Source organism: Leopardus geoffroyi, chromosome A2 (assembly GCF_018350155.1).
Source record: "Leopardus geoffroyi isolate Oge1 chromosome A2, O.geoffroyi_Oge1_pat1.0, whole genome shotgun sequence".
Lineage (NCBI taxonomy): Eukaryota > Metazoa > Chordata > Mammalia > Carnivora > Felidae > Leopardus > Leopardus geoffroyi.
This window is the reverse complement of record NC_059331.1, coordinates 107309401-108411440: the sequence shown is the minus strand read 5'-3', so window position 1 is coordinate 108411440 and position 1102040 is coordinate 107309401. Positions and strand designations below refer to the sequence as shown.

Below are 1102040 nucleotides of genomic sequence, written 5' to 3'. Positions count from 1 at the left end.
CTCTTAGCTACCCTCACCATCATTATAAATGATTTTCTTTTTAGAAATGCAAATGTTTTCAAGCTACAAATTTTCCAGATAAGTAGTGTTTCCAGGGCCTGCGTGTGTTACCTGGGGCACTTTATTCTTCACCTTCAACCTTGCTAATTTTCCAGCCCAGTTTTCTCTTGCTGAGTACTAATACATGATGACAGATCATATAACTACTATAAGTGTTGTGAATTAATCTTGAGTGATGCCATGCAATTTATGCTTACTCTTGACTGGAAGCACTTTACCTCTCTCTCATTCTCTCAAGAGGAAAGGCACTAAAAATAGGACTCATCAATTACTTGCCACTTCCAATGGGGAGTTGTAAACCAACTTGGCAAATAATTATGAAGATTCTCAGATTTGCCAACCTACCATAATGAAGGATAGAGAGAGGGAAGCTACATCTGTTTGTTGAGTAGTACTCAGTTAGAACTATTTCATTTAGTCTCTAAAATCTTGGGACTTAAGCACTGTTAATACCATTTTACAGAAGAAAATTGTGAGGCTGACAGAGGTTTAAAAACTTGCTCTGGCCTGTGAAATATAATGGGTGCCCCTGCCAAATTTAAAAACTCTCAATTCTGACAGTGAAGTCCATGATGTTTCTCCTTTCCATGATGCCAGATATCCATGGCAAATCTTTAGAAGTATAGACTCAGGATTTTAAGTTCAGTGTAGCTCCTATTCAATTTGATGCTCCAAAGTACAAAAGTAAAGTTTGGAGGGTAAGAGGCTTAGTTATAGGATTGATTCAGTGACTAAGTGGATGACTGCAGAATTTCTAATCACTCTAAGAATGATAAGGCCATAGGTTTATTCATAGGATTGCCAAACGCCTAAAAGGAATCCATTCCTGTACTTGATTTTATTTGATGAAACTGCCCATTACTTTAGCTCTATTTTTTGTATTGTTTACTTCCCCTTCATCTTGTTCTTCCTAATTAGTTTTGCTAAATTTAATCTAATCCTCTCATGGCCATGATATTCAGCAATATATGGATTCGTAATTCTGTATCTGAAATTGAGTTAATCACCAAAGTATATGAACCCCTGCTATCTTTAACTTTAGCAGCTTGGATTATTGTTTCTTAGAGGTTCTTAAATTTTATTTTACTGGAACTATGCCTTTCAGTATGGAATTCTGTAAGATACGGTACACATTGTGGTGTAATGTCATTTAATAGAGAAAAGTGATTAGAAATGAGTTTCCTTTTTTATGACCCCCTCCTCTATTTTTTTTTCTTATTTGTAGCCCAGAATCTCAAGGAAAGATAGTAAACATAGAGGCTATTTTGGTTTTCAGAATCTTGAGATATTTTTGACGTCATGATGGTCAGCAACACCAACTGGCCCTATCTCAAGCCTACCTCAGTAGAAGGAAACTTAACAATGTTTTTTTTATTATTAGATTGGTTTTCCAAATCTCACCCCAGTCTGCCATCCTTTCTTCTCAACGGCATAATATATTAAACACCTTCTTCCCCAAAGATTCAATTAGGAAAAAAGTATTAGCAAATGAAGAAAATAAGCAAGCCTTGATGGCTTTCTCTCGTGAGCAGTCTTCTTTTGAAATTCCTCAACTCTAATTCCTCTGTGGTCAGACCTTCCAGTCATTCCAGTTGCCTCAGTGTCCATCAATCATAAGTTTGTTCCTAGAGTTTGTTCTCCCTTTGATTTAGCAGCAAAAAAATCCACAATTCGAACTTGCATAGATTTACATTACAGAAAACAAAAGGAAGTAAACTTTGTTTTTATGCATCAAGATTATCTGTGGATCTTTTTAAAAATGCAGATTCTTTGGGGCGCCTGGGTGGCTCAGTCGGTTAAGCGTCCGACTTCGGCTCAGGTCACGATCTCGCGGTTCGTGGGTTCGAGCCCCGCATCGGGCTCTGTGCTGACAGCTCAGAGCCTGGAGCCCGCTTCAGATTCTGTGTCTTCCTCTCTCTCTGCCCTACCCCAGTGACACTCTGTCTCTGTTTCTCTCTCTGTTTCTCTCTCTCTCTCTCTCTCAAAAATAAACCTTAAAAAAATTAAGGTACAGGGGCCATAACGAATCTAGAGTGAGGAAACATTTTCTAGACACTCCCCTTGAGTTTCAGAAATATACAGGACAGAGGCACTATGTCAGAGAATACTGTTCCTATAACAAAGCTTTTAATTTAAAGAAAGAGATACTGATTAAGTAAGCATGGATATTTAAATGTGTCAAATATCAGTTTAACATGAGATTATTTTTACATATATTTTTAAAAACCTGAAAGTTTAAAAACTTAGGTTAGCATCAGTGAGATTGAAAGTACAAGGAGGTCTAGCAGGCAAAGGAGATATACTCAAAAAATATAGTTGCCATAGGCCCTGTCTGTTTGCCTCTGATTTTTCATCTTCGTTTGAAAATTTTTGTCCAGTTTATTTTATTTGTTCTTTTTTATTATTGAGGTATAGTTGATGTACAATGTCATATTAATTTCAGGTGTACAACTTAATGATTCAAAAATTCTATACATTACTTAATATTCACCACAATAAGGGTAATTGCTGTCTGTCACATTATGATATTATTACAATATTTCTGACTACATTCCCTATGCTGTACTTTTCATCTCTGTGCCTTCTTTATTTTTTAATAGGAGGCTTGTGCCTCTTAATCCCCTTTACCTGTTTCACCCATCCTCCAACCCTCTATCCCCACCCTGGGCCAGCAACAACCAGTTTGTTCTCTGTATTTATGACTCTGTTTATTTGTTTGTTCATTCTGGTTTTTTTCTTTTTCTTTTTTTAGATTCCTCATATAACTAAAATGATACAGTATTTTTCTTTCTTTATCTGATTTATTTCACTCAACATAATACCCTCTGGGGCCATCCATGTTGTCACAATGGGCAAGACCTAATTTTTTTTATTTGGCTGAGTAATATTTTATTGTATGTAGATTCCACATCTTCTTTATCCTTTCGTCTATCAGCGGACCCTTAGATTGCTTTTATATTTAGGCTATCGTAAATAATGCTGCGGTAAACAGAGAGTACATATATTTTTTTGAATCAGTGTTTTGTTTTTTTTGGGTAAATACCCAGTTCTGCAGTTACTGGGTCATATCATATTTCTATTTTTAACTTTTTGAGAAACCTCCGTACAGTTTTCCACAATAATCACCAAATTAAATTCCCACTAACAGTGTACAAGTTTCCTTTTTCTCCACGTCCTTCCCAACACTTGTTATTTCCTGTTATGTCTTTTTGCTACTAGCCATTGTGACTGGTGTAATGTGATATCTCATGTGGTTCTGAATTGTATTTCCTTAATGATTAGTGATGTTGAGCATATTTTCATGTGTCTCTTGGCCAACTGTATGTCTGAAAAAAATGTCTACTCCTGTCCTCTGCCCATATTTAATCAGATTATTTGTTTTGATTTTTGGTTTTTCCTTTTTCCTATTTTTCTTTTTCTTTTCTTTTTCTTTTCTCTCTGTCTCTCTCTGTCTCTCTCTGTCTCTCTCTGTCTCTCTCTCTCTCTCTCTTTGGTGTTGAATTGTATAAGTTCTTTATATATTTTGGATATTAACCTGTTATTGGATATCTCATTTGCAAATATCTTCTCCCAGTCCATAGGTTGCCTGTTCATTTTGTTAATGGTTTCCTTTGCTGTGCAGAAGGTTTTTAGTTTGGTGTAGTCCCAATAGTTTATTTTTGATTTTGTTTCCCTTGCCTCAGGGGCAATAAATGGTGTAGGGAAAACTGGACAGCTACATAGCAAAGAATGAAACTGGACCATTATCTTGCACCATATATACAGAAATAAAGTCAAAATGAATTAAAGACCTAAATGTGAACCCTAAAAACATGCAACTATTAAAATAAAACATAGGCAGCAGTCTTTTAGACATTGTCCTTAGCAACATTTTTCTAGATGTGTCTTTTCCGCATTGTATATTTTAGCTTCTTCTGTCCTAGATTAATTGACCATATAAGCATGTGTTTATTTCTGGGTTCTGTATCTCTTGTTCCATTGATCTGTGTGCTGCCAGATAGCCAAACAATTTTATAAATATGTGAGTCTTTGAAGAACAGTTTTGTAAGCCAATCTGTGTCCTCCAATAGTATTGAAGTACTTGGTAGAGTTTGTTAAACTTGGTTGCTTTTTGTTCAAGACTAGTTAGAAATCCTTAGGCAAATATCAATGAGTAAAGTGACACAACTTCAGCGATTGCTGCTATTTGCAAATCTCATTTATTAAAAACAGAGCTTGCAAACAGGGAAACATTGACATTTATTCCTAGGAAAGTAGGGAAAACTGAAAAAATTAAGTTTTAAGAGTTCAAACCTCATATGACATTTAATTTTGAAATCCTATGATTAAGGTCAAGAATATCTTTGTTTGTAGGGATTTAGAAAAATTATTAATGAGCTCCTATTTTCTAATGGATAACTTTATATTATGTACCATAAAGGAGTAAAATAGAAAAAGCCTATAAGTTTATAGCATATAAACAATAAAAATGATGAAACAACAAAAATAAAAAAAAAGAAAGAAAAATTAGTGTGTTTAGTTTTGTAAAATACATTTCAAGCAGATCAGTTTGAATGAAAACAATAGTATAAAGTCTATCCTAATCATTCCACTTAAGTATTTGTTTTTCAGTAAGAAAAAATACAGCAAAAGATTCATTTGCCATATCATATTTTTTTGAGCTCACTAGATACCTAATAAAGAACATTTTCATCATTAAAAATTTTTTACAGACAAGAGTCAAGACAATACAAGTTCAAACTATTAAGACTGTATTGGGAAAAAAATCTTCAGAGAAATACCAGTGACATGCTTACATATGGAAACAGTTAAGAAACTAATTAGGGGTGCCTGGGTGGTTCAGTCGATTAAGCATCTGACTCTTGATTTTGGCTCAGGTCATGAATGATCTCACAGTTCGTGGGATCAAGCTCACGTCTGGCTCTGCACTGATTGCCCAGAGTCTGCTTGGGATTCTCTCTGTACCTCCCTGAGTCACAAGAGTGCGTGCACTGGCTCTCTCTCTCTCTCTCTCTCTCTCTCTCTCTCTCTGAAAATAAACATTAAAAAAAGAAACCGATTAAAGTATTTAATATGTATCAGGATAATTATTCTGTTTATGTTATTTTTAATATTCTAGAATCTATATAATCAGTATGGACAGTTTTTTGTTGTTAATTTGCTTTCTTCACATGGCTTTATTATTTTTAGTTTTGAAAAAAAAATATTATTTTTGGAAATAGTTTTGAAATACTATTACATCAGTCTCCCAATATAATAAGATTTTGGGTTGATACATAAGGGTGAGTATGTGAGTGTGTGTGTGTGTGTGTGTGTGTGTGTGTGTATGAGAAAGAGGGAGAAGGAAAAATCATTTCTATTTGGTCAGTAATTTAGACACTCTACCAATAAACACTACATAATCCATTATTAAGTGTCCTAAAGACAGGAAATTTTTTCACATTCTTTATACTAATGTGATCTATCCTTTATTGAAATACTGGAAGTGGAGCTAAGCACTTTTCATATTTTAAATGCTAAACATACTAATTTAGTAAATACAAGAACTAACATGTTAGTGCCTTAAAAGCCCTTACAAAGTGACAAAGATTTGATATGATGTATAAAGATCCTTGTGCTTTTGAACATTGATCACTTCAAGAGTCCATTCAGTGTGACTGAAGATTTATTTTGCAGCTCTTAGATCTAAGAGATTAGGTGTTCATGCATGAAAACGTATCTGACAAAAGCCTATATTGAGTGGCTTGATGGTAAATCTCATTTATGGTCTGACTAGGTTAGTATTTCTCAGTTTGTGGGCTGACATTTATCTGCATCACAACACCCTGCTATTTCCAGGGCACCACTTCAGATTTTAGGAATCTGGACCTCAGAAGATGGGTTCTGGCATCTGCATGAATAAATAGATCCCCAGTAGGATTATTTGCATTATAACATGTAAAACTCCCTGGTCTAAGGAAAGGAAGCTCGATATATTCTCTCCTATTTAGCAAGATGTCTTGTTCCCAGCAGTACTTCTGGCGACCAGAAGCTTCCTTTTAAGCTTGTGATCACTGGTCCTTGGCTGGTCTGAATTTTTTTTCCACTTTCTATAAATAAACAATTCTTTTTCTACTACTTTGAAATATGAATGTTTTGTAATATTTATAGGAGAATACCTGGGACCACATTTAAACTGTTAAAAATAACTTTTTTCACAAAAAAATTGCCTTGATTGTTATACATGGAGATAGAAAGTGGCTGAGGAGCCTTTAGAACAAACGCCTCCAAACCCAGTCTGGCCATCTAGTGTCTCAGGCTCTTCACCACAAAAATATGAGCACTGGACCAGATCATGTCTATGGTCTTTTGTAGTTCTGACCTTCCAGTGAGCAGTAAGTCCAAGTTACTTCTATATTTTAAAATAATAAAACTACATTTCTTTTGAAACTCTGATCGAATTTGAACTTTAATCAATAACAAATTAATGAGGTTTTATTTCGGAGTATGTTCATTAACATCAAGTCAATGGAGACAACCTCCGAATGGAGTTATAATACAAGAAGTAAAATGTCCTTCATCCATTTAAGAATCCTAGAACAATTTACAAACTCTAATTCTTATTTTTCAAACATGATTCCCTTTCTAATGCCTATTGTCTTTTCTTTGCTCTCTGTATTTTATTGTTCCTTCCGTTTCTTTTTCCTTCCTTATTTCTACTACAATTAAGTTAAAGCAATTGTGTATGAAGAGGCGTCTACCTTACCTTCTGTGTGCTTATTATGATCACCACATTTTGAATTATTACCTAATAAATTACTTCTTTGGCCTTCTTATCACTTTTTTTGGAGTGAAAAATCTCAGGGAGACCTTTAATAGGCATTTCGCCTAAAATTAAAAATATATAAACTACTGTTCGCTGTGTACATAGTACTTGTGAGCCTTTAGTATAGGGACTCACAGACAGCTCAGGAAATTCAGGTCATACATGTGAGGGTGGTCAGCCCAGTGGAGCAGCAGGGAAAGTCCCAGGACACAAAAAGAAATTGCTTAGTGTATCAGGAAAATATTTGGGTTTTAAATTTATTATTAAATGTGAATGGTAAACAACACGTACTATGAAACTCTTAAAGTTTTTTCAGAAATGTAACCTATCAGCTTAAAAAATGCAACAAGAAATAGCTTTTTCTGTCCTTGTATCTCTGTACTAGAACAAATATAGGATAGGCAAAGATAAAATATAAAAGTCAGCTTTATTTGGATTTATTGATAACTGGAATTCACTGCCACAACTGTCTCCTCATGAGACTCCAGAGTGGTATGGAAGGCAGGGAATTGAGAAAGATGCGGCCAGTAGAGAAGAGGTTGCCTGTTAACATTTTATTGGCTGACAAATTCAGCCAGCAGTGACGGCAGCACAAAGTTGGGTTCGCTTCCAGCTCTCTAATGGATTAGAGATTTGAAAATTTTATACAATGAGATCTTATTTCCATAGGTCTCTGAAAATTAAAAAAAAAAAAAAAAAAACAACAACAACAATCCTAAAGAAATGTCAGAATGAGTTGGCATCTTCTCTCATTTGTAAATCCGTTATGGGTCGATTTCCTCATGGCAGTTTTTACCACTCTATGGATCTCTCCCCTAACTCCTTGAAGACTTTTACTGGTGGCTCACTGTCATTTTCTCCAATGTCCTCTTGTAATTCCTGGCAATTCAATATCCACATAAATGATCTTCCTAGTATCCTGGCATCTCTATTCCTTTATCTCCTTGCCTGAATGACTCCATCAGTCATATTGTCATTACCAATAACTGTAAGTCTGTCATCGTTTCAACTTCAAACATGTCATTCTCTGATCACTGCATCCTCTCTTTCCAGCTCACTACCTTGGGTAGTGAGGAATCCCTACCGCCTACTCCACTGAGGCCTGAGGCCTTCCTAGTACATTTCCTTTGTCTCTCCTTTCTTCATGTATTTACTTACTTTGTTAGATGGTTGAATTTCATGATCAGTCATTATAATCACCATTCTGGTCTTATTAATCATAAAAGGATTAAATCCAACCATAGGTCTCCTCTCTATCTGCACTCTTGTCATTGAATATGAATAAAGAAAAGCACACAGCCGTGAAACTAGTCTCACCTATCATGATTACATACCTCAGGTAAGCTCTTAATTCTGACCAGCAATGATACTATACTTCCCCAGTACTATTCATTCTTCCATTTTCCAAGATGGCTATTTTATACTCTTCACACTTTCAGCATGTTCTCAGTATTGGTTGATGATGTTCTTCCTTAGTTCACTGAAAAAAAAAAAAAAAATAGAAGCTATCAAAGAGAGCTTCACTGACCTAGCACCACCTCCCAAATTTGTTCCCAATAATGAGCTGTTCATGTTCTTAAATAGTGCTAAACTCTGTGCTTGTATCTCAATTCCCATCTGCTTCAGTAATTCTCAGTTTTCCCCAGTCTACTGGATCATTCCTGTCAACATGCAAAAAAGCTGCTACTTTCCCCCCAACTTTAAAAGTTTTTATTTCACTCCTCCTTTGCTTCCAGCTGGCCCTATTCATCTCCATTTACTTTACCTCAAATTCCCTTCAGAGTTGTCTATGTTTTTCTAATTTTTCTCTTCCCCTTCTCTCTTGGACATACCCCAGCTGTGAGTTCCCCTTCCCCACTTCCCGCCTCCCCCCCCCCACGCCCTGCCACCTCTACTCCACTGGAATTGCTCTTACCAAAGTCAGCACAATGCCCATGTTGTTAAATCCAGTGACCAGTTCATGGCCCCTACTTTATTGACTGCTCAGCAGCGTATGACACCATCATCACACTGTTCCCCTTAAAATACTTCCCCCCTCTGTTTATAGAACACCTTGCTCACCTAGGTTTTCCCTGAAGTCATCATGGGCCCTTCTTGCTGGGGTTTTCTCATCTCCCCATTGTGCTCAGTGTTTCAGACTCAATCCTTGAATATTCTGTTTGCACTCACCCTTTAGGTACTCTTATCCAATCTCATAGTACTAACACCATCCTTAACACCATCTGTAGGCTTAACCCCCGACATGTGTATCTTTCTCTTGTAATTCTTCCCTTACTTACTTGTGTCTTATTGACTTTGCTTTTTCAATCATCACAATAGGAAAAAAAATTACACAGAGCTTACTGTGTTCCAGACACTCTTCTTAATATTTTATATGTATTAACTTATTCAATCCTTACAACACCCTTACGAGGTAGATGGTCTTATCCTCATTCTTCAGCCATGAAAACTGAAAGAGAGAGATTAACTGATTTATGCCAGGCCATACAAGCAGTAATGGTTCCAGAATCTATATTGTTATCCCCTATGACATGCTACACCTCCTCTTAAATTAGGCAGTTGAAAAGCATCCCTAAGATGGGGAGACATCATCCTTGTGAGGAATTTACCCAGGAGAGCCTAGCTGGTGGTTAGCCTTAAACACCACCAGTTGTGGGTTAAAATGTATGAAAGCTTTTTCCTGACTCTTTTCCTCCCCTCTGCTTCAATTATGACTACACTCTAGGCTTCAGGAGAGAGAGAAAATGTGACAAAATCAAGAAAAACTAAGACTAAACCCCCGGTGCCCCTTCCACACACACACACACACACACACAGTCACTATATACTTCCCACCTACAGCAAGCCAAATTGAGATGGAGAGGGTTGCTGGAGCAGGAGAAACCCCAATTTTAGTGAAGTTCAGAGCTATTTTCAAACATAGACATTGACATGTTAATTTTGACCTGAGAATATTTTTATGACTGAGATTACTAAAGGGGTTACCATTGCGAAGAGTACTCAAGTAAATTATGGATGCTTCACAAGATGTCAGTCAAAGACAAATGAAGAGTTGGTAGTACAGAGACAAGAGAAGGGGAGTGGGGAAAATGAAAGTGGTTCTTTTCTTTTGTTATCTATGAGCCCTGCTTTTTCAGCACATTGGTCCTATACTCTGCCATGCAAATAGGGAAGAGTATCTCTTTATGAAAATTATTTCAAATTTATGGGATACAATCTATAAACTGAATGCAGAATACACCAAAGATAACCTCATTTTCCAACTGTTCAGTATTTTACTCCCATTTTAAAGACTATACAACTGAAATAAAATTATACAAAGTTTTCTAATACAGAATAGCCATCCCAAGACTTATGAAAGATGGCATGATGTGATTATTTGTTTGTTTATTTGATTTTAAAAATTAAAAAATCACTTTATATACCACCTTCCATAGCTAGCAGTGTGGGAAAGGTGAATAGGTCTAAAGTTACTTTCTTGTCTGTTTCAGCACTTTTGAAAGGCACGAAAGGAAATAAGACCAATCCAGAAATTTATTATTTCTTTCCAATTTTTCCTTTTCCCATATGAGCATAGCCTGGAAGTGCACAGACGCATTAGGGAATGATTCCACTGTGTGGGAGAGACATCTGCAGACTACGCCATGGACCACCAGACTTGGAGTGAGAAAGCAGTATGTGGGGGCGGAGGCGGCAGACAATAAAAGAAAAACTGGGAGCTGGTTGGGCCCAAACATTCAACTGAATTGCCTAACCTTCAGGTTACCTTTTGTGTTATATAAGACGTCTAAGAGCAATAACATTCATAGAAGAAACTTTTTTTTGGGGGGTGGTGAAATAGAATTCATAGCTCACCCTTGAAAAAAAATTTTTTTCTGCAAGTATGGAAAATGTTAGCATTCTGCTTTAGGCATCACCCTCTGGAGAGCCTAAGCTGGGTGGTTTTCACGGGCTTCTCCCTCCTCATCCTTTGCAGCCATTTGTTAAGGTGGCTGTGCAAAAGCCCAGGAGCTACAGGCCTCTGCTGAAACCAGAGGGAAGCACAATGAAGACAGATGAATTCTGAGTAAGTTTGTTGTAAAACATCAGGCGCAAAAAGGGCTCTGGAAATGCAAATGATTATCATTAGAAAGTAATATGCGACTACTGAAGAAACATTTGAAAGAATAATGTGGTTTCGCAAAACAGTCCTGCAGTCTGCATTCAATCAAAACTGACCAAAAATGCTTGCAATGGTTCTTTGTACAGTCGGGAGCCAAGTGCTTTCTGGAACTCATGAAGCAAGTTTTACCAAGTGGCACATTACCAACAGAATATTAGTGAAACGATAACCAGCCTTAGAGTTGACTTTTCCAATAAAAGGGAGACTCTCCAACTGTAATGGCCAAGGTATTGAGAGTGACAAGAATATTGATATACCTGTAAATGCTCACAGATGAGTTTTATGCATTGGTTTGTTTTAGACCACAGCACTTGTGACTGGACATCTTGCCCACCAAATAGCTTACGCATGGGGAAAATTAAAATTCAGTATATAGAGTTTTGAAAATCATATGGGACAGGGCTATACTTAGAAGACTGGATTGGAAGTACACACACCACAAACTGTTGGAACCTGCTTAATTAATTTTGATTCTCAGCCAGTTTAATAAGTCTCTTAAGTGCAATGTTATTGAAATTCTATTAATCTTATTCTCATAGAAAACAAGACCATGTATTCTTTCTAGTGTGCGGTTTTCGCTATTCACCTTTGGTTCAGAGCCTAAGGAAGGGAGCAAGCCTTTTGGGCTCTAATCTTGAAAAAGCAATTTCTAGCCCTGGCTATGATTAAATCTCAGACAAATCACCTGCCTTCACCCCTCCAGGTCCACACCTGGCCTACATGAAAAGGGCAGCCTCCTTGGGATGCAGACTGGCAGTCATAAGGCAGAAGCCCTGCTGTCTTTCATGAAAGAAATGCTTATCCTGGGGCCATATATCATATATAGCCAAAGTGCATGGTTTAGGAGATGTCAAGCACACTCAGAAATCCTAGGCCTCATTCATTCACCTACCAGAAACAGACATATATTCACTGGTACTTTTTTTCCAACAAAATATCATCAAGTTACAACAGTTGAGACCCAGTGTGCCTACTGCCATAAACTCGACCAAAACACTGAAAGACCATAGATTTTCTAATTTAAATATATCATGCCTTTATTTATTTATTTTTGTATTTATTTTTGTATTTATTTTTCTAAGAGAGAGTCTGATAAAATTAGTTAAAATCAATACTCAACCAAAATGGTGCATTGAAGAATCATTGTAAATATGGTGATGAACTCTTTGAAGGTGTAAAACAGGTTGTATTACAATATGAATGTAAAAGACTTTCATGAATTTAATCTTACAGAAGGATTTTCTCTTCTATATTCCAGAGAAAGCTTAAAAGAATAGATTTTATTTTATTATATAATGCCAGTACTGCACGTATAAAATGCAGTCACACATGAAACAATTTATTTGTAGCTCTCATGATTCCCTTAATCTTTGCTTCCTCCCTTCATTCCTATCGTGCCTCCTCTTTTTTTCTTTCTTTCCTTTTTTTCTGAAGAAAGATGTAATAATTCAAATGAACATGTACTAAAACTAAATAAAGCAAATTGAAACAAAACCACTACCATCAAAAAACAGATATCCAAAAGCCAGATTAAGTATAAAATAATTGTCAAAATATTCAGATTGGTGGTTATGAGATTAAAGACTATTTCCCCAGCAAGTGTTATTTTTAACAGTGTTTTTAATTTATTAAAACATGGTTTATGCCTAATTAAAATGTGCTTTACAACAATAATCACATTATAGAAAACTACTTGCAAAGGGGACAGTTATCTAATTTTATCAGTTTAATAGACTAAAATTATTAAAATCTCAATGTTGTCTCCGTTGAACCCCTCATGCCATTAAAGAGAATTGGATTTATACAGTTCTTCATTTGAATACAATTACTTGAGGCTGAAAGGCTTAATTCACTCTAATGTGACCGCAATTTGGCCCCCAAATGTCTCATAGAGGCTACAGATTAGCAATTTCCTGGCTAGTGGATTAACTCATTGGATTTTCACATTGTTCGTAGTAACAGCTATTATCTCCTTTTTTTCAAATTGAGGAGAGTGAGTCTTCAAGAGCAAGCAACTTGCTAAAAGTAGTTAAACAGGAGAATCTGAAGGACAACTACGAGTGTTCAAATGTAAAATCTCATGTTTCTCATCTCTCACTGAACAAGGAGTAAGCCAGGAATAAAATCTAGACAAATAAATGTATTTAAGTCAGGATGGTGTTGATAAAGTAGCCAGCTTTTTCAAGAAAAGTGATTCATCTAAAGCGAGAAATTAACATTTTACATATTGGAAATTAAAACATCATAATTTCCTGACAGGTGATTAAAAAATATGAGCGCTTGCCAACTTCAAACACCTGGTCTGCTGTTCTCTTTCACCTGCAGAATAGACGGGCACTATGAAATGCATTCACTTGGATCTTGTTCCAACTCTGTGGGTTTTGGATATGAGAAATTTTATTTTCTCTGAAGTCAGGAAGGAACACAGGAAATATGTAAAGAGGAGAGAATACTCATCTAAAGGCAGGACCCTCCTCTACTGCTAATATATGCCATCGTGGAAAAAAAAATTAAAAATATATTTAAACTAAAGAAATACATTATCCAATATGTATTATCTTTATTCTGGTAAAACATACATAACATATATTGGCCATTTTAAGCATTTTAAGTGTGTCATTTAGTAGCATTACACTGTTGCTACATTCACACTGTTGTGTAACTATCACCACCATCCATCTCCAGAACTTTTCATCCAAAACCAAAACTATGTACTCGTTAAACACCAACTTTCCATTCCTCCCCTCCCTCCAGTCCTTGCAAATTTACCATTCTACTTTCTGTAGATTTCTGATTTTGAGTACCCTAGATATCTCATATAAGTGGAGTCATACCATATCACCATTTTGATGGGCTTATTACATTTAGCATGTTTTCAAAATTCATCCATGATGTAGCATTTTTTAAAATTTCATACTTTTAAAGCTGAATATTCCATTCTATATAAGTATCATATTTTGTTTATCCTCTCATCCACTGATGGACATTTGCTATGCTTCTACTTTTGGTCAGTATGAAAGTGCTACTGTGGATATGGGTGTACAATGGATGTTTCTATCTATAATTATAATTTTTTTCTTTTTTTTTAATATATGAAATGTATTGTCAAATTGGTTTCCATACAACACCCAGGGCTCATCCAAAAAGATGCCCTCTTTGATATCCATCACCTACCCTCCCCTCCCTCCCACATCCCATCAACCCTCAGTTTGTTATCAGTTTTTAACAGTCTCTTAACTTTGGCTCTCTCCCACTGTAACCTCTTTTTTTTTTTCCTTCCCCTCCCCCATGGGTTCCTGTTAAGTTTCTCAGGATCCACATAAGAGTGAAAGCATATGGTATCTGTCTTTCTCTGTATGGCTTATTTCACTTAGCATCACACTCTCCAGTTCCATCCACATTGCTACAAAGGGCCATATTTCATTCTTTCTCATTGCTACGTAGTATTCCATTGTGTATACAAACCACAATTTCTTTATCCATTCATCAGTTGATGGACATTTAGGCTCTTTCCACAATTTGGCTATTGTTGAGAGTGCTGCTATAAACATTGGGGTACAAGTGCCCCTATGCATCAGTACTCCTGTATCCCTTGGGTAAATTCCTAGCAGTGCTACTGCTGGGACATACGGTAGGTCTATTTTTAATTTTTTGAGGAACCTCCACACTGTTTTCCAGAGCGGCTGCACCAGTTTGCATTCCCACCAACAGTGCAAGAGGGTTCCCGTTTCTCCATATCCTCTCCAGCATCTGTACTCTCCTGATTTGTTCATTTTGGCCACTCTGACTGGCGTGAGATGATAACTGAGTGCGGTTTCGATTTGTATTTCCCTGATGAGGAGCGATGTTGAGCATTGTTTCATGTGCCTGTTGGCCATCTGGATGTCTTCTTTAGAGAAGTGTCTATTCATGTTTTCTGCCCATTTCTTCACTGGGTTATTTGTTTTTCGGGTGTGGAGTTTGGTGAGATCTTTATAGATTTTGGATACTAGCCCTTTGTCTGATATGTCATTTGCAAATATCTTTTCCCATTCCGTTGGTTGATGAATTCATGTATCAGTTCTAGCAGACTTTTGGTGGAGTCTATTGGATTTTCCATGTATAATATCATGTCATCTGCAAAAAGTGAAAGCTTGACTCATCTTTGCCAATTTTGATGCCTTTGATTTCCTTTTGTTGTCTGATTGCTGATGCTAGAACTTCCAACACTATGTTAAACAACAGTGGTGACAGTGGACATCCCTTTCATGGTCCTGATATCAGGGGGGAAAGCTCTCAGTTTTTTCCCATAGAGGACGATATTAGCTGTGGGCGTTTCATAAATGGCTTTTATGATGTTTAAGTATGTTCCTTCTATCCTGACTTTCTCAAGGGTTTTTATTTAGAAAGGATGCTGAATTTGTCAGATGCTTTTTCTGCCTCGATTGACAGGATCATATGGTTCTTATCTTTTCTTTTATTAGTGTGATGCATCACGTTGATTGATTTGCGAATGTTGAACCAGCCCTGTAGCCCAGGAATGAATCCCACTTGATCATGGTGAATAATTCTTTCTATATGCTGTTGAATTCAATTTGCTAGTATCTTATTGAGAATTTTTGCATCCATATTCATCAGGGATATTGGCCTGTAGTTCTCTTTTTTTACTGGGTCTCTGTCTGGCTTAGGAATCAATGTAATGCTGGCTTCATAGAATGAGTCTGGAAGTTTTCCTTCCCTTTCTATTTTTTGGAATAGTTTGAGAAGGATAGGTATTATCTCTGCTTTAAATGTCTGGTAGAATTCCCCAGGGAAGCCATCTGGTCCTGGACTCTTATTTGTTGGGAGACTTTTGATAACCAATTCAATTTCTTCACTGGTTATGGGTCTGTTCAAGCTTTCTATTTCCTCCTGTTTGAGTTTTGGATGTGTGAGGGTGTTTAGGAATTTGTCCATTACTTCCAGGTTGTCCAGTTTGTTGGCATATAATTTTTCATAGTATTCCCTGATAATTGCTTGTATCTCTGAGGGATTGGTTGTAATAATTCCATTTTCATTCATGATTTTATCTATTTGGGTCATCTCCCTTTTCTTTTTGAGAAGCCTGGCTAGAGGTTTATCAATTTTGTTTATTTTTTCAAAAAACCAACTCTTGGTTTCATTGATCTGCTCTACAGGTTTTTTTAGATTCTGATCTTTATTATTTCTCTTCTTCTGCTGGGTTTGGGGTGTCTTTGCTGCTCTGCTTCCAGTTCCTTTAGGTGTGCTGTTAGATTTTAGGTTTGGGATTTTTCTTGTTTCTTGAGATAGGCCTGGTTTGCAATGTATTTTCCTCTCAGGACTGCCTTTGCTGCATCCCAAAGCGTTTGGATTGTTGTATTTTCATTTTCGTTTGTTTCCATATATTTTTTAATTTCTTCTCTAATTGCCTGGTTGACCCATTCATTCTTTAGTAGGGTGTTCTTTAACCTCCATGCTTTTGGAGGTTTTCCAGACTTTTTCCTGTGGTGGATTTCAAGCTTCATAGCATTGTGGTCTGAAAGTACGCATGGTATGATCTCAATTCTTGTATACTTATGAAGGGCTGTTTTGTGGCCCAGTATGTGATCTATCTTGGAGAATGTTCCATGTGAACTCGAGAAGAAAGTATATTCTGTTGCTTTGGGATGCAGAGTTCTAAATATATCTGTCAAGTCCATCTGATCCAATGTTTCATTCAGGGCCCTTGTTTCTTTATTGGTCCTGTGTCTAGATGATCTATCCATTGTTGTAAGTGCAGTATTAAAGTCCCCTGCAATTACCACATTCTTATCAATAAGTTTGCTTATGTTTGTGAGTCATTGTTTTATATAATTGGGGGCTCCCGTATTCGGGGCATAGACATTTATATTTGTTAGTTCTTCTTGATGGATAGACCCTGTAATTATTATATAATGCCCTTCTTCATCTCTTGTTACAACCTTTAATTTAAAGTCTAGTTTGTCTGATATAAGTATGGCTACTCCAGCTTTCTTTTGACTTCCAGTGGCATGATAAATAGTTCTCCATCCCCTCATTTTCAATCTGAAAGTGTCTTCAGGTCTAAAATGAGTCTCTTGTAGACAGCAAATAGATGGGTCTTGTTTTTTTATCCATTCTGATACCCTATGTCTTTTGGTTGGCGCATTTAGTCCATTTACATTCAGTGTTATTATAGAAAGATATGGGTAGAGTCATTGTGATGTCTGTAGGTTTCATGCTTGTAGCGATGTCTCTGGTACTTTGTCTCACAGGATCCCCCTTAGGATCTCTTATAGGGCTGGTTTAGTGGTGATGAATTATTTCAGTTTTTGTTCATTTGGGAAGACCTTTATCTCTCCTTCTATTCTAAATGACAGACTTGCTGGATAGAGGATTCTCGGCTGCATATTTTTCTGTTCATCACATTGAAGATTTCCTGCCATTCCTTTCTGGCCTACCAAGTTTCAGTAGAGAGATCTGTCACTAGTCTTATCGGTCTCCCTTTATATGTTAGAGCACGGTTATCCCTAGATGCTTTCAGAATTTTCTCTTTATCCTTGTATTTTGCCAGTTTCACTATGATATGTCATGCTGAAGATCGATTGAAGATACGTCTAAAGGGAGTTCTCTGTGCCTCTTGGATTTCAATGCCTTTTTCCTTCCCCAGGTCAGGGAAGTTCTCAGCTATTATTTCTTCAGGTACACCTTCAGCACCTTTCCCTCTCTCTTCCTCCTCTGGAATACCAGTTATACGTAGATTATTTCTCTTTAGTGCATCACTTAGTTCTCTAATTTTCCCCTCATACTCCTGGATTTTTTTATCTCTCTTTTTCTCAGCTTCTTCTTTTTCCATAATTTTATCTTCTAGTTCACCTATTCTCTCCTCTGCCTCTTCAATCCGAGCTGTGGTCATCTTCATTTTATTTTGCAGCTCATTAATAGCATTTTTTAGCTCCTTCTGGCTGTTCCTTAGTCCCTTGATCTCTGTAGCAATAGATTCTCTGCTGTCCTTTATACTGTTTTCAAGCCCAGCGATTAATTTTATGACTATTATTCTAAATTCACTTTCTGTTATATTGTTTAAATCGTTTTTGAGCAGTTTGTTAGCTGTCGTTATTTCCTGCAGGTTTTTTTGAGGGGAATACTTCCATTTTGTCATTTTGGATAGTCCCTGGAGTGGTGTGGAACTGCAGGGCACTTCCCTGTGCTGTCTTGAATAACTTGTGTTGGTGGGTGGGGCTGCAGTCAGACCCGATGTCTGACCCCAGCCCACCACTGGGGCCACAGTCAAACTGGTGTGTGCCTTGTCTTCCCCTCTCCTAGGGGCAGGATTCACTGTGGGGTGGCGTGGCCCGTGTGGGCTACTTGCACACTGCCAGGCTTGTGGTGCTGGGGATCTGGTGTATTAGCTGGGGTGGATCGGCAAGGTACACAGGGGCGGGACTATAATAAGTTTTAACTACAACACCCTCAGGAGCTTTGGAAATCCCTGGGTTCTACATCATTCACTATTAACAAAGTTTTTTATTTACTTTCTTAGGAGCTACATGTACTTGAACTAAATAAAGTGAATCAGAACAAAACCATCAGAAAACAGATATGCAAATACCTGTAATTTCATTTTATAATGAGTATTAAAATAAAAGAAAAAATAAGGATTCTATTCCAATTTAACACAATATAATGAACCTACAGGTCTATCCCCGCCGCCACCAACCTAAAATTTATTGCATCAGAAGTAATGGAAAGGCACCTGGGTGGCTCAGTTGGTTAAATGTCCGACTTCAGCTCAGGTCATGATCTCATGGTTCTTGGGTTCAAGACCCGCATCAGACTCTGTACTGACAGCTCAGAGCCTGGAGCTTGCTTCAGATTCTGTGTCTTCCTCTTTCTCTACCCCACCCTTATCCACACCCTGTCTCTCTCTGTCTCCCAAAAATGAATAAAAATGTTAAAAAAAAAAAGAAGTAATGGAATACAGTATGTATCAATATAGAGAATGGGCTGGAGGGATTAGAAAGTTAGAAAGCCAATTCATGGATGAGTAATGACTGGTAAAATAGTACAACTTAGGGCCCAGTGAAGAATATGAGGAGAGGAAGATCTAGCTAAGGGAGAGGTGGGTTTGTCTCTGAAGAATTTCAAAAGATAGAAGTGGAAAGTAGGAATGAAATAAAGGAATTGACATAAGAATTCATTGAAATTTTATGTTGAAGACTTGTCTGCAGTTTGCATGAAATGCCAAGAGCCAGGTGATACCATTACTGAAAGGAAAAGATGAAAATTTTTCTCTAATAAACTTTGAATAATTCAGGAGTTGGTACCCAGGCCAAAACCTCTTTCCTTTTAGTATTTAATGGTTTCAAAATGTAATACAAGACTCCTTTCTTGTTCCCCTGAAAGCTAAGAATGAGAGTCAATAATTTCTACTTGTGTACAAAGTACATACAGTCATTTTTACTACAGCCTCTTTCTCACATGAGAAGAGGCACCAAGAAGCACCAGATGTTGGAGGAAAATCAGGAAATCAAAAAAGAAACAACTTGTAAAAACAGGAACAATAACAACAACAACAACAACAACAGCAACAGCAATAACAACAATAATCTGTAATCAAACACATCACTGTGAAATTACCAGGCGCTGAAGGATGAAGTGTTTTTAGAAAGACAGGTCATGTAGGAAAGGAGTTTCAGACTTTTTCATAGCAATACTCTGGTGGAAGGTGGGTCTCTCTTTATACCTTCAAAGGTCTGAATAAAAGCAAAGTTTAACCTAAAGTTTTAAATTGGCCAAACCATCACTGAAGTGAGCACACAGAATAAAGGCTTTTAAACCTCACAGTGACTCAGAAAAGCTTTGCTAGGAAAATTTCTCTCTTAGAGAGTTCTTTTTTTTGAGGAAGCACTCTGACAAAACAAGAAATAAACAAAGAAAGAAAATGGTGATCCAGGAAATAGTTTCAGCTCTTCCAAGAAGGTAGTGAGAGGATGTCCCACAATGAAGCTAACAGCCATGAGAAGATTGGAACAGGGAAGAGGTCTGCTGAGTAGGAAGTTGGGGGGAATGGAAGACATAAAGCTGATAATATGGTTAAGAACTGGAGAATAACTGAGAACTTCGGGGCATATAAAAATGAAAAATAATTTTAATTTGTGTCCCAAATATTTGCTATTCAGAGACATAGGAGTGGATACTGGACCCAAAACAGGAGGAAGTGTCATAATATAGTTAAAAAGCCTTTAGAGGCTGGGGGGTACCTGAGTGGCTCGGTTAAGTCTCTGACTCTTGATTTCAGCTCAGGTCATGATTTCACAGTCATGAGTTTGAGTCCCCTGCAGAGCCTGCTTAGGATTCTCTATCTCTGTCCCTCCCCGCACCCCACTCCACCCCTTGTGGTTGCTCTCTGTCTCTCAGAATAAATAAATAAGCATTAAAAATGTCTTTATGGGGTTTTACTTCTAAGAATGGTTCTTAGAAATAGTGGACAATATAACCATGGGTGTTGAATAAAATTTGTATGCCATCATCTTTAAATTATAGAACTAGTGGTTCAGAAGACATGTAGGGAGGTGGAAAGGGATAAAGAAAAGTGGAGAGATTGGTGAAAGCTCTAATATCTTGTGTTTTACAGAGAGGGGTCAAGAGATGCTGTTAATGGAAAATGTATAAAAAACAGAGATTTAAGAAAGTCCTCTTGGGGCACCTGGGTGGCTCAGTCGGTTGAGCTTCCGGCTTCAGCTCAGGTCATGATATCACAGTCCGTGAGTTCAAGCCCCGCGTCAGGCTCTGTGCTGACAGCTCAGAGCCTGGAGCCTGCTTTGGAATCTGTGTCTCCCTCTCTCTCTCTGCCCCTCCCCTGTTCATGCTCTGTCTCTCTCTGTCTCAAAAGTAGATAAAAACATTAAAAAAATGTTTTTTAAAAGAAAGTCCTCTGAAACAGGGGGAAAGAGATGTAGCAGGGGATAGATGTGAGCCAATTACTAGAAAGTAAGTGTCTATTGATCATAAGAAATCAGTAGACAATGTCTATGTTTTGTGAACCAATAAAGGGTTGTAAAAAAAACATTTACATGTCAAGGTAACCATCAGTGGAATCAAAAAGCAGAATACAGAAAGATTTGCTTCAGAAGGGATAGAGCTGTTGTTGGGTTGGTAGGGGACTGTTTGTTTTTTCATGATTTTGTATTTTGCTTTTGTTATTATATAATACTTCTTACATTCTTTCACTTTGTTTTTTGTTTTGTTTTCAGAGAGAGGGAGAGAGAGGGAGAGAGAAAGAGCTTGAGCAGGGAAGTGGCAGAGGGAAAGGGAGAGAGAGAATTGTAAGCAGGCTCCATGCCAAGTGCAGAGCCTGACTCGGGGCTCACCGAGGAGCTCGATCTCATGACTGTGAGATCGCGACCGGAGCCGAAATCAAGAGTCAGACACTTAACTGACTGAGCTACTCAGGCACCCTACTCTTTGACTTTGTTTAAAAAACAACGTGAATATTTTTTATTATATAGAAGTACCAGTGTAGTTATATATAAATACCAGTGTATGTAAAGGAAAATAAATACCAGTGTAAAGAGATTTGTGCAAACTACAAATAACATCTTTTTTTTCTATTAACTCAGATATTATTTTTTTTATTTATTTTTTGACATGTTTCACATTCATAGACCTCCCTCATTAAAAGCAATACCCTTATGCCCATTAGCCTCTAAGATTTTGGAGGGAGTTAATGGATTCCATAAGTGCAAAAGTAACCTAGAGTCAACAAAAAATGGTTTAAAATCATTGTTTTTTTTACCCATCACATCTGCATTATCTCTTAGTGTTTATGAAGCACTTTATCAATACCTTTACAATAAATCTAACTTGCTAGGCAAGTATGCGATGTCCAGTTGTGAAAGATTAAATGACATGTCTAAGTCATATCGTTAACAAGTGACAAGTAATAAGAGCCCATATCTCTTTGACTCAGGCAAAAAGACAAACAAAAGTGCCTCTACATTTGTGTATGAATGCATAGCAGCCTGTAGATTCTGTCAGAAACCTGTCATTTAATACAAAAACTGTTCTCCTATTGTGCATTCTCTTGTTGCAGGAGAATATGAATAGCAACGTGTGCTCTCTACACTCCTATATTGTGCAAAGTGTCATTTCTGATCATAAGCAAGAAATGGTCTCTCACATGTTCAGTTCTAAAGCTGAAAAATTCACACATTTATATGCTTACGAGCAAAACTGAATCTGGGGCAGATGAGAAACTTGCGCTTGGTTTGTCTCTTCACCCATCTGTGTTTCAGTCCTTGTCCTCATGCAGGACAGCAAAGCCTGAAGGAACAAGACGATGGACTTCTTTTTGATGCTTCAGCCACAGAAAAAGGAAATGTAAATAATAGAATGTATGAGATTCTTTTTCCATTTCTCTCTTGATCCCTAAAGTAGATATAAATAATGTAGTAGGCAATTAGACAAAGGTAAATTTAGGTGACTATAATTTGATGAAAGAAAATGGCAGGCATGTCATGAATTTTTTTAGCCTTTTCTCTTGGTGTCATTACATCAGTTAGGACCCCAGGCATACTGACAGTATAGGATTAAATATAAATTTCAGGGGGAATCCTTCCTGTTTTTAACAAAATTCCAAATTCCCAATTCTCCCCAGCCTTGAATTCTGCATATTGTTGGATGAATTAAATTGAAAACCATGTTAACCACTATTTCTTCTACATATGATGATTTGTTTAAAGTTCTACAATAGTGACAATGGAATGGATGATAAGGAGTACTCATGTTATTATTACTTTAAAAATATATTGTGAATTTCAAAGATCAAAATGCCATAGGAACATAACTAAAGTCTTTTTTTTTAACATAAAGTCATTTATGAACTAACACTGGGAAATGGAAACTCAAGATGGAGGTTAGATTTTATAGAGAGAAGAGAAGGAATAATAGAGCCACAAAGAAATAAAGAAACTAGGGACTGTTTTGAAATCAGTCAAATATTTCCTTATTATTCCCTTCTACTTCAAGCACCATAATCCCTACATATACTTGTCATTGAATTTACCCCACCCAAAAATATAACTATTCTGTATTTAAAAACTACGGTCCTTTGTTGCACTGCTTAGACTGGCTATAGCAATTCTAAGTACATGAAGCTGGGAAGAGGGGGTAAGAATATTCTCCTTTGTGCTGCAAGACAGAGTAAACAACTATCTCTTTTCTTTTTTGATACTGACATCTATTGGAAAACAGGAGAATATGTGTATGTTGTTTTCTGAAATCAAATAAAACCAATTGAATTTAAGGCCCCAACTTAAATTAAAAATTGATTGTAAAATAGATTAATCATCTTAATGATACCATTCTCTAACTTCCCCCAAACACAATTATATGTGTTTTCAATCGCACAAACCTCTTTTAAACCAGTAGTTGTTATTGAAAATATAATTACATATCCTTTAATACTCATGCACTCTGCGTAATGTGCTCATGACTCAAACTAGTAATTGAACATAAGCTAGTGAAGGAAAAGAGTAAAGTTTAAGTTCAAATGTTCTCTATCAGGCTCTCTGAAGATTTTTCTTTCTACCATTATGAATTGATAACGCATAAAGAAAAGACAGTTATCTGAAATACTTTAATTGATTTAGTTTGTGGGCATCCCATATCCTTGAGAAATGATTTACCTAAGTTTTTACAAATCTGTTCAGCACTTTGGCAAAAATATGTATGCCAAAAAAGCATGTATGCTCACTGTGTAACTAGTACCTAAATCTCTCTTCAAATTAGATTGATCTACTTACTAGACCTACATGGAATGTTTCATGTCTAAAGGAACTCTCATGTATCTCCATGGAGTTACAAAACACAAAACCTGTTGGCTAAAACAGGCTATAAAATATACATTTTCTCTACATTGAGTTGGGTTGCAGACTTTGCCAAATATCCCATTATTTTTCTTTGAGCTTGTACCAATATAAAAAAAAAATCAAGAATGTGATGGGGAAAAGTACTTTTCTTAAAATTTAACTTCCAAAATATAAATTTTTGTTTTATAAAAATCATGAAGTATATGATTGTTGTGCAAATGCAAATAGTATATAGAGTAAAAAGTGATGATTCCTCTTTGCCCTCGTGTACAACTCTGTCCTCCTCCTAGGTAACATCTGTTAACTTTAAAAACCTTAAAAGATTTAAAAAGGAAGCAACAGTCCCTTCACTGCTACTATCGAGGAACACTTGCCCTCAATATGAACATCATTTCAGACTTCTCACATTTATAAAGACAGATACAGATAAGAAAGATAAAATATGGTCATACTCTTCACATTATTTCAAAGTTTTAAATGTGTTAACATGAACATGAAATTTACAGAATTAAAATAAATTGAAATAAAGCCAAAAGAGTCATTGAACTTTAAATAAAGGTTTCTTTACAGTAAAAAAAAAAAATTAATTTGTAAAGATAGATCCCATTAACCATGCCAGGATAAATAAGAAGATAATATAATATAAATATAAATAAAAACGTAACTTTTCCTTAAACTACATTTTCAAGTTCATACAGTGTCTATTGACTCTTTGCTGTGCAAGATAAAGAATTTTGTAAACTTAAACTCCCAACTCCCTTTCCAACACTTATCCCATTTTTTTAGCCTTATTAGTTGTACATGACCATGTTTCTATAATTGTAAGTACTACAATTTAGCTGTTTTACATTTATCTATTTTGTATTTAATTTATATATTTTTATTATGTTATATTCATATTTCTTTGCCCATCACATTCATAATTTCCTTTTGAATCTCAGAGTGATGATCTATAGGCCAGATATATAGCGTAATTTCAACTTGTGTTACAGGGAAGAGATATTACTCATATTGATGTAAGAAATCAATATGACTTTTAAAAATTTTAGAGTTATTACTATAAAAGACGAAGAGATGGAACATTTATGCCATAAAAAGAGATGACACTTTTGGTCTTCCTATAAAATGAGATATGCCAAGGGCACCTGGGTGGCTCAATGGGTTAAGCGTCTGATTCCTGATTTCGGCTCAGGTCAAGACCCCAGGGTTGTGGGATTGAGCCCTACCTCAATCTCTGCACTGAGTGTGGAGCCTTCTTAAGATTCTCTCTCTCGCTCCCTCTTCCCCTCTACCCCACTCACACACACACTCTCTCTCTCTCTCTCTCTCTCTCTCAAAATAAAATAAAATAAAATAAAATAAAATAAAATAAGAAAATGATACATGCCATGATTTTTCTTTAAAAAAAATCTATACAGGGGTATCCTCTCAGTGAGCTCCTTTGCATGCACTTGGACTTTCTGGAGACATACAAAGAATTTTATTCAATAGAACTAAGCTGAAAAAAATCAAAGTCAGTAAAAAAATAAATAAATAGCCAAAGAGAAGCTATAAAGAAATATTTAACCTCTTAAGCTGATGCAATGGGACATAATTATTTCAGAAGTCCTTGTCTTTGTGATTTGCACTCATCTAAGTTATGCATGTCTATCAATTGTGATGGTAAGATGTTCCAGATCTAAAATCTTTGCAAGATAGTGTTTGTATCTGAATGCAAAGGAGAGGAAGGCAACAGAGCACCAACCCTCTTTCCCAGTATGTCACTAATCTGTTCCACTGCACCCATTCTGGATTCTGGATAAGTATCATTCTTCTCTCCGGTTTGTGTGGGCAGTGAGATGCTTAGCTGGCTGAGCCCTCAAAGTACGCTCCTACCATACTGGGACAAGGAATTGTGGAATTTTCCTGGATCTCTCACACTTTAAAATAAAATGTGTCTAACAACCAATGAGACTTTTAGGATTGCAGCCTGTTAACAAATGTTGCTCTTCACTCCAAGTCAAATGTATGGTTTTCTTTAGGTCTTGATATTTCAGTCAATGAAAGCACAATCAGTATATTTACCTTATTTTTTCCAAGACCTAAGAATGTCTATTGCAGTCTGACTTCTGGCACTCTCTGTAGGACTATAAGTAACCAAGTACAGTGTTCAACCTGACCCCGAAATACTTCTGGAAAAAACTTGAATTAGAATGGCTTAACCAACGCATCCCTACCCACTGATATTCACTTAGTGAGATTTGCTTGACGTTTGGCATATATCTACTGTGTACAGCTCTGTACCTCTGTCAGATGTTGACAATCCTGTGCTCAAAGGGTAGCCACAGACACCTCCTACCTCCTCATTTCTGAGACTTGAATATCCTCAGGGCTACAATGGAGATTATAGTTTAGTTTAGGATTTCATAGCTACAAACAATTAACTAACAAATTTAATCTGCAACATCTGTGTCTCCAAGTCTTAATGTGGTAAATAGAACTCTCTGGTATGTCTTTGTGTTGGAACCAAAAAGAAGAGCACTCTTTACTGCCTTGTGAGATGTGTTATAAATTTGAGATCACCAGGCTTTCAATACTTGTTCCATATGTGGCCTCTTGTGCTTGGCCATAGAGATGATTACTTAGATATCTGGGTGTACCCCCATTTCTGAGATAGTGAATCTCTTCACTATTTCTGACATTCTTTAAATCCAATTCACAAATGTGGCATGACACTTTCCATGAATTTCTCAAGTTTCTTAATATTTATTTCAGGGTTTATAACAGAAAGCTTAAAAATTGACAAATCCCCCATGCAGAAGAATGCCAAAAAATTTATAATAGATATTCTGCCCTCAAAGAGATGGAGCGTAGCTCCCCACAACATAAATATAGGATAGTGACTTCCTTCCAAAGAGGGAAGGGGAAAAGAACACAAACACTACTTCATCAAGTGAACAAGGTCAACATCAACAATGATAAGTCAAGTTAATAGTATATACCCTTGATATGCTGTGATGATGGCACTTTGCCTGTGTGATCTTCCTCCAAAATCCCCAGTCTAACCATGAGGAAAAAAAAAAAGTTAGCCAAACCATACAGTGACATTATACAAAATACCTGACCAGTACTCTGCAAGACCATCAAGATCTTCAAAAACAAGGAAAGTCTAAGAAATTGTCATAGCCAAGAGCACATGACAGCTGCAGAAAATGTGATATCCTGGATGGGATCCTGAAACAGAAAAGCGACATAAGCTGAAAACTAAACAAAATAGCATGCAGTTAAGGGCTTTAGTTAATAATGATATATCATGTCTGACACCCATTTTGAGTTAATTTTTGTGTGTGTTATAAGATAGTGGTCCAATGTCATTCTTTTGTATGTGGCTGTCCAGTTTTTCAACACCATTTATTGAAGAGACTGTCCTTTCTCCATTGTATATTCTTGGCTCTTTTGTGATAAATTAAATTAATTGACTGCATTTGTAGGGCTTTCTATTTTGTTCCATTTATGTATATATCACACTGGTTTCTTAATTGTGATAAATATACCATACTAATATCACAAACTGGATATGGGGGGGGTATATGGAAAGACTTTACTTTTATGTACAACTTTTCTGTAAATCTGTAACTATTTAAAATATTTCAAATGTTAAAAAATAAAAAGAAACATTGTGCTTGGTATGTCTTTGTTAATATAAAATATGTTTACACCTATTTGTGTATATACCTAGCAAGATGTGTGGAATGACATTATAATATGCTAACCTTGGTTGTTCCTTGAGGGTGGGCTTTCTTTTGGTTTATTTGTATTTTTCCTGTATTAGTAATTCATTGCTTGTACAGTAAAATGATAAATGTAAAATCAACCTTCTGTCCCCTTGTAAGTAGCTCATTTTAGCTGTAAGCTAGAGAAATCTTATACAATACAGTCCTGTATTTTCTTTAAAAAGGAGATCCAGGGGCGCCTGGGTGGCGCAGTCGGTTAAGCGTTCGACTTCAGCCGGGTCACGATCTCGCGGTCCGTGAGTTCGAGCCCCGCTTCAGGCTCTGGGGCTGATGGCTCAGAGCCTGGAGCCTGTTTCAGATTCTGTGTCTCCCTCTCTCTCTGCCCCTCCCCCGTTCATGCCCTGTCTCTCTCTGTCCCAAAAATAAATAAACGTTGAAAAAAAAAATTAAAAAAAAAAATAAATAAATAAATAAAAAATAAATAAATAAAATAAAAAGGAGATCCAGAGATAAATTGGGTTCTCCTTATATATGCAAGAGAATGCTGGAAGTATTGCACTCTTTTGGCTCTGTGTCCTCAGCATGCCAACGGTGTTCTCAGGCTTGCTTCCCTCATGGCCATAAGATAGATGCCAGCATTAACTACTTGACAATATGCTTTGTTGCTCATATGCAGTGGAAGAGAGAAAAAACATCTCCTCCAACCTCGGAAAAAGATTTGAATCAACTCAGGTCACTGTGCCCACCCCTAACTAGTAGCCTTTGCCACAACATATTACTAATGCTCACTGTTTTAACCCATATTCCCTGAACCAGTCAATGTGAGGGGAGTTGGGAATCATGGTTAGGTCAAATCATGATCCATTTGGAACTGTTGAGGGTATCACTGTCTCCTGGATGCGTGGTTGCCCGGAGAGGACAAAACAGTCTATTACAGACTTCCTGCAGGAAAGTTTAAGTTTGCAAATGAGATACATCTGCCCAGGTCATTGACTCCCACTGGCTAAGTAAAGTGGTAAGAACAGACACCAACTATTCACAATCTACCTGCAATTGGGATCTTCAATAGCTTAGTCCTATCTACCTGATGGTATGATCCACCAATCTGGTAAATCCATGTCCATGAAAAAAAAAAATATATAAGGGGTGGAGCCAGAGGTCAGAAGTGCAGTTCTGACAGATGTCACTCATCACAAAAGAAAACATCACAAGTGCGCAAAGGAAGCTCCCACCTTAACACACTAGGCTTACATTTTAACCAATACTGGGGTCAGCAATAGATGGTAGCCTATGGGCCATTCCAGCCTCTTGTAATGTTTTTGTACAGCCCAGGATATAAGAATGGGCTTCAGTGTTTTAAATTATAGAAAAAAAAATTTAAATGAATAATATTTTATAACACATGAAAAATAAATGGAATGCAAATTTCAGTGTCCATAAAGTTTCATTGGCCACAGCTACACTCATTTATTTACAGCTTGTGTATGGCTACTTTTACATTACATGTTAGAAGAGTTGGGCAATTGTGACAAAGACCATCTGGCCAGCAGAGCAGGAAGTATTTACTTTGTGGCTCTTCACAGGAAAAGAGCCTGCCTCTGACCTGTAGTCAATCAGGGACTTTGCTACCTTCTTTAGTGGAGGTGATCAACAGTCTCTCCAGCCAGGTCTGTGCCCTCCTCCATGAGGCTTCTCTCCCAGTATCAACCACTGCTCTTCTGGTTATCCTCCTATAATCACTGACAAGCAGATGGACTTTGACCCTAACACAACTCCCCCAGGGGGGGTTCTAAATTAGGTCAGAAGAGTATATGTGTTAATCCAACTCCAAGACCACTGAAAGTGGTCTTTTTTCCCGTTGTCTAGTCCAAATAGTTTTCAACTATGTTGTTGCTTACAGCCTATCAGAATTTCTGCAGAGAGTGGCATTAAAACATAAGCACCCTTGGGGTGCCTGGGTGGCTCAGTTGGTTAAGTGTCCAACTTCAGATCAGGTCATGATCTCATGGTTCACGAGTTTGAGCCTTATGTCAGGCTCTGTGCTGACAGCTGAGAGTCTGGATCCTGCTTCGGATTCTGTGTGTCCCTCTCTCTCTGCCCCTCCCCTACTCACACTCTCTTTCTCTCTCAAAAATAAATAAACATTAAAAAAAAAGATATAAGCATCCTCTTACAAGATTGGAAATTGGCTTGAAGATATTCTCAATCCCTGGGTTTATTTTAGGTGCTTTTCTTTCACATCCAACATATTTAAAGCATTTTAATCCTCCTGTTGCTTTCGAGTCATAGGTTTCGAACACCCCAAAACTGAATTGAGTGTGGGCTCCATCTAGTGACAGAGCATGCATAGTCTCCTATGAGTATTTTCAGTCCTGTGTCAGAGGAACTGTTTCCACTGCCTCTTGCTATGAAAACACTTAGGCCTAAAAATAGTCTGTCTCCTTGAAAAAGATAATTCGTTTTAGGAAATTAACCAGTGAAGAGCCAAATGAAGACTACAAGGTGGCGGTGATACTAATGCCTGAGGACAAGCCCTGGAATCCAATGTTAACCCTCCGCCATTCCCTTCTTGCCTTTGTATGCATATTAACATTTGGGCAATATATGCTGACGAATCAGGTGATGTCCTAATTGAATTGAAGCTTAAGGCGTCGATAATTGCATTGCAGTTTAAAAACAGGAAAAATTGATCTAACCATCAATGTATAAAAGGCCTAAGGAGGCCCCTTTTTTAATTTTTTCTTTGCTTCTCTTAAATCCTTACTTCTGTTGTGCATGCTGATTATGGCCCTTGAGACCTGCTAGCATATGCTGACCATCTCCTCCCCCTGCAGTAGATATGCTGGGCGGAGTTTAAAGGTAAAGGCAAACCGCGCATATGCACCCTGAGGTTGCCAAAGCTAGCCAATAGCCTGTACCCTTACTGACACCAGTGCAGCTGGCATTGCTTGCTAATCCCCATGCAATGAGATCTGCAGTGAACGTCTCTGTCTCACATATGTATGTTTGCTGAGATATGTTTGGTGCCCACACCATTATTCAGACCTGTTTTGATTCAGTATGCTCCCTACATTTCTATAGAGACAGCCAGCTGCCTGTGGACAAGATCATCTTATGCTGCAATGAATGATGATGTCTACCTCTAAAATTTATTAAGATTTAGAACTGTTCCCCCAGGACACAGCATTTAAACATCAGTTATACTTACATTTCTGGAACATCTTGAAAAACTATAGGATTTGGAATTTTGAATGCCTGTTATCCTGTGAAAAAGTACATCGGTTCATGGTGCCAAAACATTGATAATGCATGGTAGATTTAAATTTCCTGCTTCGGTTGGCCTTAGAGAAGCTTCCACGGTGGTTGAAAAGTTCTCACAAAGTGATCTTAGCTGAGTAACTTTAGATAGCCATGAACTTTGAGTTTTTAGTCTGTTCTGAGAACCCAGTGAATGGCTATCATAATTGCTTTTAAAAGCCCTGTGATTTCTTTCTTCCCTTCTAAGTATTTAAGGTTGTAAAGGCCTTGTAAATACACACACTTTAAAGCATGTGGTTTTTTTTTTTAATTGTACCCTTCAAGACTGGGCAGCTTATGTAAAAAAGTAATGTAGTTAGTTTCTTTTGTCGGAATTTTCTTTTTAGCTCCTGCAGAATGTCAGTTGCAATACACCTACTATCTTCCTTGATAAATCTTTTGAATAAAACAAATCTGAAGGAAAATTTTTACTCCTTAATTTTTAATAGACATTATATTTAATAACTGGCTTTATTAATAGAGTAATGTTTTAGGACAACGTCTTATATGAGTTGTTCACCTTCAACACTGAATGTAACCAAGACTTATCAATCACTATTTCTAAATGGTGTTTTCCAGCTCTCCTGAGAATATTCTTTCGTATATTTCAGTGAGGGTGAAATAACTCTTTTTTTTTTTTTTTAATTTTTTTTTTCAACGTTTATTTATTTTTGGGATAGAGAGAGACAGAGCATGAACGGGGGAGGGGCAGAGAGAGAGGGAGACACAGAATCGGAAACAGGCTCCAGGCTCTGAGCCATCAGCCCAGAGCCCGACGCGGGGCTCGAACTCACGGACCGCGAGATGGTGACCTGGCTGAAGTCGGACGCTTAACCGACTGCGCCACCCAGGCGCCCCAACTCTTTTTTTTTAATGTTTTTTTATTCATTTTGGAAAGAGAGAGAGAGTACAACCTCGAAAGGGGCAGAGGGAGAGGGAGTCACAGAATCCAAAGCAGTTCCAGGCTTCGAGCTGTCAGCACAGAGCCCGACGCGGGCTTGAATCCACAGACTGTGAGATCATGACCAGGGCTGAAGTCAGATGCTTAACCAACCGAGCCACTCAGGTGTCCCTCTTTTTATTTATTAAATTATATTAGACATACAATATCCTATTAGTTTCAGGTATATATTGTAGAGATTTAATATTTTTGTACATGGCAAAATGATCCCCACAGTAAGTATAGTTACATCTGTCACCCTTGTCAATGTAAATATCTCTAATAAAAGGGAAACTACTACTTAATTTCCAAAGTTTCCCCTATGCCTGCTGTTTCTCAAAAATAATCAGCTCAAGATATTCCTATGCCAAAGACACATTTTTGGGGTGGCAAATACTGCTCCCCTTCACAGGAAAATGTCATTCTTTTTCTAGGATGAGGCATAGAAGCTGAGGTAATCAGTGACTTACTATGTCTCTAGTCACATGGTGAGCCACAACAAGGACATAACTCATTCAAAATTAAGTCCTTAATCTTGGTTTGTGAAGTTAGAGTGTATTCCAATACATTTCAGGAAATTTCTGGTTATTTGTATCTTTCTGTAAGAAATAACTTCAATAAGAATTAGGAGTAAAACATTACATAAACCAGGAATCAGTTCAACATTAATTCACACCGTGACATCTGTATATATGTAACTCCTCTCATAAAGGTTTTGTTGGCTTAAAGGGCTATAGTCACTTTGTGAGTATGTGTCAGGGAATGGGTTAAGGAGAGAGGTGAATAAGAAGGAGAAAATGTGGATTTCATGACCCACTTGTGTTGACTCTTTCCATCATTGGAGGAAATGCAAACTCCTTTGCAAGGACAAAGTATAAAATTTACAGAGAATATATATTAAAATGATGGAGTTTGAGGCAGTTCACCTCAGAGTGTGCCATTTTTGCATGTGGATTATTGCGAGCTGAAGGCAATCAGGGCCCAAGGGACTCAGAAGGAACTCTTTGCCTCCCCTTTAACTGCCTAAAGGATTAAAAAAATTTTTTAATTAAATTTGTAATTAAGTTTATTTATTTTGAGAGGGGGGAGGGACAGAGAGAGAGGGAGACAGAGAATCCCAAGCAGGCTCCACACTATCAGTGCAGAGCCCAATGTGGGGCTGGAACCCATAATCTGTGAGATCATGACCTGAACCAAAATCAGGAGCGCAATGCTTAACCAAGTGAGCTACCCAGGTGCCTCTAATTGCCTAAAATCATTTAGGTAGAGAGTCTGATTCAGGAAGAGAGCCACACCAGAGAGAAATTTCTATATCAGGGAGACATGGCAAACATTGATTCTTTCCATCTTCCTGTGGATTGTCTTCTTCCCCTTTGAAGTTCTAGATACTTCCCCCTTCTCCTTAGCTCAGGATGGCATATAAACCTCAATTGTCTGATTTTCAGAGAGCCTCTCCTGTCTTTGTGGGGCTCTCATCCATACCTAATTAAATTTGTTTTTCTCATGTTAATCTATCTTATGTCAGTTTAATTATTAGGCCAGCCAAAGAACCTAGAAGAGAAGAAGGAGAAAGTTTCCCTCGCCCAAAAAAAACCAACATTAGCATAATCATGAATGAGGAATGAAAGAATACTTCTGTCCCACAGAATTAAAGATCTCTAGGGCAACTTATGGCACTGTATTTTTCTTCACTTCTCCATTTTGGGAGTATGATGCAGAGCTCAAAGGGCATGTTATTTCATTCCTTCATATGAATATGCCATCTCTGTACATGCTTCTAGTGATGCTCCCAGATTCCCATGAGTAATTTTTTCTTCTTAATCATGAATTATAGTCACCATTGCATGTATATGTCAGACAAAATAGCTATTTCCTACAACTCTTCAAATTTGTAGACTTTGGGAAAGGTGTTTTTCTTCTTTGTATTTTTTTCTTCCTAAAAATCAAGAAAATGTTGGTAAATATCTTTCTTTTGTTGAGGAACAGCCTATTGTATAGCTTAAACACTTGCCCAAGAGATTGTAGAAATCCTTGCCATTACTGAGTGATGCATGCTTGATCACTTTGAAGAAAACTTTAGTTAAGCCTCAGTGTTTCCTATATATGAATTTGACTTCATCTACTCATATTTTTGTTCTGAAAAGCAGTAAAACATAGGAAACATAAAAATACGTTCAATTATGACCTTATATTGGGATAAGAACTTTTCTGGCTACACTTGCCCTCAACCAGTGCTGCAGAAAACAACTTGGAAGGAGAAAAAGTACTAACAAGAATACAAAAAAAAAAGAGGAAAATAACTGACGTTAATTGTACTAGCCCTTGGCCCACTGATATCCTAGACAGTTCTTACACTTTTTGACTGGTCAGGATAGGGACCACGTTGCCATGTTAAAAGCATTCTCAACTTCTTAAATCCTGTGACTGCCTACCTCTCCCTGTGAAGCTGAAAGTGCCATATACATTATTTCCCAGCCTCCCTTGCATGTAGGGCACAGCTATAGGTGCTATGCTCTGCCAAATTATGATTTGGGTGCTAGTGATGCAAAGAAACAAGAGCTATAGAATTCTCTCTGAAAGAGTGGTGGGCCTGCTTCGGATTCTGTGTCTCCCTCTCTCTCTGCCCCTCCCCCACTCATGCTCTGTCTCTCTCTCTCTCTCTCTCTGTCAAAAATAAATAAACATTTAAAAAAATTAAAAAAAAAAAAGAGTGGTGGGTGCAGGGAAGCAGTTCCTGAGATAGAGTGCTGACTGTATTGACATGGTTGTATTGACAACCATAAAACATCTATGGCAGCCATTTTCAGCTGTGGGGGGTAAAGCTTGTCGTCCCTGTGGGGGCAGGCAGTGTCCTCACTAGATCAGTTCTCCAGCATAATTCTGAGCATTATTCATTGCTATCTTTCTGACCTTAGTTTTTCATCCCTTCTCATGATGCTTTGTATCACTCAATATTCTGTGATAAATTCATTTTCTGTTTAATTTGGCCAGAGCTGATTTCTGTTACTTACAACTAAAAATACTGACTGACACAACAAGCAATTACCCTGCCTTATATAAGGAGAAATAACTTTGAAAGTCCATTCAAACCCTTTGGAATTACTTCCAAGTCAGAATACTAGAAGGATGATTACATTATGATGTGATGCCTTCAGAAAATTAGATGAAACCATTTGTATATTTAAACTTATCCCCCTCTGAACATTTAAAAAAATTTACTGAATAGATCACCACTTTTCACATCTCAGAAATAATCTGTTATTGAAAATGCTGTGCTCTTTTTTTTATTTTTATCTTTTTGAGATATTTTTATCTTTTTTATTTTGAGAGAGAGGGAACACAAGCTGGAGAGGGGCAAAGAGAGAAGGAGACAGGGAATCTGAAGCAGACTCTGTGCTGTCAGTACAGAGCCTAATGCGGGGCTCGAATTCACGAACCATGAGATCATGACCTGAGCTAAAGTTGGATGCTTAACCGACTGAGTCACCCAGGCACCCCAATGATATGTTCTTTCATGAATTGCATTATTTTCTTTTTGTATACCCCACAGCACCAAGTCCAATATTAAAAAAAAAAAACATTTTGTACCAAATCAACTTTTCATTATTAATTTATTATTGGATTGTTTTGGAAATGTGAGCAGGCAGCATGATCAGAAAATCACCATCATACCTGTGAACATGTAGTCTGTTATTCACACTTGTAAATGCCTCTCAATTTGGTATATTGGAATCATTAAATAGAAATAAAATAGAACATTTGCTATAAAATGGGTATTAAAATGTTTAAGAAATTTAGGTAACTTCTTTGGGGGCAGCACTGGCAATTGATAATGATGGGATAATGTCTTAGAGATATTTTGGCTTTCTATTGTAGAAGATGCTTAGAACAAGCTTATGGAAAAAGTGAGAGATCTATTTTGAGGGTACAAAAGTATCTTATGAAAGCTAAGAATAAAAAAAATACACTGGAGGGGCGCCTGGGTGGCTTAATCAGTTAAGTGTCAGACTCTTGATTTCAGCTCAGGTCACGATCTCATGGTTTGTGGGCTGGAGCCCTGTGTCAGTTTCTGTGCTGATAGCATGGAGCCTGCTGCAGATCCTCTGTGCACCCTCACCCTCTCTCTCTTCCCCTCCTCCACTTGCACTCTCTCTTTCTCAAAAATAAATAAACATTGGGGCGCCTGGGTGGCGCAGTCGGTTAAGCGTCCGACTTCAGCCAGGTCACGATCTCGCGGTCCGTGAGTTCGAGCCCCGCGTCGGGCTCTGGGCTGATGGCTCAGAGCCTGGAGCCTGTTTCTGATTCTGTGTCTCCCTCTCTCTCTGCCCCTCCCCCGTTCATGCTCTGTCTCTCTCTGTCCCAAAAATAAATAAACATTGAAAAAAAATTTAAAAAAAAATAAATAAACATTAAAAAAAAAAAAAGGACACTGGAGATTTATAATGCAAGTGAGGGAACTAGAGAATCCTGGTCGTCATTCTTTTGTCTCTCTCTCTCTCTCTCTCTAGCTCTCGCTCTCGCTCTTACTCTCTTTTCCTTTGGGACAATAGATCTTATTACAGCTATTCCTTTACATTTGTTACAATGTTATATCTCTAGTTCAGCTTTCCTTGTGTCTCTATACACGAGCTCCCCAGCTATGGAACTCTTATCTCCTCAGTACCAACTACCTACAGACACCTGGTGCAAAATATCTGCTGATCTCACTTTCCATTTTACTGGAGGGAATTTGGTCAAAATTGAATCAAATGTCTATCATAAGCAACTGTGGCACAGAGAGTGCAGTCCCATGCATGAACAGATTCCATGGACCCTTCCTCATGAGATCGTTGTTTTGGGGAATGTAAATGTCAGGAGGACAGTCACTGTGAAGTTGGGGTCTACGTCAAAGATTGTCTTCTACAGGTAATAAAAGCTTTTTCTCTTTGAGAAAAGTAAAAGACATTCCATTTTGTTCTATCAGTTGGTATTTTAAAATTTAAAATTTTTGAAGGCAAAATTACTCTTGTAATTCACAACGCTTATGAAATAAACATAGAAATTGCATTTAACATACAACTGTCAACTTGTGCTACACTTTTTTACTTTACTGACTTCGTTTACACTTTAATCTTCCATTCAGGAACATCTTGGGAAGTAGTGGTGCAGAGGAAGTCAGGGATCAATGTTTGCTTCGTTCAAATATTAGAAAAGTTTTATTGTCATTTCCCCAGGAATCAGGAAAACATCCAACTGTCCTCTGTCTCTATCATTTCAGGTTTCTATGAAAAATGTTCTTGATTTAAACATGCTAGATCAATGGGAAGTATGTTGTGATGTTGAAAATAGTCAATAAGCATTTATTACTCTAAAAATCAAAGAAAATGGGTCGCCTAGGTAGCTTCCTCGGTTAAGCGTCCGACTTCAGCTCAGGTCATGATCTTGCGGTTTGTGTGTTCGATCCCTGCGTCAGGCTCTGTGTGGACAGCTTGGAGCCTGGAGGCTGCTTCAGATTCTGTGTCTCCCTGTCTCTCGGCCTCTCCCCTGCTCATGCTGTGTCTCTCTTTGTCTCTCAATAATAAATAAATGTTAAAAAAAAAACATTAAAAAAGTCAAAGAATGTGTCTTAAAGTACATAATACTATTTTCAATACTTTTACCACCCTTATGAGATGGTTACCACATTCTAGGAGGAAAGCTGGCCTCAAGAACCAATGCATTGGGGCTGTTTTTAATGGACATGCTCTAGCAAGCCATCAACAGCTAAGCTTCTTAGAGCTCCAAAGTTCTCTGCATCATCCCACCAGAATAACCAATTAAATGACACTTAGACACACAGTCTCCTTTCCTGTATTGCTTTATTTTTATGTATTCTGAAAATTCTATGCAGTAAATCTGATTTATAGTGTACTTTGCAGTTTTTTTTTTTTTTTTCTGAGAAGTCACAAACTAACAAAGTAATGTAACTGTACCATGAAAAACTTACAGTTGGGGTAACGGAAAAATCTCTAAAAGCACTGCCCTGCCCTGCCCCCTTGTGTAGCATGTCAATATTCTATACCTGTTAGGACAGATGGAAAGTGACAGCTCTCAGATTGGTGTCCGGGACCATTTTTATACGTATTGTGCTTACTCCTTTACAGCTCTTTTGCTTCCTGTCTGGTTCCTGTTTTCCCCAGGAAAAGCAGAGATGGGATTTTTTTTTTTTTTTTTTAACCTGCATTCTAGCTGCAGATGAGCATAGGGAGAATGCACTAAACCTCTCTTCTTTTCAAATACTGGAAACGTGCCCTGGGAGCGTGTAGTGAGAAGAAACAGAAGAAGTAGAATCTCCACAGAAGAATGGAAAACAAAGCAATCAATCTCAAATGTTGCTCCTAGTCCTTCTTTAGACCTTAAACATTTTTTTCCAGAGTTCAACCTTTAGATATTTTGAAAAGTTTATTTCAGCCAAAGTCTTCAAACTTTGATATCTTAGTTTATCCCATTTCCTAGCTCCCACAAAAAATAACCAGAAATATATTTTAAAAATCTATCTCAAGATTTTTATTATCTCATTAAGTACAAAAAGTTGTTTTTGAGAGATAACTACTTTCATAGAAATACACGGGTGCCATTGGGAATCAGACCAACAGAGAAAATATAGTCAAGAAACTGTCTAATAATAGAGATAAGACATGCACATAGAAGTTATTAAGAGAATATAGTTTCGACAAAAAAAAAAGCAACATGCAATTCTGAATATTTGCCTTTGCTCAGCATTTTGTATTTATTGTCAGGGCCAAAAAAAAAAAAAATGCCTATTTACTTATATTCTTGACTTTTATCTGTAGTGTTTCTTCAGAGTCCACATTGATTAGAGCACCATTCTAAATGCTGAGATATATTATGCAATTTATTTCCCTCCAGGAAGGAGATTAAAATTTAATTCAGACACAGGAAACAAATAAAAGCAAATCAATTTTATGCTAGAGCTTTATAAGCACAGCAGCCTGGGAAATTCTGCCTTATGAATGGACCTGGTTTGTCGTAACTTTCCTTTGCTTCTGGACCTTAATTCTCAGAGGGACTTGTAACAGAGATTCAGTGATTCATTGGGCTAGAACCATTTCCTACAGAAACAATGGTATTGTGATTCTACTGTAAGACCAATTCATGGAAATGTAACAAAACTTGAAAAATCGGATGGGTCATAAGCATAAGGCATAGGGTGAGAAATCTGTTGCTGTTTTGCAGGGCTAGGTTTTGTTGTTATTACACTTTTTAAAAAGTGTTTCCCCACAAATGTGTTCCCTTCCATCTGAAAGTTATTTTATGTTATTTACCCTTTAATGGTGTGATTACAGAGCTTCCTAGAAGTCCTGAAGTACGCATATTCTCCAGCAGTCCTTTTCGAACTTGCCTAATGACAAGAACCACCAACAGAGGTTCCTAAAATTCATATTCCTGTACCCTCTCCAAACCTAGTATCAGGGTTAGCTTTGACATTAGCCACAGTAGAAACAGTGCCTAGGGTCCGCATACTTTTAGGATCCAAGATAGTGTTTACCTTCCTTTAAAGTTAGAAAACAGATATAATTCAGCTTAGATTGTATTTGTCTTTATACCAACACAGTTGTAAAACATGTTTAATGATTTATATGGATAAAGGGGTACAATGAAGTCAAAAGTGCCTAGGTCAAATGGAAGTCAGAATCTGGCCTGCCTAGCAATCAGAATGTATATCTAAGATAGGATCCCAGAATCTGCATTTTTTTTTTTTTAATTTTTTTTTCAACGTTTATTTATTTTGGGGACAGAGAGAGACAGAGCATGAACGGGGGAGGGGCAGAGAGAGAGGGAGACACAGAATCGGAAACAGGCTCCAGGCTCTGAGCCATCAGCCCAGAGCCCGACGTGGGGCTCGAACTCACGGACCGCGAGATCGTGACCTGGCTGAAGTCGGACGCTTAACCGACTGCGCCACCCAGGCGCCCCCCAGAATCTGCATTTTAAGAAGCATGAACAGGGAATTTTTGAAACACTGCTCTTGTGCAGTATTTTTTTTTAAGTTTATTTATTTATTTTGAGGGCGTGGGGAGAGGCAAACAGATGGGGAGAGAGAATCGCAAAAAGGCTCTCTGTCATCAATGCAGAGTACCGCCCAGAAACGATGAGATCATGACCCCAGCGAAAACCAAGAGGGAGCTTAACCGGCCGAGCCACCCAGGTGCCCCCGCAGTATACTTTGTATCACCTCTGGGTTCAGTCAGGGTTCAGTTAAGGATATGGAATCACTGCAGGCATTATGGAGTTAGACCATACATAATTGTGGAAGAAATAAGGTCTGGAAAGAGGATTTGGAGGCCAGCTCCTCTGAGTTTGAGCGTAGATGGAAGGGTAGACACTGGCAAGGGAAGCCAGGAAGGTGGGATTGTCCAGCCGAGGGAATAGGACAAGGATGGTGAAAGGAGCGGAAAAAAAAAAAAAAAATCTCAGCTGGGCTGTTGCCTCTGCATTTGGCGCGATGGGGAGTTGAGGTGGGAGTTACTGTTTGCCACTAGTACGGGAGAGTGGGACATCTAGCAAAGGACGAGGCAAGCCCGAATGCACTGGCAGGCACCTCTGTGTCGTATTCCCACCACAGCTTATTGGATGACTTTCAGGGAGTAATGGCTTCTTCCTCACTCCCACCTGCCAAATCTCCAGCAAGTCTCTCCCTCTGCTGGCACTCTCCTGGGAAGCATGTGGGAGAGGGATTCTGGGAGATGTAGTTCCAGCTTAGCCCAGTGGGCTGCAAATCACGCAACTTCTACATTTGTAAATAAGTTTCACCTGAGCCAGGGTGGTGTTACTTCCGCTGACCCCAGGCTGTTCTCGCCTCCCCTCTCACTCCCGGCAGTGTGACCTGGCAGGGGTTGTCCGACTTCCCCAGTCTCATTCCAGTCTGGTTCCTCGCACAAAACAGAGATAGGAAGAGTACCTACCAGTGAAAGATAACTGAATGAGATAAGGTGAGTGTTTTATACCACAGTGTCAGGCACAAGGTAAGTGCTAAATGAATGCTAGTTACTGCTGGCGGACCTGGTTTTACTGTCCTTTGCTTTAGTGCACTTTGCAGGTATTGCGTGTTTTACAAATTCAAGGTTTGTGGCAGTCCGCCTCTAGCAGGTCTCTCTGAACCTTTTTTTTTTTTTTTTCAAAAGCATTTGTGTCGCCTTGTCACAATTTGTTAATTCTCACAATCTTTTAAACTTTTTTCATTTTCAGTATTTCTTTTTTTGAGTCATAATCCTATTGCATACTTAATGGACTACAGGATAGTATAAACACAACTTCTGTATGTACTGGGAAACTAAAAAAATTCATTTGACTCGTTTTGTTTAAAGTGATGGTCTGGAATTTGATTTGCAATATCTGGGAAGTATGCTTGTGTTATTATTAATTATACTATAAGTCAGTTCAAGTGAGTGTAATAGAACTAAAAATTATCTCAAATCTGCATCAAATAACAGTGTTATTTGCGGTATTAAGAATTTAAGGGGCGCCTGGGTGGCTCAGTCGGTTGAACGTCCGACTTCAGCTCAGGTCATGGTCTTGCAGTTCTTGAGTTCGAGCCCCCCGTCAGGCACTGTGCTAACAAACAGCTCAGAGCCTGGAGCCTGCTTCAGATTCTGTATGTCTCTCTCTCCCCCTCCCCTGCTCATGCTCTGCCTCTCTCTGTCTCTCAAAACAAATAAATGTTAAAAAAAATAAAATTTAAAAAAAGGAATTTAATAACCCAGGGAGAAAATTCATACTACCTAAAATGAATGATCATTAGATGGTTGATTTTGTAACAGCAGGTTTTTTTTTTACTTAAAAAAAAATTAAAAATTTGAGTATAGTTGACATACAATGTTCATTGGTTTCAGGTGTACAACATAGTGATTTGACATTTCTTTACATTATGCTATGCTCACAAGTATAGCTACCATCTGTCATCATGCAAGACTGTTACAACACCACTGACTATATTCCCTAGCTGTACCTTTTATTCTCATGATCTATGCATTCAATAACTGGAAGTCTGTCTCCCAATCCCCTTCACCCAATTTGTCCTTTCCCCTACCCCCTCCCCTCTGGCAATGGTCAGCTTGTTTCCTGTACTTGTTTGTAACAGCAACTTTGAAAGCCAATAGAAATTGAAGGAATAATATTTTTAAAATGTGCTGAGAGAAAATAACTGTTAACCTAGCACTGTGTATTCACAAAACTATCAAAAATAAAGGCAAGAAACATTTCACACATAAGAGGTCTTACCATGAAGAAATTATTTAGTGGAAATTCTGAAATATGTATTTTAAGTGGAAAGAAATACTTCTATAAAGAAGAATTGAAATATAAAAAGGAGCTGTAACCAAAGATGTAAAATGGATCTAAATCTAAATATTAACTCTGTTAAAATAATATTAAAACATACTTTTCATAACTGATTTCCTTCTCTTACACTTTCCCACTGAACAGGACTCAGAAGCGATTTTGTATTTGGTGTCTTTGCTGTAGCAAACAAAATTTACCTGCCTTATTTTAGTTGGTTCCTTCTTCTTACATTGGAAAATTTGGAAATTTAGAAATCTTAAATTTGGAAAAGTTTCCAAAATTAGCTCGTGAATTTGATGCTATGAGAAGCGTTCTATATTGAATAAAAGTCAAAATAATAATGCTCAATCTAGCACAAATAAAGTGTCTAAATTAAGAAAAGATTCTAAGTTTCAGTTTTTTTAACCATTAATTTTTTTCAAGGGGTAGACTTTTAGAATTTGTGGAAATATGACTATAGCAGAGGCTACTAGGTTTCTTCTAGTGTATATTCTTCCCTTCTTTGGTAGAGACAGTTCCTTATTTTTAATTGGTCCCATGGCCACTCAGAATAGAGACTACATTTTCTAGTCTCCCTGGTACCTAGCTCTAGCTCTGAGATTAAATTATGGCCAAGGAAATACATTACAAGGTAACGGGAGCAATTTCCAGGACGTACGGAAGGACCATGCCCTGGACTGCCTGCCGCACCCACTGTTTTAAGGCTAGGCTATGGATGTGGGGGTGAGTCATTTTGCACCTAGAAGAAGGAACCCCCCTCCCCCTGCCCTGCCTGGGGATGGCAGAGCAACAGAGGGAAAGAATCTCAGTGTCTGACACTGCAGAGCACCTTATCAGCCTGGACTTTTATACTTGTTTAAGCCACTGTCATTTTGTATCTCCTACTAAATTTTGCACACTGTAGATTTCTGTATACTGTATACGTTCCATACAAATGTATAGGTAATGTCAAGTAATGGCAAGAAGAATAGAGAATGGTCTTTTTTGGCTTTAATTTTAATGAAACTGTAATGGAGTCTCTGAACCAAGACAACTAACATATTAATAACTTTGTTTTAATGAAGAAAATTTTGTCACAGTAGCTGTTTCCTTTGTCTAGACAAAATTACTTTGTAGAATGTATAAAGTTAAGCTTCTCAAAATATTCGGAAACGATTTAGTTACATAGTATTTAAGCATAGCTTTCATGCAACTCTGAATAATTCTGTCACATCTTTCTTTAGTAATTGATTTGGGATTACAATATTTGAGCCACATATGCCGTTTCATGTTTCATATGTAAATTGTTGACATTTTTCTCTTAAAGAAAGTGGCGATTAAGATAGATTTATAATAAGAAAATACTGAACATTGAGATTTAAAGAATCAGTCACCAAAAGCCTGAAAACACCTATTTTTATTTGTTTAACTCAACAAGAAATGCTTATATTTTAAAAATTATATATCAGAATTAACAATGTGTTTGTATTAACTCTTTATATTACACTTTTGTTATGTTTTTTTCTTAAGTTTTTATTTCAGTTGAAGTGTAGTTAACATGCAGTGTTATATTAGTTTCACTTGTACAATGTAGGGATTCACCAATTCTGTACAACGCCCAGTGCTCATCAGAAATATACTCCTTAATCCCCTTAATCCCCATCACCTTTTTCACCCATCCTGCCATCCATCTCCCCTCTGGTAACCATCAATTTGTTTTCTATAGTTCAGAGTCTGTTTCTTGGTTTTTCTCTTCCCCCTCTCTTTTTCTTTTTCGCCTTTGCCCATTTGTTTTGTTTCTTAAAAACTACATATGAGTGAAATCATACGGTATTTGTCTTTCTCTGACTGACTTATTTCGCTTAGCATTATATTCTCTAGCATATTTATACATGCTTCTTCTTTATTCATTTTTTTGATAGATTCTTGGGCTGCTTCCATACTTTGGCTATTGTAAATAATGCTGCTATAAACATGGGTTGTATGTATCTCTTTGAATTAATGTTTTTATATATATATTTTTAGGTAAATACCCACTAATGCAATTACTGGATCATAGGGTAGTTCTCTATGTAATTTTTTGAGTAGCCTCCAAGCTGGCTGAACCAGTTTGCCTTCCCACCATCAGTGCAGGAGGGTTTCTTTTTCTCCACATCCTCACCAACAGTTGTTTCCTGTGTTTTTGATTTTAGGCATTCTGACAGGTGTGAGGTGATATGTCATTGTATTTTTGATTTGCATTTCCCTGATAATGAGTGATGTGGAGCATCTTTTCATGTGTCTGTTGGACATGTGTGTGTCTTCTTTGGAGAAATGTGTGTTCATGTCTTCTGCCCATTTTTTCATTGGGTTATTTGTTTTTACGGTGTTGAGTTGAATCAGTTCTTTATATATTTTGACTCTAACCTTTTACAGGATATGCCATTTGCAAATATCTTCTTCCATTCTGTTGAGTGCCTGTTAATTTTGTTGGTTGTTTCCTTTGCTGTGCAGAAGCTTTTTATTTTGATGTAGTCCCAATAGTTTACTTTGGTTTTGTTTCCCTTGCCTCAGGAGACTTACCTAGAACAATGTTGTTGCAACTGGTATCAGAGACATTATTGGCTGTGCTTTCTTCTAGGATTTTTATGTTTCAGGTCTTATGTTTAGGTCTTTAATACATTTTGAATTTATTTTGAGGTATGGTATAAGAGAGTGGTCCGGTTTCATGCTTTTGGATGTAGGTATCCAGTTTTCCCAATACTATTTATTGTGGAGATTGTCTTTTTCCAATTAGATATTCTTTCCTGCTTTGTTGAAGATTAACTGACCATGTAATTGTGGGTTTATTTTTGGGTTTTCTATTCTGTTCTATTGGTCTGTGTATACTTTTGTACCAGTAGCATACTGTTTTGATCACTACAGCTTTGTAATATAACTTGAATTCTGGAATTGTGATTCCAGGTTTGCTTTTGTTTTTTTCAAAATTGCTTTGGCTATTTGGGGTCTTTTGTGGTTCCATGAAAATTTTACAATTATTTGTTCTAGCACTGTGAAAAATGCTTGTAGTATTTTGATAGGGATTGCTTTAAATATAGAGATTACTTTGGATAATGTAGACATTTGAACAATATTCTTTCAATTCATGAGTCTTTCCATTTGTTTCTGTCATCTTCAATTTTTTTTCATCAGTGTTTTATAGTTTACAGAGTAAAAGTCTTTCACCTATTTGATTAAGTTTATTCCTAGGCATTTTATTATAATTGGTGCAATGTAATTAGGATTGTTTTCTTAATTTCTCTTTCTACTCCTTCATGATTAGTATATAGCAATGGAACAGATTTCTGTACATTGATTTTGTATCCTGAAACTTTACTGAATACTTTATCAATTATGGTAACTTTTTGGTGGAGTCTTTAGGGTTTTCTATATATATCATTATGTCATTTGCATATAGTGAACTTACTTCTTCCTTGCCAATTTGGATGCCCTTTATTTCTTTTTGTTGTCTGATTGCTGTGCCTAGGACTTTCAGTACTATGTCGAATAAAGATGGTGAGAGTAGACATACTTTTCTTGTTCTTGACCTTAGAGGAAAAATTCTCAGTTTTCCTCATTGAGTATGATATTCACTGTGGACTTTTCAAAAAGGCCTTTATTATGTTGAGGTATGTTGCCTCTAAACCTAGTTTGTTGAGCTTTTTTTATCATGAATTGATGTATACTTTGTCAAATGCTTTACCTGCATCTCTTGAATTGATCATACAGTTATTATCATTTCTCTTATTGATGTGATATAATTTGCATTTGATGTAATTTGCAAATATTGAACCACCCTTGCATCCTGTGGCTAAATCCCACTTGACGTAGAGAATGATTTTTATTTTTGTATATTGTTACTTTGGTGTGGTAGTATTTTGTTGAGAATTTTTGCATCTGTTTTGTTGAGGATTGTTGCAGCTAAGTTCATCAGAGATAATGGCCTGTAGTTCTCTTTTTGGTGGGGTCTTTATCTGGTTTTGTTACCAGGGTAGTGCTGTCCTCATAGAATGAATTGGGAAGCTTTCTTTCTTCTTCTATTTTTTTAGGAATAGTTTGAGAAGAATAGGTATTAATTCTACTTTATATGTTTGGTTGAATTCCCCTATGAAATCGTCTGGTTCTGGGCTTTTGTTTGTTGGAGGTTTTTTGATTAATGATTCAATTTCCATGCTAGTAATTAGTCTGTTCAAATTTTCTGTTTCTTCCTACTTCAGTTTTGATAGGTAATATATTTCTAGGAATTTATCTCTTTCTTCTAGGTTGTCCAATAGGTTGGCATATCATTTGTCATAATATTTTCTTATAAATGTTTGTACTTCTCTGGTGTTGGTTGGTTATTTCTCCTCTCTCATTTGTGATTTTGTTTATTTGAGTCCTTTCCCTTTTTTTGTTTGGTGACTCTAGGTAGAGGTTTATAATTTTGATAACATTTTCAGGATTATCTCCTGGTTTCTTTGATCTGTTCTCTTGGTTTTTTAGTTTCTATACCATTTGTTTCTGCTCTACTTTTTATTATTTCTTCCTTCTGCTGTGTTGAGTTTTGTTTGTTGTTCTTTTTTAGCTCCTTTATGTGTGAGGTTATGTTGTTTATTTGAGATTTGTCTTGCTTCTTGGGGTAGTTCTGTATTGATATAAATTTTCCTCTTAGAAATGCATCTCACAGATTTTGGATCATTGTGTTTCCATATTCAGTTTCCATGTAATTTTTTAATTTTTTCATTGATTTATTGGTTGACCCATTCATTTTTACTAGCATGTATTCAACATGGGTTTGTGATCTTTTCAGATTTTTTCTTTTGGTTGATTTCTAATTTTATAGCATTGTAGTCAGAAAAGATGCTTGCTATGTCTTTGAACTTTTTTAATTTGTTGAGGTTTGCCTTGTGGCCCAATATCTGATTATTCTAGGGAACATTACATGTACACTTGAAAAGAAAGTGTATTCTGCTGTTTTAGAATGAAATATTCTGAATATATCTGGTCCACTATGTTGTTCAAAGCCACTCTTTCTTTGTTGATTTTCTGTTTGGATGATCTGTCCATTGATGTCAGTGAGGTGTTAAAATCCCCTACCATTATGATATTACTATTGATTATTTCCTTTATGTTTATTTTTAACTGTTTTATGCATGTGGGTGCTTCCATACTGGGTGCATAACTATTTATGATTGTTATATCTTCTTGTTGGATTGCCCTCTTCATTTTTATATTGTATCCTTTTTTGTCTCTTGTTACAGTCTTTGTTTTAAAGTCTAGTCTGTCCAATAAATGTATTGGCACTCCAGCTTTCTTTTGGTACCCATTTACATGACAAGTGTTTCTCCATTCCCTCACTTTTAATCTCCTGGTGTCTTTAAGTCTGAAATGAGACTTTTATAGCAGTGTATAGATGAGTCTTGTTTTTTTATCCACTCTGTCACCCCATGTCTTTTGATTGGAGCAGTTAGTCCATTTACATTCAAAGTAACTAGGGGCGCCTGGGTGGCTCAGTCAGTTGAGCGTCCGACTTTGGCTCAGGTCATGATGTCACAGTTCATGAGTTCGAGCCCTGCGTCGAGCTCTGTGCTGACAGCTCAGAGTCTGGAGTCTGCTTCCAATTCTGTGTCTCCCTCTCTCTCTGCCCCTCCCCTGCTCATGTTATGTCTCTCTCTCTGTCTCAAAAATAAATAAAACATCAAAGTAACTATTGATAGGTATTTACTGCCATTTTATTACTTGTTTTGTGGTTGTTTCTATAGTTTTTCTCTGATCCTTTCTTCTCTCACTCTCTTTCATGGTTTCCTGGTTTTGTTTAGTGATATACTTGAATTCTTTTCTCTTTATTCTTAATATTACTGGCTTTGATTGATGGATACCATTTGGTTTGTACATAACATCTTCTGCATACAGAAGTCTCTATTAAGTTGATGGTTGCTTAAGTTTGAACTTATTCTTTACTTATCTCCCCCCCATACACATTTTGGGTATATGGTGTCATATTTTACATCCTTTTATTTTGTGAATTCCTTGACTGATTTTTACAGATGTAATTGTTTTTCATACTCTCATTATTGTCTTTCCTTTCCACTCAAAGAGTCCCCTTTAATATTTCTTAGAGGGCTTGTTTAATGGTCATGGACTCCTTTAGTTTTTGTCTGAGAAACTTGTTATCTCTCCTCTTCTGAATGATAGCCTTGCTGGATAGATTATTCTTGGCTGCAGATTTTTCTCCTTTAGCACTTCAAAGGTATCATACTACTCCCTTCTGGCCTGCAAAATTTCTGCTGAAAAATCCACTGATAGTCTTATGGGGTTTCCCTTCTGTCTAGCTATCTTCTTTCTTCTTGCTGTTTTTAAAGATTCTTTATCACTATTTTTTGCCATTTTAATACTATGTATATTGGTGTGGATCTCCTTGGGTTGAATTTTTTGGGGGATCTCTGTGCCTCCTGGATCTGGATATAAATTTCCTTCTCCAGATTAGGGAAGTTTTTAACTATTATTTCTTCAAATAACATTTCTGCTCCCTTTCTTATTCTTCATCTGGTGTCCCAATAATACAAATGTTATTATGCTTGATGGAATCACTGAGTTCGCTAAGACTATTTTCTTTCATTTGCCCAGCTTCGTCAGTTTCCATTACTCTGTCTTCCAGGTCATTAATTCATTCCTCTGCTCATCTAGCCTGCTTTTTAGCCTGGTTTCCATCGTGTGTATTCTTAATTTTATTTATTATGTTCTTCATCTCTGATTGGTTCTTTTTTTTTTAATCTTTTTATTAAGGATTTCACGGATACCTTTCACTCTCTTCTCAGTCCCAGTAATATCTTTATGATCATTACTCTAAATTTTCTATTAGGCATATTACTTATATCCCTTTTGCTTAGGTCCCTTGCTGTAGTTTGGTTTTGTTCTTTTCTTTGGGATATATATGTCTGTTTTCTCATTTTTTCTAACTCTCTCTGTCTACTTCTACATGTTAGAAAAGTTCGTTATGTCTCCTTCTATTAAAGGTAATGGCCTTATGAAGAAGAGATCCTGAAATTCCCTGCAGTGCAGTGTCCCTATTCCCCAGGACTTGGTGCTTCAGGGAGTATCTCCTATATGTGGCCTTGTGTTGTTGCCTGTTTTCCCTTCAGTTCAGTTGTCCACAGTGGCTCTCTTTGCCTGTTGTTGGAAGTGTTTGGTCCCCCACAGGTTTAGGGTGCATTTTAAGTAGGTACCCTCTGGTCTTCTTGTTAATTGTGAGCTGAAACTGCTGCTATCAGAACTGGCCAGCCTAAGCAGATATGCAAAGGGTGCTTCGATGGATCCTGTGTTTTTAACAAAGTACTTCTCAGGCTTTTGCAGAACTCACCATTGCTGTGGCAGCTGCCAAGACATAGGCCCTGTAAAGGCACTGGTTGGGAGATACAGTGGTGGTAAGGTTTGTGTTGGTCTGCGGGAGGGGCTCTGCAGCACTGGTACTCATGCAGTCATGACTGGGGAGGGTTGATCTGCTCAGATGGTGGAGGGGGGTGGTGGTGCAGACAAAGTAGGTAGTGAGCCTGGGTGCAATGCTGGTTCCCACAGGTGGTTCTGTGTTTATGTTGAGGGGCAGGGAAGGAAATGGTGCTGGCCAGTTCCTTTGTTCCTGGAGGTCTCTCCATGATCCTTGTGTGTACAAACCATGCTCTGTGATGAGTAAATTACTCTCTCTCCTGTCCCACCGGGTTTTTCAAACTGCTGATGTTATGAGGTTATCTCCTCAGGCTGCTTGTAGTGCTGCCTCCTTAAGGGCAGAGACTCAGCTTCCTAATGCCCTTAGGGCTCTCCCAGAGCCAAACACTCCCATTTTAAGAATTTCAGGCTTTAAGTCCTGCTGTTTATAGGAATTCCCGACATTCAACCCCTTCTGCTTTCAAAGCCAATGTTATGGGGGTTTGACTTTCCTATGTGGGGTCACCACTGTGACTGTCTATTTGTAGCCTTTCACTGCAGTCCTGGCTCCCTCCTACAATGGCTACAATCCCTTTATGTCTCAAATCACTACTCCATGTTTCTTAACTTAGTCAATGTGGTCTCTTCTCTGCTTTTGTTTGTGGAGTTCATTCTGCCAGTCTTTGGGTCTTTTTCTGAGATATTGAAGCTGATCCCAGTGTTATCTAGTTGTATCCATGGGAGGAGACCAGCTTAGAGACCTCCTTCTCCACCATCTTCCCAGTGGCCTATTTGTTAGTTATGTCCTGAGTGAAGGATTACATTTGTGCTTTATGTTAGTTTTCAGTATTTCATATATAATAAGTCAACTCTACATGAAAAATATAAAAATTCTAATATGTTGATTTTCATAAAAATGTGGGTGTACAGATATTTTAACAAAAATATGCTTCTTTTCTAACATAAATTTTCCTTTGAAATCATATAATGAGTAGTACTTTAGACCATATTGTGAGATGAAATATAAATTTTATAATTTGTTCTACTTTGGAAGAAAGTGGATATAAGCCATAGCATTTGCTATATAGTGTAATCATGAAATAATCATTAAATTTCTCTGTTACAGAACATCCTAAGCCAACAAAGGATAATAATCAAAGCATATTCTTTTGTGAGAATAATATCGTGAAGTACATGGAAAAACATGAACAGTAAGAATAGTTTAATCTGGGGGTGTCTGGGCGGCTCAGTCGGTTAAGGATCCGACTTTGGCTCAGGTCATAATCTCGCATTCTGTGAGTCTGAGCTGTCTCAGTGCTGACAGCTCGGAGCCTGGAGCCTATTTCAGATTCTGTGTCTCCCTCTCTCTGTGCCTCCCTAGCTTGCATGCATGCACACGCTCTCTCTCTCTCTCAAATATAAATAAACATTAAAAAAAGTATTTAAAAAAAGAATAGTTTAATCTAAAATATGGTAAAAATAACACGTAATGTAGTTTTCCTTTTAAACACCACAGTTTATTGGTTTAAGAATATGGAAAATACAAGAAAGGCAATTACTCAAAATATCACTATTTAGAGATACTATCACTAATATTTTGATATATTTCTATTCTCTTATTTATTCTGAACATATAAGCTTAGATATGTATAATATATCTACCATATAATTATAGTAGTAAACTTACATTGTATTCATACTTTGATAGACTGAGCACTTTCATATATTTTAAATAGAGTTTTTAATTTCATATATTTTATTTCATAGGATTTTTGCAAGCATTATTTTGGAGGCATTTAGGAAACAATTATATTTCAAATGGTATTAATATGAAGCAAATTGAAGATCTCAGTTAAAACAGTATTTATCTTGGGGCGCCTCGGTGGCGCAGTCGGTTAGGCGTCTGACTTCAGCCAGGTCACGATCTCGCGGTCCGTGAGTTCGAGCCCCGCGTCGGGCTCTGGGCTGATGGCTCAGAGCCTGGAGCCTGTTTCCGATTCTGTGTCTCCCTCTCTCTCTGCCCCTCCCCCGTTCATGCTCTGTCTCTCTCTGTCCCAAAAATAAATAAACGTTGAAAAAAAATTAAAAAAAAAAAACAAACAGTATTTATCTTACCTCATCTTTTTTCAAAAGTATACGGCAATAGTCATGTGATATTTTGACTCTGTTGATAAAAATAGTTATGCCATGTGTCGCATTCTCCTGAAAATAATATATAAAACTGACTCCAAACACCAGTGACTTTATACAGAACATCTTGGCACTTAAATTGTGATGATATCCAAAACTTTTTAGCCTGCTTTAAAGAAGCAGGTGCAGACAGGAATGTAAACATTCCGTTACAACTGAGGCATTGATGCTAGTGTAGGTAAGTACTTATTATTCCTTACTAAAAATATGCATTACCACTCCCCATGCACATATATACCAATTAGAACATTAGGGATTTGTAAGAATTAGGTACTTTTGTTTTTTGTTTTTTTGTTTGCATTTTCTTATGCTTTTGTGGGTAACAGGTAAATAATCTTTTAAGGTATTTAATTAATTTTCTATTAATTAAGTTTCTATTAATTAATTAAGTTTCTATTCTGTGAAATAGATTAGGAGGAAGATTGTACTCTAATGTCATTTAACTAATTAAAATATAATTGTTTTTTAAGGATTAGTGTAGACCACTGTTGAAAAAGTCAAATAGGGGCATTGGGTGGCTCAGTGCATTGAACGTCTGACTCTTGATTTTAGCTCAGGTCATGATCTCATAATCATGAGATCAAGCCCTGTGTCGGGCTCCATGCTAAGCGTGAAGCCTGCTTAGAATTCTCCCTTTACCCCTCTATTTCACTTGCACTTTTTCCCCCTCCCCTCAAAAAATGAAGTCACATAGATGCAAATCCCTTTGGATTATCTTACAAAATACTTGACTACATATTTGTGACATAGTCATCTACCTAATAACACCAATTTTAGCCCAAGTTTCCAGACTTTAAGAAAGCAGTATACATTTGCCTTTCTTCATCTGACAACAGTTTATGCATATGAAAGAGAATTATTCCTTTTAACTCCGATATTGATTTAACAATATTTTTTTATACAGGCCGAGCAATATAAACATGATTGTTCAATAGGTCAGTGATATAGCAAATACATATTTTATCATTATTTATACCATAAACTTTCCTATTGTAATATATAATTTATAGTGACACTACTTGTCAATTTTTTAAATATAGAATGTTCTTGCTTTTTAATTCCTACATAATCTACCCTATTTAAGCATTTGCAAAGTGAATAGTACTGGGATAGTGTTCTCCAGGATGATTAGACATTCTGAAAATCTTCTTATCGCTCCTTCCATTCTAAGAAACCATGAAATTTTAATGAGCAAGCTGTTCTATACCATCAGAAACTATCACTGTGTATGTTTTACACATTTTTAAGTAAAAAAAAAATTCATGCCAATTCCCTTTTTAAGCTTTGCTTCACTAAATAGAATTGTATTTTTAAGTTACTTTAATTATACATATGGCACCAAAGACCAAATACTTATATAGTATAAATATTTACTCATTGACCAAAATGATTTTTACTGTTAAAGTACCTCTCAGTCGATTATAGACTACACATTCAGTTAGTCATACCTTGACATCCAGTAGGTTGTGCTAGGTGTCTTGTAAGGGGGAGGAATGGGGAAGAGACAGGTACAGAACATAGCCATATTGATGGCACTCACAAACCCGACATGCTGCTGCCACAGGCTTCTACCTCAGCTTGTCACATGTGAGCGTAGGGCAATAGCAGCAAGTTGTTCCAGCAGTTTGCAGAACATGAGGTTAAGGTATTCTGGGGAATGGCTGTCTCTGATTAGGAGTTGGCCCTAGAGAAATCTGTCAACAAGAAGGTAGTGTGATTTCCATTCCTCAGTCTGAATGAAGTTCAATATTAGGAGGATTCCATATCCTTAGAGAAAACTGTCAGAAAAAAATATAGGCATCTAATACTAATTGGGATTCCTACATAGGTAATTTAGGTAATTTTACTAGAAGTGGATGTAGGAGCCTAATCAATGATCACAGGCAGTACAATTTACATTGGGAGCATTGAGGTTTAAATCCTGGCTCTTTAGTTTCAGATCACGGGCTGTGATTTAAACTCTTTCTAGCCTTTCATAAAATAAAATAATAGTAGCTATTTTGCAAAGTTGTTGTGAGAAATAAATGAGATAATTACTATAAAGTAAGTTTTTTAGTTTAGTATTGGGAATGTTCCCAGCATTCAAGAAAATATTAAATATTTGCACTAATTATCTTGGCAAGATAATCGCTTTTTTTCTTTTTTCTCTGTAATTCCCCTCTCCCTTTACTCCATCGAGGGAGCCAAGATCTTTATGATTTCACAGCCTCAGGGAAAGTTGCATTGCTGGGCCAAGAGTAAAAGCAGTTTGGAAGACACATTATTTCTTGCCATTTGATGTCCTAAAAGCCTTGGGATAGAGTAATTAGGAAAAATGCTGATGTGTATAAGTAGAGAAGAGAAGGAAAATTTGAAAGATCAAGAGGAAAGAGAGAGAGATTTCCTCTTACTTAGTAATAGGTGAGAAGGCACCAAAGGTAAAGGTTATAAGGAGAGACTAGGGATGCTAACCATCAGAATTCCTACTCTGAGGCAGCATTCTTACTCCAAGCAAGCCATGAAAACAGTTTCTAGATCTTAAAAACCTCTTTACACATATACAGTAAATTTTTGGCTGTGACTACTATGGCTCAAATGTTAGTGGGTCTGGCTTCCTTTTCCAGGCCATATTTCACTGAGAACTGGAAAGAGAATGGGGCCCTAGTTATGACTAAATGAGAATTTCCCACCAACCATGGGTGAAAGCTTAGAATCCATTTTCATTTATTTTTTTAAAAAAGATTAAAAACAGCTATTTCCTATATACTTGAGTTTGTGGATTGTGATTCACATGTTCTACGTTATAATTATTAGCGCCCCTGTGTGAGTAAGGACTCAGAGATTTGGAATATTATAAGGATTCTGAACCTTTATACTAAACTCCACTATCTAGAGCGGAGCTAAGTGAATCCTTCATGGGTCAGGTAATATCTGACCATGGGGATTAGTATAAGGCAAAGAACACAGGCAAAGACACCAACCAACCTTATGGGAAGAAGAGAAATGCTGCCTGATGTGATTTTTCTTAAGAGCTTTTAACATGTCCTTTAAGGAGCTCTGTTACTTTACAGAGTGAGAGTCCTTTCATAGTTCTAAGACTTTACAAAAACAAAAACAAAAACAAAATGTAAAAATTACTTGACGCCAATATCAGTTTAATTTTCAAGGATGATTTTGTACTGTAGTTATCAATATTGAAATTAACCCAAATAATGTAACTACCATTTTTACTTGGAAATACATATGAGATGTTCTAACCTCCATAAAAGTCACATTTTTTGAATTTTCATTACCATTAGAATGGCTTTGAATGGCATTTGGGAACATAAAACAAAACTAGATCTTGAATAACTCATAGTTTTATTACATTACTGGATTACTCAGAAGTTGGGGACATCTCCAAGGAGATAAACACAAAAAGACACAAAAAAGGAGATGGGAAGTAGAACTAGAGCCTGCCTTTAACACCCAAAGAGTGGGTTCCCCTAAGGTTAAATGCCATCAGTGTTGTAGTCCTGAGACTGGACCATGGGCTATTTGCAAGATTGAAATCCGTACGGCTCTATTTTTTTTTTATTTTTTTTAAATCGTTTATTTTTGAGAAATAGAGACAGAGCATGAGCTTCGGAGGGGCAGAGAGAAGGGGAGACACAGAATCTGAAGCAGGCTTCAGGCTCTAAGCTGTCAGCACAGAGCCCAATGTGGGGCTTGAGCCCACAAACTGCAAGATCATGACCCAAGCCAAAGTCGGACACCCAACTGACTGAGCCACCCAGGCACCCCAAAATCCTTAGGCTCTTTAATTAAGGCCAGGACTCTGGAAGGCAGATAAATTGGTGTCATTTGGTAGCTCCCCTGATTCCCAGGAGCAGGAAATACGCATCTACTCCAGAAGATCACTAATAACGTTCAACTAATTATAGGCCTATCATCAAAGAGCATCCAACACACAAGGACACCAATGACCATGAATGAGAGTTAGCAGGAAAAAAGGTATTAGTTTAGGAGCTCCAAGAACTTCAGCTACTAGAATTGTAGGAGAGGCAAAACTTAACCTTTTCCTTCTTGGGGTTTTCATCTCGGCCTGAGAATTTAGTTGACATAAGACAGATTAACGGAAAAGTATACAAATAAAAGTTTTACATAACATAAGGAAAGGAAGACCCAGAGGATTGACACAAAACCTAAAACCTTTTATAGTATAGACAGTCCTTGACATATGATAGTTTGGGCTATGATTCTTCAACTTTACAGTGGTGTGAAAGTGATAGGCATTCAGTACAAACTATATTTTGAATTTTGAATTTTGTTCTTTTCCCGGGCTAGCAATAAGCTGTATAGTACTCTCTTGTGATGCTGAGCAGTGGCAGCCACAGCCCCAGTCAACCTTGTGATCACAGGGGTAAACACCTGATGAACTTAGAACAATTTTGAGCCCATACATCCATTCTGCTTTTCACTTTCAGTGCAGTATTCAATAAACTATATCATATATTCAACATTTCATTGTAAAATAGCCCTGTGTTAGGTGATTTTGCCCAACTGTAGACTAATGTAAGTGTACTAAGCACGTTTAAGGTAGGCGAGGTTAAGCTGTGATGTTTGGTACATTAGGTGTATTAAATGCATTTGTGACTTAGCATATTTTCACCATGTGATAGCTTTATTAAGATATAACTCCACTGTAGGTAAAGGAAGATATGTAGCTTGAACAAAGAGAAGCAATTGTGGAAAAGTTACTAAAATATATGGAGAGGCTATGGAAGATAAGAATTATTTTAACAAGGTCTGATTATACAGAATTCTCTAGGCTTTGGACTTCCCATTTTTTCCCCTCATTGAAGGAGGCATTGTTCACATGAGAGTTTGATCTACTATTCTAAAAAGAAAAGGAGAGAATGTATTTCCCACATTTGCAGTTTTTTAGTACTTAAATTATTTTAGAGAGAGCACAAGCAGGGAAGAGGGGCAGAGGGAAAGAGAAAGAATCTTAAGCAGATTCCATGCTGAGTTTGGAGCCTCACATGGGTTTGATCCCACAATCCTGGGATCCTGGGATCATGACCTAAGCTAAAATCAAGAGTCACATGCTCAACCAACTGAGCCCACCCAGGCGCTGTTTTTTAAGTACTTTTAACTTGAAATAATCTTTACGCCAGGATAGCATGTCTTGGGGTGGCATATTCTGCCATTATTCAGAATCATCTTATATAAGATATAAAATAATCATACATGAATTGTTTGAATAAATTAATAAAATCATATAAAAGTAAAAATTAACAAGAAACTATTCAAAATGATCAGAAATTTCAAAGAACTAAAATAAGCTTTTAGAAACAAAAATATAATTATCAAAATATATTTTTAATCAATGTATAGGTTGAACTATTGATTAGACAACACTGAAGACAGGGATGCATGGGTCTGGGTGGCTCAATTTTTTATTTCAGCTGAGGTCATGATCTCCTGGTTCTTGAGCTCGAGCCCCACGTTGGGCTCTGCACTGACAGCACACAGCCTACTTAGGATTCTCTCTCTTCCTTTGCTCCTCTGCAGTTTGTGTGCTCTATCTCTCTCAAAATAATTAAATAATCATTAAAAAGACTGAAGAGAGACTGGTGAACTAAAAAATAGATCTGAAGAAATTACAGTATGGTACAGGGGAGCAAGAAAAGTGAAAAAATGAAAACAAGATCAAGCTATTTTGAGAATAGAAGGCCTGGCATACATCTAATTTGAACTCATAAGGAAAGAATAAATTAAATGAAAGAGAGGAAATATCTCAGGAAATGATGACTGAATAGTTTCTGTTATTGCTGAAAGATGAAATAAAAGGTAACTAATACTTCAAACTAGGGAAACACAAAATGAAAAAAAATTCAATAGTAGACACAAAAGACAAATATCTTCAAAACGATATGACTTCCACTGACAGTTGTTTTCCAACAGCAATAATGGTTGTGACTGCTAATAGAAAATATCTCAAAATGCTGTTAAAATACATATAAATCTAGGGTTTTTTTGTTAACCAAATCAATTTATTCATTATTACTTAATTCCTTCTACCTCAGTTTCAAGCACTGAGTGAATCACTTTTTGTTCATTTTTAGTTCTTTTTACTCTAAGTCCCTACTTTTCTTCTGTTCCCTATCATTCCCTGCCATATCCAGAGTCTAATGTAGTTAGTGAAATAATATTTAAGTGTATTTTGGTAAAATGTTAAATTAACCGATGGCAAGGATGTGAATCAAAGGCAACTCTTATACGTTGTTGGAATACACTTGAAATCATTTTATAATATAAAATATTCATATACCAAATGATTCAACAATTCTCTTTCTAATCGGCACCCATTCCCCACACCAAAAAGATTCCTGTACATGACCACCAGTAGACAAGAATACTCATAACAGCGCTAACAAACATTTTTAAAAGTTGGAAGCAATTAAAATGACCATTTTCAGGACAATGAATATTATAAGCAATGAAAATAAATGAACAAAGCTGTAGATACCAATTTGTATTAAATTTAGAAAAAGGTGTGAATGGAAATAGCAAGTCAAAGATACCAGCATACAGTATAATACCATTTTAGAAAACCAACCCACAAAATGAAAAGTACATGTTGCCTAGAGTTGCATGTTATATGTGTTAAACATAATAAAAAATATGGCAAGGAAATGATAAATATAAAATTCTAGATGGTGGCTCCTTGATTGATGGTATGCAGAGGAGCAGATAGCAAGACACAGATAGAAGCGTGGGGTGTTGGAAATGCTCTAGATCCGGTGGTGAGTTCAGGGAGAGATTTTATTTTTTTAGTAAACTTTATAATTTATATATGTGATATGTATGTAATATTTTCCTGTGTCAAATATTACCTAATAAAATTTTTAGGAATTTAATTAAAAAGTCATTTTATAATTTTTAAGATTTTATTTATAGAATAAGCCTTTGTACTAAATTCAATTTTTAAATTATGGCTTCACGGACATTTGGTATTTATTAAAAGTGGTTTCATCTTCTGTTGATGAACTTCATTAAAGTTAACTGGCCAATTGTTATTTTACCATCCCAGGCTGTATGCTGTTTGCGAAGTCAAGTACTGAAACATTGGTATTTGGGTCACAGCAGTCTTGTCCTCCTCTGCTTAACTCTCAGTCGTATGTGCTATAATGTATCACCCAGACAACCAAGTTGTTTTAAATGCTTTCAGATTAATTTGTATCTTTGCTTTTTTGCATACAATATATTTCTTACACAGGTAAATGAAATTTTATATTGTATGGCTAAGCTTAATGAATACTGATTCAACTGCTCATTGCCTCAGAATGTATAGAGTATTTAGGATGCCACGATTACAACTTATCTTGCCCGGTTGATGCAGTGGAATCAATTAAAACTTATCTTTCCCAGTTGATGCAGTGGAATCCAATGACACATTGTGTCTTTTACTCTTTGCATAAAGCATACATGAGTAAGTGAAGTCATCCTATATGCAACATATACCTTGCTATTACTGCTTAACTTGGATTTCACAAAGCACATGAGTGAATGAAACAGAGTGCCCTCTCTCCAGGACTGTCTAGGGGAAGAGGGTCAGAAATAAGTAAATTTATGTAAAATAAAGGTACCAGTAATATATACAAAAGAGACATACGATCAAAGGTTGTTGTAACGATCAAAGGTCATTGTAACTAGATTTGGGGGACTGGTGTGGTAGCAAATGGAGAATTTGAGAGTTCAGCTGGAGTAGAAGAGGGTGTAAAATAATACCTGGTGAATAAAGAGGACAAGAACCTTAGACAGCAGGCAAAAAGCAGGAGAATGTGGGGGACTCAGAAGTGATGAGAAGACTGTAGTTCTCAGAATCAAGCAAGAAAAGCACTTTTCTGAGTAAAGCCTTCTGTATTATTTCATTGCCTCTTACCTCATCTTTCTACTACCTCTTCTTCTCAAAATAGTCAGATTGGTCTTTTAAAAATACTTTCAATCATATCACTCACTCCCCAGTAAAAATATTCACTGACCTTGTCCCTCTTCATGGTAAAAGTATTTTCTGTTGTTTGAATTCAACGATCTGCTCAACATGACCATAATAGTTCTTTGAACCATTGTTCCTACTAATCTGCTATAAAACTGTTTCATCACATGTATCTGTCTACTATCTACAGTATTCTTTTATTTGCATGCTGGACTGCACTTGATTTTACATGTCTAGCACCAATACATTTCTACCCGTATGTGTCTATCTACTCCAGTACGTCACACCTCTTGCCACCTGTTTCAAGGTATATGGCAAGTCCTCCTCCCTCCAAAATATTCCCTAAATCCCTGAAGAATTATTTTCTACTCTAGTTTCCTTACAGTCCAAACCCTATAACACAAAGCTATTAATTTAAATGACAGAAAATGGAGAATATAAGAAGGGAAAAAAGTCACAAAAATAAAAGAGAAATCTTCAGGGCTGAGTATCATGTCAGATCAAAACAATGTACCACTTTCCAAGTAAAATGTATAAAAAAATAATTGGTCCAGTATACATAATTCTGAAATTTCTGCACAGCATGGACAAAAAGTATATTCTCAAATTTTCTAGAAATCTAAGTCACTTGACAAATGGGCAAAAGTGATAAAAAAAAAATGCTGCATACCTGCAGGCTGTGGAAGAAGGCCTCCAAGTTTTAAGAGAAAATAATGTTGAGCCTAGGATTCAAGACCTAGAAAGGTATCAACCATTTGAGGGATATGAATCATTGAATCATTCCCACTCATAATTTATTACAGCCTAACCTAATCCTGGAGCGAGGAAATGCCTACCATCGTGACCTGATAACCAATAAGTTGCCGGTCTCTGACTCTATTTTGCAAGTAATTAAACAAGTTTCTGCTCCCGAAAACATTGTTCTGTTGACCAGTGATAGAGACTGTTCCACAGATAAACAAGTCTCCATTTGTTGAGGGAACCACTGTTTAAGCTAAGACTCTTGGGAGGCTGTGGAAAGAAACTTCTCCTTCTGATACATCTTTCCAAAGTTGCCTCCTCTTTTACAAAAAAAAAAAATTCAAGCAAAAAGAATTGAAACAGAATGATATAACTAATGGCACTGAGAAGCTTAAGAGCTTTTGAAGCTTAATAAATGATTTTGATCTTTTAAAATTATTTCGCATGAACCGAGGTTCTGTGTTCAAGGAAGTTAAACATATTAAATAACACAATGGATGTGATACTCAGGAATGGAAAGCATTGCTCACTCCTGAGAAATAAATGTATGTATTTAAAACTCCTACACAAAAGCCGGAAGTCATATCATTGAAGTTAAAGGATGTCATCATTTAGACTCCATTTGTTTTCATTTCTCTATTCCTCCAAGCAATATTTAAAACAAACACAAAATTCCCTTCACCATAAAACCAATGACCAAGTGTACTAATTCTAATAATTATATTTATTATATAGCTGGAATATTAATATCATGATCTGTTCCTTTGCCTTCAAGTATTACTTTGCTTGTTCAAACCTTTTGCTATCATCTCCTGTATTACACTTAATAGCAATTAGATAATCTTTTTTTTTATATTAGAGCATTTTTTTTAAATTGCAGGCCTAATAATTTTCTTGAAAGATGAAGAAGAAATGGAGAAATGACATTGAAAATGTGGTACAATATTAATGAAAATGTTCCATTTTTCTAGAGTATTATTTTTAGTCATAGGAGAGAAAACAAACAATAACAACTATAACAAAAACAACAAAAAGATTTGACCATACACAGAAAAAAAATTACAGACCATTTGTGAGTATAAAAGCAATCTCAGTTTAAACATGAGAAAAGAAAAAGAAAATTAATATTAATTGAAGAATTTCTAAAGAATAGTTATGGTAATAAATTTGGGAATCATTACCCAAACAATCTCAAGTGCTCGTAGACCACATTAAATATTGTATATATGCTATTTAAAAATATATGTAGTTCTAGTTTAATTCATGCTCTAAATACAATAATATATTAAAATTGCAAAAGGGAGAGTAATTGTATGTACCATTTTATGATGTCCTGTTTCTAGAATGTTGTCCTAGACCCCCAACCTTTCTACAATTCAGATTTTCCAATTCTCTCATTAAATTAAACTTTTGGGGTTACTCAAGCATGACTGATACACGTGGATACTATCAGGCATTCAATACACACTATGTGCCTTTGATTTACCTGACAAGTGACAACAAGGCTGTATTGAGTTAAGCACAGACACTATCACTAAATGAATATTTGCAAGACCTGCCTGTGGTTATTGTCATACCAGAACAGAACTCTTGTTCAATATCCTGTCTAGGAAGCAACTCCTACCAGATGCTTCTAAAGAAGGGCAAACCACCCATAATGCAATTGGATGGATATGTAATTCTATACCCCTGAGGGAAAACACTTCATCTTGGTCCCAGGTGGTGAGCCTCTCCTACATACTCTGTTTGTATTCCTGTGAGGACTGGTCTTTTCAAATAATACACTTTTAAAGGACTTTTTTTTAGTAGTAAAGACTTTTACCTTTGAAACACTAATAATGCATTAGTGATTTTCAGTCACTGCTGTAGAAAATCTTAAGTTGGTCAAAATGGATTGCTTTTCCCCATTTTTCACAAATGTGATATGAAACATGTATCACCTTTCCCTATTTCATTTCTTTATATCGTATATAAAAACTATGGTAAACTATGTAGTAGAAATAAAATGAATCTATATGTAAATTGGGAGGCTGGATACAACTGAGCAATGAATGGACATTATAAAAAAACAAACAAACAAACAAACAAAAAAAACCCAACAGAACTCTAACTCACATCTCTGTGGTAACCAGCTTGGGAAGCCAAACAATAAACTCTGCAGCAACCAATCAAAGAAGTCAAACAACACCTATGTAGCAGTCATTGTAAAATGATGACTTAGCCAAAGAATGACAGCTTCGCTCTCCTTTCCCCTTCCCTTGCCTGCCTCCAAAGCAGAATCAGCCTGAGAAAGCCAAATATGCTCTCCATATTAACCGCATAACACGCCCCACTTCTAGTTATTCCACCTCCTGCTTTCCCATTCAAACAACCTTCCATTGGAGCATATTTCAACTCTTTCATTTTTCATTAGAAAGTTCTCCACTCCCTTGATTGCTTTTAAGTATCTGCCAAATGCAAGTGATAGTGACTGGCTCCCTAGCTAGAGCAAGTTTGAATAAACAACCACTGTTCTCATTTGGGTGGTGTCCATCTATTTCCATAACAAGTTAATGTTCTTAGAATGCGTACATGAATTTTTAAGATTTTAGGTTAATATTGGTTTTGAGATACACCTTAAACTGTTTTAAGTGGTTATGTCTGGGGAATAGATCAGATGTTATAGGTAAAAACTTCCATTTTTACTAAAAATATGCACACATATTTATATATTTTTATGTACTTGAGTAGAATTTCAAACTGATTACAAAATCATTTTAAATAGAATAAAACTTTTTTTTTTCATTAGAGAACTAGATTTTATTTCATTTAAAGAGCTAAGACAAATCACATGTTAAAAGGAATTATCAAGTTCCTAGTGGGTGTATGCATAAACAATAGTTTTACAGACATTATTAATTGACTACCAATAACAAAATAAAATTTGTAAAACAAATGAAGAAAAACAGAGTTTACCCAAGAATAGCCTCTACCAGCCTGGTGACTTTGATAATGGAATAGCTTCTTCAACTTCACTAAACTTATCCTTCCTTTTCTTTCTTTCCTTTTCCCTTAGGAATGCTCTCCCAACCCCCAGCTACATGGAGATACGGCCATATACGGCATCTCCTCTGTCTGCCCAGGGCACACCTATTATAACACATGCCATCAATCTTTAAGAAGGTTTGCCTGGGGAAAGAAGCAGTGTGAACCAGAGACAAATGACGGGGGGGGGGGGGGGGGTGGCAGTGTTGGGATTCGTAGTAGTACCGTAAAACACAGAGGAAAAATAAATAATCAGGAAATTCATTTTAAACTCTTGTGTCATGTCTAAACTACAAGCAGTGGTTTAGAACAGGGAAGGGTAGACAAGACTATGGTTGGTAGGAATTGAAGGCTGAAGACAGGAGTGTGTCTCCAAGGGAGAAAGGACTGAAGAGGGACGAAAACACTGTAAATTCTTGAAGATAAAACAGAAAGAAGAGAAATTACATGAATTATAATCAACCACTTTGACTACATTTCCGAGACTACAATTCCAGAAAATTAAGATCCTTAGTGGACAAATTTAAAACCACAGACTGTCAGATTTAAAAGATTCTGTAGGAAAAAAAATAAATGTGATTTCATTACAATATTGACTTTAAAGTAGAAATACTTAAATACAAATATCAAACCTCATTGTAATTTTGAAAGAAACTATCCTTTGGAATAGTTAAAAATTAAGCCTTCAGTTTTACTTTAGCAATTTTACTTTGGGGCGATTTTTATTTTTGCCTCTAGACCAGCGAAAGTGGATTCTTACCACTCAGTCTTTTAAAAGGAGATTGTTTCCAGTCACTAGTTTGTTTACAAGACAGTCCTGTCAGTATCTCCCAATAGAGATGATTTAATAAACTTTTTCTTAATGTGAAAATATCCCGAAGACCCTGTTACATATACTGGAGAATAGGTTTTTGGGGGGATTTATTTACATGTTCTACTCATAATAATTCCCAAGGTTGAGAAAATGCCATTTCAGCACAAAAGGCCACAACAGTGCCACAATGAAAAGAGTATTTTGGAAAAGAATGTGTCTTAGAATCATCTATTTGTGTGTTTCTATTTCATTTTTAGATTTGATCACTTCAATTTTGTTTTCATATGGTATTTAGCAGGAGTACACATTCATTTATTTACCGTGATTATAAGCAGCAGCAGGCCAAAATAAGAGGCTATTACAAGAATTTAATAGATTTTGTACATGTGATTAGCCAAGCATCATGCTCTGTGAATCATTTACATTTAGATATTGCATTTCTTATATCTTTGTTGCACTTCATAGCATACACTTTGTTTTATAAATATCATTTATAGGTATAGCGTTACTAAAGTTTATTACTATTGGTTTCATATCAGGAACACTTAAGCTCTAAGAGTTTAAGTATTTTTATGGAAACATATAGTTAGTAGATAAATAATGTTTAAATCAGAACTCATGGCTTCTAATTTCAAACTGGTTGTAATTTCCATTACACTATTTATGTCTCACTAGAAGGGGGGCTTACATGGGCCCAGTTCCCAGCTCTTTCTTATTATAGAATATAAAACTTCAGTGACTGCTTGAACCTTGTTACAGGCAATTGTAGCATTTGCAGAACATTCATTGCTACTTAATATATTATAGAATACCTATTAAATATCAGATACTGTATTTAGTGATTTGCAGATGTTCTCTTTCATGTTTCCAATATTTTATTTTTTAACGCTTATAATTTTAAAAAGTAGTTGATATTATCTCCATTTGTAGATAAGAAAATTGAGATTCAGAGAGATTAAATAACATATCTGAGGTCACCCAGTTGACAGAATTCACACCATGTCTATTTAATTTTATGCTTCTTCCAGGACTTCTTGCTCTCTTAGGAAGAAGACACGTCTTTATTTTTATGTCACTCTATTGTTTAGTCTTCTTACTTGGCTTCCCAAGGGCCTACCAGTTGGTTAATTTATATAGCCTGCCGATTTCTCTATATTATTTGTTATGTATATATTATATATATATGTATTATTTGCGCATTGTGTGGAAGAGAAACACATGGCACCTGGTAAACATAAACATTATTACAAGAATGTTTTAAAAAGGTAGCCTTGCCAAAAGAAGAGATTAATAATAGATACGTCATTCTAGAGTTGAGGCCTAGACAAAAGATAAAATATGGCTGGGAGAGATCTTCACCAGCCATATATTTAGGGTCCCTCTTCTGTGTATGGTTCTTTATATCAAAAGCATCACTTCTTAGTAATAAGTCCTAGGTCTCTTGACAGTCTGATAACAAACACTTACCTCTTGTTTCTGGCCCCAAACTGCAGAAACCACTCATTGCCACACTACTCACTTGTTATTCTGTGAATAGGGCACAGTAGGAGGCCCAGGAGGGCCAGGGGAGGAATAGGGCACAGTAGGAGGCCCAGGAGGCCCAGGAGTAGGAGGCACAGTGGAGGGAAGGCAATGTCTGGCCCCCAAGGGCTAGACCCAAGGCCCAACTTCCCAACCAGGGAAAAAGCTATTGAGTATGTTTTTAAAGATAAGCAAACTTCAGAGTTGTGTTTTTATAGATTGGAAAACAGATTTGAGCTTAGGCATGGAAATATCTTGGTCTTGGTGTAATGAAAATATTCCCAGTAGATGGTTCCCAGCTCATTTGTCAATTGTTTTCTGAAACCATCCTATTCAAAAAATAGTTCTCTTTCCATTTTTTAGATTTCTATAGTACTTCATAATTTTATCATAACATTTATCAAACCCTGTTTTCATGATTGATTTCTTTGCCCTTCTCTGTTCATCCATAGCCATTACATGATGTTCTCCCTGACAGCAACTCTACTATTGACTTTCATGACTTAAGTGCTGCCGTGACTTCAGGTTTTGTAAAAGACACTTCTCTTAGAACATTCACAGAATCTGAATCCAGTTACAAACAATTCTAGCATTTTCATAACATCTGCAGGAGGGGTTATTATTCAGAGCCTAATGTAAAATCTGATAAAGACTCTAATGTTAAAAAAATGTCTATAATTCGTTATATGTAAGAAATCCTATGATTTCTGAAGAGGTGGAGAGGAAGAGAATGCCATCTCTGGCTCCTTTTTAAATACCAGTGAATTGAACATTTTACAAGTGGGAAAATACTTTATCTGATTCCATTTAAGTGACTCTGGACTGAAAACTGTAAATTGCTCCTGTTTTTGACTACATCTTTCTACATCCTGGATCACATTAGGCCCAGAACAACACAGTGTAGACTGCTGGAAAATTCTGTTGTCACGATAATGGACAACCCAAACAAGCTATGGGAAAAGGTCTGAATTGTGTATATTGTATCAAACAGAAAGTGTTACCAAGGAAACACCATGGCTACCACAGAGATAAGTGGCTCATGTAAAAGACAGGGTAGGAGAAAAAGCTGGTCATTCACTAGTAGGCAAAGGACAGTACTGTTAGCTGGTTTGTTGGTTGGTTGGTTTGTTGATTGGTTGGTTTTGGTTTTCATTTTGTTCTGTCTGCCTATTATTGCCCGTAACTATGTGTGTGAAACAGTGGCTTTGCAATCATTGCCTTTTCATTAGTGATACCATATCTCTCAATATTCCAGAATATTTAACTTGTATGTAGTCAAAACCTGAACTAAATTCTTGTATCAAGCAGAATGAACAATAAATTCTAAGCAACTTGAAGATTATAGAATGATTGTTAATATATTTGCGATGTTTCCCTGATATATTTCCAGAACATAGTAACATTGGTAGAAAAGACTATATTTAAATTTATCTTGAATTTTATAGTTAGAGCTAAAACAACAAAAGTTAAAATGTTGTATTTCCCTTTAAGAGAATTGAATTACTAAGTTCATAATTTTAACATTTCCCTAATACAGCAAATTTTACAAGATCCAGTACTCTCCAAACCAATCACTATCTTTATACTTAAAAATAAACTACAGGGCACCTGGGTGGCTCAGTTGAGCATCTGACTCTTGATCAGGTCATGATCTCACAGTTCGTGGGATCGAGCCCCGTGACAGCACAGAGTCTGCTTGAGATTTTCCCTTTCTCTCTGCCCCTCTCCAGCTCCCACTCACTCTCTCAAATAAATAAACTTGAAAAAAATAAAGTAAAAAAAGAGGAATATAACAAACCTAAAAAAATGATAGAAAGCCTGCTCAGGACATTACAAATAGGACAAATAAATAGAAAAATAGGATATAAAGAAATTACATAATGAACACAAAAACACATGAAAAAAAGTATTAAACTAATTTAAAGAGGGGAATCTAATTAAAAGTGGACTTGAATTGTTTCACATTTATCACCATAGCAGTTTTCATGGGTATGAAACAGACTTCACTTCTGGCTTAAATAGAATATTCAAATATGTGGATGACTGTCACTATTTAACATAGCTTTGCAAACATTTGGTATTTTTGTTAATTTTATTTGCATTTCATTTGGTGAATGTGTTTGAATGTCAGTAAACATTTGAACATCATTCTTAGGCTTAAGGAGAGACTGTCTTTTACAGTGGCCTTATCAGGAAAGTTAATTGGTTAGATTTAGAGAATGTATCTCTAAGGAAATTTCTGAGATATCTGTAGAAATAAGTTGTTAAGCCAAATACAGGTCTAGATTATTAACCTTAAAAATAAAACTGCCAGAGTGCCTGGGTGGCTCCATAGGTTTAACTCTTGGTTTAGGCTCAGGTCACGATCTCACAGTCCTGAGATTGTGCCCTGTGTGGGGCATGGGGCCTGCTTGGGATTTTCTCTCTCCCTCTCTCTCTGCCCCTACCCCCACCCTCTCTATCTAAAAATAAATAAATAAACTTAAAAAAATTTAAAATAAAACTGCCAGCTATTTTACCAGCAAAAATGGGTTTATTCAGGAATAGCAAAGAATTGCAATCTGAGACAAGCAAAGTACAACAAAACCATAGTCAAGTCTGCAAAACAAAGAAGAGATACACTCTTTTATAGAAGAAAAGGGAGAATTTGGGAGAGTGAGGTCTAAGTATAGTGGCTAGCCATTGGCTGAGTTGTGACTATCTCTCATTGGCTAGACTGTGGAGGGGGTGGAGTGAGAAACATTCTTCCTCCTGGTGAGGTAATAGAGTAGTATGTACTTGCAAGGTTCCTCTTTTCCTACTGGATCTACTAGGCTTGAGAGCTCCCCATCCTGGCCTTCCAACACTTCTAAATGGGATTACCTTTTATTAATCTTCACAAAATCGAATTGTGAGGTGTGAGAAATGGCCTTAATTTGTCCTTGGCCCACCAGAATAATAATCCCTCAGTGGGCCAGAGGCCATGTGTTTACCAAACATAGCCTCACTCAAAGTTTACCCTGAGGAGAACTCTAAAACACGTTTGCTTCATGTGGAGAGAAAATCTTGTATAAAAATTGGCTAATAATATACACATGAACAAAAAAGTAACAGAACCCAGCATGACTTCACATTTCAGAGGATCTCCTATAAAATGCATTTTTTAAACATGACCTAAACCTTAAATAAGCAAAATGAAACATTCTTTATTACTGGGAATTGAAGAATTATCCGAGAGAATTGGGTAGTTCTGCTTGTTTAGATTTGTTTGTTTGTTTGTTTGTTTTAAGAGAGAGAGAGCACTTGTGCACTAGTAAGGCAAGGGCATAGGAAAAGGGAGAAGAGAATCTTAAGCAGGCTCCAAGTGCAGCTTGAAGTCCTACCTGGGGCTCTATCTCATGACCAGGAGATCATGACGTAAGTAAAATCAAGAGTTGTATACTTAACCTAACCGACTGAGCCACCTAGGCACCCCTAGTTTTTATTTTGGATTTTAGAAGATCTGCACCAATATCCCTGAAATTTTACCATACAAATAACGGGTTGTTCCACATATGGGTTTGACTGACTCGAGGAGTGGTCTCAAGTGTTCCCAGAAAATTTCCTAAAATTTCCAAAGGAAATAGACTTTAGGAAAGAACCATATAATAGAGTTCCTTTAGATAAAAAGTATAATAGAAGATACAGGGGAGGGAAATTTTTCCTCTTCAAAGATGCTTCTCGTTGGTCTAGGATTTGAATTGACACAAGACAGGAGAAAATAAAATTTAATTTTGTATACATATGGAAATGGCACACAAATGAGAGATTCAAAAGTAGAAAGGTAAAAATGAGGTGTATATGCCATCCTGAGCTAAGGAATGTGATAGCCCCAGGCCCTCAAAGGAGACGAGGTTGAGTCATAGTGCAATGAGAAAGAACTTTGGTTATTGGATGTTTGCCTGCCATACAGATGGGTCATTCAGATACAGTACATTTCTTTTAATAACTCCAATTCTGAGAAAGACTCCTAATTTAGATTCTTCTAGGTAGTTAAGGGAGGGGCAGTATTTTCTCTTGAGTCTACAGAGTCTCATTTGCCTTTGGCTTAAAGTAGTCCACATGCCAAAGAACCACTTCAAAGAGTATACCCTTTGGCTTGTGTCTCACTTCATGGTCTCAGCCATTTAATGACACAGCATTTAATATACGCCTGGCATATGGTATATAAATGCATGCTATCTATAGTGGATGTGGAAAACTCTATTTGAGGCACCTGGGTGGCTCAGTCATTTAAGCATCTAACTCTTGGTTTCAGCTCAGGTCATGATCTTGCGGTTTGTGAGTTTGAGCCCCACATTGGGCCCTGTGCTGTAGAGCCTGCTTGGGATTCTCTCTCTCTCTCTCTCTCTCTCTCTCTCTCTCTTTCTCTCTCTCTTTCTCTCTCTCTTTTCTCTGCCCTTCCCCCACTTGTGCTGTCTCTATCTAAAAATAAATAAACTTAAAAAATTGTATTTACCCCAAAGGAAAGATTAAAATGAATTTTCTTTAAAACATACCTATCACAGAAGTTAAGTTTGCAGGTATGGCCTCAAAGTGATCAAGTAACTTCATAATACTTTTTGGAAAGAAATAGTTATTTATAAAGAAAAACAGACTAATTATTTTTAGTAAGTTTACATCTGTGAAAATTAATTTTTTACACCTGGAGAATATTGATGCCCAGCCCTTGTTTTAAGATATAATTTTACTTTCTCAAAAAAAAAAAATTCTCAAATCACATTATTTAAAGTTATATCAGTATTCAAGGAATATATGACTTAAAAGAACAGAGGTGATTTTTTAAAACAAAAAGTATATTTGACAAGTATCAAAAGATTAGAAATACTAAATTGAGTGACATCACTAAGAAGTAGTATGATTTTCTTCTTGAAGGCCCAGTATGTTTGAATTGGTTCAAATAATGTATAAGACTTCTCTTTACAACATTCTGTATTCAATAAAGTTTTCATCTTGATGAGCCCATATTTACAAATGGTCTCAGGTTTTCTAACTCCCAATCCAGGAGCATTCATTCTAATATGCTGACAATGTATAATACTTTTGTTTTATATCGTAAATACATGACATCAAGTTAATTTCATTCCACTGAAGCATGAACCCTTGTCTTAGAGATCCATCAACTATTTTAATGTATACTTTTAAATAGAATCAATAATCTAGTTGCAAAGCAGATGTGAAGTTTAGTCACGATTTATGAGTAGTAAATGATACCTTGATTGCAAAATAATTTCATTCTGATACACTTGATGAAAAACTACCACTAACAACAGAAAAATAAGATTATCGCATTATTAGAAAAATATTAGAAAAATATTATCAAAATGCCAAGAGAAAAGGCAAGAAAACATTCTATCCTTCTGAGTACAACACTAATAATACCTGATGTATTTACATCAGCTTTGCAGTACTAAGCAAAGTTGCTTATCCTTTGTTTTCAATAAAATACATAATTAAAAACCATGCAGGGTTGAATTTGGTCTAAAGCACAATAACATTTTTGGCTTTTTTTTTAGGGAAGGCTACATTAAGTATGTAGCTCATTTAAGCTAAAAAGTTAATAAAAACATATAGGGTATATTCAGGATATATGAAAAACGGAAATCCTATGAGGATTCTAAAAAAAAAAGATACATTATGTAATTGTCATAGGAATAGAACAGTTGTCGTTGTTGCTGCTGTTGTTACCAGGTGGCATGTGAGTTTGAATTGTACATCCTATCAGTAATATTTTTACCAGTCAAGTATTGGGGATACGAGCATTGCAATCTGAAGAAACAGTTAATAATAACCCAGGTTTGTGAGAGAGACATGTTCAGAAAAGAGAGGAGGAAGGAGGTTTAGCTGGAAATATTGTGTATGGGTGGGCAATGGAAGTTCAAATATAGATGTATATTGAAGCAAATGTGAGGAAAGCAAGGGAAAAACACTGATGAGGTGATGAGTCTGAGTCTGATCTGAGAGTAAATGTGCTTCCCCCTCTCCCTTTGGAAGATCCAAGGTAATATGGAAGTGCACCAGATAAAGAAAAAATAGAGAATAAATAAATTGGAAGTTAATGGATATTAGTGAGTGGCAGGCAGTTGGAGGAATTGGGATTGGATGTATAAGTCACTGAGAAACTCTCTATAAGTTTTTTTAAACAATTTGATGGAGTGTGTTGGAGACAGTAAGATTAAGGACAATAAGAAGTCTTTATTTACAAAAGGAATGCTGAAAAAAAAAAAGGTAGCATTCATTTTCCATCCATTTATGGTTCAGCTATGTCTGAGGTACTTCAGGGACTGGAGATCCAGAGGTATGTATAATGTATAGTCTCCGCAGTTATGAAGTAAAGCGTCTTAGAGAGGTGCACACATAACTGCAAGACAGTGACGTGAGTGAGAGCAATATGAATGAGGTGCTTCGGAAGTACAGAAGCACACATCTAGACTAGGAGAATCAGAGTTTCCCAGGGGACAAGACAGCAGGCATTTTCCAGGTGAAGATGGGGTTGTGGTCAGATGGAATTTTGTGTTAAGCAATATTTAAACTTCTGAAACACCTGAAGTATAGTTTTCTTTCTTTCCTTCTCTTTCTTTTCTTTCTTTCTTTCTTTCTTTCTTTCTTTCTTTCTTTCTTTCTTTCTTTCTTTCTTTCTTTCTTAACATATATTCATTTTTGAGAGACAGAGCATGAGCAGGGGAGGGGTAGAGAGAGAGAGAGAGAGGGAGGCACAGAATTCATAGCAGGCTCCGGGCTCTGAGCTGTCACCACAGAGCCCATGCAGGGCTCAAACCCACAAATATGAGAACACGACTTGAGCCGAAGTCAGATACTTAATCGACTGAGCCACCCAGGCGCCCCTGGTAAATGGATTCTGTTTAATGAGTTAGGTGAGGCAAATGACCTAAAGTTATATATTTATATATTCAACTACAGAGATGTATTTTGCTGCAGATATATTTTAAGCAGGAGAGAAACATCATCAGTTTTTGTTTAAAAATAACTACTTTTCAAAGAGTGATAAGTTTGAAAACAGGAAGACCAGTTAGGGATGTATCATATCAGTGAAAGGTCATGAGCTGCGAATCTGATTAAGTCAGAGGAAGTGTGAATAAAGACGTAAGAATAGATTCAAAATGATGATTATGATAATGATGATGGTGCTGATGAGGTTGGTGATGCTGTTACTGATGATGATAATTACAGGTAACAGTTTTGAGCACTTACTATTTGACAAGTACAGTGGAAAGTCTATTACATAAATTATATTGCATAATCCTTATGATAGCTCTGTAAGTTTAGACCTATTTTTCTCTGCACTTGAAAAAAAGAGAAAATTAATCCTTTAACAGTTTGAGGAACTTGTTAAAGATTGTGGAGGTACTAAAAATTGGAGATAAATTTTTAACCAGGCAATCTAGAGCCCCTGTTTTAGGTCCACTTTATTATTTTGTGCCTCAGTGAATATTTAGGAGTTAAAATGGTCAGGTAGATTGTGGAGGATAAATTGAATTAGAAAAGAATTTAGAATTTCTCCTAACATGCTCATTTAGGTAAATAGGATAATGGTAGGCCCATTTATTAAGGCTAAGAAGTCTAGTAAAGAATTACCTAGAGCAGATTTTCTGGAACAGTATTAGTTTGGGGGCAAAGAATAATCTAGTGAGACCTAAGCTACAAACATATTTGGATATAGCTGCCTAGAGAGATAACCACACTACAAATTTTGTAAAGAGAGATTGTAAGATAAAGAAAAGTATTTTGCAAATATGCATAATAGGACCAGAAATAGACCATTATTACATTGAATACAACATGATATTCTTCTTATTCTCTTGGTGTATTTATTCTGTTTTTTATTTTTCTTAATATTTATTTTTGAGAGAGAGCCAGAGTGTGAGCGGGGGAGGGGCAGAGAGAGGGAGACACAGATTCCAAAGCAGGCTCCAGGCCTGTGCCGACAGCTCAGAGCCCTATGCGGGGCTCGAACTCACAAACTGTAAGATCATGACCTGAGCCTAAGTCGGCTGCTCAACCGGCTGAGCCACCCAGGTGCCCCTATTTGCGTATTTTTAAAATAATCTTAATTTAACTCAACATTGCTTTATGTGGAGCTGCAGAGTTAAGAACAAAATGTTATCTGAATCGCAGAAACAAATATGTCTTCAAAGAACACATATTCTGAAGAAAAATGTTGTCAGTATAACAACAATAATGTCTCTTCATTCCATAATTCCACTTGAAATAAAAGAACCCTGCCCCTTCTCATCTAATTTGGATGTTCATCCATACTCTTATACTGATGAAACGTAATCACTGTGCCATCTTTAACTTTCATGTGAGAGCATCTGGTCTGGTAATTACTACTCTATTTTGCTTCTTTGATGAGCACCACTTTTCATGTTTAAAAAACAAAAACAAAAACACTGAGAATATCCCTTGAAAATACCTGGAGTGCATACAATTTTCCCTGCAGCACAGTTGTAAATTATGATTTTTTTTATTGTTAAAACATGGTGATTATTTTATAAAAGAAACAGGGCTCTATCAGATAATGTTTACATTATGTTAAAAAAAATATCGGGAGACTGATATTTAATATTAAAAGTTTCCACGGGAAAACCCGTAACTCTGAAGTTTTACTTGAATGGTTTCTTGCATTTTCAGAAATTGTTCCTTTTTGGCAGTGTAGATAAAGAACTGTGCATCCCTGCAAATTTGATTATGACATTCTGTCACCAGAGAACATGCAGGTGAACCTCTCTGGTGGGGCGGGGAAGCTAAGAGAGTGTCTTACTCTAAATGGATAGCTAATGAGACACTTGAAAGCACATCCAGTTAAATGTATTACTGTAACAAGATCTATACACATTTGTTTGAGGCCTCCGTTTCATTGATTTGTTTTTGGAGGTGTCTTAGATTTGTAATAGCTTTCACTGCTGTTGTGATATATACAAATTGAAGACATATTGAACACATCTTATTTGGTGAAAGTTCCTAGGGGGAATATCAAGATTAGCAGCCTCCATCAATAATATTTGAGGGTCTCCCGCTTGATTTTTTTTTCAGGAGTAATTAATTTAATAGTAATTGCTTCTCTACTGTTGTTTACATTGCAGCCAATTCTGAATGTCAGTAATTTCCCCTGAAGAAACAAACACAAAACCCCATGTCCTTAATGTTACCATGACTGTCCATCTCATTTATACGTAATTTAGCTAGGTCTAGACACAGAAAGCAAATGAAGAATTAAGCAGTTAAGGAGGGAATTTATTTTCCACTAATCAGACTAAATCACAATACTTTTGTCAACTTTTCTCAATAATACCATTGATTCTTGGGTGCCTGGGTAGCTCATTGTGTTAAGCATCTGGCTTGGGCTCAGGTCATGATCTCACAGTTCATGAGTTTGAGCCCCACTTTGGGTTGAGCACTGCTTCTCTCTCTCTCTCTCTCTCTCTCTCTCTCTCCCTCCATCCCTTCCAGGACACACTCACTCTCTCTTTCTCTCTCTCTCTCTCTCTGCCCCTCACTCACTTGTGCCCTCTGTCTCTCTCTCAAAAAAAAAAAAAAAAAGGAAAAAGAAAAAAAATGTAATTATGGAGTGCCTGGGTGGCTCAGTTGGTTAAGCGTCTGACTTTGGCTCAGGTCATGATCTCGTCGTCTGTGAGTTCAAGCCCTGCGTCGGGCTCTGTGCTGACAGTTCAGAGCCTGGACCCTTCTTCAGATTCTGTGTCTCCCTCTCTCTCTGCCCCTCCTTTGCTCTCTCTCTCTCTCTCTCTCTCAAAAATCAACATGAAAAAATTAAAAAAAAAAATAATGTTGATTCTCCACTTCCATCTCCTATAAGTAGAAACACACGTTAAATCTGAAGCATGAATTTATATGATATGTAATATTGTGTTTGAGCAGAGAGCTAATCAAGGTTAGAGTAGGCAAATGAAAAAAACACTCCTAGTGTGGAATCAGTCGAGTTCAGCACACACGTGTCTTTTAAATGGGGGAACTGTCAGAAAAACTGAAGGGTGTAAATATGAGAGTCACACTCCCGGTCCTGGAGGAGTGTATTAGTAAGGAAAACTGACAATTAAGCATGTATCTTCAATATAATTTTTCACTAAGTGCTAGGAAGAAGACAAAAACATGCAAAAACACTCCAAAAAATTCAGTTAATTACAATGCCCCTAACGCCACTCTAAATTGAAAAGACAGAAAAATAGTAGGAAAACAATTACCTTTGCAAACCCATTTAAACACACTACATTGCTCCCTAACTAGTCAGCAAGAGAACATTTACTACATTTGCCACATCATATATATTCCACTGTAGTAGAAAATTATTAATGACAGAATAGATGAAAATTTCAGGGACTTCAAATTTTCTCCAACACATCACCATGTGATTTAACTATCATTGTGCTACCCCTTAGGTTAGGTGGCTAAAAATCTTAATGACTTGCAGTTTATAGCTGGGAGTTACAGATAAGAGTAACATTAAAAAATAGAGTTATTTACAGTGATATAATCTCTGCTGCAGATTATATTGATGGAGAAAACTGGGCTAAAGAATGACACTGTGCCCATGCCAATCATGCTATTCTCCCTTCACTCTCAGGGTCTTTGTGTTATCCTTATTATTGGATCAATTAAAGTATTTTAAAAAGAGAAATTAAAATATTTTATCCTTTATCTTAGCTATTTTCAACACAGGTATTGTGATGTCTGATTTTATGTCAATTTGACTGCACCCAAGGCTACCCAGATTAAACATTATTTCTGGGTGTGTCTGTGAGGGTGTTTCTGGAGGAGATTACCATCTGTTATTATCTGCTTTATTCTTTTTAGTTGTCTTAATTAGGGTTTTTTTTCCCCTTAGTATTTGGTATTAAGGTAGTTTGTTACTATATTGGTTACTGATGTGAAATATCTGAGGCTCGTCTCATTTTCTCATCCCCCTTCCTAATGTCTCTCCACTGTAGTTTTGTACATGGTACCCTGAAAAGTCATCTCAAAAATAAAGTATTTAACCAGGGTATGTCTTTTTTTTTTTTTTTTTTTTTTTTTTTTTTTTTTTTTTCAACCTTTATTTATTTTTGGGACAGAGAGAGACAGAGCATGAACGGGGGAGGGGCAGAGAGAGAGGGAGACACAGAATCGGAAACAGGCTCCAGGCTCTGAGCCATCAGCCCAGAGCCCGACGCGGGGCTCGAACTCACGGACCGCGAGATCGTGACCTGGCTGAAGTCGGACGCTTAACCGACTGCGCCACCCAGGCGCCCCAGGGTATGTCTTAATATGCATTTTTTCCCAAAATAATCCAATAAAGCTTTTAGTAATACAGTATGACTTTTTAATAAAGTAATTTAATTTTTCCTTCATTTTCTTCCATTATTGTCCTTTAATACTTTTTTTCTATTCCATGTGTTGAAATAGACACAAATTATACTGATGTTTGATCATCTTTATTTACCTTATCTGCTATGTTCTTTTTAGTTGTCTGAATCTTTTTCCTGTATTTGGTTTTCACAGTAATTTCTTTTCTTTAGGAGAGAGAGTACATGAGCAGGGTAGAGGGGAAGCGAGAAAGAGAGAATCTCAGCACCTCCTCCCCTCGTGCTGCCCCAATAAGGGGCTCAATCATACAACTATGATGTCATGACCTGAGCCAAAATCAAGATTGGGACACAGCCGACTGAGCTACCCAGGCATCCTTCACAGTAATTTCTTATGCCCTTTCTCTTTGCCATTGATTTATTTCACCCATATTTACTCTCTTCCTTGTTTCAAACTCACTGCTTTTGTAACACTGTTGCTTAATTCATGATTTTGTTCTTCTAAGTCTGTAGTCTTCCTATTCATGCAATTTTGTACTTTTGTCATTTCATATTTAATATTTGATTTCATTAAAAGTATGCTCTCTTTGGGGCACCTGGGTGGCTCAGTCAGTTAAGCAGTCTACTCTTGATTTTGGTTCAGGTCATGATCTCAGGGTTATGAGATTGAGCCCCATGTGGGCCTGTGAGCTGGGTGTGGAGCCAGCTTGAGGTTCTCTCTCTCCGCCTCTCCACCGCTCACTCACATGTGTGCATGCACTCTTTCTCTCCGAGAGGAGGATGGGAGGATGAAAGGAAGGAAGGAAAGAAGGAAGGAATGTAAAATAAAAGTATGCTCTCTTTGAATTCTTTGATGCAAACAACCAAATACTAGTGTAGTTATTTTTCTGTGTCTTGAGTTTTATTTAATCTTGGAATTGAAAATTTCATCATTTTATGATTTTTACATTTTTAGTTTACCTTCTTATAGTGTCATAGATATATGCCATTCTGACTTCATTCCATTTATTTCTGACTCAAACAATTCTAACTCAAAAAGTATGAACTATTTTGTTTTTCTGGGACAGTGTGGTTAATTTTTCTTAATTATTATTTTTTTTTTTAATTTTTTTTTCAACATTTATTCATTTTTGGGACAGAGAGAGACAGAGCATGAACGGGGGAGGGGCAGAGAGAGAGAGGGAGACACAGAATCGGAAACAGGCTCCAGGCTCTGAGCCATCAGCCCAGAGCCTGATGCAGGGCTCGAACTCACGGACCGCGAGATCGTGACCTGGCTGAAGTCGGACGCCTAACCAACTGCGCCACCCAGGCACCCCTTTCTTAATTATTTGACTACATTGTCTAAGACATGTTTGTCTCCACATCTAAGATTTTACTTAAGAAATATAAATTATATGTTCGTTTTGGTTTTCTAAGAGTCTGAGAAAGAGCTTGTATTTATATATGTTTGGGGGAAATCTGGGAGTGGGTTAGGATTAAAAGTGCTGTCAGAAATACATTCAGTTTGAAAACTGGCAATTTGTCAGTAGTTCTGTTACAGAGTCTACACTACCTGGTTGGAATTTTTGTTACCATTTTTTGAGATATTTTTGAGCTTTGAATTTTTCCATGGTACCTTTGGATCGGTTTGCTTCCAGAAGACACACAACCCTGATGCCTCAAATTTAATTTGTTAGTTTTTAAGAAAGGAAATGCCAAGGTCAACCATTCTTTATTCTGCCACGTCATTCACGATGTTAGAAGGTATTATAAACATTTTAGCATTGTCAGTTCTTGAAATGCTTCAACTCATTTGGGAAGGAAGTAACATATAAGTAATAAATGATAGAAATGCTAGCTCTCTATAGTGGATTCTCCCATATAAAATCTCCATCAATAGTTTGAGAATGTGGTTTCAGTTATGTCCAACAAAATATTTTGAATGAAATTTAAAGAAAACATATAAAACAGATTTCTAGTATATTTTTTTCTTTCATAAGCATTTTCACTGCCTGGCAAGGATATTAGCTGGCAAGGTAATTTGTAACTATTACTGAGAGTTGAAAATTGAGTCCAACAGCTTTGGGTTCAATCTTGGGTTTGTTACTTATTAATTATGTGAGTGACTTTGAGGTATCACTTTACCTCTCTGAGCTCTAAATTCCTCTTTTATTATCTCCATCTTTGGGTTGTCATGACGTCAACTGTATGTGGAGTGCCTGGTATAGTCTATCATAGAATATGCCCAATAGCTAGTAATTATTATTATGAATTAACATTTCAGTGCTTTACTCCATTTTAATTAAGGTATAAAGTGACAGTTATATTGTGGCTTTGCTATACACATAAAAATACATAGATTTATATAAATGTAGCTGCATCTTATACAGTTATGACATGAAAAATATTTTTTAAATTACAAATATTTGAAAACAAGTGCATGAATGTTTTTTAATGTTTTCTTTGTATAATACATCTGATAAGTTCAAGTAAATACCATTTTACATTAAAGGGTCAACAATTCTTTAATTTTCAGTTATTTTGAAGTTTATCTCCTAATGATGCTCATTTATTCTGTTTGGAGTAGTAATTTTGGAGTAGTAATTTTAATTAAAAATCTCATAACAAATTTATATGCATTTTAATTTAGAAAACCAAAACAGTTTGTCCTTTGGATACATATGCGTTCTAGTTTTTCTTCTTCCGTAATCAATTCTCTTACATCTTTTTTGGCGAGAGAAACCTCACATTGCATTTCAAAAAATGAGGAAGTAAAGTACATGAATTAATTCATGTAAATACATTAACTCAGTAAGCTCTTCAAAAGCCTTCAAGAAAATATTGAAAAGAAATATATTTTGACAGACCAGTGTTTGCCTAAACAAAAAAAGTGGTTTTAATGTCATTACATTTTTCCTTCTGTATTTGTTAGTTTCCTCTCAGGATAATCGGAAAAAAAACATTTTTATCAACTGACTATGGGTGGTTCACGTTTTCTTTCTCACATTGATTTATAACTTCTACATTTTAAAAAAATAAATAGAAAATATTTTTAAAACAAAAGCAAACTAATTTAAAGCTATTCCTACAGGAAAAGAATGCTTAAAAATTACAACATTTGATTTACAGACCTTGAGAAATTTCTATCCAAAACTTTGAGTCTTGGAAAAAATGTTCTATAAATAAACCCATTGATTATATTGTTCATCTAGTGTATTATGTCAATGTTCATAGGAATTATGTTTGCCCATTATTCATTTATTGCTACATTTTGAATTGTTACTCTTTTTTTTGGATCTTCTTTCCACTTGCATATGTCAACAAATCCATTTTATATTCTTAGGCTATCCACTCAGTGATCTGCTAAATCAAATTTGAAAGTAAAACTGCTATGAAATTTTGGTGGATTTTGTTGAACTCAAACTGCCTTTTTAAAATGGCTGTGGTCGGGGCGCCTGGGTGGCGCAGTCGGTTAAGCGTCCGACTTCAGCCAGGTCACGATCTCGCGGTCCGTGAGTTCGAGCCCCGCGTCAGGCTCTGGGCTGATGGCTCGGAGCCTGGAGCCTGTTTCCGACTCTGTGTCTCCCTCTCTCTCTGCCCCTCCCCCGTTCATGCTCTGTCTCTCTCTGTCCCAAAAATAAATAAACGTTGAAAAAAAAAAAAAATTAAAATGGCTGTGGGCCTGTGGCCTTCAGTTCATTGTGGAAACATAAATATCACTTTACATCTATGTTACACTTTTTCATAAATACTTTTCCTGGAAAATTAATTTATTTCTAATTAATTATGCAATCATATGGCTTTATTTGTTATAAAGTATGATTGTATTCCATCATTTTACTGAGGAACTTTTTCCCAGATTCTTTTTTTTTTTTTTTTTAATTTTTTTTTCAACGTTTATTTATTTTTGGGACAGAGAGAGACAGAGCATGAACGGGGGAGGGGCAGAGAGAGAGGGAGACACAGAATCGGAAACAGGCTCCAGGCTCTGAGCCATCAGCCCAGAGCCTGACGCGGGGCTCGAACTCACGGACCGCGAGATGGTGACCTGAGCTGAAGTCGGACGCTTAACCGACTGCGCCACCCAGGCGCCCCTCCCAGATTCTTATAAATGACTGTTTACATACAGAAAAGTTTTAATGGAAGTTCTTCCATAAGTGCAGATTTCACAAAGCAAGACATCCTGTCTTTGAGTCTCGGAGAAATGATTCCATGTGATAATATTCCACCAATGCGTATCACTTGTCTTCAAGCAATGAGTTTTATAAGGATGCTGTTATCTGTTGGCAAGTTTGTTATTCACGGGGCAGTTGCTTTTCAAAAATGCAACTATTATGTGTTAAGTGGTATAAACAAAAGGATAATGCATACCTACAGATCAAGAAGGTCTTCAGACTTTTTTCATTTCCTCTGACTTTGTCTCTTCCCTCAGTTTCCATAACTGTAACATGTTAAATGCTTTCTGTGGTGGAGCGATTATGAGCAGCGTTCTCAACCGTTGCTCTTGACTTTAGACTTTGACACTAAGGATGAAGCTTCATTCAGTTCTTGTGGACTAAATATGATCTTTCATATCATTTGTGTTCAGCTAAATAAACCCAAATGTATCATCAGAAAATTAATACTTGAGTAGTCCATTTTAATGCAAGAGCTGTTACCTTTTGAAGGATCAGCTAATAAGTACTTTCCTATTTCTCATCTTCCTCACGGGACAATTAAGATGTCACATGTGGAAAAACCAGACCCCTCTCTAAAATGGCATATGGCATTCAAAAATATAAATCTCTATTTTCAGGGCTTGCATGAGTCTGATGATTTTTTTTTTCTTTCAAGCAGAGACTTTAATGTCTTCCTGGTGTGTTTTGCAGAACACTGGATCAGCATCACACATGGAATATATTTGTAAAGAGACAGACAGAATTATGTCATACCCAGAGGGGATAATAATCAGGTAACAAGCCTGCATTTGCTGCATTAATCATATTTTTGTGACTAAGAGAATTAAGAATAGAGTTGGTTATTAGACTCATGATGACCTCGTTCTGAGTCTCCTGTTTTGGTGTGGCAAATCTGTTGACCTGTCTGCACATTGTGTCATTGGCAAAGTAAAGATAATAATGCATAATACGTCCTTATTGGCTCAGGGCTTTGGAAAGTGATTTCACATTTTGTTACTTGAAAATTTTTATATTATTCAGATGCTAATGGTTCTCGCTAGCAAAGAAAACTAAGGCATGCTCTTTTATGATGATTTGAAGAGGATTTTAAATGAATAACTATATTAATATTTTAAGTAGATTGCATATCACCTTTATATAATAGAATTTAGAGTTGTTAGCACGGGGTAAAAATTAAAATGTAGGTATTAAGAGTATATTAGGATTGGAGAAAAATGATAAGATGGAATTTTTAAGAGAAGACCTGTTTTCAAGTAAGATAATGTTACATTACACCTTGTAAAAGATAACTCATAGCTAATTTTGTATATAGTTTAGCATCTATTTGCAGATGATAGTGATAGGAAATGTCAAGGTTGAATATAGGCATTTGGATAAATTTAATGGGGTAAATGTATAAAACGAGATGTGCAGGGATACTCATTTTCAATACACTATCAGTTGAACTAGAGTTACAAGCACTGCCCTGATAAGATAGTAATTAATATTTGTTAATTAGATCATGTAACAGTGATGCTCATAACTGGTAAAACAACAAAGAGTTTGAAAAGCAATGGCTGAAGTCTTCCTATTAAGGAGAAGGTTAGTTTCCTAAATGATACCTTGTTGCAAAGCAGATGCATGTCTGTCAGTGCCAGCTTGCATAGAGAGAAGAGTACGCAACTGGATAGAACCTTGGATAGAACCTACGTTTCTTTTTAAGTTAAATAAGGTAGACCTGACAGCCATTTCTCATTTTTTGTTGTTGTTGTTGTTGAGAGAACCCCAGTTCTACTCATTTATTGGAAAGCCATATACTAAAGAGAAGGTCATATATTTTTAAAATGTACATACCAGTAGCTAATTTTGATCAGCTAAGCCAATGATTGTAATTCAGTTTTCATGCCATTGGCTTTTCAAACTTATACCAATGACTGGTGTAAGTATAAGCATGTGATTGTATTCTGGCTTTACAGACATGAAGGAAAAACTGCAAGGGGGATTCTGGAAAAGACTATTATTCTCACTAATAACAAGGAAAAGCAGAAACAAAATAACAGTCTTCCCTTCTGGATTCTTTCATGAGAGTTGAAAATTTGGCAGTCGTTTTGGGAACTTGAGTAGTGCCAGTGTACAAGAATTAGTAAAGATACGTGCAGGCAAAAAAAAAAAAAAAAAATAAGAAGAAGAAGAAACAAACCAAAACATAAAAAGAATAAGTCATTATGCCGTAATTTATCCACTCCGTTAACTAATCATTCTCTCTCTGAACTTCTTTTTACATGCACTATTGAATTTCTGTATTGCCAAGTTATTTTTATTTGGTTCTTCTCTTACCTGCATTATAGTTGATGCTTGAGTATTTCATACACTGAAGAACTTATTTGCATAAGACAATCTTTCTGAGTGTATTTGAAAGAATTGAGAGTCTCTATCAATGGTATAGGTATATAAGTTAGGATTTCATTTGTCTAAATTTGTCAGACTAGTTTTAGATAATACTACTAAAATTTAGAGCAGGAGAGGTCCTTAGGTAACTTTTCCACATTTTCTTTCTACCTCACCATTTTACAAAGAACACATTGAACTCCAGAAATGTTAATTGGGGGGGAAAAAAAAAGAAATGTTAATTGGCTTACCAAAGATAGGCTAGCTATCTATATTTTGAAGAGCTTTATTTAAAGCTATATGTAAAACACTTGATTTGATTCCTTGTGTATTTTCCTTTCCGTTATACTATGCTTTTCCTAGAAGAATTGAAACTAAATCAAATATCTAATTTTAATTATTGCTTCAGAGCCTTGTGTAGTTGACCCTTGTTTATAAAACTGGTGGTATTTATTAAATTTCCAGATTAACCAACAGATGGCATAACAATTGGTGTTGGTGAGTCACTGTCCATGGTGCTATAGCAGTAGAAAGAAGAAAAGACATTTCTAATTATTATTTGACTCTTACTTTTTGGTAGTAGACAGTTATATCACCATGGTGTAATTTAAATAAAGTTTATATAGTAATTGTTGCTCATTTTAAAAATAATATATTCATCATATTTGCCTTGAAGTTAAGATCCTATTTCCTTATTTTTATATTATTCTGGTAATTGTTTAGATGAAAATCTTTTAGACTCTATATGGTCTGTAGTAGAATAGTTTGAAAATATAACAGGATAATATAGTGATTATGTGATTGATCTTTATTAGAAGACCTCACACTGGTGTAGAATTTGTGATTTAATATATTTTGCTTAAATTTTTTCATATATATGTTGATATCTTATAGTGCCATCACTCACCACTATCCAGGTTAAGTCATAATGAAGAAAGATACTTTCCTCAAAGTAGAGCATTTTCCTTAATAAGTGATCTGGTGTTCCCTAACTCCTTTCATGTCCTGCTAATCTCCTCTTTTACTTGTTGTAGCAACAGTTACCTTCTTGCTGTTCCTGGAATAAATCCAGAATGCTCCAATTTGTAGTCTTAGCTCAAATTGTTTCTCCTCCCTAGTTAACTTTTCCCCCCCAGACATGTATGAACTCACTCACCTCCAGTATTGATTAAAATACCACTTTCTCTGACTGGCAAAACAACAACAACAAATAAAATTGGTAAAAAATGTTGACAACATTATAATAATTTATAGTTGTAATAAGTATAATAAGTTATAATAAGTATGTTAACAGATCCAATCAATCCTATTCATAAGCCTCCCATATTGTTTGTATATCATTGATAATACATGCACATAAGCTTTTTTGACCCGTTAGTGTAAAACAGCTCTTTGTGGTTGTTTATTTATCCTATGTACTGTGCTAAGAAATTTACATATAGTTTTCATTTGTACAACTTGATTTAAAGACTAATCTTTTCTCCACATTATAGATGAAGAAAATAACCAGATAACTTTCCAAACGTACCTGACTTATAAGTGATAGAACTGGAAGGATCCATAGTTTTAAATAACATATTTTTCAAGTCTTTAAAAATCACAATCTGCATATAAAATATTTATAAAAGTAATAATTTAATTTCCCTTATCTTCAACAACTTTATGGGGTTTTGGTTTTGTTTTCTAAGAGCTTTCTATAGCTATTTAAAGACAGGTTACATTATTTTGCCTCAAAATTTTTTTTCTGTAAGTTATTTTCAAGAATCTCTATCCAATTACATGAAACATTCAATAAATCATAACTTTCCCCAGAATGTAGACTTTTATATCATCCAGATCTATAAAAATCTCTAGAATTTAAGCCAGTATTCTTGAGTCCCATGAACATTACAGCTCTCACCCTGATCCTGGACTCTAACTCAGTTTCAGATATGGTTCTCTTTCTTATAAAAGATTTGAACAAGACAATTACTTAAAAGAGAGTAGGTTGCAAGAAATCCTAGTAATCCTGAAAGTGAAGTTAAGTAAAACATGAAGATCATGTATGGGTATGACCCCAATGGATTCAAGCAAAGATTCATAGCAACATGGGAACTTTTGAGTATTTCTCTATATCATGAGCAAAGTGATATCAGCCCAGCCAATTTAGAAACTTCCAGATGTATTGAATCAATAGACTTCTTTAAAATGGGAAAAGTTAATATGTGATAACTCAACTTTGCCATTTAAATGACTTACATTAGTCTATGAGTAGGTACTATGCCCACAAATACAGTTATTTTAAACATTGTTATTTACTAATCCTGAAATGAACATTTAAAAAAACCATAATTGAGAAAACTTAAGTGTTATTTTCCTAAATTCCATCATCATTTTCTCTGAGAGACAGTTAACAGTTTTTTACCTATCCAGCTACTTTAATATGTTGTCTATTGAATAAGCAATTATGTGCCAAATAAGTGGTTTTCTGACCATGAACCTGATGACTTGGGTATAATTGCCCTGCCACAATTTGTTTTTACACTTCATGCGACTCTTTCATTTTCCTGCTGATGCAGGAAACCTTCCTGATGCAGTTTGTGATAGTTGGTGTCTAAAATGTCTGGCCCTAAGGACACGATCCTGAAATGAAATAAAACAGTAGGAGAATGATGCCATCAGGTAAATCAGACTCTTAATATTTGAATTGCCTCAGTCTAAATGTAATGAAGGTAGCAGCTTGTCTTATTATTTTTTTATTTAAAAACCTGTATTAAACTGACACAAAAAAAGAAGAAAACAGCTTAAATATTCTGAGATACTGAAAGTTTGCACTAGGACATCATGATCTCTCTGTTTATTTGCATTGATGGCAAAATGACCTTCTCTTTGATGTAAGAGAGTTTTGTCACTATTTGATGTTTCAGTTATTTTTTTTACCTGCTAACACTGAGCAGTATTCCCAGAATCTCCCAGCAATACTGCAGTACTGTAGATGACCTTGGGATAGTTACTGAAAGACAACTGACATTTTAGTAAATTCTTTAATATTGTTCGGACTTGGTTAAAAAACAAATTTTTCTATTCTTCTCTTTTCCTTTTTTTTTTTAAATTTTACTTTGCCATGAGAAAAAGTTGAGATCACTTAAGCCCTTAAATACAAGAGCTTTCAGATAGCACTCTTGATAAAGTGGTATATACAAGTGAGTGGTATATTGGAAAGACTTGAAATAAAAAATTCAGGAAATCATATTTCAAGCATGGAGTTCAGAATTCCTATAGAAAAGTACATTCTAGCTAACTGTACTTGAATTCTCTACTCTTTGTAAAGCATGTTCTTTTCACTTGCATCATCTGTCTTCCCCTGCTGCCACATATATTCCCCACGAAATACTCCACTTCCTCCACACTCTTAGTTACTAGAATTAGAACTCTTGTGTTTTGTGGTAGTTCCAAAGGAAAAAAAGAAGGGCATGGCTAGCTCATTGAACTCACATTATATTGGCTTTTGCTGTGCAAGGAAAGAAAATGTAGAAGTAGGTTAGATTCCATTTTAACTTTTATTTAAAAAAAAAAAAAACTTTTGAGCAAATTTTCAAGATCTTATTCAGTCACACCATCATCTCTCCCCTGATTTCCATGACTATAGCTTGACACATTATATAGACACCTAGCATCTTTAAGTTGGAAGACAGATTAAGATTTATGATACTTGGGGCGCCTGGGTGGCGCAGTCGGTTAAGCGTCCGACTTCAGCCAGGTCACGATCTCGCGGTCCGTGAGTTCAAGCCCCACGTCGGGCTCTGGGCTGATGGCTCAGAGCCTGGAGCCTGTTTCCAATTCTGTGTCTCCCTCTCTCTCTGCCCCTCCCCCGTTCATGCTGTGTCTCTCTCTGTCCCAAAAATAAATAAACGTTGAAAAAAAAATTAAAAAAAAAAAAAAGATTTATGATACTTACCTGCAAGGTCTTTTTTTGTTTTTTCTTCGATATTGACTACACATTCCACTGTCTGCATTCATCCTGGATTTCTAGAATCTCACAACATTTAAAATCTCTACGTGACTGCCAACGAACCACTCAGTACCCGTTCTTCAACAACGCCACTTTACCTAGGCCAAGACATTAGATAATTGGTTGATATATTGGAGACAGGCACTTATCTATGGCAGGTTTTTTTATGTTCCATAGTGTTTCACCTTCTCCTCATCTCCTGTCATGTCTTCTATATTCTGTTTTCCAAAGTGGAGAAGTAATTACCACCTTCTTTTGGGTGTGGCTCCCATGAAGGTTAATGACTTTCCCTCATGATTGACATGATTGACCATTCCCTCTTTTTGCATCATTGACTTCTCTACGTTAAAGGACATCTTTTCTGATTTTCTTTTTCTTGTACTTTTCTCTTTTACTTCAGAGTTTGCTGGTTGCTATTCCTCATTTTACCTTCTAATCTAAATATGGAATGCATTTGGAATGCTTTGGATCTTTGTCTTTTCTATATACATAATAATGCATACATGACAGTATATTTTCTCTTTGCATATAATGTATTTATATATAATGCATCTCTACATACATATCTTCTTATATACATGATAATGTATCAGTCATTAAAATGCTCCTGATAAAAGGAATATATAATTATATCAAATGGATTAGTGACATGAGTTTTAAAAAATTAGAAAACGTTGTGATCAATTAGCATGTTGTAAAATAATGTGTTCTGTAATATTAAAATTGTTTACATTTGAGAGGTGGTGTTTTATGTATTTTACACTACATATGTATATAACATATAGTATTTATCATAATTTATATATATTTATAGACAGCAGAACAGCAAAATGTTATTCTTTTTAATATATTTTTTCTTTTCAAATTTTTATTTAAATTCTAGTTAGCTAACTTACAGTACAATATTGGTTTCAAGAGTAAAGTGATTCGTCACTTACAAACAACACCCAGTGGCAAAATGTTCTTCTTAAAAACATATCAAATCAATGAATAAGGTAATTTTTAAATTACATATAACTTAATCCATTAATATTTACTAATTTTTTAAAGTGATTTTATTAGAGTTGGGGATATAATTATGGCATTTATGAGGGAAACATAAGAGATTAAAATATTTACCATATATATCATGTACTTATCATATAGGGTAGTTCAAATGACCAAAATTGCTAACTTTAAAATATTATTTACCTCTCACTAAATAAGCTATTTCATCTATTCAACTATATTTTTCATAATTCTCTTACACTACTTTTGACTTTTCCAAAGAATTGTAATTGGAACTTTAATTGAAATCAAATCTAAATAATTTATTACTTAATATGGTGTATCAGCTCCTTTTTTTTTTTTTTTTTTTTTTTTTTTTTGCACTAATGCTACATAACAAAACTCCTGAGATGGGGGGAAAGAACTCCTGAAGATGTCATGGCTTAAAACAACAAGCATTTTTGGCTTATGAGGCTGCAGTTAAGTGACTCAAACAGGGCTTTGCTTGGGCAATTCTGCTCCTTTTGACTGAGCTTACTCTTCAGTCTTGGCATTGCCTAGCTGCAGGCTGATGTAGGCTGGCTATGGGAAAACTGAGACACTCCTCTTTGCTCCATGTATCTTTAATTGTCTAGAATGTGCATATTCTCATAGTGGTGGCAGAGATTCAAGGACACAGATGAAAGCTTGCAAGTACTTTTTAAGCCTGTGTTTATAAAATTCTTGCCAGTGTTTCATTGGCCAGAGCAAGTCACACGCCAAAATCCACACTAAGAGTGGGAGAGTACTATCTACCAAATCAGTATAACCACATTGAATGCTTCTCTAAGATGTCATAATCATCTATGGAGCATATTGTCCTTTCCATATAGAGCTTCTATCCCTTAAAAAAATCTTTTTCAAAGTATATATGTGTTCAAATCCATACAGATGATTGAAATGTATAACCTGATTAAGAATCACTAACCTAATGCAATTAATACCAAAAGATATGACATGGCAGTTTAAATTGTCCTGTGCAGAATATGCTTATATTTCAAAAATTGTCAAAAATGTTTACCAGGTTCAAGGCATCCGTAAAAATTTTGGGAGAGATGAGCCATGAATACAAGGGCAACTTTATTCCTTAGGTCCTGTAATTTATCTCCCTTGTACTTACTTTTCAGAATGTAAAAATTGTGAACATGAATTTATCTAGGGTGCCTGGGTGGCTTAGTCGGTTAAGCATCTGTCCCTTGATTTTGACTCAGGTCATGATTTTGCAGTTGATGAGATCAAGCCCCCATGTTGGCCTCTGCACTGAGAGCATGGAACCTATTTGGGTTTCTTTCTCTCACTCTTTCTCTGCCCCTCCCCTGTGTGCTCTCTCTTTCTCTCTCTCAAAATAAGTAAACATAAAAAATTAAAAAGAAAAGAACAGTAATATATCTAACTTCAATAAAATGCTCCTCTTAGATTCCCTGTTTCACATTTTTACTTGGTTTTACTACCTACTGCATTTTATAATACAGTTTTTCCCCTTTATCCAGATTTCACAAAGGATCTAACTTCATTCTGTGACTTGCCCTGACTCAGTGGATCATTCAAACAATAACTTAGTAATGAACACTGACTGAAGCATGTGTCACAAAATCATTTTTGTATTTAGTCTTTAAGTGTCATTCTAATTAATAATATGAGAGCATGATTTTCCAGTTTCATCATGGGATTTTATTATAGTATAAGTATCTTGGATTACTGCAAATCAGGTTAAAATACAGAAATAAGAGAAATGTATACGGGGCACCTGGATGGCTCAGTCGGTTAAACATCTGACTTTGGCTCAGGTCATGATATCACGGTTTGTGAGTTTGAGCCCCATGTCAGGCTTTGTGCTGACAGCTCAGAGCCTGGAGCCTGTTTTAGATTCTGTGTCGCCCTCTCTCTCTCTGCCTCTCCCACGTTCACACACTTTGTCTCTCTGTCTCCAAAAATAAACATTAAAAAAAGAAAAATATGTATGAAAATTGATTCATGGAAAGGCACAAATGCATACCAAGACTCTAAGTTTTAACACAGGCAGAAATCTGGCCTTATTCTTTTACTCCATTTTCATTGTGCTTTATTGACTGGCTTTAAAATAATTTCTCATCAAGAAACTTTAATTCTTATGAAAAAATAAGTTCATTTTTGGTGGTCAAGAATATTATTGGTGTCGTCCCATTTGTCTGTTTTTGCTTTTATTGCCTATGGTTTTAATGTTATATCTATGAAATCATTGCCAAGGATCGTGGCAGGAAGATTTCTTCCCTGAATTTTCATTTAGAAGATTTAAAGTTTCAGGAGTTAAGTTTAAGTCTGTAATCACTCTTGAGTTGATTGTTGTGTATGGTGTAAGATCAGGGTCCAATTTCATCTTTATGTCTGAAGATATCCATTTTTCCTATTGCCAGTTTTTGATGAGACCATTCTTCTCCCATTGTGTTCTTGTCATCCTTGTCAAAGATCAGATGACTGTATAATGTCTGAATTTATTTCTAGGTTCTCTGTATTCTGTTCTTTCAGTCTAAAAGTCTGTTTATGCCACTACCTTACTGTTTTATTGCTGTATCTGTAGTATATTTTGAAATCAGGAAATGCAATGCCTCTAGCTTTATCCTTCCTTTTCAAGTTTGAGAATCCTTTGTGATTTGAGATCCTTTGTTATTCCATATGAATTTTAGAATTATTTTTTCTACTTCTATAAAAAATGCCCTTAGAATTTTGTTAGGGATTGCATTCAATCTGTAGATTGCTTTGGGTAGTATAGACATTTTAACAATATTAAATTTTCCAATCAAATAAAAAAACTTCTCCACAGTAAAGGAAACAATCATTAAAGTGAAAAGGCAACACACAGAATAGAGGAAAATATTTGCAAACCATATATCTGATAAGAGATTACCTCCCAAAATATATAAGGACCTCTTATAACTCGATAGGAGCAAAAACTAACAAACCTATTTAAAAATGGGCTAAGGACTTGAATAGACCTTTCTTCAAAAGATATACAAGTAGCTGACAGGTTTATGAAAAGATGCTCAACATGACTAATCATCAGGAAGATGTAAATCAGAACTATAATGAGGTATCACCTAACATCTGTTAGGATGGGTATTATAAAAAAAATACTGTTGTCAAGAAATGGGAACCCTTGTACACTATTGGGAATGCAAAAATGGTGAAGCCTCTAAGAAAAACAGTATTGAGTTTCCTCAAAAAATTAAAAATAATTAATTTTTACTACCATGTGATCCAGTAATTATAATTCTAGATATTTATTTAAAATAACTGAAATTAAGAACTCAAAGTGAGATTAGCTGTCATGTTTATTGCAGCACTATTTGCAATAGCCAGATGTGGAAACAACCTAAATATCCATCAGTAGATGAATAGATTAGATGAAGGAGATGTGCGCGCGCGCACACACACACACACACACACACACACACACACACACTAGACTGTTTTTCAGCCTTAAAAAATAAGGAAATCCTATAATATGTGAAAACATAGATGAACTCTAAGTACATTATGTTAAATGAAATAACACACCCACAGAAAGACAAATACTGCCTGATTCCACTTATGTGAAGTATTTATTTATTTATTTTTTTTTTTAATTTTTTTTTTCCACGTTTTTATTTATTTTTGGGACAGAGAGAGACAGAGCATGAACAGGGGAGGGGCAGAGAGAGAGGGAGACACAGAATCGGAAACAGGCTCCAGGCTCTGAACCATCAGCCCAGAGCCCGACGCGGGGCTCGAACTCACGGACCGCGAGATCGTGACCTGGCTGAAGTCGGACGCTTAACCGACTGCGCCACCCAGGCGCCCCGATGTGAAGTATTTAAAATAGTCAAACTCCTAGAAGTAGAGAGCAGAAAGGTGGTTACCAGGGGCAGCAGGGAAGGGAAATGGGTAGCTGCTCACGAATGGGTATAAAGTTCCAGTAATGATGAGCTAAATTGGTGAAAAGGATTAAGAGGTACAAATTTTCAGTTATAAAATAGATAAATTATAGGGATGAAAAGTACAGCCTAAAGAATATAGTCAGTAATATTGTAATAATTTGTATGCTAACAGATGGTAAGTACAGTTGTGATAAGTCTATCATAAGTTTATAATGGTCAAATCACTATGTTGTACACCTAAAATTAATATAATATATGTCCACTATACTTCAATAAATAAGTAAAAATAGAAATAAAAGTTAAAAATGAAATTGTTTTAAAGTTCTAGTAATCCAAGATGAATGCTGTAGTATATACTTAAAAGCTAAGTGGGTAGTTCTCATGTTAAATGTTACCACAATAAAATAAAAATTGAAAAAGAATATTATTGAGTAAATTTGAATTAAGTGCTATGTTTGAGGGAGCTATTAAAATGCATGATCTGTCTATTGAAGAGTTCAGGCCTGGTTTCAGAAATTTGGGACAAAGAAACTCTGAAATGCTTGAGGCATGTTTCCTGGCACTGTGTTATATCACCTTTTCGGACTCTGAAGCCAAGACTCAGAGCTTAAAGAGTGGGATGTTGATTGTCAATGTGTTACTAATAAAAAGTTAAGCCCTCAGATTTCTAAACCAGACATATTTGCAAAAACCATTGCAATTCCTTATATTTCTTTCTGTATCGGTTATTCATCTCACACTCCTGAAAAGCAATGCATGACTTCATTCATTATGATCTATGCTTCAGTTTGAACGATTCAGGAATATTCGTCAAGATTTGCCATTAATCAGTTAAAGATGTTCATAAACAAAGCCAATGAATAATTCATATAAAATCGAGTACATGTGCTCTAATGATGAATAATCATGAACTGATCTGGAATTTGTTAATGACTTATGAATATTTATCTCTAGATGGAACTCCTGTGCAATTCATAATTCCATGAAAACTGTTTCCTTTTAGATTTCATCATGTACTTTTGCTGAAGATGCCTTTGGGACCATTAAGTATCTTTCCTAGAGGATTATGATACAATAAAAATTGTGAATGTAATGTCATCTGCAGACCTTACTAAACACACAAAAAATTTAATTTATTTCAACAGCCTGCATGTAGCAGATTTTTCTCAATAATATGGTCTTTCACCATATGATCTTCTTACATGTGACAGGAAGATTGCTGTGTGAAGCTCCTTTAATGAGTCAGATGTGAAAATGTGAAAAAGTAAACCAAACTGAAAACCAAATGCCGGAGGTAACGTTTTACTTAAGTAGTCCCTAATCTTATGCCAGGTGTGGAATGTGCTGCTCTTCTACAAATGTGTTCTCAGTGTGCCCTCCGGCCACTTGCACACTGGAAATTTCACAACAACTTTGGATTGAGTATTTATATGACATGGGACACTTAAGCCTAGAATTGTCATCAGCTGGCCTTTCTCAGGATGAGGAGAATTAGCAAGCAACATTTTTGGAACTCTTCAAGTGTTCTAGTGCTTGGCAGTCCTTTACCAGTTAATCCTCCTTTAAGGGAGGTCAGCCCTCTGCTTGAATTTTCACACGAAGTATTTCACACAGATGTGAAATCATCTCTAAAAGGCCATTGTGCAGCAGTTGGGTGGCAATGAAATAATCATCAGATACATACCTGGACAAAATTGAGGGGCAAGTAATCTATCTCTTTGGTTGCCCACCTGGATGCTCTTTCTTAGCGCTGCTTCTAAGAAAAGCATAACTGTTACTTGTTGAATCAGGAACTTTGCTAAACACATACTGGAGTGAATTTGTTTTTCACTAGAATTCTAAGAAATGGGGACTATCATTGTCTCTATTTTACAGATGATACAACTAAAGCATACAGTGGGTAAATTAATTGTTTAGTACATAGCTAGTAAATGACACAGCTTGGATTCAAATCCATCAGGGCTCCACACAGGACTTATAAGCACTCTGATACGATATGCTTCCTCTGTTTCCCTGGGATGCCTCTGCTGCTCCAGTTTTGCCCTACCAATTATCATCATCTCATCTAATTTGTCTACTGCCCACAATTACCTGTAATGTACATGTCTGCCAAGTGTCTCCAGCAAAACTTGTTTTATGTCCTGTTAGTCACCGTTTTCCCCCTCTACGGCAAGAAACTCCTAAATTATCCCTACATAATGTGTCTTCTTGATCACTGAAATATTTTGAAAGGGTAACTTTTGGAGATTAATTTAAAATACCTTGTAAGTAGATATATACTGTGTCCCTGTGTCCCTGCACAGGATCACCTGTGCATAAAAAATGGGGTGAATTTTTTTTATCACTGTTTTCTCCACAAGATTGTAAAATTTATCAGGCCCCTTAGAAAAGTGGGAAGCTTTTGCAGTTAAACTCTGGAGGAGTTTGCCGCTAACCTGTTTGTAGATAGTAATAATGAGGGCAAGGTTGAACTGCAAAGTAAATCTCATGCTCTTTTAGATGTTTTATTGTCTAGGCCAGGACATTTTCATATGTGCAAATGTTGTAGGGTTTTTGGAGAGGGCACAGCGCTAGTATTTGGGAAAATTACTTTGTGATTGTAAATTATATCTATGTCACTACACTGAGTGGTTAAATTCCTCAATTTATAAGGAAAGTTAATGGTTGCTATGAGGGTCAGTTTCTTTTTCTTTTTCTTTAATGTTTCTATGTTTATTATTTATTTATTTATTTATTTATTTATTTATTTATATTTATTTTTTAAAATATTAAATGTATTGTCGAATTGGTTTCCATACAACACCCAGTGATCATCCCAACAGGTGCCCTCTTCAATACCCATCACCCACCCTTCCCTCCCTCCCACCCCCCATCAACCCTTAGTTTGTTCTCAGTTTTTAAGAGTCTCTTATACTTTGGCTGTCTCCCTCTCTAACCTCTTTTTTTTTCTTCCCCTCCCCCATGGACTTCTGTTAAGTTTCTCAGGATCCACATAAGAGTGAAAACATATGGTATCTGTCTTTCTCTCTATGACTTATTTCACTTAGCATAACATTCTCCAGTTCCATCCACGTTGCTACAAAAGGCCATATTTCATTCTTTCTCATTGCTATGTAGTATTCCATTGTGTATATAAACCACAATTTCTTTATCCATTCGTCAGTTGATGGACATTTAGGCTCTTTCCATAATTTGGCTATTGTTGAAAGTGCTGCTCTAAACCTTGGGGTACAAGTGCCCCTATGCATCAGCACTCCTGTATCCCTTGGGTATATTACTAGCAGTGCCATTGCTGGGTCATAGGGTAGGTCTATTTTTAATTTTTTGAGGAACCTCCACACTGTTTTCCAGAGTGGGTGTACCAGTTTGCATTCCCATCAACAGTGCAAGAGGGTTCCCGTTTCTCCACATCCTCGCCAGCATCTATAGTCTCCTGATTTGTTCATTTTAGCCACTCTGACTGGCGTGAGGTGATATCTGAGTGTGGTTTCAATTTGTATTCCCCTGATGAGGAGTGATGTTGAGCATCGTTTCATGTGCCTGTTGGCCATCCGGATGTCTTCTTTAGAGAAGTGTCTATTCATGTTTTCTGCCCATTTCTTCACTGGATTATTTGTTTTTCGGGTGTGGAGTTGGGTGAACTCTTTATAGATTTTGGATACTAGCCCTTTGTCCAATATGTCATTTGCAAATATCTTTTCCCATTCCGTTGGTTGCCTTTTAGTTTTGTTGATTGTTTCCTTTGCAGTGCAGAAGCTTTGTATCTTCATGAGGTCCCAATAGTTCATTTTTGCTTTTATTCCCTTGCCTTTAGGGATGTGTCAAGTAAGAAATTGCTGCAACTGAAGTCAAAAATGTTTTTTTTTTCCTGCTTTCTCCTCTAGGGTTTTGATGGTTTCCTGTCTCACATTCAGGCCCTTTATCCATTTTGAGTTTGTTTTTGTGAATGGTGTAAGAAAGTGGTCTAGTTTAATTCTTCTGCATGTTGCTGTCCAGTTCTCCCAGCAACATTTGTTAAAGAGACTGTCTTTTTCCCATTGTATATTCTTTACTGATTTGTCAAAGATGAGTTGGCCATACTTTTGTGGGTCTAGTTCTGGGGTTTCTATTCTATTCCATCGGTCGATGTGTCTGTTTTTGTGCCAAACCATGCTGTCTTGATGATTACAGCTTTTTAGTAGAGGCTAAAGACTGGGATTGTGATGCCTCCTGCTTTGGTCTTCTTCAAAATTACTTTGGCTCTTCGGGGCCTTTTGTGGTTCCATACAAATTTTAGGATTGCTTGTTCTAGCTTCGAAAAGAATGCTGGTGCAATTTTTATTGGGATTGCATTGAATGTGTAGATTGCTTTGGGTAGTATTGACATTTAACAATATTTATTCTTCTAATCCATGAACACGGAATGTTTTTCCATTTCTTTATATCTTCTTCAATTTCCTTTATAAGCTTTCTATACTTTTCAGCCTACAGATCTTTTACATCTTTGGTTAGGTTTATTCCTAGGTATTTTATGATTCTTGGTGCAATTGTGAATGGGATCAGTTTCTTTATTTGTCTTTCTGTTGCTTCATTATTAGTGTATAAGAATGCAACTGATTTCTGGACATTGATTTTGTATCCTGCGACTTTGCTGAATTCATGTATCAGTTCTAGCAGACTTTTGGTGGAGTCTATCGGATTTTCCATGTATAATGTCATGTCATCTGCAAAAAGTGAAAGCTTGACTTCATCTTTGCCAATTTTTATGCCTTTGATTTCCTTTTGTTGTCTGATTGCTGACGCTAGAACTTCCAACACTATGTTAAACAACAGCAGTGAGAATGGACATCCCTGTCGTGGTCCTGATATCAGGGGGGAAAGCTCTCAGTTTTTTCCCATAGAGGATGATATTAGCTGTGGGCATTTCATAAATGGCTTTTATAATGTTTAAGTATGTTCCTTCTATCCTGACTTTCTCGAGGGTTTTTATTTAGAAAGGATGCTGAATTTTGTCAGATGCTTTTTCTGCATCGATTGACAGGATCATATGGTTCTTATCTTTTCTTTTATTAATGTGATGTATCACATTGATTGATTTGCGAATGTTGAACCAGCCCTGCATCCCAGGAATGAATCCCACTTGATCATGGTGAATAATTCTGTCTATATGCTGTTGAATTCGATTTGCTAGTATCTTATTGAGTATGTTTGCATCTATATTCATCAGGGATATGGCCTGTAGTTCTCTATTTTTACTGGGTCTCTGTCTGGTTTAGGAATCAAGGTAATGCTTGCTTCATAGAATGAGTCTGCAAGTTTTCCTTCCCTTTATATTTTTTGGAATAGCTTGAGAAGGATAGGTATTATCTCTGCTTTAAATGTCTGGTAGAATTCCCCTGGGAAGCCCATCTGGTCCTGGACTCTTATTTGTTGGAGATTTTTGATAACTGATTCAATTTTTTCGCTGGGTATGAGTCTGTTCAAGTTTTCTATTTCTTCCTGTTTGAGTTTTGGAAGTGTGTGGGTATTTAGGAATTTTTCCATTTCTTCCAGGTTGTCTGGTTTGTTGGCATATAATTTTTCATTGTATTGCCTGATAATTGCTTGTATTTCTGAGGGATTGGTTGTAATAATTCCATTTTCATTCATGATTTTATCTATTTGGGTCATCTCCCCCCCCTTTTTTTTTGAGAAGCCTGGCTACAGGTTTATCAACTTTGTTTATTTAAAAAAAAACAAAAAAAAAACAACTCTTGGTTTCATTGATCTGCTCTACAGTTTTTTTTAGATTCTATATTGTTTATTTCTGCTCTGATCTTTATTATTTCTCTTCTTCTGCTGGTTTGGGAGGTGTCTTTGCTGTTCTGCTTCTAGTTCTTTTAGGTGTGCTGTTAGATTTTGTATTTGGGATTTTTCTTGTTTCTTGAGATAGACCTGGATTGCAATGTATTTTCCTCTCAGGACTGCCTTTGCTGCGTCCCAAAGCGTTTGGATTGTTGTATTTTCATTTTCGTTTGTTTCCATATATTTTTTAATTTCTTCTCTAATTGCCTGGTTGACCCACTCATTCGTTAGTAGGGTGTTCTTTAACCTCCATGCTTTTGGAGGTTTTCCAGACTTTTCCTGTGGTTGATTTCAAGCTTCATAGCATTTGGTCTGAAAGTATGCATGGTATGTTCTCAATTCTTGTATATTTATGAAGGGCTGTTTTGTGACCCAGTATGTGATCTGTCTTTGAGAATGTTCCATGTGCACTGAAGAAGAAAGTATATTCTGTTGCTTTGGGATGCAGAGTTCTAAATATATCTGTCAAGTCCATCTGATCCAATTTTTCATTCAGGGCCCTTGTTTCTTTGTTGGTCCTGTGTCTAGATGATCTATCCATTGTTGTAAGTGGAGTATTAAAGTCCCCTGCAATTACCACATTCTTATCAATAAGTTTGCTTATGTTTGTGAGTCATTGTTTTATGTATTTGGGGGCTCCCATATTCAGCACATAGACATTTATAATTGTTAGCTCTTCCTGATGGATAGACCCTGTAATTATTATATAATGCCCTTCTTCATCTCTTGTTACAGCCTTTAACTTAAAGTCTAGTTTGTCTGATATAAGTATGGCTACTCCAGCTTTCTTTTGACTTCCAGTAACATGATAGATAGTTCTCTATCCCCTCACTTTCAGTCTGAAGGTGTCCTCAGGTCTAAAATGAGTCTCCTGTAGACAGCAAATAGATGGGTGTTGTTTTTTTATCCATTCTGATACCCTATGCCTTTTGGTTGGAGCATTTAGTCCATTTACATTCAGTGTTATTATAGAAAGATATGGGTTTAGAGTCATTGTGATGTCTGTAGGTTTCATGCTTGTAGCGATGTCTCTCGTACTTTGTCTCACAGGCTACCCCTTAAGATCTCTTGTAGGATTGGTTTAGTGGTGACGAATTCCTTCAGTTTTTGTTTGTTTGGGAAGACCTTATCTCTCCTTCTATTCTAAATGACAGACTTGCTGGATAGAGGATTCTCGGCTGCATATTTTTTCTCTTCATCACATTGAAGGTTTCCTGCCGTTCCTTTCTGGCCTGCCAAGTTTCAGGAGATAGATCCATCACTAGTCTTACCAGTCTCCCTTTATATGTTACAGCATGTTTATTCCTAGCTGCTTTCAGAATTTTCTCTTTATCCCTGTATTTTGCCAGTTGGACTATGATATGTCACGCAGAAGATCTATTCAAGTTACGTCTGAAGGGACATCTCTGTGCCTCTTGGATTTCAATGCCTTTTTCCTTCCCCAGATCAGGGAAGTTCTCAGCTATGATTTCTTCAAGTACACCTTCAGCACCTTTCTCTCTCTCTTCCTCCTCTGGAATCCCTATTATATGTATATTATTGTGTTTCATCGTATCACTTAGTTCTCTAATTCTCCCTTCATACTCCTCGATTTATCTTTTTCTCATATTCCTCTTCTTCCATAATTTTATCTTCTAGTTCACCTGTTCTCTCCTCTGCCTCTTCAATTCGAGCTGTGGTTGCCTCCATTTTATTTTGCAGCTCATATATAGCATTTTTTAGCTCCTCCTGACTGTTTCTTAGTCCCTTGATCTCTGTAGCAATAGATTCTCTGCTGTCCTCTGTATTTTTTTCGAGCCCAGCGATTAATTTTATAACTATTATTTTAAATTCATTTTCTCTTATATTGCTTAAATCATTTTTGATCAGTTCGTTAGCTGTTGCTACTTCCTGGAGTTTCTTTTGAGGAGAATTCTTCCATTTCATCATTTTGGATAGTCCCTGGAGTGGCGCGGAACTGCAGGGCTCTTCCCCTGTGCTGTCTGAAGTAACTTGTGTTGGTGGGCAGGGCTACAGTCAGACCTCCCCACTTGCATTCGGCACTCAGATTTTTGGAGAACCAGTCTCTTCTGAGCCGGCCGGTGTTAAATAAATCTCCAATCCACCAAGATCTCCGAGTGCTTCTTGGTTTTTCTGCCAGCGTTCCAGCCTGGTTCTCTAACAGTCTGGGACAGGGTGGAATTTCCTCTGAGGAAACCCCTTTCCTTTCTCAGTCCAGATGCTTGGATCTTTCAGGTTGAGCCATCTAGAGGCTGGGAAGCCCAAGGTGAAGGTGCCAACCAATTTGGTTCCGTGTGAGGCTTCTCTTCTTGGCTTGCAGATAGATGGCTGCCTTCACACTACATCCTCCAGAGAATATCCTGAAAATATTCATGTCTCAGCCCCTCTTCACTAACATCCTGGTTGAAGCCACAGCTCATGAACTCAGGTTTGACTGACTCCATCACCCAAGCAGAAACCCTGTGAGTCTGTGGAGGGCTCAGCTGTGGTTAGCCACCCCTCCTTGGAGCCCTGCAGCCTGGAGGAATCTTTAATGTTGTCATTTTTTGAGACAGGGTGAGAGAAAGAGAGCGCAAGTGGGGGAGGGGCAGAGAGAGAAGGGGCAGAGCATCTGAAGCAGGCTCTCTGGTGGCAGCAGCAAGCCTGATATGGGACTCGAACTCACAAACTACAAGATCATGACCTAAGTTGAAGTCAGACGCTTAACCGCCTGAGCCACCAAGGCACCCCGAGGTCAATTTATATTCATAAAACCATTCCATTTTGGAGAAGAAGGGAAGGTTTACAAACTATTTTGCTTTCCTTACAGTTCAGACTATTTCATACACATTTAAGTTTTTGTATCTGGACCAAGCTTGTAGGTGCATGTACATATTTTTAAAGCACTTCTCCATATACCCCTCCCCATTTCATCAAACGAATATTAAGGTTTGAAAAACCAATAATTGTTCATAAATATTAATGGCACAATGGGAATTATATCTCATAGCTGCAGATAGACAATGATATATATGATACAGCAATGAAAAAAATATGAAGTCTTTTTTTAAATTTTTTTTTTTCAACGTTTATTTATTTTTGGGACAGAGAGAGACACAGCATGAACGGGGGAGGGGCAGAGAGAGAGGGAGACACAGAATCGGAAACAGGCTCCAGGCTCTGAGCCATCAGCCCAGAGCCCGATGCGGGGCTCGAACTCCCGGACCGTGAGATCGTGACCTGGCTGAAGTCGGACGCTCAACCGACTGCGCCACCCAGGCGCCCCGAAAATATGAAGTCTTTTTAAAAGGCTGAATTAGAAAAAGTAGGTCCTTAGAAACATTGCTAAAATTACTCAAAATTCTGAAGTTGTCAACACCTCTTTCTTTTATACATGAGCCTAGCATTTTTGCCCTAAGAGAAAATATCTAAGAGCCAATGGTCTTCTGAAAGTCTATCAAATTTCGTGAAAATTACTTCAATCCTCTTCATAAATACCTTGTGTGAATTTATATCCAAATAAAATAGTCTTCTTCAACAACATGGAAAACATAATTTATATTATTAGAATAATAACAATTTTAAATGGACTGGTTTTATTTTCTGAATTTTTCAAATCAACTTGCTAACCCTTTGTGTATGTCTTGTACATTACAATACAGATTACTTCTTTGTAATGTTATTGTGAGGAGACACTTTTCTCATTTATATTTACTTTTAAAAATTGTAAACTTCCAACAACAAAGCAAAAAGGTAACCTACTAAATGGGAGAAGATATTTGCAAATGATATATATGATAAAGTGTTAATTTCCAAAATACATAAAGAAATTATATAACTCAATACTTGAAAAATCCAATTAAAAATGGGCAGAGGACCTGAATAGCCCCTTTTTCCCCCAAAGAAGACCTATAGATGGCCAATGGACACATGAAAAGATGCTCAAAAAAGTAAAGATACTCAACATCACTGATCATCAGGGAAATGCAAATCAAAACCACAACTGGATATGATCTCACACCATTCAGAATGACTAGTATCAAAAAGACAAGAAATAAATGTGGGCAAGGATATGGAAAAGAAGGAGCCCTTATACACTGTTGATGGGGATGTAAATTGGTAAAGCCAGTGTGGAAAGAAGTATGGAGATGCCTTAAAAAAAATCAAAACAAATATCATATGATGCAATAGTTCCTGTACTGGGTATTGGCAGAGGACCTGAACAGATAGGTTTTTCCATAGACATACAGATGGCCAGTGTACACTTGGAAAGATGCTCAGTGTCTCTGATCATCAGGGGAATGCAAATAAAAGCTACAATGAGATATTACCTCACATCCATCAGAATGACTAGTATCAAATAATAAGTGTTGATGAATATGTGGAGAAAAGGGAACCTTTGAGTACTGGTGGTGAGGTCAATTGGTGCAATCACTGTGGAAAACAGTATGGAGGTTTCTCAAAATTTAAAAACAGAAATACCATGTGATCCAATAGTTCCACTACTGGGTATTTACCCAAAGAAAATGAAAACCACCAATGCAAAAAGATGTATGCACTTCTATGTTTATTGCGGCATTGTTTATAATAGCAAAGCTACAGAAGCAACCCAATCTATCAGGAGATGAATGGATAAAGATGTGGTGTGTATGTGTATACACACACAAACACACACACACACACGATGGAATATTACTCAGCCATAAAAAAACAATGAGATCTTGCCATTTGTGACTATATAGATTGAACTAGAGGGTATTTTGGTAAGTGAAATAAGTCAGACTGATGAAGACAAATACCATATGATTGTATATGGAACTCAAGGAACAAAACAAATAGCAGCAGAGGGGAAAGAGAGGAAACCAAGAAACAGACTCAACTATAGAGAATAAACTGATGGTTACCAGAGAGGAAGTGGGGGGAATGGGTTTAATAGGCGATAAGGATTAAAGAGGGCACTTGTAATGAGTACCAGGTGTTGTATATAAATGATGAATCACAAAATTCTACACCTGAAACTAACATTACACTGTACATTAACTAACTGATATTTAAATAAAAACTTGGAAAGAAAAAAAATAGTAATAATAAAAATTAAAATAAAATTGAAAAAAAATGGTGGTTGCCAGAGGGGAGATGTATAGAAGATAGGTGAAATAGGTGAAGGAGATTAAGTAGTACAAACTTCAAGTTATAAAATAAATAAGTCACAGAGACAAAAAGCACAGCACATGGAATATATTTAATAATATTGTAAAAGAACGTATAGTTGCTATTTTATCAAAGTAATATATATAATTAAGTGCCTTACATCTATTCATTCGCCATCTTTCATGCATCTTTTATCAGCTCTTTATTTTTTAAAAATTTTTTAATGTTTTTATTTTTGAGAGGGAGAGAGCAGGGGAGGGGCAGAGAGAGGGAGACAGAGGATCCAAGGCAGGCTCTGTGCTGATAGCAGAGAGCCTGATGCGAGGCTTGAACTCAGGAACCATGAGATCATGAGCTGAGCTGAAGAGGGACGCTTAACCGGCTGAGCCACCTAGGCACCACTTTCATGCCTCTTTTAGATAGTTACCTCTATTATCTCTATTTTAAGAAGGAAAAAAAATTCAGACACATGGAAGTTTATTTAGTTACAGTTAGTAAATGGGTAAGTTCTGGTTATACATAGGCCTTTTAAATATAGAACCTGTGGCAGGTTCTCCTACACCAACCGCCTAAAAGCTGTGCTGGGATAAGTAGCAATCTCTCTTCTTCCTCTCTGCCATCTGCTTAATGGAGCAGCAGACGTAAAGCAACAACCATGTGTGAGTACATCTCCGACCACATTGGCCAGGCTGATGTACAGATTGGCAATGCCTGCTGGGAGCTTTATTGCCTGGAAAACAACTTATGTTAACCTGAATAGGCTGATAAGCCAAACAGTGTCCTCCATCACTGCTTCTCTCAGATCAGATTTGATGGGCTCTGAATGTTGATATAACAGAATTCTAAACTAATCTGGTGCCCTATCCCCATATCCACTTCTCTCTGGCCACATATGCCCCTGCCTTCTCTCCTGAGAAAGCCTACTGTGAACAGCTTTCTATAGCAAAGATCACTAGTGAGTGCTTTGGGCCAGCCAAGTAAATGGTGAAATATGAGGGGCGCCTGGGTGGCTCGGTCGGTTAAGCGTCCGACTTCGGCTCAGGTCGTGATCTCACGGTTGGTGAGTTTGAGCCCCGCGTCGGGCTCTGTGCTGACCGCTCAGAGCCTGGAGCCTGTTTCGGATTCTGTGTCTCCCTCTCTCTCTGCCCCTCCCCTGTTCATGCTCTGTCTCTCTCTGTCTCAAAAATAAATAAATGTTAAAAAAAAAAAAAAAAAAAACGGTGAAATATGACCCTTGCCACTGTAATTACATGGCTTGCTGCCTATTGTATCATGGCAACATGGTTCCCAAATATGTCGGTGCTGCCATGGCCATCATTAAGACCAAACATACCATCCAGTTTGTAGACTGGAGCTCCAGTGGCTTCAAAGTTGGTATTAATTACCACCCTTCCCCTATGGTACCTGGTAGAGACCTGGCCAAAGTACAGTGAGATTGTGGATGCTGAACATTCACAGTCATTGCAGAGGACTGGGTTCACCTGGACCACAAGTTTGACAAAATGTGTGCCTAGCATGCCTTTGTTCCCTGGTATGTAGGTGAGATCATGGAGGAAGGAAAGTTTTCTAAGACCCATGAGGGTGTAGCTGCCCTTAAGAAGGATATGAAGAGGCTAGTGTGGACTCTGTTGAAGGAGAGGATGAGGAAAACAGAGAGGAAAACTGAAGTTAAAAATGTCACAAAGGTACTGTTTTTACCTGGAAGCTTATTCTGTTTTAAACATTGAAAAGTTGTGATCTGATTATTTAATTTGTATGTAGCAGTGTATGGTCTCATATACAATTACTGACCTGTACTTTAAAATTTTTTTTTTCAACGTTTATTTATTTTTGGGACAGAGAGAGACAGAGCATGAACGGGGGAGGGGCAGAGAGAGAGGGAGACACAGAATCGGAAACAGGCTCCAGGCTCTGAGCCATCAGCCCAGAGCCCGACGCGGGGCTCGAACTCACGGACCGCGAGATCGTGACCTGGCTGAAGTCGGCCGCTTAACCGACTGCGCCACCCAGGTGCCCCCTGACCTGTACTTTAAAATACAACAGTTGTTACAGACCTAAGCTGTCTCCATTTCTCTGATGGGTTTGAATAAAGTATTCTCTGTCTTGAAAGAAAGGGAGAGAGAGAGAGAGAGAGAGATGAAAGGGAGGGAGGGAAGAAAGGAAGGAAAGAAGGAAGGAAGGAAGGAAGGAAGGAAGGAAGGAAGGAAGGAAGGAAGGAAGGAAGGAAGGAAGAAATTGCTTTGGTGTAATTGACCAATTCTTTCTTGTTTTTAAATATCCAGTGGTTCTATAAAGCTGATGATAAAAATGCCTTTTTTTGCCATCACTAGTTACTACTTTGCTTATACCTCCATCTTCCTCTTTCTTAAAAAGAAAACTATCTCTGCATCTGTAATATAACTTATAGAGCTATTTCTGGAGATTTCACTGTTAGGCATTACTTATTGACTCCTAGAAGAGGAGGATTTCACTCCCTTTGTGTGAAGTGAGGGAGGATTTCTTCCTCCCTTTGTGACTCCACATCTATAGCCATTCTTCTAAAATACTAATACCCAGTTTCCTGGTTAACTCAAACTTCATTGTTTACATTTTTATGGTTTTTCAGATATTGCTGTCAGTTGGGCCATTGTCAGAACTTTCACACTTCATTTCTGTACTAAACACACTAACACTTCATTGCTTGTATGAGTTTTTCTTTATCCTGGAGTTACCTCATTCTCTTCAATTGCTTTTTTCCCCCTATTATTTATCAGTAACTCAAGCACCCAAATGTCCTGACAGAACTGTACAATTATTTTCGATATGGCCAGATACTTCATATGCATCTATAAGTTTCATTATTTCTCCCTTGATATATCTGGCCTAGAGCTCTTTGTCCCCTGCTCCCATCTGGCCCATTTATTCACAAAGCCTACTGTACATACGGCTTTGGAAAATTACCATTTTTTTCACCATCCTGGGAATTATCTTCCCCTCTCTTCTCTGTCAGATCCACTTTATCTCATGTTTTCTCTTTTTAGTGTTTATTCTCTAATTTTGATGGAGTATATTCTCAAAGATCTCAGAAGTAAAAGATTTAAAGTCAAGCATGACTTGACTTTATACTGAATATATAGAGTGGAATTATTTTATCAGCTCTTTAGTTTCCTAAGTTGATCTTGAGGAATAAGATGCAAAATATTTTATGCATCCTTTTTTCTTCTTTGAAAGTTTCTAGGATCTGAATGTAGGTCTCAAGTGTTACTGTGATCATGTCTGGCCTGCTGTGATGGGTTTCTTCCCGTGTTATACAAAGTAATCAGTGAACCTGTGCAGTTTGGAAAACCATCTCCTTCAGGTCTGAGAAATTTTTTTCTCCCAGTATCTTTCTTTATTATCTCTTTCTGGAACTCTTAATTGCTGGCTAAAATATTTTTTATTATGAAATATTTATCTTTATCAAGGGTCAGTGCACATTTTCTGCAAAGGGCCAGATATTAAATATCTTAGGGTTTGGCAGACCATAGAGTACTTGACTCTACTCTACTCTACACAACTACTCATTTCTGTTCATAAAAGTTTTCATAGATTATGCCTAAATGAATGGGCGTGGTTGTGTTCCATTAAAACTTCACTTACAAAAATGATAGTGGATTGATTTGGTTAGCGGGTGGTAGTTTGCCAAACCTAATCATGATCCGCATCCACTTTACTGAAATCAGTCATTAATTTTTATTGTATTCCAAATCATTGGTTTGGATTTCTACACAGAATAACTCAGATACGTTATTTGCACCAACAAAAAAAAACCCAAAAATTTAGTTTCTACCTTCCCATTGGTAACACACAGTTTTTATTCATTTATTTATTTGCCAGATGTTTCAAATGACTAAATAATACTATTGGCTAAAACCTTCTGATTTTAATGTGAACAAATCTATTACCATATTAGCTCTTAGTTTAAGGGGATTTCTTTTTTTTTTTTTTATTATTTCTAAATAACTTAATTAGGGACAGTGTGATTGAATTCCCTAATGACAATATGATTGAAATTCCCAAATGGTAATTGTGAATAGTTTTTCCAGTTGCCTGGGACATAATGTAGTGATTTTTTGATAATAATTATTTAATTGACAGGTTAAATCTCGTTCTTCATGATGTTTGATTTAAGTTGCTTAGAATTTATTTACAATTTTATTTAGATTTAAGATTTATATTTATTACTATATAATCTTTTTATTTATAAACTTTGGTGTATATATATGTGTAATTTTTGAGATATGTAGGTATGTGCATATAAACTTATATTATTGATAGATTGAATATGTGCCCTGTGCATATGGAGCCTGTAGGAAAAAAAAATACTAGTTCTATTCAATCTCGGTGACCAATAATGGATATTGGCTTACCAAATTACTTTTTTTGTTTTGTCAGCTCTTCTCAAGAAGCATTTGAATTCAAAGTTTACAAAGAGAGTGAAATTCAGTAACACAAAAGTAGACTGAAAAAGCCATAAGTGGTTGGTATAAATAAGAGGTGCTAGATTAGGCAGCAGTCAATATCTGCCATGGATAGGTCAAGGTAAATGGACCAGTAGTGCTGAATTTTATGCTGATTACCAGTTCTTATTCTTTTGTGAGGTTTGATTGTTCAGCTCTTTCATTTTTTTAACTTCCTCATATATTCATATAATAACTTTCTATTATCTGAATTAGGTTTTAGATGTCCTGGCAACTCAAATGAACTTTATTATTTTTTTAATGTTTATTTATTTTTTAGAAAGGGAGAGAGAGAGACAGGGTGTGAGCAGGGAAGGGGAAGAGAGAGAGGGAGGCACAGAATCCAGAGCAGGTTCCAGGCTCTGAGCTGTCAGCACAGAGCCCGATGCGGGGCTTGAACCCAAGAACTGTGAGATCATGACCTGAGCCTAAACCAGATGTTTAACCAACTGAGACACCCAGGCACCCCATCAAAGGAACTTTAAAATGCATGCACAGATCAGAGGCATTTGAGTGGCTCAGTTGGTTAATTGTCTGACTTTAACTCAGGTCATGATCTCCCGTTGAAAGATATCACAATTAAGTTACTTTATCCTAGAGCTTTATTTGGACATAAGTTTTGAATTTTTCAGCATCTTTTATAGTTTTTGGTTTATTCATATTTTCTCTTTCTTAAATCAATTTTATATATATATATTTTTCAACGTTTATTTATTTTTGGGACAGAGAGAGACAGAGCATGAACGGGGGAGGGGCAGAGAGAGAGGGAGACACAGAATCTGAAACAGGCTCCAGGCTCTGAGCCATCAGCCCAGAGCCCGACGCGGGGCTCGAACTCACGGACTGCGAGATCGTGACCTGGCTGAAGTCGGACGCTTAACTGACTGCGCCACCCAGGCGCCCCTCAATTTTTTATTTTAAATGTTTAGAAAGATCATTAACCTATTACAATTTCAAATTCATTAGCCTGTATGTAGACATAGTATTTTGTTAAGATATTCTGAATCTCCTTTACATAATGTTGGAAATGTTCAACCATATACTCTTTTAAGTGTTGTAAGACTTGGAAATTGAGAATGACAGTGGTTTTTATTGTCCTGATAGTTAAAATATTCAGTCACCTGGAAACATTGGAAAACTCTTTTGAAGATTACCTGCTCCGATTACCTCAAACTTGAGGGTGGTTTCTCAATTGTTTCCTTGCAGATATAAATAGCACTTTGATACAAACCCAGACAGATATTATTTAATTGGCATAAGTACAAAGGCAACTATAGCATAAATTCACCTTGAAGACTCTTAGAGAATTCCGATGTTCCTCAACAATTTAGACATGTTTGGCAAAGTGAGCTAGGAGAGCCTTGATTTTGTTTTGTTTTGTTTTGTTTCCATGTATATTTCTGTTTCTGAATTTTCAGCACATATGGCCATAAGAATAAAGGAAACTGATTAAATAGAAACAATACGTTTCATTGCATTGTCATTCTCATACTCTTCCACATTTACAAATACATATGTAAACTACATTTTAGCATATTCCTTTTGAAAACCACTTTTGAGTATAATTAAAATTTACTTTTGCTTTATTGTATACTTGTATTAATTCCCCCTTTCTTTTCTTAAATGGTAATCAGTTGTTTGATTTAAATTGTGCGTAAGAGAAATAAGCCTCTGTAATGCTATTTCTATATTATACATAAATAATAACTGAATTTCAAAGGAGTAAAACGTTTCACGAAAAATTTTGGGACCTAGAAGATTATATGGCCTTTTTCCCCCCATGGGAGAATATTAATTATTAGATTCTCAAAGAAGAGTGACTCATGAAAAATTTTAGAATCACTGCATAACTTTGTGAGACTTTGGTAATGTCCATATTGCTTAAATATTTCAGCTTATTTTGCTGTCTAGTCAATATTAGCTAACACTTTTGAGTAAATGGAAGTACTGTTAGTAGTAATTATTGCATTATTTTTTAATTAATAGAAATGTCTCTGGCTTTCACTATTTAGCATAATTTTATCATGATTACAAATTATATTAAGTAACATTCTTGTATTATATTTACTAAGAGTTTTGTGTGTTTTGTAATCAGGAATAGATGGTGATTTCTATTATAAAAATTTGACAGTTCTCTAATTCATGATTTTTTTCCTCCTTTGAACTATGTAAAGACTGAATCATATTCATAGATTTCCCAATAAACATTCTTAAATTTCTAGGATAAAAAAATACAAAAGTCATCTTAAAGCAACCATAAAAAATGTTTTCATCAATGATATATAGCATCAGCAAAGGATTAGTTTTTATGCCTTTTTACATCACTCATAGTATAAAACAAACCAACCACCCACTGGCTAAATTGATCAAGAGAAAACAGAAGAGGTCATAAATATTCAAAATAAGAAATATAACAAGGAGGAATAACCATTGAAACATAAGAAATTTAAAGAGACTCCTTCAGAAATGTCTATGCAAACAGACTTGAAAACCTAGATGAAATGGACAATTTCCCAGAGAAGGGCAGATTGCTGAAATTAACCCCAATAGAGTTAGACAGCTTTATCCAATTTCCTAATAAGGAAAATTATGGAGGAACCTCCCTGGAAGCACCAGGGTCATATGACATCATAGAGGAATTCTACCAAACCTTCAATAAACAAATAGTCTCATTGTTCCATAAATCATTTTAAAGCAATGAAACTGAGGGGAAACTCAAATTCCTTTAAGAAAGGAAGTGTACACCAATACCATAGGATCTTCCTTCTGTCTTCCCACAGTTTTCCATCATTTGCCTTTGTTGCCGTAAACTTGTTGATGGGGTGGCAGTGACATGTTAGTGTGGAAGATCATATATTGCTAGTTGGTAGGTTATTTTTCTCTTTTACTCAAAGTTAAAGTCTCAGCATTCTCTGTGATCAAATTATAATGAGGGTGTAATTTGTGTAGAATGTAATTTTCCATTCTTACTGTATTGCTTGGTGATTTATTAGTAGATAGAGGTACATTGACTAGATTTGGGCTCATTTTCATTAGGTATATCATGTTATTGTTCCATTGTTGGCATGTGTTTTTAGTCCTTATGTCTTTTTAATACACATACGTGCTTACATATAATGAGACTTCTTTTCTCATTTACTCCTTTTCACTTTGCTACTTTGCTTCATATTTATCATTCATCATCTTTATTTTTCATGATTTTCTTATATAGCTTTTTCTCTCCTTTTATTTTTAGGCTTTCTAGATCAGCATACCTGTTTCATAAAGTTTGATGAGGATTAAATGATTATATCTATCTATATCTATATCTATATCTATATATATATATATCTATATCTATACCTATATCTATATCTGTAACTCACTTAAAATAGTAACTAACACAGGGGCACCTGAGTGGCTAAGTTGCTTAAGGATCTGCCTTTGGCTCAGGTCATGATCCCACGGTTTGTGAGTTCCAGCCCCACATCAGCCTCTCTGCTGTGGGCGCAGACCTGCTTCAGATCCTCTGTCGCCTTCTCTCTCTGCCCCTCCCCTGCTTGTTTGTGTGTGCTCTCTCCCTCAAAAAAAAAAAAAAAAAAGTAATTAACACATAATAAGTACTTGATGTTATTATTTTGCTTCCAGTAAACAAAAAACTAATTAGATTTTAAAAGCCCTGTGTGAGATTTTTGAATTTTGTTATGGACATATCTGGACATATCTCATGCATGATGGGTGCCAGAACCCACTTGACTCCTGGTCTTTTAGCTGCTTGCTCTGCTACTGCTACCATGGCAACTAACTCCATGGGATCATGTCGTTCTGCCTGAGGCTGACACCGAGAGGCTTATGATTCCCCCACCACTTCCAGATAAAATACCACACCACCTGGCAAGAAATGGACTTCCCCAATGGTTGTCAAAGGACCACATAATACAAGTTGAAAGTCAAGGATAGTAGCTTCCCATGTTGTGAAATTTGACTAGCAGGAGTTGGGGACAGAAATACAAAGAAGAAAATATACCTTTTCCATGCTTCCCAATGTAATTTTCTGAAAGACAGTGTTTGCAAAGCTTGCTTAGAACTTTACAGCTTGGCTGAGCTAATGGACATGTGCCTTTATGAAACAGTGGCTCTTCATGTAATTGTCTTATGCTTTTTGAACCTCCTTGCATCCTGTCCTAATTGTATGATTTATTTTGCATGATGAATTCTTGAAACACCCATGACTTAGTACCATAATGACATGCAACTCATAGATGGCAGTTTAGACTCATACTTACTCATTGCATGGTCAGATTATCTCCTTCTAGAAAAGGTCATGTACTGAGGGATGTTTTTTTCCAAGTCAAATCTTTTCTCTATAACAATGGGCATGTTTTTGTCCAGTGTGTGATTATCTGTAAACCATATGTGATGTTTTATGTCATATCAAGGAATATCAGTGTGTGGATATCTTATGACAGAAGAAAATTCACTTGAATTCTACATTGAAGCTTTACTGCTGGCCTTAATGTATAAAGGCAAACTGCTTTTGGCCTCCTCATCATATTTCTCAAAAAAATTTTTTTTGCCAACTCCATTTCTGTGTACTAATTGCTGGTGACTATGCTTATGTGAGTCATTCCATATCACGTATGGCATTTTCAAGTGACATTACCATTTTGATAAGATTACGGTAGATCTTCATTATCTACATGATTTATAAGGTATTATAAGGGGGGATGGAAGGGTAACTACCACTCTGAATTCTTCAATCGTTAAAAAAAAAAGTTTATTTATTTATTTTTGAGAGAGAGAAGAAGAGGGCAGAGAGAAAGGGAGACCGAAAATCCCAAGCAGGCACTGTCAGCACAGAGCCAGATGTGGGGCTCCAACTCATGAAGTGTGAGATCATAACCTGAGCCAAAATCAAGAGTTGGACACTTAACTGATTGAGCCACTCAGGTGCCCTTTCTTCAGTCTTTTTATGCAGGTGCACTACTAATTGATATGTTATATATTGATATATTTTATAAGTAAAACCAAATACAGGCACATCACAACTGATTTTTACTTTAATTGTGAATGATAGTTATTTGGAAAAAAATCATGTGACAAGTTTGTCATATAGTTATCTCTGAAATAGTAAGAGTTATAAACAAATTGTTTTATACATTAATTTTTTGTAAGTATAATTCTTTTCAAAACATTTCATGTTTATTCTCTTGAAAGTGTTCAGAAGATAAGCTTTCATTTTTTTTAAACCCTTGTTGAGTATAATATTCATCAGCAAATAACATATTCAAGTGTTGAACTTAGTATTCACAAAATTAAATACACACAATGATGTGATTGGCACCCAGGTCAAGAGATAGAGCATTACCAGAATACCAGAAATGTCCCTTAGCTACCTCAATACACTTAGTACTACCCCCATAAGGGTGATTGCTATCTGACTTCTAAGAGCTTAGATTAACTCTGCCTTCTTTTGTTATCAATATAAATAGAATCATACATTATATACACTTTTATATCTGCCTTTTTTGTCTCAGATTTTACTTCTTAAACTTATCAGTCTGTTGCATATAATTGCAGATCATTTGTTCATTTTATTTAGTATCCCATTGTAAGGATATTTCATTTCAGTCTTCTAGTGATTTATAAGCGAAAATAAGGAGTTGAATACCTTTTCAAATATTTATTGGCTTTTTTTTTTATTTTTTTTTCAACGTTTATTTATTTTTGGGACAGAGAGAGACAGAGCATGAACGGGGGAGGGGCAGAGAGAGAGGGAGACACAGAATCTGAAACAGGCTCCAGGCTCTGAGCCATCAGCCCAGAGCCTGACGTGGGGCTCGAACTCACGGACCGCGAGATCATGACCTGGATGAAGTCGGACGCTTAACCGACTGCGCCACCCAGGCGCCCCAATTTATTGGCTTTTTAAATAGCTGGCATCTTCTGTGAAATGTCTGTGCAAATTTTTTTGCATATTCTTCTCTTGGATTTTCTTTTATAATAATTTTATTTTGGATATCGTTTCTTTCTTGGATGTGTATACTGCCAATATTTACCCTATGGTTTGCTTTTGTCCTCTATTATTGGTGTATTTTGCCAAATATTAAGATGGTAATAAAAGTTTGATTAAGAGAGGAGCCCTAAAAATAATAATTACATGTACTCCCTCCTCCCCTATTTATTTTCTTAAAGTTTTGATTTCATTCCTTGATATGAACATATACTTCTTATCAATTAATTTTTTTAGGTTTATTTATTTACTTATTTATTTTGAGAGAGGCAGAGAGAAAGAGCACGTGAGCTTGGGAGGGGTAGAGAAAGGGAGAGAGAGAGAGAGAGAGAATCCCAAGCAGCCCCCTCACTGTCAGTGCACAGCCCCACCCGGGGGCTCAAACTCACAAACTGTGAGATCATGTCCCGAGCCAAAATCAAGAGTTGGATGCTTAATCAGCTGAGCCACAAGGGCACCTCTTTACCAATTTCTTTTAAAAAGTTTTTCCAGCACTAAGTTTCCATTATCTGAATTATCAGACCAGACTGCTATGCTCAAGGAAGACTTATTTTCTTTTTTCCCATTAGGAAAACCATTTGAATACTAAGTACTTTTTTTTACCAAATGGTTAAAAGTTCAAGTGTATCCATTTTTATTAAACTGGCATATTGTTGCTATTGTAATCACTAATGATACCAACTAATTTCTAAATGTGAACGCTTTTTGCATATTATTTCACATCTTAAATTTAGTCTTTCCAAAGGGTAATCAAATTATTTTAATTGTTTCTTCCCACTATTTTTAAATAGATGAGTTGTCAATTCTCTTTTTATTGGTAAATACATATACATATGTGTGTATCATGTAATAACACATATAACATACACATAATTTAAATAGTTACTTACTGAAAGAAAAGACACATGTTTCTGGCCTGAAGAATATTTAATTTCAGGGGTGAGTTTGACAGCATTTATTACTGTGATTTGTACAAGCATGTAGGAGTAACATATAAAGGATGTTAAATTTCCTCTAAGCAAAGGCATTGATTTTAACACTCTTACTTCTATGCATACACATATAACTACGTTCCCCTTGACAAAATAAGCCAGAAAATTGTGGGAAGGGCCAACTAGAGCTATTTGTTATTAAATAGTTTAAAGCACCAACTTTTTTAAAGTAGCCTTAAGAATAACCATTATTAAACGAAATCATTTACTCATAAGTAGGAGTGAGAATAAAACAGAATAAGGGAAATAGTAATACCTGTATTATGATTTTGCAACCTTAAAATTCCTACAGTATTTCAAAATAGCCTAAGATTTTCTGCTGATTGCTTTGAAGTAGTTCTCCTTTGACTTCTTTTTTTAATGACTAAGTGGTTTAAGAGTAAAAATAAGCATTTCTTTGAATTAATTTTCAGTTTCAATTCATTCCTTAGAAAACATCATTTTCTGAGACAGCATCCTTCTTTTTCTTCCTGTATTGTTTGAATTGGAAATTTTTAATTTAAAGCCAAATGTGTTCTCTAATGCATTAGTATCATATTTTCCCCCTATGTTTTTTGATTTTCTTAGATACAGATGATAAAGTCATTAAAGAATGGAGACATACTATATTTTTTTAGTATTGTCTAATGTTCAGCTACTTCTCTAAAATAAAGTAGTCCTTTCAATTAAAACTCTTATATAGCTGTAAGTAAATGGATTGCAGAAAATATACAACTTTTTATTGTCAAATTCATTCAAGTCAAATGGCCAAATGGAGCCAACAATCATCAAGAGAAAGGATTGGAAGTGAAGGGGGCAGAATTAGCTACAACTCATTATGCAACAAAGCAATGACAACAAATGGGAAATTCTGTTAGGGAGCTCCCTCTGGAGGTGAGTTAGGGGACTTACTATCCCTCTTTTTACAAGAGATTGCAACTGGGCTTCAGTCAGGTCATCGTGCTTTTGCAGGTGGGTGTTCCTTGATTTCCATGATATAGAAATGTCTGTAATAGTGTCCATCCAAGAACAGCAAAAGTTTAAATGTCTAAATGGTTATACCAATCTTGATATTTTTATACCTAAATATTTTTTGGACATTTCAATCTAGTTACAGGTGGCTTTATTCATTTGATAAATGGAACAGCATATTTAAATTAATCTTAGTTTAAAACCTTCTTTCTTGAAAGTTCCAAACAAGACTTTCTGCATCTAAAGGTGTATTTCGGAAACTGTATCCCTTTAGAGATAGACTAAGCTTCTTGGTGACACTGACATCTTTCAAATATCAGAATGTATTTATACTTCCAAAAACAACATCAGTGTATTACAATCTCATCATTCAACCCAGCCTACTTTTCTTTCCTAAGTCTATCCTTTGAAGATAGGATGCACAATCATTTTGTTTTTCTTCAAATTCTTAAGTGCTACATAAAGACCCTTCCATAAAAGCTTGCTGGGCCCAAAACTACATTTTTTTGTAAATCTTTAAAACTTCTCTAATATTTGATACAGTTTGTGCAAACTACAAATATCAGCAAGGAAAAAAAAGGAATCACTGGAAAGAATTATAAACTCCTCAAAAACACAAAGCAACCTGCAATACAGTGTCTTAGTCTAAAAATTGTATTCTCTTTATTTTAACTAACAAATAACTTTGTTTCCCCAGAAAATTGATATACAAAAAAGTTCTCTTCAGTCTTACACTCACATCCCCAACAGGAATGTGGCAAAGAATAAGGTTTCTTTTCCGTTTAGTAAATCCATTCCCTGAAATAAAATTTAGATAAATCTGGTTTTAGCCATAGTTTTACTTTCTTTTCTGTCTCACCCAAAATAACATCAAAATAAATGGCAAAATTTCTTTCTAGGCAAATTTGGATTGATTTTATGCAACCAGGTGTCCATGGTAATATTATGGTATTTTGTAGGACAAGGGCATGTGGTCCTTTCCTTTAAGAGAATTTTAGGGTATGGGTAGGAAAAGATGGGAAGAGTGGTGCTGAGTTTCTGTTTTTAGAAGTTAGACTGCCACTATCCGACAGAGCTGGTTCACATAACTTAGTAAGAGGGCATGGCCAACAGCATCAGGGAGGGTAAAAATACTTACAATTAATGAAAGAGTATAGTTGTGCCTCTGAGTACATACCTGAGATTGCTTCTGTCCGCTGTATCTTGGCTCTGTATCTTAAACTTTTCTGATATATTTTGGAAGGACTTGATGCTCAATACTAAATAGCTGTGGCTGTTTTTAGATCTAAAAGAACAAAAAAAGTGAATTTCCTTGCCTTAAAATGTTACAAGTGATAATTAAAGGTACCAATCTCAAATAGCTTTGCTGTATCAGGCACAAAAATAATCTGTTTCAATTCTTTGTAACGTTTTTCTGATAACAAAGTAATATCAATGTATACTTTTAAAAAAATACAGAAATTAGAATGTCAAATTCACCTTCTCAAAAAAGTTTCTTAAATATAAAAACTTGACACACACACACACACACACACACACACACACACACACATATATATATATATGGAATCAACATTTCAATGATTTCCTATTTCTTCAATGAAGGAATAAGTATCAGTGTTAAAGATGGTTGCCACTGCAACTAGGTGTTTTTAAGCATTTTTAAAAGCAAATGTTAGAATAAGAATTCCATTTTAGAGATAAAACTTGTTAATGTCTTATAGGACAATAAAATTAAATTGGGCTTATTTTCTCTCCTGGACAGAAGTCTACAAGTTACTATGCCACTTTATAGTTTTTTGACCTTTAGTCAAACAGCAAAAAGCAATGTCAAATAGAGGTATATTCTTCTAGAGAATTTAATAGCCCTTATCTGTGAAAACAGTGCTCCAATATCATATTGAAAGAACATCATGTACTTTTTGCCTCTTTTCCAGATTTTGAAATTTTTGTTAACAGTCCCCCCATTTTTATAAATAATCTCCAAAAAGCTTTCTTCATCACAAAGATTGAACACATTATGGTTGGATTGCTTGTTTGTATAGTTACAGGAAGAAGTATTGATTCACAGTCTGCACACAGTTTTGAACAACTACTGAGCATCTACCAACTAACCCTCACTAGAAATTTTCATACAGACACTCAGTTTTGGGTTTTTACAAGCTCATATTATTTGTTCTTTTATACTCAGTCCAGGAAACCAAGGCTGGGGAATTCTCTCCTATAAATTTGGGGAATTTCTACTGTATGAGGTATGTAATAACTGTTAAGGTCTCTGGTCTGTCAGGAAGGGCCTTCCTGAATGAAGAAGCTGTAAGTGTGTAACAAGTACATGGGACAGTTTACCTGAGAAGCCTCTGTTAGCATAGGCACCGTCTGGAAACTCGTTCCTTAAGAGTCCACTTGGCATACTCTGATCAAATTAATAGCATTCTCATTGCGACCCTTTAGGTATGCTCTTGGAATCACTGTTGATATCTCCAAATATATTTTAATAATAAAACATTTTTATTTAACCTCTGCAAATAACTATATTTTCATTAAAAGTGCAGAAACTCAGTAGAAGTATTTGTTTCTGAAGCATGAGGGGTAAAAGAGACTAGTAAATTGCCTTTTGACACAGATTAAGAGGAAGAGAATGAGTTTACTTATACCCATCAGAAAATAGAACAATGAGATTAAATCCATAGTATTGCAAATAAATAACCACAATTAAATTTCCTCATTAGTTCTGTCCAAGGGATTAATTCTTTTACTGAGTCTTAGGTCATTTGTCGGTTTTTACATAAAACTTTCTACGTCTGGATTAAAAAACAAAAACAGGGGCACCTGGGTGGCTCAGTCAGTTAAGGATCTGACTCCTGATTTCAGTTCAGGTTATCATCTCACAGTTCATGAATTAGAGCCCCACATGGGCTCTGCACTGGCAGTGGGGAGCCTGCTTGAGATTCTCTCTTTCCCCTCTCTGCCCCTCCTCTGCTCTCTCTCTCTCTCTCAAAATAAAATAAACTTTTTTAAAAATGTAAATAAATTAAAAAAGAAAGAAAACTGCCAGATCACCTGATTGAGTCTCCTGGTACGATCTGGCAGCTGTCTACATGATGTCAACTATAAGCTTCAAACTCTGTAACTGCAAGTCGACTTTTTGAAGTTATCAAGAGTTATCAGTAGTTAAAAGCACCTGATATATTGCCTTCCATAAGCCTACCTTTCTTTGTTGAACACAAAAATTTATTCTGTAGCCTATTAGACTTTAACAAGCATGAGAGAACAGCAAAAAACATCTGTTGATGATACTGAATGGCTGTGCTTAGTCTATCACAGAACCAATATCACTGTGGAGAGGAGTGAAGTTCTTTATTGGAGTACAGTGAATAACCCGTTCCTAAGAATTTTTTTCAGTGTTGTCTCTGAGAACATATTAAGGACAGCAAGGGCATTGACAAATCTTCAGGACCTTCAAATCCATTTTGCGTACCGTAGAGTCTCTGATATATTTATATTATTCACTGTCAGCTTGTATAAAATTATCCTTTAGTCTGAAATCTCTTCCCATGTATCTTTTATAACAGTGTTAAGTTAGATAAGAAATCTGAAGGATGTTAAATGAATCTATTATTTTCTCATATTTCTCTTTCGATAAGGTGAAAGAACAAGAGGATTTATGATTTCCAAAAACCCTGTGAAGAATTCTAATCTTTGAGTTTAGGTGTAAAAGCCATGCAATTTTTTCCCCCACTAAACTCAGAGCCTGATTTAGAGGAAGGCAAAATAAAAAAAAGATTAGTGAAGATTTGTTCACTTGATTAAAACCAAATCCTGGGTTCTTAAGAAAAAGTAATCAATGTGGCAATATAATATTTTAAATAATTCAAAGAGAAGAAACTTCAGCTCCTTTAGATACAGAAATAAATATCTTTTCATTGTTTAAAACTCAACCACATGATGAAGTCAAAACAAAGCACAGAAAATATGGAGTTCCTCTGACGAAGTATGAAACCTCAGCTGTTTGAGCATACACATTGTTTTAATACCTCTTGTTAACACATGACTAAATACTTGATTATTACCCTAATGAATAACAAATTCAGTTTTCCATTAACATATGGCACTAGAAAATTCATAAGCTTATTTTGAAATATATTATTAATCAGGTCCTCAATACTAAAATAATACCAAATTTTTAACATATTTATTTTCTTGTCTTTACATGAATTATTTGCAGGTAGATCATTTCCAAGTTAAATAAAGTTAACGTCTCTCAAGTCCTCTAAAACTTGCTAAATACACTCAAGCATTTCCCTTTATGTGACTTCTGTACACTCTGAAATGACCTGACACATTTATTTTAGGACAAAACTACTATCTTATTTTCTCTTAAAATCAGAAGCTTAATGTACAGACTTGTTTTTGCAGGCCATTAACATTCCTACTGTATGTGCAAACACCAATATTAAGTATGACTTTTTTAAAGTCATATTGATTTTGAGAGAGAGAGAGAGAGAGAGAGAGAAAGCATGAGCAGGAGAGGGGCAGAGGGAAAGAGAGAGACAGCTCTCTGCCTTTGCTGGCAGCACAGAGCCTGATACGGGGCTCCATCTCACAAACTGTGAGGTCATGACCTGAGGCAAAATCAAGTCAGATGCTCAACCAAAAGAGACACTAGGCTCCCCTTAATTACAACTTTTAATCATAAAAACTCTATTGCAAGGAGAAAGCTCAGATGTAGTGATTGGCAGCTGACTGCCAATGCCAATCAGTTGACAGACCACAAAGGCTCATGAGCAAAACAGTGACCACCTACTAATACCCACATTCTTTTTATTCCTTTCTGAAGTGACTAAATAGAGATGTTGATTAATTTGATGCAAAGTATGGCCACTCTGTAACATACTAAAGTAATAAGTAAAGGAATATATATATATATATGGTATATATCTATATATATATATAGATATGTATTTGATATTTATCTATATATATGTATATATGTATATGACGTATATCTATATAGATATATATACATAAATGTATATATAAATAGAAATGCATATATATGCATGTATATATACATGTATATATTAATTAAAGTTTAGTATTCACTGTTTCTTAATGTTTCACCAGGCGCCTAAATATTAGTTATCAATTACTTGGTTTAATATTAGTCTGTGTCTTTAAGTTAAGCAAAGATATTGGCAGTTTTTTAAGTTCTCATGCCCAAATGTCACAGAACACTTATGAATTCTTAATTAATAATTAATACATCTAAATTCATAATATACTAGCATATTTAAGGTTTCAGAAGTTTAGTTGTTTTGTTCTCCTAGGTTCCCTAATTGTTGGATTCCCTAATATATATATAACATAAATCCTAAAACAAAAATTACATAAATCCCTGATTTATGTTACCCTTGTCTCTATAGACTAATTGAACAAAGCTTATTCAGGTGAGAGATGTTATAATTCAATGTATTGATATACTACAAAGGAAAGATTTTGAACTCACAACAGTATAGGTGTTTCCCAATCAAAACCACACAAATGCATAGACAGCTAGCAGGTTTAGCTCTGGGGCACAGCTACAAATTTAAAATAAATACAGAAGGGGCACCTGGGTGGCTCAGTCAGTTAAGTGACCGAGTCTTGATTTGGCTTCAGGTCATGCTCTCATGGTCCGTGAGTTCGGGCCCTGCATCTGGCTCTGTGCTGATAGTGTCGAGCCTACTTGGGATTCTTTTTCTCCCTCTCTCTCTCTGCTCCTCCCCTGCACGTGTGCGCTCTCTCTCCCTCTCTCTCTCTCTCTCTCCCTCTCTCACTCAAAATCAATAAATAAACATTAAAAAAATACAGAACAGCAACAAAGAAATCAGTACTGTAGATCTTAAGGCATTGTTCCCTCCCCCCCCCCCCCCCAGTGGGCAAGAAATGTTTTCTTCACTGAGTTAAGCTCACAAATAGAAAAGGCACACAAAATAAAGAACTAAATAGCCAGATTTTGATCATCTCTTAGCTGACAAAAAAAAAATCTTCATTATCTCAATGGAGATTACCAAATGTTCAGGTCATGAAACCAGAATCCCAGTCATTACTGCCAGCCAGTCAGGAATGAGTTGTTGGCCATATACAAATCAGAACCAGAAACAAACTTCATAAAAAACCTGAAACAAAACCAAAACAGAACTGAGAGAGAAATAAACTAAACATTACTAAATATTTGATGAATATCAATATTCTCATTGATTTCAGAAGCAAAATAACTCAACAATTTATCATTGACAAATATAATAAAATGGATTTTTAAAATTTGAGCAATACAATTTATTTTTTTGAAAAATTTTAATTGAAGTATAATTAACATACAGTATTATATTAGTTTTAGGTCTACAATATAATGATTCAACACTTCTATATATTACTCAGTGCTCATCACGATCATGATCCCATTTGCATCGCAATACACCATTTATTTAAAACTGATAGACATGTTGAAGCTCACACCATCCTCATTCCAAACAATAAATGTCTTTTAATCCCCTTTATCTGACCCATTTTCCTATCCACCAGCCTCTGCTCTCTGTATTTAAGAGTGTTTTTTGTTTGTTTATCTCTATTTTTCTTTATGTGTTTTTTTTTCTTGAATTCCACATATGAATAAAATCATATGATATTTGTCTTTCTCTGTGTGACTTATTTCATGTAGTATTATACCCTCTAGGTCCATCCATGTTGTTGCAAATGGCAAGACCTCATTCTTTATGTGGCTGGGTAGTACACACACACACACACACACACACACACACACACACACACGTCACATCACATCACATCACATCGCATCACATTTTTACCCAATCATCTAGACACGGTTGCTTCCATATCTTGGCTATTACAAATAATGCTGCAATTAACATAGGAATATATATAAATTTTCAAATTAGTGTTTCCATTTTCTTTGGGTTAATACCCAGTAGTGAAATTACTGAATCGTGTGGTAATTCTGTTTTTAATTTTTGAGGTACCTCCGTATTGTTTTCCACAGTAGCTGCACAAATTTGCATTCTCACCAACAGTGCACAAGCGTTCCTTTTTTGCTATATCCTGACCAACGCTTGTTATTCCTTGTCTTACTTATTCTAGGCATTCTGACAGGAATAAGGTGATATCTCATTGTTAGGTTTGTAAAGTGATTTATTTCGGACCTAAACCAGCAAAACAAGTGCATATGAACCTGCTTCTGACTTTCAACTCCAAATTCAAGTCTTTTATCACAATAACTTTAGTTGCTTTTTTGGCACTATATTATTTATGCCGAAAATGAAACTGTTGACGTATGCCTGGACTCAGTTCTCTTCTTCACCATCACTGCCATCTTTGTTCCCAGTTGAGAAGACATTGACCTGCTTGAGGGGCTGTGTGTGGTATATACTATACAGACATATGGGAGTCCGAATTTCAGATTTGATTTTTTTCCACACTGATATTAAGAATTAGACAAGTGTCAATGTCTCTTGTCGCAATACTCTATAAAATGAAAAATTGTTCAACTACCTGTCTGTTCAGTTCCATGCCAGCTGGATTATTCTATTCTACAAATTATTTATTACTCTACTATAAAATTGAATTTGGCAGCAAATTGATGGATCTTACTTGTCAACAGGGAGATTCTTAGTCATGGTCCATTATGGCTAACTCTTTATTCCTGCACATTTTACTATGCAGATAAATGTCTAAGGTGTACTTAATAAAATGATAAATATTCAGCTTTGATGGGAGGTTTCAAAGGGGAAAATCTTTTATAAAATCATAGCAATTAAATATGTTGGAGAATACCCTGAAATGTGTGTAGTTAGCCTAAAAGTCGTTGTTGACCTTTTGTACAAATACTATCTCCAAAACAATAAGCAAGATAAATCATTTATTTGTAAACAGCTAATATGCCAAAATTACAGACTTTTATTATTTTTGTTACAAGTTTGAGATTAAAAATCCCTCAAATCTTCCAAAGTTTATATTTTTAAAGTCTTGAATTGCTTGTGTTTTGGATACAAGTATTTCTTTTCAAAAGACTCTCCTTGACATAGTGTTACATGACAAATCAAATAGAGTTAAAACATGCTTAGAAAGGTGCAGCATTTTAACTCTTCCAAAGCTTAGAAAAAAAAGTGTCTCTCATAAAAACATACATGTGCATATCTTAAATTTCCCCATCTGCGTTTTTTCACTAGACAGAAAAAAACCAATATGCCATAAATATATACACAAATCATATATAAATCGAGACATCATATTAACATTTTTTATCAGATTAAAAAAATCATCACTTACTGAGAAATTGTCCATACGATATATTTTTCATAGAAAATACAACATTTGGGTAAGGACCATTTGGGAAATTGAGTGTTTAGAAGAAAGCGTCATCAGCTGCATTCACAACATGTATATATTGTCAACAGGGATTAGTTTTCATTCCTGTTTGACAGCAAGTTAATTCTATGGCCTCCTCAGTGCAGAGCAGTTCCATATGAAGCCAACAAGGAAATGTATAAGCTTGCATTCACAAAAGATTTAGATATGATGACAATTTATTTGCCCATATTTCTAATTTATCTCACAAAGAAACTTCATTTTGAGTGAAGCCTGTATGTAGAACAGATTATATGCTCACTCTGTAATAATTCTTATTGTTTGAATATATATTTGTGATAGATTTGCTGTGACCAGATTTTAGATACCTAGAGACTCTTATCTATACTTAAGGACACAAGTTTGAAATTTGAGGACTGTTTCTAGAAATACAAAAAAGACAATATCTAAATACTTTTATAATCTTAAAGAATAAAACAATAAGTCTTTTTAAATGTAGTTTTTAAATTTTCAAAAGAGGAAGTAAAAAGGTTCTTCTCACTACTTAACTTGTTCCTCTATAAAACGTTAGCTCCCTATGTCCTATAGTCTTGGTAACTCTGATGTCTTCAAACATTTTTGAGCTTTTTCAGCTTTGTCAATTTTTCTTGACAGGTAAATTGGCTTGACATTAGCTTTTTTCCCATAAAGGGTACATATGTCTCTTTTTTCGAACTTTAAACATAAAACACTAATTTTAAGATGACTTGAAGATTTCAAATATGTCAATAAATGTGTACAATCAAGACTTTTGTAATAATAATAGGCAAAAATGAGTAATTTATTTTAAGTAGCTCAACTGTATTTCTAATGCACATATGGGAAAAAATATTTTTATTACTTAAAACCACACCGTGTTTTTCTGCTCAAGGCATCTATGGATCATAAGTGGAATACTTCATAATGATAAAATGGAATTCATAATATTTTGGGATGTATATGCACATAGAAAAGTAGCCTCAAGTACATAAATAATTTTCAAATGTTGAGTCAAATTTGAATACTTGGAATAAACCCTACTTGGTAGTGATGTAGAATTAGTTTTCAACATTGTTGGATTTCATTTGCTAATGTTTTCTTGAGGATTTTTGTATCCACGTTCATGAGAGATACTGGTCTGTAGTTTTCTTTCCTTGTAATGTCTTTGCCCAGTTTGGTTATTAGGGTAATTCTCAGCTCACAGAATAAGTTAGGAAATGGTCTCTCTACTTCTTTTTTTCTGGAATAGATGGAAAAGAATTAGTATAATATCTCCTTTAAAGAGTTGGTAGAATTTGCCAGTAAATCTATCTTGGCATGATACTTTATATTTTGGAGAGTTATTATTGATTTAATTTTTTTAATCTATATAGATCATGTTGAGATTATCTATTCTCCTGTGTGAGTTTTGGTTGAGCGTATCTTTCAAGAAATAGATCAATTTCCTTTAAGTTATCAAATTTGTATGTGTCTTAACTTTCTCTCTTTTTTTTAAGTTAGCCTCTCTAGTGTTTTATCAAGCATATTGATCTTTTAAAAGAACTAGCTTTTGGTTTATTGATTTTCTCTATCATATTCCTATTTTCTTTTTTTTTTTTTTTTAATTTTTTTTTTTCAACGTTTATTTATTTTTGGGACAGAGAGAGACAGAGCATGAACGGGGGAGGGGCAGAGAGAGAGGGAGACACAGAATCAGAAACAGGCTCCAGGCTCCGAGCCATCAGTCCAGAGCCTGACGCGGGGCTCGAACTCACGGACCGCGAGATCGTGACCTGGCTGAAGTCGGACGCTTAACCGACTGCGCCACCCAGGCGCCCCCATATTCCTATTTTCAACTTCATTGATTTATGATCTAATTTTTACATTTCCTTTCTTCTGCTTACTTTGGATTCAGTTTGCTTTTCTTTTTCTAGTTTCCAGGGATGGAACCTTACATTATTGATTTTTTATTTTTCTTTTCTAATACATGTAGTCAATACTATCAATTTCCATAATAGCATTGCTTTTGCTGTATGGTTCAAATTTTATAAAGTGTATTTCATTTAATTTGAAATAATTTTTAAAATACTCTTGAGAATTGTAAAGATTGGCATGCTCAAAATCCAGGAGGAGGTGATGTTTCAGTTTGAGTTGAAAGGCGAGAAAAAACTAATATTTCGGTACAAAGATAGTCAGGCAAAGAGGAATTCCCTTTTATATGGAGGAGGATCAGACTTTTTGTTTTATTCGGGCCTTCAAACGATTGGGTGAGGCCCACCCACATTAGGGAGGAAAATCTGCTTTATTCAGTCCAACTATTTAAATATTAAACTCATCCCAAAACACCTTCACAGAAACGCTCAGAATAATATTTGGCCCATTATCTGGCACCCCAGATAATCCCACTTAACATCATAATGTGTAAGTTACACTTTTTGTAATCCTCCCATAGGTCTTGGATATTCTATTCTTTTTCATTTTGTTTTTCTCTTTGTATTTCACTTTTGACAGTTTCCATTGACCTATATTGAAGCTTACTGAATCTTTCCTTACATGTGTCCAGTTTACTGATGAAGCCATCAAAGGCATTCTTCATTCATTTCTGTTACAGTATTTTTGATATCTAGCATTTGCCTTTACTTCTTTGAGTTTTCATATCTGCTTATGTTACCTATCTCTTCTTGTGCGTTGTCCATTTTTTTTCACTAGATACTTTAGTATATTAATCAGAGCTATCTTAAATTCCTAGTCTGATAATTCCAACATCTCTGCCATAACTAATCTGAATCTGATGCTCGTTCTATTTCTTCAGACTGTTTTCTCGCTGTTAGCATGTCTTGTAAAATTTTGGTCAAAGGCCACATGTGCTGTATCAGGTAAAAGGAACTGCAGTAGGTAGGTTGTTAGTGCGTGGCTTTATGTTTAGCAGGCTAGGAGTTAAGCTGTGTTTACTCTTTGCTTTGGCTTTGGTATCAGAGGCTAAAATGTCTTTTAATATCCTTGTTCTTATCTCCCTTAATGTCTTTGGGTGTCCCTAGAGAGTCAAATAGTAATGAAACTTGTAGGGGTTTTTTGTTATGTTGCAATCCCTTGTTATTATATGGGAGCCCAGTAGATGTGATGTTAAGGTGTGGGAGAGGGGCATGCATTCTATAATCCTCTGACTAGGTCTCAGTCTTTTAGTGAGACTGAGCTGGATATTTCTCTTTCTCCATGTCAAAGACGAGAGAAGACTAGGTTTGTGTATTTCCCTTCCTCAAGGTAAGTTGAGGCTTGGTAAAACCATAGTCAGTTAGGCTTCTGTAAAGTACATTCCCTTTAGGGAAGGTTTGTTAAGGAACACAGAGAGCCCTGGGTATATTTCAAAACTTACTTTTTCAGATTTTTTCAACTTTTTTTCAGGTGTAAGCATAGACATGACAACTTCCAATTCCTTACATGTCGGAATCACAGCCGGAAGTCTTTGCCCAGTTTGTAATATGATTTCTCTCTGACAGTGTGCTCAGATGATAACTTGTCACTTCATTTGCTGTGCCTGGTGCTTTAACTATCAAGCCACTTGTTATTTTGAAAACCAGTTTCATTTGTTTTTGTCTGACTTTACATGTATTATTTCCTTTACCTTGAAAACTCTATCCTCTGGTCACAGCGTTAGAATTAGCTCCTACTTTTCTTTCACAATTCACTTCATTGTAATTCTCCATGGTTCTGAGCTTTTGGTGCGCCTCCACTCCTCAACTTCTGTTCGTTGTGTATTTTCCCTAGGCACGCACTCCCTTTTCCAAAGCACTTTCACACTATGTGGCAGTTGTCTTTTAACTTGCTTGTCCCTGGCCAGACTGTTTCTGTGACGCTAGTACTTGTCGCATAGTTGTTTCATCACTGATTTTAAATAACTGGGTTAATAACACATGAGACAAAAATAGACATTTTACTATTGCATTAAAAAGACAAAAAGAATAATGATAAAGTTAGGGAACTTTTGAGCGTCATGGTCTGTGGATACTGTTTACCAATTCCTTTATTTTTACAGTTGAGGATGGGTGATCAGGCTGTCTACAGGAATATACACATATTTCTTACAGAACACTAAGCAATTTTGATTCAAAGTCTAATCCTGCACCTTAGTAGTAGTTGCAGTAGTGTCTTTGAACAAGCCATTTAACCTGCCTAAGCTTAAGCTCATCAATTAAAATACATTTAATAACTTGGTAGGATTTTTAACTTCATGGGATGGCCAACTTCATAGGTCAGTCAGGCTTACAGAAGACACTCCGTAGGTTGATGGTTCATGGTCTGCATTATTTTTATCATATTGTTTGTGATTTTTGAAGTCCTGGGTTATGAAGCTAATGAAATAAAAAAAAGACTGGAAGCTCATCTGAATCCACTTTTAGTCCTGTAGGTTTGGTTTTGGCATAGTTCTGTCTGGATCCCCATAGTTTCCTATGGGTCACAGCCTGTGGGCTGGTTGGTTTTCTCTGGCCGTAATCAAGTCTTTTCTTTTCCCCTGGCATATTACAAACAGTAACCCTTTCTACTTGTGCAATAGCCAGAGCAAAGTTAAAGAGTACCACTTTATAAACTTGCCTACCCTCCTCACCCCACACCCTCACTGATGTCCTTTCCTGGTAGTCAGAGATTTGTTTTGTTTTAACAGGGGAAAACTCAACAGGGTTCTAGGTGGGAAGCTGTGTCCCATAGGATGCTAGCCAGAGGCAGAGCTGCAGTGACCTCTTGAGGCACGGAGTCCCTCACCTACTAATGACCACAAAAATGTCTTTCCAGCTAATCCTGTGGCAGATGTGCAGGGCTCACATGGAGTTCTGAATTATAGACACCAGACTAAGATCTGCTTGATTTTTCCCTTGGAAATTTTGATATGTGGTATTTTGTTCATTTTTATTGTAAAAAGACAATACGCTTTAAAGGGAAAAGATCTAGCCACGAGACTTGCTGCCTAAACTGAAGAGTCATATAAGGTCAGTGTGAAGATTGGACTCATAATAGATGCCTTTGAAGCATTCCACTTAGCCACAGCAGAGGCCAGGCTTCTTAAGTTACAAACTCTGTGTCTGGCAGCACTTGGTAAAGACACAAACAGGTCCACTCTTTCAGTGGTGAACAGGGTAGACCTTCTCAACCAAAATCAGAAGAGTGAGTCCCCTAAACTTACATTTCATGATATGATGCTGGCAGGTCTTGAAAGACAAACATGGCCACTCAAAAGAGGCATCAAAATCCCTGTAGTCCCAAGTGACTGAGGCCTGAAAAATCTTAATTTCAGAAGAATATAGAGCAGAGTCAGAGGCAAACAGTTCATAGGTTTGATGAAAATGTTTAGTTTCAGAAAACCTTAAGGCTGCTTGCCCAAGAAGATGCTGAAAACAAAAGAGTACAAGAGTTGTAGGAACAGGAGAAAAAAAAACAAAGCATAGGATATATCAGCACACAAAGGAAATAGGAGGTCACTTACAGAGAACCAGTTACAATGTCTGACTGACTCTGTGTTGAAGATGATAAACTTCCCTGTTATCTTTAGAGATGATTACACAGATAGTGAAAAGCTGGCAACACACAAAAAGGATGTCAAAATATGGAAACCAAGAGTGTCAGAGATCAATTTGAAGAAGCTCATTGATGCCGTTAACTGAAATGTTTTCTTTAAAAAAAAAAAAAAACTCAAAAAAGAGAAGCAAAGAGAATTTTAAAAGTTCCCAAACAGAGCAGGCATCTTTCTATGCAGTGAGAAAACGCACAGTTTGGAAGCGAGATTCAAAAGCTTCCTCTGAATCTCCAGACTTCCTGAGCTAAAACAAGAACATGAAATGCGATTTTGCAGAAAATCATTGGGGGAGGGAATTTACTGCTTAGAAATGGAGGAGGCACTCCACAAAGTATATGAAAACTTTAGCCTTGTATATCAAAACCTTGACTTCTACAGAAAGATGGCCAAAATCCTGGAGAAACATTTGGATATTCCGTTTCCTTCAATCCAAGATGGATCAATTCCTATGAGAAGTTAGCTTCAGAAAATTTGCCAGTTGTGATTGCAATCAAGAGAAAGCTTGATGATCTAAAGAAAGAACATGGTCACAACAGGCAAAAACTGGCTGAATTAGAGTTTGAGTTGTAATTTTTTCCAAGTAGCCCCTTTCTGCCTCCTATTTCCAGTGTCTCAAGGCAGGGTCCTAGAGAGTCAGAGCATGCCTCTCTCATCAGATCCCCGGGGCATCCAGGGTGAGGTGGGAAGGTTTAAGGATCCTGGGTGATAGATACAAGTTTGATTGAGGTTTGCAGTAGCCAACTCCCAAATATCTACAACCTCAGCAGGATATCTGATTTGTCTTCTCTCCTTAAATTAATTCTGATGGATGCCTTTTGGCTTAACTTGTTACCCTAAGTGATGCAGTATTCACTCTTTGTAGTTTTATATAATTGTAAACTCCAAAATATTGTTTCCAGAATATATATTGTTTTACCATAACTTTTAAGAGTATATAATTTTATTTCATTGGAGCCTTCAGAATTAGGTAATATAATTATTATATTTTAATTTATTTAATTAGTGTACTATTACTTGAACTGTTACTGTAGTTGGACCTAACTAGTTGGACATTTGAAACGTTGAAAATCATTTCTACATGCTGTGAGGTGATGACAAATCTGTAAAAGTAATCTGATGTTTACGTTAATAAATGTTGATTGGTCTTAAAACACTGTAACAGAACAAAACAAATCAAACACAACCACATCCTCAGTTAAACTTAGTAGTATTTTTGTGTAGGCCTAATTCCATAGATTAATTTTGGGAAGTTACCATTTTGCAACCACTTGTTTCTTATTTTTTTTCTTTATAATATTTGATATATAAATTTGTATTTTGGATATTGTATCATTTACTGTTAAAACATTTCTAAATTTTATATAGTTAGAATAAAATTTGCTTCTATGGCTTCTGGGTTTCATTTTTGACTTGGAAACAGTTTCCTGAATGTAAATTTTCTCTTCCTCTCTCTGAATTTTATGGTTACAAGATTTTTACATTAAATGTTTGAACCTGCTCTGCTTTGAATAAGGAAAGATTAGAAATTTCACATCATTTTTCCCCCAAAATATCTATGCAGTTTTCCCATAGGACTCATGAGATTATCCAGGCTTTCTAACTATTTAAAATGTCACCTTTATCAAATAACAAATTCCCATATGTCTTTTAGGTCTACTAGCACTTTTTTTTTTTTTAATAGTGCTCATGACAAAATCAAGAGAAATAGCAGCACAGAAGATGGGCAGGGCCACTAGTATTGCCTGAACAACATGACTCTTGTAGGACAACCTAGTGCCATGCTTAATTCTCCCTGGGCTGGTCATCTTCTTCATTTGCACAAACTCCACAGTAAGCCATCCCCGGCCCATCTCCCCATGTCAGGGGTGCATGATGACAAAAACAGAAAGTCCTTATAGCTGCCCCAGGCTGACAGTAACAGTTAGTAGGTAGCTGCCGTGACCAGAGAGCTCCAGCCTGCTGGTTGGTAAGGAGGACTCAAGGACCAACAGGTTAAGGCACCATGTCTTCACTGCCTTTATGATGGGAACCTTGCAGATGACCTGCCAAACACAGCGTGGACCTGACAGCACGTCATGCTGGGGTGCAGTCAGTGAACAACAGTTCTTGTCTCAGAGATGAGAGTGTTTTAGGGTTAGAAGAGTAGGGCAACCCTTGAGACCAAGAGGAAAGTGTACACAGGCAAAAGTGCAAACCCTCCGACAGTGTCCCTGGTGGCTTGCACTCTATCCCAGAGCAGTCAGTGAGCCAGGAGCACTTACTGAAAGCTGACCAGGGCTCCTAGGATGTGGCTGAGCCATGCTATTTATTATGCCAGTTCTTTTTGTTTGCCTCACGTCCATCCCATTGGTGAGAAAGGGGTTCTACCTCAGGGTAAGGGGGGTGGCCAAATATATACCGCCTGACTCAGGACAGTTGGGATTTACAGAAGTTTATTTGGTCACATGTACTCATAGCCTGTGGGAGAACACTGCATGCCATGTGGGACCACACAGAGTTTTCAGTTGGGGATGGAGGGAACAAGTAGGGATTAGGAGAGGGGACCTTTGTAGTATCAAGAAGGTAGGATGACTCCTTGTTCCAAGGGATGATGTAATTGGCTCGTTTGAATAATTCCATGGCCAGAGAGGGAACTGAAACAAGCTATTCAAAGATAGGTAGGAACTGTGGCTGATACCCTATCCAAGGGACCTTCTACATGGGAACAGTTAGGAGGGGAACTTGTAGTTAGGCCTTTCAAAGCCCTTTTGAATTCACCACTTATCAAGGCAGCACATAATACTGGCATTTATTTTTAGGTATTACACCATGTATGTGTTCCGTTTTTGCTGAATGTATTTTGAAACTGTGTTATAAGGTATATTAGAATTTAGTTCTCTTGCCTCTTCTTAGTATGGATCCCATTATCATAATATGAGCAAATCATATATTTGATCGGGGACTTGTGTCCAGAATATATAAAAAACCCTTACAACTCAACCAGAAAGACACATAACCAAATTGAAAAAGGAACAAAGGAATTGAATAGACATTATTCCAAAAAGTGGCCAATAAAACATGAAAAGATGCTCACCACCATTACTCATTAGGGAATTGTAAATCAAAACCACAAATTCAGTATCACTTGACACTCTAAGATGACTGTAATCAAAACGACATATAATAACAAATGTTGTGGAGGATGTTGAGAAGTTGGAAGCCTCATGCACTGTTAGTGAGGATGTAAAATGGTGCAGCTGTTTTGGAAGACATTTTGGCAGTTACTTGAAAGGTTAAGCATAGAACCATCATATGACTCCACAAGTCCACTTGTAGGTAATAAACTCAAAAGAATTTGAAACATACGTCCAAACAAAAACTTGTATGATAATGTTAATAGCAACATTACTCATGTTAATAAAAAATCGGAGAAAACTCAAATATCTAACAATTGATGAATGATTAAATAAAATATGATATATCCATATAATAAACATTATCTGTCAATAAAGAGAAATGACGTACTGATGTGTGCTACATTCAAGAACATTACAAACATTACACTAAACATAAGCCAGTCATGGCGCCCCTGAATGGTTCAGTTGGTTAAGTGCCTCACTCTTGATTTCAGCTCAGGTCATGATCTCACAGTTGGTGAGTTTGACCCCACGTTGGGCTCTGTGCTTACAGTGTGGAGCCTCCTTGATATTCTCCCTCTGTCTCTGCCCCTTCCCTGCTTCCACTCTGTCTCTCTCAAAATAAATAAACCTAAAACAAAAGAAGCCAGTTATAAAAGATCATATATTTTATTATTTCATTTCTATGAAAAGTCTAGAATAGGATAATCTATATAGTTGGAAAGTAGATTAGTGGTTGTTTAGGTTTGGATGGTTGAGAATAAATGGGGAGTGACTGCTAATGGATATAGGGTTTCTGTTTATGGTGATAAATATGCTCTAAAATTGATTGAAGTGATGATTTTTCTGCTCTATGAATATACCAAACATGTTGAATTATACACTTTAAATGAGTGAATTTTGGTGTGTGAGTTTTGTTTCCATAAAGCTATTTTACTATTTTTTAAAGATACAATAGAAAAAGCAGTAGACTGAAAGACTTCATTGGTGAATTCAGGAAATGATTTCTATCAAATTGACACTAGATTAAAAAAAAAAAAGAGGTGTTTTTCCCAACTTATTTTATGTGGCCAGCATAATATTGATACCAAAACCTAACAAAGACTTTATAAGAAAGGAAATTTGTAAGCTAATATTTCTCCTGACCATAAATGCTAAAATCCTAATAAACAAATCGACCCAGCAATATATAAAAGGCATGAGACATCAAAACCAAGTTGGATTTATTTCGAGAATAAAGCCATGTGTAATAGTTGAAAATCAATTAAAGTACCTTACATTTTAGTAGCATAAAAAAGAGAAAATTTCCTATAGTTTTGTTAATAGAACAAGCACTTGATAAAATTCAACAGTGAAACATAATTAAAAAAATCCTCTTAACCAAGGAAAAAATAACTTAGTGTGATACAGCATACCCACAAATTTCTACAACCTGTGTGTGCATACTGGTGAAATTTTGAAAAATTTTCCCTTCATATCTAGAAGAGTACAAAAATGCTCTCTCTTAGGGTACCTAGTGGCTAAGTTGTTTAAGTTGACTCTTGGTTTTGGCTCAGGTCATGATCTCAGGGTCATGATCTCAGGGTCTTGAGATCAAGCCCTGCATCAGGCTCTGTACTGGGAGTGGAGTCTTCCTAAAATTCCCTCACCCTCTACCACTAATGCTCTCTCTCTAAAAAAAAAAAAGTCACTCAACTTTCTGTACATCCTAATGTACAGATCTAGAGATCCTAATTCATTCATTAATTCCATAAAATATGTACAAATAGTAAATAAAAAGAAAGAACTCTCATAATATGTGGAAAATGTGTATATATAAAAAATTCAAAACAATCTACAGGTTATATAATTAATGTGTTAATTTGCAATTGCTAGATAAACCAATATATACATTTCCAAATAATAGCAAGTAACAGAAAACATTTTTAAATAACAATATTTAAATTAATATCAAAAATAGCGAATATTTTGGAATAAATATGAAAAATATGTATAAGAACTCTACAGTGGAAGTCTACAAAATATTACAGAGATAAGTCAGAGAAAGCCTAAATAGGTGGCAGGACATATTATACTTCTGGTTAGAAAACTTTTACCAAAAAGGTGTAATTTCTCTCCTAATTTCTCTATATATTTATCCAATCCATATCCAAATCCTGGCAGGTTATTTTTGTGGAAATTAACCAAATATTTCTAAAATGGAAATATAAAATGAGACTGTTAGGACCAAGACCAGATGAATTTTCATTTTATAGTCTCTTCTCTTACTATGGGGTCTTTTTTCTTTATGGCAGTACCTCATTTCCATATCCCAGTACTTTTTTTTCTTTCTTTTTTTTTTTTTTTTTTTTTGGAGTTTCCCACGTCAGAACATTTACATTTTATTTGGAGAGCCATACTCCATTTCTGAAGCCATGGCAAACCTAGAGCCAGCAGCTCTTAGACAAAGAAACTAAGAATAGTTGTTTTGTCACTCTTGGGAGACACCTAAGTTAACCTTTCAAGCTAGTTGCTAGGTTTGAGTTTCTTAGAATTATGAGCTCCTCAATTACCTTAAGTTTCACGATTACAGTGGACCCATTTAGTTCATAGTCCATTTCATTCACTGACTCCTTAGTCTTCTTGTTTGCTAAGTGTCTGTAACCTTTTGAGGTAACTATCACAGGTGTTCTTAATTAGTACCGTGTTTATTTTTAGCATTTCAGTAGGTTTTTTTGAAAGGAGTAGAGAGAAAAACCTGAGTGTCCAATCACCCATTTTGCCATGGATGTTTCTTTACTATGTAGGTGTTTTCCACCAGTGCTTTAACTACTATTCAAAATAATTTTAGAATAATAAGCGGGGGGGTCTGGGTGACTGAGTCAGTTAAGCATCTGACTCTTGGTTTCTGCTCAGGTCATGATCTCATGATTCATGAGATCAAGTCCCATGTAGGGCTCCATGCTGCCAGGTCAGAGCCTGCTTGGGATTCTTTCTCTCCCCCTCTCTCTGCCCTTCCCATGCTTGCACACACTCTCTCTCGCTCTTTCTCCAAATAAATTAATTAATTAATTAATTTAAAAAAAAGAATCATAAGCAAATTCATGACACTCAACTCTTGACTAAAAGTCAACGGAGGGACAAAAGAAAGAACAAAACAGCCTCTGTCCTTCAAAAATCTTGCTGATGATTTGTGATTTTTGAGTTTGTATAAGCGTCACATTGAATTTTTTTTCATGTTTAATAGAATTAAATATCTCATACTTTTTGAAAAGATTGTATAAAAACAAGACCTTTGATAAAAATACCTCCAATGTGTGTATCTATAGATTTAATCTCTGGACTTTATTGTTAATACAGTCAAATGTAAGCGAGGCAATCCTGAACATTATGAAATGCATTTGTGAATTTTTATGAATTGGTTTATTTCTTAGCTGGTTGCAGAGCCTTCCACGAAATTGAGTGCCTAAAGGATTTTAATACCAAATCATTGGCTTTCCATTCATTTACTACTAATACTACTCATTTCTATTTTCTTGGTTCTAAATAATCATAACCATAGCAGCATATATTGTGTTGTTTTGACGTAAGTGGAAAATTGACATATTGTTTGCAGAAAGGGAGCATTAGACAGTTATAATAAAAATATCGTGCTGTTTTACTATACGTTAAATGTAAACTGTTGTATGTCCTAATTCAAACACTTTTAATATTTTAATGTTCTTAGTTCCTTGTCTCAACTGTCACCACCTTAGTTCAGCTCCAGTTCTCTCCTTGCTAGATTCTTGCAAAGCTTCCCATCTCTTCCACCTGTATCCACCTTGCTCTTGTCCAGTCATTTTCCATGTAGGAGCGGAGACATTCTAATAATGTGCAAAATAAATCGTGTCATTTTCCCGCTTAAAATTCTTCAATATCTGCTCATTTCTCTTAGCAAAAAGGACAAAATTCACTAACATAAAACACAACAAGCTGCAGAATCAAATCTCTTCCAAGCTTTCCACCCTCCTTGCTCTCCCTGTTCCACTCATTGTAGTTTTCTTTTAAATAGCTTCTTCATGCAGTTGAGATTCGGATGTATTCAGACTTTTTGTGTATGCTATGACCTCTTGCTTGGAAAATACTTGGTCTTTTGTTTTATAACAAGATTCATCTCATATTTACATTTTATTCTTCTATTCGTTCAAGAAATGTCTACCTACAGTGTACTGTGATAATATTGCAGATAAACTTGTGAGCAAAGTTAGACACAGTCTTTGGCCCCATGGGTATCAGACTCCAAGTAGGAAAATAAACATGGAGCAAATACTTCCACAAATAACCTGACAAGTAAGAAAGTACTTTGAAAGAAAAGCATGTGGCAGTAGAAAAGCGTATAATAAGAGTATACTAAGGAGATTTCACCTAATTATAGAGATCAGAAGGTTTTTAGGAATGATGATTAGCTGAGCTGTGAATGAGTAACAATTAACTGGGCAAAGTGGAGCAGCATAAAGGCACTAATGTGGGAGAGATCAAGCAAAAATAAAGAAGTGATTTTTACTCCCTGATTGCTATGTACTGACCTGTGCCCTCCCAAATGTATACAGTAAAACCTTGGTTTGTGGGCATAAATTGTCCTGGAAACTTGCTTGTAATCCAAAGCATTTGTATATCAAAGAGAATTTTAAGAACCATTGGCTCAGTTGTGATGATGTGACATTCAGCATCACATACCACACACATTGCAAGATGTCACTGGTTTATCAAGTTAAAATTTATTAGAAATGTTTGCTCGCCTTGTGAAACCCTCGCAGAAGAAGTTACTCACAATCCAAGGTATTACTGTATGTGGAAACCCTAATCCCCAGTGTGATTGTATCTGTACATGGGACTTTTAAAAGATAGCTAAACTTAAGTGAGGTCATGAGGCTCGGATAATAATCTGATAGGATTGGTGGTCATATAAGGAGAAGAGGAAAGAAGGAAGAACATGGGCAAGAAGCTGGTTGTTTGCAAGCCAGGAAGAGACATCTCATCAGAAATTGATTCTGCCAGCACCTTGATCTTGGGCTTCCCAGCTTCTGGGACTGTGAGAAACACATTTCTGTTGGTTAAGCTACTGGTCTGTGGTATTTTGTTGTGGCAGCCCAAACAGACTAATCAACTGATGAAAATCCTTTGTGACACAACAGATTACATGATTGTGCCCCTGTAAACTAGTTTCACTGCAGCCTGCCCTTCTCTTGATCTCCTCCTCTATTTTTCAGCTCAGTTTTCCTTATCGTGTTGCCTCCTTCCATGAACAATCTTCCACCTGTGGCTTGAGAAAAATGCTGTTCCGTATTTACTTTATGCAGGCTAACATCTAGAGCAGAAATTTCTTCCCCCTACACTCATTAAAATGCTCATAGGACACAGATTGGCCCTACTGGGTCACATGCCTGGGAATTACTGTGCAGTATGCTTGGGTGATGTGCTCACTCTGTTCCAGAGTTGGGGTCCATTGCCAGAAGGCATGTGGGAAAAACCATTTTGCAGAATTAGAAGCAATCACCATGACTGCCCAACACTATGTTTCCTCTACCACTTTTTTATTCTGTCTTTTACTCACTTCCTTGAGGGTGTTTTGCTTTGAAATGTGGCTCAGTCTTATTTAAATATTTAGAAAAACTTTGCACTTTAACAAAATTCTAAGAATACACTTACAATGTGAGTAGTGTAAACATTTTTAAACTTAATTTCAAGTATGTTACAATGAAATACCTGAAATTATATTGCATGTCAGAATTCAAAAGCATTTTCTATGTGCAAGAAAAACAGGAAATCAGAAGCCAGCCATTCCAGCTTTTATAAAAGCCAAACCTTTTTCTGGATTCACTAGTAAGATAAGAATTGATTGTATTAACTTTTCCATTTATACTGAAAATTATAATGTCATTTATGACATATCTCAATATCTGGCTAATTCCTCCCTTGAGAAAAGAGTATATCAAAATGAAAATATCATTCTCGACAAAATCTAAAATGGATTAAAATACAAATGAAGAAAATAAACAGTTTATAGTAAACTAGATAATTTTAGACAAGTCAGAATATTAACTGTGTTATTTTAAGAGCTGCCAATCTATGTTGCTTATAATAAATTCTAGAATCTAGAGAATGATGTTTTGCTTTATGCTTCAGGATCCCTATGAATCATTCAAGGGTACAAAGAATATAAATCCATAATCCCAAATTATCTGTAGCTATATGCTTGTCTAAAATTTAAATTACACATGGCAACATTTTCATTTGATGACGGTGAGTTTTTAACAACACATATTTATTGAGCACTTACTCCATGCTATGCATTGTTCTGTGGCACTTAAGATATATTGGTGAATGAAGCAAAGTTGCCTTCAGTCATTGAGTTTATGTTCTATGAGATTTTAGCAATCACTTATATTCATAGTTATGTAAAAACTTCGGATATCTCACAATGAATAAGGGAACTGGAATGATGTGCCCATCAGACGGGCCTCTACAGATTGTCCTTTATCTTGGAGAAATCAGCTCATTTTATAGGCTAGCCTTAACCACTCACTAAAGAAAACTGATGTTGAGTATATACCAAATAGTGCTGCATCTATCACAGGTAGAATTCAGTTAACTTCACAGACACCAGTGTCTATAACAAAAGCACTGATTTACTGACCTATATTAAAATCTACAAAACCAGCTATACAGGGACTAAGCTCCTGAATACATTCTTCCTCTGAGGACAAAATCCAGGAAAGCCCATCTATAATCAGAAGATTGCTTGCAGAGCATAAAATCACGACATGGGAGTTAAAAAGAGGTTTCAAATGTTTGCAATATCAAATTGAAAAAAAAATCTGTTAAGGTCAGTCTTCTATGAAGTGTCTAACTCCAAGTTTTTGTGCGAATTATTTTGCCTTCTCTGGTATCACTCTAAAGTATACATACAGATAAACAAAGAGAAACATGCTCATTTCTCCATGGCTGATTCTAAAACCAGCTCTTTGATTGTCTAATGAGGTACATTATACCTCAGTCTTCCCATTGTTGTTCCCTCAGATCTATCTACGTGGAAAAAGAAATGGAAAAGGATATAGAAAATGTGCTGGTCTCTACTCAGTTACATGATCTTCATTACTGTCTAGTGAACCTGCCTTAGCAAATATAAAATAGGATTTCAACCTGGGAACTCACTCTTGTTTCTCTAAATATCTAGTTCATATCCTGTAATATCTAATGGATGTTTTGGGTTTTTTTTTAATGATAAGCTCCCAATCTGTGATGCTCTGATTTCTGAGTTTACTCTCTGAGAGTGCATTTTGTGCAGTCTTAATAATAGTCCTCACTTTTTCTCCACCCACCACAAGTTTATTATTTCACAAAACACTCAACATCCCACTCACTGTCAACTCTACTTTAAAACTGCTGTTACATGTTCCCAGTACATTCCCTATAGAAGAGTTTATTATCTTCTCTACTGATTTCCTCATTTGCCTTGTCCTATGGCTCTTTGAAAAGTTGGAGTCTGGTTTATACACATAACACAATAAACGATTCCCATAAAAGGCAATGACATTTGTAAAAAGGTGGTGCTTTCAGTAAACTGCAATATTGGAAAAAGCATTTGTGATAGTGAACTATTTATGCATAATTCATATTCAACAAAATCAATGATGTATTTATCCTTAATGGATCCCTCTGAAAATGGTTTCTGATTCACAGGACAACCAAAGGTTCTTAAATTAACAGTAGGAGATGTGTTACTCATCCTTGTGCAAAGTTTTCATAGCATGGCCTCGAAGATATGCCTGAATTGACTTGTGATTATCAGTGTGTCGTGGATTTGACCAGGACATGCTGATTTACTAGTGGAATTATTATTGCTTCTAGAATATTTATTTATTTATTTATTTATTTATTTATTTATTTATTTTAAATTCATTTGTACGTTCAGTTAGTTGGTTATTTAGGTACTTAGGGGAGACATAGAAATGCACCACTAATATCTCCCTTCAAGCAAGGACTCTGCCTAACTGCAAGCTGTTGTAACAGTGGAGACAACAGAGAGGTTAAGTAATAAATGGATCCTGATCAAAATTGGGCATATGATGGGTCCACTGGATCCATAAACCCAATTATTGGCCATTTCCACAACTTTGGGATATGTAATAGCCATATATGTATGTGATATTTGGACTAACTACCACTATAATGGGTCTTTAGCCTGTGCAATGTCATAGTAGGGAAAGGCAAGGAGAAGTCTCTGAATTACCCCTACAGCCATTATTTCTCTAAGGATAATAGCAGAGATATAAGCTATGCAGCGGTGGTAGCCTCTATCACATCCCCATTATATTAGCAAGTATGGGTCCTTCACAAATTGGGTGGATCCTAAGTATGCATAGATGACCAAAGTTCCTCCAAGTAATAAAGTTTCATCTCTGTGCTCATGTGGTATCATTGCTAGAGGCCTCAGGTACATAGTATGTAGATTCTGATTTGGTGAATGACTTATGTCCTATCCCAATCAGGAAAGAAAATCAGTTTGTATTCACGTGGAATAATCAAAGTCAGCCACTGACAAGACTGTGTTACCAGTGGTTCAGAACTCTTTAGAAAGGGAGGTTTCTTCTACTTCCATATAAGTGACCCAGGCTAGGGACATGACAACTGAGAGTTAAAGGGGATTTAGATATGAAAGTGAAAAAAGAAGGAGCCATATACCAGTTTGGGTAAAACTATTAGAGTGAGTATTTTTAGTCTACATTACCATTATTCTTTTAAGTGTCCCCACACTAAGGCGGGCACACTCAAATTCTGGAGAAGGGATCCCCAAATGTGTATGGTCAAGTGGACTTACATGGTAAAAAGAATGGATGGTGACAGATATGGAGGGGTGCTGCTTGACTTTCTTCAAGAAAGGACTCACTGGCCAACTGCAAGGACTGTAGTTAGTTGACAGCCTCAGCTGCTAACTCCTTCAGGTCAACCTCCACTTTTGTACTAAGATCACACTCTTTCGGTGGCCCCAGTCACTGACTGAGAAGCACTGTGATGCCAAGGCCCAGTCATTTCCATACAAAGTACAACTCCTCTAACGGCTAATCCTTCCTCCACCTAGGAAGAATATGTAGGTTGGAATCTGCCAATTCGGTGTTATTATCTAAGGCTTCCCCTTTCCATTCCTGTTTCTACCTATTACCTTTCATTGGTATTACTTTCCAGTTAACTGTTGCACTCCTAGCTCTGTCTTGGGATGTACTTCACAGAGGACCCAATGCAAATAATTTTTTTTATAAAGTGCCCAAAATTGCTTAGAAGAAAAATCAAGATTTGGTGTTTTTCTGTGTTTTAGGTTGGTTTTACAGCTGGAACCTAAAATAAATAAATAAATAGATAGATAGATAGATAAATAAATAAATAAATAAATAAATAAATAAATAAACAAATAAATAAAAATATATATTCTACTTAAACATCAAAATTAATTATACTTGGAATTTCTACTTGAAACTTTTCAAACTTTATGTACTCAGAGGAATTTCTAATTCTGGCTATGATATAGTAACTAGTGTCAGACTCACCTTTCTGCACTGAACAATTAAAAATGTATTATAGGGGTGCCTGGTTGGCTTAGTCGATTAAGCCTCTGACTTCAGTTCAGGTCATGATCTCATGGTTCGTGAATGTGAGCCCCATGTCCAGCTGTGCGCTGACAGCTCTGAGCCTGGAGCCTGCTTCAGATCCTGTGTCTGCCCCCTCTCTCTGCCCTTCCCTTGCTCACACTCTCTCTCTGTCTCTCTCTCTCTCTCCAAAAATAAACAAATACTAAAAAATAAATTAAAAAAAATAAAAAATATATCAACCTTAAAATTTATATAGAATATATGCAAATGAAAAAATGAACTTTTAAATATTGGACAATAGACCAAGCTGGGATATTTCTTACAGAGGGGAAATAAATATAATATGCTCCATAACCACCATCCTGCCTGAAGGCACTTCTGGACCATGAAACATGGAAGGTATATTGGTTTGAATAGTGTCCTTCCAAAATCCATGTCATCTGGAACTTCACAATGTGACTGTGTTTGGAAATAGGTTCTTTGTAGATATAGTTGGTTAAGATGAGCCCATACTGAATAAGAATGAATATTAGATCCAATATATGCATATAGTATGATTCCATCTACATAAAATTTTGGAACTGAGAAAAGTGCAGTTGCCTTGGGACAATAGGGTTTTAGGGAATAGGGGGAGAATGAGTAGAGATGTCTGGGAAGAGAAATGAGGAATCTTTCTGGGTGATAAAATTTTTCTGTATCTTGAAAGGGGTATGGGCTAATCTAACACACTGGGTGTGTGCATTTATTAAACCTCACTTAACTCTATAATCCACTGTACTTTCCAGTGTATGTAAATTATATCTCATTTTCACAAGTTTATTTAAAAATTTATAATAGAGTTTGAAAACAGAAAGCCTAATTACTGGAAATCAGCTTTTCAGGAAAGTGGGGGTTTGCTTAAGTTCTAAAACATCGGTACACTTGATTTTATCTAGGCAAATCTATCTCTTAACAGACGGACATCATGACTAATTTTTGTGTCAGCATGCATGCCAAAAATAAGTAAATAAACACAGTCAACAGGGACTATTTACAATTTCTTCATAGCTAAAGAGTTTCTTTAAAATTTGTGACATTTTGGGGGAACTTTTAAAGCCTACACACATGCAGAGTTTTTTTTTCATGTACAGAGTTCTTATGTACAGCCAAAGAATGGTGTTTTGAGATTTGATGATTTGTAGATACTGTTTTTTTACAGTTACTCTTAGAGGTGTCTTTAAAACCTCTAGAATATTGGCTGGGAAAATAGTAATACATGTACAGTTTTTCCAAGAAGACATACTTTAAGAGAGAAGTTGTGGTAAAGTTATAATAACTCCAATCTCATCTTGGTAGATGATAGGTTTTACCATGCATTGAGGAGAAGGCACACACTAACTCCTTTGTTCTCTCTGACCCTTTCTCTACTCCCATCCTTCTTAAAATAGGATGAAGTTGCACTTTCTTCTACTACCTGCTTTGCTCTCTATTCCATCCAGTGACTTGTTCTTAACTTTTCAATCAATTTTAGATGACCCTAGTGCTCTATTTCTAAAATTGCTTTCATTAACACCAGAGAGTGAGTTCTATGTCTTCAATAATAGGCTAATGTAGTTTAAAAAAGAAAAAAAAATAAACTTCTAAATTAATTTTAAATTAATCATTGTTTTTTTTTTAAAATTCAGTCAGAATAATTTTACTCGATGGGCACCTGGATGACTCAGTCGGTTAAGACTCCGAATTTTGCTCAGGTCATGATCTCGTGAGTTTGAGCCTGGCATCAAGCTATGTGCTGACAGCTCGGAGCCTGGAGCCTGCTTTGGATTCTTTCTCTCTCTCTTTCTCTCTCTCTCTCTGCCCCTCCCCTGCTCACGCTCTGTCTCTCCCTCTCTCAAAAATAAATAAACATTAAAAATGTTTTAATAATTTAAAAAATTTAACAAAAGAATATTTTTACAGGGTTGCTAACTATAGATAGAATTGTGAATGAATTTTTCAAACCTTCTATTTTTAGACTGTTTTATAATGTACTTACATTTTTGCACTTTTTGTTGATTTTTCATAGCTTATTGAATTTTCCATAATGTGCTTTTATACAGTTTAGAATTTAATAGTTAAATTTTAAATTCAACCATACATAGAAAGAAAAAGGATCAAACAGCCTTTTGAATAGATAGAAGAAATGACAGTTTTATAATTTATTGGTTACACTGTTTTAAAGAAAGAGAAACCTCAGTGCTTTGGCTGTTACTCTCAGAAACTGATAAGCAAACTTAAGATATAGAAAACTTTGATATGCAGGTTGACAAGGGATGATATAAGGAAATGGAGAAGGTTAAAAAATTCACATTAATTTGGTCTTGATCCTTCTAAAGCAAAGTTGACATGGGAAAATGATGTCTTTTGTGTTTTCTGCATATATTTGTCTATCTATTGATTTTACCTACCAGTTCTAAACTACTCCGGTGTAATCTCATTGTATATCACCAAACTATCCTTGAATCATTGTATCAAACTCAATCTCCTTTTTAATTTTCTTTCCTTCTCTATCATTCCTAATATCCCTCTCACATTTTGTGTTTGGACCACGTATTTGACATTCTCATCTCATTTATTCTGATCAGTATAGATTTCCCTCTACAACTTAGTTTAGTTCCCTCAACACATGTGAGAAAATCTACAAAAATTAGCAGAAAATTACTGAAAATGTGGACATGTGAATCTTTTCTCTCAACTCTGGATATTCTATTTCTCTTTAGCATGTATTACTGAATACCACATAATAGTCCATAAGATTTTAATTATTTTGCATTATGCATTTTGTTTGCTATGTTTCCTTGGCCATGCCAGTCATAGGTGAAAATATTCAAGAGATAAAGTCCTTCCCTGTGATGTAGGAAATAACTTTCTAGTACTCACCACATATTTTTATGAGGATATTATTGTGGAAGGAATACACATATTATAACTTACGTCTCTCAATGGTACGTATATTCCAACACTATTTAGGAATGTGTAATCATTGAAATGAGAATGGATAGTAAACAGAACATTTCCAAACACACTGTGAATAATTTGTTTCAGAATTTCTTGCTGTGGGAATATGCCAAACAGTAAAAAGACTTGTGATAGAAGCTAAAAACAATAGAATGCATTTTTAAAAAAACAAGATTAGAGAGATCTTCGAAAATATGTTGAAATTTCATCCCTTTTTTCTTTGTTTTCTGAGAGCTATTTGGCAACGGGAGATTTAAGCTAGACTGCAAATGTAGACTTATCTAGTGATAAATACTGCTACGCCAGCAATCATATTAAAATATATAAATGTATCAAAGTAACATGCTGTACACCTTGAACTTACACAATGTTATATGTTACATGTATTCAATAAAATGTTTTTAAACTGTTTTAAAAATTCTGAAGCCATTTCTCATGAAAGAAATATAAAGGGAAAAATAATTACTTCCTAATGAGGATTGAAAATAAAAATGAGATATTTTGTAATTTAACAGCTAATCTTTCAAGAAATCGCAATTATTCAAATACCACTTATGATTACTTTCTTACTTTAGGTGGTTAGTTATATGGCAACTTAATTTAGAAGTTAAAAAAAAAGACTTGAGTTTAGTTGTCCCAAAGAGAATCGATTTCCTGAGCGCACAGTTTTTAGAATTGCTTTTTTACAAGCTTTTCTGTACTTTAATGCACAGAAAGAATACTGCCCAACTTAGTTATTACAGCATTATTCTGTTCTTCCAAATATGTTGGTACTAATAATAACGTTTTGAGCATGATATTTTTCTCTTTCATGTTTTTCTATTTTCTCTCACCCAGTCATCCACTTGTATTCCTAATTCCCACATTGTCTGTCTCCTCCATGTCCTTCCACCTGAGACTCTCTTCTCTTTCTTGCTTATTTATTACTATTTGTTCTGCACACACTCACAGCCTCTACTGACATTTAGACTCCCTGCTCATTTAAAAATGATCCAGGTTTTTAGATTGACAGTCATATTCTGCTGGTTAATATAATACAGTGCTATTTTTTTTTAAGGTCAAGTGTTCTATATCAGTGTAAGTTCTCCTGAAAGTTCAACACGAAATCTCAAGCACATTGAAGTTGGGATGAAGAAACAACACAACTCATGATCTTTGGTGTATAATAGCTCCGCATCAGGAATATCTCCCAGGGCCAGTTGTTAACTACTGCCATCACACCACAGAGTTGGTTAATGTTAACTTCCAGTTGTAGCTGAATATCTTCAAGATGATGACTCATGTGTGCCCTTTAGCCTTTGATCCATCAATGAGAACCTCACTAGCTATCTCATGAAGAAATAGTTCTATGAATTCCTGGTCTTCTTTCTTACAGAAGCAGAGTCTAAGAATTGTATACATCATCATCTCCATGTTCATCTACTCTTCCCACCCAACAACATGTACAAAGTTGGATAGTAGAGGAATAGAGAAGGTTTCTCCTCAATGCTAGCAGAAATTGAGCTACAGTTAAATTAGATATAGATTCAGTTTTTGTCTGTTTTCCACTGGACTTAAAACTCTTCTAGGAAAGCAAACTAGGTGGAGTGCTTGGGTGGCTCAGTCAGTTAAGCATCCAACTGAGGCTCAGGTCATGATCTTGCAGTTTATGTGTTCAAGCCCCACATTGGGCTCTGTGCTCAGAGCTCAGAACCTGGAGCCTGCTTTGGATTCTGTGTCTCCCTCTCTCTTTGCCCTCCCCACTCATGTTCTGTCTGTCTCTCTCACTCTCTCTCTCTCACACTCAAAACTAAATGAGCATTAAAAAAAGAAAGCAAACTAGGATGTGTGATGCTTCACAATGACCATCAGAGCTCTGTGCTCATGTTACCCTTTTAAAGTAATTTTTGATGTTGTTGACAAAAAAATTAACATATATACAGATGTCATTTGTACTTTGTACTTTGAATAAGTACAAAGATATCTTCTTTTATTTATTTATTTTTAATTTTTTAAATGTTTATTTATTTTTGAGAGAGAGCATGCGTGCATTAGTGGGGGAGGGGCAGAGAAAGAGGGAGACACAGAATCCAAAGCAGGCTCCAGGCTCCAAACTTGTCAGCACAGAGCCCAACACGGGGCTTGAACCCACAAACCGCGAGATCATGACCTGAGCTGAAGTTGGACACCTAACCAACTGAGCCACCCAGGCACCCCAAAGATATCTTCTTTTAAAAAATAAACCCAAGTTTTGCATCTGGAGATTAGATTTTTGTTCTTATGAACACTTTCAAAGAATAATTCAAAAACATATAGCTGATTTTCAAGAAATTCTTTCACTTGCATATAAGATATAATAATCAATAGATTGTTTTCCTCCAACAAAGGAAAAATGGCACGATTTATATAAAAGATGAGAAAGACAAGGAAAAATATATAGATGGTTTTGGTCCAAGTGATTTTTTTTTCTTTCACATGAGCTAGCAGCCAACAAAGAAGCCAGTCAGGGTGTTCTGCCGTTGGCAGCTCAGTGGGTCATCAAAGAAAACAATTTTAATTGTTTGTGGATTCTCAAGACAAACTTTGGCATAGACAGCATCTAACAGGCTCTCTCTGTATACTAGCTATCAAAGTCTTTTGTTAACACTTCTTTCCTAGATCTGAATGTGCTTCTTTTATCAGAATTCCCCAAACTAGAGCTGAGCATCTGATGACATAGCTATAATTCCTTAATGAAAAGCCATACCATGTTTATAAATAACATACCCTCTCATTTATTTATTCTTTGACTCTATTTTATAAAATCAAGATGACCTTTCCACTTCTATCAGTTTACAGATATGGTGCCACTATGAATTCTTAGATATTTCAAACTCATGATTGCAAAACCAAGTATCTGAATGAAATCACCACCACCAATAATAATCTGCTCCTCTCTCTGTCTTTTCCATGTACAGTCTTGTTGTTGTTATTGTTGTCTCTGAAAAGAAACTTCAAAAATGTTAAATCTTTGAACTAATGGGCATATTCACTCTACAGCAAGGAAGTCGGTGTACCTGAAGCTTATTTTAAATAGAAGAGCAGCAGACAAAACCCCTGCTTATGTAAGGTTTTTAGTTTTTAGGCCTTTTTTATTTTGTTTTTGTGGGGTTTTTTGTTTTGTTTTGCTTTTACTTTGGTTTTGCTTATGATAATGATTTTTGCTTTTACTTGGGTGGATTTGATGTGGTTTACATTTTCACAGGATCCTTTTGCAGGGTATTGAGAATAGAAAGCAAAGTAGAAGGGTGGAGGAAGTGGAATCTTGTAGTAGGATTTATAATAATCCAGGCAGGAGTTGATTATTGGATTAAGCACTGCTGTAGAGGTGGTGAAAAGAGGTTAAATACTACGTAAAGATCTACTGATAGAAAGGATGTAGAGTATGACAGAAAGATGGAAATCAAGATGGACTACCACCTTGTTATTTTGTGTGCTTTGAAGTTTCTCCTGAGCCACCTTTAATAGGATTGTGCGTCTGAACCTGTTGTGGAAATATCCTAAAGACTTAGATTGACTGCGCTCAGTCAGATTTATTTTGGCCATCTAGATGTGGGGTGAATAGTGTCCTAAAATAGTGACAGGATGCTCATTCTCATTTATGGTTAAATAAATGCAATTAAAGTAATATTTTTCTCTCATTGTTTTGGAAAAGCACAAAGTTTGATAGCACACAGTGGGAAGGGCATGGGAAAGCAGGAATTTTCGTATACACTATAAATGTGGAAAGTAATTTGGTAGGACCATGAAGGGTATGATATTGAAGTATCCATAAAAATTAGAAATTTGGGGTGCCTGGGTGGCTCAGTTGGTTAAAGTTCTGACTTCGGCTCAGGTCGTGATCTCACGCTCTGTGGGTTCGCGCCCTGCATCGGGCTCTGTGCTGACAGCTCAGAGCCTGGAGCCTGCTTTGGATTCTGTGTCTCCCTCTCTGACCCTCTCCCACTCATGCTCTGTCTCTCTTTCTCTCTCAAAAATAAATAAACATTAAAAAATTTTTTAATATGAAATGTATTGTCAAATTGGTTTCCATACAACACCCAGTGCTCATCCCAACAGGTGCCCTGTTCAATGCCCATCACCCACTTTCCCCTCCCTCTCACCCGCATCAACCCTCAGTTTATTCTCAGTTTTTAAGAGTCTCTTGTGGTTAGCCTCCTTCCCTCTCTGTAACTCTTTTTTTCCTCTTCTGCTCCCCCATGGTCTTCTGTCAAGTTTGTCAGGATCCAGATAAAAGTGAAAACATATGGTACCTGTCTTTGTATGACTTATTTCACTTAGCATAACACTCTCCAGTTCCATCTACGTTGCTACAAAAGGCCATATTTCATTCTTTCTCATTGCTATGTAGTATTCCATTGTATATATAAACCACAACTTCTTTATCCATTCATCCGTTGGTGGACATTTAGGCTCTTTCCATAATTTGGCTATTGTTGAAAGTGCTGCTATAAACTTTGGGGTACAAGTGCCCCTATGCATCAGCACTTCTGTATCTCTTGGGTAAATTCCTAGCAGTGATATTTCTGGGTCATAGGGTAGGTCTATTTTTAATTTTTTGAGGAACCTCCACACTGTTTTCCAGACTGGCTGCACGAATTTGCATTCCCACCCACAGTGCAAGAGGGTTCCTGTTTCTCCACATCCTCTCCAGCATCTATAGTCTTCTGATTTGTTCATTTTAGCCACTCTGACTGGCGTGAGGTGATATCTCAGTGTGTTTTTGATTTGTATTTCCCTGATGAGGAGGGACGTTGACCATCATTTCATGTGCCTGTTGGCCATCTAGATGTCTTCTTTAGAGAAGTTTCTATTCATATCTTCTGCCCATTTCTTCACTGGATTATTTGTTTTTCGGGTGTGTAGATTGGTGAGTTTTTATAGATTTTGGATACTAGCCCTTTGTCTGATATGTCATTTGCAAATATCTTTTCCCATTCCATTGGTTGCCTTTTAGTTTTGTTGATTGTTTCCTTTGCAGTGCAGAAGCTTTGTATCTTCATGAGGTCCCAATAGTTCATTTTTGCTTTTAATTCTCTTGCCTTTGGGGATGTGTCAAGTAAGAAATTGCTGCAGCTGAAGTCAGAAATGTTTTTTTCCTGCTTTCTCCTCTAGGGTTTTGATGGTTTCCTGTCTCACATGCAGGTCCTTCATCTATTTTGAGTTTATTTTTGTGAGTGGTGTAAGAAGGTGGTCTAGTTTAATTCTTCTGCATGTTGCTCACAGTTCTCCCACCACCATTTGTTAAAAAGACTGTCTTTTTCCCATTGGATATTCTTTCTGTTTTGTCAAAGATTAGTTGGCCATACTTTTGTGGGTCCAATTCTGGAGTCTCTATTCTATTCCATTGGTCTATGTGTCTGTTTTTGTGCCAATACCATGGTGTCTTGATAACAACTTTGTAGTAGAGCCTAAAGTCTGGGATTGTGATGCCTGCTGCTTTGGTCTTCTTCATCGAAATTACTTTGCGTATTCGGGGTCTTTTATGGTTCCATACAAACTTTAGGATTGCTTGTTCTAGCTACAAGAAGAATGCTGGTGCAATTTTGGGATTGCATTGACTGTGTAGATTGCTTTGGGTAGTATTGAGATTTTAACAATATTTATTCTTCCAATCCATAAGCATGGAATGTTTTTCCATTTCCTTACATCTTCTTCAATTTCCTTCATAAGCTTTCTATACTTTTCAGCCTACAGATCTTTTACATCTTTGGTTAGGTTTATTCCTAGGTATTTTATGATTCTTGGTGCAATTGTGAATGGGATCAGTTTCTTTATTTGTCTTTCTGTTGCTTCATTATTAGTGTATAAGAATGCAACTGATTTCTGGACATTGATTTTGTATCCTGCGACTTTGCTGAATTCATGTATCAGTTCTAGCAGACTTTTGGTGGAGTCTATCGGATTTTCCATGTATAATGTCATGTCATCTGCAAAAAGTGAAAGCTTGACTTCATCTTTGCCAATTTTTATGCCTTTGATTTCCTTTTGTTGTCTGATTGCTGACGCTAGAACTTCCAACACTATGTTAAACAACAGCAGTGAGAATGGACATCCCTGTCGTGTTCCTGATCTCAGGGGGAAAGCTGTCAGTTTTTACCCATTGAGGATGATATTAGCTGTGGGCTTTTCATAAATGGCTTTTATGATGTTTAAGTATGTTCCTTCTATCCCGACTTTCTCGAGGGTTTTTATTTAGAAAGGACGCTGAATTTTGTCAGATGCTTTTTCTGCATCGATTGACAGGCTCATATGGTTCTTATCTTTTCTTTTATTAATGTGATGTATCACATTGATTGATTTGTGAATGTTGAACCAGCCCTGCATCCCAGGAATGAATCCGACTTGATCATGGTGAATAATTCTTTTTATAAGCTGTTGAATTCGATTTGCTAGTATCTTATTGAGAATTTTTGCATCCATATTCATCAGAGATATTCCCCTGTAGTTCTCTTTTTTTGCTGGATCTCTGTCTGGTTTGGGAATCAAAGTAATACTGGCTTCATAGAATGAGTCTGGAAGTTTTCCTTCCCTTTCTATTTTTTGGAACAGCTTGAGAAGGATAGGTATTATCTCTGCTTCAAATGTCTGGTAGAATTCCCCAGGGAAGCCATCTGGTCCTGGACTTTATTTGTTGGGAGATTTTTGATAACTGATTCAATTTCTTCACTGGTTATGGGTCTGTTCAAATTTTCTATTTCTTCCTGTTCAAGTTTTGGAAGTGTGGGGGGTGCTTAGGAATTTGTCCATTTCTTCCATGTTGTCCAGTTTGTTGGCCTATAATTTTTCATTGTATTCCCTGATAATTGCTTTTATTTCTGAAGGATTGGTTGCAATGAATGCATTTTCATTCATGATTTTATCTATTTGGGTCCTTACCCTTTTCTTTTTGAGAAGCCTGGCTGGAGTTTTATCAACTTTGTTTATTTTTTTATAAAAAACAACTCTTGGTTTCATTGATCTGCTATACAGTTTTTTAGATTCTATATTGTTTATTTCTGCCTGATCTTTATTATTTCTCTTCTTCTGCTGGGTTTAGGCTGTCTTTGCTGTTCTGCTTCTAGTTCCTTTAGGTGTGCTGTTAGATTTTGTATTTGGGATTTTTCTTATTTCTTGAGATAGGCATGGACTGCAATGTATTTTCCTCTCAGGACTGCCTTCGCTGCATCCCAAAGCGTTTGGATTGTTGTATTTTCATTTTTATTTGTTTCCATATATTTTTAAAATTCTTCTCTAATTGCCTGGTTGACCCATTCATTCTTCAGTAGGGTGTTCCTTTACCTCCATGCTTTTGGAGGTTTTCCAGACTTTTTCCTGTGGTGGATTTCAAGTTTCATAGCATTCTGGTATGAAAGTGTGCATGGTATGATCTCAATTCTTGTATACTTATGAAGGGCTGTTTTGTGACCCAGTATGTGATCTATCTTTGAGAATGTTCCATGTGCACTGAAGAAGAAAGTATATTCTGTTGCTTTGGGATGCAGAGTTCTAAATATATCTGTCAAGTCCATCTGATCCAATGTTTCATTCAGGGCCCTTGTTTCTTTATTGATCCTGTGTCTAGATGATCTATCCATTGTTGTAAGTGGAGTATTAAAGTCCCCTGCAATTACCACATTCTTATCAATAAGGTTGCTTATGTTTGTGATTAATGTTTTATATATTTGGGGGCTTCTGTATTTGGTGCATAGACATTTATAATTGTTAGCTCTTCCTGATGGAAAACCCTGTAATTATTATATAATGCCTTTCCTCATGTCTTGTTACAGCCTTTAATTTAAAGTCTAGTTTGTCTGATGTAAATATGGCTACTCCAGCTTTCTTTTGACTTCTAAAATTGTTTAAAATTAGAAATTCATATCTAGCTTTTAAACAGAAATTACACTGCTCAACATTTAGAGACAATTTTAGATGTGTTTCACAGATGTATATTAGAATTTATTTTTCTTAATAACAAAACACTGAAAGCGACCTAATTGACCTTTGGTCATTGGTTGAATAAATTATTTATCTAGTCTATGTATATCTGGTTAGTATACTACTGTGCAGTAACTTTTTAAAAGTATATCTTTTATATTTAAGTTATATTCTTAAAAAGTGAAAGGTAGAAAAATATTTATAATTAATTCTTTTATTATAAAAATGATTACATATGTATCAATATATATCTATATATATATGGTTTTAGATGCATAGAAAGTTTGTTGAAGAGTATAAAAATGGCTAACAGACCCAGCCTTTGTGAGGAGAATTTCTACCTCAGGAGAGATCCTTATGTTTGACATCTTTTGCAGTGCTGGAAGTTTCTTGGTGCGCACATATTATGTATTTAATTAATTTAGCTAAAAATATAAAAGTTGACCATTTCAGAGAAGTGGTGTGATATATTATCGACCACATTAATCTATAAGTGTCCATCTGTTAAATTTTCAATTATTTTAATTCTGTTTTTTCCGAAATATCTGGTATCTAACATATGTGGTCAAAATTACCTCAGTAATTATTTTATTAAATATCTGTTTTATATTTTGTATTTTGTTCTATTTTGTATTCCCAATGAGCATTGGGTTCTTCTCACATGTTTATTAAGGACTGGAGTATTACAATTTCATTGACTTCCCAATTGCTAAACTTATTGTTTGCTTTCCAACTTTGCTCTGTTTGATCTTATTCAAGCATTGTGTTACATTGACTACCACCTACTGGTAGATACTGCATTCCTCCTTGACTTCACAATGACTGACTACACTCTCTCTTTAATTTTTTTTTCTCTCCTAACTCTTTTTTTCCCCCTATATTCTTTAGCTAGCAGCCTTTTGCCCTATGTGTCCCCCTTAATGATTAGTTCTCCCCAGGGTCCTGTCACTCCAAGTCAGGCAATCTTAACTTGAGATTCTCAGATTTCAAAGTTCATAGAATTCAGATTGAATCTATGAACTTGGATAAGAAAAAGAGTTATAATTACATTTTTATTTATCTTTAGCTTAAATTTTGAATGTAAGCTGCAAACCCAAAGTATTAACAATAGTACCTATATCTCTGTGACTAATGGAAATTGAGTATTTTATATCACATGACAGATATTACAGATACACAGCATATCATTTATACCCACCACTAGTTTGAAATTACAGTAGCTATTAGGTTTTCCACTAGAGCTTGTTATTGATTGTTGATTATTGTTGGTGAATAAGCAAATGTGTGATCATAACTCAAATATGCTTATATTTTGATAACTATTTTAATAAATGGGTCTTTTTTGTGACCCTATATATTTACTTCTGCACATTTACATGACTTATCCAAGGGGGTCCTCGGCTCAATTGATTGAGCGTCTGACTTCGTGTCAGGTTATGATCTATGGTCTGTGAGTTTGAGCCCCGCGTTGGGCTCTGTGCTGACAGCTCAGAGCCTGGAGCCTCCTTCAGATTCTGTTTCTCCTTCTCTCTCTACCCCCACCCACCCTCATGTTCTGTCTCTCTCTCTCTCTCTCTCTCAAAAATAAACAAACATTAAAAAAAATTAAATGACTTACCAAAAAATGCTTTCATAGACTTTACCAGTCTATCAAAAGGGAGAATAACACAGAAAAGGTGAAGAAAGTTGAGTCTTCCCTTGGATAACCACATCACTTCCAAGACTAAAGTAATCATCAAGATCAAATGATCCTCAAATCTCTATCTTCAAGAAAGCCTTCTCTCCTAACCTAGGTCATTAAGTTAGAGTCAATTCATTCTAATGAGAATTCACTCTTCCCCTTCCCTGTCTCTACCTTCATATCTGGGTGCCCCTGTATCCCCTGTATTTATTCATATTGCCCACATTTATGTAGTTTCACAAGCCAAATCATATAGTCATTCTTTATTCCTCTAGCTTAAATAAAGAAAAAAATCCATCTGCCAATTTTTGTGCCAAAAGCTATTTGGGATTTGCATCCCAATTTGATTTTCTCTTCACAGCAATCCTACACACACAAAAAAGTTACTGAGCCCTTGGTAGACTGGAAAACACTAGCATGGAGAAATTAAATATTATTAAATGATCAAATGAAAAGTCATGTCCAGTTTGTCTGATACAAAAGACCATACTCTCTATATCACATAAAGAGTCAGTAGAATCCTTTATTACTTTCCTCATCTTACTAAAAACTCAAGGAAGTGGGAGCCATGCTTCTTTCCTTCCTTCCTTCCTTTCTTCTTTCCTTCCTTCCTTCCTTCCTTCCTTCCTTCCTTCCTTCCTTCTCCAAACATTTACTGATTCCCTACCATACTTTAGAGGGTCTCAGTTCTGTATTAGGAAAAAAACATAAAGTTGAATGAGACGTGACACCTACTCTCAGTCACCTTACAAATGATTTTTTTTTTGCAATTTAAACATCTTCAGGCAGAGTGACTTGCAAAAATTGGACAAAAGTTCCTTTAAGAATTGGATAGTCTAGTGACTAATAATACTAACTATTGGTAATGCCAACTGAAATTGTTAAGTACAGCTCCAAACAGCAGTTACAGAATTTGTTCTACTATCTTGAGTTTGATATCCAAGTACGTTCTTTTTTGTGAATACATTTTATTCAGTTTCCAGCACTGTCAGTGATAATAAATTTACCTACAAATGTGTAGACAACCAATGACAGACACCATATTTTATCATCAGTGATAAAGTCCAATTTCCCACATTTTTCTCACTGTGACCAAAACAAACAAAACTACCACACATTAGTAGGTCTTGGGAATTTCTATTATAACTGTTAAATCTATATTGAAATATTTGAATAGTGTTTTCAAAATGAACTTATTATTTTCTAAAAAAACAATGAATGCTTATTATCTAAAAACATACATGAAATCCAAAAGAAAAAAAAAGTAAAAGACTACTTACTATCTTATATACAAGGTAATATTATTAGAAATCAGATTAACCCTGGTGCCTGTGTGGCTCAGTCGGTTGAGTGTCTGACTTTGGCTGAGGTCATGATCTCATGGTTCATGAGTTCGAGCCCCGCATAGGGCTCTGTGCTGACAGCTCGGAGACTGGAGCCTGCTTTGGATTCTGTGTGTGTGTGTCTCTCTCTCCTGTCCCCCCCCCACTCGTGCTCTCTCTGTCTTTCTCTCAAAAGTAAATAGACATTAAAAATAAATTTTAAAAAATCAGATTAACCCCACTCCAGGCATTACTATTGTATTTATTAATAGAGGCTATATGGATAGGTAACCAGATATGTATGAATGGAATTTTTAAATAAAAATTGGATTATACATGCCATTTTATTACAAAGTATAATTTTAAAATATGAAATGTATTTTTCCTCTCTTGATGAAGTTTAATTTCTTATCTTTTCAGACAAAAATGGAAAACCTTGTTCTGAGCCTAAAAATGCATTTAATTTCTCAGTTGAGTTAAGAAAATCTGTCATAATTATTTGACAGTATTCAACATTGTTTATGAGCCATCCAGTAACACCAATTAAAGAAGAAAACCTTAGAATCGAGTTGGCCCTCAGTAATTGGGAGGAAGGAAAATTTTGTCTTTAGAAACAACCATAAGAGCTCTTCCATTTCAGTAACCGCCTTCAGGCCCTTCCCAGAATCACTTTTGCTTTGAACCTGACCTTGTTAGAGGGTCTATCTCATTCTGTCTTTTACTGTGTTTACCTTTGACAATGAGGGCATGATTATCATTCCTCGATCTCTTTTCTCTTTGTGAAGACAGATGCTACCACTTGACAAGGGTCTGTCTTCTCCCTTAACTTCCTCCTCCCTTCACAGCCATGATAATTGCCTTTTGGTTAAGATATTTATCCAGAGGCTGAAAATTCACACGTGAAGAAATTAATGCATCTGTCTATCCATATACGTTATTTTCACAAACTGTATGTCCACCCTATACCAAAATGAGGCAGTTGTTGAACATAAGAAGTCCTATAAATTTTTAATGTGCTTTATGTGCTTTGTTTCATTGGAGTTTACTAGTCTCACAAAAATTTTCAGAAGGAGATAAAGTATATGGCTCCTTTTTAAAAGACAGATAAATGTAAAGGGTGGCAGTTTAATGATTTACCAGAAGTCATAGAATGGATTATAATATAAGTGAAACTAGGAACCAGGTATCCTGGTTTCTAAAGCAGGACTTTCTCCACTACATCAAAACATACACTTTAGTAACTACTACCAGAGAAGATGTATGTGGTGTGAAATTCATAGAAGAGTACAGGGAGAATACTGCTTGTTGCATTTTAGTATATATGAACTACTGATGCTATCACAAATTTATTTAAGCCCCAACAGATTATAGTTAATTTGATTTGGGAAAGACGTTTTACTCAATTTTTTTTCATTCATTGCAGTCATTTCCTTTGACAAAGCTCATTAACTGAACTAAATATAGAAGAATAAGTTGTTCCATGTCATTTAAATCATTTGTAACGAGGTGCAAATTTTTTTCCACAGTTGATTCTTAATGGAACCAAATATTATTATGCCTGCTTAAAAAGAACTTTGAGTAGACCAATTAAGTATCTTTTTAAACGTTTTTTTTAATGTTTATTTATTTTTGAGACAGAGAGGCACAGCATGTGTTGGGGAGGGACAGAGAGAGAGGGAGACAGAATCTGAAGCAGGCCCCAGACTCTGAGCTGTCAGCACAGAGCCCGATGCAGGGTTCGAACTGAGGAACCCCGAGTATATGACCTGAGCCAAAGTCGGACGCTTATCCAACTGAGCCACCCAGGCACCCCAGTTTAAGGTCTTTAATTTGATTGACTACATTTTTATTTAAAGTTGCATTTTTTCTTCCTGAGCTAAGACACTGATTTTAGAGACCTATAATTAAGTCAAAAGCTGAACAGTTTAAGTATCCATAACCTGGCAAATCATACATTCTTAGTCTGAACTGCCAATAATTAATGATTTGTCATTCCAGCATGTAAAAAATAGGTTTAGAAATATTGTTCATGTAGGGAAATTATTTTAGTGGAACTCCCATCCCCATTTCCTTGGTTATTTGCCTAGCTATTCTTATATGTGAGGACCTCTATGTCTGTGGTCTGGCTAACCTCCAAATTCCGTTAAGACCAAGTTATCATCCTCAAATGTGATGATGATTTATTTGAAAATCAGATCTATTGATTGACAGAATACATTTTCTTCTCCAGTTCTATTCATTGTGATTGCTGTGTTGAACCAATATATGAGCTAGAATAGTTCCTCATAGCTGCTTAACCTTTGGTACCTCCATACCTGGTTTGAAGCAGACTGTCAGATGAAATCTAGACTTAGGTTTCATGGCTTAATAAACTCAAAGGATTGTCTCTGCACCATGGTTTTGTTTCAGGTTTATAATCCTTACAAAACTATAGACCACTCACTATTGCAGCTGAGGGACGAATCACTGGGTTATATATAGTGAATCCAGAGGATTGGAATGTCAGTGTGTGGCCTTGGCAGCAACTGGTCTTTTAATAATGGGATGAAAATGCTTCAACAGCTCTAGCCTTAAATCTTTGGGGAAGTCATTTCACTGTAGGAATCTCACCATTGGAGTTTCTGATTTCACTGATCAAGGATGGGCCTCAGGAATTGGGAAAAGTTAAATGATCCTTAGGTGACTCTCATTTCCAGCCAAGATTAATTCCAGCCCAAACTGATATAGTCTCAGTAACGATAGATATACATCAGCTGGGTAGGAGACAGATGCCAAGTGATGCTCTAAGCTAGGACCAACTTGCTCTCTCCTTTGACAAGACCATAGCAAAGTGCACAGAGGATAAGGTAATCATATCTGCAAATGTTAGAAAAACAATTGGTGCTAGTTTTTTGACTTAGAATTATTTCTCTTGTGTTATGTTTAATTTCCCAATATAGTATGTATTCACTCCATTTACATAACCAGGATTTGGCTTGTTTTTCTGCAGATGAGGTTGGGTTTAGTGGCCATTGGTCTCAAGCACTCTTCTATACCAAAGACAGGAATAGGAATATAAATATAATAATATATAATATAATACAATATAATATAATAATAATATATAAATAAAATAATTTCTATTTTTTTCTGTCCTCATTTGTTTTAAGGATCAGACTACTACCAACTAATGTGAGCTTGGGCTATTTGGCTATAAGAAACTTAGTTTTGTTTATTTTACTTATATATATATATATATATATATATGTGTGTGTGTGTGTGTGTGTGCATGTAAATTTTTATATGTAATATATTTTAATAGTATATTTTAATATTTATTACAAATAATATATTAATGTGCATTTCTATTATATATTAATATATTACTAATTATATTATATATTATATATAATTGCTATAATACTAATTATATATGTGTGTGTGTGTGTGTATATATATATATATATATATATAATGTGCATGAGAACAAAGACATGCTTTCCACGAAGTATTTTTTTAAAGTCCCTTTTCTTATATTGGAGTTCTAGAGAATGAGATCATAAATTGAGGAAACAAATGGAAGTTTTCAGATTTAAAGAATATTAGAAACTGGAATAATGGAAAAGATACCAAAGGGAGATAGGAAAGCAGTGGGAAAGCCAAGATGTGGTAAAGTATCTCAGTTCTCATTCTGGCTGTGCATGTGTGTGGGTTGGAAAGAAGGAAGGGGTGAATAAAGAAAGCTTTTCCAGAGAAGGAAAATATTTTGTTAAAAAGGTAATATATTATTTTAAAGTATTGGGTGAAGTATAATAATTTTGAGGGCAGCATATGGGTTGTATTAGCCCGATGTAATACAGTGAGTTATAAAATATGTATTTTTGTTTAGTTAAACACAATGATCAAGTAACTGTAACTCATGTATCCTTAGAACAAAGCATTACACTCTTTTCAAATTGATATTATTGTTACTAATGTTAAATGTCTCCACCCTCCATCTCCTTTCCCTAATTGGATGATACTTCATGCTAAAGAGAGGTCAACTTTTCTCTTAGTATTCAAAAGGTATAATAGTTACTGCTTTCAGTCATGTAAAAATACCTTCAACAACAACTTGTGATGATTTGCAATACTGTCCCTTATTGAAATATAATTTTAGAGAATTTTGACTAGTAAGTATACAGTTTTTTCTGCATGAACTAAAAAGCTTCATATATATATATTATAATGTATATTATAAGTTTGTGTGTATATTTGTGCATGATTCTCTCTCGGTGCTCCCCCCACCTCTGTCTTCCCGCAAGGAGCGAGAGGAATTTCACTGATGATAGATACAACCTATATTATGATAGTGCCATTACCTGGCATCTGGGTAGAATGATGTGAAACTACAGGAGAACTCTAAAGTGGTTGCTGTTATTTAGTAGTAATAGTATCGGGCACATCATGACTATAGTAAATCCCAGCAGATGCCACTGATGAATATGTATTTGAGCATCTTTGGGTGAAGGGCCCAGTGTTTTGCCCTTGCCCATGTTAACTATTATTAGGCAACATTTTCAAGAAGTTTTAGAACAAGACTGAATACTATAGTTTAATAAACACACAATGAGAAAAAAGTACAATTTGTTCTTGAAAAACTTAACTGGATATAGATATACATGTGAATATATACATGTTCATAAATCTATTTACTTTTATTATACCTTAGGCATCATTGGTCCTAATTAGAAACATGACTTGGTTTAAATCATATTTGTTGTGCCACAAAATGTATTACTCCAAAGAAGAAATTGTCTTTGATTTGCCCTCTATTTATCATGGAAATAGATGCTAACTCAGGAGCTTCATGAATTAATCATATGGTTGTTCCTGAGAAATCCTTTCCCTACAATGTAAAATCAGATACTGTACCAAAGGGAAGAGTTATGATTAGCTGTTTTTCTCCTTGTGTGTACAGTTCCATAGTCTAATCAATGCTGAGAAGAGAAAATTATTTTTTTCTATTGGACAGCTGTGGATGAGCTCCTGGCTTAGAATCGGAAGACCAGGTGCTATTTCTGGTGCACTATGTGGTGTCTTGGTCCCATCATTTATCTTCTTGGACTCTCTAAACGCTGATTTATAAAATGAAGGTGACAATTTGCCTCATAGAGGTATTTTAAAGGTTAAATTTTTTAAAAATCCTTTGTAATTGTAATAGACTATGCAAATAACTGCTACAATTTTTACTACAATTTATAAAGGATGTACATGGTATAAAATATGTAGCACTTCCTATATCTTACTTTGTTTTCTTTCCAAACAACTCCATTGAATAGTGTTCATGTTATCAATGACTACAAAGCAAACCATCCCACGTGAGTAGCTGAAGTCTTTCCACACAATTTTGTGCATCAGGATTTTGAAAAGTCTGGGCTAGGAGGTGAGTCTCTGATCCACTGTGGTATCAGCTAGAACACCTAGGACCAGAGGATCCACTTCCAATATGGCTTCTTCACTCTCAGGTGTGTGTCTTGGTGCCCCTTAGCTTCTCTCTCTCTTTCCACCTTTAGGGCATATCCATGTGGCTTTGCCTTCTCACAGCCTGGTTATCTCAGAGTTGTCACTCTTCTGATATGGTGGCTGGCTTCCAAGAAAGAGGACCTATCAAGCCCAGTTAAGGGCTGTGCCCAGAAAGGCACAGCATCATCTCCACTGTATTCCACTGGTCAAAGCCATCAAAAGGACTGCATAAGTGCAAAGGGGAAGAAAAACAGACTCTATCTCTTCATAGGGTAATGGTCAGGTGAGCTGGGTTTTGAATCAGATCTGACTCATTGTCTCCTGTTTATGTTTTAAAATATGCATTTAATAAGTGAACACAGCTTCTTACATAACACACAAATACATACTCTACACACAAAACATTATATGCAAAGGCAGCTATTACCTTAACATCTAGAAATATCCATTCACTTGACATTTGCTCTTGTTTTTGTTACATTCACAACTGATAGTTGTATAATCACCCTCAGGTGTTGAAAGTATATAGAACTACAAGGTGGAATATTTATATTTTATTTTCACTAAGCTACTTTCAGTCTGAGGAATAATAGAAGTTTGATGTCGAAGGCAGGGGGTGATGAAAATATTTTAAGACATGGGTACTATGGAAGCAGCTACCTCCTCTGCATAAGACTAGTCATCTTTTTCATAAGTTTCAAAGTGTGGAAATACATTTGTGGTAATATGATATATCAATGTGGGAGATATGACCACTTTATTCCTTAGAATAAGTGTACCACAATCCTTCATTATGTCAAGACGGAGGGGATTTTTTTTTTTTCTAAAACTGTCGTGAGTTTTCCTATTAATGCTCACAGATGTAATAGCATGAGCTCCACAATGGGTTTAGTAACCATGACAAAATCTCACTGTGGCTGTCCTTCACTATTCTTAAATAGACATTGAGGCACCATTTGCTCTGTGTGTGTGTGTGTGTGTGTGTGTGTGTGTGTGTGTGTGTTACCTCATCATTTTCCATCCATTCTAGGGAAATTCCAGCATCAATTTTCCTTTGCTAACTATCCTTAGTTTTGCCTTCTTGATGTCCATATCTCTAGCTTTTTTTTTTTTCATCTTCTGTTGACTCCCTTCCTGATAAGATCTGACCTTTCAGTACAATAAAATACACTTGGGGAAGACTCACATCATATGAAATTATCAGGACCTTGAGCCCTGTTGTGGGGCCCCTTTTTGCTTCTATGTTCCCATTCTCTCCTATGCTGTGAATCTGATTTATATGAAGGGGATCACAACCTCAAATACCTGTAAGTAACTCATAGTAAATCTAGATGAGTAAGATGAATAATGCAGACTAGATACAAACACAACAGGGTCTTCGAGGTTATCTTTTATTCCCTTATATCTGGTTCAGACATGAGTAAATAGAAATATTTTCGACTCTAAGAAAAAGTTTCATCAGTAGCAACTGACACTCAGACTCACTCTGGAAGAGTGAGGGACAGGACGAGTAGGGAACAGTGGAGAATATGACAAATGGAAGGACAAAAGCTGTATAGAAGAGGTGCAGCCTTTACTCAGCTTCAGGTCCCTGGAGACACAAGAGAATACAGAGCTAGCATTACCATATCTCATTTTATGCAAATTCTCTTGAATTTTAAATGGTGGTGACTATTTAAAAACAAAATGAAGTTCTGTGTAAGTCAAGAAAATATTTCTGTGGGCCAGCTGTGGACCACTAGTTTATAGATCTATTCTTGGCTCTTGACTCTTTTCTTTCTTTTGGGCTCTAGATTCATACCCAGCTACTCCTATGAGATCTTTTATCAAATACCTAAATCTACATGCATTAACACATCCAAATCAGAGCTCTTACTATTTTTCCCTCAAATTTTCCTATCCTAGAAAAGCACCATCAGCTTAGCAATCTACCTTAATCATCTTATTTCTCTTCTTCCCCATAACTCAGCTTATCAACAAGTTAGGTCACTTCTGATCCCCAAAATATAGCTAGAACAACACATCTACCTCTCCCCATCTTCACTACCACTTTCTTAGTCTTTGCTCAATTTCACATTCCTGGACAACACAATAGCCTTTAGATTGGTCTCTCTGCTTCTCTTCTTCTCCCTTTTTAACCTATATTGTATCAGCACTGGAGAAATATCAAATGACAATAACAATAAAAGCATTATTCCTCCACTAGAATCTTTCAGTGACTTCCCATTGCAATTGGGGTAAAAGCCATGATCTTCTCCATGCCCTACCTCTTTATAACACGCCCACCTCATTCACTGTTCTTGGGCCATATTAATCTTCCCAATGCCATTGAAGGGGGCAAGATCTTATTCATCTCAGGATCAGAGTGTTTGATTTGCACCTGGTGCTTTGAATAGTTGGCTTCTTCTCAATTTCGTGTCTCAGCTCAAATATCTCCTCAGAGACATTTCCTGACCATCTTATCTACAGGAGCTCCCTCCACTCAGTATCTCTGTATCACATCACCTACTTTATTTTCTTCATTAGTACACTGCTGTTATTTTATAGCTTTATATATTTCTTGACTAGCTATAACCTCCCCACTGGAATGTAAACTCTATGAAGGCACAGATTTCATGTGTCTTGTTTGCTTTAGTAGTCACAGTATGTAGCCTGGCATTTTCCAAATAAATATTTGAGGGAGCAAATGGTTTGAACACCTAGAGGGACACATTTGGCATGAAGACATCACCATTATACAAAAAGCCTCAAGTTCTTAACATGTCCTGTGTTACCTGGGCCTACCTGTATTGATCACTACAGTTAGCACCAACTTGGCTAACTCTTTGTGAACCAGCCATGTAATTCCTCACTTAGTATTGTAATACATGCTGTTTCTTCTGCCCAGAGTGATCTTTCAACTCATATTGCTTTTAGCTATCTAGCTCTTATTTTGTTTGTCCTCACATTTCAACTGAATGTTGTTTCACAGTGAAGATTCCCCTGCCTGCCTCACATCCCACCTCCTGAGACCCCCACCTCAAATATGCTTTTCTGTACTTCTCATTTGTATCCCTTATTCTAATTGTAACCATCCCATTTTCTTATTACTTGTTTACCATCTGTAAGGACCGAGTCTGTCTCATTTACTGCAACATCAATAGCTTCGTACAAACTTCCCAGAGCAGAGTTGCTGCTAAATAAATATGCCTTGACAAACATTTGTCAATGAGCAGCAAATGAAAATACAGAACTCACTTTTCTGCCATCTGTGTTCCCTCAGAGTACAAATTAATTAACATTAACAGAAATTAATTAACTTATCACCCTAAATTACTAATATAGGGCCTTCATTCCCTAAAAAAAGTCCTCCTCCATTATTTTTAGGAAACCTTGAGGGATTTTCGTGTCTGCTCAAGAACTACTTGTGTGCGACCAGGAAGTCTGCTGTTTTCTCTCCTCCCTCCTGACCCACAGCTCTATTAATGTTTGCCATTAAAGGAGCTGTCTGAACGTAGTCTGACACTGTCCCCCAAGTTCTCAGCAAGGTAGACTTCCATTTGTTACCTTTTGGTACCACAGCTGATCTCTGCCACCCTATGTGCTACTGAGGCTCTAGAAATGTTGAGTGTTTAAAAACATTCTGTGTGGACCCACTCTGCTGAGTTACATCCAGAAAAGCGAAAAGGGTCCTCATTCTCTGTTGGATTACAATTCATAACAGTAATGACATCTTGTAGTCCAGTGCTCTTCAGATTTTTTGGAGAAGACTATGTTCGATTACTTATTTCCTTATGCTTTTTAAAGGATAGAGGTGGCCAACTCTCTTAGGGTTCAGGCACAAATCCCAATGAAGCCCTGATTCAGTGACTGTTCCATGACTTTCTCAGAGCCACTCTATCCTTCTGATAATTGAGGCTTCTGATGTGGCGCAGACACAACTTTTCACAAGAAGAGGGTCTTCTTATATCACTCACACACATAGATTCCTGGAGAACATGTCTCAGGCATTTTGCAGATTTGGAATACAGTGGAAGATCCTCAAAATCTGCTTCAAATTTTGTTTCAAGGAAGAAAACAAACAAACATAGAAGTCAGAATTTGGGATCTGTATTGAGGTCTAATGGAAAATGCTTTGCAATTCCAAGTGAGCAAAAATATTTTTTTTCTCCTACCTTTCTGGGTTCTTGACTGAGACCTCCTTGTAATAAAAGGCAGATTAACAGGAGAAAAATAAACAGAAGTGTAATAAGATGCATATCTCCTGTATACATGGGAGGTACCCAGAAAAACTGAGTAACTTCCAGAAATAGCCCAAGCTACCACCTTAACATCTCCAACTAAAGACAAAGATGTTGAGGGTTGGGATCAGGAAGGAGGCCAGTTATGGGATGTTACTAGGAAAAGCACAGTAAAAAAGGTAAGGTTTTTATGCAGATTTAAGTTCAAGCCTTCACCATTGATAGGAATTTCTAGGGATTTAGGGGCACCTGGGTGGCTCAATTGGTTACTTGTCTGACTTCAGCTCAGGTCACTATCTCAAGGTTCCTGTGGTGGAGCCCCACATCCGGGCTCTCTGCTGTCAGCCTGCTTCAGATCCTCTGTCCCCATCTCTCTGCACCTCCCTGGGTTATGTGTTCTCTCTCTCTCTCAAAAATAAATTAATTAATTAAAAAAAAGAATTTCTAGAGATTTAGAGTCAGCCTTGTCTTCCTGGTACAGGGATGCAGACACCCTTACAAATGGAGATTTTTTTTTCCCTCAAAAATGTAAATGTCTCTTACAAAAGGGTAACTTCTATTCAGTTTTCAGAGGTTTTCTAATTTCTGCTCTTTCTTAAAGATAATCCTTATACTAAAGGGGCATATTTTGAAGTCACAAATTCTCCCCTTTACAATTCTAGCATGATGAACCGCTCCATATCATGATGTATTGTGACACTTTACAAAGGCAAAATAATTAATATGGTTTCAGCATCACAGAGCCTGTAAAGGGCCTAGGTTTCAGATATATTTACAGCAAATCCATCATAATATTCAGGGATCCCAGCCAAAGCCTCTTTCCTTCTCCCTTTTTCCTTACCATCAGGTAAGATAGCAAGGAATGCCATATGCATATAAAAGGGGAAAATGCTGATGTAAGACTAAAGACAGGGAATGCTATGGAACCTGCTCTTAGGCAGGGAATGTTTTTTCTATGTGTAGTGACTAAACTTTTCTTTAGAAAAATTTCTCCATTCCGATAAATCTGCCATGCTTTATGACCGAAATGCAAAACAGGATGATAGACACTCAGCAGCCTAGAGACAGCCTGACCTGCCTTTTACTGCCTTCCAGGAGCCAATTTGAGCTCTGAGCAGTGAAATGTGTCAATGCTTGAGAAATACAGAAACATCAGGTGACAATTCAGAAGAGGTCTGCTGTGAACAAAATAGAAATTTTACTCTTAGAAAATTAGTAGAGACAGAACAACCTGGGAGTGCAAAGGTTCAAAGCAAAAGGAATAAAAATAATTAAGAGAAGCAAAGATAGACTGAAGGAAGACTTGGCCAGTTCTTAGGCCGTGCTTGTAAAGAGAGATCAATGCGAAAGTTGAATATGACTGGGAAAAAAAAGCATTACTCTATACAACTTACTCTAGCACAAATTTCATATATATTACATTTGAAATATTTATATTGTGTGATTTATGAATGTGTCCACATCACGACTGACACGATTGACACTATGCTTTGTATGTTTTTGTTGATTTTCACTCCATACATGAAGTGATGGAAGCTAATACTTCATGCCAATGATGAGGGGGTTGTAAGGAAGTACTATTTTACAGAAGATACCTATCTGTGTATTCAGATGTGCTTGTTCTGATTCTTGTAATTAAATCAAACTCCCACCAGGGGGAGTAAGGGAATAAATCTCAAAGCCCTAAAGCCAGGCACCTTTCCAACTGAAGGTACACTGGATTCCACAGGGAACTGCTCAGTATTTTTTTCTTTTTTTTTTCTTGGTGAATCATTTGCAGCCTGCGTTTCACTGTGGGAAGTTTCTTTCAGATTTATTTTCTTTGGTTTTTCAGCTGCTTTTTTTAGTTGTAAATCCGTGCTGTGGTTGAGCAGTAAAGCAATATTCCAGCAAACTCCAGCAGGAAAATATTTTCTTACAGGATTTCTAAAACCTTGCATAATCAGTTACAACAGAGCCTTCCCCAGTGCCTTGCCAAAGGTAGCACTCTGGTAACTAAGCCTGGGGACTGGAAGAGGGAATAAAATTAGATGGGTAGGGGACCTACTGCATAGAGAAGCTCTGGGAACAGCTTAATGACTCAGAATGATGAACTGGGGAAGCAGGCAGGTCAGCACAATAGATGCAATTAGCAAATGCGATTAGCATCAGCATATAAATCCCTCCCCCTTGACATTCTCTTTTGTATTGCCACGGCAACTCTGGCAGCCTCCTGCTTTCCCACCTCCTCCATTTCAGCAGCCCCAGTCTCCCTCCCCTTCTCACTAACTGCCTCTGACCTTGGAGTTGATGTTAAACACAGTGCACCTGGATTAACATGTGTCTGGGGGTGGAGAAACAGAAAAAAATGAAAAACAAAACAAAACAAAAAACCCAAAAAACAGGCGGGGAGAGTGAGGACTTAGGCTTTGCAGTTGAGCTTTTTTGTTGTTGGTTCACACTCTTTTCAGGATATAGCCTGTGTCATTTGGGGAATGTTTTATTCCCGTTTGTTTTTAAAACTATGGGCATCAGCTGGCATGAAACATACCTTTCTTTTCACCTCAACATGGGAGTTTGCAAACTGAGAGATGTGCATCCAAGCACTTCACTGTGTGCTCTCCGTATACCTTTTGCACATTTAAATCTTCTATGGAGCTAGTTTGTTGTAAGATAAGCAATGTTTCAAGTTAATTTCATTGGTTGCTCCCAGCCAGAAATTGTGAAAAGCAGCATAGCAATTCAGGAAAATAAATGGGAATGACTAAGTATAATATATGTGACTATATACTAGTAACATCTGAGAAGTGATATTAAAAGAAGACGGTGGGGCACTTTAATTTTCTGATTTAAACAGTTTTGGGGCACCTGGGTGGCTCAGTCAGTTGAGCATCTGACTCTTGATTTTGGCTCAGGTCATGATATCAGGGTCATGGGATCAAGCCCCTTGTTCCACTCCAGGCTCCATGCTAAGGGTGAAGCCTGTTTGGGATTCTCTCTCTCTCTCCCTTTGCCCCTCTCCCCCACTTGTGCACATTCTCTCTCTCTCTCAAAAAAAAAAAATAAAATAAACAGTTTTGCTTTTTATTACCTAATTAAGCAAATATATAATAGTTTTAAAAATATGAAACTAACCCTCCATTTTTTAAGTCATTTAAAGATAAAGACATTCTGATCAGTTGGGGAAAAATAAGACATAGAATTAAATGAGGCAAATATCTCCAATAATAGCAAAACCTTTACTGGCACTCTGCATGCCAGGCATATTCTAAGCACTCATGTGATTCTCACAACAACCCTAGGATGTAAGTATTTTTATCTCATATTTTTTTCAGATGAGGGAACTGAGGAATACAGACAATTTGGCCAACTTACTTCGCGCTGAAAACTACCATGCTATACTGCCTTTCATTTTCAGAATTCTCTGGCGGCACGATTTGTTTATGACAAAAGAGAGAGAGCAAAGGAAAGGTAGGCAGCTTGATAACACAAAACATATTAACCTTCATGTCAGCTTGACTTTGGTCTAGTAAAGAATCTTATAGATTTTGAAGTCAGCTAGAAATATGTGCACATTAAGACTTCACCATTCAGTATCTGGCAGGCCAGTGTCTCAGCCTCAGGATTGACATGTAAAATCGATCTCCTGAAAGCAACCTCTCTTCCAACCTACCCACTTTCCCTTAACTGTCATCCTACCCTCCTGTGTCCCCTGCTAGTCCTCCCCCCGCAGTTTTGGATATTCCCTTCCTTCCTGCCAGAGTAGAAAGGACTTGGTAAACTCCCTAAGATAGCAGCTTAGTTGCACAGTTCCTTTCCTTGCGGTATTGACCCTTTAAAAAAAGGACCCATGTAGAAATGCAAATGCTTTCATCAAAGACAGTTTCCTTATGAAATAGTGTGGGGATGGAATTTTTACTGCAATACACTGACTTGTACCCTGTCATTTGCATTTCCATCTAAGCCTCAAGTGTACTTTTCTCCACATAAGTCACAGATATAGCATATACAGATATATAGAAATGTGGAGAGACTTTGTAAAAATACTTTGCTTACCTGCAGTGCCTCCCCATAAATGAGCTAAGGCAATGGAGCCCTGATGTACGCCTCTCAAATTTTCATGTGGCTTTCCCTTCAAGGGCCTTTTAATCAGAAAAAATAAAAGACAACTACTCATTTAGCTTTTTGTTTTCAGTTTTATTGAACTATAATTGACATGGTAACACATGTACATTTAAGGTGTACGACGTGTCGATTTGATACACTGATAAACTATAAAATGATTACAACCATAGCATTAGATAACACCTCCATCACATCACCTAATTGCCATTTCTTTCGCATGGTGAGAACATTTAAGACTGCGTCTTTCCTACTTGCTTCAAAGTTCAAGTGTATAATGCAGTATTACTAACTGTAACCACTATATTGTACTCTAGATCCCCAGAACTTATTCATTTTATAACTAGAAGTTTATACTCTTTGACTAACATCCGCCCCATCCCCTCAACCCCCAGCCCCTGGTAATCACTGTTTACTATTTCTGTGAGTTCATGTTTCTTTAGCTTCTACTCATAAGTGATATCATACAGTGTTCGCCTTTTTCTGTCTGACTTATTTCACTTATCATGATTCCTTCAAGGACCAACCATGTTATCACAAATGACAGGATATCTCTCTTTCTCATAACTGCGTAATCTGCTATATCCATCCATCTGCTTTTCATTCATGTGCTGACAGGCACTCAGTTTGTTCCATGTCCTGGCTGTTGTGAATAATGCTGCCATGAACATGGGGGTTTATATATCTCTTGAAGATCCCGTTTTTTGTTTTTTGTTTTTGCTTTGTATATATACCCAGAAGTGAGATCACTGGATCACATGGTACTCCTATTTTTTTTAACTTTTTGAGGAACCTCTGTAGTGTTTTCCACAACAGCTGCCCTGATATACATTCCAACCCCAGTGCACGATGGTTCCTTTTTCCCTACATCTTCCCCAACACTTATTATTTCTAGTCTTTTTTAAAATTTTTATTTATTTAAGGAATCTTTACACCCCTCATGGGTCTCAAACTCATGACCCCAAGATTAAGAGTCACATGTTTTTCTGACTGATCCAGCCAGGAGCCCTTTATTTCTAGTCTTTTTGATGACAGTCATCCTAATAGGTGTGAGGTAATATCTCATTGTGGTTTTGATTTGCATTTTTCTGGTAACTAGTGATGTTGAGTACCTTTTCATGTACCTATAGGGTCTTTGTATATCTTTGGGGGAAAATGCCTCTTTGGTTCTTCTGCCTAGTTTTTAATCAAATTGCGTGTTTGTGTGTCTGTGTGTGAATGTGTGTTGCTATTGAGTTCTATGACTTCTTTATATATTTTGGGTATTAACCTCTTATAAGATGCTTGATTTGTAAATATTTTCTCCCATTTCATAGGCTGCCTCTTGGCCATTTAATTTTAGATAACATCCTTGAATGTGTTGTTTAAATGGTTCATCTCCCAGAAAAACTTGCTGCCCTTATTACAGACTCTGGGCTTGAGAGGCTGGCAACTATTATTTAAGACTAGACCCATACCTAGTTCATTGGCTAGAATGCTTGCTTTAAGCCCATGAGGATCTAAAACTTTCCTTGAGCTATATTCAGGCTGTAACTTGTTAAACACTAGAGAAAAAAAAGAAAAACAAAAAAACAACAGTGGTGCCTCTTGTTCAGAAAGTGAATTTGGTTATATGTCCCAGCTGCTCTGTTGAGGCCATACGGTTTGACAACTTCCTGAGAACAGATTTGGGGTAGTGGAAACTTTGAATTTAGAAGAAAATCTCTCTTCCAACACACACGCATGCACACACACTTGGGTCTCTATCTCTTTGGCTTGAATGTTCAGGGAATATAAACGTTCCTAAAGGAAAGATATCTCTGCTCTTAGGAAACATCAGCAAAATGGGAGAGGCATGGCTAGAGAACTTCTGGTCAATGAGAATGACTTTGGCTTCACCTAAAAGAAAACCCCAACTTAAAATAGCTCAAAAAATTAATGCTTTATTATTTTTCCTTTATGAGGAGCCTGGAGATGAGCCACTCCCAGGGTGGGTTGAATTAGAGGATCAACAGTGTAATCAAGGATAGTCTCTGTCATGGCCATCACTCCCTCCTGCCAGCCTCACAACTTTGGCTTACATACTTGGAACTTTGTCCTTTGGTGAATGCAGTATTATTCCATACTTCCAAGAGTAACACCTTCAAAGTACAACAACCAATGTCCCAAAGCCAGTAATGGTGTGTGGGGAAGAGCATGTAACCTCCCTGTATACCTTTTGAACCACCCAGTAATCTTCCCAGGGGATACCTCAACCCACTTACCTCCAGCCTTCCATCGAGTTTCATATTCTGGTTTCTGAATTTGTCACTAGCAAGAAGAATGCCAGTACCTTGATTGAAATAGATCCACCCCAGCTTAACCTGAGACCATTGACATCAGAGGGATTTCATTAGCAAAGAAGTAATAGGGGAATGGCAGCCAATGTCTAGGCAGGAGCCATTAGCCAATTCAAGAGACAACCTAGGAAGCCAGTTGTAAATCACCTTTTTTCCTCTATCTCCTGTCTGTTAACCCTTGGCCTTGAGTGATGTCCTGAGAACCTCATTTAATTTTGTTGTGGGCTTCATAGGCAAGGTGTGGCCAACCTGAGCCAGTGTAGTAAGTGGGAGAACATCATAACCTGGAGCCAGCAATGTTTTGGCAGCCACACTAGTAAGATCCACATGAGAAAGAAGAATCTGTGATCAGGAGTTGAGACTGTGCCATACATCTGCCCTTCCCCAAGTGTATATTTTCTGCTACGGTGTTCTCCCAGGAGGATTCATTTGTTCACTCAACGCATTTTAACGGAGCCTCTAGCAAGTAGTCAGTTATTTTTCTAGGTACTAAGGATACATCATTGAAAAAAACAGACAGTATTTAACATCCACAGAGCTTATATTTTAGTGGAGCTGGTGAAGAAAGAAACACTAAAGACCAAAATAAATAAGTAAATCATTTAGTACATAAAAGGTCAGAGCCCTGTGAAAAAATAAAGCAGTGAAGGAGTAGGGAGGGCCAGGAACTGCCTTCAACAGAGTAGTCAGAAGTAACCTCACTGAGGGGCCCCTGGGTGGCTCAGTCGGTTAAGTGTCTGACTTCAGCTCAGGTCATGATCTCATAGCTCATGAGTTCAAGCCCCACATCAGGTTCCATGCTAACAGCCCAGAGTCTGGAGCCTGCCTTGGATTCTGTGTCTTCCTCTCTGCCCTCCCTTGCTCGTGTTCTCTCTCTGACTCTCTCTCTGTCTCAAAAATATATAAAAATTTTTTAAAAATTAAAAAAAGAAGTAATCTCACTGAGAAATAACTTTTGAGAAAATACTTGAAAGAGGTCAGGTAGCCAATCATGAAAATATATTTGTGGGACAAGCTTTCCAGAGAAAAGGAACAAGTACATAGACCCTGTAGTGTGAAGAAGCTAGTATCCATGGAGGACGCCAGTGAAGCCAGAGTGGGGTGATTGAGGGTAAAAGACAAAGTCAGACAGGAAGCTGAGGAATGGGAACTCAGAGGTTGTAGTCAGGATTTGGGTTTAGATTCAGAGAAAGATGAGAAATTAGCAGAAGGTTGTCCCCATAGTAGAGACCTGTATTGATGTATCTTCTTTTGGAGAATGGATATAAGGAGGTAGGGTGAGAAGTACAGAGGCCAACTAGAATCAGGCTATGGCAATAAACAGATGAACAATGATCACAGTTGGGAGCAAGATGGTAGAAAAGAGGGATAACAAGGATGGTTTCTGCATAGACACACACACACACACACACACACACACACACACACACACGTAACCCCAAAAGAACTAGTTACAGGGTGAATGTGGCACTTGCAAAAAAGAGGAGCTGACTGCAGACTATATTCTTTTATTAAAGGGTTTTTTGCTTTCTTAATCATGATTAGTCAGCACTTAGCACAATGCTACATGTAAAGTGTTAAAATGGGTTAAATATAGAGAAAAACAAATCAAAGCACACCTGGTGGAGGGTCCAAACCATCACTATGAGTAGGGAAATAAAATAACCAAAGTCACAACAACAGAGAGGAAGTAACACTCTCCAAAAACACCTCTTGAAGGACCAGGCCCTGGACAGTGTATGACCCCTCTTTAATATAGCAGTGCTCACAGGTGTAGAGCACAAAACAAGCTTTTAAAACATATAAGAGACAGAAAACTAGCCAAAGTGATGAAACGGAAGAATTTGCCTCAAAAGAAATTCCAGGAAGAAGTGACAGCTAAAGAATTGATCAAAACAGGTATAAGCAATATAACTGAACAGGAATTTAGAGTAATAGTCATAAGATTAATCGCTGGGCTTGAAAAAAGCATAGAAAACAGAGAATCTATTGCCACAGAGATCAAGGAACTAGAAATAACAGTGATGAATTAAAAAATGCTATAAATGAGGTGCAAAATAAAATGGAGGCAGTCACAATATGGATTGAAGAGGAAGAGGGGAGAATAGGTGAATTAGAAGATAAAATTATGGAAAAAGAGGAAGCTGAGAAAAAGAGAGATGAAAAAATTCTGAATCACGAGGGGAGAGTTAGAGAACTAAGTAATTCAATGAAATGGAACAATATCCATATCATAGGAGTTCCAGAAGAAAAAGAGAGAGAGAAATGAGCCAAAGGTTTACTGGAACAAATCATAGCTGAGAACTTCCCCAATCTGGGGACAGAAACAGACATTGAAATCCAAGAGGCACAGAGAACTCCCTTCAGACGTAAATTGAATCGATCTTCTGCATGACATAGCATAGTGAAACTGGCAAAATACAAGGATAAAGAGAGAATTCTGAAGCCAGCTAGAGATAAACTGGCCTTAACATACAAAGGTAGACACATTGGGGTAGTAGCAGACTTATCTAGTGAAACTTGACAGGCCAGAAAAGAATGGCAGGAAATCTTCAATATGATGAACAGGAAAAATGTGCAGCCAAGAATCCTTTACCCAGCAAGCCTGAAAATGGATTCATTGCAACCAATTCCATAATTTTTTAAGGGACATGGTTAATAGTGATTGAGTTTTCTACTGCAAAATGGGATGGGGTTCCACATTCCAATCCCTGCTCTTTTGGCATCTAATTTTGTTAACCTTGGGCAAGTCACATCATCTTTCTAGATCTCATTCTGTTTCATGTGTAAAAGTAAAGTGGCTTTACCAAATCATCTGAGCTACATTTCGGATTCGTTATTTTGTAGTTCTTTGTGTGTGTTATCTGGTGAGGCAAACAGTTCGTTCTTCATATGCAATTGAGAATAATTATAAACATGTCACACAGAAGATTATCAAATGACTTTCTGTCAAAATGAGCTTGAGAACTATTTTATTTCAGAAACAAAAAACAGGATTATTTTAAAACATCACTAGTCTATAAATTGTAGACATTTCTAAAGGTCTGATTATTGAGCCATAGAAATAAGATAATATCAACATTTACAAATAAGATAGTATCAATAATGTGTTTTGTAAGTTTGAATAAATTGCAATTTTTGCTTCCCCCAAGGAAAGATATATCTGTTGGTCTCTTTTGACCTAATTGTAAACCATCAAGAAGAAATGTCAGGTAAAATCAAAGGCATTAGTTTTGTTTTGCTTTTTTTCTTTCAGTATGTCTGAGCAGGTTCCTATTTGTATCATCCATTAATTTAGTTCTATAATATTAATTTAAAAAAATTTTTTTTGAAAGACTTAAATTTTCTGAACACAGAGGATGTGTTCTGTGGTCAAAGTCAGCCCTCAATAAGTTATTTTTAAGTAGTAGTTTTTTATCCTCCTACTTATAGAATCTGGTTACATGTTTTCAAGAAACTATTTTTTTTATAAATTATTGTTATAGGTGAGCTATTTAAATGCTATTCATTATTTCATCCATTCACTATACATCTAATGGGCCTACTATGTGTCAGACGCTATTTTACCTGTTGAGGACAGAACTGCAAAGTCCCCAGAGCTATAGAACTTTGCTTATGGTCCCCTTCATAGTCACTTTCTACATGTCAAATGGACTAACTTAGAAGAAGCTAGGGTATAATCTTGCCTAAGCGTGTTTAGAAATGTAATTCTGGTGCTCCTGGGTGGCTTAGTCATTTAAGGAACCAACCCTTGATTTTGGCTCAGGTCATGATCTCATAGTCATGAAATTGAGCCCTGCATGGAGCTCTGTCTTGAGTAGAGAGTCTGCTTGGCATTCTCTTCTCTCTCTCTCTCTTTCCCTCTCTGCCCTTCCTCCACTTGCTCACATGCATGCATGCTCTCCCTCTCCCTCTCTCAAAATAAATTAATAGACTTAAAAAAAGAAAGAAATGTAATTCTTAAGCAAACATTGCCTCATATGTTTAAATCTAATTATTAAGTAATATTTGTCATTTGTCATTCTTTAACTGTTAGTAGCCTTGCCTAGCACTGCTAAGTAAACTGGCATCTTTAATTTTCCATAGGCAAATGATTTTTCAGCTAGACCAATGGACCTCATTTGTGCATTTCAATAAACAAAGCTACGGTGGTTTTGAATAAAGAAAATGGATTGGGAATCAAGGCTCCAGCTCCAGCCCTGACAAGTACTGTAGAAGCAAGCAAGTTGTGCAACTTGTCTGAGCTGAGGCCTCATATGTAAAATGGAGTCTATATCTATAAATGAGTGCCTCTTAAGGTTTTCTTGAGGCTCTAGTGAAATAGTATATCATATTATTCTAAACTATTCTAAACTCTAAACGAGTATACTATCATGCTGAAGTCTAAAATACTATTCTTAGTTTTAAAAAACAACAATCAAATTTGTTGTAGAACTATAACATAATACATCCACATTAAAGAGAGTAAAAAGATACATAGCTTCTAATTAACTTGAAAATTTTAATCCTCACATTATTTCATTCATTAAACATATCAAGTGAGAGAATTCCTGAAAATGGATCAGTTCATTTCTGTTTTCTTCAACTTGGTACTGGGAAATCAGAATAGCACACTTGAGACAGAGTGTGACAGAAAAGAAAATGTGTTTAGCTCTGTTTATCCAAAAGAGAATAAGCAAGGATAATTCATTTCAAAATGAGAGTTTATTGCATCCAAAACAACACAAATGACTTATGAGCATATTTTTTTCTTATCTCTAGGATTATAACACCCTTCAGAAATTTACTAAAGGTGACAAAGGTGTTCTGCAGGTACTATCGATTAACTGATCAATGAGATAATAAATAAGGTACCCACTGATTTTTAGAATCTTAATAGAGAATGGAAAATGAACAGCACTAACCAAAAGTCTATTCCTACAGATAAGTTAAAATGGTCTTTTAACCTCCCACAATCAATTTAAAGACTCCAGTGGACAGAATATAAATAATGGCTATGCCCAATGTAGAATGAAGCATAGGTTAACTACTAAGTGCATTATCACTCATCTCAAGCAGAACAAGCCATCATTTTTAACGGAATGTTAGCCTCATATTTTACTTTCTGTCTCTCTGATAACATCCTATTCTAGTGGCTTGCTAAGGAAGGTGTTTTCTTTTAAAATATAGACTTTAAATATTTACAGGGAAGCATTTTATCTTTACCTATGTAGCATTCCTCTAAATGGTTAAATACTTAATGATGATATCAGAGAAAGTAATGTCTGAAAGAAGAAAAAATATATAAATATGATGGAGTACATTATTAACTAGCATTTCTTCTTATTAAAGATCCTGGTGCCTAGTTATGTGATCCACATTAGAAAATAATTCACTAAATTCCCTTGTTTGCTTGATGAAGTACATAACCTTTATGGATCTGGGAATTGCAGCAAGAAATAGACTAACATATATCGACATTTAGGTGACATTCAAAAATTGAACAGAGGAAAAACAAACACCAGATACAAATATCATAAGTGGTTGACTTACATTATGTTATATCACCATTTAAATAAATTAATCACATAATAAGAGTCTTACATAGAAAACGAATGTATTTGGGGAAAGTTTCAGCTCATAAATTGGTATGTGATGTGTGTCTCACATAAACACCTCTAAAGCTGTTCCTTTCTTCCATACAATAGCATTTGAATATTTGATGGAAATTACTTAATAGCTGTGTTCCACTTGTCTCATGCAGCTTCCCACCAATTTTGAGTAAGGAAAAGAGTGAAATTAGAACTAAATTGTTATGCCATTAACAAAATAATAGGTAAGAACTCCCCCCAAATACAGTGAAATAATAAAGACCTGAGCAAATCTGTACTGAACACATTCATTTCCACCACACAATAACCTAGGTCAATATTTCAAAAAGTAAATACAAGAGAAGAGAGGTGAAAATAATTGTTAAAATGCACCACGATTCTCTACATGCACAAAGGTGGGAGGTGATCATTTTAAGTAAGTCTTAATATTGGATTTGATAATATAGATTCATTAGAATTTCTTTCATAAATAAATCTTAAGTTAATTTACTTTGAGTATTTTCTCAAAGGTCAAATAGAAGATAATCAGATAATATGTCCTAACAGAAGTAGATAAAATTAGAAATTCATGTAGTGGCTGCTGAGCTACACTAATCCAGGTGAGGACCAACATGCCAGTAGTTTTTCCAGTGCCTGGGAGTCTTCTCTGGCTCACAACTAAGACCCTTCCCAAGAACTGCTTTCTGCCAAAAGGAGCTATATCTCCACTGACTGGTCAAGGTGGGAGAGGGTGCAGAGGTGAATGCATTTGCCTCAGTATGGGAAATCTCTAAAAGGAGCACCAACTCCAGAGCTTCGAAAGGATCACCTAAGTCCTCTGTGTACACTCTATTGCATTTCACCTTCTCCTTCTGCTCAGTCACACCTGCTTCCTTAACTGCCAGATGTTGTTCTGGAGAGCTCCAAATAAACCATGTTCATGCAAATGTCAGTCTTAGAGTCTGCCTCCTAGGGAATCTAACCTTGGCATTGGCCTCCTCCCTAATTAATTATATTTTGAAACTGCATACACTATAACAGGAAATTGGAAATACTCTGCATTTTATTATTACTCTACTGTCATTTTATTAAAATGCTTTGCTTATTTGTCTCAAAAATTCTTATAATGCTCTCCTTTTTTCCCTCTCCTATATTCTTCATCAAATTCTGATCACATCAAGAATATAGGACATTGACTTTTTTCTTTTCTAGATGCATGGTTTAATAAGGACAAAAATTTTGAAAGGTCATTGAATCCAGTTTTAGTTATAGTTTCAAAAGCCAATAGACTATGAACATTCTATTCAGTCCTCCAAATTAGCATTAGTCATCTCTATTTGAGACATCCCTGTCTGACAGCTCATTCAGATTTATATTCCCAGACTTGGGCTACTCTAAAAATGAAGCTTAAAAGACATAAACCAAGAGTTATATCAGGAACGCTGCCAAATTTCTATTAGGTGCAATGCATATTTAAAAAAAAGACACTTTAAATATACTAAAAAAAATTACCCACTATTTAATGATGCTTAGTATCTGCTATATACTACATTAGGCACTTTTCATATATCGTCCCTAAACCACACAATATATTATAAGACAGGTATTATGACTATTACATAAGGAAAAAGAAATTAGTTGACATTCATGATTTTCAGGTTCATGAAGTTCATGATTATTAAATAACTAGGTCAAAACCGCATAGTTAATTAGTGGTAGTTTTGAAGCTCCTTGGTGAAAGGTAGCCAGGGATACACCTGCGATCATACAATGTCAAGCTTATTTAAGTTGGTGTAGTCAAGGAAAACACTCCCCAAGCAAGCCTTCAGAGTTTCTCAAACTGAGGAAGTTATGACAGGCTTTTATAGGGTATTAAGGCTTGTTATGAATGGTTTTAAGGTGCAAAAACAGAGTATCCGTTAAGATTGATAGAAGCAGAAGATATATGCTTATTGGTATGGGCTCTCCGTAGAAATATTTTAACCAAGGAGAAATGTTTTGTGTTGTTTTCTTTGGCCCACATGTCTATCCTTGTGATTTATGAATTAATACCTTTAAGGGGGCTCATCAAGCAGTTTCTCAAAGGACTTAAATTGCCATTATCTGAACACCTCCAAATATTTGGACCTGAGCCCATTTTACCTATTCAACCATATCATGCTACCTTTAACCAAGGCAAAAATTCTAGAACATAGATGGATTAGAATGTTATCTTTTACATTTGAAACTTCATTTACAGTAATATATGTCTGTCAGTATGATCCTCACCATCAGCTTTCTCTTTAACAGGGTAGGAATGTACATTTTTCCTCATTGTTTTTCCTTTTCAGGATTGGATATTGGCTACAGTTAGATCTGTAACCACCATTTTGAAGGAAAAATAAAAGAAGTAAGTTTGGGCATAGACAACAAAAAATGCTTTGATATTAATTTTATTTGTGCAATAGTTAAAGATGGTCCTAACATCTAGAATCTGAGTGAGCACTTAGCTCTTCCTTGAAGAGGAAAATCGAGTTGATCTGCTTTAGACCAACTGATTTTGAAGTGGGTATATACTGACAGATTTGCCCTTCTCAGTTTCTCCTAGACCTTGTGAAGCAGAACATGAATGATTTTGCTTGCTCATTATAACATTACATAGTTTTGATTTACTGTGTGAGATATTCATGTGCACAGTTCATCATTGTAGTCACTGCAGAATGATGGCAGAGGTGATATAAAGACACCCCATCCATTTTTAGAGTTGAATCTGTTGATGCGGCTTGACAAAGGAAATTTTCAAACATATAAAGTAACTGTGCTAAACTTTCTAGATGACTTATTTAGGAGTTGTTCTGGTTACCTTATTGCTGCCTAACACATTCCCCTAAAAGTTAGTGGCTTAAAATAACACCTACTTTAATATATCTTGTGATTTTAGGGTCATAAATTCAGGCAGTGCTCAGTTGAGCAGTCATTCTGCCCTACATGGAAATGATGAGGATCACTAGGTGGTATTCAGTTGGAGGCTAAGCTGAACTGGAAGGTTCGAGACTGCTTCACTCACATGTTTTGTGCCTTGCTGGAGGTTGCTGGAATATTGGGCTCATCTGGGTTTCTTTTCTTTTCTTTTTTCATATTCTCTCATGGCCTTAACCTATGATCTCAATAGCCAGGTAGTTGGACTACTTAGGTGGAGGCTCAGGGCTCCCAGTGACCAAAGTGGAAGCCACCCATGCTCTTAAAAGCTAAGCCCCAAACTCGAATATTTCACTGATTCCAAACCCTGTGGGTGGAAGTTGTCATAGGCCAGCCAAACTAAAATGGGCCAGGAGCACCCAACTCTTGATGGGAAGAATACCAAAGCATTTGTGGTCATTTAATTTGCTATAGGAGTGTGAGAAGTTAGGTGATGCCTCTGTCCACTGCTTATAACCTGACAGGCCCTCACCCTAAACAAGCAGAATCTGCTCACCCTCTTCTGAGTACATCAACCCTAAAGAAAGCAGTGATACTTAAAATGCTGTCATCACCCATCCTGATGCCCTCTCGTATTTTTTGTTAAAAAAATTTTTTTTTTACTTTATCGTGGGAAAATATATCTTGTAAACAGTTTGGAGGGCTCATACTCACCAATTCTCAAAATAACCAAGTTGAGTTATAATGTGTAGACTGTTGGAACTAGTAGAAATGTCTGAGATAGTGACAAACCTAAACTCTGCTTTTAATTTTTATAGATCAGGTAACCAATATATATTTTATGAAAACTGGATTTTATTTAGATAACTTATACCAACCTCAATTTTGAAAATAAATTAGATTCTTGAATAAGAATCTAAAAAAAGTAGTATTTTCCTGTTGAATATTGTTTACTTAAATGTATTTCCAAATCCAGAATCTCATTATTAACCAATGTGCACATATGAACAAAAAGGTGACTAATTTAACTGACAGGTAAATACCATATGTTCTTATTTTCAATCAACAGTTTATTAATAAGGACATTAGTTTAAATGACCAACTTCTTGAAAACCATAAATTAACTGTTGTTGGTTTATAAACATGTCACCAAGGTAAATTACCAATTATAACCTGTGTAATTGGAATTGAATTGCAGCTAGAATAAGTTGTATTTAAAGACTATAATTTCCTTTCATTTTTATAAACCTATATTTTAATGAATTATCTATATTGATTAGATGTAAAAATGCCAGTTTAAACTGTTCAACCTAACTAGAATTGAAACACTTTCTTATTTTCATAATTATGATAGGTCTACAAATATCTGAAATAATTTATGCTTCCTACCCTATGTATGGTAAAATTCTCTTTTGCGTACATTCTATAGATATTCAATTTTTAGAAAAAGATTTATTTTCAACAACTTTTTTCAAGTATAGAAAGTTATGTGTAAGAGGTTTTTAAAATAAGTTATGTATATAGATTATCTTCTCACATTTTATTTATGGATTTGAGTTTCTCTCAGTCATTTATTTTCTGTCATAAATGTTGTAAAAAAAAAGTATAAATTTCTGATAAGTAGTCACACCAATTCACCCCTGAGTTTTACTATAGTCTTTCAGTAGATGCTATGCATCCTCAAATATTTATTCATGTATCTTTTCCAGTTAGATATGAATCAACTGTATATCTACTACTGTGTCTTAAAGAAGTATATAGAATTTTAGTATTGGTATTTAATGAAATTTATGTAGCCCCTTCATTCATTGGTAAACATTAATTGAGCTCCTACTCTTGTCAGACTCTTCTAGGATGACAAACAAGGCCAGCTTAACCCTCGGTGTCTTGAGGTTTTCACTGTATTAGAGGAAATGGCAATATAATAGTAAATAAATAAATATAATATTAGGTAGTCATTAGTGCCATAAAAATTTAACTCAAGTAAAAAAGGTAGGGAATAATGGGAAAATGGGTAGGAGGACTCTTTTAGCTCATGAAATCAGCCAAATAATTTATATGGGAGTGACATTTTTTATGGGGGTGACATTTGACAGGTGCTACATAAAGGGAGAGTGGACCATGCATGATTCTGCCTGTGCACCCCATCATTCTACCTCTTCTTCCATAACTAAATTGTTTTATGGCACTAATTAATATTACATATATATTATATATATGATATGTAATTATTACATATAAATGAATATGTTTTTTATTTTTATATATATGTAAAATTATTTTATTACCTGCTCCCTTAAGGACTTAAGGATGCCAGAGGTTAGGTCACTTTTGCTCATCATTGTATCCCTAAAGGGAATATTATAAATATATTTAGCTTTATAGATGGGGCAGCAAAGGCCCTTCAGTGATCAGGTTTCTTAACCAAAATCATACAATCTAGTTAATAGGATGAGGAGGTAGGAAGAAGAAAATAAACATAAGTTGATGTTAATATGTGCCATGTATCATGTGTCATGATTGGTACTTTATATCTATTATCTAATTTAATTTTTTTTTGTTTTTAAATTTTTTTAAATTTTCTTTTTTTTTAATTTTCTTGTTTCTTTTTTTAAATTTACACCCAAATTAGTTAGCATATAGTGCAACAATGATTTCAGGAGTGGATTCCTTAGTGCCCCTTACCCATTTAGCCCATCCGCCCTCCCACAATCCCTCCAGCAACCCTCAGTTTGTTCTCCATATTTATGAGTTTCTTCTGTTTTGTCCCCCTCCCTCTTTTTATTTTTTTTTTGTTTCCCTTCCCTTATGTTCATCTGTTTTGCCTCTTAAGGTCCTCATATGAGTGAATTCATAGGATTTTTGCCTTTCTCTGACTAATTTCACTTAGCATAATACCCTCCAGTTCCATCCACGTAGTTGCAAATGGCAAGATTTCATTCTTTTTGATTGCCAAGTAATACTCCATCGTATATATATACATATATACCACATCTTCTTTACCCATTCATCCATCAGTGAATATTTGGGCTCCTTCCATACTTTGGCTATTGTTGATAGTGGTGCTATAAACACGGGGGTGCATGTATCCCTTCGGAACAGCACACTTGTATCCCTTGGATAAATGCCTAGTGGTAAAATTGCTGGGTTGTAAGGTAGTTCTATTTTTAGTTTTTTGAGGAACCTCCATACTGTTTTCCAGAGTGGCTGCACCAGCTTGCATTCCCATATCTAATTTAATTTTTAAAGCAACTGTTAATAGGCTGAATATTGGCCCCCACAATATCCACATCCTCCTCCTCAGAACTTGTAAATGATACCTGATAACAAAAAGAGACTTTGCAGATGTAATTTAGCCAAGGACTTTGAGATGAATTCAGGTGGGCCTGTGTAGTCAAAGGGGTTCTTATAAGAGGGAAATAGGAGATCAGAGAGAAAGCAGATATGAATTTGGAAACAAGAGGTAAAAGTGGTGTGAGGAAGAGGCGTGAGCCAATGAATGTAGGTGGCCTCTAGAAGTTTTTTGAAAAGCAAGGAAATGGATAATCCCTGAAAACCCCTAGAAGAAACCAGTCCTGTCAACGTCTTGACTTTAGCCCAATAAAACTGATTTGAGACTGATTTGGTCTCTAGAATTGAAGATAATACATTTGTGTTGTTTTAAGCCACCAAATTTGTGGTAATTTGTTACAGCACCTGTAGGAAATTCATACAGCAGCTCAGCTGGGGAACTCAGGTTAGGGTTAGGTAACTTGTTCAATAGCACAATACCTCTGTATTAGGAAGTTCAGTGTGGGGCACCGGGGTGGCTCAATTAAGAGTCCAGCTTCAGCTCAGGTCATGATCTCATAGTTCAGGAGTTCAAGCCCCACATCAGGCTCTGTGCTGACACCTCAGAGCCTGGAGCCTGTTACGGATTCTGTGTCTCCCTCTCTCTCTGCCCATCCCCCCACTTGTGTGCGCGCGCTCTCTCTCTCTCTCTCTTAAAAAATAAATAATCTTAAAAAAAAAGTTAAATGTTCTCTCCTATATTTGCAACCAGTATGCCAAAGCTTGTAATCAAGGCAGAAATTGCTCCCATGTTTTAAATAGAATGTCAAGTAGCTACAAGCGACTCTATTTATAGTTCTTAATAAAATATGGTAGGGCAAGTTTTTTGCTTTGTTCTATTTTGTTGTTGTATTTGTATGGTTTGGTTTTGAAGGGAAAATATTTATTCATTACAAGTTTTCACAAACGCAGCGTCAAATACAGTTCTATATCAGAAACCAACTGCCCCAGTGGTCCAGCAGCCCTTTATTAATAAGACTTCCAGTAGCGTTCTTATCCCAAATGCTGTGTTTCTCTCTCTGCCAGACAGACCTAACACTTCCTAATCCTGCAATGATTGTATAGCAGTCACAACACTTACTGGGGCACCAAACCATTGCAAAGCCTTGTGCTTTAGGCTTGGAATGACTGAGTATTGGTGACATAGCTGAAAATACTGTGACAATTTTTAAGGGGCAGCTTAGCTGTTGTCACAGTGAAGATGTCCCTTGTCACACAAGATGGCCCACCATGTCAGCCTCACAGGTCTTAGGTCATAAACTCACCTGCTTCAGAATTCCATGATTTGGCTTGATGGGAGGAACAGCAGAGCTGAGCTTAGCCAGGGAGCAAGAATCTTCCTGCCCAGAGCTGACTTGTGCTCCTCCTCTGTTTGCCATGGCCTAGTTCATCCTGCCATCCAAGTTTGTCATCTGTTTGAGAGACTGGTCTCCAAGATGAAAGACCTCCCCACTGTGAGGAGTCCATCAAGCAGACTTACAGCACCCAATCCACTTACATCTAGAGGTAAGTGAGGCCATGACCATAGGCCAGGGGTTTATATTTGTTGTGTCATCCTGAAATTGAACTCTTTGTCTAAGACGAACTAGCCTGTCCTGTGAATCTTCCTTGTTGCTGTTTTTGTTTGTTTGTTTGTTTTTGTTTGTTTTATCTGTTTTGTTTTGTTTTTTGGTGCTTAAATCCAGGATTGGTTGTTTTAATTAAATAGAAGAAGCCGTACCACATGGTTCTTCATATTTCATTTCACATGGGTCTTTTGTAAATCATGCCCACAGCCCATTCAGCCTGGGTAAGCTGTAGAAGACTTTATGAAAATAGGGAATTCATCTGGGTTGTTGAACTGTGAGCTCAAAAAGAAAGGACTAGGACATGTGGGCTCTTTCTCTTCCAAGGCAAGATAATCTAAGAAAAGCGTACAGAGATTGGCAGTATCTTTACAAGAAGTAGACTGCGCCTCATACCATGATTGAATGCTTATGAGCGATAGAACCTCACAGTCTCATCTTGTGGCTTCCCTTGGAGTAGAGCACAAGACGGTGCTTAAATGAGTCTCTTGCAGGATGGAGGCATTTATGTACCTAAAGGCTTAAGCCTGTTTATTGCCATCAGTTTTCTGTGGGTGGGAGTATGGCTAGAAAGGTCCACAACTGCAAAGAGACCTAAGGTGTTGAAGTGGCTTGCGTCCCGCCATTGGATATGCAAGGATTCACGGGGCTGATAGATGCAGAATACAGTAGCCCAGCTTAAGTCTTCCTTTATGTACCCCACAAAATAGGAAAGCCTGCCAAGAAGAGTCCCCACAGCTTAACACCCACATTACAGTACTATGCATTGTGGAGATCTTCACCAACCCACTGGAAAAATTCACTCATATGCCCTAGGAGAGTGAGTCATAGTGATTGAAAAGGAAATAGACGTGACTTAGAGTTTATGAGATTTGCATAATGCATCATCAGGGGGCAGGGAAGCTTGATCCAAAAGGAATGTTTAAGAGGAATAGCTGGTGTAAAAGAAAGGGGCTTCCAGAACATGCTTCTATCGAATTTAGTTCACTCAATACCCCAGTTATTGCACAAGTGTAGGATGGTGCAGCTAGAGCTTGGGACCAGACCTCCCCTATTGCTGTCAAGTTTTCTTCCTATGACAGTATATCAAGGTCTAATATCTATAGAAATCTAACATTAGAATTTAGTCTCCAGTGTCTTGTTTGCAGTGAATATGCCTTTATGATACATTATACAGTGCACTGATGTTATTGGTCATCTACCAGTTAGTGAATTGACAAATTCTCTACAAAATTTTCCTGCCTTAAAACATCAGATAAACTTTAGATTTCCTAGATGAGTGTTTTTCAATTTTTTCTCTTAATTTTTGGTTTGCCTAACTTGCCACATTTGTTCTTGCTTGGAAGTTTTTCCCTTTTTTCATGTAGCAGTCAAGTGGGAGAGAGACTTGAGAAGATAATACGTTAAAAGATACACTTCCAGGAGCAAATTTAGGGTATTTTTGATAACCTAGGAACTATATTTTTGTGGTCTTTAGGGTTTATGATTTCAATTAAAGGAAAAGAGGGGAAAAATGGAGAGCATTACTTTGTCTAAATGGTTTCTTGAAAAGTTCAGTCTCTTGAATGTCAACCAATAAAGATTGTGAATTTAAATAACTAAGTCCTTTGTAGGAAATAGATGAAGAATAATAATGGGAAAGGAAAGACCTACCTTCAGTCATTAAATGGCCTAAAGACATTTAGAAGATAATTCAATAAAAGCATCTCCTGAACTCAAGACAAATTGAAACACTCAGCAAAGATGTTACACAAAATTGTCTTTGAAGTGAGAAAGCTCTCTTTGTCCTGTACCACTTGGAAATTGCTAAGAACCAGCATTTCTCAATTTTTCATTTCATACTTTAGACTTTATTTAAAAATAATAATCCAAGGCATTTAAGATGAAATATGTCAGGTTTAATGCTGGATGTCTCTTTCTATTCTAATTAAATATCACACAAATATATATGTCCATCAAAAATGTTTTAAGTTTACAATAGATGTGTCTTAGAGGGCAGTAAAGGTATGTTCTTTGCACTGTTACAAAATAAAGAGTTCGGTAACAGAGTCACAGAGTTTCAGATCTGGTTGAGGTCTTAGGACTCATCTAGATGACTTCCCTCTTGGTTGGATTCAGTTTTCCAAGGTTTCTCATCTAATCAGGGACAGAGTTTGAATTAGTTGCCATTTCTTCTGTCTCCTGTCCAGTGCACCCATCTTCTCTGAATAGCATTTGTAATTTTTTTTCTTGGTTCCAGTTAACACACACATTCATCCCCTTCCCATCCTCAGCTTCCCCACCTCCCCACCCAATGATACAAGATGAACTTTGGGACAAATTTTATTTTTATATTTCTTATGTTCAAAATCCAAAATCATGTTGTTTGTGAAGTGCCTTTCCCCCTCCATTTTTGTCTACTTATTTTTTTCTATTCAAAGCTTTGATTCCTTAATTTTTCACGCATTTGAGCCTTTTTGAACAGAGTACTGTGGGTAGGAGTTAGGGGTCAGTTTCAGGAGAATTGGGACAATCTGTATGAAGACGGCAAACCAGAAATTTAGACAGTTTGACCCATTTTCTAATCACTCAACATGCTTACAGGATTTTGTTGTATTTTATGTCAAATTATGTACTCATACCAGTATGAAAACAAGATAATTCTGAACCAGTTTCCCTAATGTTTCTGCATGAGATAAAAGAGGCTACAGTGTATTAACAGTAGATTGAAAATGCAATGATGAAAAAAAAAAAGGCATTTGTTTCTTTCAACCAATAGTGTAAGATAGTACTTCTCAAAATAGGAGAACGGTTAGAAAAGAAGATTCTGGAACCTGACTCTAGATCTCCTGAAGCGGAAACTCTGGTACTGAGGACCAGCAATGCTTAAACAGATCCCTCATGTGTGTCTGGTGCTCACTACACTTTGAAGTCTATGGGGCAATTTCCCAACCCAGAGAGATGTAGGTGTGTGCTGGTAAGAAGGGGTACCTCTGCTCCACCTCGTCATGCAGAGACCCAAACTGACTGTATCTCTTCCATTCTCAACATACCCACATGAAAAGGGTGAGTGCACAGAGCAGTATATTGCGAAGTTCCATAGGACAGTTATTTTGCTTCTTACATAATTTTTGAGGGAATTTCAGCACATTGTCATAGGCAACTGCAAGGGAGGCTGAGAAGTGTAAAATAGCTGATATATAAGTGTAATGTAGCTCATAAATTCCCAGTTACTACAAGAGAGGGGCGAAAGGGGTTTTGGTAGACATCTGACAGTCTCTGAAACAATTACATAATTATATTTGGACAAACAGGTTTACTGATGATGTGTTTGGTCTCTCCTTTTCCTTACATTCCTATTGATTGTTGCCTTCAGTCGGACACTTTAATTCTAGCATTACACAAGAGGAGTGCATCTTGGAAGGTGAATAAGAGGGTAATTCAAGAGAGACAAAACAGTTTACAGTGTCACATGCTGCTGAGAAATCAATGAAATGAGCACTAAAAATGTCCCCTAGATTCGGCAAAGTGGAGGCCAATGATCACCTTAGGAAGGATTATTCCATAAAATAATGGTACGTAAGCTGTGTTGGCATAGAGTACATTAGTAAATGCATAGGAGGTGAGAAAATGAAGACTGCAAAATATAAATAACTATTTTAAGAAAGACTGACTATGGAGTGGTGGAGAGATAGGGCTGTAAGTAAAGCCTGATATAGGATGGAGTCCTAGGAATGATTACTTATTGGTAGAAAAGATCTAGTTGAGGAGGTGTGGTTGAATACTCGGGTAAGGGGAGTTGGATAACATGCCTGAGACAGTCTAATGGGGTCCAAAAGCACAGATAGATGGGAGGAGTGACCTTTTTTTAAAAAAAAAAAATAATGTTATTTTATTTTTGAGAGAGAGAGACAGAGTGTGAGCTGGGGAAGGGGCAGAGAGAGGGAGACACAGAATCCGAAGCAGGCTCCAGGCTCTGAGCTGTCAGCACAGAGCTCGACGCAGGGCTGAAACTCACAAGCCGCAAGATCACGACCTGAGCCTGAGCCAAAGTCGGATGCTTAACCAACTGAGCCACCCAGGAGCCCCAGGAGGCATGACCTTTGATAGAAAAAGAAAGAAAGAAAAAAGAAATCTACTTCTAACGTTACAAAAAAAGAAGGAGATGTATAGGGAAAGGGGGGAAAATTGAGGTAATCACTGGGGAGATTGAGAGAGAAGTTTCTAAAGGAACATAGATGGATTACTGAGCAGTATTAGAGACCTATTTGAAGTCACTTTGCACAAATGTACATAAAATCGTAATAACATGTTAATATTACATTGATTTGCTATATAATTTGAATTGTAACCAGCCCTAAAAATTACATTAATTAGTTTCTCTGTTATTTTTTTTTTCCTTTTTAAAAACTTTTAAAAACTGGCCAAGGGTAGAAAAACTATGATATTTTATTTCTGCCTAATCCTGTTTAACTAATCTGTATTGGGAATTCCCTAGTCAGTAGGTTTATTACAAATATAGCACTTTGTGAAATTCAGTAATTCTCTCAAGGCTTCACAATAAACACTTCCATAAGAGGTTTTTAAAAGTTGCCGTCATTTCTCTATATTTTATGGAAATTTTAGAAAATTCTGAACAGAAACTTACCAAATGAACCAGTGCAGTGCTTCTTGCTTATAAAAAATTAATTAAGAAAACTGAGTGCCTAGTTTCACATTCATTTCCTGTGTCCAGAAAGCGGGGGGAGGGGGGGGTGGGCATTTCTTAATCATTAAATATATTTTTACAGGAAGTCTCTAGGTGCCTGTAAGTTGAAGTGACCCGGGTGTGTATCCAATGTCATGCTCTCACCCTTGTGGTCTATTTTGAGGCATCTGAGTGTACTGTGAACATTACTAAAACCTACCACGTTGCTCTGAAAAGTTAACATCCTTTATTAGGATCTTACCCTCTGCGCTATTTTGAACCACCCTAATTGCTCCAAGTACCAAACAACGAGGGATAGCCCCTATGCTAATTATTCAAATTAGCCAATCCTCAGGGAGGCTGCAAAATCTAACTAACCCACCCTGATAGCCATAGCACCCCTACATAGCTGCCCCCTACAACTCTGGTTTGCTTTAATCTATCCCTGGGTGCTCTGGTGGGCCCCATCTGGCAGCTATCTTTACTTAGTAGATGTAACAACAACAACAATAACAACAACAACAACAACAACAACAACAACAACAACAATCAGCCTTGTATCTACAGGGGTGTCAGTGTCTTGTATCCTACCATTAAAAGAATTCTTCAAATCGTAACAAAACATTTGTTACTTTAGCAATAACCACTGACTTTTGTATAACTTCTTGGGAGACTGCTCTTGACTTACTAACTGGTTCCAGACCGCAGAGGAAGAGACATTTGGTGTGGAATTGAAGCTTGTGCTTTTTGTCTTGTGGCCTGCTGCTCTGTCTGCTGGTAGTTGCCAAGTCTCAGAATATTCAAAATGAGCCATGCTAATTGTCTCACCTCTGGGGGCTCACCTCTGTGGACACACCTTATACATAGAAGTGATAGGCCACGAGCTCTGCTTTCTTGGGTCTTTGTTCTAGTGTGCTTCCAGTCACCCTGTGTTTGGCAGAAGCCTATTCCAGGGGTCTGTCACTTCTTTGACATTGTTTTTTTTTTTTTTGTTATTATTCTTTGGGGCAGAACTCTCATTTGTCTATGTGTTTGATCAAATCCTGTGCAGAAGATGTTGGTTGGCTCCCCCACGGTAGAGAAACAGCACCTGGGTCTCCCATTGCTGTTGCTAAGGTGGGAGTAACAGCTAACTGTTTTCTTTGCTGCTGCATACCTTGTTGCTGTCACCAGGAAACTTTTTTTTTTTTTTTAATTTTTTTTTTCAACGTTTATTTATTTTTGGGACAGAGAGAGACAGAGCATGAACGGGGGAGGGGCAGAGAGAGAGGGAGACACAGAATCGGAAACAGGCTCCAGGCTCTGAGCCATCAGCCCAGAGCCCGACGCGGGGCTCGAACTCACGGACCGCGAGATCGTGACCTGGCTGAAGTCGGACGCTTAACCGACTGCGCCACCCAGGCGCCCCAGAAACTTTATACTTTCTAGATGTTCAGGGGCCTCGTAGGCTGCATCCTTGGAGACCAGCCACACAATGTATAATCCAAAGGAGGTCTCTCAGGCAAGGAAACTAATATCTCATCCCAACAACCGCCTTTGGAATACCTGCCAATTACCCTATTAAGTATTACAAGAACCCTAGCCAGTATGCCTGGACCTTTGTAAGTGCCCCAACATAACATACAAAGGCACTGGTACTTCTGAGTGTTGCTTACTGCCCTGTCCCAAGGAGAGGCTGCTCTAGCTCTCAAGTGCAAACTCCACTCCTTTGGAGGTGGCCTGGGAAGGCTGGTGCAAGAGCCACCTGCCTACGAGGCAGGCCACTGGTCCCTTTTCCCTTTTCCCCATAACCACCTAGAAGTTTCACACTGTGAGTTATCACACAGAGACTGAAACTAAAATAACAACATTAGGTGGCCAGAAGCCCCAAAACAGGTAGAAAATAATGGAATACAAGAGAAAGAAATAAATGCAGATATAAGAAAAAATAATGAAAGTAAACTATATGTATGTGTAACTAAATTCCAGCAAAGGTCCAGAATTTGACCCAATTGGAAATCCAAAATTTACTGAAACAATGTTTGTAGCAACAAGATTTAAAAGATGCCGATTGCCTTTTTTGCCTCAATAACAGTCTCTAAATTAACTTTGACAACTACTAAAATGTACCAATTGACAAAGCTTCAAGACTTAATCATAGTGGGTCTCAGATTTCAGTTTTACCAGAAATCCCATTAAATTTAAACATAGAACCCCCATAACCTTAGAAGAGTAACTAAATATAAAATAGAGGAAAAAATAGGTATTCCTCACTTGAGCTATAGCCTTGCCTAAATTTCCCATGGCCATAATATCCATTGTCCTAAAATATTCCATATTGGACATAAACACTAGGAAACCATGAGCAATTATTTGAAACTGAATAAAGACTTTGGTACTTACAAATTGGCTTGACAAAAATGAACCCCATTGACCTCCCAGTTAAAATAGTTAAGATGGCCCAACGTAAGTAAAACAGCACCTTTAAGAAGTCACTAATTATATAAGACATAATTAATAAAGGAGTGATTATGCTCATTCCTTCTCCATAAAAGTCAAATTTTGCCTGTTCTTAAATTTTCAAAAATTAAAGAAAGAAAAAAGAATAGCACCTCACAGTGGATTATTGCATCTTTAATGCTGTGGTTCAACCTGCTAAGGTCCCCATACCCAATATCCAATATTATTAAAATTGCTGACCTCACGCAATCACCAGCCAATAAATATTTTGATAGCAGAGATTTAGCTAATATGCTGTCTTTAGTGTCTATTTCAACAGTTTCTTAGTGGCAGTTTCCTTCACCTCTTTTTTTTTCCTTTTGGAGAAAGAGAGAGAAAGAGGGCGAAAATGAGCAAGGAAGAGAGAGAGAGAGAAGAAGCGGGCTCACCTACAGCGGTGCTCATGTTTTTACCTGAAGCAGGGCTTGTGCTCACCCAGTGAGGAGTTTGCCTTCACCTCTATGGGAAGCAAGACATCTTTTCCAGGCCACTCTCCAGAGTAACTCAACAGCTTTGCCATTGTATAAAATGTTTACAGACTATATCTTAACTGCATCCACTGTTCTCCATCAGCACGAGTATGACATTACAGTGATGATATCCTCCTCCAAGGAGTTTTATTTAACGCACTTATTTTTTTAAAGATACTTTTTTTAAAAGATTTTTTTCTAATTTTTAGGTAATTGCTACACCCGCATGGGGCTCAAACTTACAACTCTGAGATCAAGAGTAGTGTGTTCCACCAACTGAGCCAACCAGGCACCTCAACACCCTTATTAAGGACATAAAAGTCCAACGTGTTTTAGTTTAGTCCTTTTTTACATTCTGGAAGCAACGTATTCCTCATTTAGAGAATCTACTTAATCTTTCTGATGCTGCTACTTACAAAATAACCTACCTTAACTGGGATCCTCTCCAGCAAAAGGCTCTAAAATCTGCCCAAATTAAAATCAATAGGCCCCACAGGGGACAACTCCATAAAATGCAACTGGGTGACATACGGGGTTGAACCAGAATCGTTCACTCTGGAAGAAGCCGTTACTGCCTGCACCTGGTCACCTCAAGTGGCGACACACATGTTTGTTTTCCTGTCCCTGCATGGGGATACCCAGGCCACTGTCTCTGACGTGGTGCCCTGTTTGATTATCACAGATGCATTCAACTGCAAATGCCATTCACTGCGATAGGAAATAGCCCAACTCAGTCCTGTCACAGATACCTTCACCTCCCATGCCCCACTCCCCCAGGAGGCTTTTCTCACTTGACCAGACTGCAGAGCTGAATACAAGGCCTAAAAGCTAGATATGCACTTGTGCAAGGTCATAGACAAGTTCATTTGTGACAATGAAGAGTGGCCAAGCCTTCATCAGGGACTACCATCTTTGTTGCCTCATCCTGATCTACATGGGGAAAAGGTCATTTATTTTTGTATCTAGTGGCTGTGATTAAGATTTAACACAAAATCAATTTAACACAAAGAAACATTTTTAATGCAAACATGAAAATCAGCAAAACAATATGAATGCCACTTTGAAAAGAAGGCCTTTAACAAACATCAGCAGCTGAAAATCCATCCGTGATGATAGAAAAATGAATCTGATATAATAGAATTCAAGTGAAACCATGAAAGATGTATAAAGCACTCTGCTTCACCCAGTAGTCGAGAAGGACATGGGATGGTTCACAAGGGCTGCATGCATCAAAAGGGATGTTCCACTGTGGCAAAACATGTGAGACAAATCTACGAAAAAGGAACCAACATGGAAGTAATGTGGAATACATTCAAACCCAAGGATGAAGGTAAACAACATACAGAAATTCATGCCCCAGAAAGAGAAATGTGTCAACACCCAAGAAAAGACTGCGGTAGAAGTTGTGCTTAGTCTCCAGATCCATGCTTTCTTTTTTTGTGAGGAAAAACACCTGTTTAAGTGTGAATTTGATGGCTATTGCAAAAGATTCGCAATGAAACACTGTCTCATGAGGCATGCTGTTGTGTATGATCGTGACAAGAAGAAAATGAAGATCAAAATAAGAACATTTCATGAAGAATCCAGTGAATATATCCCTTCTGAAAGAAAACACCAACAAAGCTTATCTTAGCCTACAAAATGAAGACGCTGAATGGTATTGATCTCAATAGTTGCAATACTTACTCTCAGCTAAATATTAGATCATGTTGTTCAGAGAATGACAAACTGATGGAGCTCAGTTATTTTCTCTCAGAAGCCCATTTCTCTTCATTGAAATCCTGATTTAGAAAAATCAAAAAATTGCTGAGACTCTCCTTAGTGTCCCAAGACTCCTTCACTATAGAGGCTTATCAGCCTCTTCTCAGGCCTCCCTAGTATCAGAACATCTATGACAGCCATAGGTTGCTATTGGGCTTTAGATGGTAGCATCTAACCTTGGCTCTGTGCTCTACACCCTTAGAGCAAAAATTGCCATCCACTTACTGGCCCTTCCTAAAAATAATGGCTCTCACAGATCTCTGAACCTATGACTCTCTACACCTAGTTGCCCATTATCCCTGGGTCATAAATGCATCATCTCTCAAGCCACACCTTGATACAGAACAGAGCCAAACCTGGGCCTTATGGCACATTATACCTAGAGGAGCATGTGATCTCTCCTGTCCTCACTACCTTGTCAGATCTAGGATGCCGGATAAGATTATCGTTCTCCCAGACACCTTAACCACTTGGCATTCCCTTGGGATCAAATGAATGAATGACAGTGGGAGTTCATACACTATATGGATGGCATTGCTACTACCAAAGGGATGGAGCTCAGTTGTATGGTGTTGCTTTATATCCCCTAACTGGTGTGTCCCTGACAAAGTACCCTGCTCAAAAGTCTGCAAATTTGCCAAACTTCAGACAGTCATCTTGCCTCTAGATATCCTGGTCAGTAAAATACCTCTACTATACATTTTTTAAAGAAATTCTTGAGTCTTTGCCTAAGAGTTTTACCCTCTGTTCAGATTAAAGAACTCTGTGAGCCTGTAGTCTCACACATACCCAAAATATAAATCAAGGTCACATGTATTTCTACATATTCTGAAGCGAAATGCCTCGTCAAAACACTTCTTATCCCCTTTGGAGTTTCAGACACTTCTCAGAAAACAGTATAGGCCTACCTCTTTTTGTTGTGTTTTGCTTTATTGCACTTTGCATATATTGCATTTATTTGTTATTTGAAGATGCGTGGCAACCCTGTGTCAAGCAGGTCTATCAGCACTATTTTTCCAGCAGCATTTGCTTACTTCATATCTCTGTCATGTTTTGGTAATTCTCACAATATTTCAAACTTTTGCATTATTATTATTGTTATGGTGATCTTGATATTAGTGTTGAAATTGTTTGGGGGCACCACAACCCCCCTCCCCAGGTAAGGTGGCAAATTTAGTTACCAAATGTGTGTGTTCTGAATGTTTCACTGCCTTGCCATTCCCCCATCTCTCTCCCTCTGTGGCCTCCCATTCCTTGAGACACGATATTGAAGTTAGGCCAATTAATAACCCTATAATCACGTCTCAGTGTTGAAGTGAAAGGAAGAGTCAATCGATATGGCAAACTTAAATGTTGTCTTACTTTAAGAAATTGCCACAGCCATCCCAGCCTTTAGCAACCACCACCCTGATCAGTCAAAAGCCATCAATATCCAGTCAAGACCTTCCTCCACAAAGATTACAACTTGCTGAAAGTTCAGATGAGATTTATTCTCTTTTAGCAATTAAGTATTTTTTAAATTGAATTTTAGTTAACCTACAGTTCAATATTGGTTTCAGGAGTAGAATTGAGTGATTTATAATTTACACCTCCCTCCGTAAACCCTCAGTTTGTTTTCTATCATTAAGAGTCTCTTGTGGTTTGTTTCCCTCTCTTCTGTTTCTCCCCCTTTCCCATATATTCATCTGTTTTGTTTCTTAATCTCCACATATGAGTGAAATTTATGGTATTTGTCTTTCTCTGGTTGACCTGTTTCACTTAGCATAATACATTCTAGCTCTATCCATGCTGTTGCAAATGGCAAGATTTCATTCTTTTTGATGGCTGTGTAATATCCCACTGTCTATATCCCACATCTTTTTTATCCACTCATCAGTTGGTAGACATTTGGACTCTCTCCATAGTTTGGCTATTGTTGATAATGTTGCTTTAAATATTGTGGTGCATGTACCCCTTCAAATCTGTATCTTTTTTAATACTTTGTGTAAAAATCCAATAGTATAATTGCTGGATCATAGAGTAGTTCTGTTTTTAGTTTCTTGATGAACTTCCATACTGTTCTCCAGAGTGGCTGCACCACTTTGCATTCCTACCAGCAGTGCAAGAGGGTTCCCCTCTCTCCACATCCTCACGAACATCCATTGTTTCTTGTGTTGTTAATTTTAGCCATTCTGATTGGTGTGAGATGTTACTGCATTATGGTTTTGATTTGTATTTCTCTGACGATGCGTGATATTGAGCGTCTTTTCATGTCTGTTAGCCATCTGAATGTCTTCTTCAGAAAAATGTCTATTCATGTCTTCTGCCCATTTCTTAACTGGATTATTTGTGTTTTTTTGTTTGTTTGTTTTGAGTTTGATAAGTTCTTTATAGATTTTGAATATTAACCCTTTATCCGACATGTTGTTTGCAAATATTTTCTCCCATTTGGTAGGCTACCTTTTAGTTTTGTTGATTGTTTCCTTCGCTGTGCAGAGGTTTTTTATCTTGATGAAGTCCCAACAGTTCATGTTTCTTTTTCTCCTTGGCCTTTGGCAACATGTATCATAAGAAGTTGCTCTGGCTGAGGTCAAAGAGGTTGCTGCCTGTGTTCTCCTCTCAGCTTCTGATGGTTTCTTGTCTCACATTTAGGTCTTTCATCCATTTTTAAATTTATTTTTGTGTATGATGTAAGAAAGTGGTCCAGTTTCATTCTTCTGCATTTTGCTGTCTAGTTTTGCCAACACCATTTGTTGAAGACACCGTTCTTTTTTCCATTGGATATTCTTTCCTGCTTTGTCAAAGATTAGTTGACCATATATTTGTGGAAGCGATAAAATATTTTTTAATTAAAATATATTCAGTGTATTTACACATAATGCTATTGCGCACTTAACAGAATTTGGTAGAGTATAAACATAACTTTTATATGCACTAGGAAACAAGAAATTCATTTGACCTTGCTTTTATTGTGGTAATTTATTGCTGTGGTCTAGAACCAAACTTTCAGTATCTCCAAGGTATGACTATATTGGGTGCTTAAACCCATCTAATAAAACATTTCCCCAATAGATCCCAGAGGCCTAATGGGCTCCTCAAAAAACTCTCCTTTCAGTTACACAATAAGCTACTAAATGGTGTCTGTCTTACCCCAGGCGTTAGTCTGTCTCAACTCAAGGCCCTTTAACCAATTCATACTACACACCAATTAAAACAAAAATAAAAACAAAACAAACAAAAACAAACAAAACCTTCCTAAAGACTTTCCCGTATTTAAAGGGGGAATATTCCTGGCCTACATGTATATAAATACACCGTAATGGTGTCTTCTTCTATTATTTTTTATTCAGATTTTTAATTCTGCCGCCATCCCATATTGCTGGAGGCCAGATCTGGGGTACATGCTCTCCTGGAACCTGTTAACCATAGGCTGTCCCATGGGCCAGGATTCTGTCCATCTGATACAGGATTCATTTGAGCCTAAATTTCTACCACTTTAACAATCTATGTCAATATGCAGGTTATAAGGGGTGTATACTTAATTCCTACAATACTTCTTATTCCCTCCAGAAAATTAAAATTACTCTTTCAGAGCCTTTCCAACAGAGAGTGCACACTAACACAAAGGAGATAGAAAACTAGACTTCATAAATAAGATAAAAATAACACTCAGAGATAATAAAATCAACACCATATCCCATAATGATAAAACAATACCTCGTTGGTAATAATCAAGCCAGAGGAAAATCAACATCAGACAACAAAGGTCTGTCAAGTGCAGCTATACACCATTCTGTTGACTGTTGGTTTCATTGCTATCGGTCTGGAGCCTTTCATTGGTTTGCAATCCAAAAGCTCAAACCCTCCAAGTAAACCACTGTTTCCTGGCTTGTCCATCACCAATCAAACCAAAAACTGAGTGAAAGCATCCATAGCAATTGGCTGAATTGGGGACCTGCCTACAGGAATAATGCTGGAGCTCCAAACACAGCCACAGATATTTTAATTGACAAACATGACATCCTATTAACTCCATGTGCCCAAATCTGGTCATATGATTTAAAACCTATCTGCAGTAGAATCTCCCTCTAGACCATCTAGACCAAACCTTGAACACTTGGGAGCCTTTAGATTTGACCACCCTTAGAGATTTAATTGTGCCAGTCAGTTTCTGGTACATTAGTCCAGTCATGGCCATATCCTTGATACAGGCATCATCTTTGCTAGCTGTGTACCCACAAAGCCTTGACTTAAAAGATACTTATAATTCAAGCTTTCAAGCCCAGCATTGCCTTCATTTTCAGATTTTACAGAGACTTAGCCTTGCTATAATACCATAAATCCACACAAAAAAAAAAGCCCCCATCAACTCAAGTGCTCATCCACTTAAAAAGGATACTCCAGTACCATATCCAAACCATATTGCCCTAGCCAGAAACTTGCTCTTAGAGAAGACATCACTTCACCTAACTTTGCATGGGACAAAGACCTCACCATTGGAAATGACTTTGCATTCTGTGCCAGAGACAACTTCTCCCCAGACACTGAGACTACCATACCAGCAAAACCCATGGGTTGCCTCTGTTATCCCCTAAGATGATGATAAATTGAACATGGGACACTTATTACTTTTAAATTATTATTAGAAATTATATTATGTTTCCAGAGCTTGCTGTTTGTCCATGTTTATGTCCCTTGTGCTCTATCTATACTTTTACACCTGAAGGTAAATTTTATAGAGGTCCCTACTATCTGTGCCATTCTAAAGATTAATTCAGATTATTGATTCTCCCAGTAGGTAACTGCCTCACCCTTTGATTGGACCTCCTATTCCCCTCCAGAGCCTTCTCCTACTTCTCCCCTCCCTCCAGTCTGTTGCCACAACCTCCCACTCACCACAGCCACCCCTTTATCCTAGTTACAAACAAATACTATTAACCTTTACACATACTTTACTGAACTATCAGCTTATAACCTCCAACAACAAAACTGCTGTACCTACCATTTTGACTCAAGAAATACACCAAGATATTATTATTATAAAAATATATAATTCATACTTTAACAAACTTTACAATTCCACCATGATATTGTTAGAGACCCAAAAATTTCAGATCTAGGAAGATATATTATCTATTTTTTTTAACATGATGTGACTTATTTTTATTTGTTTTGGGGCAATTATAAGAAAACTATGTACAAGTAGTACCCCTTCATTATGCAGTTATGACAAACAACATTGTCTCCAGATATTGGCAAAATCTCCTAGCCTGCATTTGGGAAGCCCTGGTCTATCATAATTTCTCAATTGGGATTGCAAAGGGACTGATAATGACTAAACCTAAATGATGCAATGCAAAATGTACGTTTTATTGAACAGTATAAATATGGCCATATATACGTTTCTATAGATGTAAATATAACATATAAACATGCTACTGACTGTATTCATCCAATACTGCTTTTGGTCTCCAATCCCACACTTAATAAATTTGAGATGGTATGGCATAAAGTAAATATTCAGAACTTCAAATGTCAAGTCAGGGACTTGTGAAATTTTCCTAAATGGAAATAAAATCCTTTATTAACAATGAATCAAAATTAGCTCTATGAAAGCTATATTTGGGGAGGAAAAAATTCCCCTTCTACTTTGTAGGTTCTTTAGCTGGTCTAATAATCAAATTAACATAAAATAGGTTAGTATCAGAAAAACAAATTCTATTATGTACGTGCAGGTGCATCATAAGGATAGAAGACCCAAAGATGAGCTGAGCAATTGAGGATTATATGCCATCTTGAGCTAAAGGATGGGAAAGGGGCCTGAGGCTTCCGAGGGGAGGAGGGCAATTAGCGCACATGACAAAGCAGCAGTTTTGGGAGACTTATTCTCACTCTGTCTTAATTAATAGAGCCCTGAATAAGCACATAATTTTTAATCAACTGAAAGATAGTTCTTTCAATGCAGACAGATCATTACATTTGACCACATCTAAGTCACCATTTTTGTAGTAAAATTACAGGGTGACAAAGTAGCAATGCTACTTTTCAAAGTAACTAATGAGAATGATCACTGAAATAAATCTCTAACTGAAAAGTAATCCAGTTGTGATTTTCATAGTTTTTCTTCCACAAACAGGTAGATTTTACACAAATCAGGTGAGTTCTGCTTTGCCCAGAGAGGCTTTATTTTAATTAGAATTAATTACTTTTAGATAAGGAATTTATCACTGGTCAGATTCACACCTTCATAAAAGGCATTAAAGTCTTCTCAAAATGAGGTTGCTCAATCAGTTGCAGTGTCCTGGATTGGAGGAGGGAGTAATTTTCTTCAGCATGAGATCCCATACTTATCAACATCTATGGTTCATTATGAATTATTATTTTGAAAATCCTGTAATTTTGTATGAAAAACTCAATTATTGTATCAGAGTTTGGTGTTAAAATATACTTATTAAAAGAAAACATTTTATTTTTTTAAATGTTTATTTATTTTTGAGAGAGAGACAAAGTGTGAGCAGGGGAGAGGCAGAGATAGAGGGAGACCCAGAATCTGAAGCAGGCTCCAGGCTCTGAGCTGTCAGCACAGAGCCCGATGTGGGGCTCCAACCGATGAACACTGAGATCATAAACTGAGCCAAAGTCTGATGCTTAACCAACTGAGCCACCCAGGCCCCAGAAAACATTTTACATATACAAAAAGTAACCTTTTTTTGTGTATATATTTTTCATTCTTAATGGGCTAGTGACCTAAAAATAGGGGTTCTCTGTTCATCTCTAAGATGGTCTGACAGTGTTGTTCTCACTGCTTATTGTGAAGTCAGTCTACAAAGACATGGACGGAGAGATAATTGAACCACTAAATGTAACATCTGAAGTTTCAGTAACATCCCTTTGGCATGAAAGGTGATGCCTGAGAGTGTTTTGCCAAGACCGCGAGGGATTGAATCCAGAATTCAGGACTGTCCCCCCCCATATCACTCTGGGAGTCCAAAAAAAATTAAAAAGGATTTAACAAAATAATTAAACTGAGCTCATGACTTGAGGAGCTTTTGTATTTGGCAAAGGCACTTGGGAGCAGAATCTTCCTTAGCAACCGGTTAATCATGATCTCTTGGCTATGTTCACCATCATCCATTCACACACTTGTGTTTTTATCTACATTTCACAGATACATATATTCTTACGTTAGTCTATATTTTTGCATGCTTTATTTATGTAAAGCTCATTTACCTATAATATATTAAACAGTACATTTTACAGCATTTTGAAATGTAAAATGCACCAGGAATCAGCACTGATATTTTTCTCAGATAAATCGCTGCAGTGATTACCATGAAGTACATTGATGTCACTATCACTATGACAACATTATGACAAGAACTAGTCACTCTAAGCTACCTAGTAAAGGGAACTGTCATCTATATTTCTGAATAAAATATAATACATATTAGGACCTCTGCTTTCTTACATAAATTTGTACCTTAATGATTAGGGAGTGTTGAATTACAATTGGATGAAGAAACAATTCATGTTAATGTCTCTCGAAAGGTAAGATTTGAATATTTGAAGAATGTATACTTTAACTTTTCAGTCAGTTAGAAAGGAAGCAATTGTTTTATTATTATGGTATAAGCCTATTTGATGCAATAAATGACTTCTTTTTACCTGCTTTTTTATATTTTCACATTTAAAAAAACACAATGCAGTGATACCAACAAATATTCTAAATAGGTGAACTTTGGGATCTATTTGAAGGTTTTTACACAAAGCAATATTAGAATCTTTCAGGATACTGCATAGTTTTTAATTTTCAGCTTCTTATGAAAGAAGTGAGTCACCCTTTTGTACTGTTCCATTTTTAATTAAGCAAGGATTCAAACTCATTTCTCCTTTGTGAACTCTAAAAATCACTTGACTCTTATGTATTCTCTGTCTGCCTCCCCCTAGCCCCACCCAGGGTTGTCCTATAGAAAATAAATGAAGGCGGACTAGAACCTTAGGAAGAAAATATTAGTCGTCACAAACACCATTCATCTAGAAATGCACTGTTGCCAATATTTTTGGATCATTTATGCTCAATTTTGTACTTGTTTTAGTTTGTACAGTAGAGTGTCAGCATTCTGACATTTGCTGTTTAGAGAACTATATTACCACATGATATGACATGAAACAGTTGACAAATGGCAATTTTCCCAGTAATGTTTGCCTTTTTATTTGATCTGAGCCAAATCAGAAACTCTTTAGAGGAATTCCTTCCTTGTAAGATTTTATAGGTTTATAAAAAGAAAAAACAAAGGTATAATCTGTCTTGATTTTAAAAGCCTACTTTCCATTTGGGGCAATTAGGAAATATGTCTATATTGGACATAATATGTATATATGGGCTGTAATTTTAGCGATGGACACTGTGTTCTCTTATAACTTCTTAATTGCAAAATTCTTAATGAACATGATTGAGAGGCTACTTCATTTTTTGTAATGCATCATTTGGTGCCAGAGACACTGAAAGAAAAGCAGAAACATTCTTGGTGCAGGGTGTATTATTCCAAGTATATTATCTGATGCAAAACTCAATTATGTTTTTGGTGTTACTCAAGTACCTATTTAGAACAACTGAGGAAGACCAACAATTCTTTTAAAAATTGAAAATGGATAATATTCATTATAAGCAGCCTGAGGTTTCTCTGAGAAATGATATGATTAGCTTAATATGCAATTCGTATTTTGTTGTATGTCTTTGTATTAGAACTCAGTTGTACCTATTCTGATTATACTATTTTTAACTAAATGTTTCTTGTTTTTCAAATTATGCTGACTGTAGGTGTTATACACGATCTAAACTAAGAAAAAAAATTTCATTTCAATAGAAGACATTTTGAATATGCCTCAATAGCATTTTTGACCAAAAAATAAACATAAATAAACGTAAATATAAAGAGAAGGAATACAATAAAAATTCTATTGGTTATTTAGAAGCATCAAGCAGAGAGGATGTCAACTTGTATTTTAATGAAAAAAAAACTTTAAAATTGATTGCTTTAAGGGATTTGTTTTCATAAGGCATAATTTCCTTGCAATTTGTAGTTTCTATTTTAAAATAAGCCTTTAGCTGAGCATATTGCATATCACTAAAAAAAAATTTGCTCGACACCATCCATCTAACCTATTTTTATCATGTAATAAGACAAGCATTAGATTTCCTGTATCTTATATAAAGTTAACCTACTTTCTACAACCCCCCCAACCACCACATGTACACAAATGTACACTCACATGCTTTTGTGTTTATTTTTCTCTCTATTTCAAATTATATGTTTTACCATAATATCATTTTTTACATCTCTCCTTTAAAATTCTTGCAGAAGTAAACAAATTTAAAATTTGGTTCCCTAAGAACAACTCTTTATTTGAAGATTTAAGCAACAGATTTTTTTTTAAATCTTTCAGAGAACCAGGACATCAAAATCATATTCTTACAAAAGGAGTTCAAATATTAAGAAATAGTTTAGATCTAATAGAATATTAGTCAGATGTTAAATTAATCACTTTAATGTGATGATTATTCCCTCATCTAGTGTTTTAAATTTACTCGAGTTCAGTGATGTTATAGCAAGTCGGAAATAGAAGGCAAGAAGGTAATCTTTTTTCTTCTTTTGGATTAAAAAGAAATGTTTTAACATTTTGCTTTAAAAAGAAAATGTTTTTGTTAATCTGGAAATAAATCAAAATTGCTGCTTATAAACGTAGGACAAAAGGACAGCAATATCTCTTTGTCACATGGACTCTGAGTTACTCTGGTTTGTCAGTGTAATTTCAGGAGGCAGCTTTTAGAGTGCATAAGGAATCCTGACATTTCACAAGATACTTAATCTAAAATGGAAACCCTTTTTTAGTATGCTATTAAAGTAAGAGTATATATCAAACCTTAATTTATTTGCAGTTCACTGTAAAAATGACATTTGTGAATAGAATGGCAGGGACTCCAGCCACCGATTTCTATCATATCCAGATCCTAAGACAAGGTAGCTGTCATTATTTTACTAAAGCAATATCATCTTGATTTATCTTAAAATTACATTTAGTATTCTTTTATAAGCAAGTTTAGGCAAGGCTGTGACTTTAAAAAAAAATTGAAGGCTTTCATCAATCCAGGAATTTTTACACAGACAGTATTGTATTTGATAATGTTAATGAACTTATTTTTCCTTTCTTTTTCCTGAATAAACCTAATTTGTTTCCCAAATGTTTGTTTTAAATTTAGTTGATTCTGTGGTGCAGTTAAGATGTGGAAGATAAGCTAGATATTTTTATTCACCTACAAATCTTAACCCAAGTAATTGTTTAAAAAAGTACTATATTTAGTGTTCACAAAATATAGCTCGTGGCCAGAGTTTTTGGCCAAAAATATACCATAAACCTTTTGTTAGTATTTATGCCTAAGTGAGAAAGAAGGTAGGAAACTTTATTTTCTTCAATGTAAGTGAGGTTTTCCCCTCTCTATTATCTCAGAGTTCAGTACGCATAGGAGCCCCTTGGAATATATTTATTTATGATTACATTTTCCATGAGCCCAGTCATTCTCTAGCCTCTAAAATACACAGGCCTTATTTACTTATCTGTTAGGAAATATTTACTTATTCAGTATCTGTCTGGAAATATTTTGAGTTGAACAGAAGCAGCAAAAGAATAGCTCCACCTGCAGATGCTGTTCCACTGAGAAATTAATCCTAACAATTGAAATCATCACTGAGGGAGCCCAGGCTTATCTTTCTTCTCATTGTGATACGACAGTTTACCTTATTTGACTCCTTGGGATAAGGAAAGAAAAAGACTATTTTTCATTCAGATTTCCATTTAAAACTTCACTTTAGGGGTGTCTGGGTGGCTCAGTAGGTTGATTTTCCGAATCTTATTTTCAGCTCAGGTTACCCCAGGGTCATGGGATCGATCCCCATGTTAGCTTCTGTGCTGAGCATGTAGCCTGCTTAAGATTCTTTCTCTCTCTCCCTCTGCCCCCTCCCCCACTCCTACTCTCTCTATCTCTCTCTAAAATAAAAGGAATCTTTTTTTTTAATTTAAAACTTCACTTTAGGGCTTTACACAAAAATGGTTCAAGATTCCTCTACTCCCTGTCCTGTATTCTATTTCCATCCTAGTATATATGGTTGATCTGCACTCCAGACTGAGATCCATAAATGGTCTTCACGGCAGGGGGAGTTTAGGGCTACCTTTTGGAAGATAGACTCTAGGAATACTACACAGTATGTTATCAACAAGATTTGAACCCCCGTTAAAACAAGATCAAATAAAAATATAGCCTTTTAAGGGACAATTTATAAAAAAGACAATCATGCAATTTCGGGGAATGGGCTGGAAAATTCGAGGGACAATTTTGTCTGCTTTTGTGTGTGTGTGTGATTGAAGATGTGTACATTTTGAGGATGATCTCTATGTATTTGCCTTTTTCTCCTCCAAATAATTCATTCATTTCCTTTTTCGCTTGTTTCAATTATTTTTTTTTCTTTTATTCATTCAACTAACATTTAGTGAGCATTGTAGCATTGTGGGCCACTTTATTTTTTATTTTATTTGCCAAACTTTTTTCCCATCTCCAGACTTTACCTTTTCCTATTATCCTAGTTGATTTCTTCACAACATTTGTCACTGCTTGAAACCATCTTATTTGTTTTTTGTTTTGCTACATTGTCTGTTTCCTTCTACCAAATATAAGCTTCCTGAGAAAAATAAATTCTATGTGTTGTTCAATGCTGAATTTCTCAGATCTAGAGACTTGCCTGGCATCTAGTGTTGATAGTAAATACTAGCAATAATAATACCAACAGCAACAATCAATAGGAGCTAACTTTTGCTAGAATTTTAACATGTTTGTTTAATAAATGAAAAGAATGAAAGATTGAAGTCATACCATAGGATTTCTTGAGATGAGTGAGGCCCAAATTATGTTACTGGACTTAATGTTCGATTGACCCCCTAAATCTTCATTTTCAAAAAACCCGGTTTCCTAAAGTCAAAGGGTATCTGCAGTCACTCATCATTATTCCTGGGGCACGTTTGTGTTGGACAGGAATTAGAATGGCATTTTGGGGGGCACCTGGGTGGCTCAGTCGGTTGGGCATCCGACTTTTAGTCAGGTCATGATCTTGCAGTCTGTGACTTCAAGCCCCATGTCAGGCTCTGCGCGGACATATCAGAGCCTGGAGCCTGCTTCAGATTCTGTCTCTGTCTGTCTCTGTCTGTCTCTGCCTTTCCCCCTCTCTCACTGTCTCTCTCTCTCTCTCAAAAATAAAATAAAAACATAAAAAAATTTTAGAATGGCATTTTTTGTGATATCTTAATAAAGTAATAAATGGATATTCCCTTGAGGCCTGGGCCTCTAATTATTATTCTTACATTTGCTTATGATACAAGAATCCTTAAGGAGAACTGATAGTAACACCAACATTCTACCTTTGGTTTGTCTCTGCTTCTGGCTTTGTTGCTGGTATTGTTGTTTTTGTTAACTCTTTTACAAATGGTGTTAACACTGTACAGGATAGTGAAAAGATTAGGTGAGCAACAAATGATCAAATTAATTTTGACAGGTGGAAAACAAGTCAAAATAAAGAGCTAAATTTTAACAAATATTAATGGAAACTGTTGTATTTAGGTTTAAAAACTAGTTAATACGTAATAAGAAAATGCCCAGAGTAATGGTGTTAGTGTGAAAACAAAACACATCACCTTCTTCGAATGTTGGAAATGTAAGGCGAATATGGTAAGAATGTGAAATCTCATGTGCTTTGATAAATGCGTATTCTCAAATAAAGGATACCATGGTCTGCATTTTAAGATTGATACTAAAAATTTACTTCCATTTGAAGAGGGTCAAATTAATTTATTCCATGATTTTCCAGAGCAATAAGGCCTACATCTTGCCACAGGAAGTGTTTGGGTAAAGAATGAATAACTGGGTCTCATTCAGTTGTAGAGAGAGTCCATGCATGGTTGGTACAAAGGGGTGGATGATATGTTTCTTCCAGGTCTGAGTTTTTTTTTTTTTTTTTTTTGGAGTAAATTATTCAAGGCCAAAAAACAAACAAACAAAAACGGAAAAGTGAAAAGAAAAAGAGGATCTTTTATTTCCAGTCATCAAATGTAGAACATACTAATTTTTTTAAAGAGCTCTCTTGAGAACCTATTATTTTAATTTCACCTGCTCTGTTGAAAAGAGCTAAAAATGGGTAATTTATTATCACAGATTTTTTTTCACTGTAAAAACAGCAGTGCTACATTTAGCTTGATTCAATTAGCCACACACACAAACACAATAAATCAAAAATCTATCAAATAAAGTGTTCTAAAGCCTCAAGTTAAGAACTCTTTTGTAAATTGTTCATGCTCTAATTGAGAGCAAGCTTGTTATATTTAGTGTTTCTTGGCTAATATGACAGTAAAGTCAATGGAATGTTGTTTTTAATACCCTAATACTTTAGTGTTGAGTGGGGAAAAAAGAAGGGAGAAAAAAAGATCAAACTTGTCAAAGACAGAAAGATATAAGGAGCAGATTGTTTTTATTATCCTTAATACTTTAGTGGGTAAAAAAAAAAAGAGGGATAAAAAAAGATCAAACTTATTTTTTTTTTAATTTTTTTTTCAACGTTTATTTTATTTTTGGGACAGAGAGAGACAGAGCATGAACGGGGGAGGGGCAGAGAGAGAGGGAGACACAGAATCGGAAACAGGCTCCAGGCTCTGAGCCATCAGCCCAGAGCCTGACGCGGGGCTCGAACTCATGGACCTCGAGATCGTGACCTGGCTGAAGTCGGACGCTTAACCGACTGCGCCACCCAGGCGCCCCAAGATCAAACTTATTTAAGACAGAAAAATATAAGGAAGATAATGTAAATATTTATGACTTCTCTGCTACCAGAAACATTAACCAGAAAGTGGCCAAAGGGATTTCAGTTCTGAGTTTTTCTAATATACGGAAAGTGGCTGAGTGGGCTATCACACTCCTCTCCATGCCTTTGTCAGAAATAGGAATACTCACTGATCTCCAGAAATTATTAGAGTAGGTTATTTCTTTGGACTAAACTTCTCTCTTTCTCTGTCTCTGTCTCTGCATCTCTCTATTTCTCTGTCTCTTTTTCTCATTCTCTTCCTGTTTCTTTAATACCTTTTGCTCTAATAATTTTTCTGACTAAAATTCTCCAGTAGAATTCATTAGTCTTATATACTTTACTGATTTTTAAACAAGATTGTTCACTAGCAAGGATAATTCAAGTGTTTTAAGCCCTGCAATTACATTTATCTCCCAAATCAAGTCTGAAGTTATGCTGAAGATTTTTAAGTTTTGTTTTTAAGTATGAAAGGCATTCTCCTTAAAAGAGTCAACCATGTGCCTATAAAGTTAGCAAGCATTTGTTGCTTAGAGTGTTCTGTGGATGAAATGCAGTTTGTTTACATTATGTAGGAGTTTTAAAATACTCTTAGATTTTTCCCTGGCATATTTGGATTAATTTTGTCATCTAAAATTTTTTGTCTTTCATGTAAAAAAATCTGCAACTAAGCAGATGAAGTTGAAGTCTAAAACTAAACTTAATATTAATTCAGTAGTTTAACCAAACCGTACTTTTTATATATTATATTCTAACTTTTTTTTTTTTTTTTGGTAATCAAATGGAAGTATTCCCTTCTCTAATTCTCAGTTATTTGACTTTACAACATCTCTGCACTTAAGCTGACAGAAAAATAAAATTAACAATTCATTAGACTGCGTAAGGTTAATCATGGAATGGAACCAAGGAAAATCTCCAGGTAGATCTCTCACCTGCTCAGTTCTATTGTAATAGAAGCAGCGTAAGTTCAGGCAGTCAACAGTGAGGATTGAATAGCTCCTTTCAAAAGTCTACCATTCTTGGGCCCCTTTGATGGCTCAGTCTGTTGAGCATTCACCTTTGGCTCAGGTCATGACTTCACTGGTTCTCTGCATCGGGTTCTCTGCTATTAGTGCAGAGCCTGCTTCAGATCCTCTGTCCACTCAATCTCAGGAATCGTAAGCCTCAGTCATCAATCTTGGGCATCACTGATTTGGTTCAAGAAACTGTACTCTTGCCTCTTATCTATTTAATGGCCAACTGTCAATTCCTCATCAAACTTCTTTCCACACTGTTGCCAGCAAGATCTCTTTAAAATGAAAATTTGATCCAAGTGGCTGGGTGGCTCAGTTGGTTAAGCATCCGAATTTGGCTCAGGTCATGATCTCACAGCTTGTGAATTCAAGCCCCGCATGAGGCTCTGCCCTGACAGTGTGGATCCTGCTTCAGATCCTCTGTCTCCCTCTCTCTCTGCTTCTCCCTCATTCGCGCGTGCTCTCTCTCTCTCTCAAAATTAACCATTTCAAAAAAAGATGTGAAAATAAATAATTAATAAATAATAAAATAAAATAAAATAAAATAAAATAAAATAAAATAAAATAAAATAAAATAAAATAAAAGTTTGATCTTCTTACCACCCCCGGCGCGTGAAAATCCTGTTTAAAAATTTTGAATCATGTTAGAATAAATTCCAATATACTTTCATAATCTACAAGATCTTTCCCTTTTTGGCTTCAGCTATCCAACTCTTTGTATGTAAAGATTATCATACGCTTTACTCTATCTGGAATATTTACAGTTTTTCTAAGTACCATGTTATTCTATGAATCTCTGCCTTAACACTTCATATTCTTATTCGTAATTCAACTGTTAAACACATTAATTATTCCAAACATTTGTCAGGCATTACCTCCAGTGTCAAAATCTCTCTCTACCCCCGAATTTCCACCCCTTTCTGCAAAGGTCATCAATTTTTACTAATGAAAATTTTTTTATGTAAATTTATTATGGCAAATATCATATAAATATAATAATATCATAATATGGGCATATTTAAATAAATTTATTTTACTTTTACCTCTTTTGTTTTCCTTATTGAATTATGTGCTACTACAAAGTAAGGTCTGTCCTGGATTTATCCACCTGTCACTGTTGTTGAACATAGCGCCTGCAGCATGGTAAGCCCTTATTAATATTGGGTAACATAGAATATATTTCCCACCCACTGGAAATAAAACCAAAGAATATCTCAATAAATTTTAGTTGTAGAATGGGAATATAGGACATGTTAAAAACCAGGAGCTCTAGAACAAGCCCCTCTGGCAGCGAAGTTTTATTCCATCACTCCCTAGTAATTGAGTCTCAAAAGGCAGATATACCACTGCTGCTCCAATGCAAATGTGAATTCAGAAAACATGCAAGCAGGCCAAGGGTTGCAAACATAAGAGAATGAGAGAGAGGTCCAGTGGACTATAAGTTCTTGATTTTGATTTCCCTGGGAACTGTAGTTTAATTCATGTGCCAGTATATTCTTTATGGTCAACATCTTGCCCAGACTCATTTTATTTGTGTTCGTATCACTTGCAATCAATAGAATCCTAAATAATATAATAGCTTATATATTTGCAGCCACGAGGGTTTGTATGTTTGATGAAAATAATAAAATTGAAAATTAAAAATTAAATATCACTTGAAATAATTGTAGGAACATATATTAGTCTTGATGGTACTTTCTGGTTTTGCACATATGCACACACACACACACACACACACACACACACATACACACACACAAACATACTCCTATAGCTACTTATAAAGAATTTCATAAACATTAAGGTATTCTGAGGAAGCACAGGGAAGTGTTTCGTTATATATTGAAGGAGTGAAAAATAGACAAATTCTTGATTTACCAGGATCATGATAAAAGGTTTATGTTTTTTTCATGTAAACACATACTCTCTATCCCAGAATAAACCATTATATTGCAAAACATAAAATGATAATGTGATTATGATCTTTGAAAAAGGCATTGTTCTACTTTTGCTGGCATTGTTGCTCTTGTAGTTTTTAGATAAAAGTGTGATGTCCTTTAAAATTCTGCAACCAAAATAAAAACTGTCAATGAAGATAGCTATTCTGAAATTGGAAAGTGCCTTTTTTACTTCTTAAAATTGGAAATATAGGAGAACTTAGATGTATGGATGGATGTATAGTCTTTTTTCTCCAACTTAAGGGTCTGGAAGTGCCTCATAAAAATATGTGAACCATCACACACTCAGTAATTGATAAAATTGATGATCATTGAGGATTATAGGCTAGTGGCATATACTGTTCATACTGACAAATAATTTTTCATAGTTCTAGACAAATGGCTATATAGTTGGTAAAATCATAATTAGAAAGAACCCATAAGTATATCGTCCCGCATGATATCGAGGCTGAGAGGATAAGAGTTTTTTTTTTACTTAGTGGGTAGATATGATGATAAGTAATCAGCCTGCAGTAATTTTGTTTAGTGTATTATAATTTTTGTAATATATGAAATTTAGATCCTGTGAGAAGCAGATGGTGAGATTGAAGTTCAGAAGGGCTACCAAAGGTTATTGTGGAGTAAAACCTGTTTTAAAAAAAATAGAAGGGAGTGGGGTGGCAGGAAGGAAGAAACATGACTATGCAGCAAGAACTTTCAGACCATGTTTTGTATTTGATAAAATCTACCACCCCATCAGGGAGGCTTGGGAGAATGATTGCCTGTTAGAAGAGTCCTGCGTTAAGCAGAAATGGATCATTAAGTATCATAGTTTGATCAGTTGTCTGCTGTGTCCAAAGAGTGACCTTGGCTCAAAAGTTGTCATGAACTAGAAAGTGCTCTGAAGAGTGTGGTTGGGAATCAGGCTGCCGCTTCGTGTCCCATGTTCATGACGGCCACATTAAGAAAGACAAAGTTAATATCATGATGAGCTCTGAGTAATAGAATTGTTGAATCACTGTATTGTATACCTGAAACTAATATAACAGTCTATGTTCATTACACTGGGGTTAAAGTTGAAAAAAATACATAAAGCTAATTAAAAAGCGTGCTCTTTGATCAACTGAGGTAACATAATTCATTGAGAGTTAGGACCATTGTCTAGAATTCCAAATTGTGTGTTTTTAATTTGGAAAGCTTTTGCTTACTAAAGAGTCTTGGGGTGCATGGATAACTCAGTGGTTAAGCATCCAACTTCAGCCTAGGTCGTGATCTCACGGTTAAGCGTCCGACTTCAGCCAGGTCACGATCTCGCGGTCCGTGAGTTCGAGCCCCGCGTCGGGCTCTGGGCTGATGGCTCAGAGCCTGGAGCCTGTTTCCGATTCTGTGTCTCCTTCTCTCTCTGCCCCTCCCCTGTTCATGCTCTGTCTCTCTCTGTCCCAAAAATAAATATCAAGGGAAAAAAAAATTAAAAAAATTATGTGATTTGACACTGACAATGGCATCCCACTAGTCAGTAGCAAATGCAATTTGGGGGAAAATCACCATTGTCATTGTCATTTTCATTCCTTGACTGGATTTGCTGTGACTTTATTATATAAAACGGTATTTGGAGAATGCATTTTCTCAAATTATAATATAAAGCTTACCTTCTTTCTACTTTTGTTTACCTTTACCATAATATGTTTCTATTGATAATACTTTTAAAATATATTTTTACATAATTAAATAATTAAAATAATACAGTTTTTAAGTCAATCTTATAAAACAAAAGAAAAAAATGAAGTCCGGGGATTGCTTATAGTTTTACTATCTAAGTGTAAGTATTGCTAATATTTTTCTTTCATTTTAAAATATAAGACAAATATTCTTTCTATAATCAAGTAGTACATACAAATTTGGGTTTCTTTTTCCTTTTACTACATCATAATGTTTCAAACTGTTACATATTCTTTTTTAATTTTTTTTAATGTTTATTTATTTTTGAGAGACAGAGAGAGACAGAGTGTGAGCAGGGGAGGGGCAAAGAGAGAGAGAAAGACGCAGAATCTGAAGAGGCTCCAGGCTCTGAGCTGTCAGCACAGAGACCGACACGGGGCTGGAAATCACAAGCCATGAGATCATGACCTGAGCCGAAGTCAGACACTTAACCGACTGAGCCACCCAGGTGCCTCTGTTATACATTCTTTTAAGCACTATTTTGAATGGTAGCATAATATTTCATTAAGTGAACCAAATGCACTATCACATCTCAATAATTGAATCTTACTCTTCCACAAATTGACCTTTGGAGTCTGTAAGAGTCACAGATCAAAGAGGCTGATCTTAATTATTACATATTTGTAATTTAAAGATTTTTTAATGTTTATTTTTGAGAGAGAGAGAGAGATAGAGTATGAGCAGTGGAGGGGCAGAGAGAGAGAGGGAGACACAGAATGTGAAGCAGACTCCAGACTCTGAGCTGTCAGCACAGAACAGGATGCAGGACTTAAGAACTGTGAGATCATGGGGCTCCTGGGTGGCTCAGTCAATTAAGCATCCGACTTCAGCTCAGGTCATGATCTCACAATTCATGAGTTCGAGCCCCACATCAGGCTCTGTGCTGACAGCTCAGAGCCTGGAGCCTGCTTTGGATTCTGTGTTTCCCTCTCTATCTCTGCCCCTCCCCTGCTCATGCTCTGTCTCTCTCTCTCAAAAAAAAAAAAAAAAAAGTGTGAGATCATGAACTGAACCAAATTCAGATGCTTAACTGACTGAGTCACTCAGGGGCCCATCATATATTTGTAAGTTAGAAAGTAAATTAGTCTCCAAAAAACAGGCTGAGGTATATTTCGAACTTGTAACTCCTGTCTCTAGTCACAAAATGACTGATGATGGAGTTTGTCTTCACTTTAAAAATATGGGAAAACAGGACCCCTTGTTGAGAGGTCATGAGGAAAATGTTATGCTTTCACTCAGGGTTAAATACCAAATCATTTGCTTAAAGAAAGATATAGATATTTCTTAAGTATATGGTAAGTGTAATAGGTGGATAGATGGATAGATAGATAGATAGATCGACAGACACAGATATCCCTATATATACAGCTATTTTCATTGAAGTGAGATAAAATATTTTGGGTAAGTTGATTGAAAAAAGGAGAACTACTAGAAGAAACTACTGTGTTTTACTTTTTTGCTTTCAGTGATAAAATCTAATGTTATATGATAGAGCTTTACATTTTACCTCACAACAATGATTGTGTAGGAATTACATTCCCCTCTCCAGACCTAAATGTTTAAATTACTGAGATTTCCAGTGACCTCTTTCAGGTTGACACACTGGAGCAGTTACTTAATCAGCTAGCCTGGCAAACATGTAGTTTAGTGACAAAAATGGTTACTAGGTTACAAATGAGTTATTCTGTCTTTAGTGAACTGTAGAGCTTTGAATACACAAATTAGTTTCCTCTCCTCAAATTTAAAAATATTAAAGAAACTGGATCATGATGGCAGATCGAATGAATAGAGGCATATAACTCCTCATCCATTTAAAACACCCTAAAAGTATGAAAAATATGTTTAAAATTTTGTTTACTATACTGGCAAGTGAGACAGTCATAAACTGGTTATGAAATCAGTTTGTCAAAATCAATAGCTTTCATATAAAGCAGCTATATACAGCCAGTTAGAAAATGAAACTGAAAAATATCTATAAACACCTAGAAATAAACCTATCAACAAATGCACACTCATTCTGTGAAGAAGTTTACAATATTTTAAAAGATAAAAAAGAACTGAGCAAGTGGAGACATATTCAATATTTTTAAATGTGAAGACATATTTGTAAAGATTTCAGGTTTTATCTAACTCCGCATCCTACTGACCTATAGCTCAATGCAGTCCCAAATAAAATACCAAATTAACATCAGTGATTTTTCAACCAAATGATAGAGATAAATTCCAGAAACAGTATCCAGAATGAAGCTTAGGAATTATGCCGTTACATTCTTTTTTGGCTTCTGACGTAAGAATCTAGATTATTTATTCAGATATGAACTGCAACATTTCCTTATGCCTAGGCTTTCAACCAACCAAAAAGATCCTTCCCCAGAGAAGCTCCAGTGGAGGAGGGAGGGACCACAGTACAACATGTGGGCACAGCACCCAGCTGTGTGTCCACCAGGTGGCAGAAACCATCATGGAAGCTCTTCCTTGCTCTGTAGTTATCAACCTTCCTCACCTAAAGAATAGGCAGGAAAAAGTAGTGGGTTCACATTTGACCTTGACTAGTTTTTCTGTTGTTTTCTACATTTTCCAGCAGTGAAATCAAACTGGGTCTTCAGCTTTTTTTCCTGCTTCTTGCAGGGAAGACCGTTTTTACTATTAGGCACGTTTTGTTTTTTTTTTCTCATTGAGAATTTGAACCCTCTTTTGTGTTCTACAAAAATTTGGAAACATGTTTATTTTTACCTGCTTTTTATTTTTTAATTTACAGATAATATTTTTTATATTGCACTTGTGTGTCAAAATAACACCTCTCGGGGTGCCTGGGTGGCTCAGTCGGTTAAGCGTCCAACTTCGGCTCAGGTCATGATCTCACAGTCTGTGAGTTCGAGCCCCGCGTCGGGCTCTGTGCTGACGGCTCAGAGCCTGGAGCCTGTTTCAGATTCTGTGTCTCCCTCTCTCTCTGCCCCTCCCCTGTTCATGCTCTATCTCTCTCTGTCTCAAAAAATAAATAAGCGTTAAAAAAATTCAAAATAACACCTCTCACGTAAAAAATAAAAACAAAAATATGGCCAGGGATATGCATAGTACTCTTGTGAAGATATTATACAAAGAGACTGAAGTTAAAAACTTTGACATAATGAAATAAAGTTCACTTAAAAAAAAAAGGGGGAAATGACATTTTTGGGAGATTTGGTCAAAACAGAAAAAAATCAGATGTTTTGGACTTAAGATACTTAGCAAGTTTGTAAAGCTGATATATTTTTTTCTATCTTATTCACATCTAGAAGAGGTGTGTGTGTGTGTGTGTGTGTATGTGTGTGTGCGTGCGCACATGTTTAGAGGCATTGGTGGAGAGGGGTGGTAATGTAATTAAACAAGAAGGCCATTAGGTTGAGGTGGCTTTAATGCCTTGGTAGCCTACCTAAGCAAATGAAAACCTAAGCCAGAGTCAGTGCAAGTGTATCTGAGAAAATTAAACGTAACAACAACCAACCACAAACAGCCAACTAGGTTTCCCCAAATAAGACAATTACTTAAGCTATAGCCAATCACATATTTCCTTGTTTTGCTTCTATACCTTCTCTGTGAAAATTTTTTTCCCTAGCTCCTGTAGGCACAGCACTCCTAACCAGCTTTGGTTTGTCTCTGTGTGATTCAAATCAATGTATGCTCAAATAAACTCAAAAATTTTAATGTACCTAAATTTATCTTTTTTAAAAAAAGCTATTTTATTGAGTTAGGAATTGTTTGTTTTTGTTTTTGTTTTCAAGTAAGCTTTACACCCAACATGGGGCTTGAACTCACAACCCTGAGATCAAGAGTTCCATGCTCCACTGACTGAGCCTGCCAGGTACTTCTCAGTTGATCATTTAACGGAGGATACTTAACCGTTTAGGATACCACCTAATTCAGTTTTATGTGTTCACCATCTACCATCTACTGTCTTGTCTAAAACAAAACTACCATGTCACATGTACACTTGCCTCAACTGACCACAAGACCTCAGCCTCATAAGACCACAAGAATCCCCTGGAAGCTTTCTTAGTTACACCACAGAGAACTTTGCAGATGGAAGGGAAACTAACGCCTATCACCACATGTATGGATGCTGACATATACAGTCATATGAGTGCCATGGTTCACTGGATGTTGACTTAACTCTTGTGAACTGATATTGCCAAAATTGTTGGAAGACTAAAAGAACAACTTAGAATTTGTATAAGGGTTTCAAACTAATGCATTTAAATTACACATGTACAATATAACATATTCTACAGTGTAGCAAGTGCTGTAGAAGTGTTTATCAAATAATTATTTACTACCCAAGATATATTTCTGATACAAATATTTTAAAGCAATATTCAGTTTTTGATTTTACAGTGCCATGGATGTGAACAAAATTTTGAGATTTTGCTGTGTTAGTATTGATTTCTATCATTCATTTCTAATTCTATAAACAAGATTACTTCATTTATTGTTCAATTATATATTTCAGACATTTCATATATATTTGGAGTAGGTGTTAAAAATTTGTAATATATAGAAATAGACATGGTAATAAATTGTGACAGTCTTATGTAAAATACACACACATACACAATCAGATTTACAAGTATATATACGCCAGTGCTTAGTAAAAGGAGAGAGTTCCAACACCATTGCTAGATGGATAAAAGCTAGTCTCAGAAAATACATTCATAATTCCTCACCAACTTTTAGGCACTTTTCTGTAGAGTCTTTCTCAATCTTCCTTAGTTGGAATTAATCTATTTCTTTTTTCTTATGCTCTTTTGTTCTTCAATGATCATTTTCAACATATTCAACTTTGTGTTATAGTTGGTTGTGTAACAAACTGTCTCTAATACTAGACAACATTATTTTATCCCACCTCATGGTAGCACAGGAAAAAATAAATTTTTAAGTTGACCAAAGCAACATTCTAAACCTTACTGCTTAGAACATTTCTAAGCTGCAGAAATGGTATAGTAAGAAAAATAAAGGAGAATCAGGAATTTTCAAACTCTGTCTGAGGATTGATTTCTAGAGGCATTGAACCAAGCTAAGAATTTTGTTTTGTTTTTGTGTCCTCTTTGTTAAAAAAAAAAACATAAAGCCAAATACTTAATAAATAGTAAAATTAGAAACAGAAAATTTCAACTATGGAACTAAAAAACCAGAAAGCTTCACAAATTCAGATTTGGGCCTTTGATAGCCTCTGAAAAAGAGCAGCATCTGATTATAGGTTTCAGTTAGAGATTTCATGTCTTTGCAAATGAATAGTGAAGCTTGTTTTAGAGCAAGGAAACCAGGAGAACAGGAATGAAGGCTACAAGAATGTTTAACTTCATGTTAACTTCTCATTGGCCTTTTTTATACTGTTTTTTTTTTCTTTTCATGAAATGCCTTTTTCTCCCCACCCTCCACGTTTTTTGTTTTTGTTTTTTTTTTTTTTTTACCTAAGAGTAATGTCATTCTTCACACACAACCTAAAATCCTTAATGCTGATATTTTATGAGTTTCTACGTGTGTTTGCTGCACATATGGGTGTGCTTCTCTTTTTCTTCTCTAAGACCCTATATAATTTTATGTAACTGAATTGGTTTGTGACATTATGATAATATCTCTTGTATACACACTGGTATGTTGCTAGAAGCTAAGAAGCTTAAGCTATAGCCAATCACATATTTCCTTGTTTTGCTTCTATACTTCTCTGTGAAAATTTTTTTCTGTATTTCTGTATTACTACACTACAGCAGATTTTGAATTTTAACAAAGGCTTCCTAAAATCTTTATAAATTTTGGGGAAAATTGTATCTAAATCATTGCACATAGGTATGCTGGTAATGAACTTTACTGGGTACTCTTCCTCAGTCTCCCCACAAATATACTAAGTCCTTTACTATGTAGATGTCAGAGTTACTGTGGGGGACAAAACTCATTCTGGTTTGGGGAAAATGTTGCTAAGTCAAGAACTGTGTTTGAAATTCTTTGGAAGGTGTAAAGTATCCTACCCATGAATGGCAAAGCAGTTATTTTAGTTAATCTCTCAATCCCTATTCAGTTTTATACTTCTGTCAAAGGAGTCATCTTTCTTAGAGTTACCTTTAAGAAACTGGATACACGGTTCTTAGCATACTTTGTATTTTTCCCCATATTTTGGTACATCTTATTATCACTTAAGTTTTGCCGAACTTAGTTTTAAATTTCTCTTAGGACGATCATTTTGTCTCCATTATAGGTGTTCTACTTCTCCAGAATACACACATCTCATACTTGCCTCCTCAGTTTAACTTTCCATAGTTCTTTCTAAATAGTGGCCTAAAGGGGCGCCTGGGTGGCGCAGTCGGTTAAGCGTCCGACTTCAGCCAGGTCACGATCTCGCGGTCCGTGAGTTCGAGCCCCGCGTCAGGCTCTGGGCTGATGGCTCAGAGCCTGGAGCCTGTTTCCGATTCTGTGTCTCCCTCTCTCTCTGCCCCTCCCCCGTTCATGCTCTGTCTCTCTCTGTCCCAAAAATAAATAAACGTTGAAAAAAAAAATTTTTAAATAGTGGCCTAAAAACAAATTAGGATCTGCCCACCCTTCAGAGATTTGTTCTACTTGTATTCTTTGCAGCAACAAACACTGACATGGTGATCACCTATATATTTATGATCCTATTTATGATATATTATGTAAACTCTAAGGAGAGTAGGTAAATTTATCATCTTAGCATGGTTTCAGTCAAACATTTTGACTGGCTCTCTTTATCATTGCCCTCCTGTTCCCATTGCGCATTAAAATTTTTAAGCATTTTTTTCTTTTTAAAAAAATGTTTTAATGTTTATTTTTGGAGAACGAGAGAGAGAGAGAGAGAGAGAGAGAGAGAGAGGGAATGGGTAAGGGGCAGGGAGGGAGAGAGACACAGAATCCAAAGCAGGCTCTAGGCTCTGAGCTGCCAGCACAGAACCTGATACAGGGCTAGAATTCATGGATTAGGAAATCATGACCTGAGCCAAAGTCTGGCGTTTAATGGACTGAGCCACTCAGGTGCCCCTTAAGCATTTTTTTTCTGTTCCTTCAGCCCCTGCCTTGTTTCCTCCCAGCTGTCTCTTCTCAGACAAGCAGCTGTGGGGTTTATTGAAGCTGAATATTTACATGAATATCATTAATTATTTTCCTCTAATGTCCTACATTCTTATGAAATGTTGTGAAGATATTTTTGGACTCAGTCACTTGGGACTGGAGAGATTTTGATGCCTCTTTGAGTGACCTTGACTATCCTTTAAGATAAGCCATCATCACTCCACGAAATGAAATTTTATGGGATTGGTTTTTCTGTTCTTGGCTGAGAAGGTCAACTCTATCCCCCAGGAAAAAGGTGAACCCATTCACATCATTAAGTTCTGCCAAACACAGAGTTTGTGATACCAGAGGACTATCCCCCACTACAGGTGACTTCGGGGCTCCAAAGGCTTCCTTCATGAGTCTGTTCCTCTCACTAGCTTTATGATTCTCTTCCATTGAGGTAGCGGTTTTTTTGCTAGCTTATTTTCTCTCAAAGTGTGTCTTTTTACTGTACATACATCAAAGCTGTACACATACCAAAATTACCAAGGGAAACTGAAAAAGAATTGAGTCTCATATTCATAATGCAGACACCATCAGACTACCACACAACTGCCACAGGTTAGCTGGAAAGACATTTTTGTAGTCATCGGCAGGCCCTCATTGGCTCCCAAGGTCACTGCAGGTCTGTCTCTGGCCAGTTGCTTGTGGATTGCAGCTGCCTTCCTGCAAACTCTGTGAGTGTTCTGTATCAAAACCAAACAGTGCCTGGAAACCAAGACAGATAAGCTTAGAAAGGTTAAATGGCTCATTCAAGGACATGAACTATTAAATTGCAGTTAGATTTAGAATCAAAATCGTCTGTCTCTGTCTATAATTGTTTTTTTTCTTTTGTAAACCATTCTATATTGCTCAATAATTTCGCCTTGCTTTTAAAATGATGTTGTTATTAAACAATGTTTAATGTGCATGTATCTGTACAATTCTCTTTTCCCATCAGTATTCCTTTTGATTCTTAATGTGATAGAAAAGTGATAATTTTTTTTTGTCACGTTTGCTTTTAACCCATTTAATTAATAAGCATTAATGGAACTACTCCTATACAGCAAGTACTAGGATTCCAGAGATAAGGAACTCACATTCTAGTCAAGGGGACAGACAAGCTAACACACAATTATATCTTGCTAAAAGAAGCTATACAAGCTTAGGGAGGACACCTAACCTGCAGGGCTAGGCAAGGGGATACGGCCCCAAAAGTCAGTTAATATGAGGAATTATATTGCATTGGAGTTTTGAGAGTTCAGTAGGAGTTAGTTCATGATGGTGTGGCCAAAAGATGTTTTTAAGAAAAAAACTAACAATTCATATAAAAGCAGAGATAAATAACACTGTGTTTTGGAACACTGGGTGTTTTATGGTTTAAGAATTGGGCATGACAATGGAAATGACAGGATATCATCCAAACATTGTGAAGGGGCAGTGGTATTGGAAAAGTTGCACATTTGCCTATGAAATTGTGGATTTTCTCCTGGTTGCAGTGAGGAACCTTGAAGTGTTTCAAGAGAGGCAGTAAGATGATCAAATTTGATTCAATAAATGTATTTAATGCAAAGAATAAGAAAGCTCCATAATGCAAGGGTGAGAGCACTGGCCTTGTCATATGGAGAAGAGATTGTGAGGGGAAAAAGGCTGTGAGATTGGAAAAACAATTCAGGTAAGAAACTGCAATCATATGAATTGTACAAAACAGCCTTACATACTAATATAATACTTGGCAGAGTGGTGAGTTAGGCAAAAATCAACAGGGCATGTGCAGAATTGTATTTATCTATTGAGAAGAGTAGGAGGTCAAAGATAACTTAGATGTTTCTGACTTTAGCGACTTAGTTGATGTTCATGCCATTATGATACGAATATGCATGTGTGTTTGGGGTGAGATGAAGCTGAAGTATTTCAAAATACAATTCCATTTCCAGAATGGATTTAGATGAATATACGAAACCATCTCTGAAGACAAAGTTTTGTTTAAAGAAAAGGGTATAGTTTAGATAATTTGTTAAAAAAAAAAAAAAAGTGTGTAGAATGACAGCTACAAAGAGGAATTCCAGTGTTTGTGAATTTAAAAGAGAATGAGATGCTTACAAAAGAGATTAAGCTTCACTAATTTTTGACAAGAATGACTCACCCACATTTTCTCGACTTCTCTTAATCACTCTGCAACTGAAAAACATCTGGTTTCTCTCCTAAACTTTTCCACTGGACCCGCTCTCCCACATGATCTTTTGTTAAGTCAAATGTGCATTTCCAAGTCCTATTTTTATTTGACATCTCAGCAATTTTTTCAATGTTGGTCTCTCCTTATTTCAGAAACTTTCTTTTTTGGCTGTTCCCAACCCTACAGCCTTCTGGGAGTTCTCCCTAACTCTTTACCTACTTTAGTCTCCTTTGTTAGCCACTCTTCTACCAAGTCTCTTAATGTTTCTTCGGGCCTATTAGTAGACTATTTTATCTCTTTATATTCTTCCCACAGCTTTTCATGGATTTGGAAAATATCTACATACCAGTGACACTCAAATATGAACTTGAATCTCAACTTCTCTTCAGAGCTCCACACCTATATAGCCAAATATTTATTTGCTATCTCCACTTGACTAGTAGCCATCTATAATTTTATGATTTCATTATGCATATATCTGTTATTCATTTTTCCTTTTGGTTTTATCTCATATTCTATATAAAAATAATTTCCTGTTCTTCCTCCAGAATATATATCAAATATTTATCTTGCCACCATAACTGTAATCAAAAAAAAAAAAAAGCAAAAAAAAAACCACCACACCTATCTGGAGGATTCTAATAGCCTCCTCAAAATATTCTAACTTGTAGTATTGCTTTCCTTGCAGTTGATTCTCAATTCAGTGGCTGATCTGATTTTTTTTTTCCTTTGAGTGATTTTTTAAAAATGCGTATCTGATTACATCTCTACACTGCTTTAGTCATTGATGACTGCCTTTAACCAAGGATAAAATTCAAGAGCTTCATGTCCCTTACAAGGCTCTGCATGATTTTACTGCGTATATTTTAGCCTCATTTCATTACACTCTACCTGATGTTTAATATATTTCTCCACGGGGCGCCTGGGTGGCGCAGTCGGTTAAGCGTCCGACTTCAGCCAGGTCACGATCTCACGGTCCGTGAGTTCGAGCCCCGCGTCGGGCTCTGGGCTGATGGCTCAGAGCCTGGAGCCTGTTTCCGATTCTGTGTCTCCCTCTCTCTCTGCCCCTCCCCCGTTCATGCTCTGTCTCTCTCTGTCCCAAAAATAAAATAAACGTTGAAAAAAAATATATATATATTTCTCCAAACTCTTTCATCCGCAAAGCTTCCCCATCTGAAGTGCTCCCTACCCACTACTAATAGGCCGGTCTCATGGTCAGCACCATGGACATCAAATGCCAGCCTTTTAAAAATGCAGAATCTTAGCACATACTGCACAATTCACTTTGGTGGAGGAGTCAGAGATGACCCCCAGGTTTCTGACTTGAGCAAGTAGAGACTACATCTTCCTTCCTCTCCACATCTACTTAAATTTGAGATCTTAAAAGTAGATGAGAACTGCTGCAAAAAATCCTCCTCTGATCCTCTTAAATAGTGATTCTCAAATTAGAGAGCAACATCAAAGTCATCTGGCGAACTTAGTAGATCACAAATTGCTGGGCCCCACCACCGGAATTTCTTACTTAGTAGGACTGATGAGAAAGGGGTGAAATTCACCTGTCTAGTAAGTTCCCAGGTGATGCTAATGCTGCAGGCTTAGGCACCACTCTTTAGGAACCATGGCTCAGCCTTAGCTGCATAGTAGAATCACCTGGGTAGAGTTTTTACAATCCTGATGCTGTTCCACACCGTAAGCTAATTAAATCAAAATTTCTAGGACCTTTCTTAAGGCCCTTACATCGGTGTGGTGGGTTTAACTTCAGCCTCTTCAGTTTCTTGAAGGACCTATACTGATTCTGTTTACTGATGTCTTAAGGTAAAGTGTTTTATGTTTTATATTTTCCTTGTTTCCTTTCGCTGCTAAAATTTCAACTTCATATTTGTGTGGTTGTTTTACAATTTTCAATTTCCTTTAAATTCTATTGAATCTAGTAGTGCATTAAATTCCCTGTATGTTGTAGTTATTACAGAGGCTTAATAATTTCAGCAAGGGAAGGGGAGTCTGGAGAGTGGATCTGCCAAACCATACCATACTGCTAAGTTTGAAAGACAAATTTCAGTAGAAAGTTAAGGAGGAAAAGTTGTCAAGAATTTTCATAATAAATAAATTGAAAGTAAATTATTTTTTAGTCCATATTAGAAAAAGGGAATATTAAGACAGAAAGGGGCGGGATTAGAGTATTTGTAACCTCAATTTTGTTACCCTGATTCAGAAAATCTGATACATTCTTGTTCCTGAATCTCATTTTCTAGGCCCCATGGAAATTATCTTCCTTCTTGACAACTTTCTTTTCAGTTAAGGAAAATACAATAGTCAATATATTTTACTTAAGATTTGTGAGCTACCTATTTAAAGAGTATTGGGGTGCCTGGGTGGCTCAGTGGGTTGAGCATCTGACTTCAGCTCAGGTCATGATCTCATGGCTCTGGAGTTTGAGCCCCACGTAGGGCTCTGTGTTGACAGCTCAAAGCCTGGAACCTGTTTCCTATTCTGTGTCTCTGTATCTCTGCCCTGTTCGTACTTTATCTATCTCAAAAAATAAATAAACATTAAAAAATAATAATTAAAAAAAATAGAGTATTGCTTCAGGTGTGTTGGTTGAACAAATAACTTTATATCTTTGATTCTTTTGACCTGAGGTGTATGTGTGTGGATATTTTCTTTTTCCTTTCAATCCTCATAATATATTGGCTTTACATGGAAGCCAATAAATGGAAAAGAGTAAAATGAATATGAAAAGAAGGTGGACAAAGAAAGCAGTAGATTACTGATAAGTAGGATTACTGAGCCTATTGGAATGGAGAAAAAAATAGCAGATACTTGGATAAAAAAGATTCAAAGGAACTGAGTATATATGGCTGTGTCTAGTGTAATTCTTTACCATGTGATTTTCCCCAACTTTTCATTGAGCATACATGATAAAATATATATTCTATAAATTAAGATACATACACACATGTTTTTTAGGGTTGTTTTTACAGCTCTTCATATATATAAAAAACCTAAGAGTGTTTTTTTTTTCTTCTATGGATATTATACAGTACACACTGTTTGTTATATGATCCTATGATTACATTAATTTGATTCCATTGTGCTCAATATAACTCATTACTTTATCTTAAAAATTTTACTTAAATATATACATAATTTCTGTATATGTCCCAAAAAGTTAATGATGCAAGGATAAATCTTACTCAGTAAAAGTTAACATTTGAGCAATAATTCATCCAGAAACAAGTGGAATGCCAGAAACAGAACTGAAAAGATTCATTACAGAACAGTTTTGTTTTCCATTTCTATATAAAGGCGTTTGTTTTACAAGCAAAGTAACAAATGGCTTAAAACAATCTTCTTGTTGCTAGGCTCTTAGATACCTAAACAGACCTTATACTTTTTAGGTTTAAACATAACAAACTGTAGCATTATAAAGATGCTTAGTAAAATAAGAAGGTGACTCATTACAAAAATTGGAATTTCTGTTTCCAACTAGAAGTTCTTGACATTGTGTACAACAGATACTAACTTCTTTGTTAGGTTTTCTCCCTTTTTTTCCTTAAACCTTATCTTAACAACAACCTGGCTATGTGAATTAATATTTTTTTAAATAAAACTCTGTAAAATATTTTTAAATTAAAGTTTATTATTTCCTGGTTGTTATTTCCTGGCTGTTTTATTTTAAAACATTTTCAGTTATTGCAGTTATTGTTATCTGATAATAAATTTTTGTGAATATACAACAAATCAAGTATAATAAAAATAGATTAAGGAACTTGGTTCAAATGTTGGAAGAATCTTGCCAAGTAGTGTGGATACAATAATAAACAGTATTGAAAAGGGAGCTTGGAACTGGACTTTCAGAAGACTGAATGATATGCCTTTTGATGGCTTTATGGCTGTTTGATGGTAGGCAAGTCCTGTCTCCTTTTGAGACTCCTCATCTTTCCCCTTTATATAATGTCATAGACTCCTTTGGGAGCAAAAAATTGAGTAACTTGAGGGCACGATGTTGTGTGTGTATATGTGTGTAGTTTTGAAGACAGGGTGTGGATGTTGCTAATTAGCTACATCACATAAAAAGATAAAGTATTAAATACCAGCCTGTGAAATGTAGATTTAATTTTATATGCAGTATGTGTGTGCGTTGAAAGGAGAGGGAAATCAGTTTGAAGGAAAAATGATCAGTATCTGGATGGAGAGAAATAAATTAAGAAGCCAGTGTAAAAGCAAGTGGGAGTTTGGCCTAGATAAAGGTAGTAGTTAAGGAAATGGAAGGTTCTTTGATTTTTCTCTGCAATAACTGGTCCATTTTTTCTTTTTTCTTAAAACTATGTCAGTGTCAAACTTATATTCTCCTGGAGATGTTTAATAGATCATGAAAAACTAAAGACACAATGCTGTAGAACCTGTATGGAAGTAAACTACAAAACCAACTGGGTAACGATATGGAAAACTTAACAAGAAAATTATTGATACTGGAGAGTATATACATTCTCAAGAAATCAAAATTAGAAGAGTAAGAATACCTATGTATTAACACTTTGTTAGTGGCATAATCTTAGATGCTTAATACACCTTCACGCCGATACATTTGTTGGGAAAAAAATTAATTCTACAGTGCCACATTAATATCAATACCAAAATATTTTCTTCTTGAAATTCAAGATTTTTCTCTCAATTTTTTAAGTTTGTTTATTTTTAGAGGGAGGGAGGGAGGGAGGGAGAGAGAGAGAGAGAGAGAGAACACAAGTGGGGAAGAGGTAGAGAGAGAGAGAGAGAGAGAGAGAGAGAGAATGAATCCCATGCAGGCTCTACACTGTCAGCACAGAGTCCAAATGAGGCGCTCAAACTCATGTACCATAACATCATGACCTGAGCCAAAACCAAGAGTTGGATGCTTAACCAACTGAGCCACCCAGTTATGGATGTAGAAAACTGAAGGCAAAAGTTATAAATAGGTTACTGTAATTTGCTCACCTACCTGATACAGATGTATAACACATAGTATTGATAAATCATCAGAGACTATGACTTCATTAATTCTTAATAATCACCAAGGTACAGGGAACCTGGGTGGCTCAGTTGGTTAAGAGACTGACTTCAGCTCAGGTCATGATCTCATAGTTTGTGAGTTTGAGCCCAGTGATGGGCTCTGTGCTGACAGCTCAGAGCCTGGACCCTGCTTCAAATCGTGTGTCACCCTCTCTCTCTGCCGTTCCCCTGCTCACCCTCTGTCTCTCTGTCTGAAAAATAAACAAACATTAAAATAATAAGAATACCAAGGCATAAAAAATAAATATTATAACTGGTAATTGGAATATTGATTTTTTTAACACTACCTTGCTTTTTCATTTTTCTTCATCTATGTCTAAAATGGCTGGGTTTGTATCAATAGAATATTTGTATTGCCTGTTACTTGAATCTAGAGTAGTGGAATGTTTTCAGATTTAGTTCCTTTTAGGGTGTACATACTTCTGTTTGTGTGTGTGTTAGTGAGGTTATAAAGGAACAATCATTATAATTAATAATAATGGGTACATATAAAAGATCTGGTATGGTTATGCTTATTTGTAACCAGATTTGTTTTAGTTTTCTAAGTAATTGTTCAGTCGATAACATAACAAGAAGGGAAAATCTTAAGTGTGTAAATAAAAACCTTGTTGAAAATTGAACACACATATTACCAGAAAAAATTTGAAAGCCAGGATGTTAGCAATATTTCTAAAGTTCTTCATATGCTCTCCTTCAGTTATTACCCTCTCCAGGAATAAGCATACTCCTGACATCTAACATTGTAGATTAATTTTGCCTGTTTTTTAATTATACATAAATGAAATTATGTGATCTAGACATTATTTTATCTTTTTCAGTGTTAAGTTTGTGAGGATTTTCCCTGTTGTTTCATATAGTTATAGTTGACTATTTTTTGTGGCTGCATAGTATCCACTATGTGATAATACAGTTTATTTTTCCATTTTTCTATTCTGAACTGTTAAATTATTTCCACTTAGTGGTATTATGTATGAGCTATTATAATCATGTGTATACATATATTTTAGTAAACATATATAATCCATTTCTTCCATGTGTCTACCCCAAAAATTGTTAGGTTATTACTAGGTCTTTTCCCAGATGAGAGTGACAACGTTTGGAAAAAAAATAGATGATGCTCATACTTCCTGAAATTTATACTTCAAACTATATCTTCTGATAAAAGTTTTTGTTTTTACAAAGAAGCAGATTTAATTTAGGTTATTCAAATCTTAGCATTATTGCCATTTTTGAATGGTAAAGTCAGTTACTGTGGGGATCTTTCCTGTGTACTTGATGATATTTAAAGGTATCCTATACTTCCATTTAAATGCATCCCTGAAATGGTAGTAGTGGCCTCCACATTGTCAACACTAACAAATGTATTAGATAATACGATGAAATATAATTTAAATGCTATTGACAATGAGCTTGAATTCTTTATTAGCTCTCAGAAAAAAACCTTGTTGCAATATGGTAAGCTTTAATAGCAGAATGAAGGACAGCCTTGTAGGGTGATGGGTGAATAGCCAGCCATCCACTGCTGAACAGAAAGCAGATAATAATGTGAAAGAAAATAAAGGGTCATGGGGGCCAGGAAAGAGCAAATTTGACTTAATAATGTAGCAAATGTAGTAAATCAATTAAGAAGTGATGAATCTTGAGTATTTATTATCTTTATATTTAATGTAACTTATTTAATTTCAAGTTAATCTGATTTTAATAATAGCTGTGTTTAACAACTAAATCCTAAGATTCTTGAAAATTCAACAATTGGGTCCCCTGAGTTGGTACAAACTGCCTTCAACAAATCACTGATGAACACTGAAAATACATGGAAATACATGAGTAATACATACAAATTTGTTTAGTTATCTCAAAAGCAGGCATTACAAATCAAAGTTCTTTTCAACAAATGTTTGACCAAAAATATTTCTGTATTATCAAAATATCTATACACCCAGGATTAGGACTCAATTTCATCATCCCATAAAAATAATGTAGATAATTTCTTCTGGCTTGGGAGTTCAAGCATTCCTTGAATACAAAAAAATAGGTCTATGAAATAACCACCTAGGATGTTCATTGTTATGAATGGCAGGCTACATTTGACTTACTGTAAGTCTGATTTTGATTTTGGATTTTTCTTTATGCTGTATTTTGTATAGTGTTAGAATTCAGTAAAGAAACTAATTGGTGTACATGAACATATTTTTTCCAGTATTAAACTAGAACTATTCAACACACAAAAAAATCTGAGTAAAAAATGGGCAGAAGACCTAAATACACACTTTTCCAAATAAGACATATAAATGGTTATCAGATATATGAAAAGATGGTCAACATCACTATTCATGAGAGAAATGCAAATCAAAACCACAGTGAGATACCATCTTAAACCTGTCAGAATGGCTAATGTAAAAAACACAGGAAATAATGTTAGTGAGGATGTGAACAAAAGGGAAACCCTGTATACTGTTGGTTGGAATGTAAATCGGTACAGCCATTATGGAAAACAGTATGGTGGTTCTTCAAAAACTTAAAAATATAATTACTATATAATCCAGTAATTCTACTACCCAGAGAAAACAGAACACTAATTCAAAAAACATGTATGCATCCCTATGTTTATTGCAGCATTGTTAACATATTGCCAAGATATGGAAGCAATCATATCTATAGTCTATATATGTCTATAGATAGTGTCTATAGATAGTGTCTATAGATAGATGAATGGCTAAAGAAGAGGTGATGCATACATGCACACACACACACACGAAATAGAGTATTATGCAACCATAAAATGGATGAACTCTTGGTATTTGCAACAATATGGATGAACCTAGAAGGTATTAGGCCAAGAGAAATTACTCAGACTGAGAAAGACAAATGCCCTGTGATTTCACTTATATGTGAAATCTAAAGAAAAAAAATGAATAAGCAAAAACAGAATCAGACTTGTCAATACAGAAAACACATTGATGGTTGTCCAAGGGATGGTGGGTGGAGGATGCGTAAAATGGGTGAAGGGGAGTAGGAGATAGAGGCTTCCATTTATGGAATTAGTAAGTCATGAGAATAAAAGTCAAGTGACAAGTGGTATTTATACTTGTGGTGAGCATAGCATCAAATATAGAGTTGTGAAATCACTATGCTGTGCACCTGAAACTAATGCAACATTGTGTGTTAAATACACTGAAATTTAAAAAGTAAAAAAAATTAAATTAAAAACAAAATAAAAACCGAGACTTCATTAACTCTAATGATATCCACAGTTTTCTTCCATTTAAGAATATCTTATCTCAATTAAAGGAATGTGATCATGGTATTTTAAAAACACTTTTCTATATTAAATATAAAAATAAAGAAAATAAAGCCAGGGTGCCTAGGTGGCTCAGTTAGGTAAGCATCCAACTCTTGATCTTGGCTCAGATCTTGATCTCACGTTTGTGAGTTGAAGCTGTGTTGGGCTCCACAGTGGGAATAAAAACTGCCTATAAATAAATAAGCACACAAGCAAATAAATCCTACACATTTATCAGTATGCCAGCTGGTCATTTACTCAGTATTGAGTGATCAATTCCAATGGGATCCTTCAATTATTCTAGGTATGAGTGACTTCTGGAACCTGGTACCTAGGTACCAGAAGCCTGGAGTTAGGCAGCTGTCGCATGGTTTCAAAGGCTCATTTCAGAACAGCGCTAAATACCATGCAATTTTCCATTCTTTCTGATGGCCCAAGGATCACTTCTGCAGCAGTATATATAATGTCTTTGACCAGCCTAGAAAAGAAGTGGTTCTCAGTGCATGCCTCACTTCCTCATCTCTTTGTTTTTTGAATCAGGATAAAAGTATTCTATTCAAGTCCCAGTAGAAATTAGTCACTGGCAAAGAAGGACAGAATTACCCATTCTGGACATCGTTAATACAGGATCTGAGCTGGGGTAAAGCGCCCACCATACCTACACAAACAGCTCTGCCTAGTCTAAATTTTTTTAAAAATAAATCTGTGGTTTTCCTAATGAGGGAGTAGAGATTGAACAAAATTAATGATTGAGCAGGTGAACAATAATAACTGTTCACTTTATATTCCTCAATTTATTTGAACTGTTAAGTTTTTCACTCAATTGCAAAGGCAAATCTCTGAACTAAATTAGCATAAATGAGCACAGCTCCAAAGAAACTATTACTAATTGGATTCTAAAATTGACTTCTACTAAAGTTGAGTTTGAAATAATTTAATAAACTATCAAATTATGTCTTCTTATACTGATTCTAAGTATCCCTTTTCTTAAACTGTATCTTAACTATTTAGCATAATCTTTCAATATCTTTCCATTATACTGAAATCTGGAACCTATTGTAATTTTTAAATTTCTATGTTGTTTTTATTATAAGTGGTTAGTGATTGACACTTATTAGTCATGTACAGAGGGTTTTTCAGACTAAGTACCAAAAAAACCCCTAAGTTTGTATTTTATATTTTTCACCAGTATTTGAATCATTATTATTGTTTGAGGACCGCTTTAAGAAATTTTATGTAAACAACAAATCATCTTCATGGTAGTTGTGTATATTTACAAATTAGGCATAAAAATTCTAAAGTAAACACTCTCCATGGAATTGACTTAAGTAACCCATAAATCTGTGGACCATAGTTAAGATTTAAGTAAATATTTTTAAAAATCATCCATTTCTTAATTACTCCAGCTAATTTTAAGTAGCTATATCCCATTATGATATAGTTTTATCCAAAATCACTTGCTGAATTATATTATGGGTAAGGTAGTCTTTTCATAAAACATGCCACATACAGTCTCAGACTAAGACTCTTTTTCATTAGAAAGAGCACTTCTGTTTCAATAATTTATTATTTTTTGCAAGAGCTTGAAAAGATGTAATTTTTATGACAGTATTAGTTCCATTTGTAATATTTCCCACTGTCAGTGCCCTACTGAGGCTATTTGACCTTTGCTTTGAGCAAGAATAAATAATTCATCTCATAAATTTTCATTAAAAAATATATCTTCCTCACATCTAGTATTTAAATCATGGTCCCTACCATATCAAGAAATATGATCTGTATACTTTTGAGTATTCAATAATGCATTTATATTCTCACCCATCAAAGTCTTAATTCAGGCCTATGTTACTTTAAATTTTTTTTTTCCAACGTTTATTTATTTTTGGGATAGAGAGAGACAGAGCATGAACGGGGGAGGGGCAGAGAGAGAGGGAGACACAGAATCGGAAACAGGCTCCAGGCTCTGAGCCATCAGCCCAGAGCCTGATGCGGAGCTCGAACTCACGGACTGCGAGATCGTGACCTGGCTGAAGTCGGACGCTTAACCGACTGCGCCACCCAGGCGCCCCATGGCCTATGTTACTTTAAAAAAAATCCTAAGGGATTATTAAAAATCAATTAATATCAGGCTACCAGAAAACAGAATACCTGGAATGTCATCTTACTGTCCAAAGATATATACCTAAACTGAAATAGGAATTATTGATGTCCTTAGTCTTTATAGAAAAGTAACATAAGAAATGTTAGATTTTGAATAGCAATTTTGTGTGCATGGCAAAATGTGTTTCCAGAAAAATGTGTTTCCAGGAAAAATATTTGTGTAGTTCCAGAAAAATATTTATGTACTTGTTTATACATTTTATTTTACAACAGATTAAAACAATATGTTGAAAAGTTTACTTCTTTTTGTTATGTGAAAAACTCATTATGTGCTCACCTAATGTAATCAGTCCATCTCAAATGTCTAACAAATGTCTAGGGGTTTTTCTTAATTTCTTTAGATTCTATTTTAGCTCTTAAATACCATCTTTAAGTTGCATTTAGAAGCCCTTTTAAAACCTTTTGGAGCTGGGCAGCATGTGTATATTTTTTAAGCAGTTTGAAATTTTGTGTCTTCTGTGGAGTTCAAAATAACATGCAATATTTCCATAGTTTTCTAAGTAACTCTACATATGTGTGTGGGTGCAAACGTATGTGCTGTTTGAGTACTTGTGTGCTTGTATGTTCATGTTCATATACATGAAATCTGGGCAGAGAAAGGCCACAAAAACAATAGAGAAAAGGAAAGAAAAGGAATAAGGTCTTATGTATTGCTTAGTATGTGTCAGGTACTGTCCAAGCATTTTATATACATTATTTCATTCAGTCTTTGCAACAGTGTTAGGAAGCTGGTATTAATCAGCTTCCCATTTTACCAATGAGATAACAGATTATATATATATATATATATATATATATATATATATATATAATATAAATATAATATACATACATATAAACACACATATACAGTAATTTTCTAAAAGAAAAAGAGCAATATACTTGGAGTTCAAAATCTCCATCCATATGTACATATGACCATGGTTATCCAGTGGCTCGAGTTGATTTGTTTATATCATGCTAGGCATGTAATGTAGCTGGATTTTTGTAAAGACAGAGATGCATTATTGTCTCCTTCTTTTCAAAGGAGTATCTTTCCATTGCAGGTCTTCCCTCCATATGAACTTATATTCAATCAAGATTTGGATATACTTAAAAAATTAAGCTACGTGGGGGTGCCTGTGTGGCTCATTCAGTTGAGCATCTGACTCTTGATTTAGGCTCAGGTCATGATCCCAGGGTCGTGGGCTCAAGCCCCATATCACGCTCCTTGCTCATGCTTAAGATTCTCTCTCTTTCCATCTGCCCCTCTCCCCAACTTGTGTTCTCTCTCTCTCTCTCTCTCTCTCTAAAATAAAGTAAAAAAAAAAAATTTAAATTAAGCTACGTTTATAAGCACGTACAGGATTTTTTATTTCTTTTTATTTAAAGTTTATTAATTTTTTAAGGGAGAGATAGTGTGAGTGGGGGAGGGGGACAGAGAGAGAATCACAAGCAGGCTCTGTGCTGCCAGCACAGAGCCCGACATGAGGCCTGAACCCATGAGGCCTGAGATTTCGCCTAAGGCAAAACCAAGAGTCAGATGTTAACCAAATGAGCCACCCGAGTGCCCCTGGACTTTTATTCCTATTAGTAATACATCAACAGATTTTTTTTTCATTTCAGATATTTCAGTTTTATTTGGAAATGAAAAGCCTAAGAATGTTTTTAAAAACCTATCCATAGGGAATACTCTAACCATAGAATCAATTTGTGTGATTTGGCAGGACAAATCTCAAATGTGTACTTTCAATGTATGTGACATTTTTATAATTACTATTAAAAAAAGATAACGTTAGTTGAAGTTATGCGATATACTAAAGTTGTGTGAAAGGTCTGGATGGACATGTTATCTGGAATAATAACAATATGAAAAATGAGGAATAATTATAAACCTAATCCTAGAGATGTAATCAGGTTATTGCCATGACACTCAATAGTCTAAGGACAAAGTCAAGTAAAGCTGATTTGAGATGAAAATCAATGAATCATATCAAAAGCAGTTTTTATAACACTTAAGCAGAAAGTCTATATAAGGGGATATTTAACAGTCTCCAGGGTAAATTTACATGTAAGTGGGATTCTGTTTTGTCAAATAGTCTTCTAAAACTACCTGAAATACAAAGTTGAGTGTCAGGTCATGAATTTTTGCAAACTGACACCAGACACCCATCATTCTTGCTCGTGTTGCTCATTAATGAACATCATCCCTAATTTTAGAAAATAACTAAACCATGTACGTTACCTTTTTTTTTTAATCGCCCTATTACCAGCCAAAGATTTCTGAGCTATCAGGAATATTGATTGTGCTAAAATTTTCTTGAAAATTCTGAGTGTGTTAGCTTTGTCACTCTTTGAGGGGTCTCTGTTCCATTACCTTTATCCAGAATTTTTTTAATGTTTGTGTATTTTGAGAGAGACAGAGCATGAGTGGGGGAGGGATAAAGAGAGAAGGAGCGAGAACCTCAAGCAGGCTCCATGTAGGCGGTGCACAGAGCCTAATGCAGGACTCAAATTCAGAAAACTGAGAGATCAGGACCTGAGCCAAAATCAAGAGTAGGATGCTTAACCAACTGTGCACCGCAGGTGCCCTTGCCCCTTTTTCAGAATGTGAGCATTGCATGCAGAAGAATTTGAATAAAGGAAAAATTTCTTAATGCCAAAGTTCAAAATAAAATTTTTATTTTTGGATGGGATCTTTTAACATTTCAAAACCCATTAAATATATCTTACAAATAAGTGCAAGTAGTTTTGCTATGGAGATCAATTCCATACAACATAAAGAAAAACAAGTCTGATCTATTACTATCTCTGTCACACTTTGGAAGAATATATCTTTATTGAGCAACTATGTCGTGATTGGCACAGAATGAAATGCACAGGATGGAAATAAAGTTAAGATCTAGTCAAGTTTTGAAGAGCAAAAAATTGGGTGGGGAAGATGTACATATAAAACTAATTTAATGTGATTTAATGTACATACACACAATGCTAGAAGGACATTTAACTGTCGTTGGAGTCTTGAAATTACCTTTTTCAAAAGAATGAGTAAAGTACATTTCTCTATATTAAATGTGTCTCTTGGGACACCTGGGTGGCTCAGTCAGTTAAGCACCTGGCTCTTGATATTGGCTCAAGTCATGATCTTAAAATTTTGTGAGATCAAGCCTCCTGTCAGGCTCTGTGCTGGTAATGTGAAGCCTGCTCAGGATTTTCTTTCTCCCTCTCTCTCTCTCTCTGACCCTCCCCGACTCACATGTACATGTGCATACTCTCTCTCTCTCTCTCTCTCTCTCTCAAAAATAAATAAATAACTTAAAAATTAAAAAATAAATAAATTATAAGAGACTGCCAAAAAAGTCAGATTGTCACCTCCACTACTTAATACTGTTTTAGTAAAGGTCCTTTTGTTGTGTAAGCAATTTTGTCCCGCTTACTTTAGAAGAAAAGGAGGATGAAAAGTAGAAGAAGTAAATTAGAATCGAAATCAAAGTTAGGGTACCTTGGTGGCTCAATCTTTGGAGCATCTGACTCTTGATTTCAGCACAGGTCATGATCCAGGGTTGCGGGATCGAGCCCCACATCAGGCTCTGTGTTGAGCATGGAGCCTGCTTGAAATTTTCTCTCTCTATCCCTCTGTCCTTGTGCCCTGCTCAGATGCTCTCACTCTCTCTTAAAAACAAAAATTGAAGGTGAGCATTCACACATTGGAAAGAAGAAACCAAGAGCAGGGTGCTGGTGCCTCTAATTGTACCTTTGAGAAGCTTCCAGGGCCTGTCTTCATCCTCTTCCTCCTTTTCATTATTCTCCTGATATAAGGGTTCCTCTTCTTTCGAGTGCAATATTTCCACTTGTGATTTTGATCCAATTTAGGCTTTTTTTTTCACAAGGACTACTGCACATTGAAAGCTGTTATGCAATTTTCTTTATTCTTGTTTGTATAGTCTCTCCCTTTCCAGAGACCTCACTGGCCTCTAACAATACTCTGAAGCTTCTCAGTTGCAGAAAAAGCAGATCTTTTTTTCAACATTTTTATCCTCTCAGCCTCTTAATGCTTTTTATTTTAAAAATTAGGCTCTACAGACTATGTTATTTACTCTTCCTTATTTCTTATGTACACTGTGGCATCTGATCCTGAACCCTTTGCTACTTGCTTTTAAAAAGATTTTTCTTGGGGCACCTGGGTGGCTCAGTCATTTAAATGTCTGATTCTTGGTTGTGGCTCAGGTCATGATCTCTTGGTTCATGGGGTGGAGCCCCGCAACGGGCTCCATGCTGACAGTGCAGATCCTACTTGGGATTCTCTCTTTCCTTCTCTCTCTCTGCCCCTCCCCTGCATTCTCCTAGTCAAAATAAATAAATAAACTTTAAAAAAATACACAGATTTTTTTCTCTCCTTTTTTCAGCCACTTAATGTCTGGTTTTCTTTCTGATAGCTCCTTCTCTAACTCTTCTGTGACACATTTGTTTCATTACCCACCTCCCAAATACTTACGTTGTCTGAACTCTGTTCCTCAACCATTTCCATTTCATGCCACTGTTTAGACACTGACTACATTGATAGGTATCACTCTTACTTCTAACTATTGATTAGGTATTGTCACCTATTGTCATGCTGATGCCTCAATATGGAACTCATTTTCCAGGTCAAATCCACGAATAATACTGACACCTCAATTTCTGCTAATAATACTCTCTTTCTTGTCAACCGTTTTAAATACCTGCAGACATTCCTCATCCTTCAAACTCATGGCTCTGAAAAATCATTCATTCTTACAGTGAACATTCCCTGATCATATGAACATTATTTTTTGCATAGATTAGCATTTCTCAAAATGAGTTATTTATTTTTTTAATATATGAAATTTTTCGTAAAATTTGTTTCCATATAACACCCAGTGCTCATCCCAAAAGATTCCCTCTTCAATGCCCATCACCTACCCTCCCCTTCCTCCCACCCCCCATCAACCCTCAGTTTGTTCTCAGTTTTCAAGAGTCTCTTATGCTTTGGCTCTCTTCCACTCTAGCCTCTTTTTTTTTTTCCAAAATGAGTTATTGAGTCTTCCTACTGAAAGTGTGGTTGACAAACCAGCAATATAGACATCGCCAGGGAATGTTTTAGAAACGAAGACACCTCAGATCCTACTGAACCAGAATTTACATTTGAACATGATCCTTTGTTTTGAAGTGACTTGCTTTGAGAACATGAGTTCCATGAGATTTTTTTGGAGTGGGAGAAACAGAGATATGGACACACAGACAGAAATGGAGAAGGAGGGAGGGAGAGAGGAAGAAGAGAGGAGGAAAGGGTAGAGGAGGGCAAAGAGAATGTAGACATGTTTCTCCTCTTGGATTTTCACAGTGCACGTAGCCTATTTAATGCTTTATAGTGAAACAAAGAATCTTGTGCATGTAATATATATGAAAGTTCTTGTAAGGAGCATTATATATAGTACTTGTTCTATACTCACTGATTTCCTCATTTTTTAAATTTTTAAATGAAATTAGTCGTGTGACTTATAGATTACTATAATCTTGTCATAATCAAAAGATTGATTTGAATGCTTTTAGTCAAAATGCATATAATAGTTTCATTGTATTATTTTTATCTAAACTTTTTTTGGTTAGGAATTGTCTGGTGGGATGTTTTAAGAAAAATATCTTTAATAGACATTCTTATAATTGAAGTGTGTTACTGGGTCTTGGTGAGAATTTTGTATCCATTCAAAACCTATGGAGTTCATCCTGCTGTTGCCATAAGATAAATTTAACTTTGCTTCTTGATTAAAAAACAAAAACAAAAAGAAAAAACAAAAAGTCATTGTGACACCCCCAACCTTTCTGGCACATTTTCATAATATACACTGTCTTCCATTTGGAAATTCCCTATTAAAAAAACGGCAATTTCACAGATCTCTAAGGCTGCCAAAGCCTCTTTACATCAGGGTCTCATTTGCAGGCTCATTAAAGCCCACACAGAGACAGCTGCTGGTCATCACTGATGTGTTGGCTGATAGGCTCAGGAAAAAGCAGACACTTGAATGGTTTTTTGCCCAATAATACTCAAATTGGCTCTAAAGCTCGTCACAGCATTAATAACCTGCTTTTAGCACTGCAAGACTCCAAATTAGGCTGTAGGTAAAATTATGACTGCAAAGAAATTCGGTTATGTGGGATCACTTTTGTTTGCCTCAGCCACTGATAAAAATCATTGAATTAAAAAATTTGGGCAGATGTCAAGTACAGATCAATATTCCACATGGGGTTTTAAATCACATTAAAGGGATTGATTGAAGCAGGCATTCTGTCACCAAACACAAAGGATCCATTTCTTGGGGTGTGTCAGTCAATAGACCAGCCCAAGTCTTTTGTTTTGAGCAAAAAGTTTGTTTGTTTGTTTTATTACTGGCAACAGGTAAGTAGATAAAAAAAATAGTCGTCAAAGCCCTGTCTCCTTTTGGGTTTAGTGCAGGATGCTTTTATTCAGTGTGCTAGGGGGCAAAAGCAGGCAGCTTGATACACTGAGGAACACACATTTTGTAACTTAGGCTCTAGGTTAGCTGTGCAGGCCTAGCATGTAACATGCTAGTACATATATAGTATGTTCAAAAAATGGCAAAACAAAAAAAACAAAAAAACAAAAAAACAAAAAACACCCAGCGTACTAGGAGCTTTTAGGATTATAATGAGCTAAAGGTAATTTCAGGCCACTTCAGGGAGCTTTTGTGCAAGTCCTCATCTCTAGGCCCTTAGTTCCAGACTTGTTGAACTGGTTCCCGAGGGGATCTTGTGGAACACCTGGCTGTGCGTCTCCTCAGTGGGAGCTGTTGTTCTGTAAAAGAGACACTTTATTGGGGGGCCTGGGTGGCTCAGTAGGTAAACCTCTGACTCTTGGTTTTAGCTCAGGTCAAGGTTTTCTAGTTTTGTATGCATCGGTTTTGCAAGTTCCAATTGATGAACACTTAACATCTGGGAACTGCATATGTGAGTAAGAAATCATTTCTACACTGAAGGATCTGGTGAAGTGATACAGTGTTTACAACACTGTTTGGTTTTAAAAAGCTCTGAGGCACCTGGTGGGTCAGTTGACTGAACATCTGGCTCTTGATTTTGGCTCAGGTCATGATCTCACAGTTTGTGCGATTGAGCCTTGCATCTGGCTCTGTGCTGACAGTGTGGAGCCTGCTTGGGACTCTCTCTCTTCCCCCTCTCTTTCTGCCCTCTCCTGCTTGTATCCCCTCCATCTATCTGTCTGACTGTCCTCCCTCTCTCTCCCTTTCTCCCTCTCTCCCTCTCTCTCCCTCTGTCCCTCTGTCCCTCTGTCCCTCTCCTACCTCCCCCATTAAGTAAATAAATAAACTTAAAAAAACAACCAGACCTATTCTTTTCCTGCTTTTGTCCCTTCCCCTTCTTCTCTTCTGTTGATAGCTTTCAGCCTCTGATCTGAGTATTCCCTACTATATTGTAGCTCCTAATTCCTTATTTTAATTGTTTGGCTTTATCTGTTTTTCCTCTGCTAAATGAGCACTTATTTTGAAATATACCAAATTTGCATTATTTTTACATGACAAAATGTACTATATTAAGCATAATATATTTTGAGAGATATAAACAGTAAAAAAATTATGGTGGAATATATTTAAATAGGTTGACTCGATTATTTTTAAAATTAGCATTTAATGATTTTTGTTGCCTACCTCTTCCTTACTTTGGAGTCCTCAATCAGCACATTCAGAAAGCAATAGTTTGATCTCACAACAATCTCACAAAAGTTAATAAATGAAAATGAATTTTTACTTCAGTAAGAGCATAGATTGATGATTTATAGCATGCCAAGCACTCCTGTACTCAGAGGAGTGACAGTCCAGCAGATTCTTGGCTAATTGCTCTATTTTACACATAGAATAATGTTTATTCCTATTATACATGCTTATTTAGAATATTGGTATACAAATAAATAAGGTTTGTCACTGAAATTTTAAAAAGTGATTTTCCTCTCCTGTAAGCATTCTATTAAAATAGTAATTTTGAAGTTAGTGACGTCAAAAGAGAAAAGTAATATAAATTATTTTTCTGTTGATCAAATGGAAGTTGAAATTATTCTTGATGTTGAAGCATGCGCTGAAACCTTGTTTATCGAACACAGAACTAACAGGTTATTCAAACGCTTACTTTTGCCTGAGGACATTGTTCATCTGTGGATAGAAAACAGTGAAAGGGTATTCAGAAGGGTTATCATTTTTTTGCTACTGACAGTACATCCTTTTTCCACAGAGTCAAGTGGTGGATTCCAGAGTGGAATATAGTGAGATGTCGCATAGTTAGGTGGATACTCTTTCGCAGTTCTTGACTTAGGTGTCATAACTGATAAAGGAAAAAATAGCAAAGTAATGCCTTGTAATTTTCAAACATCAACCTAATAGAGAAACTTTTGGGTGTTGAAAACTAAGTACATTGTATCTCTTAAATATTAATCATAATTAAATCTTAGCAAAGCATAAAATAGTAAAACTAAAGAAGTTGTGTTCTGAAAAAGCTAAACTTTTTGCCCTCCTGAAATTAAAGTTCATATATTCATAAGGCCTTGAGTGCTTTTCTAGTTTTGTATGCATCAGTTTTGGAAATAGCATCAATTGATGAGCACTTAACATCTGGGAACTGCATGTGAGTAAGAAATCATTTCTACCCTGAAGGAACTTGTGAAATGATACAGTTTTTACAACACTATTTAGTTTTTAAAAGCTCTGGGGCGATTGGTGGGTCAGTTGATTGAGCATCTGGCTCTTGATTTTGGCTCAGGCCATGATCTCGCAGTTTGTGAGATGGATCCCTGCATCAGGCTCTGTGCTGACGGTGTGGAGTCTGCTTGGGACTCTCTCTCTCCCTCCCCCTCTCCCCCACCAAACTGTGTGCACGCTCTGTCGTCTCTCTCAAAAATAATAAACATTTAAAAAATAAAAAAATAACATAAAAGCTAGAGTATAGTCTTTGAGGGATATATAAATGTAGATGAGACCCATAAAAATATAGATGGAAAATGTACTTCATTCTCTAGACACACAAGTTCCCATAGAGTATGTGCCGGATAGTATGTGAAGAAAAATTTAAGTCTGGGGCTAAGGAATGAATATCTTTATAAGTAAACCAGATTTAAGAAGGGACTAAAAGATGGATAGATACAATTTCCAGTGATGGAGAAAGAAGAGGAAATGTATTCTAGGGATACAAAATTGTTAGGATGCAATGTACAGGGTATAATGGCCAGTTCAAGTGTGTTCAGCTGATAGAGTAATCTAATAAAGAATACGTATTGATACTTTAGTAGTAGATTAATATAGAAGCAGGGTTTATCGTAAGTGGAATAAACTGTTGTGGTTATTGTCTTTCAGTGCCAGGCAGCCAATTTTATAATGTGCTCTGTGATACTGGGGATGAGAGTCATTTCTATGTTTTCCTCACTGGCTGGGACGCAATGGTGTGTGACTAAAAGGTCAGAGAGGAGAAAGGACTCTGCCTCCAGCCTTCTGTCAGTCATTTCAGCATCAGCAGACAGCAGCAGCTCCACTGCCATTTGCTTGCACTTTCCCAGGTGGCCCGACAATTAACCATAAAGTTCCCACCATACTCCAACACCTCCTCTTTCTCCCCCCCCCCAGTCCCCAGCCATGTCCCAACATGTCATCTACAATCTGCCTTGGTAACCAACACAGTAGCTTTGCTGAACTCCTAGTGTCTGCTGACACTTCTGACTCTATATTTCTCAAGACTTAGTGGCCATAACTGATTCTTATGTATCCCATTTTTACTTGAGCCTTTTCATATCTGAGTAACCCATTATCTTTATTAAATGATCTGTCTGAAATGCCAAGCTTGTTTCCATTTCTTGAATATACCTTATTTAACTGATACAGAAAACATTGAAAGATTTTGCTCAGTGTATGTGGCATAAGCAGTCATGTGCTTTTAAAAAGTATAATTATAGTTTGCAGGATTGATAGGATGTGTGCTAACTGGCAGTATGGCAATCATTTGGGAAGACTGTTAGTAATTCAGGTAAAGGGAAAAGAACTGTTAAGAAAAGATTGAGTGACATATTAACTATAGAATAGAAATACCAATGTGTTGAGAACCTGAGGAAGTTAATCTAGCACATGTATATCACTATTAAAAAATATTTGGCCTTGAAAGAACACATAAATTCCATAACACCTGAAAAAATCTGTGCAGTCTCTAGATTTTTTTTATTCTGACAGAGAAAATTACATACTCATTTATTTATTATTTTGAAATGCCAATGGACAAAGTAAAAATCCGAGGAAATTTTGATACAGTTAGAGTATTGCTAGGAAAACTAAGTATTGATATGGTTAACATTTTTCATGAATTTGTGAATCTTCATTTTGCTATAATTGCTACCAAATAAATTTCTACAAACTCACCCACTAGGATGGATGCAGATTTCATGAGTTCAAGGCTGTATGTTCACTTTTGAATTACCAGTGCCTGGTAAATAATAGCTGCTCACTAAATATTTATTGAAAGAATTAATCTATATTTCAGTATATCTATTTTTATTTAACTTCTATACAAACCTAATTTAAAATAGTTTTTGTTCTAAAGTTCAAAGATCTTCTGCAAGAAAATTTTACCTATTTAATTTCTCAAATTCCTAGCCTACTCCATTAGTTACTCTTGTTTATTATCTAGACTCTAGTACTATGAGGGATGTATTTGTAGTAACAATCTTGCCTTTTTATAAACTGGCTCAAAATTCGCTGTGAATTGCCTTATAAACAAACTAGTAAACCATGTAATTTGTGTAAATTGAATCTGTACTGAGATCTTAAAATCAGGGATTTTAGAGTTTGATTTTGCAGATAAATATTTGGGAAAGAGGGAAATGCAAAATATAAACTGCTATTTAGAATTGGTAAAAATTGTTGGAAAATTTTTCTTTTTACTTTTTTTGGTTTTGTTATCTGTGCTCTGACTTTTCTCTGTGAACACAGGATATAGCTTAGGGAGAAAATGGGGGAAATTATTATTGAAAGTGATGTTGCTTTGCTTCATAGAAAGCAGGAAGCAATATACTTTTTCCAAGTAAATATAATCCTGTAGTTACATTAACCTTTATCTTAATATTTCTTAACCATGACTTCTGTGTATAATACTGCAGGAATTATGTAGAGGTTTGCCTGGAATTTTTTTATGCCTTTAAAAATTCTTATTTACAGAGGATAGAAAACAAAACAAAAAATCTAGCACGCATCCTCCTAGATTAGTATACATATTGTTTAAATTATAAGGATAGTGTATGGTGAAACAGATGTCATACTCATCTTCAGAAAACAAGAAAAAAAAGAATGTTTAAAAGTTTGTTTAAGGGTATCAATGAACTAAAAATAAAATAAACACTTAAGAGATTCAAACTGAGAGAAGGCAAGGACCAAATAGGTAAGCAGAACATTGACGAGAGCTTTCTCTGTCTTGACCACATTTAGCAAAACAGATGAACATGATTTTCAGTTTCACAGGAATACAGAAGAGAAAAGAAAAATGCCTAGGACCTGCTCATTGTAGAAGAGACCACTCAAATGGGAGAGGACTGTCCTCCCCACCCCTGCATAAAATTGGAATCCACAAAATTTAAATCATCAACACAGTGAAGTAGAAATGTTCGCCTCCCAATGACACTAGTAACAGGGAACTCTAAGAAAAAAATGCCTGTCCTGAAACTTTATGTTTGAAGTAGAGAGAACAAAGAATCACTCTTGTGTGTTTTAATGATAAACACACTCCTTAATGAGTCTATGGCCCAAATTTTTACTAAATAGAAAGTTCAAAACCCTAAGCTCACAATTTACATTCAAATGGTCCTAGGTTGGATCTCCAATACCCTTCCAAACATATGGAAGCAAGTGCAAATATTCTATAGAGAATCACATTCAGCAAGATATCAAAGAATTCCTGTGGTAAATTTTAAGGAAAATGAGCTGATTTCTAAAACTTAAAAAAACACCAACAGAAGCAGGCATTACTAGCTAGAATCAGAAGAAATAATAAATCTCACATTCAGATGCAGAGACACCAAATACTGGCTATATCAAACATTAAATGTAAAACACTTAGGATAAATATATTTAAAGTAATAAAATTAAGGATTAAAGATAAGAGAATGAAGTACAAAACATGAAAAGTGACCAATCAGATGTGTCAAAATGAAACAAAAACATAAAATAATGTAGAAATACGGGATTTTTTATTCCATAAAGATAGAGTAACCTTATTCTTCTCAAATCCTCCCACCTGCAACTAAAAAAAAATGCCTGAACATAATGCAACAAAAACAACAAAAAATAGAAAGATTCTGATAGGTGGAACAAAAGTCAGACTGTTTAGGAGCCATAGGACTTGAAAAATAAAACATTTAAACATACAATTGAAAATCATTCACACTAAGAACAAGGGAAACCACAAATTGAATGAGAAAAGAAAGTCAGCAGCTGCCATCAGCAAAATAAATCATATGGTGTAGTTATCTGACCAGAATTTTAAAGCAGCCATAGTAAAAATGAAATTCACAAAGCAATTATATATCCTCTTAAAACAACTGAAAAAAATAATTCCAGCAAAGAAATAGAAATTATACAAATAATTCAATGTTAATTATAGAATTGAAAACTAAAATAAAATCACTAAAAACAGAACACAACTTGGGATGGTTTTAGTAGTAGACCAGACATGACAGTGGATAGATGCTATGAACTGAATGACAGATCAATGGGATTTACCCAGTCTGAAAAGCAGAGAACATAATTTGAATAACAAAACAACAAAATTAGCATAGCCTCAGTAATCTGTAGGCCAATAACAAAAGAGCTATGTTTTGTATTCTTTCTAGAGATGGCCACTCAAGTGTGGCCACAAAAGGAGACACAAGAGAGGCACAGGGAAACAAAGTTAATTATACTTACAGATCTTAGAGAAACACTCACTGCATGCCCTGAGCAGTCCTTAGGGGAGTTAGCTCAACCAAACAGTTGCAAGCTGAAACAGAGGTGTAGGGTTTGTGGACAAGTGCCTTCATTGGGGATCAGGATGCAGTATACAAGCAAAAGGTGTGAGGGAAAGTCACTGATGCATTTGGATGTCACTGGGCCATAGTCAGGGGAGAGTAAGAATTTGACTCGTTGAAGCAGAGAAGAGAGAGCTGGGACTAGAAAACTATTCAAAGAAATAATGGCTGAAAACTTCCTAACTTGGTTAAATACATAAATCCTAACACTAAGGCAGGTGAATGAACTCTAAGAAGGAAAAATTCAAAGAAATCCAAATCCATACCAGGGCACATTATAATTGAACTTTTGAAAACTAAAGACAATAAAACAAACAAAAAACTCTCAAAAGTGGCCAGAGGAAAACAACCCATTGATTATAGAGGAACACCAATTTGAATTATGGCAGATTTCTTATGTGAAATTTATAGGGACCATAAGGAAGTGTATGATACTTTTCAAGTACTGGAACAAAAATGTAACCATAAAATGTTTATCCAGTGAAAATAAATATCATGGATGAAGGGGAAATAAACACATTCTCAGACAAAGGAAGACTAAGGAAATCTGTTGCCAGTAAACCCACACTTGAGGAAATTTCTCTTTATTCGTAGAGAAGGTAAAGCACTTTAAAGAGAAAATTTCTAAACTTCAGTTGATGCAGTAAAACATAAATATGCAGTAGACTGTGCTAAGTTAAATGTGTATATTGTAATACTTAGAGCAACCACTAAGAAACATACACCAAGCAGTATATTGGGGGGGGGGAAGCTAATTAAGTCAAGATGCAACCCTATCAAAAAAAATCAAGTCATTAACAGGAAAATAAGGAAAGAGAAAATGAGGAAACAAATTAAATACAGAAAGTTGTGATATTTAACAAATGAATACTGAAAAACATATAGTTAAAATATGCAATTAAAAGATGGAGGTTGGCAGAAAGGATTTAAAAAGGAAAAGCATAATCCTAAAATACATAGGAATAAACCTAACCAAAGAAGTGAAAGATTTGTACTGTGAAAACTATGAAACACTGATGAAAGAAATTGAAGATGACACAAAAATATGGAAAAACATTCATTGCTCATGGATTGGAAGAAAAATATTGTTAAAATATCTCTATTACCCAAAGAAATCTACACATCTAATGCAATCCCTATCAAAATACCCACAGTATTATTCACAGAGCTAGAACAATCAATCCTAAAATTTATATTGAACCACAAAAGACCCCAAATAGCCAAAGGAATTTTGAAAAAAGAAAAGCAAAGCTGGAGGCATCACAATTCTGGACTTAAGATGTATTACAAAGCTGTAGTAATCAAGACAGTGTTGTACTGGCACAAAACAGACACATAGATCAACGGAACAGAATAGAAAACCCAGGAATGACCCACAACTATATGGTCAATTAATCTTTGACAAAGCAGGAAAGAATATCCAATGGAAAAAGACAGCCTCTTCAACAGATGGTGTTGGGAGAACTGGACAGCCACATGCAAAAGAATGAAACTGGACCACTTTCTTACACCATGCACAAAAATAAATTCAAAATGGATTAAAGTCCTAAAAGTGAGATAGGAAACCATCAAAATTCTAGAGGAGAAAACAGGCAGTAACTGCTTTGATATCAGTCATAACAACTTCTTACTAGATATGTCTCTTGAGGCAAGGGACACAAAAGCAAAAATAAACTATTGGGACTTCATCAGAATAAAAAGCTTCTGCACAGCGAAGAAAACAACCAACAAAACTAAAAAGCAAGCTACAGAATGGGAGAAGATATTTGATAAAGGATTAGTATCCAAAGTCTATAAAGAACTTATCAAACTCAGCACCCTAAAGCACATAATCCAGTTAAACGTAGGCAGAAGACATGAATAGATATTTTTCCAAAGAAGACATAAGATAGATGGTCAATATACACATAAAAAGATGCTCAACATCACTCATCATTAGGGAAACACAGATCAAAACTGCAATGACATATCACCTCACACCAGTCAGAATGGCTAACATTAACAACACAGAAAACAACAGGTATTGGCGAAGATGTGAAGGAGGACCCCTCTTAGACTGCTGGTGGGAATAACAAGGGGGGCAACTACTCTGGAAAACAATGTGAAGGTTCCTTATTTTTATTTAACAAGTTAAAAACAGAACTACTGTATGATCCAGCATTAAAATATTTACCCAAATGATAAAGAAAATACTAACTCAAAGGAATACATGCACCCAATGTGTATAGTAGCATTATCAATAGTAGCCAAGTTATGGAAAGAGCCCAAATGTCCATTGGCTGATGAATGGATAAGGAAGACGGGATGAAATCTTGCCATTTGCAACAACATAGATGGAGCTAGAGAGTATTGTGGTAAGCGAAATAAGTCAGTCAGAGAAAGATATCTAGCATATCAAATCACTCAGTATGTGGAGTTTAAGAAACAAAACAAATGAATATAAGAGGGAAAAAAAAGAGAGGAAAACTTCAAACAGACTCGTAATTACAGAGAACAAAGTGATGGTTATTACAGTGGAAGTGGGCAGGAAAGGTGGGCAGGGGGATGCACTAAGTAGGTTATAGGTGTTAAGGAGGGCATTTGTTGTGATGAACAATGGGTGTTGTATATAAGTGTTTAATCACTAAATTTATATACCTGAAACTAATACTGCCCTGTATGTCAACTAATTGGAATTTAAGTAAAAACTTGCGAATAAAAGGAAAAGCAGAATCCAACAATATTCATCTACAAGAATTTTACTTCAAGGAATAGAGGGGAGCTTCCTCAACCTGATAAAGAACATAGACAAAAACCTACAGCTAACATCATTACTTGATGGTAAAAGACTGAATGTTGAGGAATAGTCAATAATGTCTGTTGTTTCCACTCTCATTCAACAAAATACCTGAATTTCTAGCCACTGTAATAAGAAAAAGAAATAGAAGAATATATATTGGAAAGGAATACTAAAATGATCCCTTTTTGCCCTTAGCAAGATTGTCTACATAGAAAATGCCAAACAATCTAAAAACTTTTTAATTAAAAATAATTAAGCAAATAATCTCCTAGAACAATAAGTGAGTTTTTTAATGTTGCAGGATACAAGATCAAAACACAAAATAAATTGCACTTTTATATATTAACAATGAACATATGGAGACTAAAATTTAAACACAATGCCATTGAAAATTTCTCCAAGGAAAAATGAAATAGTTAGGTACAAATCTAATAATGCATGCATAGGCTATGTATGCTGAAACATAAAAATGTTGAAATACAGGTGCCTGGGTGGCTCAGTCGATTAAGTGGCCAACTTGGTTCAGGTCATGATCTGGCAGTTCGTGAATTCAAGCCCTGAGTTTGGCTCTGTGCTGACAACTCAGAACCTGAACCCTGCTTCAGATTCTATCTCTCTCTGTCTCTGACCTTTCCCTGCTCATGTTCTTTATCTCTCTGTCTCTCAAAACATGAATAAATGTTAATTTATTTTAAAACATTGAAATAAATTTAAAAATACCTGAATAAATGCATACACATACCATGTTCATGTATTTGACAGTTCAGCATAGGAAACTTATAAATTCTCCACAAATTAATATATAAGTTTGATGATATTCCTACCAAAATCCAAACAAGGTCTTACATCTAGAATATATAAAGAACTCACAAAAGTAAACAATAAAAAATTAAAAACTGATTAGAAAAATATGCAAAAGACATGAAAGATATTTCATCAAAAAACAGGCACCAATGGCAATTACAGTATGACTCAGAAATTGTACTCTTCGGCAAAGAATGAAATGCATGTTCATACAAAAACTGACTCCTAAATGTCTATAGCTCCATTTAACTCTTACCACCCGTTACCTTTTGGTCCAGTGGCTTCTGCCACCATTAAGCTGGACTCAGCTGTGGTTCTCTGTGTTTGCTTATCCCTCCAGCCTTTAGGTGACAGTTGCCCAGTGACTTCAAATTTCTGATTAATCTGAAAAAAAGTTACTGATTATCAGTTTATTCAGCCATTTTTTAATGTGAGAATGACAGTGATGTCTTCTAATATCTTTATATGTCAGAGCTTAGAATATAAGGCAAGAAACTACCTGTTTTTCAACCAGCAAGTCATTCTTGAAAATTATCCTCAAATGTCAACTATTCCCTGAAAAACTTCCCTGTAATTTACTTCCCATTTTTTCATGACTTACATCAAACTCTTCTTTAGTATTTTAGCCCTACTTTTGTTAAGCTGTCACTTTTATCTGTAACCTTTAAATGGCTTTGTGGGATTTACCTATTTTAAAGTCCTTGATTTTGGAAAATAGATGTCTTTCATCTTTGTATTTACAGTGCCCAGCACCATATCCAGCACATAAAACATGATATAAAACATGATTTTCTTGTGTAAGGATAATGGATATTACGAAGACTATAATGGCTAACCTTAAGATGTCACATGTTTTAGTAGGAGTACCAGAAAAACTCATAGGAATTTTATATGCAATGTGCGAAGTACAATAATTGCCGAGTGCATGGGTGCTATGAGGATCAGCAAGGAAAGAAATTACATGTTTTTCAGAGGAAAGGAGACCTCTTGTAAAAGAAAGAGTTGTAGGGAGCCAAGCAAAGCAAGAGATGGTCATAGGTGAAGCAGATAGGGCATCTTGAGGAAGAGTGTGAAAGTGAGTGATAGCATGGGTTGGGTACAGATGTGCTGATCCATGTGCTGGCTGAAGCTGAGCAGAATTCTTGACATCATCACATTTCTTGAGGAAGTGGAGGACCACATCATTTGCTCTGAGTGAATAGGTTGAACAAAGTGGGAGAACCATGAAGTCTGAAGTATATTTAAAAAAAAAAAAAAGTAAGAATAAAACTTTTTTACACAGTGAAGGAAACCACCAACAAATAAAAAGGCAATCTACTGAATGGGACAAGATATTTGCAAATGATAGATCACCTAAGGGGTTAATATCCCAAATAAAGAATGTAACATAGCTCAATACCAAAAAAAAAAAAAAAAAAAAAAAAAAAAAAAAAAAAAATCTGATTTAAACATGGGAAGAGGACCTGAATAGACATTTTCCCAAAGAAGACATACAGATAGTTAACAGACACCTGAAAAAATGTTCAACACCACTAACCATCAGGGAAGTGCAAATCAGAACAACGAGATAATACCTTGCACCTGTCAGAATGGCTAGAATGAAAAAGGCAAGAAATAACAAGTATTTGTGAAGCTGCAGAGAAAAAGGATTGCTTGTGCACTGTTGATGGGAATGTAAACTGGTAAAGGCACTGTGGAAAATAGTATGGAAATGTCTCAAAAACTTAAAAAAATTACTAGGGGCACCTGGGTGGCTCAGTCGATTGAGCGTCCGACTTCGGCTCAGGTCATGATGTTGCAGTTCATGAGTTTGAGCCCCGCATCGGGCTCTGTGCTTACAACTCAGAGCCTGGAGCCTGCTTCAGATTCTGTGTCTCCCTCTCTCTCTGCCCCTCCCCCGCTCATGCTCTGTCTCTCTCTGTCTCAAAAATAAATAAAAACATTTAAAAAATGGCATTACTATATGATCTAGTAATTCCACTACTAGGCATCTATCTACCCAAAGAAAACAGAAATGCTAATTTGAAAAGATACATGCATCCCTATGTTTACTGCAACATTATTTACAATAGCTAGGATATGGAAGCAACCTAAGGATCCAGTGATAGATGAATGGATAAAGAAGAGGTGGTATAGATATACAATGGAATATTATGTGGCCATAAAACAGATATTACTAGCTTGCCATTTGTGACACCATGAATGGACCTAAAGGGTATTAAGCTAAGTGAAATAAGACTGTGAAAGACAAATACTGTATGATTTCACATATATGTGGAATCCAGAAAAACAAAACAAATAAATAAACAAACAAAAAGAAGAATAAGATCTATAAATGCAGAGAACAAACTGATGGCTGCCAGAGGCAAGGGAGTGGGGTGATTAGCAAAATGGGTGAAGGGATGTGGAGATGCAGGCTTCTAGTTATGGAATGAAGTAGTCACAGGAATAAAAGGTACAGCATATAGTCAGTGATATTGTAATAGTGTTGTGGCAGATGATAGCTATACTTGTGGTGAACATAGCATAATATATAGAGATGCTGAATCACTTGAAACTAATGCAATACTATGTGTCAATTCTCATTTTTTTCAACATTAGGATAATAAACTTTGACACAATAAGTAGGGGACAGTGGCTTAAAACAATGAGAGGCAACTTGAAAGGAACAGAGAAGAATTTCTTGCACAAGGCAACATGAGAGATGGTGTATAAGTAGGAAGATGTTGTATATATGTGGTGCAATTATATGTGTGGGACATACAGCACCCTACAGAAGAAACAGAGCCTTGAGTGGAATCATGATAAAGAGAATAGTGATGAAATAGACAACCTGACAGGTTTCCACTACAATATTTACTTTTGGCATTGGTGTTCACTTATCCTACTCAGTGGCAGCTAGGGTAAGAAACTGATGAATTTTGTGGCTGAATCTACTTAACACTAAATACTTTTCATGTTAACTCCATTGAAACAATTCTGGCTTCTTAAGTAATCTTTTCAACAGCCTCCTGTTGGATCCTCCTGGTGTTTTTCTCTTTTTATTCTGATACTTTCTAATCATGACCACCAGATGAATCACCCTAACCACTCCCTCGCAAAAATTCATTCCTCTGATGTAAACTCAGAATGTTTCAACATTGCTTGATCTAGCTGCTGATGTTCTTGTTGCAGACAAGTTGAACTGACTCAAGCTACTTGATGCAAGATAGTATCATTCAAAATATGTAAAGTGGTTCCTACACTAAAATAAAAGACAAAAAGACCAAGCTTAGAAAGGTTAGGAAATAAGTCAATTTTAATATCTATATAGAAACATATGAGGGTGTTTTTCTTGGAATTTTTCAAATCCATTAGCTTCACAGAGTTTGGGAATCTCAGCTTTCTAGGGAGAAAGTCTGGTTGGCTAAATTTAGATCCCCTTGGACTTGGGAACAAGGTGTTTTTATTTACATTGCAGCAAAACCGTATCCAAAGAAAAATCAGAATTTGTTACAAGAAGATGGGGAACTGGACACCGAATAGGAGTAAACAGAAGCTAAACAAGTCCAAAACAATAAAAAACTCAGATGTGCTTTGAACATAGCCCAAAAATTTTAGCCTAATAGGCAAATTCTTTGTTGTTTTTTTCTGGTTTCTGTATACTCTTTTGGTGTCCTAAAATGTTTCCAACATTTTGTATAAACAAGTCAGAAAATGTGTAAGAAAAAATGGTCCATTAATTTAATTAATCACTTTCCTTTTTTTTTAATTTTTACATCTTTGGTCTCCTATCTTGGGTAAAATGAAACATAGTGTTGCTGCAGTTTGACTTCCCTGGGTAATAGTATCCAGATGCTCTCTCTATAGCTTAAGGCTCTCATGAGAGCCTCAGGTGAACATGCACATCTTTCCCAGATGATTGAGACTTGGAAAAACCAACCTGGGTTTTGAAGGAAAACAAAGAAAAGAAAGAGGTTTGCCAACTCTTCCTGAATTTATTAATTTTATGTAGATGTGGATAATTGATCATTAAACTGGAGTGCCCATCTGCCAAGCTTCGGGCTAAGGGTTGGAGCTGTAGTGGCCAAACAAAAATTTCAGAATCCTGCCCCTCATAGAGCTTACAAGTTAGTAAGATTGAAAAAATACTAAGCAAATAAACAGCAAATATATTGTACACTTAATAATTACCCTAAACCATAGGAAAGCAAACCAAAAATACTCAACAGCAGACTATTAAGTTTACATAAGGTAATATCAACTGTTTAGAGTATTTTCAGCATTTGGACAGATCCCTATACAAACACATTTATTGATGTTGTGATAAATTTGGCAATGTTTCTTATTCCAAATATTTTTCAAAGAACTAAAGCTACAAAGGCAAATAGGATATAGTCCTTCCTTCATTGAGTTTATGGTGTAATGAGGGAGAGCCACAGAAAAATTAACCATAATAATATATCGTGTTTCACTATATATATATATACACACACACACATTGTATAGTTAACACAGTTATTAAAATGCATAAATTAATGCCTCTATTAATTATTCTTTACCTTGGCATGAAGTATATCTATTACAAACTATTAGTTGCAATAATTATGCAAATGCCAGAAATAGATTATATCATGAAACAATGGAAGGAATCTTGAATTTGTAGTTTAATGAGGATATTAAATTGTCAAGAATTCTACCGCTGTGTGATTTAAAGTTAATATAAATTATTGACATTTCAAGTGTTAGGTACATCAGTACTAATTAAACATAGATTAAGCAATTATCTGTCCTATTGCCATAGACATTCTAATTTCATGTCTTAAATGATACTTCTCTATTGAAAGTAGAGAGGCAGTATAGCAGAGCTGTTGAGAATATGAGGTCTGAAGTTAGCTTATGAAGATCCAATGCCTTTGCTATTCATCAGAGGTTTTGGTCCTTGAATAAATTAATTAACTTCTCTGTACTTCTGTTTCTTCATCTGAAGATTGGAAGTAACAACAGTATCTTCCTCATAAGATATTGTGACAAGTAAATAAGGTATCATTGTTTAGTTAGACGCTCTCAGATTAGTGGCTAACATAAAAATATTTGCTTTTCCTGAGAGTGAACATATTTTTGGTGGACAAAAAAAGGAAACAAAGTTATTCTGAAGGTGTATGTTCTTCCAAGCTTTGGTTGTTGTATTTTTGGAATAAATCTTTCCAAGAAAAAAAAAAGTATGCTGCAGGCTTTAGTTTTTCTTCATTTTAAAGAATATATATTTTGTTTGCCTAAATTTTCGTGATATCACAGATTCCCCAGATTATCACAATGGGTGGCAATTTTTGCCTAACAGTTTTGACGTCAGTTCCTATTGACGTAAAAGTGCTAATGTGCCAGGGTTTCATGGAGCTATTAAACCTCAGAGTCATTTTTAGATAAATCATCCAGGGCAAATATGGTCTCTGAATTCAGGTCATGCCAACTGAGAAAAAAAGTGACTGATTTTTGAAAATATATTTAGTCATTGTCTGTTTTAATTATACAACTTATTTTTAATTTGCAAGCTGACATGTAATGAAGTCCATTTGCAAAATAAAATTTTCATACTGTCTAAGAAAACTTAGTTTTAAACGTTGGGCTGGGTACAGTTGTAACTATTTAGAAAATCTCCAATGAAAATTATTTTTCTTTCTATTTCTACAAATTATTAAAGTTCCTCTGCATAATATTCTAAGAAGACCTACAAAGATGAATCTTAATAATGTAATACATACATGATATTTGTATAGATAAGAATGATGAGGGCACCTGGGTGGCTCAGTTGGTCGGACAGCTCAGGTCACGAACCCTCAGTTTGTGGGTTCAAGCCGCATGTTGGGCTCTGCGCTGACAGTGCGGAGCCTACATGGGATTCTGTCTCCTTCTCTCTCTGTGCCTCCCCAGCTTGCTCTCTGTGTCCTTCTCAAAACAATAATAATAATCAAAAAGAATCATGAGACTATGAAAACATATAAAAAGGTTTAGAAAAAGGCAACATTAAGCAAAACACATCCTCTTTCAGGAGACCTTCATTCTTAGTTCCTTGAGAATCTGACTTTGAAAATATGGTTACAATAAGAAGACAAGGAATTATTCACTGTAGAGTGAATGAACTGGTTTTAATAGACATACTTGTTTGGGGACGGTACAAAGTTACATGTAGGATCACACTTTTCCTCCTTCGTACTCTTCATGCTGGATGTAGGATAATCAGTAAGAAGCCACCACACACAAAAAATGTATGTGAGTTAAATTTTTAAGAAGTATTTACTGAGGCTTAGAAAAAGCTTCTCTACTTCGCAAACTCACTTTATTATTTTAATATTTATATTGATCTCTTAGCCCATACAGACGGAAAAGGTTAACTGAAGAAATGCATCGTCAGTTTTACAAACTAACTTTAAGGATTAGTTACCACACAGATTGCTGATTTCACAGCAGTGAATATAAAGATAATTAATCTTCCTATTAAATTTCCACAATCTTCTAGCACTTGCCTTTCCAATAAAATGGTTTGTTAAATCCACCCCAAACTAATCTCTGTGCATCTTTTAACGCATAGTGCAGGTAGCTATGATTCCTGTTACAAATTTTAATAAAGACTCTGTATTTCAGGGTACTTGCCATCCTAGAAGTTATACAAGTCTATGTTTCAGTTTAATAAAAATTTACTTTAATGTTAAATCACATAAGATGTACTAGAAAACCATTCAGCAACGCCCCCCCCCCCAAATAAAGAAAATCCCTACCCTTCATCTTAAGGTAGTCTTGTCTAATATGTAGACAAGATGAAGCTTATATAACCAGTTAAATAGCTTAAAGCAAAAATAACTATTTGCTTGAAATTTATAATCTGCTGTTCTAAATATTTAGCTATTAAGTGAAAATTAATTCTTCTCTTTTAAAAGACATTTAAAATTATTTTTGTTACAACTCCATATCAATGCAATCGAAAATCTTTGAATGCCTTCTCTTTGTGAAAAAAAAAAAAAGAAAGAAAAAAAGAAAACAAAATCTAAATTGACCTGTAAGTCCATTGAAGAGACAAACAAATGACCTCCAAAGTGTTAGGAAGAGTGATGGGATGTCATTCTAGGGTTAGAAGAATCTCAGAAGAAGAATTAATTAAATCTACTTATCTAGTTTCTTTGAAAAAAAATTAGAAAAGGTCACAACAGAATATATATGTTGTGTCTTAAAAAAAAACAAAAAAAACATTGGTCTAAATAGTAGCGAGGTCATACTATATAAATTATGGCCATTTTTAGGAATTTGTCCTGAAATTCACTATGTGGATGATCATTGCTAAATTAATTATGCTGTAATCCACATCCAACATGGAGACAGCAAATAAATGGCTGTGCTGTATCAGAGTCTGCTAATTTCCCACATAAAACTTCAACTTCAAAACTATAATTTCTCTGTCACAGACTCTGTATTTCGTGCCTTAAACCATGTTTTGCTGCATTTTCTGTAGTTCCTTAAGTAGGTATATAGCTGTGGACTTCACATGTTGTAGATTGAACAAATGTAATTCAATAATTCGTGTGATTAATCACTGTTCAGTCAGACCTCTTTACAACACAAGTTACCTTCTTTGAAGTAGAGGGAAAATACTTTGATTGTAAAAATTGTCTCTTACTGTCAGCAGTATGCTTGCTGCCCCTAAGGGAAATCATGCAGATTCTGCCATCATCATTCAGTTTAAAAAATTAAATAACTGGAAAGTCAAGTACTTAAACATTAACCCCAGAAAGTATCACAATAATGAAGGGAAGACGTAATCGTCCTTTTGTATGTATGTGTGCACATGTGTGTGCATGTGTGTATGGGAGCTTTGCCAGGCAGTGGGTTGTGTATTTTACATGTGCCAAATTCTTTGATTTTCTCAACTATTCGCTGGGGTGGATGCTATTATAGACATTTTGAGATATGGACAATTGCATTGTCTTCTTTCTCTGGCATGCTTTAAGGATAAAACCAGGTTGCCAACATTTCTCCAGAGGGAGCTTATGCACATGACTGGTGCCCCAGCTTTGATAGCTGCCGCCAAACAATGGGACACCAGATCACCTGGCTCTGATAGCCAACAGGGCAATAGTAAAGAAGTAGCTACATTTTCAAAAAATTGTATTAATTACAGCTTTATTGATGTATACTTCACATGTAAAATGTTGAGATATTTTAAGTATACGTTATGGTGATGGGACATATTGTACATTGTGAAAGGATGCCCCCCTCTAGTGAATTAACACATCCATCACCCCATTTATTTATTTCTTGAAAACATTTAAGCTCCACTCTCAGCAAATTTCAATGATAGAATATAATATTACCAACTGTAGTCATCATGTTTTACATACGATCTTCAGACCTTATTCATGTTATAGCTGGAAGTTTGTACTCTTTTATTTATTTATTTATTTATTTAAATTTTTTTTTTTTTTAACATTTATTTATTTTTGAGACAGAGAGAGACAGAGCATGAACGGGGGAGGGGCAGAGAGAGAGGGAGACACAGAATCGGAAGCAGGCTCCAGGCTCTGAGACATCAGCCCAGAGCCCGACGCGGGGCTCTAACTCACGGACCGCGAGATCGTGACCTGAGCCGAGGTCGGAAGCTCAACCGACTGAGCCACCCAGGCGCCCCAAGTTTGTACTCTTTTATGAACATTTATCAACATTTATCAACATTTCCCTATTTCCCCCACTTTGGCCCCTGTGATCACTTTTCTGCTCTTTTATGGGTTTTGTTTTTTGTTTTGTTTTGTGTTTTAGGTTTCACATATAAGTGATACTATGCAATAATTGGCTTTCTCTGGCGTGTTTCACTTAATATATGTTTATATCATATATTCTTTATCCATTCACCCATTGACAGACACTTAGATTGTTTCCCTTTCTTAGCTATTGGGAATGATGCTGCAAAGAACATGAGAACGCAGATATCTCTTCAAGATTCTTATTCCATTTCCTCTGGATGTATATGTAGAAGTGGGGCTATTGGACCATACAGTAGTTCTATTTTTAGTTTCTTGAGGAACCGCCATACTGTTTTCTATAGTGGCTGTACCAGTAGTATGTAAGGGTTCTCTTTTCGCCACATCCTCACCAACATTTATCTCTTCTATTTTTGATAATAAACACACTAACAAATGAAAGGTTACACACACCTACACACGCACACACATATATATATACTCATATATATAGTGGAATAATAGCCTTAAAAGAGAAGCAAATTCTACCATTTGCCATTTGCAACAATATGGATAAAACTGGACTACGTTATGCTAAATGAAATAAACCAGACAGAGAAAAAATACTGCATGGTTTCATTTACATGTAGAATAAAGAATTTTTGAACTTATACTAGTGGATCAGAATGGTTGTCGCCATGAGCTAGGGTGTGGGGAAATAGGAAGAGGTGGGTGAAATAATATGAACTTTGAGTTATAAGATGAATAGGGAAGATCTAGTGATTAACATAGTGAATATACTTGATAATACCATTTTCTATCATTGAAATTTACTGAGAGAGCAGAACTTAAGTGTTCTAGCAAAAAAAAAAATCAAATATGTGAAGTGATGGATATACATAAAATTAACTTTATATGGGAATCTTTGCACATAGTATGTGCTCATCAAATCATCGCATTGTACATTTTGATTATATTCTATTTTTAGTTGTCAATTATACCCTAATAACATTGAAAAAATTATCCTTATTTTATAAATGTGAAACTAAAGTCTGGAAAGAGTTTTCCCAAGATCATAGCTAGCTATTGACACACCAAATCATAGCTAGCTATTGACCTTTTTGTGTGGGCCAAAGCTTGCATATCTAACCCTGCTATTCCTAGTCAGATGGTCTAGTGGAGACTGGTAAATGACCTCAGCAATAAGCCATGGTGTTTTTGTCCATCCTATAAAATGTGAGAACTGGACTACATTAGGTCTAGCATCCTATTCAAACCCAATATTTTAAGATTTTTATTCATAATAAAATTTTTCATAAAATTTTTTTTCATAAAATTTCATATGAAAAATTTTTTTCATAATTTTTATTCATAAAAAATTTTTCTGGGCCTTTCACAATTTCTTAGCCTGCATCTACTTATTCATGGTTTGAAAGCCAGTGGAAAAGTTCCCATGTTACAATGTACTCAGTTTAAGAAGTAGCTGTGCTCTTATCATTTAAATCAAAGTTGGTGAAGATTTTAATCACATTTGATATAAATTAAGCTATTTAATTTTTCTGAAACATAACAGTTAAATAAAAAATGTTCAAATTATAAAGTAAGGATATGTTTTTTTTGTGGGACCATATGTCCTTTAGAAGCAGATGCTATGAGTGATAGACTATGTTTCTCTTTCCAATGCTTTGTATGTAATAAATGTTCAATAAGTATTTGTTGAATAAAGTATCATGAGAAGGTGTTTTTAAGCCCCAGTTCACATAAAAGGCTTGATAAGTATGGATTTATATTTACTTTAAGTAATCTATGCTACATCGCTAATTAAGTCCCATCTTTTATAAATTGGTTTTAAGAATTATGTTGCTAAAATTCATAAAAGGTCAGTAAAGGTTACCTTGCTTATAATCCTTATTACAGGACTAAAATTTTAAGAACACATATACATAGCTGTGTAACAACTTATTTTTTTTTCTTTCTCCTCTTCCTCCTCCTCCTTCCCTTCATCTTCTTTTGCATAAGCTTGTACTTCTTATAGATTTTTTTTTCTAAGTTTTTATTTAAATTCCAGTTAGTTAACATACAATGTAATATTAGTTTCAGGTGTAGAATTTACAGATTCAACACTTCCATGCCACACCTAATGCTCATCACAAAAAGTGCCCTCCTTAATTCCCATCACCTATTTAACCCATCTGCCCACCCACCTCTCCTTTGTTAACCATCAGTTTGTTCTCTATACTTTAGAGCCTGTTTCTTAGCTATCCTCTCTTCCCACCCCCTGCCCATGTTCATTTGTTTTGTTTCTTAAATTCCACATATGAGTGAAATCATATGGTATTTGTTTTTCTCTGACTTATTTCGCTTAGCATATATATATATATATATATATATATATATATATATATATTATTATGGTATTTTAGATAGATAGATAGATAGATAGATAGATAAATAGATCTGTAGTACATTATTGCTAAATGAAATAAGCCAGACAGAGAAAAACAAATACTGTAAAGCTTGGCTATTGTTGATAATGCTGCTATAATCATCAGGGTACATGTATCCCTTTGAATTAGTAGTTGTGTATCGTTTCCATAAATAGCTGTAGTGCAGTTGCTGGGTGATAGGATAGTCCTATTTTTAGCTTTTTAAGGAATTTCCCTACTGTTTTCCCGAGTGGCTGCCCCAGGTGCATTCCTACTACCAGTGTAAGAGGTTTCCAGTTTGTACACATCCTTGCCAATACCTATTGTTTCCTGTGAACAACCTATTTTCTCAAACATCTAGCCAAGTACCCACTAAACTAGCTACAGATTTGGAAGTAAAAGTGGGAGAAACCATGCATTTCTTAGGGATGAATACGTCTTGATGTTACTGGTTTGCAAAATTCTTAGAAAATGAGATTTTAGGGAATTAATGTTGATTGAATTCATATAGTAGAAAAACATTTTGGGAAAGTATTAGGGGCATTTATTATGAAGTTTTGTACAGTCTATGAGATACTTTTTAGCAGTAAAGACTGGAAGAATTTAAACATCCTTATTCCAAGTTCACCTATCTTCCCAATATCTTGCATCCAGAAATTAATTTATTTATTCATTCACTCATTTGTTAGAAAACTACTTACTATACACATAGTACATTCTAAGCACATTGCTTGATGCTAGAGGCATAGGCAGGAACCAAACAGCCACGGCTTCTGCCACTGCAAAGCTTGCCATCTTTGGACTTTTCTTTTTCTTTCTTTTTTTTTTTTTTTTTAATTTTTTTTTTCAACGTTTATTTATTTTTGGGACAGAGAGAGACAGAGCATGAACGGGGGAGGGGCAGAGAGAGAGGGAGACACAGAATCGGAAACAGGCTCCAGGCTCTGAGCCATCAGCCCAGAGCCCGACGCGGGGCTCAAACTCACGGACCGCGAGATCGTGACCTGGCTGAAGTCGGACGCTTAACCGACTGCGCCACCCAGGCGCCCCTCTTTGGGCTTTTCTATAGCAAACACATATTTAGTTTGGGAATTACAGAATCTAGTTTGGGAATGCATGTTGTTTTTTATTGTCTATTTATTTTTGAGAGACAGACACAGAGAGAGCTTGGGCACATGTGCACAAGTGGGGGAGGGGCAGAGAGAGAGGGAGACACAGAATTCAAAGTGGGCTCCAGGCTCTGAGCTACCAGTTCAGAGCCAGTCATGGGGCTAGAACCCCTGAACCATGAGATCATGACCTGAGCCTAAGTCAGACACTCAACTGAGACACCCAGGTGCACCAGGCATACATGTTTTGACAATAAAGAGGTTTAGTTGGCAATTAAGATATTATTTATTTCTATAAACCCATAAGTTGTTGGGTTTGTTGATTGATGGAAATTTATAGAACAAGTTTATTTCTCTGCCACTGTGTTTCTGAGATTCATTAATTACACAATGATTCTTATGAATTTCTAAAATCCACTGACGGATCTATGGATAAATTTGATCTTCTATATCAAATATATTTCTAAGTAGGGTGGACAACCTTTGCCTGCCTCCTTATATTACATTAAATATAGGTTTGAATGTGAAGCTACTCTGGATTATTTTTTAAGATTTTTTTTAATGTTTATTTTTGAGAGAGAGAGAGAGAGCAGGAGAGGGGCATAGAGAGAGGGAGACAGAAAATATGAAGTGGTATCCAGGCTCTCAGCTGTCAGCACAGAGCCCAAAGTCGGGCTTGAACCCACAAGCTGCGAGATCATGACCTGAGCCAAAGTCGGACGCTTAACCGACTGAGCCATCCAGGCGCCCCTGGATTTTTAGTAATGGTAACATATAAACAGAAATTGAAGAGGCAAAATTATGTGCCTATTTGACCTTAAGTTTTATTAGGATTTTGACATTTAAATAATTCTATATACTCTTTGAATTTAGTACATTGTATGACTTTTAAAACAAAATATTAATCTATGTATTTTCTATAATAATTGTCATAAGGTTGGTTTTGGTAAATTGATAATTATTGGACAATTGATAAATGCTTTGCACATGAACTGATCTTTGTTTCGCTGAAAGCAGTGATTTTCTAATATAAACAGATCAGGAAAAGATGTATTACTTAATCCTTTTGGGTTCTTTTCCTCCTTTTGGATCTTCTGTTGTATTTCTCTTATGCTTCCTTCTTTTTGTGTTAACATCCTCCAAATTAACCCTGATTACATAAGCCCTAGCAAGTGAGAAACTGTATGGCAAATATGAAAATTGCTCAGAGCAGAGCAGAAATAATTAATGGTGTGCATTACAAATAAAATTAAAAAGGAATTAAGTTTATTTTTAGCTTAGACAACTGAATGCTGAGAGTGGCTTAATACCACCACCAATTGGGGTGCCTGAGTGGCTCAATTAGTTAACTGTCCAACTCTCTTGATTTCAGCCCAGATGATGATCTCATGGTTCCTGAGATCAAGCCCTGCGTAGGGCTTTGTGCTGATAGCACAGAGCCTCCTTTGGATTCTGTGTCTGTCTGTCTCTCTGTCTCCCTCTCCCCCTCCCCTATTCATTCTCTCTCTCTCTCTCTCTCTCTCTCAAAATAAATAAATAAATAAATAAATAAATAAATAAATAAATAAAAAAAATACTATCAATTAAGTGGTGTGCGTGTGTGTGTGTGTGTGTGTGTGTGTGTATGCATGTGTGTCTATTTAGGAGGGGTTGTTCATTGTTACTCAGACTCTTACAGAGCAAGAACATGAAGACAAACTTGCTAGAGCAAATTAAGTTAGTTATTAAGAAGTATTCTTGTCTTTGGGGGTTTTGAGAACTTCCTTAACTTCTTAGTTCAGCTCAGCTTCACCTTATGTGAGAATAAGCTGGAGATAAATCAGGACAGAGAATGAGAAACCAATAAGGAGGGAAGGGGGAGTCCACAGACAGCAGTCACCGGTAGGTTTTCATCAGAATTTCTAGCTGACAGAAATAGTAATGCATTGAAATCACAGTGGATATTATGTACAGAAGACAGAGCCACCAAGGGATGTGTGTATATCAAGGTAGCCTGCACTTAAGCTTGTAAACACGCTCCTTAATTCATTTTGCCCACAATTTTTAAGAGAGATGATTTGTACACAGGCTTACATTTGTATTACTCCAACGCATTATTTTACACACATGACTCAAAATTATCCTTTTACCTGTGACCTGACCGATTACATACACAGTTTCCCTTCTAATATTCACCTGCTTTTCCCCTTGCCTTCCTAGTTTGTCGTCATCCATCCTCCAGTCACCTGCTCCCAGGCTGGAATGCAGAAATAGAGTGTGCAGCTGTTAGAATTGCTAGAAGTGGGTTAGCAAGTGGTTGATGAACAATGACCCATCAAGGACTGTAGTTAGCAGAAGGGTGATGGGGAGACAGGTATCAAGTTTCCTGTTGAAGGGGAAATGTATCCTGAATGGTAGTAATTGCGGTGAATCAAGCCTAATGTCTCAGCCGCAGCCCCTCATACCTGCACAGTCTCCACCCTCCTCTTATAACTGGTCCAGCAGTTAAATAGCTGTAAAGCACTGTCTCTTTCTGTCTCATTCTCCCTGAGCTCCAACAGCAATAGTAGCAACAGCAGCTGTGGAAGCGGCAGCTAGAGATAGGCAGGGCTGTTGCTCGCTGCCGCACAGATTGCCTCCTCCTTACCACACACGCGCGCGCACACACACACAGACACACACGCACTGCACGGATTCCCAACATCACCGCGTCTTGATAGAAATGAAGGACTCAGAGAGATGAAACAAGATCATGAGTCATGGACAACAGGTATTTCAAGCTCTGACAAATCCCGTTTCCCTCGCATGCCCCTTGGTATGGCTACCAAAATAACCGTTGGTGATGCCGGGCTTAACCGGGAGCCTGGAGGTGGCCGCGCATGGGAGGGGAAGCGGGAGTGCGAGGTGGGGAAGCGGGATGCCAAAGATGACTTTCAGGCTCCGGAAAGCCACATCGTTCAGCCTCCGCTGTTTGGGAGTTGCTAATTGTCAGGGACTGGTGGGCTGCAGGCCGCCTGTGTGTTGTGGACTGGAAGTCGATGTCCATCTCTCCGACACTAGTTAGAATGGGCCGCGCGTTGTGCAAGGGGGTGGAAGTGGAGGGGAGGAGAGGCTGCGAGCGGAGTTCTTGAAGCTCCACTCCTCTGGGGGAAGCCGAGCTGAGAGGCAGCCTTCTTCCCGAGCGGAGAGCGTGCGAGCTGGAAGCGATCCCGAGGGCTGGCCGGTCCAGGCGCAGGTCCTCTCCGGAAAAGCAGTTGCCCTCGCTTGGGAGATGCGCCCAGCCTTCGCCTGCATCACACTGCAGTAAGTTAAACTCGACACGGTTGGCAGTTTGAGTGGCTTCTGGGTTTGTGCTGCGGGGGGAAGGGAAGCTGAGAAGAAATGGCGAGGAAAGTTAGAAAAGCATAGCTCTGATTCTCCTTGAGATGTTAAATCCGTTGGTCTCTCCGACTCCCGTCCTAGTTACGCTATAGTTGGTGTACTTGCTCGGCTATTTGCTGAAGGCTGTGGCTTTTTGGCGAGGTATGCGTAAAGCGCTCAGTCCTTTGGGATTTTAGGCAACAAAACTGGTAAATGCGTCCTACATTTCGTTACCAGCGCGTGCTCCCGAAAGTTACCAATGGATGGCAGTTTGCCTTTGCAAAAGAAAATTCGTGAAGAGGCCAACTTGCACTTACAAATGCTCAGCTAATTGCTACAAATTTATTCCAAGCTCCTTCCTAATCTGCAAAATAAAGAAGCAATCCAGCAAACAAAATGAAGGGAAGGTCTTTGATTTACTTGGTTGAGTTAAAATGTGAAGTAGGGCTCTAGATAACTGCCAGGCAACAACAGCCTAGGCGAGTCTGATGATACGATAAACATGCAAATACTCTTTAGTGGATGGAAGTGCTGGATTCCCCCAGTTTCTTACTCCTGCAATCAGCACCTCCACTTGCTAAGCAGTCCCTTCCTTGTGATTTCAAAGTGGTGGTTTTTACACAGATGGCTTTATACTCAGAACCAAGCAGCATTGTGGTCCCTGGCAAAATAAAATGAAGGCGAAAAAACTTTCGCAAAAAGTACTTCAACTGGTTGCTCGAATTACAGATAACAAACTCTTAAAAGGAGGTAAAAACAGGTCAGTGACACAGCCAGCCCATTGTAAAGCAAATGACCAAATAAATGTGAATTCAGGCAGAATACTAAAGGTCTTTTTTAGAGAGAAGCCAGGAATAATTAATCTGGAAATGTTGGTGTATTTCTAACCAGTCCCTCTTTTACACTCACCAGAATTTTATAATGAAGAAAAAAAGAAGAAACACCATGTTTCACAAAAAACTATTAGACTTAGTTACAGAATCACTGGAAAAAAAATATTCTATTACTATAGTTTTCTCCAAGAAAGATTAATGAAAAAACAGAGGTTACCCAAAACGGAATCCAGGATTTTAAGCTGGATTGTCTCTTGTGCTGTCATAAATTCTTTAGGATAAAGAGGTGTCAAAACTTATGAAACAACTATTGTGAAATGCAAAATAATTCTAAAACTCTCCATCATTAGAAAGGAGAAACTAAGGATCACTCTTATCCAGTTATTTCAGTTTTTAATTGTGTTAAACTCCTCAAATCCACCTAATCTTCATTATCTTTTTAAGAAATAAAACATATCCTGAATGTAATTTGACTTACTTCACCTACTCATCCTAAGGATCTCCATATAATGTTCTTGTCATTATGGAAATACCCAGTTAGTTACAGGTAACCTGTTCCATATACACATATTTCTTGGTGCAAAACTCTACATATGACTTTGTAAATCACGGAGTAAAATATCATCCAGAGGACATATTGTGATAGTGCATGCATGAGGGTGGTTAAAAATTTTAGACAGCAACAAAAAGGAAAAGGAAGCATCTATACAAAGACTCAAAGAATATGGTTGGAGCCAGTTTGTAAGCAACTCTAGAATAGATCTTTACCTATATCTCAAGTATTGGCTAAAGACCAGAAAAATCAGGCTGAGAGCCTGAATGGAATCACTAGGAGTTGTAGTTGAATAGGGATTTGTGAGACTATCTTTAAAGATAGAAACATAGGTGGGTGGAGTTGAGTTTGGGGAATACATTTGCTTCATATTTTGGTTGTCCTCATGATAAACCTCAGGTTACACCTCAATGTATGTCCAAGGTGAAGATTTTCAAAACTGTTTTTGAAATCAATTATTTTAAGGTGTAAACCATTAGTAAGTTTTGCTGGGAAAAGCGTCTGAACTAAGCATGTACCCTATGACTCATGCTTTCCTTGAGCACTATTAGAAGAAGGAAGAGTTGTAGCCAGACAAGCCAAAGATAACTGCTGGTCCCTGCTAATAATGACTATGATGTTGATGTATAGGATTGAAATGACATTAAGAATATCCTTTCCTGGATGCTTCTCCTCCTGGCTGGCCTCAGGAACAGAACTTTACTTATGTATGCATCATACTGTTGTAATATTATCTTAAGGGTAATACTTCTAGCCTAGGAGCATCTGCCTGGAGGAAGATCTAGGCAAGAATTTAAAGAAGGCTCTTCCTGTTGCTCCTTTCCCATTCATGACATTTTCTCTCTCTTTTAAAAAGCCAACACAAAAATCAGACCTCAAGTAAGAATCTTATGGCTTTGTTCACCCTTAGGTATTGATTGTGAAGTAGATTCAAGCTCTTAATAGTTCTTTCATTTATGGGATAACAGCTACATTTTCTCCCATTTATCAGAAACTTAATCTCAGAGTAAATAAGCAAATTGCCTAAAGCAGTATATTCAGTAACTGGTGGGCTAGGATTAATCTCTTTGCCACTTTGTTTTTTTTTTTTTTTAATTTTTTTTTTCAACGTTTATTTATTTTTGGGACAGAGAGAGACAGAGCATGAACGGGGGAGGGGCAGAGAGAGAGGGAGACACAGAATCGGAAACAAGCTCCAGGCTCTAAGCCATCAGCCCAGAGCCTGACGCGGGGCTCGAACTCACGGACCGCGAGATCGTGACCTGGCTGAAGTCGGAAGCTTAACCGACTGCGCCACCCAGGCGCCCCGCCACTTTGTTTTATTTAAATGGTACTCTACCATATCCTAGTGGAATGAGCTTGTTGTTCTATCGTTGAAGAATGTTGAGAGTGCTGGAGAAATCATCAGGAGAGAACTCCCTCCTGTACCGATAACCAAGATTGGATCCACTCAATTTAGAATCTGAATTGACCCCAAATCCAAACTTAGCAGAATCAATGATTCCAAGTGAAGTGTCCTACTATGGTTTCATGAACCATGGGAATGAAGCTGGAAATATCTTTTCCAGGAAGGAAAATGATGGAGTTAATGTAGGAGGGAAAGAAGTTGGAAAGCCCCAAAACCAAGAGGGATAAAAGGAAACTAAGGGGAGATTGGCTTATCATGGTGGGAGACTGGTATGAGAACTTGTCCAGAGACTGTGTCCTGAGGGATGTTAAAAAACAAACTCTTTGGATGGTATGTGGGGTAGATAGATAAAGCACAGATTTAAAACAATTCTTTAAGTATTTATAAGGTCTGATTATAAAAATTAGATTAGGTTTGTCTTCAGATAATGTCCTTTACACATTTTTTAAAGAGTAAAAGTGATGATTCAAAGGAAAGTGGGGGAGAAAGGCCTGCTGATGACTGAAGAGGTAAAACAGTGGTGTGGAAATCTCACTGGTTTTTGCATAAGCACTTTCTGAAAATTTGCCAGGAAATGAAAGGCCATCTTTAACTGGTGAGGATAAAAAGAAAATGGTTCATTTAGGTAAAATCTGAAGTGTTAAGGAGAATAACGTGATTACTGTCGCTTGTCTTCTTAACACAGAAGACAAACACTAACAAGGAAAAAAATGAAAATGTTGTGGGCATAATGCCAAACAATATTTTAAGATTGGTCTTTCTCAGCATGCTAAATTTAAACAGCTGAAATTCTTTTTTAAGTATTATCTGAGTCAACAATTTGAAATGAAGGATTTGCCTTTTAACAGAGAATCTGTATTGCATTGGAAGTTTGAAACAGTGTCCTTGAGTCAGTTACTTCTAATTGGCAATTGGCCAATCACTACAGATCAAGGAGCACCAAAAATAATACCTTCAAAATGAGAGTAAAAATACATATGCTGCAAAAGGAAAGTTGATGAACTTTGATGGAGCTTTGCAAATACATTTACATTATTAGCCCTGATTCTTTGTTTTGTATCTTGTCACTTGTGACACTGCAAATCAAGGTTAGAAATAGAGTTCCTGTCAAGAGTTGATTTTTGGATGTGGTGCTTTGGCTCTTTTCCCCTGATGGTTTAAAAATAATGACAGGAACACTTACTGAGTGCTTACTACATACCATTTGCTTGTATGAACATCTTGCACATTTAATCTTGACAGTGTTACTCTTGTAGGATAATCCCATTATCATCTGCATTCCCATTTTATAAAAGAGCACAGTGAGGCACAATAGGGTTAAGTGACTTACCCACAGTTAGAAATTAATAGTTACAGAGCTGGTGTATGAACGGGGAGTCTTGTTCTACAGCCTTTGCCTTTAACCCAAAGGCTACAAGTCTACTCTTAACTCTTACTGGCTTTTTATAACCCTTTACAGTTCATGCTATTTGTTTACCTCTTTCATCTCTGCTTACACCTGTCTCTGTCTGTAATTTCTTTCTTGACACGCAGATCCTTTTGTCCTTATTCCATTAGTGTTTTACCTTAGGATACATCTTTAAGCTTCTGCTGTAGCATCATGACCTTTCAGGATTCTATTTGGATTCCACCACTGGCCTAACTGTCCTTTTCTGTTGTTCCACTGAAACTTGTGCTTACCTTTATTATTGGATATGCCACTGAGGGTTGAAATAATCTATTTTCTAAATTGAGGAAGGAAATTAAGCTTTATTTATCTTTGGAACATTAGTGCTGAGTGTTATGTCTAATACAAAAGTAAAAATCAAAAACCATTGAATTCAAAGCTCTAATTCAATTCCCTGAAGGGATAGGTAGTTCCAATTCCAGTCTTTATCCCTGCAAAGTCTAGAAAATAATGTTTCAAATGCAAGTTACCACCTCTGAGCCAGATAGTATATTTTAATTAGTTGAACTCATAATTAGTATGAAATTACTCAAAAGATATTTGCCACACTCTGTGGTATTATATATTTAGAATATAGGAGACAATATTTTGGAAGGTGACAGATGGCATATTCCAAATTGCAATATTGAAATTTACAATGATAACTAATTTCTGGTACTAATGTATCTCGGGGTGGGGGGTTTTAGAATAAATGGTTCAGCAAAAATGTTTTGCCGATAGAATGAAGTTGTGAGACGGCTCTTGTAAAAAATTGTTTCTTGAACTCATTTTCTTTGAGGAAAAGTCCTGAGAAGATTTTGATTTAGTCATAGCTGATAAATATTGAGTCATATCTGTGAGCAGATGTTAGAACCTTGACTACCACTAGAGAAAAATGAAAAAAAAAAAAAAAAAAAGATAGTAGTGGGAAAATCAGTCCCCACTCTCCCTCCCCCAAAGAAGTATTTTCAGTTTATGGGATAAGTTGGATTTTACTTATTAATGATTTGTAAATTTCTTTCATTAAGTATTAAAACAACATAATGTTGTGAACTGAATGGACATTACCTAGGGCTGTCCAAATATGGCATTTTCAATAAAAATATCGCCTTAGGTCAAATAATTCTATTTTACTCTCCAAACCACACAAATCAGTTGTCAAATAAGAGTTATAACCAGAAGAAGAACAGATGTGATGAGATGTGTGGTAGGTATTTAAGATCCCTTTGGAGTTTCATCAACAAAGTTATCTCAGGATGAGATTACCTCAGTGAAATAGCTAGACCTTCCTTTATATTTGTTTTTTCTTTACAGAGTCTTGACTTATATCATATTTTGATTATTCATGATGATGGAATTGTGGTTTAAGGTGTGGGGAAATCGACTCCATGTAAAATTTCTCGGTATGCAAAGATGCCCATTTGAATTTCATTATTTCCTTCTTAGGCACTGTGATATAGGGGTTAACACTTATTCTTTGCATTCAAATTGTATGGCCTCAAATCTTTACTATGTGGATAACCTTGAGCAAGTAACTTAAAGTCTCTGGTTTAGATTTCTCTTTGTAAAATAGGGGTAATGAAAATGATATCCACTTTATTGAATTGAATTATTGAATTAATCCTGTGTGTAAGAGGCTTAGAACAGAAGGAACATAATAAGTACTCAAAAATATTAGCTATTTGTTACTTCCTATTTACTTAGGATGTTGTCTCAGGTAAAAAGTAAAGTACTAATAGCAAAGAAAATGTTCTAAATAAAATTTAAATCTAAAAACTGTTTCCATTTTAGTTTTATATTAATAAAATATTTATGAAACTCATAAAATCTATTAAATGTTATAATAAACAGCCTCTCATTAGGGTCATATTTACTTAGTATTTTGCCCAAAAGGTTTTTATTGAATTATAGAAAAAAAAATGGCAACTGGTCACAAAGATAAATTAGATAGCACATGTAAATACTGCCAGGAGAGTGGCGGGCACACAATCAACCCTTAGAAATTTTAATTCTTAGGGTGCTTGGGTGGCTCAGTTGGTTGGGCGGCTGACTCTGGATTTTGACTCAGGTCAGGATCTCATAGTTCCTGGGTTTGAATCCCACATTGGTCTTCATGCTGATGTTATGGAGCATGTTTGGGATTTTTTCTCTCCCCTTTCTCTACCCCTCCCTAGCTCAAGTTCATATTCTCTCTCAAAATAAAGGAAGAAACTTTAAAAAATTTAAAAACAAAGAAATTGTAGTTCTCTTCCCTTTAGCTAGAACCATGGTGAGAGGCCTTTCACTTTTCTTCCTCCACCATTCTTAAAAGGCAGTCACAGCTATCATCCATTTAATATGCAAACTGATGCTCTATTTTCATCCTTATCAACTATTCTATTTGTACCTATGCAGACTGGGAAAATTTCCTCTTGTGTGAGGAAATCTATCATTACATAAATGGACTCCTTTTGAATTATATGAACTGGAAAGGAGAAAGAAATAGAGGTGCTATGGAAGAGCGTTACAGGATCCTTGACCTGAAAACAGAATTTCAAACACATAAGATGAGTTTGTATTTTATTCAGCAACTTGTTTTGCTGAGACAGAGAATGTGAGGAAATGTTTTTTCCTGGGCTTTTGACCAAGGAATCCCTTCACTGGTTCCTTCATGAAAAGAAAGAAAGACTGGGGAATTCTCGCTTGCCTGCCTTTCATAACATTGTATTTTAGGGATTGTAAGTAACACACAGCTACCTCTGGGAAATTTTAAGGTTCATATAAATAAACACTGTTACTAAAACTATTACCTTAAGAAACAGAACTACTAACACCAGGATCCTGTGTTTTATTGTATTTCATACTTTTTTTTTTAAGTTTATTCTTTTATTTATTTTGAGAAAGAGAAAGAGCACAAGAGCAGGGGGAGGGCAGGGAATGAGGAGAGAGAGAAAGAGAAAGAGAGAGAGAGAGAGAGAGAGAGAGAGAGAGAGAGAATCCCAAGCAGGCTCTGCACAATCAGTGCAGAGCCTGACATGCGGTTTGAACAAACAAATTGTGAGATCATGACCTGAGCTGAAATCAACAGTTGGACATTTCACCAACTGAACCACCCAGGTGCCCTTATTTTATTTCATTCTTTAGTCATTGATGGGCTACTCTGTCAAGCAATATGTCAGCCTCAGGGAAGGAAGAATAAAATAAGGGACAAGTTCCTACAGTACTGAAGGTACTACAGTGAAAGAGAAAGACACAAGCCAATATAATAAACAAGGAAGCAAACACATGATTTATTGTTGTTATTGTTTTATTAACTGCTATGAAAGAAAGAGTTGAAATAGAGAAGAACAGAGGTCCAATGTACTGAGGAACAAACTGGTTTCAAGATTTATAAGAACCATTTCCACACATCTCCCCTCCATTATCATTTTTGTCATGATAGAACAAGTTTCTGGTGTTGACAGTGATGAGAGGAGGGTTATGAACGTGAAGTAATCCTAAAACTAAGACTGATGAACTCATGGTGAATCAGAATTTTAGAATTATTGAGCAAAACATTTTCATTCAGTCAGAAACATGACTCCCACATTGCTTTTCCCTTTACCTTTATATTACAGGATTTTTCAGCTTGTGGCAGCTTTTAAAGATTAGAAAAACGAGAGTCCTTAATGTTGCTTAGTAACTTGTATTGCCTGTCATTTTGGGCTGCACATAAACAACTTGTAACTTCCCCACACTTGTCCCAAATTACTAGAATTGAGAAAGAGCACACAAGCTGATGAGTCACTTTGCTATCCTGTTGTTCTTAATAAGAGTTCTGGTTACCAAGATGGGTGCTTTATCGTTACATAATCTTATTTGCCACCCCATATGTCAGAACTTTCTATTTGGCAAATAGAGTTTCCTTCCCTGTCACACACTGAAAACAGTATAGCATAAAAACCATTCACGGTGGGACTATTGTTGTGTTTGGGTTCCTGGTTTTCAATGTACTGTAAACTCTATCAGAAAGCATATTGTGAAGGTGAAGTGGTACAGGGTTTTCACCTTCATGTGGAAATTACATTTTGGAGCCATGGATGCTTCTGTCATTTAAGTTACTTGCATAACTGCTTGCTGGTATGTTTAGTATTCAGGTAACTATATTATCTTGGTAAGAACACTTTCAAAGCAAAGCAAAAGAAAACAATGATTTCAGTGTGGCTATAATATTGCTATTCTTTATGGTTGGACAGTGTTTTTTAATTCTTAAAATTAAATTATTTTATAAATTCTTTTATAAAAAAGAAAACAACAAGATTCTGTTAGATTTGGTGTATATATCAATAGTATGGGAGTACTATACTGATCAAAATTTCTTCTCCACTATGAACTGTCAAAGCTGTATCACAGGAATTAGCCCCTGTGCCTTACCTTTGGGGAGAATCCTAGATAAAGAGAATGTGCATAATTTCTGTTTTTTTAACATCTGTTTTGCTGATCCTAATAAGTTAAAATCCAAATCCAAACTATGTTAAGACAAAAGGGAAAATTGTTTGGGGAATGCTAGTATGTGTGTTAAAAGAAGAAAAGGGCAAGAAAGCTTTCCTTATCCAAACATTAAACAAAATTAAATAGTTTTCTATTTTAAGGACTTCTTATAGTTCGTCAGATGCAAGTGTGTGTTGGAATCTCTAGAAGTGGGATTTAGTACACGTTTCCCCGACTTTATTTAATCCCAGAATCCTTTCTTTTGGGAATATGTATTAATATCTCTTTGAAAACCCCAGAGAACAATTTATTGGTCTATTGGCACTCATTTGTTCATATAAAATTTTTTGAGCATCTCTCTTACATCAGAGTAGAAAGTTCTGAGAAGAAATTTATGAATAGAACCTGGTCCTGTCATTAAGTGGTTCCTAACTTGGGGCTTAGAGGAAGACACATGAATATAGAAATTATAACACCATGGGTTCTGGGCAATGATAGAAGATAGATGGGCAGGAAGTACATAGTAGGCTATAGTATAGGTAGATGAGAGTATATAGTAGATGAGAGTAAGATAATAAGTAATTCATTGTAGATAACTTAGAATTTGAGTTGGATCTTGAGAAAAGGTAGGAGTTTTTTCAAAACAAGGACAAAAAAACAAAACACAAAGTTATGTCTAGAGATCGTTATTCCTTTGCTCTGATGTGGAAACCAGTACTCTTTTCACTCATCCAAGCATAGCTCCTGAGTGAATAGTGGCTACATAAATTAAGAGATACGAGCAGCAAGCTGGGAAAAAGATATATAAATTTGGTGATACAGATAGTACTTGATTCCTTTGAAGTAGATAAGAATCCCTGGGAAAAGAATGTAGAGTGATAAAAAGATAATTGTAGGTTTCTTGGTCAATTTTTAGAGTATATTGGAATACACAGGATATACAGAATGAAAATGAATTGTCACACAGGAGAAGACCAATAGCAGGAATCTATGGTATTCCAAAGACTAGGGGAAAATATCCTATAAGAAAGACGGAATAATTATCCCTGTAGATGTTGCTGGGAGGTTCAGATGAGGAATGAAAAATATCCATTGGATTTGAACACTGGGAGATCATCGGTGATTTTAGCTAAAGATGTGTTGCCATGGTGATTGGGGTGAAACCCAGGTGAAAACGTGTTAAAGAGTGAGTAGGAGCCCAGGAAATGGAGATGGAGTGACTCATTCAAAAAGTTTGTCTGTGAAGATTTGAAAAAAAGAACTGTTTTTGCACAATAATGGAAATTTGAAGGAGCTTTTCTAAGATAGGAGTTTTTGAGCATGTTTAAATATCTATTAAAAGTCCCAGTGATCAAAAATATAAAAGTGTAGGGGCGCCTGGGTGGCGCAGTCGGTTAAGCGTCCGACTTCAGCCAGGTCACGATCTCGCGGTCCGTGAGTTCGAGCCCCGCGTCGGGCTCTGGGCTGATGGCTCAGAGCCTGGAGCCTGTTTCCGATTCTGTGTCTCCCTCTCTCGCTGCCCCTCCCCCGTTCACGCTCTGTCTCTCTCTGTCCCAAAAATAAATAAACGTTGAAAAAAAAAAATATAAAAGTGTACTCTCCTGTTCTTGGTGGGGGTCAAGTGGGTGGTCCCCACCCCTGAAATGTATTGAGGCAGAGGAAAAGGGCTCCAACCCTCTCTGTACTATGTGTTTCAGTCCACCAGTTCAAGTGCCACAACATGGGTTCCAAAAACAAATACAAAACAAAATTTAGAAAAGTAAAGCAATGTTTGATGGGTACCTAAAAATGTGAAATTGAATAGGTTTTAAGACATGGAGTATGAGTTGACTTTGACTAGCAGTTAACACCTTCTATAGAGAAAGAGGGAAGGAGGGAGAGAAAGGAACAATCTGAATAGGTATATAGGCTTTGTAGTGTTAAATTGAGGATATTTTTGGAATTTAAACTTTCTTGATAGAAATCTGAACAAAGTGAAGAAAGTTTGAAGTTTTTGAACAAGGTTGGAGGAGTTACTGACTGAGACATTTGCTAGGATCTGGGTGATATTGGAGGAAGGGGCATTTGAGTAGGTGGTCATGACTTTACAGTGATGGCATTTTATGTCAGTATGTGATTCTTTTCAACAGCTGGGAAGTGTGATGTTAAAAAATATAGAGCTTATCCAAGATGTATTGTTTTATTTCATTTTGTCTTTTATATTGTCATCGCCTACTCTCTCAGTATCATCTATCATCTTTAGTACTTCAGATTTAGAAATTTGGATCACAATTTTCCTTTTTCTTACCTCCTGTTAGCATTATGATTGATTTTTTAAATTTTTTTTAAGTTTATTTATTTATTTTGAGAGAGAGAGAGAGAGAGAGAGAGAGAGAGCGAGCACGCACCCGCTGGGGAGGGGCAGAGAGTAGAGACAGAATCCCAAGCAGGCTCTACGCCATCAACACAGAGCCTGGTGTGGGGCTTGAAACCACACACTGTAAGATCATGACCTGAGCTGAGATCAAGAGTTAGATGCTTAACCAACTGCACCACCCAGGCACCCTGCATTATGATTGATTAAATTATATGGGTTGACAAGTCAATTAATAGCCTGTAGAAATTTTTAGCCAAATTACCTTCATTGGTATTCTGCTCCCTTCCATGTTAACCATTGGCCAATGACTCTATTCTGAATCTTGATATTATCTGGAACTTTTCATCTTTAAAATCATCAATCACAAAGCAGTAATCTTCTTGTTCTGTCCACCTCCCACCGATCTCCAGCACCTTGACACACCTTGCTTTCTTCATGACTGTTTTCTCACTCACTTCTCCTTAGCATGCAGCCAAGACCTAGTATACAACTTAAAGAATTCCTTTGCCCAAATCTTTTATTTGTACTCTTTTCCTTCCACTTCACATCTGGCAAAATCTTTGCCCTTTCTCAATTGAGCAGTTTCGCTTTGCTTTTTCACTTGGGGTATTGAATGCTATCAGAAATCACAAAACTGTGAAAACTGGTGTCATAATAAATTTGTGATCTCCCATCTTGGTCTGACCCCAGTAATACTTCTAAGTGCCCGTGTTTTATTTACCTTTCCATTCTCTGCAACAGATATCTCATAAAACTCTGCCACACATGTACTTGGTAATTCCTTAAGAAAAGACTTAAATGTTATTACCCTCTTCCTCTTTGTGCTGTTTACTTTTATTTTTGGTATTGATATTTAAACATTTTTAAAAATCTTAGATTTTAATTAAAAATTATCAATTTCCATAAATAAATCAACCTTCCTCCCCACTGTCTCCACCAGCCCCGTGTACCATAGCTTTTAGATAGTTTCATAATTTGTCCCCTCTTTATCCTTGCAAGAATATATATTGCCACAGTATTCTCTTCCAATCCAATGTTTCTTTGACATTAAGCTGCTTAAAATATCCTTTCTATCAGTGCTCCTTTCCTACCTTACTTGCACTCTCATTGTGTCTCTCATTCTTTGTTTTGTCTGTGATTACAACAGTAGCTGGTACAAAACAGGTACCAAAGAAAACAAAAAACAGAAAACAAAAACAGAATAACACTGAATAAATAAGTGAATTTTGAAAATGCCTCCTTTTTGATTGAGGGTGATGGATTGTCTCATAAAGCATTTCCCTCAGTCAACAATGTTTTTATCTTTCAGTTTACTCTGTTAAAATGCTAAGTGACCATCTCTGTTCTCTGAAATATACGGTCTATTTTTCAGTAAAGCTTTTTTTTTTAAATTTTTTTTAACGTTTATTTATTTTTGAGACAGAGAGAGACAGAGCATGAATGGGGGAGGGTCAGAGAGAGAGGGAGACACAGAATCCGAAACAGGCTCCAGGCTTTGAGTGGTCAGCACAGAGCCCGACGTGGGGCTCGAACTCACGGACTGCGAGATCATGACCTGAGCTGAAGTCGGAGGCTTAACCGGCTTAACCGACTGAGCCACCCAGGCGCCCCTAAAGTTTTTTTTTTTTTTTTTTTTTTTTTTATTCTAATCAAGTGCTTGTCTTCTATCATGTTTTCCCCTTGGTAAGTAGTAGTAGTAATAAATACATTTGCTTATTCTGGAAGTAATATTCAATCATGTTATTCTGTTTTGACAGAATAAGATTATTCTTAATTTGACCAAATTCAGTAATTGGCACTTTATTTTACAATATTAACTGTTTACGTTAGGTTTAGGCACTTGCTTTATTTGTGACACATTTCATGAATTGATTATCAGCATTTGATTGTCAACCTGGATGAAGTGGAAGGTTCAGAGTTATTTTCAGTATCTGACAAGAATAAACACTGAGACTTTGAGGGCTTATCGGAAGTAAACAGTAGGCTAAGAGGTCACACATGTGGAGAGAATAGAAAATAATCTAGTCTACTTTCCCCACTGCTATGTCACTTTCTCAGAGTCCCATTTAAGTGATGATGTACCAATGACAACAGAAAGAAAATACTTTCCTCAGCCACATGAAATACTTTAGAAAGTGTGAATAAACACAGAAGATTTTTATCATGATTTCTGAGTGTAATTCATGAGAGGGTGGTCACTTGCTCAGTTTCTTGCTTTCCCATAGCCCTCTCTTCCCTCCATTCTTTCCACAGAATCATATATCAACTAATAAAATGAATGAAGGCATTTTTAGGAGGGAAAACATGATTTATATCAAACCTTACTCTAAAAGTGAATTTATCCACAGCAGTATGCTAGTCTACTTTACAAGTGTGTGTTTTTCACTTACGTGTAGCTCTAGAAATTATAGAATAGGTTGGCTTTGGAATAGCTTTTGGATTTCTAATACAGTATTTCTTTTCTATATAGTTTTACTTAAGCAATATAAATAAGGTTAGCTGTGACCTAAAAAAAAATACTCAGTCATTTTTCTTAGAACACAGTATGGTATGTGCCCTAATTAATTTTATTTGTGGTATAGTAAAAAGTATAACTTCAGAAGGAAATGAAAACTGTGTGGAAAGAGATGACTTTGAGGCAGGGACACTCTATTAGAGCTTATGATTGGGGAAATCCTGATAAGCTGATATATTGTTAACACTTTATATGTTTGATTTTTCCCTCTTTTTTATTTGTTCTAGACATTACTAAAAGAGGTTAATGTATTGATGTATGATATTTTTTCCGGGCCAAACAGGAAAAAAAATTGAAAATTTAATTTTTAATTTGCAGAAATGACTTTGATAGGTCTGGTTTGAAGAAATTGGAAGTCAACTTTCCCTTTGCCTTATGTTGTCCAGATTCCATTCATTCCACACTTTTTGTTTTTGTAGATTGAAGGTGGAATTTTATGTTCTTATTTCAGGACTCTTTTCTTTGTACTTCCTGCTTGAGTGTCAAGAGACTAAGTACAAAGGATTCATTGATACCTGTGAAGACTTTTTGTTTTTGTTTGTTTTTTATGATGAGCAAAACATTGGTGGCCTTTTGCTACCCAAAGAATGCTCATTTTCTCTTAGCTAATAGGAATTTCTGTTTCTTAAACTGAGTACTGATTTGTGAAATGAGCTTCCTCTCCCATCTACTTAGGGCGTGGAGAAGATTTTCTAACCAGGGCTTGTGGTAGGCCATAGCCAAGCCAGTTGCACTGAAAGTTTTGTTTGTTTGATGAAGCACAAGAAATAGAGCACAGAAGTATGTATACATCTGTGGTGCAGCAAGGCTCTCACTGAAGGGAAGAGGACTGGCCCTTTCATTGTTGCTGTGGTCCCCCAACCAGATGGTTATAAAAGGCCAAATTCCTACATCTTGTACTGTGCTAACTGGGAGGATTCCTCCCTCTGCATGGGATTCTGGTAGTATTGAACTTTGGCTTTGCCTTTGTGTGGAATAAAACAAAGCCTCAGGGAGCATCTACTGACTTACATTCTTAATCTTGTGTTTATCCTTTGCAAGGATTCTTTGCCAGTATAATTGTGAATCAAAGCAAAAGCTGAACGTAGTTGAGTCATGGCCCTAATTCTTGCCAATTCTAGAACCTGAACCAGCTTTTTTGTTCTTACCAGCTTAGAGTCAGTGGTGATAAAAATGGTTTTACTGGGCTGGCTCATAGATTCATGGCCACTTCCTGCATAGTATCAACACTTCCTGGCTTCCACAGTTGGAGGGTGTTCCTCTTTATCCATATCTTACTTGCCAAAGTGCAATCTATGTAGTCTTATCAAATGTTTTAAAAATCATTAACCTAGAAAAATTCTAACAGGCCAGTAAATATTACAGTTACCAGCTCTTACTTGTTTTTCTTCCCAATTTCAATTTCTAAATAAAAGGGCTCAAACATTACCCTCATGTAGCTGTCCTTGAAACTTAACTTCATAGCAATGTTTTGTGTTCTAAGCAATGACCTACTCTCATAACTTTCAGATATATGGCTCCTTATTCACACAGAGGTAAAAATAAAAGGTCCAGTTCTTTTAGATTTAAGGTACCCCATGGGGAAGTAGCCTCTTTAAGGGTACGCAGATAGGTATTGAATACCTAGTTGATATAATGGTGCAGAAAATTTCAACATTGGCATATGGAGTGAAGGGAACTCAGATGTTAAGAAGAGTATCTACTATATCATGTTTACCCTTAGGGCGTCTGTCTCTGTGCCTCCCACTTATTCCGTAGCGAATTATACTTTGCTATCAATGTATACCTGTACTTAAATTGGCCTTTAAATTTATTAACAATTTCCTGGTTATCAAATGCATTTACTTTTTATCAGTTTTTTTTGCTATCTTTAGCCTCTTTACAGAATTTGCCACCTTGGATAGCTTCATTCATTGTTGCAACTTTAGTCTTTGTCATTGCTAAGACTGCACTATTAGAATGTTACTTGTGTTTATTCAATGAGTCAAAAACTATTCAGTGACTACCATTTACCAAGTACTTGGAAAACAATGCTAATAAAACACGTACATAGTTTTTGTGCTTAGTGAATTTATAGTTTAGTGAGTGATTGATAATAATTTATTATTTGATTTCTAAATATATTTTGAGTACCTACCTGATGCCAGGTTCTGTTTTAGGCATTAGAAATGCAGTGTAAAAACAGTACATGGGGAAACACGTTTTCTTGGAAGAGATAGAAAGTAACAAGTACTTAATATCATTTTATATATAAGTGCCATGATGAAAAGTAAGTCCGGGCAAGAGGAAAGGAAGTGATAGAGAGTGGGTGTTATTTTTAATAATGTACTATTTTAGGGGCACCTGGGTGGCTCAGTCAGTTAAGCATCCAACTCTTGATTTCAGTCATGATCTCAAGGTCATGAGATCAAGCCCTGCACGGGGCATTAAGTTGGGCATAGAGCCTGCTTAAGATTCTCTCTCTCTCTCTCTCTCTCTCTCTCTCTCTCTCTCTCTCTTTCTCTGTCTTTCTCCTTCTGCCCCACCCTAGCTCTCTCTCTCTCTCAAAAAAAAAATAATGTACGATTTTAGATTTATTAAATATGTTCCATTCTTCCATGGACATATTACATTTGAAATGCCTTTAAATTATCTAATAGGTGCTGTTAAATAGGCAGTTGGGTACACGAGCTTGAAATTCAAGAAGTTATTGGAGGGGCACCTGGATGGCTCAGTTTGTTGAGTGCCAGACTCTTGATTTCGGCTCAGGTCATGATCCCAGGGTTGTGGGATCTAGCACCACCTCAGACTTTACACTGAACATTGAGCTTACTTAATGTTCTCTGTGTGTGTGAGTGTGTGTGTGTGTGTGTGTGTGTGTGTGTGTCTCCCCCTATGCTCTTCTCCCCTGCTTGTCGGAGACAAAAATGTGAGATTTGTGCATAGATCTAGGGCCAGGAGTGATCATGTAGGGAATCAGAGTAGAGAGAGAGGCATATACAATGATGAGCCTTGGAGAAAGTAAGAAGGAGCAGCAGGAGAAAGCCAGGAGAATTTCTCTGGATGCTCAATAAGTTTGCAGTAAGAAAGAGCTGTTGAAATATGTGGCTTGTTACTGAGAGGACAAGCAAGAGGACCAGGTAGGTTAGCCACAGGATTGGGAAAGTCAGTCTTTGTTGACCTTGAAAAGGGAAATTTCAGTTGAATGGTGGAGCACAAGTTAGACCAAAGCAGACTGAAGTGAAAATTGTTGGTTTGACGTGGAGGGAAAACCAGTCAGATAACAATACCAATAAATTGGAAATTGCACCTGAAATGAATGGCCCAAATATAACAGTATCATTTGAGTTCATCAAGAGGGTTTGAAAGGCTTCATGAAGAAATGATTTTAAACTGAGGTCAGAAAGATGAGTTGGTATCAAGTAGACAATAAGGCAAAAGTAAAAAAGTTTGTGAAAAGACTAATACTGCAAGGTAAACTTGAAGACTGGAAGAAGTTCATACAGGTTGGCATGGGTATGTATGAGTTTAATGATGGCATGAAACTGTTTTATCCTTTTTTCAAAAAATTTTAACTTTATTTACTTTTAAAGAGAGAGAAGGAAAGAGTTCACACACATGGCATGGGGTGTGGAGGGGCAGAGAGAGGGGGAGAGAGAAAATCCCAAGCATGCTCCATGCAGTCAGTACAGAGGCCAATGTGGGGCTAGATCTCATGAACTGTGAGATCATGACCTCAACCAAGATCAAGAGTCAGACACTTAACTGACTCAGCTACCCAGGTGCCCCAAGACTGTTTTATCTTTAACCCTAGAGCATTGGGCATAATGATTAGAGGGAGATGGGGATATGTGGACAACATCATCTATCGTTTGATGAAGTTGCTCTAGCTGTACTGTGTATAGGGTATATAGGTAGGTCGGCAAGATGGAAGTTGGATAGCTCACGAACAGGCCATCTTAGTAATTAAGGTGAGTCAAAATTGTAGCTTGCATTACAGCAGTAAAGGTGTAAAAATGGAGAGAAAGAGAAATCTGAGTGATATTTATGAAGTGAAATTGATAGTGCTTATAACAGTCTGGATAGGAGTATATGAGGAAATGTAGAGAAGTCAAGCATGACCCTTAAACTTCTGGCATTCACAGTAGAGAGGCAGTATCTTGGCATTAATTAGGAGAGAATTAGAGCACAACTCCATTGGTTTGCCATTATTTTTGTGGGCCTTAATGGATTTAGGTTATGCATGTTGGATTAGAGGGACTTGTGAGCCATTCTCACCTGCCTATTAGACTTTTCTATCTATATATCCCACTGAGTTCTCAAAAATATTAAAACTGAGTCCATCTTGATTCCTTCAAAATTTCTCTTTCCCATCAACCCAGACTCAATCATCTTGTAATGATTTTTCTTCCTAGTACCCTCTCAGTTTCCATGTCAGGAGACTCATGATCTTTCTTTTTCTTTTTTTTTTTTTTTTCCAACGTTTATTTATTTTTGGGACAGAGAGAGACAGAGCATGAACGGGGGAGGGGCAGAGAGAGAGGGAGACACAGAATCGGAAGCAGGCTCCAGGCTCTGAGCCATCAGCCCAGAGCCCGACGCGGGGCTCGAACTCACGGACTGCGAGATCGTGACCTGGCTGAAGTCGGACGCTTAACCGACTGCGCCACCCAGGCGCCCCAACATGATCTTTCTTGACTGTTCTCTTGTGCATTTGCCCTTTTCCATTTTTACCCATACTATGCAATTTCAAACTCTTTAATTTCACTCCACTGTACTCTTAACCTGCTATGTGGTCTTTTTTCCCCCAAATCATTCCTTGTCTGGTACTTTTTTAAAAATTTTAAGTATCTATTTTCATATTTAAGATTCTGATTTTTCCCATGTCCCTACTTAAAATAATTTAGTGTCTTTCCTATTCCTTATAAATAAGCTGTAGATTGACTTTAGCTTGGAATTCAGGAAAAAAAAAGAAATCTGTAGATTTTTCTTCCCCTGACACACTGTGGAACTCAGTAATTAGAAACTGCCTGGTTTAAATCCTGAGTTTAGTACTTACTAGTTGTGTGGTTTTGGCTGAGTTAATCACAATTTTCTATTTTTCAAATGGGATTAAAAATAGAAACTCATTTACATGGTTGTTTTAAAGTCTAAATCCATTAAATTCTCTTAGCACAGTCCCTGGCACAAAGCTAGCACTCAATTAATGCAGTTTCTATTATTATTCTGTTAGCCTCCCACCAAGCCCCCTGTATGTATGCAGGCACATTTAACCACTTCGTGAGCATGCCTTTTATTTCTCTGATGTGCTGTTTTATACAACTTGCATTCTTCTGCCTAGAAGGCTTTCTCCTTCCTCTCTTGGCAGCCTTTCCCCACAACGCAATTTCTTCCTGTCTAAATTTGTTCATCTCTTCAAGTACCAGCCCTTTTCTATCCCCAGGAAACATTTCTGTCTTTCCCAGCTTGCCCTGTCCCTGGTTCTAGGTGCGGTTACCCAATATTTTTTTTTTTTGTATTTTGACACCTATCTTATCAGCTCCTTGTATATAGTTAGGTATGTAGCTTTCTTGCATCTTCTACAGGGTGGGCCTTGAGTATAGGGCCATTTTTAGGATGCTATTTGCCTAATGTCTATAGTTTTTGCAATATTAGTGAACAAAAGATTGCCAGTGTTGGTGGGCAGTCCATTTGCCTGTGAATATTCCCTTGTTTTCCTTCCATGTAGACTGATTTTGGCTCTACTCCTCATCAAGAAACATCAAGTTACCTGTCCCAGATCTTTTCCTTAAGGACAAGAGCTTTCAAATCAGCAATCCACTAAATCCGTCAGGGCTAATGTGTTTTCAGTGCTCTCAGGAACTCTAAGTGCATTTAACCAAGCTCTTGTGGCAACATTGGCCCTGTTTTTATGTTCCAAGTCGTTAGTTTTGTTTTGTTTTGTTTTGTTTTTCTCAGTTACACATAATTTGAAGGAAGCATTTTTAGGAGAGGTAACTGAGCACCAGCTTAATAGTGTTTTACTCAGAGATCTCTAATAATGGGCTTCTTTAAAATTAAAAAAAAGTGACATAAAAAACAATATTTAATATCTTTTCTGTTTCCTGCCTAATTGCCTCTGGTTCTGCTGGGCCATGGCCTTTGGATTACAAGCTGCAACTTTTTAGGATGTTCCAAAAGCATGAATCAAGATTGATTCTTACTTTATCCATCGTTGTACTTGGTTGTAACTTACACAGCCTGAGATGAGGGTTTATTTTTCCCCTCCGAAGCTTTCAGGGATGTTTTTGTCAGGTTTTGGAAAATGTGCTCCAGAGTAATGATAAATTGAGTGCTGCCTCAGAAAGAGTCAGGCTGTCAGGGAACATATTTATCTCCACATTTGGAAAGCAGAGCAAAATAAGTACAGACCTTTCAAAAACCTGTGTGAAAACTTGCTATGGTAAGGGAGAAGGTCAATCTGACATGGCTTTATATCCACTTTATTTATAATTTATGGGCTTTATGGACATACGGAATATCCTAAAATCCATGATCATTCAAAGATGAACAATGTTTTTCCCTACAGTAATGTACTACTGAGGAAAACTTGATAGTTAAATGTTTCCTTCCTTCCTTCCTTCTGTTTCCTTCTGGTTCAAGAAAAGATATCATGATATAAGAGAAATAAAATATTGTATTTAAGAAATACTCTCCTACATTTGCCTAAAGTACAAATCTGCCTATTTTTGCACATAAAAAGTTATTGGAACATGGCTGAAGGAATTTATTACATGTTGCTTATGGCTGCTTTTGCACTACAACTAGAAGAATTGTATAGTTGCAACAGACACCTTTTGGCTCACAAAGCCTAACATAGTTACTCTCTGGTTCTTTACAAGAAAAGTTTGTTGTCCTCTGGCCTAGGAGGAAATTCTGTCACAAATGGAAGTTTCTGCTCTATTTTCTATAATGACATTAACAAGAAGTTTGCTTTAGTTTTAAGAGATGACAGGATTGTAATGGGAGCATCTGTTTTTTAATTGGTGGTCTTGTTCTATGGATTTATTTGTTTGTCAGGGATAACTGGGTTTAGAATAGGGCTAAAAATGAAAAGACAATAAATTAATAACTGCCTCATCCAACTAAAGCATTCATTAGGGTCTTAATTGGATATCACAGAGTTAAGTATTGTTTGCAGAGGTACTGAGTCTATTTTTGTGAGCAAAATGTCAAGTAAACCTCTGGTTTTAGGTCCCATTCTTATAAGAGATTTCCAGAAAGGGACTCTCCGGTTTGTTCAGCAGTATGAATAGTGACAGTAGTTAATGTAAAATAATACGGCTTTGAGTGTAGACTCCTTGCAAAAACTGTGAGGATTGTCTTTATCTCTACCTACCTCTATGATTTCTACCTCTATCTGTGTGTGAATATGTATGAGTGTGTATTTTTCCATCTTAAATATTTCTCTTTTTTTTTTTTAAGTTTATTTACTTATTTTGAGAGAGAGTGAGCATGTTGTGCGTGAGTGGGGGAGGGACAGAGAGAGAAGGAGAAAGAATCCCAAGCAAGCTCCATACTGTCAGTGCAGAGCCCATCGTGGGGCTCGATCTCACGAACCATGAGATCATGACCTGAGCTGAAATCAAGAGTCATATGCTCAACCAGTCGACCCACCCAGGAACTCCCATCTTAAATATTTCTTAAAGAAATGGCAAAATCTGAATTTATTAATTTTTTTTCATGGATCTACATGTTTTGTGTTCTAGCTATGTGTTTGTTTATTGATCACTAGCTCTCATTAATACTCATCCAATCAAATATTACCACTGTGCTAGGTACTAAAGGAGAGCAAAAAAGCATGTTCCCTAAGCTCATCAAGCCTTCATATTTGGTGTAGACAGACAGTTAATACAGGACAAACAAATTACATACATATTTTTATTACCTTTTTGTTTGAAAAGAAAGGCACAAATAATAAATGTATGGTTTTGTGAAATGTTCACAAACTGCACAGACCCATGTAACCAGCACAGACCAAGATGCAGGACATGCCCAGCAATCCCACTGATGTCCCTTCCTTGTCATGCCCACTCTCCAAAGAAAACCATGGCTTGACGTAAAGCCTCAGAGATTCAAACCTGAGGTCTTTCTTTCTTTCTTTCTTTCTTTCTTTCTTTCTTTCTTTCTCTCTCTTTTTTCTTTCTTTGTTTCTTTAAGTTTATTTTTTGAGAAAGAGAGCAGGGTAGGGGCAGAGAGAGAGGGGAGAGAGAGAATCCCAAGCAGGCTCTAAGTTGTTAGCACAGAGCCTGACACAGGGCTTGATCCCTTGAACTGTGAGATCATGACCTGAGCTGAGATCAAGAGTTGGAGGCTTAACTGACTGAGCCACCTGATGCCCCCAAACCTGAGGTTTCTAAAACATTGAGTTTCTGATATTTATAAGTCAGGCAATCTGCATTTCTGTCCTCCTTTGACAAATAATTTCTGGGGATCTGAGCATGTGTACTCCTCCAGGCAGAGGCCTGCTGAAGCAGGAGCTGCTCCTGTCCCTGAGGGAGAGTGTGGCCTCCCAGGCCCACTTGGCTCACCTCATTTTGTTACTGGCCTGTCTGTTGATATGAGAGACACTTGCCTTTTTCTATCTCTTGATCCCAATTTTATGTCTGTATTTTTTGGCCACTTCAAGCCTTTTGTACAACAAGATAGTATAGTATTACATATAATTTTATATATAATTACATATATATAATGTATATTCCTTTTTGTTGTACTTATTTATTTATCTAACACATACAAATTTAATATGTGCCATATACAGGAGATAAAAACTGAGTTTATTACACGGGGCTGTGATTTGGATAGACGAGCAACCGAAGCTTCCACTAACAAAGTAACAATTTAGCTAAGATGAAAAGTGAGAAGTTAGGCAAAGAGGAGAAGAGAAAACGTATCCTAGAAAGATACCTTTATACCGTTCACAGTTACACTAAGTACTTCACTCTAACAATCTTGTCAATTGTTTTTCCTCTGTAAAGCTTGTTTTTATATGCTCAAAAATGACATTTAACTTTCCCATTCTTCTTAAAACTTCAGCCATCACCTTTTATTGAATTCTCAGATGGCCATGGCCCATATTTTATATAGATTCATATGACAAAAGTACAAACCTTAAAACGGGATTCGGCCCTGCGTGTCAGTCAATAAAACTATCCTGCCCACCCCTCCTTCTCTCTGCTGTTATGGGAGAGGAAGATTTGGTCCTCGGGTAGAATCTAGGAACTTAGTGTATACTCTGACCATCCAGCACTGCACCCTTCTTGTGGACTAGCTTTTCTGTTACCCATTTCATTCTTCCTTTTGTGTCTCATCCGTGATTCCTCGTTCTCCCTTATACTCTCAAATATACTCATATTTAGTTTCTTTTTACCTCCAAAACCTACTACTCTTGATTTTCATCACTGCATTTGAGACCACCAAGGTTTCTTGCTTAGGAAACATCCGCTAAATTTGCAAATAAACTATGGAATGAATAGGTTACGGAAATAAAAGGCACAGCATGACGAATATAGTCAATGGTATTATAATGGCGTTGTATGATGACACTGGTAGCTGGACTAGTGGTGAGCACAGCATAGAATATAAAATTGTCAAATCATGATGTTCTGCACCTGAAACAAGTGTAACATTTGTGTCAACTCTACTCAAATACAAAAATCGCTTTCATAAAAATACAAAATGAACACATTTCAAAGATTTTAGTCAACTCATTAATTAATGAAGGAACTATTAACATGTCAGGAATGATTCAAAAGAGAATTAGAAGATGTGATATTTATAGAGCTGATTAGTTAAAGGAATAAAGAAATGAATTTACTAACAGATACTAAAGTGGTTGGGGCGCCTGGCTGGCTCAGTCAGTAGGACGTGCGACTCTTGATCTCGGGGTCATGAGTTCAAACCCCACATTTGGGGTAGATTTCACATTTAAAAAATTGAATAAACAAAACTGGGGGGGGGGAAGGTCCAAAGCTGCAATAAATAAATCCAAAAACATTTGGATTATGGTATTAAAGTCATTAACGTCATTTCTTTTCAACAACATAATATACAATTTTTTCAGAGAATGATCATTGGCATTTCACTCAGTTCTGCAAGTTAACCTTTATTCTTATATAGTTGCAACATATTTAAAGTAATAGTAAGTAGGAAGTTGAACAAAGATACGTGACCCTAGATACATGACCCCCTTAAAATATCTTTTAAATTAGAATATCTCCAGTTAGGGTGTGTCTGATACACAGATAGCTAGTTACTGTACTGAAATGGCACCTAGTAATTTCTGTTCCCAAATGCAGAGCCATGTTTATGACTTAATTTTTCTGCACACACTCTTAACCCTTAATATATTCTCTAGAAAACCAAGAATGTTCTTTTGCCAATTTTATTATATAAAAACTTAAAATGCGGGTGTCTGAGTGGCTCAGTTAGTTAAGCATTCAACTTGATTTCAGCTCAAGTCATGATCTTGTGGTTTGTAGGTTTGAGCCCCACATCAGGCTCTGTGCTGACAGTGCAGAGCCTGCTTGGGATTCTCCCTCCCTCTCTGCCCCTTCCTCTTTCTTTCTCTCTCTCTCTAAATAAATAAACTTAAAAAATAAAAACACCTTTATGAACTAAATATTTTAGTCACATTCAAATGTGAGTAATTTGTTGAGAGAAAATACTTTTTATTTATATAAATGGTAAAAGGTTAACTCCTCCAGGGTTCAAGTATATACAAAAAAATATTTTAAAAAAGATTTCAGAGTCATAGAAGCAAATCAGCAGGATGAGAACAATCAGTTTATAGAACTGATTCTAATGGGCAGTCCTGTGAAAAGATGCCCCATCTCAGTTGTCACGGAAATGAGGTGATGACCACTCACAGCCATATAATCCAAAGTTTGCCTATCAGATTGGTAACATTTAAAAGCATTTAATGGTATCCAGTATTGACAAGGCTGTAAAGAAATTGCTCTCTTATAAACTATCAGCAGTTCTGTAAATGCTGTGGAATATTTTGAAAGCATTTTGCTATGACTTATTAAAATCCAAATTCCCCATCATTTTTTACCTTACAACATCATTATTGTTTATTTATTCAATGAAGTAAAAATGCTAGAGTATAAAGATACATGGTGGCGATTATTTTTATTGCAACATTATATATATATATAATTTATTATAGCATATATATAATTATATGTAATATATTATAGCATACAATTGGAGAAATAATAGCAAATTAACATCAGTAAGGATATTATTAAGTAAATTATACTTCCTTATTGTGTAATTCTCTGGCTATCATAAAGAATGAGTTATAATTGCCTGTATGCCTATTCTATTTTAAACTCATTAAATTATAGAAGGTGTAGCATATGATCATATCTTTAAAAAATAAAAAGTAATAGCAAAGTAATATTCTCTGTATACAAAGAGGTTGTATAAGCAGAAAGAAGTTATACACAAAGCTTTACCAGTGGGTAGTATAGGTTATGGGATTGAGATGAGGCTCCTAAAGACGTTGACAATTTTGATGCTGCACCATTTTGTTAAAAAGAACATTAATTTTACTGTTATACATATAAGTACATTAGTATACCATATTATAACTGTCCATATGCTCAAAATCTCTCAAAGGGCTTATTATGGAGTTAGAATGCAACCCAAATCTCTTACCCCCATCTGTAAGTCTCTTGGGATTCAGTTCTTACTGCTCCAACTTGAACTTGGGCAACTCTAGCACTCCTTAGCTGCATCTAGAAACAACATCCAGCTTTTAGTTTATTTTGCAAAGTTAAAATTCTTTCTTACCTTAAAGCCTCCCCATTCACCACCATATCCCCTGTCTAGAACCACCTTTCCTGTACTCTGGCTGATTCAGTTTAAATATCATTTCTCTAAAATTGCCACTTTGTTCCTTCAATAAAATTTAGGTCCCCCAGTTAAACAGAAACCAAGTTGATGCCTTATGACTCTCAGAGTTGCTAAATGAAGTTTTTGAGTGTGCTGTGCAAAATGAGCTAGCTAAATATTGAGTAAATAAAATTTGTAAAACTAGAATTCTGTTATGAGAGAAAAGAAGGATCATGCGTTCATTTGTCATTTATTAGTTACGTGAAAGCATCTGGATTATTTCACATTAAAAGAATTTCAACTTGTCACACAAATATCTTATGGGATAAGATAATTTCAACGTAAGGTTAACTTACCGTGGAGAAAATTAATGCTCCTTCTTGATTTTTCTTCCTAGCTGTAGGAGCTGCCACTATGAAGGTTTTTGTTCGATAAAAGAAAAGAGTTTCACAAGTTTGTTTACTAATATACATATTTAGAATCATAGGCATATTCTTTGGACTTGATAGCCCTAGGTGATTTCAGGTAGGAAAGAAAAAAGTTTTGGCCACTTGGATTAGAACCTTCCAAAGGCATAAATATTTAGATAGACTGCAAGGAGGTTCTGACAAGATAAAGTATAAAACATCCAAATAGCTTGGAAGGAGAGTTAAGTGTTTTATATTTAGGGAGCAAACTCCCAACTGAAGCAATAAAAACAGTCTATCTCTTTCAAGTGATATATTTAAGTGCATTCCTTTACTGAATACAGAGTGGAATTTTGCCATATTAAATTGTTTCAAAATTAGACTTGCCTAGCTAACAGAAACAAATCAGGTATCTAAACAGGATATCCTTTACGCCAGGTCATGAATATTTTGAAAAACATTAAAATACAGATCATTTTTGTTTGTCATAATTTGGGAAGAGTTACACTACCTTGAATTGTGATGTGTCTTGATACACATTACTTCTTTAACAATACAATACATCAGGAATCTGTATGATATTTTGTTCTGTCTAGAACATGAGGCCAGGAGTTTATCATTGATTCTTATCAACTAAAAGCATGGGGTTTTGAGAACTGAAATGTAACAATTTATAAAGCTGTAGCATTCATTTGGCTGGTGGCATTTAAATAGATGTTGTTGGCTTTTGATACAAAGTGGAATGGCCTGGGGCATATTTTTACAGTCCATAAACTAACACCTATGCAAGATTCATAATAAATTCAAAGGAGGAAAGCAAAGTTAGTTTGTGAGACATTTTAATAGATCACATGGTATAAATATTACATATCTGTGGTTTTCAATTTTTTGTATCTGATAAAAATGTAGTTTGTAGGGACTTATCACCAACTTGCAAATTAGGCAGTAAAGTGCATAGTCATATAACTACTCTAGATCTGACATTCTTTTAGAGCTTCACTGAAGGGACATTAGTGCAATTGGAAAAGACAAAGATGCAGCAAATGGTAAGAGTTTTACTGCACATTACCATTATGAATGTAGATGAAATAAGGGGTGAAAGTGTTAAGTTCTGAATTATTATTGGCATGATTTTTTTTCTGGTTAGCTTGATGTATAGATTATATGTGAAAGGCTCAGACACAAGGAAATTTTGTTGACAGACTGTATTTGTATGTGTGTATATTTCACGGATAAAATATTATGTGCTTTTCCCCTTCTTACGGGGCATTCCCAAAGTCACCATAAAGTAAGACAAATGAAAAATTTATTCTTGCCCTTCTGTAAAGCACAAATGCGGATTCCTTTTTGAGTACATAGTCATATAAACTAGGTACCAGAGACACAAAAAGTCATAAAATGATAATCAGTCCTCAAAGCTAGGGGTGTGATTTAATTCTCCTGTATATGATTTTCTCCAGAAACCAATCAGCATATTTTCTAATGCTTCAAGGGCCTACTGTTTGTACAACTCAGCACTATGGAGAGTTATTTATTTATATCTTGGAAATAATTTGGAAAAAAATTTAAAATGTGAAGTTAGCTGGAGCACCTAGGTGGCTCAATGGGTCAAGCGTCGGACTTACACTCAGGTCAGGATCTCACAGTTCTGGAGTTCGAGGCCTTCCTGTCTCAGAGCCTGGAGTCTGCTTGGGATTCTGTGTCTCTGTCTCTCTCTGCCCCTCCTCCAATGATGCTCTGTCTCCTTGTCAAAAATAAATCAACATTAAAAAAATTATTATTTTTTTTTCAACGTTTTATTTTATTTTTGGGACAGAGAGAGACAGAGCATGAACGGGGGAGGGGCAGAGAGAGAGGGAGACACAGAATCGGAAACAGGCTCCAGGCTCTGAGCCATCAGCCCAGAGCCTGACGCAGGGCTCGAACTCATGGACCGCGAGATCGTGACCTGGCTGATGTCGGACGCTTAACCGACTGCGCCACCCAGGCGCCCCTAAAAAAATTATTTTAAAAAATGTGAAGTTACCTTAGTAAATAAACATTCATTAAGCATCTATCACAAACTTGGTTTTATGGGGAATACTCCAAAGCAAAACAAAAGTATATGTAAGTTATAAACTACTGTCATACGAAGCTGCACAAGTTGTGGGCAAGGGTGAGGGAAATGCAATCCCAGAGTTAGTGCCCCAAACGGATTGTTTCAAAAGAATATTTCAGTAATAATGAGACCAAAACTTTGACTGAATTTCAGCAGTAATATTGTAAAAGGTAAATTATACACGTGAAATCTCAGAGATTCCAGTGACAATGTGTGGTACATAGTTAGGAAACTTCCCCTAGCTCCCCGATATTGTTACATGAGAAAAAAAGTCTTAATGAACCATGATCATATAAGTCCTTTAATTTTTGTCACATGCAAGTCTAAAAATATTAATGTCTTTGTAATTATCTTCCCAGAACTAAGCATAGTTGTAAGCACATAAGTAGCATAGGGAGATTGAAATTGTAGACATTGAGTAATTTTTTCCCCCTGAAAACAGAATTTGGTGGTTGTTAGTAATCTGAATTAAATAACATACAGTTTATGGGGTGCATGGGTGACTCAGTTGAGTGTCTGACCTCGGCTCAGGTCAGGATCTCATGGTTTTTGAGTTTGAGACCTGTTTGGCACTTTGTGCTGACAGCTCAGAGCCTGGATCCTGCCTCAAATTCTGTGTCTCCCTTTCTCTCTTCCATTCCCCTGCTCACTCGCTCGCGTGCTCTCTCTCTCTCTCTCAAAAGTAAATATTAAAAAAAAATTTAAAAATTATATACAGTTTATAAGCAGTTTGACATATAGGTTGAGTTTTTATTTATGATGTCATCCACTAGATTACAGACATTTATACTGAATGTACTACAGCAGTGAATTTTAAAAGATGATAGATAGTAGATAGATAGATAGATAGATAGGTAGGTAGGTAGGTAGGTAGATAAAATAGTAGCCTAGCTAGCTGAGGAGATATGCTGTGTCAGTGAATGGCAATAGAGAGAGCATCATATGATTAGGGTAGAATATCAGTTGTGCAGGAAAGAAAAAAAAAAAAAAAAAAAAAAAAAGAACAAGCCCAGAAAGGCAGCTAAGTTATATTGAGTTGAATAAGTTTTAATTTATAATAACAACAACAATGTAGAACTGATATGATAGTGCTAATACTAAATCTACATTAAAACCTAAGAAACAGAAGAAAAACAGTTCAGGAAAGTTGGTTGAGTTCTAGCTTTGCTCTTCTTAGAATTCAAGGCAAAGATGTAGACCTGATAGTTAGGAGTCTTATTATTTACTCAAATGATGCACAATAGTGTGTTAGAAAAGATAGTTTCTTTTGCCCAATACTGGTCATTTTGAGATAAGATCATGTGTGCATGTGCATACACGTTCAAATATACACACATACAAATCTAAGATATTTAGCATGTATGCACAGATTCATGAAAATTTCATAATGATCTTTACTGACAATTATTGAGCAGCAAGATTAAGTGGTCTTGATAGTTTCTCATAATTTATTTTTATAACTAGCTAAATAATTAGGCAAGCATAAGACATTATAACAACTTACAATTAGCAAAAACATTTTACAGAGGCGTACAAATTGGTATATTTCAGACTATAGTGTTAAATCATCTATATGGTTTGATTTTTTTAAAAGCATGATAACTTCTAAAAAGTGAACGTTGATTGTTTTCCTAGATTTTAAGCTATAAGCAAATATGGGAAGCAGCATTTTGGTTATGAAATAAAAGAAGTAACATCTGGCATTCATTGAGGGTGTTTGAAAAGAATGGATGGTCCTAGATGATAAATAGCTTTAGAGGAATGACATTTATTTTGTTTGTGGCTTGTAGTGGCTGCTTCCTTTCTCCACAAACATTTCTTTTGATAGGATGTTGGTCAACTGTTATTAAATTATATTATTCTTTGTGTTCTGTCCCTGACTTTCAAGGAAATTCATCTTAACTCCATTATATCTACTTAACTTCTTAACGATACACCAAACTCCTCTCTAGAAAATAGGTATTATTTTTTAACACAGAAGAAAATCTGTTTTTTCATTAAGCTAGCAAGATGAAAAAAAAAAGGTTTAGGAAGGGAAGATATTATAAAGCTCTTTTTTTCTCCTACTTACTTGCGAGAAACAACCTGAAAATTTACATACAGGGGACTGTGCAATCTAAGACTTGATATTATATCTAATAATAAATCTATGTGGGGGGATTGATTTTGAATAATGCTTTGAAGCTCAGGATACAAAGGATTTTGCTGCAATTGCTGCTTTTTTCGGTAACAATTTAAAAAAGCAGTATTTCAGTTGACTTTAATCATTTGTATCAATACTCCTCCATTTTTGTCATGTATATGTAGTATTATATATTTTGTATTATTATTTAGTATGATATCTTAATAGCATCTTATTTACTGTACTATAAAGTAGCATAGCATTTTTTCCTCATAATTTCATGATGAGACTTTGTAGATAAAATAATTGACATTCTCATGAATTAAGTACATCTCCTATATTCATATAAATGAATAAGAGCAATATATATTTATAGTATTTACCATCATGGATTTAATTTGAAATGTGGAAACTCTGTGCTGTTTCCAGTGGTAAACTATGTCAACTAATTTGTCTCCACAAAAACTGCATTATAGTAAATTTTATTTCTACTGAAATGATCTATGAGTTCAATAAATCCTGAAAAAGGAAACTGGATGAGACAGCTAAAGACTCTGTGATAGATCAGAGAAACTCAGGTCCTAATTTTCTGAGGTCAAACTTTGTGATTAGTTTGTGTGTGTGTGTGTGTGTGTGTGTGTGTGTGTGTGTGTGTGTACGTTTAAGTGCTACCTCAGGATTAACTGAGTACACCTACCTGTTCATCTTCAATTAGAAAACTTCAACCTCTGATACATTGGCTGGACTAATAGAATATTATTCAAAGAAAGAGTACTGTTTCTAATAATGTTTAGAAATTGGGGTTGGTAGAGCATGTGACTTTTGATCTAGGAGTTGGGAGTTCAAGCCCAACATTTGTCCTATATTTTAGAAAACTCCAAAGAAGAAAAAAACAGTCTCAAGAAGTTAGTCCTATTCAATCCATTAATTATGTTTAAAAATCACTACTGAATATTTTCATTTCATTCTTTAGGAATTCATTCTACTCTTTTTGTATTTTGATTAATAAAATTATTGTTCCATATTTTTGTAATGACTTTCTATGTAATATGTTACAAATAAGTTACTGTAGAATACATAAATAGTGCCATTACTGATTTCTACCAATTAAATTTTCTTTAAAGGAAACAAATGTCTTTTTTTAAATAGAAGTATTGGTGACATACAGTATTAAATTGTTTTTAGGTGTATAACAGTGATTCATCATCTCTATACATTATGCCGTTCTCACCACAGTGTACCTATCATCTATTATAATGCCGTTGACTACATTCCCTATGCTGTACCTTTTATCTCCATGACTTTTTCATTCCATAACTGGAAGGCTGTATTTTCCCATCTCCTTCATCCATTTTGCCCATCCCCCAACTCCTTCGCCTCTGGAGACCACCATTCTGTTCCCTGTATTTATGGGTCTGATTCTGCTTTTTTGTTTGTTTGTTCATTTGCTTTGTTTTCCTTTAGATGCCAGATATAAGTAAAATCATATAGTATTGGTCTTTCTCTTATTTTTTTTCACTTAACACAATACCTTCTAGGTACATCTGTGTTGCTGTACATGGCAAGATTTTATTCTCTTTTATGGTTGAATAATGTCCCATTGTATATACATATACCACATCTTCTTTATCCATTCTTTTATGGATGGACATATATGTTGTTTCCATATCTTGACTATTGTAAATAATGATGCAATAAACATAAGACTGCATATACCTTTTCAAATTAGTGTTTCCATTTTCTTTGCATAAATACCCAGTAGTGGTATATTGGTTCACATGGTATTTCTATTTTTAATTTTTGAAGAAACTTCACACTGTTTTCCACTATAGTTGCACCAATTTACCTTTCCACCAGTAGTTCACAGTGGTCTCCTTGTCTCCCCATCCTCACCACCACTTGTCATTTCTTATCTTTTTGATTTCAGCCATTGTAACAGGTGTGAGGTGGTATCTCATTGTGGTTTTGATTTGCATTTCCCTGAGGATGAGTGAAGTTGAGCATCTTTTCATGTATCTGTTGGCCATTTGTATGTCTTTTTTGTTTTTTTTTTCCTTTAATGTTTCTTTATTTTTGAGAGAGACAGACACAGCATGAGTGAGGGACGGGCAGTGTGAGAGGGAGACACAGAATCTGAAACAGGCTCCAGGCTATGAGCTGTCAGCACAGAGCCCAATGGAGGGCTCGAACCCAGGAACCATGAGTTAATGACCTGAGCCGAAGTCAGACACTTAACCGTCTGAGCCACTCAGGCCCCCCTGTATGTCTTCATTGGAAAAACATCTATTCGGGCCCTTTGCCCATTTTTAATCAGATTATTTGAGTTTTTTGGCACTGAGTTGTTGAAGTTCTTTGTTTTAGATATTAACCCCTTACTAGATATATCATTTGCAAATATCTTCTCCCATTCCCTATTTTTGTACTAACTACGTATGGAATATTTTACATATAAGTTACGAATAGAATACATAGGTAATGTCATCACCAGATTCTACCAGTTATATTTCTTTAAAGAGACCAAATGACAAACAATTTTCATTCAGTTCAGAGACTTTCAGAAATGACTCTGTAGTTTTGGACTGTAAGGGTAACTGTCTAGAAATAATGGAACTCAGAATTAGCTATAAATTGTTGTGCATTTACTTGTCACTTAAAGCCTGTGTACACACGTATATATAAAGAATATTTATTTAGTATCTAATAAACTTACTAATATTTATTTATTATCTACCATAAATCAGGAGCTGTCCTAGGCATTTGAAGCATAACATAATATAAGACAGAAACTTTGTTGGGATCTTTCAATAAATACTTATTCCAGAGCCCGTGATAAATAGGTTTCATTACCTATGCCAAAATTAATCAGTTGGTAGTATTTGCCTCTAGTGCTGTGTAGAGAGAGATTCTGAGACTGCCCCCGAGCTCAATAGGATGCTATTGTAATCCTTTATTTATGACTGTTTGAGTGTTGGGAGGTCTTAGTGGTATATTATATATATCCATATAGAGAGAGATATGTGTCCATATATCTGTATATACATATGTGTATATATATATATGGATATATATATACACATATGTATATATATGGCTATTTATCTATATATACATATCTCTATCTCTATCTCTATCTCTATCTCTATCTCTATCTCTATCTCTATGCTGTACCTGCTATCCCTGTTCTATTTTCTTATTTAGAGTCAGCATTTCATTGGAGAAATAGATGTACTCTAAAGGTAGCATAGTTATATAATGAACAATATGGACCGATGAATATATGATAAATTCTTATATTACGGTGTTCAATCTTTCATCCTTTATAAACTCATATTTATTTTTAGATCTCATGAATCACCATTTTCCCCTTTGCTTCACAAAGAGCTTAGGGGCATTAATGTTCTTGAGACTCTCAGGTCTGTCTCAATGATAGCTTTATTTTGGGCACAGTGCCATATTGATGATAGAAGTTGAAGCAAAAAATATTAGAGAGTGCTTACATTTCAAACTCAGAGGTTGTTTAAGATGAAAATACGAAAACTAAATGAGTAAACATTAAAATTCATTTTGACAATGATTGGTTAATGCCTGCATCGTGCCATCCATCTTTATATCTCCCCATAGGTAGCAATTAGCATAATAAATATGTTAATGTTTTTTACCAATCTAAACAGTGCTGGGCACTTAGTAAAGGTACACTAAATGCCTGTTAATGATTTGATAAGTGTGTGATCTGTGTGTTCCAAAAAATTTTTGTCAGCATTGTGCTATGAATGTTTTATAAAAAAGGAGAAGCCTAGTCCTTCTCAGTCCACATCCTAGGTAGTGTTAGCATACCAAACATCTGGGCATATTAACATTACCAAAAACAGAGAACAACACGCATATTATAAATATGTGATAGGCTGTGTGAGGCTGACCTTAAAGAGGGTAGATCAGAGTAGGGTGACTCATGGTAGCTAGAGATGAATATTCTCAAGATCAGTCTTAAGTTAATCTTTGTCAGAATTTCTATGATGAGAGAAAATGAAAAAATATTTTTATCAAAGACAGTAAGGGAAGTATTCTGCACAGAAGTCCAAGATATTTTCTAAAGAATTAACTCATTAATTCACATATTTATTCATTTCATCTCACTCATTTACCCAGTGTGGAAAAAGAAGTTGCTTGTACACCTACGATGCAGGCTAGGAAGCTCCAAGTAGGTTAATCAGGGGAGGAAAGAGAGCATTTGATTTACGGTATCTGTAGGATACTTAGATGAAGATCCCTAGTTAATAGTTGACTCTGTAGGTTTGGATGTCAGGTGAGAATAATGGGCTGAGGTAAGTTGAAGATGCATTTTCAACTGATTAACAGTGGAATGCAAAGATATGAGTGAGATCCCTCAAGGAAAGATGTGTAGGGCCAAGACTCCCAAGATACAACTTTGCACCAAGGTGTTAAAGAAAGAAAGAAAGGTTGATAAAGGAAATTAGAAAGTAGACAGGTAGAAGAATAATCAAGAGAGAGTGTAACTAACAAAGTAAAGTGTTGGATTACAAAACATTAATATCGTCTCCTAAATCATAAACTAGATCTTCTGGTATAGCATGAACATGAGTGGGTAATCATTTGTTTGTTTATTAGTATGTCATGATCCTTTGATACTGACTAGACAGGAGTAAATTACTGTAAATGCAAAGCAGAATTAATTTAAATAAATGAATATACATTGTGTATAAGATTGTTTCAAAAGACGAATTAGGCAAAGAACAGGGAAATACCATGAGTAATAAATGCTGTGATATATTCTTTATTTATGAGCTACTTTTACATAACTCAAGGAGGAATAAACTTTCAGAAAAGCTTTTATTTAGATAAGGTAGATCATACTTGTTTTTAGAAGTTAAGTGCTTAATGTTTGAAATGAATTCATTTACTTAAGAATGGGCATTGTGGCGCCTGGGTGGCTCTGTCAGGTAATTGTCCTGACTTCAGTTCAGGTCATGATCTTGCAGTTCTTTGAGTTCGGCTGCGTGGGGGCTCAGTGCTGACAGCTCATAGCCTGGAGCCGGCCTCGGCTTCTGTGACTACCACACTCTCTGCCTCTCCCCCACTCACTCTCTCTCTCTCTCTCTCTCTCTCTCTCTCTGTCTCTCTCTCAAAAATAAATAAGCATTAATTTTTTTCTTAAAAAATGGGAATTAGTAATAATACTGTGATACAGCATTCAGCTTAAACATTTTCCTAAAAATGGAAAGAATATTCCCACTTTAGAGGAATGTATGCTCATTTACAAAGTTGTAATAAAATGCATTACTTAAAAAAACTTTTAAACTTTAAAATGTACGGGAAAATATGGATCCATTTAAACCTTAAGTGTTTAATCCTGTCAAAACATGATAGAATCTCATAGTCTCCATGAGAGGCACCAATGTGAAGTAAAATATCAACAGTAAATTTTTAATCGAGTTTCATTTTCCGAGAATTTACATAGGTTGTTTTGAGCTTTTCATTACTCATTTTGATGAGGAACATGACTTTTTTTCCTTTTTTTTTTTTTTTTTTTTTTTTTTGTATATAATATTCGCTTTGGCAAGATGCCATTGCTCATCTCTGTGGGCTTGGTTATTTTAGTGATTGCCATCTCAATGTAGAATTTATAACCTTTAGTTATGAAGAATTCTGACAATGTTTAGCTTATAATATCTAGACAGACTGTCCTTGGAGTTTGACATAAGTGTTCTATCTTTACCTCTAAGACAATGAAGAGTTCTTTTTTGTTAGGTCTTCATGGGGTGTTTTATGTCTTCATCTTCCCTGAGAAATTTAAAATTTGCATTTCTGTAAGGAAGCAAGGAACAAGCAATTTACAAACATGGATTGAGTGTTTAAATATACAACAGTAAATGTGCTAGATTCTTAGGCCTTTGATTTCACAGGCTAGATTCTTAGGCCCATTGAGGTAGGTACTGTTGTCTCTCATTATATTTAAGGGAGAAAATTCAGCCTTTTCCACTTCTACAGAGGGCGACTGGAAAGTAAAAAGAAAAAAAAAATCAGAGAGGCTGGAGGGAAGAAAAATTGTTCAACAAAGCAAAATGGTGAGGCGAGTTAAAGGAAAGTAGGTAGGAAGGTATGAGGTTTGGGAGCAGAGCCAGAGCTATTGTGCGGAGGAAGTCTCTGAAGTCAGAATCTGTACAAGAGAAGAGAGGCCACCATGTGGGGCAGCTACTGAAGGGAGCAGGTATCGAGTGGAATTTTAAGGGGAAGTTTTGCTTTGGAACATGAGTGTAATATCTCTTTCTCCTGTATTTTACCACAAAACCTTCCATATAATCCACATTATGTTCAATGAAAGATGGAGGTTTCCACTGGGGGTTCTTGGTCTGATCAGAGCCAGGACAAGGTCCAGTTAGGTGGGGATTAGATGATGACAGCGACACACAGATACAGAGATGTTAATTTGAATTAAAAGTCAAATCCAATCTGTCTCCAAATCTCTTCTGTTACTCCCTCACTTCTACAATTTGAAATCAGCTCTAAATCCGAGGGAAATACTAAATACTCCAAGAACACTGCTGTAGCTTTTACTGACACTACCTTAGGTAGTATTCCCTTTACAGTATCTAACTAGACAGCCGATTTGATTGTTTCAGCAGATACCTGTAAGGATTAGATGTCAGTCAAGGAATCGGTGCTAGTTGTTCTTACATATATATCCTGAGGATCTGTACTTCCTCCGCTCTGCTGGTAATACTTATAAAGGCAGTTCTCAAAGGAGAAAACAGAAATCTAAGTCAGTTTCATATTCTGTTAAGCGTATAGGAGAAAGTATGATTCATTTGAGATATTTATAGGGGTTAATTACATTTGCTTTTAATAATTCATAAATATTTAGAGCTTTATTATTGTTTTCCACAAATACTGTTAAACAAATGAGTTTGAAAATTTAGTGCTCCAATTTGAGAAAACACAGTCAGTTTTTAAATTTAAAGAGTAATTTAACAAGTTCCATTTCAGTAAAAGGAAATAAAACACTTCAAGAATTTATTGTTATAAAAATATGTAAACAAACAAATGTTGGCCTTAATATATTTTATGTGCTGCATTAAGAAGTTACTTCTGGGGCACCCGGGTGGCTCAGTCGGTTAAGCCTCTGACTTCACCTCGGGTCATGATCTCACAGTCTGTGAGTTCGAGCCGCACATTGGCTCTGTGCTGACAGCTCAGAGCCTGGAGCCTGCATCGGATTCTGTGTCTCCCTCTCTATCTGCCCCTCCCCTGTTCACGCTCTGTCTCTCTCTGTCTCAAAAATAAATAAACATTAAAAAAATAAAAATAATTTTAAAAAGAAGTTACTTCTTTGGGGCTCCTGGGTGGCTTGGTCCATTGAACGTCCAAGTCTTGAATTCACCTCAGGTCATAATCTCACGGTTTGTGGATTGAACCCTGCATCAAGCTCCCCACTCACAGCCTGGAGACTGCATGGGATTCTCACTCCTTTCTCTCTGCCCCTCCTTCCGCTCATGTTCTCTCTCTCAAAAATATAAGTAAATATTATAAAAAGGAAATTAGTTCTTTAAACCCCTTGAAACACAAAATGTATGACATTTCACAAAAACAGTTTAATTAGAAATGGGTTATTTTCCGTAACACTACTTAATATATGTAGATGTATTAAGAAACAGGACTACTATCTTCAAATAATTAGATGACCTATGAAATAGTCACCAGCATCATAAAAATTTAATCCACCCAAGCTTATGCATAATAATATCTAAAAAGTGCCAGTTTCCATTGCAATGCTCCATAGGAGGGTTTCTCATCCTTGGCACTATTAATCTTTTGCGCCAGATAATTCTTTGGGGCTTGTCTTGGTCATTGCTGGATATGTAGCAGCATCCCTGACCTGTACCCACTAGATGTCAGCAGTGTCTCCCACACCCACCCCACGGTTGTGATCATCAGAACTCTGTCCCAGCATTGCCAAACGACTCCTACAGGGCATATAATAATCTCAGGTTGAGAACCACTGCTCTATAGAAATTATCATTTACCTCCATTTTTTGAGGCTTAATATCTAGTTGTGTTATTCATAATTAATACAACTAATTAAAACATTTTATTTAGGTTTCCTTTCTAGAAGCTTTGTATAATTGTGTAGCTCAAAAACTTAGTACTAGTACTTGATGCTCTCCATCTCTGTCAATCAAAAAGATTATTTACTACGAATGAATGAATAAAAGTTGTTTTATTTTAAGAAACTCTTCAGAAGATTTAAAATAATGAGAAGTTGAGACATATAATTCGGCTGAAAACACACATTTTTGGAACTAAATACCATCCCTTTGGCCAACTCCGTACGGAGACTACACTTGAAAAAGTAATGAAAATAGACAAAATTCATCCTTGAGGTTAATTAAAATCTGGGTATGTTCAGTACAGAGTTCTGCATGGTCTTTGCTGGCTGTATTTGTAGAACACCCTGCCTGTGAATGGATTTATTTTGTCAATGACTGTCAAATTCAGTGACAGCTATTCTCATTTTACTTTTTAGAATGGAGTTATTATATCCAAGGAAAAGCCCAATAAATTAAAATATAACTGAAAAATTAGGTGCCATCTGTATTCTCAACTTTGTTGAAACTATTTCAAAAATATAAACCAGATTAGTTTTTCTTGGCTTTCTTGTATGAGCTAGTTTCTGTGTGGGAATTAAGATCTTGATAACAGAGTACCAAAAGATAAATCCTGAATATTGATCCAAATAAAACATTTTTTTTAAGTCTATTTTTCTCTAAGTCTGGACTTTTCAGTCCAGGAAGTAACCTTTCTCCATCATCACATCTCAACTCCTTCTGTCTTTATCTCTATATTTGTATTCATTTCTGTGCTTTTGCTTAAACAATTTATGTCACCAAGAAAACCTTACTTTTCTACCCTAACTTGGGAAAATTTTTATCTTTTAATTTCACTTATTTCTGAGAGAAAGCATAAAAAAATGAAAAATAAATTTAGTGATTTTTGTAACGTGTATAATACATTTAATGCAGTTGACCTAAAGTGATTAAAATATATAAAAAAACTTATAAAGGCAAATGAGGAGTAACAACTGCATTATATGTTCATTAAAAAAAAGGAGAAAAGAGGGAAAAAAAAGAGGACCCTTTGTAAAGAGAAGTAATAAGACCTTTTAGTCTTTTCCAACCGATTCTTACACTTTTAAAAATATAGGGGTGCCTAGGAGGCTCAGTCAGTTAAGCATCTGATTCTTGATCTTAGCTCAGGTGTTGATCTCAGGGTCTTGAGTTCAAGCCCCACATTGGGCTCTACACTGGGCATGGAACCTACTTTTAAAAAGTTAAAATTAAATAAAATATTGGGGCACCTGTGTGGCTCAGTTTCGCTAAGCATCTCATTCTTGGTTTCAGCTCCGGTCATGATCTTGTGTGCTTTGGGATTCAGCCCTGCATTGGGCTCTGTGCTGGTGCCTGCTTGGGATTCTCTCTCTCTCCCTGTCTCTCTGCCCCTCCCCTACTTGTGCTCTCCCTCTCTCTCAAAAATAAATAAATACACATTAAAGATATATGTAAACATAAACTATTTAATCTGTGTAAGAGAAGTGACAGAACATCATAGTTACAATTCACTCAGAGCGGAATTTCCTCCTTTGGACTTCGTCAGTTTGAATTCTGTCTCCATCGCTTGCAAACTGTGATTTGAGGCAAATAACTTAAAACTCTGTATCTCAGTTTTCTTATTTGTAATATGCAAATAATAGTATTACCTCACTCAGAAAGTTCTTATAACCACTAAATAAATATAAAAAGTTAAAAATGTACCTAGACGATAGAGAGTACTTAGTAATTGTTAGCTATTTTCCTGTTTTTGTATTTATTAATAAAAATTTGTTTTTGCTGTTTAAACCATATCACACATTTCTTAAATATGCATTACGCTGTAAGTCAAACATGTTAACACATATCTTTATATTATAAAATCTACTTAGGGGTGCCTGGGTGGCGCAGTCGGTTAAGCGTCCGACTTCAACCAGGTCACGATCTCGCAGTCCGTGAGTTCGAGCCCCGCATCAGGCTCTGGGCTGATGGCTCGGAGCCTGGAGCCTGTTTCCGATTCTGTGTCTCCCTCTCTCTCTGCCCCTCCCCCGTTCATGCTCTGTCTCTCTCTGTCCCAAAAATAAATAAACGTTGAAAAAAAAAATTAAAAAAAAATGTAAAAAAAAAATCTACTTAATATACACATTTCCTTTTTGAATGTATAACTGAGCAGAAATAACTTTGTACATTTTATTAGATGCCTCAGTGTCTGAAAAATATAAAAAATACAAATAGTGGAAAACCCAATCAGTTTATACAATTCATATACTCAGTTTGCTACTCGAATTTCAGAGGTCTAAATTTATTATACACATATGCCAACTACTTGGAAATAAAATGACTTTGTGTGAAATCATCCTGAATTTGAATTCTGAAGCTTACATTTCCCCTACAATGATGTCTTGTATCACTGCTATTAATCATTTTCTTGCTGGATATAGGTAAATATAGGGGTACAATGTGTCATTCACTGTTTATGAAGGAAATACATTTTAAATTCCCAGAAAAATCTATGATCTCAATATTTGGAATCATATAACCTTTAAAGATTGTCATGAAATTCATGAATTTTCTTTCCCAAGTGTGAATGCATATTCATGCAGTTTTGCATGTCATAAGAGGGTGCTGAAAGAGCTCTTGAGACTGTACATAAACAATTTAATATCCTGAGGGTGGAGGGGGGAGCTCAAGGAAGGAGATTGTTTTATAAAATCCTGTAAATGTAAATCACATATAGCTGTACCAGTTAAAACCATAAAACTGATAAGTAACTAACTGTGAAAGCATCTAATTAAAATTTTCTATACATTAATATTCTGTCACTGAAATATTTCTCTCTCAGAATTTACATACCATCCAGTTTTACAGTGTGGTAGGAAGAGAATGGAATATCTGTCTGTGGAAAATGACACCAAAATGCCAGTTTAAAATGATTTCCTTTTTCTTCCCAACTTATCTCAGTTTTTATCTGCCTTTCAGAAAATAATTTACTGAGAACCGATTTATTAGGCATCATGTACACATATAAAAGCAATAAACAGTGAGGGACAAATACAGATATATATGATTGTCATCAGATTTCAAATTTTGTCCAAGGAGCACTTTTGTTATGAGAGGCAATGAATTATCAAGAATGAATGACGTTTGTCTTTTGAAAGAAAAGGCTTCTTTATAGATTTGAAATATAAAATATTTTTAAGTAAGTGCTATCCGTCATAAAAATTCACAATGTTTAAAGCAACAGAAATGATAGATTATATTTTAAGTATATATTATCCTGTCCTTTTTAGTCAGAGAAGTTATTTAACAAAGGAAATGCCTGGCACATTATTGTTAAAACATATCACTTTAGGTACAAAAATATAGAACTGCTTTTTCCATTATTTCTATAGCTAGTGAAATTGTTGCTTGTTGTCATTTTGTTTGTGACAGAGAAAATAAGTAAGTAGATATTATAAACTTATTTCTTACTTCTTGGTACAGTTTTCTGATTACATGGTTGTGTATTGAAATCACCAAAGTTTTTGCTACTAGGCCTTTGTTACGACTTTGGCTGTATTGTAAGTCACATTATAATGTGGTTGGGAATCCTGGGATATAATACAACTGTCTTAAGAGGTGCATTTATTCATTCCCATTGTTTACATTTAGTCAGGAAATGAGGGGAAAGGAGAAAGGAGAAAGGAAAATATTTATTAAACAACATGAAGATTCCATAATTAAATGTCCAAAGGAAATGTTGCATCAAGAAAATATGGCAGTACTTTTTAGTTGTTTGTTAGGAAGAGAATGGATTAGGAAATTTGTGAACTTGTAAAACAATAATGAAAAAATACCCTGAAAAAGTCTTTTCCTACCAATCTTCTCTACTAGTTAACTTCTTCTCTACTCTTGCATATTTTGAAGATTCAAATAGTCCCATGTACTTCAGCTCTCTTGGCTCACCTTTGAAGCCAAGCTTTCCTGTCTCCTTTTTGGCTTATTTAAATATTCTGTTCCTGATTCTGGAAAAAATTAATATTGAATGAAATAATGAAAAATTAATATTGAATGAAATAATGAAATAATGAAAATATATTTTCATGTATGACAGAGGAATCACAGTTCATCACCAAGAGTAATAAGGAGACTCGACTCGACTCGACTGTGTCTCCCTTAACCTTCTTCTTTCCTTGATATCCAGATCTCTTGTCCAAGTACAACCCTGTTTATGCAGACTCTAGTTTCTGTTCTTGACATCCACCCACAACCTGTACTCTCTGCCTGGATCACATCATGATTGCTGATGACAGTGTTTCTGCTGCCTGGAATGCCCTCTCCCAGTGAACATATAATTCAAAGTCTAACTTGGGTTGTACACCTCCTCTTTGTAGCTTTCCCTAATCTTCCCAGTCAGAATCATACTTCACCTCTGTGCCTCTGAAGCACTCTGTCATTCACCAAACTGCCTCATAGAAAGATGAATGTATTTAAGTCCATCTTTTCAAATAGACTGGGAGATCGTTGAGCTCTGTAACCATGAGCTAATAATGTTTATTTTCCCCAGAAATTATGACAGTGAAATGTACTTGTCACTTGATGACAGTTGGATTTGAATATCTATACCTTATCTACTCTGGCTACTTTATCGAGTGACTCCCTGATCTGTTTTGTCTCTATCTCTTGGTCAATTACTGAGATTCCCATTCCTATCTTTTGGCTACATGCTATTCCAGTGGTGGTTCTTTCTCTTTCTCCTTACTCCTTAATCTGTTGCCATCTGACACTATTAGAACTTTATATCCCTCATGGTGCTCTGCTGCCTAACGATAATACACATCTTGCAGGCCAAGTAATTATATTTCCTCCAAAGCTGCCACCTTGCTTAAATCTTATTTGTGTATCTCAGAGCAGGATTTTAATTTAATGTAGAGTTTATTGTCTTCTTTTTACATGCATCTTCCATTTCTTATATATACTCCTAAATCTATACATATTTTCTGTTTTTATTTTCTCAGAAGAAATACATTTGTACCCTAAAATGAAGATGAGAAGAGTATAATCATGCTGATTTTTAGTGTTATATTACTGCTGGTCATCAAAGTCCTTTTTATTGTAGTCATTTTTGAGCATAGAGATCTGCTGTGGGCAATCTGGCGATGGTAGTTAGACCCAAGAACAGAAACATACTGAAAAACTGGTTATTTCCAGTGAAACATGATCTCATTGATATGATTGAAAACAAAAGATAAACGCTAAAGCATGGCTTCTGGGTATGTTTTTGAAGTGTTGTAAGTCAATATTGGAGAACAGTTTTACTTTCATATACTCATTCATCTCCTCAGTCTTGAATAGTTGTTTGTATTACGTTGAAAATGCTGTTATAGGTGACTGAGTATGAATCTTACTAATAGTGGAGAACTAGTATCCATTGAGTATTGATTCTAATAGGTCAGGTCAAGTAAAAATTTATCCACATAGGAGAAGATTGATTCACTTTGGATGTTTATATTTTCTAGACTTTCTCTTTCTTGAGATACTTAGAATTGCAGGTAGTATTTAAAAGTGTGCAATAAATTATAAAAATTAGTATATTTAAACAAGGTAAAATTTAAAATTCTGACAGCAAAGATACCATCAATAACTGAAATATGTTTAAAACAATGAATGTATATATGAAAAACTTCTATATATGGAAGAGAAAAAGGAAAAAACAAAAAAAAAAACAACAGTAGAAGCATGGGAAAAGGATATCAATGGGCAGTGCACTGAAAAGGATACCTGAATGGCCAAGGTACATGTGAAAAGGTACACTGTGTCCTAAAATCTAAAATCACAAATTAAGACAAAAATAAGGTAGCATCTTATCACCATTGTATTTTTTCTATACCTCCTTAAATCACCACAGATGTTATAGTTTTAAACAACATTCCTTTATTATATCTTATTTGCTGTAGATAAAGAATGTGGGTGTGGTATAGCTGAATTCTCTCTCAGGGTCTCAAAGCTGAAATCAAGATGTCTGCAGAGCTGTCTTCCTGTTTGAAAGTTTGACTAGGGAAGGATGTACTTTTGAGCTCCCTCTGGTTGTTGGCAGAATTTATTTCCCTGAGGCTGTAGACTTCATGGAAGCTTGCTTCTTCATATCTGGGAAGGGGGAAGGGCAGAGTGGGAGAGGCTTTGTTGCTTAAAGTCTCTGAGATCTAGACCCACTTTATCTATTTCTTTTAATGATTTATTTATTTTTGAGAGAGAGAGAGAGAGAGAGAGAGCGAGCAGGGGAGGGGCAGAGAGAGAGGGAGACATGGAATCCTAAGCAGGCTCCAGGTTCTGAGCTGTAAGCACAGAGCCCAAAGCTCGAACTCAAGGGCTGGGAGACCATGACCTGCACTGAAGTGGGACGCTCAACCAACTGAGCCACCCAGGCGCCCGATCTAGACCCACTTAAAAAATAATAATAATTCCAGTATAGTTGACATGAAGTGTTATATTAGTTTCATGTGTACAATACAGGGATTTAACAATTCCATACATCACCCAGTGCTCATCAAGGCAAGTGCACTACGTAGTCACCTATTTCACCCATCCCCCACCCACAGACCCACTGTCAAAGGACTTGCTCATCTGACTAGATCAAGTCTACCAAGGTGATCCTCCTTTTGATTTACTTAAAGTCATCTAATTAGGTACTTTCATTATCTGCAAAATCTTTGTGCCTTTGCCATATAATGTAATCCAATCAAGGGAGTGACCATTGCCATATTCTACTATTTAAAAGCAAGTCGCGGGGCACCTGGGTGGCTCAGTCGGTTAAGGTGTCCGACTTCAGCTCAGGTCACAATCTCGCGGTCAGTGAGTTTGAGCCCCGCATCGGGCTCTGGGCTGATGGCTCAGAGCCTGGAGCCTGCTTCAGATTCTGTGTCTCCCTCTCTCTCTGCCCCTCCCCCGTTCATGCTCTGTCTCTCTCTGTCTCAAAAATAAATAAACGTTAAAAATAAAATAAAATAAAATAAAATAAAATAAAATAAAATAAAATAAAATAAAATAAAAGCAAGTCGCAAGTCTTACCCACATTCAGGGGGAAAGGATTACCTGACTGTGTGACTCATTGGAGTTTACCGTTAAGAGTGTGTCTTCCACGTTCATTTTGTGGGCAAAAGCTTAAGAAACTGACTAAAATAACTACATTGTAAAGAAGAATTTGGTAGCACAGAGCTAAGCATACTCTAAATTCCAACATTCTATGTATTGTTATATACCCCACAAACATATGCAAAAATGTCAATTGCATCATTATTTTTAATAATTAAAAATGACACACAAAACCCAAGACCCATGAATAAAAGACAAGATGAATAACTTTGATAGATTCGTACAATGAAAACTTATGCTCCACAGCACTGATAATGAATAGATCAGGGCCACATATGCTAATAGGTATACATCTGGAAAAAAAAAATGAGTGAAAAACAGAAGTTGCAGGAAAAAAAGATGGGCAGTATGATACCAATTAGGTAACATTTCAAACCATATAAAATAGTACTATGCAGAGTTCATAATATATATTTATATGCATATGACACTTGCAATAAAATAATAAAGGAAACAGAAATAGCACTGTTATCATCTAGACTCTAAAAGGTATGAGTGTGTATGTGTGAGTCAAAAAATATATGGTTATCAATAGGAAAAGGATCAATTGTAACTGTATACTTTTATATTTCCATTTCAATAAGAATATATCTTTTTCAAAAGATAGGTTGAGATCTCTATATTTATTCCACTGAGGCAGTATTCAAATTTTAATCTAGGATTTTTTCAACTCTTGGAAATAAGCCTCAGGAGGGTTAAAATGATGAGTTCATAAATTGAAAGCTGTTCACTTATGAGTTCTTATATAAAATGTATCTTGAGTGCTATTAGATTTTGTATTTGATGGAGGCATTATTTTTATCATTAAAATGGAGAGAAATATATGCTTCAGAGATTCAAGTGCACTACAGTTTGAGGAAAATGTTAATTACCAATACATATATTTTCTAAATTAGTATATTTGTTATTGGTTGGAGAGTCGGTGGGGTGTGAATGGAGGTCTTAGTTCTTGGATTCCTCACAAAAAAAAAAAATTAAGAGAGGATCCATGCTGGAATAAAGACAGCCAGAAAGAAAGTAGCAATCACAAAGTAGTTTATTAAGGTGAAAGTACACTCTCAAGATGGGAGAATGGGCAGGTTCTGGGAGGTGGACGCCATCCCGAGGGTTGTTTTGGGATTTGTTATTTCTTGTGTCTTTTTAGCCTGGGAGGAGCAGTGATGTTCAGTGGTGTGGTGTCTAATGGTGGCTGCTTCCAATCCTTTGGGGGAACCCCTCCCACAGTTTGGGACAGGGAGTTTTTGACCCTACATGGTGTATACCTGGAACAATCATGGCAGCCTTTATCAGGGGGCGGGTTATAACCCAGTGCAAACGCATTATAATGGGTCTAGGTGTTACCCCAGGGTAGAGGTGGAAGTGGAGAGTGCCCACTCAGCACCTGTGGCTCTCAGCCTTTTAGCCCCAAGATCTTGGAAGCCATAAGGTCAGGATGTTGTGCCCCCCAGGCTTCTAATGTGTAATCTGTTTATCCCTACCCTTGCCTCCAGTTTCTGTCTCTATCATCTCCCCATCAAGGATTTGAGACTCTACCTCAGGGTATTCCCTGAGGGTATTCCTCCAGGGCTCTTTCTAGCTTCTACCTAACATATTGACCCTTAATCCCATTACTATTACTATGAAACAACATATATATTATCTTTGCATACTGTACATTAAACTTTATGTTTTTTTATTATTTGTGCCTTATTAGGATAAAACATGTATTTTATTTATTTTATTGTTAACATTTATTTATTTTGAGAGAGGGAACACCTATGAGTGGGGAAGGAGGAGAGAGACACAGAGAGAGAGAGAGAGAGAGAGAGGGAGGGAATCCCAAGCAGGCTGACTGGGGGCTCAATCTCATGAACTGTGAGATCATGACCTGAGTCATGAGTCAGTTGCTTAACTGACTGAGCCACCCAGGCGCCCCAGGATAAAAAAAAAAAAAAAAAAAAAATGTATTTCAGGGTGCCTGATGGCTCATTCAGTTAGGCATCTGGTTCTTGGTTTCAGTTCAGATTATGATCTCATGGTTTCCTGTGTTCGAGCCCCACATCAGGCTCTTTGCTGGCCTGCTTGGGATTTTCTCTCTCTCCCTCTTTCTTTGCCCCTCCCCCACTCACACTGTTTTTGTCTCTCTTGAAAATAAACTTAAATACATTAAAAAAAAAATTTTTAGTGTTTATTTATTCTTGAGAGAGACAGAGACAGAGCATGAGCAGGAGAGAGGCAGAGAGGGAGGGAAACACAAAATCTGAAGCAGGGTCCAGGGTCTGAGCTGTCAGCACAGAGCCTGATGTGGGGCTTGAACTCACTAATCGCAAGATCATGACCTGAGCTGAAGTTGGATGCTTAACCAACTAAGCTACCCAGGTACCCCTTAAGTACAGTTTTTAATTGTTTTTTAGAGTACACATGAGCTGCTCTTCAAAAGAGTAGAAAGGGAGTTGTATAGTCATATCTAATCAACATCAAATAGGGTATTAATATTTAGAAACAAAAACAAGGACAACAAATTAAGTATGGAAAGAATCTGAGCTTTCCAAGAACATTGCATTCAAAAAAATCTTGTGGTAAATACCTGAGACTTTACTTAAAGAGCTTAATCATTTATGACCCAAGAGGGCAAAATGCTCAATCCATCTCTGACAAAATGTGTGCATATGTGTTTTGTGTGGGTGTTCATGTGAATGTATGCATGTGCGCTTGTGTGCGTATTTATCTGCGTTGGGTGTCAGCTATGTCTGTTGTCCATGGAAATATAGGTTTACATAATCAAACTTTCAATTCTTTATCCTTTTCCATTATGCCATAGATACTTTTTTGTAACAATTATCTCAAGATTAAAACTATACTTACATGGAAGGGATATATATCCTGTCTCTGAAAGAACCTTGAAGGAAGAATTTGTTAGTTCAAAGTATATCTCACAGGGTGATTGAGGCTCTCCCTGGATTCCCAAGTGCTGCTCAATTTAGGCCATTCTAACCATGAGAGGCTGAGACGTGCTATTTCTCTGCTGATCTCCCAACAGCTGCTGTTCTTACTCATCTTTTTTGATGTAGACCTGATTTAAAATATTACAACCTCGTTTCACACCTTGAATTCTTAAAAAAAAAAAAAAAAAAGGAATTTAATTTCAATTGTGTTTTTTTAGAAACCTACATTAAAACCTTTGTAATAATGTTTCATTTGTCAACATTTGTGTGCGTGTGTGTATGTGTGTGCGTGTGTGTGTGTGTCTGTGTCTCTGTTTAAGGATGTCCTGCAGGCGCTCTTGAATGCATTACACCCTATTATGCTTCTGCTCAGCAATTGTTCCAGTTGAGAATTTGATTCATTTTTTTAATTCTAATTTGGTTATAAAAAACTTTTAAATGTTGTTGCTGTTTTCTATAGGTCAAGTAACAAACACACTAGACTAATTTCATTAGTCAATTTGTTCTTTTGTAGTTCTATAAATAATCTTCTGCAGGAAAAGAATAAAAGCTTAACTTGTGAAAGAAGAAATTCTTTTTTCAGTTCAATATTTTCTCAAGCAGGGAAGGGCAACATTTTATACTTCAATGCTAGCAACAAATAAAGAAATCAAATGAGAAAATTACATTGTGTTTTTCTGTGGTGTTTTTGGTGAATCATGTGTACATGGAATGTTTAAGATAGTGGATTTCTCAGAGGGAAATAAAGCCTATATGACCAAAATATGTGTTTTTCTATTGCTGATATCTGTCTCTGTGTCAATAAATTGAATATAGCTCTCTGGTTTTACCGTGGATTTACTGCAAGCATTACTTGTTTCTCAGAGCAGACATCAAATTTCATTTGGTAAAAAGGTCCCCAGTGTGCTGCCATAATGATTTTCCTTAGGCAGTTGTGTACTCTAACTTGAAGTTGAATAACAGCATTAGAGTTGATTATTTTCTAGAGATAAAAGGTTTGAAAGGTTCCTTACCAGCATCATCAATTTCAAGGAAGTGCCTAAGACTGAATTTATTATTTTTTAATTAATAGAAAAAATTGTAAACACATGCATTCATAATACCGAGTCTGAATGTATCATATCAGTGGCCCTTTGGCAAAGAGTTGGGGAATTATTTTAGTGAATTTCTGCTTTCTTGAGTTGGGCATGAGAAACAGTAGTGATAAACTTATAAACTTTTAATAATTAGCATTCTAGAAAATATGTTTCTTTTGAAAAAGTCCCAGGTCGAATAGATTGAAAACACTCAATGGTATTTTTCTTTAATCAGTATTTCCATATTCGGGGTGGGAGGAAGGAGTTTTCTTTTATCCTTTCACATTTTCTCTTCTTTATTCGGGATTATATTTATGTTTGGAAAATCTTTGTAAAAGACACAAACAGGCCCTTTCCCCTGATAAAACAGAACAAAACAATGGCTCACAAAATGGATCTTTTCTCTTTCTGGCTTTGAGATCTTTGCCTATTCTAAAGTATTACTCTGTTAACCCCTTATTTTTTATTCCATGACTCTCATTCTCTCAACCATCCATCATTATAAAGTCCAAAGTTAGAAGGAAATCTATAATAAATATTTATACTCAACTCCCAAATACTTTATTCCTCAATTCAGAAGGAGATGGGAAATTCACAGCACTATGAGCCAGACAAGTAACGTAAGAAGGGTAAATTAAGAGTTACACACACACACACACACACACACACACACACACACACACACACACACAATTTATTCAGCACATAAAAATGCAATAATAACAGTAAAATAATTTTTTGGTACTTTTTATTTGGGTCAAATATAGTCCTAATATTTTTATTTTTACTTTTTAATAATAAAAACACAAAATAGTGCTGTAACTCAACCATTTTATTGGGTTCTTGTAGTCAGTGGGTCAGACTTTAGAATTTGCATAATGAGTTGGGTTGTCTCTGGCTCTATTTGGTAGCTCATCTGGGAAGACCTATAGCTTAGAGAATGGGGTTACTTGACAGCTTGGGCTGGAATCTGAAGGCATCTTCACACAGATATTTGGGGGTTTATGCTGGCTGTTGACTGACACTTAATCTGGGCTGTTGGCTGATGCACATATGCATGGTATGTCTTTGGTCTCTTCACATAGGCCAGTTTGACTTTCTTAGAATATGTTGATTAGCTTCCAAAAGCAAGTGTCCCAAGAAAGAAAGCAAGACTTAAGTGTGTGACAGTTTTATGATCTAGCCACAGAAGTCATGCTGCACCATTTCTGCTGAAATCTCTTGGTTAGAAGGTAATCACAAAGGCACTCAAAAGTATTAGGGGAGGAAACATAGATATCACTTGTTGACGGCGTTCAACAGGGTTCTACAATGGCATGTGGAATGAGTGATACTGTTGTGGCCATGGTTGGAAAGTAGATTCTTAGCATAGCACTTTACATTTAGTATTTCATATTGATAAAGGTTGTATCGCTGTACAGGATAGCCATTTCTACCTAACCCTCCCGTCTCCATTCTGAAGGGTATTCTCCTTAAAACCATGTATAAAAAGTGTAATTTTCTGGGGCGCCTGGGTGGCGCAGTCGGTTAAGCGTCCGACTTCAGCCAGGTCACGATCTCGCGGTCCGGGAGTTCAAGCCCCGCGTCAGGCTCTGGGCTGATGGCTCAGAGCCTGGAGCCTGTTTCCGATTCTGTGTCTCCCTCTCTCTCTGCCCCTCCCCCGTTCATGCTCTGTCTCTCTCTGTCCCAAAAATAAATAAACGTTGAAAAAAAAATTTTTTTTAAAAAGTGTAATTTTCTTAAAAAAAATGATAATCGAACTTTGAAATCATGACCTGAAAATACAGATAATGCAGTTTGATGTATTTCCCTGTTTTGCATCACCAAAGATTTCCCTTGAATTTTTTATTTTAGATTTTTTGTGGCAGTAGAGTCTAAAGATAACACAATCATGAATCTTACATTAAGCCCCCCACGTAGTCTTCTCAAAGGTTTGTAGACTTCCAGTTTATTTCCCCTATATACATACTGTATATATGTTCACATCCTATACTGTAAATATGCCTTAAATCCTTACTTGCAAAAACAAGGAAAGAATAATTTTTATTGAGAAGCTTTTATTTCTTTTGTATTATGCACATGTTATTTCATTAGCTGTTAATACCTCTGGGAAGTGGGTGGTATTATCCACTTTTCATGAGAAAGGATTTGAAATTCAGATGGGTTAAGTGATTCACTTTACATAGGGAAGAGAGCTCAGAATTTCAATGAGAATACAGATCTAGTTGATTCAGAAGTGGTGGGATAAGAATATGATTAATTTTCCTTTAGATGTTTAGTTGTCCTTTAGATGTATAAGTTAATAATTTAAAACCAGGCTGTTTTAGTTCTAAATTTATGAATAGCAATGTCCCATTGGCTTTTAACTGTGTCTGCTATTCTTACTACATGCCTTTAGTGAACTTGCTTTACAGTGTTTGTAATTTTTTTGATTAAAAAAAAATTTCTAAAGACTTTATTTTTTAATTTATTTTTTAAAAGTTTATTTTTATTTTTGAGAGAAAGAGACAGAGACAGACAGAGAGGGAGGGAGGGGCAGAGATTGATGGAGACACAGGATCTGAAACAGGCTCCATGCTCGTGGAACTTGTGAACCCCGAGATCAGAACCTCAGTTGAAGTCAGATGCTTAACCCATTGAGCCACCTAGGCGCCCCAAGATTTTATTTTTAAGTAATCTCTATACCCAATGTAGAGCTTAGACTTAAAACCCTTACATCAATAGTGCTCTACCAACTGAGCCAGCCAGGCCTCCCACATTTGTATTTATTTATTTTTCGTATCTTCCCACTCATATTTCTCTCTTCCCCCATCATTGCCTAAATAAACTCTCTGCTAATAACTACAATTTATATGTCATTGAGAAAATAGAAGTCATCAGCCAAAAATCTTCCATTTTCTAACCACCAAATCTACAAAACTACTTGCATCGGTTCTCATTGTTATGATTAATTTTGGCTCTCATATATTTTCTGGAACTTATCTCCTCTTGCTAACAAGGGCTTTTATAATCCTTTTTAAAGACTGAAATACCTATCACTTCTTCTGATCCTTAAACCATTCTCGCTATAAATCTTTCTCTTCAATTTTAAATTTTGTTGCAGTGATTCCTACAAACGAACAAACAAAAAAAGCAAGCAAAATTCCTTGATTCCATATTCTTCTTGGATAGTTGCTTCCAGCTTTCCACTCCTCACAATCATACTTCTCTGAGAGTTAATGGCTTTCACAGCTATCCCAAGCTCAGTTCTTCTCTGCAACCTGTTCCAATTTGAGTTGCTCAGCCTCAGAGAAATTGTTTTGCTAAGGTCGCCAGTGACCATCATGTTGCCTTTGGGTGTTTCAGTCCTCATCTTAAAAATTTTTTTTTAATGTTTATTCATTTTTGAGAGAGAGAGAGAGCACGTGAGCGTGTGCATGGGGCGATGGGGAGGGGCAGAGAGAGAGATACACACACACGCAGACTTCGAAACAGGCTCCAGGCTCTGAGCTGTCAGCACAGAACCCGATGCCAGGCTCGAACCCAGGAACCATGAAATCATGACCTCAGCCGAAGTCAGATGCTTAATTGATTGAGCCACCCAGGTGCCCCTCCTTATCTTATTTAATTGCCCAGAAACTTATGAAAAGTGCCTTCTACTCTATCCTTGAAGGATTCTTTTCTTCCTCTTTTGTTGTCTCTCCGGCACCATATTCTATTGGGGGGGGGGGGTCTTTGTCTACATTTTAAAATAATGTTTACTTACCCATTCATTCATTCATTTATTTTTGAGAGAGCCAGTGAGCACGTGTGCACATAGAGTGAGGGGGGAGGATTAGAGAGAGAGAGAGAGAGAATCCCTAAAAGGCTCCATGCTCAGCACGGAGGCTGACATTGGGCTTGATCTCATGACCGCCCTTGAGATCCTGACCTGAACTGATGTCAAAAGTTGGCCACTTAACCAACTAGCGGAGGCACCTAGGCACCCCTCTACTTCTAATCTCTAAATACAGGAACTCTTTGGAACTTTGTCCTGGGCCCTCTTTCTCACACCATATTCTTTCCTCAGATGTGCTTGATATTTCCTTATTTGCCCCTTGAGATTTCCCCTTTCCCCTTTCCCCTTTCCCCCCTTGCATATTGCTCTCTGCTTCCTGAGGTTATTTCATACAGGTGGCATCAATTGTTGCCTTTGCCCTCTGACTTATGATTGGGTTTGGTCATTGTGAGGCACTAGAGGAGATGGGAGAGTTGGAAGAGTACAAGGTTAGGGATGTCATTTCCCTCCACCTCCTGCCCAGCTAAGTCCTTTGAAAATAGGTGAATCCTGCTATCCAAGAACATGGCCCCTCTCAGATGACCCTGTATATATATAGCTACTCTGAGGTTTCTTACCTACAACACCCTTGTTCCGTTTAGGCTTAGGGTCAATAAGTTCCCAAGTTTTGCTAGATCAATATACTTCACCAGCCTCTATTAGCTCCCTAACCTTCGTCCATATTCACTCAAAATCCTTTTATTAAATTCCTACTTACCCATTTTAAGTGTACCATCTGTTTCCTACTGGGGATCCTGACACATGGGATCCTTCACCAGGAAACACACACCAAAATGGAGTTAGGGATACAAAGGCTTACCAGGAAATTATTCCTGTGAAAGATGAAGGGAGGAAAAGCAGGATTGGGCACAGACAGCCTTCAAACAATGATGCAGATTTGATACCCAAGAAAAGAAAGGAGGTGGGGGTGCTGATTTGGTTATGAATAGCTTCAGATCACAATGCAGATCTAACAAAATCTCAGCCGGTCCAATGGGTTGTTGTGGAGCAAATACGGATCATTACAGGAGTCCTCCATTGTACAAAAACCACATGGTCCTAGTACATCCATCATCTTTAGTCTTTGACCCCTGCCTGAGAAGAGTGTGACCTTGGTTCAAAAGCTGACTGTATTCTGAAAGCAATAAGAGCTAGAGGCTGTCAGCTACTACAGTCTTGCAGCTGAATGCACGTTCTTTCTTAAAGGCAGAGCTTAGAGGCAAAGCTTTATGGCTGCTACATCAGGCAAATGTACACATGCTCGTATCTTCAACAGTATTATCTATATCAGACAACTCACAAAATATGACCTCTATTTCTCTTTTATTAGCCATAGGTGTATCTAACTATCTACTAGTCCTGTCAATTGAGATGTCCCTTCTCAAATTTCATACATTCCCAAACAGAATACTGATTCATCTCTTCTCATACCTGATACTCTTCCAGTAAATAGTAATTCTTTAAACTCCACCTTTCTCTATGCTGTGCTCAAGCTCAAACTCTAGGAGTCATTCTTGATTCCCTCATCCTACACACAATATATCCCATTCATTATGAAATCCTACTTCTAAAATATATCTTGAGTTTGGCCTTTTCCTTCATCTTTACTGCCATTTCCGTAGTGGAAGCCAACACCAGCTCTATCCAGTACTGGAGCAGACCTTCCACTTCAATGCTTGTCACCTTTCCATCCACTGTTTATAATGGACTTCTTAAAATATAAGTGGATCATGTTTATCTCCTGCTCAGAATATGTCAGTGGTTTCACACTTCAGTTATGATAAATCTTCAATGTATCTTCTAAGAATCTACAAAATGTAGTTCTTATCTATTTCTCCAGTTACACCTGTCTTCTTTAGAGATCTGTTATTTTTTTTCTTCCCACTCTGAGGCTTCTGCTCATGTTTTTTTTCTCACCGAAGTTTTTAATTATTACTCAACTTTTATCATGCAGTATAAATAAAACTTCCTCTCTGAGTTGCTCTTTGAATCTCTCAATGAGGATACTGTGGTGCTCTCTCACAGAACTATATTGCCTTTTTTTCCATATAAGTTATTACAATTCAGAATGATTTATTTGTGTAGTTGGTTTGTAGTGATGTAGATCTTCTGCCAAAAGAAAATCCAAGAACTCAGATACCATATATGTTTTGCTTTTAATATATCTCCAGCATCTGGCATAGTGTCTATCATGTTGTTCCTTTCATTAATAAATGAACAAGTACTTATAAATTACATGATAACATTAATGTTCCATTTAGTTGCATCCTACTTTTCTTAAACACTTTTTTTTAAGAGGGAGAGAGAGAAAGATAGTGTGAGCAGGGGATGGGGGCAGAGAGAGAGGGGGGAGAGGGAGAGAGATAATCTCTCAACAGTGAATGTTGATCTCTCAACAGTGAGGTCATGACCTGAGCCAAAATCCAGAGTCAGATGCTTAACCAATTGAGCCACCCAGGAGTCTCATTATCTTACTTCTCTTTCATAAATTCTTCGGTTGATATTTTGACTCTTATATTTTTGCTATGATTTCTCCATCACTTATCTAATAATTTGGGGTTTATAACCTTTCAGACCCAGTCAATATTTTCAGTCATCATAATACCTTAAATTTGTATACATGTAATTTTCATTATGCCTTAATGTGTATTAACTTTATTAAATCATAGGAGTCATGACTTGTTGACTTTGAATAATTATCAAGAAACATACTCTGTGACTAATAAATAATGAATCCAGTCCATCAAATTCATGCATCTAGATATTGCCCATAACTTCTTCATAGGAGATTGGTTTCCTTCCCTCATTGTAGAGAATATGTGTTAGCCCAAAGTAGGCCAAAGAACCTTCTCCAATTCCTCCAACATAATTATTTCCTGCCAACGACTAAGTAAAATGGCCCATCCATTGAGTAGATGAGAATGCCAGCATTAGACTGCTTTCCAACAGCCATCAAAGTGGATCCTCCCTGGCTTTCATTTTATGTATCTGAAGAAACCCCTTGCCTGGGAGCAGGAAATCTGTGAATGTACCATAGGGAATCTCAACTGAATATTGTCATTCTCTTTCTACACATTTATAAAGAGTCAGAGACTGTAAGAAAGTGTTGCCATCATGGGAATGCCTCTCCTGAGGCATGAATAGCTGTATCTCCTGGTTTAATATTATACATGCAACTTTTCTCTTTATAGAGAGCTGTGATACGTTAGTTCAACTAGTTTAAAATATTTGATTAGGAAAACTTTTCCATTTGCATCCCACCCTTATTTTTTCTTACTTTACCACATGTCACATCTCATTGTGAGAGTTAGCACTACCGGGATTGTAAGAAGACAAAGGCTTTACACTAGGAGAAGGATTAAGAGGAGGTTTTATTCAAGGTGTATTAGTTTTGGAAGAAAGCAAATCCAAGAACCAAAGAGAATTTACTTGGAGTCCTTCAGGGCTGCCATTACTCTTTAACATCTTCTTAATAAAATGCAAATTGTATTAGATCAGTCCAGAGAAACTGTTCTTGATACAGAAAGTTAGGACTCTGCCATCTGGCTGGCTCAGTTGGTTAAGAGTCCAACTCTTGATTTCCTCTCGGGTCATGATCTCACCATCGTGGAGTCAAAACCTGCATCAGGCTCTGTGCTGGGTGTGGAGCCTGCTTCTGATTCTCTCTCTCTCTCTCTCTCTCTCTCTCTCTTTCTTTTTCTCTCTCTCTTCTCTCTCCCCACTCACAAGCACTCTCTCTGTCTTAAAAAAAAAAAAAAGACTAGGACTTGTGTTGACAAGATCATGCTAAATTAAAGAAAGCTATGTAATTTTTTTGTTAGATATAGAAAAATAATTTAAAGATAGTCCTGATGCTCATGTGTGTTATCATAAATTTGTAAGCATTCCTTGGGAATAATGCTCATTTATATGGACTTAGTTATATTTGACAACAAAAAGAATAATAAAGTACTCAAAAACTGTGTAAAATAAAAATTTTTAAAGTTCATTTATTTTATTTTTGAGAGAGAGAGTGGGAGAGAGGGCACGTGTAAGCACGAGCATGGGAGGGGTAGAGAGGGAGAGACAGAATCCCAAGCAAGCTCCACACACAGTGCAGAGCAGAGCCCATTGCAGGGTTCAGTCCCACAACCATGAGATCATGACTTAAGCTGTAACCGAGAGTTAGCTGTTTAATCCACTGAGCCACCCAGATGCCCCAGTCTTTTTCTTGTAAGTGTAAAATTTTTGTACCTCTAACTACAACTTCTTTGCTTCATGTCTCTTGAGTTGAAGGAAACTGATGGCCCCTAATAAGAGTGAAATCTGTAGTGACTGATATTCCTAACCCCTTTATGCCCCATTTTCTCTTTCTCAACTTGAGCAGCTCTTTCTACCTCTACTACCCAGGTCTTTCTTTATGAAAAAACATGTAAGTGAGTTCATACCATAATTATTTACTAATCAGCTACTACATACCAAGCATTCTTTTAAGTACTAGGAAAGTAGCAAACAGACAAAAATCACTGTCCTCATGGGACTTAGGTCTTAAAGCACAGGAGAGAATATGGTAACATAGAATCTAATAAATGTGTTGGGGAGAAAGAATGTCATTTCCCCTTCAGTATTCTAACAGACTAAGAATCAAGTTGACATGAGACAGATTAAGAGGAGAAAATCAAATTTAATAGCATATGTATGGGGAATCTATACAGACACTGAAATTTCAAAGACAGGCAAAATGAGGCGTATATGTATCCCGAACTAAGGAGAAGGGGGTAGTGCTCTGGGACATCAGTGGAAAGGGATGTAATTCACAGGGTGATGAGAATAAGCAGAAGTTTGGTAATTAGATGTTTGCCCAGCCATAAAGATGGGTCACTCTGATCAAATTTATCTCTGCTAATAACTCTTATTCTGGAAAAGAGCACCCGGTGAGATTCTTCTATGTAGTTACTGGAGGGGCAAAATTGCCTTTGAGCCTATAGGGTCTCTATTGCTTTCAGTCAGAATAATTTCCATTCCAAAGTGGCCCATTTTGTGGTGGCCTGCCCTTGGCCCCTATACATACACCTGGATGAAAATCAAGGGAAAATGCAATAAGTATTTTTCCTTGTATTGTCCTTTTTGTGGAATCCTATGAGAGCTCAAAACCACTCATGTTGCCCCTAGTTTGTAGCATGAGGAGCAAAGAATTACATGATATAAATAAATTAAACATTTGATAAGATATTATATTCAAAGCAAATAAAAGCATGATGGAGGGATGGTGTGTATGAAATGTGCAATTTTAAGTTGAATGACCAGGTAACATTTTACTGTGAAGACAGGATTCATGTAGAGATGTGAAGGATATCAGTTACCCAGTCATTTTAAATTTGAGTTTTTTAATATGTAAATAATTGAGGAATTTTAATAAATTTCCCAGCAAGTAACAAGGTAGAAAGCTATAATTAATTAACCAATTCATTACTATTCTCATATATTAATTAACTTTTTATTGCTAATTTATCAGACAGGCCTCTGGAATCACCTTAGTCTGTGACTGTCCATGAACTCAACAAACAGGCAACATTAAAGAAAGGTGGAGCTCAGGGGGCCAGTTAAGAAGCTATTGCAATAATACAGTGAGAGCAAGACACAAAATGAAGGCATTGGCATTTTTCTATAATGACATTTTCCCACAGGGATCAGGTTTCTGGTATTTTTGGATCTTCTACTGTTTATTACTGCCTTCAGAATAATTACCCAAACTTTATTTAGCATTGAGATCCCTTCAAAAATTGGCCTCTTGATGGTTCCAATAAAACTTTATTCACAAAAAATAGGGGGACGGCCAAATCTTTCTGCAGTTAGCTGTTTGGCTTCCTGGCCTACTTTATAGGATTCTACTATTCTTTGCACATGCCTTCCATTTTATCTCAGAAGTACAAAAAAAAAAAAAAAAAAAAAAAAAAAAAAAAAACAAACAAACAAAAAAAAACCTGCTGGATTTGCAGCCAATATGTTACCATTCCTGGTAGGAAGTTGGAGGAAGAGAAAAAAGGTTAAAAGGTAATTTGCCAGCTGTATTTCCCAGTAGAACCTTTCTATACACCTTATCCAACTTTATTTACATCTCACTGGTCATTTAATTATGCAAATAACCTGAAGAATATAGTTTTTTAGATGGATATATTTTCATTCATTGAGATTAAAGTTCTGTTACTAAGGAAGCAAGGGAGAGGAATAAATATTGTTTAAGTTTGTAGCAGTGTCTCTCATATTTAACCAGATTCTTATCATCCAGGGTCAGTTTCTTTGTTTGTTGAGTCAGAGAACATTGGTTCCTCACAAAGTTATTTTGTGAAGACTGAATAATCTGACACACAAATATCATGAGGAGAGTACCATGCATACTGTAAGCTCTCAGTAAAGCTGACACATTGTTGTAATTAACATTATTTTCATTTTTGGGGTATATTTTGATCTTTGTTGCATTTCTAGTGCCTAGAATGCTTTCTGGCACACAGGGGGGGTAAATAAACTTTCTTTAAAATGAATAAATGATCTTCCATTATCATCAGTTAAGATTTGGGGGTTCTAGGCAATAGAAACTGATTCTGATCTACTTAATGCTTAATTGAAAGAATGTTACTTGCTTCTTGAAATGACAAGATATCTGGACAGTCTAGTTCAAGCATGGACATGCAGCCAATTATTGCTGTATCATTTAGGTACAACTATTTTCATCCTGTCCTTGAATAACTCCATTCAACATTTGAAGCCCCATGAGGTGGTCTCATGTGCCAAATATGACTGAATCATCTGTCTCCCTCTAGATAGGAAAGAATAGGACACCTTGTTTTATAGTCCCCAAATTGCACGTAACTGGGAGAAGAAAGAATTAAGATGAAATCAGTGAGAAGGATGAAATCACAAAGAAGACACAAATAAATGTCCATCACATGTTCCTGTTCTTTTAGTTTGCATTATTTCCACAAAGTCATGGTTGTGATTCAAGAGCATTCCCTGGCAGGAAAAAGAGAGCTAGCAATTTGGCCTTTGTTAACACATCAGTATCTTCATTATTGCCAGTTAAATAGCAAACCATCATCCTGTAAAACTGAGTGCAGGAACTCTGAACAGATGAGACAGACAAGAATCTTTTTTAAGGCAAAGATGAAAGGATGTGACAGTGAGGTCCTGGGGTTGATAGGGAAACAAACAAACAAACAACAAAAACAGATGCTAAGAGATGTTACACACTAATGCCAAATATAGATACTATGGCCTGAGATAATGACATCTGTATAAATAAGCTTTCCAAGCATACAATTCCATAAACTTAAGTCATTGTTGCTAAATATTTCATTTTCTATAATTATCACAATGCCAGTCTGACTTTGAGCAATTGATCACTGTCTTTAATAAAAAGTTGAAACCAGATGGTTTGTCATTTTGTTTGCCTTATAGATAAGGCAGTGAATGTAGGACCATGACAACCTAGGGATTTATTTTTAAGCATGATTCATAGTAGTTATTCTACTATCATTACACAAGTCTGTCAGACATTTGGAATTGTTTTAATTTGGTAACTTTTATTGGGTTTTACAAATTGTAAAATTAAAATATTCTGTTTTTTTTATTGCTGGGAAAAATCTCTATATGACTCCCAAAATTGATTTGCCTGATTTCAAATATATGTGGTACAGTTGAGTGTCATTCCAAATCATTGTTAAAAATCTGTTATACTGGTAATTGTATGTGTAGGGTTTAATTAGCCTCCTTTAATGATTTGGGTCTGGATTTTTATATAATAATTGCTTAAATATTAAAGGATTGATAAGTTCATAAAAATGACACCCTTGTTTGCTGTTAAAATGTGGAATTTATAAACGTGAACAACAAAAAAAATCTACTTTTATGAAACAGACTTCATAAAAGTTTCTTCATTTTATATTTTAATCATATTTATTCCTGTGATCTGGCATTAGGAAATATACATTAAAATGCAATTAAAGTATGCATAGACAATTACCAATTGAGTATTACACAAAATAGAATAACTTTGGAACACATTATTTAGAAATTAAAAATTCTTAACTTTCTATAACTTTTCAATTTTTTCTTTGTGCAATAATGCTGATCTTTTTATTTTTATGTTTCTTTTTCTGCAGTGCTTTAATATATTATTGAAACTACAAACTCACATCCACATCGGTTTCATGTTGACAGATTGCATATTTTGAAAGCTTGAGATATTTTGTAATGAAACATGCCATGTGGAAACTCTGAAGTATAGAATTCTGGCAAACACCTGAATGAAGAATTCCTCACCTGGTATGTAAGAGACATCACTACCACCATGACCAACCAGGAGAAGTGGGCCCACCTCAGCCCCTCAGAATTTTCCCAACTTCAGAAATATGCTGAGTGTAAGTATTCCTGTTGGTAGTATGATTTTATTTGGCATTCGTGTTAAATCAGATACTAATTATTTAGAGGTTTACAGATCCTGGTTAACGTTGGGATAGATGTAGGTATGTCTTTTGTGTTTGCAAGTAGGTCCACTTGGGACTACCTTTGGGCATGAGAATAAGGAAAAGGTAAACTTAAATATCATTAAAAAAAGAACTAGGATATTAGATGCAAAATGAAGCCTGGAAACATTCCAACTGTACCAGAAGTAAAGCAAAAGGTAAGAGTTTGGGTGAATGGAAACTGGTGATTTGGCAACTGAGTAGAAGAACAAACAGAAGTAAAGGGAAAAAAAGGAGGGCTTTGTTGTTGTTTCCTTGTTGCTTCTTCTGTTAGTGTAACATTAGTAAAAGGACTGGGAGCAGGGAGTCACAGATCATTGTGGAATTGGAATTAGAGGTTGTTAGAGAGAGGGTATCAGGACCTTTAGCCAACTTTTCAAGTGTGTGTGATTATACAAAAGATAGACCATGGCAATCCAATTTATAGTAGGTTATTTCTAAATATGAAGTTTCTTTTCACATAAATAGTAAGATTTTATTTATAAGCAGTTTTATTTTTACCACACATTTTCAGGACCATGTTTCATGAAATGAGTTTCAACTATAAATATGAATAGCAGCTGGGTCAAGGTATTGAAGAGAGAAAAGGAAGTAACTAATGAATAAGAGGCACCGCAAGTTGGGAAGATGATGAGTAGAGAAAAAAATAGCACATAGAGAGTGGAATAAGATTGGCAAGAATGGTGGGAGTACTATGGCGATTGGAGGAAGAGAACGCAAAAAGCTTTAGAAAGAGAAAAACAGGGGCGCCTGGGTGGCGCAGTCGGTTGAGCGTCCGACTTCAGCCAGGTGACGATCTAGCGGTCCGTGAGTTCGAGCCCCGCGTCAGGCTCTGGGCTGATGGCTCAGAGCCTGGAGCCTGTTTCCGATTCTGTGTCTCCCTCTCTCTCTGCCCCTCCCCCGTTCATGCTCTGTCATTCTCTGTCCCAAAAAAAATAAATAAACGTTGAAAAAAAATTAAAAAAAAAAAAAAAAAGAAAGAGAAAAACAATCACTAGACACAAGAATGGAAAAGGAAGCTGGGGCTGCTTATGCAGAGAGCAGGTGTGGCATACAGGACATACAATAAGACTTGGGAGGAGAGGCAGGGAAAAGAATTACACACAGAAGGGGAATTTGAAATAATAAGTAGGATAAATGAATACTAATATATTTATGGGGTACATATAAGTCAGGAACATTAATAAACAGTGCATATTATCTGAAAAGGACAATTTCACAAGTTTTCTAGAGTCTTCCTCACTTGAGGGCTGAAGTGTTCAGGGTGAGGTTGGGAGGATGTTGTTGGGTATTTTCAGTGAAGATGCAAAGCCATAAGAAAGCGTGCATTTTCTTAGTCAATAATAAAAATACAACAACTATCACTGGTCGGGGGCAGAAATTTCTGACATCGAAGTGTTCCTGATATTCGAAAACTGTTTTGAGCAGCTGAAAGCACAGGTCATCCTCTTATCCCATTAAAGACATGAAGTCTAGAATGACTGCGTTCTGCATGCTCTTTGCTGTTGTGTTATATCTGATAATTAAGTAAATTGTTCTGAGCACTTTCTTTTGTTAGAGTATTCTGCTTGGTACTGAAGGAAATACAGATATGAACAGATGTGGACCCTCCAAGGATGCTTAATGAAGGCTAGAAACTAATGGATAAATGACTCTGTATCTAGGCAGAATATTTTAAGTGCCACAAAGTTAGGGGTTCTGTAGGACATTAGTATACATTTGGAGGTGGGAAAAGGGAATTCTTCATGGAAGAAGTAGGATTTAAAATGAATCTTAAAAAATAGGTTTAAGGTAAATGGAGAAGGAGATAATATAGATAAAAAGGAAACTTCAGCATATATTTGAGGCAGGAAGAGGAATCATATTTAGCCATACCACAAATTAAGACTGTAAGTGCTGTTAAAGATGTAAAAATGAGATGGAATTAAGATATATCATGCTAAACTTGAGTTAGACAGCGAGGAGTAACTGTAGGGTTTTAAGGGTAGAAAAACATGAAGAAAAAGTTTAATTTGGTAAAGATGAGCATGGTATATGGTATGGAAAGAGGCTAGAATCTTGCCAGTGGGCTGTTAGAATACTAAATAACATGGATGATGAAAGACAACCAGAGAAGCATAGACTCAGATATTGTAGCATTAAAACCAACACAGAGTTTGAGAAATAATGAAATTGAGAGAGAAAAAGAGAAATCCAGTTTAGTTCAAAAGATTTGAGTTGAGAGATAGGGGAATTTGGTGACATAATCACCCAAGTGAAGGAAACATTGAGTTTGGTTTAGCTTATATTGAATTTACATGGATCAGTAAAATATTTTAATGTTTATGAAAGTACTGGCATAAAATAGGCAAATGATTGCCATAATAGCTAAATTATCACATATAATAACTTAATTCAGATATTAGAATTCCAACAGAATTTATTGTTAAAGTATTAAATATGTTATAAACTGTGACTTTCATTTTATTGACTAAGGAATATGGTGTAATAAAATGGTAATAAAAATTGTCATAAATGTAGAAGTTGTAACATATTGAGACAAAGATTAATGAGCATTCAATAAATTGGTAGTAAGAAGTGACACAGTATAAGAACATTTTAAAATTGATTTTATGGGGTCAAAAATTAACTGATTAACTGTAACAAATTAACTGATTAACTGAAAATAAAAAAAAAATAGTGCAAATTCCATGATCTACGCTCTTTTTTAAATAAGCAAGACAATATGACTTAATCATCCATGAAGTTTCCTGTGTAATTAGGAAGCAAAGAATAACATGATTAGAATGTATCCTTGTGTAATAAATTGCCATTGTTAAATATAGCTGGAAACAAACATTATTCTGAAGATTATAAAAGTAGTATATTTTCCATGCTATTCAGTACATGTGATCGGTTTGTCATCAGCATTTAAGGATCCGGTTTTTCTTTAAAAAATGTTTTTTAATGTTTGTTTATTTTTGAGAGAGAGAGAGACAGAGACAGAGACAAATGGGGAGCAGGGTAGTTACAGAGAGACAGGGAGACACAAAATCTGAAGTAGGCTCTGGACTCTGACCTGTCAGCACAGAGCCTGACACAGGACTTGAACTTACCAGCCTTGAGATCATGACCTGAGCGAAAGTCAGACGCTAACCGACAGAACCACCCAGGTGCCCCAAGGATCAGATTTTTCATGTTGCAGTGCAATGTGGACAAAGTGACATTCCTCCATAGTCGATTAGAAAATGGTATATTGGATTCTCTTTCTTGACTTTGTTTTGTAGCTTTCAGTAGGAAGCTGTTTATATGTATTAAATTTAAGGGGCGCCTGGGTGGCGCAGTCGGTTAAGCGTCCGACTTCAGCCAGGTCACGATCTCGCGGTCCGTGAGTTCGAGCCCCGCGTCAGGCTCTGGGCTGATGGCTCAGAGCCTGGAGCCTGTTTCCGATTCTGTGTCTCCCTCTCTCTCTGCCCCTCCCCCGTTCATGCTCTGTCTCTCTCTGTCCCAAAAATAAATAAACGTTGAAAAAAAAATTTAAAAAAACGAGTTATTGATTTAAGTTTAAATTTGCAGCATGTTAAGATTATATGTGCTATTATATGTGCTATATGTGCTATCAAATGAATGTTTCATATGCTTTTGGGGATGGGGTGGGGCTGTAGACCTCTTATCAAGATGAGAGAATTTGGTAAAACCAGATCACTCAATGAGAGGCCTAGATAGCACCATAAAGATCATTTCCTCAATTGATCTGATTTTGGGTTCCCTCCACAACTGCCACAATACACCCCATATCTTGTTCTGTTTGGGCTGCTATAGCCAAGTACCACAGAGTGGGTGACTTATAAATACTGGAAACTTAACTTCTCACAGTTCTGTATGTTGGAAGTCTTAAACCAGGGCTCCAGCATGGTCAGGTTCTGTAAGGGCTCCCTCCTGGGGTACAAACTACTACTTGTACCCTCACAGGTTGGAAAGAGTAAGAGAGGAGCAGTAAGCTTCCCAGGGACTCTTAATAAGGGCACTAATCCAACTGGGGCCACACTGATGACTTCAGCTAGTTCTAATTACCTACCAAAGGCCTTTCCTATTGGAGAGTAGTATAGCAACATGTGCATTTGGTGGGGACCCATTTAGTCCATTACACCCTGTAACAAGAAATCTTCTCTCAACTTCAAGGTTTCTCTTGTAATTAATCGGGGAAAATAGAGTGATATTGGCACAACATTCCTAGTTAGGCTGCTAGCACACCAGACAGCTTGTATTCAAATCCTGATCCTCCATATTTTAGATTTCCCATTTTGGGAAAATTACTCAACATCACTGTGTCCCATTCTTTGCACCTATAAAATGCAGAAAACAATAAATATGTCAAGGGTTATAAGGATTAAATTGAATGAATTAATAATATACGTCAAATAATGATAGCAGTGCCTGGCAGGTTGTAAGTGATGTAACTTTACAATTATTATTTTAATAGGAAGGGAGTAGTGTGTTATGTTGGCTGTTTTGAATATAGATGATCAGTAGAAAAGTGCCATATTTTAGAACACAGTCAGTGTCTTTTTTTTTTCCTGCTGTAAGACTAGATTCTTCCCACAAGGTGGAAACTTCTGGTGTTATTGGCAGCCTCATTTCTGTGTTGTCCCCACAAATGCTGAAGGCAGCTAACGTGAAGCCTGCTGTGGCTGCCTACAGCCTGCTGAGACCATGCTCCTGTTTAGGGTTTCAGGCTGAGTCACTCCATGGGAAACATTTCCATTGATATGTGGGAGAGGAGTATAATTTTCTTTCCCACTCTTTATATAAAGTCATCCAAACAGTTGTTACAAGACAGAGAGCTCTCACTCCTGCCGTGTAGAGAATTGAGCTTATCACATTATTAGTTTGCCAGAGCTTCCTGCTGTGGTTTCATGGCAGAGCAAAGGGTTAAGATACTCCAGATCTTTTTATGGAGGACAATATTTTCTATGTAAAAGCTACACGATATTTCCAAGTGATTCATTATCTGCCCACATATTGTCACTTAGGATTAGCTTTTTATTTGCTATATATAAAGCGTGTTATATAGCATGCAAATTATTTTTGAAAAATACTGTGTTATTATGGTGGGAACACTTCCAAATTTTCATAAATTTTGTACTGTTTATAGCAGCTGGCATTGTTGAGAGTTACAAAATTATGATGAACTTGTTCTTTTCAACAAGGACCAATATGCCTAATGTTTAGACCTAATGTACAATTTCTTCCATGGAGAGAGGCAGGTGGCATGGCTTAGAGGAAGGAGCAAAGGATTTGCAGGTAGACTAATACTTGACAGCGTTGAGCCCCAGCCCCATTTTGTAGTTAATAGTGGTATGACCTTTAGAATATTACATAGACTACTTGTGCCTCAGCTTTTTCACCCGGAAAAGTAGAGTCCACCTCAAAGCATTGTTGTAGGATTTATTGAGACAGTAAGCATCATCATAATAAATAATACATTTTATTGTCTTATTCTACACAATGTGCAAGTGTAGAACACTTATTGTCTTATTCTACACAATGTGCAAGTGTGTTAACTCATTTAATACAATACACCTTAGACGGAGGCAGATGATCTCTTTCAGGCAGATTACCTAGCACACAGCCATGGCATAATAAGTGATGAAGATCAAAACAATAATAATTTATGTATGTTTCTTATGAAGATCAATATGTTAATAAATGGGTTGTTAATCATGTTTCCAAAATAGGGAAAGCTGGAATCTGGGATTCAGGTCCTCATATTTCCATCAGCCACAGCCATCTCTCAAAGGTTTTCGCATACAGGACAAAACAAAGAGGCAAAGCTGCTCACTAAGGCTTTGGCCTCAATATGTCTTCCTGGTCTCTTATCATAGTCAATTGGATTGGATCATGTGTGAACCTCAGTGGAGCTCTACCTAAAGAGAGACAGATTTCAATATTCCTCCTACACTCCCTCCTCCTGTCCCTGGAACCTCCCTCACGTTTTCTTTATTAAAAAAAAATGGGGAGAGAAAGACAGATAAGAAGAAAATCATGAAGCAATTGTAATAAAAATATGGCAAAGTTCTTTTCCATTTTAAGTAGCCTTACCCTCCTGAGAAACCGCACCCACTAGCATGATGATCTAATGTGTCTTTGAAATATGTTTTGTGTTTGATCCATACAAGATGGGACAAAGATAATGGAGGGAAACTGACCTGACCTCTTCCCCTGTGGGTATTTAATTTATTGTTAAGCAAATTTAGATCACATATTAGCCCTCTTTCTAATTTGTCATGATGCATTTAGCTTTTGCTTTTGGCCTATGCCATGTGTTAGACTGGCTCTGTGTTGGGAGGCCAAACCACTTACTGATGATTACTCTTGGTAAAATACAAAAGAATGAAGGGCAAAGGGTCATTTAGCACAGTGACTGAGAGAATGCAATTTTATGTTGCCTAAAATGAGGTAGGTTCTAGTGTTGTCACAGACCCCTCTGTTTTCTCACCCATGTCCTAGGATTGCAATGATGATTCAATGTGAAAATGCACGTAAAATACACAGGACTCAATCTGTTATTGTTATGATGAGGATTATGATGGCGACGCCTGAGGTAGTTTAATACCAAAAGATAACTTTTTTAAGTAATTTTTTTAGGCCTATTCACCTATACTACTTAAGTGAAATGTCTTGACTTTGCCCTGATACTTGATCTGAAATTGGAATCTGCAACTCTATTTTGGATAATACATGTCTCTCATTTCCGACCCTGTTTCTTCTGATTCACATTGATTAACTCAGCAGTTCCTGGCTCTGACCCAGATTTTATTTCTGGAATGTATGTTGGCTGCATAATCTCTTTTGCCTCATTCCTGTCTCTGTTTTCTATTTGTTGTACTGTTTCAGACTGAATTTCTCCTTGGTAGCTTCTCTTGGTCCATATATGTCTTTAATGTTTTAATACACGAAGCTTGCAGTGATAAAAGAAAGTAATAACTATGAGTGTCTAAATTTCTATTATTTTAGTGTTGTAATGGCACATAATTTTCAGTGATTCTTTTTAGATATCTATTTTTTCAAACTTTTCAAACTTGACAAAAAAAACAGTTTTATTAAGACTCACAGTCAAACAACCTTTAATATTGAAGTTAGGACTTTGAAGTATTGGCCGTGGTGGGCCAAATTATGTCATAAAATCTTAGTGGCTTAAAGAAATAGGCACTGGTTTCTTGCTTATATTTTATTTCCAAATCTGAGTCAGCAAATGGTTAATTTCACTTTGTCCCCAGTCAAGTCCCAGTGACTTGGAATAGTCGTCAGCTTCAGAATTTGGCAGGTGCTGTGGTAGAGACAGAGAGCTTGAGAATTGGGTGCTGGCTCCTAAAGCTTCTCCCTGGCAATGATATTCTTAGATTTGTTTTGCCTAAGCAATCCGCATGACTACATCTAATTCTAAGTGAGTAGAGAAATGCATTATTTCTGTCTGCCCAGTGTCAGGGGAGCACCAAAATATTTGGTGAAAACTACTAACTGGCGAGTACACACAAGTAAAATATAATCAACCATTTACTTTGGAAACTTAGGCTTTATGCTTCTGTTTCTTAATGCTTTACGCTCTCATTTCTTTGCCTATAAAATGAGGATGATACCCCCTATCAAAAAATAACAACTGTTATTATATCACTACTATTTATATGATAAATTTATAACAAAAGTTATCACTAAGAATCATACATATTGAATACATACTTCATCTTTAACTTGGTTATAGATTAAAAGTTGTCACTTGACAAAAGTTTCCTTTGTCGTCACCATCCCCATTATAGCAAAAGTGCTATACACACACAAAAATGTGAGTACACAGACTAGAGGAACTTACTTTTGCTCAATGATCATTATTCACACAACAATGCTTAGCACCTTTTATTCTTAGGCATTATGTTTGGCTTTGGGTAATACAGAAGTGAATATTGTGGTGCTTTCAGTCAAAGGGTTTAGTCTATTCAGAGACTAATAATAAGGCAGATGATGATAAAGCAATGAAACACATTCTCTGAATGTTACATATATAAGAATTTTTTTTTATTGAGATATAGCTACTTATAAGATTGTGTTTTTTAAATGTATGTTTATTTTTGAGAGAGAAAGAACAGGGGAGGGGCGGAGAGAGAGGGAGACAGTGCAGGGCTTGAACTCACGAACCGTGAGATCATGACCTGAGCCAAAATCAAGAGTCCGATGCTTAACTGACTGAGACACCCGGGTGCTCCTAAGATTATTTTAATTTTAGGTGTACAGCATAAGGATTTAATATGTATTGTAAAATGATCACCATGATGAGTTTAATTAGCATCTATCACCACACACAGTTACATTTTTTTTCTTATGGTGAGAACCTTTAAGATCTAGTCTCTTGGCAACTTTCAAATACACAATACAGTTTTATTAACTATAGTCACCATGTTGCACATTATATTCCCAGGACTTATTTATCTTATAATTGGAAGTTTGTACCTTTTGACCTCCTTCAGTTATTTCACCAAACTCACATAATCACCCTCCATCTTGGGCAACCATCATTCTGTTTTCATATATTGATAAGTTTATAGAGTTTTTTAGATTCCACATATAAGTGAGATCATACTGCATTTGTCTTCTGTGTCTGACATATTTCACTTAGCATAATACCTCAGAGTCCATGAATGTTGTCACAAATGACAGGATATCCTTTTTCATGGCTGAATACTATTCCATTTTATACTTTTGGCACATTTTCTTTATCCATTAATATGTCTATGGATACTTAAGTTGTTTCCATGGCTTGACTATTATAAATAATGCTGCAACAAACATGGGGTGCAAATATCTATTTGAGTTAGGGTTTTCTTTTCCTTTGGATATCTTCTCAGAACTGGGATTGCTAGATCATATGGTAGTTCTATGTTTAATTTTTTGAGAAACTCCATGCTCTTTTTCATAGTAGTTGTACCAGTTTACATTTCCACCAACAGTGTACAAAGTTTCCATTTTTTCACATCTTTTCCAACACTTAAGTTTTGTCTTTTTGATAATAGCCATTTTCATAGGTGTGAGGTAATATCTCATTCCAGTTTTGATTTGCATTTCTCTGATGATTAGTGATATTGAACACCTTTTTATGTATGTATTGGTACATGATCTGCAAATATGCCTCTTTCTCACATACATTGGGAATTTTAGTCTGATACCTCTCCTTTGTACTCTGGGGTTAAATCATTAAGAATGAATTCAATTTGCTATGGACCTGTGGAACCTGCAGACATAAGTCCTACTGGCCCCCAGAGCCTGACAGTCAAGGGATGCATCCTCTAGGCAGCAGCTACAGAAGCCTGGTACCAGTTGTACAAACAACTTGGAGTGAAGCAGAGGGAGAGTGCTAGCTTCCCTACCTCTGGGGAGTATTGAATTTGGCTCCTTAGATGTGTGTTAAGTTAGAAGGTTGTCTCTTGGGCCACAGCTTTTCCTTTTCTTCCAGTTTTATTGAGAAATAATTGATATACATCACTGTATCAGTTAAAAGCATACAGTATGATGGTTTGATTTACATATATTGTGAAATGATTACCATAATAGGTTTAGCTAGCATCCATCTTCTCCTACAGATAAAATGAAACAAAAGAAAGGAAAAAAGAGAAAAAATGTGCTTTTTGTGATGACAACTTTTAGGATTAACTCTTTTAGCAGCATTCTTATGTATCATATAGCAGTCATCATGTTATACATTATATCCCTAGTATTTATGTATCATAAAAGGGGAAAATTGTATCTTTCGGTCACTTTTTTCCAGCTCCCCCTCCCATGATCCTTCACCTTTGCTAACTAGAAGTCTTACCTCTTTTTCTATGGTTTTTGCTTTTGTTTGTTTGTTTTAGATGCCACGTATAAATGGGATCATATGGTATTTGTCTTTATTTATTTCACTTAGCAAAATGCCTTCATATTCCATCCATATTGTCACAAATGGATTTACTCATTTTCTGGGGTCGAATGACATCACCACACATACACACACACGCACACACAACTTATTTATCCAGTCATCCATCAGTGGACACTTAGGTTGTTTCCATGTCTTGGCTATTGTAAATAATGCTGCTGTAAACATGGGGGTGCAGATATCTTTTTGAGTTAGGGTTTTCATTTCCTTTGGTTATATTCCCAGAAGTGGAATTGCTGGATTATATGGTAGTTCTGTTTTCCATTTTATGAGGATCCTCCATACTGTTTTCCATAGTGGCGTCACCATTTTATAAACCCACCAACAGTATACAAGCTTTCCTTTTTCTTCACATCCACACCAATTGGTAATTGATATGTTTTTGGAGAAATGCCAATTCATGTCCTTCACCCACTTTTAAATTGGGTGATTTGTGTTTTGGTATTGAGTTGTTCTGAGTTCCTTACATATTTTGGATATTAACACCTTCTCAGATATGTGGTTTGAAAACATTTTTTCCTCATCCCATTAGTTGTTTTTTTTTTTTTTTCACTTTGTTGATGGTTTATTTTTCTATGCAGAGCTTGATTAGTTTGATGTAGTCCCACTTGTTTATTTTTTATTTTGTTGCTTGTGCTTTAGGACTCATATCTAAAAAATCTTGACAAGACCCATGTCAGGTAGCTTTATTTTCCTATGTTTTCTTCTAGAAGTTGCATGCCTTCAGTTCTTACATGTAAGTCCTTTTGTATTAATTTTTGTGAGTGCTGTTGATATGGGCCCAGTTTCATTTTTTTTTACATGTGAATATCCAATTATCCCAGCATTATTTATTGAAAATACTGTCTTTTCTACATTGAGTGACCTCGGCTTCTTTGTCAAATATATTAGTTAACTATATACATATATATTGGGTTTACATTTGGACTCTTGATACTGTTCCATTGGTCTGTCTGCTTTTACATCATTACCATGTTGTTTTGATAGTATAACCTGGTAGTATAGCTCAAAATCAGGAATTCTGATACCTCCTGTTTTGTCTCAGGTTTCTTTGGCTATTCAGCGTCTTTATGGTTCCTAATAAATTTTGGGAGTGTTTTTCTACTTCTATAAAAAATGTCATTGGCGTTGCATTGAATCTAATATTGCTTTTGGTATTGTTGACAGTTTAACAATAATCTTCCAGTCTATAAACACCAGATACATTTATACTTATGTGTGTCTCCTTTGATCTATTTTATCAATATCTTTTAGTTTTCAAAGTAGAGATTGTTTATCTCTTTAGTTAAATTCAATCTTAAGTATTCTGTTGTTTCAATGCTATTGTAAATGGTATCAATTTCCTTATTCTTTTTTTTTTGAAAATTGTTTTAATGTTTATTCATTTTTGAGAGAGAGAGAGAGAGAGAGAGAGAGTGAACAGGGGAGGAGCAGAAAGAGAGACACACACAAAATCTGAAGCAGGATCCAGGCTCTGAGCTGTCAGTGTGGAGCCCCACACGGGGGCTCGAACTCACAAGCCGGGAGATCATGACCTGTGCTGAAGTCAGGTGCTTAACCGACTGAGCCACCCAGGTGCCCCATCAGTTTCCTTATTCTTTTTCAGAAAATTTATTGTTATTAAGCCATAGCTTTTAAGATAAGCACATCGGCTTTTCTCATGGAAAGACTGAATGCTTTAGTCTGTTGCCTCTGTGCTATACCTGGGGCTTAGCCTCAGTGAGTCCAGGTGAGTGCATTAAGAACTGTTTCTCAGTTCACTATAGCCTGTCTCCTGGACATAAGCCCTGTTGTTTTTCAAAGCTCAATGTTTTGGGATCCATTTCTCAGGTGGAGGTAGTTAAAGTTGGGGAACTAGATGTGGGATTCAACCCCTTTGCTTCTCAGGATGAAGCTAACAGTAATAAGTTTCCTTCTGATTCTGTGGCACTCTGGTGGGGGTGGAGTTTATGGTGATAGTGTGTGTCAGTTCCTTCTACCTGTTTCAATGTGGGTTTTCTCATTTGCCTGATGTGTAGAAGTCATTGAAGTTTACGGACTTCTTTCATATGGAATTGTTCTATATGTAACTGTACATTTCTTGTGTCCATGGGTGGAGGTGAATTCAGGAGCCTCTTGGCATTGCCATCTTGAATCAAAATCTATGCAAGACACTTGGAGAGCTTTTAATTCTTCACGTAGATAGGAGTTGAGGGGGGAATGGGATTTTAATTTTAATTGAAATTATTGGATAGGAATAAGAGAAGTAGGGAAACTCTAAGCAGTTATCAAAGCATGTGCTGACGCATAATATACTGTGACACATTAGGGACAGTTGGAAGTGTGTGTCGATGTATATACACACTTGTGTAGGAGTATGTATGATGTGTGCACATCTGCATGCATATAATCACTGAAGATAGGCTGATCAGCAATAGTAATAAAATATGGATACATGAATGCTATTAATAAAAGATTGTCTATCAACATATACTCATCGGGAGACATGGAAGATACTAGTAGGAGGGATAGAGAAATGAAAAGATTATAATTTCTTTTTTTTTTTCAACGTTTATTTTTGGGACAGAGAGAGACAGAGCATGAACGGGGGAGGGGCAGAGAGAGAGGGAGACACAGAATTGGAAACAGGCTCCAGGCTCTGAGCCATCAGCCCAGAGCCCGACGCGGGGCTCGAACTCACGGACCGCGAGATCGTGACCTGGCTGAAGTTGGACGCTCAACCGACTGCGCCACCCAGGCGCCCCAAGATTATAATTTCTGAAAGAAGTATGTGTAGAATCACTTTGATTAAGGGAGACTACAAAAAATATTTTTCTGGTTCAAGTTGTTGAATACTCAGGGTTAAAGGTATTGTTAACAGAGAGGTAATTATTTCTTAGAGAGTATCTAGAGGTAGAATAAACCAGATGTAATCACCATTAGGATATGAGGACTAAGGAAGGAGGATGGTATACTCCAGCTTGAGTCAATGTGCTTTACTTAATCCAGGAAAGGAATACAAACAAACAAATTAATGCATTAATGACAGGTATAGAGAGAACTGATTTGATTTTGGACATAGTGAACCATAGTTTTGTATCCATGTTGTGATTGAAAATATGAATTAGATTCTTGGCATACAGATCTGGAGCTCCCAAGAAATAAATCACAACTGGATTTATATATAGAATCGGTGTGCTTTTGCATTGTGGGTGGTAATCAAATCATGAGAATAGATTAGATGACCCAATGTGAGAAAATTGAACAAGAAGATGGAAATGGAATGCTAGAGATCATTGTGTTTATAAGGCATTTAAGATGAGATATCCATGAAAGCAATTGGAAAATAGTACCTAGAAATGAAGGAGGAAATAAGTGAATGACTAGTATTCTACAATCTAAAGAAAAGTGTTTTTAGAAGGTGAGATGTAACTTAATAATCAAAATGTACCCAGAGTTTTCATCATTTAGTGTCGCTGGTGATTTTAATGAAAATTCTTTTTTTCTTAGAATAGTAGATGCAGTGAGTTGAGTGGAAAAGAAAGGCAGAGAGAATACATACACACTACTTTTTTTTTATAGTATCTTAGCCATGAAAACAAAGAGAAAGATAATTATAGCTGAAATGAATACAGTAAAAAGAAGAAATTTGTTTTACATAGGAGAAAAGACAAGTTCATAGGTGCAAAAAGGGCATCATATAAAAAGAATAACTTGTGGTGGAAGCTTCTTAGCCTATGGCCAAATCTTAATTTTTGTTTTGGTTTTATTCAATTTTCTCAAGTTCATTTCTGTTTATTTTTTTAACATATTAGTTTTAGCCTTTAGCAAGTTACATACTCTTTCTAAACTTTAATTTTCTCAACTGTGTAATTAAGAAAATATTAAGCCTATCTCACAAGATCGCTGTAAGACTCAGATAAAATAATGTGTGGAAATGCTTTGTAAACTGCAAACCACCATATGTAAGTTAATTACCACTTTCATTGTAGTTACCATTAGAATGTTCTGAGTTATCTTTATACTATTTCTTTTCTTTTTCTGTAAGACAGTCTCTGCTTCTCCCAAATACACATTTATAATTTCATTATTTATTGAATTTTATCAGTTGATTCTATGGGATTATGTGAAAAATACCCACCTGCTCATTGTGACTTAATTTTTCATTTTAACCTCTTAGATAACAGTTTGTCTTCAAATCCTTCAGTCTCTTGCAAAGACTTTCACAGGCATCTTCAGGAGCAAGGATTATTTTCTCATACCAAAAACTGTATTTTGTGGGGAGGAAAATTGTAAATATTGTGGTAGGTCTGAGAATTTACCCCACTCACAATTTAACAATGTAGCTTGCCACAGATTTATGATGCTGGAAGACACAATACTCCTGGATCATAGGAAAAGGGCATTACTAACCATGTCACAGCAAACAGCATGCACTTCCTGTTCTATGTCCCCCAAGGGTTTTCACTACAAAATATCTGTGAAGTGATGGTCTGGAATCAAAGTAGTCTGTACCTCTGTTTGTGAGACCTACAGAAAACTGAAAGAAACATTGCAAATTATCCCCCAGTAAACATAAGCTTATAATAGTCATTACCGCCATAGTCAGTATTCCAGAGGTTGATGAAAACACATGTTTCCTATCAGGTTGCCTTTCAGTCCCTATGAGTCTCTTTGTCTTGGTTTCTGACCCTCTTTCTTTCCCTTCACTCTGCTTCTGGGTTTTCAGATTCATCCTATCAGAGCCCTACATTTTATTTATTTATCTATTTATTTAATTAATTTTTTAATGTTTATTTATTTTTGAGAGCGGGGTGGGGGGCAGGAAGAGCGGTGACCCAGAATCTGAAGCAAGCTCCAGGCTCTGAGCTGTCAGCACAGAGACTGACATGGGGCTTGAACTCACGAAGCATGAGATCATGAGCTGAGGTGAAGTCAGATGCTTAACCATCTGAGCCACCCAGATGTCCCTAATGCCCTACATTTTAAAGGTCTCTCTCTCTCTCAAAAATAAATAAACATTTAAAAAATTTAAAATAAATAAATAAGTAAATAAATTAATACATAAATAAATAAATAAAATGTAGGACACTGATAGGATGAATCTGAAAACCTAGAAGCAGAGTGAAGGCAAAGAAGGAAGGTTGAGAGAAATCAGAGGTTATGAAGATCCAGGAAAAAACATAGAAATAGTTAAGATGTTGGTGGACATTTTGGATGGTTTGAATGGGAACTTCCAATGTTTCACTTTTATGACTACTCTTTTCCCCATGGTCTGAATGTACAAAGTGGCCCCGGGCTGGCTACTGTGTGGAGCCCTTGAAGTTGCCAGAAGAGAATGAGGAGGTCAGAAAAATGGTGCATATGGACCCAGCACTTGTAACCAGACTAATGTTGCAATTCCATCTCTTTTAAATATTGACCTGTTTTTTTTATCTGATATAGGATTGACGAATTGGCATCTTATTCTTTCCTTTCTAAGAAATTGTGGACAGTAATGTCCAGAGATTGACTAAATAATAATAGTGCTGCACATTCCCCCAGACAGCACTAGTAGCAATAGGTAGGATGTCTTTTTGAGGAAAATCCCATAGCTCCTACTACTCGTAAAAGTGAGGATTGGAAGTTCCTTCCAAAATGTCCACCAACATCTTAACTTTCAGTCAGACATATTTTCTTGAGTTGGTAGAGGACCCTTGTATCTTCAGGTATTTCTGATTTTTTTCCTTGTTCTCCATAACCTCTGATTTCTCTTGACCCTCCTTGAGTTAATCGAAACCATAGGGATTTTTCAGACATTTTAGGAAGATTGATGGCTGGCAGAACTTGGTCACATATTTGGGCAACATATTTCTCCTATCACGTCTTTGACTGTGTACTGACCATTTTCCCCTAAGACCTCCTCTCTAGCATCTTTTGTAAAAACTTTCTAGCACATCACAAAATTACCTATATTTTATCTTCATTCCTCTAAGTGGTGAAGAAATTAGCATATATATCTTGATATTTCCAAACCTAATGCAGATTTATTTTCTAAACTAATAGCACAGAGCTCAACAGAGGAACTGCAACTTTATCTACATTTATTCAGATTTTCCTCCATAAGCCACCTCAAAGATGACATTCTAACCTCCTTATGTTTTGCTTATATTTCAGTTAATTTTTCTGTTGTATAACTATGACTTCTTTTTAAAAAAAATTAATGTTTATTTATTTTTGAAATAGACAGAGAGACAGAGCAAGAGCAGGGGAGTGGGCAGAGAGAGACAGAGACACAGAATCTAAAGCAGGCTCCAGGCTCTGAACTGTCACCATAGAGCCTGACACGGGGCTCAAACTCACAAGCTGTGAGATCATGACCTGAGCCGAAGTCGTATGCCCAACTGACCGAGCCACCCAGGTGCCCCAACTATGACTTCTTCAGTGGACAGTTCAAAGTTTCTTTCTCTGGAAATTTCCTAAGTATTTTGAGATTGATTGTCTAGAGATATCTTGCGGAAGCTGTGTAACTTATCTGTTATTGTCCATACAGGGTCTCTGTGTGAATGGCTGAGATGTGAAGTAGATGTCCTCAGCTATACCGTATTCCTCATGGGTCTTTATTCTCCATAAGGATCCTAATTTTCTTTCTAAATACTGTATAATAAATAGGGAATAAGTCATTCTATCGCAGGCTCTTTTACCCAGGATTTCCTTCAGGAAATTTCTTTGAGAGATCATCTTGATAAAGATACATAATATAGCTTGGCCTGACTTTGGAGTAGAAACAATTTTCTCAAAGCTTGTCTTTCTTCAGCATGTTTACTACAGAGTCCATGTGTCTATTGTATCAGTGTCTCTCTTTCAAAATGATCTGTCCCTCTCTACTATCAGTTTAAAAGCTATAGTAGAAGCTTCTGGAATTTGCTATGATACGCTTGTATTTAGATGCGGCCATTCCACGAGTCAAAAATCCTAGGCAGCAACTTCTCTGACTGTTCCCATGCTAATACTCCATACTGTTTTAAAGGGTGTTCAAATGCAGTCTGTCTTTTACACCAGATGTAATACTATGAGTTGCTGATAAAAAAAAATACATAGAGTTTAAAGCAAAACATTTGTTCGTTTGTTCTATGCCTTTTTTTTCCTCCTGTTTCCCTTTCTCTTTCTTTTTGTAGCCGTTTGTATTGTCCTGGCCCCATCCTGCCTGAGTTCTACAAGGTCAGAGCTCATAAGACCATTATTTTGGTATCCTGTGTACTCTAGGTCACCTGCTATTCATGGCTTCATCCCATGAGGGCAAAAGATATCTCATTGAAGAATGTGGGTCCCTTTTAGAGTGTTCAGAGTGGTGTACTTTAAGGCAAGCTAAATGTTTGCATGTTGGTATTTATTATCTCCCAGAACATATCTTGAATGGCAAATATAGTATAATATCTAACACATAAGGATCTTTTCATGAATTTATTACAGCTCACGTTTGCTAAGTATCTGTGCCTTAACTATATTGATATATTTAATAATAGCAACCCTATAATGCCAGCAATTATTATTATTGTTATTTTACAGATGAGGAAACTGAAGCCCAGACAATTTAAATTAACTTACATAAGATTATAGAGATATTAAATTATAGAGCCATAGTTCAAATCAGGTGCACTGTGTCTATAGTCTATGCATTTAATTACTGCTTTACTGACTTTTTGTTATCCCTTGGGTGATCATTAGCTTAAAAACAAAGCATAAGCCAGCAGAATTGTTTCCCAACAGTAATGAGAATAGTAAGGAGAAAATGAATAAAGGGACGAGGAAACTCCATTTTGCTACAAGTTCAAATTATTCATAAAGGATATAAATGTTTGCTATGACTCAGACAAACTATAAAGCATGATATTTCTTGGAAGCTGCTGGGCTGAAAAATTGATGATTTCTAGTATATCCTTTAAGGTAGTTTTGAGATAGTTCTGATGGGCAGGCAGTTGAGAGTCACGTTGAGAGAACAGTGAGAGACTCATGAGAAAATCAGAGATTAAACGGGCAGAAGCTTTGATGAAGAGATACATTTCTTCCAGCCAGAATCCATTTCCAGGCTTTAGTAGGAAGAAGCATGATGAGGTCAGCCAAGTTGTTGGAGTAAGCATTTAAGGCTTGTCTCATTTTTACTGCAAGTTTAACACTGCTGCTCTGGGTAGGCCCTGAACAGCGTAGGCAAAATCAAATAGGCTGCCTCAGGGTAGGCAGCAGCAGTAACAAGAAATGTTGAAGGTATGATGCAATAAGTGGGCAAAAGGAAGTGTGCACTTGGAGACTTAATGCAACTGTTAAAACTGAAATGAATTACTCAGAAAGCCCAAGATGCCTCTGATTTTATGTTTCATTTAGTTCTCTACCTCACACTATGTCCTTTGTTGATAGAACATAGAGGTAAGAGTTCAGTTATGTTTTTGTTTTCAATAGGTAAGAATTCAGTTACACTTTTGTTTTGAATAGAGAGTTAATTTTAAGGAAAGGGGGAATTGCCTTGGTCATTTGTTTATATTGTGAACCTTTTTAAAAAATCTTTTTAATGTTTACTTATTTTAGAGAGAGAGCATGTGTGAGTTGGGGAGTGTCGTAAACTCTGGGTCTTAGGTTCTCTCTTGTGTAGCAAAAGAGTGGGATGCAGATTGAAAGCAAAAGATGGCTCATGTCCAGAAAAAGGCAAGAGCCCCGAATAAGTGTCCTTGCCCCATTTTTATTAGGATCAGAAGGCTAACGAACATGGCAACGGACGTGCACAAAGAGACAATGAATCTGTGAACATTAACTTGTGGATGTGAGGAAAAGGGTTCTTGAAGATACTTATGGTTAGGGGTTTGGGTTAATACAAAACAAAATCTGCACTCCGGGCAGCCCAGAGGAAGGTTGTTTACAGCGGACATAAAGCAGCACCTCTGTTTATCTTAGCCAGCCTAGGGGATGAGACAGGGGAAATAACCTCAGGGTTGACAAAGGCACATTTTCTTTTGTTAACCATCTCCACTCTGGGATGCTTTGCCTGCAGTACAGTGGTCTATAGTCCAATTCACCAATTTACCAAACCTGGCCCTATTCTCCTGTGAAAGCAGCTTTCTGCTACAGTACTAAATTTTTGGGCGCTTTCACCCTGAATATCTAAGCTTGTTTGTTTCATATACCTATGTATTGGGCACCTTTGCATCATTTCTGTTTCAGGTCTTTTCCTGTCTCTATTCTGGGGGCTCTGCACCCCCTCTCTATTTTGGGGTGCCTTTGCACCTCCTTCCATTTCTGGCACCTTTGTGCCTCCCTATTCTCGGGGTGCCTTTCCACCCCCCTGTTCTTGGGGTGCCAATATGGTTTACCCAAACTCAGGTGTGAGCATTTTATGACTTTGTATTTCTTTATGCCTTGTCAACCCATTGGTGTAAGCCTGCGGATTCCTAAGCTTATCCCCCAGAGGGGAGTAGCAGAGAGAGGGAGACAGAGGATCCAAAGCAGACTCTGCACTGAAAACAGCACAGTGCAGGGGTTTAGTTCAGGAACCATGAGATCATGACCTGAGCTCAAGTCAGATGCTTATCTGACTGAGCCACCCAGGAGCCCTGTGAACCTTTTAAAATATATTTTTGGGGGGCACCTGGGTGGCTCAGTCAATTAAGCATCCAACTTTGTCTCAGGTCACAATCTCACAGTTTGTGGATTCAAGCCCCACGTCGGGCTTTGTGCTGACAGCAAACAGCCTGGAGCCTGCTTCACATTCTGTGTCTCCCCCTTTTTCTACCCTTACCCCGCTCATGGTCTGTCTCTGTCTCTGTCTCTCTCAAAAATAAATAAACATTAAAAAATTTAAAGTAAATGAAATACAATATGTTTTCAGAAAATCGTGGCGTCTCCTTTTTAGCCACTAGCCAGCTAAACAGCTTAGTCCACCTGAAATTCAATCTTGCTGCAGAGAGGAGCTCCTCAGTTCAAGCCTGCTGTGTACCACACCTTTCACAGAGTTTAGGAACACATTATGAACAAGAGTAAAAGGAATGCTCTTTAGTATCTCTGCCTACCTGGTATATAATTTTGTCTCTAATTTAGACTCAACATGCTGTTTCTGTTGGGCCATTTATTATGAGAATCGAAAAGTGTAAAATTCTATAACTTTATAATTAATAAAAATAGACTGTTAAATGATGTTTTATTTACCTTTCTAATACGATCTTTAATGACAAAGATGAGGCCAGTTTATAAAAGGGTAATTGTAAATGAAAACTCAGTATGTCTTCTAATCTCTGATGCAGCTCACCTTGGTTGTGACACAGCGAACCATATACAATCATGTACAAAAATGTCTCCATGTTGAGGCCAATGAAGGAACTTTTGAGAATTTTAATAATTTTCAGCTATATAATATTATGTAGCTTTCTGAGTTCTGAACAGTAATACAGATACTTTGCTACTAATTTCCTTCTCCAGAGTGACTAAATTTGATGCACCTCTCACTCTCTCATTCTCAATTTGTATCTTTCTTCATTCTTTTTCTCTATTTCCCTCTATAAAACATTCTCTTTCCTTTCTTTATTATAATCCATATCCTGACTGGCATAAACAAAATACACTCTTTAACATAAAAACTGTTTATATATTGCTATTTGTTGACAGAGGGAAACAAAAACAATGAGGAAAACATTATGTATCTAAAGGAAAAGTCGATGGTGATACAGGTTGTTTCAATATAGGTTGATGAGTAAGGCCAATTAAAGAAATTAAATTTTATTTTTAGAAGCCATATGTATTCATTGAAGGTAATCTGCAAAATGTGGAGAAGCTGGAAAAAAAATAATACTCTTAGTTTCACTTGCTTCTTGTTTGTTAATCATAATTTTATTGTGTTAACAAAAATTTACCTGTGTAAATTTAAAGATCAAATTGGCTTTATTTAGCAATTCATAAATTGGGAAGTATCCCATCTAGCAAATAGAAAGGACCTCCATGGAATCTAAAAAATAAAGATTTTTATGTCAGGAAGGGGGCAGTAAAAGGAAATTATTAGGAAAGAGTGTAATATTTCAGGTAAATTCTCCCTCCTAAGGGAAATGGAAGGGTTTATCTGGCAGATTATCTCACTAGTGCTAATCTGGTTGACTAGTTAAAGGTTACATACCTTGGGGGTTTAAACTGCAGTTAGGTTAGGTATTAAGTCTTGATTTGTCAGTAAGATGTTTAGCACAAGTGACTCCATTTTGGGCCTCCTTGTCTCCTTTTAACAATTGTTTTACTATTCAAGTGATTTTGGTGAGAGTTGTTTGTTTGAAGGGTAATTACTTTTTAAACATTGTGGATTTTTTTCTTAGTTTAAATATAATTGTATGTTTACAGCAGAGATACATTTTAAAATCTGACTTTATAAAGCATAGTCAACTTTAAGTTCTCTTAGTTGAAGTTAACGAAAATATACAATCTATGTCCTTGTTTGTTTGTTGTTTTTACTTTTAATAAGATACTATAATAACCATGTTTCCCTCCCAAAGGTTAATTTTTGAGAAAGCAAAAACATCCTATATCTAGTATACCACAGACATAAATTTCTAAAATTGAGAAAATATTTTAAATATCTGCTCACTTTAGGAATAAAAAGTAGCAATTGAAAACACAAGACATAAGAATTAATTAAAAATTATATGTTATAACTTATCTACATATTTTAATATTCTACCTGTTAATTGAGTCATTTTGTCTCTTACCTGTTTTAATTTTAGTTGGTACTTAGATTCCTCAATTATGGTTTTTTGACAATTTTTTGACTTAGTTTTGTTTTAATGTTTATTCATTTAGTTTGAGAGAGAAAGAATGTGAGCAGGGGAGAGGGGCAGAGAGAGAGAGAGAGAAAGAGAGAGAGAGAGAGAGAGAGAGAGAGAGAATCCTAAGCAGGATCTGTACCATCAGCACAGTGCCCTATGGTGGGGCTCAAAATCATGAACCATGACATCATGACCTGAGCTGAAATCAAGAGTCAGATGCTTAACTGTCTGAGCCACCCAGACGCCTCTACTTAGTGTCCTTCTAATGTGAAAAGATACCTTGGGCTTTCTATAATTGTATGATATGAACAAATTACATATAAATTTAATTCTTAAATTATAAAATCTATTGTTCAGAATAAAAAATATATAAACTGACTGAAATCTGTGGTGAATTCAATTGAAAATAGATGACATCATCCAACTGTGCCTAAGATACTGAGTTGAGAAATATTATAGTTGAAGACATCCCTAATTCTTGACAAGAAAGAAAAATTTTCCCAGAAATAGATATTTATAATATGAAGTTCAAATCTTTAATATGTGGTTTTGTGCTTGTTAGAACAGTTGTGCAAGGATTGCTTTTATCTGTTATTTGGCAGGATTTTTGTTTTGTTTTGTCTTGTTTTGTTTTTTCTTATGAGCTCACTAACTTGCTTGTTCGTTGATATCAAAGACTTCTCCCATTCTGTAGTTTCTTACCTACTTTACTCTGAAGGGGAGCAGAATTTGCCACCCAAAATATGCCTCTTTGGTGTAAGAATTATCTTGAACTAGTTATTTTTGAAAAACTGAATACACAGGAGAAATTCTAAAAACTGAGTAAAAGTTGCCCTTTTGTAAAGGACATTTCATTCATAAGAGAAATCTCCATTTGTAAGTGTGTCTCCCCCTCTATATCTGGAAGGGGAGGATGACCAAATCTCTAGAAACTCTTAACTGTGGAGAAGGCATTGAACGTAAATCTGTGTAACAACCATCCCCTTGTTTACTATGCTTTTCCTGGTAACCTCTCAACATTGGCCTCCCCCACTACATCTTTCTTTTGTCCCCAACTGGAAATGGTATGTAAGGTGGTGGCTTGGGTAATTTTGGAGAGTTAATCAGTTTTCTTGGGTGTCTCATGTATACAGGAGGTATATTAAACGTCCTTGTTTTTTCTTGTTAATCTCTCCCTTATTCCAGAACCTGGAAAGATAGAGGTAAAATTATTTTTTCTCCTTTACAACTCCTTTTATCAACCTACAAATCACCCTAGAATTGTCCATTCTATAAGAGCTTTACTAAACATCTCTACATACTGTTCCATCTATCTGCCTTGAGTTTTACCATAATCAATTTGGAAACCTAAGGTTTTCATGTTTCATTGTTTATTTTACCTGAACTCTCAAATTAATTCATTTGCATAACCAGTCATTTCTTCCTAAAACCCACATGTCTCTTGCTTCCAGATCTGTAATTTCCTCTTTTTTGACTACCTCTGGAGTGTCCTCCTCAATCTCCTTTGTAGATTTTTCTTCTAAACCTGACCTCTAAATGTTTGCTGCTTTCAAGATTATGTTTCCTTCTAAAACTCGACTTTCATTCTTTTGTAATGATCTGTTTGAAGGCTTTAAATACCATGTATGTGACAATGACTTCCAAATGTATATTTCTAACCCAGTTCTCTTCTGTCAACTTTAGCTCTAAATATGCAATTCTCTAGTTGACATCTTCAATTGGATTCTCATTGACATTTCACATTTGACAGATCCAAAACTGAATTCTTGATTCCCTTCTGCTCCATCCAAATAAAATCAAAATTAAAACACAACTCTATCCCTCCTTTAGATTATGCGTGTTGAATTTGTGCTATTATCATTCTATAACTTTGGAAGAAAAGTTAATACTCAAACTCGATATTCATCTTTCCCTCTCTCTCAACATATACTGTCAGCAAGTCAACCTCTAAGATAATTTCTCCATTTCTCTTGATTATGTGTCTTTCACTGTAAACCCAAACACCAATGTTTCTCTCCCAGATTACCATGGTACTCTTCTTCTTGGTTTTCCTGCATCCCCCCCAAATCCCTCTCCAAAATATTCTCTATGGAGAAGCCAGAGAAGTCTTTGGAAAATATAAATCCATCTATGCCATTCTCCTGCATAAAACTATGAAATGATATCCAATTGTACATTGAGTAAGACCCAGATTCCTTACTATTCAGTCTAAGACTTGTATGAGCAGACTCTCATCTGATGTACTAAACCATCTGACACCACTCTCTTTTGCCCACTATGCTCAGCCACACTGTACTGTCATATGGTCTTCTTTTTGGGGATGTACTTCCCTTTGGATTTTTTTCCAAGTGTGCTTCCTTTTTATCTTTCTGTTCTCAGTCTAAATGTCAACCACTCTATGAGGCCTCCTCTGGTCACTTGAAATTCTTCTTCCTTGATATTATCAAACCTTTTCATCTCCTGTATCACAGTTAATGTGATTTGGGTTTATTCATTTGGTGTTGTTGCTGTTGTTTAAATTTTTTAAAAACTTTTTTTTTTTTTTTTTTTTTTTAGTTTTTAAGTAGGCTCCACAGCCAACATGGGGCTTAAACTCATTATCTACCAGCTGATAATAATTTTTTAATTATTTGTTTTTATCATTTCTAGTTTCTAAAGGTAGTTTACTTATTCACAAATATATATCCACATTGTAAACGTAGTATTTAACATGCAGTGGATACTCAATAACTATGGATCTAATAAGTCAGTGAAACTTAAAGCAAATAAGGAAAATGGCCCTAGCCTATGTATATAGAAAGTGACATGGTAAGGTTTTCGAAGAGGCTTTAATACAAAAATGAACTTTTCTGACTTCAAGATTTCACTCTTCCTACTAATGGATATGTTACTAATTTAGATATGAGTAGCTTTTTTTTCTTTAATGTAATTAATTGTAGAGCAGAGACAAAGACTTTTCTGGAATCTGGTTGAACCTGTTCACAGAAAGGATAGAGAGCTCTAAGATTGTAAATACCTAAGATGTTTCTCAAAAGCCTGGTCTGAGATTGTAACTATGGATTTGGGTCAGAAAGTATTCAATGGACCCCCTGTAGTTCTCCAGGTATAGCTTGATTTAAGTACAGAGACACACTTTGCTCCAGTTTTCAAAGTTCTAGCTCTGAGAGAAATATCTGTGATAATTTTAGGTTAACTCTGTTAGAGTTTCTTGCCTTAAACCCAATAGAAAAGTATTACCATGGAAAGAACACTATATCCTCCATAACATTTCAGATATAATCCACTCACATTATCCCCTCTCCAATTATCCATCCAGTGATCAATTATAATTCATTAAGAACATTTGCTTCTTTTTGTGCTTATCTTTGTTAAATTAAAACAGTATGGCTTTCAATAAGCTTATTTCATATAAATACTTTAGTTAATTGGAAACCATAAATGATAAACACCATTTCATAATTATATGTGCAGTTAAAAATTTTTGAAATGCATTAAAATACCCAACCCAAGGAAATTTTTTCAAGTGTTATAATATCAGGCACTGCAAAACACCAGTGCCAAGTTTTTTTTTTGCTTTTTATGATGATTTTTTTTAGTGCTTGCTTAAGTAGATTATAGAAACAGCAACTATATGTTGAAATAAAGCATGGTATAAACATTTGGAAAACAATGAAATACTACTATATGTTAATGCTATATAAAGCAAAAATTACCTACATATTATTGTAGTAAAAGAGTAGGATTTTCTACATGATGTTTAAAAACAAGGGGGCACAGTTAAATTGGATTTAGGCAATTTTTTGTTGATGCAGAATCTCTATTGTTTACATAGCAGGTCACCAAGCATTTCTTAAAGCATAGAGAATCATCAGATGATTGATGATTGGTTGTAACTAGGTAATTCCTTCAATGAGTTGATATCAGGCAATGTATGGAAAGAATGAAAACAAAGGTGACTTCTTGCTATATTCTTTCTACCTTCTCTTTTTTAATGAGTCTCTTTTCCCCACAAGATCCCAAACACATGGATGAGGAGAGAAGGTATTATAAAGATTTTTCTGAATATATGAACCTATACTGATCTCTAACTTTTTAGAATTTATTATATTCACTCATTATATTATTCACTTGACTTCATTTAGTTTTATGACTTAAATTAGTATGTTTATTTTGTGCATTTTTTTAACTCATAAAGTGTATGATATATTGGTTAAAACATGGGTTTAGAGGGATGCCTGTGTGGCTCCATTGGTTATGCATTTGACTCTTGATTTAGACTCAGCTCATGATCTCATGGTCATGAGATTGACCCTGAGCCCAGTGTTGGGCTCTGCACCATGCAAGGAGCCTACATAAGATTCTCTCTCTCCCTCTCCCTCTGCTCCTCTCCTGCTCATGCCTGTGTACTCCTTCTCTCTTGAAAGAAAGAAAGAAAGAAAGAAAGAAAGAAAGAAAGAAAGAAAGAAAGAAAGAAAGAGAAAGAAAGAAAGAAAGAAAGAAAGAAAGAAAGAAAGAAAGAAAGAAAGAAAGAGAAAAAAGAACGAACATGGGTTTAGAATTAAACTGCGTAGGTTTGAATTTGGATTCCACAAACGATGCAACTATGGGCAAGTTATTTCACCTCTGTGCAATGTAGAATCTGTAGAATATGCAGAATAATTACAGTATGTATGCTATAGGGATACAATGCTAGTAATTATGATTATTGTTGCCATTTGATTTTCCCTTTCCCCCAAAACAGGTTAGAACTACTGGGGAAGCACTGTGCCTTTCCTTGGAAGTGTTTTCTGTGTTCTGTGCTGCAAAGCCAAACACTAAACCCAAGTTGCACTTTGGACAGCACCAGCTTTATTCAGTGGCCTGAGAATGCAGAAGCAGGAACTAAGTTCACAAATCCACTTCTCTGGGGTGTATCTCAGGAAGGGTCTTATGGGCTGGGGCAAAAATGGGAGAAATATGCATGAGTTTTTTCTGAATGAGTAGGTTTTTTTCTAAGAATATGGTTGCCACCTCCTCTTTCTCCTTCCATGACTTTGGTTGGAACTGTTACAGTGTTGGCAGGTATGTCATCTGGCATCCTGATGTATTATAACCAGCCTATAATCAGATTTGGGGTTCTTCTATGGTCAAATCTGTCGCCATAGTCTAATTAGCTATTGGGTTTTTCCAGTCTCCTGCTGCCATCTTGGATCCAAACAGTTATGGCTAGTTCTTGTTTTGCCTGTAACTGAGAAGAATAAAAAGAGATAGGGCCATCTTCTGCTCAATGGGATGGGATGCAACCTTGGTAACATTACCTATTATTGTTATTGGTCAAGAGAACAATTGATTTATCCAAATGGTATACATCTGACTTAAAGGCAAGGCCTCTATGTCAATTTATCCCTTGGTATTATACACACTAGATTCCCTGTGTGTATTTAAAAAGTGGAAAAAATTGGGGAAAGTAAATTGAATATGGAAAGTGAATGAATCTGTGGCATGTGGAAATGACTGGGACATAAACTAAGGGAAACCAAGAAGAAGACAAAAGTGGACAAAGATTAGCATAAAGGAAAAAACAAGTAGCCTGAAGACTAGATGCAATCAGTTCTTTTAAATTTTTTTTTCAACGTTTATTTATTTTTGGGACAGAGAGAGACAGAGCATGAACGGGGGAGGGGCAGAGAGAGAGGGAGACACAGAATCGGAAACAGGCTCCAGGCTCTGAGCCATCAGCCCAGAGCCCGACGCGGGGCTCGAACTCACGGACCGCGAGATCGTGACCTGGCTGAAGTCGGACGCTTAACCGACTGCGCCACCCAGGCGCCCCACAATCAGTTCTTTTAATGTATAATTAAATATTGGTACCTTATATTAATGCCTATTAAATAGGCATAACTGAGTTATGCCTATTTTTGTAGTAGGGACTTATGTCTGACTTTGTTTCTCTGAACCTCCTTACAAATACCATCACCTCTAGTTGTTTTCTCTCTCGAATATTACCCTCCATGATATATAGATTTTGAGCATAGACTAACCCAAATACACTTTCCATAACAATTAATATGTCTTAATCATCATTCTTTCTCCTCACTAGGAAAGTAGAATTAAAAGTTGAATTTCAAATCCTGACTGGTAATATAATTTGGAGGCCATTGTATTCTTTAGTTTTTCTTTTTCTTCTCCAAAGACCATTGCCTCTGCTTCTGTCTCCCTTACATTACAGCTATTTTATAGTTCCTTCATGACTTCTGCTTGGAGCCTTACTCAGAAGTTTTCTGACGCTGTGGAAAGGTGGTAGGAGGTAGAAGGGACAGGGATAATTGCAGTAGTCTAATGGGCTAAGTTTCTCCATGCTGCTGGGGAACATAGCAGGCCACCCTGCCTGCCTCTTTATTGCTTTCCTTTTAGGTATGCAGGTTGGAATTCTCATCATAGCCTGCTGGTTCAAGATTGTAGAACCGCATGCATTAGAGGGGGCAGAGTTAAGTGTTTGAATTAATAAAGAATAGAAATTGGACCACCTCTGATTTAGCCATTTTATTTATATTTCTGGAAAACACCTTTAAAAGACTTTCAGTAGTGCCATGTAGGAGGAGTGCGACAATGGCCCACTTTCCCTTGATATTTTTGAAACAAATGTTCTTAGTTGTTAAGGGCCCCCCTTCAATGAGCCTGTGGTGGTTTAAGTTTCTTAAGAATCCATGTTCTAATCTTCTGGAACATTGGTATTATCACAGTTTCCTAGCAGAAGTCACGATTTGTATACCTAAGAGAAAATCTGGAGTTTTTCCCAGTTGGTGTCTGGGTTGCTCTCTCGTATATTAGCACATAGTGCAGAAATTCAGAATTAGACTTGGCAGATATAGGAGACGCCTACTGATTTTTTGTTGTCGTTGTTACCAGAGTTGATTCTTGCTATCAGCATCATGCCATAATTTGTGTGCTTCTGGAAGCACATGTACTTTTGTATTATTATATTTCACTGGAAAATGATTAAAATAGACTTTACTTTGTAATATATTATTATTGTCAATATCTGTGGCAGGGATAAGGAAATAGACACTAAGCAGACAATTGGTTTTGACAATATAATCTAAACATTGTGTCATTTGTGCTTATTTTAGATGAAAACATGCATTTCCCTGTTAAGAAGAAGAAATGTATGTTAATTAAAATATCTAACTCTGATTCAGATTCTAAAAATGGGTAAACTACTGCAAAAGCATAGATATTAGATACCTTAAAAAAGAAAGTGTTTCTTAAGCTTTTCAAATTAAAATCCAACGTTTACTCAGTTTTTTTTATTACTATTTAGCCTCCATTTGATAAGTTTCACTATAGTTATCCCTTAGAAGCTTTTATGTTTGTATTTCTATTTTTTTTGTTTGATTTAAAATTTTTTTAACGTTTATTTATTTTTGAGAGAGAGACATAGCATGAGCAGGGGAGGGTCAGAGAGAAAGGGAGACACAGAACCCAAACCAGACTCCAGGCTCTGAGCTGTCAGCACACAGCCCGACTCTGGCTTGAACTCATGAATCAGGAGATCACGTCCTGAGCAGAAGTCGGACACTTAAGCGGCTGAGCCACCCAGGCGCCCCTTTTGTTAGATTTTTAAAGATATAATGATGTCTGACTAGATTTCATCATTTTCTTTTCAAATAAAAGCCAAATATTGTACCTGGGCTTTTTGTAATTTAATTATTATGGTGAAACTCGACATGTGTTAGTATTATGATTGACAAATTAAAACTTGCAACATTTACCAGACTGTGAGATGCACTATTGGGGGCATATAACTTAAATTATCCCAATGGCATTTAGTCATATATATGTGCATGGTAGATGGAGCCATAAAGCTGTATCATCAGAAGTGAAGGTCATGGTCTCTGTGAGATTGTAATCAAATTACCATAAATTGGAGATGAACTTCATGATATCCTAAGCCATCAGTTATTTCCTGAAAGCTCAAACTGGAACTGGGTCTGAAGTTTAGCAAGGATGTGAAGGAAAATAAAAAGACAAATATTGATGCATGTTATGGGAAAGAGCATCTTATAGACAGAAAACTGTGTCAATAGTCTTTGGGCTTTTAAGTGTTAAGTGTTCCATCAGCAGCATAGAACATAAAAGCAAACTCCTCACCAGGAGTTCACACTTGAATAATATTGGCTTAGTATGTTGGGTACCTGTAGGAAGCCATTGCTATTATCAGTGTATGTTGGTTCAGAGTTTTTTGTTTGTTTATTTTTGCTATTCCAGTAAAAGCATTTACAGAAAATGTAGGTGTTATCCTATCATAATAGTAGATACTTATCTACATATGTAATATTGTGCTGTATCCTTTGCCTGTATTACCTCATTTAGTCTTTATGCGAAATAAGTCTTTATGTGAAATAGCATTATTTAGGCAATATTTTAGAGCAATAAAATTAGGATGTAGAGTCTTGGCATAGCTCTAACATGCTGTCAGTAATGGAACCTGTGTGTGTCTGATTCCACAGTCCATGTTCTTTATTCACTTGCTGTTTTGACCACAATTCTTCCTGGTTAACGACAGCTAGAGTCTAATAAAAATGATCAATGACTATTTCAATAACTGCCAACCATCAACAGGGGTATGAGATCAGAAAAACCTGAGGCAAAATGGCAACTTAGTGGAGAATGAAAAGGAACAAAAAGGTAATTTCTAATAAACATGTAGAGGGACTTGGCGGCTATTTTCTACAAGTATACAATATAGGTATCTTCTATCAGCCTACAATGTAAGCCTTTCATATTTGAAATCTACATCTTTCTCCTTCAGTTTAACCTGAGGTTGTATTTTATCCATTCCCTGGTGCCCCGTGTCTGGTCCAGGGAATTGTCTTTCACAATATATTCCTAATAGCTTTCTTTCTTTTTGTGATTTTGTAATCTGTGATTTCATTACCTCTTGTTGTGCTGCTGTTGATAAAAGGAAATAACTAAGGGTTGGGGGGAGGAAAAGTTGAGCCTGCCTAGTGGGTAGTTCATGGGTGTGAAGTCCTCCCTTCCACAACACTAAAGCCAGAGACCAGGTCTCCAAGACACCACTCCGAGAGATCAGTATGGCTAGAGGGAGAGAACGATACCTATTTCTCTGTTAGGATCTTGGCTTAGACAATGGGCTTGGCACAGTGTCATATACCTACCTAAATAAGAGCAAAACAATCATGCGAAATAAGTGGGTGGAAAAATCTGGGCAGACATCTGTTATTTTTTGTCATCACAAGGATAAGTGAGTTTCCCATGGGTTAAGTGAATTCAGTAAAACTGGCCAGGTTTGAACTCTTCCACAAACATCATACCCTAGAGTGAGGCCTGGAAAGAGGACCTTGGAGCAAGAGGTCCACTAGCTTAGGGTCTAGAAGAGAGGATGAGGAGCCACATTTCTGGTGTCAAAGGAATGTGCAGTGGAAGGCACTGAATGAAGATTTCATGCCTGCACATGAGACTGCTGGCATTGGCTGTCTGCCCCACAGTGAATAATGATAGCAGCAGTCCTAGTCAGATAGGAAGCCACGATCAAGATGGAAAGAAGAGGTGCCAGGGTGGCTCAGTTGGTTAAGTGTCTCACTTCAGGTCAGGTCATGATCTCACAGTTTGTGAGTTCAAGCCCCCCTGTCAGGCTCTTTGCTGAGCCTGGAGCCTGGTTTGGATTCTGTGTCTACCTCTCTCTCTGCCCCTCCCCGCTTGCACTCTCTCTCTCTCTCTCACTCTCAAAAATAAATAAACATTAAAAAAGTTAAAAAAAAAAGATGGAAAGAAGGAAACAACAAAGAAGCAAACAAGACAAAATTATCCACTTTTCTAATCTCTTCATTTTCTGTTTATAACCCTCTCTACTAATCTGTGGCTCATAAGATTTCATTTGTGTAATGTTTCATTTATAATAATATAGAACAGCAGCAAAATTTTTAATTATGAGAGAAAAGACAGTAAATATAAAGATTAGAGAAACCGTAAAATACTGTAATTGGAATGCCAGAATAAGGGAACAGAAGAAATCAATCATAAACACCAATTAATTATATATTAGAAGAGACTTTCTGAGCTGAAGAAGAATATGAGTCTGCTGACCCAAACAATTAAATAGAGCTAATTAAAAAAAAAACACAACACTTAACATATAATACTGCCGTGATATTTTAAAACTTGAACGATAAGGAAAACATTTACAAGCCCTCAAGCAGGTGATCTCTAAAGTAAGAAAATTTGGTGTCCTTTTGGAATTAACCTCTTCAGAAAATTTACTAATTTTCAGAAGAAAATGAAGTCATGTTAGTTAAATGTTGGGTGGAAAATGACTCTAAAATTCCAAATCCAACCACATTTCCATTCATAAGTAAATACAACAGAGACTAATAACTAAGCTTTTATGTCAGAAATTGTGATCTTGAAAATTAAATAGTCCTTTATTAATAAAAAGTATTTCTTGAAAAAATTCTTACAATGGAGAGTATTTTCAGTCACAATAATGGAAATCCTGACTCAAAGTGGCTCCCCTCTCTATATGTCTATTTTTCCCATGTCATATTTTTCTCACTGCTATTCTTTTATGTGATAGTTTGATGTTCCCAAGAGCAGTCCTGCTTAGGGCAAATAAGAGAAATATGCCTGTGGGTATACTAAATATAAGAGTAGTTCTTCTAGTGTAATTGAAAAAAAAATTAAATGTTCATTATTTACAACTGTTCATCTATATTCCTTTTCCTTTTCTACTAAGACTTGCTAAAGGAAATAGCTGGAAATAAGGAGCACTGAACGTGTTTGAAATTCAGACAGTGAAGGTCTTTGGAATAGTTCTGGTTATTAATAAAATTATCATGTGCTTCTCACAAGTCTTTGAACACTCTAAATATGGCGTTGAAAAAGTTAGAGAACAGTCTACTTTTGCTGTGAACATCAGTGCTCAGGATTTCATGAGCTTTGTTTTCTTATTTTTAGATCGTACTTGGTATATCACTGTTTATTTTTCTCCTTAGTTTGGATCTTGTTTCCTCAAAGCCGTATTTACTAGAGAGGCAGAAATTACAAGTGAATGCAAGGCGAGTTGTGGATTGGGGATAAAAAGGAACTGGAGATAGAAGTACTTACTGATGTTGCAAAATTGCTAAGGTGCAATTTCACAAGGCTAAATTTAACCTAACCGAGCACACATGGTATTTTAGTTGTTGAAATTGTATTGCTTTCAAAATGAGTTTTTAATACCAAGAATAGTTCACATGTGGGAGCCGAGAGAAGAACTAATGGAGTGAAGAGGGTTGAAAGATTGAAGCCTGGAGTATGTGACAAGATAAATTCCAACAAAAATGTCGAACTGGGATAATTTATCTGAGACCCAGGTAGCTGAAGCTTAGAATCTTCTATCGATATTTTAAGAGAAATGTTAACATTTCTCCATGTAAAATAATTTAATATTACAGAATGATGACCTTGGAAAAATATAGTAGAATAAGAAGTAGGAAATAAGGGGTAGAAAAAAATTCAGGCTGTCAGGGCAATAAATTTCTGTTCTGCTAGAAAGGAAGACTGTAGATACTGCCAGCACAAGGAGGAAAGATTTTTATTTCATTCTAAAGTGAAAGGAAAATCTGCCACCAATTTAATAAAAAAAAAAAAAGTAGAAATGATAAGGGCTTCTCAAACTCAGGACACTTAATAAGAGTGAAAACCTGTGACTTGAACAGGTGTTTGTACACTACTTCATGGCAGCATTATTCACGGGGGCCCAAAGGTGGAAGCAACCCAAGGGTCCATCAAAGGATGCAAATATAAGCTAAATGCAGTTTATACATAGGAAGAAAAAAATGAGCCTTAACAAGAATAAAGTTCTGACACCAGCTGCTACCTAGATGAACCTTGAGGAAATTATGCTAAGTGAAATAAGGCTGTCTCAAAGGTGCAAATACTGTATGATTCCACTTATATGAGGTACCTAGAGTAGTCAAGTTCATAGGAACAGAGAGTAGAATGGTGGTTGCTGGGAACTGGGGGGAGAAGGGGATGGGGAGATAGTGTTTAATGGGTGCAGTGTATCAGTTAGGAAGAATGAAAAAGTTTTAGAGATGGATGCTGTGGATGGTTGCACAACAGTGTGAATGTACATTTAATACCACATAACTGTTCACTAAAAATGGTTAAAATGGTAATTTTATATTCTATATATTTTATCAGACACAACAACAACAAAAAAGAGAAGGCCCTATTTTAGAAACTATGGTAACAGGAGAAAATGGTCAATTCATGGAACTCTAATTTTAGGGTATTTAAAAAAATTTTTTTTAATGTTTATTTTTGAGACTGAGAGAGACAGAGCATGAATGGGGGAGGGGCAGAGAGAGAGGGAGACACAGAATAGGAAGCAGGCTCCAGGCTCTGAGCCATCAGCCCAGAGCCCGATGCAGGGCTCAAACTCACGGACCGTGAGATCGTGACTTGAGCTGAAGTCGGACGCTTAACTGACTGAGCCACCCAGGCGCCCCTAATTTTAGGGTATTTTAACCAATTACATAAATACTTTAAATATTTCCCCTCAAAATAGATGTTTTATTCATTCTCCATTTCCACTATTATCAAGAATAAATAAAAATATTACATTTTTGAATAATAAGAATTTTATGAGAAGTATGGATTTTGATGTAAAAGACCCAAGGTTTAAAAGTGTATACTATTCTTTATTTTATAACTCTTGGCTATAATTCTTTATCATTAAACACTGAAAACAATTTAAATGTTACTAAAATTGCCCTTACTACTTGGTTTTGAAGCGACACAATCTTGTAGTCATAGATTGAAAAATCTGGCTTACTTCAACTGGTCCTTTCTAGACCTCCAGAGTTCCAACTTTTAGTTAAGCCAGTATAACCAAAGAGCATTTTAATAATCCTCAAGCTCATGGCACTTCACCTGGCACTATTTAAAGCATTTGAAACCTTAACAGTTCCAGAACTGCATTGTCTAATATGGTAGCCACTAGCTACGTGTGGCACTTGACTATGTGAAATGTGGCAACTCCAAATTGAGACGTGTCATAAATATAAACTGAACTCTGCATTTCTAAGCTTTCATAAGATAAAGACATTCATTAATGTTTTGAAAGGTTAAATGCTGAAATGTTAACATTTTGGAAATATTGAATTAAATAAATTATCAAAATTAATTTGACTTTTTTCTTTTTACTTGTTAAAATGTGGCTACTACAAAATTTTAGCTGACTTTTGCAGCACGCATTTGTGACTTGCATTATATTTAAATGACTGTGATTGCTGGCCTAGAAAATTATAACGGAAATACAATTAAGACCAGCAATGAGAATACAAGTTCAGGATGATATACCTTCACTCAGAATATGGATTCATTGCCAGGAGTGACTTGAGGTTCACTCGATTACCAGAAACCAGACTACAGCACATTTATTTTGTTCTGAAACCATTGTGTTCTAATAATGGCCACACGGGTACTTCTACCATTTATCTCTGAGTCTAGCCTTTGCAGCCATATTTCCTAGTTTCAGACCAGTTTTTAAATATAAAAAAGAATTCATATTTGCAATATGGATACATTCTGTCAGGTCTCTAGGAAAGACTTAAATGTAAGACTAAAGGAAGTGGAATTCATGATCTCAAGGTGTTAATGTAGGATCTTAACAAGTTTAACAGTGATTTGCTTGTTCACCAGATTTACTGGAAAACAGGGAAATAAACACAGTCCTAGAAATTTTACATTGGAAATCCACAGAGAACATTTTGCAAGTTTTCATGTTAGCTTTCTCTCATTTTGCAAATGTGCCAGGGGATGCTGAATAAAGGATCTGTTGCTTACTTTCATACATGTGGCCTAAAGCAATAAGACTATACTTTTCTTGAGGAGAGAACTACAGTGACTACTTTTAATGTTCCTCACTCCCTACTCTTGTAATACCAAAAATGCTGCTGTATTATTGACATTAAATTATTTTTTAATGTTTATTTGTTGTTGAGGGAGAGAGACAGAGACAGACAGAGTGCAAGCAGGGGAGGGGCAGATAGAGAAAGGGAGACACAGAATCCCAAGCAGGCTCTAGCCTCTGAACTGCCAGCACAGAGCCCAAAGCGGGGCTGAAACCCACAAACCATGAGATCATGACCTGAGCTGAAGTACGATGCTCAACTGACGGAGCCACCCAGGTGCCCCGGCATTAAATTATTATATAGTTTTGTTTTTTTTTTTTAATTTTTTTTTTTCAACGTTTATTTATTTTTGGGACAGAGAGAGACAGAGCATGAACGGGGGAGGGTCAGAGAGAGAGGGAGACACAGAATCGGAAACAGGCTCCAGACTCTGAGCCATCAGGCCAGAGCCCGACGCGGGGCTCGAACTCACGGACCGCGAGATCGTGACCTGGCTGAAGTCGGACGCTTAACCGACTGCGCCACCCAGGCGCCCCTATTATAGAGTTTTGATTTCAGATCTGTTTGTCAGGCATATATTCAAGTTGACTTTGGAAAAAGTATTAACTTAAAAATCTAAGAACAAAAATACTTTTTCGCAAAAAGAAAAATTGCCTCGTGATGTGCATTCTTTCTTAATGAACACTCATTAGAAGATTCCAAATGTATTAGAATATTACTTTGAAAAACACTACATTTCTTACATGGGTGGAAGGTAAAATATCACCTCCATATTCTTGGGGATAATGACACTGCCCATATAATTCACAGGGTCTTTACTTCAGCTTCAGTTGAACTTGAAGTCTTAAATCTGATATTTCACTCACTTCTTTTGAAATGACTTTGAAAACATGGTCTCTGTTAGTATTTGACCTGGAATATTAAAAACGAAAACCACTGAACTCTAGCGGGAACTTAGTGCTTTTAGGTGAGTAGCTAATATCATTGTAAATTAAATCACAATTAAAATCATACATGTGAAAAAATATATTTAAATGCCTAATATAAAAATTTAGCCAGAATCCTTAAATATCTAGATAGATTTTCTTAGGAGATATTCAGATTGTATCTTTGCCTCGTAAAGTAGTTTTATTACACTTTCCACAATAGTCAAAAAGAGAATGCTAGGAGAAAATTTGGCCTACATTAAAGTTATCACTTCCTCAAATTTTGTTTCTAAAATTTTCTTTAACCTCAGTTAAAAATAAATGTGTTTATGTCTGCATAATTTGGAAACTTCAAGCAACTTCCAGTACAAGTGGGGGATGGCCATTCCCAAATGAAGAGGAACATGGAGCTGGGCCTTTGTTGTCCTCTATTTTGCCCCCTTCCCTCAGTTTCCAGTGGAGGATGTTTTTTCCTTTTTTCAGTGGAGGATTTTGAGGACTGGGCATGTTTTCCAAGTTAACCAGTGTTACACAGCTAATTAGTGACAGGTCTGGGGTAAGGACCTGGTGTACCTGTATACTAGTGTAGTTATTTCCATTGTTTCTAAGGAGCCTCTTGGCCCTTTCCAACAAAATGAAACTATGAATTACAAGCAAACATTCTACCCTCATCGGTTTTCACCTGGGTTTCTGTAACAGCCTCTGTCCATGTTTTACTTCCTTTTTGCAGTCTCTTGTGCTCCATTCATTTTTTTTCTCAGTTATCATTTTCATCAAGCCTTTACCCTGTATAAAACTCCTTCACTTTTTGCTGATTCAAGCTCAGTGTGCTTTTACTATCCTTGAAATCCTTTATAGTGCAATGTCTCTTTTGTTATATTCAATTTTATTATACTTCTTTTGGATTCTTCATAGTTTTGGTGGTTGGTGATGAATATTTAGTGGGTATTAATGCTTACTTCTTGAATAGTCCAGAATCCTTCCGGTAACTACCCAACACGCTAACCAGTGTGCCCTCTTCATGTAGCTAGTAACTTATTACTTATGTGTAGGAATCCTTTTCCTTAAGAAATCATTTTCTTCATAATACTATTTTCTTTGTAGTAAATATCAACATTATGGGGGAGCTATTTATTGAGTAATATTCAGGAAATGATAACTGATCTATTTGTTTATATAAACATCTCTCATAGAAATCTTGTTAGTCTAGAATAGAGGCTAAATAGTGATTTACAGTGCATGAGCGTAGTTTAAAAATGGAAGCTCTGAAGGGTATTCTTATGACAACTGGGGACATTTGGATATGGTTAGATACTAGATTAGGAATTGACAATTCCTTAGTAAGAGATAATCCATATTCCTAGGAGTTTCATGATGAAGAATGTATGAATAAGTGTCATGATGTCTATAACTTATTTAAAGTGATACCAAAAAATGTATATACCCAGACATATGAACAATAAACAAATACGTCATAATATTACAACTGTTGAAATTAGTCTGAAGTCATGTTTTTCATAATGTGTTTTTTGTAACTAAAACAAAGGGACTATTACTCTAAGACGACGCTCTAAGCAATAATGCTGAAACTTTTCCTACCATGACATATTTGTTTGATGGTGTAATTATAGACAACAGGAGTTCTTTGAGAGAGATGGGAGAATACATGTTATGAGGTATTTCCAAGACTTTCAACTCCATCCCTCTTTATGTCATTTGTATCATTTCTGATACACATCAATAGTGATCTTATCAGTGTAATTTGATGCCATGGTTGGTAACTTTTTTCTAATCTCATGTTACATTTCTTCATAATGTACATTAATGTACATAATGTACATTAATGCACATTCAGAAGAAATGTACATTTCTTCTGAGGCAGAGCAGAGGGAAAATAATATTTATTTTGTGCCATTTGAAGACATTTACCTCAGAATTATAGACAAAATTATCCTTCACTTATTTTAAATTAAGGGTAGCTGTGGTAATATAGCTACGAGAGCTAGTACTTATTCATTTGTGCATTCATTTTTTGTTTATTAAACATTTGAATTGGGCACTATGATAGGAAATAAATCTAAAATGATTAACGAGACATCATCATCTCTGTTCTCAAGAAACACAAATAGTGGGTAACGTAGAGGAGAGAATGGAAGGTTATAATATATGATCTGTGAGGTAAAACCTACATTCAGAGAGAAAATTAAACTCTAATTTGCTACTATGAGAGACAGAGAAAGAGAGACAGAAAAAAAATACAGACTTAACTGAAGAATTTCAGGACTGCTCTGCCTTTAGGTAGAGCTTTGTTCCCCGAGGAGTTTATCACCATTTCTCAGTTCTGATTTTTCTTTCTAAGAGCTTCATTATGTTTCCTTCTTGAAGCTGGCCGACTCCAGCAGTGATGGATAAGAACCTTGCCAGTAAACAAACCTGGAAGAAAGAGCTACCATTGTTTCTACTTGTTTAGGGAAAATCCTAGAGCTGCTGATGCTAGCGGTTTCTCAGCTCACTTGCTTATTGCTGCCACAATTGTCTGGGCCTAGGTTATATTGTCATTCTGATAGCCATGGAATAGGGAACACCTTTGGTATAGCACAGTCTAAGAGTAGGAGCAAGGTGGATTTTTGAAAGAAATTGGTATGTTATCAGAAAGGAGAGGGCACGAGTATCTGGGTGGCTCAGTTGGTTAAGCATCCTACTGTAGCTTAGGTCATGATCTCGTGGTTAGTGGGTTCAAGCCTCGTGTTGGGTCTGTGCCGACAGCTCGGAGCCTGAAGCCTGCTTTAGTTTCTGTGCCTCCCTCTCTCTCTGGCCCTCCTCCCCCACTCGTTCTCTGTCTGTCTGTCTCTCAAAAATAAACACAGAATGAGGGAAGAAGGGAGGGAGGGAGGAAGAGAGGAAGGAGAGGGCTGCTTATGAATACTAAGGAGGCAAATGTACCAGATAGTCATTATGGGAAATAAGATGTGACAATTGCAAGTACTGTGGGAAGGCATGGTGCAGACAGCATACACTAACAATGAAGATGCCTTGTGACTTAAGATTGTGATCACAATGCCTTATTTTACAGTTTTCACTTTACAAACCATAGCAGTGTAGGTGCTATTCATATGTTTTTACAAGGCATAGAACAATTATCAACTGTCCATTTGTGTTTACTCTTCCCTTTCTTCGGAGTCAGGTATTTACATAACTGGTAATGAAGGAATAAGTGCTGTGTTATGATCTTGACTACAAACACCCAGATAATTCTGAAAACTTAAATGTATGATCTGTAGCTGTAACATCAGTGCATATAGTATATTGCCAGGCAATAATTCTTTATAGGATTATTTTCCAAGTGAAAATTGGATAAAGAATATTTTCTGATCTTTCTGAACTTCATAATACAGTGTTGTGCATTAAAGGTAGCTCTTCAGGGAGGCTGCAAATTAAGCTCCAGTTACAAGAAGAATGAAAGCTAAAAGCTGCTGTGCATACCTCAGGTAGGGTAGTAGGGCACACTATGTCACTTTGTCATATAACTTTGTAAAAAAATAAATTTTCACTATTATTGAAGTAAAATATGAGAATCTGCTTATCTTAATATCCTAGTGCATATAAAAATGATAATGGACCTATTACATGAAAAGAAAAGACTGGAAATTTGAGTAGGCTACACTGATTTGACTTGGTTTGAAGGTATTTTCTAAAATATAATTACAAATAAAGGATTCAGTTTAACTAAAAATAAATCAATATACTTTAGATTCAAATGTTATGAATTCTTGGGCACTGGCTGGCTCAGTTGATAGAGCATGTGACTGTTGATCTTGGGATTGTGAAGTTGAGCCCCATGTTGGATATAGAGATTACTCAAAAATAAAATCTTAAAAAAACACCAATTTTATGAGTTCTTGGTAAAATGACTTTGAGAGGAAGAGTTGTAGGCTTATAACATGGAGAATCAGAAAGAATCATGGATCATTTCCTTAGAATTCTTATCAAGATGGAATTATAACTTCATACTCTTTTATTACAGTCACTAGTGTTGATAAATTAGTTATTTCAAAACTGAAGACCAAATCATAGTTTATATAACATAATATATAGATCCCCATGGACTAAAAACTGGAGAGAAATATAAAAAAAAAAAATAGCATATGTAACTGAATCTACAGGCATGCTGGACTTTCCTTTTAGACTCAAACACAGGAGCTGAGATCTCACTTCCTATGTATCAAGAAGAACTAAAAGAACTCCACAAAAGGTGAGCTACCAGAAGTGTGCTCAAAGTTAGAAGCCAAGTGCTATGGTGAGTCCAACTAGTTAGCGAAAAGAAGCTTGAAAATGATGTACTTGCTGCCTTGAGCAGCATATATAGGGAAGAAGAACAAAGCAGCTGGTATCTTACAGTGATTCCACCCACTGGCTTATGACTTGTTCTGTGATATTCTCATTCCCACTCTTGGATGGTGTTTCCTAAGGCAGTGGCCCACAGTTATAGATGGGTTATTACACAATTATCAAGGAGTATCCAAATAAATGAGTCCACTGGAATTGTGAGTGATGGCTCTATGCTAGCAATTCACCAACCTGAATCTTGTTTTTGGAAAGTGGGCTTTGGGACAGAATGGAGGTAACTATAAACTTCTTTGAAGAAATAAGAGAACCTAAAACAAGGAAGAAAATAACTTCTACTCAAAATTCACCTAAAAACTTAAAGAATGGTAACCAATAACAAGCCCAGTCAAAAGGAAAACCGATAAAAATTAGCTGTAAGAGAAGAATTATAATATTTTTATAATGACTAAAAACTATCAAAGAGAGAAAGAAATAGAATTTAGAAATACACAACAGTAGCAAGACATATTAAATTAAATGAAAGTGAAACAAAAGCAGATGTACCTGAAAAGAGTTAAAGAAATCTTTGGAAAAGAGAATACAATCACTGAGAAGCTATAAACTCATGTAATGCATGTCAACATAATGCATTATTTCATGGAATAAATAACTATGATATTTTTATGGTTCAAAAGAAAGGACTAAAATTCTAGACACTAGTTACAAGGCAAGTGAAGAAGATATTCGCTTGTGACTAAAATATGCTAAGAGCAATTTTTGGAGCAATAATACAGATATTGAACCATAGACAAAAGAAAAATTATATTGATTATATTACACATATAAGAGTAATCACTTTTAAAAGTGGTATCTAGGGGCACGTAGGTGGCTCAGTCAGTTAAGCATCAGACTTCAGCTCAGATCATGATCTCATGGTTAGTAAGTTTGAGCCCTATGTTGGTCTCTGTGCTGACAGCTCAGAGCAAAAGAAATGAGCAAAGAAAAATCATGGTAGACACCACGCGCACGCACACCAGACACACACACACACACACACACACACACACCAGGTGATAGAAATAAATTCAATTAAAAAATTGTCATAATACATTCAAACAGATGAACTCAGTCATAAAGGGACAGTGCCTAAGAAATGTGAAGGAATAAAAAACACCATTTGATGCTTTTAAATCAACCCAAAACATATAAATGAGAAACAGACAAGACAAAGTGAAAATAATAGAATGGCCGAAATATTTAGTTAAATTATAATCATTCTTCACACACACACACACACACACACACACACACACACACACACACACAATTAGCTAGCATAGCAATATTAGATGAAAGGATTAAAAGCGAAAGCATTAATAAGGACAAAGAGGGCTCAATCCTTTTAGTGCAACATCTAAACACATGTAATAATAGATGCAGAAAATAAATCACTCTCTGTCTTCTTAAAATGTTGGCTCATGACACTTTGTCCAAGAGGTTTACATTCATTCCTCTATTTGAATTGCAACCTACCCCCAACTCTTCCACTTCAAGCCTTCCTTATCAGCTTTATGTTTTTAGCACAATCACTTCTTAGTGTTTTCTTCATTATGTTTTCAGTTCATTTTTTATTTTATGAATGAAGATAACCTTAAGAATATGCCTGTGAGAATGAAAACTTGTACGCAAATATTAGAAAAATATTCTCTATACATTTATGGTTATATAAATGTGCAGCAAATGTATGAAAAATCAGTATGATGAAGATCCACTTCAGTTTTCAGATTGTGGTTATTTTCAGGTAGGATTGAGAGTGAAATGTACGCAGATTTTAGTAAATCTATAATTTTTATGTTGATTTTTATAAATGAGCTAAAGAAAACTATGACATTTTAGCAGTTGTTAAATCTACATGGTGGATTACACAGATGCTCATGATTTTACTCTCTAAACTTCTGTGCATATTTGAAATATTTCTAATAGAATGATAATTTCATCCATCATAATTTGACAAAACTTCAACATTGTTTTATAAATTACTTATATTAAGAATGTTAACAAGTAATTTTTTTTAACAAAGATTTTTTAAAAAATATTCATAGAAGTTCACAGAAATTAAAAAAAAATATTTTGCAAAGTCTTTAAAAATAAGCTAAGAGAAGCCAAATAATACTATTGACCTTATTAATATTTAGCTGGCTAGATTTTAATGGGTCTCCCAACATAAATGCTATAGCCCCTACATTCCTAATGATTGCAATGGACTTTTGCAGAAAAATAACTGTGTTTGTAAAATTAGTAACAAAAAGGAAAATGAGATAGGCAAAATAAATTATAGAAATGATTGCTCCTTAAAAATTAGATTGCCATTACAGTAGTGGCAGTGACTTTGTAAATTAGAAATTAAGTCAAGTATAGAAATGATTAAAATGATCTTAATGGTCTTTACTTTGTAATAAAATAGAAAATTCTTGACTTAAAAGGACTATAAATCAGGGGTGAAATCCTAAACCCTGACAGAAATTCTAACACTAGATGTCATGTAAGAATTTTTCACGAACATGGTTAATCTTCTAATTTTTTTTTCATTTAAAGTCAAGTTATACATACACTCTCTATAAAAACTGAGATGTCTGTATATTTCTCTGCTTTTGGCAAACAATATTAATCATCCTCATAAAAACTCTTAAGTACTAATTAGACATAATACTTGAGTGATACTTTATGAACACTTTAATGTTTTAAAGTTTATTTATTTATTTTGAGAGAGAGAGAGGTAGAGGGACAGAGAGAGAGTGACAAAGAGAGACAGAGAGAGACAGAACCAGAGAGGGGCAGAGAGAGAAAGGGAGGGAGAGAGAAAGAATCTCAAGCAGGCTCTGCATTATCAGCATGGTGTCCGATGCAGGGTCCAAACTCACAGACCTCAAGATCATGACCTGAACCTAAATCAAGAGTTGAACTTAACCAACTGAGCTATCCAGGTACCCCTTTGGCAATATGAACACTCTTTTCTTTTTCCTAAAAAAAGTGTAAGTTTATTATTTGAGTGATACTTTAAAAAGTATATAATCTTCTCTGATTTCTCAAAGGTGAATATCCTAATGAGGCTCAGAAACCCAGACAGAGAAGGCAGAGCAGTGTCAATGTATCTGGGAAGCAGGAAAGAAATACAGTATTTGAATATCACAAGTGATAGTTGTGGGAGAAGAGGCAGGGATGTTTTCTTGGGATGGTAGTGGTGGAATGCCATGTCCCAATAAGGTAAGATAAGGAGAGGAATCCCATTTTAATAATTCTGTCTTTTCTGAATGTAAGAAGTTTCAAGTAACATTTCTTATAGAGTGAATTTCCAATACCCATTTACTAGAATGATTGCTGTTATTTTTCTTAAGATTCACCATTAATGTTCATGCAGAATCTCAATTGGTAATTTTGTCTCACGTGACTTTTGTGTCTATGTGTATTTTCACATATCTGTGTTTTCCTTGTTGCCTTAATTAGGATGTTAGTGTTTCTACCAAAAGAACATTTTTCTTCAGATTTAATTTGTATCTTCTTCATCGACAAATTCAAGAAATTTAGTTTAAAGTGGAATGAATTGGCTATAAAATTTCTTTCTATAAGAAGAGTATTATGTTTCCATGTGGGAAGTTTCTCTAGTGGATTGAATTAAAAGTATCTCAACAGAAACAGTATGAAAGGGTTAATGATAATACTATAGATATGGTGCCTTTTTCTTAAAGCTGTTTTCCAGAAAAAAACAATGAGGTGTGACTAGATTAAACAAACAAAAGTATTCCAATATTATACTTACGGTAACTTTCAAAGTTTGCTCAACAGGTGTTTAATTTCATGTCCCCCTTTTGACCTGAGTATGCCCGCCTATTTTTATTATGAATATGAAGATAAGCCCCCATGTGCTCATTTATAGAAACATTAGGAAAAGCTGGATTTTGCTCAGAGCATGAAATCCTTTCTTTAGTTCTGCCTATTATCATCATTGTATGACTACCTGATCTGAGACTTTCCTGGTCTCAGTGTCCTTCTTTGGGTGGCTTCCAAGAGGTATTGTTCACCCATTTCTTTCCTGCTTCTGTGGTCAGAGTGGTAGAGTGAATGATGGAAATTCTTAATTCTCATCACATTTTCTATATCCAAATACTTTTTGTTCATTATTTTATTTAATTTTTACTATATTCTTTTGATGTCAGTACCATTATAATCGCAAATGATACAATTGAAATTCAGAGATGTTAAGTAACCTGCAAATATCACAGTTAGAAAACAAGAAAGCTAAAATTTCAACTGATAATTGTTTGGCCCAGTGTCAAATCTAAGACTTTAAGCCTCCTGACCCTTTACTTGAACTGAACAATAAGTTATTGAGACCTTGCACTAGATTCCCTTTAAGATACCCTTTACCTACTACTGACCTAACTCTTCAGACTATCCAGATTGGGTTATCATCATTTTTCTCCTTAGATTAGTTTTGAATAGGTTAATTATGTATATAGTTTGAAGGTCAAAACCATCAAAAAGGGAATAATCTGAGGAGTCTCATTTCTGTAAGAATGAGAGGCTGTTCCCACCCCCTTCATCTCTTTCCTCACCTCTGGTTCACTATTGCTATTTCTATTATTTTCTTTTTTTCTTTTTTTATTATTTTTTTTTAATTTTTTTTTCAACGTTTATTTATTTCTGGGACAGAGAGAGACAAAGCATGAACGGGGGAGGGGCAGAGAGAGAGGGAGACACAGAATCGGAAACAGGCTCCAGGCTCCGAGCCATCAGCCCAGAGCCCAACGCGGGGCTCGAACTCACGGACCACGAGATCGTGACCTGGCTGAAGTCGGACGCTTAACCGACTGCGCCACCCAGGCACCCCTATTTCTATTATTTTCTTATTTACCTTTCCATTGTCTCTTTCTGCAAAGAAAACCTAATGTGTATTATTATCCTTTCACAAACAAAATTTCTCCAAGGTATATACATTCTCTTGCCTGCTGCCATTTTACTTAAACCCTGTAACGATTTTTTAGTAGTATTTAGTGAGCTTTCTCATTTTTATAAGTTTATTTATTTATTTTGACGAGAGACACCATGAATGGGGGAGGGGCAGAGAGAGAGAGAGAGAAAATCTTAAGCCTGTTCCACTTCCAGTGTTTTGCCAGACTCTCAGTCTCATGAACCAGCTTTCAATGTCATGCCGGCTGTCAATGTCATGAACCATGAGATCATGACCTGAGACAAAATCAAGAGTCACTTAGACTGAGCCACCCGGGCATCCCTCTCATCCTTTTTTTTTTTTTTTTTTAAGTTTATTTATTTTGAGAGAGCAAGAGGTGGGGGGTAGAGAGAGAGAAGGGGGACAGAGGATCCAAAGCAGACTCCGTGCTGATAGCAGGAAGCCCATTATGGGGCTCAAACTCACACACCATGAGATTATGACTTGAGCCGAAGTCAGATGCTTAATTGACTGAGCCACCTAGGTGCCTCCCTCTCCTTATTTCTTTATAGCTACATTGTATTCTTTATTACCTAATGAAATTTCTAACCATCCTTTGTTGACAATCCCCAAAGCTAGCTAGCAACCTAGCTAGCAGCTATACATATATTTGTTTTATTAATTGGGCAGTATCCTTGTTTCACTACTGGTAGTTAATCAAATTCATGTCATTTATCTATAATTATAAAATGAAATCTCTTAAATAGATAACTCAAAGATATAGCAAGGGGATTAAAGGAGTGTAGTTAATGAAAAGCTAACAAGATAACTGACACATTAAAAAATAGAGTTATATAATGATAGGTTTGGGGAAAAAAATGATAGATTTGATAGAGAAAATTGTAGCTTGGGCTTGAGGATCAAGGACACCTCAATGTGTAGTCTTCTTTGCTGCTTACTGGACCTGTTAATGTGGATAAGTTGTTTAGTGTCTCTGATCTTCATTTCTCATCTTTGTAAAATGAGGAAAATGACATGTACCTCAGAAGACCATTATGAGAATGGATGAGGTAATTAATATAAATCTGAAGAGCATGTGGCATATAATAACCACAGTAATTATGTTTTCTTTCTTCTTTATATTGTATTGTTCAGGTTAACATTGTAAAAATAAGAGTATTAACAAGTTTTCCAATTTCCTCCTCTAATTTTGTTAATGGATGGTTTAAGATGGAAATGTCTTTCTTGGCATATATCAGTGTAGTTTTCTTTTGGACTATTATGTAGCCTCCACCCTTCTGTTGGGTCTCATTCTCTTTCTCTGCTAGGCTCCCAGTGATTTTATAAGAAGCATCTTAAGTGATCAAGGCCACCCACTGTTTTTAATCAGAGCCACAGCACTGAATGTAGCTGAAAAAGCGTTAGAAGGGTAGCTACATGACAAGGCTGAATGCTAATTGGATTTGGGGATTAGAGTGGCATGTATAACCTGCTGTACTTCTTCATTCTCATATTTGGTGGCTGTTGGAACATTTTGCTCTGGGAAGGCAAAGCAAATGATAGGTCTAAAACAAGGTACATGACTGTACAACCATCAATCAGAATTCTGTCAAGGCTTCCTGCCTGCCATTTGTAATTAAATCTATTCCTAGAACAGTAATAACAACCCCACCCATCTAGTTGGCTATTTTAAGTAATACAGTACTGAAAACTGTCAGAATATTCTTTAGACAGTTTCAACTGGCAAGATGCCCTCCAATCTGTGATTCCTCTTACTGTTCGTTTTTGATCACTTTGGAACATTTGGCAAAGGAATAGCCGATAAGAAGATGGGGATGCTCATATTTAATCTCTAATGGAAACCATCAAATGCTTTATGTGAAGCTGAAAACAACTTCTGTGAGGCTTTCAGAAAAGCAGATTAAAGGCATAACTTTAAGATGCCAAAATAGTTTTTCTCTTTATTTAAAATATATTTGTGGATATCAGCAAAACAAAGCTAAACATTCTGCCTATACTGTGTTTCCCTTGTCTCTTTTCAAGCACTGGTTTGCACTTTCTCAGGCTCCTGAGTGTTAATCTCTCACCCTTTTGCTCTCATAACCAGCCTCGTGAAGGTCATACTTCAAAACACATAGTTGCATTTTTTTTCTTTATGTGTAACACGTACTCTACTTGAAGTATAAAGTTTTAAAAATCCTCTATTAGCATAGTATAGCATATTTGTATGAGGAATATAGTAAAAGATATATGGAAAACTTATAGATTAATCAGTCCAATTGCTGCTTACTGCCTCTTTCATACATGGCCTTGGGAAAACTCTGGTTCTCAGGGAGCTTCAGTCACATTCAGTTTAACAAAGAATAGCGCTGCTACATGCAAGAGTTCATATGATGATTAAACTAGATAATGTATAAAAACATTCTGCAGAGTACTTTAGACATGTAGTAATGGATTAGTTTAAATGCTTTAAAACATTTGATTTGCAGTTTCCATAATCTCAGAGAGTTCCCTCTAACGCATTTTCAGTCAATTAACTCCTACCACACCCAACCCCTGGAAATACATATTTAATTTTTGTCATTACAGTTTTATGTTGGCAAGAGTATCATAAAAACTGAGTCATTTAGTGTATATATTTTTTTTATTTTTATGTTGTTGTGTTGTTTTGTGTTTTTCCTTTTTCTGGCTCCTTTCACTTAGCATAATGCTTTTGAATGAATCCTTAGTGCATGTATTGATAATTTGTTCTTATTACTCCTATATTTCACTGTGTCAGTGTATCAAATTATGTTTATGAATTCACCTAGTGAATTGAATGTCAGTTTTCAACAATTATGAAAGATACTGCTTAAATATTTGAGTACAACTCTTTTTATCCATAAATATTTTTTTTTTCTTGGCAAATAATTGTATATATACAGAAGAATGTTTAAAACAACTATATCATTAATAGGGGAGGTAAATGGATGCAAAAAAGAGGTAAGTTTTCTATATTTCGCTTACTTCGAAAATGGTGAAGTGTATATTATGATAACTTATATGTATGTAGTATAATATGTAGAACAGTCATTAAAATCTGTTAAAGAGATAAACAAAAACACTAGAATAAATGAAAATGGAATTGTAAAAATATTCAAGTAATGCCCAAGAAGGCAAGGAAAAGGAGAAACAAAACAGAGAGAACAAATATAAAACAAAACAGTTTGAGCCCCTAATATATGAATAACTGCACTAAATATGAATAGTCTAAGTAAGCCAGTTAAAAGATACATAGTGGCAGAGTGGACTAAAAATCATGGCCAACTCATTTCAAATATAAGGATACAGGCAGACTGAAAGTTAAAAGGAGGAAAAAGAATGTAATGTGCAAATATTAATCAAAATAAAGTAGGGTGGAAAAATTAATATCATAATGTAGATTTCAGAGCAAAGAATATTTCCAGAAATAGAGACATTGTATAACAATGAGAGGGTCAATCTACTAATTAGGCAGAACAATCTTAATATATTTACACCCAACAAGAGTTTCAAAATATGTAAAACAATAGCTGAGAGAACTGAAAGTAGAAATACCCAAATCTACAATTAGAGCTGGAGCTTCCATACTCCTTTCTCAGTAATTGATAGACCACTTAAATATTTAAACAGCAAGGATATAAAAGAATTTAACAGCACTATCAACCAACAGGATCCGAACATTATTTATTTAATTGTCTACACAACAACAGTAAAATACTTGTATGTTACTTTTCAGGTGCCCATAAAACATAAACCAAGATGGACGGTATCTTGGGCCATAAAACAGACTTTAACAAATCTCAAAGAATTGAAATCAAATAGAGTGTGTTCTTTGATCACAATGGAATCAAATTAGAGATCCATAAGAGGAAACCTCAAAATACTTGGGAATTAACATACTTCTAAATAAATAATGGGTCAGAGAGGAAATATCATGGGAAATAAAATATTAGTTTGAACTTACTGAAAATGCAAATATATCAGTATTTGTGGAACACAGCTAATAAAAACCAAGAGGGAAATTGACAGCAGTAAATGCGTGTAATAGAAAAGAGGAAACATCCAAGTCAATACTCTCATCTCCTCCCCCAAGAGATTAGAAAGATATGAGCAAACTAAATCTAAAGCAAGGAGAGCGCATGAAATACCAAAGATTGGTAGAAATCAACAAAATTGAAACAGTAGAAACAATACATGACACAAAGAACTTGTTCTTTGAAAAGATGAATAAAATTCACAAGTCTCTGGGAAGAGTGACAAAGAAAAAAGAGAGAGGCTACAAACTGGCAGTATCAGGAATGAAATGGGACAGCACTGTAGATCCTGTACATGTCAAAGGAGTAACAAGAGAATACCACAAACAACTCTATGCACAAAAGTATAATAACTTAGACCACTTCTTCAAAAAACAGAAAATGTCAAAACTGAATCAATATGAAATAGAATTGAATAGCTCTAATACTATTAAAGAAATTCAATTTATAATTGAATAGCTCGTGCAAAGAAATCTCTAGGCCCAGATGGTTTACTGGAATGCTACCAAACATTTAAGGAAGAAGTAATACCTATTGTACATATTCTCTTCCAGTAAACAAATAAACAAAACAGAAAGCGACAGACTAATATCCCCCCAAAATATAAAATCCTAATGAAAATATCAGCAAATAGCATATAAAAATGGAATATGGTGCTAAGCAAAGATTTTTTTAGACTTGATACCAAAAGCACATTCATAAAAGGAAAAATAGATAAATAAGATTCTATCAAAATAACTTATTCTGTGCAATAGACCCTGTTAAGAGGAGAATATAAGCTACAGATGGGGAGAAAATATTTTCAAAACACATTCACTGTATGTTAGCCAACTTGACAATAAATTATATTAAAACAAAACAAAGCAAAAAAAAAAGCAACAACAAAGTAAAGCAACAACAACAGTGACAACAAACACCTTCAACAAAGGACTGCTATCTATATAATGAACTCTCAAAACTCAACAGTGAAGAACAAAACAAATATTCCTATTAGAACACAGGTAAAAGACATCAATAGGCATTTCCCTGAAGAAGATATACAGATGGTAAAGAAGCACATGGAAACCTGTTAACATTATTGCTCATTACGGAAAAGCAAATCAAAACCAAAGCAAGATAGCACTACTCACCTATTGGAATAGCTAAATAAAAAAGTAGTGACATCACCACATGCTGGAGAGGTTGTAGAGAAAGTGTCCATTGTGGGTGGGAATTCAAAATGGTGCAGCTACTCTAGCAGTCTGCTGGTTTCTTAATAAACTAAACATGTAACTACCATATGACACTGCAAATGTACTCCTGGGCATTTGCCTTAGAGAAATGAAGCTATGTTCACATAAAAACCTGCATATGGGGCGCCTGGGTGGCTCAGTCAGTTAAGTGTCCGACTTCAGCTCATGTCATGATCTCACAGTCCGTGAGTTCGAGCCTCGCATCGGGCTCTGTGTTGACGGCTCAGAGCCTGGAGCCTGCTTCAGATTCTGTGTCTCCCTCTCTCTCCGCCCCTCCCCTGCTCATGCTCTGTCTCTGTCTCAAAAATAAATAGAAACATTAAAAAAAAAAACCTGTATATAAATCTTTATTGAAGCGTTATTTATAATAATAGCCAAACACTGGAAACAATCCAGTTGTCCTTCAAATTGTGGTATCTTCATACCATAGAATAGGATTCAGCAATAAAAATGAACAAAATAACAAATCATGCAACAAGCTGGATGAATCTCCAGGAAATATTGCTGAAAAAACAGTCGGTCCGAAAATGTTACATAGTGTGTGATTCCATGGATGCAGTATTTTTGAAATGACAAAATTATGGGAATAAAGATGAGTGCTTGTCAGGGCTAAAGAAGGGGTGGGAGCTGGAGGAAATTGGGTATGGCTATAAAATGGCATGTGGAATCTTTGAGATGATGGAACTGTTCTGTACCTTCACTATCAATGTCACTATTCCAGTTAGATATTGTACAATATTTTTGCAAGGTATTGCCATTGAGGAAAACTGAAGAGAAGACAACATGAGATCTCTCTGTCACAGAGTTACTTGCATATGAATCCCATTATCATCTCAAACTTAAATATTCAATTAAAAAAATTCCTCCAGTGGGAAGCTGCAGCTATATTGTTGTAAAGTCAGGTCTGGAATGCTGATGGATTTTTTCTCAGTGTTCTTGCTGCACTGACATCATTTAGCAGACCGTCAATACCTGTGCCCTAAAGGAGACTCTGTGCTGCTTCACATCCTTCAGAAGTAGACGCTGTTGTATGTTATTTTATGTAAGATGTTTTTTTTTTTATTTATTTTGAGAGAAAGAGAGAGAGGGAGAGAAATTGATGGAGTCGGGGAGGGGTGGAAGTGGTGGGGACAGAGGATTCAAAGCAGGCTGTGTGCTGACAGCAGAAAGCCCAATGTGGGGCTCAAACTCACAAACTTTGAGATCATGAGCTGATCTGAAGTCAGATGTTTAACCAACTGAGGCACCTAGGCGACCCTGTAAGGTGCTTTTAAAAATAGCTTCTATTATTATTTAGGTATGGCCGTGTCAACAGATCACGGAGTGATTGCCATTGAGAAGGTACTTTGTTGTACTCACAGTTCCTAAGAGAAGCAGCTCACCCTGCCATAGGAGACACAGGAGGGTCAGTCAGGAGGTAGACAAAGTAAGGAGAAAACATGGGCAAGGGCTTTTATTATGGTTTCTGTGTCAAAGAATGGGTGAGGCAGGATAAGCAGGCTTAGGATTTCTTAATTTAAGTAATTTCAGCAGGCTTTGGGTCATGGAAGCTGTCTCTAGTCATTTGATACCTGGCCCTGGAGTAACTGGAACAGATAAATAGTGGCTCAGGGTGTGAGAGCCTGATGAAGTGGGTGAGTGGGGTAGAAGATGTGTATTGATAATTTGTAGATGAAAAGCATGCTCATAGGCAAGATTTTGCTATCTTTAGAAATGAGCTAACCCTTGAAAGTAGCAGTCCCTTCTGCTTGAGGCAAGGCCTCAAGGTATCAAAGCATCAGAATGCAGACAACAAAAGGCATATTAACCTATGCATGGCTTTTGATGGGATGCAGATGGCAGTGGAGAATTTCATACCGTCTGCTCCATCCTCAGACTATGTTTCTGTAGACCTGGTCCTCATGGCTTGGGTTGTTCTCAATGTGCCTGATCTTCCTCCAAGGGTAACAGACCTATGTTTTGTATTAGGTCAGTGCTCTGGCCATGAAAGCTTTATATGTTCCTCTTAACAACAGCAGCAAGCCTTTGCCTGGGATCAGGGTACCAGAGTCTGTGTCTTTCCCAACAGTGTCCTAATGAGACTTATTACTCAGTGCAGTGATGCTAAGAGCCCAGGGCATGTTTTCATTCTTCTTCCCCAGCTGCAGTCTTAGCCATCAAATTTTGCCAGATTTATAATATTTTAAGTGTGTGTGTGTGTGTGTGTGTCTGCATTTTCCTGGAAATTTTCTGACCTTTGCTTCCGATGAAGTTTATAACACAGGAGATCTCTGTACAATTGCTTAGAAATATCATGAAGGGAGAAAGAAAGAACGAAAGAAAAAAGGAAGAGAGAGAGAGACAGGGAGGGAGAGACGGAAGGAAAGGGAGGGAGGAGGGAAGGAAGGAAGGAAGGAAGGAAGGAAGGAAGGAAGGAAGGAAGAAAAAAAGAAAGAAAGAAAGAAAGAAAGAAAGAGAAAGAAAGAAAGATTCACAAATGATTTCCTGCCAGAGTTCAAACACTGTTTTGTAAATAATTCTTTGAGCTTGTGGGATAATGAACTGTAATATGGCTTTCTTTTACCCTTAGATCTTTCAGCTGTTGCAAAAAAAGAAAAATCTTTCTTCTTTTCATATCTAAATGTTGTACTTTCCAATAATACTTGGATAAATTTGAGTAATCCTAAATTTTGGAATGTGAAATGAATGTTTAACTTAATCTACTGTTTCAGAAATAGTCTTATTCATGACTTTGGAATGTACAATATATATATGTATTTTGAGATTATGATTCAATACTTGATTTTCTATTTCAGAATTCAGCTTGGGAGAGCAGGCTTAAGTTTCTTTGTGTCACAGTCTTCCTGTTATGTGCTTTTCCACACATGTTTTTGATGCAGGTGGCCTTCAATTTCTAGTTCAGTTCTAAGGAGACCTCTGTCCTATTTCTGATCTCCTGACAAAAAGTACATCAGTCAATGGATTTAATATAATTTAATTGTGAATTGCAATAAGGTTTTTGCCATATATATATATGCATGTGTATATATACATGCATATATATACATATATGTATATATACACATGCATATATATACATACATATGTATACATATGCATATCTATACGTATGTATATGTATATATATGCAAAAGCTTTCAATGAACTAGATGGAAGGAGTCAATATTTAGAGCCAAGATGTTTTATTTAAAAATAAATTGAATGACAGGCAAGGTTATAAAAGGAAGAAGTGAAACCATTTATTACAGTGAGTTTGCTAGCCATTTTCTACACTTTTCTTGAGATACTGATAATAAAATACTCAAAATAATTTTCAGAAGCCACTTAGCTATTTTTAAACCTTTGAAGTGTCATATTTTTATATCATATTACTTTTTACTTTATCTGTTTTTTCTGAGACCTTGAAAGCCATATGATGAAATAAGTGTAAACTGCCAAGAGAAAATGGAAAATAAAGATAAAAGTCACTCATAATACTAAGCTGACTCTTTCTTGCTCTTTTTCACGGAAAGTGCACATTTAGCTTCATCGTACAGGCCATAGGGATGTAAGACATGTTAGTCTGATGCAACCAGAACCTTAGTTTATGATGGCCATGCTCTGGTAAAAGAATGAGAGACTTTTCTTTCCTTTCTTTTAAATAACTTTTTATGTAAATTCTCCATCTAATGTGGGATTCAAACTCATGACCGCAAGATCAATAGCTGCATACTCTACTGACTGAGACAGCCAAGCACTTCTTTTTTTAATATGTATTTTTGAGAGACTTTCTTTCTCATCAATGTGGCAGACTAGCCATATTGAAAAGCCTTTCAACAGTAAATATACATTAAAATATATTGTTGTTGAGCTCACAAGAAGTATGGAAAATTCTCAAAGGGCAAAAGAGAAAAAGAAAAGCTGACACAGGAGGGCTAAAGGAAAAAAGAAGCCAGGTTGCCCTGAGGAAAAGGCTAATATCAGCAAACTAAAGCAATCTTAACTATATAAACAATTGTAAGAATTTCTTGTGATGACCAAAAAAGAAAAAAAAAAAAAAAAGCTAAAATCTAATCAAAATAGCTAATGATTTGGGAGTTGAATATTGTTAAAATGTTCAATAGCTTTTTAATGGTTTAGATTTTACTAAAATTAATTTGAATAGTGTAACTAAAATTAATTTGAATAGTGTAACCATTCAGAGAATAGATTACAGAGTGCAACACAATGGGCTGAGAGGGTGAATCCATAAGTATTAATAATTTAAAAAAATACAATGTATCTTACTCTCATTACATTTACTTCAGAAGATTTTTTAAAACTTAAAATGAAATTAATGCAATTTACAATAAAAGGTTCATGTTGAAAAAGGCATTAAAAACATTCAGTAAAACTCAGTGTATATTCATGATTAAAAATTCTTTGCAAACGAGAAAAAAAATGCTCAACTTGCTTAAAACTATTTAACAGGAAAGTATAATAAATACCATTTTCAATGACAAAATAGTGCAAGTATTCCCTCCAGAATTAGGAAATTGGCCGAGATGTTCGTTGTCACTATTTCTATAAACATTATAATGGAGGTTCCTATAAGTAAAATAAGAAAAGAAAAAAATATATATATTAGGATTAGAATAGAAAGAACAAATGAATATGGATGGTGTAATTATCTATTTTTAACATTCACATATTGTGTGGACACATTTTGATAATTAATAGTTGAAGTAACCAGTTGCTGGTTGTAAGACCAATAAAAAAACTACTTCTGTAACTCTAAAACTAACAACTAGAAAATGTAAAAAGAAAATAAAAAGATGTTATTCAAAATAAATCTACCAAAATCTGTACAACAACCTAATGGAGAATGTTATAAAACTTGATGAAAACTTATTAAATCTGACATAAATAAAAGAAACAATATTTTATATTCATGACATGGCAGACCCAATTTTGAAAAAAAATGATCAATTCTCCACAAGTTAAGCTTTGGGCTTAGTTAAAATTAAAAAAGCATTTTCAAGTATTATTGTTGGTGAGAGAGTTTAGAGAATGCTGTATCATAAAATAGGAAAAGTCTGTGATAAAACAAAAACAGAGATTAGCAAGGCTTCTTCGAAATTAAAATAATGATGCCATCATTATAAAAACAAGTTAATATTGGGATGCCTGGTGGTTTAGTAGGTTAAGCTTCCAACTCTTGATTTTGGCTGAGGTCATGATCTGGTGGTCCTGAGATCAAGACCCAATGTCAGGGCTCCAAGCTGAATGTGGAGCCTGCTTGGGATTCTCTCTCTCCCTCCCTCTCTGCCCCTCCCCTGATTGTGCTTACTCTCTCTCTCTCTCTCCCTCTCAAAATAAATAAATAAACATTAAAAAAAATGATTCTCAGGGTGCCTGGGTGGCTCAGTGGGTTGAGTGACTGACTTCAGCTCAGGTCATGATCTCAAGGTTCGTGAGTTTGAGCCCCGCTTTGGACTCTGTGCTGACAGCTTAGAGCCTTGGGCCTGCTTCTGATTCTGTGCCTCCCTCTCTCTCTGCCCTTCCCCTGCTCAGGCTCTGTTCTCTTTCTCTCAAACATAAATAAACACTTTAAAAACATTAAAAAAAAAAAGTATTCTCACTACCTCTTTCTGCCCCTCCCCTTGCTCGCACGTGCACATTTATGCTCTCTATCTCCTTCTTAAAAAAAGTCAATACAATATATATAGTTAAGGAAGACCTTAATTATCTGACTGTAAACAGTGGCTTCATTTTGTACATAGGGCAAAATAACAAAGAATTGTTAGATCTAGTATTCATTTAGTAAATATCTCAGAAAAAATAAAGAAAGACATTTAGCTACTGTGAAAAAAGTCTTTGTAAGAATATCATGCTCTAAATACTATGCAAACTACAGTATGGCATGGTTTGAACTGTGGATTGACTATAAGAAAATAGAACCTAACATTCTTTTTAAATGACACAGGATTAATCTAGCTTTCAAGCTCCATCCCTCAGGGTCCAATCACACTATTTGGTTGAGCAGTAAATTATACCATTATATGCCTAGTGTTGTAAATGTTGCTATGTAGTTTTGATATTTTAGAAATCAACAGACAAAATACTGAAGTGTATTTGTTAAGTGAATTAAGATGCTAAAACAGAGAGACCAGAATTTCCCAAATTTAAAGAAGATGTTTATATCCTTCCTGCAGAAAATAGTCATCTGGGGAATGTTCCACATTTGTGGATGGCTCTATATCCCATGGTCATTTGCTTTTACTTTGCTGCCCTGCCATTTACTGCACACTTAGGCTGTGTGTAGGTTTTTATCATTTTCCAGCCAGCATAAACAAGAAAGAGAAAGCGTAAAGAAGGCATATCCCCATTTAGTGACCCAACTTAGAATTAACACAGAGTACTTCCTTACATTCCATGCCCTGTTTCTACATCTAAGCTGGCACTCTGCCCAGCTACAACATTCACTATAGAAAAAGAGGCATCTCCATCACAGAATAAAAATGTAGAAGGCAACGTGTAGTTCAGAAAAGTTGGAAGAAAGGGTAGTGAAGTAAAGAGAGTGTAGGGCAATTTTCCCAGGCTCCATAGAGAACAGAGAACTGAAACTGAAGAATCAATAACTATAACTAGTAATATAAACAGTAAAATACTGAATGTATTTATGTGCACTTTGGGGGAAGTGCATATGCAACATACGTTGTTTTATATCAGGATATCAGGTAATTAGTAAATATTATGATAATCAACAGAAATTGCTAAACAGCAGAAATGGCTAAAGTGGTCAGCTCTGGAGTTTGTGGGAGCCTTTATTTTTCATTTTATATTTTTTGGTACTCACGGAATATTTTAATTAAGTTACTTCAGCCATATTAGTCATAAGTGGTGATTATGATCATGGTACTTTTATAATTAAAAATGGAATACTCTTTCCTGCTTTGTCAAAGATGAGTTGGCCATATATTTTTGGGTCCAATTCTGGGTTCTCTATTCTATTCCATCGGTCTATGTGTCTATTTTTGTGCCAATACCATAATACCTTGATGATTACAGCTTTGTAGTAGAGGCTAAAGTCTGGGAATGTGATGCCTCCCATTTTGGTTTTCTTCTTCAACATTACTCTGGCTGTTCAGGGTCTTTTGTGGTTCCATACAAATTTTAGGATTGTTTGTTCTAGCTTTGAGAAGAATACTGGTGCAATTTTGATTGGGATTGCATTGAAGGTGTAGATTGCTTTGGGTAGTATTGACATTTTAGCAATATTTATTCTTCCAATCCATGAGCATGGAATGTGTTTTTCCATTTCTTTGTGTCTTCTTCACCTTCCCTCATAACTTTTTTATACTTTTCAGCCTACAGATCTTTTACATTTTTGGTTAAGTACATTCCTAGGTATTTTATGATTCTTGGTGCAATTGTAAATGGGATCAGTTTCTTGATTTTTCTTTCTCCTGCTTCATTATTGGTGTATAGAAATGCATCTGATTTCTGTACATTGATTTTTTACCCGGAGACTTTGCGGAATTCATGTATCTGTTCTAGCAGCCTTTTGGTGGAGTCTTTCAGGTTTTCCATGTAGAGTATCATGCCGTCTACAAAAACTGAAAGTTTGACTTCTTCTTTCCCCATTTTGATGCCTTTTATTTCATTTTGTTGTATGATTGCTGATGTTAGCACTTCCAATGCTATGTTAAACAACAGTGGTACGAGTGGACATCTCACAAATATATGGCCAACTAATCTTTGACAAAGCAGGAAAGAGTATCCAGTGGAAAAAGATAGACTCTTTAGCAAATGGTGTTGGGGAGAACTGGGCAGCAACATGTTGAAGAGTGAAACTAGACCACTTACTTACACCACACACAAAAATAAACTCAAAATGGATGAAAGACCTAAATGTGAGACCGGAAACCACCTGTCTCAGGAGGAGAGAGGCAACGACCTCTTTGACCTCAGTCACAGCAGTTTCTTCGTCGACCTATCTCCAAAGGCAAGGGAATTAAAAGCAAAAATGAACTATTGGGACCTCATCAAGATAAAAAGCTTGTGCACTGCAAAGGAAACAGTCAGAAAAACTAACAGGCAACCAATGGAATGGGAAAAGATATTTACAAATGACATATCAGATAAAGGGTTAGTATCCAAAATCTATCAAGAACTTACCAAACTCAACACCTGAAAAACAAATAATTCAGTGAAGAAATGGGCAAAAGATATGAATCGACACTTTTCCAAAGAAGACATCCAGATGGCAAACAGACATATGAAAAGATGCTCAACGCCACTCATCATCACGGAAATACAAATCAAAACTAAACTGAGATACCACCTCACATCAGTCAGAGTGGCTAAAATGAACAACTCAGGAAACTACAGATGCTGGTGAGGATGTGGAGAAACGGGAACCCTCTTGCACCATTGGTGGGAATGCAAACTGGTGCAACCCCTCTGGAAAATAGTATGGAGTTTCCTCAAAAAATTAAAAATAAAACTTCCCTATGATGCAGCAATAATAGCCCTACTGGGAATTTATCCAAAGGATACAGAAATGCTGATTCATAGGGGCACATGTACCCCAATGTTTATAGCAGTGCTTTCAAAAATAGGCAAATTATGGAAAGAGCCTAAATGTCCATCAACTGATGAATGGATAAAGAATATATGGTTTATATATACAATGGAATACTACTTGGAAATGACAAAGAATGAAATCATGCCATTTGCAGCAATGTAGGTGGATCTGGAAGTGATTATGCTAAGTGAAATCAGTCAGAGAAAGACAGTTATCATATGTTTTTCACTCATATGTGGAACTTGAGAAACTTAACAGAAGACCATGGGGGAAGGGGATGGGAAAAAGAATAATTACAAACAGAGAGGGAGGGAGGCAAACCATAAGAGACTCTTAAATACAGAGAACAAACTGAGGGTAGACGGAGGGTGGGGGGATTGTGGGGAGAGGGGAAAATGCATGATGGGCATTGAGGAGGGCATTTGTTGGAATGAGAACTAGGTGTTGTATGTAAGCGATGAACCACTGGAATCCACCTCCAAAACCAAGAGCACACTGTACACACTGTATGTTAGCCAATTTGACAATAAATTATATATTTTTTTAAAAAAAGAATAAAGGTAAGACAGGGCATCCCTGTCACTTAATTAAAGATGGCAAATCTCTTACAATTTCCCTCTGTTAATTTAAACAATTGGGATAAAAATAAGAACAAATGTATTCATTCCTTCCATTAAATAATTCATATTGTATTTAAAAGTTCCAAAAATTTAGTGATAGGTACATTTAAAATTCAGAGCTACCTATGTAAGAGCAAAAGTTAAAAGTCAACTCCTTCTTCACCTCTATTTTAGCTGAAGGCAAGAAGTATAAAACCGAGGCTTTCTTAGTTGACTGAATATTTCATATTAGTAAACTTTGTATGAGACCTCAATCAACTTTTTTCTCTTTACTTTCTAAAAAAATGAAGCAAATGGAAGAATGGTTTCATTTGCAGAGGGTTATAGAGCAATTAATACTGGAAAATCAATATTTACTTTATTTTTATATGATCCTTTGAAATGAAAATGGATTAATAAGCAGCCTAGCATACTCATTTAAAAATATGTCTTAATATGATTCATGTAGCACATAAAAATGACTATTTTACGCAAAGTACTTTACATACTAGGTGCTGTGGAAAAAAAAACTAAGAAAGTAAGTCATGGTCATTAGCTTAATGGAGCTTGCAGTATGGTATACATGGTGTTTGACAACTTGAAAAGGCTTAGAAATTGCCCAATCTGTCATCTTTATTTACAGATTTAAAGAATCAGGTACAAGGAATATATTTGTTCAGCTGGTACAGGTCTCCTAACTAAATCTTGTCGCATTTTCATTTCTGAGCACGTTTCTTGTTCAGTCTCTTTATCTTGATAATATTTAAGAGCATGATGCTTATATGTGTATATATGTATATGTATATACACACATGTGTATATATATATATATATATTTTTTAATTAATTAGTTTATTTTTAGAGAGTGAGAGAGTGAGAGAACAAGAGCAGGGGAGGGGCAGAGAGAGAGGGAGAGAGAGAATCCCAAGCAAGCTCTGTGCTGTCACCTCAGAGCCTTATGTGGGGCTCAAACTTATGAACTGCAACATCATGACCTGACCCAAAATCAAGAGTCGGACACTTAACTGACAGAGCCACCCAGGCATGCCAAGAGCCTGATGATTATTAATTACTCTATAACAATAAAGGAAAAACAGAATTCACCAATAATACCTATGTTTACTTAATTTATTCACAGCAGTATGAAATGTGAATTAATGTGGATTTTTTTTACTTGAGTATATGATTATTGAGGCTAGAATACAAATATATTTGCATCATATTTGAATTATGTCCAGATTCTATACACAGCAAATACTTTCCTTATATACATTGTTATGACAAATTAAATTGGGTCAAACTTGCTGAACAGCAAATTGGCATAATGTAAAAATAGCCTTAAAACATATGAAACCTTCCATCCATCCATGCTGCCTTTAGGAATTTATCCTATGAATAGAATGAAATATGTTCCAGAGATGTAAGTATATTATATTTATTTACCTTTAATATCAATAAAAATTTAGCCATAATTTAAATAATTAAATAGACAAGTAAATAAAATTATAGTACAACTATGGAAGGACACACTATTCAACCAATACTAACAATAATATGGATGTGTGTTTATTAACATAAAAACTTAAAAATATATATATTAGAGGCACCTGGGTGGCTCAGTCAGTTGAGTGTCTGACTTCGGCTCAGGTCCTGATCTTGTGGTCTGTGAGTTCAAGCCCCATGTCAGTCTCTCTGCTGACATCTGAAAGCCTGGAGCCTGCTTCAGATTGTGTCTTAATCTGTCTCTGCTCCTCCCCTGCTCACGCTTTGTCTCTTTCTCTCTCTCTCTCTCTCAAAAATAAAGATTAAAAAGTCAATAAATAAATAAATAAATAAATAAATATTAAATATAAGGGCAGCTTAAAAATATCATGTCCTCTCTCACCCCAGTTTTTATGATTTCTGATCCCAGTATTCTAAATATGCATTTATATATACATATTACAGAAATTCTGGAAAGATATCACTACAGTGATAATAGTGGTCATTTTCAGGTAGAGAAATTAAAGAGAGTGATATCTTTTTATATTTGGCAACTTCTGTTTTATGGTTCTAATTTGTGGGCATTAAAAATACAGTCATCTTGTCACTTCCATCTCAGCAGCAGTGGAGCACATACTATGCAATATGATGCCAATCTGGACAATAAGAGCCAGACAGATAAAGCAATCTGTGGTGGAAAGGAGACTTAGGAAAGGAGAGAAATTGGAGAATTCTAATGCAAAAACAATTTTTTTTTACTCTCACAAATTTAAATAAATTTGCTGCTGGGGTGCCTGCATGGCTCAGTTGGTTAGGCATTCAACTTCAGCTCAGGTCATGATCTCACGGTGCATGGGTTTGAGCCCCACATCGGGCTCTCTGCTGACAACTCAGAGCCTGGAGTCTGCTTCGGAATTTGTGCCTTCCTCTCTCTCTACCCCTACCCCGCTCATGTGCTGTCTCTGTCTGTCTCTCAAAACTGAGTAAGTGTTAAAAATTTTTAAATAAATTTGCTGCCAATTTTACTGAGTTGTGCATCTGTCTTTAATTCGGACTTGCTTAGAAAATGTAATAGTTTGAAGAAGACCATTGCATATGACATATAGATACTTAGGTTGAAAAGAGATTTTTGATATCCAATTATGATCTGATTAGATTCAAATAACACTCCCAAAGGGCCAGTTATTTAAAAAGTCATAAAGCAGATCATCTAATTCAGAGCAACATTCAAGCAAAACCAGTATACTATAGCAAAATAGCAATAATAACACTATGCAAATAAGAGGAAAGCTACGATTTTTGACACTTTGTGCAGCACACTACCCCTTCTTAGCTTTTCTTTAGTTTCAGATTTTCAATGTAACAAATATGCAGTCACTCTGAATCTCCTTTATTTTGTATGTGCTTGGATGATGTGCCTTAGGCAAAGCTCTTGCTATGTATTAATTGGAATTTATTTTAATTTCTTTGAATTCTCTTTATTTAAAAAAAATTTTCCCAGACCAATTTTGACTTTGGAAGAGATAATTTCTTATTTTTCTTGGGCTCTTCCTATGACAAAAATAACATCAAGATGATTTTTTCAAGGCTTGTCAATCTTTTCTGTGCAGTCATTCAGATACATTTAAAAAAAAAATTAGAGTGTATTATCTAGGCTTCCTGACACCCCACCCCCGACACTTTGCACTGCATTCTACAAAAAAACTTGTGAGGCAGTACAGGTTCATGAAAATGTAACTTACATTTTATCATGATGTTGACAGGTCGCAATACAAAAGAATTCCTGACAACTGTTGGCCAGTATAATCATCTTTATTTATGGTCCATGTACACCTCCTGGTGATCTCATCTTTGGTCCACTTCAAAACTCTCCCATATTCCTTTCTAGGACTTTTAGTACAGTACAAGCATTTTGATTATGTGTTTCTTTGCTTCCATTATTGATTACTTCACTATTTTTTCAGAATGAACTTGAGGATATGACTCCTTATTTAGAGCAGCTGATGTTGAGGACTGTACTGTTCAGACTTATTTGGATCCTCTGATGTGCTCGGTGAAATTCCGATGCTATTTTTGGCTTTTCTCACTCTTGTCCTTTCTTCGTTACCTTCTTTGTTATTCTTCAGTTACTTTCCCTGAATTCACTAACTATATACATTGTTTTTCTACTTAGAAAGTATAATGTGTGTCTCTTATAATCTGAATCTAATCTATTATTGAAAATGTGTTGACTACTTATTTTTTAATAGTAGTAGCTTCAATGCCATTATTTTTAATAGGGAAAAACGAATGCATTTGCTGCTTATGAAAACATCCAAGCAAAATTTCCCAAGTCATAATAAGTATTGAAAGACTTACATAAACCTCAACAAAGATTTTGTGTAATATAAAGCACTAAAGCACCAAATTACTTAATCATTAAACAATTATTTAGCACTTTATGAGCTTTTTGGTGCATAGGTGTGAAGTATGTAATGATACTGGTATATCAAGTATTAGATACAAATAACCTTCTCTTTCTAAGTAGAAACCTGAAGAATGAATAATATATTGGAGATTCAGTGAATGAAAATAGCCTTTAACAAAATAAAAAAAAAGTTAAGAAACGGGGTAGTTTTTTTGTTTTGTTTTGTTTTTTAAAGTTTCATTTATTGTGAGAGAGAGAGTATGTGTGTGCACTTGAGTGGGGGCCAGAGAGAGAAGGAGAGAGAGAGAGAGAGAGAGAGAGAGAGAGAGAGAGAGAATGCCAAGCAGGCTCTGCACTGTTACATGGAACCCGACACAGGGCTTGATCCCATGACCCTGGGATCATGACCTGAGCTGAAATCAAGTCTGAAGAGTCGGTTGCTTAACCAACTGAACCACCCAAGTGCCCCAGGGTAGTTTTTAAAATTAAATAAACACTTGCAGACTTCCTCACTGAGGTTAATGGTGAAAAGGGAGGTGGAAGATGTAGTCAAAGCTGCTGCTGGCTGAATGGAAAAGATGAATGGGAGGTAACTGGTAAAGGGGTGAGAGAGGCAAGAATAAGTGCCTGAAGTTTGGCTGTGTCCAAGTACATGGCCATGTCCGAGTATATGGAACCAGTGGATAATTTCTCCTGTTGGCTCTTTTGACTCTGGAAACAGATGGCTGTGAACTATCAACTGATGTTATAGACAACAGTAATAGGCTCTGTAGAACTCAAATTCCACATCTATTCTATTCATTTTGCTTATGCCAGTATAACTGGTGATAAAGTGATAATATGTGATGTTCATATTCATGTCTACATCACATACACTAGCTACATGGTTTTTACATGAATGATCTAAAGCGTATTTGAAGATTTGCATCAACCATCAATGCTTTCTCTTCTTCCAATTCACAATGATTAAATGAACAAATCCTTTGCTGAACTATTCTTCAATGTTTTCACTGTCCAAAGTGACAAATCTGGCTTCTATGCTGGATATAAGATGTCTGTTTGGTTAGCCCTCTTCATGAAAATTTTGGAAGTTTAGTTAAAAAAAGTATAGAACTGTGTAATTTTTTTCATATTTAATTTATTGTTAGCCATGAAATCTCTTTTGCAGCCCACTTGATCAATTTGAGTACCTTCTTGCTGTCAGGACCATTCAGGTAGGCCTTCACAAGGGCAAAGTCATCTGCATCAGCCTCCCACTCCAGGTACTGCATCACCATAAAGTGATATGCCTTCAAGGTCGCCAGTACCCTTGGCTGTACTAATATTAGTGGTATTGAGAGACAAAAAATATCACTTGTGCATTATCTCATAATCAACAACCCTAGAAGGATATCTTAGGTATAAGCAAAGAGCTGTATTTACACAAGTTTCCTTCTCGAACTCTTCTTGGAACTTTGATGGATGGTGACAGAAAACTTTTCAACTGAGCCTTGACCAGCTTCTCATCATTTATGCCTTACACTTGGGACTTAGTACACTGTTAATTCTGAGGCCCTGCTCTCCCTGGACTGCTCCCAGGCAGTGACTAAGCCCAGTGGCGGTGATAAACCCAAGTTCTAACAGCACTCTTCCAATGGGCAGTGTTTGCTCAGGAGCTCCACATTGGCCTGAGGGAGGCTTTGTCAGAGCTTCCCGGTATCTGAAGCCTTGCGACCCAATTCTCTTCCTTCTTGTGTCTTTTTCCAAGTGTTAGATCTGTTTCATTGCCTGAAAGTTCTACCTTCTCCTGCTTCCCTTTGCCCTTCACAGATGTCTGTCCAATTCCTGTATATACTCCTCACAGGACCTGAACTGACATACCATTTAACCAAAAATAAACTTTACAAAATTCCATTAAGATTCCTGGGTTTTTCAGAGCAATGCATCAATAAAAGTATTGGCTGAACACTGCCTTTAAAATTTCTACCTAAAACCAGTGTCTTGTGGGTGAATAGTGCCCACACCCTCCAAAAAGGTATGTCTGAGTTCTAATCCATGGAATCTATGAAGGTGACCTTATTTGTGAAAAGGATCTTTGCAAAAATAGTTAAGGATCTCAGGAGGAGTTCATCCTGGATTTAGGGTGGGCTTTAAATCCACTGGCCAATATCCTTATAAAAGACAGAAGGGAAGAACACACAGAAACAGAAGAGAAGAGCATGTGATGACAGTGGCAGGAATTAATGTTATGTGTCAACAAGCCAAGGATTATCAAGGATTTACAGTAGCCTCCAGAAACTAAAGGAGAGGCATGGAAAGGATTCTTCCTTGGAGCTTCCAGAAGGAACTAACCCTGTGGATACCTTGCTTTCAGACATCTGGCCTCTAGAACTGTGAAAGAATACATTTCAGTCGTTTTAAGGCATCAGATTTGTGGTAATTTATTACAGCGGCAGTAAGAAACTAATGAGCAGTGTTAGCTTATTTTTGGAGGCTTTATGTTCTTGGTAGGTTTTTGTTCTTTTGTTTTTTGTTTTCCAACATGACTGAGAATTTACTCTGTAGGAGAAGCACATTGATCAATGGATTTCCACAATTCATTTGGAGAGAATGCTGCAGCCTCACTCTTTGGAATCTTCTCATTCCTGATTGTTATACTGTGCGATGTCACATGGTCCTTAAATCCCTCAAACCATTTCCGATTTTCTTTGTAACCAAATTCCTTTATAAAATCATCACCTCTAATTGTTCCCTTCTTTTTTAGATCTTCAAAAATATTTAAGCAGCGTGGGACTAGCCTTTATGCTGATTACAGAAAAGGTGCATTAGAAATCCCTTCCCTCAGGATAGCCAACACATTTTGCTAGCATTTTAGAAGGTGGTTTTATTTGATGGCAAATTATGGCCAAATCTGTTGGAAGTTGTTATAGCAAATATTCCAATGTAAGAACGTACATTATGAGATACCATTTAATAAAATAACACCACCAGTTAATTTCCTTCTGAACACCACTCAGTAGGGATATTTAGAAGAACTAAGTGACAATATCCATGTACATAATGTTTCATCTCTGGTCTACTCGCCACTCAATAATTTTTGAAAATATAAAGATTGATTGTCATTTTGTAGGTAAAGTTCTCCATTTAAAATTGTCCAGTTAAGCTTTAAGGGACCTTGATCAAAGTTTATCACTTTTCAAAGTAATAAGTATAACTCTTAATATATTTCTCATATAATACTAGTAATATGATTAGAGGTTCAAATAACACTGGGGAGTTTGACATGCCAGAAAAATATCCACCTCTCTGAACTGGAATTATTATTCCTCTCCTCCCTTTTCTGTTTATCAGGTTAGTGGGATTAGAAATTTCCAATTTCCTCATTCTGAACTTCGTACTCCAATGTTGGGTAAGAATTAAAGGAAGGGGAAGTATACCTGGGAATACTAGTGGGAGAATATTTAGAAGGTGTAGATCTATTTTTCTATGGCATCTGGAGATTCTTTTTTCATTTGGATCATAGAATGTCTTGGTTGGAAGAATTCTTCAATACTGGTATTGTTTGCTTTTCTTCTGACTTCCTCAGTGTTGGAGGGAGAAAATGGAGGTCCCTTTTATGAGAGGACTTTGATATACATCATCTAAGAGCCAAGGTCTGGAAGCAAATATTTCAACTAGTTTTAATTTCATGTAGAGCTAGAGGCTTCTTTTTCACAATAAAGCTTTCATGGCCCCTGGAGGCATGGTAGAGATGAGGAGATAAAGCCACAAGATAAATAGAACACATTTCCCTGCCTTGTGTTCTGAATTTAAGACCTGGGGACAGTGTTTTAGAGTTTTATGTTCTTTGAAATTATGTATGTAAGCAAATCCTATTCTTTGAAATATGTATGCCAGCAAAATAAATAGACTTCAGTTTTTCCACATTGCCTAATACTGTGTTGGTTGGTAAATATACACAGAGCTGAAAATTTTTATGGTCAGAAACAAATAGAAAACTTTGGTAGTTTTATGTTGTCTTAAAACAGGATGTCATTAGCAGTGCCACTAGAGAATACACAATTGTTGCCAGAATGTCTGGTTTCCCAGTTAAGTGTTTTGCAACCCACACAAAAAATAAATAAATAAACTTTCATCTTCTGAGCTAATGTGGGTTTAAAAGGTTTAAATAATGCACACATTCAAAATTGTAACTCATAGTTGCATTTCATTAAATATTTGATTGAAACACATAATGGCTATACTTAATTCTATTGTCCATAATAAAAAATAAAATTGATAATAAGTATAATTTTAATTTAAAACATTTTGTATTATATCCTGGTTATTGGTTTAAATAGGAAATTTAAAGCATCTAGTGAAAATGCAAAAGAAAATGAAGAAAATTGAGAATAACCTGAAATTAAGGTTATGGAAGAAAAAAATCTCAAGAGCACAGTGTCAATCTGACAGGACAGATGAGAAGAACTCATGTTGGTGAATAACTGTTATGTATCAGGTACTAAGCCCATAAAAAATAAGAGGAAGATATAATTACTATCCCCATTTACCGATAGCAGTAACATCATCACAAAAAGTTGGTAGGTAAGCAGCATTAATCAGTATAAAATCTAGATATTTGGTTGAAAATGAGTTCATTAGTTTGGAGATTCTGCATGATATTTGTGAAGGATCTGCTTGAACAATACTGCATGAAGTGGCATTTCTTGCTTAATACATACTTTGAATTTTTTATTTTTTAAAAAATTCTATTTTTGTGTGAGAGAGAGAGCGTGAGGTGGGGGGGGGAGTGGGGAGAGAGAGAGGGAGACAGGGACTCCCAAGTAGGCTTTGCACTGTCAGCGCAGAGCCTGACACAGAGTTCTTACTCTCAAACTGTGAGATCATGACCTGAGCCAAATTCAACAATCAGACCCTTAACCAATGAGCCACCCAGGCACCACAATATATACCTTTTAAATCTCGCCTATCTTTCTGGGAAAATACAATGAGTACAATTTGTAAAGCCTCCTCCACCAAACCTAACAAATGACTCAAAATCACTTTTACAAAGAAAGAAAAAAATATTGCGAACAAATGAGCAGTCTTTAAGCCAAAGGAACTGGAAAAAAATATGTAACTTCAACCATATAAGCTAGAAAGTGTTGTCAAGGGGCAGAAAGCCTTCAGAATCATCTCACTGTTATTTTTCAACCTCTCCAAAATGAATTAAGTGGGTGTGTGCTGCGGACAGTTAAAGCATCATCAGACAGGAAGGGAGGAGTAGCAAGCAGTGAAGTGGGGACAGGAGACTTAGAATGTGTCTCTAGAGAAACAACCTTTTTCACCACTGATAGTGATGGCTCCAGATAGAGCTAAGGTACTCGGGCTTTCTATTTTATTCTCTGGACAAGGGGGAAGGATGGAAAGACAATTTTAACAGAACTAATTGTGTCCAAATATAATTAGGTGCATTATAGAGAGAAAAAAATGAAGGAAGTGGGGGGGCGGGGAAAGCGAGAATGACTGAGGCACTGTTACCTCTTGGGAAACATATATAGAAAGCAATGTGAATTGTAGAGTTCTCTTTTCCATATCATTTTATGGATGGTAGAGAGGAGGCAGTCATCTGAGGAGGGGGTAAAGTTCTGAAAAGCATGATAATTGCCAGAAATGTTTCTCACTCAAATGACTGGCAGAGTCACACAGTGGACTCTTCGTGAATTGAAGCCGTAATCCAAAACCCATATAACCCCCCAGAAAAAGTCATTAAAACCAGCCCTCTGCTTCCTTCCTCAAGTTCCTTTCCTCCCCCTCACTGCAAATCACTTTGGCGAACAAACTATAATGGTAGTTAAATTTAACCCTCCACCTACGTTATAGTTGGCTGGCCTTCAGTGTGTCCTGGCAATCATCTCCCTTGGCCATTAGCCTTTTCTGTCTCCTGGATGGCTTTTCAAGACCTCCATATTCTCCTCAAATTTCTATAACTTCCCCTCTCCTATTTTCTCAATTGATGGTCTCTCTTCCTGCTTCACTGACTATAGTTGTCATGAGAACTTTATATATGACAGCTGGACATCTCCCTGCCCCTCAGCAAATGAACCCGTATACTCTGCCTCTCCCTTGGGTGAACGGTCCATGCCCCCCTCTGTTCTAAACCAGATCACCTGCTGTGAACAAGACTGCGTTCTATTTTAGCCACTTAAAAAAGTGCCCATCTAGTGGTTTTCCATTCTTTTCCTTAATTGTTAATTTTTCCCTATCCACTGGATCATTTTTATCAGAGTGCTGTTTCCTTTTCTCTTCTCTTAGGAAAGTCAACCTGAGTCCATTTCTAGTAGTCCACCTACTGCTCAAATTGTGTGCTTCCATTGCAGCAAATCCGTTTGAATGAGCTGTCTCTATTGGCTGCTTTTGAATTCTTCCATTTTATTTTCTCTTAACTTACTCTGGTATTTTGTCCCAACTACTAAACTGAAACAGTTCTTGACAAGGACATGAATGGGTGTCTTACTAAATTTAATTATCAGTTTCTGCTCCTCATCCTACTCGACATTGTGTGACATTGCTTCCATGACCCATGTTTCTCCTGGTTTTCTTGCTATTTCACTAGATACTCATTCCTAGTCTCCTTGCAGATTCGTCTATTTTTCTTAACATCTGAACATCTGAGAGTTCCATGTCTTAGTCCTTGGTATCTTCTCTATGTCACTCTTCCTGTGATACTCAATTCTGTGGCTTTAAATACGAATTATATACATAACACTAAAATTCAGTTCTTTAGCCTAGATCTTCTCCTGAATTCTACACCCATATATAAATGCTTTCTTTTTTTATTAAAACATTCAATTGAAATATAGTTGGCATGGAACATTAAATTAGTTTCTGTACAACGTAATGATTCAACAATTATATACATGATGACATGCTCATCACAATAAGTGCACTGTAATATCATTGATTGTATTCCCTATGCCGTACCTTTCTTTCCCATTATAACTGCTTTCATAATGGCCATACTTGGATGTTTGGTAGATTTTTCAATTATAAAATGCCAAAAATGAAAGTTTTTGTCTCAAACCTGCTCTTTCTCAGTATCCCCCATTCTTCTTTGTGGCAACTTAATCCTTCCAGTTACTCAAACATAAGATCTTAGAATTATTTTTGCTTTTTGAGTTTCAAAACCCACATCCTATCCATCAGTAAATCTTTGGACTCCACTTTCAAAATGATCCAGGTTTCCTACTCTACTGCTAATACATTCATAAAAAGTCATCAAATCTCTGGACTGAATTAATGTAATAATTCCATAACTCCTTCCCTGTTTTAACCTTTGTCTTCTAGAGTCTCTTTTCAATACAATAGCCAGAGCACTCCATTTAAAATATATTTTGAGGGGCGCCTGGGTGGCTCAGTCGATTAAGCGTCCAACTTCAGCTCAGGTCATGATCTCTCAGTCTGTGAGTTCAAGCTCCACTTTGGGCTCCGTGCTGATATCTCAGAGCCTGGGGCTTGCTTCAGATTCTCTCTCTCCCTCTCTCTCTCTTTGCCCCTTCCTTGCCCGCACTCTGTCTCTCTCTCTCTCTCTAAAAAATAAAATAAAAAAATAAAAAATAAAAATTAAGAAAATATTTTGAAATAACTACAGATGCACAAGAGTTTATATTAAATATGTACAAGGAGCCCCCATGTACCAGTTAGAGATGGTTACACATTAAATAACTAGTGTGTACAATACCATCAGAATCAGAGAAAAACTTTGTTATAATCCCCAGAGTTTATTCAGATTTCATCAGTTTTACTCGGACAGAGTATTTCTTTTGAAACTTAAATCAGATTCAAAGTTTTGCCCAAATGTCATCTGTTCACAGAAGTCCACTCTTGCTATTTAAAATTGCAGACTACATCCTGAAAGTTGATAATTTTCCTTATCATTGTTGTTCTTTCCATAGCAGTTGAAATCTTCTAATATACTACATTTGCTTATGTTTATTTTCTGTCTTCTTTCACTGGACTACAAACCACATGAGCCAAGATTATTTTCTATTTTGTGCCTTGATATATTCCAAGTACTTAGAACAATGCTTGTTCTAAACTCATTACATGCCTCTCAAATATTTTCAAGAATGATTGGGCAGTCACAACTGGGCCTTTTGTTTTTTCTCTTGATCTCTATTTGTTTCTAAAGATTTGTTCACTTTCCTTAAAATACATAAATATCTATGTTGATTAATTCATTAATTACTGCTCATGTGAGGGAAATATTAACATATATTCCCAACTCCACATTCACGATGCCATGCTGAAGGCTTGAAATGGCCAAGGTGGGAGGATGTTTACAACAGGTTAATCAACAAACACATAAGTCAGCATTCTGCATCCTCTATAGTAGGTAAATATTTAACATTACACCACTGAATCATGCTAATCAATTTAGGTCCCAATTACAATTCATTTTTGTCTTTAGGGAATCTTCATTTATTTTCAAAATAAAAAAAAATTTTAAATAACTGCAATTACTACCTGGGCATACACAAAACTCAGCCACAGAGAGAGAATACCAAAAAGCAATAAACTTTTATTTATAGTTGATAAAGTAAATTTTGATCCACAATAAATATTTTATCCTGTAAGCATAAATTAACAAGGTTCATAATCTACCTTCCTAGAAGAGAAAAAGAAATCTGAATGTTGATGCATTGCACTTTCTTTAGGCCTTTAATGTTTACTTATTTTAAGCTACGCTCTTCTCTTGCACCAAAAAGAAAATACTTTCATTAAAAATATTAAATATTAAGATGTCTTTGAAGGAGTTTTAATCTTTGGGAAATTATTTCTTTTTTGATTCCTTATGTTTTATTTGTTTATTTTCTTTTTAAAAAATACCTTTAGGGGCGCCTGGGTGGCGCAGTCGGTTAAGCATCCGACTTCAGCCAGGTCACGATCTCGCGGTCCGGGAGTTCCAGCCCCGCGTCAGGCTCTGGGCTGATGGCTCAGAGCCTGGAGCCTGTTTCCGATTCTGTGTCTCCCTCTCTCTCTGCCCCTCCCCTGTTCGTGCTCTGTCTCTCTCTGTCCCAAAAATAAATAAACGTTGAAAATTAAAAAAAAAATACCTTTATTTTATTTTTTAATTAATTTATTGTTTAATATACATCCAAGTTAGTTAGCATATAGTGCAACAATGATTTCAGGAGTAGATTCCTTAATGCCCCTTACACATTTAGCCCATCCCCCCTCCTACAACCCCTCCAGCAACCTTCCGTTTGTTCTCTATATTTAAGAGTCTCTTATGTTTTGTCCCCCGCCCTGTTTTTATACTATTTTTGCTTCCCTTCCGTTATGTTCATCTGTTTAGTATCTTAAATTCCTCATATGAGTGAAGTCATATGATATTTGTCTTTCTCTAATTTCACTTAGCATAATATTCTCTGGTTCCCTCCATGTAGTAGCAAATGGCAAGATTTCATTCTTTTTGGTTGTCAAGTGATACCCCATTGTGTGTGTGTGTGTGTATACACACACACACACACACACACACACATACACACACACATATATATATGTATATGTATATATACACCATATCTTTATCCATTCATCCTAAAATGGACGTTTGGGCTCTTTCCATACTTTGGCTATTGTCAATAGCCCTGCTATAAACATTGGGGTGCATGTACCCCTTTGAAACAGCATACCTGTATCTCTTGAATAAATACCTAGTAGTGCAATTGCTGGGTCATATGGCAGTTGTGTTTTTAATTTTTTGAGAAAACTCCATGCTGTTTTCCAGAGTGGCTGCACCAGTTTGCATTCCTGCCAGCAGTGCAAAAGAGATCCTCTTTCTCCACACCCTCGCCAACATCTCTTGTTGCCTAAGTTGTTAATGTTAGCCATTCTGACAATTGTGAGGTAGTATCTCATGGTGGTTTTGATTTGTTTTTCCCGGATGATGAGTGATGATGAACATTGTTTCATGTGTCTGTTAGCCATCTGGATGTCTTCTTTGGAGAAGTGTCTATTCATGTCTTTTGCCCATTTCTTCACTGGATTATTTGTTTTTTCAGTGTTGAGTTTGATAAGTTCTCTATAGCTTTTGGATACTAACCCTTTATCTGATATGTCCTTTGCAAATATCTTCTCCCATTCTGTTGGTTGCCTTTTAGTTTTGCTGGTTGTTTCTTTCACTGTGCAGAAGCTTTTATTTTGATGAGGTCCCAGTAGTTCAGTTTTGCTTTTGTTTCCCTTACAGAGATGTGTCGAGTAAGAAGTTGCTGCGGCCAAGGTCAAAGAAGTTTTTGCCTGCTTTCTCCTCAAGGATTTTGACACCTTCCTGTCTTACATTTAGGTCTTTCATCCATTTTGAGTTTATTTTTGTGTATGGTGTAAGAAAGTGGTCCAGGTTCATTCTTCTGCATGTCGCTGTCCTGTCTTCCCAGCACCATTTGCTGAAGAGACTGTTTTATTCATTGGATATTGTTTCCTGCTTTGTCAAAGATTCATTGACCATATGTTTGCAGGTCTGTTTCTGGACTCTCTATTCTGTTCCACTGATCTGAGTGTCTGTTTTTGTGCCAGTACCATACTGTCTTGATGATTACAGCTTTGTAATATGTCTTGACATCTGGGATTGTGATGCCTCCAGTTTTAGTTTTCTTTTTCAGGATTGCTTCAGGTATTCATGGTCTTTTCTGGTTCCATACAAATTTTAGGATTATTTGTTCTAGCTCTATGAAGAATGCTGGCGTTATTTTGATAGAGATTGCATTGAATATATAGATTGCTTTGGGTATTATTGACAATTTGACAATGTTTACTCTTCCAGCCCAGGAGCATGGAATCTTTTTCCAATCTTTTTCAATTTCTTTCATAAAGTTTCTATAGTTTCCAGTGTATAGATTTTCACCTCTTGGGTTATGTGTATTCCCAGGTATTTTGGGGGTTTTGGTACAATTGTAAATGGGATCGATTCCTTGATTTCACCTACTGTCGCTTCATTATTGGTGTATAGGAATGCAACCGATTTCTGTGCATTGATTTTATATTCTGTGACTTGGCTGAATTCATGGATCAGTTCTAGCAGTTTTTTTGTAATCTTTTGGGTTTTCCATATAGAGTATCATGCCATCTGTGACAAGTGAAAGTTTGACTTCCTCCTGGCCAATTTGGATGCCTTTTACTCTTATGTGTTGTCTGATTGCTGAGGCTAAGACTTCCAATACTATGTTGAATAACAGTGGTGAGAGTGGACATCCCTGTCATGTTCCTGACCTTATGGGGAAAGTTCTTAGTTTTTTCCTATTGAGGATGATATTAGCTGTGAATCTTTCATATATGCCTTTTATGATCTTGAGTTCTGATCCTTCTATCCCTACTTTCTTGAGGGTTTTTATAAAGAAAGTGTGCCGTATTTTGTCAAATGTTTTCTCTGCGTCTATTGAGAGTATCATGTGGTTCTTGTCCTTTCTTTTATTGTTGTGATGTATCACACTGATTGTTTTGCGGATATTGAACAAGATTTGCATCCTAGGTATAAATCCCAATTGGTCGTGGTGAATAATTCTTTTATTGTATTGTTGGATCTGGTTAGCTACATCTTGTTGAGGATTTTTACATCCACAGTCATCAGGGAAATTGGTCTGTAGTTCCTCCTTTTAGTGGGATCTTTGTCTGGTTTTGTAATCAAGGTAATAGTGGCTTCATAGAAAGAGTTTGAAAGTTTTCCTTCCATTTCTATTTTTTTGTAACAACTTCAAGAGAATAGGTGTTAACTCTTCCTTAAATGTTTGGTAGAATTCCCTGCAAACGACCCGGCCCTGGACTCTTGTTTTTTTGGGAGATTTTTTATTACTAATTTGATTTCTTTACTAGATATGGGTCTGTTCAAATTTTCTATTTCTTTATTTTTCAGTTTTTGTGGTTTATATGTTTCTAGGAATTTGTCCATTTCTTCCAGAATCCCCATTTTATTGGTGTATAATTGCTCATAATATTCTCTTATTGTTTGTATTTCTGCAGTGTTGGTTGTGCTCTCTCCTTTTTCATTCTTGATTTTATTTATTTGGGTTCTTTCCTTTTTGTTTTTGATCAAACTGGCTAGAGGTTTATCAATTTTGTTAATTCTTTCAAAGAACCATCTCCTGGTTTCATTGATCTGTTCTGCTGGGTTTTGTTTGTTTATTTGTTCATTTGTTTGTTTTGTTCTTTTTCAGTAGCATTGATTTCTGTTCTAATATTTATTATTTCCTGTCTTCTGCCAGTTTTGGTTTTTCTTTGCTGTTTTTTTTTTCCAGCTCTTTAGATGTAAGGTTAGGGTGTGTATTGGAGACCTATCTTCCTTCTTTAGGAAGGCATGGATTGCTATGTACCTCCTCTTCTGACTGCCTTTGCTGTGTCCCAGAGGTTTTGGGCTGTGGTGTTATCATTTCATTGGCTTCCATGTACTTTTTAATTTCTTCTTTATCTTCATGGGTTAGCCCAATCATTCTTTAGTAGCATATTCTGTAGTCTCCAAGTATTTGTTATCTTTCCAAATTTTTTCTTGTGGTTGATTTCGGGTTTCATATCATTTGGTCTGAAAATATGCACCATATGATCATGGTCTTTTTGTACTTGTTGAGGGCTGATTTGTGTCCCAGTATGTGATCTCTCCTAGAGAATGTTCCATTTTCACTCTAGATAAATGTGTATTCTGTTTCTTTAGGATGAAATGTTCTAAATATACCTATTAAGTCCATCTAGTCCAGTGTATCATTCAAAGCCATAGTTTCCATGTTGATTTTCTGCCCATTGCTGTAAGTGCGGTGTTGGAGTCCCCTACTATTATGGTATTATGATCAATGAGTTTCTTTATGTTGTGATTCATTGATTTATATGTTTGGATTCTCTCACGTTTGGATCATAAATGTTTACAATTGTTAGGTCTTCTCTATGGATAGACCCCTTAATTATGATATAATGCTCTTCTTCATCTCTTGTTACAGTCTTTATTTTAAAATCTAGATTGTCTGATATAAGTATGGCTACTTCAGCTTTCTTTAGGCAACCATTAGCATGATAGATGGTTCTCCATCCCCTTATTTTCCATCTGAAGGTGACTTTAGGCTTAGAATGGGTCTCTTGTAAACAGCATATAGATGGATATTGTTTTCTTATCCTGTTCCTTTACCCTCTGTCTTTTGATTGGAGCATTTACTCCATTAACATTTAGAGTGGGTACTGAAAAATGGAATTTATTGCCATTATGTTGCCTGTAGAATTGGAGTTTCTGGTGGTGTTCTCGGGTCCTTTCTAGGCTTTGTTGCTTTGGTCTTTTTGGTTTGTTTTTGTTTTTTTGTTTTTTTCTCTCCTCAGAGTGCCCCCCTTAAAATTTCTTGCAGGGCTGGTTTTGTGGTCATAAACTCCTTTAATTTTTGTTTGAGGAAACTTTTTAAATCTCTCCCATTTTGAATAACAGCCTTGCTGGATAAAGAATTCTTGGCTGCATATTTTTCCAATTTAGCATGTTGAATATATCCTGCTGCTCCTTTCTGGCCTGCCAAGTTTCTGTGGATAGGTCTGCTACGAACCTGATCTGTCTTCCCTTGTAGGTTAAGGAGTTTTTTCCCTTGCTACTTTTATGATTCTCTCCTTGCCTGAGTAGTTTGTGAATTTGACTATGATATGCCTTTTTGGTGGAAAGTTTTTGTTGAATCTAATGGGAGTTCTCTGTGCTTCCTGGATTTTGATGTCTGTGTCTCCCTGGGTTAGGAAAGTTTTCCGCTATGATTTGTTCACATAACTCTTCTACCCCTATTTCTCTCTCTTCCTCTCTGGGACTCCTATGATTCTGATGTTGTTCCTTTTTAATGAGTCGCTGAGTTTTTTTATTCTTATGTCGTGCTCTTTTGCCTTAGTCTCCCTCTTTTTTTCTGCTTCATTAATCTCCATAAGTTTGTTTTCTGTATTGCTGATTCACTGCTCTGCCTCATCCATTCTTACCGCCGTGGCATGCATTCCAGATTGCAGCTCAGTTATAGAATTTTTTATTTCATCCTGACTAGTTTTTACTTCTTTTATCTCCACAGAAAGGGATTCTAATCTATTTTGAACCCCAGCTATTATTATTACTATCATGATTCTAAAGTTTTATTCTGACATCTTGCTTGTATTTGTGTTGAATAAGTCCCTGGCTGTCATTTCTTCCTGTCTTTCTTTTGGGGTGAATTCATTCATTTTGTCATTTGGATGGAAGAAAAGGAATTAATAAAGTAAAAAAAAAAAAAAAGTTAAAAACAACACAAAGAAATCAAATAAAATATGTTAGAACCTAGGTGTGTTTTGGTCTTGTGGTTGATTGAATCTTGATAGATTAGGGAAAAAAGGAAAAGATAAGAAAAGGAAAAAAGGGGGGAAGGAAAACATTTGAAAGTTTGAAAAAATGAATAGAATGACATAGAATAAAATGAAATGTTGTAAAATAGAATTTTAAAAAAAATTACACAAAAGTAAAAAAATATAGTAGAAAAAAGTTAAAGAAAAATATTTTTTTTTTCAACGTTTATTTATTTTTGGGACAGAGAGAGAGCATGAACGGGGGAGGGGCAGAGAGAGAGGGAGACACAGAATTGGAAACAGGCTCCAGGCTCTGAGCCATCGCCCAGAGCCCGACGCGGGGCTCGAACTCACGGACCACGAGATCGTGACCTGGCTGAAGTCGGACGCTTAACCGACTGCGCCACCCAGGCACCCCTAAAGAAAAATATTTTTAAGAAAAATGGCAAATAATTTTTTCCTCTTTATTCAATAATAAGAAAAGAAAAAGAAAAAAAAATGAATGAAGGGACCAGCGAACAGAATGAAATATGATTGAAATGACATCTGGTATCCCTTAGAAGTCAAACTAAGAAGCACTTTATAGTCTGTAAACTAAGCAGGTGGAGGGACTAGTTGTGTTTCTTAAAAGTGTGGCTGGCCCATTTGGGTAGGGCTTAGTGTAAGGACTCTGTTCTCCACTAGATCGTGCTTCTTAGCTTACTGGGGTGGGTTGTTGTGGCACATGTAGGCATGTATATGCATGCATGGGAGGGGTGAAAATGGCATCTTTCAGCTTACCCAGTCTCTAGTATTGGAACTCCATGTCCTCCCCGACCAGGAATCAAGTCCCCCTCCTTTGTGTCTGGCTTTCATCCTCTCCCTGCTTCTACACTATTTATGAACAATGTGTCAGGCTGCCAGGCATCACCTCCATCCTGAGTTTTATCTCAGATGAGTCTGTGTTTCCCAATCCCTCATTTCTGAGGAACTGTGGCTTTGACCCACTCAGACCCTCTGGGGGAGGGTCTCACTGAGCAATGGCCAGGTGCCAACCTGCCCCCAGGAGTGTTCACAAGATCATGGTGTTGCCAATTCCCAGAGACTGTGGTTGGGTGCCAGCCTGCCACAGAAAAAGTTTGTGTGATCGTGTAGAGGCAGCGTTTCAGCGATTATGGTAAATCACAACACATCTGGTACCAGGCTTCACCCTTTACATCCTTATTTCAACACCAGCAAATCTGGTTGTTCTCTGGGTCCACTGGGACATTTGCCTGTGGGGAGGCCTCACAGCCTCTCTCAAATGTCCTCCCAGCAGGGGAACTGCCACTCCTTGAGTGGCCCATGGAGCCCTTGGACCTTGCTCTTTGCTTCTTGGAATTTACCTTTCCCACCAGAGCACCTCCAGGTATCGAGCTACGGAGTTTCAGACTCTGCACTCCCTCTGTTTGTAGAGTCTTAATAGTATTTAAATCCTCTCCTTTCTCCTTTCTCCCTTTTTTTTTCAGACACTTGTGGCTGTTGCCACTTTTGATTTTTCTCTCCAGCTGTTTTTGAAAGGGGGGGGGGTGCTTTTCCTGTATTTCTCCCCCATCTCCGTCCTCTCTCCACAAGCAAAAATAGCTCCCTGCCCTCTGCAGCTTCTCTCTCCCCCAGTTCACCTCTCTGTTCTGCTTACCTGCAGAGTTCTGTGGTTCAGGTTGTGAAGATTGTTGTCTTAATCCTCAAATCCGTTTTCTAGGTGTGCAAGATGGTCTGGTATTGATCTGGCTACATTTCAGGGACAAGAAATGAAAAAAAAAAAAAACAAACTTCCGTGCTGTTCTGCCATCTTGGCCTTTCCCTCTCAATTACAATTCTTAATTAAAATTATATTTTCAGTATCAATCCTTAGTTATTTTATAGAACAGTGGCTCAAATGCAAATGTGTATTTTCCTTAATGAATTTTCCATGTGAGAATATCTCTATGATATGCAGATCATTTCATGGGCATTTCAGACAGTATCCAGCTGGAGGACAGATTACCAGATATGTTGTCTATCCAAGGTCACTCTTATAAATATTTTGTCCAAGGCATTGAACAAGTGTACACCTCAAAAAGTTAAATATGAATAGATGAATAAGGGAAAAAATAGCAAATGCAGAAAATAGTTTTAAGGATTGGTTATTTAAGAGTATTATCATCAAATAATGAATATCAAAAGGAGAAAGGGAATTTTCTCCATAGTCTCACATCAATAGTTATCTTGAAATTAAATAATTGTCTTTCCAGATAAATAGAAATAATTATTATACTGTGTGTAATATTTTTCTCTAAGATAGTATGACCATTGTCTTTTCAAGTTACAAAGATCTTGAGAGCTTAGTAGAAATATGTAGAAAGGGAACTTGCTCTCAGAACTACTTACTAGCTTTTTAAAACAACTCCGCCTAATGTAGCTGTACCATCAGAGTATCTTTGGGATGTTTTTAAAACTCCAGCTATATACATTTCACTTAGCATATAAACTGCTACAGTGTGACTTACTATTTTTAACAATAGTTTCAGGTTTTATTTTCAATCTGTTTGTACATTTGTTATAATTCTCCCACAAGTAGATATGAACTTCAATGTTGGGGTGACTGGCTCTCCAAATATTTTATTCTATAATGTTGTAGGTGTTTATTTACTGCTGCTGACCACAACTTAAATAGGACATTTTTTTTTTATATCACCTTGGGATTTACATTAATAGCAATAGCAATTTCTGGATCTTCTCTATTTCTAAAATACTATTTTTTGCTATCGTGACCTCAGATGCAGTTAAATCAGTTTTTAAGTAAAATGCTCTAAGTTTTTTTTCCCTAATAGAAGTCCCCTGAGCAACAGCTAGACTAAATATATACTTATTAAAGATTATATATAATCTTTACAATCAGGCTAAATATATATAAATTCAGATTAAAGGTTCTGTCAACCTCTTTGCATCATCAGAGATTGTTTTTTTTTTTTCCTCCTGGAAATGCATTGTTCTCAGTGAAACAGGGACCCAGGTAGGAAGATGTAGCAGCAAAAATTTTGCTGATTAATTATCAATTTCTTTAAGGATAAGAACAGTGGTTAATTCAACCTTAGCTGCATATAAAAATCATGTGAGGAGAATTTTAAAAGTTATCATGTCTAGTGGGATCCACTCTAGTGGATTCAATCATCATCACTGTGTTTTAAGCCCAGGTATCAGTATATTTTAAAAACTACCCACATGATTCTAAGATGGATCCCAGTTTGAGTATCACTGGGTTAGACACAAAGCTGTTTGGGTTATTTTGCTTATTTGAAATACTATATAGTTAAGGGAGACTTTAATTTTCACATTTAACTTTGTACTGAATAGTAATATGTTATATGTGCATTAATGCTAGCTCAGTATTTAGACTAGAAAATTTTCATTTAAACAGTTGAAGCTACAAACCTTATTTCCTACAGGATTAAAATAGCCACTGCAAAGATGATTTAGATTGAGTGCATAAAAAGATTTCTAGGCCACAGATAACCTTTGTTATAAGGGGAAAATACCACGTGGGGAAGCTTAGACTTTGAAGAAAACTTTTGAAGCACTGAGTTGGGAAAGCCAACAGATGACTTTTCCATGGTCCCAAATTCAGATTACAGGCATTAGGAGCCTCTCTCACATTGTCAGAGCTGCATTGTTCCTGGAAACCCAATGTCCTCACTGAAACAGGGGCCCATGGTGTTGTCTACTCAGGCACATTAAGGACTAGATGATTAATCTACAGTTGGTTATTTCAGAATTTGGTAGTTTTAAAAATAACAAATGTGCTTTGTAAGTTGGATAGTCTTGGTGTTAACAGTGGAATGTGATAATCTTTTCATGGGAGTGAGAAGGCCTAGGACTACTGTTTGGATAGTAAAACTATTGGCCTTGACCTTTAAAGTATATTTACCTTGAAACAAACAAAAAAAGATTTTCTTAGGAGGTATAATGAGAATGTGTTCTTTGCAAAACATTTTTAGGATTTTGCTTCAGTAGTTCTCTGCATTTGCTGTGACTTTCCCTTCTTAATGCACACAGGCAATTTTAATGTTTAAGAATGTCTGATAATAATTATATGAAATACATACATTATGTCAAATTTACATATGTCTTAAGGTTTTCAAAAAGAATTATATATATTCTAATTCCATTATCAAAGAGAAATATAATCCTAAACAAAAATAAATATGCCAGAAAACACTTTAAAAATATCCATATGACCTTTTTGTTTTGTTTTTTTATATTTCATATATGTATATATTGTATTCTTCACCTGTTAATTTAAGTTGGTAAAAAAGAAACAGAATGTTTCCATGTGCTAGAAAAATAGGTAATGAACTTCAGTGAACTAAATTAAAGAAAACCATGGACTGCCAAGTTGATGCCTTGGCTATGATGGAAACTTCTATTTTTTTTTTATGTTTTGCTTTGCTTTTACAAAATAAGGAAAACAGACTTGGGTCATATACCAAAGTTTGGATCACTGCTTAAACCCCTTTGGGTTGTATGATTTTGAATAAGTAATGGTTACTTTAACCTTGATGTCTTCATGTGTTTGTGAGTCTTAAATGAAAGAATAAGATACAATGCTTAAAAAAAAGATACAGCACTTTGCAATCTCTAAAACTATCTACCCATGCAAATGTTGATTAACAGTGTTAATTGTACTCAATGCATAAATCAGGTGTAGATTCTAAGAAAGTTATTATAGGGTATTCCATAGAAGGTTAGTTGCTATCTACTGTTGTTGAAGGAGGTCTTGAGAGGTTTTATGAATAAGGTGACAGGTAAACTATGGCATGCATTATGTTTGAACTTCATTTGATATTGAAGAGAATCCCAGGCAAAGAGAATATCATGAGCAAAGGAGGGGCTCTAAAATCATGGGATATGTTACAATGAATATTAACTATAATAAGGAAGGCATGAAAAATAGCTGTTGGTAGGTAGGGTATGGATCATATTGTGGCATAACTATTATGCCAAAAGGAGGAGTTTGTGCTTCAATCCAAACACAACAGGAAACTGTTGAAAGTAATGATATTTTTGAAGTCATATTTATGGTGGAACAAAGGAACAGGAATTTATTGCGCACCAGACACTCTGCTACATACAGTACTACAAGGTTTGTATCATTATTCCTATTTTCCATATTAGAAAACTGAGCCACGGAGACATTAAAAATATGCCCAAGGATATTCAACCACGAATTCTGGAGCCAGGACTCAAATCTAAAACTCTCTATCTTTAAATGTTTCCATAATTCCATGAGACGTTTGTGATTAATCTGAGAAGTGTGTGTTGAGTTTTTTGGAATGAAGAGTCAAAGAGACTGTGAAATCACAAAGGAAGTTCATTCAAGATGTAGCAGACACTTAAGTAGATCATCAGTCCCCATATACATTTCCTCTGTCCTTGCTTATAACCAAAACATTTGCTGAACAAAATGATCCCTCCCCGTTTTTGGTTCAGTAGCACCTTAGTGCTTAGGTGATTCTGATGGTGGTAGAGCAAGTAATCTAAAATCCCATAGTCTTTGTTGTGGTTAGTAATATTAAATTGCTTCTTAGTAAAATGGATATGGTTTTACCAAGATATTAATTTCCTGGTAAAATGGATATAGGGCAGTGATTTGCTTCTACTGTTCTTCTCCAAGTCTCCTGCCCTATTAGCTGAGTCAAGCATCAGTGCCTCTGGAATTAGCCATGTATTTCATGTCATGACCCTCCTTTGCTTTCTAAGAGACCCTGTATTTGGTACTAAGCATCTGTCCTGATCCCTGATGCAAGGATGAAATCAGCTGTTTGAACCTGGCTGCCCTACACTTCAGTTGCCAGGCTTCTTTGATGCCAGACCTTTGTTTCATTACAGATATGTATTACCTGTGAATTGATCTCCCAGTTCACAGCTTCCTGCCTGGCTGCCTGCCTACCTAGATTTCTCAGTATTGCTCAGCCCAGAATCTGTCACTGTGCTCTCTTATTTGAAGCTCCAGTATTAGCTGAAATGTGATTGAGATTATGTCTTTCACTAACCATCTATTCACCCAGGCATCACTTACTTTATGTCTGTCTTATACTAGAGAGTAGGTCAGATTAAGTTATGTGTCCTTTCTCCTCTCCACCACCCCAGTGCTGTTTGAACAGACGTGATTTAGAGTTGACAGAATTAGAAAGATAGGAATGTTTATGGTGACAAGTAATAGGAGCAAATCCAGAAAAGCAGCAGAATTATAAAATAAGTAAGTGACGTTTCACCTTTGACGGTCGGTAGAACACAAAAGCAGGATCTTTACAATCTACTGCAGTTTGGGAATCCACACAGATATGTAGACTGTTCATATAAGGCAATTCTGATTAAAGGTTAGGGGACCAAGTCAGGATATCTGGAACCCTTTGATGTTTCATACCAGAATCTTAATCTATAGAATATTGGCTGGGTAAGTCAAGGCCTCAGTGGTCAAGAGACTGGGCCCAAGAGAAGTTATTGGGACTGGAATAGAACAACAAGATAATGTTCCAGTTCCTAAACTAGATTGTGAAGTGGAGATTGGATCATGAATATACCTTAGATATCAAGATTAAAAATGAAATTTGACCATTGATAAAGGGGTAAATGGAGTGAATGGTGATTGATCTAAATATGAATCAGTGCTTGTTAAATTGTCCCTGAGCAGGATCATCGTTGAAACACAGAGATTTTCCTCTTAATTTGTTAAATTTATTCCTAGTGGTCTCCCACTAAGAATATTCTAATATAAACTATGACCAAGAAAATCCTAAAAAAATGACATGAATAATTTTAAGGACTATTGCCCTCTCTGGAGCATTCATAAATGATTACTGAGTGTGTGTGTGTGTGGGGGGGGGGGGGGGCTACTCCTATGGAAACCTGAAATGAAAAGCCTATCTTTAGGCAATGTCTTTAACGTTCTTCGGAAAGCCTAGGTATAAGAAAGCAAATTTTCTCCTCCCCCTTTCATTTTATCATGGGGCTCAGATATGGTTAAAATAGCCAGAGTCCTTGGGATATCTTATTCCAAAATTTGTGAATCTAGAAATGTGTACCTCTATGTAGTTGTATACAGAAGTATCTGCATCTACATCTATAAATTAGAGGAAGTAAAAGTTTTCTGCTAAGTTACACTAATGCCTTATTATTGACAAAGAAGGATTTGGGACAAAAGATTCAGCTTCATGTCTCTCTTTAGTTTTTTTAAAGTTTATTCATTTATTTTGAGAGAAAGGGAGAGCGATAGAGAGAAAGGGAGACGACACTAGTGGCAGAGGAGCAGAGAGAGAGAGAGAATGAGAACCCCAAGCAGACTCTGCACTGTCGGTGGAGAAGCCAATGCTGGGCTCAGACTCATTAACTGGGAGATCATGACCTGAGCTACAATGAAAAGTCAGACACTTAACTGACTGAGCCACCCGGGTGCCCCTCATCTCTCTCTTTAATATAGAACCTGGTCTCTAAAGTAGTTTTAAGTTTCTGCCAAGGTAAATGTCAAAGTAATTACTGTAATTTGTTTTAATTAAGAAATAGCTTTGATCAATTGAATCACAATATTTATTGCAATTCCATTACTTCATCTTTGTAATAAATTTGAGTGCTATGTAAAAATAAAATGTACATTTTCTTCCCCAGAGCAACCTACAATCTAGCAGGAAGCAAGACGTAACGAATTAACTCTGATCACAGTACAGAAAGTGGTAGCAAAATATATACTGAAAAAGAAATATATAGGAAAGTGTAACAGTCTTCAAACATGTTACACCACACACACACACACACACACACACACACACACACACCAATCTCAACAGCAAAAAGATAAACAACCCAGTTAAAAAATAGTCAAAAGACTTGAATAGACATCTCTTCAAAAAAGATACACATATGGCCAATAAGCATTTGAAAAGATGTTCAGGGGCACCTGGGGGGCTCTGTCTGTTAAGCGTCTGACTTTGGCTCAGGTCACAATCTTGCAGTCTATGAGTTCGAGCCTCACATAGGGCTCTGTGCTGACAGCTCGGAGCCTGGAGCCTGCTTCGAATTCTGTGTCTTCCTCTCTCTTTGCTCCTTCCCCACTCACACTCTGTCTGTCTCTCTCAAAAATAAATAAACATTTTTAATTTTTTTTTTAAAATGAAAAGATGTTGAACATCATTAGCCATTAACAAATAACTAATGAAATACAAATCAAAAGCATTTCATCCCTTTAAGGTAGCTCTGATAATAATTAAAAAAAAAAAAAACTAGGAAAGTATAGCAAAGATGTAGAGAAATTAGAATTCTTATACATTATTGATAGGAATGTGAAGTAGGATAGCCCTGTGAAAATCTGTTTGGCAGTTCCACCAAATGTTCCACATGGAGTTTCCGTATGACCTAGCAGTTCTCCTCTTCAGTGTATACCCCTGAGAATTAAAATATGTATTTGCACAAAATCATGTATACTTGAATGTTTGTTCATAGTGGCATTCTTCATGATAACTGAAACATGGAAACAACTCAAATGTACATGAGATGATGACTGGATAAACAAAATGTGGTATATCCATAAAATGGAATATTTTTTAGCTATAAAAAGGAATAAAGTACAGACACATACTGTAGCATATGTGAACCTTGAAGTAAAAGAAGCCAAACAAAGACAAAAAATTATATAATTCCATTTTTATGGAATGTCCAGAATATGGAGGTTGTTTTTGGGGTGATGAAAATATTTTGGAATTATGTAGGGTGATGGTTGCACAGCAATGTGAATACATTTTAAAAACCCACTGATTTGTATAGTTTAAAATGGTCAAAATAGAATCTATGTTATGTGGAATTTTTAATAATATAAAAACAATACAGTCACACAAAAAACCTCACAGAACTTACAACATAAACAAAATTGCACACTCTAAATGAAAGTATAATTCACAAAATATAGACATGATTCACTTGATGGGGATCTAAGAATTAATTTTCTGGCAGGATGCCTCAAAAGCTCATTTGTAAATTAGTATTTTTGGAACTGGGAATTATTTTATGTTACAAACATCGCTGAATCTTGGGGAAATGAAAGGAGGATGATATTCAAATGCTAGGACCATACCCTCTTCCCTAGTGGAAAACTAAACAGCTTCTGCTTATTTCCCACATTTCAGTTTCAGCCTTGTTTTATCACTATTAATCAAACTTGATTGAATGTTTAGATGGCTTATCAGTATTAATGGTTAGTTTTCTCTAAGTTAAGTATATTGTAAGTCTTAGATTGCTTTATCAAAATTATATTTTGATAACTATGAGAGCATTGTATTAGTAGATTGATTGCATATATTTATATTCTACTTATTTATATTTTTCTAACATTTATTTTCTTTCATGACATGATTTCCATATTAACTCAGGATTCTTTTGTCACAATCTTAGTATGATGAACATCCTAAAAATATTTCAAAATATTTCAAAATTGAAAAAGCAATTCAAAATTATTTTGGTAACATATCTAAACCTTTTTAAAAAAATGTTTATTTATTTATTTTGAGAGAGACAGAAAGTAAGCTGGGGAGTGGAAGAGAGAGAGGGAAAGAAAGAATCCCAAGCAGACTCCGCACTGTCAGTATGGAGCCCAACCCAACATGGGCTCCATCTCATAAACCTTGAGGTCATGGCCTCAGCTGAAACCAAGAGTCGGATGTTTAACTGATTGAGCCCTGCCAGGTGCACCTAAACTTTTTTTTTAAGTTTATTTATTCTGAGAGAAAGAGAACCAGTGAGGGAGGGGCAGAGAGAGAGAGGGAGGAAGAAGATCTGAAGCAGCCTCTGTGCTGACAGAGAGCCTGATGAGGGGCTCAAACTCATGGACTGTGAGAGCATGACCTGAGCCAAAGTCGGACACTAAACCAACTGAGCCACCCAGGTGCCCCTAAACTTTTGTCGTGTGTTTTTTAAATTTGGAGCTATAAGTAGCTTTTCATTGAATGCTTCCTCAATGGGGCAGCATCCCTTCTGGCAAGTAGAGAGATACTTCCTCAACTTTGTTTCTTAATTTTTTTTTTCCTAAACTTGGTTTCTTAATTGAATTAAGCTTTAGTTTGTTCTTTGTGTGTATTTAGAAAATTCCTTATAAAACCGTCTGCAAAATACTACAATGTGTACCTTGCCTCTGACTGGATTCACCACTGAGGCTTAACTACACATTTCATTGTGTTTATTTGTCCAGCAGGGTTATTCTTTGCTAATGGAGTAAAATATGTAAAATGTACTGTGTTAATTGTAAAGTTCAATAACAAATGCCTATGTTTACTTTTTTTCTTTTTTAAATGTTTATTTATTTATCTTGAGAGAGAGAGACAGAGTGAGTGTGTGCACAAATGGGGGAGGGGAAGAAAGAGAGGGAGAGAGAGAATCCCAAGCAGGCCCTAAGCTCAGCACGGAACTTGATCTCATGACCTTGAGATCATAACCTGAACCAAAATCAAAAGTTGGAGGCTTAACTGACTGAGCCACTCAGGCACCCCCTATATTTTCTTTTTAAACTAAGCTTATTTCATTCATTTAGATGTTATGCTATCAAAATAAAGAGAAGAGATGCTACTTTTTTATATGTTTGCTCATTAATTTATGTAGTACATAGGTAATGGCCTTATTCTTGGGCAATACACTTGGAAAACATAGTATTTCTGTCCCTTTCTTTTTTGTGTGTTATTGCTTTTTTCAACCAAATAGCCTTTCGAAAATGATAAAGAACGTTTTACATGTTCATTTTAAAACTGAATATGTGTTGGTGATTATATTTTAATGGGTCTTTGTTTCTGAACTGGGTTATTTAACCACAATAGGCATCTATAAACAATTTGTGTGTTCTCTATTTCTTTATAGATTCCACAAAGAAATTAAAGGATGTTCTTGAAGAATTCCATGGTAATGGTGTGCTTGCAAAGTATAATCCTGAAGGGGTAAAACTTCTTTTTCATTTATATCAGTTTCATATATGTGATTGGAGAAGGGGTTTCTTAATGAAGAGTCCTTGGAAATATATGTACCATATACCATACCATAAATGAAATAAAATTCATAATGAAATACTATTTTGGAAAATATGTAAAATAGTGTACTACTTTTTTCATTCAAAAAACGTTTGCAGATGAAAATAACATTTCTATATTGGGTGCTTGAAAGAGTATAGGTCATCTCTAATATGGTCTTAGGTTCTTTCCCTAGATGTTAAAGATACTGCAATTCTGAATTGGCTTGCTCAGGTAGGATCAGGTCAGGTTTAGATAGAAGGGAAGACAAAGTGTGCTTGCCGCTCACTCTGTGACCTACACATTTTAACCCCAGATCAAAATTTGTTGGGGGCAGGAGAGTTACTCCTTTCAGAGAATGATTCCCTTGACTAAAGAAAGATTTTCTTTCTTTAGTAATTTTAAAAAGCCACTTTGGGTAAAAAAGAGGAATTTCTTCACCCTATCTTGTTTTAACCTACTACCAGTAAGCCGGCAAGTCCCTGAAATTTCTTCCTTGTAAAAACTTCATGTCCTGTCGATTGCTTTTGGACACCTTGCTTGAATGAATGTCTTTCCTTTCCTAATTACTTGTTAAATAACCTTCCTTTTAATGCTACCTGAGTGATGCTACGTTTAAATGTTTGAGCACCTTTGCTGTGAGTTCTTTTGCAGTTTCTCTGAATGATAGTTGTGTTGTATGGGAGATAAAACAAATTATCCTTTGGAAAAGGCCCTTTCCCCTGGATGAATTATTTAGCCAGCTAGATAGATTCATTTGCTGATTTAACTGTGATTTGTTTTTTGCTATCATTGTCATTACAGTTTTGAATGTTTATAAGAGCACAGTTCCTAGTTTTCCTTCAATATTACTTTTCTTAGGGATTTGCGTTTTAGTCAAAACCAAATCTATATATTCTAGCCTTAATTCATATTGTTTTATAATTTCCTTTCAGTATTTCCAATAGCTTTTTTTCATGTCATATTTTCTTATTTTGTCTATATTCTGATACATTACTGTAGCTTGTAAAGGTCTTTAATCTAAGATTTGTTTTCTTTTTCAAGTAAGTTAATATTTACAGCCTACCAATGATGGGGAAAATAAGGCAGTTTAAAGCCATTCCCATTTTCCTGTCCTAGGAACAAAAGCAGATATCCAGCGTACATTTCCCTCAGATTTTATTTTCCTGGATGCTATAGTATGAGAAAGAAAATGTTGGCAGAAAAGTTCGTAGAACTGAAAATCTCAAAGACCATAAAAGCAGAGTGGGAAAGCTAAGATGACAACTGTACAGAATTGCTGTAAGGCCCAAAAGTGTCATTAATATTTACATTTCTGACCATGCTTGAAAATGTACATGTTATCTAATCTATATACATAGATAAAACTAGGTTTGTTTTTCTCCCTAAAGATAGCTGGTAGCTATAAATTAAGTTGGAATGTAATTTTGTTTGCAAAATAGCCTTTTTGCTTCAATGATTTCTTATTTAAAAGACTCTCAAGACTTAGTCTTACTATTATATTTTCATGAGGATTATCAGTCACTGTATACTGGATTTATTGAGGTAATTACTAGATTCATTCTTAGACACCCATATGATGTCAGCCTATTCAGTAATGTAATAATTCTCCATAAATGTGCAGATCTGCTCTTGAAATGCATTATTAAAATAATGAATTGTTGAAAAACAAAAAGTTAGATCTCATTATGACCCCAAAGTAATTCTAATTTAAAAGCAAAACTACTCCTAATCTAACATTGATAGGTCTTTTCCCTTCAGGAAAAAAAAATAAATAAAGTTTATATGACTCTTAAACACTAGTATGTATTTTACAAAAGCCAATAGGAGGTAATTAGGAATATTTAATGTTGAAAAAGAAATCTTTAAAGCCTTGAGGTTCTCTTCAGAACATGACTTCATCCAGTTTCTGAAAGGTTACTATAACAGTATGCAGAATTCACATGGGAGGTTATCACTCTCTATTGACTGGACAGGTTAATCCTAAAGTTCTTTGCCACAGATGACTACTTAATTGATGCCCCCTTATACAAGAAAATTTAGAAAAAAATATTTCATCTACACTACTTTTAGAATATATAATTAATCCTTCGTTTTCTAAAATGAACATTGCTTATGTCATCCATATAAAAGATATTTGCAAAGAAACAAAGAAAGAACAGCCTAAATATCTCTTACTTGCTTCTCCTCTTTTAAAGCTGCTTGTATGGTAGGTGCACTGTATTTCTTATCACTCTTTTAATTACTGAATTCTAAATCTTTGTATAAAGGCTTAATATAATGAATATGTGACCTGTTTAAGTGTATTTTAATGGAGAAGAAATACTAATTGCAATATATGGATGAATCTAATGGAGAATAAATACTAACTGCAATATACAGATGAATCAATTATTTTTAATTTGTGTCTTTTAAAGATCATGTAACAATCACTCTTTGAAAAAAAAAATAAATAACCAAATCAAAAAGATATATTATTCTAAACAATGGCACTAAAGATTCCCTAAGAGCAAAAATTTTAAAAAGCTCTTAAGTTTCCTAAACAGATAAGATTATCAAGTTTTTAGATAAAGTCATTATAAGAAAACTAAAATTACTTTCTCAAGATTCACAAGCTAGTTTCATGATAAGAGCCATAATTAAAACCTAATTATCTGGAGTCCCAGATTAAGATTAATGCCCTTTCTTCTTCACTTTGTTGACTGGCCATAAAATGAAAAGGAAGGTTTTGGGAGATGAGAACAAGGGGAAAAGAAAGGTATGTCACGTACATTGAATGGCATTTCTTATGTAATGAGTATGGCATATTCCCATGCATGTAATTACTACTAACTCATACCTAATAAGGTAAGAGATTCTTATTAGTCTCCAACTAATCTTACATGAATGATATAATGTTAAGAGTATGATTATAGCTAGTTTTTAGTAGCCATCCAATCTCAGTGAGAAGACTCACAGTGAATATAGTCAGCATATCTCAGATATAAATGATTCATGAAAGTAACGGAATTTGATAATATGAGAAAGAACCAGTTTGGCATTGCATTTTATATATATGTAAAATATACATAGAATATTAGAGAATAAGTAATTTTGTGTGTGTGTGTGTGTGTGTGTGTGTGTGTGTATCTTTTTCCCTCCTGGATTTCAAATTCAATTCTATATTGTTCCACTGATGTTTAAAAACATGGGAAAAAATTAGTAATACTATATGTATGGGAAGATATTTTTCTTTAAAGGCATTGCAATGGGCTAGTCAAACATGTTATTCCAAAAGATGGAAACATTAGGAGTGAGAAATAAGTATTCATAATCTAATATATATTTATAATGCTGTTATATTTTCATAATTTTCTCTGGAAGGTTTTAAAAATCTTATATGTGTTGTTCATTATATTTATCTCCTATCAGTTAGAACTATTTGCTTATTACACTCAAAGATTGACCTAGTAAGTGATTCTCAAATTGTAGCTTGTATCAGAATCACCTGTGGGTCTTCTTAAAACACAGGTTTCTGCCTGTTCCCCTATCCTCTCAGTTTCTGTGTTTCTGGGGTAAGGCTCAAAAATGTATATTTCTATCAGTTTCACAGTTTATGATAATGATGCTGTTTCAGGACCACATTTTGAGACCCATGGATCTAGGGTATGTTTTAAAATCAATCTGTAAAATTGACCTTTTAGTTTGTCAGCAATATGAGATAATGAGTATAAATTACCTTACATTAACACATGTATTCTTTCTTTCCTTGCATGCACAGAAACAAGACATTCTTAACCAAGTAAGACATTTTCTTTTCTATTGAAATCCGTCTTTTCTTTTTTTATTCTGATGTGAGCTATGAATTTCTCATCCATATCACTGACCTGTACTTCTGTACCATTAAGATTCATATAATATGCAAGTCTATCCATAATACTTAGTAGGTTATAATTGACTGACACTTGTTCACATCAAAGTCTCCAACGGAGGAGCTAATGTCTCAGTGGATTCAAAGAGGGTCTAGCGGGTGGGCTTTAGTTTTATAGGCTCTTGAATTTAATTTTCTAATTTCACCAAAACATGGATCAGACTCCAATAACATAATTCATGTAATGAAAGTCTTAATTTATTCTTTTACAATGGGAGGTTTATAATTGCACTTAAATGCAATTGATAGGGATTTCATTGTTGGGGGGCATCTACAGTGCTATTAGAATCTGTGAGAAAAATATAACTGAAAAGCTGTTGATCTTTGCCTTCCTGGGAAAAAAGAGTACACCATCTGTTGTTTCAGTCACTCTCTCCTAGCAAAGCCTATTTTGTAAAGGAAGTTTGGGGTCCATAGTTCAGCTGGGTGCCTAGAATTACAACCCATTTTGGGAATCTCTAAATGGATTTTTCTATCATACTAGGAATATATCATACCAAAATGCATGAGATATTTAAAACCATAATATTGTCTCCCTTGAACAGTAATGGGTATGTATTAGCAGCTTTTTATTCACATGTTTCCCTATGGTCTCAATGACAGCAAACACTGGGATCTCATCCCCAACATATCACAGTGCAATTGGTTACATCAGAATGATCTGGATCGACTAGATACAGGCCCTCCATATTACAGTATCCTAGGATGAGGTAGGACTGAAATGGCAACTTATTGACTGTGATGACTTTCACCAGTCTCTTTCAGAGGATGACACTTCCCTGATATTATCCCTGACCTCTATGGAAACCTACCAACCACCACCCCACCCACGACGGACTACATGGACTTTATGGTTTTAGGGGACAACTCTTCAGAGTAAATGGCTGCTTTTATATAGCATGCTTTAGCTATGAAAGGACATTTACTGAACACGTTGGTCAACAAACACACCTTTCTGCACAATCGGCATCCCTACCAGAGACTGTCTGAAAACTGGTGTCAAAGTTAGCCCTGCCCTTTTTAGGGTCAGTGGGATGAGTTTCTTCCTTTTCCTTGCTCAGTCTTTGTTCCATATGGAAATGTTTAGTAGGCAAGCGATTTCAGTTGCAGAATAGAAAGAATAGGTATAGCTGAGGTTAGCCAAAGGAAAAAAAAACACGGCATGCATATTTATTGCTCTATATGGGCTCTTGGTGTATCAGTGCCTATGAGTGTAGGATTTTCTCTTTACATTTCCTGTTAGTAGATGATCCTTGGCTCAAGGCTGTGTTGTATTTCATAGTTCCCTAAGCTTCCCTTATCTTTGTACTTGGTACTCTGTACTGTGGATTCTACAAATATAGAAGGTTACCCTTTACATTTAGATTAGTGAGTTGCTTCATTCCTTTAATAAGAAACCTGGGAATTCATAACTTACATTTGGTAGTGCTGCTGCCTAATGTAATATTTTAAGTGTCTTTAACAAGGATGTTGACACTGATAGAATTGTTAGCAATGATATAAACACCCTTTTATTGTAAGCTATAATTGTCCTTCCAGAACCGAATTCAACCTTTGCCATTAAAGAAAGCATCTGGAAAGTATAACAGAGAAAATGTGGTCTTAGGAGTTCAACTGAACTGAGTTCAAATCCCACATCTGCCACATATTAGCAGTTCTTGTACAAATGATTAGCCTCCATTTGTTCAGCTGTCAAACAAGAGGAATACTGGCCTTATTGAGTTGTTAAGAGGGTTAAATTCTAAAGTGTGTATAAAATACTTAGCTCTGTGCCTGACGTGTAGGTTTTCCAGTGATGTTTAAAGACAGTGGCTGTTAGTCACACTTTAGCAACCAGCATGATTTCATACAAAATTTCTAGAATATATGTGAAAAGAGAAGGTGGGAATATATGAGATACACCATCAGCCTATCCTATCACCTTTATTTTCTTAGAGCCTCACTTTTCTCAACTATAAAGTGAGAAAATATAACTCTGATGTCTTTTCCAACTCTAAATTGATTTCCTTCTACCATGAGGTACGAGTGGAGGACACAGGATGTGATTTGTTTCCCTGCCAAGCCTGGCCACCATCCAGAATGCTGTCCTGCTCCCAGAGTTATTGTGTCTGTTGTATCTGTTCTGCCTCCCACAACTGCATAAATGCCAGGGCAGTTAGCAAGGAATGGAAGGAACATGTCAACCAGTATTTCTGCTTCTCTTCCCTATTCCTGTCAACACAAAGGCAGCCATTTTCCTCTTATCATGCTACAACCAGAGAACAGTTTTGAAAATTTACCACCAAACTGAATAATAAAATGCCTTTGATAATTCTGTATTATTAACATCATATTCACTATGTATTAATTATTGTTGAAATATGTAGTAACTTTCTTTTCATGATGGGGCTTGGCTTTTACACCTTGATACTCCGAGAATTGCTCTGCCCTACAAGGGAGCCATGTAAAAGTTTGAGAAGATACTTACATAGATACTTATGAGTTTACTTAGTTACATTTTATCATAATTAAACACATAAATTTGAATAGCTTCTTACAGGTTTCTCATAAATGCACTGAGGATCCAATCTCGATATTGTCAAAAAAATAGTATCTTGTATCTATGACAACATTTAGAATTTGTGAATGGACCATTTGCAATACCATATCCTAAATTGAAACTTCAATGATCTGAGTATTTCAAGGGGTGAGGTGATACCTGTCACAGTTGATGTATTTCTCCCCTAATTTTCTATAATAGACATATGAGAATGTATTTTCTACCATTCTAGTCTGCCCTCACTCCTCTTCTGCTCTCCTGCTCCTCCTCACTGGATTTTATATAAATTCCTTTAAAACAGGAACAATTTAATACCTCAGGACATTTGCACTACCTGTTTTGCCTATCTGAGATGTTCTCTCTCCAAATATGTGCAAAGCTATCTCCCTCATCTCCTTTAAATCTTTATTCAAAGAACAGATTCTCATTTCTTCATCATAAGATTTAAAACTACATGTGCCCCTCCCAAATACATAACCATTTTCCTTCTTCATTTTCCTACAACACTTAACACTGTCAAACATTGTACATTTAACATATTTATTTCTCTATTTTCTTATATCCTTTGTTAGAAGATTAGCCTCTAGTGGAAGGATTTTCGCATGTTGCAGTAGCATCTTCACCCAAACACCTGGGGCGGAGCCTCATATAAAGTGGGTGCACAGTGAACATTTGCTGAATATGAGAAAATCTCCATCCTGAAACCACCAGAATACATTAATGATAGAGCGATGACATTTATTTTCATTCACTTTGAATCTACTTGGATGAACACTAGTGTTATTTCTTTAGAATTAACTAGGACTTAAAAACAAAGGACCCAGATGGTCAGATATAATAATGAAAGGCATATAGAAATGTGTTTTGAATTCATGCCAACTTGGCAACAATATCTCAGCAGCTCCCTCAGTCTGAATTCTTTGCAGATTCTCTATGTTATCTCCCTAAATAGTCTGTGGCTGCTCCTTAAGAAAAAAAAAATGAAAAAGCAGTTCTCAAAATTTTCAACATCGTGTGGTCTGTGTGTCTCCGAGCCTAGCCAATTTGATTTTTGAACACTCATTCAGTTAAGTCCAACCCAACTTTTTTTTTATTAGTGTTTCCACTGATGTGCATATAAGTGATCTCATTCTATTTAAAGGTCACAATCTTCAAAAGCCAATTCTAATGCTGCTACATGACAGCAGTAGAAAATAAAATACTTAAATTTGGAAATGTTCTACTGAATCACGAAATAAGGAAAATGTATATATTGAGAACAGTATGCACTTACAGATATTTTAGACAACATAGAATTTAAAAGATATTTGGAAATCTTTTACTAACAAGAAAATAAGGAGACAAGGGTAACCAGAAAAGGCATTGCAGAATAATTAGCTCCATGAATTGGAAAACTGAAACAGCTCAATTTTGGCTTTAAAGAAGTTTGAGTTTTATAACACTGTAAATTGTATGTAATGACAGAAATGTAAGGCAGGGGAACTTTGCTTCCACCAACAGCATAAAGAAGTTTGAAAGAGAAGTTTACATCAACAGTAAAACTTAAGTAATAAATGGGATGATGTCATCTCGTAGAAAACTTTCAAAACTGAGGAATTTATGATGATTCCAATAATAGACTTTTATTTTTTTTAAAGAAGATATTTGTTTATAAATAAATGCTCACATTTTATTTTATTTAAAAATTTTTTTTTAATGTTTATTTATTTCTGAGACAGAGAGAGACAGAAATGAGTGGGGGAGGGGAAGAGAGAGAGAGGGAGACACAGAATGGGAAGCAGGCTCCAGGCTCTGAGCTGTCAGCACAGAGCCCGACACGGGGCTTGAACTCACAAACCGTGAGATCATGACCTGAGCCGAAGTCGGTCGCTCAACTGACTGAGCCACCCAGGCGCCCCTAAATGCTCACATTTTAAAAGCAGTGATTTGTCAATGCTGCCTGATTCTGAACAATTATAGCAAAAGAGCTAAAACACAGAAAGTGCAGGTTTGATTCGGGAAGATGTAGTGACTTTCCTGGTTTTCTGGACTAACAAAGAGGAGGGCAAATTAAGATAATAAAAAATCCATTAAACCTCAAACCAGCACTTCCTTCTATTAGTTTATTATTTCATTTATTTTACATGCCACGTGCCCAAGAGCATCTTAAGTGCTTTATGCTGATTTATTATTACATTTAGATGACAATCCTAAATGGTTGATCATATATATATATATATATATATATATATATATCACTTTATATGAAAAAAATTAAGGTTTAGAGCTGTCAGAATAAAACCAAGCTGCTTTTTGCTTACTGAGCACAGCAGAGCTGCAGCATTTAATTTTAGAATGTTTCCTGAGGACCAAGAAAGATGTACCAAGGAAGGATGCTATTCGTTTTGATTGATTATTTTTCTGTGTTTCATTATTAAATTACAGGCGCTAATTTCAAGGAGGGTCTACTTGGGTTATGTAAGGCTTTATAAAATACACCCACTTGAGATGTGGCAGATTTTTCTTTAAACAAGCATCTAGAGGCGCCTGAGTGGCTCAGTCAGTTAAGCGTCAAATGTCGGCTCAGGTCATGATCTTACAGTTTGTGGGCTCCAGCTCTGCATTGGGCTTTGTGTTGACAGCTCAGAGCCTGGAGCCTGCTTCAGATTCTGTGTCTCCCTCTCTCTCTGCCCCTCCCCTACTCATGTCCTATCTCTCTCTCTCTCAAAACTAAACATTAAAAGATAATAAAAAAAATAATAATACATAAATAAAAGAGCAGATAAACTCCTTGCCCCAGAACCCTCAAATAGCAAGTAGAGATATTGGAATATGACACAAAATTATTTTATTCTGAAGTTCTTCTTTCGTTTTTCTTTGTTGGTTGGTTGTTATTGTTTTCCTCTGTTATCATGTTAAACTCTTGCCTTGCAATAGTTAGGTTTTAAAATGTATTCATTGTACCAAAAGAAGATCCAGAGAATAAATGTCAATGATTCTAGTCCTTTGTTCATGTTTTGTTACTAGCTTTCTAAAACAAATATCCAAAAAGGGTATTCAAATGCATACAAAAACATTTAAGGTAATGTGGTTTTGAGGCGTATTCTTCAAAGACTACTTGAAACTGCTAATAGACCAAAAAGTAGGTATTATGTTATTCTTATCTAGAGATGGATAAACTGAGGCATTGAGAGATTAGTAAATCACCCACCTTGACACAGCTAGAAAGTGTTGAATCTGAGAGCAGATCCGGGTAGTCTCACTTTAAAACTATGCTGTTGTCTTCTGTAATATTGGCAAACACAATGCTGACTACTTAAGGCTTAGGACACAGAAGCAAGAGTGAATATAAATAACCATGCTCCCGGCCACAGTGCCTATGAATGTTATTTTTTTTTTACACAAAGTTCCTACATTTTTGTAATAAAATTAACTCCTAGTGTCCCATGGGGCTTCACACATTTGGGGATTGTCTATCGATACTGCTCACTCATCCAGTTGAATGTGGATTGAATCTCTGACAATAGGCCATGCCTAAGGAACCCTGTTAGTAAGAGTAGGTGTCTCTGCTCAAGAAAACTAATTTTGATACAGTGGCCTGGCTGTTAGCCTTATCAGTGTATTTGGAAACTTTGGTTTCGTTCATGGTAGCAAACTGCTTTTTGGAAGTAACGCTACCTGAGACTATTCTTTATATTTTCATATTATTCATGGATTTTAATTACGTGGTTCACTTCCTAGTAGAATGTGTAATATTTTGTAGTGGTGGTGATCTATTAAATATAGAAGAAAGTGAAGTCTCCTTTTTTTATTAAAAAAATTTATTAAATGTTTAGTTTTGAGAGACAGAGAGACAGAGCATGAATGGGGGAGGGGCAGAGAGAGAGGAGGACACAGAATCCGAAGCAGGCTCCAGGCTCTGAGCTGTCATGCTCTGAGCTGATGTCAGACGCTTAACCGACTGAGCCATCCAGGTACCCCATGGAAGAAAGTGAAATCTTTTTACTACCTCCAGTGTAAATGTCTGAAGTGCTCTTTATGAATAAGCACAGGAAGATTAAACTAACTAAAAATATCAGATTAAGGTGTATGCAGAGTTTTGCAACCATTAATAAACAACATGACATTTTTGTTTTGTTTCTATTGGCTTGAAATTATATTAGATACAGAAACATACTTTGTACATATTCTTAATTGGCACATGATCTAATCTTTAAAAATGCCCTTTCTGTAATGATATCCCTGTATGTCATATTCCATTTTAGGTTTATTCAAAATAATGTTATAATAAAATTGGTCATTCTGTACCATCTTATCCCAATATAATTACACAGAACAAATACTTTTTCTATCCAAAATAGTAGTTTAAGGAATTAATTTATTCTCATCTGCCAGAAGTTTGACCAAAATTAAGAGCATTTATCAGCCAAATTTAATTTTTGCCCTATTTTTAGTTTTATCTCAATTACATTAAACTGGATAAGAAAAAATAGTGCCCTTCAAGGGCTTCTTCTGAGGACCATCGACCTTGTACTCTCTTGATCTGGACAGATGTGGCTTTATTCCAGCTACTTCTCAGTAGGTCTCTTAGTCCCTTCAAATCAACTACTGGCCTCTTCCATGTGGTCTACATTCATTTCCCAGGATATATTTGTGCCTTATTGTCCCTCCAGTCATGAGGGCGTTGGCCAAACCCAATATAGTGCCATTGACTTGCCTTTGCCCTAAAGCACCTGCAGTCTTGTCCTCAGTTTTCAGACAAGAGTAAGATCCTGCCTGGATCTGTCCAGTCCACTGTCCTCATCTGTGTGGAGAAAGCAAGCTATCCAGGTGGCTCCTGGGAAATCCTCTCCTTAACTCAAGGATAGAAGGTGGTTCGCACCACTATTTCCCCAGGTCAACATGGAGACTGTCAACGTATCAATGGTTCTCTCCTAAGAAATAACTGTGTTTTCGTTTTGTTTTGTTTTTTTTTATAGACCTGCAGTGAGTATAGTTGGGCAAAGTTCTTGAAATAGGTTTCTTTGAAAGTTTGCATAGGAACTTTTAGAATTTCACTTTGGAATTTCATATCACTTGATTTTTTTGGTGCTAGGGTGAAATTTATAATTAACCCCTTTTTCCATTTGTCAAAAGCAAGACTCACCATTAGAGGCAGGGAAATGAGACAAGAGAAATTCCTTTATTTCACAGTATTCATGCTGTGTTCATGACTGAATTGGCCTGTTCATGTCAGTTGCCTGATTTAATCATAACAGCAACTCTGCAGGATTGGGAATATTATTCCCAATTTACAGAAAAGGAAACTAAGTTTCAAAGAGGAGATTTTTTTAAGGTGATAAGATACTCTGGAAATAGAAATGTATGACTGGAAAGCTTCAGCCTTTCCTGCTGGAATCCAGCTCATCCACCACAGGTAAGATATATACTTATCTAATCGCCACTGTTAGCCTAGGACGGCTGCAACCATTTCTCAAATAGTCCCCTTCCTTTGGTAGATATGGATATAAGAATGTTTGCGGTCATTTCTACTACTGTTGATTCTGAATATAGCACATAAAAAATCTAAACATTGGCTGTGTCTGAAAATATATGTTTCAATTTTTTTTTCAGACAATAGATTTTGAAGGTTTCAAGCTATTTATGAAGACATTCCTGGAAGCAGAGCTTCCTGATGATTTCACGGCACACCTTTTCATGTCATTTAGCAACAAATTTCCTCATTCTAGTCCAATGGTAAAAAGTAAGCCAGCTCTCCTTTCAGGCGGTAAGTCTAATTATTTATTTAAGTATGTATACACAGTAGAAACCTCAAAGGGAAAATCGGTATCAAGTTCTCTATAAGAGAAGAGATTATTTGCTTAGGAAATATCTTTGTTGCAAGACTTAACTGTCATACTAAGACTGTGCAAAATATTTAAAGTATCTCTGATATAATAATAGCAAACATTAAAGAAAATATACTTTTTCATTATCCATCACTTGTCATTCACAGTCTTAGAAGTCTGTGTTTAGGTAATAATTTTAAGAGATACTTCCATCACATATGGAAAAGTGCTCCTTTAAATGACTAGATAAATATAGATCACTTTATATATGAAAATGTAGTCACAAAGCCATCATGTGTAGGAAACATAATATTTTTATCACTTGTGTAAATTTCCAATATGCTATCAAAGAAGACAGTTTTGATTTTTCTCTTGGACACTTTTTTAAAATTTAATGTCACCATAGAGATGATTGGTTCTGTCATAATAGTTAGCTTTTCAGAGATGTCTCATGCATTAATACCTGTTGCTAATTGTGTCCAGCTCCATCCAGTCAGGAGAACAGAAGTCTCACTCTATTACTCTAGAGAGTGTAGAAGAGGTGATTGGTTAAACAGTGTTGGAAGGTTGAAAAAGCAATGAGAAATACTGAGGTTATGCAGAGGCAGAACCACAGGAAGTGTGTTGGTTGGAGTAATCAAAACTCAGAAGCTTGGAGAAAGGACGTCTTGGAACTGGGACACAAGGTTCTGCGGGGAAGGTGTTGCCTGGCAGATCGCACCCTGGGACTTCTGTGAAAGGGCTACTTCCTTCTGAGTTTTATAGCTCAGGAACTCAAGAGGAACCTACAACTTGGCAGTCAGACATCAGAGGAGCATCTCCAAGGTCTGTGCAGGACTGTGTAGCCAGAGCTCCCTCTGTCTTTCTCAATGTGGATATAAGCTAGTGACTAGAGCCTCTTCTGCCCAGAACCATGTGCTGTGAGGGTGAGATACCTGAGAGATCTAACAGGAAGTGAAGGTAGATGAGCAGGAACCAGCCCCTTCTCCTTTCTTTCTTGTCATGTCTCTCTAGTGCCCCCTGTTAACTTGATAGGAATCCAGCTCACAACAGAGAAACGTAGTATACAGCTGAGTTTCTCAAACTCTTTGGTCTCAGGACACTTTCAGGACCCCAAAGAGCTTGGGTGATATCTATTGTAACCACATTAAATATGAGACATTGTAAAAGTAACCATAATCAACCCATTACATGTTAACAAAAATAACATTTTTTTCTGAAAAATATTTTCAAAAGCAAAACAAAAAAATTGTGAGAAGACTGGCATTGTTTTATATCGTTGCACATCTCTTTAACCTCTGGCTTTGTATCTGCTTCTGTGTTTCTTTCGCTGTATCCTATGTTACGCAACCTCATAAAAGATCTACTGTACAGTCATGAGAAAATTATAGTGAAAAAGGCAAATGTGATATCTCACAATTATCACTGATAATCATTTGACCTTACAGATTCCCTGAAAGGGCCCAGGGATCCCAAGGGAGCCCCTGGTCTAGCGACTTCAAGCCCTTACATCACTAAGTAGAATATCAAAATGTGAGTAAAGGGATAGATGTTTAATAACCGACACTCCAATATAAAAAAACAAAAACCTGGAACATGTAATTAAGAAATAGGTGGTTGAGCCATAACTAAGACTTAGGCAGTGTGATGAAGAGTCCATGCTCCTTCCCCTTCTGTTAATGACATAATGTCTCTTCCTCAAGTGATTATATATATATGTCGGTGCAAGATTTTTTTTCTTATTTTTTATTTTTTATTTATTTTTTTTTTTTAAATTTTTTTTTTCAGCGTTTATTTATTTTTGGGACAGAGAGAGACAGAGCATGAACGGGGGAGGGGCAGAGAGAGAGGGAGACACAGAATCGGAAACAGGCTCCAGGCTCTGAGCCATCAGCCCAGAGCCCGATGCGGGGCTCGAACTCATGGACCGCGAGATCGTGACCTGGCTGAAGTCGGACGCTTAACCGACTGCGCCACCCAGGCGCCCCTCTTATTTTTTAAATTTACATCCAAATTAGTTAGCATATAGTGCAATAATGATTTCAGGTCTGGAATCCAGTGATTCATCCCCTACATAAAACACCCAGTGCTGATCGCAGCAAGTGCCCTTCTTAATGCCCCTCGCCCATTTAGCCCATGCCCCCACCCACAACCCCTCCAGCAACCCTCAGTTTGTTCTCTGTATTTAAGAGTCTTTTATGTTTTGTCCCCCTCCCTGTTTTTATATTATTTTTGCTTCCCTTCCGTTATGTTCATCTCTTTTGTATCTTGAATTTCACATATGATTGTAGTCATATGATATTTGTCTTTCTTGACTAATTTCCCTTAGCATAATACACTCTAGTTCCATCCACTAAATGGAAATGGCAAGATTTCATTCTTTTTTTATTTTTTTTAACTTTTATTTATTTTTGAGAGACAGAGACAGAGCACAAGCAGGGGTTGGGGGAGGGCAGAGAAAGAGACATGGAATCTGAAGGAGGCTCCAGGCTCTGAGCTATCAGCACAGAGCCCAACACGGGACTTGAACCCACAAACTGTGAGATCATGACATGAGCCAAAGTCGGTTGCCTAACTGACTGAGCCACCCAAACTTCTCAAGATTTCATTCTTTTTGATTGCTGAGTAATATTCTGTTGTATATGTGTGTGTGTGTGTGTGTGTGTGTGTGTGTGTGTGTGTGCATGCCACATCTTCTTTACCCATTCATCAGTCGATGGACATTTGGGCTCTTTCCTTGCTTTGGCTATTGTCAATAACACTGCTGTAAACATTGGGGTGCATGTGCCTCTTTGAAACAGCACACCTTTATCCCTTGGATAAACACCTAGTAGTGCAATTGCTGGGTCGTAGGGTAGTTCTATTTTGAACTTTTTGAGGAACCTCCATACTGTTTCCCAGAGTGGCTGCACCAGCTTGCACTGCCACCAGCAGTGCAAAAGAGATCCTCTTTCTCTGCTTCCTCGCCAACGTCTGTTGTTGCCTGAGTTGTTAATGTCAGCCATTCTGACAGGTGTGAGGTGGTATCTCCTTGTGGTTTTGATTTGTATTTCCCTGATGATGAGTGACGTTGAGCATTTTTTCATGTGTCTGTCGGCCATCTGGATGTCTTCTTTGGAAAAGCGTCTTTTGCCCATTTCTTCACTGGATTATTTGTTTTTTGGGGTGTTGAGTTTGTTAAGTTCTTTATAGATTTGGATACTAAGTCTTTATCTGATGTGTTAGGTGTGGGCTTTTCTAAAAACAACTGTACACCTTCCATATGATATATTTTGATCCCTTCAAACTGTATACCAAAGAGTACATTTAGGGGCGCCTGGGTGGCACAGTCGGTTAAGCGTCCGACTTCAGCCAGGTCACGATCTCGCGGTCCGTGAGTTCGAGCCCCGCGTCAGGCTCTGGGCTGATGGCTCAGAGCCTGGAGCCTGTTTCCGATTCTGTGTCTCCCTCTCTCTCTGCCCCTCCCCCGTTCATGCTCTGTCTCTCTCTATCCCCAAAATAAATAAACGTTGAAGAGTACATTTATTATAATCTTTAATTACCCTTAAAATATTTTAGTTACTTAAATAATTCCCTTTATATCATGAATTGAAAGGACTCCCCCCGCTTGTTTTTCTCTGAGTCTTATTTTGTGTGTTCTCACAGTGTGCTATCAGCGCTTTCCAGTGTTTGGGACTGAACATTTTAAAATGGGACAGTTGCTTACTTTGATCGAGAAATTAAAACTCTGTTCTCCATTTCATGCTATAAATAGGTTGTACATACCATAGACTAAATAAAATAAAAATTGTCTTTTTAATTTCAGATGAAGCAATACTGTTCTTGAGTTTTGACAAAGAAGCAAGGGGAACATTTTTCAATCTGAGTAATTGTGTCAGACTTGGATGAAGGGGAGAGATTCTAATTAATTAGGCAGGCTTGTAACAAGTGAAAATCTCAAGCTCTCTTTTCTTCAAATAGCATGTAGTATTACACAGAAGATGCCAGATTTACAAGGAGTAGAAATCGAATCAGTTTCCAAAATGGAAAAAAAAAAGGGTAACAGCTTGTACTTCATTTGGGACAGCCACATAATCTGCACAGATCTACTTGAAAAGGAATTTCAAGATGGGGTGTGTAACTCTCATGTAGCAAAAAAATAAAACTGGAATTCCTTTTCAAAACTTGGTCTCCACATTTTAAAACATAAGTGCATGGTGTCCTTCATAGCCCTGTTTTTAACGCCATATTCTTTGAAACTTACCACTGACAGTGAAAAATAAATGTATGTTTATTTTTAGAACCCTACTTTGCAATAATCTGTTATGTACACAAGATGTATTTGTGGCTGAAAAATCACAAATTAATATTGAATACTAGAGAGCTATAATCTGTTTTGTTTATCCCTTCTTAGAGTTCACCATATTGCATTACTACAATATCAACAGGAATATGATCACTATTCTTGACTCTGTATATAAACTAAACAGCAATGGTTTCTCAATAAAAAGCAAGACTAAATTGGGAAAAATATTAATGAACAATATTCAAGTATCGGAGATATGGTGAATGTAAAACATTTAGTTTTTATAGAATAAAAATGTTTAAATAAGTATAAAGAGGCATAAAGGGGTGTGTGTGTGTGTGTGTGTGTGTGTGTGTGTAGTTATTTTTTGTTGAACTTGTAGTAGCTACTGATCCATCTGGTATTTTGTGTAGTGAATGATTTTTTTGGGGGGGGAGTATATTTTGTTGCAGTATAAGTGCCTTTTGTCACCTACTTAAAATGTAAGCTGATTATTTTTCCTGTTCCCAGGTTAGACTTTTAATTTTTGAAGATATTCCTAACACTATATATTTCCAGATTTCTCACTTCTTCTGCTTCACCGTAAATGTCACGTCCCTAACTCCTCACCTCTTTGCTGGCCTAAGAGACTAACTTCTGATTTTACCTGCATCACTAGTGTCTATTACCTGAGCTGTTCTCATTACAGGATTGTTAAGTCATGTGGAACCTTTGTTTTTTTGCAAGTGGCTCATATACCCTCGACCATGAATCGATATTATTATCTCATATTTCAGTCAGTACAACTCAAACAATAAGAATAACCCAAGAGAAATTTTATAAATATGCAGATTGTTGCCTACAAATTCTTACCATTCAATATTAACATGGCCTTAACACCCTTACACCTTTTTAAAAAATCTGTCTTAAAAAGTATTCATTTTTGATGCTGTCTCCTAGCTCAATTAGGTTAAAATTTTCAGACATCCTTTAGCTTATTCATTTCTTTCTCCTCATTCTCAATAGGTGATTTTTTTCACAGCGTACAAAATAACCTAAAGTACCTCAATTGTTCCCCATGCAACACAGAACTGTTTCTTCAGCTCTAAGAAAATATATATTAACTATATTCCAGATGGAACTCTTCATCTGGATATCCCATAGAAATTGAACTAAATGTGTCTGAAAGTCAAATAATTATATTCTACCCAAACCTGTTTCAATTCCTATCTCCTCTCTTGGTGAGTAGAACCCAAGTATCTATCAGTTTTCCAATCCTAAAATATTGGTCTCTCACACCCTCCACTGCTTCAGGCCTCATGTTTAATTAATCACAAAATACTCTCTGTTGCTCATGATAACTTATTCTTTTCAAACATTCTTTGTCGTTTTTATCCATCATTGTTTGTGTCTTAGGCTATCCCCTGGCATGGCTCCCAGCTGGACCCTGACTTGACATCTCCACGATGTGCTCCACACAGCAGCCTGGTTATTTTACTCTTGGGTTTCCAAGTTTCAGGCCTTCATGATCACCGTGTGGAAAGTTTTTAAATTTTTGTACAGGGAGTCCTAGTCATAGTCTTCCCCTATCTTTTGAGACACCTCCCCCTCCACAAGGTCCCCTTAATGGAACTCAGGGTCTGGACAGTGCAGTTAAGAAGATGATGAAACCTGAGTTTCCTAGTAGTAAATACAATGCCATGTAGCTTGCGGATCTGCTTATAGTCCCAGTTCTGTGTCCTGCCCAGTGCACCCCCGCTCCTTTTCATATCTAGATGTTCACTCTGGTTTATGTCTGCTGTGGTTACTCAGAACTCTCATTTCCTGCGTAAGTCTTGCTCTGCCCTTAACTCACAGCAAAACCCAACTCTTTGAAGCCTCGGCTAATGTTTCATTGTAATTGAATAGCACATGCTGTGCTCCATGCTAAGAATGCAATGATCAATAAGATGAGATACTTAGACTGTGCAACTGGAAGGCAAGCCCGGCACCCTTGTAAAGTCACACCATCTTCCTCCTGTAAGATAGCTGGTGCATCCCTGCTTCTCCCCGACTTGCACCTAGGCCAACTCTGCACAGCAGCACTGGGAATTAACTATCCTCCGCTAAATTACTGTTCTTATTGTATAGGATAGCACTTAGCAGTAGTCATTAGTAACTTCTGCTTTTTCTAAAAATGTAGTATTAAAAGAGAATGTAATTGATTTGTTACCTGCTTCAGACACTTATACTGTATATTTCCATTGGTTCCACAATGTCTAAAATGTTGACTCCACAATACTATCTGTTATTAGCTATAGGTTAGTATAAGTGCTTTTTGTTGTTATTATTAGTTTTATAGGACAGAAAGAGAAGATTTTCCTAGCACCCTTTATATCAGACCATGTAGTGAGTTGGCCAGGTGTGCCATTTAATTCTTTATCTGTTCATTTTATTACATTAATTCATGCATTCCACCATTCTTTTCTAAACCATATTATGTCCCAGGAATTCCACCAGAAAGCTGAAGATCCTTCAGACCCAAGCAGAAAAACAGACAATTAGGTAATCAAGTATATAATAAAATAAAAGTTGTCATCTATTTATCAAGATCATCTTACTTTTTCACCATAAATTAAAATTATCTAATTTAAATAGAGGTAGTGATAGGTACCAGTTGGAGAGGATGGAAGGGAGATTCAAGAAGAGAAAACATGTACTCAAATAAAAAATATTGCCTGGGCTTCCTGGGTGGCTTAGTCGTTTAAGTGTCCAACTTCAGCTCAGGTAATGATTGCATGGTTCTTGGGTTGGAGTCCCACATCATGCTCTGTGCCCACAGCTCAGAACCTGCAGCCTGCTTCGGGGATTCTGTGTCTCCCTCTTTCTCTGCCCCTCTCCCACTCATGCTCCGTCTGTCTCTCTTTCTCTCTCTCTCTCTCTCAAAAATAAAACTTTAAAAAATTAAATAAAAATGCCCTGTCAAAGGATAGTGTGTGAACTATATAAGACATTCAGTATTATTCCATTCATAAATATTTATTTATCTTAAAATTTTTCTTTTATTTAAAAAAATATTTTTATTTAATTTTGAGAGAGGGACAGAGAGACAGAGAGTGAGTGGGGGAGGAACAGAGAGAGTGGGAGACACAGAATCCAAAGCAGGCTCCAGGTTCTGAGCTCTCAGTACAGAACCTGATGCAGGGCTTGAACTCATGAACTGCGAGTTCATGACCTAAACCGAAGTTGGATGCTTAACCACCTGAGCCACCTTGGCACCCCTATTTTTAAGTTTTTAAATAAATTTTAAATACAGTATAGTCAACTTACAATACTGTAATAGTTTCAGGTGTACAATATAGTGATTCAACAGTTCCATATATTTCTCAGTGGTCATCAGCACAAGTGCCCTTATTCATCCCCATTACCTTTTTCACCCATCCATCCATCCACTTCCTCTCTGGTAACCATCAGTTTGTTTTCTAGAGTAAAGAGTCTGTTTCTCGGTTTCTCTCTCTTTCTCTCTCTCTCTCTTTTTCTTTGCTGATTTGTTTTGTTTCTTACATTTCACATCAGTCTAAAATCATATGGTATTTGTCTTTCTCTGACTTGTTTTGCTTAGCATTATACTCTCTAGATCCATATATGTTGTTGAAATTAGCAAGATTTCATTCTTTATGACTGAGTGATATTTTATATCATTCACAAATATTTATTAATCACTTACAATGTGCCCCCCACACTATTCAAATTTCAGTGAGCAAAATGAAACTACTTTCCTTCCCCTATAGTCATTAACATTTTAACAAATAAATAAAAATATATATAGCATGTCAGAAGGTAATGTGAGTTCTTTTAGCAAACATTGATTAGATAGAAAGTACAAGTTGAAACTGAGGATGACTGGAAGTCCTGAGTTTTTCATGAATGACTAAAACTGGGATGAGGAGCACAAGGAGATCCATCCACAGAGCAGATGGTAGTCATGACCTTGGAAGTATTGGGCACAGCCTGGAGGTGGGGCTGCGGAACTGGTCCTGGTAGGATCAGAGTCCTATGGCCTTAGGAGTTAGAGGTAAGTGGGCTTGATGAGTAAGAGGAAGGTAGGCTTGCTCATTACTGAGAGATCTGGGTCTATGCCTTGAGTTGTTGGGATGGGACAGATGAAGTGACTGGAAGAGAGTGGCTGGAGAAGAGGTCAGGGAGGGAGCCAAGGGCCCATGGAGAAATTGGAGAGTTGGTATATTGTCTTAAGTCAGAAAATAATCACACTGCTGGGGGGCAATTGCATGGCTTAGTTGGTTGAGCATGTGACTTTGGCTCAAGTCATTATCTCATGGTTGTGGGTGCAAGCCCTGCATTGCGCTCTGTGCTGATAGCTCAGAGCCTGGAACCTGCTTCAGATTCTGTGTCTCCTTCTCTCTGTACCCACCCCACCTCCCGCCACCTCTGCTTGTGCTCTCTCTCTCAAAAATAAATAAAACATTAAAAATTTTCATAAAAAAATAATCACACTGACAGCAGTGTGGAAGCTATCACGAAGGGATATGAGGCTAAAGGTACAAAAAAGTCAAGAAGGTATTTAAGATTGAGAATAATAATAGCTACCAATGAAAGAGTTATAGTACTTTATCTTTGGCCCCTCTCTTTGCCCATCCAGTATGGCAATGGTTAATTGATTTATGCTGTTAAGCTACAATATCATTAGTGGAATGTAATTCTTTTTATGTTTTCTGTACAACCAGAGAGTCAGACCACAGGTAAAAATTTTAGGCAGAAAAGGAGAAAGAATTTATTCTTGTTCATAAGGAAGTTAATCAAATTAACAACAGAAAAATGTACAATGAAAATGAGGTACTTGAACCTTGGGGAAAATATTCTTTTGCCAAATGACCTTACTGGATGTTCTTGCCAAAAGACACACTTCATTAATTGTGCTGAGAAGAAATTATTACTCTTATCAGGACTGTCTTGAGGATATTAAAAATTTGTGTGCATGTATGTGTGTGTGTATGTGCATGTATATTTTCACCGTAGCTTCCTTTATAGGTCTTTTGTGTCTAATAAACTATTTCAGTTTCCACAATACAAAAAAGGGCAGACAGGGTCTTGTAGAGCACAAACTGAACAGAGTACAAGGCTTATATGACTATAAGATAGGGAACTTCTTGTCACATAGTAGACATTTAAGATATATTTGTGTCTTCGCTAATGTTGATATACTTACATACTTATATAGAAATGCTCTAGAAATAAAGATAAAATAATTCCTATCCATTGGCTAAGTAGCTTTTATTTATTTCAACCATTACATATTTTATGCTTTTATAGTACCAGATTTCTCTTATAATTATTATTAGTGGCAGTAATCCACAAATTATTTTATTCCAATAAATATTTTATCTTGAAACCCTGAAAACTCTTAACTGAAACCACAGAAAAATCTACACTTCAAGGCACCATTTAGGATAAAATTACTGTCAGTACAGGAACAGTTCCCCTAAATCTCCCCTTTAATTGCTAAATAGGTTTGAATATATTGAGTTTGATTATACAGGTTTCTTTATTCTCCTATCTGAATATTCTAAGTAAAATGTTGGTCTTCAAATTTGCCATTTTTACCATTAGATTTATTCACCAAATATAAATGGATTTTGTATTTGCACTTACATGTTAATGATTGCATATATAAATGATAATATTATCTTAAGATTGTTGCATTGTGTGTTCATGAATATCATTTATAGTTTTTTATTCAAATAAAGGCAAATAGGATATTTAGTACTTTTCAGAGTCCCAAATGAGTCATAACTTTATTTAACTTGTGATGTACTCTAAAATACCTAGGAATAGCTGTAAAAATGAGCATTGGCTTTGATCCATTAGAATGAAAACCCTATAAAAATGGGATTTTTCAAATTTTCTCTGGTCAATGCTATATCCTAGGACCTGGTTTTACGTGACTAATATGAAAGGTTCTTAATATCTATTTGGTTTATATTTATAAAGTGCATGCTAGTTGTACACCTATTAGATAACACAGATAAACAAAAAGAAAAGATATCCAGAATCCATTTCCCTATAAGAAAATGCTGGTAAAGATTTGGTAAATATGTAAATATGCATGTTTATTTCTATACATACAAAATATGTATATATATAAGAACATCTCACAATTGTATTTTATAATGAATGGCCCAAGAAATGATCTGAGTGCAAGAGTAACATTTAGAGCTCTCAGCCATGACTAGGATTTCTAATTTCATTCCAAAGGTTTATGAAATAATCAATGTATATACGCTTAAGAGTCCTGAAAACCAGACTCTTAATACAAAAGGTCATTTATTGAGAGTTAGGAGACAGATATCTCTGATTTATTTTTTCTCTCTAGCCCCACAGAATTATACTTAAAGCATAAAATCTCAATTCAGATTGCCTTTTGAATTGGAACCATACTACTTGCCTTTGCCTCTGTTCTCCCAAATATGAAATGGAGATAATAACGTTCGTGTATTTTACTGGGTACTGTGGGACTCAAACACATAATGTATTATGTATATTATAAGTGTTCAGTGAATGCCAGCTGTTACCATTATTCATTAAATAGGTTGTTTTCCAGCATTTTAGTTTGCAGACATAGGGAAAAATCAAATTCACTTTTTTTTTTCCCTAAAATGTTGTTCATTCTGAAAGAGTACAGTAAATTTTATGGAGTATTAATTTGGATTTCTTTTTGTTTTGATTTTTTGTTTGTTTTATTAAGATATAATTCACACATATCATTGTACAAGTTTAAGGTGAACAGCATACTCGTTTGATTTACATATATTGTGAAATGATGGCCACAATAAGTTTAGGTAGCATCCATCATCTTGTACAGACGCAATAAAGAACAAAGGCAAAAGCAAAAACAAAAACAATGTTCTTCTTATAATGAGAACTGTTAGAATCTACTGTTAATTTTTTTCTTTATAAGGGGAACTCTTAGGGTCTACTCTCTTAACAACTAGCATATACAGTTATATCATATAATAGTGTTACTTATAGTCATCAGATATATTACATCATTGGTACTTATTTATCTTATAACTGGAAGTTTGTACCTTTTGACCATGGTCCTGCAATTCCCCTCCTCACACCCCATCTTCATAACTTGTACTTTTTTTAATTGAAGTATAGTTGACATACAACATTACATTAGTTTCAGGTATACAGCAAAGTGATTCAACATGCTTATAGATTATGTGCTCTGTGCTCACCCACAAGTGTACTACCATCTGTCACCATATAATGCTATTACACTATCATGGACTGTATATCCTATGTTGTACCTTTTATTCCTGTGACTTAGTGATTCTGTAACCAGAAGCCTGTATCTCTCACTCTGCCTCATTTATTTTGCTACTGTCACCCCAGCCATAAGGTTGTTTATTTATGGGTCTCTTTGTGGGTTTTGTTTCTTTGTTTTTTGTTTTTCTTGTTGTTGTTGTTGTTCCAGAAGTGGAACTGGGATTTCTCTTTAATATAACAAAAATAAAAATTGTTATCATGACTCTTTTTTTTTTAATACATGGTAGTTTTATTCACTTACTTTCAGCAGACAGTATGTCACCAGTACTGTCGAATATGGTAGCCATTAGCCCAATGTACCTATTTCATTTAAATTTAGGGGCGCCTGGGTGGCGCAGTCGGTTAAGCGTCCGACTTCAGCCAGGTCACGATCTCGCGGTCCGTGAGTTCGAGGCCCGCGTCGGGCTCTGGGCTGATGGCTTGGGAGCCTGGAGCCTGTTTCCGATTCTGTGTCTCCCTCTCTCTCTGACCCTCCCCTGTTCATGCTCTGTCTCTCTCTGTCCCAAAAATAAATAAACGTTGAAAAAAAAATTAAAAAAAAAAAATTTAAATTAGTTAACAAGTTAATAAAATGAAAATTCAGTTCCTCAGTCATAACAGCCATATTTCATATGCATAACAGCCATGTGTGGTTAAAACTACCATATTGAACAGTACACCTACGGAATATTTCTATCATTGTACAATATTCTCCTGTAAAGAACTGACATAGATCTTGTTTTTACTGACTTGGAAAGACCTTACTGTCAGGAATTAGATATCCTGTCTCCAGCCCTTGGCTCCCTGGATTGCCCTGTGACCATCAGAGGTTTGCTTTACTCTCTGATTTTTCACCCTATTGTCTCTAAAATAAAATTGTAGTGTCAAATCAGACCCTACCATTGTGTTTAAGTGTTGTTGGCACACAGCTAGGGATGTTATAATTACTGCTTCTTCACAGTACAGTACAGCACAGTACGGAATAGAAGCACAAATGTGCTTGTAGAACGTTATCACCAAAGACCTGTGCTTTGAGCCCTTCTCCTTATAATTTCTTGTTTGGGGTTTTTGCCGATGTCCAAACAGATGAAATCCAGATACTTTGCTGACCCAGTTTCTTGTCAGGGAAGATATCCCACTGCCTGTCCTCACTTGATGCATATTTTACATTCCTTATTGATTTGTAACCCAGTCTATCTCATTTTGCTGCCAGTTTGTGTAAGCATAAAAAATAAAAAATATGTATATATAATACTATCCTAAGACAAGCATAATTGGAAGGTTAACTCTGAAAATCATGAAATGTCTGACAATACAAAACAATTGTTCTTACTTTTTATTATCTATGCTACTAATCATGACTATTACTAAGGATAGTGGAAATATGATTGTACTCTGACAATACTCTGACAATGATTATACTCTGACAAGGCTTGTGTCTAAGCCTGATAAATTTCTGAAAATTGAACCGGTATTAAAAAATAGAAAATCCAAATTGTCAGGTGGTTTTTTGCCTTGTAAGTTTAGAAATGTAATTCATGTTATTAGTTTTGAATATTCCATTTTAATAGATGAGGGGAAACACTGGATATAGTGATACCTTTTCATTATCTGAGCTACATGTGTTTCAAAATAAAACACAATGCAGCAGAGGCAATAATTGAACATGTACCTAAAACTTATTTGCTAATAATTGAACCTTGAAACTGGAGTTAAAAGTATCTGGTAAAACAAAACTTCTTAGGTTTTTGTTGCAGGAAATGGAGTGTCTAGTTTGAAGTACAATGAAAATCATGTTCTTGAAGAATGTGATAATAGCAGGCAATACTCGACTAATGCGAACTATTTTTATAGTTAAAACTTTGAAGAATGTTTATATATTAGAAGATATATATACATACACACAGACACACACTAAAATCATCATCAAACAGAAAAATGCTCTCAAAGTACAAGATGATTTTTTTCCTAAGTGAACTAATACACTCTAGTTACAGTGCGTATTTTTTTCACTTTATTTTGTGCTTTGTTGTACAGTGCAATAGATGTACTGTGGTACATCCACATTGGTATGTGGACATAAATGGTGTGTGTGTGTATACACTTGCTTCAGTTTTGTGACGCAGCATTCAAAGAAGCATAACCTTTGGCACATGAGCAAACCTGTAAACTGGGTGTCAACTAATCACATTATCTTTAGAGCTAACTATTGACTACTCCAGGCAAAAGAAACACCACTGTTTTGCTTATCTTTGTGTTCAGTTCCAATTCTAAAGAGTTTTACCAAAGATCAGATGTATTAAAATGGCCTTCCTTAATGGAAAGTAGAATACTGAGGCTTTTCATCAGAGGCTCTTGCTGCTGAAGAGGAATGTAGGGTTCCATTTAGCATCTCCTTGAAAAGGAGTCAAGAAACAGGGCTTGCAACTTCTTGTTTGCCACTTGTGTCATTTCATGTGTGTTCTGCATCAACCTTACCCAGTATTCTTGAAAGAAAAAGAAATATTTTAGAGCAATGAAGGAGTTAAGTTGTGGAAAAGACCTAAAGCCAGATTTAAGGAAGGGAAAACATATATATCAAGGATATATAAATGGTAGAGTAGGGTTGGAAAAGTCTCTATGAAGATGGATTGAGGCCCCAGGGCCTGCTTTCAGAAAATTAAATGAAAATATGAAGAAACATTTTCACCACATGAGAGAAAGTGAGCTGATCTTGGGGACGGGAGTAGGAGCAGGAACAAACATAGGACATTTTTCATCAGTTCAGCACCTCAGGATTCTGTCAAGTCCTGCTCTACCCAATTTTTTGTCATGAAGCAATTGAGAAAAAGGTCTTTAACATTTTTTTTCTTTGACTTTATCTCTCACAAAGGAACAACAACAAAAATCTTTGTCTGGATTTGAGGAAAAGTTGATTAGTTCTCCAATGTGATTCCTATATAAGCCCATATATTTTTTTAAAAATAACCTTTAAATTCTTTTAAATATAAAACTGTGACATGAATGTGACAAAGCTTTTAGTTTACAACATGTCGTGAATAGAAAGTGGAAAATATTTATTCATTTTGTCAAATAAAAATAATCTTAGTATAATAATATGTTTTTCCAAAAAGGTGGGGCTAAATGTAAATTATATGTGGATGTTTCTGTTCAATATGTACATTACTTAAAAGAAAGGCAAACAGAAAATTATGTGGTTTTCACATTCTCCATGTTGTTTATATTCACTATTATGAGAGCTGATAATGAAATACCAAGCACTTTAGTTTTATACAAACAAATGATCAGGAGGTGTTCTAAATCACTGAAAATGTATAATATGGTTGGCAATCTTTCAAATTAATGTCATAACATGTTCTTTTCCTTCTTTCTTGTTTTGTTATAAGTTTTTGTGTAAGAGTTAAATCAAGCTGATTAAATCATTTCAGTACCATAATGGGAAAGCAGAGAAGAGAGGCTTAGCTCATCATGCAGGATGAGTTAGGTCATAGTTTATCCGACCATAATTCAAATGCTGTGATTTCCAAGTCTGGAAGTTATGGCTATGTCAAAGGTTAGTGCCAAAATGTCTTTTATCATAAAAGACAACTGCTTATTCCTACAGTTGGCCAAGATTTCGTTGGTTAGGTAGAACCAGTAAGGTATATAGGTGTTTTAAAATTCAAGATTGTCTTCAATCTCTGCCTTTTATTTTTAAAAATAACTATATTAGTTTGTATTAGACATACAGTGACATTTTTCTTAAGAAAAAATCAATTTATAATTATATCTCTCTTTTAATAGCTATAAACAGAAGTAGAATCAATGTGAAGCGTAGAATTGTATTTGAAATAAGACTGGTTAAAAGAAAATGAAGGAAAGATTTATAGCAGTGTTATTCAAAATGTGAGTTCTGACCCACTAATGGGTGGTGAATTCAATTTAGAGGGTCTTTGACAGAATTTTAAGAATGAAATAAAAGAGAAGACAATAGGTTAACATAGAAAAGAAAAATTGGGGCAATTATGGAACCTACTAGTAATGAGAAATGGGTGGGGGGAATAAAAGGATTCTGCTGGATTAATATGTAAATTGTTTTTCTTATTTTTTCTTACTCTTGGCCTTGAGCAAAAGTAGTCTGTAATTCATTAGTGTAGATTAAAGGGGATGGATTTTCCAGCTGCAGAACTCTAAGCTCGTAAAGTGGGAATATTGTAATCTACCTCACAGAGTTAAGGTGGGAATTAAGTGAAATCATACATGTTAAAGCCTCCGGCTTGATTCCTGCCACATGTTAGACACTCAATAAATGAATGATAGAAGTGATTTCATAATCCATTAGATTATATGCATGGCTATCTTGAGATGGCTAGAGGAGAGGCCAGGTACTCCATCAAAGTTATTCATCAAAGGAAATAGACAAGAGCAAGAGATGTGGTTAGGTTAGGTTCATAGAATTGTATTTGGATGGGATTATTCCCTCCATTCTAGTAACTCCTGGTTGATTAGGAATCTAGTACATTCAGTCCATTAACCATTTCACCCAAGCACCTCTTGTTTGCCAAATGAACCTTAAAAGACAATTGGGACTTGCCTTCAGGCCATGTCAGATACACATGATCTGGTTTCACAGGCTTCTCTGTGGAACTAACCATTTATGTAAACGAGTTTCAGTACAATTATAACCGGCCAGATAATCTACAATCATCAGCTGTTGCAAACAGGCATTGAGTTCACTACCCTCGTCTTGGAATAAGCACAGTGAATGGGTTTCAGAAATAAAGTATGAACCATATTAAAACTAAAGTACAGTCATATGTTCCCACCTCTCTAATTAAATGTCTGTCATGTTTAAGCAGATTTTTGTTTATGCTCCCTTTCTTACTCATGGGCGGATTTCTTGATAGGAAAAAGGATGTGTTGGAAAAAGGATGTTTTATTCACGGTGCTGGCAAATATTTGACATAAATATGAGTTTTTATGAGTGAATGAGTCGTGATTATCAACATATAAATCATATTGTGACAGACTCAAGTTTCTTCTTCAGTTTTTTGTGAAAGGCCAATTTTTTGTATCTCCTTCGCTGATTTATAGCTGTCACTTCCTGAAGCACAGAAAGATGGAAGAGGAAAGTAGTTAATCATGCATTCAAATACACCTACCAGCTTACCCTGGACAAGAGGATTTGACCCTAACACCCTCCTGTAGGCAGGCAGAGCAGTCCCCGTGTCCCTGAATCCTGAAGAACTCTGCACTATTTACAACAATCATAGAAAATGTCTGACTCTGCTATCCTAGAGTTCCAGAGAATTTGGTTATTATATAACCTAAAAATATATAGCTCTTTCCATTGTCTTTGCATTATCTATTTTCTTAGTTGTTGTTTTTCTTTGAAAGCAGTGTGGATATTTTTATGAATATAAAGACAAATATGTTTTTTCCCCAGGTTTGAGAATGAATAAAGGTGCCATCACCCCACCCCGTACTTCTCCTGCAAATTCATGTTCTCCAGAAGTAATTCATCTGAAGGACATTGTCTGTTACCTGTCTCTCCTTGAAAGAGGAAGACCCGAGGATAAACTTGAGTGTATGTGTTTCTTTATTTAGTTTACTTCTCACAATAGTGGGGAGGAGGAGGGACTAGATACTGATGAATTGAAAATTGTATTTACTATGGTTATCTAAATTTTCATTAAATGAAGTGGCCTTGGTTAAGAAATAAAAATTCTTTCAAGTGGGAATCAAAGGATATTGTGAATATCTTAAGATTCTTATCAAGTTCCATTTATTACAGAGTATTTCTTTAGCATGTTGGTCTGTCAGATGACTTGTTCTTGACTGTCCCTCAGTTTGGTAACATGATGATACTGGAAAGTGTCATTTGAATTGTTTTGAAAAAACACCTTTATTTCTAGGATATGAGGAGGTCTTCCTCTTAGTCAGCATCAAGGTTCACTGGACACATATAACCTGAGCCTTTCTCTCATGGAAATCTTTCTTTAAAACGTCACCACTAACACTTTCTGTGCCAGGAATAAATGATTTCTCAGGTGCCAAACACCTGAAAGTTTCATATATAGGAGTTGACTGTGGATGTTGTAAATAAACATAGCTGTGTTTGGTTTTTTCTACAATGTAGCAGGTGTTTCAGATAGAGATTTTCTATCTAGGGGAAAAGGAGAGAATTGCTGTCTTTAATAAAGTGCAGTGTGTGAGCTCTCTCTGGTGGCAAACTATACTCATTGCAATGCAAGATATATTTTTTCAAATATTTACAATAAGCCTGAACATTTAATAATCTGGTCTGTCTCCAAAGCCCCTGCTAAACATAGAGCTGGTAGTTTGTTCAATAATCCAATAACTTGATTATATTGGATAGTGTTAAAATAAAGTTCTTGCGACTGAAATGATAGTGAAGATAACAAATCCTAAATTTGATATTTTCAAGCAAATATAGACCATAGTGATGTTTCAGAATTATGATTTGAAAGCATGTTTAGTTAAATCTAATAGTAACATGTTGATAATATTTCTCTTACTAATAAAGAATTAACTATAATATGACTAAGTCATACCTGTCTAAGTTATAAACTGTATTAGGAGTCTTTAAATACATATTTATTATTCCTAAATGTGGAATATTTGCATTTCAAGATTTATTTGTATTCCTAAAGACATACATAAATCTTTCACATTCCAAAATAAATATTAATGTTCAGGGAATTTCTCTTGAAGTGACAGCCAAGGAGAAAGTTTGCTCAGGTGTTGTCAGGTCCGTGTTTGGGATGATTTTAAAAATATACAGGCAAATCCTTTCTTCCAGGTCTGAGACTAAATGAAGGCACCATCATTCCTCTTCAACATGCTATTTGTGTTGGAGTTTAATTATTTTTATATCAACCGGAAGCATTTTGTTTTTAAGGTAGAATTCTTAAGAGGTGTGCTTTTAAGTTCTCACATTGAGTTTATGAATCAAACCGTCTTTGTCTACAACTGCAGTCAGAATGTTAACCCACAAGTCATTCAAAAACACTTGCTGAATCAGGTCAAACCTGACCTGCCACTTACCTTTCTTCACTGTTTTCAACCTCCTTTACTCTTTTCTTTCTTCAAATTTTCCAGCTCTTTGTCAAGCATTTGTCAGATTCAGTTGCCTTTGCCTTTTTTCTTAACTGTTGCTTCAGACTCTTGTCATAGTGGGAATTTTTAGAGCCTGGCTCTATCAGTATGATTTTCATCAGTCTCTTCGAAATAGATGAATGTCGATTTACGAATATATGAAGATTCTGCCTCTGTCCCTGCTACACTCAAGTTCTCTGCTCTACTCCTCTGATTTGGAGGAACTTAACTTGATCCTTAATTATCTGGAACTTGTTTTTTGTCTGGTTTTTTTTTGTTTGTTTGTTTGTTTGTTTTGCTTTGCTTTGTTTTGTTTTGTTTTTAATGCCAGTGCCTGGCCCTTTCCTACCTCTGTTAAGTCAGAATCCATTCCTCTTACCCACTTTCGTATCAATGGACTGTACACTCTTTTCCTTCTACAATTAAACATTGACATATTCTCAATATTCATGTAGTCTTCTAGAGCTACAGGTTTGAAAAATATTTTCAGTAATACTTTAAAGAAATTTAATGGTGGTTAATTTAACATACACTTATTTCCAAAAGGGTTGTGACTTATTAAACACAATATAAACTAGAGGAAAGAAAAAATAAGTAAGTTGACAATAATTAAATATGGCCAAGCACCTAATATAATTCATTTTTGCTGGTAAATGCTGAACTTGGATCTTAATTTCTAAGTAGCTAAACAGAAAGGAATACATGCACATTCACTTAGGCCAGAAGTTAAACTTTATCACACATAAGAATTACCTGTAGGATTTAGGAACATACAGCTTATTCCGAGCCCCAGAGTCAGTGTAGGTGCTTCAGCAGGCTTGGTGTGCGCCCTTAGAATTTTCATGTATAACAAGAATCCACATAGTGCTGATGTTGCTGCTTCAGGGACCACATTCTGAGGAACACTGGCTTATGCAATTCCTCCGTCCAATGAAGCATATACACACACACACTTTCTCTGAAGGAAGGACTGTTTCTCAGAACTGCTGAATGGTGACAGTATTTGGTAGGCTTCTTTCCCTGGGTTACTACATAAAATAATGACATGGTTGTAAATGTTTGTAAAAAAGATATTTTCCCCCAAAATACTGTTTTATAAATCTATCCATCACTTACTATCACCTCCCATCTTCCTACCTGTCTTTTTTTGCCAGGCATTTACACAATGTTTAGAATAAAGATAATTTTTTTCTTTGAAAGGAAATAGACAAAAGTCCTCGAACTTTCCACCGATTATGTCATTTCTTCAAATTACTTTGCCTAGTCCAATTATGTTTTCTCACTGAGAACTTTGCTTATTCTGAGGCCCTATCAAGTAGATGGCACTTATTCACCTGCTGCTGTAGAAGGTATATGTGCATGTGCACGTGTTTTGTGTAAATGTGTTCACGTTGTGGGGAATTCCATTTTTCTCTTTCCTTGTCAGTGCTACTTACCTGCAATCCTGATGTGTGGAATAGGAACATTGTACCACAGCTGTTTTGCCCTCCTCACCTTAAGTCAGCTACAATACTTTGTGGAGAGCCATTCAGTATCTCCCTCTGTTAGTTTCTTTGCCTTCCTCGAATTCTGTGATTTCAACTCCATTTTATTTCAGTCTCCCACATCTGCTGCAATACCACACGACTTGTAATTTGTAAAGACTGGTTTTATTCTAAAATTTTAAGCTCTAACATTTTACTTTGACCCCAGACTATGATCACTTAACTTCCCCCTCTCCTACTTTTAATTTAAACATAGCATAGCACAGTACTGAAAAGCCTAGACTCTTGATTTCACTAACTGAATGCATCCTAGCTTTAACACTTATGACTGCCTGGGGCACATTTTATGAAACAAAAACCTCTTGAGGCCTTAGTTTCTCCAACTATAAAATTGGAATCATAATAATATCTATCTCATATGTTTGCTATAAAGATTAAATTAACCAATATTTGCTCGCATAAATTCCTTCACATTTATTGGTTCACATAAATGTTTGTTAAGTGCAATTTAAATAAGTATTCTTGTCTCTTAACCATTTCCCTTCCTCCTGAATTTGCCTGCTGCTTTTTTGGAAACCATCCCTCCATAATCTATGATGCCAGTCATTCTTCGACACTTAGTTTTGGGCACCCAATTTATTTGCTTATATATGGTGATGGCAGAGATTTAGTAAAATAAAACTATAATTCTACAGATTATAACTCTACTCAAAACTTCGGCTGGCCTACAGTGCCCTCAGTGTTTCTCTCATCATCAACTTCTTCTAGTTAAGTTGATCCAGATGCTTCATTTTTCCAACACCTACGTATTTAATCATCATCTTTAGGTGCGAATTCTTATAACTTTGTTTCATCTTTCGTAAAACTTGTCAACTTCTAGACATGTTCTTTCTTGTTCCTCTTCTTCTTCTGAATGTGTCCCTTTGACAGTTCCCCATTAAAAATACATAAACTTAAGCCCTAAACTTAGAGCTATAAACTGATTTGACTCTACAGTTTCATCCCAACCTAGTTGGCCAGTCTTGCATTTAGCTTTGACCTACATTTGCATGCACAGACTACGTCCTAGTCACATAGATCTACTTTTCAATCACCAGACAAACCCAAACTTTTTCATATTTATACCTTTGCTTATAATGTGCATTTGCTGGGAGTGCTCTTTCTCAATGTATATCAGATCCACTACAGTATACACTTGAGGCCCAGCTTATGTTATGAATTCTCTGGCCAACTCCTAATTGGATTCATTTTGCTTGTACATTTATGCTGTGCAACTTCCTACCCTAGCACCTACTCTGTGTGTGTGAGTGTGTGTGTGTGTGTTTCAACAGACAGATGATCAATAAATGATACTTAATTGGAATTGTGTTGAAGTCAATGGGTGTTTGAGAAGAGAAAAAAACGTGAATTATTTAAGTCATGGAATGATGCTAAATTCATTTATACTGCATTTTTAAGACACATTATAGTCACATTAGGATTGGTATTTATAAATTGTTAATGACTTAAGGAATAATTTTTGTTAGCTTACATTTAATGAAAATGTATCACTGAAGAGAAATACAAAATACAGATACAAAATACAAAAATAACCACAAAATAGATCATTGACACACAAATAATGAAGAATAACCTGTATGTTAAAGTTATTGCCATGTATAGTATTAATCTTAGAACAATTGGATTTAACACTGAAGAGACCCTAAAGATCAGTTAGTCATTCTCCCTATAGAGTCAATGAAAAAAATTAAAGCCCAGAGAGACTGGTTGTTAATTATAGCACTAGTTTTTTTCTGGCTGTGACTAATACCCATGATTTCTGAGTGACTGTATAAGTGCTCTTCATTTTGAAAAGCTTCCTTTCCTTGTCTTTGTTGTTTCTCTATAGGAAAAAAGGAGAAAATGTTACTTCATTGCATTAGAGGTCACAAACTCCAAGCAGCTATTTTTTTTTTACCTCTGCCCTGAAAGCTTACTAATATATAAAAAAGTAAAAAAAAATGTGAGTTAAAAAATTCCAGCTTACATGCCCTTTATAAACATACTTTCTAATGTTTAATAACAAACTAAATATTAATATTTTGATTAGCAAAATATATTATCCCAAGTATAATAACACCAGAGTATATTTAGTAGGATGATGAGGAGAAAATAGATAAAAAACTTGCAAACCTTTTGGAAGAGAAAAAATTGTAGATATAAAGAATGAACCTTATATTGCATAATGTGCCTTTGCCCTGATCTTTTAACCAAATTCATGTGTGGGTGCATAATTGTTTCTATATAAAGGGAAATTTCATGAGCATAAAAATAGAAAAAAAGTGGGTTAAACTAGCTTGTAACTTTGTAACAGGTACCCACATTTGGAACTTATCATGTTGACAGAGTTATTTTAATATTGAGCTTAAATTATGTTTGCACCTAAAAATCTGTATCCTTATTATGTTAGTTTTAAGAATATATTTTTTTCAATGATTCACTTGACCTTGGAGCCTAATTTAGTTTTAAATTCTAAGAAGAATATTAATTTTATCAATATTATTCAATGTAGTTTTAAAAGGGAAAGATTATATAGACTTACCAAGCCAAACAATTTTTATTTTCCATAGTTTTAATAAGTGCTCTTTAAAAAAATAACTGCCTCTTAAAAAAGTTTCATTAGTTTCTCTATCTCTGTACAACAGAAGAATTTTCAAATCCTCCACCACAAATTCTAGTTTAACAATTTGTGCCCTTCATTTTTTCTTTAATCTTTTCATTCTTAGTTACTTTATCCATTATTTTACTTGTTCTGTCTTTCTGGAACTATTATTTTTGGATATTGATACTCCAAGACAGAAATTTGAATTTGTTTTTTTTTTTTCAGTATTTTCCTTTTCCAATATATTTTCTCCTATGTCTTTTTTTTTTCATCTGTAATGTCTTCTACATCTGTGATAAGTCTTTGTTTTACTTTTTCTGTCATGCTTTTAACTTCACAGAGGATTCATTTTGTTCTCAGCATAATCCTTATTTGTTTCTCTTCTCGTTTTATGGATTGCAACTTTCCTCTTACAAGATTTTATTCTGTCTCCCTGCCTTGCTGTTTTTTTTTTTTTTTCTCCCCCCTCCCAATTACTTGTTTTGGAAGGACTCCTTGGTGTGGTGGGTGGGTGGGTATGTGGGTGAGGTTTAAGTGTGACTCACTGGAGATATGGAAGGGGGCTTATACTCTTAATATTCAATGTATAGATTTTCACATAAACACCCTGATTTTGGTGTAGCGCCCCTCCCATCAACAGTCCTAAGCAGCCTGAGCTCAGCATCCTCTTGGTTTGCATGCTATAGAGCACAGTGTCCACTCTTCTCCTGGAGTAGGGAGCTGGCATATTGTTAGGTGGATGGTATGAAGGGTAGTATTTGAGGGTCTAATTTCTTTTCATGAAGATTATCACTTAATTTTCCATCTCATCACCCTTTCTGTGCAAATCTTTGCTGCTTCTTCACTTATCTTTATATTCTCTGGGATCCAAGTCACTCAACATGTGTTTTCCAGCTTCCATTTTTTTTTTTCCTCTTACATTTTCCTTGTACTTGTTGATTCATGCCAATTTCCTTTATTCTTTTTTTAGATGCTTATTTATTTCTTTTGGTGGAGGGGGTGGGGGAGATAACGAGAGAGGGAGAAAATCTCAAGCAGGCTCTGCAATGTCAGCGCAGAGCCAGATGTGGGGCTCGATCTCAAGAACTGTGAGATCACGACCTGAGCCAAAATCAAGAGTCAGACACTTAACCACCTGAGCCACCCAGGCACCCTGATTTATGTCTATTTCATACATTACTATTACCATAGTCGCACTTCAATACACAGCCAATGTCGACAAATGTGTTTAATACTTCATATTTTGCATGACACTACTATAATTTTAAATTAGGAAAATAGACTTGTCTCTGAAAACTAAAATCCTAGAATTTCTCTCTCTTATTAGGGGGAAAGGAAGGAAGGAAAGAAGGAAGGAAGGAAGGAAGGAAGGAAGGAAGGAAGGAAGGAAGGAAGAAAGAAAAAGGCAGGGAGGGAGGGAGGGAGGAAGGGAGGAAGGAAGGAAGGAAGGGAGGAAGGAAGAAATTCTTGATTTAGACTTGGTCAGATTTAGAGTATGTTAGATTTACTGTTCAATATATGCATGCCGTTTATATGATTGCTATTCTTATTGACTAGAACTTTTATTTTTCCACCTTTTCCATGATTAAATAAAGAGAATTCATAAGCAACCATTACCCGCTGTCAGTGTGTTTAGAAATTATTCAAAAGATGTCAGGACTTCTACTTTAGGCAATAATGAAAAAGCTTTCAGACCAACATCTCTACTGGGAACACATAGAAAATTTGGACATAGTATTTTTTTTAATTTGTTTGAATTTGTTTAATTTTTTTGAATTCCAGAGTCTTCTTAATAGGTGTATGGTGGTCTCTGTGGCTTAAATTTTTATTTTGTTTATGATTGATGATCTTGAACACTTTATTTTGACTATTCATGTATCTTCCATTTTTGAAATATCTGTTCAATATTTTTTGACTCTCTCTTATTTGGGTTGTTTGTCATTTTATTACTAAGCTATAGAGTTTGTTAATATATTTTAGAAATAAGCCCTTTATCAGACATCTGTGTTTTCAAAAGTTCTTTAATTTGTGGCTGGATTATTTAGTTCTTATTTTTCTTTTTTCTTTCTTTCTTTCTTTCTTTCTTTCTTTCTTTCTTTCTTTCCTTTTTTTCCCTTTCTTTCTCTTATTTATCTTTTGATGAACAGAAGTTCTAATTCTGATGAAGCTTAATTTACCTATTATTTATTTTTTAACGTTTTTTTTTAATTTATTTTTGAGACAGAGAGAGACAGAGCATGAATGGGGGAGGGTCAGAGAGAGGGAGACACAGAATCTGAAATAGGCTCCAGGCTCCGAGCGGTCAGCACAGAGCCTGACGCGGGGCTTGAACTCACCACCGTGAGATCATGACCTGAGCGGAAGTTGGACGCTTAACTGACTGAGCCACCCAGGCGCCCCTACCTATTTTTAAAAAAAATAATTGACGGTCCATATTGGCTTACCTTAAGGTTGTAAAGATATTTTCCTGTATTTTCTTCTAGAAGCTTTATAATTTAGCTTTAGTGTTAAAATTTAAGTCACATTTTTTTTTAAGTTCAATTTATATTTAAAATTTATCTTGATCTAACCTTTATGTCTGATGTGAACTAAGTACCAATGTTGAGTGCACAGTATCACTGGGCAAGACAGAAAAACAGGTTAGTTTTTAATTAATTAAATTTAACTTTTAAAAAATATCCTATGTTTAGGATTTTTGTAAGGTTTATTTATTTTTGAGAGAGAGAAAGAGAGAACACATAAGCGGGGGGGTGGGGAGGATGGCAGACAGGAGGACAGAGTATCCTAAGCATGCTCCGTGCTGACAGCATAGAGCCCATGCAGGACTGGAACCCATGGACTGTGAGATCATGACTGGAGCCGAAGTGTGATGCTCAACCAACCAAGCCACCAAGGCACCCTAATTAATTTGATTTTTAATAAAGCTGGTTATTGTTTTTTAATGATATCGAGGAACACAGAGAATCATTAGTAGAGGCAGAGAACCAGATCTGGAGGATACTTTTCTAGGATCAGTGGTGAACTTAAGTACAGAATTGGACCAGGGAAAAATCCCATTGCTGCCACTCCGTACGCAGGGAGAGCACTGTTCATTGCCAACAGTCACATCCAGGCCTCCGAATGCGCTCTCTCTGATAACTGCTACTCCTGCCTCACATCACCAGAATGAATTTGAATAGCACATTTTTTCTTGGGTCACTAGCATCTGATCGATTAACAAGGTTTTTCTTCTGAATAGTAGAGCCGACGTCATGTGCAAAACTCTCCCTTCAAGTCATCTGTTATTGTGTTTTGTAACGTGTGGCTTTAAGAACATAGAAGTTGCAGATGGTGCCAAAAATAAATGGCAGATACCCCCGCACAGAGTCCACTTGTGTGTGTATTTTTGAGGTTATGTTTCCAACAGGGTTTACCAAGAAGTGTAGAGCTCCATATATCTGACCATGTGAAAATGGTTTTATAGTCATTTATTACAATAAGGATTGCTACAATAAGATAGGATTAATAGAGTCACCAGTACCCCTCATTCTAAAATACAGTTAGGCTTGGTGCCTCGGTGGATTAAGCTATCTGACTTCCGCTCAGGTCATGATCTCACGGTTTAGGAGTTCCAGCTCTGAATCGGCTCTGTGCTGACAGTAGGGAGCCTACTTGAGTCGGTCTCCCCCCCACCCCAACTCTCTCTCTCTTTCTGTGTGTGTGTATGTGTGTCTGCCCCACTTTTCTAAAAAATAAACAAACTTAAATAAATAAATAAAGATAAATAAATAAATAAAGTTAGGCTTTTGTAAGTCTTTTCCTTGTTCCCTGCACTGAAACCGTTCTTTGGGCGATGTGTGAATGACTTCCTGCCGCTTAACAAGTGATTTTTATTTTCTGCTTTTTTCTCGAAAATCTTAGTATCCATGTTGTGGTAGGTTTTTTTTCTTTCTGAATTTTTGTCATTTATTGAGTACACGAGAGAGAGTAATCATCATGGTTTGCAAATAAAGATATTTACATCATTAGCCAGCCTAACGTTATGTTCCTTAATTCAATAGGTACACGCTTTCCCCTTACATTTTAACATCTTTAAAGTCTTTTCGCGTTTTACAATAAATAGTATATGATAGTTGCATTGCAAGCATTTTTTTCCAGTTCGTTGTATGTAGACCGGCTATACATCTTATAAATAAAGAATCATATCTTAGATTGGTGAAGTATAATGATTGTTTTTAAATACAAAAATAATAATTACAGATATATGATCAAGGCCATTGCATAATTATGCCCCCTTGTTATCAATGTCTTTATTTAATATGATAGACCTCAGACATCAAGATTCTCCCAGAAATTATGCAAACCCAACAAAAACTCTCACTTCCACTCCTCTGTTTTAACAGCTGTGTCAGTCTTCTCTGTTTATCTCAAAATGGCACCTGCAGCCTCTTCTGTGGTCTCCTGGTGGTATGTGAATTTATGAGGGAATCCTCAGGCCATTGAGACCCACTGTCCTCTGGCTTTCCTGTGCTGGCTACCACAGAGACAGCACTTCCCTTTTCCTGACTCATTAGTTCAAAGAGTGGGTACCCTATGAAACTACCTCTCAGACTGCAACAAATACACCATTATAACCGTAGTAGTAATGCATTTTGTGTCTTGTTGTCCTCCGTCAGAAAAATTCCCTTGTTTTGCACTAATCCTTTCCCATACTGCTTAGGGATCAATCAAAACAAGGGCTTACATTTGTGTACTGACCGACAGCTTTGCATATGCATTTATGTGTATCCCCTCACTTAACTTTCACAAGTGTGTTTTATGACAGGGTAGTTATTCTCATTTTAGAGAGAAGAAAACAGTGTTTGACTATGCTCATGTACTAGAGGATCGCCCGTTCCGAATTTGGGTTACACACCTCCAAATCACATCTTTCTTCTTATTCACTCTGCCCTTTAATATCTGCATTCTGAATGTCTAAACTCCTTCTTTCATTTTTGAATTTTCATTTAATGATCTTGTAATAAAAAACTGAGGAAAGAATAGTACCTCTTAGTGTTTTCTAGATACATAACAAAAATTGATAGACCTTGTATCTGATATTTCATATTTTTGTTAACTGATGAATTCATTTGCAAATTAGTTTGAGAAATGATCCCATAGATCAATTGCTTTAAGTAGGAGAGGATTGAATATTTGCTTTCAACAGAAAATAAATTTTGAAGAATCTGTCTTATCCTAACATTGATCTCACTCACCTATAATATTTTTTTCAACACCTCTTTTATTTCTAGTTATGTTTCGCCTCTATGACACAGATGGGAATGGCTTCCTGGACAGCTCGGTAATTTTTTTCTTCAAATTTTCTGTGAAAATTTCAAAGCAGTTTGTTCTGAAAAATGCAATGAATAAATTTATAGCTATTACCACAGAAGACACACTTAATATAATTTCTATGCACTCACACAGCATTTTTATCATCTGAATTTTTGAAAGAGAATGATCTGAAAAGGCTGTTAGGATTACAATTGTTCTATTGAATTATTTTACTAGAAAAAAGTGACTTTTATGCATGGGACGATAAAAAAAGACCCCAACCTTGTTTGAATAATACATGAGAAAGTTGAGATCATTGATCTAGAAAGAAAAAAAAAATCTGAGGTTTGACACTAAGGAAATTATCGAGAATACCAGTAGAATTAAAAGAAATTATAAAGTCAATTCAATCATGTTATCATTTGCCACATTTTAAAGTCTTTTGGTCATATATATGCTGTTAAAATACATACATATATTTAAAAATTGATTTGACCAACTCTCCTTTTTAAAATGTCTCATCTAATATAAATGCAAACTGTATTCTTTATCATTTTAGTCATAAAAAGCAATAGGAAAAAAATACAATCTCTGTATGACTTAATTGAAATGAATAATTAAATGTTTATTTTATTTGTAATATACACAAATAAGTGTTAGTTTTCAGAGTAGTTAGATTCTTAATTTTACTGCACAAATCAGTGCCTCAAATGAAAATCCATTTTAGGTTCCATCCAATAGTGCATTTATATTTCCTAATCATATATTTTTCATATTATATCATTGTGTATTCCATAAAGGAAATATAAGAATATTAATAAAATAATAAATGTCAGGTTGTGGAAATTTTGAAGTATGCAGGTACATTAAAAAACAAATGTTTTGATATTTTTAAATTGATTAAAATGAGCATTACTTCTGATAATGAGTGAGTTTCTCTCATTATCTGATATACCTCCCTCTAACAGAACCAAACAGAATTCTACAGGCAAAGCAATGAAGTTGGATACATATTTATGTAATGCTGAGTACGATAATGGCACATTAGCTTCTCCAGAGAGAGATAAAAACGTATAATTCCTAATTTAGGAAATGACCACCCATCTAAATTGATGCTGTGATTGTAGGATTTCTTATCTAAGTCCCTCCAGTTTTTCAAATGCTATCATTTTTAAGTGCCTGGTAGTGTGCAGTTTTCCATTTAGGAATATTAAGCTACACGATACATTTGCTCATTTTCTGGTGGCACTTCACAGCTAGGAGTTTAGACTTTTCTAGATATTTCCATATGCTTATTGTAGCACTTCTGACTATATTGATACAAATTATATTTCAATGCAAATTTGTTTTATTTAATGTTTCTGTTTAATTAAATTAAAAAGATGTTTCTTTACTAGACTTTTAGCCATGGTGTGGCGGCTGATTTGAAAATTAAATTAAATGCTTTTTTTGGTCTCTGGCCATTTTTGTTGTTGTTGTTAACATACAGTATATTTCCAACAATATTTATAACTATACATACAATATTAAACAATGAATTGGGGATAAATAAATTTATTTATGATTCAAGTAATCTGTTTTGTAATTAAGGGTCTGAATTTTGTTTCTATGTTGTTCTCCATACAACCTACTACAACAGTATATTGCCTTCACTGTCAGGTTGAAATTGCACATGCTGATGTCATTTGTCTTGGAATTGTAAAGGTGTAACACTTCACATAGTGGAGGCAAGACATAGGAAAATTGATACTTTGAAAAATGACCACTATGTGTAATAATGCTAGTTAATATTTATTGACCCCTCGCACTATGCCAGGTGACATAAATGTATTTCATATCATAGCATGTTTACTCTTTGCAGCAAGTCTACAAACTAGGTAAGATTAGAATAGTCATTTTACTGATGAGGAAACCGAGTCTTAGGTTAGTTGACTTATCTGATGTCAATTAAACATGCCTACATAATAGTCCACTAGAAATAGTTTCTGTTCCTAAAAACATATCCAGGGACGTTTAACCTTTCTAAACCACTAAGGCATATATATGTAGGCAAAGACAGAGTAACACACACACACACACACACACACACACACACACACACACACGCACGATTCTAGCCTATAATTCCAAGGTACACTAGTTTAAAATTTTTCTTATCTGTATTAAGTAAACACATTCATATTTGTATGTTTTTCTAGGGCAACCTGGGTTACACAAACAACATTTTCATGATTACATTTTTCTAGAGAATGGTAGGGTAGCTTCCATCAGTTTTTTATAGGGATCCATCATCTCCCAAAAGAAAACCTCTTTTACCATATTTCCTTCTTCACTTTATGAATGTTAAGTACATATATTAGATCAGAGATTGAGATTAGTAGATTAGAGATTAGATTGAGTAGAGTTATCTTTGATTAATATGCTTTCAAACCTTATTCTTTTATACTATAAGAAGTATAAAGTTTTACATTATTATACTGTAACAACAATTTTAATTACGCCATTGACTACATTTAAAATTACTAGCATTTACAAAGCATATTTAATCTATTCTGGAGACACGGAACAATTAAAGCATCAAATAAATAGTTATGAGCAAATGTTTTAATTTGTTTAGTCAAGTCATATGTATTAACTAGCCGTTGTTCAAAGAGTTGACACTTGAGCAGAATAATATGAAGATTCTAACTAAAATTCTATTTCCTCATAAAATAAACTTTACATGTACTTAGCCTCTAAACTTTGACCCTTGAACGCACCTCTAGCAGAGCAAATTATACGACTTAATGACTAGAACAGTCAATATACATTCTCAGTGTATCGGAATAAAAATAAACTTCTCAGTTGCCCTCAAACACTCCCTTTTATCCTTCCACACCTGTTTCCAAGCCATAGGGTCAGGATGCTTGGTGACTTAAACATCACATCTTGTGAAAATATGCATGTCTCTTCTTTGATCAGATGTTCTTTCCCAAGACAGATTTTCTTCCTTAAAAAAATCTTCTATTGGAAGAAAATCTTTTTTTGTGCAGTTGGTGCCCTCTCCTGGTGAAGATTTCTAGACAAAGTACAAAATGAATTTGTATTCAAGTGCATCTTTTATGTATAGTTAATCAGACTGTTAAAAGGATATATTACATGTGTATATAAATTACTATATAGATATATAGATTTTATATAATAGGTATAAATTAATCATGTAACTCCTTTAGTTTTTGAGCTACATGTTAAAGAAAACAATTCTTGTAAGTAAAAGTTTGAAAAACTTACAAAGACCTTGTATTCATATCCATATTCTCTCTCTCTCTCTCTCTCTCTCTCTCTCTCTCTCCCTCTCTCCCTCCACCCCGCACTCTCTTCTCTCCAGGAACTAGAAAATATCATCAGTCAGATGATGCATGTCGCAGAGTACCTTGAATGGGATGTCACTGAACTTAATCCAGTAGGTATATGAATGGTTTAACTGTTGGCTACATTCTAAAAGACCCCTTTGTCTTTTGGGTTTTGTTTTGTTTTGTTTTTTTTGTTTTTGGAACTTGAAGATATTCCTGTCTTTTGATATTTTCCTTTGATAAGTCTAAGTTACTCTTTCTATTCAGTGCTGAAAATGGATTCTGAACAAGAAAATTCATTTGATATTTTCCTTTGATAAGTCTAAGTTACTCTTTCTATTCAGTGCTGAAAATGGATTCTGAACAAGAAAATGTGTATGTGCTGTTCTGGAGTTCTAAACAGTAACTTTTCCTTTTCTTCTTCATGGAAATTAATTTGAATGGTGGCCTCAAATATCTGTCGGTAAACAGGCTGCTGATGAACACTGCCAAAGTTGTGCTATGTCATAAAAAAGTCAGAAATGATGTGTGTTTTTCATGATCTCTATGATTTTCCTCGTATGGAAATAGCTAAATATTGATTCTAAAAGAAGGTGAACTCAATCAAGAAGATGATAGTTTACTGTGTATGGCATTGTATTATTCCCTGTATATATGTTATTCAACACTTGCAACTCTCTGAAGTAGATACTACTATTTTATTCATTTTACAGATGAGGAATTGAGACCTCAGAATGTTAAAGTAACTTCCCTGTAGCACTTAAGCTGGTTAAAGATAGAGCTAGAAAATTATAATCTATTGTTTAAAGAAATGGTATCTAACAATGCTTGTAAGAACATTAAAAAAAAAAAACCTTATTGGGGCGCCTGGATGGCTCAGTTGGTTAAGCAGCCGACTTCGGCTCAGGTCACGATCTCGCGGTCCGTGAGTTCGAGCCCCGCGTCGGGCTCTGTGCTGACAGCTCAGAGCCTGGAGCCTGTTTCAGATTCTGTGTCTCCCTGTCTTTGACCCTCCCCTGTTCATGCTGTCTCTCCCTGTCTCAAAAATAAATAAAATGTTAAAAAAATGAAAAAAACCCTTATTTTTACAGCATTATTCAAATGTATATTAAAACATACTTGATTAGAATCTGTGACTTTTGCTACAAGTAATATTTTGGGGAGAGTTGATAAGTATGTTATTGACTTTAGTTTATTCTTGAAACCAACTAAGTCAAGCAAATTATAAATGAGTTAAGCAAATAGAAATCAATTTATTTTAATGGCTTGCATTTTATATGAATTTTAAAAGCCTTGTAACGGCATGATAATGACATGATTATGTGATAGGAGAGCTGAGATAGCATTCCCTTTGCTTTGGAAACTAACGCCAGTAAATTACAACAAAATTGTATGCAATGTCACCTATAAAGGAGGCCACCATTCTTACTGGGATTGAGGTTTCCAAGTTTTAAGTCAACTGGTTTTTCTTTTTTGAGGGATGTGGAAATACACATGCTGGGCACATGATGCATAGCAGACATCATGAACAAGGTTGCAGTTTTTATATTCAATAATAAAAGAATGGTATTTAATTCTAAGAATACTGCTTGATTCATCTTAGTACTATTTTCACTGAAATTAAGGGACTTTTAAGTTCTTTTGTCCTTTGGGGTTATGTTCATCTAAAACAGCTCTGTCCATCCTACTCACCTTAATACCTGTAAATATGGTACATCTTTCAGTCAAGTCTCTTGTCCTCACTGGAGCCATGGAAAGAAGGAAGATGTTTTTTATATTAGATTAAAAAAAATTTTTTTTAATGTTTTATTTATTTTTGAGATGGGGAGAGACAGAGCATGAACGGGGGAGGGGCAGAGAGAGAGGGAGACACAGAATCGGAAACAGGCTCCAGGCTCTGAGCCATCAGCCCAGAGCCCGACGCGGGGCTCGAACTCACGGACCGCGAGATCGTGACCTGGCTGAAGTCGGACGCTTAACCGACTGCGCCACCCAGGCGCCCCATTAGATTTTAAAGCTGAAGGCGGCACTACTGATTTCTCTCCCCCAGAATATTGGCAGGCTGTACATTTGAGTAAAAGGGAGATGTGGATGATTTGAGGAAGGGAACAGTTGGTGGCTGGGCCGTCTAATTATGACAGATCCCTCCTAGAAAATATAAATAATAAACTGTATGGCATTATTTGTCATTTGCAGCACACACTGATAAATCTGTCACCTCTGTGAGTAGTATAAATAGTAGAAAGGGAAGATAAAATGACTTACCTTGTGCAGTGTGTTTGCCATCATGGGGAACGGCATGCCTCATCCTGCCTAATGATTTGGCAACTCTGCCTGTTTTAAACCAGTGTGTACATTTGTACACATTGTCAGACACCTGATAAGTTTACACATATGAATAAAAACAATTGAACATTTGAGGTTCATGGCAGTTAATGGGGAATATTGAGACGTCCTTGGAAAAGGTTTTTAAAAAAATGAACCCAGGTTCTAACATTAGATGTATGAGGTACAACCACCTGAAACAATGCTCTGTGTTTTAGTTTTCTTCTTATTTATTCTTTCTACTAGTTCATCAAAGTACATTCAAGGGGCAGGAGATTTTAACAGTATCTTCTACCTTTTTGCTAAATTCTAAATAATTTCCCCTGTTTTTCATTTGGAGAATAATAAAATGAGTATTTCAGCACCATTTGTTCCAAAAAGTCTCTTGTTTCTCAATACCTACCTTTAGGTGTGTATGAAGAAAAATAACCTGATTTTCAAATACTTCATGAGGAACCACACCAATCAACTAAGTTCAGGAGTTTTTAGGCAAACAACACTGTATCAACATATCAAGTATTTATTGCATCTTTCAAATTTTTGTTCTAATGCTCTCCGTGTATCTTTTTTTTTTTTTTTTCTGAATCGATTAAAATTTCTGTATTACCATTTTGGTGCTATTAGATGGAAATACTTCACCTCCCCAGAAAGCAAGGGTAATATGTTTGAAACACACATATACTTTTGCTAATGCAATATTAACAGCCCCTATGTGATACTTAGTATACATTCTGGATGCTCTTTGAAAAAGCTTACAGTATATTAACATACTTATTAAATACATTGGATTAAATACTGATATTACCACTGTAAAAGAGATAGTTGTATTACCAACAAACACTGTAGAGAACATTTTGAGACATTCCATACAAGTCAACTTTAGAAAAGAAACCTAATCAAAAATGACTTGATGGTTTAACTTCTTGGATTTATTAAGTTCTGATAGACAATTAAAAGCAACTTAATTCCTCCACCCCTTACCACTTAGCAAAGAATTACTTCAGCTCTTTGCCATGAAGTTAATTTGTTCAGACATTTTCTGGCATATACATGAATTTTAAAAATCTAGAGAAAGCAATTAAAGACGACTTTCACCCTTAAATTAAAGATACCCTCTTGTTTTAGCTGTATCATTCACTGAGAAAGTATTAAAAAGTTAAGCAGTTATTCCTACAAGATGAACATCATAGGTGGTCAAGTTCCAGAAATCATAACAAAGCCACGATATCCACAGTTTTTGGATTAACACTTTACCAACTTACCTAGATATTTATCTCTACTCTGCAATTAGTTGCTGGTCAGTTTGTTTTAGCCAATTCATTGCAATGCTTTATTCTTTCTTTTGAAATGTATTTTATTGATTCACTGCAAGCTTTCCCTCATCTCTTCTACTCCAGATCCTCCATGAAATGATGGAAGAAATAGACTATGATCATGATGGAACAGTCTCTCTGGAGGAATGGATCCAAGGAGGAATGACAACAATTCCACTTCTTGTGCTTCTGGGCTTGGAAAATGTAAGCATTTACACAAAGAGGGTGGCCTGGTGGTAAGTCAGTGGGGTGCTCCATTACACATTTTGATTATAAATTGATTTGGCCATTTTCTGTCATTAAGCATGTAGTGAGTGCCTGGACCTTTTAATAAGTGTACCACAGTGCAGTGTCATAATAAGTTGTGATTAATACTTGCCACAAACACATTGATTCATTTTAGGTATTGCTTTATTATTTAATACGTAATTTCTTTTTTTCTCTATTTAAAATATGATCTAGTTTGAAAAAAAAATATTGACCTTCTCATTTTATTTACTGCAAGAAACTCCCCAATATTATTACAGTCTGTGGTTCTTGTGGTGCTCCTTCTCATTCCATAATCACCATCCCCATGAAGAAAATCTATTTTATTGATAACCAATACTTGGAGAAGCCAATTATTTACTGAGGTAGTTAAGAGTATATATGAAACATAATTTTTTCTTACGTATCATCAGATCAGCCAGCCTTTCATTCTAAGCCTATCAAAAGTTTTCTTATATCATTGCTTCCAGTGGTAATTAAAAAGTGGTTTGCCGGAAAATAAATGAACCTAAGTTTAGAATGGGATATAACAGTGACTTTGAAACTGAATCTTGCTGCCGGGTCTTGATGTCAATTTCAGTAATCAAAGTCAGTGAGTCACTATTGGATTTTTGTATGTAGCATTAATAAAAAGAATTAATTCTAATGTGCATATAATAAAATGTATACTAAGATTTAAAGAACATTACTTATGGAAACCACCATAACACATAAAATATTTAGAATTTTGAAATCCAAGAACATCACGTCCACCACTTTGCTGCTGACTCCAAAACTGTTCATACTTATTTGTTGCCAGAGCTAACAACGTTGCAGATTCAAGACTATACCACAGTTACTCAAGAGACCAAATTTTTTTTTAATTTTATTTTTTTAAAATTTACACCCTAATCAGTTAGCATGTAGTGCAACAATGATTTCAGGAGTAGATTCCTTAATGCCCCTTAACCATGTAGCTCATCTCCCCTCCCATATCCCCTCTAGTAACCCTCTTTTTGTTCTCCATATTTATGAGAAGAGACCAAATTTTTTAAAGCCCTCGTGAAATCTTACAGTCTGTATTTGTAAGACATATGAGAATATACACAAATATGTTTGTACACTTTTACATATGGGTGTGGGAATATATATGTGGGCTTTAGGAAAGTAGCATTTCTCTCTTTTTCACCTGAATGTACAAATTCTTTCACATTTAGGTTAAGCTTACCCCTCATGAGGCGCATAGGATTTTAGATATGGTCATAGGAAGGCAAAGAAAAATTGCTAATAGATTATATACAAGGAAGTTATCCTTAAAGTAAATAATTTATTAAAACAAAGTAGATCTTATTGTTAATAGATATATATTTCTACATTTTGAAAATTATTGAGGGAGTTTTTTCTTATATCTGATGTTCTCATACAATATATAACCTGATATCTTTTGGTAAGAACCTGTTGTATATCTCTATATTTTAAATATTTGTTTAATTGTTTAATACACCTGATTAAACTATATGTAAATAAATCAGGAGAAAACAAAAAGAAAATTAACAAAAGTTAACATTTTAAGGAGTAAGGTATACTTTAAACAGAAAAAGTTGTCATATGCTAGTCAAGAAGTTCTGATAATAACATTTCCCTCAAAGAGAATTTTATATTTTTAAAGCTACAATTACATTTATTCTAAATATTTATGGAAATTTTAGTATGAGAGAATGTATGGGAATGAGTAAGTACACTATTTGGTATTTGGTATGCTGGACAACAAAATGCAGAAATGCACACTTAGTCATCTATTTTTAAAATATTACATAAAGATTTTGAAATGATGCTCTTCTAAGGAAACAGTTGTTTAGATTTTTTATAATTTTATATATATATATATATATATATATATATATATATATATATTATTTATAAGGTTGTGAAAATAGCGTGGGTAAATACAATCCACAAGTCCTGATAGATTTAATTCAGATTATTTTAAACAAATACAATACTTCATCAGTTTCTAATGTAGCAGTAAATTTATTTCAACTGAATGAAAATTCTTTGTCATGAATTTCTATCAGGCTAAACATACCTAATATACTTTATAATCATGTTCTTAAATTTATATTTTGTGTTTTTAGTAATATGAGATGTTTTTGGAGTTTAACAGGAGAAATCCGTTTAGGGTTTCAAAGTAGTAACCAGACCTATGTTCCAAAGTTGTGTTTCCAGTGAAAGCCACTAGATGGCATGGCTACATCGTTTAACATTTACTGATCAACTTAAATAGGAGATGGAATTGTTCCTCTATAAAGAATTCTGAGAGTAATATCCCTTTCGCTTTTTTAAAAAAGAATAAGCCAATAATGTTTTAAATTGTCTTTTAATAAAATGTATAAGCCATGTAATTATGATCACAAAGCAGAGCATTTATTTGTTAGAAACAGCTTTTTAATTCCGAAGCATGGAAAGTGTTATACAAAGCAGGAATGACACAATGACAACTGAGTGATGAGGGCCTTTTTTTAGTAATTGAGATTTATTTCCTTTTCTGTAGGCAGTTAATGTGTTATGTTATTACCTGTAGAGAATTTGATTCATGATGCCATTTCCCCCTTCCACCCCCCCAAGCCCCCCCCCCCCCCTTTTGCTAATCAAATTGGAAATCTAGAAGCTTTAGGTTGAATCCAGCCATTTATTGTGCAGCCAGTCTTGTTATGTTGTCCTATACATTCTTGTCTTCTGTCAATTATGAGCTCAGGGAGTAGATTCTAATTGATAGTGCTTGTTAAATACCACAGTGCATTTGAAAGTGACTGTGGTGTACTAGCCAAATTACACAGATAAGAACATTGTCCTGGGAGAGAAATCCTTACTTCTAATGTAAAGCAGAACAGTTGTGATTTCATGGTAGTTTATTTTTCTCCATCAATAGACTTTAAATATTTACTCTATTTCAAGTACTATCTGTTTTGGCAGCAAAATCACAAATGTAGTTTATCAGAACCTGATTCTATATCAAATGCTAGAGAGTAAGAGTCATTTCTTTTCTATTATAAGAAGTCCATGAGGGGCGCCTGGGTGGCTCAGTCACTTAAGCATCTGACTTCGACTTAGGTCATGATCTCACAGCTTTTGAGTTCGAGTCCCGCATCAGGCTCTGTGCTGACAGCTCAGAGCCTGGAGCCTGCTTCAGATTCTGTGTCTCCCTCTCTCTCTGCCCCTCCCCCGCTTGTGCTCTGTCTCTCTCTGTCTCTCAAAAATGAATAAATGTAAAAAAAAATTAAAAATTAAAAAAAAAAGAAGAAGGCCATGAAACTTAGCAAACCCAGTATGAAATGGTACAGTCTGTTACATCTGAAGGAAAACTGAGAGTTTGGGTGGCACTTGTGATTTTTATTATACCTGAAGCAGAGTCATTTATTTATAAGGTCTTTGTTGCAGTTGCTCATTTCCACCATATGGCTGGCACAGAAATAATCACAGGAACTAAGTAAAGGAAAGAGCAAAGCTGTGTTCCAGGAAAACCTTATTTACAAAAACAGCTTGCTAGTCAGATTTTACCCACAGGCCATAGTTTTCTGACCCATGATTTATTCTGTCGCTTATCTGTCATATTAGAAACAGAAAGAGTGTTAATTTATATTTACTCATTTAGGAGAAAGGAATCTAATATCTTTTTATTTAGCTCAGTTAGACAACCCCAACAAGACATGTGGACTAATGAAGAGATAGTACGGTAGCAGTGAACTTCATCAAATTGATCTTTACCTTGGCTCTGTTACTAACTAACTAGGTCATTTTTGTGCCAGCCAGTCATTCTCTCTAGATACATGAAAAGAAACTAAGCAACAATATCCCTTTCCTTTTCAAATATTCTTTCAACTCAGTTATTCTTTTTTTTTTTTTTTTTTTTTTTTTAGATAAACAAGATAATTCATAGTGCTGCAATTCCTAAAATCTGTAATCTTGGATCATTATTAGGTTTTTCAAAGAAAATTCCTGAATTCATATTATCATAAAAACAGAAATACACATTTAAGTAGGAGCCTGGCTTAAGATAGAGAATACCTTAACTTCTTAGTCTTGGATTGTAGTGCCCACATCTGGCATGTATGGCTTTTGAGTGGATATATGTTTTCATTTCATTTTATGTGTTCTCAGAATCCTGGACTTTAAATACTATACATCATTTAAACTTTGCTGTTGATCAGAATGTCTTAGGACACATATTTTCAGCTGACTCAGCAAAGTAAAAGTAACCACTTGGTGTGCCTCCTGATTTCTGATGAAGTCTATTTCCTGATGAAATTTCTGAGTAAAATGGAGAGCCGAAGATGATGCATTCTTAATAGACTAAGCTATATTTGGAAAACTAATGCTTCACACTCTATTTTTTAAATTTAATTTGGTTGAGCTGTTGTTCTGCTGTTTATACATTGCTCAATCTAGAAAGGAATTATGAAGCTGGATAAATGCAACAATTCTTGAGATTCCAAGTTGGGTCGTTCAAGGACGCCAGCTCGGTGCTGTGATGTGCTCTTGGATTTGCATTTGAACCCAAGAATGGCAGGTCCTGAGCCTGGCTTTTAAAAATGGGATCTGGAGATAAGCAGTTGATTGCAACTCTACTCAGAATTTTAAACTGTCTCTCTGCATTCTCTTTGCCCAGATCTGATGTAACTCATCTTTCTATCTTAAAGAGCATTTTCTTACCTATTGTTATATTTTTTTGGAGACCTTGAGCAGAAAAGGAAGGTAATTGAATGGTCATTATTATTTAATGAGTTGGAATTAATTTGCAACATTTGCTCTTAAAAGTGTCTTAAGTGAAGTCAGCTGAAACAGACAGGGATGTGGCCCGGTATAGGGGTTTAGGGGCATTTTGGCTATGGCATTAGTAAATTTTCTCCTTCAGGTCTTTTGAAAAAATGAGATTATTTATAGTAGCCCTAGTTCACTTGAACATGATATGTGATCTTGGATGCATTTAGGGAAAAACTAAAACTTTAGAAATCATTAGGGTCATGAAATAGCTTCCAAAAATTTCCAAGGGGCATTCTTGCCTTTGAAACCTCCTTTTGGCTTCTAGGGAGTAAAAAGGGAGGAGGTACTTAGGGCTCTTTCTCTGTGTGAACTTGCCTCTGTTTCATTAAGTAGTTCTCTGTCATAATCAGTTCACAGAACTGAACCACTTCACTTATAAAATACAGTGTTTTGTAAATATCAGGAGGAAATTTCTACTAAAAGTGATGTCTGGTAATGAAAAACAGAACAGATTTTTTATGAAACAAAGTATAGTAAACCTACAAACATCCTTCTCAAGTCTTTTGGCTAAAACATTGGGATGTTACAACTCAACCCAATGATAGTAATAATATTTGCTGTTTATATAACACCAATCTTCTGAGGAGCTAAATTGACTTCACAGGTATTGTATAATGAAACCTCACACCACAGCCTGGGAGAGGAAAGTAGGTGTTTCCATTTTATTAGAGAGGAAAATAGGAAGAGAGGTGAAATGGCTTATCCACATTTTCATAGTAGGCCGGGAATCAAGCCTTCTGGATTTTTCTCTTCATTTCTTGTTTAAAAAGATGAATTCCTTTCTATGACAATAAATATTTATTTGCAAGAGAAGTACTATTAGGGACATGCTCTACTGGCTGATAGAATATAATAAGGGACAGATTCTCCCTGTCCCCCACTAAGTTTAATAAGACAAACAAGACAAGACATGAAAATACAGAGGGCTGGAGTATAATTTGCACTGCTGAGAAATAGTTGGCTCCTGGTTTCAATTTCTTTTCTTGAAGTCACATACATATTTCATCCTTTGCATATTTTGGCAATGTATCCGGTTAAGAGCTATAAAGCTATTTAATTTGTTTTTTGGTAAAGTATTTTATGTCTGGGTAATGGATTTGTACATCAGTTACAGCCTGTAACATGGCTAAGTGTTCTGATTGACAGAACACCCACGTTCAGACTTGTTTATTTTTTGATAAGGAAAATGCCAGCTAACTTAGTCCATATGTGCTCTTCAACAAGATGAGGCTTATTCACATGTAATGGACATTCATTTAAAAATAAAATGACAAGGATTATAAGAACAGTAATACATATTAAAATTCCATATTTTTTTCTTTCCTCTTTTCACTTAAGAATGTTTGTTTAACCTGATTTTATCTATATCTATGTATTATTTCTATCTACCTATCTATACCTATGTGTCTATATCTATATCTATATCTATATCTATATCTATATCTGTATCTGTATCTGTATCTATATCTGTATCTATATCTATATCTGTATCTATATCTATTAAATTAACAACCCCCTCACTTAAACTTTTCACTCAGGATGTTTTATTCTTATTTTAATGAATAGAAATTTTAAAATACAGACAGTTTGAAAAACATAGCAATGCTAAACAAATATATAAAATGTTCCATTCATATAATAACAACACTAGAAATCTCATGACTCAAACAAATTAGAACTGGATTCAGAAAGTACTCTAAACACTATTTCTTATTTTATTTTATTTATTTTGAGAGAGACAGAGAGAGCATGAGGGGCAGAGAGAGAATCTCAATCTCCACTCTCAGTGCAGAGCACCACACAGGGCTTGAGCTCATGAAACCATGGGATCATGACCTGAGCCGAAATCAAGAGTTGGGCACTTAACCGACTGAGCCACTCAGGCACCACTATAAAAACTATTTCTTAAGTTGTGGAAGAAAATTAAAACACCAGTGTTTTCTGATGTCCTCTCCACAATACCCTTAGCATAACTGCTTTTGTTGAGAGCTTGTTTGTCAAAACAAACAAAAAACAAAAAAAACTAAACATTGTCCAGAACTGTGAAAGGCCTAAGAAGTTCCCTACTTGCACATTAGTAGGTTAGCTTGTTCAAGTTTCATGTATGCTGGCAGAGGACATGAGACACCTGGGTCAGAAACAAAGGACATTTATTTATAGCACAGCAAGAGGTAGGAGCTGCATGTTTGAGCCAGTTCTCTTGGCCTATAGTCTCACACAGGTGATGGAGCATGTCACAAGGAATCACTGTGCACAGCCTCAGAGCTTGGATCCCCTGGCTCGGGGAAACTAAATCTTTTATAATGTGCAATAAACAAACCTGCTTAACCTTTTCTTAGAAGAGAGAGATTATTTTTATTATACTGGACAGTAAGTAAAACTGCCCTCTGCTCTGTAGGGAGATCCATCTCTATTGTCCAAGGCTACCTGTTTTTCAAATATCTTTAAAAAGATAACCTGGAAAAAATGACAGTTCTTCTGCTTACAAAATGTGCAGAAATTCAAGACACCCATGGAGAATTATCTCCCAGGAAACATTTTCATTAATGTTTCATATTATGATGCAAATTTGACATTTCTGGTTCTAATGTAAGAGTTAGTTACTATGGATTTAATCAAGTATTTTAAATCTGGTGGTTTATCTCATCACTGGAAATAAAAAAAGGTGGTCAGGAGGCATTATTATTAATATTTTAGTATAAAGAAAAATGAAACGATCTGGACATGTTTATATTGTCCCACCACTATGGAAATGTATTCATGTCACAGCACACAGTAGGTGATCAAAAAGTTTTATTAGGTGAATGTGTTCTGAAAAATATAATAACTAGGCTAACGTGAAAAATCATGTCCTATAATGGTTGCTATTGAATAAGTGATGTCTAAAATTAATCTGAGTTTGATAGAATTTGGTGAATGGTGTACACGGTCTGCAAGGACAGAAAATGATAGTAACAACAGTAATGGTATTTAATAATTTCATTTAGTATCTTGACCTTCTTGTAAGGAATTCAAGAGATTCAGGAGCATCTTAGTATTTCATTTTACTTCAGTCTGAACAATATAGATGTAATTAAATACCTATTAGAGAAATAGCTATTTTGATATTATATAGTTTTACTTAGAAGAATAAATCATAATTATAATTGTTATGAAAAATGTGATTTAACTCAAACTTAAGATTATTATAGCAAATAACTATAGTGCTTGTTATAAATAAATACCATAATACAGTTTTAATATTTTAGCACCTTTCTATGAGATCAAAATCACTCATATTTTATGGAAGAAGAATAAACAAGATAATAATATAATTAAGTCCGATGATAATATAATTAAGTCCTTAAAAAAGTTTATCTTTTAAATTTTGCTAGCTGTGACATACAAAAATACACTAATGTAAATTATAAGGTGTAAGTAGTCCTCAACTGAAGTCTTAAAATAACACCAATAACTTACCTTTAAGTAATTGTTCTTTCCCACCCCATTCCATCCCATTCCTCTGCCTCCTTTAAGACCCCCTATCATGAAATTTGAATATTCCTACTACTAAGCAAGGGTTAACATTCTTTCCAAGTTTGTATTTGTCAGGCTTTTCCACTCAAGAAGAGCGTTTTCTCTTTATTTATTCATTTACTTCTTTCTGGAATTGTTCTAAGGATAAAATTTTCAAAGGCGAGGCAAGCATGTCCCCTTTCTTAGGGAGTGCTCGGTTTGCCAGGTCATTATGATGGTTTGGGACATGCTGTTGAACTGTTGACATTAGACAAGAATGTGTGCGTTGCTATAGTATCCGAGATGTGTTAGCGGATCTCATTCCACTAGAGCACATGTGTTTTTCTAGACTCTTGGGCGATCTTGGAGAAAGTCAGGGATGAAATAACAGATTGTCTTCAAATGCCTCAGTCCAGCTCTGAATTTTATTGGCACTTGCATATTCCACTGTTTATTTCATTAAGTGAAATCTGTTTCTTTTGCATCCTGCGCAGAACGTGAAGGATGACGGACAGCATGTGTGGCGACTCAAACACTTTAACAAACCTGCCTACTGCAATCTTTGCCTGAACATGCTGATTGGTGTGGGGAAGCAGGGCCTCTGCTGTTCCTGTGAGTATATTTACTTTGCCTGGACATCAGCACCTGGAGGAAAGGTTGATTTCATGGAATAGTCCTATTTGTAGATGGAGACCTAAGAAATGATTCTGACCTTTCCTGTACCTAGGATTCATGTTTCCTTGCAATATGTTCCTAAATGTTTAGGTCTCTCTGGTTTTATCTTTCTTCACTTTTGAGAAACCTTCCCCTTGGAAAAGAACAAAGGACATTTTCCAATTGAGTAGCCATTTTCTTTCCATTGTAGTTTGATTTATGTATGATTCCCATTTCTTCTGGGACTATTATGAAAATTCCCACTGGCTTCTCATATTTTTATCTTACTCATATTTGCCCTTTTTTTCCAAGTTAGCCACTTAATTCACATTGTCTTCCTATCATGAGACATTTCTTTTAGGTCTTTTAAAAACAATTAAATTAATTGATTACTAATTTGCATTCCAATTAAGGATACAAACTAATCTTAAAGCTCAGGCAAGTAATTTTTAATGCTAGCATGAGGAAAACCTTCATATATGATTAATGGATATTGGGAACCAAAGGGTTGCCACTTCATGAGTTGTGGCCATTATGTCCGTTTCAGTACACTCACCCTTACAATTTCCGTTTTTTTCTGTTGAGTGAGTACTGCCCATTAGAGTTTTCTGGTAGTATAGATAAGAATTTATTAACAAATCACCTAAGTATTTTTAAATACACAATAGTTATGCCTGATAAATGTTTACATTTTCTTTTGTCCCTGTTAAAACAGAGGAATAGTGTGTCCTAATCAATAAATATGCCATTCTCTTAGTCCAACAATTTGTCCAACCATCTCCTTTTCTGCTATGTATGGAGTTACTGAAAACTGTCAAGTACTTTTTTATGTTTATTTATTTATTTTTGAGAGAGAGAGAGCCAGAGAGAGAGAGCTAGCATGTGACCAGGGATGGGGAAACAGAGTGAGAGAGGGAGAGAGAGAATCCCAAGCAGGCTCCATGCTGTCAGTGCAGAGCCCAATATGGGGCTTGAACCCATTAACAGCGAGATAATGACCTGAACCAAAATCAAGAGTTGGATGCTCAACCAACTGAGCCACACAGGTATCCCAGAAACTGTCAAGTTTATTAAACACATCCCATTTTTTGGTGCATGTATATTAAATCTAATTTCTTACTTGGCTTCCATACAACCCTGCTGGCTTCCGATACTATTTTTAGGTAGCAGCATCTTTGGTACTATATCTGAGAATTGACTTCCTCTTACGTGTACCATTTGACATAAAAACCATGTTTTAATGCCACGTTTAAGTGATATTAATAAAGTTATGTGAAATTGGCTTATGTCACTTCAGAGGGCAGTTTCTAGTGGCCACATTTGAGAGGCTAGTTATGCTAGAACATACTTTATGTACAAAGGAAGTAATCTGTTTTTAAACTTTATTTTTTTAAAGTTCACTTATTTGTTTTGAGAGAGAAAGAGAGCATGCGTGGTAGAGAGGAAGAGAGAGAGGAGACAGACTGAATCCCAAGTAGGCTCCACACTGTCAGTGTGGAGCCCGATACGGGGCTCTTAAACTCATGAACTGTGAAATCATGACCTGAGCCGAAGTCAAGAGCCTGATGCTTAACTGACTGAGCCAACAAAGTGCCCCTAAACTTTGTTACTTTTAAGGAAAAGGATTTTTCATGGTAGATTCTACTGATGGGAGCATATGAAACAAAATGATAATTCATTGTGAGTGCTGTCAAAGAGAGAGTGAGAATTTTGCTCACAAATTTTAACTGAGCAGTGTGACAAATGTAATACTCAACATTGTTACCAATATGGAAAAGAAGAAAAAGTGTGATTTCGTCTTCAAAGTCACCAAAGGAAATAAAAATTGTGGATATTTTAAAACAGTTTTACTATATAAATATGTGAATTTAGTATTGTTCATTCCAATTCTACGTAGTGGTTTGTTTTTGCCTTATTGAGAGGACTACACAGTAATTTTTTATTTAGTTTTTATTCTATATATTTATACATTTAGAGCTCTTTTAGAATAGGTTGTTCCTTTTGGACAAGCAGTGCCATGATGGCAAGTGAGGGATAAACTTATTCTGAAGGCCTGGCATGTATGATGAAATCTATTCTCTGGAAATGGACTAATCAGCCATTTAAGGTTTAGATAAATCAATAGAGAAAATAGCATAAACTCGTGGGCTTTTATTTCCATGCCCTCCAGCTGCTCTCATGCCTATACTTTGTAAAATATAGATCTCTTCCTTCTAGCAAATGACACCGAGCCATTTGGCAGTCATCAATTTGTCTTTAATATTTCTGTCATCTGGGAATTATTGTGAAAAATTTGAGTGAAGCCTGATTTAATTAAGCATTTCCTGCTATGCCATGACAGAGGAGTCTTGGTTTTTCACATGCATAATATTTCCTGTACTAATTGGCCTTTTGTATTCCATGGTAAAAACAGTCAACTTAGACTTTTTCTTGATGTAGCTGATTGGATTGATTAGGGGGCAGTGGATGTAGAATGAGGTTCTGTTAATGTCATTCTTTCCCTATACAATTGCAATCGGGACCAGCATTAACTCTGAATGTGTATACGTGTTTCTTTTCAGTTTGCAAGTACACAGTGCATGAGCGTTGTGTGGCTAGAGCGCCGCCTTCTTGCATCAAGACGTATGTGAAGTCCAAGAAGAACACTGATGTAAGTGTGTAGCTGTACTTGATCTCTTAGGGTGATGTTGAGGTATGCCTCCTCTTAATCACAATGTTCTTTTCTTATTCTAGGTCATGCACCATTACTGGGTTGAAGGTAACTGCCCAACCAAGTGTGATAAGTGCCACAAGACGGTTAAATGTTACCAGGGTCTGACAGGACTGCATTGTGTTTGGTGTCAGATCACAGTGAGTAACATCGGAAAACAAATCTCTAGCATTCACTCAAAATGACGACACTCCAAGAATTTTATCCTGGATGATGATCCAGAATTTTAGACTAACTTAGCATAAAACCATGGAAGCTTCTTATCCCATGTGGCTCTCCAAGGGATAAGTGTCAGAGTCAGATTTGTCCTCATAGACTCCAGAATTTTAGAACTACTGACATTCTTAGAGAATTTACCATTATGTAGATTCCAGCTATGTTCCAGGGAGCTCTGGGGGTTACCAGGAAGGTAATGAAAAGCCATGGCTAGGGGTGGGCACTGTGTGTTGGGTATAGTCTGTGTAGAACTCCGCTCTCCCTCCATCCCCAGTGCTATTTTGGAAGAAATTTCTGTTTTACATGTTGTAAATGTATCTTAATCACAGAATCTATGGGCTTAAAAAGGGTAAAAAGATGAAAAAAACTTAATTATATAATGAAGATCCTAAGACCAAGAAACATAGCAAATTGATGTTGACCACATGGCTAGGTAGACATGCAAGTGGGTCAATATTTTAGTTCTTGATGCTTCTAAGAACTTATTTTGTGCTTCTTCACAATATGTTGTTGCCTTGTTTCTTCACTTATATCATGATTTGAGGGATACAGTTTTACATGTGGCATTTACATATAATATTTATAGATGTAAACTCTAGTCATTATGATGATACTGAGAGTTGACAAAGAAGAGGTAAATTGGTCTTTTCTGGGAACTTTTAGGATTCTACTTGGTTTGTATAATTATGAAAACCTGGTTCAAATAAATTCTGGAATAAATGATTTTAGATGATATTGATACTATTTTTGTGCTTAATTTTTGGAAATCAGTGGGGTGCCTAGGTGGCTCAGTCATTTAAGCATCCGACTCTTGATTTCTCACAATTCGTGAGATCAAGTCCCACACTGGGCTCTCTGCTGACAGTGAAAAGACTGCTTGGGACTCTGTCTCTCTCTCCCTGTCTCTCTGCCCCTCCCCAGCTTACACTCGTGAGTGCTCTTTCTCTCTCTCAAAATAAATAAATAAATAAACATTAAAACATGATTTCTGAGAATTAGATAGAATGCCATTTTTATGGCATAGTACAAAAATATTTATGGAATTGTTTCCCCTCCCACACATAACATTTTGATTTTGTTTTTCCAGCTAATGCATGAGTGCTCTTGTTAGAGGAGAAATTGTTCTTGCTTTTGTGCAACTAAAACAGTAGAGGGCACTGTTCCAGTTAAGTACATTTTTCTGTAGTGCCCCTGATCACCATACCCCACAAACCATTTATGATTTTTCTTAAGCACACATATGCATAACACACAGGATAATGAGAAAAACAAACTGTGACTTGCATTTCAAAAATACAATTACGTACTTTTTTAAATGAACACATTTTCTTCAATCATTTTCAGCTATTACTCAGTTAAATTACATTTACATTTGAAATTTCCTCAATTATGAAAGACAGTTTTATACTTTTGAAGTGTTTGGTTATTATAATAAAATGTGTAACAATGATTTAAATTACTCATATGGATTACTTAAACATGTTAAATCCTCAGTTTTAAGAAGACCACACTATTTCGTTTTAGAAAATTTGTGCACATTATATAATAATTTTTGTTTGCTAAGCATCTATAAAATATGCAGTTTTTGGTTCAGATCTTATAGAAGCCTGTTTTGATTATTTTCCCTTAATAGTGCATCTTTCATTAGTTATATCTTGACTTAAACTGAATTAGGGGTGCCTGGGTGGCCTAGTCGGTTGAGCGTCCGACTTCGGCTCGGGTCATCATCTCACAGCTCGTGAGTTCGAGCCCCACGTTGGGCTGGCTCTGTGCTGACAGCTCAGAGCTTGGAGCCTGCTCTGGATTCTGTGTCTCCCTCTCTCTCTTCCCCTAACCCACTTGCATTCTGTCTCTCTCTCCAAAATAAATAAACATTAAAAAAATTTTTTTAATATAGAAAAAAAATAAAATAAACTGAATTGGGACAATATTAGAATTTATTTCTTCTTTATATTTCAAGTTATTTCCTCATTCTTCATAAATTTCAAATGTAATGTCTTAGGTTTGTTTTTCTTCTCTTTTTTAATTTATTTAAATTAATATCTTTTTTTTTTTTAATTTTTTTTTTCAACGTTTATTTATTTTTGGGACAGAGAGAGACAGAGCATGAATGGGGGAGGGGCAGAGAGAGAGGGAGACACAGAGTCGGAAACAGGCTCCAGGCTCTGAGCCATCAGCCCAGAGCCCGACGCGGGGCTCGAACTCACGGACCGCGAGATCGTGACCTGGCTGAAGTCGGACGCTTAACCGACTGCGCCACCCTGGCGCCCCTAAATTAATATCTTTTAAATGTGTACTCATCTTAAACATGCATTGCAAAATATAAAATATGCATTGCTAATACAAAAGCTTTTGAGCTTCCGGAATTTTCTTTATTTAGCTCATTTCTTCCTTTCATTTTTTAATCTCCATGAAGTGTCCTCTCCTTTCCATTCTATGGAAATGACTCATATCAAAGTTACCATTGGAAATAGTCTGTTATTTCTATTTCATGAATCTTGAAATTATTTTCTTGTTTTATATCCCATTTTGTTTCCCTACCTTTCTTCCTTATGTTTTAATGTCCCTCTCATCTATGGCTCCACAAATCTGCATTGCTACCCCAACCACTTATTAGTCACACATTTACATTTGATCTGAATCTTGGCCCCAATCTTGTAAGAAATTAGGCCTTGGTTTTGTAGGAAAGAGGGTGTTCCCTCTGAAGAAACTATATACTTTTCAAGTCTCAGGATTTCGTGTCCAAATCAATTCAGACAATAAACCCCTGACATCTTAAGTAAAGATCAGTGCATATATGAAGATTACTTTGTCACTATGGCAAGGAACAATATAACCTATAAATGTCTTCAAATCCTTTACTTCTGGGTCACTTGGGTGTCTCAATAGGTTGAGTGTCCCACTTTTGATTTTGACTCAGGTTGTGATCCCAGGGTCATGGGATCAGACCCGGAGTAGGGCTCTGTGTTGAGCATAGAACCTGCTTGGGATTCTCTCTCTCTCTCCTTTTGCCCCTCTCCCCCTGATCTCTATCTCTCTAAAATAAATAAAATTAAAAAAAAATCCTTTAGTTCTACTTAAGAAATAAAGGAGCAGTGAGGGGTTAAAGGCAGAGTAAAAAAAAAAAAAAAAAAAAAATGGCTGCCCTCTTACTAAGCTCTGCTAAGTCCTGAGGCTTCTGGAGAACCTCAGCCTTATTTTTCACACACCGTGATCTCTAAAGGTCATTCGGGTATTTGGTTTATGAAACAAAATTCCAAAATTTTTTTAAAAAGTTGTCATCTATCCAAAAGAATATGTAGCCCTCTCAAAAGTAAGTTCAGCCTTTTCTGCACTTTTGGATTTTTAATTATGAGCAATTTTAAGGACATATTTATTAATTTAATGATGCTGTACCTAGGTTAAACAGAATATATTTACCTCAGAATATTTATATATTTACTGCAATCTATAGTTTCTTCTTGAACCATTGTATAAAGATTTTAGTATAAAATTGATTTTATACCAGTTCTTAACTGGTGCTTACCTACTACTACTCATTGCCTTTAAACAGACTGAATCTACTTTCTTATGTCTATGCTTCCCAGAAAGTTCTATTAATATAGCACATAGCTAGCAGAAGTTGTGAAAGAGATGGGTTGTGGCCTCATCAATGCTGAGTTTTAGGGAGACTTACCTGAATGGAGTCTGTGGGAAATAGATTGCAGAGAGAAACAAAGAGCATGAAACTTCATTTCACAGGTTTCCCAAATGCCATTATTTCTTTTATGTTTACTTTTAGAAATGGGTTGAGTCTTCTAAGGCCGATCAGATAGATTCTTAACATGGTCGCTGTCCAACAACTAAGATAGCAGTTGTATAATCTTGGGCTAGATATATAAGAAGTTGTGGGCAGTTTCCTAATTTGTAAAATGGAGTTAATGGATATGCACCTTATAGGATTGTTGTAAGAATTAAATGAGTAAAAAAAAAAAAAAATCTCTGTAGGTGTGTTTAGGGCAAGACCTCACACATAATAAGTGCTCAGTAATTGACAATTATTACCATAATGAAATCTAGGCAAAATATCATAGGGCCACAAAATCCAACCCCTGGTTCACAGAGGGCACTCCATGATTATTACTCATGCCCTTTCTCTTTCACCTCTGGAAGGATCTAGTTGCCCAGACTAAATCAAACTAGTATCTGCATATTCTAAAATCATCCAGAACCATGTGGTCCTGAATCTCACTAAATCCTAGACTAAGCTGATTTATTTATATTCACAAAAAGCACCAATTCCAGCTCTCTCTTTTCTGTCAGCCATGGCATCATCATGCTTGCAGTCATTGGAAATAAAGTTAGAAATCAGTTTCTTTTATTCTTGTCTTTCACCTTTCTCTCATATAGTCAACCTATCACTGAGCCTTGACATTTTTTCCTTAAAATATCTCTCTCGGATTTGAGTTTTTGTATCCATCATTCACAGCCCAAGTGCAAACTCTTAGCACCTCTCAACTAGATTAGAGTCAGAATCTCTTGGCTTATCTCCCTAACAGAAGGTACTTTTCCTATAATGCAGGCTGCAAACCACCTCCAGAATCATCTTCTGAAAATACTAGTTTGTTATCATATGCCACCTTCAGCACCCTATAATAGTTCTGTGATAATAAATGCAGCCCTCACTTCCTTTTACCCGACCTGGTTTTCATTTCCTCAAATATCAGCCCCAAACCCAAGCACATGACGTATATGTTATTCCTTTCTACACACAGCCCCTGCTGTAGACGTGCATAGCTGTGGGCAGTCCCTTGGGAGGGCCATGCTTCCCCCTTACCTGTTATTTTGCTTATTCTATTCCCTTGACTGTACCCACCTTGAATTCTAATTGCCCCTCAAAAACCAAATTAAGTTCCATATCTTCCTTGAAATTTCCCTTGACACTAATCATTCTCTCTCTCCTTTTTAAAAATACTTTCTATACATTGAGTCAATACCAAAATGAAAGACTAAATGCTCTCCAGTGGTTTCAGGTCTACGTACTGAAGTTGTACACACTGCCAGACTACAATGTGATTGAGCTCCTGGTCAAAAATAGACACTTCTACCTAATCACCTAAAGTACTTAACAGAGTATTGAGGTTAGAGAAGGTCCTCAATAAGTTAACTTAATCACTGATATACTCGTCTTCTTAATGTTAAATATTGAATTTTAAGTGCACATCCTAAATTCTGTTTTATTTTAAAAAGATCATCCTATAATACCTAAATCTGCATCAACTATGCAAGTAAGTTTACACAAATACTAAAGGTAAAAACTCCTTTTAATACTTCCTTTTTAGTCAGCACTTGTGGCTTCTTGAAATGATACTTTTTGCAGATTGTAGATTGTAAACTCTTAGAAAATAGAGTTTTATCTCCTGTTGCAAACCTTACGTGAAAAAATAAAAACAGAAAACTCCTAAGTAGGAATAGTGTAAACTATCTTCTAGCTTTTATGAAACCGTTTTATTACATTTTTATAATTCAATCAGTCATACTAAATATGTTCATTGATTCTCTCTTCCTTCTCTTGTTTACATTCTCTGATCCCAAGATCCCACTATTTATAAGTTTTCATTTCTGTTGAGAGTTTATTTCCTTGACATTCTATTTAAAACAAGTTGTAATTTGCTCCTCATTGTAGTTAAATGTCCCTGGTCAGGTAGAGCTCCCCAGGATAGGAGGGTGATATATTTCATTTGAACTTGACTAAAGAAAGCCTATATTGTGGCTATGAATTATTTACTTTTGGTATCATGAGTGCTACTACATTATTAGAATATTAGGCCACCAGCAGTAGTGTTTAAAGGTTTCCAATACCTTTCCAACAGGAATATTTATGCTTTAGCAAAAGCTTGCATTAAAGCAGCAACCTGCACTTGCAAAATGTTAGAGATAAAAGGGTGTGTAAACCAACAGTGTTTTTGTAAATCAGGTCCCTTAGTTTTGCTTTGGAAGAATGACTTACTTCTCTTCTTTTCCTCCAAATTAAAATGAAAATATATTTCCTATTTTTCCTCCTTTGACTTCTTAAATTCCAATGCTTTCTTTTCAATAGAGTACCCCAACTCTTTTCTCAACTCTTCCCTGTAAATACACACACACACACACACACACACACTCACACACACATACAAACTCTCACGTTTTCTTTTTCTTCCTAACTTGAGACAGCTTTCCCCAATAAACATAGATCTGGCTGTAAATTAGGTGCTATTGGAAATTGTCATAAACTCTAAAATTATTTCCAAATCTTTAATTCACTTCCAGGAAAAGCTGGTTCGTATTTTATGAATTTTGTAGATAAAGGTCTGATTCCCTTAACTCAAATGGGAATTTCTGTATATATAATAAAATGACCTATGCGTTACTCTTAGAAAAAATTGCAAACACAACCATAAGCACACATAAAAACATTTAAAAGAAGGTAACAGTTTCCTATCTCTGGGCTCTATTGGCCATTTTATTGAAGACCTGGGATTCATCAATGCTCTAGTTTATTTGTATTCTTGATGAGGATTTTTGTATTTACACTTTTGGTGATTTGGGATCTGGGTTATCTTTAAGACAATTTTCAGTCTTCAGCAACTTATTGACACTGAAAAGGACTCAGCTGTGTCTTTTACTGATATGCTTGTCTGTAAAATGTCATGGTGACAAGTTTAAGCAAATTGTTTTTGTTGCTGATTATGTTCGCTTTTTTCATTTTTAAGATTGTATTGAAAAATAACATACATGCAGGAGAGTTTAAATGTCCTAAGGGTAGAGCTCAATGAATTTTTCACAAATGAACGCTCCATGTAACAAGAATCTGATCAAGAAATAGAACATTACCAGTAACCTAAGATTTTGTGTGAAGGGAAGGAAGGAAATTTTAAATTCTTTCATATCCTATTTTCTGGACATTTGCTGTTTTTTAATAGACTTTTTATTTTTAGAGTAGTTTAAGGTTCACAGCAAAAAAATGTTCACTTTTAATCTTGATAAATAGTGCTGAGAACTATGTATTATTATTATTATATTTGGCTTTCACATTTTATCCCTTGTCCTCAAGTGTATCTCCGAGCAATACAGTGAATAAACTAGATCTGCTGTACAAATTTGACTTACAGCTTTTAGAATGATGAGAATGATCAGCAGTTCCAACATGGTGTCCTCAGTTTTGACACTTTTGGCTTCATGCAATGTCATGGTGTCTATGGCCACCCAAATATATTTAGCAGCTGTAGGATTCCAGTCTTTAAAAAAGGTGTAAGGCATCATTGCACATTATTAGTTAATAGAGACTTTTGGGGTAGGAGAATTTTCTTGTACTCTGTGTCCCTGTTTCACTCACGATCATATAGTTACCAACTTTCTCATAGTCTCTGTTACTGGCCTATGTTCCTGCAGGATTCTACCTCACAGCTGACTCGATAAACCTCAATGATATGAGCCATGTGACAGGCAAACTGAAAAAAAAAAAACCCTTACTAGCTTTATTTAGCACTTCTACTCTGAAATCTCCAACCCCAGATATGAAGAGTTATTCCCTGTACATACATTCTGTTGAGCTCATCACTGTGATTCTACTGGAGTCCTTAGTTCTTTCTTTTTGGATGGAAAACAGGTAAGAAAGAAAGAAAGAGAGAGAGAGAGAAAGAGAGAGAGAAAGAAAGAAACAAAGAAAGAAACAAAGAAAGAAAGAAAGAAAGAAAGAAAGAAAAGGAAAAAGAAAGAAAAAAGGTGTCATTAAGTTTAGGTTTGCCATCTCTTCTTACATCTGGTAACGCTCAAATAATTATACAGAAAGCTCACTTGTCCTTTACCAGATCAGTTGCAAATTGTTGGAAGCACATGGAATGCAGGTATGGAGGGGGCTGAGGCCTTCAGATAGCACATCTGTGGTCAGTGCTGGCAAGAGATTAGGAGTGCCCTGCCCCTCTGTCCTTCAGAGTCACGTGTGAGGCTTTACAAACTTCAGTCAAGAGTAAAAATTCAGTGCTTTCTCATTCTGTACACACAAGGATTTTTATTATAGATCTTATCTCTACAAAATAGAGGCTTCTGAGAGTCTGCATTCTCAGTTTTAAAGAGGTTGTACAGGATCAAAACACAAGAGGTTTTTTGCTGTGAGACCCTACTAACACATGAGCGTTAAGACTCATCGTTTGTGTTTGGTTTGGGTTCAGTTTTCATAGTGATGGATATATTAGTTTCCTAAGACTGCCATGACAAAATGCCACAAAATGAGTAGCATAAAACAACAGAAATTTATTCTCTCATAGAGGCTAGAAATTTGAAATCAAGATGTCAGCAGAGTAATACTCCCTGTGAAGGCTGTTTGGGAGAATGCTTTCTTGCCTCTTCCTAGCTTCTGGTGATTGCCTTCCATCCTTGGTGTTCCTCGGCTTATAACTGCATCACCAAATTTCTACCTCTCTTGCCACATGGCCTCTTCCCTCCATCGCTGTCCCTCTATGTCCAGATTTTTCTCTCCTTATGAAGTCACCAGTTATTGGATTAAGTCTACTCTTACTCCATTAAACTTCATCTGACCTTGAATACATCTACAGAGATCTCTCCAAATAAGCTCACATTCACAGGTATCAAGAATTAGGACTTCAACACATCTTTTGAGGAAACCATTGTCCATTAAGTCCACATCCAAAATTCCAGGGCCATGATTTATTCCAAGGAAATTGACTAAGTCCAATAACTTAATAATATATTTCACCAGTCACTAGTTCTAATTTGAAGTAACTATGCATTTTCATTTGCCAAATTAGAATACCCATTTATTTAGTTCTATTTTACATGTAGCTTGACCTTCTTTATCTTCAACATCTCTTACTTTTTGACAAAGATCCGCAATGCTTGTTAAGAAGATTAAGCCACTTTTTGGGAAGGGGTTTACATGTCACTGAGAAGCAGAGCTGCTAATGATGGATGAATGTATAAAGGGTCTTTCATTTCATATAATGTGGCCTGATGTGCAGTAATTACAGTCCAAGTAGTCTTAAGTCAGGCAAGGAGGTAGTATGACAGATATTTTAGATTCAAGGGCAACAGAAATACACCTTCAGTAGATTTCTGTCACCGACTGTAAATCAATACTCTTTAGTTGTTTATGTTTTATTGCTAATTAACTGCTTACAAAGGTAAGTTTGTTTTTGAAATGAATGCAGCCATGACTTAAATGGAGTGACTTTTGGTCCAAAACTGAAAAAGTGATGCAGCTCTGCTTTTCTTTTGAACTAGGCATGTTGCTTTATTAACATGTATAATTGTTCTAAAGTATTAATATTTTATGTTAAATTTTATATTTTAATAATTTTATATTAACTTTGTATGGTGCGGGAGAGGGAGAAATCCCTAGATGCCTTTAGCAAATTTGTATGATTCCAATGATAACTACCACCTCAGTTTTAAAAATCACTATTTAATGCACTAGGTTATAACCTTAATTTAAACCTGTGACCAAGATGGTATAAAAATACCACTTTCGTTTCATACATGTTGAAAAGTAAATAACACATTATGTGATTATACACTAACTTAATGTAGAGCTGATAGATACAATATAAAGATAAATTTTTATCATCATAATCATCTTCTTATATTTATATCCTGCTCCTACTGAGATGAATCTCTGGTTACATTTACATATTGAATTACAAAGTTAAAACTAATGATGGGATCAATTATGCCCCATACTGAGCTGTGCACTTTGGAATGACTTTGAGAAAACAGGAGGGTCAAAAAAAAAAAAAAAAAAGCATCCACAGCACACAGTGGTTTCAAGATTATGCTAACAGATAAGCAAAGGAAGGACCGTACTAGACAACAATTTGTGTTTGTCAAAGAAATCAGGTGTTTATTGGTGTAAAGCCTAAAGTATATTTTGAATACAATTATTTCTGAGAATTGGAAAATATATAGGCTGGGTCACAGAAGTTGCTAAATGGTTTATTTAAGGTAGATGTATAAAAGCAAATGTAATATGAATCGCTTTATGGTCATCTTAATTGTTCTTGTAATTCCTTTGATGTATTGTTAGTGTATTTGCTGTATCTCAGTTGAAATACCTGCTGTACGTTTGCACTTGTCATGCCAGAGTTGATAATGTCCTCTTTCTACTTTCCTAGCTGCATAATAAATGTGCTTCTCATCTCAAACCTGAATGTGACTGCGGACCTCTGAAGGACCATATTTTACCACCCACAACAATCTGTCCAGTAGTACTGGTGAGTTTTTCCTTCTCATCATCCTGCTATAACTTGGGGTCTCTATGACTGACTGGTACACTATACCACTAAATGCTTCCAGAGCTAATTTTCCATTGATCAAGGCAGAGCTCTATAGATCTAAAAGACCTCATTACTGCGGAGTAGACACCTTTGCCCACTATATTTCCTTTTCTCTTCATGGCACAATAAACGTTTTAGTAAGGTATGCCCTAACTGAAGCTGACTAAGGCTTTATCACTTAGTCATGCTGTACTTACCAGAAATTGTATAGGCAGAACACTTCTACATTTTACATGTTTTATAGATCTAGCTTCCCAGAATAATGAAGTTATTCTTATGGGCAATTTTGCTGGGGATGCACATTATATATCTGCAACGTTGAGTTCTCTTATCTAGGTCAGAGGCTACCTAGGATGAGGACACATACCCTGAAGAAAGTTATGCACTGCCATTAGGTGTATTTTATTTTTTATTAGTGAACAATAAATTTAACTATCTGCAAAATACTTAATTAAATAAATGTGCAAGTGGAAAATGTGTTAAGTGAGGTAACCCAGAAAAAAAGCAAACCTTGATAGAGAAGCAGATATTTAAAGATAATATTCATTTTACATTTCAAAATCCAAATTGTGTCTAAAGTTTAACGCTTATTTTACAAAACAAACTATTTTTTTTTGTATATAATGCAATCTGTATTTTTTTAAAAACTATGGAAATTAAGTGGCTGGAACTTCAGCTTGATATAATAAAAATACAACAACTAAAAAATGTTAGACAAATACTTTTGTAAAGGTCAATCTAGAAACTAATCAAATTACTCAATTTGCACCCACTTATGATTCATTTTGTAATTATCTGTAAAATACTGGTTGTATTTTAAATGTCTTTATTTAAAAAAATTATTTAAAACTCCTAATTTTCTCAAACTACAATATAGAACAAAAGAAAATACCTCCACCTTGCTGAGGATAGCAATAACCGATTCTCAATTTCCTTTCTTTGTGTGTGATTTATTAGACATCCTGTAGCAAATAAGATTAATTAAAAATAATGAATGCCATATAAATATACTTTACATTTTTAGATGAATTGGGGTGTCATTTTATTCTTTTAGAGTGTTATCTTAAAGAGACAGGACTTGTAGAATTTTTTCATGTTTTCATCCTTTTTAAAAAGTGTAGTAATTTTACTGGTTTTGTTGCAGATCTCAGATTTTAATTCTGAGAAGAAATTCATTATGTCATCCTACCTTCTAGCTACCTATGTAAAACCCATTCGATTTATTGAACCTGTGGACTACTTCTTTGGTCCACTTATATCAGCCTCTGGTCACATAAAGTTAAACATGAGATGTATTCTTTTTACCCTCTATCTTTTCTTTCTTTGAGAGAATCAAAGGTAAAGAACATGTGTTACACAAATATTCTTGTCTTTTAGCAATCTTACAAGCCCTCTCATTATTTCGTTGTTTTTTTTTTTTTTTTTTTAGATACTCTTGATTCTGAAGATTTAATTTCAGTCATGAAATCTTCCTACAGTTTTAATCATCAGTTGTATCTCAACATTTACCATTTTCTCATTTCCTTGGTACTCTCTACTCTGAAATACGTGGGCGCTATTGACCTCTTCATCCTTCACGAATGCCTACCGTTCACTGACTTCCATTATACCACATTCTCCTGGTCTTTCTTCTCCTGGTTTCCCTGGAGACTTCCTTTTTTATCCTTCCTGGCTTTCATAACTTCCTCCTGCTCCGTGTTGGTGCATCCCGTGCTCAACCGTCATATGTCACAGCTTTTCACTCTTAACATTCTTCCCAGTGGGATCTTGTTTATTTAGTTGCCTTCATTACCATGTTAATTTATATACAGTTCATCCTCCATCCATAGGTTTGCATCTCAAATCTATGAGGCTGCAACCTGAAGGTCCCATGTTGTTTTACATGCCCAATATATTATTATTATTTAATGTAATAATGATAATTCATATATATTGAACATATATACCATACCAGCTACTATGCTAAACAGGTTAATTCATTAATTCAATAAGTATTTATTGAGTGTCTAGTTGATGCCACATAGTATTATAGGCAGGGGGGTAAAACAGTAAAAGCTAAATTAAATCTTTGCTTTTGTGGGGGTTTTCATTCCAGCAATAAACAATGAAATGAGAAAATTATTTCCTACCTGGTTGTATGTTAAATGTAAAAGACAAAACTGAAGCAGGAAAAAAAGAGAAGAAATGTTGGTGCTGCAGTTACGAAAGGGGTGGTCAAGAAAGAGTTCAGTAAGGGGATAGTTGAATGAAGAGTTGAAGAATGTGAGGGAGTCACCCAGGTGGCTTACTGGGGATGGAATCTCACAGAGGAGTCACCAAGGAAGAACGAGGAAAGGCTTAGAGGCAGGAGAAAATGGTCATATCTGAAGGGCATCAAGATTAGTGGCTGGGCCTAAGTGAGAAAGAAGAATAGTAGAGGACAAGCTCACAAGGTTCACAAAAATTTTCATGTCCTGTGGGGCAATTTAGGCCATTTTAAGATCTTTAGTTTTTATTTCAAGTGAGGTTGGAAGCCATTAGAGGATTTTTGACCAGAAATATGATTTATATTTTAAAAAGAACAATCAAACTGGTGAAGGGGAAGCAGTGAATGAAAACATATGTGACACTTCTCTCTTCTCAGAGAAATAGGAAGCTGGGTCGTTGCTGAGAGCAAGGAAGGTATAAACTGTATGAGAAGTTTGTGGATTGGGAAGAAGTTACACAACAGGCACCTAGAAATGTGGGAGCTTAATGGATCAAGGAAATGCCATTTGATTGGCAGGGAACAATGAGCAGCCACTTGTTAATCATCATAGATTTAGAGTAAGACCAGTAAACTTGGATGAGTATACTTCTCTGGTCACATTCAGTCATATTTCTTTAGTTTCAATCTAGCTCCAGGAGTAGAATAGGTATAACTTAGCCTTAACAAGACTGTTTTGCTAAATACGATCCAAATAGAGAGTAACCAAGGAATTGAGACCATATGCAATGGAATGCTTATAAGGATTGGTCGTGGAAGTTAAGCTGGGAGGTAAGGGAAGTAAGAACATGAAGAGTGAGGCACAGTAATGGGTGTTAGGAAGAATATCTTATGGATCATAATTGAATCAAAGATTGTTGAAGTCAAGGTTACTGGTGTGAGGTTGTGGGAGCGAGTGGGGTCACAAATGGAGATTATGAAGGGATTGTGGTTACTGGTAATGACATGTATGAGTTTGTTTAATCCTCATAGTGACACCGTGAGATCAGTAGTATAACTTTCTCCATTTTGTATGTGAGGAAATTGGGAAACAGTGTTTAAGTAAATTTCCTATGTCACATGGCAACGAAGTGGCAAACCAGAACTGGAACCCAAGAGTGTCACTCCAGAGCTTGTGCACTGAACTCATCATTCTTACCCCTTTTCCAAATCCCGAAATAGGCCTTCTCGTATTTATCTTATCTTGGTGACTAGAACATTCATATCCCAACTTTCCTAAGACAGAAACCTTAGAATTATCATTGCTTCATCTTGAATAGCAGGTTGGTCATTGGGCAGCCTATTCTAATATTCTTAATCCTTTTCCTTTTCTTCAGCCTAGCCGTAACGGCCTCACATGCCACTATCACAAATTGTTCTCCAGGATTGTCCTAATGGCATCCTTACTGAATTGCCTCCCGTACATTCTTCATTCTGCTTCCTGAATCCACTTGCGAAAATGCAGTATAATATTTTAATTCCAAACTATCTAGCATGCTGAGCAAGGCTTTACCTAGATCAACTCATCCAGTCCTTCATATGCCAATTACTCACTAGAAATCAAGGATGATTTGAACTACTGTAGTTCTCTTAAGTACACCTGCTCTTTAAAGCCTTTGAAGTTTTGTGTATCTTAATAAACCAGCCTGAATCACTTTGCTTTAAAATTTCCCCCAACTTGCTAAGTGGAAATTAAAGGTTACATTCTTGTCATGGAATAGATCCTATTAAACCCATTAACTATCAAAATGCTGATACTTTAAACAAATTAATGCAGTTGTTCTGCCCATAAAATTGCTTAATTTTTTCTGACTGATGGGCTTTGAGACTTTTCAGTTTTTAAGCTCTCATTTTATATCCCAGGATAATTCCACACCACGTCACCTGTTGTAAAATTATAAACTTTTACTTAAAGAAAATCATTAGTCTTTTTTAATGTTTATTTATTTATTTTGAGAAAGAGAGCACAAGTGGTAGGGGGGAGCAGAGAGAAAGAGGGGGAGAAAGAGAGAGAACTGTAAGCAGGTTCCATGCTCAGTGTGGAGCCTGATGTGGGGCTTGATCCTACAACCACAAGATCATGACCTGAGCCAAAATCAAGAGTTGGGTGCTTAACCAACTGAGCCACGCAGGTGCCCCCAAAATCATTAGTTTTTCAAAAATAATATAATCTTGTTTTTGTTTTTTTTTCAATAACAATTTCCTTCTTAAAAAATTATGAGACCCATTTTCTCATGCTAATGTCCTCAAAGAAGAACAGGTGAGGTTCAGAATCACTTATTGCACAATGGCTGTGAATATCTTCTTTATCACATTCCAGGAAATATAAAATGAGGAACTTAAGATACCTATTTTTGTTGAGGTATTTTTTTTTCCTTTTCCTTGACTGTATGGTCAGGAATTGGTTATTGAATGAGTGGTATAAACAATATGGAGCCCTGATTCCTGGTTGAAACATCTTAATAATATAAGTTCAAGGTCTATAGCAGCAGTTTTTTGATATTTTATAATGTCTTTTTAGGTTTTTTTTATCTCTTAAAAAATCCTACACCAAATTTCTCAGCCCACCAATTACTCCTCAACATTTGTTACTAACTTTAAGTTAATGATTCAATTGATATGTGTTCACCTCTTTTGCAGATTAGCAAGGTAAGCATGTTTTTTTCACTGGCGGCACGTTTTTATTAGCATATACTACAAATGGCCTCCACACATAATTGGTCTTGATAGTGCCTATTGCCATAAAAATGGATTAAAACCAACTACTCTGAAATTAAAATTGAAATGTAACCAGTAACTCTATACATCAGATATAATCACTGTTTTCTGAGATTGAAATTGGTATCAGGCATATTTTGAAAGTATTATAAAAAACACATAGCTTAAAATTTATATAATTTCGACATTTTGTCAAGATATTCTATGGCTGTGTTTGCATACTGATAATGCTTTCTTGGAAAAATTTTCCAGCAAAAATGATGACATTCGTGGGCCATTTATTGCCATATTGAAGAAAATTCAGAACTGTTTACAAAAGCAGATTTCTTGAAGGCCTTCCTTCATCCTACCTCCAAGTGATTCTATTCAGTGGAGACTCTTGATAAGCAACTTAATTTCCATGAAAAGCCATTAATTCTTCCCAGTTGATTGTTAAAATGAGTATTTCTCCTTTGAATAAAATCCTTTAAAAATTCATTCTTGATTCTTGCTATAGATTGCACTCAGAAATTTCTGTTGTCCAACCTCATAGTGACAATGCAAAATAGAATTGTAATAATTGCATGTAGAACATGGCTTGATAAGCTTGAAATCTGTCTTTTATGTTCTAAATTTAACGTCCAACCAAAGACAGACTTGGCCCATTTGTTTTAGTCCCTTACTGATTTGCTATAATTAAATGTGAACTCACCATTATGGCTTCAGCCTATATTGAAAGACATTTTAAAAATCATACAGAACTCCTTATTGTCACAAAAAAAGCTATATTTTTAGAGACACCTTCACTACCTAACAGAAATCCTTCTCAGTTCTCTTTATCATGGTTTTCTTATCTTTTGGACACTGTCAGTCTTATTACTGTCATGATTTATTTTCTATCCTTAGGATGCACTAGAGTTAAATGCATGGCCACATTTAACAATGATACACATTTTTATGTTACTTACTTCTATGTGCTAATCCATAACTTTATTGCTAGCTTATCAAATTATAATGGCCTCAGTTAGTACTTTTATTTTTTTAATTATTTTTGATAGTACATAAGTTTGTTAGATCACGGAAATCCATGAAATAGGCTAGAGTCCCTTTGATTCTTAGAGTAATTTTATAGAGTCAGCTATAAATGTTCTTAAATTTTTTTATAAAATTTATTTTAAGAGAGAGAGAGTGAGAGAGCACAAGTGGGGGAGGGGAAGAGACAGAGGGAGAGAAAAAGAATTCCAGAGAAATTCTGCACTGTCAGCGCTGAGACCAACTTGGGCTTGAACTCACAAAATCTAAGATCAGGACCTGAGCCGAAATCAAGAGTCAGATGCTTAACCGACTGAGCCATTCAGGTACCCCGAGGGAGCTATAAATTTGACCAACTTCTCTAAAACTGTGGTATAATCCATACATTCATTCCAAGTTTTATATTATTCTTTTATGTTCAGGCAAATTGGGTCTCTAGGAGTATACCTGTTTTCCTAATGATTCTTCAGTTTGAGGGAGGCTGTTATTAAATTGATTCACTCTCAACAAAAGAAGACTTAAGATGTCTCATGAGGAAATCGCATTTTAAACTTTATGTTTGAACAGTGAAATGAGGCAGATCATCATAAAAATCATTTTTATTATATTTAGCTCCATGATTAAATTTAGTTTTCTGTATGCATAAAATGATTATTATATATTATTACTTAAAAGCAAGATTTTTATTTTCTTTTTGTAAGACTTTTATTTTCAAAATAAGGGGTTGATTAGTCATTTTCTGTATCTATATGTCTATATATATGCTAGTAAAGCTGATAAAATATAAGAATGATATGGCATTGATTACTTTAAACATGAGTTTATATTGGAAATAAGTATCTGCCCTTTCTCTACTATTTTGACTGTGTCTTTATTTTAAAATCTTTACTGATAATCTATGTGCATTGTTTTTATATACAATAGCTATAATGCTTGATTATTTTATGTCTTATCATCCATCTTTTTCTCTCTACTTCCTTCTTTCCATTGCCTTTTTAGGTTACAGAGCTAAAAATTCAGATAAGAATATTTATCTTATTTCCTACAAATTAGACTCTACTGGTCAAGGCAGAAAAGCAGATTACATATCATGGTGTGATAAATATTGACTAATAGGGGCTCTAGAGGACAGACTCTTAATTCATCAGGAGGGTAATTCAAAGAGTAAATGAAAACTTTCTTGAAGAAATGATGCCTGAATCCTGAAGAATAAGTAGGGATTTAGCTATCAAATTCAAAGTGAACTCCATCTGAGTAGTCTCAGCAACAAGAGTACAGAGTGAGCTCTTGAAGCTAAGAAATGTTTATTAAGGGTTATGTGTAAAGGTGAGACTTGGAAAGATGGACAAGACAAAGTCTGAGATAGTGAAAAATCTGGCCTGTCTCATCAAGGAGTTGGGTTTATCTAGTATATATTGGAGACCACAAGATCAGGTTTTAGAAGGAAAATTGTGGTAGCAATGTGATCACAAATAAATATAAACTGGGAGCAGAGGAGATACAATAGAGTACGGGATTATGATATGAACAATCATAAAACACCAACAAAGTAAGAAATTGAGAGAATCAGGAGAGAAAATTGTAGCATAAAGTGGAATTAGAGGGTTTAATTTGATTTCAGAGTGGATTAGTTCCAGAGGATGGTAAAATCCAGTTTGCAGCCATGGATCTGAGAGGCTCACCTGGTGCAGAAGAGAGGTTCACTAGATATCAAGAGGTCAAGTAACTCTTGGGATAGCTTATTGTATGTTGTCCTGAAAATGTCCCAGGGTAATTAAAGGGTCTTGGTGAAATGGTCTTGCTGTATAAGAGTAATGAATACGAATGGTGGGGAGAGGTATTAGATTCCATGAGTTTCAAATGATAAGAGATAGTCTACTCTGGGTCTGAAGGAATGATGATTTGAATGGAAAACCAAGAGATTTCTATAAAAACTATACAACAAAGCACTGGTTGAGAGAATGAGCAACCTCTTTACAGAAATATAGCAGGGAAAATGGCAGTGACTTGGAAAGAAAAAAAGATAATTTGTTTATTTGAAAGGTTCAGAGAGCCCAGCAAAAAGTTTTAAAAGTGAGGTGAGATATGGAAAATCAATTTAGGAGAAAGAAAGCAGAAATATACATGGGATAGTGATAACCAGAAAGGATAGAAACTAGAAACTTAAGTTTCTAACATGAACTTTGGATCTGTGGGCGAGTTGTTTCCTTCATAGGATTATAGAATAAGAAATGACTTGTGTCCAGAATATAAAAATAATTTATGTATATAAATAATAGGTAACAAACAATGCAATTTAAGAGGGCAAAAGACCTAAATAGGCTTTGAACAAAATATATACACACAAATCACCTACGAACATATAAATATATGCATACTATCTTTACTCATTAGGAAAGCACATATTTAAATCTCAGTAGAGAATACTACACATCCATCAGAATTAAGACAATTAAAAATCTTAAGGTTTGCAAAGGATAAGAAACAACTGGATTGCTCATACAATGCATATGGGAGAGTAAGTTTGTTCAGCCACTTTTGGATACTGTTTGGTAATATATTCTCTGTATTTGAATCCTGGCTTTTTCACTAATTTTGTGACATGAGGCAAGTTATTAATATTTTACACATCTGTATTCCATTTAAAAAATGGAATTAAATTAATTAATTCATGAAAATTACTTAAAAGTATGGTCAGTATAGTTCCTTTGATATCACATGATATTACTGTTATGAGAAGTATTGTGTTGGAATACTATGGTTAAAAAGTAAATTGTAACCAGGGCGCCTGGGTGGCTCAGTCAGTTGAGCATCCAACTTCAGCTCAGGTCATGATATCACAGTTTGTGAGTTCGAGCCCCACGTCAGGCTCTGTGCTGACGGCTCAGAGCCTGGAGCCTGCTTCAGATTCTTTGTCTCCCTCTCTCTCTGCCTCTCCTCCACTTGTGCTCTGTCTCTCAAAAATAAATAAATGTAAAAAAAAATTAAGAAGTAAATTGTAACCTTTTACTATAAAAGAACCATGTATTTGTTAAATAAAATTTATAAGAGCAACTTAAAAATGAAGAGAAAATATTTAAAAATTGTAATATAAATGGAAGAGCTATTAAAAATTTCCTCTTGATCCTTAGATATATATTTTTGACATTTTTGTAACTAAACTTGGTAAATCATGTGACACTTTATTTTTTTTAAGTCTATTTATTTATTTTGACAGAGAGAAAGCACAAGCTGGGGGGAGTGTTAGAGAGAGAGGAGAGAGAGATAATCCCAAGCAGGCCCCACACCAACAGCACAGAGCCCCATGTGGGGTCCAGTCCCATGAACCGTGAGATCGTGACCTGAGCCAAAGTCGGATGCTCAACTGACAGAGCTATGTAGGCTCCCCAAGCTTTCATTTTTAACACCTTGTTTTATACTTAAACTAATACCATTAAATGTTTATGTTTCTATATACTATGTAACATTGCTATTAACGGCTGTATAATAACTTATTAAATGAAGATACCATAATTTAGTTATAACAATGTTTATGTTTAGTATGTTTCCAATTATTTATTTTGTTTTTATATATAACACCTTAGGGAACACCTTTATGAACCATGGCTTTTCCTCATCACTGTGTAATCAAAGTATCCTTTTCTTCTCATACTTATTATTTTGTTTCACAGGTGAATCGGATTTCACAGTTGTTTAGTTTTTTTATGTACTATAAACATGATTCTTTTTTTAAGTTTATTTATTTATTTTAAGAAAAAGAGAGATCACGGAGGAACAGAGAGAGAGAGGGAGAGAGATAATCCCCAGCAGGCTCCATGCTGTCAGTGGGGAGCCCAATGTGAGGCTCAGTCTCACGAACCATGGGATCATGACCTGAGCCAAAATTAAAAGTCACATGCTTAACTGACTGCCCCACCCAGGCATCCCTATAGTATAAGCATGTTTCTAAATCAGGAACATAATGATTGGAATGATTTTCCTAAAACCTAAAAAACATATTTTTTTAATAAACTATTAATTTAAACATTTAAACAGTTAATTTGGGATGATTGTTTTATTTTTCGAGAACATATTATTATCAGAATATATGGTCAAAGTAGTATTCATTGGCAAAAGGTGATATGATAAAAAATTAAGTATATGTTCAGTAGTGTGCCCCTTTTGGACCAATTGTGGTCTTTTCTCCCCAGAATACTTTATACTTTTGCTATAATATCCTACATTACCTTAAATCAACTTTTAAGAATGCCAACAAAATAACCAATGAAGCTCGTTAGCTCAGAGACAGGAAAATAAAGGTATTTGGAAAATATAAATTCTAGACATGTTCTTAGACTTAATTCAGACTTTTCCAAGTACCCCTCTTCTTTGTTGTGACTAAAAACTTGGACAACGTGGTGTTTCTAAAGTACCAATCCACGTATCTCTGCATATATCATGCTTGGAGAACCATATGCCTCTGTTACCTTCTCCTCTTCCAAACTTGTTTGCTCTTCTACAATTACAAGAATTCTACTAAATTATGCATTGTAGATATGGTGATTACGTCTTATGTAGCAGAGAGTATGTTAAATCTGTCCTTAAAGCATGTGTTTAATCAAGTGTTTACTCCTCAGCAATGTCAAAAGTTCTTTTAGAGACTGGAAGTATGGTGTGTGGGTTTTATCCTTACATTCCAACTATTAAGGGTCCTTTCCATACTGTATCTGTCATTTAAACAGTCAATAATGACAATTTCAGTCGTAAACATTAGCCAGTTAAAAAGGGAGGGAGATTTTTGAATTCTCTGTGATTCTGAAATTTGGATTTTGAATGCTCTGTAAACTTACTTCCTTTACTAGTTGTAGAGCTCCCAGAAGTCTGGTGGGGAAGTGTGAACAGTTGGCTAGGGATGTGACTTGCTGCACTGAGCTTCAGTTTTTATTTAACATCTTTTCGGCTGCTTCTCCCTTCTTTGCATTTACCTCTTTAACCTTTAACCACACTTACTGAAGTCATCTATTTTCTTGAAATTCTTTATGCAATGTACCATGGGTTTGTGCCTGTGCAATTTTCTTTTTTGTCTAAAGAGTGGGGACAAAGCCCATTGTCAGTGCTCAATAAATGTTTCATCAATGTCATTACTTAATATTCATTTAATTAATATTCATTATAGATCAATTCATAATTGTCATCATAGTAATGATAGGTAAAAAAGAATCTAATTTTTCCATACTTTGAAAATCTAACTCAGACTCAATTTTGTGGTATTATTCATATAAGATAGCTGCTTTTTTAAATTTATTTTTAAAAATATGTAGAATTAAATTCTGAATATTCCCACATTTTTTTGCCAATGTTTTTTTGATTCAATTCCATGGAGGAAAACATTTAAACACTAAAGATCTGAAATGTTTATAAAATATGTGTACATCCATTTGGGTTGGACATAGTCTTCATGTATTTATATTTTAAAGGGACATAGTACAAGAAATGGAAAAAGGACTCTGCATCACTAAGTGATGATTCCATCATCTACACTTAAGAGACGAACCATTTATCTGTTACACTGTCTTAGATTGATTCTAGTGGTTTCTGAAGAACCCGTCTTTACAGTAGCTTAGGCTATATAATGTATAATATGTGTGATTAAAATAAGGGCTAAGCTAGAAGAAAAAGTTAATTATGTTGTGGCAAATTATATTTGTTTCTACATAAATGAATATGGTAGATTCTATTTTTAGGATTCTAAAAATATTATTTTAATTTTTTTAAATAGGACTACAAATTTATTCCTACACATTTCTATATTTTGTGCCTAACATGTAGCTGTACCTTGATCAAGTTATAATTTTTTAAGGAAACAAACCTGTACTCTGTTAATTTTGTCATGATTTATAGAAAAGGAAAACAAAAGACTAATATGACATAAACAGGAAGTTCAATTAATTGAAAACTGATGGAAATCTAAAGCTTGTAGCCAAAAGTGGGTATTATCTAAAGAAGGAACAAAAAAAAATACTTAAAAGGTAAAAATCTAGGTAATAGACTAACACAAAATAAAGAATATTTTGTATGTGTCTGATTCAAAAGTCAGGCTATGAGATTATGAATTAAGTTATTCTACAACATATTACCAGTAACATTCAAAGTCAGCCTATTTAAGTATATATTAAGCAGCATTATAAAGCAATAAATTTATGCCAAAATCAAAGTAGACTTAGAAATTCATGTCGCTAATATCTTTAAAAAGTTGACAGAGGTAGTTTTCAGATTTGTCCCAGAGTTTCTTAGTAGCCTTATGAAAAAAGGGGGAAATAAAGTGTTGACAATCTTCACAACATAAAACCAAACCATTCACTTAGCGGAAACGCTTTTTATTGTTATTGTTGTTACTGAGATCTGAGATTAATTTCTTCCATATGAAATTGTATCAGGCAGGGACTACGCCTCAACAGTATTGCTGTAATCATTTAGTAGAGTTTGTTTCCTTTGGTTTTGCTTTTTTATAACAACTGTCAATGCAGAGTGATGGCTTATGGCCAAAGTGCATTTTAGTATAAAGAAGTCTACCTGTTGCAAAAATAAAATAGTAGTAATTCTGCCATAAGAAAAAAGAAACAGGCATGGTAGTTAAAAGTTAGATGGATGTCATACATGAAAATTTATTGTATTGAACGGAAGAAAATGTTAATAGCAATTGTTTTACCTGATAAAGAATACTAAAGAAAACATTTACTTTATAATATACTGATTTAAAAGGAATACCTGAAACTTTAAAAAAAGACATAGAGAAAAATAATACCTTAGCAGAAACTAAAATACATTAGTGTCTACCTAGGAAAAAATCAACATCGAGGACAACTGAATCAGTAACTTGAAGGAGAGGATTAAGACAACCCCCTTTAGTGCAAAGGAGAATGGCAACAAGGTGCTATCCCTAAACAAAAAATTAAAATATTTTCTTGAAGTCTAAATATGCTGAATAAAATCAAATTGAACTAAAAAGAACCTACATTTCTTCAAGTTCACTCATCCACTTAATGCAATTTCCAGGTATTATTACGATTATTCATGTTTTTCTTGGCAAAATGATCCTACAGTTTGCCTGGAAGAATAAACATGCACAAATATGTTATAAATTCTAGGAAAGAATAGTAATAAGGAAACACCTGTTTGAAGAGACCTTAAGAATATGCTTATTAAAGTTACAGTGATCAAAATAATGTAATACTGGTTCTAGAAGATACTTGGTAGAGAGTCTAAAACTTATTAAATGATATGTCACAGTGTAATATATGATGACACTCTCATATTAAATCTGCAGGGGGATGGCAGGGGTGCATGATGAGATGACTACATATGTATGGGACACTAAATTAATTCCACTTTATTCCTGTTCTAAAATACATCAAACGTGGATTAACGGTTTAGTTTTTGCCTGTAAAATGCCTTTTTCCATTTTATTTTAAAACACAAAGGTGGAAGAAAATGTTGACAGACTTGACAAATCAAAATTTTTTTGAAAAATGGCAAAGAAAGACCAAAACTCACAAATCAAGATAGATGTAAACATTTTAACAAAAAAGCCTTGTTTTGTAAAATTAATACAAATACCTAAAAAAATAATTGAAAATTTTAATTCTTATAAATAACTGAGAAAAACAAATTAAAACAAAAGCCAGAGATACTCATTTTCTATCCAGTGAGACAATATTGCCACAAAGTGGGGCATAAATATACTCCCAAATATGTGAACTCTATGTTGGTATTTTTGCTTGTGCCCTCCAGAGGAAGTTTGGGGTTGGGGCAGGGCAGATATCCAGAACTAATTGCATTACAGTAGAAATAAATACTTTATATTGTTTCTGTCTGCTCACTTTTAAATTTTGAGTGCAATAAAAATCGGATCCCTTCACCACTAGACATTGAAGGATAAATTCCACCTTGCAGAGGTAACCTGTGGTTTTAATGATTCCAGATGAAGTAGTGGTGATCATAAAGTATTTATATACATGCTTTTCTCTGTTTTACTATTAAATATAACTTGTCTATTCTCAGCTTTCAACTTGAAACCTGAGTAAGAATTGAGTCATGTAAAACTTTTGGTCTGGACACCAGTTTCATGCACAGTGAAATGATTTTTGACTCAATTTTGTCTTTTTTTATTAGCCTGCTCTATGTTTCCCCTTTTTGTAGAATAAAGATTGCTTAGTTCTTTTGAGACTGCCACACCTACCCCTTGCCTTCCAGTCTAGATGGTAAAATCTATCATTTCAAATTCTCTTACTAATACTCACAGGAGCTTTGACCAATTTGGATTCATTCGCCCAAGGGAACTCAAATCCTGGAGGAATACAGCTCTCCATTCCTCTTTTTTCCCAACCTGAAATATTCTTGAATTCTTCCATTTGGTTACCATTACTCCAACATCCTTGAGTCATCCAACACCTCTATCCCTCCAGTTTCTTTCATTCTAGCATTTTCTGCCTCTCTTTCTCCCCATTTTGCTCCTGTCATGGCATATGCCACACAGTATATAATAATATACTGACTCACTAATTTATAGTTGGAAAACTCAGATAAGGTGTAACCTAACATCTTATGGCAGGTAGCACTTGACAGCACGGTGATCTGAGTGGTGGAACTTCTTTGTTTCTATTTTCAGTGATATGTCTGCCTTTGAGCCCATACTAGAGGGATAGCTGTTCTTTTTGCTGTCTTCCATATTTGTTTATGGATGTGACTTTTCTCCGCTTCTTAATGTAGCTATAAATCTATGCAGCTGTGAAGATGTACTCACTGTGTCAAATTTCCCTCCTCCCACCTCAACCCACATTATTCTCATTCCTGACAGTAAAATAGGTGGAAACCTGCTCTTGCTATTCATCCCAAATCCAGCGGCACTCTTTTTGGTTGGATTCCCAAGGAGCAGAGAGTGAAGGGGATTTTGCTGTTTGTGATTTATAGAAGGAGGAATGTTCCTTTTTTTTTTAATTATTAAATGATTATTTTTGAGAGAGAGAGAGAGGGAGACAGACAGAGTGTGAGTGGGGGAGGGTCAGAGAGAGAGGGAGACACAGAATCTGTAGCAGGCTCCAGGCTCTGAGCTGTCAGCACACAGCCCGACGCGGGGCTCGAACTCATGAACCCTGAGATCATGACCTGAGATGAAGTCAGATGCTTAACCAACTGAGCCACCCAGGTGCCCTTGAAGGAGGAATGTTTCTTTACAAAATCATCTGTAAGGAAGGAGAGGAAGGGGGCTTTGAGCAAGGAAGGAGTCATAGGGAGAGTTCAAGACTTAGCCTGAACCTTGGCATCTCTAGCGTAAAATCCCACCATATGATTGTTCTTAAGGGGGTTGGCTTTTTCTAACTTGTATCAGTGTTTCATTAGCTGTGGCTTCCTGTAGGATAGAAGGTATTTGCCACCCTGGAAAGACTGCTCCTGAAGTAAAGAATAATTCTTCAGAAAATGGGACTCTTGGGAATTCTCATCAGTCAACCCTCACAGCAGTTGGGGATGGGTACTCTGGCCAGGTGACAAAGGATTTGCTTTGGGCTACCAACAACGTCTACTAGACGCCCTTTCCGAGAGTCCTCATTTTTTAATCCCCTGCTGTGTTGGCAGTATTTAAAGTGCTCTGTTATAATGTAGCACTCATCTAACACATTTGTACTAGTTTTTCTTCTACCCCTCTAACCACACTTTATCTACTTTGCTAAATTCCTCATCCTCCTGTTCTTGAATATGTATGTCTCCATTTTTAACTGTACTCTCATGTCATTATGCTCTCTATAGATTATCTCATCCAGTGTCTTATGACTACAACTCCCACTTTTGAATACAGCTGTGTAAGCTTCTTCTCCCTGACCCCTCAAGATCCAAATCCTCAGCTTCAGCTTGCAAATTTCCTCTTGATGTCCCATCGAGGGCTCAGTTTCCAAACACCAGGAACTGAACTGAAAACATCTCTTGTGGAGCTGTTGCCTCTGCTCACTGACCAGTGCTGCCAACACTTATCACTGACACGAAAAGGGTTTATCTTTTTGTCTCAAGTACCTAATTCAGTAGGCAACTAGTCAACAAATATTTGCCGAATTAATGAATAACAATCAGTTGTCTCTTTGTGTCCCCATCAGTTACTACCTCTCCTGAGTCAAGAAGAAAATATATCAGACAGTGACATACATAGCAAATGAAAAATTAAAATGAACATGTGACAGGGAGGTTTCTTTTTTAAAATCATTCAAAACACATAATAATTAAATTTTATTGTTACAAGCTAATACACTCGAGTTCAAAGTATGTGATAATGAAGTAATCTTAGGGGTTGTCAAATAAGCATTGTGTTTAGTTTCTAGAGTGACACAGGAAGTATTTTACAGTTATTACTAAATTTCAAAAAACCCTGTGATTGTTATGTTGTTGTAGTTATATCAGATATCCGATAGATGGTACTGTGAAATGCCTAACATTTAAAATAAAGTGGTATTGCAGGTAGAAGGCTGAGAGGGAATATTTCAGAATTCTGAGGAGAATCAAGACCTTTTTCTCTGACTGTCAAATTATATTTACAATCTGATTTTTTTTAAATATAGCTTAAGCAATACAGTAGTCCATGTAAAATATCACAAATATTCATTCTTAGTATAGCTCAGAAAATGAATATTGATGTTTACTACTAAATAGAACTTTAAAATTATTCATATTCTATTAGTAGGATTTTTTATGTGGTGATTATTACTCTTAGTGTTATTCAAATCACCACGTTTTCAGCAAGAAATTATAGCAACATGTCTTTGTCACTGAAATTCAACAGGAAATTTCATGTTAAAAATAAAGCAAGCCTGTGTGAGACCATCTCCTTTCTTGTTTAGAAAGAGAGAGTTCATTATTTATTTCATGTTTTGGCCTCTACCAAAGCCAGGCTAATATCGGAATGGAACATTAGACCATTTTGTAAATATACATTCAGAACATTTAAAAATTTGTATAAGCTTATGGATTTAATTCTTTTTTTTTTTTACAAAAGCAATGATTTAAAAACTGGTTAGAGTTTGTTCCTGAAGAGCATGTAAAAAGTAGCAATTTATAAATGGCCTTATTTATCTTAGTTCTCGTCAGTATTTCCATTTTAAAACGATGCTTATCTACGTGTAAGAATGAACGTGAAGTATTGAATACCAGAACTAAGTGTTATGAAACCTATTACTAAAGCTAAAAATGTCTGAGGGATTATGTCATAACATAGAAAGCTTCAAAATCTCTGTGTATCTTATTTTAAATATTACAGGGAGCTTTTTAAAATTTTTGCTTCTGTTGATGATACTGTTCTTGGGTATTAGTATTCCTTTGTATTAGGGTTATTTATTTGTCAGCTTATTCAATCATCTTTTATTTCATATGACAATATGCTAGGTTCTAGCAAAACCAAGATAAATAGCTTTTAGGAAGAATGTTTTTGCATGAATCAACAGCTTCATGTGGTATAGGAAGTATATGCCCCTTGGTTTCTTTATGCATTTACTCTTTTGTCCATGTTTTATATAATCGGAATATGTTACATTATGCATAACCTCTTAAAAAGAATATAGTTTTAGGTGCTTATGAATTTTCTGCTTAAAGAAAATATGCTATTGAAATACCTTGAGCTAGCTTAAGTAATTGAGGTTATTTTCTTTATTGAAAAAAAAAAAAAACAAAAATAGTTAGTGCTTTGGCAAGTCTAGGCTTTTCTGTTATCTCCTAAGCCATATCAAAACAAATATGCCACATTTGTAATAGAAAAGTGTGGGATGAACAACTATTTTCCTGGATACTTAAGATAAAAATAATTTCTATCCACCACTATGTAATGATACACCTTTATGGATTCATCAGGGAATCAAAGGTCCTCTAGAATCCTACTCAGGTCCTTTAAGATTTTCTGTGTATTGTGTATTATATTCTTTTCAAAAACACTACCACACACTAGTTCATTTTCAGATTTCCTAGCATACTGCATGTATATAACATTACATGGCCAAGTTCCTACTTGAGCTAAATGGGTTTAAATATGAACTGTGCATGCAGATCTCAAGTGATAGTCTCTTAATAGATGTCAGATACTCTTTATTGCTGCCCTCTTTTATTTCAGTAACATTTTAATTAATTCACACTGATTGAATAAATGTACATTGAGACTTGTTTCCTAATGAGGGCGCATTTAGAGGAAAGGTTTTGCATCATTCTGATATCCTGTGGGTAATTATATTCTAATTATATGGTCGGGGGAAAAGAGTCTATAACTCAGTACTGATATTGTTCATTGGACCCAATTAATTACATGCACATAATGAAAGTTCATGATAAGGTTGACTGGCAGTCAATGTAAAATTTTAACTCAATTGAATCTTAGCCTAATGTGAATGCAGAATTGGACTTTAACCTGGTTAGAAAATGCTTTGGTGTGAGATCAGTGGCTATTTAGAGAGGCAAAGGATAGGGACAAATTTCATTATAACTTGTTTGTTTTTAAATTTGGGGTTTTTTTTTTCCCCAGATTGATGAAAAGGAAAACTTAGCAGCCTAATGCTTTAATCCTAAATATTATTATCCATATTCTTTCACTACTTAACAGTGTTTTTCTATATTTTAGAAAGCCACAGTGTTACGTTTTGAGAATGGGATCATGTGGAGAAAAAGAATAGGCATAACAGGAAGTATTTTTGATGAATTTTATTTACATAAAATTCAATAGGTATTCATCTATTGTATTAGATGTAGTTTCTTGAGGATGCTTTAAAAAAATTTTATTTTCAGAAAGAAAAAGAGAGAGAGAGAAAGAGAGAGAGAAAACCAGAGGAAGAGGGGCAGAGAGAGGGTACATAAGACCTCAGTGGACTCTGTGCTGAGAGCAGAGAGCCTGATGTGGGGCTCAGACTCACCAACTGCAAGATCATGACTTGAGGGGCACCTGGGTGGCTCAGTCGGTTGAGTGTCCTAATTCAGCTCAGGTCATGATCTCACAGTTGGTGAGTTTGAGCCCTACATTGGGCTCTGTTGTGACAGCTCAGAGCCTGGAGCCTGCTTCAGATTCTGTGTCTCCTTCTCTCTGACCCTCCCCTGTTCATGCTCTGTCTCTCTCTCTCTCTGTCAAAAATAAATAAAACTTTAAAAAAAAAATTAAAGATCATGACCTGAGCCGAATTCCTATGCTTAACCGACTGGGCCACCCAGGTGCCCCTTGAATGTACTTTTTTTAATTTAAAACTACCAACTGCAATCAAATCCCCTGTCCCAAAAATCACAAGCATAATCATGCATATGTATACATACACGTAAATAGCTATCTCTTAATTATATTTATGTAAAGTAAGACTTGTCAAGAATTATTTGACACAAATAAATAATAAGGCATGTGCATTGTATTTTGAAATATATTTTGTAGATGGTTGAATCTGATGTTTAAGAATTTTTCAATACTTGAATCAAAAGCAAAAGCCACACTCTAAATATCAGCCCCCATCCCTTCTTTACTCAATTTCATTGTTTTCTTTGAATGAAAGGACATTTATTTCTGAAATGGTAGATGTAGTTATGATGTCCATGGTACATGTGAGGATTGAGGAGAATAGCAAGGAGGACTCTGTTCTTCTTTTATTTTTCTTAGCCTCTCCTGTCTCCCTCTCCTTTTTTCACTATTGCTTTCTCTTTTTGATCTCTTGTCTCCCCTTCTGCATCTTTCCTTCTTTTTCTCTACTGTAATAGCCCTAACATCGATGTTTCATTAAAAAAAAAATAATCTGTTGGTTCACATATACTTGTAAGCAACAAAAATAGTTTCAGATGAAGAAAGTGTGATTAGTCCTTTTTTGCTGAGCTACAGGCAGGCAGTGGAAACAGAAGAACGCTTCTTCAACCATCTGGGCGTCTGATGATTTTATGAGACCTGGCCAAGTTATGATAACATTACTAATGATTTCATTTCACTAGTTAATCAGGATGGCAAGACAGTAACAATAACATTGGGAAGGGTTTAGTTCTTGCTGGTTGCTTTTATATGTAGAAATCTATGTTCAAAATGATTTGGGATCTCTATAAAGATATGTTTTTAATATTCTTATTGAAAACAGTGCCTCTTAAGTTTCCAAATATCCACTGCATTAGGTGTATTTTCCCTGAAGGTTCAGGGTGTTTCCTTTCTAGACACAAACATGCACACATACTGAGGGAACCATAAAGGACGGAGCCTTCCAATTCCTTCTGTGCAGTATCTCCTGAGCAAAACTCTGCAAATATGTGTAAATGATCACATTTACAAGAGTAAGAATAGACATTTTTGTGAACAATTAAAATTATGAAACACTGAGATTATCTGTTAAACATATTTTTACCATTAAATTCATGTTGTTGCAAACTTAAAAATTTGGCTCAAACATCCCTTGGTTAGTCAAGGGATCTTGAATAAGATTGTAATATGTATATCTTCTAAAATATTTTACTTTTGATAGTTTCATTTTATTTTATTTTTTTATTTTTTTATTTTTTTCAACGTTTATTTATTTTTGGGACAGAGAGAGACAGAGCATGAACGGGGGAGGGGCAGAGAGAGAGGGAGACACAGAATCAGAAACAGGCTCCAGGCTCTGAGCCATCAGCCCAGAGCCTGACGTGGGGCTCGAACTCACGGACTGTGAGATCGTGACCTGGCTGAAGTTGGATGCTTAACCGCCTGCGCCACCCAGGCGCCCCGTTAGTTTCATTTTAATTAGATATGTCAATGTGCTGCTGGAAAAGAAAAAAAAAATAATGACCTAATTTGTCTAATGTCTAATTGACATACTTGCCATACATTGAAATAATCATTGGTTATAAAAATTATTTATAGTATACAAATTATTTCGGTCTCACTTCCTTTTTTAAAATTTGTATTGTGTTTACATGTGTGAGTATACTCACTTAGGGACCTGCAAAATCATAAAAGGTTAAACAAATTATGAATCTGGAAGGTGACAATAAAATTCAGCAAAACCAAATGTGTTTAGTTTCTATACGATACAGATGTCCTGGATACATTTTACCATCAAGGATGATAGAACAACTTCTCTTTAAGGCTGAGACACTGTACCACTTTAGGAAGTCAGTTGTTCTTTTCCCAGACTTGCTTTTTATTCTCTCACTTCTTTTTTGATGCCAGAGATAATAACTTGCATATAAGGAAAGCAGCTATTTAAAATAATTTTGTTGGGGCGCCTGGGTGGCGCAGTCGGTTAAGCGTCCGACTTCAGCCAGGTCACGATCTTGCGGTCCGTGAGTTCGAGCCCCGCGTCGGGCTCTGGGCTGATGGCTCAGAGCCTGGAGCCTGTTTCCGATTCTGTGTCTCCCTCTCTCTCTGCCCCTCCCCTGTTCATGCTCTGTCTCTCTCTGTCCCAAAAATAAATAAACGTTGAAAAAAAAATTAAAAAAAAATAGTTTTGTTTAGGGGTGCCTCAGTGACTCATTCGGTTAAGTGTCCTACTCTTGATCTCAGCTCAGGTCATGATCTTATGGTTTGTGAGCAGAGCCTGCTTTGGATTCTCTCTTTCTCTCTCTCTTTCTCTCTCTCTGCTCCTCCCCACTCAAAATAAATAAATAAACATTTTAAGAAATACAAAAATAAAATCACTTTATTTGGCCACCTTAATTTACCACCGTACTAGAAGTTATAAGGTTAAATTAATCCATATTGATATTCAAGCCACTTCTTTCAGGCAGAACATATATATTGTGGTCTCTAAATACTTCGCAGTGTTCAATGTTTTAAAATAATGGTATTTTCATATCACTTAAAAAATAGAGACATAGCTAAAAATAGACTTAGAAAAAAATTCTTATTGAGCTTGTATGAAAAAAAATGGAGCCTGGGACAGAGAAGCACTATATTTGGATCTATCGTTAACTTTATTTTCTTAGGCTAATTATCTAATCTTTCTGATTTCCAGTTTCTCAGTCTGAGAAGTGAAGTATCTTGGTTTACATGGAGGATTAAATGAGACAATAAACATAAAAGCGATTTTTCAAAAATTTGAACATTCCTATATAGGTAGAGCATAGAGTTCTGTTAATTTTACTTTAGTCTTGAAATAACTGATGATCCTTTTAATCTGAGTACTATGTTCTTATTATATTTTTAACTCAAACCTCCAACAATCTTTCTACCAAATATTTTTCTTTATCCTATGACAATTTGGATTAAATTGTCAATTTAAAATGATTACATGTTAGATACTATGAAGACAAGAGATATCTCTATACTTGAGAATAATAGAATTTTTAAAAATTCTTTGATATTACGTTGAACTTAATAAGTGCCCTGAAGACAAATGCATCTTTTAAACTAATTATCTGCACTGTGTATTCTATTTAATATTAAAATGATACTGATTAAATAAAATCAATCACGTTCCTCTGTAGTCACACCTCACGTTTGATTAAATACAAATATACAGTTCCTATATTAATTCTGATTAAAAATATATTACATTTAGAATTATACAGTCATGATAATTTTCAAAAAGCTAAAACATTTACTCTGTTAATCCTTGATATTTAGAAATCATATACAGAAGAGTATAATTGAAGTAATATAATATCTGAATTTGTTCTCTAACAAGTTTCTTGTTTGTCTTTTACCTGGATACCATAGTTTTATTATTGTAACTCAAGGGTAAACCACTGATGGGCATATTAGTTTAATATACCCTCTTTGCCTACACACCTTGATTATAAGTGAGCTTTTGTATACATTGTTTCATCCCTCTTATTCTTGGAAAGAATTTTTAGTGTTGCTGTCAGATACTTGAGTGTTGCTAGAGATAATTCTCTGAGTAGGTGGCTTTCTCTCTTACACATTTATGACTTTTTGACCCGCTGTGCTCTCAATTTTGTTTGATCCTATTACTTATTCTTAGTCAACTGCTTTCACATCCTCAGAGAGGTAGTGACAAACTTTCTACTATTTCCTTACTCTCTTGTCACTACTTCTCTGCCAACATCACTCACTCTCAGTAGATGACCCATAATCCCACTACCTTAACAAGGAAGAAGCCTGTAATACGAATATCCATAAATTACCAATTCTCCACACAAGTGGTAGCAAAGTGCCAGCCAGGAGTTAATTTCATCCTACAGTGTGTTTTGGGGAAAGAATGCCTTAAAACAGGGTCCTCATAACCCAAATTGGCATAATTTTTGCTTTTTGTGTCATCGAGCCATATGATTCAAATATATCCCCAGCCTCTATTATTATTTTTCCATTATATATGCAGAAATAGATATATTTTATTAAGTTGAATCTTTTATATATAAATTGCAGGTAGTATGACATTATATCGCTAAATATGTCAGCAGGCATCTTGTAAGATTAAGGACAATTTTTTATACAATTTCCATACTATTATCACACATAGGAATATTAACGATAATTCCATAATATTAATCACTATCCTGTCTATTCAAATGCTTAAATATATCTCAAAAATGTCTTTTATAGGTTTTTTTTTCCTTTTTGGTGCTTGAGGTGGGGTGGACCATATCCATTTAAGATTTGTGCATCACACTTGCTGTTACTCTAAACCGTTTTGACAACTATAATCTTTTCACTTGGCTTTCCAGTGTCTTGCTCTTTACAGACAGCTAAGGTGAACATAGACTCTTCCAAAGATAGAAGGCATCTGTGACCTATGTCCTGGAGACTGTTTGATGGGCATCCTAATTTTTGCTTGAGAGTCTCTGGGACTTTCCTTGGCCCATGGCATAGGATAGGATAAGGAATCACAGGATAAGGCACTTACTCTGGATTAGAGGGAGAGCAAACATAGACTATAATAAAGATGGAAGGATTACACTCATGTCTTAAAATGTTTATTCAGATCTAAGCTTGAACTAAGAGCTGAGAAGAAAAAAATAGGAAAGCTGACAAAAAATTGAGGTGATGTAGATTGAAATTAGCACATTTTTCCCACCCCCCATTATCTCAAGTGTTATATAGACTGATTTGGGCTCAAAAGTCAAGAATATTACTGAAGTCAGAAAGCTTTCTTTGAAAGTTCTATGAAATCTGTTTTCAGTCCATCTGAGAAATGGCAATTACTTCCATAGGGTTTTGCTGTTCATGGGATAGTTAACCCAAGTTCATCCTTTCAGACTTCATGACTTATTTTGATGAAAATCTGCAGCTGAAACATTTTTTACTTACATGATAAAAATATCTTCTAAATAGAGTTGTATTCCTGGACACTTCAAATTCCTCTGTGGCTTCTCTAGACCCCTTCTTTTTCTGATCCACTCTTGTGTGCCCTGGATCCTTCTAGTCCTCCATGCTGAGTAGCTGGGAAGTCGCTTCTGTTGCATTAACCTCATGTAGCTATTTATTCTTCTGTTTCTTGCTGCCTTCTTGGACTTACACTGCATCAGGGAGTAAACTAATGTCTATGTTCTCAGATTTTTCAGACCCATCTTGGATATCCATTTGGAGTCACTTTCACATAGCCCAGTCCTGGGGGTAAACTGGATTATACTGACCACTCTCTCCTTTTCAGAGACACACAAATGTCTAAGACCTTCTAACTTGACATCCTGCTTCATACTTAGCCCCACCACACACACCCCACCATTAGAAAACTTTATCTAGTATTATGTGTGTGATTTGTCAACAATTCTTCCAAATTTGCCCTGAGTCCCATAGGGCATAGACTTTTGGAATTGTTAACCTTTTATTCTGTTTTTTGCCAGAAACAAAGCTCCTTACTGTGACTCAGAAAAGGAGGGCTGGTGAATAATTGAAGATGCACTGTCATGAAGACCAGTTTCAGTGTGTTTAACCTCATCTTTTTTTTTAAGTTACTCTCAAGTAAAATTTTTCTACCTACTTAATAATATTTTCACTTTTTACTGATGCTAATGGAATTTTTTTTTCTTATTTCCAGAAAAATCCCAAAATAAAATCCACACCATAAGCTATGTCTCCATCAAAAAAGATACTGAGTGTTTTTAGCAAGGAATGAGAATTGGACTGGAAAATGGAAAAGTGGGCCGGGTAAATGGGCAACTCAAAAAATTAGTAGGGATGGTTTATGAAGGATAATGGAACTTAGAGATGAGTTCTTATTGCAAAACCTGAATGTAATATATCAGTATTATTTCAGAGAGGTATATGAAGCAGGTCAACAATATTGACCAATCTCCTTTGGGTGGATGAAGTTGCATTTTGGACAAGTACTTCACAACCCAACCCACTCTCCATTAGAGTATTCCTTATTCATTTATTTAATGGAATTAAGCAGAAAAAATATGACAAGGAAATGCATTTTATATTTATTCATTTATTTCACAGAAGAAGAGTGGTATAAGAACCTTTGTTGGCATTTGTTTTCAGTTTGACTTTTGTTTTTTTCAGCTTTAATATGAACTTCTCTTTTTCAGCAGACTCTGTCCACTTCAGGAGTTTCAGTCCCTGAGGTGCGTAAGCAAAAAAGGTTTTCACATTTGGCCATATAGGTCATTATACATCTTTTCATTGTTATAAAGAACATTTGGGGCTATCTCAGTGACCTACTAATATCAATTTGTTAGTTCATTTTGTCTCATATTCTGATATTTGGAATTGGGGATCTTTATATTTTCTTTTTTTTTAAGTTTATTACTATTATTATTTTATTTACTGTGAGAGAGAGACAGAGAGCAAGTGTTGGAGAGGCAGAGAGAGAGGGAGAGACGGAATCTCCAGCAGGCTCTGCACCATCAGCACAGAGCCTGACACGGGGCTAGAACTCAAACACCACGAGATCACGACCACAGCCAAAATCAAGAGTCAGAAGCTGACTGAGCCACCCAGGCACCCCAGGGAGATATATATTTTCATGATAGGATTGACTTGGAACTGTTTCAATCTACTTTTGTGGCAAACATTAGGAAAGCAAAAAGTTAGATGGAACAAATTATACAGAGAAAAATAAAAGTTATTTTGCAAAGAGTTTTGACCTGTGTATAAGAATAGCATCATTCCTATTTGTCATGTTAAAATGTAAATACCTTACAGAAAACCCAAACGACGCAAAGTTCTATACCATTAAAATGTAGTTTTAAGTGATAGTAGATTGAGAAACTCTTGCTCACTTTGAAGTGCCCATCATTTTAAAAAAGAATGTATTTGCATTAATCAGTTAGCATATGACATTATCTAGGAATGTCACTGGAATAAAATACAGTTACAGAAAAAATGACTTCTATTTTGAAAATAAATATAGGTATTCCCATACCATTTATTTTCAGTAAAGTGTTAGCTTTGTCTTTGCATTAATAAAGGAAAGCCTCCACATTTTTCTGTGACCCTATTCTATTCAGTTGTTTCTATCTTTTTTTAAATGTTTATTTATTTTGAGAGAGAGGGAGGGAGGGAGGGAGGGGCAGAGAGACAGGGAGATGGAGAATCCCAAACAGGCTCTGTGCTGTTAGTGCAAAGCATGACGTGGCACTCGATCCCCCAGATCGTGATGTCATGACCTGAAGTGAAGGCAAGACCCGGATGCTCAACTGACTGAGCCATGCAGGAGCCCCTCAGTTATTTTTATCTGTAAAGGATATGCTCAGATGGTATTATTTCCCCTAAATTATAATTTGAATCGGCCTCCTTAGGAAAAATATTATTTATAATATATGAATACTACATAAGGATATGAGTTTCTTTAGAGGAAAGCATAATTGTACAAAAATGTAGTAACCTCTCTTCCCTACCCAGCCCCTGCAAAAAAGTTTTGCAATTAGTGTAGTCTGCTTCATGAGATTTTTAAAACTTTGATTTTGTAACCAGACATATACTTTAAAAGATACTGGAAATATGTTTGAAAAAGTAATGTTTCTAATCTAAGAGAAATATTAAATTGTTTTTGTATTCTTTAAGTCAACTGATACCATTATTATCATGATGGTTATAAAATAGAAATGTTGAATTACAGACTCAAGTGACAAACGTTCTCAGAAAGTTTATCACTTAGTTCAGTTATTTAAGTGTAAGAGAACTGATTTTGTATATATCAGGTGTTTGAGTTTATTTTTGCCCGTGAATATAGGCACTGCATTTGAGATTTAAAATTTTCTCCTTAGACTTGATAATTTCCACAGATCTCCCATATTAAACTATATAATTTGTATCATATAGGTAGAATAAATAGACCAAACTGCACTTTTAATAATACACTTTTCTCATTTATTAAAAAACAAACAAACAATTTCTTCTTCTGTAAAGTTATTAAAAGTCTTCATACATTACCTTTTATTTTCTGGCAAGATATATTGGTTTATATTAATTTAGACTTTTCACCATTGTCTGAAATCATCATATGAGTTTTTTTCAACTATGTTGTTCCAAAAATTTTCTTAAGCCCATATGTGGATCTTTACACTGGTGAGTGTGTGAACACACACACACACACACACACACACACACACGTATCCCTTTGTTCAACTATCAGAAACAATAGCTTGTTAAGTAATTGTTAGGTTAAGATGTATGTGGGGGAACTTATGGAAGGATATAGACATACCTTAAACATTCAATGTGAAATATGTACTTGTATATTTGTTGGCTACACTTTTGATGTAGGTTAAAGGGCTTTTCTATGAGGCCATATCTCTTGTTTGGAAATTGTATATAGGCTTTCTTACATTTATCACAGTTTTATCACCCATGGTAAGCTTCAGTTATCAATTGTTGTGAAGCAAAAGTAAAGCATTCCCTATTTCATGAAAAGATATTCATTTATTTATGAAAATAATTGTCTTCAATTATTTTCAATTTTTTAAAGTATAACAAAAATTCAAGGATCTGTAAAGCAATTTGAGTGTAAAATAACTCTTAATATTTTTTAAAGTTTATTTGTTTTGAGAGATAGAGCATGAGCAGGGGAGGGGCAGAAAGAGAGAGAGAGGGACAATCCCAAAGAGAGAGAGAGGGACAATCCCAAGTAAGTCCCATCCTGTCAGTGCAGAGCCTGACATGGGACTCAATCTCACAACCATGAGATCATGATCTGAGCAGAAATTGAGTCACTCACTTAACTGAATGAGACACTCAGGCACCCCAGTAATTCTCAATTTTTATTAATTTTCAAAGCTTTTACAGTCATTGTGTCTTAATCCAACTGGACCACTCCTTCTACACACACACACATACACACACACACATCATGTATTATTGTGGTTCCAAAGAATGCAAGTTATTTTCACAGAAACAATTTATTTTACACTCGGGATTCAATGGTTTGAGTAATAATTAAATCACATGGTTATAATAATAAGATAACAAATTCTACTTGGAGCTGGTATAAACAGATTGGGGGCAGCATAGTAATCACTATGTGGAGCATTTAACTCAGCTGGTTTAAAGACATGATGAGTATGAACAAACAAGAGTGCTACCTCCTTGCTTTTAAACTTTGGCTCAACATGTCCGTGGTGACAGTTACAGAGAGAGGAAATGGAGAGTGAGTGAGGTACGTATGCACACACATACTTTTATAAAGTCACAACCATATACTGGCAAACAGCCCAAAGCAAAAGATTTTGGCATGGGCCTTCTCATTCCTAAATTTCATTGCCTCCAATCAGTATTTCTTGAACAGAAATTTTGTAAGTGGTTTGCACCCAATATGAAATTACCCCAAAAGATAAAATAGTCACATTGTGTGTGATGTGTGAAAACCAGGACTTGGGGACCAAGTTGTAAATTGTACATCTGGGTTTTGTTGGTGAGTAGCACCTCTAGGTCGTTTAAGACTAGCTTTCATTCTGTTTGCCTCTGGTCTGCCCCCAAAAGACCCCACCTGGATCACGGCACCACTTATCCCCAGAAATGGGGACTCAGCAGACAAATAAAGTACTACTAAATAAATGAAGTACTTCTTCACAACACCCATCTTGCACTCCTGCAGTGTAAGCAGCATACATGTGATAAGTTAAATGAGAAAATATAGCAATATACTTTTTTGTATTTTAAAAATTTTGCCATTTGCTAAGTGTCTATTTTATGCTGGTATCATTATACACATTTTCTTAATTTATCATCACAAAAATCTTCTCCTTTTATAGATGAACTCAGTGGTGGCTTAGAGATAGCAAATAACTTGCCCAAGTTTGCATGGCAAATAAAATACAAATCTGGGATTCGGCCTCCAAGCCCATACTTAGGACTTTTCCCAAAGTAGTTTTAGTTTTTTAATAAGTCCTTACTTAACTAAATTAAGAAAGAAATGAAAACCTTTATAATATGTCAATTATTATATCTATGTTTAAAGCTTTTAAACTTTTTTTTTTTTTAAATCAAGACTGCTTTGCTACTCAGCCATAATAAATTTTGCTGCAACTTCCAAGGATTCCTAGTAGATTTAGAGCTTTTGTTATTTTCCGAGTGAATTTGTTTCTCTCGGCAGGGAATGACTCCAGTTTCACAATAAGGTCACAATAATTAAAAGTGCAGTTCTGCAGCTGTCAGCCTTGCTTTCATGGAACCCATAACCCTTCTAAGCACCAATGAATTTGTTGGCACGTCTGCTTCCACGAGATCTTTTATATTGGGAATATCTAAGTGTTACCTTGGGTTCAAATTCTAGAGCTCCTGGGAAATTTCTGTGGCCTAGCTCCAGTGGCAGAAAGGACTAAGTCTCCCCTAAGGCAGGTAACTGAGAAAGCAAGTTCCAGGACTAGCTAGAAGGATGCTGTTGCAACAGTGCACCAGCCCACCCTTTTGTGGCTTTGTACCAATGGAGGTACTTTGCTGCTGCCTGTTTCTCATGCTGAGATTGGACAAAAAGAAGAAAGCCCTGTGCTCGAGGTAATCATCACTTGCTGCTTGTAGTTTGTGAGTGATCGATAACAGCAGGCTCAAGTATTGTGGTAAACATCCCTTTTGTGAAAGTGGTTTTCAGCAATGCACAAATACTCTACCTCTGAGAATCAGCATGATATAAAAAAAATGTTTTTTAAAGCACAGGTTTAAAGGGAGTTCTTTTTATTTCATTTATTTCATCTTTCTGTTTTCTGTGAATGGTCCTTTCGCCTTTTTTTGTTGGTTATTATGATGATTATTCTTTTGGAATTCTATTACAATGTATTCCCCAGTTAAGATCTGTTGTACTACTTAGAGAGTCTGAGGATCACAAAACACTGAATTCTATATTCAAAATGTCTGCATAGCAAACACAAATGGCTGATATTTGAAAATCCTGAAATATCAATAACTATATTTTATTTTTTGTAGTCATATTTTCTATATTTTGGGGGATAGAGTAGCTCTTTTCAGTGTTTGAATAATTTCTATTGATTAAAGCAATAATTTTCCAACTCTTTTTATATCTTGGATAATTTATCTGGCAGAACAAAATTTGTCTTGATTATAATAAGGTAATTTATTTTGTTATTTAAAGCCCAAAAACTTAAAAAAAAAAAAAGCAGAAGGTGAAGTGGTGAGCACTGACCTCTATTATTACCAGAAATCAATATTATCCTGATTAATGATGCAAAATAAGGTTGGTGAGTTCTTCTTGAAACTTTTCAGTAACTTCAATACTGGGAGTAATTCTCTTAAATATCACAATAGAGATCTGCCATTCAGAGTTAACCCCCACAACAGGCTAATGAAATTTCTGTGGACAGCAGATCTTTCAAAGATGCAATTGCTTTCCCTTCCTGTCCCTCATATGAAATGAAAGAAGTAAAGATTTTCGTAGTGGAAATAGGAAAAAGCATCCAACTATCATTCTGTGAGCTTATGCTGCTTACCTAAAGTATAGTGGATATTTCATGGAGATTGCTCTACAATTTGGAAATAAAGATGAAACAAATGAGTGCAATAAAATGATAACTCTGGGGAAAAAGTAAATGCTTATGAGTTTCTCCTGTTTACAATTTTCGGCCTTGAGTAATTCCACGCATTCTACCCACTAGACATATTTCCCTTAACCAAAGAAACCATTTGGTGTCTTTGGGGTGTGTGTATGAGTTTGTGTGTGTGTGTGTGTGTGTTTAAACAAATGTTTACTATTTTAGCATTATCTGGATTATATAATAAAGTTCACATGCAGGTGGAGGTACTGACGATTTTTCTATTAACTTGTTGTATACCTCTTTCTTATAATTTTAGTTTTCAAAAATAAAATCTTAGTTGAACACTCAGTGTAGGATTTACATTTTTTTTTAGATCTTACAAAGGTTACTATAAAGCATTTGTTTCATCTACTCCAGTTTACTCAGAAAGATGACTCCCTGGAGAGACCTGAAGCTACTTAATCAACTGCTTTTTGCTAGTTGGAGGGTCTTACCAGCAATGGAATTTCCCCAGCTATCTGCATGGCTAAGAATAAAATCAAGTTAATAGATAATTTGGTAGTTCTTTACAGACATACATTTACATGTATTCAGTTTCCAGCATTATGTATATAAATAGTTTGGTCACAAATATCCAGTTCCAATATGACTAACCAACTTAAATTTTATTTAATTTTTGTAACCTAAGAATTTTAGGAATTAAATGTAAAATAACAATTGTTGGATTGTATGTCAGAATACAAGGTATTTAAGGTATGATAAGATATTAGATATATAAGATATTAGGTATATAAGTATCTTCTACACTATAGATTTTTATAGAGTATTTTAAAGAGCATTGTATGTTTTACATACCTGTATGCAAGCATCCAGAAAGAAATTATTCCCATACCTACCTCAGTATTTTATTTTTGAACTCCTAATATAAGTTATGGATTTTCAAATGTAATCACTGAGACTTGCTTATTTAATATACTTAATGTAACTAAGTGTAATTTTTCATACATATATGCACTTGGAAATAGAACAAACACTTTGCATAATACTAATGAGCACCCTAATGAGACAGCCACACTTTCTTATTCATAATAACTTTCATTTATTGAGCACATATTCTAATATAAGCACAATGTTAGGAATTTGTGTGTTTTCTATTAAATTTTGCACAACTCTGAGGAATATGTATCGCTAACTCCATTTTGAATAAGAGTTAAAAATGCTCCAAGGTTACGTAACATTTAAGTAACAGCGATGGGATTCAGCTCAGGCTTTCTGACTCCAAACCTCATCCTATAATCCACTCTTTCTATGCATTATACTCTTAACTCTCTAGGGACAAAATTGTAATTTGTAAGTTTAGAAAGAATGATCTATCTTTAAAAAAATCAATATTTTTGCCAGAAATTATGCTTATGTGAAAGTACATCGTTTTCCAAAGAATGTGAATTTCAGGAATCCTATTACACCATCCATTTTTAGCCACACAAAAAATATATTCAGTGATTTTACACCATGAAATTGCAAGGTAAATGGACTGTATTGATTAGCATCTATTTTGGTCTGAGAAATTTTCTGATCCATCTGGCCCTAATATAGTTAAAAAGAGCTTTACTTGTAAGTCCAGTTAAAATATGTTCCAAAATTACAGAAATTGAAATGATGCTCTAAGAAGCAAATATAGGGACTAGAAAATATGTGTCACTCAAATATTTAAGCATACATGGCAGACATTGCTTTTTGATCAGAACAACTTTTCACTCCAAGCCTAGACATGGCCCAAGAATCCCTCTTAATACAATACTATTAAAACATTAGAAATTGTTTGACTCTTGATTCATCTATTTCTCCATTCATTCATCCTGACTTTTGTCAGACACTGATTGAGGATCTGATCTTGAACAGTGAAGCAAACCAAGCACTTTTTCTTCCGAAGCTTTGACTAAAAGTGAGGATAGACCAGCATTAACCTAATTAAACAGAACACATTTCAGGTTGTAATAAATTAGATATTATAGTTGTATATAATATGCATATATATGTACATAGTATGTACGTATAATATGTGTATATTCACATATATGTATAATACATATTATATATGTATGTATAATATGTATATATACACATATGTATAATATATATGTGTACAATATGTATATTATATATGTATATAATTATATATAATATATATACTTTTATGTGTAAATATATTTTTATTTCTATAAAAGGAGGCTAAAGGGAATAGAGAAGCCAATTTGACATTTGAACAGAAACCTGAAATAAGTGAGGAACATGCCCAAAAGAAAGCTTTGCAGCAGAGAGAAGAATGATGACCAAAGCTCTGAATTAAGAGCTTACTTGTGATCAAAGCATAATGAGGAGGTGGGGATAGCTAGAATGGAGTGAAATAGGACGAGTGTGGCTGTTGTATAGAGAATTGACTGTAGGGAGACAAAGATGGAAGCAGATTGATCCCTTAGTTGATGATTACAATAATCCAGGTAAAGAAGATGGCAGAGGCTTAAGATATGTAATGTTGGAAGTGGTGAGTAATCATCCAGTTTGGGATTTATGTTTAATGAGAGTAGGCAGGAAATTCAAGAAAAAATAGTTTTGGATATTTGAGGACTAATGTGTGTTTTAGACACACATGGACAGATAGAAAGGGCATTTGTATGTAGGAAGTAAAGTTTAAGGGAGAAATCTGAACAGGAACTGTAAATTTAGAAGTCTTCCTCATAAAATTGAAATTCAAAGCCTTGGGATCTAATGAAGTTGCCTGGGAAGTGAGTGTAGATAGTGAAGATGAGCCATTCAAGGAAGAGGTTAAGTGTTATGGACCCTAAGCCTGGGAGGGAGAATCAAAGAAAGAGACTCTGAGGAAGCAATTAGTGAAGTAGGAAGAGAGCAAAGAGTAAGAGAAAGACGTGTCCAGAAGCCCAAGTGAGGCAAGTGTTCAGGAGGCAGGAAGAGATCAGTCTTCTCAAATGCTGCTAAAAAGTGGAAAAGATGAAGCGGATCAATAGGTGTGGCAATGAGAAGGTCATTGGTGATTTTAAGAAGAGCAGATTTGGTTGATTAACGGTGATAAAATTCATTGGGTTGGGTTGAAGAGAGAGTGGGGGTGGGATAGAAACAGGAAGCAGCCAACTCCAAGAAATGTTTCCACTATGATGAACAAAGGAATTAGCTGGGATGGAATGTGTGTTTTAACTTTAATGCCATCCTTGATATAAATAGCAGCTTAAAAGTCCGTCATGTCTTCATTTTCAGTATTGCCTGCATGTATAAGCCTTGTTTTTAGTGCTCAGTAACAAATTTCTTAAATTGTAAGTCTATATTACTTATTCCTACCATTCCTTATGAAAATAATTAGTCTTACTGGTCCTTGATAACTTGTGGTGAAGAGTCCTGATTGGGCACATAGGGGGAATACCATCTGGCTTTCTTTAAGTGATAATTAATTTCTTTAAGATAATTAAAGAAAATAATATTTCTTCTTGTGCCTGTATCATGTGGACTGTTGCAAGCAACAGATTTCTTAGTAGTCATTAAGATACTCCAAATTAGGAGCATGGGCCCAAGTCTGTAGCCAATAAAGTCTTCTTTGTGTTCCCCTTTTTATTAAAACAATATTCTTATAAAAGATTGTCTCCTTACAGGAAAGACAAGCAACAGTGAAAAAGGAAAAAGGTGGTTCCCAACAGTCAAATAAAGTGACTGACAAAAACAAAATGCAAAGAGCCAACTCCGTGACCGTCGATGGCCAAGGTCTACAGGTAGGGCTTTTTCCATCAAATTTTAGTGGCTTTCATATTTGTTCCTTCTATGCTCTTACAGGCACATATGTCCAGCTGTCAACACATTTATTTAATGTGCGATTAGCTCAGCAGAGGACTTCAGAAAGATCTTTGTTAATTTATCAAGATGACGGTTTTATATTTGATTGACAGTGACACTCTGATTATATTAATCTCTTACGATGTTATCTGCATTTGAAACTAAATGGTAAGAGATCTTTTGCAATTCCATAGGTTTTGCAAATCATTACTAAAAGTACCATTTGTTACAGGCATACATGTTATTTATTTACAAGTTTACTTTCTCCATATATGTTTATATATTTGGAAGAATCATTTTGGTGGCAAAAAAAATGTTCAGGAAAAAAATAAAATGAATTTCATGTGTGTGGTATTTTTATTGCTAAGAAATAATAACATAAAGGGTTTTTATGATTTATTCATATATTCCTTTAGTTTTAATTCAAAATTAAAACTCCATATATATTTCTAGTTTGAATAAACACAGGTAACTCAAAATCTGTTTTTAGTACCCTAGTATCTCGGACATCAGCAGTAAGATTACTTTCAACCTACATTTTTAGACATCCTAGAGATTGTGTGGATTGTATTTATTTGCCTTTATTTTTCACTCCAACCAACACGTGAAGTTGGCTAAATCTTTGTGACATTGTGCATTCATTTTTTTTTTTGCTTTTTTACCTATATATTTCTCTCTTCTAATTTTCATTTCCTTTTCTTACAACAATATGCTTCAAGTTTCATGTTCTCCAAAAAAAATTACCAACCACTTACCAAACAAAAATATATTTTGTCACATTCTCTTGCCTTCAATATACAGAACTTTGTATCTTCCCTTTTCATTAATTATTTTATCTATGATATTATGGATTATGTGTTTTATATTTCCCTATATTGGAAGCACAGTTCAGAGCACATAGTAGTTGCCTAAATGCATGTTTCTTCATTATTTTGAAGATCTCATTAAAAATTTAATAATAATTGCGTAAATACTGATAACCGGATTGCTGATTTGTTTTTGATCTAATAAAACACATTGTGAACAGAAATTTTTTAAGTGTTATTAAACTCAAATATAAAAAGAAGAAATTCTAAATGATGAAATTGTTACATTGGTTAGAAAGTTTAAAAATTAAAAGAGTAAAATTAAAAGAGTATTAAGAGAGTACTAAAAGAGTAAATCAGGATCTACACTTTTTGGTAGTCATCTTTATATGTTTAGCAATCTCGTTGAAAGACTCAAATATGAAGTCTGTCTACTTGGATAGAAAAAAAAACTTAAGTGATCCTATTAAATTTTTGTGAAAAATATCAACATTTACAAATCTAATACACCAGCTGCAAGTGTTGATTAATTACATCTTCAGTCATTCTGGGTTCCAGTGATGAAAATATCAGAATGGAGAATTAATTTAAAAATCAAGTACATTTCACACATGGCTAGATACATACTTCTCAACATGAAAGTTAAACGTGCACCATTTGTCAAACAGTATATGGTAGACACGGTGATAATATCTTAGGCCGACTAAGTAAGTGAATCTTCTCAATAAACATATGAGATAACTATCCTTAATTTTCTCAATAAACATATAATACATATCATCATTATTATCATGACTTTCAAAATGAGGATACTGATGTTCAAAGGCAAAGTTATTTCCAGGGCCTCCCACTTAGTCAGTGGTAAAGCCAAAGTTTGATAAGGTCAGTCTGACTCAGGGTTTATGTGTTTTACTCCTAAGATACCTGACCTCCTTGGTTAACAAAGTTTAACAGGTATATAAATGCTAACTTCTTGACCAACTTGTTCTGACTACCTGCCTTTCTCTGTGGACATATTGCATCTCACAAAACAGATAATAACTTTTCTAAATTTTCTTTAGAGTGTGAATTTATCAGGTAAAGTTGTTAGTCAGGACAGGGTAGACACCAGCCTTATAAAACAGGAGTAAATAAATACCTTAATTATTGTCATCATAATTTTTTTTGAATTTTAAATGTTGGTATATAAATCATGTGCAATAGTCTTTCACCTCAGCAGTATGGACTAAAATTAATACACATGGGTATTCACATAATTTGGGGGAAAATAGAAAAAAATGAAAGAATAAATTATTGGATAGCTAATGCAAAGTAGAAAAATAAACTTTGTTGTGAGAATCAACTTAAAAATAATAACATGGTTATTCTTTATCAGGAAAGATAAAAAGATATGCCAGAAAGTTAATTTTTCTGTGAGTTTTAAAAAATGTGTATCACGAAAAAGCATTGAGTTGCAGGCCAGTTTGCATAGAAGTCCATGACAGAAGAGATCTACCCTGCTTAAAGAAGACTATTAATCATAGTTAAGCACATTCATCTTACTTCTTTCCAGCTAACCAGCATAATGATCAGGATTATTATTTCTAATTAGAGGAAGTAATAGATCATGTATAACCTTAGGATGAGTCTCATTAATTAACCCGGGTCCTAGGGGACTTCAAATAGAGGTAGTTAGGCACTCTGTCTTTGTCATTGCTCATACCATAGGTTTACACTTAATACATATGATCGAATGTAATTGAAACTACAATTTCTAACACGCACGAGATGTAAAAATGCAGTAAGTATTCGCATGTGAACAAATAGGTGAAACAGAACCATGGTTTAAACTGTATTCAACTGAAGTTTCCTTGTCCCTAATTACTGTCTGAGAAGAATTTCCAAATTAAAGGGTCACTTGAGAACCAAAAAGTCCAGTTTGTGATACTCAACACTAGAAAGAACAGGGAACCTTTATATTTAAACATGTAAAACTGAGCCAGTGCCATGCCCTGCCACAGTGCTTCTCCCTGTCCCTACTGTCTTTCTTATTTGCAGTATCTCATTCTTTTAATTACCAAGACTGTAAATATATATATATATATATATATATATATACACACACATATATATATATATACGCACACACACACACACACACACATACACACACCCATGTGTAGTATAAATGACTTTATAGTGTGTGTATACAATTAATTTCCCATTATTTGATTGGACTGTGTGCGTGTGTGTGTGTGTGTGTGTGTGTGCGCGCGCACGTGTGCGCACGCACCCCTTGACTACTTTAGGAATCTCAAGCCACTTGGCTCTTCCATAAGTAGCTCTTCATTGTCATTTTAACTCCCTAAGTCCAGAATTATTACTCTACACTGTAAGTAATGCAACAACCTTTAAACTGAGTTCCTGTTCCCATAGTTGTAATGTGCTAGCTTATCAATAATATGGAAAAAATGGAGCTCCATATGAAGTGTCAGGACTGAGAGTTAGAATTGTCTCTAATATTAAGTAACATGGCCAGATTTGGCCTCATTAAAGTGTGATATTTGAGTAAAGACTTAGTTGAGGTCTTTAGTCTGTGGATATCCAGCGAATGGGCAGCCCTAAGGCAAGTGCGTGCCTGGCAAGTTCTAGAATCAACAAGAACAACTGCCTGGTTGGTGCAGCGTGAGCAACATGGAAACTGGTGAAGACTACTTTAGAGAAGCAAGAGGAGCTAGACGTACAGAGCCCCCAAGGCCTGTATAAGAATTCTGACTTTCCCTCTGAGAGAGATGGAAAAATAGAACATGATCTTGACTTAACTGTTGAAAGGCTTACTCTTGTTGAGAATGTTAGGGACCAAAGAGTCTAGGTTGGAGATTTTAACTAGCTATTTAGGGTTTGTAGGATAGAGGTATGTCCAGAGTAGAGCAGGAGAGGTGAAGAGATGGATTCTCCATATATTTTGAAGACACAGGCAACAGGATATGCTGATAGATGTGTGTAGGGTTTATTACGAAGTAGAAATTAGGTACATCTTTAAGATGATTGGCCCATTCACCTGAAATGATGGAGTTGCCAGTGACTGACATGGAGAAGGGTCTGGGTCAATAGGTTTTAGACAGAAATTTCTGATACTGTTGGACATCTAAGTGGAGATGTTAAGTCGGCAGGCAAATAAGTGAATCTATAATTCAGAGCAGAGGATAGATACACATTTGGAAGTGAAAGTCATATTGATGGTACTTAAAACCATTAATATGAAATGAGATTACCAAGAGGGAGAATAGAGAGAGAAAGGAGTCATTAAACTGGGACCCAAAACCAGTCTGAGTCAAGTCATGCCCTTTAATATTTACTATATGAAATGACCCCATTATGTGAGTAAGATTTCATGGGATTAGCTCTCTTCTCTACAGAGAAGAATCCAGTATAAACTTTCACATCCTGGAATGCCCTTTATCCAATTTATAACCATTCTTCAAGATTTCAGTTATCTTGAGCATTTCCTCCCTTTGTAAATATTGTCTTTGTTATACCATATTTCCTACTGCATTGTATCTTCAAAACTTGTCTGAAAAGCCCAGGGTTCTGTAGAGAGATGTCTCAAGCACAATGGTGGGACAATGGAAGGCTGAGGACAGGGTCAGGGTTCTTCTGAGCTTCAAACAGAGCAACTGGCTTTTCACCTGTCTTATCTATTCTTCCACTTAAGATTACTGCAAATGCTATAGAAATATTTACTTCCAAGAACAAATCAGTTTAGGCTGACAATTTTTTTATGTACGTATATTTTGGTTTTCCCTCCCCTTCCACAAAAATTTATTAGAAAAGGGTACAATATTTTAGGATGGTAGTAAGTCAGTATGTAAAATAACTTGGGGCACCTGGGTGGTTCAGTCACTTAAGCATCTGACTTTGGCTCAGGTCATGATCTCCCAGTTCTTGGGTTCAAGCCCCACATCACACTCTGTGCTGACATCTCAGAGCCTGGTTCAGATTCTGTGTCTCCCTCTCTCTCTGTTCCACCCCTCACTCACTCTCTCTCTGTCAAAAATGAATAAACATTAAAAAAAAATTAAAGAATTAAAATAACTGAATTTTACATCTTTAAAATTTTTGTATGAAATAAAAATTGAAAATTCATCACATTAAAAACTATATTAGATATAGTTCAAAGAGAATTAGTAAACTAAAGATTGATATATTAGTGCTATCTAATTCTTGGATTCCATCAGGTTTTATCAGTTGTCCAGTAATGGCTTTTATAACAAAAGCAGCTAGTACAGAATCATGTTAACTTCCCGTTTTTGACAGACAGTTGTGTTATGTTCATGTTCTTGTGTAAAGGCAAATCTAAAGTAAACAAGAGTGATAAAATATCATCTTATCAACTTAGTCTCAATTGGTTCAGGAAAAAATGTTATTTGAATATCACTTCAAAATATACAAAATTAGTGTAAGATATTTCCATAAAACTTTATTCATCAAAATCAGATGTATTGAGTTTCAGAAACAAAGAAAAACTTTGTATTCTTTTAATATGCTTAAATTATTTTAAGTATATATGATTTACATTTCAATACAAATTAGTTCCGCTAATCTGAATTTTGAATTTGATAAGTTAGTTCTTACCTGATATTGACCTCCCAGGAAAATAAAATGTGGAATCAAATAGATCGGATTAAGTAATTAAAATATCACATCTAGTAATACCTGTATTTTTCCCTCATTTCATACTCTTCAAGCTACAAGAGGATTAACTGATAATGAGTATCCCCATTCTCAATAAGGAGAATAACATAATGTAAAATAAAATAAGATACAGATTCTCTTCAAGAATTTTGATATCAAGTCTCTGTTCTTCACTTAGGGTCTAGAAATATTAACAAGTTTGATGAAGTATGAAGTTTCTATGCCTGGGTCCATCTATATTCAATTCTGTGCCCTTGTGGATCTTTCATACCAGTGACAATTAGGTTCTGCAGCATATAATGGAGAAAGAACAAAAACAAAAACAAATAAAACATAACAGTGGTTTAGAGAAGTTAACCATCAATTTTTCTTTACTGTAAATAAAGTCTAGAAGGAGGATCTCCAGAAGTATGTCTAATAAGACAGTTCCACATTTTTACCAGGGCTGGTTCTATCTTTCCTGTCCTCCATCTGTGGCATCATCAAGGTCACCTCATTAGCAAAGATGGCTGCTGGTCCTTAGAATATCACATTTCATGCTGGCATCCAGAGGAAGATGACTAGAAGCTGTTACGCTTCCTTTTTAAAGAGCATATCTTGAGTTTCCACAAAACACTTCTGTATCATTCGCCTTGGGCTGCTGTAATGAAGTATCATAGATGGGTGGCTTAAATAAGAGACATTTATTTATCACAGTTCTAAAGTCTGGACAGTTCAAGATCAGGGTGACAAGTTATATTTCATTCTGAGGCTTCTTTTCTTGGCTTATTGGTGGCTGCCATCTCCCTTTGTCCTCACGTTACCTCTTTGTGTGTGCAGAGGCAGGGGTAGATCTTCCTTTTTTAAGGGTACTAGTCCCATCATGAAGCTCCCACTCTCATCTAACCTTCCTTGAATCCCAAAGGTTCTCTCTCCAAATACCACCACACTGTGGGGTAGGGCTTCAACATAAAATTGGGGGAAACACAATTCAATCCATAGCAACTTCCAATTATAGACGAAACATAGACACATTTTTTTTCTACTTAGACTATTTATTTGCATGCTTATATGGCAAGACACCAAAAGTTACACCTTATTAAAACTCTTCAAAAGAAATACGTATTTAAATTCTGCAAACAGCAGCAATAGCGTCCAAGGTACAGGTATGATGGGAAGGGCCAGTCTTTCAAAATTTTGCCCAGGGCTCTTTCGATAAAGATGAAGAGAAGTAGAAGTAAATGACAGTGGCAGTCTTTGACAGTAAGATGCTGCTCCTTCTTCCAGGAGTATTAGTGCACAAAGTAGTTGTTATTTTTAACATGTCAGACCTGAAAATGATCATGCAGGACTACAGTTTTGGTGCTCTCAAATTTAGGAATTCTATCTTTGGTCTTCTGGCCCCCAAATTTACTCTGGTGGGTTAGTATTCTTATAGTAACAAAGTGTAGCCAGATGTTAAAGCTTTTTGAATAGGGGCTTGAAAAACATGCTAGATTTGCTTAATACCTTGACCTTTCCAGTGTAACACCATTAAATGATCCCTTCACACCAGTGTCTTTGTGGTGCTGGCGTTTAATCACATATTATCCCTTAAATATAGATTGTGTTACGTCAGGAGTTTATCTAACATCAATGTCAAAGAAGCTGTGTTCCAGGGCGCCTGGGTGGCTCAGTCAGTTAAGCGGCTGACTTCGGCTCAGGTCATGATCTCGAGGTCCGTGAGTTCAAGCCCCGTGTCGGGCTCTGTGCTGACAGCTCAGGCCTGGAGCCTGTTTCAGATTCTGTGTCTCCCTCTTTCTCTGACCCTCCCCCGTTCATGCTCTGTCTCTGTCTCAAAAATAAATAAATGTTAAAAAAAAAAAAAAAAAAGAAGCCGTGTTCCACAGTGCCAGGTAACTGATAAATAGATATCTCAAGTTTTCAGTATTTTATTTGTATTTAGTCTTATTTCATAAGCCTACTTTGTGATACGAATATATACAAGGAAAAGACTGCTAAGTGATTTTATTCTTCCTGTATTTCCATTTGGCATATTTGACTTTTGTGCTTACAGAGCATCCCCATTCTTCTAAATTTGTTCTTTATCTAAATTATCTTCTATTTTCTAATTCATTTGACCTATTTATCCATTTACCCACCTCTAAAAATAACATCTACATTTTTTTTTTTTTTGTATTTTGAGATCCTCTACACTGTATTCTAGTGGGATATTTATTTGATGGTAATAATGTGCACCTTAGAACACAGTTGTTCTATAGCTTGCTACTAACCTTTATTTGATAAATGGTTATGATGCCTTTAAATATTCCATTATACATGTATTTCTGAAAGGCATTCAAAAATATTTAAAAATACATTGTAAATATTTGACCCAGTGTGAATTTAATATAATCTAATTTATTTTAATAGAACTGTAAGCTGAATGTTGAGTTTGGAGAAGATCATCTTAATGAGTGTTTGGGTTCAGACTTAATGTTGTGCTTGAAAACCTTTATTTACCTTGAGATTCTCACCCTTATTTAAAAATAAGGAGTAACAATTCAAATTAGGTGCAAAAATAAAAATCCACATCTGTTACCATTACTTTTTTTGAATGTGAAAACTTCAGGAGTTCTTTCTAATTCTATAATAGGATAAAAAAAAATAAAGGAAATTGAATATAAGTCTTTACATAAAGTTGTGTTTGTGTAGTTTCTTTATTCTAGCTTTTAAATGAGGGGAGAAGGGCACACACTGCAACCTAGGAGGCACTGTCTATATGTTAATTGATTGAACACGTTTGCTACAGGAAAGTTGCTACAAATCCACTTTATATGTCTCATCTCCTACCTAAATTAGAACCAAACCAGGAACAAGGAACCCTTGTCCTCTTCACAGAGGAAAGCAAAACAGAGACAGATACAATAGATGAAAGTGACAAGTTGAGTAAGAGTAGAAGAATTAAGAATATTTTACTCAGCCTTCTGTAACTAATGTGAAGATTTTAACATTTTTCTAGTGCTTATAATCACTGGAAAAATTACAGTTCACTTAAGATTGGAGGAAAGTGTATTAGAAGAATATTTTAATTTCTGTTGTTTGAACAAAAGGTAAGAAAGGATATCATATGGTAAAATGGTTGTTTTTAAGTGTCTCATTACATATTTTAGAATACTTTCTGAGATAGAAAAAAAAAAAAAAACATAGCAATAAAGGATAGCCTGAATCTACTTTCAGAAAGTAAACTGATCAAGAACTTTTCAGTTTAATATCAAGAGGGCTCCAGTAGTTGCATATTTTGTTACTAAATATTTTTTGTCAAACTGTATTTAGACAGAATTTTTATAGTGGTAGATTGAATAGGAACACATGCATTTAAGAGTCTACCTATTAACATTGAAGTCAGGCAAAATGCAAGAATTCTTCCTTACCATCCTATCAAAAACAGCTTTACCCCCTTCACACCAATAAAGTGCTATCATTTTATTTGATTTATTTCTCTTCATGGTATGTTTTACTGCTAACTACCTATTTGTTTGCTTATTGTCTATGTCTCGACTAGAACATAAGCTGCACTAGGACAGGCAATATTTTCTTGTTCAACCAAGAAATCAGTATCGGTATATAGTAGGAGCACAGTCAGTTTGCGGATTCCTGGTTAGCAAACAGACTTGATTCACTGGTCTTCTACTCCCCAGGCAGGGAAAGAAAATATTGAGGAAAAATTGTGTACAGGGGAGCGGTTAGGCTGAAGGAGACCTCAAACCATCTTACTGAGATTCTAGTTGGCAAGAGATTGCGTAGATGGATTCCACACATGCCACAAACCTCTAAAGGAGCTGTCATCTATAAAGTCAGGGCTGTCTATAATTTAATCCCTTTATTTTCTTCTAATCATTTTCCTCCCGCTATCTTCTGTTTCATTCTGTCTGGTTTACTCACTGTCCTGCAAATTGTACCTTTTGTTTTCATCTCATGGCTATTCAGTCACCATTCCTTCTTCATGGCTACCTTCCTCTCTGCCCTATACCTAGCTGGACCCTACCTGTCTTTGTGGTGTGGATATGCCTGTTTGATATAGTAAAAACATAGGGTTCAATTGAGTTGTTAAACAGATCTATCCACCCAAATTACAGAACTGAAGAGCCATATTCTTAAAATTGCTAATTGGTATTTCATGAAATAGAAATTACAAGGGTCCTTTTCATACATAATGCGAATAATTTGACCATCTATCCAAATTTCTTCTAGATTACTCCTGTTCCTGGTACTCATCCACTTCTAGTTTTTGTGAATCCCAAAAGTGGTGGAAAACAAGGAGAAAGGTATGTTTTTAAAAATCAGGTTCCTTTTCTATGTCATATGTATGTAAAAGATAAACTAGAATTGGAGTGTAAAGACATTTTATTTACTTTTATCTATTTTTAATTTTTTTAATGTTTATTCATTTTTGAGAGAGAGAAGGACAGAGTATGAGCGGGGGAAGGGCAGAGAGAGAGGGAGACACAGAATCCGAAGCATGCTCCAGGCTCTGAGCTGTCAGCAGAGAGCCTGATGAGGGGCTAGAACCCACGAACCGTGAGATCATGACCTGAGCTGAAGTCGAACGCTTAACGGACTATGCCACCAAAGTGCCCCATAGAATTACAGTGTAAAAACATTTTAAAGCATTATTCACTATGGTTTGCGAATTTTAATGTGAAATAAATAATTCTAGAGTCAATGTGTAATATATCGATATGATCTCTCCTTATTCTTATATAGTTAAAATTAATATAATAATGGCTTCTTATAAATATTTTTATTATCAATCTTGGGTATCTGAGTTCTGTCTACCCTATCACCCCTAGCCCTTAACAAAGAGCTTTGCATACAACATGGCTCCATAAATAGTGTTGAATGAAAATTGGTTCTCTAAGTGGTCAACAAGGTGACTTCAGGTAAATTATCACTAAGTAGTGAGGAACAGAATTTATATACAGCTTCTAGATAAATTGTATTAAAATGATTTTCTACATGTGAGTTTTTGTAGTACGTGATGCCATATATCCTTAAGGAAAACAATCTGAATTATAATCTGAATTATAATAAGGTTCATTATCAGGTGTCTCAGCATTCTGGCAGACAATGCAGAAGTTTCATTTTTGTAATACATTAATGATTAAATCATAATAATTAATAAATATCTGAAAATCCCATTGAAGAGTAAATCTTATGTCCTTATAAAAAGGCATGTCATAAACAAAAATGCAGTTGCGTCTGCTATAATTTCTAGAAGTCTTTACTTATCTCAACAAAAAAAATGAGATGAAAGCATCCATACAAACACTATGATAATAAAACGGAAATTTGCATTGTGATTCTCATGATAAGTGGAATTGTTTTCAAGGTAAATGGAATTTTATAATTTCTTTTCTTGCCATCTAACTTTCCGGCTTTATTTTAGTGAAAAGAAGAGTGCTATTCTTTTTCCAATCAACAAAATATTATTTCTGCTTAGAAAGTTTTGTTTCCTTTATCAACATGTAGTTGTATATGTTTTTACTCTGCTAAACATGATAGAAATTATTTTAAATTACTAGTGGCTTAATAAAAATGGTTTTATTAAAGAGAACAGTTACCTCACTTTTAGAGATACAAAATCGCAATTAAATAATTAACAAAAAATATTTTCTCCTTTACTACGTACAGTCTGTCAGCTTTATATATTATGGATGTTTGCAAAAAAAAAACTCTTTATACGGAATTAGGTAAGCATTAAATTGATGTTGGAAAGTAGAGATAAATGAAGTATGAAGAGAAAGAAAAGGTATATTTTCAAAGGGAAAGCATTCCTTTCATTTTAGGAGAATATGGATCATGCATGATGAGCTTAAGTGAGTATCTGACTCCCCCTTATCCCATTAAGAAAAAAACTACATAGATAGACTAAAGTCAGAAGTAAATTAAACTTAATAGCAGGAGGGATGATACTGCAATGCTCCTAATTTTTGTGAATGAAGAAGAATCATCTTTCAGAAATAATGATATTCCATTCAGGGTTTCCTTTAAAAATAATTGGTTTTTAACTTTGATATGTTAGATAACTCGCAAAAGGTTACAAAATTATATATTTACACAAAGTGTTCCATACCAGTCAACAGGTGTGAAAATGTTCACATACCATTCATTCATTCATTCATTCATTCAAACAACAAAACCTTAATGAATCCAAACTCTACTAGGAAGTGGGGATAAAAGACCCATGATATAGCCACGCAAGGAAGCAGGCACAAACAGATAAACTGCAGTACCCCAAGATGAATGACAAACTAAAAATGTTTAAAATAAAAATGCTGTTGAAGTTCAAAGGGAGAAATAGCTATCTCTGAAGACTGAGAAGTTTCTTTGGACAGGAAGTAGCTTTTGAGTTGCTTGTGATATAGTAGATGTTTGCCAGGTGAAAAAAGAACGATTTGTGAAGTGGTGTGGTGTTTTTTAGGGAACCAGGAGATAATCCCTGAGATTAAAGTTTCAGGAAAATCAGGGGAAAGGTAAGGCGTAACCTATTTTAAATATAATAAAAAATTCTGTATCATAAATAACTTGACACTTGCAGAAACGTTTCATCCTGGAAACAACATGACTGTACTTAACCAGCACTATGTAAGAAGGCTGGATAAGCAAGAATTTTATAGAGCTGGTGAGACAGCTTGCAATCCTGAGCTAAGGTAGTGACAGAGAATAACCAGGTTTGATTGACATTACTGATAGCAGGTGCCAAATTGTTCTCTCATTGGGTTCAGGTGCTGGGGAAAAAGAAGTACCAGAAGTACCAAGAATGAATCTTAAGGTCTTTCTTGAGACACTAGATCATGTAATTAATCAAGATCTAGAATGTGAGATTATTGCAGATTTGGGAGTGGAGTGATAAAACATATATTACACAGTAAATTTGAAGAGTTTCTATCAGGAAACATAGTATGAATGTGCTTATAAAATATATGGTAAAATTTTCCCATGTATGTGAAATCTGACTTTAAAAAACTAAATATATGCTTTCAATTTCAGTATTTCATTTAAGAATGCAATATGGGATGTGTGTCTACTTAGAAATATTTGTACTGCATTTGTTGTACGATGATTGATTTCTTTTAGAAAAAAATTATTTAATATGTGCCTGTTGAGGGGCATCCGGGTGGCTCAGTAGGTTGAGCGTCCGACTTTGGCTCAGTTCATGAACTTGCAGTTTGTGAGTTTGAGCCCTGCACTGGGCTCTGTGCTGACAGCTCGAAGCCTGGAGCCTGCTTCAGATTTTGTGTCTCCCTCTCTCTCTGGCCCTCCACCACTCACCCTCTGTCTCTCAAAAATAAATAAACATTTAAAAAATAAACAAAAAAAATATGTGCTTGTTGATACAGTTTAGCAATTGTGTGAGCTGACTGATCAAGATGATTCTTTATGTGGCATAATTAAGCAGATGAGGACATTCTTTGATTACATATATATACAGCATGCCCAGTCCCATTTTATATGTGGGATAGTTTTCATATTGATTAGCTTGGCCCAATAACCTGTAAATTTCATAGGGCTCCATTAGGAGAAGGTATGTTAGTAATTTTATTCTGATATTCTTAAAAAATATATTTGAAATCTAATTAGCCAAATAATATTCAAAAGCAGGATGGAGAATATTCTAAATGTATATGCATATTTAGAATGCAAATATCATTCTCTCTATTATAAACTATATTACTTGTATATTGGCTACTAAGCCTCTTTTCAAATAACCCTAAGTTCTTATAAAAAACTGTATGTCTAATATTATTAATGTAAAATTTTTCAAATATATTTAGTTATAACCATCTATATAACTATTTAAACATTGGGGAGTGTCACTCAATTTCTTTTTTTTCCCATAATTTCCTTTTTATAGAATTTACAGAAAATTCCAGTATCTACTAAATCCTCGTCAGGTTTACAGTCTTTCTGGAAACGGACCGATGCCAGGGTAAGTCTAAGGAAAATATTGTTACCGTTAACTCGTTTAATAGTAATTAATACATCAAGCAGCCTGATGTACCTAGAGACAGTGTTATTTGAATACACAGCCAGATTAGTATACAAAAAAAAAACAACAACAACAACATTGAATATCAACTCTATAACAGTAAGCAGTGCAGATGCTATTTTTCAAAATAGTCTGTTTCCAGCACATATTTTTCCCTTTTAAGTACCGTGGAGTACTGTTACTATCACCGCTAATCACTTACACTCGCTTGCTGGCTGCCTAAATATCCAGACCATCTGTCTGAAGAACTACTGCCTCTTCCTTTCCTTGTTACATAGCGAATGGAGATCTACCATAAAGAAGAAGCTAGCTCACAAAGAATAGAAATCATAACATGATTGTTTCCTTTACTACTTGCAAAATCTAGTGACTGTCACTCTTTTCCAAGATACTTTATTCATAGGTAAGGGGTAGTAAAATACATTTATTTTTTCCAACAGAGCCATGTGCTTTTGATACACTGAAGTCACTCATCATTAATTTGGCCTAGTTTACTAGTAACTTCCACTGACCTGTTTTCTCTCCCAACGTGAGAGTAAACCTTAGACCAGGTGAGGTGGTAAGAGGCTTTATAATGCTTACATGAGCTTCTTTTGAAAAAAACAAGAACAACAACAATAAAAATACATCAGTGTGATTGGAATAAGTCTTCTAGGTTTTCCTCGGAAACCAGAAACCAAATATTGAAATTGGATGGTTTTAAATGCTCAGAAGAAAATGTATACCGTTGTGTCTTATGTTAAATAAAGGTAAATAATACACAGCTATTTAGCACAGGCACCCTCAATATATTCATCTCTTTCTTCCACTCCCTGCTACCTGTTGTCCAATGCCAGCTGAGCAGTGATCTGTAGAACCTCCTTGCTGTCAAAGGCAGAATCATCATAAGCATTTAGTTCAGAACAGTGTCTTTGTCAAGATCCAGACTCCAGGATCTAAAATATCATGATCAGATTTTTGGCTGCCTGAACCACATACAGGAAGTCCCAATCAAAAGAAAGCGAAGCAAAGTAAAGTCTTGCTATTAACAAGGAAGCTTAGTCAGGGTGGCTCTTTTTCTCGTTCTTCAATATTCTCTAAATTTTGAAGCAGTAGCTCTTATTCTGCAAGATTAAGCAGTGATGTATTCAAAAGTAGCCATTCCAGGACCTCTTTAGTTCTATCTAGACCAGTAAGTCCAGGATGTTCCCGTATTTCATAATTAAATGCAATGCCCACTGACTGCTAATTACAAACCTCTGTGTCTTCATTGCCTTTTTCTCTAAAATGAGTACCTGCGTCATAGAATAATTATAAAGTGAAATGGGATGATGCTTATGAAGATATAAGACTAGGCTTACTACATATATCCTCAACTAATGTTATTTATTATCAGTACTATTTACAGTAATTAGTTAATAATTACATGTTTGTAGCTCCATATCAATGTACTGCAGTAATAATGATTTTAGCCTTGTTTCCTCATTTCATTTTTTCCTATTCCACTTTAAACATGTACAACATGTTTCCTTTCACTCTTTCAATTTTAGCCATCATATTATCCTGCACTCTATTTTAATATATTGAAAAAATAAAAAATAATGTGTGTACTTCTGAAAATCTACACTCAATAAATATTACTTAGAAAATATGTTAACGGCCCCACTTCAAGCACTAATACTCCTCACATATTACCACTTCAAATTGTGTGTATCCTCCCAAAGCTTCTTATGGGAACATAAAACCTAATGTATATATGTGATGTATTTACATATAATATATTCATATATATAATGTATTCATACACATATATGTTGTATAGATGAATAGATTTTTTTATGTAACTTGAATATAGGTCTTTTATTGCTCTGCAGCTTGCTTATTTTTTACTCAAAAGCATACGATGGATGTTGTTTAAGTTGAACAGATATTGATCAGTTTCATTATTTTGAAGAGATGTACAGTATTCCATAGTTTTGTTCACTGTCCCATTATTGATAAACATTCAGATTGTCTGTGCTTTTATTACCAAATATGTTAAGTTGACATTATTACCAAATATGTTTATTACCAAATATGTTAACATTATTACCAAATATGTTGGGTTAACATCAGTTTATTTATGTTTTTGAAAGCATATTCAAATATTTTCATAGAATAGGTTGATAATAGGTAGAATTGCTTTGATGAGAATATTTTCCATTTTAATTGTGTAAGGTTCTGCCAAGGTTCTATACAAAAAGCTTGTATTGAATGATAATCCCAGAAGTAGTATATAAGGCTTATTTCCCACCATGTTCTTTAAATTGACTATCTTCAGTAATTTCTATTTTTACCCAATGTGACAGGTGAAAATATATTTGTGTAATTTTTATTTGCATGCCTTTGATCAATTACAAAGTTGGACATGGCATTAATTAGATTGCTTTTCTATGAACAACAGAATGAAGTTACTCCTAGAATTAATCGAAAAATAAAAGAACTCTGTTTTGTTAAAGATAGGGATCAGGACAATTTGAGGGCATGGAGAAGCATGGATAAAGGACAAAGTCTGTGGGAATTATTGCTGAGAGGAATTGGTTCCAGTTGCTTTTGGTATTCTTATATCTCTGCTCAAGATTCATATACCATGGAGAAGTATATTTATTGGTTTCTCTTGTTTCCCAAGGCACAGCCTTGACGTGTTTAGGATGGGCCATCTTGACTCACAGCCCTGTCAAGGTTCTATCTAAATGGCTTATTCCCTCAAAGATACATGAGGATGCTATAACCTGAGGATGACAGGTGAATTCTCAGAGGGAATCAGCAGTAGGCGTTCAGCACAATCCAGTCATTGGGTTGTCCAATATCCCTTCTTTTGTGAACATATTTGTTGAAAAACAAAATTATACCATTCAGTATATTGCTGTTACTAAATATACAACTGAAAACACACATTCTCCTAAAATGTAGACAATGCAGAGTCTCATATATCCCACTCTCCATCCTGGTTTGCTGGAAACATCTGTGGAGATGACTATTTTCTCCTCTCTTTCTCTACATTTGCACTTAACATACAAAAATGTTAGGGGAAAGTTAAAATGTTTAATATGAATTTAATGGAATGATGATTTAATAATAAAAGGAATGGGACACATGTAAAGTCTCTGTCCCTGGTTTTGTAACTGGTTGAAAGTTGTAGTTGAAACTTAAAACATTTCTCCTGCCTATATGTTTTTACCCGGTGCAGTTACCTGTTTTTCCCTTATAGTTGAGACATTGGTAGTATTGTTTCTATAGGACTGAATTAGTCTTTCATTGACCCTTACTGAAAGACATGGTGGTATATGGCAGTATTTGTGTTAGCTATCAAATATTTCCAGGTTTCTTCCCAGGCATTGATTTTAGTGTACTTCCTTTTCCCTTGCTATTTAGAATGTCCATATGGGTCTCTCACAATAAACTGTGGGCAGAAAGTAGATATTCCATGCTTTCTTTTCCTTTGCCAGAGCAACCAGCAGTATTCTAGATATTGGCTCTTTTGTTAGCTTGTATCACGGAGTAAAGAGAGGGAGAAAGAAGAGAGGGAGACACACACACATCACCTTACTCATGATCCCCATTGAATGGAGGATAAATAAGCCCCTGTAAGGTGATGTCTGTAAGATTTTGGGTTATTTGTTATTATATGTAACCTGGCCTTTCATGACAAACCAGTGATAGGGGAGAGATCTTATTAGTAGTCTCTATTCCCATTGTACAGCCACAAACCTATTTCTCCTTGAGAATCAGAGTCAACTACATCAGTTGACACCATATCTTTTTTGTTTATTTGTTTGTTTGTTTTTTGTTTTGTTTTGTTTTTGCTTGTTTGTCTAGTGGTGTGAAAAGCCTCAAAATGCTCAGGTGTCAATCTTAGCTTCTAATTCACTGAAAACTGTATTGTCTCATATGGCAGCATTCTTTGCTGAGGTGTTAAAACATCTACATGATGATAGTTCAAAACCAAGGGTATGGGAAGCAAAATTTTTAAAGTGTATGGTACGAGTCAGTGTTCTTCAGAGACAGAACCAATAAGTTATATATAGAGAGATTTATTATAAGGAATTGGCTTACCTGCCATGGGAGACTGACAAGTACAAAATCTAGAGTTTATGTTTCAGTCTGAATCTAAAGGCTGGCAAGCTGCTTTAGAACCAGGAAGAGCCAATGTCCTAGGTTGAAGGCCACCAGGCTGATGAGTTCTCTCTTTTATTCTGCCTTTTATTCTAATTTGACCTTTACTTAATTGGATGAGGCCCACCCACCTTATGGAGGGCAATCTCCTTTACACAGTCTACAGTTTAAGTATTAAGCTCATCCAAAACTCTCTCACAGAAACATCCAGAATTATGTTTGATAAACTATCTGGGTACCCCATGGCCCAACCAAGTTGACCATAAAATTAACCATCACAGTGAGTCTTAAAAATAATTGTAAGTTTAATCACGTAAGTTTAATCACTTAAGTTTAATCACCCTTTGGCCCCAGACCATGTTTTTTTTTTTGCAACATGAGTAAGCATTGTCATATAGTTTAGACCATGTGCTACATCGGTTTCTAGTACACCATTTAAGTGTCCCCACTGATTCAGTGACTGAGTCTTTAGTAGGATATTTCAGTGTTCTGTTGACCAACTGCTTCTGCCCAATAAAACACAAGATAAGGATTTCAAGTCTTAGGGGCATCAGCCTACAGTCTTTCCTCTTTCTCTGTGAAAGGAATTTTTTGAGAGGAGATAGCAGTATGTGACACACTATGGTAGTGTGTGAGGCATTCAGTAACTCAATTGCTATAACCATTGACAGAAACATAATGGGAAAGAAAAGTAAATCCAGTTGCTAGAATAAATGTCTAGTGCAGTGAGGCAAAAGGCTGCAGTACCATTATGGAAGGAGTCAGATGAATTTAGCCTACTCCTAAGTAGTTGTTTGGGTCCATTGAAGTAAATCAACACATTGGAATTCACTCATCAGTTTCTTTGATGACAACTTAGCACTCCTGAGTCTAACTACCCTTCTTGTTTAAGATAAATTAATGTTGTTTATCTCTTCCATCACCTCCACTCCTACCAACATGAACATGAATCTTTTTCCGCACACTCATTGGGAATAACTAAGATTCCTTTGGGTCATTTAAAGTCCCAACTATGGGTTCATTCTGAGAAGTTCACTTATATAAGTTTTCTTGCATCACTAATTCTCCATTATTATCCTTTCCAAGTCCTTTATCATGTAAGACATCTTATCAGCAGTGCTGTTGAATTGTTGTATTTCATAAACTTTGGTCAACATTCTGTCTAGAAAAGGTAGACAACAAATTTTATTGTTTAAAATACTGCCCTCTGGTCAGCTGGCATTCTTTTCTGTTCCCAGATTATTCCCCCTTCCACGGGAGTCTACTTCATGTTACTTCTGATATATCATGGAGAGGCCCTGGCAAACCAGTTTCTTTTATCCTTAAAGAATGAGAATTAAAAACATGCCTCTGAAGGCGGGGGGGGGGGGGGGGGGCGCGGCGGTGGGGGTTGAGGCAGTGCCTGGGTGGCTGAGTTGGTTAACTGTCCAACTCTTGATCTCAGCTCATATTTTGATCTCAGGGTTGTGAGTTCAAGCCCCATGTTGGCTTCACACCCAGCCTGGAGCCCACTTAAACAGAATCCCTATGAGGACACAGATATGGGACACTCCTTTAGAGTGGTGCAGAGTTTGGGCAGATTCTGATTATCTGGGGGTGATATCAAGCATTTGAATCTCTTAAAATCTCCCCAGTTGATTCTTTGCAGGCAGCATGGAGAATCACTGAATAAATAGATCAGTTGCTGGATAATAGGTATTATAGTCCAGACTGATATGGTACAATTGGGGTAATTTCCCAATTAAATTATAATAGTAGTACATTCTTAGTAATAAGCCTTGTGCATTACCATGTTTGCAGGTTGTCGCATATGGATGAATCAGTAACCCATAATTATCTCTTTAGATCAAAGTTCAAGTTCAAATTTCAGAGAAAAATTGTCTCATTGGCCTGGCTTTGGTCACATGCCTATTGTTTGATTCAATACAGTTGGTTTCCTTGTTTGGTGTATCTACCAAAACCATTCCCAGCAGTATGTTTCCCCATAATCAAATAAGGCCAAAAGAACAGATGCTCCAAACAAGTTTTTTTTTCTTATGTATACCAAAGTGTTATATTTCTTGTGTAAAGCATATGCTCTTTTATTTGCCCATTTTCCTTTTGATTTATTTGTCTTTTTTATGTTCATTTTAAGATCTCATTGCATAAATATTAACACCATCATTTTATATGTGTTGCAGATGCTTTCTTCTAGTTTGCTCTGTGTGCTTTCAATTTTTTATTTTCTTCTTTTTTTTGTCCATATAAATATTCAAAATTTTATCTACTAATTCTATGCAGAACGAGGTCTCTATTTTATAAGCTTTAGAAAACTCTTTCCTCAAGTCGAGATTATGAAATGTTCCTGTATATCTTCTTTTATTACTTTTACATTTTGTTTAAGGTTCTGACCTTTAATCTTTAAAGATTGAATTTTCTCTTAGAAATGCATTGAAAGATATGGATTATATAGACATGGAGCACATTTTCCACCTCAAAATGAAATGTAATTGTCTCAAGAAAAGCTGTTCATTAGTCCAACTCTTTCACCACTGCTTTGACATAATTTCATATATGATGAAATAATATATATGTTAGAGTATTGCTGCCCTTTGCTTTGCTTTGTTGGTCTTTTGATGCTAAGGATAGAACATTTTAGATACTCTATCTCCCTAAATATTCTCTCAAAATTTAGTGACATTTACTCTTCCTAGTTTGTTATTGCCTCAAGTAAAAAAAAAATAAAAATAAAAATAAGGGCACCTGAGTGGCTCAGTCAGTTAAGCATCTGACTTTGGCTCAGGTCATGATCTCATGGTTCAAGGGTTCAAGCCCTGTGTCGGGCTCTGTGCTGACAACTCATAGCCTGGAGCCTGCTTTGGATTCTGTGGCTCCCCCTCTCTCTCTGCCCCTCTTCTGCTCTCTCTCTCTCTCTCTCTCTCAAAAATAAATAAACATTTAAAAATTTTTTAAAAAATAAAATAAAATAAAAAGGTTTGAATGAAATTGCATTGAATTTCTAGTTTCTTTTGGATCACCTTTGAGAATGCTCTGTTTCTATACCAATGCCCGCACTGTGTCCCCAGTGGCAGACCAGTACTTCTATGGAAGAACTATTTCTCTGTTATTATCCTGGAGGCAAATGCCACTGGTAACTGCTCTTGATGGGGACGCTGAGCAGGCTATGACTGACCTGCTCACTTGTTGTAACTCCTGCCCCTCCTATTTCTAGCTGTGCTATCCCTGATCATGGCTTTGTTACCAGAGCTGCTTTTGCAGTGGTTCCCTTTCACTGTTTTACGTTGGGAACTGTTGCATTCTGTAAGGTCTCTCTACTAATCTAATATTCCTTGTGATTTAGTCTCAACTTTGTTTTTGGTGCATTACTTTCCAACTGGTACCATAGATGTACTTAAAATAAATTTATTTTGTCTCCCATCATGAGCTTGCAGTTATTCATTCTTTTAATTCCCTTTCTTCCCCATTTTTTCCTCCTTACCACACCAGTCTGTAAAATTTTTATGTATGCATCTCTTCTCTCATCCTATCTTTATTTATTTTTTCTTTTCTAAAACTTCGTTTATAGAGTGGAAACTTTTCTTGATGTATTGGAGCTCTGCTAATCCTTAGTGTGAGTTATTTAGTAAATATCAAACTCTTTGGACATTCCCTTTTTATCTTAAATTGTTTTCAAGACGGAAGTGGATATTTGTTTGTTTGTTTCCATTATATCTCCTTATATAAATTCTCTCTGATTCTATTCTATTAGTGGTCTCTAAAATTAGTATCTATGTCATAAGAATGGTTTCTTCCTGATAATGCATGTTGTTATCTGATTGAATACATTATTTGCAGGTGTAAACTAGTTGGAAAAGATGAAATATACACTATATATATTGCTTTCTGGTCAAAGAATGAGGAGGTGTTTTTTTCCTTCACAACGCTGAAATGAATATGCTCATCTTGAGCTGTTACAACAACTGCATATGCTAATGTGGCCTATATAAAGTCAATATCAAGTTTTTGTGTACTTGTGACATGGGTTTTTCCTTTCTAACTCTACAGCTTTGTGAAAGTACAAATGGTTTATTTTAGTCTCATATCATCCCTAAAATATTCTAGGAAAAAAAATCAAGTATTTATTGAAATGAAATAAAATGGAAGATAAATCTTTTAAAATCATGTAAATTATTTTCCAGATTGTTAGAATAATTAGGTATAATGATTTTTTTTATGAAAGGTGTTATAATTAGAAATGTTTGGTTTCACCTACCTGAACTAAATGCAAAACATATACAATATTAAAAATGAAAGTTAACAGTCTACAGATTCTCATATTCCAAGTATGCATACTTGCATAGTGAAAAATTTTAATATATTTTCCTATTACAATAAATGTGTAACTTAGGAAAGATTAACAGATTCCACAAATTGTATTTACTACTTTCATAATTTAAGATATAATTTTATATAACAAAATTTCTACCATATTTTATGTAAATAAAATCCATCTTGAATCAGAACCGATGACCTACTACATATGTCTCTTGTTATGAAATCTTGTTATGTCAGGGAGCTAAACAAAAATCCTCAGAAGGCTGAGAAAAAGATCATAAAAATTCAATCCAACTCTACTGGAAATATCCAGAAAAATAATGTTGCTGGTTTTAAAAAAATTGTTGGCAAAGTAAAAATAAAGCCCTTCTCTCACCCTTCCAATCCTTATGATTAATCCTATTTTATGATGATTTTGTGAGCTACAACCCATCAATTAAATGTGTGAGCTTAATGCTGTCTTTATCACTAGAGTAAATGAGTTTGAAGTTGATTTTTTATTAAAAATCTATGGGTGGTAAAGGTTTTTATATTTTTTTATATTAAAAATCTATGGGTAGTAAAGGTAACAAAACAATGTGCTCCTACAATTAACAAAGTCATATAATCACCTGCCTTAAAGAAGAACTCCCCAATTTGGGGTATTACAACTTTATAGTCACTTTCCACATATATCAGCAAATGAATTATGACTTGAAAGATGTTGAAAATACTGAACTTTTGTTATTCATCTCACAAAGAAAGCAATACTCGTTGGCTGAATAGCAGTTATACTAGAGACCCATGTGATTCTAAATTCCTTGAACACTCTAAAAAAAACAGTTTCACATGAATTGGCTGTTAGAAATAACCAATTCATTTATCTATATGCCTTAACCTGTTTTTTATTTTATCCCATGAAAGAAAAGTTTCTAATAATTACCAAACTAGTTTATTTGAGTATTCACAATTTGCTAACCTGCCCAGTGTCTTTTCTGGTACAACTTTTCCCATCCACCCCAGGCAGTTAAAGGACACGTCCCTACTAATGAGTGAAAATGAGATAACTCTTAGTAGATATTTATGTCAGAATCTTTTAAGAGTGATGATCATATAGCTTAGTCCTATAATTTAATTAAAAGGAATAACAGTGGGCAGTGTAATCCATACCAAAAATAGAATAACTATGCAACAGCTAAGTAAAAAGTAAAACATAGCTCAATAATCACAACAATGATAGTGACATAAATTGATGCAGTATATATTTATTAAATGGCTAACAGATGTGAGGAACAAGTCTTAGAAGTGCCAGTCCAGTTTGAACAAAGAGATAACAGTTTCTACTCACATGGCTTTATGTTTCAGTGGAGGAAGACAAATTAAACTAACAAAATATACATTATGTCAGCAGAGAAAGTAAAGAGAATATACATGGGTAGTGAGTGGTCTGTTCTTTTATATAAGCTGAGCAGGGAAGAAGTCACCGAGTATAGACATGAAGGAGATGAGGGAGCAAGCCATTTGGCCATCTCATAGAAGATCATTTAAGGTAGAGGGAGGACCAAGGAGAAGAGCATCAGGATGGGACAGTATTGACATGCTTGGGGGAGATTAGCAAGATGGCCATGGTGGCTGAACCAGAAAGGATAGAAATAGCATAGGAAAATGTTACTGAGGGGCCAAATCACATAGGGTCCTACAGTTATAGTGAGTATAATAATTATATTTACCCAGGACTCTTCTGGTCTATTCCTGGTTTTCCAGGATCCATCCCAATTTAGTATTTGCCCAGGAATTTTACATTTTTAATTTAAATATTATCATTAATCAGTACATTATAGTAAACTCTGATGATGATGAGTTTGGGAGCTCTACTGTATATCCAGTCTCTGCCATGTTTTCCTCTAGTAGGGTAAAAGATACATACCTGTCCAGTGAATGGTGTTCATGCTTCAGTATGTAATCATTATGTCTGAAACATTACCAGAAAAAAAAAAACCCTCTCTTTTCCTGGTTTTTCCCACACACAAAGACAAGCAACAATTTCTTCTGAAGTACAGTATACAGTGAGTTCGAAAATAAAATTAAATGTTAGTAAACACCCTGTTGGCTAACTGGTCTACCAGCCCCTTATGCCTTGGCCACTGACTCCTGTCCCCTTGTGAGATGCAAAGGAGAAGAAATGTACCAATCAGCAATGTCAGTGGAAATTGGGGGAAATCATTGGTTAGATGTGTATTAAATAAATGTGAAGAAGAGAAGTTGAGCAGCCCTGCCAAGAATTTTAGTGAATAGTTTGAATACTCTTCTTCAGTATTTTCTTTAACTAAATATGTAGTTTGGAGGCACCTGGGTGGCTCAGTCAGTTAAGCGTCAGACTTTGGCTGAGGTCATGATCTCCCATTTCATGGGTTCAAGCCCTGGGTCAAGCTCTGTGCTGTTAGCTCAGAGTTTGGAGTCTGCTTCAGATTCTGTGTCTCCCTCTCTCTCTGTCCCTCCCATGCTCATGCCCTGTCTCTCTGTGTCTCTCAAAAATGAATAAATGTTAAAAAAAAATAAACATATAGTTTATAAATATTTGTTTGTAATAGTTTTCTTATTTTGCAATAAAACTTTTAAACAAAAAGTAGCTAAAAAATCAATACAAATATTAAATGAAAAATTCAGGTCTGAGTTCCTATTTTCTCAGAAATAATTGATTATGAATACATAATTTTTATGGAATACTTACCAATATATACCATCGACAATGGGAGCTCTAGTGATATCATTGACCATATTTAAACTGCAAGCACAAATACACTGTAGAAGCATCAGTATCTGCTTCAAAATTAATAGCTAATTATCTTCTCAAAACAACCATTTAAACTACAGAAAATCTCTTTGCCTATCACTCTTTGAAGCATGACTCTTCATTTAGATCAAATGATTTTTCCATATTAATGTTCATGTACAATTCCACGTTTTCTTGTGTGTGTTATAAAGGAAGTTATTAATATTTTGGCTTCATATTTTGGCAGAACTTTAAATGATTAAGCAATGCCTGTGTGAACTATTTTTCCACTTTTCCACTTCCTCTTCAGTGTATTTGGGAGACTCTCTATGGAAACTGCTATTGTCAATAATAAACTTGTAGATGTTAAAAAAGGCCCTGTTTATTTTTAAAAGTCTCCTCTCCCTTGGATATTAGGAAATAATTGTATCCAATCTCTACGGTTGCTGCTTCTTATGTAAGTGGATACATCTTTCCTGGTTCATACCTTGAAAATTATATCTTCCTAGAATTTCATATTCAGAACTCTGTTTCATGCATATATGCTTCCTTAACTTTATAATAATAAAATAATGGTATTTGTTGGGCATAGGTCAGGAATAGGTAGGTCAAAATACAACAAACTTATCACTTGGGCATTTTCTCCATTTGCAGATAAGGAAGCTCATGATCAGACGGTTTAAATAATTTGCTCAAGGTTTTAATCCCAAAAAAGAGAAAATCTTTGTCTGCTGTATTCCATCACGACCCTTTTAACCTTTATTGTATGTTCCCTCTTCTTACTTACTTTCTTGATTTTGATCATCAAAATATATTTGGATTGTTTCTGAATATTGCCTTCCATCTCAGATTTCTTTCTGCAGTCCCATATAGATTTGTACAACTTCTAGACAACATTTCCAGGTTAGTATCCTGTAGATGTCTCAAATTTTGCATGTCTAGTATGAAACTATTTTTTCCCCTTTCTCAAACTTGCTCACTGACTTCTATTCCATAATATGATAAATAGCACTGTCCCTTCTCTTCTGACAATGCATTATTTCACACTGTCCAGAATTTCTGATCTAATCACTTTCCTGGTATCCTTTATTCACCCTTCTTCTTATATATTAATCCTTCGCTCACATCCTGTTCCCAGTTCATCAGAGAATTAACTTACCTTGATATACTCCTCAATTTAATCTGCATCAACTGCTCCCAGAGAACTTTCTATTGTGACCTGAACTGTGTGTTATTTTGTCTGCTTTCTCAACTAAACCAGTCAGATACTGGAGGCAAGGACTCTATCTTGCTTTTCGGTCTCTGGAATCTAACTCAGTTCCTGGCACAGAGTTGTAGTTAATAAATGCATATTAAATAAAGGGATCAATGCAGGTGCTGTGTCATTCATAAAAGTTGCTTTTCTCAGTGTATAAATATTCTATTAAACGTAACTCTCTTAGACATTTATAACTATTCTTTTGTATTTGATCCCTGTCAAAGTATTTTTTTTCCTCCATAGTAGTTCAGATGTATTTCATAATTCACAATACCTTCTTACTTCACATTCTAAAATTAACTTGGTGGAATGATCTAATGCATATAAAAAACTCATTCTAATTACTACTAATAAAAGCATTAAAATGACAAAATGGATTTGAGTAGATTTGCCAAAAAGACCTAAGCAACCTAATCATTTTTTTTTTCAACGTTTATTTATTTTTGGGACAGAGAGAGACAGAGCATGAACGGGGGAGGGGCAGAGAGAGAGGGAGACACAGAATCGGAAACAGGCTCCAGGCTCTGAGCCATCAGCCCAGAGCCTGACGCGGGGCTCGAACTCACGGACCGCGAGATCGTGACCTGGCTGAAGCCGGACGCTTAACCGACTGCGCCACCCAGGCGCCCCATCAACCTAATCATTTTTGGTGTTACATTTTAGGAGTTAATTTTAGATAATGTCCTTTGGACCACAGATAATACCTTTGTGCTTTCCAACTGGAAGTATTAGGAATGAATTCTTCCAAGTTAACTTCTTTGAACGATCAGGAAATATGTGTGATTTCTGGCTAAATTAAAACTCTTCATCATATTTTTCTCTTCATTCTTCACTTCAAAATTTTCAGTCTTTTCTACTCAGGTTGTAGTCATATAATTATAAACTTAGAAGAAATATTTAAATTACATTTTCAAACATACTCATATATGTTAGTAGGCAAACTGTATGTGTGTATATATTTATGTATATATGTATTTAAACATGCACACATACACACACACACACAAACACACATTAGGATTTTGAGGGATGAAGACACAGGTACCTGGCCATAAGGTTCATTGCATATTTACAGTACTAAATATAGTTAGATAAATACTGAGTCAAATCACCTACCTCTCATTCTAATGCAGAAAACTCTTAACATGTAGAGATGAGAGGAAATGTCTAAAAAAAAAGGTTGTTTTATGTTCCTCAGCTACTTGGTCCTTAAATACTAATTTATGTTTATATATATTTAAGAAATCCTAAATCAGTTGCTTTTTCTACATACCAGAATAAGTATATTTTAAAGTAAGATCTTTATAGAAGTATTTTATTATACAAATGAAATCATGAATAGTTTCAGTAAAAGGCCAAAATTATTTTAGCTATTTGTTTTTATTCATTGAAAAATGATCTGAGAGGGGCGCCTGGGTGGCGCAGTCGGTTAAGCATCCGACTTCAGCCAGGTCACGATCTCGCAGTCCGTGAGTTCGAGCCCCGCGTCAGGCTCTGGGCTGATGGCTCAGAGCCTGGAGCCTGTTTCCGATTCTGTGTCTCCCTCTCTCTCTGCCCCTCCCCCGTTCATGCTCTGTCTCTCTCTGTCCCAAAAATAAATAAACGTTGAAAAAAAAAAAAGAAAAGAAAAATGATCTGAGAGAGTTTGATATTTTTAACACACTAATTTTCCAAGAATTATGTGCATTAGTGAAAAAAGAACTGAATGTTTGGACCACATTACAGAGCTGATTGTTTGCTGATTTATCCTCTCTAACTCATTTTATGTGAGGAAGAACATTAAGGTTATTTAATAAGATAACAGAGGTTTCCCAGGAAAAATAGTCTCTCATTTTCTGTCTCTCATTATCTCTGTTATTTCTCACTGCCTTTCTCCTGTACTCTTTCTCTCCTTCTCTTGTAAAATACATATGCATAAAATATGTTTTTGATTTTTCCAGAGATAATAAAATTAATGTTTCAGTTATTAATGGTTCATTGGGATACATGTTTTCTCAAATACTCTGGAAGTTATTTCTGGCTGTGGTGGTAACAGCATTTATACTGGGTTCATCATGAGGAGTTCAAGTCACATTTTGTATGACTATCCCACTTATCCACATGAAATGCCCTCTTGCCAAAACAGTATAAATCCATCTTTCATACAGTATCCTTGAAAGACTAGCCAAATTTGTTAAAACAGGTTCATTTGCTAGTTTACCTAACCTTTATATTTTTTTAGTAAAAGAGAATACATAAGATATGAGATGGGAGGACATGGTTATAAGTAGTTTTACTTTAAGCTGAAATGATGGGGGAGGCATTTTACAGTTGATGAGTAATCACTTTGAAGCTGACATTATCAAGATCCACAGAAAAGGACACTATATAAGAATGTATTTTGTAGACAAAATTTTGTAAAGTTTATTTATTTTTGAGAGACAGAGTGAGACAGACCATGAGTAGGGGAGGGGCAGAGAGAGAAGGAGACACAGAACCCGAAGCAGGCTCCAGGATCCCAGCTGTCAGCAGAGCACAATGGGGTCTTGAACTCACAAACTGTGAGATCATGACCTGAGCAGAAGTCGGATGCTGAACCGACTGAGCCACCCAGGTGCCGTGGAATATACTTTGTTAATTGGCAATATACAGTAGAGAGGAGACTTTGGGGAACATAATTGCTTCATGCATAGGTTTTCCAATGTGACTGCGGCAGCAATAATAGTATCCAGTGATACCAAGGTATGTATAGATGCGGTCTGGGTATTAGGAAATGAAGTGGAAGATATCAAACATTATTTTTCTAGACTAGCAATATGGTTTCAAAAACAATAGCAACATCACAATTCAGAAGATTCAATCTGATTTTAGTGAGGCAATTGTGAAGCCATTTAATCTTATAACCATAAGAGTAATATTTAACTGTGTACCTGAAGGTATGACTATGAATTGACCTAAATAATAAGAGATAAATATGCTTGTTTCTGGCTCAAAATGCCTAAATCAAAATGCAGACCTTTCTTAAGGCAAGCTCTTGATACATTTTTTCTGAGCAAAGAAGAGGAAAAGGAAGAGTTGAGGACATATAACAAAGTCGTTTTGGATCCTTCAACCTTGTGTTTCTTTAATGCTAAGAAATATGAATAGTATTTACTAATGAGAACTCATCCTGCATTATTATGCTGACAATATTTATGAATCTCATACTGATTTCTTGTAAATATCAAAGAATATAATTTTATAATATATGCATTGTTTAATAGCAATACACATATATTTTCCAAGATTATGGAATCCATACTATAGCTCTTCTTTTCTCTTTTTAAAAAAAGTTTTCCTTGTGTGTGTATTAAATACTATTGTCAGGTAACTATTAAAACTTCCTCAATCTTCTTTGTCAGTTTTATCCTAACACTTCTTAGCAATGGAAAGTAGACTTCTAAATCTTAGATGCAATATCTTGATTTGCTTTTAGTGGTATTAAGCTTGAAGATCTCACCACCCTTTTTTACAGTGTGTGCTGTAGTGTTGGCTGTTGAGTAAATGTGGTAGGAAAGCAGCCGACACAGAGCTACTAAAGCTGTACATTAATATTAGATCTCCTTCACATGTAGCTATTGCGGCTGAATAGTAACTGTCCTAGGAGAGCACTGATGACCAACCCTGGAAACTCAGCAATTATTAATCCACTTCATAAATCACCTTAAGTTTTAATTTCAATACATTTCCATAAATGCAACCTAAATAAATTCTGGAGCCACACATGATTACTTGATTGAGAAATATTAATATGTATTAATTCTGCAAGTGGACCTCTGAAATTGGTAGGTGAAAGTATAATACACAGCACTAAAGTTTCCACAAACACGCATTTTTTCCAGACACTCCTTATTCCCTCATCCTTCTTACTGTTAGGATGTCATGTGAAGTGGGATCCTCATATCTGCTGGTCTTTACAGCTTAATGAGTAAAAAGTGCCCATGCAGGGCCCTGCAGTTTGGTTCTTGCCAAGTCTCTTGGATTTATTTGTTCTCACTCAGACCTGTTTTTCTCTGCACGTTCTGGCCGTAATGCCATAAGTAGGCCTCCCAGTAGTTCACCGGCCACAGTTTCAGATTGGAGGTAGGAAAACTTCTCATTGTCCATCCAGGTTTGCTTGGTAGTAAGTTCTCCCTGTGATGATTTTACCAGAACACTGAGGGAGAGGGAGGGGTGGAAATAAAGGCATGACACTCTGACCTATAAAACATATATACTACTTTTAATGAAGGGAAAATGATTGAATCAGTAATAACCTGTGGATAGTACAATGTAATTTACATATACATATTGTTTGTTTCTTAAGACAGCCCAATGAAGCAAATGTTATTAACTTCATTTTAAAGAAAAGAAACTGAGGCTCAGAATGATTAAATAATTTTCCAAGGCCACTATTCAGTGAATGAGTGAAATAAGGAATGAATGAATCTCTAGGGAAAACAGCATGGATTGAGTGGAATAAGAGGCTGAGATAGAGAGGTCAATTTTTCAATCCATTTAGCAATCTATTTACAGAGAGTAAGCTGGTCTGACAGTCACATGGGGTTTATGTTTGGGGGTAGGATGCTGCTGAAGAACCAATGATGACAATTTTAAAAGAAACAAGAATGAATAACAGATGAAACATCATCATGGAGTAGAAGAACAATGGTGAGTCAAATGGATGGTTAGGCTTTCACGAGAAACAATTAGCTCTACAGTAAACTTTTCATCTGCCAGCATATTTTGAAAAACTTTTCTACGCTTCAGTGAGTCAATGTTTGAAAATTTAGGAGATAAACAAATTAATAGGATATATTATGGCAAAAACTGATTTAGGGAGTATTAAAAATAGAAATTTTGTTCAATAATTATTAAAGGAATTGAAAAAATTATATAAAAAAGAAAGAGATAAAGACTCACCAGAAATTGGATAGTTTATATGGAAGTGCTACCTTCCAAAAATTGTACAGATGCTTCCAAAAAAATGAAAATGAAGGCATATTCTAGAACTAATTTTATGAGTTATAAATAATTTTGACAAAAATTAGACAGAGAGGGTAGGAGGAAGAAAAATAGTAAGTCTGTTTTGATCAATATAGATTCAAAATGTCTAAGGAAAATATTAGCAAACTAAATCCAGTTCTCTACAAAATAGTAATAAACAATATCCAATTTGGGTATGTAAAGTACTGTAAGGGTATTTTAATAATGCAAAAATATCTAAATGTGTATCCCTACATTACTGATTAAATGAGATCAACCATATCAATATCTCAAAAGATGCAGAAAAAAATTTAAACATTTACTCATAATAAAAAACCCCTACTATAACAGGAATAGAAGGAAATTTTATGAACCTTATAAAAGGTGTCATTCAAAAAAGAAGAAAAAAAGAAAATCTGTACAAAAACATCATATTAAGTGGGGGAAAATACAGAAATACTCCACTTAAATTTAGGAAAAAAATATGGGTGTTCTCTATGAATATCCCAGTTCAGCGATATATTTGAGCTCTGGACAGCATGAAAAGAAATAACAATTAGAAAGATTGGAGATCACTAATAGTACCATTATTATCAGCATATCATACAATTATTTACATAGAAATCCAAGTGAATCTACAAAATATAGGCAATAGAAACCACACGAGTAATGTGGCTCTTTGCAAGATCAAAATATAAAAGTCAAATATATTTTCTTATACCAGCAACAAAACATCAGTAATAAACTATTTTAGTAATATTTAGTATACCAACACAAACTATAAAACAACCAAGAATAAACCTAATAACACATATGTAAGACCTGGAAGCAGAAAATTAAAAGCTTTATTGAAGGACACTAAGCAATATCTAAAATAAATCAAACATGCTGTATCATGGATGAGGAAACTTCACTACATTATACAAACTTTAATTCTCCCAAAATTGATCTATAGGCTGAATGTTACTTTGTTCAAAATCATAATTGGTTTTGTTTGTTGTTTTGTGTGTGTGGAATAGGACAAGTTAACTTTAAAATGTATATAGAAAAGCAAAGAAGGGATAATAGCCTAGATTCTTTACACTCTATGAGATACAGACTTATTATAAAATTACCTAAGGAATTAAAAGAATGTGGTACTGGTTGAGGGATGGACAGATTTATGAATAAAATAAAACAGTTCAAAAAGAAATATACTCATGTATAGAAATCTGATTTATGGTGGAGCTAGGAAGTGGAATTATTCAATAAATAAAAAGAACAAAGAAGAGAGAAAAATTGGTGCACAAGAGCCACAAGGAAAGATAGAGGGAAGGAAGGGAGAAAGAAAGAGACAAAAAGAAAGAGAGGATGGAGGGAGGGAGAAAGGGAGAGAACAGGAAGTGAATAAAGGGATCCCTACCTCGTACCACCACAAAGAATCGTCAAAAGCAAAACTGAAATTTTACAAAAGATTATATATGAATTATCTTCAGACCTCCAAGTAAGCAAACTTTTGTTACACAATATAGGCCAAAGGGCTAACCACTTATGAAAAGATTGATGAATTTGAATGCATTAAAATATTGTGTATTAAAATACACATTAAAGTAAAAAAAAACAACTTATAGAAGATAGTTGCAAAAAAAAAAGCATTAAAATTAAGAACAATTAAAGACTTTTTTTTACAAATCAACAAGAGACAAAGGAGTAAAGAAATAAAAGTCATGATTAACCATTTCACAGAAGAGGAAACACATGAAATTAAGAAGTGTGACATTATAAGTGTTAGAATGGGTTCAGCCAAATTTTATCCATACTGTGAATGGATGCATGCACTGGTAAGACTTCTTTGGGAAACTAGAGTTGCATATAAGTATATCCTACTCTGAAAGTAGCAACTGTCCACGAAACCTAGGAATATGTCCAATACAGTTTTTGTAAGAACATAAATGAGCCAATCCAAATGTCCACCGACGTGGATTTCAAAAGGCACATTCACCTAAATGATATTTACCAATAGAAATTAAATAATTTCAACTATACATGGAGATAACTTCAGCTATCACATGAATGAATCTTAGTAATAATGCTACATGGAAAAAGCAAAAAGCGAACAATATGTTGTCTATGGCATGCACATAATGACTAAGAATTCAGAATAGTGCTCACCTTTGTGTATGAGGAAGAGAGAAAGACCACAGAGGTCTATGTAAGTTATTAGGAATGTTCTTCCCTTGGGGTGGGCAATTAGTACATAGGTGCTTAAATTATGCATAATATTATGCTATACATAATATGAGCAAACAAATGGGAAATAGTCTCTAAGAAAATATTGCAACATGTCTAACATTATATCCATAATATAATACCTAAGAAAATACTTGGAAGTTTCATGTTCTAAATATTAATGGCTCTAATTATCCGATGGTGGGGTTTTAGTAAATTTTTATACATTTCTATTATATTTACGCACTATTTGTATTACTTTAACAAACTGTTTTTGTAATAATGCTAATTTGAATGAGACACAGCATTCATAATATGTAGAGTTCATAAGATAATAATAAAAGACAACTCAGTGGAAAAGATGACGAGGGTTTGAAGATGCAGTCCACAGAAGAGATCACACACGTGTAAACCTACAGAAATATGCTCAATCCACTAGCAAGCAGGGATATGTGATTTGACAATAATAGCATAATTCTATTTTTCACTATTACTGAAGAAATATCCTCAGGTGGTTTACCTACAGTGTTTTGAAGTTGAAGGAAATCGATATTTACATCTTTCATAGCGGGAGCTGTTCAGAGAGTAATATGATGGTATACTGGAACATTTCTCTTCTAGAAGATTAGCCTTCAAAAACATGCACATGTTCACATAAACGTGCTTCAAGTAGTATTAAGTATAATACCTATTTTTTGTATTAGTGAAACACTAGAGATAGTTTAAAAGTACATGAAGCGGAATGGTTTATTTGACCATAGAGTGTATACCTTATATAATGCATTCACTTATTATAAATCATGATGCAACCCTATATGAGCTGACATGGCAGGATCTCTTGCACATTTTTAAATAAAAAATGGACACAAATACATTAACAGGATGTATAGCATAATCCCATTCACGTTAAAAATATGTGAATAATAATGCTCATATGTGTACATTCACATATGTAAATATATAGAAAAATTTCCTGGAGGATTGAATGTTATATTACTACCAGTTGGTTACCCCTGGGTAAGGGAGATAAAAGACACATTCCACATATTTCTGTCCTGTTTCAGTTATTTATTTATTTATTTTTGTTGCAAGAAAATAGGCATATACAATTGTATAACTGCCTGTGATACCTGCCTTTTTAGCTTTCCCCAAGGTGGGTTTCTTTAACAAGCAGATGCTCTTTGCATTAGCAACAGAAGCTATGGTCATGTATTGCAGCCCACCCAGCAATTCGGCTTGAGTGTTCCTAGTAGCAAACACAGAGGGCCGTGTCAATAGCCAAGGGGAAGCCTCCTATTAGTCAAAGGAAACAGAACCCCAAAAGCAATGTGATCGATTTCTTCCAGTGGTGGAAAGGCTGAAAACTCTCAAAAATATATTTGCTGGCATAATAGTTATATTTATATAATGATTCAAAAGAGCATTTTTGATTAATGAAAATTATTGAATTAAATACTATAATGTTTGTCACTTTGGGTTATTTGTGAGTTGCAGATCAAATATGAGAGGATATTTTAATAAAAATTATAATGTCTTAGTTTTGTTTTTGTAAACTTAAGAGTTGATGAATCTAGAATATACAATTAAAATATGTTTAAATCGAGATGTTCTTTTATTTTAGAATTTTATTCTCGATAGTTATTGAATATTTTTCAATAAGATCATTGATGTTATCTGACAGTTTTCATAAACTAAAAATGTCTGTCATTAGACAAAATGCTAAGAATACAAAACTTTACAAGTTCTAATTTTAAAGTATCAATCATGTGCCATCACATGCTTATTTTTCAGGTTAAACTTTTTCCGTGATGTTCCTGATTTCAGAGTGTTAGCCTGTGGTGGAGATGGAACCGTGGGATGGATTTTGGACTGCATAGGTAATGAAGACACATATTTAATGTCTCTGGGGTGAGACTGGCAACTGAAAATTCTTTATATTTTATTTATCTTATTTAATGCATTGATATCTTTGAGTGCTACGGTGGTATAATCGGACATCTGGCATGTTGCACGTTATTTACTGGCTTAATGTATTTTCTACAGTTAGAAATTTTAATTGGTAAAATAATTTGCAATTTCTATATAGAAATCCTTCTTTTTTAAATCCATTTTTCTTGGAATTTCCTAAATCCTCAGAGCTATTTTCAAATCAGGCTTTACAGATTCCATTTCTTTCTTTGCCCCGAAGAGGGAGCCAAAGAGCATCTTAGCATTTGTGATAAAATGTGTGCCAAATAGATGTACTTATTTCATTGAAGCATGGAGCCTCGAAACCTTACCCTCTGTTTACATTCATATCACATGCATCAATCATTATTATTACCATAGCTATTTTTTTATTTATCATGAACTATCTCATAGACCTTGTGCTTATATTTTTACCCCATCCATCCTCATTCTCACAACTTTTTGACATAGTATTGATAATCCCATTTTATAGAAAGAGGCTTTAATATATGGAGAGGTTAAATAATTAGAACAACGTTTTAAGAGCTGTGAATTGATAGACCTAGGATTCGAGCTCACGCCTAACCTTATTTTATATTGCTTCTCTATTTAAACTTTTAAAACATTTTTTTTTTAATAAGCAAACAAAGCAGATACATGACTGAGGATCAAAAGCAGACATGTATCACAAAAGCTTGATGGTTGAGAAAAATTATCTGGTTTTTCAGAGACAGTCAGATGTCACAACTCATTACAAGTCAGTAAAATGATCATGTACCGGCCTTTAACAGGAGATAAATTCCAAACAAATATCCATTTCTTTAGTTCTCATTTCAGCTACTACATTGAACAATTCTTTGTTAAAAATGGGCCCTTCACCAAAGGGAAATAGTTGCTTCAAAAGAAGTTTTGCTGTCTATGTAAATTGAAGCAAACTTTGATTCAGTTAATGCAGGTGAAAATATTCTATCTTTTCATACACACAAAAGTATTCAAATTAAAAGTGAATGCATGTTGTCAATACACTTTTGGTAAACATCTTATGACTTTAGTCCATTTTTTTTTAAGAAACACTGAAAACTGTGTTCTTGGGCCTTTCAATAAAAGATGTAAATAGTATAATGTGCATTATCTAAGGAGAAAATCAGAATTCACAAACTGCAGAAATTAGAGCTGCTTGAATAGAGCCGGAGATCTTGTAAGAATGTTAGTGAAAACAGTACAATATTGTGAGTTTGTTTTAGCCTCCCAAATCTAAGCCTCACTGACTACACTGGGGCATATCCATCCCTAAATAATCTGTTGTCTCCACATTCTTCACACAGACACACACTCACTTTGAGGGCTGAGCAGGTAGAAAAAATAAAGAAAAGTAATATATGTTCGTGAGAGTCATCAAAGGCATATGATGGTTTACACAAAACTATGTGGAATTTTGATGGCAGAGATCTTTACTGTTCTGAACCCAAAGCACTATGTTCTGTAAACCTTAATCTCAAAGAACCCTGCTGATCTCAGAATTACCCAGTTCTTATGTTGTTTACTCTGACCCAAAGCAGCACCATGGGTAGGAACAACACAGTGAAACACTTTTAACATTTTACTAGCTTCTAGAGTTTGATTTTTTGAAACATTTTATTCCTTAAAGTGAAATATACCTAGAGTTGGTGTGCAAAAGGACTTTTTACAGGAATGCTCACCTCCACTCTGATGATAGCCCTCTAGTATTTTCCTATGATGCATATACCTGAATCCTTGAGAATTTCAATGATGTTAAATCAAACCCACCATAATTTTTAACTGAGTTAAAATTTTAAAAGGCTTTATTCGGGCATAAGTCCTGAAAATTCCCACCACTTTGTAAATTATGGTATTTGTTTGTGTTTCATAAAGTGCTATAAATACACACAAATTAATCTTAATTTATAATTGTATATAGCTATAAAACATCACTTTTCTTGCTTGTAAGTACCTAGTGGGAAGCCTCATGCCAAGCTGTCTTATTTACTGTTTTTCCATCTGTGATGAAAATTTTATTTTATCTTAATTTTTCTATTCCACAGAAAAGGCTAATGTTGTCAAGCATCCTCCAGTTGCTATTCTGCCTCTTGGGACTGGCAATGACTTAGCAAGATGCCTGCGATGGGGAGGAGGTAAAACATAACACAATAATGAAAATCTTAAAAAACAGAAATACAGTGTAGAACATAACCCCCCCCAAAAAAAAAACACCTAAGCCCATCATTTTTTATATGTGATAACTGCCATGTGAAGTTAGTAAATATAATTGCTATGAGAGACACAGTATCTAGTTTTGAACAATAATTTAGGGTAAGGGAACAAATAATGGACCAATCGCTAGACTGTGAGTGCTGGGCTTTAATATGATACCAATTATAGACTTTATGGGGCATGGCAAGTTTCTAAACCTGATTGGTCTGGGGTTTCTAACTTAAGAAATGAGATAAGTATGGGTTAACTTTAAAGTAATGTTCAGATTTTTGATCTCTGAGTTGTGTAGCAAAATCACAAACAAAGGAAAAAAATTGAAAGGCTAATGAATGATTTGTCCAGGAATGAATACATTAAGTAATACTTACTTTTTGAGACCCGCTTTATACGAGGCAGTGTGTTCTGTACTTGGGATACAACGTTAGTAATAGAAAACAAGATCTACCTTCAAAGGGGCCTTGAATTCTAGCAGCATGTAAAGTCATATGTAAATTTTGAGACTTCCTACTAACAAGCAAACCTATAACCAACAGAACAAAAGGCCTCACGGAGGAAATGAAAAGATAACATAGGGAGAACCCTAATTGGTGGGTAATGACAGCCATATAGAACTGAGGGTAGACTTTATAGGGAAGAAAGAATCTCAATTTCAGAGACCCAGAAGGAGAAAGGGACTTGATACACTCAAGGAATTCAAAGTGGAATATTGTGTATGAAATAGGATAAGGGGGGAATATTTCAAAAGGTCTTAAAATAATTGGAAGTATCTCTACTTACCTGAAGATGACAAAGAAAATAAAACCAGATTTTGCTAAAAAAGCCAGAATTTAAATCTAATTTTATCTTCTAAATTCACTTAGAAACGTTTAAAAAGTGTCTGCTAAAACAATGTGAATCAAAAAGCCCTTACATAGCTTGTTAAAAATACAGTGGCCTGACCTCACCCCAAATATGCTGAATGGAAATCTCTGGGGGTGACCTAGGCAGATGATTTTCTTTTTAAACAAACTCCATAAGTGACTCTGATTTACAATAAAAATTTGAGAACAATTGTTCTGTGAGTATTCGGCCTACTGGTAAACTCTAAGTTATGTGTATATTATGTATGTGTATATGTATATGTATATGTATATGTATATGTATATGTATATGTCAGAATTGAAGACTAAGTTAAAAACTCGGTATATTATATATTTGTAAGTTTCATTAGGGATATAATTTAGTAAAAGGATATCATGAAACACTGAGTTAAATCTCATAGAATCTACAGACCAACAGACAGATAGAATGAACCATTACTTATAAGATGCTAGTGTTTGCCAACACTTACACATGCATATTGATTAAAAGGAAGAGAATCACACATGTGGCTTCTTGTGTATTCTTTCAAAAAATATTTTTGATGTTTGAAAATTAATGATTTTGTTTAGATTCCAAACTTATAAATGCCTTCAATCTCAAAATCAAATAGAAGTTACATTTGGAACATTTTCTAATGATTTTGTTATGAAACAATTTTAAATATTTTTATCAGTGGTCAAAGACACATGAATTGTAGATATGGAATATATGGAGTATATGTCAAACTCTGAAAGACTCAAACATATTTAGAGAATAATGGGGGGAAAGTATCCAGCTAGACGGTCAGGAACACCTCTCTGAGGAAGTAACATTTAAACTGGATTTAAAATATAGGGAAGGAGAATTAGCCTCCTAAACTGTAAGGGCTGAAGGAAGGCTGATGTGACTCTTGAATCAGTCGAGAGATAGTGGATAGCAATGGAGTGGGGGAGATTGGAGAGATAATCAAGAGCCAAAATAATGCTGGGGCTTGGTGGTCTTGTTAAGAATTTTATTAGATTGAATTTGAAGCACAAAGTGAAACTTGGAAAGAGTTTCAAAAGCAGCGTAACACAATGACATTTATGTTTTCAAAAATAGGTTAATTGAGGGTTATAACATAAACTTAAGAAGAAATTGTGAAAATGTAGACAATCACAGTTTTCCAAATAAGAACTTGTATGATAGTTTTCATAATTAGAGAATAAAAGGACTGGGCCAAGGTGATGATAAACAATTGAAGACAAGTAGACAAACTGGAGTTGTGTTTTCAGGGAAGGACTGATAGAACCTGCCAGTGGAGTGGATAGGAGCTTTGTGGAAGGCAAGGTACTAAGGGAAACAGCAAGATGCCTAAGTGGAGTGATTAGGAAAATAGAGATACCATTTGGTAAAGCAACATGCTCTGAAGCGTGATTATTTCTCACCAGGTGTGTAGCTAACTTCGAGCAAGTAAGTTGCTTAACAACTGCGTACTTCCGATTCCTCATCAGATTTGAAAAAATGGTAGTGTCTGCCTTGTGGGTTCTGATACCAAGCTATCAAATTGTTTGCCTAATGTTTGTTCCGAGTACTTTAGGTAGTTGTAGTAATTATCATCATGCTTAGCATTTGGGAAAGAAAATAATCACTTGATTAATTATTGGTTAACTTTTGGTCACTGTAATATGTTGACTTTAAGCTTATTGTTTGATAAGAATATATTTGGGAAAATGTAACACTGGAAGAATGTAGGAGGTCCTAGGGCATTTGAAAATACTTAGTTTACATTCTCTTTGCAGTTTTTCTGGCAATAGTCTAACAAAAATTTAAGATTATGGCAGGGAAAATGTTTCGTGAGACTGAGGGGATAAGAGAGTTTTAGACGGGGCACACGCTTACAAATGTATGTTATTGCTTTCCTTTATGTGACTTTCCTTTATAAAAATTTCTATGATTATTTTTTTTTTAATTTAAAAAAGTTTTGTTTATTTATTTTGAGAGACAGACAGAAAGTGTGAGGGACAGAGTGTGAAGAAGAGAGAGAATCTCAAACTGGCTCAGTGCTGTCAGCATAGAGTCTTATGCGGGGCTCGATTCCATGACCGTGGGATCATGATCTCAGCCAAAATCAAGAGTCAGACAACCAACAGCCCCCCAGTCACCCCTGTGGCTTTTCAGATACATTTGGTCATAACATTGCATCATTAAATGGAAAATAAATATTAATTATGCTTTTTTTTTTGTTTCTTAGCCTAGAGGGATTATACGTTTTAAATCAAAATAATGGAAGCAAAATAACATCATTCTTTTCTAGAAATAGGCTTTTACTTATATATTTAGTGATTTTGATAAGTATTTTTTTTTTTAAAAATATGACCTTCTTGAGTTTTGGAATCCTGTTTGTAGTTACACATCATTATTTAACAAGCTTGTTCATAGATAAACAGAAACAAGTAGGGTGTAGACACTTGTTAAATTGGGGACTACAATTTGGAATTCTTCACCTTTGAAAATTAGCTCTCAACTGCAGATGTTATGATTCTCAAAATAGATTTACTGCCTATCTCTTTCCATTTTTATTGGGCTAGAAGGTTGATTGGCATTAGACTTTTTCATGCTTATCCATAAAAACTTTGAGAAAATAACCAATGGTAAAGATTTTAAGGTGAACAACACTACTAGAATCTAGCTCTAATAGTTAAATTTCACTAAATCCATTTCTACTTTGTTCTCTCCTGGTCAGTTGCTCTTCCTACATTTTTCTAGCATTATATTGAGCCATGCTGCTGTTAACCTGAGATGTAGCTGAGGACAAGCTTAATATTTTATTTAAAGCATTATTATTTCTCCATGTATCTGCTGAATATATGTAATACAGAATATATTATATTATATTATATTATATTATATTATATTATATATTTCTATTATATATATTGTACTATACTTCCATGCTATATTGTACTATACTATATTACATTAGTATATGTAAATTGATTTACACCTGAAAACCATCATATTTATTTTTAAATGAGTTGAATTTGCACAATAGGTGAACATACTTAACTTTTTTATTCAGTTCAACTGTGAAAATATATAAAATTCATTTGCGGGATAATATTTATTATTTTTATAAGAAATTAAAAATTTAGGAGACATTCAACATTGAGAATGAGGGCAGAACTATTAAAAATATGAAATATATGTAAGTTTAAATATTTTTTTTTTTTAGCAGCAGACAAAACTTTATTAGAGTATAAGATGAGAAAGGAAGAATAGTATGAAAGATCTTTTTACAGAGAGGGGACACTCGAAAGTGACTATAGGCAAAAGGCTTTGTTTTATAAGGTTCTGATTAGCCCTCCCTCCCCTTCCCCCTTGTTCCTTCTCAGGTTCTACCTTACTAGCTGGATAACTCTAGGTGCTGGGTCCATTCCTGATTAGTTCACTTCCATTGTATGAGGGGTAGTCTAAGGCCACACCACTTCCTTGTGGGTCATAGGTTTTGTGTTCAAGTCTGTCAGGTCTTTTGTCAAATTCCTAAGGGGAACTTAAGGGGGAGTAGGTGGTGTCTGTTGTATTCAAAAGAGAGACCTTAAGCCTGAGGGGGTTTGCTATGGTCAGACCCTCCCAGCCTTGTTACAAAATATGTGTTTTTTCCCACCCAGGGATCTCAGGTCCTAATCTTTCCCTCTGCCTACTGAATCCTATCCTTTTCCTATCATATTCCCACCCTCTGAACACATAATTCCTAACTGCCATTAGGAACTGGGACAAAGCCTGATCTTAACTGCTTCCTGCTGAGCAGGGACAATGACAGGAGAACATTAGGGCAAGTTCAGAGGCCGATCCATGGTCCAATATAGTGGGCAGGTGTTTGGAAAATCCGGACTAGCAAAATTTTCTTGGATGTCTTATTTTCTGGCATGTGCAACAGCTTCTACAAATGACATACAAAGAGAATGTTAGGCCAACAAGCATTAATATTCCAAAATGCAATGCCTCTTAAAGAGGAGACCTAACCATAGGAAGGAAAGACCCATTGTAGCCATCCAAAAAATTCTTCACGTGTCTGGTCATTTTTTAAACCAATTTGACTGTAGTTTTCTTCCCTCCTCCATACTTATTTGGATCCTGTGATATCATTAGTTAGAATAATTAAGTACCTGAACTAGTTTATGGTTCTCAATCCTCAGATCTTCTTCTGGCTATCCAGTTTCCATAGGAACAACTCCATGAGGGGTATTTAAATTTACTTCAAGGAAAGATTGTTCTTTGATCCAGATTGCTGTTAGTTTAGGCAATTGTGTATCTATCCTGGAGCTAGTAGCACTATAGTCCCTAATTTGGTCATAATATCTCTTTCTAGCAAGGGAGTGGAGCTCTCTGGCATTATCAAAAAAGAATATGAAAAAATTAAGGATGCCTGGGTGGCTCAGTTAGTTGGGTGTCCAACTTCAGCTCAGGTCATGATCTCACAATTCGTGAGTTCGAGCCCTGCATCAGGCTCTGTGCTGACAGCTCAGAGCCTGGAGCCCACTTCAGATTCTGTCTCCCTCTCTCTCTGCCTCTCCCCTGCTCACACACTCTCTCTCCTTCAAAATAAATAAACATTAAAAAAAATAGAATATGAAAAAATCAAGTCTCCCATATGCACCCTGGTAGCTGAGAGAAAAATTTTTCAGAGATGCCTCTAATCATTATGCAGTGTTCAGATAGTTGGCCGGGAGTGGAAAGGAGGACAGAAAAGATGGTTCCAATGTCAGGAAGGAAATCAACTGGTTTACCTTGTATATCCAGAGTTACCAGAGGCTTTGGGTTTACGATAGCTAGTTGGTTTTGGGGAGCCATTTTAAAGAGCCTTGGACTATATCACTCCCTTTCAGGGACATTGGTTATCCAAGCCCTCATAGACAGAGGTCCCTGAAGGCATTCAGACTCCCAGTGCCCCGAATGGACAAGTAAATGGCACTTGGTTCCAGACCTAGGGAAATCCAGTATGACATAGTGTGGAAAGCCACAACCAAGGCCTCAGATTTTTTCTTAACCCTCCTTTTCTGTTCCTTACTCTCCTCATGATCTCAGTTGTAATGTACCCATTTGACAATTCCAAAGAACTCCTCCAGGGTCCCTTCCAGGCCAACAGCCAACTTTTTGCAGCTTTCTCCAAATATCTGGGGCTGATTGAGTGACAAATTTGTCCTTTAGGATCCTCGCAGCTTTGGGGGGTGTCAGGGAGATACCCATATATTTAACCTCAACCTTTCCAGTAAGGCCACCAGGTTTTCATCTTGTGTTTGCATAATAGTGGCTAATTTAGCATAATTTAAAGGTTTAACTTGGGACCTCATTAATTTTTCCAAAAACAAAGGCCATCCATTCCTCAATGAGATGGTCATAGTCCCAATTAGGATCTTGGAGCAGGACTGCCTGGGTCCTTTCTGGTTCCCTATAGGACCTCTAGTCCCATGATAATTAATGAGTTGCTTTATGAGTCCCCATATCTCTCAGCTGCTGCCAGAACCCTATGTTTCTCTGTCTCATTAAGAGTCTGAATCAGCAAAAGCATTATATCTTTCCAGAATATTCTAAAAAGCCCCTATATGTCTATCTGGATCATCAGAAAATTTACCTAGATCTCCTTTTATCTGTCTTAAATCTTGTAATGAAAAAAGTACTTGTAATCTTATCACAGTGGTGCCTCCTTGTGTCCTCCCTTCCAGCACTTGAGCTTCTTGTAGGGGAAATATGCCTGTTGCATTATGGGGAGGGCCTGGATAACATGGGCAGAAGGGAGCAGAAGTGTATGTTTTTAAGCCTGAATGTACAGATCGAGGACCTGAGGAGGAAGAGGCTGAGATGGAAGACTTCCCTTTCTCCTTTTCTAGGTATGCTTTGGGTACAGGCAAAGGTTCTTATGAACTCTTGGAAAGTATTGCCAACAGGCCAGAATGGACCTTATACATAACTCGATTCTCTCTTAAGGCCCCCAAAACACTGAACATAGGCGACTTCTCCTCAATCCTCCTCACATTTGTAAAACAGTACCATTGGAGGATAGTATCATAATTGATATTTTCCTCTGGTGACCTGCTTTCCTCCTCTAATTTGTACTGGGGCCAAGACTTGGTGCAAAAGAAAACGAGTCACTTTTCTTTCAGGGTATGTGGATCAAAATTATCCCAATTTGTGATAATGCATCCAAAAGGAGGATTGGCCTTGGTTGGGGAATTGCCAATTGCCTATAGAATTCCAATTTTTACAGGAAAAAGGAGGAATAGGCATCCCTTATCTCAATTTCCTATCTCTGGCCACAAGAAACCTTATCTCCTAACCACTGTACTTAGCCTGGCTATGCAACTGGCAGCCAAAAGCCCTGTCAGTCTTGTGAGGTGCTGGCAGTAGTCGCTTTTACCCGCACTTGACCCTACCTCCAAGAACGACCTTGTCTTCCCGATTCCTCACACCCCTCCATTTCCCACCTGTGGGACTTTGGGGGTATCAGCTGTGACCAAGCAAGACTTCCCTGGATGTAGAGGATGTGCTAATTTTATTTTTGGCTGTACAGTAATTTATGTATTGATCATAATAAAAACTGTTCCTCTTTACAAATACATGTCAAAAGGCTGGTGAAAAACCTTTTTTGTAAGGATAAAACTGGCCATTGAGGGGGGCTAAAAGCGTCAAAATTGAGGTCTATTCCCCTGCCTTTTCCAGCAATGCCCACATAAATACATTCCAGCCATGTGGGTATTCATTTTACAATATCGAGGTTGTTGCACATTGGCAGACACTGGGTTAAGTGTAGCAAAATGGCTCTCATGTATCTCAGTAAAAACCGTCCATATATCATAGCCATCCATCCATCCCTCATATGGCACAGGCCATATTCATCTGCCTTGCAGAAACACAAATGTAGAGTATTTGGAGGCCAGCAACGAGAGTATTGCCACCATTTTCCCAGCCTTTGGCTCAAAGGAGGGGGGATTTTAATCTTATACCAGGGTACTTTTAAAATCTGTTCATTTTAATTTTAGTCTCCCTGACCACACATAAAATTCCTTTCCAAAGATTTCCCTGCGCGAACCTTCTACAATTTTCCTTTGCATTCAGATTTTGTCTGAAGCCATTTCTCTTCAAACTACCAGTCTTGTTTAGGACAAAATTCCTTTTTTTTTTTTTTTTTTTTTTTTTACTGTCAACAAAAATGTATTTCCTTTCCTTATAACTTAAACATCTACTTTTCTACAAACATATTTGCTTTTACTTATTTCCTTGCTTCCTTATTTCCTTATTTGTTCCAGTGTTAACTACATTAAGCAGAATTTTAATGGTTAGAAACCTTAGTCTCCAGTGAAAACTAAGCAGTAACCAATTGTGAATTGTTACATCAGAATTCCTTAGATGACAAACTTATGAATCAATTAAGCACAAAGCATGTTTTCCAACAGACCCAAATATCCTTAGTTTTTCTGCTGTAAGTCAAAAGCATAGGGGCACCTGGGTGGCTCAGTTGATTGGATGTCTGACTTTGGCTCAGGTCAATGATCTGGCAGTTTGTGGCTTTGAGTCCCAGCTCAGAGCTGGGAGCCTGCACCAGAATCTGTGTCTCCCTCTCGGATGCTCCCTGCTCATGCTCTGTCTCTCTCTGTCAAAAATAAATAAACAATAATAATAAAAAAAAAAAAAAGTCAAAAGCATAAACCTATGTTTAGTTAGCAGTGCTTTAGCATTCCACCTGATTTAGAAAAGTCCTAAATGTCCAGTGAATTTAACCCAGTTTATCATCCAAGCAAAACTTCAAAGGTTCAGGTTATCAAAGACCCTGAAAGCCATCTTAACAATCACCCAAGAACATTTTGAAACAAATTGCAACAGAGATAGCATGAGCTTATTTGACCTTTAGTAAACCTAAGTAGACAAATTTTTATATATTTAATGCTGATGACCCTAAAGATGTGCATGTCTTAATGAAACCAACAAACTTAAATTTGTTTAAATACCAAATATGTTCCATCTGTGCCTATTTAAAAGTCAATTAATTTGTTCCCCATTGTTACTTTTTCCCTGGGGCACCTGTGGGGAAATCTGAAGTGAGTGGCTCCTTGCTGCCCCTTGACCAGAGGGTGGGAGGAGGAGCCGGTGGTGCCTGAGGCCCTGAGGATGGGATAGGAACCAGTTTCTAGGCGGCACCCAAGGTGGTGCGGAAACAGGCAGAGGGAGGGCAAGGCTGAAGGGATGAGCTTTGCTAAGAAGTCCAGAGGCAGATAAAAGCCCAGAGGGCAGACAAAAAGAGGTCTCCTGGTCCTAAAACCAGTCAGCTTGACTAGATGAGCAGATGTGGATTTTTTTTTTTTTTTTTTTTTTTTTTTTCACCAACAAGCAGAAATGGGCAGTCCATGTTGGGCCAGAGAAGATAGGGAAGTTCCCCGAAACAAAAGGAGTTTTTGCAGCTGCTTGGGAATATTCCTTAAAGTCCCCATCATGAGGAAGACTAACCAGAGATAGTTGGCTCTTATTATAATCTGCACATTGTGGGAGCCTGCCAAATGTCTGAGTACAATTGTATGCAAATTATTATGTATATTCAAAGTTTTTGAATTTTACTGCAAAAATATGATGTAACATCTATGAAAATAATATGTGATACTTCTAATGTTTCTATGTGTCTAATCATTGTTTGTTGTACTCTTTGCTGTATGTATTAATTAGTACATAATTATTTTACCTGTGTAAGAAAAATGTAATGGTAGGTGCCGAAATAGGCATTCCTAGTTTCTGTCTATCTTACCTTCTAATGGTTAATTCAACAAATACACCATCATTACACTTATTTATTTTTAAAGAATGTTGGCATATTACAGTGCCTATTCTTCTTTCTTTTAATCCAATTAATTCCAATGTTATGTGTGCTAACACCTCTGATCAGGCCTCATAGCCTCAGGCAGTTACTCGTTCAATGAATACATTATTAAAATATAGACCAAAGTTGGACACAGAAAATCTATGAAAATCTTGTTTCAATTCAAAATATACTCTCAAGAATGTGTGTGTGTATGTATGTGCAGAGTTAGAGAGGGAGATATTATTTAACTTAATACAATATTTCTAATTCTATTATCATTAGTAGTATTATACAGTTGAGAAATTCCTATTCTTATGCCTCATATACTAAGACCTTTTATGCATTTTCTCATTTAATTCTCACAATAAATCTAAGTTTTTACTTAGGAGGAGGACGCTATTTAGGGAGGTTAACAGCAAATATTAAATAACACAACCAGGATTAGGATGTCTGAACTATAAGGTTATATAGATACAAATACATTTAAGAGAAAATATCATAGTAAGCAATAATTGTAGTTTCAGGCCATGTTGACTATCTGCAGTAGACTCATTAAAACAAGACTTGTTGAGCATCTGCTCCCGGGAAGACCTGGTAAAGGACACTTGCAGTGAGAACAATGCAAATAACTACAATGCAATGTAGTGGTTCTAAGGTGCCACTAGTGTGGAGAGCTGTGTGCTGTGGCACTGTATAGAAGCCATTTATTTTGGGAGGGTGGCTTCTGGAAAGAAGCGCTATCAAATATAAAACCTGCAAAGGGAGCAGAAGCAAGGCAACCAAAAGAAAAGGGTACTCTGGGTATATAGAATAAGGCAATATAGTGCACAAAATGAGAAAGAGAAGGACCTTCTTCTACTTAAACTGAAAGTTGTTCCATATCAGTAGAGAGCAAAGTGTGAAGATAAAGGAGGATTGTAAAGGGTCAAGTCTAAAATTGTATCTAGGATTTTTACTTCAACAACTGGGTCAAGGCTGTTGCCTGTCTGAAAGAGAGTTAAAGCAGGCATTAATTTCATTCTGAATTCAATGATATAGTTTTGAGGGGATAAGCAGTGGAGATATTCTTTTGTTCTTGGACAATACTGAGAATTGGCACCCTAGGAGAGGAATGTGAGTTGCAAATTAAAGCTAAAGGTAAAATATTTTTATGAGCTTAACGATTACAGTTAATTCTTTATCTTGTATTAGACTTTGCTTTAAAATGCATTGTTTAGCTTTAGAGTGATGTATCCACATGCACACACTCAGACACACATAAATACAGCTTTTGTTATTTGGTTATTTTTTTTTCTCAAGATAATTTTTGTTTCATTAGGTTATGAAGGTGAGAATCTGATGAAAATCCTAAAAGACATTGAAAACAGCACAGAAATCATGTTGGACAGGTGGAAGTTTGAAGTCATACCTAATGACAAAGATGAGAAGGGAGACCCAGTGCCTTACAGTATCATCAATAATTACTTTTCCATTGGCGTGGTAAGATTTTGCATTAAATGTTCTTTTTTACCAGTCTGGAATAATCACTGTGTATAAACTCTTACACTGTGAAGATTTACTGATTATAAATAATTTATTTTATCTCTGTGTCAGCAAAACACCTCTTTTAATGGGCTATAATAAAACTTACGAATTTATTCAAAGTCAAAGAACCAGCAATAGATAAATTTTTCATGTGTTAAACAAAGGAAAGAAACTTTTTTTTTTTCCCCAGTTGATTTGACTATTTGGGTTACTAAAATAAGGGGTAGAATGGTTTGTAAGATAGTTATGTTTTTGACTATAGACTGAAACTCCACAGTTAAAATGTGAAGATGATGCATCAAATTTTATCTTACTTTGAGATATGTATCAAAATATTATATAACCTATTAGGTTTTTATGCTTAGGTCTGAAGTCTAAGAAAAATGCTATTATCATTCTCAAGTGGTTAAAACGTCAAAAGGCTAACTTTTTACTTAATTTCTTGAAAAATCTTAGATGGAAACTAAAATATCATTTGACAATTAAAATAGTTATTGTAATTCTAATCCCTAAGGAATTAATATTTTTAATAGTGATTTTATACATACATATATGTTACTTGGTAATTATTAATTCTTAAGATATATTATGTACATTACATTTCATTTAACATACACTGTTTAATATTAATCTCACGTCATGCTACACAGTCTGATGTGCCTGCACACACACACTCACACACACACACACACACACACACACACACAAGCACCCACACACACTGCTCTCGTAGATTATAGAAGTCATTGATTGAATCTGTGAATTTAGGAAGTTAAGCTACCTGAGCAAGGTTCCTTTAGCAATATTTTTTCTGAGTGTCCATTTATTTATCTGTACTCTCATTGTTACAAATAATGTCGTTATACATTTAAAGAGCCTCAAACAATGGTACATAATGAAAGGTAAATATACAATCATTAATAATACTATTACACCATTATGCATTTGATCCAAAAAGTCCTACTTATCTTTGACATGAAGTATGCATAATAATGTTTTTAACAGTTTTATGGGCATGTAACTTACACACAACCTATTTCACTCATTTTAAGTGAACTATGATTTTACTAAATCCATCCAATTTTACAAGATTTTCATTACCTAAACAAGAAGCTTCATGCCCATTTGTAGTCAATTCTGGCTTCTTCCCCTAACTCTAAACAACTAATTTTTCTGTATATAGATATTTCACATAAAAGAAATCGTACAATATGTAGTCCTTTGCATCTGGCTTGTTTCACTTCACATAATATCTTTGAAGTTCACCCATATGAACTACATGAATACTGTATTCCATTTTATTGCTGAGTAGTATCCCATTGTGTGGGCATGCCACATATTGTTTAGTCATTCACCAGTTGAGAGGCATTTAGATTGTTTTGATTCTTTGGATGTTATGAATAATGCCATTCTCTTGAGTTCCTTAAGTGTATTTTTTGTTTGTTTTCGTTAATGTAGTTTTTAACTCCAGAATTTCCATTTGTTTCTCCTTTTATAATTTCTCCATTTTTAATTGGTATTTTTTATTTGAAGAGTCATTGTTGTTATGCTTTCCTTTATTCTTTAAATATAGTTTACTTTAGTTCCTTTGACATGTTTAAAATAGCTGTTGTGAAGTCATTTTCTGCTAAGTTCAACATCTGGTGCTCATCAGAGAATTTAATAACATCTTGACCACATCCAAGACTATTTTTCCCAAAACATGTGGCACATTTTGCTCTTCCTCTGCATGTCTTCTAATTTTTTGCTGGTAACTGGATATTATATACAATTTATTGTAATAAGTTTGGATTTGGATCTGCTCACAGTGGTTATAGTTGTTCCTGTGTTTGTTTAGTGACTTGCCCACACTTACCATGTGGAGCATTTCTCTCCTGTGGTGTATGGCTGCTGATGACTCAGTTTTGTTTTGTTTTCTCTTTTTTTTTTTTAATTTTTTTTTTTAATTTTTTTTCAACGTTTATTTATTTTTGGGACAGAGAGAGACAGAGCATGAACGGGGGAGGGGCAGAGAGAGAGGGAGACACAGAATCGGAAACAGGCTCCAGGCTCTGAGCCATCAGCCCAGAGCCTGACACGGGGCTCGAACTCACGGACCGCGAGATCGTGACCTGGCTGAAGTCGGACGCTTAACCGACTGCGCCACCCAGGCGCCCCCCTTGTTTTCTCTTTTTAATTCTTGTGTTTATTTTAATCCTGGCTTCCTGGAGATCACCTCTGTGTCAGCATGATTGATCAGAGTTTGTGCTCAGTAAGTTTGTGGCAATAAATCTTCACCCCTTTGCCATTGGATCTGTGTGTTTGCTGGGGAACACACATACACTTCAGGCAATTTTTAATCCTACTTCAGCTTTTAATATCTGCCATCCCTACTTCTGTCTCTTTTGCCCATGCATAAAAATTCTCACTAGCCAAGGATGTATAGTCAACTAGGGCTCTTTTTGGTCTTTCCTGAACATGTTTGCAGCCTTGCACATGCATACAGCCTTTCAGACAGCCAATCAAGGCCCATTATGGCTATCTCATTCCTCAGGTCTCCTGTTGAATTTCCTGTTAGCTGGCTCCTTAGTTGTTTGCCTTAATCAGTTTTGCAAACTCAAGCCAGCTGGGACACTGGCCTTCCTTACCCACTTGCTACTGAGATTACTCTTGTTTTAGATAACTCTCTGGGTCATGGAGTTTTTCTACCTTCCACTCCAAATCCAGTCAGTTCCCCTGCCAGTAAAGTTGCTTGCTTTCATGGCTTGCTCACACTTTAGAAGTAGAACAGTGATGGAGCTGGAGGATAAGGGAGTAGCCCAAAGCTGAATCATGACCGATTGCCACTGCTCTTATCTGAGCTTAAGTAGTTTTTCTTGGATAAACACTTCTCAGTGTTTATATGCTTTTGGTCAGTTTCCAGTGGCCCTCAAAAGCATATAATTTTTTCCCACCACAGGAGACACTTGGCAATGTTTGCACACACATTTGATTGTCATGAATGAGAGGGGATGGCTATTGGCAGCTAGTGGGTAGAGGCTAGGAATGCTGCTAAGCACTCCCAGTGCACAAAAAAAGCCCCCAGACACACAAGAAAGAATTACATAGCTCAAAATGTCAGTAGTGCTGAGGTTGAGAAACCCTAGTATCAAGAAACAGACATATTAAATACAAAACTCAAGGTGTTGGGAAAGGAGAAATAGCTAAAACCCAAAGAAATGAGAAAGGAAACTAATAAAAATAAGATGGGAAATATAGCAAAGATTAACAACAACAGGAAAAAAATATATGTAGAATGCTGGCACAACAAAATACTGGATAATTGAAAAGAATTAATCAGTTCTATTGCAAAATTGATTTTATAAAATTACAGTGGAGAGAATTACACATAAACAATGTAGAATGAAAAAGACCAGAAAAACAAACAAATAAAAAAACCCATAAACACAAAATGTAATATCCCAATTGAAAATATATTAGAACTAAATATGGGAGAGTAGCAAAGTTGCCAAACTGAAAACCAACTTAAATATTCAAAGTATAAGGTGTCTGCGTAGCTTAGTCGGTTGAGCATTCAACTGTTGATTTTGGCTCAGGTCATGATCCCAGGGTTGTAGGTTGTAGGCCTGTGCCAGGCCCCCTGCTGAGTGGAGCCTGTTTAAGATATTCTCTCTCTCTCTCTCTCTCTCTGTCTCTCTCCCCTCTCTGTCTCTCACTGTCTCTCACTCTCTCTCTCTTTCTCTCCTCCTGCCCCTCTCCCCCACTCATGTTTGTTTTTTCTCTCTCTCTAATATATATATTCACTAATACTCCATTATATCAGTAATAATCAATGAATTTACAAAAACAGCAGTAAAAAACAGAAAACATCTAATAATTAATAAAGTATATACAAGACCTATGTATAGAAAATGTTAAAACTCTCTACAAAGACATGAGGGATCAGAACAGAGACATTTCCTATTCTTAGATGAGATAGCTTAATATAATATGCAAATCAATTTATACATTTATCTGTAACTAATGAAGATTAGTGCTGGATTTATGACAAACTCGAAAAACCTATTCTAAACTATATATCCCAAAGTAAGTCAATTTCAATACGAAGAAAAGATGGAGAACTGTTTGACCAAATTAGACATACTGCAAGTGGCATGGAAATGATAATAGAATGGTGCTGTGAAATGAAAAGATGGATGAATCAGAGAGGTAGAGGGACATATAATGACACTCAGTATAGACATGGCACAAAGACTCACTGGTGAAATGACAGATTGTATAGTTCAGATTGCAAATCACTTAATGTTCAAAAATTAGCTTCCTAAGGAAAGAAAATTTTGTTAGAAGTCTACTGCACATTACATAGGTAATTGCTAGATGTATTTAAGTACTAAATTTGAAATGCCAAGTTTAGGACCTAATAAAAGAATATATCAAATATATTTGTGATTTTGAAGTAGAACAGAACAAACTAAACAGAGTGGATTTTGAGTGAGGTCATTTTATTTTTTTATTTTTTATTTTATTTATTTTTTTTTTAATTTTTTTTTCAACGTTTATTTATTTTTGGGACAGAGAGAGACAGAGCATGAACGGGGGAGGGGCAGAGAGAGAGGGAGACACAGAATCGGAAGCAGGCTCCAGGCTCTGAGCCATCAGCCCAGAGCCTGACGCGGGGCTCGAACTCACGGACCACGAGATCGAGACTGGCTGAAGTCGGACGCTTAACCGACTGCGCCACCCAGGCGCCCCGAGTGAGGTCATTTTAGAAGGGTCTTTGTCCGTTTGACTTGGAGCCTCTTTCAGTGAGTAAAACATGGGAAGGCGGGGTAGGAAGAAAGGAGAAAATCCCTCCCTGAAATATTTGCTTCTGCCCCAGCAAGCCAAAGGCTCAACACTCAGGATCGGAATCAGAGCAATCAGAGTTCAAGCTTTGGCTGTCCCTCAGCAAGGCCACCTCTACTTAGCAATTTGTATTCTCCTGTCTCAATGGATCCAAAAAACAATAAAATGAAATGAATGATCTATCTCAAGCTATTCCTGAATATATAAGAAGCAGACCAGTTGGAATATTGAAAAGATGAGAGGGGGGGTTTCAGCTTTTTCATATCACCAGCATGGGACACATGAAGGTGGCATACAATTTGTACTGGAAACTATCTCTTAGAACTTGATACCTCCTAGTTACAAGGAGATCTCAAAGTTTGACTGTATTATCAGTAGAGTTTTCAGGATTGCACGTATTGCCCTTCATTGGCTGGCCATAAGTGTTTTATACTTTATGTAGAACTTGCTTCAAACTTTTAGAAAAACCTGTGATGGTCAGAAATATATAAATATCATCTTCATATGCACTGTGGAATATCCCTTGTATTAGTCAGAGTGGGTTGAGTACTGGCACAAACAACCCCAGAATAACAGTGGTCTGACAACAACTAAGAATTAGTTCTTCCCTTGGGGTGCCTGGGTGGCTCAGTTGGTTAGGTGTCCAACTTCGGCTTAGGTCAGGATCTCACAGTTTGTGGGTTTGAGCCCTGCATCGGGCTCTGTGCCAACAGCTCAGAGCCTGGAGCCTGCTTTGGATTCTGTGTCTTTCTCTCTGCTCCTCCCCCACTCATGCTCTGTCTCTCTCTGTCTCTCAAAGATAAATAAACATTAAAAAAAAAAAAAAAAAAGAATCAGTTCCGTCACCTAATAGTCAGCATGGGTTACCATTTGGAGAGGTTCTAGTCCACTTGGTCACTCAGTGGCCCAGGCTCAAGAAAATAGAGGACTTTTGAAAGGAGGGCTTTTATGGGCCAGGCTTGGAAAATGTTTCACTCAAAACCACTGTCCCTATCTGAATCATTTGCTGCACCTAATTTTAAGGAAGCTGCAGAAGGAATTCTTTCTGTGCAGGAAGAAAAGGGAAATGGGTAAATAACCAGCCCATTTCTGCTAATTCCTTCTGAGTAATGCTTTTCAATTTTAGCCAGAACAACTGGAAATAATCCTGAAATCATAATTAACTCTAAAAATAGATATTGTTGTACAGTGGTGGTCCTTCAATAAAAGCATAATTATATAGCACCTACTATGTGCCAGATACTGTTTGAGGAATGGCAGTGAACAAGATAGAAGGAATCTATGTGATCACTAAGCGTACATTATAGTAAGGCGAGAGAATTGTCATGAAAAGCTGAACAATCACATTAGAGGCACAGATATAGAAATTAATGAAAAACAACTGGTATGTGTCACCTTTCACTCTTACTTTACACTTGAACATAACTATAGATAATCTCGATAATTGCAGGAAGAAAACTTTCCATACCACCAGATTCACATATGCCATTAATTTTGTCCTCATAGTTGATTCTTCATCCATTTGTTTAATAAACAAACAAAACTAAGTCCCCCTCATTTTTGGCCAGGCCTTAGTCTTCTAGGAACGAGTTAAACAGATCAAGTCATTATTAGAGCTTAGAGTTTAATGGTAGAATCATTAAAAAACAAATCCACAAGTACACATTTTTTTTGGAAATTGTTATAAATTCAATGAACGAAAACTAAAGTTATCATGAACTAGAATAAGGAACTTTAGATCTGATGGTCAGGGAAAGCCTAGAAAAGAAGATGTATTTAAGCAAAGATCTGAGGAGTACAAAAATGAACTGGTCACTAAAGAGATGGACAGATCAGGGCAAGCAGGTGTAACTCTATGTAAAGAAATTGACGTAAGAAAACATTTGATGTGTTCCAGTCCATGAGCCTGGAACATAGAGAAGGTGGAGACATATGGCAAAAAAAAAAAAAAAAAAAAAAGGCTGTTGCCATGTTGCCACTTCCATATCTTGAAGAATCTTGGAAGCCAGGTGTGGTGTTTGCCTTTCAAGAGGGGCCATGAAATGATTGAATGCTTATAATCAGGAAGTTAAGTAGTCCAATATGTGCAACAGGAGTGCTTCTGCCAGGAGTGACAGCTACATATTAACCGAAAGATAAAGTGTCATAAAAATGATACACAGAATTTTGAATATTTTAACCTAACTTATAAATACAATACAATTGGTCAATCTTCCCTTATAGACCCATCTAATACCATTTGTTCGAACGTGGATCTGAGGTTCTACAAAGTCAGTCTTGCGTAAATCACATTCCGTAATAAACCATCTAATGATTTCCATTTGCAGTTTCTGTTAAGTGGAATAAAAACTCAAAAGACACTTAGGATGCAATCTGAGTATAAAACCCTTCTAGATTTTTACAATCCTTAAATCTTCTATAATGATTTTCCTTATAGGTAATTCTATAGCAAAAAATATATAATTCTATAGCAGTTTCAGCATTGCATTTATATCAGATCTTCGTTTCGATATAAAACAAAAAATTTTGTAATCATATTTTTATTTTATATAGTATGAAATTAAATTAGTAATTATAATAAAAACTAAAATTGGTATAAACAGTGTTGGAAACAACAAAAATGATTCTTGGTAAGTGTAAAGCTCATAATGTGGCAATACAAACGAACAGGTTTACTAAAAAGTAGTGGCTGATCAGCGCTGGAGGTGAATTACCGGACTGCTTCAATATCCGCAGTCGGAGGGATGTTGGCAAGCTTGCTGCTGGGAGCACGGATGGGATGAGCATGACCCCTGTGGGTTTCTGAGCAGGCAGGGCCACTCCCAGATCACTGCTAAGGGTCTTGAGCAAGCAGGACCACTCCCAGGTCACTGCTAAGGGTCTTGAGCAGGCAGGACCACTCCCAGATCACTGCTAAGGGTCTTGAGCAGGCAGGACCACTCCCAGATCACTGGAACCAGATAACAGCGCTGCTTTCAAATCCACAGACTGCACTTGAAGAAGCCTTCAACTCCTCCAACTCCCTGCTCACTGGCTTCAGTCAGCTCAGTTAGGGAGTCTGAAACTGTCCCAGAGCTTTTCTGTAGATGCACCTCTTCCCCATATCTTGGGACGGGGACATGGGTGGGGGGGTACATTTTTAAGAATGGATGCTATCTCTCGATCCTCAAAGCCTGGGTGGGTGTTGAGAGGCTCCCGTGTATTTTCTCCAGAGCAGTGCTCGGGAAAGCTGAAGTTTCCCGGCCTGCCTGCGATCCTGCAGAGTTGACCCGGCAGTCTGCACATGCTCAGAAGCAGGCGGCCAAGCTTGCCCTCCGACTCACAAGGGTGCGCTCCGGGGCGGGGCGCGCTCTGGGGCATGTTCTCAGTCGGGGATGTGGGGGTAGTCTAGGCAGGGCGGGTGGCCGTGGGGCAGTGGGGTTTTAACAAGGTGCTGTGGGCAGGCCTGATGCCGTTCGTGGTTTGAAGGTTCCATCATCCTCTGTTGAGTTCGAAACCTTTTTGGCCGTGAGTCCTCGCGTCTGCTGCCTGCTCCCAGCCTCTCCTTACCACTCAGCTGTGCTGATGCCCTCAGTATTCTGGGTGAGGCAAAAAAAAAAAAAAAAAAAAAAAAAAGAAGTGTTCTGTCCGGCAGTGTGCAGCAAAGTTTAGGAAGATGCGCACTCAACAACACTCAGGGTCTTCCGTGAGAGAAATCTCCAGCTGAGGGTCATTGCCTTTGTCAGTGAGCTGCGCCACCTTGGGAAGGGGCGTCGCAGGTGAAGTGAGAGTGTTCTTGCCCTCCACCTTGCATCTGTTGTCGGATCTTCTGCTCCAGTGGTGTGCCAGAGCTTCGCTGGACCCTCTGACTCCCACAAAGGTACTGTGATCTGTGAGTGGTCACTTTTATGGTTCTTTGAGGGGGATTATAGCCGAAAACTCCTATTCTGCCATCTTGGTGATGTTCCTCTCCAAGAATATATATATATATATATATATATATATATATATATATATATATATATATATATATATATTATATATGACATATATAAATACACATATATAATATATAATATATAATATATAATATGTATAAATTATATATGTATATATATACATTAACAGAAATTAAATACGCAGCGTAATTGGTTTGAGGCTATAACTACAGCTATGGAACATATTTAATTACAAAAGTATGTGGTTTGCATGTTTATGTCATTAAACTTTATCATATGGAAGAAACGGAATATTTTGCATTCTAAAATAAGTAGCTGAAATTTCCTTAAGAGGAGGGAGTTTTAAATCTAAGCCAGTAGTTCTCAAATTTAAGAATATATTAGAATCACCTGAAGGGCATGTTGAACTCCAGTTTGATGATCCTTATATCCTTTCTATTTCATTAGGTCTGAGATGGGGCACCCAAATTTATGGTTCTAACAAGTTCCCAGGTGATCCCAGTATGGCTTTTCTAGGATCATGCTTTGAGAACCACTGCTCTAAGCATATAACAAAGATGAAAAAATAGCATGTAGTGAGAAAACTACTTTGGTAGTTCTGGTGTCATGTAAGATGGTCTTTCACAGCACAAATAATTCTTATATATTAGAAGTTATTTCAGAATATAGATTAAAATGGAATGTTTTCCCATTCATTTTACATAGCTTGCAAATGTCAATATCATTACCTCATGAACGACCCCAAAAAGAAAATACACATAGGAATATAAATGCTACAGTTTCAAACAATATAATTAGCAAATAAATTTAAGTATTATATTTAAAGACTAAAATCTGTTGACCAAGTAAAGTTTTAAGAAAGCCATAGTGGTAAATATTAGTGTAATGATTAAAAAAAAACAAAAACAAAAACAGGCTCAGTCCCTTAAGGCTCTGACTTTGGCTCAGGCCATTACCTGAGCCCCACGTGGGACTCTCTGCTGTCCATGCAGAACCCATTTCAGATCTTCTGTCTCTCTCTCTCTCTCTCTCTCTCTCTGTCCCTTCCCTGTTCAAGCTCTCTCTAGTTCAAAAATAAACAAACATTAAAAAGAAAAAAAAAAAGGTTTGCCATTTTTCAAAATTAAAAACTTGAAAATATGTACAATCTTTTCTACAAATGCATAGTTAATATCATATTAATAATGCATATTAAAAGCATTCAAAATATTAGGAAGAATACAGGGATTTTTCTATCACTCCTTAATACTTTTAGAAAAGTAAGGTAATATAATGGTAACAAATTTAAGTAAGTCATAAATATTGAAAATTTCAGTAAGAGACAACATTATTATTTGAAAGTTATATCATGACATATGTAGTAAATTTTGCATAAGCTAAACAGTAAATGAATATAAGGTGCCAAATACTACATAAATGTATAAAAAATGACCATCTAGCTTTCCTTTATGAAATTACCAGTTAATATATTAATATATATAATTTAATTAACAGTATCAGAAAACGATAAAATACCAAAGTTTACATTTAATACGAAAGATACCCAGGGGCGCCTGGGTGGCTCAGTCGGTTAAGCATCCGACTTCAGCTCAGGTCATGATCTCAAAGTTTGGAGTTCCAGCCCCTCGTTGGGCTCTGTGCTGACAGCTCAGAGCGTGGAGACCACTCGGATTCTGTGTCTCCCTCTTTCTCTGCCCCTCCCCTTCTTAAGCTCTCTCTTTCCCTCAAAAATAAATAAATATTTAAAAAAATTAAATATGAGAAAGATATCCAGCCTATATGGAGAAAACTAATTTTATACAAAGTTATAAAACAGGACCTGAATAATAAGTCATTTCATGTTCCTACATGGGACTATTTAATATTATTAAGAAATCAAGTGTCCTCAAATTATTTTATACCTTTAGTCTATTGCTACTGAGAATTCTTATAAGATCTAGTAGTTATTTTGATAAATGGTAATTTATAATTGGAGATATTCTCTTTTATAATTTTTAAAAATAATGTCCTATAATGGTCAATTTCCTTGCTATGTAGAAAATACTACTAGGTTACTGTAACTAAAATATGGTAGCACAAAAACAGATGAATAGAATGGAATATAAAATTAGACCAAAATAATTACATTACTCCATTGCAGGGGATTTAATACTTGTTTAGTGTTGAATTTTCAGATAATTGGGTAAGATTGAAATGCATAGTAAATTAAGTTACAGAATTGGTTACTAATTTGAATGAAAATAAATTTATATTCCCATTCAGATCCTTGTGAAATATACATCAAATAGATTTAAAATGCAAATTGATGTAATACATTAAAAATATATTAGAAGAAAATATGCAAGTATATTGCTTAGGATAGGAGAAACCTGTCTCAGGCAAACAGGAAACTTAGAGTCTGTCAAGTAAAAGGAAATTACAATTACTTTTCATAACCTTTTATTAAAAAAAATGTTAAGGGGCGCCTGGGTGGCTCAGTTGGTTAAGCATCCGACTTCGGTTCATGTCATGATCTCACGGTTCGTGGGTTTGAGCCTCACGTTGGTCTCTGTGCGAACAGCATGTTCAGAGCCTGGAGGCTGCTTCAGATTCTGTGTCTCCTTCTCTCTCTACCCTTCCCCTGCTCGTGCTGTCTCTCTCAGTCTCTCAAAAATAGGTAAATGTTAAAATATATATATATTTTTTAATGTTAGAGTCATTAACAGTTAAAAGTCAAAAATAATTTCAGCACAAGTAGTAAATGTGGGGTTAATAAACAAAAATAGTAATTCTTAATAAAAATAAGCGTCTAATAGGAAAATGGACTAAGACTATAAGAATTATAATCGATAACCAGATGAAAAGCTTCCAAATACTGTTAGTTTACAAGGAAATGCAGCATTATGCAATAGATATCATATTTTGTCTTTCAGACTATTCAAATTCACCAAGATTGATAATATCTGTCTAAGGTCAGTAAGTATGCACAAAAATAAGGACATTTGTAGTTGTGTGATCTTTAAATTTAAATAGTCTTTTGGAGAATAATTTGATTTCATTTGTTAAAATTTAAAATGTGAATAACTTTTGGGGTGTCTGGGTGGCTCAGTTAAGCTCAGATCATGATCTCACGGTTTCATGAGTTCAAGCTCCACATCTGGCTCTGCACTGGCAGCCAGAAGCTGGCTTGAGTTTCTCTCTCTCCCTCTGTCTCTGCACCTCGCCACTCTCACTGTCTCTGTGTCTCTCAAAATAAACACTCTTAAAAAAAAATTTAAGTGTGAATAACTTTTGAGCCATCAATCCCATTTCTTAGAATCCATTTTACAGAAATAAATAATAGAGAAGCCTAAGCTGCATTGGTTATGTTTAATGACATAAAATTGTAAACAGCCTACAGGTCTATCAGTTTTTAAGTGATACACAACAGGAAAAGAGGTCCCAAAATTATAATGTTCAATCACAAAAGCAAATTGCCCATAAATAAGCACTGTTTCTTCTATTATTTTGTGAATGGGGATAATATAGAAATTTTCTTAAGAAGCTCTTAAAACAATATGTAGCACTGGTGCTTAATAAATATTGGGAATGATGATGGTGATAAAATATGAATGGTTTTGTATAGCTCTAGGTCTAAGAACTTATGAAAGAGTTATATATGTTCACAATATTAACCTCTGGAGTGTGGAGGTATGGAAAGGGAAATGAAACTTTATCTTCTTAATATAATTCAAAAATATTGTGGAACAATGGGTAATCTTTAAAATTTCACAGGATTATTCAAATGTATTTAAATGTTTTTAAACATACCACCATGATACTTAAATTTACATTCAAATATTCACTTTTAACCTGCTTCATAGCCCTGCCTTTTAAAGAATTTAATAGTGTTGGAGATTTGATGTGGTTTGATTTGGTTAGATCACATTTTAAGTAGTTAGACTTTACTAAACTTTAGTTGCTGTTCTGTTGATCTCTTTTACTTTTGTACATTCTCATGTCTTTTCCTTTCATTAATTTGTGCAGCAATTTAATTTTGTTTATGTGAGCAGCTATTATGTTCTGGACACAATTCTAAACATTGGATGATACAATGGAAATCAGTATAGGAGACTAGGACAGGCAAAACTTTAGTTCTCATTTAGTTGCCGTTTTCATAGGGAGTGAGACAAAAATGTGTGAATTTTCAGTAGTGGTAAGTGTTATGAAGGAAAAGATGCAGGTACTATGATGGAAAGTGACTTAGTATCTTTATTTCACTGCTGAATGGGAAATACTTTTCCTTTTGGACTACATTATTTCGTGCACTTTGCAGAATGAAGTCATCTGTATGGAGTTCTCTGTACCAGACCATGACAAATTCTTTTATTTCATATGTTGTTCTTTACTTCTTTTTTTTTTTTTATTGAGGTATAATTGACCTATGGCTTTATATTAGTTTCAGATGTACAACTAAGTGATTCATATTTGTATACATTGGGAAATGATCACCACAATAAGTCTGATTAACAACTGTACCATAAATATAGATTATTTTTTTCTTTTTCTTGTGAGGTGGACTTTTAAAATCTACTTTCTTAACAACATTTATTTAAAAAAAAAATTTAACGTTTATTTATTTTTGAGACAGAGAGAGACAGAGCATGAACGGGGGAGGGGCAGAGAGAGAGGGAGACACAGAACCAGAAGCAGGCTCCAGGCTCTGAGCCATCAGCCCAGAGCCCGACACGGGGCTCAAACTCACGGAACGTGAGATCGTGACCTGAGCTGAAGTCAGACGCTTAACCCACTGAGCCACCCAGGCGCCCCTCTTAGCAACATTTAATTTTTTTTTTTTTTTTTTACGTTTATTTATTTTTGAGACAGAGAGAGACAGAGCATGAACGGGGGAGGGGCAGAGAGAGAGGGAGACACAGAATCGGAAGCAAGCTCCAGGCTCTGAGCCATCTGCCCAGAGCCCGACGCGGGGCTCGAATTCACGGACCGCGAGATCGTGACCTGAGCTGATGTCGGACGCCCAACCGACTGAGCCACCCAGGCGGCCCATCAACATTTAAATGTACAATACATTATTATTAATTGGTAGTCACCATGCTGTACACTATATCACCACTACTATTTTATAGCTGGAAGTTTATATTTTTTGACCCCCTTCACCCGTTTGTCTCCCCCAACATCCACCAATCTATTCTATTTATGAGCTTGTTTTTTGTTTGTTTGCTTGTTTGTTTGTTTTGAGTTTTTTTGTTTTGTGTTTTTTAGTTTCCAGATAAAAGTGAGATCATGTAGTATTTGTTTTTCTCTTTTCGACTTATTTCACATAACATAATGCCATCACAGTCAATCTATATTGTTGCAAATGGGAAGATTCCAGTCTTTTTTTATTGCCGAATAGTATGTTATATATGCGCTACAAGTTCTTTATCCATTTGTCCACTGATGCTCTCTTAGGTTGTTTCCATATCTTGGCTATTGTAAATAATGCTGCAGTGAACATGGGGGTGCTATATATGTCTTTTTGAATTAGCGTTTTTTTTTCCCTTTGCTTCTTACAGTTCCACTTTCTCTTTGGCTGTCTCCCCTTTGAGGATTAGGCCTTATACATCCCAAGGACCTCAAGGCCCTTAGATTTAGCCTTAAGACAATGGCTCATTAATTTTATTTTCCAGCTTTCTGATTTTGTTGATAGCTATGGTTTTCTCAGTTCATTACAACACTGACCCTGACTTCTCATGCTTTTGTCCTTTTGGCTTTGGGCTGGAGTGTGAATTTATACATAAAATGCGGATGGGAAACTCACACATCTGGGGACAATAGAATCATACTCATGACTGCTCCCTGTTCAAAAATATTCACTTTTCCCAACAGCACAGAAAGCAAGAGAGATTATATATTCAATACGCAAGGGGTATAGTTCAAATTAATGGCAGATGCCACACACACACACACACCCCCCCCACACACACAGTTTTAAGTCCTTTTGTGCATTAATTTTTTGCTGCCTTGTGATGTTATTGTTCACCCAAGCAACACGAAGTTTTAAAGTAAGGAGAGTATTACATGCAGCATCAAGGAGAGGAGTGTTAGTACTCAAAAGTATTCCTAATGAAAGATCCAGTTTAACAGATCTGCAAAATATTCCTTTGATGAGCCTATTACTAGGATTTGTAAACCGTTTTGTTTAATAAACATATCCTAACCTTTGACGGTGTATGCTTTACTTATGTTAAGATAAAAAAATCTAAAATGCTGAGTTATCATTTAATGCCCTAGTGCTGCTTAGTATTTTAGTCTCAAAGGAGTTTATTCATTAGTTCATTCCACAAATACTGACAAACTGCCCACTCTAACTCTTGGGGTAAGCATTATAGTGGATACAAAGATGAATATTGTGCCAGAAAAGAGGTGTTAATTCCACTGTATTGGAGGCAGAATATTAGATATATGTATCTTTGCTTGAATGTGTCTAGAAGAAATAAAAAAATTAATTCAGAGAATTAATTTTTCTCTTTAAACGGTTAGCATATCTATCTTGTTATTGTAAAATTAAGTTATAATATTAAGTTACTGTAAGCAGTATAATAGTTTATTGTAAAAATTTATTTAGACCTACAGAAATATAAAGGAATTTTAGGGCATATGTGAGCATCAGTGTATCATAAACCAAAACACAAATGTCTGAATTATTTTTCAATTTAATTTGTGCAGAAAAAAATTGAAGACTCATTTTGAGGCAGATTGCAGTAGCAATAATAGTATGACTTAGTGTTTCAACCATAATAAATGTTAAAATAATGAAAGATTTAAGTAAATCCATTTCTTACTAAGTGTAACAGTGATCATTTTTGCAACTGAGAATATGCGTAATTATGCATAATTAAAACCTATGAATTATCTTCCTCACCCCCTCGGTCTCTGAGGTTGAATCTGAAAAGTCCATGGATTATATCCATGGAAATGCTTCCACCAACATAAATTATACTTGGCTTGCTGACATAGATAGATATTCTGCCACAGAATAGTGCTCATGTAAGACCATCTTAGCCCAATTCTGTTTTCCCTCCATGGAGTATTGATTTTGTAGCAGCTGTTAATCATCCCAGTAAGTTCCAATTTGGACAGTCTTCAACACAGAAGTCAGCACTGTGAGCAGAAACAAGCAAGGCAATAAGAATTTCAAAGGCTCCTGGAAGGGTCCTCCAGTTTTTGTAGAACACATCCAGAAACAAATTAGTATCGCACACTGTGTAAGAAGCGAAAGCCAATATGAAAATGAAAACCTTATCCATGTTAGTACGTCTGAAATTGGAAATGGGTCTATACTTACTGTGGAATTACTCTCCGAGTCTCGAAGAAATCTGACAAAGACAAGTGGACTTTTAGTGCACCATATATATCACCACCCAAATGTTCTATCAAATAGATATTTGCATGGTTATGATTTAATATCCTTCAGCCTCACTCAGTCACTAAGAGCCTCTTATTCCGCCAGTGTAGGAAAAATATGACTGCTTAATTCTCATAACCATAAATTTCAAGTCAGTGGAATAGTAACCAGTCAGAATTCCTTTAGCCATAAGCCATTTCTTACATTATATATTTTCCTATGCCTTTACTGAAAATACAAAGGAAATATCTTAACTGTAGAAATTTGGTTATGATCACAGACTGTATAGGAACGTAGAGTTCTTTGGTCTTGATATCAATAAAATTGGGTCTGAACATGATCAAAATCTGTTTTTATAAGTTTTATTTGCTTTGATTTGACCACTTCATCTACCTCTTTATTACAAGCATTATATAATTTTAAAGCATTTAAAGCATTATAAAATTTTAAAAACAAACTTTTAATTTGTTTTGGCCAATTCTATTGGTCTAAAGATAATCCCAGTGTCATGCAGGCAACAATAATTGTTATGTGATTCCTTAATGAGGAACATGGATTCTATTTTTGAGAAATTGACAAGATAATCAAATGAAGACTGTCATTCTCATTATAGAAAGACATTGTTTTGAAATGCATTTTTTCCCATTTTATGACAAGAAATTTAGAATGACATTAATGCTATACTGGTGTAGAATGTTCTTCCTGTAAAGTCAACTTCATAGTTTTCTTGGAAGATGCTGCCTCCAAGGACATTTGTTTCTGAAGTAGGTTATTTATCCCAAGAAAGATATACGTTATTTGACTGAATGGTCAACCACAAAAAGATCAATAATCTCACGTACTTGATAGTTTTATCTTAAAAAACTTTATTTTACACACAAAATTTGAATGCAAGTTTAATTCCAACCATTTTCTTACAATTACATAGTGTTTTCTCTTTTATTGGCCAAGCCACATTAAACTCTTCAGTAAATTATTTTTGGAAAAATGAGTAACTTAGAGTACCTGGGTGGCTCAGTCACTTTAGCCTTCACCTCTTGATTTCCGCTCAGATCATGATCTCAGAGTCATGGGATCCAGCTCCACTTTGAGCTGTGTGCCCAGCAAGGAGCCTGGTCAAGATTCTTTCTCTCTCTCCACCCATCTCCCCCACTTATGCACACTCTGTAAAATAAAAAAAAAATAATAATAATAAATTAAAACAAGAGAAATGAGTAACTTATTCTATACTGAATGATAAATAAATTATTCATTAAGCATCAAACAGAAAATATTGGTATTTTTTTCCAAGCAACTCCATCAGTTAAAAACCAATAGTGGATCCTATGATTTGATTTTACCCCATAAACTAAAAACCCTGAACTAGAATATTGAATCAGAGGCTGAAAACAAGATTGTTGTTCATATTTTATTAATAAATTTGCAAAAAAATTTTTTTTCTTAAGCAACTGATTGCTATATTTTTCAGTTATTTTTTTCACCATGTAAATTTTTCTTAAATGCTGAGACTTCATATTTTGGAGTTATCTTTCCTGCATTTTCTTTATCACTTAAAAGTTTACAGTGGGTTTTCATTATTGACAAGAATGTCAGATTTTTGAAGATGGTATCATGCAATGTTTAATTTAAAATATTAAAATAAAATACAAAATATTACACAGACTATTTTAAAATAAATATATAAAATACTTGGGGAAAGAAGAAAATGGAAAACCCATTAATTTTTTTAAAAAATCTTTATTCCTATATAATTTCTGAGTATAAAACAATTTTTTTTAATGTTTATTTATTTTTGAGACAGAGAGAGACAGAGCCTGAACAAGGAAGGGTCAGAGAGAGAGGGAGACACAGAATCTGAAGTAGGCTCCAGGCTCTGAGCTGTCAGCACAGAGCCTGACGCAGGGCTCGAACTCACGGACTGTGAGATCATGACCTGAGCCAAAGTCAGACGCCCGACCAAATGAGCCACCCAGGCGCCCCTAAAACAATTATTTTTAGTTGCCACTACCTCATCACCCTTTTGCTGAACCGTGAGTGGCTCTGCTGTCTCTTTACTCTCTCACATACCACCTTGCTAAAACTTCTCTGCCTTGTCACTCCTGACCTTCAAATTTTTCCTTCCTTTGTCAAGATTTTGCTGCACATAACCTTGAATCATTTTCTATTTCCTCAATTTCTTTTCTTCTTTGGGCTTCCTCACCTCCATACCCTCTCGAGTCCTAAAATTCTCTGACCACCTTGCTGGATATATGTCACCTTCATGTGCTTTTCTAACTTCATCTGTCTTTTCATTGTTGATGGTCACCAGGATTATTGTTCTGTGCTGCTCTTTTCTCTTCCCATCTACCTGAGCTCTTTCATTTCTCCTTAGGGTTTCAGCCATTGTCTGTGCAGATGACAGTTTTCTCTGTGTCATCCATCTTAGATTTCCTGGAGTTACACAAATCTCCACAACGGTCAAAGAATGCTGATGATTCTATATCTGAACATCCTCCAAATGATTTCTCTCTTTACCCCCACGGCCATCTCCCTCCCCTGCCACCCCCAAGCTCATAAGTAGCTCAGACCTCTTATTTTCACAATTTCAGTGCTTCTCATTTGGTCTTCTCTGCCTCCAGTCTTGATTGCTGACCGATCTTTGCCCAGATAGCCTTGCCTTGGCCGGCCCACTATTTCATACAGAGGAATTAATATGCTTTACTATGTCCTGGCCCTTTTTAATCTCCATTTTGGAAACTGCCTTTAGTTTCCAAAATACTTTTTCTTGATTCTCTTGCTTGCTCCTGTCATCAACTCCTGGATGAAACTGACCACTGTCACCTTCCCCTCCTCTAATTTGCCTCAAATATATCTGCCCTTTTCATCTGCAGGTTATAAGGCTAGGTGCTGTCTGTATTTGGGCAATTACCTCGGACTACTCTTCTCTAAAAAAAAAGTCTTTGCTAAGCTACCAGATTGGGTTTGCCACTCCTCTTTGGTAACTTGTGTTTCTTTTCACATTATCTTTTTTAATATTAATCACATTTCTACATTATTTTTTTTATAGTGATCTGTTTGTAGTTTTTCCCCTAGTATCTGAGCTCCTTGAGTTCAGGAAGGTAAGTTTTCAAGTATGCCTACTCTTCGCATATTCATTTGCGTATAGCAGTTCTCAGCAGATATTAAATGATCATTTATTATGAATAAATTTCTTACTCGATTCCAACCTACAGAGTGATTTCTTTGGTTCTTTCTCTTGCTCATATTAAATTAACAACATTTTCATTGTCAGAGGAAAGCAAAAATATAAAATCCCTATCATAATTCAAACATTCCTTAGGTATATAAAAATAAGCATATTATTCTTTTGAATATTTCTAACAATTTTAGAAAGTGGGAATATTAAAAAGCTACCTAATGTGCACAAATTGAATCATAATGTGCCATACATTTTCTATACATACATTTCAAAGCATAGGATTTTCTTAAAAAATATTGTAAAAAATAGAAGAGGCCTTTGTCTGAACAGAATTATTATTTTCTTAGAGTCATTGAATTTCTGGGACATGAACTTTCCTAATGTTCCATAGCTAATTTAATCTTACCTGGTTTTAGCTGTCATGTGCTTTTAATGAGTAAACTTACAAAATGTATCACAGCTAAGGAATTTTTTTTTTTTTTTTACATTAAAAAAAGCACTACACTCTGGCTAAGAGCTATAATGCTGCAAGTGACAATGATAAATGAGAGTGTATTCCTGAAGATGTAATTAATCTGCAACAGGGTCAGAACAGCTCCTTAGGTAGATGAAACTAAATCAGCTGTGTAGTCTATAATTAACTTACAACCGTATTAGTCCAAGTGTAATATTATTCATTATATATGTAAGGTATTATTTTCTCCATATGAAAGTTGTAATTTGCTAAGTAATGATTAACAATTCATCTTAGTACTTTAGTCATATTATCATAATGTAATTGTCATATATTTTCATTTAATTCCATTTGCCATTTGTATTTGAGAAGCAGAAGTAAATTTGTATTCTTTACGTGGTATGTACAGAAATGGATAATTTAAAGATAAAGTCTGATTCCTTGTGATCAGATTAGTTCCCATTGGCACTTGATTTACCAGGTTTATTGTGGATTCTCTGAGAATGTTGGAGGTGTATTTATTAAAAATTACTTCAAAGTAGAGGTATACCATTTGGTCTGCTTTGAGTACCTGTTAGTAAGAAAATTTCCAAGAAATAGATAAGGATCTATTGACCTTTCAAACCTCTGTCCATTTTTTCTCTTCCATTCTGATCATTCCATATTGAGGACTGAGTCTGTAACAGGTTCAGGCATTCAGTGATTAGTTAACCAGGAAAGATCTTATTTTATGCAAAGTGTGGTGCTTTTCTAGACGTATCCAAGAACATTTTAGGGAAGAAGGAAAACAATTGAGACCCAAAACAAAAATAAAACATGTTTTGGTGAAAACCCCAGAACTCTGCTCCTGCTAATTTAAGCTGAAGTTGGAGTATATGGACTCACTTAGATGATCCAGTAGTGTTTCAGGCTTTAGGCTGGGATTAGAGGCTTGACAGCATTGTCAGTACCATATTACTTTTTCTTTCTTTTTGGTTCTGTTGATCATTGACTTCATTTCTAGTAGGGTCCAATTTGGATTCAATTTCTGGATTTAATTTCTCTCTCCATTTTTGGGTTTGGTTACCTCAGTCTCTTGTCATCAATAGAAAAACTACTTCCTGGGGCGCCTGGGTGGCTCAGTTGGTTGGGTGACTGACTTAGGCTCAGGTCATGATCTCACAGTTTGTGAGTTCGAGCCCCGCGTCGGGCTCTGTGCTGACAGCTCAGAGCCTGGAGCCTGTTTCGGATTCTGTGTCTCCCTCTCTCTCTGCCCCTCCCCTGCTCATGCTCTGTCTCTCCCTGTCTCTCAATAATAAACAAATGTTAAAAAAAAGAACAACTACTTCCTGAAACTCTGGATCCTTGGTACAAAGATACAATCTTATCCCATACTTCCAGCAGCAAACCCTAAAGAGATATTTGCTTGAAAATGTTTTGAACATGTACTCAGGCTACATAATTTACAGGGCCCATTGCAAAGTGAAAATGAAGAATCTTTTGCTCAGAAGTTACTAAGAATTTCAAGAATGTAGCAGTAAAACATTAAACTTACTGAGAGGCTCTCCTGAGTTGAGGGTGGGCCTGTCTTTGACTACATAATTCCTATGCCCCTGACGCCAACCCTGCATGGATTTATTCCTGAAGTAATCACTGTGTTCTATTACACCACAAAAGAGAAGTGCTTATGGTGATGAGTTTATTTCTACTTGAGCCACAAAGAAGAAGTTACCTGTTGTAAATTGAGATTTTATTATGAGAAGGGAGAGAAGGAGTACTTGATAGGCAAGCCAAAAAGATACCCACCAGAAGTCATTTAACGCCTTGGGAAGTCACTTAAAAAAACTGAAAGATTAATTTAAGTAAAATTTAATGCAAATAGTTGGGTCCCATATACATGCAAGTAACTTTTTGTTGGTGTTCTTCCTATGTACCATAATAAATGCTACTTACTGTAAAGAATCTTGTAATGTAGAGGAGAAGATTTAAAAACTTAGGAAAAAGCAATTTTAGACTTGCTAGTATTTTTACAGATACATTTACCAGATAAAAAGCAGAGTAACAAGTTAAATGAAAGTAATATGTGCATTTGCCCAAATAGTCTAGGTTATGCTGAGATAACAAACTCTGAAGATTTTAGGGCTTAAAAAATACCGAAAGTCTGTTTCTTAGTAATGTGCATTCATCACAGTCCAGAAGGGACTATAATCCGGGTGTGCTAATTCGGGGACTCAGGCAGATAGATCCATCCCCATCTTGAATATCATTCCCTATGGCAGGGGCATGCAGAAATGGTGAATTCAACCCTGGATTTAAAGGCTTTTACCCAAAGTTGACACAAATCACTTCTACTTACATTTTATTGCAAAGGAAGTCTGCAGCCACAGATGACTTCAAGGCAGCAGAAGAGTTTACTTTTTCATGCATCCATTAGAAGAACCAGAATGTCAAATGAATATCAGAATGAACTCCCCTGGTTAGAAAAGTTTCAATTTAATCTGTGTCCCACACCCAGTACGCTCATGGCGCTGATCAAGGAAGTTACCCTCTAGTCCCAGTTACTCATATCCAGATTTTTCAAAGTTCAGACTCTGCCTTAATCATATTTGTCTGTTCTTCACGAGGTAAGGAAAATAGTCTACCTCAGTTCTTCGTGTGGCCTCTTATGAGCTAAAGACCTAGAATTAAAAATAACAGTTTTCTGCCCTCGTTCTCACCTCATATGATGATGGGTTAGGAACACAATAACCAAAATACCTGCTCCCAGAAAGGAAAAGAATGGGAGTCATGCAGCTGACCTTGGTTGGTAGCAGTTCTTACAGGCTGTTGAATGTATAACTGTGAGCTTTCCAGCTCTGGAAGGGTGTGATGGAAGCTAATGGAGCCTTTTTTTTTTTCCTGCTTTCTAGAGGCCCCATTGAACATTGTTCATAGTTCTTTTGCCCTAATTTTTATTACCTTCTTGGACCACATCTAATAGAGACATTTTGTAATATGTCTTTTTTGAGAGAGATTTTTTTCAGTTTATTTTCTGTTCATAGATTCTTGGGGCCTCAACAATCTATTGTTGGGCCATCACAAGTCTTGTAGACTCAGTCTGATTTAGGCCAAGCTTTGGAAGTATATTCTGACTACTTATTTGGGCTGTTAACTATTTGTTTCCAGTCAGCAACATGGTTCAATACCCACACCCACAATTCCTTTTAATTGAGGATATTTTAGTTATATAAACTTAAGCTGGAGACACTCTCTCGTAATCTTTTTTTTTTTTTTTTTACCCCTTGGGTCATCTTTTACCATTGAAAGAATATTCTGTGCTATGCATATTAGCCTAATTTTTCTCCAGTGCATCTTAATCTTTCAGAGGTTCTAACAGTGGAAATGACGGGCAGAAATTTAATCACATCCTTGTCTTGAGTCAGTTTAATGAATTGCAAGTTTTTAAAAACAATTATGAATATTTTTTTCTTTATAAAATCTGAGTTTTAATCTACTTTTTTTCTCTAAAACTGTCCTAATTGTCTTGTTTATCGGACTAAGGAGAAGTATCTCCTTCCAGCTCTAGTAAATTCTCTCTGGTTTTAAAATTCCCGATTGCACACTCTTCAGTCCTTTTCTGTGCTCACCTCTTTCTTGGAATATCCTGCCCACTACCACTAATAGGAATGGCCACGTGCTACTTACATTTTTTTTTAAAAAAACCTCTTCTCCTAGAGCCCAGGATATTTAAACACATGGTCTCCTTTTATTTCACCAAGGCAGAAGATGAATTCTCACTTTCTTTCCAACTACCTCTGACAATAGTTTCCTCACTGTTCTATTCTAGACCTAACTTCTAAGCCATTGTCATATATTTTATTTCTTCTTCCTCCTCCTTCCTTTTAATCATGGTAACATCCTGCGTTTTGTAACGATTTCTGCTGGAATGTGGTGACCGAAAACAGTTTAAATTTCAGTGAATTAAAGTTTATTTTCATTCATGCTATGTATCCAGCATGTGTTGCCAGAATTCTCTGATCCATATCATCCTCATTCATGGATCCATAATTGGATGTTGTCTCCACAACTTGGAAAGTTGATGTTGTCTTGGCAGCAGAAAAGATACATAGTGAATCACCCTCTGGCTCCTCAAAGCATCTGACTTTCAGTGACATGTATCACTTTGGTTCACTCTTTTTTATCCCCATAAAACAAGTTACAAAGCCACTCCTAAGCTAAAAGCATCCAGAAAGAGGAGAACTGAAATATGAGATGAAATTTTGACAACAGCCGTGATGGCTATCTTAGCATGCATGCACAGAGAGGAGTAGAAAAAGTAAATGCAATTTTAGAAAAATGTGACAAAAGATAAAACATTTAGCAATAGAGGAAAGTTGGAAAGGATGGTGATAGGAAGGATAAAATAGTTGTAGGTATAAAGGAAATGGGAGGTTTTCAAAAGCTGAATTAAAAAAATACATATTTTGGCATCGACATGAAGAAGCATCTGACAGTAGAAATACAAGTGGGAGTGAATGAGAGGGAAAATTGACATTTGGGAGCAAGCCTAGAAAGCAGAGAAAGAGAAAGAACTGACTTACGCAGGGGAGGGGGAAACCCAGCATGCTGGGACTAAAAGCAAAAATGGATTTCTATAAAAGAGAAAACACCACCACTAAGGAATTTAACACCTTGTTCTAGAAGAATATTCCTGTCAAAAAACATCATGTGAAGCTTTTATCGTTACTATTACTCATGTCCCAGTAGTTTTGATTAGCCATATTATAAATGTGCCTGATTTAATTTAGATATTCTCTCTTTGAAAAATCATCTGAATTGTTTTTCATTAGAGTCAAAAATTTGACTTGCATATTAGCAATGGGAGAGACCCATGGTAATAAAAGATGTTATTGACACTTTTTAGGCACAACAAATAAGTGAATCTTCAAATATGTGTTAATGATTTTTAAATTCCTAAAATGAAGATTTTTCACTATTGAATGATTCTGAATTTTAGGTTTATTTGTTCTATATGTATATATCTTTCGATAAATGTCTTCAAGGCTGATTAAAACCACTGCTCTTCTACAGCACATTTGGAAATACGAAATCAGAGTTTTTTCGTCCATCTTTATTGAGAGATAATTGCCCTGTAGCACTGTATACATTTAAAATGTGCAGCATGTTAATTTGATACATTTATATATTGTAAAATGATTATCATGATAGTGTTAGCTAACACGTGTACTGCATCATATAATTACCATTTGTTTTTTGTAGTGAGAAAATTTAAAATTTACTCTCCTAGCAATCTGTAAGTATACAATAGAGTATTGTTAAATGTAATCACTATGCTGTACATTACATCCCCAGAACTTACTCATCTTACAGCAGAAAACGTGTATTCTTTGACACATATGGCCCCTGGGCCCCGTTTCATCCACAGCCCCTGGTAACCATCCTTTTAGCCTCTGTTTCTAGGAGCTTGACTTTTTAGATAAATATAAGTTATACAGTACTTGTCTTTCTTAGACTTGTTTCTCTTAGCATAATGCTCTCAAGGTCTATCAGTTTTCATGAACAGCAGGCTGTTCATCTTTTTTTGTGGTTGAGTAATATTCCTGTGTGTGTGTGTGTGTGTGTGTGTGTGTGTGTGTGTACATGTATATATATACCACATTTTTATCCATTCATCCATAGATGAGCATTTGGATTATTTTCATATTCTAGCTATTGTTTTTTTTTTTTAACGTTTATTTATTTTTGAGACAGAGAGAGACAGAGAATGAACGGGGGAGGGGCAGAGAGAGAGGGAGACACAGAATCGGAAGCAGGCTCCAGGCTCTGAGCCATCAACCCAGAGCCCGACACGGGGCTCGAACTCACGGACCGCGAGATCGTGACCTGAGCTGAAGTCGGACGCTCAACCCACTGAGCCACCCAGGTGCCCCAATTCTAGCTATTGTTAATGATGCTGCCTTGAATGTGGAAATGCAAATATGTCTTTGAGATACTGTTTTCATTTCCTTGGTTATACCCCCGAATGGGATTGATGCATCATATAGTAGTTCTACTTGTAACTTCTTCAGGAACTTCCATATTGTTTTCCATAGTTACTGCACTGATTTATATTCCCACCAATTAAACATTTACAAATACAAAATCATGAAAAATTATATTGCATAATTTTTATTTAATGAAATTAGTTGATTCTTATTCTCAGTGACTGTACCTAGTTCAGTAGTAAGGGATTAAATATAGAAAATTTTTTTTTCTTTCATTATTACAACCTTCACCATCTCAAAGGCTTTCTTCTGGGGTACTGTGAAAATTTTCTAAATATATGGAATTTTCATATATTTGATGATTGTCTTAACAATTGTTAAGAATATATTTAATTATGTTAAGGTCATTTTAAATTTCAGAATTAATGACTGCATTATAGAGAAGTAAAAGCTATGGCCTTAAAGCCATGTACTATTTTTAATAATATATGAAAATGAAATTTTAATATTTTTATTTTTATCAAAATGAAATTATTTTTTAAAAATGTACCTGATACCCTACATTTTTAAGTATTCCTTTTTGTCTTTGAAATTACTGAGGTGTATGTAGATTTCTGGAAAGGATTTATGAAGTTTCTTCTCTAGGATTTATAACCAGTCACTACCTTCTGAGCTAGTAAGTCTTGTTTTTTTTTTTTTTTTTAATTCATAGCTATAGCAGTGAGCTATTATTTACCAAACTTCTGTTTACTAGAATTACTTTGTACTAGATGCTATACAATGTCGTTTCATTTAATAATCTCCATATCATTATGAAATGGTGGCTTCTATTTTTTTCCTCATTCCATTGATAAGAAAACCGAGGTTCATATGGGTAAAATTTCCCAAGCATATGAAGCTAATAAGAGGGAGGGTAATATAAATATTCAGACTTTTTTTTAATGTAGATCTTCTAACACTATTGTAATTAGTTATTACTTTATAAACATATTCTTTTTATACACTGTAGCACTGACAAAATGGACATCAGTTCATTATATATTTAGAAATTATTTTAATGTCTGACATTTTTAAGATAGAATAAAACATGACATAGACCAGAAATGTGTTCCAGCCCATAGTGTGAAACTATGAAAATTAATCTTTACCTCAAAATCTTTAAATGGTCCTCCTGGACGTATCTACTTTTTTTTTTTTTCCCCAAAGCCATTACAGCAAAGTCAGCTAATACACAATTCTCTAGGGTCTCTGTAAACATATTTGTGAGTAGTATGGTTATAGATAGAGGGCATTTCTTTGTGTGCTAAACTTGCCTGAACGCCTCTCGCCAAGGTGGTAACAGAGCGGGCAGTCTTCTGGGCCTGGTTGAAGTCTCAGGAATATATTCCTATGGAGAGTCATCCCCTCCAGAGGACCCTTGAATTTTATGATTGGACCACTGACAAGCAGAAGTGTTATATTCATATTTCAGTGTCTGAATCTTTTGCCTTTGCCAGGGAGAGGCAGCTATCCATTGGTTTAGGGGACAAGGCAAAGTAGTAATATTTAAAACTTGTAAGGTTATACAGAAAATCTTCTTGACGATCATTTCAGGGAGTGTACGGATTAAATAGGAAAATAAAATGTGGAAGAGTTTTCTGGATAAGAAGAATGATAACAAAGCTTTGAAGTAGAGAATCCAGTTAGTATAAGCCATATGTAGGGGAGAGTGATCACTGTGACTGGACAGAGGTTCTTGCAGGGGAGAAGTAGATGATCATAAGAGAGTTCAAAAACAGTGGCATGGTCCACGTTCAAAAATTGATATGGAGTTGAAGGTTAAGATGTAGTTATGCTATAAGGGACCATCAGTTAATTTTGAAGAAACAGTTGATCATTTGAAAGGAAAGGTGTTTTAGGAAGAATGATATCACTGCAGCCAAGAAAATGAATTTAAAAGTGGAGGCAGTGAGGCCAACAAGTTCATAGGCTAGTACAGCTTCCGTGGTATGAGGTAATTATATAATGAACTGGAAAAGGATTGTTAGAATGGGCAAATTAAATTAAAATGTGCTAAGGACAAAACGAACAGTTGACAGAATTTGGTAATGGATTTGAATTGTTTGATGTGTCCATTAAAATGTTACAAGTTCAAAAACATCCTCTGACATACTGATGTCCATTGATGTCCAATTGGAAACTCTTTCAGGTTTGTAACACAGAAAAAAAGGTGTAGTGATAAAAATTTAGGAGTAGATTGATATAGATATGATTGCTGGAAAAATCCTGTGGAATATAAAAGAAAGTAGTCTAAGACTGAGTAAGAGAATAAGTCAATTATGTTCTTTGGGAAATTAAAAAAAATATTTAGAATAGGTTGCTTCTATATAGCTCTCTACAAATATCTATCAGTCTATTATTTCTTAATAAGATCTCTAAAACACAAATAATTACTTTAAAATGTTATTATAGACATGTACTTACAGGGAAATCTCAGTAATATTTTATCTTTTATTGAACATCCTCAGTGGGCTCAGTTCATTCCTGTTTCATTTGTCATGTTTAATAAATAGCAGAATATATTGCCCATGATTCCACTTTTTCATTTGGGATGTAAGGCATTGCCAAATTTTTATCCAGTGTAGAAGCACTTCAGTATACCTTATATGAAATGGTACTATAATTGACCTATGTTTGTGAATGATTTTCATTTTAATTTTTATTACCATAGAATCCTAGTCATGATACTACCTGCAGCTGCCATTCACCTGGCAGCTTCTGTAAATGAAAGGGTATCACAGATCTTTGGATAGGGCATCACTTGTTGCATGAGTGTGTCTGGAAAAAAAACAAACCAAAAAAAAAGGAAGACAACATGGGGCAACTGGGTGCCTCAGTCGGTTAAGCATCTGACTTCGACTCAGGTCATGATCTTAGGTTTTGTGGGTTCAAGCTCCACATCAGGCTCTGTGCTGACAGCTCAGAACCTGGAGCATGCTTTGGATTCTGTGCCTCCCTCTCTCTCTGCCCCTTCCCTGCTCATGCTCTGTCTCTGTCTCTCAAAAATAAATAAATGGTAAATTTATATATATATATATATATATATATATATATATATATATATATATATATAAATATTTTTAATGCAGTTTTTCCTAAAGTGCAAACCATGGACCTCTAGTGGATCTTTAAATTCTATCAGGTATCAGTGAGCAGTCTGATGGCTTCAGATGAAACCCAATGAAATAGTTTTGTTCATAAAAATTGCAAAAATTTGGGGGTGCCTGGGTGGCGCAGTCGGTTAAGCGTCCGACTTCAGCCAGGTCACGATCTCGCAGTCCGTGAGTTCGAGCCCCGCGTCAGGCTCTGGGCTGATGGCTCAGAGCCTGGAGCCTGTTTCCGATTCTGTGTCTCCCTCTCTCTCTGCCCCTCCCCCGTTCATGCTCTGTCTCTCTCTGTCCCAAAAATAAATAAACGTTGAAAAAAAAAATTAAAAAAAAATTGCAAAAATTTGAAAAGTAGGGTTTGGGTGACCACATGGCTCAGTCAGTTAAGTGTCCAACTCTTGGTTTTGGCTCATGTCGCGGTCTCATGGTTTCATGAATTTGAGCCTGCTTGGGATTCTTTCTCCTTCTCTCTGCCCCTTCCCCACTTGTGCTGTCTCTGTCTGTGTCAAGTAAAGAAATAAACTTTTTTTAAAGTAGGATTAATTACTATTTCTATAGATACTCTATGATGCTGTTAAACATCACTGCATTTGAAAGGTTATATCCATGCTAAAAAGACAGTGTTGATCAGTTTGTCTCAGACCATGTTCAGACAACAGACTAAATTTCCTCTCACCTAATATTTTCATATTATTTGGATTTATTGCTTGTGTGTTTTAAGTATGCAATTGCCATTGTTACTGTTATTGTGAGTTTTACTACTGAAAGTGCACCCAAGCTTCAAAATAAATCATGGGAATATGAATGTAATGATAAAATTAGTCATGAAGTTGTAACTCAAATTGTGAACCAGACCGTATTACAAGGGTGGAAGATAAAACTGTGTATTCTCACAAAGCGAATTAGCAAGTGTTAGGACAAGTAGCCACAAGAGAAAATAATAAGATGGGAAATATGAAGATAAAAATCTTTTAAAATGAGATATTATTGGATTGGTTTTATGTATGTATGTATGTATGTATGTATGTATGTATGTATGTTTTCCTTACCCATAGCTTTTCAGGTTAGAGATGTCTGCCAGTTTGGGACATGAACTTTTGCTTAATTTTCAAACAAAATACAGTAATCTCTCTAGCAAACCGATTGAGTTATTTCAGAAATATAGTAATATACTTGCAAAACTGATTATTATTACTTTTGCCAGAGGCAAGGACAAGAGCAACACTTCAAAAGGGTTGTTAAAGTCACATTTTCATTGTAATATGTAACATGGTTGCAGGGAGTATCATAACAACAAATGCAAGGTTAATAATGAATATTAAAAAAAACAAAAATGATGTATAGCAAAATTCCTTTCTCAGATGATACTGTTGATTCTGGCATATCATTGGCCTACATCTTGGAAGACAAACAGAGGGTATGTGCATGCTATTAAATATTTCACTTACGTGAGACCACTGATGTGGTAAGTCCACAAATGAGTGGTAGCTTAGGGAAATAGTTTCGATGCCATTTTTTCTCTTTGTCACATGAAAATTTACGCTACAGGAGATTAGTCAGAGTTATTTTGCCAGTTACTACTGGGGAATTAACGAGGTATATTGTGATCAATAATGAAAAAGATTGAGTATTATATCCTAAAGTGTTTACCCCTAAAAGTTCATCTACATGTAGCGGTCAAATATATGTCTCTGGATCTTGATTAAGTATTGAAGCAAATCAATTTTATGAAAGTATGCAAAGGATATGTACTAATAATAAACCTTTTTAGTGTGCTGTTTGAGGAATTGGATAGCACCTCTAAGACTGTGTTTTTTATTACTGAATTACCATGGCTTTTTAGAAGAATGTGCATTACATGAGTTTTTTGAAATTGAAGATGAAAATTTTATGTTTGAATTCTAAAAATTGAGTATAGTTGACCTGTAGTGTTACTTTAGTTTCAGGTGTACATCATAGTGATTCAGTACCTCTATACATTAGGCTGTGCTTACCACACGTTTAACTACCATCTGTCACCATACAATGCTATTTACAGTATCATTGACTTTATTCCTTATGCTGTACCTTTTAGTCCACATGACTTATTCATTCCATAACTGGAAGTCTTTGTCTTCCACTCCTCTTCATCCTTTTTGCCCATCTCCCCATCCTCTTTCCCATGGACAACCAGCAGCTTGTTCTCTGTATTTATGAGTCTGCTTCTGCTTTTTGTATCTTTGTTCTTTTGTGTGTGTGTGTGTGTGTGTGTGTGTGTGTGTGTGTGTCCACATATGAGTGAACTCATATGGTATTTGTCTTTCTCAGTCTGACTTACTTTACTTAGCGTAATACCCTATAGGAAAATTCATGTTGTCACAGCTGACAAGATCTCATTATTTTTTTTTATGGTTGTGTAACGTTCCATTGTGTGCGTTTATCCATTCATCTACTAGTGGACACTTAGGTTGCTTCCATATCTTAGCTATTGTAAACAATGCTGCAGTAAACGTAGTGGATCATAGATCTTTTCAAATTAGTATTTTTGTTTTCTTTAGATACATATACTAGTGGAATTATTGGGTCACATGGTATTTCTGTTTTTACTTTTTTGAGGAACCTCCATACTGTTTTCCACAGTTGCTAAACCAGTTTTCATTCCCACCAACAGTGCACAAGAGTTCCTTCTTTTTTCCCACATCCTCACCAACACTAGTTACTTCCTGTCTTTTTAATTTTAACCATTCTGACAGGTGTAATGTTTGATTGTGGTCTTGATTTGCATTTCTGTGATGATTAGTGATGTTGAGCATCTTTTCATGTGCCTGTTGGCCCTCTGTATGTCTTCTCTGTAAAAATGTATATTCAGGTTATCTGTCCATTTTTTAATTGGATTGCTTTTTGGTGTTAAGTTGTATAGTTCTTTGTATATATTGAATATTACCCCTTTATCGGACATATCATTTGCAAATATCTTTTCCCATTCAGTATGTTGCTTTTTTGTTTTGCTGATTATTTGGTTTTCTATATAACAGCTTATTTTTCATGTAGTCCTAATAGCTTATTTTTGCTTTTGTTTCCCTTGCATTAGAAGACCTATCTAGAAAAATGCTGCTATGATGAATGTCAGATAAATTATTGCCTTTGTTTTCTCCTAGGATTTTTATGGCTTCATGTCTCAAATTTAGGTCCTTTATTAATTTTAAGCTCATTTTTGTGTATAGTGTTAGAAAGCAATCTCATTCCTTTTTTTTTTTTTTTTCATGTAGCTGTCAAGTTAAAATGAAAATTAAGAAAAATTCTTGCAGGCAAAACTTGTAAGTAACTTGTTCAAGTTTTGTATCTCAGCAATATTTTGGAAACAAAATTCAGAAACATAATTTACATGCCATAGAATTAACCCATTATAAGGGTATGATTCAGTGATTTTTTTGTAAATTTAAACAATTGTGCAACCATCTCCATAAAACAGTTTTAGAACTGTTTTATCATCCCAAAAAGTTCCCCTAATGTTCCTTTGCATTCGGTCCCTGCCCCCTCCTCCGACATTAGGCAGCCACCAATCTCCTTTGTTTTAAAAATTTTTTTTGTTTATTTTTCTCTTTTGAGTGGGGGGGGGTGGGGCAGAGATAGAGAGAGGAGAGAGAGACTCCCAAGCAGGTTCTGCGCTGTCAGTACAGAGCCTGTTGGGGGCTTGAACCGTCGAAATGTGAGATCATGACCCAAGCCAAAATCAAGAGTCAGATGCTTAACCAACTGAGCCACCCAGGTGCCCCAACCACCAATCTCCTTTTTGTCTCTTTTCCTTTCCTTACTTTTTTGCACTGGCTAGACATGCCAATGGGCAGGTCCGCCTTCCTTTCGCAATCTTAGGGAAAAGGCATTCAGTCTTATAACATTTAATGTGAAGTTATGTTTTTATGAGTATCTTTTGTAAAGCTGAGGAAGTCCACTTTTTTTAAAAAAGTTTTATTTATTTAATTAATCTCTACACCCAACGTGGGGCTCAAATTCACAACTCTGAAATCAAAAGTCATATGCTCTTCTGACTGAGCCCGCCAGACACCCTAAGAGGAAGTTCACTTTTATTTTTATATATTTTATTTTATTCATTTTTATTTTTTAAGGATATCAAAAGATTTTATTTCACATAAAGTCACATACAATTTCTTTGGGAATTGGCACATTGTGAATATTACATAAACAAAAAGTGGAAAGAAATTAAGCATAATTTTACAAATTATATCCTATTGGATGATATCCTAAAACTAACTATTTGTGAGGCTTTTAACATGCTATACAAATTCATTAGGAACAATGCATAAACACATTTATTTCATAAAACTTAATTAGACACACCCTAAATATATCTTTGACATTAGCTATTCATACAGAAGCTCATTGATACTTATTTTCCTACACCAAAGTCTAAGTCATTTGATTGTGTTCACCCAGGTATAGCATACTCAATGATAAAGAACTCTCTCATGAGAAAAGAAGAGGGAATTCAAGAAATTAGAAGACAAGAGGTTGCATATTTCATTGAAAAAAACAAACATTTTAGGAAAAGCAAGTGCTTAAGTGATTATATAAAAGGCCCATTTAAAACTAATTTAGCTTTGTCTTTTAGGTCTTTTAAACCTATACTTTTGAGCATTGAACTGAGTTGACAGGACCAAGTTATCCTTAATTATTCTTGTTTAACTTGGCCAATTAATTCCTATTAGAGTAGTGAATTATTTCACTTATATGTGAGGTAACCTGAACATATACTGGGTTTTTTAATTTATTCTAAAAAATTTATTTATTTATCTATTTATCTCTCTATTTTCAGTGTACATCCAAGTTAGTCAGCATGTAGTGTAATAATGATTTCAGGAGTAGAATCCAGTGATTCATCCCCTATATAAAACACCCAATGCTAATCCCAGCAAGTGTCCTTCTTAATGCCCGTTGCCCATTTAGCCCATGCCCCCTACCCAAAACCCCTCCAGCAACCCTCGGTTTGTTCTCTGTATTTCAGTCTCTTATGTTTTGTCCCCCTCCCTGTTTTTATTTATTTTTGCTTCCCTTCCCATGTGCTCATCAGTTTTGTATATTAAATTCCACATGAGTGAAGTCATGATATTTGTCTTTCTCTGACTCAATTCGCTTAGCACAGTACACTAGTTCCATCCACATTGTTGCAAATGGCAAGATTTCATTCTTTTTTTTTTTTTTTTTTAATTTTTTTTTCAACGTTTATTTATTTTTTTGGGGACAGAGAGAGACAGAGCATGAACGGGGGAGGGGCAGAGAGAGAGGGAGACACAGAATCGGAAACAGGCTCCAGGCTCTGAGCCATCAGCCCAGAGCCCGACGCGGGGCTCGAACTCACGGACCGCGAGATCGTGACCTGGCTGAAGTCGGACGCTTAACCGACTGCGCCACCCAGGCGCCCCAAGATTTCATTCTTTTTGATCAGTGTATAATATTCCATTGTATATGTATACTACATCTTCCTTATCCATTTAGCAGCCAACGAACATTTGGGCTGTTTTCATACTTTGGCTGTTATCAATATTGCTTCTGTAAACATCGGGATGCATGTGCCCCATTGAAACCGCACCCCTGCATCCCTTAGATAAATACCTAATGGTGCAATTGGTAGGTCTTTGAGTACTTCTGTCTTTGATTTTTTGAGAAACCAAGGAAGTTCACTTTTAATGTTAGATTGTTGATACTGTTTTGCCAGGGTGAGTTTTATTAGATTTTATCAAATTATTTTTCCATGTCTACCAAAATTAAAGCATTTTAAAGTTATCAGTTTACCTCTGTGCAGTACTTGAACCAACCCATACATTTTATTATGTTTTGATATACCTTCAGTTTAGAAATTTTGTAACTTTTTTCATGATTTCCTTTATGACCAGTGGATATTTGGAAGTGCATTATTCAACAAATATTTGGGGATTTCTCACTTTTTTTCCTATGGTTGATTTAGTTGTGGTTTGAGGTTCATCCTTTGGATGATTATAATAAATTTTGATTATTGATACTTTTTAGTGGCCTAATGTAAGATCTATCCTGGGAATACTCCACTGCACTTTGAAAGATTGTGTAGCTCCTGTAGTTGGGTGGAATGTTAGAAATATATGTGCTTAGTCCATTTTGTTGGTTGCGTGTTTCATTTGTTCATGTCTTCATTGATTTTCTAATTGTTTTATCATGTATCAAGAGTAGGATATTTAAGTCTCCAAATGTAATTGTTAACTTGTCCTTTTTTTCTTTTACTTTTGTCACTTTTTGTATCTTCTATCTTGGGATCTATTTTTATGTGTGTACATTTATGATTATTATATCTTCTTTATGTTTGGCCATTTGTATATGAAACTTTATCCTTTGTCTCTAACTGTATTTCATGTTTCAAAGTTCATTTTCGTAAATATTACTGTGTGTACTCCATCTCTGGTGGTTGCTGTGTACCTCATATAGCTGTTTTCCATCCATTTGCTTTCAGCCTATTTATGTCTTTGAATTTAAAGCTTGTAGACAGAATATAAGTGGATCTTGTTTTGTATTTAGGCTGACAGTTTCTGCTATTTGATGTAAGTGGTAGTCCTTTAATATTTCCATTGTTATTGATATGGTTATTTTTACATTCACCATTTTGTTTTTGTTTTCTGTATCAAATTTGTTCCTTTGTCATTTACTGCTTTCTGTGGGTGTTGAGCAAATTTTTGTTCTGTATAATTTATATTCCTCTGATTTTTTGACAGCAGTTGAGATATAATTTAGTCTAAAATTGATTCATTTCAGGGGTACAATTCAATATTTTTTTTAAATGTTCATTTGTAGTTATTACCAACTCTCATCTTTAGTCACAGACAACCACTGATATATTTTCTATAAAAATTTTTTTACTAGACACTTGATATAAAGGGAATCATACATTATGCAGTCTTTTGCATTTAGTTTCTTTCACTTAGCATGTTTTATTTATTTATTTTAAAATATTTTTTGTTTATTTATTTTGAGGGAGGGAGAGAGAGTGAGAGGGGGAAGGAAAGAGGGAGAGGGAGAGAGAGAAACTTCCAAGCAGACTTCATGCTGTCAGCACAGAGCCCCACGTAGGGATCAATCTCAAGAACCATGAGATCATGACCTAAGCCGAAATCAAGAGTTGGATATTTAAGCAACTGTGCCCCCCCAGACACCTTTCACTTAGCATGTTTTAAGTCGATTAATAATTAGAGGATGTATCAGTAGTTTTTTGAAAATGTTATTTGATGCTATTTCATTGTATGGTTATATCATATATTGCATAACCTTTTATTAATTAATGTGTATTTAGATTATTCCCATTTTGGGCTGTTATAAACTGTGCAGCTTTCACATATATGTCTGTGTGTGGACAAGTATCTTCATTTTTCTTGGATAGGTTCCTAAAAATAGAATTGTTAAGTTGTTTGGCAAGTAACTGTTTGATAATTTAAGAAACTTATTTTTTTCAAAAGGGGCTGCATCATTTTATATTCCCACTGTAATTGATATGACCCTTCCAGTTCCTCTGTATCATCCCCTTGTCTTGAAACAGTTTTTCTTTTTTATTATAGCTATTATAGTAGGTATGTAGTGGGATCTCATTGTGATTTTGATTTGTAATTCCCTAATGACTATGGATAATGATCATTTATTCTCATGCATAATTGCCATGAGATATCTTCTTTGATGAATTATCTATTCACATTTTTGGCCCATTTTTAAAAATTGGATCTTTTGTCTTCTCATTGTTGATCGTAAGAATTCTTTACATATTCTAGATAGAATCCTGCTATCAGATATATTTTATCAAATATTTTCCTCCAGTGTGACTTGGCTTTTACATTTCTTAATGGTGTCTTTTGATGTATTTTTCATAAAATTTTTTAAAATACTTATTTATTTTTGAGAGAGACAGAGACAGAGAGCAAGTGGGGGAGAGACAAACAGAGAGAGAGAGAGAGAGAGGGAGACAGAATCCCAAGCAGACTCCATTCTCTCAGCTGTCAGCACAGAGCCCAATGCGGGGCTCAAACCCATGAACGGTGAGATCATGAACTGAACCAAAGTTGGACCCCCAAACAACTGAGCCACCCAGGTGTCCCGATGTACAGTAGTTTTGACTTCATTTGTGAAGTCCATTGAGGATTATTCTTTTCATATTTAAGACCTCTTTTCCCAATTCAATTTCATAAAGATTTTCTCCTGCATTTTCTTCTAGAAATTCTGCACATTAAACCCATCTATATAGATGCTGGATCCACTTTGAATTAATTTTTGTGTGTTGTTCAAAGGTTTTTTGTTTTTTATTTATTTATTTATTTATTTATTTATTTATTTATTTATATATTTGTTTGTTTATTGATAACCAATTATCCCATTGCCAATTGCTAAAACTTTTTCTCCACAGAATTAATTTGATGTCTTTGTCAAACACCAGTTGATCATAAATGTCAGGGTTTATTTAGGGACTCTTAACTATGTTCTCTTGGTCTATATGCATTACGTGCATATCGTAATGCCAATACCACCCTCCTGATTGCTATAACTTTATAGGAAGTTTGAAATCAGATAGTTTCACTCCTCCAATTTTGTTCTTCTTTTTCAACATTGTTTTGACTATTCTGGGTCCTTTGTATTTTCCATATATTGAAGTTGGTTTCATCACTTTGTCCAAAATATCCTACAGGCATTATGATAAGGATTTCATTAAATCTATTTCATTTCTACAGAATTCTATCTTGATAATATTCATTTTTCCCATAAAATATTTCTCACTTTATGTAGAGCCTTTTCACTTTTCAAGTGTTTTGTAGTTTTCATTGTACAAGTCTTTTAGTTTTTATAAATGTATTCCTAAATATTTTAATTTTAGGAATCATTATAAATGAAATTATTTTCATGATCTTGAAGATTTTTCAGTGCTAGTATATAGAAAAACAGTTTTTTTCTGTATATATTTTTGTATCCTGTTACCATGCTGTCCACCTGACCTTTCTTTATTAGTTCTAGTAATGTTTTTGTTGGGATCAAGTTGTTTGTTTCTTCCATTTACATGTTGTAAATTTATTTTTATTGTGCTAGCTATAACCTCCAGTGGAATATCGAATACAAGAGGTCAAAGTGGTTATTCCTTTTGGTGTAGCAGTCTTTCAAGGGATAGATTCAAGTATATCTGGGGGACATATGTTTCTCTTAATATGTTTGTCAATATAGAGATGTAGAAATTACTGCAAAATATTTGTGACAACACTGGTATTGTTATTAAACAAATTAAAATTACTTTCTTTTTACTCCTTATTTATTGTTATATAATAAGTGTTTATATGTTTTCCTTTAGATTTAGGTTATTTAGCTATATTATATATTTCCTCAAATTATCTTATAGAGGAAACAACCCGATAAAATGAACTGGGAAACTTCATTTACATTCATTTATGATATTTTTTGGCTAGTTTTTTTTTTTTAATTGTAAGAGTGATGTCATCATATACAAGAGCACTGAATATGTAGTGAAAAAGAAACACAAAGGAGAGGTTCAGTTTAATGGCAGATTATATAGATGGTTCATGGTGAGATTAAGTCAATTTGAACCTCCTTGCTATATCTTGTGTGATGGCACATTTCTTCTTAGGAAGTTAATATAATAGGTAGGTTGATCTCATCTGTGTTTTCATGAGACACCCCATATTGTGTAGTAAACTCATTTTAAGCATCTTTTCACATTTTACATATGCCATTCACTTTTCAAATTTCATCCATCTATGCAAAAGACAGGAATTTTAAATTGTAGCCTATATCAACTAAGAAGTGATCAAGAGAAGAGCCAACCTGAAATGAGTTGTTTATACAGAATGGCAAGCCATGTTATGTTACTTACCTGCTAACTCCTTTCCTCAGCTGACCAAAGGCATTACTTAACACATGATCTTTATTCATTACCTTCCAAATTTTATACTTCATAAAACAGTGTATAGTAATTTATTTTAAAAATCAAAAGTATAAAGATTTACTTTTGGGAAGCAATTGTAAATAATTTTTAGTTACTGCATTAGAAAATATGGTCTTAATAAAATGGCATGCCTGTCTTAGAAAGATTATTGACATTTTGATATAAGGCAGAGACCTTTAATGAGATCTCAATCAAAGGAAATACTTCAGTAATGATACATGAATTAATCGATGGTGATCATATAAATCTACTTCAGTCCATTTTGGATTTCACTTTATATGAGTAGCTGCTCAGGTCAAAAGATTAACAAGTTTGTAAGTGACTACTAATAGCATTCCACTTGACTATGCATTTGTGTCTAGCTAATTATACAAGACAATATTTGAAAGTCCTGGAGATTATAATTTATTGTAGTATAGAATTCCATGGAGAAGGAACGTAGCAAGCAAAATGTTATAAATGAAGGCTTAACCTAAAATAAGCCATGAAAAAATCCTTGAAGGTATATTGTGTTGCATGGAACTATGGGAGAAAATAAATGCTAAAAATATAATTATAATAAGCTTATGTTGAAAAACGCTAGAAAGAATTTAAAAGTTACCAAATCGTATTCTGATAGCATTATCCTTTCTCTGGATGCTGTCAAATCACCCTTACTCCTTAGGTAAGGAATTTTTATCTGTTGTACAGACATTTTTCATGCAGAGCAATGATAATAACACATTCCAGAACTCCATGCCATTATTTACACAAAATATCGTCATAATTACTTTGTAGTGGAATCAATAAGATCTTCATTTCAGGGCTCCTATTATTGTTGTTTCTAATGATATTACCAAAGACATAGTTACTCAATTAAATAGACTTTGCAGATTATTAATTTTAGCACCATGGCACAACAGAAGTAGTCGATGGTCACCTTTAATAGCAAACACATGTAAACCAATACATGCCACCCCAACAAGTCCTTGCCCTGCTGCCATCCTCACCACTCCACAATTTCTGTATTTATTTGGGAAGTATCTACGTTCAGCCTGTATCAGGTAAAATTTCAGGAAATAATTTTTTACCAACTTTCAAACTTAAGGTAATAGCTTTAAAAATAATTTTAATATCTTTAGGGGCACCTGGGTGGCTCAGTCGGTTAAGCATCTGACTTTGGCTCAGGTCATGATTTCATGGTTTGTGGGTTTGATCCCTGTGTCCAGCTTTGTGCTGACAGTTTGGAGCCTGGAGCTTGCTTTGGATTCTGTGTCTCCCTCTCTCCCTGCTCCTTCCCCGCTTGTGCTGTCTGTCTGTCTCTCTCTCAAAAATAAATAAACATTTAAAATTTTTTAAAAATAATTTTAATATATTTAGAGTATTTCAGCGTGATTGTAAACAGTTATTCAAACAGTTATCGTGTCAGTCATTTCAGGAGGAAGAAAGTAAGAGTTTGGAAATGACTCTGAGCTGTGTTTCACCAGTTAGTAATGAAGTTAAGTTAAACTCTTGATCTGGATTTAGCCACTACACCCCAGTGCAGTTGACAAGTTTCTGAACTCCATCTTTTTGACCTTACAGTATTAATTCTACCTCTCTATCCCTGTTATTTGCCTTATCACAGGTTTTTATGGGATATGTATGGAAATTTCATAAGACTACTAAATGATATAATAGCACTTCTCTACTTCATGGGCATACTATAACAGTCCTTATTTCAGATACTGATTACCTGTGTTGCAAAATAAATATCCCCATTCACATGCTTGTTTAATGAATTGTCTAATATTTTTGGTATTAATATATTTATGCTCTATTAGTGCAATGTATTGATGATTTTTCTGTTATCACTTGATACAAAGTGTATTCCAATATAACTACTCTACAATTACTGTTCAGAAGAACCACAATACAAATACAATTTCTCCAGATTACTTCATAATTATACTTCAAGTTACCACGTAGTTCAATGACTAATCACCATGTTACTTGCAATTTTTATATCTTGTAAGCCTGCAGTTTAAAAGACAGAAATAATCAGATAATTAGTCTTTGATTACATAGTACTCACCCTGTTCTTAAATGTACTTAAATGGTCAATAATTACCATGTAATTACCAAGCAATTATTGTAGTGCATTCACACCACCATATGTAAGGCACTGCCAGTGATTTCATCCCCTATGTTTAGGGATTTATGACTCAGTCATAGAAAGGTCACTGCAGGCTGTGTCGGGGAAAAATTGCCTAAGAAAGCTGACCATTTTGTAAAGGTGAGAATATATGGCAATACAGTGGAAAAGCCTACTAAAGGGAAGTTATGATAACTGGATTTTAAGATTTTTTTATATGGTTAATACATACCAAAGACATGCAGAAAGAGAATATGTAGAGTTTATACTGACTGTTGACATTTTCAAAAATCTATCAACTTGTTCTTTTCAGTAAGTCATTTTCTCTTAAGTATCTCTTTTCACTTGACACAAAGGTGCCTTTTTGGAGGGGCTACTGATCATTTTAGTATAAGCTTCACACACTAAAAATCTCTACCTCATTTCCATCTAGCGAGAAATTTTAAGTGCCAGCACCTGGTACCTCAACAAAAGATCATATTTAGCCCATTTTCTTTTTATTGAGAGTTGCATGACAAGAATCGATAATTTTCCACTCTGAGAGTTTCATAAAAGTTGCTGCTTTAGACATAGTTTTACATGGTTGTATTTTCCTACTTAATTATGTAATTTAATTAATTCTATAATGTTTTATTTTCTACATGTTTATCTTCTTACATTCAGGTTTGTTAAGTGAAATTAGAATTATTTCTGTTAGCAAAGAAAAATACATCTAAAGCCAATGAGAGTTATAGCACTTCCTGGTAATATTGTCCTGCACTTTCTATGAAACTTCCAAAGGCGATTCAGACAGAGTTAAGCATATAAAGGAATCCTAGGAGAACTTTGAATTGAAATACATTCAAACCTTACTGTTTTTAGTGCCTTCTCTAGTTCCAGAATTTGTGAGGTTGGTAGTTTGATAGCACTTTGGAGGTTTAATTTTACTATTTTTAAATTTTGACTTGTCTAATGGAGATGCTAAAGCTCATATGGCCACAAAACAGAACAAAACAATCTCTCATTTTATGCGTCAAATATTTATTCAGGTTTTATTCTGTCTCCAGTGCTATTTGTATACAGTGGGCAGTGCTAAAATTAGCTATCCTATATACCTGTAGTTGTAGAGAGGAGATCATTGCTAAGCTATGCAAGCCAATTGAGGGTAGTTTTAGAATAAGATAAAAATCCTTGAAAACTAAATAAATGGCTATGTTATTGTACACTCTGTAAGCACGTAAGAGTAAGGTATTAACTCTATTTAACATTATCATTTGACTTAAGAAAAAGGAGAGAGGGAAAAATAGGTGAACTGGTTAAGTAAAAGGTGGTGTTTACTCATATCAAAATGTGGTGTGTGTGTGTGTGTGTGTGTGTGTGTGTGTGTGCGTGCACACGCGCATGTTTACATCTGACCCATTTTGGTATTCATGTATGACGGTTTAGAATTCTTCTTCTATGATGAACCACTCTAGATGAAGAAAGATCAACGCAGTTGGATGAGAACTGCTTTGTGTGTCACCCTACCCCTTCCCCAGGCTTAACAAGCAACCTGAGTTTTTCAATCCCAGCTCATTGGGCTGCTCTCTCACAGATCCTCACATTAAGCACACGGTATTTAAATTATTTAGTTTAAAAAAAGTTTGTAGTTGAAAAACTTTCTCTTATCCTGCTCCCTTTCTCCTCCTCATCATTTCTTTTTCTTGTTTGACTCTTCCCACTACTTGTGTTGTAATCCTTTGAGAGTAATTGGATTTTAGGCAGGTGTAAAGCAAAACTCACTTTAAAGCATTGGTTCTTAATTGGGACAGAAGGGTGATTTTGCCTCCCCGGGGATATCTGGCAGTGTCTGGAGACATTTTTGGGTTTGTCACAGCTTTGTAAAGGGGATACTAATATCATCTGTTAAGTAGAGAACCGTGATATTACCAAACATCCTGTAGTATACACTATAGCCCTCTACAGCAAAGAATTTCTCAGCTCCAATTCCATAGGCTGAAGTTGGAAAACTTTGCTTTAAAGAATGAACATAAATTGACCTTGATAGTTTGTAACTAATCATATGAAATTTTAGAAGAATGTTTATTTTTACGCAACATTAATTAAAACATATACAAATGCAGAAAAAATATTTTCTTGTAACTGAGTTTGAAAAATATATTAAACATAAAGCAAAAATTAGTTTGTCTAACTGGGAGTGGGCACATACTTTTAGCATATGTAAAAAGCTATCCTACATCATTACTTTCAATGATTTAAAAATTCTAAAATTTTCTCTTAATGTTATTTTTTCTTCAAATGTTATTCCTTTACTTTATAACTCAACTGTGGGGGCGCCTGGGTGGCGCAGTCGGTTAAGCGTCTGACTTCAGCCAGGTCACGATCTCGCGGTCCAGGAGTTCGAGCCCCGCGTCAGGCTCTGGGCTGATGGCTCAGAGCCTGGAGCCTGTTTCCGATTCTGTGTCTCCCTCTCTCTCTGCCCCTCCCCTGTTCATGCTCTGTCTCTCTCTGTCCCAAAAATAAATAAACGTTGGAAAAAAAAAATTTATAACTCAACTGTGGACCTAATTGTTATGATGCTACTAATACAGATTAATAAGTCCTGGAATAAGTTGACATAGGTAGTTAGCTTAATAAATAATAAAAAAAAACTAAAATATTTTCCTATTTTACAAATGACATTATTTTACTCTCTATTTTTTTTTATTATCCATGTTTAAAGCCATTAGAGCAATTGGATTATGTCTTGCTTACAATCAACAATGTTATGATTCTAATTTAAAGGTCACTAGACTAAGTCACTTAAGTGACCTACCAAGGACATGTACCCAATCATTAGCCAAATGAGAGAGAGTTCTTTGTTGGACAGAATGATTTTTCCTCTGCTGCTTAATGAAGACAACTTGATAACACTCTTTTCAAGACATGGTATAAATGGAGCAAAAGAGTGTAATTTCCAGAACATTCATTCTCTTTTCCAGAAAAGTCTAACTTGAAACACTTAGAATGTCTTCTTTTTCATCTGGGACACATGTACATCTTAGAGTTGCCCTGGAACAGCTGAAGATGAAGGTTGGGGTCAAGCACAAACACATTTTTAACTGGAGTGAAAAGTGTTACCTAGACCAGGGCTACAGAATGGACAAAAGAAGAAAAAAAAATATCAAAGGGATTCAAAGTATCAGTAATAAATAAATTTAACTCTTTACTATTGAAACCTTTGACACTACCACAAGATAGAAAGAAGAATATAAGGAAGGCAATGTACTTTCCACACAGCTACAATGATTACCAACATCTTGTCAATCTTAATTTACCTATAAATATTTTAGTACATGTGTCTAACTTATAGCCATTTCATTTATTGGATAGCTACCATGATCTTATCATATTTAAGATAATTAACAATTTCCTAATATTTTCACAATTCCAACAGGATCCCACATTGAAGGTGGGATCCTTTAAAGCAGAATTTAGTACATGAACTATTTCAGAAGATGTAGCCAGGTTTTAGGGATAACAAAATGACAAGGGGTAATTCAGTAGCCTGGCTTTTATCTGTTGAAGTGTTCCTTTCTACACTCTCCTGGCCTGAATTCAGTGAGGAGTGAGAGCAGTTACCTAAACTCAGAGAAAGGGACTATAACCACTTCACTGGTAATGCTATTTTCCAGTAACTTTTGATTTTTTTCATGTTACAATTTAAACTGTTAATGTATCTCCTAAGAAATTGTTTTAGAACCAAGAATTGTATAGAGAAGTATGAGAAGTCAGAAAGTAAAAGGCTGAACAGATTTGAAAACATAGTCCAAAGTATTAGTGTACTGTCTGGGTCACCAATAAATCCATCAGCAGAAAATGAAGCATTAAATGCGTAAGACAGTTGAGGATAAACTCTAACCAATCTTTGGGGAAACACTAAGCTATATGGTCACATAGGTGTCCCCTAGGATGCCAGGCTTAAAAATAAAAACAAAGAAACTGAGCAGAAATATACCTTGTGGAAGATGCTGCATTGCTAGACAGATAGATGTAACAGATGGAGTCCAGGCATAGTAACTAAACAAGAACAACAACAAAAAAATACCAAAAAACCCAGCAGTCTTAAGGCAGGAGAGTCATAATCCAGAGTCGCTGAATTATCTGAAAACTCCATTATTCAAAAATTACGAGATATGCAAAGAAATAAGAAAGTGTGACTCAGAAAAAAAATCACTGGAAACTTTCTTTTCCAGATTTTGAAAGTAGCAAAAAGTTTTCACAGCAGCTTTGTAAATATGTTGAAAATAAAAGAAATTGTTTTGAAAGAAATAAAACCATATACAAAAACAGTAAATCAGTGAATAATCTCAAAAAAGAAAAGATAAAAGTAGTAAGTAAATGGAAATTTTGGAAGTGATAAATACAATAACTGAAAGCTGAAGAAAAAATGCACTAGAAGGGCTCAATTGCAATTCTATAAAACAAAAAGAAAAAAGAACCAGCAGACATGAATCCAGATAAGTAAAATATTCTTTTTTTTGAAGTTTTTTTTTTAATGACTTTATTTTTGAGACAAAGAGACAGAGCACAAGCTAGGGAGGGCCAGAGAGAGGGAGACACAGAATCTGAAGCAGGCTCCAGGCTGTAAGCTGTCAGCACAGAGCCTGACTCAGGGCTCAAATTGATGACCCTGAGATCATGACCTGAACCAGAGTACATATGACACTTCACCGACTGAGCCCAGTCCCCACACTGAGCCCAGGTGTCCCCACATAAGTATAATGTTCTTACTGGAAGAACATGCAGAAAAAAGACTTGAGGACCAATTAAGAGTACAAAACTTGTGGGCTGGTATCATGTACACCGACATAGAAATTAATGAGTCTCAGAAGGAGAAGAGAGAGTGAAAACGTAGAAAAGTTTGAAACATAATGGTTGAAAACTTCCCAAACTGTATGAAAAATTGTAAATCTACAGATTCCAGAAATCAACAGACTGTAAGATAAATACTGTGTGATTCATATAGAGACACACCATACTCAAACTGTTGAAAAACAAAGTGAAAATCTAGAAAGCAGGAGAGAAACAACTATTCACATAGAAGGGAATGACAGTATAGCACATAGCTGACATTTCATCAGACAAGGAAGACCCAAAGAGAGTGGAACAACATATTCAAAATGCTGCAAGAAAAAAAAAATCTTGTCAAACAAAAATTTTATATTTTAATAAAGAAGGTAAAGATCTTTTCAGAAAAAAAAAAGCCTGAAAGATTTCATATAGGATTTCTTGCCGTATAAGAAATATGGAAGTCTTTCAGGATAAGGGAAAGTACTACTAGTAAATAATTCAAATTCACAGAAATAAATTAACTACTAGAAATGGTAGATATATGAGTAAATATAAAATATTCTGTACTTTTTTTCTTATTTTTTCTCTTAATTTAAAATACATAATATGCTTTATGGCAATGATTGTAACATGGTATATGTATATGTGTGTGTGTGTGTGTGTGTGTATAGTAACATTTATGATAACATATAAAGATATATAGCAATGATAGCATAAAATTGAGGAAGGAAAAGGTGATATACTGGAGCAAAGTTTCTGTATTTTACCAGAATTATGTTAAATTAGCTTTATGACTAGCAAAATCACTAAGAAAATAGCCCTAATACTAAAAATCAGCAGAGATTAAATCGATAAACCAAGAATATCACAAAAGCAAGCAGTAGATATAGAAGAGCAAAATTTTATAAGACAATAGGTAACATTAACAAAATGCAGACATAAATCCAATCATATAAATACTTATATTAAATAAGAATGGACTAAATACCCAACACAAAACAAGAGTTTTTTCAGACTGAATAAAAAAAAATCCAACTGTATGTTGCATATAAGAGACTCATACTAATTCAGATTCCCAAGTAGGCTAATGGTAAAGTAAATACCCTGCATAGAGTAACCCCAAGAGAACTTCAGTGCTTAAAGATGAGATTTATTGCAAAGAGGAATATTTCAAAATAACAAATGTCCGTGCATCAGGAAGGTATAATAGTTATTTATAAATATATATGCACCTATGGAGTATATGGAGTATAAGTTATAAACATAAATTCGTTTTTGAATAGTCCCTAAAATATGTAATACAAGAACTGAAAGATTAAAAGGAGAAATGAAAAGTTTTACAATATTTCCTAATCTTTCAGTCTTCCACTCATAGAAATTTATAGGAAAGCCAGACTGAAAATATCAAATATATATGAATCTTGAACAACAGTATCAACTACCTTGATTTAATTGACCTATATAGAACACTCTACCAATGACTATGGAATACACATTCTGTTCAAACACTTAAATTTGCGAAATATTTTTCAATAGAAAACATTTGCTGTACCATAAAACAAGTCTCAGTGAATGTAAAAATATTGACATCATAGAAGGTGTTGCTTTGACCATGGCTAAATTATATTAAAAATCCACACGAGAAAGGAATCTTGGAAAATCCCAAATAGTGGATATTAAACAAGGCATTTGTAATCACCTGTGATCAAAGAAAGAAATCATGAAGGAAATTGTAAATATTTTTTTAGGTTTACTTATTTTGAGAGAGAGAGAGAGAGAGGACACACGTGAGTACAAGCAGAGGAAAGAGAGAGGGAGAGAGTGGATCCCAAGCCGACTCCTTGCTGTCAGGGCAGAGACCATGAAGAATTGTGAGATCGTAACCAGAGTAGAGATCAAGAGTTGGGTGCCTAACCAACTGAGGTACTCAGGTGCCCCTGAAGATACTTTTAAATGAAAATTAAACCCCAACTTATACAAATTTTTGATATGCTGCTAAAGTGATGTTTAGAGGGAGATTTATAGATTTCAACATCTGTATCAAAGGATAACAAATGACTTAAATCAGTAACCTAAGTTTCCACCTTACGAAACCAGGAAACAAAAAGCAAATTAAATTCAAAAGCAAACAGAAGGAATGAGATAATAGACACTAGAATGAAACTCAGTGACATATCAAGTAGAAAATAATAGAGAAAATCAATTAAACCAATCAAAGCTTTGTTCCTTGAAAAGATGAATGTAATTGAGACAACTTATACAAACAGATAATGATAAAAAGAATGAGTTAACAAAGTCCTGAACAATAAGAACTAAAACTGTAAAGTTCTGAAAAAAAGCAGGTGAAATCTTTGTGACTTTAGGTTACATAGAGTGTGCTTTAAAACAATAGTGAAAGCACAACCTAAGTATTAAAAAATGATTAGTTGCACTCCAATAAAATTTAAAATGTTTGCCCTTTAAAAGACATCATTAAAGAAATGACAAGTTAGAGTAGGACATTAAAGACAAGCTAGAGTAAGACACATATTTACAAATCATATATCTTATAAATGACTTATATCCAGATTATAGAAATAAATTGTATACAAGAATTATGAGGAAAAAAAACAATTTAAGAAAGTAAATTAGGAAAAAAAAAAAAAAAAAAGAAAAGAAAAGTGAAGCCTGAGTGGCTCATTCAGTTAAGCATCCGACTTTGGCTCAGGTCATGATCTCGTGGTTTGTGGGTTCGAGCCTCATGTTGGGCTTTGGGCTGACCAGCCCAGAGCCTGAAGCCTGCTTAGGATTCCTTGTCTCCCTCTCTCTGCCCCTCACCAGCTCCTGCTTTGTCTCTCTCTGTCTCTCAATAAATAAATAAATAAATAAATAAATAAATAAGAGATTAAATTCTTTTTTAAATGGAAAAAAAAATGGTTTGAATAGACATTTCACCAAAGAAGATATTTTAAAAATGCTAATAAGCACATAAATAACACATTATTATCATTAGGGAAATGCAAAATTAAAATTACCATGAGATACCACACATATGCAGTAGGAAGGACTGTAAGCAAAAGCCAAATAATACGAAGTGATGGAGAGGATGTGCAAAACCTGGAACCCTCATTAATTTTTGGTAGGTAAAGTAAAATAGCCACTTAGAATAAAAGTTTGGCAGTTTCTTAAATAGTTCATTCCACACCTACAAATACACACAAAAGAAAATTCATGTCCATGCAGATACTTATGTCTCTTATACCTAAGTAATGTTTAAAAAGTTCATGGAGGCTTATGATTTGTTTCTTGTCATTAAAAGAGAAGACCCAGCATGAAAGTCAGTTGGAGCAGCAGCAGCACCTAGGAACTTAGAAGTACAAATTCTGAAACCCTAACTCAGACCCACTGAATCACAAACTCTTGGCACAGGGCCCAGCAATCTGTCTTTCAAAACTGAGTGATTCTGGTAAATGCTAAAATTTGAGTGCTACGTATCTGTAAATTCCTGTAGTAATGTGGTTCTCTCTCTTCTTGAGAGAAAGCTTAGATATCCTAAATCCCTATAAATCAAATGCTTTAAAAAATGTTTTTAAAAGTGTTGAATAGACAAATATTTTTATTTTATTTTCAAGTTCTTATTTAAATTTCAGTTAACATGTAGTGTAATATTAGTTTCAGGGGTAGGATTTATGGATTCATCACTTACATGTTAACACTCAGTGCTCATCACAGGTGCCTGCCTTAATGCCCATTTCCCATTTACCCCATCTCCCCACCCACTTCCCCTACAGTAACCAATAGTTTGTTCTCTCTGTTTAAGAGTCTGTTTTATGGTTTGCCTTTCTCTCTCTCCCCTGCCGGGTTCATCTTAAAATTCCACATATGAGTGATATCCTATGGTATATTTGTCTTTCGCTGGCTGACTGACTTCATGCAGCATAATACACTCACACCGTAGCTCCATCCACATCACTGCAAATGGCAAGATTTCATTCTTTTTGATGGCTGAGTAATATTTCATTATATTTTTATATACTGCATGTTATTTATCCATTCATCAGTTGATGGACACTTGGACTCTTTCTGTAATTTGGCTGTTGTTGATAATGCTGCTGTAAGCACGGGGGGTTGCATATGTCTCTTCAAATAAGTATTTTTGTATCACATGGGTAAATACCTAGTGTTGCAATTGGTGGGTCATAGGGTCATTCTATTTTTAACTTTCTGAGGAACCTCCATACAGTTTTCCAGAGTGATCGTTTCAGTTTACATTCCCACCAATAGTGCAAAAGGCTTCCCCTTTCTCTGCATCCTTGCCAACACCTTTTATTTCCTGTGTTGTTAATTTTAGTCATATTGACAGGTGTGAGGTGATATCTTATTGTAGTTTGGATTTGTATTTCCCTGATGATGAGTGATGTTGAGCATCTTTCCATGTGTGTGTGAGCCATATGGGTATCTTCTTTGGGAAAATGTTTATTTGTGTCTTCTACCCAGTTCTTAACTGGATTATTTAGTTTTTGGTTATTGCGTTTGGTAAGTTCTTTATAGATTTTGGATACTAACCCTTAATGAGATACATCATTTGCAAATATCTTCTCCCATTCTGGAGGTTGCCTCTTAGGTTTGTTGATTGTTTCCTTCACTGTGCAGAAGCCTTTTATCTTGATGAAGTCCCAATAGTTGATGTTTGCTTTTGTTTCCCTTGCCTCTGGATATGTGTCTAGTAACAAGTTGCTGTGGCCGAAGTCAGAGAGGTTGCTGCCTGTGTCCTCCTCTAGGCAAATATTTTTAAGTGGTAGTATTACCTATAAAATTCTAAACATCACTTTTCTCTTGAAAAATTATAAGACAAGGCAATAGTTCTCTCGTCTTCCTTACATGGCAGTATTGAGCAAGAGCAGACTCTAGGCATCCCTTGAGACAGCATGGGCTCTTCAATGTGCCTCTGTTCCACACAGCTTTCTTCACTCATCTCCACTGTTTGTTATGGACCTTCTAGATCTGATTTGTTTACTCCGATCTTTAATGCAATTCCAGACTATTTGATTGCAAATTAAAGAATTTGTAAAGAACATTGAGTTCTTCAAAGGATATAGGAGAAAATATTTTAAAGAATATTGCTATAATGGTCCTGAGGGAGAGCGTATAGAGTTTGATTTTATTGCCATATTTTTAATTAGTTCAATGATTTGTTCAAATGGTGCACTTCTTGGTTTATTTTGTATTCACTTTTCTGGTTTACTTTTCTGTTTCATCTGCTGGGAGTTCCAACCATAGTTTACTCATGCCTAGAGTAATAGATTGCTTTGTTTACTTCTATTGTGAACCAATGGTTTTCTTCTAAGAAAAATCTAACTTCAGTGCTAGCAATTTGGAATGAGAAGTCTTCTTGCATTTCTGTAATAACCATGGCACTTTCTTTACAATTCAAGTAGTTTTAACAAAAAAGTGACCGAGGTGATTATTCATATAATTTAATGATAAAGTTCTTATTTCTAGTTGAAAAGGCATAACGTTGAGTATGTTGGCTAGATTGTTGCAATGTTGTGTGAATACTTTGGTATTAGACCCTTGAAATTTGAAATTTATTGATTTTTTTCTCCCCCTGATTCATACATTTTTGGATGAGATACCTAAATTCTTTTTTAAACCAGTTGATATGCAAGTTAATAGATAAATGAAAAGATAGTTTAATAAAATTTAATTATTAAACACGTTAGATTGTTTGAATCATTTTTTGATTTATTCATCATAACAGAGGGGGAAAAGTGTTTGGTCTGGCTGTCAGGAACACCTAAGAGACAATCCATCTCAAAGCAAACAACTTATTTTCTTATTATGGGACCTTGAACACTGCCATCACTGATTTCATTATTTTCCTGGCAAATAATCACAAAACCCTCTATAATCAGTTTTCTCAAAGATGTTGAGTAGTTTCCTTGCAATTGCTAATGGAATATAAATAATGAAACAATATATTTACATACTGATGAGTGCTTCCATTTTTTATTTTTGTAATTTGATTTTGATATTTGTTAACTGACTTTCTAATGCTATAAACATGAGAATTGTTACATAAGAAAGTTTTATTACTGAATGTCCCAGCTGTGTATGGGGGATCTTGAGGTCACTAATTTTTAGTCTACTTATCTTTTAAGTGGGAAATTAATAGTACCTTTCTCTAATGTTGTGGTAAAAAATCAAGAACACTCATTTTATCACTATAGTTGATACAGGGTAGGTTTAAAAATAATGTTCATTTGATCTAAAATAAGATCTGAATGTATGTTCAATAATATCTTTGTGATTCTGATACACATCTGTTTTGCTAATAGAAATGTTTAATCACTGCTTGTTTTATAATTAGATCACTAATACATAATACATTTTATATTCAAGTGTTTAGATAGGGATTATTTGCAGTTACAATAAAATTCTACAAAGTGCAAGTAAATAGTTGGAAATGTGTACATATTGTCGTAATCAGTATTTCTAGAGTTCTGCTTGTGTGTAGCTTTTTAAGAAAGTCAAGTTAATAGCCTATTTTTAAAAGTTGTTTTGAGGTGGGAATGTGATCCTCATATATATATTTTCGTTTATTAATTCTAAACTAAAATTTTGGAAAATAGCCCTCCCCTCTTTTTTTAACATGGGGCAGGGGAGTACCTGCATGATTCAATAAGATCAAAGTCTAGTTTACTATTTATATCATAATTTATATCTATTACTCTAGGCATGAATAAATTATTGTTGGAATTCCCAGCAGATGAAATAGAAAAATAAACCAGAAAAGTGAACAAACAGTAAACCAAGAAGTGCACCATTTGAACAAATTATTGAACTAATTAAAAATATGGTGACAAAATCAAACTCTATCCACTCTCCCTCAGTACCATTAAAATAATATTTTCTCATATATCCTCTGAAGAATTTACATCACAATTACATAATTTAACTCATATTATACAAAGAGTTTCTTTGGCTAGAACTATTGAAGCCTTGTGATTTAAGTGGTACCCAAAATATAATCAGTTCTCAGTTAATTAGTGTAGTTTTCATTGGCATTTTATACATGTTTAACATTTATCATGGATTTAAAGAATTTAATTTACATGGGGAATAAATGAAACTTTAAAAAGAGAATCAGAGTACTTTTTCAGTAATTAACTGCTTAGAAATGTCTGTAGACCAAAAGCAATGCCAGCAAATTTAGGTACAAAATAGCAGGTAGAAGATTTTAGCCACTAGTAAGCAGTAGAACATAGTAACTACGTAGAGTACTTTTATATTTAGAAAACCACCCATATGTTCACCATTTTAAATTTGTTCTAACTCTTCCATTAAATGAAACGTTAGGCTGGTTCCTGGGGGGTAGTATACAAAGATGAACAACATATAGTTCTACCTGTAAAAACACTTATAACCTAGTAAAGAATTGTCCTTAATTTGTATGCCAATTTAAATATTTATAATAAGAGAGTCCTTCCACTACAGTATTTAAAATCCTAAAAATATAGAATAAAGTATAAAACCCTGTAGATAGATGGAAAAAAATCTTATTTTAATAAAAAATGCTGTTAGTATATATGAAGATATAGGTAATAATTATGAGTCTTAATCACTCCCATAATTAGTTCAAGTGTGACACTGCCTTAAAGTCAGATGAATAAACTCTCAAAGATCTTCCCATCATCATGCTAACATAGCTAACTCATTTTAATTAATTTTTTTGGTAAGAAAGTAGAAAATACACAACAAATTTACATTCATTAAAAGCACAAAAAGCTGTTGATGTAACATGATTATTTTAAATGGACACAACCATCTACTATCTCTCATATGTATTTTAAAAAAACCTAAAAACTTTTTAGTTTTATTCTTAATTATATGTAATACCCCCAAATGTGGTTAAACCTACTTAATACATGTAGAAGATAGAATAATAAAGTATGGATTCCGTCTTAATCACTCTGCTCTATTAAATATTAAAGGGCTGTTATTAATAGCACTTTTATAATGGATGTCATTTTCTACCTTGAATGAAAACCTAATCTCCTTTCATGTATTCATTGCAGAAGTTATATAATCTTTTCAATTCCGAATCTTCTACCAAAGGAATTTTTTTTTTTACTACATGCCATATCTTCTTTGTATCTGCCCTAGTTCTTGATGTGTAATAAATGTTCAACAATTACTTCGTGAATGAATAAGTGACCACATTATTGAATGAAGGCAAGAATAAAAAAGAATAAGTGAATTGTCACAAAGCAAAACCTCTTTGTTTAGTTCAAACAGGCTGTTTCATTTTTGCGGTTTAAACTTTTGCTGTCAGGGAGATTTTATGAGTTGTGGTGCTTTACAACTTATGTAATGATGGCTTGTGTTATAATTGAGTTTTGTAATATATTAATAGACAGGGAATCAGTTGACTTAGTAGGGGAAAATTGATAAAACAGTAAGTTTTTACAAGTTGTATATCTTAATTATAATTTGAGAAAACCACATAGTACTATGGTAGCTTCTTTGTTTCAGGAATGGCTATGACCACTTTCTAAAGCCTGAGCTGTCTGTGTGAATGTTTTAAGATAAATTAAAAATAAAAGAGAGTGAGTTATCAGGATGAGATTTTAGAAAGAAGGTTCCAGTTAGCTAAGGGTATTCTAATCATGTCTCATTTCCAAGTTAAATTTCAAGGGTAAGCCTATTTCTTAACATTTTAGTGTCTTTCAAGAGAAACTGTTACAATAGAGAAACTTTACTCTCTGAGTAGTCTTTGAATATATGCATCAGCTATTAAAATCCTTCTTTTGTAATCAAAGCAAGGCAAATCATTCCATATAAGAAGATAAAGATAATGTGAACTTCTCAAATATCAGTTTCTGTGATTGTGTTTGATGTTCTGCAAACATGAATGTGTTTTGGAAGTATGTATGCAGCATTTGATGAGCAAGATAGATACATCCATAGGAAATGGACGTAAATTGACCATGAATCAAGACTAAAGTGGTTGTGTGCTCTCTGATCATAGAAGAGACTAGATGTCTGTGTGTACTAAGTGCTATAGAATTTGAGGGAATTACAGAATATAACGTGATTTAACCACCCACTTAGAAAGGGCAACTTCTTTTCTCGATGCTAGATTGAAATCCTGAACTTACATGCCAGTGGTCATATAAGAGATGCTCACTTGAGAACTGAATGTAATATTTTTTGCTCACATCTTAAACTATAAAAGTTATATAGATGAACTAGTTCAACTCTGTAAAGTGGCAGGATGATAGGATAATAACAATAGTGCTGGATTTCGGGGTCAAGAGCTTGGGTTCAATAAATATGACTCACTGAGTTACTTTGGATCTATTAATTTGGACATATTAACTTGGTTACTTAGGTCTCAAATTAATTTTCTAAGTATTTTCAGCTTTAAGAAGGTCAGTGTCAACTTCTCTAATAGACACTGTCCCTAAAACCAATTTAATAGCTATTGTCCTTACTAAAGCTTGTATGTACGGTGAAGATATTCTCAGGGTCTTTCACAGCAGCTCCAAAAACCTTTGCTGACTAATTCTACCTCATCCTTCCCAAGAATTCAAAATCTACTTGTTTTTCTTTCCCTAGTAAAATATTTTTCTTTCTAATAGGCACCTTCAGAAGATAGAATAGCTTAACCTAACTAAAGTGGCTCAATAATTTAAGAAATCTCAGGCAAACTGCCAGAACAGCTGGGAGGGGATTCTTTAAGTGGATGATCCATTTAAAGATCCTCAAATCATATACTGTCCATTTTATGTGGTCAGATGTTCATTCCTGATAATAAAGTTTACTAGTTTATAAAACAATATATTTTTTGAACATACAGGCAGAAGGGTCAAAGATGAATATTTAATAGAGGCAGGATTTGAAGCCTGCAGTGCAAACTGTTCATCCTCGAATATATTTTTTTTGACATTTGTCTTCAGGTTTTATTATACAGTTTAGATGAATAAAGCCAAAATCCCCAATTTCTCTTTATTTATTACTGATTTGGTTAGAAATATAAATTTTTTAAATACGCTGCCTGATTGTTTTTTGAAGAGTCACCTGGGTAAAGACAAAAGCCTAAACATCAACCTTTGTAAAATAATTGCCCAGTAACTATCCTCTGCAGCCAAAGGTAGCTTTTTAAAAAAATATTTTGAAAGATTTATCTGTCAGTACTAGAATATTGTTGACAAATCTGTGTATCTGTAAGTAAGTACTATAAGCTTAGGATGGACAAGTGTTTGGACCTCCATGTCTGGGAATTATGCCATCAGAACCCACAGTTGATTCACATGTTTTTTTTGGCTCTTTCCCCTCATGCCATCTGCGTGTTTGGCATTGTGCCTGCTAGCAAGTTGGGCAGACCTGTGCCAACATAATGGAATGTCGATGGATGGTACATAGAATGCTGCAAAATATAGCATTTTAAAAAGGAGAACCTGCTGCAGGGGGCACCACATTGGTTCAACATATGGCCTTCTGTGGATACCTGAGGAGAAAGGTGAACAAAGACATGGAATCCACAGATATTTCCAAATGGCAACAAAGATAAGAGCACTGTGAAAATCTCTGTGCAAAGTACAAAATGAGAACATCCTCACACACTTATGGCTTGACATATTTAACATTAAATCATATGTGGATTCTCCATGAAAATGATTAGTAAGATGTTATTAAGATTTTTACATGCATATTTAATATTTCAGGAACATCCCTGACAGTGTGCTCTGGGGAGTTAAGTATTTCATTAAAATTGACACTATTCCTTAGAGAAAACATCAGAGCTTCAGTGCTACTGTTGAGTTTTGACGGCCAGAGAATAAGATGCTAGATTTTGGCATTGTCATGAAAAGTACTGAAAACTATAATTGATCTTAAATTTTTATGTCAGTGACTGAGGCTTAATAATTTGTAGTTGTTTGAATTAAGCATCCTATGCTAGGTTGTGCTGCAACAACAAACAGGCATCCAAATCTCTAGGGCTTAACACACTAACTATATCTTGTCCAGGGGTCAGGCAGCTTAAATTAACCTCTAACTTATCCAAGCACCAGGCACTTGCAACTAGTACTTCTGTCGCACTGTAAGTACAGTGTCACCTTGGCATCATCCAGCCTACAGATGGAATGGGAAAGAGGACAAAAAGAAGGAATCCTGGACACTTACAGTCTACTGGCTAGAGCTGGTCAGTGGCCAACCTGCTGGGAAATACTGCAGAGCACAGATTATCAGGGGATGTCAACGAGCTCAGAGGCTGTCAGCAGTAAATCTTTTTTTGTGTATGGAAAATCCCAGGAGGTAACGATACCTCCACCCATTCACCTACTTACAGAATCTTGCATTGCTAGGGATTCTAGGGATGTTAGATAGGATCTCCTTTGTGTACGGCTTTGTACTTCTGAGTTCCCAGTGGCTTGCTAAGTCTCTGGCACAACTTTGTTTTGTGAATGACTGGATATAATCTAAATTCCCATTTTATATATGAGGTCAACAGAGATTAAATGACTCTCATAATTTCCCAGAGTTCTCTGGATCATCTGTCTCCTGGTGCATCTCTTTGCCAATCTTGGAAAACTTTATTTACATGCTGTCCATCTTTTTCACATAAATATTTTAAATCTAGGCACCCTAATTGTTCCCTTTAAGAAATTTGAAAAGCTGGGGTGCCTGGGTGGCTCAGTCAGTTAATCGTCCGACTTCGGCTCAGGTCATGATCTCACAGTTCGTGAGTTTGAGCCCCACATCAGGCTCTGTGCTGACAGCTTAGAGCCTGAAACCTGCTTAGGATTCTGTTTCTGCCCCTCCCCCACTTGTGCTCTGTCTCTCATTCTCTATCAAAAATAAATAAAGATTTAAAAAATTTTTTTAAAAAATTTGAAAAACTTTTTAGAAGGTAGTTTTTGACTACAGGAATTTGCCATTTTTGCCTCCCCAAAAATGTACTTCACACAAAGCTCTGGACTTGCTCTGTGGAGTCAGGACAACATCCTTCATGTGGGTGAGTTTACATTTATGGGTTTGTAGGAGGCCTGGAATTTTGTTCTTCTCTAATAAGAAGATTCTGCCAAAATCTTTATTCTGAGTTACCAGTAAGTGTGGTTAGTCATAATGTAGTGCACACTGTGAGCTAGAGATATATATTTAATAATACCGTAAATCCTGCATTTTATAGGCTCTGGATATGACTATAACAACAGGCAAATTCAGGTTGCATATTTGAGTAGTGAAACTTACAGTCATGGGTCATGCAAAATGGAACCTGTACAGCTGCTAGTTCCATGGAAAGCATAAACTGGGGTGGTGGGGATGGGTGGATAACAAGATTCTGATGAAATTAAGGGGCAGAACATATGGTAGAATCTCCCAAGGAAAATACCTAAGCCACAGGTGATATTGATCCACAGGGGCCAAACCATCACCACGTAGTTGCTAAATGAACATTTGCCACATTTATTGCCTGTAAACAGTTGTTTTATCACTCCTAGCCTTTTGTTGCTAATGTTCCTTCCTGTTGAAAGGAAGGGACCCTTGAAAATATTAGGCAGATCTCCAGAAATATCTGGTCATAGCTAAAAGTGAAAGCATTTTAAATCTCATTACTAGCAAGGGAAGAATGTTGCTCTGTCTTTATTATCAGCAGTAAAGAGACCTGGAAATCAAGTTTGTTGTAGATTGAGAGAGGAGATAGAGCATTTTCATGAGGACAGTGTACAGAAGTGAATACCGTGGGTATTTGAGCAACATTTGTACTGTGCGAGCACCTTTTACTTAACATATTTTCTTGAAGAAGATCTGCTAAAATTTGTTTTCTGTTTCAAGAAGAGTAAGAAATCAAAAGGATATTTAATCATAGTCTAAGGCAAATAATTATATACGTATTCAGTTAGGAGACAATTTTCCATTGACTTTTGAAAGCAAAAGTGGACAATGTAGAGTAATAAGCATTTTCAAAACCTTCCCAAACCAGTAACCTTGTGACAAGTAGAAGCTCATGTATAAGATAAGGAAGGATGAGGATGAGTATGGGAAATACAGTTAGGAAATCTTGAAACTAAATAGAACAAAAAATAATGTTTAAGTACATGAAATTAATAGGGTATGAGTACAAGAAAATGACATTATATTCAAGCTCTCCACTTTGCAGCATCGGGTACAAGGAGAGCATTGGAGAGCTTCACCATAAAGTGAAGGCTTGCTCTCTGCTTCTAACCTTTAGAGAGTAACAGGCATTGAATTCTAGTCCTTGTTAGTTTGAAGATTTGGAAAAGTTTGACCATGTTCACTGGATGGTTATAGGATTAACTAAGTCACCACTGACTGCGCTTTACCTAATTGGTTGGTTGAGAGAAAATTCAGTTTTTAGTGGTCTATTGACCACTGCAGGTGAATTCAGATCTTGGAAATTATCCACTCAAATGCTTACAGGTGAGTTTCTAAAATAAAAAGTAAATTTCAAGTCAACTGTAAGCTTTTTGTGGAAATCATGTCTTTTTCTATTTGATTTAAAGAAAAAGCAGTACTTTTGGTAATTGTCTTGTTTTCATATATCGATAGCTTCTTAGTGATGCATGTGACTGCTTGCTTCAGAGCAATTGTTTACTTTAAAACCATAAATGGAAGAGTGCTTAAAAATTTTACAGTACATTAGTAATCGCACATCTCAAATAGATGAATGATACTGTGTGAATCATAAAGATAAAGCTGTAGAAAAAAAAGTCAACAAGTTCATTTCTAGATGCCTCTTAGCTGTAAACCTCTAGCCACTCTTCATTTGTCAATACTGAACTTTAATGAGTCCGGATAAGAAGCTAGTCAATGGATATCCATTTAGCTAGTGATAATCTGAACTCCAGCTGATTGTCCTAGCAGCTGTGTGACTTCATTACCATTAGAAAGGCATACAGCCAAGCCAGCTGGTACCCAAACCGGCTACTCAATACACAGAGCATATCTATTTGTTGGTTTACACATCAGAATTGCACGCGTCTCCATGAAAAGTTTGGAGTATAAAATAGAATCTGCATAAAGATTTAATTTAAAGGGCTTATCATTACTATGCCAAGTACAGCTAGTTTGTTTTGTTTCTACTATGATATAGTATATTGTGGTTGCTTTCAGTTCTTCCATAAATGCAGCCTACATGCACAATTTGCATTTAGATACCAAACATAACTGCACATCATAATTTCCCAGTTAAGAAAACATCTTTTTGGTTGTGTTTGTTTTAGTGCTTACAACAGTGCATTTTCATTTTCTAAGGCAGCTTTAATAGAAAGCAGTTTCAGGAACTTGTTAATAGCTAGTTTAGTTTCCATCTGTCCCCTCCTTTCTATCCCCAGTGCTACTGTCTAGATCAGGCCTCTGTTAGCTCTCCTTTGCACTTTTGTAAAGTTTTTCTAACTAGACTTGTTCCTCTAGTGTCTCACTGCCCTACATTCCTATTAGAAAATCGTCTTGAATTACATCCCCATTGCATACACCTGTGTTTTATATTTTGGTCTCAACCCATCTGTGCAAGAATCAGCTGGAATCCAGAAGTAATTGGAGGCAGATTTTTAGCTCCATTCCAGACCCGCTGAATAAGTCTATGAGTTAATTTCATTTATACTGATCTCTGAAAATTACTCTGTGATAAAGATGCCACAGATAATAATTTAATTCTTGCCTTGAAGTCACCCCCAATTTAACAAAATGATTAACACTTTTACATAAAATGAGCCAAAATATAGATCATGATATAAGTTCAAAATATATGAAAATTAGATTATATAAGTAACACATGCAGTGTTGTAAGAGAGTAAAAACAGTTTGTTAAAACCACTGTCTCCTCTTCAGGGCAAGACAATAGTTAAGGATTGATAAGAGTCTAGAAAAGATTGTCACATAAATATGGAGTTTGTTTTTGCAAGGAATTTTAAGAAGCATATTTTACCAAATAAGTCTCTGTATAAGAATTGTTAATATTAGGTAGGTTCAGCAGTGGATCTTACACAGACGTCGAAGTACATAAGAAGCTTTTTGTTCTTGTTGTTTTTGAGAAGTTGAGCCGCTAAAAATGGCAGAAGTGTAGGCGTGATGAGGTTTCTGAAGCAAGGACTCAGGGCAACATACACTTACTTAACATTAGATCCTGGAGAGGCATGTAATCACCCGAGATAAGAACTTCATTACTGGAGTGTCAGTAAAACAGTCAACAAAGGACAGAGCTTGGCCTTTGTAATGTTAAGCTGTCCACTTGTGCTTTCATTGAGTCCAGTTTTCTCCATGTAAACTAATCCTTGAAGGGCAGATTAGAAAGAGTTAAAGCTGAAGGTAGTGTAAAGCTCTTAGGTGAAGGAGAAGAGAAAGCAAGTCTAAGACCATACAAATCGTGCTGCTCTTTGATCAGTGCTACCGGCAGGAGGGGTTTTGCAGTTGGGACATACTGTGCTGAGAGTGGTGGTATAGAATAGGTCATATTTTCAAAAAGTGTTTATTGACATTTTAACTGGAATTGCAAGACCCAAGATGGTCAAAATCAAACCTCAAATGAAGCTGTCAACCCAGTGTCAAAATTTGTGATCTTTATATTTCTGTCAACTATATTTAAGGTTCTGACTTTTGTAATTACCAGAAAAATAGCTATTACCAAAAGTATTTCCAATCATAAATGAATACTGAAATGGCAGTATAGGTGTGCTTGGCTTGCTTAAGAGTTATCTATTGCACTCTGTAACAAACTCCTTCAAAATATAATGGTTTAAAACAACCATTTGTTTTGCTCAAAGTTTTGTAGGACAGGAATTTGGAAATTGATGAGTGAGTGAGTTATCTCTGATTCATGTACTTCGGCTTTCATAGCTGCAGGATCCACTTAAGCCACATGTGTGATACCTTGGTTCTGTTTGGTCCTTTCTCTCTCTGAAGAATGGGAAACCTCTTTTTCTTATCACAGCATGGAGGTCTTAGGTTGGTTGGGCTTCGTACATGGAGCCTGGCTCCCTCCAAAGCAGATGTTTTAATTAATTAATTTGTTTTTTAAATGCTTATTTAATTTTAGGGAGTATGTGTGTGCACTCATAGGCAAGTGGTGGAGAGGGAGAGAGAGAATCCCAAACAGGCTCTATGCTCAGCATGGAGCCCGGCATGGGGCTTGAATCAGGGGCTTGATCTCATGACCTGAGTCAGAATAGAGGTGGGTGCTTAACTGACTGAGCCACCCAGATGCCCCTAAAGCAAACATTTTAAAAGCACACTTTCTGAGAGACGGAGGTGGAAGACTTACGACGTAACATGTCATTTTAACTGTATTCCTGTTAGTTAGGTCCAGATTGCAGAAGAGACAAATAGCCTGCACTTTTCCTTGGAATATGAGTTGTGTGATTAGATAGGAGTAGAATTAATGATAGTTATTGAGATCAACTACAGCATCCACCCACATTTATGACCATCCCATATGTAAAATAAAATCACTGACTCCCAACACTGCAAAAGCCTTATTCTATTATGGCATCAGTTCAAAGTGCAGAACCTCATTATTTAAATTAGATCCAGAAGAGGTTCCTGAGTGTACTTCCTCAGGTACAGCTCCTCGAGTATGATTCATCTTGAAATAAAAGCCTGTTCACTAAAGAGACAAGTTATCTACACTCCATATGCACACCTGACTTAATATGGCCTAGGATAACAGCATTTTATACTCCTATTCAAAAAGGGAGGAAATGAAAACTACCTAGAACTTATGTGATTCATCACAGGTCTGAAATCAGGCAGAGCATACCTTGCCAGTTTCTTGGTTAGTACCTAGTTCGGTTTCTTGGAGATGATTCTCTAAACTCTTCTTTCTGCCATCTGAATCACTATATCTTTTCCAGAAAAACCTAATCCATGTATTCTTTTTTAAAATATAATTGTATTTCTTTTTTTTAATGTTTGTTTATTTTGAGAGAGAGAGAGAGAGACAGAACACAAGTTAGGGAGAGGCAGAAAGAGACGGAGATGCAAAATCTGAAGCAGGCTTCAGGCTCTGAGCTGTCAGCACGTGAGATCATGACCTGAGCCAAAGTCAGATGCTTAACCGACTGAGCCACCCAAGTGCCCCTGTGTATTCTTTTAAGCAGTTTACTCTGCCTGCTACCTTGCCACAGTAGGTTGGGGCTTCAGCAACCTCTTTTCAGTTTGTCTGGTTTCTGTCCCTTTCAGCCCATCTGGAAGAGCTCCTTTAAAAACTTTGTGTGCTTCTTAAGTGTCAAAGTATAAATCCATTCCATTAGGCAACAGTGATGCCCATATATCTCTTCCTGATAGACTTTTCTCTAGCTTGGGTTCCCTAAGAGGCTAGGGTAGGTAATGCCCTTAAGATTCTTACAAATTCTATTAACTGAAAAGAGTCTATAAAACACACTCTGCAGAGTCTTAGAAGTTCTACTAGACAGGAACTTAAGTATTTTTGAGGTCTTTTTTTTTTTAAGTAAACTCTGTACCTAACTTGGGGCTTGTACTCATGGCCCCTTGATCAAAAGTTGCTTGCTCTACTGACTGAGTGAGTCAGTACATTTCTGAGGTCTTAACAAAGAATCTTAGTCACAACTTTGTGATGTTAACTCTGATTCCATGTGTTATTTGTAGTGCCTGGATTTGATCTTTTCCCTAAAGCCAATTTTAATGAATTTTTTGATGGGAAGGACTGAGGATGAGAAGCATTTTATTTTCAAACCATTAAATCCTGGCTCATTAATTATTTTCTTAAATTTAGTCTTAAAACTTGGGTAAGTTCCTTTGTTATTTAATATTTCTCTTTTGTATTTTATGATAAGCATCTAGAAAATATGAGTAGGCACTCTTCTACATTTTGCCTAGGAATTTTTGCAGCCATATTCATAAGATCATTATATCCCATCCCTGTCTTCCTTGTAATAAGATGGAAGAATGTCACTAAGCATTTCACCACCGTGTAACAAGGGTCCCTTCTCTCCAGCTCCCAATAGTGTTGTCTCCAGGTCCCAGTAACATTCTTCCAGCCATTTCTCCAGCTTCCAGTAACATTGTCCTCACTGTAGTTCACATCTTCACCAGTAGACTCCCTGAAGCTCTTTGAGCTTCTGCTCATCAGCTGTCCCCAAACCAACACTATACCCTACTTCCAGGTACCATAATTACACTACCACTAGATTGCTTAAGTTTAGGAGTGGTTTATGTCACTTAGGCTTTATATTTATTATTGTTAAAAATGATTGTTTACAAAGCATGTGGAAATGATACTAGAGATACCCTTGTACTTCTGCTTATTTCACTTTAGGAAAGTTACAACAGCAACAGGGAAACAAGGATCTTTAGGAAAGTTACAACAGCAACAGGGTAACAGTCATGTGTTTTCTTAAGCCCTTACTCCATTACTCCAGTACCAAACATATATTAAGGCCTCAGTGATAAATTAATTACTAAATAGTAACAGTTGAGCAATTTTAAATGCAGTCAAAGGTTAAAAAAAAATTATTTGAAAGGCTGATCAATAAAAACAATATGAAAACCTAATGGATATTTACATTAAAAAAGATGAAGCTTAAGATAACTTCTAGTCTTTTTCAATAGAGTTATACATGCCAAGGTGTTAATCAAATTAAAAATATAAGAAAAGGCATCATTGTTTGATTTTTAAAAGTTAAATTTAGTGTATAGCAAATGAAAACTCAGTCAAAAATATCTTTTATGGAGCATCAAGTTGGGGAACAGAAAAATATATAAAAAATGTAAAAGTCACAAAATTAATTAATAATAACTCTGTGAAGTTAAACAAGCTATTGAGTTATAGTTTTGATTCAACTTACTTTATTTTCTAACTTTGAGGATGACCTGTGGGAGAAGAAATGTGCCTTCTTCTCATTGCCACCGCCAGAGAAAAATACTGAGTGTGATTCATTATGACAGTTCTTGGGTTTTCTCTTTTCAGTTGGTGGGAAAATACTTAATTGTTCTATCCTTTATCTTACTACACTGGGCCATGCTTTGAGCAGCTTCTGCCATTCACTTTCCAGAAGGTATGTCATTCCGTTATTACTTGGCATTAAAGTTAGATTTATGTAGTATAAAGGGTATATAATACGAATCAAGAGACCCACCACCAACACATTAACTATTTACAAATCGTTATACTTAAAGTGCTTACTTCACTTTTCTTGCTTGTCAGAGAATTTTTCAAAGATGACTTGGGATATTCTAAATTTGTAGTTTTATGATTATGTTAGTCTATCCCTGATTTGGGAGGTCTTGATTTTCATTTTTGGTATTGAGGAACACTTGGACCAGAAGAGAGAGTGGACAAGCCAAAATGAATCTTTGGGGAGTGATACTGATAGCCAATAAAAATTACATTATAGATTAGAGTAGCAAAGAACTTGCCTACGTTTCTTTTGAAGAGTTCCAAATGAGCAAAACATACTGAAAAATCAAACCATAAATTTTTGGGGGAAGCCTTGCTTTCCACCAAAGCTGGTAATTCTCTGCCCCAAACAACTCCAAGATGCCAACCCAGACCAGACTTACATTCCTGGGTAAAAACCAATAAAAAGGACAGAAAATAAGTTTGAACTTAAGTATGTTTGTGGCATCATTTGCTACATTTTACCACTTTAAAAACCTGTGTGAAAACCTTTCTCTTAATGCAGTGATTGTGTAAGCTCCCTGAAACAGAATTATAGTTATCTTCTTAGAAGGAGGCCCATCTCTAAGAAATACCTCCCCCCGCCCGGGTCAAGAATTTATGCGTAGGATTCAGTTGTCAATCACATCAAATTAAAACTCTTTACTTTTACATTCTGGGGCCTTCATGTTTACACACAATGTCTTTCATCCTCTTCAAAACCCACTTTAACCGGCTGCATCTCTAAGTGATGACTCTACTTCCCTACCAATTATAATCTACTTTCCACATTCAAACCATTAGTAAACTTAAGGCAAATAGTATACTATATCCCTGCATGAAGTAATTAGTTTTGACATTTTCAGTCTGTTGAGATGAGTATTTCCAGTGGTAGAATCTAGATTAGTTTGGTCCTATTTGTCCTTGCTAGCAAAGATCTGAGAAGTGCTTATGGATAAATCCTAGTGCTCATTGATATAATAGCACACATTTTGAGGGGGAAAAAACACAAAAAAATCTAACAAAATGGGCAATTCTCTGAAATTACTTTCAATAGACCTTAATTTGGATAATTTATCATAAAATGAAAAGGACACCTGCATTTTAATTTTCAAGACTTTTGTTTGCCTTCTGTTTCAGTGCTAGTATTTAGACAGGTTATTTTACTCTTTGAATCTCTGAGCTTGAATCTCTAAAAACCATTCCACGTTTTTAAAACTCCATGGCTTATTACCTGTGCTGTTTTTCTTTTAAATTTGTTTTGCTATGATTTTGTGATACTGTGTGTTAATTAAGTTGGCAAGTTGGCTGTATGAATGTATCCTTAGCAGAGCAGTTTTAAAACATGGAGCACTTAAGTTTGTGAATATATTTTAATGAGATTTAAAGACATTTAAGCAAGGTAAGCATCTTTAACAAATGCTACTAAGGAGAATGTGTAAGGTGGCAATTTGCTTCATAAGACAATGTTTGTTTGCTTTAAAAGATCTTTTTCACAAATTAATAGTAATACATTTCAATTACTTACTTTTCTGACATATTAAAGTGGAAAATATGCCTATTTTGGACTTAAACCCTTCAGAAAGAATAAATCAGGATTATTTACCGTATGCATTTTAAAAAATTATAAGAATTCCACTCAATACAAATACAACCTAAAAATCTAAAACAAGTCAAGACATATTAAGTATATGTTTTGTTACTGAAGTTAAATGTGCAACAACATTTGAGTTTTATTAGTGCCAAAATATCAGTAGTCCTTTTTTGAGTGGCACTCGGTGATACACAGCAAATCTTTCAGCATTCAGTGATATTGGAGAAATAAGATAACCAACCATCTCCTGGGAGAGAGGAGGCATTTGAACTGGGTTTAATTAAATATCAGTTGAAACCAGATACGCTTTTGTAACATTGCACAACTTACCTAATATTAGTGAATCTCACTTTGCTCAATTATATATATAATAACCCCCAAACTTTGACAACTTCAGTAAGTTATTAATACTCCAGATGATCCAGCCAAGTTCTGATTGTTGCCTACTAGCTCCGGGTCATTTGGTAATCACGTAAAGGTGATTAGCAGATGCTCTGTACGCTCACTTGCACCTGACTGGATGTGTAGTGAGGAATATAGTGATGCCTTCTGTTCACTGCCCTGTTTCAAGAACCTAGAAAGATACTTTCTGTGATGTGGGGAATGGAGATGAGAGCTTGATGTAGTTTTCCCAAAAGTCTAATGCAGTGTTATTATGGAGGGCTAGTGTTGGAAACTAAAGGTACTCACTTTTCTTACCACTCTCCCTCCTTGTACAATCTACACCTTGAAGCATCCTCACATATTTTTAGAAATACATTCCTATTACGTATATTGATTTTTGGCATCTTACCTGAAAATGAGACTGCACACTCACCAATATAATTTTAATAGTAATTATATTACTGTAAATACCTAAACAACTTTATCCTCTCCTTCTATTTTTAGCTTTATTGAAAGAAAAATACTGCTTCTTCTGTTGGCAAGAACTTCAGTATATTGTTTCTGCCTCTTTATCACTGATGCATACCCAGTAAGGTTCAATGAGAAAAGATTTACACATAGGATTTTTCCGACATGCAGGTCTTTGTTTTATTTAATTTTGTTAACTTGGGACCCAGCACAATGTTTGGCACAGATTGGTGCTCAAAAGATATTTATTCAGGTAATGACTTTGTAAGTTAGTGGGATGAAAGTGGTTATTTGAACAAAGTATACTATTATTCCACTGCACCTTTTCTTTGGTTTTTTTGAACCCCTGTCTGAATAAAAGAACCCCAAAGGTGCCAGGTTTGTAAAGAAATAACAGCCATTTGTAACTAAGAAATTAATACTCATCAATCTTACTATCTTATCACCTTTTATGTTTTTAATATGCCACTGAGGTTTATCTTTAAAAATCCAAGAACAAATTGCTTCAGGCAGTTATTATAAGTTTGACCATATGGGCATTGCTTCTGCAATCTACATTTGAAATGGAAAAAACAAATTTTATGTGCATGTTTGATAAAACATGGACTATTTATTTATTAAAGGTAAGGCAAGAAAATGTTACTTCAATAAATTTTAAAAATGCAAGTCAGTAGGTTAAATATTAATTTGAATGTCTACAATAATGGGTACTTCTGCTATTTAAGGAAGTCATTATTCCACTGTGTAGTCAACAAGCATATTGATTAGAATTAATTCACTACAAAAAGTCTCCAATCATTTTTAACATAAGTTTTTCCTCTTTAACAGTAGCCTGAAGCTTGTCTTTTTTTTTTTTTTTTTTCTCCTTTTGTGGTCAATTTAGCAACAAATTTGCAATTAATCATTTGCTGATTGCAATGAATGGTCTGTCAATAATATGCAACTCACATTGCTAAAAGGGTTATACTGAGCTTTATTGTTTTCCTTTTGTCTTGGGAATGCTTTGTCTAGCTTTATTTCCTAGAATGGATTTTGAATAGTTGTTTGGAGGTAATGCATGCCAGTTTTAAAGAGACACTACAGGCTGCTTTGAGGGTATTAATCAAGATATGCCCTAACTTTCTTTTGGCATTACAATATTTGGACATCTGTTCTGACTCCTTATATGTGAAATAAAACTCATACCAGATAGTAGAATAAATGAAGGGTTTCATTATCTTAAATGTCATAACATTTGTTTGAATTATCATGTGTAGATTTTAAATGCTGAAATTGTCATCTTGGTTTTGTTTCATCTATTTTGCTGTCCTTTCCAAAGACTATAAGCCTGAAGATTTTTTCTATTGCATTAATAATTTAAAAGAAATAATTTACAATTTTATGCAATAACAGTGAAATTGTTGTGGATGAGCTCTATAGTCTGGTAATTTCTAAAAACATAAATATTTTACTGAGAGAAACATACCCTTTTAAAGCACAAAAGGTTTCTTGTTATAATGGCAGTGTATTTAGTGACAAATAGTGCATTTTTAAAGAGCCATTTCTTGACCATCACTGTAGTTCTCTTTGTGTAATGGTATTCTAGGTTCTTAGGTGTTCACTTATTAAAGTCTTTTCCATTGTGTGTATCAGGAAGGATTTGTCTCTGAATTCCATGGTGCCACTAATTAGTGGTGACTGCATTTACAGACTCACGGGTCAACCTGAAATATAATAGGAGTGTATTTGGACTTTTCATTTAAAAAACAAAATAAATGATTTGATTGTGATAGATATAAATAATACTTTCAAATTTGACTTATACTACCTCAATACCTTTGCTTTTTCTCAAGACCTTTTTTTCCTTTTCTTTTTTTTTAACCAGTATTGTTAATCTTGGGAAGATAACTGTTTATCATGAAGCCATATCACATACGTCCACTGGTTTAGTGTCTATATGTATTTTTTCACTTCACATTACTGCAAAAGAATAGCATATAATTTGACATACATAAAATTATTTAACTAAATCCTAGAAACAAAGTAGTGTTTTACAAATGTATAATTTTGAATATCTTTACAAACCCACAGGAGCTCTCATCCTTGTATTCACTTTGCATATTTGATGTGAGAGAGTCAGTGATGTTTTGCCTACCAAAACATTTCAGTCCAAGGTGCCCCATACTAATTTGTTTGTGAGACTAAGGTTGGTTCTAATTCTTCACAAGTGAAAATCATTTTTATAAGTGTTGCTTACTTGAAGAGATGAGCCAAAGTTTTTATTAAATGTATACTCTTATATTTGCAATAACTGAATGATTCTGTGACCCTTTTGGATAGTTGGGGTTTGGAATTAGGTTCAGCATAAAACAGAAACAAATGATCCCATTTGAAGTACTAAATATAACTTGTCAAGCTGTTCATACATTTTATCTTAGATATCTAAAATCTGGTCATATTATAAAACATTAAACTAAAATATGACATTAACATATAGAATGAAAAGGCAAATGGTAAATGAGATAAAATACTAAACTAATGTAATAAGAAAATATACATTTTTAAGGAAAACTTCCATAAAACAATACATATCAGTTATATATATATATATATATATATATATATATATATATATATATATCTGCTCTAAGCAGGGGGACTTGATAATCTCAGGTGAACAGCATTTTCATACATTTTAAATCTTCAGAGCCCTTAAAAGATTGAAGCTGGTATGTTGGTACCAGAATAAATAGAATTCATGTATTTATTGATTTTATATTAAATTATAGCTTTTAAATTTGTATTTGCTTAATTGCTCTGATATGTACATATCCATGATAGGTAATTCTGTGATAGTTTTTCTTTTCTTCCTAGATTTAAAAGTAATAGTTTGTTATGTGAGAGGTCTTCATGGTGAGTAAGTCCAGAATCATAGAAGGCTGTGAATTGATTTATCCAGCATTAGTGTCTCCTTTTTTTAGCCTTCAGATAGCAATAAGGACATTAAACTCCATTTGTATCCCATAATTTATTCAAATAAACATACTCAAACTTATTCTGTGCCCAATCATAGAACCATTTTTCCTGAAAACATTAATATAAGATTATTTTATCAGAAATAGGAACATTACACAAATATGCCTCTGAAATAATTTGCATAGGTTAGGCATTCAAAGTAGATGTATTGAAAAATGGTTATGTCTGTGTAAGTATATGTGGACAGTTTTACCTTTTGCAAAATTTGACTATGATTATTACTACTTAACAACTATTATAGTTTAGCCGTTTTATTTCTGTATACTATAAACACGTAATTTTTGTTTTGATTTTTGTAGCTGTTGAATGTGAAATATGAAGATGATTGAAATTCTTCACACCTATTACTCTTTAGGGTGACCTATGTATCTTAATTTTTCAAGTTAGTAATCACAAGGGGTGGTCAAAGAGTTTTTGTATTTGTGAAATTACTTTAATGGCAGATTGTATTTAAATGCTTGCTAATTAGAAACAGGTAAATTATGAAATAGATGTACACAAGCTATATTTTTAATATATGTAAATATTAGAATATAATTCTAGAAGCAGGTAAGTTGTGAATAGTAGAGTAGTCAGAGGGTGGCAGGCCTTGAAAACCAAGCCTCAGATTTGAAACTTAGATGGCCCAGAGTAATTATCACATAGTGTGCCTGATTATTAGAAGAAAAAAGCATTTGGAGCACTTTTTAAGCAGTTTAGCTGGGATGTGATTGAACCTGGACTAAGGCAAGGGCATGAAGATGAAAAGAAACAAGTAGAATTGACGGGACAGGTTATAGAGAAGTTGTAGGAGTAAAGGGAGGAATCAGAAACTCTAACCCTGAATCCAGGGAGCCAGAAGCAGGATAATGGCAGGACTGATGGAAGTAACAGTTTTGAGAATAAGAGCCACTTTTGGGGAAAAGATAATGCTGAGTTTGAATAATCAGCATGGTACCTGCATGACAGTATAAAACATAGATTTGGAAAATTGGAACTGTATATCAAGAGAGCAGTCAGGGCTGCAAATACTGCACTAGACTTTACTTAAACAGTTGAAAGCTTATAGAAGAGAGTGTAACCAAAAATGTGGAGATTTTAAGATTATGGGTTTGGAAGAAATGGAGGGCAGTGCTGAATATTGCAGGGATCCAGAGAACAATCCTAAAAAAAGTCTTTGGAGTTCAGTGATTTGGGTTATTTTCTCATGCTGTGAACTTTCTAGTAACTTTAATCTATCTCATGAAAACTGTCAATGAAATAAATATGTCCCAGTATTACTCAGCAAAGGTCTTGAAACAAATGTCTGACATATTTTTAAATGCCGAAATTTTAAGATATGTTGGAAAGATAAGGAAAATCCAGTAACAAATTTTCATGTGTCAAGTTGCTTTACTAAAGAAAATGTTCTATTTCTTATTTTTTTAATTGGGTCAATTTATTGTATGTGTCTTTCAAGCAAAGGTTATTTTCTTTCGATTGATATATTTAAAAGATAATATTTGTAGGTATTTTAAAATGTCACAACTTATGAAGTCAGAAATCTGATACTTTTCTTATAAATTTCCAGGGATGACTTTTATGTTAGGAATGCAAATACAATGAAAAAAAGAATAATTATCATTGTTAAATATTTTCTATCTGGCAGATATTAGTTTGACTTTTTTACCAAACTATTTTCTTGCTTATTCTTTACCATAACCTCAAAGATTGAAAGCAATTTTCCCAGAATCCCACTGTTTGCAAATGACAGAGAAAGGATTCAAAATAGGAACTCTATGATTCCAAATCTCTAATTTGTGTGGTTGTTTCACACTGAAAGATTGAATACTTGTTTTAAACTGTATCAAATAAAATAAGAAATCAACATTATTGGGGTGCCTAGGTGGCTCAGTTGGTTGGGTGTCCGACTTAGGCTCAGGTCATGATCTCGCAGCATGTGAGTTGGAGCCCTGTATTGGGCTATGTGCTGACGGCTCGGAGCCTGGAGCCTGCTTTGGATTCTGTGTCTCCCTCTGTCTCTGCCCCTCCCTCAATCACACTCTGTCCCCCTCTGCCTCTCAAAAATGAATAAATGTTAAAAAAAATTAAACAAAAAAAGAAATCATTATTAAAAAATGATGTAGCACAATTGAATTTTTCATCATCGTTTATAAATATCCCATAATTTTTTTTTTACAATTTAAGTTTTTATCTAAATATTGATAATAATTGGCAATTTTCAAAGGAAAGATAAATTCTGGAAATGACTGTTATAGCAATATATCACATAAGTTCTTATTTGAGATTCTAATATTCTTTATAAGTATTTTCTTGTTAATAGTCTTTTTAAGTATTCTTGTAACCATCAATCTATTCTATTTGTTTAGTTAGTTGAAAGCTATTAACACCCACCATCACATAATTATAAATACACATAAGTTTATGCATTCCAGAAATAACTTTAAATAGGTTTTTAGTCATTCACCTTTTTAAAGATATAGGCAGTGACTGGAGTCAGATGTCATATTTACCATAATAATTGGGTGAAGGCAATTATTGTGTGTGTGTGTGTGTAGTTTTTATATATGGTCTACACTTGACTCTGAGACTAACATTCAACTTCTCTTAATGGGAACTGGACTTTTGGAGACCATACAAATGTGCTGTTTATTTATTTATTTATTTATTTACTTACTTACTTACTTACTTACTTTTTAAAAATTATTATTCTGGATGTGGTTAACACAGTTTATCCATTTATTCTTTGGGTACACTTTTAAAAACTAGATATTGATTTCGATAGAAAGTTAAACAAGCAGAAAGTTTCAGTGTGACTAAAGAATGCCATCATCTCTGCTGAACTTCCTATTCTTTTTCTATTTCAGTTGGAGGCACCATATCAATGCAGTTACCCAAGCCAAAAGCCAGAAAGTCGTTTCTGATCCTTTCCTCCCTCTTACATCTCAGTCATTCAGTGTCTAATCAATCATCAAGATCAGTATTTACCACTTAAATATTTAATGAACAAGAACCTTCCTTCACATCCATCCTTCTAGTGTTCTAATTCAGCACTTATTCTATTGTTCCCCAATTTTGTCCCCACCAAATAAATCATCCATACAGCTTCCAAATGATTACTCTAAAATGCAAATACGATGCCCTGTTTAAAACATTTCTGTGGTTTCTTATTTTTGCAATCATGTTTAATCTCCTTAATATGATTACATGCTTTTCCTTTTCAGACCCACTTGGGTAGAGTTAGAAAAAAGAGTATGAGGACAGAATCCCAAGAAATATCACTATTAAAGATGGAGACAAAGGAGTAGCCTGCCAAATAAACTGAGGTCGATGGCCTGGAAAATAAGAGAAAAACCAGGACTTTGTCTTATTCAAGTCCAGGCAAAAGAGCATAGGAAAGAAGGACAAGAAATAGAGTCAAAATTGCCAAGAGGTCAGAGATGTGGTTTATAATGGATTGATAAATGACATGCCAGACTACAGTAGAATAGGGAGTGAAAGTTAGTAGACGAAGCAGAGACATAGTTGATAATTTTAAGTAGTGAAGTGGACAGACTGTAGTGGATTAGAGAGTCAGAGGTGGAAGTGAAGTTAGAGATTCTAGTCAGTGTTCTTAAGAAGTTTGGGTAAAAAGTGGAAAGCAGAGTGCCAGTATTTTGCAGGCACAGAGGTTAGGAGGTTTTCGTTTAATTATTGGTGTAATAATAAAACTATGCAGTTTTAGTGTTAAGGAAAAAGAGCCTACTGAGAGGGAGGGGATGGAATACAGGAGGGAAAAGACATCAACTCCTAATGTATTATGGTTTGTCAGAGATTGAGGAAGAATAGGATCTGAGCACAGGTCAGGAGACTGGTCTTAAAATGGAGGAAGGGAACCTCTGCTGTAACTAACGGAAGAAAGAACAGGGTGTGTTTGAAAACAGTTATGTGTTAAGTTTGGTGACAGGAGTTTGGCAGGTTCCTTGGTGTATGTGTGTATATATAGGAAATAGGGTCACCTAAACTGGTGTGAGAAGAGTGAGAATGTCCAGTATGCCAACTAGTGTGGAGAGGGCTTGAGCAGATTCCAAACCCAAATCAGAACCCGGTAAGATGCCATCAATCAAAGATCAGACATGGAAAGACATCAGGTTTAAAACCTCAGGCAATTGGCCCACATATTTGTCAAGGACAGGTTTGATTAGCATTCCCAAACAATAAAGTTATAAATACTCAGTTCTCTTCAGAGGAGAATCCTTTTATATTCTTTTCCACTGAGGAAATTTCATCATGAAAAATAAGTGTTCATGAAAGAAAGGTTTCACAGAACAACAGTTTTAACTATTTCCAAACTACTTAAAAAAATAAAATAGGAGCAGCTGGGTGGTTCAGTTGGTTCAGCGGCCAGCTTTGGCTCAGGTCATGGTTTAGTGGTTCGTGAAATCAAGTCCTGCACTGTGCTCTGTGCTGACAGCTCAGTGCCTGGAGCCTGCTTTGGGAGCCTCTCTCTCTCTCTCTCTCTCTCTCTCTCTCTCTCTCTGCTCCTCGCCTGCCAATGTGATCATGTGCTCTCTCTCTCTCTCTGTCTCTCTCCCCGTCTCTCAAAAATAAACATTTAAAAAACTAAAATGCTTGAATCATTTATAAAGAAATCACCTCTGAAGTCCTGTTTTGGAACAGAGCTGAATATAGAGGATGACTAAAACAGAATCTTTCATCTGTACTCATATTTGCCTTGCACACGGCAAGTCATATAAACTTTGTTGGTCCTCCCTTAACCCTTAGTACCTCTAACTCTTCGCTTTAAACAAAACTCACTAGTTTCCCTTTATGTTAGCATTATATTAACATCTTTATCTTTTCATTCTTTTTCTGACACAGCCCCACAAAGAGTTCCCTGGATAAATTACATTCCCTTTCTGTAAATAGCCTTCTGGGGATTATAATCCTTTTTTGGTTTAGTTTGGTTTGTTTTAGTTTTATTTGTGTGTGTGTGTGTGTGTGTGTGTGTGTGTGTGTGTGAGAACAGGCAAAGAACACTAACATGAGACCTACCCTCTTAACAAAATTTCAAGTGCACATTATATTATTGACTGTCGGTACAATGTTGTATAGTAGAACTCTAGAGTTAATTCATCTTGTTGGACTGAAAGTTTATGGCCTTTGATTAGTAACTCCCCATGACGCCCCTTTCCCAGCCTTGGCACTCACCGTTCCACTCTTGGATTCTGTGAATTTGCCTTTTTTTTTAAGATACCTTATATGAGAAGGTAAGTCCTTTTCTTATAGTGCTTTTCTTCAGAAAAATCAGACCAAAAGACATCTGAACTTTTATGTAAGGATTAAATGGGCAAAGAGAGAAGGAAGAAGTTGTGAGTCCTGTGTGGTAGCAGTTGGTTTTCTGTCACAAATATGGTTGTATGTGTTATAACATTTAAGAGTTGTATATCTTAACATCTTGCTTCTATGATAAATCTTTTGCAGAACACACAATACTGAATCATGTGTAATTTTATATTTTGATATTTGTAATTCAATGATATTTAAGAGTTTCAGATTTTATTACTATTAGTATTGTGGACTTTGCAGGAACACTTCACAGGGGCCCATGATTTGTGTGAGGCAGAAAGTAATGTTTCTCATATCCATTACTTCTGTACCTCTGTGTGATCTGTGTTAACAAATGTGACCACTGGATTTACTTACCTTCAAATGAGCCACAATGCAAGAGACTTTTCCTTCATAAGGATTAGGCCTTTACTTTTAAGTTGGAAAACATGAGTAAATGTTACTGAAGCAGTGCCTGATATATGCTCTTTCATCGTTATTTATGGATTTTCCCCCAGAGCTTTGAAAGAGCTGGAGCCAGCACCTCTGCCCCAGACTGTTGCATACCCGTCACTCCGCAACAGGACTGTTTCCTTGTCTGGTACATGATTGTTCATTTCTCTGTTGCCCATAGGAAGATTCTTAATACACTAGATACAGCCTTGTTTGGGGAGAGTAAAAGTAGACTAACAGGGACAACTTCTCCTTATAAGTTTAATTTTTTCTAGATAGGGAGCAGATTTGAATTTTCTTTTACCTTAGAAGCAATGCAATTTTCTATCTGAAATCTGCTGCAAATTCACTTACCAGTATTATTCATTCATGAGTATGATATCATAGCTCCTTATCCTCTTTAAAGCCCTAGTTTACTGATGTGGGAGTTCTCTGTGGTCACTTTGTATGATGTTCTTTGTAGCATTAAGGCATGGGATTATTTTTGCTGAAGAATTTTGAACTCAAGGTCTTCTGACTTAAATAAATAAATTAGTCTGATTATGGTCTCAAGCTTCTGACTTACTGATTTCATTTTCTTTAAGGACTGTGATTACAGGAAAGAATTGTCAAAGTTGTATTTATTCTGGAGAACAAAGAATAGGCACACTGCTGTTTATTATTTAATGAGGACCAATCAACATTATTTTGTTTTCTAGTATTACCTAGGAAATACATCATTAATTAAATGAAACCTACCATTAAATTATGAACAGAATTATGGGCACAAGCAGCTTCTCCTGATTTTCTGAATATTATTAGTTGTTTTAGGAAATCTGGAATGTTAATGGTACAAACAGCAATTAATGTTGGAATACCTTAAAGACAAGACCATCATTGGAGTGAATATAAGTGAACTGTCTATATTTCAGGGATAAATAAGGAAGGCACACCTTGAGTTACAGATTAAGGGACAAAAGACAAACTCATCTGTCCTTTGGATAAGCTCAGAACCTCAGGAAGGTCCCTTAAATCCAGATAGACTTTTTTTTTTCCTAAAATAAAGATATCTTAATCTTAATCATAATATGTTAATAATCTTAATATCTGCTCTGTTTCTTTCAAAAAGGTAAATAATTTAGCAAAAGTAATGAGGTCAAAATATATAATTTGGAAGAAAACTCTTTTGAAATCACAGAGCTCTGTACAAAAATACAAAGTTTTGTAATTTTAACCATAAAAAAATAATTGAGTGAACTCTTTCTCACAAATCACCATTACATGGTTTGCAGACTTCATATCTTAACGTTTCCAGAGGAATGAGATGCTAGGGAAGGGATCACCTGTGTTTCAGTTAAGATTGTGTTTGGCTGCATGGGACAGTACAGAGTTAACAGGTCAGGGGCTTCTTTTCTCTGCTTTTCTCATCTGGAGGAAGTCACCTTGATCATCAAGGTACTTTAGGGTCTTCTCGGTGGCTCATTCAGTTCAAGTTATCTGCTATTCCTTTTAGTAATCACACCCATATGCTTATAAGTATGGCAGTGACCTTGGTGGTGGAATGTGGAAAGGAATTGTATCTAAATCACCACACCTAGCTACAGAAGAATCCGCAGAATTTGGGGTTTGGTTTCTCCATTGCTTGCTTTTATATGCTTAGTACATGGCTTCCCAGATGAAATAAGAGCTTTGTTGGTTAGAAAGAGGTGGGAAATAGGTATTGGAGCTTAACAAGCAGCATCTGCCATGGCCCAGTTTTACCCTGTAAATGTCTTTGGTGGGTATACTGTTCTGGGAAAGGAATATTTTCTAGAAAAAAAAGATGATGAACTCTTCCTGAGGGACTTTCCTATGTGTATATTTAGGAGGACAGAGAGGGAAGACAGATAGCAAGGAAGAAGGTGGAGTGATGGAAAGAGAGGAAAGGACAGGAGAATGAAGTATAGTGCAGTATTCCTCAGTGAATTTCTTCCTTAAGATGAAGAAGCAAATAAATAGAATATATGCTATCACTTTGAGCAATCTTATTGAAATCAACCAAACTATTAGTACCAATTATTTTTCAGATACAAAGAATACAGTCGTATTTGGAAACCATTCTTGTAATGAAGCTAGGGTCATTTTGGAAGGAATTTTCAAGATACAGCCTTTAGAGCACTGGACAACATGACTATAAACTATTTACATGTAGACGCATACATTCTGGTTTATGTTTTGGCTACTCCAACTTGATGACTTATGCCAACTTATATAAACTGATGTACCCTCAGTTTTTTTTCTTTACAGTAGTACTTATCGTACACACTTAACTGGGATAAAGGTGATATAATTATACCTTGTACTTAATGCCAATCATCAGTCTATTGGCATTCATTTGTTTTATCGATATTCTATAGAAAGCCTTACTTTTATACTTTTTCTATACAAATTATCCTAGTGTGGGTTCTAAAAAACTGTTCACACTCCTGCCCCAATGTGGTGTTCCAGTCTCTGTCCTCCCCCCTGACCCAGTCTCACATAGTCAGGCTTGTTTACACTCGTCACTTTTGAGACCTACTCCCATTTCTGCTTACAGAGAGTAAAAAGAAATTATTTCATTCAGTCTCCATTCTCTTCCTCCTCTGCTCTACCTCAGCCTCCATCCTACTTGTTTCACTAGTCTTCCTCCACACTATCTCATTCCAATTTGCTGGTGCCACTCATACCACCATGGTCATTACCACCCCAGTTTAATGACTGGCAATCACACAGCAGGTGTCTATTTTATTTTGCAAATGCAAGAGTTATGCCTAGTTTGAGATATTATGAAAAATGCTGTTCACATTTAACCCCCACTCCCCCCCCCCGGGGTATTTGAAGACAACAAGAGTTTTTTGCGGATTTGCTAAAATTACATCAAAGCAGTGAATACATTTGTAGCTTTATCAGATTGAATGAATACTATAATGACCAAGTCAACCTCAGAAATAAATGGAGTTGATGGCTCCAACCTTTCTGTTTTAACTGAAAAAGATAACTTTATTATTAAAGGTAATAGGTATCCACAAAATACTTTAAGTTTGTAGAAATTAAAACAGCTAAGGATCTAGTTTAGTATGAAAAGAAAGAAATATATGACATTGACTTGGTTTTTTTCAATTCAGCATCTCAGACAAGTTTATGATAAATAAATATTTTAGTATTTAAATTTATATACTTGTTTTTTTCCCAATTTTGGAAATAATAATGCAAACTCTAAGAATTCTGCTATTTGAAAACCAACACGTTATCCAATGTTCAGTGGACGCTAGCAGAGCTTGTGATATATTCTAAGCCTGTGATCATCTTTGCAGAGTGTTTTTGTAAACATTTGCCAGTCAGGTGATACATACGGAAGGGGATTGGTTCTTTTTTAAGACACCACCAACTTGTTTCTTCTTTTCTCAGACTAATACTTTTTATTTGCCCAGTACCTGAGCAGTGGAATAATAGCTTTCTTGTTCTGTTTATTGTCAGGCTTTATGCCAACGGATAAAGATACGTTCAAAAATGATCTTAGTATTGACCTGATGAGGTAGATAAGGGCTATTTTCATTTTTTAGATGAGGAAACATCATTGTAGTGATGGCCTAAGTATAGGAGCTATTGGTCAGGTGGTAAGGTGTTCTTAATTGCTGCACTGCCTGGCTGTGAGCAAGCCACTGCCTTCCTTTGTTTCAGTAATTTGGACCCTGTTTTTTGTCCTTAAGCCTTAACATCAAGTGCAGCCTTCCGATTCCTCGTTCCCTGGAGCCCTGGCCTGCTTTCGTTTACTTTGGGCCTGTCCCAGACCTTAAATGTGAGAAGGGTATGCAGACTTCTCTCTTGTTAGGCACGGACAGAATATCTTCCCATACTGAGTGATGTCCTCCTCTCCAGACCCAAAGCAGGACATTTTCATATGGGTTTGTTTCCCTCTGAAGGGGAAGGCCTGGGGTTTCCCTTTCCAGGATTATTCTGTGACTCTAATTTCTCTTGAGAACTTCAGATTTGCATCATGGCTTGACTTGAGTTTGACTATATATAGGGTTTTACTAAAGACTAATTTAATCACCACAGCACCCAAACTATGAAATTAAAAAGAAAAACCTAAATTTTATTCTACAGTGTTTTTAGTAACAATTTTGATTTAAATATTGCCTTTGTTACTTATGCACCAAGTTCTGTATATATTACTATCTACTTTCTTTAGTTTTGACCTCGGCCTCTATAGAAAGGGAGCTCCTGATCTAATGATTAACTGCTACTAAAATCTTATAAATTTGGCTTTCATGTGTTTTTGTTTAATTAAGATGTTCTTGGGTCGTTCCACATTAGGAATGAAACAAATTATGAAGCAATTATTTAGATTACAATTCAGTCACTAATTATGTACTGTACACTGTTTGCTTCATTTGAGATTTCTAGGCCTCCAAATTTATGATTTCTTAATCAAAAGAAGCACTTTGAGAGGAATTTAGTCTTTTTAATTGAATAAAAAAATCAAATCTGCTTAGTACAACAAAATTTGTATTTAAAGGAGCATTTTGATCATAGAAATTATATAGTTGTGATAATAGTATGTGTGTACTAAGTTTATTATTCTTTTGGTAAGTTTGTTTACAGAGCTTAAAGTTAACGTGAAGAAACCGTTCTGGAAGTTTTCTGGCAGTGCTATGTGTTGTATGTGATAGAGCAAACGTGGGATTTATGATTTAGGGCTAACTGGAATATTTTTTCCTCACAACTTAAACTAATCTGCTTGGTTTCATGATCTCGTCTGCATAAAATTTATGTAAACAATGGGAATTTTTAATGAGATTATGAAAATGAAGACTCTCTCTCTCTCTCTCTCTATCTCTCTCTCTCTATATATATGTATAATTTTAATGATATAAAATTAAATGATTTTTACTGTATAATTTTAAGTATGGGTTTTTTGTTTGAGAACTGAAACTCAAACTAATCATTTGTACTTCTCCTGTCACTCTTAACAGTCTATTAAATTTTTAACAAATGTTTATAAGAGGTGAAAAATACAATATTTAAATCCCAATAATGTTTATTTATAAAAGATAATGGTACTACTAACTTGGGTTTTTTGGAGTAAAATGACCACCTAGGAAGTATGTAAAATAAAATGCTTAGGTTAGAATGATTATCTCAAAGTTGATGCACAAAATTTCTGAAATTCACTTATAGGAGAACCTATAGACTATTTTAGCCTCTTTTCTGCTTATTGGCTGTGTTCCAGACTTGTGTAAGCTTTGTTCAGTCCACTTTGTTAGAGCAGGCTATGAGCAGTAGTTATGTTCAATTCTAGGTTTCAAATTCTGTGGTTCCCTTTTTTTCAAAGTATGAAAATTTACATCAGTGAAGCAGGAGGAAACTGCTAAGGAAAGACATTTTCTTTACAGCAAGAAGTGAAAGATAGGGGTTTGATATGATGGAATAGGAAAGGATTTAAAAAACCTTAAAACTAGAAAACAGCATAATAGTCTGAAGTGATTCAGTGTAGAGCCAACAGCCCTGCATACAGAGGTCCACACTGTGTCACTGTACAAGGTTTATAATACGTAAAAAGATAGCCCTAGCCATTAAGAGTAGCTTAAAGGTTATGCTGTATATCAATTTTATTGAGACAAGGGATTAATTTATTAACTAAACTTAATTAAGGTAACTCTATAGGTATAATAATATATTTTTCCCAAATTAGCAAAATTTATATTTAAAAATTTAGTGTGTAGCACATAGTGGAAATATATTTACATGGCATATATAACTCTTTGCTAAAGCAGGAAAAATTTCTTTGTGTACACTTTATTCTTAATGCACATATGTAAACTTACAGGGTGCTCTTAGGTAATAATGGCAACTTTGGTTTCATTTTCTGAAATAACTCAAATTATTTCAGGTGTTTTGCTTTTTTTAAAATGAGGAAGTTTAGTATTTATTTCCGGGTACCATGTAATACATATTCATTAAAAAATTTTAAATGCATATTTTATATACACGCATGTACATATATACTTATATATTATAGTTATTTGATACTTTTGTTGATACAACGGTAGCCCCCTTAACTGTCAGTACTTTTCCATATATTTGGTGCTTATGCTTCTTAGACTTCTGTGTTCTTGCATGTAGCTTTCTGTTCTGCTATGAGCATTGAATCTTAAGGACTGTAATTCCTCTATTCTGGATTGCTTCCGTTTGCCTGCCTAGATCCCCTCTCTGTCCTTCTCCATCGTGCTGTCTGACCGGGCAGTGTCCTATGTAACTATCAGATTCCTCTTGTCCTTTTGCTTCCGATTGACTTTTCTAGTTGAGGGCCCCAGCGAGAGATGAGAAGGAGGAAAGTGGGTAGGGTGATTATATCCCTGTCTATCTCAAGGAAAAGTCAGTTGTGAGTGGAGGTCTTTTTCTCTCAAGGCCATGTTCTGCATGTCACTCTATTCCTTCTGAGTGGTAACTGCCTTTTCACGTTACCCAAAAGGATTTAGGTGTGGAAACCCTTTCCTTCTTTCCCAGTATTCTGTATGACCCTATTGGTTTCTCAGCTTCTTTGCATTTAGGATAATGCACTTCCTCAGACTGGAGTTTATCATCTGTTTTTTATGGAACACTGATGATGCCGCTTCCCTCAGTGTAAAGCTACCAGCTTCCTAAGGGTTTCTTGAAAAATGAAAAAAGGAGAGCGGGAAGATGCTGAGGTGGGGACAGCCTTCATCTCACAGACAACCCCAAGTCATACTTCTCTCTGTAACGTGGACACACAGAGCAAGTGACATGTGCTCTCTAACTTTACTGAGTAATTGGGGGGGGGGGCAACTAAAACTAAAGAGAATTATAAAATCTGAGAGTAATAATTCAAACTGAAAATTATAACTTTTGCCATCTTCCTAGAGAAAGTGTTTTAAAGAAATTTCTTAATTTAAGAAATGCGTGAGAAGTCTGCTCGCAGTGAAGCCACCTCTTGGCACAAGTCTCCTCATTGAAAACTCGGCTTCTGAGTCCGCATCTACCATTCAGCAAAGCTCATATCCTTCCCTGGGGACTGGCTCTAAATGACTAACACCTGTCATCTTCCTCTCAGGAATGTATTTCTCTAAGTCTGAATTTGCAATTTTAGAAAAATTCTCTGATTGTCCCAGAAATGTAATCAGAAGCTAACCAACACAAGTCTGCGCTGGGTTGCATCTGAAGTATTCATAGCAGGATAAATTGCAGGTGTGCAACCTGAAGCCTCTGAAATCCTGTGGAATCACATACACTCTTACACATACACTTCAACCAGTTCAAAGAGACAGTAAATACAATACAATAGAGAAAAGTCCTTGTACTTCCATTGATGCTCAAGTCCAGAAGAAACTGTACCACCCCTTGCATCCTCCAACTCCTTAAATCATTGTGCCTCAGGATGGTATGTATCTCCATTGATTTGCTCTTCTGTGTCTTTCAGTAATTATCATTTTCTTCTGTAGGACTCACATTGGTAGTTTTTGTAATTGTTGTTATTGTGAATGGGATAATTTTCTGTCACTTTGTCTTAATGTGGTTAATTTTGCTAATTTTATATGCTAATTATATATCGGGACAACTCATTGAACTCTTAATTTATGTGGATTTCATTTGATTCCTTTAGATTTTCTATACAGAATATTTATGTCATCCATAAATAATGATAGTTTTTCTCTTCCTTTATAATGCATATACTTCTTTTTTATCTGTTCTATTTCTAAAGACCCCTAACACAATCAATGTTAAATAGATACTCAGCAGGAGGATCTGGGGTTGACTTAAGTCTTTCTCATAAAGACAAGAAGTTCTGCCTTTCTTTTTATTTGGAATTTATTTATTTATTTTGAGAGAAAGAGAGGGAGAGAGAATGCGTGGGGGAGAGGCAGAGACAGAGGCAGAGAATTCCAAGCAGGCTCTGCATTCTCAGTGCAGAGCTCAATGTGGGGCTTGAACTCAGGAACTGTGACATCATGACCTGAGGTGAAATCAAGAGTCAGATGCTTAACCCGCTGAGCTACCCAGGAGCCCCAAGTAGTAATATGCTAAATTACACATTCAAAACATCATGCTAAATACAAAAAATAATGCAATTTGAATTGATAGAATGAAATACGGATTCAGAAAAGTTAAGATAATGCTTTCTTCAAACAACCTGTAGGGATAGATGATGTATAAATTTTCTTTGCCTGCTATAACAAGTTACCACAAACTTGGTGGCTTAAAACAGTAGAGATGTATTCCTTCATGGTTCAAGAGTCTGAAAGTCCAAATTTTGTATTCCTGGGCAGAAATCACGGTGTCACTAGGTTCATGGTCCTTCACGAGGCTGTAGGGGAGAATCCCTTCTTTGCTGCTTCTGGCTTCTGGCGGCTGCCAGTGTTCCTTGACTTCTGGCCGCATCACTCCATTCTCTGCCTCTCCTGTCACCTTGCCTCCTCCTCTTCTGTCCAACAAATTTCCCTCTGTCTCTCTTTATTATAAGGACACTTGTAAAGGCATTTAGGTCCTACTTGGATAATTCAGATAATCTTCTCATTTCAAGATCCTTAATTCAATCACATTTGTAAAAAGTTCACCATATAAGATGACATTTTCAGGTTCCGGGGATTTGGGACAGATATATTCAGGGGTTGCCATTCATTCCATTACTGTCTACCTGCTGGCCCTCAAAGATTTATTCCGTCCCACATACAAAATACTTACACCTCATTTCAGTGTCTCCAATGTCTCAGTCTGTTAAATCAAGTCAAGTCAAAAGGCTCATTTAGGGTGCCTGAATTCGGCTCAGTCAGTTGAGTGCCCTAACTCGGCTCAGTTGATAAGTTCACACTTGGTTAGTTCAAGCCCAGCATCAGGCTTGCTTCTGTCAGCTTAGAGTCTAGAAGCTGCTTTGGATTTTGCATCTCCCCCTCTCTCTCTGCCCCACCCCCACTGTGTGTGTGTGCTCACACATGCTCTCTTTCTGTCTCAGAAATAAACGTTTAAAAATGCTCATCTAAATATCATCAGCTCAAAGTCCACATCTTATCATATAGATTATCAAAATTAGTTATAGGTGAGACTCAGATGATTCACCCTGGGGCAGACTTCTCTATTGTGGACCTGTGAAACTAGAAAGCAAGTTATCTGCTTTCAAAATACAGTGATGGAACAAGCATAGGAGAGTAGTTAGACATTCCTATTCCAAAAGAGAGACAGTGTGAGGCAGAAAGGAGTCACTGGTCCCAAGCAATATTAATCTGTAGCTTGATCACATCTGCAAAAACTTTACCAAGTTCTAGGAATTAGGTTCTAATATCTTTGGGGACCACTTTTCAGTCCAGTCACTACAGATGACTTCATGAAAAGTATTATTTTAATTATGTAGAGAGAAAAAACCCAAATAGATCACAGAACTTAAGAAATGTTATAAAAACTCCCCAACCTACAAGGCTGGCAACTCACAAATGATATTTAAAGCCTTCGAAGAGCAAATAATTCTCATGTATTGTCAGCTGTTTCAGAACATAAAGATGGAAATATTCCGATGCTCCTTATTAGCCAGCAGTTATCAATATCTCATAAAATCTGCCTATGAAAGTCTCACTTATAGTTGTTGGTGCTATTTTCTTAAATAAAATATTTTAACAGATAGTGTATTGTATAATTAGTACATTAGGTAAAGGTTGTCAGGAGAGCAAAGACTGCTAATTGTAGATAGGAAATAAATTCTGAACTATAATCTTTTATCTAAAATTTCAGAGTCCACAAAGCTCTGAAAATCAAAATTTCTTCATTGTTTATTTGGTGAAATACAGAATATGAATGGACATGGTCATTGTAATGTTAATTTATCCTTCTTTGAGTCATTATTTATATGTGCTAGTGCAGAAACATTTATATGAATTTAAATTATGGTGTGCTATTCCTGACCCTTTGGGTTTGTTGATTAATTTACCATATATGCACTGAATAATCTTTTTAAGACCCACAAAACTTTGCATACCAAAGCATGATTGTCCCCAGATACTTCATCTAATGCATTATAGATTTTATTTAAGATATCAATGAACCAAAGGAAAAATGATATGAACCTCAAAACACTAAATATATTTCAGTAATAATAATAAGAGCTAACGTATTTGATTGCTTTGTATGTACCAAGCCCTGTTTTAACTACCTCCAGGTACTAGAATATCACCTCCTTGTAGGAAAGCAGGTACTGTTAATATCATTTCTATTTTAAAGATAGGAACATGGCAGGACTGAAACCTAAGCACACTTTTCAAGGTCAAAGATCCAGTTAATTTTAGAGCCAGGTCTTGAACCCAGGTTGTTTAAATCCACGGCTCATGTTTTTAATCTCTCTGCTCTAGTGAATGTCAATAGGTATCTGGTGGTTATTAGAAACATTTGGTCATTCACCCATTCATTCAGTCAACCACAACTTGATGGTTAATCTTTCTCAGGCTATACTCTAGTTCTAAGATACAGAAGGGCATAAATCAAGTGGAAGAAAACAAAACAAAACAAAACAAAACAAAACAAAAAACAGAAACAACCTCTCCCTATTCTCATAGAACCTACATAAGCTTACATAGAGTTTACCTGTTAGGTTAACATGCTACATGTAAGATGGTCATAGTTATGGAAAAAAATATATCAAGAAAAGGAGTCAAACTCTTAATGAAATATAACTGGATGAATCTTTCCAAGCATGGTAAAAACTTAGGGTCTCAAAAGAAAAGGCAGCATCATATGTAATGATAATGTAGTATAGTATACATATTTTCACTAAATCGAGTTTGCAACAAGTGTACTAGCATTTCCATTTGGTACTGTTTTGAATGTACTCAGTAAGCAATTAGATAAGAAAAAAAGAATTGGGGAAGGAGGTGTTTGAAAGAAGGCAGAGCATATATCATTATTTGTAGATAATAGGACTGTATGTCCCCCAAAAATGAATCACCTGAAAGGAATGATATATGGCAACAGCATTATAAGGTGTCTGTGGAAAAGATTAATAATAAATGATCAAATTATTTTTTAAAAAATATAACCAGCTCAAACAGATAATGTAAGAAGGGGTTCTATTATAATAAAAAAGAAATGGGTAAGTATTTATGTAATAAATATAAATATATTACACTTAATGTGAAGGAAACTTTGGGCCCTACTAAGAATTATATGAGAAAACCTAATAAGTAGGAAAACATATTTTTGAAAGGTAGGCCTGATATTATAAAAAATTCCAGTTCTCCCAAAATTTGTCTATCGTGTAAGATCCGATTACAATACCAAAAGATTTTGGCCAGGTTCTTAAAAGCAAAGGTAACTCGAAAATTATTTCAAATTTTATCCAAAAATATGAATCTTGTAGGAAAACAACAAATTTTTTAAAAAAGAGTAAGCGGAGAATTGATTCTAGCCCAACCAAATATGAACATTTAGTACAGAACTAGAATAATTAAAATAGTTGGGTACAGTTCAGAGGTAACATAGAGATATAGAGGTGGAAATTTATTATAGAATTACCTGTGTCTTTCAAACAAGGAGGAAAAATTAGATTATTAACCACATTCTATTAATATATATATTAATATGTATAAATCTGAAATGATTGAAACACTACAGTGTAAAACATGAAGTCATCAGGAAAAAAACAAAAAGTATTCTGCTGAATTGTGGAGAAAGGAAGGATCTTTCTAAGCATGACTCAAAAGACTGAAAGAAAAGGTTAATATATCTGAAATATAAAAAATTAACACTACAAGGTAAAAAAAAAGTGGGAAAAAAAGAAATTTGGAAAATATTTGCAATGCATGACTTTCTCATTACTAGCAAAAAATATAAAAGGCTTGAAGGCAGTTACCTGTATTTAGCTGTTAATTTCACAGCTTCTTCCTGTATGGTCTGGAACAATTCTAAACTCCATAGTCCTCAGTTTCCTCAATCATAAAATGTAGGTAGCAGTAGCTAGCTCATAAAATGTTTATGAAGATTAAATGAAATATTACATGCAAAGCTCTTAAAGTAGTGCTTTAAGAAAGAGTAGTGAATATTTAATTACTGCTAATTATCATCACTATGGTTATTAATGTAAATATTTTTAATGTGCATAGAATGGATAAAGGACTTGACCAGGTACTCCACACAAGAAAAAGTTGAGGCAAAGGCATATGAAAAGATAATCAACTTCAATCAACAATAAGGAAAATTTATTTTAACAATTGTGATACATTGCATTTTTCAACTTACTGTTTTTATTTTAAGTATAGTTTAACCAAAGAAAAAGATCGTAATCAGTTTGAGAGCTTAAAGTTCTTCAAAGGAGACTTTAAGCATATATCCTCTGAAATATCTTTTGGAGAAATTTAATAAAAAAGGACAAATCCTTTAAAACACGTGAGGTTCTTTGTGGGGTGATTTTGAGGCAGAAACCACAAGTGGAATTGTGGAGTGCTCTTTGCTGAGATAGTACAAGAACTGCCAGAATGAATGCATTGTGGTAGAGCTGGAAACATCTAGTAAGTCTGCCCCAGAACATTCAAATCTTCTATTTTCATCAGAATTGATCGACCCCCCTAGTGAAGCAGCTGGTGTTGGCTCACATGGTTAAGGTTCCAAGCAACAACACCATTGCAAATTTATTAGAATGGTGAAATTCAAGACTGCCAAGGGTTGGTGTTGCTGTGGAAAGTTAGTAAAGATGGGGAGTAACTGGAACTCTCAAATGTTACTGGTAGAAGTGCAAAATGGTACAATGATACAATCTTTATCAATACAATTGGGCAGTCTCAATCCTAGGTATTTACTCAAAAGATACAATCGCATATGTCTATGAAAAGAGTTGTGCTCAAAAGTTCATAGCAGCTTTATGCATAAAAAGTCAAATGCCAGCAATCAGTGAGTAAATGAACTGTGGTCTATCTTTTCATTTGGATACTATTTAGTAATAAAAGGTGACAAACCACTGATATGGGAACAAATGGTAGAATCTCGTTAAGTATTACAATAAGTGAAGGAAGCCTGATGTAAAAGAGTACTTTTAAATTCCATTTATAGGAAATTTTAGAAAATGCAATTACAGTGACAGAAAGCAGACCAATGTCTTTTAAGGGGGGTAGTGGGGATATATGCCAGTGTAAAAGTATATAAATGCAAAAGGGAACTTTTTTGGGGTAATGGAAAATTTCTCTATCATGTTTGTGAGAGTAGTTATTATATACCTTTGTCAAAACTCTTTGAATGGTACACTTAAAATTGATGAATTTTGAATTAATAACTTAAAATGCAACTTTGGAGATTTAGGTTAACTGTTTTTTTAAAAATAAAAATGTAATAACCCCTTACAGGAAAAGAGAAATCACTTCTCAGAAAAAATATCAGTGACAGAGTATTAAAGACAGCTATGACTAAGAAGCTGATTCTCTGATATATGAATATTTCTATGTACTGTGTGTGTGTATTAGTACTTTCTGCTGCTTATAAAATTTACATATTTAAATTTGTCTTGCCTTAATAAAGATGGGTATATTTTATTTTTACTTCTTAGATCTAACTTTAAGTTTTAATTAATTTAAAGTATTTTATAATTTCAGGAAATAACACCAATTTCAGAGTCAGTAAACACATGTTCCAAAATTATACAGTTTAACTATGGTTTAGCATCCCCTTTTACTTTCAGTGTAATTCTGATGTGGATATAAAATATATGAACATCCCAACTATACAAAATAATCTAAAAAATCTTCACCAAAATATTATAATGGAGTATGAGTATCCTCTTTTAAAGATAAGAAAGCTGTGACTTAACAATAAATAAGTCATTTGCTCAAAGTTACAAGTCTTGGAAGTAAAAGTCTGTCTGAATTTACAGTTTGTTCATTCTAGAATGTGGAAGTAATGTTGATTAATTTATGTTTTTCAAGAGCGGAGTACATAGAGACAGAAACAGCAAAATTTATATAAAAAAAACGACACTGTTATAGCTTTTTCTTATTTGGTCTCCTTTTACAGTCTTCGGTGTCTCTGAAATATGGCTGCTGGATAAGTTTACAGTGTTTGGCAGTTCTCTTTTAAGTCTCTTGGGGTTACGCCAAAGGGACAGTGTCCCATGGGAATTCAGTCTGAATTCTCATCCAAATGAACACCTGCTGTCATTGTTTCTTATCAGTCCTGTAGTTAGCAAATGCCAACTCCCATGAAAGCCATTCAACACATGGAAAAGGCATCCCAGTGTTCCTCACTAGTTTTAATTTATCCCTGCTTTTACTACATGATCCATTGCCCCAGTATCTTGGAGATAGAGCTAACATTAAGTTTGTCCTTGGCTATTTGGTGATCTATATGCCTAGGAGTTTACCCAGTTATAGTCCAGTCTAATTAAATGGTCTTCTTTTGATACTCTTTCTCCTTTCTTCTCCTTTCCCCTTTTCTCTCCTTTCCTCTTGCCCTCTCTCTGACCTGTTTATGTTGCTTTGGAAAGGAAGACATTTGTTATTGCAAAAATAATATGCTTGTAAAGCAAATTATACTACACAATCTATTTTTAAAAGTCTCAGTTCTCTACGTTAGCAGGAACAAATAATTCACGCAGAAGCAAATTCAATGATAGTCTCCCTATGGATAACCAATATTGATCATCCATTCTTAGTACTTGAATCATATTTCTTTTCTTTTTGTTCAGCTGGTCTGCTGGATGTATGCATTTAATTATAAAGTATTACAAATTGATTTTGAACCAGATTAGGGATAAAGTCAAAATAAATGATTTAAAAAAATTAATGATCATGTCATATAATATACCCTTAATAGCCTAGCTACATTTTTATCTATAATTTCATACCACATAAGACAACATTCTAAGATGTATTTATGACTTATTAGTAAGAATTTAAAAAAAAAAACAAGAAACTCTCTGACTGTATTTGAGAGCTATTAAACCAATAAAAGTGAACCATCTTGACATTACTACTTCTTAGCAAACCAGGAAGTTGACCATGTATGTATAACAAAGACATCCTAGAATACCAAACCACAGAGGGTTTTGGGTAACTTTTTAATAAGTGTTTCTATATATACCTGTCTATATCTTTGTGTCCTTTTCTCTTGCAGATTGATTTAATTACTTAATGATTTTTAGAGGATAAAATGTACAGAAAAACTAACAGTGCTATTACAGCTTTATCTTGTAGGGAAAAGCTACCGGGCCTGCCATCTGCAGCGGGCTTTGGTCCCTCTCTTGTTGTGCCTCATGCTTTGTTATGCATGAGTAAGCACATTAGCCTTTTCATTTCATTCATTAGACTTTTAATCCTTGATTAGTGTTTTCAAGATTCTCTCAAATACACAACTTCTTTATTTCCTTTGTGTATGCTTTTTTTTAAATCTGCACTATGAAACAAAATTAAGTTAATCACAACAGTAGACCCGTTTCTTTTGAGATGACTGGTAAATATATTAGTTTCTCATTGGAGTGATTAATCATGTGTAGATGAAGAATGGGGAAACATCTTCTTGCTTGGAATAACAGGGGCAACTGTTTAAAGTCAGCAAGAACAGTCTGTTTGAAAAGCTTGAATCACAATATTCTACCAATCTCACATGCTCAGTGTGATTCTGTCTCATAGAAACTCTGAATGGATTTCCTAAAAGAAAGAAACGTCCATTAGGGTTCAGAACTGATATGTTTGGGGTCTCAGAGCTTAGTTATAATTACACCAATTCTCCAAAAATAATCTTCTCTCTTCGGTGCTTTCTTTTCTCCATTAAGCAAGATATGTGAGAAGGTTGCTTGTGACTGAACAGTTAATACTTACACATGCAAGACACTCTTAGCAAACTTTGAAGTCATGTATTATACTCATTTACCTTTATTAAATACACACTTTCACACTATCTTTTTACTCATAATTAATCTCAAAGGACTAGAAACTACTATCGCTCCACTTAGGCCATCCTTCCAGCTATGCATTACAATATTTTCAACTACTTTTTAACATTTCTGTTCATTTACACTATTTTAAACATACTTTGATCATGAGGCCAAAACCAGTTATTAAAGGAGATACATAAATTAAATAGAAATCAGTTTCCAGAAGTCAATATAACAAGTAACCAACAGTGAAATGATGGCATAAATCACACTTGTACTGAATTTTTGTAGGTTACTCATTTTTGCCTAATTTCAGAGTGTCTTTTGGCAATATTGTTAAGAAAGAGTAATTTAAAAATATTACTCATTAACTTTTCTCTTTTGATCTTTGCACAAAATAGTAGGATCATAAACTGTCTCATTTTTCTTTTCTGTTTCTCTACCTAGGATGCTTCCATTGCACACAGATTCCACATCATGAGAGAAAAACACCCAGAAAAATTCAACAGTAGGTAAGATAACATATGATAAAATTATAATTACGGTTACTATTGATGAATTATGTCATGAAAAGGATCACTCTCTGCTCTAAAACATTTTACGTATAATGGCTGAATAAGATTGGGTATGTATGTGTGAGTATTGAGACACAAGTGTAACTGAATTTAATTTTTCTTCTTTGGTTTTAATGAGACTATATTGAGGAATGCAGTGGTCATCTGTAGTCCGTTCTCATGTGTTAAAAAGAATTTCAAGTATAAGGTAAAACTAATATTTTATTAAGATATAGTGGAAGTCTTTATGTGGCTAAGGATATGAGGGTGATTATACCAAGTCCCAAAGAGAAAACATGGGACTGTGATTTGATAATGCTGAGTAACTCTGTATTACAAAGGTATCATGGAAGGCCTCTCATCTTTCTACTGTTCATCCAGTATTGGCCTCAGGTAAATGGAAAATAAACCAGAGAAATAATCAATGCTAACATAAACTACTTTTAAAGATACATTCTTCAAGGAGAAGATCCTTGACAATGAGAATTTGTTTTGCTAATAGAGTAATACATATTTTTTTTTCAAATGCAGATATTGACTTTTTCTGATATTCAGGGAAATAGAGAAAGCTTTGGTTTTGTATCTTCCCCACTTGTAGATGGAAATAGGGCTGTCTCCAACCCTTTCCCCAGGAAAAATGGGATGGAAGTGAATCATCTTTGCCCAATTACATACATTTCTACTTTGATCATTTCACAAAGTTACAAAATCATAACCAGCATTTCTGTGCATATATTTAAGTATATATTCAATATTAATATTAATATTCAAAGCCCAAGGATCTGTGGTCTCCATATTTGGATAGTTAACAACACTGGAAATCATAAAATCATGATATTATGGTTTGCCTTTTCTCTTATAATTCAGCTAGGTACAATTTTTGTTTAAGGAAAGTGGAAGAAATGTATGTATGAATATGTACATGTGCCCATAGTGTCTTTGGAGGGATTCACAAAAATCTCTTAATTCTGGTTCTTTCTGGAAAAGGGAACTAAACAGTTGGGATGAAAACTAAATTTCTATTATATACTTTTTTCTGTGAATCTTGTGACATGTATATTATAAAATTTAGTAGAAATCTAATTAAACGTTGCACCTATAAATTTTCTTTGTATGTAGAATAGCCATTTTCATTTTATAAAATTTAATTTTATTTTATAAAATATATGCAAATAAATTGATGTAACAATGAAATTATATTCACTTTATAGCAACTTTTAACACATGGTAATTTACCTTGAATGTCCTGGACATGAATATACTTGTTAATGTACATAAAGCCATATTATAAAATCTAGCTTGTGCTTACTCAAATACCATTCTGTGTAGCAGTCATGTGTTGATATTCATATATTGAAATAGATTTCAAGCAAAAAAATAAATGCTATTTGAGAATGAGGCATGCAGTGACCCCATTCAGGAGTTTCACAATTTAAAAACCCAGTAAAGACTGTAAGAAATCCATGGAAAAAAAAAGTTTGATGATGTTTAAGGCATTTTTGTCCCGAAGTTATTCAGCAGAGAGAAAGAGAATGATAGGGGAGAGGGGGAAGAAAGGAGAATTAAAAGTATAGATAAAGTGTATCAATATATTTATGTAATACTCAAATTGACATACTACATATAAGAATGCCGATATATATGATCCTCTCTCAAGTGCCAGAGGTTAATGAATTCTGTTCTCCGGAATAATGTTAATTCTTCTTAATAAGACTTCTATTATTCACATATATCTACTTAATTTTTTATTATCAATTGCAGTGTTAATTTATGACATTCCTCACTGCCCAATATGTGGTTAGATACTATTTACAGCAATGTGTTTGTATAGCCCAATGTATTTATAAAGTGTAAAAATACATTTGGAAGGCTAATAACATAGAAAACACCTTCTAGATTGACACTGTGAGTTCAAAGAATGTCAGGTATATAGTAGATCCTCAGTGTATAATCACCTACTATTTTTTTTTTTAAGTTAAGAGCTTAACATTGCATATATTACCAAGTCAGGCACATACATTTCAATCTATATTTTTTACAGATTGTCTTCACTCAGAATTACAAGCTTTTAGATAATTTGCTAAACTATAATTTAACTCATTCAGAATATGAAAATTTTCTAATAAATTTTTATGAGGAAGACATGCCACATATTGTGCATAAACAATTTCATACTTATAAGGACAGATTTTCAGATTTCAACTTTGAGACACATTCAGCCATAGCACTCTTTGGTATTTTCAGGAATTTGCAAATGGATTTTTTTAAATACTCATAATGTGTTTCAGATCAGATCTCTTGTCACAATCAATCATATGCCATTAATATTATCCTCTAGCGTGCTCACCTTGAAATTCATTTATATTTTAAAGAACTTGATGTTTCTAACATTATCTTAAGGAAATTAATTACCAAAATATATAGTTCTCTCTATGCTTCTTCTGACAGAAATTGAAAGAACTGGGAAAGATAATGATTTTTCCGGTGCTTAAGAGAGTGCTGGTTGAGAGGTTTATATCATATTCTTTTCCAAATTTTTGTATAAATCTAAGTTAACTATTAAAAGGAATTGTTGTTTAACTTTCTAAACTCAAGACATTCTTCATACTTAATATATATATATTTTATTATTTTAGACTCAAATAATCCTTAAAGTATTGAGGAAACTATTACTTAAAACCATTATTGTACAATATTATTATTTAAAATATTGACTTGACTATTATTATTAATAATCACATTCATGTTCTTAGAATTCACATACATTACTAATTCTCCTGATTTTATTGAGAATAGAGCATGATATTACTTCTTGGCCTTTTGACTTAGATCAAGTGTAGAACAGAGCAATATAAGTTCTTACTTTAAAAATGATACTAATAATTGTACACTTATAGTATTTAAAATATGCATCCATTAAAGTGATAATTATGAAGGCCTGTAATAATTTTGAAAGAAAAACAAAACTCTTTAATTCCATGAATAAAATCTTGCAACATTGACAAAGACTTACAAGTAATATGTGAAATGGAACCAACTACAAAAAAAAAATTGGTCATCTTACAAAGATTTATTAATACTGTAGTTATAGCTTGTTACAGCTTGTTTCAAAAAACTAATTTTTTTTTAACATCACTTGATACCATTTGCTAGCAAACGCTGATAGCCAGCGATACTCCACAAAGATACTAATTCAGTAAGTCTACAAGTAAGTCCTTATTTAAAAGAATCTGGTCTCTAATGCACTGAATGAGATACAGATTGTTTTCTTAGCCTCCTGTTCAGAGGAATATACTTCATTCTTGTTCTGCATTCCGCTTTTTATGAAGAAATCTACAACTAGAAAACTGAAATTGGTGTATGAATTTAAATAAAGCCGTTTAACTCATCTGTGTAGTGATAGCAGATACGTCAGAGGGTTTTACTGGCCAAATGTGTGAAAGGAAGAAAGGAAGAAACAAAAGTAACAAGTTGGAACACCACACTTATACTTTATCACTATATTAATAAACCCTAATATAAAAAAGAAGCTCTGTACTCCAAATTACCTAAGAAATTAATAGCATACAGGAACATAGAAAATTTGCGTATGACTTTAAAATCACACTGGTTCTGTGGAATGATGCTTGATTTTCTTGATTTTTTTTGTTTGTTTGTTTTTTCCTCTAAAGTAGGCTTGGTGAGATCCTGGAATAAAACTCTTTCTGGGACTTTAGTATCTATACAGAGCATAGAAGATAAATGCTCACTTAGTAGATACTTGCTAAATCTCTTTACTGAATTATTTATTAATGAGCGCTGTATTTGTTTTTTAAATACCTACCTAACTTTTATAGTTTACCCTTTTTAGTGTCAAAAATGTAGTAGATAAAACAGAATTGAAATATGCCTAGAATGAGTCTTCATTCTAAACAACTATTCTTTCAGATTTTAATAATGCCTTTATTTTTTTTTTTGTATAGTATTCATGTACTTAATCTCCAAAGCCCCGAACAATATTAAAAAACAAGCAAAAATTCTTCAGTTATAATCTCTGACCATTGTGGATGTCTTGCTAATGAATAATACAAGCTTACTTATACATTTGTTTAGCACTTATTATCAACTTTATAGGTCAGCAATATGTAATTATCAACCAGTTATTAATATCTACCTGGTGATGGTGAACTGAAGACTTAAGTATTAAAAAATTTGTTTTTATGTCTCTTTTTCTGTGTCTCTAATTTTGTAAGTTGCAAATCATTTGATATAAAGCTAAAGACAAAATCAATTTTGTATAAAGTATAACAGGAGGCGTTAATTTGCTGAAGCAAATATTTTTATTGGTCAAAACTGTTCATGAAATATTTTTATTGATCTTGAAGTACCAATTTTATACCTGTTTTTTTTTTTATTTTAAACTGTGCATGTGTATATCTATTCTGAATTTGGAAATTATATTTTCCATATATTCCATACTCTACTGTATGGGAGATAGTACAATTTCCAAGATAAAGAAATAAAACCTATTAATCTTTTTTTTTTTTTAGACTTTCCACCTTGGTGTTGTAGCAGATAGATAAGAATAATTATATAAAATTATCAATTGTTATCTAGACAGAAAAGATCCAGCTGAAGTTCTAGAATAAAATGTAGAGTTAAGAATAAAGTAATATTTCAATAATGATGACAAAATGCTGAATCGTAACTAGATTTTTCTATTTATCATTTAAATAACATTGAGAAGGTTTTTCTCTAAATTCAGTAAAATAAATTTTTAAAGCTTCAAAATCCGTGCTTAAATTGTGTTTAATAACATGATTATATATTAATATATCTAATTTTATTCATATACTGTAAATATTTTTAATGTATGTTTAATAAAAGCCAATTAACACTATTTTTCAATAAACTTCATGATATAGCCTCTTACATATATATCTTACATATATTTTTTAAGGCACTTAACCTATTTTTATTTTTATAAAATCTAGATATATTCAAAGATTACACATTTTAGTGACTGTAATAAGTTAAAATCGTTGTGGATAAACTAAGATTTTGTTTTTTTTGTTTTGCTTTTTGTTTTTTTTAACTTATATTTTTAATTTACATCGAAGTTAGCATGTAGTGCAACAATGATTTCAGGAGTAGCTTCCTTAATGACCCTTACCCATTGGACCATCCCCCCTCTCACAACCCCTCCAGTAACTCTCTGTTCTCCATATTTAAGAGTCTCTTATGTTTTGTCCCCCTCCCTGTTTTTATATTATTTTTGCTTCCCTTCCCTTATTTCATGTGTTTTGTATCTTAAAGTCCTCATATGAGTGAAGTCATATGATATTTGTCTTTCTCTGACTAATTTCGTTTAGCATAATACCCTCTAGTTCCATCCATGTAGTTGGAAATGGAAAGATTTCATTCTTTCTCATTGCCAAGTAATATTCCATTGTACATATATACCACATCTTCTTTATCCATTCATCCATCGATGGACATTTGGGCTCTTTCCATGCTTTGGCTATTGTTGATAATGCTGCTATAAACATTGGAGTGCATGTGCCCCTTTGAAACAGCATACCTGCATCCCTTGGATAAATACCTAGTGGTGCAATTGCTGGGTTGTAGAGTAGTTCTATTTTTAATTTTTGAGGAACCTCCATACTTTTTTCCAGAGTGGCTGTACCAGTTTGCATTCCCACCAGCAGTGCAAAAGAGATCCTTCTCCACATCCTCGCCGACATCTATTGTTGCCTGAGTTGTTAATGTTAGCCATTTTGACAAGTGTGAGGTGGTATCTCATGGTGGTTTGGATGTCTGTATGTCTTCTTTGGAGAAGTGTCTATTTATGTCTTTTGCCCATTTCTTCACTGGGTTATTTGTTTTTTCGGTGTTGAGTTTGATACTAACCCTTTATCTGGTATTTCGTTTGCAAATATCTTCTCCCATTCTGTCAGTTTCCTTTTAGTTTTGCTGATTATTTCCTTTTCTGTGCAGAAGCTTTTTATTTTGATGAGGTCTCAATAGTTCATTTTTGCTTTTGTTTCCCTTGCCTCTGGGGACATGTTGAGTAAGAAGTTGCTGCGGCCAAGGTCAAAGAGATTTTTGCCTGCTTTCTCCTTGAGGATTTTGATGGCTTCCTGTCTTCCATTTAGGTCTTTTATCCATTTTGAATTTATTTTTGTGTATGGTGTAAGAAAGTGGTCCAGGTTCATTTTTTTGCAACTTACATGTATTTCTGAGTCAGTTACAACACAGCAAGTAAAATAAAGAAGACATTCCTTTTGTTTTCTCTGAAGCTTTTTAGTATATATATTTGTAGGAATTCAGCTTTTCTTGCACTTTGAAATTATGAAATTAAATTTTTTATATGACTTACTTATATAAATTTATTTACATAAGTATTTGTATCTAATTTATTTATATTTTATATAAATTCTATTTATTATGTATTCTTAAAATATGTAGAATAATTTATTTTTATACTATTGACACATTCACAAACCATTGAAAACAATGAAAGTGAAGACAGAATGGAGTCTGCATGGCATTGTCTTTAGGGCATTTGACCTCAATTTTGCAACCACCATTATTGTGTAGTGAAACCTTTTTATCTATTTAAGAATGTACATACATACCTTTTAATGTAAACTTCCATATTATGTAAGTGGTACCATCTTTTATAAACTCGGGCAATTGTGCTACTGATATTAAAAGTTAAACATTTTGATTTTTAGTATTTTGAATAAAATCCATATTCATTAGAAATGGCACTTGTTGGGGCGCCTGGATGGCTCAGTCGGTTGAGCATCCGACTTCAGCTCAGGTCACGATCTCGCGGTCCGTGAGTTCGAGCCCCACGTCGGGCTCTGGGCTGATGGCTCAGAGCCTGGAGCCTGCTTCCAATTCTGTGTCTCCCTCTCTCTCTGCCCCTCCCCCGTTCAAGCTCTGTCTCTCTCTGTCTCAAAAATAAATAAATGTTAAAAAAAAATTAAAAAAAAAAAAAGAAATGGCACTTGTTGGGACAAGCACTGGGTATCATATGTAAGTGATGAATTACTGAGTTCTACTTCTGAAAACAATACTACAGTATATGATAACTAACTTGAATTTAAATAAATACATTTAAAAATAATAAAAAAAGGAATGTTAGCACTTTATAGGGATTTTTTTGGATAAAATTATATGTTAATGAGAATTTCATATCCTATAGCGTTGGTTATGTCTTCACTTTCTGTGTACATATCAATTTTGTTATTTTTTAAAAATAGAAACATACTCCTTTTTCATTTTCACTTAGAATGACTCTTCAATTAGATCTTTTAAATAACATTTCTTGACATTTTTTGTGTCAGAACTATTGTTAAATCAGTTTTCCGAGGTGCCTAGGTGGCTCAGTCAGTTGAGTGTCCTACTCTTGGTTTCGGCTCATGTCATGATCTCATGGTTTGTGGATTTGAGCCCTGTGGCAGGCTCTGTGCAGACAGTGCAGAGCCCCCTTGGGATCCTCTCTCTCTCCCTCTTTCTCTGCCCCACCCTTGCTTGTGCTCTCTCCCTTTCAAAATAAATATATAAACTTATGATCTGTGTATAAGCCATATAGTGCTTAGATGAATATGTGGATTGATAATATATAGATGTATATGCATGTATACATACATGGTGTATGATTTATATATATGTGTGTACATACATATATTTTCTGAGTTTCACTTTTTCTTATATTTATGCAAATTTTTCATAATTATGTGTATTCTTACTGTACATGTATTTATAATATAAGGCTTTTAAAATAATTTACCAGTAGCTGTGGTATTATATTCATATATTTTCATTTGTGTGTTGAAATACATTTAAATACTTCATCTGAGGAGGTAAAAACGTGAATGGGTAAATTAGTCACAGTTGTGTTCATACTGATGCAAGGGATTCGATTCACCTGAATCTTCCTGCATCGTTTCTAGATATCATTAATCCAGAATACTCACTTTTGTGTCCAAGCTGTTCAAAATCATGTGTATAAGATAGTTCTTTGGAATGGAAGGAGAACTGGAGGATAAACAAGGAAGATTTACAGTAGCTTCTTCCTTTCTTTTGCCTCTCACTGATTTCTTTGTTCTCTCCAAAGTTCTTATTTCTGCTTTTTTTCTATTCTTTACTTTTGCACTGCCATGGAGTAACAAAAGGATCAATGAAGGTCTTGAAGTTTGGATAACGTAGCTCCTGTTATTGATTTGGTTGATTATTTATTCTGCAGACACTTACTAAAGGAGCCCTGTTTATATGATGGACATCCATCTAGACAACTGAATCTTTCAAATCTCTAAGGCAAGTGAAGAAAATGAATTTGAAGTTACATAGAAACCTTAGATAATGATAGGTTCTGCAGAAACATGTAAACAGGAAGAAAAGTTTTCATGGTAGTAATACAGAAGGAAGGATATTTTCTGGGGCTCCCAAGTTAAGGTGACCATTGAGCTTTAAAGGATGTATATTGAAGTAGGGGCTGCTTGTATGTTCTCAGATTTAATTGAAGAAGAAACATTTATTTCCAGTTTCTGTTTGCAGGGTACTTACATTTTATTAGTATAACTTCCATGCAAATATTTTCAAAATTTTCTTCATTGATTTTGCCTTTCTTTTCCTAGGATTTGTGTTTGTGCTTTACATGAATTTGCATGTGTTTTATGCAGAAGTTTTACACACACACACACACACACACACACACACAATCATTTCCTAGAGTTCCAAATTAAGAAACAAGATTTGTGAAGTTACAGTAGTTAATTCAGAGATGTGTACAAGATCACAACTGAAAAATCTAAGATACAGAGTATTTTTTAATAGGAAAGAGTACTAAATAGTAACAAAGGAGATTAGGAACAATATTTCTATTCATTATTACAGATTCTGTGCCTACATGGAAACTTTTGGGAAATATTTATGAAATTAAAACACTTAAAATTATTTCTTGCTTGTTACAAGCTGACAGCATACACACACACACACACACACACACGCATATATATATATATATAATTGCATGTTTTATTTTTTATATTTCTATATAGAATAAATATAGATGTAGGATATGTATGTATATAGAATATATGTAGAGTTAATAATACACACACACATATGTATACATTTCAATTAGTTCACAGTAAATGTATGATCAGTTTTTAGGCAAAAACCAAAGATAGGCTTAGCCAGTAGTTAAAGCTACTGTTTCTGGGAACCCTATCCCTAGTTTATGAACTGCTTTTGTGTTAAAAACACTAAAGATCCCATTTCCTTTGTATTCAGATTAGTCTACTGAATCCTTTATATAGATCCCTACTCCTTTGTTCAGATTAGTCTAACTGTAACAAGAACCAGTTGCGCTCTCGGGACTGAGGGATGCGCTAAACTAATTAGACAGTGGACAGCCGACTTTGGGGAATGAGCCTTTGACATTGATCAATGTCAACGACAGATTTTTTTGTTTGTTTGTTTGATATTCTTAGATATTCTATAGACTAACATTTAGAATTGAATATCATTCAATTATTATATTCTTTAGTATATAGTACATGCCATGTAAATTAGTTAATCTGACATGAACTTTTAATATCCAAAAGTGTTTTGTGGTTCTTATAGAATAACATCTGTTGATTTGGAGTAGAAATCATCCCTGGGAACAATTTTGAGAACCCTTATTATGTCACCTTTTTATAGGCCATATTAAGTAGAAAGTAAGTCTATCTTAAACTCTTTCAAAAGAGGTTAATCACCTCATTATAAGGTAATTTTACCTAGAATAATCCTATGGCATGGCTAATTGGAACTAATTTGGTGATCTCCATTGTCTCTTGCTCTACCTGACCATTAGTTACTAATTCCTTTCCTTTTGGAATACATGTTCTTCAACAGATAGGTTCAGCATTATATTCTGGCCGAACATAATAATCCTAATATATTAGCTTCAAATGACTGATAGAATTTTTTTTAAAGAGTTCCCTGATTCACATTTTTCTTTGAAGAGAAAAATAATATTCTCACTTAAGCAACACTGTTAAGTTTCTATTTTCTGTTTTACATTTCTACATGACTGGTGTTTTCACAAAGTAGAGAATCTTAAGCAACCCTTCTATATATTGATATACCCTAGCCCTAAAATATGAAGAGATTATTTCCCTAATGGGTAAAATTTCTGAAAAAAATTAGATAGAAAGTAGAGGTAAAAAATCTTGATTTATTATGATTTTAATTCTAATTTCTCTGAAGTTTCTTCCTTCCCATTTCTACTTCTCACACACACACACACACACACACACACACACACACACACAAAACAGAAATGCTATATAACTTTATTACATTTATTTGGTAAATACTTATAAGGGGCAAAAATAGGCTGAGATTTGCCTGTTACTGTTGTTTCGTAACAAACCGCCACCATATAACTAGCGTTCAGTTTCCTTTTCCCATTAACATTATTCTGTATTGTCACTGCCCTCACTAATGGTTTCCAAAGGCCATTCATTGTCTCCCTTTACCTTCTAGGTTCTGTTCATCTTTCAGTTCCAAAGCAAATGTCACATGTTTTCTGTTTTTGTTGTGGCAACACTCCACTTCCTCATGTCAAAATCTCTTCTGTTTATTGTGGCTACATAACAAACCACTTGAAAGCTAGGCAGTATAAAACAACCATTTTATTACCTGCATAGCTTCTGTAGCTCAGCCATTCAAACACGGCAAAGCAGGGATAGCTTGTCTCTGGTCATGGGATCTTTACCTGGGAAGATTGGAAATGATTGGATTTGCTGGGAAATGGAATTGACTGGAGGCATGGTTACTCTCATGTCTGGTAGCCAGTGCTGGTTGTTGGTTGAGACCTTACCTGGAGCAACTGTGTTAGTCAGGGTCCTCTCCTTCCTCAGTCTTTTGTTCCATTCAGGTCCTGATCAGTTTAGATGATGGCTACCCACCTTGGGGAGGGCCGTCTACTTTACTGAGTCCACCAATTTAATGTTAATCTCATCTAGAAACTTTCACAAACACATATACACAGAAATAATGTTTAATCTGGGCACCCTAGGTCAGTCAAGTTGTCACATAAAATTAACTATCACAGCACCTACAGCACCTTTTTGTCACCTAAATTTTCTTGCAGTGTGATGGCTTAGGATAGCCATACTTGTCAATGACAGCTCAGGCCTTCACAAGTGAGTGTCCCAACAGAACAGGAAGAAGCTATATGCCATTCCTTCACTTAGCTTTAGAAGTCTTACAGTTTCACGTTCTCTGTACTTTTGTTGACAGATTATCATGATTGCCAAATTTATCAGACTATTCAGCCCTGAATATTAATCCTGCATGTATTTCCTTATCCCATTCCTTCTCTCCATCTTTATGACACCCATTTCCAACATCCCCCATTTGTTTTTAAACCTCCTTTACACTTAGAGATGACCCTGATTTATACTTCAATAAGAAAAAAGTAACACCAAATAGTGATTAACATAACTTCTAATAACAAAGGAACAATTTTTCTGCATCCACATCCCTCTTTCCCTCATCCTTCTAACCTAGCAGGTAAGTTAGGCATCCATTAATCTAGGGCCACTTTACCTTGTGTCCATATCTGTTACATACCACCACCATCTTCTGTTTCCCTAAATCTTGAAGCATACTTCATCCTTCTCGCCGAGATCTTTCCTGTCCTACAACTGCAAGGTCCTTTCTAACACCTTACAAACAAGCTCTGCCTTGCTTCATTCTTCATCATTAAAAAATCAGTTTCCTGATCTTGCTTTTCTTCAGTTATGCCTCATGTACCTTATTGTCTTCACAAATAAATCCTGGATAAATTTTGTACTCACCCATTGCTCACTCATTTTCTTCTGCAAAACCATTCTAATTGGATTCTTTTACATGTAAATGAAGCTTTTCTCATTAAGGTCACAAAAGATCTCTAAGTCACTAAATCCAATATTTTTAGGGCTTTTTTGATCCCTACAGACATTGAATTTGCATTTGTCATTTACTCTGTCTTCCTAAAACTTCTCTTACCTGGGTCCATAAAATATATCATCGTAACTATTCCTGCTCGGTTTTGAGTTTTATTTGTGACTTGTCTAATCAGTTTGTAATTGTTAGTGGCCCTCAGAATTCTGAGATAGACTCTTCCCTCAGTTTACCTTCTCTTCTCTAATCTCTTGAAGCTTCATCAACAGTGATCCTTTTAAAGTGCTGAACCACCGTCCTTTATTAAACTCTTTAACTTCTCAAGTCTTTACCAGGCCCTCCATGATCTGGTTCCTGGCCTGACTTTTGACTTTTCCTCTGTCTTTTGATGCATCTACCCTTGACAGAATTTTAGGTTGGTTGTTGCTTTTCATTAGACTGATGATAACTGCTTAGATGCTACTTCTGAAAGGATAATCCTTTCTTGTCCCACCTGACTAGGTTAGGCTCCCAAACCACCCTGTGTTTTCTTTTGTAGAATTTGTAGAGGATTTATGCTTTTAATTCCTTGATGTGTTTTGATTTAACTATCTGGCCCTTTCTTTTCCCAAACTGCGCTTTAATGCATTTATTATTTCATGATTGGGTCAGGAATAAAGAGATCACAGTTCTGAGCTGTTAAATTTCAAGAGACTTGAAATTCACATCATGGATAAAATTTTGAGAATAGTTTTAGAAATTTCTTAATTCTGACTTGTGAATATCATAAGTAGAGGCCTGAAGGACTCAGAGTAGGGGATTTATGTTAGAATCATGATTCTGATGTTACAGAGTCCTTGAAAATTACATGCATTTTTTTATGGCACTTCAAAGGAGTTTGGCAAAAAAGAGTTAAATACTTCGGAAATTAATGCTGGGATTGGTGGTACATTGGAAAGAATGACAATTCAACGAGGCCATTAAAAATAGAGGAAGATTTTACTGATTGCTATTTCTGATGTTCTAATTGTTAGAATTTCTCATTTTTATTTTTTAAAATTCGATTATAGTTTTATAACATTTTTAAATTTTCAAAATTCAGTTTTAAATATAGGCCTCATTACCATAGTAAACCTAACAAATTTATAGAATTGTTTATGCAGAACAAAGTTTATTTTTGTTTATGCAGATATATGTATGCTGCTTTTATTAAAGTTATAGGAATGAAGTCAGATGTTTATTTTGTTATTAGAAATTTTTTTGCATTATGGTGTTTTGTATTTTTAATACTATTTTTTTCTTTTTTATTGTGAGAAAATATATATAACACAAAATGTTTCACTTTCATTATTTTTATGTGTACATTTCAGTGGCATTAGGTACATTCACTTTGTTGTGCAACCGTTACCACCATCCATCTGCCAAACATTTTTATCTTCCCAAACTAAAGCTCTACAAATGTGGCTATTTTAGATACCTCCTATAAATGGAACATTGCAATATTTGTCCTTTTTTGGCTTCTTTCATTTAACATATTGTCTTGAAGTTTAGTCCATTTTGTGGTATGTATCACAATTTCCTCCTGCCTTCCTAAGGCTGGATATTGGTTCCACTGTATGTATATACTTCATTTTATTTATCCATCTGCTGATGGGCATTTGACTTGTTTGCATGTTTTGGCTATTGTGAATAAGACTGCTGTGAATAGTGGTGTATAAATATCTGTCCAAGTCCTAACCTAATTTATAAAGGCATTTTAAACTCCTTGAAATCAACTTTAAAAAGAGTTGTAATCTACATTGGAACAATTTTATTCTAGAAAGGACATTAGATAGAGCCTAGGGCCTTTGGGTCTTACAATAAATAGTTGCATATTTTCTGGGATTCATTCCTTCCCTCCTTCCCTCCTTTCCTTCTTTCCTTCCTTGCTTTCTCCCTTCCTTGCTTTCTTCCTTCCATCCTGACACATCAAAAGACGGAGGAAAGGTCAAAAGTCAGGCCAGGAACCAGATCATGGAGGGCCTGGTAAAGATTTGAGAAATTAATGAGTTTAATAAAGGAGGGTAGTTCAGCATTTTAAAAGGATCACTCTTGATGAAGCTTCAGGAGATTAGAGAAGAGAGGGTAAACTGAGGAAAGAGTCTATCTTCCTTCTTTCCTTCCTTCCTTCCTTCCTTCCTTCCTTCCCTCTCTCTCTCCCCTTCCCCCCAATATTTGGAGTATAACAGGAAGAGGAGTATTTGTTTAACAATGATTTTTCTTTATAGCCTATTTATGGGCCTCTTACTTTATTTTAGTATTTCTTTGGCTTGCTGTATAATGTGTCTTTTTAAAACTAGGTCACTGCTCTTCTCTGAAAAGTTTTATAAGTGCTGAGAGAAAGCTGAGTATAAGTATTCAAGAAAATAAGTAATCACCAAATAGGAGATGTATGCCATAACCAAAATTTGAATGTTTTATGTACATACATAAAATATATATAATTTTCTTAGCTAAATACTGACTCATAAGAATTTAATTACTTCTCATTTTATGGCCTCATGTTCTAATGGTCTAAGAATACTCATTTACATATTATTTATTCAGTAAAGAATTAAAGATTTACACATTTATACTCTTATCATTATGAAAACAAAATGGTGAATACTAAATTTTGAAAACACAAAGCCCACAACTTTAACACAAGCACCCATAATGTGATTTTATATTTTTCCATTATTTTTAATGTGTAACTTGAGAAGTATTTATTACAATAGGAAAGTGCTTAGAAAATAAGTTAAGGTTCATAATTAAATATTCTCCCTGCCCTTGGGGAAGACAAACCAAACATGTACTCACAATAAAATGTGGTAAAGACTGTCACTGAGGTTAAGTGCAAAATTAAGTGCGGCGTGCTGCCAGGAGGAAATGTCTATTTCTGTCAGAGGTAAGAAGGAAAGAGGACATCCCTCCAAAAGGTACTCTTACATCCATGCCCACTGCTGATAACACTGTCACCAAGTTCCTCCACCAGAAGTCACGCTTGTCGCTTCTCACATAATGCCTCATATTGCAAGGCACCTACACTAAAAGGGAGGAGTTGTTCAGGAAAATGTCACCTTTGCTGCAGGGTCCTGTACCCACCTAAAGCGTAGGAGGTATTAGTATACACAGAAAGAAAGGAAAGTGGATAATGAGGGTCAGTCAGCAGTGTCTGCCCAAATTTTCGTATGTTGTAATATATTTCGTATATTGGGCTTTTCATAGACTTTAGGTTTCTTAGTTCATTTTCTCAGCTTTAAGCAAGTCACATCTAAATCTCTGAGGTTCTCATTTTCTGTTGGGTCTGTTTAATGATGTAATCAAATTACTTACAGGTACTATGAGAAAACCTTATGTAATAAAACCTTTTTGTAGTGTAGACAGTCAGCCCCACATATTTATGCTGTTCTGCTTTATAAGTTTAAATGTTTACATGTCCATTTATCTCTAAGCAGAGCACATGCCACTTAGGCCATCCTTGTAACTTACTGAGAAGCTTATTACTCACTGAGATGGCATAATTCATTTTATTTTGTTTTTTACACATAGAAATATTTATATATACAGGTTGGGTTTTTTGTTTTGTTTTGTTTTGTTTTACCTATTTTCATTTTACTGTCATTAACTCTTTTTTTAATTCATTCTGTTTTTTTTAAGACATGTTCAAATTAAGAAGGTCATTTGGAACTTCGGTAATAATGTCTAAGGCACAGAAACATTCATACACTGTGATTCATGTGGTCTGTGAATTTATGAATATGAAATCTGTGTTCACACTCAATTATTTTAATTTTGTTGGCATTTCAAACTAGGTGCTTTAGTCTGTTTTGTATTCGCCCAATGATCTAAGCCATATTCAAATATATTTAAATTAACTGAAACTATTATGTGACATAAAGGAAAGAATGCAAATTCTTATAAAAATTTTTCTTTTACTTTCTTTATATCTATTAACTTTGTCTTTTTTTTATTAAAATATTTCAGAAAGAAAAAAGGGCTTTGTTTACCATGAAAACTTAAAATAATGCCACAAGACCTAGTACCCATCTTATTTTTATTGTGAATTCTTATAGCCTTTTATACAGAGTTACCGCTCTAGTAGTTCTCTTTTGTTATACCAGTCTACTATATTAGAACTCACCATTAATACCTCTTGAAGCCTGGGGTGTATTTCAGATTGTCTTACAAATGGTTCTTCTGGGTTATTTTATTAAACAACATACAACCCTAGGATATGGTTACTATTATCCCTACTTTACATATTAGAAAACAGAAGTATAAGTTACTTGCCCTAGTTTATCTATTTAGCAAGTATTAACCATTTTGTCTAGATAAATAGTTAAAAGATATTTGCTAACCAGAAAAGATTTTCATTGCTTAGAATAAAAGGTGAGTTTGATACCTTTGTAACCTCTGAGTTTGTGGCTCGATTTGGGGAAACATGCATGAAAGCAAACACATACAGTGTTGTGAGATGGATGCATTAATTGAAGTACCACACATAAAGATACAAGGGAGAAAATAATTCTCATGTGGTCGCGGTGCAGTGGTGCTAGGGAGTCTTTATAGAAGACATAATGCCTGGGGCAGCTGGGTGGCTCAGTCGGTTAAACGCCTGACTTCTGTTCAGGTCATGATCTCACGACTTGTGAGACCAAGCCCCACATCGGGCTCTGTGCTGACAGCTGGGAGTCTGCAGCCTGCTTCAGATTCTTTGCCTCGCTCTCTCTCTGCCTCTCCCCGCTCACACTCTGTCTCTCTATCTCTCCCAAAAAGAAAATAAACATTAAAAAAATTTAATTATAAAAGAAAACATAATGCCTGGATATTGCTCTAAAAGGTGAATAGGTACTTTATAAAAGACTAGCATAAGTTAAGGAATATCATGTGTAAGATAAAGTGGAATAAAGCATAATAATGTGTGGTAGGGACCAAGAAGGAAGGAGGGAAGGGTGGAAGTTAGTTTCAAATGTGAGAAATGGAAGATTGAAGGGAATTTGTTGATCATACTGGTATTACAGGGAATTTGGGTAGTCCTATTGGAAACGTCTCCTTTATCTTTGAGGTAATATGAAACAATTACAGGGTTTTAAACAAGAACATAATACTTTTAGAAGAGAAACATGGTTACTGTCCCCAAGCTTAGTAATTGATATAGGTATAAATGCAGATGCAAAGGAAAGATGAATAGCAGCAATACAAATTTAAGAGGCAAATGTAGGAAGAAGAGACGTGTGGGAGGAAGGTTAAGAGTTTGGTTCTGTGTCTGTTGGGAGGTGTATGTGGGATAGCCAGGTCAGTTACACAGACAGTAGATTATTTTACTGGCCTAGGATTAGGTGAGATGTCTGGGATGGAACTCAAGAGCTAGTACAATAAAGGAGCCATTCTTGTTCCATCATCTGTAAACTGGAGCATTGGTGAAATCCACAGTAGTGATTACTAGGTTATTTGACTGGATTTGAACTTTATATACTTGTTATAATAAATACTCATTTTGATTTTTGAAGACACTGATTTAAAATCAATGGTGAATAATATTGTCATGTATTATCAAATGTAATTATATATAAAGTATTATATATAATCATGTAGATATTATTGTTAGTTTTTTCAGAAGCATTTATTTAGGATTTATTTAAATCATTTTGTTTATTTTTTTAGACTATTAGAATTATTTATTTAGGCATAAGAAGTTATTAAATTATTCCTTTAATTTTTAGTACAATTTAAGAATCTAACTTCATGACCCTCACAGAAAATCCATGTTGTTAGAATGCCTATTATTCATTTCAAAATCCAAATTCTTACATACAGTTTTCATACATTCTTAATTCCAGAAAGAAAGAAGCTGTAAGTCATCCTTTGTATAAGCCAGGCTTGAAAATATTTTCTAAATTAATGAATTTGAAGAATCCAGCCAGCAGAGGGCAGTGGCTCACATGAGCACAGGTTTTGCTACGATCCTTATGATCCAGAGAACACTGGAAGACTCTTTTCTTAATAAGCACACTGGAAAAGCAGTTGTTTTTCTTGAGTGTTGTGTTGATGTCAGAACTTAGATATTTATCCCAGTAGTCCTTCTCTTGTGGAATTACGCATCTCTCTTAGCAAAACGTACTTTGAGTTACATTTGAATGCCACTCAGCACGCATGAGAGTATGAAATAAAATGCCACAATCTGAGCACCTGTGGTGAGAGATCAAAGGCCATTTGTTACCTTATTCCTGCTGACTAATTAAGGAGCTTTCGATCACATTTGATGAAGAAAACCAGTGTTAATCTCATGTGGAAGGGGCTTTACTTCAGTGAAACTAAAAGTCAGAGTGTTGAACTCCTTTGTAATTGTAGCATTACTAATTAAATAAATGCCAAAATGTCTGAAACAATTTTCTAATTTGAACTGAGGGCATTCTAAGAAAAGATTCTTATTTAAAAGAATTCTTAGATAACTTAATTTGGGAATATTAGCATTACTATGGTATAGTGTGTAGATCACTTAAAGGATTTTTTCCACATACATATCTGGCTTAGAAGTATTTAATGATCTTTCAACTATATTTTATAAATACTTCAAAAATGCAAGTAATCCTATATTTATTTTAAAGGAATTTTAACAAATCCCATATTTTACATACATTTATGATTATAAGTTTTCTTGCACTTCTCATTAAGATAGAAGCAGATAAAGAATACATTTATTTTTTCAAGCATATAGTAGATTTTTAATATACAGAAATTCTTGGCAGCTGCGTATTTTAGACGATTACTTAATATCGACTCGTTTTTAATGATGCACGCCCTTCTACTTATCTGTTTACAAGTACATCATTTCTTGTTATTATGACACAGCATGCTTATAAACTTGTGTACAATCAAATATATGATATATCTGTGTAATGTCAGAAATATGTTTACTTTTAAAAGCTAATATGAAACATATTTGCTTTTATGTTTTAAAGAGAAGTTAATGCTGTCATTTCTACTGTAATATCCAACACCGTGAAAGTGTAGTAAACTGTTTAAAAACCTGTGGGAAGTTAATTTTAACGTGTAATAGTGTGATGGGGTCCTATCTCTTGTCTTCATTCGATGAAGCTGAGAATAATTTTATTTGCCAAGATGATGATTATTTAATAAAGTGACAAACTGTCCCACTGATAGGATACATTAATTTGCCTCTAAAGCTGTTCCTTGTCCTCCATAAAAAGGTGATAATTAGGTTTTCAGGTTATAATAAAATAATCATGTCACTTATGTAGATGCCTGTTAAAATATATTTAATCTTCCATATAAACCTGAAACAATTAAAAGCTGTAAAATATTTTTCTATGTGAACGTTTAGATGAATGCAGCCAATACACTAAGTTAATTTTAAGTTAGCATGATGCTTTGAAAAGTTAACAATTTGAAAAATAATATAAGAAGTGATTAACTTTTCAGGTAAAGCAGTGGTATTAAGCTGTGCTAGAACATCGACCTAATAAAATAGCACTCATTCATATCCTGATTTAATTTCTTCTTTTGTCCATACAGAGTGTGCAATTTAATCTTTGAAAAGTCACGTAGAATCATTTTGTACATGTGTATTAACACCCTCAATTTCTAATGTCGTCGAGAGCTTAAATTATTGTTAGACACTGCAAATGATTGCATTTCAGTTTTAGCCTTATATTATGCAATATTAACTAGTTCCCACATCTGAGTGCCTAGAAAAGTACTATATGGTGTTTGAATTTCCAGCAGTGAAAACACTTTTAAAAACAAACCACTAAGTGACTTTCTATAAAGAAAGACTCTTTCATTGCCTTGGGGTTGATGATAGCACATTGTCTTAAAGTTATAAAGCCCAATCTTCTCTAGCTTTAAATAACCAAAGGTAATTTCCTTTTCTTAAAGTTTGCAGAGTTTTAAAAACTTCCCTAAATCTATTTCCTGAACCAAGTTGGAGAATGTTGAGTGCACATTCATTTAAAATATCTTTAAGCATTCTGACTCAATTACCTTTAATAGAGTGGAGAATGTTTGGTGAAGCTTTGAGTGCACAGCATGAAAGGTTGGGTTTTAGTTAGAAAACATACAAAATTAGTTCCTGTGCAAAGGTAATCTCTAGAGAAATAGAAGTAACCAGAAAACCTTATTTAAGACTATTACATGTATGGAGAATGTCATGTACTTTCTTTGCACATGTTGTGTACAGAATTATGACATAAATGAAGTTATGGTAAGACATTGGCAAGATAAAAAAGAGATTTTTGTTGATAATATGCAAAAAAGCCACATCTGTTTTTATTCATTCTGTACTTATTTCTTTGAAGAAGCTTTTATACAGCTGTGAAAACCTAGGGAGTTTTGTACAAAACAATTTTGACAAATGTTCATGGTTCTACACCAGTGAAATGCATTTTAATTTCATTCAGAATGTTCCAAGCTCTCTAGGACATAAACAGTAATAAAACTCATATTGAAACTATTTCTGTGATTTTTACCTTCACTGTTCAAATGATAGAAGCAAGTTTTCTGGTCCTCATTAAGACATACAGAGAATTCTAAGCAGAGTTTACACAAGAAAAAGTACACTGGTGATTAGGAGTTTGGACCTGATATTGGGTTCCATAAATAACTCAACCATGAAACACGATATGATGTCATACAATGTACACGAATCTTTAGTTCTATTTATGTCTAGATTCTGCTTCTGCTTCGGCTTCTTACCAGCTCTATAACATTGGGTAAATTATTTAGAATTTATGATGCTCCATTTCATTACCTATAGCATCCAGAATAGCAATTACTGATTACTAGTTCTCAGGGTTGTTATAAGATTAAGTTAAATTTAATAATTCATATAATGTAGCTAATGTAATACCATTTCCTTTCATTTTTATCCCTGTCAGAATTTACTATCAAAGCTATCATATGACTTCTCTTCATGAGGAGCATTGATATCATGATGCAAGGGGTCAGTAATTGTCTGGAATTTAGGAAGGCATGTCAGAAATACTAAATAATTTGTGTGAAGTGGGAAATGGAGTTGGAAGTTTTTGAAAAATTTACTATTTAAGAGGTAACATGCATCTGATAGCAATCACATGTGATTTTTCTATGTAACACAAAAATTTTGTTATTAGTAACAAAGGCACAGGATTGGGAATAAGAAGCCGTTTTATAATCACTGTGGAAGTTACCTCTTCTGCAAATTGGAATGATTTTGGTTAAATAACTCACAGGATTATTATGGCTGTTGAGTGTGATAACGTTTCTAAAAACACAGACTGTGAAAGAATTGGCTCAAGATGGTTTTCCAGTCAAAACTGTGGTCAAGAAGAAAATACAGGTTCGATAGAGACACACAGAGATGGCTGTAGAATTAAGTGACTTTTCTAAATGGGAGAACATTTTAAAATCATTTTCCCTTACAAAAGGCAGAGCAAAGTATAAACATTTCCTAGTGTGATGTAATAAGAGAGATCAGGGATTAAAAACTATGGCACACGTACCAACTGTAGTCCTATGCTTGCTTTGTACAAATACATATATACGTACATACATACATACATACACACATACATACATATGGTTTCGTTGGGACACAGCCAAGCTCATTGGTTTTCCTGCTGTCTATGGCTGCCTTTTAACCACAAGGGCAGAGTTGAGTTGTGACAGAGACCATATGATCCACATAGCCTAAAATATTTACTATCTTGGTTTTTACATAAAAAGTTTACCCCCTGCTGTAGATGAAAAATTGTAACTATGAGAGAAAGTGTTCAGAAGAGTGTGGATAGATTTCAGAGCATGTGAAATGAGTGGAAACCTCAAGTTCTGTAATTTGTGGTCCGATACCATAGAGACAATTGAGAAATGCAGTGAATGAAGAATTTTAGTAGAAATCTAATCTTAAGTAGGGTGTGAATTTTGAGTAATGTAGAGAAACTGAGATTCTCTGTAAAATGTAATGCATTTTAGTTCAGATTCGTATGTGCTACACAAGGTAGTGAACCAGGACAATATATTAAATAGAAACTCTTGAGTAGACAGTCCTGTATCTGTGTCAGCCTTTTCTTACTTGTTTTCTAGGAAAGGCAATACATACCAGAACCATGCAATTTGATCTTTGAAATGGCTGTAGTGGTGATGAGCACACACTCTGAAACCTAATAGCCTAAATCCAAATCCAAACACCTTACTTAACAACTGGGTGACCCTGGACAAGTGGCTTAAGCATTCTCTGTGCCTCAGTTTTCTTCTATGTAAAAAGACATAGCAATAGTTCCTACCCTAAAGTGTGTAAGGGATATATGAGTTAATACATATAAAACTCAAAGAACATTTCCTGGCATGTAGCAATCATATGTATAAATCTTTGCTATTTCCATTTCCATGCAAATGCATATAATATATTAGCTGTCCATTTATATATTATCTGATCTTAAGTGCATAGTGTGAATTCAGTCAGTAGTCTCTTCTGATTCACTTTTTGTCTTTATAGGGCTCTGATTTAAACTTAACTTCATATAGGAGCGCCTGGGTGGCTCAGTCTGTTGAGTGTCCAACTTTGGCTCAGGTCATGATCTTAACAGTTTTTGAGTTCGAGCCCCAAATCAGGCTTGCTGCTGTCAGTGCAGAGTCCACTTGGATCCTCTCTGCCCTTCCCCGCTCATTCATTCTCTTCTCTCTCTCTCTCTCTCTCTCTCTCTCTCTCTCTCTCTCACACACACACAGACACACACACACACACACACACACATACAAAATAAAAACATTAAAAAAAAAAGTTAACTTCAGATAGATTTATCTGTTTGGACAAATGGAATCTTATATTTAAGTTTTTTTAATGTTTATTTATTTTGAAAGAGGAGAGAGAGAGAGAGAGAGAGAGAGAGAGAGAGGAAAGGGCAGAGAGAGAGGGAGACAGTCCCAAGCAGGCTCCACACTCAGTGCAGACCCTGAGGAGGGGCTCAGTTTCACATCTGTGAGATCAGGATCTGAGCCGAAATCAAGTCACACAGTCAGCCGACTGAGCCACCCAGGTGCCCCTCTTATCTTTAAGTTTAAGTCAAGTAATTGTATTACAAAATGATTGGTAAATAATAGTTATCCAAATGTTAGCTGCTATATAAATATTTCTTTGGGGCCTTAACAGATAAAGTGAAGCATAAAAACTTTGGTACTAAAAGGACAAAATTTATAATTCTAGGGTCACAAGTATTTCCTTACATTCAAAGTAAGTATTATTTTAAAATATATAGTTGAATACTTTTTAATTCATATGAGAAAAAAGTTGTCAACAGATTCTAGATAACTACCTAGTTGTTTTTAGATTCTAAGAAGATTTTTTTTGCCATTATGGTTATAATAAGAAAATATGTGCATATACTAATGTACAGTTTTAAATTTTGCTTTTATATGCATTATTTTATGTGATATTGAGATGCGTAGGCACAGAAATGTATGCCATGCATGCTCTTTTCTATTTGGCAGGAAATATTGCAAGCATATTGATGATGATAATTAATATTTTCTAAACAGTCAAAAACAGGTGTACCTTTCCAAATAAGTCCACATAAATTTCAAAACAAACTTGTTGAATGTCTTCAAAAAGAATTCATACAAAATAAAGTAGAAATTGTCTTCAAAGCCTCCAGATTAGGAATATTGTTAGAAATAATTATTACATTAAATTTTTAATAAGAATCATGCTCTATTCATCCTTGTATTTTCATTGCTCAAGTACCTAACACAAGTAGGCCTTCAATGTGCATTACATGCTACACATTTTAAACTGGTCTAGTTGTCTTTTCAAGGAGGTTTTAATGAGCTTTTTCATTTTTTATCTAAGTATTTATGGATTAGAATTAATGGTAAGAGTAGCTAAGTTAATTTCACATTATTACATAAAACTTACTAGCCTTGGCAATAAACACATTAATATAAGCAATCAAATATAAAGCAATCAAAAGTCACACTGAAAAGTGTGCTTTGTTTTATTCCTTTGGTTGTTCTTATCTGATTCTTGAGTCACCAATCTCACTGATGGAATAAATAACTGGTTTTGTCATTTAAAATGCTTATAGGTCACTTTGTGACAATTAAGCATCCAACTCTTGATTTGGGCTCAGGTCATGACCTCACGGTCTGTGAGTTCGAGATCGGTATCACGCTCTGTGTTGAGAAAATGGAGCTTGCTTGGGATTCTCTCTCTCCTCTCTTTCTGCCCCCCCCCCCATACACACACACACTCCCTCTCTCTCTCTCTCAAAAATAAATTTATTAAAAAAAAATACTTCAGTCTTTTCCAATTTAAAATTTATTTTCTTTCATTTAATTACCAGTGTTTCTAGGTGTTTATCTCTACTCATTAGCTTTGCTTTTTCTCTCATTCTTCACAGAAAATACTTGGGTACAAAGGGCATATTACATTTTCCCTCAACATGGGGGGAAGATACTATCTCCGTTCTCTATCTCTACTGAAATGTCACAGAAAGTCACATGGTCATTGTGCATCTTCCACTGGTATCCTCTGTAGAGACCCCCCTCATATTTTTGACATCTGGCTTCTGCCTTATTCTGATGACTGCGGACCATGTAATAGCCTTCATTGTCAGTGTTCCACACCTACCACCTACTTGTCCTGAACATATTTCATTCCTGTTTTGAGTCCACATTGTGAGATGGCCTTGTAGTTCTGAGGTGCTCTTTTTCACCATAATAAGGTCTACGTGACCCTGCAAGGGCTTTCTTCAAATTCACTTAACTGGACACCTCCTTCAGCCACTGCTGCTTCACTGCTCCAATGCCATTTGGACACAGAATTATGCAAACAGCAGTGTTCTTCTCACTCACACATAGGGTCTGCCAGAGGTTACTTCTAGGATTCTTTGATTGCCTTGCCTTATGTGGATATTTTCCTTTTCCACCAGAGGAATGAGGAGGCCAATATATCTAATCTTGTGTCTTTGCTTCCAGTGTTTTGGCTTTTATCTTCCCACCCACCACCTTCACCAAACAACAGCAGGGCTTCTAGTATGGCAGAAATCTCCCACCCTGCTTCCTTATTCTATAGCTTCAGTGAATTAATTCTGTTCTCCATCGTCTGATACCTGTCTGTTGATTAGTAGATCCTTGCTATGAAACTATAAAGAAATGTCCTTTATTTTTCCGTGAGGAGGGACTTTTGCAAAATTAAAAAATGCATGTTTTCAGATTATTACCTGGCTAATGCCATCCCGGTGAAGATATGCATGTTACAATTAGTAGGGGTTTCATGAGCATTCAGGATTCTGGTGTTAAGCAGCATGAGAGTACATGGATTTAATATCTCAAAACTCAATATTGTTATTTTGCATAACAATATAAGGTGTTTTGTTATATATTTTTTTATTCCCTGGAATAGTCTCTTCAAAGTATCATAAGATCAAAATTAGTTGTCACCTAGAAAGTAATCTATAATGAACTCTGAAAATCAGAGTCTAACAATTTAAAAACAATTCACTATATTGTTTACTTTCTACACTAGAGTATCTTCATAAAGTATCCAATTAGATAGTTTCACTGAACATTCTCCGTGAGAATTTGGCACAAAATTCAGATCAGATTAACTAACTGGCTTGGCTAAACATTTTGATCCAAGAGAGTCACAAACAAATTAAATGTTAATTCTCTACTCTTTTGAGACTGATATTTTCTTAATCTGTCATGAAAGAAAAGCTCACAAGAATATGCTTTTACATTAAGGGAATGTAGATGTTTGAGGGGAGGTTAAGTATCACTATAAGATATTTAGAAAATGACTTGTCTTATGGATTTTTTAATGATAAAATATGTCAGCAGTGCTCAAGAAAGTGGATGTAGATATTATAGGCAATTGAAAGTAGTAGGTGGTTATTGTAGTTGGAATGACTCCCAGAACAGATGGTTTTATAGGAGTTTTTGAAGGAGAAGAGCAAGGTGGCCTGCCTGGCGTATATTAACTTAGTGCCTGTTCCAAGTGTAGGGGGTGGTTGGAAGAATGTGTGATGTCTTGAGTGGGCGAATGATACAAACAGGCATAACTTCAAAATAACCTGGAATTTTTGTCTCTGAAAGCTTACAGACAATTTCACAAAGACACAGTTTTGTCTGTAAGGAATCAGTAAAATGCAAAATTATACAAACAGAGAGCTAACGCCACATAAAATAGAACTAAGCCAACCACAGCCAGTATTTTCACATTTAACAATTGTCCCTTGCTCATGAACAAAAAATAATAATTTGCTAATTAAGAAAAACTATACCAAAGCTACTTCTGATTAAAAACACACACACACACACACCAGATTTTATTAAGCGTTTAAAAGATATGAGTTTTGAAGCTCTTGGGAGGCTCAGTAAGTTAAGTGTCTGACTTCGGCTCAGATCATGATCTGACAGTTCATGAGTTCAAACCCCACGTTGGGCTCTGTGCTGACTGCTCAGAACGCGGAGCCTGCTTCAGATTCGGTGTCTCCTTCTCTCTCTGCCCCTCCCCCTCTCTCACTGTCTCTCTCTCTCTCTCTCTCTCAAAAATAAGTATTAATTTTTTTTTAAAGATATGAGTCTCAAACTATAATACTTTATATGTATATTTGGGAGGCATAGATTCTTTGAAAAATGACATAGTTTAACTTATATTCATTATAGGTCATTGTATTTAAGTTGAAAATGGACTCCTGAATCTATCCTATCCAATCTATTTCTTACAGCCACCATTCTGGTTTAAATAACATTACCTCATGTTCATACTAGTGAAGGTTCTTCTAATTGACTTCGTTTCTCAGTTTTGTCAGTTCTTTAAACACACATATATGATGTTTTCAGATTTATTTATTTTAAAATTTGATTTTGCTCATTGACTTCATAGTGTCATGAGTGAGAACACAGAATCTGGAAACTGACTGCTTACGTTTGAATCCCAGCTTTGCCACTTCCTGGTTGTGACCTTGGGCTTAACTTCGCCATTTCTCAGCATTCCAAGTCTAAAATGCTTGAATAATAAAATTATCTGCCTTAGAATGTTGTTATGAAGATAAATTAGTTATTATTTGAAAAATATTTTAAACAGTACTGGACACATTGCAAGTGAACTGTAAGTGTTTAATTAATGGTCATGATCATGCTCGGGAAACTTTAGGACTCCCTGTTGCACAACAGAAAGTTCACAATTCTTAGTTAGTCATTCAGTCTTTTCAGCCATCTGCCTCCATTTTCCAGTCGTTCCCAACTTTATTTCTAGAGGCAAGTGTTCTACTTAATCAGTATTCCATTTGTTTTGTGCTTTCTTGCTTGCATCCTTTAACTCCTAGCTTTCCACAAACTAGGATGCTGATTGACATTCCAATACCACACCCATCTCTGAACCCTTAACCTATATATTACATCAGGTACTACTTTCAGAGTCCTCCTTTAGTCTTTCCTCCCTTGTAATCATTACATTTTCCTTTTTCACATTTTTCCTATCTTCTCCTTCCAAGTTCCTCGGCACTACTAGCCTAAGCCATGTGTATAACATTATGTTGTTATTGTTTCTGTAATTCATGATATCTCTCCAACTAAGGCGCTAAATTCTTAGAGAACATAGCACCCGCACTCAGTGTATGGCCTTGCACACAGAAAGTGCTCAACATGTATATGATGAATGAGAAAATGACTGAGCACAGAAGTAAATGGATACATTAAAAAAAAAGAAGTAAATGCATGCATAAACTGGACTATCCATCAAAGGGATTTGTTGTGGTTTAGAGAGATTGAAAGGTCTAAGGTTCTTGGAATGTCAGCATTACTCTGTCAAGTTGTAGGTAATATCTCTAAAAATTAGATAAACAGTCTAAAATTCCCAATAAGAGCACAGAATTTTTGTCTCACGAGATTGCTTAAGTTAGGGAAATGTTCTGTTATATAAAGAAGCTTAGAAACAGCTGATGAGTTATAACTTTCTGATTGCCAGTGGGTGTGTTATGAAAAAGGCAGCGGTGATAGCCATTGTGTGATTATTATTGTAGGTCTGTTGGTATCTGGAAGAAGAGTTTTCATTGTTTTAGGTCTGAGATTTAGACATGTTGATAGTTGTACTTTTAGCGCTCATTGAGAAAATATAAAGTGACACAAAGTAACATAAATATACCAATGCTTCAAAATAAGCAAATTTTATAATCTAATTAAAAAAGTATTTTTAAAAATTATCAGTGTATATAAATGCAAAATAGTATTTCTACTCTTGTCTTTCTGCATATGTGAATTTGCAGACCGCTTGCAATATATCTGTGTATCCTACCCATGATCCACATTTTGGGAGCTATTGGGAGCAAACTTGGCAATAATGAAGCCAAATTTATGAGATTGTAGTTATGTGAGCCTCTATGCATCCATAGACAAAACTCTTACCCTAGATCAACTTCTTTAAATATGTCCCTAGATACAAATAGAGCAAATGCTGATCTGGGTAGGAGAGAAAATCAGAGAGCTCTTAGAATACATGGCACACAAGTTGGTGTTTTATCATATTTTGTTGGACTTAGTATTTTTTAAATGTTTATTTATTTTGAGAGAAAAATAGAGAGCATGTGTGTGAGTGAGGGAGGGGCAGAGAAAGGGAGAGAGACAATTCCAAGCAGGCGCCATGCTCCGTGCAGAGCCCAACACAGAGCTCGATCTCACGACTGTGAGATCATGACCTGAACCAAAATCAAAGAGTTGGATGCTTAACCAACTGAGCCACCCATAACCCCTTGTTGAATTTATTGTTATTCAGAAGCTTAATCATTTGTCAATATTTAATTGAATTATTTTCACTTACCGTTTATAACACTCAATTTCTGGGTACATGCCCTGTGTTAAAGTAATATGTGGAGTGTGTAAAAGCTAAGGAGGCAAGTTTCAACGGAAAAAAACTATGACTTTAAGGAGTTAATAGAACAATTGGATAAAAAACTAAGTAAACCAAATTGTGTAATTTCTCAGGAAGGTTTAACAAGGTTCTTAGAAGAGTTTATAAGGATTTGCAAATAACCATTCTAAAAAAAGGGTACATTCTGTTTGAATGAACTTTAGTTAAGTAGCTGCTTTTCAAAACACACACAAAAAAAATTTGTATGGCTCTTGGGTCCATTAGTGATAGGATTGACTCCATGCCTCTCAGAACACAAATTGACTTCAAAGGGAATTGCTTTCCTGAAATAATGGGGTAAATATATACATGGACTAAACAGGAGATTGCAAGAAGTGTTTGGAGAAACTTTGTAATGTGAATGAAAGAGAGACCAACTGGCCAAGAAAGTCAGTGAAACATGGCTTTTCCTCATGTTGCAAATTGTAGTAGTTTAAATTTAATTTATGAGCAAAACAATGCCTCTGAACAATTCCATGTAGACATTTTCTTCTGGTAGGATTTGGAGTTCTAGGGAATTACTGCAGCAGAAACTATTTGAGTTTCATGGAAGGCAGTACTTTAGGACTTGCTCTTGGGAAAACATAATTCTCGAAAAAAATAGCATTTCTATAGATGCCATGGTTTATAAGAAACATGAAACTTGTGGCTATGTTTAATGTATGCATGTCATTAGGGACACTTTTCTTTTTAAGATGCAAGGTTTTCTTTATGATCCTTGGAAACAGTTTCTACTGTTAAGATTGCAAAGGGTTTCATTAATCTTATAGTCATGGTTAATTACAGCCAAAGTTCACCTTATGCATTTTAGCTTTATTTTGGGATCCATTTTTATGGCTACCTTTCCATTATCTCTTTTTGGCTAATTCTTCTTACTCAAGTCTGTGTGTGTGTGTGTGTGTGTGTGTGTGTGTGTGTGTCTGTGTGTGTGTGTATTTATTTATTTATTTATTTATTTATTTATTTATTTATTTATTTAGAGAGTGAGCGAGACAGAGATAGAACAGAGGAGGGGCAGAGGGATAGAGAAAGAATACCAAGCAGGCTCTGCACCTGCAGCATGAAGCCCATCATGGGGATGGAGCCCACAAACAGGTGAGATCATGACCTGAGCCAAAAACCTGAATCCAATGCTTAACCAACTGACCCATCCAGGCCCTCCTTATTCAAGTACATTTTCAAATTTATTTGTTCTAGTAAACATTTCTTTTGCTTCTCAGCTTTTTAAAACAAATTTTAAATTATTTATATTTGAGAGAGAGAGAGAGAGACAGCGTGTGAGCAGGGGAGGGACAGAGAGAGAGACGGAGACGCAAGAATCCTAAGCAGGCTACAGGCTCTGAGCTGTCAGCCCATAGCCTCAAACCCAAGAACTGAGAGATTATGACCTGAGCTGAAGTAGGATGCTCAACTGACTGAGCCACCCAGGGTGTCCCCTAGTAAACATTTTTAAATAATTTGGGAAAATAAAAATAAATATAATTAACAAACTAATTATAAAGACTATTGCAAATTTTGGGTAATATTTCTATTTGCAATTTTTTTCTTAGTATTGATTGACTTTTGCTTGATAATAATTACTAGTTGGACCTTACACACAATAATGCAGTTGAACGTGGGCAGTCTTTGAGCTGATATATCTAAAATATATAGTGGAAATAGAGGAAATCAAAAGATTAGAAGCTTTGCTTCGTCACTTCCTTCAGTGTTTGTCATGCAGGTTTTAAAGTATATGTCATGCCAGGGAGACACAAAGAAGAGAAACAGAAAATATATTTAAAGTATTTAATGAGTTGATTTGAATTTAAACAGAGTTTTGCATACACCTGAGGCATGAGTACATAACCCCAACTTTATTTTCCACTAAATGTCTCTACAGAATGGTCATCAGCTAAAAGATGTTGCTAAAATTTATCCTCACAAATTTTTCATGTGAATGTTTAATTGATTTTTGTTATTAACTTGGCCACAGCAACCTTTAAATCCTCATTGATCTTGGAACAATTACTTGCAAATAATCTTAATGAAGATCCAATTTCAATTGTAAGAAATTAAAGTGAGGTATTATTTAGGAACTGATATTATGAATGACTGTTGGTAGTTATTTTTCTGTGATATTGTTTTTAATATTTAAATTCTTCACACATATGATCCTATAAGTCTTCCAAATTACAAATTTTATTTTATTTTGTCTCTGTGTTTTATAGTTTCCATGCCGCCATTTTAAAACCAGTATGTATATATGTATTTTAATATACTTTATAATAGTTCATTCAGTGGAGAAAGAAAGATAAACGTAATCGTTTTTCATTTCTAACAGAAAATATGAGAAACGATCTTTCAGAAAAATCATCATAATGTATAGAACCTATAATTTAGAAAAATAAAATTAACTTCTCTTGTTTTTTATTATTTTGACCTTAAAAAAATACACCACTGTGCACTTTTTAATAGAATAATGAAAGCTAGGATTTTGTATCAGGTAACTATAATGACCAGAAAAAAATTCAGCCTTGGATGCTATAGACAAATAAAGGAACCATCATGATAGCTACTAAAAAAAAGAATTAAATGTATACAAATGACAGAGGTGGGGAACAGTAGTGGTACTGGTAGATAGCCATAAATATATTAAGGATTAATGTCATTCTTCTTTCAGTCTTTAATTGGAAAATAATGATTTTTAATTAGTAACCAAATAATTGTAATAATCCTTAACAGGCTACAGGGAATAAATAGATATATTCATTAGTGGTTCAAGGCATTTCAGATGTGATAGTATGTTATTAATTTACTTTATGCCTTTTTCATACCCTTCTTAAGAACACAATATTCATGAATTTATGAAATTATAGGGTGTTAAACATAATAATACTAGCAACTTTTATTTAGGGCATTTAAAATATAATAGGTGCTATGCTAAGACCTTTATATGCATCACATATATTTGTAAAGTAGGGATAATAATAGGATGTACCTTATACTCTTCTGTGGAGATGAAAATGTCTGATCAGTACTAAATGCTTAGACCATTGTTTAATGAATGTCCGATGTTATCTATTTTGTTTTTGTTATCATTGTCGTCATCGTCATTATTGTTACTTTAGCACTTAATGCTGTAGTATTTACTACCCAAATTTTCCAAATTAAGAAACTAAAGACGAGAGGTCAAATCATTCCTTAAACTTGTAATTGCTGAATACCACGTTTGAATTCTTAGCCATACACCTTCAAAGTCCATGCATTTGGCAGCCATGCTATAATGTTAATGAATACATAGCTTATCTTTTTATCACATAAAACATTGCTATAACACTAAATTATATTGTACTAAGAAAAATGATATGCAATTATTATTAGGATAAAATAGTGCTCATACATACCAACTGAATAATACTAAAACTAGTAACTAACATACAATATCAAAATCTGACACAAAAAAATTTAAAATTTTTCAGGAAAAAATAATCCTCGTGTGACTTATTTTACAGATTACCAATCTGATTAATATTGTTGACAACCATTATTATCAAATTACTACAGTTGTAGATATAAAATTATTTTATAAAATTCAGGTAATATTGTTGGCAACATCATCCAACATGTATGTATATGGAAAAGAGTATATTTGCAATGAAATTAACTATTTTTAAGATGTATAAAGTGTGATTATTTTCATATAAAACCCACTATTTACTTGTAAATTTATTTTCCAAAGTCAAAAATGCAAATAATTAAATGTGGTCTTTTATTTCTTGACATTTTGGTGGGTAGGTATTATGAAAAAACTCAAGCCAAACATTAAAAACGTCAGATACAATTTAAGTGCATGGATATGATGAAATGGTAAAATATAAAATAGGACTGTATGGCTATATTGCAAATAAGAGGGAATTTCCAACTGTCCATAAACTAAGAGAGAGAGAAAACTAAAGATGTAAGTTTAACTGGAAGCAAATATATAAAATTAGCATTTTCAAAAGGTTAATAGTAAAAAGGGGCTGCGTTTACTGGGTAGCTCAGTCGATTAAATACCCAACTTAGGATCAGTTCATGATCTCACAGTTTGTGAGTTCAAGCCCTGCATTGGGCTCTCTGCTTTCAGCACAAGAGCTCACTTCAGATCCTCTGTCCCCCTCTCTCTTTGCCCCTCCCCTTCTTGTGCACACTCTCTCTGTATGTCTCTCTCTCTCTCTAAAAAATAAATAAACATTGAAAAATATTAAAAAGGTTAACAGTTAAAAAAAAAACAAAATTTGAGAAAGGAACATGATTATTTTTAAAAATACCAATCAGTTATGAAAACAACCCAACTCTAATGTCTATAAGTGCAAAATAAGACTACTGAAAATTGAAAAAAAAAATAATAAATCCTCAATATAGGATTAACAAAAATATTAGAACACAGCAGAAAAGAGTGTTAGTGAAATGGATGGTAGAGTAACACATGAGGAAAAGAGATTTAAACAAATGAGAAGATTAAGCATCTGATTCTTGATTTTGGTTCAGGTTGTATTCCCAGGGTTGTGGGATCAAGCCCCACTTCAGGCTCCATGCTCAGCATGGAGCCCACTTGTGATTCTCTTTCTCTCTCTCTCTCTCTCTCTCTCTCTCTCTCTCTCTCCCTCCTTTGCCCCTCTCCCCCACTTATACAATCTCTCTTTCTCAAAAAAAAAAAAGTTAAAAGTAAAAAAAAATTTCTGAGGGGCACCTGGGTGGCTGAGTTGGCTAAACGTCTGACTCTTGGTTTTGGCTCAAGTCATTATATTGTGGTTGGTGGGACTGAGGCCTGAATTGGGCTCTGCCCTGACAACTCAGAGCCTGCCTGGAATTCTCTCTCTCTCCCTCTCCATTTGCCCCTCCCCCACTTACTCTCACTTCCTCTCAAAATAAATTAAAAAATTAAAAAAAAATTGTAAATGAGAATAAAAGCCGGGTTAAGTAGAGAAGTATGTATTTTTTTTAAAATTTTTTTTTCAATGTTTATTTATTTTTGGGACAGAGAGAGACAGAGCATGAATGGGGGAGGGTCAGAGAGAGAGGGAGACACAGAATCGGAAACAGGCTCCAGGCTCTGAGCCATCAGCCCAGAGCCTGACATGGGGCTCGAACTCACAGACCACGAGATGGTGACCTGGCTGAAGTCGGACGCTTAACCGACTGCGCCACCCAGGCGCCCCTAAGTATGTGATTGGATTCCAGAAGTAGACAATAAACAAATGGTGAGAGCGCTTATATTGCAAATAGTAGTATATAAAAATTTTGTAGCATTAACAAAGATTATAAATTCTGAATCCAGGAATCATAATATATCCTATGCAGGATAACAACAACACAGAAACAAAAAAAAAAAACAGGCAAAACCTGCAGAATCAGTAATAGAGAGTACCAGAGAAAGCAAGAGAGAGAGCGAGAAAGGGTAGGGGAACCTTCAGAGTGTCAGAGAGAAAGGACAGATTACCATCAAAAGAACGCAACAAGGGCTTCTGGGTGGCTCATGATTTTGCAATTCCTGATATTTGAGTCCCCCTCTTTGGGCTCTGTGCTGACAGCTCAGAGCCTGCAGCCTGCTTCATATTCTGTGTCTCCCCGTCTCTGTCCTTCCCCCGCTCATGCTCTCTCAAAAATAAACTTTAAAATTAAAAAAAAAACAGAAACAAAAAACACAACAAAAGAGACAATTTATTATTCAACATCAGCCGTAGAAGCCCAAGTGCTGTCCTCAAAGTTCTGAGAAAGTATTTATCAGCACATGATTTGAAAGTTAGCAAACATCATTTGGGGACCAAAAGTCAAAAAACAGTATGTTCCTACAAAAAGTAAGAAAGCTTACCTTCCTGAACCTTTACTTCAGGGCTTCCTAAAATTTATTTCTTATCAGAATAAAAGATTTAGTATATAAGAAGTTTGGATAAAAGTAGATAAATAAACATTGGCTGAATAAATAATGTTTAACTGAGAGGTAAATTTGAACATGTGAGTTGTGTGAGAAATGAAGTTTAAAGGTTGTAAGTTCATTTTATGCTTCAGGAATAGGACCCTACTTCCAAACCACTAAAGAAAACAATAAGGAAATAAATATCAGGTAAGGCAAAGGAAGGTAGGACAGGATTTCTAAAAGGTCTATAGAAAAGGCGATAAAGTAAAAAAACACACAATAAAGGCATTTCCAGCATATCATTTTGGATTAACTTTGACAGGTATTAAAACAGAGTTTATTAGTTCAGAGTTATGAATTTGACCAATATGTAAATGATGCTATGTTTTCAAGAATTATTATCATGTAAGTGATATTTTCATACCAAAGGCCAATTAATATCAATATCAATTATCATTATCAATAACTGAAAGGAAATATCTAAAACCTTTATTTAGAAATTCAAAATCACACACAAATTATAGATCAAAGAAAACAATCACATGTATATTAGAAATAAAATATTTAGAAATAAAGTGTAATGAAAATACTGTATATTAAAATTTTTATAATAGAGTTGATAAATAATTACAGGAAAGTTATAGCTGTAAACATGCATTTTTAGGAAAGAAAAAGCCAAAAGATTAATTAGCCAATTAACTTAAGAATTAAATGAAAAGAAATATGAAGAGATTTAAAAATTTAACAATATTAAACGAATAGAATAAAAACCTAAATTTGAGAGGAGAAAGAAAATTAATATTTGCTTGTTGAAATGACAAAATTGTAGCAAGATAGATCACAACAGCAAAAATGATAAAGAATTTTAGGAATATGATTTGCAGATTAAAATTCAGAAATCAGAATAATAAAAATAAAAGAATTTTATTTCAGTACATTTGGAAACTAGAACAGTGTTCAAGAAAATACAATTTATAAAACCAGCAAAAGAAAATAAAAAGTTATTAGGTGAAAGATATTAAAGAGATTGAGGCAGTAGTTAAAAATTAATGCATTCCTTCATTCACTGATTTTTTTAAAAGACAACTTTGAACAAACAGTGAAGGAAGAATTAATTTAAACATCATCCTTACCAACTAGGGGGTAAAAAGATGGAAACCTTTCCCACTCATTTCATGAAGTTTGACTATATCAATAAAAATAATCCAGGACAGGGGTGCCTAGGTGTCTCAGTGGGTTAAGCATCTGACTCTTGATTTTCGCTCAGGTTCTGATCTCACAGTCACGAGATTGAGCCCCATATTGGCTCTGCACTGAGTATGGAACCTGCTTTGGATTCTCTCCCTCTCTCTTTGCCTCTGTGTGTCTGTCTCTCTTTTTTTCTCTCTCTCTCTTTCTCTCAAATAAATATATGAGCAAGCAAAAATAATCCAAGACAGAATGAGGAAGGAAAATTAAAATCTAATTTCAAATAATAACATAGATGCAAAAATTTAAGCAGATACTAGAAAATCACATCCTGAGACATATATGTTTAAAAATATCCATTGCATCATGACCTAGTTGGATTATCTCACAAATACAAGTGTGGCTCAACATTAGGATATTTATTATAGAAGATATATATCGAAAGAGAATATGTTTAGAAATAGTTTATTAAAGTTCTCATTGAAATAAAAAGGAAAGGCCGTAAATGAAATTAAATACCCACTCCTAATTAAAGTTCTTACCATACTGGCAATAAAAGATGAAGATGTTCACAATCATTATTTCTGTAGAAATATCACCCAAACGGTAAGTAAAAAACGTGAAATGAAACAATAAAATCTGAGAAGGAAGCTCGATTATCCTTATTTGTTTTAGCCTATATGGAAAACACTCAGTAGTCTACTTTCAAATTACTGCAGATGGCATAAGTCATCGTGATGTCAGGTTGAAGCCCCGAGAGAGAGAGAGAGGGCCACAGGCCTGTTGCCAAGAGGGTTCTTAGCTTTGTGATAGAAAGAATTCAGGAGCAGGCCATTTAGAGAAAGGAACAAAGATGAAGTGTAGCAGTAAGAAAGGAGCTGCTTCACAAAGTAGCAGTCTCCCCTCCCAGGTGAAGAATTGGACCCATTTTGCCTTTAAGGCAGTGTTTTGTAAGTTTTTTATTTGTTTGTTAGTTTTAACTAACTGTGTAGCAAGCAGCTTATTCTTTAACTTTCAGTTTATCATTCACATTGGGCAGTTAGTTTTTCCATTGTTGTAGAATTGTGGAATTACCCACAGGGAGCAATTTTAAGAAAGTCCAGCCTTTGTGGCTTTTGTTGCCAGAGGGAGTGGGGTCTTGTGATTTTCCATAAGTAGGATCTTGTGACCATTTTAGGAATTGCTGACTTTTAGGTTAAGGGTCAGCCAGAAACCAAAAATAGTTTTACTTTGGTCAATTTGTCTCCCTCGTCTCCCTTCCCCTTGCCTCAATTGGATGCTTAACAGGTAGTTATGAAATATAATTGAAAAGAAAAAGAAGCTAGATCCTATTTACTAATATGTCAGAAATTACAAATTATACTGGAATAAATTAAACAAAGTTGCACAAGAACTTTAAGGACAAAAAGAAAAAAATGATGCATTTGTGGGAAGGCATTAAAGTAGAATGAGTTAAATTAATTAAATGAGTTCAAAACCCTATTCATTAGTCAGAAGACTATCATAAAAATGTCAGTTCTTCTCAATTTCTAATTCCATTCACAGTTTTAGAAGAGTATTTTTTAAAGGAGTGAACAATGAGGTACCTGGGTGGTTCATTTTAAGCGTCCGACTCTTGATTTTGGCTCAGGTCATGATCTCATGGTTCAGGGGATCAAGCCCATCATGTGGCTTTGTGCTGACAGCAGAGAGCCTACTTGGGCTTCTCTCCCTCTCTTTCTGCCCCTCCCGTCTGCACGTGTGTGCATGTGTGGGCACGATCTCAAATAAATAAGCATTTAAAGGAACTGGACAAGCTTATCTTAAAATGTGTTGTATAGAAGGCAAATGTTTAATAATCATCAAAATAGAGTTTGCCTTAGCAAATATCAATATTTATTATGAAGCAATGATAATTAGGACAATATGGAATTTGTTATTGGTGCAAGTAGCAAAAAGTACCATTTCAAAAGAATGCCTGGAAACATATCTACACACATAGGAAAGAATGATACGTGAGAGAGATGACATTGCAAACCAGAGGAGATTATTATTATTTTGTAATGTATGTTTATGGTGAAAGAGAGAGGGAGAGAGAGAATTCCAAGCAGACTCTGTGCTGTCAGTGCAGAGCCCAACACCTGGCTCAATCTCACAAATCATGTGTTCAAGCAGACACAACCAACTCCGCCACTCAGGTGCCCCAGAGATTATTTAAATTGTATTGGGAAATGAGTTATCCATTTGGAAAACAATAAATAAATTGGATCTCTATTTAATATCATACACACAGACACACATAGCAATTCTTATTGCATTGAGGATTGAAGTTAAAAAAAAGTTGGCTTTATAAAAGTGAGAATCTTCTGTTTATCAACAGCAAAACAAAAGATCTACTACAGCTAGGGAGAAGGTTGAGTGTAATGTCTGTAACTGACAAAGGATTATTATTTAGAATATGAAAAGGACTTCTTTGATTATAAAGAGAAAATGAGGCACTTTATTTTAAAATGGGCAAAAGATATGAAAAAAAAGCAATTCTAAAAGAGGAAAAAATGAATACCCAGTAAACACAAGAAAAGCTATTCAAGTACATTCTGTTAAGAAAAAGCAAATGAAAAGCTTCCCTTTCTTTCATAGCTATCAAAATAATTAAAATTAAAACCCTGACAATACCAAGTGTTTGCATGCATGAGGAACAAAGGCAGATGATGAACACTGTCATATTGATAGAAACACTTTGAAGAGCACCTTATCAGCAGATGTAAATTTCAAGATGTGCATATACTAAGACCCACAACTTCTATTTCTATATATTGTAGAGAAATCCTCACATGTGTACCATGAAACTTGCTTGAGAATGTTAAATCCTCTTTTCATTGATTATACTTGCAAATTGGAGTCAACCTATGGTGCTATCAACAATGGATCAATAATAAGCTGTGTTAGCAAATTCAAACAACAGAATATCAATCAGCAGTGTTAAGAATTTAATGTGTATCTGTCAACTTGAATATATCTCACAAATTCAAATGATGGGTTTTAAAAGAGCCAAGTAAGGAAAATATGTATCTTTGATAGCATATTCAAAAAGTTTTAAAACCTGCAAAAATTGTTATATGTTTTAGAGATTCAGGCATACATAGAGAAAGCAAAAAATGGAAATGGAAATGCCAAACGGTAGAAAGTGGTTATCTGTGTGGAGAGAGGTGGGGTGAATGAGTGAAGAGGAGATCATGGAGAGCTTCACTTATATTTGTTATATTTTATTTTTTCAATATATGAAGGAAGCACAGGTGTTTTCGTATTTTTATTCATTTAATATCTAAAATCTTTTTTTAAATTTTTTTAACATTTATTTATTTTTGAGACAGAGAGAGAGAGAGCATGAATAGGGAAGGGTCAGAGAAAGAGGGAGACACAGAATCTGAAACAGGCTCCAGGCTCCGAGCTGTCAGCCCAAACCCGACGTGGGGCTCGAACCCACGGACCGTGAGATCATGACCTGAGCGAAGTCGGACGCTTAACCGACTGAGCCACCCAGGCACCCCTCTAAAATCTTTTTTAATAGTATTCACTAGAAATAAAAATATTTATAGCCTATATATGGAAATTCTGCTCAAACACACATTTACAAATATCATAAGAAGCCTTGTTTTCTATCCTACTGAAATAGAAGTAATATTGACAATATATCAGGTTGTATTCAGGGGTGAGTATGATGAAGAAAAAATGTAAAGAGGCAGTTTGGGTATAAGCACCTGTAATAAAAGCAAGTCCTCCTTAAGAAAACCATACTCCCCTTTAATATTTGTTTGTTTGTTTCCCTTGAACATATTTTACCTGGCTATGTTTCCATAAAATACAAGACACTCTTAGAAAGAGACTGGAATTAAAAAAAAAAAAAAAAAAGTAAGCTTTTCTCATTATTATATAATTTCTCCATTATTATAGGATTTGAAATGTTAAAAAAAGTCTGGAAATTTTTAAAGGTTAGAGAATATACTTAGGTCATTCTATAGAGAATATATTAAGTCATTTCTTATTACTTAGATCTTAAATTTTGGAAAGGTTAACCTCTCCTTTCAATAGTTATGGAGAAGATAATTATGAGATACTTAATTGTCTCTTTCTTTAAGGACTGCATTGCTTGACTGAAACCTATTCTTGCTGCCAACACTTACTAAGATTGCTAGAAGGACATTTGCTTCACAGTGTTGGCTCTAATTTGAGATGAAATAATGCATCTAACTATGCTGTCATCTGTAATTCATGGCCACTCATAAGTGCAGTTCATTGAAGTCTCACCACTGCTCCAACCTCTGTCACTGCAGCAAGCAAGATTCATTGAATTTTTATTTCTTTTCTTATCTAAATTATTTTGTTAACCATTTAGAGGGTTTGAGCAGTAAATTGTTCTCAATAAACAATAAAAGTTCTAACTTGATGATATCCCTTTAAAGCGAGAGTTTGGATTTACTTACCTTTTTCTTACCCTTTTTAGAACATGGCTATAAAACTAACGAAATGTTTCTGATAGTTTCTTAACTGAGTCCTCTTCCAAATGTCATATATTTGGTTGGACTGTTTTATTTTATTTTTTTTTTAATTTTTTTTAAATGAGTAGCTTTTCTCTCTGCACCTACTCGTGCAACTCCATCAGCCTCACTTACAAACCACTAACGAGGCAGGGCTTGAGCCTTGTTGTCTTAATCCTGGCTCTTCTGGCTTTACACTGAGAAGTTGCATGAGCAATGTATCAAGTCTGAATTAATTTGTTCTAGTATCCCTGAGTTGTGTTTTTGTTTTTTTTTTGTTTTTGTTTGCTGTTTTTGTTTTTGTTTTTTGTTTGTTTTTGATTTAGATAGATACTTGCCAGAGGGAATAAAAGTTCTGTTTGGAAACTTTGAAACATACCATGCTTTAGGATTGATTACAAAGACTTTGTCATCTAGATATTATGACATATTAATAGTTTTGTCATTTTGTAATCTTGCAAAAGAGAACGAGTTTTTAAAAATTTCATCTTTTTTTATGCCAAGGGGGAAGTATTAAACTCTCAGCCTCTTTTTTGTCTTATAATTCACTTACTTAAAGGCCAGTAAATTCTGCCTTTAAAATACTTTCCCTGAATTCTCTAAGGCAAAATCTTACTATTATTTCCTAAGAAGGTTTAAAAGAGAACTCGGGGGGATAATTTGGGGGTTAAAGAGTAAGGGGAGAATTAACTTAAAAAACTCATAAATTATTGAAAATATTTTTTTTAGCTCTCCAGAGATTATTAAAGACAACTCTCTGTCTTGAAAGGCTTACTTTCAAGATGCAAATTAACACAATTATCTTAGTTGAAAACATATTTAGGAGGTATGTAATCAAAATAATAAATCAGTTAAATAAAGCTGACATGTGCAATCACATTTGGTAAGTAAATAATTTCTAATGAGAAACTTTAAGGAATATGTTTAGCATACTTGTAAGAGTGGAGCACATTTTCTGCAGAGTCATTACTGCTCCTCAGCTTATGCTAAATTTTACATTTCTAACCCAGGAACTAATAAAGTAACAGGTAAATGTGTAGGAAGCTCAAATAAATACAAAAGCATGAATAGATTTAGAATTATCAAAGTAATTTTATGTTAATTCTGCATTACTAACTGAGATAAAAGCAGCCTCTGGACTCTTATGGATTGGTTACTGAATTAATCAACTCCAGCTTAATTTTTAATTATAATCACTGTTTTTAGTTCTTGAAGTGCAGTTCTGGGGTGTCTGGGTGGCTCAGTTGGTTAAGTGTCCGACTTTGGCTCAGGTCATGATCTCACGGTTCCTAAGTTTGAGCCCTGCATCAGGCTCTGTGCTGACAGCTCAGAGCCTGGAGCCTGCTTTGGATTCTGTGTCTCCCTCTCTCTCTATGCCCCTCCCCGACTCATGCTCTGTCTTTCTCTGTCTCTCAAAAATAAATAAACATTAAAAAAAAAATTAAAATGAAATGCATTTCCATAAATCATTAAGTCTTGGGTCCCAGAAAAATATTTTGTATATAAAAAATAGTTTATGGTTTGCTGAAGTTGCAATCCCTTACTGCAGGAATACACAAATAAGTAAAAAAAAAAAAAAAAAAAAAAAAAAAAAAAAGAAATCTAAACAGAGAATGAAAAGCCCAAATACCAAATGAGTTTAGCTCATTAAGGAAGGTAAAATTAGTTGTCTTAATTATTAAATACCATGAAAGCATTTTAACAATGCTATACTTTTAGTAGTTCATCTAAGTAATTTAACTCTGAGGTTCATTAGAATATTTTCAAGGCTCATACCTGTTTTTTTTAGTTACAATATTTCTTGTAATATGATACTGTAAACTAGAAGACAAAGTCTGGGCTCCAATAATTTGAGCTAAAGCTAGACTATCTTGAATGAATTTATGATATAAATAGGTGTAAAACTTGTAAATGAATCACTGGGAAGTCACACAGAGTGAAATGAAAATGAAATGAAAAAGCAAAAGAACGTCTAATAGCATTTAACTATCTAATTATTGAATTTAGGTTAAAAACAAAATACTGCATTTTAGAAGAGTGGGTTCTTTGGCAGGAGCCCAGAGGTAGGCTGGGCTCTCACAACCTGTCCCCAGGTGGATGGCATGCCAAGACCGTCGTCCAGGGAGTCAGAAATGCTTTTGAATAGAAGGAGCAAGAAATTCTAGTCCTTAGCTGTGGCCCACAGGAGGAGCAATGTCCGTAGTGTCAGCAAATGAATCCAACTCTTGTAATAAGTGTTAGTTTATTTAATTTAATATCTAGCTTTTATTTATTTAGTGGTATTTGTTCAAAGAGCTATTAAAAATAAATAGAGGGGTGCCTGGGTGGCTCAGTCAGTTGAGCATCTGACTCTTTTTTTTTTAATTTGTTTTAATGTTTATTTATTTCTGAGAGATAGAGAGAGACAAGTGTGAACAGGAGAGGGGCAGAAAGAGGGAGACACAGAATCCGAAGCAGGCTCCAAGCTCTGAGCTTTCAGCGCAGAGCCTGACGCAGGGCTTGAACCCACGAACTGCGAGATCATGACCTGAGGCAAAGTCAGATGCTTAACTGACTGAGCCACCCAGGCGCCCCTCATTTGAGCATCTGACTCTTGATTTTTGCTCAGGTCATGACCTCACCACTCATGGGATTGAGCCCCATGTCAAGAGCCTGCTTGAGATTCTCTCTTTCCCTCTCTGTCTGCCCCTCCACTGCTTGCACTCACGTATGCATGCTCTCTCAAGATAAATAAATAAAAATATTTAAAACAGTAAACATTCAAAAGATAAATAGAAAATGATCACTGATATTGGGAATTAATTTTTTAATTTACATAATTCTAAATTAATGTGCTAATACCTATAATTGGTAAATTAGGCATTAAATTCCACTTGAAGTGTTTGGCTCCTGGAGAACAGTGATGATTCTTGTTCATCTTTACTTGGATATTGTTCTAAATCATAATCTGTTAGAGTACCCATTTGTCCTATATTTCCAGAAAAGAAATAGTAGTACAATATATACCGAAATTCAGTAACTACACAGGACTGTTGGAAGCTCAGAAAACATTTCCATAGAGAGCTTTCATAAGTAAACTAACAAGACTTGCTTTATATCATTATACACAGTAGACAAATATTATTTGTAAAGATAAATTTTCGGGGCGCCTGGGTGGCGCAGTCGGTTAGGCATCCGACTTCAGCCAGGTCACGATTTCGCGGTCCGTGAGTTCGAGCCCCGCGTCGGGCTCTGGGCTGATGGCTCAGAGCCTGGAGCCTGTTTCCGATTCTGTGTCTCCCTCTCTCTGCCCCTCCCCCGTTCATGCTCTGTCTCTCTCTGTCCCAAAAATAAACGTTGAAAAAAAATTTAAAAAAAAAAAAAAAAAAAAAAAGATAAATTTTCAAATTGGTAAAAATCAATTAATTTCACTTTTCTCTTGCATGAGAGAAAGAACATAAATTAGAACAGTGTGTAGACATGAGCAAATAGACCATTGAAGATAATATGACATTGCATAGGATGTTGAAAGCTTTGCCAGTGCATTTTTTATTAATGTCATTGATTCTTGCAATAAAAATAATTAACATTTACTGAAAGTTTATTTTTCTATTTACTTGCCACATTGCTTTATGTGTATATTCAAAACCACCCTGTTGGGTCAGCACAACTCAGTTTTTCAAGGGAGAGAACTGTGATTTAGAGATTTAAATGTTTTTGACATCTAATACTGACCAAATGGGAAGCAGAGACTGAACTCGGCTTTCTGTAACTTCCTTTAGTCCTCTACATATTGCCCTTTTATCTTGAATTTTTTTGTGTGTCCAAATCTCATAAAGCTCAGAGATTTGCCTTCTTTTATTCTGATGAATCATTGTATGGTTAGTCATGATTATAGTTTTTCTTTATACACATCAACAGCAAAAAAGCAAGCGAGAGAAGTGCTTATTTGTCAAGAAGTAGGAAAATAGGTTAAGTTAGGTAGAGGTTGAAAAGAGTTAAAAATCTAAATCAAGAGCTAGTTTGAATTGACTAGCTATTAATATTAGGCACACAAGGAATACTAATATAAAAGTAGAGAAATAAACTTTCCTAATGTAATAGTTTGCAGATTGGAAACACCATGATTTTCTGAATTTCAGGGGAGGAGGGAAAGAGAGAGCACATTGTGAGCGCAGGAAAATGCAACTGGCAAAAGAGTGAAAACAGTATGATATAGATGTTATATACACTCAACCAATGGCAAACAGTCCCCCACTCATGATGGTTTGATTTAGGATTTTTTGACTGTATGAGAAAGTGATATGCATTCAGTAGAAACTTTGCTTTCGATTTTGACTTTTGGCATTTTCCGAGGCTAGAAATATGTGTTCCGTTACTCTTACGATGCTGTGTAGTGGCAGTGTCCTGCACAGGTCCTAGTCAGCCACATGATCTTGAGGGTAAACAACCAACTGACATATTTACAACCATTCTGTACCCATACAGAAATTCGTATTTTCAATTTCAATATTGTATTCAGCAAACAATATAAGATATAAATGCTTAATTAGAAAATAGGCCTTGTATTAGATGATTTTGCCCACCTTTAAACTAATGTAAGTATTCTGAACACATTTAAGGAAAGTTAAGCTACGCACTGATCTCTGTTAGGTTAAATGCATTTTTGGCTTAAAATATTTTCAAGTAAAACAGGTTTATCTGGACATGATCTCATCATAAGTCAAGGAAGATCTGTTATCAAATATATTTTAATCAAATGATTTATGTCATGTTCTCACTGGTTTCCCAACCTTGGTCCCTTCTTTTCCACATGGTTGAGCCTTTTGGTCTCTGCATGTAAACCCTACACCTGGTCTCATGGTTGTGAACCTTCCCATGAGTCATGAAGAGGTACTGGCTTTGTTTTGCTGCAGTAACAAATTCCCTGAAGCCTAGTAGCCTAAAACAACACAAAACATTCTTAAATGTATTATCTTACAGCTCTGTAGGTTAGAAATTTGACACACTGGATTAAAAGTAAGGTATTGACCAGGTTGCATTCCTCTCTATAGGCGCTGGGCATATGGGCTCTAAGGAGAATCCATTTCTAGGTGTTTTCCAGCATAGCCTCCTTTTCTCTATATTCAAAGACAGTGATGACAGGCGTAGTTCTCACATTATATTACTGTAGCCTCTTTTGTAGTCCTATGTCCGTCTGATTCTCTTCTGCCTCAAACTTTTAAGGACTTCTGTGATCACTTTAGCCTTTTCCAGATATCCAAGATAGCCTCCTGATCTCAAAGTCCTAGACTTAATCAAATCTGCAAAGTCCTCTTTACTGTGTAGAGTAATATATTCATAGGTTCTTGAAGGTTAGGACAAAAAAAAAAAATCTTTGAAGAAAGTAGATTACTCTGCCTATTACAAAGCATTTAAGATTTTCAGGCCAAAATAATGATAACTCAGCAGTGTCAAATAGTTTGCTTATTTAGTTTTAATTATTTTTTTTGTCCAATTAAAGTGAGAATCTTTTTGATTCTGAGATGACTAGATTATATAATACTTTAAACATGGTAATTAGATATTTTTAGTTATTTAAGCTTGATTACCTACTCATTTTTCTCAAACTCCCCAAAGTTAAAAAAGTGAAAGATAAAATTTATTTAGCATCTACTCTGCAAAATGTGGTTTAAATATATTATCACAAAAGAAAGTGATATTACTTTTTTCTTTAAGTATCTAGCTAATTTTTGTAGTTGGATTATTGATAATATAAAATTCTACTGCTGGTTTTATTAGATCATAAATATCCCTAAGAAAAGGCTCTAGTTGTGGTGCTGGATAATCACTGTATAAGAAGGAATGTCTATTAAAACTACAAGACTATATATATATATATATATACATATATATATATATATATGTATATATATATATGCAATAACTTAACCAGACTTTTAATTTCAGTTCTGTTATTTTCTAAGCACCTCCCACCACACACACAAGTAAATAAATATATTATTTAATTTTTCACTGAAGTAATTTTTTTGGGGAATCATGTTACACAGCTTCAGTGATGTCATTCTCATAAAACACAGTATCATTGCCCTCATATTACCATTTTTTTGCTTACAGATGCTGACGAGACTAAAGAACTCAGGGTTACACAGCATGTTAAAGTGATCAAATTCAAACTCAGATCTGTCTGACCCCAAAGCCTATTGTTTCACATTAAGTTCCCTGGGCAGGGGTGGGGCGGGAATTGTGATATGGAGGTTTGCATGCAAGAAGTTTGCTGGAATCAGCATCAGTGGGGGCCAAAGGATATTGGATTGAGAAGATTTGAATTTAAATAAAATCTCAAAAAGGGCTTCAGCTGATTCCATGGTGAGCTCTGGAACTGTAATGGCCCTTGAGAGTAATCCTTACACCAAAGGACCAAGTCTTTTATCCTTGCTTGACCAGTTAATGCATATGAGCTGCTCCTTGGGAGAAGTTGTGACCTCACACAAAGAGGCTCTCCCCTGCACAACTGTTGTCAACTGTCAGTATTTCCAGCAGCTGGAAGAATGAGTAGAGCGGTTTCCAAGGAGGGGTCTGGGGAGATCACCAGAGTGTCTACTATACCTGTGCTCTTGCCATGTGTGCTCTTTCCATGTGTGGAAAGTGTCATTTGAGAAAGAACAGTGACTCTATATTAGCTTGAAGGGAGGAGGAGTAGAGAAGGATGCATGAAGTGAAGGCAATGGAGGAAATGAAATCAGGACTGGGACAAGGCTAAGAAAATCAGGCAGAGGCAGAGACATGCATAAGAACCACTCCTCAAATGTACTTCTTGGGATTATGACTAATGGATTGGCTGTTAGAGGTCCATTTCTGTGTATAAATTATAAAATGTAGTGGCAAACCAGGGAATCTAAGGGATAGCATTGAAGCCAGAGGCCATGAAGGGAAATTGAAAGTCACTATACAAAGAAATAAGAGCCAGACACTGGGGAAGTAGAAGTAGAATCATAAATAAGGAACCGGAGAATTGGAAATAGGGGCATTGGGTGTCTCAGCTGGTTGTGTCCGACTTAAGCTCAGGTCTTGATCTCATGGTTCATGGGTTCAAGTCCCACATTGGGATTTGCATTGATAGTGCAGAACCTGCCTCATATTCTGTCTCCCTGTCTCTCTTCTCCTCCCCTGCTCTCTCTCTCCCTCTCAAAACAACAACAACAACAACAACAACAACAACAACAACAACATTAAAAAAGAAGAGTTGGGGGGCGCCTGGGTGGCGCAGTCGGTTAAGCGTCCGACTTCAGCCAGGTCACGATCTCGCGGTCCGTGAGTTCGAGCCCCGCGTCAGGCTCTGGGCTGATGGCTCGGAGCCTGGAGCCTGTTTCCGATTCTGTGTCTCCCTCTCTCTCTGCCCCTCCCCCGTTCATGCTCTGTCTCTCTCTGTCCCAGAAACAAATAAATGTTGAAAAAAAAAATTAAAAAAAAAAAGAAGAGTTGGAAATAGATTGAAGCTGAGTCAATTTAGGAGTATATCTTGAAAGAGCAAAGATATTCGGAAAAGGAAGCTATAGACATTGGTAGTGTTGGCAGCCCTTTTTTTTTTTCTTTCTTTCTTTCTTTCTTTCTTTCTTTCTTTCTTTCTTTCTTTTTTTTTTTTTTTTCACCAAAAGAAGTGGTGGTGGTACCTGAGCTCTAGGAAGATTATGATGTCTTCTTCTCATTACTTTATGTTCTGCACATTTGGATCAATTCTTAGAGTGACAAAGAGGACCCTTTATAGGGAGGATAGGGCAACAGCAAGTCACAAAGGGATATATTTTTGATTTGATGGTAGCAGTTTCTATCTTACCAATGAGAGCCCAGTAATTGTAAGGTATTTTGTAAGCCAGAAATTTTGCGTGTACAGATGAAAGCATATTTTTTTTCAATATATGAAGTTTACTGTCAAATTGGTTTCCATACAACACCCAGTGCTCATCCCAAAAGATCCCCTCCTCAGTACCCATCACTCACCCTCCCCTTCCTCCCACCCCCCATCAACCCTCAGTTTGTTCTCAGTTTTTAAGAGTCTCTTATTCTTTGGCTCTCTTCCACTCTAACCTCTTTTTTTTTTTTTCCTTCCCCTCCCCCATGGGTTTCTGTTAAGTTTCTCAGGATCCACATAAGAGTGAAACCATATGGTATCTGTCTTTCTCTGTATGGCTTATTTCACTTAGCATCAACCTCTCCAGTTCCATCCATGTTGCTACAAAGGGCCATATTTCATTCTTTCTCATTGCCACGTAGTACTCCATTGTGTATATAAACCACAATTTCTTTACCCATTCATCAGTTGATGGACATTTAAGCTCTTTCCATAATTTGGCTATTGTTGAGAGTGCTGCTATAAACATTGGGGTACAAGTGCCCCTATGCCTCAGTACTCCTGTATCCCTTGGGTAAATTCCTAGCAGTTCTACTGCTGGGTCATAGGGTAGGTCTATTTTTAATTTTTTGAAGAACCTCCACACTGTTTTCCAGAGTGGCTGCACCAATTTGCATTCCCACCAACAGTGCAAGAGGGTTGCCGTTTCTCCACATCCTCTCCAGCATCTATAGTCTCCTGATTTGTTCATTTTGACCACTCTGACTGGTGTGAGGTGATATCTGAGTGTGGTTTTGATTTGTATTTCCCTGATGAGGAGTGACGTTGAGCATCTTTTCATGTGCCTGTTGGCCATCTGAATGTCTTCTTTAGAGAAGTGTCTATTCATGTTTTCTGCCCATTTCTTCACTGGGTTATTTGTTTTCTGGGTGTGGAGTTTGGTGAGCTCCTCATAGATTTTGGATACTAGCCCTTTGTCCGATATGTCATTTGCAAATATCTTCCCATTCCGTTGGTTGCCTTTTAGTTTTGTTGGTTGTTTCCTTTGCTGTGCAGAAGCTTTTTATCTTCATAAGGTCCCAGTAATTCATTTTTGCTTTTAATTCCCTTGCCTTTGGGGATGTGTCGAGTAAGAGATTGCTACGGCTGAGGTCAGAGAGGTCTTTTCCTGCTTTCTCCTCTAGGGTTTTGATGGTTTCCTGTCTCACATTCAGGTCCTTTATCCATTTTGAATTTATTTTTGTGAATGGCATGAGAAAGTGGTCTAGTTTCAATCTTCTGCATGTTGCTGTCCAGTTCTCCCAGCACCATTTGTTAAAGAGACTGTCTTTGGGGCGCCTGGTTGCGCTTGGTCGGTTAAGCGTCTGACTTCGGCTCAGGTCATGATCTCACGGTCCGTGAGTTCAAGCCCCGCGTCGGGCTCTGTGCTGACAGCTCAGAGCCTGGAGCCTGTTTCAGATTCTGTGTCTCTCTCTCTCTCTGCCCCTCCCCCGTTCATGCTCTGTCTCTCTCTGTCTCAAAAATAAATAAACGTTAAAAAAAAAAAAAAAAAGAGATTGTCTTTTTCCCATTGAATATTCTTTCCTGCTTTGTCAAAGATTAGTTGGCCATACGTTTGTGGGTCTAGTTCTGGGGTTTCTATTCTATTCCATTGGTCTATGTGTCTGTTTTTGTGCCAATACCATGCTGTCTTGATGATTACAGCTTTGTAGTAGAGGCTAAAGTCTGGGATTATGATGCCTCCTGCTTTGGTCTTCTTCTTCAAAATTACGTTGGGTATTCGGGGCCTTTTGTGGTTCCATATGAATTTTAGGATTGTTTGTTCTAGTTTCGAGAGAATGCTGGTTCAATTTTGATTGGGATTGCATTGAATGTGTAGATAGCTTTGAGTAGTATTGACATTTTGACAATATTTATTCTTCCAATCCATGAGCATGGAATGTTTTTCCATTTCTTTATATCTTCTTCAATTTCCTTCATAAGCTTTCTATAGTTTTCAGCATACAGATCTTTTACATCTTTGGTCAGGTTTATTCCTAGGTATTTTATTTTTCTTGGTGCAATTGTGAATGGGATCAGTTTCTTTATTTGTCTTTCTGTTGCTTCATTGTTAGTGTATAAGAATGCAACTGATTTCTGTACATTGATTTTGTATCCTGCAACTTTGCTGAATTCATGTATCAGTTCTAGCAGACTTCTGATGGAGTCTATCGGATTTTCCATGTATAATATCATGTCATCTGCAAAAAGTGAAAGCTTGACTTCATCTTTGCCAATTTTGATGCCTTTGATTTCCTTTTGTTGTCTGATTGCTGATGCTAGAACTTCCAACACTATGTTAAACAACAGCAGTGAGAGTGGACATCCCTGTCATGTTCCTGATCTCAGGGAAAAAGCTCTCAGTTTTTCCCCATTGAGGATGATGTTAGCTGTGGGCTTTTCATAAATGGCTCTTGTGATCTTTAAGTATGTTCCTTCTATCCCGACTTTCTCGAGGGTTTTTATTAAGAAAGGTTGCTGAATTTTGTCAAAGGCCTTTTCTGCATCGATTGACAAGATCATATGGTTCTTATCTTTTCTTTTATTAGTGTGATGTATCACATTGCTTGATTTGCAAATGTTGAACCAGCCCTGCATCCCAGGAATGAATCCCACTTGATCATGGTGAATAATTCTTTTTATATGCTGTTGAATTCGATTTGCTAGTATCTTACTGAGAATGTTTGCTTCCATATTCATCAGGGATATTGGCCTGTAGTTCTCTTTTTTTACTGGGTCTCTGTCTGGTTTAGGAATCAAAGTAATACTGGCTTCATAGAATGAGTCTGGAAGTTTTCCTTCCCTTTCTATGTTTTGGAACAGCTTGAGAAGGATAGGTATTATCTCTGCTTTAAACGTCTGGTAGAACTCCCCTGGGAAGCCATCTGGTCCTGGACTCTTATTTGTTGGGAGATTTTTGATGACTGATTCAATTTCTTCGCTGGTTATGGGTCTGTTCAAGCTTTCTATTTCCTCCTGATTGAGTTTTGGAAGCGTGTGGGTGTTTAGGAATTTGTCCATTTCTTCCAGGTTGTCCAGTTTGTTGGCATATAATTTTTCATAGTATTCCGTGCTAATTGCTTGTATCTCTGAGGGATTGGTTGTAATAATTCCATTTTCATTCATGATTTTATCTATTTGGGTCATCTCCCTTTTCTTTTTGAGAAGCCTGGCTAGAGGTTTGTCAATTTTGTTTATTTTTTCAAAAAACCAACTCTTGGTTTCGTTGATCTGCTCTACAGTTTTTTTAGACTCTATATTGTTTATTTCTGCTCTGATCTTTATTATTTCTCTTCTTCTGCTGGGTTTGGGGTGCCTTTGCTGTTCTGCTTCCATTTCCTTTAGGTGTGCTGTTAGATTTTGTATTTGGGATTTTTCTTGTTTCTTGAGATAGGCCTGGATTGCAATGTATTTTCCTCTCAGGACTGCCTTCGCTGCATCCCAAAGCGTTTGGATTGTTGTATTTTCATTTTCGTTTGTTTCCATATATTTTTTAATTTCTTCTCTAATTGCCTGGTTGACCCACTCATTCTTTAGTAGGGTGTTCTTTAACCTCCATGCTTTTGGAGGTTTTCCAGACTTTTTCCTGTGGTTGATTTCAAGTTTCATAGCATTATGGTCTGAAAGTCTGCATGGTACGATTTCAATTCTTGTATACTTATGAAGGGCTGTTTTGTGACACAGTATGTGATCTATCTTGGAGAATGTTCCATGTGCACTCGAGAAGAAAGTATATTCTGTTGCTTTGGATGCAGAGTTCTAAATATATCTGTCAAGTCCATCTGTTCCAAGGTTTCATTCAGGGCCCTTGTTTCTTTATTGACCATGTGTCTAGATGATCTATCCATTTCTATAAGTGGAGTGTTAAAGTCCCCTGCAATGACCACATTCTTATCAATAAGGTTGCTTATGTTTGTGAGTAATTGTTTTATATATTTGGGGGCTCCTGTATTCGGCATATAGACATTTATAATTGTTAGCTCTTTCTGATGGATAGACCCTGTGATTAGTATATAATGCCCTTCTTCATCTCTTGTTACAGCCTTTAATTTAAAGTCTAGTTTGTCTGATATAAGTATGGCTACTCCAGCTTTCTTTTGACTTCCAGTGGCATGATAAATAGTTCTCCATCCCCTCACTCTCAATCTGAAGGTGTCCTAGGTCTAAAATGAGTCTCTTGTAGACAGCAAATAGATGGGTCTTGTTTTTTTATCCATTCTGATACCCTATGTCTTTTGGTTGGCACATTTAGTCCATTTACATTCAGTGTTATAGAAAGATATGGGTTTAGAGTCATTGTGATGTCTGTAGGTTTCATGCTTGTAGCAATGTCTCTGGTACTTTGTCTCACAGGATCCCCCTTAGAATCTCTTGTAGGGCTGGTTTAGTGGTGATGAATTCCTTCAGTTTTTGTTTGTTTGGGAAGACCTTTATCTCTCCTTCTATTCTAAATGACAGACTTGCTGGATAAAGGATTCTCGGCTGCATATTTTTTCTGTTCAGCACATTGAAGATCTCCTGCCATTCCTTTCTGGCCTGTCAAGTTTCAGTAGAGAGATCGGTCACGAGTCTTATAGGTCTCCCTTTATATGTTAGAGCACGTTTATCTCTAGCTGCTTTCAGAATTTTCTCTTTAGCCTTGTATTTTGCCAGTTTCACTATGATATGTCATGCTGAAGATCGATTCAAGTTACGTCTGAAGGGAGTTCTCTGTGCCTCTTGGATTTCAGTGCCTTTTTCCTTCCCCAGATCCCGGAAGTTCTCAGCTATGATTTCTTCAAGTACACCTTCAGCACCTTTCCCTCTCTCTTCCTTCTCTGGAATACCAATTTTGTGTATATTATTTCTCTTTAGTGCATTACTTAGTTCTCTAATTTTCCCCTCATACTCCTGGATTTTTTTATCTCTCTTTTTCTCAGCTTCTTCTTTTTCCATAAGTTAATCTTCTAGTTCACTTATTCTCTCCTCTGCCTCTTCAATCTGAGCCGTAGTTGTCTCCATTTTATTTTGTAGCTCATTGATAGCCTTTTTTAGCTCCTCCTGGCTGTTCCTTAGTCCCTTGATCTCTATAGCAAGAGATTCTCTGCTGTCCTTTATACTGTTTTCAAGCCCAGCGACTAATTTTATGAATATTATTCTAAATTCACTTTATGTTATATTGTTTAAATCATTTTTGATCAGTTCGTTAGCTGTTGTTATTTCGTGTACATTTTTCTGAGGGGAATTCTTCCGTTTCATCATTTTGGATAGTCCTTGAACTGGTGCGGGACTGCGGGGCACTTCCCCTGTGCTGTCTTGAATAACTTGTGTTGGTGGGCGGGCTGCAGTCAGACCTGATGTCTGCCCCCAGCCCACCACTGGGGCCACAGTCAGACTGGTGTGTGCCTTCTCTTCCCCTCTCCTAGGGGCGGGATTCTCTGTGGGGTGGCGTGGCCCGTCTGGGCTACTTGCACACTGCCAGGCTTGTGGTGCTGGGGATCTGGCGTATTAGCTGGGGTGGATCGGCAACGTGCACAGGGGCGGGAGAGGCAGGCACAGCTCGCTTTTTCTTAGGTGATCTGCTTTGGGAGGGGCCCTGCGGCACCGGGAGGGAGTCAGACCCCCCCGGAGGGGTGGCTCCACAGAAGCACAGCATTGGGTGTTTGCACGGTGCAAGCAAGTTCTCTGGCAGGAACTGGTTCCCTTTGGGATTTTGGCTGGGGGATGGGCGAGGAAGATGGCGCTGGCGAGCGCCTTTGTTCCCTGCCAAGCTGTGCTCTGTCGTCCAGGACTCAACAACTCTCCCTCCCGTTGTCCTCCAGCCCTCCCATTCTCCAGGCAGAGCTGTTAGCTTATAACCTTCCAGATGTCAAGTCCCGCTCACTGTTGGAACACACTCCCTACGGCCCCTCCGCTTTTGCCAGCCAGACTCGGGGGCTCTGCTTGGCCGGCAGGCCGCCCCTCCACCCCGGCTCCCTCCCGCCAGTCCGTGGAGCGTGCACCGCCTCACCGCCCTTACTACCCTCTTCTGTGGGCCTCTCGTCTGCACTTGGCTCTGGAGACTCCGTTCTGCTAGTCTTCTGGTGGTTTTCTGGGTTATTTAGGCAGGTGTAGGTGGAATCTAAGTGATCAGCAGGACACGCGGTGAGCCCAGCGTTCTCCTATGCCGCCATCTTCCCCTAATTCTTCCAGATGAAAGCATATTGAGCTTTGTTTGTATCAGCAGAAATGCAGATGGGTAAACTTTAGAAGAGACATCATCATTCTGATGTTTCTCAGCAAGCACATTCAGTTTCCACTGAAGAATATCCAGCATAACCTTTCACAGTTAATAAATGTCAAGACATTGCAAAGGGTATAGTTATAGATAACTGTATAAATGTGCAAGTGAAGATAATAAGTACGTGCTCTCTTATGCCATAGCTACACTATGTGTTCACGTGGCTTTCCTATGGTAACATACAAGTATTTTATTTTGGTTTAGTATAGTTTTTATGAGAAATGTCATAAAAATCAATATGTACATCTTTTTCTTAAGAATTAATCAATTCTTTAGTAATATAGATACAACTTAATTATTGTATTAAATGCAAAACTATTTAAATATTGTCAGAAGATTTTTGTTTAGTACTTAATTACACATAAAGTTTAATGACTAAAGATCCTGGAGCATTGCCTTAAAGAAAGTCAGCATTTAATGTTGTTCCTTTCAGTTCATGAAGTGGTATCAAAGCTCTGAAGGAGAGAATTAGAATTTCCAAACATTTTCCCCAGCAAAATTTATGCCTACCCGTAGGATTAGTTTGAACCAATTAAGTTGCTGTTATTCAACCACTTTTTCACTTATACCAACAGATCATTTGTTTCAAGTGTCAGCCTGTCAACAAAGAGCTTGACACTGTGCTCGATCTCAAGAACCATGAGATCTGACACAGGCCGAAATCAAGAGTTGGTTGCTTAACTGACTCAGCCACTCAGGTGCCCCTAAAGAAATATAGTTCTGGTTGGTCTGGTTGGTCCACAAACAATTCTTCTCACAACCAATTCTAGATGGTAGTAGGAAAAATTTACCAGTAAAATTATTAAATATATAAAGGGTAACCCCCCAAATTTATAATCAGCCAAAATATTATTTGGACACAAATCTATCAATATTAAACAAATATTTTTGAACATGCAAAAAAAAATTACTGGGGGTGTGGTTCCTGGGTGGCTCAGTTAGTTAAGCGTCCGACTTTGGCTAAGAACATGATCTCACGGTTTGTCAGTTCAAGCCCCGCCTTAGGCTCTGTGCAGATAGTGTGGGGCCTGTTTTGGATTTTCTGTCTGTCCTTCTGTATGTCCTTCTGCCTCTCCCCCACAAAATTTTTTTTTAAAACCTTACTGGGGATGCTATAATGAAAGAATTGCAAGTTGGATACAAATAATTTAACTCTAGGCAAAGAATAAAAAATTCTTAAGAAATTCTGTACCCATTGTTTACAAAAAAAAAATCAACAACATAAGAAAACAAATAGAAACTGAACAGTTAATAGATTTGTTTCAAAATAATGAAGAAATAAAGGTCACAGTATATTTTAACTTATAAAATTTCTTTATTATAATGCATTTATTTTAAACTTAACTATTTTAGGTTACCTCAGTTAAAAGTTTGGTTGAAATCATAAGCAAGTCAGAAAGGTATACAGAGATTTCAAGAATGTTGTTCAAGTAAATGCTTGTTGCAAACTGGAACACTAAGTCCCCTTGTCTGTCTCATCCAGCTATATTTACTCCATCTTTAATAGAGAAGAACTGGATGTAAGACATCAAGATTCAAATAAATATGCATAATAAAATAATTTAGAAAGTCAGCTTTATCCTCATAAACAGTAAAGTGGTCATCTATTTATATTACCATTTTTTTAGCATTTATATGAACATTATGGTCGGTTTTAATTTTCACACTGGAGAAATGTGAGTTATTTAAACCCAACAGGCAAATAGAAATAAAATATTATAACTGAATTAATGGAGCATCTTGGTGGCTCAGTTGGTTAAGCATCCAACCCTTGGTTTCAGCTCAGGTCATGATCTCTTGGTTCATGGGTTTGAGTGCAGAGACAGGCTCTGTGCTAACAGCATGGAGCCTACTTGGGATTCTCTCTCCCCTTCTCTCTCTGCCCCTCCAACACTCATGCTCTTTCTCTCTCTCAAAATAAATAAATGTAAAATAAGATAAAGTAAACTGAATTAAAGAAAATAAAAGCAAGTTAACTGAAACTTGTATATATATATATATATATATATATATATATATATATATATATATGTATTTTTTTTAATTTAAAGTAAAATAAATAGAATAAGGAAATGGCTTAAATACCTCAAGTTGAGAAGACTTTTGTTTGTTCATTTATTTTGAGATTGAGAAAGAGGTGGAAGGGGGGCAGAGACAAAGGGAGAGAGAGAATCCCAAGCAGGCTCCTCTCAGCATGGAGTACCACAATGGGGCTCAATCCCATGACTGTGAGATCACAACTTGAGTTAATACCAAGAGCTGGACACTTAACTGACTGAGCCACCCAGGTGCTCCAAGTTGAAAAGACTCTTAGGTAATACTTTTTAGTTATATAAGAATATTTAATTATTTTAGGCTTTGAATCCTTACATTATCCCGCGGATATGCTTGTTTCAAATAACTTATTAAAAAATTGTTAACTTTTCACTTATTGAACAATAACAAAATAAATGGAATTAGATATATGACTGTCTTTTTAAGTAAAAAAATACACTACTACTTACCATAGTAGTATTGCTTAGTACAGAGTTAGTGAAACTGATCATACTAGATTCAACAAACTTCAAACTCAAGGCTCTGATACAGCTTTCTAGCCTGCTTAAGAGTTTGTTTTTCCTCTACTCACAATTTTAGCAGAGATGACTGGAATACTTCATTGTCAAGAAATCAGTTAAATCTCAAGCACAGTAGATGGATAGTGGGGTGAGGTTAATGATGTTTTAATCCAGTGGCTTTGTAAAAGCCTATTTCTTTCAATGCCCCTTAACTTTTGCGATGCATGGCTTTCTTGTACAGTGAAGCCACTCCATCCATTCGTACATTCATTCAACAAACATTTACTGATCTCCCACCGTATGCTACGCACACATGAATGTTACTTCCGCAGCAATTTCACATTACAACAGAGTATGAGGTTTTGATGTCATATCTCTCAGGTGCACTTTGTATGACTATAAATCACTTAGCCTAGTTACTTTACAAATTTGTAATTCTAGTTTTACCCTTTAATGTGGAGGTAGCAAATTTTTACTTTTTGTACTGTCAGTAGTAGACTCAACCACTTTTCTCATCCCTACAGATAATTTGGACTAGGAAATTCATGAAACTGTGTTGACTATGCATAAAACTAGTCTGTGGTATATTTCAGTTCAAGTACATATCCCTTTTCTCTTAACTCATGTAAATAGTAGCTGTGGTGACAATAATATCTTAAATCTGGATTCTTAAAAAAGTACAGGAGTTTGAGGTTTATTAGATAAAAGTCAAATCTCAGTAATACTAAATAGTAGTGGTATTTCAAACTATTTGCAAAATGTTATTTAATTTGAGATGGCTTTGAGGGGAATGGAATAAAACTTTTATTAGTAATACTGACTTAAAATTATGTACAATATTCCTTTTTGTGTATGCTGACATGGGACTATACCAATTAGACACCAAAGACACTCCTAATTATCTTTAATGCAAGTCTGATTATAAAATAATATTGATAATACAGAATTTTGTCAAAATAGAACTTTTTCTTTTTCCTACTACTGGATAAATGCTAAGACAAACTGAAACATTTATACTCAGAGCAGGAGATATTAATCTTGTAACCGAGTTCTATTTAAATGACTAATACTATCAAATTATTGCTTGTGGTTGATTGGTTCTTTGTGTTGGATATAGATTTACCAGCAGTAGCTCAGTAAATTTATGCCTTTTGTGTTAGTTTATATTTGATTCCATCATATAAAGGGCATTTTCACCCATGACAATTATTAAATACAGTTAAACATGGAAAGGCTGATTTACATATAAAGCAAATGTATAATTTGGCAGTTGATCTTCATCTTTCACTAAATACACAAACAGTAAAAGAGAAGTTTTGTTACGCCTTTAGTGCAATGGTTCATTACATAGATTCTAAAACAATATGCTCTGTATCACAGTTAAAAGTATATGTAAAGGATATCTGAGTTATTATTTAACAGGGATTTTAATTTAATAGTATAGTATGAACACTGATTTGTATAGTATAGTATAGTATAAACACTAATTAGAGCAGTCATGCTGTTAAGAGGATAGAATATTAGGAAATAAATGAAGGAAAAATCAATAGAAATAATAAATCTCAATGTAAGTAATTTCAGGATAAAATTAATGTTGGTAATATTCTATTTCATACGTATACTTACATTTCTACACCAGCCAAATTATGGAGTAGAATGAACATTTACTCACATGACCTTGGGTAAGGAAAGACAAAACCCAGAATTCATGCAGAGTGAACAAATGCCTTCTCGTTGGCACTTGATTGGCAACATGTCTTCCTTAAGAACACAGAGTGATGCAGGGGAGTAATCACCAGATTTGATTGACCTGTGTTTAAATCTCTGTTCTACCATTTACTTTATTGGAAATTTATGTGTTATTGGAAAATTATCTTAAACTCTTGACCCTCACATCCCTGTTTGTAAAATTGGGAGAGTCCTAAAGAATAAATGGGACTAGGTGGATGGTAAAGAACAAGAGCTGAAGAATCTAGAGATCCAGTTCGAATCTTAGCCATGTGTCTAGGTATGTTGTGTAAAGCTTAGTAAGTTACTTAATTTCTCTAGCCTCCAGTATAAATGAGAAAAAATAAAACCTAATTCTTACAAATATTTTGAGGGTTATGAAATCACGAATATAATATGTATAACAGAATGCCTAGAGTAGTAATATAATAAAGCTTTCAGTTGGAATGTGATGTCGCTAACTTGTATAAGGGAGGTCAGAGAACGCTTTTTGCTAAGTGACATTTGAACAGAGACTTAGAAAAAGTGTGACATGCAGAAATCTGTAGGAAGAGTATTGTGAGCACGGAGGAGACCTGGCATGAAGGCCCAGGAACAGATCCAGGCTTAGTGTATTCAAAGTGAGGAGACAGAGTGGAGGAACAGAGTGATCGAATGGAAAAATGGGGACAGGGAGAATGAGGACAGAAGAGCAGGGCTCCAGGCCACATGTGGACTTAGAGATAGGGATGAGGGTTAAGTTTTACTGAATGGTGGAGTTTGGCAAGTTTTAAACAGGGCAGCTTTGATTTCTGCATGGGAGACTGACTGAATGGGGTGAGGATTTAAGTGGCAAGAGCTGTAAGGTGACTCTTGGTCAACTACAGGCAGGGAGTGACATTGGTTGCACAAATATGATGGTTGTGAATGAAGTGGGTAAATTTTGGAACATTTTGAAAGTGATATTAATGAGGTCTGCTGATTGATTTAAATGGGATGTTAAAGGGGCACCTGGGTGGCGCAGTCGGTTAAGCGTCCGACTTCAGCCAGGTCACGATCTCGCGGTCCGGGAGTTCGAGCCCCGCGTCAGGCTCTGGGCTGATGGCTTGGAGCCTGGAGCCTGTTTCCGATTCTGTGTCTCCCTCTCTCTCTGCCCCTCCCCCGTTCATGCTCTGTCTCTCTCTGTCCCAGAAATAAATAAACGTTGAAAAAATAAATAAATAAATAAAAAATAAATGGGATGTGAAAGAGAAGTAAGAAATTTAAATATTTGAGCCTGAGTAAGTAGGAGAGTAAAGTTACCATTTATTAAGAGGAGAATATTGTAGGAGAGACAGTGATAAGAGGAACTCAAGAGTTTTATTTTTAGTGTATTTCCATGTAGCGAATTCAAAAATTGGAGGCGTTATAAATGCACGTCAGTGGTTTTAATATAATCATCATTGTAGGAAATACCACTGATTTCAGTTCACTTTTTTTCAGAAATTCTCCTTGATGAATTTTAGTCCACCTTGAAATGGAATCACAGTCTCAGGAGTTAAAAGATGTAGAGCTCTTTCTAAGTCTTTCAAAATATTTCCAAACCAATTTTATGAACTTCTAGGAGTAATTACACAGTTACATAAAAAAATTATCCATAACTAGAGTCATTGGTTTTCATATACTAGTTATGGACCACATGATATTTGAGCACCTATTTTTATAATATTTAGAAGTGTGAGAGTTATGAAGCCATTTACAACTTCTTAAATGCTAGATAATTTTATCAGTTTTCATGTAATTAATATTCTATTACTGATTTCAAAAGATAAACAGCACTATTCTTTATGACTTATTTTAACGATAGGCCTTACTTTTCATCTTACATTTCAGACTAGAATACCAAGGTTTGTAGTACGTTTAAAAACTAATTTCTAGGGTGACAAAAAATGTATTCTGAGTTTGAAAAAAAAAATAGAGATATTCTATAGTTTTGTTTACACTCGAGCCATGTGGCTATCTTGCCATCTAGTTATTCATCTATTACTTGGGTCTGCTGTACTGGTTCCGTTGTCAGACCCTTAGTTTACAAAAGCGTAATGGTCTTCTTCTAGAATAGAGAGTTATGTAGAGCATGATCATCAAACATAGGTTTTATCTTCAGAATAAAATTTGAGTCCCAGCACTGCAGTGATTGGCTACGTAATACTGTATCAGTCATTTTGTTCTTTAAAGAGTCGTTTTCCCATCAAAATATGCACTGATCTTTTCGAGTAATTTGGGGGATTTAAGGACATAATGCATACAAAGAACATTATACCCTACCAGAGATAGAGAAAGTAATCAGTAAAGGGTGCTTGCTGTTAGTGTTTATTACAATATTACTGCTGCTGCTATTACTACTACTTCTCCAACAACAACTCCTCCTCCTCTTTCTCCTTCATCATCCCTTCTTCTTCTTCTTCTTCTTCTTCTTCTTCTTCTTCTTCTTCTTCCTATTATTATTATATTTTGAGGAGAATTCTATTTATAGTACTTTTAATGACACACTCATACAGAAACATCACAGGAGTAAGCACTTTAAATGCCTTAATGGGGAGAAATTCTCAGCAGTTAAGATTAAAAATATCCTGTGAGAGAATTAGAATCTTAAGACTACATTATCAAATAAAATATAATAAAGGTATTTTCTTTGCAAGAGAGTCCTTTGATATTTGAAATACAGCCTAAGAGGTGTGTGCTGTATGTGATTAACTGCAGAAAAAAAAAATTGGATGGTCTTTTACCTGAATAAACCATTCATGGGTTTCAAGCCTTCTTGATTCTAAAGAAATCATCCAAAGACAACATATATACTTCTTATTAACTCTCTAAATTTCTTTAATACAATAGGATTTTTGATTGCACACAATTTTTATAATAGCAATTCTCATCAATAATAACATAAAAATAAACTTCAGAAAAATAAATATGAGTTTTTTTACCATTGAAGGGGATTGGCTCTTTTCTTGATTTTATTTATTTATTTTTTTTAGAGGCCAGGAAGCAAATTTTGAATTATGGTGATACTTTGTTGACACAAGATTAATCGTATTTAGAAACAATTGAAAGGCCACTGAATTTAATTGTATTTCTCCTTTTAGGTTACTAAAGAAGGTAATATGATTCAGCAAATTGACAAAGGAGATTAGTTGTCACAAGTGCATTTTTAAAAATAGGTAAACACAATATATCAATATTTATTCTATAAATATGGTTATTATTCTATATTCTATAAATGTGCTTATTATTTTCTCAGGAGGCTGTAATAGCTTTTTTGGATGCTAAGGAGTGCCTGAAGTGACTTTTTATGGCCGTTATAAACTCCTAAAAGAAGGGTTTATAATGGAAACATGGTGAGACATTTAATATCAGCACGGAAATAGGTATTTTTGAGTCCCATATTTGTTTGAAAATAGTAACAGCAGTTCGAGTTTGTCCCAGAGGTATATTTTCTTTAGCTACATGTCTAAGTATGTCTAATTATGGAAGTGCTGTTTGTGCCTATTCAGTGTTGATACTCAACATTGTTTTCCATTACCACCATATTCTTATTTTAGAGCTTTTAAAAAGTATCCTACCCAATAAAATATCTGTGGAAATTATATTTTGAGATTGAGTGAAATGTTTTCCATTGATAACTGTTGAAAAGCAAAATGTTTTCTTCTTTTTTAATTATAAATTCAAGAGGCAGTTGACCCAAGACACTTGAATAACTTATTTTAAAAGAAATACCTACTTTCTACTTTATCTGACTAGAAAAAAAAATTGTAACAACTGATATCTTCCATTATAGTTTACAGTTTCCTAAACACTTTTAAAATAAATTATTTTATTTAAGCCTGAGTAACACTTTGTGAGATATCTTTATTATATCTATCTATCTATCTATCTATCTATCTATCTATCTATCTATATCTATCAATGGATTGATGGAAGTTATTTGTTGGTGGTCAGACAGCTAGTTAATGGCAGATACAATGCTTGACTGAAACCCTTTGGGCATCAAAGTCCCTGTTCTTCAGAGTTGTATTAATATTTCCAAAATACTGTGGACTTATAACTGAGCAAGTGAATTCCAAAAAATTATTTTATAATTAAAAATTTTAAATTAAAATGAGAATATATGTGTGTGAAGCGTGAGCGATTTGTTTCTTTTTTTATCTCCAAATTTTTGTTTAAATTTCAGTTAGTTAACACACAGTATGATATTAGTTTCAGGTTTAGAATTGAGTGATTCGTGACTTACATGTGCTCATCAACAAGTGCCCTCCTTGATACCCATCACCTATTTAACCCATCTCCCTGGCCACCTCCCTTCCAACAACCCTCAGTTTGTTCTCTATAGTTAAGAGTTCATTTCTTGGTTTGCCTCTCTTTTTTCCCCCATGTTCATGTGTTTCTTTCTCATCAGCTAGAGAATGATTTAATTACCTAGTTGTATGAATTGAAATAAATCAGCACCTCAGTCATATATCATTGAAACTTAAATTTTCATTTTAAAGTAAATCCAGCTATGTACAGTAGTTGATACCTTTAAGAATTTCCAAGTGAACTGAGTCTTCTGAGTTTATATCATGGATCAGGTAGAAGATTAGGGACAGTGCAGTCCCTTTCACATGCAAATCTACCATGATGATTCATTTTTCATTTCAGAAGTACAGAGGAAAAAAAAAAATTCTGAAAGCTATATTGATACAAATGGGCAGAGACCCAAAAAGTCTGCTTACTAAATTTATAGTAAGCAGAGAGACATTTTACCCGGATTTTCTCTAAAGTGATTTTCTAGAAGTTATATTGGCAAATGAATGGAAACTGAAATCTGAAAACCCTCCTGCAGATTATTTTTAAAAGATTGAAGATCAGTGAGACAAGGATTTCCTCACAAGATTCAAAATATTGTTCAGTCTTATCACAATGAAAATATTCCCCCTAAATTCATCTTTAATATAGACTGGATAATATTTGATCCCCCCTGCTGTTTTTCTCATAAAGTCATTTTTAGGGGCTTTATTCTCATTTAACAAATCTAAAATACAAACATTTTTTAAACTTCAGTTTCCCATGCCAATGACTGCATTTTTGTTTGAATTTTAAAAATATATAAAATAAGCAAAAATATTGATGCTTGTCCCTTGAAGTTTCAGGTTGGATATATTTAAAGTGGCAAATATATCTGCCAAGTGAAAGTGCTGCTATACAAGTTGACATTACTTAAGAATTTGGATAGCCTCCTTCCTTCTTCCGCACCTCTTCCATATCCAAAATACCTGTTTGGCTCTTTGGTCTGGCCGAAATATTACATTTTGGCAACCTATAGACCAGAGTATGGAATGAAGGGCCTTTGGGACTATTATTTGGTATTTAACATTAATTTTTTCACATAATTTGTGTCTTGATAAGGGAGAGGGGCATTTTTTACAGGTAATTAGGAGTCTCTAAACCTAATTCAGTAACTTGTTACTGAACAATATTCAAGCTCATAGTTTCATTCAAATTTGTTGGAATACCATCAATATCACTTATTTTTTTTTTAAATTAAGTGACTCTATTTTGCATAATCTCAATACAGTTTAAAAAAGAGAGCATTGAGTTTGGTGATTATCACCAAGACCTGGTAAAATGAGTTTTTTTTTTTTTTTAACATAGCCTTGAGCTAGGTAGCCAGTAGCAACAAACAGATGACCACAGTTTCCTTCAGGGTTACAAAAGGAATGGTGACTTGAGCTTTTGCCAAAACAAAGTTTCTATCTATGAAACTTAAGTAGTCTCATAAATGATGAGAATTGAATAAGAATATTTTGGGATGTCTTTACATATGTAGCCCTAGTAAGGTTTTGGTCATGGTATAACTTCACTTATGTTTGTAATAGGTTCTTGACTGATAAATGTGTTATATATCATATTAACTGTAGAATTCGAACTACTTTCTCACTGTATTTTCTTTTCCTTTTCCCATAGGAGACGTAAACTTTGCAGACGTTTATTTTGTATCTGCTTTATTAACTATAATGAATTTTTTTTAAATATGGAAATTTATTATAATTATGCAAAGAGTTTTTACAGTAGTACAGGACACTCTCCCGACCCCAAGTAAATATCCTAGTACACTCTTCTGCTTTCTCAGTTACAGTAAACACATTCATTGATGAGTTTCTTAGTGGGATTTGGTCCTATTTCTGTGATGAGCGATGTAGAACGTATGGCCTGGAATATCACAAATATTTACAGATATTTGTGTTTCAAGATGCAACCTTTTATTATTATTATTTCAGGTTCAGCTAGCTCTTATTGAGTGCCTTCTATGCAACAGTCCAATTCACATACTTTTATCAAGATGATTTTCTTTCATGTTATCTTTATTTTTCTCATCATAGTAAGTATGCTCTTTAATCTTCATCCCCGTTTCCCCTTTTTCCCCCACACGCCTCCCCTCTGGTAATCATCATTTTGTTCTCTTATTTTAATTGTTCTCAAATTGATTTTTAATTTACTTCTAATAAATCTTTGAGGTACATATTATTTTTTGTACTTGATATGTAAGGCAAGCTCAGAGGGATAACGAAGCTAATGAAATTAACACAACAATTAAGTAACATGTCCAGGACTAAACCCACAATTTTTTTTTTTACTTCAAACCTAATCATTTCAACATAGTTCAAATTGTTTGCTTATTTTTTTTTTTTTTTACAACAGAACAATAGCATGTTAAAAAGAAATAAGTGGATCAGTATAAGCTGTCAGGCTTTCTATAGTTATTAAATAGTACTAGGGGTGCCTGGGTGACTCAGTCAGTTAAGCGCCAGACTTCAGCTCAGGTCATGATCTGACAATTCTTGGGTTAGAGCCCCATGTCGTGGTCTGTGCTGACAGGTCAGAGCTCAGAACCTGCTTCGGATTCTGTGTCTCCCTCTCTCTCTGCCCCTCCCCCACGCATGCTGTCTCTCTCACTGTCTCTCAAAAATAAATAAACATTATTTTTTTTTTTAGATAGTAGTAATGATAACTAACATCTATAGAGTAGTTGTGGTATGCTGCTTTCATTTTGCCTTGTATGCTTCTTGATTTTAATTAGAGGGAATTGATATTTTATACTCTATTGTAAAGCAAAGGTATATTTCTGCATAGATGTATATAGATCTATAGAGAGTAGAGTGTTATATATATGACATATATAATACAGATCTATTTCAGGGAAAAATCTAGAAGCATTATAATCTAAGGGTACTTAATGCAGAGACGTAAGCATCTATAGAATCCTTAGAACACCTTCATGATGCAGAAAGCTTGTAGTCATTGATAAAGAAATAATGACTTGGCATAAGTAAGCCCAAGTTTACTTACGTTTGTGACTCCCTGATTTTTCTAAAAGTACCAAATGAGTACCTGATATATTCAAGAAGGCTTCCATTCAAACTAAGTGAAAAAATTTTGTTTTCTCTCCTTTGTTGCTGAATGTTACATACATTCAAATATCTAGAAGACATAGCTATTCAAACATCCTACTCATCCAAAATTCCAGAGAAGATGGCTTTAATGAAATAGTTTCTGATTGCTTTCCAGTATTCTTAGTAGGATAAATGTGTAGTCTGCAAATAAAAGAGTAAAATAATTACAAGAAATAATTTATTATACTTTTCCAGTTTTCACAGGTCAGTATAAAAAATTAAGCACAAGTGAATTGTAGATCATTATCTATAGAGTTTCTTAAATGGGGTGTATGATTTTTAATCATTTTAAATATTATTTATCAAATCTCTATTGAAGTTAAATAATCATTTTCCCAGATGAAGTAAAAGAAACCATTAAGAAACTATATCGTATATTTTATATTCTGAATTAGTGGATGCCTCATAATTCCCCCAGTTCTTGCTACTCAAAAATTTTATAGCTTAACTCACTGAACCAGGGTAACTTCACCTCTTCTATGTTTTTTGAAGTATTTTATGTGAACATTGAAGCTGCTGGTTATTTCATAGATTTTGTTTTATTCTAATACAGTGTCTGTATTTAACAGTGCCAAAATAAGTATAAACATTAAAACCCTTTGATATCATGGAATTAATCGTCATAATAACAATATACTACAAAATGTAGAACTCTAGAACTTGAGAGGGAAAGGGATTTTAGAAAACGTTTAATCTATACTAAAACCAGTAGGGGAGCAGAGAACTTAACGGTCTTCCAGAGGTCAAAGAGTGAGTTAATGGGAAAACTAAAATATAATATATCTTCCTATGGTCTGAGTTCTCCTCATTAGAAATATGAATTAAATTAAATAAATTCAAAGAAATTAAAATCAATGATATTCACGGTAACTTAGAATGTGATACAGGAGTGTTTACACGAAGGAAGAAAATTATCTAATGAGTGATGCCTGGTAAGCAGCATGCAGTCTTGTCCCCTTAAGGCATGGTTTACAACTTTGAAAAGTTTTGAGTGGGTCAACAAGCAAAGGAAATGTTGAGTAAATTCACCTGGAGTTATAGGTAGGAACTAAAAATAAACAAACAAACAAACAGACAAACAAATCAATAAAACCAGAGGCTGGTTCTTTGAAAAGATCAACAAAATTGATAAACCCCTATCCAGATGCCTCAAAAAACAAAAATAAAAACAAAACAGAGAGAGAGAGAGGACTCAAATAATAAAATCCAATGACAAAGGCCAAGACCAGACAGCTTCACAGGTGAATTCCACCAAAAATTTAAAGAAGAGTTAATAGCTATTCTTCTCAAACTATTCCAGAAAATAGAAGAGGAAGGAAACTTCCCAATCCCTGCTGTGAGTCAGTATTACCCTGATACCACAGCCGGATAAAGGCACCACAAAAAAGAGAACTGCAAGCCAGTATCTCTGATGAACATAGATGCAAAAATCCTCAACAAAATATTAGTAAACTGAATTTAACAATCCATTAAGAAAATCATTCCCCATGATCAAGTGGAATTTATTCCTGAGATGCAAGGTGATTCAATATTCTCAAATCAATGTGATACATCACATCAATAAGAGAAAAGATAAAAATCGTATGATTGTTTCAGTACATTCAGAAAAAGCATTTGGCAGAGTACAACATCCATTCATGATAAAACCCCTCCACAAAGTAGGTTTAGAGGGAACACACTTTAGCATAATAAAGACCTATATGAAAAACCCTCAGCTAACATCACGCTCAATGGTAACAAACTGAGAGCTTCTCCCCTAAGGTCAGGAACATGATAAGGATGCCCATCTCACCAATTTTATTCAACATAGTCCTGGAAGTCTTAGCCACAGCAATCAGACAACAAAAAGAAATAAGGCCTCTAAATTTTTTTTTTAATTTTTATTTTTGAGGGGGAGAGAAAGACAACCCAATCAGGGAAAGGGCAGAAAGAGACAGAGACCCAGAGTCCAAAGCAGGCTCCAGGGTCTGAGCTGTCCACACAGGACTTAACACAGGGCTCCACGTCACAAGCCATGAGATCATGACCTGAGCCAAAGTCAGACATCCAAACAACTGAGCCACCCAGGTGCCCCAGAAATAAAAGCCATCTACATTGGTAAGGAAGAAGTAAAATTTTCATTATTTGCAGGTGACATAATATGTATAGAAAATCCCAAAGGCTCTACCAAAGAAACTACTAGAACAGATAAATAAATTCATTAATGTTGCAGCATACAAAATCAATATACAGAAATTGGTGGCACTTGTATACACTAATTATGCAGCAGCAGAAAGAGAAATTAAGAAAACAATCCCATTTACAACAGCACCAAAAATAATGAAATAACTAGGAATAAATTTAAAGAGGTGAAAGACCTCTACTCTGCAAAGTATTAAACAGTGAAAGAAAGTGAAGACGACACAAAGAAATGGAAAGATACTCCATCCTCATGGATTGGAGAAACAAATACTATCAAAATGTCCTTATGACCCAAAGCAATGTACACATTTAATGCAATCCCTGGGAAAATACCAATAGCATTTTTCACAGAGCTAGAACAAACAGTCCTAAAATTTCTATGGAACCACCAAAGACTCCTGAAGAGCCAAAGCAATCTTGAAGAAGAAGAACAAAGCTGCAGGTATCACAATTCTAGATTTCAAGTCGTGCTACACACCTTTAGTAGTCAAAACAGTATGGTACTGGCAAAAAATAGACATATAGATCAATGGAACAGAATAGAAAGCCTGGAAATAAACCTAACTGTTATGGTCATTGAAGCTCCAACAAAGGAGGGATAAATATGCAATGGGAAAAAGTCTCTTCCACAAATGATGTTGGGAAAACTGGCCTCTACATGCAAAAGAGTGAAACAGAACCACTGTCATAGGCTATACACAAAAATAAACTCAAAACAAATTAGGATGTAAATGTGAGACCTGAAACTATAAAAATCCTAGAAGGGAACATAGGCAGTAATTTCTCTGATATCAGCTGTAATAATATTTTTCTAGACATGTCTCCTGAGGCAAGGGGAAAAAAGCAGAAATGAATTAGTGAGACTATATCAAAATAAAAAGCTTCTGCACAGCAAAGGAGATAACCAACAAAACTAAAAGATAGCCTACAGAATGCAGTCGCAAATGACATAATCCGCATGTGAAAAAAAGCACATAATGTAAAAAAAAAAAAAATGGGCAGAAGACATTTCTCAAAGACAACAGACACATGAAAAGATGCTTAACATCACTCATTACCAGGGAAATGAAATTCAAAACCATAGTGACATATCACTTCCAACCTATCAGAATGGCTAAGATTAAAACTCAAGAAATAAGTGTTGGTGAGGATGTGGAGAAAAAGGAAATTTTGTTGCATTGTTGGTGGGAATGCAAACTGGTGCAGCCACTGTGCAAGATTGTATGGAGATTCCTCAAAAAATTAAAAATAGAATTACCATATAATTCAATAATTGCACTACTGGTTATTTACCCGAAGAATGTGAAACACTAATTTGAAGGGATATAATACACCCCTCTGTTTATTGCAGCATTATTTACTATAACCAAATTATGGAGGTAGCTCAAGTGTCCATCAGCAGATGAATGGATAAGGAAGATGTGGTATATGGGTATGTCTGGGTGACTCAGTCGGTTAAGTGTCTGACTGCAGCTCAGGTTACAATCTCACAATTCCTGGATTCAATCCCCATGTCATGCTTTGTGCTGACAGCTCAGAGCCTGGAGCCTGCTTCAAATTTGGTGTCTTCCTTTCTCTCTCTGCCCATTCCCCACTTACACTCTGTCTCTCTCTTAAAAATAAGACATTAAAAAAGAAGATGGGGTATATGTATATACAGTAGAATATTACTCAGCCATAAAAAAGAATGAAATCTTCCCATTTGCAACTACATAGATGGATCTAGAGAATATAATGTTAAGTGAAATAAGCCAGTCAGAGAAAGACAGATACACTATGCTTTAAAATCATATACAAATGAACAAAGACAAAAGAGACAAACCTAAAAACAGATTCTTAACTGTAGAGAACAAACTGGTAGTTACCAGAGGAGACGTGGGTGGGGGATGGGTGAAATAGGTGAAGGGAATTAAGAGTTTCCTTGCTTATCTTGATGAGCCCTGCATAATCTATGGAATTTTTGAATCACTGTAATGTACACCTGAAATTAATACTGTTTGTTGACTACAGTGGAATTAAAAATTAAAAAAAAAAATACTTGGAGTTACAGAACTGAACTAATTTAAACGCTTCAGGAAAGGATTTGAGGCCAAGAAGATTTTGGTCCTGATCCATAATGTCAGTAAATTTTAAAGTATATGGTTTTAAATAGCATATATTTTTACAAAGAGTCACTGGTTAAGAATGGTAGTAAGTTCTTCTTATCTAGATTCTATAAACCATTGTTGAGAGGAGACACCATAGAATTTTATTCTCCTAGAATGGAATCAAAACAAAATCTTATTTAAGAAATACATGAATAGCATTTGACTCAGTAATGTTAATCATTAATTTGATGCATAAAAACAAACCTATTTTAATATTCACTGGAAAATATGAATTCTGAAAGGGAACTGATAAATTTAAATGTAATCACTTCATATGTGATATATTCATTATTTTATATGCTTGTTAAATGTTTACATCTAGAAATCTGTTTTCACTTTTAAACTTATTATTTTCTGATACTCTTCAATAGTTGTTTTTTTTGTTTGTTTGTTTTTTTCGTTTGAATAGAGATCACATAAAATCTCAAAAATGACTGGGTGCTTTATTCAAAGTATTAAAATTTTATGTAGTTAAAAATTATGTGCACAAGAGATAAGATTTTAATGGATAAGTTGCATAAGGAATGATGTCAAATGATTCAGCTTGTCAGAAACATGAAGTACCCTCACACATCCCTAAGGCTGGAGAATGTCAGTTCACACCCCTGCCAACCTATTAGAATCAAGTCAAGGAATGTGTAGAGCTTTTATCTTCATTTACACGGGGACCTATAATAAAAGTTCTGCTAATATCATGCTCTACAGATGTAATTTTTTTTCTTGTAGCATATCTTTCCTCTTGTTTTACTAACAGAAGTAAATAATTTTAATGTTGTAAAAGACATAGATAATAGAGGGAAACTAATTAATTACACATATTAAGAAACGAAGGCTTGGATTAATTAAATGACTTATCCAAAGTACCTCTCTTTATTATTGGCAGAGATGAGAGGGCGCCCTTGTTCCTGAATTCTAGGGAAGAGCTTTTGTTACTGTACTGTACCTCTGCAGAACAATTTATGTGTCACATAATACTGACATGGCCTTCTTAATATCATGGGATTCTTTTCATATTGCTCTTTTTTTAATTGTTCAAGTAAGTTTCTAAATCTTCCCAAAGACTGCTCTCTTCTGCTTTCATAGAATAAACTTTTCTTAACCCCCTTTCAGATACCTTACACTCACTTATGTTTCATCTGTCCCATCCCAGTCACTTGGAGTGCTCCCTTTCTAAGCTCTAGACATTTGAAAAGGATACACAGTGGTCCCCAATTCATCTCCTTCATCTTTGTATTGCTAAATATCTTACTGGAATATGTTTATTCTTTCTTTTATCTTGAATTACCTATGAAAGATTGTAACTCTGTAAACTTAAATTATGTAGTCTATTGGAAACAGCATGGATATTTTTGAAAATAGACAGTAGATATTTTTGAATATTGAAAAGTCATATATATACACATATATATGTACACATATACATATATATATATATATATACATATATATATATACATATATATATATATACCCTTTAAGTTCTAAGAGCAAATCTCTATTCTAAATGTTCTCGAATCTGCCCCACTAAAAAACAAATTCCACTTTAATTTGCTTTCACTTTCATTTGCTTCATGCCTTTCTGGTTAATACCCTTTATTTTCACTACTCAGTGTGATCCAGTCTTGTTTACACATCCATCACTCTTGCTGTTGGCACCAATGACTTCCATCTCACTTTCTTCAATGAAACATCTGTTATCTACATTTCACATGAGCTGTCTGCACGTTTCATGTATTTGGGTTCTTCTTGAAGCACTTTACCTCTTGGCTTCTATAGTACCGTATCTCTGGCCACTCCTGCCCTGTCTTCTTCAAGATAATTCTTTATCTAGAATAGTCCAAGATCTTTTACAAGCCCTTGTACCTTTAACTTTATTGACTCCTTTATGTAACTCCTACATTTGGTATACAATTCAGAACACTCTTCAGATCCAGGCTAATTTTTCCAGTTACCTCATTGGCATTTCCTCTTGTATATTTTGAAGATGATTCAGGTCAGGATATGTAAACCTGAATTTAAGATTTTCCTCCTCAAACTTGGTGCTGTTCTAGCATTTTCCATGTGGTGAGTGGCAACACTATCCATTTCATTATACTAGTTAGGATCCTGTAAACCACCTTAATTGGCTCTTTCTCACTTAATATCGATCAGAAGTTACCTGGACCTATACTGACTGCTTAAGTGACTTTTTAAAATTCTCATAACCATATGAGGAAGATATTATTATTGTGTCTACACTGCACCCTCTATATCCAATCCATTATTATATCATTTTACTTTTATTTCTTTTGTTTTAAGTTTATTTTAAGAGAGACACAGGCAGCCTGAGTGGGGGAGGGGCAGCTAGAGAGGGATAGAGAGAATCTCAAACAGCCTCTGCACTGCCAGTGCAGAGCCTGATGCAGGACTTGAACCCACGAAGCCATGAGATCATGATCTGAGCCAAAACCAAGAGTTGGACGCTTAACCAACTGAGCCACCCAGGCACCCCTACTTTTATTTATTTATTTATTTATTTATTTATTTATTTATTATTTATTATTATTTTTTTTTTTTAATTTTTTTCTTTTCAACGTTTATTTATTTTTGGGACAGAGAGAGACAGAACATGAACGGGGGAGGGGCAGAGAGAGAGGGAAACACAGAATCGGAAACAGGCTCCAGGCTCTGAGCCATCAGCCCAGAGCCCGACGCGGGGCTCGAACTCACGGACCGCGAGATCGTGACCTGGCTGAAGTTGGACGCTTAACCGACTGCGCCACCCAGGCGCCCCTACTTTTATTTATTTAAAGAAAAATTTTTTAAATATTTTATTTATTTTTGATAGGGATAGAGCACAAGTGGGGGAGGGGCAGAGAGAGAGGAGACAGAATCCAAAGCAGGCTCTAGGCTCCGAGCTGTCAGCACAGAGCCTGATGCGGGGCTCTAACTCACAAATTGCGAGATCATGACCTGAGCCGAAGTCAGACGCTCAACCAGCTGAGCCACCCAGGCACCCCTACTTTTATTTCTTTTTTTTTCTTTTTTTTAAATTTTTTTTTTTAACATTTATTTACTTTTTGAGACAGAGAGAGACAGAGGATGAACGGGGGAGGGTCAGAGAGAGAGAGGGAGACACAGAATCTGAAACAGGATCCAGGCTCTGAGCTGTCCACAAAGCCTGACGCGGGGCTCGAACTCACGAGCCGTGAGATCATGACCTGAGCCGAAGTCAGACGCTTAACCGACTGAGCCACCCATGCGCCCCAACCTACTTTTATTTCTTAAGTAGCTCCTAGATCCATCACTTCACTTTATTTCTACCAACTTTTTTTTTTTTTTTCAAATCCAGGCTTCTGTAATCTGTCACTTGTATTACACACATAACTTCCAGCACTCTTTGTTGATTATTGCTCATCTTCAGTCTGTAGCCAGAGTGATGGTTTTCAAACAGGTTTCTCATTATTTCACCTATGTGACTATCTCCTTAAATTTCTTTAATAATGCCCTATAATTGTAATAATTTAATAATATATAATATATAATATATATATAATAATAATACATGTAATTATATATATATACGTATATATATATGATGATCCCCATTATATAGTAGGGTAGGCTAAGACTCAGAGAATGAGTAAATTACTGAGATTATATAACAGGCAAGTGGAAAGACCAACTTGAGCCCTGGACTATATGATTATGCTAGACTTGATAATAATAAACTGTACTCCTTTATTGTATTTATTATTTATTTCTTTTACTTTAGGATAGTGATTTATTCTTTACAAAGTACTTGTATGTACATTTCATTTTTTACAACAACTCTACCACCCAAATATAATCTGTTAACATTCGTATATATATTTCTTTCCAATATTTTTCATGCACTGAAATGTAATCTTTATATTTGCAGAAAACCATGATCGTATTTTGTAGATCATTTTATTTTTTGTAAGTTTTTATTTAAATTCCAGTTAGTGTACAGTAATGTTAGTTTCTGGTGTACAATATAGTGATTCAACAATTCCATACATCACCTGGTGCTCATCACAACAAATGTACTCCTTAATCGCCATCACCTCTTTAACCTATCACTCTCCCTTCTGGTAAATATCAGTTTGTTCTCTACAGTTAAGAGTCTGTTTTTTGGTTTGACTCCCTCTCTCTTTTTATTTTCCCTTTGCTCACTTGTTAGTGTTCTTTGAGTGATGAATGGATAAAGAAGATGTGGTATATGTATACTATTGAATATTACTCAGCCATAAAAAAGAATGAAATCTTGCCATTTGCAACAACATGGATAGAGCTAGAGAGGACTATGCTAAGCAAAATAAGTCAGTAAGAGAAAGACAGATACCATATGATTTCACTCATATGTGGAATTTAATGAAGTGTACTCCTTTAAATTTCTTGATTTTATTGTCAGTTGCCCTCCAGAGTTTTTTATTAGCCTGTATTTCTATAGATCTCTATACGTGCTATCACTGTTATTGTTGTGACTATTATTGTGACTAAGGAAAAATACTTTGGCATTTAAAAATGTAGGAATTCATTTTTAATACATTTTATGTGTGAATACAAGTAAGATCAATATGTTTGTATTTTTCTATACATTGTCTGATTTTAGCTTTATCATTTTTATTGGTAAACTTTTTTAATATAATTGATTCATCAGAGCTCTTTCTATATCAAGAACATTAACTGTGTACCTCATATATTGCAAATATTTTCCCATTTTGTCAATTCACTTTTAATTTTTTTATGGGATATATATTGCATTTGTGTGTGTATTTTCTTTTTTTTTTTTTTTTTTTTTTTTTTTAAATTTTTTTTTTTTCAACGTTTATTTATTTTTGGGACAGAGAGAGACAGAGCATGAACGGGGGAGGGGCAGAGAGAGAGGGAGACACAGAATCGGAAACAGGCTCCAGGCTCTGAGCCATCAGCCCAGAGCCTGACGCGGGGCTCGAACTCACGGAGCGTGAGATCGTGACCTGGCTGAAGTCGGACGCCCAACCGACTGCGCCACCCAGGCGCCCCTGTGTGTGTATTTTCAACAACACACTCATTTTAACTCTTTTGTGTAGCCAAATAATTCAAAGACATAATCTTTTTACCATATTCAAGGTTTTCAAGATTTGACTTTTAAAAAATATTTTATTGATGGATAAAGGTTAAATAATTCTTGAAAGAAATATTCTTGGAAATAGAAATTAAAATATGGTTAGTTATATAAGTGAATGTAGATTAAATCTATTTTAGACATGTCTTTCTGAATAAAAATGTCTTAGTGATAGGAATAGCAAAAGGTTTTAGAAATAGAATGAGTGTACACATTAGATGAATTTGGAGCAACATGATAAAAACTTACCCAGAACCAGACTTTATGAAAATATACAGCTATATTATAAATTTTAAAATATGTTAAAGGCTTCTTCTGGAGATTATTTTTAAAAGTGAGTGTATATATTATTGGTGTAAACAGGCTTAGTGTGATTAAAAGGTCATAAAAATTGATGGAAAATATCTAAGAGATTTGAGTATGAATAGAATTTTTGTTAATTGTGGTACCCCAGTTTTATTTATGGAAATCCAATGACTATTGCTGTAATGAACACAAAAATATGAAATTTTTAAAAACATAAAATTAAAAAAAAATCAGTGAACTAGAATAGAATAATAAAATAAGTCAGAAACAGTATTTGTTCCATGAATTTGGAAGGATTTTCCAAATTTCCTACATTTTCTCTCATAAGTATCAGCATCTTGTTGAACTAAATTTTCTGCTCAGTACAGAACCTACAGTTCCTCACTTGATTACATTCTCAACCAGTCCATTATTCTTTCATTTGCTTCCCTGAAAACTGCCAAGTGTGGATCCATCCCAGAATTTATACTCTTCACTCCTTGATCCAGACTAGTATTAGCACTATAGCACTTGGGAATATTGTAAATAACTTAACTCCACAAACTGAGATGTAAAAATGAGTATATTTCATACCATACTAATTAATCATTCATGATACCATTAAACAGAAATAATAGCAGAATAGTAACAGAAAGTTTAGAATCTTCTAGAGGTTTCTCTTACTCTACATTTTCTAAGATCCTGAGGTTTAGACATTCGCAAAGTGGGCCAGTTGTCTTCAACCTGAGAGCCATTTTTGTTTTGTTTGCTTGTTTGTTTTGTTTTGTTTTTAAGAAGTGATGGTCACCATCAAAACTTCTTTCTGGTTTTATATACACAGCCATCTTTCTCGAAGTCAACCAGATAGGACCAGTAAGTGTGGTCTTGAGTAGGAGTATACCAACTCATAGACCCAAATCTTTTGTCTGATTCTTCATTTCCTTACAGAAGGGCCAGGCAATGTTTTTCTTTATATCCCTAAGAATATCACATTTCTGAGTTTTCCCAAAGTGTTGAAGTAACCCTTGATAATCTGAAGGATCTTCTAGTTCTGAGCCAACTTGCTCTCAGATCAATTCTTTGTCATTTGCTTTCTCTCCTGGCAGAAAGGGGGCCGGATTCTTGGTTTGCATTTTCCAGGCAGGTTGTGTCATCTGGCATGTGACTTGGTTCAGCCACTGAATGTTATTGATAATGGAGACTTTTACTGATAAGGAAGGATGAATTAGGATTTAATTTTCTTTCTTTTTTACATGTTTATTTATTTTGAGAGAAGAGAGAACATGAGTGGGTGAGAGGGACAGAGGGAGAAAGAGAGAAAATCTTAAGCAGTCTCTACATTCAGCATGGAGTTGGACATGGGGCTCAATCCCAAGAACCATGAGATCATGACCTAGTGGATTATCAAAAGTTGGACACTTAACCGACTGACCTACCCAGGCACCCCAAGATGAAGAGGAATTTTAAAGTTATCTCTCCTTTCTTCTCTCTAGGCCAGCATCTCTCATAATGGCTATATTTCCTCATTGGTTCCAACTTCCCTTGGGCAGACCACTTAAAATTTCATCTTTTTGTGGCTGACCCTTCTCCTGGGCTTTGGTCTCACCACCTTCCTTTTTGGCCCTAGCCGGTTAGTGGTAGTAGTGGCTTCCTGCTTTTGCTAATCTTGTGTTGTCTCCCCAGCCCCCATTTGGAGTCACATCTATTCCTGAAAGGCACTGGGTTCTTTCTTGCCATAGTTCCTTTGCCCTTTCTAGTGCCTGTGATGTAGAATGACTTTTTCTCACTTTGTGAATGAAGAGCTGCTTCTCCTTTAGGTCTCATCCCAAGTATCATCTCCTTGCAAAGATGTACCTTGCTTCTGTTGTTCTCTGTCACATGGAATCCTTTCATTCAATGTGTCACAGTCTTTTTAGCTTACGTGATTATTGTTTGACTTGCGTGTTAACTTTCTTCTCCAACTGGATTATAGTTCCATGATGGCTAAAACTTTGTCTGTCTTGATTATCTCTTTAACACCTAGAATGGAACATAGTAAACTTATAATATGTATTTCTTGAATGAGTCACTGAACAAATGAGTGAGTAAAATCTGATTATGGACTTTACAAAGCCGATCTTATGTAATTCTTACTGCAAGCCAAAGTCATAATTACTATTATTATCCAGTTTAACAGGTGAGGACCCTGACATTTATAAAGATTAAGTAGCTTGTCATGAGTTATTTCAGAAGTTATAAGATTAAGTAATTTATTAAAAAGCTAATAAATGGTGAAATCTGTATTAAAAGACAGGTTTTTGTGATTCCCTAATTAATACTCCTCAACAGAGTTATTTTTTTTTAATTTCTTTTTTTTTTTTTTTTCCAACGTTTATTTATTTTTGGGACAGAGAGAGACAGAGCATGAACGGGGGAGGGGCAGAGAGAGAGGGAGACACAGAGTCGGAAACAGGCTCCAGGCTCTGAGCCATCAGCCCAGAGCCTGACGCGGGGCTCGAACTCACGGACCGCGAGATCGTGACCTGGCTGAAGTCGGACACTCAACCGACTGCGCCACCCAGGTGCCCCACCAGAGTTATTTTTTTTTAAAAATCATCTAAAATAAAAATATTGACAAGGCCGTGTAAGAGAATTTTTCTTTTTTTTCCCCCATATATAATGTCTTAGCTATGCAGATGTGCAATAATGTATTCAATTACTGGTTTTGAAAAGCTGTAGGTAGAGTTGAAATGTGAAGATTAAGAATTTTGGCCTACACACATTAGATATGAGATCTGAATGGTGATATCAAGTAACCTGTTGGGGTTTGGTGCTTCAGATATGAATCTTGGAATATCAACTTCTCTCTGATGCTTTAAGCCTCAGAACTGTATGATATTATCCAGAGACTATTCAGGGAGAGAATGTGGGCTCAGAGCACTTGACTGAAAGTTGGGTCACACCAGCATTTGTCTGAAATGGGAAAGGGGAATGAACAAAAGGAACTGAGAAGTAACAGCAAAGTAAAAGGAAAATGATGGAGGTATAGATCCATAGACATGAACAAGAAAGAATGATTCAAGAAAAATAAATTTTGATGAAGGCGAGGCAAGATAAGAGCAGAGCATAAAAGAACACTTATGGTATCGTAAAAACTGAAGGGATAGGTTTGAGTGAGAATTAGGATGAGGTAGTAGAAAAAGTGATTAGAGACCACTGCATTGGGAAGTTTTGTGACAAAATAAGGCTGCAGCCGTATTTTCATCACTGGGCTCAGTTTCTGGCACATAGTGACTACCTAGCAAATGTTAATTTCACACAACAGGATTGAATTGAATATTCAATTGAAATTTGATTTGAAGAATTATAGCAGAGTGACCAGTTGAGTGTACATATGAATGTGCTGTTAGGGTGAATGAACAGTGAAGAAACATCCATTTGTGGATTTGCCCTTTTAACACTTGGTTCCATCAGTTTGGCAAATGTGAATGACATAGCAAAGCAAGCATAGCATTCAAAAAAGAGAAAGTATGGATGACATTCTGTTTCAGAAGTTTAAGGAGGAAGGAAGGGCATTGCATCTGAAGGAAACAGTAGATTAAATGGAGATAACCTAGGACATGTGTGATCCGTCTCATGATGTCAGCACCAACAGCTTCTAACGTACTTACTTTTGGTCTACTATGCGTTTGCCTATAAGAGACTACATATTCATTCTTTCTAAATCAACTTTGCATAATTCACTAAGCATGCCTTTGGTTGAAAAGCCACCCATTTCTCTCTGACATGATAAAATATGTTAACTTTCTGAAAACTATCTTCCTCAAAGGAATCTTTCACTTCTGTCAAAGAAGGAGGTTTCGTTCTGCTAGCTTAGGAATTGGAATAATTAGGTAAGTGGGACATTATTGTAATGTGTTCTTACTTTTACATAAAAAAACAAACAAACTAAAGAACATAATCACTGGGCAAATTTACAAAACTCAGATGAATATCACTGATTTTAGGTATCTTTATTCTGACAGAGTCCATGATTCATGGAAGGTTGAGTGGTTTCAATGACAATCCTTATCAAAGGATACTTGAAGAGAGCAAATCAGTGTGGTGGTGAGATAGATGGCAAAGCAGTTATATGTAAATAGTGTCCAAGGTCTTTACATGAGAAGTTTACTTCCTTATTGAAAACTAATGTATACTGTGGGATGCTAATTAGTGTTCCCTAAGAGTTCTCCAAAAGGAGCCGCATTGGAGTTGATGTGAATTGGCAGAAAGCAGCATAAATTGATTTGATCACTAAAAGGCCTTGCATTTGGGGCTTCTTTTCAAGTGGAAAATGGTTCCCCAATGAAAACATATATCATAGGAGAATGAGAGGAAGAGAAGATAAAGAAAATTGAATGTTCGTCACTGATCAATTATTCAGAATCAATTATGGTTTGCTAGGGAAAGCATGCTGTGCCAAAGCCAAACCAAAGTCAAGTAAGCATGAGAATTAATTACTTTCATGCCTGCATAAGGCTAGAGGAGGGAGAAGGTGGTATCTTTTGGCAGAAAAATACTGCTGTCTAGGAGCAGAAAATGATTATGACACGAGAGACCTTAGTCTAGAATGCCTTGCATTTTGTTATTTAAGGAAGATATTCTGAATTCACTTTATGAGAGGGGGTATGTAAATATATGTAATTTCTTCTGCAAACAATGTATTAGTCAGGGTTCTTCAAAGAAACAGAGCCAATAGGATAGGTGTGTGTATATGATATATACATACACACATACACACATATATGTAAAAATATATACTTCGTAATACATATTAACATATATATATATGTTTACATATACATATTTGTATATACATATTTATATTACACACACACACATATAAAGAAAGAGGTAGGGGGATTTATTTTAAGGAATTGGCTTTATGCAGTTGAATTGTGGGTGCTGGCACAACGGAAATCCACAGGGCAAGCTGGCAGGCTATAAATTTTGGCTAAAGTTGGTATTTCACTCATGAATCCAAAAGCTAGAAACTGAGGTTGAATTTCTATGTAGCAATCTGCAGAGCAGAATTCCTTCTTCTACAGGGACCTCTGTATTTTCTTAAGACTGATTTTCTTAAGACCTTCTTCCACTGATTGGATGAGGCCCACCCACATTATGGAGAGTTATCTGCTGTATTCAGAGTGTACTGATTTCATCATTAATCACATCTAAAAAAATCTTCACAGCAGCATGTAGACCTAGTGTTTGTTCAAACAACTAGACATCATAGACTAGCCAAGTTGACACAACAAATTAACCATCACACTTACTATACCTCCTTATGACCCAGCTCTGTGCCATGGATAGTAATCTCTCATATTTTGGTAACTGCTTTTATGCACTGTCATAGTCATAAATTTCATATTCTCATGATGGAATTGGAGGTTAAGCAAGGCAGACATTTGATTCCAGTGACATAACTGGGAAAACAGAATCACTAAAAATATATAGTTCTCTTTATTTGAGTTTTATTTTTGTCAAAGCGATGTACTTTTAAAAAGAAATTTTAAGAGCTTAAAGAGTTAGTAATAGGCTTGTTTAGAAAAAGATCAGTTTCCTGTTTTCTCTTCATTTCATATTCTTCAGAGGCAGTTATTTCTACCGCTTTACCTAATTCCTTGGTATGTCTCTCCAGATTTCTAAGTAACTGTGTATATTTCCACTTCTTGGTTTTTCAATCTGATACATTTTCTCTTGACTTTCACTAGGGGAATTGAGGATTTTACTCTGTCACCATACCTACCCACCACATGCATATACTTCCTGTTCCCCCATCCTACCAATATTCAGTGAATACATGATCATGACAAAGTGAACTTACTCACATAAGCTATGTGTTATACATGATAAGTTTTCCACCATATACAACTTTTTGTTTTTCTAAAAGTTAATTTTGTCTTCTTTTTGGAAAAACGTGTAGGCCTTTAATTATAGATTGAATTCCACATCCAATATCATAAAGAATCCTCCTAGCAGCCGGTGAAGGAAAAAAAAAATGTTAGTGAGAAAATACACTCTTGGGATTAAAATTAGGCATTATTTGGTATAGGTGGAAGTCTTTATCATTAAATTAGAATTATTATGTGAATTTCAAAGTGTAAGCAACTTTAAATTAGCTATTTGAGTATTTTCACCCAATAGTAAGAGGTAAAATGTGATAAAACAATTTTAATGCTATGAGTGATACTGTCTTCTTTTTTATATAAAAGAAACATTGAAATCATATAAGAAATGAAATGAGTATGCTTTTCTCATATAATCTTTATATTTAGAGAGAAAGAGAGAATTAAGGAAAGAGTGGTAAATATCAGTCCCTGCCAAAGAATGTGAAGTACACATCCTACTGCGAAAGACTCAAAAGTTTTTTTTTTTTTTTCCCTCACATCTTAAAAAATGGGGAGGACTAGGGATTCATATTAGTTGAATAGGATGTCTTTGCTTGCGTGTATGTGCTTGTGTGTGTGTGTGTGCATGTGCATACAAATTATTGTGTTTTTTTCTTGACACAAATTCTTGCCCCTGTGGAATCACTCTTATTCACGGGTGTCATACATAAGGGAATTAAAAATCCTATCAGTATTTCAAAAGTCTCCCCCAGTGAGGCAGTATTTCCCTTTCACTGCCGTTGAGTGGAATCCTTTTGAGCTGAGAAAGATTGAAGAGTCTCTCTCGTTTTTAGAGAGTGAGTTGAGTTGGTTAACTAATAGTGCTAGAAAGGGGCTATTATACCAGTTATTTGAAACATTTAAAAACTGGCCTAATGCAAGTGATTATGTTTGGAGTTAATGAAGCACCGATTCCCCTAACATAGTTGAGTAAAGGAAAGAAAGATCTTTTGCCAATAAAAATCTCATCAGGTGATGGCCTTGACAGAACATCCCACTATTCCTGTCAGCCAGAGCTGTCATAAACAAACCACTGATGAGACAATGACAATAATTAACACTGTGTTAATGGGATATGGAGCCTCACAGTTATTTTTTCAGCTACAGTGAACTGAATGAATGCCAAGCAGTGCACATGGCTTAACATCATAACATGTTTCTCTTTTATTTACTGTGGTTATGTTGGCTCCCTTGTATTACAGATATGCTTTCTCGGATTCATGGGATGGTAGCTAAGGAAACTAGATGCCGGAAATCCAACAACTATGTTCACATTACCATTAAAGGTCAGGAGTGAAGAAATTGGCTTAATCTGGACTTTGTTTAGATAAGACTGTGGCAATTTGGCCCCACACAGCGGAAGACATTTTGATTATGGTCATAACTCAAAGGAAGAACATTCTTTTAAAAGTCAGAAGTTGGTACCAAAAGTTAAAGTAATCAGAGGCAGTGGATTTGCTTAGAGATGTTGTCACTGGTACAATCAGGTTCCTAAGGTCAGGAGAGGTGCTGGCTGCTGCTGCTCTCAGCAGGCATATTTGGTGCTAATTTTGTAAGTAAGAAGACATCACTTCTAGTACAGGGTAGCATATTGAACTGGGAAGCAGTCAAGGATAGCTTGGCACATGGTTCCCTGAAACTCTCTCTTCACTATAAATTTCTAGACTCATCATTGCAGTCTGACCTGCTTATGCCCCACTGTTTTCAAGCGTCTTTCTGAGAGGACTCTCCCTCTTGGAATTACTACTTTTCAATAAGATATTTATGGAACACATGAATACTTCCTTAAGCCACATTTCAGACTTAATAAATTTCATCTTATACAAGGAACAAACATGGTACGTCTAGACAGATTTTTTTTTTTTCGTTTTAGCTTCCCTGCTTGAACTCAAATCAAAGGAAATAGCTGTATTACATAAAATGCATTCACTTGTAGAAATGGAAATGTTTTGATCTCTATTAAAATACTGGAAATTTAAAAAAAAAAAGTTTGAATGTACTCTGAAAAGTGGGATTATTTTTATCATCCTGAATGACAAATCTTTCTTAACAGGCTTTCCAGCAATTAGTCTTGCTCTAATGCTATTTCTACACTGGCAAGATGAAGTCTGTTACTTGCCAGATCTCTGGAGAATATGGTGCTTTCTCCATAGGCACCAGTATTTGTCCAAATGCCAGGGTATATGCTTGTATTTGGCCAGTGCAGAAACAGCAGAAGAGGCCTGAAATACTCAAAATTTTGATTGGATTACATGGATGATTTCTCTAAGGAATCTCTGCTTAACTTTTCTGAGAGTCACAAATTATTAAACAAAATGCAAGGACATCTGTGGGTTATTCTATTTACTGAGTGTGCATTACGTTTGGCATTACTGAGAGTAGGAAGGAAGTAAAATCATGGTTCTGATTCTAAGGCAGACCGTAAAGGGTGTTTTCACCCTAGACTCCCATTTTAATCGAAAAGATTTATATGGTACTTCAAAATGGATTTGTAGACAAATATTTTTGTACACACTTCAGTATACAAATGCATGTTTGTTTTTTGAATCTGTTAAATACTTATATAGAAATTCCCTTAAAATGCTTTGAAAAGAAATTCTATTGTTTTTGCCAAAATTCATGGTGGTTTCTATAATAATCTAAAACTTTTATTAATATTATCTTGATGTATCTCTTCTATCAAAAGGGAAATATCTGGCAGTCTGAAGATTGTTAAATTTTTTTTTCATTTTATTATTTTCAAAGGCCTCAGAATAGTCTGTTCCCTGTTCTGTCTTTTTTGAGAACTTCAAGAGAAATGGCTCATTCAAAGAACACCCTGTTGAAGTAGATTTTCTCTGCCATTCTAGAAACACATAATTTGGATGTCATCCCATAGTCTGTCTCAGTTAAAGCATGGTAAACTTTAAGTTTTCTTTTTTCTTAGGCCAAAATCAAAGGTCACTTTTTCATGGAAGTAACCATATAGGACAATCACTGTACATGGTAATCATCTCACCTTTTCCTTCAAACCTTAGTGCTTGGCTCTAGAATTAGTTAAAGGTTATAATGTGGTTCAGTTTGGATTTTAAGTGTTCATCTTTGTTTTTATGATAGAAATATCTTTTTTTCGTAATTGAAGGTACTATGAATAATCTTGTGTTATTGACAAAATATAATTATTCTTATTTTAACTAATATTAGATAAATACTTCTGTCTAATTAATATTTAGGTTTTGGCCGTAAACAGAGCTATAGATAATTCTTGGAGAACAGAATACTCAGGTGGAGTGTGTTTTTTGTTTTTTTTTAAAAATTAGTTCCATATCCAAAATCATTGTGGATGTATAATTATTCTTAATTATTTATAATAATAGATACTAATATATTGTTTTGTGTACCAAAATGTTTTCAGATCTATTCTCTAAATATTCTTAAAAGCTTAAGATGATTTTTTAAAGAATGGTAGCAATAAGGGGCGCCTGGGTGGCTCAGTCGGTTAAGCGGCCGACTTCGGCTCAGGTCACGATCTCGCGGTCCGTGAGTTCGAGCCCCGCGTCGGGCTGTGTGCTGACAGCTCGGAGCCTGGAGCCTGTTTCAGATTCTGTGTCTCCCTCTCTCTGCCCCTCCCCCGTTCATGCTCTGTCTCTCTCTGTCTCAAAAATAAATAAACGTTAAAAAAAAAAAGAATGGTAGCGATAATAATAGTTGTACTCCCATTTTGCCAGTGAGAAAATTGATTGAAGAAGTTAAAGTATTCATTCAGATTCTTATGTTTTGTACATTACAGAGCAAACTCATAGATTCATATCTCTTGAGTCCAAATGTTTTACTAATTTCACCATACCTTTCCTCTATGTCCACCAGGTGTTAATGGGAGTAAGATTTCCAGATATGCAGGATTTGCAGGCATATTTCATCTCAGGTGACATGCTGAAGGTTCACTCAAACAACCTTAGATCTTCTTCCCTAGGCTTGGACTGGTCTCACAACAGACAACCAACTGAATACCTTAAATGGCTTTCAAAATCATGGCCTTCCGTAGACAGATACCTTGCTTCATCTATCATGCATTTTTTCACCTTCCTTCATTTTTTCAGTCATAGACTATGGGTTTAGAATCTCAGCTCACATTGCTTTATAGATGACTCCAGATAGTAAATGTCAACCACTGTTCACTCTAATTCCATTTCTATGATACTTTTACCTATTATTCTGGCTATCCCCTCATTCTAGCTCATCAGAAATAAACTACTACTAAATTGCTGCTAAGTAGATTTGGTCATTTGAGAACAACAAACTGAAAATAAAAGCTGAGTCTCAGATTTTACTTTCACACATGCCAGTTAGTTTTCCTTTTTGTAAAGGTAGTTGTAGCTTTGCCTAACTATTCATTTTCAAAAAAATAGTGTAAATTTGTCAAAATCATAATGTGAATTTGTGCTTAAAGCATTGATTGCCAGTTGCTCAGCCTTTTGAATGAATTATGCTTTTAGAATCATATACCAATCATACCGATGTTCATTATAAACTTTTCTTTCTGTTTTCCGAATTACTCATTTTTTGTTTACAAGGACATTTTCAAGGCCTCAGTTCATAGGAAACATAAGAGACTATTTATTGGTAAATGTGGTTTAGCATAATGTTTCACAATGGGTACTATAAAACTTGGCATTTCTTCATTTTTACCATCTTTAATCTTTTCAACCGGTCATTATCATTGATCAAAATCATTCAGGAAGATGAGATCAAAGCAGACAGTTAGGTAGTTGCAGTAGGTGAGCATTTATGGTGCCTATGTCACATTTTCTCCAATGTGTAAAGCATTCTTTGAAGTAAATCCAATGTGTATATCAATGTTAAGTGTTCAGAGATTCCAGTAAAATTTTGGCTATCTAAAATCAGATTTCTTCCACCTTCATTCATCTGGAACAAATATGAGCACAAAGGAAGGCTCCCAATTTTTTTAAACAATGTCTGATTGTTAGGCACCCATTTATCTAAAAGAAATGGGAGATCCAAAGATTTCACTTGATGTAAGAAAGCAACCAAACAATAAATGGTCTGAGTAGCTGATAAGAACAAATCAGTTTTTTCACATGAAAGTTAAAGAGCATAAGAGAGGCAACATTAAACAAAATGCAACTAAACAAAAGTATAAATGTGTAATGAAACGAGAGAATGGAGCAAGGATAGGTCCATTGGAACATGGTGGTAATGATACAGGTCAACTGTAGGGATGGAAAGAGCGAATGAGATTGTAATGCTGAAGAAAATGAACAGTAAAGAACAGTAAGACAGTGGCTTTGTTGGTAGAAGGACACAGCAGTTCTAGGCTACAAACCTTGCAGAAAGCATAAATTAGAGGTGATCATTACTACCTAAAGGGGAGAGAAAAAGCAAAGAGTTAACTAACCGCAATAAAACCTAAAGATACGCTCAGAGTATTTCCAGTGACTGGGTCATAGAAAAGAGGAAAGATGTAAATACACACTGATATTTCTGTATCCCTCAGCTAACCCCAGCAGAGTTAAATAGTCTAGGGGTAGCAAATATCCACATCTCAGTGCATGAACCGTTTTTTACCAATTACACTGACATTTGTAACTTCAGCTTTTCCTATAATATAGCCCAAGTACAAATGTTAATCTTCTGTCATCAAGAAAGTTTAAATCATGTCCTGTCTACCCTACGTGAACTTGCAAGGAAACCTGCAACTCTTGCTGAGATTTCCATGCCCCAGTCTATATCCATAAAAACAAAACAAAACAAAACAAAACACAAAGCTCTTCTCAGAAAACTTGAAAAATACCTTGTCCAGAGAATTTTGTCCCTTTGGTGTTTACATATAACATAATTTTTAATAATATGCATGAGAATTAGACAGTTTCTTAGTCCAGTTCAGAGTTGGGAATTCTCCTTTCTCTGAACCAGCAACATATTCTCCTTCTTTTATTTGGTGAAAACCTATATATTTTCATTCTGTTCCTGGTCTTTAGAGTTTTGTGACTCTGTAAACTTAGTAGATATGTACAAGCATGGCAGCTGCAGCTATGGGAGACCTGCGTGTGGATGGAAGCATATTGTCACCCTAGTATGAAATACACCCAGAAGCATTATAAAACACAGTGTAGCATTTTTTTAAATAAAACACTGATTCTGTTTAAATATCTTACCAACTTTGACCTACATGTCATGAGTACTGTTATATATTATGCTATTTAAAGATGCCCCACAAACAAACAGAAGCTCACAACGCTTAATAGTTGTTGTTTTTTTTTTTTTTTTCTCCCTGAGAAAGCAAGCGAGAAAGAGAGAGAGAGAGAGGACACTCTGAGTGAGCGGGGATGGACAAAAGGAGAGAGAGAGAGAGAGAGAGAGAGAGAGAGAGAATCTTAAGCAGGCTCCACATTCAGCATGAGCCCGACACAGGACTCGGTCTCATAATGGTGAGATCATGACCTGAGCCCAAATCAATAGGCAGACGGTTAACTGCCTGAGCCATCCAAGTGCACCATCACAACAGTTTTTTGTCCAGGGCCACATAAAGTTGGGGTTCATCATGCTTTGATGTGAGTTTGAGTATTTTCTTTGCATTAAATCTTAACTATATAAGGTTTGACGAATAGGTCTGTGTATCCGTAACTAATGGTAAACCAACATACTTTCCTTTTCTTGAAAATATAATCTTCTAATGATTTAGATACATGGCCTAAAATATTTGTTCTATGTTAAGTTTTGATCATTTAATCACCATGCAAAAGTAGACTTCTGTGCCCTTTGTTTTCCTACAAGATAAACTGTTGCTTTTCTACTTTGCCACTAATTGCTGTTTGCAAACAAATTAAGTCTTCAGTATTTGGGAGTTCTCCAGTAACACTTTGCAAGCAGTCTAGACTCTGGGATTTTGCATTTACTAACAGTTAGTCATATTTAAAATATATTATTTCCGGAGCGCCTGGGTGGCTCGGTCGGTTAAGCGTCCGACTTCGGCTCAGGTCATGATCTCACGATCTGTGAGTTCGAGCCCCGCGTCGGGCTCTGGGCTGATGGCTCAGAGCCTGGAGCCTGTTTCAGATTTGGCGTCTCCCTCTTTCTCTGCCCCTCCCCTGTTCATGCTCTGTCTCTCTCTGTCTCAAAAATAAATAAACGTTAAAGATTTTTTTTTAAATAAAAATAAATAAAATCTATTATTTCCTACTCAGTAATCTTACTCTTTCATAAAAAGAAATAGTTTCATTATGTATAAGTAAGGTTAACCTGCTCTACCATTCTCTGGTGACATGGTCACATAATTACAGTCCAGGAGAGCAAATTTTAATTCACATATTGATGCTTCACAATGGGAAAACTTATATTGAAGGCAGTTTTTCAAATGCATACTTTATAACAACGAAATTTTATGTCTTTGAAGTGATATATAGAGTAGCTTGTGTTGCTTACAATGAAGTCATTTTCAGAGGACAAAAATACCCTTCTTCTTGGAGAAATCAGCAATTCTCAATAGGTTAGGCCTAGGTGTTCAAGGGTTTTACTTATCTTAAATTCACTGAGTTTATTTTATTACCAGTTAAATAATTTATATATTGGTTTCCTCAGGGTAAAATAATGTGAATAATAAATTAATTGAAACTAGAATGACCTTAATAGGTTCAAGAATCTAAAATATTGTATATTTGTTATTTGTACATATTTATATATATGGTAAAGTACACATGATAAGATATTATTTAAACATATTGTTCTCTAAATGCTTTGTACTTATCTGGATTTTAGAATGCTAGACTTCTTAAATCTTATCATAATATATGGTAAGTTTGGATGTCAGTAATTTATAATAAGATACTTTAAATTTTTTCCTGGATCTTTAATTATAAAATGGAATTTTTTTCTTACATTTATTGTAAAGATAATTTGAAACTACTGAATAACAGATTATCTACTGAAAATAAAGAAAACATAGTAATAAAATTAACCAAAATTCATTTTGAATTACAAAGATTAGATTTTTCTAATGTATGAGCAAGAAAAAGGGGAAAAAGTGGGATGAGAGTGAGTGTGAGATACGGGTGAAAATATTTCATCATTGTATTCATTACCATAAATCAAAGGCAGTGTAAGATTTGCCTTTATGTTTGGAAGAACAAGCTTTTTATTGACTGTCTTTCATAATTAATAGCATTTACTCTTTAAATCAAATTAGTCCACTTTTCCTATTAAAGCCATACTGTAGAATCATTTTTTAAAGCACAAAATGACCTTGACAAAAATGAAGAATCGATAATATGTTGATTAGGAGTCTATTTGCTCTAATAGCAAATGTTTCCTTGTCGTTAGTTCCTGTTGGAACACTCTCAGAGGTTGTAGTTCATTACTATCTCCTGGCAGTGGTATTTTCTACATACAGAAAAAGTTGACCCTACTGAGCAAAACACTGATGGATTGACTTAGTCATATATATGGATTTTCTTAATACTTCTTTAATCAGCTCATTTTTGGATTCAAGATTGCGTTACAGGATATCCATCAATTGGGCAGGAAGAGAGAACAATATGCTGTTGAACCTAGCATCCTTAGAATTTCTTGAGTTAGTCTTAATCAATGAGAGGTAAGGGAGCTATGCTTTATTGCAGAAAAAAGAAAAGCTTAATGTGATTGAGGTTTTAGAAAATCAAAATGTGAGCATTGATGGGGAAATGGATAGCAGGAAGAAAGTGCACATATAATAGCAGATTATATGAGTGTTCATGGCTTGATGTGTTGAAAAATGAAGCTAGAAAGGGCTGTGCATAAGTCACTGGAATCCTTGCTGAATTTAAGAAGTGTTCCTATGAAATGTAGTAATTTTTAATATAAAAGAGATGTCCTTTCCACACTAGTTTGAGCAAAGGAACACAGATATTTAAAAACAACACATTCAATAAACAGAAACTGTTAGTGATAGATTCTTTATCAGTAATACATGTGGACTTGCTGGTCTAAAATAAATCTAGTGTGAGGAAAAAAAAGTTTGCTTTGGGTAGCCAAGGGGAATAAAGGACAAATGAGATGCAATTAAGCAGAGAACAATTTAGTATAATTCTAATAGCAAAGTCTTTAATGATGCTTTGGTACAGACAAATTTGATTTAGAAATATATCCCAAGTTAAGTTGTGGAAACCCATCTCTTCAGTCACTTAAATTTGGACAGGCCAAAGTTATTATGCTGAATGAGAAAATTGGAACCTAGGAAAGGAACTAAATGACCTAATTGATCTTCTTTTCCATCACCAATTTTAGATACTAGTGTGAATTAAATGAAAAAAAAGGTTAATTTTTTGCTGTTTAAGATAAAAAGAAATGAACTGAACTTGTAAGTGGTTACATTTTTTTTTTTTAAATTCAGCGTAAGGCTGTGTCTGTAGTCTCCCTTCTCTTTTTGCCTGTGTCATCACACACATTGTTCCTAGTCATGTGTCCCTGAGGTGATGGACACAATCTTCATGTTAAATAAATCAGTTCAGAGAGATTGCTTACAGTATTTCTGGAACAAAATAGTAGACACAGAGTTTCTTGTCCTGATTTAGAAATGAGTGAGTCATTAGAAATTGTAAAAGTTATCATAATTAGTTATCCTTGGCTGCTCCATAGCAAGTGTTAGAGCAGCAAGATAGGTAAATAAATGGTGAGGGAAGGAAAGAGAAAGGCCCAAAGATGTTGTATCAGCTAAATTAGTAATGTAAATGTTTTCTGATCTTTAGCCAGCAGTGCACCATCCTGCCTGCAACAGGCGTTGACACACTTTTTCTGTAAAGGTCAAAGAGTGAATACTTCGTACTTGCAGGCCAAGATGCAAAATTAAGAGTTTTATATATAAGATGATTACAGAACAGGAAAGGAAACAAATGTCCTTAGTTTTTATTGGTAACATAAAATATTAATATTAATTGAATGCTTCTTTGGTAATACATGTTAACTAATGGGAAGAACAGATTTCTGTTTGAGGACAATAACATTTTGCTTGATTAGGGTTCGTAGTTGGTGATCTTTGTCGTCAAATCAATTGCAAACGTAAAGGCTGTAGAGAAACAGACCTGTTTTGGCCTCTAGGCCATAGTTTGCCAAGTCCTTTCTTAAAACACTTTTGACCTGGGGTGGAGATATTTTTGTAGAGGTTTTATCCTCATGTATAAGAAAATATTAGGGAAATTCTTAGCTCAAGTTATCTGGAATATCTAATTCTGTATCTGTATTCCAAAGGATATCTATACTGCACGGTATAGAAGAAAGGTTGTCTAGTCAACTAAGTGTGACTAATCAAATATCCTTGAATTCTTGTTTCTTAGTTGTAATTGTGATTCAGAGCTCCCATTTGCCAATGGGATCTGGAATTTCCAGTGGCGTTTGACCAAACTCATTTATGTTCAACTGTTCACTTTCTGAGTGCAGGTAGCAACACCAAATCTGCTTCACTCAGTGAACTCTCTTTGCCAGTGCCTCTGCATGCCCTAATGAGATCAGAGGGACCCACTGATAAATGGTCTAAACTTATGCTGCAGAAACACAATAACAGTGTTAATTTATTCATATGCATTCATTTACTTAATTTAGTTGTATATTTATTCGACAGTCCAACAATCGTATGTTCAATACTGGCTGTTTCGACTCACTGAAAATTTTGAGGTTACAGAAATATTTTATGAATATTTTTCTCAGACAGGTGATTACATCGTGATAGTAACTGGAAAGCAAAGTAAACTAGATTCTTGCTCCTTTATTTATTTAGTATTTATTTATTTATTAGCAGTTTTTAGTAGTGACAGTTTCTGGATAAAGGCTATAAGCTTATGATCTTAAAGATATTCTTAAAAGTTTTTTTTTTTGAGAGAGAGAGAGATAGAGTGAAAGTGGGGGAGGGGCAGGGAGAGAGAGGGAGATATAGAATAGAGTTTTGACTGGCAAATTCAATGTATTGATATCATGGTGTTTTCAAACATCAGAATAAAAATGAAGCAAATAAAAAATAGCAAATTTATTTGCGTTAAAATTTCCCAATGAGTCAATGTCAGAAGTGCAGATAGAAGTTTCTTCACACACAAAAAATGAGCAGGTACTCTGTTGTTGTCAAGCTATTCATGTGATATTCTTTTGGGAAGCACATGAATTTATATTACAATATACTAGGAGTTATTGCTCTTATGTACATTTTGCAAACAATTTTAGTTAAGGTTCTTTTAATGGGGGGGAGGGTGTTCAAATATAATCAAAGAAAAAAACCTCAGTTTTCTAAACAAACTCAAGTATTTGCCTAATTCTCATTTATATGATTAGTAGATTCTCTTAGTATTATATAGTTCCAATCCAGTGATGCAATGAGAATATAGTTAACATTTGCAATCATTTTATCTTTGACATGTGTACATTACTGAAGAATTAACAGTATATGAATTTCGTGTTTTCATATATTTTCTACGAAAGACACACAATAGCCCCTTTGCAATATCTTTCAGGTTACCTTCTCTCCTCCTTAGAACCTCACCCAGGTTGGGGTAGGATTGGAGAACATGAAAGGTTGGGGAGAGAAAAAAAGGGGCTTGGTTTGCAAGTAGCAAGATATGACACAGACTCTCGCTATAGACTTATCCAAAATAGAGTGAGAAACAAAGTAGATAAAGCTATACAATTCCATACAAAATTAATTGTAACTGAATTCTTAAAAGCGAATTAATATAATACTGTTACTAAAGCTATTCTTAAAAGTTTTTTTTTTTAATGTATTTTTGAGAGAGAGAGACAGAGTGCAAGTGGGGGAGGGGCAGGGAGACAGAGGGAGACACAGAATCCGAAGCAGGTTCCAGGCTCTGAACTGTCAACACAGAGCCCTATGTGGGCCTCAAACTCAAAAACTGTGAGATCATGACCTGAGCCAAAGTCAGGCATTCAACCGACTGACCCACCCAGGCACCCCAAAAAGCTATTCTCTTCATCACAAAAATACCTCTAACTAGCAAGTAGGTAATAAGTGAGTTGAATTGCATATATACTAGTTTTATGTTGATTTTTCCTGAATTATATTTTTTCCAAAAATGAATTCCAAAGAATTAAATATTTTTTCTAACTTAAGATCTAATTTATTTGAAGCTGAAAAAAACTTCCTCTACATTGAAGAGGTGAATCCACAAAGAAGGAAACAACAAAAATCTCTCCAGAAAACAAGTCATTTTACCTACTCTAAATACCAGTTCACTAATGCACTTCCTTTCCTAAATGAACATATTTTGGAGCATATTTCATCTTGTAAATTCTGTTGTGGTATTTTACTTTAAATAATTACATTTCCCCCTCTGTGTTCTGCTGTAATAATTTTATTTAAATGAAATTGTGAAGAAGATCTCTGAATGAAACCAGATCAAGGCATAGTGAGAGAAACTCTCATAGAGAGAAAAATAGTCCCACATTTCCCCTGTTTTTGTTGTCGTGGTGGTGGTTGTTTTGTTGAAGAAATGTCTTGTGAGCTATAAACATCTGTATTTGAAAGTCTTGCTTGTTCAGAATTTATCTTCTTCTTTGTGGTTCTTATCAAGACATCGGTAGAGTGACATAAGGATTAAGTGTATAAAGTAGTTCAAAGACAAATTATTCCTTCATGATAACATTCTCATATTAAGCCCGGAAATCCAGGAAACGTGAGTGGCATTGAAAGAAGGAAGTTGAAAAAGCAAGTAAAAATTAATTCTTTTAAGGAATTATCTTTTTTCCCCAAGATTCTCTTCTTCCAAAATCCCTAAGAACTTTATCATCAAGTTATTACAACAAATTATTAATGTGAAATTCATAAGAACATGAGTGACTTTCATTTGCTGCCATGGACATAGGAGACTTTTTGGTTGGCCACATCAGAAGAGAAGGAAGTTCTGACTGGCTTTTGCTGTTTGGAATCATACCAATAGTTAAATAGAAATGGTAAAGCTGGATTAGTAGGCAGAGTGAAAGATTCTGTGGCCTATAGCTTCATGAGTGCACCATAGTTTGCTCAGAAATAGGTAGGTAGTATTTACTGTCTTGAAACACCACTGATATATGCCTCTTCCCACTCACATTACTGCCTGCACCCCTACTTAGAGTTTTTAGGTTATTTGCCAATCAGTACAACTTTGAGTTATAATGCCCCCTCACTATGTTGGAAGTGTTTCACTCTAAAGGAGCTTCAATGGGATGCCCTCATCTTTTAAGTTTAACAAGGGCCGCTGATGGATATGGTCCATTTAAATGTACAACAGAGAGCTGAACTAGATAACGAACTTATTATTCCTCTCGGAGGATTATAGGTTAGTCCCAAAGGAGTGCAGTAAGCCAGAGCAAATCTATATCTACTGGCTAAACAATAGCCAGAAGGCTGACTAGAAATATTGATTTACTTTCTAGGCCATTTAGACCTTAATGGCAGAGAAAAGCTGAAGTGCTGTTTACTTTTCTGCCAGAATCGACCAAACAACCAGTCCATTTTTTACAGGTTTTTGATTGATTTCGCTTAGAGGAATTAGAGGTGATTTATTTTTAAGCTGAAAGCAACTCGTAAATATCTTCAACTGCATGGGTTCCCTGAGAGGAAATGTTAAGTGGAAATACTTATTGAGAAAGACTTTGTTGCAAATCAATGGGAACAGGTATCGTGCCTCACTATGAGCAGTCAGATGTCAGACACCTTTCCAGAGCACTGTCAGGACTATAATCTCATCCCTTCAGCTCCTCTCCTTTTGAAAGCTCTCAAGTTCACCAAGCTTGAATAAATTTAATCGCCTGACTGAATTTCAGCCAGATGCACCCTGCTGACTTTCAAAGGGTCCTAGATGGGACAACATAATGGTGTGCAAGGCTCGTATGGAGCATTTTCGATGTTTGATGGGTGAAAACAGTAATTTATCACACAAGTGGCAATTTTCCATGATTCCTCAATCCCACACACAGAAAATGTGGAACTCCAACAAAGGAATGAAACAGACACACAAAAGAAGACTCATCCCAAATGCTACCATGTTAGTCTGCCTTTCAAAAAGACATCAACTCTTAAATCAGTGATAATATGGAAAGATATGCTTTAACAATAACAACAAAAAATGAATTGTGATTTACTGTTCATGCTGGCAAGATGTGAAGAGGCTTTGAAGAAAGGGCAGTTAGTGTTTTAAATGATCTTTCCAAGAGTGTTTGCCTTCATGTTTAGAATGAGTTAACAAAGGAGTAAAGGACAGCACTTGAAATTCTATATACAAGGTGTGTATTCCATGTTGGCAGGAGAGGGAGAAGGGAGTTGGGCAAGCTTCTGATTTCAACTCTTCTCTTTTATGCTGCTATCCCTGCATCCGCCATCTTGTAAGTTTTGTGAAAGGGTGCTGTTTGGAAAAGTTCTCAATATTCTTTATCTTCTTCAGTCTAAAGAAAAAAGAGTTTTTTTGTTTTTTTTTTGTTTTTTTTTTTTAATTTTTTTTTTTTTTCAACGTTTATTTATTTTTGGGACAGAGAGAGACAGAGCATGAACGGGGGAGGGGCAGAGAGAGAGGGAGACACAGAATCGGAAACAGGCTCCAGGCTCTGAGCCATCAGCCCAGAGCCTGACGCGGGGCTCGAACTCCCGGACCGCGAGATCGTGACCTGGCTGAAGTCGGACGCTTAACCGACTGCGCCACCCAGGCGCCCCGAAAAAAGAGTTTTAAAAATCATATCATCAGTTAAAATCAGTTTGGAATTTTGCATTCATTAATATATCTATTCTTACACTTTTCCAAGGTATACAGTCATTTTTATTTCATAATATTTTTTCCTGAAGATAAAACTATAGTTGAATATGGTGGAAAATGTAGATAATACATAAAATTTTAAATAGTGAAAAGAGCACCTATATTCCCTTTAGCTGCTTTTTTAGTATTCTTTCCTTCAGTCTATCTTTCTCTCTCTCTCTCTCTCTCTCTCTTTTTTTTTTTTTTTTTTTTTTTTGCTTAGGTGTTTATATATATTTGCTTAATGTTAAACAAACAAAAAAAATGGAACAACTACATATTGTTTTACTTAATGCTGTTTCAGGAGGTATTTACTTAATCAGTAATAAGAGTCTTCCTTCAAATCATGGTACCACCATTTCCTAGCAATGAGAGCCTAAAAAGGACACTTCTCCAGTTGGCAATACTAACCTGTAAAATGGGAATAATAGTAGAGCACCTATTTCATGTGATTTTTGAGAAGACAAAGATATAAAAAGAAGTAACGGGAATGATAATCAATCATTAGTTCAGAAGTTGTTTACATGTGTCTCTCATGTGTTTTGTTTGCACAGTATAAAATTTAGCTCCCTGCTTTCTGTCATGCCTGTTCATTGTCGTTAAAATGGTAAGCACCACTTAGAGAAATCATAAAACAGATAGAAGGTTCCTATGAGATAGACCTTTTAAATATAATAAGTGTGTAAGTTAGGTGAATATTTCTCGGTCTCCCCCCAACCCCTCATTGTCCTTTATTTCCCCCATCAAAATGTTTGATCACTTAGAAAAGGCCAGCCCTCCTGGGAGAGGCGTTGTACATGTATATGCTGATAAGCTTGAAAGACCTGTTTGCTGCAGTTCACCAGAGGGACAGTTAGCTACAGCTTTGCTGTAATTACTGTAGACTGAGGGCAGCAGTAATTTATGGGCTGACAATTTACACTTTCTTTCTCGCTTATCTCTTGCTTTTCACTAAAATCTGTGCAACTATTTCAGCAACTGGCACATGGTTGTATCATGATTCCTGTGTCAAAAATACCTCATCAGCACAGATCTTTCTTGATAAATGAGGTTACTAAATGAGAAGGGGATTATACTTGAGACTGAGTCACGTGTTAGGACAAAAGTTCACAATCAGCCTAGATTCCCTAAGCATAGAGGTGTGAGACAACTCATTTTTCCTCTGATCCTTGGAATTTAAGTGGAGATACTTGCTAGGAACAAGTATGAAGTTCAAAGAAAAAAAAATCATTTCTGAAAGTGAAATACATCAGTAAAGAAAACAACAGCTGTTATCATGGAGCTAAACTGGATTTGAAAATGTAGCTTAAAACAATGATTATAAATGCAATACTACATCATGACATTAGAAGCTTCCAGGCCTAAAGCACTAGTTCACAGCAGAATTTCCCACATGCCATGTGAAACGGTATTTCCAAAATAAATCAATAGTTCCCAAATTCAACTAAGTTCAACTAAGTCCCACAACCCTCACTCTTAGAAATTCACAATCAACATAACATTTTTAAAGGCTCTGTGATATTTTATATCTTAGCTTTTACTAACCTCTCGCTGGCATTATTCCTTCAGTTTGAATGAAGACAGGCTCCAGTAATAATAGCAGTGACCTCAGACTTTGTCCCCATGAAAAGTCACATGTTTTTTTTTTTTTTTTTAATGTTTTTATTTATTTTTGAGACAGAGAGAGACGGAGCATGAGAAGGGGAGGGGCAGAGAGAGAGGGAGACACAGAATCTGAACCAAGCTCCAGGTTCTGAGCGGTCAGCACAGAGCCCGACACGGGGCTCGAACTCAGAGTGTGAGATTATGACCTGAGCTGAAGTTAGACGCTTAACCAACTGAGCCACCCAGGCGCCCCAAAAGTCACATGTTTTTATATGACATTACATTTACTGTGACTTTTGTGAAGTATTATTTTTACTCATCACTATTTTGAAATTACGGTAGTTATTGGACCTACTACTGGATCTTATTATTTAATGTCTCAATGAAGAAATGCTTGGGGCGCCTGGGTGGCGCAGTCGGTTAAACGTCCGACTTCAGCTCAGGTCACGATCTCGCGGTCCGTGAGTTCGAGCCCCGCGTAGGGCTCTGGGCTGATGGCTCAGAGCCTGGAGCCTGCTTCCGATTCTGTGTCTCCCTCTCTCTCTGCCCCTCCCCCGTTCATGCTCTGTCTCTCTCTGTCTCAAAAATAAATAAAACGTTAAAAAAAAAAAATTAAAAAAAAAATGCTTGCATTAATATGCGACATATTTGTTTTTATATTTTGATAATTGTATTTCCTTACTCTTTATTTCCTTTAAACCCTATACATTTTGTTTTATGTATTTTATAACATTATTTTGAGAAGGGATCTATGGCTATCTATCCTCCCACAGGAGAATGGTTAAAAACCCTCTCCATAAATAAACTCATTAAACTCTGCATAGTCTAGTACTCTTCCTACTTATTTATTTAGGAATCCTTGTATCTTTCCATTTAATCACCATGTTTGAATGAGTCATTTAGGGAATGCTGATTGGAAAGTTTTGGCAGGACCTTTGCTCTATTGATCTAATGTATTTACCCTAGAAGTTTGTAACTGGCTGCCTCCCCAGGATCATCAAGCCCACAGTTCACAGATTTCTTTACCACCAGACCTTTAATATCCTTGTTCACAGTGAATCTCCAGGATGGTGATGTTATAGGCATCCTCTCCCCAGTTCATTTGTCCAGGGAGCCCTTTTCTCTTTCAGAAGTGAGCTTAGGGGCGCCCGGCTGGCTCAGTCAGTTGAGCGACTGACTTCAGCGCAGGTCATGATTTCACCGACTGTGAGTTCAAGCCCCGCGTCAGGCTCTGTGCTGACAGCTCAGAGCCTAGAGCCTGCTTGGGATTCTGTGTCTCCCTCTCTCTCTGCCCCTCCCCCACTCATGGTCTGTCTCTCTCTGTCTCAGAAATAAACATTAAAAATTTTTTTTTAAAAAAGTGAGCTTAGTAGCTAGCCTTTAGCATGACAGCCGCGTGTGAAAGACTGTGTCAGTACATTTTACATGACCGGTGGAAAACTTTGAGTTGTTTAGTGCAGATAAAAATGGTGTTTTTATTTAGAGAAAAAAAGATGAGGCAATATGGCAAAGATATTACCCCTGAGATAGAATACCAGAAGACACGTTTCTTTCAAGGAAGGTGGTTGGTTTTTGGCAACCACCTGTTCAGTCCTGGGCGAGTTCTCACTTGCCATAATGTTTCTCAACATTGGCACTTTTGACAGTTTGAGCCAGATAGTTCTTTATGGCGGATGGTTGTGCTTTGTAGGATGGTTAGCCTCACTCCTGGCATCTCCCTACCGGATGCCAGTGGCAGCTGCTTCCCCTTCTTCTTGCCCTGGTTATGACAAGTAAATATGTCTCTGGATATTGCCACATGTCCCCTGGCAAGAAAAATCTGCCCTATTTGAGAACCATTAAAATAAATGTTTAGTTTATAAGAGGAAGGAATTTGTCATTCTGTAGGAATAAGTCAGAGACAAGATAAAAACTGATTAATTTGCTATGTAATTTAAAAATATAGCGGGGCGCCTGGGTGGCGCAGTTGGTTAAGCGTCTGACTTCAGCCAGGTCACGATCTCGCGGTCCGTGAGTTCGAGCCCCGCGTCAGGCTCTGGGCTGATGGCTCAGAGCCTGGAGCCTGTTTCCGATTCTGTGTCTCCCTCTCTCTCTGCCCCTCCCCCGTTCATGCTCTGTCTCTCTCTGTCCCAAAAATAAATAAAAACGTTGAAAAAATAAATAAATAAATAAATAAATAAATATTAAAAAAAAATAAAAATATAGCTATAATATTTTTCCAAGAAAGTTCTGTGGACCCTTTCAAATACGATGAAAATGTAATATGTCTTGTATTTATATTGTTATACCTTATATTGTTATATCAGCAAACTTTTTCGATATGAATCTAGATAGTAAATATTTTAGGCTTTGTGGCAAGACTGTCTGACACAGCTACTCAAATCTGCCATTATATGGTGAAAGCAGCCACTGACAATATATAAACATTTAAGAGTGGCTGTGTTTAATAAAACTTTATTTACACAGAAACATGGCAAGCCAAACTTGGTCAGCAGCCTGTATTTGCCAATCCTTGCCTTAAGTACAATTTGTTAATTTTAGGTCTAGAATAAGGAAAGGTGTTTTCTAAGAAAATATGATTTTATGTATTCGATATACATTTAGCTAATCATTAAACCATGCTAATTTTCAAAATTGACATTGCTTTTTATCTAAGAGTTTGTTTACATAAATTAATGAATCAGCTTGGCCTATCTTCACAAATTTAACATTTTGGTATCTTGTGTCTGAAATTAACTTGGAAATGACTAAGTGGGTTGTTACAGAAATGTGCATACCTCATCTTTAAAAGCCTTTCAGTCCATGATTGATGATGACCGAAGACAGCCACAAATTGGAGTCGATCTTGATTCTTATATACAAACTACATGCTTTAGTAAAACCTCGGTATGAATGCCAATTAACATGTCCTTTATAGACAGGCTATGTAAAATGACACCACTCAATAGCTGTGCTCCCCTTCATCCTTAGAATTATACCCTTGGGTTTAACTCAGGTGATAGTACATTCAGCTAAAAGACTGGACTTCCCAGCCTCCTCTGAAATGTCATTTGGCTGTGTGAATAAGAGAGCCTGTGTCCTATGAGACACCTGAAAATGTGTTGTATAGGACATCCAGGAAGAATGCTTTAAAAAAATGTTTATTCAAGAAGGAGCCTCCTTCCTCCTTCATTCTGCTTGCCTGGCACATTTGTATATGAGAACCGAAGGAATGGGCCATTTTGAACCGTGAGCATAGAAACCATGCACTGAGGATGGCAGAGGAAAAGATAGGAATTTGGGTCCCTGATTACATCAAGAAGCCAACATACAGGACTGTGTACCACCTGATGCCATCTAAATGGAAAATGAGTAAACTCCCATCTTCTTTAAGTTAATGTGATTTTAGATTTAATGTTATGTACTATAAGATATCATAATTGATGGATCAGTTATGTTTCAAAGTAACTCTAATACTCATTTGATGATCACATGAAGTCCTGAGGTACTAAGCATTGCCTCAGGAAGTGCAGTACCTCAGACAAAATACCAAGGCATCAGTTCTGAACGAAAAGAGGTGAAGAGGCATGGAATAGTACTCGGGGACCTCATGTTCTCCTCATGAGGAGATGAGATGAGAGTGAGATGAGCCATTATAAATCTTTTTTTTAAGTTTATTTTTATTTTGAGAGAGAGAGAACATGGACAGAGGAGGGGCACAGAGAGAGAGATAGAGAGAGAGAGAGAGAGAGAGAGAGAGAGAGAGAGAGAATCCCAAGCAGGCTCCACGCTGTCAGCACAGAGCCAGATGCACGGCTCAAACTCACCAACCATTAGATCATGACCTGAGCTGAAATCAAGAGTCAGATGCTTAATGGACTAAGCCACCCAGGCGCCTCGAGATGATCCATTATAAATAGGAACTGTCACTAGGAAAAAAAAAAAAAATGTTTCTGCTGGATTGTGTTTTTATCACAGATCTTCCTCTTTATTCCACTCCAGAACAAAAGGAGAAGGAATTTGTTTTTGCTCAGAACTATGAAAATATTACCAAGTTGACAATCAGGAGAGGAAATGACATTATTTGTTTTTTTTTGCCTGATCATCAAATTTTTGTCGTATTTTTCAGTATTTCAGCTTCCTAAAAGATCCCCTCTTGGCTCTTGCTCACTCTCTATTCTGCTGTCACTGTCCACTGGGCTCTGTCACTGCTGCACGCTTGGCCTCACTGAGACTCACTACCGCCACCCATTCCAAGACTCAGTGTTGTCTCAACCAAGTCCTCATTTTAGCTCCCAGGCATCTTCTGTTATTTCCTTTTGATCTGTAGCTACAGGGAAAAGCCCATGGCAATAAAAACTCACAAGCTTCATGGCACTTCATCTTGTAAACACTACTCTTTTGAAAGCTATCTTTTGGGTGCTCTGAAATGCTTCATTTCCTAAGAGTTGCTATTCTGGCCTTTGATTCTCCCTCCATAGGTTTCCTAACTAGTCATGCCTATCAGAAGGGTGTATAGGAATCATTCCTGTGAGCGGGATCAAGCCTTGTCCTTCTATAAGGTCACCTATGGTTTATGTTTTACAAACTTTGTGATGTATGTGCATGTGTGTGCATGTGTGCATGTATATGCAAGAACTAAAGAGATTGGGAGTGGATAATGAGAAATGTAAAAGGAAAGCATATATGAATGTGAATGAATAGGCGTTTTCCTCTGTATTTTGTATGTGCTTTATTGAGTAACACTTCAGTGGACAAAAATGCTGCCTTTTATATATCTTTGCATAAGAACTCTGTTAATTGTGGGTAAGAAGTTTATAGAAGGCATACTCTCACTGTCTGTTTCTAAGTTGGTCATTCCTGCTGCATCCACATAGAGCCCCATGCTCCTTATTGGCAGAACCATCCAGGCAGCTGCTACCATCCTATCAGAGGTGAAATCTGAGATGAAAACTATTTGAGTCCTAAGAATAAATCGTCTTGTAAAAATAAGATGTAGAAGAAAGATGGCTGAATTTGAACATGTGTGAAACATACACCTCAAGATCGAAAAAAAAATCACACTGACAAAATGAAAATATTGTATTATTACAAAGAGTGTGCAAAATCAGTAACCAAAGCCATGGGTTGCCAAGTTTTGAGTGCTATTCCACTTTAAGCAGAGATGGAAACTGAAACTGGCAAATGTTATCACCATTCCTCTAAGACCAATAGAATTTAGGAAAAAAATTGTGATTAGGATATGGCTAAAAACAGGAAGAAATTGTATGGATGCCCACTTCCTGAATGTCAAAGAGAGAAACCTTCCTATAAACTCTGTGTGACTGAAAGGAGAATCGCTTAGTGGGATCACTCTACCCCTCTAATTCCCATTTTCTCATCTCTAGAATGTGCAACATGAATTGTTCCTACATTAAAGGATGGTTAAATGAATTAAATAAAATAGTGGATGCAAAGCTTTTTATGTAGTACTTTCCATATAGAAGCCACTCCATAAATCTTAGTCACTAGAATTATTATCCTCCATTATTATCCTGCACCTGAGGTTTTCAGGACCTGGAGCAAAGTACAAAGGGTGGTCCCCACATTATGTATCTAAATATTTAAAAGTTTTAAATCGGTCTAATCAGCTTGCTTATTGTTAAATAAGATAGGCTCTTTCCATTACATTGGTGTAACAACAGAGAAGGCCAGTTTCCAACTCTTTGGAGTTTCTCACTTGGAAGTGACAGCACAAAGGGAATGAGGCCCTGGCCTCAGCTCTCAACAATGATCTTTTCTCATCTTTTTCCACCCACTGCTCCATCATACATTTGAGGAGCTTCACTTTTATCTATAGCACAGTCTGCTCCCATCTCTTGCACATAGCTGCCTCTTGGCCAACCTTGGACCTCAGATACACACCAGAATATTCTGTAATCAGAAAATAGGACTTTCCAGGCTCTAGAAGTATGTGCGCGTCTATTTGGGCAGAGATTAAAGGAGGAATTATTGTATTTGAAACAATTGCTTAAAGCCAACTAAACTCATCAACATTTGACATCAGTCAGGATTCCTGCCATCCTGAAAGTTTCTCAAGCACGGGATTCCTGCCACCCTGAAAGTTTCTCAAGCACAGACTAGAATCAGAAAGTGGGGAAAAATATAATTTCTTTGAGGCACCTAATGAAGGATTTCATTGTACAATTTCTGGTAACAGTGGTGTGTGAACTGGAAAGTTGGTTCAACAAAAAAATGATTCTGTACATGGTTAAGTACTTACAGATGATGAAAGAAATGGGAGCTCGTATTTTAAAGAGGGTTCCAAAACAAACACTCACTGAATTCAGCATAATGAGATAAGAAAACATAGCCAAGGAAATGAATTAGATTTACAAATAACAAATTTAGAAAATGAAGAAATCTTGTGTGATGGGGGAAAAAAGTCTTAAAATGTATACGTGACATAATTGTCTACAGTATTTTTAAAAAAAGGATTTTGGTAAAAACTAAGAATTTTTTTAAATTTTTTCTTCAGATGACATTCCCTAGTCTCATTATGCTTTACTTTATTTCTGTATTTTTAATGAAAATTTCCTCCTATCCTTCCAAATTGGTTTTGATAACAACTTCTTTTGTACTTCACAGAAATGTGTAAATATTTATAATGGACAAGAGCAAAAACATGGATTTAAATTTTTCCCTTCTTAATTCTATATGCATAATCACCTAGTAAAAGGAGGTCTAAAGAAAATGAGTAGGTAAATGCTTTCATGTACATAGTTTATTTAAAGTAAGGGATCTTTATGGTCCCTTTGAGTTTTTAAGATTTCAGTATATACCTTACCGTATACAATTCCCTAAATCTGATAGTGTTTTGTACAGAAGCACATTGGTTGAGGTATTTGATGTTAGTTTTTTGATGAAAATAATCAGTGTTTCTAGAATATATATTAAGTAATTTTCCATCCTTTATAAAGACTAGTTATATCATTCCCTAGGGTATATTTGGCCTTTTGAATTACTGGTGATTTCCTCTACCACAATTTTTTTAAACAGATTTGGGGTACTTTTACATTTACAAAAATGTTACAAATATGGTATAGAGAATTTCCATAGACCTTTTATCTAGTTTCCCCTTAACGTATTACTTAGTCATGATACATTTACCAAACTAAGAAGTGAACACTCAAAACTAAGAAATTAACAATAATGTATTTTTTACTCTGTTTATATAGGCAGATGGATTAGAATGCCATCTTCTCTTCCCCTAGAAATGACTGAATCTCCAAAGAGAATCAGAGTTCATAAAGAAGTCAGCTTCAAAGTTAGTGAGGCCTCATCAGCCAGAATTAAATTCATTTGTTGTTCATTATTTCCTGCTTTCAGTACAAATCTTTCTCTTGCAGCCCCACCATGTACACAGTTTTTGCCGGGCCAGCTGGGTAAAGTCTAAACTATCCCAAGAGTGTCTGACTGAGTGACTCTGATGTACTTCACCGTCAGTGCAGAATCATAGGGGACAGTTAGTAGCCTGGCAGATCCAAGAATTACCCATTCCGGGAAAACCTTTTGTGAATTAGAAAGACTGGCATTTTAGACAATCATCAGAAAAGCACTCTGGGGAAGGAATAGCACTGTACTATCTATGAAGACATTTCAGAGGGAAAATCCCAAGGCCTGGCTGTGAACACTTTTACATACTGCCAAGGAGAGCAAAACTCACCTGGGATCTGGAGACTTGATTTAGTAGGGAGTCCCGGGAGGGCCCGAGGAATCAGGAGAGGGCCCAGCTAACACAAGGTGCATTATTGTCGGTGGAGAACACAGATCTTCATTGTTACACAGATAATTTGGGGTCCTGGCTATCTATATTTTATATATACACTGTTTTAGTACGAATATCTTTTGGGACTGCATTTGTTACCAAGTTTTAAGTACATATTACCAGTTTTATTAAAATCACTTAAGTGTTTTCATACCTGTCCTAGAAAGATAAGAATGTTCAGTGAGGAGTTTTAAAATAGAAGACAAAAGCATGGGCCTCAAGAAAAGAAAGTCTATCCTTTAAATCATAAAGCAAATCAAGAAAGTTTAACAAGACTACCATCAATGCAATTTTTCATTTTTCATTTTAAATTAAATCATGAGAATAAAACAATTTTCTTTTTTTTTCTTTCTCTTAAGAGCTTAGTACATTATAATAGATATGACATTGAATGATTGCTAAATTAATGAAACCATTGTTAGAGTTCTCTACAAGCTAAGAGATAGATTTATAAAAGGTACATTTGGCTGGCTGGCTGGCTGCTCAGCCCTATTTTTGTCCCTTTAGCTTTGAAACGGCCTAATCAGGAAACAATTCTGCACAGTGGGGCAAAGGATAAAATCCCTTGAGACAGAACTCAGAATATTGTGAAACAAAAGTGCCTCAAATTTAGAGGTTCTCATGGTTCTGAACCCCATATCCTATAACCTGGGTTCTGTAACATCACAACCTGGACCACAAAACACAGAGACAGTCCTGTACTTCCACTTTCTAAATATTGCCTGAAGTTTCAAAGGCCACATGGAGCCTTGGGCTATGGGGTCTCCCAGAAATTTTCCCCATGGCTTTGGTGGTGAGGGAGGGGCCCCGAACTCTCAACACTGTCTTCAAAATTTCCACGTTTGGCCATTTATAGAAAGACTACTTCTGCTTCAAGGAATAAGACTACAGTCTGAATGTTTGATCAACTTCGCAAATCTGCCTGTATGGAAATATCTGGGTATTCCTTAATCACCTTAGAAAATTAGTGCGAAAGTATTCATACAATGGCTTTCCGCGGATTTCGTATTTAAATAAGCAATGCACGTGCTACTGAAGGGGCAGGGGAGGGGCACAGTCATGATTTTATAAGGCTTTTATAATTCTCTTCCCTAAAGTTTAGAGCACTGTAACAATGGTTTCATTAATTTGTGAATCCTTCAATGTCATCTCTGCTATAAAATACCAGACTTCTAATGGGTTTAGGGAGAGAGGAAAATTATTCCTATGATTTAATTTAAGATGAAAAATTGCATAGTTAGTAACTTCGTTAATTTTTGGTGTGGGGGGGTTGCTGGTAAAATCTTCATCTGGTATAAGGTTATTTTTGTGATAAGAGTAAGCATCTGTTTTCATGGTCTCTGTGACAAGGAGGATAGAAAATATATTTAAAATATTGCATGATGAATTAGGTTAGTTAGGAAATTAAAGAGAGTTTTGAGAAACACAAAAGGTTACTATGGTGGATTGTCACAGCAGGTGACTTTGAGCCTCATGAAGAATCCTTTCAAGCTACCTCTGAATTCAGCCACAGCTGTCTTGGGTGTTCTGTGCCGGCTTGGGCTCACCTGATGCTGGCAGCTCCCTGCAGGAATAGGCTGGGTGTTCACCTGCTTTCTGCCTCTGGGCTTTGCTTTCTGAGAATAAACTAGAGAGGCATGAGAGGGCCACTTGTACGCTCCTGTGTCCTGGAATATCTGTGTAACATTTCCACTGCTGGTATCCTTATTTGTAGAAAACTAAAATGAAATTGTGCTTGAAGCAAATTTGAGCCAACATTTCAAGCCAGGTCTCTGTGCTGTCTTGGGTTGACTCAAATACTAAGACCCCCATGTTGAGGCTGGAAATGTATTCAATTTATCCAAAAAATATTTTGGAGAACTTACCAAATTTGAAGTATGTTCTATAGGCATCGAGGATATAGCCGTGAAACAAGATCATTGTCTTGAAGGAATTTTTAATCTTTTGGGGGAAACATAACCGACAATTAAAACATCATTATTTTGAAAGGTAGGAAGTTCTATGGAAGAAAACATGGCAGGGAATGCCAGGATGGGGCAAGGGTTGAATTTTAAATAGAGTAGTCAAGAAGTTCTCTGTGAGAAGGAGACATTTGAATACAGACCTGAAAGGCATATGGTTATTTTGGGGAAGAAAATTCCAGACAGAGACAACAGTAAGTATGAAGACTGAAGACAGGTTTGTGCCTGGCCTTAGCAAAGTACAGTCAGTAGTGAAGCCAATACCTGGCTTTGAACTAATAATTTATTCTCTCTGTGTCTCACTTTTGTCTCTTGTAAAACAAGGGTAACTCCAGTGGCAAATGCACTGTGAGGAGGGAACCTGTCATTTGATGTAGGGCACATGGCGTATGTTCAATAAATAAAAACTCTTATTACTCATTTAGTTTCATCTATTCCACTCTCAGTGGAAACATCAGTGAAGGCTTTGGATTCAGCAAACTGCATATAGAAGAGAAAATTAAAACTGTTTTTCTGCCTGGAAAGTTTTCCCAAAAGAGATGTGGCTTTTTCCTCACCCTTCATTTGTATTATCAATGGCTTCATTTTGTTGTTCTGGCCTTAGTGTGTGCAATGTCCCAACACAGCTACCAGCCTTCAAAAAGTATCTCTTTGGAGAAGAAGGGGAGGAGATTGTTAAAAACCTGTCTAGTCACAATGGAAAAGTGAGGTACAGGATGCTTTGTAGTAAAAAAAAAAAACAAAACGACAACAACAAAAAACTGATTTAGTTTGGTCATCCAGAGCTAAAGATAAGTAAACATTTTCTAAGAATGAGAAAGAGAAATTTGTAGGGAATGGGAGTATCATATGAAGTTTTTAAGGCAGTAAGTGGATGGTTTGCCCTCTCAACAGGATATTTGGCAGTGTCTAGAAACTTTTTTTTTTTATAAGTTTATTTATTTCTTCTCAGAGAGACAGAGAGAGAGAGCAGAAGGGCAGACAGAGAGGGGTAGACAGAGAGGATCCCATGCCCCCTGCTGACAGCAGTGAGCCCATGTGGGGCTCAAATTCACGAATCATGACATCATGACCTGAGCTGAAACCAAGAGTCGGACGCTTAACCGACTGAGTCACCCAGGCACCCCTGGAAGCGTTCTTGATTGTCACAAGGCAGAAGTACAAATGGCAGATAGTATGTGGAGGAGTGGTATACTGCTAAGCATCCTGCAATTCACAGGACAGCCCTTCACAACAGAGAAGTATCTGACAGTTAAATATCAGTAGTCCTGAGATTGAGAAATGTTGTTCTAAGGCAAGAACGTTCTTTCATATAAGAATCAAAGAAGACCTCCGAGACTGGGTCTTATTATCACAGGGTTGTTAAAACAGGTAAGTTCTAGATCATATGGACTTTATAGGCTTAATTCCATTGTATCCTCAATTCAAATAAAGTCACTGAGGGACTTTAGTAAGGATGTGGGTGAGACCCTGGGGGACAGGTGGGGTTGCTAAAACTTGACTTATATTTGGAACAGATTGTTATAATGGGAGTTTCAGTTGAGGCATATTCCAAAGAGAGGTGCTAATACAGAACCAGTTTTAAGGCCATTAAAACACTTCACCACACCAAAAGTATAAAACAGCCAATGAGTATAGGTTGGAAGATTGTTGAAGAGGATTTCTCTGGAAGGGGATAGGCCATCAGGTTCTCTTCAGCCCTCCCAGTGAAGTCAGTCCCTGTGAACCCCACCTAAACCAAAATTAGGAGAGGACGTTTCCAAAATTCACTTAGAGATCTGTATACGTGTCCAGTTGCCCTGCAGCATATTATGCGTGAGTTAGGTCTGAATGAGATAAAGGGTGGGACGCTGACTAAAGTAGCTATTGACAGTACAGCAGAAGACAGCAGGGTGTGGTCTCTGAGTTCATCAGGCAAACTTGGAGCCTGAAGGCTGGATCTGTGAGCTCTGCAGGGAGGGGGGGGAAGGCCATGAGCTGCTTTGGGATTGTGTTACATCCTTCAGAACAAACAAAGTCGCCTCAGCAGAAGGAAATGGAAGTTAGATTGGCAGCTGCCCAGAGGATGTGGAGGAGGTCAAAATGAGGAGTGGCAGAGCACCTGACCATGTCAAGGATTGTGGCACAAATATCTTCAGTAGTAGAGGTAAAGGGAGTACAGTACAGGGAGGAATCTCTAAAAGGAAAATGAAAGCAACGGCTCAAGAGCACAGTCAATGTTAAAAATAAGACAGAAGTAAAAAGCACGAGTGAAGTTTTCCATTGTGATACAAATCAAGAACTGTCTCACTCTCCTTCCCTCTTATCATACCTGGTGCTCCAAATTGGCAAGGTCAGAGAACGTGGTTTGTAAAATGGATCGGGGAGAGAAGTCCTAGGTGAAAAATGAGTGAAGAACTTCCCCCTCTCCCTTACTATCGACTTTCTTCTTTCATCAGCCATTAGCCAGGATAGGAAAGACATTTCAACTTTAGGTTAGGAGTTTTGATGACACTAGCATTTTAATTAATGAAGTGAAACTTTATTTTGATCAAAAAACTAGAGTAAAAATAAAGACAAATTTCAAAAATGATTTAGTACCTGATAACATCATTTCATTCAGTTTAAATCAACAGAACAGTAACTGTTTCACATATTGAAACAGTGGACAAAACCTGGATCCTCTTTGGAGAATAGTTTGGGAGTGGAGCAGCAGTGTTTGAAAAGGTATGTTAGAGCATGTTTGAACAGGATAGGAGTGTTCTGCCAATATAATATCCCCAAAGTAAGGGTGACTGAAAACCACAAAATATCATTCTCTCAAGTTCTTTGCAAGGGTAAGGGAGCCTTGTTTACTCTGTTCAGTTAAGAATCTAAGTTGAGGGGCACCTGTATGGCTTAACCAGTTAAGCATCTGACTCTTAATTTCGGCTCAGGTCATGATCTCACGATTTGTGAGTTCAAGCCCAGGTTCTTGCTTTGCGCTGACAGCACTGAGCCTGCTTGGGGTCTCTATCTCCCTCTGCCTCTGCCCTTTCCCTGTTCTCTCTCTCTCTCTCTCTCTCTCTCTCTCAAAATAAATAAATGAACATAAAAAAGAAATCCAAGTTGATACCACAGCCACATACTTGACCCTTGCCATTGAGTGCACAAGAACAGAAGTCCAGAGGAGCTCACTTTGGCTATTAACTGTTCCAGTCCTAAAATGACTCACACCATATTTCTTAACATCTTATTGGTCAGAAGTAGCCACATGGCCCCCTACCACCATAAGGGGGCCACGAGGTGTAAATCCCATATGGTTTCCTAAAGGAAGAAAGTAAAAATATTTGTCAAATTGTGGTGATCCCACAATCAAAGGCAAGTGATGATAATGATTTGGACTAATGTGGTAAAAATGTATATGGACAAAACTAAACGGACAGATTGAAAGGATATACTTGAATGAATTCTCTTAGAGTCATCCTTTTTTTTCCACATATTTTTAAACTCCAGTATAGTTAACATACAGTGTAATATTAGTTTCAGGTGTACAATATAGTGAGTCAGCAATTCCATACATCACCCGGTGCTCCTCCATCACAACAAATGCACTCCTTAATCCCCATCACCTATTTCACCCATCCTCCTCCCCTCCCCCACTTCCCCTCTGGTGACCATCAGTTTGTTTTTTGTAGTTGAGTCTGTTTCTTGGTTCCTCTCTTTTTTTTCTTCGCCCATTTGTTTCTTAAATGCCACATATGTCTTTCTCTGACTTCGCTTAGCAAATGGCAAGATGCCATTCTCTTTTATGGCTGAATAATATCCAGGGTCAAAAATAGGCACCATTTCTGTGTTTTCCAAGAAAGCACATGAGTACCTAATATGTAAAGTGATAGGTAAATGCATATAAACATGATTTGATACCTGCTAATTGCTCTAGGAAATGCTAAGAAACCGTCATTATCTGTAACCTCTCCTGTTATACACACCTCTCATTGTGGTCAAGACACCCACAAATGAGACCTTGTTTGTGACCCACAAAACAAGTCACATCCAAGTCTCAAGGATGAAGACACTCTGGATGGCACTGCTTACACATGTGTTGCTCTGACTCACCTGCTGCTTGTGGGCATAGTTGCCTTGCACTTGCATTACAGGCTACATTGCTGATTGTTCCTTCGCATTTTCTTTTTAAAGTATTTCTATTATTTCTTAACACAATATGGAATATAATTATGAATGTATATTCCTTTCTAGAGGAAACCTTTGAGGAAAACTTCAAGTTTAACTTTAATATTTAGTTTTTAAATCTGTCTTTAGTTCTAATTTGTTATTTGAAAATATGCTTAATTGCAACATATAATCCCCTTTCAGTTTAAATTTTTATGGAACTGAAAATAGACTAGTATTTGGTTTCAGGTAAAATACTTTGTATTATGAAACAGAGGTTAGTCAGTGCTTTGCCATGTATGAAGAGAAATGAGAAGGAAAAACAGTAAACATGAAAATATATACAAACGTTCTTCTTCCCAACAGCAAATTAGATTTCCATAAGTCATAACGCTAACGTATTTGGGATACAGCAATGTAAATTTGCTAGAGGCAAAAGTATGGACTGAGGGTTAAAATCCACTCATAAAATGTAATCAATTCCAACTTTATGAATTCTTATTAGAATAGCAAAGTTAGTATATGGCTTAGCTCTATGTATTTTGTTTTCATCGTATCATATCTATTGTATGGTAAAATGTTCCTGTCTTCTCAATTCTAAGTGGAAACAGTTATTTTATTTCACATGGATTTCATAGAGATATATGAAAACACAGTTGAAAATTGCATTTGTGATCTCACACGATACATGCTGGTACCAAATAACTTTGAAAAGAAATAAAAATAATTTACATTCAGGATCTGTCATTTATGATACATGCCACCTTGAGGATTTTTGTTAATCCTTGACTTTGCAAATACCACCATAGTTAAGACTTTTAACCTGGATTTATATAGTTCTAGGCACTATCAGTAGATTTCAAGGAGACTGTAAAACTTCTGAAATTTTAGGCATGGTCCTTTTACATATGTTTCATGTGTATACTTTAGGAAATGAGGTTCATGACTCTTACCAAAGTCTCAAAGTATCATGACCCACTGTCAATTAAGAATGGCTGCTCCATTTGCTTCATATAGTTCATGAAGCTAATTACAGACTAATTGGCTCTAGTGTCTAGATATTTTTTAGTATTTTACAGGTTTATTTTTACAAAAATGGAGGAAAAAAACTTTTTAGCCCTTCACTAGGATTTCTGCATAAGTTAGGGCCGACTGAGGAATTCAGGCTGATTCAAGTGTTAATAGAAATCTCATACCTCATCTTTACCTGTGATTTCAGGTCCTTGCTTTTGTATTGTTTGCAGATGGTTAAAATGCAATCATTAATAATCATGGGGATAGATATAATCCATGTTGCAATAGCAGAGACTTAAGTCTTAGAAAACATAGTCATATTGACTGATGCTCAGAAGTCTTGAGTCCGATCTCATGTCTGACATAACTTCCAACAAATATAGATTTGGCTTCTTCATCCACTGGAGAAAAACACTTCTGTGATGCTTTTCTGCTCTAAAAGTGGGAGCCCACGATTAGTTTTATTCCCATCATTTATTCTTCAAATATTGAGTGCTTATAAGTCTAAGGCACTATGAAAGACATTAAAATGAAACTGACAGGTAGAGCCCCTACCCTCAAGATGTTGACTATCTAAGAGGACAGCAAAATGTTCATAATATTTTAAAGTGGTAAGTTTTGAAAGAAGGATATATATTTAATGTTTACAGTCAGTGTCATAAAGTGGTATTAGGACTACCAAATATATTCATTTATGTGACACATTTGCAGATGGTGACCTTCTGTATGATAATCTTGGTACATTTCCTTAGAAAATTCTGTTTTTCTGAAGTCTGTTTCTCCACGACTTTTGGTTCTTGAGATTTATGCTCCCGTGCAGTCTGGTCCTGAGCTTCATTAGCACCTGATTTACCATGAGTGCAGATGGTTATTGGAAATAAAAAGTCAGCCATTTCCTATGATTAAATCTCTCCTGGGCTGCATCTCTCTCTTAGCTATTTCCTTACTATTGCATATGATTCATTTGCAAGCAGAACAGTGATTATTATATGATTGTTAAATCTAAAGTGGAAAGGAAAGTAGATTATTAGAAAAAGTCTAGTAGCTTATTAATATATATGATGTGCTACAATGAAATGATTTTACTGAAGTATTAGTGAGATGATAGATTTATGGATGATGAGAGAAAATTACTCTATTTTGACGATTGAATGTAACAAAAAGAATTTAGAATTTTTTTTTCTTTCTTTTCTCTATTTGTTTGCCTTTCTTTCAGGGGTTGCTTAAATCAGTAATCCCTCAAAATGCTTCTTCATCCTGGTCACTTGCCAGTCTTTGGGCAATAATAATATTGCGAGTGAAGTAGGCAAAGGAAGCGAACTCCAGGATTGTTAGTTAATTGCAGCTTATATTTTTTGAGCTGAGAGAAAAGCAAAACTTTGTTTCCAACAGAAATATTTCACTAGTTTTATCTGAATGGAAATAATCGTTACTTTTTCACAGTGACGCTTTTATTTTGTGAAAACAATAAGAGTTTGGAAATCTTTTCACTCTTTCAGAATTTTGCACATTCTCTATATTATACTGAATTAATAAAGTTGATGACCACATGTTACAAAGCCATAAAATGTAAAGAAACTAGTTGATTTGCCTGGTTATTACTATATTTATTTGCCCTATCATATTCCTTTACTTCAAAGTAAACGTCTAAGTATTCAGTTGAAAGACAAATACAGCCACAGTCACTAGAACTCTTTTCTTTCACATCCATTTCCATTATTACATTTATTTAGGTTACCAAGTTTCAACTCTGAAGGCTTGAATATACAAGGATTCTGAATAAAATTTGAATATTGCTTTGGTGATTTTTTTTGTTAAGTGCTTTGTTGTCATTTCATAAATGTTCATACAGCCAGTAATTGCATCAAAAGGAAATACACAGATCGCAGAAATATAAATTTTGTATACACACTGCTACTAACAGTATTCTTCGTAAGACACATAAACTGTACAGCTAAATATGTGCCCCTACTATGCTCGTACAATCTCATAATGAGCTAACTTTGTATCTCTTCTAGGATCTTTGACCTTTTTTCAAGAAGTTTTAGGTACCTGCTTTCTACCACCGGGCCTTTGTGCCAGAAATGTGCTGCCCTCCCACTAATTGTAACCTCTCATGAAGTATCTTTGCTTTTCTTTCTTTCTCATATTACCATAGCAATTTCACAGTAGTTGTGTATTTGAGAATTCCTATCTTCCTCACTACACTGCAAGGTGGAGGCAGAGCTATGGAAAGCTTTACTGGCTTTTGTACATGTTGTGCTTAGCACATTATGATATATGTAACATGTTTTTGTGTCTTTTTCCCATTTCTAGTTAGCAGCACACTAAACTCAATGGGTTAAAACAAGAGTAATTTGTTATTTCTCATACTTCTGTGGGTTGGATAGGCAGTTCTTCAGCTTCAGGAAACCAATGGATAAGCAGGGTTCAGCTCGTATATTAGAGTTTCATCTTCACATCATTTTCCATCCTGGGCTTCTTCTCAATATGGAGTCCATGGCACAGAGCTCCAAGAGGGGGAAAGTGGCATTTACAACTTGCACGGTGTTCCTTCTGCCACATTCAGTTGGTCAAAGTAATTCCCTCAGGCTAGTGACCCGCAGATTCAAGGTGGTGGAGAAAGAGATTGACCTCTGGAAGGGAAAAGTGACATAGTCCCACTGCATAGGGGCTTACATGCAGGACCAGAAAGAATTTGTGGACATTAAATAATACCATTAGTTATTCAATTGTAATCAAATTTTGAAGTCCAGGAATTGGCTGATTAAAATGTGTATATTTTGTTATATATTGTTTGTGATCTTATTTTATACATATTCTGTTCTAAGAATGAAAAGAGATGGAGAGAGTGGTTTATTAATTCTAAGGGGTCATAGGCAAACTAATCTCACATTTAGATACATAATGGCTATAAGCAATATGAGAGTAGAAACTTTATTTAATCATTGATGACTTTTTAGCAACTACAACAGTACTTGGCACATAAGAGATTTTTAATACAGCTTTGTTGAATGAATGACTAAAGACAACTAATGGACATTTATTTGGTCTTTTCTTTCATGTTCCTAAAGAAGTGGCTTTTTGTTTTCATCCATCTCAAACGATTGGGTTCTAAGTTTTTAGAGAAATAGTTGAATGGGAAATAGAGTTCTTACTCACATATGTGATTTCGTGAATCTATAATAATTAACTCTGGCAAGATTCAGTGACACTAAAGCATTTTATATAATTATGAATAATCTTATGATAATTTTATGAATATTTGACCATTCACTAAAGAGTGCCTCCAAGAAATTTTCTTTTCATATTGATTGATACAAAATGACAATGAGATATTCTCTCTAATCTGTATAATCTGTTCAGACTAGGAAACATCTCTAAATTAGTCATTAACCTAAATGAGTGACTATAAATATCCAATAATATTCAGTATGTAATGATTTCAACACTATATCTGGGTTCACACTGTAGTACTACTTGTGTGGACAAAGTATATCATTTGGCTCGGCCTCGACTGAAGTATGCAGGCGACTTTTTATTTAAATTCTGGAAATAGTGGAACATGTGCCTAAGTACTTTAATATAGCAAAAAAATGGTGATTTTTTATTTGTTTATGGTAATGTAAGTTGAAAATAGTTTTATCTTATAAAATATTTCCAACTGGATTTCATCTTCATTTATTATACTTTTATATGGGTATGATTTCAAATACAAGGAAACAGTATATAGACTAGGCATGTTTTTAAAATAAAACAGTAGATGATACGAGAGAGAAAAAGAGGAAAAATGTTTCTTTCACACCTGTCTTAGAATTATCTGACATGTACTTGAATATACCAGCACAATGATTAATCCCCAAACTGTAATGTCTCCTTCTGTCAATTAGTTTATATACGAGTCAGCCTGAATATTTTATATAAATTAGAGCATATTTACTATCAACAAAAACAGATCATGATATTTCAGGGAGTCATCTGGGTCCCTTAAGATATGAATCAGTGACAAAAAATGTAATCTAAATAAGAATGGATTTACTGACTCACATGTTAGACTGTATAATTCTTCAATTTGATTAAAAATACCAATATTTTCAATATAATTCTAGTATCTGATTCCTGTCCATATCATTTTTATATACAACAATTAATGTGTTTGTAAAACCACTCCTCTGTAACATTGGAAAAAAGAGAGTTATCCCATTCTTCAGTTGTAGTGTGAGCAGAGTTTTAAGGTGAACCACATTTTCAAAATGCAGAGTTGTGCTTCTTGTTGCAGAATTGGAAAGGGCTTCTAGTGTGTGAAGAAAAACCAAAGGTAAAAAACACTTAACTAATTTTCAGAGAATAGAAACAAGTTTTATTAGAAGTATTTTTTTACAGTGGTGACACTGTGGCAGTCTTCACAGAATAAAGGTAAGGGAAATAATGTGTGAAGGAGCTAGAGAGGTGTAATTTTTTTTTCATTATTTTTGCAAGTTTTACAAAACAGAGAGCATCTAAAAATTGGTCAAGAGAAACATTAAAATGCAGCAAGGTATAATATGTCCTAATGAACAGAATTCCTAATTTAAAATTATTCTGTAATACTGAGGGTAGTCATAGAGGATTTAATTGGCCTTTCAGTGATGGAAAGTAAATGTGTTTTACGAAAATATTTGCATAATATCTTTTTCTCGTGTTGAACTCCTCATGTTGTATTAGAAACTGCTTCATCTACTGATTTCAGATGTCATTCATATTTTAATATGCAAAGCAAATGTCATTAAACAGAGTTACTCAGTTTAATGTGAAGTCCTTCGTGTAGTTCTTAACTGTACAAAGTTATCAATCAATTTGTATTCTGGTTAGAAAGAGTTGCCCACAAGGCAGGACAGAAAAAAACAGGAGCTGTGTTTACTTTAAGTTTAGTGAAACTACCTCATTTAATTAACTTCCCTGAAACTAAGTAGGTATTTTTTAAGTATGTGTTGAACTATATTAACACTGTGTTCTTATAACTGGTGCTTAAATAATTGGTTTAGAATATTCGGTAAAAGAAAATACGGCAGACAAAAAGGGTGACAGAGACAGAGAGACAGAAAAAGAGAAGAGGAGGAAGGGAAGTCAAATGGTGAATGTCAGAAACAGAGGTGTGGCAGGCAATTCTTTCCCTAACTAGCTCAACACACTCAATTCATATTATCCAGCTGGTTGTCCCTGCTGCCACTAACGGCCATTTGGTCTTCCTAGGAGTACTTCCAGCGGGCAATATTGTAAGTGTGCAATTATAGTCTCATCATCATTTTGGTAAATGCAAAAACATAATTGTATCATGGTCCTCAGAAGTGATCAGGCTCTTACTCATTTGCTCAAGTTTACCAAGTAATAAAATTTATATACCACTTAAAATAGAGGGAAGGAAGTGGTAATTCCTTTCTAGGGATTGGAATACAATTCTTTCATTCAAGACACCATATCCATGGTATCACAATCCACGAAAACCATTTTAACTCCCAGACTGCTTGATAATCATGGAATTAGAGCAAGGGAAAAGGGAGGGTTTGAGGAGCTGTGTTAGAGGGAAAACCTGACCAATTTCCTTCCTTAAGTAAGTCTTGCAATTCCCTTTTACTGTGCACATGCCTACAGCATCCCATAAACCTTTAACACTTACAGTTAATATGAAATAATTTAGTGTAGTTCCCTGACTAGGTATGAAGTGTTGCACAAGCAGAGACTTCTTTTATTCTATGTACAAATGTAATCCCAATGTGTGTTGTAGTACCTGTCTCGATGAGGTGTACAGAATATTGAATAATTTCTGTCCCACCAGAGAGAAGAGCAGTCTAGTTTCCTTTGATGTCCAGAGTTATGCATGGAGACCTGCTAATTCTCACATTTGTAGTGCCTTCCTCTTTTTTTGTTTTTAAATACAATGAAGGCATGTTCACGTAGTAGTCACTTTCTAGTTATGAATAAAATAATCCATTTAAATAAATTATAACTTTCTTTTATAAAGAGGCATACAGAGCTTAATTACATTTTCACCATCCATTTTGGCTTGGCTCAACATATTCCTGTTTATCTTAGTGGGAAATACTATCTCTACCTTAAATATTTCTGCAGATGATCTCAGACATCATGGTGTATTTCATCAATTCACGTTTCACTAGGTGAGTCTGTTCCTAAGTTATTGGATATATAGGAAGGTAATTTGATATATGGGAAGTTTCTGGATATGGGTGATGGTAAGAAGTATGAATTTACTAGCTGCTTAGTAGTCATTACAGACTTCATTGACTATAATGTAAGCGACAGATGCAAATTAGAGATACTTCAAAAAGGGATGTTTTACGAAGTTTCTTACAAGATTGTTTCAAATATATATACATGGAAATAATTCTTAGAAAATTCAGGGGGATGGCAAGTCATGACAAAAGTAAGTGTAGTTATATTGGCATGTCGAGTCAAAATATAAGCACAAGTAATTATGCTGAATAGAAATTCTCCACCTTAACTCCTTTCTTTGTTACCACTGAGTTTCACATCTAGAAAACTTGTATGACAAATAAATCACCTCATTTAGATTTTCTAAATATCTCATTCATAATAATATATGTGAAAATTTTCTTAAAAACTATAATGAGCAGTGTGTTAGCTGCTGGTAACAGAATACACAAAATAAATAAAAGTTTATTTATAAATCTCCCATGAATAGAAATCCAAAGACAGACTGTTTCACAATTGGCTGATAAGGCAGGGATCTGGGTTAGCATCTAGGTTTCCCATGCCTTTTCCTTCATAGTGGCAAGATGGCCGCTCCATCTCCAATTATAATCTTACATGACAACATGGAAAAACAGGAAAGGAGGGGCAGATCTTTCATTTTGCATGTGTCTCTTTACCAGAGAGGAAAATCTTTCATAGAAACCCACAGCTATACTCCCATCAGGTCCCATCGGTCAGCTCTAGATTACATTGTTATCTTTAGTTGGCTTATTTCAGGAGAGGGGAATAGAAGTTCTTTTAAAATAGAAATATGAACAAAGGAGTCATCTAATGATGACCTATATGACCTATAACATTTCCCTTTTGGCTTAGGGAGAAGTTTCAGGTGATGCTGCATTCATTATTACATTTAATGAGAGACAGTATGGGAAAAAAGCTAGAATTTCTTGAGTTAGGTTATGCTCCTTCCCATGTGATGTTAGGAGAATGAGTTTGCAGCCTCATTGGGTTCACCTGTGACAGTGTCTTGCTCAATAACAGCAGCAATTATTGCTATCACAATTTTGTTTCATCTTTCAAACAGTTTTCGTAGGGAAGCTTTCATGATAGTGAAATACTTAATATTAAAGATCTAATTATTATGGGAAGATACGCAATTGTAAGCATGCCTGGACATCATTTATACATTTTATAGGTTTAGTTTTACATTTCATATAACTATTAATTTATCACTGCTCTTGGGACCTTACCATGTAGATACTTCTTTAGCATGGACTTGGCAATGTGGCATCACTACTGCTTTTATACGTTTCCATTCTCACTCTCCTAATTATTTCTAATAAAAAGTAGAGAAAACATTTAAGAAAGAAATGGTTGATTCGCATTTACAGTAGAAAGTTCTTATATACAAAAACACTCATATCTAACCACATATTCTTTTTCTTTTATAAAGAGAATTTAAAAAAATAATTGAAAAATCATACTGAAACTTTTTGATCTTTGGATGCATCCTTTTGTAGGGGAAATTTCTTTACTCATGTCAGAGCAGTTCAGGTTAAAAATTGTACTTTTAGAATATCCATCTTTTTTTACACACTAAGACAGAACATTGTGTGATTCTGTCTGAAGTTTCTGTAGCTTGTTTCGTTGTCTCCTGGGGACTTACCATGCATATCTTATGAATGAGCATTAGATACAAGCACTTTTATATGTCATTAAAAAGAATTATATCTGTACCTATTGTTTGGAGATATGAAAAATGTTTGCTCTCTTTGGCGTGAATATAAAATATCCCCACTATGGTCATTACAGCTGTGTTTCTTCCTTATGAAATAATATTATCAACATTATTCACTTGCTGTGAAAGGATTATAAATTACTAGTTACAAAACAACAACATGGGTTTCAGGGTATCAGTAAAATGTATAGTATTTGACAATACAGAATATAGGGTCCCTTCTGCCACTAGTACGTTCCTGTGGGTAGTAATTGCCATAAAACTATAGTTTCAAATTTCTGTAAGCAAACGTATAACTCTTGGTGCACTTCAGTGTTTAATACTGTGATTTTTATAAACTGGAGTAAGAGTTCCCATTCATTCCCAAATCTCAAACTTTAAGCAGCCTTTTTCATAACCATTTATTCGTGTATTTACAGTTGCCAGTCAAAAGAAAAAAATTAAATTGCAAATCTCATTTGGTTGGGTATAGACTTCATTCTTAACAAATGCCTGCTACTGTATGTAGTCTGTACAGAAGACAGTTTGCAGATGTCAAGAGGTGACAGCCTAAGCTACAAGTGTCCCCAGCCTTGCCCCCTTATGTTAACCTATGGTTGCTGCACTGTCAAGGCCCCGCTGCCCTGCCCGCTCTGTTTGCCGCCCCTCCCCCCGTAGGAGCTTCTCCTGCCTGGGGCTGCAGCTCTTAGATGCTGCTGGTCTGCCCAGGAATCAGGTCCCACCAGGGCATTACCACTTGGCTTGTGTATTTTTACCTCACTAAGTTTGGTAAGAAGCGAGTAACCCTATAACCAGTGTTTAGTGTCATGGCTTTTGATACTGAAAGATAAATAAAACTGAATTGATTGTATGACATAAATGCACCTCTTGAAACACTTACCCTATTGCTGTGAGCCAAGAGTGCTGCCTGCATCTTTTATCACTGATACTGTTAGCCAAGTTCAAAATTCCTGCTGTGTTCCTAGCATGTTCTGTAGAGTTGTGAGACTGAATCTTACCATTAAAGTTAGTGAATTGTTAGAAACATTGTTCTTCGTGAGAAAATGATTTTCAAGCCAGAACTGAAATAACTGTTGAAATACTTTCATAACAGGACAAAAGTGAAAGAAAGCTAGTGAAAAAAAATGAGATTTTTGAAACATCCCTAATGGATAGAAAAACATACTGGTTTTAAATCCTTTCTAACTAAGCTACTTAAGACATTGTTTTTACTTTCATATTGAAAAGCAATGATCAAAAGAGTTTTATTTTCTTATCTCATGAGCATGTTATCCATAAAATATAGATAGAATTGCTTAGTTAAGGATGCTTGAAAAGGGGAGTCAAGTGTCTAATAGAAGGCTTTTCACATGTTTGCATATTAAGTAGTAATATCTTAATAATTTTATATATATTTATAATAGAATAAAAAAGACATCTGTGAGAAAAAAAAGCTGACCCTTAATTTTAAGAGTAATTTCACTGAATTAACAACTCTCTGTGTTTATGACTTCTGAGCTTTCTACATAAGATAAACGAACCAGTTTGACCCTTCTCTTTATGTTTCAAATTCATTAGAAATGATCTTAATATCTAATTAGGCTCTTTGTTATTCTTTGTGGGAAATGCACTAGCAATTCATGTTCTGTTTGTTTGTTTTATGTTTGCTGCATTTACAATACGTAGCAGACAAAAGCCAAATCAAAAAACATGTATACCAGGAAGAAAAAAAATCCAGGGAAAGTATATTGAAATTAAATGACCTGTTTGTAAGTTCCGAACTTGGAGAACAAAATATTACCTACATTTTATAATGACAAGTATGATTGTTTGCTTGAACAAAATATCTGGTAGTTTACATTTCCCTGAGAATACGTAAAAAAGACAAAGTGGCCATTGGGAAGAAAATCTTGACAAATGTGAGCTCATTTTTAAAAGTTTTTACCTGAACATCTGGTAGCCACGCACGTTAAATATTAAACCAAAACCTGTAGACTTACAATTAAATTCATTGAAATAGGATTTAATATATTAATGAATTAAAATTATGATAATATGGGTCACTTTTTGTAGGACATTGGTCATCATACCTGGAGTCACAAAACCTGTCTAAGAATACAATAAATTTGAGTTCGGTGTGGATGTTTCACAGTGTGTTAAATGTCCAGTTACCTTATTATTCTTAAAGTCCAAAGCTACATGTTTTCTCTGGCAAATTTGAGTTTGAATTATTTGATTCATTTTCTAATGTTAGCCGTAAAAGTAAATAGCATACATGCTTAAATGTGCTTTTTTGCATTTCTACAACCTAAAGACCAGTTTGGTTGAAAAAATAAAATTTAACAGCTTTTAATTTGTCATGTGGAATCTGATTCTATGTGTTTTTTATTACCTCCATATATTTATCTAAGTGAAACATAAAATGGTTGTAATAATGGAGAATTTAAAGCAGCTTTTGCACATGAGCAGTAATGCTAACTAATATGGGGAATAAAGACTGAATGTAAATTCTCAGAGTTTCTTTTTTGGGGGGATGTATTTCCTAAAGTTGGTATATTTTGGTTAGCTGATACAAGCCCTCCATCATCCTAATTAAGCTATGAAGAGTTTTGATGGACAGAATGGGAAAGAAAAGTAGGGAGTAACCATTGATAAAGAATATAAGCAGTCTCATGTATGTATATGTATGTGTGTGTATGTGTGTACATCTATATATATTTAATTTTCAAACTACCGTGCAATATACATTAGATCACAGAACCTGTCATAATATAAACACACATCCTTCTTTTGCTGGAGTAATGTTCTGGTATTTCTACATGTATATCCAGAAATAATAACCTTGGTATGACAGAAATCTATATAATCTAATATCATGAGTTCCTACTGATACTACTTAATTTACGCCCCTTATATTGAGCCTCTTTTCTCCCTTTCCCTTGCCACTCGGTTTAGCCCTTCATTTATATTTCATTTGTACTATTCCAATAGCCACATTTCTGTTCACATGACTAGCATTTCAACATTTTAGCCCCCTTATTCATTTCGGCTAAACTTACTGCTCATAAACCAGAGCTGGCCATGTCACTCAACTGGTAATAAAGTTCTGTCAGCATCCTATTAATCTAGAATGTCAACGCTAAACCTCCTAGCTTGACATATATGTTCTGAAACAGACCTTTGTTAGCCCCTACCCTGTATTCTCTTAAGTCATTCTGCATACCTAAACTGCCCAGAACTTGTTTTTCTTCCTTGTTTGCCACCTTCTAGTGACCTATTAAAGTGTCGCCTTATCTTCTGAAGCTCTCTGGCCTCTCCCAGGAATAAGCGGTTGACTCACTGAAATGTTTCCCCATAACATTTTGTTCATATATTATATAAAGAATTAACTTTTTAATCATTTCATATGTCCATAATCTTACAACATTCTGCGCTCCTTGGAAACAAAGCATTGTGTTCATATTTATATATTTACAACTTAACACAGTAGCATATGGAAGTTAATGTCCTTACTGAATATTTGTTGAATGAATGAATGGGTGAATAAATGAGTCCAAGAAGGTCTGGATAAAATGCTAACACAAGTGTTATTAGTAAACTTGCTGAACATAGAGAGACAGTTCCAAAACGTCATAAGACATCTACTTGTTATTATCCTAAGATTGTCTTGAAACTACTGCATAAAATCATTATTTCCCTCTCAGTTTATTGAATGCCATGTTTTCATCAGAATCAATAGGAAAATATTTTTAATTTGTGTAACTTCAGCCATTGTGTAAATTTGTAAACTTACATATATTGAATGAAGTAGATATTTACATTAATTTAATATAAATTTGCCTGTAGGCTCAGGCCCACAGATCTTGGTGTTAAACCTATTCTATCTAATTAGCTATCATCTCTTTCTAACTACTCACGTATATGAAGTCAGGCCATAACTCGAGTAAAATATTCTCCAAAAAAGAGTAAGGATTCATGGTACTAGAATCCTAGGCGTAGGACACTTTCAGATTACTGGCCTGAATATGGTGATTGATACAACAAGAGCTAGTGAAAATTTTGTAAGTAAATAAGTCCTTGTATGAGGCTATTATGGGACATGTCTAGATAGATGAAATTAGTTTTATAATTCCAAATTTCATATTAGAGAACTCTATTCGACACACTGTAATAATAAACGTTGTATTAGGCTCCATGTAATTTTCCATAACTGATCATAGGGCTGAATTAAGTAAGGTCCTTGCCAAATGTATTTTTAATTGTTGAAATGTTTTACCTTCTAATGTGAAAAGCACATATCGATATTCATAAGCCAAAAAGAATAATTTGTTATGAGAGATATATTTGAATATGGCAAAAATTTTTGTTTTGCCTTTATGTGCAAAAATGTATCTTATTTTACCTGCTTTTCTTCTAATTGAGGGCATAATACCTTGTTAAAATGCGTGTAATTAAAAATTGCGGGTTTTTTTCATGAGAATGAACTTTTAAATTCAATATTGGGTAATACACTATTACCTAATGTAATTAAGTTACATTAAATGATCATAAATTTACTTACCTGGCACAAAGAAAGATAGGGTTACTGGATCATGGGAGAAAATAAATTTTGAGCATCTTACTTCCAGATTATATACTAAAATATTTTAAACTATATTTTTTGCAACTTTTGTTATACTGATAAAATACTACTACTTCTTTTGTTCTTCTATATGGTATCATGGTTTTTCACTACTATTCACAGAAAAGAGGCTACTGTCTGAAAAAAATAATGGCTATCCCAAAGTTACTAAATTTTATCTTTATGGATAACCACTATTTTTTTTCTTTTCAATATGCTATTCAATCATGTCAATCTCTGATGAATACCTAGCCATCTAGAAATATTTAGCATTGTTAGCTTAGTCTCATTTTTCTCATAAAAAAGCTCCAATTGTTTTTTTCCCTTTATGATTATAGAGTTGCTGGTCTAAATCAAGTTGTCTCTGAACAAGCTAAGAATTATAAGCGCTAAAATCATATTTTAAAACCTGAGCAACCAATATATATAAAAGTCAAAGATATACTTGTATCTATCAGATCAACATATTCTTCTAATTCCCTCAGAGGCAATCATGTAATTTGACACCAACATTTAAGCTTTGAAAATTATGTGACCATCTATTATATTATAGATGGTATATGTCCTCAAACCTTTTTTATGACTTATAATACAAGAAAGGACTGCTCAATTAAAAAAAATCCCTTCTGTTATTGATAATTGCCTAAGCTGCTTCTTCCTTTCCTTTTTCAGAATGAAGAACAAATTTTGGTATTTTGAGTTTGGCACATCTGAAACTTTCTCAGCCACCTGCAAGAAGCTACATGAATCTGTAGAAATAGAAGTAAGAAACATGAATTATATTTTATGATACAATGAAATTGCTTGAGTTTGGTTATTAATGTTTGTGACAGTCCATGTGAGGAGTTATACTTTGAGCAATCCATATAACTTTAACCCACAATCCTAAAATTTCATTTCTGTCACTCATTGCGATTCCAACACTATCTGAATTATTAGTATAAAGTTAAGTTTTGAGTATGAATTGTTTTAATACACTATAAAGGATGAGAGGTGGGACACAACTTTAGAAATCAATGGAGAAGTTGCTAGGCATAGTGTGGTTAGAAAAATGTAAAATGAAGGAAAGTACTTGAAAAGAAAGGAAAAAAGTTGCAAGATACATTAAAGAATACTTTATTTTCAGGTCTCAATATCTTACAATCTTTAAAACACAGTTAACTAAAATTGTACTTGATTTTGTGAATAAGACTTAAAATATATACTTTTCCATTCCATTCCCATTCATTAACTAGATTTTTCTCAGTTCCCGAGGTTGCCATTTCCCCATTACATTTATAGGAAGTGGAAAAACCAAAAAAGAGAGCAAAGATAGCAAGAAAGACAAACTTTGAAAAGATTTGGAGCAAATAGGTCCTCCAAAAGAATATAGCTACTGTGGGACTAGAATTTTTGGAGATGGGTTATAATATAAAATGACTTAGTTTTGTTGAGAGATTTTAGGGGGTTAAGAAAAAGGAAAAGTTATATTTTGTTGAGTGGTAAAGACAAACCAAAGGAACATAATTATGAAACAAGAACATCTAATGACTAGCTGATATGAATTGTGAAAAATTGGCTTTAGCACTTTTTATTTTAAAAATGAATGTATAACTTACCTACTAAGACCTAATCATTAGTGGTATATATTCAGGTAATGAGTTTGATAAACAAAATTAGTTATGGATCCATTGGATCATAATGGTCTGCCTAAGTTCTTCATTATTCTAGCTTTCTCGTTTACTGTTAATGATTGTGACAGCAAAAGTGGTCCTATTTCAGAATGTAACCTTTTTGGGGTTTTTTTGGCGGATAAATTCAAGTATTAGAAGTAGAATTGGTGATCATGGAATGGAAAATATCCTCCGTGACTGAATCAGATCATAACCCTGAAAAGGAATATAATCCCAAAAGATGAAGGATTTGGGTTCGACATGGGCTTTCTGTAATTACTGTTCATCAAGATTTATATATGTATATATTTCATATACATGTGTAGAGAGTGATATATTTAGATAGTTATATATATATATACATATATTTATAAAAAATAAAAATAAATATTTCTTTACCTTTAAAATCATTATTTTAGGAAATTCTCAATAAAGTGGATTTTGAGCATTGTTTTACCCTCAGAAACTTATGCTCAAAGAAAATCCATAGAAGGCAAAAATGAAAAAAATAAAAGTATGACTTCTGGTTGAACTTAGGGTGAATACTCTGAAGCCTCTTGCACTTCTCCTTGCTTTATCCTACCACTGAACACTGACTGAGAAAAATGTTGAACTAGGAGAGAGAATTCATGGATAGGAAAACTCAGTATTGTCAGGATGTCAGTTCTTCCCACCTTGATCAATTGGTTCACTACAATCACAGTCAAAATCCCAGCAGATTTGTGGGTGAGCGAGTACTAACAAAATGATTATAAAGTTCCTATGGGGAGTCAAAAGAGCCAGGATGTCCAAACAATATTGCAGGAGAAGAATAAAGCTGGAGGGCTGACACTACCTGCTTCACGGCTTACTATAAAGCCACAGTAATCAAGACAGTGTCGTACTGATGAAAGGACAGGCAAACAGATCAATGGAATAGAATAGAGGGCCTAGAATAGACCCACCCCATAAATATACTCAAGCTTCTTTGACAAAGGAAGAAAGCCAATGCAATGCAGCAAAGGAAGTGTTTTTTTTACTAATGGTGCTAGAATAACTGGATGTCCACTAACAAACAAAAAAAAATCTAAAAGAAATGAATTCACTCTTAACAAAAGTGAACTCAAAATATATCAAGAACTTAAATGTAAAACATGCAACTATAAAACTTCTAGAAGATAACATAGGAGGAAATCTAGATGGCCTTGAGTATGGTGATGCCTTTTAGATACAACACCAAAGGCGCACAAACAGTGGAAGAAATAATTGATAAGCTGAACTTCACTGAAATTAAAAACTTCTTCTCTGTGAAAGACATTGTCAAAAGAATGAGAAAATAAGCCACAGACAGAAAATAATTGCAGAAGATATATCTGATAAGAGACTGTTAACCCAAAATATACAGACTCTTAAAACTTAATAAGGAAATAAACCACTCCACTGAAAAAAAATGGCCAAAGACTTTCACAGATACCTCACCAAAAAAAGACATACAGGTGGCAAATCACCATATGAGATGATGCTCCATATCACATCATCAGAGAAATTTAAATTAAAACATTAATGAGATACAGCACTACACCAAAACACCAAATGCTTGTGAAGATGTGCAGCAGTAGGAACTCTCATTTATTGCTTGTGGGAATGCAAAATGGTACAGCCACTTTGAAAGACAGTTTGGTGGTTTGTTACTAAACTCAACATATTCTTACCATATGATCCAGCAATCGTCTTCCTTGGTATTTACCTAAAGGAGCTGGAAAGTTATATCAACATAAAAAAGTGCACATGGTTGTTTACAAGTTTAATAATTGCAAAACTTGGAAGAAAACAAGAGGTCCTTCAGTAGGTGAATGGATAAAAAGACTATGGTACATCCAAACAATGGAATATTATTTAGTGCTAAAAAGAAATTAGCTATCAAGCCTTCAAAACACATGGAGGAAACTGAAATGTGTTTCCCTAAGTGAAAGAAGCCAATCTGAAAAAGCTGCATACTGTATGATGCCAACATATGACCTTCTGGAAAAGTAAAACTGTAAGACAGTAAAAAGATCAATGGTTTTCAGGGGTTGTGGGGAGAAGGAGAGATGAACAGGCAGAGCATAGAGAGGATGTTAGGGCAGTTATAATACTCTGTAAAATATAATGATGGTAGAAAACTTCCTTGGTTTGTTCAAACCCAAGGAATGAACAGTTGGAGTGAACCCTAATGCAAACTATGGGCTTTAGATGATTGTGATGTGTCAATGTAGGTTCATCAGTTATAACAAATTTACCACTCAATCCAGGACGCTGATAAATGGGGATGCTGTGCCTGTCTGTTAGATAGATGGGAAATCTCTGTACGTCCCCTTGAATTCTGTGGTGAACCTTAAGCTGCATGAGAGAAACAGAGAAAACATGAGTGGGGAAGGGGCAGATAGAGAGTGAGACAATTCTAAACAGGGTCCACACTGTCAGCAAGGAGCCCGATGCGGGACTCAAACCCACAAAACTGTGAGATCATGACGTGAGCCGAGATCAAGAGTTAGACGCTTAACCAACTCCAGGCACCACCCCTCCCCCCAAAATAAAGTCTTAATTTAATAACATGTTGATCTAGAATATAATATTATATGTCAAAAAGGTAAAAAAAAAAAAAAGAGAGAGAGAGGGAGATTTAGAAAACATAACAAAGGACAATTCATTTGAATGAAAATGAAAATAAAGCACATTTTATGAAAAAAAAAGTTTTAATGATAAAATTGTATGGTTTTGTTTCACACAGCTTTATATTCTACAGAAAATTGATTTAGAATGCCCCCCCCCCACCCAAGAAATATGGGCACCTAGAATAAGTTATTCTTCCTGGTGCCTTACTTTTACAAGCCCTCCAAATCTGGCTTCCTAGCTCTGCATTTACCGGCTTATTTTGGGTCACATTGCAATAGCATGTATAAATCAGAACCAGCACCACGCCCTCACCACTTTCTTGTTGCATATCCTGAATACTGTTATAATGTTATGTATTTATCTCAGTTCTAAAACTTGAGGGGTGTGTGTGTGTGTTTGTGTGTATAGATGGTAATGCAAATCCGGCTTTTCTACTCACTTTTTAATGAATCCAGTCTATCATAGTAGCAAAATATGCCTTTCTACCCTCAAGGTTACTTTATAATTTAATATAACAAAAACGTTAATTTGGAAATTGGATTCTGTTTGCTGTTGCTCCCTACTTGGCCTAAAATTGTACCAACCATGATTTGAAAATACATAACTAAAGATAAAAATACAAGAGTACCTCAAGTAGATACATGCTTTATCAGCAGCTTCTTCAAAACAAACTATTTGCTGTGTGACACTTTATTTCACTTTTCTTTCTCATAGAGGAAACTTTTTCCAAAAGGGATGAATATTTGGAAAAATATGAATACCATGGTATAATAGTTGATAATAGCTAATTTTTATCTCTCATTAACTATACCGTCTTCTTGGTGCTAAGCAATGTGTATACATTATCTGATTTAAGTCTTTGTCAATCAATTAGAGAGGTTCCCATATATTTCCACTACAGAGATGAGCAAATGAGCATGTTATTTAATAATTTAAGAGAAACAAGAATTGTGTTGCTGACAAAATGTGTAAATCTAAGGAAATAAATAAATTGGAAATGATATATATAATAGGAAAATATATATGATATATATAACATGTGTAATATATATAGCATGCAGGCATATATATGACGTGAAAGAGAGATGAACAAAGGTGAAATTTTTAATTTTAAAAATTTAAGTTATTCTCTTTGTTACAAAAGGTAAATAATACAATGAAAAGTCTTAAAATTAGAAGATATGTTAAAAGCAAAGTTTGTGTTAAACTATTTGGGGCATAGATGTTCACCTAAGAGTCATAGGTCAACATCTGGAAATGAAGCTCTAAAGTTGGTGGACTTTTAATTTGTTCCATGTACCAGGCAACATTCATGAGAAAATAGAATAGTCCATTTTCCAAAGTTTTCCAGTCTTTTGGTTAATTTCTGAGACTAAGAAAGATGGTATGTTTTGAGGGTTAGAATTTCCATTCCAAAGCACTAAGATTTGTTTTAGTGATTAAGTACTTCTATAAAAACCAAAAGGATCTCCAGGATTAACAAAGGGCAAGAAGCCTCAGGGACAGAAAATAAATTCAGAAGGATTCTACAGTGAAGATTCTTCCTACCCAGTAATCTGCAAAACACTGAGCTTTTAAAGACAATCGGGCAAACTTTTATAGCTCAGTCTCTGTCCCATCTGTATCACAATTACCTTGGATACTCCTTCAACACATATTTAGAGCACCTTAGCTGGGTCTCAGCCATACCAAACCACAGTCTTGGGGCGGGGAAATAAAATTTGTGGATGGACATTTTTTAACAACTTTATTGAGGCATGTTTGACAAACCAAAAACTGTACGTACTTAATATATACAACTTGATGAGTTTGGGGATAAATGTGTACCCATGAATCCATCACCACAATCAATGCCATCAGCATATCCATCACCTTCCCTCTTTGTGAAGTGTGTGTGTGTGTTTATGTGTGTGTGTGTGTGTGTGTGTGTCAGAGAGAGAGAGAGAGAGAGAGAGAGAGAGAGAGACTTACAAGATCTATCCTCTCTTCTAAAGCTTTCTGGGTGATTTTTTTTTTTTTTTTCCTAATGAAATTCTAAAAGCAGTAAGAAAGGAGACTATAAAAGTGTGGACCTCAACAAATGTCACTAAAAAGAAAAGTTGGACTCGTTAAATCCAAAACATAAACAACTTCTTATTCCAGAAGAGAGTAAGAAATGTGGTAGGGGTGGGGCATAGTGTTATTTTATTAAGATAAAACATCATAATTTTTCTTAGGAGAATGAAGAAGAAATGAGACAAGTAAAAACAGAGTGAATGACCAAGACATGAATGAATATTCTCTTCTGTTTAGCAGAAGTTATTTTTAATGAGATAACTTCTCGTAAGAATTCTGATATCCCAGCAATAATTTTTTAGCCTTCGCAGTATCTATCAAAAAAGAAAAATATGTAAAACTCAACTGATTTTCTGCTGATACTTATGGCTAATGCTGGATATCTTGAGCCAGCGATATTATCATCAACATGTTTAGCAACTGGGTGTGTGCATGCGTGGTACAGGCCTCAAAGTTTCCTGTTTTCAGGTTTGCCTCCATCTTTCTCTCGCTTGCCTACCAGCTCCCATTCTTCTCTGAAAGTCATCTTGCGGTTATCCACAATCGAGGCTTCTATCATTACCACTGGACTGCCAGCTAATACTAAAATTACTTAAAAGGCATGCCCTGGGCCCCTATACCACACTGTCTTTTGTAGATAGAAGTCATAAAATGCATTTCAAAAAACAATGAGCTTACCCACGGGAAAATAGAGAATACCCCAGCCTTCAAACATCAGGAGAGATGCTGTTTGGCCATTTATGTGTACAGGAGGGTTTTATTTTTTTTAATTTTTTTTTTAATTTTATTTAAAAAAATTTTTAGTGTTTTTTTTTTTTTTTTTTTTTTTTTTTTTTTTTTTAATGTCTGAGAGACACAGAGAGACATGGCACGAGAGGGAGAGGGAGACACAGAATTCGAAGCAGACTCCATGGGACTCAAACTCACGAACCATGAGATCATGACCTGAGCCAAAGTTGGATGCTGAACCAGTTGAGCCACCCAGGCACCCCTGTACTGGTGTGTTTTAATTAGTGGATTTGCTGTTGTTGTTCTCTGCAAATACATACATAATTGGGTGTTACGAATCCATATGAATTTGAAGAAACTCTTCTAAAAGTACACAAAAGCTATTTTACTCCAGGCTACTTTATATAATGAACAAAGCAATGTCTGTATGCTTGATTAAATCAAATTATGGATAATTTTTATTTGACCTGGGCAAAGAATTAGACTCCCTATGGAAAAATATTTACAGGGTATCATTAATTATATCTCATCAAATCTATCCATACTTACAACTCTCCTAAGTTCCTCACATTCTGAATTTTCCTATCAAATGACATGTTAACTGAATCTCAAACAATACATTTATTTATAAAAGTTTGTCTTTAACATCTCTGCATAGTTTGGTGCAAGGTATGTTTGTAAGCAAGGATTAAACTACACTGGCAGAAAAAAATTAAACCATCTTCATTTCTTTTAGGTAAATTTGTGTCTGGAATAAGATCTTCCAAATTAAAACTGAAAAGAATGGACAGTGGCCTCATAGCATCACAGTCTGCAAATAGCTCCCATAGTACTATATGTTAACGACCTTTTTTCTACATAATAAAAATATTCAGGATTTATTGACTAACTGAGGCTGTTAGCTTTTAAGCTTTTATATTCTTTTCCTCTGTAGCTACCTTTTTAAGAATCATAAATCTTCAAAGCGGATGAAAATATTATGTGACACAGTATTATAACTTGTTTATATTTCATAGCCTTCACGTCAGCTTTTATTTCCATGCACTCAATTGGTGTGCTACAATTCCTGGTCTCCATCTGAACTAGCACCGAAATTTTCCAGACTAATGAACAAAATGTTAAAGCAAACAGAGGAAGGTAACCTGGGGTCAAGAACTAGTGGAAACAAATCATTAATAAATAGCAATTTATGTAAGTACATTGTCCTGCTCTCATAGAAAACTCCGTGTTCTTCATTAGTCCTTCTATGGGACTCCTTGAGGATTTTTTTTTTTTTTTCATTTTTCCGAAAGCTGCTTGCTCTGTTTCCTTGAAACTACACGTGATGAGACTTGGAAAAGTGAAAACATGAATAACAGTATACACTGGTATTTTTCAATTGTCACATGTAACTCCCCTAGTTCAATTAAAACGAAAAAGCCTGTTTGCAACAGCTCTCCTTTTCTGCAGATGAACAAAGGAATACTCCTTCACTAATTCTGAAAGTAACTTGTCACAGTGGGGTTCTAAGGCCTAGTCAAATAATTGTCTTAGTGTACTACCTGCTGTGTTCAATATTGAGTGAAAATGGAAGCCAGGCCCTAACTCTAGCTTATTTCACAATTCTTCTGTTATTTAAATGATTTTAGTCAGTTTGGGGAAAGCCAGACCTTTATAAATTAACAGCAGGGAAATACCAAAGGTGTCAGATTGCATATTTATCATCTTTTTCGTGTAATACTTAAATATGTATTAAGAAGTGACTGACATAAATTAGGCAGATTTCAGAAGCCACAGGCCGTGGCTTGTAGAGGACCCCCTTCTGCTTGACATTTCATCCTTGTCAAAGATCAAATTATTTTAATTTAGGCTGCAAATTATAAGGAATGAAGACTTCTTTGTGGGAATTCCCTGTGGTAATCTGACTTTTGTTGTTACTGCTGCTTGTCAGTGTGCAAAAGATATAATATGCATGCAAATAAGGTTAAAAAATATGTACTATCTAATTATCCAGCCAGTACATTCCACTTGAAGACAGTGGGAGGGCTGACACACAGTATGTGTTTGATTCATTGAGGCCTGCAGGGTATTTACACAAGATTACTTTTAATTATGAAATTAATATCTGTTTATCTAGAATATATAGCAGTAAGTGAGTATACACATGAGCAGAATTCTTTAGTAAAAAGAAATCATCTTAATTTAATACATGAAAAGGAGGGAAAAAAAAAATCGCTTGTTTCTAGGGGGGAAAAAAGGCATCATCCAGACCTTGGTTTCACCCCCTTTGAAACAAATTGAATGAAAACTTGGCACCTTCGCTAGAATTTGTTTCTAGCCCTGCCAAGTAGACTCAAGATGTGTTGCTTTATTTCACAGTTTTTATATTTTAGCGAACAAGATGCAGGATTAGATTCGGCACGAAGACACAAATGTGGAAAAAAGAGAGATTTCTTGTTTGTTTTTTGTTTTTTCATTTAGGTGGAGCATTATCTCTTCTAGGTTCAAAAATCATCCTTTCCATGAGAGACAGATGAAGTCAGTATCAGTGTTGTTTGTTTCTGAAATAACGCGTGGCAAATAAAACAGCCCCACTGCAGATAGACTTCAGTTTATGAAATGCATATCCCTAACAAAGTTCTTTGTAAAACAAAGTGTTGCATATTTGCATCTCTTCTCATATCAGCTCATGTCAGCTGACAAAGGCAAAACAGTATCTGGGATAAATTCACAGTAAGTGACATTTTAGAAACCTCAAAGTGAACGAACAAATAAATAATAATTCCAAAAATACAGCATGGCCTTGCCACTCTCCACACGTGTCCCTCAGTAAAAATGAACAGAAAAATCAAAGAATTAAAAAGTGACCACTCTGAATATCACAGAGCCTGGTCTGTTAGCAAGTTTCATATTTTTCATAATCAAAAAGGTTGTTTTGTCACCAGGTGAACAAAAAACTGTGGCTGATTAATTATTTTTATTCTTCCATTTGTTGTTAAAGCAGCTATAAAGTAATGGTGGGTTGGAGATTGCTTTTACTGCTGTTCTTGGCATTGCTCTCCCTCAGGCTGCCTGGTCCTGCTCTTCCATATTCCTTCAGACAACAGTGCCTCTCATTGCCTTTTGACACTGTGCTTGGAACTTAATCTAGTGCGAGAAACCATCCTTGGCCCCTGTGATGTAATTCAGGTCTCTGAACTGCTGTTTTTTTTTTACTTTTTTTCCCCCCAAAGTCTATTAAGCTGCTTCTTTCTCTGATCAACCAAGTGAGATCACAAATATGAATTGTTTCCTTATTTTCCTTCAATAGTGGCTTGCAGCGTGTTCTAAGTAGGAGGCAGTCACAAAAAGTTCTGCCTGACTCGTGAGTTCAAGTCCCACGTTGGGCTCTGTGCTGGCAGCTCAGTCTGGAGCCTGCTTCGGATTCTGTGTCTCCCTCTCTCTCTGCCCTTACCCCATTTATGTTCTGTCTCTCTCTCTCTTTCTCTCAAAAATAAATAAACATTTAAAAAAAATTTCTGCCTGAGTGTTGACCAGGTTTCCTAGACTCAACTTCTTTGCAACACGTCGGAAATTTCTAGCTGGACGCACAGACACTAATGTGTGTCCTTCCCAATGGGTTTCTCTAAATAAAGATAGACGGATGATTTAATTTGATCATGTTTCAAGATATGTTTAATTGATAGCTGGTTAATGTTAATGTCTCCTTTACCTTTCATATTGACATTTAGCGTAGTCATTTAAGTGTTCTTGAATGGTTTATTTAAATACAAGATTGTGGACTTAAAAGCTGCTATTGAAAGATAAGGAAGTGCAAAAGAAGAAATCAAGGAAAGGATGATCAAATATCTTACTGTTTTTTTTTTTTTCTTTGTTCTTTTTACTGATCAGTGTGATGGAGTACAAATAGATTTAATAAACATCTCTCTGGAAGGAATTGCTATTTTGAATATACCGAGCATGCATGGTGGATCCAATCTTTGGGGAGAGTCTAAGAAAAGACGAAGCCACCGCCGAATAGAGAAAAAAGGGTCTGACAAAAGGACTACACTCACAGATGCTAAGGAGTTGAAGTTTGCAAGTCAAGGTTAGTTTTCTCTCATTTAATTGTGTTAACTTGCTTCTTAACCTGCTTTTGAGGCTACGTTAAAATTAAAGACTTTTCCATTGCGCTATAGTCTACGTATATATGCAGTTATATTTTTCATACTATCAGATATGTATGTGTAATTAAGTTATATCATAATATATTCTAAAATCACTTATACACTGGTTGTATTTTTCATGGATTTTTTTTCCTTCTTTGGATCTCATTTTTTTATTCTCCTTCCCCGCAGAAAATTGAATACATGTGGGTATTAAGTGGATAAGATTATAGGATATATTGCACATTAAGTTCTGAAATGTGGTCATCTTAGTCAAGATGTTCAAGTTTTTATAACAAGAGCCTTGTTAAGGCTTTTCTAACGTTGTGTTACAAGATTTTTTATTTTTGGCTTTGTTCAGTCAGGCTATGACATCCAAGCTATCTTACATTTAGGTGTTGCTCTATAATGACATGTTTAAATATCCCACAAAAAATTTTGGTTAGCTGCTGTTATTTTTCCAGAAATTTTATGACAACAATTGGGAGACCTGGGGAACAGATCGTAAAAGACTTAAAAAAATGGGGTAGAATAGTTGTGGATCAGAATTTTCAATTTTGTGGTAATGTCTTGTGGGACAAGACAACTAATTCTTGTTGATAGATTTTATAGACAAAGATACTAAATTGGTAGTATTGTCATAATCATGCTTCAGTAATTTTGTTCATTTCTTTGAGTTTCCAGAATCTAATTAATACCATTGATGGCATTCAGATGGCCATCAGAAAGCATACTGGCTTGCTCAATGTAGCAAAGACAGATTATGGAGAGGTTACAGCCTTATAGACCCAAGAAAAATAAATAAATATGTTTTAAAAATAAGTAACACAGTAACATGTGAAGATGGTTGGTAGGCTTTATGGTGGTTCAAGTTTCGGTACCTGGCAGTTACTTATGTTATATGGAATATGGTGACCATGAGGGTGACAAAGATTAACAGAGAAAATATTAGGTACTATTCTCTTGAAAGGAGTGCTTATTACAACCTGTCAATGACAAAAGCTTTTGAAACCCCTTAAACATGTGGATAATCCTAAAGAGGTAAATCCTGAAGAGTCATGTAATTTAGTACAAGCAAATATACACCAAGTTAATATAAATGCTTCATACTCAGAGTTAATATAACTATATGAAAACATCAAGAAAAAGTGTTTTTTTGGAGGAGACACATATAGAAGAAGTGACTAGGTTTGTACCATATGAATCATAAAATGAAGGGAATTAGATATAATTATTTCCCTAGGGGTTGTTGACATTAATATTGTATTTATATTTAAATATAAGGTTAATATTCTAAGAAAATTAGTAAAAAATCTCCTACGTATTAAAATTAGTTCAAGGACCGTATTAAGATCAGACTTAAAAATCTCTGCTTCTCTTTCTAGGGAAGCACTGAGTACATATATATTAGTAATATAATCCATATAATTTTAAAAAGTTATATATATAATATTTATAATAATTTCCAATATTTATGTGGTTACTACATACCAATACTTGACATGTCCTTTGCATGTTGATATTCCAGATAGAAATCTGAATTATTCTCAGTGTTCGGCTGCCAGCTACATTCACCTCTTGAGCTGTTAAGGTTTGTCAAACTCGTGACTGTGCTCGACCGGGACGAGTGTCTATACAACCCCTATTGCGCTGGCCTCCCTGGCCTCTGCTGGCCTCACTCTCGCCCCTCTGTATGCTTTTTATCAGGATACACACCTGAAATAAAGCACAGAAAAATCAGCCAGAAATACTGCCAGAGACTGTCATTGCCCATTAACTGTACAAGAACTTCTTTCTTCCCACTGTCTTCTTACTTACTGTTGTGGAACTATTAGGGCCAAGTTTTCGTAAGTTCGGGAAAGAAGAAACTACAAACCTGTAGGGTCTGTGACTTCAAATACATTTTTTCTCACCACAAAGGGAAAAACAGCAGAAATCAGTGTTTTCGAAGGTCATTGTACGAGCAGTAACCAAAGTATGTCCATAACCGATTTGGCTCAACTTTTTTCTTCCTTCTCTTGAAACCGATGATGCTAAGTTGTTTGAGTTTAATCTTCAGACAAGAACAATTCCCTTATTAAAAATGACCTTGTCAGCTGAATATTAAATAATATACTAACCTGTATTTCCTTTTTATTAACTTTATCTAGATTTTTTTTCCATTTTGATATATTTGACAACAAAATAGCTAGAAGTATTTCAAAATGCCTCTAAGATTTGATTGCAGATTTATTCTGCAATTTACAGTACAACAGTAAATGTTGTACTCAATACTCAAGAAGTGAAAGTTATTACTTAGTAGACCCCTTTTCTAAGTGGTACATATTTCTATCATTTGATTTTGTTTTTAGTATCTTGACACAAAAACAATAGTATTAAATGTTAGGTCAATCGATATTTTAAATCTAAATATATTTTCAATTTCACATAAAATGATAATAAGTGTTGACTTTAGCTTGAAATAGGAAAAATGTAGGGGCGCCTGGGTGGCGCAGTCAGTTAAGCGTCCGACTTCAGCCAGGTCACGATCTCGCGGTCCGTGAGTTCGAGCCCCGCGTCGGGCTCTGGGCTGATGGCTCAGAGCCTGGAGCCTGTTTCCGATTCTGTGTCTCCCTCTCTCTCTGCCCCTCCCCCGTTCATGCTCTGTCTCTCTCTGTCCCCAAAATAAATAAACGTTGAAAAAAAAAATTAAAAAAAAAATAAATATGAAAAATGTAATTCTAGTTGAAAACATTTCTTTAGCCCAGATCCAAGTTAATATTTTTTACTCTTAGAAAATATGTAAGTAAAGAACTAAAAAAAAATTTAGTACTATAACTTCCTTTTTAGGAAGTACTTTCTTGAAATATTAACAAGAAATATGCCTCTGCATAAAGTTTATAATTTAAACTAACTTTTAGTATATTGGAAGGATGTTTGTTTTCATAAAGTGTAAGAATGCTTTTGATGGGGACAGAGAGTAGAGGCAGCATACGTATCTAGATTCTTATAATAAAGAAAGATTATTTTATCTGGTAGAAGCGTTTAAATTAAGAAAGAGTTTACTTATTTTTTCTTCATTTTGAAACTGTCATAAACCAAAGGTATGGGACCAGGTTTTAGAGCATTAAATCCTCATCTATGTTATGCTGTCTATGATCTGGGACTCCTGCACAATTAATTTGCTTGCAATCTTTGAGGACACTCACAGCATAGGATCAGAGTATCTTCAGTTAATAATTTCACTGGTGGGAAATTTTATGCTTGGTTTAATTCAGTTGATCAAAATTATAAGTAATTCATTTAATTACATTATTGTTCCAGCAGAACATTTTAGAACAGTTGGATGCAATTCTGAAACATATTCACACTCATCCAACTCAGTAGATAATTTCTTTGTGGGTTTGTCTTTTGTGTTTTGTTTTTGGAAATAGAAGTAAGCGTGTTATGTATAGACACCACGGTCTTTAAGCAAAATTGTAAAGTAGGCCAAGTAGTTCTTCAGTGCGCCTACCCCTAATATTAACTCAGTCTTTCCCACTACTTTCAGTTACTGAGTTTATCTTTGCTTCCTTCTCTTCTGAAGTAAATCCAAGCCTCAGAAGGATGTCTAGTAAATTCACTCACATTAATGTAGAAATGACTGATTGCAGATGAAAGTAGAGGTATTTGCATTTTAAAAGAAATAAAGGCCTTCAGCTAAACCATTATTTTTCAAACTTTGTTCCATTGAGTTATAACTGTAATTTTTCAGAGGTTCTGTGAAACCTTGGTTCAAACCAATTATTGCCATATTTTGGAAATATAAGAAAAAAACTATAATGATAACACGGTAAGGTGTGTTCTATAAAACATTTTGTCATATTAATGACTCTAAAATCATTAAATTCTGCTACCACAAAATAACTTCCTCTCCTCCTCCTGTTTCTTATCCTCCTCTTCCTTCTCAGTAGATAGATAAAAAGACAGATATACATATCTACACACACACACGCACACACACACATGTACACACACACGTGTGTACATGTGTGTGTGTATGCACAGATAAAAAAAGTAAAAACTGTGCCATTAATTGGAAAATCTGTAGTTTTGTAACGGTCACTTAAAAAAATTTATGTAATGGGCTATGTGGGTGGCTTGGTCAGCTGAGTGTCTGATTCTCGGTTTCAGCTCAGGTCATGATCCCAGGGCCATGGGATCAGGCCCTATGTCAGGCTCTGTGCTGAGCTTGGATACTGCTCGAGATTCTTTCCCTCCCTCTGCCCCTCTCCCCGGCTCATGTGCTGTCTCTCTCTTAATGTCTTTGTATATTTAATAGGATAATTGCACATAAGGGTACATTACCACCACAGTGTATATGATCACATTCAGTTAAAAGGCCCACAAACTTCGGTACTTTTACTTGGCATAAGCAATAAACGGTACATAACAATCAATGGAAGTGAAAGCAAAGTGATAATAATACTATTTTAAATGAAAATGGAAATGAATTTTTAGGAAGCATTTTTGTCATAAAGAAATTGCACTAAGTACATCACAAAGATACTAGGCTTGTAGTAGCTTAAACATCAAGTGCGCTTTTATCAGAGATTTGTGGTATAAACATGCTCACAACTGCAACCAAAGAGCCTGCAATGAAATTGAAACAAAATTTCAGCTAAGTATGCGGAGTAAGATGAATTTGACTAACTGAAACTTCCAGTGAACATCTAAATCAAATAACAAGTAGCATCTTACAGTAATTTGTATTGACAAAGTTGAAAAACTGTGTTTTTTTGGATTGGGCACTGTTTGTTAATATTTTTTAAATATACATAATACACTAGTATGTTTTTTTGTAAATGATTTTAGCAATAATTCACTTCTTACTCTGCAAACAGAGTAAAAAACGACTAGGGTTAGCAAACTCTGGCCTAGGGGCCAAATCAATCATACAGAATTTTTGCAAACGAAGTTTTACAGGAACACAGCCATGCCCTTTCAGTTGTATTCCTGCTATAATTGTCTATAATAGCTTTCGTGTTACAGCAGTATAGTTAAATAGTTGTTTCTTAAAGACTGGATGGCCACAAAGTTGAAAATATTTGTCTGGCCCTTACAGAAGTAAGGTTTAGAATATAGACTCCCGGTTTAGAATATGGACTCTCTGCCTTTTTCTACCAGCCATGTTCTTATATACCACGCATGTTCACAGACTATTTTTTGTGCACATAAGTGAGATTGTACCATATACATTGTTCTGATACGTGCCTTTTTTTTTTTGATTATATATCTTAGGAATCATTCCATGGCAGAATATCATTTTATTCATTTATTTAAAAAAATTTTAATGTGTTTACTTATTTTTGAGACAGAGACAGAGACAGAGCATGAGCAGGGGAGGGGCAGAGAGAGAGAGGGAGACACAGAATCCGAAGTAGGCTCCAGGCTCTGAGCCATCAGCACAGAGCCTGACGTAGGGCTCAAACTCATGAAGACAGTGAGATCATGACCTGAGCTGAAGTCGGACGCTTAACCGATGGAGCCACCCAGGCGCCCCTCATTTTAATCATTTATATGTTGTGGCTACAAAGTAATCTATAATGTGAATATCTTATAAATTATTTATGCTTTCTTTTTTGTGTTTCAGTCAGTTATCTTCACCAGTATTTTACTTTGTAAGTCTTTACTTTAATTCCAGTTAGTTAATATACAGTGTTATATTAGTTTTAGGTACACAGTGTAGTGATTCAACAGTTCCACACATCTCCTGGTACTCATCACAGCAGGTGCACTCCTTAATCCTCATCACCTACTTAACCCATCCCCCATGCACCCCCCTTCTAGTAACCATCAGTTTGTGCTCCATAGTTAAGAGTCTGTTTCTTAGTTTGTCTCTCTCTTTTTTTCCCCTTTGCTCATTTGTTTTTAGTTTCCACATATGTGTGTTATCTTATGGTATGTTTTTCTCTGACTAACCTATTTCACTTAGTGTTATAACCTCTCTAGCTCCATCCATGCCATTGCCAGTAGCAAAATTTCCTCCTTTTTAGTGACTGAATAATATTGCATTTTCTCTATATATCACATTTTATTTATCCATTCATCAATCATTGGACACCTAGGCTGCTTCCATATCTTGGCTTTTGTAAATAACACTGCTGTAATCATAGGGGTCCATGTATCCTAAAAAAAAAACATCTTTCAAAGTATTTTTTAGCCAAACAGTGAGGACTTGTCAAGTAATGTGAGCAGTTTTCAGCTATGCTGATGGTCTTAGCTTTGAAGGTACAAGTCCAACTATTTCACTTCCCAGAAATGGTATAAGACCACCACGTGAGTTGCAAAACATTCCTAGCGTTTACTGTCACGTGCTGTTTGGTTCAGGATATTTTCAATGCCACACAACTGAAACAAAATGCAGAAATCAGTGAAAATAAGATGACTGTGATACTGCAACTGTGGATCAGAAAAAGTCCATTATTCTCATGGATTGACTATTCAAAGTGAACCTCTAAAATATATTTGAACAAATAAACTCTAAATTTTCTCTTCCATTTCCTGATCTTTAAAATGTTGCTTAATCTGAATAAAATTTAAAAAAACAAAAGGTTGACTGCTTTAAAAGGGTTGAAACCACTCAGCCAAAGTAATTCAAGCCAAAGAGTTTTAAACATTTGCCAGAAGCTACTGGAAACACTGTGGGGAGCCGCTGGGACTTCTGCTTGAAACCTCATCAGCCAGGTGACTGTTCACCACACATGTGGATACAAGTATCCAGGTACCAGTCATATGGAAGTTTATTTAAAAAAAATTAAATGTTTATTTATTATTGAAAGACAGAGAAAGAGCACGGCAGGGGCAGAGAGAGAGGGAGACACAGAACCTGAAGTAGGCTCTAGGCTCTGAGCTGTCAGCGCAGAGCCTAACACGAGCTTGAACTCACGAACTGCGAGATCATGACCTGAGCCAAAGTCGGACGCCTAACCGACTGAGCCACCCAGGTATCCCCAGAAGTTTATTTAATGAACTAATTGGCATGTGATATTATCCAAGAAATTTTCAGTGATTTCATTCCCATTCAACAATGCGGATTCTTTTATTTGGGCGGCATTTCCCAGAATTGCAGCATGCATTCCGCTGATGGAAAATCAAAATGGTTCAAGCTGTATGCAGATGGATATTTTAAAGTTTAGTAGTTTTTATATCTATTGTTATAGTTGTTTATGGTAAGGGATGCTGCTTTTTTTAACTTACAATTTTAACCTCAGTTTTATTCTTGAAGTAAATCTGTTTGAGCAAAAATAGGGTAAAAACCAAAACTGAATAATAATATAGGAGGTATTTGAGTAAGGCAAAGATTGTGAAGGTGGGACAAGGAAGACTGAAGTTTAGAAGTTACAGGTCTCCTCTCTTCCTGTCATTCACACAGCTCTAATTTTGGACACTTAGTGTAAACATTCTTCCTCTTTTTCATCATCTTGCTTAAAGTTTACTATGTATCAGTCCCCCAAGAGTAAGCTCTTCTATGGACTTTACACTACAAACACTCCCACCCCACCCTATGTGTGATGTGTGTGCTCTGTGCTAGGAAAGACTAAAACCCTGATTCTTCTTAGAAGCCAGAGAAGAAAGACTGTGCACCTGACTATCAAGGAATCTCTCTATATCAGATGTCTTTATTATTTTGTTTTTGAAAACTCCCAGGAAGTAGGAAGAAGAAGAAATCAATCCAAACCAAACTGATCAAAGAGAATAAGCAAATTGGTATCTCTGAAAGCAGCAAAACTTGAATTTATTTTGCCTCTGAAGATAAATAAGATTATTGGCTCTTGTGTCTCCATCTTTAAAATGGGGATCGTAGGCTCTGAAAGAGTTGAGATTAATCTGTGTGTGCTGTGCATTGTATCGCCTGGGCAACTGCACAGGCATTTATATCGTAAGACCCTAATACTTTCTATGCCTTGTACAGGTTATACTTATCTGAAAGCTGATGGTAAGGACATTTGACATCCATTATTATCAGTTTTTCTAGACATTTCTGTGGGTTATTTGGGGTAATTTAGAAGGCAATGTTTTAAGTTGTCTAAATATAAACTGCAACATTCATTTTAGAACTGTAGATGATGTATTTGGCATTCAAACATCGGCAAGCAGAACAATTTCCAAGCATTTAAATCCAGTGATTAAATCAATTAAATTTAGAAACAAGAAAGGATTTTATGCTGCATTATTTTACCTGGATCTTAAAATTGTGGAAAAAAGATTATGGCATTTGAGATATTACATTTCACAAAAAAACATATACTGATTCCATGATAATTTTATTCGTTGAAAATAGATCCAAACATTTGCTATCTAGTAACCTTTAAGGAGATGTCTCAAATGAGTTCCTAATTGTATATTTTTAAACTGCCTCCAGCAGTGGGTAATGTAAATAATATCACATATTTAGTAAAACTATCTAAATCTCGAAGTTTCTGTTTACAGCTGAATATTGAATCATACACCTAGATATCCTATATGATAGCTCTCTGTATTTGTATGAAAGGCATGCTTTTAAAGTTTATAAAACAGTAATAAAAATTTAAGGAATATAAAACATATTTCTTACATGTAAAAGTAGAAATGTATTTTCACAATATAAGACTGGATATTCTTCTCTTTGACCTAGCTGTCGTATAAAAGCATATATATTATGAAGAAGCATTTATGAAATTTCTATTTGTCATGGCACTATAAAAGTACAGACAATGTGCTAGCCTCATAAAATTTGGAAAACAAAAACCATAAATATGAGTAAATTATTATTTATGAACAATTGAAACATCAGTTGGCAGTCTTTCAAACTAGCATCATTGCCCTTTTCTCCCATGTTCAACAGTCAAATTTTCAAAATCTGACACACAGTATTCTAGAAACAAAGTCTGGCACATAGTATAATTCTGGGAATAAAATCTGACATGCACGATAGATAATTCTAGAACTTCTTACAGTAAAATGGTAAATCCACGAAATCATTTTGATACAACAGATAAGTAATAATTTAAACAGGGAAGTGGTATTTTCTAATACATAAATGAGATCATTACTATTAAGAGCTTATTCTTAAAAACAAACTGAAATAGGAAAATGGAGAAAATCCAAGTAACACAGAGGTAGGGAAAGGCAGAACAAGGAGTAATTTGCTTCAACACAATGAGTCTGGGAAAACTTGAAACAAATTAGATTTTTGAAGCAGTTGCGTTTTGAAAAATATATGATCTGGCAATCAATCCAGTCAATGCAAAAGCAGAAGGAAAGGGATGTGTTTATTTGAGGGTTTGAATTAAAACTCAGCTGTTACCTTCTCGGACTTCTGAGGCAGAACACCTTCTTTATTTCCAGTTGTTCCCCTTCTGCTTTTCCACCTATTGATTTTAATTGTGACTTCAGAGAAAGATGGAAAATATAAACGCTTTAATGGATCATTTTCTCTATGATGTTGGTGTCTAACATCAGTGATGAAACGACTACCTGACGTGTTTCTGTGACATAGTATTCAATCCTGAGTCTGTAGAAAACAATGGCAGGTCCTCCACCCAGGCTAAGGATGCATTATAAGTCTAAGCAAATTTAACTTATGCAGTGGTGAAAATATAAAATATATTTCCAAGTTAAATAAATATTGACTGATTATATAAGCCTCAACTAATTGAATAACACTTGTAGATCTTGGTTTCAAATCATATCACATAAAGCTCCCAAATATGAGATCATTCTTATAAGTTTCCTAAATGGAAAACTCTACTGTAATCTTGCCATTTGAGGATGGTAATTTAAAGCTCATGTAATAGATGTGCCCCGGGAAGCTTAAAATAATTTTTCCTATAATCAAGATATGACAAGAAGTTAGGGAGGATTAAAAAAATAGTAAACATGAAAGAACTTTCAAAACAACATGAAACCAACTACAAAAATTGTTAAACATGAGTCCTAGTTCCTTTTTATTCTGTTGGTATTAAAAACTGTTCTCTTTTCCATCAAGATAGGAAATAATAACAAAGAAAAACTAATCTTCTTGAGGATGAAACTTCAATTGCACCATCTTGTGGAATGACGTCTTATTTAAAGATTTCAAGTCATACCAGGAGAGATATTAGACTTTTATTTCACCTCTCTTTCATTTATAAGTATTTTCTTCTAGTTACCTTAATGGATGTGAGGAAACCACAACGATCTATCACCTGATTCTGTTTGCAGTCATTTGTCTAACTACCAAAGGGTGCCATTGGGAGTCCATTAGGGGGCAAAGAGACTTCTTTTTTTTTTTTTTTTTTTTAAGTTTATTTATTTATTTTTAGAGAGAGTGAGACAGAGACAGAGAGAGGAGAAAGAGAATCCCAGGCAGGCTCCGCACTATCAACACGAAGCCCAATGGGCCCTGGAACTCACGAACCATGAGATCATAACCTGAACCAAAGTCAAGAGTTGGATGCTTAACTGACTGAGCCACCCAGGTGCCCCAATACCTCTTTCTTGAAAAGAGTCAGATTCCACCACCTACTTAATTAGCTTTGAACCATGTGAATTTGAGACAACCAAGGCAACCAACCACTAGAGTTCCATTGCCATGAATTTAGTTTTCATGAATAAGGTTTTTATTATATAGAAGTAGTTAACATATCACTTGTAGTTTGTTGGACAGTATCCAGCCAACTGTTTGGAAATTGATAGAGATTCATATAGATCATCATTCCCTCCATTCTGGATAATTATTCTCCAGGCTTAATAAAAATAGTTCTATTGTTTTTTTCTTGGTAAACTGTAGATTGATAAATTCAGGGGTTTCTTGGTGTCTCTTTCAGGCAGCATCTGTTGGCTGCTGTACAAGTACAACCATTAATCAGAGTAAGGTAAAGATTGAGGCCTCAATGTTATAAGGTGACAGTCATTTGAAATAAGGCTAAAAATCTCCGTGGATAAATATGACCAATTTAAATGAGCCCTAGGGAATTTTTTTAGAAAGTTCAAATGCCTGATGAATGCTGCACTGTTATTCTAATTATCCCGTAATATGGCATAAAATAACAATCTCATTTCATCCTTTTATTTACAAAGCTTCTCCCATTATCATTATATTTTACCTGTTCAAGCTCTGAAAGATTGCTCCTCGTTGAGAGATTCATTAAAAGAGAATAATTATATTATATTTCACAGATTGGCTGAAAGAAAATGTATCTTTGAACACTTCCATTTCCCTGAACAGTTGTTCATTTCAGGGTGGAAGACAGGTCTATTAAGTACCTTCTACCCTTTTTAAACATGTCAAAGCTAACCATTAATACTGAAATTAGTAATTTGGTTCTGATTTAATAAAATAATCTGCTGCTATTTGTAGAACTCAATTTCTGTGGCTGAGAAAACCATAGCATTTTCAACATATTGAATAACAAAAAAATATTTAAGAATCTTTTTTCTGCATATTGATTTAAATTCATGTCTTTTCTGATAGTTAAAGTCCTTAGCATACTGACTTTTTCCCTACTGATGATGCTTGAGAATATGTATCTCTCCCTCCAAAAACTACATTAGACATTTTCTTTCTAAGTCTGTGGCGTTCACATTTTCAGAGTATCTTGTTAGACAAAGAGTAAGGGAGAAAAAAATGAACAAATACCAAAGAACATTTAGTTATTAAATTTCCTGCAAGAAAGGTTCATGGGATCTGTGATTAAATGTCTTTTCAAAATTAAAAAGAGAGTCACGTGCACAAAAATGTGACTTCAATAAAAAAAAATAGATGACACAAGTCACTTCATATTTAAACATGTTGGTGCTGTGAAACTTTTAACTCTTAAATCTCTTTGGTAAATAATTAAGCAGTAACGAAATAATATATTAATCATTGATAGTTTTGCCAAGCTTTCTATAGTTGATTATAAGCACTTTCTTCCCTCAGAGCCCTTACATTGTGCTGTTTTTTTTTTTTTAAGTTTTTAAAGTTTTTTTTTTTTTTTTTTTTTATCTTGATAGCACAAGCAGGGTAGAGCACAGAGAGAGGGATGAGATAGAATCCCAGATAGGCTCCACTCTGTCAGTGCAGAGTCCATTGCAGGGTTTAAACCCACAAACCATGAGATTGTGACCTGAGCCAAAACTAAGAGTCGGATGCTTATCAGACTGAGCCACTCAGGTGCCCCACATTGTAGTATTTTTTTTTAACATTGCCCTGCCACTCCCTAGAATGGAAGTATAGTGTGCCAAGTGGGTACACTTGTGCCAGGATATTTAGCGTGCCAAGTGGGTAGCAAGGAAAGGAGTCAATTCATCTTTTACCTAGTATAAAAGTATAAAAAATGTTGTTTGATTTTTAAAAGATAGTAATTGTATCATATTGAAATAGCAATTTTAAATGTGTTGTAGGATTTGAGTAACTCCCAGAGATATGAAACGGTGTTACTAATATATGCTAACATATAAGCAGTGCTGTTTTGAGTCTGAGGTTTTGTACATTATGCTAGTTAGGTATTATTTCTAAATTCTTCATCAATATGTGTTCTGTCTTTTTATTAATGAAACCCATTTCTTCTAATTCTATAAGGTCTTTATCTTATTTGTCATGTTAAAATAGATTAGATTTCTGTTGCATTTTTTGTTTTTTTCATTTTTGCTCTTTGGTTTCTGAATATTTTATATATCTTACCTTTGTAAACTTTTCATCCAAATGTTCATACAGCAGTCAGCAATTAACAAGGAAATGTAACAGTTGATTTCATTCTTGAGGAAGGGAGTGACTATGGTAAGGTAGATTTATGGTACATCCTGAAATTTAACTTCTTTTGCAAGTCAAGAAACTATGCAGTTATCCAAAATATTGCAAACAAAAATAAAGTAAATGCATCAGTTTAGGCTTAAAAGTTGAATTAGCTGTGCAGTTAACAAAATGGGAGAAGATATTTGCAAATCAGATAAAGGGTTAGTAATCAAAATCTATAAAGAACTTACCAAATTCAACATCCCAAAACAAATAATCCAGTGACGAAATAGGCAAAAGACATGAATAGACACTTTTCCAAAGAAGACATCCAAATGGCTAAGAGACACATGAAAAGATGCTCAACATCACTCATCATCAGGGAAATACAAATCAAAACCACCATGAGATACCACCTCACACCTGTCAGAATGGCTGACATGAACAACTCAGGAAACAACAGATGTTGTCTAGGGTACAGAGAAAGGGGAACCTTTCTGCCCTGTTCCTGGAAATGCAAACTGGTACAGTTGCTCTGGAAAACAGTATGGAGAGTCCTCAAAAAATTAAAAATAGAACTGCCCTATGACCCAGCACTTGCACTACTAGGAATTTATCCAAAGGACACAAAACTGCTAATTTGAAGTAGTACATGCACCCCAATGTTTATAGCAGCACTCTCAGCAATAGCCAAATTATGGAAAGAGCCAGATGCCCATCGATTGATAAAACGATAAAGAAGATGTAGTATGTGTATATATACTGTGATGAAAAAGAATGAAATCTTTCCATCTACAACAATATGGGTGGAACTGGGCTAAGCGAAATAGGTCACTTAGAAAAAGACACATATCATATAATTTCACTCGTATGTAGAATTTGAGGAACACAACAGATGAACACAGGGGAAGGGAAGGAAAAGTAATACTAAAGAAAAGAGAGAGGCAAACCATAAGAGACTCTTAAATATAGAGAACGAAAGGGTTGCCAGAGGGGAGTGTGTAGAGGAATGGGTTAAATGGGTGATGGGCATGAAGGCAGGAACTTACCAGGATGAGCACTGGTTGTCATATGTCAGAGACGAATCACTGGGTTCTATTCCTGAATCCAAGACTACACTGTATATTATCTAACTTGAATTTAATTTAAAAAAAAGTTGAATTAAACTAAAAATTATCTGACATTTTAAATCTCTCTCATGGGGGACAGAGGTTAATAAATCTGGATATTTACTAGTGAGTACTCACAGAAAAGGCCTTTATCAGGTATATGTTGTTACAGAGTTTGTGTGTATAAGTGCATATGTGTTTATGGGGTGTGTGTGTGTGTGTGTGTGTGTGTGTGTGTGTACATACATATATATTGGATTTATTTATGGGGAAAGAGTAATGGACAGTGCAGATTACACAATGATGCATGGCAGAAAAACATTTCTTGAACACAGGTTATTTTGGAAGTTCTAGTCAAAAAACCAGGGAACCAAACAAAGCATTGCTTTAGGAGAAAGGAAGATAAGTTTTATTTTTGTTTTAATAGCAGAAGTGAGATTGATAATACAAAATGTTTGCTAAGCATTTTCCTGAGGGAAATACAGATCATTATTCCCAGGGAAAAGGAGGATTAAAACAGGTGGAAAGGAATTCCCTTTTTTTGTTTTTTGGTCTTCCTTTTCTTTTCTTCTACTAGATGTCATCCTTGGAGAAGAATGCCATCTTCAGATTTCATCATTCTCCCTCCCCCATGAGAAGGCTCATCCTAGCCATCCTAGAATGATCCTGTCCTGTTAGCTAACTTCCTCTTTTAATGGTCCCTTGTAACACATTTATACCTACTCCTCGATCAGAAGGTGGTGGCTTCTGAAGGTCGCTAGGGAAATTTTGTTCAGCTACTATAATGATTTTGTGTGTGTGATACTTTTTTTTGCATTCTTAAAATTGAGATACACTTGACATGTAATATGGTGTAAGTTTAAGTTATACAGTGTGTTGATTTGATGCATTTAGATGTTGCATTATGATTACCGCCAAATAGCTAACCTCTCTGTCCCATTAAATAATTAAGATCTAGTTTCTTAGCAACTTTGAAGTTTATAATGCAGTATTGTTGACTGTGCTGTAGTGATTTGTCTTTCTGTTTTGTTTTTCTGTCTTCCTATGATAAAACTAAGTTATATTTCATGAAAAGAAAAGAAACACACCAATGGTTGGTCTTACACAGAATTCTCATCTTAATTTAGGCTATCTTCTTCCTATTTTTTCAAGTGAGCAACCTCTGAGGGAAAAGACCTTTGACATGGACATTGAGGGCCAGTGAATTTCTTACAGACAAGGTTTAGTTTTTAGTTTTCATTTTCTTAAGTGAATGGCTGTAACAGATTCTGTGATAAAAAAGAGAGAAATTCATGAACTCAGAACGATTATCTTGGCCAAATCTGTATCCTCACCTGTATAAATGGAGACAACAATTTCTCATTTTGTTTTTACCTACAGGATGAAATTATTTATTTCAATAATTTTAAGTAACTTACTATAGAAATGTAAGATGTCCTTACTGTTATTTCATCCACTAAAATATGCACAAGATTATCACTGGAATTCATGTGAAGGCCTTGTAACATTTGGCCCACATTTGTGAGAGAGGAGGCAAAGGTTAAGAGGTCATTCTCCATCTATCAACCAGCACACTTCTAAGAATGAAACCTGACACTACAAAATTATAAAATGAATACCATTCTTACTTCAGATTTACAATGTATGTTTCCTTTTCTGAAAAACTGCATTATGATTAAGCAGTGGAGTTTTCAGTATTTGAAATATTTAAATGAGATCTGATGAGAAATAAGGTGCCGAGTGCATTCTGAGCCACCTTTGAATTACAAGCTCTTCATCCTTCCTGCCCAAGAAAGGCGCAATTCCTATTACAATGTTTGCACCAATAAAAGTTGACTAGACTACAGCTGACTCTTTCCAGGATTCTGGAATGATTGAATTGTTTAGTTTATCCCTGTCAGAATACCTGTTAGATTAGTTTCTTCGCTTCTCCTGCTTTGTTACTTTCTTCCTCCTGATGAATCATGGCACACGTGGTTTATTTTCTGCATTCCCTTTGGCCATACATCTTTCATCTCTCACTTTCTTACACAGCTTGTAAAATTGTGGTGGCCACAGTCCTGATTCCTTGGGAGCCTTGTCAGCCAATTGCCCATGACCATCTCCCATTGGTTTTGTAGCAGAGATCAAGTCTCCTGAGCAACCAGTTCAGATTGTGCTTGCTTCTCTTAGATTTCTGTTTCCCTCTTGGTGGTACAAAATATTACTGTGGTTCACCAAGATGTTTGTAAGAGCCCTCTCTAAAGTAGGCTGTATTGGAAAGCACAAGCTGTCTAGCAAATTAATGACCTTGTAAGGTGCTGCCTGCTGGGGTGAAAATAAATTGTAAGAGAGGACGGGGGACAGGTAATGGGCCCTAGCTAGGCTGCAAAACTCTCTTCAAACTGGCACTGACTGTGTGCCAATAGATGTGGCAATAACTGACAACAAAATTTATGGCCCTTTAACATAGACTCAGTAAGAAGGGAAAATGGAAGGAGTTCTGTGATTTCAAGTCCAGGGCGTACTGCTTTTGAACAACTCTTTCTAGACATCAGGGATGCAGTCCCATTGAAGGTCATTCACAATTCTCAAGGAAGCTTTTTTGCATAGTCTCAAGATTTTGAATTTTTATTTTATTGTTCTTGCATGTGTTGTGTTATTGTTGCTGGGAATGTGAATGCTACTACTTTTAAATTAAAAAGGAAAAATTCTCACAGAGTTCGAGTGTGGGTTGTCTAGGTTCTCATAAAATGTGGAAAGTATAATCATTGTTCATATTCTTTTGCTATCTGAGAATAAGTTTCAGTTACCTCACATGTCATTGGCTGCCTTTCCTGGGCAACCTAGGTAGCTTTTGTTTCTGAGAGCACTGTGTCCCTTTAAAACGTGATTTTTTTTATTGTTCTATTTCCATTGTTGCTAGTGTCATGTCTTAAATCTCTAGCACTATCTCTCTGTAAACCTTTCATGTTTATATATGAAATATGCCTATAACTCTTTTTCATAAATGATCAGTGAATAAACAGATTATGCTTTATTAACACTTTTTTTTTCCTTCAACCTATTTTCTTGATTAACTGATGGTTTCTGTCTTCATTAAGAATTGCGTAGGATGGGCAAAACTTTAAAGATTGAACCAAATGATACTCAGCTCTTAAACTGAGCAAGTTGATTACCCTCAATTTAAGTCTTATTTTCCTAAGGATAGTAGATAGTGTATTCTAAACCAATTTACCGTGTGCTGTATGTATTTAATGGACTGGGCGTGTTAAGACAGAAAGTCAACATGAATATAAGTCATTCATTCAGGAGTTTAATATGTGCCCAGCCAATCTGATATGTGTCTGCCTTCCTCATTCCACTCAAGTCCAGTCAGCCTTTTTATTGTTCATCAAATACACCAAGCATGATACCACCTCAGAGCCTTTCCAGTGAAATTCCCTCTGTTTGGAATGTTTTTATCTCAGATCTTCACATGGTTTCACATAGCTTCTTCTTTGTTTCTTTCAAGTCACTGCAAAAATATGTTCTCCTGGGAGAGGCTTTCCCGGATCATTTATCTAAAATGTCATGCATTCCCTCCCATCCCCTAATCCCTCTCCAACTAGGTGTTACAATTTTTAAAACCTTGAACACTTTAATGAACTCTAACGTTTGCACAGAAAAGCTGAACACTTTAATGAACTCTAACATTTGCACAGAAAAGTGCACACTTCATATATGTACAGTAGATGAATTTTGACAAAATGAACACGTCTATTTAACCAGTCTTCTCCATCAAGAAAAGGAATACCAATACCACAGAAGCACCATCCCACAACACATGCCCTACTCAGTATTCTGAGTTCTATTACTATGAATAAGTTTTGCTGGGTTTTGAATTTTATAAAAATAGAAACATATAGCATATATTCATTTATGTCTGGGTTCTTTAATTTCATATTTTCATCACTTGATATTATCCATTATATGAATGTAGGTTATTTTTTTTACCAGCCTGGGGTTATTATAACTTCTACCATTGTGAACATTATTGTACAGGTCTTTGGACGTGTGTATGTATTTCTTCTGGGTATCGACTGAAGACAAAAAATGTCTTGGTCATAGGGCATATGGATGTCCAGTTTTGTTAGATACTGCTAAAAGTGGTTGTACCAATGTACACTCCAGCCAGGGGTAGAAGAGGCTTCCAGTTCCTCCATACCCTCAGCAATGTTTTGGATGATGAGTCTTTTAAATGTAGCCATTCTAGTTTATTGTCTTTAAATACGCATTCAAGTGATAGCTGATGATGTGGACTACCATTTTATGTAACGAGGTTATTTGGATATCCTCCTTTATGAAATGTCTGTCAAAGTCTTTTGCTTATTTTTAAAATCAAAAAAATGTAAAAATTGTTTTTATCTCTATCTAACCATTCATCTTTGAAAAACTTAGAGTCTTTTGTTGGCTCTGTGGTTTGCAACTATATTCTCCGACTTTGGCTTGCCCGTTTACTTTATTAATGGCATGGCATCTTTTGAAGGTCACATCTTAATTTTATTGAAGTCGTTTATCAATTTATTCCTTTTTGATTATTGATTTTAAGGCTATGGTTAGTTTTTTTTTTTTTTCTTTTAAAAACATTTAACATCTTCTGTGTTATTTTTGAGAAGCTTTATTTGTTTAACTTTAGCTTTTAGATGAAAATTTATTTTTTTTGGTCATGTCTTAAGATCCAAGCCCGGATTTTTTTTTTTTTTTTTTTTCATAGCATTCAATTTACATAGCACTGTTTACTGAAAAGGGTCCTAATCCACTTATCAGTGATAACATAATCTTGATTCATATGTCCATTTATGTGTTGATTTATTTCTGGATTCTCTATTCTGCACTTAAATTAGGCAAACTTTTTCTATATCGTTAGTTAGCAAATATTTTAAGCTTTGGGGGTCATATGCTCTGTATTGTACCTAGTCAACTCTGTCACATTACAAAAAGCAGTCTAAGCAAATGGTATAATCCTTTTATCACTAAGATATATCCCTCTTTATAGTAATGCTTCTTACCTTAAGACTTTTTTACCTTATATTGGCATAGCTGGACCAACTTTATTATCCTTGCATTGTAAATCCTTTTCTATCCTTTATTCTTAATTAATATTTTTATGCTGGGTTAAGGTATGTCTCTTATAAGCTTCATACAGTTAGGTATGTTTTCCCAACAAGACTGACAGTACTATTATTAAGTATTTATTCCATTCGTATTTAATATAATTACTGATATATCTACTGTCTTTTAGTATTTGTTTCTGTCTTATCTTTTGTATGTTGCTTTTACTCTCCTGTTTCATCTTCTTTTGGATTAAGAAAGTATTTTTAATTATTCCATTTTTCACTTTTATCTTTCTTTTTTAATGTTTATGGGTTTTTTTTTGAGAGAGAGAGAGAGAAAGAGAGAGTAAGCAAGTGCACAAGTGGGAGAGGGGAAGAGAGAAAGAGGGAGAGAGAGAATCTCAAGCAGTCTCTGTGTTGTCAGTGTAGAGCCTGTTTTCTTTCTTAATCATACATTATTTGGCAACATTGACGTCCTTGATTTATAAAAGTCTAAAATATATTAGTATATTTTTACTATCACCTGACTTGTATGATAGTTTTTTCACATTAATATTCATATAGCTTTAATCCCATAAAACACTAGTAATATTATCAATGTCCCTATACTTTTATCAGCATATTTCCTGGAATGAGGTGTTTGTTCTATGTCTTAGATGGGATCTCTTGGAAACTCTGAGGCAGTTTTATGCAAAAAGTTTATTGGGAAAGAGTTTCAGAAGTAACACCTGCAAGGAGTGAGGAAATCAAGTTTGGAAAGATGGAGAAACAGATCCACAGGGCATTGCAACTGAGGCCTCAAACTGATCCTTCTGGACTCCAGACGGCCCTTTAGAGTTGTCCTAAATTGAGTCAAGGTGGTTGGGCTTTTGAGTATTTTCTTTTTACTTCTCTTTCTTTTTTTTTAATTTTCCCCTGTGACATGTGGTACTCTTAAGAACACACTTTTCTAATTATAGGTATTTAATTTCTCATTAAAATTTAGTCACACAGGGGCACATAGGGGGCTCAGTCTGTTAAGTGTCCGACTCTTGATTGTGACTCAGGTCATGATCTCCTGGTCATGGTATCCGGCCCCTCCCTGAGGTCCATGCTTTGTGCAGAGCCCATTTAAGATTCTCTCTCTTCCTCTCTCTTTGCCCCTCCCCTGCTTGCACACACATGTGTGTGCTTTCTTTCTCAAAAAAAACAAAATTTAGTCATGCAGATCTTAGGCCTTCCAGTCATTAAAATGATACACTGACTGAAGTAAGGGGAGGAGAAGGGAAGATATACTTTCAGTATTTACTTAATTCCAAACACTGTGCTAGGTGTTAGTCTCCCTATGAGACAGGCATACCCATCTTCATATTAAAGATTTGAGATTAAATTTAAGTGTGAAAGGAAATACATCCATTAGGAAGGATATAAGATGCTATAACAAGGAGGCCCCAAAATGTAGGGTTTCCAACAGGTTAAAACTTTATTTCTCTCTCACATAACTGTCCATAAGTAGGAAGTTTAGGATTAGTGGATGGCTCTGTCATCTTCAAGATGATGCTTTCATTTCCAAGTCCAAGATGGCTGCTCCCTCTGCTGTCACTGTGTTTGAATCCCAGACAGCAAAGTCAGGGAAGGGCAAGTTGATCTTTGCTTTTAATGGTGTAATCTAGAAGTGCTACACATCATTTTTCCTCATGTCCCTGAAAGAGCAATGATTTAAATAATATGGAAATTTACTTCTCTTTCAAGTAATGGTGTGAGGGTAAGCAGCCCAAGGACCTCAACAGTGTCAAGAACCACATTTCTTTTTGTTATTCTGCTATCCCCCAGAGTTTGCCATCTATTACATGGCAGAAGGTAGAAGGCCCACATGGGTTCACATGTCCGTGAACAGAATTAGCGGAAAGGAGAAGGAGAGGACACCTCTTTTCTTGTCAAGAGCATACTGCTAGAAATGTTAATATTACTTCGACTCTTATGCTTTTGGCCAGAATTTGGTTACATGGCCAAATCTGGCTGCAAGAGAAGTTGGGAGCTGTGCCTAGCTACACCTGGGTAAGTCTATCAGCAGAGGAAGAAGAATAAATGTTTTTTTGGCAGACAATAACATTCTCTGTCATGGGGAACCATTGTAGGGATTTGTACAAGGCAGTGACACAATCTCATTTTTCAGAAGCTAATGTGGATGCTTGAGAAAAGTAGACCCAGAAGAGTCGGCACAAGAGTAGAAGCAGAAAAACCAGTTAAGGGATAAAGGCCTCTTTGTCTAGGTGGTAGCAGCGGAAGTGGTGAGGAGTGATCTGGTTCTCTGATTCAAGATATGTTTTGAAATCTGTGTTCACAAACCCTCAGCAGGGTTTTGTGAGGTGTTCTATGTGAAGTATGACAAAGAAAGAGGAGTTGAAGATCTCTGGATGAATGGCTTCTTCAGGTCATTTGGGGTTCAGCTCAAACACTGTAGTTGTCCTTGATCCACTGCTTCGTGACATTCACACTGTTACATCTTCCTGGTTTTTCTTCCTGAGAAAATAGCTCTAGGTGAAATTATTTTGTCTTCTATTTGCTTAATTATTTTCTGCCTCTTCCCACTAAAGGGTATGCTCTGTGGACTGTAATTTTGCCTATGCTATTCATTACTGTTGGCATATAAACAACATGCAGCACATAGTGATATTGACAGGTAGCCAACATTTATTTAATATTTTTGAATGAAGGAATAAGTTAAGATAGATAGTATTTCTGAAGATGATAATAGAATAAAAATATTAAATGATATAAAATGAAATGATAGAGGTCAAAAATCTACATGTGGAACAGTCTACAGTGTTATTTTTGAATGATTACATATTGAACATTGCTGTTCTAACTTTTCTGAAGTTGTTATTCTAAAGTTTACAGTCCATAAGTGCCCTAGTAGAAGAATCTGGTTACTTTAAAAGAAGAAAGAATCAGGCTGATCTCAAACCTCCCAGTAGCCCAATAGATAGCAACAACAACAAAAATAAAGTAAAATAAAAATAAATAATAAGCAATCCACAGAGACTTAAGAAGGGAAGGAATTGATTCAAGAATTATAAAAACAAATTGCCATTCCAATGTGAAGAAATTTGGGAATCACCCATATTCTTCTTATGGAATGATAAAAGATCATCAGAGCCACTGAGCATGATTAGAATGAAGTATTTATGAAAAGGGTGATGTTGAGGCATAAAAGGACTATTGACAAGCGCTGAAATATATTGAACAAAAAAAGGTGAACTTTTAAATAATTGTGGTTATAAAATATAGGTATGTAAATTCTTGAAAGAGGCTACACAAGGTAAAATAGTGATGGAATATTAATTTATCAGCTTTAACAGATACCAAATTAACAGTGCTTACAACCAGGTAAAAATTGGTTTCCCTCTCCTATAACAGTCTCATTGCTAATGCCCCAAGCTGATCTGGGGCTCCATTATGCTAGGAATATATAGATATATATATAAGAGACTGCCACCTCTATCTTCTTTAAATGATTGTGTGTGGCAAGAATTGATAGCTTTAATATACAGGATAATAAACCAATGTGAGGGATTTGCCACATATTAAGGATATATAATTCCTTGAACGATCTTGACAAAGTCTACCCAGTGGGTCTGTGGACTACCATGAGCCAGATGCAGGCCAAAACTCTGTTTATTATCTGGCTCCTCAGATGCCTTCATTTTACTAGGGAGGTTTGTTGGATCAATTTGGTTCTCAGAGTCTCAATTTCAGTTTTGACTCAAATTCAGCAATCCATAAAAAGTTCTGTATGTTCTCCTTTATTTTGTGCATAGTCACTTGAGTGTATGACCTAAGGCCCCTGTGAAAAAGGACTGGGGAAATTGCTGCTTCATCCTCTCATAGGGTAACTGAGTCCTTCCTCTTAGAGATCTGCTCTCTCCTTTAATCAAGAGTCTTCCATCAAATATCTGCAAATCAGTACAGGTCTATAAACTGGGCAAAAGATGGTGTCTTTCAGGTGGCAAGAAAGGAGAGAGAGGAGAGAAACCCATCCTTAGACTCCTAATCTTCCATTCTTGATTTTTTTTTTCGTTGTATAAATTAAGCAACACCCTCAGTGGCTGCCCATCTATGTTGCCTGTTGGAACTCCATATTCTATGTATTTACTCTTATCTTTTTTCTAATGTTCATACCCTATGTTTGCTGCTTTTACCTTCCTGTTCATTGCAATAATCATGCAAATCTTTCTTCTAGCCATTAAGTGCCACCTCTTGGTTTCTATTATTTAGAGATTCTATCATTCCCATTTTTATCAGGAATCTCAGTTCTATAATAACATCTCCTGCCCTGATTACAGAACTGGCTACTACTGAGCTTCTCAGTGATACTGATGTCCCTTCTCATAGAATATTCCTTACTGTTTGGTAAGTGGAGTGCTAAATTGTCTATCCTATAAATTATAGCTAGCTGCGTGGGTTTCTAGCCTTACATATGTATTTTTTTTTTTCCCTCAGGCATACCCAGTACACTGTGTCTTTTGATCCTTTTCTCCTTCATCTTCCATGGCAGTTCTGGGATTTCTACCCCACTTAGTATGGGTAATAAATTTTCCAAGCTTCTTAGCAGCTATTAACACTATCTCCCAGGGTATATGCCAGGTAAATCCTATATCACAGGAGAGTGCTCCATATCAATTAAGTACTGTATCAAATTGTCTATTCTGTCCCCTGTTGTTGTGGATCTTTAGCATCTATGCTATGCATCATCTCCCAGCTCCTGCAGATCCTTTAGGAACTTCAATGATGGTCCTTCTCTCTTAACAGTCCCACTGCATCCCTATTCTGGTTTACTGGTATGTGGCCTTTAATATCTGTCTGGCTATCAAGGCAAGTGATGGCAGTAAGTCCTGACAAAGGGCAAAGATTATCTATGAGAAATCTGCCTCTTGTAGGTTGCTACATGATCTTTAGGAGTAGATGGGAAGGGTAACATCTTGTAAATAGAAGGATTGGGTCATTTTTGCAGGCCCAGAGAGAATCTAGGAGATTTTATTTCTAAATTGGACCTACCCAGATATCCACTTATCAGTATTGCAGCTCTCAGGGTTCTGATCTTAGAATAGGAGACTAGACTTCTCTGAAGTCTCCTGCTTTTATGATTCAGTACCTGGCGTTGTCTTTTGTTCTTCTTGTTCTCTGGCTGCAGAAGATTAGATTTCCTTAAATCTTACAAAAGAAGCCCTCTAGCTTCCACTTTTTGCCTAGAATTGGTGATTCATCAGTTTTGTATTTGCTTTCATAGAGAGCCATTAAAAAAACAAACCCTCAAATTCTATTGAAGATCTACTATGTGCTGGCTCCTACAAACACACAGTGACCAAGAGAGACAGTGCTCTGACTCTAGCAGATTATTTCATTTAAACCTAACAATAGTACTGCCAAGGAAGCAGTATGTTGCCAATTTTAAGATGAAAAAACTCAGAACATTTATCTCAAATAGTAGGATAAAGAACACTGAGACTGTTAGAGATTTACTTGTGAAACTGAGGAAAATGTGTCCCAAATTTTTACTGTATTTGACAGACAAGACTGCATTCTCCTCTAGCAGAGTCTTCCAAGGGCTTTTTTCCCTTAAGCTTACCACCATGTTTAATGGCCCCCAGTCCTTTTCTCATGACCCTAGTGTGGCCCGTACATTTCCCTTCCTTCCATGTATCTTAATCCTTGCAGTTTCACTCTTGTTTCTAGATTTACATACCTTTTAAATTAATGTTTGTGGTCTTGCAGCTGATTGATTCTCTATCCTTACCTGGTCACACCACATTAAATAAGATGTTTATTATGCCTCATTATTATTTTCCTTGTAGTTATAAGGTTTGGCAAAAATATTTGTAATTAAAAGAAAAATTATATTCATAATTTAGCTATCATTTTGAGCATATATTTTATACCATTAAATGATATTTTAATATTAGAAATATTAATGTAAGAAAGTTTAGGTCATATAATTTAGTAAATATTATTAAAGAAATCTATTATGTTAATGAGTATAAAAAAGATGTATATTTAAATATATTTATTGCATCAAGATAAATTGTGTGTGTCCAAATGTAAGGGAATTATTAAATTAATCATGATGTAGCCATTATAAATTATAGGTTTCAAAGCACTGTTTTGTTTTGGTCTTATTTTTTTTTCATGTTTGTATTTTTTAATTTATTTATTGAAATAAATTGACATATACCATTTTGTAAGTTTAAAGTATACAACATGTTGATTTGTTTCATTTATATATAGCAATATGATTGAAGAATTTTAATAGCATTTGAAAATATTTATGATTTGGAATTACATTAAGAAAGGCTGCAGGGGCGCCTGGGTGGCTCAGTCGGTTAAGCGTCCGACTTCAGCCAGGTCACGATCTCGCGGTCCGGTCCGTGAGTTCGAGCCCCGCGTCAGGCTTTGGGCTGATGGCTCAGAGCCTGGAGCCTGTTTCCGATTCTGTGTCTCCCTCTCTCTCTGCCCCTCCCCCGTTCATGCTCTGTCTCTCTCTGTCCCAAAAATAAATAAACGTTGAAAAAAAAAAAAAAAAAAAAAGAAAGGCTGCATAAAACTACTCCATACAGTATTATTATTATTTCATTTTTAGTATATACACATGTACGAGGTATATAAAGAGATTATTTCTCAAAATGAGATAATAGATTATTTGTTATGTTATCTTTCTTTTCTAGATTTTCTAAAAGTAGTTTGTATTACTTTTAGAATAATGAAAATGTATTATTTCAAAAACTTTTTTTTTTAGAGAGATAGCAGGGAGAGGGGCATAGGGAGAGAAAGGGAAAGAATCTCAAGTAGGCCCCATGTTCAGTGTGGAACCCAATGTGGGGCTCAGTCCCACAGGCCTGTGATCATGACCTGAGCTGAAGTCAAGAGTCAGACGCTCAATCAAGTGAGCTACGCAGGTGCCCCCAAAAATTCCTTTTTTAAAAAAAATCTTTAAAAAAAACTAAAGATCTCATATAAGATTTTGGGTTAGATACTGTGATTTTAAAAGAAAAAGAAAAAAACTAAGTCATTGATTCAATATTTAGGGAAAAGCACAGTGGATAGTTAGCAAAGCATAAGTGAAACAAATTACTTGATTTAAATATGCAAACATTACTGTTTTTCATATTAACTACTGATTTTGTGTTTTTGTTTTCAGATTAGCTCATTTATAAGTTGGAACTAAATAAGGTACCTGGTAAAGATTTATATTTTAGTTGTACACATAAGGCCACCTTTCTTTAATCCTAAGAAAATTCCAGCTTTCTTTTCCTATATGCAAATATAACACCTAACTGTTCATCTTTCATTTAGAACAAACTCCAGTCTTTAACCTTTACCGTTATTTGACTGTTCAATTAATATTCCTAGTCATACATTAGAAATAGGTTAAAACTAGAATTAAATGTCTTGTATGAAAGCTTATAACACCACATCTTTTTCTATAGAAGACTTTAATTAATTGAAGTCTGAAATATCAAATGACTATAAGCATTTTTTTATACTACCAAAAGTCTCCTGTTTTGGAAATCAGAGAGAGGTATAGTTTGAGATGGTGGTAATAGTTGTTACGTATTGGATTCCTATTATACTCTAAACACATAATTAAACACATTACTCGATTATATAACTTTTCTGCTAATATCATTGTTCTAATATGTGCCAAGCAATGTGGTAGATTTAAATAGAAAGAAGGTGGAAAAAAAATAAACCATAAATATTATATGTATAGTTACTGCTATGATGGGGAAGTACTGGTGATATAGAAATACATACTAGGACACCAAATCTTGTGAGGAGATTAAGGAAGTTAGAAAAATATGTGAGAATAAGTTGGGATTTGAAGAATGAGAATGAATTAGGTACACAAAGACAAAGAGGAATGTTCATATTTTTCCAGGTTTCTGGCAGGACAAAAGGACACATGTGAAGGATCAGAAGCATCTCAGTATGAAATCACAATAGAGGGGAGCCTGAGTGGTTCAGTTGTTTAAACCTCTGACTCTTGATTTAGGGTCAGGTCATGATCTCACCATTGCACAATCCAGCCCTGTGTCTGACTCAACAATGGGTGTGGAGCCTGCCTAAGATTCTTTCTCTCCTTCTGCTGTTCCCCTACCCACGCATGCACGCACATGCTCTGTCTCAAAAAAAAAAAAAAAAAGAAAAAAAGAAAAAGAAAAGGAAAGAAAAAAATCACGGTGGAATTGGAGTTAATTATTGAACTAAATACTTAGGTTTTATTCCCTTCTCTCCCACTTAACTGGAAACATCATGGCAAGGAACATGTCTGTTTTGCTTCCTTTTTATTTCCTTGACTGAACTTGGTTTCTGGCACACCTGGGTGCCCTAATGATTATTTCTGGGGAAAAAAAAAAGGGGGACAATAGGAAAGCCCTGAGGCTGAAGAAGAACTTTGTGCACATCACAGGGATATATTAATGCTAATCTTTACAACAACCAACCTATCACAGGTGAGGAATCTGACTCAACTTTTAAAACAGTGCTCAAAGTCACAAAATAGGTAGAGTGAAGTGAGGGTAAGAACCAAAGCCAATGTGGTTTCCAATATACATGATGATTCTTTATTTTTTCTTTTCACCTCAGTGTGATTCCTGGGAAATATATGTGATTCTTGAAAGAAAAACCATAGGCCTAATTCTGAAGCATAGAACCAAAGGATCTAGGGAGCTTTTTACTTCATTTCTCTAATCTGTCAACCTAGCTATTCAAACACTCTGAGAAAAGACATCACTTCATGAAGGCCCAAGTGTGAACACAGAGTACCCATTTAATGGCTGATATTCTACCAGCATCTGTATTATTGTTACCAGTATTGGCCAAAAACAAAAAATAAAAACGTGTTCAAAAAGCAGCCAAATTTTTGTAGCATTAATTAGCAGCCCCTTCTTAGAAATCAAATGTCAAGTCATTAAACCCTCCATTTTCTGCTTTTCCTAGTATATTTGTGACTTCCTTCTTGCTCACTTTATTTTAGTTTTATATGTTATCAAGCCTTTGTTGATTGCAGTATATTTAACTTCATTATCTTGCTTTACTGATAATAACCATGTCCATCTATCTGTCTGTTTGCTATCTATCTATCTACCTATCCATCTATCTATCTGAGACTCAGTGTCCCTGGGATAGAACTGAATGATTCCAAGTAAATTAAGAGTTTATCAACATTTTTAACTGCTTTAGGATTAATTTAAAAAATTCTGCTTAGGACTATCTGTCAACCTTAAGAAACATAAATAAGTAAATAAGTAAATAAATAAATAAATAAATAAATAAAATATCGCTTAGATTTCAGGCCAACTCGATCAAGTCTAATCTCCAAAATTAAGTTCTAAACTGTGTCTCATGTATTTTTTAACTCTTGAAAGTTCATATTTGCTATTTTCACCAAAACAGACATTAATCATTTAGGTTAAAGTTTAAATATAGGCCTCTGGAAAAACAGAGTCAAGCAGACTAACTCTCTAGTCATCTTGTGTATTAAGAACTGCTCCAACTAAGGAAAATACTATAGAACCTTTTGCTTTCCTAACGTTTGTCTCATAAAACAAGAAACTTGCAAACACTACAGTGATTACCCCTATAAGATCCTTGGCAAATCAACCTCAAACCAAACTACCAGAGATTGGAGCTCTATGTAATATCATCAGAAATGAGATAAGAAAAAGATGACAACAACAAAAAAATCCAATCCCCTTCCCGCCCCCACCCCAAGAAAACCCTGAAACCCCTCAAATAGATAAAGTTAACAAATAATAGTGGCCAACCAAAAAAAAGAAAGAAAGAAATGAAGTAAAAATCTCAAATGGTATTTTTATGAGTTATGTATCTGTTTTGAGTGAAAAATCACAGATAATATGGTCATAAACCATAGTAAACTTCAAAACTGGAAGCTGCCCCTATCATTGACATAGTTCTGTAATACTGCCTCAAATAATCAATATAAATAATATAAATACCTTAACAGGTCTCATTAGGCTTAAAACAGGCCTACCATGTCAGAAATAGACAAATTTTTACTTTTTTGAGAAGATGAAAAAATTCACATAATTTCCATTCAAATTCACAGAATATTGAAATAGACATTTTCTTTCTCATTTTAAAAATTGAAAATCAGGTGACATTTATGAACTGTAAGCTCACTACTGGGCACTAAACTAGCAGTGATTACTTACCAGGCGAAATAGCTGTGAACTGAACTTTTGTTAGCATTTGAAGAGAAAACAATCTACTAGGTCTCTAATGTAAAAATCTAAACTGGCAATTTCTTTTTCTAAAACTCAGCTTATTACCTGGCTTTCTGAGGCAGAAAACCAAATGTGAGTGAATTCTGTGAGGCTGAGCACAAAGTGGGACTGTAGGATGTTGTGTATCATGACAAGAAAATCTGAGAATATTGCAGAAATCAAAATGCTCTTAATGGTGTAATAAAAAAAAATCTATAAGACACCACATTATAAAAATAAGCTGTCCTACAATAACTGGGTGCAATGATGCCAAATGTAGAACCTTGACAACATAGGTGGGTCTCTAAATAAGTAATAAAAAATAAAAATAAAAAATAATTCATTTGAAAGGTAGTCATTTTAACTTGAAGCAAATATATATACATTACATATCATGCAATGAATTTTAGGTTGATTTGTTATTTTGGAAAAAGAAAATTGCATTCTCTTCCTTTGCTTTAGGCATATATGGTATGTGTGTGTGTGTTGTGATGTTAGTTTTCAGAAAGGAAGTTGTCTAGACCAGCAGACAGATAATAAAAAAAAATAATAATAAGGCAAAATAGGAGTGAAGAAGCCTATTTTCCAAGGCAGAGCTTTATAAAAACATTAAGTTATCTGTATACCTGATAAATTTCGTTCTCTAAAACTTGATAGATTTTTCAATCCCCAGGTGGCTTTCATGGTGGCAAAAGTATTGTTTGCAAGCAAAGTGCATGAAAGCTCTGCAAGTAAGCACTAAGTCACCTGCACTATAAAGGTCCCTGGGCCACATCACTACTCATATGAAATGGCTAAGTGTTTACCTGGAGCTAGTGTTCTAGCATAAGTGGAAATTAACCTTTGGAATTTCTATCCCTGTCCTGGCTGACTTTCTTTGATGCTTGTAAGTTAAGAGAAAGTGCCGCCATGATTCAGTGGATGTATTTGAACTGGAACATGAGCATGGTGCAGCTGGATCAAGACCAGATTTGATATGAGCAGAGCAATGTCAAACAGCAAAGAAATTAAATGGGAAAGTAAAGTGTTCAAATAGTAAATATGGCAGGTAAGTTGTTTCATGAAGTTGAAAGAGGCACAGTTTCAAATGACCAATAATGAATAAGAAAAACATAGTTTATCAATTCAGGCTAAATATCCAGTTAGTATTGGGGGAGGGTGAATATGATTTCATGTGAAACGTACTTTCTAAATTAAAAGCTAAATACAGAGGGTGGAAATAGTCATAACGATAAGGGCTAATTTCCTTAAAAGGACATGCAATTTATGAAATAAAAATGAAAGACAATAATTTTTTTATTACATTACATTGCAAATTAACTTTGTCATTAAGAAAAATAACTGCCATTGCTACCTAAAGTAAGACATTTCCTTTACTTTTTTATAATGTCTCTAAGTAAATACTTCACCCAGATATAGCAAACAAACAAACGAAGGGAGAGGGGAGGATTTCAAAAATTGGAACTGGATACATAATATTTTTCTAAGATAATTCTAGATACTTAGGGCAAATAAGTATTTCCTGATTGCCTAGCAGCATAGCTACAATGATCAGATTATATAATTAGATCTTAGGTTTCTCCTTCTATCCATAGCATGGTAGACTAATCTTTAGAATTTCCACAAAGTCCCTTCTGAAAATAATTTTCTTGGACACTGATCTATTCAGTGCATCCAAAGGTGTACTTGTCCTCATAAATCTTACATTATAATGAAGATTTTACGTTAAGTCAAAGCTATATACTAAAACTTACAAATTTACTTCATCATGTGGAGCTTCCCAAGGTGAAGGAAATAAACACGTGATAAGGAGTAATTGGTGGATGGCTTTCAGTTTAGAATGAGTGGTCAAGGAATGCATCCCTGAGAAAATTACAATTATTTTGAGGCTCAAGAATGAGGAAACATTTATGTGACAACCCAATAAAAGTGTATTGCAAGAAGAGAAGGAAATTCAAATGCAGACTCTAGAGTGGACTCCATAAAGTTGTCTTCTTGAACAAAAGCAAGAAACTCTGCCTACATTGAAATGGACAGGGGAAAGCAAGCTATTTCCAGATAAGAGTAGGAGAGAAACAATGGCAGGTTATTGGAAGGTTTTCAGTAGGCTGCAACATGATCTATTAAACACTTCAATAGTTTTAGAATAAAATATAGTATATATATATATACACAAATGTCAAACAAAAAAATACACTTAGCGATTTACCACAAAGTGATCACCTGTGTGAACATCCCCCAAAAATAGAATGTTGGCAGCAACCAGGAGAATTTCCTAATGCCTTGTCTTCAGTTGCAATTCTCTGTCCACCATAGGAAATATTATCCTGACTTTGATTATAAATGCTTTCTTGATTTTGCCATCTGATTTTAGCACCTAAGAATGCATTTCTAAGCAGTGTAATTTGTGTGTTAAAATACATACGGTCATTTAGTATTTATTCTTTTGTATTTCATTCCTTTACTGAACTAATATGTTTATGGAATTTGCTCATTTTGTTTTTGGCTTTAGTTTGTCTGTATTTTTTGCTATATAGTATCACAGAGACAGAGAATCAAACAAAACTGCACTCCCTGTGGATGTTTGCTTAATTTTGGTTGACTCTTATTGCTAGGGCACTGGCATTTGTGGTTGCAACCCAAGAGAAGTGCTATTTCCCAAGTCACCTACTTTGGTGGCCCTAAATTCAATCCCATGAGTCTAACAACTGTACTCTTCACTCTACCAGCCACGCTTCCTAGGATGTATGAAAACCCACAGGGCAAAAGGAGTCCACCTCCCTGGAGGGTCTCTGTTGTTAGTCAGATGGTGGCCCAGTTTCTTTACTTTCTTATTAACTTTATAAACCTTCAAATATATGGATATATACATTGATACACACACACACACACACACACATGTGCGCACACACGCACATGCATCCGTGCATGTATATGTATATAAATTTGTTAATTTATATGCATGTATATACTTAGGATGTTTTTTGTAGGTTTGGCTCAAGTCACCTAGTTCTTATTACAATACATAGTCTTCCTAATTTATATTTTGAAAAGATTACTGACTGCCTTGAGGAGAATGGATTTAAGTGGTAAGAGTTGAAGACAGGATGTAAATTAGATCAATACTGCTATTGTCTTCACAATAGATGAAGATATCTTTGAGTATGATTGCTGTGGAGAGAGATTTTTTTTTCTTTTGGTAAAATCTCAGGACTTGCTAATTGTTAGGATTTGTAGTATATGGGAAACAGAGGCGTTAAGGAGGCTGATATCCAAGGGAAAATTATCCAGGAATATCTAGGATCCACTATTCCTATTTTATTGTTACTAGGTGTCCTAGTAAAATGAGATTTTGTTCTTTGTTTTTATTGTTTAACATTTTATTTTAAAATATTTTCTCAAACTTTAAGTTTGCAAAGTGCATTTAAAAGATGATGCATGTGTTTAAACAAATAAAATGTCAAATACCATAAATGGAATAAAGGAAAAGTACAATGTTTTATTTTTAAAGCCATAGCTATTTAAATCATGTCAACTGTATACAAATATATTGCAGGCTGTGTGTGCCATATGAAACTCTGATATCTAATAGTGTAGGAAAACTAAAATCCCATCAAATCTGCATCACATTAAAGGATTTTCTCAAGAAAAACCATCTGGCTCAAAACAAATGTCATTTTTGACTGATAAACCAATGTCTAATAAATTTCTGTGCTGAATGAATCATTGAATTTAAGGAACATTTGCTCTAGTTGAAATGAGGTACCTTAAAGTTCATTGTTGATGATAGAAATAAGACTGTTAAAAACTAGGAAACTGAAAGAGTAGAGCCACAGAAGACATGTCTTTATGAATGATACATAAACTAGATTGTGGATGTCTTTAATGAAGTCAGTATGCTTAAGATTAAAATCCAGAATGACAACTCTTTAGAACAAGTTTCTAAAGTAGGAAGGAAGTAGGTAAGAGTCTGTTTGTTGGTTTTCTTCTCTCTCTCTCTTTTTTTTCTCTCTTTGCATGTCTGCTTTGTTTCTTAAATTCCACATATGAATGAAATCGTATGGTATTTGTCTTTGACTGGTTTAGCTTAGCATAATATTCTTTAGCTCCATCCACATCATTGCAAATGGCAAGATTTCATTATTTTTTTAGGACTGAGTAATATTCCAGTGTGTGTGTGTGTGTGTGTGTGTGTGTGTGTGTGTGTGTCTGTGTGTGTGTGTGTACCACATATACAACATCTTCTTGTGGATGGGGAGATGGGTTAGGTGATAGGGATTAAGTGGGGCTTGTATGATGAGCACCAGGTGTTGTATAGAAGTCTTGAATCACTGTATTGCATACCTGAAACTAATTTTACACTGTGTATTAACTAACTGGAATTTAAATAATAAAATATAAAAATTATGGAGGAAATATAAGGTTAAGAGAATATTATAGACTTGACTGAAAGTATTCAGAGATTTATTGAATAATTAACTTCATCAGGTGGGTTTATAATTATTAATTACTAATAAAAATAAGTGACCATTTGCACACATTTTTAATTTTATTTTTTGCCTTTAACATTTTATTCCCAAAGCAATACAGCTAATTGTGCTTTCAGTTTTTTCTACAGCATATTTGAATAATATACTTGGTTGATAACTTCAAAATGGTTACTGGCTTATTTATTCCTTCCTTCCTTCCTGAACATCAGCTATGTACCTGTAACTGCTGCATGCTATTTTGCAACCATCAAATGATATTATTCAGTTGTGAAGTTTTTTTTTTTAATTTAAATCCGAGTTAGTTAACATATAGTGTAATAATAATTTTGTGAATAGAATTTAGTGATTCAGCACTTCCATACAACACCCAGTGTTAATCTGAACAAGCATCTTCCTTAATGCCCCTTGCCCATTTAGCTCATCCCCCAACACAACACCTCTCCAGCAACCCTCAGTTTGTTTTCTGTATTTAAGAGTCTCTATTATTTTTGCTTCCTTTCCTTTATGTTCATCTGTTTTCTATCTTAAATTCCACATATGAGTGAAGTTGTATGATATTTGTCTTTCTCTGGCTGACTTATTTCGCTTAGCATAATACAGTCTAGTTCTATCCACATTGTTACAAATGGCAAGATTTCATTCGTTTTGACTGCTGAGTAATACTCCATTATGTATATATACCACATCTTCTTTATCCATTCATCCGTCGATGGACATTTGGGCTCTTTCCATACTTAGGCTATTGTTGAAAGTGGACCTCCCTGTCTTGTTCCTGACCTTAGGTGGAAAGCCTTCAGTTTTTCCCCACTGAGGGGAAAGGTGGGTCTTTCATATATGGCTTTTAGCATCTTGAGGTATGATCCTTCTATCCCTACTTTCTTGAGGGTTTTTATCAAGAAATGGTGCTGTATTTTGCCAAATGTTTTCTCTGCATCTCTTGAGAGGACTATGTCGTCCTTATCTTTTCTTTCATTAATGTGATGTATCACATTGATTTGTGGATATTGAAGCAGCCCTACATACCAGAAATAAATCCCACTTGATTCTGGTAAATAATTCTTTTAATGTATTGTTGGATCCAGTTGGCTAGTATCTGGTTGGGAATTTTTGCATTCATGTTCATCAGGGAAATTGGTCTGTAATTCTCCTTTTTAGTGGAGTCTTTGTCTGTTTTTGCAATCAAGATAATACTGGCCTTGTAGAATGAGTTTGGAAAATTTCCTTCCACTTCTGTTTTTTGGAACAGCTTCAAAAGAATAGGTGTTAACTGTTCTTTAAATGTTTGGTAGAATTCCTTTGGAAAGCCATCTGGCCCTGGACTCTTGTTTTTGGGGAGATTTTTGATTACTGATTCAATTTCTTTACTGGTTATGGGTCTGTTCAAACTTCCTATTTCTTCCAGTTTCAGTTTTGGTAGTTTATATGTTTCTAGGAATTTGTCCATTTCTTCCTGATTGCTCAATTTGTTGGCATATAATTGCACATAATATTCTCTTATTCTTGTTTGTATTTCTGCTATGTTGGTTGTGAACTCTCCTCTTTCTTTTGTGATTTGATTTGGGTCCTTTCCTTTTTGTTTTTGATCAGTCTGGCTAGGGGGTTATCAATTCTGTTAATTCTTTCAAAGAAACAGCTCCTGGTTTCATTGATCTGTTCTCTTTTTTTGATTTCGATATCATTGATTTCTGCTCTAATCTTTATTATTTCCCTTCTTCTGCTGGTTTTGGGCTTTATTTCTGGTTCTCATTTCAGCTCTTTTAGGTATAAGGTTAGGTTGTGTATTTGAGACCTTTCTTCCTGCTTTAGGAAGGCCTGGATTTCTATATACTTCCCTCTTATGCCATATACTTCCCCTGCATCCCAGAGGTTTTAGGCTGCCATGTTTTTATTTTCATTAACTTCGATGTACTTTTTAATTTCCTCTTTAATTTCTTGGTTAACCCATCGTTTCCTTAGTAGGATGTTCTTTAATCTCCAAGTATTCACGGCCTTTCCAAATTCTTTTCTTGTGATTGATTTCAAATTTCATATTACTGTGGTCTGAAATATGCAAGGTATCATCTCAGTCTTTTTGTACTTTTTGAGGACTGATTTGGTTCCAGTATGTGATCTATTCTGGAGAATATTCTGTGTGCACTCACGAAAAATGCTTATTCTGCTGCTTCAGGATGAAATGTTCTGAATATAACTGTTAAGTCCACCTGGTCCAGTGTGTCATTCAAAGCCACTGTTTCCTTGTTGATTTTCTACTTAAAAGATCTGTCTATTGCTGTAAGTGGGGTGTTGAAGTCCCATACTATTATGGTATTGTTGTCAATTAATTTATTTAAGTTTGTAACCAATTGACTTATATGTTTCGGTGTTTCTACATTGGGAGCATAGATATTTACTTGGTCGATAGACCCCTTAATTATCATGTAATGTTGTTTGTTCTTCCTTGTTGCAGTCTTCATTTTAAAATCTAGTTTGTCTGATATAAGTATGGCTACTCCAGCTTTCTTTTGACAACCATTAGCAGATAGATGTTTCTCCATCCCCTTACTTTAAATATGCAGGTGTCTTTAGGTCTAAAATGGGTCTCTTATAACCAGCATATAGATGGGTCTTATTTTCTTATCCATTTTGATACCCTATTTTCACAGTCATTTAAAATGTAGACTAAATGTTGTTACACTGGATGAGTATAATAGTATCATTGTGTATACCAATTCATGAATCACTAGCCATTTAAGAAATATCATAATTGGGGTGCCTGGGTTGCTCAGTGGTTAAGCGTCCAACTTTGGCTCAGGTCATGATCTCGCGGTTTGTGAGTTTGAGCCCCATGTCAGGCTCTGTGCTGACAGATCAGAGCCTGAAGCCTGCTTCAGATTCTGTGTCTCCTTCTGTCTCTGCCCCTCCCCCACTCACACAGCCTCTCTCTCTTTCTCTTTCTCTCTCTCTCAAAAATAAATAAACATTAAAAATTTTTTTTAAAAAGTTATAATAATCATTTGTGGAGAAAGAAGTGAAATAGAATGAAGAAGATACACTTTGCTGTTACATGGCAACCTATGAAACAATGGTGACATCTAACATAGGAATAATCATTTATTGAGTTAATTTTGTTAGGAAATTGTTACATCACATAGGATTTCAAAATATTGATGGACTTTGGAAATTACACTAGAGCTATTTTGTAGTTTTTGGTAGATTTCTTTCAGCAGTCATAAAAGTCTAATTACACAGTCTTCTAAGTGTGTTGCAACTAGTTGTTATACTAATATAATAAACCATATATCCCAGATTATAGATAACTATGCCATTTCAAATGTTTTGTCCCTATGGTTCTAACAATAGGGACTTTTTTTGGTGTTTTGTTTAATTTAGTTTTTCTTTTGGCTCAGTAATCTTCACAAATACAGCACAAATTATTAATAGTTGCTCAGTAGACAACACTTCTGAAATGAGGAGTAGAATGTATGCTCCTTAGGAAAGTGTGACAAAATATTAGGGAGGTGACTGGGGTAAAAGGATCTCTAATATAGAAAGGCCTGCTTAAAGAAGCAATTATTTGGGATTGAATTGTCAAAATGTGATCAGACAATGATAGTGACATATTTATAACTGAAAGCAAAATATGCTACCAAAAAGTTCATTCACTATTGTCTTTTTAATAAAGAAAACTGCATCTTTTATAAGCATATGATCATTCCTATATACATTAGATATGTGTGTAGAACCTACTGTGTACCAGCAACTAGTCTACATGCTGAGGAAACCATGATGATCAAGAGAAATAAGATTATTTCTCTCATGAAGCTCTTGGGAGTAAAATGACAACAACAAAAAAAGAATACCCTTTGACAGCTTTCCCTTCGTCAGAATTCCTCCCTTAACAGCTGGTCATCTCCATTTGGAAAGATATCTGGAACTCCCTGATCCAGAGGTTAGGTGTCCTGGTTAAATTCTTGAATTTCAGTAAGAACCTCTGAAACTTATGTGAAAGTTCTTACTTAGTGATCACCTGTGCGATCCCCTCATTAAACTGGTGAAAGCTAGTCCTGGGTCTTATTCGTTACCGTATTCCCAGGGCCGTTCCATAATAGATTTTCATTCATCTTTGACCAGCTGTGTTGACAGCCATGAAACCACTTCCCAAGTGCCAATAAAACATATCACCTGTTTCCCAAGAAATTATATGCAAATAAAAGAAAAACAGTGCCTATTTAGTAAATCAAAGTAAATGGGTGCCGGTACCATGACACAAGTCTTTTTATTATCCCTTATAAACCTTAGCTGAATGTCCTTCTCACCGCTTATACTTTCTCATTTGCAATATTCCACCATTTCCAAATTCTCAGTTAATTCATTGGGCACACAGTATGGCACTCTTCACATCACAGTGTCTATCACTGGGCCACCATTGTCTGCATGCTTGATGATATTGGAGGTATCGATGAGTTTTCTTTGACTCTCCGTGGAATGTTTGGAAGTATAGCAAACAGAATACCACACTCTACCCCCTCTACACAAGATGTCCACATCCTAATCTTCAGAATCTATGAATATGTTGCTACATAGCAAGGAAGAATTATGGGTATAGATGGAGTTAAGGTTGCTAATGAACTGATTTTAAAGAGATTATCTTGGGTTGTCTGGGTGGGTCCAGTGTAGTCCCAAGTGTCCTTATAATTGGAAGATGGAAGTAGAAAAGAGAAAATCAGAGGGATGATAGCCTGAGAAAGTTTGGCCAATGTTTCTGGTCTTGAAGGGGGCCGTGAGCCAACCAATGCAGTTGGTGTCTAGAAACAGGAAAAGACAGGGAATTGATTCTCTCTGAGGGCCTCCAGAAAGGAACCCACACTGTCAGCACTTTGGTTTTAGCTCAATGAGACCCATTTTGCATTTTGCCCTCCAGAAGTGGAAGATTTAAAAAAAAAAAAAAAAAAAGGTGTTGTTTTAAGTCACTAAGGCTGTGTAAATTATCGCTGAAACAAATTGTTTTTGCAATAGAAAATTGATGAAAGGGAAGAGAGAAGACAAACCAGACTGTACAAAGTCATATAGAAAGAAAAACACGAGAACATCATAAGGACTTTGAAATTTATTCAAATTGCAGTAGGAAGCCATGGAAGATTTTAAACTGGAGAGTTTTTAAAAGTACACAAGGGTGATATCACTTAGAAGAAGTATGCAGATGGGAAAGAGAAGGGAGCCTAGGTAGAGATGAGGAATAGACCTAGAAAAATCACCGGAAGGCCAAACCATATGTTATCATCAGCTATTTTGGGTGGTGAAATGACAGATAATTGATGTGTTCTCTTTTTATTTTTTTCGTTCTGTTCCATAAGTTTCTTTGTTGAACACACCTTACATAGTATTTTTTTTTAAATAACAATAGTGGCACCACCATATGGAGAAACCATCAGCCAAAGGCATAAGATATTAGTTCCTATTCTGTGAAGAAAGAAGGGTGACCAAAGATGGAAGAAAACACAGAAACCATGGGAATATTTCACAGTTTTACCTGTTTGCCTTCATCTTGGCAGGTACAAATAGAAGCTGGGCACTGGGATATTTTTATCATGCACCTGCAAACTCAGGTAAACTGTTTTTCTTGACATGATTTCTGAGGAGTTTTCCTATTTTTATGTGAACAAATTTATAAAAGAAGCCTTATTTCCAAACTACTCAATAATGGCAATTTTGCTAAGCATACTGTATATATTAAAATATAACATGCATATTCAACAAACCACAATGTCTCCAATAAAATATAAAGAAAAATATTTTTAAACATATTTAAAGAACATGTCAGTAGGTATCTATCCCCTGAAGTTTTGGTTTTTTTTTCTTTTTTTCTCTCTCTCATCCTAAGAATGATTTACAAACAATTACTTGAGTTTTCTCAGTCTCTTATTTAGCCATCTGAAATCCCAGAACACTGGATGCTTCAAAACCAGAAGCCTCTCATTTCAGAAAGGTTAAATGGCTTTCTTGGGATGGCAACACAATTCATCCATAAGTAAGACCACTCAGGATCTGAATTGGAATGATCCATTTAATAAAATGTACTCTCACCTGCTATTTTAAGGATTGATACTCCCAAAGAGGGAATGGTATAGATCTGTCTAAAAATTGGCTTCCTATTTAGGGGTCCCAAACCACTACTGAAATATGCCTTTCATTTTGTGACAGTTTATAAAAAACGAAAAACCAACAAACAAAAAAACCCAAATAGCCAGGTTTAAATTATAGTCAATTCAAGATATGAATATGAGCAAATAGAGTTCGGCTGACACAGAAAAGGAGTATTGCCGTGACACTTTTCACAGCTTGAACACACATAAATACTGTGGGAAAGTCAGCCTCATCATGTTCCTCATTCTGAGTCATTGCTGACGGTGCAGCGCCATTTTGCGAGGGAAGACCCAGCAGGAGGGAAAAAAGCCAACATAAATGAATCATGTCGTATCCACCATAGATGAAAATGCAGTGAATGAGAACTTCTCTCAGAGAGGGATTCTTGAATTTAAACACTGTAATTAATATCTGTCCCCAAAACATTAACAATTATTTCTTTAAAACAAAAAATACTCGACTAAAATGACTTTTCAGAAACAGAACAGATAAATTGTCATAATTTCCACTGCCTTCTGTAGCACTGATAAACATAACATTCAAACTTCTGAAGTGAGCACTTGGCCCTCAGAGATTATGCCTCTTTTGTAAAAAAATTGAAAAGGAGGTAAATGGTAGATGCTACTAACAATTTCCAGAAGTTACTCTATCTGAAACTCCTGAGATTAGCTCTTGCATTTCTATGCCAATGTTTGCTTTGTTGTCTAAAATGACATTATGGCCTACTGCTTAGAAAAGCAAAATGTTTAGGGCAACAGGATCTTTGTTGCCTACTTAAAAGGTTTGTGATTTTTACTAGTGACGGCAGAATTTTCTGCTTACATTGAATAATTCACCTGGAAGTATTCCTGCTATTTACTATTTCAAAATCTATAAAAATTTTCTGAGAATTAAATTTTTAAATTGGACCTTTTATCTGGGTCTGGCAAAAGTGATTACACTGAAATATTTTCTCATTAAAACAAAAGTGACAGAGAAAGAGTTTCAAGCTTCCATTAGGCTTCGGTCTTTGGGCCCCCAAAACTATGGATTCCTTATAAAACTGTTTGGAGAATTTACTCTGAGGAAGTTTCAGGACTCCTGAACCAACCTGAATATAAGATTAGGAAGAAAAGGGCCCAAATCTGAGAAGATACATTTTTAGGAGACATTTCACTTCAAGCTTATGGCTATTTGAGACATAAATTCTTTTCCATACCTAGGCCAATAATAAAGAACTTTCTTGAATTTACAAGTTAGGAAATTACTTATTGTTTCATTGCTCTATGCTTAACAATGGACATCATTTGTCTACTTTTAGATAACGTGATATTTTGGCACTTCTTCCCTGATACTTAAGGGTTGGTACAATGAATCTGGTTTTGTGGTCATTTTGCTTGACCAGGAGGTCACAGTCCATCCAAATGCCTGTCAATCCAACATTCTCTACTTTAGTCCATAGTAAGGGCAATTCCTTTATGTTACTCCTGGGAATTATGTTCCCTGATTTTGTCTCTAGTAAGCTGGACTATTGTTTATAAATACTTTCTTCTGATGAGAGAAAGGATTGTATTTCCTCATTTAACCTATTGACCTCCAGTGTGCCACGAAGACTTTCTTTGCCCAATAGCATGTGAGGAGAAGTAGTTGGCATCTCCTTTGGGCAGAACCTTTAGGAGCCAGTGGGTAATTGGTGTGTCCCTTTCCTCCCCCTGTCAAAAGAGCTAGCATTGTTCCAGATAGACTAAAGGAAATGTGTAGCCAGCTTACACCTCATCTTGGGTATGTGCATGAATGAAAAATACAACTTTATGATTGTAAGCCACCAAGACACTGGGTTGGTTGTTTGTTAAACAGAAATAGCCTAGCCTTTCTTGACTGACAGAACATTCATCTCACAGTTTATAGGTTTTCTAAGGCCAAAAGTAAAGTTTGAGGAGTCATTCTTACACTATTCAAATTGCAGATTAAATAATAAACTTTCAGTCTATGGGATTCATTTTCTTTGCCTTCACAAAGAGGAATGAGATTTAATTTTCACTCATGTTTTCCAAAATACTTTCCTAGAATGCAATGCATTAAAAATATTTGCCTGGTTGGAATAAGGCATAGACCTTTTCACCTACACCCTTTGGGCTTTAAGGTTAGGCCAGGGTCTTCCTTTCTTGCCGTGTGCCTATGAGAATGAGCAAGGAGGTAGTTCCAAATCATCCACATGCATCCAAATGCATCCATGTTGGTTGCAGTTTATGCCCGATTTTTAAAAAGGGCTATATACATTTTGCACCAGGAAATAGCATTTGTTTTTATATATTTCTTGAGTGTCAGTTAATGAGTTTGTAGTTTAGGTGAACCATCCTAGAGTAACAAACATAAAGGACAGAAAAATACAGCTGTGTTTTCTTGACAAAAATCATATCAAATAAATAAAGTCTCATTGCCTCTCAAGATACTTGCTTAGAAGAGGGGCACCCAAGGGCATCTGGGTGGCTCAATCAGTTAAGTGTCTGACTTTGGCTCAGGTCATGATCTCACTGTCTGTGGGTTTGAGCCCTGCAGTGGGCTCTGTGCTGACGGCTCAGAACCTGGAGCCTTTTTCAGATTCTGTGTCTCCCTCTGTCTCTGCCCCTCCCCACTCGCTCGCTCGCTCTCTCTCTCTTGTCTCTCAAAAATAAATAAACATTTAAAAATTGAAGAAGAAGAAGAAGAAGAAGAAGAAGAAGACGAAGAAGAAGGGGTGCCTGGATGGCTCAGTGGGTTGAGCTTCAGACTTCAGCTCAGGTCATGATCTCGTGGTTCATGAGTTCAAGCCCCACATTGGGCTCTGTGCTGACAGCTGAGAGCCTGGAACCCGCTTTGTATTCTGTGTCTCCCTCTCTCTCTGCCCCTCCCTTGCTCACAGTTACTCTGTCTCTCAAAATTAAATTTAAAAAATGTTAAATTAAAAAAAAATGATATTTGCTTAGAATAAACTAAAGATCTGTTTCTCTAATAACACTAACCTTACAGAACTTCTTATGATAATTTTTTAGCCTTTTTCATATTTATTTTTGCATCATTTTATTTTCAAAGTACAGTGTGTTAAGCAAAGGAAGGGATATTTTTTAAACCTAAGCTAAGACAGTGATTTCTTAATGGTATTATCCTTCTTTGTTATGGCATATTCCTGTGACTTAGGAATTTGTGATTACTCTTTCAAATCACTTATAACAAAAATATTTAATGATTTAATGTGTTATTAGCCCATATCTATCATAATCAAAATAGAGTGTATAAGTGACATGAAGTATTTAATTTTTAAACAGGATTTTATGTGTAATATAAATGGATACTTATGCAAAAACATTTTTGCTCAAACTGCCTGTGTTTGTGAAGTGTATTTAAATATATTTGCTTCAGTTCTTAAGCAACTTACTTTTACGGATAAATCTTCACTGTTTTTCCCTAATTAGAGTCAAGGATTATTGTATTTATCCCATTGCTAATATTCCTTTCACCCCACTCTGAAAAAATACTATAAATTAGGTGGGGTTTTTTTTCGAGCATGAGTCTCTGTTGCAACGTTTTAAAACAATTTCCAAAACATCTACAATAAATATTGAGTTTAATATTGAGTTGATCAATTGCCTTCAAATCCATAATCATCTTAAAAGTCTGATTTCTATAATAAACAGTGTGACTTGGGACAATTAGGAAAAATCTGTTCTTAGATTCTGAAGAACTGTGCCAAAGAACAGCATGCTACAAACAGTATTCCAAAACTCTGTCACTGTCACATCTTTTGGTATCACTGTATGTGCTAAGGGCTAGGTTTTGGCTGAGACCCAGCCCATGTGGATCCTAATGTAGGCCTTGCATTCAGGAGCAACGGTGCATATGGGTGTAGGCTGTTCTTTCTGGTAGCAGAACAGTACCGACCTACCAGAAGACATCAAGAAACCTCCTGTTTGGATGCGTCTGTCGGTGGGGAGGTTTCAAGCTGGTGTATTTGCTATACATTTGGATGCTTCTGCGTAAACAATGAAAACATTGAGGGAATTGCCCATGGAGTCTGACTAACAACCAAAGCCAGCCTTTACTGCTCTACAAGGACAAAATGATGAAGGTAAAGAGAGTTGAAAGAAGGGTGTGAATAAGGTGGATGCAGAGAAGGAAAATACAGAAAAGAAGGAAAGAAGTTGCAAGGAAGAAAATAGAAGAGGATAGTGGATAACAGTGCAAAGGGCACTTTATTCCTGGGAATGTATAATTGGTCAAAAGTAAATTACAGCAATTACCAATTAGGCCTAACTACTAAAATACATATTTACAATCAATACCTGAGTGAGTTTTTTTCAAATTAGGTATTTGAAATGTCAAGAATTTGGAATTCTTACGGAATGTCAAGAATTCTAACACACTCAAATTGTTCCCAACCAGTTCAGGAAGTTCAAGGTACCATTTCTTATAAGCTTGCAAATATGACCTTCTCTAACATAGTATTTGACACTTCTCTTTCTGATCCCAATAATGTAAGAATCATAAGAACCTTAAGAAAATTCCTTGAAAAGGAAACCATTATTATTTCTGAAGTGACATAGCCTCAGTTGCCTCTGCATTTTCTTTCCATTATATGCTCCAGTGTATCTCAGTAAGACCTGTGTGGACGTGAGATAATACCGTGGGGTATAATTAAATCTAAAATTCTCATCTTTTAAATATACCTCACAGTAGCTTCTGTGAGTACAGGATACCCATCTGTTGAATTAAAACTTTCAAGATGACTTTTACCTAAGCATATTAGTGCCATATTAAACAACAATTTGACACTAAGTTCTAGACGGTCCTGTTCCAGGACTGTGATGTGTTCAAAGATTCCTGTGCTCACCATTCTCTGTTCTACTCACACTACTACTCCATCTCCTAATTTAAGAAGGTGTTTCTCTTAAAAGCTCTGATTGAGTCTAGCAGTTGTCAGCATATTCCATTTGAAAGTGTAATACGACATTAACCATGGACACTAACCAGGTGCTTATAGTGACTCAGTTTCTTCTCTTAAAAGCTCTGATTGACTCTAGCAGTTGTCAGCATATTCCATTTGAAAATGTAATACCACATTAACCATGGACACTAACCAGGTTTTTATAGTGACTCGGTTTCTTTATCAGTCATATAAACCATGCAATAGAAATAGGTAAAAGCCAACCACAGGCAAATAAATATTAGTTCAGCATATTTTCACTGTGCATCTACTAGACGCCAACCGTGGTGACAGACCTTTAGAACAACTTACAAGTTCCTATAGATTTGCGTTAAAAAATTGGGATGTAACTAAAGGTGGCATCACAAACCCTACTGTGTTGACTTCAGCCTAACCGTAACAGAAGAGAAATACGGAAATGTAAAACTCAAGACACCATTAAAACATCTAAAAAGAACAGGTGGTAGAGGAACTAATATAGCCTTAAAACCTACAGTTTCCCCTTTTTATTTTGTTAGACATAGCATAACATACTCAAAAGCTACCTTTTATTCTATGCCATATTTGAATTTCAGAGTCTGAGTAATATATTCTACCATAAGGAGAAGTTAATAAAATCTGTTTTGGTATTTCCAAATGTCCTGTTTCATCCACCATAATTATTTTGAAATTCATTAATGTGGCATGCATCAGTAGTTTATTTTATTGCTGTAGAGTAATTCCATTGTATGGGCATATCTAAGTTTGTTTACCCATTTGTTTGCTTTTTAAAATTTTTTAGATTTGAATATGCTTGAACCACAATGTTACCTTTGTTTCAGGTATACAACTTGGTGATTTGACAAATGTATACATTATGCTGTTAATCTTAAGTATAGCTGCCATCTGTCCCATTACATCACTATTATAATATCATTGACTGTATTCCTTATGCCTACCTAGCCTTTTATTCTCATGATTTATTCATCCAATAACTGGAAACCTGTATTTCCCACTTCCTTTCACCCATTTTGACAACCCCCCTCCCCCAGCAACCACCAGATTGTTTTCTATATGGGTCTGATTCTGCTTTTTGTTTGAGTATTTTTTTAGATTCTACATATAAGAGAAATCATATGGTATTTATCTTTCTCATTCTGACTTATTTCACTCTGCATAATATCCTCTAAATTTATCCATGTTGTCTCAAATGGCTCAATTTTGTCCTTTTATGTTGCTGCATAATATTCCTGTGTGTGTGTGTGTGTGTGTGTGTGTGTGTGTGTGTGTATGTTCACACTACATTTTCCTTATTCATTTGTCTACTGATGGGCACACGTTGCTTCTGTATCTGGGCTATTGTAAATAAGGCTGCAATAAATATAGGGGTGCATATATCTTTTTGAATTAATGTTTTCATTTTCTTTGGGTAAATACCCTGTAGTGCAATTACTGAATCACATGGTATTTCTGTATTTAATTTTTTTGAGGAACTTTCATACTCTTCTCATGGTGGCTATACTAATTTACATTCCCACCAATAGTGCACGGGGGTTCCTTTTTCTCCACATACTTACCAACACTTACTTCTTGTCATTTTGATTTTAGCCATTTTAACTGGTGTAAGGTGATACCACATTGTAGTTTTGATTTTCATTTTCCTGATAATGAGTGATGTTGAACTTGTTTTCATGTGTCTGCTGGCCACCAGTATGTCATCTTTGGAAAAATGTCTTTTCAGGTCCTCTGCTCATTTTTTTAAATCAGATTGAGTCTTTTGCTGTTTAGTTGTAGAAGTTCTTTATGTATTTGGATATTAACCCTTTATCAGATACGTCATTTGCAAATATCTTCTCCCAGTCAGTAGGTTGTACTCTTGTTTTGTTGGTAGTTTCCTTTGCTGTGCAAAAGCTTTTTATTTTGGTATAGTCCCAGTAGTTTATTTTTGCTTTTGTTTCTCTTGCCTTAGGAGACATCTAAAAAAAAAAAACAAAAAACATTGCTATGGCCAATGTCAGAAAAATTACTGCTCATGTTGTCATCTGGGATTTTATGGTTTCAGGTCTCACATTTAGGTCCTTAATCCATTTTGAGTGTGTGTGTGTGTGTGTGTGTGTGTATTGTGTTAGAAAGTGGTGCAGTTTTATTCTTTTATCCCACCACGACTCATTGAAAAGACGGTCTTTTCCCCGTTGTATTTGCCTCCTTTGTTATAGATTAATTGACCATATATATGTAGGTGTATTTTTGTGGTCTTTCTTCTGTTCCATTGATTTAGATGCCTATTTTCGTACCCAGAATTTTTTAATGGACAAAATGTCATATTTTAGACCATAATCACAGAACTTTATTTCTGAAAGAGATGGTAGAGATCACATGGTCCTACTTTTCTCTCACCCGCACATTCCAAAAATAAACATGTTTTTTAAATGTTCTTCTGTGAATATGTCACTTTATATGCAGAGATGTGATGAGTAGGAGAAGTAATATATGGGCACAAGTGGCTAATATGTTGGTTGCAGATGAGGAAAAATTTACATTGGTCGTGTCTTTTTGTCCATTAAAACATTTTTCTAACATTGTCTTAAGTTTCTGGCACATTATTTTGTAATTCTAATAATAACTAAAATATGTTAAGTTATAATATGCTTATGTATTTATAACTGCAGTTATTGAAACACAGTCTGGAATCTCAGAAATTATCCAGGCATTTAATGTTTATTGAACTTGTGAACAGTTCCTACCAGAAACATCTGAAAAAAAATTGTCTTAAACATACTTAAAGGACTGCAAAAAAGGAGAATTTAGGGCAATGAAATATGTAAGTGGTTTAAGTTAGGTATAAGCAGACTTTTTCAGGTATGAACATTTACCCAATTCCAAATTCAGACATCTTTCCCTTTTTGAAGATCAGTAGTTACCCTAGGAGATTCTGAAATCCAGTTCCAAGTCCTGGTTACTCTCATGTTTTGTGCAAGACATTAGCTCTCAAGCAATGCTTTCTCATTATTCTTTCATTTTCCAAGGCCTGGTTACCATAAAGTTCATATCGTCACCATGCCAGCATGTAAAGCCATATTGTTTCCTCAGTTTGCCCTTTTACATGTACTCTGTCCTTCCAAAGTATTATGCCTCAATGCTCAGTGAAGTACACTTTTTGGATGGATAGAAGTAATACCACACAGCTCTGGGAAAAGCTTGCTCACAGGTGTTGTGTGTTATATAAGATAGATTTCATGAAGAGCTTCCCACAGTGGATGTAGAGAATGCTCGGCTGTGCCCTGGCACTAATTATAAATAATGATTTCTGACATTGCAGACTTTGTGGGTCAGTAGGCAAGGAGGTCTCCAGCATCTAATTGCTGTCACCTTCTAAAGGGAGTTTTAAAAAAAGAACAACAGCAAAAACCTATACTAGTCCATTGATGCGTAGAATTACTAGTAATACAGAAAAGGAAGTTTCAAACATAAAGTCTCCTTTAAAAAAATTTTAAACACAAAGATGTGATATTTAAGTATTTGAAGCTGCCCCACAAATGCTGACAACTATTAGGGCTGTTAAGTTCAAAGATTTCTCAAACATAACTAAATATGAATTTGTCTCATTAATGTGTTCTTTGTTTCTCTAAATTATTTATGTAACATCTTCCCACATATATAAATGTACCTTCCAAAAATATGTATCATAATTGATTTCCAAAATAAAAAAGCATTTAATATTTGCCCTTTGGCACATATTGATGTCTACTTAATATACAATATGAATTATAAGATGCATTGTGGTACAACCATCAGTGAGCCCAGCCAACTGATATGTCATCCTCAAAGTGGTCTGTGAGACTTTCTTCTTTGAAAATAACATTTCCCTGGTCCCTGCTAACCCCTTGTACATTTAATTTTAGTTCTTGTTCTTATTCAGTCTCTTGTACTTAGAATGCCTTCAAGAAAGATGAATAGGATGAGTAGCTTAAACACCCACCTGGTAGAAAGGGACTTTTCTCTGAAATATTTGCTTACTACATCCTTCCCCCACTAGTTTGCTCCATTAGCACTTTTTAGCCCCTCTATTTTGGCAGTAATTGTGGTCCAATCTATCAGTGATTTGCCTTTTGACAAGCTAGTAAGTTTCATGTCTTGTTCAATCTTGTGGCACCTGTGCAATGGCAATACATTTTAGGAACTCATTTAGGGCAGGGTGAACATATATGGGTGAATCAATAAAATGCATATATTAGGAACTAGGGTTAAATCAAGTTATTCTTGATTCACTATAAAGCAATAATGGTCTGTGTGGGTGCAAAATGAGGTGTGGGCTAAGTAATGTTTAGGAGTAGAACCTTCAAATTTATTTTTTTTCAAATTTGTAAACTCCAGGGGCACTTGGGTGGTTCAGTTGATTAAGCATCTGACTTTGGCTCAGGTCATGATTTCATGGTTTGTGAGTTCAGGCCCTGCTTCAGGTGAGCTCAAGCCCCGCATCAGGCTCTTCTCTCTCTCTCTCTCTCTCTTTCTCTCTCTCTGCACCTTGCTTGCTTGCATGCTATCTCAAAAGTAAATGATTAAAGGGGCGCCTGGGTGGCTCATTCAGTTAAGTGTCTGACTTTGGCTCAGGTCATGATCTCATAGTTTGTGGGTTCAAGCCCCACGTCAGGCTGTATGCTGACAGCTCAGAGCCTGGAACCTGCTTCAGATTCTGTCTCATTCTCTCTCTGCCCCTCCCCCACTTGTGCTCTGTTTATCTCTCAAAAATAAATAAATGTTAAAATTTTTTTTTAAATTATTAAAAAAAAGTTCAAAATAGTAAACTGTAAAAAAGATAAATATTATGTTTGTCCATGTGTAAAATGGATATTATAATAGTGCTTACATCATTTGGTTGTTGCATCAACTGAGATAATCAGGAAATTTTTTAGCAAAGTAACCAGCATATAATACTCTCCAAATGTTAATGGTTAATATTTGTATAATACTGGAAATTACCACAGAAAAGTTATGAACAATTTATGGTAAAGTGATCTGGACATAAACCTTCTAATAATTTAATGTGTATTTTTCAGTAATGTTTCTGTTAATGTAAACACATAGATATATATAGCACAAATTTGGAATGATAGTTTGTATATAATATTGCAAAACTACAATTTTCACTTAAAATTTACCTTGGGGTTTACCTCATGCCACGGATATATTTTTAAGATAGGATTTCTGTAGTATTTAACATTATATCATGTGGATCTGCTATAATTCATTCAGCTCATGCTGTATTGTGTCTTTATTAACCAAAAAATACTTTTTGATAAAAAGTAGAAATATCAAGAAATGTTACCTATTAAAGATGTTCATTTGATTGGAGTGGAAGGGATTTAAGAAAACATGTAGTTCTACAATTCAACAAGAATGATGACCAGGTTTACTTGCCTTTATTATATAGGGAATGTGGAAGCTGTGTGATATCATTGATGGAAAAAAATTCTGTCACCAAATAGTGATTCTTAGTGATTCTTAGTGATTCCCTGTAGTTCTTAGCAGGGATAGATTACATATAATAGTGCTAAGTTAAAAAAAATAAATAAAGTTTCATCTATCAATTTTACAGTAATATCAACTTTATATCATCTAATTTTTGAATATTAAAAAACAAAATATTTTTGTATACTAATAGGTATAGCACTGTAGATGAGGCTAGGAACTAAAATTGTAAATAAGATTTCAGAACTTCTTGCATTTATATTTATAAAGAATGAAGAAATTACTTTCTATGAATGAAAAATTAGATATTCACATACCATAAAAGACATGATGAAATGACAATTTATTTTGTTACTTAAAATTTATGTTGTCCTAAAATCTGATTAGCCTCATCATCATTATGAACTAGCTTTGGAGATGTGTTTCGAAACTTGTGGAATTTTTCTCATCTGTTACTGGCAGGACATCATTGGCATTTTAGATTTGTTAAGTGCTATTAAGAATTGCCTGGGGGTGTCTGGGTGGCTCAGAGTTGGTTAAGCGTACAATTCTCAGTTTCGGCTCAGGTCATGATCTCGCAGTTTCTTGAGTTTGAGCCCTGTGTTTGACTCTGCACTGACGGTGCAGAGCATGCTTGGGATTCTGTCTCTCTCTCCCTCTCTCTCTACCCCTTCCCCACTCTCTCTGTCTCCAAATAAATAAACTTAAAAATAAAAGAATTGCTAAATTCTTTTTTTAAGTTCATTTGTTTATTTTGAGACCAAGAGAGAGAATCCCAAGCAAACTCCATGCTGATAGCTTATGCCCCTGATTTTTAAACAATGAAGAGAAATTAATCTAGGCCAGTGGAGAAGGCCATTTGAAGTAGAAGAAACTGAAGTTGTCTCACACACACACACACACACACACACACACACACACACACACACACATATCCCTCCAGGAAGAAACAGTATTGAGGGAGAAATTGAGGTAATGAGCAAAAGTATCAAGTGATAAAGACAATAAAAGGCAGGTAGAGACGAATCAGTTCATAATGAATCTTTTATGCCATGCCAGAAAATCTGAATTTTGGATAAGTAGGAATCACTGAAGACTTTTTGTAAGAAGGGACTTGAGTTTTGCATTTTAGTAGGAAAATTCTGATTGGGTATATGAAGGTAAGATTAGACATTATCAAGAGGGAAGGTCCCATCCAAAAGAGACGTAGCTGCTCAAGTCTAGTAGAGTCTTCCATAAAATCATGAAATATAAATATGCTTTCAGTAATTTAAATCACCCTGAAAAATAATTCTGAAAGTAAATTTTTTTAAAATAATTCTCGATATTGTCATATTTATTATCTGTGGGTGCAGTGAGAAATTACTAATAGTTTTGAATATATACACACGTACTCACCTCCATATGAATAGATGAAAGAGAACAAGAGCAAGAAGGAAAGAAAGAAAGGATTAGAGCCATTTACTAGCAACATGTCTGTACAATTTTAAAACATACGTTTTCAAAACAAGAGAGATGAGCTTAGCCAGTGGATACATCTGCAGCATTTGTTTATAGAGTTGTCATTCAATTAAAATCTATTCTCTGAAACCATATCACATGAAGACCCACCATTAAACTATGCTAACCAGAATAATAAGATCCTAAATCATCCTTAAACTTAGCATTCCAGCCTATAGTCATTACAACAGTATGATAAACTAGAGACCCCATGTTTTTGATATACATGCATTGGCTATGAGTATAAAGCAATCAATCTGAATACATAAAATACACATGCACATCACCTTCATGCCCTTACTCTGCCATTACACCTGAAGTGATGCCAACACATCATTACATGTAGTGTTGAGGAAAATTGTGGCCCTTGTTATGGATTTAGAACTCATAGTGGGGCAGACACTGGGTTACAACACCTTCACTTCTGGTCCTGCTACACCAGATATCCTGACTATTATCACAGACATTCTTTTGTTCAGCTATTCCATTTACCCCTGCAAATATCCTTCCTCAATACTACAATCTGCAAACTTTATATCCTTCTTTCTTGTTTAAATCCTTGATTATTCAGAATGCGATTTGCAGTTGGAACCTATTGTCTTTAGGGCAATTTCTGTGAAGTAAGTCAAATTGTTAAATAGTTAAAGTCAACAGTCTACATTATGAACATTTCCTGATTCTTATGGGATTGCTTTTGTTATATGAAGACACTAATGGATCAGAGAGAAATTGTTTGTAGTCATGGATGACATCTGATTTAAACAACAAAGTGGATCGACAATGACAAAAGGTATAGTTAAGGAGGTTCTAACGCTATGGTAGAGGAAACTAACTCTTACACAGTGTAATTGTCAAGTAATTGAGTGTATAGCTTCTTCAAGGACATAAATCTCAATAGAAAAGTGGTCAGAAAATGTTTTTCTGACCTAAGTCTTTAAATGTTATTTCATAGTTTATACAGATTTAGAAAACACATTCCTCTTTTATCATATGAGATATTTCTTCCAAGATATAATTTATATATATATATATATATATATATATATATATATATAGTAATGGTAATGCCTGGTATGTGTATAGAATTTTTCACAATTAAACACCTTTAACATTGAGAATCTGTGAACAAACACCTTTCCAATCTGATCCCATTACTAAAAGGTTACTTGCACAAATGTCTTTTTTAGTTCTTTAAATTGACAGACCACTAATTCAGGTAATTCTTCAAATAAACATACTATCATCATGTGTTGTTTATGAGAGATAATACATAATGACATAATTGATTACTAAGTTATTTGGTTTGTAGTCTTATTGCTGCCCTTCGAATCAGATTAAATTAGATCACCTCAATCTATAGCACTGTATGCTTATTTACTTGTTTTAAATCAAAGTGTCAAGGAAAGTAGAGGACGGAAGATACATAACTACATCGCTAACACATGAACAAATATGGTTGTAGGCATGATCTTTCAATAACCAAAATAGGTAAGAGCTCAAGAATATCTCTGCTTTCTTTATCCTCACAGAAAAATGTCGGGATTTTGTTCCAGATACGAAACGTAATATTGTTAGATTTTGGAAACTCATAGTTTGCCTTTACTCCATCCCCTTGGCACCAGAGCACACACAAAAGGATACTGGTGAAACCCTTTTATTGGGAGCTATTTTCTTTTTCCCTTATAAGTCCCAACCAAAAGCTTTTATGTTTGGGGCCTTTAAGCCAAGAATACCTTTTGTGTAGTGCTCTCTTTCAAAGCACTCAGGCCATGTGCTCTGCCATTATTTTAGAATGGTAATGCTTTCTTTTTAAATGATGCTTCCTTTGCCCCTCAAAGGCACCATTGTCTGCCTGGTTTCCTCAGTTTGGTTGCTTTTAGTCCCTGATAAATTAGTAATGGAACAGAATAGGAGGCTTTGCGGCTCTTGTGCCCTGTTATTAAATTGTGGTTTGGTGCTAAAATGTATATACCACAGCCTCTGTAATGACAGGTAACTGTTTGACTAATTAGACCAAACTCAATAGAATCACAAAGCTACAAGGATCTTCAAATTATTTGCTCTGCTCAATTCATGTTTTCAAGGAAGACTGAGTCCTTGGCAATTAAAACATTTGCATAAGAACATAACAGCAAGTAACATAGTTTGGACCACAGAACATTCTGTTTCCCATGGTATTTCTCTTTGAATAGAATTTCTGATATCTATTGAAATATTTTTACATTTGGCTACGAACATTTTTGGAAAAGTCTGAGAGTTTTGTTAAAATATTTTAAATAATTTGAGGCAGCTTTTAAAAATTTTTTGGTCACTTATCAATTTGTAAATTATTGCTGACTCATAAAAGAGCCTATGTTCCCATAGGACTGTATTACTTTCAAAACATGTCCCTACAAGCTCTTCCCTTCAAAATTTGTACCCATTTATATCACTTAATGTAATACCAGTTCTGTCAGGTAGTGAAAGAAAGTATTATTATTTCTGATTTACCTAATCTGAACTCCAATAGCTATATATTTAAACTCTGGGTTTTTTTTTTAACTTTTTTCTTTTGTGTGAGAGAGAGAGAGAACAATTGAATGAGGGGTGCAGAGAAAGGGCAACAGAGAGTATCCAAAGCAGACTCCATAAGGGCAGTGCAGAGCCTGACGTGGGGCTTGAACTCATGAACTGTGAAATCATGACCTGAGCCAAAATCAAGAGTCGGATGTTTAACCGACTGAGCCACCCAGGCGCCCCTCAACTCTCTTTTTAAAAATCACTTTCCACTTCATATTTTCCTTATTTGCTTGAAAGCTTCATCCCTTCTATCAATTACTAAAAGCTTTTGAAGGTAAGGAAACTTTTGAAGCATCTTTCTAGACCTCACAAGTTCTACCACAAGGCTTCACAGAAACAGGCCTTCAATGTGTCTATTTAGTAAATAAATAAATGAATACCTCTTTGACAGATAAGAAAAAGTCTATATATACCAATATTTTCTCAGGGTCATATAGGAAATTAGAAGAGATAGGACTAAAATATTGCATTCATTTTATCACCTATTTATTTAATATTGTTCGACTTGGGCAAGGATTCAGAATGCTTACATCCCCAACAACCCCCTTCCTAGAGAAACAGCTTTGCCATAGGCCTTCCTGAAGAAGTACTGCTTCCCAGCTGTCCTCCCCAACCAGAGCTCATAGGTTGAATGGGTGGGCAGAACTGCAACCCAGATTACATGGAACAGAACACGGGCTGACCAGTGACTTAGAAACTGAAAGGCATGAGATGCAAAGGGGTGGGAGAGACTGCCATAGGTCGCACACCAGCTAAACGTGTGAGGATGTAGAAACTGTGAGTAAGCAGAGTAACCTGGTTCGGAGGGAGAAGAGGAGAAAAACGTAGCATCTGTGCAGGAGAAAGTGGAAATGCCATGAAAGACAGAATATGCAGCCTATTAGAGAAAAGACAGTGAGAACAGCCTGAAGCTGAAGCTGTGTCACCTTTGAAAGCTTTACTTTTCTGTTTTCACTACTGTCCACATGCATCCTGAAACCGAAACCTCTCATGAGGTAAATTGAGGAATATCCTTCTCTTGTAATAATAATAATAATAATAATAATAATAATAATACACAACTTAGTGAAAGGCATAGGAATTCATATCCTCTGATTCAGGAAGGTTAGTATATTTCCACCTTTCCATGATGCCTACTTATTGATTATCTTATGGATTGTTACAGGACTTTTAGCAAAGATAATTCAATTTTTGCCACCTGTTTAAAGATGTATTATAGGCTCTCCTCTATGTAGTTGATTTCCAGATTTATTTTGGATTCAAATCATGTTACAATATTTCTCAGTGCTGGAAACAAAACTTCCCTAACAAAATAAAGAAGGCAAATGGATTGCATCTCAATAGGAAGTTTCTAAACCCATAGACTACAGTTCAGTGCTGGCTATTTTCTTTCTTTTTTTTATTTTTTTATTTTTTTTTTTTCAACGTTTATTTATTTTGGGGACAGAGAGAGACAGAGCATGAACGGGGGAGGGGCAGAGAGAGAGGGAGACACAGAATCGGAAACAGGCTCCAGGCTCTGAGCCATCAGCCCAGAGCCCGACGCGGGGCTCGAACTCCCGGACCGTGAGATCGTGACCTGGCTGAAGTCGGACGCTCAACCGACTGCGCCACCCAGGCGCCCCGAGTGCTGGCTATTTTCAACCAAGCACTATCTTTCCTCTGAACAGGCTAACACCTTGACCTGGATTGCTCCCGTGCTGCCAGAATATGAAGTTGCATTTTGATAGAATATATTTGATTTTTGTGAGACTCAGAGGTGGAGTTGGAGAAATGATGGATTCAGTAAAAGCTCCTAAAAGAATATAGTCCTCACAAATACACACGAGCTCTTGTCCATAGCTGTGAAATGTAAGGTAGTTAGACTGTCACCTCTAATTCGGGGCCAAACCAAAGAAGTTGATTCTTGTTAAGTCTTTGAGACTGCCGCTTGTGGTTTTAAAATATGTCCAGGGGGCGCCTGGGTGGCTCAGTCAGTTAAGCGTCTGACTTCGGCTCGGGTCATGCTCTCACAGCTCGTGGGTTCAAGCCCTGTGTCAGGCTCTGTGCTGACAGCTCAGAGCCTGGAGCCTGCTTTGGATTCTGTGTCTCCCTCTCTCTCTGCCCCTCCCCTGCTCATGCTCTGTCTCTCTCCCTCTCTCAAAAATAAATACACATTAATTTTTTTTTATAATTTTAAATATGTCCAGAAATTCTTTGATAGTGCTCCCATTAAGCGGTGGAGCCAAATCATCTCCTCTTGAGTGGGGGTGGACTCAGTGGCTCACTTCTAATAAATCAAGTGCTAGTGGTGGTGTGTGATGGCAGAAAATAGGCCCTAAAAATGTTGCAGCTCCCTCCTTTCTTTCTGGTCCCTCATCTGCCATTCCACGAGGGCGCTGAGATAATCCTACAGAGAGATCCACATGGCAAGGAACTAAGACCTTTGCCAAACACCAGTGAGGGACCAAGGCCTCAAGCCAGTAGCCTGTGAGTGAGCCATCACAGAAGCAGATCAGCCCCAGGTAAACCTTCAGACACTCGGTGATGACTTTAGCTGGAGCCTCATGAAAGACTCTAAGCCAGAATGACCCTGTGAAGCCACTCCCGACCTCAGGACTTACAGAAACCGTGACATAATACATATTTGCTGTTTTAAGCAGCTAAATTTAAAGGTCATTTGTTACCCATAATAATTAATACACTGCCTTCACATCACCCACAGACACACCATCAAAGTGAAAGTTAATGTTCTTACATTCAAATTATTTCTCAACAACTTCTTCTCGATCAAAAGTGGTACATAAAATAACATATTCTCAAAATGTTCAACGTGTGTTCTACATATGTTATGCTTTGTAGATGTTAAATGGATTAAACTGTTCAATCAACAGAAGATTTACGTGTTTTTCTTAAAAGAAAAGCAAAATTAACTCTCTAAAACTGATTAGTAATGCTAGGAATCCCCAAAGATTCTGCATCCTCTAACATATTTTTTATTCATTTCTTAAATTTCACTAGTTTCAATTTTAAATTTTAAAAGAAACCAAATGGAAGAAGAATTTTTTTATATGTTTTTACATTGTTATTTTGAGAATTCTTTGGGCACCTCTTCATGCTGAATTCTAAATCAATAACCTTGCATATGCTTGAAGTGTCTCTCTGTATTTATGCACATAGATATGAATACTAAAGTGCATATGTTGTTTTTCATTCCATTTTTATTTTATTTATTTATTTATTGCTGTTGTAGATTAGTTCCTACCCAGAAGCAGCTGCCTGTGGGTGGTGGGTAAATTCACTGCTTATCTCAGAATCTTTTTAAGATGACTTATAAAGCACTTTATAATCTAGCGATATGAAAGAAATATTTTGAGTGTGTTCGTGCCTGTGTGTATGTGTGTGTGTGTTAATGTATAAGGTAGATGCTTAAAATCTAAACGTCACATAGCTCTACTCATTGGTTAGATCAGCGGGCTGGAAGCTACCAGACCTGATTTTATCTCTAAAACAAATATAATAATTGGGTAATATGTGGCTGGCACCCCTGATTTTCTTCATTAGTCCTAGATTGCAGACTTAATAGTTTCAATATTTCCATTTACCCTTGTGAATCATTTTCTGATTGTCCTATTGTAGTCTTGTTAGTAGAATGGTTCTGACATTCTTTTAGAAAGGGAAGCACAAAATGGAGTATCAGCCCAGAGAATCACCCCATTTACCCTCTGTTATGGTTATTTATTATTGTATAACAAACCACTCAAAACTTAGTGACTTAAAACAGCAACCATGTATTACAGCTGACGGTTCTGTGGGTTAGTAATTTGGCAGGTAATTCTTGTGCCCCATGTGGTATAACTGACATCACGTGGTGGTGTTCATCTTGGCACCTTTGCATGGAAGGCTGAGAGGTGGGTTGATGTGGAATCTTCTCGTTCTCCATCTAGTTGCAAGAGATGGAAGATGAATGCTGCCAATCTCTTTTAAGGGCTGTCCCAGGAATTCCCCCAGTATTCCCACTTCTGCCATTGTCTTTTGATGAAAACAGTTACAGAACCTTCTCAGACTTGATAGAAAAATCATCAAAGAATGTGTGACATCCTTAATCTGCCACACCCTAAAAGACACACAAAGGTACACACTTATATACAAATATGTCACTTGAGAGAAACTAGAATTGTCAGTCATCTACATTTCCAATGCCATTGGCTTTCAAATGTTAGGTTATGTTCATATGACAAATTAAAACAAAAAAAATTTGATTACACTAAGGCATATGAATTTGCTTAAGTATTCATGTGTTTTTAATGCCAATATTGACCATTAATACCAAGGAAATTATTAGACAAACAACGGTCATTTTAAATTATGAGGCTGTATTAAAATGAACAGTATTGTACATTTAGTTAAATCAATGTATATTCCTTTGTGTATCAAAAGGCAGTTGAACCACTAAAATAACCAGAGTAAAAATATATAAGGATACAAACTGATACAGTGGAATGTTGTGATTTTACTTTGAGTCTTGTTGAATAAATAGTGGTAGATATATTTTGGTACATTGGTATTTAGAATCTCAATAGAAATACTTAAAAGGTCAGACACACAGAAGCCTCTTTACCTGTAGCAGCAAAATGACATCATCTGTAGCCTTTATAGCTGCAAACATTTTTCAAAGACAGCAATTTATGGATGCTCTTCTAAGAATTAGTCGATATATTAGCTTTCTTTAAAATATACAACTACAGCAGCAAGCCACATATATTTTATTTGGCCTTGCTAATATTCTCTGAGTTCTAGGAGCTATGAATTTTTCAGATATTTGGCTGAAACTCAAAATGAAAAATCATTTTAAAAAATAGAAAAGCATTTCATTCTTCAAAAATGCTAAAAATATATGATGCAAAATGTCATAGTTTGGCTGTAATAGCAAAATTCTTAGAATCAATCAGTCAAAAATAACTGTGTTATTTAGGCGCAATTTGAAGGCATACAAACTAAAAACAGTATTTTAAAACCATCTATAAGAGCTTGATGGCTTCTTTACACACTGATAGCTATTTGCCTTGTAAAAATAACAATTGAATGAGCACAGAGAATAGACTACCATAGAAAAGGTTGCCTTTTATGTAGAGCCAACATGCACTCAGTAACATTTACCTGTTTAGTCTGGGCCAAGGGCAAGAGCGTCCTTCAACAACGACCCAGACCCCCCTAGTTTATACCACCATCCACACTATATAATCCTCTCACACTAAAAGCAAGGAGCAAACTAAAACTCACATAAATACCTCAAATTGGGAGATGTCTTATGTATGTTTACTTTGCCAGAGTAAAAGTGTATTTGGGAAAAAGTACTTGGCCCAATCATTTATTTTTTATTCACTCATTTATTTAGAATACGTTTATAAAGAGCCTACTTGTGGGTCAGATACTTTTCTCAATCCTGGTGGTGGAGAGAAATATACACAGCTCTTGCTTTCAATATACTGAGAATCTAAAGGGAAAGATAGGAGGATAGACCTAAAGAGGTAGTTACAGTATAATTTGAAAAAAAAAAAAAAAAAACAAAACATAATCACTGGGGTAAGGATAGGACACTATGGGATATGGGATCCATAGGTGGGATATGGGATATCTAACTCAGTCTTGGAAAAATGGGAAGCAATGAAGCAATTTCCCATAATAAGTACCTGAAAGGCATTTGGGAATTAGAGTGGCAAATATATATATATATATATATACATATATATATATATATATATGGAAAGCAGGATAGAAAGAAAGGAATATGAAAATGTCAGGAGATTAGAAAAAAAAAGTGTGAGTTGGAGCAGTTAGCACGGTATGGGGAGGGTAGCAGAGGCGTATGGAGATTTAAGTGGTAAGATGAGTAATATCTGAAGTGACACTACTAAGCAAAAAATTTTTAAACAGGGAGTGCAAGAGAAAGGGAAGCATTCCAAAAAAATGTTTTTAAAGCCAAAATGGATATGCTAACCATTAGGATCAGAGGGTTAAATGTGAACCAGATCATGAAGCCCACAATATGAAAATGAAAAATATTATCCAATGCTTAGTAGAGTGTCTTTGAAGGTTTTTGAATTTGACATGATCATATTTGGTTTCAGAATGATCTCTGGCTTGGAAAAAATGGATTGGAGACCAGAAGATCAAGAGACTATTACATAAATTCAAGTAGGGGATGGAAAACAGAAAAAAATTAGCTTTTTCTAGCTCCTACTAACAGTCTCCTCAGAGTTCTTCCAGATTCTTCCCAGTCTTTATCACAAAGCCAATGCCAGATATTTTTGCTTTATCTTCCAGAAAAACACTACTTCTGATGAAGTTTCAGTTTTAGTTACTTTTGTTGTGTGATAAACTATCCCAAATTTAAGTGGCTTAAAACAACAACAACCATTTTTTTCTCACGATTTTGTGCCTTAACTGAGCTCCGCTTGGCAATTTTTCCATTCCCAGTGGGGTAGGCTGGTGCTAAAACATCTTTTGTGCACAAATGGGCTGCAGTGTTAAGGATGGCTCGCTCACACAGTTGTACCCACGCTGGGATACCTGGACAGCTTGGCCTCTATTTCCATGTAGTCTCAGACACTCACGCTGCATGTGGCCTCTTTAATGGTCATTCTAGAAGAATAGCCAGAGTTCCAAAAAGTGACTCAGAGTTCCAGAAAGTGCAAAAACAGCAACTCCTCTGCTTCTTTAGGTTTAGACCATGTTCGTTGATGATTCCTACCACTCACAAAATTTGAGCCTATATTCTGAGTGAGATCCTTGATTATGATTAGGACTTAAGGATATTTTCTTAGGATCCCTGCTTGAAAAGCAAAGCAACCAGAGCATCATTAGAAACCTCATAATCAGACCACTGAGGTCCCCAGAAGCAGATGTTTTCATTTGATTTCTGATATTTAATGTAGAAACCAAGACTAACCTGAGAGCATGTGATATGGCTACTTTAGAGATATTTCTGATAAAATTCATGAATACTAAAAAGTCTTTTCATGGTCCCCTCCTTCACCTGGATGTAGGATATGTCATCACACAACGAAGAACATAAAACCACAATAATGCTACCTGCTTTTTTGTAAGATTGCCACTCACTCCAGTTTACTCAGGTGTACAGAAAACCTTTATTTTATCAATGATTAATCAAGTCGAATTTATTATCATTTAAGTATGAGGAAAGGAAAACATAGTATTCTCCTGTTTTAAATGTGCTTGTTCTGATGCTTACTGAGTCTTTTTATGTAATGCTCAGTCATTCTAAGATAGAATGTGTACCCTCTCAGAGTTTAAGCCACTTGTCCTCCTTTTCAGATTTTTTTTTAAGTTTATTTATTTTTGACGAAGAGGGCGTGCATGCACGCAAGCACAGAGAGAGGGGGGAGAGAGAGAATCCTAAGCAGGCTCTGCACCATCAACACAGAGCCCACCTCGGATGGGGCTTGAACCCACAAACTGGGAAATCATGACCTGAGACGAAATCGAAAGTTGGCCACCTAACCAACTGAGCCACCCATGTGCCATCTGTTCTCGTATGTATTCCAATATGTGTGAATATATTATCTTAATGTGTATGGCCTAAGTCACCTCATTATGGGGATAGAAAATTGAACTGGTTGAATAAGATATCCTCTGGCTTCCTTTGTTCCTGGGGCAATAACCCTTGTCTAGTTTATTGCTGCTGGCCAAGTTTGTTCTGAGCTGATTTGTGAGAACTCTGTCATTCCACATCCACTCCTAAGTGCTTTCTCTTAATTTGCTTTAACTGTCCTTTGCAATAGCCCTGTGGCAGGTCCCTGACTCTGAGCCCTAGAGTCTTCCAAGCCATTCCACCAGGCACAGTGAATACATCTGAGTTTCTTCCACCCGTGCTAGAGTAAGGTAAAAGAGACAGCTAAAAATTGTGAACTCTTCTACCCAACACCGTTGGACTACTGAGTTTCTTTTGCTAGACTGAAAATTCAACGGCTATATTATTATCTGGGGAGCTATACTCTCCAGAGGGTTCCCTCTGCCCTCAGTACATCCTCTCCTAACCCAAGGCCAGAGATGATAAATCCATTTTATTAATTACTCACCACAGAACCCAGGATTTATTGAAGATCTTCTCTCATATATAAAGTACATTTCACTAAGCTTATTCTCATTCTCGCAGTTTGTTCCTAAAGTGCTTAATTAGGAAGCTTTATAGGTAGAATTTATTTCTGTTTTGTGTTCTTAAGGGCATTTATTGCCAATTGCTTATCAGGAAAGAATATAGAGGGGTGCCTGGGTGGCTCAGTCTGTTAAGCATCCAACTTCAGCTCAGGTCATGATGTCATGGCTTCTGAATTTGAGCCCCATATTGATGCTGTGTGCTCACAGTGGAGCCTGCTTGGGATTCTCTCTCTCTCTCCCAGTCTTTCTACTCCCCCCTACCACTCTCTTCCTCTTAAAATAAATAAAGTTTAAAAAAAGAATATAAAATATAAGCTTTTGGAATATTGCGTGTCCAGTTGAAAAAGTATCACAGCGACAGATACAAATATTAAATTCTGGCATATAAAATTTTTAAAATACCACCAGATCATCATTTCCCTTTTACAATATCAAAATTGTATTTCATGTTTTTTCCTAAGAATAAAATACAGGTTATATAAAATATCTTTTGTTTTTTTTTTTTTTCTATACTCTCTTTAAGGAAGATCTTAATTAATCTTACTTGCATTTGGCTGTGTGTATACACCACATACTAAATTATTATTGGATTAATTGAATCTGAATATAATGTCTATTTTTATCCCTAGTGGAACATGTCAAATCAATCACTGAAAAGGCAAAATTACCAACTCAACTCTAGGTGTTTTTGAACATATGTGTCCAAAAGTTCTGTCCTTCATTATTCGCTGTAGGGTATATAATACCTAAAGTTTGTAAGGGGAAAATATTATGTTTGCCTGGAGAAATCCATGCCGGCACTTAGATATTTCTGCATAAAAATATGAAAGGAATGAGCTATACATTATTAAAACTGCTGCTTGAAAAGCAACATAATTAGCCTAAGCTCTAGTTGTTTTATTTCTGTGATACCAAAACACTTATATTTGACTTTACTTTTATTTACTTTTTTAAATTTTTTAAAAATCTTTTTGCTGAAATGACAAATTGTCGCTACTGTCATAGTTGTCTTAATTATTTTGGCACTGTGGAACCCAACATGTTGAAGAAGAGTGTGAAAATAATTGCATGTGTAATAATTTAAGGCAGTTAAAACATGGTTAAGAGCATATAGCAATTGTTTGGTTCATTTAGTTAATTTTCTTATATTCTGCATGTGTAAACACAGCCATTCTGAAGAGGCTTTGTCATTTGTTTATTAATGTGATTGAGGAATTCACTAGCTATACTTAGTGAATAAAGTCTAGGCTTTCTAAATCTTTAAAGATTTTCTTGATTTGTTATTAAATATATAATTGTATAATTGACAATATTCCCCTTCTGTGTAGACAAAAATCTTAATGAGCAATATTTCATTTTCTTTGGGGGGCTTAGAGCAAGTTTTCATAACCTTACCCAAGTTCAATGTTATCATTTTGGTTAGTAGCAAAGTTCACTAAAAATGAAATGTTACTGTAATTTCTTGCATTAAGTGGCCATACTTAGGCCAAAAACTTGCTAAATTTTAGTAAAAATGCCTAGTTTCCTGAACTTTAATGAGCCAGAGTCTCATTCTTAATTATATTGGTTGAAAGTTCCTAACGTAACTGATGTAAAAAGAAATGGAAGCTAGAGAGACTGCCTTATTTTATTAGTTGTAATAATGCCTATTGTTTTAATAATGAAAAATGTCTAAAAGTTCTTATAAGATCTTGAATATCATGAAAACAACAGCCTCATGTAGCTCTGAGCCCATTGGCTTGTCTTGCTGGATGATCACCAGCAGCGTTTAATTTTAAACTTGCTAACATAAAATAGTAACTGGAAAGCAATTTGTTTCACTTTTTTTTCTTAGTAAAAATATGATGGAAAACTGTTCACCTGGGAAAATCCAAATTCATATCATAAACATAATGCTGCTTATAAGGAGTACTAATGATATACTTTATGAATTTTAATTTCTGTTTGGAAGTCAGCAAGTGTGCATTCTATAAATGTAAACCATCTGTTGGCACCTTCTAAAAGACTAGATTTCAGTCCATCCCAACATGAATTATTTATTTTGATGGATTTCTTTCCTAAGCAAATTCAAGGTTGTGTGTATGTGAATGTGTGTGTGTGTGTGTGTGTGTGTGTGTGTGTGTGTGTGTGTTCATCTGTTTTTAATCTACAATAAAGTTTCAAAGTCAGGACATGCATAATTGCAAACCTAGAAGATAAAAGCCCTCAACAATTTGAAATGTGTTTATTTACCATAACAAGTTGCTGGTAAAGTTAAGAAACACCGTTTAACATTAGATCAAAGGTGAAAAAAAAGTGGGAAGCAACACAATGAGAAGTTTTTGTAATTTTAATGTTTCACTGACAATATCATAAATTCCTATTACTTACCAAAAAAAGAGAAATCCATAGCTAATCCATTGGCAATTTCAGATGCTTCACAGTTATAAGGTAACTTCAGTGGCAATGAACATTTTAATATATTCACTTCACTAGAAGTGTTCTTTGAGTGAATGCAAAAAAAATCTTATTGGGGTTAACTTAACAGGCCTTACTATATTGCCAGTATTGAATTTTTTTACAAATAACTCTTGCTGATACATATATAACATGGTCCTTATAAGTCAAAACTCACTGCACCTACTTGTACCTTCCTCTTTTGAGTTTGTATTTATTTATATATTTTTTTGTCTTTTAATGAAGCATCTTATTGGGTCAGACAGAGACAGTCAATGCACATTAGTGAATCTATACTTAAGGTAGAAAAGAAATTGGTGTGCAAGGGATTTTTTAAATCATGTTCAACAGGCAGTGGTGCAGAGTTAAAAAAAAAAAAAGAAAAAGAAGTCGTTGCTATAGGATGGTTGCTTCAAAACCATTGAACAAATTTCATAGACAAATACCACAAAATCTACATTACAAATTAGAGCAAGATTTAAACAAGGCTTTAAGAATCAAAATTTTCTTGGTTTAAAAAAATTTCCTCCCAATAATGATTTAAAAGCTGCGCATTTTCCTAGGGCTAATCACGTATTTTTAAAAGAGTGGGCCCTAGTTGAAGCAAGATACTTACCCTAGAGCTACAGATCCTTTTTTTATTCCTTTATATGGTCATTATTCCGTTTTGTAACATGAGCAAATTAAATCAACTGTGAAAAGTCTGTTCCTCTCTGCACCAAAGACCAAGTTTCTGCTGTACATAGACTTGATTGTGCTTATGTGTATTTCCATAACACTTGTTGCCATTGGAGAGCTCCAGCTGCAGTCACCATCTCTGGGTTGTTCCCTCCCATCCCTTTCACCCTCCAGCAATTTTTGTTCTCTTCCATTCAGGCAAATTTGAACTGATTAAATGTTCTCGGATTATGCAAGGACACTATAGGACAGAGTGACAGTGAATGCCCGATTGCATTTCACTCTAATTTCAACTGCCGATAAATTTTTTCTGGGTCTTGGAAAATGCATCAGTCTTCTAGGCAACAAATCCAAATATTATTTAATTCAGACTAGTGATTGATTCTTGACTGTGAAAAAAAAAAAATCTTAATGCCCCAACAAAAAGAATCTGTATGCCTCTTCTTGTCCAGAGTACCTTCCCCAAGCATTATCCTCCCTACCCCTAACACACACATGAAGTCTTATTCTAGGTGCCCATTAAAGATTAAATGCAGCCAGATATATTGAATAAATGGTATTACAAATTCATATTGGCTTACAAAAAAGTGAACATTGAACAGGACTCATGTTAAGCCTTTTCACAGTTAAGCAAAAGTTTTCTTACTATAATGTCTGTCACCTTTCGCTCATCACATTCCTTTAGTTCACTTGTTTATTCTACTCGGAATCCCTTCTAAATAAAAAATGTCATTATTTTGTATTGATACCATTTGAAGTCTGTTTACTAAGTTCCTAATACATGCCACATCTGTGTTTTTGTTAACCCTGGAAATCAGGAGTGTAATCACGGCTCAGATACCTTAAAGCCTAGACCCAATAAGAGTTATTCCTCTTATTTAATTAGAGGGGGCAGACATAGACGAAGTAGAGAGAGGGTACTTGTTCCTTCCTAGTCCTTGCTCCGCTCACCCTTCACTCACTTTTTCTTAATACTTTTCATTACGCTACTACTTGTGCACTGTACCCTCAATTTTGTATGTATCTGCTTCTTCTCTACCTTCACCATGAATATCTTTTTTTATTTTATTTTTTTAATGTTTTATTTATTTTTGAGACAGAGAGAGACAGAGCATGAACGGGGGAGGGTCAGAGAGAGAGGGAGACACAGAATCTGAAGCAGGCTCCAGGCTCTGAGCTGTCAGCACAGGCCCGACCTGGGGCTCGAACTCACGGACCGTGAGATCATGACCTGAGCCGAAGTCGGACGCTTAACCGACTGAGCCACCCAGGCGCCCCTCACCATGAATATCTTAAGAAGAGCATCATTCTCTCTCATACTGCTGCAATAAGCTCCAGTTTACCTCCCAGCTATGACTTTGGCCTTATTCTATTCATTCTCATCACAAAAGCAGAGGAATCTTTTGAAACACATAAAGAAGATTCTTTCATTCTCCAACTTAAAATATTTTTTTTATAAAATACAGAACAGTTGCATTTCCAATATCTGTACGTTTGAAAATTTAACACATCAAAATGGAATTTTAAAATATTGGAATGGAATTCAATATAAACTACTATAGATCAACTTTAAGACTACCTGCTTAAGTGGTATGTAGAGGAAAAATTATACACCTGTAGTTTAAAAGACTAGGAAAAATGAAAGACTGAAAATTAAGGAGCTAAGAAATCAACTCACAAAATTAGGGAAATAGAGCAAATGCAAAAAAAATATGAAAAGAGAAATAATATAAAATGAGAGAGTAAAAAAATAGTAGTAAACAAAGATTCAGTAGGTAAGCAAATAAAACAAACTGGTTTTTGGAAAGTCTAATAAAATGGACAAAATGCTGCTAAGATTTAAAAGGAATGATCAAGGGGTGCCTAGGTGGTTCAGTCGGCTAAGCTTTTGATTTCAACTCAGGTCATGATCTCATGATCCAGGAGTTCAAGCCCTCTGTCAGGCTCTGTGATGACAGCTCAGAGCCTGGAGGCTGCTTCTTAAATAAATAAATAAATAAATAAATAAATAAATAAATAAATGTTAAAAAAATTAAAAGGAATGATCAATAAGGAGTGAAGAGAATCATAAGAGAATATTATCATAAAGATACTGGGATTTCTGGAATATAGTTTTGGTTCACAAGTCTCCAAAAGGTAAAGTGAAGAGGGACTGAAATATATGTGCATTTCATCTCATACTTAGTAGGTGCTGGGTGATCTTTGCCAACTCAGTTCAACACGGTCACAGCTTGAATGCAGTTTACAGAAGAGTGAATGGCAGTTGAGGACTTGTAGAAAATAAAGGGCAAATTAACTATGCTAAAAGCTTAGCTGTGAAGAGAAGAGGAGGAAAAGAAAAAAGATTCTGGGGGGATAGTACAAAGCAAATCAAGGGGCTTTTCACAAACTACAGAGAAGGAATCATTGGAAGAAGTAAGTTCAGGATTTAGGAGTAGGTACCCGTAATATTATGTATGTGTGAAAGTCTATATCAAGGATATTATTTTACGTCTCTCTTTTTTTTCTTCACTCTCACATTTACAGCAGCCTAGTGGTCTCCAAATAAACTCTGGATATGCTTCCTGTTTTACAGTTCTTTGAAATTATTTCAAGAAGTCTTCATATATTTTTTTTCTTTCTTCTCACTTAATTAAGGGCCCAGGGAGATGCTTCGAGTCAAGTGAAATGTCTTTAATTGAATTCTGTGTCTTGATCTTTATCATCATGAGTATACACGTATTGACTCTGCTGATTGCATTATGTGTAGTAGCAATAGGAGGGTGATGAATATTAAAATATTTTAATCATTAAAACACCTTTAATTAAATTATTTTATTTTTTCCAAGGCTTAATATGGGAATGTTTTCATTTTTATTGCACCGTTTACATCTATCTTTTTCAAGTTTGTTGATTGCAAATAATTCTTAGCTAGGCAATGGGAGTCAGTTTTAAGAGAAGCTTAATTTAGTTGGTTTGACACCACACTTAGACTTCATCACCTTGTCCTCCACATCTGTCTTTTCTTTCGTAACCTTCTATCCTGGTGTAACTCATTCTTTACCTGAAAAATTTGTGATTTTTTTAATATTAAGTTTAAATAATGAATCAAATGTACTCCCTCAGCTTCCATTGGCTGCTCTGCCAAATAGAAGAGAAAAGCCCAATTATTTACACTGGTAGGTGCTAAGGAACATTTTTCATTCTAGGGAAATCTTCAGTATTTCTAAATACCTATAGTAGGAAGAATTCTTTGTGAGTTTTTTTTTAATGATTATTTATTATTTTTGAGAGACAGAGAGACAGAGCGTGAGTAGGGTAGAGGCAGAGAGAGAGAAAGCGAGACACAGAATCCAAAGCAGGCTCCAGGTTCTGAGCTATCAGCACAGAGCCTGATGCGGGGCTCAAACTCAGGAGCTGTGAGATCATGACCTGAGCCAAATTCAGATGCTCAACCAACTGAGCCACCCAGGCACCCCCTCTTTATGAGAAAAGTTTGAGATGGGGTAAAAATAGGGATTCTATTTTTCTATATTTTCTATTTTATTAAATTCCTCTATTCTGTTAGGTTTTATTTTTTTAGTTCTGATTTTTTAGGATAAACTTGAGAACATACCATTCATTGTGTTTGCTCTGGAGGAACAGGAAGACAAAGAAAGAAACACAATTTTGGTTATTTAGAAAAAGTTTTAAAATATTTAGAAATAGCTTAAAAATAGTAATAATTGGGGCGCCTGGGTGGCTCAGTCGATTAAGCGTCCTACTTGAGCTCAGGTCACGATCTCGCGGTCACTGAGTTCCAGCCCCGCGTCGGGCTCTGGGCTGATGGCTCAGAGCCTGGAGCCTGTTTCTGATTCTGTGTCTCCCTCTCTCTCTGCCCCTCCCCCGTTCATGCTCTGTCTCTCTCTGTCTCAAAAATAAATAAAAAATACATTAAAAATTAAAAAAAATAGTAATAATTGAAATATGAAGTACTGTGTGTGTGTGTGTGTGTGTGTGTGCGCGCGCGCGCGCGCGCACGTGGGAGAGAGACAGAGAGAGAGAAGGAGAAAGAGAGAGCTGATAAAACATATGGAGAATACAAGGATGTGGAGAGGAACTTTAATAAAGAACCTGAAATCTACTCTAGGACTCAGCGTAATAATAATATAAGACAGGCATCCATGCTTTCGATTCAAATTTTGTTTCTTTTCATATCCTGGGAAAAGTTACTCATCCCCTCTGTATTTCAAATTTTGTATCTGTGAAATGTTGTTCTTTTTCTCCTCCCTTCCCCCTTCCTCCCCTTTCTTCCTCTTCTTCCTCCTTCGTAAATGATAGTAAAACCCACGTGCTATTGAGTCTCAACAACTTGTTGTTCGGAAAATGATTAATAGTTACATTGGATAACCGTAAATAACTCAAGAACTTTATGCACATAACCCTCAGGAGTTTAGTGGCTGCACTTAGTTGTCTGAATATAAAATATCTTTTTTCCCCCCACATGATCCTTATACCTTGGTCAGAATTGACCCTGGTGACTTGAAACAAAGTCACATATCGGCACACCAGAATATTTTAAAGAACAGTGAACCCTGGCAGCAACATAACACAAGATACTGCCTAATAGAGGTGTCCACCTCAGAAGGTGACTGACTGACTGGATGTTTCTGTGTGTGTGGAATTGAAATGGAGGAGGAGGAGGGAAGGCAGACAAAGGAGAACAAGAGGAGGTGAGTCCTGATTGTGGAAGAGTCAGATTGCCTTCATAGAAGAGACACACAGTTTTGATATAACAAAAGAACGGGAGAGTTATTTTAATTTACAACTACAAAGAGAAGATTTTACTGAATACGTTTAAAAATTCGTCCTCATCACGTATTGAAAACTCTTGACCACAGGAGAGGAAAAAACGTTGGATGCCAGAGAGACTTCAGACCTAAGAGCATTAAGGATAGAGAAATAGGGAGCTATAGCTATTTCAGTAGCTAACCATCAGTTATTAAGACTAGATAATATGGGCCCTCAAGGAAATGGTAGACAATCCAGTACCCATAGACTGGGGCCAGACAGCTGGAGACCCAGAGAAGGGCATAGACCCATGACTGAGGGAACTCATCTCTGTGCCACTCTTGTGAAAGTTACTCCCAGTTCCTTAGCCAAAAAAAAGGTACAGCTTGATATTAGAAGCTACTGGGTATTATTTAAAATTATGATTTGTTGTGGAGTGCCTGGATGGCTCACTTGATTAAGGGTCCAACTCTTGATTTGAGTTCAGGTCATGATCTCATGGTTCCTGAGATCGAGCCCCATGTCAGGCTCTGTGCTGACAGCAGGGACCCTGCTTGGAATTTTCTCTCTCCCTCTCTCTCTCAGTGTCCCCCCCCCCCCCGCTTGCCCTCTCTCTCTCTCTCAAATAAACACTTGAAAATAAATAAAAAATAAAAGGAATCATAATTTGTTATGTACCTTTATAGTGAATTGTATGCCCTTCTTAGCACAGAAGACAGATCTAGACATTTTCTTTACAGTCAGATAAAGTTTGATACAGTTTGGCATGGTTATTAAGAATGTGGCTACAGAAATTAGATTATCTGCTTCTGAATTCTAACTCCTACATTTGGCAACTGTGTGATGTTGGGCAAGATACTTAACATTTCTGTCCCTCAGTCCCCTCATCTGTAAAAAGGGATTCATTTTTAAATGCATAGCATAAAGTTTTTGTCAAGATTAAATGTGAAACACTTAGAGAAGTATATGGCAAGTGATCATTATCTAATAAACATTAGTCATTACACTTAGAATTAATTTTTTTATCCTGGCGGGGGTGGCTCAGTTGGTAAAGCATCCATCTTCGGCTCCGGTCATGACCTCACTGTTTTTTAGTTCAAGCCCTACATGGGGCTCTGTGCTGACAGCTCAGAGCCTGGAGCCTGCTTCAGATTCTGTGTGTGTGTGTGTGTCTCTCTCTGCCCTTTCCCTGCTGTCTCTCTCTCTCAAAAACAAATAAACATTAAAAAAAAATAATTGCCTATGTATAAATGTATAAATAAATAAAATATTTGTTTAAAATATTTTAAAATAAATGTTTAAAACAAATATTTATTTTAAACATTTAAAATATTCATCCAGGGTTACCATTAGGTCCCTGGGCTAATTGATGCCTTCAAGAACATTGCAAAAAAACCAACTAAGAAATGTCCCTTAAGTCTCTCTTTTTATAGAGAAAGCCAATTTATAACCAGAATACTAGTTATTTGCAATAAGATACAATTGTCAAATAAACCTTTGCACTATGATATAGCCAATACATTCTGTTCATGAGGACGTGTTAAATGAAGGGTCAAATTATTATAAATTTTGTTGGTGTAAACTTGTCCCTTAGTTAAAATAGCCTGAAGCACTCTTACTCATTATACCATTAGTCTTACCAAAGGAACCACAATGTTTAGAAGTTGGGGGCCACTTAGGCTCCCTACCTTTTGGGCAGCACCTACTTTTACGATTTCCATTTTCCTAAATTACCTGGCTTACTCAGCTTCTTTTAGTTTGTGACATCTTTTTCCAGACAGGAATGTAACTAAACATGGCATGTTTTCTGTGTTTCGGCTTAATCAATTCCAGTCAAATTCCAATCTTCTTTACGTGACATTTCCCCTAAATAATCATATGTAATCATAATTAGAGGTCGAGGGACGCTCGGGTTGCTCGGTCCATTGCCCATCTGACTTCGGCTCAGGTCATGATCTCACAGTTAGGTTCCTGAGTTTGAGCCTACATTGGGCTCTCTGCTGTCAGAGCAGAGCCTGCTTCAAATCCTCTGTCCCTTCCCCCTCCCTGCCGCACCCCTGATATAACACTCTCTCTCTTTCAAAAATAAATAAATATTTAAAAAACGTTTTAAATAAATAAATAAAATAAAAAATCACTAACGTAAATATCAGTAAAGTTTAAAGACATTGCAATAATAAGGGTGCCTGGGTGGCTCAGTCATTCAAGCGTCCAACTTCAGCCCAGGTCATGATCTAGTGGTTGGTGAGTTCAAGCCCCGCATCGGGCTCTGTGCTGACAGCTCAGAGCCTGTAGCCTGCTTCAGATTCTGTGTCTCCCTAGTATAAATAAATGTGATGGCTAAATTATTTTCAAATTTGGGGGAGATTCTTCTGTGACATTTCCCTGAATTGTATTCCTCTTTTCACTCAGAAATTACTTCATATGTGGCTGTCTCTCTACAGATGAGATATAAAGAATAAAGGTAATAAGAATTGTGGAGTCATAAGCATGACTGGTATTTAGTGACATGGTGCTACATTTTATTAAAAAAAAAAAACAGATTTTGAGAAACCTGTTAATGGGAACAATGGAAGTGGATAAATTCATTCTTACTCCCCTCTCCTCTAGCTTTTTCACATTCTTCTCATTATTCCAGGCCTGATCTATGTTCTGTCTTCTCTTTATGTCTTCCCCAATCTTTCTCATTTTGCCAGAAGCCACTTTATTCTCTTTATATGATAATAAGCATCTGGAAAGTACCCCCACACACTGCACACAGAATCTCCCAAAATACCTTAGACATATAGAAGAAAAATATCAATATAAAATTAGATTTAATAGTCTTCAATGTTAATATTTAGAGAATAGTAGAGGATTTTGCCAATATGAAGTAGTAGAAATTGGGCTAAAAGTTAGTTATTATGAACCCGCTTTAGTTTCAAATGTTTGCAGTAACTATAGGAATAAAAAGGACAAAGTGAGGGTCATTTTGAAAAAAGAATTGACAGTGTCACGGAGTAATTTGAGCAGGAAGCTGTAGTCAAAGGCAATTGTAGTCTCAGCTTTATTGGGAGAATAGTGGTCATATTAAGAGGGGAGATTTTTATTTATCAGCTACACTGCACTGAGGAAATAATCCAACTTAAATATTTTATCTCTGAATACAGGATTTGAATGGTGATGTGCTTTGGTATACTGATGCTTCAAAAGACATTCCTAAATATATTTGTTTTGGAAACTGAAATGCCATACTATGCTCTAAAAGTGTGGTTTCCCTATTTTGAATACTTTCTTAGGTATGAAATGTTGGGGATTTCAGCATATATAATCTTGATTTATTTATTTATTTATTTATTTATTTATTTAGAGACAGAGAGAGAGAATGGGGGAGGGGCAGAGAGAGAGGGAGACGTAGAATCCGAAGCGGGCTCCAGGCTCAGAGCTGTTAGCACAGAGCCTGATGCAGAGCTCAAACCCAGGAACTGTGAGATCATGACCTGAGCCAAAGTTGGACACGTACCAACTGAGCCACCAAGGCACCCCTGACCTTCACTTTTAAATATAAAATCAAGATATTTGAGTTAGTTATTCAGTATTAAAATCTAATAATTAAGATCCAAATCCCTGTATTGCTTATCACGACCACTTTCTATTCCTTGTTCACCTTCTTTATTTTGCCTGCTGCTTGAGGGAACTAGCAATAGGCTTCCACACTTTTGAGTCACATTTGCACAATACCTTGTTACATGCCACTTCTGTTTCCCACACTTGGTAGGCACTGGGTATACCTTTGGCAACATTTGTACAGCCCCAGAGCAATAAGTAAATTTCCCCATAAGTCTCCACTTTTCCATTTTGGTTTTTTTTTTTGTTTGTTTTTGCTTTCAACTCTCTTGGTCTAAGAAAAGGTAAATCCCCTAAAAATAGGATTAATGTATTTGCTTGTGGACTTTCTCATTTATTTGCATTTGATATCTGAAACTGCTTTTAAAAAATTCTTCTATTACCGCGATTCTCTCCCCCTTTCCTATCTTCTTCCAATCTCCAGTCTTTATAATGTCACCTCTACTAAAAAATATGCTTATACTCCTATTTGCATCAAGTCCAAATTCTAAACATATGCAGTATTTTAGGTACACCCAGAAAGCTTCGAATACTTTGAAAAAAAAAAGCCTTCCTCTATTTGGATGTGGTTCTTGTATATTTACTGCTGCTGACGCTTCTATAGAACTTAGAAACACTAACATCATCTTCACTTATTATTATTGACTTGGAAGTTATGAAGGGTATAGTTGAATTTAAGGACTATGACCTTTCTCTGAGGTCACCAATTAAATTTTATGACTTATCTTATGAAAAGCTGGAGTCAAAAAAGGGACAGAATAACTTTTTCTCCCTTCAGGTTGTAATATAATTTATGAACAACCGTCCAGATTCACTCAAAGTATTTCCACAATGTAAGATATTGCTTTGAAGGGCCTGGGTGGCATTACTGGATGAATTCTGACCTAGATTCCTGAGAGAAGCAGGCCTCACGGCTCTCCGCTCCTTCTCAGACAAACAGTAATCTGATTCTTGAGCACAGAAAGCTGTCACGATTTGTGACCTTTACTGTGAGTGATATAAGCTAAGCCAAAGTAGAGCCAGAATTACCTCTTACCTCGCAGAAAGTCACTCTTGAGGTCACCTTCAGGACAATATAAGGACAGTTGCCCTACTGTTTTTTTGCCCTGTTGGGCCTTTCTGTTTGGCTGATTTATCCATCCTAGCACACACCCTGCTCCAGTAATTCAAAGAGAACTCATCCCACAGTGGGTGAGATCAAGACTGGTAACCACCGGAGACTGGTTTCTGTGAAGGAAAATTATGTCAGCCTGCAGGCAGGTCAGGGACTGACGGAATCAAATGAAATCGGCTTAGGTTTTCTCATTCATTGGGCATCATCTGCCTAATAAGTATGGGCTAAAGAATGTCAATTTGCTTCACACTAGCCTTTTTATATAGATGTGTTGAAATATATAAATTACTGCAGGTCAGTAAGTAACCCAATGCAATTTGTCCTATTATTTCAACTAGTTATTTTATATATGTTGTTTCTAAAAGTAATTTACTGCAAGGAATTTTCTTTATACTTTATTATTTAATCATTAGTTTGCAGTCATTTTATAATATTGGTAAATTTTTTTCTTGTTCTTAATAATGGCCCTGGACTTTGCAGTTTATCTTTCTAATGCTTACCTCCTTTCTGTTCTTATGTCTACAGAAATATTCTCATGATATAATTATATGTTTCTTAGAGTTCAGGTAAATCAATTTTACTCATTCATTTTACTTTGCTTTCCTACTTTTGGGTAAAAGCCAACCAGTTAAAACAAAATATTTTCAAATTTAATTAAAATTTTAAAAGCCTTTAATTTGCACTCTTTCTTGTTAAGTATGTATAAGCTGCTTAAAAAGCTTATTTCTTCAGGACAATTTTAGGACACACAAAAGTGCTATAGGATATTACTTATATATGTCATTTTTCATAAGCTGTATGAGTTGGGTTTAGGAACATAACATTCAGATCTTTAATTTAATATATCAGGATTTATGTAGGACCATTCTTCACATGGTCAACGTACTCAGAATTTTGATAACCTTTATAAAGAATTATGGATTGCCATGGAAGAGAATGCTAAGAAAAAAGTCTTAGGTAGGGGAAAATGTATGTTTGAATTACTAAATGAAAATAAAGCTACTCATTGTTTTATATCATGAACCTTCATCCAATATACAGTATACACAGGAGTTATTAATATTATGATTTATAACAATAATAATTAATTAAACAACCATGGAGCTAGGTTAGAAGGATATATTTAATTAATCCATTGAAAGACTAAGTCAGAACACAATTAAGTCACACTTCCAGACCATATCTTGATGGTGCTTGTGTTTCTAACCAGTGGTAGGCGTTTATTAGTGAGAATCAAAAAAAGAGGACAGAGGTCACATACATGGACATGAAGGCCACATATGACCATAGCTGCTTGAAGGAGAGTTGGAGAGACCCTCTCCAAAAAGTTTGTGAAATGATTAAATCACAGTTCCTGCAAATTCAATAAGGAGCACATTCAAAAATTTTCAACCACCTTTGTGGCTTATTAAGTTCACTTGTTTTAATAGCACATTCTGTGAATCTTTCTACTCTGTTACCATTTACTGAAAATGTCAGTTAGGGTATTAAGAGTTAATTACTCATTGACTGAAAGGCAGCAATGGAGAGCAAGATGTCAGCACAGAGAGGCAGCCCCTTCTAGCTTCATGGGTTTTTTTTTTCTCTTTCTTTATGCTATAAGTAAATAGGAGACCCAAATGGCAGAAGCTAAGCCCTTTCACTGAGAAGCTTTCTTTTGGGGAGGGAACAAAGGGTAAGGGGGCACTTTCTGACATTTCTGCCTGAGGGTATTGAAAGAAGTAGGTAGTTTATTTTCCCTTATGAGTTGTATTATGCCACAGTGAGAGCTCTGATAATACGAAAGCACAAATGTAGGTTTCTTTGGAGAATCCTGGATGACATGGGCCAAAATAAAATCATTTGGTCATTTATCACTTAATGATAGAGTACTCACTCCAAAGATAATAGCTTTTAAAATAATTAAACAGTTGTTTAAACATTGATACTTCTTACTATTTTGGGCACCAATTTATGATTTTTCATAAGTACTAGATAGATATCAAAGAAAATTTATTTTAAGTGGAAGCTAGGCTTTGGAAGATTGCTTTGGTGTTATTTTACAACTACGGGACTTAGGATGTTGAAAGAATTTAATGAGGAGAGTTAATGAAATCTCTATAGGAGAAATGTGTTTTCTGGTTAATTGTCAATATTTTGGCAATATATAATTGGTGAGGGAGGATTTAAGACATCTGTGTAATTGTACTATTTTCTCTTTGCTTGTGAGCTATGTCCTCACTTTTTCTTTTGTTGGAAATAAAACTTAGTGTACAGTGACCAGTAAGGTAATAGAATCAAATTGTGTTTTGGTTATATCTACATGTCAACATTTAAACCTAAAATGAGTTCAATAGGGTCTATAAACCATAATATGGTAAAGTACATGTATCTCTCTATAGATTTATTTTTAGATAAATCCTGTCCCATATGAATCCCCTATGCCAACTAAACTTCAATCAAATAATACTCAGACCAACTGGAGAGATGATCTCATCACCGGAGACCCTAATTTCATGTTATTTTAGAAACCATAACCGGGGCGCCTGGGTGGCTCAGTCGGTTGGGCATCCGACTTCGGCTCAGGTCATGATCTCGCGGTCCGTGAGTTCGAGCCCCGCATCGGGCTCTAGGCTAACAGCTCAGAGCCTGGAGCCTGTTCGGATTCTGTGTCTCCCTCTCTCTCTCTGACCCTCCCCTGCTCATGCTCTGTCTCTCTCTGTCTCAAAAATAAATAAATGTTAAAAAAAAATTTAGAAAAAAAGAAAAGAAACAGGCTACAGTGGAAGTCTTTAATGAAAGTAGATTTTAATGAAAGAATAGTGCTGCTTTAAATATGAAAAGTCTAGGCTTTCCAAACCATGGAATCTTTTGCATTGTTCAGATAAAAGTCCCCATCCTAACCAGAACCAATTCTGCAGGTCGTTTTCAACATTTAAAACTTAACCAAACCTAAATAGTGCACGAGAACTTTGTCATGATTCTTGTTGTTTCTTTTATTTTGCTTATCAAAATTGAAAGAATTTCTTACCGTCATGATTCACATGTCTTGCATTTGAAGGGATGACGTTGTGGTTGATTTTGATGGTTCTTTATGTTCCCAATAGTTATCATACTTCATTGAACAAATTAACAAGTGTCTGAATAAGGAAAATAGCTATTATTCCCAAAGTCTACAAATCATCTGATATGAAGATTTCACCAGGAAACAAATATACGCATATTTTCTCCCTCCCTCTCCCTCTCCCTCTCTCTCTCTCTCTCTCTTCTCTGAGTTTATTTATTTATTTGGGGAGAGAGAGAGAGAAAGAAAACGCGAGCGGAGGAAGGAGCAGAGAGAGAATCCAAGCAGGCTCTGCGCTGTCAGCGTGGAGGCAGATGCCAGGCTTGAACTCACAAACAGTGAGCCGAAATCAAGATTTGGATGCTTAATCAACTGAGCCACCTAGGTGCCCCATAGCTTATTCTCAGTGCATGAGCTAATGCAAATGTTTTGCCTTTGATTCTTTGAATTACTTTCATGTATCTTCTTTTTTTTTTTCCTGAAAATAACCTAAGAAGTATTCTCTGGGCCCAGACTAGCATGTTGAATCAGACACTTAAGAAATACTATAGTTTGAGAAGACCAAATTAATCATACAAAATTGAAGTTTTTATTCTAGGGTGTTTGGAAGGGCTTCAGAGAATCCATGAACCCTCTGATATAGAAGGCAAAATTTTTGTATTCTGGAGTAATAGACTTTAATTACCAACAAAATCATACTGGCTTTAGCAACACATTAATAATTAAAAATCACATACAGAGCTAGACTTACATAGTCTAATATTCCCAGTTTATATTTTACCGCCTTGGGCCTATAGAAAGTCTGGGGCAAATCTGTTTTTTGAGGATTCTTCTAGCACACACCAGGCTGAATGGGTGTCAGGTAAATGTAGGTTCTGGTCTAGGCTCAGAGACTCATTGACCTTTTGACCTTAGCACATAATTTAATATAGTTACTTTCCTTTTTTTATTCTTAAAATGGAAGTGCTAATTTTCTACCTTGGAAGATCAGAGGACATAATGAATGAGTAAACACATAATAAAATTACGAAGTGTTATATAAATGTAAGGAATTACGGTGACTGCATTGCTTGAGATTTTGGTATTAAAATGTACAGTCTACAGAAAATTGCACAAGGCAGTCTGCCATGTAAAGATCAAAAAGTAGTGAGCTATTTTAGAAAACACTTTTTAAATTCCATTCTCTCAAATTTTCAAATTTATCATACCTAGGAGCTTTAAACTTTGCCGAATACATTTTAACATTTTTTTTTAAACTTTTTGAAATCAGCAATAATGTTCCTGGAGCTGTAAAAACATGATGTTCCAACTGCACTTTTTTATAAGCTTTGTACCCTTTTCTTGGTTTTATTGCCAAAACAACCCATGGAAACAAAAGATGCAGAAAAGATATGAAAGGAAGTAACGACTGCTGAGCAGTTATCCTGTAGATGAATAATAGACAAGTACATAAACAGATGCAAGCCTAACACGGATGCAAAATGAATGAGAGGAAACAAACAGCAAAAGCAGTTACAAAGTTAGGTTTTGGGAGTGGGCATTCATCTATCTCCCTTGGAAGACGCTCTATTGCTGACAAAACAAAATCCTTCTTCACTGTAATGTAATCATTGCTTTATATGTCTCTTTCTCCTTTTGACAAGTTTAAAAAAAAAAGAAAAAAATTTAAGACTGAATACAAAACATGCTAACTTTCTTAGGCTGTATTCCCTGTGATACTTCAACCAGCTTCTAAAAATTAAATGGTATATGTAGATATAATATGTAGTTTATCACCTAATATTTTCTTCACATAGTACTCAACTGCTGCTTGGATGTATGTTCTTACTAGCAATTACACTGTCTTGAGTCACATATTCTATGTTTAATTTTCCATAAACCTATATAATTCTGATTTTATTCAACTAATAATAGCTATAATAATCATTCTGTGATACCTACTGTGTGCAGTTCTCTTGGATTTTCTCCTTCTCCTCTCCAACAAGGTCTCTGATTAGTATAATAGTTCAGGCATTGTTAAGCTTATTATTGTACGTGAATTTAGACTATACCCATTTCCAAAGATTTTCAAGATTTACAGTAAAAAATACAGATGTAATACAGTTTAAAAACTTTAAACTAGGAATAAAGAGACCATAATGAAAGATAAAATGGCAGAGAGTTGAGAAGGGGGGACTGTTAATTCCCACCATTATATGATGAATCCACTTCCATAAACTATAGCGTTGTATCATTGTGAAATTAATTAGGTGATTTTGGGGGCTTCTATACAGCTATCCATCGGGGAGAACAACAGGTGTGGGTATATACTTTCTTCATCTTACTGTGACTCAGTTGAGTTTGACACATGGAGATACTTGTCTCCTCTAGTTTAATATTAGCAGGGATGGTACATGTCTCTTGGCTCACAAGGACTTCCTAGCCAGTAGCAGTAATGTTAGGAATGTTCTCACCCATCAGCCTAATCCAGGGAGATTGGTCAAGGAGACTCTAGAGGACACGGGGATCAACCCACCGCTGTCCAGATACCCAACATAGAGAATGTTGCCTGTAACTCCCCTGACTGGGTTCAAGTTCACCTCCATTTCTCTGCTCCCCCAGAAGATAAAATTTTGACACATTGCCCTGTACTATTTTAAGAATGTTTATTTGAGGTAGCATTACTAAGTTTCCTTCTTAATAAATTAGAACATGCACTCCAAGAAAACTTATTGTAGTTAAGCCCTTGGAAAAGGCAAAAATAACACAATTTTTATTAAGCTTTTTCTCTAGTAAAAGGAAGTCCATGGGTTTAAGAGAAATTTTTTCTTTTACCAACCTCTGAGATGTATTTATCATATGGTTGTATATAGAGGATGCTAATCAATGTAATAGATACATTCAGAATGTGTTAACATCAAAATTATTTTGTTAGGTTTTGGTGACATATGTAGCAATAAAAATAACCTGTAATACTTATAAACTCTAGTTGGGACCACAGAATTCTTGATTGCGTTTTGTGTTTAAACTAATTTTGAATGAATGATTAACATTCACTAAAGCCTACAAAGATTATCAAGAAAAATAAATATGTGAGAGAAAAAAAAATTGTTTTTATATCATCTTAAAAGGGTGAACCTAAAATGGTGATAATTTCTAATTTTTGTTGCCAAGTTATTGATGCTTTTAATGGCTTGTTCCTTATCTCAGGTAACCAAATGGTTGATTCCTCCCTGCAAATGATTTAGTTTTATCAGACCTATTTCTGACTTTTATTCAAAATACCTTAGGTAGGGGCACCTGGGTGGCTCAGTTGGTTAAGCATCCGACTTCAGCTCAGGTCATGATCTCCCAGTTCATGAGTTTGAGCCCCAGGTTGGGCTTTGTGCTGACAGCTCAGAGCCTGGAACCTGCTTCAGATTCTGTGCCTCCCTCTCTCTCTGCCCCTCCCCCACTCATGTTCTGTCTCTCTCTGTCTCTCAAAAATGAATAAATGTTAATTTTTTTTAAATATCTGAGGTAATTTGCTATGAATCCTATATGAATTAAAATTCAAATGGAATTTTTTAAAAATTATCTTGAATAATTATAAAATATTAGGAGAAGTGAATTATATATTACTTACACCTATTCAAGATAACATTTTCTCATATTCATGGCTACTTACCTACTCAGGCATGTTAGTGGTTGAAACATACTATCTTAAAAAAAAAAAGTGCCTCATTTGTTAGCACTTTCACAGCTGCCACTTGAAGGAAACAACAAAAAATAAGACCATACACAAACCAGAAGGTAATCAAAACTAATAGGAAGGAAGGAAAGTAGGAAGGAAAGAAGAAGAAAAGCATGAACAAATTGAGCATGCCATTCATATCTGTGTTCTTTGTTTCAGTGGAGTTCAACTTATTTTTTACTTATACGTATGTCATCATATATGTATATGTATATATATACATATATAATATTTTCATTTATATACATATATATTTGAAACATAGCAAAGATTGTGAATGATTAATGTAGGAAAGTGTTAGTTAAGTGCAATGCTAGACTGTAGGATGTGACTTATGGCTTAAAAATGAACATTATTTATGAGAAGAGAATAAATGTAAGAAATCTCAGTAAGATATTTCTTTGTATTCCAGACTGATTCCTAGGGCTAGCACACCTTATTGACTTATTCGTTCTCTATAATATTGCCAAAAAATTAAGAAAAGGAGGATAAATGGAGGAAAAATATTACATTAAGACTTAAGAAAAGAAAAGACAACAGAGGTCAGAAGAAAAAATGTTAAATTCTGAAAGTATTTAATATTATTCATGCTTGTTTTCACTAAAATTTTTTTTCCATTTAATTTCAATTTTTTGAGATTTGATCAAGCTACTTGTACTGTTAGTAAAAGCATTGAATTGGCTTAAGTGTTTCAACTCATTGGTTGATATGTCTTTTGATAAGTGTCAGAAAAGAAAAATTTAGAATTTTTTTCTTTCTCATATATAATTCATAGTTGGGAAAAGTGTAATTGCTTTGGTTTTTAGAAATTTTTTAGAACTTAAAGTTTGTTTCTTTCAGATGAAGATTTTCCAACATTTCTAAAATTATTTGGCTAAAATAAGAGCACTATGTTATATCGATCAGCCATATAAAATTTGCTTCTCAATTTGATTTTTATTGAAGACTCAAAATTGTCCTTTTATCATAATGTATATGTTTTTTTCTTTTTTTCTTATTTATAATCATTATGATAAGTTTTATGTTCTGAAAGACATTGCTGTTCAAAGAGCCTTTGTTTTCTTCTAGCTGTGCTACTATTTTCCCAATGTGGGGGAAAGAAATAATAATTTATTATTCCTTTTCTTTCTTAATTGAATTGAATACTTTCTTCATTTAAAAAAACTGCTCTGTTTTTCTTGCTTATTTGGGAAATGATAAGCTGCCTTTTCTGTTGTTAATTACTTATTTTGATGCTTGGGTATATTGCAAAAATTGTAATTCACTTTAAATGATGAATATGAAGTATTACTGGTTCTTTCAAATAATCTATAATTTGAGAAGTCTATAACTGCAAAACAGGTGTATCATTCTTTAAATTCTATTTTAAATAAGGATTCAAATGCATATTTTGCGGTAACTTTTAAGAAAAAAATTATCAGATAAGTAAATGAGCTTATTTTTTATGTATCCCATTTCGAACATCCGTCTGCATTAATAGTATCACAAATTGTGTGTGTGTGTGTGTGTGTGTGTGTGTGTTGGGTGCAGTGTGTGTATCCATCTATGTGTGCACATGCAAGAAATAAACATGCCAGAAATGTGATTTGCTATTTATACATATTACTTATATTGCCACAAAACTTTATAGCTTCATATAACAGTCAAATTAGCTTCAGGAAGCTAAATATTAATACATTGTCTTTTAAGTACAATAGGATAGGTTAGCTTTTTAGAGGAGAAGTTGAAGCAAGGTTAGGTAAAAAAAAAAATAGTTGGCATTTTCAAATATGCTTAACTATTTAGTGATGTTTTACTTCACATGTGTCCTGATTACACTTTTAGCAACTATCATTTACGATATGCTGCAATGATTTGTAGTTATAAAATTTTATTTATAAAATTATAAGCCACTAATTTTCCAAAAGGAATAATCAGATATCAGCATTCTGCTTCACCAGTGGTGGTGAAGCCTCTGATAAAATTGATATTCACTCTTGCATCCTGAAATAGGTTCTCATTTCTGAAGCCCTTCTCTGCTGTACAGCATGACAGTTTACTTTCTTAATATCAAATTCTTTTGCCTGTTCCAAGCAAAACAGATGGTTAAGATAATTATAATGGAAATGGCATGCTGAGAAAACTGTGGAGAGACCATTCCATTCTTTTATCTCCTTTTTCCTTTTCCTAAGTGCAGTGGGACAGCGAACAAAATATGTAAGTTAGAAAAAAGTGGGGCTCTAACTTGGACTGTGGAGATGGCCTGTGTTGTACTCAGATCAAGTCAGCTGACTTCTGTGGATCTCAGTCTCTTCTGTAAAATCAAGAGCAGAGGATTCTTTACCTTGGGCCTTGAGTACTCAGAATCTCAGCGTTCACCTGGCACAGGGCTCCTGGATAAAGAGGAGGAGAACAGGGCTTGAGCCAGAGAAGACATAGTTCTTTCCAAATCACACCCAAGCTACTTTTTTGTTGACCAAAAGAATTTTTATGCAAAAGGCATTTCAAATGAGTTTAAAACACAGAGCAGAAATGAATCTGAAATGCCTAACGTATGCTTTTTCAGCACTTTCTAGCAATTATGACAATTTAGGTGGTTATGTAAATTACACAATTCTTGTAAAATGACATAATTATGAAATGTTGGGGCAGAAACAGAAAAGGATTACATTGCTTTAAAGTGAATACTGCAGTGATACAAGATTGGGCATACACCCCCTCCATCACCTTTTCTAAGTCCCTTGGGATTTTACTGTTGCTAGTGGAAAAGTATTAATAGGAAGTAACTTTCCATGGGCATAAGTGTTGATAAAAACTGAATAGGGTGGTATAACATAATGAGGATATTTTAGACTGTTTTATATTGTTTGGATTCAGATTATTAAATCTATGCTTGCATAAACAATCCATTCACATGAAACTATTTTCAAAATATTATCTTTATTCCTAGAAATCTATTTGGCATTTGGAGCATTTATATCACTGGAAAAAATATTTATAGTAAGTACTTGACTTAGCAACGCATGGTTCATGTTTTCAAGAAAAGGCTATTTTAGCAGGGGAGATATTGCTAAGATAGGGCCAAGTAGTTTAAGAATCATAAAATACATCTGTGTATTTGCAAATATTAGACTTCACACTCACAAGCAGGCTCCTCACTGCCAGCACAGAGCCTGATGCAGGGCTCGAACTCATGACCCTGAGATCAGGACCTGAGCCAAAATCAAGAGTTGGGAGCTTAACCCACTTAGCCACCCAGGCACCATGAAATTTAGTTCTTAATTATATAGATAATTTTCTTCTGAGACTACCTGCCTCCCTCCCACCTCACCATAACTTTGACTTAGTGTTCTTAGATAGTGATAATCATCCATAGGCCACTTATAGAGTACCAGAGAACATTTATTTCAGTGGATGTAAATGCATTCCTACCTTATTACCTTCACCTCAGGGATTCAGACACCGTACTCCTAAGAATAGTTAATAGTGAGCAGTATGGACCTCTGCTGGGGTAGGATTTTCCCCAGTCACACCCTGTCACCCTTGCTGAGAAAACGGAAGGAGGAAGTGAGAGCATTTACCTTGCTAAGTTTGGAACTCAGAGTGGTGAAAAATGAGGCCTGAGGCTCAAAGGGACATCAAGAAGAAAATTTTGTGACTCAATTTATGTGAAAGAAGAAACCACATTCTTGCTTTACAAAATAGCAAATGTGAACATCCTCCTTGGCTAAGATATAAAGTACCAAGAAAAAAGAAGGACACAGAGAGAATTTTACACAGTTCTGTACTTAGAGTCTCTTCAGATAGTGCCACTTGTCATTGGCTAACCAGACTAGGGTGGAGAATTGTCTGAAAAAACCATTTCCCCACTATTTCCTTTTTATGTCCTTTTGCTTCTTTCTTTGCTTGCACATAGCTTAAGGCAAGTCTTTTTTCATACACAGGCTTGCAGTGTCTTGAGTGTCCTTCATGTACACCCCCCCGTCTTCCGACTCTAGCCAAGACACCTCGAGAAATCACTCTTCCTTTTTGCAACCATTAAGGCGCATTATCAAGTATGAATAATAAACTTGAGTTGTCTTTGTGCAGCAAGGACAAAATGCTATTTTAAAGTGGCCAGCAGATTCTTCCTGTTGCTCTGGATGTAGTCTAGATCTTAAAATTGTTGGAGGTTTGGAAATTGATCTCTTAGGGCTTCTAAAGAACTTTTCCTTACAAGATAAAGCCAGGAATTTAGCCTTCAAGCAGACACAGTGATCATTCTGGGAGTTGCCACTTTAATCAAAGTGCCTTTTAGTCTTAGAGGTACCTCTGTATGGCTTTGAGATAAACCTTCCAACTAGTAAAATAATTAGACAATTTACAGTAAATATTGTTTTCTTAATGTATTTCACCTGCTTCCTTAGCAGCACTATGCCCTTAAAGAAGCTAGGTTTTTGCTTTCCAAATTAGGAAGTTGAGCTGGCCCTGTCATATTGATGCTACATGCCAGGTGGGATAAGATTGAGTCACACATTTTAAAAAGCATCTGGTCTACTTTAAAGATTATCTTGCCTCTGCGTCCATGGTCTGGATCACCTTATATGGTAGGATGGGGACTTTCTCCTATAACAAGGCATAATCATACTGTCCATTATCCCAAGTTCACAAAAAAAAAAAAAAAAAAAAAGTCAGCCTTGGACTACTGAGGGGACGAACTCCCCTCTTTTCTCCCAAGCTTCTTCTGGATTTAGAAAGGAAGGAATTTTGAGCAGTCGTTTGTCTACTGAGGACACATGGCTCTTAAAACTCCAAAGCACTGAAGCATTGAGCATAGACAGAACCCATACACATGGGGTCCTGGAAAGGCAAAGCTGATAAGGGAATATCTCATATCCACTTTAAACTTTTACTTTTCCTCTTTTAATTCCCTTCTCTTAAATACTTATTTCATTTTATCATACGTGGGAGGTAGTCCACGGAAAAGCAAATTGATACAGAAAGAGTACAACAATCTGAATAAGTGGTCCAGAGCTAGGTGGAATGGACCAGAAGAAGAATTTGGGCAGTGGTCTACAGGAAATAAGCACCTGGCAGATTGGTGTGGCATGAAAACAATCCTAGGATCTCTTAGAATAGAAACACTAATAGAAAAGTCAATAAAAGTCAAAAACTTCTCTCAAACTCGTAGAATGGAGCTTAGGCTAGGTTGAACATTATAAGGCAGACTTGATAAATCTAAGATATTTTAATAATATCAATATACTTCGAACACTGTATACTCTTTTCCTTAGAAATTTTAAAATTGCACATCAACTAGACTTTTCCCTTTCCTCTTTCAAAACCAGTAAACATCATTGTTTTTGATAAATATCACAATATAGTGAATCTTCAGGCATTGTCAGGGAATATAATACAGTAATTAGTTTTAAGCAACTTTTTTTCTGGATAGCAGAAAATTACCTTCCATTCTATACCAAGATACTATATGTGTGTGGGGGGGACGGTGTATGCAAACACACACATATATTCACAACATATGTACAAATATATACACAATACACATACAAATATATACACACATAACAAAATTTAATTAATTTTACAATATGCTGAACTATTCTATAGCAGTTTTTTTATGAAGTTTTGATATAGTCACTTCTTCGATATGCTGATTAAGTACTTTTTTATTGAGTAGTTTTGTTAATAAAGTATTATCAGGAAATATGGCATCACCTGAATAGTAATTCAACAACAGATTCTCGCTTAATCTAATTTGTCAACCTGGAATGAACAAAAGAGACTAGACAGGGGTCCTCTAGGAAGATTACAACATAGTAATGAAGATACAAATAATTACATAGTAATTATTTAATTGCTATAAAGATACTTGTAATACACCTACATGTTGGAGACATATCTCATCTGGTGGGAGAGGAAGGAAAACTGCCCTGAGGTATTTGGAACTAGCAGTAATTATGGACAGTGTCATTTTCCAGACATATAAAATAACATTTGTGAGTTGCAATGCATAGAGGAGATTGGTTCTTTAGAGGAACTGAAATAAGGAAAATAAACATCAAAGAGAATAACAAGAGATAATACTAGTGAGGGTGATATACTGATGTAACAAATTTGTTCTGAAGTTTAACATTTTAAAATACTTGTGAATCTGTGTTGCTGTAATAAAATGTAACAAAGTTGTTAATGTTACAGTGATTCTTTGGCTATACCCATTTTTCACTTGAAATCATTTTGTTATTGCTCTGTCTTAACTGGATGTCATTAATTTCTACTCCTTTTTCTTAATTTGTGGAGGACCTTTGACTTTACAGATTACCTCACATAATAATTCTTCCATTAATGACTTTTTATCATAACTTTTGAAAATATATACCATTTTCAGACAAGATTTCCTTTCTTTTCTAGATGAAATAACTTTTTCCCAAAAAATTCACCAAGTAACTAGACCATAAGAAGTATTATCTTGACATTAGTATTTTAGGCAAAAATGCACTTAACCAATTTTGTCACAATGTTTTTAAAAAAAAATTTTTAATGTTTATTTTTGAGAGAGAGAGAAAGTGCTCAAGTGCGTGCAAGAGTGGGAGAGGGGCACAGAGAGAATCTGAAGCATGCTCCACACTGTCAGGGCAAAGCCTGGTGTGGGGTTTGAACCCACAAACTACAAGATCATAATCTGAGCCAAAGCTGGAGGCTCAACCAACTGAGCCACCCAGGCGCCCTGAGAAGTCACATTTTCTAATAAATCATATGAAATAAATTTGAATTGTGTGAATTTGCCAAGTGAGAAAATAAAGAGGAAGCATCTCTTACAACACTTCAGTCTAGTCCTTCAGTTTCAGGGCAGTCATGTGTTACGCATTTGTTTTGTCCTAATGTTTTCTAGCCTAATAATATTTTCTTTAAGCTGTAAGGTTTACAGCAAAATTGAGAGGAAGATACAGAGATTTTCCATGTCCCCCATTCTCTCTACACATGCAGAACCTTTCCCATTATCAATATCTCCCATCAGGGGTGCCTGGGAGGCTCAGTCAATTAAGCATCTCTTGATTCTGGCTGAGGTCATGATCTCACAGTTTCGTGAGTTCGAGCTTGGGATTCTCCCTCTTTCTCTGCCCCTCCCCTGCTCCCGTTCTCTTTCTCTTTAAAAATAAATTTTACAAAAAGGCATTCACTATTAAAAAAATCCTCCCTCAGAGTGGTTTGTCTAATAGATAACCCTACACTGACACATCGTAATTACTCAACATCCCTAACTTACGTTAGGGTTCATCTTTGTATTGTACATTCTGTGAGTTTGGACAAGTATATAATGACATGTATTCACCATTATAGTATTGCACAGATGTTTTCACAGATGTTTTTACTGTGTCCATAGTTTTGCCTTTTCCATAACATCATACTGGTTAGAATCCTGTGGTATGTAGCCTTTCAGATTGTCTTCTTTCACTTAGTAATATCCATTAAGTTTCTCCTATATCATTTCATGATTGGATAGCTTATTTGTTTCTAGTATGAATAATTATCCATAGTCTAGAAGTACCAGAGTTTGTTTATCCATTCACCTACAGGAGGACATCTTGCTTGCTTCCAAGTTTTGGCACTTATCAATAAGGCTGCTAGAAACATCGATGTGCAGACATAAGTCTTCAACTCCTTTTGACAAATGCCTAGAAGCATTATTGCTGCATTGTATGGGAAGGGTATGTTTGGTTTTATAAGAAACTGGTAAACTCTCTTCCAAAGTGGGAAAATCATTTTGCCCTCCCACCAGCAATGTATATGAGTTCCTGTTCCACTTTCTTATCAGCATTTATGTTGTCATTATTTCAGATTTTGGTATCTCATTGTTGTTTTAATTTTCATTTGCTTGATAACGTAAAAAGTGGAGCATCTTCCCATAGGCTTATTTATTATGGGAGTATTTTTGTTGTTGTTGTGGAGGGGTTTGTTAAGATCTTTGGCCCATTTCTTAATCAGATTTTTTTCTTATTGTTGAGTTTTAAGAGTTTTTTGTGCATTTTGGGTAATAGTCCTTTATCAGATACATCTTTTGCAAATAGATTCTCCCCAGTCTGTGGTGATCTTCTAATTCTCTTGATACTCGCTTTAATGAAGCCCAGCTTTTTCAGTTACTTATTTCATGGATCACATCCTTGGGATTGTGTCTGAAAAGTATCACCATTCCCAAGGTCATTTCGTGGATCGTGTCTTTGGGGTTGTGTCTGAAAGGTACCACCATTCCCAAGGTCATCTAGGTTTTCTCCTATGCTACCTTCTAGAAGTTTTATAATTACGCATCTTACATTTAGGTCTATGATCCATCTTGAGCTAATTTTTGTGAAGAGTGTATGATCTCTGTCTAGATTTTTTTTTTTTTTGGATGTGGTTGTCCAGTTGTTCCAGCACCATTTATTAAAAATATCTTCTCAGGGTGCCTGGGTGGCTCAGTCAGTTAAGAGTCCTGCTCTTGGTTTCATATCCGGCTGTGATCTCACGGCTTCGTGGGTACAAGTCCCGCATCAGGTCTGTACCAGTAGTGCAGAGCCTGCTTGGGGTCCTCTCTCTCTCCCTCTCTCTGCCCCCCTCCCCCCACTCATGCTGTTTTTGTGAAATCTTTCAGATTCTCTCTGTAGATGATCATATAATCTGAAAACAAAGACAGTTTTATGTCTTCCTTTCCCATCTGTATACCATTTATTTTCCTTTTCTTGTCTTATTTCATTAGGAAAGACTTTGAGTATTATGTTGACAAGGAGTAGTGAAAGTGGACACCCTTGTCTTGTACCTGATCTTTGACAGAAAGTTCTGAGTTCCCACCTTTAAATTTGATGTTTGCTGTAGGTTTTTTGTAGATAGTCTTTAAAGTTGAGAAAGTTCCCTTCTGTTCCTAGTGTACTAAGCATTCTTACCAGGAATGTGTGTCAGATATTGTCACATGCTTTTTCTGAATCTATTGATATGGTCATGAGATTTACTTTTTTTTGAATACAGTAATTGATTTTCAAATGTTAAACCACCCCTTCATAACTGGGATAAATCCTATTTGGTCATATTGCATAATTTTTTCATAATTTTTTGGATTCAGTTTGCTAGCATTTTGTTAAAGATTTTTTTTTTTAGACCTAAGTTCATGAGAGATCATGGTCTATAGTTGTCTTGTAATGTCTTTGTCTAGCTTTGGTGTTAGAGTAATGCTGGCCTCATAGAATGAGTTAGGAAATATTCTCTCTGCTTCTATCTTGTGAAAGAAACTGGAGAAAATTGATATATTTCTCTCTTAAATATTTGGTTAAATTCACTGTTGAACCAATCTGGGCCTTTCGTGTTTTGGAAGATTGTTAATTATAATTTCAATATATTTATTAGATATAAATTGTTTATTCTTGTGTGAGTTTTGACAGATACTGTATTAAAGGAACTCGTACATTTCACTTATATTATCAAATTTGGGAGCACAGAGTTGTTTATAGTATTCCTTTATGATCTTTTTAATTTCTATGGCATCTGTAGGATGCCCCTTTTTCATTTTCTAATATTAGTAATTTGTATCCTCTCTTCTTTTTTTCTTAGTTAACTTGGCTAGAAGCTTATCTATTTTATTGATCTTTTCAAAGAAACAGCTTTTGATTTCATTGATTTTTCTCTGTTGATTTCCTGTTTTCAATTTCACTGATTTTTTTTTTGCTTCAACTCATATTAGTTGTTTTCTTCTGCTTATTTTAGATTTAATTTGCTCCTATTTTTCTTTTTTTTTAATTTTTTTAATGTTTTATTTATTTTTGAAAGACAGAGAGTGCAGAGAGGGAGGGGCACAGAGAGAGGGAGACACAGAACCCCAGTAGGGTCCAGGCACTGAGCTGTCAGCGCAGAGTTTCTGAGTTTCTGAGTTTCTTACCTATATTAGTTTTCTTTTCTCTAAACCACTTCTCTTTTAACATTTCTTGCAAGGCAGGTGTAGTGGCAACAAATTCCCTCAATTTTCATTTGTGTAAGAAAGTCTTTATTTTCCCCTTATTTCTGAAGGGTAATTTTTCAGGATACAGAATCCTAGCTTGGTATTTTTTTTCGCTCTCTTTCAGCACTTTAAATATTGCATTCACTCTTTTCTTGCTTACATGGTTTCTTAGGAAAAGTCAGGTATGATTCTTATATTTGTTCCTCTGTAGGTAAGGTATTTTTTTTCCCTCGGCCTTCTTTCAGGATTTTTTTGTCTTTGATTTTCTATAATTTGAAAATGACATCTGTTGGTATACTTTCTTTGGCATTTATCCTACTTAGTGTTCTGTGAGCTCTCTGTATCTTTGATTTGGTCTCTTGCATTAACTTGGAAAATTATCAGTCTTCAAATATCTCTTTGGCTCCTTTCTCCCTTTTCTTCCCTTTCTGATGTTACCATTACATGTATGTTGCACCTTGTGTAGTTGTCCTATAGTCTTTATATATTGTTCTATGTTTTTCAGTCTTTGCTCAGAGATTCTTTTCTCAACCATATCCAGTCCACTAATAAACTCAAAAAAGGCATTCTTCAAATCTGTTACAGTGGGTTTTGTTTAATCTCTAGCATTTCTTATCTGTTATTTATTAGGATTTTCATTTTTTCTGCTTAAATTCTTGGTTCTTATGCTGTCTACATAGCAGTACTAACATATTAATCATAGTTGTTTTAGATTCCTGTTCTGATCATTTCTACATCCCTGAATATCTGGTCCTGATCCTTCCTCTGTCTCTTCACATTTTGTTTTCTGCTTTTTGCTCTGCCGTAACAACAAGTAAAAAGCTGTACAGACTGAAAAATCAACAACTCTTCTTGGATCCACGAGAGAGAAACAGGATAAACTGTGGCCTTCTTATAAATTTTTCTTGAGAGCAGGACATGATATGCCACTTAAAATGAACTGCTATAAATAGGCCTTTAGCAATGTGGTGGTGGGGTGTAGTGGGAAGGGAGCATTCTATGGTCGTATAATTAGGTCTCCATCTTTTAGCGAGACTATGCCTCTGGACTGTGAATTTCAGTAGTATTTCTTAAGGGTGTGTGTGTGTGTGTGTGTGTGTGTGTGTGTGTGTTTACTCTTCATCTAGAATTGGCTGGAATTGGGTATTTCCCTTCCCTAGGTCAGTTAGGCTCTGATAATATTGTAGCAGGGTTAGGCTGTTGTTGTCTTCCCCTGAAGGCACGCCTTGTTAAAAGGAACAGAATGCTCTGGTATATTTTTAAATGGTTCGTCCCCCGCCCCCAGTATGCAAGAAGGCTGAGGGAATTTTTCTGATATTTACTGCGGGAATCTGATCAAGCACCTGGAAGTAAATCTCACATTATTGTGGTGACTCCCTCTGATTGTCTCTCCTTGAAGCTTTTAACTCTGAGGCTTGTCTGCATTGAACTCTAGCAGTTCATCAATTACAGTTCAGGCTTACCCCAGCACTGGTACCCACAGTAGGTTTGCCTGTAAATTGAGCCAGCCTAGGTAAGCCTGGATTCCCTATATTTGCCTGTCTTTGTCTCCAGTCTTGAAGGACATACTTTGCCCTGTGTTTTCCCTCACATGGATCCAAGAAGCGTTGTTGATTTTTCAGTCTGTTCGGCTTTTTACTTGTTGTTAGGACAGAGTGATGGCTTCCAAGCTCCTCACATATAGAACCAAAAATCTCCAACCTCTATGACTGCATTTTAATTCCAGTTTTAGTATAGGAGAAGCATGAACCCACATATGTTAAGTATATATATACTGAAAAAAACTGGTGTAGCAAGAATGAACTTTTCAAGAATCAATTCACTTTTATACCTGCTCCACCAGCTATGTCTCACAATGAAGTTGTATTGTTTTTTGGCGAAGAAAAATAAAACCTCAGTACCTTACATTTTATATGCATACTATATTTATTTACTTTTGAATTATCATTTATTACATATAAACCTTTACGTTTATTTTATTTTTTTCTAATAATGAATACTATTTGGTTATCTTGGCTTGGGATGGAATACATATACTTTATTCCACTACAATTAATTCTTAAAATTTTTAAACAACTTTTCATTTAGAGATAGTTTTCTCAGGAATGAATGACAGTCATTGAAATTGAACATTGAAGATAAAAGCCTTTTTTAGTTAGTTACTTATGAAGAAATAGTCGCTAAAAATTAACCCAAAGAATACTCCTGGATGACTTGATTTTCTTGCATTTCTATTATGGTGTAAATTACATAGAATGAAAGGAATAAATGAGATATCTATAAATCTGTATAATATATGTGTATATATATGCATATCCATGTATCAGTAGTAATAAACAATTTTATAAACAAGTAAATTTATAAACCAGTCAAATAGTGTAGAATGAGTAAAAGTAGTATCTTTAGAAAATAAATAATCAAATTTGGTTTTTAAAGAAGATAATTAAGTGTATGGTGTAATATAAAATGTGTTCTTGCCCCTGTTTTGTGAAGTATAAAGTTATACTTTTACACTATGCATCTTGATTTTCTCCTTTATAAAATATAAGAATGAGTATAAATGATTTTAAGGCTTCTCTCAAGTCTTAATTACTATTCTAAAACATTTATATGTATGTCTGTATATATATCTATATATATCTATATCTATATATATAGATATATATATACACACAAATATAAAAATCATATTATATATGTATTTCCATATATGTATAGGTATACATATGTAATCCTAAATGTTTTTCTTTTGAATTCATTGTCATCATTCATTGGAAAATATTTTAAAACACACATAGAAACAAACAAACAAAAAAAAAAAAGACGGATGCCGAGCAGTTTTAAACTGTAGTCCTCTTTGTTAATGACAGAATAATGAGTTTTCAGACAGAAGGGAAGTTGGATTTTTTAAATGTTTATTTATTTTGAGAGAGAGAGAGAGAGAGAGAGAGAGCCCACATGCACACGAGCAGGGGACGGGGCAGAGAAAGAAGAGAATCCTAAGCAGGCTGCACACTGCCAGCTGTGAGCCCAATGTGGAGCTCAATCTTATGAACCATTAGATCATGACTTGAGCGGAAACCAAGAGGCAGAGGCAGTAGCACCCTCTGGATCGCCCTCATCATGATGCGCCCAGTGTAGTAGTGTACTGTGTGTGTGCGTGTTTATATTTGTACACATGTACTTGTATGCTGTCAACATAGCCCTGAAGATGTTTTCAGACTATTCATACTAAATGCAATGCCTTTTCAAAATAGAGTCTGGTTTTACAAAACAATAATGAGGTGAAACTCCCCATTATAGCATGCGGGCCACTTCTGAATGTTATAGTATTAAAATTACAGTAATATAAAATAATTTTTTGCATTAATTTAGAGCATGTTGCAATAGGAATTGGCCCATGTATCAGAGTATGTCTAGCAACAACTTAATCTTTGTCCTTAGTGTCGTCAGCCTCTATCTTTAGTTCTTTCAAGTTGAGAAAACAGTTGGTAGCATGCTCTGCTGTTGTTTCTGTCCTGTGGTCCACAAGGCAAACAGGCATCAGTTATAAAATAAAATGAAAATAAATTACAAAGAACCATGTCGTCACTGGAATTAGTGAGCCCCAGAAGCTGATGACATAATAACCTTTGTCTTCAAAGCCAGAACTTCTCTATTCTGCTGAAATTCAGTTCCCTGAGCCTAAAGAATGAGAGTGATTAAACCATTCTGTACCATGGCTAGTTCAGCATAAACAGTGGCTTTATAAATGTTTTCTTAGTCGATAGTATTCTTGGCAGGCACACCGTAACAGCAGCAAATGCACTTTGCAAAACCATTTTAATGTTTTCCAGTGGCACATATAGTCATCCAGAATTCAGAAGACAGATGGCTCTTGTATGTAAAAGGTGAAAGAGTAGCTCAAACTTTACAGAACTTCAAGTTTGTAAGTGTTCCATTATTTTTCTGCTGCTTTGTTTTAATAAAATGATGGCTATATTGTACATAGCTATATGTGAAATGTATATGTAACTATATACCCTTGTCCCATACTTTTAGTATTTACACATTTTTCTTATATAGCCCAGCATAAAGGATTGGACTGATAAACAAGTTTGCTGACTTGCCTTCTTTTCTGCTTCCTTCATTCTCTCCTCTCCTCCTTGTGTAATTTTACCAAGGTAGAGCCCAATGAACCTTAGTTGTCCCATATTTGCAATGGAAATTGATTGACTCTTATTTCCTAGTGAATTGACCTCGGAAAATTCTTTATTTTTTATCCTTTATTCTAATTATTTATTACATTCTGTTTTGTTTTGTTTTGTTTTGTTTTGTTTTGTTTTGTTTTGTTTTTTGAATTGGGTAGTTTTGTCTGGCTGTTTGATCATAGATTTCTCTAGTAGCTTGCACATTTGGGAAATGTTTTGAGACTCAAATGCTTAGCCGGTATGATTGTTTGGATAAAAATTTCACAAAAAGAAAACTTCTGAATCTATGACCTTAGTTTCAGTTTCCAGTGTGCATGAGGATGGGGTAACTCTATAATACCTAAGACCTTCCAAAGTGAGATTTTTCTGGACAGTAGTAGTTCATCATATTTGTAAAGGAAGCACAGTAGAGTCCAAAGTAGAATGGACCACAAGTTTAGCAACCTATAGTCTAACCCTGAACTTCTCCTTAAAGGACGGTAGGCCCTTAGATAAGTTATATAAACCTTCTAGACCTCAGCCATCTTATCTTTAACGTTCAAGTTTTTTACCATAGGACCCATTAGCTACTAGTTTTAAAAGTTTATGATTCCAAGTAAATGTTAAAAATGGAAGAAATGCCTCACCTAAAAGAGTAATCATAGACTGATTCCAATGCCATATTATATTTTTCACATATGATTCCCTCATGTATTATAAGTAAAATGCTGTATACTGATAAATATTTGCTATTATATGGAAAATTTAGCCAACATAGATTTGGTGAACTGTGTGACTCAGTTTGACATGTGTTTGACATCCAAGGGTAAATATAAAAATATTTACTTTACCCTTTGGTCTGTGGAGTCTCTTTAAAATCTTGTTCAAGAAAAATAATCATGAGGCTAAAATTTTAGTGAAATTACAGAATGCCAATTAAAATATTTAAATGTATAATTGCTTTAATTTAAAAAAATATAAACTAAATAACATCTTTTCTCTTGATCAGTTTTGTTCTAATTCACATTTCCAAGATAAATGATCAGCATGCCTTTAAAAAGTCTTATAGTCAGAAAGAGAAAAAATATCTATTTTGCTTACATATAATCCTCTTAACATGCACATGCCAGATGGTGTTTCATATCAGGTCAGAAATAATGAAGGAATCTGGCTTTAAATCTAAGAATCTGGGGGAAAATGAGTAACTAGGGATTATGTATTTGTAATAGCATTTTTCCCTGAAATTCAACCATTTGTAATAATTTTTGATATGCTTCTGTCTGTGTGTGTGGATTTATTTTTACTTATATCATTTCTATTATACCTTATTGGGATTCTGAAAGGTTATTTATGATGGGATTAGACATTTTCTCAATCCTTGGTTCTCTGTAGCCAAGTAATAATTTGACCTTCAGATATTTCAGACTGAAAGTAACTAGTCTAGAAACTAGAAAATCAATGACTCGTGAGGAGAGAAAAGATAAATAGAAATTCTGTTACGTATGGAGGGCAGTAATATTTTTCTAATTAATTTTAAGAAACTAATTATAAGATTAAATAGTCTGAATTCTTTTGCTAAAAAGAAATAAATTCACTTTCTGTAAAAATAGTACATTTCATAAGCATCAACCTTGCTGACTTTGAAGAATAAAGTTAGGCCTTTATATTTTAGGGAAAGCAGAAAATTGTACTCTTAATTAACTCACTGCTACTATTATCTTGATTTCTTTGGCTTTTTCTTAAAAGATCTTGTAATAATCTATGTCATTAGCTAACCAGATCCAAATTAATTTATGACAGTATACCAGTCACTCTTTTTTTAATGTCTTTAAATAATAATTATTTGGTTCTGTGACCTTCACTGCATCCAAGCTTTAAAAAAAAAAAGTAAAAACGTTTCATTTAATAATATGGCTGAATTTTGTAAATCAAGCCTCCAACTCCCTGCCAAAATAAACCTGAAAAAGCAAACAAGAAAGAAATAAAAGTTGAAAGTAAAACTTTCAGCATGATGACACAAGGAGTTCTGTGGACCCACTCCCTAGTGAAACTAGGAAGAAATGTAAAACACAACAACACACAAAAAAAACATTAAGTTTCTAGAAATTGTCCTAGTGAAACATTCAAAGTCTCTAAAATGGTTCTAAGGAAAGCAAACATTAGTCATATATTGAATAAATTAAGAAACATTCCAGAAAACCTGATAAAACTGCCTTGCCCTCTCCCATCAATTCAACATTCAACTCCTAAATTGGAGGTCTTACTCAGAGAGAAGTGTACTGTTATTCCCACCCTTTGCTCCAGAGCTGTAGCTCACAGATTTTGCAGTAGGAAAAAAAAATGGACTGTATTATAGAGAGCTTCACATTTCTTTCCATAATGACTGATTTCATTTGCAATAGAATGTGGAGAAGTTCAAGATGAAGGATGCCATCAAAAAAAGTGTTGATTATGGTGAAAGGCAATTAGTAGGAGATGGGTAGATTCATTGGAGATACACTCTAAAGTACAAGTAGGCTACTTGGCTGGCGAGAACCAGACACATGTGCAGCTGGGAAGCGTACTCCTAAGGCCAGAAAAAATCTCAAACTAGGACTTCAGGAACTATACATTCGAATGATCCCAAATGTGGTTGTATCAGCCTGTCAAGCAGTTTATGCCCCAGGGCATTGTTGAAAATAAGTAGTGGACCTGAGTGTGCTTAGGAGACAAAGAAAGCCCTGCAAAAATCATTGTCATCTCAGAGTGATTGGGGGCTTATCCAAGCTTGTATTGTCTCAGGAGCAACAAACAGAGGCTTCTTGCTACAGGGGGTGAGAGAGAGGGGTTGGTAACTGTGGCAAAGTAGACTTCACTAAAGTAAGCACTAAGCAAATAAATAATAACCAGCCCATAGGGTTAGGGGAGGTACACAGAGTAGCTAAAAACATGTATTCTAACGCATCAAGGTTCCAGTTAACAAAATACTGGAACTGCAGAAAAACAGAAAAATATGCTGTATACACAAGGGGTAAAAAGTGGACAACAGAGGGGCGCCTGCGTGGCTCAGTTGGTTAAGTGTCAGACTTTGGCTTGGGTCATGATCTCATGGTTTGTGAGTTCAAGGCCCTCATTGGTCTCTGTGCTGACAGTGCAGAGCCTGCTTCAGATCCTCTGTCTCCTCTCTCTCTGTCCCCTTCCATGGCTTGCACGCTCTCTCTCTCTCTCTCTCTCTCAAAAATAAATAAACATTTAAAAAGTTAAAATTTTTAAAAAGTGGACAACAGAATCTGCCTGTGATCGCAGCACATATGGGATTCAACAAAGTCTTCAAAGTAACCATTATAAATATGTTCAAAGAAGTGAAGAAACCATGACTAAAGAATTAAAGAAAGGTTTGATAACAATGCTGCATCACATAGACAATATCAATACAAAATCAAAAAAGACAGAGAAATTATGAAAAAGAACCAAAGTTTAATTCTGAGATTGAAAAGTACAGTAACCAAAGTGAATAAGTCAGTAGATTCGAACTAAATTAGTGACTTCAAAATTGATTGATAAAGATTATGCAGAATTAAGAAAATTATAAGAATTAAGAAGAAAAGGAATAAAGAAAAATGCAATGCAGATAAATATGAGATATTGTCAAGTACACCAAGATACGCATAATGGGAGTACCATAAGGAAAAGGAAGAAAGAAAGGATTAGAAAAACTATTTTAAAACTAATGTCTAAAAACTCCCCAGATTTATTGAAAACATTAACCTGCAAATCCAGGAAGCTCAGCAAACTCCAAGTGGAAGAAGCACAAGGAGATTCACAATGAGACACATCTTAGAAAAAGTGTTGAAAACCAAAGATAAGGAGAAACTCTTGCAAACGGAGAAAAAAAATAAATATTCTAATTTACATGGAAATTAAAATAAGATTAATTGGTGCTGCCTATCAGAAACAGTGGAGGCTGGAAAGAAGTAGTATAAAACACTAAAAGTGCTCAAAGAAAAAAAAGTGTCAATCAAGGACACTGTATTTGAGCAAAACCGTGTGTCATAACTAAAAACAAACATACCCCCAAATAAACAAAACCATGAGAATTCATTGTTAACAAACCCACTTTACATGAAATACTAAAGAAAAATCTTCAGGCTAAAAGCAATGGACACCAGATAGTAACTTGAATCCATGTGAAATTATAAGGAGTGCTGGTAAAGATAATGTAACTGTACAATATAAGTGCATATTTCTCCTCCTCTCTTGCTCTCTTTTTAAATATTTATTTATTTACTTTGGGAGAGACAGTACGTGAGTGGGGGAGGGACAGAGATGGAGAGGGAGAGAGAATCGCAAGCAGGCTCCATGCTGTCAGCATGGAGGCCAAAGCAGGGCTCAATCCCATGAACCGTGAGATCATGACATGAGCCAAAATCAAGAGTTGGATGCTTAACTGACTGAGCCCCCAGGCACCCATCCTCCTTTATCTTTTAACTGGTTTAAAATGCTATTACATAAAACATTATGCATATCATGTATTATTAGGCCTATAACATATAGATATGTAATATATCTGGCAATAACAACACAAAGGAGGAGAGTGAAATAGAAGCCGTTTTAGCTAAGGAGTTGATTCCAAATAGTAACTAGAGCCACAGGAACAAATGAGAATATCCAGATGTGATAAATAAGGTTAATTGGAAAAAGTTATTATTTCCTACCCTGTCTTCTCTTAGCTTCTTTAAAAAATATTTTTAATGTTTATTTATTTTTGAGAGAGAGAGAGACAGAATGTGATCAGGGGAGGAGCAGAGAGAGAGGGAGACCAGAATCTGAAGCAGGCTCCTGGCTCCAAACTGTCAGCATAGAGCGGGGCTTGAACTCTAATATAAGATCATGACCTGAGCCCAACTGACTGAGCCACCCAGGCGACCCTCTCTTAGCTTCTTTAAAGACATAAAATTATATAAGGTAATAATTATAAATGCAGTGTTAAAATGTTTTTAACATTTATAGATAAAATAATCATAAAAATAACGTAACAAAAGATAGAAAACAGAATAGTTGTAATCATAACATTTCTTTATCTTACTGGAATTCAGGTAGTATAATCTGAAGCTGATTCTGATAAATTAAGATGTATTTGGTAGGCCTTAGAGCCAACCCTGACATTGCTTACAAAAATATAGTGAAAATATCACTACAGTAATTAAATCATTAAAGTAATTAAAATACTACATTAGAAAAATATTCACTCACAAAAAAAAAATTAAAGCGGTACTAAAAACTTGACATACAGAACACAAAAAATGAAATGCCACACATAAATTCAACTATATAATAAATATCCTAAAATGTGAATGAATAAAACAGCCCAGTAGAGATTGTAAGAATGGGACAAGCAAAACAAAATAAAACAAAATTCAACTATATACCGTCTACAGGAGACACCCTTTATATTCAAAGATAACAATAATTGAGGAGCCTAGATGTCTCATTCGGTTGAGTGTCCCAGCTTGATTTTGGCTCATGATCCCAGAGTTGTGGGATTCTAGCCCTGCTTTGGGCTCTGCACTGAGCCTGGAACCTGCTTGAAATTCTCTCTCTTCTGCCCTTCTCCTGCTTGCTCTCTCTCGCTCTCAAAAAAAAAAAAAAAAAAAAAAGAATAGATTGAAAATAAAAAAACTGAGAAAGGATATTGTATACAAATGGCAATCACAAGAAAGCTGTTGTGGCTGTAGTAATGTCACATAAAAAATAGACTTTAAAACCAAAATACTACTATAAGTAAGGGGGGACATTGAATAATGATAAAGTGTTAACCCATCAATAGGATATAAGTATTATAAACATATATGTACTTACCTCACAATACAAAAGTACATGAAGCAAAAACTGACAGAGATAAAGGAAGAAATATACAATCCACTATTAAAGACTTCTGTATCTCACTTTCAATAATGGTAGAATGGGAAAGAATATCAAAAAGGAAATAGAAAATTTAAACAACATTGTAAACCACTGTATAACATCTGTACAAACACCTACTTAAACATCTATAGAACATCTATATAATACCTATACAAAACTACAACAAGAGTACAATATACATTCTTCTCAAGAGCACATGGAATATTCTCCATTATAAACCACACACTAGGCCATAAAATAATCTTTGCTAAGTTTTAAAAGATAGAAATAATACAAAGTAAAAGAAGATAGGAAGGAAAGAAGGAAGGAGGGAAGGAAGGAAGGAGACAGAGGAACAAAGTATATTTTCTAACCAGTGGAGCAAAATTAGAAACCAATAGCAAAAGAAATTTGAAAACTCACTAATATATGAATTAAGCAACACACTCCAAAATAATCAGTGGGTCAAAAGAAATAAAAGGGAAATTTAAGGAATTAAGGAAATAAAGGGAAAAAAGGGAATGAAAATAAAAATACAAAATACAAACTTTATGGGATGCAATGTTTAGAAGGAAATTTGTAGCACTGAATACATATTTTAAAAAAGAAGAGGAAACATGTTACATTAACAACCTAACCTTCCATCTTAAGACAATGGTAAAACGAAGAGCATACTAAACTTAAAGCAAGCAAAAGGAATGAAAAAAGTAAATATTAGAGAAGAAATTAGTGAAATAGAGTATAGAAAAACAATAGAGAAGGAGAAAAACAACAATTAACTAAAGGATAGAAAAATAATGGAGAAAATCAATGAAACCAAAACCTGGTTCTTTAAAAAGATCAACAAAATTAATCAACCCTTATCTAGATTGACCAAGAAAGAGAGAAGATTCACATTACTAGAACCAGAAATGAAAGAGGGAATATTACTATGGATCTTACAGGGGGGAAAAAGAGAATGCTATGAAAAGGTATATGCCAATAAATCAGATTAATTAGATGAAATAGATAAATTCCCAAAAAGACACAAACTACTGAAATCAACTCCAAAGAAATAAACAAATCTGAATTGATAGGTAAAGAAATTGAAAGAGTAATCAAAATCTGCCTATAAAGAAAAGTACAGGCCCAGATGGCATCACAGGTGAATTCTGTCCAACAGTTAATGAAAAATTATTATCATTTATTCACAAACTCTTCCAAAAAGTAAAAGAGGAGGAAATATTTTCTAACTTATACTGTGAGGGCATTTTGACTATGACACCAGAATTGCACAATAACAAGAAACTACAAACACTACAAACCAATATTTTGTATGAATACAAATGCAAAAATCCTCACAAAATACTAGCAAACCAATTCAACTAACCTATAAGATGAACTATGCACCATGCTAACTAACTGGTGTTTATCTCAAGAATGTGAGTTGGTTTAGGGGCACCTGGGTAGCTTAACATCTGAAAACCCATTAAAGTAATACATGAAAATCAAGACTAAAAAACAAAAAACATATGATCTTCTCAATAAACAGAAAAAAATCTTCAAAGAAGTCCAGCATTTTTTTCAAAATAAAAACGTGACAAACTAGGATAAAAATCCTCAAGGTGATAAACAGCATCTGTGAAAAATCCACAGCTAATATCATACTTAATGATGAAAGACTAGATTAGATACTTTCCCCCTAAGATCAGAAGACAAGGATATCCATTCTCCTCATTTCTCTTGAATATTGTACTGGAGTTACCAACAAGGACAATTAGGAAAGAAAAATAAATAGAAGACCCTCAAGTTGGAAAGGAAAAAGTAAAACTATATCCGCTCTTGTATAACATGATCTTATGTATAAAATTTTAGGGAGTCTAATAAAATATTATTAGAATTGATAAATGAGTTCAGTATGCTTGTAAGAAGATACAAGATCAATATATAAAAGCCAGTTATATTTCTACACATTTCTAACTAATAAAAATGAAATTGGAATTTTTTTGTTTATAATAGCATCAGAAAATAATAAAACGAAGGAATAAACAAAATTCAGAATTCATACTCTGAAAACCCCAGGAGATTGTTGAAAGAAATTAAAGATCTAAGTCAACATCTCATGTGCATGGATTAGAAAACTTAAAATTGCTAAGATGGCCAAACTCTACAGATTTATCTAATACTCAACATAGTCACCATCAGATTCCCAGCTAGCCTCTTGGTGGAAATTGATAAGCTGATTCTAAAATTCAGACGGAATTGTATGAAATCCAGGATGGCCAAAGCAGTGAAGAAAAAGATGAATAAAATTAGAATACTCACACTTCACAATTTCAAAACCTAGTACAAAGCACCAGTTATCTAGGCAGTGTGGTGCTCAGATAAGTATAGACCTAAAGATTGTACACTTCAAATGTGTGAATTGTATGGTATGTAAACTATATTACAATAAATCTGCAAAATAAAGTCTCTGTCCCAGGAATTGTGGTTTAACTTCTTAAAAGGATCTAATATGATATTTTAGTCTAGAAATTCCATAAATGGGCAAAATTATGATTAACTTCCCCTTACCTTCCTTTGAGCCATCTCTTATTGATTATGAGAAAAAGCTACTTTCAGAGCAAATCAGGTCTTTATTTCCATTAGCATTTGGCCTTTGGTCACTTCACAACACAAAAAAAAATCTTTTGTTGGCAGACATCTTAGACCACCAACAAATTCACCTAAGAAGTTGAGCAAATATCATTGTGGGTTTTACTACTTTTTAGTGAAGTGATATTTTTACTTAACTATCAAGTGCTTTTGAAAGATGGAGTTAGGAATGAGCCCCACAGAGTAATCTTGCTGACATTTATAATTTTTAAGTCTGTGAACTTATTAATATGACTTTAAGTATCACAGATAATTTAGGCTACATCTTAAATTTATTATCTATTTGGAAAAGATTTTAAATTCTTTCTCCGTTTCCTGTAAATAAACCAGTACATTTGTTTTTCTATTATCTATTTGAAAACATTTATATTAGAATACCTCATATTGAAATGATTATTATTTTTGCTCAGATTCTTTTTGAAGGCTGAAGTCTTAGGAACATGAAGGTGTGTCTGGTAGGTGTATCTGGGTGTTTATATGAATCTACCCTAGCAAATAAAACTTTGTTTCAAGGCCAAATGAAATCTATTATTTGCTTATTAGTAAAGGTCTTAATAGAAAACAGGTTAAACACTCAAGTTAAGATAACTTGAGGAGGGTTTACTTACAAAGGAACTTATTGCAAGGGTCTGGGCAGGAACATGGAGTTATATCCAATAGAGATGTCACCACCTATACCTCAATGGATGAAGGTAGAAAAAAAGAAAAGGAAAATGAAAAAAAAAAAAAAAAGAATGGTACACAATCCTTTGCCTTGAAAGATATATAAGTTTCTGTCAAGGGGGTAGAAAGTTTGAGCCCCATGTGGAACATTTCATACAAGTCTATATGTGGAAGAGTGATTCCATCATTTTTTTACTTGCATCTCCCATGCTTTTAGCTTATTTTAAGATCTCTTCTTCTGTTGTCCATAATTGTTCTAAATAAGTCTTTGGAATTCCCACTATGACTATTCACCATAGACTTGTATATAATCTAACATGATTAATCATTGTCAGTGATCACAAAAGTTTGTAATACTTTAGAATGCTTGTCCAGATTAGCTACAAAGAATATTGTTGATAATTGCTTTTCCTAAAGGTTAATGAAAATGGTAAAAGGTAAAATTACGAGAATTGCAGCTAGAGTACTAGCTTCAGAGATGTGATATCTAGAAAAACATCCATGTATCAAGGAAGAAAACAAAAGTCTAACCATTGGATTCAGTTAAAGGCAGAGAAAATTAGTTGACAGTTATAATTATTAAAATTATTACTAGAAAATGTATCATTTATAAATAAAAGTTTGAATTGCATTTACCTTTTAAAATCCAATGTACAAATAACACTTCAGATTTATCAGTTTTATCTTTTCAAAGAATAATCTCCTGGTTTCATTTAGCCAGACTCATCAAGAAAAGGAGAGGACTCAAATGAATAAAATTAGAAATAAAAGAGGAGAAATAAAAAACCAACACCATGGAAATACAAAAGGTTATAAGAAAATATTATTAAAAATTATATACCAATTAATTGGGCAGCCTAGAAGTGAATAAATTGCTAAAAACATACAACTTTGGAAAATGTATTAAGAAGAAATAGAAACCTACCCTATGACCCAGCAATAGCACTGCTAGGAATTTATCCAAGGGATACAGGAGTACTGATGCATAGGGGCACTTGTACCCCAATGTTTATAGCAGCACTCTCAACAGTAGCCAAATTATGGAAAGAGCCTAAATGTCCATCAACTGATGAATGGATAAAGAAATTGTGGTTTATATACACAATGGAATACTACGTGGCAATGAGAAAAAATGAAATATGGCCTTTTGTAGCAACGTGGATGGAACTGGAGAGTGTGATGCTAAGTGAAATAAGCCATACAGAGAAAGACAGATACCATATGGTTTCACTCTTATGTGGATCCTGAGAAACTTAACAGAAACCCATGGGGGAGGGGGAGGAAAAAAAAAAAAAAGAGGTTAGAGTGGGAGAGAGCCAAAGCATAAGAGACTGTTAAAAACTGAGAACAAACTGAGGGTTGATGGGGGGTGGGAGGGAGGGGAGGGTGGGTGATGGGTATTGAGGAGGGCACCTTTTGGGATGAGCACTGGGTGTTGTATGGAAACCAATTTGACAATAAATTTCATATATTAAAAAAAATTAATTAATCAATTAATTAATTAATTAATTAAAAAAAAAGAAGAAATAGAAAATTTGAACAGACTGATTACTAGCAGCGAAATTGAATCAGTAATCAAAAAACTCTGAACAAATGAAAGTCCAGTAACAAATGGCTTCACAAATGAAATCTACCAAATATTTAAAGAAAAGTTAATACGTATTCTCCTCAAACTATTCTAAAAAATAGAAGAGAAAAAAAAGCTTCTAAACTCATTCTGTGACACCAGCATTACCCTGATACCAAAACCAGGTAAGACACTACAAAAAAAAAGAGAAAACTACAGACCAATATCTCTGTTGAACATAAGTGCAAAAATCCTCAAGAAAATATTAGCAAACCAAATTCAGCAATACTTTTTAAAAAATCATTCACCCTGGTCAAGTAGGATTTCTTTCTGAGATGCAAGGATGGTTCCATATTCACGAATAAATCAACATGATACAAGAGAGAGGATAAAAAACATATGATCATCTCAACAGATGCAGAAAAAGCGCTCGACAGTGTACAGCATCTATTCATGATAAAAACTCTCACCAAAGTAGGTTTTGAGAGAACATACCTCAACACCATAAGGCCATATATGAAAAACCCACAGCTAACATCATACTCAAGAAAAACTAAGAGCTTTTCTTCTAAGATCCAGAACAAAACAAGGATGTCCACTCTCACCAATTTTATTTAACACAGCAGTGAAAGCCCTAGCCACCGAAATCAGACAGGTAAAAAGAAAGAAAAGGCATCCAAAAGGGTAAAGAAGAAGTAAAATTTTCACTATTTACAGATGACATGATACTGTATATAGAAAACCTGATAGGCTCCACCAAAAAAAAAAAAAAAAAAAACTGCTAGAACTGGTAAACAAATTCAGTAAAGTTGCAGGATACAAAATTAATGTACAGAAATTGGCTGCATTTCTACAGACTATTAATGAAGTAGCAGAAAGAAAATTTAAGGAAACAATCCCATTTGCAAGCAACAAAAATAATGAAATGCCTAGGAATAAATTTAACCAAGGAAAGACAGGTTGAAAGACCTGTACTCTAAAAACTAAGTCATTGATGAAAGAAATTCATGACACAAACAAATGGAAAAATATTCCATGCTCATGGGTTGGAAGAAACAATATTGTTAAAACATTTATACTACTCAAAGCATTCTACAGTTTTAAGGCAATCCCTGTCAAATTACCATCAACATTCTTCACAGAACTATACCAAATAATCCTAAAATTTGTATGGAACCATAAAAGACCCCCCAAATAGCAAAAAATCTCAAAAAAAGGAGAACAAATCTGGAGGTATCACAGTCCCAGTTATTAAAGTATACTACAGTTTTACAGTAATCAAATCAGTATAAAATGACACAAAAATACACACATAGATCAATGGAACAGATTGGAGATCCCAGAAATAAACCCATTCTTGCAAGGTCAATTAACTTACAACAGAAGAGACAAGAATGTACAATGGGAAAAAGACAGTCTCTTCAACAAATGGTGCTGATAAAAGTGGACAGCTACATGCAGAAGAATGGACCACTTTCTTATACAATACTAAACAAATACAAACTTAAAATGGATTAAGGACCTAAATGTGAGACCTGAAACTATAAAATTGCTAGAAGGGAACACAGGCAGTAATTTCTTTCACATTGACTGTAGAAACATTTTTTTTTAGGTATGTCTCCTCTGGCAAGAGAAACAAAAGGAAAATTAAACTTTTGGGACTACACCAAACTTAAAAGCTTTTGCACAGTGAAGGAAACCACCAACAAAACAACAAGGCAGCCCACTGAATAGGAGAGGATATTTGCAAATGATATATCCAATAAGGAGTTAATATCCAAAATACATGAGGAACTTCTATAACTCAACAGGAAGAAAGCAACAATAATCCTATTAAAAATGGGCACACAATATGAATAGATATCTTTCCAAAGAATACATACAAATGGGCAACAGACACATGAAAAAAATCTCGACATCACTAATCATCAAGGAAATGCAAATCAAAACACAATATAACCTTATATCTGTCAAACTGGCTAAAATAAAAAAAGAAAGAAATAGCAAGTGTTGGTGAGGATGTGGAGAAAAAGGAACCTTCATGCACTGTTGGTGGGAATGCAAATCGTTGCAGCCATTGTGGAAAGCAGTATGGAAGTTCGTCAAAAAAAAAAAAAAAGTAGAAATACCGTATGGTCTAGTAATTTCACTACTGGGTATTTACACAAAGAAAACAAAAATGCTAATTCAGAAAGATATGTGTATTCCTTTGTTTATCACAGCATTATTAACAATAGCCAACATATAGAGGCAACCCAAGTACCCATCCATAGATGAATAGATGAAGAAAATGTGGTGTGTGTGTGTGTGTAATATACAAAAAGAATGAAATATTGCCATTTGCAACAACATGGATGGACTTAGAGGATATAATGCTAATTGATATGAGTCAGTCAGAGAAAGACACATACCATATGATTTCATTCAAGTGGAATTTAAGAAACAAAGCAGATAAACAAAGAAAAAAAAAAAAAAAAGGGAGAGAAACAACCAGAGTCTTAAATACAGTGACCAGACTTGTGGTTGCGGGGGGTGGGGAAATGGGTGAAATAGGTAAAGGGGATTAGGAGTACACTTACCTTGATGAGCACTGAGAAATGTACAGAATTTTTGAATGATGGTATTATTTACTTTAACATAACACTTTATGTTAATTATACTTAAATCAAAAAAAAAAATGCTACCCTAGAGACCCATAGTCTGAAAATAAGGCATCATCATGCTCATTATCCAGCCCCACAAGAACCTGTGCTAATGGAGAACAAGGGTCCATGTCATGAATTTAACACATTTATATTTGGGAGAAATGTGTTGATTATATAATATTCAGTGTCATGCCAAAGTAACAAACAAAATCTTATAAATTGAAAAAAGGCATTTCAGAATCCTCATGTATATCCTTTAAATATATAATACACTTTGGACTCATAAGGGACCTTAGAAACCCTCTAGCCCTTTCTCTCATCATTTGATGTATAGGTTGGAATGTAAAGAAAAAGTGACTTTATAAATCCATTCAAGTTCTCATTCAATGGGCAAATGAAATAAGCCAGGTTAGAGGTTCAGAAGAATTTTTTAATGTACTTTTATGTGGTTTTATTATTAAATATAATATATAAGACTAAATAGAAAATATATAGTGTTGAAAAGGAACAAAATATCATTCATGATTCCATATTTCAGAGATAACTATGCCCAGTATATTCTTCAAGATGCAAATCTTGCATTTTATTTTCTGAACACACACATCACCCTCCCCAAATCCCTTCCCCATATTGATTGATACAGGTGGTAACTTACCATATGTATTTTCATATCCTCATCTTTCCTTCTATAATTCGAGTTTATAATAATATTTTAAACAAAATTTATCACTTATGGCATAACAATGCACTAGTGTGGACTTGAGATGTCCAAAAAACTTCGGTGTTACTGAGATTTAAGCATTTTAACATCTTACCAGTGTCATTTTACTTCTTCCTGCTCACATTCCTTACCTCCAGTTTCTGGTGAGGTTAACAAGATTAAGAAAGAAATATCAGGGTGCCTAAGGGGCTCAGTTGATTAAGTGCCCAGCTTTGGCTCAGATCATGATCTCACAGTTTGTGGGTTCAGCCCCACATAGGGCTCTATGCTGACAACTCAGAGCCTGGAGCCTGCTTCAAATTCTGTGTCTCCCTCTCTCCCTGCTGGTCCCCTGCTCACACTCTGTCTCTCAAAAATAAATACACATTAAAAAAAAATTTAAAGAAAGAGATTTATCAAAATTATCTTTCCTTATTATTTGTTCTCATCATGGCATTATTTTTCATTTCCTTCATAGTATTCATTATAATTTACAATTTTATACCTTAGTTTCTGTCCTAAATCTGTTATCCTTATTGGACAGCAAACTCCAGGAAGGCAAAAATAGTATCTACTTGCTTTCAACCCTTTAAAGTCCTAGCATAGGGTTAACTCATAATAAGAGCTTGGTAATTATTTGTGAATGAATCTGCAAATCAGTCTGCTTAAAGAAATAGTATCCAGGCCATATGTATACAGTGGCACACACATAGAGGGAAATAAGCTTAAAATTATATAAACAAATATGTTTGAAAATGTTTGACTTTAGTGAATAAAATGCATGCCTTTCAAGCCTTTTTATGTACATATTTTTCAGGCCACAGAGAAGTAACATTTCTAGTAATTTAATCAAAATAAGAGCTTGAATTCAAAATCAGAATGTTTTCTTTCAAACCCTAGTTCCACTATTAATTAAATCAGTTAATTACCTCTGTGTCTCTTCTGTAAAATGGGGATAATACTAGTATCCACCTTGTGGGTCTATTTGAGGAGTAAATGAGATTAAACATATAAAATTATTGTACACTAACTGCCCTTATTAAATGCTCAACATATTTGTGATAATTATTTTTGTTTTACCATCATTATTATTCTAGGCTCATTTTCGCAAATAGACTGGTAGGAAATTTGAGAGAAAGGGAATTTTCATAAGAGACATAGAAGAGGGAAAATAGCTAAGGCATATTATTACACTGGGGCCCTTTACTTTGTGAGATGCTTTTAATATATTGCCTATATTTTACCCTTGAGGAAAGGGTAAAACCCAGGTTTGTCATTAACCACCTTGTCATACATGCATCCCAATATTATAGATAACTCTCCTGTGAAATTGTTTACATTTGCCCTAACTTGAAATTCTCTTCTTGTTTACCCTGTATGAAAAATCTCACTGCATCCCTCAGCAACCAAGCAAGTGTCTACATTTTCCTCAAGACTCTACTCAAATGCTACCTGTAATTACAGTCATTGCCTTCATGTTTTTTTCTTATCATTTGCCATCATGATGAGAATAGGTCTTTATAGATGAACTCCTCCATTTCACCATGAACTCCTTTGACTTGTTTAGCAGCATCCTGGCTCTCAGATAGTGCTTATTAAATGTTGAGTGGGAGGAGGGGAAAAGGACAGTGATAGAGAGGGAGACATAAATGGAAGCCAAAACAGTACCATGGGACTCTAAAACCTAAGAAGCCATCAGTGGAATTTCCTCTCAATTCAATGCCTTATTTCCTCACAGCTTCTTGATTCAAAATTAATTTAAGTGAGAATAAAGCAGTTCATTCCCTTTATCTTCTCTTGATATTTTCAAAATTGTGCTACCTTCTTATGGGAAGAATCAGATGCTGCATCGGAAACTTTATTATTTGTTTTGTTGCAATTATGTGCTAGAGCAAAATACAAAGAGGCAAGTTTTTAGAAATATGTTTTCTAATAGAGCAAGATGTTTGTTGCAGAAAAGGGAGGAATATGGAAAACAACTAAATGAGAAATATGTATGTATACCACTACCCAGAAATAACTTCCCATAACATGTCTATATATTTTCTTCCTATACTTTTTCTTTTATCTGTGATACAATATGCAACCCAAACACATGGGTTTTTAAAAATTTATTTTCACAACCTGAAATCATAACAAATTTCTTTGAAAGCATGAATGTGAAATAGGACATGACATGAAATTTGATTTGTAACTGGATGAACATCCTGAAAACAAGAGTGGGACATATTCAAGAAAGTGAACAGTTAAGTTTTCTGCCGAAAATGAAGACAGGAATGGCAAGAGTCAGAGCTAGAGAGGTGAGCAGGGTGAAGATAATCTGGGTTTGGGGTTTTATCCTAAGTGTAATCTCAAAGACTAAGTGTTATTAAGCAGAGAAATGGTGTGATCAGGTCTGCATTTGAGGGAGACTAAGTAGATGTGGGGCAACCAGTTGGGAAGCTATTACAATTACTTTAAACTAGGATGGTGATATCAGAGATGAACAAATGGAAGTAAGTAGGAGGAGTCCTTGGGAAGAAGCAAATCAAAGTGAAGGAAGAAAGAAATGTGTAACCTCATTATTCTAATCACCAGGGAAATTCAGACTAAACGGTGAGGTATCATTTTTTTCTTCTATTTTACTGGACATAAAAAAGAAAAATTTGCTCCTATCAATTATGGGCTATAATGTGGGGAATATTATATCCTGCATACTCTTATGGTTAGAATATAAACTGTGTGGCCATTGTCAGTTTCATGAATGGTGGCAGAAGGCACACAACTTCTGAGTTAGAGAAGAAGTATAGTGTATTACTCATAACAATAGCAATAACCAGAATATCAGCCTTTTGGCACTGGTTCCCAAATTGTAATTGCCACAGGACAACATGAACGGGGCCAAATAACATCTGTCTATGCAATGTGTGGTGTTGCAGAACTTTCCTGAGCGTGGGGAAAGCATTAGTAGACTGTAGAGTAAGCTTGCCTCCCTTTTGCTCCACAAAGAGACATGTTATTTTTCAAGCCTTTTCACTATTCAACTTTGAAAAGATAATGCAGAAAAAGGACCAAGCCTTACACCCCAGATATACCAAAATGTGACAAATCCATGCAGAATAGTTTTCCAGTGCTACTTGTGAGAGTGTAACCTGCCAGTAGCTTTCAAACCTGTATTCTTCAACCTTGAAAAACACTCATATAAGAAGCTCTGCATAAATATATTCATTGCAGCATTGTAATAGAAAAGATAAAGCCTAACTTTAAATAAAAGAAAGTCTAACAGTAGAATGTTCATATTGTGGTACTTTATGCATTAATTAAAATGAAACAAATCGGGGCGCCTGGGTGGCGCAGTCGGTTAAGTGTCCGACTTCAGCCAGGTCACGATCTCGCGGTCCGTGAGTTCGAGCCCCGCGTCAGGCTCTGGGCTGATGGCTCAGAGCCTGGAGCCTGTTTCCGGTTCTGGTCTCCCTCCCTCTCTGCCCCTCCCCCGTTCATGCTCTGTCTCTCTCTGTCCCAAAAATAAATAAACGTTGAAAAAAAAATTTAAAAAAATAAATAAATAAATAAAATGAAACAAATCTAGTGGCACCTGGGTGACTCAGTTGGTTAAACGTTCAACTTTTGGTTTCTGCTCAGGTCGTGATCTCACAGTTTGTGAATTCTAGCCCCACATTGGGCTCTGCACTGACAGTATTGAACCTGCTTGGGATTCTCTCTTTGTCCCTCTCTGTCTGCCCCTCCCCCGCTCATGCCCTTGTGCGCTCTCTCTCTCTCTCTTTCTCTCTCAACATAAAATAAAATAAAGTAAAATAAAATAACATAAAATAAAATGAAACAAATCTATATAAATCAATATATACAAAAATACCTCCCTAGGACGTGTTTTTGTCTGAATAAACCCAATTACAGAGTATGCTACCTTTTGCCTTTTTTTAACTGACATACAAATTAATCCATATATTTGAAATTGAACCAGTACATATATGAGTACATAGAAGAGGGACAAGATATTTGGATGAATATACACCCAATTCATAATTAATTTTACCTCTGGATAGAGACAGAGATGGACAAATGATTAGGAGTGATGGTGAAAGTTGCCATTTTGTGTAAAGTACATATTTGTGTATAACTTGTTTAATTTCTCAAAGTTAATTGGGGGCACCTGGGTGGCTCAGTAGGTTAAATATCTGACTTTGGCTCAGGTCATAATCTCACAGTTCATGTGTTTGAGCCCCACATCAAGCTCTTTGCTGACAGCTCAGAGCATGCAGCCTGCTTCAGATTCTGTCTCTCCCTCTGTCTCTGCCCCTCTCCTAGTTGCACTCTGTCTCTCTCTCTCTCAAAAATGTTAACAAAATTTTTTTAATAAAAAATAAGAAATAAGTAAAAATTAATTGGGAATTCTTGACCATTGATAGATTTGGGAAAGGAGAAAGAAAAGTGTCACAGTTGACCTAGGTTACCTGGCTTAATCAGTTGGGTGGATGGTAGTGAAATTTGGAAGGATGAGAACCTTTAAAATGTTTTAAATTTTTTTAATTTATTTTTGAGAGAGAGAGAGAGAAGCAGAGCATGAGCAGTGGAGGAACAGAGAGAGATGGAGACAGAGAATCTGAGGCAGGCTCCTCAGTGCTCCTCTGTGCTGACAGCTCAGAGCCTGACGTAGGGCTCAAACTCATGAGCCACGAGATCATGACCTGAGCTGAAGTCGACCACCCAACCAACTGAGCCACCCAGGTGCCCCAAGATTGAGAACTTTAAAAATGAATAGGTATTGAGGTGCCTCAGTTGCTCATTCAGTTAAGCATCTGACTTCAGCAGAGGAGATAGTAAATAGCAGGAATAAGCAAAACCAAACAAAACATGGGAGTGAATGTCACAAAAGCAGGGGCTAAGGAAAGAGACTTCGTGAAGAAGCAGTGGTCACACATCCAAATGTTGCTGAAGTATCTTATTAAGATAATGAAGTCCTTTGATTTTAGCAGCACGAAGAGATGTGACTTACAAAATGAATGATGAATTTTAATGGAATGTTGAGGAAAGAAGCCAGATTTTAATGGTTTGAGAGGTGAGTAGGAGGGGAACAAAGTCAGAAACTTGAAAAGATGTTTGGTTGAGAAAGAGGAGAGCAGTGGTGAAGGTGACTGTTGTAGGGAAATAGGCCATCCAGAGGTTTTCTTCTAAGCAAGTGGCTTAAAAGCAGCTTGAGATTCAGATGGGAAGGAACCCAGGGAGAGGGAGAGTGCGTAAAAAATCAGTAAAATTAAGGATATAAAGCAGAAGGAGGTGGGCTTGCTTTGTAAAGGTCAAGAACCCATAAATCTCTTCCAGCATGAAGCAGAGGCAAAGGGGAAAGGGCAGGTGGTGATGTGTGCAGCTGTAAGCTGATTGAATGTTGAAGTCAGGCTGATCTGGTGACTTCTACTTTCTCTGCTGTAGGTGGCGTGGACATATGTTAGAGATAAGGGTGATTTGCAGATTTGAAGAAAGAGACATAATCTTTGTGTAAGATGGGTTGTTGGTCATGTGAAGCTTCATTATGTGGAGACCACTGGGTGGAGGATCTCCACCATTCTCATACCTACCATAATTATTGATTCTGAAAATTAGATGTATGTTGGGACGTTAGACTGAGCCAAGTCACATTAAAACTCTGTTATGATTCTTGCAGTGCATTAAAACTCTGTTTTAATTATTGTTTCCTAGAAATAATATTTAAAGACATAATTTGAAAGTGAAGAATTAACCTTCTCCACCTTATGCACATGGATATATATCTGACTAAACTGAAAAGCCAGAGCAGCCATATTTTTGGAGTGCCGTCTGCTAATCAGTCTTGTAGAATTGGCTGGCTGCCCTGGACCTGAAAAGAATTCCTGTTTGCCTTTATGTTGAGTTAAAGAGTCGGGCATTTGCCCCCAGTAATGGAGGCATCGCTACTTCTTGCTTGGCCATTGCACCACCAGATGTATCTTATAAATACTCTAATGGATAGTGGTGGACTAGGAACGTAGGAGATAATCTGATGCAGGCAGATGCTAGCAGTCAAGATTACTCAAGCTGTATTGAAATTTCCTTTGCACCTGGCACTGGAGGTGTTAGCCATGCCAGTTCAATCCCCCCAACACAGATGTTCTTGTTGTACCACTTTGTGTGTATAACATTTAGGTTTCTGTTCAGCTTTGCCATCGTGCACATAAATACTGTAATCCAAAGACCACCCATTTATTAGTGCACCTGCGTCTTCAACCAGATCTCTTTTATTCTTTTCGATGAATGCGCAACATTTTTTTTAAATGAGACAGCCATAGGGTGAATAACCTTTTGTATCTGTCAGATAGCTTAACAATGATGATGATGACAAAAATAATACCAGATCCAAAAAAAAAAAAAAAAACAACCAATATTATGAAAACATGGAGCTAAACTGAACTATGTTTCAGCAAAAGATATATTATTAACTTCTGTTGTAAGCTTTTATTTCTTAATAGTGAAGAAGACAGATTATATAAATAGATTTTTTTTCTGAAAGTTATATTCTCATTTTTTTCTTCAAATAGGATTTTGATAGAGCTTACCTCTTAAGAAGCAGGTTTTCCTGTATGTGAACCTCTGAAACCCCCATTTTAAATTAATAGGACTGGAGCTTTGTGCAGCTGAAGACTGGATATGACCTCCTGAATATGGGATAAAAAAAACCCTTGGAGGGAGGGAAGATCATTACTCTAGAGAATAGCCTTGTGTAGTTGCTGTCCTACTGAAGTGGGAAAAGGGCATCAAAATGTTTTGATCTTGTTTTTATAGTTGCAAGCAGTATCTGTATCTTTCCAAATACCTAATTTTGAAATATATCACTCTATGAAAAGAAATTTCAGTGCTACTTAATTTTGGTTTGGGGAAGATAGAACTGCCTTTCATTATTCATTTGAAACAAATAAATGTTTAAACATGCACTACATTTTAAAAATTGATGAGTGGTGATGGTTTTTAAAGTTTTTTTTTTTTTTTTTTCATCAGTAGTAATAGTTTTCCAGGTTTATACTCAGGTCCTGCTTGTTTCCACTCTGCATATAGCCATGGTTGTATTCTGTTTGGGAGTTACACATGCACCCCACAGAGAAAAGAGAAACGACGAGGGCCATTGTATCAATATTACTCTGCTAATTTAGTAATCCATTGTGTAAAACACATAGGCTACCAAGAAGCCAGCTACTTAGGGATGGAGTAGAGAGAAGAGACTACAAAAGAAAGAATGAAGAAGCAAAGAGGTAAATGAAAAAAAAAATAATAAAAACTAGCTATACCCACTTGGCTTTGAATGGCCTTTTGTTTATTTCAGACAATTCTTGGAGCACTAGGATAGGACTGAGCAAATATTAGTAGTGAATTCAGTGAGTAATTAGAGAATGTAGTTAGCCGCCGAGGCTACTTGTACTCCTGTATTCCAAAATTAAATGCATAAGGCTCGAATGAAGAAAAATGAAGAAAGAAATAAAAGCCTGCTTCCAAAGATACTCTAAAATTAATGCAACAGTTTGAACTCTTCATTTTGAACTCTTGTGTTCAATACAGAAACACTAGCATTTGTGTACACACAGGCACAAAGAAACATTAATTAATAACTTCAAAGGGAGAGGGAAGGAGAAAATTTATAAAGAGGGGGAAATCGGGGCTGTCTGGCAATGCCTGGCAGTCAGTGAAATGGGTAGAAGCTATTCGTGGTAGAACTTGAACTCCCATTAATAGTTCCTGCCTCCTATTTCACATGTGAATGTTAAATAGAATATACTTGTTTATCCAAGACTAGCCTGTGTTCTTTTCAAGTTTGTAAGGAGTTCTAATACTGCACTCCCATCACAGTTCAAGAATCCAGAGTACCAGTACTCAATATACTTGTTCCATCCTTGTAGAACTTTTCTAGTTCTACAAAATGTTATTGTTTATGATGTTAACAAGCAACTATTGAATGTCTGTCCTGTACCAAGCATGGCATAAAGAGTCTTGAAAATATTTACACTGGGTATTTTGTTTTAATTTTTGTTTACATTTATTCATTTTTGAGAGACAGAGAGAGACAGAGCACAAGTAGGGGAAGTGCAGAGAGAGAGAGGGAGACACAGAATCCGAAGTAGGCTCCAGGCCCCGCGCTGTCAGCACGGAGCCCGACGCGGGACTCGAACTCACAAACCGCAAGATCATGATCTGAGCCAAAGTCGGATGCTTAACTGGCGGAGCCACCCAGGCGCCCCATCTCATGGGGTATTTTTATTTCATTTTATAGGGAAAGGGACAGGTGCTCACAAAGATAAAACATTTTTTTTAAGATCACACAATTAACAACTTAAGGAGTAGCAATCTGGACTCAGACTCCTATTTTAAAGCTTGCACGTTTACTCACCGCAAAACCTTCCTGAGAAGATTAAAGTGTTTACAAACAAAATGTTCAAGGGTCACATGAGAAATTATGTTAATAAGTCCTACTAAGTTTTTAAGGTTGTTAATTTTTAAAACATCTGTTTTACTTTGAGGATATAGCATTGGGATCCAGTTCTTTCTTTTGTCCCACATTTATACTCTCACCCTTGCTGTGTTCATGTCCTAGTTCCCAAGTACAATAAGGGAGTAGAACTAAAAAGTTTGCCATTTCAGGATAAATATCATAGTTTTGCTTTGACACAGATATCAGTCAGGGTTTTTAGTTGCAAACAACAGAATCATGTCTCGCTTGTGTAGGAAAAAAAGAAATGTATTTAATAGGAGCCCCAGGACCTCTTCAAAGGACAGAAAATTAGGCTTAAAAGCCACTCGGCCAGAAACCACACACGGACTACATCACCTGACTTGTCCATAGGAAACTTTACGGTCATTGCTTCTGTGCACAAGTATAACACCTCAATGTAGAGATGTTGGAGACAGGATGCTACCCCAGGGCCTCTGACACTACTCTGTCAGAAAGCAGAATAACTCCGTGCCATCCTGGTCAGAGCCATTTCTTCCTGGCACCTCCTCCTTCACCACTGACTTCCAAACTAAAGTTTTGCATTAGTGCACCTGATTGGCAAAGCATAGGTCACATGCAGGTGAATTACTGTCCAATGGGTCACACTCTGAAGGGTCACCTACTGAGGCATCACACACTGATGGTTCACATGCTGTTAGATCACATGCTGACCCCAAAGGAGGCAAAGGGAGTGAGCTTCTGCCTTTTCCTGAAGGCAGAATTTATGTTTATGAAACAGAGGGAGGTTGCTTAAAAAATATCGGGCAGAATTTGCAATGGCGTACATATAGCTAGAGAGTATTATGCTAAGTGAAATAAGACAGAGAAAGACAAATGCCGTATGATTTCATTCATACGTGGAATTTAAGACACACAAATAAATGAGCAAAGGGGAAAAGAGAGAGGCAAACCAAGAAACAGACTTTTGGTTATAGAGAACAAATTGATGGTTACTAGAGGGGAGGTGGGTGGGAGGGTGGGTGAAATAGGTGATGGGGATTAAGGAGGGAATTTATTGTGATGAGCACCGGGTGATGTATGGAAGGATTGAATCACTATATTGTACACCTGAAACTAATATTACACTGTATGTTACCTGACTGGTATTTAAATTAAAACTTAAAGTATTAGGCTGAAAGAGGGACAAACGTCTTCAACACCTTAAATAAGAGTAACAGTATAATAAGAGAAAAGGTAAATTAAAAGTTATTTGCAACATCTATAACCTCTATCTCGTTTTTTACTCTAACGCTCATTTTTCCTATCATATTGTCTTTCTCCTAATTGACTAGATAGTAGTAACTTATTTACATTGTATTTTACTGCTAGTGTTCTATATAATACAATTTATCTATCAGGGATCTTGCTCACCCGCCTCATGCAAAAATAGTTAATGCATTAAATAAATTTTAACCAATATAAGGTTTACTTATATCTTAGAGTTTGCCAGGCTTTTGCATATATCATTAATTGATCTTTGCAACAATCCAATGAAGCCAGAAGAATATATGACATTATTTCCACTTTACAGTTAAAGAAACTAGACTTTGAAGGAGCCATATGATTTCTCAGCACCAAAAATCTGATTATGTTGTGTACTGTATTCAGTATTTCAATGGGGGGGGGGGGGAGCAATAGCCCTTCATGTAAGTCCAAACTCTTTAATGTGATTTATAAAATTCTGTATACATGCACCTGCTTGCTCTTTGACCCTACTTGCTGTTTCCTTCATACCCCATGAAATTCTCTGCTCCAGCCAAATTGAACAATTTCTAGGTCATTTTAAGCATCAGGGTTTATCTCACCTTTCACTGTTTTTTTGCACATGCTATTCCCCTGCCTGAAACCACCATTGCCTACCTGTTCACCCGGCTCAGACTCATTCTTTCAGTTTTTGCTGACACATAGCTTCCTCTGAGAAACTTTTCTATAAGGTTGGTTAATTTCCTTTCCTAAAAACAACCTAGCATCTTGAGCTTAGCATTATTATAACCCCTATCACATTTTTCAGTGTGTGTTTTAATGAACTGCTTGCCTATATGTATTCTATACACCACCTGCTCTTTTTATGAGACTAGTATCTCTATGAGGATATATGCCGTGTAATTCATCTCAGTAATATCAATTCTGTAAAGATTTGATGGCTTGTAGTTAGCACATAACTTTTTTTTTCTTTTGAATATGTGCATTATTAAATTATCATCTGGTTAGTGTTCTATATCAGAAATGATCTTATTCAGTCTATAGATTTCCTTGCTTATATTTATCCATCTGTCTGCATCTCTGTCTAAAATATAATATGTATGTGTACATTTTGTTATTATTCATTTTGTTTGTTATTCATTTTCTTACTATTGTCTACCTATAGTCTGCCATTCTAAGTTTTATGGATGTGGTAAGGATTTTCCACATTTTGGCTCTGGGACTTTTTGCAGTTAGTATTCTAAGCTCGAAAGACAAAATCATAAATGCTTGGTGCAGCCAGAAGTGAAATATTCTAGGCAGGGACTTTGTTGAATTGTAAAGGGCATTGCTTTGCCTAAGATGAGGAGATTTGCAAGGAGAGCAAATTGGCTCAATGTTGCCAGATCCTCTAGTCTTTCAAGAGACTCAGAAGTACATGTTTATGTGGAAATCTACTTATTTTTTAATTTGTTAACCATAATGTGAGAAAATACTTGTGTGTATATATATGTACATATATTTGTATGTATATGTATGTATATTTGTATATATTTTGTACATATATATTTGTATATATATCTGATAAGGAATGAATATCCAAAATTTATAAAGAACTCCTGCAACTCCTTAACATAAATAAACCCCCAGATAACCTGATTAAAAAAAAAAAGACCCAAATAGATATTTCTCAAAAGAAGACATACAATGACCAATAAATGTATGAAAAGGTACTAAGTACCTCTAATAAAGCCACAGTGAGATACCACCTCACACCTGTTACAATGCCTATTACTTAAAAAAAAGTGGTGGCAAGAATATAGAGAAAATGGAACCCTTGTACACTGTTGGTGGGAATGTAGATTGATATAGCCAGTGTGGAAATTAGTATGGAGGTACCTCAAAAAATGAAAAAAAAAAATACATAAACTATTATATGATACAGCAATCCCACTTCTTGGTATAGATCCAGAGTAATTGAAATCAGGATCTTGATGAGATACATGTATTCAGTTGTTCATTGCAGCATTATTTCTGATAGGTAAGATGTGGCAACAACCTATATGTCCATCAACAGATAAATGGATAAAGTACATATATGTAGGTTATTCATGCAATGGAATATTATCCAGTTTTAAAAAAGAAGGAAGTCTTGCCATGTGTGACAACATGGATGAACTTGGAAGACATTATGCTAAAGGAAATAAGCCAGGCACAGAAGAACAAATACCCCATGATCCCACTTATGTGAGGAATCTAAAATAGTCAGACTCACAGAAGCACAGAATAGAATGGTAGTTATCAAGGGCTCTGAACAGGGGCAACAGGGAAGTGTTGGTCACAGGTACAAAGTTTCAGTTGCATAAGAAGAACTCAGAGGGGCACCTGGGTGGCTCAGTCATTTGAGTATCTGACTTCAGATCATGATCTCATGGTCAGTGAGTTAGAGCTCTGGTGTAGGGCTCTCTGCTGACAACTCAGAGCCTGGAGCCTGCTTCTGATTCTCTCTCTCTCTCTCTCTCTCTCTCTCTCTCTCTCTGCCCCTTCCCTGCTAACACTCTTGTGTCTCAAAAATAAATAGAAACATTAAAAAAAAAGAACTCACAGATACATAGTGTAAAGCATAGAGCCTATAGTTAATAATACTGTATTGTATCCCTAAAATTTGCTAGGGGAGTACATCTTATAAGAAGTGTTCTTATTGGCAAAAAAAAAAGAAGGGAGGAAGCTTTTGGAGGTGAAAGATATATTTATGACATAGATTGTGATGATGGTTCTATAGGTATATACTTCTCTTCAAACTTGTCAAATTCTATATATTAAATATATACAGCTTTTTGTATAACAATCATACCTCAATGAAGTTTTTTTTTTTCAAAGAAAAAATTGACAGAATAAACAAAGTTAGCAACAACTTAAAATTTTATAACACAGTGGGGTATAAGTCAAACAATCCTGTGGACCATATTCGGCCATCTGGCCAAGTATTTGTGACTCTTGCTCCCTGAAGAGATGTTCTGAGACTCCAAACAAAGTGGAAGATTTTACGAATGAAGAAAGAGAAAAGAGAGGTTCTGCTGGACCAGGCAGGGGAAAGGGTTACTATGGTGGGTCCCGAGAACAGAGTAGAACCATAATCGGCTCCTGGAAGAGTTCCAAGGAGGTGGTGGTATGACATCCTCAAATGGATGGGCTGTGAAGGTATTGTGCACCTCCAATGAAGAGCTGGGAGGCCGCCTCCGAGGCTCAGGAAGGTTCCCTCAGTCCCACAGGTGCATCAGGATACCAGCTTGTATGCTGTAATTAACACTGACAATGTAACAGACTAAGAATGAGAGGCTATTGTCAAATTGCCCCGGCTTTTATACAAACTTCAGAGAGGAAATGGGCCTTTAAAATATCTCAGATGGAATTTACTGATAAGATAGAGTCATGGGAACATAGAAGCAGAATTAAGTTGATTATCAGAAAATTAAAATTATGATATTTTTGTTGACACCTAATCTTGTGGGTGTACATTTGCCCACACATATAAACATACAATGAAAATATATTCAGGTTTTTCCAAATAAAAATTTCCCAATTTCAAAGAATTCCATGCACATAACTATCAGAGATAGAGCTAGGAAACAACTCATAGCAATATATTTCTTTTTCTCCTTGAATTGAACCACCTGAGCATATATGTTCCTCTCCCATACCCATGACACTATTATTAACATTCTTTATTTTTGTACAGAAAATAATCGCCATCCTAATGGTCTGTCATGGGTCTTGGCTATTTCATAATGTTCCAGAAACATTCACTCTAAACTTCCTTTTAGTCAGTTGACTAAGAACTTGAACCACTTAGTTCTCATGGGCAAAGAGCCAATGAAGATTTTCATGAGACAATTTAAGTCATATTAACTCCTTACCAAATCATAAGCCCTGTATTTTCTCAGCCGTTTTATATTTCCCAATTTAAAATCTATGTGGAGAGTCAGTCTTATGGAATGAGGTATGGTCAATGACTTAACCAGAGACCTCAGGCTAATCGTCTCCTCATTCACATGTATCTAGTTAGACACACATACAGACACACTTAGAAGGTTCAGTTCACCAAGGCTTACTTGTAGAACTGTGTAGGAGAGCTGCAGTCAATCAGAACAGTTGATGCTCTGGGTCATGTCAGAGTTGAACATGGATGTGTACATTAAGCCTCTCTATTCAAGTTTCCATGTGTTAAAATTTCATCCATTCTAGCACAAAATGTTGAGATTTGTGAAGAAAAGCATTCTCCTTGTTTTTATCTGATTTAATATAATGTATATCAATGATTTCTGTAAAAGTTAATTAGTTAAAAAACATTAATAGACAATATGTTTAAGTACAATTACTTCAACTCATTTTCCTCTTATTTAGGAATATCCTTGTCAGTTAGTGACATTTCGTTTTATGTCTTCTTAAATAGATGGCACTGCAATGCTCTGTTAAAATGATGAAGAGACAAATATCTGGCATTTCCTTGGAGCGGGGGTCGCGGGTGATGGTGGTAGAGAACAGGATGATACTTAAGTAACTTTTATGCCTGTTATTTGACCAGAAGCTTCAGATTGTCTAAATATTTCAGATTGTCACTTGACACTTCAAGTTACTCTTTGTTCCACACCTACTGAAGTAGATGAAGACTGGGCATTCTTCCAGTGGCCACCACACTATACCTCCTAGAAACATAAATGAAGCTTTATGAAGCACTTTGATCTCATTTATCCCATGCAAAAGAATTCTCTTCACGTGTCCTACAACCTCATGATACTGGTCATGGCTCCAGTGTATGTGAATGCAGAGGACCTGCTCTGTAAAACTTAAGGAGATGCCATTCCTTTCACTAGAATGTGAATTGTGAACCTAGAGTTGTGTGGTTTACAATCTGGACAACGGCATACAATGGCCAGATCCTATAGGATCATAAGCTTTTCTTTTTGTTACTGTATCCTAGTTGACTAATTCCTATTCAAATGCTTTAATGCTAAATATTGTGGTTAGATACATATGAACTTTCTCTGAATGTGGGGGGATCATTGCTATTTTTGAAATGTATCCATTATCAGGATAGAAGAGTGTGAGAATGAGGCAAAATCAAAATATGTATCCATCTCCAAGAGCTATTGCTGATTTTGTAGGTTATTATCTGCTCCTCACTCCAGTTTGTTATTGGCTAATCCAATTATCACCATAGGGGGCAATTGTGATTGTTTTTGTGCATGTCCTTTTACATGGGTGCAGAAAAACTTCGGAGTATAGAAAGAATATGAGTTGGAACCTTTTTTTTTTTTTTTTTTGGCTACTGTTCTTTTTGATACTAATCCCCAAGCAGAGATTATTCGCACATCTGTTGATTTTTTTTCACGTTGCACACATTTGCACCTTTTTTTTAATGTTGACTGAATCACTTAATTGTAGAGGAGCGTTCATTTTAATGTAAATTTTACAGTATTACATGAGTGAATGTATGAAAATAGCTTGGAACAGTTTAAATTGGGCAGAATTCTGCTTTGATCATAATGTGCCTCTTCAGCATTAAAATAAACTTGCAACATATGCTGAAAAACGTGTAATAAGTAAGTGCCTCTTGCATGGTGACTTATCTGGAAAAAATAAATCATCATTTAATAGAATTCAAAATTCATAAAATACTTCTAACAACTAACAGTGTAATGGTATGATTAGCATCTTATGACAAATAAGTAACACACTATTTCTGATTTAAAGAATTTTTAGATATTAAAAATGCTATCAAATTATAATTATTTTTGGAGAGATTTGAAAATAAAACATTCAGTAGGCAGTTATATAATACTTTATTATATTGTTACAGACGTAATCCTAACTTCTTTACGCTATTGAAAAGATAACAAAGAATGAGCAAATTGATGTCAACTTTTACAGCGGTCAGTAAAAATTAAATTACCAACATTCTTGAATCACAATGAGAATAGAGAAGAATTAATAATGACAAAGGAGTTTCCAACAAATAGAATGGCTAGATAGCAACAGTTTTGCCTTTTAAATTTACCTTGACAAGATATTATTAATTAATGGCAGTTTTCCAGAGAATCTTTCCATCAGCATCCTTGAGAGACAGAAAGGAACTCTCATATCATGAGCAGAACTCTAGATGCTCACTGAATAACTGTTGACAAATAGCTTATATTCTCTGCTTTTCCCCATCTGTAAAATCATATACATAAGAAATGCTATTGGTTGCAAGTTTAAAAAAAATAAACATATCTAACAATGGCTTAAGCATAGTTCTTAATTGCTATGAGTATAGTTAGGTCGTGAAAAAACCTGGGAAACTAAATAGGGCCAGATTAATAGAAGAAATATTTCCACATAAAAGATGATCCATCAATGTTTACCTTTAATCAAAAGGAACACATTTGTCCCTTCAAAAAACTGTCTCTGAAATCATAAGCCATTGTCTCAACCCTGCCCCTCCTCACCAGCTAGGTAAAACAAATTCAAAGGTGAGTCTGTCTTTTGGCAACAGTTACAGAACACTATCAGGAAAACTTCAAGTGTACTTAATACAGTACATTATTACTAATTCAACATTTGCTTATTGATTGTCTGTTCTATGCCAGGTTGTGCATTTGGGGATCTAAAAACAAACAAAACAACAACAAATTGTAAAGCAACACAATGTATGATTCTTACCCTTAAAGATTTTAAGTGAATTTGGAGATAGTGGTAATATAAAGACATGTGTTCTCCAAGCAGTCCTCTCTGTGGAGTTTCAGAGAGCTCTGTGTGAATGTCCCCCAGAGCCCATAATATCAGCACATCCTAAACCACACCCATCATGTTTTCTACTTCCCCACTTGTCCTTTCCCCCAACCCCCCCCCCGCCATCTTGATTTGGTGGCATGGCCATCGGTTTGTCTCCCAAGCCTGAGCATGAGTGTCACCATGCCTTCTAACATTTCCCACCTCCCAGGTGCTGATACTGCCCAGTTCTGCCTCATGAACAAATTTCTCTCTTCTGCATATGGCTCCAGCCTTCCTTACCTCCTTGTTATCTCTCACGGGATTCTTTCAGCACTTCTCTCAAAGTGATCGCCCTGCTTCTTAACCTCACTTCCTTACAATCCATCTTCCACATGACTCCCAAAATGTTCTTTTTAAAATGTAATTTAATCACTTATCTGCTTCACTTAGAAATCTTAACTGGCCTCCAGTAAACTACAAGGAAAATTTAAGCAATCAAGCATGGTTTATAAGGCCCTTCCTGATGGAGTCCTCATTATGTCCTTTCTCACAGCTTTTCTCCCTGCTATTTGGAAGCCAGAACATGGAGATTTGTGTAGTTCACTGGACATAGCGTGTGATTTAAATGTTATTTTATTTTCATGCATGTTTCTCATCCTTGAAGAGCTTCACTCACCCTGACATCAGATAACTAAAATTTACCTTCAGTGTCATCAATTCCAGAAAGATTTTGCCTAAAATCTTAATATCCCAACTCTCCCTACCCCAGCCACCATCCATACTGTTAAACAGTCTCCTTTTTTCACACTTATACTTTGAATATTTCTACTGTAGCACGATGTATACTACATTACATTATTTACACATCAGTTCTCTTAAGGATAATAAGCTCTTTGAGATTAGAGACTATACCTTCATTCACATACATCTCAGGTAGCTTCCATGCTACCAGGCCTGTATTGATCTACTGAGCATCTATTTTGTGCTTTGTGTAACTGTGCTGTGTGAGGCAAATGGATCAATGAATGAATGGAAGTTAGGTAATATTATGAAACAATATGTGTAACATAACAAAATAAATATGGAGATGAGACTTAAGCCAGGAAAATAAAAATTCGTGCCAAAATCCCTAATCATGATGAAACAAAATGAGATAATTGGAAATTCATAACAGTTATGTCAAAATGGGGACTGCTTTTGTGAGTGGTGTGGAGGAAAAAACAGACTTGGACCAAAATACTGATAATGATCAAGGTCAACAGTAAGGAGTCTCATGTAGACCATTAGGCAATGAGATGACCAAAGTGCAAAGTGATGTGTGCCATTTTTTAACTGCTAGGTCTTACGCTCTGGGAGCCACACTGTGTGACTCTTTGATTCTGTGATTGTTGCCTCCCAGTGTAGGTTGAGTGCCAAAGGATCATAATTGCTACCGTGTTTTTGCAACATTTAGCAAAGGGTGATGACATAAAAGAAAGCATTACAGAAAAGATGTTGTTAGCTGAGCCTTAAAGAACTGACAGAGTTTAAATAGGAGAGGATGAAAAAACTTTCATCTTTGAGGGGAGCAGAGTAGTGACAATCAAGCCTACTAAAGGGAACAGAAAATAGTAGTCTGGACAGGGTCTGATAATTTGCATGAAAGAGTATTGGAAATAAAGATTATGGGTAGCTAAATGCCAAGGTTCTTGTTTGAGGAATATAAATCACTTAAAGGTGACAGTGATGGAGAATGACACTACCAAGTATATTGAGGACTATGAATCTGGCAATAGTTAGAACCGGAGGTAATGTCACTCACTTACCATTTAGTTGCAAGTGAGAAAAACCCAATTCAACTGGCTAAACAAAACTAGTTTGTCTTAGTTTAACATTTAAATGTAAAATGATTGTAAAAGAGACAAAGCGGATATATTCACTCATGTAATGGAAAAATCTATGACTGTATTCAGAAATGCCTGAATCCAAGTACTCAAACCTTTCAGGAACCATAATATCTCCTACCATGCAGTAGCAAGTTGCCTCCCAGGAGCTCCAGACAGATGCCCGGTTCTGAATGTGCAGTAAAATGTGAACCTCTCCTTTCCAATGATTGTATTAAGAGTCTCTGTTTAGTCTTGCTTACTACTATATACCCAGCACCGAGCCTAGCAACTGAAATATATGTTTTTTAGTATTTTTCTCCTTTTTTTTTTGTTTTGACATTCTTGTCTTTGTTATTTCTGAGATTATAAGGATGTAGTGAAGGACAAGTGTCTTTTTTGGTAATATTGCTGTCCAGAGTTCTGAGATACTGTGCACTTTGTCACCACTACTGCTTTTACTTCGGAAATCATCAAGCAATGGCATAGTACAATCGTGGTGTTAATTTAGTAGCCTAATAAAGAACTTTATTCCAGTGGGCTGCCCCTGGTCCAGTCATATTATAGCTTGGTTCTGCTTACCAATTCAATCCCACTGAATTTTGGTTCTACCATGCCTTGCACCTAGAGCACCTGAGCATCGTCTCTCCATCCCCATTACTTGTGGAAATAAGAGCAGTCTCTGTCCTATTTCCGCCCATAGGTTCACAGTAAGCCTAACACTTTGCTAAGAAGCCTGCAGAATGCTGGCCTAGTTTCTCTATGCCCCTTCGATTCCATGATTTAAATGCTCTTTGCTTCACCCTATGTAAATTGGGGTTCGGAAGACTGACATAAATGTTGTAGGTAATAAAGTCTTGGGTTTGTGACCTCAGAGATTTCTGTCTTGTGCAACCCATCCCAAAACTGTGGAAGGCTAATATGTTAGATTTCAAAAAAAAGTAAAATCTCAGATGTTTCACCTCTTGACAACGATGTTCATTTCCATAATGAAAGCTTCTTTTCTCACCTATGTTCTCCCTAGACCTCTGCTTGCTAATTCTTTCTTACTGCTCTCATCTCCTGGCTTCAAAAATCTTTTCTTTTTTATTGATGATCCATATGGAACAGATTCTTCTTACTTAGAACTCAAATTAGCATTCCTTTATGAATCTGTTTAGTCCCAAATGCTAGTTTCTATTATTTGTTGAGGAAAAAGAAAAGAACTGGATAGATGGAGAATAGGGGTCAGAAACTCTACTAATAATTCACTTCTTTGACCCTATTCCCGTACACTTGGAGCCCAAAGATAAAAATTCCTCAGTCCAAAATGAGTTTCCAGACTCATTTTCCTTGGGTACCTTGGTTTGTTTCACACCTGGTGACCTTTGGTTAGGTGGCCTGCATCCAAGAGAAGTTGTGATTCCATTTGCAGCTTTTGCTCCATAATACCTACCTTTCTACGGGATCGATGCATACCAGCTAACTTGTTGAAACAAAATCACTGGTAATATTCTTTGAAATATGTATCTCAATTATATGGGTACTATTTGAGAAATAGGACCTTTCTAATAATATTTTTCCAATGAACTTGATGCTCATTTTGCATTTTTACCTAAAATTAACAAAAAAAAAAGTTATTAGGAAGATTCTGTACAGAAGCTTTAAACTATGTGGCAAAAGTGGCGATCAGTCTAAACACATTAAAATTCTATTTTCCTTTACAAGTGTTTGCTGCAGATGACCCCCACTGATCTTAAATATATTTCTGTATCTGTAACTGAATAGAGGTTTTCCGTACAGCATGTTCTAATGGCACTCTGGCCTTTAGCCAACAAGGCACTGAATAAGGCTATTTTTAAAATACAGAAACTGGGAACAGCTGCAGCAATCAAATTTGATAAAAACAGAGAGGAACTTTGCTTTTTTTTTTTTTTTTTTTTTTTTTTTTTTTACGGTTTGTCCAAGTTTAGACTTCTTTCATAGAACTGCTTTTGTTCTGTTGTATGAAGGGCTGCAAGACTAATACAGTGAAGCCCTTTTAAACAAATAACTTTTAAAAGAATACAACTAAATAGAATATTTTTTCACTATACAACAGTATCAGTGCAAAAGCGTTTTAAACTCTTTTAAGAAGAATATATCTCTTATAAGAAGAGGTAGGAAAAGAATGAATTATATTAACAAAGTTTGGACTATAAAAGAGGTTTGGGCTCTCCCTACCCACAAAGCAACTCCTTGAAAGGGGAGATAAAGTCCTTAGTTTTTCAGTGTTGGAAATCTGAAAGTTTGCATTTGAACTTCTCCTATGTACTCAAGTGCTGTTGGGGGCAAAGGTACTTCGAATGTTCCATTTCTACTTTTCACATAACTATTAGTCACAAATGTTGCTGTATTTTCTGAAAGTTGGATTAATATCAGTGCAGTTCTTTTATAAAGATAAAATTACATGTTTCTTAAAATGTAAAGGAAAACTTTCTCACAGAGACCTTTTGTACTTATCTGAATCCCTCAACATGTCCATGTACAAGGGCTTATTCTTTATTTTTTTTTTTAAATCCAAGCTCTTTGGAAACGTGTCAGTACATGATTAATAAGCATGGTGAGGTGACTAGATACTGAACATTTCCTATACAGTAGTAGATTGCAAGTTCTCTCTTCTAAGTGATTTCATGTGTTGAAAGGATTTCTTTGCTAACTTTATAATTGACATGACAAAGGATATTTATTTCTTACAAGTATTTACAAGTGGGATTAATTTTAAAATCCCATACAAATAAAACTACTTGTGTCAACATTAATTCAATTTAGTAATCCAAGATGTAATTTAATTCTTTTTCTGTAACCATAAAGTTATAAAATAAGGTTTTCTTACTACAGAAGAAAGAAAAAAAAAGGAAGGATCTATATGAAATAAGAGAATCTAGGTATACACCAAGTTGTACTAACATGTTAACAAGTAGCCTTTTAGATAGGATGGTTCATCTGTCTACAATCTATTATAAGCCTTAAAAAATGAAGGAAGAAAAAGCAGAATCTTCTGACTCAAATCATTCTTTACTAGAGGCACTGATGAGTCAAGAACAGCTCATCTTTAAACCATGAGGCAATGATGCTATTAGGGTGTTGTTAGAACTTGAGACCATAAGAGTTCCTGTCTCAGTTCTGCTCAGTTCTGCTCTGACGTCCTTGAGCAGAAGGGAGAGGAGGGGGTCCTCAGTTCTGTAAAACAACAAAACCCCTTAAACACACACACTATTCTAACCAGCAACTGTGGCATTCCTGTTGTGCAGAGCCCTGAAGTCAGCAGATTTTCAAGGATTCTCTGGCCAGACACCAGATTTCAGGATATAATTCTACATTTGATGAATACCAAAAAATTCCAAATGAAGGTTACTGGGATTTAATTATATTTAGTCATGGAGGCTCTTTTCTGAAGAAATACTATTCTGAAGTATGATTTACTTCTGACCAGCAGGGTTTTATACAAATGGTCTGAAAAAGCACAATCAACCCAATATAATGGAATCTTTCAATCCCTTGTTAAGAGTACACTATTTGTATGTAACCAGGATAAACTAGGCATAAAAACCAGCTCTGTTATTCAGTAAATGACTATGTGTCATTATTATGTTTTGTTCTTATTTTAATTTTCAGTATTAATTTATAAATGAGATCAAATTCATTACCATGTTCTTAAAACGTTACTGTTTTTCATAAGTGTTTTTCATACATCATTGAAACTAAAATAAGGGGACAATAAAACATTGTATTTTGTAATCTATGTCAAGAAAATAACATCTTCATATTGCTGCTGGATACTGAATGCAAAACTACAAAGTCATATCTAAAGTAATATTGGCACTGCCTTCTAATAAATTGATTTGAATTGGGGTGGTTTCTTTTTTAATTGTTGGAACTGCTTAATTCGTAGGAGAAGACAGTTGGTCGTCTCCCTGATGACTTCACCCTTTTAGCAGGCATCAGTGTTGGGGCTCAGGATGCCCCTCCAGAAGCTATTCAGAATTTGCTGACATCAGCCATCATTCATGAGCACTTGCTTTGTTTAGTGATGGTGCTAATATGAGGAGACACGTGAGGTAGCTTGGTTTATGGAAGAGGGCAGCAGAGGCATGGTGCTGTGAAAACATCCCCACACACACTAATGGCTCATTCACACAGAAAACAAGCGACGGCCTTCAGTCCCTCCACAAAGCTTAACAAGAACAAACTGACTCAAGAACCCAGAAGCACAGCGTTCAGAATCACTGCTAGCTTGTGCTCACAAACTCTCTGTTTACATTTAGTCATAATACACATTGTCAGTTGCAGCAATAGATTGCTGTGGGAAGTCCTTAAGCTGATTCTCTATGGGCCTTGTGAAAGAAATGCTTATGATTTCTTGGATTGTATGCCCCAGGGTGAAGATCGCTTTTCAAGTATGCCACGTAAGAAAGTGATTTGCAGGCCCTGAATCACTTTGGTCCCGATAAGGGAGGTTGTTGACAATATGCCACGCTGTGATTTCTGGTCTTTACTTTTTTTGGATCCATTTAGGGAAGTTCAGAATTTTAGAATGAAAATACATAAAGTTATAGTCAGCTCTGGCTGGTTGTTTTCAAAAACCAGATGGCTTTCAAAGACATGATCAAATCCATTCTTTAAAAGTCATTTTTAAAAGCAGGCACGTGATGAACCATGGGATTCTACCCCCAAAAACCAAGAGCACACTTTACACACTGTATGTTAGCCAATTTGACAATAAATTATATTTAAAAAATATAAATAAATAAATTTTTCTTTACAATTAAAAATAAAATAAAATTGGTGGTATCTCACTTTAAAAAACAAGAAACAAATAAATTAAATGAAATAAAAGCAGGCATGTGGCGGGGCGGGGACGGCGCCTGGGTGGCTCAGTCCATTAAGCTTCCGACTTCAGCTCAGGACATGATCTTGCAGTTGGGTTTGTGAGTTTGAGCCCTGGATCGAGCTCTGTGCTGACAGCTCAGAGCCTGGAGCCTGCTTTGGATTCTGTATCTCCTTCTCTGCACCTCCCCCTGCTTGTGCTCTGTCTCTCTCTCTCTCTCTCTCCCAAAAATAAATAAACACTTAAAAAAAAGCAGGCATGTGATTTATAAATATATATATATACACACACACACATACACATATATATACATAATATATTTATATGTATGTATATATATATATATATCTCTTATGTGTGTGTGTGTGTGTATATATATATATATATATATATATATATATATATATAATTTCGGTATGTGTAGCTTAACCCCTTATTTTTCAGATTTTTAAAATAGAATGGGTTATTTCATACTGCTCAATTTTCCAAATAATTCTAGTTAATCCATTTATGTACCAGACTCTAATTTTCTAGTGTTTTCATTTTAACCATTTTGGATATAAATTATTCCAAAAAGTATTTTGCATTTCATAGCCTCCTTGCAGGATTCTGCAGAGTATAATGCACACATGACCTGGAGTAGTCGTTGTGAATGAGAGTTTTATTCTATATTTTCATTCAGTGACATCTGAAATGATTTAGCAGTAAGAAAATTAGTGGTATTAGTGGTACTATTAGTGTTGTTGTTTTTTCTCTTCCATCAGTGATAACATTTAATGGTTACTTCTTACTGTGTCAGTATGTATAGTAACATGGAATTTGGAGTCAAGCATATGTAGTTTGAAAACCAGACTTTCAACTACATGTGAAGACTTGCACAAGTAACATAGTTTTCTCATCAATAAAATGAGGAGAATAATATCAGTTTGTAAGGATTACTGGGAGTCTTAAATGAAGAAATGCCTATAAATTCCTGAGCAGAGAGGCTGCCCATAGTAGGCATAGAGTATATATGTATAAACTCTCCCCACTTCCTTGATAGACCTATAATTGCATGGTATACCGCCTTAGGTGCTAAAAGTCGTCTTTTTTTTTTTAATGTTTATTTATTTTTGAGACAGAGAGAGACAGAGCATGAACGAGGGAGGGTCAGAGAGAGAGGGAGACACAGAATCTGAAACGGGCTCCAGGCTCTGAGGAGTCAGCACAGAGCCGACGCGGGGCTCGAACTCACGAACCGTGAGATCGTGACCTGAGGCAAAGTTGGATGCTTAACTGACTGAGCCACCCAGACACCCCAAAGTCTTCTTTAATGTTTACATACTTGGGCTGTGAAACAAAGTCCATATGAATAAACAGTGGCTTTAGTTCTCGCCAATCACCTTCTTTTATTTGCATTTTCTAATTTAGGAGGTAAGGGAAAATGGCCATTGGTGCGTGTGAGGAGCCATCTAAATAAAGAATCAATGGACAATAGATGCACATGTGAAGGAAAAATCCTCAAAGATTCACCAACGTAGATGAATTTCATACATACCTTGGCTTTTTACAAATTTATTCTGGATCTCCAGGCATGTTTCCAATAATTGCTAGATAAATGAAACATCACTAGAAGGCATACAATCTGCCCACCCTCAAAGGTACAACTCCATAGATATCCTGGACACATCATGGCCAAATAAAGACATAATAGACGTTGATATAATTAGCAATTTATGGTGAATACAAAATGTCCCTGCTGAGTCAGTGAGTATAACCCAGGATATGGCCTCCCCCCATGTCACAGCATGTTGCTGGACACCAGTCACAAAGAAGCATGCCCTGCCTTGCCCCTCCTTCCCCTCACTTCAGTACACATTATATTCTACGAGATGTAAAATGCTGCAACCCACATTCAGTCTGTGTTTGTAATGCGTTCTTTTCTCTTCCCTCACATATGGCATTTTGAAACAATTACATAATGAGACATATTATCAGGGCATAACTGTCAAAAATGAAGAGACTGAGCTGTGAATAAATATTACCCACTTATTAGCTGTGCTGCTCCTGTGTTCTCAAATCTGTACTTTATTCCTGACTCTTGGGGGTATACTTTACCCCCTGATTGCCTGTGTAACAAAATGGCCCTGCACTAAAAGTATTCAGAAAAACATTTACAAAGTCCGCGGCAAATTAAACTCTAAAGTAGTGTTTCTTGTCATATTTCTGTTACAGTCTGGTGAAATCTACTGAATATCTTCAGAGCATGTTTTAAAATTCATAAAAATATATAGGATAATGAAGGACACCAATTATATTGAAATACTGTGAAAGAGTCACCTGACCCTGTGTTAAGAATGTTGCTCCAGGGGTGCCTGGGTGGCTCATTTGGTTAAGTGTCTTACTCTTGATTTTGGCTCAGGTCATGATCCCAGTGGTTTGTGGGTTTGAGCCCTGTGTCAGACTCTGCGCTGACAGTGTGCAGCTTACTTGGGATTATCTCTCTCCCTCTGTCTCTGCCTCTCCTGTGTGCTCTCTCTCTCTCTCTCAAAATAAATTAATTAATTAAAAAAAAAAGAATGTCGCTCTAACTCAGTTTTTGGTTGTTTCATCAATTTCCTTCCCTCTGACGCACCTCTTCTGGACTTTCTGTTTTAAATATGAAAAAGATCAAATATGGCAGATTCTCTTAACTCTGTTACCCCCATAGAGCCATTTAGAAAGACATTTAACTCTTTAGAAATGTAGTTTTTCCCACTGAGTGAAGGCAGAATCTTCCTCAGGATCAACACATACTTCCAAATACCAGGATGTCAGGAGGTCTCAGTACTCAGTGGGTGACGCTCACAGGTAGAGCTAGCTCTTCTGGATCTACAGGTCTGGTTGTGATTCATGCCTACCTGTGTATCATCTCCTTTTTTTTTTTCTCACGCTCAAAAGTCCAACCAGGATGCAATGACTGCGCATAATGTTGAACATTAAGCCTCTCGTTTTTTTGTAACAAAGTTATTTGGAAACTTTGGTATTTCATGATGCCATAACAAATTGATTATGAGAATCCTCACAGTACAAAAAGGTGGTGAGACTCCATGGTTGAGAATAACTGTTTTACTCAGGGACACATACACTGAGGAAGGAAGGATGTTCGGCCTTTCATTCAGGTCACTGTGATGCCATTTAGCATTTATAGTGGCAGTACTGAAGTGAAAATCTCAATGGCCTAATTAATTATATGTTTCTCTTGACTAGAGGTTGACACTTTTCTCTAAAGGTTCAGATAGTATATGTTTCAGGCTTTTCAGGCTGCATGGTCTCTGTTGCAAATACTCTGCCATTGCAGTGTGAAAGCATAGACAAAAACAAACAAACAAACAAACCCTAAAAGAAACAATGTAGCTGCACTACAATCAAAGGTAAATTATGGGGATGCCTGAGTGGCTCAGTCGGTTGAGCATCTGACTCTTGATTTCATCTCAAGGTCATGTTCCCAGGGTCATGGGATTGAGCTCCACGTTGGGCCCCACACTGGGGGTGGAGCCTGCTTGAGAGTCTGTCTGCTCCCTGTCTCTCTACCCCTCTCAAAAAAAAAAAAAACAAAAAAAAAGACAAAAAAGAGCTAAATTATGAACACTAAAATGTTGATTTCATATGATCTTCAGATGTCACAGTATATTATTCTTTTTAAATGTTTTCACTTTGTTAATGGATAAAAACCATTCTTAAATAGCAACCCACACAAAAACAAGCAGAAGGCCAGACTTGGTCCATGGGCTGTAGTTCGCTACTTCATCTTTTATGTATGAAATCAATAGCCAGGTAGCAAACCAATTCAGTAGGTTTATTTGGTTGGTTGTGACATCCCAGCAGGACCTGCATGTAAACTAATTTTAGCTAGATTGTGAAGTGACGAAGTCATTGATGTTTTTAGATGATACTACATATAGAAACAAAATTCAAAATGGCATAGATAGAAACTATCTTTGTCTGAAATCAGTCAAGATCCAACCCCCAAAGACAATAAGTAAGAAGCCTCAATTTTGCACAGACATTGCAGACTACTGTATTTACAAAATGTGGAAGTGTAACAGAAGCAAATTTGTTCAGCATGAATTTAGAGCTTCTTTTTTTTTTTTCCTGAACGTTATTGGTATTAACCTGAAATGAATGGTATCAGTTTCCTTTTACTGGAGTTAGTAAATATTCCACTATTTCTATGTAGTTCTTTGTGTTATGAAGAACATGAAAATCTGAAAGCCTGTCTTCTAAATCTGTAAGAAATATCTTCATTACTGATTATTAATGGTAGAATTGATTTTCAGGGTATTTTTTCAGGGAGGAAAAACAAAGACAAATTAAAGAAAAAAATCAGAAGGAGGGTGGTAGACAGCAGCAATATGGTGTGGGTTAGACAATCCCTGTGATTCATGGAAAAGTTAGGGCTCACAGATTAACTGTCATGAGAAAGTGTTTTATTTCTTGTAGAATAGTTCCCATCAACCAGATCATTGCAAGATTAGCACAGAATTTCCCTTATTTAGGAATCAGACAGTTGCAAAATACATAATACTTCACATGAACTTCAATGTTGTTGTTGTTGTTGTTGTTTTATAAATATCACCAGACACACATCTGGGGTTTTAGTGCTTGCCACAGTGTAGTTTTCTGGTTGACATATATCTAAGAAATGCGTATATTAACACCCAGGCTATAGAGCCAAGTACATTTTAGTGCGGGCTACAGCTGAAAGAATATGTTTCCATTCCTTGTCCATCTGTTCTTGGCAACATAAATTTAAACTAGAAACACAGAATAAGTTTCATGAGAAATAAGTCTAAATAGGGTTTAGAACAGCAAGGTGAATGAATGTATGACTTCTTAACATTTGATTTTGTAGCTGGAATGTTGTGTTGACTTGGTGAAATCTCAGCTGCAGCTATAGCTTAAAGTTTAAAAAAAAATAATTGGGTTTTTTTGATCAGTTCATTTAAAGAAAAATCCAGTGGCTTGGTCACACTTTCTGTTTTAAGGGTTTATATTTGCCAATGATCATGAGCCTAACAAATTTTGAGATTTCAGAGTGTTTAGTTGCCATACCCTTGAACTACACTAAAATGTATTATCTACTTTTATGAACTCCGCGCAACAGTGGATCTGTAGTGTGGGAAGAGGGTTTCCCTTGCAAAATGGAGTTCGTACAGAACACACTTGTTTTTCTGCACGTCCAACCTCAGTTATGACCAGCTTTTACGTTATTATCTTGTAAAATCATCCTGCCCTCCCACTCTGTGCTCCAATCTCCATCTTGTTCTGCTACTAAAATAATATTAAACTATTCACATTTGAAAGAAACATGAGAATGTTAAAATATAAAAGGACCATATATATGCACCTGGAATCTTGCCTCCCTCTCAGGGATCCAGGCACTCTGAGCTCAATAAGTAAGCTGTGTAGGGGCTGTGTGTCAGGGCTGGGCTTGGTGGGATTCTCCTGATGTGAGGGCACCCTCTGCCTCTGGCTGAGCCAAAGTCTTCAGATTGGAAAGGGACCTTGAAGCTTATACAGTCCAACCTCTTTCCCTATGTAAGAAGCATTTCTATAATTTTTAAGACTCTCTGTTTTATATGGTTGATTTATCAAGTGCACGGTGGTTATGCATCAAAGTAGTTGGGTTCAGATTTTGGCTCTGTCACTTCCTAGGTATGTTAATATGAATAAATTAGTTAACTTCTCTAGCGTTCAGCTTCTCTGTCTATGAATGGGAATAATCATATTTACCCACAATTTGTTTTAAGGGGAACCAAAGGAGTCCAGCGACAGGCGCTTAGTAAACACTCAACAAGCAAGAGCTATTACTATTAGCCTCTTTCTGCTGTCCTCTGTTAAAAATAATAATAATAATTGCACTATGCTAATTATCTAGTGGTGTTCAAATAGTATTTTAGTAGCATATTGTCAGAAAAAAACATTTCAAGAAATTAATATTGTTTCTTGAACTTCTGCACAAAGTCACCCATCACTAGGGACAAGTCACTCAATGATTCAGTGACTCAATCTTCTTATCTCTAAATGAGAGACTCGAATTCCTTGATCTCTAGGGTCTTTTGTTCGAGTAATGTAACAAAATCATGTTTGACAGCATATCCTCATACTTTATTTATAGTGTTGAAATGTATATTTGCTGCCAAATGTATAAACGTTCCATATATACATGTGGAATAACATTAAGTTTGTTGATGTTAAAAACTACTGGTATATTCTTTGGCATTATTTGGCTCCAAATTCATTCTTCCCATTTTGTTTTAGACCAAGCTGACAGCAGATCTTTTCCCACAGCATCTTGGGGTTTAGTTAAACTGAGAGCTTTAGACGTAGGCCATCTTTTCATTACTTTCAGAATCCAAGACAAGCTTTCTTTGTCAAGTAGCTTTCATTTTTCATCTTCATAATATCTAAGGGCATTAAATTGTGCACATATGGATCTACACTGTAACTTACAAGGCTTCTGTTTTCTTTCAGATCTGAGTGATCAGCTGCTAGAGGTAGTTGGCTTGGAAGGAGCCATGGAGATGGGACAAATATACACGGGACTGAAAAGTGCTGGGCGGCGGCTGGCTCAGTGCTCCTCTGTGGTCATCAGGTAGCTGTTTCTCTGTAATTGAGACAGGGTGTTGAGATGATATAAATAAAAGTTAATTAAAAGTATGCAGGACTCTGATAACATTTGTCTTATTTGAGCCTCAAATTATCAACAATTAACACCGATATATTTGAAAATGATGGAAATTGGCAGATTTTACCAAGTTTTGGTTAACTGTTACTTATCAGGTTTATTGGAATTCGATACCCTCGTGTTCAGACCATGGATACAATTCTAACGTACAAATTTCATCTCCACTAGCATGATTCCCATACAGTTTAGTTTGCAGAGGCATGGAAGTATCTACCAGGCATAGTACCCAATGGAAACACTAATGAAGCACCATTAACTTAAATTCCTTCATGAACTAAAGTACACCATCATTTCTACAAAATTAAATGATCAATTATTGTAAAGTAAGATCTTATATATGTATTAAATTTAAACCTTTTTAAGAAGCATTTTTCCAGAACTTTACCTTTAGGGGAAAAAAAAAGTATTTTTGACCCTAAGGTGAAACCATGGGTCATAGCACAGGTATAATTGGTGTTATTTGTATAAAAATGTTGATATTAGAAAATCTGAGACATCAAACACCTTTCCTCCAGGTCTGAGATGTATGTGTTCATGAAAACAAGGAGGCTTTTTTTTCAGCTATAGGAATTCTGACTGTATCATTAACCATAAACCCTACATTTTTCTGTTGGTATCCATAATTTGTTTTATATCATCACATTTACCAGGAAGCTCTTCATATTCCTGTTACCAAGGTACCTTTTCAGGGTATTCGTTAACAGTCAAGACTTAAAGTCTCCTTCAGAAGAGTTAAATTTAGAGCCAGCTATTACCATATTTGCATTTTCTGGTCTCATCATCTTATATCTTACGTATAGTCTATTATATAAAATATTTCATTGTTATACTTAAAATGAAATATTTTCCTCCAGGACTAGCAAGTCTCTGCCAATGCAGATCGATGGGGAACCATGGATGCAGACCCCATGCACGGTGAGTACCGAGTAGTTGAAATGCTATATCACTGCATATTTGCTTTTCAGATGTCATGTACTTCTATAACTAACTAATCACATAATCCTATAACTGAAGAATCACAATATTAAAGCTTTGGATCTATTACCAAGTACCTTTTTCTATTTATTATTGATGTGTCAGGACTACTGCATTCAGGTTTGTGGGATTATATGCCCTTGGCAGTGGTTTGACTTTTGAATGTTTGTGTTAGTGTAAGTACAACCTTTAGATACCATAGATCGATTATATTTTAAACTCTGGAACTAAAGAAAATTGATAAAATTTTTCTTAATTTTTATTGTACTTATTTCAGAGCACCACGTGAGAAGATTATTTGTAGGGCCTTCAGACATAAATCTCCCTGAATTTTTACCCATCTGTTTTGTTATTTTTTTACCTCCATTTGGGGATTTGAGGGCATCCTTCTCTGTAGAACACTCTCCGTGTTGTTGTTTTCTCCATAATGAGATATTAAGTTAGACATTTAGACCTCCCACAAAATTTCAGTTTACATTTTTTATAGTGAATATTTTATTATATTTCAAAAATATGTTAGGCAATGCCCTTGGTACTAAGAATAGAATCACGATCAGTGATATGTATCATGACCAATAAAACAACAGTATCAATAATATAATTATCTTCAAGGAACTCTTTGGATAAGACACTAAATGTAAATATAAACAGATTAATCACAAACGTAACTTCAGATTACAAGAGTTATGAAAACAAGTATGGTGAAATGATAAGGAGGAACAGGGTACAATATGGAGGATACTACTTTAGATAAGTAGACACAGGAGGCCTTTTTTGAAAGAAGAAATAAAAATTCAATATGTTAGAGAAACAGTAAGGAGGGTTTTGATGACCGAAACTAGTTTGTAAAAATAGGGGGAGAACAGAAAGAGATAAAGTATAGAAGATGAACAAGAGACAGACCATGTAGAAAAAAATGATAGCAAAGAGTTAGCATTTGATTCTGTGTCCATTGGGAAGCTTTTGAAGGCTTTAAGCATCATCTGATTTACATGTTAAAAGGTCACCTTGGCCACTGGGTGGAGATTGGATTGGACTGAGTAGCAGCTGGGAGAGAGTCTATCAGAGAGGTCTGGGCTCAGGCATGGATAGTGACAGGGAAGTAGATAGATTTAAGCAACATTTGAGAGGTGGAACAAGAAGAATTTGCTAATGAGTTCCCTGGGGGCTAAGAGAAAGCGATGAATCCAGGTTAGCACTTACATGTGATTGATGATGTATTTACTGTGTAGTTAAGATTGGGGGAGTAACCAGTTGGGAGTGGCAGAGGAGGTCTTAATCTTAGATTAGTATAGCATTCTGCTAAGTGCTGGTGTTATATTTAAGTATATTTTAAACTGAGATATAATTAATACACAACATTGTACTAGTATGTATTAAATATTCACATAAACATTAAATAATGGATATCATCATTTTTCAGATGGAAAAAATGGAGGCTTTGGAAAGTTGAATAACTTATTCAAGGTCAGATACATAGTAGAACTCAAACCCAGGCTCTTCGATTAAGGCCCCTTCTCTTAACCACTAGTTTAAACACATTTAGCTACAGATTCCAAACAGTCCAGCTTAGCATGTAAAATGGAAGTGTTAATTTTACCTTTCCAGTGGTTTTACTCTAAACTTATTATCTTTACTCTTTGTGTACAGCAGGTAAATATGATCTTTTGTTTATTCCTGATATATTCTTTTTAGCCACTTTGAACCTCAAGTTTGTGCATCAGTTTATTCTCTAAAAATAATGTAAAAAAAAAAAGCCTGTTTAAAAATCTCTGTAGATTGGCTACTTCCTATACTTTCTGCTCTCTTTGTACTTGGTTCCAAATATCCTTAAAAGACTTCCTGTTCTCCCTTTACCAGCATGTATGCACTTGCATCTTGTCTGGTATTCTTCACTCTTCCCACACTTCTAAGGTGACATTTATACTCACAGAAATGTTAAAGGTGTTGCCACAAGTGATGGTGGTAGTGATGTGCTAAGGTGCTGGTGATATAGTGGTGGTAGTGATGCGCTAAGGTGCTGGTGATGTATGGCTGGTGATGGTGGTCAGGATGAACTGGTGGACGTGCTACCACCGACGCTGGTGATGGTAGTTGTGGTGGTAGCAGTGACAGTGGTTGTGATGTGGGATGGTAGTGGTGCTGGTAGTAACAGTCTTCGTGTCTTTAACGGAAGGCCAGTTTTCATCAGCTTGCTTCACAAGATAATAGATGAAAAACAGTGAAACACCAAATGCCTTCCACAAGGACTCTGTAATTTTTGGATTCTTCTCAGGGAGAAGGGATGTTTATTCCTTACTCCATGCTTAAAATCCAAAAGAGTTAATAGTCATAATAATAATATCTAACATTTACTAAGCTCTTAATTTATGCCATGTACAGTTTGAAACATTTGACCTGTACTGACCTGTACATTTAATTTTCACAAAAGCCCTATAATTAGTTTCATTTTACAGATAAAGTAACTGAAGCAAAGGTCAAATTGTTTGCTTGATTCCACACAGATAAAAAGTGTTAGAGTAGAGCTGCACCTGGGTGGTTCAGTGGGATTAAGTGTCCGACTCTTGATTTTGGCTCAGGTCACGATCTCATAATTCATGAGCCCCAGGCTCCTGCTGAGCATACAGCCTGCATGAGATTCTCTCTCCCTCTCTCTCTCTCTCTCTCTCTCTCTCTCTCTCTCTCTCTGCCCCTCTCCACTACTCACATGCCCTCCCTCAAAATAAATGAACATTTTTTTTTAAGTGGTAGAATAGTAATTAAAACCAGTGGTCTGGCTCCACTGTCCTCACTCTCCATGGTTATTTCCCATCATGGATCTCAATCCAAAAAGACCCTACACCATCCTTGTGACTCCCCCTCCAGAGCATGAGGTAAATCACTTACTTTAAAAAGTCTATGTCTGGGGCACCTGGGTGGCTCAGTCGGTTAAGTGTCCCACTTTGGCTCAGGTCATGATCTCGCGGTTCATGAGTTCAAGCCCCGCGTCAGGCTCTGTGCTGATGGCTCAGAGCCTGGAGCCTGTTTCAGATTCTGTGTCTCCCTCTCTCTCTGACCCTCCCCGTTCATACTCTGTCTCTCTCAGTGTCAAAAATAAATAAACGTTAAAAAAAAATTAAAAAAAATAAATTAAATAAATAAAAAGTCTATGTCTATGAAAATCTAAATAGTGTTTCAGAATAATTTTAGCTTATTTCACATAGCACGAGCACTTCAAAAGATACTTTTGTTAACTTATATTTCAATTACTAACTGGATATTTATTTTGCCTATTAATTATCATGATCTATACAATTGTTAAATTAATAATAATTTTATATAACTTATATTTAATTTTCTCTTCTTCATTTTTTTTCAAAGTTTATTTATTTTGAGAGACACAGAGACAGCATGAGTGGGGGAGGGGCAGAAAGAGGGGGAGAGAGAGAGAGAGAGAGAGAGAGAGAGAGAAAGAATTCCAAGGAGGCTCTGCACTGTCAGCACAGAGTCCCATCTGAGTGTTGAACTCACGAACTTTGAGCTCATGACCTGAACCAAAACCGAGTAGGATGCTTAACCGACTGAGCCACCCAGGTGCCCCTAATTTTCTCTCCTTTAAACTCTCTCGTTCTTTACTTTTTTTTAGATTTTTTTGGTGTTTATGTATTACTGAGACAGAGCATGAGCAGGGGAGGGGCAGAGAGAGAGGAAGACACAGAATCCGAAGCAGGCTCCAGGCTCTGAGCTGTCAGCAGAGTCGGACGCAGGGCTCGAACTCACAGACCCCAAGATAATGACCTGAGCCCAAGTCGGATGCTTAACCCAGGCACCCCAAATCTCTTATTCTTTTAGAATATTCCATTCTTTAGCGGGCCAAGAGCTGTACTAGACTATGGCTCATTTTTGTCATTTCATATTCTGGCATATTCTACTTTTCCTAGAACCACATGGAGTTCTGAACTTTAAATTTCACTTTAAATGAAGAGACTATTTAAATAGTCTTCATAGCATTGGTATGGTTTAACTAAAGAGTCTTCTTTGTTTCAATTGAATAACAAAATGTTTTTCATACAGAACATAAAAATTGATAGAATGTAAAAACTCTTTGATGATTGAGCTGATGTTTAATTTATGAAGGATTTGCTCTAGATATATAGAGCACAGCAGAAGTCTGGTTTTCTCTAAGTGGAATATATAAAATGGAAAGGCAGGTGATAAGTGGGTCTTGATTCTGATTTTAATGATATTTTTTTAAAAAATCAAAGTAATATAAGTTCTGCGGATAAGCGGTGGTGGTGGTTCTACAGCAAGGGGAATGTACATAATGCCATCAAACTGTATACTTTAAAAATGGTGAAAATGTGAAATTTTCTGTTACCTATATTTTACCACAATAAGAAGGGAATTAAAAAAAATAAGATAATATTTGCTTAGAAATTTCACCAGTCCAGAATTAAAGTATCAGGAAAAGCAAAACTAAGAAAGCTTAAAACTAAAGCTTTTCCACTATATACTTAATAATTACATTTATGACCTTTTAAAATATCTCACTATAAAGTAGTCTTAGAAATGTGTCAAATACTCCTCAGTTCACAGTTTTATAATAGTCACTAACAGAGTATGGATTCTAGCCATATAACAATCGGCCATGTTCACAAGCCTATCAAACTGAAGAGACAGTTAGTTTCAGAAGACTTTGTATTGAAATAGTTCCAGAAGAGCCTTTCTTTAGGCAGGACCCCAGAGCCTATTTTCCCCCTTTTGTCTTCTTCCTCCCCAGTCCTTCTCCCTGAGCACATCAAACATACTGTTTGTGTTGTCAGTATGTTCCTATTGTGGAGAGAACAAACAGAATAGCTTGGGGAGGAGGAGAGAGCATAGTAAGATATGGGGGATCATAGATGAGGTCAGATTTCATTTTGTATCCATTCATAACAAGTGATGAGTGCCCACTAAAGTTCTGTTAAGTTAGGAGTCATACCAAGCCACAAATTCAATATAGCTAAAATGGACTCATCATCTGTCTCCCTTCATTTCCTCCCCACAAACAAATACTGACTTCTTACATTCCAAAACACTCACTCCTCCTTTTACCATATTGAGTTAGTGAAACCATTATGTACCTACTGTTTCCCAAGCTAGAACCATGAATGCACTCCTATATTTCTCTCCATACCCCCAAATTCAAATACCGTGTCCACCTACCAATATGACATATTTCTGGGATCTTTTTCTTTTTTCCATCCCTACTACTGTTGTCCTAGATTTGGCCCACTTCATTTCTCTTTCACGCCTGGCACTAACCACATCAGTCTTTCCCCATCTCCATTTGGTCCCCCATTTTAACCCATCCTGTAACTTTCTACCAGAATGATCACTCTAAAATACTAATCTCACCATGATACTCTTCTGCTTAAAATCATGTAATTACTTTCTTTCTGATGAAATATAATTTGAATCAGGCTTCCTATTTCACCAGTATCATTTACCTTACTTCTTTTTAATCTCTTCATGTGCTTCCCTTGTGCCCAAATAAATTTTTCTTCTTCTTTAGTTGAGTTACACAACTCAGCTTGAGAGTCATTTCATGCTGCCCCTCCTCCATGAAGTCTTTGTTGAGCATTGCCATTTCTTGCACCCCATCCCTGACCCCAGCTAGTTGGAAAGCGCGGCCTCAGTGCTTCATAGCTTTATCCAAGCACTAATGATATTACATCAAAATTATCAGCTTGTCTGTCTAGTTCCTTGATAGACATAAGCTTATTGAGGTCATGCACCATGATTTTTATCATCTTTATACCCACAGAGCATAGCACTGTGCCTTATACATAATTATGCTGCCAATGCCAAGTGCATTTTGAGTTTGTGAATTTCTTAAATACTTCTTGAGGTAGTATAACATTTTTTAAAAAATGCTTTCTACTAAATCTTCTTTCACTGAACATAATGTAGGTTGGCTAGCAATTCATTCACATATTTTTCATATATAAATACATGTAAAAGTTATTTTGAGTTAACTTTATTCATTACATTCTCAAAGCAAAGAATTTTAATGTATCAAAGAAAAAATACATCCTTAACCTTCAGAATTTTAATTTCTTTCTGTTTCTTGGTATGGTACAGTTAAATTTCTTTGGGCCACTTCCCTTTGCATTATCAATTATGTTAATAATTCTGCTAATACTTTGAAATATTAATCATCATGTATTAGTTGTTACTTATGATACTTTTATGAAAATAATGCCAAAGAGGTTGTAATGCGGTATTATCCTGAGCGCTTTGCTTATGATTAAAACAAAGGGAGTTCCTGGAACTTTCTTCTGTGTGGTGGCAAATGGGAAGGAAGTCATGAACAGATCATAAGCTAACTGGTGAAATGACCACAGATTAAATATAAAGACTTCTCAAAGGGGTAGCTGAAGTAAATGCAACTTCTAGAAAGCACTTACATGTCTTTTGATCTCTCTTTGCCTATTTTTATTTACCTCTCAGGACCCTGAACCCACTTCCCCAATGTCTACTTCCAAAGTTAGACACCATCAACACACAAGTCAGCCCTGACTTGGTACTCAGCCAATTTCTGCCAAACCTGGTTGTCTTGCTGCCTTAGGTTTGATCCCTGTTATTCCTGGGGCAGATACTTGGTCATCTAGTGACCTAAGAGCAATTGTCTCCTCCTTCCCCATTTCTAATGTGTAAGCCGTTCTATGAGATACTGTCTTCTGACTTGAATGCAGTTTCTTTCCCTGGTACTAGTATCTCCTTGATTCAGACACTGGCTACGTTCCTAGCCTTTGCTTTCACCCTCACTTAGGAAGACTGGATCTTTTTTTTTTTTTTTTTAATTTTTTTTTTTCAACGTTTATTTATTTTTGGGACAGAGAGAGACAGAGCATGAACGGGGGAGGGGCAGAGAGAGAGGGAGACACAGAATCAGAAACAGGCTCCAGGCTCTGAGCCATCAGCCCAGAGCCTGACGCGGGGCTCGAACTCACAGACCGCGAGATCATGACCTGGCTGAAGTCGGACGCTTAACCGACTGCGCCACCCAGGCACCCCGGAAGACTGGATCTTTTTGTGATTGCTCTAGATGATGCAGTGATCTGGAGCTTATCTTAATTTTGACTTGTGTTTGCAAAGAGAATATATCTAGCCCAGCTTTAAAATGCAAAGTCTTTAAAAAAGAGGAGCAGTGTTCTGTGGTCTATTAAATCTTTATTTATATGTTTGCTTAATTATTAAAAATAAGCATAACCTAAAGGTATTATTTATTCTGAAATGATTTGCTAAATACAAATTCATCTCAGACTATTAAGATAGAAAATTAAAAATTTTAATTTGTAAAATTTAGTGCCATTTAGGTGAAGGCTGGTTGAATTTTGGGATATTTGGATGTACCAGATAGATATGTTTGGAGGTATCCACTATAACAATGCCTAACATTTTTTGAGTGTTGACCATAAACCAGTTTCTGTTTATATTTATTACGTATTTAATCCTTACAAAAACCCTAACAAGTCAGTAAGGTTATTATAATCCCCATATCATACACTGAAAACAAACAAACAAATGAAAATAATCCAGATAACTTAAGCAGGTTTTCTAAGGCCACAAGGTAGGAAATAGAGCAGGTCGCTCTAATGCCTTTTTTCATTTTTTCATAATTATAATGCTTTGCTGTCTCGCTCAGTTACTCTTCAGGCCCTTACTGTATCTCTAATATTAGTAATCAGTTAGAACTCTATCATTTATAACAGAATTGAAATAGTTTTCAGCTTATTTACATTTTTCTCTTTTATATGTCATGGGGTTTTTTTGTTTGTTTTTGGGTTTGTTTTTTGGGGGTTTTTTTTTTTGTTTTTGTTTTTTTTTTCTTCCCAGTATAGCCAAAGCCATCCATCACGTTGCTGCCAAAATTACTACTAAACAAAATGATCATTTTACTCCCAGATCTCAAAGTTCAATGCCTCCTTGTTTCACACAAAATAAGTTTAGAATCCTTGTGATGGCATTAAATAATTCTCCCAAAGCTGCCATGCTTCATAGGGACCACTTTCCAGGGGCTTTCTACTCATGCCTATTAATTTTGTGTCTAAAATCCCAAATTGCTATTTTGTGTTTTAGAAATAAACTCATTATTCTGGCCTTCAAGCAGCCAACCAACAAATCTGTGGTTTCTTCCAGCAATCCTATAGGACCCATGGTTGGATTTCTTTCATTGAACCTATGGTTTATTATTTTGATATGCTTTGTTTTCCCTTTTATTCATATTGCCTGAATTAATTATCCTATCCTGTTGGGATATATGTATTTTTATAATTTACTACAAAATCTTTTTGAAAGGCAATGAGATATATAAATACATGTATACTAAAAATAAAATAAAAATCCTTCTTTCAAAGCCAAGCTTAGCAGCAATTTCCTCATGAAGCCTTTTTAACTCCCCATCTGTTTGAAATATTTGCCTTATCCTTTGTATTCCTGTGGCTCTCTGTTGATACCTTCTTGAAGCCATTGCAGTGCACAGTCTTGTATTTCGGCTATGTGTATATGTATCCAGCTCTTCTGACTTAATTGTAAGCATTTTAAGATTCATCCTCAATTCCCCTTCATATATCGCGTAGTGGCTTTTACATGATGTGGTTTCTGATGAGATATCTAGTCATTTGAATCATTGCTTCACAATATGTAATGCATCATTTTCTCAGGCTGCTTTCAAGTTTTTTTCTTTGTCCTCAGTTTCCAGTAATTTGATTCCGATAAGCCTGGGCATGGATTTCTTTGAGCTCATTCTGTTTTAGTTTTTCTGAGCTTCATGACTCTCTAGCATTATGTCTTTGCCAAATTAGAAAGTTTTCAGCCATTATTTCTTCAGATATTAATTTAGATACCATACTCATTCTCTTCTCCTTTTAAAATTCTGATGACATGTATTAGATACTTTAAGTAGTATTTCACAGATCTCTGAGTCTCCATAATTTTTTTTCTTTCCTCTTTGTTCTTTCTGTTGTTCATACTGGATAATGTTTATTCATCTTTATTCAAGATCACTGACTTTTTCCTCTTTTTTTGTCTGTTGGATTCTTGAGCCCATCCAAGTAATTTTTTTTTAATTTCAGTCATTGTATTTTTTAATTGTAAAATTTCTAATTGTTTCTTTTTTTAATTTCCTCTATTTTTCAGCCAATAGTTTCAATATTTCCTTTCATTTTAGGAATATCTATCATTACTTTTTGGAGCATGGTTGTAGTAGCTGCTCTAAAGCCCTTGTGTGGTAACTCTAACACTTGTGTCATCTTAGGATTTACATTATTGACTGTCTTTCCCTTTGTGAGTTTTTTAGATTTTCCTGGATCTTCATATGTTGAGAAACTTTGAATTGTATTTTGAACATTTTAAATATCATCTTATGAAACTCTTGTGTATTTTTTTTAATTCTTATGGGGAATGTTGATTTGTCATTGTTGTGGCTATTTTAGCAAGTAATTGATCCAGTTAGTTTCAGGTCACAAATCCTGAGCTGCTTCCCGTGAGTTGGGTTTCCAATGTCAGTTCAACTTTCAAAGTCTTTGCAGTGTATTCAGAATCATTCTATATGTATAATATCCATAGGCTTGTGTGGAATCTGGATAGTAGTCTAACCCCTATTTTGGTTCTTTAAGTTGTCAGTATGCTTCTGAAGGACAAAGCTATCCATACACAGCTCAAGGGTAAACACAGGAGATTGTATACAATGTTAAGGAATAGGTTTTTGTGTTCCTCCTCTATTCCAAGATCTCTGGCTAGGAAATGAGAGGAGGAAGAGAAAACAGGAAACCCATCGCTGGTTTAGTGACACGTTATGTTCTGATTTCCTTCTCCATTCTGCTGGCTATCATTTGCTTTCAGCATCCTCAGAAAGCTGCTCTATGTATTCTATGTAGGATTTGTACTTGTTGTTAGGGTAAAGTTTGCTTTTTCCTACTTGAGTAGAACTGAAAATGTCACCACTCTCCTTAAATGTTATTGTGTTTGGCTATTTTGAGATCTGTCTGAATTATCCCCATCAGGTTGAAGTATTAGTAGCCAGAAGTGCTTATCTGCCAACTTGGAGACTTCACAGCATAATTCCCCATTTCTCTATTTCTTAAAACAACAACAATAACAGCAACTACGTAAGACTAAGAAATTCACTAAACCTTGAATTTCAAATCTTACTCATTTTGAGAAAACCTTATGAATTATTTTTCCATTCTTGTGTCCTGCATATAAGTTGTTGAGACCTTGTTTGAGTGAAAATAATGGATCAAAATAGCATAGTTTTATACTCAACTGTAATGTTTTAGGTATTTCTCTAAGCCAGTAATGATGTGGATCACTACATGAGATGTGGTTTTTAGATTACTCTGTCTATAAGAAAACATATATTAAGACTATTCCAAGTAAGTTATGTGATTGTATGAGAGGTTTTTAGACTATGAAGGTATGGTTAGTTCAGTGTCCAAGGTCACCAAGCAAAGAGTTATAAGACTGGGTCTGTCCCTAACTTGGTTTTCTACTCCCAAACTGGTCATCAGTTGATTAAGCTTGTTTGCCGAAGGGTAAAAAGTTCAGAGAGGAGGTAATACAGTGTCTCTGAAGCTTTCTGTAATGCATAGTGTTGTGTTAAGGAGCTCAAGTGTAAAACAAACAGTGAGGCAGTGGGACTTCTTGGCACTTGGACTTTCTCTAGCACCTTAACCACAGCAAACTCAGTGTAGGTCACTTATGCTGAAAAGCAAGATAAACTGTATTAAGAAAAGATTGTTTTAATGGCCCTTTCAGCCCACTCACAAAGTTGAATACCATGACAATCTTTTTCTAGTTGGAAATACCATTGAAATGAGCATTTCACATAATATCATATTAGAAAATATAATAGTAGTGGATGGATTGCTTTTCTCTATAGTTTATGTGTCTACATCTTTCTCGATTGCTAGAGATACAACAAATACGACTATAGGCAAATTGTGGATGAAGCTGTGTTTCCTGACAAGAAGTTACTAAAGCCTAACTATAAACATACATGACAGTATTTATAATAAGAGTAGAAGAAGAGGGAAATAGCTAGAATTTTTTTTATATTTATGGTAGGTGGCTCCCCTTATACATACTACCTAAATTAACTGATCTCAGACCTGGGAACTAAAAACAGACTTGAAACCAAATAGCTTTACCATTCTTTTATTACAGAATCTCAACCATTTTATTAAAACTTCTGTATATCAGCTTTTTATTTGAAACCCATTCTAGCTTAATATTTTAAAAGTTATTTTGAGCAAGCTAATATCTACAACTGAAATAGTAAACTTTTCTAGCACTTTAGCTGAAATTCCATGTAGTCTAGGGTTAAAAATGTTTTTCACTCTTTGAAAGCAATGTTTTATGGGATTTCAATAGGGAAGGAGGGAAAAAACTGCTTAGGAAGATTACCGTGCAAAATAAATGTATCCCAATGGATAGAAAACAAGGAAAGAGGCCAGAGGCCAGTGGTTTTTTTTATTTGTTATATCAGTGACCTCTGGACTTTAGAGAATTACTTAATCTTCTTGAAACTATTTCCTTATTCCTAAAACAGCTACCTACAGATCACAAGGGAGTATTGAAGAGTTGCAGAAAATTATTGTACATCACATTTTGCAACACTGAGAAAATATTAGTTATTTTATGCTTTATATTAAGTATTGTTATATTTAATATCTAGTGTTCCCATTATCTAAGTCATACAGGAAAAAAGTTAAACCAACGTTATTTTAGGGTGACAAAATTTGGTATCTTTTTGAGATTTGGCCATAGTGTTACAGAAAATGTAGCTGTAACTTTTTTGTTTGTTTTCCCATAATCATTTACAGATAAACTAATATTGGAAAAGGACATCATTTCATCATAACATTTAATATTTTAATAATTATCTAAAGGGAAAATTATATTAAAACTCATCCAAATGGAATAGTGCTGTGAAAGTTATCTGCAAGTTTACCTCTCTTGACTCTCCCAAGATTCTTGCATTAAATTGATTAACTTTATTTTTTTTTAACGTTTATTTATTTATTTTGAGAGACAGAGACAGCATGAGCGGGGAAGGGACAGAGGGAAAGGGAGAGAGAGAATCCCAAGCAGGCTTCATACCGCACAGAGCCCAACACAGAGCCCAACACGGGGCTCAATCTAATAAACCCAGAGACCATGACCCGTGCCGAAATCCAGAGTAGGATGCTTAACCCACTGAGCCACCCACATGCCCCTAAACTGATTAAATAGCATTCAGTAATATTTAATATACCAGTGTTTTTTAGAAATTATTCTTGTTTTGAAAATTTAATAAAATATTATTTTCTCACTAAAAGTTATGTAGCTATTGTAACAACACTTGCTGACTTTGTAGACACACTATTTTTAAGGAATCTTAATCTGCTCTAATGGCTTACTTTAGAAACGACTGGGCAAAGCAGACAAGGGGACATGTGTATTTTTAGTGATGGAAGAAAAAGAGTAACACATAAAATATTAGTAGGAAAACGCTTAACAGGTATATGTAGATAATGCATATTTTTTTGATGTGCCTGGAAATTGTATTTTGCCTAATATTTAAATAGAGAAGAGGGATAAAGGTTAAAGAAGGAAATGCCACCATTTTTTATTTAATGAGTCTAAATGTGGATACTTGGAAAACTAGAAAATTAACTAACATCGTTCTGCCATCTTGAAATATATTTGAGTAAGCAGACTGCTGTTCTAGTAGGTATATATTTTTTAAGGTGTGAGTGGTAGTAAGACTCCAAATGCAGTTAAATAAAACATAAACTAGAAGTATCTTTTACTTAAGACTTCAATGGTAAATTCTTTTGCATAAATTTGCATTTCTAAGCCTTTATTTTTTTCCAAAGACTGGCTTGCTAATGTTTAGTTGGGCGTTATTTTTTGTGTTCCCCTGTTACTTATGCATTAATTAATTTTGTTTACCTGTGCATAATTTTTCCTAATTTCACAACAGTTGTTGTTTTTGTAATTGACAATGCAATTTACTGCATGTGTGCATTCTGGCCCCCAAACAAGAATGTTAAGGTGTAAAGCACCAATCTCTTCATTTCAGATTGTTAAAAAAAAGGATTGGTTGTGACTAATTTCCAATTAATTTGCAGTGGTTACAGGGAACAAAACAATTGCACCTACTAATTAAATTTTAAAATATTCCAAAGTGTCATCTTTAGGTGTCTGTGGAATATATAATTTCCATTTTGGTTCATTGCTGGATCTGTAACACCCATGAGCTTGACAGCTCTATTAATTTAAAGGCTCAGTAATACCTATTAGTACAAAACATGAAAAAAATACCATTAATCATTTATTTTAATTTTGCAGCTCTGTCATTTTCTCAGTATGTTTTAAAATTATGATGACACCATAATGTGCACAAATCGACCTGGATGAAGGGGAAACGGATCACACTACTTAGGAGAGATACTGAAGTACATTATTAGAGCTTAATTAATGCCAAACTGATTAGATTTGATTGCATTTTGCACTAAAATATTTTAAAGAATTTTTTCTTACTATATTATATTTTAAAAGTTATCCCAAACCTTATGTTTACAATTAGACTTACCTTTTTTGTACTTTTTCTCTTGAACACATTCAACCTAAATACCTAATATAATTAATAAATAAATAAATAAATAAATAAATAAATAAATCTAAATCATTCGTATTCTTCATGTTGAAAATTAATATTGTTATCCGTTTAAATTTAGACAAGTTTATTTCATTTCAGTTGATAGTGTCTCTAATATTCATATTCTTTGATAATAACTCCTATCCAAATTGGACACAATGTCCAAAAACATAAAAGATCAAAAATTTACATGAGACATCTACTAAGTATGTAATACCTTTCGCATTTCTACTGATATGATCCAGGATTGTTAAACATGTTAAAAATGATCAAACTATATGCACTTAGACTGTTGTTATTAGGTTTCAAGAGGACCCATAGTTATTTTATTTATACTTATGTCTGGTTCAAAATGAAGATACTTCTTTAGAATGGGTAGTTATTAGTGTCTCCTAGTTGATGGGCATCATCAAATTAATACATAGATTTGATTTCTTTTCTACCAGAACACTTAAAGGTCACCCTTCTGGTAGATCCAAACTATAGAATCACAGGGCCTAACTTTTCTCCCACATTTGCCTTGTGATCCTATCTTATCTAGCTATTCATTTCCTCTGACTTTATGTATTAAAATTAGAAAATATTCTAAGTCTTACCTCAGAAGGCAATATACTGCAATGTTGAAAGTTTTAAGAGTAGTAAGGCGTCTTATCCACTAACAAAGAATTGGGTCCAGTGTTTCATAGAGATATTCCCTGGATGGCTTACTAATTTCAAACAAAAATTTGAATTAAAAAAGCTCATAATAAAAATACACTAAGAAGAATATAATAATATTTGTTTTTATTTTCTTGAATATTCAGAGCAGAGTTGCACATGTTTCATTTAAGAAGATTTGGGAAAAAATTTTTTTAAACTTTGAAGATCATTTTATCTTTTTTTATTAATATTAAATTTATTGTCAAATTGGTTTCCATTTTCCAACACCCAGTGCTCATCCCAACAGGCGCCCTCCTCAATGCCCATCACCCACTTTCCCCTCCCTCCCACCCCCATCAACCCTCAGTTTGTTCTCTGTATTTAAGAGTCTCTTATGGTTTGCCTCCCTCCTCTCTATAACTATTTCCCCCCCTTCACTCCCCACCATGGTCTTTTGTTAAGTTTCTCAACATCTGCATATGAGTAAAAACATGATATCTGTCCTTCTCTGACTTATTTCACTCAGCATAATACTTTCCAGTTCCATGCATGTTGTTGCAAATGGCATGATTTCATTCTTTCTCATTGCCAAGTAGTATTCCATTGTATATATAAACCACATCTTCTTTATCCATTCATCAGTTGATGGGCATTTAAGCTCTTTCCATAATTTGGCTATTGTTGAAAGTGCTGCTATAAACATTGGGGCACATGTGCCCCTATGAATCAGCACTCCTGTATCCTTTGATAAATTCCTAGTAGTGCTGTTGCTGGGTAGTAGGGTAGTTCTATTTTTAATTTTTTGAGGAACCTCCACACCGTTTTCCAGAGCGGCTTTACCAGTTTGCATTCCCACCAATAGTGCAAGAAGGTTCCCATTTCTCCACATCCTCGCCAGAATATGTAGTTTCCTGATTTGTTCATTTCAGTCACTCTGACCGGTGTGAGGTAGTATCTCATTGTGGTTTTGATTTGTATTTCCCTTATGATGAGTGACATTGAACATCTTTTCATGAGTCTGTTGGCCATCTGGATGTCTTCTTTGGAAAAGTGCCTATTCATGTCCTCTGCCCCTTTCTTCACCAGATTATTTGTTTTTCAGGTGTTGAATTTGGTAGGTTCTTTATGGATTTTGGATAGTAACCCTTTATCTGATGTATCATTTGTAAATATCTTTTCCTATTCAATTGGTTGCCTTTTGGTTTTGTTGATTGGTTCCTTTGTAGTGCAGAAGCTTTTTGTTTTGATGAAGTCCCAATAGTTCCATTTTACTTTTAATTCCCTTGTCTTTGGAGATGTGTCAAGCAAGTAGTTGCTGTGGCTGAGGTCAAAGAAGTTGTTGCCTGCTTTCTCCTCTAGAGTTTTTACTGTTTCCTGTCTCACATTTAGGTCTTTGATCCAGAATTTTTTTTTTAATTTGAATGTATTACATTGTTTTCTACACATGACAATTCCATGGGAAGAATTAGATAGATATTATTATCTTTTTTTTAATGTTTCCTTTATTTTGAGAGAGAGAGAGACTGTGTGTGTGTGTGTGTGTGTGTGTGTGTGTGAGCAGGGGAGGGGCAGAGAGAGAGGGAGACACAGAATCCAAAGTAGGCTCCAGGATCTGAGCTGTCAGGACACAGCCCAATGCGGGGTTTGAATTCATGAGCCGTGAGATCATGACCTGAGCCAAAGTCAGACGCTCAACCCACTGAGCCACCCAGGTGCCCCATTAAGTAGATACTATTAAAGACGATTTTCAAATCAGAAAATAAAATTAAGGAAAGAATACAACTATTTAAGTCAAGTCAAGAATGTCAGTAACTTATTTTTTTCATTTCTTCAACAAATGTTTACCTAATTCCTTCTCTATGAAGGTACTGGTATTTTGCCTTAGAATTTTACAATGGAGAGGAAACAAAATAAAACAAACAAGCGCATGGTTTCTGAATTCAGTATGGGTATACATTACTCAAAGAATCACACAAATACAGTACTTCAGTAATGATGCAAGGTCTCTGAGTGAACGGTTCATGGTACTTTGAGCTGTGGTACTATGGCATTATGAGAGGGTATAATAGAGGGATTTGACCTCATTAAAGAAGGTCTAAGAAGACTTTCAAAGACACTCAAAATAGGCCTGACAACTAAAGGATGGGAAACATAACTAAACATATAAGGAGGGAAGAGTGTCCTTTACAGAGGGAACTGCACAAGGTGGGAGGAGTCTGAAAGAGGACATGATGAATGTGGAACAGAAAGAAAGGAGGTGTGAGGCGAGGCAGGAGATTCAGTGGGAATCAGAGCTGCAGGACCTTGACACCCACAGGAAGGATGATTAGCTTTAGCTTAAGAGTCAAGTGGAACTATAAATAGAGTTTAAGCAGGAGAGTGATGTGATCAAATCTGCATGGTGATAAGATCATTCTGGATGGGAAATGGATTGGAAAGGAAGGCAATATCCAGTTGGGAGACTTCTGTAATTGTTGAGGCTTTATAATGGTGGAAGCAGAAAGACAAAAGTCAGGAGATACAGAAAATATTTGAGGGATAAAATTAGTAATCAGATAAGAAAAGATGCCAAAGATGATCCAGATTTCTGGCTTGAACAACTGAATAAATGATGGAACAATTTGTTATAATAGGAGAGTCTGGAAAATAATCAGGTTACTTCCTCTCTACTCCAGTTTAACTCAACTAAATGATGGTCTCTTACCAATGTCCTAGGCACATTGTTGGGAATTTCAATTATCATTTTACCATGCAACAATTTTTTTATGAATGTCAAAATATTTGTTGGATTACTATACAATGCTTTAACATTGATAAGAAACTCTCTCGGATCAGTTCCCTGATCCTCCCGGTAGCAAAGGGTATATATATAGCTGAGTCTAGGAGTTGGGTCATTAAAAAAATTTGCTCTCACATATTGTTAGTATGAGATTATTGGTCTCCCTTAGTTTAAAAAAAAACTTTCTGTGGATTGGTAGATTTCTCACATGGATTTTTTTCTGGTATTTTCTTTGGGTGGAAGTGGAGCCTGGAATGTGTCTGGAATCCTATCAGGTGCTTCTGGTCTCTTCAGAGAGAAGGCAAATGTCTGTAATATGCCATCTCATAATGTCACCTAAGGAATCCCAAAAGCATTGTTCCAGATAGAAGAGGGGATAGAGAAGAACAAAATGTGATTTCTACTGGGCTAAACTAAAATAATAGGTAATGTTTATTAAGCACATAATATGACATACATAGCCTCCTTTGGTACTTGCAGTGCTGTTAGAAAGTAGATGCACTGTTATTCTCCTTTAGAAAATAGAGACTGAGGCTCAAAATGTGATATCCTTTTGCCAGTGGCTAAGTTGGCACTCAAACTCTTGCCTCTTTTCCCAAGTCCATGATTTTAACTCCTAAGCTATGTAAAAAGACCACATAAGAAAGGACGTACAAAATATTATTCATTAAGAAAAGTATAGTTACAAGTTGTGAACATAATGAATATTCCTGGTTGTAGTAAAAGAGGGGAATTTTTTGTGTTGTTCTGTTTTTACTTTTATATATTTTTTATTTGTTTGTTTTTTTGTTTTTCATTTTTTCCATATGACCAAAGATTTGAGAGGCCCTGGGGAAAGAAAACCAGTTAGTAGGTTAATGTTGTGGGTATAATTTCTCTATAGAGACATGGAAATATTATAAAAAGGTTTTTTAAAATGTTGTTGACCTTCCCTGGAAACCAACTTATAACCATAAAATATTTTGGAAAGCAGAGCCAAATTTATATCTTAAAAGAGATTTCAAATCCACATATAAGTATTTCCTTTCCAGTGTAGCCAGAGCCTGTCACTTTCAAGAAAAAGTTTCTCTTTCCTCATTACCATATATATTTAAAATTTCTGTGAATTTCATCAGTGGGTAAACCTCCTAAACCCATTTTTTGAACTTTTTATTGTAAATTTTCACAATAATTTATCTGAATTTGATATTAGATCAAAGACTTTAACATTAAACTTGGAAATTACTACCATCCCAGAAAATAATGACTGGAATCATAAAGAAGCTGGCACAGGGATTTTAGAAAATTGTTATGTTTCCATTGCTTTGCTTTTTGGCAGTTATGGATCTGAAAAATTTAGCATGCTCTTTATTCCTGCTGTCATATGTCTCAGCTACATGCATGAATTCAAAATGGTTTCCATTATTGGAAGGACACCATCTTATTCCAGAACCAAGCTAGGTAACTTTTAATGTTCCAGATAATTGCTAAATTAGGCTCTCCCCACAGATATTTTATGGCATTTATTTTGCTCTGAGAACTCCATTCATTTCTAAGGTAGCTAAATAAATCCAGTGATAATAAACTCTTAAAGAAAAGAGGCAGGAAAAGAACATTTTGACTAGATACAGGGAGAAATTTTTAAAAGGAAAATACTACCTGCTGAGGTATTTTCTAAGAACCACAATATTATTAAGGCCACCCTAGTAGAAAGCACTAAAGGATTGTACATTTGAGCTAAACATTATCGTTGATACTTTACAAAAATTGGGAAAGTTCATATGTATTCTAATTCAGAACTTATAGAATGATTTCTGAGTGGTGGCACTCAGAATATCAAAGATATGCCATATGAAATTATGTCCACTTTTATCCATCTTCTAGGCATGGACCCATTAAATCATAATTTTACATTAAAATCTGTTTCACTTTGTGCCTCATAATTCTAGATGTAATTATATTTGACTGTAATTACATCAGGGGTCAGCAAGTTATGGCCTTTAGGCCAAATCTGGACAACTGCCTATTTTTGTAGAGTGAAAGAGTTAACTTTTTTTACTTTTTAAAATAGTTGTAAAAATCAAAAGAAGAACAATATTTAATAATATTAAAATTATTATATAAAATTCCAGTTTTAGTTTTCAGACATAAGATTTTCGTGGAACACAATCACAGCTGTTTTTTTCACATGTAGTCAATGGATACTTAAGTGTGACAATGGCAGAGATGAATAGTTACAGAGACCCCACAGCCCACAAAACCTGAAATATTTACCATCTAGCAGAGCTGCTTTACAGGAAATACTTGCCAACCCTCAAGTTACATAAGCAACTACTTAAACATCCTACCGTATAAAACTCTAAAATATAATTATTTTTAGATTTAGAATTAGTATAACAATTTAGGAGTTTACATCACTTATATGGAAACCATTGTGATAATCTGGGCCATGACTAGCCTAGATAGATACGATTAATTGGAAGGCCTTGCCGGGGAATCGGCCACACTGAAGATTGACTGGTGGGAATGTTTATATCATGGTGCTTCGTTGTACTTTTCCTGTCACCCCTCAGGCTACTAGTACTCATATTCCTTCATAGGATATCATTCTCCTGCTTCACCTTTAAATGTCAGCATTCCACAGTTCCATGGTCTAATATCTGATATTTGTATTTGCCACACATCCTTCAGTAATCTATTCTTGATGAATGACATTATTATAGGTTCATGACACCCAAATCTGTCTCAAGAGCTGTTCTCCCTTCTGAACATCAGACCTACACATCCAAAAGACACTGAACCTCACCTTAGGAATGTCACATTCAACACAGAGTTCACCAACTTCTTAGTTCCCACCGTTGCCAAACATGCAACTCTTCCTATTAAAAAGCATCACCATACATGTAGCAAACAAAGCTAAAATCACAGGAGTCATACTAGAACCTTACCCTTTTCCAATACTCCACATGTTCATCCATGTCCTATAGGTTGTGGCTCCTTGATACCTCTTGAGTTTGCCCCCTACTCCATTCCCATTGCCACTGCCACAATTAAAATCCATTTCATTTCTTTTCCACATTATTATATTAACCTCCCATTTCATCTCCCTGCCCCTGGTATGGCATCCAGCCTCTAATCTATGCTTCCAGAGTGATATTGCTAAGACTTGCATTTAATTGTATCGTGTCTTTACACCATGATCTAAATGGCATTGTTTTGTGTCCCCTTTGCACCCTGAGAATATCTCCGTAGCACAATGCATATCCCATTCTGCCACTGCATATGCTATCATCAAAAGAATATAAGCACCTTAATTATGTTTTTAAAAAAATGTCTATTCGGGGCACCTGGGTGGCTCAGTCGGTTGGGCGGCCGACTTCGGCTCAGGTCATGATCTCACGGTCCGTGAGGGCTGTGAGTTCGAGCCCCGCGTCAGGCTCTGTGCTGACAGCTCGGAGCCTGAAGCCTGTTTCAGATTCTGTGTCTCCCTCTCTCTGACCCTCCCCCGTTCATGCTCTGTCTCTCTCTGTCTCAAAAATAAATAAATGTTATAAAAAAAATTTTTTTTAAATGTCTATTCAACTTGGAAGTCCAAGCATTAAGCTGAAGTAAGCTGGTACCTAGTAAATTAACAATAGAGCTAATTAAAGTTGGATAAATTAGGTTATTTCTTAGCCATAGACTTTGGGGGTTAGTATAAGAAGGTAAAGGCCAGTCCACCAGTCGGTTAACAGATTCTTCTTGGTCTTACCGGTCAGAAGAGAAGTGACTTGACAACAGTAAATAGATAGGACTTCTCAAAGTTAACTGTGCATAAGAATCACATGGGGGAATCTTGTTAAAAGTAGAAGCTGATTCAGAAATTCCTAGGGGCACCTGGGTGGCTCAGTCCGTTAAGCATCTGATGGCAGCTCAGGTTGTGATCTCAAAGCTTGTGAGTTCAAGCCCCCCAGTGGGCTCTGTGGTGACAACTCAGACCCTGGAGCCAGTTTCAGAATCTGTGTCACCCTCCCCCACTAATGCTCCATCTTTCTCTCTCTCTCTCTCAAAAAAATAATGCTAATTTTTTTTTAATTTAATAAAAAAGAAGTCTGGTCTGGGACTGAGGAGTCTGCATTTCTAACAATGATGTCAGTTCTCCTAGTTTGTAGACCACATTTGAAAACCAGAACACTAGGGATTTTTGTTATTGTTAATTTTGTAAATGTTCGTACCAAAATAATATATGCACATTGAAGAAAGCAGAATGTATAGACTTGCAAGAAAACAGGAAGCCTCTGTCCTACCATTTGTATGTCACCAGGTCTGTTCGTTGAATTATTTGGGATTTTTTTCTTATCATTTACTCTACATCTATAAAAAAAATGCTTTCCTCTTTTTTTCACCTATTAGTTTTAGGTGTATTCTATTTACTTTATGCATAGAAAAGTGGTTTTTAACACTCTTACATCACTCCATTTAACTCTCTTACTAGTAGTGAATATGTACTGAGTGATTTTTATGTACCAGGTAACATTCTAAGTTTTTTGTGTGCATTGATTCATTTACTCCTAACAAGAAACCAATGAAACAGACACTATTTTAAAGTCTCTATCATATTTATGAGGGAAATGAATCATAGTCACTTGCCCAAAGTCTCCATATAGGAAGTAGTAGACCCAGGCAGTTTGATTTTGAACTGTTAGGCTCTTCTGCTTGAGGGAAAAAAATGATTTTATTTAAACCAAAACAAATATATAATCATTGAGATTATGAAAATGTTGTCAATTGCAGAACCAAGTACTGATACAATTATATTTTCTTAACTACAAATGTTTTAGAATCTCTTTTTTTCTCTCTTTGAAAATCTCCATTATAATATTTCTCCTTTTTTAAAATAGGTATCAATTGATCTATTATCCCCACTCTTTTTCTTTATATGGCACAAGCCCTTCTCTAGGTGTTTCTTTCTAGGTTGTTTGTTTATTTGCAAATCTGTCATACTATGTCTCAGTTGAATCTCCTGAGTTTTTTTGTTTGTTTGTTTGTTTTTGTTGTTGTTGTTGTTGTTTTCAATAGACTTAATTTTTTAGAGGACTTTTAAGTTCACCCCCTGCCTACACATGTGCATAACCTCCTTCACCAAAATGTTACAATTGTTACAATCACTGAACCTATACTGACAGGTAAATCACCCAGAGTCCATAGTTTATATTAGGGTTCCCTCTTACTGTTGCACAGTTTACGGGTTTGGACACACGGACAATAACATGTGTCTATCAATGTTATATCATACAGAATATTTTCACTGCCTAAAAGTTCTGTGTATTCCATCTTTTCATCCCTCTTCCCCATAATGCCTGGTAACCACTTATTTTTTTCTACTTCTCTGTAGTTTTGCCTTTTCCAGAATGTAATAGGTTGAAATCATACAGTATGTAGTCTTTCCAGATTGGCTTCTTTCACTTAGTAATATATATTTGAGGTTCCTCTATGTCTTTTCATGTCTTGACAGCTCATTTCTTTCTTAGCATTGAATACTGTTCCATTGTCTGGAACTACTATAATTGATGTATCCGTTCACCTACTGAAGGACATGTTGGTTGCTTCCAAGTTTTGGCAATTATGTATAAAGCTGCTATAAACATGCATGTGCAAGTTTTTGTGCAGACATGTTTTCAAATCATTTGATTGATATCAAGGAGTGTGAACTCTGGGCTCTATGATAAGAGTATGTTTAGTTTTACAAGAAACTACCAAACTGTCTTCCAAAGTGGCTGTACCATTTTGACTTCCCACCTGTAATGTATGAGAGTTCCTGTTGTTATACATCCTTGCCAGCATCTGGTGCTGGCAGTGTGATCCTCTGTGTTTTGAACCTCTTTCTTAGGCCATGCATTTGTTTTGCTACAGAATACCCTCAAATATGTTTTAAAGGGCATATAAAAGGTAAACTCAATCATTTCATGACTGAAAATGTTTCCGTTGTACCCTTATATTTAATCAATATATTAAGTATAGAATTCTATAGTAAAATTAACTTTTTCTCTTGGGTTTGGAGGTGTAGCTCCATTTTCTTCTAACATTAATGTTTTTGAAAAACCTGATTCCATGCTGACTTTTATTTTTTGGTAAGTCACCTGTTTTTCCTCTGAAAGGGCATTTGGAATATTTTTATCCCTGTGCTTTGAAATTTCACAATAATACATGATTTGAGATGGGCAGGACAGGAATCTAAGTTTCAATAGCAGGAAAAAGAGGGAAGGTTCTCCAGGCCAATAGTTGGCACAAAGGCACAGATGCAGGAATTAAGGAGGAATACTTCGGAGGCTAGAGAGTCATCTCCCAAACCCAGTTCTTGGACTCACCAACATGAGCTGTGTAACACCACTTAAAGAACCCAAACTTTTGTCATATATTGAAAACTAAGGATATTGACACAGATGTCCAAGAGTTGCTGGGGGATAAAATTAGATAATATAAAAATTATGGGAAAAGTTATGCATTTATTTCAGCAGATCTGAGAACTCCTTGAAGAGAGAATAAATTCACCTCTGTTTTTGTTTTTTATTTGTTGAGGTATAATTGAGATATATTAGTTTTAGGTGTACAACATAATGATTTGACATTTGTAGATACTGAAAAATGGTCACCATGATATCTAGTTATGTCTGTCTCCTTACAAAGTTAATACAGTGTTGTTGACTGTGTTCCCCATGCTGCACATTACATTTCTATGAATTATTTATCTTATAACTGAAGGTCTTGTACTTCTTAATCCCCTTCACAAATTTTGCTCTCCACCTAAGCACTCTCCAATCTGACAACCACCAATCTATTCTCTGTATATATGAGTCCTGGATTTTTTTTTGTTTTGTTTGTTTGTTTTGTTTTTTTTATATTCTACATATAGGTGAAATCATGTGGTCTTTGTCTTTCTCTAACTTATTTCACTTAGCATAACACCCTCAAGGTACATCCATTTTGTCACAAAAGGCAAGATTTCATTTTTTCTTTAACCTGAGCAGTATCCCATTGTGTGTGTGTATAATAATATATATGTATATATACATATATATGTGCATATATACATATATATACATATATATCACATATTTTTTATCCATCCATTTGTCAATGGACACTTAAGTTGTTCCCCTATCTTGGCTATTATAAATGAACATAGGGCCGCATATGTCTTTTCAGTTTAGTGTTTTTATTTTTCTCAGATAGATATCCAGTAATGGAATTGCTGGATCATATGGTAGTTGTAGTTTTCATTTTTTGAGGAAACGCCATCCTGTTTTTCAGAGTGACTGCATCGATTTTCCTATCACCAACAGTACATGAGGGTTCCTTTTCTCCACATCCTCACCAACATTTGTTATTTTTTGTCTTTTTTTTTTTTTTTACGTTTTTTATTTATTTTTGAGACAGAGAGAGACAGAGCATGAATGGGGGAGGGGCAGAGAGAGAGGGAGACACAGAATCGGAAGCAGGCTCCAGGCTCTGAGCCATCAGCCCAGAGCCCGACGCGGGGCTCGAACTTACGGACCGCGAGATCGTGACCTGAGCTGAAGTCGGCCGCTTAACCGACTGAGCCACCCAGGCGCCCCATTTTTTGTCTTTTAATAATAGTCATTTTGACAGGTGTAAGGTGATATCTCATTGTGGTTTTGATTCCTATTTACTTGATAATTATTGAGCATCGTTTCATCAGCCTGTTGACCATCTGTATGTCTTTGGAAAAATGTCTACTCACATCCTCTGCTCATTTTTTTAAAGTGTTTATTGTTTATTTTTGAGAGAGAGAGAGAGAGGCGGAGTGAGAACGGGGGAGGGACAGAGAGAAAGGGAGACAGAGAATCTGAAGCGGGCTCCACACTCTGAGCTGTCAGCACAGAGCCTGATGCAGAGCTCAAACCCACATACCAAGATCCTGACCTGAGCCAAATTCAGACCCTTAACCTGCACCACCCAGGTGTCCCATCCTCTGCTCATTTTTTAATCAGACTGTTGGTTTGCTTGCTATTACTGAGTTTATAAGTGCTTTATATATTTTGGATATTAGCTCCTTGTCAGATATATGATTTGCAAATGTCTTCTCCCATTCAGTGGGTTGCATTTTTGTTTTGTTTCCTAATAGTTTCCTTTGCTTGCAGAAGCTTTTTAGTTTGATGCCATACATGTGTTTATTTGGTTCATTTGGCTTATTTTGGGGGGGGGGGTTGTTTTGTTTTGTTTGCTTTTCTTTGCCTTGCTTTTGGAGTCAGATCCAAAAAGGCATTGCTAAAACTAATGTCAAGGAGTTTACTGCCTATGTTTTCTTGTAGGCATTTGATGGTCAGATTTTACATTCAAGTCCTTAATCCATTTTGAGTTTGTTTTTGTATATGGTGTAAGATGGTGGTCCAGTTTTATTATTTTGCATGTGGCTGTCCAGTTTTCCCAACAGCATTTATTGAACAAACTGTCCTTTCCCCATTGTGTATTCTTGCCTCCTTTGTTGTAAATTCATGGTCATATAGGTATGAATTTATTTCTGGGCTCTCTTTTCTGTTCCATTGACGCTGTGTGTCAGTTTTTCTACCAATACCATAACATTTGGTGTACCTTAGCTTTGTAAATATTTTAAATCAGGGAACATCATACCTGTGGCTTTGTTCTTATCTCTTAAGATCGTTTTGACTGTTTGTGATCTTTTGTAGTTCCATACAAATTTTACAATTGTTTTTTTTTTTTCTGCTTCTGTGAAAAATGCTATGGAATATTGATAGGAATTACAGGGAATCTGTAGATTGCTTTAGGTAATATGGACATTTTTAACAATATTAATTCTTTCAGTTCATAAGCATGCAATATCTTTTCATTTATTGTGTTTTCTTCAATATCTTTCATTAGTGTCTTCTAGTTTTTACTTTTCAAGTCTTTCACCTAATTGGTTAAATTTGTTCCTAGATTTTTTATTCTTTTTGATACTATTGTAAATGAGATCATTTTCTTTTTTTTTTTTTTTTGATAGTTCATCACTAGTGTTTAGAAATACTGCAAAATTTTGTATATTAATTTTGTATCCTGCACCTCTACTGAATTCATTTCTTCAGTTGTAACAGGTTTTTTTGTTGTTGTTGTTGTTGAAAACTTTAAGGTTTTCTATCTGTAGTATCATGTTATCTGCAAATAGCGACACTTTCACTTCTCTTCCTTGCCAACTTGGATGCCTTTTATTTCTTTTTCTTGCCTAATTGCACCACCTAGGACTTCTAATACTTTGTTGAATGAAAGCAGGGATAATGGGCATCCTTTATCTTATTCTGGATCTTAGAGGAAAGTTTTCAGCTCTTTACTATTGAGTATGATGTAAGCTGTGGTTCAGCTTGAATTTTGAATTTTGTCAGATGCCTTTCTGTATCTATTGGAATAATTACATGTTAATCATTTTGTTCATGTGGTGCATCATATTGATTCATTTGCAGATATTGAGCCATCCTTGCATCCCTAAATCCCAGTTGGTCACAGTGTATGACTTTTTCAATATAGTATTGAATTTAGTTTGCTAATATTTGATTAAGGATTTTGTGCATCTGTATTCATCAGTAATTTGTGTGTGTGGTGTCTCTCTTTGGTCTTGGTATCAGGGTAATTAATTTTAGCTCTTAAAATAAATTTGGAAGCATTCCTTCTATTCAGCTTTTGGAAGAGTTTAAGAAACATAGGTATTAAATCTTCTTTAAATATTTGGTAGAATTCACCAGTGAAGCCACCTGGACTATTCAGATATTCTATTTCTTCATGATTCAGTTAGGAAGATTATAAGTTTTTAGGAATTTATCTATTTCTTCTAGGTTGTCCAATATGTTGGTGTATAATTGTTCCAAGTAGTCTCATGATACTTTGTATTTCTGTGGTAACAGTTGTAAATTTTCCTCTTTTATTTTTTCAATTTTTTTTACATTTATTTATTTTTGATAGAGAGAGACAGAGCACAGGTGGGGGAGGGGCAGAGAGAGAAGGAGGCCCAGAATCCGAAGCAGGCTCCAGGCTCTGAGCTGTCAGCACAGAGCCCAACGCAGGGCTCGAACTCACAAACCACGAGATCATGACCTGAGCCGAAGTCGGACGCTTCACTGACTGAGCCACCCAGGCGCCCCTCCTCTTTTATTTCTGATTTTGTTTGAGTCCTCTGTATTTTTTTCTTGGTGAGTCTAGCTAAAGGTTGGTGAATTTTGTGTATTTTTCCAAAGAAGCAGCTCTTAATTTCATTTATATTTTTCTGTTGCCTTTTTAGTCCCTATTTCATTTATTTGCAGTTTGATCTTTATTATTTCCTTCCTTCTAGTAACTTTAGGCATCATTTTTTCTTCTTTTTCTAATTCATTTAGGGGTAAAATTATATCATTTATTTTAGATTTTTCTTATGTTTTGATGTAGGCCTGCATTGCTATGAACTTCCCTCTTAGAACCATTTTTGCTGCATCCCATAGATTTAGTTATATCATATTTCTGTTTTTATTTGTCTTTAGGTATTTTTTTTAATTTATCCTTTGATTTCTTCTGTGACCCAATATTTGTCAGTAACATGTTTTATCTCCATGTGTAAGTAGTGTTTTCCAGCTTTCTTCTTGTAATCAATACCTAGTTCTATACCATTGTGATCTGAAAAGATGCTTGACATGATTTCACTCTTTTTGAATTTATTGAGATTTGTTTGTGGCCTAACGTGACTTTTCCTGGAGGATATTCTATGTGCACTTGAGAAGAATGTGTATTCTGTGGCCTTTCAATGGAACGTTCTGTATGTCTACTAAGTCCATTCTGGTCTAATGTGTCCTTTATGACCAAAGTCTCCTTATTCATTTTCTGTCTGGATGATCTATTCACTGATGTGAGTGGGGGTATTAAAATCCCCTACTATTATTGTATTGCTATTAATTTCTCCCTTTAGGTTTGTTAATATTTGCTTTATGTATTTAGGTGTTTCTATTTTGTGTGCATATACATTTATAAATGTTATGTATCTCCTTTCTGGATTGACCCTTATATCTTTATGCAGTCTGCTACAGTCTTTGTTTTAAAGTATGTTTTGTTTCATATGAGTAGAGCTACACTGGTTTTCTTTTCAATTTTATGGAAGATATTTTTCCATTTCTTCACTTACAGTGTGTGTGTCCTTACTTCAGAATTGAGTCTATTGTAGGCAGTACTTAAGTGTGTCTTGTTTTTTGTTTTGTTTTGTTTTGTTTTTTAATCTCTCCAGTCACTCTGTATCTTTTTATTGGTGAATTTAGTCAATTTACATTTAGAGTCACTATTGATTGGTATGTATTGCCATTTTCTTCATTATTTCTGGCTGTTTTTGTAGGTACTCTCTGTTTCTCTCATTTCTTTTTCTCTTTCCTTGTGGTTTGATGACTTTGGTATTATGTTTAGATTCCTTTCTCATTTACTTTTACGTTTACTGTAAGTCTTTGTTTCATGGTTACTATGAGATTCACGTATATACCATACTATGTATGTAACAGTTTATTTTTAAGTTGATAGCAACTTAAATTCGAACACATTCAAAAACTCTATATTTGTACCCTGCCCCCCACATTTTATGTTTTTATGTCACTTCTTCCATCTTTTTATTTTATATAACTACTATAGTCTTAGTTAATTTTACTGCTTTTGTCTTTTAATCTTCTTAGTAGCTTTATAACTGATTCATCTACTACCTTTATATTTACTTTTTACAGTGAGAATTTTACTTTTGTTGTTTTCCTGTTATTAACTAATATCCTTTTCTTTCAGCTTAAATAAGCCCCTCTAATATTTCTTGTAAGGGCAGTTTAATAGTGATAAACTCTTTTAGCTTTGTCTTTTCTGGAAAACTCTATCTCTCCTGAAAATATGAATGATAACTTTGCTGAGTACAGTATTCTTGGTTGGAAGGTTTCTCCTTTTAGCATTTTGTATATGTCATGTCACCTCCTTCTGGCTTGCAAAGTTTCTGCTAAGAAATCTCTTGATGGTTTTATGGGATTTCCTTTGTGTATAACAAGGTTGATTTTTGTTTTTGTTTTTGTTTTTCTTTCCTTGCTGTTTTTAAGGTTGTCTCTTTAACTTTTGAGATTTTAATTATAATTTGTCTTAGCTTGGCTCTTTGGGGATACATCTTATTTGGAACTTTCTGTTCTTCTTTGACCTGATGTCTGTTTCCTTCTCTAACTTAGGGAAGTTTTCAGGCACTAGTTTTTAAATAACTTTTCTGTCCCTTTCTCCTGGGATTGCTATAAATGCAAATATTATCATTTTATGCGGTTCCATAGGTCCCTTAAGCTACCTTCACTTTTTAAAATTCTTTTTTCTTTCTGTTGTTCCAAGTTGAGTTCCATTGCTTTCTTACTTGCTAACTTCTTACTTGCTTCCATCTTCTTACTTGCTAACTTTTTCTTCTGCTTCACTCAGTTGCTGTTGAACCCCTCTAACGTATTTTTCAGTTCAGTTACTGTATTCTTCAACTCTGTAACTTCCGTTTGTTATTTTTTTCCATGCAATTTTATTTGTCTGTTTGTTGAAGTTTTTGTATGGTCATCCTTTCTTCTCTCAAGTTCCATCGGAATCTTTGTGATCACCATTGAATTCTTTATCAAGTAAATTACTTATCTTTGCAATGTTAAGGTATTTTTTTTCCTGAGGTTTTGTCTTGTTCTTTCATCTTAAACATATTTCTCTGTTTTCTCATTTTGTTCGACTCTGTGTTTGTTTCTATATTTTAAGTGAAAACAACTACCTCTCCCCATCTTGAAGGAGTGGCCTTGTGTAGGTGATGATCCTTCTTATTTAACCTTGCCCTAGATTTTGGTTGTCTCTTGAACCTTTGTGATTTTCTAAACCACAAAATTTATTCTTGGTATGTCTCAATTGTTGAGTGTGTGCCAAGACCTGTCAGCAGTCCAAGAGGAGGAATCTCATTTAGCATCTACTTTCAGGAAACAGCTTTTAAAGGATGCAAATGTTTAAAGTCAGTGGGGCCCCATATGTAATCCTTGCTGGTCTGCAGACCAGGAGATCTGGAGGTGTCCCCTGGGTGACAGTTGCATAACTGGGGTTTTCAGATTACTGTAGAAGCTCCTTTCTGGGAAGTTTTGTGGAGCTGTAGCAAGGCCATGGTGGTGCTCAAGGATGGTGTCTCCCCACTTACATTCCCTGGGAGTACTTCTTAGCCTCTAGATATAGGCGTTTGTCACAGGAAGACTAGGGTTGTGTTTCAGTCTGCTGTCTGTGCAGTGCCCTGGGGGTGGTAGACTGCCAAGAACTGTCTTTCCAATTGTCACAGTGCTGTGGAGCTCTGGATTGCTAGGCCTCCTGGCCACCAGGGCCAAGTGTGCAAGGGGTGTCCAAATGTGTGGATTGTGTGTGCCCACTGGTTTCGGCAAGGCAGCTGGAGAGTGACATGTCTGTGCATGCACTGGAATGGGAGAATGCTGCAATCACTCATACTCACCAGCCCCAGCCCGAGGGCTGGGAAGTGTTGCAGTCCCCCCTTCTCCCAGACTTTAGCTAGTGAGCACGAGGACTCCATGACCATTTGTGCTTGCCCACCCTAGTCAGAGAGAAGGGGAGCACTGTAACCACCAATGCCCTCCTGTGTCAGCAACTACCGCAACTACTTGCCCCTGTCCATATCAGCAAGGCAGCAAGAGGGTGCCATATCCAAGGTCATCCACCTGTGCTAGTAGGCTATGGGGAAAGTGCAACAGTGACATCTATTTTCCAGTGCCTCTGTCTCCAGAGAGCATTTCAACTATCCCCTGCCCCTCCAGCCCATGCCCCTAGATCAGCAAATGAATCTTCCTCACGTATAGTGTAGGTGCTTTTTAGTGCTGTTGTTTTGCTGGGTCCCAAGGCAAGGAAGACAGCGTGCAAGCCCTTCAAGAGGGGAATCTCGGGGCGCCTGGGTGGCGCCGTCGGTTAAGCATCCGACTTCAGCCAGGTCACGATCTCGCGGTCCGTGAGTTCGAGCCCCGCGTCAGGCTCTGGGCTGATGGCTCAGAGCCTGGAGCCTGTTTCCGATTCTGTGTCTCCCTCTCTCTCTGCCCCTCCCCCGTTCATGCTCTGTCTCTCTCTGTCCCAAAAATAAACAAACGTTGAAAAAAAATTAAAAAAAAAAAAGAGGGGAATCTCAGTTTCCTTTAACTTTGGGAACTACAAATGTCAACCCCGTTGGTTTTCTAAGCCATACATTCTGGGATTCATCTCTTTGGTTCAGATCCCAGGAGCTAGAGTACCCAATGTGGGGAACCAATCCCTGCCTCCTGCTTCTCCAGGAGAAGCGCTTGTCTGGTGACATCCCTCCCTTCTGTGTGTTGCTGTGCCAGGGGTGGGGCTTTTCCTACCAGTCTCAATGTGGTTCTTTTATGCTCTATTGTGGAGAGCAGTTTATCTTATTCTCAGATATATTTCAGAGGGAAATGATCCTCATGTGGTAGCAAATCTAGTATCTCCATGGGAGAAGGTAAGTTCAGGATCTTCCTACACTGCCAACCTGGATGCTCTTTTGTCAGAAAGCTTGAAGAGCACTTAGGTGAGTCGCCAGGGCCTCCAGGGACTCAGTTTGAACAAAGTGTTCATATAACCCGAGGAAAAGAAACGTTACTCTTTATAATAAAAGGTATCAAGAATAGTCAGTGATAGAAAACAGTGAACTAGAAAAGAAAATACCAGTGAGTCACTCTAAACTTGCCTGGAGAATGAGTCAGGGAAACTTTGCTTTGTTCCCTCAATTTTAGTTGGGCTAAAGAAGGTCCTTTATGGAGAACATAAATGTCTAGTAGGCATAGACACCATTTACTACTATGATATATAAGCCCGCTATTCTATTCTATCATTTTAATGAAATGATACTTCACTTCTATACTCTTCAACAATAATACTTTTTTATGGGAATAGACTTTTGTTTAGGGCAACTCAAAGAGATGGATGAAACAGGCAGCATCTGAATAACTTGTGTAAAACTATTAGCATAATGCTCAGCACACAGTAAGAGCCAAATCTTACTATTTTTTTTTTTTTTAAATTTTTTTTTTCAAAGTTTATTTATTTTTGGGACAGAGAGAGACAGAGCATGAACGGGGGAGGGGCAGAGAGAGAGGGAGACACAGAATCGGAAACAGGCTCCAGGCTCTGAGCCATCAGCCCAGAGCCCGACGCGGGGCTCGAACTCACGGACTGCGAGATCGTGACCTGGCTGAAGTCGGACGCTTAACCGACTGCGCCACCCAGGCGCCCCAAAATCTTACTATTTTTTAATCTTGTTATCACTCAATATTGTAATTATGAAGTGAAACTCTCACGCTATGCAACACTGATAATACAGTAGAAACAAAACTGCCTTGTAATCCTAGATCTGGTTTCAACGTGTGCATCTTTATTTTGTGTTGAATATTTCTAAAACTGAAACTGCAATCAAATTTTCTCATGTTTATCTTTTTAGACGTGCCCAATCTTAATACGTTATAGGAAGATAGAAGTAGAAAGAGTCACAGAACAGTAGAACAGTAGAAGGTCCTCTCTTGTGGCACTGTTGCTTTGCAAAGGAATAGGTAATATGTAGAAGTGAAGAGTTTATATTGGAGGGTGCTCTTCTATTACTGACAATATTTATCTTGCATTTTTTTAAATTTTTTTCAACGTTTATTTATTTTTGAGACAGAGAGAGACAGAGCATGAACAGGGGAGGAGCAGAGAAAGAGGGAGACACAGAATCTGAAACAGGCTCCAGGCTCTGAGCTGTCAGCACAGAGCCCGACCCGGGGCTCGAACTCACAGACTGTGAGATCATGACCTGAGCCAAAGTCGGACGCTTAACCAACCAAGCCACCCAGGCGCCCCTATCTTGCATTTTTAAAGCAGTGTTCTTCTACCTTCATGCAGCCATCCCAGCTTCGTGCCCACAATTTTAAATTTCAGATTCTCTTCCAAACGAATCAAAATCAAGTTGCAGATTGCCTTGCTTATAGCTGGTGCTTGATAAATATTTGACATGTTAAGAAACAGCTAAGAAGTAACTGCCTGGTTGTTGAAAGATGGAAGCAGTCAAAGATTGCCAAATATATGGCTCATGTCTTCAGATTGCTGAAACTTAATATATTCTAATGTCTTTAGAGATAAGATCTGCTCCTTACTCATTGTTGTTTTCCTACTAGGTATCAGGTTCTCAAAAAAATAAAAATAATAACACAAGAGTGTGGAATGTATAAAAAACAGGCATGTGAGTCATTCTTTCAGTCCCGCAGAGGTCGTTTATTTTATTTACTTTTTTTTTTTCAAGTAGACTTCACACCCAGCATCGAGCCCAACATAGGGCCTTAACTTGCAATCTAAGATTAGGACCTGAGCTGAGATCAAAAGTTGGATGTTGAACTGACTGAGCCAGCTGCCCAGGCACCCTGCAGAGGCCCTCTTAAACAGGTTCTCTGACACGGGCAATCTCAACTTAAACTAACTCTTAAGTCTCTACAGCTTTCTGGAGACTACAGTTAGACTTTCTGTGACCACACACAGAACTCACCTGGACTGGAATCATTCTCATCCTTAATAGAGTACTTTTTGCTTCTGTTCAAATATACAAAGACATTTAGTTATCCAATGAGATAACCTATGTAAAGAGCTTAGATACATAATAGACATTTTATGAATGCTAGTTTCATTCACATTATCTCCCCTCAGAGGAAAACATAGCCAGTTGTTTTTCATTTCCATAAACAATAGACAATTAATATATCGATTTATTTTTTTATGGAAATAATGTTAGAATAAAGAAAGAAATGTGTACTTAGACCATAGGAATGATCAAACAACCAAAGCGATGGGTTTTAGATAATTTTAAAAATCAGAGTGGCTTGGGGCGCCTGGGTGGCGCAGTCGGTTAAGCGCCCGACTTCAGCCAGGTCACGATCTCGCGGTCCATGAGTTCGAGCCCCGCATCGGGCTCTGGGCTGATGGCTCAGAGCCTGGAGCCTGTTTCCGATTCTGTGTCTCCCTCTCTCTCTGCCCCTCCCCCGTTCATGCTCTGTCTCTCTCTGTCCCAAAAATAAATAAACGTTGAAAAAAAAAATTAAAAAAAAAAATCAGAGTGGCCAATATCCTGCTTGTTAAATTTCTTTTTCCTACTTGACTAGAATTTCTTGGAGTAGAGATTGTGCATTGTTCATTAAAAGTTCCTGGTATAGTGTCTGAAGCATAGTAGGGGTAAAACAAAGTTTACAAAATGAATAAATGAAGTAATGATGTTGCATTAGATACTGTATAAAGGTACGGTTCAGGGGGATTTAAAAATCAATGTCATAATCTAAAACAATTATTAAGAGAGACAACCTGGGAGAGATCTTTTTCAGTCTACATAGATGTGTGCAGTCCGGGATCACAAGCATATTGCTGTCAATTCCATAGTTCATAAGATAACAAAAATAAAATAAAATCATATATCCAGAAAGTTTGGGGCTGACTTAGCCTACTGGCCTTTTACAGGTGCAATTTATTTTTACAGTAAAGAGAAGAACACTGAATCTTCCCAGAATAACCTGATTCCTACAGACTTAAATAAAGTTGTTCATTTTTCCAGGTTTTTGGCATACTTCTGTCTTTCTAGACTATGAAGTGAATCTCCATTTCCCAAAAGCCCCAGTGCTGATTTTAATGATCCTGTCCATGTGATGTACTTTTTTTTTGTTTTGTTTTATTGCTATTAGTGAATGACAAGTGAAGGATATTCATTTTAACTTGAAAATGTCAGGGATGCACTTTAAGAGATATATTTTTGGAGCTTTTAATGAGGTGGTGTTTCTTTTTGAAAGAAATACTCATCTCTGATGCGAGTGCTGTGCAGGTGACAACTGATATTTAATAAGCGATGGTTCTTGTATTAGTCACAGTTCTCTAAAGAAAATGTCTCCGATTGCTTTTGAAAAACTCTTAGCGTCACTAGCCCAAAGGCAAGATGTGACCTTTTTATTACATAATGAGAATCATTTATTATCTTACAATGTATCTTAAAGTCACAGACAAAATGCCACTTTGATAATTGCTTTCAATTAGCTTTGAGCATAGCATATATTCATAAAATGTCTTCTCTAATTTAGACTTGAATTAGAGAAAATTGCAGACATAATCTACTTTAAGGTTGTCTCATTTAAGGTGATTCGTAGTTTTACATCAAAGAAATCAAAACGAGTAGCTTTAGAACTGTCTCTCAAAGTGTTTGAAGCAGGCTTTTCAATATTTGATTCTATTCTATTACCAATTAATTAACAAATTAGAAAGCTAGTTCATCATTTCTGACCTTTTACGCACGTTAACTTTTGACTTTCATTCCTAATGATTGTTTTGAAATTAAACCTTGCAGTTCGTGTTGAAAGAGAGAAACAATCTGATTAGCAAGATAAATAAGGCTTGCCTTGATACCCTGTGTATCTTGATGTTGGGCTGTAACTGGACTTGTGAATGCTGTCATGGTACATCCTTTCCTGCTTTAAATGGTCATTGAATTATACTGGATAATCATGTCACTGAAACAAAGAGTTTTGGGGATGTTACTACAAGTGAGAGTGGAGGTAATGATATTTAAAATGTGATTTTGGTTAATCTTTATGTTTTCATTAAAACCGAGCACTGGAATTTGGTTTAAAGGCAAATTTTTATCTCCCTTAAAATTATTTTTGAAATAACAAACACCCTGAAACTACATTTTACACCTGTGGTGTTCTGGTAACTCGTGGAATATTATTAACCTTAACAGAGATTCTCTGAAAGTGGTATTCTGTCTGGAAATTACTCTCTTTCTCTTTCTTTTCCTAGATAAAAATTACACACAAGAACCAAGCCCCAATGCTGATGGGTCCTCCTCCAAAAACTGGGCTGTTCTGCTCTCTCGTCAAAAGAACAAGAAACCGAAGCAAGGAATAAACCTGTTTCATTTTATTCTTAGAGATCTAATTAGCATAATTGGGCCATGGAAACTTATGCTGGAAACCTTTCAACCATTTCAGTTCTCTTGCTCATGCAAAATCATGGAATTGGTTAACAGTTTTTGTTACCGAGCTAATGTAATATTCAGCTATTAGAAAATTTGTCTCCGTTTTTATAGGCATCTTTGCATGAAGAAGGCAGAAGTGTACATGAAGTGATACTGCATATTTTTGTTGCACGTGTTCCCATAGATTTTTATGTCTCTCATCCACCCCTCCCCCAATTCCATTTACTAACCTGTGAGACAAATATGTGAAACATAAAAGGAAATATCATGGGAAATGTGATTCTGCGTGTGATTCAAATTATTGGTAAGCACTAATCAGTAATGCTATGATGATCATCACTGTAGATTGCTATATTTTTCCCTGATAGAATCAGTGCATCAATGATCTTTGAACTATGACTTGAAAAGAAACTTTTAATTGGACGATTTTATTAAATAGTTGTCTGTGATAACCTTGCTGTACCTAAATAGTTTTTCTTCAACATCTTAATGCTTTTGAGTGGAATTTAAAATATCAGATATATAAAGTTTTCTTGTGCTAAAAAAAATAGAAAGTGATTTTTATTTTGTTTCACTTTGTTTTTAATTCCAGAAATAAGTGAAAACAGAAATAAGTTACTTGGCAGTGAAGTGTGATAATATGACAAGCCTTACTCCTTTTTGCATGTGGATCTAGAAGAAAATTCATAACCACACCAATAACCAAATAGATGTTTTAAACTATGTGCCTAATATACTATTTCCCACCAAAGATTCAGAAAAAGATGCTTGAGAGAAATGGGTTAATGTATAATTAATTAGCTTTGTGGAGTAAATTTATGGTTCTTATGATTAATTTTTTGATGACTTAAACTCTGGAAGAGAGTGAATTATCCATTAATTATAATTAAAATTCTCACCTTACATAGACAGTAGGCCAAACAACACAATCAAAGCTCAAATGCTGATTTCTTGCTTTTTGGTCATTTATAAATATAGGTATGTGTAATTTTTAATGGGTCAGTTAAGTACACTTGAGATAGTAAATGATCGTATCAGTTTTGCTCTGGAATAAATTGATACCTGCAATGCTATTAAGCTCATTGAAGCAAATCGTGCATGCAGTTAGCCCTCTTCCATCAGCCTACACCACTCCCATCTCTGTGACATTTCAAATGTTTATTTGGAAATAATGACCCAGATCGTTGTTTACGGTGTTCATGGGATGGTTGGAGTGTCCATTTAAAGAAATCATGGCATAGTACTTTCCTTGGTGTTTCATTAAATCTATGATATAAAATGAAATGCTTTTCTGAGCGGTTTGGGTATTTTTCAGTCATATTGACCTGCATCGCATCATTGCATGTTTTCTGTTTCTAAACATGCCATGAGGAAAACAAGTGCTTGAAATGCATGATTTATTAGTTTTTCTCTCCACTCAGCATTAAAGTACTAATGATTTATCAGTTCTGTTTTTCTATTGATTCATTCATCTTTGAATAACAAATAGCATTTAGTGATTCTGTTGAACACAATCCTGTGCATGGATTTATGGATTTCAAGTGAAATTGCTATAATTTTTGTTCTTCAGTTTGAAAACTCAACTGAATGCCGTTATATCAAATAGCTACTCTCAAGCAATGTACTATAATGGAAGATTATGTATAAAGCGTATTATTTTAGTGTTCCAGGAACATTAGATGGTAAATATCAATCAACAATAAGTTTAATTGCTTTGAAAATAAAAGCTTTTGAATAAAATTAAGACACAATTTAGCAGTCCCAGGAAAATGATCATTACAATTGCAAATGTAGCACAGCAATCACTTGCCCTAGTATAATAATAATAATAATAATAAAAAAGTTATTTGGCAGAGCGTAATCTGGAGCAAAAGAAATCTCTCAAAACAGTAACAAATGCATTACTGACATGATGTTACATAACAAACACACTGATTTTGTGTATCTTTGGTTACAGGTAATAAATATTTCTACATAAATTGACAAAGTTTTGTACAATGGGCAGGCAGGCTTTGTATCAAAATATATTCTGAAGCCACAGATGATTTTATGTGCAGTACACATACAGTTATGTTTTGGCTGCCTTTTATAGTATGTAGTTTGAAGGCAGCAACAGTTGATGAATCATTCTTAACAATCTGTGTGGTGGCGAGCTCTTGAAGAGACAGCGGCTTGAGACAGTTCAAACAACCTGCCTGTCAGATTCCCAGAGTTCTAGTAAAAGCATGCAGCTTTACTTCTGGGGTAGCCATGTAACTCTCATTAGTGCCGATAGTAGTTACATCTTCAGTTACAATCCATTGGTACAAATAATACATGTTCAAGCAGGAATCAAATGTTACTGTCTTCAACTCATTTCCTAAAGTTCCCGACATGCTTGCCCTCCTACTACACTACTCCTGGGGTTTGGAAAGTAGTTTTAAAAGAGCAACTTTGGTGGTTTTGAAATCAGAGAAGATAGTCTCCATTTTTATGACAGCTTCAGGTGAAGAATATATATTTTCAAGAAAATTCTAAACTGAAAGTTCTATGGTTTAGTAAAATACCGAATAATGAATGTTAGCTTTTCAAGATGGAATTTGTTCTTCTGTGTGTGGGGGTGAGTGCCTGAGTGGTTGAGTCAACCTCTTTTAAACAGAGTAGATCTAGTTTTTCTACAGAGTTTTAAGTAGATGAAACTCTTAAGCAAAAATTAATATTGGGCTGGCAGGAGTCCGATTAACAGGGGAAAAGACATATAGGCATGTTGCCAAACAGTGCCATACGCCGAGTTGACAAACAGACATTCCCGAAGAAACCTGGATATCCATGCTTCCCGTTGGGAATAGAGGTGTCTACGTGACCCAGAAATTTTAAAGGACATAAATGTATTTTTCCACACTCATCTGTATACCATGTGTACTCGATGCAAAAAGTCCTAGTCAGTTTATTGTGGAAGAAGAAGATATCTTGTAGAAAGTGGAGAAAATAAACTTTTAATACAGTTTTGGTTTTTTTTTTTTATGTTTAGACTATGTGATTATAGCCATAACGAAGAAGAAGGCTCAGATGTTTAGTGTAGTCTACTGCAGGTGGAAATGTAAATTTGATTAAGAGCTAATGAATCGCCTGTATGTTTCTGCCTTTTGTTCTTTTTTTTTTTTTTTCTTTTTTAGGGGGATGGGAAATAAGCAATTTTCAAGGAAGAATCTGTTTTGAATCCCAGGTTGTATTCTACTTGAATGAGACAAAACTTTTAAATGGTTCCATGTCTTTTTGTGTCAGTTTGTTGTTTATTGATTATAAAAAGGAAAATGTACCTTTCATGGCACATATAACCCACAAACGATTATTCAAATACAGTATGTATATTCTAAACTAAACGATGAAGCCCTTGTAATATATGTTGAGGATGTAAAATTTAAATAAATGAATAAATAAATAAATAAACAAGCAAAACCCACAAAAGAGCTTCTGTTTTGTGACAGGCAGACATTACCCCTTAAGTCTCCCGACTGAATTGCATTCTATTTAAATAAAGTTTGAATAAATGCACCTTTCAAGGATTCTGTACATCCTTACTGTGTTTAAAAACATAGAAGCCATTTAATTACAGTGTCTTAATTATTTTTCAGAAAGTGTTACATACAGTATCCTGCTTTTTGAAATAAAAATGTTAACCACTCATTAGGTGTCATTCCTTCCTGCCATTTTGGCCAGATTTTGTGTGTACGTGAATTTGTCGAGCATTTGCCATCAGGATGCCCCACTGAACATCTGGTGAATACCAGGCCAGCCCCCCCTCGTCCTTTGTGAGGGAGGAAGGAGTCTGGGCATTTGGCAACTGAATTCTGTGTCATTAAGAACTGTACCATTCTCTTTTGTGCTGCTTTGGCCCCAGAATGCCACTGTGAATATAAAACCAACAGTCTCAGAGATCCCATGAATAGCAACAGACTGGATGGTAGAGCTGTCTGGACTAAAAGATTAGGTCAGGGGTTCTTTGAGGGCTTATACCGAATTATCTGGATGAAACCCATGTGTACCTTCATTTTGTGTAACTGACTTCAGCGGACCTCTCATGGGCACTGACTAGGTACAGGATATTTTGCAAAGGGGTTGAAGCAATAAAATGTTGCAATTCTTTGGGTTCCTTCTTACTTGAGGTCAAGATTGGCTACCCAGGGTGTTCTCTGGTGTCCTGGTGGATGTGGTGGCCCCCAGATCCGGGATAGCATTCTCCGACTCTGCCACGTGATTGACTAGCCTGCTGCCTCCTCCTTGTATTCCTTAAGTTTTTGAATGGGCCGATGCCAGTAAGATAACTAGGAGGTAACTTCAAGGTAAATCCGCTTCTGGGAGCTGTAAGAAGGTTCTGAGGACAGAGTGTAAATTTTATTCCTAGCTGCACGTTTTATAGAATATAGGTTAGGGGAAAGTTACTCAATCTGTCTAAGCCTCAGTTTTCTCATCTGTACAATAGGGATAAACACAGAACCTATTTCAGGGTTGCTGTGAGGATTAAATACAGTCAATTTTCTAAATAATTTGTGTTTGAAAATGGGCAGATTCTATTTTCTGGCTGCAGTGGAAATGTAATCCTAGGAGCATCAGCAGCAGAATTCTCTTTGTCGCCACTTCTATCCTTCCTCTACAATACCAACTCTGTTTTTTTTTTAGAAATTGACGATATTCCATGTTTTACGTGATAAAGGTACAAACTCCGCAGGCACACAAGAGATTTCATGAGCTGGATCTTCTCAACCTTTCCTGTATCCATTTTTCTCTTTACCGCATGTGCAAACTTAGCTCTAGCCACACCATTCTACCTGCATTTCACCAGATACGCCATGTTTTCATGACTGCACTTTGGCAAAAGTTATGCTCACTGGTGCATTCCCTTGCTCAAGGGTTGGTTCACTTGTGTTTGGGAGGGTTTCTGGACTCACCCTTGTCTGGAATGCATTAGAGTGATTCTGGTGAGTTTCTGTTGTGCTCCTTTAAGACTCTGATACGTGTGGTAAAGTTTTGTTTTGTTTTAATGTTTATTCAGTTTTTGACAGAGAGAGAGACACACAGAGCCTGAGCACGAGAAGGGCAGAGAGAGAGGGAGACACAGAATCTGAAGCAGACTCCAGGCTCTGACCTGTCAGGCGACCTGAGCCAAAGTTGGACACTTAAATGACAGAGCCACCAAGGTGCCCCTAAAGATTTTTACTCTGTATTTTAAATGGTTATTTGTCTGATTCTCTCATTAAACTGGTGAGTCCTTTGAAAACCAGCCCTGGGGTCTAGTCACTGCTATTTCCCTGGGGCCATCCTATATTATATATCCAATAATCTTTGAGTAAATAAATAAGAGACAGCTAACAAAACTACCAAGTTCCCGTAAAGTATATATTACTTCTTTCAGAAGAAATTATATAAAAATTGATATTCAACAAATCATAAAAATAACACTTTGGGGGTGCCTAGGTGGCTCAGTCGTTTAAGTGTCTGACTCTTGGTTTAGTCTCAGGTCATGGTCTTGTGGTTCAGTTCATGAGTTCAAGCTCTGCATCAGGGCAGAGCCTGCTTGGAATTATCTCTCTTTCTGTCCCTCTCCCATTCTCTCTGTCTCCAAATAAATAACTTAATTTTTTTTTTTAATGTGACTTTGTTTTTTACAGTTTCTTTTATTATCCCTTATAAACTTTGGCTGAATAAACTTACATTTCATTCTTATGTCCTTCTCACCTTTTGTCCCATAGGCAATAGTAAAACATTTCCAACTTTTTAGTTAATTCAGTAGCCGATATGCCATGCTTTAACACACAGGTGGTTATCATTGAGCCAGTGCAGGGTCTGCATGCCTGGTGGGGCTGGGGGTAGCACACAGCTGTCTTCTGTTCTCCAAGGAATGTTGGGGAGGTAGAATACAGGATAATGGTCCCCAAAAGATGTCTACACTGTGATATTTAGAACCTTTGAATATGTAATGTCACAAAGCAAAAGGGAATTAAGGTTACAGTTAGAATTAAGGATGGTAATCAGCTGACTTCAAGATAGAGAGTAGCCTGGATTCTCCAGGTGTGCTCAACCGTCCTTCAAAGTGAAGAGAGAGGTGGAAGAGGTCAGAGTTGGCGAGAGATTGCAACTACTTGCTTTGAAGATGGTGGAAGGGAAGATACAAGCCACAGAATGCCGAGGCCTCTAGATGCTGCAGAAGGTAAGAACAAGAATTTTCTTCCAGATCCTCCACAAGGAACAAAAAACTGTAATTTTACCCTACTGAGACCTGTTTTGGGCTTCTCAGCTGCGGTACTATGATGATAAATTTGTGTTTTTTTAAGCCACTAAATTAGTGGTCATTTGTTACAGCAGCAATAAGAAACGAATATCGGGAGGTAGGAAGGTAGACAATCCATGTTTAGAGCTGTTGGGAAACACTGATGCCTTTTAAAATAGAATAAAAGTGCTGTTGCTGAATCTTTAATGTAGTTGAATTGCTTAATCCTCTCTTAAATGCATTTGCATTGCTAAAATCCAGTACACGTGTCTTGCCATTGACCCTATGTGGATAAATTGAGGAGGGGTGGAGAAAGGGAGAGAGATTTTATTTCCTAGTTCATTAGTTTTTGAATGATAGCACTCTAATCAGGGAAAAGAGAAAATATAAGGCCTCTGTTGTGATGAGATTTATTTCGGTGAAGACAACAATCTTAATCATCAATTTTTTCAGATTATATGTTTAATCCTGGTTTTAGTTACTGGGAAGTTTGCATTATGTTAATCCTTTTTACCCTTCTTGGGATACCTAAGATACTTACTACTTTAGTCTATAGGAATAAGAAGATAATAAAAGGTGAATGTAAATGAGAGGTTTAGAGTACTCCTCTCAAGTTAAATTATTTATGTATGTCTGCCCCACATTTTCCTGCACATTCATTTCCCAAATTCAGCTTCAGCTAAAGCAATCGCCGAACAGAGTCAGCTAATGAAGCTGCCCCTACCTGCTGGGTCACAGTCCTACTTTTGCATTTGGATTGCTATCTCTGTTTGAAGCTTTTGAAGAGGAGTGTGCTTGGCAAATGCTAATGGGTTTCAACTGGCCTATGTGTAAATTTCTAGGTGTTTGGAGGGGAAAATTAAAGTACTTTGCAAATATTTTATAGAGCAAAAGATTTTCTGGCGCTTGCTTGTTTATAGATGAGAATTTCGTGAGTCATAGACCAGTTGCCGGCCAGATGAAAACTTAGCATGTCTTTAACTTGAGACCTTTAATTCGAGTCCTTTTCTTTTTCTACACCCTTCTATTGTGAGTTTAATGTATCATTAGAGACTCCATGGCCATACACACACATGGGATAAATTAATCAATTCAGGGTCTTTTCAGTACTGTTGAGTCACAAAGATTCTGTCCTTGACTTCACTCTACCAATCTCCCCTGAGCTCTGTTTCATCTAGGCTTCACCTTTTGGACTTGTATGTCTTTGCATTGTACAATATGAGCAGGAATGCTAAGTTAATTCGGTGGGAATCCCCCATCCTCCATAACTGATTACCTTTGGCATCTAGCTAATTAGGCTGCTCAGCTTCCATCATCCCCAGGTGATAACAGGTTACCCTTGACCTTGATGTTTCTCTTAGTAATTTGGGATTCACTGACCCCCTACCCTGACTTTAGCTATCAATTTCCACTTGCCCATGCTGTGTTCAGGGTTGAAACCACTCTCTCTTAGTGTAAAATTCCATTTCATTGGTCACTATACCTGTTGTGATAACTGCTCCTCCCCTCCTTAGATAAGTCTTTGTTGTCATATTTTAGCAAGTGTGATTGAAGAATTTTTCTTTGACTTAAGTCTGTTGTATAATGGAAAACCAATATATTGGTAGCATACTAGCAGAGGTTTAAGGACTGTTTTAAAATTCCAGCCATATAAAATAATAAGGGAATTTATCTCATATTCCAATTGATAAGGACAAAAAACAAATATTTTTTAAAATCAGAATGTGGGAGTAATTGTTAATGCCCATGCAAAGCTTGAAAAAATTGATGATTTGCAATTCTATAACATAGTTGGTTGTAAGAAAGCCATATCCCTCCAGATCCCACCTTAAGTTAACCTGAAGCCATGGAAAGTTACCTGCACAAAGAACACTTGCCTGCCTAAGAAAACTCTTAGAAAGAAGCAAACATGCTTAGAAGAAAGGCACTAACATGTGCCTAGGCTTAATCCTGAAATGGAGAAGAATGGTATCTCCCCCGTCAACCCTCAATGAACTGGGGATGGGAGTCCACTGACAGATGTCCCAATCTCCCATAGTCTTGTGGGTTTGACAATACAGAGTTGTGGTCTCCTGAAATTTTTGGAGGCTTCCTAGTGAGACTCAGCTGCAGTAGCCCAGTTGTTAATGTGGCCTTTATTGAGCTGTTTTGGATCTCTGTCTCACTTTCACCTCCTGGTATTATCTTCCAAATGAACTACCAACAGCCAAATCCTTGTCTCAGGCTCGGCTTTTGAGGGAGCCTTGTTTGAACCCAAAGACTGTATCAGTGTACCACCTGTCAGTTGCTCTTTCAAAGAGACCTGTGTCATAGGTTAAAGAAAAGGTTGCAAATCAAATGCTTGAAAAGGCCAAGAGGGTAAGAAAGACAAACTGAGACTCATTAAAAATTTAAGAGTTTATTTGAGCAAAAATTGATTCGAATTAAGCCGCATCCAATTTAGCAGATAGAAAGGAGCTTGAGGAGCTGTACAGAATGACAGACTTTGATAGGCAGAAGGGAGTGGGAACAAGGAAATTATATGAGGCAAAAAAAGCAGGTTGGTTGTTGCAAAGTTATTTCACTTTACAGGATGGCAGCGGTCTGTCAGGCAGATTACCTAACCAGTGCTGATCAGGTGATGGCTGATGAAGATTACATTTCTGGGGGAGCTGAAACTATCTGATTTCAGTGATGTGGGCCTTAGCCTAAGTGACTGCATTCTGGACCCGATATCTTGCTGATGAGGATTGTTGGGAGTAGGCTTAAATATGCCGAAACACGGAGACAGGAGTACTAGGCATCTCCTATTGATTGAGTGCCTGTGAGTTTAGGAAACATCCATGGATAAAACAAAGTGTGTTGTCTTCTTTGATTTTATATACTAACATAAAATGACCATTAAATCATCTTTGTAAACCATTTAAAGTGGCAATATTTAGGAGTTTTAATTAAAAATTTTCATGAGGCTATACCATAGTTGGGAGGCTTAAAAATAAGTATTTTTATAACAGGCAGGAGTCACTTTCATATTACTGATAAGTTTGGAATATTTTTTTCTTTTTTTTTTTTTTTTTTTTTTTTTTTTTGCTTTTTTCTTGGTCTACTTAGTTTCCCTAATCAAATGCCACTTAACTCAAGACTGATATTACTTCACACTGAAAGGAAAAGCATAACCAGTCCATGTGGTACATGATGTATTTATATATTGATATGTTGCTGTTGTTTATTGGTGCTGAAGATAATCTCTTCACTGTCAGCTATAACCAGGGAATTGATTACAGGTTTGACTCTATACAAAGTCCTTCTCACCATTCACTGTCTATGTGACCCCTAAGATAGGGTAGGTGACAATCTATCAGGGACTTCTTTGGGGGGCCCACATTTGATGAAGGATTGGGGGGAAAAATAAACTTAATGCAAAAACCACCACAAATCCATGTACATGTTTAAGATGGAACAAATAGTAAAGTGAAACAGCAGATTTGCAATAGATGCCTTAAAATAGTATCCAAAGCTTCGTGGCTCCTGCAATCAGAACTCTGGAAGATGCTTTGACAAAAGCGCGGCCTCACACTCAGGTCTTGACGACAGACTAGACCTCATTTCTGAACTGCAGACCTGCATCTAACTGTCTAGTGGAAACTGTCCCTGGATCTTCCAGGCATCACAAATGCAATGTGCTTGACCAATGACCCATCCACATTTTGCCATGACAACCTGCTCCCTGTTATTTGGTTTTCACATGATGGAAGCATGACCCGCTCTTTCTTAGCTAATCACTTACCAAGTCTTTTCTATTCAGTTTATTTCATGAATTTTCTTTCACCTTCTTCGACCCTACTGCTGTTGACTAGTTTTTGGTTTGTATCTGTGATTGGAAATTGGTCAGTAACTCCCTAACTGACCTATCTGCTTCGAGTTTGTTCTACTTTAACTTGATTGAGTCACATGAAATAATTTTTTTTTTCTAAAACAGAGCTATTACTAACAGACTCCAATACATACTGAAGAATGGTTATAATATATACTGAATAAAGTGAATTATTCCTATGAGTGGACTTGCTTCAAAATTGTTACATGAGAATGTGCTCTTGCTCTCCTGAATTAACATAAGCTATTTTGAGTGACAGAAGAAAGGACAAGAATGACAGAAATGCACTTAATATCTTAGCAAAACGGCAGTCCAGATTTGAGTTAGGCGTGTGGTAGTGATACATGGACCTTCATTACCAAATTGATAGAGAAAGGTGTTGAATGACAGCTGACCTACGAGACTTTCTGCACAACTCACAGCTTTCCAAGGACTTCCAAGGCCTCTGCCTTCATATTTCCTTTATCCTCTAAAACCTTCCAATCTCAGAAAAATACATGGCTTTGAATATCTCCTTGTTTAGTGGAGAACTTGATGCCTTCAAAGCTTGTTTCACCGCATCCAGTTATTAAACAAATTGTTACTTATAATGGAGTTGGCGTAAGAAATAATGGATAAAATAGTAGTTTGAGGCACTTAGCATTTATAAAGATCTGCAGATGGGCTAAACAATATTTTCAAAATATTTATACATGATTGTAACTTTTCTATGCTTTCTAGTAACTACATGCTGTGAGCTCTGTTTTCACTTCTGTGAAGAATTAGTTGGGCTTTGGCTTGTAATATTTTAGATCACCTTAACATATGTACTCGAAATATCTGGTACGTCTTGTAAAGTTGTTCTATCATAGATTGTTTTTCTTGTCCTCAATATGTGTTTTCTGTCTTTTAAGACACCTTTTTGGAAAAAGTTCTGTCTCATTTATCCACATACATGTACATGTAGCCTCACATAATTTGGCAAAGCAAATTTAATCAAATAGCAGAGTCATGTTTAGCCTATATTAATTTCAAGACATTAAAATTTATATTAAAAGGAATTTAAAACATTGGACAATGCTCATTCGATTGTTACTGTATATTTCTTTTCATTTGCATTTAAGAAAACACATAGGCAGAGGTGCAAGTTGGCTCAGTTTGTTGAGTGTCCAACTCTTGATTTCAGCTTAGATCATGATTTTGCCATTGGTGAGTTTGAACCCTACATTGGGCTCTGTGCAGTGTAGTGCTTGCTTAGGATTCTCTCTCTTTCTCTAAATAAATAAATTAAACTTCAGGGGGAAAAGAAAACTCATAGACAATACAGGTTCCTTTTGTTCAGGCAACTGAAAGATGAGTGGTGACAGGTAAAAATGTTTTGTTACTTAATTACTGAATAAATCAAGTTTCTAAATGATCCTTTGGTTTCACACAGATTTAATATTTGCTGCCAAACACATAGTATAAACTTTGAGAAAATGAAACCTTATAAATTCAGGAATAAACTCTGAGGTCTTTGTTGGTCCATTGTTGGGTGTTACTCTCCTAGTTTCTAAGTGCTCTTACACTGAAAACCCTTGTCAAGCTTACAGAAGGGAAAATAGGTACTTAAAAATGCCTTCCTGGCTCTTCTTCCTAGAACTCAATCTTCCATTGGTTTCTAATTTGTTAGTGTATCTTTGGACAAGCATAAGAGCCTCTGATTTTGTAATTACTTTAAAATGAGCAGAATTTCCATTTTATTTTAGAGCTATTTTGGAATTTGACTTTTTCAAATTTGAAAAAAAATAATAGATTTTCTTATTTTAATTTTTAAATTATTTACTTGTTTTTGTGTCTTGAGGATGGATATTTTGTATATCTGAATATGGTCCTCAATTTCTGGTATCTTTATCAGCACACAAGTATTTTCTGTCCTATTTTTAATTTCTCTAAATGAGTTCCGGTAACATTTTGTACATTTTAGAATCAAAAAATGTTAGGAGCTATAAGAACCCCTCATTATTTTTTTTTTTAATTAGGACTGCATAGCTTACGTTCTTTGGGCACATTCTCTGAGTTAACTAGGAATAGAACACCCACGTATTCCAGAACTACTCTGATCTCCATAAATAATTCAAATTGGCAAAAAAAAAAAAAAATTCTGTAATACTTTTAAAAATAAAGAACCATATTCAAATCTGAATTAACCCCCAAAAATACATGTAGGATAGAATAGTTATTTCCAAAATATTGAGTATTTGAGAAAACTATTTAATTTTAGAGGCATTTGTATAATTGTTTTAGTAGGCAAATATTAGAGTAATTTTGCTTCTCCTGAATAAACAATGCCTGATAGGGATAATTGAGGAGTAGAGTTGATAGGAGTTGGCAGATTTTTTTTTCAGAGTTTTAATATATGTCTTGGCTGAAATACAGAATGCCAAATCACACAGGTGATTGAAAATTAAAATTGAAATAACTAAAAATAACAATAAAACCTAATCATGATATACCTAAATTTGTTGAATTATGTGTTGTTTTGAAAGTTTATGCTCCCAGATTCCTTCAGGGTTTTGTTTGTTTGTTTGTTTGGTCTGAAAACCTTGATTTGCAAACATTACAGTAAGGTATAATGCTATCTAGCCATAACGGTCTAAAAAATAAGACTATAGTTTTAACACCATTATAGGCAAAAAGAACATACTTCTCTTCCTTAATTTTAATAAAAACAAATTTAAAACTGAGTTGAAGTTTCTTTTATCAATAAAAGAGTTAGCTCCACACCTAAGAGTAAATACCTCAAATATTTTGTGATGTATTTACTCACTTTTAGCTGTTACCTACCAAGATAACATGGATTTTACATTAATGTCAAAAGTCTTCCATAAAGCTTGTCTTCCTTCAACCTTTGGTTTTTGCATGGAAATAACAGGGAAGCATTTTCTTCTCTGTTAGGCCCATTACTTGGGCTTACACACTCACTCTCTACTTGACTTCTCTTCTGATGTGTCCATACCACTTGCTGGTGTGCCTTCAGTGGATTAGGAGTCCTATTCTGGCAAAGAAGGGAGGGGGCATGTGTTTAATTTTTGGCCTTCTCCTCAACTCAGAATCCAAATATAGTCACATTCTATTTTCAGAGTTGATGGCTCACGTACTCACCTTTTCTGTTAGCACAGAAACCAATTCATAGCTGCTTCTGGAAAAGGAATCACCGGGACCCTGAGAGATGAGAAGTTAGGGGAGGTTAGGGGATGGTGCAGAGAGAGGCCAAGATGAGTTTTGACTCATAAAATCAAGCAGTTATTTGTTGCAGCCACTAGGTGACACCATGGAAAGTTGTCAACAAAGTAATGATGCATGTGCTGGTGCAGCTTCCTGAGCGTGTTACTGAGTGTGACCACACTCAAGCATAGCTTCTAATGTTAGCCTTCTCTTGATTTGCTCATGGCTCTTGGCCTTTTTCTCCCCAAAATATAATGCCATGCTGTACTTGGTCTGTTGGGATAGGCCGCTTCCTTCAGTTTAAAGTGGTGCTCTTACCAACTCACCTTCCTTACTGTTTAGACCTATGTCTTAAGCCTAAACACCAGTTTAGACCTCCCTTTCCTCACAGATACTTTATTTTAGGTGTCAGATTTCCTTTCCATGATAGTAGATCCCTGTGAAAGCGTCCTGTTCTACTGTGGTCTCTTGACCTTTAAATCTCAGGGAACTATAGGTCAAAATTTCTGTTTAATCTCCTACAATTACATCTGTTATTTCTGTCTTATCTCCTGTGATGAGTGAGAAAAGGCAAAAACCTCAAGAAATAAATCATGGTGTCATCACCAGACGTTCTGTCAAACACTCTGGCAGGTTTTCTGCCCTCACCAGTTCCTCCCTTTCACATTCCATAATTTGTGTCTACTTACCTGTGTTTCTCCTGAAGAGTAAAAACATGGACACATAGATGCATATATACGTCCTGCCAGGTTAAGCACCTTTTTATACTTTTATGTGTATAGTGGTCTGGCCTTAGTCAAAAATTGCAAATTCAGTAAAATTATATTACATCAATATTTTTTATCTTTCTTCAGGGTCCCCTTGACAACTATAAATGGTTGCCTTCTACCAAAAATGGTTAATGTTTGCCACTAAAACAGATTTCATTGTCTCAAAGATAAAGAGATTGATGTAATCCATGATTGTAGGGAAGACATAACCAGATCTTTGAAGTTTAGGGGTTTAGTTTGTACAAAGTGCTTCCTTTGGGTCACAGACTTGGGTGGCAGAATACTCATTGGGTTTACAGTCAACCTGACTCTATTCCAAAATTCTGAGAAAACAAAAATTAAAAGAGGGAACAGAATAAATGTGCAATGATGAATGAGGATAGAAGTAGAAGCTGGACCAGGTCTCCTGGTAACTTGGACTCTACCACTTGGAGACTGAAATGAATGATGTGGTATTTACATTTAATGGGAGTATGCCAGGAGCTTGAACAATACAAATACTGAATTTTTAAAAAGGTATGCATAGTGAAATTTTAAGGGAAATTTCAGGAAAAAAAGTATTGCAACTTCAACCCTTTTAAAAAAGTAAATGTGTCACATAACAAATAAACCAGATGTCATCAGGAGCAGGTGCCAGTGAAAGGTTTTACTACTGAATTCAGTGGAAGGAAGCATGCTCTGATCATTTCTTTCTGTGAAAAAGAGGCCAACCAGATACCTGGATTATAAGTCCATGGAGTCTGAAGTAAAATCCACAAGTAGAAGCAATTTAAAGCAACGGAAACTCGTCAAGTACTAAAATAAAACACTGGAAAAAGTAGGGATAATTATTTGCATATCCTAGAGAAGACTGTAATGCATTAAATGAAAGATAGTTCAAGAGTTCAATTTTTCTATAACTCTAACTTGATTTGCAGTAAATGCTCTAATTTACCATAGTTTGCAAAACTGATGTTTGGTTTTCATTGCTTTTTTTGTTTGTTTGTTTTTTAGAGTAGCTTCTCACATTTTTTACATACATTCATACACACACAGGCACATACACATGCACACATGTGAAAGCACATACATACATACACATTTGTACACACTTACACACTAACACATCCCTAGATTTCCAACTTTACTGTGGTTGTTTACTGCCATAGTGGTGACAAATCACCTTTCATAGACACATGTCATTAATTTATACTGATATAAGCTTGGGTATTTATCAAATGTTCAGGTCTAAAAAATAAATATTTCCAGATTCCTCACAGCTGTATACAATTGGTTTTAATACCCAATCAGAAGGATTATTTGTGATGTTTTTAGTGATTTGCTAATAGTCTAATTTATTTTTTTCTTTAGAAATGTAACTATTGTTTAAGAAGTAATTCAGAGTAGATAAATCACCAGTCTTGGGTTTGGGTAACCCAAGTGTTAAAATGAACAAATACCGCAATCTGTGTTTGATTTCTATGCTTTTCCTGTTATTTACCAAGTGTCTACTTCTGTGCCATAAATAATTTAGAGTTCAGAGTGAACTATGCCATTAAGTGCTAAAAAGGTCCAAATCACGTTTATTTTATTTGTTAATGTTTCTCTCATATAATCAAAATCTAAAACCATTCCACTTGCCCTCTAATAAACAAAAGTGTGCCTAAAATGCTATTGTATGCTTTCTTGTGGCAAAGGGTAGAAGAATAAATTAAATATCCAGTATGATTGATTATAGAAGACTTTTTATGTGTATTCCTACTAGCGACAATGTAAAATTCTTGGTACATTCTATTCATAGAAGACAAACTATGTTTAATATATTTTTAATATATATTTAATACTCATATGTATTTTGAGTCAACTCTATGTTGACTCAACTACATACCTTATACATAAGCCAACTACAATCCTTGAAAGAGTGAAATTTCAACTGAGTATTTCTTCTAACAGTGTCTTGGTAATAATTTTAAGTGTTCACTCTAGCACGTGGTGAAAAAGACCTAGCAGATTCCTCACTGTAATGGGAAACATTTTGTTCTTTTTTGTGGTGATTTTCTTATGCCAAAAGCAGTCATTTCAAATGGTTTTGTTAGTTGTATTTATATGAACTTAAAACAATTGTCAAAGTAAAAAGATGGAATATGTAGACCACACCCACATCTTAGTGACTGGGGAAATTGAGGTTCAAAAAGCTTTCATTTAACCCAAGTTATAAAGTAGACTTGAGCAGGTCAAGAATCAAAACATCACGATTCTGATGGGGTGTCCTGGCCTTTCTCCTTTGTTTCCTCTTACAGAGAGGGTTTGTGAAACTCTAAAACACTTCTCAAAAAAATACACTACAGACAAGTTTAAGATGTTAGTAAATGTGGATTAAAAACAGGTTTCTCTTTTGAAGTACTACTTACCAGTCATTTAAATATCCTATACATTGGAAACACAATAGGAGAAATTCTTAAATTTCTCTTTGTTCAGACTGGAAACTAATTGAGAGGTTTAAAACAAATAGAGCTAGAACTTAGTCATTTATGTACGTGGGTTTATATTTGCTTTTGGTTTTTCCTCTGTATGAAACTAAAATAATTCACACCATTACAAAATCCTTGCTTGTTTGCCCTTTGGTTATATGTAGGTAATTACATATGATAGGGCTTTTGTGAGGGAATAACTAATGTTGCAGGGCTGTGATGATATATATAAGAAATTAATCTAGTGGCTGGCATATAGTAAGAGTTTAATAAACTACTTTTTAGCTAGTGTTATTTAGTGATTGAATTTACTGAATCATCATGTTCTAATATTACCTGATTCACTTGGACTGGTTACATGGAAAACCTTTTCTCATTCATATGATAAGGTCATTACTAAAGAGAAAGAGTCTTCTATACTATATGGGAACCATTTCTGTGCTCAGTAAGCCAAACACTATTGTAGGTGTTCTATATATTATTCCCTGTAATGCTCCCAAGGACCCTATAAGGGTATTAGTCACTCCCACTCCCCACCGTGTAAGCATGGACACTCAGTTCAGAGAGATAGACTCGAGGAGAACTCCACAGAAATATGAGAAAAGCTGATTTCAAACTTAGGTGTGCCTTCTCTAGAAGTCCATCTATTTTCTAGTCTATCAGGCAACCTTAAAATCCAACAGATCATGCAACTTTACAATTAAAAGAAGCATACTTTACTTATTTAGAAAAACAAATTTTGTGTAAATGACACACTATTCCATTTCCATATGTCAACCAATATCAATGAAAAACAACTAGTTTCTAAATGCTAAGTCTGCTGGACCGTATAATAGGAGGTAGGACTTAGGAGTTCTTTGGGCCATAGCTACATGCTTTTGTACTCCTGTCTCCCAGTCAGAAGCCAAAAGCAACCCGCGTGTGCGCGCACGCACACACACACACACACACACACACACACACGGCACCATCTGCTTAATTCTCTGACAGAATAGAGCTTTCTTCGTATGATGAGAACCATGCCTCCCTCTGCAACATGGCCCGGTCTCTCACTGAGGCCCTTTTAAGGATGACTGAAGAATGCATTGCAGCCTTCAGCACATTTCCTCAGGCCTTTCATGAGCCCTGCTCAGATAAGTCCAAATGTCCAAATGTCGAAAATCACTTCATAAAGAAATGTCGTTAGCTTTTACACGAGTGACATGATTAATAGTCTCCCTTTAATAGTATGTGCCAGGTAATATGCTAAGCACTTTGCACACATTATGTTATCTAACAGTAATAATAGCAGAATGCAATAGGTGCTATTCCTCATCCCTATTTTTCAAGTGTATAATTGCAAAGGTAAAGTAACAGAGTTAGAAGAAGATGATCCAGAATTAGAATGTGATAACACACCTACTAATTTGGTTCTATCTTAGAAAGTTTGTGTAAGATAAGCAAACTGCTGAGCTGTTCAGAGGTGAGTCTAGGATCATCGCCTTAAAGAATCTCCTCTAGAAACACCAGGAGTATTTTCTCCTTCCATGTTCTCCAAACTTCTCCAAACAAGATAACAGGCAATCAGATACACTGAAAATAGGAATGTGTGATATAATTATTTCTTTGAAACTGTTAGCGTAAGACATTCATAATACTGAACATGGTTTCATGAAAGAAGATACTTGGTTTCATGAAAGAAACTCTGTTGGCATTTTCATTCCCATTTATTAAATGTGATATCTTTTGAGACCATAATGTTTATGTAAAACAAAGGGAATAAAAATCTCCACAATCTTTACACTCTAAAATTTACTATACATACTGTCAGAAACTTTGTAACTGATGATATAAAAACCTTTCTAAACTTTAGTTATGATACATGTTGTTTGGGAAATTTTGGGCTTGTTCTATTAGTGCTCAGATGGTTGTAATGAAGACAGCTGCTGGGGAGATTTGGCAGGTGTACAAATGAACTTAGAAACGTACGTGTTTATCACTTAGAAGCTGCACACACCTACTGTTCTTCTTCGCCAAAAGATAACAATTCCACATTTTATAGGCAATTGTCTTTCCTTTTTTGTCCCAGAGGCTCACCAAAATTCAATAAGTTTATTTTAGTGAAAACCACCTTGCTGCACTCAGCATCTTGCCTAAGCAAATTTCCTTAAAATAAAATGAACAAGAGCCATTACTGCACAGTGAACAAAGCCAAAATGATCACAAGCCCATTTTTTTCCAAATGAGCTCATTACTATTAATTTCTCCTGTCCTCAGAGAATATTTGGAAAAGCAAGTTCATCAGGAGAGGGAAATAAATGTAAAAGCAAAGTTGGTAAAAATATCTCTCACCTTCAAAATTGCATCTGAAGTAAGGCAATCCCATAGGACACTAACTCTCCATGGCATAGGCTCTGAATAGATAATTCAGATGATTAGCTGTGCCTGATTCTCAGAGCATACATGGATGTTTTGACACTGGTATAAAAGAGAAGCTAGATGTTTGTAGAACGACCTCAGTAAATATGCATAATGCAACAGATTTCATTCTCAAGAAACTTAAGAGTTTCCCTCCCTGGAAATCTAGAGAAACTCTGAAATTAGGACTATCACAATAAAAGCCAAATGTTTAAAATAAATGAAAACATTTAAAGATTGGCTCTCTTGGAGCCGAGTTCTTGAGCTGTCCCTACCAAGATGGGGAGGACTTTATAGACTACCTGATGGGACATGGGGCTGGAAGGCAAGGCATTATGTGACAAGAGTGAGGTGATTAAAGCATTTCATCTCTGATGACTCCTCACACTTTTCTTTTGAACTTCAACTCCTCCACTTAATAGCTGTATGACATTGTAATTCTATTCAACACATAATAGTCTCCATTTTTAAATGAAAAGATCATAACAGTTACTACTTTATAAGGAATAAAATATTAAATGTGAATAGCCTAGGACAGTATCTGGTGCACAATCAGATACAAAACATGTTGGTAATTATATAATGGTATGAATTTGAACTTTATTTTCTGTCATCTCTACGTTCCCTCCCAAATGGAGAGTATAGTAAGTTACACATAAATGTGCTTCTCTGCCTTCGAAAAGACTAAGCAGGACCAGGCGGGGTTTGGAGCCACAAAGTGGGTCAGGAGGCAGGCTGTGCACACAAGTTTTTGAAGGAGATCGTTCTTGTGTTTCTATGAGCTAAAATCTTCCACACTTTATCAACGTACAGGGATAGTAAATCACCTAATCTAAGATCAGGAAAATGAATAAGATTGTTTGGCTTGACTTTATCTGAGACATGGTTCATGAAGCAAAAAAGGATTTTATCAGCTTCTACACGGTCTGACCTTCTTCACTAAGATGGAAGAACAAATAGCGATTTGGGGCTGTTTACACCATTTTTAGGCAAGTGAGTGCATGAGCAGGGGGTGGGGACAGAGAGAGAAGGAGACTCTCAAGCAGGCTCCATGCTCAGCAGGAGCCCAAGGCGGTGCTCAATATCACCCCCTTGAGGTGATGACCGGAGCCAAAATCAAGAGTCATACCTTTGATTGAGCCATGCAGGCCCCCCATACCCTCTTTTACTTTATACTTCTGTTAGCCTGCAACAACAGGAAGCCACTGAAAATGAGGGGGTTGCGGTCTCTTGTTATTACCTACACATGGCACTTCAATTCCATTAATATTGTCCCCTCTCCTCCTCCTCTTCACTTGACTCCACCTCTCCTTCTCCTCTCCCATTATTTGTCTTTCCCTCCTTTTCTCTCCCCCTCCCATCCCCCTCATTTTCTTTAGTCTCCTCCTCCCTTTCCCCCTCCCACCTCCCCGTGACCCTCCTTCCTCTCCATCATCTGTCCGTTTGTGATTATTTCTTTGCCAGCAGAGAGAATTTTATCATTATCAAAACTTCTTGTGGCCCTTTTTCCTGGTGAGTTGACTTAATGATAGGCCAGGAAAAAAAAGCCATACACCCAAAACTAGAACCATTAGTGTTGAGTTGTGTCTGAGTAATGCTGTCAATTCTTTAAGAACGGAAATATACTTTGCAAAGATGGTGGCTACTTTTCAATAGGATTCAAGCTGTTAAAGTTAATAGAAAATGAAAAGCTGGAAAGTATTACTTGATTTAAAAGCCACTGATGCTCAAGTATTTAGAGAATGTCCACTGAGGACCCGAGTGTTGAATTCCTAGGTAGAAAATTGTCATTTTAACATTTGACTTAGAGTGCTTGAAATTAGAGTTTAAATGTTTATATGCCTAGACATCGCTAATTTCAGAATTTCAAACCAAATCAAATGCTCTCCACCAAACAAAGATGTGGTGATAGTTCGAATATATTTACACTTATCTTTATTTTGTAATACTTAAAATTTAAAGATCACAAATGACCTTCTTAGCCTGTCTGACAACGATTGCATTACCAATAATATCAAATGTTAAGCATGAAATACAAATATCCATCCTGTGCTGCACACTTCCTTAACATGTCTGGCATTTCCCTTAAGAAGGCCATGAAGAACACCTTGCTGGAAAAACCTTTGTTCCTCACCAACCAAAACATAAAGGAGGTTCTGAATAATTGATGTAAAGCTGTCAATTCATATACCCTAATGTACTCTATAAACAAGAATGCCATAATAGTTAAAAGATTGAACTCATTGGCTTTTCTTTAGGCTCAAACATTTTACCTTGGCAAAATATCCCAGCAGTAGCCAAAAACCATTGCATGAAGGAAGATATCTGAGATCATGTAATAATCAAAACTCAGAAGTTTTTTTAAAGATTATTCCTCATATGTAAGCCTTCTAAACATTAATTTGCTTGCATTTTCTCCTTGGACATCAAAAATATACATAAAATGGGAATCTTTTCAAAGAAACAGATTTCAAACTACAAAAGTCTAGTTTTTTAAAAATTCAATTCATTGCCACACTAGTTGGTTTTTCTTGCGTTAGTGTATTTCAAAGTGCAGCCATTGTTCCTCAGCTATAAACAAAGTACAATATATAGCTTTTGCCTAACTTCCTGGGTAAACCACATTCAAGTCCAAATAATACTTCTACCTGATTCAAGATACTCAAACAACAAAGTCTTAGTAATAATATTAGAAGAAAGCTGAACAGTGTTGAGGAAATGTTCAGTGTGGTAAGATTTTGTTTATTGCAGATTATTATGGTTCAATACAAAGTGATCAGAGGAAGTGAGAGAAAAATATGGGTTCTAAAGAGGAAGTCAAGATAGAGCAGTATGTACATGAGTAGGAAGAAATGTGGCTTTCAAGCTTTTGACCACAGAACAGAGCCAAGAAATACATTCTACTTTATCATCTAGTAACACAAGTATGAGCACACACATGTGTGCATGGGAAGAGCAAGAACTAAAATGTGTATGAAATAACATGAAATATATGAGCTATAATCATGAAATAACACCATTTTTATATGAGACCTATTCTGGTATTTCCTAATGTGTTCTAATCAACGTCCTTTTCTGTCGTCCTTTTCTCTATCACTTGTGTTGGGGCAATTTTTGTCTTCCAAATTTTAGCTGTAACCTTTGCTATATATTCCAGAGGGTAGTATATGCTGCATCTGCATCTGGGATTTCTTGGTTTCTGCTCTGGGACTTTTGAACCACCCCTACTTGAGAATAGATAGAAATGCCATCAACCTTGGTGAGAAGCATAAAAAAAACAAAAACAAAAACAAAAAACCCTATAAGGTAACACATTTCTGGAGTAACCCTTGACCGGGGGCAGGAACCAGTGGAAAAAGCACTCTTATCTTTCATTCCTCTTCTAAGCACATGACTCATAATATTCTAGAACTACACTAGAGGAATTTACTGCTAGATGCCCATAGTGATGATGAGAATACCAGTTCTGTGGGTTGGTTTGTTCTTCTTTCCTGTTATACTACTCTCAGTCTCTGACAACTATTTCTTGGGATCAGATTACAAATAAACGACTTGCTCGTATATTCTAACCTGAACTTCCACTTTTTTGGGGGGTTAGAAGAGAGGTACCCAGGCTAATTTACCACTTGATTAAAACATTGCTGGTCATAAATTGGTTTAATATTAATTTGAAAAACAGTGATCTGGACCTTGGGAAACAGGAGAACCCAAGTGCAAAGAAGGACTCCTCGGTGATGGTGTAGGCAAAGAATTCTTAGATCGATTACAGAATCTTGTGAAATACCCAATGATGAATGGTATTCAAAAGTCCAAGTGTAACATGTCTAATAGGAAAGTATTCTCTCTTTGGTGTATATCAACACTGTCCTCTGATGCCTCCTTTTGTTATTTCATAGAAACCTAAAATGTACATTGTGCCTTTAAATTTAATTCATCAAATATTTCTTGAGCTGCTACAATGATAAAGGCTGGAATGTTTGTAGAAAAGGACCAGAATGTATCTTACGCCTTTCAGTGTTAATAAGGAATTGAAGTCATGTGGGCATAGCTGATGGCTTCAAACTTGTTTTACGGGAAATTAGGATTTTGGAAAGGAAATAGAGAAATTAGCACTGCATATTTCGGGTTAGAGAAGAGATTTAAACAAAATTAGATGGCTAAAGTAAAAAATTACAGAAAAGTAAATATACAGAAAAAAGGGGAAAACCAGAAACAGACTAACCAGAAACAGCAGAGCAAGTGTCAGGAACACAAATTTTAGCGTGAGATTCTTATACACAAATACCTAGGGAGTGAGAAATAAGTTTACCGTGAGATGTTATGATAACAGTGCATATCCACATAGTTGTTACCAGCCTTCCCTCATCACTCAGAAGGTGTGCTGGCTGTGCAGAATTCCCTTCTATGAATTGATAGCCTTACCCTTATTGCCATATAGTCAATCTGATGCTTCATTCTTTTCTATGGATCTGTAGAAATTATTTTTACATATTCTGAAGAGTAATCTGTCAGTTATGTGTGTTACAGATGAAGGAGCCTTACTTCATTAGTATTCCAAAAGAGTTCCAGTAGCATCTGACAAACTCTTCATTTGCCAGGCTGAATTTAAGTCAAAAATAGATAAGGACCCTTAAAGGGGGCACTATTTTAAGACATTTTTATCTCCTGTTGGTCAAAGGGTACAAATTTCCCATTTTAAGATGAATAAGTTCTGGGAATCTAATGTACAGAATAATGAGTATAATTATCAATATTATAATACTTCAAAGTAACTAAGAGAATAAATCTTAATTGTTCTCACCACAAAAAAAAAGTAGTAATTATGCTTTGTGATGTTCTTAGCCAACACTATGGCATGTAACTGTTTTGCAATACGTAAGTGTATCACATCAACATATTATACACCTGAAACTTAAATAATGTTATATATTCCACTATATTTCCATGAAGCAAAAAAAAAAAAAAAAAAAGAAAGAAAGAAAGAAAGAAAAAAAAGTTGTATCTCTTGTCCAGAAACAAAACATCCAAGAGTTAGCTACACAATATGCTAGATACTAGGGTACAAAAGCACACAAGACACCATCGCAGTTCTCAGAGGGTTTTCAATCAGGTAGAAGAAATCAATATTTATAAAATTAAAATTAATAAGGTGTGATAAATTAATACAATATACTAAACGAGTACAGAGGATGTGGTGACTAATTTGTTTAAATGTGTTCAAACTGGTTAATGAGTTACCTTGAGAAGTACTGAGATCCCAAGTAGAGAAGCAATTCAAGCCAAATATGATTTGGAATCCAATGCTTTTGGACGTGTACCATAAAAACAATTGTTTAAAAGCTGAGTGAGTTTGAAACAGCAGAGTCTAAGATAGTTGGATTTCCAAGAACATGTTTGCTTAATGCATTTCATTCTTGAAGTCCAAAAAAACACCCCAAACCATGGACTCAATAGCAATTAAAGTAAACAGTTATCTTGTTCATATTATGCCTTGTTTGTCAGTATGATTGATCTTCTAAACCAGGAGTTGGAAAACAATGGCTCAATGGTCAGATCCAGCTAGCTGCCTTTTTTTTTTTTTGGTAAATAAAGTTGTATCATAACACAACCATGCTCCTTAATTTACATATGTTTTATGACTGTTTTCACAACACAAGGCCAGATTTGAAGAATTCATTAAGACTGGCCCACAGATCTAAAATGTTTACTACTGTGTTTTTCACAGAAAAAGTTTGCTGAATGTTACATCTAAATGATCACCTGTTGCTCATGTGGAAGGAGCATTATTGGGTCAAATGTTGGAATGGATTATTGTGCACTTTATATCGTACTTTAAAATTTTGTATTTTTTTCATTTTGAGCAAATTGTTTTATAATGTAGATAAGCATATTCTTACCTGTTAACAAATAACTGATAAAATTCTCAGTGTAATCAATCCAATTCAATTGGATCGTGTATGTTTTTTCTTCCAACCTAAAAATTATGTTATAAATCTACATATTACTTGGCTTTCACCACTTGTTCCACTCAAAAATACATTTAAATGGATTAGGAACAAGAAGTGACATTGCTATAGCAACAGGACCTATATGATGAGGCAATGCTTGCTAGATATTTAATGTTACATTAATGAGAATTCTGCAACATTATTACTCTTGAAGGGTCAGTAATAAATTTTTTATTATCATATGAGTAGAGAGATACTATCTTCTCTTTTGCTCTTATACTGATTGATCTGGCCAAGCTTTGTGAACAATTAAATTCTGGGGTGTATTTTGAAGGTGGAGAAGAAAGTATGAATTGGAAACTCTTTTTTAGCAAAAGAGCTAAGCTAAAATAACTCTTTCTAATATTAGAAAAGTCCATTTATCTAAGCCTCAGCATTCACACAAATTCTCTCAAACAAAATGTTTTTCCTAGAAATGAGAGACCTGGATCTCTGGTGGGCAGCTGCAATAGTCTGCCTTCCAAATGGGTTCTGATTATTCTTGTCTGATGGCATTCACACCCTTGTGTTGTGCCCTCTGCACTAAATAGGGCAGACTCAGGCTAGTAATAAAAGACATTGAAACTTCTACCTTACTCTCGGGGACTGCTCACTTCACCGGGTAAGGCAAGTTGGAAGAACAACCTTAGAGGAAGATCCTTCAGCTCCAATGAAGTGTTCAAATAATTACAGATATTTTGACTAGAATCTCATGAAAGGCTTTAGGCCAGAACCACTCAATTATGCTGTTCCCAAATACATAAAAAACAGCAACTACAAGAGGATGTTGATATTATTGATGATATACCATATTAGCCACTATGTTCAGGGATACATTGTGAGACACAATAGATAATTAATGCAGCAGCAATACCCCATCTTGAACAGTTGTGGAGCCCTACCTCACTGAGAAAATCTGCCCATCAGCCTTTGGCAATCCTTGGAACAGAAAGTCCCAAACCAAAGATTTTACAGTAACATCATTCTACCTAGATAGAAGCCTCCTTCAGCGCAGATTTAGCCCAACCAGAGTGCCTAGCTAAATGCCTGAACTGATGCAGTGGGAAATGTTTTCATGTGGGAGACTGACAAAGAATGTTACTCATTTGAAACCATGTGACATTGGGCATGACACATAACTTCCAAACATCATTTCTACAAAATTGAAATGAATATTTGCCTTTTTCAAAGTGTTATGAGGGGCAAGTAAGGGAAGGAAACACATGTGATAATGTTTGAAAACAGTGAAAATAGCCCACATCAGTAATTGCTAGTCCTTGACATCTCATTTATAAGGTAATAGCTCCTACTTGTTTATTTGTAAATATCAATAAGATGGCCCTTTTTCAATGGTTTGAATTCCTGGAAATATGTGTAGCTCAGAAAATACTCTTCCATTCTTGATGCTTCTTACTCTGTGAGTACTTGACTTTATTCAGTCTCAGCTTTAATTCTGAAGACACAGAAAGGATGCTTTCCTTTCCTATACCAATTGTCCTCATGTTTCTCCTCCTAACCACTTTTATGCTGGCCTGCCATATTTATCCAGTGTGAGAAGATCCTGTACTTCCTGTTCTTATTCATCTGTGCTATGAACCACCCACGTTAAACACCCCTAAAGGATAAAAGGAACACTCTTTTTTAGTATATATTACTCATACCATCACGAATATAAAAGAAATTTAACTCTTAGTAGCATTAATTCAACTACTTTATTATTTTATGTAATATAATAATATAAATACCACTAACATTTATACTTGGTACCAGATTCCAAGTGTTGGGAGCATAGCTGTGAGTAAAGCAAAATCCCTACTTTTACAGGGTTTTTAGTTTGTAGTGACAGGTTGTAAATGAACTGTATAAAGTATATAGTATAATATATGATGCTATTGATAAAAAGAAAAAAAGGGAAGATTTATAGGGGATACCTAGAAGGTGCAGTTTTAGATAGAGTTACCAAAAGTCTTCATAGAAGGGTGACATTTTAGCAAAGATTTGGTGGAAGTAAGAAGTGACCTGTGGTTCTCAAAGTAAGGGCGTTGCCATCACAGGAAGCTACCAGCATGTAGACCATCATGTGGAAACGTGTGTGATTTGTTTGGAAAGAGAAAGAAGGTCAATGTGACTGAACCAAAATAAGAAAGGGGAGATTGTAACAGGTGACGCCAGAGCTTTTAATCGGAGTCAACATTTTCCAATAATTTGGCTTGTGCATGGAATGGTGTGGAAAGTCACAGAGAGACTGAGCAGATAGTAGTTCTAACCTGATTCGTGTTTTATAAGATGGACTCTAGTAGTTTTAATAAAAATAGAGTGGTGGGGCCCATGACAGATGCCGAGTGATGGGTGAGTAGACTTGGGCATTAATATTGGTAAGTAATGATGACCGCTGGGACCAGGGTGGTACAAAAATTTTTAAAGGGGCAGTGAAAAAAATGGTCAGATACCAGATGTATTTTGAATGTAGAGCTGAAAGGACTTACTGATTGATTGAATTAGTGTAGGAGACAAAGAGGATGCTTAAAGATTTTTGGCATGAGAAACTGAAGGAATGGGATTGCCTTTAAGTGATAAGTAGGATGTCAGGAAAATCTACTTTGGGAAGACTGAAAATAAGGAGTTCATTTTATAATAGGTCACTTTTAACGTGCCCATTAGACTATTAGATAACCATGTAAAAATGTCAGGTAGACAGTCGTCCATGTTGGGAATTAATGGATTAGGTACGGATTAAAGATATTTGTTTATAATTTACCAAGATTTAAATAATCTTATAGTTGACATTTGATTGTTAAAAGGTGTGGAATAAAAAGATAAAAGGTCTAAAATTGAGTTCAAAACACTCGTATTTTAGAAATAGGCAAGTGGAGAAGATACTGGCAAAAAAGCTTGAGAATGAGCAACTTGTTACTCAGAAGAAAAATCAAGACAGAGAGGCATCTTGGAAGCCAAGTGAAGACAGTGTTCTAAAGGTGAGAGACCCATGAGTTGTCAAATGCTTTCAATAGGTCAGTAGATGGAGGCATAAGAAAAGGAAGGCAAGGGTAATTGGTGACATTTACAACAGTAATTTCAGTGGAATTCAAAGCACAAAACCCTCAATGTTGTGTTTTGAAGGTTGAATAAAGGAAAATAATTTAGGTGCTGATGAGGACAACTGTTTTGAGAAGGTTTGCTTTAAAGTAAAGGCAAAAATCCGATACAGTGACTGGGGAGAGGATAGAGATCCAAGGAGAATTGTTGTAGCATAGGAGATACTTGAGAATTTTTTATGTTTATGAGAAAATCTCAGAGAAAAAGACCATGACAGACCAGAGGGAGATTTGTGGAAACAATGTGCTTGAGTGGTTTAGAAACAGGCACACAAATGGAAGAGTTGGTCACTGGTCAGAGTACCGATAGTTGATAGCAACAGACATAGTTCAAGCCTAGGTGTAGAGAGGTGGGTGGATATATTTGTTGGAACATTTTGAGGTTCTCTTCTTAATACTTTGGCTTTCTCAGAAAAATAGTATATTAAGTCATGGACGGAGAATGAGCTTGAGAGTGTAGGTGTTTAAGATTTGAGGAGAGAGAAGATGATTTGAAATAGTATCACGGAAAAGGAGAGAGAAGGTGCATTGTGCATCATTAAAAGCTCACTTGATCTTTGTGGTCATATTTCAAGTGATAGGTTGTATTTTTCTCCAGCACGTTCAACTGCACATCTGGGCAGGAGTGGAAAGGGAGACAAGTTGGAAGCAAACAAGCTGCACTCTGGCATTGCCAAAAGAATAGAGAAGAGTGAATGAAAGGCAGAGGTAGGGGTCAGGAGTGGTTATAATGACTGAACACGGAATTCAAGAAGGATAAGGAGGGAAATAGAAATTTGAGCATGGATGAGGGTTAATATGAGGTGGTACATACAGTCAATGGATTGTAGAACCCATGAGTTAGAGATTCTTGCAGTTGGGATTTTAGACCAAGTGAACTGGAAAGATGGGATATAGTTGTTGAGAGAAAGGATGCTTGTAAATGAAATTTGGAGTGATTGTAGTTACTGGTAATGACATTGTAGGATATGACCTTGGGAATAAGTAGGTGGTGACACAAGCATTAAAGGGGAAAAGATCAAAGAAATGTAGGTAAAAATATTGAAAGAATCATCTAAGCAAATATTAATTTTTTTTAGGAATTCTGGCAGGAGTAGTGGTGGGCAGTGGCCTTGAACCAGGAGGTAAGCTTCTTTAGGAATGAAAGATTATACCAGGAAAGCCAGGTAGCAACTACAGGAAGCCAGGGTACTAGAGAGGATAGTCTCATGACTAGGGATCAGAAGATATTTTTTTTTAATTTTTTTTTTCAACGTTTATTTATTTTTGGGACAGAGAGAGACAGAGTATGAACGGGGGAGGGGCAGAGAGAGAGGGAGACACAGAATCGGAAACAGGCTCCAGGCTCTGAGTCATCAGCCCAGAGCCTGACGCGGGGCTCGAACTCACAGACCGCGAGATCGTGACCTGGCTGAAGTCGGAAAAGATATTTTTTAAAGAGTAAGGAACAGGAATTTTCTTTAAACCATAATGAACAAGAAGAAGGCCTAATACATCTCTGAGAGAAATATGCAGTGTGTTGAGAAGAAAATCTGTGCCATGTATGTGGCACTATGATCAGGGAAGAGGCACAATTCAGTATAGAGCAAGGAAATGAAGGATGTGATTTTTTTGCTAATGACTGTGAATGGAACAATCAATTAAATATTTTCATATTTTGTGCCTTAGTAATTGCATTACATTTCCAAGAAAATTGATAGAGAAGAGAAATAACCTGTACACATGTAGGTATTGCTGAACCAGACCATAATTCAATTGTATTAATGATTCACCTCAAGCTATGCACTAGTGATCCAGGTGATGGATTCAAGGTCAGATGGTCAGAACAGCCTCTGGGCTTTATGAACCACTTGTATTTCTGTAGCTCCAGGATGTCTTTATGATAAAGTAAAGACTGTGTTCCATTAGCCTAGTCAGATGGAAAATAAAACAATGGTATTAGATTTTGAGAACAAGACAGTTGCTCTGGTATCAAGTGTATATTTGGCAAGTTGTTAAAAATATATCCAAAGCAAGCAGTAGGAAGATTAAATAGAAAGAACACTCCTCTAGACTTGGGTTATAGGGTTACTCCCGCACTATTGATTCAAACTTGTTGGGCTTTGATTTTTCCTATATATAAACTGAGAGGGTCAGACCAGTAAATCTTACAGTCCTGGCTCTAAAATTCTAATATCTTAATCTAATGACAAGCCAAATAATAAAACTTTTTATGTAATAACTTGCCTTTATACTTTGCATTAAAGTATTTGAAAATAATTATTTATGTAGTTGGAAATTGGAAAGCCCAGTAAATAATAGTAAATAAACATTGTTTTTGCTGTAGAAAGCAAATGAAAGATGGAAATAAAAGGCTGTACCAAACAAAAAGAATAAAATTTATTATCTTTTCCCAAACCCAGGTGAAGTATGGCCTTTTTCCAGATACTTATCTTTCCCAACCATTTTCAAGACAATCAGTAATCAGCCTTATAACAGATTGCCTAATACTGAACTGATACAAATCCTAGGAAAGAATGATAGAAGAAATAATAGACAATATAAATGAAACAAAAATGTTAAGTTTTTATTTTATTTTTAAAAAAATTTTTTTTAATGTTTATTTTTGACAGAGAGCAAGAGAGAGAGAGAGAGAGAGAGAGAGAGAGAGACAGGGCATGAGCGGGGAAGGGGCAGAGAGAGAGGGGGACACAGAATCCAAAGCAGGCTCCAGGTTCTGAGCTGTCAGCACAGAGCCTGAAGCGGGGCTCGAACTCACAGGACCGCGAGATCATGACCTGAGCCGAAGTCGGACACTCAACCGACTGAGCCACCCAGGTGCCCCGAAAAAAATGTTAAGTTTTTAAACACAATAAAAAAGCCACAACCATTTCTGGGAAAAAAAAAAATGTGGTTACAAGATCTTACTCCATCTACTGTGTGTAGCAGGTATGAAATAAACACTATTCTTGAGAATTCTTACTCCATCACATTTGAAAGCTTTCTTTAATATTAGTATATGTTTCCATTACATTTTTTCAATGTAGAGAAATATAAAAAGACCCAAGTTTGTAGTAGAATATTAAAAAATGGTATTTATGTCCATTTTTAATTTGAAGAGTAGATGCTAAAGAATGAAAATATTAATATCATGACTATATATTATCTATTGCCGTTACTAGGAATTCCAATACTATGCTGAATAAGTGTGCTGAGAGTAGACATCCTTGTCTTGTTTCTGATCTTAGAGGAAAAGCTTTCAGCTTTTCACCATTGAGTATGAGGTTAGCTATAAGCTTGTCATCATGGCCTTTATTATTTTGAACTATATTTCCTCTATACCAAGTTTGCTAAGAATTTTTATTTTAAAAGATGTTAAATTTTGTTAAATGTTTTTTCTGCATCTATTGAGATCACGTACTATCTTTGCTTTTGTTAATATAGTATATCACATTCATTTTTCAGATTTTGAACCATCCTTGCATCCCTGAAATAAATCCCACTTGATCATAGTGTATGTTCCTTTTGATGTACTATTGAATTCAGTTTGCTAGTATTTTTTTTTAATTTTTTTTTCAAGGTTTATTTATTTTTGGGACAGAGAGAGACAGAGCATGAACGGGGGAGGGGCAGAGAGAGGGAGACACAGAATCGGAAACAGGCTCCAGGCTCTGAGCCATCAGCCCAGAGCCCGATGCGGGGCTCGAACTCGCGGACCGCGAGATCGTGACCTGGCTGAAGTCGGACGCTTAACCGACTGCGCCACCCAGGCGTCCCCAGTTTGCTAGTATTTTATTGAAGAGTTTTCATCTATGTTCATCAGGGATATTGATGTGTAGTTTTCTTTGCTTGGAATGGCCTTGGCGGATTCTTCCAAATGTTAATGACTAAAGAGTAATAGCCATTTTTTATCTCACAGTGTGTATGAACCACGAATTTAAGAGCAGTTTGGGTAGGCAATTTTGGTTTGAAGTTTCTCATGATGTTATAAGGTGATGTCGGTCAAGCCTCAAATCATCTGGACTCTTAACTGAGGCAGAAGTGATGCTGACTCTTGTGGAGAGGCCTCCAAATTCCATACACACCTTTCTCGGGGCTGCTTGAGTGTTCTTAGAATATGGTAATTGGCTCACCTAGGAGTGACAAAAGAGCTAGAGCCAGACAAAAGCTGTCCTTGTGTCTAAACCTTGATTTTTGCCACATTCTATTTATTAAAAATGGGTCACAAGTCCAGCCTTTAGTCAAGGGAAGGGAAATTTGGCTCCTCCTTTTAAAGAAAGAAATGTCAGTGAATTTTCAAAAATATTTTTAAATCACCAAAGACTACATGGAAGATAAAGATTTGCCCATTTCTTAATAAAGACTCATTATTTTAGTTTAATACCTACTAAATTCACTAATACATAATTGACTTTTTGAGTAAATTGATTATTCCATCTTTCTCATTTTTTTCTTCTTTATTTTGCTTCTAACATTTGGTGTTTTGCTCAATTGACCACCTCAGTTGTCTACTTGGGAATCTAGTAACTAGTTTAAGTGTTTGTTTCAAGGTCGACCAACAAAATGTGGAACTCAGTCTAGGTTTTCCAAGTGACAGATTTACTCATAGTATTTTCAGTTATTTTGAAATAACCCATTAATGACAGCAGCTTTACTTTATTCCAAGGCTTTGTGATTGTGAATCTAAGATTGAGGGAAATGTGTTTCTGGCAAATATGAGACTGGTAACTGGGGAGGGGGGATTTATGAAAACTTAAAGTGACAAGGTCATAGAGAGAATTTTGTCACCCACATAGTATAAGTCGAGGTGCCTGATGTGGTAAAAGGAATTGATGACAAGATAATGTACTACAGACCTTTCAAACAGCGGGAGCAAAACTAATTTTTTTCTTTTATTTTTTATTTATTTTAATTAATAATGGATGATGATGATCTCAGCAGTTCAGCACAGCAAGTTCCAATTCTCTCATTTTCTATCTGCAGAACAGAGATGTGACTCTGCTGTCAATATAGGTTGTGACATTTGTTATATAATAAAAACCAAAATCTGATTTAGTGTGGCTACCTTCTTGAATCTCTATGCAACAGAAGAATACAATGTTGTCTTATGCAAAGAGATGAAGTCATGTCATGTCCTGTTTGAGTTAAGAGGGTAAAGTTATGTAGTGGGCAGCGACAGGGGTTAAGAAGTTATTCTCTGTATATAGTGAAACAGAGCAAAAAAAAAAAAAAATAATAGCACTTAGGAGTTTCATACACTGTCATAGCTGAGCTATATTGAAGAAGTATAAAATATAGTCAACCTTCTATACTACATGTGCTACTAACACAGTTCATTTTTAATTTTTGGTAAATTAGATTTTGACAGCTAAAATGTTTAGCCAAGAATAGCAAAACTTTTCACAATTAAAATATCATTGCTACTCTTAGGCTAGGTTTATGCTTTACTTTCCATCTGAATTTCACTGCTTATGGATCAAAGACTGGCATCAAGAGAACTTTCTCTGACATTGAAGGTCAGAAACTTCAAAAATAGTGCTAATAGAATAAGAAATAACAGAAAGGTGCTATCCAAGAATGTCACTGTTTACTGTACATCCAGACAGCTAAATAATTTTCTCAAAGTTTAGTTATACACTAGACGATCTCATCTCTTTCAATTGGAAGAATTTCTAAGTGGTTTCTTAAGAAAAATAACTTCAGTCTCAACTGCTGGAAAGCCACATTATTGTCACTGTTCTATGCAATTACAAAAATAGGAATGGCGTGTGAGCCTGAAAGCTGTGCTAACCTGGGTGATAGGGTAGTACATTCTAATGGAAGATAGTTTCAGGTAACAGTTTTGTGACTTACAGAAAAGAAATTATCAATTGATAATTGACTTTCAGATTGATCGTTCCTTTTAGGACTCTACATTCTTAAGGACCACAGAGAAATTGAAAAGTTTCTTTTAAACATTTCTAAAGAATAAAAGAATAGTAGCCTCTTTGAGTAGATAGCTAGAGCAAACTATTGATAGGAGTGTGTCATTGAGTTTATACTTAAGCATTTGCCAGAAGACAGATTTTAGTGCAAAACTGTATGGAAGAAAATATTATCTGAAGTAAATGATAATTTACTCACCCAGAACACTATTCTAGTGTAAAAACCAAAAATTGCGTAGTTTTAGATAATTCCTAAAAATCCCCAGGAGATAAATTCCATTGCTTCCTCCTCCTATTTTTCCCCTAACATGGAAGAATGAAAAACCTAAGAATAGGTGACATAAGACAGACAATAGAAGCCCTACCTGAGTTTTTTCAGACTAACTAAGGGCTCAGTCCATGGCTAACAGGAGACATTGCCATCAGCTTTTTATATACATACAACGAAAACAGAATCAGCTAATGAAATGAGGCTTTCCTTGATGAGTCTAAGTTTCTAATTAAAATCTTTTCATGATTTGGCTGCATATGGAAGCATGCTAGAATCTATCGATGTAGCCCACAGGCAAGTGGGCAGGAAACAGGCTGTCAAGTTTTGTGCCATTTCAGATGCGGTGGAGAATGGAGATGCTGTTTGATATTGCAGTTCAAGAAGTATCAAAGGAGGCTTGGGGTCAAAGTCAACCTGAAAGCTTCTTTCTTTCGTTTAAAAAGAGAGGTCAAACCATACTACTCCTCCCATTATTTTTTTTCCTGAGAAGAAGAAAACCATAGAAGAGAGCAAAGAAAACATAGAAAGTGAAGACATAGGCAGGCAAAGAGAAAGAACCTTATGATTTCCAAGGGCAAAAGACAGGAGCATTTCAAGCAAAGTGCACAATGAAGGAGCAGATGGGGTCACTAATTCCAATAGTGTCCAGAACAGCTAGAACTGTAGAAATATAGGTGATAACATCTGAGCAATTGCAGAAATAAAATGTCCTGGAACATGGGCACCGAGAGCCACATAAATGGATTGGCCAGTAGTGCAGAATTAGGAGAAAAAATGAAAGATTCAGAGAGACTATCAGTCATTTGTGTTTATGTACAAGTTTTTCCTTAAGATGTTGATTTTACTGAAGTTAAGAGACTGAAAGAAGGAAAAGTGTGGTATTTTAGTTGCTGTTTTTTTTTTTTTTTTTTACCTTCTTTTCTTAGGAGTTAATATTTTGTCTTTCAGGAATCCAGACAGTAGATCTTTTACCTGTGAGGCAATTCTCCATCATCTGAATTTCCATATTGTGTGGGTGGTGGGGGGAGGGGACTGAATTGTGTAGAGGCTATATAGAGCATAGTTGGTAGACCTGAAAGACAGCACCTTAAATCTTCACTGAGACTAGGAAAGCAAGAGGGTTTTGTGGTGTTGGCACAGTTTCTTCAGCCGCTGTTGATTCTCAGCATGCCAGAAGGGAGGTGGAGACTTCACAGGACACTTATAAAGTCTGGCTGTTAAATAAATACAAGCCCTTGACAGTCACAAGTGTCTTTTTTGTGGCTAACTCTGCTATGAGTGAGATTCATATTTGAGCCTCTGCAAAGCATCATTCATTGACGGAAATGGCAAGGGAAGGCAGCCATTTGCTGTGCACTGGAAGGAGACAGACTAATGATGGGATTTCCCGTGGAACAAGAAGCAAGGTCTCCTGTGTTCCAAGCACAGTGTAAACCTCAAGGATTCTTCTGTAGAATGACGGAGAGATCCAAACTTCTTAAAATTGGGAATCTGAGTAAACTTTAATTTTCTTGTAAATAAAAATGATGTGATACATCTTGCTCTTTGGTGTTGAGGAGAAAATACCTAAAACCATTAGAAGGCACTGTAAAAAGTTTGCTGAGTATGGCATGGGTTTATCTGTACATGAAAACAGCCTTAAAAGTTTGGAGACTCTAAGTCAACAATTTTACTGAAGTTTCTCTTCTGAAGGGGGAAAAAGTATAAAATGACAATATACAAAGAAAAGTATACCAGAAATAAACAAGATTTCTGAGAACTGCCATAGAATAAAAAAACATACTGATAGTTAATGATTCTGTCCCTCCGTTCTCCAAAAAGAACATGGAGATGATCAAATAAATAGCAGATCACATTATACCCAAGGGAGCTGGACAACCTGCAAAAATACTTCAATTATACACATTCATGTCTCTTTCTGCTGCTTTTTACCTTTTTTTTATTCTCTGTTCACTCTTAACTCCATTTTCTTAAAATGTTAAACTTAATTTTTTGGGTATCAGATTTATCTTAGCATTTGCTCATTTAAAAAAATTACCATTTATCTTACCTTTAATGTTTTATTCTAATGTATTAAGTGCTTAGTCTTAAAATTTTCCAAATTTTAGCATCAGGTTATAATTTTTTGGTCATGTCTTTCTCATTTGAATCAATTTTACTTGGTATAAAACTTCAGTTTTAGTTTAAGGTTTCCCTTTTTTATACGGATATTTCTCTTTTTAAATTTATGGGATCTTTGTATTGATGACTTACCTTCATGATAGCTGGACAATGGGACAATGAAGAGACTGGTCACCATGTGTAAGAGGATGACATCTTTCTTTGATCTTGCTATTCTGATGTAGGCCACCTGTATTTCCCAAGCCTTGTTAAATATATATATATATATATATATATATATAATATATTAATATATAATAATATAAATAAATATATTATTTATTTATAATATATTATTTATTTGTATATAAATATATAATATATTAATATATATATTAATAATATAAATAAATATATATATTAAATATATATATATTTAAAGCAACTGCTCTTTGTGGAGTGCTGTAGGAGTCTAATTTTTACATATGCATAATGAATTGTCCTGGTGACATTTATTCAGTAGTTTTGTCCTAATGATCTCTAATACTACCTCTGTTACGTATCGTATTTCTGTATAGATGTCAGTCAGCTTCAGAACTCATTATTGTATTTTTGATCAATTTTTCTAAAAAAATAAATATATATACTGTATAATATATAAATACCTAGAATTTTATAAATATTTAATTATGAATATATAAATATGTATGTAAAATTATACAGTTATACTCAAATACCTACGTATATGCAATAACCATACGGAAAGTCAAGAGAAGTCATGCCTACCAAGAGGTGGGAAGGAAACGCATCTGAGAGGTCACACACAGGATTTCAAAGCTACTAATACAGACCTATTTCTTAGGCTCAGTAGTGCATTTATGTATTTTCATTAATAGCTATTGTACATATTTTATCTCTTATACATACACTTTCTTACTGAAACGTAAATAGATAAACACAAATCATTTAAATTTACCAAAATGTAAAATCCATATAGGAACAAGATAGAGATTTGAGAAGGGAAAAGTAAAATTCTTTTTGTTTACTTAAGTTGCAGATAGCCGTAAAGGATTCAACAGCAAATATATATTCATTTCTGGAGCTCAAAGTAGAAGTTCATCCTGTAGGTTTAATATTAGAAATCTTCAGTAGGTAATTGGTATTAAGGCCAGAGAATGGAGAAAAAAAAAAAGATCCCTCAAGACTACACGCTACAGAGAAATTTCCTTCAGAAATAAAGAAGAATCTACTCAAGAGACAACAGAATAGCTTCCAATGAATTAGGAAAAGGTTGTTTCAGGGAAGCCCAGGGGAGATAATCTTTCAAGAAAAGCCAGTGGAAAATCTTAGTCAATTATGTTGAGAGACCAATAAAGACATGTTTAGAGAAGTGTTTGTCTTTTTCCACGAGGAGTTGACTGTAGCCTTGACAGGAGTGGAGAAGTTATGGGAGAAGCTGGAAGAATTGAGGAGTAAATGGAGAATTCTACTCTAAGAAATTACCCAGAAAAATTATCTCTTTCTCCTCAAATAAAGTAAAACTCACATCAGAACTTATAAACAGTCTCCAAACAAGCAATAAAAACCTTAATCAGTAAACTGTGAAAAGGAAAAACTGTAGGACATTACACCTAAAAAGAGAAGGAACGTGGCATGCATCCTAACCCTCCCTGTGATAATTAGTTTTACCTGTCACTTTGGGCCAAGTGATGCCCAGGGACTAGGCAAAACATTATTTCAGGGTCTGTGAGGATGTTCTTGGAAGAGATTAGCATTTGAATCAGTAGACACAATAAAGATATATGCTCACCAACGTAGGCAGGCATCAACCAATCTACTGAGGACTGGAACAGAATAAAAAGGTAGAGAAGGGTGAATTTCTTCCTGTTGTTTCTTGAGCTGGGACATCCATCTTCTGTTCTCAGACATTGGACATCCTAGTTCTCAGGCCTTCAGACTCTAGCACTTAAACCAGAAAACTCCCCAGTTCTCAGGCCTTTGTACTAAATTGAATTATTCCAGTGTTTTTCATCATCCTCCAGCTTACATATGACAGATCTTAGGACTTTTCATCTTTCATAATGCCGTGACCCAATTCCTATATATATAGGAATATATATACACATACATACTCTCTCTCATACACACACACATACACACACACACACTTTCACATCTTTTGTCATATATCCACATATACCTTCTCATATACATATATGAACAATGTGTATACATCTACATATATATGTACATATACAGTGTGTATATATAATTCCTATGTATTGTATGTATGTATTATATGGACATATGTATGCATATGTATTATATGCAATACATATACAATGTGTGTATATATAATATATATGTAACGTATATATACTTCTGTTTCTCTAGAGAACCCTGGCCAATTTATGCTGGTATTTTGCACAAACAGTCCTGAGAAGTATCACAAAACATGGATTAAACAACCCAAAGCAGCATACTCTATTTCTTGTTGTGACCATGAAGCAAAGGAAATAACATCGAGAAAGAAGGCTGTAAAGTGGGGAATGAAAAGAAAGAAAGCAACTTTGATAGAAAGGAAGACTTGAGGACTATAAATTGCCTAAGAAAAATAATCTTGACTCACATGAGTACAAAATGCACCTCATTAAGGCAGATTTAGTGGAGGCTAATAAAGCTTAAGTCTCAGGTTTCCCTTACTTACATGAATCCCTTCTAAGGCACTAAACCTAATGTAATAGTCAAAATTTTGTATTCTTTAACAAAGCCCTACAGTTTGTGTACTCTCACTAAACCTCAATTTACCTTTGCCTAAAACTAGAAAGAGTAAACCTTAGTAGTTTACATAAAAAATTCATAAAGGAAAAAGCGGAGACTCTGCTACGAATGACACCACACCTCCACTCTCCGGGCTGCTTCCTAGCCCACAAAAAAAAAAAAAAAAAAAATGCATCCAGGCCATTTATCCAGGCTTCGCACCATATCTCTGGGAAAAAATAAAGCAAAGCTGGCTTCAAAACTGTAGGAAGATAGTAAATGGAATGTCTAGACAGGGACAACCAGAAATGGGGAAGGAGAAAAAACAACAACACAACAATGTAGCAAACATACTGTGGTAAAATTACTTAAGATATCAAAGCATGGGAAAAAAAGAAAAAGAGCTCATCCAATAGGAAATTATCACTGGAACAAAAGGCAATTATTCACAATCGCTTCACATTGTAGAGCAAATTAAGAAATATTATTTCTGTAAAATAAGAGCTCCAAGTTCAAATGTAAGATAAAAAGTAATTGTGACTGTAAGGGGAAATGAGGATTAAATCGTTGTAATAGAATTAATATATTAATTAGAAGCGAAGAACAAAAATGACACAACTAAAAATAAAATTGCTGACATAGAGGAAGTGTTTGAAAAAATCACAGTAGATATAAAAGAGCTTAAAGAAACAGAATGAAACAATTGGACATGGATGATAGAGCAAGATAAGCTAACATAAATACAATATTGTCCTTAAGGTAGAAAACCCTAACAATGGAATGGAAGGTTATTTTAAAACTTAATATAAGAGAAGTTCCCTAAAATAAAGAAATAAATCTACAAATGGAAAGAAAACCTTACATCTTAGATATAGAAACCTCAAAAACAAATTATATGCTGAGTCAGATATTTAAGTGTTATTTTAAAGAAGTCTTTTTTGGGGCCTCTAGAATTCAAATCACCTACAACAGGGAAATAGCAGGTTCACATCAAAGTTCTCAACTTTAAAAGCCAGAGTACAATGAAGTTGTTTCCACAATGTTCTTAGCAAAGTGTGACCCAGTAATATTATGCCCAGCCAATTCAGTGAAGTATAAAGGCAATGGGGATATGTGATAAGTATCAGAAACAACACAATCTACACATACTTCTTGGGAGGAAAATGTTTGACAAATTCAGAAATGATGAGGAAGATAAAAATGAAGAATACAAAAGAAGCACAAAATGATCAGTGGTAAACATTAACTAAATGAAACAAAACCAGTTGGCAACAACACTGGGAATTAATCTTTTTACAGAAGTAAGTCATAATTTGCCCAAGTTTATAGAGGGTAAAATAATAGTACAATTCAAATAAAATATTTAAAATAGTATATGCAGTATTCCATTTTTATAAAAATATTTCTATCAATTGTGCATCTGTTTGCATGTATAGAATGATATTTGCATTTGCTTTGTGTTAATGAAGACAATTTCAGGGAATTGGTATTTGGATATTTAAAAAAAAATTATATCTTTATGTCTCTGCAAAATTTGAAAATATTTAAAGCTGTTTTTTTAATGCTAATTTTTGAGAGACAGAGCATAAGCAGGGGAGGGGCAGAGACAGAGGGAGAATCTGAAGCAGGCTTTAGGCTCTGAGCTGTCAGCACAGAGCCCAACATGGGGCTCAAAATCAAGAACCACAAAATCATGACCTGAACCAAAGTCAGACACTTAACTAACTGAGCTACCCAGGTGCCTTGAAAATATTTATTATTTATATTTATTACTTTGCAGAAACAAAGTGATTTAAAAATATATATAATAAAACTGAAAAGCAGTAATTTTTTAACCAGCATTAATTAAGGATAGTAGACATGTGAATGATTATTCTTCTTTGTGTTTTTTCAGATATGTTATGATTCCCTCACCCCACTCTATTGCCAAAAAATTACAAAATATACATGGAAGTAAAGTTGTAGAGAGTAAATAAAGAAAACCATTTGAAACTATTTGGTTCGATGGGGCCTAGAAAAGACTATAATGGGAAGGAAATGTGGATTAACAGCAGGGTTTTTATTAAAATAGAGGAAACGAGAACATCTTTGTATGTTGTTATGAAAGATCCTATGTAGCTAGGAAATCAATGCTGCAGGTAATAGCAGAGAGAACTAAGTGAAGGATCATAGTTCTTTGAAGAGGTTATAAATGGTGGAACCCAAAGGACTGGCTGAGTGATTGTCCTTGGATACAAAAGGGCTAGTCATTCCGTTGTAACAGAAGAAGGAAAAATACGGATACAAACGTAAGCAGGTTGTATGTTTAGGGACAGAAAATGGAGGGGATATGATTCCAGTGGTTTCCACTTTCCTAATGAATTATGTCACAAGAGCATTACCTGAGAATAAAGTTGAAGGAGAGACTATTGCATTAATTAAAAAATACCAGTTAGTGTAACAAAACAAAGCCCAAATTCTCAGCAGCTGAGAGCAATAAACATATTTTTATTATGTATATAAAACCAATATGAGTATTCCTGATAGACAACCTGTCTTCGATAGTCACTCATGACTCATTTTCTTTCCACTTGTGACTTCGGCATCTGCCAGATCCCTCTAGTGCTTTTCCATTCAACCAGGTGATGAGGTAAGAGAAAATGATTTGGAGGAAGCTAACCAATTTCTGCCTCGAGACAGTAGTATGAAATAATTTCAGATAGAGGGGAAATCAGTGTATTTGAAATGTAGTATGATTATTGGGCCACAAAAAATCTTAATGTTGAATTTTTAATAAATAATACATAGCATAAACTGGGATCAGTTGGGTATTTTTGTATATGTTATATATATTATTAACCAGTCCAGTTATTAACCAGTTATTAACCAGTCCAATTTAGATACAGAAAAGGGGGATGGTACATCTCATGCAGACCTATTTTCCCCAAGTGAGTAAATTAGGGGGAGTTACATAACCAATTGAGAATATTTACAAAAGAGAAATGTTATCTATGGACCATGGTAACATAGCTGATCTCAGAAGCAGATGGATATGGAGAAAATAATGGAATTAACACACTGGGAATATCAAATAAATCAAAGATTTGTAGCAAGACACATATTTGATTAAAATATTATAAACATGAAGTATGTCAGTAGATTGCTTTAAATATCTATTTTTAAAGGTTCTGGTAATAACAGGGTTTCTGCATATTTTCATAAGAAGGAATGGCGGAAATAGAATGGATGAAAGGTCACTGGAAAAAACAACAGCAGAAAACTGAAAGGCCGGTGGATAGGATTTGTACATATTGAAGTTCTAAAAAGGAATGAGAAGATTAGGGAGGAAAATAATTAGCTGTAGGCTCTAGCCTTTAATGAATAAGTTGGGTGAGGAGAAAATTGTTAGATGACAGCATGAATGTGAAGGAAAATGTATTTTATCCAAAGGAATGACTCTCAAAATACAAAGTTGAGTAATTGGTTGTAAGTAATAATGGAAAGTAAAGAATTGTTGGTAGTCCACCTAGACCTTGTGATAAGTGAAAAATGAAGTAACTTCAAGAAAGGAAGAAATTGTGCCAGTAGATATCTGGGATTTACCTAAGTCCAGGAGAAGAGAAGAATACTCCAAGAGGAGGTTAAAGAAACTCAGGAACTTTCTGATCATAGAGTGGGTGATCTCGTTGTTGGGAAAGATTTTGTGAGGACGGGTGCGTGGGTGCTTAGATCAGATGAGTGGCTGTCAAGGGTAGTATGGAGAGAACAGTAGAGTAGCAATGTATAACCTTGAGGCTTATACATTGAGTAGCAATGTATAACCTTGAGGTAAACGAGGAGGCTTACCTCATGCTGATTGGAGTGAGCAGAAATAGCAAGTTGGATACGCTTGTAGGCTTGCAAGAAAGGAGTACTCTTAGTAATACTCTGAATTCTTCTGTAAGGAAACAGCCCCTAGAGTAAAGGGAGAACACAGAGGAAATAAAAGAAATGGGACAGATGTGAGACTATTTGGAGAATAGAATATAAAATTATTGTGGATTGATTAGAAAAGAAGGGTGTCTGGGTGGCTTAGTCAATTAAGTGACCAACTCCTGATCTTGGCTCAAGTCACGATCTCACAATTCGTGGGTTCGAGCCCTGCATTGGACTCTGCTCTGATGGTGTGGAGCCTGCTTGGGATTCTTTTTCTCCCTCTCTCTGCCCCTCCCCCACTCATGCTGTCTGTTTCAAAATAAATAAATAAACTTAAAAAAAATAGTTTCTGTCTGATATAGCAAATTAAATACTATTATCAGATAATTTTAAGAACTAACATATCAGCCTCTCCTAATGCCATTTTCAGCATAGATACTAGTTCTATTTTTTAGAATATACTCTACTCATCAGTAGTGGAAAAATAATTTGAAAAGTGGAATAATCCATCACAGATGATCATTGTGCAGCACAGCTTCTGGATGAAATACAGTATCTATGGGAAATTTAGTATATAAGTTTTTGGGTTAGTGATATAAATTTCCATTTTCTAATAAAAAATTAATTTTACAAATAATAAATACACCTAAAGTGACTCTATCTATTCAAAAGCTAGAAAAAAGTATGAAGTGATAAAAATGTAACACATTCACTAAAAATGATTTAACTTAAAAATACCGTTGATCCTGTTATGTCCTCAGATACTCGTTTACAATAATCAGAGTTTACCAAAGAGAAGCTAAAGTTGAAGCAACAGGAAATCCTTTGACAATTTAGAAAATGTCTGTCTGAAGTTTGAGAACTTTACTAACATGACTTTTTTGTTCCAACGGAAATTAAAGCACAAATGCATATTCATGATTTGCTCCATACAGTAATGACTTGTGAACTCAGCAAATTCAAATTTTGTTTTAAAATGAAGGCCTTGAGGCCAGGTAGATATCTACTTTTAGCCTTTTCCCCCCACATTTTTTCCATTTCTTACCAGCTTTAGATTCATAATATATTTATCCCACTGCTGAAATGTAATAGAACAATCTGATTGTGTGGATTCCAGGGAGTACCAGATACTAGCTTTTTAAGACTATTTGTCCAGATTGGTTTTTGTTTTTCAACCACAGAAATCTACATTATCATAATTTTACTGTTCTTATTTTAGCAAGGATCATTAGGCAGTCAATAAAAAATTGGAAGATCAATGAGGCAATGTGTGGAAAAACAAAAATCATAAGTGGCCAGCCATATAGAAATTTGTAAAGTTTCTTCAAGTTTGTGCATTAGTTCAACAAACTTAGCTACAATAGAACTACGTGACAGAACTATAGTACACGCTCTGAGATTTACAGGCCCAAGTCAATGCCAAGAGATTTTTTGCAAAATCAGTCTTTTTCTAAATGGGACAACCCTTTACATATATCCTATAGAGCTAATTATTTATTTTTAAATAGCCAAAACAACACCAAAGGGAATGTTTTTAACTGCTATAGTTGACTAAGGACTCCTTGACTTCTTTCCAATCTGAATTAACTGAATTAGCTTTGTTAATTTGAAAAATCGGGTCTTACATGGCTGAAAATGGAATATAGTTCCAGGGAATCATAGCATAATGGCCAAGACGTGAACATTACAATAGGACTGAATGACTTTGAATTCTGGCTTTGCCAGTGTCTCTGTGACTTAGATGAAATTACTTAGACTTTCTGTGCCTCATTTGTAAAAAGGAGATAATAATGACATCTTGCATATGTGGTTAAATAAGGACTAAATTAGTTAATATATGAAAAGAATTAAGCAGTCTCTCCTTGTGTGTTTCCTTCTGTGCTCCTCTATTTCTCACCCTGCTCCATGACCACAGCTCTCTCCCTTCTGTGGCACCCACAATCCGCTTCTCGCCTAAAGCACATCTCCACACTTTCTACTTTCTTCAGTGTGGCCTTTTCTCTCCCTTTGCTTGTGGTGTTTGTTGTGTCAGTCTTCAGATTGATTTATGGGGTATTTAGGATGATATAATAGTATTTAGTTGTGTTTGTAGGACAAGACAAGCCTCGGGTCCTCTTCTCTGCCACCATCTTCCTTTTCTCTCTTGAAAACTTTCAATTGCCAAATTGTGGACACAGTCCAAGTGCCATTGACTGATAAATGGATAAAGAAGATGTGGTATATATATATATATATATATATATATATATATATATATATATATATATATATACACACACACATACACACACACACACACTGGAATATTACTCAGCTATAAAAAAGAATTAAATCTTGCCATTTGCAATGACACGAATGAAGGTAGAGAGTATTATGCTAAGTGAAATCAGTCAGAGAAAGACAAATACCATATGATTTCACTCATATGTGGAATTTGAGAAAACAAACGTGAAATGGAAGAGAGGCAAACTAAGAAACAGACTAGAGAGAATAAACTGATGGTTATCAGAAAGAAGTAGATGGGTGAGTGGGGGGAGGGGTGTGATGGGTTAAACAGGTTATGTGGATTAAGAAGTGCACTTGCTGTGATAAACACCAGGTGATCTATGGAATTGTTGAATCACTATATTGAATACCTGAAACTAAGATTACTCTGTATGGAATTTAAATAAAACCTTGAAAAAAAATAATTTAAGATAGAGCTTGGCATGAATTAAACTCTATTTTAATATTAACTGAATAGAGGTTCCTGGGTGGCTCAGTTGGTTAAGCATCCGACTTCGGTTCAGGTCATGATCTCATGGTTAGTGAGTTCAAGCCCCAGGTCAAGCTTTCTGCTGACAGCTCACAACCTCGAACCTGCTTCAGATTCTGTGTCTCCCTCTCTCTCTACCTCTTGCCCGCTCACACTCTGTCTCTCTATTGATCAAAAATAAATAGACTTTAAATATATATACATACATACATACATACATACACACTAACTGAATAAATATTACCTAAAATAAATGTTTTCTATTTTGGAAAGGTAACCCCACTTCCTCATGAATTTAAGCAATTAATTTGTTGGGCAAAGCTTTACCATTATAAATTGCAGAACTTCTGGCGAATGAATTTCAGAGTATAAAACTATACTCTGGGGAACATGACTGATAGGTCTATTCAACAAGTATTTATTGGGGTGCCTGGGTGGCTCAGTTGGTTAAGCATCTAACTCTTGATTTCGGCTCAGGTCGTGATCTCGAGGTCATGAGACTGAGTCCCACATCAGGCTCCATCTGGGTATGGAACCTACTTAAGATTATCTCTCTCCCTCTCCCTCTGCCCCTCCCTGGCTCATGTGTGTGCAGGCACACAATTGCATGCTCTCTCTCAAAATAAACAAACATAAAAAAAAAAGAACTTACTAAGTGCAGAATCACTGTATGCCAGGTGGATCCTCATTTCTAAGGTAGAAAAAAATGAGCGAGTCTTGTCTTAATGATTGTTCTATCATATTTACAAACAGATGATAGATAGACAAGAGCATTACAAAGTGATGGGTACTAAGATGCATGTATGCTACATGGGCTACCAAGCAGAGAGCAGAGCCTTTGAAGTTGCTCTCTAAAGGCAGGTTAGGTTCACAGAACAGGTCAAGTCTGAATAGACCCTGAAGCCTGACCAAAAACCCCAGCCTATTTCAGTGATTAAACATCTTAGCTATTAAGGAGCCTTATACGTCTTTGCATTTTAAAAATAAATTTATAATAGGGCACCTGGGTGGCTCAGTCAGTTAAGCTTCCAACTTTGGCTCAAGTCATGATCTCACAGCTCATGAGTTCAAGCCCCACATTGGACTCTGTGCTGACAGCTCAGAGCCTGGAGCCTGCTTTGGATACTGTGTCTCCCTCTCTCTCTGTCTCTCTCTCTCTCAAAAATGAACATCAAAAATTTTAATAAATTTATCATGGATCTTGATGTCTCCCTTGCTATTTTAGGTAGACACATGACATTCACACCACCTCTAGAGGACTTTCTCCTTTTTAATTCTATTGAACAAAAGTCACAGATAAATATAGAGCCTAAGGGATTTGTGTCATGAAACCCATTATCTCCTCCTTCTTACCTTTATTCACAGATAAAATGCCACAAATATTACTCTCAATGATAAAAGGATGAGGGGAGGAAAGCTACAGAAATACCTGCATACCAAAATGCATTTAAGTGATATAATCCCATCAATGAATACTTAGTTGAAGGGTAAATGGAACCAGTGACAGTTGTAATCACATATAACTTTTTCTGTATTTTAGGCTAATGCCAAAATCCATAGTTCTATCATGTTTGGCTTGGCAGTCCATCCCACCCCTTCTGAGGGCATGTGGCAGAGACAAGAACAACCAGGACGCTTATGGAATAGATGGGTCCCAATCTCATAATCATCTCACGGCAGAAAGGCTATTTTTTCACTTGCACCGCTGCCAACATGTTAAGTGATGAGCAGCTAAGTGCCTTCTAGTCATCTGCAGACACTTGGGGACATTGATTTTTTATTTTTATTTTTGTTTTTATTTTGTGGACAGAGAAACTCAGAAAGCATGGCAGCTCAGAGTTAGTAGTGACTCATCTGGATTTACTACTCTACTCCCAACCCTCCATGGGTTTAGAAAGGATCCAAACCCTGGAAAGATCAAATGTCTTGAACGAAATCAAACATCTTCCTGGTATGAAAATCAAGGCTAGAATCCAGATGTTTTTGGATTTCAATCACATTTTATTTCTATTACATCATGCGTTCTTCTTGATAATTATAACTGAACCACAGTAGAGCCTTCATATTCTGGTAAAGTGCTTTCTGAGACCTTCTCAGATTCAAGAGTATGGTCTAAGCATATATTTTGTTCTTTCAAATACAATAGAGTATAACTGGGAAACACCAATTCTAATGCATCTGTAACATGGGACTATAATTTGTTTATATAGCTATAAAAATAAATGTCTCCAAAAGCATATTTCCTTCCAACATTACATGTTTCATACTATGAGTTAATTGCTTTTTCAGATTCTACTAAAGTTTTTTTTTTTTTTTTTTTTCTTTCAGAGTAAAAACAAATTTTGGACTATTTAGAACATTGCTGAATCAGATTCACAAATCACTTTTTCTTGTCTTCACATAGAACTTAGGGTGGGCTTGAAAACTTCAAATTTTCAAGCTGCCGTATCATTTAAAAATACATTTTAAATTTATCTAAAACGTTAATTTCTGGATAAAAACATTAATAAATCTCGACCAGGAGCCACTGGATTCCTTTCCAAAGTCATTTTTCATAAAGAAACACAGTTTTGTCACACTTGTGTAGAATTTTATATACTATAAATGTGAGGCGAGAATGCAAAGCCATGGTGAAATGTGAGGGCGTGGCAGCTTCCCAACTCGCTAGCAAATGCTCATTCCTAAATCCCCCCCCCCCCACCGCCCCGTCCTGGTGCTGTGCGCCACTCGTGTTCACAATTAACACAACTATATATTACTATATAATACAGACCCACAGCTTATCTCCAAAATCATCTAAAGCAGTATGTTAAATCTGTGGGTTAAAGTATGTTAAACCTTTATCATATTCATCTTGTAGCCAACCCCTCAGAAAGTGCAGAGTTTTCCCCCAGTTCACAGGTAAAAACTACGTTAGTGTTGGCTCTAAATACATATTGTGTCTTCCACACTTTTCTTAATCTGTTTATATATGGAGTGGACGTTTGAAGACCTGTAAAAGTTTCCAAATCAAGCACAGCATATTATGTAACAGGACTCTTTCTTCTCCCTTTTCCAACTAAAGAACTTTTAGATGTTAGATTAACTCTCTAAAGAAACCCTTTAATGATGTATTCAAAGTATTTTTTGAATGATGCAACACAATTTCAGCAAGTTCATTCCAGGAGGAGAGGACTTATTTCTGTGATCACCTCCAAAAATTTTCCTTTTACACTTATTCCCTCTGTTGTTAGGGCTTTGATCCTTTTCTGAAATAGGCTTTTTTATCTCTGGGTTACCAGTCTTCAATGCAATTGTCTCAGGTTCATGCTGATCTTCACGGTTCTTTATTCTACTTCTCACTAGTTGGTAGTGATCTCTTTGTACTGAAAATATTCCTCTTTCCAATAGTGCGGTCCTCCTACCCTATATCAATACAATTTAATCTATGACTGTATTGGTGTTTTGAACTTTGGAAAATTTATAGATTTGGTAGTACACGGAGTACATTGTGCAGAATAGCATTTCTTGGATTCCATAAGTTATATGCAATATTTTTAAATTTACAGGACTCAAAGTAAACCCCATAATAAAAATAAACTTATGAACCAACTGTAGTGAAAAATAATTGGCCCTTAAAGTTTGCATTCTATATTTGCTCCAATATTTCATATATGTTCGCAAATCAAGTTTAAAGGATGTTAAGAAACATTAACATTTTGCATTTTCATGGGATCTCACCCTTTTGTTTGTGTTCCACCCAGACAGCTGTCTAATGTCTTGATATTTCTTCTGAAAGAATATAAGCTTCCTTATGATTTCATAATATATCAAAAGACAGAATTTAAAGCCTTTAGTTACATGTGAAAGAGTGACAGTAATTTGAAAAAAAATTGCTTTCAAATCTCATTGCAAAAAATAAATGATTGACTTCATATAACCCAAAACTTGGAGAGAAAAAAAAATCTTATAAACTATATTAAAGTTTGAAATAAGACTGGGAAGTCTATTTTTAAAAAGAATATTATTTTTGATTTAAGATTGAAATGTGTTGTAATTAACATATATTTTCTTGGTAATCCTTCAAAAATTGACTTATGGCATGTGATCTACATAAAGCTAAAAATATTATTTTCTGGGGCATTTGCTGAAATTTTCAAAACCAAAGCTAGTGTTTTGGGGTCACAGATGGTATTATTTTACCCTGGAATTGTTGTGACTCTCTCTACTAGAAAATCATTGTCTGTAAATAAGAATCTATGAGGAAACATAGATTAGAAATGGAAGACAGAGATCTTATTTCAACATGCCTGATCATTCCTAGATGTTTCCTTTATGAAAGTCTATATATTCCATTTATTGTTTAGGCAAAAATAAACAGATTAAGGTTTATCTCTCATGGAAAATCAGCAGGAAAGGAGACAAAAAATGAATAAATAGAACAGTTAATCCTATAGAAAGATATTATATTAGAAATAAAAGAGAAGTTAAGAATTATATTTTCAAAATGGTTTGATAAGTTACTACAACTATAAAAATAAAAAAAGAAAATGGGATCATAGGAAAGAAACAATATACAAATAAGAAACAGTTAAAATAGCATTGCCAAAACAAAAATTTAATGAATGAAATCATAAAAGAGATGAAAATAAATCACACTATGGAAGGTTAATCAAATTTCTAGAACATAAAACAGAAAAATACAAAAAAAAAATTATAGGTGTCAACATAAAAGACATAAAATGTGTTTTCAGAGACTCCAGCATCTCACCAACAGAGGACTAGAAGGAAAAAAGTGAAAAGGGAAAAATTCTAAGAGGAAAAAAAGAGGGAGAGAGAAAGGCTGAAGAACATTTCCCCAAGTTAAAGACTCAAGTCTTAAAATGGAAAGAAAATTTCCAAGGACAAATCCAAATATAAGAAAGACTTATATATAGTTACCTTAGTATTGAGGTACAGGGTAAAAAGCATAAGGATAAAAGGGAGTTTTAAAATCTTAAACATGAATAGCACATGATATTTTCAAAAAGTAAATAAAACCAATTAAGACTTTTCACCACAACCAAGGAAATCAGATGAAAGTTGAAAAAAAAATGTCTTCATATTTTGGAGTAGAAAATACTTTCAATTAATAAGTCTCTAAATGAAAATGATTGAATGGTTTGGATAGGTAAAGTAAATGTTTTTTTAGAGGTACATAAAATCTGTATCATCACCACCTCTTTTTCATATATTTTTGGAGGTCCTAGTCAATACGATATGGTAAGAAAAGGGAAAATGTAGTGTTTTACCCTCTGTTCCCTAAGAAACTAGGCAAAAGTTCTTGTGTTACTGATTTTTTTTAGAAGTACAACCTCAGGAAAACAGGAGTGAGACAGAGAAGAAAAAAATAACAAAAGGTTGCATTACTGAGCTGGTACCAAGCACAATTGGTTGCAGTTTCATAGAGCTATTTTCAACAAGTTTCGTCTGGAAGGAAAATGGAATAGGATTTAACCAATGAATCCTATGTTTCATTGGTCTCCCATATGGAGTTAACACACCCAATCTTTTTGTTTTCACATTCTTGGCAATCAACAGTGTTTCATGTTCTCCAGAAGGAAACCCTAAAGTGTGAGGTATGGGGTGAGTGACAGGAGTATTCAACAAAACTGGATGTGGGTGAACAAAACAGGATCTAAATTACCATACACTTTGCCTAATGCAGGTGTTATAAATATTAGGAAGAGATAAAATTAGTGTTGTTTGCAGAATGTATGATTGCCTACTTAGAAATATAAAGTACAATGGACTCTGATATGCGGTTACCTCTGAAAAGAAAATGACAATTGGTGGATACCAAAGTAGGATTTTTATATTTTATTACAAGTATGTGGGTTTATTTTCTACAAGGAATGATTTCACCATATAATCATCATTGAATTTGAAAAATTTTTATGCTACCTTTTTAAAAGAGCACAGTCTTAGGCGCATTGGCCACATTTTTCCAGAGTTGTACCTCTAGGAGCTCCACCAGGTTCTCATGGGAAAGATCAGAGAAAAGTCCCGTTGTGTTCCATGAATAGGGAAGGAGGAAAATAACCATTTCAAATACAGCTAGGGTAAAGGTAACCATTTCAAAATAGGCCCAGAGCACTCAGGTCTCAATATCAATGGCCCATCTTTAAAGAAAACTACTTTCTTAGAACCTGTTCTAACCCGGAGGAAGAGCTGTTAGTGTACTTGGACCACACCAGCCTTCCTGTGTCACATAAAGAGAGAAAAACAAAACAAAAGGCCAACAAACTCTGCTGAAAGCCACATCCCAGGAATAAAGTCCCCCTAAAAACATGAGATTTAAAGAAAATATCATAAGAATGCTCTCTTCCCAATGCCTACCACACCATCAACAGAGCCCAATATAATAACTGAAAGGTGAGTGACTGAGGCTCGGAAGGCATTTCTATGGAAATCCAAAGACAAAAACAAGAACACTAGAAAAAGCTTATGGCAGTTATAGCAAACATTAAACACAGCCCAACTCCTAGCCAGATAAACACAAAACCATATAATAAAGATCTGTGTATTTCACTTTCTATTACCTGATACATCTTGTCTGGCTTTAAGCAAAAATAAATTTGAACAGTTTGGAGAGACAGAGCAAGCATCAGAACCAGATGCAGATATGACAGAGGTTTTGAAATTATCAGACTAGGAATTTAAAACAATTATGACTCATGAGCTAAAGGCTGTAGTGGGAAGAAGTGCCAATGCACAAGAACAGATGGGTAATGTAAGCAGAGAGATAGAAATACTAGCAAAGAACCAAGATGGAATGATAGAAATAAAAATTACTGTAAGAGAAATGATGAATATCTTTGACGGCCTGATTAGTAGAATGAACGCAGCAGAGGAATCAATCAGTGAGCTTGAAGATATGTGAATAGAAAGTTTTCAAACTGAGAAGTAAAGAGAAAAAAAGAACAACAACGTAATAGAAGATCCAAAACTATGGGACAATTACAAAAGGTACAACATACACACAGTGGAAATACCAGAAGGAGAAGAAAGCAGAAAAGATACTTGAAATAATAATGGCTGAACATTTTCCAACCTTAATCACAGGCCCCAAACCACAGATCCCGGAAGCCTAAAAAATATCAAGCAAGTTACATGCCAGAAAACTTACACCTAGGCATATCACATTGAAACCACAGACACCAAGACAAACAAAAATTCTTGAAAGAAGCTAGCGGGAGAAAATACTACTTTACCTACGCAAGTATAGGCTAAGAATTACATCAAAGTCCTCAGAAATGCAAGCAAGAAGAGAGTGGAGTCAATTATTGAAAGTGTTGAAAGAAAAAAAGAAAAGGTATGTCTGGTTGAATTTGAGTTGTAGTCAGATTTTCATCTTGATTCTGATCAAGAACCAGGCAGACCTCTGGTTCTTTGGCCCTAAAACATGAGGGGTTAATTTCCATCATTTTTAGTTGTTCAGCTTATCTATTTAACCTTCTACTCCTTGGAGGTTCAAAATCGGACATATATCTTGAAACCGAGATTACTATGAGATTGAAGCAATCCCTCTAGGAGAAATTTGTCTCTTTTTGTGCTTTGTTTTTAAAGTTTATTTATCTTGAGAGAGGGAGCGCGTGAGCACGTGAACTCTGTCAGCACAGAGCCCATTGCAGGGCTTGAACTCATGAACTGTGAGATCATGACCAGAGCCAAAGTTAAGAGTCAGAAGCTTAACTGACTGATCCACCCAGGTGCCTCTAGGAGAACTTTGTCTCTGAAGTCCCATAGAACTACCTAAACTGCTTTACTTTTAAAGTATTTCCAACCCAGTCTACACCTTCCCATATCATCCCAAGACATCAGCAAATACCCCAGAATAAAAGCTGGCCATGCATTTGAGATACCTGAGATATCAATTCATAATTTAAGACTGCACATTTATTAACAGCTCTCCTGATTTTCTTTTCCCCCAGCAGTGAACCTCTATCTAAACCAAGCTCATATCCATATGTGGTAAATGCTCCCAGAAAGAAAACGAGAGCTCCAGAGGTCTGTAGCTCTCCTGAGGGCCCTTTCATTTCTAGAATATTATTTCACCTCATCTTCATTATTCCAGAGTAGTCTGATGTTCTAAAAATGACAGTTGTATTCATATTACCTTTTCTTATTTTTAGTTATTCTGGCAGGACTATACTGGCCTACTACAGTGTATTATATCCAACACAGCAGGCATCCTTTTAAAATATTTTTAAATATATTTTACAATGTAGTTTAAAAGTTAAAATAGCAGTACAAGTATATTCTTTATTACCAAAATTAATACACACAATTAATATACTGAGTGTACTTACCCAAAAATGTTTCACAGATACTTGTAAGCGATCATCAATGTTTGAAGATCACGGTTTACGAAAATTACCTTTTTACACTGCTCCAGAAGCCACCCATATTTGATTTCTTAGCATGTTCACAAATAGGCTACAGGTGAAATCATACTTTTCAAAGGTCCATGCTGAGAAATATTTATGCGTATGTAGAATCCAATTACTATAGGATTTCTCTATCCACAAAAATTTGCAACAGTCCTTAAATAAATGTATAGGAACAATATGTGTTGGAGGAGTTATTTTTGTAAGAATGATGAACTATAGGGGCACTTAAAACAAAAGATCATCTTCATTTTGCCGAGAATCATTGTACTTATTTAAAGAAGAACCAATACACTAAGCTAATTTTCTTCTGGTTGAATTCCTAACATTCACAACTAATGACCTAGTAAATGAAGGATATTATATTTCACTATTCAAGTCAAATAAATTATCGTGGGCTTTATCTTCCATAAAATGAGCCTAAACTGGTTGTTCTATTTTCTAGTGTGTCTTCTACGTATCTTCCAGATGTTCCCATTACCAAGACTTTTTTGAATATTCACTCCTTTATGGTGGTATCATATTTCTCAAACTTCAGTAGTTTTTTGATCTCTTGTCTTATTTTACTTTCTTGGAGCTATTCTGTCAAGCTTTTTGTGCTGTCTGAAAAGCACTCAGCTATCTGAACATCTGGAAATAAAACTTTGCAATTAACAGTCACATTTTCATCACTGGAAGTCTGTTAGTTTGTGAACATCTTCTTCTTGCCTTTCTACTGGGTATGTTGAGAAACTGCACCATCTGGGCCTAATGAAACAGAAACAAAAACTGAGTGTCAAAATACTCATGGCATGGTTGCCCTGAGCATCCCTCTACCTTATTTCACCTATGTGTTTTACCTTTCTTGGACAGAGTGCATTTATACTCCCTATTGCTGAATTGCCATTGCCACCAAGTGACAATCAATGTCCTTTCAGCAATTATGTAAAATGTAAATGCTTTGATGGGGCTGAGGTTCTTTTACATGAGTCTGAATTTTAATAACACATTTCTTTTGTGTATCTAGTCTTGTTTTGACTTGAGTGAAACACAGCGATTTAGGAATCTCATACTTTCTCTTGGCTGTCAAACAAAAAAGGTTCTACTTTTATTTATGAGGCTTTAGGTTGACTCCCTTGCTACAAAAATATAAAACAACTTATTGCTGTATTTTTATGTTACTTTGTTTTGGAACCTTGCAGGGACAAAACATAAATGATATTTAATTCATTTAAATGATTAGAAATTTGCTCATTTTAGACTGGTTTTTGATGAATCATTTAAATGTAAACTAGGTTTTGTACTTGGAGCTTTAGGTCAATAAATGCAATTGGATATAATTGAATCCACACATTTTCAAACTGAGCTAAGTGGATTCTTGGTAATTTCAGAGTCCCTTTGGCTGGGTTTTTGATGTAGACAAGGGTGTGGGATTGTGGAAAATATAGTAACTTGGGTTCCTATGGGTCTTCCCACCATGATCAGAGAAGCTTAATTTTCATCTGTTTTACATGTTAATCTTCTTTGTAGGATTTGATTTGAATAAACTTTCCTGTGACCTTAAAAAAAAAATGAAGTCGTTGACATTGTCAGTGCCTCACTCTAGAGATTAAAGAGACCTTGAGATGATGCGTCTTTTTCAGAGGCTAATTCACATCTAATTCATGGGAGAATTAAGATAGTTTCTCCTAACTTTAAGTTTTACTGTCTTTTAAATGGAAGAATAGAGAACTGAAGAAATTATGTAAATACCTAAAGAAATACAGGAAAGCACTAAATTTATAACATCATTTAAAGTAATAAGGAGTTTTCAGAGACATTTATAAAATTCACCGTTTTTGAAGAAAAGATGGGTTGATGACTACAGACAACTATAGCTTCAGTTCTACAAGTGTGTGTGTGTGTGTGTGTGTGTGTGTGTGTGTGTGTGTCTGTCTTCTTTAGAACTGGCTAGATAATTAGATATGTAGTGACATAGTTAGGATAGCTGGTAGACATATTTACAGCACTTATTCCTTTTTGTCAGAATCATTCTGAGAATCTCTAATATGCTAAATAAGCATTTTATGAATTAAAAAAACATGTTAGTCAATATTAAAGATTCAATATGGTACTAGCTATTATAACTTGGGATAAATATTTCAAAACTGTAAAGGCAATGGAACAGTGGGACTATAGAAAAGGCAACAATAATTGACTACTGGAATTCTACCTTTGATGTTGTAAAAATTACATAGTAGATGTAAAGAATTATCAGATGTAAAAAAAATTAAGTTTATTTTTGAGAAAGAGAGATAGGAAAGACCAGGGGAAGGGCAGAGACAGGGAGACACAGAATTGAAAGCAGATTCCAGGGTCTGAGCTGTCAGTGCAGAGCCTAACGTGAGGCATGAAATCATAGACCACGAGATCATGACCTGAGCCGAAATCGGCCACTTAACCATTTGAGCCACCCAGGTACCCCAAGAGTTACCAGATTTTTAAAATCACTTTGATGCCTGTTTTGATCATTGAGTATGAATAAAACAATAGACCTTTTCCCCCATACACCTTAAAATCTAACAAGTTTTTAGCAAATCAGCTAATATCCACTGTTATTAAAAGGAAGAATAGAACTACAACTTAGAAATCTATTTGGTATAGGAATATGGGCCACAAATGACAGTTACTTTTTGTGTACATGTCATTTCACAAAACATATGAGTACACGGAAACAAAGTATGCAATTTTGATTCAAATGTGCATTTATTATAGTGAAATAACAGATCTAGAAGTGATAGTGATTCCATCAAATACACAAGATGCCCTATGGAGTATATATTGCACTTTTGTAGTAGCACCGTGGAGTTTGTATAGATTTAAACAGCTGGATTATCCAATAACATCTGCAAAACCTTTCTTGTATTTTTGTACTAACTTCACAATTCTTTTGCATATCTGATCTTCAGCTGTCTCTATAGTATACATAGCCTGAGTGATTAAGAACTACAGTACATCTAACAAGTATATCATTAATCAACTCTGAATCTTCTTCAGACCAATTTTTCCCTGTAAGTGAAATGACCTAGGGAGGTTTTAATTTACCAATGCAGGGGCTCCTGAGTGGCTCAGTTTGTTGAACGTCCAACTTGGGCTCAGGTCATGATCTTGCAGTTCATGAATTCGAGCCTCACATCAGGCTCTGTGCTTACAGGTCAGAGCCTGGAGTCTGCTTTGGATTCTGTGTCTCCCTCTCTGTGCCCCTCCTACCCTCATGCTCATGCTCGTGCGCTCTCTCTCTCTCTCTCTCTCTCTCTCTCTTTCAAAAATAAACATTTTTAAAAATTGTACTAATTTACCAATGCATTTGACATCAATATCAAGATGTTATATTTTCTCATTTGTGGTAAAAACACATAAAATTCACCCTCTTAATCACTGTTAAATGTACACTTTAGTAGTGTTAACTATATTCAATTGTTGTACAACAGATTTCTAGAACTTTTTCATCTTTTAAAACTGAAACTCGGGGCGCCTGGGTGGCGCAGTCGGTTAAGCGTCCGACTTCAGCCAGGTCACGATCTCGCGGTCCGGGAGTTCGAGCCCCGCGTCAGGCTCTGGGCTGATGGCTCAGAGCCTGGAGCCTGTTTCCGATTCTGTGTCTCCCTCTCTCTCTGCCCCTCCCCCATTCATGCTCTGTCTCTCTCTGTCCCAAAAATAAATAAACGTTGAAAAAAAAAATTAAAAAAAAAAAAACCGAAACTCTATATCCATTGAACAACAAGTCCCATTTCCCCTCCCTATCCAACCCCTTTTGTAAGGATTGGTTTATTTTATTTCACATAGAGGCCGCAAGATTCATAAATATTACAGCATGTGACAGGATTTCCTTGGGTTTTAAGGCTGAATTATATTCCATTGTGTGTGTATACTACATTTTCTTTACTCATCTGTTGATGGATATTTGGGCTTCTTCCATTTCTTGGCTATCATGAATAATGCTGCAATAAACATGAAAGTAAGATACCTCTTTAATATCCCATTTGGATATACATATATAGCCAGAAGTGGGATTGCAGGATAATGTGGTATTTCTATTTATTTTTTTTTTGAGGACCTGCTGTACTGTTTTCCATAGTAGTTGTACCATTTTCAATTCCCACCAACACTGACCACCATTCCAATTTCTCTCTGTGCTCATCAACATTTTTTTTATAGTGGTCATAATTGGTGGAAATGATATCTCACTGTGGTTTTGATTTGCATTTCTGTAATGTTTAGAGAAGATAAGCTTCTTCTTGTAGAGTTGATGGTCATTTGTATCTGTTTTTTTTTTTTTTTAACATTTATTTATTTTTGAGACAGAGAGAGACAGAGCATGAACGGGGGAGGGTCAGAGAGAGGGAGACACAGAATCTGAAACAGGCTCCAGGCTCTGAGCTGTCAACACAGAGCCCAAAGCGGGGCTCGAACTCACGGACCGCGAGATCATGACCTGAGCAGAAGTTGGTCGCTTAACCTACTGAGCCACCGAGGCGCCCCTGTATCTGTTTTGGAGAGTGTCTATTCTGGTCTTTTGCCCATTTTATAATCATATTATTTTTATTGTTAAGTTGCATCAATATCAGTTTTACCATAAGTTGTATTAGCTTTTATGATATTAATATTTACCCACAAAAACAGGACAAATAGCTATATATTATATGATATTATGTTATATTATATTATATTATATTATATTATATTATATTATATTATATTATAACAGATGAGACATGCAGCAGATAATCTTATATGATCAAATCCCAGCACCTTGTTTATACTTTTACCATCACCGGGACACCGGTGTGGCTCAGTCAGTTGAGCGCCTAACTTAGGCTCAGGTCATGAGCTCTTCACTCATGAGTTCAAGCCCCATATCAGGCTCACTGTTGTCAGTACAGAGCCCACTTCAGATTCTCTGTCACCCTCTCTCTCTGCCCCTACCACACTCACAATTTTTCTCTCAAAACTAAATTCAACATTAAAATAAATAAATGAATAAATAAACTTTACCATAACAAGTAATGACTACACAATGTTCGTTCAGATTATTATGAATTTCTGTTCTCCAGATTCCACTTGGTAAATATTCCCTGTAAATTGCTTTCTTTCATGATTCCTTGGTAACAGACACATATCAGAAAATGAGACTCAAGTACATAACCGTATTAATATTGTTTCGTGTGGTCACAGTCAGAGGTCCCAACATATTATCTATTTTGAGGACATAGCTCCTGAATGTGTGTTTTTTGGAATGGCTGTCATCCAGCTCATTTCTTGGTTCTTTTAAAAAGAAGGTTTCAGGGGTGCCTGTGTGGCTCAGTCAGTTGGGAGACTGACTCTTGATTTGGGCTCAGGTCATGATTCCAAGGTTGTGGGAATGAGCCCCATGTCGAGCTTTGCACTGAGTGTGGAGCCTGCTTGAGATTCTCTATCTCTCTCCCTCTGCTCCTCACCCTAGCTTGCACTTCCTCCCTCTCTCTCAAATGAATACGTAGATAGACAAACAGGAATTTTTAGCAGAAAGTTTCACTCCAAGTGCCTTTGAGTGAAAGGTAAGGGAGCTTTGATTGTTTTTCTTCAAGGCTTTCTCAGGCACCCAAATTATATTATAATTTCCCTTTTTTTGTAACATATAACATTCTTTGACCTCTTCTGCCTATGTACCAATCTCACTGTTCCTTCATTTACCATTAATTTTTATGTAAACCTATCCCTCTGAGATAGGTTCAGGAATTGATCAAGTACATATTGCTGGTAGGAAGGTGAAACATACCAGAACTTCCCCTTTTCTTTCATTTCTTGTTACAGGGCATTAGATTGGGCAATTGTACAGAAATGGGACTATCACATTTATGAGGTGACAAAATACTTGCTACTGTCAACTCCAACTTGGCAAAGTACAGGGAAGAAATAATCCATCCCATCAATTCCTTTGTAATTCTTTCAGTTAGGCTCTAATTAATAGACATACTTTATTTTTTCAGAATATTAGCAGGCTATGGAATAGTGGCTGTAGTCTAGGGACCTCTGGGTCTGGTATTGAAGGAAAAAAATTGTGGTTACATGCAAAGAAGACTTGTATGTAAGCTTCTGTATCATACCTCATACTGTAACTCTCAATTTTAATGCAAAAACATAACAATTTATCTAACAGAGACACGATTAGTTCTCTTGATATTCGCTTGCAAAACATAAGGCAGGAAATTTGTAGACTCGCCCTTCAATCCCTTGTCACTCTCCATCATTTTAAACAGGTATTTTAATTGACCATGTCAGTTATTAACCCCCTACCTTAAGGATGACAAGGAATATGTAAAGTCAGTTGTGAGTGCTGTTCCTGTTTCGGCGCCCTTTGTTGCTCTAGGAGAGTGGAGAAGTGAAGGCTTTGATGTGATGGCCTGTAACTAGGAGGGCCAAACTGGTACAGTATTTCTTGTTTGTCCTAGTTCTTTTATGGTATTAGCAGAACTGACTTATTTTTATCCAGTATTTTGATAGTATTAGCATTACTGGCTTCAGTAACTGGGTATGGCAGCCCAGACCTAGAATATGGATGAAGTGCTGTCACTGTTCATTTAAGTACCTCCCCTCTCCTTCCAGCAATAGGTAAAGAGTCAAAGTAATGTATTTGGCAACTACTTGCTGGCAAGAGTGAAGTGTACACTTTGCTTTTTCTGTATTATTGTGTTTGACTTTGGTAGGGGCCACTAGTACATGGCATGATTTGGTAGATCATTGAATGGCTTGAATTCCCCTATGTGCATTCATGTCATGGACATAAGTTGCCACCTCAAGAGATCAAACCTGAGCATTAGCATCTTGATTGCAATTGCCTTCAGCTCCTGGCATAGGATTGTTGTGATAAGCATCAATATGCCTTACTTTGATCTTACCTTAGAATTTCCATAGCGATTTTTTAAGAGCAGTATCATATAGAAGGATCTTTTCATGATCCATTTGGTCCATTTTGCAGAACAGATTATATGCCCAAGAGTCATTACACCCAAATAGTAGGGCTTTGGCTTTTAGTTTTTGTATTGCAGGAAACAGCCTGTAATTTAGCTATTCCATGAGAATTTTACTCCTTGCTAGATTGAGAGTAACTGAATTTTACCCTGAATCATGGACATTGCTTCTGGAATTGCCCTCTGTGAAGCAGACAAAATGCCTGACCTCTTCAGGCACTTGTCCGAAGCAGGCCCTTTCAGCAATAGTAGCAGGCAAGTCCTTGAGCAGCTCTACAATTGATCATAGGAGGAAAGGGACTAGTTGTTTAGGAATTCAATGACTCGTCCTTGTAAATCCCTGACAGGATGTTCTTGAATATAACATTTCTAGTTAATCTTATGAGGGAACTATTTGGGCACCACCCTTTTTTGTTGGAATGCTTTTCTGGAACCACTAATAGTGATAGGTATTTCAAGTCTTGCTGTAGTCCTCAGTCTTTACATACTTCAGCTGTCTTCATAGGTAAACAATGAGAAGCCAGTAACTGTCTTTCCAAAGTGGTATACCAGAGAGCCACATCTGATAATTTTCTCATCCAAAAGACAAAAGTCACTATTAAGCAGTAGTAGGTATGAGATTTTGTAAGAGACTCCAGTTGCTGTGCGTGTAGGTGGCCGACACTTCTAATACCATTTCAACATTAGGACTATGTGGTCATAAAAGAATAGCTTGGCTTTAGCCTTCTGTAGTTCTAAGAAGACTTATTTTTGTTCAGGCCCCCAATTAAATATTACCTCTTTTCAATTACTTTAAGGATTCTAGTCTTCTAGTCATATCTAGTCAGGGATATGATTTCCCCAAAAGTCAAGAAATTTCAATGGGTATTGTTCACACTGAGAGACAGGCAATGAAAATAATTTACTTTTAGTGGTCTTTGGTAAGTCCCAGGTTGCTTCAGTCCTTGTAATTCTTAAAACCTTAACAGTCTTCATGGGATTCTGGATTTTTATAGGGCTAATTGGTAATCCCTGATTACCATCATAAAATTGCTTTAAATTTAATCCTCGGCTTCAGAAATAATTATTTCGTCAGTATAGTGTGTTATAATACTGAAAGTTGTATTAGATCTAAGTCCCACCTTATTAGATTGTGACAGTATAAGGGAGGGTTCAAATATCCTTGTAATAATACAGTAAATATATACTAGGGACAGTTTCACATAAATTTAAATCATTGTCAATTCTTCATAGCAACTGATATTGAGAAAAACACATTAACCAGATTAATTACAGAATACCAGTCACCATTATATTTTGTTGTATCAGTTGAATAATATATCATATCACAAACTGAGGCTATTGGGAATACTGTTTTACTGAGTCTCATAATTTTCTGTCTGCCTCTGAATTCCATCAGCCTTCTTCACTGTCTATACCAGGCTTTTGAACAGTGAGTTTCTGAATGCTAATATATTTGAATCTAACATTTCCTTAATTAAGGCATAATTTCTGATTGTCTTCTAGGTATATGATACTGTTTTTGACCATTTGAGATCTCTTAGGTAACTCTAAAGGCTTCAGTTACCATTTGACAAAAGTTATATCTTTTTTCATTAGTACCTGGTTAAGAGGAAGAATTTCCCTTAAAATATTATATCCATACTAATTACATGTTCAAGTAATGTATATGCCACCAGGACATATTTTTTTTCATGAATTCCAAAATTTAAACAGACATTTTTATCCTACTGCAGTAGTATATCCATATCCCTGCAAATTAATTCTGTCATCCCCAAGAGGCTTATTAGCAGGTCTAAACAGTACTGTATGCTGTGCCCTTTTATCCAATAAATGTAAAAGAGTTTCTCTTTCATACCCAAGCCATATCATCTAATATTAGGGTACCTTATTGGATACTGAGTGAAGAGACCCTGAATTTCATGTCAGGTTTATTCTATGGCAAACATAATGTTAAAGAGAGTATTTTGGCATCCACTACTGGAGACTCATCAGAACTTTTGTTAGTAATTGGTCTGATGTCAGATAAACTGAATATATATAGTTTTTTGATATCCTAGAAATTTTGAGGAAAGGTAGTTGTAAGTTTTTGAATTTCTTATATAGTCCAACCAAGGTTTTGATAAGCTCACTGTTAATTTTCTCCTTTTGTATACATTTATAATTAACCATCTTAAGACTGGTTAGTCTTCACCTAATGTGATTAGGTCCTGAATAGTTGTCCTCTTTCATTTCTGGAAGTCCCATATGAGCAAGCTGGGATAAAAGATCTATGACTTAGGATGCCTGGATGGCTCAGTCATTTGAGCTTCTGACTTCAGCTGAGGTCATGATCTCACAGTTTGTGAGTTCAAGCCCTGTGTGGGGCTCTTTGATGGCAGCTCAGAACCCGGAGCCTGCTTAGGATTTTGTGTCTCCCTCTCTCTCTGCCCCTCCCTCAGTCACACCTTGCCTGTCTCTCTCAAAAATAAACATTAAATTTTTTTTTAAAAATTTGTTAAGTTCCTTTTATATCTTCGCTTGATCTCAACAGCCAAGTCACTTTCTGTTCCTTGTTAATGGGACTTTTTTTATTACAGTATAATCATAAGCTGGGTGAGGGACAGGCATCTCATTAGGGAGTTTATTTCCATAGGAGAGTCACTAGCAGGGATCTTTGAGCCTACCCCAATGAGTAACACCAGGCAGGTTGGCCTAGTTAAATCCCAATTTTTCCATTGCCTTAGGCAGTACCAACAAGGAGCAGTGAGAGCCTCAGTAGCACACATAAACCAAGCAGACAAAAATAAAACCACACAGCTCAAAAAACAGAAAATGAAGCTATCATTGGAAGAATAGGTTAAGACAAAATGAGGTTAGTACCTGTGTGCTAAAGCTAAACACAGTCACTGACTGATGAAATAAAAATATAAATTGGAACCAGAGTTTCTTAATATATTAAAATTCCATGATACAACAAAAAAGTCATTCATTATACTAAAACCTAGGAAAATCAAAACTTGAATGAAAAACAAATCAACTGATGGAAATATGGAGGTAAATTAGATATTAGAATTTTTGAAGATCTAATTTTAAAGCAGGTGTCATAAAAACACTTCAACATCAATTATACATTCTTTTATATAAAAAAAAAAGAGAACTCAGGAAACAGAAGTTATAAAGAATAACCATTGGAAGCAAATGTAAATATTGAAAGTAGAAAAATTTAATAACAGAAATAAAAAATTGCTGGATTACTTTAATAATAGTCTGGAGATGATAGAAAATAGAATCGATGTACTTAAGAATAATCAACAGAGTATACCTTATCTAAATAACAGGTCCCAGGTACCTGTGTAATAATAACAAATATCCAACATTAATATCATTGAAGTGCTAGAAAGAGAGGAGAAAGTAAAACTGAAAGAGTAGTCAAAGAAATAATTATAGAAAAATTTCCAAACTTGGCAAAAGACACAAACCTTCAGATCTAAGAGATCAAATGAATCTCAAGTTGGTAAAAAGCAGAGGAATCTACACCAAGGCACATCATAATTAATTTTTTTAAAACAACCAGAGAGAAACAACACAATACCTTCAGGGAACCATCAATTCTAGTAATTGGTCATCTGTAATCACAAAGTCCAGGAGTCAGTGGCACAAAATTTTGCAAGTGTTAAGAGAAAAGAACTGCGAACTCAGAATTCCAAATCCAAAAAATTATCCTTCAGGAATTAAAGGTAAATGAAAACATTCTTGGATGAGAGAAAAGTAAAGAAATTTTTCACTAGCAGATCTATCCTTAAAAATGATCTATAGAAAGCCCTTCAAACGAATGAAATGATAAAAGAGAAAATCTTGAGGCATTAGGACTGAGGAAAGAAAAACAGAAAAAGAAAAAATATGAACACATATAATAGACTTTGTCTTATGAATCTTATAAATGACATCGGGTTATTGAAACAAGAATTTTAAAACCATCTGATATTCTAGATAGTGATATTTAAAGTAAGGAAAGTGGGGCGCCTCAGTGGCTCAGTCGGTTAGGTGTCTGACTTTGGCTCAGGTCATGAATTCACAGTTTGTGAGTTCGAGCCCTGGCTTGGGCTCTGTGCTGACAGCTCAGAGCCTGGAGCCTGCTTGGGATTCTGTGTCTCCTTCCCTCTGCCCTTCCCCCTCTCACGCTCTCTGTCTCTCAAAACTGAATAAAAGTTAAAAAAAATTTAAAAATAATAAAGTATGGAAAATAAAGGAACCTACAAGAAAGTGAAGATTCCACACTTGACAGTAAGTGGTATATGTTTATATTAGTAGACATGATGAGTAACATTTGTAAATTATAATACCTGAAATAACCACCATGAAAGCTATTCAAAGAAAACAAAAACAAACAAACAAAAACAACTACAAATAAATCAAGATGAAATACTAAAAATTGTTCAGGTAATCCATAGGAAGGAAGGAAAAGAGAAACAGAGGAATGAGAATCAGTTAACAAATAATAAATGATAGACTTAAGCCTTAACATATGAATAATTGCCTGAAATGTGAATGATTACCAGAAATGTCACCCAAAAGAGAGTTTGATGGGAAATATTTAAGACATGGCCTGAATACATGTTGTTTACAAGAAACTGATTTCAAATTCAAAGGTGCAGTTTGGTTAAAACTAAAAGGATGGAAGACAACACTCTGTGCAAACATTTATCCAAAACAAGGAGGAAGGAATACATAAATACCCAGTAATATAGAGGTCAGAACAAAGAAAATTACTAAAGACAAATAGGGACAAGATACATTAGGTAAAAAAATCACTTTATGAGGAAGATCTATGATCCTAAATGCATAGGCATCAAACAACCATGCCTTCAAAATACATGAAGTGTACAAACTAATGAAGTTGAGAGGAGAAGTAGCCAAATCCAAAATCATAGCTGAGGACTTGAACATCTCCTCTCAGCAACTGATAGAACTACTAGACAGAAAATCAGCAAGGACATAGAACTGAACAATACAATCAATCAAGAAGTTTAAATTTATGTAGATGGTTTAACACCGAAACCAACAACAGCATACTACACATTTTTTCAAGCACCAAGGAAAAATTCATCATGATAGGCCATATCCTAGGACATAAAACAAACCTTAAAAATTTAATAGAGTTGAAATCATACAGAGTGTGTTCTCTGACTATACTGATGTTTAGCTAGAAAGAATTACCAGAAAGATAGTAGGAAAATCTGTAAACATGGAAATTAAACAAATTCCTATATAAAAATTCGATGAATGAAAGAGGAATACTCAAAGTAAATTTTAAAACAATATATAGAACTGAATGAAAATAAAAATATAAATAGGAAAATATGTGAGATACAACTACAACTGTGTGAGAAAAATATGTATAGACTAAATCTTAGATTAGAAATGAGGACAGGTCTCAAATCCATTGAAGTTCCCATGTGAAAAATGTGAAAAAAGACTAGAGCAGAATGAACCCAAAGAAAGTACAAACAAGAAAAAATAATGAGCAGAGATCAATTAAATAAAAAATAGAACAATAGAGAAAAACAAATAAAATCTGGTTATTCAAAAGAAATTAATAAAATTGGCAATCTCTCTAGCAAGACTGACAACAATAAAAACAATGAGACACCAACCACAATATCAGGGATAAAATAGGGTATATCACCACATATCCTGTAGTCATTAAAAAATTATAAGGGAAAATGACAAAAAAAAAGTTTACGATCACAAATTTGACAACCTAGAAAAAACAATTTCTCCAAAACTAAAAACTTACACCTAAACTGAACCAAGGTAAAATATAGATCATCTGAGTAAGTCCTATAACTATTAAATAAATCAAATTCATATTTTTAAAGCTCCCCAAATGGAAATCTCTAGCTCCAGCTGGTTTCACTGGAGAATTGTACCAAACATTTAAAGAAAAATTTAACACCAATTTTTACAAATTTTACACTATCTATTTCAGAAATAGAAGAGGAAGGGACATTTCCCAACTCCTTATATGATGCCAGAATTACTCTGATACTCAAATCAGACAGTTAAAAAAAAAAAAAAAAAAAAAAAAAAAAAAAAAAAATTACAGACCAATTTTTCTAAAGAATTTACACATAAAAATTCTGAAGAAAAGTATTAGTGAACCCAATTCAGTAATATATTAAAAGAACTATCTACTGTGAACAAGTGGTATTTACTCCAGGTATTCGACTAGTTAAATATTTAATATCAGTCATTGTATTCCATTATATTAGTAGACTGAAAAAGAAATAATATGATCCTATCAATAGGCCTGGAAGAAAAATTTACAAAATCCAACACCATTTCAGGATAAAAGTTTTCAGCAAATTACAAATAGAGGATAATCACCTCAGTTAGCTAAAAAGCCTCTCCAAAATTGACTACAGCCAACATCACACTTAATGGTGAAAGACTGAATCCTTTCCTCTTGAAATCAGGAAACACAAGAATATCTACTCTCATCACTCAGATTCAACATTACTGGAAGTTTTAGTTACCAACAATAGGGCCAAAAATGAAACGGAAGGCATACAGTTTGGAAATAAAAAAATAAAATTGGCCTACTTGCATCAAAATGGATATAGCAATTCCAGACTTTGATGTTTGTGCACCACCCTGTCTAGAGCAAGAGAGATCTTTCCTTACCTTTCATATATTCGACTCTGAGTCGTGTGGTTGAGGTCAGGAGGATGTCTTCAACTGATGGCTTAGGCCTAGGTTATTGCCCCCTGTTCTGGCCAGTGCACTTTGGAAGGATGAAGAAATGATTCTGATATATTTGTGCCAACCGGGGCCCACACTGGAGCTGAGCAGTATCGATGCCAAACAACCACATTACTAATATCAGTGGATAGCTGAGGGAGAAGAGGTGCCTATCCACCTGTGGGAAAGATACCTTCAGATAATAGTAAATGCTATAAAGCAAATTCAACAGGTCATGTGACACTGTAGGTAGAACAGGTGCTGTTTTAGATAAAACAGAGAAGGTAATATGGGAACTGAGGCCTGCATAACGAGAAGAAACTGGTCTTGTGAAGAGCTTGGAAAGGAACAATCTGGGCAGACCTGTTATGATCTGGTTGTTGATTTCATTGTCCATCTCCTTCACAAATGTGTAATGTCAATGTGATAGGCATCCATGCTGGCTAACTCCCTGCTGCAAACTTGGTAGGGCCTAGTAAAGATTAGATAGTCAAATAAATTTCTAGGGAAAAAAAATAGTCAAATAGATTTCTGATTGAAGGGTGAAGGGGAAGGAAATCCCAAGCCCAAAGCCTCCTCATTAAAATGCTTTGGAACCATCTTTGAAGGAATGGAAAGAGAGAAGCTGTTAGGCCAGTAGGACAGATGAACAAAGGCATGGCACATGGAGGAGAGTATGAGCAATCTCATGTGAGACAAGTGGGAAATAATGGGGGGTAAAAAGGAAGGGAGCCCACATAATTAAATTGGTGTCAATTACAATTTCAGAATACGGGTAGACTTGCATCTGATGGCCTAGGCTGTAGGGAAGCATTATTAGTTTTTGAACCATGAAGTAAAATGATGAAAAAGAATTTAAATAAAGTATTCTGCAACGAGTGACTTGACTGATTAAATTGACTATTACCATCTTAATTATCACTGTGTCAAGTATATACAAAAACTAATGCTGTTTTGAAAGGACATCAAATAAACCAGATTGTAGTCTAATAATATTTGAATGGTTATTATGAGTTAAACACCATTCTATGTATTTTGTATGTACTTATGTAATGATTCCATAACCTTATGAGATAGATACTATTTCCCCATTTGATAGGCAGTAACTGAGGTACAGAGAGCTAAGAAATTATCCATTCATTCAGGTAATAGGATGTGGAGCTGAGTGCAACTTTACTCTTAACCAATACTTGATGCTACTCTTCGATGGTACTGTGGAAATAAAAGGGTTCTAGAGTTTTCAAAAGGGCAGAAATGGACAACATTTGGACTCATATACAGAATACTTCAAATTCTGGTTCAACATTTCTAGAGAATATTTGAATTTTTTTTCCCCAAATGTCATGTACTAGCTCTTGAACGATTCTCCAGGAATCAATTCCTGGAACAATTCTCCAGGAATTCAATTATAAAAAAGCAAGGCTTAGGAACTACACTTTTCTGTGTATATTTTCATGGTGTTCTTTCCACAAATTCCTTTTTATCTAGAGCCTGAGTTAGATACTAGTATTTCCTCCTAATATTTTTTTCGTTTTGTTTTCAGGTATTTTGCACTAATAATTTATACTGCTTACCCTTTGGGGAATTTTCTCCCAATATTTTCTGTGTATTGCACTTTTGAACTCTTAAAATTCCTGAACATACCTGATTTATATAGACTATAAAGATATAATTCTACTTACAAATAATATGTTTGTTTGGAAAACCCACGAAATGTTGTTTAAAAACATGTTCTTTAAGAATACTCACTTCAGTAATTTGTTCATATATTCATAAAGTACATAGTTGAATAATATTTATAACCTGAATTCAGGAGAAATCATTTCTGTCGTGGTCTAAATTGGTTCTCCACTTCTCCTCACCAAAAGCACTCATGCTTTTATTCTTTTCACCTCAAAATAGTAGAAGTGTTGATCTCAGTTGAATGCTATTTCAAGAATATATCTTAAAGCATTTTAAAAGCTTTTCTTTACATTTTATATTTTTATTTATAATCTAGTCTCATACTTTTCAACTATAAAAAAGTAAATTATTCAGAAAAACATTTTTTAGTGTCTCCTTTCAATGTCACTCTCTAATGTGGCATGACCTAGCCATAATTTTCTTTGAGGAGGTTAATATTTAGGTACTAATTTTTGATGTTCTGCAAATACCATATTGATTGCACACTAGAATGTTTAATCAGCTTTTCTAAGCAGAAATGCTCTTTATCTTTTCATATTCTGTAAGATGTTTTATGTGTAATTAAAGAGTCAGCTATACTGAACATCATTGTACTCTGCTCTTTCCAGTATTATTGCATAATTATTGATTGTTGGACTGCTTTTAATTCTCTCTTATTAGCATAGACTACATCATTTAAAAATACTTATTATATTAAAAATCTCAAAAAAGGTTGCATTATAACCATTAAATCATTTTCAACTCCATTCAATATTTTTATATTGATGCTTATCAAAAAAATTATGTAGCAAATTTGTAGCCTGTTAATGATGTAAGTAATGACTAAGTGTATTTAAATGTAGAAAGAGTTGAGACATTTGAGAGCTTCATTCCTGCTCTCCATTTTTTTAAGTGTTTTGTGCCAGAGTGGACTAACAGCTATGAAAGTAATGTTGGAAAAATTTATTAGGCACACACCTTAATGAAATCAATTATTGAATAACCAGTGAAGTTATTTTGTGACCTTTTTCTTAAATGAAGGAATTGACTTGCACCCCCAGAGCATATGGGTATATCAGAAAAATTACATGCTTTCTCAAAGGATAAATTAACCTGCATGACTAATGATCCATTTGGGGAAGTTCAAGCAACTCCTGCTTGGATATTTATTCTTTTTACATATCTTTGTTCTAAGCCATTGATTCATGAGCCTGAGAAGAGTTAAAATAGAAATAGGGACACATTAGGCTTCTCTGAGTCAGTTATTCCATAAACCCTAAGCCTTAATTATATTGGTTTGCCCTTCTCCAGTGGCTGTTAAATATTATAGTATGCAAAACTATTCCTGGTACTATTGACAAATTATGTCAAACCTTGTGTTCATCAAAACTGATCTGAGTGTTCTGCACCTCGGTATGTACAGTCAGATCCAGGCCTTGATGTCAGTTTCATGAAATTCTGTGGGAGTCAAATGACAAGGACAGAAGCATCTGAATCTCCAAGAGAAAAATCAATGGTGTGTCCTGGCTATTTGAATCCATCTTTTGTGATCGCAAGAAACAAAAATCCATCCAAGTTAGTTCAAAAGAAATGGAACTTATTATAAAGGAACTGTATCCGTCTGAGTACAGTAAGTAGAAAAAAGTCATAGCAACTTGAACAGGAAAATTTTAGGATAAAGCATTAGGAAGTTATGAGAGGGGAGTAATTCTAAGGATGGACAGAGAACTCTACAGATTCCCCTGGGGCTGAAGGAAAGTATTCATTGAAGGACACGGTTGGAATAGAGGATGCTCAGGTGACCTTAGATTTTATTGGAGAAGGTGTTGTTGCCAATCCCTGAAAAGTTTGCTAGTTCATGTGTCTGGGCAAGCAGGAACTAATGTGTTAGTTGGCCAATGTAGGTAAACAGGTATGTATAGAGGAAGTGGGGTAGTATTCTGTGGTATCCACTAAGAGAGGGAGCTGCAATACTGCCCTTGCCTGTGCACGGATGAGTTGAGCCTGGGGCAGGTGCAAAGAGCCTGGGGCATGGTGTTCCAAGAGGAAGGGCCATGCAAAGTAGTCACCAGTGGGCTAGAGCTTCAAGATGGCTGAGGAACTGTGTGTTCTGGGGGCACAACAGGAACAAAGTGCCAGTGGATGTCCCTATACACCAACTGATCACAAAATGTGCAGCAAGAGCAAAAAATTAAATACAAAATAAAATGCAGCACCCCAAAATCAGAAGTCTTCTTCCCTCAATGTTTCTCCCATGTTCTCTATTGAAACAACTTAAGATGTGTTCACTTTGACGGAAAAATGTTTGAAGTCCAATCCATTATTCCAAAGCAGGTACTGAGGGGTGAGTCTGGAGCTGAGTGGTAGTAAAGTGACAGTTGGCACAAATGAGAATGGAATTAACTTGGAACTAACACAAGATAATCAAAAGTAATCAAATCTGCCCTAAGAGACCAGTCCTTCTTCTTCTGTCTCTCTTTGTCCTATGTCTTTTTTCAACTTATCTCTCAGTAAGCCTCCCCTTCTCTCCTCATCTTAGATTCCTTCCTTATCATTTTAACTTGTATATGGCCATCACAGTCTGTCTAACTGTGCTCTGTGTAAGACATTTTAGCTTCAACTTCCACTTCTAACAGGTGCATTCTTTCAGGACATAATGTATTAAGTCCGGGAAACAGGGAGTCTATTTGGCAAAGTTCATTGTTTTGCACAGACCTTGTTAAATGTGTAGTGGTCCTTGAGACCACTCCTAGTCTGGTTAGTTTTGTACCTGGAGATAGAGTCACATGGTATAAAACATGGCTCTCAGGGAAGACTCTTCAACAGGAGTCAAAAACAGTTCCCCACTATGTGTGATGGGACCACAGACTCTGACACACAATTAACGGTGTCTGTATTGGATTTGGGTGAGATATATATATATATATATATATATATATATATATATATATATATATATATGGCAAAATTTTTCATAGGAAGCAGTCAATTATATCTAAGCAGTTTTATATTTTATACCTTCTAGATATTTTATATACTTATTTTGAAGCTCCTTTTGTCTGAACAGAAAACGGTTTCTTTTTTCACTGGATCATCTTCAATTTTTTTCATAAATTCTTTTTTTGGAACTTAGAAGCAAACGGAAATCAAATAATTCAAAATAGATCTTAGAAACATAATCCATAGGGGCAGTTGTGTGGCTCAGTAGGTTAAGCAGCAAACTTTGGACTTTGGCTCAGGTCGTGATCTCACAGTTCTTGGAATTGAATCCCACATTGGGCTCCATGCTGACAGCGTAGAGCCTGCTTGGGATTCTCTCTCTCCCTCTCCCTCTGCCCTCTCTCACTCATGTGTGCATGCTAGCTTGTGCGTGCTCGCTCTCTCTCTCTCTCAATATGAATAAATAAACTTAAATATTATTTATAATGGAAGAATTATATCCTGATTCTTTTTGTTAGACCTTTCTGCATTGCTCAAGATTATTAGTTTATTACAGAGCAAAGTCCAACTCAAATCACTTTACATAAAAAAAGGAAATTCTGCTAGGTTCTCACACTCAGATAGTGATACCCATTTCTCAACTCCTTCCTCTGTAATGGCCTCATTCTCTGTAGTTTCTTTCTCTGTGATGGCCTTCACTACAAATTTACATTATTTTTAACAGGTGTCAGGTCAGTTTAGGCATTGGTCACTGCCCATAAGATGGTGATCAGCAGTGGAAACCTAGGAGGACAAATGTCAAGTTGCCTGTATGAAAGCATCAGACATGTAAAATATTTTTTGCTCACTTACTTTTATGTAGATTTCCTTTGGTTGTATGTAGATATGTGACCATCTTTTTAACACTTCAAATGATCTGAATTGAGTTGAAAATCATCTCGTTTACTTACTGCCACTTTATCATCTATTGCAAATACCTTGGACCAGTGGCCTTCAACCAAAGGTAATTTTGCCCCTCAAGGAGCATTTAGCAATGTCTGGAGACATTTTTAGTTGTCACGATTGGGTGGGTAGTGCTGCTAGTATCCAGTAATAGAGACTAAAATCCTATTCAACATCCTGCTATGAAAACAGCAGCCCACGAGAAAGGATTTCTGGCTCAAAATGTCATCTGTGCTGAGGTTGAGAAGACTTTTTCTATGTAATGATGCCCTCTGTGCTCTCCCTTCTCCCATGCCTCCCTCTCTACTATGTATACCTTACACTGCCTGTCAACCCAATATCCCAGGTAGCCAACACCAGTGGGACTACTGTTGGCATATCCTCAATGAAACCTCTTTGCTGTCTAGAACTTGTTGGGGAGAAAGTAATTTTATTAGGCTGGACTGTTTTTCATTGCAAGTGACAGAGGTCCGATTTCATCACTCATGATCAACAACAAAGATGATTAATATAAGATACTGTGTCTCATGGAACTCAGGAATAGAAGTGTGCTTGTGTTCAAGAAACCACTAGGAAAGAGAGGTAAATGCCCACAGGACATCTTCTGCATCTCTTGGTTTTGCTCTTCTCCCCATGTCGTCTTTCTCCTTTGCCTTTCAGTCAGATCAGCCAAAACCACCTCCCAGTTTGTATCTTCTATTTGTCATTCAAAATAAACAAACTTAGTGTTCTGAGTGGCAATTGTAAAAATCCTGAACCTGGATCCTGACTAGCCAGACTTAATGTCCACCGTTGGATTAATAAATGGTAAGAGCAGTGGAGAGATGCTATCCAGAGCGGCTCAGCTCTTCCCCTACAACCGTATGTATGAGGGTACTCTTCTTTTCCAAAGAAGAGAGTATTGGACATCAGTCTCAAAGATGTCCATTGTAGTCTTGTGGAGAGAACTCAAACATTTGGATAAATTATACATATGCTTTCTCATCCCCATGTGCTATCACTTAACTAAAAAACTACCTGATATCCTAGGTGCAAATCCTTCTTACAAAGCTTGGGTAATTACTCTCCTCAGCATGTTACCTCTTTTCTACCATCTCCTCCCATATGCAAAAGAGTTGAGAAATAAAAAATATTCTGTGAATTCAAATTAATTGGAGAAGGCCTATTTGAACTACTATAAAACCTGAATACTTGCCTGTTTTGAAAAGATCAATGTAATCATTTTTAACACAAAAACATTCTCAACCAAATAACTTACATATTTTGTTCTAGTGGGTGGAAAGTAATTTGAAATAACTATGGCAAAAACACCAACCTAAACTGAACAGTACTTTTCTAGGTCTAACATTATGTGGGGTATAATGAAGGTTATAATTCAGATTACTGGAAAATTTATCAGGAATTTAAAGCAGCTAATTCTTTTAAGTACTTTCCTCTGTAACATAATGCATAATGCTCACTTGTTTAACAAGTCCCCCCCTTTTCTTTCCTTTGGAGAATAAAAATAAAGTTCTATCTAGCTATATTTGTCCGACTTATCACAAATTCTGAAAGAGAACTTCATTAGCAACTATAGAAGAATTTTCTTCCCAATATAGAATTTTGTAAGTTGATATAAGCTTGGCTGATATATGAAAAAATGAAAAATGATATGGCAAAAATTTCCCCAGCTATATCAATTTCATATATAAAGAAGGAATATCTCAGACAAGTATTGTGTTCTACATACATTAATTGACACAGGCATCTATTAAGCCTGGTGGAACTACTGAAGGTAAAATATTTTAATCATTATCTTGATGATAATTATCTTAATGATAATCATTATCATGTAATTTTATTAGAAAGGAAAAAAGGTCTCCAATCTAAATCTTATGACTAATAAAGTGGCAAAGTCAATTCAGGGGAGGATACTTGGTAAGAGGTAGACTTGAGTGAATGAGTAAGTTGGGTTTGGGGAAATGTGGGTACTCATCTATGTAAGCTCTGGGCAATTTGTCAAAAATTGACTTAGAAACTAGAAATAAGACGTGTATTGCATGAAGGATCCTTATTCCTGGTCTGGAGCTCAAATCCTTCCACACTGGTCAAGCTGTGTCCAACCAGATTTCTTGATGTGATAATGCTGCCAGGGAGGGCCTTATTTACATTTGAAGACCTGTTTGTTATACTTGCTTTTAAGTATGTTCAAATAAATAGCAACTGAGTCATAGTTTAAAATAGGAAATAAGTGATAAACTGTCACAGGAAAATACATGTGTAACTAATAAATCATTGGGGAATAGGTACATAAATAAAGTGCCCAATTTGGAAAAGGTATAACAATTAATATATTATTTTGAACACGCATAACCCCTCAAAGACTAATAATACCTTTTATTTTTCTGAGAAAGATTTGTTTCTTTTATTATACAAAATAAAGTAACTTTTTACAAACTGAATTAATACAGGTACATAAACGCTTAAATATACATACCTTCCTAGCATCATTTTAAGGAATCAACCCTTTCTCATGTTACAAGAATCCTGTTCAGTCCAAACAGGTGGAGTGAGATACACATAGTGATGTTCAGTCCATGTGGCCGGGGCGAGATGCACACCACTCTGTCTAGTCTGTACGATTGTGGCAAGGACAGTGCTGTTCCGTCTGTGTAATTGCAATGAGCTGGAATTTCTGCTCTCTGGACTCCCTGGAGAGACACATGAGTTCAACCTAGTCATTCACAGCTTTCTGGTCAGCCATTCATAGTAAATGATTAAAAGCTGGGTATGTGACTCAAGCCATATTACTTCAAGTCTTCCTTAGACTTCTTTTAATGTTATTAGGGAGAGAGTTCATTTTTTCATGTAGTAGTCACAATAGTAGGATCTGAGTAGGATCAGCCATGCTGATAACCATGGCTTTTTCTATATGGAGAAAGGCTAAATAAGAAAGAAGCCCATACAAAGGAAAAAAAGAACTAAAAGATGAAGGAAGAGTCATTGTGACCTCATATGAGCCATTAGAACTAACCATACCTGAAACGTCTGCTGGTCTTTTGTTATAAATGGTAATAAATTCCCCTCTGTTACTTAAGCCAGTTCCACCTGAACTTCCATTGTGCATAAATCCTTCTAAAGACAAAAATCACTATTTCAGGTGATCAAAACTTAGGCTTCGACACAATCTGCTCAATGTGATGTATTCAATTATTTAATACATGACTAAAAGCAACTTAAGGGGAATAAAAACTTATACCCATTGTGTCTACTTCATGTTATGTTTATTCTCTCAGCAAATATTTATTGTTTGCCTACTATGTTTCTAACACTACAGTGTTGGTATAGCAGTGAACATCATCTTCTAACCTTGGTTTGTAAGCCATTATAGTCGTTAAATAGTTGTGGGGGTTTTGTGTGCTGCCGCAGATACCCCTCAGGGTGATCGTACCACTCTCAACTTGCAGGAATCTTAGTTACTAAAGGCTCAGACCTGAGTCTTTCTCTAAAAACTGCCTTTAGTTTAAGGGGGCTGCCTTTTTAAAGGTCTAGCCCTGCTAGCAGCTTTGCAAATGTCTAGTTGATGGGGCAGAACAAAGGCCTTGGCATTGCCTCATATGGGACTATTCTAATGGCCTCATGGCTTCCAGATTTCCTTCTTGGAGTAGCTGAGTCCTCTGTCATCATTTTGTCACAGCTCAACCTTGCTCTTTGTCCATCCTAGTTAGTCCCATCCCTCATAGGTGTTGTCCCCAAAAATCTCAGAGTCTCAGTCTGCTTCCCAGGGAATCTGACCCACAGTAATCACTAAATTCATAATAATTAGAAGTTTTATGTAAAATACTTTAAAAATTTTGGATTTATTCTGGAATTATCCAGGAAAAGTTGGATTACATAAAAATATAAATGTGAAAGGTAAAATTGTACAATTTTTGTAAGGAAGTATAAGATAATTATTATAAACCTGAGATAAGAGGGATTTCTTCACAAGACTCCAAACTCACTAGTACTAAAATAATTGATTTTGATTACATTAAAGTAAGAACGTCTCTTCATCTAGAGATACTACAAAGAAAGTGAAAATAGAAACCACAACCTGGAAGTATTTCAAATCATGTTAATAGTAAAGGATTACTATCCATAATACAAATGTCTTTAATAATTTTAAAAATATCAATCCATAAGAAGACACAAAAATAGAGGGGCTCCTAGGTGGTTCAGCTGTTTCAGTGCCAGCTCTTGGTCTTGGCTCAGGTCTTGATCTCAGGGGTCATGAATTCAAGCCCAGCATTGGGCTTTGTGCTGGATATGAAGCCTGCTTAAAAAAAGAAATTACAAAAATAGAAAATCAGCCGCTTCAAGGAAGAGTTTGATGGTAAACAGTCACATAAAAAATTGTTCAACCTTACTAGTAGTCAGGAAAATACATATTAAACCAAGACTTGGGGCACCTGGGTGGCTCACTCGGTGAAGCATCAGAATTCAGCTCAGGTCATGATCTCACTCTTCCTGGGTTCGAGCCCCACATTGGACTCTGTGCTGATAGCTCAGAGCCTGGAGCCTGCTTTGGATTCTGTGTCTTCCTCTCTCTCTGCCACTCTCCCACTGGCACTCTGTCTCTCTGTCAAAATTAATAAACCTTAAAAATTTATTTTAAACCAAGACTTGATAAGAAATCTAAAAAAAATTATTAATTTGGTAAATGTGTGCTACGAGGATTCTAATAAAGTGCTAGTGGGAATGTTAATTGGTATGATTACTTTGGAACATAATTTGGCATGATTCTGCAAAGTTGAACATGACAGTAACCTAAGGCCTAGCAACTCCATTGCTTCGCATTGCAGATCTTTTGTACATGTTTAATAGGAGCTATAGTGTTCACAGAAAATGTTCATACTAGAAAAAAACTAGACACAGACAAATATCTATGAACAGGAAAAGAGGAAGTAAACAATGGTCATCACTCTATGAAAGATTATACTGCAGAGAAAAAAAATGAACTTCAGTTACACAGAACAACATAGACGAACCTTAGAAACATGATTAGTAGGAGGGAAAAAGCAAATGACAGTATATGATGTTTTTCTAAAGACTAAGAACAAGTAAAACTAAACCATGTATTAAGAACACATATATATGTGGCAAAACTTTTTTTTTTAAGGAAAAAACAAGGAAGTAATGAATAGAAAGCCCAGAATAGTACTAACTTGATAAAATGGCACAGGGTGTGAATGGTGGAGAGGTGACAGGTAGATTCATCACTATTGATACATTATAGTTCTAAACCTGGGACTTGGGATTCTTAAGACTTGTTTTATTAATTGCTTTACATTTTACATATATGATATACATATACTCTTTTGTGAATGTTAGTATTACATACTGTTTTTAAAAGATAGTTAAACTCAAATAAACCAGTAACAAAATGTTATGAGAACATTAAGGGAATTTGAACTCTGACTAAAGAGTGAATGGGCTTATTGTTAATTTTTAGGTGTGGATTGTATTATGGATGTTTTTTAGAGTTCTCTTTTAGAGATATATACTAAAATATTTACATATTAGAAAATGATATAAATTACTAAATGATAGAATGGGATTTGCACGAAGACATGTCTTAATCACTGTTGAAGTGGGTATTAGAAACAAAAAGTTTTATCATATTATACTAATTTGAAATATGTTTGGAATTTTCATAAGAGAAAAATAGCAAGAAATAAAAGAAACATCTTTCCAAGTAAAATTTTTATTAAATGTCATTTAATTAATTATTGGACTGATTTTTTAATACAGAATTATGTTGTGCAAAGATATAATTCAAAGGCAGTGCAAAAAGAAAAGAAAAAGGAAAAGGAAAAGCTACCTTTACAGAAAAGGCAGAATCAGTTCCCTCTCTTAACTTCCCTTTTCATCAGTATAATCAGCTCAACATAAAACTCCCAAAAAGGGCCTATTTTATGTCAATATTTAATGTCATTGCAGCCTACTAAATGTCTTCCATTGAAATCTTTTTGCTTGTATAGATACTATTTTAAAACAAAGTCTTTTTGATTAACTCATCTAATTTTTTCAATGACCTTATCATTTTAGAATTTTCACCAACTCCAAAATCTCTAATGGCTCTCATGTATTTTTTTATATTCTCTTTCCCACTCTTCCCACTCCATGTATAAAGACCCACATGCATTAACACTTCTGTTACCATGCTCAAACTCTTCTTGCTGTGTTCAATAACCATCTAAAAAGTCATTCCTTCTTAATCTGAAGTAAATTCACCTTTCAGGTCCCCTCGTCCGCAGTTAAACCTTCCCTGGCTGTTCTAGACTACAATGACCTCCGTTGTTGGAACAGTTTCTTCCCTTGTCATTCGTAATGCCATACCTACTTAAATTTACTTCTCATTCATTGACCTCTCTTGCCTGGTATTCTTTCCTGACTCCTTTTTTTAGATTATATATTTTTGTAAACTCCAGTGTAGATAACATATAGTGTTATATTACATTCAGGTGTACAGTATAGTGATTCGACACTTTCATACATAACAGTGCTCATCAAGAGAAGTCTACTCTTAATTCCATTCATCAATTTCACCCATCCTTCCACCCACCTCCCCCTTTGGGAACCATCATCTGTCTCTATGGTTAAGAGTCTCTTTTTTAATTTATCTCTTCTCCCCCACCCCTTCATTTACTTGTTTGTTTCTTAAATTCCACATATGAGTGAAATCATATGGTATTGGTCGTTCTCTGACTGGCTTATTTTGCTAAACATTATACTCTCTAGATCCATCCATATTGTTGTAAATGGCCAGATTTCATTCTGGTTTATGTCTAAATAATATTACAGTGTGTGTGTGTGTGTGTGTGTGTGTGTGTGTATACACACACCACATCTTCTTTATTCATCTATTGATGTATACTTGTACTGCTTCCATAATTTGGCTATTTTAGATAATGCTGGAATAAACACAAGGGTACATAGATCACCTAGTATTTTGATATTCTTTGAGTAAATACCCAGTAGTGCGATTACTGGATCATAGGGTAGTTCTATTTTTAATTTTGGGAGGGTTATTTCCATACTATCTTCAACGGTGGCTGCACCAGTTTGCATTCCCACCAGCAGTGCACAAGGGTTCCTTTTTCTCCCGATCTCCCGATCTTCACTGATACTTGTTTCTTGTCTTTTTATTTTAACCATTTTGATTAACCATTTTTAACCATTTTGGTTAACTTTTTCTCCCAATCTCCCGATCTTCACTGATACTTGTTTCTTGTGTTTTTATTTTAACCATTTTGACAAATGTGAGGTGTTATCTCACTGTGGTTTTGATTTGCATTTCCCTAATAATGAATGATGCTGAGCATCTTCTCATATGTCAGTTGTCCATCTAGATGTTTTCTTTAAAGAAATGTCTACTCATATCTTTTTCCCATTTTTAATTGTATTATTTGGTTTTGGGGTGTTGAATTGTATAAGTTCTTTATATATTTTGGATACTAACCCTTTATTGGATATGTCATTTCCAAATATCTTCTCCCATTCACTAGGTTGTCTTTTAGTTGTATTGGTTGTTTCCTTTGCCATGCAGAAGCTTTTTATTTTGATGTAGTCCCAATAACTTATTTTAGCTTTTATTTCCCATGCCTCAGAGACTTATATAGAAAGATACAAGCAATGTCAGAGAATGCTATGACGAATGTCAGAGAAGTTACTGCCTGTGCTCTCTTCTAGGATTTTTATGGTTTCAGGTCTTACATTTAGGTCCTTAATCCATTTTCAGTTTATTTTTGTGTATGGTATAAGGAAGTGGTCCAGTTTCATTCTTTTGTTCTGACTTCTTTTTTATTTAACTTCAAAAGGTTTGAACCCACAGGATTCTCTCCTGCCCCATTTATTTTATCTGCAAAGAAACTTCATCCTGTCCCATGTTTATTATCTAAACACCAATGATTCCAAAATCTGTATCTCCAGCTCTGACCTCTCTCTTTTGAATCCAGAAAGCAGAATAATAATTATTCTCCCTTTATTAGTCATAGTTTGTTCAGGAAAATATTAACTAGTCTAAGCATTTCATACAGGAAATAACTTAGGGAACCAGAGAATTGTACGATTATTAGCAAGTCTGGGGAAGCCCCGGCTAGGGACAAACCAAGATAGGCAGAAAACTCAGAAACTATACTTTCTAGTCTTAGTTACGTGTAACAATGAAGTGGGTGACTCTTGGGAGGACAATTGGAGGCCACTGGGGAAAATCCTTTATCTGTCATCTCTAATGTCCATGCAGCCCCCACAGAAGAAATGCCTTCTCCTTGTTTCCTCCACATCTCTAACAAGAGTTCCTCGTAGGCAAAAACAAAACCAGTAACTGTTGACAAATGAGTTTGATAAATGTAGATTGCATGTTTTCAGCCACCGTAATACACAGGACAATTTAAAAGAGTGGAGGTGGTTTTGAGAAGATAAACAATATTAAGATAAAACCCAGCTTATTACACTCCAGTCTTGGTAATTTGGTAAATAATAATACAATACATCCAGTTGTTCAAGCCAAATTCTAGGATTTACAACTGATTTTCTTTCTTTCCTATATAACTTTCACCCAATCCATCAGCAAGTTCTATCAATCTGTCAAACTATACTGTCTCCCCTTTTGGCCATCTGCACTGACATCTTCCTTGTCTAGGCCACCATCACCTCTCACCTGGATAATTGCTGATTGCAGTAGTCTACTAATTTATAGCCCATCTTCCATTTTTGTCTACCTACAACAGATGTAACCAAAATGAACTTTAAGAATCTAAATAAGATCATGCTATTGCCCTCAAGAACTTTTTCTCTTGTTTTCTATCCCTCCTCACCTGAAAAGTCCTTCTCTGGAACATTTATGCTCCAATCATTACACTCATCTCAATCATTATGCTCCACACTATCATTAATTTTTTTCGAATTTACTGAGTTTATTACACTGACCCACAATGTTATTGCCCCAATATTCATATGGTGTATCATTTTGTCATTCATATCTCAGCTTAATACCTATCTGAGAGAGACTTCATTTCTCAATCTAATAGCAACTGGAACCTTATTTTAATTCTCTACAGAGCGCTTACTGAAATCAAACCTTGTTTTTTTTTTTTTAATTATGTATTGTTCATCTCATCCTCCAGCATTAAGTACCATACAAGCAAGGACCTTGTGTATTTCCTTCACTGTACATGGCATAATGCCTAGAACTATAAACAACTATATGCCAACAACCTGGACAACTTAGAAAAAAAATAGGAAAATTCTTAGAAATATACAACTTACCAAAACTGAATCAGGAAGAAATAGGAAATTTGAGTAGACCAATTGCTAGTAAGGAAATTGAATCGCTAATCAAAAATCTTCCAGGGAAGAAAAGCCCAGCACCAGATGGCTTCCCTGGTAAATTTTAACAAACATTTAAATAAGAATTAACACCAATCCTTCTCACACTCTTAAACACACACACACACACACACACACACACACACACATTAAAAAGGAAAAAACACTCCCAAAACTCATTTTAAGGGACAAGAATTATCCTGATACCAGACACAGGAAATAAGTATTAGAAAAGAAAACTGCAGGCCCATATCCTGATGAATATAAATGCAAAAATGATCGATAACATTTTAGCAAACCAAATTCATTACATTGAAAGAATCATTCACCGTGACCAAGTGGGATTTATACCTGGGATACAAAGAAGGCTCTACATATGCAAATCATTCATGTGATACATAAGCTCAATAGAATGAAAGAAAAGAATCATATCATCTCAATAGATTCCAAAAAAGGATTTGACAAAATTCAACATCCGTTTGTAAAAACAAATGCTGGTGTGGATGTGGAAAAAGGGAACCCTTTGCAAAGCTGGTCGAATTGTAAATGGATAAAACTATAACAAACAATATGGAGGATCATCAGAAACCAAAAACTTCAGCACCTGGATGCCTCAATTGATTTAGCTTATGGTTCCTGTCTGCAGCTCAGGTCATGTTCTCACAGTTTGTGGGATCAAGCCCCATGTTGGACTCTGTGCTGACAGCACGGAGCTGCTTGGGATTCTCTCTCTCCCTCTTTCTCTGCCTCTCCCCTCTCTCTCTTTCTCTTTTTGTTTCCCTCCCACACTCTCTTCCTCAAAATAAATAAACATTAGAAAAAAGACCTGGAAATATCATGGGATGTAGCAAATCCACTTCTGAGAATATATCCAAAAGATATGAAATACTATTTTAAAGAGATATTTATACTCTTAGGGTTCCTACCAGCATTATTTATAGCAGCCAAGACATGGAAACCTAAGTGCCTATTGACGAATGAGTGGATAAAGATGTTGTGATATATAGACCTATCTCTGTCCATATCTATCTGTCTATCTAATAGAATATTATTTGGCCATAAAAAATGAAGAAGTCCTATCATTGGCAACCACATGGATGGGCCTTAAAGGAATTACTAAGTTAAATAAGTCAGACAGAAAAAGACAAATAGTGTATAATATCACACGTAGAATCTAAAAAATGAAGGAAAAAAGAAACTCAGAAAAAGAGATAAGATTTATGGTTACCAGGATTCCAGGAGAAGATGGCAGTGTAGGAGGACGCTGGGCTCACCGCGTCCTGCTGATAGCTTAGATTCCACCCACATCTGCCTAATCTACCCCGATAACCACCAGAAGACTAGCAGAGCAGACTCTCTGGAGCCAAGTGTAGAAGAGAGGCCAAAAGAAGAGGGAAGGAAGGGTGGAGAGGCAGTATGCGCTAAATGGACTGGCGGGAGGGAGCCAGGGTGGTGAAGGGGCAGCCCGCCTGGCAAGGCAGAGCCCCCAAGTTTGGCTTGCAAAAGCAGAGGGGCCGGATGGAGTGTGTTTTGACAGCCAGTGGGACTTAACATCTGGAATGTTATAAGTCAACAGCTCTGCTCAGAGAGCAAGAGGGAGAGTTGTTGAGACCCGGAGGACAGAGCTCAGCTTGGTGGGGAACACAGGTGCTGGGAAGCACCGTCCCCCCGCCCACCCCCCAGCTAAATTCCCAAAGGAAACCAGTTCCCGTCAGGGAACTTGCTTGCACCTCGCAAACACCCAACGCTGTGCTTCTGCGGATCCATATTTCCGATGGGTCTGCCTCCCTCCCAGGGCCGCAGGGCCCCTCCCGAAGTGGACCAAGGCAGACAAATCGAGCTGAGTCTGCCCCTCCCCCCCCCCCCCCCCCCCCCCCCCCCGTGCACCTTGCGGAACCACCCCGGTAATACACCAGATCCCATCGAAGTAGTACCACGAGACTGGCTGTGTGCAAGTAGTCCAGACAGAGGCCACACCACTCCACAGTGAGTCCTGCCCCTGGGAGAGGGGAAGATAAGGTACACACCAGTCTGTCTGTGGCCCCAGCAGTGGGCTGGGGGCAGACATCAGGTCTGACTGTGGCCCCGCCCATCAATGCAAGTTACTCCAGACAGCACAGGGGAAGAGCCCTGCAGTTCTGTGCCACTCCAGGGACTATCCAAAACAACGAAATGGAGGAATTCTCCTCAAAAGAAACTCCAGGAAGTAGCGACAGTTAATGAACTGGTCAAAAACAATTTAAGCAATGTAGCAGAAAGTGATTTTAAAATAATAGTCATAAAATTAATCGCTGGGCTCGAAAAACGTACAGAGGACAGCAGAGAATCTATTACTACAGAGATCAAGGGACTAAGAAACAGTCAGGAGGAACTAAAAAATGCTATAAATGAGGTGCAAAATAAAATGGAGGTGACCACAGCTCGATTGAAGAGGCAGAGGAGAGAATAAGTGAATTAGAAGATAAAATTATGGAAAAAGAAGCTGAGAAAAAGAGAGATAAAAAAAATCCAGGAGTTCGAGGGGAGACTTAGAGAACCAAGTGACATAATTAAATGAAATAATGTATGCATAATTGGGATTCCAGAGGAAGAAGAGAGAGGGAAAGGTGCTGAAGGTGTACTTGAAGAAATAATAGCTCAGAACTTCCCTGATCTGGGGAAGGAAAAAGGCATTGAAATCCAAGAGGCACAGAGAACTCCCTTCAGACGTAACTTGAATCGATCTTCTGAACGACGTAGCATAGTGCAGCTGGCAAAATACAAGGATAAAGAGAAGATTCTGAAAGCAGCTAGGGCTAAACATGCTCTAACATATAAAGGGAGACTGATAAGACTTGTGACGGATCTGTCTACTGAAACTTGGCAGGCCAGAAAGGAATGCCAGGAAATCTTCAATGTGATGAACAGAAAAAATATGCAGCTGAGAATCCTTTATCCAGCAAGTCTGTGATTTAGAATAGAAGGAGAGATAAAGGGTCCTCCCAAACAAAGAAAAACTGAAGGAATTCATGACCACTAAACCAGCCTTACAAGAGATCCTAAGGGGGACCCTGTGAGACAAAGTACCAGAGACGTGACTGCAAACATGAAACCTACAGACATCACAATGACTCTAAACCCATATCTTTCAATAATAACAGTGAATGTAAATGGACTAAATGCACCATAGTCCTATGGACTAAATGTACCAAAAGACATAGGGTATCAGAATGGATAAAAAAACAAGACCCATCTATTTGCTGTCTACAAGAGACTCATTTTAGACCTGAGGACACCTTCAGATTGAAAGTGAGGGGATGGAGAACTATCTATCATGCTACTGGAAGTCAAAAGAAAGCTGGAGTAGCCATACTTATATCAGACAAACTAGACTTCAAATTTAAGGCTGTAACAAGAGATAAAGAAGGGCATTATATAATAATTACAGGGTCTATCCATCAGGAAGAGGTAACAATTATAAATGTCTATGCGCCGAATACAGGAGCCCCCATATATATAAAATGATTAATCACAAACATAAGCAACCTTATTGATAAGAATGTGGTAATTGCAGGGACTTTAATACTACACTTACAACATTGGATAGATCATCTAGACACAGGATCAATAAAGAAACAAGGGCCCTGAATGACACACGGGAGCAGATGGTCTTGATAGATATACTTAGAACTCTGCATCCCAAAGCAACAGAATATACTTTCTTCTTGAGTGCACATGGAACCTTCTCCAAGATAGATCACATACTGGTTCACAAAACAGCCCTTCATAAGTATACAAGAATTGAGATCATACCATGCATACTTTCAGACCACAAGGCAATGCAGCTTGAAATCAACCACAAGAAAAAGTCTGGAAAACCTCCAAAAGCATGGAGGTTAAAGAACACCCTACTAAAGAATGAGTGGGTCAACCAGGCAATTAGAGAAGGAATTAAAAAATATATGGAAACAAATGGAAATGAAAATACAACAATCCAAACGCTTTGGGATGCAACAAAGGCAGTCCTGAGAGGAAAATACATTGCAATCCATGCCTATCTCAAGAAACAAGAAAAATCCCAAATACAAAATCTAACACCACACCTAAAGGAACTAGAAGCAGAACAGCAAAGACACCCCAAATCCAGCAGAAGAAGAGAAATAATAACGATCAGAGCAGAAATAAACAATATAGAATCTAAAAAACCTGTAGAGCAGATCAATGAAACCAAGAGTTGGTTTTTTGAAAAAATAAACAAAATTGATAAACGTCTAGCCAGGCTTCTCAGAAAGAAAAGGAAGATGACCCAAATAGATAAAATCATGAATGAAAATGGAATTATTACAACCAATCCCTCAGAAATACAAGCAATTATCAGGGAGTACTATGAAAAATTATATACCAACAAACTGGACAACCCGGAAGAAACGGACAAATTCCTAAGCACCCACACACTTCCAAAACTCAAACAGGAAGAAATAGAAAGCTTGAACAGACCCATAACCAGAGAAGAAATTGAATCAGTCATCAAAAATCTCCTAACAAATAAGAGTCCAGGACCAGATGGCTCCCAGGGGAATTCTACCAGACATTTAAAGCAGAAATAATACCTATCCTTCTCAAGCTATTCCAAAAAATAGAAAGGGAAGGAAAACTTCCAGCATTACTTTGATTCTATGAAGCCAGCATTACTTTGATTCCTAAACCAGACAGAGACCCAGTAAAAAAAGATAACTACAGGCCAATACCCCTGATGAATATGGATGCAAAAATCCTCAATAAGATACTAGCAAATCGAATTCAACAGCATATAAAAAGAACTATTCACCATGATCAAGTGGGATTCATTCCTGGGATGCAGGGCTGGTTCAACGTTCACAAATCAATCAACGTGATACATCACATTAATAAAAAAAATATAAGAACCATATGATCCTGTCAGTCAATTGATGCAGAAAAAGCATTTGACAAAATTCAGCACCCTTTCTTAATAAAAACCCTCGAGAAAGTCGGGATAGAAGGAACATACTTAAACATCATAAAAGCCATTTATGAAAAGCCCACAGCTAATATCCTCAATGGGGAAAAACTGAGAGCTTTCTCCTTGAGATCAGAAACACAACAGGGATGTCCACTCTCACCACTGTTGTTTAACATAGTGTTGGAAGTTCTAGCATCAGCAAGCAGACAACAAAAGGAAATCAAAGGCATCAAAATTGGCAAAGATGAAGTTAAGCTTTCACTTTTTTGCAGATGACATGATATTATACATGGAAAACCCAATAGACTCCACCAAAAGTCTGCTAGAACAGATACATGAATTCAGCAAAGTCACAGGATATAAAAATCGATGTTCAGAAATCAGTTGTATTCTTATACAGTAATAATGAAGCAACAGAAAGACAAATAAAGAAACTGATCCCATTCACAATTGCACCAAGAAGAATAAAATACCTAGGAATAAACCTGACCAAAGATGTAAAAGATCTGTATCCTGAAAACTATAGAAAGCTTATGAAGGAAATTGAAGAACATATAAATGGAAAAACATTCCGTGCTCATGGAATGGAAGAATAAATATTGTTAAAATGTCAATACTACCCAAAACTCCAAAACTATCTACACATTCAATGCAATCCCAATCAAAATTGCACCGACATTGTTCTCGAAGCAATCCTAAAATTTGTATGGAACCACAAAAGGCCCTGAATAGCCAAAGTAATTTTGAAGAAGAAGACCAAAGCAGGAGGCATCACAATCCCAGACTTTAGCCTCTACTACAAAGCTGTCATCATCAAGACAGCATGGTATTGGCACAAAAACAGACACATAGACCAATGGAATAGAATAGAAACCCCAGAACTAGACCCACAAAAGTGTGGCCAACTAATCTCTGACAAAGCAGGAAAGAATATCCAATGGGAAAAAGACAGTCTCTTTAACAAACGGTGCTGGGAGAACTGGACAGCAACACGCAGAAGGATGAAACTAGACCACTTTCTTACACCATTCACAAAAATAAACTCAAAATGGATAAAGGACCTGAATATGAGACAGGAAACCATCAAAACCCTAGAGGAGAAAGCAGGAAAAAACCTCTCTGACCTCAGCCGCAGCAATTCCTTACTTGACACATCCCCAAAGGCAAGGGAATTAAAAGCAAAAATGAACTATTGGAACCTCATGAAGATAAAAGGCTTCTGCACTGCAAAGAAAACAGTCAACAAAACTAAAAGGCAACTGATGGAATGGGAAAAGATATTTGCAAATGACATACCGGACAAAGGGCTATATCCAAAATCTGTAAAGAGCTCACCAAACTCCACACGCGAAAAAGAAATAATCCAGTGAAGAAATGGGCAGAAAACATGAAGAGACGCTTCTGTAAAGATGACCTCCAGATCGCCAACAGGCACAGGAAAAGATGCTCAACGTCACTCCTCATCAGGGAAATACAAATCAAAACCACACTCTGATACCACCTCAAGCCAGTTAGAGTGTCCAAAATGAACAAATCAGGAGACTATAGATGCTGGAGAGGATGTGGAGAAACGGAAACCCTCATGCACTGTTGGTGGGAATGCAAACTGGTGCACCCGCTCTGGAAAACTGGAGGTTCCTCAAAAAATTAAAAATATACCTATCCTATGACCCAGCAGTAGCACTGCTAGGAATTTACCCAAGGGATGCAGGAGTACTGAGGCATAGGGTCACTTGTAGCCCAATGTTTATAGCAGCACACTCAACAATAGCTAAATTATGGAAAGAGCCTAAATGTCCATCAACTGACAAATGGATAAAGAAATTGTGGTTTATATACACAACGGAATACTACGTGGCAATGAGAAAGAATGAAATATGGCCTTTTGTAGCAACATGGATGGAACTGGAGAGTGTTATGCTAAGTGAAATAAGTCATACAGAGAAGGACAGATTCCATATGTTTTCACTCCCATGTGGATCCTGAGAAACTTAACAGAAGACCATGGGGGAGGGGAAGAAAAAAAAATGGTTAGAGAGGGAGGGAGTCAAAACATAAGAGACTCCTAAAAACTGAGAACAAACTGAGGATTTATGGGTGGTGGGAGGGAGGAGTGGGTGGGTGATTGGTAATGAGGAGGGCACCTGTTGGGATGAGCACTGGGTGTTGTATGGAAACCAATTTGACAATAAATTTCATAATATAAATAAATAAATAAATAAATAAATAAATAAATAAATAAATAAAATTGTGATCATATCCGAAAAAAAAAAAAAAAAAAAAAGACATGGTTACCAGAGATGGAGGATGGGCAGAGGAAATTGGATGAAGGTGGACAAAAGGGACACACTTCCATTTGAAAGATAAATTAACCTTACTATACAGTACACCTTAACCTTACAAAGTGATACATATCAATCGCTTCTCAATAAAACTGGAAAAAGTGCCTAATAAATGTGTTAAATGACTAACCCCTCAGGCATGCATTGTGATATTATATTTTTTAAGGTAACTGTGATGTTTCTTATCTTATTACAATCTACTGAATACAGTTGTCTTAATGCGATGGCCAGTAACTCTTTTTAAGTAACCATGCCTTGTTTAATGCCTCTGCTAAAGAGTTAATCCTTAGAATGTTGTCTCATTCCTCAGTATATCCCGTTTCTTTTCATAAGTACTGGTAAATATTTTCAATGAAATGAAGTAACCAAATATTATTATAATGTGTACATAAGGTTTTCTGACATTATTTTATAAAAGTAACGTATCATAAGGAAAATATTAAATCCAAATTGCTACTAGTAGTCAGTAATCCTGAGATAGAAATTTGTTGAGAGAGTCAATGGAATATTATTTTTGTCTTAATTAAAATTTTACACATGTTAAACATTCAAATAAAAAAGTCCTTAAGAAATCATTTTGTTCTATAGGACACCTACTGCCATCGTGCTATGTGATATCATGGTAGTATCTATCACTGAAGCAAGACAGACATTTCTTAGACTGGCCAGTTACTTAAGTTGTAAAAATATTTGCTTTTAAGAAGATTTTTTTTCTCTTACGATTTCCATATAAGAGATAGAAAACAGTGAAAAGTTAGCAGTGGGAACCGAAGCTGAAATTTCATGATAGAAAAAGCTGGTATTGGGGAGGGAGAGTGGGGAGTGGTCATGGGCTATGTTCAAGTCAAGGCCTAAGATAATAAAAACTATGCAATACAGAAAAGATATACTGTTGGAAAATCAGGTTGGCAAGTTGGGGGGGGGGGGAGGGGGTGGTGAGACCTGCCCAGAGTTGCTGAATCAGTTTAACAGTTCAGCTCTAGAATGAAGATCTACAAACTCTTACTGCCCCAGTGCCCTGAATTGATTTAGAATGAACTCATAATAAACCTGAAAATTCTTACCTTCCTGGGTGTGTATACTCAAAATCACTTCCTCATAATTTGGAGAAACTTGACTGAGTTTTCTTTCTTTAAACCATTATAAGCCTAAGTAGATCATTCATTGCTCCAATTTCTATATTTTTTTTCTGTCATTTCATCTTTTATTCAACAAATATTTATTTAGCAACAAGCATTGGGCACTGTTCTAGGTTTTAGGATAGGATATTGAACAAAAAGAGAAAAAAGTCCTTTATCCAAAATTTACATTTGAAAAAAGGAGAAACCATAAAGAGGATAAGTAAGTGAAATATGCCTTATATGACAGAGATAATCCTAAGAAAAAAATGTCAGAAAGGGAATAAGAAAGATGAAGGATTGAATTTCAGATAAGGTAGGCTTATCTAAAGGATAAGGGAATGGGGCGCCTGGGTGGCTCAGTCGGTTAAGCGGCCGACTTCAGCTCAGGTCATGATCTAGCGGTCCGTGAGTTCGAGCCCCGCGTTGGGCTCTGTGCTGACAGCTCAGAGCCTGGAGCCTGTTTCAGATTCTGTGTCTCCCTCTCTCTGACCCTCCCCCATTCATGCTCTGTCTCTCTCTGGCTCAAAAATAAATAAATGTTAAAAAAAATTAAAAAAAAAACAATTTAAAGGACAAGGGAAGGCTACAGGGAGACAGGTTTGAGTAAAACAAGACATTTAAGAAAAAAAAGAACATTACTATGACCATACTTGGAAAATCGTAGGCCAAGGGAAGAATAAACACAGAAGCCCGGTGTTAAGAAAGTGCCAGAGGTGTTCAGAGAATAGCAGAATAAGCAAAGGGAGCAATAATAAGGATATGAGATCAGAGAGCCATGGGAAGGTAGAAGATGAGACGAGAAGGTACAAATCAGGATGAGCCTTCCTATCATAACACAGATTTTGGCTTTTATTCTAAGTGAGATGAGTTTGCCATTGGACAGGTATATCAGGTTTTGAGCAGAAAAGTGACCTGTTTTGACAAGTTTTAACCGAATCATTTAGGTTACTGTGTTGGTAACTACAGGTGCTTCATAGAAGAAGAAGTTAGATGAGTTAAAAGGCTATTGCCGTAACGAATGTAGGAACTGAACAGTCACTTCAGACCAAGGTAATGGCCATGGTGTGTTGACGGGCTAACAAATTATGCATATGTTTTGAAAATAGCCCTGAAAGAATTTGCTTTCAGATGGATTTGGGGTGTGAGTAAAGGAAAGTAGTCAAGATTTGGGGCCCGCCATGAGAAGACTATAGGAGAATCTGATGGAGGATTAGGTAGGAGACAGGTATATCAGGAGCTCAGTGTTAAGCTTAAGACATGTTAAGTTTGAGATGCTTATTGGACTTCTAAGTGGAAATGTCAAACAGGCCAGTGAGAGAGATCTGAAGTTCTGGAGAGCTTTCTGGAATGGAGATACGTATATCTAATACACAGTCAAAAAAGCAGATAGATAGACAGATGGACAGGTTACAAATCTATTAAACATGATAAGATCCCTTATTTGAAGGCCAGTGTTGAGAGGCCAGTGAGACGAGAAGCAAGCAAATGAGACATTTCTGTAAGAAAGGCGAAAAGAAAAACTAGTACGTGGTGATAGCATGGAATCCCAGAGAAGAAAGAGTTTGTTTGAAACAAAAGTAATCCTCACCAGCAAATGATGCCAATAAATCACCTAAGACGGGGGGCAAATACAAGCAGGTAGATCAAACATGGTTGAAGAAACGTGAAATTCTCCCCTGAGAGTTTCTATTTGTTTTGTGCAGTGGAAAGCAAAGTCAGCAGCTGAGTGAGAAAACAGAAGGTGTTAGGCTTTCATTGTAAATCTCCAATTATAATGCCTTTCACTTAGCAGGCACTCAGTATTTGTTCACTTCGTAACTGACCCCCCCCCAAAAAAAAAAGAGAAAGAGGGAGAGAGACAGCGTAGACACTCACTGAAGACCCTACTCTAGTGCCTACTCTGTCAAGTGACTTCCACTGTTCTTAGGATTGAGTTAGTGAAGTTAGCAATTAGTAGTGGATTCTCATTAGTAAAATTAAGCTAGTAATAGTTAGTGGAGGGAAACGAGCTTGTATTAATAGGATCTGTGGCAAAGAAATTTGGAAACGAATCTTAGGTATTTAGTGCCTTTTTTCCAAATACAATTTATGTATCCATAAGTTTACATAATTTAAAATTTCACTTTGTTAAACTTACAAATTTAACAGCTCTCAGGAGCTGAAGCAGTTAGCTCTAGGGCATCATTGTATCTACTCCTAAATTTTAGAAAGGATTAAATAAAATAATGTATGAGGGAGAGTTTAAATTTGTTAAAAAGCTATATAAAGGTCAAGCCTTATTATTTCGAAGTGTTTAGAGGAAGAAAAGCAAAAGATACAGTTCCTGCCTCATTTGTGTTGGAATTGACCATGTAGCCTCAAATAGAGAATGATTAACAAGTTAATGCACAGCTTAAATTTCCACTTCGGTGAGGCAGACAAAATGCCTTCTGACCATAAAAATGAACATTTTAACATTTTTTTCATTAAAGATCTAAAAAAGTTGGTCAGTTTAATCTGTTTGTAACTTTGCTGCTTAAATATACTTCTCTTTGTAGGTAGGACAAACTATAACACCTCTAAAAGATTCCTTTTAAGTTATGAGTCAGTTATTTTTAGAATATTGGAAGCAGTCAGTATTAAGACTGTTTTGCAATATGTTTAAAATGTTATTTATTTATTTGTTTGTTTATTTATTTGTTGAGAGAGCACGAGCAGGCAAGAGACAGAGAGGGAGACACAGAATCCGAAGCAAGCTCCAGGCTCCAAGCTGTCAGCACAGAGTCCAACGCAGGCTCAAACTCCTGAGCCACGAGATCATGACCTGAGCAGAAGTAAGCTGATCACCCAACTAAGCCACCCAGGTATCCCCAGAGTCTTTTTAATTTAGTGATAAGGAATATGGTGAAAAAGAACGAATTACTAATACTTCACAGTGACATCTTTTCACTTTGCACACATTTTAGTGAACTCCTGGTATTTTACTGTCAGCTTGTGGTTCATTTGTTAGTGGTTATTTAGTACATGTGGCTTTAGTTTCATAATTTCTAAATGTATTTACACTATTTTTAATGGGAGTATTTATTTCTAGTTTCACCTCTCTTAAGTTGCATCTTTACAAAATTCCTATGAAGAGTATCTGATTTTGATATATAGATTATTGCCAGAAGACATGGTGTCTGCTGTACCATAAACTTTTCAAGCAGGACTAAAGAGAATTTTAAGAATATCTCATTATTTTCCCTTTTTCATCTTTTTACTCCTTTAAATGAGACAAATGTAGAGTAAAAGAAATTTAGAGGAACTCAGGGTCAAATTCGTGCACAAATCATGACCAATATGCAAGTGACTTAGTGACAAAATACGTTTTTTAAATTTTTTTAGTTGATTTATTTTTTAGACACACAGACAGAGGGAGAGAGCGTATGTGTGTGCATGAGTAGAAAAGGTACAGAAGGACAGGGAGAATCTTAGGCAGGCTCCATGCTCAGCGTTAAGTTGGTGTGGAGCCCAATACGGGCTCAATCGCATCACCCAGGGGTCATGACATGAGCCTAAATCAAGTGGGACGCTCAACCAGCTGAACCACCAAGGTACCCCAGAATATGGCTTTTCTAAAACGAATTACATTCACTTACTCTATTTTTAAGCCCAGTATATTTTTTTGAATTGTTACTCATTCCTCTGTCACCCACTTTTGTGACTGATGTTGGGATTTATTTTTGTCTGCCAACATGCTTCCCTGTCAGGTTCAGAACCAGTGTGGTGATTTCTCAGTGTCTGCAGAGCTTTTCTACACGTAATGGTAACATAAAATGCATTGTACCTCTATCCATTTAAAAAAAAAAAAAACTGAACTCACAGAAAGAAACAAGAACCCAGTATTTTCTCAGAAATTAAAAAAAGAAAACAAAAAATTGTCAGCCCTTTCAGAAGTCAAGATGCCCTTCAAAGTAGAGATTGATAGCAATCATTTTATGAAAACCAAATTTTTAAAGTTTAATTTATAGTCTTTTCAATAGGGTTTTTTTGTACTGACTTCAATATACCATTTTTATGATGTGGGGCATCATTTTCATTTTTATTCTACCACCTAAATTGGTTTAAAAGACAAACCTTAGCAGATATTACTAATTTAAACAAAATAACAACCTATCAGAGATTCTTAATCTTTTTTGTGTGTGTGTGTGCTATGAAGATTTTTGGTAGTCACTTAAAGACTAAGTTCTCAGAATGATGTTTTGAAATGCATGAAACAAAACATTTAGGATTATAAAAGAACCAATTATATTGAAATGCTGTTACTTACATATTTTCTTAAAATTACATGACTTAACAACACATTAGGGGCCTGGGTGGTTCAGTCGGTTGAGTGTCCGACTTCAGCTCAGGTCATGATGTCACAGTTTGTGGTTTCGAGCCCTGCATCAGGCTCTGTGCTGACTGCTTGCTCAGAGACTGGAGCCTGCTTCAGATCCTGTGTCTCCTTCTCTCTCTGCCCCTCCCCCGCTCACGCTTTGTCTCACTCTGTTTCTCAAAAAAGAAATAAATGTAAAAAAAAAAAAAAAAAAACTAAAAAAAAGCCAACACATTAAATAATAAGATCCAGCAATATGTAAAATAACTATCAAAGCAGTGATGAGGATAAACAGTAATTTGTGATATCACCAACTGTAATGTGATTTTAAAATATTTCTGATTCCTATTAATGATTAAATGTTTCTGTTGCCTACCTTCTTAATTGGAGGAAATGTTAAATTTCAGTAGAAGGCAAGCAGAAATAAAGATGCAATTGTTCCCCGTACAAGTTGATACAGCCCTTAAAATCTATTTATGGACCCTGAGGTTGGTAGATGTGAGCTTATGAACCACTGATGTAGAATTTTATTAAAAAGTGCCTTTCCTTATAATAGTTGCAATTTAGAGTATGTTACACTGAATCATTTAGTCATTTAGTGTACTTTTATAGTGGATGAAGCTTTGATTCCTTCCTTATTTTTTTCCTCTTCCCATCCCTTTAGTTAGTAATATGTTTGACTCAACTGGAAAATTGTCTGAATGCTTGTCACGTGGCCAGTTGGAAAGGGAGGAAAAATGTCTGTTTTTTTTTTTCCACTTTATAAAGCCTGAAGAGCACATAATAGGTGAAGAAGCCATAGCTCAGGTTCCCTACTGTGTACCAGTTACATGTCTGCTTAACTTTACATTTTAGAAAGGTCTACAGTTTCTCCACACTAGATGTGCCATGAATTTTTGCTTTTTAAAAAAGGGCTCGGGACACCTGGGTGGCTCAGTCAGTTGAATGTCCAACTGGATATCTGCTCAGGTCATGATCTCTTAGTCTGAGGGATTGAGCCCCACAGTGAGCTTGTTTGGGATTCTTTCTCTCCCTCTCCTTTTGACCCTCCCCTACTCGTGAATGCATATTCTCTCTCTCTCTCTCTCTCTCTCTCAAAAATAAATAAATCAACTTTTTTTTTTGAAAAGGGCTTAATCCTTCCATGCAAATATGAATAAACACCTTGTTAAAATAAGAGAAAAATAAGGCTCCCCATTTCATTTAGTTTGATGAGCTATTTTGAAGATAGTGTATAAGGAAGAAACTAAGATGCTTAGAATTTAAACCATTTGGTTCTAAATCACAATTGTTATGCAGTTAAACTTCAATCTGATTTTCTGAAATTCAGTCTGGGGGATTTTATGCTTATATATGTAAAAGATTTTCTAAAATATTTCCCCTAATTATAAACATTTCAGTGAAATTGTGTATTTTCCTCCTTCTCCAAAAAGTGATCACTACATGCCATCTATATAGTATCAAAAGCCTAGGTTATCATGATTTCCATTTGTCTCTAATGAACAAAATTATAATGATTAGCCAAAATGAATCCACAAGAGAATCTATTCTATTTCTTAATTATATATAACTTATCTACTCCGTTTCTAGGAGAATTATGGAGATGTACTTTTTGTCTGTACCAGAGTAGTCCCAGATAAGAAAACCTGTTTTCTACAGACCTGAAATGTGTTCTCTCATTTGGATATCATACAATTAATAGTACAGCATGTTGGAACTGAAAAAATAATATGAAAAATAACATAGAAAAGTAAAATAAAATGTGATAGCACAAAAGGTAAAGACTAAATTCAGAAGTTCAAGAGATTGACTCTAATACCTAACAGTACAGTGATCCAAGGTTTGAAACAGGACATGATGCTTATGCATGGAATTGAGACCTCCATATGAAAATAGATTCAACAAGTAGTTTTTGGAAACCTATACTTAAGACAGAGTATCAGATCGTTGGTGATATAAAAAAGGAATGTGAAATGATGCCCGCCTTTGAAAAGCTTGAGAGCATTTATTGACTCATTTACTCAGCAATAATTGCGGCAGATCTACTGTGTGACTCTTCTTAATGCTGACAGTACAGAGACTGAGTAAAATAAGCAATATCCCTTCTTTCTCAGAGCCTACATTCTAGTAACACAGACAAACAGTAAACAGGCAATAAACATAATATTAGCTCATGGTAAGAGCTATGAACAGCAAAATAAGTAAAGCAGGATATGGGATAAAAAGTAAAGCACAATGCTATTTTCAATAACGTTGCCAATAAAGGCCTCTGGGAGAATGGTTATTGTGTAGAGACTTGAATGAGAAAAGCCATGGGAATATCTGGGAGAAACAAGTTCACAGATGCCTTAAAATCTATCCATAGACTTAAGGCCAAAGGAACAGCAGGTCAAAAGCGCTGAAATATCAATGTGCTTAGTATGTCACCAAATAGCCAGAAGGCCATTTTGGCTTGATTTGAGTGAGACAGCAGAAATAGGTGAAATGAGGCAAGGACTTGAGGAGTTTGCTGAGGACTTTGGGTTTTATTCTAGGTGTGATGGACACAATTAGAGGTTTCTTCTGAGCAGGGAGTCCTTTTGGTCATTCTTTCATAAATATATGCGTGAGGCACCATATTTGGTAAAACAAATAAGACATAAATCCTTCCCATGAATTAAGGGGACATGAGAAGGTAGACAAACACACCGAGCAAGTGAATGCTATGGAGTATTCTGGTGCCATACTGGAAATATACACCAGCTACAGGCTCCAAACCAGGCACAAGAGAAAAATTTGAACAAGGAGCAAGGTCAGGATGACAACTGAGGGTGATCGTCCAATAGGACATGTTGGAAGGAGAAAATGCTCACAGTAATTAATAGGTGGGAGGAAGACAAGAATCCAGAAGAAAGATGAAGAGTATGGGCGCAGAGAAAGGAGAAGAGGCCATGCCATGAGAAAGGTACTTTTAGGAAGAATTGTCCAAGTGCTTGAATCAGAGCCCAAATAAAATGACAGTTGAAATAAATGAGAGGCATTTTGCAGTTAGGGTCATTTATTCATCCATCCTTTCAATCTTTTAAGTATTACTTACATACCAGACACTGAACTAGTCACCAGGGACACTGTGAGTAAAAAACTTGAAGTTGTAATTCCCTCATGACATTTACAGAATAGTGAAGAAAACAATGTTAATAAAGACCAAAAAATTACACAGGCTTTTTAAAAATTAATATCTATAGAAGAATAGGGCATGGTACTATGACATAATGTGGACATTGATCTCACGTGGGAGGTCAAGGAAGCATTTTCTGAGAAAACAAAGATTTAGTTCATTTAGGTCATCGTTGGGACTGAAGAAAAGTAAAGATTTCCCAGTGGTTTTTAAGGGAGCCTTTACTTTGTGCTGGAAATTATAAGCATAGTGAATATTGGCTGGTCTAAAGGTAGTGAGTTATCTTGATTGATTGTTCACAGGCAGTCACAGATCTAATTCCTTGTTCTACTCTTTCCCCTACCTTCTCACCACTGCACTTGAATAGTTTTTAAAAAAAGCATTAGTTAATGTATATATCATTAGTTAATGTATATATCATTCAGTTCGTGAAAATTTGTGGGGGGTTTTTTTGGAATTTTCAATCTGTATGATATTTAAAAAATAACTTAATTTCACCTAACCTTAAATCACAATGAGAGGCAGGAGCTTAGGTTAATTGACACAGAGAAAGCAGTCTTGGTAATCTGATTACTAAAATCATATTATAGGATAACACAGCCCACACAAAGAAATATAAGGGTATTTCAGTTACTGAGAGAATAGATGAAATTCTAGAATGTATAACAATTGCAAAATTAGAAAAGCTTCACAAAGGAACAGTCACATTACCATCAGGGTTCTCACTTGGGAGACACAGAAATGTGCTCAATTCCCCTCCCCCACTGCCCATGGAATCTTTGGGAATCTACTCATCACTTTCAGTAGCAGCTTCCTCTTCTGTAAATAAGCTAACATCTATGTGCACAGGTCTTATGAAAATGAAATGGGATGATGAATGTGCCTTGCTTGGATCAGGACAGTGTAATAGGTGATCAGTAAATGGTAGCTATATTAACAGCGTTGACTGATGGTGATGGCGATCATTATGACAGTAACAACAGCAGGATGTGGATACATTTATTCACTCTGCTGGGTTATGGGGAGCTAAAAGACATATGTCCCGACGTCCAAGGGTTTATCAACTACATGATCTAGGATATATGTTAAAATAGTAACACAAATTGCATTATGCTTTAAAAAAAAGGACTGAAAATCAGGATCAGGGAAGATGAAAGGAGGGCCTTATTGCTCAAAACCTGGGAATTCAAGGAAAGATTGAGAGTGTCATAGACTTTAACCTCTTTCTCATAGCCTGTATTTGTTTCCTAGGGTTTCTGTAACAAATTATTACAGATGGAGTGACTTAAAACAGTGGGAATGTGTTGTCTCATAGTTCTCGGTGCTAGAAGTCTAAAATCAAGGGTGTGGGCACCGAAATGGGAGAATCAAGGCCATATTTCCTCTAAAACACATAGAGGAATCCTTCCTTGCTTCTTCCCAACTTCTGATAGTTTGCCAGCTATCTTGGGACTTCCTCTGTTGTCAGTGCATCACTCCAGTCTCACCTTCCATCTTCGCCTGGCCCTCTCCCCATGTGTGTGTGTCTCTGTGTCTTCCTATGGCTATCTTCTTTTAAGACCACAAATCGTACTGGATTAGGCACTTACCCTACTATAGTATAACCTGATCTTAACTCAATAGAATTTGCAATCCCCATTTGCAATAAGGTCACATTCTGAGGTACTGAAGATAAGTACTTCAAAATATATGGTGGGGGGACACACAGTTTGGCCCATAAGATATCAACTCTTTTGATCTAAGGATTATTTTTTCTCATGGAACCACATGTTCAATTTTATAACAAAAATCAAAGGAATGGCCAGGACTTTTCTTTTCTTTTTTTTTTTTTTTTTTTTTTCGCTAAAGATAACTGCAACCCAACTTAAAAAGAAAAATTTTTGCAGGGAAGCTCACAAAATTAAAAAGAGTTGCTGAACCAAAGGGCAGCTCTGAGACTCTCTGTCTCTGCCTCTCACCTTTGCTTCTCTCTGGGTTCCTGCTATGTCCTCTCAGGCTATCCTTCCCTCAGCAGCTATGGTTACCAGAAGCTCTAGAATCACAGTCTTGAGTGAAGAATTAGAGAACCATCCACCCTTCTTCAGCAAAAGAAAAAAAAGGCCTACCGAAGGACTTTAAGTGATGCTGTTTGGGGCCTGGACAAGTGATTATGGCTGTTAAAAGGTGCTATGATCATGGCCCAGCCTTATGATAAGGTCAGCCCTTTTGTCCAATGCAATTGGATTTGTTTCCAGAACAGAAGTTTTTTGTTTTTGTTTGTTTTTTTTTTTTTTTTCTGGGGAGACATACTAGTTTTCTAGCACTACCATAACAAAATACCATAGGCTTAAACAACACACGTTTATTTTCTTGTGGGCCTGCAAGCCAGAAATCCAAGGTCAAGGTGCCATCAGGATTGGTTTCTTGTGAGGTCTCGTTACTTGTCTTGTGGGTAGCTGACTGTTCATTCTTTTTTCTCCACTCACTGGCATCTCTGTCCACATCTCACAATTCTTGTGAAGACATCAGTCATACTAGAGTAGGGGCCACCCATATGTCCTCAAATTACTTTAGTCACCTCTTTAAATAAAGGCCCTGTCTCCAAATACGTTTATATTCTGAGGTCCTGGGGGTTAGAACTTCAACAGAGGACTTGGGGGGAACATTCAGCACATAAGAGTAGACGAAGTTTGATAAGGGCCAACAAGCATTTGCCTGCTAACTACCATCCCCTGTGTGTTGGTGCTCTGCTAGGCCGACTATATCATAGAATCTTCCCAAGAATCCTAAAAGGTTGACACAATCATTATTTGAAATTTTACAAGTGAAATTAAAGCTTCAGGAAAGCTAATATTTTGTCTGAAGTAATACAAGAAAGCTGAGATTCAAATCTAAGTTTACCTGGTTCCAAATTCCATATGCTCAACAAGGACATTAGAGTTACAGAATTTGTTTTGAGTTTTTAACTTTGAGGTTTTGTATTTGTTTTATTTTTTTATAAAAAAATGGGGAGTGATGGTGAAACAGAACAAATTTTTAAAAGAACACATTTAAGTCCTGAGTATGTTGCATTTCAGACCTTTGGGGGCCTTAAAGAAACTTAAGAATCTTCAAATTGTCTCTTTACTATATTGGTTCATAGCTGCAAATGAGACAGATTAATTTAGGGGAAAGCTGATAAAATTATTTCTTAAGAACACATCAAAAGTTTAAAGAACACATTCAACTGATGCTGTGGAGAAGACTGATTTTAACTGTTAGCTTCTCTTAGCCTACACATGGTTACTTGGAGAACTGTGAAAGTGGCAAGATGTACTCCGTATCTTACGGCCAGTGAATAACTAAAGATCATTTTAGTTAAGTGGCATCAGTAAAATGGCCTTACACTTCAAAGGCCGAAACACAGTACATTATATTTCAGTCAAACCATTTCTTATTGTTGATACTTGTAATTCCCAAGCAGAACTACAGGAAACCTTTTTGAAAAGTAATTTTAGAATCCCATCACAAAAATAAACTATACATTAATAATATACAATAATAAAAAACACATAAATTATTGCTTCTTTGTAGTGCACCTGCACTAATCTTTCAGGAGGCAGAGAGAAGTTTGTGGCTGGCTATTATACCAAGTTGCTTCTTTATAGAGAATAAAGAGGAGAAAGAGGGCCACATTCACTTATTTTCTTGTTGATGATGTATGCTCCAGATCAATAACTGAAACCTCACATAACGCAAAAATACAAAGCAATTTTATTTCATAATAGGTTGTGGAAAGTGACCACACTTTGCATTTCCTGACTTTGTGGTAGTTTGGGGCTTTCAGTGGCTCTATCAATATAAAGAAAATGGGAGTCTAGTGATCTTCACCTTCATAGTACTGCAAAAATACATGAAAAAACTACAATCATGAAGTAGCAGACAAATCTATACAGTAGTTCAAGTTCTAGTCCAAACTCCATCTCCACATATGCTTTCACCTTATTTCACAGTACTTAAGACTTTTAAATGTTTATAGGCCAAACAAACTATTAGCGCCTGAAACCTGTTCTCTAAGAATTAATGATGCCACACTGTTTTGAGCAGAAGGAATGTTCTTTTGAATTCTGTTTGTTAAACTACCTTGTCTGTCATTTCACTGAAGGTCATCATTTAACATTATTAAACAAGCTTTACTTATTGAGAACAGTGAAATTCAGAGCTAATAACTGGATCACATTTTCAGCCCAACCTTTTGAAAGAATGGGATTGACCTAGTCAAAGTATGTCTCATCCTTTTTTTTCAGCCTTAAAATTGACAAATAAAATGGTTGTTTTATTTAAAGTGTATAGCGTGATGATTTGACATACATACACATTGTGTAAGGATTCCCACCATCGAGTTAGTTAACACATCCATCACCTCATATACTTATCTATATTTTCCATTGAGAGAAATTTAAGGTTCTACTTTATTAGCCAATTTCACTTACACAGTACAGTGTTGGTAACTATAGTCACCATGTTATACATTAGATGCTCAGATCGTATTCATCTTACAATGGAAAGTTGGCATCCTTTTATGAGTCTCCCTATTTCTCCCAGTCTCCAACCCCTGGTAACCACCATTCTACTCTGTGTTTCCATGAGTTTGACGACAACGACGATGACGACTACTTCTTTGTCGTCATCTTCTTCTTCTTCTTCTTTTCTTTTTAGATCCCACAAAGAAGAGATACCATGCAGTACTTATTTTTCTCTGTCTGGCCACTTAGCATAAAGCCATCCAATTGGATCCATGTTGTCCACAATGGCAGGATTTCTGTCTTTTTTTAAGTCTTAATAATATTCTTGTGTGTGTGTGTGTGTGTGTGTGTGTGTGTGTGTGTGTGTAGAGATTCTTCAAGATGATGATTTCATTTCTTTTGGATATATAGCCAGAAGTGGAATTGCTGGATTACATGGTAGTTCTATTTTTAGTTCTTGAGGAAACTCCCTACTGTTTTTCATAATGGCTGCAGCAGTTTACATTTCCAATAGTGTACTAGTATTCCGTTTTTTCCACATCCTCAATAGCATTTGTTTTCTCTTGGTGTTTTTTAACAACATCCTAACAGGTGTGAGGTAATATCTCATTGTGGTTTTGACTTACATTTCCCTGGTGATTAGTGAGGTTGAGCACATGTTCAGGTAACTGTTGGCTATTTGGATGTCTTTTGGGAAAAATACATGTTCAGGTCCTTTGCCCATTTTTAATTGGATTGTTTGGATTTTCTTTTGGTTTGTTTTGTTGCCATTGAGTTGTAGGAGTTCAATATATTTTAGGTATTAACTCCTTATCAGATTTGTGGTTTGCAGATATTTCCTTCCATTCTGTAGTGTTCCTTGTCATTGTCTTCGTGGTTTGTTTCCTTTGCTGTGCAGAAAGTTTTCAATTTGATGAAGTCCCACCTTTTGGTCACCTTTGCTCTTTGTGGCAAAAACAAAAAAATCATTGTGAAGACCAATGTCAAGGAGCTTACCCACTGTTTTCTTCTAAGAGTTTTATGGTTTTAGGTCTTATGTTCTAGCCTTTAATCAAACACCATGAGTTGGTTTTTGTGTATAGTGTAAAGTTGGAGGTCCACTTTTACTCTTTTGCAAGTGGCTGTCCAGTTTTTTTTGGCATCGTTTACTGAAAAGCCAATCCTTTTCCCATTGTATACTCTTGGCTTGTTTGTTGATAACTAAAATTAAAGGCATGGATGTATTCTGGATTCTGTATTATGTTCCATTGATCTTTGTGTCTGTTTTTGTAAAACTATCCAATTTTGATCACTGTATGTTCAAATATACTTTGAAATCAGGAAATGTGATGCCTCTAACTTTGTTCTTTTCAATATTGCTTGGGTATCCCAGATCTTTGGTGGTTCCATACAAAGTCTGATCATTCTTAATATTCTAACAGTCCAAGATTCTAATTAAGCCAAAAGAAGTGGCAGCCAGGATGTCATTCATTCATATATGTGTGTGTGTGTGTGTGTGTGTGTGTGTGTGTGTGTGTGTGTGTGTATTTGGTGTTGGAAAATTAGAAAGTTGCTAGTAAAATGGTAAGGCCCTTAAAACTTAAGATTAAAGTGTTAACATGTAGGTATTTATTACACACTAAAATAAGGTAACTAGTATTTGATTTTTATTTTACTGATATAATATCTAAGATGGCAGAAGAAATTCTGGACTCTGCCTACAATATAAAAATAATAGAAGGGAATGAAATGCCAGCACACTGCATAGAACTACACAAAGCATAACATTTTAAGGGCCTTGAAGTGATTATACTTGATAATCCTTATGTCTGGCTTCTTACTAGTAACATAACCTTGTAGGCAAAAAAAAAAAAAAAAAGGGAAGAAAATTCTCCTTTGGGGTTCTTTTATTTGGTCTCTGGCTAAAACAGCATCTAGCTCTATGTGGCCACAAAAGTTCTAGTTACATTGTTATCCTGACTTGAAAGCAGCATTTAGCATTGCTACTAATATGAAAAAATGGAAAACATTTGGATCATCAATGATCAAACTTGGCTAGTGTCAAAAACTTTGAGGTCTACGTAATGAAGGTGATACATACTTATTTTATTTCCTGGTGCTACATGGTAGTATAGTGACACATGCATTTAAAGTATACCTCAAGTAAATCTTAGAATCTACTGAAATTTAATATGGTCCTAGGTGAACTTTATATACGACATTTGGTCTATAGCATGCACATGCATAAGCAATAAAAGGGCTTATTTCAGTCTGTTTTAATACTGTTTCATGATTTCATCTCAGAAAGGTTTAAACCATATTTAAATGCCTGATGTTCATAACCCTATATTATTTTGATTAATATGTTGGCAGTTTTACAAAATGTTTGTTTTTAATTACCAAAGGAACAAATCCATATTAAAAATTAAATGGTTGAATTTTTTTAAAAAAGCTCTGGCTCCTTATTAAGCTAGAGTTAGCCATAAAAAATGTTTTTGGCTCTCCTACAACAGAAAAAAGATTTATCTAAGCTACACTATTAAAAAATCCATTTAGGCTGTCAACAAGTATGTCAGATATCAACCAAAGATGATTTAGAGATTCAGAGCCATAAAAGGAAAATATTCCTTGGACTCTTGCAGAATCCACATGATTTCAAAGAATCAGAGGAGAGTGACAGGCTGGCACAGGGTCCAGAGAAAGATGGACAGCTGCCTCGGGTGGTGAAGTCTGAGGGCTGGTTGAGTCTTGCTGCGTGTGCCTGTTTCCCTGCCCAGCCTGGCTATGACCTCCATTTTCCTCAGTTCCGTTTGCTATGTGTGCACATTCCTGTCCAGGTTCTATGCCAGTTCACCTTTGCAATTATGGTTTTATTAGTCTCATTTTAAGTATATTTTGTATTGTAATTCCATTTCTCTTTCCCCCAGGGCCATTTTCCTTCTATCGAATACATAGGCATTAATCATTTGCCACAATTTCTAGGGATAATAAGTGATAAGAATTTGATTCTTGTCCTTAGGGAGCTCACAACCCAGCAATCATACAGCAAAACTGTTAGGGAAAAGTTAGAGCACAAATAAACTTTTGCAATGTCATATTTCAACTTTTTTATTCCTAAATTCCTCTAAATGAATTCCTTAATACTCACAGTTCCCTCCCCGCCCCCACCCACCCACAAGACAAAATCATTAGTCACCATTCATCATTAGCCTGCCTTTATTTTTAAGCTATTGCCATATCCGTTAAATAAAGGACTATATGATAACACACACGGGTGCCTTATCTTAGAAATTATTTTCTTTGACATCCTAGTGAGGTCAGTACTGCTTACTCCATTTTTGATAAGACTCCAATATCTTTTAAAGGAATCAAACATATGTTTTGGCAGTAATTCCACACCCAAACAAGAATGAGCTAACCTCAAAAGCCTTGAATTATATGTGGGAAAAGCATTGCAAATATAGTGTTTACAATTGAATTGCCTTTGTGTAATTGAAATATTTACTTAATAATGGTGTCCCAGTACTTTCTTACCTGATAGAACACGAAAACTACAATATGCCTAGTATACAGAATTATACGGCAGAGTACCTTTTCTACTGCATGACTAAATATCTCTTGCTATAGCAGCCAGGGTCATGACAATAGTATCTTCTTGTCAAAAGAAGCACTTCCATTCACAGTGAAGTGTTCCAGCAATGAGATGTACTCTGTATATCTTGTCACCTTCAGCCTTTTGTACCAGACGTGGTTGGAGAGTCAAGTCAAGCCAATTCACATACTTTATCCTGAGAATGTGCAATTTTGGACCCTGACATATGGAGAAGCAAAGTATAGAGATTTGCCTGTCAATGGCAATACTTTGCCAAGCAGCCCATAGCTGGCTGCTGTAGAAGCCACTGGAAGAATCCTTGATTACAAAGCTTTTTAAATACCAATTGTTTACTTCTTCCAGGAAGTCAAAATAGATGACATTATCATGCTAATACATTGTTATCTCTGTTTGAGTTTGTGAGAAGTAATTGCTTTGAGACTATAATAAAATAGTAGACATTTAGAACTGAAATCAATCTTAGTTATTTAATTCAAATCGTTAAAGATGAGAAAACTGAAGCATAGAGAAAATACTTTGCCCAAATTTATGAAATTTATATTTTAAGTTAGCATTTTCTCAGTACAGTGTTATGACATGAAAGCTGATATATTTCATCTTTTAAAGAATATTATCCACAAATTGACTTAATTTGTTATTTGAATTGAAAAGTTGACCTCCAATGACATGATAAAATATTACTTGTTTGATTTTGGTTGCTAGAAATCGCATTTGAAAAATGACATTTGGTCAGATGTTTGAATTTTCAGTGATACAGACTTTGTTAAAAATTTGCCACATTGAAAAAAATTTGCTACATTGTTTTTGAAGTTCATTAGGCATAGCTCCTTATATCTGATACTGACCAAATGGCTAAGAGAGTCAGTGAAAAATGGCAAAGGATATGACTGTGCTATTATTTTTATGAGGATAAAGACAAAATATGTTTCATTATTGAGTTGATTGTGTCTGACAAGAGGAAGTGTCCCCAGTAAGAAGTCCGAGGAGCAAGGGTGAGGTTTACAGCAAAGGAACTTACTTGGATTAATCTGTATTTCCTTATCTAAATTTTGTAATACATGCACCAAATACCAAATACATATTACTAAATCTTAAAGGAAATAAAGTTCATCAAGTGTGTGAAAAAGCTAAGGAAATTGTAGGAAAATGACAATGATAATAAGAGGGGATATGTACTATTAAATGTTAAAATAATCGATAAACCTACTCTAATTAAAATAGCATATTCCAATATGACAAATAACAAGGTAGAATTCAGAAATAAATCCAGGCAGAGATGAACATTTAATATATTATTTTCAAATAAGCGAATTAAAACTGAAACCATTTACTAAACCTTGTTGGAACAATTAGCTATCAGATTGTAGGAAAATAACACATACCTTTAAATGAATTCCAGGTAGATTGAAAACATAAGAGGCACCAACAAAGAAGTGATATAAGTACTAGAAGAAAATATATACCACTGTATTAGCATAGGTGTGTGAAACACCTTCCTTTGATTGGCATAAAACTCAAACATTATAAAATGAAAGACTGACAGATTTAATGATAAAAATTATGATAAAGTACACCATGATATATATATATATATATATATATATATACACACATATATATTAGAGAAAGAGAGGGCATATATATATGATATATATATATATATATATATATATATATATATATATATATTAGAGAAAGAGAGGGCATGAGCAGGGGAGAGGAGCAGAGAGGGACAGAGCATGAGAGAGAATCTTAAGAAAGCTCCATGTTCAGTATGGAGCCCAACATGGGGCTCGATCCCAGGAGCTGGGATCATGAATTGAGGTGAAATTTAGACTCAGTGGCTCTAATGACTGAGCCACCGAGATATCCCACCAGGAATACATTTAGTAAAAAGCAGTCAAAAACTAAAGCATGTAGATAAAATAATAAAGATGTAAGCAGCACTTTCTGAAAGAAAAACATAGGTACAGTAGAGGCTGAACCAAGATCAACAAGTTTATCTTTAAAAAAACTGAAGAAATGTACACTCCTCCAATAAGATTGATGAAGGAAAAAAAAAAGATAATTTGGAAACAGTACATAGTCAGGGATAGAATAAAGGATAAAATTAGTAAACAAGCATAAGGAAATACTTTATTAATTAAAAGTATATATTAAATAGAAAATTCCTAGAAAAAGAAATCTTAGCAAAATTGATTTCCAACACATGAAACAGAACCCTGAATACTTATATACCAGTAATTAAAAATCAATCATTAATTAAAATTTTCTTACAAAGGAAATACCGGTCCCAACCAGATTTTAGGCAAATTCTACCAAATATTTCTGAAACACATAATTCATAACATTAGTAGACTAACCCAAATAAAGACTAATGATGCTAAGACTGGGTGTCGGAAGGTAATTATAAGCAAACAAACAAAAACTACCACACATATACAATTCAATATCCCAATCAAAACATTTGGAAAGTAAATGCAAGAGTCTACAAATAAAATAATCGATAATTAGCAAGTTAGGTTACCCCAGGGATTGAAGAGCATCAGCCCTAAAATAATTTCAAATTTTGTTTACACATTAATAGATGAAAGAGAAATTAAAAGAAATCTTCTCACTAGATGCAAAAATAAAAGCTGCTGGAACATTCAAAAACCATGATGAGAACTCTTAGTGAACTTGGAATAGAAGAGAACTCACCTATGAAAGGTATGTTTGAAAAACATGGTAATCATCTCATTCGATAATAAAAAGTTAGGAACTGGATTAGAGAAGCTACAATCCGACGGCCTGTTGGAGACTGTTCATACAGACTCAGCCCATTATGCATACCTTTTCCTGACTCCTAAATATTGTTGATAGCTTGAAATTAGCCATGGTAGAACTGCTTGCATTATAGAAATTGGCAAATACTACACATCAAGGGTGGGGGCAGTGGAGGGAGGCAGAGTAGGAGGGAGATGTGTTGTTGGAACACCATTGAAGACAGGGCCGAGTTAGATCAATTAAAGAAGAAAGAGAAAGAAATGAGATAGCATTTGGGAGGTAAGAAATAATACAGTCATTACTTAAAATGTTATGATTGCCAACATAGAAAACACAACTGATACATGGACCATCTATTTTAATTAAAAATAGCACTTAGCTTTTTTTTAAACATGAGTAATCACTGAAAAGAAATGAACTACAGCTACAAGTACCAACGTGCATTAAACTTTAGAAATACATCATTGACTGAAAACAAGATACAGAAGAATACAAACAATATAATTCCACATTTATAGAGTTCAAAAACAAGCAAAATTCAGCACCTTATTGCCTAGGAATACATACATATGTGGTAAAACTATATTTTATAAAAAACAAGGAATGAAAAAAATCAAGATAATGATAATCTTTTGGGAGTGGAAGCAGGTAAGAGGTTGTGATTAGGACATAGCACACAGAGCTCTTTCATAAGAAAAATAAATGGAAAAACTAGGCAGGTGGAAAAATTTGCAAGAAATATAACAGATCTACTGTTAAGACATAAATATAAATGTAGATACAAAATTTGCCAAATCAATAGATATAAAATCAATACAAAAAATTAAAAAATGGGCAAAGGTTATGTAACAATGGTTACTCAAACTAAAAATTAAATACCAATTGAACTTTTTTTTGCCCCATCAGAGTTAGAAAATTGAAAAATATTTTGACATGGATTATTGGAGACAAAATATTCTCAAGAACTCTTGGTCAAATTATAAACTGACAGTCTTTCTTGGCAGGTATATTTTTCTCTTCTACAACAAGTCTACTTACAGAATTATGTTCTGTGGCCAAAATAGTGTAAGTTTGTGCCTGTGTGTGTGTGTGTGTGCGCGCACCATCGATTGTAACGGAAACAAAACATAACAGAAAAAGTATCCTGAAAGCCTATTAATAAAGAAATTATTAAACAAAATAGAGGCACATTCTGCATACTATTAAAAATGAGCTAGAACTACTTATGTTGATCTGAAACAGTGTCAGTGATACAGAGTATGAAAATCAAAATACAGGGTGTGATGCCACGTAATGGGTTGAATAAAAGACCAGAGTGTTGGGAGTTGGTTCTGGTAGATATGAAATAGTTACAGTGATTGTCGCAGAGGCTTGGGGGTAGAGGAAGAGTTAGGGAATTTTCACTTCTTACTTGATATATTGCCCCTGAATTGGTTATCATTATGGAAAGTTGTTCACTGGAATAAAATATATGAACATGGACCCACAAAAATAACAACTAATAAAATATATGAACATGGACTAACAAAAATAACAACTAGTGTTTACTTCTCAAATAAGTGAGGGGGTGCTTGTTGATTCTGAGGACTGTGAAGTATTTGCATCATGGCTTAAGTGTTGAAAAAGATACGTGCATTAGGGGCTAGAGTTATGTTATCATCTTAATTTCCAATACTTTTTCTGTTTTGTGAATATAAATGAAATGCTAAGCATTTTGGTTATTAGTAACTGAAGATAACAGCAACCAGGAAGGAAACTCCATTTAAAGAATCTTAAAAAAAAAATAAAAAACTATTTTGATTTTCAAAACTTCTAAAGATGTAGAAAAAGAAATGAGAAATAATTACTTATATCTCTATACATATATTAGGAAATACAAGGGACTATATGTGTCTATATCACTTTATATATATATTTATAATGCATTATATAAATCAAATATATATAAATAAAATTTATTTCATTATATATATTTCATTATATAAATATACATTTCATTATATATATATATATATGTGTGTGTGTGTGTGTGTGTGTGTGTATCCAAATTAGAGGTTCATTTAAAAAGTTCATCAAAAAAAGAGCACTGCATAGGTTGGTGATTTTGTCACAAAAGATTGGCATAATAAGAATCTAGGAGAATTTGGAAAGAAGAATGTAAATCCTCTAGACAGATTGTCCAGTTTGGAGAATACAGGAAAATGTTATTAATGGTTGTATGACAACATACACCTGCATAACTAGAAATTCCTCAAGTAAATATCTGCCAATTCTGACAGCCAGGGGATTTTCACATAGGAAAATCTAGGCAGGCAGACATGCATGCATGCATGCTGTTGTCCTCTCCAGCAAAGCTGGAGAAATGCATGGGACTAAGCCAAGGATGCTTCCTGAGCCCCAGCAATTCCCTTCTCCTGGCTTAACCCGCCTCAGTAAAGTGGCATGCCCACAGCAAGTGATACTCGATGCAAAGTCTGACTGTGAAAGGAATGCCGTTCAGACTTTGCTGTTCATAACGTTTCCTGTGTATACTAAATTCAGAGCTTTGGATTGACCTCATTTACTTGTAACCTTCATGATTCCATTTGAAAATGCTTTCTTGTAATAATCTTTTATTGACAGTTTGTTTTTATTCTTTCTGTGGTCTTCCATCTACTAAATTTATAATACAAAAGTCTTATTACTATGTGAATAGGGAGGGATTCATAAAAATGTGGATATCTCTCTATCAATAACATTCACCATTATCACACCGGAGCCAGTCCCAGGTAAAAGCTAAATACAGAAGTAGGAGACACAAGAGTCTCCAGGAAATTGTCTCCCTTGCTTATTGGGCCTAGAGTGTGTCTTTATCCTGCCACTAATGTACAATTGGATTAGGTAATGCAACCTTCTCCTGGTTGTTGAGTCATATTTCTCTCTGAAGAGCCCGAATATAAACTCAGTTAAAAATGCAGGAGGTTGGAAGGTAACCATAGATTTTAAACCCACAGCTGTAGTAATTTATCCTCCCAGGAAAGATATACTAGTTAGGATGCTATTATAAATGGACAACTCTGAGGGGAGGCAGCCATTTGAATCTGAATAACTCTGAAACCAAGTAATAACTTCACAAATAGGAATTTCAGATGGGAAGGATTTATGTATCAGTGAGGAATAAGGTGAAATAGATATTCTGAACAGAGCACAAAATCTTACATGCAGAGATAAATGCTGAGCTGACACATTACATTAAATCAGTGATTCTGTTGTTGTTTTCCCTTTCTTTGATAATCCTTTTTTTGGCATCGCTTTTTTTCCCCTCCCCTTGGAGTTTCACTGGCACCCAAGGGTCTGTTCCTCTTCTTTTTAGCTCTTCTCCCTATTCGTATATGTATGCTACTGAGGGGAGTCATTTGTTCACAGGCCACTTCCAACCATAGCTTCTAGTCCCAAGCTCTCCGTTACATTCCTTATGCTTTTCAAAGACAATAAGGATCCCGTATTGAAGACACACTGAAAGTCCTTCTGTACACAAACCGCTCCTACATCCTAAAACAAACAGTGCTGAACATATACCTAAAGCCTTTCCGTGACGGAACATTTCACAATTTGTTAAGAGTTCTCATGGGGTGCCTGGGTGGCGCAGTCGGTTAAGCGTCCGACTTCAGCCAGGTCACGATCTCGCGGTCCGTGAGTTCGAGCCCCGCGTCGGGCTCTGGGCTGATGGCTCAGAGCCTGGAGCCTGTTTCCGATTCTGTGTCTCCCTCTCTCTCTGCCCCTCCCCCGTTCATGCTCTGTCTCTCTCTGTCCCAAAAATAAATAAACGTTGGAAAAAAAAAAAAAAAGAGTTCTTCCTTGTATTGGGCAGAAGTTGGCTGGAACTTCTTCGCACATATTTTATTGGACCTGTGGGGTCCGTGAGAAAGAAAGGTAACATCCCCTCCACATGACAATATTTATAATTTCCAAAAATAATTACTATAGCTCCTTTACTATACTGCACGCTAATCCTGTGTAAATTTTTTAACCATCCTTCATGTGATATGGTTTGGGGTAAATACAGTAAATGACAAAAATGTGGTTACAGAGTGTTCCCATCGCTGTATGCACATGCTTCTGCAGCTTGTCACAACAAGAGGGTGATGTAGTTTCTACACTACTTTAAATCTGGGTTTGTCTTTCAGCCTGCTCTGACCAAGAGCATATAAGAGAAGTTATGTTATAAGAGTTTTGAGTATAACCCTCAAGAGGCCCTGTTTCTCACTTTCCGGAATCTGACACACCTACGTGAAGTGAGCTGAAGAAGCCTGGGCTTGCTTCCCCGAGGATGAGAATGGCTCAGTGGTCAACCACCACCCATTCTCAGACACACAAAGGAGGTGTCCCAATCTAACTACTGGCTGACAACAGTTGCGTGAATTACACCAGAGAAGAATTGCCCAGCTGAGCCCAGCTCAAGTTGCTGACCTCTAGACTCACAAGCAAATGAAATGATTGTTGTTTGAAACCACACAGTTTTGGTGTGGTTTGTTACCCAGCAGTAAATAATTGATTCAGTAAATTGTCCATTACCCATTTCATTACTCCATCCCATAGAGTATCTATCCCTTCACAAGTATGACACCAAATACAGAATGCAGTATTTCCATCTCTAATTTGACTCAATTAGAATGGATCAAAGTTAGCCTTTCCTACATTATTCAGAGCTCATTTCTAAAATTATTTTTAATGTTTATTATTTATTTTTGAGAGACAGAGCATGAGCAGGGGAGGGGCAGAGAGAGGGAGACAACCTGAAGCAGGCTCCAAGCTCTGAGCTGTCAGTACAGAGCCCAATACTGGGCTCGAATTCATGAACTGTGAGATCGTGACCTGAGCTGAAGTCGGACACTCAACCAATTGAGCCACCCAGGTGCCCCATCATATATTTCATTTCTGTTGCCAAACTATCAAAATTGCTCTAAGTTCTATAGCATCACATTTCCGATCTCTATTACAACATTCTTTATGTATAAAAATAATATAGAAAATATTAAAATATACTTAAGATGCTTCATGGATTTCTTCACAAATATTAATAATTTCTCAAAAAGTTTCTTTCCTTGCTTCTTTGCTAATTTACTCCCTTTTTTCTCACCTCTTTCTGAAAAATCCAACAGTTGGATCATTTAGCATTAATCCTCTAAGTTATTTTTTCTTTACTTTTCACTTCTTTGTTTCTTTGTCCTAATTTATGTGATTTTCTCTTTTTAGCTTCCTATCCTTGATTTATATTCACTGTCATATTTTGTATTGAAATATAGTTGACAATATATTGAAATATTGTGTTAGTTTCAGGTGGATACCATAATGATTCCACAAGTCTATATGCTGTGCTCACCATGATAAGTGCAGTGTCCGTCTGTCACCATACAACATTATTACAATATTATTGACTATATTCCTTGCGCTATGCTTTTCATCTCTCTCACTTGTTTTTTTAACTGGAAATTGATACCTCTTAATCCCTGTCACCTATTTCACCCATACCCCCCACCCCCCTCTCCTCTGACAACAACCAGTTCTCTGCATTTATGATTCTGTTTCTATTTGTTCATTTGTTTTAATTTTTTAGACTCCACGTAAGTGAAATGTTACAGTATTGGTCTTTCTCAGTCTGGCTTATTCCACTCAGTAAATACCCTCTAGGTGCATCCATGTCGTCACAAACGTCACGATCTCATTCTTTTCTATGGCTGGGTAATACTCTGTTGTATTTATTTATTTGTTTGCTTGCTTGTTTGTTTGCTTGCCTGCTTGTTTGTTTATATGTCATATCTTCTTTGTCCCTTTATCTATCAATGTATTGATAGACAGTGAGGTTCTTCCCTATCTTGGTTATTGTAAATAATGCTGCAGTTAACATACGGGGTGTGTATCTTTTTGAAGTACTCTTTCTGTATTCACTGATGTATTTTTAATTTTGAGAGATTTCTCTCTATTCTGTCATTATCCCTTTATATTAGCATTCAGCTCCCATTTTTGAGGTGTAATAAATACTCCTGTCTTTCTGATGATATTAAACGTAAGTTTAAATGTAAGTTTCCTCTTATTTCTTGTGTTGGGACTATTTCCTCTTGGTTTCTGTTTTGATTCTGTGTTTTTAATTTTTTAAATTTGGTGTCTTTTTCTCTTATGTCAGAGACTTTCTTACAGTGTCATTAGCCGACACATCACATCTAATCATAAGATGCTGAAAAGCCAGTAGGGGCTTTGGTGGTGGGAGGACAGGTTTGAAAAGAGGCAGGAAGAACAAGGGAGGTTTGAGTACTTCACTTGGGTAATGGGACAATCCTGTGTCAATACATTGCAGATTTTTTTTTCTTTCTACTTTTTCTACAGGACTATTCGTTTCTCAAGAGCAGTCTCCTCGGACTTCCTGTGTGGTATTATGGGAGTTAGGTAGGAAAAGAAGCATAAAGGCTCTCAAATCCACGGTTGTGATTGTAACTTGATCTCGTTGCTTTCTGTTCCATTCCCCTCTCCAGCTCCCACATGGGCTGGGTGTCCCTGAGCCCTGAGTTCCTCTGGTTCAGTTTCTTTAGAATAAACTTCCACCCCCCCACTGATAGGGAGCCATTGACAGGACACAGGGCCATGAGAGAGTTGGGGATCCGGAAGTTAAGAAGAAGGCAACTGCCCATTATATGTGCAAACTTGAAACCAATATTCCTATCATTACTTCCATGCCTCACATCTTAACTCCCTTGTTAACTGGCACCTTCAAGTGCTGAGTCTCCCTGCAATTTCGCAGTTCGAAGTATAGATTGACCCATTTCTCATCTAGCACCTTCTCTGCAAGCACTTTGCCCTTCACCTCCTCCACTAATCTAAGTGGGTCACCACAACTCCTTCTGCTTCCCATCTTCCAAACGTTGTGTTTAGGATTCTAGCCTGTCAGTCTCTCTCCTCCATTTCTATGCAGTCTTGTGAGTCTATACTTTTTAAATTTCTCTTATTGGCATTTCATAGGGATTCTCAAGAAGCAGAGATGAACGATGAGATACATGGGTGTGAGGATCGAAGTTGTGGAAATACTTTAGTTTAAATTAAGAAAGCATGTATTGTGATATTTTAAACCCTATAGATTGTTTCTTCAGTTTTCTGTCCTTAAAAAAAAAAAAATGATGGCATTGCTAACACCAGGATAACTCAAAAAGAAAAGAATTCTAAGAAAAGTTAAGATAAATTTTATTTTTAAAAAGATATGCCAACTCAGCAGGTTTATGGATATCACTGGAAAAGGCTAGAATTCCCAGACTTGGGGAGAGTGGTGATTTTGTTACAGAATTGAAATATTCCTGAATGGAAGTGCCAAAGAATGTATTCGTCTTGGTCCTTCATTCTGCAGTCACCATAGTTTTTAGATCAGGGTTGACAAACTGTAGCCCCTGGCCAGTCACCTGTCTTGTTTATTGTAACACAGCCACTTCCATTCACTCACATGTTACCTGGAGCTTTGGTGATACAAACACTGGTATTTACACTAGAACCAAGTTGTTACAAAAACATTTACTGTCTGGCTCTCTACTGAAAAAGTTCGCTGACACCTACTTTAGTTGGCTAAGCTGCAGGAACAAGAGTTAGTGGCCACTATGTTAAAAAAAAAATAAAATAAATAAGCAAAGAATCAGATGTGAAGAATAGCAACATTTTATCTTTTTTATCCAGATTAACAAGATTATTAAAATGATGTCGCTTCTTCATTATAAAAGGCAAGTAAAAACAATGCCTGCTCTATAGATTCTATTTGAAACACATTAAAGTCAAAATCTATTGCCACAAAACTCTTCATATCATCCACTGAATTACCTAAAGGATCAAAGCATCTGGGAACTTGATTAAATTCTTTCATTTTAATCATGGTGGACACAGCATTATACAGGGAACAAAAGACACCTGAGTTTGAGCCTCATCTGTGCTATTAACATATTCTATGGCCTTGGGCAAGTCACAATCCCTCTAGATTTAAGTTTCCTTGCCCATAAAGACAGGGGATTAAATTGCATGGTCTTGCATTGGCTGTGATTCTGTAAGGCTGTGACGAGGACAGCTAACAGCTCCATCCCCTGCACATGTTGTTATTAGGCTGCGCCACTGGTTTTAATATTTAAAAGAAAAAGCATCAAGCACTAAAATGAGGAATTTGAAGCTGAGGCTATATTATGATTCCCCTACTTTTATACTTTATTTGGATTGCCTTAGAAAAATCATTTATGCAATTCCATGCTCCAGTTTCCTTTTTACTAAAACAGCAATAATAGTGTTGGTATCTTTACTATATCAAGATATACTATTCTTTTTGAAAAAGCTATTTGGGAAGATTTGGAAGAAAAAGAGGTGCATAAATATTAAATTCCTGCTTCTAAATTAATTTTAGGTTATTATAATCTTCCAAAAAATACTTAACCTTGCCCTTTAAAATATTGCACGCAGAATGCAAATTAAATGCTAAATTTTACATAGTCCTTACTCATGTGTGAAAAAATTAGATATTCTGCATCGTAGACAACTCTTCTGAAATAATGGCACCATGTAATATCACTGTTAGCTTTCCCAGCTGAGAAATGCTGTTTTCATGAATAGTGATAAGAAAGGAATTTGAATGGAATTTTACATTCTCATGCCTTGTTACATAAAATTGTCACTCAGGACTATAAATTTTATCCCTTTTATACCAAATATAAACTATCAATTTCAAATGTGTAGCATAGATTTAGATGCATTTCTTCCTATTTAATTTTTAAATGTCAGGTAAACAGTGTTAGGTAAAGAGAACTCTGAATATGATTAGTTAGTATTAGATACATTTAATCAAAACCATGCCCTTCTGATTATATATAATATTAAAAACCTTATTGTTTATGCACTATGCAGCGACTAGAAATGTTTGCCTCAGTAATCTAACTTAGGGTCAACTTTTTACAGAATAAGAATTGTAAAGGGTCTGTACCTTTTAATAAAAGGGTAAAATTACTTCTTTTCAAATATTCTTTCTTTGTTTTTGATACTTACAGGAGTAATTACAATACTCAAATTTTACCTTGATACTTAAGTAGAAAATATAACTTCATATTAAATTAGTTATAAATGTTTGGGGGGGAGATAGCAAATTAATAAAAAAGAAATACTCTGAAGAAATATACTATTCAGTCTTTATTTATTTATTTATTTTCAAGATCTGTCCATGGACAGATACTGTGGACAGTATAGTGGTCAGGAAAATTTAATGCTGTTGTTGAAGACCTTGTCATTTTTTGCTGAACCGAAATTATTTAAATATTTATAAAGTACCTATAAAATTCACTGGAAACCCACAAAGCCTAATATGTATCTGAAGCAGTGTATGCTAACACCCCAACCTTTATAAAGAGCGACTGGTGAAAGGTCTGGTGGAACAAAGGGAAATATTTTAGTAACATGCAATTCTTCCCATAATATTGCGTCCTTAAGACTGCTCTCTTCCTATCACTCACTGTTCCTCCAAAACAGATAAACGATATATATTGTTTTACGACCACCATTGAACTTCATATCTCTTGTCTTGTTTCTATGATAATGGTATATTTTACCCCTATCCTAGCATACGAACACTTCTCTTCCTTTATGAAGACTTTGCAGACTGCCTGTAGTCTTCAAGTTCCTGTGAAACTCACCTGGTTGACTTTTTCCTAATAGTTTTTTCTTCTATTGTTTTTTTGTAAACTTTTTTTCTTTATATTTAGCCTTATGACTTTTTTTCCCACCTGAATTTGCAGTTTGACTTTTTATCTAGTATTTCTCCTTTGAGTATTCTGATCATTGCAACCACCATGACATTCTTACCTCACGTCACGTCACGTCATGTCACGTCACGTCACGTCACGTCACGTCACCTCACCTCACCTCACCTCACCTCACCTCACCTCATCTCATATCTATGTAATATATGTTATGTATAATTCAGCTGTGGACCATTTAGTCAGTTCTAATCCTCCTCCTTTAAAAAATACATTAAATTCTGGGGTGCCTGGGTGGCTCAGTCGGTTAAGCATCTGACTTAGGCTCAGGTCATGATCTCGCTGGGTTTGTGAGTGTGAGCACTGCTTCAGGCTCTGTGGTAACAGTTCAGAGCCTGGAGCCTCCTTCAGATTCTGTGTCTCCTCTCTCTGCCCCTCCCATGCTCATGCTCTGTCTCTCTCTGTCTCTCAATAATAAATAAACGTTAAAAATTTTTTTTTCAACGTTTATTTATTTTTGGGACAGAGAGAGACAGAGCATGAACGGGGGAGGGGCAGAGAGAGAGGGAGACACAGAATCGGAAACAGGCTCCAGGCTCTGAGCCATCAGCCCAGAGCCCGACGCGGGGCTCGAACTCACTGACCGCGAGATCGTGACCTGGCTGAAGTCGGACGCTTAACCGACTGCGCCACCCAGGCGCCCCTAAAATTTTTTTAAAATAAAAAATACATTAAATTCCTATGCATAAATATTTTCACACTTGTCCTATTTTTATTCCTAACATAATCCTTAAAAATTGAATTCTTAGTCCATGTGCATATTTTTTTAAAGCTTTTGGTACATGTTACCAAACGCCTTTTTCAAACTTCAACAAATTTATATTTCCCATCATTGTTTTTACTTTTTGTCAAGTCTGATTAATAGAAAAATAGTATCCAATTCATTTAATTTTTTTTAATTTTATTTTTATTTTTTAAAATTTACATCCAAATTAGTTAGCATATAGTGAAACAATGATTTCAGCAGTAGATTCCTTACTGCCCCTCACCCATTTAGCCCATCCCCCCTCCCACAACCCCTCCAGCAACCCTCAGTTTGTTCTCCATATTTATGAGTCTCTTCCGTTTTGTCCCCCTCCCTATTTTTATATTATTTTTGTTTCCTTTCCCTTATGTTCATCTGTTTTGTCTCTTAAGGTCCTCACATGAGTGAAGTCAGATGGTTTTTGTCTTTCTCTGACTAATTTCATTTAGCATAATACCCTCCAGTTCCATCCACGTAGTTGCAAATGGCAAGATTTCATTCTTTTTGATTGCCAAGTAATACTCCATTGTATGTATGTGTGTGTATATATATAGATAGATAAAGAAGATGTGTATAAATATATATATATGTATATATATTTATGTATATGTATATGTATATATGTATACATATATGTGTATGTATATACATATATATGTGTGTGTGTATACATATATATATGTATGTGTGTTTATATATATACATATATATATATATATATATATATATATATATACACCACATCTTCTTTATCCATTAATCCATCGATGGACACTTGTGCTCTTTCCATACTTTGGCTATTGTTGATAGTGCTGCTATAAACATGGGGGTGCATGTGTCCCTTCAAAACAGCACACCTGTATCCCATGGATAAATGCCTAGTAGTGCAATTTCTGGATCATAGGGTTATTCTAGTTTTAATTTTCTGAGGAACCTCCATACTGTTTTCCAGAGTGGCTGTACCAGCTTGCATTCCCACCAACAATGTAAAAGAGATCCTCTTTCTCTGTATCCTCACCATCTGTTGTTGCCTGAGTTGTTAATGTTAGCTGTTCTGACAGGTGTAAGGTGGTATCTCATGGTGGTTTTGATTTGTATTTCCCTGATGATGAGTGATGTTGAGCATTTTTTCATGTGTCTGTTGGCCATCTGGATGTCTTCTTTGGAGAAGTGTCTATTCATGTATTTTGCCCATTTCTTCACTGGATTATTTGTTTTTTGGGTATTGAGTTGGATAAGTTCCTCATAGATTTTGGATACTAACCCTTTATCTGATATGTCGTTTGCAAATATCTTCTCCCATTCTGTCGGTTGCCTTTTAGTTTTGCTGATTGTTCACTGTGCAGAAGTTTTTATTTTGATGAGGCCCCAATAGTTCATTTTTGGTTTGGTTTCCCTTGCTTCTGGAGACATGTTGAGTAAGAAGTTGCTGCAGTCAAGATCAAAGTGGTTTTTGCCTGCTTTCTTCTCGAGGATTTTGATGACTTCCAGTCTTACATTGAGGTCTTTCATCCATTTTGAGTTTATTTTTGTGTATGGTGTAAGAAAGTGGTCCAGGTTCATTCTTCTGCATCTCGCTGTCTAGTTTTCCCAGCACCACTTGCTGAAGAGACAGTGTTTATTCCATTGGATATTCTTTCTTGCTTTGTTGAAGATTAGTTGGCCATACATTTGTAGGTCCCTTTCTGGGTTCTCTATTTTGTTCCATTGATCTGAGTGTCTGTTCTTGTGCCAGTACCACACTGTCTTGATGATTACAGCTTTGTAGTATAGCTTGAAGTCTGGGATTGTGATGCCTCCAGCTTTGGATTTCTTTTTCAAGATTGCTTTGGCTATTCGGGGTCTTTTCTGGTTCCATATAAATTTTAGGATTATTTGTTCTAGCTCTGTGAATAATGCTGGTGTTACTTTGATAGGGATTGCATTGAATATGTAGATTGCTTTGGGTAGTATCGACATTTGAACAATAGTTGTTCTTCCTATCTGGGAGCATGGAATCTGTTACCATTTTTTTGTGTCTTCTTCAATTTCTTTCATAAGCTTTCTATAGTTTTCAGTGTATAGATTTTTCACCTCTTTGTTTAGATTTATTCCTAGGTATTTTATGGTTTTTTGTGCAACTGTAAATGGGATCGATTCCTTGATTTCTCTTTCTGTTGCTTCGTTGTTGATATACTTTTAATTTATTATGATAAGGTAGGAGATTCGGAGCAAGTGATGTGTGTTTTTTTTCTAAATGATTATCTCAAAACCAAATATTTAATCATATAACCTCCTAATTTAAGTGCTACTTCATTACATTCTGATTTATATACATTAGAGTGTAGTTCTGGATTTTTCCCTTACATTCTAATTATCTGTTAATTGTTATGCTCATACCACATTTCATTAATTAATAATATTAAATGCATTTAAAATTACATCTCAAATACTCTTTGTAAAATATTAGGACATATTTGTTTATTCTTTTTATTTATTTATTTTGAGAGAGAGAGAGAATATGAGAATGAGCACGGAAGAGGCAGAGAGAGGAGGAGAGACACATTCCAAGTAGGCTCCATGGCTCAGCCCAGAGCCTGATATGGGGCTCGATCTCATAAACTGTCAGATCATGACTTGAAATGAAATGAAGAGTCAGATGCTTAACTGAGGCAGTCAGGCACCCATTTATTTGTTTATTCTTATAAGAAAAATCTGACAGTGATATTGCGTGAAATTGTGCTAAATTTATAGCCTTGCTTGGAATGAAAAACATCTTTACAATATTCAGTATTCACACATCTGTCATATCTTAATTTATGCAAACTTGTTATATAAAAATATATTAATTTTCCATAGATCTTTCACATAGCCTCTGTCCCTTTATTAGGTATATTACTGGGTATTTTATTTGTTTTGTTTTATATGAAGTGGCTTTTTTATTTTTATTTTTTATTTAAATCCCAGTTAGTTAACATTCACTGTGATATTAATTTCAGGTGCACAGTGTAGTGATTCAACAATCCCACAAAATACCTGGTGCTCATCACAGCCAGTGTACTCCTTAATTCCCATCACCTGTTTCACCCATCTCCCCCAGCCACCTCCCCTTTGATAACTCTTAGTTTGTTTTCTATAGTTAAGAGTCTGGGGGTGCCTAGGTGGCTCAGTCCATTGAGCATCTGACTCTTGATTTCAGCTCAGCACAGTTCATGAGATCAAGCCTCGTGGTAGGCTCCTTGCCGACAGCACAACCCCTGCTTGGGCTTCTCTCTCTCCCTATCTCTGTGTCTACCCTGTTCAAACTTTCTCTCTCTCTCAAAATATGTAAAATAAAAAAAAATTTTCTTGGGTTGCCTCGGTGGCTCATTCAGTTAAGTGTCTGGCTTCAGCTTATTTAATGATCTCACAGGTTCAAGCCCTGCGTTGGGCTCTATGCTGACAGTTCAGAGGCTGGAGCTTGCTTTGGATTCTGTGTCTCCCTCTCTCTCTGCCCCTCCCTGGCTCATATTCTTTCTCTCTCTCAAAAATAAATAAACGTTAAAAAATATTAAAGTGTGTTTCTGGGTTTGCCTCTCTCCCTTTATTTTGTTTCTTAAATTCCACTTGAGTGAAATCATGGTATTTGTCTTTCTATGACTTACTTTGCTTAGCATATATATTCTCTAGCTCCATTCTTGTCATTGCAAATGGTGAAATTTCATTCTTTTCCATGACTAAGTAAAATATACATAATATATATACATATATTATACATATACATATATGTTATATACTGTATATATTATAGTGTATAATACTATAGTATAATACTATAATACTATATTATAGTATATAATATATACACTATATAATATAATGTATATATTATATATACATATATATTATATAGTATACATAATATTCATTCATCAGTTAGACACTTGGACTGTTTCCATAATTCAGCTATTATAGATAATACTGCTATAAACATTGGGATGAATGTATCCCTTTGAATTAGTATTTTTGTATTCTTGGGGGTAAATACCTCTAGCTGAAATTGCTGGATTGTAGATTAGTTCCATTTTTAACTTCTTGAGGAAACTCCATACTGATTTCCAGAGTGGCTGCACCAGTTTGCAATCTCATCAACAGGGCAAAAGGGTTCCCCTTCCTCCACATCATCAGCAGCATCTGTTGTTTTTTGTGTTGTTGATTGTAGCCGTTTTGACTGGTGTGAGGTAACATCTCACTGTAGTTTTGATTTATATTTCCCTGATAATCAGTGATGTTGAACATCTTTTCATGTCTCTTGGCCATCTGTATATCTTCTTTGGAACACTGTGTGTTCATGTCTTCTGACCATTTTTTAATTGGATTATTCATTTTTGGGGTGTTGAGTTGCATAAATTCTTTTTTTTAATGTTTTTATTATTGAGACAGAGACAGAGCATGAGTGGGGATGGGAAGCAGAGAGAGAGGGAGACCCAGAATCTGAAGCAGGCTCCAGGCTCCCGGCTCCCAGCTGTCAGCACGGAGCCCGATGCGGGGCTCAAACTCACTAACTGTGAGATCATGACCTGATCTGAAGTTGGACACACAACCCACTGAGCCACCCAGTGCCCTGAATTGCATAAATTCTTTATATACTTTGGATACTAACCCTTTATGAGATATGCCATTTACAAATAACTTCTCCCATTTTGTAGGTTGCTTTTTTAGTTTTGTTGATTGTTTCCTTCACTGTACAGAAGCTTTTTATTTTGATGAAGTCCCAGTAGTTAATTTTTGGTTTTGTTTCCCTCGACTCAGTGACATATCTAGAAAGAAGTTGATATGGATGATGTCAAAGAGGATACTTCCTGTGTTCTCCTATAGGAGTTTTATAGTTTCAGGTCCCACATTTAAGTCTTTAATCCATTTTGAATTATTTTTGTGTATGTAGTAAGAAACTGGTCCAGTTTCATTCTTCTGTGTGTTGCTGTCCTGTTTTCCCAACACTATTTGTTCAAGAGATTGTCTTTGTCCTATGACATATTGTTTCCTGCTTTGTCAAAGATGAACTGACCATACAGTTGTGGGTTCATTTCTGGGTTTCCTGTTCTGTTCCATTGATCTCTGTGTCTATTTTTGTACCAGTACCATACTATTTTGATCAGTACAGTTTGCAATAGGACATGCAGTTGGGAATTGTGATGCTTCCAGCTTTGCTTTTTTTTTTTTTTTTTTTTTTTTTGTCTTCAAGATTGCTTTGGCTATTCGAGGACTTTGTGATTCCATACAGATTATAGGATTGCTTGTTCTAACTCTGTGAAAAATGCTGTTAGTATTTTGATAAAGATTGCTTTAAGTGTATAGGTTGCTTTGGGTAATACATTTAACAATATTTATTCTTCCAATCCATGAACATGAACATCTTTCCATTTCTTTGTTTCCCCTTCAATTTCTTTCAACATTGTTTTAGAGTTTTCAGAATACAGGTCTTTTGCCTCTTTCATTAGATTGATTTCTAGGTATCTTACTGTTATTAGTGCAGTTGTAGATGGGATTGATTCCTTAATTTCTCTTTCTGTTGCTCCATTTTTGATGTATAGAAATGCAACAGATTTCTACACAATGATTTTGTAACCTGTGACTGTACTGAATTTGGTGGAATATTTCAGGTTTCTATATAGAGTACCATGTTATCTGCAAATAGTGAAAGTTTGATTTCTTCCTTGCTGATTTGGATGACTTTTATTTCTTTTTGCTGTCCGATTGCTGAGGCTAGGGCTTGAAGTACTATGTTAAATAGTAGTGGTGAGAGTGGACATCAGAGTGGGATATTAATTTTTTCTCAAAGCATTTTTGATTGAATGTAAGAATATTATTCAGAGGCGCCTGGGTGGCCCAGTCAGTTGAGGGTCTGACTTCAGCTCAGGTCATGATCTCATGGCTCTCAAGTTCGCGTCCCGTATCAGGCTGTGTGCTGACAGCCTGGATCCTGCTTCAGATTCCGTGTCTGCTTCTCTCTCTGCCCCTCCCCTGGTTGCATTCTGTCTCTCTCTCACAAAAATAAGTAAACATTAGAAAATTAAAAATAAAATAATAAATGTAAGAATGTTATTCATGTAGATATATTTATTTTGTATCCACTTTTTGTATTTATACATTGGTTTTAAACAATTTTAGTTGATTCTCTTTGGTTTCCCAATGAATCATCATATCCTAAATAAATAATTTTGGCACCTTGTTCTATGTCTTCCATTTCTATGAA

General features: G+C 35.6%; 1 protein-coding gene, 1 non-coding gene and 1 pseudogene across 11 annotated transcripts; all 3 read left to right on the top strand.

Annotated features, from left to right (window-relative positions):
- The first annotated feature begins 104178 nt into the window (after positions 1 to 104178).
- Positions 104179 to 105188, top strand: LOC123607264 (annotated as a pseudogene).
- Positions 105189 to 264842: 159654 nt separating this feature from the next.
- On the top strand, positions 264843 to 979527 carry DGKB (diacylglycerol kinase beta). 10 transcript variants are annotated; one of them, XM_045494966.1, is made up of 26 exons: positions 264844 to 265272; positions 327053 to 327310; positions 416691 to 416767; positions 420597 to 420617; positions 428878 to 429031; positions 446090 to 446230; positions 457158 to 457207; positions 460547 to 460621; positions 464234 to 464353; positions 473206 to 473323; positions 475927 to 476015; positions 476099 to 476215; positions 486440 to 486538; positions 511983 to 512018; positions 521042 to 521158; positions 530912 to 530985; positions 534576 to 534650; positions 556151 to 556236; positions 558370 to 558459; positions 569524 to 569684; positions 662096 to 662160; positions 788558 to 788648; positions 798826 to 799021; positions 938610 to 938730; positions 939678 to 939738; positions 975684 to 979527. In XM_045494966.1, the coding sequence occupies exons 2-26, from the start codon at positions 327241 to 327243 to the stop codon at positions 975789 to 975791; spliced, it is 2412 nt and encodes an 803-aa protein (XP_045350922.1). In that variant the 5' UTR covers positions 264844 to 265272; positions 327053 to 327240; the 3' UTR covers positions 975792 to 979527. The 10 variants fall into 10 exon arrangements, with proteins under 10 accessions (XP_045350927.1, XP_045350926.1, XP_045350929.1 ...); XM_045494968.1 differs by having other exon boundaries at positions 264845 to 265272; positions 511986 to 512018; XM_045494967.1 differs by lacking the exon at positions 264844 to 265272 and adding an exon at positions 265702 to 265805.
- On the top strand, positions 276129 to 276255 carry LOC123607780. The gene has a single exon (XR_006716919.1). It is a non-coding gene; the product is annotated as a small nucleolar RNA SNORA57 (small nucleolar RNA).
- Positions 979528 to 1102040: the final 122513 nt, after the last annotated feature.

What these genes read in the sequence shown, in the direction of transcription:
- DGKB (XM_045494966.1), top strand. Translation starts at nt 327,241, where the DNA reads ATGACCAACCAGGAGAAGTGGGCCCACCTCAGCCCCTCAGAATTTTCC. An exon ending in GGTGGAAAACAAGGAGAAAG is followed by an intron (nt 530,986 to 534,575) that starts GTATGTTTTTAA and finishes TCCTTTTTATAG; the next exon opens with AATTTACAGAAAATTCCAGT. An exon ending in CCAGAAAAATTCAACAGTAG is followed by an intron (nt 662,161 to 788,557) that starts GTAAGATAACAT and finishes TTCCTTTTTCAG; the next exon opens with AATGAAGAACAAATTTTGGT.